Genomic DNA, 1,153,433 nt, shown 5'->3' with positions numbered 1-1,153,433 from the left:
TGAGTCATGTCAAATCAAAGGAATAGCGATATAGCAATCAAAATCATAGTCACAACGGGAACTGCAATTTAGTTTCAGCAAAACAATCTTATCTGTCATATTAAATTAATGTTAATTTGAATTTTATTGGTTTTACAGATGTTTATATTTTATGTGTAAATTTTGTTTTAAAGCTGAATAAGTTAAAAGCATCCCAATAAATTTAATTTTAAAAAGGCTGTAAAACCATACAAATACTTTTCCTTTAAAATGAAATAGTCTATTATAATTAAGTGTAGTGTTGATAGGTTATCTTGTTCCTTCAGAAAGGCAAATGCCAAACTTTGTTGGGTTACATGCAATTTTGATATGAGAGTGTAGGCTAGGTTGAAAATGTTGACTATGCTAATCATTAACTGTGGCATAGACTTGTCAGATGTTCACCAATCTATTTTCTCCTGTGACTACACAGGATAACTGCATTTCCCAAGTTCCTTTTTATTACATTTGAACCATATGACTGATATGGACAGTGGATATGAGGGAAGAGAGGTTTACCATTTTTAGTGCTGGTCATAGTATTTCTCAGAAATTTGTTAATCTCCCTCACCCGTCCTTAATGACCGTAAGAGCTAGATATTACTGATGTTGTGGCTAAAGTATTGCAGATGTTGATGAAAGCAATCTTGACTCCTGAGCCACCACATTGAGAAGGGCTTTCTGAACCATATGCGACCAGAAGATGAGCAAGAAATAGACCCAATACCTTTAGTATGTTAAGCTCTTACAATTCTGATATTTCTTTGACATAGCATCATGGCCTCAACTCTCCTGGCTAATAGCATATCCACATAGCCCTCCCTGGACAAGTTAAAATGTCAGTGATCAGGGTCACACTTTTCCTCATTCATAAAACTACAGTGAAGAACCTAAATTATAAAGTAAGTTCAAGAATCAAGTGAGTTAATTCACATAAAACTCTAAGAACAGTCCTAGGCTGAGTAAGCATTATTATTGGTCTTTCTTCCCAACTCTACTATAGTTCCTTGAATTTTATGTCTTTGTCCATAGCAGGCACTAAAAAAGTTTGCCTCATTGAGCAATTTAATATATGTAGAAGTCCTATCAAGTTCATCTCTAGGTTGTGTTCAATTTATATTACTGCTCTGGTTTCATAACAATTATTAAGAATTTACTGCAGAAAACATACAAGTATTGTTTTCTGTATTTTATCTTTCTCTTTGGATTTTCTTTTATTTTTCTTTTTTTGTGACAGAGAGAGAGACAGAGAAAAGGATACATAAGAACAGACAGGAAGGGAGAGATGAGAAGCATCAATTCTTTGTTGCATCTCCTTAGTTGTTTATTGATTGCTTTCTCATATGTGCCTTGACGTGGGTGGGGGGAGGCTACAGCAGACTGAGTGACACCTTGCTCAAGCCAGTGACCTTGGGCTCAAGCCAGTGACCTTGGGGTCATGTCTATGATCTCACACTCAAGTCACCAACCCAATGCTCAAACTGGTGAGCCCACACTCAAGCTGGATGAGCCCTCACTCAAACCAGAAAGTTTGGGGTTTTGAATGTGGATCGTCTTCATCCCAGTCCGATGCTCTATTCACTGCACTGGATTTTGTTTTTCCGCTATTATTTTCTACTCTCAAGCATTTAAAAACACTTCTCTGCATTTTAGAAGTCATTAAGTAGAGACGATTTAATTAAATTACATACCTTAATTTAAATTAAGTATCTTTATGTAGAATTAGTTTCCCTGTGACATCTATAGAATTATGCTAAGTTATAATGTAGGAGAAATACAAAATTGAAATTTCATATATCCAGAAGCTAAATAATTCTAATGAATCTTATTACTAATCAGTTAGTGTAGAGAACGATGACCTTCTTAGAATTAACCTTTCCTTTGCCTCAACCTCACAGACCTATACTATGCTTTCCTGTACTACAGCTAAAACAGGATGCATCCCACTCTCTATTATGCGGAGAGGCATGCTCTGTTAGCTGTGCTGCTGCTCTCCTTTGAGAACTTCCCTTTTGCTTATTTACATATTAGCACTTACACCAAGTGCTTAGGGACAAAATTCAAAGATACTCTATTAGTACCTGTAGCAATTGACTTAATCAAGAAAGATCCTGAATTATTGAATTAATATATTAATTTATTTGTTGGTGGATTTCAAATCTTGCATGTCACCATCACAGTTTCCATAGCAAGTTGAATTGAGAATATCAGATGAATGACCTGAGATGTGAGGTGAAGGGATTATATTCAAATGAACAAGATAGCAGAATTTTGCTTAAGTATTCAGAAAAGAATCACAAATACGGCAGCATGTTGTACAGAAAAGAATTGCCCAAGCATGAAAAACATAGACAAATCAGAAAGCCAAGCTATTAAATTGCTAAATTTACCAACAAATCCACAAACTTATTCAACTACACTCAAATATACACAAAAAGTACCTTTCTTGGCAGCATCTTTTATAAACAATTAACTTTATGTTACTTGATAATAAAGGCAAGTGGACTGATGAATAAGAAAACTAAATAATTTCTAGATGCAATCATAACTGGAAAATGGGATAAAAGTGTGCAGCAAATATAACTTTTTATTCTACAATACAATCTTGAAAAATTAAATATTAAATAAAAAAAATTAGCCCTGGCCAGTTGGCTCAGCGGTAGAGTGTCGGCCTAGTGTGCGGAGGACCCAGGTTCGATTCCCAGCCAGGGCACACAGGAGAAGTGCCCATTTGCTTCTCCACCCCTCCGCCGCGCCTTCCTCTCTGTCTCTCTCTTCCCCTCCCGCAGCCAAGGCTCATTGGAGCAAAAATGGCCCGGGCGCTGGGGATGGCTCTGTGGCCTCTGCCTCAGGCGCTAGAGTGGCTCTGGTCGCAACATGGCGACGCCCAGGATGGGCAGAGCATCGCCCCCTGGTGGGCAGAGCGTCGCCCCATGGTGGGCGTGCCGGGTGGATCCCTGTCGGGCGCATGCATGCGGGAGTCTGTCTGACTGTCTCTCCCTGTTTCCAGCTTCAGAAAAAAAAAAAGAAAAAAAAAATTAGAAGATAGGCCCTGTTGTAGGGCATTGGCCTGACATGTGGCAGCCCTGGGTTTGATTCCCGGCCAGGGCACATAGGAGAGGTGCCCATCTACCTCTCTACCCTTCCCTCTCTCCTATCTATCTCTTTCTTCCCCTCCTATAGTCAAGGATCCACTGGAGCAAAGTTGGCCTGGGTGTTGAGGATGGTCCTATGGCTTCCGCCTCAGGTACTAGAATAACTCTGGTTGCAATGTATTGATAGTAACACCTTAGATGGTCAGAGCATCACCCCCTGGTGGGCATGCCAGATGGATCCTGGTAAGGTGCATGCGAGAGTCTGTCTCTCTGCCTCTCTGTTTCTCACTTCAGAAAAATTTTTAAAAAAAGAGAGGAGATGATAGTTTATAAATGGTCAGATTATATTTAATTTTATTCAGATCATGTATCATACATGTGAAACCTATACAATCCTATTAACCAATGTCACCCCATTATCTTTAATTTAAAAATAAATAAACAAAGTTGAAAAATAAAAACCTATAATGGCAAATCGATAAACAAAATTAATAAAAACTTTTATTAATAATAACATTTTTTATTAATTAAAAAATTGTTTCACCTAATAACCTAACACTCAACACAGTGCGAAACAACAACAAAAAATAATTGGAGGGCAATGTAGCACAGGCATGTTAAATGAAAATACATCTTATAGGAACCAAACACTGTTACATACTTTATCTCATTTGATCCTCATGCAAAATCACCTTGGAGACTGGTGCTTTCTTTTCCCAGGTTTTATAGATGATAAGATAAGATCAAGTTTTACATAAATAATAAAAACCATAAAGTGGTAGATAGAGAGCCACTGTACCATTTTATGATGTTTTTTGCCACATTATTTGAGTGATATTAAGAAGACATTTATAAACACATGGTGATTTAGGAGATTAACATTTAATTAACGACAAGAGCAAGTTAGAACTCTAGTAGCATTTCCACTTAGATGCTTACTAGGTACACTCATATCTCATTCTGCCAGTTACACAGTAGACTAATCCAACTCTGCATGTTTGCAGACTTGGGGGAAAAAACTAAAATTAACCAATTTCTATCAAGATAGCAAAGAAGGAAATAAGATTTGCCTATGCAGAACCATTTATATTCTTAGGCTGTTTGGATAAGATTATGCAGCACTTTCAATGTGAAGAGAGGAAAGATGGAATTTAGTGCTACCCTAACCCCACCAATGCCATAACAACATTTTACTTATTTTAAATTAAATAGGAACAAGTGATCCCTTAGGGATGCAGAGGACCCTATCCAGCACCAATACCTGTTATTCTATAGTATTCAGCAAAATTCCAGAGTGTATTTAGAGTCATTAAAATCAGACTAACCAACATTTAGTTTTAAATTGATTTACTCAATCTGATTCCAGAGAAGTCATTCATCAATGCCTATTCTATAAATATATGGTAACATTTAGTCTATCAAAATATTCTATGAACTGGCCTATCTTATTGGCCGGCTGTTTTATATATATTATACATATAAACACACGTCTATTCTGTTTGAAAATACTTAAATTTTTGATGCTATAAAAAATTAGTGGTTTGAATTTTTTAGTATTTTATCAATATGTTGGACATAGGTTATATATGAGTAAATGAACTATCTCAAAAATTAAAAGACACAAATTTAAAGCTACTATGACATCAAAAAAGTAATGAGTTATACGTACATGGATTTTAATGATCACAATCAAACTGTTTTAAAGGTGAAATCAATTCAACTATATAACCATTATACATGTAATTAAATGAATACATTGGTTTAAATTCTTCACTTAATAAACATGGTTAGCACATAGTAAGTACCAAGGTTTCAGTGGTAAACAAACAAATTGACTACTCTCATGAAGTTTATAATCTGATGCAAACCACAGCCACAACAAGCAAACAAATAATCTCACATGACAAATCATATGAAGAAAATAAAATTAGTTGATGAAATAGAGAAGGGTAGAGTGGACCCACAGGGGCCAGGGATAAAGAATCAAATTTAAATTCTGATTTCAGAGAAGGCCTAACTGCTGAGGGGTGATTTGTGCTGAGATCTGAGTGTTTTAGTAAACAACCATGTAACTGGGACTAGATCATTTCAGGTTGGAGAAATAGTACTCTCTGAAAGAAATGAGCCTGGAATGTTCTAAGAATAAAAAATAAGGCAATGTGGCCCTGGCCAGCTGGTTCAATAGATAAAGCATCATCCAGTTACATGGAGGTTGTGAGTTTGATCCTGGTCAGAAGCGATCAATAAGCGCACAACTAAAATGGAACAAGTAAGTGGAGTGTGTTGATACTTCTCTCTCTCTCTCTTTCCCTTCCCCTCTCTCTTTGTCTGCCTTTATTTCTCTTTCAAATCAGTAGGAAAAAAAAGTAAGGCAATGTGTTTGAGGAACAGGGGTTGGAGTAGTGAATACAAGAAAATGTCAGTGACTTGGGCAACATCTGAACATGTAGATCCTACATATGATGGTCAAGAGATTAAATTTTATTCTAAAGGCATGAAAGGGCAATATGAAGTTTTTAAGGAGAGCACTGTCATAATCTAATCTGAACTTTTAAAACATAGCTGCTGTATTTAGAATTGATGGAAAGAGAGACAGATTTCAGATAAAAATTTTAAAAGAAAAATTTGATAACACAATTTTCTGTAACATTTATGTTAAAATGCCTGACTCATGAGATGAGATCAACAAACAGATTTATTTCTTTCTTTGACCTTCTTTGAAACTTTATTCAGTGGGGGTAATTCCCATCACCATAAATGCATATTTAGTCATATCCCATGAATTCTCTTATTCATCTTAGGGAATATGCATTTTTCTACTTGCAATACAAATTAACTACTACCCAAATACTTTATCTCTATTCAAAATTAGAATATTTCACACCTTCCAAGCTAAGATTTGTCATAGATGTTGCCTGTCTTTGGGGGAAGGGCAAAAGTCAGCATGTATACTCTTTCTGACCTACTGTGCAACATCTTCCTAGCCAATGCTATGGACCTTGGCTAAAGCTAAAAGAAACATAGAAGGAAAAGTGGTAGGGAAGGAGCAGGGAATGTGGATGCTAAGAAAAGTTAAAGGATGGAAAAAGCTATTCTGCATCCTCATCATTTTACTTGGGTGAGTGGTTTTATGTTCTGCAGGCGTGGTGAATGACCAACACTGACACCTTCTTTTGTGAGGTTCCTTAGTCCTTCATAGCTCCCTGTTTTGGGACTCTTCTGTCAATTCCTTAACCTTGGTGCAAGTATCTCTAATTCTGAATGATTGTTTGTGACTCCTTGTAAGTTCCTAGGAATATGTGTTTTCCACTAGAATAAAAAGTTCTCAGACTGTAGGTTACTTTCAAGGAAGTCATTTCTGTCAGCTGTCATTTTGCTGCCCAGGAGACTTTGGATTTCTTGGGTTGAGTTAACTCCAGTTTTGTGTATCTTCCATGCTCAGACTGATTTATTCGTGTCCTTCTCTAAACTTTAAGGAAGTAAATGACGTAGAAGGCCAAAGGACTAGTAGAGCAACACCTTTCCTTAAAGAAATAACTTCACAAAGTTCTCTTGCCTTTCCTATAACCTGTCCCCCCCCCCTTTTTTTTGAATTTTTGATATAGCCAAAGGGTCTAAAGATATAGAAAATTCCTTTTCATAAATTCTGTGTATGTTGTTTATCTCACATTTATTTTAGAGTCTAACATTTATTATTATTGATATCTCATTTAAAATAAAGCAGAAACTATAATGTTATCATATACATGACTTTTCTAAGGACTTTAATTTAATAACATTTTGTTTGATCATCATGAACACATTGTTTTGTTTCTACTATTCCATCAAGAAACACAATTTGTTTTTACTTTGTGCTGAGGGGGCAGCTGTGAGAAAAAGACAGAGTGGGGTCTTTGTTCCAATGAAGCATACAATCTCATGGGGGAAAACAAACTCTATTTCAGTAAATCATTAAATAAGCATAATAATTTAATATTATAATATTATGATGAAAATAAGGAGTGTGCTATAATAAAGAGCAGTGGGCTACAAATGAAAAATGAGTAGTGAAAAAACCCGCTATATGTGGGTGGCCAAAGACGGTGTCTCTTAGGAGGTATAATAGAAGTTAAGACTTGAAGGATGAAGAGATGCTCAATGGAACGAGAAGTACAAAGGCTTGGAAAAAGTCTTGAAGAGTTTAGGGAACAAGGAGGTTATGTGACCAAACCACAAACAGCAAGGAGCAGACCAGTTCAGGATGACATAGGATTCTAGAATCTTTTGCCTGTACAAATCATTTGGAAGGTATGTAACATTCCTTAATAAAACCTAGAATGACAGTGTGTCTCCTCTGATGCACATTAATACATATAAAATATGTTAATTTTGATAGGAGAGCTAATTAGTGTCTGGCTTGATTTGTCAATGATCATTTAAACTAAACCTTGAAAGAAATAGATCCACTTTTAGGAGTATCATTCAATTCTTTGCTGAACAAAGAAACTCCAAAAACCCTCAGGGTATAGAACTGTTTCTCTAATGCAGTACGCTGAAGAAAGACAGCCCACTGTGCTCAGAGTGAATTTAGCTGCCAAAACTCTGCAACAAAAAAAGCTTTATGATTTGCTGAAGCAAAGATTCTACTATGAAATTTTCAAATGTAAAAACTGCATAGCTCACTGTTTAAAGCAGTTAATAATAGTCTTCCAAAAACTCTGCACATTTAATCAAACAAATAATTGTATATCATGATTATGAAATAAAATCTATCTGGGGGTAAGAGATTTTTAAAGGATGCCTTAGACTAAGAAAGATCCCAAAGCATATTAGGTTTCACTATAAAATTGAATCTCAGCTTAAGTTTGCAAATATTTTGGAACTGAGCCTACATGTTCCACATGAGCCCCAGGATGGAGTTTCACACATCTCTTTAAATTTCTCTCTAACTAGAGCAATTGCTCTTCTGGGCCAAATTTCTGGACAAGAAGTAGGCATCTTGAGCATCAGTGCATCTCTTTAGATTCAGGTGAAATTACTCACTTCCTATTCTCAGTTCCCTTGACATTTTATAAATATCTGTTACTCTGCTTCTCCTGTTGCAATCTAGTCAGTTGACCTTATGTCTGTCCCTTGTCTTCGTTCCTTTCCTTTCCCATCTTTGCCATAAAGTTATGCACTCAATAGATTTTTAAGCTTTTTGTATTTGAAATTCAATGTGGTGGTTAAATTTATGTGTCAACTTGGCTAGACGATAGGGTCCAAATGTTTGGTTAAATGCCAGACTTGATGTTGCTGTGAAGGTAATAATTTATATGTGATTAACATTTGAAACAGCAGACTTTGAGTAAAGCAGAGTGCCTTCCACAATGATGGTGAGTCTCATCCAATCAGTTGAAGGCTTTAAGAAAAAAGACTAAAGAAAAAAAAAAGAAAAAAGACTGAGCCCCCCCCCCCCCACCAGGAGCAAGAAATTTTGCCTCCAGACTGTCTTCACAGTTGAGTTACAATATCAGCTCTTCCCTGGATTTCCAGCCTGCCAGGATACCTGAAAATTTCAGACTTGTTAGCTCCCATAATTTCATAATTCCCTAAAATCCATTCATCTCTCTCTTTCTTCTCTCTCTATCTCTCTCTCTGTCTGTGTGTGTGTGCTAATTGGTTCTGCTTCTCTGGAGAACTCTGTCTAATACAGTAAGTAAATTTTAAACTAATGAATAATAAGATATTGAGAATATGAATTAAAGAACAATTAATAAAGAGCAATATTCCATGTAAACATCTGCAACTTCCGATCCAAAAATGAGAGAAAACTACTATTTGCTAGGTATAAAATTTAAACTGTGATTTTTGTGCTTTATTCTTAACAGTGCTTGTTTTCCCTTGGAGCCCTAAATTCTTTTGTGGTATTTGGGTGAAGGGAGTTGTTGGGTTTAGAAGAGTTGGGTCTTATCATCAGAAAGACGAGTCAGGGGACAGATCTCAGCAGGGCTTGTGCGGTTGATTGGTTAAGAAAGCCCGTACAAATAGCACAATCCTCTGACAGCTGCTGGGTTTCACATTTACACACTTCCTCTACTTTTATAGTTTTAATAACTATCCTGTCAACATATTACCTTTAAAAGTGTTGATATGCGGCACTTATGGGAAAGATGCTCAGGAGAATAGCAAATCAGTTCTGCTTTTATCTGTCATTCAGACTAAATATAACTGGGATAAACTTTTGTTACATGAATCTACTTTTCTATATTTTCCCTTTTCATTTCCCCCTGTCCATTTAGTATCTTAGCACCTAGTAGGAGCATGTGAGCTCCAGGAGATGATAATGGTGGAATCTCTGGGGAGTTTTATGCCCACTTAAATTAGACTGTGAGTAGTGATATCTCTTGGAAGAAAGAATTCCATTTGTTTAAAAATATTTTATACTGCTGAATCAGACTATCAATAATGTCTGTACATAATTTTTTTTGAATCTTAGAAAATTACAAGATTCATTTTAAGTCATTCTAACTGGGAGAGAAAATGGTTCAGAATGATAATCTATTCAACTGTGCAATTAGTCCCTGATTTTTCTGAATTGAATGTAGCAACCAGTATATTGTTAACTCTGTAATTATTCATATATTTTTAAGTTCAATTCAAAAACTAATGAAAGGATGAATGCATTCCAACATCAATTAGAAGAAAAATTCTACATAGGTTAAATATATTTTTGTCAAGTGTTTTCTAATAATAGCATACATGGTTAAATTTTTACTCAAATAGTTGAGTAGAAATGGGCAATTTATAATGAAATGATTTACCCTATTATTTATAGAGTAACATTCTTAATTACTTACTTTTTTTCCAATTGTATTTTATCTCCACATTTTCATTAAATTTTTTTAAGTTCCTTTTTAATTTAATTTATTGGGTTGACACTGGTTAAGTTTCAGATGCCTAATTCTACAACACATCTAAATTTCATTTCGGAATTACAGTGGTAGAAACCTACTGTCTGTAAACATTTAAACAATGCATAAAGTAGGTAGCCATCTAGAAATCTCACTCATAAACCCCTTCTCCAAACTCTCAATAACAAGTATTAACAGTTTGATAGGCTTCTTTCTTTAACACTACTATACCTACTTACACACACACTCTCCCTCTCTCAAGGAATTTTCTTGCTGTTTTATTAAAATGTAATCAATACTTTTTAAATTATTCTAAAATTGTTGTTGGTTGTCCACTCTTTATATATATTATATATGTTACATACATATTGCATATATACTTATAAAATATTAAGTCCATAATTACAGAGCTACCTCTTTTTTAATAGTTTCAGAATATGTAATACCTTCTATCACTCTAATGATTTCTCCTTTAGTAAATGTTAATAGCCATTCAATTTTTCGCAGATATTGTTTCAGTAACCCAAGGCTGCAATATATTTCTGTATCTATTTATATATCTATATACATATCTACCTCTCTACACCACCTTCTCTCTCTCAATCTACATAATCTGTACCCATTTATGTACTCACTTACTACCATATGATAAATTCCCAAAAGCAGGATTTCTGAAGAAATGGTAAGTTGTTGGTCTATTTTTGTAAAGTTAAAGGAAGAGCCAAAATTACATTCCATGAAGGCTATATCAGCAATTACTTCTATTAACAATGTTTGAGAGTGTATATTTTCTCACATTTCACCAGAATTAAAGGCTGTAAGGTTTTTTTGTTGTTTGTTTAAGTATAAAGACTTTTATTCATTTTAGAGAGGAGAGAGAGATAGAGAGAGAGAGGAAGGGAGAGAGAAGTGGGGAGGAACAAGAAGCATCAACTCCCATATGTTCCTTGACCGGGCAAGCCCAGGGTTTCAAACCAGTGATTTCAGCATTCCAGATCGACACTTTATCCACTGAGCCACCACGGGTCAGGGAAAGGCTATACATGGTACCTTGAGATATGAACAGACCAACATACAAATTTTTTTAAGATACAAACTGCGACTCAGTCCATATTTTTGTTCGAGATCCAAGCAAAATTCCAAAATATGAGTTGTGATTCAGGAAGCTGCCGCTAGTTGGCGCATGGGTCCAGTATTGGCAGAACAACACCAGCATCTCGTTCTTTCTCATGTGTTACTCACAGAATCAAGTCGAATCTCATGCACTGTACTAGTTCTTGTATCATTTTTGCATTTATTACTAACTTTTTTTGTGTGCTGTTATGGGGCCAAAGAAAGTGAGTGTAAAGGACAGGGGTGAGAAGAAGAAGAGAATGATGTCGATAGAAGTAAAGCAAGAAATAATAGAAAAATACAAGCGTGGTGTACGAGTGAATGAACTGGCAAGGCTGTACGGCCATAATACATCTACAATTTGTACCATCCTTAAACAAAAGGATACCATTGAAAGTGCAAATCCAGCAAAAGGAACTACAGGTCTGTCCCAATTAAGGACAAATATCCATGAAGAAATGGAGAAGCTTCTGCTGGTATGGGTGAAAGAGAAAGAGCTGGCAGGAGATACAGTGATGGAGACTGTAATATGCGAAAAAGCATGTATTATTTACGGCGACTTGAAGAAGAAAGAACCATCAACCTCAAAAGAGGCAGCAGAAGATACATTTAAGGCAAGTCATGGCTGGTTTGAATATTTCAAGAAGAGATCTGGCATCCACTCGGTGGTGAGACATGGTGAAGCTGCGAGTGCTTCTGTTAAGGCAGCTGAGGAATACATCGCACGTTTTGCTGTATTTTTGCAAAGGAAGCTACATCCCCCAACAAGTGTTCAACTGTAATGAAACAGGATTGTTTGGAAAAAAAAAAAATGCCCCAGAGGACTTTCATCACTGCAGAGGAGAAGAAGCTGCCAGGCTATAAACCCATGAAGGACTATCTGACCCTTGCATTGTGTGCAAATGCTAGCAGTGACTGTAAAGTAAAGCCACTGCTAGTGTATCATTCCAAAAATCCTCGAGCCTTTAAGACTCACAAGATTCTTAAAGAAAAACTGCAGGTTATGTGACGCACCAATACTAGGGCACGGGTTACACGGCAGTTTTTTATTGAATGAGTAAATCTTGTCTTTGGTCCTGCAGTGAAGAAATATCTTCAAAAAAATAAACTCTGGATGAAAGCATTACTAATCCTTGAAAATTCTCCAGCCCACCCACCTGGTCTTGAAGATGACATTTTCGATGAGTTCAAATTTGTGAAAGTCCTCTACCTCCCACTCAACACGACTTCAATCTTGCAACCTATGGATCAGCAAGTCATTTCCAACTTTAAAAAACTTTACACAAAGCACTTGTTCTGCTGCTGCTTTGAGGTGACTGAGAATACAAATTTAACCCTTCGAGAGTTTTGGAAAGATCACTACAACATCATGATATGTTTACGCATTATTGACTCGGCATGGCAAGAAGTTACAAGAAGAACCTTGAACTCGGCATGGAAAAAGTTATGGCCTGATATTGCTGCAGACAGGGACTTTGAAAGATTCAAACAAGAGTCCGAGACCGAGGTAGAAGTGTTGGAGGAGATTGTGTCCCTTGGAAAATCAATGAGTCTGGAGGTAGATGAGGGTGATGTAAATAAGCTTATCGAGGAACATAAGGAGGAACTCTCAACTGAGGAGTTGAAGGACAACAGATGATGCAACATATGGAGCTTCTGCAAGAGATTAGTGGTGAGGAGGAGGTAGAGTCAGAGGAAGTGATTTCTACAAGTGAAATTAAAGACATGCTGGCAATGTGGGAGAAGATTTCAAGTTTCATTGAAAAGAAACACCCAGAAAAAGTTTCAACTGGTCATGCTTCAGCACATTGTAATGACCCTTGTTTGTCACATTTCCGTAACATTTTAAAAGGCAGACAAAAGCAAACCTCTTTGGATAGATTTTTATTCAAAAGTCCTGCAAGTGAAAGTGCCGAAAGTGCAGCAAAAAAGGCAAAAACAGGTGATGATCAAATGAAAAATACATAATGTTAAGCTTAGGTTAAGTTTAAAGTTAAGAAAGTGCTTTTTTCACAATTAAGTTTTTGTGTTTTCATTTTAAGTTAAAAAGTGCAGTTTTAGTTTTGTTTAAAGTAAAGAAAATGCAGTTTTAGTTTACATTTAGTGTTAAGAAAGTGCAGTTTTAGTTTACATGTCTACAGTGCCTGCAGCCCTTCCTCCTTCTCTCCTCCTCCGCCATTCACCTCCATTAGCCACACTCGTCTGTCTCCAAGGTAACAATACAGTACTAAATAACACTTTTTTCTTTTATTTCATATATTTTGTTATGTATTGGTAAAGTATACTTATGTGTTTCTTAATTAAAAACATGTCTTTTTTCATACTTTGGATGGTTTGGGTATGTTTCACAGGGCTGGAACAAATTAAATCTATTTCAGTTATTTTAAATGAGGAAAATTTGTTGATATACGAGTTGACTGACTTACGAGCTCGGTCACAGAATGAATTAATCTCGTATCTGAAGGTACCACTGTACTTTTATTTTTTCCCTAAAATAATGGGTAAAATAAAATATATTTTATTCAAATAGGCATTATTCAAAAATGGTTTAGATTCCTGTCATAAATATTTTAACTATTAGATTTCCCCTAATTTACATTGATCACAGGAATATTTTGCTCATTTGGGAAGAGATTTATTTTTTTCTCATCACTTTGAGATATTTTCTGTACTAAGGATATTAACTTTCTGTCATATACATTTTAAATACTTATTCTATTACTTGCTATATAACATTGTTTCTCATATCAAACAGAATAAAATATTCATACATAGCAGAGCAGCTCTTTCACAGCAATCTATTGAAAGTTAGCCCTTGACACAAGGATTTGGGTGGTTTATTTTTTTTTATTTTTATTTATTTATTTTTTTTTTCATTTTTCTGAAGCTGGAAACAGGGAGAGACAGTCAGACAGACTCCCGCATGCGCCCGACCGGGATCCACCCGGCACGCCCACCAGGGGCGGTGCTCTGCCCCCCAGGGGGCGATGCTCTGCCCGTCCTGGGCGTCGCCATATTGCGACCAGAGCCACTCTAGCGCCTGAGGCAGAGGCCACAGAGCCACGCCCAGCGCCCGGGCCATCTTTGCTCCAATGGAGCCTCGGCTGCGGGAGGGGAAGAGAGAGACAGAGAGGAAAGCGCGGCGGAGGGGTGGAGAAGCAAATGGGCACTTCTCCTATGTGCCCTGGCCGGGAATCGAACCCGGGTCCTCTGCACGCTAGGCCGGGTGGTTTATTTTTAAGTATAATAATATTAGTTTTATATAATCAACAATGACTATTTTTCTAAAACTGGTTTTGGTTTTTCTATATTATTTTCTATCACTCACAAAAATTATACAAATTTTCCTTTAATAATTTACTGCTTAAACATTTATATTTAAACTTTCTATCTAATGAATATAGAATATTTTATTTCAAAAGTATAATTTTCTATGTCATCATTTCTTGGGGCTGAGTAGTATTCCATTGTATATATGTACCACATGAATGGACCTTGAGAACATTATACTGAGTGAAATAAGTAAATCAGAAACAGCTAAGAACTATATGATTTCACACATAAGTAGGATATAAAACTGAGACTGGTGGACATAGATAAAAGTGAAGTGGTTACCAGGGGGAGGATGACATGTGTGAGAGGGTAGTAAAGTGGGACAAATATTCAGTGACAGAAAATGATTTGACTTTGAGTAATGGGTATACAACATAATCAACAGTTCAAACACTATAGAAATGTTTACCTGAAACCTGTGCATTCTTATTGATGAGTGTCACTGTGTTAAATTTAATTTTCTAAATAAAAATTTTTAAAAGTATACATTCTAAATATAAGCTGTATTATTAACATTAAATACATGCAAAGTATTTAATTGATTAAAAATTCTAATGTATCTATTTTTACTCTAGAACTATTTCTAGCTGAAAGTTACAATAATAAATTACATATTAAACTTTAATATTTCATATATAAAAGTATTATTCATTTTATGATTTATAGCTGTAAGTACATTTAGAATTTTAAGAACTTTCTTATACTTGTGTAAATCTGAATTATTGGTGAGTGAGCTTCAAATAAAGTACAGAATTGTATTTAAAGTTGTTTTAAAAGTTAGAGCAGATTGAAATGAAAATAGATACAATTCCCCATCATTCATTGTTAAGGAAAATATGTACCACCTATTACTGACCTTCTATAGCTGTATTTTGAATAGCAGAAAACATACAACCTTTTGAACCATCATTTTTCGGAGAGACTTATCAACTCCTCCCTGTCACAGATATTTCTGATCCCTACATATTCCCCAGATTTTTTTTTAATTGTATTTATTGATTGTAGAGAGAGTAAGGAAGGGAGAGTGAGAGACAGAGAAACCAAAGCATTCATTTGTTGTTCCAATTACTTGTGCATTCATTGGTTGGTTCCCATATCTTTCCTGATGGGGGATGGAACCTGAAACCTTTAACATGTTGGGATGACAATCTAACCAACTGGAGCTATTCAGTCGGGGTTCAAAGATTTCTTATTTTTGCACTCTTTTTCTGCATTTGTTTTGGTTGTTTTAGGACCTTAAGAAGGTTCATCTTACTTCACTCTCTGCCTTCTTTGATCCAAACTCAAACATTATTCAACATTTATAGAAAGAAAAAATTGAAAACAAATAGGTTAATTACATTTCTCCCAGTCTTCTGTTCAATGCAAAGAAAATTGTGCAAGTTAAGAAAATGATAGCTATTGTATAATTCTAAAGTAAAAATTAAAAATAATAAAAAGGATTTTCCAAATCTTAGACCCTGAAGCCATAAAGAAAAACAGGAAGAAATTTAACTGTATAAAAATTAAAAACAGCCCTGGACAGTCAGCTCAGTGGTTGAGTATCAGCTTGGCATGTGGAAGTCCCAGGTTCGATTCCCAATCAGGGCACTCAGGAGAGTGATCAGCTGCTTCTCCTCCCCTCCCCTTCTCTTTCTTTCTCTTTCTCTCTCTCTTCCCCTCCCCCAGCCATGGTTTAATCCAGGGGTCGGGAACCTATGGCTCACGAGCCAGATGTGGCTCTTTTGATGGCTGCATCTGGCTCACAGACAAATCTTTAGTTAAAAAAAATAATGATAACCTTAAAATATAAAGCATTCTCATGTATTACAATCCATTCACTTCCTACCGCTCATGTTCACGGTTGCAGGTGGATGGAGCCAATCACAGCTGTCCTCTGGGACAACACCAAATTTTTATTGGATGATGTATAACATACATGGGTGATTGTATGGTTCTCATGGAATTACATTTTAAAATATGTGGCGTTCATGGCTCTCTCAGCCAAAGAGGTTCCTGACCCCTGGTTTAATCTATTCAAATGCATTGGCCCCAGGCACTGAGGATGGCTCCAGAGAGCCTCTGTGTCAGGTGCTAAAAATAATAGGTTGCAAGTAATGGCTCCAGATGGGGATTGCAAGGTAGATTTTGGTCAGGGTTCATGCAGAAGTCTGTCTTTCTATCTCCCCTCCTCTCACTTAAATTAAAAAAATAAATAAATAAAACATTTATGTTAAAGACACATATATAAGAAATATGTCAAAAATAAATGGCAAACTCAAAAAATACTATTTACAATACATACAATGAGAAAGAATATTTTTTAATATAATAGTAGCTTATACAAGTAAAATTTAAAAATAAAAGATAGAGAAACATGTTATAGGGCCTAAATATGAAACTGAAAAATAGATAAAGATAAACATATGAAATTTTGCTCAACCCCATGCAAATACAATGAATAAAAATATAAACAATCATTAAGATGTCATAGTGTTGTAAAGTAATCAATCCACAGTTCTGCGGGTTCTCATAGAAACACCAAGCCCAGATGAGTTTTGAAGAGTTTTATTAGAGGAGGAAGTTTATTAAATATGCTGGCCGCATATAGCTGACACAGGGCAACAGACCCAAATTGTGTGTGAGCCCCAAAAATAGTTCAGGGGCTACTTATATACACTTCATCACACACGGGTAGGGGGGGAGCATGACCTCACAGTAGGAGCTGACAACATTGTTTAGGGGATACACAGAAACATTAAGACTTTCAAGGTAACACAATCAAAGATGTTTACAAATCTTTCCAGGTTCATCTTCCCTCACTAGCCTAGGAGTATTTTACTCTCAAGATTCCGGGATGGGAGAGGAACTACAGTCAATACAAGGTGGTATGTAAATTCTGCCTCCTATTGAAAGAAGAAGTTTCTAGGTTAACCTTAATTTTAGATTTAAAACTGAATGACTCATAGTTCTTGCAAGCCAGAAACTTCTACATTCTTCTCCCTAAAGGAGGGATGGAACAGGAAAGCCTGATCTTTATATTGATAATAATTTTTTTTAATTATTTTTATTTATTCATTTTAGAGGGGGGGGGAGAGGGGGAGAGAGAGAGAGAGGAGGGGAGGAGCAGGAAGCTTCAACTCCCATATGTGCCTTGACAGGGCAAGCCCAGGGTTTCGAACCAGCGACCTCAATATTCCAGGTCGATGCTTTTATCCACTGTGCCACCACAGGTCAGGCGATAATAATTTTCAGCTTTTTGGTACCTTACAACAATAGTAGGAAAATGTAATTTTATACATTATTTTTGTGACTATAAATTAGTGAAAAATTCTGAACAATGATTTGGAAATATCTAAAACATAACATTCTTTTTTTTTTTTTTTTTTGTATTTTTCTGAAGTTAGAAACAGAAAGGCAGTCAGACAGACTCCCACATGCACCCGACTGGGATCCACCCAGCACGCCCACCAGGGGGCGATGCTCTGCCCAACTGGGGCATCGCTTTGTTGCAGCCAGAGCCATTCTAGCACCTGGGGCAGAGGCCACAGAGCCATCCTCAGCACCCTGGCCAACTTTGCTCGAATGGAGCCTTGGCTGCAGGAGGGGAAGAGAGAGACAGAGAGGAAAGAGAGGGGGAGGGGTGGAGAAGCAGATGGGCACTTCTCCTGTGTGCCGTGGCTGGGAATCAAACCAAGGACTCCTACACGCCAGGCCGACGCTCTACCACTGAGCAAACCAGCCAGGGCCTTAAAACATAACATTCTTAAAGTTCAAAATATTTAGTTCTGCAATATCAATTTTATAAAATTACTCTAGAGATAAAAATTATACAAATATACAAAAATATAGCTACAGATATTTTCATTAAAAAAACCTTATTATAAATACAGAAATCTAGCAACAACAGATTGTTCTTTGATAGGTTAAATAAATAGGGATTTATTGACTTTGTAACAGAACCTAATAATTATATACCTAACCTTACCCACCTTATATATAAACAAATTGATACTTGAGTGCAATACAGCAATAAACAATGAGTTAGGGTACATAATCTAATTGGAGAGTGGATATTCAATCCATCTCTAGAATAGCTCATTTTAGACATAAAAAATGAAAAAGAAAAATGTAAAAGTTTATGAATAAGATATATTTATATTTCCACAGGCATAAACATTTCCAGAAAGACACATGTAAAAATGTAACGAAGGTCAGTGTAGGAAGAGAATTATGCAGAAGATGAATATGATTATGAATAAAACACAATCAAGAGTATAAGAAATAATAAATGATAATGGACTTGGGGTGGTGATCACACAGTACAGTATACAAATGATGTGTTGTAGAATTGTGCTCCTGAAGCCAGTGCAATTGTGTTAAACAAGTTCACTCCAATAAATTCAAAAAAAGGGGGAAAAACAGACTCTATGTATAAATGTGAGAGAAAAACTAGGAGGAAATTAGGAGTTAAATTAAAAAGAACATCAAACCCCCCCCAAATGAAGATATGGTATAATAGTGTTAAAATAGATGACTAAAAATTAATATTTTAAATTGAGTTTTTCTTTTCCTATTCTTTTACCCTTTGTTCAGAATAAAATAAAAATGAATAAAAATAAAAAGTTAAAGGCTTTTGTATTGTATTGCACCTTTCAAAAATTCTAATAAAAATTAAATTGATTTATACTTAGGTTGAATAGACAAAAAATCTTTGATTGCATTAACTGTTGGGTTCTAAAATAAAAGGTGAATTTTTTTATTAATTTTAATGGGGTGATATTAATCAATCAGGGTACATAGATTCAGAGAAAACATCTCCAGGTTATTTTGACATTTGATTATCTTGTATACCCATCATCCAAAGACATATAGTCTTCCATCACCTTCCATCTGGTTTGTTTTCTTTGTGTGCCTCCTTCCCCCCTTCCCTCCCCCCCCAGTAACCATCACACTCTAGTCTATGTCCCTGAGTCTCATTTTTATGTCCCACCTATGTATGGAATCATATAGTTCCTAGTTTTTTTTTATTTATTTACTTATTTCACTCAGTATAATGTTATCGAGGTCCATCTATGCTGTTGTAAATGATCCAATGTCATCATTTCTTATGGCTGAGTAGTATTCCATAGTATATATGTACCACATCTTCTTTATCTAATCATCTATTGAAGGGCTTTTTGTTTGTTTCCATGTCTTGGTCATTGTGAACAATGCTGCAATGAACATGGGCTGCATGTGTCTTTACATACCAATGTTTTTGAGTTTGGGGGGTATATTCCCAGTAGAGGGATTGCTGGGTCATATGGTACTTCTATTTTCGATTTTTGAGGAACCACCATACTTTCTTCCATAGTAGCTGTACTATTTTTCATTCCCACCAACAGTGGATGAGGGTTCCTTTTTCTCCACAGCCTCCCCAACACTTGTTATTACCTGTCTTGTTGATAATAGCTAATCTAATAGGTGTGAAGTGGTCTCTCATTATAGTTTTGATTTGCATTTCTCTAATAGCTAATGAAGATGAGCATCTTTTTATATATCTGTTGGTCATTTGTATTTCTTCTTGGGAGAAGTATCTGTTCATGTCCTCTTCCCATTTTTTTATTGGATTGTTTGCTTGTTTGTTGTTGAGTTTTATGAGTTCTTTGTATATTTTGGATATTAGGCCCTTATCTGAGCTGTTGTTTGAAAATATCATCTCTCATGTAATTGGCTGTCTGTTTGTTTTGTTGTCAGTTTCTTTTGCTGTGCAAAAGCTTCTTAGTCTGCTGTAGTCCCATTCATTTATCTTTGCCTTCACTTCCTTGCCTTTGGATTCAAATTCATAAAGTGTTCTTTGTAACCAAGGTCCATGAATTTAGTACCTATGTTTCTTCTATGTAATTTATTGTTTTGGGTCTTATGTTTAGGTCTTTGATCCATTTTGAATTAATTTTAGTACAAGGGGACAAACTGTAGCTAAGTTTTATTCTTTTGCATGTGGCTTTCCAGTTTTCCCAGCACCATTTGTTGAAGAGGCTTTCTTTTCTCCATTGTGTGTTGTTGGCCCCTTTATAAAAAATTATTTGACCATTTATATGTGGTTTTATTTCTGGGCTTTTTATTCTGTTCCATTAGTCTGAGTGTCTATTTTTCTGCCAATACCATGCTGTTTTGATTATCATGTCTCTATAGTATAATTTGAAGTCAGGTATTGTAATGCCCTCAGCTTCGTTCTTTTTCTTTAGGATTGCTCTGGCTATTCGAATTTTTTTATAGTTACATATAAACCTGATGATTTTTTGTTCCATTTCTTTAAAAAAAAATAACATTGGAATTTTGATGGGATTTGCATTAAATTTGTATATTGCTTTGGGTAATATAGTCATTTTGACTATATTTATTCTTCCAATACAAGAACAAGAAATATTTTTCCATTTCATTTTATCTCTTTTGATTTCCCTTAACAATGCTTTGTAGTTTTCATTATATAGGTCCTTTACATTCTTTGTTATGTTTATTCCTAGATATTTTATTTTTTTGTTGCATCCATGAAGAGGATTATTTTTTTGAGCTAGTTTTCTGATGTTTCACTGTTGGCATACAGAAAAGCAATGGACTTTTGTATATTAATTTTGTATCCTGCGATGTTGCTATATTGGTTTATTGTTTCTAATAGTCTTTTTGTGGAGTCTTTGGGGTTTCGATGTACAGGACCATATCATCTGCAAAAAGTGAAACCTTTACTTCTTCTTTCTCAATATGAATGCTCTAGCTAGAACTTCCAGCACTACATTGAACAAGAGTAGAGAAGTGGACAACCTTATCTTGTTACTGATTTTAGGGTAAAAGTCCTCAGTTTTATGCCATTTAATATGATGTTAGTTGATGGTTTATCATAAATAGCCTTTATTATGTTGAGATATTTTCCCTATATACCCATTTCATTGAGTGTCTTAAACATAAAATGGTGTTGTATTTTATCAAATGCCTTTTCTGCATCTATTGATAGGATCATATTGTTTTTGTTCTTTGTTTTGTTCATATGGTGTATAACATTAACCATTTATATGTGTTGAACCATCCTTGTGATTCTGGGATGAATCTCAGGTTATCATGATGAATTATTTTTTTAATGTGTTGTTGTATTCAATTTGCTAGAATTTTGTTTAGTATTTTAGTATCTGTATTTATTAGAGATATTGGTCTGTAGTTTTCTTTTTTTGTGTTGTCCTTGCTAGGTTTTGGTATGAGGGTTATGTTGGGCTCATAAAATGTGTTTGGCAGTATTGCTTCTTCTTTAATTTTTTGGAAGACTTTGAGTTGAATAGGAACCAAGTCTTTTTTGAATGTTTGATTAGAATTCACTAGTATAGCTGTATGGCCCTGGACTATTATTTTTTGGGAAGTTTTTAATAGTTGTTTCTATTTCCTCCATGCTTATGGGTCTGTTTAGGTTTTCTGCTTTTACATGACTCAATCTAGGAAGATTGTATTGTTCTGGGAATTTTTCTAAAAGATGAATTTTTAAGAATATGTGTACCTAAGACCATAATCTTATTATTCTCCTATCTGCTTAAATAATAGCCACTGTGATGGTTGTGATTTTGTATTTTTCTTCTAATCATATATTTTTTATACTTAGCCTGTTATGTAGTTAGCCTAAAATATTAAATGCAGTGGCTAACTTTATGGAGCATGCCTGTAAATTTCCATACCCCCTTCACCAGGCACATTTTTCTTGTCTCTCTTTCCTAAGCTAAAAGGGCCCTTCTTTTACCTTTGTAACTTGTTCCTTGAGCCCATGCAACTCAGCTGGCTCATTTCTTTCATAGCTCACTTTTTCTATCTCTGTAACTTTCCAAATAAACCTTTGCTTGTAATAAAAAAAGATAATAAAAATAAATAAAATAAAATATTAGATGCTAACTATAATAACACAAAATATCAGATTGTTCAATCTCACACTAAGCAGACATCTAACACAGTAATATCGCTTTACCAATAGTTTTGATAATATAGTAATTCTCAATGCACAGGTTGACAAAGAAAGATCCAGCATAATGTAAACAACTATCTTTCTATATAGTAGAGAGTTGTCTGGGTCATAAAATAGCTGTACCTTCTATTTAGATGGTAGCATAGCTTATAGGACATTTCCCAGAAGGCTGCCGCATAAATACAAAGATGACTATTATTATTATTATTTTATTTATTTATCTATTTTTTTATTTTTGCCTTGAGCTATCATAGACAACCTGGTTCAACCCATTAAAATTATCTCGTATATATGGACTCTTCTATTAGCAAGTATTATTGGTTTGTTTGCCAAAGTCCTGTCATTAATATAATTACAAAGAGATTAGACTTGGTTAACTTTTTTCCCAGGGTAAGTTCCCTCTAATGAAAGGAATAAATGTTATATTTGCATGCTAGATCTTTAGATAGATTTCATAACAGTCCCCTTGTAAAAAGACTAATATGCAAATATTAACCACTCATGATTATGTAAGGGGGTATACACAAATAACTAATTTGAGACATAGAGAACATATCGCTATATATTTGCTGCCCAAATGGTTGACAGACCTCCCTTTTAATTATTACTATCTTATATAATGTATTTGTTATTTTTTTAAATTTGCATCATCTTTTACCCTACTAAGGTCATAATCAAGAACAAAAGCTAGAGTGTGTTAATAACACTTTTGTGAGACACAGTGCAATTTCAGGATTTTTACAAGTATGTAACTGTTTAAGGCTGTTTTTATTTCTACTCATATTTCTGTTTGGCCTAGGACTTGAACTATGCTGAACAATAGTATAAATTCTTGTGGGCAACTAAAATAATCATTAAATCAAGTTAACATAGACAACCTCATATTAATATTAGTTAATGTAGCCAATGTGGTAAATGTAGTAAAGTGTTAATGTAATATAAGCATTTTATGCTCATTTTATAGGATAATACAGACATATATCTATTTTATTGTACTGCTACAATTTTATGTATCTTCTCTAATATGTCTCAAGTACAATAGTTAGAAAACACCTAGCAGTAGAATTGTTAACAAAATATGTGTTAAAAGTCAATAAACAGAAAGAGACTTTTGAACAACTTTCAAAGTCCAGATGTTAAATGTCAATGAGATTTTAAAAAAATGAAATATCATCTAAGTGCCGCTGGCAGAGCCACTTACTTTCAGCTACTATCCCACCAAAAGGCACGTCCACCAGTACAGGCTAGACAAAAGGCCCATGTCCCCAAAAAGTGTCCTTTAAATATTTTTAATATGTTGTACTTTATACTCTGCTTGTACTTATTCTTATTGGAGGACTTAGCCTATCTGTTTTCAAAAGCATGGTTACGTAATGCTCACCACTTAACTAAAACCTGGATGCAATTGTTTAATTTTGAAATAAATTAACTCTTGTTTATCTTAAAAGTTTTCCTATATTTTACACAGACTTTAATTGAACTGTTAGATAATTTTTTACTAACTCGATATATTCAATTTAAGTATGTTAATGATTGCTATCTCAATTAGTAAGATATATGTTGGTTTTAAAAACTGACTGAACTGTTCCAGGGAAAAGCAACCTGGTCTCAACTCTCCAGGCAGAGGAGAACAGAAGCTCCATATCCACCATGCTGCAAATGGCTTTTTCCAGTCTACCTGAATCATTACCAGCTAGAAGCAGCGGTCACTGGGACTTGGATATGAGCTGCAAAGTATAGAATGGTGACAACAATTCCAGTGCCATGCGGACTTTTCCTGTGGGGAACTTTCCTGGACTCCTGCTCCCTGTGACAGCTCCTAACAGACTGATCTGGGGTTGGGTTGCATTTTTCAGGGATTTGGCATGGTGATGGGGCCAACTTGGACTTGGTGAACATGTTAAGGACACTACTCTTTTATGGATTCTTGCTGTATTGGCCAAGAGTTTGCTTAAAGGCTTTTAATCACTGTAAAAAAAATAGAGGACTGGATGAAGAAGATGGGGAATATATACACCATGGTATACTATTCAGCCAGTAGAAATGATGACATCAGATCACTTACAGCAGAATGGTGGAGTCTTGGTAGCATTGTGCGGGGTGAAATAAGCGAATCAGAAAAAAACAGGAACTGCAGGATTCCATACATTGGTGGGACATAAAAGCGAGACTAAGAGGCATGGACAGGAGTGTGGTGGTTACAGGGGGTGGGGGGAGGGAAGGAGGGAGAGGGGGAGGGGGACGGGTACAGAGAAAACTGGATGGAGGGTGGCAGAGGACGATCTCTCTTCGGGTGATGGGTATGCAACACAATTAAATGACAAGATAACCTGGAAATGTTTTCTTTGAATGTATGTACCCTGATTAATTGATGTCACCCCATTAAAATAAAAATTTATTTATAAAAAAAAAACTGACTGAACTGTCTTAATTCTCACATAATCTATTAAGTAAAAACTGTTATTCTAATTAGTAATAATGTAACAAATCAAAATATGAAACTTGATTGGGTCCTTGAAATTTAATTTAATTGCTAATTGCTAATCTAATGAACAAATTCAATAAACTTAGTGAAGTTTTACATTTAAGAAAAGAGAATAAGGTAATAATGTCAATAAAAAGAAAGAATAACAAAGAGTTTAAATTGTATCCACCTCATGACCTAAGACTCAGTGTTATAAACAGGACCTCTTTCTAAGAGATAATGTAACCTATGTGATTCCAAATCTGTCTTGTATTTCAAAAACTCTCATGGCATCAGCATTTTGTCATTTAAAGAGCATACCAGTTGTACTTATTTGTGTTTTCTAATAATAATAATTTTGAAAGTTAATAAAAAGAAAATAATAAGACAAAATTTTGGAGATCAGCCACCCCTCAGTAGAGAATGGGTACTGGAAAAGCCTCTAGAAAATTTTCAATACAAGTCTTAAAAGTCTGGTACCACTGTTCCCTCAAAACATATGGTATTTATAGTCTTTATCTATGATGTTAAAATATAACAGTTTGTGAGTGCTCTTTTATTTAAATTTTATTCAGACAATTAATTTTAACGGGATGACATTGATCAAATAGAGTACATAGATTCAGAGAAAACATCTCCAGATCATTCTGACATATGATTATGTTGTATACCCATCACCAAAGTCATATCGTCCTCCGTCACCTTTTATTTGGTTTTCTTTATGCCCTTCACCTACCCCTGGTAACCACTGCATTCTTGTCCATGTCCATGAGTCTCAATTTTGTGTCCCACCTATGTATAAAATAATATAGTTCTTAGTTTTTTCTGATTTACTTATTTTACTCAGTATAATGTTATCAAGGTCCATTCATGTTGTCGTAAATGATCCTATGTCATCATTTCTTATGGCTGAGTATACTCTGACATTCTGAGATGAAATGTCCTGTAGATGTCTATCATATCTAATTGTTCTAGTGTTTCTTTTAAGGTCAATATTTTTTTATTGATTTTCTGTTTGGATGAACGGTCTAGAGCCGTCAACGGTGTATTGAAGTCTCCAAGTATGATTATAATTTTGGTGATCCTTGGTTTGGTGCATATATATTAAGAAGTGTTATGCCTTCTTGATTCAATGTTCCCTCTATCATTATGAAATGACCATTTTTGTCTCTGATTACCTTTGCTGTCTTGTAGTCAGCATTGTTAGATATGAGTATGGCTACACCAGCTTTTCTTTGGATGTTATTTGCTTGGAGAATCGTTTTTCAACCTTTCATTTGGAATTTGTTTTTATCCTTGTAGCTTAGATGTGTTTCTTAAAGGTAACATACAGCTGGATTTTCTTTTTTAATCCATTCTGCTACTCTGTGTCTTTTTATTGGTGAGTTCAATCCATTTACACTTAGTGTAATTATTGACACTTGAGGGTTTCCTATTGTCATTTTATATATTTTGCTTTCTGATAGCTTTGTATCTTATTTGGTTCTTCTATTTTGTTTTTCTATCATTTGCTTTTGTTTGGTTGTATTCTATACTTCTTTCCTCTATTTCTTCTTTTCTTAAGCCATATATTTCTGTGGTGATTTTTTCAAGGGTGGTTACCATTGAGTAATAGAAAGGATACGTATCATATTCATTGTAGTAAATTATCTCATGAGTGCTTCTGAACTTCATTTTTCTTTGCTACTATTAATCTTTGTCCTCTCCCCTTTTTTGTTTTTGTTGTCACAGATTAATCTTGTTTTTATTGTGATCTTGTTGGAGCTTCTACTTGTAATTTTGTGTTGTTCTTTGTATCTGGTGAAATAACCCCCTTTAGTATTTCCTGAAGTGAGGGTTTTCTGGTGATAAAGTCCCTCATCTTTTCTATATCTGTGAATGTTTTTATTTCCCCTTTGCATTTGAAGAATAGCTTTGATGGATATAATATTCTTGGCTGGAAGTACTTTAAATATTGGGGTCCATTCTCTTCTGGCTTGTAGAGTTTCTTCTGAGAAATCTGATGATAGCCTAATGGGCCTTCCTTTATATGTTGTATTCTTCTTTTCCCTGGCTTCCTTGAGGATTTTTTCTGTCATTGGTTTGTGATAATTTCATTACGATGTATCTTGGAGTAGGTCTGTTTGAATTAAGGTAACTTGGTGTTCTGTTTACTTCTTGGATTCGAGGCTCTAATTCTTTTCACAGGCTTGAGAAGTTCTCATTGATTATTTGTGTGAATATGTTCTCCAGGAGCCCTGGCTGGTTGGCTCAGTGGTGGAGCATCAGCCAGGAGTCCCAGGTTCGATTCCCAGCCAGGGCACACAGGAGAAGCGCCCATCTGCTTCTCCACCCCTCCCCCTCTCCTTCCTCTCTGACTCTCTCTTCCCTTCCCTCAGTGAAAGCTCTATTGGAGCAAAGTTGGCCCCGGGCACTGAAGATGGCTCTATGGCCTCTGCCTCAGGCATTAGAATGGCTCTGGTTGCAGCAGAGTGATGCCCCTTGGTGGGCATGCCAGGTGGATCCTGGTTGGGCACATGCAGGAGTCTGTCTGACTGCCTCCCCGTTTCCAACTTCAGAAAAATAGAAAAATAAATAAATAAATAAAATAGAATAGAATATGTTCTCCATTCCATTTTCTCTCTCTTCTCCTGATATGTCCATTATTCTTATGTTGCTCTTTCTGATGGAGTTAGACAATTTCTGTAGGGCTTTCTCATTATTTTTAATTTGTGAGTCTCTCTCTCTTCTTCTTTCTATAGTGCCTCTAGTTGCCTTTCTTCTATGTTACTAATTCTTTCTTCTATCTGGCCTGTTCTATTGGCTAAGCTTGTTACCTCGTTTTTCAGTTCATGTATTGAGTTTTTCTTCTCTGTTTAGTTACTTTTTATATTTTCAATTTTCTTGGTGAAGTATTCTTTTTGTTCATTGAATTGTTTGTTAAACTCTCTAAATTGTCTTTCTGTGCTTTCTTATATTTCTCTATTTTTAGGATTTCAATTTTTAATTCTTTGTCATTTAACTCCAAGTTTTCCAAGCAATTGACATTTTGTTCTAGAGATTTTTTTATCATCTATCTGAGCTACATCTCTGTCTTTTGTATCCATGATTTTTTATTTCTTTTTCCTTAATGGCATTTGAGACTGGTGTTGTTAATAACACTAATAAGAGATAATTTTAAAAATAAAATAAAATTGAAAAGATACAGTGAAAAAAATGAAAATTCTATAATGATAAGTGGAACAAAACCTACAGAGGACAAGGAGCAGGAACTGAGGAAAAATGGCAAGAGATAAAAAATGAAGTAAAAACATTAAAAATGTCACCAAGAAAAACATGAATCCAAAATAAAATATTTTTATAAGTAATCTAAGGAGAGAAAAAGAAAAGAGAGAAAAAAGTAAAGATTTTTGAAATAAAATCGTCATAATAAAAACAAGAATGAAAAATGTAACAGCTATAGATAATGAAGTTCAAAAGGAAAAGGAAAGAATAAAAAGGAAAGAAGATAAAATGACCAAAATGAAAAAAAAAAAAAGTTATAAAAAATGTAATTGTTTTTCCTGGTTTTGAGAGGTACCTTCTTCCTTTTTTTTTTTTTTTGGCAGGTGGTGCTGTACTACATGTTTTGCCCCTATGGGGCTCTTGAGCAGAGGTTTGCTGTTGTGTCACTATTGCAATGACATAGGCTAGGCCTCAGTCTCATTGGTAGGTGGGGCTTGTTAGGGCTTGGAGGCTCTGGCAATGGGAGTCTCAGTTAGTTTTCCAGGTACCTCTCCTCACGTCTCTTCTACATGAGCTAGCAGCCTGGGGACTTAGCTGTGAGGTTTGCCCCAGCCACTGCTTACAGAGCAAGAGTCTCTAAGAGCAACCAGGTTCTTCCTCCAGTACCACTCAAAGCACAGTTATGGGTAAGGCTGTGCCAACCAGAGCCACCAGTAAGAGCAGGCAGAGCTGGGAGCTGATTGCAGATCAAGTGCCTTCCTAAGGGCCCCCAGGCCTGTCTAATATGCTTCAATACTCTGTGGCTCTAATTTCCACAGGCTTCTCCCTTGTGCACTGTTTGGTAGCTTGCAGCAAGCCATGTGCATGCCCAGCCTCCACTACTTCCGCAGTGCACATAGAGGTCTGCTCCCGATCACTTAGGCACACGATGCCTGTGATCTCAGTCAAAGCTGGGAATGCAGGAATGTGCTTTGAAATCTGTATCAGCCTTGAGAAGGCACCCCACCTGAACAGGTCCAGGCCTAGAAATTCCAGTCCTTGTGCAATTTCAGTGCTATAGGTCGTGGAGCCGGGAATATGCAAAGATGCTGGCAATGGCCCACGTAGATGTCCACCACTGATAATCTCAGGCTAAGTCCTCCTGCTCGTAAGTGTGTGGGCCCACACCAGAGGTGCCAGGTGTAGCCACTCACACACTGCCTGTGATAGCGGAGCCATGAGCACACAAAGCTGCTGGCACTGGTGCCAGCTCCCACAGGCACCCTGCACAGGCAATCCTTGTCAGAGCCTGCCGTCCATGCTTGCCTCGCATCTACTATCTCAGGCAGAGCCCATGCAATCTTTCCTCCTTTTGATCATCTACCCTAACCCAACTTCTTCCCTCTGCCCCAGATCCTCTGTGTCACTCGGTTCCAGACGAAAGCGGCCCTTCCTCAGGTCAGTGAGGAAAGCAAAATTCTCCATTCTTCATTTATTTCCTTCAGAGTGAATTATATATTCAGCCACCTTTTCTCCCAATCATACCTTTGTCAGGTGTGTGTATATTTCATGTGGTCCTGAGATTTTTTTTCTCTGTCTTTAATTTTTGAATTTGTTGAAATTTCAACTGGAGATATCAGGAGCACCCCTCATGGCGCCATTTCTCTGACATCACTCCATGAGTGCTCTTTCTAAAGGGCAAAAATGCAGTGTCTACAAATTCTTTGTTAAAAGCCTCTTTATTTAACAATCAGATTTGATTACTGCTCTTTGATCTAGAAAGTAATTCTAATTTATCAGAAAGTAAATTATCTGAGTCTCAATGCTTACGGAATTGGGAAGATAAAGTATCCACAGCCCAAAAGCATTTAGCCATCCATGCACTTATTTACTGACTGCCTACTATCTATAAGATAGTGTTAAAATTTCTGGGGATGCAATACCAAGCAAGACAGACAAAGTCTCTGCCTTCTCCGACCTTACGTGGCAGTGAGGATATAACCAATGGAGGTATAATATAATGTCAAAAGGCAACATATACTAGAAGAAAGATAAAAGAGTGAAAGTATTGCTACTTTAGACAGGATTGTCATGGCAAGCTTTTTTTGTGGAACAAAAACCTTAGTGACATGAGGGAGAAAGTCATATGAATTTCTGGGAAGAACTTTCCAGAGAGTGAATATAAAATGTTAAGGCCTTATAGTGGTATCACATTTGATTTGTTAATGGAACAGTAAGGAGATTAGTGTGCCTATAACAGAGCTAGGTAGGGGAAGAGTCGTAGATAATAAGGTTAGAAAAGTAGTGCCAATGAAAAACAGAGGTTCTATAAAAAGTAAATTCACAGGGTAATCTGATCATAAATTTCTAACTGGGTGGGTCATGGTGGGTAGCCATGACTCAGGCCTATAACTTACTTAGCAAAAGGTTTTAAGCCAGATCTGCTGTTCTTCTACATCTAGGTCAATACACCTTTAAAATACCAGAGGTCAAACCCATCAAAGGAGGTGTTAACCCTCAAGAGAGCACATAATCTTTTCTTAAATTTTATTTATTGATTTTAGACAGAGAGGAAGGATGAGAAAGAGAATGAGAGAGAGAGAGAGGCACATTAATTTATTGTTCCACTTATTTATGCATCGGTTTATTCTTCTGTGTGCCCTGTCCAGGGATCAAACCCTCAAGCTTGGCATATCTGAAAATGCTCTAACCAACTGAGAAGCCAGTCCAGGACCAATAAACAAAATTTAAAATACAGTCATCCCTCACCATATCATGGTTCACTTTTCACAGTCTCATTGTATTGTGGATTTTTAAATTGCATATATATAATTTTGTATCATAGATTTTTTGCTATATCGTGTGATTTTGTGGTAGATAGGTGTTTTTATATATTTATTATTTTAACTATTTTTGTAGTAAAATATGCATTTTCTAGAGTGTATAAAGTGTTTAAGTGCATTGGAAGTGTTTATAAGAGTGTGGGAAAGGTGAATAACAGTGTGAGAAAGGTTATAAGAGTGCAGGGAGGGTTTATAAAGCCTTAAAATATATATAAATAATAAAATAAATATAAACTAGCTACTTCATAGATTTTTGCTTATCGCAGGGGGTTCTGAAACCCAACCCGTGCGATAAATGAGGGACCACTGTATACATCCTTGGATTATTATTTAATAATTTTAAAAGAATGGAACATAAATAAATGCAAATTGCATAAATCTCAATAACAGTAAGTTGATTAAAAGAAGCAGACATAAAATATGACCATATGAAATTCAAGTGAAGGCAAAACTAATCTATGGTGATGGTTATCAGACCATCTTTGACTTTAAGGGTGAAGATTAACTACAAAGAGGCAGGTGGGGATGTTTTGAGTTAATTGTAATATTTAATACAGTTACTGGAATACTATTTAGACAGCTGAATACATTTTCCAAAACTCAAAAACAAATTTCACTCTATATGGAACCTAAATATAAATATATATACACATACACGCATTATACTTTATCTAACAACCTATGTAAAAGAGTCATCCTTCCAACACACTATATAGTTTTCTTTTTTAGTCAATAAAAACTGATTGTTACTTGACATATTGTTAAATATCCATTTGTTATTTCTTTTACAGTCTGGCTGCCCTGTTAGAATATAAATTTAATGAAAGAAGAAATTTTTTCTTGTTCAACATTCAACCCACAATACCTAGAATATTAGAGTAAGGTAAGCACTTAATAAATGTGAGTTGCTTTGTAGCACTCAATGCGCAGGTATTTCAACATTTTTATTTTTTTGGCCAAAATAAGCAAGATCTATATATCAACTTTTCACTTACTAAAGTCATTATAAGATTTTCCTTTTCAAGTGATCCAGAATTCTGTAGTTTTCACAGTCTGAAAAATAAGTATCAGATATCACCTCCACTTATCAATCCCAACTTTTGGTATTGATGCTATTCATTGTCTACCTGACATACTCAGATGAAACCAGTCCTAGTAAGAAATATACTCCTTTCCAGCCCCGCCTATTAAATTGTTAAAAACTTGGTTTTTATAGGCATAGTGTTTAGTGTACCATTCTTCATAGACTCCACAGTTCATCCATCCTGAGGAATTCCTATTCCTTAATAAATAATTATAAACTCAAGTGTGGCTGAACTCTTCTCCAGAACACAAAATTTACGTAGCCATTCTTTCATTTATTTATTCTTTAGCCTTTTAAGAGAGGTGCAGCAAGACATTAAAATGATTTGCTCCATCAATACAACAGGGACCGGGGCTGCCCTGCTGAGAACAGAGACATTTCAATCCTAACACAGAAAAAGGAGAAGGGACCATGAAGAGAGGAACAATAAAAACTGCATTGAAATTTTGAGATATGTGATTATTTGGCTATAAACCCTTAATTCCTACTTAACCCCAAGCCTATAAATGTGACACCATATAAATGAGAGCTGAGCAATCGTCAGGAAGTACAGAGTTTAAGGTTTTTATCAACTTGTTAACAATGGAACTCAGAATTATAATTTTTATTCATTTTTATTTAAAATTAAATTGAATGGAGTGACATTGATTAATAAGAGTACATAGGTTTCAGGTGAACACTTTTATAGCATTTAAACTATTGATTGTATCGTGTGCCCATTATCCCCAAATCAAATCATTTATTTTTATTTAATTTTTATTTATAATTTATTTTGTTGACATGGTTTCAATAATCAGAATTACATGATTTTATAATCAAAATTATAACTTAAATTATATGTGTAGATATATCAAGCACTATATATGTATTGATTTTAGGAAGAGAGAGGGGGAGAAAGTGACAGGAACATCAAGCTGCTCCTATGTGGGCTCAGACTAGGGATCAAACTAGCAACCTCTGCACTTCAGGATGATCTTCTAACCAACTGAGCTATCTGGCCAGGGTTATATATTTCATATATATATACATATATACACACATATATATACACACACACACACACATACACACATACCTATATATACATACATATATACAAATATATACATACATACATACATGTAATATCAGTCATAGTTGCTACATAAGTACATAAGTTGGGAAAATGAAATGAACATTATTCCATCAATTAATGATATATAACTTAATTCTTCTTCAGCAGAAGAAAATAATAACACAATACATTCTTAAGATATCCCGACATTAAATTATTTGTAACCTATGTGTTGCACTAAAATTTAAGTTCCAATACATATTTTTCCATATCTATATGTTATAATTAACTAAAGCATACTATAAAGCCTAATTTAGTAGAAAAACACTTTTAAATAAAAAAAAAGAAAGACTCATTTATATCTAGCACAATTGGATGTTCAGTTATGCTGTTGATTAAATCCAGACATTGGAAAACATTGACAATATATTTTTCAGAAATCCTGGCATCATTTTGGAAAAGTATGATCAAAAATTAAAAAGAGGTTCTATAATGATATAAGACTATCTAAGAATTAAAAGACTCTTCCAAGTAGCTAATTCTTTCAAAATTCTGGAATTGGCATGCTATCATATAATGAAGTCACAGCTTTTAAAAATGAATTACTTGATTCCTGTTTTACTATTAAGGTAAGTTAGACTCCAATAAGAATTTTAAGTATAAAGACAAGGGGCTCTGGATTTTGGTAATAGAGAGTAAGATTATTTAGGCAACTCCTCTTGATTATAAAAAGTTCCCAGAACTCTTTTCTCTCCAGTTCAGATAAGTCAAATGGTTCCACCATTAATTCATACATTTCAGTTTCTAAGAAGAAACTTATCATTTTAGCGTGCTTAAGTACTTTTCATACCACTACTGATTTTAGACCTACTCCATTGGTCTTTGCTTTCTATATATCATCTACCTTTCTTTTCTTTTCTTAAATGCACTTTGTTATTTTTTTCTACCCTACCTTCAATATACCAAACCTATTTATTTATCTGATCACCCACCTTCCAGGTCTCTGAGTGCCTTGGAGAAAAAAAAAAAAAGCATAACCAGAAAAACTGGTACTTGCTTCTCAAACTTAGCTACACACCCAATAACCCTGGCAAAACAATCGTCTTTTTCTAGTCTTTTCATTTTCCCATTCTTTCAACAATGATTTCAAAGCGTCTCTACTCTCCTCAACCCTCTGACAAGCCTTCTTCATTTTTCACCCAAGATAAATGACCCTGCCTACTATTTCACATAGGAACTAGAACTTACCAGATCCAAACAATTCCTAACCTCATAACTGTATTTGCACCTGTTCTTTGTTACTTTTGTCATGTTACAATGGAGTAAATATGCAGTCTCTAGTTGTGCCTAATCTTACTCCTTTAAGGAAAATAATATATTCAGTTATCTTCTCTCCAATATTATTAATCTCTCCATGTCTACTTTCTCCTTTATATTTGAATTTAAATATCCTTAAATACTGTTCTTTTCTATTCCTTCACACGTTGTTAAAATTTTAGGTGCAAGGTTTGTTTGAAATTACATGGTTTTCAGAACAAGAACCTGAAATTGCTTAAATCTAATCTATTAACATTCCACAGTAGAGTCTCAACAGAATGACCTGGATATAAAGAATTGTGGCAAAAGATGCAGCATATCACTTTTTAAAGTGTAGACAAGAATCTGATCAACTAGCTAACTCACATGGTCCAATGTGGTCTGGAAAATTAGTTGTTTTTTAAGGCCTATTTGAGGCCACATTTGCTTGTCTGCTGAATAAGAAAAAATAGGTTTGGAGAACAGAGGCATGCCCATTTTCAGGTGGTCAGAAAATAGAGAATAAATACAGATCAATCACTATTTGCCTACTATGTATTTCCTATGTAGCACTGTGATTGAAAAACTAAGACACTGAAGAGATGCTAAATTTAAAAGGTAGTCAACTATCCCTTGAATAAAATGTCACTTAATTAATGCCCTGTGCTGTAACCAATAACACTAATGTCTCTTCTTTTCTTGAGGGTAGAGAAAAACAAAATAGTAAAGAGATCAATAGAGGCAGAATAAGGGAAGAGAGGTGCAACTGTCTAAGCTAACTTTTTTGTCTATATATCTACTCCTCTCACTCCTCAATTCTTTCCAATACAAAGAAAAACTCTAATTTTTCCCCAACAGAAACTTTTTAATGTCTCTTGAAATCTCTATATCAGCTTGTCTAATTGCCATCTTTCAGATCACGCTTTATTTTACCCTTCCCAACCTTCCCCAGTGTCACTTGAAAAGGTTCATCTCTAGTTAATTCTTCAGCTAATTCTAGCACATCCTTTCCTTAGCTTTAAAAACAAAATATTTCCTTAATTTTCCTCCTATCTTTCTGGCTGTTCTTTCATAGAATATTTGATAACTATACCAATTATTAATATTAATTACTAATCAAAGTAATTATTATTAACAAATACTTTAAATTAGTAATTAATCTTCTTCAACTGAATGTAGAATTATTTCCCTGAAGCTTTCTATTCCAGTTTTGCTATCTCACTAAATGTTCATACTGTCTACCCAGTTCTTCAGTTAGAATCTGATTATTGTCCTTGACTCCTTCCTCTCCAACATTTCTCTTCACTCATTTCTTCTAACCAAGTCTTCTCAATGCAATTCTTACATGTTATATACTACTTAAATTCATCCATTCTTTTTCATTCCCATTACTGCTTGTGGAGAAAGACCATACTTTTACCTCATATGTATAATCCTTTCTGGTTTTTATAAATCCACTTTTGATCTTGTCTAATTTATTCTTCTTTTTGATTGAACTTCCTAAAAAGCATATCTGATTTGGTCACTCTCTTCTGTAAGCTATCTTTCAGATAAAGTTCAGTAGTCAATAAGGCACTACATTCTCTGGATTATTTTTTTTTTTTACCTTACACAATTTTTCTTTTGTTCTTTATGTTCCAGTCACATTTTGTTCATTGAATGGTGATGGGCTATCTAGACCAGGATAATATATAGCTAGAAGTTACATATTGCTTTTTTCACAGTTCAGCAAGTTAGACATTTAAGATAAAAATATCAGCAAGTTATTATTTCTCCTGAGGCCTCGTTTATTGGTTTGTAGATGTGGTCTTCTTTCCATGTTTTCACATGGTTTTCCAGTGTCTGTCTTTGTATTCAAAGTTCCTTTACTTATAAGGACACCAGTCATATTGGATTAGGGCCTACCCTAAAGACCTCATTTTAACTTAATCACATATTTTAAAACCTTATCTCCAAATATGGTTACCTTCTGAGGTACTGGGGTTAATAATTTAAAATATAAATTTTTGAGGGACATAACTCAAATTATAATAAGTTTACTCATAATGCTCTCTAAAATTCAAACTTTTCAACTCAGGATTTTAAAGATTTGGATTCCTCCCATCAAGAAAGGTAACCCTGCCTGACCAGGCGGTGGCGCAGTGGATAAAGTGTCGGACTGGGATGTGGAGGACCCAGTTTCGAGACTCCAAGGTCGCCACCTTGAGTGCGGGCTCATCTGGTTTGAGCAAAGCTCACCAGCTTGGACCCAAGGTCACTGGCTCGAGCAAGGGGTTACTCAGTCTGCTGTAGCCCCACAGTCAAGGCACATATGAGAAAGCAATCAATGAACAACTAAGGTGTCGCAACAAAAAACTAATGATTGATGCTTCTCATCTCTCTCTGTTCCTGTCTGTCTGTCCCTATCTATCCCTCTCTCTGACTCTCTCTCTGTCTCTGTTAAAAAAAAATAAAGAAAGAGAGAGAGAGAGAGAGAGAGAGAGAGAGAAAGAAAGGAAGGAAGGAAGGAAGGAAGGAAGGAAGAAAGAAAGAAAGAAAGAAAGAAAGAAAGAAAGAAAGAAAGAAAGAAAGAAAGAAAGAAAGAAAGAGAGGAAGGTAACCCTAACCTAGGATTTCACTGATATTCACATGACATAATTTTCCCTCAGCTAAAAATACAGATATTGGCTGAAAAATTACCTGCCTGCTAGAAAATAAAGTATAAAAAACTGTGTATGTGGAGGTAAAATGTGATTTTTTTGGTCTGAATCCCAAAGCTTTGGAAGGTTTTTATTTGCCAAAATTAATTCATATACTCCAGTTTCTATTAGTGGATAAAATATATTTTTTATTATTTATATTTTACTTGTTCCCTCTGGAACTGTTTTATTATTATTTTAATAAAATAAAATGTAGGCAATATGTTCTTTTCAGCTGTTATTTGTAGCAGTACCCTAGAGTATATGTCAAAGGTATTTTTTAATGAATACATAGACTGTTTTTAATAGGCAATGGCATTTTAAAATGTTATCTATGTCAATAAAAATGAGCAAATTTGTACAACTTAAAAGTAGACAATTATTGGAATAATTGCAATTGCTTTATCATTTTCAAACATTGCTTCTTGATGTTGGAGATATTTTTTGCATAGGACAATAGCTGGGCTTTGATAAAATATATATTATATCATGTATTGCATACTCAATAACTCCCTACTATATTTTTGTCTTTCTTAAAACCTTAATGTCCAGAATACCACACTGTGCCAAGTTATCTTTATTCCAAATACTTGTTAAACTAAATAGTCTCTGTGTGCCATCTTTCATATTTGAGTGAACCCATTTCTTTTCCATGTAATACCATATATGAGGTTAGAAAGACAACCATGAATGTCTGTTGTTTAGGCTGCCCAGCACTTTCTGATAACTACATCCAGGCTTTTTTCTCATTTCATTTGCTTCTGTTACAGCCAAATTTATCTCCCAATACCATGTGGCTTAGACTTGGAAATTTGGATTACTGCACTTGCCTGGTTAAGGATGGTTAAGAAATGAACACATAACCCAAACTGAGCTTGTGAATATCAAAGAAGATTTTGCTCTAATTTCTGAAAAAGATATTCCTGCTTTTTTCTGTGAGGCCTAAGATTATCTACAACCCAGAGATTTACAATCATCTTGTTACCACTTGGATCAAGCACGTGAAAGCAAGCCAAAAATTCACAAAAGATAAAGTGAGTTCTAATGACATTTTTTGAATAGTGAAGTGAATGGACTTTCTAGTTATAGGGCCCAACATATTTAATATTGCTTAAGCCAATTTTGATTTGGATTTTGTCATTTACAACATTAAATCTCGACTAAACAGAGAAAGTTATTCTTTTAACCAAAAAAATATAGAGGAGATATGCTAGCAAATACATCTGCTCTTGGTTGTATGTGTAACAGAGGAGAATTCTATGATGTATAGACACAGAATCAGAAGTTGTGAGAAGTTTGTTTAGTCTCACAACACATTTTCAGCAGACAAATGCAAGAAGATTTATATTTCGCATTAGAACAGTTAAAATTCTGGCTAATATGCAATGTAAAGTCTAAAGCCATAACCAGGAATGTTAAGGCTGTGTATCGAAATATCTGTAGTTTTTATAAACAAGCCCACAGGAGAATTTATGCCACCTCACAATTTGGCAATAACTATGGCATATGCAACAGATAGGAAAGGGTAGATACTGGGAAGAAAATGGGTAATGAGTGTAGAAACTAGTGAGAGGGTCTAGATCTTCTCAAGCATAAATTATGATGGAACATTTTCTTCTTCAACATCTGCTGGGTGCAAGCTCTTTTTGGTAGAACACATTAAAGAAAATTTGGGCTTTGAATGAAATCAATGTATCTTAAGAAGAAAAATTAAAAAGCCCCAACGACTGCAAAAGGATCAGTATTACATTCGAAGAATGATGGCTAAAAGAGCCAATTTATACAGCAAAGCAATAAATGACAGCTGCCTACAGACAGCGGACCTAAACCCAGCTTGCTAAGTGTGCCGGGAACTATAAACTCTCTTCTGGGTGGTAGCTGTGGTTCACATGGGTTTATTTTTATCTACTATGAAGAGAGAGTGTTAAAGCCTGAGGAGTCCTATGAGGACAGGAGGTAATAGAACAGCTTTCAATTCGCTTCTCTGCCCTCTGCTTCTTGGAAAGAGAATTACATCATTTTCACATCATAGAGGGAAACTGAGAGTCTTTATAGGGGACAATGAGAAAACTTGGATCTTTTATTTACTCCATTCTGAATCCAGTCCATGGTCAGAGTACCATTTTCTTTTTTTTTTTTTTTTTTTTACCTCTTACCTGCCATAATATTAGTTTGTAGTACATTTTGTTTGTTATGTCTATTGATTAAAGTCTATGTTCCTCTTTCTTAATTAACTTATCATTCATTCTGCTCCCATATACTGCTGTTGCATATTTCAAACAATAGATAAATTGCTGATAAAGCTATTTGTAAATCAATGTTCTGTAAACTGAATCATATTTTTTTTTTAATAATTTTATTTTTAATGAGGTGACATCAATAAATCAGGATACATATATTCAAAGATAACAACTCCAGGTTATCTTGTCATTCACTTATGTTGCATACCCATCACCCAAAGTCAGATTGTCCTCTGTCACCTTCTATCTAGTTTTCTTTGTGCCCCTCCCCCTCCCCCTCTCCCTCTCCTTCTCCCCCATCCCCCCGTAACCACCACACTCATCAATGTCTCTTAGTTTCACTTTTAAATCCCACCTACGTATGGAATAATGCAGTTCCTGGTTTTTTCTGATTTACTTATTTCACTTCATATAATGTTATCAAGATCCCACCATTTTGCTGTAAATGATCCAATCATCATTTCTTATGGCTGAGTAGTATTCCATAGTGTATATGTGCCATTTTCAACTTCACCCACATCTGTCATTTCCTATCAACAGCGGGAGTAGAGGGACCAGAGTAACTAAATCTAAAGTCAGAACGTAAAGGGCTAGAAAGGTAAGACTCTCAGTAAGACAGAATATCATTCCAGTTGGTTGAGAATTAATAGGGGAAGAAGTCCTATTGGGAAGCTAGAGCCAAGAAGGTCTTGAAGGTGGAAAGTTAATGACCTAGGTCAGGCATGGCCAACATACGGCTCGAGGGCCAGATCCAGCCCGCATAATGAGTTTATGTGGCCTGCGATTAAATTTTTAATATTCTCCACTACTTTAAAATCTCAGCTACTCAGAAGCAGAAGTGTCTTTGATTATTGGAAATCGAGATATTTAAGAAGAGAGTGATACATGAAAAAGAATTCCACGTGTGACTAATCTAGGGTTAACTTCCAATAATTGGTCAAATGGATTCGCAATACTTCTTTATTTTTTTAAAAAAATTCATTATAAAGATTTTCAACTTTTGTACTCATCTGTACTTGATATGAACTGTTTGACGTTTAGCGGTGATATGAAACCCACGTTCTTTTAGGCAGAGTTTGCCAGTGCGCGCCCAAGGTCAAACAATTCGTTATTTTTGTGGTCAAGTGTGCTGAATCAAGTGGCATTATAACATAGACAATAGTTGCAGTTGATAACTGAAAACGTGTTCAGGCTGTTTGTAAAACAAAATAATTGTTTTATTTGCCATATAACCCTTTCAAGGTCATTCTATTAATTAAATATTGTTTCATTTGATTGTAATACAGTTTGGATATTTATATGGTATATAATTATATTTTTATTAAACTATATTTTATTAAATTAATATTGCATGTTAAATTTTTTTCACTCATATTTATTCATAAACAAATTACATAATAACATTTTGTTTACTTAAACGAATCATTTTTGTATTTAACATTTTTTAATTTTAATATTTCATCAGGCTCGTAAAAAAAGTTTCTTCTCTAATCTGGCCCAGGGGCAAAAACTGTTGACCATGCCTGACCTAGGTTCTCTGGAGGAAGTGGGACTGGTGGGGGTGGGACTGTTTAATGATAATGATGAGCACTCTTCTATCTCCAACATTCTGGGAACTCTAAGAATAACATTTTCTCATTTGAATCTAAAATAAAGGAATTCTGTTTTTGTTTCTTCCCACCCCAGACTTTTCTTTAGATTAATTTTTACTTCTTTAAATATTATTATTCTTTCTGCTGGGTGTTTTTTATAAATGATTCTATCTGACTGGATTAGTTCTATTTAGCTCAAATTCTCAGTTTATATATATATATATATATCTGTATATCTGTATCTACATATAGAAATCATGTGATTGATACAGATAGATACAGATATATATATATATGTGTGTGTGTGATTTGGTGTTAATTTTGATAAAAACTGATGTAGAAGGTAAAAATTCTTTATAACTTCAGGAAAGAGTGATTATCATTTTCTAAGAGAAGGATAAAAGGTACAAGGATGGGTCTGATAAAAGTATTCTAAAATATACTTTCCTTTTCATTTTACCTTACTAAAAATTTATTATCAGATATATTCTAGTGAAAATCATGTCTGCTTAGGATTTTAGTGACTTAGTGAGGCAAACTTTCATAAACAGATTGTTTTCCAGATATTGTTATTTCTGAGCTTTTATAAAACAAAACACTTTCAAGTGTAGGGTTTTATATTATCAAACTCTGAACAAGAAGCAACCTGTTTCATCAGTATTCACTGAATTGGACTAAATAATTTAGACCTTTTTTTGCATAAAAAATAATAATGTTTATGTTTGTTTAATATATTACAGCAAACAAGAGCACTTATACATAAAAGTAACAAGTTTATTATCAGAGTTTTAACCCCAAGATTATAAAACTATTGGTGAAATGAGACAAATTCAACTAGGTCTCATCAGCCCATAGGGTAAGACTGCTCTTGTTCTTTGTACTACTGATGCTGATGTGCTACGATTAGGTCATGTTTCTTCATTAAGGCCATGGGAACAGATCATAAATCTATGAATGGAGATGAGATTTCTCCTGAAGGAAAGTGGCCGTGCTCTCTACTATTCAGACTCCAGAAAGAAATCAGGACTCAAGGTGCAAACCTTAATGTGGAGTAAGAAAAAGTTACTTTTCTCTCCAGAGCTGAAGGGCAAGTTAGTCTGAATCAACAGTGCAAAGACCCTGGAAAATTTTAATGTCGGTGTTCAGATATTCCTGACCACACAAAGAACAGTGAGTCATGAAGTAACATACAGAACTCTAGAATGAGACCAAATCCACATATTGTCATAAATTAATTTCTGTGCTATATTTTTCTAGAACCTGGTTCCCTGGCCTGGTCATAGCTGTGCTTTAGAGACTTAGGATCCCCAAAGCATATGCCCTCCCATGCCTCTCTTACAGCAGTGGATACTTAAATGATAGAATGAGCCAGGAAAGGAACAACCAATCCAGCAAAGGGCCTGTGTGTCCTAAGACAGGAGACTGGAGAATGACCTATAAAACAGGTGGTCATAGGTTGGCATGGCAGAGAGTGCAGAAGGATTTCAGGGACCTGACCTTGAGCACATAACAGGCAGCACCCTGGAAAACTTCTTGGGGCTAAAAGTCCTTTTGAACAGGATGGATTGCTAACAATTAGGCTTGTGAGATCTCAACCTATGATAATCTAGGCATCAAAAATAATTTTATAATTATTTTTAATTTTATAATTATTTTAGTTATAAATAATTAAAAATATATGGGATGGTAATATCTGAAAAACTTAGTCATATCCAATTAATTTCTAAATGCCATTGAAACTCTATCTTCAAACCCTCAAAGGACTGTATTTTACTTTACCCATTGCTACTGTCTTAGTTTGGCCATTATTATTTCTTGGCTATATTATTGTAACAAGTACCCAAATAGAATCCCTGACTCATTTTATGTAATGCAGCCAAATGACCTTTATAAAATGTGAAACTAATTGTGCTAATGTCCTTTGAAATTCCTCACTGTAGGCTCAACGTTCCACAGGGCATAGTATATAAAGCACTTACTGCTTTTGTTGTTTACATATCCATATTGATCTCAAAATTCCAACTTTGCCTCAATTAGCACATCATCTACTAGTAGTACCTTAATGCTTAATGCTCTTTATTGCCTTCAAGTTTGTGCATATTATTCACTCTACTCAGAATGTCCCCCCAACACCCACTTCCATTATAGAGTTATCCCTGGTTATTGCCCAAAACTATGTACACAAAATAGGTTATGTGCTTAGCTTACCCCCCAGCAGTATTTACACACTCTTGGAATTGCCTATTATTTCTTAAGGAAAAAGACTATGTCATGTTCACTGTCATATCTCCAGCTTCCAGCACCATACCAGACACATAGTAGGTTCTCAAAAATTATCAGAGAAATACATTAATAATTTTTTTGTTAGTAACATGACCATTCTGTGAGTTAGAAGTAATTATTATCCCACTTCACAACCAGGACAACTCAGTACAGTAAGAAATATTAAATGACTTTTCTAATGTAGCAAAGATACATTGAACCCAGGCAGGATTCAAAACTGGATCTTTTCCTACAAACCCTACACTTTTCTGGCTATACTGCACTGACTGGTAGTATTCAAGTATCATATAATATAGCACTTTTATAAGAATGTCATTTTGTTACAGAGATATAATACTGAATGTGAAAATTCAGTACTGCTATTACAGAAGAAAGAGTATATATTTGAATAGGGTGTGTCTTTCCACATGCTTTTCACACTTGATTGGACATCAAAATTATCTGGAAGACCTGTTAATACACAGGCTGCTCAAAGATGGGAAAAGCATTTAAAGGGAGCTGATTGATATCTGTCACTCTATAACTTTACTTATAGAAGACCTAGAAGAGAGTTTTTCCCTACATCCTTTTAATCTTCTTAAAATGTTTAAACTTATTTTTATATATTTTTTGTACAGTATGCTAGTGATAAGACGGAAAATCTCAATCAACCAGATACTCAGAAAACAGGTCCAAACAAGGCTCAAACCTAGTACGTACTGGTTGGTGAGACTGCACCTCACAATTGCCAAATTAATGCTGGCAGTCCAAAGAACTCTGCAAGTGTGGGAGCCACAAGCATGGCCCCAGGGGCCACATTTCAGGCTTTGCTACATTCACTTGACATCTTGAATATTAAATGTCCATAAGCTATGAATGAGTGGCTATACTTCCCCACATTCAAGCATGAGTGAATCTCAATTGGAGAGAAACACAGAGCTGGAAACTTAAAAGTTTTTATGCTAATCACAGATGGCTAAAAAAACTGGCCAAGAATATGAATGGACAACACTCTAACACATCTGATATCCCAATTTAAGACCATGGCTCTTTTTCACTTCATTTTTTAATTTAAAAGTTCTTATTCCAAACATTTGTTTGTTTTGCTTTTTTTGTTTTCTTTTATGCATCTGTTCATTTGTTTAAGTAAAATATCTAATTTTTGCTTCTATTTCCTCTAGTTATAATGTCACATCTGTTTACCATCTTTATTTTTAATTGATTTGTGATATGTGGCAATTTCATGCCTAACTCTTTAGCTTACAGATTAGAGTTAGTATGCATAAACAAAAGAACAAAATTTTACTCTCCTGCATTTGTCTAAGATTTTAGGGTCACAAACATTAGGTTTTTTCCATATGTGTTCTTCCCTCTTTTTTTTTTTTTTTTGGATTAGGTTATCAACTAGGAAATGTGTATTGCTTATTCCCTGCCTTGCCAAGCATAGCCCTTCAATATATGTGGGACAAGTAGCAAGGATAGTGTAGTGGGCTGACCTCTGGAGCCCAATTTGCAAGACGCTGGCCACAGTGAATTATAAGAAAGTTCTGTTAAAAGTTAATAAAATAAAAGAAAGAAATGCTGTGTATTCTGCATCAGGCAAATCACAGCTACCACCGTACCCCAAACACTAAAAATTTTCCAAAGTTGTCCATGAAGAATTCTTTTCTAATCAACATTAGAATCAACAATTCCCAGTCAGCTAAAATACCCTCTTCTGAGTGGTCTTCTCTCTGAGCCATCTGATGGTCTCCCCAGTATCATTAACTACCTTCTTCCTCCACAAATGTGTTCCACTGCTAGAAGCCCTTACTTAATGGGTTCTCTAAACCTCAGTTTTCTGGTGGTTTTAGACGTTGACATCAGAAACACCCAAACCACCCTGGTCTGATAGGTCAGTTGATTAGAGCTTCATTTCAGTCCATCAGGTTTACATTCAATCCCCATTAGGACACATACAAGAAACAACTAATGAATGCATAAATAAGTGGAACAACAAATTGATGTTCCTCTCTCCCTCTCTCTCCTTTTCTTTCTCTCTCTCAAATCAATAAACTTCTAAAACTATAGAAGATTTCTTCAAAAAGTGCCCAAACCTGTAGGGAATTTTTATTAGATTTTATTTGAGCTAAACTGACTATATATGTCAGGGAGCAAGATCTCAAGTGCTCTAAAAAATAACAGTTTTGCAGGGTTTTTTTTTATGCAATTGAAATAAAGAATGATTATTTGGAGGTGAGAGAAAAGCAAGCAGGGTTTGGATTACAGAATAGATAACAAAATTATGTGCTGTCCTGAGGGTGGTTATGGCTTATTTCAAAGGTGTGCTAACCTGGATGCACAGAAACAATGGGCAGAATTTTACTTAAGGTAAAGATAAACCCTTTACTGCCTGACCAGGCGGTGGCGCAGTAGATAGAGCGTCGGACTGGGATGCGGAAAGATCCAGGTTCGAGACCCCAAGGTCGCCAGCTTGAGTGTGGGCTCATCTAGTTTGAGCAAAAAGCTCACCGGCTTGGACCCAAGGTCACTGGGCTCCAGCAAGGGGTTACTCGGTCTGCTGAAGGCCCACGGTCAAGGCACATATGGGAAAGCAATCAATGAACAACTAAGAAGTCACAACGCGCAATGAGAAACTAATGATTGATGCTTCTCATCTCTCTCCGTTCCTGTCTGTCCCTGCCTATCTCTGCTTCTGTAAAAAAAAAAAAAAAATCTCACTAAAAAGATAAACCCTTTACTAAAGAGATTATAGAAGTATGCCTGGGGTGTGTCTATTCACCACAACCTACCCAAATAGGAACTTCTGATCATATCACCTTGTGATACTTTCCCATAGGTATGCTTTATTCATATCCACATGTAGATACTTTGCTCCTTTTCTTCTTCCTCTAGCCTATGGTTGCAACCTTCAGAGAAGTGTCATTCAAACATTAAGTGCCAAGTTGAAACTGCCTAACTTTCACACCCATTTTCTTCCCTACATTTCAAATGCTAATATAATATAATAGGTATAGAGACATAACAAAGCACAAGGGGACTCACGCTCTTATGTGTAGCAAAATCATTTGGTGAACTTATTTTTTTTGTTGTTGTTTTTTTACAGAGACAGAGCGAGAGTCAGAGAGAGGGATAGATAGGGACAGACAGACAGGAACGGAGAGAGATGAAAAGCATCAATCATCAGTTTTTCGTTGCAACACCTTAGTTGTTCATTGATTGCTTTCTCATATGTGCCTTGACTGTGGACCTTCAGCAGACTGAGTAACCCCTTGCTCAAGCAGCAACTTTGGGTCCAAGCTGGTGAGCTTTGCTCAAACCAGATGATCCTGCGCTCAAGCTGGTGACCTCAGGGTATCGAACCTGGGTCCTCCGCATCCCAGTCCCACGCTCCATCCACTGTGCCACCACCTCGTCAGGCTGGTGAACTTATTAATATACACATTACTGGGCCTTATCCCCAGAAATTCTGATTCAATAGATCTGGATAGGGGCCTGAAAATGTGTATTGTTACATGTGCTCTCAGTGCTGCTGGGCAGAGGCTCACACTCTGAGAACCACTGTTGCAGTGGAAGTGTTGCTATAAAACAGCACCAGGTGTTAGACCGACAGAGTCAGATCAGACCTGGGTTCAGCGACCTCGGTACTTGAGTTCTGGCTAAGAAACAATTCAGAGCTAAGACTCAATTATAAGAGAAAGTCTGTTTAGAAAGCCACAGAGATAGAAGAAATGAGAAATGGGCTCAGAAAACAAGTTACAGAGGCAAAAGAAGGGCCCTTGGAGCTTAGGAGAAAGGGAGAAGCAAAGAAAGCATGCCTGTGGGAAGGGGAGGGTGGGGAGGACTGGGGCATGCTCCACAGAGATAGCTCCACTGGGTCTTTTATCCAAAGGGCTTTTATCTGGAGGTCTTAAGGGAAGATATCAACAGACTATTCATTAGCTTTCAGGTGTGCCCCTCCACGGTCATGGTCTCCACTGACGGATCAGTGCCAGGACAGGGCATCATTAAACAGTGCAGCTAGTCCTGAGGTCAGCCCAGGGGTCACTTCATCTGGTTTTGCTGATTTTCAGTGCCTGGATGTCATCTCCAGGGGTTAACACTTAAGGGAGTAGTTGTGCAAGGACTTGCAGTTTTGACCATTGCTAGGTATACAGAGCTATCTGCCCTGGTGGTCCTCTGTACCTGGCCTATCCTCCTGCTCTGTTCATTTCTCTCTAACTGCATTCTGCAGAAGGAGTACCAATTTGAGAAGCAGAAACTTCAGTGTGAATTGCAACTGCATTATTTGATACCTATGTGACACTGAGCAAAAGACAGTGTCTCAAATCTTCAGCATCCTCACTTTGTGTGTGTGTGTGTGTGTGTGTGTGTGTGTGTGTGTGTGTGTACATCTATGAGAGAGAGACAGACAGACAGTAAGGGAGAGAAGTGAGAAGCATCAACTCGTAGCTCATCACTTTAGTTGTTCTCTGATTGATTCTCATATGTGACTTAATGGGGGGATTTAATTGAGCCAGTGAGCAAACTTGGGTTTAGAGCCAGAGATCTTTGGACTCAAGCCAGAGACAATGGGTGTAAGGTATTTTTCCCCACTGAGAAGGAAGGAAGAGGTCTCAGAGCCACAAAGTGTGGAAAAACAAATGGCTTTATTCAGTACAGAGGGTGCATCCCGCCTGGCAAGGTTCCCTGGCCCCGAAGAAAGAAAGATGGAGGCTAGGGAAGTTGCACGGATTAAACCGCGTGGAAGATATTTAAAGGGTCCCTCTAGGGAAGTGGAGCTACTATGACGTGGTAAAAGCCCACTGGCTGGTAGACGGTAGCTTTTTTCCAAACGGTTCCTGTGAAGCCTCCTTTGGCGCACTTGGTTGTGGGCGGTCCTAGCCAAAGTTCGCGGGTCTGAGTTCCCCACATGACCATCCCCCATTATCCACCGACCTTACAATGGGGACCTGTCTACGATTTCACGTTCAAGCCTGAGACCCCACACTCAAGCCAGCGACCCCACACTCAAGCTGGATGGGCCCATGCTCATGCTGGTGACCTCTAGATTTTGAATCTAGGATCTTAGTGTCCCAGATCAATGTTCTATCCACTGTATCACCTCAGGCCTTACTTATATATATCATATTAAAGATGGCAATCAACACTACTACAGTCATATTGGGATTCAGTTAAACTTAGAAATACACAGAGCAGTAGCCCAGAATGTGACAAAAATAAATATTCTATTCCTGTTCCTCTCTTCACTTTTTCTCTGGATGAAAATGTAATCTTGAATCCAACTCTGCTGGTCTCTCCACAAACAGCTTCCTCTCTACTCTGAGCTTCAATAAAACCAGTATTACTGACTTAATCCCAAGAAAGGTCCTCTTTCTCTTAAATATAGTATTACCCTGTTTCCCTGAAAATAAGACAGCGTCTTATATTAATTTTTGCTCCTAAAGACATGCTAGGTCTTATTTTCAGGTGAGGCCTTATATTTCTAAGCTTGAAAAAAATTACACTAGGTCTTATTTTCGGGGGATGTCTTTTTTTCTGGGAAACAGGGTAGTAATCCTTCCTCAAAGAAATCTTGCCAGTTTCTTTAAGAGCTCTCAAAGAGCTCCAGGTGCCTCCCAACTACTCTTATTAAGTTCTCTGTAAAAATAGCCAAAAACAAAGGTATCTGTCTGATAACAAACACTGATCGCTGACTATAAACTCACTTGTTGGTGTGTTGTTTAAAAATTCTCAAATCCCGCCTGTCTCCGAAAGCCTTCCTAAATAATGCAGACTCAGCTTGAGCAGATGGAAACTCAAGAGTTTTTACTTCTTGGCAAAGAATAAGGTAGGCAAGCAAATTTTTCTGTTAGTTATTTTTCTTCTAATTTTTTTTCCTTTGCATTTTTATAAGAGTTTATTTGATCCAAAATGAGGATATATGACTGGAACAATATCTCAAGTGCTCTTATTTTCTTCCTTTTGAGAGTAACTTTAAATTAAGTAAAGATAAGTTAACCAACAGAATTATACATTTTTCAAACTCTTCCTCAGATTCCAAATTTCCATATTCAGTTTTAATTTGATTTCCTGTTGGCTGGGAATATATACTACTTGAACAATAGGACTCAGGAGGGAGCAGTGCGGCTAGGATGAGAATAGATGAGAAGCACCTATTCACCATACCGCTCCTCTACTGAGCACTTACTTTATACAAGGCATTATGCTGAAACATTTGTACATATTCCCTTATTTGATCTTACAATAATCCTATCAGGCAGAAGAGCACCTCATTCCCATTTCATATATAATGAAACTGAGACTATAAGAGGTAAAGCAATTTTGCATATCTAATAAGTAGCAAGATCAAGATTCAGACTTAGCTTTGTAATGATTTTGGTCTTAATTATTACAACAAACTCTTTCTTATGATTGGCATTAAATAAAAAAAATATCCCAAAGAATTCCTTATATGTAAAGGTGCATGCTGAAATATTCAACGATGAATTAAAATACACACATACATAAGCAAATATGGCAAACTTTAACAACTGCTGAACCTAAATGAAGAGTATCGGGTATTTGTTATGTTATTTTCTGATGTATATTTTAATGTTTACATGATGAAAAGCTGGAATAAATAGAGGCACTCATCAACCTTTACAAGGTGTAAGCATTGAGATGAGTTCAGGATATGGATGTAAAAAGAACAGAAGACAGTGCAATGAGTTCAAAGAAGAGGTCACCAAATGAATTAAAATCCTTTGAATGAATGCTTGTGTAAAAGCATTCTCTAATACTCTTGGCCTTGACCATTAGCTTCCTTTATAGCATTGTTTGTCCGCATACTTCCTAAACTCTCTTTAGGCATTTACAGTCATAATGAAAGTTTACTTGTTTCAATAGTAAAAAATGTTCTAGTGGTCTTAAGAGAATTCCCAGAGATGCATCTCTCTCTTTCTCATTTTTTCTTTTAGCTATAGCATTACAATTTATACATCCTGCTAAAATGGTGATTATTTCAGAAAATATTAAGAAAAGAAAATATAATGAATTTTTATGCTCAGTCCAAGCAGAGAGTATTCTTTAAAGTCAAAATAAACAAAGTTAAATATTTATAAAACACTATTTTGTTCATAATTTTTCAGTAGCATAAATAAGTTAAAGTGACCCTTATGTTCTACCACCGCTTATTACTGAAAACCTGGATTCAAACAAGTCAATATTAGAATCTACTTAAACGACTATGAGGCACATCACCCAGGAGGCTTGTACTTTAATGATTAAATTTAACACCAGAAACCAGGCCTGTCTTTTTCTATATCTATCAACAGCATCTCTTGCACGTAATTGGTTCACAAAATATAATAATTCACCAGAAAATTTTAAATGCCTGTAATTATTCTCTAGGCTGTAGGCCCAGTTGTGTAATTAGAACCAGAATTGTCTGGTTACAAATATGTTTAAGGCAACCAAAATAAGTTCAGAATTTCTGAAGACAATGTCCAATTACTTCCTTTTGAGAACTGGTCTTAGAAGAACAATATGGAGTGAAGATAAGAGATTTAAGCTTTGGAAAAAGACAGTTTATGTTTCATTATCTCAAAATTGCTCTATGCCCTCGGGGCTAGTTCTTTAACTTCTCTAATTCTCAGATTACTTATTGTTAAATGGAAATAATGATAGCAGCTATTCAATAATGTCATGAGGATAAAACAAAATAATCTATGTAGAACGCATCAAACAAGGCAGCATTTAAAGCATGATATTTATTATTACCATTATTATGCAGGTATTCTAGGGCATTTCAAATTCAGAATGTCCAAAACAAAACTCATACTCATCTTTTTCATATTTGTTCCTCTTTATTATCTTTATCTTTATTAACAGTACCACATGATACACTCATTCCCTCCAGATTGAAATCCAGGAGAAATCTGCTTATTATTTAATCACAATATCTATTCAGCATTCATAATGTGTCAATGATTCCTCCTTCATAGTTCTCAATTTTTTTTTTAACAGAGACAGAGAGTCAGAGAGAGGGGTAGATAGGGACAGACAGACAGGAACAGAGAGATGAAAAGCATCAATCATTAGTTTTTCATTGCACATTGAGACACCTTAGTTGTTCATTGATTGCTTTCTCATATGTGCCTTGACCATGGGCCTTCAGCAGACTGAGTAACCCCTTGCTTGAGCCAGTGACCTTGGGTCCAAGCTGGTGAGCTTTTGCTCAAACCAGATGAACCCGTGCTCGACCTGAGCTGGCGACCTCGGGGTCTCGAACCTGGGTCCTCAGCATCCCAGTCCAATGCTCTATCCACTGCGCCATCGCCTGGTCAGGCAATAGCTCTCAAATTTGCCCTCTCTCTTCCATATCCTCTGGTTCCGATTTAATTGAGGTGTTCTTCATTTCTTATCTGATTACTGCAATAGCTCTTTTCCTTCAGTCTTGTTCCCTCCAGTATCTTCTGGATTAGGTTTTCAAATAGTAACACAAAATTAATTAGCATTTTACTTTCTTTTTAAAAATCAAATGGTGACTTCTAGTGAAGAGCCTTCATGTTTTTATTAAAACAAGGCAAATAAAATACATGTGATGATTTTCAGCCTTGTCTAAAATCACTCTGTATTTGTTATCCAAGGCTATCAAATGAATAAACCCAATTCAGCAGCTTGAAACAGCAAGCATTTATCTTACAGTTGCTATGAGTTAGAAATTCTTCATCCATTCAGGCTACTGTAACAAAAACCATAAACTGAATAGCTTATAAACAATGGAAATTTATATCTCACTTTCTAGAGACCAAGAAGTCCAAGATCAAAACACCAGCAGCTTCAGGATCTGGGGAGTCTGCTGCCTGATTCAGACACCGTTCTGCTGTGTAGTAAAGTGGTAGAAGATACAAGGGAGGTCTCTTCAGTCTTTTTTATAGGAATGCTATCTTCATTCATGATGGGTCTGCCCTCAAAATCTATTCACCCCTTCCTCCTAATATCATCATTCTGGAGAGTAGAATTTCAACATAAACATTTTTTTTCTTTTTTTTTTTTTTTTTTTTTTTTTTTTTGCGGGAGGAGAGGCACAAAATTCAGCCTATAGTAGTCACAAACTTAGGGGTGGCCTGTCAAGATAACTCTCCCTCAAAGTTTTTGCAAGGTTACAACTGAGGTGTAAGCAGGGCCGCATGCATTCTTATCTGAAGACCTGAGTAGGGGAGGAGCTTCTTCTTACCTCATTCCTTTGGCAGAAGTCTCAGTTTCTCCCAGCTTTTTGGACTGAGGGCCTATATTTCTTGATGACTACTGGCCAGAGGTCTCACCTTTTTCCTTGTGATGTGAGCTCCTTTATAGGGCAACTCACAATATGCAAACTTACTCCCTCAGAGCTAGTGAGAGAGTGAGAACGGGAGTGAAAACGAGAGAGAGCAAGCAAGACCAAAGTTATGGTCTTTTTGTAACCTAATCTCATAGGTGAAATTCTATGAGGTTTGTCATATACTGTTCATTAGAAGTGAGTGACTAGCCCTGGCCGGTTGGCTCAGCGGTAGAGCGTCGGCCTAGCGTGCGGAGGACCCGGGTTCGATTCCCGGCCGGGGCACATAGGAGAAGCGCCCATTTGCTTCTTCACCCCTCCGCCGCGCTTTCCTCTCTGTCTCTCTCTTCCCCTCCCGCAGCCAGGGCTCCATTGGAGCAAAGATGGCCCGGGCGCTGGGGATGGCTCTGTGGCCTCTGCCTCAGGCGCTAGAGTGGCTCTGGTTGCAATATGGCGACGCCCAGGATGGGCAGAGCATCGCCCCCTGGTGGGCAGAGCGTCGCCCCATGGTGGGCGTGCCGGGTGGATCCCGGTCGGGTGCATGCGGGAGTCTGTCTGACTGTCTCTCCCTGTTTCCAGCTTCAGAAAAATGAAAAAAACAAAACAAAAAAAAAAGAAGTGAGTGACTAGGTCCAGCCTACATTTAAGGGGAACGAGTTATACAAAGGCATGAATGCCAGGAGGCAGGGATCATCTGCCTAAAAAACCCTTTAATGGATATTAAAAGGATAAAATAGGAATTAAACCATCAGGATGAAGTGAATGGAAAAAACAACAATAGCAGACAAGAAATTGAGAAAGTAAATGGACTAAGAGTATATGATTTAATAGCTCAGAAAAAGCTAAAAACCTAAAACCTTAAGAGATAAAGCCAAACAGAGGCTAACCAATTCATAACTTAGGAATTTTCTTCAGAAAGCTAATGGTGAATGTACTCCATCAAAATGATGGAGAAAATCAGTAAAGAGGATATAGGAATTCAAAATCAACACACACAATACTGGTCCAAAGAAGAGATTTACTAGATGATAGTGTGTGAAATAAACTAAAGAACAGTTTGTAGTAGAGCAGGAGAATAAAGAGCTCTGACAATACTTTCTGCTGAAGAAAAATTAAATGGATGAAATACCTGATGAACATATCGAAGACATTTCCAATTCTATCAGAGAATTCCATGATAAATTATATATTTAATGGGATAGAAAGATAAACAAATAAAATATAAAATATTATTATCTAGATTAAGAAAATGAAATGTAAAATAAAAAGAAAATAATTATAGTACATGGTATATCTCAGGTATAAAAAAAAATGCAGTTTTTTTTAAACAACTAACCAAAAATTGCGGTGTAGTATATTGGAACAATAGAAGGTAGAGTTGTCTATATGAAGGATGGATAGTGAAAGACAAATAAATTTTCATTTTTCACTATAAGACTATTTCCATTATTTCTAAACCTATTTTTAAACCCTAACTAAACTTTTAACAAATGTGAACTGTGCAAACAAAATATTTAAACTTTCCTAAAACCCATTGTGCTATCTAATCTCAATGACTGGATATTCTCTATAAATCTACAAAAGCAAAATAAATTTCAAAAAGATTCCAACACAGAATAAATATTTTAAATATTTGTTCCTTTTTTTTTTTTTTTAATTTTTCTGAAGCTAGAAACGGGGAGAGACAGTCAGACAGACTCCCACATGCGCCCCACCGGGATCCACCTGGCACGCCCACCAGGGAGCGACGCTCCAGGGTGTCGCTCTGTTGTGACCAGAGCCACTCTAGCGCCTGGGGCATAGGCCAAGGAGCCATCCCCAGCACCCGGGCCATCTTTGTTCCAATGGAGCCTCGCTGCGGGAGGGGAAGAGAGAGACAGAGAGGAAGGAGAGGGGGAGGGGTGGAGAAGCAGATGGGCGCTTCTCCTGTGTGCCCTGGCCGGGAATTGAACCCGGGACTTCACGCCAGGCCGACGCTCTACCACTGAGCCAACCGGCGAGGGCCTTTTTCCTTCATTCAAGAATTCATTATAAATCTGTGCGGAGGCGGTATTGTAGCCAATAAAGTTTATTTGATGTGTGATTATTGCTAATCAAAAAAGAGGAAAAAAAATTATACTATATTCAAAAATTTATATAGGACTGTACCATGAAATACCAATGGCATTATTGTCCCACAGCAAAAACAACCAACCAAACAAAGCAATATTGGCATGGTCCTCCTAGTTTATCACACTGGCTTTTATGTACTTTGTGTGGAAATATCGCTTGGCTTTATTTAAAAGAATTGTAATTTCTCTAAGATGAGGTGGAGGATATGCATATTACTTAGAAATATGGAGTTACTACTAAAAGAAACACCCTAAAGTGGAAACACCCAGGAGGAATTAGGCTCTGCTGTTATAGGCAGTCCCGGGATTACAAATAAGATGATGATCTGTAGGTTTGTCCTGAAGATAAATATGTTTGTAAGTTGGAACAGGTACATTTGCCTATTAAATGCAATTTAGACAGGTGTTTGCCTTAACATAGTATTTAGTTTTACCTTTCTGTGCATATAAATACTTAAACATTTAAATACAACCTTACACAATCTTGGATGATGCAGAAGATGATGGACTTGTTGGAGAGGATGGGACTGGTGTTAGCGTCAGGGTTTGATTCTGCAGCTGGAGTCTACTTCTTGAAGTTTGCATCAAGGGAGGTTTGTAAAGAGCTTTCCTTTTTCTCATCCTAAATGGCCCTGTAGCCTCTCAGGCCTTCAGTAACTATATGGTAAACTTTGGTGAACCTCTTTCTATCAGGATCTTGCTCTTCTAACTTTGCCATTCCTGCTTCAGTGAGACAAAAAGTACCAGGTAACTCTTTTGTAGGAAACTTTGGTTCTGGAGTTTCTAGGTTTCTGCTTTCTTCCCTAAATGCTATCATCTGCTTCTCTAGTTCTATAAGTTCTTCATGGGTGAGTTCTTTGCTATAGGAGTCAAGTAACTCTATATTATTTTCACAGATATCCAACTGCAGTTGATTACTTATAGTCTTAATGGCACTCCGTTTGTAAATACAAGTTGTATGCAAGTTGAATGTAACTTGGGAACTTGCTGTATATTTTTACAAACAAAATTGTGTTGTGGACCGTAAATTGCAAAAAGCCTTTGTAGATTCGAGGCTTAGCAAAAGGCTAAATTCTCCCCCCACCACCTCCATATTGGCTATGATACTGAGTATTTGTACTGACTTCACTTGCTTCCTTAAGTTGCTGGAAGCAATTTACATTCCCTTCCTCTTACTCTTTGTTTAGTCAGATGTTGGTTGATTTCACTTATGCATAGTGGGGGATTCCTGTTTATGCTTTGGAAGAGTTCTTGCTTTAGCCTCCGATGTGTAACTTTGTATCAAGGACTTCCTTGATTTGCACATGGCTATCTAATAAAGCAAACTGGAGCTATGGGGCACTGGGTTATTGCCATCAGCTTTTGAAGAGTCCTCCCAGTCCCATCTTTTTTAATAAGTCTGTTTCCTTAATTCCACACCGTTATTAGGAGCCACGCTGCTCCGTGGCATTATTGTATGAATATTATTTTTAAAACTTGAAATACAGGGGGTTCTCAGGTTACAACAATCTCAACATACGATGTTTCGAGTTTACAATGCTCACTCTCATAAAAACTTCAAAATAATTGAGATGAGTGTTTCGGCTTACTCTGCTAGCATCATACTTACAGACTATGTGGGCGAGCTAGTTTGGTGCGCGCAGTAGAAGAATAGGCAGTACAGTGTACAGTACAGTATATTTATGTCCTTCTCCTTTTTCTGTGGTTTAGTTGTGTTTTTATGTTCTGGATTATGATTTTACAACTGTGTTAGCATAGGTAAGTAACTTAGGTCAGGGTGTGTTTCGAGTTACACCCAAATTCTGGTTATGTCACTGTCGTAGGAATGGAACTGTGTGGTAACCCGAGGAACCACTGTATGTATTATTTTGATAAAAATAATATAAATACTTAAATATATTTTAAATCCTTCAGAATTAAACCCTTTATAGAAAATATTGGCTTTGATAATCTTTTCATATAATCTCTCTGGATTTCACATCTTGCACCAATGACCCGGGAGTGCTAAATTATATATCCTAGGGTTTCCCAAAACTGGCCCTCTTTGTTTCTCTGGCTTTTCCTGGTGTATTTCATTCCCTGTAGGTTTGCACTCTCCCTCTACCCTGGGCTTTCTGCTTTGAATCCTGCCCCTTGCCTAGAGCAGCTTAGCTTTCAGTTTGTTGACCTTTGAACTCTGTAGTAGCTCTGCCATCTTATTTGTCATCTGTGCCAGCCACAAAAGGAATATTTATCATATACTATGTCGAATTCTCTTAACTTTTATTAATAGTTTTTTTGTTTTTCTGAGAAAATGTTGGCAATTTCTATTGATTGATTTATTTTACTTCATTTATGAATGATTCTTCAAATTGATACTTAGAAAGGTGCATCTAAATGTCTGAAATTCATATTTGAGATAATTATAAAATGAATCTTGTTACCTACAATTATTTTAATGTCATGACCAGGAATGTGATTTGTAGAGTTTAATAGCCTCGGTTCAAATTTCAAGCTCCATGACTGTTAACAGTATGAGTTAGCAAGTTACTGAAACTATCTTTGTCTTAGTTTTGTTATACAAAAAATTGGAATAATTGTATGGCCTAACAGACAGGAAGGTTGTGAAGATTAAATATACATGCATGCAAAGTACTTAAAATAGTACATGGCATATAGGATGTTTATATAAAAACCTGTTATTTGTTATTTCAATTTTACTTCCACGAGCCATGAAAAAACTAGATAACAGTTCTTGTTACAATAAAGTTTCTTCTACCTGTCCTTTAGTTTTTCTCTTTTCCTTTATAGATTTTGATATTCTCACATTTTGCATTGTAGTTCATAGTTTCATAAGAGATATAATTTGCTTGTGAACTGTACTGTTTATAAATATAAATGGCCATCTTTTTTCAATTCAATGTTTTCTACTTTGAATTTACTTTGTCTCATAACAATATATTCATACTTGCTTTTAAAGTTATTTTCTTACATTTTTCATTTTGGACTTGCTTTATGAAATATAAAATGCATTTTAGCTTTTTTTTTTTTTTGACATTTTAAATGTAGCAATGTGTGCATCATATAGATGAATTTTGCTTTAGAACCCATTCCAAGGAACTATTTGTTGCATAAACAAGTTTAACTGTTTATTGTCAAAGCTAACACATTTCTTCTTTTATTGTATTTTATTTACTACAGTTTGGACTTTCTTGCTATTTGTTCATTGTGCATGTTTTTATGTGTGTACAATGTTTACTTGGATTTTTAATTTTTTAATTTACATAATATACATGCTATTTTTCTTTCCATGAAGACTTGTGTTTAAGCATTAAATTTATGTTTAGACTTTTTTTTTTTTGCAAGTTCTCAGCTTAAACTGGCTAGAGTTCAAATGACCAATGTGATCTGAGGGGCTATGGGAAGACTTTTTTCTTTTTATATAACTTATTGGAGTGACACTGCTTAACAAAATTACACTGGTTTGAGGTTTCCAGTTTTATAACACATCGTCTCTACACTGTATTGTGTGTTCACCACCCCACGTCAAGTCTCTGTCCATCACCTTTAGTACCCCCATACTCTTCCATCTCCCCACCCCCAGCAATCACCACACTGTTGTCCATGTCCATGAGGTTTTTTTTTTTTCTTTTTTCTTTTTCCCTTTCTGGCTGAATCTTTCCACCTCCATTATCCAACCCTCCTCGCACCCCTATGTTTAAACTTATAATTCTCAAATAGTCATCAAGGTGAAAGAGTATACCGATTCTCTCGGAATTATGAAGAAATTAGTCACTTTCTCATTTCTGTGTGTATTTTCTGGAATTTTATTAACATTTTTACATTTCATATATTTTTCCCTCCAAACTTAATTTTAAAATTTTAGTTTTTAGCAGATATAACTTTTTCTCAACACCGTGATTCATACAAGAGTATTTTTTAAATATCTTTTTAACCAAAAGTAGTCTCTACTTCAAACTCCCATTTCTCATGACTGCAAAAAAAACTAAACCTACGTTTCTCAAGTAAAAGTAATTTCTGAAGTTCGCTAATAATTTTAGCTTTTAAATCTGTTAATAGAGAATTGTCCTTTACTCTTCTCCTTCCCTGTGATGGCATCTCAGGGTAGAATTTAAGAAGTGCCACAGGATTATATCGTGCCCTTGCATTAGGAGCAAGCTGCCTTTGGGAGTCCCTGAAATCTGTTATTTGTTAATATCAGGACTTTTTGGTCTAGAAACCACATGCTACCATTTCTATTCTCCTGAGGCACCATGCAAGAGCAGTGAATGCAACTCCAGGAGACTGGTCACTTCTCGGGCACCACCTGAGACATGAGGGGGTATCTCCTTTATGTTCTCAAATCCTAGTTCTCTCAAACTTCTGCTGCAGATCCCAGGTCTCAGCCTAGTTGAGGATGAAACGTTCCAAGGTGTGCTCTCCTCTCCAATCTGTTCCCTTTATTTTGTATTCAACAGAAAATCTTGTTTAATTTATTTGAAAGACGACATGTAATTTTGAGAAAATGAAAACAACATTCTCAATATCATATGTAAATACATAGAAAGTATTATTCTTAATAATATTAACATGTTATTTATAGTTTAGGTGTAAAATATATCAACTGTGCTATCTCCCAGAAGATCATTAAAAAATTAGTTATTCAGGCAAAATTTATTAGAATTTTGACTGTAAGGGAGAACACCACTTTGACAGAGTTTTGCTTGCCTCTCAAAAGAAAGTGATCAAAGAAGGATAACTTACAATGGTTGGGAGGCCAGGTTCAAGGTTCAAGACAATAAATTGATTGGTATTAAGGATAGTTTGTGACATAATAATTTAAAATTGGTGGGCATACTCAGTTGAGGATTTTAATGAGAAAACTTTTCCATGACATGTGAGTTATTTGCGCCAGTGATCATTCTATTTTCTTGATAGGAGAGCTATTTGTCCAGACAAATTGGTTTACATCAGTTTCACAGTAAAGTTATATATGTATGTGTGTGTGTGTGTGTGTGTGTGTGTGTGTGTGTGTGTGTCTTTTTTTTTTTTTTACACTCCTACCTTCCTAGAAAAGAACTTCTTGGGACAAAAATATTGTGTCATATCATCATAGGTAGGCACAGTTTGTATCTTCTTTTACAATTAGCCTTATACTTGTGCTAGACAAAAAATAATATCATCTGGGGACATGGTCACTACAAGTCTGATTAACTCTTTGTGGAATGTGATCACCTAACACGTTTCTGGCTGCCATCATTTCAATCTTTAATAAAGTTTAGATTTTCTTGTTCTTTTTGTTGTATGATTGTTTGGGGACAGTAATTCTATAATAGCATTTAAGACTCTGGAGATCACACTTTTTAGTACTGCATCATAGCAACTACTAAGAAAAGATTAGCAAAGTTTTTAGCTTTTTTCTAGGTCAAGAGCTAAGAATGCCTAAACTAAACCAAGAGAGCAGATCTTTTCATCAATTTAAAAAGTCCATAGAATGACATATTGAGAATTAACCAAACCATACATATCATCTTGTGTGTGTATCATGTATGTATGCCTACTACATATGTATATATGCTATGAGCTGAATTGCATTTCTTCATATATATTTTTTTGAGTAAAATATTTCTTTGTTTTCTTATGTTCTTTGCTCATTTTTAATTGGAAATGATTTTTTTTGTTATTTGTTTGTTTGTTTACTGTTGAGTTTTAAGAGGTTGTTGTACATTCTAGATATAAATCTTTGTTACAAGTATTTTTAGCTTGTCTTTTAACCCTCGACAGAATCTTAGAGCAAATGGTTTTAATTCTTTTAAAGTCCTAAATATTGATATTTTTTATGGATCATAGTTTTAATTTCATGTCTAAGGTAATTTTATCAAGTCCTACTTCTTCTCCTACGTTATCTTCTCAAAGTTTTGTGGTTTTGAGTTATCTTTTTTGAGATAGTCATTGAAAAAAGTGTGACAGGTAAACCAAAGTTAATTTTTTTTGTCTATAGATGTGTAATTACTTCAGCACCATTTATTGAAAAGACTACTCTTTTTCCATTACATTGCTATTACATCTTTATCAAAACTTAAAATCTTTATTTGTGTAGGTCTATTTCTGTGTCTAATATGCATTTAAATAAATTACTGAAATTGGCCATATTAATTTTCTCACTAATCTTTTTTCCTTTGGTGTAAGGTTTTAGTGTCTGTATTTTATTCACATAATCCTAAAAGACTAGTAAAACTACAAAATTTATGATCATTTCATAATATCAGTTTCACATTATCTTAAATATTTATTTAAACATTTCTTTTTTGATCATTTTCATCTTCATCCAAATACTAAAATAGATATTATTATATCCTGCAACATTAGATTATAGTCACAACATAAAAGACCTGTTCTCTAAATAGATGCAATGTTCAACACTGATTGGAAAGCTTTCTTTTTTACTGGATATTGTTTGAAACATCATGTAATTAAATACTAGAAATGAGCTACTGTTGAAATGAGAACAGTGTTTAAATAAATAATCATTACTTATACAATATTCACAATGTTTAAACATTGGCCAGAGATTGTGGCCTTGTAAAAATAATCTGAAATGTAATGTCTTCCCATTTAATTCTGTGCTTTTGACTTGAATAACTTCCCTCAGAAATAGTTACTATATCTTTATTTGGGTGGAAAAACTATTTTTAAATCACTTTTTTTTTTTAACTGAGACAGAGAGTCAAAGAGAGGAATAGATAGGGACAGACAGACAGTAACAGAGAGAGATGAGAAGCATCAATCATTATTTTTTTGTTGCAACACCTTAGTTGTTCATTGATTGCTTTCTCATATGTGCCTTGACCATGGGGCTACAGCAGACCGAGTAACCCCTTGCTCAAGCCAGCGGCCAGCGACCTTGGGTCCAAGATGGTGAGCTTTTTTTTTTTTAAGCTGGTGAGCTTTTTGCTCAAACCAATTAGCATGCGCTCAAGATGGCAACCTCGGGGTCTCAAACCTGGGTACTTCGCATCCCAGTCTGATGCTCTATCCACTGTGCCACCGCCTGGTCAGGCTAAATCACATTTCTTTATAAATGGTTTTGATCAAGTCTTACTACATGCAAAATACCAAAATAATTGATGCAGTTGGCCATTCTATTGAGTTCCTTATGTCTTGATCAAGGACATAATTTATTTACTCAATATATAACTATTGAATTCAACATGTATAAATATTATAGTGCAAAAGAAATATAATTGTTGAGAAAATAAAGAGGGAAGACATTGTTGAACATTGTTTGAGCTGCACCTGCATATCATAATCAGGTCTAATATTTCTTAATTTACTATACATCCTGAGCAAGGCTTCCTTCCATTTTTCATTTATTAAATAAATAAATAAATAAATAATTCTCTATACTGAATGAAACTGAGAGGAAAGAAAAAATGTCTCACTGATGATCAACATAGGGCAACCTTAACTGAATTACTCTAGAGAAACAACCACTAGTTCCATTTAAAGCATCAAGTGTTATCTCTATTGCCCAGCAGTTTATAAAACGTGCTGTCTAACTCTCTACAGAGAAGAAGAGAGACAGAGGCCAGATGAGTTAAGCACTGACCTTCTCTCTTTCCATCAAGTACATTTTCTAAGATAGATTGTTTAACTGATGCTCAGGTTTAGGACTGGTCCACTTCAAGGTTATTCATTTCATTCTCCTTTTAAAGAGTTCAGATTAAATCATACTATGCAACTCAGCAAATGGAGAGCAGCTTACTTTCTTTGAGCCAGAGTCAGTACAAAACTACTTTAACAGTACATAAATCATAAAAGACTTTTATATGATTATTCACCTTATATGTTTGAATTACGAAGATAAAATGGTGCAATTCCTCCAATTATTGCCATATTCTCCTGTGATGGTTAATTTTATGTGCTAACTTGACTGGTCAATGGGAACCTGGATCAACATAATTTCTGGGTATGTCTTTGAGACTGTTTCTGAATGAGACTAGCATTTGAATCTTTGGACTCCATAAAGTAGCTTACCCTCTTTAATGTAGATAGGCATCATCCAGTCCATTGTGGGCCTGAACAGAACAAATGGAGGAAAGAGAAATTGCCCTTTTTCCTGAACATTGTTAGGCTAGGACATTTCGTCTCATCTTTTCCAGCCCTTGCACTGGATTTACAAACTTCAACTCCCCTGGTTTTCAGGCCTTTGAATTTAGAATAAATTATACCACTGACTTTCTTGGAACTCCAGCTTATAGGTAGCAGATCATGGGAATTCTCAACATGCATAAAATCACATGAGCCACTTCCTCATAATCTCCTCTGCCCCCTCTCCCAACTTGGTTCTCTTGACAACCTTGACAGATACATTGTTCTTCTCAAATTACCTCCAACTCTTCCAAGTTGCAAGTAGTTTTGTAAATCAGTAGTTTTCAAACTTTTTACACTTGGGGACCAGTGATAATATGAGAATTATTTCAGAGACTGCTAAGTCAGAAATCATCTGAGCATAAGCAAATTTGACTAAGATCATTGGGTCTACAATCTTCATACAACATCAGGGTAGTTAACTCTTTTGTGGATGAGCACAAAATTTCTGGGAAACTGGTCTGCGCACCAGTGGTTGAAAAACACTGCTGTAAACTACTCTTTTATATTATAAAAGCATATGATAACAATAGAATGAAAGAGTTTATTTAATTCAGAGCTAGTATTATTCGGTAGCATATAGCTAAATAAGCCCTCAGTTTTTTCTCTTAAACAGATGATTACTATTTCACAGAATTACAGAACTGAAAGGATTTTAGTTATTTTATTATAATTATGGTTTTATTAACTGTGTATGTCATTATCCTACACCCCTTACATATGCTTGACAGATGAGGAAATGGAGTGGCCAAGATTACCCTCTTAATAAATGGCAAAGCCAGTTTAGTTTGGGCAGCCCATCTCAAAAGTTCATGTTCTCAAACTATCTGCCTTACACTGCTTCAAACAATATAGCCTATAGTGCAAATTTCTCCTTTTGCATATATGAACCAATCCTTGTAGACATTTTTATTTTTTAACCTTTTGTAATAGAATTTGCTAATGTCAATGTCAAATAATCTTTATATTTTACCCCAGTAGAGCATGCTGGAAACTACACAATATAATTTGGTGTTATTTTTTATAGATAATTATGATTAAAATGTTAGAATTTGATATTTTTATTTTTAAGGTCAGAATGATAACTTATAGTCTAATAGTTACTATAAATCAGAAATCTGAAATTATTTAAAATTATTCCAATGCTCTTAGGATGCACGTGTGTGTGTGTGTGTGTGTGTGTGTGTGTGTGTGTGCATGTGTATGGATAGATGGATCAATGCTACTTGACATATGGCTCAGTTAATATCCAGATAAACTCATTGTAAGGTGAAAATTCATTTAACATACTTAACCTACCAAACATCATAGCTTTGCCTGGCTTACCTAAATGTACTCAGAACACTGACAGTTGGACACAATTAGTTGGACTCACATTCAATGTACAGGTATACTCACAATTAATATACATAGCTCAAACGCTAGCACATGATAGAAGCGTTCTAGACATGACAGCATGTAAAAACACAGCACAATATCCAAAAATGCTAGCAACACAGTAAACTGTAGAGTATCAGGTGTTTACCCTCATAATTGGATAGCTGACTGGAGGCTGTGGCCCACTGCCACTGCCCAGCATCACAAGAGAGTATAGTGCCACAAATCACTAGTCTGAAAAGATCAAAACATGAAGTACAGTGTCTAATGAATGCATATCGATTTTATACCACTGCAAAATTAAAAAGTCATAAATCAAACCATTGTAAGTCAGGAACTTACAATGTGTGTGGTTTGTGAATACACATACACACCATTTAATTTATCCCTCCAGATATGCTGTGTCTGTATGTATGCATATATATATTCACATGCATGAAGAGGTAATGTCATTAATGACATGATTTTTAATATGTAGAAAATATAAAATAATAAGTGACCTTTTTTCCTTTTCATGTTGATGTCTAAATAATTTTTTGTACTGTATATTCAGATGTATTAAAGAAATTCAATAGATTTGAACAGTTTATCCACTCCCATTTTAGACAAAAGTGTCTGTTTGGTATGTTTGGCAAACCTTACTGGATTATGTTTTCTAAGAGAATTGCTAGCTTTGTAAATACAGTGCTTAAGTCTTAAATACTCTGTGATTAACTTTAAGCTCAGTGGACTATAAACTTGAGACCTAAAATTTCCTCCAAGCCCAAGAATTGGCAGTATCTTGATGCAAGATTTTCAGTAGGTAGAGTGTATTTGGCTATATTTGAAAATTTTTTGAATATTTCATATAGCTGCTTAACAAAATGCATATTTTTGGTATCAAGGCTAGCAATTAATAATAATATTTTATAGGTATGATGAGTTTTAAAGATAAACTTCCATATTATGTAAATGAATAAACTAAAAGCTCCAGATAATAAATCATTTATTCATGATGCACAGCTAATTAATGGCACAGAAAGGATTGCATAGCTAGAAAAGTGCTTATTCCACTGAGCACAATATTCATCTTCAAAAATAAAAAAATAAAAAAGAACATATATGCTCCTAGACCTTTAGCAGAATGGACAGGAATAAGTTTCTCTACCTGGCCTTAGGAATTGAACTGGGGATGTTAGAAAAATGAAGAGAAGATGCATATTATTACAGGGCAAATCAAAGATGGGGTCTCTTAAATAATTATGATTAATATTAAGTATATACTGTGTGTGAGGTTCTGTTGTAAGCATTTCACAAGTATTGTCAATTAATGTTAACAATTTTCAGATGAAGTAAGTTACAGTGAGGTTAAAATAACTTGCCTGAAAGTCACCCAAGTTAAGGGTCTCACTCCAGAATATACACATTTAACCACTGTGCTCTAGGGACTCTTAGGGTAGGTTACAACCTTTTTCAGCACAGAGGCACTGTCATTTTATAGTCTTAGAGGCTGATTAATAACTTAGCATGTGACAGGTATATGAAAAGCATTAATTGGGCTTCCATTGAAAAACATTGGTTGGGAAACTCAAAGTCTAAGCCGATAGTCTGATACATTTTCAAGTCTTTAGGGAACACAACCAGTCTTTCACCCTCAGAGTGCATTTAATATCTTAGCCTTGTGGTCTTCAAGGATGCTTTCTGACCCACTGAGTTATCCAAAGTAAGCCAAGCCTTGACTCTTTCCTCCTCATCAAAATCCAGTCTCTGGGATCTACTATTAGTACTTACACTGAGTAGTTTTTACAACACACTTGAACAAAATTTCCCTAAGTTGCCAGTCCTGTACCTGATTTCCATTAGAACTCACCCTGTTTCCCAGGCTTTTGTGGGACTTCCTAAATGAAGGGAGAAAATCCAGTCTATCCTTGCCATACATAAAAAAGGGAAAAAGAGAAAAAGCTAAATCCAAAGAGGGTAACATTACAAAAGAAAAAGCCTTTCAGAAATATTAAAAAGGCAGAGGCAGATTTAATGGCGGGCGCACTGGGCATGCGCCCTGGGCTCTGACTTATGAAGGGCCCCACAAAATTCCAACTTTACACATTTTTCTAATGTAAGGGGCCCAATATTTTCTTATGCACCTGGAGCCTCAACTGACCTTAATCCACCTCTGCAAAAAGGCATTCCTTTTGGAAGAGAGAGTTTTAACTTTTCAGCTTCCCTTTTCCCTCTGCCACCTTAAGTCTGAGCCCCATTGTGTATATAAAGTATTCCATTTTGGCTACCTAGCCTTCTACCCCTGAGATGGGAGAAAAGGGAGAAAAACTTCCTTTGCTTTCTCACATTGTAGATTTTTGGTGAATCACCATTACAAGGTAATTAACAAGTTTGCTAAATTAAGTGAAAATGGCCACAGGCCATATTAATGTATTAAAGATTAAAAAAAAATTTTTTTAATTATACTTTTTTTGTGACAAAGGCAGAGAGAGGAGACAGAGAGAGGGACAGATAGGGACAGACAGCCAGGAAGAGAGATAGATGAGAAGCATCAATTCTAATATGTAGCATCTTTGTTATTCATAAATTGCTTTCTCATATGTGCCTTGATGTTGCTCTACAGTAGAGCAAGTGACCCTTTGCTCAAGCCAGTGACCTTGGGCTCAAGCCAGCAACCATGGGGTCATATCTATGATCCCACGCTCAAGCCAGCGACTACACACTCAAGCTGGTGAGCCCGCGATCAAGCCGGATAAGTCTGCGCTCAAGCCAGTGATCTCAAGGTTTTGAACCTGAGTCCTCTGCATCCCAATCCAATGCTCTATCCACTGTACCACCACCTGGTTAGGCTAAATTTTACTTTTTAAAACATGAAAATATTTGACAGGCTCTGTAAAAGCACATTTACCAACTTTTATTAATTTATGGATATCAGATGAAAATCATTCTACTAAATATTTTCAGATATTTCACAATTGATTATATTGAAAAATTTATATTAAATTAATCATTTTTGTTACTATTTTGGTTATCAAAATTATTTTAACATTTAATATCCCAATAAACCAGCAGCTATAAAATAAACTTTTCAGGCTAACCACTGTTTATTTTATATCTATTAAGGCTTTTTTTTTTAACCAAAAGTCATTGCTTGCTGCCCTGACATAAAGTTATCTGTATGTTCAACCTAACATATAATAAGATAAATGCAAAAAAAACACTGTGAGATAGTATTTCTCAATTGTATGGCAAAAGTTTAGCAATCTACTCTGTTGGCAAAGTTGCGGGGAAATAAGCATCTTAAATCATTGCTGGTGGAGCCCTGGCTGGTTGACTCAGTGGTAGAGCGTCAGCCTGGCGTGCAGAAGTCCCGGGTTCGATTCCCGGCCAGGGCACACAGGAAAAGCGCCCATCTGCTTCTCTACCCCTCCCCTCTCCTTCCTCTCTGTCTCTCTCTTCCCCTCCCGCAGCCAAGGCTCCATTGGAGCAAAGATGGCTCAGGCGCTGGGGATGGCTCTGTGGCCTCTGCCCCAGGCGCTAGGGTGGCTCTGGTCGCAACATAGCGACGCCCCAGATGGGCAGAGCATCGCCCCCTGGTGGGCAGAGCGTCGCCCCCTGGTGGGCATGCCAGGTGGATCCCGGTCGGGCGCATCCGGGAGTCTGTCTGACTGTCTCTCCCCATTTCCAGCTTCAAAAAAAAAAACAAAAACAAAACAAACAAACAAACAAACAAACAAAAACATTGCTGGTGGAAATGCAAAAGAGAACAATCCTAATGCCAGAGAATTTGACAATGTCTAGAATAATTTCATATGCAGTACTTTGGGGCCCCACAATCCCATGCCTAGTCACCTATCCAAAATATATATATACTGTCAAAAATACAAGTACCCACAAAGTTTCAATACAGATTATCAAACACAAAAGGTTGTAAACCAATCAAACGTCTATCTATAGATTTGTTGAGTAAATATAGGAGTATTACTTAAAATATTTTAGTTTTAATTAAATATTTAGTTCATGCTCCAAAATCAGCAAAATTTAGGCTGCAGGTAATTCTACATGAAAAACACCAGGTCTTTTTAACAGAAAATATCTAAGGAAAAAATGTCAATGTGGATGCATTGATCAAAGAGACTCAACAAACATCAATTTCTCATATTTATGCATGGAACTTATTTTGATCTTAATTTAAACATAAATGGTGTGTTTTTAAATAATGAGGAAATGTAAATACTAACTGGATGTTTAATCATATTTAATTTATTATTAGTTATTTGGATATGATACTTAATTTGTCATTATAATTTTTAAAGAATGTCTACCTTATGATTCAGCAAATTCTCTGCTGGGTATTTTTCTGAAGAAATTTAAGGCACTAATACAAAAATATATATGCACCCTCATGTTCATCACAGCATTATTTACAATAGTCAAGATATGGAAGAAACCCAATGCCCATCAAAAGGTGATTAGATAAAGAAGATATGGGATAGTCTTGGCTGGTTAGCTCAGTTTAGAGCATTGACCTGAAATGACAAAGTTATGGGTTTGATCCCAGATCAGGGCACACCATGGGAAGCAACCAATGAATACACAACTGAGTAGAACAACAAATGAATGCTTCTCTTCCTCCTCCCTTCTCTCTGCCTTCCTCTCTCAGTCTTTCTAAAAAAAAGAAAAAAAAATCAATAAATTAATTAAACTCTGACTGGATAGCTTTGTTGGTTTCAGCTTCACCATGGCACAGAAGTTACCAGTTAGAGTCCCCGATCAGGGCACATACAAGAATGGCCTGATGTTCCTGTCTCTCTCTTCCTGCATCACTCTAAAAAAATATTAAATAAATAAATAATAAAATTTAAAAGATATAAAAAAAGAAGATATGATACATATATTCAATACAGTATTACTCAGCCAACATTAGATCTGTAAGATTAATTCATGTTGGTATGTGTTATGTATTTCATTTTTTCATTTTATTCCAGATTGAAAAAAAAAAAGAAATACAATTATATTCTAAACTTTTCATTGGAAACATACCACAATTTATTTATTCTTTCCATTGAGAGCCTGTTGGGTTATTTCCAGTTTGAAAGCACTTATGAATAAAGCTGCTTCTAGCATTCGTGTATGTACTTTTTGATGTACAAACTCGTTCATTTATCTTGGGTAGGTAATTAGAAGTGTAATGGCTGGGTCCTGTGACACACATATATTTAGCTTTAGTAAATATTGCTGAGAGTTTTCCAAATTGGCCATGCCATTTACACTCCATCTGTGTATGCACATATGTTTGCCACAATAATCTGCCTGAACCAGCGACAATAGTCCTCACTGGTCTCCCTTCGTTGACACTCTATCTTAGGAATTAATATTTGAGCAGAGATACCAATAAAGAAAAAAGTAAACTGTGTGATAATGAGTTAAAAGAGAAACGAATGTAAGAAACTGAGGCCATCTCATGACTTGAGGAAAGCAAGGAAGCCTTTGAGGTTCCTGGGAAGAGGGTGCAGCAGAAAAGGTATGAGAGATGAGATCAGAGTGGTAGCCAAGCTCCAAAGCAGGCCATGTTGAGAAATCTGGAATATTTTTGAATGTGATAGGAAGCCATTGGAGAATTTTGAACCTGGGATTTCCTTTAAATGGAATTCTTTTTTACCCCAAAGACCATGCTTTTTAAAATAATTTTGCATCTGCTATGAATTTCTTATCCATGCAAGTGAAATAAAGTAACATTTTCAATTTATTATTATATATCAATAGTCTTAAAAATTGAAGAGATAAAAAAATGATTAAAGAGATGAAAGAAAGAAAACAAGATTGTGCTTATGAAAAATTATCCTCAATAGTTTAATAAAGGGCATTAACTTTTATATTTTTCTCACATAATATGCTAGACAATTACTACAGCTATAGTTGCTCAATTTCAGTACAGATTATTAGAATTAAAAAAACCTCCTAAAGCAATTGTCCAAAAGTGGATTTTAAAAACAATTATCATTATGCGGATTATAAATAATTATTTACTGATAGCTTAAATTTACAACTGCTACAGATTCAAGCTACCTTTCTCTAAACTGTCAAAATATACCCACCCTTTAATTCTCACCTGTGGCTTGGTCAATTGTTCTTAAATTTTTCTGATTTTCAGAGTCAACTGGGGAACTCTTAAAAATAATTCATAGAGTTAAAAATTTTGTCTTAAAATTCATTAGAAAAGCATATAAATATAGTCATGAAAATACTAAATAAAGAAAAACTAGAACAGGTAATTAGTCCTACTATAAATTAAAGCATACAGTAAGACCTTTACAATTAAAATGGCGTGCTACCAGGCCCTGGCCGGTTGGCTCAGTGGTAGAGCGTCGGCCTGGCGTGCAGAAGTCCTGGGTTTGATTCCCGGCCAGGGCACACAGGAGAAGCACCCATCTGCTTCTCCACCCCTCCCCCTCTCCTTCTCCACCCCTCCCCCTCTCCTTCCTCTCTGTCTCTCTCTTCCCCTCCCACAGCCGAGGCTCCATTGGAGCAAAGATGGCCCAGGCGCTGGGGATGGCTCCTTGGCCTCTGCCCCAGGCGCTAGAGTGGCTCTGGTCTCAACAGAGCAACGCCCCGGATGGGCAGAGCATCGCCCCCTGGTGGGCGTGCCGGGTGGATCCCAGTCGGGCGCATGCGGGAGTCTCACTGTCTCTCCCCGTTTCCAAAAAATACAAAAAAATAAAAATAAAAAATAAATAAATAAATAAATAAATAAATAAAAAAGAAAAATGGCGTGCTACCAAAGTACAAATACAAAATAGACTAGTGTGATTAAATGGGAAATTCGGAAATACATTTAAGTACATATGAAATTTAAATATATAATAAAGGTTACATTTCAAATTATTTGGACAAAAACAAAATAAAAATAATAGTAGTAATAATTTCCAATTTCATTTTCATACCTGAAGCACTCTCACTCTGAGGGAGGAAGGGAGACCTACAACCTTTATAGCTCCTCAACCACCAGCCTGACACAGATCTTGTGTTCTTTTCTGATTGCTATTGTAATAAATTATTACAAATCTACGGGCTTAAAATAATAAAAATGTATTAATTTCCTGTTCTGGTGATCAGAAATCTGAAATGGGAAATCAGAAGTCTAGTTGTAAGAGGTCCTCAACTCTTGGCAAAATCACTTTAGCCTGTGATTCCATCTTCATATCTTCTTCTCTGATTCTGACCTTTGTGCTTCTTTCTTTTTTTTTTTTTTTTTTTGTAAATATTTTTATGAAGCTGGAAATGGGGAGAGACAGTCAGACAGACTCCCGCATGCGCCCGACCGGGATCCACCCGGCACGCCCACCAGGGGAGATGCTCTGCCCACCAGGGGGCGATGCTCTGCCCCTCTGGGGCATCGCTCTGCCGCAACCAGAGCCACTCTAGTGCCTGGGGCAGAGGCCAAGGAGCCATCCTCAGCGCCCGGGCCATCTTTGCTCCAATGGAGCCTTGGCTGCGGGAGGGGAAGAGAGAGACAGAGGAAGGGGGTGGTGGAGATGCAAATGGGAGCTTCTCCTATGTGCCTTGGCTGGGAATCAAACCCGGTTCCCCCACATGCCAGGCCGACGCTTTACCGCTGAGCCAACCGGCCAGGGCCTGTGCTTCCTTCTTATAAAGATACTTGTGAAACATTGGAGTCCCCTGAATAATCTCCACAACTCAAAATCCTTACATTAATCCACTGAGGGTAAAACATTCACAGATTTTAAGGGTCTTTTGTGATGTGTTGTTTCAGTTGAAGTACAATACATGCAGAAAATCTACCTCACACAAATACTTAGTTAGGGAATGGAGACTCCCTCCCCTTCCCCAGACATCCTTGAACCACACTTAGAAATTCACTAATGTGGAGAAAATTCTCACAGAATTAAGATTAAGAATTACAGGATTGACTTCATTTAAAAGAAAAAAACACAAAAGCATGAGGAAAAAGAATAATAAGAGAAAAAAATAAAAAAGAAGAAAATCAGAAAAAAATAAAAATGTAAGAGTAGAAGATGAGAGAAAGTAAAAAGTAAAAAAGGAAACAGCAAGTGGAAAAAGAGAAAAGGAGGAAATAAGGAGAAGAAACGAAAAGAAGTGGTGTCTACAGCAGAAGAAAAGAACAACTGCAAAAGAAGGTATAAATGATGATGGATAAAACTTGACTGCCTGACCAGGCAGTGGCGCAGTGGATAGAGCATCAGACTGGGACACAGAGGACCCAAGTTCGAAACCCCGAGGTTGCAAGCTTGAGCACAGGTTCATCTGGTTTGAGCACAGCTCACCAGTTTGGACCTAAGGTCACTGACTTGAGCAAGGGGTTACTCAGTCTGCTGTAGCCTCCCAGTCAAGGCACATATGAGAAAATAATCAATGGACTACTGAGAGGCCGCAAAAAAGAGTTGATGCTTCTCATCCCTTCCTGTCTGTTTGTCCCTATCTATCCCTCTCTGTCTCTCTCTCTCTTTCTGTCTCTGTCACACAAAAATAAAATAAAATAAGACTTGACTTAGGGTAGTAAACACAAAATACATTAAACAGATGATGTAATATAGAATTGTGCACTTGAAACCTATACATTTTTATTAATCAATGTGACCCCAATAAATTCAATAAATTTTTTTTAAAATACCAATTTTGTAAGATAACTAGAGATATTAAAGAAAAAGCATAATATTATAGAACCATATCAAAGTGATAAAGTTACAAGAAGATTTCAGCACTATTAAATACTAGAGAAAACTCATGTGTTTTAAGAAAGACCAACTGATTTGGTGTCAAATATTATAATGGTTATTATTATAATCAATATTTATTATTGGTGACCTAAGACATAAGTTCCTAAAATGGAATCAAAATAGCAAGATAAAATAGCATTCTGCAGAGTTAAGATATAAGCACAGATAGCTATATTTAATTATATTCTAATTAATTTAAACATTTTTAGTTTCAATTAAATAGTTATACATTGCAATTGCCCAGTGTGTTAGCTGAAAATAATTTGGCACAGCTTCAATATTTAATAATATGGGTTTAATCGAGGAGTAAAATTAAATGTCCAACAAGAGGAAATTAATTGGAACATATTAAATGTTTTTCACATCTAAGCATCAAGTAAAAACATAGTCAAGCCAGCAGAAGGAAAATAATTAGTTTATAATGAATTCTAATTTTGAAGTATAAATCACCAAGAATCCCCAAACCCACTTATTTTCCCTTTATATTAAATTTTATTTTTAGATTAATTATAAGTTTTTCTTATCACAGATGCAATACTTAGTTCATAATAAATATAATATAAATAAATGAAAAAAAAGTCATAGAAAAATCATATGCACCAGATACTGTTATGTGTCTAGACACCACCACTTCTAAAATCTGATGTTTAAATTTCTAAATTCTATTCTATGTTTAAGGGTTTTTTTTTGGGGGGGGCACACACTATCGTATTTCACTTAAGCATTCCATCAATTGCAGAATATTTAACGTGTTCTGTCCAAGACACAGTTATTAAAGTTGCTCTACTCAGAATAGTAGCGATAGTTATTTTGGGTTTTCCAACTAAAACCTCACTCTTTGGTATTAAAATTGGCCCAAGTTTTTTATGTTACAAATATTGTATGAATAATTTACTTAACATTGAATAGAAAAAGTACAAAATAGAGGTAAATTTTAAAATAAACTAAAATAAGTGGAGACTCATAAACATTCACAAAACCACAACATAATACATCAAAATTGCCAACACTCAAAAACGCTAGTAAATGAAACTCAGTTCTCAACAAAAATTATGATGATCAATTTGTTTTTTCTTAAATTGCTTTAGGCAATTAGCAAGGGAAGATTTGGGAGGGTAGAAGAAAAGCACAAATTAACTTCACAATTTTGTTCTCTCCCAGGGACTGGAATAAATGATTTCTCCAGGAAATAAATTGGTAGGGAAATAAGTTAAACTTGAGTATTCCCCATATTTTATTTTTTTTAACCTATGGGTCCTAACAATTAACCCTTAATAATTAAAGGCCGTGTGTGGCTGTGCCTCTGGGTGGAGGAGACCCTTATTCTCTCAGGTTGTCCTGCTGTCACTTCCTAATATAATTGCCCCGTACCAGAGACATGCATTTTTGAATATCATCCTGGGGCTACTTGATTGTGGGGTTAGCTTTTGCCTTAATAAAATATTAGGTTAAGTCAAAATATTATGCAAAATTAATTTCAATTCCACAGTACTCCCTCAGGCCAATGAAGTAAAAGTTAAATTGCTTTCTAGAATAATTCCTACCTAAATATTATATCTTGTCACAAAGACTGATAAAAATTGACTTGATATTTGGTAATCAGCTCAGTGATGGCAAAAATACACCTCAAGTAACACAACTATATAAATGTCTAACATTGAAATACTACTCATTTCTCTCCCCTTTATCAAAATCCAAGAAGAAATTAAAGCCTAAAATTTAGTTCCACTTCAAAATTACTAAAGTTTCAGGAAATCAATCCCAAAATTACCACCCTCCGGTTCTTCCTCTGATCATTCTCTGCCAAAAGGGGTCTCATGGAATCCCAGGTACTTGTCCTTTCAATTCGGTTTCCCAGGAATGAAAAAAAGCTCTTTCAGGCTTTAAAGTTAAATTAATTAAACTCTAATCTATTTATATTTTAGATGATAAATAAAGACCTTAAAACAACAGTGCTTGGCACATACTAAAAATGATCAATAAAATTATTATTATTAGTAGTAGTAGTATATGTATATACTATTGTATCTAAAGAATCTTTAGTAAATACAAGGACATGACATTGCTATACTAGACCCATACTCACAAAATTTAGAGAATACAAGAAATTCTCATGTATTTTAAGTGATGTGCATTCTTAGTGTTATCCGTATTCTATACTCAAGTTGCCAAAGTTTCCTGTTATTGAAGAAGGTCCAGACCACCAAGATACTATGAATAAAGGGAACATCTTCTTAGTGTCATTTCATCTGGATGCCAAATAGCCTGTGCAGACTGATGGAGCATACAACCTATAAGTTTAATATCAATGGATAGAACAAGAGGTTAATATGTCACCATGTTTACCTTATATCAAGGGGTAGGGAAGGTGGGATGGATCAACCAATTCTTTCTGACTTCCTTTTTGGCAATTAACATTTGTGATGACCTGTTCTTTATGTAAAATGTGGATGTCTGCACTGGCGATGCCCAGAGTCCCTTGTCTTACTTGGTAAATTCCCTGCTTTCCCATCAGGAATTTTAACCCATTTACCATTGCTTCTTTCTCAGCAAATTGCTTAGCCCTGTGAAACCTGCCTACTAAAAGAAAGTTTCTCCTCACTATATTTTTTCCTAACTGGAATATTAGTATCAGCAGAATCCTCAATCAAAAGTACATCTGATCCTTCTGAAACATGTGCCTTGAAATTCTGAAGGGGACCATAAACTTACCTCAAAAATAGTCCTTTTGATAAAATTTCCATTTTCAATACCTTGAATAACTTCTAGTACTTCAGCAGTGGCAGACACATTCTGTTTTGCTAATTCCTTCTTCTGCTTTAGTGGAATATCCCCCTAGTGTTCGGTTTCCTTCTGTTGTTTCTTCTTTTAGGCAGGCTCATCAGATTTTTATCTTCATAAGTTTTCCTTTTTCTTCTCTCCTAAGTGTACTTTCTTTTTTAATTCTCGTTCTTTGCTTTTAGATCAAGATGTTATTTTTTAAGTTATCATTAAGATTCAAATGAGTAACAAACCCAGGATTAAACTTCATCTGGTAATGTGCCACCTCATTTCCTTTTAGTGTATTTTATGTTCCCTCTGCCTTTCCTTAGAGTCCTAACCACCTATGTGTACTATTGAAGGATGTTGCTACATCAGTACTATTTTCACAGGCTTCTTACAAATCTATCCTAATTTTTTTTTCTTACCATGTTAATGTCTCTCTTTCCTCAATAAATGATTAGCCCAAGAGTTTTAATTATTGAATTTCATGTCTGAAGTTTAACAGGGATCTCTCAATACTTCCTTGGATCCAGGCTTTCCCCTGGGCATCAGCCCAGGTTCTTCCCTGGGGTCGTGCCTCTTCCTGTCTGATAGGTTTCTCTGACTCAAGTCAACGTAGTGATAACTCACATATTGCTGCCCTTATCATACCATTTTAAAAGCAGTAAGTTCTCAGTAAATCTGCTATAACATTAGCTCTAAAAAGGGCAAGGATTTTTGCCTCTCTCTTTTTTTTTTCCTGTGAGATATTGAAAGTACTTAAGAAAGCATTTTTGGAATGAATAAATAAATCTATATTTTAGACCTAGTTTGGCTTCAAACACCTTGCCTCTTTTTAAGTATGTTTCCCCTACATTCTTTGATACTTCACCAGTGTGCTTGCTGCTGTTTCCAGAGTTAAAATAATTTGGGGTTAGAGCATCATCCATAAATGACAAGGTTGTGGGTTTAATCCCCAGTCAGGGCACATACAGGAAGCAACAAATGAATGTGCAACTAAGTGGAACAACAAATAAATGCTTCTCTCTCTCTAAAATAAATTAATAAATATAAAAATAAATTATTTCTTGATCTTCATTGCTTTAACACCCTGAAATGTCTCTGGTGTTCCAAGTTCTTATTACACCCTTTTGTTGCCAGATTCTCCACAACAAAGCACCCCACTTGCAAGCTTTCTTTACTGACTTTAACCTTTGGATACAGGGTAATTTTATTCAAGGTTTCTTCTGCCCTCTTAAAATAGAAGCAATATTTCCATAGAAATTGAAACCCCCTTCTATTTATCTATTCATTAATAAATGTTTACAAATCCTCTGTGACTGAATATGCTGACTTCTGAAGGCAACTTCCATGGGTAGGGCTTATATATTAATAAATCAGACATGATTTGAAATCAGGTGTTAGAGGAGAGGAGGAGGCGACCCTCTAACTGATAACAGGCTACACACTGTATTTCTCCAAGTATAAGATTCTCCCATGTATAAGATGCACCTTAATTTTGGGGCCCAAAATATGAAAAAAAAATGTATTATATAAAGTTGTTGAACTCAAGTTTTAGTCATCATAAAACTCATACAACTCCTCATCACTGTCAAAACTCCCATCCATTCGCTTGTGCTCATCTGTGTCTGATGACGAATCACTGTCTTCTTATATTGCCTTGTCCTCAGTTCCATCTATGGCATTTGAAATGCCACACTTCTACAACCACTGTAGAAGATACACCCAGTTTTCAGACCCCAAATTTATTGAAAAAATGTGCGTCTTATACATGGGGAAGTACGGTAAATACAGTAGCTATCTACTGTGCTTTTCTTTTGGTCCTGAATACAACTAATCGCAACATTAAGTGAAACGATGACTTTTAGCTGCTGGTTTAATATATCAATGAGTGCTCGACACTAAAAGTATGTGGCAAACCTTCTTGCTCTAATGCTCTGCACCTATGTGACGCATAGCTTGTCTTTGAGGATTAAAGTCACAGCTTGTATGCTTTGCTGAGTAAATACAGTGAGGAAAAGATCTCCAAACAACCAATATATACTGCTCCCTTTGAGGTAAGCTTCAGTGGGACTAAAAGACTTTTTTCTCTGGCTTGGTGGCACCGACTTAAGTAACCTCTGTTATTCAAGGTCAGCCACACAGGTATGGGTCAACACATTAGCTAAAAACAGCCACCATTTTTTTGTACCTTTGAAAAGAAAAACACCAGCTTGAATCTTATCACTAAGTACTTAGAAATGTTGAGTGTATTTGTTTATCTAACTGATATTTATGAACACAGCCTAAATGACAGAAAGTGCTTTAGTTGTTAGAAATCAAATGGTTCACAAAAGCCACATGGTTTTCAGTGTAGCCATAAGGCAGATGTTAAATAAATAATAAACACATACAATTATATGCAGAATTTTATCAGTTTTAAAACACATTTTTTTTCACATTTTATTGTATGTTGTCATTCTGTTGTGCCTTAACAATCAATGTGTTTTATAATCTGTGAATGCCAGCCAGGCAGCAGTCATCATACAATTCCGTTGTCAGAATAGGACTGAGCTGTCTACTGTTGTCACTTAGTTTGACTTATGTGTATTATTTCAAACACACTGGTGAATTTCAGTGACATTTTAAATGCCTCCAAAAGATAACACTACAATGTTTCCCTGGAATTAAAATAGTTATTTTACACAAAATAAAGAGAGAGAGAAAGGGAGAGCGAGAAAGAGAAAGAGAAATAGGGCAGGGCTATGTAAGTGCAGTATGATGAAACAGGTTGTTAATTGTCAGATCATGATAGTAGCCAATAGGCTATAATAGTGAATTTTATTTTTATCCTAAGTGTAATGGTAAATTATTAAAATATTTTAATCAGGTAAATAATGTGATCCAATTAGTATTCTAAAAGATCAGTCTGTCTGCACTGTGTAAGCTGATTGAGAAATAAAACTAAAAGCAGAACCACTTAAGAACCTATCACTAATATATAAAGGCAGAGTATAGTAGATATTCAAAAATATACAATTTGGAAAGTATTTGGATGTAGAATCTGTAGGATTTGATCGTGAACTGAATTTATGGAGAGAAAAAGCAAAGCCAGGATAAATTCCAGATTTCTATCCTGAATGGTTGGGCATATGATTTATTAAGGGGCTATACTTTATAAAATTGTAAGTCTGGAAGAATGGTTAAGACTAGAGACCACTTGAAAACTTTATTACTCACTCATTATGTCAGTCATGGCAGTAAGGTGACAAAAACTGTACTGCTTATTTGAAAATAAAAAGAAATTAAATTTCAATATAAAGAATTGTTAACCAGTAAAACAAGGTGAACTACTATGAGTAATGAGGGGATCTAGGAACTGTAGGTGAGAAAGGGGAGCTACTAGCCCTAGGCTGAGGAAGAAAAATGATGAGTAAGGAAAAGGAACTGAGACCTCCAAGACACGCTAGCGAGGAACATTGTCAGGGGGCTTGGGCTGACAATAGTTTGTAGAGGCAATCAGTTTTTGAGTGTGGGCCGACTAGAGCTTTCAGAATGGGCTTCTGGTGGGGACAACACGGCCGGAGGGCACAGTTGGGGCTTTTCCATGTGGGCTTTTTGAGTCCTGGACTCAGTAATAAGAATGGAAACCTTGAACTTGGAAAGAAAGCGTTTTCCTACTGCTATCACCTTGCAGAGTCGCTCCAGTGCCCTCTATTGATGGATCTTAACATTCTGCCAGCTGGCAAAAGAGTGTGAATATCCCAGCTCCGCTATCACAAAGCAGAGTAAACATAAGTACCTTTGGAGCTGAAAAACAATGAATTGATCGTTGGAAAAGTAATTACATGTTAATTCTTTTGATAATAATTTACTACAGATAAATCTGTTACCTTATTTATTCTAACATACTTAGGGGACTAGCTGAATATAATGTTATCTTTAACAATTATCAACAGATAGAAAATAAAAAAATTCTGATAATAATTGCTAGAGTAAGTAGAGTGATTACATTGTAAGGTATAACAATGTTGAATCACTGTATTATACACCTGAAACTAATATAATACTGTACGGCAACTATATGTAAATTGAAAATCAATCAATCCATTAAAAGAACAACTCTAGGCCCTAGCTGGTTGGCTCAGTGGTGGAGCGTTGGCCTGGTGTGCAGGAGTCCCAGGTTTGATTCCCAGCCAGGGCACACAGGAGAAGCGGCCATCTGCTTCTCCACCCTTCCCCCTCTCCTTCCTCTCTGTCTCTCTCTTCCCCTCCTGCAGCTGAGGCTCCATTGGGGCAAAGTTGGCCTGGGTGCTGAGGATGGCTCTGTGGCCTCTGTCTCAGACGCTGGAATGGCTCTGGTTCCAACGGAACAACGCCCTAGACGGGCAGAGCATTGCCCCCTGGTGGGCGTGCCAGGTGGATCCCGGTCAGGCACATGCAGAGTCTGTCTGACTGCCTCTCTGTTTCTGACTTCGGAAAAATACCAAAAAAAAAAAAAAAGAAAAGAAAAAAAGAACAACTCTGAACATTGGTAAGAAAAGACTTATCTTAGAAAAAATTATCACAAGAGAAAGAAAAGGACTGTTGTAAAAGGGGGAGGGGACGGTTGCAAATAGAGAGAGCTCAGCCCACAAGATCTTCAAGTGTCTCAAAGTTCAGGCAGAAAAAGGTTTTTCTTTTATAAAGAGTGAGAAAGGCTAAAATAGGTGGGGTGTGGGACAGAAATAGATCAGAAAATGTTTTATTCTGAGACCTGAACAGTATCTTGAAAGAGGCTGTAAAAGAAGGCTGTATGCTGGTCCAGGCTGAGGGCATGTCAATGTTTGGAGGCCTGAGGACAGGAAAGAAATTTAACCAAAGTTTGGTTAGCAAGCATTTTGTTCAGATTGATCAGTTAGATAGCAGTTTAGCTAATCATTTAGAATGCAATATAAAAAAAAGTCAGGGGTGGGGGTGTAGAGCCTGTGTCTAGCCTCGTAGTAAGTAAACCAGGAAGTATCCATGAATCTCATCTCAGTCTTGTGGGGAGGGGTGGTTCTTCACAGTAAGGCCTTTACGGATACACAGAATGGTTGAGGGTTTTTTTAACCTTCCCTGTTCCAGGATCACAGGCTCAGTTCAAGTTTCATAGTGTCACTACTGATGTGCTTGTAAAAGAAACATTGTTCTTTTCAGGATTGTTTCTATAATAAACAAGTAAATTACTTGTCCTAACTCTGCCTACTAAGCATATTCAAAAGTCTGAAAGTGGCCCTGGCCGGTTGGCTCGGTGGTAGAGCCTCGGCCTGGCGTGCGGAATTCCCTGGCTCGATTCCCGGCCAGGGCACACAGGAGAAGCGCCCATCTGCTTCTCCACCCCTCCCCCTCTCCTTGTCTGTCTCTCTCTTCCCCTCCCGCAGCCAAGGCTCCATTGGAGCAAAGATGGCCCAGGCGCTGGGGATGGCTCCTTGGCCTCTGCCCCAGGTGCTAGAGTGGCTCTGGTTGAGGGCACAGCATCGCCCCCTGGTGGGCAGAGCATCGCCCCCTGGTGGGCGCGTCGGGTGGATCCCGGTCTAGCACATGCAGGAGTCTGTCTGCCTCCCTGTTTCCAGCTTCAGAAAAAAAAAAAAAAAAGTCTGAAAGTTAGAGTAGGCAAACCGGTCTCTTTCAAATTACTTGAAACTTACAGTTCAAAAAACATAAGAGAAAAGAAAAATCTAGAATGACAACCATTACCCAATAAGGTTTTCATGTAAAAGCATCCTTTCCTACCAGATTTTAACTCAAAGGACTGAAAGCTAAAGAATTATATAGTGCTTAGAACCGACATCATTATATGTAATTAGAGCTTCAAAAAATAGAGAGAGAGAGAGAGAGAGAGAGAGAGAGAGAGAGAGAGAGAAAATAATGTGCAGAGTTTAACAAGGAGCTACTTTACTTACTGCTTCTCTACCTAAAAATCAGAAAGACAAAGGAATGGTTGTGCTTTTACCTTTAACTTTCTCTTTTTGCTGTGTTTTCCAGTGTAGACCAGAACAGAGAAAGCCTGAACTGCAACAATTTTGAAGCATCTATTTATCATATGCTTTCAGTATCTAGAGGGTGTTATTCAGATTAATTCAGTACAAAATGCTAACATTACTTGTTATAACAATGAAAGTATTGCATGAGCTGTGGTGGTGCAGTGGATGAAGCGTCGACCTGGAACGCTGAGGTCACCAGTTCGAAACCCTGGGTTTGCCTGGTCAAGGCACACAGGAGAAGAAACTGAGAGTTGATGCTTCCTGCTCCTCCCCCACTTTCTCTCTCCCTCTCTCTTTCAAATCAATGAGTAAAAATGTTAATGAAAATAATGTTAACAATGATGATGAGAATAAAAAAGAGCATGCCTTCCTTTAATAGGGAAGAAGACATTTTAACATCGGGATTCAAGCCAATATAATATTAATTCTTACTTTTTCTATGTTTCCTTATTTATTTTAAGTACATCTCAAGTTTAACTGCCATTTATAGAAGGACAATAGTTTCCTACCTAGAAAGGTTATTGCAAGGGAGAATTAATTTAATTTATGAAGCTTTTAGTAATTTCAATTTATCCTTAAATAATCCCTTTCAACCACTGCAGTAGGAGTTATATCTAATGTCATGCTTTAAGAGACATTTTTTTTCCTCTTTAATTTAAGTGGGAGGAGGGGAGATAGACTCCTGCATGTGCCCCTACCAGGATCCACCTGGCAACCCCATCTGGGGCCAATGCTTTGCCCATCTGGAGCCATGCTTGCAACCAAGCTATGTTTAGTTCCTGGGGCAGAGGTTTCCTAGAGCGATCCTCAGAGATTAGGGCCAACATGCTTGAATCAATCGAGCCATGGCTGCAGGAAGACAAGAGAGAGAGACAGGAAGAGGAAGGGAGAGAGAAGCAGTAGTTTCTTCTCCTGTGTGCCCTGACCAGGAATCAAACCCAAGGCTTCCACATGCTGAGTGGACACTCTACCACTGAGCCCACTGGCCAGGGCCAAGACAATTAATTTTTAAAGGCAGAAAGACATAAAATAGGCATATACCTACCCTGAGAAAATTTTGTTTATTATTATGCTTTATAGAATGTTCCAAGTTTAAAATTAAAGGTATGTTTGCTACACTATCAAAATATATTCAAATTTACAAACTACAAATTAGCCAGAAAAAAAAAGATAATTCTATTTACCTCTCGTTGCCTAATCCTCAGTAACAGGCTTTCATTCTGTATGCCTGCAAACCATAAAGAGCTATTCTCCTTTTTCTTTATCATTACAATTAGCCATAGAAACTCAACTGCACCAATTAATTGGAACCAAGGACAGTGCCCTATACCAGTGGTCCCCAACCTTTTTTGGGCCACGGACCAGTTTCATGTCAGAAAATATTTTCACGGACCGGCCTTTAGGGTGGGACGAATAAATGTATCATGTGACTGAGTCAAGTGTCAAGAGTGAGTTTTAGATGGATGTAACAGAGGGAATCTGGTCATTTTTTAAAAACAAACCATCATTCAGACTGAAATATAAATAAAACGGAAATAATATAAGTTATTTATTCTTTCTCTGCGGACCGGTACCAAATGGCCCACAGACTGGTATCGGTCTGTGGCCCAGGGGTTGGGGACCACTGCCTTATACCATTGTTTCCAGAACATGGTCAGTCCTCAGTGACTGGGCCTCTGTATAACCTCTGTACTGTCACCTAGACAATACCCAATAAAGAGTACTGCTAGGACCAATTTCTGAGACTCTTATTAGCTTCCATATTTCATTTTAACAATATCTCTTGCTTTAACATTCTTTTTAAGTAGGGAGCACTTCTTTCTTAGCACTTTCTACCACTATTTTAAAGAAATTATTGCTGAATATTACATATCTTTCATAAATTTTTAGTTTACTCTCACAATCCTGTTTGCAACTAATCTCTGTCCACACAGCAACAACAAACCTTGACAATTATTTTTAATTACAAATTAATCTTGGTTTGAATATACAGGCTAGTGTATAGTAAGTTTCTATATTTGACACATGGAGAAAATTTATTTTTCCCCACGGAAATGAGTGAAGATATAGAGTACTACTAATAGGAAGCATGGAGTACTGACATGGAGTCTTAGAAAAGTTGAATTTTATAAATATAAGAAAAGAACCTCCTGAAATAACTCACAACAGCTGCAGTGAAATAACTCTCAACAGATGAGGAAACAGTTACAAAAACCATACTAAATGGAAGTTCTTATTCTGATTGAGAAAGGTTGAATGAAGAGAATTTTGTGTGAGGCCAGGAACAAGTAAGGTAGTGGTGACAGGTGAAAGTAATGGCATTAAAACAGGAAATAGAACAGAGAAAATGCAAAGCAGTCATTTTTGTCCTAGACCTAGTAATGGCCTTTGAGGATCCTAAAATTTTGGGTATGTACACATTGAGCCACTCTAATGTGACTTAATTGACTCAAATGGACCATTCACTCTTTTATATTTCTTATCTAGATAACCCATACTAAATGTTACTGCACACATCCAACATTTCATCATAAAAACAACTTCAGAGAAAGGAAAGAATATATCATGCATTCATGAGTCTAGAAGTCACAATTTTTAAGTGCCTGTCTGGATAAAAGGTTTTATACAATGTAAGCCCACCACTTACATAAATAGATTACATCTCAACTTGTTTGAAAAAGTTTCTAAAGAGATTTCCACATCTTAATTATTTTCTCTGAGCTCCTTCTAGGAATAACCATTCATTATTGACAACACTGTAAGGCAATTCTTTTTTCTCACAAAAGGTTTTATTGATTTAACTAGCAAGTAACAGTAACTCAGAGACCTATGGAGAAGTTTCCATAATGATAAAAAAAATAAAACAAGCAAAAAATAGGTAAGCCTGAGATAATGAAATACAAGCAACAGCCAAACAACCATGTTTTCTCTATTTTGCACAGAAAGAGGGGTCTTACAAATACAGATAAAAGGAAAGGAAAAGGATGTTCACTTCAGTTGCTCCTTATTTTCTTTTATTTTATTCCAAATGATATAAATATTATTTCAAATACTGCTAGTAAGAGTGCTGATGGGAAATAAAATCTCTCAGTGGTACATGTTTGTACACATGGATGATAACTCTGAGTTTTTGAAGCATGGGGGTGGTTGAATCATAAAGCTCTCCAAAAGTGTTATTGGAAAAATAATCCTCTTCTTGACTGGATCTCATTAATGGAGGAAACTGAGCTTAGCAAGCTACTTCTAGTAAGAGAGACAGACTCAGATAAAAGAGAAGTCATATTGAAGATGAGATATTTCTTTTTGTTCGGTTTGTTTTCTTCTTTAAAATTTGCTAGATTGGACCAAACAAAATCTTATGTAAATGTTTCAAGGCTCTCAGGTTTTGTTTGTTTGCTAAGAATAAAACATATTTTTTTTTCTTTTGCTATGCAGATTAAAAAAGAAGTGAGGAGGACAAGATTGATTTCTCTGAGACGGTTAAAGAAGCATGGAGTTCATTAAAGTGGGATATTCATTGCAATTTGTTTGTTTTTTTCTTTCTTGTTTTTCTTTTTAAGAATACATAAGGTAGGTGTTAACAGAACCATTAAAGATTAAAAGGAGCCTGACCTGTGGTGGCGCAGTGGATAAAGTGTCGAACCTGGAAATGCTGAGGTCGCTGGTTCGAAACCCTGGGCTTGCCTGGTCAAGGCACATATGGGAGTTGATGCTTCCTGCTCCTCCCCCCTTCTCTCTCTATCTCTCTCCTCTCTCTCCCTCTCCCTCTCTCTCTCCTTTCTAAAATGAATAAATAAAATTAAAATAAAATAAAAAAAAGAAATGTTTTTTTTTTAAATAAAAAAAAAGATTAAAAGGAGGGTAAAATTGAAACAAATATTCTGTTTATTATAATCTGTCTTATTTATTCTGAGTTTGTTTGTTTGTTTGTTTTTGGTTTGGTGTACCTACTGTTGCATAATTTCACTTCAGAAATTTTACCTCTTTCAATGTTTTCTTTTCTTTATAAGTGAGAGGAAGGGAGACAGAGAGATAAACTCCCTCATGTGCCCTCACCAGGATTCACCAGACAAGACCCCTAAAAGTGATGCTTTGCTCACCTAGGGCTGTTGCTCAGCAACTGAGCTATTTTTAGTTCCATAGATGGCTCCATGGAACCATTCTAAGCCCCCGACCAATTCACTGGAACCAATCCAGTCATGGCTATGGGAGTGGGAGTGAGCAAGAGAGAAAAGCGGGAGGGAAAAGGTGAGAGAAGCATATGGTCTACTCTCTTATGTGCCCTGGCTGGGAATTGAACCCAGAATATTCACATGCCTGGCTGATGCTCTACCACTGAGCCAAATGGCCAGAGCCTATTGATCTTAACATGATAACTTGTATCTTTTCTATACTTGATGTTAGCATGCTTAACTTATAAATAATTTGAGCATACTGATGTTTAATATTATTTAAGTAGAACCTGAATTTCAGAAAAGACCAAAAACATGGAAAATATCTTACAAGACATACATATTTTGAGGCTAACAAATTATAAGAAAATATTTTCTGCAGTTCCTGCTCAAAGTCCTAAGATCTAAAATCACTTCAATATAGGAATTTAAAGTTCACTCTGAAGTTTAAATTGATAATCTACTTGGCTTAATTGATTTTTACAGCATGCAAATTGTGGTCAATTATAATTTGTACAAGTTAAAAAGAAAGATAAGCCCTGGCTAGGTAGTTCAGTGGATAAAGCATTGATCCAGTACACTGAGGTTGTGGGTTCAACCCCAGAGCAGGACATGTTGGAATGATGGAGGAAGGATTCGAAAGACTGGGAAAGTTTGAAAAGTAACAAACCCCAGCTGTGAATCCCTTTATCATCTCCCTGAAATGAACTTGCAGCACCAGCAAGGAAACGAGATATGTGAATATGTCAAGGATAGACAGTCCAAACCTCTCATACTCCCTCCCCTCCAGGAGACACAAAAGTCACATAGGTCTGCAAACAAAGAAGTCAAAGAAATCAGGCACTTGTCACGTGAAAGCTAAACCTGTAATGGTATATAAGATGTAAGAAATCGAACTTCAGGGAGCTCGTGCTTTGGTGCTACTTACTTCACGTTCTCCACCGGCTACTAATAAATCCCTCTTCCTTTATTAGTTATCTTTATTAGTTATCTAGACGTCTATCTCCTGTTGACTGTAATTCTTGCTTTAGGACAAGTAATCAGTGAGTACACAGCTAAGTGGAACCACAATTTGATGCTTCTCTCTTTCTCTCTCATGCTCTCCCTCAAATTAATGGAGACATTTGTTTTAAAGGAAAATAATTTTCTTCTCATGTAAAGATTGTTAAGCAAGAATTTGAATTTTCTTTTCTTCTTTCCAACAACAAATTGCTAAAATACTCATCAGATTTTGGCTTTGAAAGGAACCTTGGAAATCGTCCAATCTGCCTCTTATTTTCTAAACGTGTAAAGTAAAGCCAGGAGAGACTAGCAACTTGCCTGTTACCCTGGGAACGACTGAGTGTCTGCTCTCCTGACCATTCAATCTAGACTCCTTTCCAAATGTCTTGCCTTTTTAACAAAATTATTGTTCTAACTTCAATCCCGCTCCTCAACCTTATAGTGCCTTTTGACAGTTTTATTCATATTCCTTTCACAGCCCATTATCCCTGCAGCATCTATTACCACACACCTTGATGTTTCATAGTCAGCCTCAAATATTTAAGGCAGTTGCGTCCTGTAATGCTTTGTCAGATTTTCAATAAAGAAGACAGTAGCTGAGGTATAGACCTGTTGTAATAAAAACAGGGCAGCAGGACTATCCAGTTTTAAACGACTTCTGATGGTTTATAATAAGAAGCCTTGTCAGAATAGCGGGAACTCAAATCCTGATTGATTAGTGTTGTCTGGTACATTTTAGTTGACTGCCTTAGACCAGGGGGTCTCCTGTTAATGCTATCTGGGTGTTACCGAAGTCTGTCAAAATGTGATCACACAATTGCTGTTCTGCTGCCACCGTCACAAAAATAATGTGATAAATTTAATAAGAGTTTCTCAGGGCACAAATATTTTTCAATAAAGAAAAAAATTGTGGCAGTGGCATGCGATATTTCAAGAGTGCTATTTTGTTTTCTTCCTTATTTACTGAATGTCTTCTAATATATTTCCTACTTTCCCTATTTATCATCTTGTCCACCTTAGTGTCTATAACATGAGAAATATTGAGGTTTGGTAAATGTGTTATATTGTTTTGGTCATCATTTTGTTTCTGGGAAATATCTGATAATGTGGAGAACAGAACACTATACAATTTTTTCCCTAGGTTTTTCCTTCTCTAAACTTCAACATTTTGTTTCCTTTTTTTTTTTTTTTAAAGACAGAGAGAGACTCAGAGAGAGGGATAGACAGGGACAGACAGACAGGAACGGAGAGAGATGAGAAGCATCAATCATTAGTTTTTCGTTGCGCATTGCAATGCCTTAGTTGTTCATTGATTGCTTTCTCATATGTGCCTTGACCACGGGCCTTCAGCAGACTAAGTAACCCCTTGCTCGAGCCAGCGACCTTGGGCTCAAGCTAGTGAGCTTTGCTCAAACCAGATGAGCCTGCACTCAAGTTGGTGACCTCAGGGTCTCGAACCTGGGTCTTCCGCATCCCAGTCTGACACTCTATCCACTGCGCCACCGCCTGGTCAAGCTTTTGTTTCCTTTTTAAAAGCTATGCAAACTCTAATAAATAAAGAAAATTCTGTTGTCTACTACTATTTAAAATGCAGTTCAGTTACTCTAACCCAAAACATTATTTTATAATTTATTTACACTATTTTTTGCTTAATTAGTTCCTGTTTTCTTTACTTTTCGTTCTCATGCTGAGTTTAAAATACAACAAATATCAAAAGGGCTGGAAAGGATGCAATTGTTGTTTAGAGAATATGACTTACCAGAGTATTTTATGTACTGAAACTAATCCTAACTCCTCAAATTAATTATATCAATGGTAAAGACTTTTATGTGTTCAACCAGGATCAATGAGGCCTTAGTGTAATGACATATCATCCTTCCAAAACATTTAATGTTTGTCAAATGAGTTGCAAATTTAAATAGCTATCTGTCTTCTTTAGCATTTTTAATACTTTTACAAATACTTGTTTCAGGAGCAAAACTCACCTGCCAGTTATAATGAAGTTATCTACCTTAAAATATACAATTATAACTATGAAATATATTCATATATTATATTGACACTAGGTAGAATTAAACCTCTAGGGGTATTACTGTAATATATAGTGTTCATCTGGTTTTGCTCACTTTAAGCACAAATTTTGATTGTAATCATCAGAAAAATGCCTTCTACATCAAGATTTTTTTAACTTATCACTTTATAAAGATAAGAATTTACTGAAATTAAATAAATTATGGCTATTTAAAATAATATACATATAGGAGGGTAGGTGTGTGAGTATGATGTTTGGAAAATTCTCAAATCCATTTTCAGTTTCCCGGTAAGGAAACTTACTGATATTTAACTGGTGTTGTTAAGACCATTCTCTCTGCTCTGACCTAGAATGGACTTCTCTATGAATGTTTTAAATCAGGTTACAGTTTGTCAAGATGCCTTATGTTCTTGGAGAGTGTTTGAGAAAATCCAAGACTGGCATTCTCTTTACATATGGCCTAGATTTATCAACAAGAAACATACGACCTTGAATTATTTTGTTGGGTGTAACAGTGCAGTTACTCTCCTCATGCGGCACTCTATTCTGCAGCTACGGGCCATTTCAGCCAGCCTTTTGACTCTTAATTTTTTAAAGAAGAGAACATGAGAGGGGAGATGTTCAGATATGCACCCTCTACTCCCAAACTGCTTTACCGTAAATCAAGGCCCACACACTTGACTTGGAATGAGGTAAAGCACAGTCTCCTTTACTCCTTTTTAAACAAATAGAAGCCTCTTTTAAAAAATTTCCCTTCTAATTCTCAAGAACAACCAGTAAGGTTGAGGTAGACCTTGAACTAAGGATTGTAAAATTGAGTTCTGGCCTCTTTAGTTGCCTGTGTAGCTTAAGTGTCTAGCACCTCACTTAGGGATGCCAGAGCCCACTTCACCTGACATTTTATTCTTGGTCTTCTGGGATCACTTGGACATTCTAGTACTGTACATAAACAAATAACTAAGTATAAGAGCACTAACCCTTTAAATTAGTAGAACTAGTCTTACCAGTTTTCTTCCTTCCAATATGTTATACAAAACGGTAGCTGCCAACTTACTTAATTGAAAAGAATGACCAAGTGTTTTTGCACTCTTCAACCTCAGCTTTCTTGTTTTGTTTCTGTTGATTACAAGCTATATTCCTTCTTCTCTAGTCAGTACTCTTATTATCATCACAGTTTTGCCTACTGTGATAATGATAGAGATGTTTAAATTCTTTTGGCAGATCCATTTCTTGCTTGAAGTCTATTACAGGCTGAATTACAATTCCTAAATATTCATATGTTCAAGTTTTAACCCCCAGGATCTCAAATATGACTATTTGGAGAGAGAGCTTTTACAGAAGTAATTAAATTTAAATAAGGCCATTTGGGTGGGCTCTAATCCACTATCTCTGGTGTCTTTAATAAGAAGAGAAGACTTTGACAGAGACAGACACACAGGAAAGACCATGTAAAGATACAGAGAGAAGATAGGTACTTAGAAGCCAAGGAGAAGAGACTCAGAATAAACCAACCCTGTCGACACCTTGATCTTGAACTTCTAGTCTCCAACACTATGAAACGGTCATTTCTATTGTTGAAGCCATTCAGCCTGTGGTGCTTTGTTGTGGCAACCCTAGCAAACTAATATAAGGTCCAAACAGAAAGCACATCCACAATGGCAAGAAACAGGAAGATCATGACATTATTTTGTGCAAGCTCATTAAAATATCCTTATCGCTTAACCTTCACACTAAAGAAACTCAGGAAGGGCTTTTATTTAATCATTTCAAACTCATTATCATAGAGCTCTGATAGTCCATGCATCACAGCAGTGAGTACTTATATATACCAATATCTTCTTAAAAGAAAAAAAGACATTTTATTATAAACAAGGTGTTATTTTTAATGGCAAAAAAGTCCTATTAAAGTATCTGTTAAATTAAAATATTTGTGTAAAACATGTTTAATCTAGAAATGTAGAAGAAAATGAAGATTTAACCATTTAATTGCTCTTTAAATTTTCTATACTATGTAAATAATAAGTTTAATGAGGATCTGTTTTCTTAATTCCACATATTTGTTTCATTATAAATGTTTACCCAGATTGAAATAAGTTTATAATTTTTATTTAAATATATTGGTTTCTGTGGACATGGCTCAGCTTCTACTTTCAACAGGTAAGATAATAGGGTACATTGGGTGTTGCCACTTTTTTGATAATAGTAAAGATAAATCATAAATAAATAATTCATGTCAACAAGTAATTCTCTTCTCTGAAAGGAGTATTTCATTCCCTCATATGTTCAAAGATAATATATTCAGCAAAGTGATCACTTTAGGTCTTGAATTAACATTAACCAAAATAAAACAAATTATTTATTCTAGTCAAGAGAAGTTTTAGTAAATTTTTTCCCTGAAAACAAAAGCAGTTATTCCTTTAAAATAATTTGTAGAATTTAGATAAGAATCTAGTGCAGGGCCTTGGCTGGTTGGCTCAGTGGTAGAGTGTCAGCCTGGTATATGGATGTCCCAGATTTGATTCCAGCTCAGGACTCACAGGAGAAGTGACTATCTGCTTCTCCACCCCTCTCACTCTCCCCTCTCTCTGTATCTCTCTCTCTCTCTCTTCCCCCCCTCCCACAGCCATGGCTAAATTGGCTTCAGCAAGTTGGCCTCAGGGCACTGAGAATGGCCCCATGGTCTCCCATCAGGCCCTAAGCCTAATGGGCAGAGCATCGCCCCATAGGGTCTTGCCAGGTGGGTCCCAGTTAGGGTGCATGCGGGAGTCTGTCTCTCTGCTTCCCCTGCTCTCACTTAATTAAAAGAAAAAAGAATCTAGTTCAGGAATATAAGGTCTATTTATTTCACAAATAATAATAATGAAGTTAAAGAACAAGAAACTAATTATTACATTATCATTTTTCACATATATATTTCTGTATCTTCTCTGTGGTAAAGACATTTTGTTTTTCTAATGGCAAACATTTTATTAGAATTTAAAACAGCATTTCATGTTTATTTTCAAAGACAGGACTTCTCAGTTGGAGTCAGTGATTTTTTTTTATCATAATTGATCCTCCTTGAGTTCAATTTCTCTGTTAAGGCAACATTTGCTTAAGTAAGGTAGGACCTTTTAAAGATCTGTGAATATTCAATTTGATTTAAAGGTGGTTTTCTTTTCTAAAAATGTAATGATTTCTAGGTAGCTAGCAAATACTTCGAAGTTGTTGAAATAAAATATGTTCACCTAGGCACTCTAGCATAAATAAAAACATGAGAACCATAGAAACCTCCCGGATTCAGCAAAGCAGTAAATTATATGAAGCTGAAATACACTATTGGGAAGACCATAGTAACCAAACTTGAGAGCTTATACAGTAGACAGATTGGTTTACATAACTTATGTTTTGTAAGTACATCAAGACAATGCACTGGATTGATGTATCAGAACTTACCATTCAAGTCATGATTTAATATTACACATGGTGCTAAAATTACATACATTATAGATGTGTCCATCACAAAAAAACATATCAGTATAGTGTAAAAAATCTGCCAATTATAAGTCCTCTATAAATTGAAGTGAAGGTTTTTTGCAAATGCTGGTGCTTAATTTATACTGTACTATCAACAAAATACTTCCTGGTTTACTTGGAAGTTGTACTCCATTGCCCAGCGACCGAGCTTTAGTCCTGTCTTGAAGTCAGTCCTCTTTCTTTATCACTTTTATTTTTAAGATGTTTCTGAATGTTCAAGTGTTTTCTATGGTATTTTGACATGAAGAATGTTTTAAAATTTTAATGTAGCAAATTTTTCCTTGTGATGTAATTTTTAGCCACAAGGCTCAAAAAAAACCTTTTTGATTTGAGTCAGCCAATTACCAGTGTTTATTAGATTTTTAAATTCATTTGTTTTATGTTTGTTTGCTTATGTATTTGCTTTTAATACTTTAATTCATCTGGAATTTGGGTGGTTTTGATATGAAAATGGTATAACTTGATATTTGTTTTTGTAACCATTTTCCCATGTACTTGTTGAAATTTTTACTTTATTCTTAATGGTTTATAATGATATCTTTATTATGAATTATGTATATGATAAGTACAATATATATATATATATATATGTATTTTTGTGGTAATTTGTTCATTTTTTTATTGATCTGGATTCCAATCCTTTTTATTTCCATAGTTGCGTTATTTTGTTTTTAACAACATAACATGTTTTTATAATTGATAGAAGAAATCTATTTTTATTACAATTATTTTTCTTATTCCAATTTTTAAAATCTTAATATTTCGTCCTCATACTTTTGAAAATCAAGTTGAAGAGGAAGAACACATTGGTATTTCATTGGCTTTAAAATAAACCAATATATTAATTTAAGAATAATTGATTTTTAAAAGCCATTCTATTTTTTTTAATCAAAAATATGGTATGGTCTCTAATTACTAAAGCCTTTCCTTACATTTCCCAATAAAGTTGTGTAAAGATCTGTAAATAGGTATCAAGTTTTTAAAAATTTTTTGAGACTATGTTTATTAAAGTTGGGGACAGAGAAACACGGAAGGGTTTTCAAAAGAAGGGCTCTTCAAACTTTTTATAAAAACCGCCCACTTTTGCAGTGCTGGTCAACCTGGTCCCTACCGCACAACCAAACAGCGCTGCGATTGGCCCATCATGAAGGCTGGACCACCCCCTAGTGGGCGGTAGGGACCAGGTTGACCAGCACTGCAAAAGTGGGTGGTTTTTATAAAAAGTTTGACGACCCCAAGGCTCCCATTAGGGAAAGCCCACCCACTTTCAACTTCTGAGTGTTGCTGGCATATAAAACTGAATTTGGAGTTTTTGTATTTGTTCTAAACATAATCAACAAATTAAATGTTTTCATTATAACCAAGAGTTATAATGAAACTCTTATAATGAAACAAGTTTCACTTGTTTCTCTTTGGTTTTTTTAACATTAAATCATGGCAGAGACTTTGTCTTACCCAATGGTCCTCCCCATCTCCCTTATTAACAGATTCCTGATTTTATTTGATCTATCAATGTAACTTAAAACCTGTCTTTCATTAATGGATATTGACGAAAGTGTAGTTACCAAGGGAAGAGGGCCTGGTGGAAAGGAGTAAAAAGGGACAAATATACGTTGACTTTGGGTATTGGGCACGCACTGCAATTAACAGTTCAAATGCTACAGAGATAGATGTTCATCTGAAATCAATGTCACCCCATTAAATTTAATTTTTAAAGAGAGGAAAGGAAACAACAGTCTTTTAGCCTCATTGGAGAGTAGAAATGATCATGGGGCATAGTCTGTATAAGTGGAAATTCTTAGGTGGACTTTACCGAAAAATATTGAAAGAATAGGACAGACTCAGCTAGCTATAATCTTTTTTCCCCATCTTTGTCCTGATCCTTCTTACCCAGGGTACATAATGATAATTGGGGTCCAGTAGCTATCTTGAAAACAGTAATAACAATTATTCTTGCCCTAAGAAAGATGAAGGAAAAAATAGGAGCTTCATTCTCTAATGATATTAGGAAATTCATACCGACACTAAATGTCCTACCACCAACATTTTTTTATGTGCAGAAATAATAATAATATCTATAAAAATAAATTCTCATTTAGTTCTGTTTTTCAGGACTCTCACCTGAGATGTGATTTTAAACAAATACAATAGCTATATTGTTGCTAAATAATTATAATTTTTTTTACCACTTCCATGTACAATCGTTCTACATTCACAATACTTTACAGACCATGTTAAATAATAATGGTGACAGCTTCTTGGATCTAGAATTCAGTTCAAACATATTTCCAATTCTATTTGAGTCTTTCCTGCTTGTATACTAATCCCAAATAATTAACATATTCTGCTTTGTATTCTGGTGGGCATTCTTAGAATTAACGGATCTCTGTATTTGTTGACATCCCAATCCCAAAGCATTGGCTCTACATTGCAAAAGTCATCGTTCATTAATTTTCAGAGTGATTGCAATGATCTCACTTTGACCCTTCTTCCACTTTTAGCTGCAGTCAGTCTAAAGAAAAGTAATACAGGGAATCATGATGGAGAATGAGGTGGTCTATATAACAGCTTGATCAATGGTTCAGAAGCTACATAGAATTTTACTGCTATTTGAAGTTTAAAAATAAGTTGCTGAAAGAAAATTAAAACCTGTGATCATAATGTGAAAAATTGTATCAAGTAAGTCAGATAAAAAGTAGCATTTAGCCTTTTATAAAAAGGCTTCAGGAAATTTAATGTGGTCATGACAATATTATGTTTCAAAAGACTCTTTCAAAAGAATAGTAAAAAACTATCTTTGGAGGCACTTTTGTGATTATGAAAGAGAATTATTCCCTATAGAACAAGGCACCTAGCATGGCTAAAATGGAAAAATCATTTTTACACATAAGTGCTTTAGTAGTTATCAATAAGAGCAAATATTAAAGTACATAACAGAAAAAAACCTCAATCAGATAATAAATCCATTAAAAACTATGGCATGAAAAATATGAATTTCAATTCAATATCTGATGTACTGAAATTCTCAATCAACTGCCATAAAATAAATGGAAATTGAAAGTAAAGAAGTATGATAAATTATAAGAACTAGCCAAAATTTGTTTAGAAAAATAATGATTAAAAAGGTGTAAGTTATAAGAAATTATAATGGCTAATTACATATAAAGAATTATGATACATGAATTATTTACTTGTGGAAATTTAAATTTTTATAAAAAACTAGTTTATTGTTATTTTCATTGAATACTCTTTTCCTGTGCCTCAAAAGATGTTGAAAAAAAAAGAACACGCCCTGGCCGATTGGCTCAGTGGTAGAGCGTCGGCCTGGCGTGCAGAAGTCCCGGGTTCAATTCCCGACCAGGGCACACAGGAGAAGCGCCCATCTGCTTCTCCACCCCTCCCCCTCTCCTTCCTCTCTGTCTCTCTCTTCCCCTCCCGCAGCCAAGGCTTCATTGGAGCAAAGATGGCCCGGGCGCTGGGGATGGCTCCTTGGCCTCTGCCCCAGGCGCTAGAGTGGCTCTGGCAGAGCGACGCCCCGGGGGGCAGAGCATCGCCCCCTGGTGGGCAGAGCGTCGCCCCTGGTGGGCGTGCTGGGTGGATCCAGGTCAGGCGCATGCGGGAGTCTGTCTGACTGTCTCTCCCCGTTTCCAGCTTCGGAAAAATACAAAAAGAAAAAAAAGAAAAAAAAGAACACTACAGTGAAATTTCCAATATTAAAAGAATTCTATACCTCATGTGAGTAAGAGAGGGGTGGGGGGAAAGATCAGTGATTATACATGAATGAAGAAAACTGATTTGTTTCATCTCAGATAGGGAAGAATTAAATAGGCTGAAAATTAATGAGAAGAGCTATGCTAAGAAATAAGTGAGAGCCTATGTAGTACTGTCTTCTGCTCAGATCTAATCCATCCCACTTCCACCCTCCACTCCTGCCAGGGAAGAATGGCAGAAAAAAAGAGACATAAAAAATGTGAGCTAAGGAAAGCTATCTGCTAAGGGTAGAGTGACAGAATTGGATCTGGTGATTTTGGAGATTTAATCTTTCCACCTAGCTATCTCTGAGGAATTTGGCCTTGTCTGTAGTCTAGTTCTGCATATGGGTGAAGATAGCATCCACATTATCAGCCATCTTGAAATACACATTCAACACAATGCCTACAAGAAATGTGTCTCTTTTTCAGAAATTCTTAGTCTACTTCCTCTGACATCTCAATATGAGAATTGTTTTTTACATTCAGCACTAGTATTTTTTTTATGTCTAGAATTTGTCTAACATTAACACAATTATTCTGAAGATAGGCTTACACCAATGGAACAAATGATAGACTGGGCCATACCCCAGGACAAGGTTATCAGTGCTTTTGTACTTTTTTTTTCAATCAGATGCTAATAAACAATGGAATATGAGTAATAATATTTATTCTAATTCTGTGCTTATCACTAAACCTTATAATGATTTGTCTCCTCATGTTGCTTGTCTACAGGTAGATAAGATATAATTATAAGACAGAAATGTCTTGGCCTTTCACAGTTAACTCTCACTTTAAAATGATAAATTGGCTTTCCAGTTTCATTAAAGAAAAAAAGAAGATGGTATTACAGACTAAAAATTCCTGAAGACAGCTTTGTCAAACAACTTCCTTCAAGGACTTTTCCAGGAGAGTATTTACAAGGTGGGAATATAAAGTGAGAACAAAAGTATGAGCTGAGTAAGTGGGCCAGTACCAAATGCTTTCCTAAACAGAGCTCTAATAAATAAACTGATGTGAGGCTTCTCTCTAGCTCTAATTTTAAGTAAAAATGCTGAGATTATACCATGTTCTGCTCAACTCTGTGCTACTAAAACCTGAAGCTTTGACAAGAGTCTTAGAAAGAAAGCATAAATGCCATTAATTCTATCCTTTATAAATGTAGGAATATCTATATTAGCTACCACATGTCAATGAATCTAAGAAGACATTATTTTTTAAATACACAATTATATCACAAACTACAAAGAAAATAAAAATACTATTAGAAAATAAAACCACCAACTAAATCATGACAACACTATCAAGAACTGTAAAGGGTCTAAGATTTTACTCTATTTGGAACATAACAAATTAGTTTTCCACGGTTTCATGAATGTTGGTCGAAGACATTGGACTACTGAATGAGAGGTGAAGGGCAGTTTATTATTTACAGTAGCAAGAGCCACAGTATCAGCATTCTTAATTTCTTAATTGCCAATTCCCAAAGGAAAACATAAGAAAAATTATATAACATCTGTTCATATAGTGGGCAGTACTGTCATAGAGGAACTCTGAGGTAATGGAACCTAAACCTTTTATAATAGGTAGTCACATACTTGGCAGCCATATAGATAGGTAATTTTTAGGTATTTTTAAAAATATATATTATTTATAATACAATGACAATATCATATTTTTTTGATTCTTAATAAAATAAAATGTATAAATGTTTGCGCAGGGTAACTATCACATAACAATAGCATTTAAAAATCCCAATCTTTGTTCTTTCATGTTTTTCCCACTAAAATAGACATTTTCCACATGTTACAACTTAAATCCCCAAATTTCATTCCCATTAGCTCTTTAAAATTTGACTTTCATTTAACAGGGAAAGATGTCACATTCCAAAATTACAGACATTGCTAATAAATTTTGCCTTCCATAAAGTAATAAAAGAATAGGTAAATTTGAGAATGCAAATAAATCAGTGAATAAAGGGAATATAGACAAATAGGGGAAATTTCAGAGAATGAAATGAGTCACAAAAGACAAATGTAGTTTATTTTTCAATATAGCATTTAGAGGAGCACAAACTATCAACTACCCACATAACCTTATCTAAGGCAATGCATTATTCTATATTACCTCTTTTATAAAATAATACATGTAAAATTCTGGCCCAAATTCAACCAAGAGCAGTTGGGAAACTCTTAACGTAGATAAATGAAGAAATTAATTCAATCAACTTACCAAATGGTATGTAAACAAGCACAATAAAATCATAAATGAATAAAAAAATTGAATAAATAGATAAATAGTTTTGTACTTTCACCTATAATCTTTTTTCACAATTTGAAATATATGTTGTGTTTTTGTCTGAATGCTAAATATATTTTTAGTATTTTTATTATCCATGTTTTATTAAGTCCAGTACATTTGAAATAATTATGTAAAATATTAAAGAAATATGGATCATTTCTGGTTGAACTTAAAATTTTATAGTTTAGAAGCTATACCATAATTTTTAAATGTTCACCCAAAATTGATTATATTTAAAATGCAATATTGACTATTTCCAAGTTATGAGCTTATTCAACAAAGAATATAATGTGTTATTTGTTTTTTCTCTTTTATTATTTACATTTAGTGTAATACCTTCTTTTAAAATAATATTTCTAATAAATTTGAGGTATTGTTGAATATGTCATTTCTATTCTTTCTAATAAATTATCTACTCCACATCACAGAAAGTAACTTCTTATAATTGAGTGATAGCTGAATTTAGAATCTCAATGGTACATATATAGAAATATTCTACCTTAGCGTGTCTCTAAACATATATAATATATATATACACATTGGGAAAATATTTTAACTATTAACCTAATCTTTGAAATATCATTATACTTTATGGCAATGTTTTACAGAATTTTTAAGGAAGTCACTAATAGCCATAAAAGTATATATTACTCATAACTATATAAACCTTCAAATGTAAGAATATTTATTCTAAATATAAATGGTTTTATTTATTCTAAATATAAATTCGGCTGCTGTATATCAACTATACGCTTTGGTTGTGGTTATAGCCTTACTAGAAAAATAAGAAAATGTCTTCAATTAAGGGTTTCCTTGTTATTTTGTAAATCAAAGACTTGTAATTTGTATAATTTATTATTTTTAACCTTCATAACACTCAGATCTCTGGTCATAAACTATCTTATTCTTTTTCTTTTGTACTAGTAGTTTCCATCTCTCTGTCCATCAATCATGCTTTAAAAGAGCCATTTCAAAATGAATTTCTTTATATTTCAACATTGTTTAGTAAAGAAGGGCATAGGTTCCTGTCAATATGTCAATAAAAGAAAAGGAAGTTAAGGAAGAGGAACACACACACACACACACACACACACACACGTGTACACAAGATAATATCAAAGGTAGTCACAAGAAAAAATTAGTTGTGCTATATGCTCCACTCCCCACTATTAAAAACGTCCTACTTAGTTGCCTCCTTTCCACTAAATAAATACCCCATGGAATACAATGGTCCTGAGGCAGAGCATTTTTTCAGATGGAGAAAGTGATGAGTTGACTATCAGCTTCTAAATCAAAAGGTGAGAAGAGGCCATGTCTGTATGTTGGCCAGCGGCAATAGTGAGAAACTCTTATGCCAGTCCATGTAAACATCATCATGAAAATGTGCTTAAAGTTTCACAAATGAAATTCAGACGAGCCTGATAAATTTCTTCTGTGAAAACCTCAGCCGATACAGTCTACAAGTGCTCCTCACAATGTTGCTGCCTCATCTGTCTTGTCAGAAAGACAGCATTTCATTGAACATGGGTCTGAGTGCTCCACTAGAGCGCAAAGACAAGTGATGCCTTTACACCCAGTTCTTTCAAGAAGCTGTGGTGTTAAACATCTGGCTTCACGTTCATACAAAATTCAGGAGGGTTTTAAATGGCACTATGTGTAAGAGAAATTAGAAGTGGTATGAAAGAATTCATTTCACAGAATTTAAGACTAATTATTACCCCGATGTCTCTGTAAAGTGTTCCCTCCCTGGAAATGCCCTTTCTGTTCTTTGCCTGTTCTTCAGAGGTTATTTGAAAGCATACACCCTCTCTGAAGCTTTCTGTACATGGTTTTTAGCCATATCAATTTATCTCATCGTTGAACTGGGAATATGATTCATGGGAGGCATTTTACTATTTGGTCTTTTTCTAGTTATTCCATTCTTAAATTGTAGTATTTACAGAATTTTTAAAAAATATGTTTTTGCTTTATATACTATGGTTACACAGTTCAAGAAAATACAGGACCTTGTCAGCCTGGAGGTTACTTTTTATGGGAAGGAGATATGTGACAAAATAACATATATTTGGATAGTCATAAATAACATATGGAAATGAAAACATATTGCTATGCTAGAAGTGATAAAGGGGCAGTACTTTATATTGGGAGTTTCAGAAAAGCCCCTCAAAGGAAAGTGTATAGGAGCTATGTCTTAATATGAGAAAGCGCTAAACAGTAATTGATCTAAAAGAGTGTACCAGGCTGAAGAAAGAACAGGTTAAAATAAACTCAATAAAATTGTCTTCTTTACAGAAGAAAACATTGGCTGTACCTCTACAATTCCATCCCCATTACACTTCTTGCCTCCTTAGCTCTATCCCTAGCTATCAAGTTTATCTTTTTAGTCTCTCCAATTATGTTTGCTTATCTTTTCCTCACCTCCAGAGTGGGTAAATAATAGAAGAGTGGAAATGATCTAATCTAAAGAAAAAAGCAGAAGAAGAGAGATTAGTGGAGAAAATGGATATTGATAAAAATTTTGTCTTGACTTGGGTAGTGAACATACAAAATATACAGATGATATAGAATTATACAGCTAAAAAAATTAATGAAAAATGAGAAAAGCATATAAACAAATAGATATGACAACAAAGGGGGTTTTCTATGAGTGTGGAAAAGCTAAGTGATTTAAAGGAAGCTATGTCTGCTCCGTTCAACACATCGTTCATTGTGGCTTGTTTAGCAGAAATATAGCAGAATGTTTGAACCATATAGTTCTATGAAGACCAGAAATCAGCTCAAATAATTTTTTAAGCAAAAAACACTAAATTTTAATAGTAAAGACATCACCCAATGAATTAGGACACAATTAAGGTTTGCTTGAAATATTTTTGGGGACAGCACATTTATATTTAAGAGAAAAAACAAAGGTCTAACTTTTATAATTCAAAGAGAAGTTTGTTTGTTTTTTATTTGTTTGTTAGAATACCCATTATGCCATGGATTTCTAAAGAATGTGTTCCTTTTAGAAAGGTGTCTGTTCCCTTAATGTCTACAATATCATCTTTCTTGTAGACTCTCATGTGTGAAAAGCCTAGAGGAAATATCTTGGGTGCCTCTCCTCTTTCCCTTTCTGTTAATCATTCAGGCAAATTGCTGACAGACGGGGTTCCCATTGAAAGGAGCTGAATTTTTTTATTTAATTATTTATTTATTTATTTATTTATTTATTTATTTATTTATTTATTTATTTTAGTGAGAGAATGAGAGAGAGACAGACAGGCAAGTAGGGAGAGAGATGAGAAGCATCAATTCTTCATTGCAGCACCTTAGTAGTTCATTGATTGCTTTCTTATATGTGCCTTGAGCAGGTGGCTCCAGATGAGCCAGTGACCCCTTGCTTAAATCAGCAATCTTGGGCTCAAGCCAGCAACCGTGGAGTCATGTCTATCCATTGCACCACTATCTGATCAGGCAAGAGCTCAAACTTTTTAAGAAATGTGAAAATATCACCTATTGTTTCATTGTAATTTTGAGGGGAAGTACGTGAAAATATAGTCATAGAGATCCTGCGCTTTAGAGAATATAGCCCTACAATGATGTCAAAATAAAAACCAATGCTCCTGTTTGCATAAGAAAATTAAAGGTGCCCGTTACCTATAGATTTGACTATATAGTTTGACTGCAGTAATTGAGAACTGTTATACACTAAATATTATGTCAAGTTTTTGTAGTGCTTCAAGGAGACATTCTTACAATACCAAATCTCTCTTTATGTGACACTGACCCTCCTCTTGATTAATTCATTCAAGAATACTATGTGTATATATATTTTAATCAGCTCAGGAAAAAAGTGGATCTATGCTTGCTAACTAAATAAGGCAGTAAGGTGTCAAGAGAAGTTCTGCTGACTCTCTTTTTTTTTTAATATTTGGTAAGAAGAGGGGTGGCAGAGAGACAGACTCCTGCATGTACCCCAACCAGGATCCATCTGGAAAGCCCCCTATGATGATGTTCTCTCTCCTGCAGCCATGGCTTGAATGGTTCAGGGAAAGTTGGCCCTGGGTGCTGAGGATGGCCCAATGGCCTCAGTTTCAGGCACTAAAATAACTCTGTTGCTGAGCAACAGAACAGTGGCCTAGCCAGGCAGAGTATTGACTTGTAGGGGCTTGCTGGGTAGATGATGGTCAGGGCACATGTGGGAGTCTGGCTCTGCCTGCCTGCCTCTCACTTAAAAAAAAAAAAAGGTTGCAGAAATAGATAATATCAACAGAGAAAGAAATTAGAAATTAGGACACTCCTAGGATATAATACATTTTTATTAAACAAATATTTACTAATCATATTTTATTAACTGTCAATATTCATCCACAAGAACCTATTCACAGAGATCTTACATCATCAAGTTTATTTTTCATGTGATAATACTGTTTTATATATTTTTAAAGGATTCCATTAGACTATTGGTTTATTTGTGTATGATAAAAGGGTCTAAGTAAAATGGCAAAGTAGAAAAAAATTTATTGTGAGTTTTCATCACCTTGCCCCCACCTTAAGGCTGCTGATGAAGACATGCTCATTTATGCACCTCATCCAAGTCTGACCTCCACCTGCTGGGTGGCTAAAAGATGCTGCTCACCAAGCTAAATATCTCCTCTAATGATTTTCTAGTTCTCCTAAAAGCTTCATCCAATATCTCTCTCTCCGTGTCTCTCTCTCTCTTTCACTGATATCTCAAGAACTATTTACAATGTGATAGTTATATGTAAAAGCACAATAACATATTAGGTAGATTCTGGTAGTAAATTCTCTCATTTCTTTTCCTGTCTTTATTTATTGCAAAGTATATGTCTCCCTATTTTTCTCTTTCTTCCTTTCATCCTTTCTTCTACTTCCTTCCTTCCTTCCTTCCTTCCTTCCTTCCTTCCTTCCTTCCTTCCTTCCTTCCTTTTCTTTCTCTTTCTTTCTTTCTTTCTTTCTTTCTTTCTTTCTTTCTTTCTTTCTTTCTTTCTTCCTTCCTTCCTTCCTTCCTTCTCTCTCTCTCTCTCTCTTTCTTTCTTTCTTTCTTTCTTTCTTTCTTTCTTTCTTTCTTTCTTTCTTCTTTCTCTCTCTTTTGTTCTTCTCTTTCTTTTTTCCTTTCTTCCTTTATTTCTTTCTTTTAATTTTTTTCTTTTTTCTTCTTTTTTTTCCCAAAATATGCTTCATTATCCAAAATAAATTATCATTTCTTTTGAGGAATGCTACATCCTATAAATCTCAATTGCATAGCTATAATGCATATAAGCATATTAAAATCTAATATCCGTGAGGTGATAAAGTTTATTTATTTAATCCAGCATTTTCCAAACATATACAACCTGAGACTTGTTTATACATAATATCAATGTCTAACTAAAAATAATCTAAGATATTAACTTTGGGGCTATGGTCAGAGAATTTTAAAGATAATTTGCTTATGAAAATGCCTGAACACATAGCAATATGTTGTTGCTAAAAGCTATGTAAGAAGTGTGTGTGTGTGATTAGACAACTTTCTATGATGTATTTTAATGGAGACACAAAACAGTTATTTATTATGTACATTTTAATATATCTCATGTTATATAGTAAAAATTATAATTATTACTTCACTTATTTTATTAACTATTACATAATTATATACTGATTTTTGAAAAAAATTATATTTAAGTGTATATGTGTGTGTTTATACATATTTGTCTGCATGCATCTATATATAAATACACATTGAAGTTTACCTGTGAGAAAATGATAAAGATAAAAATCCTGAAGCCACTCTGTACACATAAAGGCTATCAAAGATTGGAACGAAGCTGAGGCTGCAGGCCACTGCTTTGAGCTGTGGAGGTGCTAGTTATATAAATAATGTTGAAAGATTTCTCCTTTTATACAAATAAAAGGATCAGTGATGCTAGAGGTTTCTGGTACTGACAGATTGATACCAATGCCCTTTGACCAATTAAAACTGTAGCAATGTGGATGGACCAGAAGGATCAAACTATGTTATTCAAAGGGCATTAGTGTAAGCCTGGAATGTAAGGACAGGAGTCATGAGGATCAAAGCTATTGCTTTCTGACCAGCCTGACTACTGCTGTCTTTTTGAGGCAGCCTGGATCTCTACAGAGCTTAGTCTCCTTTGATTGACCTTGCAAAAGGGCTAGAGCAGCCATTCTGACTTGATTGTCTTAATTTTATCACTTTAGACTAAAGTTGGGCAAATGATTTAGGAAATTTACTTTTTAAGGGACCAATGTTTTAAGACAAAATTAATGCATATTAAATATATTTTATGTGCCCAATTGGTAATTTAATAAATTAATCACAATGCAAAATTACATTTCTTTTCAAATTCACTATTTTTACTCTCTGTATTGTTAAGTAACAATTCTTACAGCCAAATTTGATTATACCTAGAAAAGCAGGGAAGGATTTAGGAGACAGAGGATTAATAAAGACAGAGTACAGTAATTAACAATATTATCTTTAGATAGCATATCTATAGATATGATAAGTCCTATAATATATTATGATATGATATGATAGCAAGCATTTATTATCTCATAGTCTTTAAGGGTTAGAGATTCAAGAGTAACTCAGCTGGGTGTTTTTGCCTCAGCATCCCTCACAAGGCTGCAATGTGACAACCAGGGCTGCTCTCTTGTCAAGAGTTAACTAGGAAGAATTGTTTCCAAGTCCACATATGACTCATAGTTCTCAGTACACCTGTGCCCATGCTCCCTCACATGGCTGTTTGTAGGGCTCAGAATACCTGCTTCCAAACTCACTCATGTGAGAATTTCCAAAGGTTTGCTTTAAGACATGAAAGATGACTTACTTGTTTCGAAACAAGCAATAGCATAGAATGAGAAAGAACATTCAATACAGAAACTATGGACTTGTTATAACCTAATCTCAGAAATGACTACCCATCATTTCCCCTTATAGTCTATTTATCAGAAATGACTCGATTTAAGTACATCTCACAATCAAAGGGACAGAATTACACAAAGGTGTCAAACCAGGTGAGGACCACTGGGGCCATTTTAGTGGCTGCTACTACATAAGAAAAAGTAATTAATTGTCCTCAACAAGTTAACTGACTTGATCATTAAAACCCAGGTCCCTTGACAAGTTTGTATTTAGGTGTCTAATTTTAGGAATCATCTATGTCTGCTTAACATTTTTAGATAATAATTTTGGGGCATGGTCTTAAAACTAATTGTTATAAGTAATAGCTAAATAAGTGAAGGATACAGGAAGTATTTGGTATGATGAACACAAGCTATGATTCTTTGAATTTATTGCAGTAGAAATAATAAGATCTATAAATGTTAATAACAAATGCAATTTTTAAATTCTTTGCTACATGGCATAATATAGCAGTGGTATCCCTATCCTATAAATAGTGGTAATTGAATGTATGCTATGTGTAACTTCTTTGGTACTGACATCAATGGTTCAAAATTCCCCCATCAGGAATCAAACGGCCATTTTGGAAATCGACTGTAGCACTGGAACAGACACTGAGTTCATCAACTTTACAGTGTTTTGAAAAGCATCTGGTGCAATTCCAGGCATTCCACTATAAGAATTTCTTGTAATTATGTAGCCAAAGTCATAAAAAATGCTCTTAGAAATCATTTGATCTAGTGGTCATTAAGTTTAGTTTTTAGTGCCTGCCCTAGGGAAAGAAAGGGTAGGCTCGTCATAGTGAATAGGAAATGCAAAGTCATAGAGGCATAATTAGCATGCTTGTGAACTTAGCCAAAGACGCCAGAAGCCAGCTAGGACAGGGTGAGCAAGAGAAGGTTGGAAAGGGATTGGGATCAGAGAGATAGTAAAGAGACGGGGGCAGCTTATGTCAGGTGATATGAGGTACCCATATGGGGCAGGTCATATGGGGTATGAGTGACATGGAATACCATTGAAGAGTGATGAACACAGAAGTGACCTGATTTTACTTATCTTTTTAAAAGGGTTATTCCATCTGCTCTATTGAGAATAGACTGTAGGATAACAAAGCGAGCCAGTTGGGAGGTTATTGCAATAATATAGGCGAAAAAAAAATGATAAGTGGTTTTGAACATAGTGACTGACTTTGAGGATAGTAGGAAATGTCAGACTTTTGAAACTTGAAGCAAGAAGACTTGTGTCAGATATGGACTGTGAGAAAAATAGAGGAATAAAGGTGATTCTAACATCATTATTTTAGAGAAATCTTTTCTTCACTTAAAACACTTTGAACAACTAGGAACAAACTTATTGAGGCAGGGGTATTGCACTCAGATCCCTCACCCCAGACACCTTTGCCCTTGATGTCATCCTGAGAATTTGCAGAACTGAGTTTGAAAGCACTTGTAGTAGGTACACACTTCTAAATATACATATGTATTTTTAACTATATCTGTACTTACTTTGAACTCAGTTTTAAACTTTCATTCCAAGTAACTGACAAAAATATAATCTTATTTAACCTCAGATAAGCAGTCATTTTAGGTTAGAGTTAGTCAGTTTAGAACTTACTACAGATCCTTCTACCCAAGGATTTGAAAGTGCCATCGTGACGTCAGTGTGAGTGGTCATAATATTTGATATTATTGTTTACTATGCACCCTTTGCATCCTCCACGATGTAAATGATTATACGATCATGGTGCTGCTCCATTTATCTAAGTTTCTCAAATTAAATGTGGTCTACATATGTATGTATCTCTCAACTGTTACGTCTTTTTAAATTGACTAAGACACAGTAAAATGTAGTTACATTCGTATCCAAACCCTGTGCTTGGGAAATTTGGTAGGGCTACTTCAAATCCTATTTCCCAGTTACAGCTAGAGTGAACTGTATCATCCAAAACTGGGACATGTTGACTGAGACAAATGCTATTGAAAAGCAGATGTAAATCAGGACTGTCCTGGGAAAACTAGGCTATGTAATTACCCTATGTCCAACTCTGATAACCATCTACCTTATCTTGTTCTCATGCCACAATGGCCCAGTGAATGTCTGCAAGACAGCAGTTTTCTAAGTTTTACAGACAAATTTAGCGAGCATGGCTTCTCTAAACTCTCAGATACCAAACTCATCTGGCAGTTTTATTACACCAAATGTGAATGCTAACACTCAGGAGTCAAGAGGTTAGAGCACAGAGTCTTCCTTCACTAGGGTCTACTCTTGTTCCCATCATTGCCATGTCTTTAAAACTCAGCCCAGAAGTTTAACCTCCTCTAGTGTGGGTGCAATTCACCCAGTACCTCAGAGTGTTTGGGCTGCTATATAACAAATACTATAGACTGGTGGCTATAAACAGGAGATATTTATTTCTCACAATTCTGGAGGTGGGAAGTTCAAGGTCAAAGCAGATTCAGTATCTAGTAAGAGCCTACTTTCTGTTTCATAGATGACCTCTTCTAGCTGTAAACTCACATAACAGAAGAGCCAAAGGAGCTTACTGGAGTCTTTTTTACAAGGGCACAAATTCCATTCATGAAGATTCCACCCTCATGACTTAGTTATTTTTGAGGTACTACTCTCACATTGAGAGGATTTTTTTTTTTTTTTATTTCTCCGAAGTTGGAAATGGGGAGGCAATTAGACAGACTAATTTTATTTAATTTTATTTTATTCAATTTTTTTTATTTTTATTCAATATAGTTTTGATCCTCTTTGAATCAACATATACAATAAGAAGAGGAAAAAAACATATGTATGTTAAGTTTAGCAACTGAATTTCCCTTTAATGAATGACTTTCTTAACTACCTACTTAGCAATGCAACTAAAAGGCAAATAAAAGTGCACCACATGCACCCAACCAGGATCCACCTAGCATACCCACCAGGAGGCGATGCTCTGCCCATCTGGGGTGTCGCTCTGTTGCAACCAGAGCCATTCTAGTGCCTGAGGCAGAGGCCATGGAGCCATTCTCAGCACCCAGGACAACTTTGCTCCAATGGAGCCTTGGCTGTGGGAGGGGAAGAGAGAGACAGAGAGGAAGGAGAGGGGGAGGAGTGGAGAAGCAGATGGGCGCTTCTCCTGTGTGCCCTGGCCGGGAATCAAACCCGGGACTCCTGCACGCCAGGCCGACACTCTACCACTGAGCCAGCCAGCCAGGGCCACATTGAGAGGATTTAACAAATGAATTTGAGGGAGACACAAATATTTAGTTTGTAGCATCCAGGAGGCAGTCTCTCAGATCTCTTAATTTTACCTATGCATTGTTACTGAAAAGTTAAGTAGGTACTGTTTCTATTCACTGGTGTATCACCTGTGACCATGTTAGCAACTGTGAACTTCTGACTCAAATAGGCTCATGTATGGGATTCAAAAGAAGAGTAGCATGCAGTAAAAACACAGCAGAAATGTATACTATTATTCACTCAACATAGATCAAACACAATCATTTTATAGGTGACATTACAGTACTTGTATCCCAGATCACATAGCTAGTAAACAGCAAAGTTAGGATGACAAAGTAGTTCTTGTTATTGTTGCCTTTAACTCACACCAAATAATACAGTTTCCAGGTTTTAAATTCCTAGGCTTTATAATATAATTGGCAGCTTGAGATTAACTCAAACTTTCTACTTGCTTTCTGTATATGTCAACTTTTTTATTTAATAAAATATATTTTAACTTATTCACTGTTTTAAAGGTTAATATGAAATATGTAGTGAAATAATTTAATCAATTAGTTTAAATGAAAAGAAAATTTTATATAAGTTAATATTGCTATAACCACAATGATTTCAGAAATTTATTCAATTCTAAAAATTATATGGGTTTTATAATGCATGGGGTACAATAAAATATGTCTACCATTTTGCACTGATTTTAGAAGCTTAAATGTGTGAAATGTTGACATTCTTTAGATTGTTGATATCTTGGAATAATTAAAGATGATAATGTTCTAGTCATTAAATAACTATTAACCAGTAGGGAGCAATTAGGAACATGCTTTGTTTCAAAATATAAATGAACAGCAGCATAAAGATACAATACCCAAGATATAGGTTGTCGGCATCAAAAGAAAATAACTCATTTTTGTAATATAAAGAAACATATAAGAATAAAACTAAACCTTATATTCATATAAACTCTTGAATTCTTACTTAGGAATTAATTTAATTTTTTAATTTTTTATTTTTCCGAAGCTGGAAACGGGGAGGCAGTCAGACAGACTCCCTCATGTGCCTGACCGGGATCCACTGGCATGCCCACCAGGGGGCGATGCTCTGCCCCTCTGGGGTGTCACTCTGTAGTATCCAGAGCCATTCTAGCGTCTGAGGCAGAGGCTACTGAGCCATCCTCAGCACCCGGGCCATCTTTGCTCCAATGGAGCCTCTGCTGCGGGCAGGGAAGAGAGAGACAGAGAGAAAGGAGAGGGGGAGAGGTGGAGAAGCAGATGGGCACTTCTCCTGTGTGCCCTGGCCAGGAATCGAACCCGGGACTCCTGCACGCCAGGCCGACATTCTACTGCTGAGCCAACCGGCCAGGGCCTATTTAATTTTATTCAATATAGTTTTGATCCTCTTTGAATCAACATATACAATAAGAAGAGGAAAAAAACATATGTATGTTAAGTTTAGCAACTGAATTTCCCTTTAATGAATGACTTTGCTAACTACCTACTTAGCAATGCAACTAAAAGGCAAATAAAAGTTAACTGTTTCACATTTATTTGCTTATTCATATGTTCATTTATTTGACAAACTTTTGTTTTAGAGTCTACTATTGCTTTAAACCTTACTTTGTATGGGATAAAGTAGCAAAAGTAAAAAATATCTGAATACAGAATAGCTTAGAATCTAATTAAGTTATTTAAATAAATCTTAAAATAATTTTTTAGAAATATATTATAAAGCAGTTTTGAAATATATAAAAAGTAAAGTAAAAATGGGTGAGAGAATAAGAAATAAAAAATGAAAGAGAAAAGGGTGCTATTTCAAATATAATCAGTCTGGTTCCCTAAAGAAGAACTTATGTTGGGATTGATGTTCAAAAGACTTATTGAAGAAGTGTCTCAGGAGTAGGACAGGACTCAACATGGATAAATCAGAAGAACAGAAATAGAAAGCATAATGAACACATGGTCTCAGCTAAAAACTAGCTCAGTCTGATCCCATGGTGAAGCTGGAGAACAGCAACTCACCCAAAAACACAGTCTCATGTGCCTGCCAGTCAGTGAATGGCTAGTGCTTTTTTTTTTTTTAATTGTATTGAATTTATAGGGGTGACACTGGTTAACAAAACTATATAGGTTTCAGGTGCACAATTCTACAACACATCCTCTGTACACTGTATTGTGTGTTCACCCCCCAAGTCAAATATTCATCCATCACTATTTATCTCGCACTATGCCCTCCTTCACCTCTGTCCCTCATCCCAAACCCAGCAATCAATTACCATACTGTTGTGCATGTCCATAAATTTCTCTCTCTCTCTCTCTCTTTCTCTTTTGTCCTTTTTTGTTTAATTCCTCCAGATGGTAAATTTTAAGAGCTTCCTCCTGGACTTTCTTTCTGGCTCTTACTCTACAGGTCAAGGAGGAACTGTGAAGGTTGTACCAACAGTTAAATATGTCTAATTAGGTGCCAAAGAAATGAGCATAGACTAGGGCAAAATGGGTCAGTGGACCTCCTGTAAGAAGAACCTGAACTCTATTTATTACCTAATCACATATATGCTCCTTCTAACCGGGGCCATGACAATACTTTGGATCCCAAATATCAGTATCACCTGATATCCTACATCTAAGAGTTCTCTAAGGATCTATTATTCTCCTTTCTCTATTGTATAGTTACCCAAATGAATGCACGTAGGTATTCAGAGGGAGGAAACAGGTAGATTACTGCTGTTTAATTCATAACTTCTGGGCCTAAGAATTGGCTCATGTCTAGGAACTAAGCAAGCAATCATACCTCCCCAATGGGGCAGATGACCTTCACTTCTGCTTGCACAATCCTGATCTTCTCATTATGTACCAAATAGTCATCTGTTAGCCTCCTATCTATCTTATTCCAAAAACAGGACAGATGCCTCCACATCTCATCAAAAGCCACATGCCATCTAAACTTATTTTCAATAATTGTATGCTTCACCAATGCTACATGATACATATTACTAAACGATATTCATGTGATATTAATTCAACATACCACTGAATATTTTTAAAATTGAAAAGAATTCTGTGTATTATGAAAAATAATCTTCCCAGTGTTAGGCACTGTGAGAGGCATAGTGTTGATTTAGAACTATAAGGATTGCATTTGATTTCTATGGTAGTTTTGCAGAACCAGACAATTTCTCTGTCTTAGTTTTCCAGTCTTTACTATGAAAACAAAAAGATTTGCCCTATATTACTTTTTTATTTTGAAGTTTAAATTAAATATATCCTTTGAAAAACATTAAATCCCTATATACATACTTTTACATAATTATCTTCAGTTGAATAGATGTCTCAGGTGTGTTCTATTTTAGAATATTGTACATGTTTATGTACATTTGTGTACATATATGTATTCAGAGAGAAAAAAGTAATACCTAAATGATGACATGAGTTAGAACATTAAGAGAATTTGGTTTACTGATAATTTTCTGTAAGTAACTATTTTGGTAGCTCATAAAAGCATGTTATTTTTTCCCACTTTTTAAAATTTACTTTACTGTTCTTGTCCTAAAATAAGAGGTTTTTTTAGTTGAAATTTAAACATGGCTTTTCTAGTACATGACTTTTCTTGCTTCGGAAAAGTCCTCCTTGCAAAAGCTACAAAGGACTCACACACTTCAAATAGTTCCCTCAGACATTCTGATAAGTATAAATGAATTTTCTAATCTTCTGGCAGATTCATATGCCTCACAGATGTGTCCCTGGCTAAGAAAATCACATCGACGTCTATAAGAGGAATGCTGTCCACTAACAGCTGCTATATTGCTTCCAGTGCCTAAAGTGCTGTTCCCAGCTGCCATTTCATTCTGCCTCGAGTGCTTTTATGTTGCAAACTTCAAGTTAGAAGAGCATCTCTTATTACAGCCACCCAGGAGTGTCTTCCTTCTGACAAACTCCACTGCATATGACTCAGGATTTGAATGAGCGGACAGTCATTGAGTTGCTAGTTGTCAGGAAGGAAGTTTCCCTGTGAGAAGGACAGGAGAGAGAGAGGACGAGATTGAGAGAGGTTTACAGAGAAGCAACTTGTTTATGTGTTATAGGTAGAATTTATTTTTTCACCCAGAAGCGTCTGTGTATCTAAGGAAATGTTAGTGAGGCACGTTTTTCAACAGCGTTTACTCTGAGGAACCTGAAGGGTAGATGGAAAATGGAGAAATTCAATCTGAACATTGCCCAGTGGTACACTTCAAAACATCTCATCGATGAGTCATACCCTCCCATAAACTAAGTTTACAAGATCAAAATTTTTAAAGTCAACTCAAGGCCATCTATGCTGCTATAATTTAATCGTATGAATTAAAAAAAAACATAATTACATAATTCAAAAACATACCTTGAGTATGACATTTGCTAATGCTTGCTACCTCTATGTTATATCTTTTTTTTATTTTATTTTAATGAGGCATGGATAAGAAAGATAAATTTTACAGGTTACCAGGTTTCATCTTTTTCTTCAAGAACCAGACATTTTAGTTCAGTGCCTTGCCTTTCAATTTTTGTTATCATTATAAAATATATTCATTTTAAAGATCTTCTAGTTAAATAGGTATTCACTTCAGAGGGCTTTTCAGGAATTGGTTTTCTACCAGATGTAATTTATCATATTGAGTACTGTCTCTCAAACTAAAAAGGAAATTGGTAGATAAACATTTTCAAAGCACCCTTAGTATTAGCAAGTGCCATCTTTAAAATAAGACGGATACAGTTTAAGCAGCTTAAACAATGTGGGATGCAGTGCCTAACATGTGTGTACATCTAGTCCAAACTATTTTTTGAAACTGGCTGATTTTCTTGGCACACAGTAGGAAAGCATTTGCTGCAGATTTGGAAACCTAGCCATGCTTTAAGATAACCAGAAGCTACTTTTATTTTATAACACATGCATTTGCTACAGATACATTTTATTTTAAGAAACTCGCCTTTCTAAATATTTATATATTTTTATAGAAATATTTGAATGGAAAATGAGATTTATCAAAATGTTATTTTTAAAAATATTTTAATTAAAACTTACTTTATAACCAAGTTTTTAAGAAAATATACATTTTTTAAGAAAAGAATATTAAGGAATGTGTCTAACATGTAACTTCATGAGAAAATTAGCATTTAAAATGGGTCTTTCAGTGTCAAAGCTTAGTTGAGGGGAATTTCTGCATCTTCTCTTGTGTCTAAGTACCAAATTATATTTTGGAAACATGCAGTTAATGGGAAACAGGACAAAACACTTAGAGCGTTTTGATGAACGTGGACTTCCCGAATCTTCTTTACTGCTACAGTTGTGCAGAAACTACTGTCTCATGCAAGACTGTGGCACCATATGCTGGACTGCCAAGGTCTCTCCAGAACTTCATTCATTCATCATGTAACACATGCTTATCGAGCACTTCCCATTGGCTATATGTTTATGTGATATGAATGTAGCAGTTAACAGAATAGTCTTCACGGAACTTCATTCTACGGATGAACTTTTTTCCCTTTTACTTTTCTTTCCTTTTCCTTAAGGTAAATAAATATTTCAGATAGTGAGAAGTGCTGTCAATAATATACTGCTCACAAAAACTAAGGGATATTTTATCACTTCATATTCATTTTTTAAATATCCCCTAATTTTTGTGAGCAGTATATTAAGCAACAGGAGGGGACAGAGACTGATTTAGGATTGCGGAGTGGGACATAATTGATAAATACCGTGGTCAGAGAGAGCCTCACCAAGGAAGGGGATATGGACAGAGGAGTGAGCCATACCAAGATCTGAGAGTCCTCTTCCAGGTCAGGTAAAACATGCAGTGAAGGAAGAGATGGCAGAAGAAACCAGTGCCTTGGATGATGTCAGTTGGAATCCTGAAAACCATGGTTTCTAGTTTTAGTTTACTCTAGGTAAAGGGTGCAAAAGAAAAACATTTTTGGAATGGTTTAAGAAAAAAAAAAATATGATGAGATTTAAACTTTCTTTAAATCACATGAGCAAGAAAAAATATGAGCATTTCAAGGGGTTGTGTGTGCAAGTTGATGGCAAGAATAATTGTTAGACTATGTTTTTGCATCTCACTTTTTCATCACAGTCCTAAATAGCGTGGAAATTATTCAATAGCTGTATGTTTACTTACTGATTTGAAAGTAGTTATGTAAATCCACAGAAGGCAACCTGATGCCCACTCCTGGTAGTGTTCTAGTTCTTTGAGGAATGTTTTAAACTTTTGGTCAGTTACTTCTAATTGGGATAATATAGTCTCTAGTCAATTGTAGTTTGTTTACTAAACATTCCCCATTCGAGGAGTAAGATTTCAGTAACAGTGCATTACTTTGACCCACATATTCTGAAAGGAAAATTTTCCCTTTAGGGGCAACACAGCGTTTCTTGATACTCACCAAAGGCACATGATATGTAAGTCTCATTTTCTAAAACTTTCATTCACTGTCTACAGAAATCTTGATATGCTCAATGTATACTTTATTTAAAGGAACACAATAGTAATACAGTGATTTCTAAAGAACTGAGCCCAGAGAGACAAAGGAACAGAGTACCAGAATATTTTGCTGCTGTTGTAATAATCATATAGTCAAAGTCTCTATCTAAATTAAAGGGCAATTTTATTCTAAAGTTTATCATTTGATTAAGTGTTTACAAACTTCGACCCAGTTTCTGATGAAACTGATAGCATATATTTGGAAATAATAGGTTTCTGGTACAGTCATTATACAGGTATTCTTTCTTCTGGGAGTGTTTTGTATATGAGTTCCTTTTTCATGCTTCACTCACTTTCAATCACTTTCCAGTTTCATTGTTTGGAGAATAAAGCTCTACTTCATCACCACATGCAATTTACAACATTGATGTTTGGGTGGACATTTTTTCTCTTAAAATGTACATGCACACAACTGCCACAGGTCTTCTGTCTTTTGAAAGCAATCTCATAATGATAGCTACCAGCTCTGTTATCAGTCAGAAATTTGATGACAGCATCTCGGCTCCCTAAAGCATTCTCTGTGTCACAGAGACTGTCCTTTTGCTCTCTTCCTCTTGGTTAATTTGGTCGCTGTGCTTCAGTTTTTCAATTTCTCCCTGTTGTCATTGTATACAATAGATCAGCATCACTCAAGTGTCCCTTTGTATCATGCAAGGTGAAAAGAATACAAGTGATGACCTGATTCTTGGGATCAAAAATACAGAAAACTATACAGTATAGAAAACGATAGAAATAGATGATGAAAATATAAAGGTAGCAAAATAAATATAATTAAGAAAAATATGGGGATAATTATTTTTCCATTAATCCCTGACCTATTAAAAATTGATATATAGCCTGACCTGTGGTGGTGCAGTGGATAAAGCTTCGACCTGGAACGCTGAGGTCGCCGGTTCAAAACCCTGGGCTTGCCAGGTCAAGGCACATATGGGAGTTGATGCTTCCTACTCCTCCCCACTTGTGTCTCCCTTCTCTCTCTCTCTCTCTCTCTCTCTCTCTCTCTCTCTCTCTTTTTCCTCTCTCAAATGAATAAAGAAGATCCTTTAAAAAAATTGAAAATAAATAAATAAAAATGCAAGTTTATCTTTAAAAAAATTGATATATATTAGAAGGTAGGATTCCATAATCTAATTATTTACTCAGTAACTTCAGCCCTCTGAATGCCTACCATGTGCCATGCTCAACACTAGTGCTATATTTTGAGCAGTGAGCAAGACATGCTTTCTATTTCTTAAGAAACTTTTATTTTAGTAGTATATGCTGGTTAAAAAATGTAATTCCAATAGAAGGAGAGAAACGTTAAGATGGATTAATTAAACACACAATAAAAAAGTTTTCAGTGGTACTTTAAAAGAGCACCTCTTCCAGATTTGAAGGTCAGTCAAGGTTTTCTGTAGAAAGTGATATCTAGCTGAGACCATAACTATGAATAAGATTCGTAGCTGAAAAGGACTCCAGGTTAAAATTTCACCATGTACAAAGTACCACATGTAAGAGGAAATATGATTTTTCTCAACAAACAGAAGCTTGGTCTGGCTGAAGCATAGAGTGTAAAAGGTGAGCAAGAAAAAAAAAGAAAAGAAAAAAGATGAAGAAGAAGAAGACAGCGGACAGAAGTACATAGTTCTATTAAATCACACAAATTACCAGTCAATATAAACCCTCTTTTTATAGAATGTCCTATCTAAATATTTCCTTACTCACTCAGTGTCCTTTTTAGAGTTTCTCCTTGTTCAACAAATCTAAACCCCTGTAACTCTTTCTTATGGACTGAATTGTGTCATATTTAACATGCTGAAGCCCTTTGCATATAGGATTTTAAAAGAGGTAAATACAGTTAAATGAAGTCATAGGGTATGCCCTAATCTGATACAAATGCTTCCCTTATAAGGAAGGGAAATTAAGACCAACAGAAAAACACCCTGGGGAGAAGACACCTCAGTCATTTGCAAGCCAAGAAGAAACTAAACCTCTGACATCTTCATTTTGGACTTCCACCCTTCAGAACTGTGAGAAAATGAATATTTGGTGTTTAAGCCACCCAGTCTTTGATATTTGTTATAGAAGTTCTAGCAAACTAATACAGACCTCAAACCAAAATTTATGTCAAGAGCAAATACACCATAAATATATAGGAGATGCATCACATTTATCAGAGATAATGCTAGATTCCAAGTGGTATACATGTTAAAAACACACCTGCTAAGGAAAAATATCAAGTACTATTACACAAATACTCTTTCTCCAGTACCATTACAAGTGATTTCAGAGTCTGTTCAATCCAATGGATAATGTTCCAGGAAATAATCATAAGAAATTAGGTTATTTACATAGTAAAACCATTCTTTTGATAATCTCATGCAGTGATTATGACATGGTTGGCTTAAGAATGGTGACCCTTTCTATCTCCATCAACCCCCTGGACACCACAATACACCTGTAATCTAAAAAAAAATAAGCTTCCTAAATAAATATAAGTTAAAGTAAGTTCACTAATACATCTTTCAACCAGATTTCTGGCCCTGGGACTCTAATATATAACACCTCTAGTCCTACCATTAATCTCCTGCAAGCTTTTAAAGTTTTCCTTATCTCCTCATAGCTATAGCAATTTAAATACTACTTGGTTTCTGAAATTATAAACAAGTGGCCCAGCATCTAATTCATTCTTCAGTAATCTTTAATGAGATTAAATATGTTTCACTTTCACAAATAATTTACACCTTCTGATTATTAACTTTACAAATTCATTGTAATTTATGTGGGATTAAAGCTCATATATTAGAATACTTTTTTTTTTTCAAAGAGTTATATATGGTATCCAGGATTTTTTTTACAATGTTTGCACTATTTTCTAAAATTAAGTAAAACTAACAATTTCATCCCCTTTGGATAAGAAGCATTAAATTTATAAATAGCCTTTCTTCAAGGATATTTAGAAAATAAAAATGTGGCACCTGTAAAATTTGTAGAAGGAGTCTTTAAAATAATTTGCCATACCAAAACATCAAGTATTTTAGGGTTACTCGTATATTATATGTGAAGATAGAATAACAAATGTGAAAACACTCCCTTCACTGTACTCTTACAATATTTTACCAGTTTAAGAACATTGTCTACATTTTAATTTTAACAGTTATTTGTAACTGTTTTATATTATGTGATGTATAACAGCAACTTGAGAAAATTACCTTATACTGTTTGTTTTTTATTTCTACATTGTATCATTCAAAATAGCTCATCTACAATATATACTTCTAGATTGATTGAAACCAAATATTCTCATAGATCTGAAAATCAAAATATTTTTATAGAGAGCCTGAGGATTCCAAAAAGACTACAGAAACATACTTAGTTATTATTTATGTCAGTTCAAAAATGAAACATGCACCCCAACGAGTCTTCATCATTCATATAAATCTTAACAGGTAGCTATTACTGAGAAATAAACTAACCTTAAATTACACTGAAGAAAAAATACACAATGAGGTTTTATTCTTTTTAAATTATTAGCATCAAATTTCAATGGCACCAATCTAGGCTTGAAAGAAGGCATAGTACCTTTGGAAAAGATAGTTCCACAGGGACCATTTTATAAAACCAGTGCTAAAAGAAAGAAAGCAATAATGTTCAACTAATCTAATGCAAAAAAAAGAGTTGAAAACTGCTTGCATAAAATAATCTAGTCTTTTTTTCAATAAGCGGCTCAGGCAACTCCTAAAAATAAATTTAGGGTTCCAAACTCATGGTGATGAGAATTTCTCTTCTGTTTTTTACTGCATCATAAGTAAACTTCACCATGTCTAATCCACTGAGTGATTTGGGTGTGTATGTGTATACAAAATTGTAGTGGAAATAAAGGTGGGTCACAAGACAAAAATGATAAAGATGCAAAAACTACCTTACTGTTAAAGTGACAGTTGTATGACGACATCTTGAAAATACAGAATTTATAGACATTAGATATGCAAGCAATAATATAAATAGAATGTCAATCAACTCATGAATTCAGGAGTGCTTGAGTAGATAGAATTTAGCTTCTAAGCTACATGGTGGGCTTCAAATATTAGCCCTTACACATTTAGATATCTGGTTTATTTGATCCTGTATAGCCAGTTGAAGAGAGAAAGAAGCATAAAATAGAGCAAGGAGTAGAGCTTGCATAAAATGAATCAGTAGAGGATATAATATGAGAAAAATGAGGGCAACTCATAGACCCGAGCCACAGAGAACTCTGTGGTTCCACAGAGAAAGGGAGCTCTAGGGACACTGAGGAATGGGTGAGAAATGTAATTAGGGGTCAGGGGAAGCAAAGCAAAAATCATAGTTATGGAATTTAGGAGACGCTCATGGCAGCCAACCACAATCCAGATTATGCTGAATTTTAAATGCCAAATTATTCTCGCTCCCAGAATTCAGGACATTTCTAATATCATTTGAACTTGTACACTATTTCCTTGTTGTATTTCACAGAGTTTTATACTGATGTGTAATGAATTTGCAGTTTTGTTTCTAAAACGTCATGCTATTAGAACGAGCAATGCCCACCACGCCTCGTGTTAATGTTCCCTCATTCATATAATCGAATATTACATCATACTCATGTATTTTCCAACATCTAAATGTACTGCACTTCCTTGACTTTTATGATCATTAGTAGCTCACAAGAACAATGTCACATGAGCAAATGATAACAGAAAACACGTTCAATGTGAACAGATAGTGTTCTAAAACAGAATTACAGATAGCTGATTAACCAGCGATTGAGTATTTAGGATAAATCAGTAGAATACATTCATGTAAACAAACTAACATGACAATAGTATTCTCCTTTTACTCTTGCATATGTGTTCAATTTAGGACTGGCAATATAAAGATTGAGTATTTTTTTTCTAATTCAGTTGTGGATTGCTTTTATAAATCCAACCAAAACATGCCTGAAAGAAACCAAAATGCATCCCTAGTTTCTAAAATTAAGATTTTAAAATAAGTTGTAATCCTTGAACTACAAAAACCCTTAATGTTTGGCGACCATTATACAGCTGTACAACTGGCATAGATTTCTCTCAGTGAAATGTGGCACCATCACAGATGGAAGAGTTTAAGGGCTTGTCTTGCACAGAAAGTAGGTGTTAGAATCACAGTGCCGGAACATTTCTGCTAAGCAGCAGGAGCTTTTCTTCATGTAAATAAACCAGGTGATAATTTGAAAAGTTTGCACCTATCTTGGCACCTGCAACAATATTTGTCACAAAGTTTAAATAACAGTATGTTTTCAGTTTGTATCTCTCTAGCCTGCATACAATGCTTGTGTTTACGGTGACTAGTTGGTTATATTAGTAACAAAATCAATACAAGACCTAGTATACACACAGGGACAACACACTACATAAGAAGGAATATCTTGTTTTCCTAAATAGATGCTAACTTGCAATTGCTTTCACAATTTAATTAGAATTTTCTCCTCAAAGGTTCAAAAGGAGGTTCACAACTTCTATCAAATGTTAAAAAACAATTCAGAGCATTTTTCTTCACAAGAGATTTCTGCACTTGGGATTTGCTTCCTAAATAAATTTCACTTTAGTTTTACTTCAGAGATTTGGCCATTTTTCCCAAAATCATTGTTTCTCTATTCAAAAAACCATTGGATTTTATGTGACTAATAGGATGTACCACTAGAAATTCAACTTTAGAGTGGATAGAAGGCATACATTATTATCCTTTTTGTTATGTTGGAAAAATATACAACAGTGTTGACATTTTGTTAGATAATATGGCCAGCTATAACATCAAAACACTAACTCCAAAACTGTAAAATTTTTTTGATATCTTTGACAAACTAAATATTTTTAATTCACTATATCTTGTTTCCTTCAATAGAAATTTTTTTTTACTGATATTAAAATAGAACTGATCTTCATCAATTAAAACATTCTTCCTACTACTCTGCAGTGCCCACTACTGCTTTGGACAAGTAATTTTACCTTGTCATTAAAGTAAGTTCTCTTCTATCTCTGACGTTGACCTGTATCTTTCACCTTAGGAATCTCCTAACTATCCTCCATAGTGACCCAAACATTACTTTTGATAATTCACATTTGTAAGTATTATGCTATTTCAATAAGAAGTGAATAAACAAATCAAGAAATATTACTAATGGTAAATGTTTTAATTATCTAATCTTTTTTATATTACATGATTATAGAAAATTAAAATTTTACTAATAAACTCTTGTATAGGTTCAAAGTTTTTTAAAGAAATACCTCAGTAAAGAAAATTGCTAGCATTTTATTATATATTGATATACTATATGTTAGAAACTATAAAAACACAAATAATTTAGCTTTAAAGGAAAGCATTAGGTGAAACGTAAATGCATATATGTGTTTGTGTTATCATGATACTAATTTAAATTGATAGCTGCTCCAGGGTCAGTTGCTAGTCCAGCCCACCCCAGGCAGCGTCAGAATCCAAGCTCCCAACTCTGAGGGAGCTGAGCTCATTAGACTTCAGATTTCTTGGCATGTTTAGTCACCCTAAGAGAAGTTCTCAGCAAATTTCCTAAGGACAGTTTTGCAGATCATTTGATTAAAGAGTGTTTTTTCTTTTGATCTAACTTCTCCATTTTGAAAGATGAACTTGAAGAGTTGGTGGGACTACCAACCGGAGGTCAGAGAGAAATGGAATGGGTGGGAAGGAGCTTGGAGGAACTGAGTGGAAATGAGTGGTGAGGGGTTTTGCAGTAAGTGTGCCAAGTTCCAAGGTGGGCAGAGTCAGAAAAACACAAGGTAGGGAGAAGACATTCAAAAAGAGAATGGAGTTGTTGACTGATAGCATATCAACTAAAACAATGATACTTTTTTGTTTACTTAAAAATAGCATGGTATAGGCTCTGACCAGTTAGCTCAGTAGTTTAGAGTGTTGTCCAGAAATGCCAAAGTTGTGGGTTCTATCCCCAGTGAGGTCACATGTGGGAAGCAACCAATGAATGTACAACAATGTGGAACAACAAATGAATACTTAGCTCTCAGTTCCTCTCTTTCTCTCACCCTTTTCCTTTCTCTGTTCCTCTGAAATTAATCAATAAATATGAATTAAAAAAAACAGCATGTTATAGCAGATCTAAAATAATGAAAGTGTTAAAATAATTACTTTAGAAATAATCATTAGGCCCTAGCAGTTTGGCTCAGTGGTAGAGCATCAGCCTGGCATATGGATGTCCTGGGTTTGATGCCCAGTCAGGGCACACAGGAGAAGTGCTCATTTGCTTCTCTACTGCTCCTCTCACTTCTCTCTCTCTCTCTCTCTCTCTCTTCCTCTTTTGCAGCCATGGCTCAATTACAGCAAGTTGGCTACAGGCCATGAGGATGTCTCCATGATCTCTGCCTCAGGCACTAAGAAGAGCTTGGTTGCTGAGCAACAGAGCAATACCTCAGATGGGCAGAGCATTGCTCCCTAGATGGCTTTCTGAGTGGATCTCAGTTGGAGTGCAGGAGTCTATCTCTGCCTCCCCTCTTTTCACTGAATATAAATAAATAAATAAATAAATAAATGAGTAAATAATAAAATAACATAAAGTAAAAAAAAAGAAATAATCCTTAAGAATCCTAAACCATAAGAAAATGGCTTAACTATGCTAACTTTGAAGAAATGGGACCTGGATTAGAGATCTTTTCAAAGTGTCTTTTTGAGAGGTGGTGAACTGTATCTCCATATAAGTGACAGGTTAGAGGTTAAGAGAATTCTAGCTTAAAAACTCTGTGAATGCATTTGAATATGTGACTTCTAGAAACACAATTGCATCAACTAATTCAATACACTTTTATGTGTCAAATTCTTCTAGTGTGGGAGGATGGCCTTGTTGAGCATCCTTTTTAAGTTCTTTGTATTACATTTCTGTTCTATTGTTTACATTTCCATTGTTCCCAAGCCTTCAGCAAAATCTTGTTAAACATTACAAGCTGTTCTCAGTGATTCCTGTGGGGAACTGAAATCCAGCTTTCTGCCCAAACTTAAAGCAGTTTGGACCAGCAACAGTCACCTGAGAGAAGTTAGTCTTAAGATAAAAGATGAGATAACATGATACAGAGTATATAGTAAACTGTGAGTAGAGTGGCGATCAGGGTCCTAGAGCTAGGTGGCTGATTAATGTGGCAAACAATGACCAGGAAAACATGCAGTCATACTCTAGAGATACTGTGGTTTCAGCTTCAGACCATGCTATAAGCAAATAGAGTGAGTCACAGAAGTTTTTTGGTTTCCCAGTACTTATAAAAGTTACATTTAAACTATATTGTAGTCTGTTAAGTGTATAATAGTATTATGTCTTAATATAAAACACTGTACATACATTAGTTTAAGAAATACTTCATTGCTAAAAAATGTTAACCCATCATCTGAGCCTTCAGTGAGTTGTAATCTTTTTGCTGGGGGCAGGTCTTGCCTCTGCATTGATGACTGTTGAATAAACAGGGTGGTATCTGCTGAAGGTGGGGATGTCTGCAGCACTTTCTTAAAAGAAAACAACAACGAAGTTCGCTGCATCAGTAGAGCCTTACTTTCATGAGTGATTTCTTGTAACGTGCAATGCCTTTTTTTTTTTTTTTTTTTTTTTTTTTTTTTTTTTTTCCGAAGCTGGAAATGGGGAGAGACAGTCAGACAGACTCCCGCATGTGCCCGACCGGGATCCACCCGGCACACCCACCAGGGACGACGCTCTGCCCACCACGGGGCAATGCTCTGCCCCTCCGGGGCATAGCTCTGCCACGACCAGAGCCACTCTAGCGCCTGGGGCAGAGGCCAAGGAGCCATCCCCAGCGCCCGGGCCATCTTTGCTCCAATGGAGCCTTGGCTGCGGGAGGGGAAGAGAGAGACAGAAAGGAAGGAGGGGGGGGGGTGGAGAAGCAAATGGGCGCTTCTCCTATGTGCCCTGGCCGGGAATCGAACCCGGATCCCCCGCACGCCAGGCCGACGCTCTACTGCTCAGCCAACCAGCCAGGGCCTGCAATGCTTTTTGATAGCATTTTACCGACAATAAAACTTCTTTCAAAATTGGAATCAATCCGCCTGACCAGGTGGTGGTACAGTGGATAGAGTCTCAGACTGGAATGTAGAGGACCCAAGTTTGAGACCTCGAGGTCACCAACTTGAGCGCAGGCTCATCTGGTTTGAGCAAAAGCTCACCAGCTTGGACCCAAGGTCGCTGGCTTGAGCAAGGGGTCACTCAGTCTGCTGTAGACCCCTGGTCAAGGCACATATGAGAAAGCAATCAATGAACAACTAAAGTGTCACAAAAAAAAACCCTGATGATCGATGCTTCTCATCTCTCTGCATCATTCCTGTCTGTCTGTCCCTATCTATCCCTCTCTCTGACTCTCTGTCTCTGTAAAAAAAAAAAAAAAAAAAAGGAATCAATTGTTTATACCTTGCCCCTCCTTTATCAATCTAGTGTAAGTAGTATTTTAAAATCTTTGTTGTCATTTCAACAGCTTCACTGCTCCTACCTGGAGTAGATTCCATCTCGAGAAACCACTTTCTTTGTTTATTCATAAGAGCAATTCCTCATTTGTTAAAGTTTTCTCCTGAGACTGTAACAATGCAGTCTGTCTTCAGGCTCCACTTCTAATTCCAGTTCTCTTGCTATTTCCACCACATCTGCAGTTATTTTGTCCACTGAAGTCTTGAACCCCTCAAAGTTATTCCTGAGGGTTGGAATCTATGTCTTTCAAACTCCTGTTATTATGGATATTTTCACCTCTTCCCAGGTACTCTATGGCACCTAGAATGATGACTCATTTTCAGAAGGTTTTCAATTTGCTTTGCACAGATCCGTCAGAGACATCACATCTATGGAAGCTATCACCTTACAAAATGTATTTCTTAAATAATGAAACTTGAAAGTTAAAATTACTGTTTGATTCATAGGCTGCAAAATGGATGCATGTTAGTAAGCATAAAAACAACATTAATCTCATTGTACATCTCCATTAGTGTTCCTGGGCAACCAGGTTCATTGTCAGTGAGCAGGAGTATTTTGAAAGGAATCTTTTTTTCTGAACAATAGGTCACAACTGTGGGCTTAAAATATTTAGTTAACTACACTGTAAACAGGTGTGCTGTCATCTCGGTTTTGTTGTTCTATTTATAAAACATGGGAAGAGTAGATGGGACATAATCCTTAAGGGCCCAATATTTGAATGGTAAATAAGCGTTGGCTTCAACTTAAAATTACCAGCTGCATTAGCTTCTAATATGAGAGTCAGGATGTTCTTTGAAGCTTTGAAGCCAGGCATTGGCTTCTCCGGGCTCTGAAATCCTAGACAGCGTCTTTGTCCAATATAAGGCTGTTTCATCTACATTGAAAATCTGTTTAATGCTGTCAACTTTATTAATTATCTTACCTAGAGCTCTGGATAACCTATTGTAGGTTTTTACATCAGCACTTATTGTTTTACCTTGTACTTCTATGCTGTGGAAACTGCTTTTTTCCTCAAACCTCATGAACCACCCTCTGCTAACCTCAAATTTTTCTTCTGCAGCCTCCTCACCTCTCTCAGCCTTCACAGAATTGAAAAGAGTCAGGGCCTCGCTCTGGATTAGGCTTTGGCTTAAGGGATTCCTGCGGCTGGTTTGATAGTCTAGCCAGACCACTAAAACTTTCTCCGTTTCAGCGATAGAGCTCTTCCACTGTTTTATCATCTGTGTGTTCACTAGAGTAGCACTTTTCATTTTCTTCAAAAACTTTTCTTTTGCATTCACATCTTGGCTAACTGGTACTATAGGTCTCGGCTTTCAAAATGCCTTCCTCACTAAGCTTAACCATTTCTAGTTTTTACTTAAAGTAAGAAATGATGACATCGGATCATTTACAATAACATGGATGGACCTTGACAACATTATATGGAGTGAAATAAGTAAATCAGAAAAAAAAAACTAAGATGAATCCATACATAGAAGGGACATAAAAATGAGACTCAGAGACATGAACAAGAATGTGATGGCAACAGGGGCGGGAGGTTGGGGGAGGGGGGAGGGGGTGAAGAAGGAGAGAGGGGTTAGGGGAGGGGAGGGGCACAAAGAAAACCAGATAGAAGGTGACAGAAGACAATTTAACTTTGGGGGAGGGGTATACAGCACAATCAAATGTCAAAATAATCTAGAGATATTTTCTCTCAACATATGTACCCTGATTTATCAATGTCACTGCATTAAATTTAATACATAAAAAAAGTAAGACAGTGCACACTGATAGCTTTCAACGGAAAGGGATGTTGGGAGACTGGATGACAGACAACAGTGTGATGACAGCAGAGGGAAAGGGGGGTAGGGGGTAGATAGAGGAGGGCCAAGAGGGGGAATGTGGATGAAAGGGACTCTGCTTGGGGCAATGGGAACACGACGTGGTGTGCCAATGGTGTTTTATTAAGTTGCACACCTAAACCTTTACCGCAATAAATTCAATTAAAAATAAATTTAAGAAGATAATAAAAAAATAAAGTGAGAGAGTGCGAGTCTCCTTTTACTTGAGTATGGTAATACCATGCATTTCTCCCCCTTGGGCTCTACAGTGTTCCAAGAAAATGTGATACAGTTAAAATAAAATATTATAATATCACCTCACCCCTATCATATATGTTTAGTATTTTGTGTCCGAAGGTACATTTTCTAAATTTATAAATTAGGAATCTTACAAATCAATAAACCAAGAAATTAAAGACTGGGAAATTTCTGTGCTTGTAAAATGAAAACATAATCTAATTATAATTATTAATGTAAATTAAAATTGCTTCACAGATGCTAAAAACAAAAATTGCTGGTAAATGATTTGATAATTGTGTAGTTATTACCATGTGTGTAGGATCTGATAGTGTGACAGATTTACCACTATTTTAAACTAACAGATGAAGTTATATGTTCATAAGACTATAAATTTTATTCTAACTTAAATTCTTTTCAGGATTCAGTATAATTGTAATTTTTTTTTACAGCAGTAGTATAAATTTTAAGACTTTAAAACTTGTGACTCTTAATTTAAATTCTTAATTTTTTTTTAATCTAATTTACCTCAGCAAGTCACAAAGTAGTCAGGCAAATTTTCTTTCACTTGCAAAGACTGAATTCATTCAGAAATATGGTCTCAGTTGGGCCAGAACATGGATTCAATGAATGAATGAGTGAATGAATATTATATCTAACTGACAGGGAGTTATTTTAAATAAACAGATATAAAAGTCATGTTTTTCAGCAATACTTTAGTATTTAGCTTCAAACTTTTGTTGAGAACTAAAATTTATATTTTAAAATTATTTGTTCTTAGAATCCCCTCAATTCTTAATGTTTAATTTCACAAATAATTTACATACTATTCTACCATTTACAGAAAATATCCTCATTGGTTTTTGATAATTCTTTTGTAATTTTATTATATAACAATCCATAAATATTCTAAATTCTAGCTATGTGCTCCACTGGTTAAGAAAGAATACATTATTTCCAATGTCCTTACTTAAATAAAGGTTCCTATTGAATTTGATGTTTCAAATAACACTCTTGACAATTTTATTGTTGTCAGTGATAAGAGTGCAGCTCAAACAAAACAAATGTCCTTTGCTGTCAAAGACAAGGGTATCTCATGTCTTGAATGCCATCACAGACAGGAAATTGCTAGCACTAGTTTGAAATAGGGATTTCAGGAAGCAAAAGGAAAGGCTTCTTGACAAACTACATTCTTTGAAAATTGTCCATCAGTCAAAAAAGGAAAATATTCTTTAGGTTAAATGTTAACTCTTTTAACAGATGCATATAGTTATACCAAGTATTCTGCATGCAAAAAAAAAAACCAAAAAAAACCCAAAAAACCCAGGATTTGTAGTAATCAAAAGGGCAAATTCTGAAAAATTTAATCATTTTTCTTCATTAAAAAAATATACTGTTCATTAAATTATGTGTAATAAAATGAAACTATATGGAAACACGTATGGTACCTACAACTTTAAATCATGTTGGTTAAAAGCCATGGCAAAACAGGTCAAAAAACTGAAAATTAATAAACCATGACTGTTTTAATTTTTTAAATGCAATCAATTTATAATACATGTATATAAATAAAATGCATGTGAGAAATAAAATGGCCAGATAAGTTAAAGAGCACATACTAGCAATAGAACTTGGGGAAATTTTCTCCACATTTAGTGTTCCTGATGTTTTGTTATGAGGGGTGAAATTTCAATAGGCTGGCAACTGATTATCTAGGCCAGGGGTCCCCAAACTACAGCCCGCGGGGCCATTTATCCGGCCCCCTGCTGTACTTCTGGAAGGGGCACCTCTTTCATTGGTGGTCAGTGAGAGGAGCACAGGATGCGGATGCTGTATGTGGAGTACTCTATGTGGTGGCACCGCAAAGCGCGGCGTTGCTCACGTACAGCACTACTTCCAGTGACGCGAGACACGCGTCACGGCTCTGGAAGCGCGTCATATCACTTGTTACGGCTAGCAGTGACAAATATGGAACAGAACATTGACCATCTCATTAGCCAAAAGCAGGCCCATAGTTCCCACTGAAATACTGGTCAGTTTGTTGATTTAAATTTACTTGTTCTTTATTTTAAATATTGTATCAGTTCCCATTTTGTTTTTTTACTTTAAAATAAGATATGTGCAGTGTGCATAGGAATTTGTTCAGTTTTTTTTTATAGTCCGGCCCTCCAACAGTCTGAGGGACAGTGAACTGGCCCCCTGTGTAAAAAGTTTGGGGACCCTTGATCTAAGCACTTTTGCTTCCAGAGCAACAAGAGGTTTTATTGTATTTTTTTTCCTTTGTACTTTTTTTAATATCAAAATATACTATTACAAGTGTGCTCAGCACGTTTTGAAGAAGAAAGATCCTCACTTTCCAATTGCTTTTGGGATGTGGAAAGAAAATTAATTAAATGTATCATATATTATTGATTAGAAGACTTCAATGTTATTATTTACATTTCTCAAAAATATTGCTACATTTCACAAAGGCAAATCTGATTTATGAAACAAATCCTAGCCCATGAGAAATGAAGTGAAAAAGTAGTTGTTCCCAAATGAGCTGGGTTTTATCAATAATCCTTGGTAACCCATCCTACCAGTAATTTATTGCAGAAACCATATATATTTAATAATAAAAAGATATAAAGTAAAAATGGAAAAATATCACATTACTTTGTCTCTGAAATTAATAAAATAAGAACATAAAGATTTAGAAAGCATTTGTATGTTTTGGACTCCGTGTAAGTGAGGTGTTAGATGAATTGGCTAACAAAGAGCCTATGCTTAAACCTGCAACTGAACTGGAAAAATATTGTCACTAATGGAAAATGGGGCAGAGGCTTTACATCTTTCCCGTATTCCATCTCGCTGTGAAGTCAATGGGGCGAGAAATATAGGCAAGTACAAAGATTCACAACCGAGAACCTACTGAGAAACAGATTAACCTCTTAGAAAGAACAGAGAAGGCATCCCTAGCCGTTAATTATAGAAATGTCGCAATAAAAAGCATTGCATCGAGCCTATTATCCACCAAACTGGTAGCAGTTAGCTGGAGGCAATATTATGTAGGACTCAGCTTAGATTTGGGTGTCAGACAACATGGGCTCTTTTTCTGGTTCTGTCATTCCACTGTTTTGTAATCTTGGCAAACCCAATTAATCTTTCCTAGGCTTGATGTCTCCATATTGACAAATGGAGCTAATAACTACAATACTAAAGTAAAGCTATGCCTGAAGGTCAATTTCTGCTGCATTAGATGCTGCATTGATGAATCCTGTATTTTGACTTACAATAAATTCCTGCAAGTCACCAACGAATTAAAATCACCATGGTACTCCATTAGTTACTGATAGTCTCTTAAGATCTCAAAAATAAAGATCTGCTCAAAGTAATGACATTGAAATTCCTACAGTAAATTAAAAGGTATATATAAATACTTGCTAATTCTTCTAAGTAGAGAAAGGAGATCCATGATTTGACACCCCCCCCCCAAAAAAAAAAAATTCTATCTGAGAGCTACACCAGATGAACAAGTTCAAACTTTCCAGGAAAGCTAATATAAAAAGTAGATAGTATTTCCTTTTATATTCAAATAAAAGTATTTTGACTCTATTAGCTGGAATTGCTTGCTTCTTGGTGCTGATAAAACTTTATATAAAATTTCTGGATTATTTATATCTATAATGAGAGATATTTCTTATGAAAACAAGCCTCATTCTATATTTGCAACATCTGATTTAATTTTGCAATGAGTATCTAAGAATTATTCATAATTTTTCTCTATCAACTTGAATATAATTCAAATAAATAAAAAGCATAATGAAAAATAAAGCTATATTTCATCATTATTAAATGTTGAAAAACTGAAAAGGCCAAATTGTTTATGTTATTATAGTCAGAGTTATTCTAGCAAATACATTAAAAGTCATAATGCTGTCATTTTATGTCTCTCTGATGCCCCTGGACTTCTTTCTGTTCTGCAACCATCTCAGATAAGTTATCACTCTCTAATTTTTGTTCTTCCTGTTACTTTGGATGGTATGTTCTTTCTGTAAATGTCCAGGTAGCTGAACATTGTCATCATTCAGATCTCAGCTGAAACACCATCTTTTCAGAATCCTTGCTGACTACTTTTATTTGAACTCCCTGCCCCAGTCACATTCTATCATATGACAGTATTTATGTTTTTAGAGCAGTATTTTTCACCACCAGTTCTCAGACTGATCTTCCAAAAATTCCTTGCCAATGTGCAAAAAAGTTAACCACCCTGATGTTGTGTGAAGATTATTATTACCCAATGATCTTAGTCAAATTCGCTAATGATCAGGGTGATACCTCTTTAGCAGTCTCTGAACAAATTCTCCTATTTCACCAGACCCCAAGTGTAAAACGGTTGAAAAACAGTGTTTTAGAGAACTTAATGCTCTCAGAAATTATCTTTCTTAAGTTCCTGATTACAGTAGTGCCTTGGTTTTAACTGACTTCAGTTATCATCGATTTTGGTTTTCGTCGATTTTTTTTCATGAAATATTTGTCTCGGTTTTTGTTGGTTGCCTTGGGTTTTGTCAGCATGCTCATGTGACCTTGCTGCTACTTTTGCGAAAGTAAAGGGTGACCCACATGTTCTCCTGCTCAGTGCAGCCTTGTTTCTCGTTGTGTGAGCATCACCCCGTGCATCTAGCCAAACAATTCCATTGCTTTTCAGTGTTTTTGTCCTTTTTTTAATTGATTGCAAGTGTTAATACAGTATTTGGATTTACATTGATTCATACAGAAATAATTGCCTTGATTTTTATTGGTTTTGGATTTCGTCGATTGTTTTCAGATGGATTACTGACGAAAACCAAGGTATTACTGTACATACTGTATTCTTCGCTCCATAAGACACACTTTTCCCCCAAAAGTGTAGGGGAAAATTCCTGTGTGACTTATGAAGCAAATGTTTCTTTATTTTTTTTTAGCTGTTGTGGGTTCCTAGACAACTAGAAAAGTATTTATACATTAAAATATGGTCTCATTTGTTAATAACAGTGCTAATAGTTATTAATACTGTTGTTAAGTTTACATTGTTGAAATATTATTGTGGTATATTTTATTAAATATTATAGCACACCATTTGGTTCAGAATATTTTTTTTCTTATTTTCTTCTTTAAAAGCCAGGTGCGTCTTATGGTCCGGCATGTCTTAGGAAGCAAAGAATATGGATGCGTCTTATGGTCAGGCATGTCTTAGGAAGCAAAGAATATGGTAGTTATATGTGTCTCCAGTACAGTCTGGCAAATATAGAAGACCTATATTTATGATTAATATCCAGGATTGAAGTGGAAGATTCTCATCTTAATTGCTGGTGGCTCTTTTTAAATTTTTTAAAATTATATTTACTTAGAAGCATTCAGAATGTCAATGAAACAGTTGCACTTTTGTTTTTTGCAAATAGAGTGATATTCAGTTAACAGAACAATTTTTCATAAAAGCTGCATCAGACACCACGGAAGATAAGACAACCAGCATCTTTGTATATAAGTTATTTGTGCTGTGCACCAACAACCTGATTTAAATTTCCATGCCAATTCACAACCCTGACACTGTACTAGGCAAGGTTAGTGGATATTGAAAATAGTTCCAGGACAGGGCTATCTAAAACACATTCGGCAGTGTGTTAATTATACAAAAAAGATAGAGTTTTTTTTAAAAAACCTTACATTTCAATTGTTTTTCTTTAAAAGGAGTGAGCTGTGTATAAGGAGATTAAATGCTTTGTGGACAGGAACAAAAAACTACATGAGAACCAACTGATTCATCTTCATCTTTTTGTCTTCCTCCTCATCATCCTCTTCATCTCCCTCCTCTTCCTTCTTTTTCTTGCTCTTTCCAGCCTTGCCGACTCCCTGTCCTGCCGCCTCGGGCTTTCCTTTAGCTCGGTGTGCAGCCACCTCATTGCCCAACTTCTCCCTCAGGTCCCCCAACTTCTCCTCATCAGACTGCACCTACCGCAGCAGCGTGACTCCGCGTCTCTCCAGCTTCTCTGTAGAATCGCCAACAGCCAGGCTGGGATGTTCTCCTCTGATTTGGGGGAGATGCTCAGAACAAAACAAGGAAAAGGCCTAGGAGGCCTCCTGGGTGCACTGGGATCCTTGAATTTCTCTCTTGTTTCCCCTTCAGGGGGGATATAAGCTTTTGTTTCTCTTTCATAACGGCCCTTGTCCGCCTTTGCCATGTCTTCAAATTTCCCTTTCCCTTTAGTGGACATGCTCCAAGCACGTCACAGAAAACTGAGAGGTTTTCTCATCTGGGGACTTCTTGCGCTCCCCCTGGCAAGTCTGCACACAGAAAGCACATGATGGCATTTTGCCTTTCGGTTTCTTAAGATCTTCTTTGCCTGTGTTTATTTTTTAAAAAGAATTGTATTGAATTTATTGGGGTGACATTGGTCAATAAAATCATAGAGGTTTCAGGTATACAGCTCCCTCCTACATCATCTGCACACCACTTCTCCCCAGTGGGCACAGAGTTGTCCGGTGCCCGCTGCTGGCACTTGTCCCTGGCTCTGTCTGAGGAGCTCAATGTACTACAGTGGCTGTGAGAATGGGGGCCAGGCCAGCCTCCTCACTCTCTCCGCCCTGTAACATTTCTTTTGTGAATTTTTTGAGAGATAAGGGTGCTTAGGGCCCATTTATCTTTAGATTTCAGAATTTTTATTTTTTATTTAGTGAGAGAGACTGTCCCATGCACCCAGACAGGAATCCACCTGGCAAGTCCACTAGGAGACGATGTTCTGCACATTTGGGGCCCTTGCTCCATTGCAGCCGGAGCCATATTTTAGCACCTGAGGTGGAGGCCGTAGAACCATCCTCAGAGTCCGGGGCCAACTCACTCTCATCGAGCCATGGCTGCAGGAGAAGAGGAGAAAAGAGAGAAGTGAGAAGGAAAGAGGTGGAGAAGCAGATGGGTGCTTTTCCTGTGTGCCCTGACAAGGAATCTAATCCAGGACATCTACATGCCAGCCTGATGCTATACCACTGGGCCAACCGGCCAGGGCCTAGATCTCAACTTTATATTCAATTTTGGAACTCCAGAGAATTCAATACAGCTTATATTTTTATTATTATTTAAACAGAAACTAATCTGTGATCATGAGCTGGTGAGCTTAGAGGTGGGGCACGGGGCATAGTTTTCTTCACTTCACACCTGAGAAAATACATCTCATTCCAATTATATATTAATTTCTGTTTACAGTGGAAAAAGATTTTTTGAACTAATGTCAGAGATTCAAATTTCAATAAACTAAAGCCAAAGGTAAAAGAATAACTGTTAGCATCCTGTTAATACATAGTGTACTTATCTAACTTTAATGTTCGATATTATAAATATATATATATAAACAGCTTTTTACGTAGCTGTAACAAATTTCAAATGCTTTATTAATTCTTTAAACATGTTAAACAAACTTTTAAATAAAATTATCTTTCTCACTTAATTAGTAGAATTACTTAATACTTCCACTTTTCCTTCAATATAATTAGATTTATTGGCTCAGAGTTTTTGTTGTTGCTTAGGTTTTATTTTTTCTTTAGACAAGCAGAAACCCAAGTCTTAGGAAGTCAGCAAACAGACAATTCCAAGGGACCCAAAGATGTTCTTTCCATCTCTCCTATCTGCTTCTTTCTGATAACGGGTTTCAATGATTTTTTTTCAACCTCCCTGCTATCTCTACTGCTCAGGCTATATGAAAGGAAGAAGACGACTGCCAACAGTCCCTTCTATTCACATGAAAAAGGTCCTGTCACATGTAGAAAGACAATTTCAAACAAAATCTCTATTTTTTTCTTTTTCCATTTCTCTAGCCCAACTGCACATTCTTCTTACTTCCCACCCCCCATCAAAAAAAAAAAAATTCTTGCATTGCTCTTTTGTTATCTGTTACCCATCCCTGGACCAACCAAATGCTGCCAGGAGAACTCTGTAATGGATTCTTTTTACAGTTAAGGGACTTCTTTGGTTAGTAGTATAATCCCCAAAGATATGTTAAGTCAAGGTGATGAACCCGGCATGCCCCCCTGAGGTATCTGGACAATTAACAGTTGGTAATTCAGAGTCACTTAATGTTTTCTATCTTAAATTTGGTACTATCATATCTGTGTCTCATAAAAAAATTAGTGGAAGAGGAGAGAAAAGTTTAGAGATACAAATTCTGGAGATAGGAACAAGAATAAGGAAGCTATTTGTAAAGCCAGTAGCCACGGCCACCATCACAGCCACCTGGTCCATGCAGGTTTGAATTTGATTCGGACAGATGGTAATGAAACAATGGAGCCAAGAACTGGTGAGCCATCAGCTTTAATTCTAGCTTGCACCTGGTGGGCAAGTAAAAACACACAGTGGGCTCCAAAACCCACTCATTCAGCCCTCTCAAAGCTACAGACTTATCCGAGATTCCTAGAATCAAAGGTATCTACCTCACCATCCTTATTCACCTCTGTTCCCCAACTCCTTCTCTCTGCACAAGCTCTGCACTAACTGGCTTCTCCTTCAGCATTCTGCCATCTTGGCTGCTTCTCCTCTCCTCCACGTGGCCTTTCTCTGCTCTCCCTCTAATGCTATTCTCAGGAACTGGGAGAGAATAAGCTCCTAGTCTGCCCCATTTTATAGTGTAGAAATCAAAACCTTTAATCCAATATACAAACAAGGAAGTCTCTGATACAAAGTCACTTAGGGTGGGAAAGGCTTAGTCTTAAAACTAAGCCTTAGGGTATAACACTGCTGCCTGCTCACAGCCTGTCCCCCACAACCAATGTAAACTATAAGCAAGCAAACCTATATATCATATTTACAAACTTATATTTGACCAACACTATTTTAATAGTTCAGAGCACAGACATTGACATTGAGCTTCTAATGTAAAGCAATGTCAGTGAGGTTGTGATCACAGAGGACAAATTTGAAAGCTATTTCAGGCAGAATCTAAACAAGGTTAATAAATGACTAAAAAAGTGAAGTGACATTGCAAATGTTAAGGATGACTCCTGTTTCTAGCTTGGTTTATGTCACATAGACAATGACTTCTCAGAAACCATGTGGTATGCACTGAGGGACCTCGAGGAGACCCTCTATACAGGTTTCATGAGAAAACCCTGACCCCCAGTCCTTATGGGTATTTATTGATATACACTGTTGGTCAAATAAGTTTGTAAATATGATATATATGTTTGCTCGCTTGTGACTTATATTGGGTGTGGGGGACAGGCTATAAACAGGCCAGGCCGTTGTAGCCCAAGGTTTGGTTTTAGAACTAAGCTTTTCCCCACACCCTTGACTGATTGTATGATCTGGGTGGTGCACTCTCATGAGGAATCCAATTATGCCTTGGATAAGTGACTTTGTACCAGGAGCTGGCTCACACAGTTCCTGCTATCACGATTGCAGGGTGTAAAGCCAGCAGTCACGGCCAGGGCCACCATCACAGCAGCCCGGCCCATGCAGGTTCGCATTGGATTCAGACAGTCGGTAAAGAAACCATGGAGCCAAAAACTGGTGGGCCATAGCCTTTAATCCTACCTTGCACCCGGCGGGCAAGTAAAAATACACACTGGGCTCCAAAACCCAGTCACACTCAGTGCTCACAAAGCCACTGACTTATCCGAGTTTCCTAGAATCAAAGGTTTCTAGCTCACCAACCTTATTCTCCTCAGTTCCCCATCTCCTTCCTTATCCCAGATACAAACTCTACACAGACTGGCATCTCACTCAGTACTCCGCCATCTTGGCTGCTTCTCCTGGCCTACTCCACGTGGCCTCCTTCTGCTGCTCTCCTCTGCTCTCCCTTGCTAATCTCAGGAACCAAGCCGCAAGTTCCCGTTCTACCCCTATTTTATAGTGTAGCTTCACAATCTTTAATCCAATATACAGAATAGGGTAGTCTCTAATACAAAGTCACTTCTCTGAGGCATGATTGGATTGTACCGCCCTACAGCAAAAAGGGTGGGAAAGGCTTAATCCCAAAACCAAGCCCCAGGTTACAACGATCTCCAACACACATTAATATCACCTGGGCGATGGCCTCTTTAACAAAGTGAGCATAATACATTTTATCTGCCCAACAATCCACCCCTATGCTCACTTTACTACCCACAATTTACATCACCAGCATTACTGTGCAAGGAAATTTGAACATTACACAGATTACAACAGCAAAAATCATACAGTTTCAAGAATTACAAAGGTACATTTCACCAGTCTCTGAGCACTTAGCCCAAAGCGCAAAATGTCCTCGGTCTTCTTTCTAGCCATGGGAAAAGCTTCCCGGGGTAGGGGAGTGCTTCCAGCAAAGCCACCCCCCACCCCCATCAGGGTATTTTACATTGTCCAAAATCCGTAATCCGTAAGTCCATCCAACAATGCCAATGCCCACTCCAGTCGTAGTCCAGGATATCAGTCCACGCACATAGGGCGTCAGCCACCCCCCTCATCCCTGCCATCCTCGCAGGTCTTACACTGTCCCAAAGAGGGGCACGTGGCAATGGCAGTCAGCATTTCCATCTCTGCTCTGGAAAGCATGTCCAGCCCTATGTCCCCAAATCGCAGACCTACCGGGGCCGCAGTAGGTGCTCCTTCCAGCTGGGCTCTCATCTTCTGGAGACTGTAGATCACAACTCCAGCTCGATTCTCCTCATCTTCCAAAGAGGAACTGAAAATACCAGCTCCCGCTGCCAGGCTCAAGCCCTGGGCTGCCGCCGCCTTCTGCTCCACAGACCTTGCAGCTCCAGACCCGGCCTCAGCTTCAGCCTCAGCCCCAGCCTCCTGCCGCTGCTGGCTCTCCGCAACATCCAGGGCAAGCTGCAACTCACGAACCTCTGAATCCTCCTCCAGCGTTTGCTCCATTACCAGGCGAATCTCGAACACCTGGTTGGCCTCCTCCTCAGGTGCTTCCTCCAGCTCCAGGGTCAGCATCTCTTTCACAGAGCTCTCAGTTTCCTCATGCATGGCTGTAAAAGTCAGCCAGCCTACGATCCCCAAAAGGACAGCCATGGGGAACCCTAACACTAGCCAGTCCTCTACTCCACTGCTCAAAGGCTCCTTGCCGATCTGTATCGAATCCTGCCGACTACGCCAAATGTAAAGCCAGCAGTCACGGCCAGGGCCACCATCACAGCAGCCCGGCCCATGCAGGTTCGCATTGGATTCGGACAGTCGGTAAAGAAACCATGGAGCCAAAAACTGGTGGGCCATAGCCTTTAATCCTACCTTGCACCCGGCGGGCAAGTAAAAATACACACTGGGCTCCAAAACCCAGTCACACTCAGTGCTCACAAAGCCACTGACTTATCCGAGTTTCCTAGAATCAAAGGTTTCTAGCTCACCAACCTTATTCTCCTCAGTTCCCCATCTCCTTCCTTATCCCAGATACAAACTCTACACAGACTGGCATCTCACTCAGTACTCCGCCATCTTGGCTGCTTCTCCTGGCCTACTCCACATGGCCTCCTTCTGCTGCTCTCCTCTGCTCTCCCTTGCTAATCTCAGGAACCAAGCCGCAAGTTCCCGTTCTACCCCTATTTTATAGTGTAGCTTCACAATCTTTAATCCAATATACAGAATAGGGTAGTCTCTAATACAAAGTCACTTCTCTGAGGCATGATTGGATTGTACCGCCCTACAGCAAAAAGGGTGGGAAAGGCTTAATCCCAAAACCAAGCCCCAGGTTACAACGATCTCCAACACAAATTAATATCACCTGGGCGATGGCCTCTTTAACAAAGTGAGCATAATACATTTTATCTGCCCAACACAGGGGCTTCCCTGATCCCTTGCCCTTCATGGGAAAAGCTGGTTTTCTGCTTTTCCCTTGTCTTCTTTTGTGGTTTGCCTGTCTTGGTGAGACACCAATAAATAGGATGGCCCCCCATCCTCTGACTCCGCCATTTCTTTATCGTCTGCCCAAATCCAATGGGAACCTGCATGTGAATGGCCACGATGGCGGCTCCTGGCCTTACATACACAAAATAGAAGCAGGGACAAAAATGAGGAAGTTAGGAAGCAGAGAAGACAATGAAGAGAACAGAATGAGGAAGTCAGGAAGGGGAACTTCTTTAGAGCAGATTAAAGGACATGCAAAGAAGCTCAAATGTCAAATGTCGCCACCAATTAATTAATCAGAATTGCTAATTCTATTCCTTTTGTGCTGCATTCAGCACAGTATGTACTGCATTTAGTATATATTTTTGTCTGTAAATCCACTATGACCTTTGCCTCAGGGCATTGAACTCTGTCCCAGTTCTAAGTTCCTATTCAGGGCCTCTACAAGGTTATAAATTACATGGTAATGGTATTAAATGTGTTTCTTGAGTTGAGCATTTTGTCTTGAATCTCAAGAAAAATAAATTATTTCTTTCAAATTTAACAGTAATCAATACATGTAAATACTCTAAGAAGTGATTAAAATCAATGAGAAATTTTACTAAATCTAATGTGGGAGGAAACAGCATAAGAACATAAATACGGGGAGGGTCATTAGCCATGATCAAAATAGGCAAAATAGAGAAATCATTCACAAAGATTAGAGCTGTATGAAGTTAAATTTGAAAAATCAATATAGCAATGTTAATATATAATATTGATCAGCTTATTTCATTTATTGTTAAAAGTGAATATTATGGTTACATTCAATTTATTGCTAAATTTCAATGTTTTAATAAAAGGAATATTTCTGAATGACCTATATTTGTCAAAGATACCTTTACACATGGGTTATGAATGAAGACTGTGATAAGATGCCGAAGAATTGCAAAAATTAACATGAGTATTTTGGAAGGAAGAATTAGGTCCCTGTAAAGCCAGTATCTAAGGCCAGGGCCACTATCACAGCAGCCTTCTGGCCTATGCAGGTTTGCATTGGATTCGGACAGTCGGTAAAGAAACAACGGAGCCAAAAACTGATGGGCTGTTGTAAAGCCAGCAGCCGTGGTCAGGGCCACCATCAGAGCAGCCCAGCCCATGCAGGTTCGCATTGGATTCGGACAGTCGGTAGAGAAACAATGGAGCCACAAACTGGTGGGCCATAGTCTTTAATCTAGCTTGCACCCGGCGGGCAAGTAAAAATACACACTGGGCTCCAAAACCCAGTCACATTCAGTGCTCACAAAGCCACTGACTTATCCGAGTTTCCTAGAATCAAAGGTTTCTAGCTCACCAGACTTATTCTCCTCAGTTCCCCATCTCCTTCCTTATCCCAGATACAAACTCTACACAAACTGGCATCTCACTCAGCACTCCGCCATCTTGGCTGCTTCTCCTGGCCTCCTCCACGTGGCCTCCTTCTGCTGCTGGCTCTACTCTCTCTGCTCTCTCATGCTAACCTCAGGAACCAAGAGCCAAGTCCCATTCTGCCCCCATTTTATAGTGTAGCTTCACAACCTTTAATCCAATATACAAAATAGGGTAGTCTCTAATACAAAGTCACTTCTCTGAGGCATGATTGGATTGTACCGCCCTACAGCAAAAAGGGTGGGAAAGGCTTAATCCCAAAACCAAGCCCCAGGTTACAACGATCTCCAACACATTAATATCACCTGGGCGATGGCCTCTTTAACAAAGTGAGCATAATACATTTTATCTGCCCAACAGCTGTCATCTTTAATTCTAGCTTGCACCCGGCGGGCAAGTAAAAATACACACTGGGCTCCAAAACCCACTCACATTCAGTGCTCACAAAGCTACTGACTTATCCGAGTTTCCTAGAATCAAAGGTTTCTAGCTCACCAGCCTTATTCTCCTCAGTTCCCCATCTCCTTCCTTATCCCAGATACAAACTCTACACAAACTGGCATCTCACTCAGCACTCCGCCATCTTGGCTGCTTCTCCTGGCCACATGGCCTCTTTCTGCTCTCTGCTCTGCTCCCTCTGCTCTCTCATGCTAATCATCTCAGGAACCAAGAGAGCAAACTCCTATTCTGCCCCTATTTTATAGTGTAGAAATCCAAACCTTTAATCCAATATACAAAATAGAGAAGTCTCTAATACAAAGTCACTTCTCTGAGGCATGATTGGATTGTACCGCCCCACATCAAAAAGGGTGGGAAAGGCTTAATCCCAAAACCAAGCCCCAGGCTACAATGATCCTGCCTGCCCCCAACACACATTAATATCACCTGGGCAACGGCCTCCAGGTGGGCAGCATTATCTTTAACAAAGTGAGCATAATATATTTCATCTGCCCAACAGTCCCCTTACCCCTCCTGTCTGAAAAGAAAAAAATAACTAATCATAGTTTAACTATAGTTCTCTGGAAGGACTGAGGCCACTACTGTACTTGCTAGACAACAAAGAACTTCCTCTTCCCCTTCAATAAGATCCTTTAGGAGACAAATGTTTACATATCCTGCACTGATTTAACTCTTCCTCCCCTCCTGGAGTCCTGAGAGTGACATATACCTCTAGACAAAGGGATCATAAGCCAACACCCCCGTGCTTGTAAAACCTGCATTCTATAACCCTTTATATGCTTTCTAATAATCATCGCTTTTGAAATCCTTTATATCAATATGTATAAAAACTTGTAAACTAAACAAGTGGGGACTAGCTTATTAGGTTTCCTTATAAGCTAGGCCCAACACTTTTAGCAAGGGTATTTTCATTTGGCCTCTCTGCTTATCCTAAACTAACCATTTTGCTGTGGCGACAGGGATAGGGGTTAGACACTAGAAGATTTGGAAATGTCTTTAATATGTAAAACGACATTTATCGCTATTGTGTTACCTTATAAGTTTTAACATGTAAGAATGTCTTTTTCCTTTTAATAGATCCTATAGAATGTTGTAAGCTTGTTAATGATTGACTATTGTGTCATGCTCCCCCTCCTTTCCCCTCCAACCTGTATGTGATCAAATGTATATAACTAGCCTCAGAGCTATATTCGAGGCTGCACAATTTGGGTTAGCTATACCCCATGTAAGTCATATGTAGCTAGCTTATTAATAAATCTCCTCCTAAAACTTCTTCTGTATCCTGCCTTGGTGTCTCTACGTAACCCACGGAATTAAGGTAATATACTTTATAACAGACCAAATTCACAAAGTGATTTTAAATCACTGTAAACTGATTTTTTGTTCCTAATGGTATATATATTAAAAAGGAATACAAAGAGAATAAAATGATCAAACAACTATTAGTAATCATATTTTTGAATAATGGTATTATTTCTCTGAGTGTGCTATACAGGACAAAACAAATAATAATAGTCATGTGATTGAAACATCAGGTTTGGTCATGAGAAAAGGAGACACATATAAAAGAAAAATTTGATTAGGTAAAAATCCTGAATTTGTTAAATTTGAGTTAGAGTGTGTTGGGCAGATGGGATATGTTATGCTCATTTTGTTGAGGATGGCGCTGCCCACGTGGACACCCGTCACCCAGGTGATATTAATGTGTTGGGGGCAGGCTATGGGCAGGCAGGATCCTTGTGGGCAGGCAGGGGCTTGGTTTTAGGACTGAGACTTTCACACCCTTTTTGTTGGGGGGTGGTACAATCCAATCATGCCTCAGATAAGTGACTTTGTATTAGAGACTTTCCTATTTGTATATTGGATTAAAGGTTTTGATTTCTACACTATAAAGTGGGGCAGACCAGGAGCTTGCTCGCTCGGTTCCTGAGATTAGCATTAGAGAGAGCAGAGAGCAGAGAAAGGCTACGTGGAGGAGGCCAGGAGAGGCAGCCAAGATGGTGGAGTGCTGAGTGAGAAGCCAGTTTGTGCAGAGTTTGTGCAGGGAGAAGGAAGGAGATGGGGAACAGAGATGAATAAGTCTGGTGAGCTAGAAACCTTTGATTCTAGGAAACTCAGATAAGTCAGTAGCTTTGTGAGCACCGAATAAGTGGGTTTTGGAGCCCAGTGTGTATTTTTACTTGCCTGCCGGGTGCAAGCTAGGATTAAATATGATGGCCCATCAACTTTTGGCTCCGTTTTTTCATTACCATTTATCCTAATCCAATGCGAACCTGCATGGGCCAGGTGGCTGTGATGGTGGCCTTGGATACTGGCTTCACAAGTGTACACATAAAAATATGATATATTGTATATATTTTTAAATATGTCCTCCCTTTAAAAAAAAAAGCTTACACAAGAACAATAAATACTCTTTTCAAACAGGTTTTGGTGTCCAAATACTATTTCTATCAAAGGAACTAGAGCTCCTCAAAAACATATCTAAATTTTATTTTATTTTTATTTTTTAAGACTTTATTCAATTTTTACAGAGGAAAGAGAGAAAGAGTGAGAGAAGGGGGAGGAGCAGGAAGCATCAACTCCCATATATGCCTTGACCAGGCAAGCCCAGGCTTTCGAACAGGCGTCCTCAGTGTTCCAGGTTGACACTTTATCCCACTGAGCCACCACAGGTCAGGCAAAAAAATATTTAGATTTTAAACTGGAGTCAAAAATATAGAAGTTGAGCCTAAAACACGTTATCAGTCCAGACAGTGAGGAAGCAAACACTATTGGGATCAGGTTAAAAGGACTTAGAAGCCAACCTACCTGTAATTATTTTTGTTGTTTAAAACATATCAAATATTTAAATCCATAATTTCTTAATATATGTTAAAATCTAATATATATTTTTTCAAGGATTCTAAGAAACCAACTACTTATTTTGACATCTAATATGTAAATAAAGACTCAAACTCTATCTGTGGTTTTAGCCTACATTCTCTGAACTCAGATAAACAAAGAATCAATGGGGAAGAATTTTTTAACTATCTTAGTATTTCTGATAATAACTGAAAATAAATATTGAATAGAAAATCACCCTTTTGCAGCCTTTATGAAACAATAAATCTATCAGTGATCATCATGGCTGCTAAATTCACAAAAACTGAGACAAGCAGATATATGACCCTTCTGATAAAAATATGCCATCATTCATCAAGTAGCTTTGCCCCCCCAAATTAATCCTCAATATGATCAATTATAGAAAAATAACAGAGGATGCAATTAGAAAAATTCAGGCTGTGGAAAACTCTATAATACAAACTATAAGGTTTTGTCAACAAATAAAATGCAAGAACAATAACAGTGAGATGGAGGTAGAAGTTACCAACCAAAAGAGACTTTAAAAAATTATCTACCGATTGCTATACATGGAACTGATATGGAACCAGATTTGAAGAATAAAATCGTTAAAAAGAGCGAGATGTAATTGAAAATTTTAATCTTTTATGTACAATTATATTACGAATTCTTGTTAGTGTTTTATGTAATACTATAGGTTATAATTCTAAATGAGTCTTTTATCAATACATTAAAATAATTATAGATGATATAACATGATGTCTTGTGTTTTCTCACTCTATATATATTGTATATAAAGAGAGAGATATATATATATATATATATAGAGAGAGAGAGAGAGAGAATATATGTATATGAGAAAAGAAGAGGAATATGAGAATTTAGGATATAGATCAGGGGTAGTCAACCTTTTTATACCTACCACCTACTTCTATATCTGTTAGTAATAAAATTTTCTAATCGCCCACCGGTTCCACAGTAATGATGATTTATAAAGTAGGGAAGTAATTTACTTTATAAAATTTATAAAACAGAGTTACAGCAAGTTAAAGCATATAATAATAATTATTTACCAAGTACTTTATGATGGATTTTCGCTGTTTGGCAGAATAAATCTTTATAAAACAACTTACTATAGTTAAACCTATCTTTTTATTTATACTTTGGTTGCTCTACTACTGCCCACCATGAAAGCTGGAACACCCACTAGTGGGTGGTAGGGACCAGGTTGACTACCACTGGATAAGTTGAATCCCATTAAACATGAGTTGGTAATTATTAAGATGACCAACTTTTTTTACAGTGAAAAGGACAAAAATAAATTGAAGAAAACAATATTATAAATAAAAGAAACATTTTATTCATTGCAACAATAATACACTATAATATGATAAATGCATAATAAAACATTTGTAATATTTTATATTATAAGTATGCTTACATGCATATTAATTTTTAATAATTGTAAGAAAAATGTACTCATTTAGATACAAATACGTCACACCACACTCAATGGACAGACTCTGCATCAATCAAATATGAACATTTACAGATTAGTCTTCCAATATCAAAAAGGAGGACATGTAGGAGGACACTTCTCAAGGGAAGATGGAACTTACAAAAGAAGGGCTGTCCTCCCTAAAGGACATAAACTATTGCCTGGGTCTTGAAAGCTACCTTTAACTAGAACACAAATCCAAAGCAAAAGTAGAGTGGAGTCTCTAAGGAGTGAAATGCCAAGGGAAAAAAGTTTCAAGAACTCTTCTGTTTCTTGTGTCTTCCCCTAGTAGCTCCTTGGCCCAAGTTCTCTAGTTTTGTTATCTTTTATATCTTCTGCTTGGGAGAAATAATCTATTCAATTAAGTTAATGAATTAGATGGAAAGAAAGAAAGGGGTTATAAAACTATTTTTACGATTACAAAAATTACCCTTGACCAGTTGAACTGAACCTTGGAATAAAACTTGTAGCAAAATTACAAGGAGATAAGAGCAAAGGTCAGATATGTAATTATTACTTTCCCAGGATTCTATCTGAAAAAGAAGAACTAGGGAAGGCAATAAAAAAACTGATCTGCAATTGTTCTGGTTTGTATTATATTTATTCTTTCAGTAGTGTTTAGTATCTATGAAAACCAACCAAATTACCAAATCCTTAATAATTTACAAAATATGAGTATTTTTTAAACTACAGAATCTAATAGCTAACTATGTAATCATTTTTAGAATTTAGAAATAAAATACTTAAGCACTTGGAATTTTAAAAATATTATAGAAAGTACTTAACAACCTAAATATCTGATTATTTAGAAAATATTTATATCAGTAATTAAGATTCTTCATGAACATTCTATTTCTCTTGTTTTAGTAGACACATAGCATATTACCCTCTCCCCTACGACCTTGATATTTTCATGTCAGTATTTTTACAATTTCACTGTCTATTTTCAAGCGTTCTATTCTATTTATTCTATTTTATATAGTTTTGTTCTATTCCATTCCATTCCTTTTCATTCCATTCCATTCTATTCTCTTCTCTTCTTGGAGGACCTATCTTAATGATTGTAGATTCATCAGTCCTAGTACCTAGAAGGGCTAGTCTTCTATTCTTATTCTCATTCTTCAGAAACACCTTGGTTATGCTTGGCTCTTTACACTTCCATATTAGTAGAGACATCTGAAGTTTATTTTCTGCATTTATGTATCTAATACATATAAGTGGTCTTGTGCTGGAAACCTTATTATATTTCTTGGTTTTGTTTACACAACATTATGATCCTAAGAGCTATCCAGTTCTGTGTGTATATAAAGACATTCTTTCTAGTTACTGCATGACATGTTGTAGAGCATAACCACCACATTAATTTGTCCATTCTCCCAGTGACAGTTAGATTGCCTCTAACTCCTTTCAACTACAAACTGTCATCCATATTTCTTTACATCCTGTTTAGAATTCCTTGGGGAGACATACCTTGGAGCTGGATTGCTGAGTTGTAGGTGGGGCATCATTCCAGTAAAGCCTAAGCTCTTCCTTGATCAGGTGTCCCCAGTTTAACTTCCGCATGCAGTGAGTGGGACACTTCTGCTTAACAGCAGGGCTGGCAGCCTCTTCAAGACTATTCTTGAGGCAGCTATGAGGATTCTACTTATTGGTACTAAGATCAATTGCCACCAGAGGGAAGACAAGACCGACACACAAGTTAGTTGCAAGAATCACACAGGCAGTTTATTACTCACAGATCCTATGGCGTATCTGTGTACAGTTTAATGGGGCCCCATCAGTGTGCTCCTCTCAGCTGTTTTTGGTAAGAGCATCATGGAAACAGTCCACGTTCAATGTTGGAGTCTGGACGAGTAACTGCAGCTGGGGACCCCTTGGCTTCAGTACTCTTTCTGGCATACGCCTTCTAACCAGTGTTAATCTACAGAATTGTCACATCAAGCCTCTTTTAGGGAGTTCTTCACAGGAAGCTGTTTTTATTGATATATAATTTCACACACATACTAACTGGGCCCTGCCCTGAAGGCATAGTCTTGCCTATCACATCCCTATACACTACATTAGCTCCCACCCAGAGGGCATAGCCTTATTCACTTGCCTTCAGGGCTTTTAATACTATATCCTAACTTATTTCTATATATCTTCTATATTTTTTAATATTTCTATACATTCAATTACTATAACATTGTATTACTGTAACAGGCGTACTTATTTTCATGAAGTAGTATAAGACATCCTGACAATGACAATTTCAACATTGATATACAAGATTCTTTTTTACTAAATATCTTCCAGTACTTGGAGTTATAAAACTATATCCTTTTCACCCAATCTGATGAATATAAACAGATTTCAAATTTTATTTTAATTTGTGCAATTACAAATAAGTCTGAGCATCTCTCCACGTACCTATTAGTCACTTGGTTTATTTCCTCATTTGCATTTTATAACTTGAGCTTTTTTGGAGGGTCATACTTACAAAGATTGAAAATCATATTAGCATGACCAAGCAATGGTGCAGTGAATAGAGTGTTGAACTGGGACACACAGAGGACCCAGGTTCAAAACCCCAAGGTCACCAGCTTGAACACGGGCTCGCCAGCTCGAGCATGGGGTTGCTGGCTTGAGCGTGGGATCATAGACATGACCGCATGGTCACTGGCTTGAGCCCAGAGGTCATTGGCTTATGCAAGGGGTCACTCGCTCTACTGTAGACTCCTGGTTAAGGCACGTATGAGAAAGCAATCAATGAACAACTAAGGTGTCACAACAAAGACTTGATGCTTCTTATCTCTCTCTCTTCTTGTATGTCTGTCCCTGTCTGTCCCCCTGCTCTGTCTCTGTCACAAACACAAAAAAATAAAATCATATTAATACCTTTTCATCAATAACATTGAATCCTGAATCCTGAACCTAATACCACAAAAAGAACATTATTTTATTTTGATCTATGAATTCAATCACAACTGCAAAAACTGAGATGTTTGCTCATGCTAAAAAAAGGAACACAAAGATGCCAAAGAAAATAAATCTGAAAGAAGATTCTTAAACTAGAAAATAAAAAATAAGCATACTAGAGAAAGAGAAACCAAAGGAAGATATTAATAATACCATAGTAGCTCTCATGAAATTACAACAGAAAATAACAACTTTTAAAATTTTTATCAAGAGAGAAAAAGATAAAAAGTATTATTAGGGAATCTAAAAAGTATAAGTAGTTATTGTATACAATTATACCACCAAGGCATTTGAAGATAAAAATTAAATTATCAAATTTCTTATTCATAAACTCAAATGATTATTTTCATTAAAAAGCACAAAGAAGAACGATTATTATATAAAGAGTCTCTACCAAATGCAAGATTGGAATAATGAAATTCTAGTCAATATAATAACTAATAAAAATGAGTATGAATACATAAAAGAAAATGAAAATTATTATTTTTAGAGATTACATAATTTTCAACCTAAAAATAAAAATTTAAACTGAGGCACTATTAGATCTACTAATTATTAAGATAACCAATACTAATCAGCAGTAAAAGTCAACACAAACCAGATGCAAAAGAAAACATACTATTAGCTTGGAAGTTATTACTCTGTTTTATCAAATAAAGTCAAATAAATTGAAAAATCAACAACACTTCTAAGATCCTTAATAGAGAGAAGAACAGAGGGCCACCTGCAGTCCCAAAGTTGAAAAGACAGGAAAATATAGAAAAGGGCCACTTCCGAGAGGGCTCATGTTGCAGGACCCAATGCCAGGGTGGGAAAGCCTGAATGGTAATTGAGGAAATGCTGGAACTCACACTCTGGACAGCTCTGAGCATTAAAAATTCCAAGGCGGTCCAGCCAAAGGGGGAACACAATATTGTGAGGTTTACCTCCAAGAGCTTGACCAGGTTCTCATAGTATACATAGGAGGAAAATACTTTTGAACTTCCAGCAGGGGAAAGAGAAAAAGGGCCATTTTGAATTGCAGCAGAACATTCTGTTCCTCTTAACAAGGCTGCCATCAGGGGAAACTAGTTAACCAGTGCCTAACCTGCTGGACTGTTAGCAGAGACTAACTGACCTCAAGAAGGTTAATAACTTAACTCAAACTCTAGCCTTCCATGTGAGAGAAAGAAAATACCAAACTTCAGCCCACTCTAGCTATTCTGTTCCATCTAAAGAGGGATGGGGAAAAATTAAAAAATTTTATAAAGCACACAGTTCAGAGTAAAACACTAAAACCAAATGACAGGAAAATAGAACACTTCTCTTTCCCCCAACAACTCACCACCACACAATTAACAACCTCTTTAGAAGAAGTTTTGTCTCTTTTTTAGCCAGTACATTATGCCCGGTCAACAAGGAAAAAATCACAAAGCATACTAAAATACAAAAAAAAGAACAAACAAAAAAACCCAAAAACAGTTTAAAAAGACTGAACAATCAGAACAAGACACAGCAAGTATTGTAACGCCAGTGGTCAAGGCCAGGAAGGTTCACACTGGATTCAGACATACCACAGAAGAAAACCACTGAGCCACAAGGTGCTGGGCCATTCCTGTTTATTGGATCCTCCCAAGGGCAGGCAAATTAACAAGCAGGGTAGTAGGGGGAAATTGCCTCTCGGGGTGGCAGGTGAGCAATCAGAAAAACTAACCTAAGGGGAAAGTACCACTAGCCTTAAATAAGCTACAAACACATGTGACTTTCTGCCATGTGCTCACACAGTAATTACGCAAAGTACTTGAAGCCAGAAAACAAGCGAGCAAGCCTAACCACAGCTGTTTTCTCTGCAAAGTATGTTGGAATTATCAGACTGAGAATTTAAAACAACTGTGATTAATATGCTCAATTGGATAAAGCAGAAAGCATACAAGAACCACAAGAATCCATCTAAATAGACAGAAGGAAATCATTTGGATGAACAAATAGAAATGCTAGAGATTAAAAAAACAACTCTGTAACAGAAATGAGGGATACCTTTGATGGGCTTAGTAAATAGAACACAGCTGATGGAATACTCTCTTAGCTTAAGGACATAGCAATAGAAACTTTGAAAACTTGAAAATCAAAAAGAATAAACATTAATAAAGTAGGAGAGAAAACACTGCAATATATAAATGTATTAAATAAACACTTTGTACACTTTGAACTTATACAATATTCTATGTCAATATCATCAATAAAAATTTTTAATTCTAAAATGTCTAAGAATAAAACTAATATGGCCCTGGCCAGTTGGCTCAGCAGTAGAGCATTGCCCGGCATGTAGATATCCTGGTTCCATTCCCATTTCTATTCCCAGTCAGGGTACAAAGAAGAAGCGAACATCTACTTCTTCACCCCTCACACTCCCCCTTTTGCTCTTTCCCTCCCACAGCCATGACTCTATTGCAGGGGTCAGGAACCTTTTTGGCTGAGAGAGCCATGAACGCCACATATTTTAAAATGTAATTCCATGAGAGCCATACAACGACCCGTGTATGTTATGCATTATCCAATAAAAATTTGGTGTTGTCCCAGAGGACAGCTGTGATTGGCTCCAGCTACCCGCAACCATGAACATAAGCGGTAGGAAATGAATGGATTGTAATACATGAGAATGTTTTATATTTTTAACGTTATTATTATTTTTTTTATTAAAGATTTGTCTGCGAGCCAGATGCAGTCACCAAAAGAGCCACATCTCGCTCATGAGCCATAGGTTCCCAACCCCTGCTCTATTGGTACGAGTGCTTTAGCCCCAGGCACTGAGGATGGTTCCATAGAGCCTCCACCTCAGGTGTTAAAAATAGCTCAGTTAACAGCATAGCCCCAAATGGGCAGAGCATCTGTCCCAGACAGCAATATCTGGGTGGATCTCTGTTTGGGCATATGCAGGAGTCTATCTCTCTATCTCCCCTCCTATCACTTAGAAACAAAAAGAAAAAAATTTAAAAATAAAGAATAAAACTAATAAGAAATTTATATGAATTGAATGAAAAATAAATGTGAAGCAGCTGTGTTAGGCTCGCTCACTAGTGTACTGGCTCCTAGCACTTTGCCTGATTGGTGCGCGAGTGAGTGGCTGCGCCACGTGTATATGGCCTAAGTAAGGCTATGGGTGCTTGCGCTCCAGAGAGAGGGGGGATTGTGGGTGGCAGGTTGCCTGTCCACCATGGTGAGAGGCCATTCTTGCTGTTTGTGTGCCAGAGAAGAGATTTTCCCCGGCTGGTGTGCTTGTCCGCAGTTGTGAGACTTTATTAAACGGAATGGCCCAACGCTTTCTGGCTCTGCCAGTTTCTCTACCCTCTGCCTGAATCTAATGTGGACCTGCCTGGACTCGACCACCGACATTATATTAATAATTAAAAAACAAGCAAACAAACAAACAATATCTATGAATCTTTCGGTCAAGGTGGCAGCAGAGGTGAACGTTGCACTTGCCTTCTTCCACAACCACATCAAAATTACAACTTGTGTACAAAACAACTATCGTTCAGAAACCCCTGAAATTCGGCTGAATAGAAGTCCTAAAACTAGAGAAATAAAGAAACCACACAGAGACTGGTAGGAGGACCGGAGACATGAAATGGACTGATCCCAAACCCACACGTGGCAGATAAAAATCAGTAGGGACATCTTGGCTGAAGAGGTACCTCTGAGGAGAAAGTCCCTGCCCTGAACAGGCCCCCTGCGCAGGGGTTCCAGTGTCAGGAAGAGAAATCATAACTTCTGCTTAAGAACCAGCGGGGACTGAGGCTTAGGGAGACAGAGGGCAGCTGGAGTTGCAGCAGTTCCTCTTAAAGGGCCCATACACAGACATACTCAGATTCACCACCTCTGAGCTCCACTCCTGGGGCAGCTGCATGAAAGACACAGAGGGAGGAACTAAATTGTCTGGCAGCAGAGGGAGAGCTGGGGGGCAGCTTTCTCCCAGGCAGAAGTACTGGCAGAGGCCATTGTGCTTTTGATGAGCCCTCCCTGCATGGAGCAGGCAGGCAGATGCAATAGCTGAGTCTCCATCGTTGTAGCTCACCCTATGTGCCCTGCCATCCTGATTCCTTGAGGCCCCACCCCATCCAACATTCAGACCTACCCATGCTGTTTCCAATGGCCTTTCCGTACAAGTGGGCTGTCTTGGCTTTTGCATCAGATTTTCCTATAATCTCTCAAACAAGCAGCATGCCCCATACCTCTCTCTCTATGTGGCTCTGAGCCTGGTGCTAGCAGCAGCCAGCCTTGGTTTGCAGCTTGGCTCCATCTGGGTGCCTCCAGTCCAAGTACAAATAACAGCCATCCCCAGAGCACTTTGTAGCTCAGGGGTCCCCAAACTACGGCCCGCGGGCCACATGCGGCCCCCTGAGGCCATTTATCCGGCCCCCGCCGCACTTCTGGAAGGGTACCTCTTTCATTGGTGGTCAGTGAGAGGAGCATAGTTCCCATTGAAATATTGGTCAGTTTGTTGATTTAAATTTACTTGTTCTTTATTTTAAATATTGTATTTGTTCCCGTTTTGTTTTTTTACTTTAAAATAAGATATGTGCAGTGTGCATAGGAATTTGTTCATAGTTTTTTTTATAGTCCGGCCCTCCAACGGTCTGAGGGACAGTGAACTGGCCCCCTGTGTAAAAGTTTGGGGACCCCTGTTGTAGGTCATGCCAGACAGCCCTGGGCATGACCTTGGCCTGCACTTCCAGGACCGCCCCAGAGCCAGTGCACCCATGGGCAGCTTCAGACCACATCAAAGAATCACCACCCAAAACACCTCCACAAGCAACACACTCTAAAGGCAGACTCAGCCAGGACTGAAGCCCTGCTGAAGTAAGTCCTGCTCTGTAGAGCCGACTCCTGCACAGCAGATCCTCCATGGTGGTCAGTGTTTGCAGCCAGTCTCTGTAGTCAATCAGCCTGAGAGTAAGTACCTCCCACTGGTGTGCCAACAATGATCAAGGCTCAATTACAGAGAAGGGTCTACACAACCAACATGGGGTATACACCTCAAGTACCCAGCTTGGATGATCGAGAAGGCTGTGCAAATGTATCCAGCAGAACACCCACTACATAAGCCACTCTACCAAGCCTGGGAGATGTCACAGCTCTACCTAATATATAGAAACAAACACTGGAAGACTGCCAAAATGAGGAGACAAAGAAATATGTCTTAAATTAAAAAGAAAAAAAGAACAAAATTCCAGTAAAAGAACTAAACAAATGGAGACAAACAATATATTAAATGCAGAATTCAAAACACTGGTTAGCCTGATCAGGCAGTGGCACAGTGTATATAGAGTGTTGGCCTGGGTTGCTGAGGATCCAGGTTCAAAACCTCTAGGTAGCTGCTTGAGCACAGGCTCACCAGCTTGAGCACAGGGTCGCCAGCTTAAGTGCCAGGAAGTACACAGAGTCCCAAACAAGATGAACCCAAAGAGGCTCACTCTCAGACACATCATAATTAAAATGAAAAAGGTTAAAGACAAAAAGAGAATCTTAAAAGAAGCAAGAGAAAAGCAGTTAGTTGCCTGCAAGCGGGCTTCCCTACGACTGTCAGCTGACTTCTCAACAGAAACTTTGCAGGCTAGAAGAGATTGGCAAGAAATATTCAGTGATAAAAAGCAAGGGACTACAACCAAGACTACTCTACCCAGCAAAGCTATCATTTAGTCAAAGGACAGATAAAGAGCTTCCCAGACAAGAAAATCTAAAGGAGTTCATAACCACCAAACCAATACCATATCAAATGTTTAAGGGTTTTTCTTGAGAAAAATTTAAAAATATAAAATATATGAACAACAAAATGACAATAAATAAATATCTCTCAACAATTGAATCTAAAAAACAAAATGAACAAACAGAACAGAAACTGACTCATAGATACAGAGAACATTTTAATGGTTGCCCGCTGGGAGGAGAATTTGGAGGATGGATCACAAAGATAAAGGAATCAGAAGGACAAATTGGTTGTTATAGAACAGCCATGGGGATGTAAAACACATCATAGGGAATATATACAATAATATTCTAATAATGATGTCTGGTATCATATGGGTGCTAGATTTATTGAGATAATCACTAGTAAGTTATATAATGTCTAATCACTGGGGTATCCACCAAAAACTAATATAATAATGTATGTCAACTGTAATAAAATAAAAAAGATCTTTGAAGTATACTGAGTAAGACAGAAATACACACCCACACACATTCTCTCTTAAATAATGGAAACACATAACTTGCTCCTGGATGAGAAGAATCCATAGCATCAAGATAGTAATTTTATCCAAATTCATATACAAATGAAATAAAATCCAACTCAAAATTCCATTTCTTCGATTTAATTCCAATTCTTTACTGATTCTAATGAATGAAAAATCTTTTCAGAAAAGAACAAAAGTAGACAATTAAAAAAAATAATGTGTAGTATCATACTCTTGTAAAATCTTCTAGAAATCTAGAGTAAAACTAAATATTGAGAACAGATATAGGCAAGTAGAGTAATTGAACAAAAGAGAGATTACAGAAACAGATTCGAGTTGTATATAATAATATAATAGATTGATAAGTTAATATTTAAAATCAACACAGAATGCACAGTGTTTAACAAACAAACTAGAGGTCATTGTTTAGAATTTCTGTTAAAACAAGTAATATGGTTAACTCTTTATTTCATTTGATCTTACATTATACCTAACAAAAATTCCAGTAGCTTAATGAGCTGAATTTGTGAAAGATATTTATGACTAATTTTTAATTAGTTTAGAGGTAACAAAGTTTTTCTAAGCAAAACACAAAATTTGGAAGCCATAAAGGAAATGACTGACCTATTGAGTTACATAAAAATGTAAAATTTCTAATACATAAAAGACATCATTAGAAAGTTAAAAGTCTAATGTCAAAATTAAAAAAAAATTAGTTTTAATTTGGATAAGCAATAAGTTAATGTTTTAATATGTAAATTATTTATAAAAGTCAGAAGGAAAATATTAATTATCCAATAGAAAAATTTGGACTAAGTTTATTGACAGACATTTCAGAGAAAGGAATACAAGTGACCAGCCATTAAACAAATGAAAATCTGCTCAGAAACACTTAATTTTCTTTCTTTTTTTTTTTTTTTTTTTTGCAACAGAAACAGACAGAGATACAGAAAGAGGAACAGATAGGGACAGACAGACAGGAAGGGAGAGAGATGAGAAGCATTAAGTCTTTGTTGCAGCATCTTAGTAATTCATTGATTGCTTTCTCATATATGACTTGACCTGGGAGCTATAGCAGAGTGAACGACCCCTTGCTCAAGCCAGCAACCATGGACTCAAGCCAGTGAACTTAGGGCTGAAACTAGTGACCACTGGGTCATGTCTATAATCTCACACTCAAGCCATTGACCCCATGCTCAAGCCAGGTTAGCCCACGCTCAAGCAGATGACCTCTGGGTTTTGATCTTGGGTCCTCTGCATCCCAGGCCAATGCTCTATCCACTGTGCCACCGACTGGTCAGGCTAAAGTTTATTTTAATATGGGTCAATTAAAGTTATGATCTTGAAATCTCAAACCAGAAATCTCAAATTTCTAATTTCATTATATTTCAAAGAAGTGGCATTGCTTAGATAGTCTAAAGGTCCAAAAGGCCTAGAATCAAGTCTAGATCTGGTACCACAATCAAGATGATATTGAGACTGTTTCCATATGAGTAATGGGGATAAAATGAAAATTGATAATTTACAGGTTCTCTGCAAAAAGTCAAATAAATTCAATGCATTATTATTATGACAATACTGTAATATTATGGTTCTATCAGTAGGATATCATATTGCCCAGAGAATATATATACACATTACATGTGTGTATATAAAATTTTATTTGCTTTTACAGTATTAACTACTTTCTGTAAGATACTCCATTGTTCTTTGGTAAACCTGATTAAAATAGCCTTATCTATAATGAGTCCATACTGATGATATTTATAAAATATATATATATATATTAAAATGAAGTTCTGTTTCACAAGAAGCTTTAGCTACCTTGAAATCACATTTTGCCTTTATTTATAAGTGAAATGTATATTTTAACTAAAAGTATTGATTTCTCCCTTTTGAGAAGAAAAAAAAAAGCATCTTAATTTCTTGGAATAGTTTTCACACATCATAGAGTATTTAATAGATGCCAATTGATTTTTCCTCACTTGATTGTCTCAATGTCAAGGTAAGTCTAGCCAGCTTCACCTCTAACTTACTCATTCCCCTAAGCTTTAACAAAGTGATTCTTCCTAATAGAACAATTATGCCCATGTAACGAAATCAATCATTCTTCATGCGGTATGGGCCTGCATTTACTGGTCTGGATTGAGAAGGTTGAGGATAATGGGCCATTAAAAACAGTGCTTTCCTTGCCACAAAGTATCAGGAGGCTTACTGGCAATGGAGGCGTTTTCAGATAGAATGAAAAACTTAAGAGGATCAATTTGTTTATATAATTCACTTGGAATACTGCCCTTTTCTTTAAAGCCCCACAGTGATAGAGTTGCATATTTTTACTTTAGAAAGCTTAGTTTAAATTGGGGCTATACATTTATGGCATTATAGACACTGGAAATTTCTTATGAAAACAAACTAAATCATCTCTGATTATAAACTTTAACATCAGATTGATAACCTAAAGCTGTTTTGAAAGAAAGAAAACGTGTCTTTATAAAAAGTAATGTTGCCTGACTTGTGGTGGCAGAGTGGATAAAGTTTTACTTGGAATGCTGAGGTGGTTGGTTCAAAACCCTGGGCTTGCCTGGTCAAGGCACATACAATGAGCAATCAATGAACAACTAAAGTGAAGCAACTGTGAATTGATACTTCTCATTCCCTCTCTCCTCTCTCGCAAAATTCAATCAATAAAAATAAATAAAAGTTAATATTAATTGTATCCACACCTAGAGAAAAGAGTTAACTAAACATTTAGATCAGAATTCTACTTGCTTTTTCTCTTTCTCAAACTAATTAAAATGTTAGAATCAGTAATTTCCTGAACTAAAAAATAAATTTTTCACTTCCACTTGAACTCAGTCATTTTCAATATAAAAACGTGTTTGTGAGTTTACAGTTCTAGAAAATTACTAATGTGAAAATGTTCCTTCTCAAATAAGAGGTTTGTTTCTAAGGTCTTCTCTGTCTAGGACTTACCAGAAACAGTGAACTTAAGACAACCCTACTGTAGAGACATCTGAATAATTCACTGATTACTTATTACGAGAATCAAGTATATGAGAAACTACTTACCACTCTATAGAAGCACACAGAAGTCAAGTCCTTTGTTCTCCAGATCAGCACAATATCTCAGTCTATTGTAATAGCTTTTTTGTGGAACACTTTCCTTTTAATTACTCTTTTTTAGGTTCATGCCACTCAGAAGTAGCGGCATAATACCAAGAAGTTTCTTTTCAGAGAGGCTATTTATTTATGGAGACAAAGGTTAACTACACCGGTGGGAACGGTTGGTGGGAGACTTCCCTCTCACCTGTACTTATCAGCCTGGCAGAAGCATGTTTCCCTGTTTCTCAAACTGTCCAATACCTGACAAAGTGACCTGTGTTCTGGCAGCCATTCTTCAACTCAAACTCTCTAGCAGAAAACTAATGCCCTTTGAATACAAAGCAAAAACAAAAGACATTCAAAGGTGCGAAAAAGTTAGCTTTCCTTTTTCTTTCTATTGTAGTATGTCAAAATTGATATAATTAAAGAGAATAAAGCATTGGATGAGCTCTAACAATTTAGAAGCCTTTCTTCTATTATTGGTAAAATAAATAGCCTTCTGTACAGCTCAAGATGTTTTTAAATGAATAAAGACTTCTTTCAAAAGTTACTAGCTAACAGCTATTCTTTGTTAATGAGCTATTGTTATGTGCAATGGACAGTGTGTTATCAAGACCTGCATTTCTAAGCCACACACTCATGGTTTTAAATTATTCTCAAAACATTTTTTTTTACTTTCTCAATAAATCCTTTTTTATAATTTTATAAATATAAAATGACACGCAGATGGTAAATGTAGGACCATAATTTTGTGGGTGAGAAAAGCTAAATCCTATGTGCAAATTAGGGATTTTAGAATCCCAGCTGTTGATTCAGCCGCCACAGCAAAATCTCCCAAATGTGGGATTTGTGGTAACTACTAGGTATGAGTTCACTCACACTCCTGCTTCCAAGAGTGACCTGAGGTGACCCCAATTTAAAAACTAATATTAAGAAAGTACCTGTTGCCCCAGGAACAGGATTCTATCCCCAACTTTGGTCTCATTCAAAACCTGAGACACCTTCAAGGAAAAGCCCCATTTCAGGGTCACATAGGAAGGCATCTACCAAACACCACATAAGCTAAAAGCCCTTGAGGATATAAGGTCTATGAGAGCAAGGACTTGCTTGTTTTGTCCAATGCTTTATCCCCTGTCAATATTAACAATGCCTTCAAAGAATCTGTTTGGAATTGGGAAGATGGAAAATTTATTATTTATTTTTAGGACAAACCAAAAAAAAATTTTCAAGGTTCGAATTTGTTTGTTTCTGGATATAGCACCGTCGTTAACCTGTTGCAGAAGCTGCAAGCTTAGTGCGCGGCGATGCTTACTCTTAATACTAATAAAAAAAGAGAAAGAGAAAAAAGCATTTTCTAAAATTATAAATTATTTATAGCATTTGTATTTCTGAAAATTTTCCCCCTTTAGCTAATCATTCATTATCTGTTAAAATAAAAAAAATTTAAATGTGTTGACCGAAAATAAAGTTTGGTCACAAGAATAAAAAGAAACAAATACCATTCAACTAGAAAGAGGAATTCTGCATTTGGGGCATGACTTACCTAGCAAGGTCAGAATGTATTTTAATGGTGGGAAGGTCCTAAGCAATTAGATGTGCACTGTAGGCAATCTTACACAATACACTGCATGTTTTAACAGCTCACTTATTTGAGACATGCTGATGCGGCAAAGAAGTTGTTGCATATGTTTTAAAGTAAAAGTGAATAGTTCAGAAAATATGTTTTTAAGAAAATGGAAGTAGGTCTGCAGCTGAAAGAATTTGCATGTACCCATACAGGGGTATTGTACCCATCCCTCCCACTTTGTCCAGTTATCTGCAAATCTCTTTCTTTTCTTTTCTTTTTTTTTTTTTTTTGTATTTTTCTGAAGTGGGAAATGGGAGGCAGTCAGACAGACTCCCGCATGCGTCTGACCGGGATCCATCGGCATGCCCTCCAGGGTGCGATGCTCTGCCCATCTGGGGTGTTGCTTTGTTGCAACCAGAGCCATTCTAGCACCTGAGGTAGAGGCCATGGAGCCACCCCCAGAGCGTAGGCCAACTCTGCTCCAATGGAGCCCTGGCTGCAGGAGGGGAAGACAGAGACAGAGAGGAAGGAGAGGGGGAAGGGTGGAGAAGCAGATGGGCGCTTCTCCTGTGTGCCCTGGCCGGGAATCGAACCCGGGACTCCTGCACGCCAGGCCAACACTCTACCACTGAGTCAACCGGCCAGGGCCTGCAAATCTCTTTTCTAATGTTCATGATTATTTTAGTGCATTCCTTGACTAGATTTTGTGGATAACCTATAGTGTGTGAGGTCCTCAGCTAATCACTGGATACAGTGAAGAGTAAGATCTATATGTTTTCCTGCCTTAATCATATTTGTGATATAGAAGAGAAGGAGAGAGATATCAAATATAAAATTGATGAGTGATGGAATGAAATAATAAATGCATGTCAATTTTGATAAAAACCATGAAGGTTAATCAATTTTCATAAAATATAAAGGAAAGTTAAAAAAAAAAAAAGAAAAGTATCCTGAACAGACAGTGGCATAGTGGATAGAGCGTCAGACTGGGACACAGAGGACCCAGGTTCAAAACCTCGAGGTTGCCAGATTGAGTGTGGCTCATCTGGCTTGAGCACGGGCTCACCAGCTTGAGTGAGGGTTGCTGGCTTGAGTGTGGGATCATAGACGTGACCCCATGGTCGTTAGGTTGAGTCCAAAGGTCGCTGGCTTGAAGCCCAGGGTTGCTGGCTTGAACAAGGGGTCACTGGCTCTGCTGTAGCCCCCCAGTCAAAGCACATATGAGAAAGCAATTAGTGAATAAGGTGCCACAACAAAGCTTCTCATTTACTCCCTTCCTGTCTATCTGTCCCTATGTGTCCCTCTCTGTGACTCTTTCAAGAAAAAAAAAAGGAAGAAAGAAAGAGAAAGAGAGAAAGAGAGGAAGGAAGGAAGGAAGGAAGGAAGGAAGGAAGGAAGGAAGGAAGGAAGGAAGGAAGGAAGGAAGGAAGAAAAAAAGAAGGGTAAAATAATAGAAGGCCATGGAAAGAAGAGTAGTGAGACTGTATCATCACAGGTGAGGAAGGCTTCCTAGCAAAAGTGTGTGACATTTATCAAAGAAGGAAGTGATGCATAGGGGCATCTAATTGAAGAGGTTAGAAAAGCACGTTCCAGGTAAAGCAGACAAGTTCAGGGGTTGAGGCCAATGGAATAAAAGTTATAAAGTTTGCACAAACAAGTTACTGTTCATTCAGAAAAAAGTTATATATTTAAAATTGTAAATTAATGTAAAAACAGGGCTCGTTCAAATAAGATTTTCACTGCTCAAACAACTTTCAGTGGTCTTCAAATTCTCAAATGTATCTTCAAATAATTCCTTTAAAAATCTGATTTTGAGTTAAAAAAACAATAACTAAAAACAAACATCAAAATATCTTCTAACTCACCATGAGATAGCTAACCAAATATGATAGTCTATAGAGAACTATTGAAATTCAAGGGTTCCAATTCTGCATTCTATTTGGAGCTTGAGACTTGTTTGGAGGTTCTAGCAGGGGAGCGCAGCTACTCGTATACCCTTGACCGAAGAACGGTCCTCTCCTCTAGCGGGGAAGGTCGTCCTCTTCGACTGAGCGCGCAGCTTAGGGAGGGACGCACATGGAGCGGTGAGGGAGGAAGGGGACACCCGCCTAGCCAGCCAGATCAGCCGAATCAACCCTGGCGATCAATGGGGTGACAGATGTCGCAGCCAGATCGCCCTCACATCCTCTGCATTCTATTTGGGAAATTGTAGTTAATGTAAATGAATTTTAAGATGGCTTTGTTTTATAGAATTGATCTTATGAATTATAAGCTGCTTTCAGAAAAACTACAAGATAAAGAAGCCACACAATATACATATATATATAACCGTAGGGCTTAATTTATAAGACAGACCTGATCAAATGAGTAATAGAGAGGATATCTCAGTTTACTTTTCCACATGTAGAAAAGTCTGAATTATAAATTATTCTGTATTCTTAATAAGATTATATCCATTCAAATTTCCTCTCTATATAGTAAATACCTAATATCTGTCATGCCTTATGCTTTGAATTAGAATTGTAAAAATAAATAATATCCAGGAATAGATTTCTAGTCAGAGGAGATAGCTGAACTGTCTAAAAACTCAAAAGTTTCTTGAAACACCTTAATGTTTTTATTGGTGTTATTATAATTCTTCTATATGCAATTAATGTAGTTTTTGAAAAGCTATTTAAAAAAATCACAAAGGTAGAGAGGAGAAATTTCTAGAGACGTTAGTACAATAATTTATTCACAAAGGAGGAATAAGTATGTGTCAAGAACCTAAATAGAGATTACACGTTTACTGTAGAAAGAATAGGTCCTTGCCAGTTTGCTCAGTAGATAGAGCATTGGCCTGGCATGCTAGGCCAATCCCCAGATTCAATCCCCGGTCAAGGCACACATGAGGAGCAACCATCTGCTTCTTTTCCCCTCCTTCTTTCCCTTTTCTCTCTCTTCCCTTCTTGCAGCCAGTGGTTTGACTGGCTGAGGCATTGGCCTTAGGCACTGAGCATAGCCGTTAATTTGAGTATCAACTCCAGATGGGGTTGCCAGGTGGATCCCATCAGGGTTCATGTGGGAGTCTGTCTCTCTATTTCCCCTTCTTTCACTTAAAAAAAGAATAGTATGCGGGAAGTCACCGAGGTGGGTAGAAAACATAGAACATTATGGTAAGAATAAGCAAGGGAGACTACATCTATGTAACTAAGATTGGAATGAAACTAGGTAATGATATCCTTTACTAAGTAAGATACTAACAACAAATAAATCACAGAGATCTGTCCATACACAATTCTAATTTTAAGGCATTTATTCCATTTGGCATTATTTTCCAAATTGTAAAGGAGAATTTAAAGTGAAATATAAAGGTCTCCCTACATGTGTCATAGGTAGGTGAAGTTCCAATCTACAACTACTATCATTGTTAGCAGTTTGATTCTCAAGTACTATTACATTATGGTAATCTTAACCCTTTCAAGTTTTGCTTATAGAATGTTTCTAAGGTATGGGAGGGGAGAAGAGAGAGGGGTTTAGGGGACAGTGGACTGGGTATGATTCATAATCTGGAAATGTAGATGTAATGTGTCACATTGATTAGCTGCTTTGGAAGAGAAAAAGAAAAAGCAGACATTGTCTTCCTATCAGTCTGATTCCAGAGTACGTTGGATATAGGATTCATAAGTGTTTCTCATGGACCATATGTTGCTATATCTAAGACAGGTGTCTTAAATTGCACTCAGGAGGACCACCTGGGAGTGTGTTATTAGCCTATAGAAAGAACTGACAAGGCGGGGATAGTTGGCAGCTAGAGAAAAATGCACCGACCATCTCATAGATACATAGACAAATTTCTTCAAGAAGGAGTCTTCAAAATACCTACAGAATTTTCCGCAATAGAAAAAGTTTTAAACACCTGTCAGTCCCAGAGCACACAAAACCATCCTTCTAGAGCAGTGATTTTCAACTTTTTTGAGCCGCGGCACATTTTTTACATTTACAAAATCTTGGGGCACACCACCTACCAAAATGACACAAAATGACACTCGAACACAGTAAATATTATACATATAGTTAATAATATAGTTTCTAAATGTATTTATACTCACTTAGTGTGAAACCTGGGCCTGTTTCGATGAACACAAAAGGCATATCCTGGCAGGAATGGTAGAAAGACACACACGAAGCTCTTCCTCAACAGTTCTCAGTCTCTCTCTGTTTTTAGTTTTTATCGCAGTCAAGCTTGAGAAGCTCAGCTCACATAGATATGTGGTTGAAAACAGGAGCGATGTCAAAATAGCTTTGTTGGCCAGAATGGGGAACTCCTTGGCAACAGAGAACCAAAAACTATCCAAAGGAAGATCAGCAAACTTTAGCTTTAAAGTAGATAACATTGTGATGCACTGTGATGCATTGTATATCACCCTCTGTGGGGGCCTCTTTTAAAAAGAAAAAGGTCAAATATCTATATACACCATCAGGATAGACATAACCAGCTGAGGCTGAGGCTTCATCTAGTGGTGGCAATTTACCTCCAGTCCTGACCAGGATTAGAAATCAGGACCATGGGGAGGAGCAGCAGCTTCAACTACTTGCCAGGGCCACACAATGACAAGTGCGTGGCAGCCCGAGCGGGGACTTTCCTGTGTGTGGATGAGAGGTGGCCTACTATTGGTTCATCGCTAGTGGTCGGGATGAATCCTAGAAGGTGATTGGTCAGTGAGCGTTCCCTGTGCCTCCACTCTTCCTGTCGCTGATAGCTGGAGGGATTGTGAGGGGAATGTTTATGTTCGGATGGAGGCGGCTGGCGTTGGGCTGGATAAATAACCTCCGCGGACCATATCCAGCACACGGGCCATAGTTTGGGGACCCATATTTAATTTCCCCACGGCACATCTGACCATGTCTCACGACACACTAGTGTACCTTGGCACACTGGTTGAAAAACACTGTTCTAGAGTATCATCCAAGTTATAGTAATAATCATAGTAATTATAGCTAATACATACAGAGGGTTTAATCTTTGCTAGACACTGTTCACATATACACAGATATGCATACACATGCATGTATCCTATTTCACCAATTTCAAGATGGCCACATTCTGACATCATGACCCTTCTGAAATCTGGCTGCATCATACAAGCAGTTAATGATTTGCTAGTAGCAATCACGGCACAACTGTCACTCCCTGTGCATAGTTTATTTCATTGTTCCTATGGCATTAAGGAAAGAGAAGTCAGGCCCCCTACCCCTCCTCCCTGAGGAGTTAGAGCAAGGAGGAATGCAGGGTAAAGGGAGCATGCAGGGAACTAACTGCTTCTTATAGTTGTCTGGAAGGGTGCTTCGGGCCACTTGCTACACAGAGAAAGGAAGATAGAACTTATCTGAAAACCCCTTCCTCTTTTCTTTTCTGAAAAGTTTTTAAGACCTTAATTTACAAATTCCAATGCTTATTCTCTGACCTCCCCTAAACTCACCCTCCCATTGGGCAGTCATGAGAGTGACGTGTACCTCAAGACAAAGGGACCATGAGCCCCTTGCATGAAAACCTGCATTTTATAAAAGATATAGAAGATGTAAGAAATCTAACTTCAAAGAGCAAGTGTTTGGTTGCCACTTTTGGAGTCACGTTGCTTCGCCGGCTAAATAAATGCTATTTCCTTCATCAAGTTATCTGGACGTTTTTGTCCTCCTTTGTTCCTGCAAAAGCATGACTTGACAACTATCCCGTTAGTATAACCAATAAACTACTTTAAGGATTATTTTCAGGAAAAAATATGACACCTGATTTTTTTTCTAAAACCGCAGGAGAAACCCTTCTTCTCCCAACAACATTTTACAATTTTAAAAGGGTATATAAAGGTTTTTTGAGGGTGAAGTGTCTTTATCCTACATCCATAGTTTAAATCTGTGTTTACCTCAAATCCATCCAGCTGTACTTCTTACTCAGGATTCAATGAACTCACTCCCGAAGCCAACTGCAAATTCTTTCTAGAGCGGTTCCCCAGCTTGAGCCTTAAGGTGAGAGTCATGGTTGCCAGCCTATTTATTTACACAGAAAAGAATGAGGCAGCTCTTTAATGAATCACTGTGTTGATTGCTCCCTGGCCCTCTCATTTGTACTTGTTGATTCTGACCTTGGAGTTTCTAGAGAAGATCTATGCTTCTGTCTACTGCCCAGGGCCACAGTTTTCTTTTCTTTCTCCTTCAGTATTATTACTTGATTTCTCATCTCTAAGAATCCTTTTAACCATTTACTGTTCTGGTAGAAACTTTTCTTGATTTCTAATGACAGTATTCATTTTGTATTTATTTGGGGGGAGGATGTAAAGGTTTTTCTGTCATTTAAGTAGAATCCTCCCAGAACAGGAAATAATTGCCTGAGATTATTATTCAGAGATTCTTTTAAATGGTTGAATTCAGCCAGAGAGATAGTTTTCAAATAATCATAGTAATTTACAGTAATACAATAACTGGGTTTATGAAGGAATTTGAATGGCTATTTTCTAGATTCATCTAAAATCAAATATTTTAGAATTTAAAATTTTTCTTTGTGCAAAGATATTGGTGAAAAGAAATAAAGCGATTTTTCAACTTTCTAAGAATTAAAGCAAAATTAAAAATGTATTTTGCATGTATTACTTACTTGAGAACATCAGAGTTGTTTGACTCCCGTCTAAGTACTAACCAGATATAACCATGTTTAGCTTCCGAGATCAAATGAGGTTGTGTACATTCATGGTGGTATGGCCATAGTCAGAGTTGTTTTACTTAAAAAAAAAACAAAAAACAAAAAACAAAACAAAAACAAAAAACAAAACAAAACAAAAAAACAGAAGAGAAGAACCTCACGATTCCAGTGGCCACTGAGTAGAGCTTCTCAGTGTAGAGTAGAGTTTCTATTTTCTCAGAAAATAGAAAACCAGGCCCATCTTCTCTCTTTTCAATGCACTTCCTCTCAAACATGACTTTTCTGCTGGCCCATAATTTCAGTTTACTTGTGGCTTAACTACCTCAGACTCCAGCTGTGAAGCCAATAGCCACGGCCATCATCACAGCCACCTGGCCCATGCAGGTTCGCATTGGATTCAAACAGTCGGTAAAGAAACAATGGAGCCAAAAACTAGTGGGCCATCATCTTTAATCCTAGCTTGCACTGGGCGGGCAAATACAACACACACTGGGCTCCAAAACCCATTCATTCAGTGCTCACAAAGCTACTGACTTATCCGAGTTTCCTAGAATCAAAGGTTTCTAGCTCACCAGACTTATTCACCTCTGTTCCCCATCTCCTTCCTTCTCCCTGCACAAATTCTGCACAAACTGGCTTTTCCTTCAGCATTCCACCATGTTGTCTGCTTCTTCTGGCCTCCTGCACATGGCCTTTCTCTGCTCTGCTCTCTAATGCTAATTTCAGGAACGGAGACAGCAAGCTCTCGTTCTACCTCCATTTTATAGTGTAGAAATCAAAACCTTTTAATCCAATATACAAAATAGGGAAGTCTCTAATACAAAGTCACTTATCTGAGGCATGATGGGATTATACCACCCCACATCAAAAAGAGTGGGAAAGGCTTAGTCCTAAAATCAAGCCCCGGGCTACAAGGATCCTGCCTGCCCACAGCCCACCCCAACACACATTAATATCACCTGGGCGACAGGCTTCCTTGTGGGCAGCACCATCTTTAACAAAGTGAGCATAATATATTTTATCTGCCCAACACCAGCTCTACTTATACTTGTCATTTGGTATTTCACAGATAAAATGTAGCTATTTCCATATTATTTATCATTTCCCACAGTCCCCAGAAAAAGGCTACCAACATGAGGTTAGGGTAGTTGTGGCATACTGGAGTGAATAATGAACCAAAAATCTGAAAATTTCAATTCAACAACTAACTCAGTTGCTCCGCCAGTCATTAAATCTCTAAGACACTTTCCTTTCCTGTAAAATGAAATTAATAAGAAATTTCACAGGGAGATATTAGGAGCACATGTATATTGAAACAGATGAAGAGGGCATTATAAAGTCTACATAAAACTTTGTTCTTACTATTAATTGGAAAACATTATCTTTTATAGTCATAGATGACATCATCTGGACAAAAACTTAATTTAATGTAAATTACAAACATGGAAAAAAAGGACATTTTTTTTTCTTTCCCAATCTGACATAACAGAACACAATTTAAAATATACATTCACCAGCTTAAAAAGATACTTGCTATTTTCTGAAATTGATGGTTCCACTTTCTTACTAGTGAGCTAAGCAAAAACAAAAAAAAAATGTATATGCTGGTCAGATATAACAGGCTAAATTTAAATATATATATATATATATATATACATTAATTTATATATATATATAAATAATTCCTGACCTGACTAAGGGATTTGCTTTCTTTAGAACATTCTTTCAACCACAGAAAACTGAAGTTGTTCAGAAGTTCAGAAGTTCAGTTCAGCTAAGCACCCTCCAAATTTGGCAGTTGATCCACATGTTATTTGATTTAGAGCACATATAATTGGACTGAAAATCTCATTAAAACAGAATCACTGTCTGGTACTATTTTCATGAATTTTGCCTCTCGATATAGACATAACAGAGGACTAAAAAACATATGTAAAAGTAATTGATGAAAATTACCATCATTTTTTTTTAAACACAGAACAAGACTAAAGTTGGGTCATGCTCATGTATGAAGTTCAAGTTGTTTTAAATGTTTCCCATGTGGCAGTTCAAGAGAGTGAAAAGTGAATGGTTCAGGTGATGGTTTTCTCCTAAACTGAATTGTAAAAACAGATTAAAACAGCCAAGTAAAGAAAGCCACCAGTTTTTTTCACATATAATAAAGCAAGGGTTGTCATTCTCCATATAAATTACTGAAGAATACATATATATATATATACATATACACACATACACATACACATATGGAATACCAGTCTTCTTATAGGCTAAAATGATCTGCCTTGTCAAAGTTGAAAAATTCTTAAAAACAGAAATTGTACTGTCTTTTAAAAAGACATCAGCTAATTTGATTTTTATCTTTATTCAATTGAAAATAACGGGCTTGTAAGTGTAGGACATGAATTTAATTCTCCCCTTTTCCCAAATAGTATTCTACAGCATAACTGCATTTCACTATCAGTGATCTCATTTTAAACACATACAAGCATAACACAACCTCCAAAGAGTCTAAAAAATATTGCCAAACCCTATGCAAGCCCTGTGAACTCTACCATTACCTCATTTTCTAGAGAAAAGGGAAAAGGAAATAACATATTGAGGCTGCCATTATGCGTCAGGTTTTGTTTTCTTATATTATTTTATTCACCATCTTTCTACTCTTGGAGAAAAAGGAATGTGGGTCATGTACAGAAGTGATAAATACTATGAAAACGTACAGCAGTGAAAACAAGTATAAATAGACAACCTACAACTTGAAGTCAGGAACTCTTTTCTTTTTATTCAAAGTGTATTTTGGTAGATGTGTACCAATGTCATACAGATATATACATATATGTCTTCCCAACCCAAAAAGAGTGGGTGGGGGTTCATAGAGAAAGAGAGAGGACAAGAGAGAGAGAAACTGACTAATTCTTGTTGATTTCCCACTACTCCAACTTGCTTGGATAAATATATCAGTTAGTATAAACAAATAGGTCTTACAGGGTTAAACAACAACAACAAATGTAATGCTTCCTAATGAAGAGTCCAGGGTGGAGATGGTAGCATCAGTCACCAGGTCTCCAAGTTTCTCTTCCCTTTTCCTTGGGATCCAAAAAGTCTCAGAGACTAAAATTTCTTATTAAAAGTCTTCTTTTCAATAAAAGAATGTAAGCACATATCTATTACCTTGTATATTAAAGAGCTTTCTTCACAAATCAGATTTTTAAGATACCATCTGTATATTTTGGTTGCAGCCTAATTCAATATTACTGTTAAAGATGGCAACGAAAACCAAATCATCATGGAGTGCAGACTCACGAGGTGCTAGCAACAGGGAGGAAGACAATCTGTGTGCCACACGTCAGCTCTTTAGGCAGGCAGGTGGCAAAAACTATCCAATGCTTAAGCAATTAGTTTCTGTATCATTTTACACAACTCAAGTCAAAATGTGGTATTTCTGCAATAAGTTTAAAAATTAATACTTTTTTTGATAGATGTAAAACCAACGAATAAAGTAACCCAAATTAGTTTTTCCAAAATCATGTAAAATAAGAAACAAAATAACCATGTAACACAGAAAGAAAGAACCTCACCCATGTCATCTCAGTACAGAAAGCACATTCTTCCTACAAGGCAAGCTGCATGCTTTTAGCAATCCACCAAGGCATGTTCCTCAAGGCATATTTTCAATGAGTATTCAGCCTGAAATTTATGTATAGTACAAATTCTATTCCATGTAATAATTCCTCAGTGTTATTCTAACTGTCAAAGTCATCCGCACGTAGTTCGTATTTATAAATTTCTTCAAAGAATAAGGAAATTATCAGGATATTGTTATTCTTTGACTAATAGCATCATTGCAAATTCAGATGGAATTGGCTATCAATCTATTAACAGTTGCAAAAAAGGCACTGTGATTAGAAATAGTGGATACGGAGCCAATACAGTACTTGCTCTTCAGAGACCATAAGAATGTCTCACCTTGAAGATGCCTTTTTTACTCATATCAATGCCATAAATAAAGAAATGGCCTAATGGCTAAATGTCATTTTGATTTTCCAGCAAGTCTAATTGTCCCCTTTTTATTATTGTAGGACATATCAACTACTATATTCAAGAAACTGTGAGTTTCCAATGTCAGTTCAACTATTAAAACCATCATCTCATTTTCAACCTTTCTCAATTATTTTAACTATATTGTTTTCAAAAAAATTTTTAAATTTTCTTAACTACTGAACAGTTTCTGAGGAAGGCAGATAATTCTTGCTCATCTTCATTCCAAAAACTTCCTTTATATTGAATTTAGCTGTAAAAATGAAAAAGAAATCTAGAAAATTATATAACAAAAGTGATTTTCTCTTTTTCTTTTGTAATAACTGATGTCTTCTTTGAAGTCTCCCTAGAAATCCTATAGCAGTACAGATCTTAAACTGACACCTGTCAGAGACAGCCAGCCCTGCCAATTAACAGAAAATCTTTATTGCTGCTAAATCCTGGCAGCAGACCTGTAGTTCTGTGGAAAAGAGCTTCCAGAAATCTCATGAATTGCTTTGTCCTCAGAGGGCAAGAGAATGAACCTCTACATTAGCAGAAAGACAATATTAAACAGCTGCTCACAAGTCTCTCTCCAAAAGCACTTGATTTCTATAATAAACAGAATTAAATTGTGTCCATTTCTGGTCCTAAACAACAGGGTTGGGCTTTAAATGTAGACTGGGCACATAAAACGCCACTGTAAAATCTAGCCTCTGTCATAAATAGGGCAGTCTGGGGAAATTCCAGATTGAAATTGTAAGCCAAAGCTTATTAACCAACTGCTTTAAAAGGACAAAGATAATTTTTCTTTTAATTATTATTTTTTATTTATTCCTGGAAATCAAATTTAAAAAAACAACTTTTTGTTTGAAAGCAACAACAGGGTCTCTTTCTGTCTCTCTCTTTCTCTCCCTCTCTGCCTTGCTAATTTGAAATAAAAATAAAATTAAAATTACCATTCTAGTTTAAATGCCAACACATGGCATTTGTGCCAAAATGACTTTATACTGTGTACCAGCCCCATCAATTAAAATCCACAAATAGAAGGGAGCGGGAGATTTAGTACTTTGCCTGTTGAGAAGCCAGTAAGCAGAGTAGAGAATTTCTTTTCTTTCACATGTAATCCCTGCTAGTGACAGGAGTGTACACAGACTCCGGCGAGAGCGGCTGTCTCGCTTCCAGGCTCCTTACACGTGCCCAAAACCCTCGGAGGCCCAGTTGCTGTTTTGCTCTGTGTGCTTTAAAGAAATCAGAACTGAGCTCTTGGATCTATATCCCCAGAAAGGGATTCCTTATTTATTTTAAGTATTCCTTCTTCAAATACTTGAATGAAAGAAAGCACTGGAAAACAAGGGAAATAAAGGCAGAAAACTCAGAAAAAAATGTAAATATTTTTGAATGTGTAGCTGCCTGAAGGATAGATATTTTGAAAGTCTCTTCTATTTTTTTTTCTCTTTAATTGTGAGTAGATGTCACCCTAAACTGCGAGAAAAATGAAATAGTTATTTAAGATTACAAAAACCTGTGCAAACTGTATGCCTTTCAGATTCTTACCTCGGGTGTGAGAGCCTAATAGAGGCTAAAGAAGAGTAACATTTTGCATGAAGACCCAGCCATTCAGAGACAAGCATCAGACTAGAAAATGGCCAGTTTATTAACTTGGGCCATCTGAACAAATAAAACGATTGCCTTTGACATGACCTAGTCACTGAAATATTTTAAAAACTAATTCTTTTAGATGCTCCCAATTCACTCAAAATATGTTTAATTGAGTTACTGAGTAAGTTGGACTTGATTAGCAATGAAAAGAAATCATAAGTAACAAGTATACTTTTGACATATAAATTTATTTTCATAAAATAATATGCATCACTAAAATACAAAAAGCACTAATAAGTGCTAAGACTTTCCAAAACTCTGAACAAAGAATATAGTAGTCTCAAACTTTTAAAATTCTTTTAAATAATAATGTTTTAAAAGTCATACATGTGATTTACATCTTTCATACTCTTTAGTGAAATTGAGAATTTTCTCTTGTTATTGGATTAATGAGTAGAAATATGTTGAAATTTAAAAATAAATTCTGTAACACTATTTCAAAAAGTTCAATAGGGTGATATCGAGAATCTCCTAACCTGTTTTTTTTTTCTATACTAAAGATATTTGGAACATAAGTAATTTATTTTATAAAATAAGTGTAAAAATAAAAAGTAGAATAACCCTGGCCAGTTGGCTCAGTGGTAGAGCATTGGCTCGGGTTCAATTTCCAGCCAGGGCACATAGAAGAAGTGCCCATCTGCTTCTCTACCCTTCCCCCTCTTCTTTCTCTCTATCTCTCTCTTCCCCTTCTGCAGCCAAGGCTCCACTGGAGCAAAGTTGGCTCGGGTGCTGAGGATGGCTTCATGGACTCTGCCTCAGGTGCTAGAATGACTCCAGTTGCAGCGGAGCAACGCCCCAGATGGATCAAGCATCACTCCCTGGTGGCCATGCCAGGTGGATTTCAGTCAGGCACATGTGGAACTCTGTCTGTCTGCCTCTCTGCTTCTCACTTAAGAAAAATACAAAAAAAAAATTGAATAAAAACATACTAGACGTTCTAAAAATAAAGCAATATTGAGGTTTAATTCAATATCATACATATACACACACACATATATATATGCATATCAATTGCTCTTCTAGATTATTTGTCCTTTGAGTTTCATTATGTTTAAGAAGCATGTAAACACATTGGAAAAAATTTGTATTATGTATATGTCTAGATGGATTTGCACACATGCACACAGACATTCACAGTACACATGCACACGCTACATGTTTATTTATATGTGATAGTGAACATTTGGCTTATAGATCATTTTGCATGGACAATGAGAGCTATTGCTCAATATTTTTCCTATTAGGATATTTATTCTTCCTCACTGTCTTTCAAGAACACTCTGAGTACCATTCTAACACTGCAAAGTCCTTGTTTCGATTATACCATGCAGGATAATCTATGAACCAAGCTCAATTATTTTCCTCCTCTGTTAATTAGCCTTTGAAAATTTCTTATAAGATCACAGGTATGTATTAATGAATGGATGAACTCACTCAATGGTAGAAGGTTAGAAGACAAGCCTCTATTTATTGCTCAGTACATCAGGTAACACCTAATACATGATGGTAGCACCTCTTCTAAATCACACTCTGCTTCTACTGGCCAAGCCTTCTAATTCCATGAAATAGTTGTAAGGAAGGCTGGGAAAATAAATTCCTGGTATTTTCTTAAGAAGACAGAATTAAAAGACAGATATTTTTCCCAAACGTGAGTAGTGTTCAAAATGTGGTGAACAGCTATTCAGTATGAAAAAATGGTCATTGTGAATAACCATAGATCCTGGAGGCAAATGGAAATGGAATTCTAATTGAAGATATAGAAGGTAAAAAATCAAATAAGAAACACATTACATAGTTTTTGTAGAAGATAGTAGTAAACAACATAAAACTTCAAATTGTCTGATCTAGACTATTCTCTCAAAGGAAGTTCTGGAAAACTACTGGAGGGAGTAACGTATTTATCCCTGTTATTTATTTCCAGCATATGACTTGATGACTTCACTGCTAAGCACTAAAGTTAGAACAGTGAGCTTGCATTCCAATAGGAAATCTTAGGGAATCACATAATCCGGTCAGACGGGGTTTATTATATAGACCTTCAACACATAGCCAGACATAAGCTAGTCCCTGCAAATGAGGCAGATCTGTTGTTGACTGAATAAAGTGATAAATGACAGCAAAATTAGACATAAAATAATAAATAATAGAATATTATTTAAAATAATATAATTTTGATGTCATAAAAATCTGTTGGTTCAGAAATGAGTTATAATGAGTGACCCTTATTTCTAATCTTCTCTAATAGTAAATAAAGAGCATAGGGAGATTTCTTGGTGCCTCCTAGCCTCTAGTGTTTTCTAAGCATTGCTTTATGCAGTGACTAACAGTGATAAAAAGTGAAAAAATAAAACAAAAATGACAGTCATTGATTTTGTAGTCAACAAATTCTAAGTTGACAAATTGTTTCCAGGTCAGGCTTCTGGTCATGTTGTAAAATGTTTTTCTGGCTAAAAAAGCACAATATCAATGTTGTTTTTTTTTAAAAAGCACAATATCAGGCATCACTGTTTTACATATATATGTATGTTTGTATGTATTTGCTTGTGAACATATTTGAATCAACTATATTGCAGGATGTAATTTACAAAGAACAAATTTATACATTTTAAATGTAAAGTTCTATGAGTTTTGCAAATGTACACAAACATGTAGGCACCATCACAATCAAGATATAGGACCTGCTCATCACCTTAAAGTAATCCTTTCTTTCTCTTTCAAGTCAATCCCTCCCTGGACTCCTAGTTATCTATTTAAGGTGAAAAAGTTAACATTCTAAGCTTCTAGACAGCATTTTCTTTCTCTCTGCTTCTCTCTAACCTTTTCATAAAAGCTTACAACAGCTTTCACAAGGTTAAACACATTCTGCATTTGGCCAAACTTCATTATGTATATCTGGCTGCAAACTGTTTTTAAATCTGTAAGTGTATGTCTTTATGCCGGCCATAGAAATAATTCACTCAACTCCTCATATCCATATACATCAAGTATTCAGAGTGTAGTTTGTGCCAGGAATTGTATTTAGCCCCACTCTCAGAATATAATAAAAAAAAATTAGACACATTCCCTGTTTTCATGTAGATTACAATCAAAGTTGAATAAATTTACTCTAAGTCAGACCCAATAACATTAATTCCACTCAATCTAATACGTCATTACAATTTTAGCACTTTGAAAATGAAAAAACTGTTTTAGCTGTACAGAAACTGAAAATATTTTACATGTATACAATCAAGTATACATAATCATTAAGTGCTTATAGAAATTATAACTATGTTGAATAAATAAATGAATATTTTATATTTTATTGACTTCATTCAATATTTGGATGATCTAAGAATTATATGTTCTATATACATACACAAAGAGGACAATTTTGGAAACCAGTTCTAAGAATCTTTTCTTTCATAAAAAAAAAATTCATAAAATTCATTCTATGGCAGCAAAATTCTTCCACCAACCTTGCCTGCTGTTTTAGTATCTGCCACCTTACTCATCAATTTGACAGTTGAAATGATTTTTAAATTGTTATTTCTCATAATGTTCTGACATTTAAAAAAAATACTTTTAAAGACTAAACTTTTTAATAAATGTCTTTCTTCTCTGAGTCAAAAACAAAGTTAAAATCAATTCTACAGCAAAATATAGAAACGGCTCCACTGAATGTGTGCAAGCCAGGGAGCAAAACAAGCACAGTCTGTATTATGTGTTACTCGATGAAATAGAAATGGACAGTAAAGTGAGGGGGAAAAAAATCTACAAGCAAACATGGACTACAGCCAAAGAGCTAGTAAATGGAAGGCTGTAATTAAGCAGGCACCTCGTGGATTAGAGGCAATGAGACCACTGCTGCTGTGTTTCTGCTGCCAGCACAGAATGTTTTTTAACGCAAAATAGTCAACAGCCTACCGAGAGGACTGTGATTATAGATTTTTAATTTTATTTCATAGGCTATGATTGCAGGCAAGATCAGGGCAACAAAAATTGAGAAAACTGTCTGCTATCAATGATATTAAGTTTGATAAGCATGCCTATGTGGGAAGAGCTGTTAAATTTTAAGTTAAAAGGTTGGATAGTGTATTTGTTTTCATTGCAGTCATGCAGCATTCAGTCAAAGCCTGCCAGATAGGAATCGAAAGGTAAATATGTGAGGAATTTCATTGCCAGCATCCTGCACAAGAAACATCTGGCATCATAATCCTAAAATAACATATAGAGAGAGCAAATGCCTTGAGCTGAATAAATAAATTCAAAGCATCTCAATCGAGAGCATCTACATTTTGAAGTAAGCCAGTTTCCCTAGTAACTTTGATTGGAACCAGCTTTCAGGGAAAATATAACCTCAAAGCAAGTTTTCAGAGAACTCTTCTGTTAGCTCCCTTTCCCTTTATACACTGTCCTCACAACCACCCTGCCACCAGCCAACAGGCTTATAACTCCCATGTAGTTATCTATATACTTACCATGAGTTCTCCCAACTCTAGATCCCCACAATATTCCCCAAAGTGGCTTTAGTTTACTAGTCTTGATGCCAGAAAGCAATCTGACAACTGATATTCCAAAAGTTAAATAAATGTCTTTATGTGCTACTCATTCTAAAGAACTACTTACAGCAAGAGATATTAATTACAACTGCAGATTGGATAGAAAGGATAATTAAGGCAGAGTCTTCAGGAGTCTGGAAAAAAAAAGTCTAGGAATCAATGTCTTCACAATATCTTTCTTTTCTTCCCCCTGACTGTGTTTTAAGTTTATCTGCTTCTTTTCCCACTGCCAATTTTATCACCAATTGTTGTAGATTGGTGGTTCTGACTCAAGACCTTTAAAAAAAATAGAGGGAGCAAGTCAGTATAGCACCATCAAATGGCCTCCTGTCTACTGAGATTGTCATGAGAACCTGCAGCTACATACAGCTTTTGGATTAAACACTCATTTCGCTTCTCATCAAATATTTCACAATTAAAGTGAGAAGAGGTTTGTGAATAAATACAACTGAGATGTGATACTATCTAACATAATGAAAAATCATTAAGAATCACCTCAGTCATTCTGAAGTGTTTAGACGTGTGCCTTGTTTGGTTAAAGCTAGAGATAGTTGATTATGAGCTAGTGAATAACCATTGCTACAAAAGGAAAAAAAAAACTACTTGCTTTAGAAAATGAAAGCACTTTTGTTATAATTCAGTTGTCACTGAACACCTAAAAATATACAATTTTAGATTTGGAAGGCACTTTAGGGATTATTTAACTAAATGCCTTCATTAAAATATGACATGGAGTCCTTAAGATACTAAGCAATTTGTATAAGATTGCAGAACAGGTCAAAGCCAGAAGACTATGTCTCTCAGTTTTCAAAATAGCATCTTTCTTTGACAGCAATGAAAATGAAAGGCCATATATATATATATGAAAGGCTATATATATATATATATATATATATATATATATATATATATATACTGGTCAATTCAGATAAATAAAACTGATTATTGAAGACATTATTCTTCATTCAAAAGTAAACAATTTTATTAAGACTGTGAAGCAAAATAAGTATGTTCTATATATCATATTGTTAACAGGATATTTCTGAGGCATAACATGATGGATATTTCTTTTGCTATGTTGCATATACAGAGTATTCCAAAGTTATGCAGCTTTCCAGAGATAAACTTTATTAATGTTTTTATAAAAATCAACTCAAGCCCCATTGCATGAAACTTGGGAAAGGTTCATTCCTTCTCTCACTATTTCTGAGCCTTCCTGAGATGTCACACGAAAGGAGAATGCAGAAAAGACACTTAAACTTGCCAGGGTACATTGCACTAAATCCCAGCTTCTTCTTTAATTTTTAATTATTTAGTGAAGTCCATGCTGCCAAAGGTTGCTCAGGTTCTCTATGTATCATTTTATCTCCAAAATGTTATTAAATATTTGCTATATTTCTAGCAGTGTGATAAGAACTTTATATGCATTAACTGATTTAGTCCTCAAATCTATTCTATAGATTAAGTACATTTTACCCACATTTTGGAGCTAAGCTATATGAACATAGAGAGGCTTGTATATATTTATGTGTTAGCACTAGGATTTGAACCTAGGTAAACCTGCCTGCAAAGATTGCATTTTCAAGCGTGTCTGTATTGCTTCTATCTTATTTTATTTCACTGCCAAGGTGTAATATAATGCTGTGGCATGGATGTTCTACAAAGTCCATCTTATACTAGAGCATAATGACAGCAGAACAAAATATAAATTAATGAAGATTAAAAATTGAATGGGAGGTATTACTGTTCCTTTTAAAATTTTTAATTTTTTATTAAATTTATTGGGGTGATATTCATTAATAAAATTATGTAGGCTTCAGGTGTACAATTCTATAATACCTCAACTGTATATGGAATTGCGTGTTCACCAGCCATTATTGTTCTTAAATTCCTAGCTGTCTCTGCCACAAAGAATCTCTTACTCACTTTCTTTTCTTTGTTCCCCAATTTCTCACTTTCTTGTTCTTCTCCTAGGACCACCTTTTCCAATACTTATCATTTTATAATTTTTTGGAGCAAACCAAAGTTCTCTATCTTGATTCTTAATAGGCAAAGGATAACTCAAATTTTTGTTACTGGTTTAAAGAAAAAAAATATTTTTTGGTCCCCTCTCCCTAATAGTGCGACCTTCATTATCAAAAGGAGTTATTATTCTGAGTTTCAGTTTTTAAAATTTCATTTCTTCCTGGTCAATTTTACTTTTCACCCTAAAATAAGGATAAGAATACAATTCAATCTGAAAAAATGTTTCACATTTTTCTCCCCATTTGCATGTATTTTACCAAAAAGCAACAACAAAAAAACTATATTTTTTAATTTAGAAAAAAATTATAAAGGTATAAAATTTTATTTATACTTAATTAATTTTAAAAGTGTCGGTATGAAAATTGAAAACAAACTTTTTTTCTAGCTATTAAACATGTAATATAATGATATATTTGAAATGATCCTTTTTATTTTTTCTTCCTGAATATAAGTGAAGGACTCTACTATACATCTAGGTGTATGCATGTCTATTAGACTGTGGGGTATTAGATAAAGAAAAAAAATATCTACCTATGTTAATTATTTTAATTAATAATTAGAAAATATTTATGATCATCTCTGTAATCATCATTTGGACCATTACAGTTAATTATGTACGACTATTTAAGATTTTTTCCCTCTTTTGATTACTAACTTATAAGTAGATGAAAATTATAGACTGGTGCCCTGGTGGTAGAGCACTGGCCAAGTGTGTGACTATCCCAAGTTTGATTCCCAGTCAGGGCACACAGAAAAAGCAACTAGCTTTTTCTCCACCCCTCCCCCTTCCCCTTCTCTCTCTCACTCTCTCTCTTCCACTCCTGCAGTCATTGCTCAGTTGGTTTGAGCTCATTGGCCCCGGGATCTAGGTCAGCTCTGGGTAGCCTCAGCCTCATGCACTAAAAATAGCTCGGTTGTAAGCATGGCCCCAGATGGGCAGAACATTGGCCCCAGACAGGGGTTGCCAGGTGAATCCTGGTCAGAGAGCATGCAGGAGTCTCTCTCTATCTCCCCTCCTCTCATTTGGAAATGAAAATAAAATTAAAGACTGTTTATGGAGAAAAATACAGATACACATATATAAAATGATTTTGCACAAAAAAACAGAAAGTTGATCCCTGAGGGGGATCCACTGATATCTAGGTTTAAATTATAGTGTTATAGTAAAATTATTTTTAACAATATATTTTGTATATTAACTTATTTTTACTGATAAACACATATTTTTCTATATTTAAGACATAATACCATATTAATCAAATCTAAGTTACCTTCAGTTAGATTTTATGTTTCAAGAAGAAATTATTCAATTTTAATTATTGGAAGCCATTGATTTTAAGATGCCTACAGGTATCAGAGACATTAAAAATGAGAAAAAAAAGTGTATTTTAGAATCAAGAATTATGATAATTCTTTTTTATTTTAGACATGAGAAACTGCTTTTGCTTCAGATAAATGAATATATGAAATATTAGGTCCTGGAGTTTTTGCCATTTTTCTCTATTATTTTCTAAGAACCAAATTCACTTTCCTTCAAAAATTCATATACTTTTACCTAATTTTATTGTAGACCTATTACTTCCAAAAGATTATTTTAACATGTCTGACCTTTCCCTGCAAGCGTCCAACCTTCTTCTTGCTTAAAAATGATATCTCAGAACCTGCGTCTACCCACTCTAGGAGGAAGTAAAAAATGGAGCAGAGGCCAAGCAGTCTGCCATTTCTAAAATCAATCACATTCATTCTCTGATTTTTTAGATGTTGAATTCTACCTCTGATATATTTCCATTGGGTCTCTTCAAAGTCTAGAACTGTGTTGTCTGCCAGACCCATTCTAACTAATGTGGTTTTTTAGTTTTGTCTTCCATCTCCAATCATATGTTAATGTAAAAACCTACTGTATCTGATCCAACTGTGTTTGCTTCAATTCAGTCTTATTATTAGGCCTCTGATCCACCTTTGACAGAGGTATCAACAGTTAATGTAGGGTTGGCAAGATTTTCAATCTGGAACAAAATTTTTTGATCTGATAGTTCTTCTTCCTCATTCATTAAAAGATGTATTTCATATTATAATCTCCATTGACATAAACCTAAATTCAAAAGTCAAGTATGCAATGAAAACGATTGAAGATACTAAAATATTCAGAGCATTAAGCCATATTTCCTGCTAATGTACAGAAAAAAGAAAAAAAAAACACAGGTGGGAATGTTGACAGGAGTTACTAGGCTGATTTGTATTGTAATATTTTTAATTTGCCAAATAGTAGGAAAGTCATTTGACAGGCAAGGTCTATACAACTCATCAGATGTGTAAATAAAAGAAAAATTTTATATCAATCTGAAGTATCCTTGAACAAAGGAGAACAATTAATTAGATAATTACCTTTAAATACCATTAAAAACTGAAAATATTATACAGGACTGGGCACTAGTTTTTTGTAATGAATACTTGAATCATGGCTAAGAGATTTGAAATATCCAAGCAAAAATAAAACCTACAAATGATTAGCAAATTCATAGATATAAAATGCTTTTTGAAATAAAATTAACCTGAACAATCAAATACAATAGAAGACAAATATATAATTTCCCACATTACCGCATTTATCTAAGATAAAAATATGCTATGAATTTCACAAATTGAAAAGTGTCATACCAATACAAAATTTTTATATATGCTAGATCATTGACTTACTATGATTTCAGCTCTCATATGCATGCGTGTACTTCACAGTTTTCAAAATTACAGTAATATTATTAATTTTACATATATAATGTGGGGCAAAAGTAGGTTTACAGTTTTGAGTATGTAAAACACAGTTTATTCTGTACTATTACTTATTTATTCATTATTATTTTCCTTACAAACCACTGTCCACCTACTTTTATCCCACCCTGTATACATACACATGTGTGTGTTTGTGAAGTCTATCTTCAGATTTTTCATTTGCGTTTATCTACTTCCTAAAATTTATTTGTTATCCCCAAATCAATACTCCCAGACTTTTACTGGCATTTGCAGACATACGCATGCACAGAAAAGTGAAAATTTTCAGTTGGTGGACATTCACAGTCCAACAGAGATTGAACGAGGCGACATTCAGCCTTCTTGTTTTAGCTCTAACACTGTAAATGAGTGTCTTTTTCACAGTTTATTTCACACCACATTTTCTGCATTTCTGTGCCTTTTGTTGGTGGTTTTGCTGTTTAAAATGTCCGCCAAGCATAGTGCCAAACTGTTGGCTAGGGTTCCTAAGGGTGAGAAGACTGTGATGTGCCTTACTGAGAAAATACGTTAGACAACCTTCATTCAGGCATGAGTTATAGTGGGGTAAACTGTCAGTTCAATGTTAATGAGTAACAATATGCATTAAATGGAATGTCTTCTAACAGAAACACAAATAAAACCAGGTCATATATTGATTGGCTGTTGAAAATGTGACCAGAGCTTACAGGATCTTAAACTTGTACTTATATGTTTCCCTAGGGACAAGTCTCAGTAGTTACTAATTCAGTGGTTAAGGAGACTTTTGAGAACATAACTACCATGAATAATAAGAATGAACCATCTGTATACTTTGGAATGCCAAGGTCAGAGGAGAATCTATTTTTATTTAGTTTCCCATTATCAAAAGTTCCGCCTTACTTGGTGGAATGTATTCCTCCATTGTTGAAGACAGTTGGAGTGTAAATTGGCGAGCTGAAAGGAATCAGCTACTGGCTCTCCATTACCTTGGCAGTAATGGTACGGACACCTGACCTAGTTCAGTCAGTTGAACTAGGACATGAACTATTGACCTTTGGGTGTGATGACAAAAGCATGGTTTTTAATATCTTCTCAGAGGGCAACTTTCAACAGCCCCATATTTGGTCATGGAAACCAGCCCAGACAACTTTGCAATGTCACCAGAACTGAAAATTCTGATGCTGATGCTTGTTTTTGTCCATTTCTGAGCCTCATTCTCCAATATTCCCATCAAGCCTGTGAGTGATGGTACATTTCCATTAAGTTCCTTTTCTGATATGTTAGCCAGACCTTCTTTTTGCTGCTTACAAACCAGAATCTAAACTGACACAACTATCATATGCCAAGTGTTATACCAATACTATCAAATTATACTGAAAATTTATATAAATTTGTTATTATTTTAGAAAATAGAAAATGTGTGAAGTACATGTTTCAGGCAAAAGCCTTATCGTCTTATGTCTATCATTTATCTAATATTTAATCTAAATTACAGTGGAGTGAACCAGAATTTTTAAAAGATGTTTAAGATATTTTAAAAGATTAATATGTACTCAACAAAACTATTAAAAATATGTTAAAGGCTTAGAGTTACCTAAAATTAGGGTCGAGATTTTATATTATTTCACTACTAAAATGATCTGAATTTTCACATCTTTAGAAAGATCTTTCAAGATGTTTTACCTCTTTATAATCTTCTGAACTTAAGGCTTTGACCTTAAGTTTGACCAAACTTAAGTTTGATTTTCTTCTGCAGAAATATCTTCCAAATATATATAAAACATAATTGAATTGCTTTTCAACTCCATCAAAATATGTAAAAATATGTCTAATTAGGAATTAAAAGTTAATAAAGCTAAACACTGTTCTATAGATATTTTGAAAGATATAAGTTTAAGTAATGTGGTATATTCTGCATATTGGTTAGTTCCAGATAACTCGGTATTTATAGGGTTATTTTCCTGGTATAAGGCATGAAGTTTATTCCTGCACTCTTCCCTATTGGCTGCATGTTAAGTATCTGAAGCCACCAAAAAAAAAAAAAAAAAAACCTAAGCAGGCCTTAGTTAATTCTTCTGTTTTCCAGTCCCATGGTGCTTTGGGATTTGTTTTGTTTATAGCAATTCCACATTTCAGAGGTGTTGAATAATAAAACTGTTTTCACAGATTATGTTATCCAAAAATTGTTTGGATATACTTGCAATTTCTCTCACTTCTTAAAAAAGACAGTTCCTGGTCCCACATGTTGAAGTGTTGAAGGCTCCAGGGAGAAGAAATAAGAGCTTTGTTACTCCTCGATTATACCCATCATTGAAAACAATAAGAAACATTCCTTGCATATTGGAAATACAACTGACAAGCCTTAGAAAGAGCAGTCATCAACCCCACCTGCGAAGCACAGCTGACACAGACCAAGAAAAGCCTCATGGGTGCTGAACGCCTTGGCAGCTTCTAAACACAACATTCCTGGTATTTGTAAACCTACAAGCACACCAGGCCATTACAGAAATATGTAAGCATTCAGTAAAACTTGTTAAAGTTAAAAAAGGAAATGTATCAATAAAAACACAAGGCTCTTCTTTATCCTGTTATCTACAGTCTCCTGTTACTTGTTATTTAGATCAACTGGCCAAACACCGCATCCTCATAACTTTACCACTAATGAGGTAGGGAAAGACACATGTGTCACTATTTGATGCTGGAAAGTCGAGGGAAATCTTGTTCAGCATTGTACAAGAAAAGCAAAGGAGAGTGAATTCCTTTCTCTTTGTTTTTTCAGGTTAATGCCATTTGTTTCCAATTCAAAGGATAAAAGAAATATACTTTACATAAGATGGGTAGAGACCAGGGTGCGGTTAATGAGGACACTAATGCAGCTACAACTTCAGAGTCCTCACTAGAACACAGCCCTTACTCACACACCCCAGTAGTTCTGTGTTTGTAAATTTATACTTTACTTCTTGAAAAGAACTCCCAAAATCTTACAAGCTTCGGGCAACACAAAATTTGTATTTACCACGCTGCCTAAAAATCTTCCCTCTGACAGACACAGAATGAAACAAACATAAGCAAACCTGCACAGCACTGCATATCATTAATTAGTATTTGTTGAATAAGTCAGCCCCGTAATAGAAAGATAATCAAAAATATATATAATCTTTACTTTTTGAATATAGAAGATATTATCTTTGAAGGGGTAGTAAAATAATGAAATCATTGCCTGACCTGCGGTGGTGCAGTGGATAAAGCACCAACGAGGAATGCTGATGTCACTGGTTCGAAGCCCCAGACTTGCCTGCTCAGAGCATAGACAAGAAGTAACTGTTACTACAAGTTGATCCTTCTTGCTCCTCCTCCACTTTCTCCCTCTCTCTCTATCTCTCTATCTTTCTATCCTCTCTTTAAAAATCAATACATCAAAATGATCTTAAAAATTAATGAAATTTATTATAATCAAAATGAGAGACAAAGCTATAGATTTATATAATTTTCTAAGGTTCTTTAAAGACTATTTTCTCTCATTTTAATCTATAGTTCCCTTTAAGTAGAAAACAATATGTTTTAGTTATATAGTAACAATATATAGGGTATTTATTTATTTATTTATTTATTTATTTACTTTTTACAGAGACAGAGAGTGAGTCAGAGAGAAGGATAGACAGGGACAGACAGACAGGAATGGAGAGAAATGAGAAGCATCAATCATTAGTTTTTCATTGCGTGTTGCAACACCTTAGTTGTTCATTGATTGCTTTCTCATATGTGCCTTGACCACGGGCCTTCAGCAGACCGAGTAACCCCTTGTTGGACCCAGTGACTTTGGGTTCAAGCTGGTAGGCTTTTGCTCAAACCAGATGAGCCCGTGCTCAAGCTGGCGACCTCGGGGTCTTGAACCTGGGTCCTCTGCATCCCAGTCCGACGCTCTATCCACTGCACCACTGCCTGGTCAGGCAACAATATATAGGTTGTATGTTTTGGTAAATTAGCCTTCAATAATAAATCTTTGATATTAGCTCTTAAGAAGACTTGAATCTGATATTTCTTTACGTGATCTTAGTTTTTGCTTATCTCTAAGACAAATCAAATAACATCCACAAATACCTATATGTTTGCCAATGTGCTTGCAAAGCATAGTAACTGATTTTATGAGCAACCTTTCATTTTGAGACAAAACATTATGGGAAACCTGAATTCACCAGCTCTGTCTGCAGTGACTTGTCATTCTTTGATGTGCTCAGCCACCCTCCCCTGACCAGCCTGTAATTTTATAAGTGGTAACAGGGACTAAGACAGAGCTTCACTAAATATTGTTCAGTTTGTTCAGAGAGGATAAACTAAAATGAGTTTTAGAAAAAGTGTTCATGGTTTTATGTGTGTAAATTCAATCTCTTTTCTCTACATTCTCCCAAACTCTAAACAAACAAGCGGAATTCAGCCTTGTTCCGAATCTTTTTCCAAATATTGTCTGTCCCCGCATCTGATTTTCTTGCCCAATTCCACACTTGTTAAACAAAATGAGAATAGTCTAGTTCTTGTTTTGTGTGAAACTGTGGTCCAGATAAGTAAACATCCCATCCACAAAGGGAATTAAATAAATGACTCTAAACGGTGTTCATGATGGCAGCCCTTTGTATTCAGTTGATTTTATTGCTTTACTTATTGACTTGAGCATCTTAATTCTCAGGCATTTAATTTCTTGCACAGATTAGGCTGAAAAGAATGAAATTTAAAACTACTTACAGGCATAAAGTATAATAACACCAGTTTGTCACTTATTTCTCTCACCCTATCGTTTTTTTCCCAAAGGCTAAGAAACTAGCAATAGAAAGAAAATGTTAATATTAGGAAACACTACACATGCGTGGTTGCTCCTTTGTCTTTAAAGCCCATGAGACAGAAGCAGGAAGTAAGTTTCCTATTAGTCCCCATAGACCAAAGTGATGAATAGAGCCCAAATACATCCCTTGAATAATATCACAGAGTTTCTGGCTCTCAGTTCAACCTTCCTTTTCACTGTGAGCAGACTGAATTTTTTGTGTTTATTATTCAAATTGTGAAAATATTCTGAAATTTAAAAAGGAAAAATTAGATTGCTCATCAAATATGTTGCTGACCATTTTCACTTTCATAGAGAACTGTGTATTTTAAATGACACCATTTTTATCTCTGCTCTCTCTGACTCTTTCTCTTGCAATGTGTCTCTGTCTCTTTGTTCTACTTTCTGCAAAATCACTTAGAAATTTTAGTTTAGAAAACTGAATTTGCTCAAAGCAGCAAAAAAGATATTGGGAGAGATAGTCATATAAGATGTGTCATCTAAGCTATGAAATTTAATAAATAATATTGAAACTTAGTAGAGGGAAAGATTTGAGTCAGCTATCCTGGCAATTTACAGCACATTACCCACAATGCCCAGTGCTTGGAATACTATTTAAGAAGTCATCGTGATTACATAGGAAAGAAGAAAGAAAACCCTAACAAATATCCAATCAAAATGCTTGAATCAAATTTGTGGTAATCACCTGTAAAGTTGTGCTGAGAACTGCTTTTTCATGCTGTTTATAAACAAAAAATAAAAAAGTAAAAAGAACATGAAACAAAGATAATTTTGTCAAACAATAAAGGATTGCATTTTAGTGCAAAGGCAGGCCTCTGCAGGGTCATCAGACAGATTCCTGGAGTGGAATAATTAAGTTTGAGATTGCTGGAGGAGACTGCAATGGTATTTGAGTTTATAGCCTCAAAGCCAAGGGGAACCATTAAAATGAAATAAGTGAAATTGTGCTAGTCCCTTGTAGACCAAGTACCTGAGTGACGTCACTATCATCACGGTAACATACTTAAATGATACCAAGCTACATTTAATAATAGCAGAATTCCAGACAGCCCTGCTGCCATGCTGAGTAAAACAGTGCTCTATGAAAAGGGGTCTGACAAAAAATGAGCTTTTAAAAGGAGGAACAAATAATTAAAGAGTCATTTGGGCTTTGAAAGAGCTGATAAACAGTCTAGAGAAAGTCTAGTCTGATATTAAATGTGATATAGCTGAATTCGTTTAAAGGACAGTTTCATATTGTGACTTCCAGACAGTCTGCCTCTAAAAGTCAGAGAAAACTTGGGGAGTTTTCTCATCCCCAATGAGAGATGTGGGGGACATAGCAGTATGGAGTCATGAGTTTTGACCCTGGATGACAAAGTCTCAGTTAAATATAAGTGGGAGCCAAATTATTCTGAGAACCACTAAGTTTCAAAATGAACTATATCATAAGCTAAATAGTATGGCATGCACATGAAGCATTAAGCATGCACGTTTTAATCTTTTTAATCACAGGAATGATGGAGACTAAAATATTTTCGTTGTAAGCTAAGTACTATTAGACTCCATCATCTCTTCATCAATGGCATGGTAAAAAAAATAGTACAGTGAATAAAATATGAAACAGTTATTAATATGAGTACTAATTGCCTGGATTCTATTTAAACAGTATATCCAATACAATGAACTAGCAGGAACTGAGACAAAATAAACCAATATTATTTTTCCCTCCTTCAACCATCCCTTTTAATTTCCTTCAATAGAGAACATCTTGTAGCTCCGAATGAAAGCTCAGTTAAGTCCTGAGGCTTTCTTGCACATTTTTAAGGAACAGATAACAATATGGTGACTTTAACTTGCAAATACTACTTCAGTTTGGTAATTAGAATATCCACTGTAAGACACTCAAAACATTCTAGTCTTGATATAGCTTTAAATCTTTTATTTTCCCCCCAGATAAAAACTCAAGGAGGCTAGATCAGGGTGGTGCCTGATGCTCCTGCTATCTACTACTGGCTCCTTGCTTTTCTACTTGTAAGTGCTCTGGCTCCTTAGCAGATTTATTTGACTGCATGACTTTGTGCTATCTGGGCAAAGTAGATTGGTAAACCTGGGTGTCCTTGGTGTACCTAGCAGATGATTAAAGATAAATATCATGATCTTCTCTCTCTCTCTCTCTCCCTCTCTCTCTCTCTTCTCCAAAATGAATAAATAAAATAAAAATTAAAGCCTGACCTGTGGTGGCGCAGCAGATAAAACGTTGACCTGGAATGCTGAGGTCACCGGTTCAAAACCCTGGGCTTGCCTGGTTAAGGCACATATGGGAGTTGATGTTTCCTGCTCCTCCTTTCTCTCTCTCTCTCTCTCTCTCTCTCTCCCCCCCCCCTCTAAAATGAATAAAGTCTTAAAAAAAAAAAAAGATAAATATCATGATCTTAATTTTATGATTTTTGAGATAATTTCTTCCTCTTGCCTGAAACTCCCTTGTTCTGTGTTGATCTGTCCCTACTACATGTGGACTCTTGTGAGCCCTCTATTCCTCCTCCCCCACACCACCAGTGATAGCATGGCCTGTATCTGGTTCACCAGGAACCATCACACATCCGCTGCCTTGACAAGCTTGGAGAGCATGTGTCAAACCCAGTGCAGCCGCCCAGCTATCACGCAGCCCTCTCTTTCTCTGGATGTCCTCAGAACCTATTCTGCTTTACCTTCCTTTGTTGTGGTCAGGCACAAGTAATCACAGTTTCATGACTGTTTCAAAAGTCTTCAAACCAGAGCCTGGAAGTCCAACCTTTTCAAGTTTCAGATGAAAAACTAACCTCCCTCCTAATGTCTCTCCCTCAAAGCAGATGGAACAGCCAACAGGGCAACATTTCTCTCAAAAAAAATACCTTTACTAATCTCTTTTATAAAATCCTTGAGACCATGATACTTTTGTATTTTCTCTAACTATATGAATGTATTCAAGAAATAAAAGAGTACATTCTTAATCAGTTTCTCTAAAATTTCTATGAGTAAGTTTGTCTCACACGCATTATGCTATCTGATATCATCAAAATGGAGTCTAGCTTGACACTGAAGCAGGAAGAATCCAGTCCTGTCATTATACCCTGGAGTCATACAAATGTCATGTTATCTTTGACTAGAGATAAGCTTATTAAGCTACCTAAATTAAATCATTAGAATACACAAATGAAATGTACAACTTTCAGGAATGTCACTCAGATGGTGTTGAATGACTTGGAAATTAAGTGGAACTAGTCTTTATTTTGAGCAGTGCCTGTCAAAGCCAATAGTGCTAGTGCATTTTAATAACTAAAGTAATGCATTGCCTCTATCAGTTAAAGAGCAGGATAATTCATTTATTCAGTGAAACATTTAAAATGGAGGGGAAATTAAATTTTTTCTTGTAGAATTATAGAGGCAGAAAGCTTAGGTTTCAGGGGATCTTAGGATTTTGGGGGTCATAGACCATCAGATTTTAAAATCTGATAATACCTACAGGGCCTCACATACCCACAAAATCACAAACACACATACATATACACACAGAAAAATGCTTAAAATATTGCATACACTTTCAGTCTTGAACTCTAGGTTAAGCATTCTTGTGGGACAAAATAGTTATAGGCTCCTTCAAACCAGGTTTCTACCTTGAGGAGCAATTTGTATATTATATAACATTGTGGTTAAATCCTCTACCAAACCAACCTTTGTTAATGGATCCCTTAAAATTATAATCCAAAATAGAAACATTTATGAACAACAGTATGAAGATATTCCTTCTGGATTGTACTCCTGCTCATATATAGTGTCAACCTGGGTTTTATTTCATTTTCCAAATTATGTTACATAAATATAGAACTTCATGAAGGAAGCAAAAATAATTTAAAAGTATGAAAATACAAAATATGGAGAAAGAAGATATAGAAATGTTTAAACTGAAAAGGAATTTGTTACCCAATTCAATAAATGTAATTAAATAATAAATATGTCAAATTTTAGATGAAAATGTAAATTAACAATTTCTATAATTGTAGAATAATAGAGAAAAATGACAGATATATATAAATTCTGTCTTATACTCTATCACTCAAAACATCTACCATCTCATGAATGTATCAGGTACTCACTACATGTTTGCAAAATGAGAAAACATTTAGTTTAAATTTTTATTAGAAATTGCTGTCTCTTTTTTTTGTTTTATCTCTTATTTTTCAGTTGTAATTAAAGGGATTTAAACAAATGAGCAAATAAGAAGATTCATTTATAGATAAGAAAGAGAAAATATCTGAAAGGAGAAAGATCAGATAATTGGCTTCCTGCAATTTTATGCCACATATAATCTCTTTGGGAAAATTTTATGACAAGTGACATAATTATCTTACATAATGAGAATTTTTTCTGTAATATACACACATATATATGATATTTGACCTAATTCTATGAAACATCTATGAATATCTCATTAATATTTTCACCTTTTCCAGCATGTGCTCACTAATTAGAAATTCAATTAGAAAGATAAAACATTTGAAATTAAATGATGTATCTTTATACGTTGAAAATGCTTTGCAAGAGAAATGGCACCATGAGGGGTGCTCCTGATATCTCTCCCTGCAATTTCAACAAATTCAATAACTAGAGACAGAGAAACAATCCCAGGAGCATCTGAAATACACATACATCAAACAAAGGTACTATTGGGTGAAAAGGTGGCTGAATATAATTATATAATCCACTCTTTAAGGAAATAAGATAGAGAACGGAGTATTCCACTTCCCTCACTGACCTGAGGAATGGCTGCTTCCACTTGGAACTGAGAGGAAGGGAGGCCTAGAGGAGAGGGAAGAAGCTGGCTAGGGCAGAGACATTCAAGCCAAGGAGAGAGTGTGCCCGCAGCTCAGCTGATGGGGAGCTAACACCAGCAGCAAACCCCAGCAGAGGTGGCTGAGCTAACTGCCTGTGCAGACTGATACCAGAGTGATTTGGGGCTTTGTTTATTCTTGGTCTCCTGGTTTGTGAGCGTGGGCAGTGTGCGAGTGGTTGCACCTGGGTCTTCAGGAGAGGTTGCCCGCATTCCTGGACAGAGGGGCTGGGTTGGAGATTGTCAGCAGTGGCCTTCTGCATGGGCTGGACCCAGAGTTTCTGTATAATCCCCACTACCCAAACAATGGTGCACGGGAGGTGCAATAGAGCTGGCTTCCCTACACCTGGAACTGTGGGGGGGGGGGGCACCTCCGCCAGCCATACAGGCTATAAAGCACATTCCTGTAGAAGAGAATGAAGGAAGGGCTGGGGGGAGGGGCGTGTAGGCAGCTTACAGGCAGCCTCTGCAGAGTAGACCCACAGAATGATGAAAGGAGCCTAACCCTCAGTCTACTCACTACCTGGCCAGCTTACACTGGTGGCTCTGGCTGACAAAGCCTTCTTTCTCAGGGCTGTGGTTTAAGCAGACCCAGAGAAGGGACTTGATAGTTCTTAGAGCCTCTTGCTCTGCAGGCAGTGGCTGAGGCAACTTCCTGTCAGCCAATCCTGTCAGCCAATCCAGGTTAAAAGGCACAGGCCCATGGAACAGACCTCAGAGAACACTGTGGAAGTTGGGCAGGCTGGGTTGTAGGCTTTACAACAAGGGACAAGCCTGTGGAGAGGAGACCCGTGGAGCAGTGAGGCAAATTTAACTAGAAATATCCAGGGAACCTTAGAAAAGAGCCTGATCCGAAGTCAGCTCACTTCACTGCCTGCTTAAGCTGGTGGCTCTGGTTGACAAAGCTTTCATACCCAATGCTGTGCTTTGAACAGACCTGGAAGAGGGACTTGGCAGCTATTAAGACATCTTGCTCTGCAGGCAGTGACTGGGCATCTTTCTACCAGTCGATACAGGTTATAAGGTGCAAAAAGCCTGGGAAGAGTAGATCTGCATAGAGCGGAGGCATAATAGAAAGACACCTTGGAGGCTCATAGAAAGACACCTGAAAAGCAATCAGCTCCCAGCCCTGACAGATTACACTGGCAGCTCTAGCTGGCAAAGCCTTACCCAGAACCCCGCTTTGAGTGGGGATAAAGGGAGGATTTGGAAGCTCTTAGACCTCTTGCTCTCCAGGAAGTGGCTGGGGCAACTTCACAGCAGGGTCCCCAGGATGCTGGTTCAGGAAGGAGAGATCTGGGGAGAGGCTACAGGAAAACAGACTCTTCCATTGTTGGAGCCTGCAAATGCTAACAAGCTCCACCTACCAATGGGGCCGAGGCCTAGTTTATGTCATCACCATAGAGACACAACAGCAAATCTCTGCCTAAGAGTGCCACAGGGGCAGAACCTGGGGTACAGTGCCACTGGCCAAAAAGACAGAGAAAGACAAAAAGGAAAGAAATAATCTCTCAAAACCAGGAAAAATCCACAGTCTTTATAACTTTTTCCATTTTTTCTTTCATTTTTTATCTTTTTTTCCTTCCACCTTGGTCATTTTATTCCTTTTCCATTTTATTCTTCTCTTTTCATTTTGAACTTCATTATCCATAGGTGTTACATTTTTCATTCCTTTTTTTTTTTCTATGAGGGTTATGTTCCAAAAACCTTAACTCTCCTTTTTAATTTTTTTTTCTTTTTCTCTTTCTCTCTTTTGGTTTTTTCTTTTCTCTTTCACTTTTTCTCTCATTTGATCCTCACTTACAAACAAATTATTTATTCTGGATTCAATTTTTTTGTGGCATTTTGTGTGCTTTTTACTTCGCTTTCATATCATTAGCATTTCCACCAACTCCAGCTCTGCATTCTAGGTAGTCTTTGTTCCACTTAATAACATAGAATTTTAATTTTTCACTGTATTTCTTTTCTTTTTCTCTTTTTCTTTTTTTCTTCTTTTCTGTTTTAATATATCTCTCATTTGACTGTCATTTACAAACAAACTGTTTTATTCTTGATCCAAATTTTTTCCTTATAGCATTTTATGATTCTTACCTCATTTGTTGCTACTTTTTTACATCCCCCCAACTGAGGCCCTTCGTTCTATGTAGTTTTTCTTCCACTTAAAACAATAGAATTTTCAGTTTTTCACTGTATTGTCTCAAAAAAAATTTAGTTTTATTTACTTATTTATTTATTTTTATCAACTCTTATTAGTCTTCTTAACAATATCACTCTCAAATGTCATGAAGGAAAAATAAATCAAATATCATCAATATAAAAGACAGAGATGTAGCTCAGATGGATGAGGAAAAATCTATAGAAAAAGATGTCAATTGCTTGGAAACTTTGAAGTTAAATGACAGAGAATTTAAAATTGAAGTCCTAAAAATACTCTGGGATATACAAGAAAGCACAGAAAGGCAGTTTAGGGAGCTCAAAAAACAATTCCACAAACAGAAAGAATACATCACCAAGGAAATTGAAACTATGAAAACGAATCAAATAGAGATGAAAAACTCAATTCATGAACTGAAAAATGAGGTAACAAGCTTAGCTAATGGAACAGGCCAGATAGAGGACAGAATTAGTGACATAGAAGACAGGCAAGTAGAGGCACTACAGAGAGAAGAACAGAGAGACTCACGAATTAAAAATAATGAGAAAGCCCTACAGGAAATGTCTGACTCCATCAGAAAGAGCAACATAAGAATAATGGGTATATCAGAAGAAGAGAGAGAAAATGGAATGGAGAACATATTCAAACAAATAATAGATGAGAACTTCCCAAGCCTGTGGAAAAAACTAAAGCCTTGAATTCAAGAAGCAAACAGAACATCAAGTTATCTTAACCCTAACAAACCTACTTCAAAGCACATCATAATGAAATTGGCACTAACCAATGACAAAGAAAAAATTCTCAAGGCAGCCAGGGAAAAGAAGAATATGACATATAAAGAAAGGCCCATTAGATTATCATCAGATTTCTCAGCAGAATCTCGACAAGCTAGAAGAGAGTGGACACTAATATTTAAAGTTCTGAAAGAGAGGAACTTCATGCCAAGAATAATATACCCATCAAAGCTATCCTTCAAATACGAAGAAGAAGTAAAAACATTCATAGATACAGGAGAGATGAGGGAATTTATCACCAGAAAACCCCCACTTCAGAAAATACTAAAAGGGGTTTTTAGACCAGATACAAAGAACAAAACAAAACTACACATAAAAGCTCCATCAAGATCACAATAAAAACAAGTTAATCTGTGACAACAAAACCAAAGAAGGGGAGAGGACAAAGATTAACAGTAGCAAAGGAGGATGGAGAGCAGAAGTACTCATGAGATAATGTACTATAATGAACATGATATGTATGCTTTCCATTACTTAATGGTAACCACTCCTTAAAAACCCTCCACAAAAGCACATGGCATGAAAAAAGAAGTAACAGAGGAAAGAAGTATGGATTACAACCAAACAAAAATAAGTGATAGAAAAACAAAAGGGAAGAATAAAAAAGATACAAAACTATCAGAAAGCAATAAATAAAATGACAATAGAAAACTCTCAAGTGTCAATAATTACACTAAATGTAAATGAATTGAACTCACCAATAAAAAGATGGAGTAGCAAATGGATTAAAAAAGAAAATCCAACTGTATGCTGCCTATAAGAAACACATTTAAGCTACAGCGATAGAAACAAATTCAAAATGAAGGGTTGGAAAACAATTCTCCAAGCAAATAACACCCAAAGAAAAGCAGGTGTAGCCATACTCATATCTAACAATTCTGACTACAGGACAGCAAAGGTAATCAGGGACAAAAATGGTCATTTCATAATGATAAAGGGAACATTGAATCCAGAAGACATAACACTCCTTAATAAATATGCACCAAACCAAGGAGCACCAAAATAAATGAGACAGTGACTGACTTACCTAAAAACAAAAATCAACAAAAATACAATCATACTTGGAGACCTCAATACATCGCTGATGGCTCTAGATCATTCATCCAAACAGAAAATAATAAAGAAATATTGGCCTTAAATGAAACACTAGAACAATTGGATATGATAGACATTTACAGGACATTTTATCCCAAAATGCCAGAGTATACATTTTTCTCTAGTGTACCTGGAACATTCTCAAGAATTGACCATGTGTTGGGCCACAAAAATAACATCAACAAATTCAGAAAGATTGAAATTATACCAAGCATATTCTGTGATCATAAAGCCTTGAAACTAGAATTCAACTTCAAAAAAGAGGTAAACAAACCCATAAAAATGTGGAAACTAAATAACATACTTTTAAAAAATGAGTGGGTCAAAGAAGAAATAAAAGCAGAGATCAAAAGTTACTTACAGACAAATGAAAATAACAATACAACATATCAGAATCTCTGTGTGGCACCAAAAGCAGTAATAAGAGGAAAGTTCATATCACTACAGGCCTATATGAAAAAACAAGAGAGAGCCCAAGTAAACCACTTAAATTCACAACTTAAAGAACTAGAAAAAAAAAGAACAAAGGCAACCCAAAACAAGCAGAAGAAAGGAAATAATAAAAATCAGAACAGAAATAAACAAAATAGAGAACAGAAAAACTACAGAAAAAATTTAATAAAAGAAAGAGCTGATTCTTTGAAAAGATCAACAAAACTGACAAACCTTTGTCAAGGCTCACTAAGAAAGAAAAAAAAGTACTCATAAAAACAAAAGACAAAATGAAAGAGGAGAAATCACCACAAATATCATAGATATACAAAGAATTATTGTAAAATACTATGAAAAACTATATGCCACCAAATTTAACAATCTAGAAGAAATGGATAAATTCCTAGAATAATACAATCATCCTAGACTGTGTCATAAAGAAACCGAAAGCCTAAACAGACTCATAAGCAAGGAGAAAATAGAAACAACTATCAAAAACCTTCCCAAAAATAAAAGTCCAGGGCCAGACAGCCATACTAGTGAATTCTATCAAACATTCAAAGAAGACTTGGTTCCTATTCTACTCAAAGTCTTCCAAAAAATTGAAGAACAAGCAATACTCCCAAACACATTTTATGAGGCCAACATAACCTTCATACTGAAACCTGGCAAGGACAACACAAAAAAAGAAAACTACAGACCAATATCTCTAATGAATACAGATGCTAAAATACTAAACAAAATACTGGCAAATCAAATACAACAACAAATTAAAAAAATAATTCATTATGATCAAGTGGGATTCACCCAGAATCACAAGAATGGTTCCACATATGTAAAACGGTTAACGTAATACACCATATCAACAAAACAAAAAACAAAAACAATATGATCCTATCAATAGATTCAGAAAAGGCATTAGATAAAATTCAACACCATTTTATGTTTAAAAAATCAATCAAACGGGTATAGAAGGAAAATATCTCAACATAATAAAGACCATTTATGATAAACCATCAGCTAACATATTAAATGACATAAAACTGAGGACTTTCCCCTAAAATCAGGAACAAGACAAGGTTTTCCACTTTCTCTGTTCTTATTTAATGTAGTGCTAAAAGTTCTGGCCAGAGCAATCAGACAGGAAAAAGAAATAAAAGGCATTCATATTGGGAAAGAAGAAGTAAATGTTTCACTTTTGCAGATGATATGATCCTCTACATCGAAAACTCCAAAGACTCCACAAAAAGACTACTAGAAACAATAAACTAATATATTAGGTCATAGGATACAAAATTAATATACAAAAGTCCATTGCCTTTCTATATGCCAACAATAAATCATCAGAAAATGAACTCAAGTGATCCCCTTCATGGTTGCAACAAAAAATAAAATACCTAGGAATACACATAACAAAGAATGTAAAGGACTTATATAATGAAAACTATGAAACATTGTTAAGGGAAAATAAAAAAGATACAATGAAATAAAAAAATATTCCTAGTTATTGGATAAGAAGAATAAATATAGTCAAAATGACTATATTACCCAAAGCAATATCAAATTTAATGCAATTCCTATCAAAATTTTAATGTCATTTTTTTTTAAAGAAATGGAACAAAAAATGATCAGATTTATATGGAACTATAAAAAATCCCAAATAGCCAAAGCAATCCTAAGGAAAAAGAACTAAGCTGAGGGTATTACAATACCTGACTTCAAATTATATTATAGAGCCACGATAATCAAAACAGCATGGTATTGACAGAAAAATAGACACTCAGATCAATGGAACAATATAGAGAGCCCAGAAATAAAACCACATATATATGGTCAAATAATTTTTGATAAAGGACCCAACAATACACAATATAGAAAAGAAAGCCTCTACAACAAATGGTGCTGGGAAAACTGGAAAGCCAAATGCAAAAGAATGAAACTCGACTACATTTTATCCCCTTGTACTAAAATTAATTCAAAATGGATCAAAGACCTAAATATAAGACCTGAAACAATAAATTACATATAAGAAAACATAGGTACTAAACTCATGGACCTTGGTTATAAAGAGCACTTTATGAATTAGACCCCAAAGGCAAGGAAGTGAAGGCAAAGATAAATGAATGGGACCACATCAGACTAAGAAGCTTTTGCACAGCAAGAGAAACTGACAACAAAACAAACAGCCAACTAAATGGGAGATGATATTTTCAAACAACAGCTCAGATAAGGGCCTAATATCCAAAATATACTAAGAACTCATAAAACTCAACAACAAACAAGCAAACAATCCAATAAAAAAATGGAAGAGAACATGAACAGACATTTCTTCCAGGAAGAAATACAAATGGCCAACAGATATATGAAATAATGCTCATCTTCATTAGCTACTAGAGAAATGCAAATCAAATCTACAATGAGATATCACCTCACACCTGTTAGATTAGCTATTATCAATAAGACAGGTAATAACAAGTGTTAGAGAGGTTGTGGAGATAAAGGAACATATCCACTGTTGGTGGGAATGTAAAGTAGCACAACCATTATCGAAGAAAGTATAATGGTTCCTCAAAAAATTAAAAATAGAACTACCATATGACCCAGCAATCCCTCTACTGGGTATATATCCTCAAAACTCAAACACACTGGTACGTAAAGACACATGCAGCCCCATGTTCATTGCAGCATTGTTCACAGTGGCCAAGATACGGAAACAACCAAAAAGCCCTTCAATAGATGATTGGATAAAGAAGATGTGGTACATATATACTATGGAATACTACTCAGCCATAAGAAATGATGACATTGGATCATCTACAACAACATAGATGGACCTTGATAACATTATACTGAGTGAAATAAGTAAATCAGAAGAAACTAAGAACTATATGATTCCATACATAGGTAGGACATAAAAATGAGACTCAGAGACATGGACAAGAGTGTGGTGGTTACAGGTGGGGAGGAGGGGAATGATAGGGAGTGGGGGGAAGGGAGGGGCACAAAGAAAAACAGATAGAAGGTGACGGAAGACAATTTGACTTTGCGTGATGGGTATGCAACATAATCAAATGTCAAAATATCCTGGAGATGTTTTCTCTGAACCTATGTACCCTGATTGATCAATGTAACCCCATTAAAATAAATAAATAAATAAACAAATAATTTTTAAAAAGGAAATGCTTTGCCATTTATCAATGAGTTTATCTAACTTATTAGTTTGAATTTTAAATTTTCCTGGGTCCCATAAACATTTTAATCATGACAAAAAGTGATTTTGTATATACCTAAAAATAACCATAGACAATATTTAGGGAGCTGTACATTTCTAGAATTGAAAACTATATCTATATAGCAAACAATCAAATGAACAGGTTCTCTGGCAGTTGGCCTCAGGTTGAAGCCTTCATTATGCTACAAGTAAGATAAGATTATTTTAGAGCCTTAGTGACATAAAATAAAATACCACAGTTTTCCAACCAAGAAGGCCGAGTAGGTAAATGTGGTGCTTACTTGCTCCCATAACCACATTAAAATTAGAACCATATTACAAAAACAGTTATCACTGAGAATCACCTAAGGACTAGCTGAACAGAACTATAACTAAGGATATAAAAAAGAAGTTATGTCAAAACTGGTTGGAGAGTTGGAGACACGGAAGGGGCAGGCCCCACTCCTATAGTGCAGTGGTGAAAACAGAGGAAGAATATCTGGGCTGCAGAGGTGCCCCATGAAGAGTTAGGGCTCCCAGCTGTACACCAGGATCCCTAGCCAAGGGAAGAAATGTTCCCGTAACTTCTGGCTGTAAAAACCAGCAGGATTACAGCTGATGAGACAGAGGGCAGCTGGATTCCCAGGCAGTTCCTCTCGAAAGGCTCATGCATGAATTTACTTGCTGAGGACTCACTCACTCTGAGCTTCAGCTCTGGGGTAGTAGCTCAAAAAGCACCAGGAACATATGGGAGGAACTTATCTCCAGCTTCAAGACAAAAGCTTCAGGGGCAACTTGCTCTGAGACAAAAGTCCTGGCAGTGGCCATCGTTCCTTTGTTGATTCCTCTCTCCACACAGCCTACTGGCACAGGCAGTGCCAAGTCTGAGTTTCCATAAACCTGGCTAATACCATTCCTGCCTTGGATTTTCCTGAGACCTTACCCACCCAACTTGCAGGCCCACCCAAGCCACTTCCAATGGATTATTCACACAAATGACCTGTCTTGCTTCAAGCTGCACATTTTCCTAAAATAACTCAAAGGTTCACTAACCTCAAAACAAGAAGCTCTTGGTCTCAGCATGCCCCTGTACAACTTGCTAAGCACCCCAAGTACAGAACAAATGATAGCTTGTATCAATTCTCAGTTTATCCTCTCCCAGGTGTCACTGAGTTCAGCACAGGTGACAGCCATCTGCAGATCACTTTGTAGCTTCTACCAGGTGGTGTAGGCTGGGCACAGGCAGCAGCTGACCTTATCATGTACCAGAGCCCCTTCCAAGAGGCCCCAGAACCAAAAAACCCAGTGGCCAACTTCAGACCAGACAAGAGCAACACCCACCACCACCACAAACGACATACACGAAGGGCAAACTTGGCAGGCACCAGAGCCCTGCTAAAACAAATCCTACCCCAGGGGATCAGTGCCCATGCAAGAGCTCATTCACTGTAGACTTGGCCATTTCTCACCGCCACCCAGCCTGAGGGTCAAGGCCCCCATTGACATCATAACAGTAATTAAAGTTCAACTACAGTAGGAGAGTGTATGCAACCCACACAAGGGACACACCTGGAGGACCCAGCTTAGGTGACCAGGAAGACTGTGCTATTGGGCCCACAGGACTCCTATGGCATAAGGCTACCTGAGAAATATAGAAAATCTACCTAATACATAAAGACAAAGACAGGGAGGCACCAAAAATGTGGAGATAAAAGAAACATTCCAAATGAAAAACACAGGAGGAAATTCCAGGGGGGAAAAAAAAACTAAAAAGGAAGATAAAAAACTGAAAGGAAGATAAACAATCTACCAGATGCAAAGCTTAAAACACTGGTCATAAGTATGCTCAGTGAACTCAGAGAAAGAGTAACTGAACTCAGAGTTTTAACAAAGAAACAGGAAACACAAAATGTAGAGAAAAAACAAGTCAGAAATAAATACACTAACTAAAATGAAGACTATAGTAGAGAGAATCAATAGTAGATAGATAAAGCAAAGGATCAAGCCAGCAATTTGAAAGACAAGGTAGTAGAAAACACCCAATTAGAATAGCAAAAAAATAAATAAAAAAATAAGGATAGTTTAAGGCAGTGGTCCCCAACCCCCGGGTCATGGATTGGTACCAGTCCGTGGGCCATTTGGTTCCAGTTCGCAGAGAAAGAATAAATAACTTACATTATTTCCGTTTTATTTATATTTAAGTCTGAACGATGTTTTACTTTTAAAAAATGACCAGATTCCCTCTGTTACATCCGTCTAAGACTCACTCTTGATGCTTGTCTCGTAAGTTCAACAATTATATTTAAAAATACCACAGTTTTTATGCCGGTCGCATAATTTTATTTTGTGCATTTATCAGTCCCACCCTAAAGGCTGGTCTGTGAAAATATTTTCTGACATTAAACCGGTCCATGGCCCAATAAAGGTTCGGGACCACTGGTTTAAGGGACCTCTGGGACATCATGCATACCAACATTTACATCATCATAGGGGTAGAAGAAGAGAGAAAGCAAGAGATTGAAAATCTATATGAAAAAAATAATAATGAAGTATGTCCCTAACCTAGTGAAGGAATTAGATACACGAGTCCAGGACACACAGAGAGTCCCAAACAAGATGAAACTAAAGAAACCCAATCCAAAACACAACATGATTAAAATGGCAAAGAGTAAAGACAAAAAACAATTTTAGAACCAGTAAGAGAAAAGCAGTTAGTTAGTTATAACAAAGTTTTCATATGACTTTCAGCTAATCTCTCAACAGAAACTTTGTAGGCCAGAGGAATTGGCACTAAATATTCAAAGGGATGAAAAGCAAGAACTTACCACCCAGATTACTCTGCCCAGCAAGGCTATCATTTAAAATGGACAGATATAAAGAGCTTCTTAGATTAGAAAACACTGAAAGAAGTTATCACCACCAAACCAGTATTGTAAGAAATGCTAAAGGGTCTACTTTAAGAAAAAGAGGGGAGGAAGGACATAGATATGAATAATACAATAATAATGACTACAGACCTACTGATAATTACTTTAAATGTGAATAGATTGAATGCTTCCATTTCAGGGAAATTACAGTGGGGAGACTTCCTAAGAATTCTCATGAGTTCATATACGCAACCCTGGGGTCAATGTTGACATGACCCTTCTTCTTCCCAGCCACATGGCACTATGAGGTCATGGATCCTGACCTTGAGCCAAAAGAGAAAGAGTAGTCAAACTGAAACTAAGGTTTTACTAAGAACAATGGAACTAAGCCACAAGGTAAGGACCAAGGAAGGGCAATATAGAACAGACATGTACCCTTCCCTTTACCTCCTGCTTACCTGCTTAGTTTCACTTGAGTAACACCCAGGGCCTAGCTATTAAAACTGCAACCCTACCCAGCAGGGAGGGTGTAAAACTTTCACCTACAGCATCTGGTGCTGCCCCTGAATGGAAGAAATAAAGGCCACGTCTGCTCCATTTGGTCCTGCTTATAGTTTCTTTGGGATCCAACAGCAATACCAGAGCCATTTACTGGATCTGGACCTCCTGCATTACAATTGACGTAGCTGGCAGGATTGTGCAATCCCAAGGGACTCTCACATTAAGTTGACTCTGAGTGACATGCCAAGTGGGGGAATGCTGGGAGGAATCCTGGGCTACCTGCATGTGGTTTGACATTGCTATGTCGGTGGACTCTTAGGGTTCATTCAGCCCTGAAAGTTCAGCTAGTGTCCTCGCCACTTGGAAGGCAGCAGGGGACCATTTGGGGCTGAGTAAGAGGAAACATATAAAGAAGAGTGTCAGCATACTTGTATGGTCCCTTTTGGGTGCCTTGTGTGCTGTCACTCAGAAACAGCCACCAAATGGAAAATAAGTGGGACCTGACCACTGAGAGTGACTCTTACTCTGATGGTGACAGTAAATAACAGTTATTGATGATGAGCAGGCAGAGGCACTCCTGGAAGCCCACCTGGCAGTAGTAACAGAAGATTAAGTGTCAGAAACCAAAAGTGCTGGGAGAGGCACAGCCTTCCTCTGCCCAACAGGTCACCCACGCCATGGCTTGGCTGTCTACTCAGGCTGAGCTGGTTGAACTGGCGGCCAAATTCTGCCAGAAAGGCACTGAGAACATAGCTGCTTGGCTTTTATGCCTGGGAGACATGTGTACTGATGGAATTTCTCCAATGGGGAGGAGCTATCCCAAATGTCTTTTCTTTTTTTTTTTTTCTTTTTTTAAAATTTTTTTTTAATTTATTTAGTTATTTTAGAGAGGAGAGGGAGAGACAGAAACAGAGAGAGATAAGAGACAGAGAGAGAGAAGGGGAGGAGGAGCTGGAAGCATCAATTCCCATATGTGCCTTGACCAGGCAAGCCCAGGGTTTTGAACCGGTGACCTCAGCATTTCCAGGTCGACGCTTTATCCACTGCGCCACCACAAGTCAGGCAGCAAGTGTCTTTTCTTATAACTCACCCCTCCCTACACCAGCAGGTACATGGCTCTGGATTCCAGGCTGTGCAGACTATGTCCCTGTGGATTTGGTTGATGGTAGGGTGCCACGCAGCATGGTATACTGAGGGGGATCTCCCTTCCTCTTCATAGAGGTGGTCAAACCTCATGGATTTGCAGCAATTCATTCACAGTTGAGGCATGTGGCACATTGTTTACAACCCTAATATACAGGGACTAAATACAGAGACCTTTACGGCTGGCATGAAGGACCAGGTGGTACAGATGTCTTCTCCCACATATTTCGGCACTTTCATTCCCATTGTTTCCACCCATGTAGGGCAGCCTACATAGGTTGTAGATAATGAGGCAGAAAAAGTGGGTGAGACAGGCAAAGGGAGGAAAGTAGAACAAAGACAAAGAAGGGAGATGCTGCCACAGGTAACAGCGGGCCTGTCAAGGTTTCCCTCAAGCAGCTATGGATAGACCTTGTGAAAGTGGAGGGTAGACACTGCCAAGACTGATGGGCATCCCAATCGGATCATCCTCACTCTTTGACAGCAATTAATGGAAGATCAAGAATTAGCAGCCCTTGCCAAAGACAAGAGTGAATCCCTTGGAGTGAACTCCATCCACAGCTGCTACTCCGTCAGCCCTATCACTGCCAGACATCAAGGATTTCCAGGTCCAACTGTCCCCTGCTCACCCTGAGGATGACCCTTGGAGAGAGTTGACCTTCTTCTGCTCCCCTAGGAAGCAGACTGAGGCATCCAAGTGCAGGGGACTGCTGGAGACCAGAGGTTACATGTTTAATTAGTCATCTACTGGTCTCCATGAAGTGTGCACCAGTATTGGCCCTCGTGGACACTGAGACTGAGTGTACACTCATATATGGCAACTCCGAATGCTGTAGGGGGCTATTGTCTGTCATTAACAGCTATGGATGATCTTCCATCCATGTGCAAACTGTTATTCTCATCCTTGGGGTGGGACGGCTTTCCTTTGCCCTTTCTGAATGTACATCTCCCCCATTCCCGAGTATATTCTTGGAATTAATGTGCTGCTGGGCATGTACATGCAAGCTACCACTGGGGAATTTCACTTAAGCGCAAGGGTAGTGAAGGCTGTCCCATGGGGACATGCTCAGCATACCCCATGCAGCTACCACCCCCTCCTCAGGTGGTGAACATCCAGCAGTACTGCCTGCCAGGGGCATGCTGAGGTAAGAGCAACAATACAGGAAATGGCCAAAGTAAATATAATTTGTCCAGCTCACAGTTCCTACAATGCCCTCGTGTGGCCTGTCCACAAACAGGATGGCACTTGGCGCATGATGGTGGACTATAGAGAGTTAAATAAGGTAGTGCCTCCCCCCATATGCTGTAATTCGCAATATCACAGACTTGATAGATGCTTTGAGTCACCATCTCTGGACATGTCACTGTTCTTGACCTAGCTTATGCCTTCTTTTCTGTAGCTTTACTGAAGATAGTTAAGATCAACAGTAACCTTCACTGCGTTGCCTGTGGGATATCTATACAGCCCTACTATCTGCCACGAGCTCCTGGCAACCAATTTGTTGGCCTGCTTCAGGCCAGCAGCATTGCTATTGTATCATTACATTGACAATGTCATGCTAACTTCAGACTGTCTCACCACCCTAGAGAAAGCAGCATCCTCTATGCTAACCCACTTCCAACAGCAATCATGAAAGGTCAAGCGCAAAGTGCAATGCCCTGGTTTATCCGTGAAATTCTTGGAGGTTATCTTGTCAGGTAAGACCAAGCCTACACAGGGTCACAGTCATAGAAAAAGTATAGGTCTATCTGTGACCACAGTGGGCCAAGCAGTTAAAAGAGTCTAACTTCATTTGGCTAAACTGATGTGACCCCTTTATGCACGTTTTCAGAAAGGGGCTGTCTGGGATTGGACAGAGTACCACAAGGCAGCTTTTCAGACCACTAAGCAAGCTGTACTCACTGTCCAGGCTCTGGGCATAGTCGACCAGAATCAACCATGTGAACAAGATGTTCACGTAACATCTGAGGGGTATGATTGAGGTTTATGGCAGTGTCAGGGCAGGGTGAGGACACCTCTAGGGTTCTGGTCCAATTATGACTTGGTGCTGAGGATTGATACAGTCCCGTTGAACAACAAGTTAGTGCAGTGTACCAAGCCCTATTTGCAAAAGACACCATAATAGGACCAGCCCCAGTCAAAATCTTCACCACCTACACCATTGCTAGTTGGGTGCACTCGGTCATACAATAACTCAGGAGTATGGTGGCACAGATATCACCCTGACCAAGTGGAATACATATCTCCAACAGAGAAGCCACCTTTCTGCTAGTCCATTAAGCAGAGAACTGCAGGCTGTTCCAGGGAAAATGATGTATCAGGATACTGGACAACCAAAACTGGAGCCTGAGATGCTGCTGCCATCACCTGTCCACAAGGAAAAGCCACCCATTCCTGAAAAAGCACAGTACCGGCAGCTCCTGCCAGGGTACCTTGCTTCAGTGTTATGTTGCTGAGTATCAACCTGTGACCAATAACATTTGGTTAGAGGACAGGGAAGGACAAAGCAGCCAATGGGCTGAACTCTGGGTGGTGTAGATCATCATCACGCAGGATCTTGGACCACTGACCATCTGTACCAACAGTTGCCCAGTATACCAAGGACTGACACTTTGGCTCCTTGCCTGGGAACATCAGAAACCCCTTTGCAGGCAGGACATGTGGGTTGACCTGTGGCAGACACCTTCAAGTGGTTACACTGGAAATTATGCCATGAAGGTCAAAGAACCATATGAGAAATTATTAAGGCATGAGATCTCTCACTGTCATACACAGAGGTGGTAACCGCACTTCAGAAATGCCTAATATGTGCTGAAAGACAACCACATCCCCTCCCCTGTGACAGTGGGAAGATACTCTGGGTTGGGACCCCACCCCCCAACCCATTGGCAAGTGGACTACACTGGGCCCTTGCCACGCAGCAAGGAGACCCGGTTTGCCTTAACCTGTGTGGATACCACAGGTATTCTGCAGGCCTACCTGGATGGAAAGGCTAACCAAAACTCAACCATTCAGGGACTCAAACAATTGTGTGCCTCATATGGCATCCCAGAAGTCATTGAGAGTGGGCAGGGCTCTCATTTCACTGGATGCCTAGTAGAAGAATGGGCTGAACTTCTCCACAACGACTGGCATCTCCACCTTCCATAGAACCCAATTCAGATGGGACTCAGAGACCATTACAACAGCCTGTTGAATGAAGAAAGCCTTACAGAATCACACTCCCCTTCCAGGGCTGGACAACACAACTTGCAGATGTCATTCAGGTGCTAAACGAGCCACTGCAGGGAGGACTAACACTACTAACCCAACCATGGGCAGTGCCCATTCTCATTCAGAGCCCTGCCAGCCTGGCCCTCAAACTGAGATGGGGCAACAGAACAACATGCTCCTACCAGCCCCTCAGGATGTTTCCCTGCGGTGGTGCCCCCTAACTTGGGGTTGGGCAGTGAATATTAGCCCCAAGTGGTACTCTCTTCTCTCCCCCTAGGGGGAAGGTTTAGAGCAACACCTGCAGTTACAGCCAACTTGTTTCAGACACATGGCCCACAATGATCTGGTGTCATAATCCTGGTTCAGGCATAATACCAAGGGGCACTTCCATTGCCTCTGTATGGCAAATCAGAACTCCTCCTCTCTTTCTTTCCACCAGGGAATGGGAGGGGACAGACAAACATGGGCCTGGTACCATAAGCCGGGTCAGGCCCCACAGAGTTTGTAATCTCTGCCATATGGTAAAGATCTCCTATTCATTGTTCCTTTATCTCATTTGTCTTACCATCTGTAGTCTAGGTGCCTGCAACTCCTTTCTGCAATGGGCAGGTCATTTTGTGGATGTCTAGAATCAAAGTGCTTGCTGGGTATGCTCTGAATTCCCCACATCCACTGCTAACAGCCTCCCCTGGCTGATCAACCCTGCAAAGTGGTCTTTGTATAGTCAGTGGAATACTGCTGACCCAACATTCATCCAGACCAAGACAAAAGTGTTCCTGCTTGTGCATGAAGGATTACGACAAGTCGGTAATAAAACCGTCGCTAAGCTACGGCCCCTTCTGTATCATTCTATATGGACTGGACTTAGCTGGATAGTCACTGTACCTGTACATTGTGGGTTCCAGCCCCACTCCATACTGAGCAGCACAATGGGACTACTAACTTGACACATATAATGGGGTGGACTCCCTCAGACTTATCTCAATGTAACTGTAGTGACTGGTACAAACAAAACAAGCTTTCAACACTATGTGTGGGGGGGGGGTAGGAGGGGCTATCCCTGTACCTTGGGGTACACTTTGGTCTGTGATTTATGTGCAAGCCCTTTCCTACCCTGTACCTGGACTGGCCATTGTACCTTGGGTCTCCCTGCATCCTTGGACACATCCTCTCCACCTTGCCCAGTATTCCCAACAACTGGGCCAGCGTCAAAGCTCACTGTCATATCTGGCGAATGGCTTGGTGGAACAATCAATCCTCTTGCTCTCTTCATCCCACCTGTTAGTACCATTGTAACCAGAAAGGCTACTGATGCCCTTGCCCAGCATGTAGCCATGACTCTAAATCACTCCAGAGAGACCACCGCACTCCTAATGGACAACGTAACCCAAATGAGACAGGTAGTTCTGTAAAACCAGATGGCATTAAACACATTAATAGCCACCCAAGGCAGCACCTTTGCCATGCTGCACACTGAGAGCTGTGTGTACATCCCAGACAATGCACACAATGTGTTACAGACCCTACAAATCATGGCCACAGAACCTACCAAAATAGAGGCCCTAAGACATGATCCCAAAATGCCTGATGGATGTTCCTAGGAGATAATCTTAGATATGCTTTAAAGGATTTATTATGTTTCTTTCTCCTTTTGCTTGTTTGTGCTTGTAACCTATACTGGATTTGTGGTATCTGGATGTAATATGTTACTAATGATCTACCTACACAGGGATACTTGTAGAAGAATCCTGTGTAGATTTTGAGGTACAAGAACAATGTCAAGGTGGAGTGTAGGGTTGATACTGGACATGTCTCTCTCCCTAGCCACATGTCACTGTGGTCATGGATCCTGACCTCAGGCCATGAGATAAAGAATAGTCAAACTGAAACTAAAATTTTTATTAAGAACAATGGAACTGAGTCACCAGATATGTATCAAGGAGAAACAATACAGAACAGGCGTACACACCCTTCTCCCACCCCCTGCTTACCTGCTTAGTTTTGTTTGAGTAATTCCCAGGGTTTAGCTACTTCAGCCGCAACCCCACCCAGTGTGGTGCGGAACTTTCACCGACTGTCCACTGTTAGTGCTGACCCTGTATGTAAGCAATAAAGGCTATGTTTGCTCCATCTGGTCCTCCTTATGGTTTCTTTGGGATCCCACAACAACACTAACTTCATTTTCCAGATCTGGACTTCCTGTGTTACAGCAATCCAACAGGATATTTGGATATCTGTCACACAGAGGCAGGAAGGATGAGTCTCCATTCTTTTCTTAGGGCTTTCATAACAAATTACCACAAACTAGGTGGCTAAAATCAACAGAAATTACCACACAGTTCAAGAGTATAGAAGTCCAAAATCAGGGTGGGTGAAGAATATATTCCTCCCGGGACTCTGAGGGAGAATTCATTCATAGATTCTGGTGGCTTTCAGAATTCTTGATTTTCCTTGACTTGTAGATACACAACCCCTGTCTCTCTTTCCATCTTCACACGGCCTTTTCCTCTGTATGTCTCTGTGTTTTCTCCTTCTCTTTCTTTCATGAGGACAATTCTCATTGAATTGAGAGACACTTTAAATGCAGGATAATCTCATCTTTAGATTCTTAAATTAATTACACCTTTAAAAACCTTATTTCCAAATATGGTCACATTTTAAGGTACCAGAAGCTGAGGACTTGATATCTTTTAGGGGCTACTATTCAACCAACTTGATATCTTTTAGGGGCTACTATTCTGTCCTGAGAAGATTGAGCAAACAAGGGGGAATTTCATTACTTTCTACTTAAATAATGACCGGTCTTTTCTCTTAAACTTTATCCCCAGTTTCTAAAAGAGAAAAAATTGAACCTGGAAATGAGAGGTGGAGGATATATCTTGAGCCAGACTATCTCAATTAGTGCTCCCTTCAGGTTTTAGAGCCAGGAATCTGGTCTGCTCTAAGTAAAGGTGAGGAGGTGAGATGTAAATAGAGTTTGAGGTTCAATTTCCTAGCTCAACTGGTTTTAATAAGTGAGTATGACTGAGAATAAGGAATATCTCTCAGACATTGTTTAAAGGACCGGAAATGAAGCTTTGTTATAGCATTGACTGGAGAAAAATAAAACTGTTTTTTGTTTTTAGGTAATTGAGTTTAGAAAGCTCTACAAACTGATTACATAAACCTTGAACAGTTTTAAATAAACATTTGATCCTTGAACAACAAAATTTTGAACTGCGCAGGTCCACTTATATGCATTGTTTTATTCAACAAATACTTGTAGTGTTTTGATTTGTGGCTGGGAATCCAAAGATGACATTGATATAGGGGAGTGGAGCATCTGGATTTTGATATGAGCAGGAGGTACCAGAACCAGTTCTCCTCAGATCGCCAGAGGCAACTTAAGTTATATGTGGGTTTTGGACTGCATGGGGTTGGCATCCCTAACCTCAGCATTGTTTGGGAGTCAACTATATACACATATTTAAATGTTTAAAAAGAGTAACCAGATATAGGTAGATAAGGCAGGAAACCAGTAATCAGATCCCCCCCACTCCATGATCTGTGACCCCTATCCAGGACTGAAATTTGGCTTGATATATTATCATCAATTTCTTGAATGATATATTTTAAAATGATCAATATGTCCTTTTTTTCTATATTTTTTGATATTTTTCATGAATATATAAATACATGGTATCTTAGAACAAGAATTTGTAGTGAAGTTGAGCTGAGAGGTTCATGTTATATTTTATGGATAAAATTTGTGATTAGATAAAGAAAAGTGATTAGATAAAGAACATATGAAATATATTTCAAGATTGCAAAATATAACTTAAGTCTTAGCTCAACCTTTGTATAGGTGAAAAGAGCTGAAATTAGTAATAAATTACATATCTTTTACTGGATAAAAGTCTCACATCATCTAACTGGAAAAATAATCTGTTGGACTCTACATCAAATTAAATAAAATTCAATTACATTAAGTCTTAATTACTTACACATTACTGTGAGGAATATCAAGAAGTTAAAAGATACAGATCCTGTCTTCACAGAGATTAAAAACTAACTGGGGAGATTAAACTTGTAAATGTGAAGAAGTTAGATACCAGTGTGGACTATTTAATAAAGAGTATTTTTTTTTAATTTGAATTTATTGGGATGATATTTGTAAGGCCAGTGGGCAGGGCCAGGGCCACTATCAAAGCAGCCCAGCCCATGCAGGTTCGCATTGGATTCGGACAGTTGGTAAAGAAACAACGAAGCCAAAAACTGATGGGCTGTCATCTTTAATCCTAGCTTGCACCCGGTGGGCAAGTAAAAACATACACTGGGCTCCAAAACCCACTCACATTCAGTGCTCACAAAGCTACTGACCTATCCGAGTTTCCTAGAATCAAAGGTTTTAGCTCACAGCCTTATTCTCCTCAGTTCCTCATCTCCTTCCTTATCCCAGATACAAACTCTACACAAACTGGCATCTCACTCAGCACTCTGCCATCTTGGCTGCTCCTCCTGGCCTACTCCACGTGGCCTCCTTCTGCTCTCTGCTCTGCTCTCTCATGCTAATCTCAGGAACCAAGAGCGCAAGCTCCCACTCCATCCCCATTTTATAGTGTAGAAATCCAAACCCTTAATCCAATATACAAAATAGGGAAGTCTCTAATACAAAGTCACTTCTCTGAGGCATGATTGGATTGTACCACCCCACATCAAAACGGGTGGGAAAGGCTTAATCCCAAAACCAAGCCCCAGGCTACAAGGATTCTCAACACACATTAATATCACCTGGGCAACGGCCTTTTTAACAAAGTGAGCATAATACATTTTATCTGCCCAACAATCCACCCCTATGCTCACTTTACTACCTACAATCTATACTACCGGCATCCCTGTGCAAGGAAATTAGAACATTACACAAATTACAACAGCACAAGTCATACAATTTCAACAATCACAAAGGTACACTTCACCAGTCTCTGAGCACTTAGCCCAAAGTGCAAAATGTCCTCGGCCTTCTTTCTAGCCACGGGAAAAGCTTCCCGGGGTAGAGGAGTGCTTCCAGCAAAGCCCCCCCACCCCTATCAGGGTATTTCACATTGTCCAAAATCCATAATCCGTAAGTCCATCCAACAAAGGAGCCCATGCCCACTCCGGTCGTAGTCCAGGAAATCAGTCCACACACATGGGGCGTCAGCCACCCCCCTCATCCCTGCCATCCTCGCTGGTTTTACACTGTCCCAAGAGGGCCACATGGCAATGGCAGTCAGCATTTCCATCTCTGCTCCGGATAGCATGTCCAGCCCTGTGTCCCAAAATCGCAGACCTACCAGGGCCGCAGTAGGTGCTCCTTCCAGCTGGGCTTCCATCTTCTGGAGACTGCAAATCACAACTCCAGCCTAATTCTCATCCTCCAAAGAGGAACTGAAAACACCAGCTCCCACTTCCAGGCTCAAGCCCCGGGCTGCCTCAGCCTTCTGCTCTGCAGACCTTGCAGCTCCAGCCTCATCTCCGGCCTCAGCCCCAGCCTCCTGCTGCTGCTGGCTGTCCGCAACATCCAGGGCAATCTGCAACTCACGAACCTGTGAATCCTCCTCCAGCAGCTGCTCCATTTCCAGGCGAATCTCACGAACCTGGTCCGACTCATCCTCCAGCGCTTCCTCCAGCTCCAGGGTCAGGATCGGTTTCTCCTGCGTTTGCTCCAGCTCCTTCCACTGCTCGGTTTGTAGGTCCCGGGCAGCCTCTTCCACAGAGCTCTCAGTTTCCTCACGCATGGCTGTAAAAGTCAGCCAGCCTACAATCCCCAAAAGGACAGCCATGGGGAACCCTAACAGCAGCCAGTCCTCTACTCCACGTGGCCTCCTTCTGCTCTCTGCTCTGCTCTCTCATGCTAATCTCAGGAACCAAGAGCACAAGCTCCCGCTCCATCCCCATTTTATAGTGTAGAAATCCAAACCCTTAATCCAATATACAAAATAGGGAAGTCTCTAATACAAAGTCACTTCTCTGGGGCATAATTGGATTGTACCACCCCACATCAAAACGGGTGGGAAAGGCTTAATCCTAAAACTAAGCCCCAGGCTACAAGGATTCTCAACACACATTAATATCACCTGGGCAACGGCCTCTTTAACAAAGTGAGCATAATACATTTTATCTGCCCAACAATATTGGTTTGCAAAACTATACAAGTTTCAAGTGTAAAACTCAATATAACACCATCTTTACCTGCATTGTGCACCTTTCTACCCCAAGCAAAGTATAATTCGATCCCCATTAACCTTCGCCCTTTTGCCTACTTCCACCTATTCCCACCCTGCCGTAGCTACTGTGGAAAACAGTATGGAGTTTCCTCAAAAAGTTCAAAATGAAACTGTCTCTTGACTCGGCAATCCTACTCCTAGGAGTATATCCAAGGATCCCAAAATACTAATTTGAAAGGAATAGGTGGACATCCATGTTCATTGTACCATTATTTACAATAGCCAAGATCCAGGAACGACCCAGGGGTATTATTTTGTTTTGTTTTCAGAGAGAGAGAAAGCGGGGAAAGAAGTGGGAAGCATCAATTTACAGTAGTTGCTTCCCATATGTGCCTTGACCAAGCAAGCCCAGGGATTTAAACCGGCAACCTCAGCATTTCAGGTCGACGCTTTATCCACTGTGCCACCACAGGTCAGGCCCAAGAGTATTTTTAAAACAATAATAAGATTTCAGAGGAGAGAGGGTTAAAGAAGACCATTAGGGAAATCTTTGAAGAAATGAAATTAAAGAATAGAGCAACTATTTTAGGGAGTCATTGCCAGGTGAGGAAATCACATGTGAGATGTGAATTAATTTCCCCATGTTGGTCAAATAAATTTGTAAAATGTGATTTTTTTTTTTATGTTTGCTCACTTATAGTTTGCACTGGGGGTTGGGCAGCACCAGTTAAATATGGTCTGTGAAATTGCAAATTACCTTCCTACTTAGGAAGGGTCATTGTTTTGCTAATGTTTGCTAGAGGAGAGGTTTCTAGCCAGAAAGTTTTGAAAAAAGAGGAGAAGGAGAAAGAGAGGCAGGGAGAAGCCATGTTTGCAGAGTGAGAGCATAGGGAATACAGAGTGCTGAAGAAGAAGCCATGTGCAGGAGAGAGAAGGTGTGTAGATGGGGAACCAGAGCTGAGGAGCTTTGCGAGCTCCACTAAGATTGGTGGGGCCTTTGATTCTAGGAGGAACCGGAGAAGATTCTCCTGGTTGTGGAACCAGAGAATGTGTCAGGGCTTTGTGAGCTCTGAATGAATGAAGAGGAAAGTGCTTTCCCTGTGTGTTTGCTTGTCGGCTGGTGTGAGACTTTAATAAAGAAATGGCCCACCATTTTTTGACTCCCCTGTTTCTTTACCATCTGCCCAAATCTAATGTGAACCTGCATGTGCATGGTCATGACGGCTGCAACTACGGGCCATACACCCCAAATATCACATTAATCAATAATTCAGTATTAGAAAATGCAAATAAAGAGATTAATACATTGACATTATATTAGTTTCATTTTAGAGTCTGGCGTGTTGTACTAATATATTAAAATACATATATTGCCATCATGCTCTATCTAGGGAAAATAATTATTGACCACTTTTCCAGAATTTTTATTTTTAAAATATTGCATTGAAAAAGTATTATAAGTATGGGAGGATTTCTATTAACAAACTTCTTGAGATCATTCAGAGGCACTCAATTTTGAATATTAATGAAACCATATAGAGAAAAATTATAAAAGATTTTTTCAATTAATATGATGTATAAAAAACTTCAAATAACTATATTATATATTAATTTATTTTTCTGATACTATTTTAAATATAAAATGAGGCAAATTTTATATACATTCTTTTTACCCATGTGATATTCATAATACTCGTACTTTTTATGGCTTTTTTTTCCCTTTATCTATCTACTGATCCAAACAACTTCCCTGTCACTTTCAGTGGCCTCCTTGTCATTTATGAGTCAATTAATATTTACAAGCTCATTATTAAGAGCCTGATAGAGAACTATGCCAAAGTTACTATTGAAACTTATTTCTGGTAAAGTAACTAAGAGTTCATGTTTATTTAACCAAATACATTTTTTAAATTATTATTGCTAAGTATTTATCAGGGGTGAATAAATATTTTATGGAGATAGAAACTCATGTAATTGGGGGAATTTTATTTAAGAAAAAATAAACTTAGATCTTTCAAACAGCTAATAATAGCATGTGAAGCCAGTAGCCAGGGCCACCATCAAAGCCACCTTGCCCATGCAGGTTCGCATTGGATTTGGACAATCGGTAAAGAAACAATGGAGCCAAAAACTGGTGGGCCATCATCTATAATCCTATCTTGCACCTGGCGGGCAAGTAAAAACACACACTGGGCTCCAAAACCCACTCATTCAGTGCTCACAAAGCTACTGACTTATCTGAGTTTCCTAGAATCAAAGGTTTCTAGCTCAGCAGACTTATTCACCTCTGTTCCCCATCTCCTTCCATCTCCCTGCACAAAGTCTGCACAAACTGGCTTCTCACTTAGGACTCCACCATCTTGGCTGCTTCTCCTGGCCTCCTCCACGTGGCCTCTCTCTGCTCTCCTCTCTAATGCTAATCTCAGGAACTGAGAGAGCAAGCTCCCGGTCTGTCCCCATTTTATAATGTAGTAATCAAAACCTTTAATCAAATATATAAAATAGGGAAGTCTCTAATACAAAGTCACTTATCTGAGGCATGATGGGATTGCACCAACCCACATCAAAAAGGGTGGAAAAGGCTTAGTCCTAAAATCAAGCCCCAGGCTACAAGGATCCTGCCTGCCCACAGCTCGCCCCCAACACACATTAATATTTCCTGGGCGATGGGCTTCCATGTGGGCAGCGCCATCTTTAACAAAGTGAGCAAAATATATTTTATCTGCCCAACATAGCACAAGTCTAAAATTGAAGGGAAAAAGTATTTATATTAACTGCTTGATACTTTTGTATACCTTTCTTGTATATTTTGAAAATTAGACAAAATTAATGAAATTAAGACATAAATTTATTCTAGGTTATATAGACCTATATAGTTGTATAATCAAGTTATTCTTATATTGTTTGAATGATAACAGATTATGCCACCCAAAAATATGCCTCTTTGGCATAAGCATTATTTTGAACTAATTATTTTGAGAAACAGCAGACACAGAAGAAGCTCTACAAGCAAGGATAGTTATTCTCTTGAAAGGGAAATTTACATTTGTATGGAAAATCTTTATTTGTAAGGATGCCTTTATCTCTGTACCAGGAAGAAAAGAATGACTTTAAATTACAAGGGAATTTTATCAATAGAGAAGACATTTACTTAAATCTGCATAACAAACCTTATTCTTGTTTACTAAGTTTTTCCTGTTAACCTCCCTATAACTGGTCTTCTCCCCCAACACATATCTTCCATCCCACACCTGTCTTTGTTTTCTCTTTAGAAGGAGCTAGTTTTTAAGTCTGAGTTCAAAGCTGCCTCATAGAGTTACTCACTTTTTTATGGGTATCTTCCATGTGTACCTGGAATTTGCATGTTAATAAACTTGTTGTTTTTTTTTTTTTTGTTATTCTGTTTGTGTGTGTGTGTGTGTGTGTGTGTGTGTGTGTGTGTGTGTGGTGGGTCTCAGCCAAGAACTCAGAAGAGTAGAAAAATACTCATTTTATTTCCCTATATCTGTATTCTTCATTTCTCTATAATAATATATCCAAGTCCAACTAAGTTACAAAGAAGTTATCAAAGGTCATGCTTGCCAAACCCTATGCACATTTCATCACCTGGCACAGTGCCTTGAGTTTAGCAGGTACTCAATCCTTTTGATAGATTATTTCTTCAGCCACCCCTAAAAGACCTTTAAAAGCTCAAAGATTATAGAAATTTTATATTTTCATGATTATGTCTTATTCTTACACCACGTTTAGTGAACTCATGAATTTAATATTATTAAAGAGATGCAACTGACAAAGCTGACCTTAAACTCTCTCTTCCAACTGTGGGCAGTCATGGTGATGCTGTTAAGCATGTTTCTGACACAGAAAGACTGATATAGCATACTAAAACAGATATTTACAATTATCAGAGATCTTGTGATGTGTTGCCACATTTGAGCCACATTCTTCAGCACATCACATACATTGTCCATGTCCAATCACGTTTTTCATCCTCTTATGTTTTTCAGTAGGCAGCAAATCCACAAAGCATTTTTTTATTTGACTCTTTCATTTTCTCGTTCAAGATTAAAACAGTGTAGAAGAGGCATAATAAAATAAATTGGATATATAAACATAAAACCCCAGGATCAGGGTATTCTCCAAGTTTGATTGTTTTTCCCCTCTACAATGACAAAAAGAGTGTTATAATCAATATGTGCAAATATTGAACAAACGGAACTTGTCTAATCTAACTATGAATTTTAGTCAGATTTAATGGAGACTTGTGACAATGACACAGCTTCCTTATATATAATAGACTTAAAATATTGCCAACTGCACTTTTACTGAGCCTTTAAGTCATGTGTTAAGCTTATGAAGGTGAAGGATTCTATCAATTCTATTTCACTCCTTCTTTACCCTCTACACTGCACATCTCTGAATAGATTTTTTTCAAATAATTTTACTGAAATCAGGACTCTCAGAGTCCCCTTTGGCAGACCTATAAATCACATACTTTAATAGTGACTTCTATTTTCTGGGCCTTCTCTATTTTTCTATTAGTTTGCACATAAGATTTTGTTGTATACCTCTCAACTTCTGTGAAATATGAAATTCTATCTTTAAGCACCATGTTCTGATTTTCTTCTGGATCAGCTAATTTAGTTCTTTACTTTTGTCATGAGAATAACAATAATTTATCTTGTACTTTTATCTACTGCTGCTTCTGTACCTCCAAAGTTTCTATTTCTCTTACAGACTGCATGTCTACAATACCAATGATCAAAAATCTTTTCTCCAAGCCTGCTAGCTAACAAAGCAATTGTTAAACCAAAGAATTCAATTTATGATAAATGGTCAAGCGCTTTAGAGTTGTTATCCATATAAAACAAAGAATGCTTCAGAAGACCTTGTAGAGGCCTTAACACTGGCAAAGGAATAAATAAATTTTAATTGCCAAAGTTCCACACTTAGGAAGATAAAAGGGAGCAGAGGAGACTAAACCATCCAGATAACACTGCAAACTACACTTATTCATTACATTGAACCTCACTCCTGCAGTTATCCTTTTTCCTGTTTTCCACCATGAGGCTTCTGACATGTAGTACATACTGCAGGGAAAGGAAATCTGCAGGAAATAGAGGAAGCAAAAGTAATCATTCTGCATAGTCCACAAATAAGATGAGTGTCTTGTAAAAGAAAATCTAAGTTGGTGGCTGGTGCATATATTTCCATCTTGAAATGTGGCAGAGACTTATTGTTGTGATTTTCTTCTTTAATAATGAGAAAGAAGTTAAAAGCAAACTTGAGCCAATGCACAGCAGAGGAAAGACATTTTGTAAAATGATTAATTTGAGTCTATTTAAATACAGGATGAATTAGAAATCTGAAAGAGTATTATTTGGCTGACATTCTGGGAAAAGAAAAAGAACTGAGTATGCGGATTAAAATGCAGCCAAACAATATTATGAAATAGAGACACATTTATTCCTAAGAATAGCAATTTTTAAACTCAAAACAATTATTTTTGAATTTTAAAAATATAAGCATGGCCCTGGTCAATAGGCTCAGTGGTAGAGCATTGGTCTAGTGCAGGGGTAGTCAACCTTTTTATACCTACCACCCACTTTTGTATCTCTGTTAGTAGTAAAATTTTCTAACCACCTACCAGTTCCACAGTAATGGTGATTTATAAAGTAGGGAAGTAATTTTACTTTATAAAATTTATAAAGCAGAGTTACAGCAAGTTAAAACATATAATAATAATTACTTACCACAGGGGTCCCCAAACTATGGCCTGCGGGCCGCATGCAGCCCCCTGAGGCCATTTATCCAGTCCCCATCACACTTCCGGAAGGGGAACCTCTTTCATTGGTGGTCAGTTAGAGGAGAATAGTTCCCATTGAAATACTAGTCAGTTTGTTGATTTAAATTTACTTGTTCTTTATTTTAAATATTGCATTTGTTCCTGTTTTGTTTTTTCACTTTAAAATAAGATATGTGCAGTGTGCATAGGGATTTGTTCATAGTTTTTTTTATAGTCCGGCCCTCCAATGGTTTGAGGGACAGTGAACTGGTCCCCTGTGTAAAAAGTTTGGTGTCCCCTGACTTACCAAGTACTTTATGTTGGATTTTTGCTAAGTTTGGCAGAATAAATCTTTATGAAACAACTTATTATAGTTAAATCTATCTTTTTATTTATACTTTGGTTGCTCCGCTACCACCCACCATGAAAGCTGGAACGCCCATAGTGGGCGGTAGGGACCAGGTTGACTACCACTGGCCTAGTGTGTTGATGTCCCAGTTCGATTCCTTGTTAGGGCACACAGGAGAAGCGACCGTTTACTTCTCCATTCTTCCTCCTCCCTTCTCTCTCTTTCTCTTTCTTTCCCTCCTGCAGCTGCAGCCATGGCTCCTTTGGTTTGAGGGCATCAACCCAGGCACAGAGGATGGCTCTGTGGAGCCTCTGCCTTAGCACTAAAAATAGCTCGGTTGTAAGCATGGCCCCAGATGGGCTGAGCATTAGCCCAAGATGCGGTTGTGGGTGGATCCTGGTCAGGGCACATGTGGGAGTCTGTTTCTCTATTTCCCTTATTCTTACTAGGAAAAATAAAAAAAATAATAATAAATAAAATAAAAATACAAGCATAAGATCAAATTGAAAGTTACACAATGTTAGTAAAATATGAATTACCATAAGTTTGGTTCTTTTTAAATGTTTAGTCAAAAATTTTTACATTCAGATGAGTTCAAGACAACACCCTATTACCGTCTTATTATTTCAACCACTGTATTATTATTAGAATCATTTCCTGTGCTTAAAATCACATTGTTTTAGAATTTTCACTGGTAAAAATACTTAAAAATAGTTAATTCTTAACCATTCCTACTCGAACCACATTCATTGTCAATCTAGAGAATTCATGTGGTGACATTCTATGTTCCAATTTCAATCTTAGTCACAAAAGCACGCTTTCTAATTCTGTCACCTTTTCATGATAGACAGATAATTTTGCACTCATTTGACCTTTTCCATGCTGTCGTGTTTGATTAGCAGCTTATTCCTGTTCTCTTACAATAAAAGGTAGAATGCTTTTAGCCAGTCAGAATTCAGAATTTTTAAGTAGCTAAAGCCTAACAACAGACCACTGCTGGCATGTAACAGACATTAAAATTCTAATGACTCATTCCCCTGTCACAGCTGAGGAAAGGAATAGAAATAGACATAACATGGATCTGTTCTTCTGAAACTAATTATAACAGGAATTTGAGATGGTAAAGACTTTATCTATTCATGTAAATCAGTCTTTCTTTTGGCTTGTTTAACCCTTGGGTTTTACCAAAATTCAGCTTTCTAGGTTACGGAAATCAGGTTAATTTAGGGCTCAGTATTAAAATAGATATTTTGAAGATGAAAGAACAAACTGATGTGCAACAATGATAAAAGGGAGGTTATATGTAAACAACGGTACACCCTCCTGATCGAAAGGCACAATTTAAGGGAAAACTTGATTTTAAAAAGAAATCAGATTGTAAGAAGAAAAATTAGAATTATTCTGACCAGAAATGAGTATCTATATAAGACATTTCCTTTTTGTGTATGTGCTACCATAATATAATCCCAGGTGTTATAAACCATTTTTATCTTATACTATAGAAAATAAGTAAAAATATTTCAATAAACATATATATTTTTTAATTTGGGAAAAGTGCTTTTAGAGATGTAGAGCTATCACAGTGATTAAATACAGTATATTTCCGGTCTTCTTGGACCTATAATCGAGTTAGTAAGAAAGGCATTAAATAAATGTCCAAACACAAAAATATGCTATTGGCATTATAACAAGAAACATGAAGGGTACAGAATATGCCTCCCCAAAATTTTCCTCTTCAGCACATGGATTATTTTGAACTAAAGCCCACGGAGGTCTATCAGATAGAGGTAAAGCTCTAAAAACAAGGTACAAGTTTGTAGAAGAAATTTCCATTTGTAAGAGAAATTTTCATTTGTAAATTGTGTCTCCGACTCCAATACCAGTATAAGGGGGAACTATTTTAACAACTTTTATCAATGAAGAGGGTGATGTACCCACTGTCTTAAATCTGCATAATAAACTGTGTCAAACCACCCTAGTTCACAGTACTTTTCCTGGTCCCCCTTCCTCCCACAAGTCTAAGACCTCTTCTTTTTTGTTTTAGCCCAGGTGGGTATATAAATCTATGTTCTGAACATCCTTTTAGGTTAGTCATCACTGGTTGCTCACATTTACACATGCACGATGCACCTGTTAATAAATCTCTGATTGCCTGACCTGTGGTGGTGCAGTGAATAAATCATCAACCTGGAATGCTGAGGTTGCACGTGTGAAATGCCAGGCTTGCCTCGTCAAAGCACATGTGAAAAGCAACTACTCCCAGTTGATGCTTCCTGCTCCTCCCACCGCCTTTCTCTCTCCTCTCTCTAAAATCAATACATAAAATTAAAAAATAAATCTCTCATTTATTTTCTCTTATTAATTTGTCTTTGGATAGTCCAATTTTCAGAATTCCAGCTAGAGAACCTAAAATGAGTAGAGGAAAAAAATTTTTTTCTCTTGTGCAAATGTGGCAGTAAGGTACACTGTGATTATAGGAGTTTATAATGGGTGGGATGACACAGAGAGGAGGTCCTGGCAAAGGCTTGGCCAAGGAAGTGGTGACTGACTGAGAAAGGAAAGAGAGGGAGATTTAATTAGTGAATGGGAGAGAGGACTCCTGGTAGAAGGACCTGTCTCTGGAAAGGCAAGATCAGGACAAAGCCAGATACTCTGAGAAGAGGACAAATGATATGGGCATTATAAAAGATTGAGGAGAAGAATGTTGCAAGACATGGAGGAGAAAAGGGGGAAAAATAGTAAATAATATGAAAGATTTAGAATGTTATATTTTTTGATAACTATTTTGGCCTTTTAAAGAAGAGTAAAATTGTGTACATGTGTGTATCTGAGTAATTAGATTTCTCTTTAAAGTACCACATTACTACATTGGGTAGAATGGGTTAGTAGGGTAGTAAAGCAATAGGAGCTAGGAAGCTCCCAGTAAGAGACCTGGAGCTGATGAGGAGGAAAAGAAGTTAGGAAACACAGGTTGTTAAGCTTTGAAAAGTTCACAACTATTGAAAACTTGCCTCACCAGGCGGTGCACAGTGGATAGAGCATCAGTCAGACTGGGACACAGAGGACCCAGGTTTGAAACCTCAAGGTCGCCGGCTTGAGCACAGTCTCTTCCGGCTTGAGCACAGGGTCGCTGGCTTGAGCCCATGGTTGCTGGCTTGAGCAAGGGGTCACTCACTGCTGTAGCCCTCCATTCAAAGCACATGTGAGAAAGCAGTCAATGAGCAATGAAGGTGCCGCAACAAAGACTTGATGTTTCTCATCTCTCTCCCTTCCTGCCTGTCCCTGTCTCTCTTTCTCCGACTCTCTCTCTGTCTCTGTCGCAAAAAAAACCCCAAAAAACTAAAAGTGAGTTGAATAGATTAAGAAAAGACATGGCAGTTGTGAAATTTAATATACAGATGATGCTGGTAAAAAGAATAAACAACGTAATATATAAAACTGAGACTTACTTAATTATTCATATTATCTCTTACTCATCAGCACTTTCTGATGAGTGTAACTGACAACTCTATTTTATATCTGCATATGAGGAAGTAAAGTGTCTGACCCATGGTCACTTATATAAAGGGTAGCACAAATCAATTCTGACTCTATGTTTGAAGCCTGTTTAGTGACTTCACCCTCACTTGTTTGAAGTAACTGCTAGTTTTTGAAATAAACTATTAGAACTTATCTCTGACCCAACAGGTAGTATGTAGCCCACTTTTCAAGACTGAATTATTGTACCTAAATTCTTGTCATTCACCTCATCATGGGTGTTTTTCACCACCCTCTGAATTCAAACTTGGTCAAATAACTTTCTTTGACCAAAAGTAAATGAGCAGAGGTAACTGTGCTCATGCCAGGCCTGGACATTAGGGGGCCATGCATTTTTGCGATTACTAACTTGTACCTCTGCCAGTGGTGTGAGAGAAAGTGACATCTTTGGTTAATTTTCTGACACATGGAGAAGGAGACACTAAAGCAGCGCCCCCACACACACACCCACACACCGCCTCAGTCCTTAACTTAGAAGGACTTCAGTCACCGCTGCCTGCAGGGGACCATCTAGACAAGTTCCACTGAGACCGCCTAAGTCCAAGATAACAAACAGCTACTCATGAATAAATCAGCATTGCCTGACCAGGTGGTGGCACAGTGGATAGAGTGTCAGACTGGGATGCAGTGGACCCAGGTTCAAGACTCTGAGGTTGCCGGCTTGAGCACGGGTTCATCTGATTTGAGCAAGGCTCACCAGCTTGGACCCAAGGTCGCTGGCTTGAGCAAGGGGTTAGTCGGTCTGCTGTAGCCCCATGGTCTAGCCATGTATATGAGAAAGCAATCAATGAATCACTAAAAGTGCCACAATGGAAAAAAAATGATGCTTTTCATCTCTCTCCCTGTCTGTCTGTCCCTAACTGTCCCTCTCTCTGACTCTCTCTATGTCTCTGTCAAAAAAAAAAAAAAAAAAAAAGAATAAATCAGTATTATGTTAACCCACTAAATTTTGTTGTGGTTTTGTACAGAGCAGTGTCATGATTTCTCAAAATCTTTTAGTCTAAAGATCCCAAAACTACAGCCAGTAAGTAATATGTTACTCCCACAGTAAAAGAAAGCTATACACATAATAAACAGAATTTCCTAACATGATTAAATTGCTCCTTTAACTATCAACTACCATTACCACTTTCATACTCTGTTAAAAATGACTGGACTATTCATTAGAAAAATTACACAAAGGAAATATAGGAGTAGAGAATAGTGTGCCTTCTCTCTTTCCTTTTTCTGAGTCTCTATGGTCCCACCACCATCAAGTGAAGAGAAGTGCCCAAAAGGATCATTCATAGAGAAGAGAGTTGTCTTAGAAGAGGGAGGACTAGTATCTTTCTCACTACCTGGAACTTGCTGATAGATCATTGCTTGCTGAGCAGCAAATCTTCCAATGACATTGGGCATGAGAGAATTCTTAGAGAAAACTGACCCAGGTCCCCAGGATCTGGAGGTATAGTGAAGAGAAAGACTGTTATGCCCTTCTTTTGGGACAGTCAGAAAAGAGGATGCCAGCCTTGGCAAACTTAATGACAGAATGAAGGGTGAAGACAGTCCAGGAAGCAGGCAGCCCTACCGAGTTTTGTGGAGCCCGGAGGCATGCGTTGCTTTGGGCCATAAGGATACCATTGTGGGTCAGCAGGTTTAACCTGAAGCTGTGGACCAGGGAACAAAGCTAAGAAAAGAGTAGAAAGGGGCTTGCCCAAAAGTATGATCTGTTGTGTATGAGCTTACATAACTCCTGGAAGCCTGAAATGACAGAGTATACTGACAGCCGGATCACTATAGCATCCAACCGTTCAAATGTTTGCTCTATTTCCCTGTTGCATCCAAGTCCTACCTTGGAAATATATCAAAAGGAGTGAAAAAGAAGCATAGAGGGAGAGAAAAAAGACAAGACTGTGTCCTACCTTGGAAATATATCAAAAGGAGTGAAAAAGAAGCATAGAGGGAGAGAAAAAAGACAAGACTGTGTCCTTACAGCAGGTACCAGCTTTGATGTGAAGAGAGGAAGAGGGAAGGCTTTAAAATGCATAGAAGATCATATTGACTGTTTTTATAGCTGACCATAACTGGATACAGCTACAGGGTCTGTCACAAATACTTTCATCAGGTGGAGAAAGGGAGCCTTTATCAGAAGGCAGTAAAGAGTGAAGAATAATGAATAAAGCAGTTCATTACTGCACTTTACTAAGTTAAACTCAGTTTTCTATTTAATTCTTTTTATTTATTAATTTTTAGAGAGAGGAGAGAGAGAGAGAGCGAGAGAGAGAGAGAGAGAGAGGAGGGAGAAGCAAGAAGCATCAACTCATAATAATTGTCCTTATGTGTGCCTTGACCAGAAAAGCCCAGGTTTTTGAACCGGTGACCTCAGTGGTCCAGGTCGGCACTTTATCTACTGCACCACCATAAATCAGGCTAAACCCAGTTTTCAACCATAAAAGTAGTTGTGTGTGTATAACATATGTGATTTCTTAGACCTTCCTATAATGTGATAAGTTATTTTTTTCATATTGTCATGCTATTTATTTTTTTTATTTGATTTGTTCTGTATTGTTTTTGAATGGCAATTTCATGGTCCTCTGTATAACATACAAATAAAAACACATTGGCATGCTGAAAGAGTACTTTATATCTTTCTAAAATTGTCCTGCTTAGTTTTCTCTGTTTGAAAGTGTACACAACTCTGTAAATTGTTCATTTTATTTAAAAAAATTTAGAGAATTCTAGCGCACTCTAGAAACCCAAGAATTGTGCTTCTCCCACATTATTTGCAAAGACTAACAACATACAGCTTTGCAACCACAGATATCACCAATTTTTGTCATACTAGGATGAATTTTAATGACTGTGTTGTGGTCATGTTTGATACAATTTCACAAAGTCATTCCTCAGAAGGGAGAGAAAATAATCCATTGGATAAAGATTTTCTCTCATCTCCTAGTTATGAAATATTTTTACTTTGCCTTTTCCTTGCAGTTTGCCACATTCTGGAATCACACCAGGAAACAACCATGAAAAAGAGTTGAAGAAAGGAGCAGACTAAGAAAATGTTGCCTCGTTGTCCATAACAAGACCATCAGTTCCAACCTCTTAAATAGGAGAAGAAAACCACCCAGAATCTCTCACAGCTAAAAGATTCCAAAGACCTTCACCAAAATGCCTTAGTCTTCTAACTAGCTAGATATTGTGACTAATTTGTAGCTATAGTTCCTTTGTCTTGATTTGTTGGGCTGGTGAGAATCAGTACTACCTAATTCTATGGGAGGGCTAAAGAAACAAATCCAATATAATGGTTAAACAATAATGATTATAATTAAAAATGTAAATCTGCAACAAGAGCTTGATTAAAGAGACATATCTGCCATATTTGTGAGTATACAATAAACTCTAATTGTTAGTTCTAAGAAAAAGAATGAAGTCTCCTCAGAAAAAATATGAATGGACCCTAAATTTAAATTTAGAAACAAACAAGAACCCATATGAGAAGCACCAGGAACTTCTGTCTTTCTCTGATTCACTCTAACATTCACATTTAAACAAGCATCACATATTGTGAGATTTACCTCCTAAATAATTCTTTTTTTTTTTCTTTCCAATTCAGTGAGAGCAGGGGAGGCAGAGAAACAGACTCTCACATGTGCCCAGACCGGATTCACCTGGCAAGCCCCTATGGGGCAATGCTCTGCCCATCTGTGACATTGCTTCATTGCTCAGCAACTGAGCTATTCTTAGCACCTGAGGTGAGGACACAAAGCCACTCTCAGCACCCGGGGCCAACTCCCTCATGGCAATCAAGCCATGGCTTTGGGAGGATGGAGAGAGACAGAGAAGGGGGGAGGGTAGAGAAGCAGATAGTAACTTCTCCTGTGTACTCTGATTGGGAATCAAACCCAAGACATCCACATGTCAGGCCAATGCTCTACCACTGAGCCAACTGGCCAGGGCCTAAATAATGTTTAAACCTGTCCACTTTACTCTTTCAAAATTGCCATTTTAGGATGAAGCCATCATCAGGTCTCAATTATATTTCTATAATAGGCTCCACGCTGCCTAAACCAGTCCATCTCCAATATTGTCAGTTGCCCTTTTTCCATTGCAATATGTGTGAAAAAATAATTTTGCTGAACCCAAGTAGCACTCCACTTTAGCAGATGCTTTTTACTTTTTACATAAAATCCAAAATAATTAAAATGACTCTCAAGGTTCTCAGAATCTTTCTGACCTCTCCAGTCTTCTCTCTTCTCATTCTCTTGTCATACCCAACATATCAGCCATTCTGAAATTTACTCACATGCCACACTCTCTTAAATTCTCCAAGTCATTACTATATAGGCTCTTTTTTCTTCTTTAAATACTGTATTCTCCTTGCAGCCATCAATCCTGTCTTCTTTTGCATTCCCTGCATCTATCTAAAGAGAGCTGATAATTTATATCTCATCCTACAGAACACTTTCTCTAAGATCCTTCCTCAGACCCTCCAAATCTTCAAATCAGGATTAGCCACTTCTCCTATGTGCTCCTATCTATAGCACCCTGAATGTTGTAGTTTGGGGGTACATCATACTAAATTGTAATTACCTATATTGTTTTTTTGTGTATCATACTTAATTAAAATCTTCTTGGGTGGAGATGTGGCTTTCATGTTCATCAACATAGGTCTGACATATACCAGGGTTTTAGTAATTATGCATGTCCTGGCTCAACAAAGGAATTCACCATGTGCTTGGCAAAAAGAAAGGTATCATCTTAAACATCTGTAAATGAGGCGACTCACAGTAATGTCCTCCAATTTAGCTTAGGAAAATTTGCATGAAGTGCCTTGTGAGGGAAGGCTGTTGGAGACATTTAGATGTCAGTTAATCAAAGAATGTCTAACATTTGTTAAACACAAATAAAAAAATGGAAATCTACAGCAGGAGAATGACTCAAAACTAAGATCAAATCATCAGAGTGATGATGAGAGAAAATGTTGGGTATCTTATCAGTGGTTGAGGATTTATGATGAGTGGAGTAAACCCAGTTGTCAGGGACAGAGCTGAGACACATACTGCTAAAATTTCAATGACACAAGAAAATGCAAAGGTGGACATCTTTTTAGAAAAAGGGAGCAAGACTGAAAATCAGGAAAGAGGTGGAAGATGTTAAAGTGTTATAGAACACAGAGGTGTCTTCTTCAGATCATAAGAGGAAAAGAAATTTGGATGCACTTGGAATCCTAGGTGAGGCTCAGAGACAAAGATGGTTTTTACCTTTGTTGCTTTTGTCACTCACATTCTTTAAATAACATCATATAATGGTGTGACTTTGAGGGAAGAAAGTGTTATCTATGTGCATAACTATAACTTGGCTATATTTCATAAGTTAAAATTTTGTTGAGCATTTACTTAGAGCCAGGCAAGAAATAAAGTACTTTGTATGCATCAGCCTATTTTCATTAGGCTGAATAATGCTCCTAAATTTATCTATACCCTAATCACAGGACCTCTGACTATTTCCTCATCTGGCAAAATGGACTTTTAAATTAAATTATGTATCTTGAGATGGAAGATGATCATTATCTGTGTGTCCTAAATATAATCACAAGGAATGCCAATGGCCACTAGAAGTTGAAAAAAGAAAAAAAAATAAATACAAAAGAGAGGTTTCCCCTCAGATTCTCCAGAAAGAACTAGCCTTGTTAACTCCTTGACTTTAACCTAGCGAAACTGATTTAGGACCTGTGAGTCTAGAACTGTAAGAGAATATATTTGTGTTGTTTAATGCCACTAAGTTTAAGAAAATTAGTATAGCAGCAACAGAAAACTGATCTCCCACTTAGTTCTCATGACCACAAACTATTATTGGAACCCCAGGAAAGTTAAGCAAGCTGAGAGCAGGATCCAGTCCAGACAGTCTGATTCCAATCTCTTGTCCCTCACTACTACACTGCATTCCATGGTGGAAAAACTGACTTGCCCAGAATATATCTATGGTTAATCCAACAACATGTGGGTTTTTGATTAAATAATATTATAAAAATTCAAAAATGAAAATGAGCATTTAGGAAACTTTTTGGAAATGGTTTTACCTATTTTTAAGCTTCAATTTCTAGCTTGTTTCCTATAATAAAAAAAATTTACTGTTTCTATTGTTAAAGATTTTGAAAAACCATCATAAGACATAGTAATTCATTAGTGATAGTAATCACATCATCATATTCACACAAATAGTATATTCATTTGTCATTAACACATGATTCCATTCATATCCAGGGGAAAGGAATAAAGTTCAAAATGTGCATTGGTGAGTCTTAGAGACTTGAACTTACCAGCTAACAGACAGGAATTTCAGCAGCTGGTTTGTTCCGTAGGGTATAATCTTAAACAATGTAACCTCTCCTGATTCCATTATCTATAACAAGTGGAGTTTGCCCTATCAGCAGTCTCCTTCCTTTTCTAAGATTCCATGAGTCTGTGATTCAATTTGTTCCTCAAGCCTGCTGGTGACACTGCATTTTTCCATAAAAAATGTTATATTTTGCCCTGTTCATAACATACTGCTCAAAGTTTGTTTCTAAACAAAAATTCATCCCTGAATCTATTAACACCTACTCTGTCCTGTTGAGAGCTGTGATTTAGTAGCAGCTGAAGCATGTTAATGCCATTTACCTGTGGAGCCAAAATTTAGTGCAGGCAGTGGCAGGGCATTTATTAAGTATTTAGTATCTACGGAGTACTTATAGATATGATTTTTTTTTTAATTTATGTTTTAGTGAGAGGCGGGTAGGCAGAGGCTGACTCCCTCATGTGCCCCAAACAGAATCCACCCAGCAAGCCCACTAGGGGCGATGCTCTGACCATCTGGAGCCGTTGCTCCATTGCAACCAGAGCCATGTTTTAGCATCTGAGGTGGAGGCAATGGAGCCATCCTCAGTGCCCACGACCAACTCACTCCAATCAAGCCATGGGCTGCAGAAGAGGAGGAGAGAAAGAGAGAAAGAGAAACAGAAGTGAGAGGGGGAGGGGTGGAGAAGCAGATGGGCACTTCTCCTGTGTGCCCTGGCCAGGAATCAAACCTGGTATATCCATACACCAGGCCAATACTCTACCACTGAGCCCATTGGCCAGGGCCTAAATATGATCTTATAATCCTCAAAATAACCCTTTAAAATATGTATATCCTACTAATTTAATAGATAAGTAATTTGTCAGAGATACTAATTTAACAAAGATTTTTAAGTTAAGTGGCAAAATGTCCTGATCCCAAATCCTTGCTTTTTCCATAATTCCATACTATATCATATTAAAGTAATGATAGCTTCTATATGTTGAGAACTACAGAAAATTTTATTTTCTCACTATGGTCATACAAAATATATACCCCACTCTCCACGTTCTTATAACTGCAAACCTTCCCATCAAATGGTAGGGTTCCATTGTGTCTGGGTAAGAACTTGTGTGTGCTTTAGCCAACAGAGTATGGCAGAATGATTTTATCTATTCTGGAACTAGGTTCTATAATGGATGCAGCTTCCATTTGGCACTCTCAGGACACAAATGCTTACAACCTACCATGCTGGGAGGAAGCCTAAACTAGCCTTACACAAAGAGGCTCATGTGAGGAGATACTGAGGCCTTCCAGGTGGCAGCCACCAACAATTTCAGGTGCATGAGTTGATTACTTCTGATAATTCCAGCCTCCAACTTCATGTCTTCCACCTAAGACCAAGGACATTGCAGAGCAGATACAAACTGTTCCTTCTGTGCCTTGTCTAGATTCTGAGCCCACAGGACCCATTTACATGTTTTATAGCATTAATTTTGGGGTGATTTGTTAGGAAGCCCTAGTAACTGCAATAAGTATGTATCATATACATAGTACTTTAAAATTTTCCCATTTTACAGAAGTGAAAACAGGCTCAAAGAGAATACTTATATGGCTCACACTGAGTGATACAATTAGTATATAAAGATATTGGGATTAAAACTCAAGATGTTGCCTGACCTGCGGTGGCGAAGTGGGATAAAGCATCAACCTGGAACTCTGAGGTCGCCTGTTCGATACCCTGGGCTTGCCTAGTCAAGGCACATATGGGAGTTGATGCTTCCTGCTTGCCCCCCCCCTCCTCTCTAAAAATTGAATAAATAAAATCTTCTAAAAATGATATAAAAAAACCCCAAAAAACTCAAGATGTTTTTGTTTGGTTTTTCAAAATCCAGACCCAATTCACTATTCTACACTAGCTCCTAAAAATATTGCAATTGGGAAGTTGTTGGAGTTTATGGATATAGTCACCAGCCTATGAAATAAACCACATTTTAATATATTACATTAATGGTATTTGATAAATTCAAGACCATTTCATATATGCAATCAGGTACACCAACAAACAAAAACATATAATGTCCTTTTAAGACACCAGATTATTTCTAGGTAATTTATATCTTGTGCCTATTATATCAGTTTAATTGACTTTAAAGTATATTTTTATTTTGTTATTTTACATTTTAATGATATTGTTTTTTAAAAATTTTTGAGGGTTTTAGCTTTCACAAGAAATATAGCAACCAACACATTAATGTAACAATGCAATAACATTATAATTTAAGTACAGTGAAGAATATGATTACATCAAAACTAACTTCAGAAGAGCCCCTGAAACCTATGTAGTTGGTTGCCTCTCCAAAATTCATCTTATCTTTGTCACTGCTCTCAGAAATCTGATTTTGTTTGATATTTACTACCCCACTTCCCTGCTGGAAAAAACTATTTTTAAAAGTCAAATGAATTTTGATACTTTTAAAGTTTTTGTCTTTCAAAAAAAGAAAATTCTTTAAAAGAAATTATTTGTTAATCTAGAAGAGGGCCTGCTCAAGCAATATTTTAAAGCAAAACTTAAAAGTTCACAGTAAAGATTAACTACATACCTAGTGTTTTATTTTATTCTAATTGCAATTATTTTATTCATGTATGTATGTATGTATGTATGTATGTATTTATTTATTTATTTTGTGGCAGAGACAGAGAGAGTCAGAGAGAGGGACAGACAGACAGGAATGGAGAGAGATGAGAAACATCAATTCTTCGTTGCAGTTCCTTAGCTGTTCATTGATTGCTTTCTCATATGTGCCTTGACTGGGGGCTATAGCGGCCAGCGACTTTGGGTCCAAGCTGGTGAGCTTTGCTCAAACCAGATGAGCCTGCGCTCAAGCTGGCGACCTTGGGGTTTCAAACCTGGGTCCCTTGCGTCCCAGTCTAACGTTCTATTCACTGCTCCACTGCCTGGTCAGGCCGTAATTATTTTTTTAAAGTTCTAAATCTTATATTTTAATTGCAATATTGTTATCATTGTCTTGTGCTGTAAGAGTAATTTATTATAAACTGCTCTTCCTTTTAAAAATGAAGTCATTGAAACACTAGGTCAACCCCAAAATAATATTTTGTTCTGATTATTTCTTGTAAATTGTTCCTCACAATATGTCTATTGTATTTCCTCTCTGAAGCTAGGCAATTTTAAACAAATTTAAACCTCTTTGGAAATATATCAATAATTTTACTGTGAGATTAATAGCTAATCTTCCTTGTTTTAGATGTGAAAGATGATAAATAATGGTATATAGACTCTCTAAGTCTTTGCTATGCCTTCTCTCTTATAATACATAGGCTTTTATTTAAAGAGGAGAATATTCTGCTTAAAATAAATCAAGTATTTTGATCGGTGCCACAGATATTTGGGACTAGTTTGAAGATGTTGTGCCTTTTAGTTGTAATTTAATAAATTTAAGTGCCAGCTAACTTCCTGGGAATTTTTTGTCACTGATAAAATCTAACTTAGAATGAATAAAATGGCAGGCATTTTAAACCATACATATGTTTCTAATAACACTCTGTGTATGCAAGGCAGTGTTTTCAATGAGATGAGGTACTCTGGTGACATCATCCTTTAAATTCTCTTTAGGTAAACCAGATGGTTGAATGTGTATGCCGTAAGAATGCTTTTAAACTGTCCAGAGAGGCTTGTTCAATCATTTTTAAGAATGTCACTAATACCCTACATGTGTATTTTTAAATTGATATTTATATTGAAAAAACTGATGTCCCAAAATCTGTTTCAGAAAATTCTCAATTAAACTAGATGATAGAAGTTTAAGTTTTTTTTAAAAAGAAGAGCCTTGAAAACTACAATAAGATTTTATATACTAGATAGTGATTTTGTTACCATACTACAAAATCAATGAAAGTACTGATTGCCATACTACAAATACAGGGGTGGGCAAAAGTAGGTTTACAGTCATTCAGATAGAAAATAATACATTAGCCTGACCAGGCGGTGGCGCAGTGGGTAGAGCATTAGACTGGGACACAGGGAACCCAGGTTCGAAACCCTAAGGTGGCTGGCTTGAGCATGGGTTCATCTGGTTTGAGCAAGGCTCACCAGCTTGAGCTCAAGGTCACTGGCTTGAGCAAGGGGTCACTCTGTTGTAGCTCCCCAGTCAAGGCATACATGAGAAAGCAATCAATGAAAAACTAAGGTGCCACAACGAAGAATTGATGCTTCTCATCTCTCTCCCTTCTTGTCTCTCTCTCTCTCTCTCTCTCTCTCTGTCTCCCTCTGTCTCTGTCACACACACAAAGAAGAAAATAATACAGTAATAAATAATACTACAGAAATAAACTCTGTGTTTTAGGTACCTACAACTGTAAACCTACATTTTCTGAATTCTGTACACAGCTATATTTTTATGTCTAAAAATAAAAAATAAAAAAGTCTGTAGGTGAAACAAACAGGAAAATAGAAAATAGGAGAAACAGAAAAGGAGAAGCAGTACTCAACCTTCTCTGTCTGCTCATGTAAACTCGGAGCCTAGAGATTTGACAAATAAATCTTGTCTCCGTGACTTTCTTGTGCATTCCACAAACACAGTGTCACAGGAAGAGATTAGCTTCTTGCAATGATGTAATAAGTCTCACTGAGGTTGGAGATGGAGGAATCAAATTAAACTGAGTTGATACAATGAAGAAAAGTAAAAATAAACGCTAAATTTGATACATGAGACTTTTATTGATGCAATTGTATTGTAATTAATGGTTTGCTTTGGATTCTACCCATTGAATTTCATCCCACCCTGCAACTATTGAAAAATTGAAAAGTTAAGCTGAAGTAAATAGGTGAATTTAGAAGAGGTTTAGAAAAAAAGGTGCATCCTTAAATTGTCAATGGTGAAGAGAATTAACAGCATTTTAATCACACATTCAATGTAAAAATAAATATAATTCATAGTTTCAAACATTGGGTTAAATTTTACTTTTTTGAAGTTATTGTAAATTTCTATTTAATCTTACATATAATATAAAATAATAGTTAAAACATTTCAGGTAAGAAATCTATCCTCAGATTTTTAAAACTACTCAGAGTGTTAGAATGCTATCATGTACCAGTGCATAAGAGTTTTGTGGTGTCTCACCTTGAGAAAAATAAATACTCAAATTATCTTTCTTATAGAAAGAGAAGTGATTTTTTTATGAGAATTCTGGAAAAAGGAACTGAACATAAGTCTTTTGGCAACTTCTGTGCTTCTATCTTGTCTGCAGGAGGATTATAATCTGGTCTATTTGCTGTTGCGTTCATAAAAGGATGAGGGAAGACATCTGGTTCGTCCACTCTGGGTCTGTGCAATCTCCCATTATTGGGTGAGTTAGTCTAATACAGAGATGAACTCTTAACAGGTCAACTTACCCTTATAACTGAATTTACCTTTTCCAATTACTCATGAGAGAAATGAATGATGTTTTGCTCTTGTTTCCTCTATCTCTCTGTTGCTTCCAAACTTGAGAAAAGAATGAAACTTGACTCAAGAATAAAGAAATCTTGTTTTTATGTGAGAAATATTTTAACTAATTTTTATCTTATTTAATGTATAAGGGATAAAACACAAAATATTGAATCAGAATAATATTCTCCTTAACCCTACCATACAGAGATATTAAATGATTTTGCAAAATTCTTTAAAATTAATTTTATGAGATCAAGGTTTGCCTTCATGTTTATAGGAAAGTATAAATTTACCACAAAACTTTGAACCTGGAGGTTTTGACCTCTAAAATGCTGCATGAATTATTTCTGACAAATCTAATATTGAATGAGAAAATCAAGAAACTGAAGTATTAATGGAAGGAAGCTTTGCAAAAATATATATAAACATCATCAAACAATGTTTTCCATGTTGTCTTTTCTCTGCTTACCTATTTCTGACATAGTATTTAATGGCGTAAGATTACATAAAATCAACCTAAATGAAGGATCAAGTTGAAAACTAACCTAAACCAGCCACAAGCTGACTGAAAAAATGAAGCTTTTTCAAACCCCATGTGGTTAGATGGAATAAAACTGTTTCTAAAAGCAACATGAAAAAACTTGCTGTCATGAACCAAATGAAATTAAGTAAATATGAACATAAAATCAAGTAAATTATTATAATAATAATTAATCCTTACTGATGCTAACTCGATACCAAGACACATAAACTTTCTTTTAATTCTCACAATTCTATAAAGGAATTGTAATTATTATTTCCACTTTTCAGACAAGAAACTGAAGTGAGTTGATGTAAGTAGCTCAAGTATATGCAACTAGTAAGAGGTTAAACCCAAATCCAAGTCAGTCCAACTCCATATCCCAAGCTCAAGTTAAACTGTATACTACACTGATAAAAGCAAAAAAATAAAACCTAGCTAAAACAATTACATTTGTAAAAATATGGTTATGGAAGATGACAGTCTGAACACAAATATATAAACCAGAAAATTTTTATGTAAATTATTTAGTAAACTTTTTGGCATTTATTAAACATTAATAACACAAATAATATACTCAATGAGATACAATTACATAAAAATTAAGGTTTATGATACTTAAGAGTTAAGGATTTTTTTTTTCTTTTTCATGTGAGAGAGAGACAAGCACAGATAGACAGGAAGGGAGAAATATCAGAAGCATCAGCTTATAGTTGTGGCACCTTAGTTGTTCATTGATTGCTTTCTCATGTGTGCCTTGACTGGGGGCTCCAGCTGAGCTAGTGACCCCTTGTTCAGGCCAGAAACCTAGGGTTCAAGCCAGAGTACTTGGGGTCATGTCTACAATCCCATGCTCAAGCCAGAAAACCCAAACTCAAGCTGGTGAGCCCACTCTCAATCCAGTGACACCAGGGTTTTGAACTTGAGTCCTCAGCATACCAAGCCAATGCTCTATCTATTGCACCACTACCTGGTCAGGCAGGAGATTTTTGTTATCTTAAATATCTTCATCAATGTCACCTGGATTACTTGTTTCTATCTGAGTTATCCAATGATTTTTTTGGTAATAAATATAAATATGTCTTAGTAGTAAAATTTAGAAATATTACAAATACATTATCAGTGGATATATTATGCTACCCTTTTACATAAAATTGAAACTACTAGTTCAAATTATTAAGATCTGAAACAAATTGTTTGATTTTTATATTAGTGGAATAAATTTGCAGTGATCTACATACAATCAAATTTCCTTTATAATTATTATATACTATATTACATATAATATATAATAATTATATGTATTACAATATAAAATTTATATAATATATATGTTGATATATTATATTATACTATATAGATTTCAATTAATAGGAATTCTGCTGCCATGAACCAGTGCAGCTTGTAATTGTCCAGGTCCTGAGTGAGAACCGTGCGGAATGAAGAAATAGACTCAGAGAGAAAAAGAATGGGATCGGGAAGTCTTTGCAAAACCCATAGCTTGCAGGAGTGAAAGCAAAGCCCCCAGCTTGCTTATTATATAGTGCAGAGCCATATGCAAATAAGGAAGTCTCCCATACAAAGTCACTTATCTGAGGCTTAAACAGGAATCCTCATAAAAGTGCACCACCCCTCACTATGCAACAGTCAAGGGTGTGGGAAAGATCTTAGTCTTAGAAGGGTGTGAGGAAGATCTTAGTTTTAAAAGGGTGTGGGGAAGAGATTAGTCTTAAACTAAGCCCTAGGCTATAGGGAATTTGTTAGTTTATAGACTGTCTCCCATATTCTGCCAAAGATGTAAAGGAAAATTAAAAGATTGTGTCTAACTTGACCAGGCAGTGGCGCAGTGGATAGAGCATTGGACTGGGATGCAGAGGACCCAGGTTCGAAACCCCAACACTGACAGCCTGATCATAGACATTACCACATGGTCACTGGCTTGAGCCCAAGGTCACTGGCTTGAGCAAGGGGTCACTCGCTCTGCTGTAGCCCCTCCAGTCATGCACGTATAGGAAAGCAATCAATGAACAACTAAGGTGCCTCAGTGAAGAATTGATGCTTCTCATCTATCTCCCTTCCTGTCTGTCTATCCCTATCTGTCCCTCTGTCTGTCTCTGTCACAAAACAAAACAAACAACAAAGATTATGTTTATTTAGGCTTGAATGTACCTTAAATTAAAACCTATTTTTTAGGCACCTGGTCCTGAATTTTTGAAAAACTAGAACCATGTTTTAATTTGTAATGTGTACACAAATCACCTGAAGATCTTGTTAAATGTAAATACTTATTCTTAATAAAGAGGGTGAGGCTGAAAGTCTAAATTTCTAACAAGCACCCTGGTAGTACCAGTGTTGCTGCTCCATTGACCAAATATTGAATGACAAAGGGTTAAAGCAGGGGTCCCCAAACACAGTCAGTGGGCCGCATGCAGCCCCCAAGGCCATTAATCCAGCCCCCGCTGCACTTCCGGAAGGGGCATCTCTTTCGTTGGTGGTCAGTGAGAGGAGCACAGGACGCATCCTGTGCTCCTGGAGTACTGTATGTGGCGGCGCCGCAAAGCGCAGCATCGCTCATGTACAGTACTACTTCCTGTGATGCGGGACGCTCGCGTCACGGCTCCAGAAGCACGTCATATCACTTGTTAAGGCTAGCAGTGACAAATATGGAACCAGACATTGACCATCTCATTAGCCAAAATCAGACCCATAGTTCCTATTAAAATACTGGTCAGTTTGTTGATTTAAATTTACTTGTTCTTTATTTTAAATATTGCATTTGTTCCCGTTTTGTTTTTTTACTTTAAAATAAAATATGTGCAGTGTGCATAGAGATTTGTTCATAGCTTTTTTTATAGTCTGGCCCTCCAACAGTCTGAGGGACAGTGAACTGGCCCCCTGTGTAAAAAGTTTGAGGACCCCTGGGTTAGAAAATACAGCCTCTGAACATAAAAAAAGACACTTATTAAATTGTCTTCCAGGATCTCTTTTTCTGGAAATATTTCTCTCTCCTCTCTCTCTCTCTCCATCAACACTGCTACAATGGCAGCCATCATGATTATACTTCCCGATCATCATTTACACCAATGGTGAGCCCTTAACTCAACCAGCTCCTTCTCAAATATTGAGACCTGAGACCCAGAGAAAATCAATTTAGCATTTCTCATTTATCTCGTGACTTTACATAAATTCTTGAGCAAGGGCTGGTGTTCATTTTCTACCTAGGAGTAGAGAAGAGAAAAACTGTTCTGCAAATAAAGAAGAAAAATAAAGCATCATATTCAGAGAAAAATAGACATGAGAGGCACCAAGAGAGGAGCTTAATGGATTCTTTAGTGTGTTCCCATTTGAATTCTATTTCCATGGCCCAGGTATATTGCTGCTCTAACAAATTACCTTTTCACTCAAGCTTAGTTGTTGTCTATTTTATACAACCTAAGCAATGCTAACTTTATATTTTAAAGTAAAATGTACTTTATTTATGTACATCTAAAAGCACACGAGTTTGGGAATCATAATCACAGCCTCATTTATGAGAAGTACTAAAAATCTGTGCTAAGCAGGCACAAGTATATATATATATATATATATATATATATATATATATATATATATATATATACACACACACACACACACACACACACACACACACACGATATATACCACACCCATGCATATTATTCTAATGAAATTTTGCATCAAATATATATTATTTTAGTACATCTGTTACTTTAGAATTTGGTTCTAAATAAATGATAGCAATCATTACACTTACAGATGTGTAATGAGAGAAAAATCTATTAAGTGACATGAGTGAATATTATATTTCCATAATCTGAGTAAACTGCCTTTTAAAAATGTATTCACTTTTTCCTTTCAGAAGCTTGGTAGTTAATTCCAATGATGAAAAATCTCATATTAAATACATATGTTGATTGCTAACAAAGGCACCAGAATGACATTTTCCTTTAGATAAAGGTATTTTAAATTACTCTGGTGCTTTTATTATTATGCACAGTATCTATTCATATTTAATTGCTTAAAGGTTTAGCCTGATTAAGCAAAATGTTTACAAATAAGCAATGCCATAAAATTATCTCTAGTTTTTGGGCTCTGGCCAAATCAACTTCCTGTAAATATTCAATGATGAATTCTATAACTGAATAGCTAATAACTCATCTAACCTTAAAACTTAAACTGAATGCACACATTTGAAGCAATCAGAGCATTTCAGTAACACAGGTGTTATAAAGCTATCACAGAAACTAGCATCTGAAGAAAATATCAGACTTCCTTTCTCTCAACTATTTAGACTAACTGCAATGCAAACTCAAAGTATGGTTGTTAATCCTAAACACAACTGATAATACTGCTTATATGAACCTAATGACAAAAATTGAAATGAATGACTATTTCAAAAGGAAGAGATAGACACAAATCCAGGCTTTGTAAGGGGTAGAAGTTTATTTAATTTGGGGTTTCCTCCATAAGAAAAATAAAGAAAAGGTAATAAAAAATAGGTATAAATTTTAACATTTATTAGAATGAGAAAAGAAATTATAAGAAACTGCAAGTTTTAAAAAGCTGATAAACACCATAAGCCAAAATAAATAAACAAACAAAACTACAAAATAGGCTTTGGACACACCTATATCACAGTATTTTCTAAATGTTTCGGCTGCATACTTTTTTATTGCTCTTCGTATAACAATAATTTTGAAAATTTTTCAGTAAACAGAATAGAAATATAATTCTTATTTTTTAAACAAATGATATTTCTTTAAATATTGGTAGTGTGGAAAGTTTCAGCTTTATGTCTTATTATTACTAACATGCATATTTTAAAATGATTTTTTTCAAAATTAGAGAAACCTCGAAGTTTTATATATGAGCTGTGAGATTTCAGGTCATTGAAAATAGTCTTGTGAAGGAAAAAATTATATTAAATAATCTTGTACTCATTAACCAAACTACTGTTGAGAGCTTTATTGTATGGTATATGTTATAATATATTCATCAATGTTAGTATTTTGGATCACATCAGCAGAAAAAAAAATTTTTAATATGAGCCATGTCATCTGGGACTTAAAGGAGAAGATACATCAAATGTACTGACATTTGCTTCCATATGTTGGGATGCATAAAACATGAAACTAAACCCTCTGAAGTACTTCTTTGTGTCATGTCTATAAGTTAGTGTCCTACAAAACACAGGAGGTTTACCAGATTTTATTGTGTAAGAAAGATACCCTTTTGAAAAAAACCCATCTATTTATATTTACATGTGGATTACTGAGTAACATATGAATTACTGAATTGGTGAATTACCTGACAGGAACTTCTGTTTCACTAAGCACTGGGAGGAACCAAATCCTCTGCTTATAATTTTAAATCTCTTTGATTGGGATAATTTTCCCCAGATAAGTTCCTGCATTTATATTTTTCAAAGCTTAATTTCTCTCCCCCTTCACGCATACTTTTGGTGCTAGGTACTGTACATAAGTTCATACGACAGTTTCAGCTCAGGGCCATAAATTCTGTGCCGTGATGCAAGGTGAGTCAGCATGTGGCAATGACCGTGACTCCTAGAAGGCAATCTTAACGGCATATAAGAATTAAGTATCCAGAAAATTGAGTCTATAAATCATATTAACATGTCTTTCAACACCTAAAGTACTTATCACATTAGCTGAGCCCTCAAAATTCCCACGGCCACTGTATTGCCAGGCATGGGGTGGGGGATGTATGGCTGAGGAAAAGCTGAGTGAAAAAAAAGTAGCAATCTTAAACAATTTCCGTTAAATACCTTATACTGCAAAGTTAGCCAAACATATGACCAATGAATACATCATTAGGACCTTTCCAAGGGACTTGTTTCTTATAGGAGAACCATCTCGAATTGGAAAAATGAGAAGTTGAAGTAAAACAATTCTTAAAAAGTTATAACCCGCCAAAATTTATTAAACAAAGCTGGCAAAGCTATATAAATACTAGACATATATACTTCAAGTCAAAAAGTACAAGTTATTAATAATAAAAGGTACAACTCCCCAGAAGGGTATAACTATTTTAATTTTAATGAATTTTTACATTCAGGCAATAAAAACTTAAAATGTAATAGGAACAAATAAGTAAATCTACAATGAGGCTAGTAAAATTTTCTTATTAACTTCTGAGATACAATTCTCATATAACGTAAAAATCACCTGTCTAAAGTGGTTTTCAATGTTCATAGACTTGTGAAAACATAATCAGTATCTAATTTCAAAATATTTTTACCACTTTCCCAATGAAACTCCGTACAGATTAGCAGTCACTCCAAATTTTCTCCTTCTCCTGGTCCTTCGCAAAAATTAATTTTTCTATTTTTATAAATTTATCTATTCAGGACATTTCATATAAATGAATGACATAGTATACTTATACTTTTTTGTGACTGGCTTTTACTTAGCACCATATTTTTGAGGTTCATTCATTTTGTAGCATGTAACAGTACTTCATTAATTGTAATGGCTGAATAGTATTCCATTGTATACAAAATTAGTTAATCTATTTTTCAGTTAATAAACATTTGGTTTGTTTCCTTTTTTTTCTTTTCTTTTTTTTGTTTGACTAATAAATAATTCTGCTGTGAACATTAGTTTGCAAGTTTTTGTGTGGACATATGTTTTCTGTTCTCTTGGATATATCCTTAGGAGAGAAATTGCTTTATCATATGGTAGCTATATGTTTAACCTTTTGAGGAACCGCCAAACTGTCGACAGTGTCGGCACCTTTTAAAATAGCACATGCAATATTTGATGGTCCTAATTCTCCACATCCTTGCAAAAACTATTTGTCTGTTTTTTGTGTTTGTTTCAGCTGCTCTATGGAGAATGAAATCATATCTCACTGTGGTTTTGATTTCCATTTTCCTAATTGTGAGTAACATTGAGCCTCTTTATTCATGTGCTTATTTTCCACTTGTATATTTATTTTGGAGAAATGTTTATACAATTATTTTACCCATTATTTAATTTCATTAATTAACCTTTTCTGGCAAGTTATAAGAAGATTTATAAAATATATTCTGGATACAAATCTCTACTTTTTTTCCCCATTCTATGGGTTTTTTTACTTTTATAATTGTGTACGTTAAACATAAACATTTTGTTTTTATTTTTGAAGTCTATTTTTGTTTTGTTTTGTTTTTTTGTATTTTGGGCATCATAACTAAAAAGCCATTTACTAACCCGAAATCATGAAAATTTGCTCTTATGTCTCTTCTAACAATTTCATATATTTAGCTCTTTGATTCATTATTATGTGAATCAAAAACTAATTATTTAGTTTTTGTATGTGATGTGAATAGAGAAGCAAATTCCATTTCTTTTTTTTTTCTTAAGTGAGAAGTGGAGGGGGGGCAGAGAGACAGACTCCCGTATGCACCCCAGTGGTGATCCACCTGGCAAGCCCCCTATGGGGTGATGCTCTGCTCATCTGGGGCTGTTGCTTCATTGCTTGGCAACTGAGCTATTTTAGCACCTGAGGCAAGGCTATGGAGCCATCCTCAGTGCTTGTAGCCAACTTGCTCCAACCAAGCCATGGCTGCAGAAGAGAGCGAGAAAGAAGGAGAGGGAGAGGGGTGGAGAAGCCGATAGTTGCTTCTCCTGTGTGTCCTGACACAGAATTGAACCCAGGACATCCATATTCTGGGCCAATGCTCTACCACTGAGCCAACTGGCCAGAGCCACAAATTCTATTTCATACGTATGTCTAGTTGTTTCAGCACCCTTGTCAATATCAATTGACCATGAATGTATAGGTTCATTTATAGGATTTCGAGTCTATTTCATTGATATCTATGTCAATTTTTATATCGGTATTCTATTGTTTTCATAACTAGGTATGTAGTAAATTTTAAAATAAGGCTTTTTATTTTATTTTATTTTTTGTTTGTTTTGGTTATTTGAAGATCCTTTTCTATATTAATATTAAAAACAGCTTGTCAAATTCTGCAAACAGTTCACTATAATTTTGATAGGAATTGAATTAAATATTTAGATCAACTTAGAGAGTACTGTATATAGCAGGGGTCCCCAAACTTTTTACACAGGGGGCCAGTTCACTGTCCCTCAGACCGTTGGAGGGCCAGACTATAAAAAAACTATGAACAAATCCCTATGCACACTGCACATATCTTATTTTAAAGTAAAAAAAAACAAAATGAGAACAAATACAATATTTAAAATAAAGAACAAGTAAATTTAAATCAACAAACTGACCAGTATTTCAATGGGAACTATGCTCCTCTTACCGACCACCAATGAAAGAGGTGCCCCTTCCGGAAGTGCGGTGGGGGCTGGATAAATGGCCTCAGGGGGCCGCATGCGGCCCACGGCCGTAGTTTGGGGACCCCTGGTATATAGTATGTGCATATATAATGATATATGTATTATATTAATATATAGGAAATCTGTTCATTAAAAAATCACCATTCATGAAATGGAAACACAGTTAAAAAATGAGAAAAGAGATTTTTAATACATATATTACTAAGAATTTAGATACTGAATGTATACTAACTCCTAAAGAAATTAGGAAAAGAAAGTTATCACTGCTCCTCAAATGATACCAAGATCAAAATAAGGGTTTTTTTTTTTAGTAAATAGGTAACCATATGGTCAATCGATACATGAAAAGTATGCTCAACTTCATTAATAACTTTAAAAACACAATTAAAAATAGCACAAGAACATAGTTCATAGCCACCATCCTAACTAGAACTGAAAAGAATAACAATGAAGAGGGACAGGACAAAGGGGAAGAAGAGGAGAAAATACCTGTGTTTGTGAGAATATGGAACAATAGAAACTCTCACAGACTGCAGGTATATTCACTTTGAAAATAGTCTAAAATTATCTGGTAAAATTGACAATAATTTGGCCTTATCTACTAAAAATAAGAAAAAACTGAGAGATTCTTGCAAACATGCACAAAAAGATACACATTAAGATGCACACAGCAGCACTGATATAATAGCCCAACAGAAAAAGGTCAATTGTACTCAATAGATTAGATACATAGATTGTAGTATATTGATAAAACAGAATGCTCTTCAATAGTAAAAAATTAAGTATTGGTATTCTTATCAATGAGAGTTGCTTTCACAAATGTGAAATTTAACAAAAAAAAAAAAAAAAAAAAAAAAAGAGTCCTGGAAAGATTCAATGAGATTCCATTTAAATAAATACCATTGAAGAACAGGCAAAACAACATTATACTTTTCAGGAATGCACAAACAAGTGATAAAAATGAAAAAAAAGACAGATTTAAAAGAAAGAGATAAAGCAAGAAATAATATAGGATAAGTATATGAGTTATTGTGTATTTGCTTAATAATTATCCTTTAAACTAAACATTTTAAGAATTCTTTAGCAACTGTGGTATATTTTTAAATTTGTAAAAATAAATAAAATAATGTTCTGGAATTGCATTAGTCAGGAAAAGTCTCTTAGAAGGGAGGGCATGTGCAATTCCTAGTTGAATGAGAGGGAGTAACAGTGATACACAACCTATTTTCACCAGATAATCATTTAACCAAGTGACTTGAATGACTATTTGGAGAGTCATGGTATAGAAAATGGACAGGTTTCAAGCCACGAAGAAGTTTATTTGACAGGCAAAGGAACCTGAATATTATGTTTAACAGTTTAATTTTATTAATTAAATTTCCCAGAAAATGTTATGAAGTTTTCTTAATTTCAGTAGTCATTGAATGCAAAAGTAATCATTTGTAACGTATCTCTGTTTGTCTCAGGTTTTATTCCTTCTCAGAGTTTAAAAGTGGGTTATCCGGACATGCTTGATATGTATTGGAATGAATATCACATTTGCACAGAGAGCTGTGTTATATAACTACTGTCTGTCATCTAATCTCTTTTATCTACAGGTAGGCTCAATGCACGTGATCATCTAAAACCATTTTTTAAATTACTTTATTTCAATTAAGACTGATTTCTTAATTAAGTGAATGTGTCCTTCGTGCTACAAAGTCACCTCCTGCCAAAAGCCTTCCATCCGACTGAGAATAAAGACAAGTGACATGTCTTCCTCCTGAAAGTAGTACTCATATACTGTCGGGAGCCGATCCACTAATGCTGGCTAACTAGGTCACAGCAGAAGAAGATCCACAACTGCTGGCTGACAAAGTCACAGCAAAAGAAGATAGAGTCACCGCAGTAAGACCAACAGCTGCGGGTTGACAAAGTCACCGCAAGGAAAGGCACGATACTTCCCCCTTTAATCTTTTGAATTAATCTGGCCTTATATCCCCCCTTTTTCTGGGTGTGTGCTATTATTTATGGCACAGGGATAATAGTACCGTGCTTTCCCTGTAGATTTGTAGTAATTTCTTTGGAAATGAGACAGAAGGTGTAAATTCCACAAAAAAGCCTGTAAGCCCCTTGATCTGGGCTCATAAACATAAGAGGCTAGCCATGATATCCCTCATAAAGGGTTAAGTTTGTAGGAGAATTTCTTATATTAATCATGTTAGAAAGAATATAGTTAGAACTTAGCTAGTATATGAATATAGTAAATAAATAAAGTTTAACTAGACATTAGAATCTTAGGTAAAGTGTAGTGGAGTGGCCTGTTACATGGCCTTGGATAGGAGTGCAGCTGGCTAGTAAAGAATGTTTTGTTAAAAGACTTGTTTTATCACTGAAGGCAGTTACTGGGTTTTCTCAGTAAAACATTCTCATGAGATTTTTGTATTTTCCAAGAATAGGAGAGGTATGTAGTGGGATTCATAGCAGCAATAGCAGCTAATGCCTTCTGATATTATGTTGCTACTAGCTATCTTGCAGGTGCACTCTATGTATCGTTAAGTAAAAATTACTCTTTATACTATGTCAGTTTCTTAATAGCAAGCCTTTTGTAGTCTTGTGAGAAAAGAATTAGGACACTACATGAACTCAAGGCTATTTCCCTGAGCAAGCGGTGGTCCTCTGCTAGTCCTTGATGATTTCGTCTGCTATCTCTTTCTGTGCCCTTGACTCACAACAAGAGTAAAATAGAGTTATTAATTAGTACTAATCTTTTAGAAGTTTGTACCAATATTACTATTGTATAACTGTACTTTAAATAACTTACCACCTGACTTGTAGCTTATAGATATGAATTAACTGTTATCTAAAAATATGTAACCATAGTGAAACTAAAACAATGATGTATTCAAAATACCATGTGATTGTAACTTAGTGTGTGTGCATAAAAAGTAATGTTAGACCAGCCATTGAGAGAGATGCCTGGCAGTAAATGCTAACAAGAGAATAAAGAGAAAGAAAAGAATTCGGCTCTCTCACTCGATTTTCGCCGACGCCGTCTCCTCCTGTGGGACCCCTGGAACCCCCCCGGGGCTGGACCCCGGCAATATACCCTGGCATGAGCATCACAAATTCAATTCTGTTAAAAGTAATGAAGTAGGAATGTCAGTTCAATTATCTGCAAACAGTTTGTGTCTGTTCAGGTTTTTTCACAGCTCAGGGTAATAACTGCTACAGGCTAATAACATTTCTGTGCAGCTGCTGCATGATGTTTATGTGGACTTTAACTCTTAGCTGGCTATTTACTTTTCAAACAGAACCCCAAAAGTTTTTTCTCAAACATGAGTTGTGTTCCAAATTAGTTACTAGCAAAGAAGTAGACAGCATCCAATCCACAATATTTAGAGACTTAACAAAAAACCTTGTTTACAATGTAGCAGTGGTAATCTTGGGATTAGAGATAGTCTGTCAGGTTTTTACTAAATCTATGACTTGGAGCAAGTCACTTAGATTCTCTGTGCCCTGGCTTCCTCAAGTATAACAAGGAGAAAATAGTATTAGGTTGTGCCTGTAGCTTTATGTGAATACTAAATGAGATAAAACTTGTCCAGCATTCAGTTCAGCACTGGTCATACAGTAAGTGTTCAATAAAAATTAGCTGTAATCAGTAATAGTAAAAATAAAAAAATATTGACAGAATATTATTTCATGCATATAGATTGAATTTTATTGATAAAAAGCTATAAAATATGTTTTTTGGCCTTGGCCGGTTGGCTCAGTGGTGGAGCGTTGGCCTGGAGTGCAGAAGTCCCGGGTTCGATTCCAGCCAGGGCACACAGGAGAAGCGCCCATCTGCTTCTCCACCCCTCCCCCTCTCCTTCCTCTCTGTCTCTCTCTTCCCCTCCCGCAGCTGAGGCTCCATTGGAGCAAAGATGGCCCGGGCGCTGAGGATGGCTCCTTGGCCTCTGCCCCTGGCGCTAGAGTGGCTCTGGTCGCAGCAGGGTGATGCCCCAGAGGGGCAGAGCATCGCCCCCTGGTGGGCAGAGCGTCGCCCCCTGGTGGGCGTGCCAGGTGGATCCCGGTCGGGCGCATGTGGGAGTCTGTCTGACTGTCTCTCCCGGTTTCCAGCTTCAGAAAAATACAATATATATATATATGTATGTATGTTTTTTGTTCCTCTATGATGCTCTATCATGCAGAGAAGCAGGTGGCAGAATCAGTACAGAGAGGAAAGTGATTGGCAGACAAGTAAGATGATCTCTAATGGCACCTGTCTCCTGTTATCTATGTCATTTTTATGATCCTCCACTTGTCTTTTGGATGAACCTAGTGACTTGCTTCTAATGAATCAAATCCATCAGAGGTGATAGGATGGTCCTACCAAGACTAGATTGAAATCTGGATGCTGTTGGATTTGCCAGTACACCTTTCTCTTGTCTTCTTGCTTGCTTGCTCTGAAGAAGCAAACTGCGGTATTGTGAGATGTACTATAGAGAGTTCCAAGAGGCCAGAAATTGAGGGCAGCCTCTGACCAACAAGCAGTGAAAAACAAATGGCCTAAATCCTGCCAATAACCTGGTGAGTGAGCTTAGAAATAGACCCTCAGTCAATTGAACTTTCCAAGGATTGTGATCTGGCTGACATTTTGATTGATTACAACCTGAAGCAGAACACCCAGCCTAGCCTCACTTGGTTCCTGACTTACTGAAACTGTGAGATAATGAATATTATTGGTTTAAGCCACTAAGTTTCAAGGTAACATTTTACACAGCTATTAACTATTATAAGGAGAAAGAACTTGAAACATGAGCGATGTTTTCTTATATATCAAATAATTTTTAGAAGGGAATTAGGGAACATGAATTAAGAGTTCGGACTTTTATGTAAAACTTCAAAGGCAACTGTTTCATAGAAGACATTATACTTACTGTTATTTTTAAAATATAAGCCTTGCTTTTATTCCTTTTTAAGCATTTATTTCATATAAAATAGACACAACTAAAAATTATTTTAGATATTGTCTCTGTGCCCAATTGATATATTTATGATATTAAAAATGACTACTTTTATGGATTTAAAAGGCTTTATAAAGATTTATATAAGATTTTCTGGAGGAAAATTGGCAGTAAAACAGACTAACAAGAAGATATTAAGCAATAAGCTCTGAAGTCCAGAAACAAAGTAATTGATCTTTGTAGCCTTAGTAGTTAGCACAAAATCCAGCACATAGAACACATCACAGATTTATTCTTCTGCTGAATAAAAACAATTGCATTTTTATAAAAGAAGAACTATATAAATAGAGCATAAATTTTGGTGACAGGCAGACTTTATTTCAAATGTCCCTCTCTCCACCCTTAGTTATATGACCTCCGGCAAGCCACTCGTTTCTTTCGAAAGTTAAAATTATAGCTAAACTGCTGATAAAAAATTTAAGAAAAAATGTGTTCAGAGAGTCATAATTTTATAGATGTTAAAACATTTTATAAAAATAGTAATTTAAAATGTATGCTAGCAAAAGAGTAGGCAAACAGTTCAGTGAATCAGAATTAAATTTCCAATAGACAATCCAAGTACATTTTTTTTAATTTAAAAGTGATACATAAGGGATTTCAAATCATTGGAGGAAAAAAAAAAACCAGAGAACTTTGGCATAATTAAATATTTAAATAACAAGTTATTTTCAAATATACTAAAGACATGGAATACTTATGATATATACGAATTACTATGTTAAAATTCTCTAAAGAATCTAACCAATGTATTAATATATTAAAATAATAAACCAACATAAAAAAGACCACCAACTTGTTAGAAATATGTTCAAAGGGTATAAAGTATTAATTCATGGGAAAATATTCATAATTTCCCATGATAAAAGCTCAGATTAATTACCATTTCTTTCTTAAGTTGCAGTTGCAAAAGGCAACATAAAGGAGTGATGTTCATCTGTTCACTTGTTAGACTGCCGAAGCTGAAAAGTGATGATAATATCTAATGTTGGCCACGGTGTGGGAAAATGAACTGTTATAAACCGTATGTAAAGTGTAATGGCAAGATTGTGTGTGTGTGTGAAAGAGAGTGAGAAAGAGAGAGAGAGACAGAAACAGGAAGGGAGAGAGATGAGAAGCATCAACTTGTAGTTGTGTCACTTTAGTTGTTCATTGATTACTTCTCATACATGCCTTGATTGGGGTGGGGGGCTCAAATCAAGCCAGTGACATCTTACTCAAGCTAGTGACCTTGGGCTCAAGCCAGGGACCATGGGATCATGTCGATGATCCCATGTTTAAACCAGCAGCCACAAGCTCAAGATGCAAGCCTGCAGTAAAGCTAGTGACCTTGGGATTTCAAACCTGAGACTTCAGCATCCTAGGTTGACACTCTATCTACTGTGCTGCCATCGGTCAGGCCAATGGCTAAGGTTTTATGGTGGAAAACTTCCCACTAGCTATCAAAATTAAAAATCCACACACTCACTCTTCTAGAAAATTCTGAAATTATGGTTGTAGTGGAATAATGCTAGGTCTTTTTAAATTCCATCATAAAAATAAGCAGAGAAACTAGACTAGCAAAACCACAACATCACAGCTAGGAACTACAATAAAAATGACAAAGTATCTCCATAGACTACAAAATGCAAGCAGATGGGAATAAACCACCAATAGCTATAAAACTGCAATGTATAGCATCTATTGGAGGGGTAGAAATAAAGCAAATGGGCATCTGAATGACCTGAAGAGATGAAAATCTCTGAATTTCAACAGATTTTCACTAGAAAATCCAACAGCTAAAACTGAAAGACTCTTTTGTACATTACAAATCCTGGGTGCGTGAATTCCATGGTAAGTTCTAACAAGAGAAAGCAGTCTAATTTCTGTAAACATTCAAAACTACTGGTCAAACCTTCGATATAGGAGAATGTCTCACAATGAGAAGAAATTGTTGGGGACAGAATCCAAGTTGAGAAGAAATGGGACAATACAGGAAACACTTATATGGTCTACCCTCACGGCAAGTAAGAATACAGGGGGTCCTCAGGTTATGACACAGTTTCATTCCTACGACAGTGATGTAACCTGAATTTTGAGGTACCATAAGTCAAAACACATCCTAGCCTAACAAAAACAGAACACTGGCACTTTTAATAGTCCAAAATAGCATAGGTAAGCATACTGGGAACGCGAACTCCCTCACTCATTTGCTGTGTAACTGCATTTTCTTCAGCTGTGCACAACTAAACTACTTCTCCAACGTAGTTTGTAAGTATGACATTGAAACACTCACATATCAATTTTTTAAAGTTTTTATGGGAGTAAGTATTGTGAACTCAAAGCATTGTATGTCAAGACTGTCGTAACCTGAGGACCCTCTCCCTATACAGGCAAAGAAAAGAGAAAGTCCAAATAAAAATAGAAGAGGGTGACCAGGTTGGGGGTGTGGGGCAGAATGGATAAAACCATCATTTTTAACTACACTGCTCACAAAAATTAAGGGATATTTTATCACTTCATATTTCTTTTTTGTTAGCAGTATATAATTTTTTAGCTAATTTTTGTTAGCAGTATATAAAAACAGAAAGAGCCCTAGAACTATGAAGCTGAAAAAATTTTCTGACTCATCTCTCCTTTCTAAAAGTTCAGGAAAACTAATTTCACATAAAAAACTTGACTCAGAATTCCCAACATTGAGAACATATTTTAAACATTACAGGAATTTAAACAAAAAAAAGAAAACATTTTATGAACATTAAGGCAAAAAGACCAAGTTCATTTTTAGAAAAAGAAAATCAGATTTCATTAGATTTTCAAAAGCAGCACTTCTTCCCAATAGAAAAAAGGGGCAACATACTTATCATATTTTATATACTCAAGAAAAGCAAATGTGAGTTAATAATTTTTTATAGTCAAACTCTCTTTCAAGGATAAAAGTCACAATCAACCTTTTTTGAACAGCTATGAACTCAGAAAATTCTGTTCCTGTGACTCCTTCTTGAGAAATTCACTAGGAAATAAGCCTCAGGTAATGAAAATGACTGGAAATAAACTAATATTCATTTTGATGTGATTATCATTGGCTCCTAATACCACATAAAGAGAGACCGGGCATTGTTTGCTTCCTGATGGAAACATACATCACCTATGAAGAATCTTGCCAAACATCTGTACTTGGATCCGACTATTATTGTAGAGAAAATGTGGAGAGTGGAAGAACCTAATAAACATCACAGTGATGCATCAAGCAAATCCAGATTATTTTAAATTCTACCGGGTAAACAATGTGTTTTTATAAATAAAAATAAAAACAAAAACAGCAACAACAAAAAGACTTAAACAGATCTAATCAGTCTTGATGACTATTCTGGTCCCTGATTTCAATATACTAGAAAAGAAATGGCAATTAAAAAGATGAACTGTGACCAAATATTTGAGGATTTTAAATGAATTATTTTAAAATTTTTAAGGTATGCAAATGGTAACACACTTATGGTTAAAACAGTCCATATCTCTTAGACATTAAAATATGTATGGAAAATGACATGATTTACTTCATAAAAAATGTAAATCACAAAAAGAATCTTACTCAAAATAAAGGACATATATAAAGGACATATGTAAAAAGAATACCAGAAAGCTAGAATTAACTTAAACTGGAAGTTGAATCTGGCTGAAAAACATACTGTTGTAAAAATGATAGAAACATCTATGCATTGCAGGAAGGTGTCTGTGGAATACTTATAATGTAAAATATATATATATATATGGTTTCATAAAATTATTTCTATAAGTAACATATTAAATCTGTATATATAAATGTAGATCAGGAAAAATATGTAATTTCACAATGTGTGTACATAAATGCATGCAAAAATAGATGTATATGTGTGAATATATACAAAAGAACCAACATACATTGGCATATCCTTGGAAAGTATTTAGAAGAATATGCACCGAATTGATATCAGTGGCAAATTTTATAAAATGTTATTTAAAATATCTTTATTATTGTTCCTTTGCTCATTCATTTAACAAATATTTATTTCATATTTATTCTATGTTATATATTATTCCAGAGACTGAGGATACACAAATAACACAGGCATGAAGTGCTACCCTCATGGAAATATAACATGGAGAGACAGATAATTTGTCGAATAAATAAATGAAAATTATAATATGTAGTGGAGAAAACAGCTGAGTTCAGCTTGCTCGCTGGTTTACTGGCTGCAAGCATTTTGCCTGATTAGTGTGTGAGCACTTGGCAGTGCCCCACGTGTGTGCTCTATGTAGGGCTGCAGGGGCTTTCCCTGGGGGCGATTCTCACAGGTCGCTCTCCCACCACTGCACGGTGCTCCCTGCTCCCTTGCCCTACAGTGTGAAAAGCAGGTTTTCCTTTGTTTATTGATAGCTCTTTTCCTTTTTTGTTTGTTTGCTCACCTGTCTTTGCGAGCCTCCAATAAATAGGTATGGCCCTACACTTTCCTGCTCCACAGTTCATCTACCATCTTCCCAAATTCACTGTGAACCTTGCTGGCTTCAACCACCAGCATGTTATATGTGATGAGAAAAAAACAAGAAAAGAGAAGGTTCCTGGATTTTTAAATAGGTTGGCCAGCAGAAGTCTCACTGAGGATGTATATAGGAAGCAAAGGGTATTTTCTTGGGAAGGAGCTCTGCAGCAGAGGGAACAGCAATTGCGAGGTCCTCTAACAGGACCATACCTTCTGTCTTGGAGGACTAGCAAGAAGAACAGTGTCTGGGAGGAGAGAATGAAGGGAAGAGTATAAAAATGAATTCAGAGGGAACAGGATACCTTACCTTGTAGGGCATCACAGGTCTTAGTAAGGACTTACTTTTATATATTGAGAAAAGAGGCCATTAGACATTTTTTGTTGTTGTTGTTTTTGCAATACTAGCTTTTGGAATTGTTCTTGTGTAGTTATTTTGTTGTGATTCATAAGTTGGTATTGTTTTCATGTGAAAATACTTGTAAAAAGAAGTCTTCGTTTAGTTTTGAAGTCTGAGATAATAGCAAGTGTTGGAGAGACTCCTGAGAAAAAGGAACCCTCATTCACTGTTGGTGAGAATGTAAAGTAGTACAACCATTATGGAAGAAAGTATGCTGGTTCTTCAAAAAATTAAGAATGGAACTACCACATGACACAGTGATCCCTCTACTGGGTATATACCCCCAAAACTCAAAAGCATTGGTACATAAAGACACATGCAGTCCTATGTTCATTGTAGAATTGTTCACGGAGGCCAAGACATGGAAACAACCAAAATGTCCTTTAATAGATAATTGGATAAAGAAGATGTGGTACATATATACTATGGAATACTACTCAGCCATAAGAAATGATGACATAGTATCATTTATGACAATATGGATGGACCTTAATAACATTATACTGAATGAAATAAGTAGATCAGAAAAAGCTAAAAGCTGTATGATTCCATACATAGGTGGGACACACAATTGAGACTCATGGACATAGATAAAAGTGGAGTGGTTACCAGGGGGATGGGGAGGGAGCAAAGAGAGGGAGGTAAGGGAGGGGGAGGGGCATAAAGAGAAACAAATAAAAGGTGACGGAGGACGATTTGACTTTGGGTGATGGGTATACAACATAATCAAATGTCAAAATGATGTGGAGATGTTTGGTCTAAATCTATGTACTCTAGTTGGCCAATGTCACTCCGTTAAAATTAATTGTCAAAATAAAATAAATAAATTATTTTTAAAAATAATTTGGAAATCTGACCAATTCTATAAAGGAAAGCACTAGTTTGGCTATTGACAACAATCTGTTTAGAACCTATTAAATCAAACCATGAGCCATTTTTAAGTATTTTAGCTGTAGTAATCTTCACTGTTTTTTCTTGTAACCACTTGCTAACACTAGTTTCTTCACCTGCCACTACACTTAATTATACTCTTCCTGTTTCCTCCTCCTAATTCCCTGAATAGAGCTACCCCCCCAAAAAAATGGAGAAGGTGGATACATACAGAAATGTCCATCTAAGTTACATTTTACCAAAGGATTTTACCAGTAAGACAATGACTCATCATCTACAAGTGATTGTATAATCCCAGTCATGTGTACGTGTCATATTTTCACTTGAACAGAGAGTGACATCCTACTGAAGTCTTACAATAAACTGACAGGGCCTTGGCTCTCTCCGGTAGCATGCTGGCGCCTCTCCCGTCACCCTCCTTGTCCACACCCAGGCACCTTACCTTTGCTTCTCTCTCCTAAGCTCCAAGCGCCCTTCTTTTGCTTCTGTAACTTGTTTCCTGAGCCTACTCAGCCCAGCTGGCTCACTTTTACTACCTCCATAACTTTTTAAATAAACCTTCTCCTATAATTAAAAATAAAAAATAACATGGCCTTATCAAGAGAAAGTTAAATCACCCATGTAGCCATCACCTCCTTAATCAGATCCTAAAGCATTTGTTAAATAGCGAATTCATGGTGTGTTTGTCATTTTGGCTCTTGCTAACCCTTATTTATGCTGGTTTCTAATTGAGTCATTAAGTGTTGATACGGACAGCTTTTACGCATGAGTCAAGAAAGAAAAGAAAGATTTGTGTTACTATCAGGTTTTAACGGAAGCACACTTTACTATCTTTTGACTAAGTACTTCATTGCCATTTTCATAATGATTACAACCTTGAGAAGAATCTCTTTTGAAACTGCAGCCTAGTAATGAGAAATCCTGCAGTGTTGGAACTAAATGATAGCTGAGATTTCCCCTCCCCACAATAATGTATAATCCACGAAGAGATTAGAATTTAATGGAATTGTCCTGCTTTAAGCAGTCTAAAATGGGGCCTCCCTGCAGAGCTGCAGTTTAACGTTGAGATGGAAAGCCCTGCCACTCTTACAGTCTTTCTCTTTCTTTCTTTCTTTCTTTCTTTCTTTCTTTCTTTCTTTCTTTCTTTCTTTCTTTCTTTCTTTCTTTTTTCATTTTTCTTTTTTTCAGAGACAGAGAGAGAGTCAGAGAGAGGGATAGATAGGGACAAACAGACAGGAATGGAGAGAGATGAGAAGCATCAATCATTAGTTTTTCATTGCAACACCCTAGTTGTTCATTGATTGCTTTCTCATATGTGCCTTGACTGCGAGCCTTCAGCAGACCGAGTGACCCCTTGCTCGAGGAAGTGACCTTGGGTCCAACCTGGTGAGCTTTTTGTGCTCAAGCCAGATGAACCTGTACTCAAACTGGCAACCTCAGGGTCTCGAACCTGGGTCCTCGGCATCCCAGTCCGACGCTTTATCCACTGTGCCACCGCCTAGTCAGGCTCTTTTTTTAACCTTTAAATGGCATTATTATTACCTCTTCCCACCATGGTAAAAGAAAAAAATAATTTTAACTGATATACTGCTCTATTTATTAGGAATTATATTTAGCTGCATGTGACAAAAAAATGTCTAAATAACAATAATTAGAAAAAGATTGTGATGTACCTTTTGCTCAGGCAAATAAGGTCTGAATGTGGACCATTCAGGGTCCTGGAGAAGTTGCACACTCAGTGGAAACCTGTGCTTCTTCAATATCTCAGGCTTTGCCGTCTTTAGCATATAGATTTCTTTTTACAGATTGCCTGGTGGTCCAAGATGGATGCTGGAGTTCTAACCATCATAGGTAAATTCCAACAAGAAGAAGGACAGAAGGAAGGCTAAAAGACACACTGCCCAGCTGCAGTAGCCTCCTTTAAGACTTCCTGGAAGCAACATTTTTAATGATTTCTATCTGTATCTCATTAATCACCTCTAGCTACAAGAAAGGATGAGTCATATAGACTTTTAGCTGGGCAAATTGCAACCTTAATGCTTTGTCAAGGTTTTATTGGTAATAATAGCTTACTTATACACATTTTATATATGTCAGACATATGTATATCAAGCTCTAAGTGGTTTTCATAAATTAATTTGTTTTCATATGTAGTTGATAAAATTGTTACTCATTTTTTTGCAGATGAAAAAACGGAGGCAGTGAGGGTTAAATAAATTGCTCACAGTCGGGAATTACGCAAGGTTTGAAACTTGGCTTCCTGGTTCTGGAGTGTGTACCCTCTAACTACCAATGTCGAAGTTGTCAACCTTTTCTTAAAAAATAGCCAGTTACTAAATATTTTATACGTGCCAGACAAAAAGTCTTTGAACAACTATCCCATTCTACCCTTGTAACTCAAAAGTAGGCATAGAGCTATAGATGACACTAAAGGAAAGGACTGTGTTTCAATAACAGCTGCAGGTCATACATTATTCATCTCATGCAAATATGTATAGCCCCTCTGTCAGTGGCCTAGCGAACATAACTGGCGCTCGGGGCACAAACTTTATTGGGGCTCCCTCCCCCTAACTATGCTTCTACTGCTCTTTTCTTGTTTGCCTTGGAGACCATTTGGTGCTCCTCTGCGAGTGGCCCCTGGGGCATGATAGACCCCCTGTACCCCCCCCCACCCCACTAAGCCTCTGCCCTCTGTAAAAGGGCAGCAATGACTGGGTAGGTAACATGCACTTGTTTATTCACCAGAGTGAATCACTCTTCTCCATCTTACTTTTAAAATTAGGCATAATTGGGAGTGAAGTGGTTATCAGGAGGAGGGGAGTGGGGGGGAAGGGAAGTAAAGAGGGACAAATATATGGTAACAGAAAATGACTTGACTGCGGGTGATGGGCACACAATGCAATCACCAGTTCGAATGCTATGAAAATGTTTACCTGAAACTTATGTACTCTTATTGCTCAATGTCACCCCATCAAATTTAATTTCTAAATTTAAATGAAAAAGGCATGATTGGCACACTCCCCTCCCAGGAGAACACAGCACCCCCTCTTTGTCCTAAGCTCCCCTCCTTTTGCTTCTGTAACTTGTTTCCTAAAAGTCCATTTCTTCTACTTCTGTGACTTTCTAAATACACTTTCTCTTATAAAAAAAATATTGAACGTGATTAAGATTCTGAAGGGCAACTAGGTTTAGAAATCATTCGGTCATGAACATAGTTCTTAATCTCTAACGTTCTCTTGAATTTGATTTTCTTCTTTTAAATTCCATCATTCATCCTCTTACTTTTTAGTTGATTCTTTCTTTGAAGAGGTTCACAGGAAGGGTACTATATTAAAGTTTCTGCAAATCTTGCAGTTAAGAAATGTGTTTAAACTTGTTTAATCTAGTTTCCCCGAATTTACTTGACACATAGCAAGCCCCCCTCCCCTGCACCCACACTCATACAATATCTCAAAGAACAAAAGTTTATCAGAATTGTTTGGAAAACACTAACTTAATTCTTTGAGTAACTTCTTTATGCTTCATTGCTGTGGAAATGTCATCACGGTAGAGATTATTTTGAAACCTTGATAACATTTACTAAACTTTTTGAACAAAATGTGTAATATAAACATCAATTTACTGAGGAACCTCCAAGCTTGCTCTGAGATCAGATAATTTTTTTTTTTCTATTCTTTGGAGGAACTACAAAATGGAAACAGTTATCGAAAGGCTTTTCCCTCTAGTCCTATGTGTCTCATTTTTTAACGCAATAAACATTCTCTTGCCTTGCTTTCGGCAGAGAAAATACCTTGGCTGGATGTGTGGGAATAAAAAATAAAATAAAATAAAACCCTGTTAACTTGTAATCTACCCTCTACATTCTTCCATTTCTCTGTTACTTTCCTTCCCCAAGCTGCTTAATGTAGTTTGGAGATCAAGTTAAAGTTTTAAGTGGATCATTATAGGGTTTATTACAAAGGAGATCAGATAAGAGCTGTCGAATAAAGTGCAGGTCAGGTTGTCCTTCTTCTCTTTGCAAAAAAAAATATTTATTGAATGCCTACAATAGGCAACATATTGTTCTGGGTATAGTTTTAAGTATTTGTGAAATAATTGGAAATAATTATTTGGCTAAGTTGTTTCTATCTAGCAGAGGTTATGTATTTATTAGTCCACCTCTGTAATGGCGCACTGCATACTGTAACTTAATATGTGGTAGTAAATAAATATCTAATGGGATAATTAAATCTCAATAGGGACATAATTGCTGAATAGCGTTCTAAAACTCTGGAGACATCAAAGCTTCAGCTCATTTAATCAAAAAGATTTTATTATTTGCCTAGACAGCAGCTTGTATACTCCCTCTAAAGAATGGTTTTTACAGCATCTATTTTCTGCAACAGTCACATCAGGATTTATCTGTAGTACAAAATGCTTAGTTACAATAGTCTTGAGAGTTATAATCCCTTTAAGCACTCCCGTCTCTTGAAACCATTTTCGAACACTTTGGGCATGCAGACTATATAAACCCCAAGTGTGACTTAATCCTCAATATTCTGGTTTGTTCTTGAACTTGTTATTCCTCTGAGAAAGGTGAAAGTACTGTGTATGTTGATTTTTGTATGTTGTTAGCATTTAGGTAGGGCGATGTGAAATGGTTGATCATTCTATCACCTTAAAAACATCGGGCTCCTGAAATTATACTTTAAAATAAACCCTATATACATTTACAAAGGAATAGAAATTGTTTTGAATAAACAAGTTCCATGATTTCAAAATCTAGTCTTTTACATCTTGCAATCTTTCAATAAAGTATTATTATTCAATTAAAATTTAAATTGGCAAAATTTACTCTTATTTGTAATTAAAACACAATTAGGCCTTACTTATCTTAATGAAAGATTTATCTCCTGTAGCTTGTTTTAAATCGAATCTACTGGAAATAATAAGTTATTTCTTCTGATGCATATATAAGTCTCAGCATCTCACTCATATTTGGAACATTTCAAACTTTATTTTTTAATGAGACTATTTCCATTTTTCTCTAGCTTTTAATACTTATGGAAATGCTTTAAAAGAAAAATAAAAACTCAGTGGCACTCTGGTTTGTTCACAAAAATCTTAATAACCACTTCTACTTAGAACAAAACTAAAGATATTAATAAATAAAACGCAACTCTACATAGATATGGATTATGGAGCAGAAGAGGCAGAAATGTATTTTATTGTTTGTTTGTTTTTGCTTCTACCAATCTTTGAGCTAGAAAGCCTATGGCATTATTATATAAAGTTCTGTCTTCTTGACTCAAAGAATGTGGACAAGCCCATTGTGTTTACATAAATATTCTTCCTCAAAGCTTTGTGAACTTGGGAAGAAAATTCCCGGATTCATTTTTGTTTGTTTTGTTGCTAGAATTGTGAATATTTTGTTCACTTTTTTTCTTGCAATAATTATGTGCACCTATGGGTGTGTGCATGCATGTGTTTTGTTTTGTTTTGTTTTTGTATTTTTCCGAAGTTGGAAACGGGGAGAGACAGCCAGACAGACTCCCGCATGCGCCTGACCGGGACCCACCCGGCATGCCCACCAGGTGCGACGCCCTGCCCACCAGAGGGGGCGATGCTCTGCCCCTCCGGGGCGTCGCTCCTCCGCGACCAGAGCCACTCTAGCGCCTGGGGCAGAGGCCAAGGAGCCATCCCCAGCGCCCGGGCCATCCCCGCTCCAATGGAGCCCTGGCTGTGGGAGGGGAAGAGAGAGACAGAGAGGAAGGAGGGGAGGGGGTGGAGAAGCAAATGGGTGCCTCTCCTATGTGCCCTGGCTGGGAATCGAACCCGGGTCCCCCGCATGTCAGGCCGACGCTCTACCACTGAGCCAACCGGCCAGGGCCCGTGCATGTGTTTGATGGAAGATAAGGTCAGTCATCCATAGTCAAATAAAATGTTGGGTACAAAGGTAAACCTTGAGAAAAGTCCCCATAATTGAATCTGAAAGATTGTTTCTAACAGGTGGCAGCATTCTTTCTTTGAAATATAACTGTTCTTTTATTTAGATGTATGTATTGTAGTGGGGTGTATCCACTCTAAGCCTTCAGGCTTGGTAAGAATAACAGCTTTTCTATGTATCTCTTGCTAATCCTGGATTAAACCTAATAGTGTTTTCATTTCTATCCTTTTTACAGAAAGAGTTTTCATCAAAACCAATTTAATTATATTTTCAAGGACACATAAGTGTTTAGAAAAAGGGCTATCTCTCTATTTGCAATTTTCAAACTTAGAGTAAAATTCAGGATCTTGCTCAGAAAGAATAGTAAGTAGGAGAACTAAACATTTCAGTTCTGAGTCTCTAACATTTACAGCTAAGGTTTATTAAAGACAGAATAGAGAATAATTGTAGCTAATAGAAATGGGCAGCTTTTTAATATTTATTGAACTGTGAGGTTAATACTTGCTTTTGATTAGCATGACATTTGTGAAATAGAACTGAAACAGTAAAGATAAACAAAAAGTTAAGGTCGTTTGGATGTGAAGCATTGTTGAGATATGAAAGAATGAATTTTACAAGGCTCATGTCTTAGATAACGGGACAAAGAATAGCACTGTAAGAACTGATACCAACACAGGTGTGTTCTAGCTTTTCAAGCCAGCTTCTGTTCAGATTTTGCTGTGACAGTTGGAGATATGAACAGTAACCTAGAGTATGTTGATTCTGATACTAAATCCCCTGGGCAAAACTAGTCAAAGGTAAGTTATAAGAACCAAGCATGGTGAATCTGAATCCTTTTGTGTGATTTTTCTAATCAAAGAGCTCTTTATACTTTCATGGAGTTATTTGACTGTAACTCCAAAGTTGCTGCCAAATATGACTCTATCCACAAAAAGAGACTGTCCTATTGCAATAATAAGGATCAACAAGAATTCCTCAGTATTTAATACGTGTTAGGCACTAATTCTAAACAATTTGGTAACTCATGATTTTAACTCTATTATTCCAATAACTCTATTTTGGTGGATTTTATTAGTATCCCCCTTTTACAAAAGAGAAAACTGAGATACAGAGAGGAACTTTAAAAGTACTTTTTCTTTTTTTTTTTTTGCCTGTTTAAGTTATGGTCTTATTACTTAAAACCAGAGAATCCTGAAAAATACTGTAGTAAGAGAGGAAACTAAATCACATATGAGGCAGACACATTGCAGTAGGAAGTGTTAGCCAGACATATATATAAAACAACCTAGTAGAAAATGTGCTGATCAGGAAGCCCTGATCCAAGAATTAGCTTCAGTATGAATGAAGCATGATAGTGAACAATTACATGCTCTCTGTAGTCCTTAGTTTACTTATCAGTGAAGTGAAAGATTGGACTAAACTATTTCAAGGGTTGTTTCAGGTCTACAATTCTGTGAATTTTCTGTGCACAGAAAAAAACAAATGGCTTAGTGTGATGAGTGGAGAGGTCCAGAGAGATGGATGAAAATGACTTGGAAAAAATATCTGGTTAAGCACTAAGGCTATGGCAGACATGGGAATATTAAAAGAAAGAAAGTAAACAAGGGAAAGGATTGGTGGATGAGTCCATCTCAAGACTGAGTGAGAGGGGATACTGCTGATTTATGGGCAAAGGAAGTACAGATCAGATGTAAATGAACTTTATGGAACATGGAAAAAAAGGAGGGAAGATATAAGGTGAAGGTTGTACATAGGAGAAAAACTGAGAATGAGATTGATAGGTAGGAAAAATTTAAAAAGAAAAGGAATCCTGTATTTCTATAAGATTGGGTAGTTTAGTCTGATTCTCAGGGAAGACTGATCATGGATGTGGTTTAATGGAGGAAATCATTGGCTAGAGGAGAGGAAAGTTTAAGTATAGCTCTGTAAAAATAGGAAAGAAAATTATTCATGCTTAACCCAGTAAGTAATATATAGCAAGCATGTGAAATAAGTAGGATGGATGATATATATTTTTTTTGCTTTCCTTGGAGAATATTTTTTATCATTGCATAACTGAAGTAGATATCATCAAAAAGAAATTAAAGCTCTGGATTCAGCTAAAACATAGTGTCAGATATTAATATTTATAATTTGTATATCAAAGAAGACACATAAATTGCATATGAGTTGACCATTCCCCCTTGTGGTCCTTCACTCTGACCAGAGCAGAGATTAATAATTTAGTATGGAATCTTTTCTTACTAATTTTGGGTGAAGCCTACTGAAGATGTTACTGGAACAGGCTGGGGTTTATGTTGCCATTACCTTTTTTTTTCTTTTTTTTTTTTGCCATTACCTTTTAATTGCCAACTCACAAGAGACAGGGACCGAATAGGTATAAGAGCATCTTTAATCAAGATTGCCAGCAACTTGAGAAGGCAGAGGATTCAGGTAAAAAAAAAAACAACCCACAAAACTGCTTTAACAGTCTCAGCTCACTGGCCAGTTTATATACTTTTGGGAAACTTAATGTAAGGCCAGTAGCCACGGCCACCATCACAGCCATCTGGTCCATGCAGGGCCATTTGATTCGGACAGACGGTAATGAAACAACAGAGCCAAGAACTGGTGGGCCATTAGCTTTAATCCTAGCTTGCACACAGCAGGCAAGAAATACACACAGTGGGGAAACACTTATCTTTCCATTCAGGGCTCCCAAAGCCACTGACTTATCCGAGTATTCCTAGAATCAAAGGTTTCTACCTCACCAGCCTTATTCACCTCTGTTCTCCATCTTCTTCTCTCTGCACAAACTGGCTTCTCCTTCAGCACTCTGCCATCTTGGCTGCTTCTCCTCTACAATGCTAATTTCAGGAACTGAGAAAGAGAGAGAGCCCCGGTCTGCCCCATTTTATAGTATAGAAATCAAAACCTTTAAGCCAATATACAAATAAGTCTCTGATACAGAGTCACTTATCTGAGGCATATGGGATTCCTCATAAGAGTGAACCACCCCACATCATGCAACAGTCAAGGGTGTGGGGGAAAGCTTAGTTTTGAAATATCTTGGTATTAAAAGGGCAGGAAAGGCTTAGTCTTAAAACTAAGACTATAATGACTCAGGCTATAATGACTTTGTCTACTTACAGCTTGTCTCCCACACCCAATGCAAACTATAAGCGAGCAAACATATATATCATATTTACAAACTTATTTGACTGACAGTTAGTAATTAATTATTGAGCATGCAGTTAATCAAGTAGTAGAACACAGGTGGTTGGGATATGATATGCAGGGATGTCCCCCAGAATGCTTTCTTGACATAAGTGATGTCTTATAAGAATATAGGCATTCTTTGTCTCCAGGGCATTGGCATCTTGAGTCCTTGGGAACCTACTTGTGAAACAATTCCCTACATTCCTTGGAAGGACATAAAGCAAAGAGTACATTGTTTATAAGACAGGTTATTCTTCCTTGCTAAGAATTATTATTACTGCCTGACCAGGCAGTGGCACAATAGAGAGAGCATGGGACTGGAACAGAGAGGACCCAGGTTCAAAACCTTGAGGTCACTGGCTTTAGGGTGGGCTTATCCCATTTGAACATGGGCTCACCAGCTTGAGCGAGGGGTTTCTGCCTTGACCATGGGATCATAGACATGACCCTATGGTTGCTGCCTTGAGCCCAAAGATCACCGACTTGAAGCCCAAGGTCGCTAGCTTAAGCAAAGGGTCACTTGCTCTACGGCAGCCCCCGGGTCAAGGCACATATGAAAACGCAATCAATGATTAGCTAAGGTGCCGCAACAAGGAATTGATGCTTGTCATCTCTCTCCCTTCCTGTGTGTCTGTTCCTATCTGTCCCTCTCTCTGTCTCTGTCACAAAAACAAATAAACAAACAACAACAAAAAAACCCCAACTAGATATATGGTCTTATAATAGTCAAGTATCCAGGGAAAACTTGAAGAGATTTTTGTTCCATGCAAATAACTCCTGATGTCTGTTTATGAATTCTGCTTGATGTAAAATGAATAACTGACTTGTTTTTACTCTGATAATGTTCATGGACCTTGAAAATTGTGATAGAAACCCAGATGTTTGGAACAAGGATTTTTGTTCTACGAATTAAATTGTAAAAAAAAATATTATTTAATAATTCAATTGATTTTTTATTTGAAGAATATATTATCTATCTTTATAAATTAGGAACAACCCACACTTCGTTGATTAGACTCATATGAGAAGTGTAATGCAGGGGGTCAAGGCCAGGAAGGTTCACCCTGGATTTCATCAGACCAAAGAATACATGTGAAGCCTGAGGGTGATATGTCATTCCCGTTAACTCAAGTCTCGCGGCAGCAGTTCTGTCCCCTGCCTGTTCGCTCATCTCCCTGAACCTCCCTGGCCTCGACCTCCTGCATTGCCATAAGAAATTTTCTGTATTGGGCTTTCCTATATAGCTTTGTACCTTAAAATGTAAAGTTTTACAATATATTCAGAATATCTAAGCATGATTAATGCAAATATTTATCCAATATGTATTAAACAGTTAACTCTGGTTTTTAGCCCACACTACACATTAAATCACCCATGGCCTATTAAAGATATCAGTTGAGATTACTAATTCCTGGGTGTCACCCCCAGGGTTTCTGATTTCATTGGTATGGAGTGAGGCATGGGCTATTTTTTTTTTTTTTTAATGAATTTATTTGAATCAAACTGACTACATATGCTAGGGAGCAAGATGCCAAATGCTCCAGAAAGTTAACAGTTTTGCAGCTTCTTTTGTGCACTTGAAATTAAAGAGGGAACCTGGAGAAGATTACATGAAGTGGAAAAAGAGCAAGGTAGGAACTCAATTATGGAATAGTTAACAAGATTATGTCCTCTCACATTTAAACGGTGTGTTAACCCAGATGTACAGAAACAATAGGGATTTCAAGGCAATGATAAGGCTTTTATAAAAGAAATTGTATGCCTAGGGCATGAGTACTCACCAAGATCTGCAGTTAGGAATTTATGGTCAGATCATCTTATAAGGTTACTTTCCATAGAATCCTTTTTTTTTTTTTTTTTTCACCCACAGTTCCCCATTTTGGCCATAAATCAATTCAAAGCATGCAATGATGAACAATTATTGGATTGTAGAGTGTGGTCTCACAGAGCTAGAAAGTCTTATTTTTAGAAAGTCTTAGCATCAACATTACCTTGTTAAACATTGGGGGTGGGGCAATACAGTAACCATGGGATTTGATTTGAGGCTGATTTTTTTTTTTAAACGAGAAAGGTAAATGCAAGAAGATCAGGTCTCATTGGTAGAAAAACACTCCTGTTCACATCTATCCTTTTAACTATCATGATCTGAGTTGTGCCATCTGTCTCATTTTTCTGTGTTTGGCATCTAGAATAACATTTACATAAACTATGAAAAGAGTATTGACAGTTATCTTATGCATTTTCAGTAGTCATAAACAGTGGCACTATATAAAAAAAATGAAAAGAACAAATATAATGATTATTGTGACTAATATTGTTAGCAGACAGGTAAAGACAAATGATTGGTTTCTGAGTTCAAGATCAATCTGTAGGTATACAGGTCTTGTTGATGTCTTGGGGTATCTGTCTAACTCTGATGCCAATGGCTTCTCATTCTTAATGAGATTTTGATGTCCATAGAAAGGGGTAGATGTCCATTATGTGCCTGATAAGGTCCCTTCCAATGAGGTTGGAGAGTGTTTTTATTTGATGTCCCTTCTCATAAACACAATCTCTAGGTGGCAGTCAATGATCTTTAAAGTCTGTCTCCTGGTGAAAGAAAGCAGTTACCAACTTGTCATTTTCTTGAAGTGACTATCAAACTTTGACAATAGTGTGAGATGTCTTTTTTCAATAATGTCAGCTCACAAATTCCTTCACCTAATTTCAGCTTAAATGTACTGTGATGCAAGAAAGAATGCAAAAACCAGAAAATGAGGGTTGTCAGGGAACAGGGAAAAACCTAGTAATAGCTACCTTGGGTTTCCCATAGACTGACAATTTGTTTAATTTGCAATCATTATTTTTACCCATACAATGTACCATATAAGTTTTTATCACTTATTTCACAGCATTTCCCATGCAATTTTAAATCTTTTGAAGTGTTCCAGGGATCCTTCTGAAAGACCATAGTTATTCTTACATGTATTCAGAGTTTCCCCTTAAAACCTCAACGTCTAATGAAAACTAAGAAGTAATCAATTAGCATTCTTGGAAGAATTATGAAAAAATTTTATAACCTCTAGAAATATATTTCATTAGCATCAAAGTCAATTGTTAACATGGCCTGATTTTTGTAAAAGTCAAGCAAAAGAAAAGGCAGGTCTGTTATACTCCAACCAAGAAACTTAAGCTAGCTTTTATTTACTGAAGATTAATTTTAGATCACATGAACTTGAAAAGCATATGAATTAGTTTCTATATTTCTGAGAATTTTAGAATACCTAGTTCTTACAAGCTAATGTCTTTAAATTAATTTTAACAATACCATTTGTTGGTAGAAAATGATCTTACATTTATAACATACATATGCAGATATACACAGAAAGACAGAAAGAGAGAACTGTTGTAGCCAAATTCTGTTCTGGAGGCATTTTACAATTTACTTCTGTCCTTAAAAAAGTCAAATTCCAAATGACCGTCCTCTGTTTTAAAATAAAGACAGCCATTTTTAGAACCTCAAATAACTGGGTTGACATCTAAACAACATCATAGGTAGATTCATTTATCTAACTACTTTATCTCTCCCTTTTTAAAAAATCATAAGTCTCTTTACATAATTTAATTTTAACTTAGGGAAGAAGGCTTTTTTAAATTCTAAGACAGGGGTCCCCAAACTATGGCCCACGGGCCGCATGCGGCCCCCTGAGGCCCTTTATCCGGCCCCGCCGCACTTCTGGAAGGGGCACCTCTTTCATTGGTGGTCGGTGAGAGGAGCATAGTTCCCATTGAAATACTGGTCAGTTTGTTGATTTAAATTTACTTGTTCTTTATTTTAAATATTATATTTGTTCTCGTTTTTTGGGGGTTTGGGGGTTTTTTTTGTTTGTTTGTTTGTTTTTTACTTTAAAATAAGATATGTGCAGTGTGCACAGGGATTTGTTCATAGTTGTTTTTTTTATAGTCCGGCCCTCCAATGGTCTGAGGGACAGTGAACTGGCCCCCTGTGTAAAAATTTGGGGACCCCTGTTCTAAGACAATATCTAATAGTTTTCCTTCTATTAATGCTGCCTAATTTTATAGCTAGCCTTTTCTAATTATCCATGGGATCAGTTATGTTACCCATCTCTGCCACTCCGGGGTCTGACATGACTGTCATCACCCCATTGGCTACTCAGTATGGGGAAGCAAGTGTTCTTTTCTGTTTTAAAGCTAAAAGGAGTTTTGTCTCTCATTTACCAGCAAAGATTTTCCTTAGACTCTCAGTAAGTAATCTAATTAAAAGTTAGAATTAAAAGCAGCAACCCATTTTTTTCTCTCTTCTGGGTTATCTCCACCCTTATCCACCTTGAAGATTTTCTAAGAACAGCTCAAAGTAATGGCCTGCTAACTTAAAGCAAGGAGGCCTTAAATTCCGAGAGAAACTCACCCAAGTTCACCTGATGCAAAGTGAAAAGCCGGTGGGGCACAGTGGGCCCTTATCTGTACCAGGTCTGGTTCACAGGGTGGCCCTGGGTGGGCTTCTTCAGAGCCTGCTGACTATGCCAAGTACGTGTCCATATAAAAAAATGTCCATACCTGTAGAGAATTTTTGTAAGAGTTTATCTGAGCCAAACTGGTGACATGTGCTAGGAAGAGCTCAAAGTCTCCTTTAAAAAAAAAAAAAATATATATATATATGCTCTAGATCAGTGTTTTTCAACCACTAGTCTGAAAGAAATTTTGTGCTGCTCTGCAAAAGAGCTAAGCACCCTGATGTGGTATGAAGATCATAGACCCAATGATCTTAGATGAATTCACCTATGCTGATGGTGATTTCTACCTTAGCAGTCCCTGAAATACTTCTTCTAATTTTACTGATCCCCAAGTATAAAAAGGTTGAAAACCACTGCTCGAGATCATTCTAAACAAAGCCGAGGATGAGGAATACTGAGGTTATTATTTTATTGACCCTCACAATAACACGTAAAAATAGCAAGTGAAGTTGAAGCTTCTTCTTTTCAAAATAAAGTGAATAAAATGAAACACTGAATTATTATTTTTTACAGGGATTTAAATTAGTCTTAACTCCTCAACCATAGATATTTTACTAGCTTGATTTTTTAATATACTTTTTTTATTGATTTTAGAGAGAGGAGGAAAGAAAGAGAGAAACATTGATTTGTTGTTCCAATTATATACACTCATTAGTTCATTCTTTTATGTGCCCTCACTAGGGATCAAACCTGCAACTTTGGCATATCTGGACAATACTCTAAGCAACTGAGATTCCCTGACTGGCAGCTTCAATTTTTAAAACCAAAAAATATCATTAGTTATTATATTTAACCTTTTAGGCAATTCATGAATACATAGGTAACAATGGTAAACAATTACCATTAATTTAAATACTTTAGAATATAAAAAATAGCAAGCTATACTTCAAAATACAAATTTTAAATAAAAATTTAAGCTTACCAAGAAAGTTTGTATATCTTTTTTTTCCATTTTTAATCTATTTCTTCTTTGTTTGTTTTTCTGCATTAACAGAATTAGTGTTATCTATTTTCATCAGTTACAATATAGTAGTGAAAATGAACACTATAGACTTTACAAGATCGTAAGAAATCATTAGCTTTAAAAAGTATAAACTTCAAAACAAGAGCCTTATATTTCAATATACCTTATTGTTTTACCCCAACATTTAATAATAACTGTTAATTTCTGGAATATGGCTTAATTGGTAGAATATAAATATAAAATACATGTTCTTAGATATTATGTAAGCAAATAATAAAATTCAAAAAATAAAAAAGTTTTGTGATTTTTTTTTCTAGTTACAAATATACAAGGAATTAATGTTTTGGAGAGTAAGACATTAGTCTTGTTTTTAGAGAACTGTGATTATCTGAAAGACTGTGTTCATTATAAGGATTATCTATTTTACAATTATTCACTTTTTAAAATATCAGGATGTTTTGACTTTAACACATTTAACACACAATCACCAATATAGTTTATAAATAAAATCTTTATAGCACATTAACATTCTTGATATCTTAACATATGACATTTCTTTATTTATATGTATTTTTTTGATTGATTTTAGAGAGAAAAGGGAGAGAGAAAGAGACAAGAACATATGTTTCTGTATGTGCCCTGAAAGGGGATCGAACCGGCAACCTATGAGCATCAGGAAGATGCTCCAACCAACCAAGCTAACTGGTCAGGGCAATATAACATTTATGTTTTCTGCAGAGTAACTGAGAGTAAATCCTGGATAAAGCATCTTAGGTCAGTAGAGAAAAGCAAGATGACTTTTGTCTTAATCAGAGAAGATTCTTTTTATTTTTAATTTTTTTAAAGATTTTATTTATTCAGTTTTAGAGAGAAAGGAGAGAGAGAGAGTTAGAAAGAAGGGGAGAGGAACAGGAAGCATCAACTCTCATATGTGCCTTAAAGAGGCAAGCTCAGAGTTTCGAATCAGCAACCTCAGCATTCCAGGTCGACACTTTATCTACTGCACCACCACAGGTCAGGCCAGAGAAGATTCTTTACTGGAAATAAATATTTGAGTATTGTAATAAAACAAATACTGTAGGTAATTGAACAACATTGTTTAGTTTGAAGTCATTTCATATAATGTTGATGAGATATCATAGGAATTCAACTCTATCAGCCCACGGTAAAATTGATTTTGTTCTATGTCATTTGGCTAAAGGTTGTAGGACCTATTAATAATGTTAAGTGAAGACTTACTGTAATTAATTATAACTGATATTTTTAGCAAAGGATTTAACAATAAATTTTTTAATTTTTACTTTCTGGACATTCTTTAATTTTTCACTTTTTGCTCTACCTACCTATATAATTATTCCTTACTTTAACATCTAAATAGAAGACCAACAAGTATCTCCAATTGCAACAGCAAGATCTTTTTCATACCCCACAATTAAACTTCTCCAATAATCACTTCTAGCATGTTTCCAATAAGTGTTCATATGGAAAATGCCACTTTTCTAAAATAAGCAACTTTGACATATATGTGTGCTGTTTTACTTATATATAAACATAGACATATAGACACATAGTGTATATATAACTGTGTATATGTGTGTGTATATATATACTATATATCTCTATCATCTATATCTATCTATCTATCATTTATCATCTATCTATAATCTATTTATCTATTATTTATCATCTATCTATCTATCTATCTATCACTATCATCATCATCTATTTATCATCTATCTATCAACAGTCTCTCCATTTCCATGTAATTTCTAACCTCAAATGGTGGAGTAGCAATGTTTTCATTACTAACTTTGCAAAAATATATATTTTTCCAAAAATGTTAACAGATTAATGTTTTGAAAAGATTAAACACAATATCGTAATTCCATTTCTCCTTTTCCTGTAATACATTCTTTAGTATCTAAAAAGAACCACTCTTGGGGAAAAATTCTGAGAGCAAGGCATAATGTGTTTCTGAGGAAAAGACAGAGAAAGACAGTCTAAGAATCTAGGTACAGTAGTCACGCTGGTATCCCTGAGAGCTTGTTTAAAATCCAGGTTCTTAGACCCACCCAGACTAACACAAATCAAAATTTACATTTTGACACGATTCTTCTATAATTCGTATGTACTTTATAAATGAGTAACACAGTTGTTGAGTATGGACTATTTTTGTATCCAGTTGCTGAAGCCAAATGGACATTTTATATTAGAAGATAGAAAACTCTATTAAAATAAAGAAATTCTATGGTTAGGGCACAATTCCACAGACAGTATTCATTGTATTGTTCTTCCTTCACCTAAAGATTGAAACCAGACATTTAGTGGAGATCCTTTTAAAAAACTATTTTATCATGAATTATAAAGCCAATGAATACGGATGGAATCACACCTTCAACATTTTACTTATGTAAAATACTCAGAAAAAACAAACAACACTCAGTTGTAACAAAAACATTTTGGGTAGTGGGTTCCATAAATTAGTACTTCTCGATCTATTGTTCTTCAGGCTCCTTCAGGATTTCAGGGCCAAATAATTTTAGAAAATAGCTATGTACTCATATACGTGTGTGTTTATATATACTATGTATATGTACTCCTCTTGTAATTTTGCAACTTTAGTCTCTGAAACCCTACAATAAAAATCTATTTTACTTTGTTTAGCATGCCATCTCCTAAATATATTTAACTTAGAAACATTTATTTTCCAACAAATGAGATCTGCTAAACACAAATTACAAAATGCTGCATTGAGCACTGAAGTACAGTTGATATAACTGTTGTGTAAGGATTAAATATTGAGAAATTACATACATAAAGACCAAGGAACTTGCAGTTATTATACCTGTTCTGATAATGAAATGAACCAGTCATACATAACAGAGTGAAACTTTTAAGTAGAATTTGATTTAGAAGTATATTGTTACTTTTTAACCATTATGTGTATGGTGGTGGGGTTGGGATAATAATGGAAGATATATATTAACAGAGTCTACTTAGAACTAACACGAAAGCTGTTTAAGAATTTTCTAGATGAGAATTTCACTTATGCCAAGTACAATCTATGTCACATACAAAATTGCATTTACTTCAGATCTGAGAAACCCTGTTCTTAGAAAAGTAATTTGTTCAAAGGTATAGCACACCTCTATCTCTTTTTCAACTGCCTAGTAAAATCAACTTTAAACTTTGAGCTCCTTAAAAACAGGCTCCACGGTTTTCCAACATTCCCTTGCATGCCTGCCCGCCAATCTTTTAAATGCAAAGGAATTAGTTAATGTCTTCTTCTTCAACTAATCATCTAGTTGATGCTGTATAACACAGTAAAAAAAATATAAAATTGACTTAAAACTGAGAGATTTTGGGTTCAGAATACTAGTCCCATGACTGTGAATCTAAATTTAAATTTCTTCCATAAGTGAGCATGAAAAAAATCCATTTCATCCTATTATTGGGAAGATTAAATGAAATAATGCAATGTTCCACACACACTGTAGGCACTCAGGAACTGCTGATCCCTAACACCTCAGAATACCCAACATGTAAGGTCTGTGCGATAAACAACATACACTCATACTTACTGTGACCTGTGCTCAAAAGAAGAATGGCGTGTCATAGCACCAGTGTCTGAACTGTCCTTTGATGCAGAGGTTCATTGGTGACTGACTGTCCTCCTCCCCAGTATGAGATGAGGAGAAATAAGATCAGGCAGCAGATATAAGATTACATTGGATTACACCTCATTATTGGCAAACTTTAAGGGCAAACAGTAAGTTTTAAATTTAATTTCCCATATTCCTGAAATGAACAATTAGCCTTATGGAAACCTTGAATCGCTGCAGTTCTCTGAAAACATAAAAAAAAAAAGCCCCACGTTTTATTTTCAGTATGTGAAGAAGAGGGTGAGAAAATATATTAGGAATCCATGTTTTTTACTTATTATCTGGCAGTTTGAAACACTGTCCCAAAAGCAAAATTTTGGTACTACCATATAATAACAGTGACTACATCACTTGTTGTTCACTGACATTTTTTATTGAGATTCGTAGCGCATGATTTTACATGTGATTGTACAGAGCATTTAAGGAGGAAAAAAAATGGTTGGAAAGGTTGTACAAGGGGAAAAATCCAGTTGACTGAAATCTGTAGATGTGTAAGATTAATGCCATGTGTAAATATGAGAACGGTTAACAGACCAAAGCCTGCGATAGCTGTCTTCTTGTTCCTAAAAAGTGATTTTTCTTATCAATGAGAAATAGCTCAATTAGTTGTTAGTTTTTAAAATAAACTACCACTAAAAAAAAGGTATCTTGAATTAGATTTAATGCTTGGCAAGTGGGAAAACAGTATGATACATTTTCCAAATTACCTCCTACTTTCCAATGCATTCACAGAATCCAAATGAAGGGAAGCGAAGCTCTTTCTACAACCCTCGATTTGATAGTTCGTAGGCAAAGATCAGTGTTAGAAGATACAAAGAGGACTTGTTTACAATGAACACGCTCTGGTTGTCCACAGCTCTGTTTCAAGCCATTTCATCTTTTATTACTGAGGATGGTAAAGGAAATCTTTATTCTCAAATGAGGCATGAAAACCAATTTTAAATGTTTTTTTTTCTCATCTTTCTTAACTCATAATGTCATTCAAAACATAAGACATTGTGACAACTTGAAATTCAAGGCATTAAAAAATGCTCTAGAGGACCAGGCAGTGGTCAGCATAAGAACACACTCTGTTCTAATCACTGCATTCTGAGTTCCGTCTCCAAAGACCCTCTACCTACTATTTGCCAACATTTTTAGAGGTAAACCAAACGTTTCATTTTGAAGCCAGGATTATTTTGCAAGTTTTACCTTGAGAAGAACCAGAGGAATTCTTAACTTTTTAAAAGCTCCTCTCGGTATGAATTTTAAACATATTCCCTTGTCAATGTAGTATGAAATTCTGCAGTCTTGGGACATTGAGCCAAACTTAACACCTTAAAAATTTTAAATCCTCTGATATTGGACTGACTATAAATCTTTAATAACCTCTCCCTTAGATCTCAGAATAAAGCATTCTCATTTTAAAGTTATTCATTCTGAATGACAATGTTTATCTAAATTAGATCCTTAGAAGTCGGTTTCACTTTCCTCTTCTTTCAAGCTCTTTCCTTTAGCATTCTAGAATGAAGAAGCATTGGGAATACTTTTAAGACACATTTGGATTATGGAGTATGTACTCTGATAGTACATTACGTGTGCAACTGTTTGCAGAGTTTTATAAGTTGACTACAATAATTGAATAGAAAGGACTTGAGAGTAATATTTTCAGCCGTGTAGTTATTTGTTCAGCCTCAAAGTAATATTCATATATATATATATCTATATATATAATGAATTATCTGGTTTTATGCATAGTGCTTAGTTATGAATTATTTTGCACAATGTACATAATTACGAGTTAATATTAATTTAATGTTTATTAGAAAGATTCATAATAAAGCTCTAAAAGGTACAAAGCTACAAGTAGTGTTAACTGTGTTGGCGTACAATAGAGTAAGCAGATTAGAGAGTGAAAGTAAATCGAGGAAAAAGTACTTGTATTTAAGAAACATTTATAAAATATTCATGTTTTCTTGAGAGAGGGTGTAGGTAGACAAGAAATTTCTAGTGTTAAAAGTGTTTAGGGCTTTCTGTGGAAACGACAGGATGAAATTATATAATATGGCAAACCGATTATTTTTTTTCAACACATCAATAGCATTTACAGTATTTAATTTATCATTCTAAATTATTTCATATTTTGTCCCAGAATTTTTTTTTATCTGCAACTCTAATTGAGGACCTGCCACCTCACCGTAAACTTTCAACTCGACTCTGCTCCTCTTCTGTTCGTATTGTGACTGGAAAGACTTGTTTATGACAACAGAGGTTATTTTTTCTTGTATAGTCTTCCTTGACATCAGCATATAAACCAACGCTCTTGTTTCACATGATTTTTTAAAAATCATAGTTCCCACTGACCTTTGAAATACTCCAACGAGACACAAACTGAACGAAAATAATTTGTAGGACATAATATTGAGAGAGAAAAAAACATCAAAACGTAGTTGAAATGAAGACACTTGAATAGTAATTTAAAGGTCTCAGATCTTAAAGAAATGCAGACTTAATTTTTTAAAAAAGAGGAAATAGCAGTAACTTTATTTCAAATGACAATATGCAGAACCATAATAACTGTTTTATTGCAAAAAAATCATAAATTTTGTGATATTGTAAATAAGCTGTTTCCTCTGCAAGCTGTAAACAAAAGGAGTCAGAGTAGGTAGGTATGTGTAGAGTGGAAAGTTAAAGATCGATTTCCCTTTTAAAGCAAGGAGAAAGTAATCAGGTTAATTAGTAAGTAGAAAAATTTCCTCTTATGGCCTAAGCAGGAAAGAAGCAGCTACCAACATTTTTTAAGTTCTACTAGCCTAAATAAAAATTTAGATATTTAACAATATTTTTCAAATGGTTTAAGAAGGACATAATTGCTGATTACAAAATTAAACTTATAATTGGTATCCATCAAATCTATTATATAATCTAAAAGAAGCTTCTCCTGTAGAATTCATTTGCACAAAAATGCTTCTTCCAAAAGCTGTTTTGCAATGTTGCTGCTTCACTCTTGTGCTTCCATGTTCTTATCTGATAAATGTGTAGAAATCTAACATATATTTAAAGTATTAGGTATGCATAGTTATTATTTATGGGATAAGTTATAGCTACGACTTTCTACACATGAACTAATTAAATCTTAATACCATGGCACTACTCCAATATTTTGGGAAGATCATACATATTATTATTTTATCTCAATTATTTTTGTTAGAAAAGAATATTCTTGTCAATATTTTCACAATTGCTCAAAATCAAGTTAGAGTTTGGGTTCTTTTTCTTTCTCTTTAAATCTGAACTGACATGCATAGAAGTTCTGTAGAGTTCTGTTCCGTTTTTCCTCCAAAACATTCCCAGCAGTGGCACTTTGGTACAGTACTGATGAACAACTTCTAAAAACTGATTATTCTTTCACTAATAGGAAATGATTATTGATTAATTTAGAGTTTATCGCTAGACAATCCAGAAAATGTTGTTCCCTTACTTTTTGGTCTCTACAATAAGGCAGAAAATCAGTTTTTAAAATTTTTAATACCATTTTTTTTAAGTGAACAACCCAGTTGATGGATTTGAACATGTGTGAGGGGAAAAGACTAAAATTATTGCTCAAATTGAGTCCATGGGTTCTTTAGAAATATTACTAATTTACTTATATGCTTATTTCCATTATCATGACATAAGTCTCATCTCACCAATTAATAATAAAAAAATAAAGAATACACTAAATCTTAAAAAAGTTTTCATCACTATGTCAACATTTTTAGATTAATGGGAATTTAAAAAATACAGACCATAAACTACATTTTAATTTAGAGTCATTGTGAATTATCTTTTTACATGAAGTTAAGGGTATTTCCATTACCTGAATTTGATTAAATTTCCTGATTATTTTACTTCAATATAATTGTTCTCATAGTACTTCCTTTTTGGCATTATGATTATTGTAGCATAAAGTTTTATTATTCAACTATAATGTTTTAATGTTAGCAATGTGGAAACAAAGAGGGATGATAAAAAATTTAATTGGAATTCCAATCTATTTCTCATTCACAAAATTTAGATTTCTCCATAAATATTATCAAATAGGAAAACGAGTTGTGCAATATCCAACATTTTCTGAATAAACTAAATACCCACTCAGTTAGTGCCTTGATTAATTATCATGTCAAAAACCTCCAAGTGAAAAAATTTTCAAGTGTAAAATGTTATTAAAACATTATTTCAGTAGGAAATAATACTTGGTTTGTATCGTTGGCATAATTTTTATAGCTATCAGATATTGTGTATATGTTTGATGCAAATTTACCTCTTAATGCAAAATCAGATAAACACATCAGAAATATGCAGACAATATCATGAATGTCACAGGGTATTAAAAATATAGCATCAACTAAAGGTGGAAAAAATAAGACATTTTTAAAAATTATTGTCAATAGTTACATATGAAAAGGCATGTAAAAAAGATTTAAGTTCAGGAATTCAACCCTTGGTAGTGTAATGAGGACTAAATGAATATGTTAGATATACACAAATTTCTTTTAAAATGGATATAATTAACTCCTTTATCCACTATTTGATCTCATTATAGTCACATAAAATTTGGGGGAGCAATCTCTTCTTGTGAAAGTCTTTGGGATCTTAAGGCTCTCTGAAAGCACACCAGTTACAATGTATGAGAGTTCAAATATCTTACCCTTCCATCTTGATTTAAGAGCTTGGTAGTAACTGACAGTACTGAATGGCGTTCTGTACCAGTGTATGTATTCAAGTGATTTTCTTCAACTTGGTCTATGGAGAGCTGGGGAGGCTACCTGCTTCAAATTTCCATATAATGAAACAAAAAAGATAGTGGGCAGGGAGGTAGCAATATCAGAAAATCAAAATTGGCAGCATCAGCAAGCTAAATTGAGGTAGTTTCCCCATTGATCTGTGAAACTAGCTTCTCATTGACAGAGTTGCTCTCAAATAGATTATCGCTGGATTAGCAAAACAAATGTAAGTACTTATAACCCACAGACCACACTGGTGTTTCCTAAGGTTCCTTAAACATGTCTAAAAAAGGGTTCTTTCAATACCAGAAGTATTCTATGTAATAGGCTAACTACCACTCAGGGCTAACATTGCCACAGTGTGGCCTGAGAAAAACTAATTTCTGTTAAAGCTGTGGTTCTCCTACAATTTAAAGAAAATCTGTAGAATTAAAAAATACTCATGGTAAGTGATTAAAAAGGAATAATGCATAAGATATTTTGCGGTGATATTAAGGTTATGATGTACTCTGACCCAGCACAGAATGTTTCCTTTTGTCATATATTTTTAAGTTATATATTTATATAGCTTACTGGCTATAAACTATTTCTTCCCATCTTAATATAAGAAATCAATTTATAGGTGAATGGTGTTTAGATTTTTGGGAAATAAAAAAGAAGAAGAAAAAGAAGACACCGAGATATTACATACCACAAGAGAAATTATAAAACAGCAAATTCATTCTAGCTTTGCCCTAGGAGAGGCTCCATACTTGGACACTGCTGGTAAATGTTCTTTCTGTAACTGGAAAGCTAGAAAGTTTATTTAAAAGGACGTTTTTTCTTCCATTTTCTCCACGTATAGAACAAGAAAACAATTAGCATTAAAATGTCTTACACTATCTTTATAAAATGGACATTCTCTCTGCTGTTATTTTGCAGCATTTTGCCAAAAGAGCAAATTTAAATTTCTAACATCAAAATGGATTTTACAAGGGAAGAAAAAATATGACCCACCTCTGCTCCCCTCAATTCAATACTTAAATCTCTGATTGAAAGTGGCTTTTATAATAAGCGCATGAAGACTTCAGCTGGTTTATAAATAAGCACATAGTAACCTATATATTAACCTGCTGGAAAGTAACTTATGCATCTTATTTCAGCCAACATACACATGCCCATTCCATTTTTTTCTGGTTTACTCTGTAAAGACTGTATAATTTTGTGCTTAGGTTATTCATTTAGGCAGATTGATTTCTTCTGCCTGGCTCATTTGGGCCATAGAGGATTAAGAAAGTTTATATACTGAAAATAGAATGAAAGGCAAGAAAAGTAAAAAGAATAATTAATCATATAGTACATACATCAATACAATATCTACTAAATCTCAATCAGTTGTTTATTGGTTGGCAAACAAGTTTCACTTTTACAACAAATATTAGTAATGAGGTCATCCAACTTTGAGACCATACAAAATGGATCATAAATTTAAAAAAAAATTATATGTGCTGCTAATTTACCTTTTGTATTCCTACATTACTTAAAATCCTGTCAAATAAATAAATTTTCCTGTTAATAAACAGAAGAGTTTCTTTTTTAAAAAAAATCACTTCAAAATAACTTGACCTTTTGATTCTTACTACAAGGGAGTGAATTTCCTTTAAAAATTGGTAGTGCAGGTGCCCACGTGGGGGTCAGGCTGAGCATTCAGGACTTTAATGCCTATGGGATACTGTTTTATTTTTTATTTTTTTTCACATGCAGAAGCCCCACTAGTTCTATTGACACCTCTTGACTTCTAGAACCATAGCTACTGTCTTGGTGATGAACTGCTTGCCAAATATGCTTGCATTACAACAGATGTACACTGTGAACATAAAAGTTTGTCCTGCTCTAATTTGCAAAAATGCTCTTGGAAATATTCTGACTGAATAAAGATATATAGTGAGGGAAGGGAGTCTAATTTTATTTATTTTATTTTTTTGTAAAAAATAATTTGTTTTTGCATTACTAGAAAATGATTCTTATAAAGTGATAGCTTCATTTATTTATTTATTTATTTATTTTTTGCCAGGTGAAATTTTAAAGAAAATAGGCACCAAAAAAAAAAAAAAAAAAACAGAAAAGAAAAAAGAAAGGAAAAAAAAATGAAGAAAGAAAGAAAACAAAGAAGAAAAGAAGGAAACTTTACTCTCTTACTGGTAGACAAACTTGCAAGACCAGCACGAAAGAAACAGAAAATTTCTCTCTTGTTTTGCACTACATTAACAGGACTCAAATTCTGGAGGAACAGAAAGCAGACTATATGTGCAATGCTAGTATCTGTACATTACATAGAAATTGTTCGAGTTTTTTTCTGCCATTAGTTTTATCATCAGTTAATACAGCAAATCATAAAATATTCATTTAGCATATAATTCTAGAATTCCCCTCCATTTCGTTATTAATTTTTGTTGTTTTATTTTGTATACCACAGGTATTCCCACTGTGGTGAATTCAGGCTGTGAGTGTGACTAAAAACCACTATGTGACAGATTGCTTTGCTTTTATGTTTGTGCAGCACTCCAATCTAGATGCAGTATTGTTACTAATTTCAAACAACTCTTCTGGCCTTTTAAAAATCAGGTCCTTGTAATTATAGTAACAGAGCATCGGAGATGTTAGAACAAACACAACATAATTCAACAAGGCCACAATGAGCGCCATTTTCTTCATATCTCGTTCATTAACATAATGAAGTCTCCATCTGAGGGGGGAAAGGACAGGAAAGGATATGGCACAGGGGAATTTCAGCAGTTATCGTTCTCCCCTGGGCTGACCTAAAAATCCCAGTTAAAAAACAAAAGAAGTCTGAGAGTTTGTGTTTGTCATTCAAGAACAGCATAAAGATTTAGGAGTACACACACTATTACCACTGCTTAGAGCAACTCAGAACAGTCAACCATTTTTTTAGCAGTTTTGTTGGTTTAAATTTGTCTGACATCTTTTATAGACTAGTGACCAAATGCGCAGGTCCTTTTGAACTTCCCTCTGGGGGAGTTCCATCTTTGTTGGGAGGAACTATAAACCCATCACTGCTACCGCGACCTAGCTGGTAGTAGGTATGCAGTTGATGGACGTGGTTTCTGGAGCCTAGGTTTGGCATGCTTTTGTAGTAAACATCTTCGGCATCACCGCATTTGGCCGGTGGGGGTTCGGTCTGGGTGCTGGTGGTAACACTCTCTGCGGCAGACACACCAGCCAGTGCGGGCATGCTGGTGTAGCGAGAGTCCCTATGGGGTGACTGGAGATCTTCTGTGTGCTCGTTGGTTAGCAAAGGGAAAAAACTTTCACTGTGGTCTTGGGGGATCCGCCTTCTGGTGTAATGGTGTGGCTGGTGGTTCTCCGTTGAGTAAATTCTTGGGGGCAGTAAGGGAGCATCGGATTCCTCGTGAATGAGTTCCAGGCCCAAACTTTCCTCATGGTTAAAGGAGGTGGCATCATCCAGGACAATGGCGTCATCTTCACTCCCACTGCCGAGGTTGTTCACCAACTTGTTCATCAGATTCCTGTTCTGTTCGCTGGAGCGCTCGTGGTTGTTCAGGTAAGAAGGTATATAGTTGGAAGTGAGTTCCTTCAGAATCTTTTTCTCTAGGGCGGTCTCGTTATGATTGTAGCCACGGTCTATGATTTGCACACAGTTGCTCAGGTATTCGCCACTGGCAATGCTGTAACTATTACCATGGTTACCATTCAGTGGTAGAGTATCCATGACACTTGTATCCCTGGCATTGTTCAGAAGCCCCTCTGAAAAAAATTACAAAACACTATGACATTTATATCCAAGTGGCCATAGGACACACATACAAACACAAAAGCAAAAACATACGATTATGAAGTATGAATAAATTGCTAGCATTTTTAAGTATAAAATGTTTGCAAATATACAAAAAACACTATTAAATCTAATGTACATATCTATATATATATTTGGACAATTGATCAAAATCTTATAAGCAGAAAAGTATTTAAAATAAATCTTAAAAAGAAAAACCCTATGAACTTGAAATTTACATACAAACATTGCCTAAATTTATTTGAAGTCTATTTCATTAGTACTTAAAAAAAATAATGCAATATTTTGGTGTAATCATTCATAGCTTCCAATTTATACACATCAAAGTCAACTCAGTAATTAATTACCTTTAGTTTTACATGTTGTCTTAACATTGAAAAAAGTATAATTGTAACATAATTTGTGTGTGGTACTTTAAGTATACTGGTCAAAGTAAAAGAATCAAGCAGTAACTAATAATTTGAAAAATAATTTTGTAATATTAAAAATAATCCCTACATACAAAACTATAAAAGGATTATTTTAAATTTGTCAGAATGATGTCACAAAATGTTTAATCAAATAAATGGCAATAAAAATAATTTGCACATAGAAACTTTTAAAACAAAAAATATTTGTCTTAACTTTCTACTTGTTTTTTTGCTATAGGCACATTGGTTGCTATTATATAATAACCCATTAGTAATTATTTAGGGTCATTAGATAATACTAAAAGAATGTGTAAAAACATAGTATCTGATTCCTAAAAACATAATATGAGTATTAAAGTTTCCATTTCATAATAAATGATGACTTTGTGTATATATTAAACTTTGAGTTAAGAAAAGATTAAACATTATATTCTGGGAAGAGACAGCTGTAGCGAAATATATTTGACTACATGCTTATTCATGGTTTTTGCATTCTCTTAAATGAACAGAAATCCAAGATTCTATAATAATTCCATAAATCACTTCAAATGCAACTACAAATGAAAATCAAACACAAACATTCAACCAATAGTGGTAAATTAGAAAGGGTACTTCTTTACAGAACAATTAATTGAAGAACTCTATTAAACTTCTCAATACACTGCTAACTTGTGAAAATATAGCATTCATTCTATATCTGTGATGCAATTATGTTTATCAAAACTGAACTAGTTCACTGCTGGTTTACATAAAGTGTTCCAAATATGTCAATTTTTTATATAGACTGCTGATGAATGCTCTGTATTCAAGTAACACAGTTTTCAAAAACAGCAATGCATAAAATACATTAAAATGCAGCCATCACAGACATAGGGTGAAGCAATTTATTTTCATGTTATACTGTATCTTGTAGACAAATCCACAATGTTAAGAAAAAAAAGTAAATGCTTTTTAAAGGGCCATATGTGATGAGTGATTGCTGCTGCAGAGGCTGCTATGGTATGCTTGATGGTTATGGTCCAGTGACTGATGCATTGAAACATGTTTGTTATTTCTGTTGTCAATGCATTAGGTGCGGGTTGAAAACTGCCATAGTAAAAATAAAGTGGGCATGTTGCACATGACATATAATTATATGATGGAATGCACTAATAAAAATTAAAAGTGTATGAATTAGCAAAAATAAATGCTAATTTAAAAACAATTTAACTCACACAAACATTACATGAAACTTAACAACTATGTTGATTATGTGACACAGTAAAAGAATCAGACAACAAAAGCGTCTAATCTCTATTAACATATATTCATATGAGTCGATTCATAGGTTTAGTTTTTAAATTGTGAGATGAACTGTTTTTAATAACTACATCATCTATATGTGATGCAATAAAAGTGAACTAAAAAAAATTACATTTGATATGCAATGTTTAGCTTTACTCCCATACTTGTCTCTCTGTAGGGCTCTAAACGACAGCATGAAGAAAAGGAAAGAAAAAACAACAAGTAAGCTTACAGCGACAGTAGAAGAAACATGAGTAAAAGCAAATTGATGATATGCAGAAAAAAGAGTCAAAGGAAATAATTTCCACTGCCCCAAAATTCATGAGTCTGTGTTACATGGTTTATCATTATTAAAATACTGAAATGTTAGTCAGAAAATAAGAACCCACCCTTAATACAAGCTAATTAAATGAGTCTTTAATAAGCATTTCTACAGTTTGGTAAAATTCAAACAAATACACATTTTTTTTAAAGTTAAGATAATCACACCAACCAAGGAGAGTAAAATTTGAGGAGTCATGATTATTTCCACAACTTTATTTTAATATTATATATATATATATGTGTGTGTGTGTGTGTGTGTGTGTGTGTGTATGTATGTTAGAAAATGCCTGTTTCTAAGAAATGTTATTTAACTTTAAATTTTTTTCAGTAAAATTATAGTCTTTTGATGCAGAGAGAAAACTACAGTTGAAGTTTTTCATAATTGTGTTCCCTTATGTACAAAGATTTTCCTACTACTGTAACTATACAAGTGCATCTTATTATTTGTGAATAATACTGATAAATATATCATTTCTGGAGCTCATATTCAAACATTGTACAACTATGGAGGAAGAAAAAGGTTAATTTTAATCATTATTCTGTTTCAAGAAAATGTGAAGAGGCGAAATACCACCATCAATATCTTTTCCTCTGGATTGTTGCATAATCATATGCAATCAGACACTTTTTAGCTGATCTATTAAAAACAACCTTAGCAAAATTATTTAAAAAAAACATATTTTAATCAGGTCAATAGAATTGCTCTTGCTGATTTTGTTTACAGGAAGGTTAAATCATCACACACACACATACACACACACACAGCAAATTCATTGGGTTATCATTGGTAGTCAACCTGGTCCCTACCGCCCACTAGTGGGTGTTCCAGCTTTAATGGTGGGTAGTAGCGGAGCAATCAAAGTATAAATAAAAAGATAGATTTAACTATAGTAAGTTGTTTTATAGATTTATTCTGACAAACTTAGTGAAATTCTGACATAAAGTACTTGGTAAGTAATTATTATTATATGCTTTAACTTGCTGTAACTCTGCTTTATAAATTTTATAAGTAAAGTTACTTCCCTACTTTATAAATCACCATTACTGTGGAACTGGTGGGTGGTTAGAAAATTTTATTACTAACAGAGATACAAAAGTAGGCAGTAGGTATAAAAAGGTTGACTACCCCTGAGCAAGATCATTTCAAGAGATTCTGACCTGTGATTCTTTAACCACTGCTTTAGAAATAAGGTGTTTGTACTTTAAATGTATATTTGTTTCTCAGCAAAAGACCAACAGGATTTCAAAATGCAGAGGGATTTCTTTTAAATTTTCAAAATAGCTTTAGAAAGAGAACTGGAAAGAGACAAATCAGTAAAACACAGAGGGAAACCGTTTGTAGGGTCATTATAGCTCCTTCCTTAAATGACAGAATTTTAAAACTAGAAAGCACATGAGACATAACAATCTCAATTCCTGCTTTTCAGCTATGAGGAAATTGCAGCCAAGACAAGCTGAGCCTTCTCTGACCACCCTGTGAATAGTGGCAGAACTGGAATCAGAAAGGGAATCTCCTGGATTTGCTCTGGGTAGTACTATCTCTTTCTCTTCACATCTGCCTTTGGCTGTGCATATTTATGTATATATTTTATAATGTAACCTTGTCTTCTCACCAACTCTAATGTATAATGTATTCCTCACTATATCCCATCCTAAGGATATGTCTTTAAAGTTTTAGAATGGAATTAAATTACTTTAAAATGTAAATGATTTCTATAAAATCATGACTTCCTCTCTGTATTATGTTTTGTTGACAGGTTTATCTATAATGAAATTGATTATACAAAAATTGAATTGTCCAATATTGACAAGAAGATAATAATCCATGAAGTTTTAAATATTTCTAGATGATATAAATTCAATATAAGTATATTATTCATCTTTATTTCTAACTTGATAAGCTTCAGTAAAACTATAAATACATCTTTATATATTTTAAATAAAGGCATTACAAACAAAAATGGATACTTGAAATCTGAATGCTTCTTTGCTTGAATGGCACTGGTGCAACTGAATCAGAGGACCCATAGAACAGAACCAAGTGGTAATTCAACATAAACCACTCCAGTACATACCGAGCCACCTATATTTCATGTAAGATTTCACCTTGCCAGTTAGAATATAAGTGCATTCATCTGAAAGCATAAGATTAGTAGCAATATGACAATCACTGAGATTTATTTGGGGTCAGTGGTGAAAAGAATTATTTTAAGCAGTACCACAGTTTGTTAACATCTTAAAAATACTAAAACATCAAATAGCTGAACAATTCCAATTCTGACTCTAGAAAACATTATTAAAATTATTTACTATATTATTATGAAAATTCATAGAAACGATTTAATTTACTGAACAAAATGACAAATCCATTCAGAAGAATATTTGTGTATTTATTGATAATCTCAATAGCAATATCTAGTAATAATTACCATAGAAATAAAACTTTATATATTATTTTAAAGTTTGCATCATGAGAATTTAAATTTGATAGTGTTTATTGAAGTGATTCATCTTTTTAAATAATCTCCTAATTTAGGATACCAATAAAAATAAATTAAGAAGGAAAATAGTGAATTAGGAAAAATATATAGAATAATAATTAATTTTTTCATTATATAAGACACTGAAAATTATATCAGAATTGTCAAAAAGCTAAAAAAATGTGATCCAAATTTGTTCTTGTTTTGAAACAATATCCAACTACTCTTTGCATAAATAATGTAGAATAGATTTAATTTGCAGATATGCTATAAATCTTCATTTAACATCATTCAAAACTTACTTTATCAGCACACTTTAAAATGTTCACAATGACACAATTATCTGTCACATAGCCTAATATAAAAAAGCCCTTTATAAAGTCTGCTAAACTGTTCTTCCCAACCACATCTGGTGCAGTGTGTAACGTAAATTTCACTGAGTGCTACAATGAAATAGAAACATTGATGAATAAGAGAAAATTTAGAGGAGGAGGTGACTATAAAGAAAAACCAAGAAACTATCTCATGTTGATGGCACTGGGGTTATTTTACTCAGGAAATAGAGGACTAAAAAAAGACAGGTTAGCTGCTTTCAAGTATTTAAAGGACTGCCATAAAGAGCAGAATGCTTTGCTCTTTGCTTTGGAATAGAGGAAAAATCTAAGCATCATGGCCAGAGGCAAATTTCAGCTCAGTGGAAGGAAAAAATATATATACAACAAATAGAGTATTTCAACAACTGAATGCAGTTGACCCTTGAACAAAAACATGGGTTTGAATTGCGAGGGTCAACTGACATGTGGATTTTTTCAATAAATATTGTAAATGTATCTTCATTACAGTTTATAATATAGACTGCATAGAGGGTTGAGTGTTCCTAACCCCTTATTGTTCAAAATCAGTTCTGAGCTGGGAAGGGTTCCATTAGAGAAAACACTTAAGCACAGACTGACAGAATGTCAGCAATGTCATAAAAAGGACCCAATGAGCTCTATTACATCTTTTGATTCTAAAATTTTGTGCTTCTTAGACATTTAGGCATTAAGAAAGTTTATAAAATTTAAAGTTTCTTAGAGTTTGCTTAATTATTTAATCCTATTTACAAGCTATTTGACTGTATTCCTGGAGTCACTTCTCTTTGAATGACTTTGGGATTTAGAAAAATTTAAATCATTCTTTGTATTTGGCAAGATGTCACCTGGCAAGTTCAGATGGTTTAGACACCCAATGGTCATGGTGAAATGAGCACGCTTTTTGGCAGTGGGCATTCACACCAAATTTTACTCTATCATGTCCCTAATCTTTTACCTCTAACTGAGAAAGAAAGACAAGCCAAAAACTCCCACATTCTCAGAGGACAATAGAAATTTTACTCAAAACTTCCTGTAAATGTAAAATACATAAACTAATCTATCACATCCAACTTGAAGGAATCTTGGAAGTCTCTGTGTTTATAGGGAATTGTTTTTCACATATAATTTTACATAAGTAGATCACTGATTAGAATTTTTCTTTTATAAAAATTTTTTGAATATTTTTTCCTGTCGTCTCTTTACATATGATATGGATATTTCAATGTCTTATCTCAGAAGATTTTTTATTCTTGGGAAGGTAAGACCACATCCAAATGCTTATAAGTGGTTTAAAGAGATTTATGTTAATCTGTTTGATAGGCAATTACCTTTTATATCATTTAAAAGCAGAAGATATAGAGGAATCATATTCAAAAGTGTTTTTAACATGGGGATACAGTAGATAAAGGATTTTGTGACTTTCCTGAACCAGTTCATATGGGCAATAGAGAGCTAGGGTAGAGCCTGTTCTATTACTATTGAGTTCATTGCTCTTTCCTCCATGTTTTTAGTTCAATGTAATTTTTCCTGGAGTGATATCAATGCTTTCTCAGTACTGATGCTTTGTGCCTAGAGTGTGCTTCATGGTATAACAGAATATGAATATTTACTTGATCTTATAACCTTAAGACTTTTGGATCAAGTGTTCCTTTATGATACTTACCTTAGGTAAATATCTCATTTCTCAAAATAAATACATAGGTATTTATTATAGAAATTAATCAATAACACAAAAAGAACTGACAAGCAGCAACACATTTTATAACATTACAAAGAAACAAACACATATTGATGAATCAAGCATTTGTTTATCAGAAGAAAGGCATCCATTTCTTACTATGGAAAAACCTAAGGAAAATGGAAAATAAAAGTTCCGAGAGCGGAGGAAGGTGAAAGGAATCTGTGTGTCTGCTTCCAAAAGAAAGAAAAGTCAGGAGGAAGGAAAAAAAAATAGAATGTGGCCATAAAAGCTACATAAAATGGGACTCTCACTTGAAAAAATCAAGATAAACTCCAGCACACCTTGTGCGTTGTACATGCTGACAGAAGGGTTGTTACAGACCGCCGGTTCCCCAAGCAATGTATTATAGGGATTGTTAGTACCATGCGGACGAAGCAGAGCATTGCTTATAAGATGATTAGCCATGACTCCTGGAGCAGCCCCATAGAAAGACAGAGAAAAAAAAAGGTCAATCAGGCAAATGTGTTTAAAAAAAAGAAAGGAAACATTTAGAATGACAACAGTTGATATAGTCCTGATTACAGGCAGCCAGCTAATTAGACTAAAAAAATATATGCAGCTTAAGCACACATTTCCAACAATGCACATATCCAAGTCAATGGGAAAGAATTAAAATGGTTTACAATGTTGATTAAGCCACATTTCGGATGTTCTCTTTTTCAAAGTATAAGCAAGAATATATTCCCATGCTTGCTAAAAATTAAAATTAAAAAAAAGTAAAATACAATCTTCCACACAAACAAAACACAGAATAAAAATTGAAAAAAAAAAGTTGAAAATAAAAGCTAAAATTCAATAAATCACCCCTTCATTAACAGAAACCACTGGGTTGCTTTCAAATGAAAGTAAAAAAGAACAAAAGGCACCATTTATGATAAAACCCTCATTTGGAGAGCAGTTGTTGACACAACAGAAGAATTTGACATTTCCTAAAATTTTATGAAGAGTAATTATTTAAATTGAAAGAAATAAAAATAATCACTCTTATTAGTACACTATAATAAGCATACTAATTTGGTAAACTTATAAATCTGATAAAATGTTCATATGGATATTTTAAAACATTTTAAATAAATATTAACTTATGGTATCAAGCAACATATATAATTCTATTTTCCATTTTCCAACTGGTTGATCAGACTTTGACATAACAAAGTAACAAAGATTCTTGTGAACCGATGTACTTGATTTCTAACATACCATCAGTATGAGCTGCGACCTCACACCCTTCAAAGCCACTTAAACATAAAGCAAAAAATCAGAGGAGCAGTTTTATTAAGTATAATTAGGGCACATATGGTAATGATAGGCAGAATGTGTATTTATGTTAGATGAAGAAAAAAAATGACTGAGGAAAGAAAAACACAAATTTATAGGAATAAGTTAAACATATTAGTATATGCTAATTTAAATATATAGAGAATGAAAATATAATAAATAGATGAGGAAAATATATTTGCAGAAAATTTACAAATATTGGCAATTCAACAAAGAGCCAGTGTCTGGAATATAGAATATCTCTCAAAAGTCAATAATTAAAAAAACAGTAAACACACATACACAAAAACATTGCAGTTAGAAGTGGGCCAAAGGCAAAACAGACATTTCATGGAAAAGAATATAAAGATGGCAAATAAGCTCATTAAAAGAAATGCTATTAATATTTAGGAAAAAACATTAAAATTGCAATGAGATATTACCACATATTTAAAATAAAAAGTGACAATATCAAATGCTGGCAAAGATGAAGAGAAACTGTATCACTCATATTTTGCTGTTGGGAATGTAAACCAGTATTGCTACTCTGGAAAATAGTTTGGCAGTTTCTTATAAAACTAAAAGTATAATCATACTACCCCTCACCCCTCGTCAATTGTACCCTTGGACTTTTATCCTAGAAAAATGTAAATTTAAGTTTACACAGAAACCTGCACTTGGAGGCTCATGGCAGGTTTATTTGTAAAAGCACATGATAATAAACAGCCAAGATATCCTTCAATTGGTGGCTGGTTAAAAAATCTGTAATGTACTTATAACATGAATCACTACATAGCAATAAAAAGGAACAAACTATTGATGCACATAATAACCTAGATGAATCTATGAATCTATAAATAATTATACTGAGTAAAAGAGATAATCCCAAAGGTTATATGCTATATAATTTAGTTTTATATATAACTTTTTTTTTTTTTTTTTTTTTTTACAGAAACAAAGAGAGAGATCGAGGGACAGACAGGAACAGAGAGAGATGAGAAGCATCAATCATTAGTTTTTCATTGCGACACTAGTTCATTGATTGCTTTCTCATATGTGCCTTGACTGTGGGGCTACAGCAGACCGAGTAACCCTTTGCTCAAGCCAGCGACCTTGGGTTCAAGCTGGTGAGCTTTGCTCAAACCAGATGAGCCTGCGCTCAAGCTGGCGACCTTGGGGTCTCGAACCTGGGTCCTCTGCATCCCAATCCAACACTCTATCCACTGTGCCACTGCCTGGTCAGGCTATATATAACATTCTTGAAATTAGTGATCACAAGGGTTTAGAGATGGAAGGAGGTGGTAAGTGGTATGGTCATAAAAAGGCAACATGAGGCATTCTTGTGGTGATGGAATGGCTCTGGACCTTGACTGTGGTGGTATACACAAAAACTGCTCTTGTGATAGAATTGCATGTAACTAAACACATACACAATACAGTTAAAGAAAAACTGAAGAGATCTGCATACAATTGGTGAATTGTATTAATGTCAATATCCTGGCTGTAATATTATAGTATAGTTTTACAAGATATTTACTGAGGAAAACCCAGGAAAAGGTAGATGATCTCTGTATTATTTCATATACTACAAGTGAATCCTTAATGATCTCAAAATAAAAAGTAATTGGTATTTAATGGATAAACATAAACACATAGTCACTTGTAGAAAACGTTAAAAAATAAGAAGGGTAAATTTGGTCTGGGAGTTCTAACTTTTTTGAAATCATAGCTTTCTGCCTTGTGGTAAAATCTCAAATAACAAATATTTTAACCTCAAATTGGGTAGTGAATACCTCTTGATTTAAAGGACAATATAGCTTGTCAGATCTACAGAGCTGGAAAGTTTCAGGTCTTTTAGGACCTGAATAAGCCATGTATTCGCAACTTACACATCCTGCCAAGAATGAGGATAGCGTTAGCACAACATTTTTCACTTACTGATTGATGACTATTTACGGCAGTTGTACAACATAGATATTTAAATTTGTTTACACACTGTGAAGGTAGATTGTCAATTTATCATATAATAGGTCCATTAGATATTCTTTCCCATTAATGATTTAAATATATGAAAAATCAATAAGAAAAGCTAAAAAACATTGGCTATAATGTCTATCAGATAAAAAATGAAATATTGTAAATCTTAAACATGTATATTGTTGATATTACACAAATTTCAGCTTGGTAAAGTAATAGGATTTTGTCTGCACAAAATTTTTAAAAACCAAATTAAATGTAAGTTATACCTGCTACCACATATTTATTTTTCTAGCCAATTTTTCAAGTAAAAAGATTTAGTTTTCCAATATAAATAATTATTTTTTAAAATTACTCTAAACAATTACTTGAATAGAAAATAAAAGGTGTAAGCAACGTAATATGAACTAGGAGAAAAATCCTTAAAAATATAAAATTGTTCAAATTCGTAACATTCCCTCACAGATCAAACAAGAGGTAAAATCTTTGTGGCTGGCATTTCTATCCACCTCTCTACACATTTCCCTGCATTTCCACACATTCATTTGAACTAACTGAAAAACAGACTGTAGGCTGAGAAGATTGCATGCCACTTTCCCCCTTGCTTCATATAGCTTATAAAAAATATTCATTTGTTTTTCTATACCCTCATTTATTATGCTGATGTAAAGGATGGTGTTCTGCTTCAGTATTTTCACTGCAAGAAAAAAAGTTTTGTATGGTGATGGACGTTTACTAGACTCATGGGGTAATCATTTTGCAAAATATCAAATCATTATTTTGCATTCCTGAAACTAATATATGCCAATTATACTTCAATAAAAAGTAAATAAAATGAAAAATAAATAAGAGATAAAAGACTGAAAAAAAAAAAAAGATCAGTTCTGCTTTACAATAAGGAAACCATTCTGTTGGGATGAAGCAAGCAGAAGCAGGTGACTCGATATTCTGGGTTTTGTTTGTCACTTAGAGTATAAAAATCTAAGAATATAAAATCAAAACACAAAATGCAATCATACTAAAATGGAGTTCCATAATAACATTATAGTGAAGCTATCAAAATTTTTATAGATAATCCATCTGGTTATATTTTTTATAGCATAAAGTTCTTCTTTTTAGATATTTCTGACTCTTAAAAAAATTTCTAGATGTACTTAAAGTACTTTTATCTGTGAAACTATTAATGCAGGGAGGTCAGCAACAATAGTAGAAATGCCATCAGTATATAGGTATGGTATGTCACATTGTTGGCTAAATGAAACAATATTTATCTCAGCTATATGGTAGGGTGTTTTTCCTCAAATCTGGGTGCAATCCAGAAAGTTAATTATATATAACCAAAATGAATGAAATGTAGCTGTAATTGCACATCAACTTGCTGGTAAATCTAAAAGCACATAAAACTTATGGAAATATTTTGAAACTTAAAGAAACATTTCCTCTTTATCCTTGGTATTAGAGACTATCCTCTGATAGAAAAAGAATCACTACTTTAAGTTGCTTTTTTACCATCACTCACTTTTTATACCTTATGCACCATTTGAAACCAATGTAATTAATGTCACTGAAACTAACTTTAGTTCTGAAAATGGAGTTATGATTCAAGTGAGGGCTCAGTAATAGGAAATCCAAAGTAGAACATAAAGTTTGATGATTAATGTTTTGTGAGGAGTATAAAGTTTCAGATATGCTCTATGGGTTTTTTAGTTCGAAAGGAAGGGAAATTTGTTCAAATAATCAATCAATTAGCTCTCATTTGATTCACCTGGTGAAAGAAGTCAATCCTTTTTCACACTTTTCTTGGACACTCAGGGCTTGCAGTGACATACACAGGTCATTTTTCCTGTTGCCATCTAAAACAGGTTTAATTTTCCAACGAGTTATTAGCACTTTGTTCCTATACTCCCCAATCACATTTAGATATTTCCATTATACTCTGATAGGTGGCAGTCACTGTGTTGAAAAACAAAACAAAACACCAAAAACCAAAAAACAGCTTGTTGCCAATGCCAAGATCTTTTACCAAAAACTGGCACAGAACCTGTCTTCTTCTGCTTTTTATGTGCAGTTACTATTGTCTATTCTCTAGAGCTGCACTGCATTTCACTTGTCTTTGCTGAAGTCTATTCTGTTTGTTTCTGGTTGTTTGCCCAATTTACTCAGGTTCCTTTGAATTCTGACAGCTACTTTCCGAGGTCCTGTCCATCCTGTCTATTCCTCTTCCCTCCAACTAACTTCTGATTTGTAAACCTCCCTTTTAATAGCTGTGAAATTGCTGAAGACTTCCAAGAAGATCAGTGTTTACAGACCATCTGTCACTGTGTTTCAGCTGCAAAGTTAAGCTCACTGGTTAGTCAGTTTAAAGACACAAATAAGTTGAGGACGGCGGTGGTGAGGAAGAAAGTTACAACACGAAAGACGTGAAAAAAATGTTTTGTGCTATTTTCACTGGAATATAAGTTCCAGGAAACTGGGAGGTACAGAGGGTTTTTTCATTGTTCTATGTTAAGTGTCTGGAATAGTTGCTAGAGATCAATAAATATTTGCTTAATTAATGAAAAAACTTATGTGAAATCTACATGTTGAGAAAACATAAAATTAAACAAAATAATTTTATCATGTTCTATAATTTAAATAAATTGTTTAAGAGAGTTAATTGTGCAATTCCTAATGTGATTTCTTTCTTCCTAACATTATACCAGGACTATAATATTGCAACTTTTAAAGCAGAATAAACACATATAATTATTTGTAAATACAAAATGCTACCTCCATACTAACTGTAGATGATAAGTTGGTGGGGGTAAGAGAATCCATGACTCAAAATAGAAAGCTAAAATTGAGAAACAAAGCTGAAAATGAAAAGTTCAAAGTGGCTATGGACATAAAGTTGTTTCTTAAATATCTGATTCACTAAATCCTGGCAACAGTTTAGTCATACCTGCTTATTTGTTGTCAGAAACAATGGTTAGCTCTTTAATAAAACTATGGAAAAAGGATTAATATTAAATTTCATTATATGTGAATCACCAACAAAGCTGTTAACAAAATCAACCCCCAAAACTTTATTTCTGCTAAAAGTCTGATACAAACATACTCTACATGAAAAACTTAGTATCATGTTTCTTACAATTACTTGAAAGACCCTAAAGTGACTGAAAGAGATTCAGTGTAAAATCATAGTCATTTTAGGATGAGTCCTTTTCTTTTTTACTTTATTTTCACCTGAAGATAGAGGCTGATGTAAATGTTTTTGAGTGAATAAAATTTGAATGGAATAATAATGACTACACTCTTTTTGAACATACAGTATAGTTTTACCACAAAACTCTTATATGTCTTTCTGTATGAAAATAAAATAGATGTTTTGACATTGGGAGGCTCTGAATGACAGCACTGTCTAGGCCAGTTCAATGTGACACATATAATTCAGGACTGAAAAACATCTAAGGCAAATCGGTGTGCTTTGAAATTACGAAGTAAAGAACAGATACAAAAAAAAGATGACAGTTGGATTCCACTTGAATCTGTATTATATCATTCAGAAACATAATTCAAACAACATTTCTTCCTGACAGCAGGCTAACAAAAGTGTACTAAAAAGCTCTTAAAATAACTTAGATTGTCACTCTGTTCTGGCGCTCACACTTCAATTTTTTTTTTAATGTCCTTACATTCTTATTTGATTGTATTGAATGGACAAAACTTTGTATTGTAAGACTGGTAGTTTAACAAATCAAGTGATTCCAAACATTCTTTACTAGTCATATGTCAACAGGCTTCAGATTTCAAATTCTTGAAATTTATAAATATATAGGATGGTAAATGCTCTGTTTTATCTCAGTAAAACCCTTTTACACTTGATCTTAGCCAAAAGGCAGAGAAGCAATCAATAAAACACTTTTAACCAGATAGTTCTTTTTTCCTTAATACACCTCATTCTCCATTCCATTCCCTCATGGTTCTCTCTCCCTTGATTTGACATATTTTTCTTTTATAAAGTCATTTCCATCATCTATATTGACTGATATACATCAGTCAAGAGTTATAGATATAGCACAGTTACTATTCAGTAATGCCTCTGCTTTTGTCTTCATTCTGGCCCATAATAGAGACTTCATTTTGTGCAAGTAAATACAGGGTGGCGGAAAGTAGGTTTATAGTTGTAAGTATGTGAAACACTATAATATAAAAGTTTATTCTTGTATTATTACTTATTAATTAATCATGCTACTTTCCATACAAACAACTGTAAACCTATTTTAGCCCCACCCTGTATAATTTCACTAACGATAGTATTTTCTATAGGACGAGAATACTAACTTCAGTTGTAAGGCAAGGGATACTTACTAGGAGATGGTATCTATGAAATTTTGAAACCATTACAATTGTATGTAAAATGTTTTAGGTATATATCTGTGTGCTCAACTGTGCACACGTACATGTCTGCACCCTAAATTTCTTTCTGATTTAAGGTCCGGTGGCTTTATTTTCTTCAAAGACTTGAGTACCCCGAAATCAACTGCAATATATCATTACAGAGAAAGATAACTTAGACTTTACAACTAAATAAGATTTTAACATTACCAAATCAACCATAATCATTCACTATATATGGAAACACAAGTCCAGAGATATTAATACTGTTTTCAATATCACACATGACTCTGGTAATTTAATTTACACATATTTAAATCATTAATTTTTAGTATTCTCTCCCAAAAATATGTTTCTATAAGATTTTATTAGGATTCTTGTGAGAGTTTATTACTTTTTCCTCATTTGTTTTTCTGTAATGTTTAATTATTTAATTACCATATTCATGTATTGATTTATATAACATAAATAAAAAATAAATGCAAATAGATAAAAGAAGCTTCCAGAACTATGAAACATTGATTCAATAGGCATTGCCTATTTTAAATGGTGTTTCCTATATTTTACTTTTCTAATATAACAAAACAATATCAACACATACATTCTATAGAAAAACTGCAAGTAATGGTTAGTTCAGTTTTAAAGGGCTATTTTATAAAATGGATACAGCCATATAAATAAAGACCAAGTTGTTATAATGATAAAACTCACAGAATCTTCATGTTATACTTAAAAGTTTACCAAAGCCTTGGTCAGGTAGATCAGTGGATAGAGCATTATCCTTCTGCACTGAGGCCACGGGTTCGATCCCTGATGAGGACACTTATGAGAAGCAGTCAATGAGTGCACAACTATGTGGAACAACAAGTTGATGCTTCTCTCTCCCTTTCTTTCCCTTCCTCTCTCTCTCTCAAATCAATGGGAAAACAATGTTAAAGTAACTTTAAAAACAATAGAAGCCATAATTTTATATTTTTTACACTTTGTATTCAAACAGTTAATAAAACTACAAAGTGACAGAGAAGAAATATTTTCTTGAAAGCCAAGAGCTCTTTCATCATTTATTTCTAAAGTCATAAATTGAAGAGTGACATCTTGATTTATCACACTGTGTACTTTTAATAGCCAACAAGTTTGCTATTAAAATTTAATCAACCTGCCTATTAAATTTCTTTCAAATGGTTACGAGATACTTTAGCTTCTTTTAATAGCTAATTCATTCACTGGAAATCTATTAATATGGATTTCAATGACATGTTTTCTCCAGAGCACAGATTGGGTTATTGTTAATTCAATAAAAAATGAAATATTCTGAAAGCAGAGGTGTTGCTTCTTTTTTAATATGTCAATTCAGCACGTTAGAGTTATAAGCCCTAGAAATTACCTAGTCTATCCCCCCCTTTTTGCACTAACTGGCATTATACATGTCTTCTTTTCAAGACAAATGATATTTTACTATAAATACTTAGAAGTCAAATTACTGGGTTACATGTTGTTCACATTTTCAACTTACAGCAGATTGTCAAAATGCTGCCAAATGTGTTTGTATCAATTCACACTTCCATGACGAGTGTATATTTTTCAAATTCTAGCTGGGACTTGGTATTGGCCGAGTGACATTTCTGCTAGTTCAATATACTATGAAATAGTATCTCATATTACTGCTATACATTTCTCTGATTACCAGAGAGATGGGGTAATTTTTTGCAAGTTTATTGGCCATTACGGTTTACAATTCTGTGAATTTCCTGTTCTTACATTTTGCCCACATATATATTGCTGTTGAATTTTATTTATTGATTTTTAGACATTCTTTATACAATGTAGGCACTAACATTTTGTTTGTCACTATGTGTTGTTTATGCCTTTTTCCACTGTTTAAGTTTTGAGGTAAGAACTGTATCTGTCCTTTTCTTATAGTTCTGATCTTTATTTTGTTAATTTCTTTAAGTAAAACAATAATATATTTTTATCTAAAGCTTTTAAATATTATTTTTATATTATCTTATCTTAAATTTTATTATAATTATGTATTTTATATTGTCATGAAATGCAACACAATTGTCTTGCAGATGAAGAAGCTGATGCCATTAGGTATTTATTGTTCTTTTTTACATAATTAACTGAAAGCAAAGCTGAGCAGCGATTTATAATTTTCTGACTGCTCAAGCCAACACTGGTAGAACTGGAACTCGGAATTCTTGATAAATCTTTGCTTCACAATAGAGGAAGTGGTTGTTCTGCAGTAGAAATTATGAACCTACACTACACAGCCACTCATCTCTAAAACACATGGTTTGTGGTCAAAGGCATGTATTTCTGTGTGGTACTAATGGATTTTATGAATACATAGAACTCAAAACAAAGAATATTGAACCTAAGGATAACAGGACAAGTTTGCTTAACAACCAGCACATCGTAGAGAATCACAGTTATTTTTAGGAAGAACATATACATAGTTTGTAGTATTTTGTCAATCCCACTGTTATATTTATTTGTAAATCATACACTGCTTATGCATTCTCGCTGAATAAAACAAAACTTCAAACAAACAAAAGTATAGCTAATTTAACAATATAAAAATTTTACCAATGTGAAGAAAATATGGCTTTTTGTATACTTATCTTCTTTATATTGACATACTTTCTTATATTGTACCAATTATATAAGCTATATGCAGAAGGTCTATCCTGGCTAAAATCTGAATTTTAAATTTAGCCCCTACATTTGAAAAAAGTTAGATCTGGGCAAATTAGATATAATTGAAAAGGAGATATTTATAAATAAAGGTATTCTTGACAAGGTTGTTCAGAAAAGACTTATATAATCATAATCAAATCTGTTCTGTTTAGACTGAGGCTGTTTTAGGAAACTTATATTGTTTCTTTTTTTTTTTTTCTATACTAAGATTAACTATCTTTCTTCAATCTATATATGCTCTCAAATTTTTCTTAATTCAGTAGTGATTTATCTGGGGCTGTGAATTACTTCCTATCATTGTGATGGGTAATTTGTCTCAGTTTATAAAGCACCATCATTCCTTATAATGATAAATTATGAAGAAAGCCTATTATGAGAATCGTAGAACCTATCACATAAACACCTACTGTGTATGCAACTCAAAAGGTATTATTTTAATTGGATACTACATAGTTTTTGGTAATGCCAATTTATTATTTTTCTAAATGTAGATTTTTTTTGCTAAATGTAGATTCCCCCTCCACATTTTAATTTTTATGTAACTTAATAAATTTCTATTCACTTTTAAAATATCAAATATAAATTAATATAATCTATTTCTAAGGTAAATAATTTGAAAAGTAATAAATCTGGTAGGAAACTTTGGATATTACATATTTCATTTAAGTTGATAATATAGTAGGCACATCTTTTCAGATAAAAATAATGATTAGGTTTTGTTTGTTTTTGAATTTTGAATTATATGATATTTCAGTATTATTAGCACATAAATTAATAAGAATTAGCACATAAATGTAATAAGAAGTTTAATGAATAATATCACTAGTTAACTGAAGTCAGCTCAAATTGATTTTCTATTTGTTCTATACATTGATATGTTCTCCTGTTAGAGAACACAGTTTCAAGGAATATCAAGTTCAGGAACAAAGATATTTTTGGCTCTCTTAGTAAGTGATTATAGGCAGAAGTTATTTACTTAGTTTATTAACAGAATCTTTCCTAACTAAAATGTTCATCCTTTTACTGAGATATAAGAAAATAAAAAAAATATGATAAAAGGATTTTACCAGTAAAATATCTTGAGCACTTCCAGGAAAGAATGACTGTAAAAATTTTCTTGCCACCTAAGTTTTACAATTGAACAATAACAATAGTAATTCAGCCTCTTCCACATCAAATAACTTTGTAAAAGTAATATGTATTGGCCAATCTATCCCCACATGTATACAGAGTATTTTACAGCTTTTCATTCTCTAAGTGAAGAGGCTAAATTTACCCTAAAAATGATACTGTACTTAGAAAAAAATTAAGTGGAAGAAAATTAAGAAGATATGAATAATTGTGTTGTAAGAATATCTTATATTCTTCCATGTGAGGTGATTAAAATCATTTTAAAATAATTCTTGGAGCATGACCAGGTGGTGGTGCAGTGGACAGAGCATCAGACTGGGACACAGAGGGCCCAGGTTTGAAACCCCGAGGTCTGGCTTGAGCATGGGCTCACCAGCTTGAGCACAGGGCCAATGGCTTGAGCGTAGGATCATATACATGACCCCATGTTTGTTGGCTTGAGCCCAAAGGTTGCTGGCTTTAAGCCCAAGGTCACTGGCTTGATCCCAAGGTTGCTGGCTTGAGAAAGGGGTCAATTGCTCTGCTGTAGCCCCCCCAACCAAGGCACATATGAGAAAGCAATCAACGAACAACTAAGGTGCTGTAATGAAGAATTGATGCTTCTCATCTCTCTCCCTTCCTGTCTGTCTGTTCCTATCTGTCCCTTTCTCTGTCTCTGTCACAAAAAAAATAAAAGTAAACCATAATTCTTGGAAAATGTCTTTATTCTAAGCTTCACCAAGCTTCAAGAACAACTGTTATCGTAAGAAGAGAATATAAATTTTTGTTATCATAAGTAGGGTTTTGTGGTCAGAGAACCTTGTCTGGAATCTAGTCTTTGCCCTTAACTAGCCATGTAACCTTGGACAAGTTACCCAGAAACCCAGCTTCTTCATGAATATAAAGATAATGGGTAATAAATACGAACAGTGTACAATAGATAAATGATTGCTGTGAACACCAAGGCAAAATTTCAAATTTATCAAGAACTATAAAGGGACATGTTGTATTCTATTAGAAAAAAGATTGCCAGTAATTTCTGAAGATAATTTAGAGTATTCACATTAAGTTCTAAAAAAAGATGATATTTTTGAACAATTATATGCTTAGCAACTTTTATGAAACAACAATAATATTTCAGAATTAGGTGGAAATGTTCCATAGCACTATGGTTAGAAGTTGTCAGGGCATCTCACTGTAGTTTTTTTTTTATATATATATATATAATACAGAAGTAAGAGATATTGCCAATTATATATAAGGCAATAAGGAAATAAACTATAAAATAAGTAATCTATATAGATAAAGAACTTTTTCAGAAGGAGTCTATGAAAGATATAATAATCATCATTTTTACTTAGCTGTGAGAGGCTAGATGATTTGAAGGATTCATATAAAAGAGAAAATTAAAAGTAAGCACAAGAAGGACTCACTAGGCAAGCATTTAAAAGTTTATTCTTTTTCTTTTGAGAGAGAGAGAGAGAAAGAAAGGAAGGAAGGGAGAGAGGGAGAGAGAGAAATGGAGAGAAGTATCAACTCATCGGTTGCTTCACTTAGTTGTGCATTGATTGTTTCCTGTAAGTGCCTTGGACCAATGATCAGACCAGAGACCTTGGGCTCAAGCTGACCCAGCAACCTCAGGGTTGAGCACATGACTCCATGCTCAAGCTGGTGACCTTTGGAATATGCTGGTGACCCTGACCTCAAACTGGTCAGTGTCCCAGGCTCAAGCTGGAAACCTTGGATTTTCAAACAGTGACCTCAGCATTCCAGGTCGATTCTCTAGCCAATGCGCGACCACTGGTCAGATAAAAGTTTTTCTTTTTCAGTTCCTGCTAACAATTTTTAGCGAGAACCATTAGCTTTCAACTCATTAGAAATTAATATTTAATATATTTCATTTTTCAAGGCCCTGGCCAGTTGGCTCAGTGGTAGAGCGTCGGCCTGGCATGTAGAGGTCCCGGGTTCGATTCCCAGCCAGGGCACACAGGAGAAGTGCCCATCTGCTTCTCCACCCTCCCCCTCTCCTTCCTCTCTGTCTCTCTCTTCCCCTCCCGCAGCCGAGGCTCCATTGGAGCAAAGATGGCCCGGGCGCTGGGGATGGCTCCTTGGCCTCTGCCCCAGGTGCTAGAGTGGCTCTGGTCGCCACAGAGCGATGCCCCGGAGGGGCAGAGCATCGCCCCCTGGTGGGCATGCCGGGTGGATCCCCATTGGGCGCATGCGGGAATCTGTCTGTCTCTCCGTTTCCAGCTTCAGAAAAATACAAATAATAATAATAATAATAATAAATTAATAAAAATATATATATATTTCATTTTTCAATAAGTTCATTCTGAAAATTATTTTGTCACTGGATTTAGAAAACAGAATATTAATAGCATTATTTATCTATTTGAAACAGCATCTCACTTAAAATCTGTATTTATTTTGCTTTTGTGCTATTAAACTGATTTTCCTAACACAGATTTTTCTATAGTATATTTTCTGATTATGTCTTTACTGATGCCATGCACAAAGCAAAAAAATTAACAGAGAGGGTACTGTTGCCTCATTTATAAATCAAGAATATAGAGGTGAAAAATCTTATAATAGATATAAGTAAAAAGATATATGTGAAATAAAAATTTTATACATGACATAGAACACTTAATATATTTGCACCTATATCTTCATAATGTTTTCTCATAACAAAAATTTTCTTATGTAGGCCATTCTGATCTGCTAACTATGCAAGTATTTTTAGGAACATCATTCCCTGTTGCTAAAAAATTTTCACTAATAGCTGTCAGATAAGATTAGGATTTGGTTAATATTTACAAACAATGATGCCAGGCTTTGAGGCAATATGACATATTTGATATATATAAGTCAGACTATATTTCCTGACATTAATAAAGTACAATGAGTGCTTTATCACAGTAGCTTCAATTTATAGAAATCATTCATCGCAGTGAAACACCACTTATACTTTTTTACTTTCACTAAAAAAAATAAATAAAAGCAAGTATGCATAGTAGGTTGAATATTAATGAGGTGGCAGGTGATTTATTATGGAGTTTCTTCTGCCTCTGTAACCAGCCTCCTGGGAAAGACAATACAGGTCTGAGAAGACAAGAGTTTACAATAGGAATGAGTCACATCCCTGCTCTGCCACAGAACTGGTTCTTTAGCACAGAGGGCTGTCAGAATTGGACCAGTGTTTTGGAGGGTGGATAGAGTTTAAATGAAAGAGAAGACAGTATTTGCTCCTATCGTTATATAAGGCAGTGAGAATAAACATTTTACCTTTGTTTCCTAAATGCTAAAACATGGTTATAAATCAAAAGTGAAAAGTACAAATAAGGCAGATGTAATTTTCATTTAATTTCTGATTTAAAGGGACCATTCAGTTTTATTAGTGCATTTCTTTTTGTTAGCCTCAAGGTTAGCACCTTCTTAGGTAAATTATTATTTCTTTTTCTTTTTCTTTTTTTTGGCATTCAGATAACAACCTCATTCCTCTCACTTGCTATTAGAAAATAAAAAAGAAAGGAAATCTTTACCCTTAAAATTTATGAAAACATTGCTATAGGCCATCATAATTTTACTGATTACATAAATTTACTAGAACGCTTGTACAGATTACTATGACTCTGAACTACTAAAGGAGAATGTGTTAGTATTTATAAATAAAGTGCTACAGATCTATAAATCAGTCTTCTGCATATAACACTCAAATTTGGCTTAAATAAATTCAGTGTTAGTGTTCAGATCACCATGTATAAAAAGCTAACTTGCACTGTGTGGGAGGTTGATGAGATGGAATATGGGAGATAGAGGGAAATAAAAACCCACGATGCTAGCCAAACCATTGTTCAAAAAGAAGAAATGCCTTTTTGCTAAATCTGCCACTCAGAATGGGAACACTTTTGCAATAAATGCACAGCTGGGGTGGAAGATGGGGAGGGGCAAATTTTGGTAATTCATGCGATCATAACGTATTGGTAACAGCTATTTAGCAAAACTTGATTTTGAGCTGAAATTTCTGATGTCAGTCTAATTAACTAAATTTAAAAGTGGGCATTGCAATTACATTATTCGTGATGAAATAAACCTAATAAAATCTAATTTTAGAAAATATTACACAAATATTACACTTTCTACATAGATATACAAAAGGAGTGGAAATATTTCATAATTAATTTTACTCCCAGAGATATTTCTCAGCAAATTCTTTAATTGCGAATTAAATTCAAGTTTTAGAGGCAATGTGAATCAAAATTGTTCAGGATAAGACTTCCCCAGCAGTTACTGTGGGTAGGAAATACAGGTGTGAAAGATTACTCTCCCTACAAATTGTTTCAATTGCTCCCAGGAAGTTTGAGCTACTAGAAATTTGGAGTAGATTTCCAATGGACCTGGGAGGAGTCTGGGGATTGAGGGCTGACTTCAAGGTGCATATAAAATAGTAAATATTTAAATGTATAAATGAATAAACCTTACTGTGGGGTTTCTGAAAACTTGGGTTTGGAGCCTAGTTAACTTACCTTAAACTCTGTAATTAATCATCCCTTAGTACTCTTGCAAAGCTTCTTCTACCTGTGTATACAGGGCATGTGTGAAGTTAATTTGATAGTAGTCCTGCGGTGTTGATCTCAAGGAGTTCTGGATTTGTGTGAGTGTGCAGCCTTTTCACAAACAAGTTGGCAGAGGAAAATATTTGAGAAAGTATAGGGAAAATTTGGAAAACATCTTCACAAATCTACATAATCAAGGGACAATATACTGGAAGGTTTTAAAAAGATGAGGTAACCAAACAACAAAATCCCAAAGAGAATATATAAGAATGATTACACAAACTGAACATGATCAATAAACCTTCCAAGGAGTACATCCCAATAGTAATGAGGTTTATCACTCTGGGAAATTTAGACAGCTAATCTGATACATAGGATGTAACAAGTTGGTTCAAGAATAGACTATTAGAAGTGGTTTCTAAAAATAAAAACTATTGAGAAGAATTTCTACCTGCATGGTCAATGTTTTATTCTTAATGGATCTCAAAGATAATAATGATAATTCCTTGATTAGAAGAATAGATAAGACCTACAAAATTTTAAAAAATATATTCTTTCGATGAATCAGGCAGTAGAATGAACAAGAAAGAAAATCTACAGTGAACATAGTACTAATTTTTAGACATCTTATGGTTTTCAACGGCTAGTTCTGTTTATAAAGGCAAAAATAAGAGATTTAATATATCTAACTTAGAAAGGAAAATGGAGTTTGAATTAAAAACAATTGCTAGCATAAGAAACTAAGAACGAATGGGAAGTTAGAATAAATATAGATGTAAAGATGCAATACCCAACATTTTTATTTTAAGAACAAAGAATATAATCTTTTGAATAAACAGAGATGAATAATTTGTTGCTGAGGTGGCAGAAGTGTTTATATGGAAAGATGAATCTTGGATGCCACCTACCTAAATATGACAGACATGCCTGAACGCAGGGAAGATAGGACCCTGGGAAATAAGACAAGATTAAAGAAGGAGGTTAAAGACTATATCTTCAGAGATATAATATGAAGAAATAAAATTTTAAAGTACTCTACTCATCTAAAATAAAAAATAATGAGATGAGAATAAAACGAGGAGTTTCTGACTTGGGGGACTAGAAAATTAATATAGGAAATCAAGAAGATCACTATGATGTCTACCACCATTAAAGTCACTGAGGGAAAGGAAGAATATATATCCTGAAGGAAAAGATCACTGCCTGGACACATTTCAAATCAAAAATTCAATTTAACTCTCTCCCAAAGAGTACATCACTGAAGTACCTTATTGGATGTCACAAGAAATTTTATAGTTTCTTCAATAACTTTGAGAATTACCTTTTAAAACTAAAAATTTTAAAAATAGATTTAAACATATGATCAGTCAATATAAAATATTATTTTCTTTAAATATATTTCAAATTGACCCATTCATCTACATTTTATATATTTCAAGTGGATGAAATTCTTGAGAATGAACTAAAAATGGCACAGCAATATTATACAATGTGACTGACTAAAATCAATTCCATAAAAATTACCCATTTAAAAGTTTTTGCAAAGATTGCACATCTATTTTTACATAAATTTAGATCATTATGCTAGACAAAATAATTTTAAATATTTTATCCATCTTCATGGCAGGCAAATAAACAGTGTATCATTAAAATCATATCTCAAGTTTTGTTTAAACAACAATTATTCTATGGTTTCTGTAATCACTAGATGCAAGATACTTCTAATAATAAATCCTATTAATAAGGATGCTTTCTTACTAAGAAAATATTAAAAAGTAAAATTTCTATGTATAGGATTATTAAAAAAAAAAAGAAAATCTGTCACTAAGGAAACTAATTCCTAAATATTGTATATACATTTTTAAGTAATTTGTTTTCTACAATTTGAAAGTTTGTCAAAATTTAGAGGATTTATATTTAAATAAATTTTTATAAATTAATCATTAAAATTAAAAATTAAATATTAAAAGAATACTTGAACAATATTATGTAAATCAATGTACTCTAGTAAATAAAAATAGACTAATAATAAAACAAAATATAAGAAGAAAATCTTTTTAATGTATTTTCTTTACATTTGGAGGTATATTTGTACTCACTGTTCTTACTTAAGCAAAAGTGATATAGAACATTTAATATATCATCACAAGGTTACAGTTTCTATATCACTGCCCAAATAACATAAAAAATCAATTAAGGTTATATATAACATGTATCCCTGTATCAAATTCAACTTGGATGCTACATGTCCTAACTTCTTTTATGTAAAAAAGATGCAACTTGCTTGAGTAAAAGTAATTTAAGAGCAGGAATGTCTGAATCCTTCTTAATCCTAAACTGTATCTGTCAAATTATTTGTTTCTATGTAGCATTTAATGCAACAAAAAGCTGACAGAAACAGGCTTAGAACAAACTACTAATCTTAATTTGGTAAGAAAAAAAATAACAATATTGATCATTCAAATGACTTCTGAATTATGCATCAAAAATGTCTCTTTTAGGACAGGATGATTGGAATAAACTTATATAAACACCACCTTCCCTGATAAAACTATACTGTATTCTATATATTTCCCAGAGCTGATTATAGTGTACTCTCGCTCTCCACAACTAATGGATCTACACATTTTTATTGCAGTCAATTTAATTCTAATCATATGTACATGCACATACACTATAAAAGAGAGAATAAAAAAATCAACCATAACAAAGCAGTACATTAAGTGAACTTCATTTAAAAAAAGCTGAATTGTTGCCTAGGAATATTTTAACCAAAGTACATATACACAAACAAATGATAACATCTACATAAATGTATATAGAGAATATTTTTTCTTGTACTCAATATTATCTAAGTCTTTTAGATATTAAGATTAGATGTGATTTTTCTCTCCAAAACATGTGTTGCCTTAAATATGTATTAGACAGTATATTTTTACTTCCACCAAAACTATGAAATCGTTCTATACCTGGGTTAATGTGGAACTCTATGATGCTTAGCGGACTATACAGTCAAATAATTGCCCATTTTCACTGCTTCCAATGAGGCCTGACAGCTCACCGGTTTATAGCAGTAGTAGATGACTAGAAAAAGAATGTTCTTGTTTTCTAACTTCCTTTCAGAAAAGATTTCCTGAAAATTCAGGATGGAGAAAAAAGGCTTATGAATAATGGAACACATTGCTATACTCAACCAGGTTTTATACCTTTGAAATACTTCTATCATGTGGAAAAAGGTCCAGAAGTTACAAATAAAGAAATGCATTTAAGAACTTCTTAAAGTAAGCACAAAAGTAATAAATATAAAAAATCATTTCTAATTACCTCTGTTGAGTGATGCTGAACTGTTTATATCTCCAGTAATGAAAGAGGACTCTGACTGCTTTCGGACTGTGTCATTCCACATTCTGCGAATTCGGCTCTTGATGGGGAGAAAGGAAAAGGAAATCAACTCACCAAGCAGTGAATTTTTATAAAAATATTTTTTTATATGAGAGCTTTGTTTCTGGTATCTGGCAAATATACAACTTCTACATGCTTTCAGTACAGTGGCATGAGAACATCAGAAACTAAATTAATAATAATAAACGCTTCTTATTAAGTATAATTCTAAATGCCTATATCTAAAACAATTATAATTATGAAAAATAAATGTAATGTACTATATCAATTTAAACATGTTGAGGATATAGAAAAATGTACTATACACAGTTATAATTTAATAATTTTAGTTTCCAAGTAAAAGCAAATTTATTTTCATTGTAATTTTAATGGAAATGAGGTATATAAGTATACATTAAATTATCAATTTTATTAACAAAATATTTAGTTCAAGTATTCAAAATCTTACAAGAAAGAGTTTAAGAAAAAACAGACTATTATTAAAATGCTACAGATCTAAGTTAATATTTCCATTAATTTGTAAGGAGACCAAAGTAATTTTATAGGTTATACACTATCTTGAATTTTCTTTTTAATGAAGGAGATAAAGGGAATTGATTTACCCTTACTATTGCTTCAAAGTAGGAAGTTTTACAGGTAACTGAAAATTCTTACATCATTAGCTGTATTCTCAAATTCAATATTCTAAGTGCTGCATAATTTAAGAAAGCAGTGCAATATTTTTAGATTTGGTGGAATTATTTTTTTCTGGTTTATCTTGTTTTGCTATTTTATTGAGTTAGGATCAAAAATGCATGAACAATCTTGTGAGGAGAAAACAATCTTTTCAGAAGATTTTCCAAGGATGAAATAGTTATAAAAACCATTTATTACTACCACAAATGATAAAACCAAGCTCACAAATGAGTTATGTTCCAAATATATTTGAATTCCTTGAAAAATAGGAGTGCTTAATATTAAAATTGTATTTATGAATCTTGGGATACGTTTATTCTTCAGAAATATTGTCTATATTGTTATATAGGTCAGAAAATACAGACACACACACACACATACACAGCAAAACTAATAAACAAAAGCACAATAAGAAAACTGGTGCATGACTACAGACCCTGAAAATTTGAGAATGCTTCTATTGAAAATATATTTCAAAGCTTCAAAATAAAATATTGGGAACTAATATTAAGAACATATGTTTTTGTTAATTAATTAAAATATTAATTACCCTCTACTAGATGTCAAGTACCTAGGAAATACAAAAGAGAAAAATCAATCCCAAAATGTCTAATAATGTGCTCCAAGATCTCCATAGAAGCATTAATTATTACAACTCAAAACAAATAATCCAAATGGCTATCAGTAGAATGGATGAATAAATTATAGAATGATGCACAGCAATGTAATAAAAAAACAACATAGACTCCTGCAGCAACATAGGTGTCCAAGAATATAAAATAAAAAGAATATTTCTGGATGATATCATGTGAATAAGTATAAACACATGCAAAACATAATGTAATGTTAAATATTAAGATTGTGGTATGTTTGGAGGTGAATGAGAAGAGTTCAAAGGGATTTTGAAGCATTTCCCATATTATATTATTTAACCTGGGAAGGTATAATAACTCATTGTGTCATAAACTTAAGTATTATGCATTTTTTGTAAATGTTTGTTATATTATATATATAACTAAAAGAATTTAGAAAGTGAAATGGATATGTACTTACTTAGAAACTCTAAGGATAGTGCATTGAAGAAGTGACATCTTAACTGAGAAGTGATGAAATTGCGATCTTGGTAGGTGACATTTATATGAGCTGCCCCCCTATTTCATTTCTATTAGTCTCTTTTCCTGAGCTAGCCACACTTGCTCCTTTGCCATTCCTTAACATGCCAAACATGCCTCTGCTTAGAGCTTGGTATACCTGTTTCCTCTGCCTGGAGTGTTCTCTCTTATACCAACATGGGTAGTTCCTTCATCAATTTTAAGGTTCTGCTCATATATTTTCTCCTTCAATAGACCTAAGCTGACTACCTTATTTAGAATTGTATTCCACGCACTGAACTATACTATTACCTTCCATAAACATTACCATTTTCTGTAATACCACACATTATAATAATGTACTTTCCTATATTTATATATAATGTTCAATATCTAATATCCATGTTGTATAGGAGTGAGCAAAGTATGTTTATAGTTGTGAGCACAGAAAACTCAGTTTATTCTTCTATTCTTATATATTAATTATTGTATTATTTTCCATTCGAACAACTGTAAATCTACTTTTGCCCACCCCTCTATTTGAAGGTCTACAAAAACAGAACTTTTGTGTTTTTTGTTAACTCATGTATCATAAAACTGAAATAATGCCTGATACATGGTAAATATTATATGTACGTATATACATAACATATAGTTTATATCAATTCTTTCTGTGTTCTAGGTCTATGTTATGTGTTTTCATGTATAAAACCTCAAAAGAACTCCCTGTGATAGGAACTCTTTTACTCAATAGAAATCTGAGATTTAGAGGTTAGTTAACATGTCCAATGTTACAGACCTAACAAGTGAAAAAACCTATATTTGAATTTAGTTATTTGCCTTCTGTTCTAGGATGTTAATAACTCATTCTATTATGTAAAATAGTTGACTAGGAAAAGAAAAAAAGGAAAAGCATTGCAGACAGAGGAAAAAGTATGTAGTACACGGCATAAGCCAACACTTAAAAGTTCATGGAATGAACCAGGATGAGCCTTAGAATTCAGAGGTAAAGAAAGCAAGCCAGAGACGACTGCATACAATAAGGTATTTCTTAAAAGAAAGATCTTAAATAGACATACTAAACAACATTTTGTTTTTTTAAAGATAGGCAGACAGACTGGAAGGGAGAGAGATGACAAGCATCAACTCATAGTTATGGCACATTAGTTGTTCATTGACTGCTTCCTTAGATGTGCCTGGACCAAGGAGCTCCAGCTGAGCCAGTCTTCCCTTGCTCAAGCCAGCAACCTTGGGCTTTAAGTCAGTAACCTTTGGGCTCATATCTGTGATCCCATGCTCAAGCCACCGACCATGAACTCAAGCTGGTGAGCCTACACTCAAGCTTGGGAGCATGTGATCATGTCAGCAACCTAGAAGTTTTGAACCTGGGTCCTCAGCATCCCAGGCTGATGCTCTATCTACTGTGCCACTGCCTGGGTAGGCTAAACAACATTTTTTTTTTTTAAGATGGGAAAATTATGAGAATAAGTCAGGGAAATGAAAAGCAAAAGTTAGTAGTTCTCTGGTGGAGGACATAAGGATTAATTAGGGAGAAGTCTCAAGATGGGACAAACATGAAATATGAATTTTTCCTAACTTGGATGTTGAGTTCACAAGCATTCATTTTATTACTATGTTTCATAATTTAATAAATGTTATATATATTCTTTTATATATAAAATATAAAATAAATGTAAATATATCTAAAAAGTCAATAAAATAAAGATAAATGACAACAATTAAAGGAAGGGGAATGTGGGCTGGTTGATACTTCACTCTATTGTTTTTACGCACACACATGCACACGCACACACTCATACCAATCTTATACACATTTCAGTGAATACATATTTGTATGATTATGGATATTGCTAAACTAGTAAAAGTTATTAACCAGGGAGTAGATATAGGGGAGCAACAAGTGGAGATAATTTTTACTTTTAGTCTTGCCAATGGATTTCCATTTTTTATCTACATAATAACTACATGATTTCTTATTACATGTGAAAGATATCCTAGAACTTCCATTTCTAAATCATCCCATTGGCTTTCTAAAGTAATCAAAATAAGATCTACACTCACATACTCTTACAAATTCCTGTAGATTAGTCTTTAGCCTTCTTATTTCAATTCATCTCCCATTCGTTTTCTCATCCACTTTAACCAATGACATTCTTTCTATTCTGGAATTTGCATGTTCTCTTCTATCTTAAAGGGCTTTGCATTAGATGCTTTGTCACTTGGAATTCTTTTCCCTTGAACTCCCTTTCCGTTATTCAGAATTTTGGCATAAATATCATCTCCCCAAATAGTCTTAATCCAAGTAGGCACCTGGGCATCTGGCATCACATTACTGTAATTGGGTCTACAAGTTTTCATAGCTGATATTGTCTATTTGTTTATTAGTTTGCTAACAATTTTTTGTACTCCACAACTAGAATTGAAGCTCTCAATCATAAAGGAAGTTATTTGTCATTTAACCATTGTAACTCCAGGGCTTAAAAGACTGCTTGGTATTATACAGGAGACATCCAATATTTCTCAATAAAATGGTTGAGTATTGTTTTTCATTTATAATTGAGTGTTATATGTAGGAATAATTTTCATGATCATAACTTGTGGTTAAAAGAAGCGATAAGATAGTCTGATAGGTTTGAGAGTTATGTTAATTTAAAATTTTTTATTTCAAAATATTAGACTGATACTAGGTATTTGTCATTTAACCATTGTATCTTCAGGGCTTAGAAGACTGCTTAGCATTATATAAGATATATTCAATATTTCTCAATAAAAAATTAAAAAAAAATGAGAATTGTTAATTTAGAAGTTCTCTGATGTGAAAAGGCATCCCTATTCCTAAAAATTTACCTTACCATAAGTGAGTACTTTAGACTTTGCTTATGAAAGTCACAGTTCATATGAAATACATTTATTATTTCTAGTTATACATACTGGATTTAAGTAACTTTTACTTTGTGTAGGGTTGGAGTGTTGTCATGCTTAGTCAGAGTTAGTATTACATTAAGCAGAAGAAGACAATGTATGGTTTTTATTCAAGAATAGAATTGTGACAGTACAATGATAAAAGTGAAAAAATTTGACACAACTTTAAAATACGTATCTGTAATAATGACACTAATAAATGGTAGCTGCTCCAATTTATTGAGCACACACAATTTAAGTACATATTTTGTATATATTAGCTCAATCTTTATAACAACGCAAGAAATCAGTATTACTACCACCACTTTACAGGTGAAAAAACTGAGGGTCAATAAGATTAAATAGCTTGCTTTGTGCCAGAGCAGAGGTATGCAAGGAAAGAATTCATACCAAGGTCTACCTACCCACCAAATTAATGATTATTTTATTAATATGCTGTATTGCCCAATTATATAGTTTAGAAGTATTAATAACCACTGTACAACTCTTTTGTAACATTATAAATGAAAGTAATAAATGGAAATCACTAATATTACTGTTTTATTAATGGCAATGTTTCATACAATGACAACAGGATAATGTGGGTGAGCTCAGATATGTGAAAGCATGCAGAAACTAATCAAGCTGATGATATACAGAATCTCAGTAATTTCAATTTAAAGTTGTGAAAAAGATTATTATAAAAAAGGAGGTAGGGATTATCAGGTTGAAAATATAGGCATGGATTATAAGGGCCTCATGCTGGAAGCATTATCCAGGTGTGCGCCAACTCTTATATGAGACTTCAGATTTCTAATTGGCAAATATATTAGTCCTAAACTCAGAAATCTCAGCCCACATAGTATCCATATGTGGTCCCCTAATTTGCCACTTTGCAACTTCAGTAAACAAAGAAATAATAAGACAAATCAAAATAAAATTATTGAGTATTATAGTATATGTAGGAATAACTTTTATGATCATAATTTATAGTTAACTTAAGTGATAAGGTAGTCTGATAGGCTTGAGAGTTATGTTAATTTAAATTTTTTTATTTAAAAATATTAGACTGATATTAGATATGGGATTTTAATTGTGAGATGAAAAGAATTATATTAGTTTGAGGAAGTGTTTAAGGGACGATTGTTCATTATCTTTGATTTATAAGAATTGTTCAAGTGCTAGTTAAGTGTGTACAACTGTTGAGTTGTACAGTGAATATGTTTGAAGAGAATTAAATTTATAAATGATATTTAAAGGTTATAAGGATACTTAATTTTCTAAGTATATGAATAAAATTTAATTTGTTTAATTTACAAATCAATTAAGATAGAATCAAAGAACAAATAAAGTGATCTTTATGGTATATAAAATTGCCAAATTTACCAAAAAGAATTAGATTTATGGGTTGGGCTAAAATATTTAAGAAAAACCTGTCTTGACTTATATCTTTATCTATTTAAATTTAAATCTTTAGAAATATTTAATAGGCAAAACGGAAAACATAATCACTTTTCCCAGTGAATAGTGCAGTTCTAAAAAGATAACTCTGTTAGTCTTAGCCCACACTCACTCATGACTCACATAATCCTATGTCTTTTATCTGAATGGCTCATTCTAATCTCCTGAAATTGCCAAAATATCTACATAATAATCTTTGATTGACACTGTAACCTGGGAAAAAAGGCTGACAGTTTTTCTAAAAGTTTACAATTTCCCTGGTAAGGGAGAATGCAACTCATATCTAGTGCTGGACTGATGGGAGTGACAGGCTAGTTTAAGCAATATAGCTATTAGGGAATCTTCACTGCCCTGACTTGTTCTCCAAGTAATCAGTAAACACTATGTTGAGTTATAACTGTTTTTACTAAACATACCATTTTATAAGTAAATATTTTCAGTATGTGATAGAGAATTATTACACTGGTTAAAAAAAGCAATTAACTCAAGAATCACATACATACAATCTTAGCCTTTTTGAATTTTGGTTAAAGTGCCAAATTCTTTTTTTCACTTCTTTACTCATTCAACTGAACCAACTTGAAATAATTAATTATTACACAAACCTAGACCTTGCATTTCATGATTTTATTGCAATTTGGTTCCGTAAATTTGTCATAATCGTGCCTATTTGAGACAACCTAAAACAACAACAAAGTTAACATGTTAAACACTTGCTAGAGAAAACAGAGCTGACCAGGAAAGGACAAAAACCTACAAAAAATATATTATTTCCTTTTACTTAACAATATTCTTTACCTGTGAGCCTGTCGAGTAGCGTCCAGGAGTTCGAGAACTGGATGTTTTCCCTGAGCCAATGGAACTCTCTGTACTTTTGCCACTACAACAATGCGTCCGCAGGCATTTCCCGTACTCTTTTCGTACCTAGCCAATTATATAGGAACCTCTGTTAGCAAGTCATTCATTTCAGCTAGGAACTATTTTATAAAACATATGAATTTTATTTTTAGAAAATATAATTATTTCCTTGCCCTGCAGACACAAGAAAGTCTATTCAGCATATTTTTACACATAAAATAATGATATTCATACCATGAAGCATGAAATTTTGCATAGAGACTTTTAATACTCCCTTCCTCTTTCTCTCTTACTCTCTCTCTTCTAATCATACCATAACAATATTACCACTTACTTCAAAGAAAGAAAGTGTTAAGACTCCTCTAGACACTCTTTATAGGCTCATAAATTTGATATGAAGAATCCTATTGGTGCTACTGGTTTTACACAGAAGGCAAGCAAGTAATTTTTAGAGAGAAATGGGAATGCAGAAAGGAAGGGAGAGAGTGAGATTAAGAGGGAACAGAGAGGGAATATTTAAAGACAAAAAAAATGCTTAAGCATTTCCTTGAAATCTGTATTGCTTTGAAGTGTATTTCTCTTCAACATCAACTAAAGTAACCTAACCCTATGTTTATTAACTAAAAACACATTCTGAGACAGGTTATATGTTGGTTATATATTCATAAATTTATATTCATTATGAAGTAACAATGTACATACACTATTCTTAGCTCTTTATATATTGATTTCACATGAGTTTATCATTTCCACAATCTGTGACAATGTAATATCTCAAAGCATTTTTTACTTCAAAGTTATAAATATATACATTTTGTAAAATGTTATTTAAAATCAAAAACAAAAATAAAGTGTGAATGATATATTAAAATTAATAATCAAAGCCAAATATTGTATCTCAATAGTCTAAATTTATTCTATCAAAGATATAGCAAATCAGAGATAGAATATATTCAGATTCCTTTGAAGAGATTACATACGTTAAATGATTATTTTCTGATAGGAACAATGTTATGGAGTCATATGAATCAAAGCATGGTGGAAGGACTGCTAAAATCAGGCAGGGGACCAAGAAAATCTCGGAGAAGAGGAATTCTAAGAGAATCTTCTAAAGGTAAATTGGAATTAGTTCAGAGGACGAAGTTAAAAGAAAAAGAAAGGATACACAGAAAAGAAGGATTCTAAGTGTTCAAGACAATGTGAGCAAAACAGAAAGGCATGTACTGATCTTTGAAGCCATTCTCTGATATAGAATGACAAATTGTATTTTATTTAATATATTTAAAGTTATATTTATCTGCTTTCTAACCATTCTCTACCATGCTACATTTATTAATAATTAGAAACAATTATTTTTAGTTGGTATTTATAAGCCAATTTATATTTTAATATTTATTTATTTATTTATTTATTATTTTTCTTAAGTGAGAAGTGGAGAGGCAGAGAGACAGACTCCTGCATGTGCCCCTATCAGGATCCACCGGGCAACTCCCCTGGGCTCTGCCCATATGGGACCATTGTTCCATTGCTCATTAACCAAGCTATTTTAGTGTGTGAGGCAAGGCCATGGAACTATCCTCAGTGCCTGGGGCCAACTAGGTCCAACTAATCCATGGTTGTGGGAGTGGAAGAGAGATAGAGAGAGAGGAGGGTGAGGAAGAGTGGTAGAGAACCAGATGATCACTTCTCCTGTGTGCCCTGACTGGGAATCAATCCCGGGACATCCATATGCTGGAGCAACTCTCTACCACTGAGCAAACCAGCCAGGGTCCCATATTCTAATTTTTAAAAGAAATAAACCTGTACACACATACTCTGTGTTCAGAATATGTGTGAGTTTTGAAGGGTGGAATAAAGAAGCCTCTGACTTTTAATCACCAATGGACAGGAATTGTGCCAGGCCCTTTCCTCATAATGACTGAAAATTATTACTTACATTTTAAAGATTAAGTACACTGAAAATGTTAAGTAATAAAAGTAAACAAAATGACTAAAAAGCTTAAGAAATGTGACTTACATGAAAAAAAATCCAAATTGTCCCTGGCCGGTTGGCTTAGAAATAGGGCATTGGCCCTGCGTGTGTAAGTCCCGGGTTCTATTCCCGGTCAGGGCACACAGGAGAAGCGCTCATCTGCTTCTCTATCCTTCACCCTCTCCTTTCTCTCTATCTTTCTCTTCCCCTCCCACAGCCAAGACTCCACTGGAGCAAAGTTGGCCCCAGCACTGAGGATAGCTCCATGGCCTCTGCCTCAGGCTTTAGAATGGCTCCAGTTGCATCAGAGCAATGCCCCAGATGGGCAGAGCATGCTCCCTGGTGGGCATGTCAGGTGGATCCTGGTCAGATGAATGCAGGAATCTGTCTTTCTGCCTCCCGCTTCTCACTTCAGAAAAATACAAAAAAATAAAATAATTAATTTTAAAAAATCCAAATTTCATGGGTGCTCTACGATCAGAAAGTTCTTTCTAAGATACCACATTTCTAACATTAATATATGATTAAAGAAGGCATTATATATTATTAACATTATTATTAAAGTAATCGATCAGGCTATTTTTTTCTCTGTATCTGAAAAATATAAGGACAACTGCTTGAATCGGATTCAAGAGAGCTTAAAATAACCTCTACCCAAAAGTAACTATCGATTAGAGTTTAGTATTTTATACTAAATTTATGAAGTATCTCCAAGAGCCTGAACTTTGATCATAACTACATCTTCTTTTATTTTTCTAATATACTCAGAAAAAATATATATATATATTTTACTTTTAGACGAGAAAGTATTTTTTAATGAACTGATTTAAGTATAAACAGGTATTTTAGGAGAGAGAGAGAAGAAGAAAGAGAAAGAGAGCCATTTCTCTTCCTATCAGAAGGCAGCAACATTGCAGAAGCCACAGGAATTCATCATAGACTATTAACATTTTCCACCAAAGGTTAAAAGTTCTGAACTAATTATATAAACAACCAGCAAATCAAGATACCTAGAGATACCAGGTTTCACATAGCTATATTACTTACTGGACCATGTCTATGAGATATTACTCTTTAGATTACAATAAAAGTTATTGGATTATTTAATATTTTGCATATTCTAATCCCTATTTTACATGATATTCCATTTTACCTCAATCAGATATAATATGTTATTCTTTTAAGGTTGTTCTAAAACAAGATGATGGGGGAAAATATTCTTACCGATGGAACAGTACTTATATACACTCAAATCAGAAGTAAAAAGTATTTTGAAACACTGTGAGATGCAACACATAATTGAACAGATATTTCAATCTGATATTTCAACAGATATTTCAACACATAATGCAACGCATATTTGCAACACAAAATAACAAATGAAAAGTGTCAACTTTAATGTCTTCAGTGGAAATACCAGTGGCACAATCATGCAAGCCACACCCAGAAAAAAAACAAAAATCTGACAAGTCAGTTTGATGTTTGTTAATGAATTGAACCCTGTAAATCAGAAAATGAAATTCTTTTGAACCCTATAAATTCAAAAATGGAATATTTTTATTTTCTCTAATGAAAACATATGAGCAACTACATTAGTAAGGGCATATTACTGAAATTAACTCAATGGTTTAAGAAGAGCCTCCTAAGAGAATTTTGATTTTTAAAATATCATTATTACTGAAAACCATCTATAGATTCAATGCAATTTCTCTCAAAATTCCAATGATTCTCCTCACATAGAAAAAAATAAATCCTAATGTTTATACAGATCCTCAAAAGACCTCCAGTAGCCAAAACAATCCTGAGAAAGAGCAAAGCTAGAGGCATAACACTTCCTGACTTGAAGCTATACTATAAAGCTATGTTAATACAGTATGGTAAAGTCATAAAAATAAACACATAGACCAATAGAATAGAGAGCCCAGAAAGAAAAGCTAGTATGTATGATCAAATAATAATTTACAAGAACCCAAAAACTACTCAATGAGGAAAGGACAATCTCTTCAATAAATGATGTTGGGAAAACTGGTCTATCACAGGCAGACAAATGAAATTGAAGCCCTAACTTACACAGCTCACAAAATTTAACTAAAATGGATGAAAGGCTTAAGCATAAGACCTAAAACAATAAAATTTCTAGAAAGAAACATAGGAAAAAAGCCCCTGGACATTGGTGTTAGTAATGATTTTATGAATATGGCGTCAAAAGCACAAGCAACAAAAGCAAAAATTAGTAAGTAGGACTACATCAATCTATTGATAAAATGCTTCTACACAGCAAAAGAAACAATCAATAATATGAAAAGGCAATCAACAGAATGGAAGAAAATACTTGCAAATCATGTATCTTATATAGGATTAATAAAAAACTCATATAAATCAGTTGCAAAAACCCCAAACAATCCAACTAAAAAATAGAGATAGGAAACAAATACTCATTTTTTCTAAGAAAACATACAAATGACTAATATAAAAGATGCTCAACACTACTAATTATGGAAATGCAAATCAAAACTACAATAGATATCATCTCACACTTGTAATAATGGTAATCATTAAGAAGACAAGTGATAAGTGTTGGTAAGGATGTGGAGAAAAGGGAGCCTTTGTGTATTGTTGTTGGGAACATAAATTGTCACAGCCTTTATATATATAAAAAAACAGTATGGACGTTTCTCACAAAATTAAAAATAGAGCTACCATATGATCTACCAATTCCACTTCTGAGTATAGATTCGAAGAAATAAAATCAGGATCTTGAACAGATATATCTCATCTAACTCCTCTGTTCTCTGTAGCATTATCACAACAGCCAGGATATGGAAACAACTGAAGTGTCTAAAAATGAATGAATAGATAAGGCAATGTGGTACATCTATACAACAGAATACTTTTCAGCCATGAGAAAGAAATAAATCCTGTCATTTGCAACATAGACCTACAGCAGCATTTTTTAACTCATGTGTCATAAGAATTCTTAAAATATACAATACCTGACTATTTAGTCAGGGGCACTGACCTGTTTTACCTTAGACTGTCAAATTAAAAAAAAAATGACAACAGCCAACACAACAATAGCTGGTCAGTGTGAATGAATCAAAATTATACCTATTTTTCTTTGTCAGATCGTTAGTAATTAGCTTATATGTGCCATGCAATGAAAAATGTTAGAAGTTGCTGACCTAGAGGGCAATATGCTAAGTGAAATGAGACAGAGAAAGACATACTATATGATCTTACCTAAATGTGGAATCTAAAAAGCTGAACTCACAGAGATAGAGAAAAATGGTGGTTACCCGAGTTTTAGAGGTGGAGAATGTGGAGATACTGATCAAAGGGTATAAACTCCTAACTAGAAGACAAATAAGTTTGGGCATCTAATGGACAAGATGATGATTATAGTTAATGACACTGTGTTATATGCTTCAGAGCTGCTAAGAGAGGATTTCTTAAATGTTCTCACTGTAAAAAAATAAATTGAAGAAGATATTGTCTAACACTATGATGGTAATCATTTCATAACATATATGTGTGTCAAATGAGCACACTGTAAGTCTTAAATTTACAGAAAGTTATATCGTAATTAAATCTCAGTATTTAAAAAAATAAAATAATACCAGAAAAATCTCCTAAGATCATTTCTACAATTTCACAGAGAAGTATCTGGTTTTCTGTTTGTTTTGTTTTTATAGAAAAAACACAGAGAATAATGATTCATTATATATATAATTCTTATAATTATATAATTCTTTATAGTCTTTGATTTGGACCATGTTCTTGATACCAATAAAAATGCCATAAAAATTGAAAAATTTCAAATACAGAATGGATGAAAGTGTCATATGATATTACATGTTATTATAAATCATGAAAGTAAGCTTCTATATTAGGACTTGGCAATTTTTTTTATAATTAGCCAGACAATCAATATTTTAAGCTTTGTAAGCCAAAAGGCAATTAAGGATGTAGTTAAGTACTTATTTTAAAATTTAAATGTTACCATTTAAAATATAAAAGTCATTTTTGGCTAATGGGCTGTAAAAATTAAAGGCAACTGAGTACATTTGCCCAAAGAGCTTCAGTCTGCTCAACTCTGTTCTAATGAATGACAAAATTGAGCTTGATGATGAACTTCTAAAAAATTTCAATTCTGTTAAATATGTTAAATATACTAGAAATTCTAGTCTTGGTTTTGGATCCTGAGGTTGCATGTCTGTACCTGGATATCAAATGCCATTTGTAGTTATACCACTAATGTGTATTTGTAGACACCCTTCTCAACTTTCGTTTTATGTCTAGTCTCTCAAACCAAAAATTTAAAAAGAGAGATACCTTTACTCTTTATTTTCTTTGTTTTCCAAAGAAAAATTTTAGATATTTTTGTTTTATTCTTAGAAAAAAATATTCACATTTTGCCATTTCATTTTCAGAGACACCTCTTAATATCTCATAATTATTACCTCATGTTACAGATGTGCATACTGGTGTATGATATGTTAATTACCTTACCCAAAGTCACATAAGCTTTAAGTGGAGAAATTAGGATTTAAACCCAGTCTCTGCTCAGAGATATATGTGATCAAAACTGTAAATAGCCCATTTTTAATAGTCAAAGATTATAAAATGAAAAAATTAATCTGGAGATTTAAAATATGCAACAAAAGAATTTAGTTACTAAAATTAACATTGAAAGTGAGTATATTTTAGGGCCTTATATATGTGAAAAGTCACTAAAATAGAACAGTGTAAAAAATTAAATACTGCCTTCTGTTCACCCAGCTCTTAACGATTTAAAAAAAATGCTTTTAAAGAAAAGAAGTAGCCCTGGCCGGTTGGCTCAGCGGTAGAGCGTCGGCCTAGCGTGCGGAGGACCCGGGTTCGATTCCCGGCCAGGGCACACAGGAGAAGCGCCCATTTGCTTCTCCACCCCTCCGCCGCACTTTCCTCTCTGTCTCTCTCTTCCCCTCCCGCAGCCAAGGCTCCATTGGAGCAAAGATGGCCCGGGTGCTGGGGATGGCTCTGTGGCCTCTGCCCCAGGCGCTAGAGTGGCTCTGGTCGCAATATGGCGATGCCCAGGATGGGCAGAGCATCGCCCCCTGGTGGGCAGAGCGTCGCCCCATGGTGGGCGTGCCGGGTGGATCCCGGTCGGGCGCATGCGGGAGTCTGTCTGACTGTCTCTCCCCGTTTCCAGCTTCAGAAAAATGAAAAGAAAAAAAAAAAAAAAAAAGAAAAGAAGTACTCAGTGGTAGAGCGTCGGCCTAGAGTGCGGAGGACCCGGGTTCGATTCCCGGCCAGGGCACACAGGAGAAGCGCCCATTTGCTTCTCCACCCCTCCGCCGCGCCTTCCTCTCTGTCTCTCTCTTCCCCTCCCGCAGCCAAGGCTCCATTGGAGCAAGGATGGCCCGGGCGCTGGGGTTGGCTCTGTGGCCTCTGCCTCAGGCGCTAGAGTGGCTCTGGTCGCAACATGGCGACGCCCAGGATGGGCAGAGCATCGCCCCCTGGTGGGCAGAGCATCGCCCCATGGTGGGCGTGCCGGGTGGATCCCGGTCGGGCGCATGCGGGAGTCTGACTGTCTCTCCCTGTTTCCAGCTTCAGAAAAATGCAAAAAAAAAAAAAAAAAAAAGAAAAGAAAAGAAGTACAAAGACCATTTTAAGTACTAAATCATTCATTCAAAATATGATAATGCTGTTTTATCATAAAATGTTAAAAATATGTATTTTCTAGTATATTAAAAACTAGTTTTAAAGAAAATAAAAAATATATTTTCTATGCCATGTCATATATATTGGACATATAGTGTGTATGTGTATATAAGGTATATTTATACACATACCATGACTCCATAACATCTTAGAAAAGCCATTTTCTATTATACAAATTTCATGTATTTGCCAATAAAAATATAAATGATTATAAACTTAATCTACAAGAATATAATTTTTGTGCACTATCCAAATCAAAAAATATTTTCATTTTGTTTTTTATTCAGTTAAATACATTCATTAACTATTTTAATTATACTTTGTGTCTGTTCTGTCTTTACTGATTTAAAAATTAAATCACTGAAGTAATATAATTCTTAGAGACAAACATATCAAGAATGAGTTTTGTTATGGTTGCTTCATTGTCATAAGATGTAAGCCATTTATTCTTGAATAGAGAACTCTAGCTTACCTTCTTTTGTAGAACACAGTGGAAAATGAATATAAACATTCCTTGCAGAGAATTGAAAATTGTAAAGAGATATGCCATGATGACTGTGCTTTCATTAATATACATGAGTCCAAAGGCCCAGGTCAATCCTAACAGGCAGAGAAGAGCTATTGCACCAATAACCCATGACCTGTAGAGGGAAGAGAAAATTAAGGGTTATCAGATAACTGGTGTTTAATTAACACAATCATATCACATCATATCAAGAAAAGCAACATTGAAAAATGCTACATTAAGTTTTATTAATAGAAAATGGAAGACAGGTGGTTTAAGTACTTTAAGATTTTTATGGGCATACAAGTTTTCAAGTTTGAGGAGATATACATGAAAATGTTATGAATACAACAATTCACTTAAACAAAAGCAAATTTTCACTAATAAATTATTCATGTATTTGCAACACATATGTAAATGACATGAAGATGTAATTATGGAGAAAAACAATGAGGAGAAAAAGTCTCTAAAGCTGTGATACTCTTCACTGGTCTCATTGGTATAATAACATTTGTTTAATTGGACTATTTCCATTTGCCCTTCATCTGATACACTTTTACCCCATTTTTCCTCTTTTTTTCATAAAAATGTTAGTGTTTACTGAGAAAAATAGAACTCTTATTAGGAGGAACCAGTATGTGGAATACACGCATGAATTTTCACAGTTCTATTTGTCTGATACCACAGTTGTATAGAACATGTGTGAGATGGGAAAAAGTAGCCCCATTCTAAATCATGATTCACTTTCTTCCAGCCTTTAAATTGCTCTCTCTGTGCCTACATTAGCATGTATGTATCTCCATATTTATATATATTATATCAGAGTAGACTTCGGAAAATCAGGCAATTGGTAGCTTTGCTGAACAGGAGATTAAAAGGCTCAGGTTTCCTTCATCTCTTTGAAATGTCTGTGAACTGAAGGGAGAAAATGAAGCTGAGAATGGGGATGGAGTGGTATGAACAAAGAAATCTAGAATGGAAGACAAGTTCTCAGTCTCACTCCATTCCCCAAAGTTTCCTCCAAGCTGCCATTCGCAGTAATAATCAAGGGTGGCAATTGTCTGCGTATTTGTGGTTATGTGCTATGTATTTGTTGTCGATATAAAATGAGTATTTGCAATAGATAGGAATCCAATAACTGAACATGGAATCCTTCTCAACTCCTGTCTGAGTATAGAGGAGAAAAGAACTCCAGTCTAGACTGCTACACACTCATGAACCAATCTCTTCTCATTTCCAAGCAGCACAACTTCTTTGAATAGACTACACTAATATTTTTATTTCACCAGACTATTACCCTCTATTTACACTAAGAAAGAACTACTTATGGAGATTAAAACTTTACAAAATGAAGGGGTAAAAAAAGTCATACATGTTTGCCAAAAGCTGAAGCTCTGTTTAATAAAGTTTTCAGAGACACTACATCTTAAGAAAGATATGGTTCCAAGGTAGTCTAATCTTATTAAAGTCGTATTCAAATAAATCTCAAATGTTTACCTTTCTTCTTTCACAATATGAGCTATTATATTTCAAATTTAAATATCCACTAAATTTAATGTGTAATTTAAACCATTAACATTGTTGAATAAAGAATACCTAAAGGAGGTCTGCAATTGTATGTGCTGTGTTTGCTTATATAATTTAGAAAACATCTTAGACGTTTACATTTTATTCTATAATTTATATCCAGATATGGGAGCTTTCAAGTAAAGCTCTTAGCTTCTTACAGATATTGGAAAAAAGGAAAAATGGGAAGAACTGCCATTAAGTAAGGCAGATTGCTATTTAGATTTAGAAATAAAATGATAGGAGAAAATACTAAAAAATCAGCTATTATCCACTAGAAAACACATTATGGGCTCAAGAGTTAATAATATGAAACTGCAATGAATCCAATTCTACACCAAAAAAAAAAAAAAATGAGTAAGAGCATGAAGAAATAAGTGAAATGGCATCGGGGAAAACGAAAACAAAGGACTCTTCACCAGAAGAACAAACTGAAAGTCTAGCATGTGGGCACCCAAAGTTGCCAATTATAAGTTATTGTTGTAGGACATGGAATTTTTAAAACGCTCAAATGAAAAAAGCCCCAATATTAACATTTACGTTTATTTGTATTTGATTAAGTACAGACTTGTAACTTTTGTTTCAGAAATTTAGAAAATATACTTATAAATATTAGATCATTAATCAAATGTTGTGTCAAATTGAAAGAGATAATATCACAAATGTAAGTTTTAATATTTTAGAGAGGTATTTCCCCCTCTGTTTGGATATTTAATACAGGAAGCTAATAATATCAATTGCCATTGGGTAGCTTCATACTCATAGATCATTTTGAAGATATACTACGAAATCACAAAATAACTTCAGATGACTGATGTCCAGCCAAGCAGCAGAAATGAGGACGTACACAGCACGGAGGAGCACATCACAGTGAAAGGAGAAAGCCGTGTGAAGAGCGAAACAAGTCTGTACCACATGAGCTGCTCTCACTGTGGCACTGAATTCAGGTGATGTCCAATTAAAAGTGGTGAAGCAGAAGTTTTTTGGCAGCACACCTGCAGCATATTTATTCTGCAAAGAAGCTATATCTCTGATTTTTTTCCTGCACAGTTTGCTCTTCTGCCTCAATGTGAATGACAGAAGCTCTAATGATTTTTCAGTACAGAACTGATAGTTGGTTCATGGGACCACACTGATAAATGAAATTTATCAGCCATTCAGGTCATTCTTACTTGATGAAGGGTCTGTTATCCTCATAGCTAAAGAATGCATAGACATAAAGACAAGAACACCAACATTAGCATTTTATGACAAAGAATTTCATATGAAAAATAGTCTTCTGGTCTCCTAAGGCCTCTGTTACCCACTTCTCTAAGAGGAATCATATCTCTCCCTTTATATCCAAAAGGTAAATACTAAAATGACCATGAGAATTTAAATAACAAAGAATCAATTTTATAAAACTGTAACATCCCTTATGAGACAAAAAAAAAATCCATTTTTTTCATCATGTGCTCATATTACTTGTGACTTGACAGAGACATTTATTTCTTAGAGATCACATTTCTCTAGAGAATGAGAAATCTTATGAGCAATCTGGAAAAGGCTTAGGGGCATACTTAAAATGACAGATTTCATATCACCTAAAGGTATCCTTATTCTGTAATATTAGTAGGTAAGATTACTTAATTATGGACAGTATGCTTCTAAGTAATTTTAACTTGCAATAATTGACCTGAGTTAAAGCTGAACTTTATAGTCCTTTGACAATAACTGATTCTGACTACTTTCGAATTCTGTTAGTTTCCTGAGGAAAAAAATTGAGTAATCTTCATAGTAACAGGAGCAACCATGCAGCACTTGTTATCATTTATAGTTCCCAATATATTTAGTATCGTTCTGATAAAACAAGATCCCAGTGCCATATTAGTAAATATAATTTAAGGGACATTTTGGATCATCTTTTTTACAAGCACAGATGCTGCTCAGTGAATTGTGAGAGAAAAGGAAGGGAGATTGCCCTTTCCCTTACCTCTAGCCAAAGGCAATAGTTTCTGATACGATGTATATATAAATACAAATAAGCTTTTAGAAAGGCCCCAACTGTGCTGTATTTTGAATGAAAAGGACTGCTGATGAAAACTTTACTCTCAAGAATGAGGACAGAATAAAGAATGGAGTGACGGCTTGAGATTTGAAGCCAGTTTGCTTGGGGTTTACATCCCAGCTCAGCCACTTACTTACTCGCTCTTTGGTCTAGGTAAAATTTTAACCTGTGGTTTTGTCGGTTTATGCAGCTGCAAAACGGTGACAATATAAAGAGCTAAGAACAGTGCCTGACACATGTGTGTTCAGTAGGTATTACATAGTGATTCTATTTTTAAAGCTAGAAGACAGTCACACTGAAAATACAGAATTTCTCCTCCAAAGAATAAAACATCAAATAATAAATGTTGAGTATCTAAATTCATTTGGGGACATTTCAGGAGTAATAGTATGCAGTAAAATAGACACGTGGAAATAAGTTTGTAGATGGAACAGGCAGTGACTAACTATGCTGTCTAATATGGCAACTACTGGTCACATTATTTAGAGGCAAATCTATTTAAATGAAATAAAGTTTAAGGTTCAGTTCTTTAGTCACACTAGTCACATTTAAGTGCTCAAAAGCTTCCGTAGCTGCCATATTGGGCCATGCTGTGCTAGAACATTTCTGTCCTCCACAGAAAGTTCTATTAGTGCTGGACTAAGACATTATTTTTTAAGCAAGGAAATGAAATTCCAAGATATATAAAAAATAATGCCATGAATGTGTGAAAGATAAAGAGAGAATTGTTTCTAAGAATTGATTATATCTGTAAGAATTAAACAGTTGTGAACTATACATTGATAGAAAATCCTGTACTTAATATTAACATTAAAAAGCTATAGAACATAATGTGATATTTATTCCACTATATGCATTTTATTGCATCGTTATATCACATCTGTGATGGCAAGTTTACAATTGGAATGATTCTATCCACCTTAATTTGTACAGTACAATGTCAAATAAAGAAAAATACAGAAGTTAGCATATAGAAATACATGTCAAAATGCTCTACAAAATTGTATTATGGTGTCTAAATGTTTCAAAAAATAAAATACAGTACTTGACCTGTATTTTATATAGAAGTGAGATGTTTTATCTTTAATGCTAAATATCAAAAAGAGATATCAGGGTACAATTTAGCAGTTTTTACTGGCTATTGTGTAGATCAGACAGTTGTGTCAGTCAATAAGAAAGATTGCAATTTCATGTCAACTTATAGTTAGATATAGTCTTGGATATAAGTAGTATCCAATGGGATGCGAAAATAAGTGAATTGTGACATTTCAGGGTCTTGCCAATTAAATAATTAAAATTATGCTTCCCTTGGCAACATTTTTCTTCTCTTCTGCTGGGTGAAAGTGACAGTAGAGCCTATAAATTAAAGCTGTTTATTGACATGGAGCTGCCATATTAAACTTAGACCACCTACTTTTAGATTCCTATATAATAAGTTTAAGTCACTATATTTATAATATTTTTACAGTAGCTTAGTCTATGTATAATTAATTAGTTAATTAATTTTTAATTGATTTTATTGGAATGACACTGGTTAACATACTATACAGGTTTCAGGTGCCCAATTCTACAACACATCTTTGTACGCTGTATTTTGTGTTCACCACCCCCAAGTCAAGTCTTCATCCATCACCATTTATCCCACCTCTACCTTTGTGTAATAATTAATAAAGCATTTACATTTATCTTTTAGCTATAAAAATTCCCAGTTCGTATTGAATATACAAAAATTATGCTAATGGAAAAGAACCATTCATTAATATTACTTCCACAATGACATAAATAACAGAAATGGTTCAAAATCTAGAGCTGACTAAATATTATCTATAAAATGTCAGTGTCTCCCATTATTTTGTCAGATATTCTACCTGCTTAAAGAATCTACCTTTAAGTTGTCTTTCTACCGAATCCAGATTAAATTGACTATAATGCTGCTACCAGTTATGCTAGCAAAGCCACACACTCTTGATTATTTTAATTCTAAGAAACCTATCTATAAAGCTAGTTTCTAAAGCTCTATAATTTTCATTCTGATTTACCATTACAGGTTGATAGAAACAAAACTCACTGTAGGATATATGACTAAATCAATTTTACTGCAGCTTTTTTTTAAGATTTTATAAAATATGAACACAAAGGCCTAAAATACTCTTGGCAGATGTTGACACATTGTTACCTCATAATTTATAACAGGTGACTTGTTGAAAATAAAATAACTTGTACATACAATTTTGAAGGAAAAAGTAATAAAAACAGGCCTTTTTAAAGTAAATATAGTTTTCTTTTGCCAAACAGTTTATTCTTACTCACATCTAAAATTAATTAAGTTTATTTAAAAATTAGTCATATAATTATCTTTACATTTTTAATTGAATTTATTGGGGTAACACTGGTTCACAAAACCATATAGCAGGGGTCGGGAACCTATGGCTCACGAGCCAGATGTGGCTCTTTTGATGGCTGCATCTGGCTCGCAGACAAATCTTTAATAAAAAAAATAATAACATTAAAAATATAAAACATCCTCATGTATTACAGTCCATTCATTTCCTACTGCTCATGAACTGCTTATGTTCATGGTTGTGGGTGGCTGGAGCCAATCACAGCTGTCCTCCGGGACAACACCAAATTTTTATTGGATAATGTGTAAGGTACACAGGTCATTGTATGGCTCTCATGGAATTACATTTTAAAATATGTGGCGTTCATGGCTCTCTCATCCAAAAAGGTTCCCGACCCCTGCCATATAGGTTTCAAGTGTGCAACTCAATAAAACATCATCAGCACACTGTATCATGCACCTATCACCCCAAGTAAAGATCTTTCTATCTCCATTTTACCCCCTTTGTCCAATTTCACCCACTCCTCACCTCCCTCTCCCTCTGGCTATAGCTACACTGTTGTCTGTATGTATATGTGTGTGTGAATATGTATGTGTATGTGTGTGTGTATAAAATGTTTATGTGTGTGTGTTTAGCTAATCCTTTCATATTCTTTCATCCAAACCCCAACCTGCCTCCCCTGTGACAGCTGTCAGTCTGTTTCATATATTCATGTCTCTGTTTCAATTTTGTTTGTCAGTTTATTTTGTTCATTAGATGCCACATATAATTGAGATCTTCTGGTATTTGTCTTTCTTTGACTGGCTTGTTTCACTTAGCATAATAATCTCTAGGTCTATTCAAACTGTTGTAAAAGGTAAGATTTTCTTTTTATTTTATGACTAAGTAGTATTCCCTTGTGTAAATGTACCATATCTTTTAATCCACTCATCAATTGATGGGCAGTTGAAAATACTATGAACAGCCATATGCCAATAAATTGGACAACCTGGGAAAAATGAATAAATTCCTAGAAACATACACTCTTTCAAAACCGAATCAGCAAGAATCAGAAAACATGAATAGACCAATTACAACTAATGAAATTGAGCAGTAATCAAAAACCTTTCAGCAAACAAAAGTCTTGGACTACATGACATCACAGGTAAATTCTACCATCATTCAAAAAAGAACAGACACTTTCCTTTTCAAACTATTCCAAAAAATAAAGAGAGAAGACTCCCAAATTCTTTTTATGAGGCCAGCATTATCTTAATTCTACAACTGGATAAAAACACTACAAAGAAAGAAAATTATAAGGCCAATATCCCTCGTGAATATAGATGCTAAAATCCTCAACAAAATATTAGTAAACTGGATCCAGCAATACATTAAAAATATCATACAAATTTACATTATGATCTCCTCTAATCCAAACAAACCATAAAACTAGGTACAATTATTAATTCCATTGTTCAAAGAAAAAATACCATAACCATATTAGAAATGAGGAAGTAAAACATATAATTATCTTTAAAGTGATCATTAGATTCAAAATTAAAATATTTATGGATCTATATATAGATAATAATTATGCATATCTTTATATATTCTATAACAATTAAAAAAAGTGGGTTATTAAAATCTAGGCTCATGGAAGCAAAGCTCAAAATACATCTTCAAGAAGTTGATTTGTTGAGCAAAATATTGTCTTAAAAGTTAATGCTATGTGCCCTGGCCAGTTGGCTCAGTGGTAGAGTTTCTGCCCAGTATGTGGAACTCAGGTTCGATTTCTGGTCAGGGCACACAGGAGAAGCGACCATCTGTTTCTCCACCACTCCCTCCATCTCTTTCTCTCTCTCTTCCCCTCTAGCAGCCATGGCTTGAATGGTTCAAGTAAAGTTGGCCACGGGGCTGAGGATGGTTCCATGCCTTGCCTCAGGTGCTAAAATAGCTCCGTTGCCATTGCCAAGCAATGGAACAGCGGCCCACACAGGCAAAGTATTAGCTGGTAAGGGCTTGCCAGATGGATCCCGGTCGGGATGCATGCAGGAGTCTGTCTCTGCCTCCCAGCCTCTCACTTAATAAAAAAAGAAAGTCAAGGGAATGATGTAAATACTCACAATATAGTATATCAATATAGATAGATGATTGGACAGAATCAAGTTAATTATAAAATATGCATTCTCTGACTTCAAGAGCTCAAAATAAAATGTTTTATCTATAATATCAAGGAGATAAATTCTTTTAAATGTTTTAAAACTTCCTCTTATTATGTTTTTCTCCTATTATATTTAGATAGTGTATTTTCTTTTTAAATAATGAGATAGAGAAGGTTTGGTTTGAAAAAAGATGAAGTGATAAGAAACATATTTGATCATTTAATCTCCAAGCCAAAAGATCTGGTCATTGATAAGTCACAACAGGTAAAGGAAAATGAAGGGTTTAGGTAGAATTGTTGATCCCATCAACTTCAAGATTAATACATTCTGAGATCCTCTGTAATTGGAGAGTTAGCCTGGCTGGTGTTGAGTGAAATGTATGTTTAATAGCAGGATACAGAGCTGAGCTGTCATAATATATATCCTGATTAGCATACAAATATTTTCAGGTTCAATGTGTAGCTGAATTCACTTTTCCTGGTATAAAGCTAATTATATCAAAAGAATAAAGACCTTTTCCTTGTATTTGGTTTGGGTTACCATAGGAATGAAGAAGGTAATGTGGGTGAACCTCTCAAGAAAAAATTACTTTTTATTCTTCAAGGAAAGAGAAAAAGTAATAAATACTTCTGTATCTTTATATTGAGTGGGCTTTTCCTATTTCCCTCAATCAACAGTGAGGTTCCCAACCTCATGAGGACTAAAAGGATTCAGTTATTCTTTTTTTTTTTTTTTTTTTTTTTTTTTTTTTTTTTTTTTTTTTGTGAGACAGATAGATAGGGACAGACAGAAAAGGAGAGAGGTGAGAAGCACCAACTCTTTGTTGTGGCAAATTAGTTGTTCATTGATTGCTTTCTCATATGTACCTTGATGTGGGGGGGCTACAGCAGACTGAGTAACCCCTTGCTCAAGCCAGTGACCTTGGGTTCAAGCTGTTGAGCTGTGCACAAACCAGATAAGCCCATGCTCAAGCCAGTGACCTCGGGGCCTTGAACCTGGGTCCTCTGCATTCCAGTCCGAGGCTCTATCCACTGCACCACCACCTGGTCAGGTGGATCCCGTTATTCTAAAAGGAGTTAGCAGCAACTCAAGTGAATAGATTTCACTTACAAGTCATCTTGAAGACCTTGCTTTGCCATACTACAAATCTAGGGGTCCCCAGACTTTAACACTGTAAGAGTAAAGATAAGGCTCTTTTAGTATTGCAATGCTCACAGAAGATATGAAACAGTGGAAAGAGGAAGGAAAAAAGACCCCTTATACTAATACTCTAGCCACAGATTTTAGCAGGCAATGGAGGATGATTTAAATGGAATGTCATTCAAGTTTTAAATGGGTCAGGCATTTACTAACCAGATAGACTGGCAAAGTAGCAACATCTAAGGTAGTATTAAGACATTTACTACCCAGTGTTAAGAAATATTTAAGAGATTATTGCTATAAGAGTATTCATTAAAGAAAATCAAAATAATTTATGTTTTCACCACACTATGAGAAAAATGCTTAATCAATTAGTAACATAGTAGAAATCCTGACTGCTTTATATTCCTTTTAAATGTATATTATTGAAACCATACCACCCTAAAATTACATTATTATTTCTAGTCTCTCTCTTTTTCACCACTATAAAAAGATTAAAAGGAAAAGTCATTTAGAATGTAATTCAATATTTTTGAGAAATATATGAATTATGTTTTACTATGGTAATATGTTTAAATCACTGAGTACTAAGTATATTAAAATTTTTTATAAAAATATAAAAGTCATAAAATGAATGTAAAATTACAAACAACAGAGAAGATGATTATATTTTAACTCTGGATATTATTGATATTAAATATTACTATTAAAGGCTATCTATATTGCTATGTTTTGTTCATATAAAATTTATTAATAAGAGAATAAAATAAAGCAAATACATTAAATAAATGGCTTAAAATATATTATAAACATTTTCATTCCCATGCTTTAATGTTCTGATAATAATATTGTAGATTTGAGAGCACATACCAATATTAAATTTTTAATCACAGATTTTACACTGCTGATGAATTGAATGTCTAAAATTAGGCAGAATTAGGTATAATAAATCAGGATCAATAAATATAAAATCTTAAGTCAGTTCAACTGATAAAATTTTAATTATATTATCCTGACAACTCAATGTTATTCAAATTTTTATAACTCAATATAATATAGTTAAAGAATTAATTTATACATTAAAAAGGTATCAATTATAAGAATGAATAATGAATTATTATATTGTACATAGACAGCTACAAACTTATTATAATTTAGTATCACCATCTATTATAAAAGTGAGTTGGTGGGTTTCATTAAAATAAAAGTTTAGAGTCTTATGTTGCAAGCACATAACATCACTGTATGAGTATTATATTAATATATAAAAGGAATCTTATCACAGTGACTGGATGCTTGGGTTTCTGAATTAGCCTGTCTGAGCTTGACTGTCAGCTGAGTGTTTTACTAATTCTGCAACCGTGGGATAATTATTTAACCTCTCTGAGCCTCGAGTTCCTCATCTGTGAAATGGGGAGAAATATAGGACTTTCTTCATAGAGCTCTTGTGTTTATTTTAAAAAACAGCTTGGCATTTTGTATTTCTTTTTTTTTTCTTTTTAGTGAAAGAAAGAGAAAGAGAGAGAGAGATAGAGAGACAGAAAGGAAAAGAGATGAGAAGCATCAACTCATAATTGTGGCACATCAGTTGTTCATTGATTGCTTTCTAATATGTGCCTTGACCAGGGGGCTACAGCCAAGCCAGTAACCCCTTGCTCAAGCCAGTGACCTTGGGCTGATGTCTTATTCACTGAGCCATTGCGTCGTTAGGCTGCATTTTGTATTTCTTTCAAATATATTTTATATTAGTGAGACCATACAATCCTAAAGTTACATGATTAATTTGCATTCTCTTTTCTTTAGTTGCTATAAGAAGATTAAAAGAAAAAGTACTTTCTTTAAAAAATAAGCAAATAGGCCCTGGCCGGTTGGCTCAGCGGTAGAGCGTTGGCCTGGCGTGCGGAGGACCGGGGTTCGATTCCCGGCCAGGGCACATAGGAGAGGCGCCCATTTGCTTCTCCACGACCCCCTCCTTCCTCTCTGTCTCTCTCTTCCCCTCCCGCAGCCGAGGCTCCATTGGAGCAAAGATGGCCCGGGCGCTGGGAATGGCTCCTTGGCCTCTGCCCCAGACGCTAGAGTGGCTCTGGTAGCAGCAGAGCGATGCCCCTGGTGGACAGAGCATTGCCCCTGGTGAGCGCGCCGGGTGGATCCCAGTCAGGCGCATGCGGAAGTCTGTCTGACTTGTCTCTCCCCATTTCCAGCTTCAGAAAAAATACAAAAAAAAAAAAAAAAAAAAAAGCAAATACACAAAAATTTAATATACAAAGTACTATATAAATATTTATACTACATATTTACACTATATAAATAACATATAAGTACTATATAAATTATTATAATTAATGTTTTATATTGACCTTCTGACCTCAAAAAAGGGACTACAGGGGAAAATACAAACACAGTGTTATATTAGGTTTCTTTTTTACTTTCTTTTTTTGTTTTTTGTTTTTTTGTATGTTTCTGAAGTGAGAAGCAGGGAGGCAGAGAGACAGACTACCACATGCGCCCAATGGGGATTCACCTGGCATGCCCACTAGGGGGTGATGCTCTGCCCATCTGGGGTATTGCAACTGAAGCCATTCTAGTGCCTGTGGCAGAGGTCATGGAGCCATCCTCAGTGCCTGGGTCAACTTGGCTCCAATGGAGCCTTGGCTGTGGGAGGGGAAGAGAGAGAGAGAAAAAAGAGGGGGAAGGGCGGAGAAGCAGATAGGCGCTTCTCTTGTGTGCCCAGGCCGGGAATTGAACCGGGGACATCCACACACCTGGCTGACATTCTACCACTGAGCCAACTGGCTAGGGCCTTAGGTTTCTTTTTAAGTGTTTTAAAAATTCATATATTAAGTATAAGTCCTAAGAGAAAGAGGAAGTCACTGCCTGTCTCTGAAATTATCTTTAATACTTATTGTAAGGTCGGTAGATAATGGGGAAAGGTCAGGCCCGGGAACTTTGGCTAGGACCGCCCACAACCAAGCAGGCCAAAAGAAACTTCCCAGGAACCCATTGGAAAAAAGCGACTGTCTGCCAGCCAGTGAAATTTCACCACCTCATATTAGCTCGACCACCCTTGGGACCCTTTAAATATCTCCCATGCGGGTCACCACTTGCGACTTCCCTGGCCTCCATCTTTCCTCGGGGCCAGGGAACCTCGCCGGGTGGGATGGGATGCATGCTCTGTACTCAATAAAGCCTTTTACTATTCCACACTTCATGGCTCTGACCCCTTCCTTCCTTCTCGGCAGGGAAAAATACCTTACACTTATATTTTAAAAGTCTCAATTTATACATGTTTCATTTTAGGATTTCTTAAAGCTTAGTAAAAGCTATGAATGTATACATTCTCAGTTGAAATGGAGTATATCCAGATTCCTAATGAATATTAAAATAGAAACCCAGATTCTCTGGATTACATGAGAAATCTAAATTTAATTCATAAATACACTATCTCCTCAGTATCAAAAAGCCCAGTAAGTTACTGCAATGTTTCACTAAAGATAATAATTAGACCATAAAGTAAGGGAGGGAAAGGAAAAACTCACACAGGAAGTGTTCATTAAAATTCACTGTGAGATATATGTTCTAAAATTGAACTTCATTAATATATTTTATTATTTTTTGAAAATGTGAAAACTTGAATAGGAAAGATGAGATAATTGACTGTATGTCTATACAAAGAGAAATTTTTTTCAAGAGTTTTTGTCTTATAATAAAACAAAGTCATGGCTTCAGTCACTAACATTTCAAGATCAGTAGTATCATATATTAGCAATAAATTGACATATTTATTTATTGATATTTATAATTAAAATAACAATGTTTCCTGGCTCACTATCAACAGGCCAATATTTTTTAGAATTACACTGAGTTACAATTACACTGACTCTTTATAACATATGACTACAGGGCTGATAAACTGTGGTCTTTTCAATGCTGGGAGTTGACATACTTTAAGAAATATATTCTTTAAAGGTTTATTTTTTCAACTTAGAAGATCCACAAATGTTTACATTAAAAAAATAAGTTAGGAAATTAATAACTTTTTTATGCTTTTGCCAAATGTGTTTTGATAGGTTGAATTGCTGTTATACTCTTTCTCATACCATATGGTATCATCACCTCTCGTTTCAACAATTTGCAACAGAAACATTCATCATATCCCATCTGTGAATAAATACCTTATTCTAAATGGCTTGTAAGAATAACTATAACATTAAAAAGCATGACTGAGTATTTAAAACATGTCTGTATTTACTAAAGATTCCAATAAATGAAATCAAGAGAGGCAATGAAACACAATCGGAACCGGACAGCCCTAGTTGACTCACCTCCAAAGTGAAAGAAGTAATCTCACTAGCATTTGTTTTGGAGTTGAATGGAACCAAGGAAAAATAGTCTACAGCCCCTAGGTTATCAATTTGTAGGAACCACTAAAGAGAGCTCTGAATTCTTGAATCTATCATTCATATGGAACAGTAAAAGTCCACTGTAAGAAAATCACCCTGCATAGATAGTGAACAAAAGCCAATTAGTTGGACAGTGAGTAGGCCTAATTAATGACTCAAGATCTCTATTTCAAGTTTGTTTTCAATACAGAAGCCCTGTGAGGTAATGTTGTTCCTAATTAAGTTTGTTACTACAGTATTAAATGTATCTTAAAATTATGTCAATGAAAAAAATTAAGAAATGTTATAGAAAATTTTGTTTATATATAAAAAGCTCTAAATAGCAAAATAGGAAATCTTAACTCAATCACATTTTAGGCCAAAAGGTAGTCTCAAGAAAGTACTAAGAATCAACAACAAATCAGAATGTATTCTCTCATGAAAATAAAATTAAATTAGAAATCAAAAATAAAATATGCATTTTATTTATATATCTGCTGCTACATCCCAAAAAAGTCTCCAGCCCCAAAACATTTTACAAATATAATTTTTAATATTCAAGTAACAAATAATTCTTTTCTCATACAGGTTAGGACTAAATAGAAAAGAAGAAAAACAATTTATGAGACTGCTGCAACTTGCCAGGTATAGATTAAGTGAATGAAAAATAAATTATATTTTCCTTAAGAACTTAGTAAAAATCCCATATAAGGTGCTAAACAGCAAAATACATTGGTACATAAATATCATGACTAAGATTTATTATATAATGGCAAGAAATTATGTATATTAGAAAAACTTTAACAAGTGATTCTGAAATTTCTGTGAACGGATAGTAAGTCCATGAGTGTAATGTAACTTCATAAGAGACACTCAGAATGGAAGGACTTCCTCGACCACAAATTAAACATGTTCTGGTAGCAATATGGTAATAGTGAAGGAACAAAGTGTACGTCCATGGGACAGATGAGAGGGCACAGAAACAGAGATTTGATATGGGATTGCTTGGCAGCACAATTTTGGGGGAAAGGACAGATTATTTAGCAAACGATGTTGGAAATATGGCTCATTATACAAAGCAAACAAAATGTCTTCTGAAGAGATTAATGATCTTAATGTAAATTGTAAAATTCTAAGGCAAATAAAATGTAAGAAATAAAAATAAATCAAGGAAAAATAAATTTTCTACTCCTAGTTTAAGAAGCTTTCTGTTACAAGACCTCAAAGGCATATACCAGAGGAAAATGTTGATAATTTAAATTCATGTATTTCTCTTTAACAAAGAAAATATCAATAGAAACATGACATTCTGGGAGAAGATATAATGCAATGGCAAAAGCATTCAAATTGATTATTAGAAAGTAAAAGAAAAAAATACAGAAAAAATAACAGAGAAAATAAAAACATTTTAAAAAGATAGAAAATCTAGTAGAAATAAATGGGAATACTTTTACCAGCAGAGGTCCTGTGAGTATTAACTGAGATGTTGCATATTTGCTCTTTCATTATATTGCATTATGAAATGTACTGAATGAGAGAGAGATCTTGCAAGTTTAGAAACCATTTCACAGCTAATCAAACATTTGATAAATTGAAAGAATGCAGAAAAATCAGAGAACTACATCAACAATGACTATTATAGAGAAATTCCATCATTTTTTATTTATATCTTGATAATATATTAATTATCTACTAATGTCAGTTCTTGTGCTGATAAATTTTTATTTTTTATGCTCATGGTTTGTTTTCTTTAATCACATAATTAAAAAGTGTTAAAATATAATTTTAGACTACCAATCTAAGTTCAGAATTGAAAGGAGTTTTGCACATTGAAGTGTCTGATATAAAATAGCAACTTTCCATATTATTTTAGAATGCAGACTCAAATAGCACATTGTATAATAGTGTCAGGACTTTTGAAGACAGACCTTTTAAAAATACATAATTATATATAGTGGAAAAATTCAGCAACAACTGGCACTCAGCTAAGAGAAAATTAGATTAGGAAATATTCAAGGGTGGATTGAGCAGTTCAAGACACCTAACATACCAATATACTGTCTGTACTTTTTAATTACAAATCCAGTAATTTAATACATAGTCTTTTATGTAAAGTAACAATGACTTAACTTACATGCTTATAAAGATTTTAATATGAAGAAAAAATATTTTATAACAAAGTAACACTTCTGTTCACTCCTAGAAGAATGAGAAAGTTGAAGTCTGAAAAGTATTACTTTTTTGCTGTTTTTACTTAAATAAAGTATTCATTGCCTTGGAATTAGGGGAAAATGGTATGTATCCAGAGTAAGTTAAGTTTTTTAGTTCATTTGAATAGTTTATGATCTTAATTTGCCAATCAATGATGATCTTTTTATTACCTTTAATCATAGAGTGCTTTAGTTTACTGAATTGGAATATAACCCGAGCTATGGTTCTCAGTAAGATCTATGTATCTTGGTATTGTCTAGAATTTGTGGAGAATATGTATGTATCTTAGGCAGCGCGTAAATAGTGCTGTCACCCATCCAGATGACTTTTCCATAGCTACTGGGTAGAACTCTACTGACCAAGCTGATAATTGACTATGAGAAGATAGTAAGTAATGAATTTGGACAACAAAAATGGCTACAGGCTATTCTTTCCATTTATTTTAACAGTTCTTTGTATATTTCTCTCTTTTATATTCACCTTTCTATTTTACTTATTGACTTTATTAGGGTGGCACTAGTCAATATAAATATACAGGTTTCAAGTTCCCAATTATATAGCACATCTCTCTATACCATATTGTGTGTTCACCCATCTAAGTCAAGTCTTTGTTCATCCCCATTTATTCCCCTTTTACTTCCTTCACCTCCCCTCTCCCGGCAATCACCACCCTGTTGTCTGTGGCTATGATTTTAGTTTTGTCCTTTTTTGCTCTATCCATCCACCTTTCTCTCTCAGTCTCCCTGCCCCTCCAGTTAGCTGTCAGCCTGCTCTTTATGTATGAGTCTGTCTATATTTTGCTTGTTAGTTCATTAGATTCCACATATCAGTAAAATCACATACCTGTCTTTTTCTGACTCGCTGATTTCACTTAGCATAATGACCTCCAGGTCCATCCATGCTGTCACAAAAGGGTAATTTTTTTCTTTTTTATAGCTGTGTAGTATTCCATTGTGTAAATATACCACAGCATTTTTATACATATATTTACTAGTGGGTATTCGGTCTTTGTATATCTCTTAATCGAAACCAACTTTCCACCATTTTAGTTTTCTCCTAAAAACTCCACCCTGTCCTTTGAATTCACGGTTCAATATCAACAAATTCCCCTACATCCTAAAATTTAACCTTGGTCTGTCACCTTCATGTTCAAAGTTAAAATTTCCCCTGCTGATGGTGCTTTCCATGAAGGTTACACAGACTCTGGTATAGCCGATCCTGGGCTATGACAAGATAGGTTCTGTAGGTTTGTTGTTAAGTTGAATTTGTATGTAAGTTGGAACAGTACATTTATCTATCAAATGTATCTTAGACAGATGTTTGTCTTAACATAGTATTTATTTTTTTGTGCATATAAAATTTAAATATTTTCAAACTTGCAGAACTGCTTATCTTGTTTATAACTTGGGGACTGCCAGTATTGATTCTCTTACAACCTTCAGGAGGTAGAAGTATCATTGAAAAGTTACAACTTACCCTTTCTCAAAAATCCCGCTCCCTTGAGGTTCCTGCCGTCAGCTTTTATTTTTGTGATCTACTAACATCACTAGACTTTCTGGTCTTCTGTCTATTTTTCACTATCGCCCCAATCAAGTTCCTCCTTTTCTCCTTGGCCAGCCTAGATCCTATGACCTCTTACTTTCTTACACCCCCTCCCCCTTTAATGACTTGAAAAAATGTCCAACAATCCTGGATATATGAACCTTATTCAATAATACTACACAACCATGATTACTGAAGACATTCTAAATTCATGACAACAAATTTCTAATGGCACTTAGTAATGTCTGACAAGCTAACTCTACTTCCCTACATATCATATACTCCCCCCCCATTCTCTATAACAATTATGTCACATATTCCTTTAATTCCAAACCACTTTCTTAGCCAAAACCCCTTAACTGAATATTACCTCTTATTTCCTTAAACAACTAGAAACAATATGACAGTTGTAAATGTATTAGTGTGCTGTCCAGAGCTCACAATCCTTTGTACCGCTCTTGAGGTCATTCCTCCAGAGGCTCTAGGCTCAGCTGCTACAGGCTTGTCCCTGTGACATACCAATGATTGTCCTTGAGCACTTGAGCTGCCCTGGCCATGTAGCCACTCAATATCAAAATAAAATCAGATCAAATCAAATCTATACACTGTTCACTCCAAACTTAAATCTCCAATTTTCACACTTCCAACTGCCCATTCAACATTTATAATGTAATGTTTGGTAAGATTTTCATAGTTATGTTGCAATTTAACCCCCTTTGACCAACTTAATGTGGTTTTTTTCTAGTTTCCACATTTCAATAATAACTTCTCACCCTTCCAGTAATCCAAGCCAAAATCTTAAGAATTGTACTATGCCCCTTTCTCTTATAGTCTATGTGAAACTAATAAGCAAATTCTGTAAGTTCTATCTTCAAAATATATCCAAAATTTTAGCACTTCTCATTTATTAAGTATATTAATGAATTATTAAAGGATAAAATAAAAGTTCATAAATTAAAAATGAAATAAAATATGTAAATTATATGAAACAAATGTTATATAGTTATAATTATTTTAAATTTCTTCTACTCTTATGAAAATTAGTAAATTATCATTTTGGGGGTAAAAAACTAGTCTTATAAATAGTTTATATTAATTCTGCTGTTGTTTGTTCAATTACTTTAGAAATGTTGGGTTCATAAAAATTTCTGATTTTCAAGCTTTCTCAAAGTCTGTATTTTATGTAGCATATAAAGAAATCTGAGTCTAAGCAATATACATAGAATGAAGGAGTTGCTAATTTTTTTATTATAAAAAATACTTTTCTCTTAGGTATTGTTTTAGCCTTTCTCAATCTTAGACTAAAATTGATTCCCCTAAATTTGATATAAACCTGATTATGTTAGGAAAAACTGAAACCATTATTTGATCTCAAGGTATAATGCATAGCAATACAATGTGCCTGTGATGGTCATTCTTCAAACTTGTTTTCACAAATGTAGCTCACAATGTACAAAGCACACCGAATACAGTGATGTATAAAACACCTGGTTCCTAGAAGACTCCATGAGGATTTGAATGCATTAAAAAAAAAAAAGAAAGAAAAAAGAGATCAACCCTTTTCTATTTAAGAAAACTTAAAACTAGAGCCACGATGAGTTTTGCAACAATACTTGAAGAATACTCAGATTTGTGAATCAATGACTAATATTTATTTTCCAAAGAAGTGATTATTAAATGCTGAAATTAATCAGCAAAGGACTATTACTTTAGAAAAAATCTTAATTTGTGCGAAGCAAATCTAGTGATGTCATAACACACAGAGCTCCAAAATGTGTTGTTTGGACTCTATTACATTTCAAATACACCTGGATCATTTAAGATAATGTTACAGCAACTTCCAGTGATGTTTACTCACAGACCAAGGAAAGGGAGGAAGAATGGAGAAAATGAGGTAAAAAAGAGATGATATGCATTTTCAGAATTTTCTTAAATATCATTTTATCTTATTACATTGAATAAAATAAATCTGTTAGAGGTTCTCTTTCCAAGAACTGAAATGTTTGTGGTGTGTATGGGCATTGGGAAGTATAAAAAAAAAAAAGATTTGGAAAACACATCTTCAGAAAAGTGTGTTAATCTAAAAATATTTTTACAAGAGAGGTGGCAGTTTTTCTTTTTTTAATTTTTATTATATATATATATATATATATATATATTCTTAAGTGAGAAAGAATGAGGCAGAGACAGACTCCGGGATGCTCACTGACTGGGATCCACCCAGAAAGACCCTACCAGGGTGATGCTCTGACCATCTGGGGCCATTGCTTCATTACTTGGTAACTGAGCTACTTTAGTGCCTAAGGCAAGGCCACAAAACCGTCCTCAATGCCTGGGGCCAACTTGCTCCAACAGAGCCACGGCTGTGGGAGGAGAAGAGAGAGATAGAGAGAAAGGAGAGGGGGAGGGGTGGAGAAGCAGATAGTCACTTCTCCTGTGTGCCTCACTGGGAATTGAGCCCAGATATCTACATGCTGGGCTGACACTATACCACTGAGCCAACCAGTCAGGACCAAGTGGCAATTTGTAAACACACCTCTAAATATTTCAAATAATTTGAAATCTGTGAAACTTTCATTTGCACTTAGATGTTTGATGGTAGAGGTAAACTATAATACAATTGAGGACAGATGTAAGCTATTTTTTTTTAACTTACATGGCTTATATAAACTATATTGAGCTACTCTTTAAAAATGAAAATTTATATTTTATAATTTTATATTACTAGCTAATATATTGAAAAGAAGGATAAAACACTGTAAGTATTTTCCTCAAAACTAATCCAGAAATCTTTGAAGTGGGTGATTATTTTTATTAAAATCAACTCAGAATTAGAACTATTGTTCTCATAAAGGTTCAAACTCATTTAAAGATATTTCTCTGACTACAGTATAAAGATAATATATTTTTAAAAGCAGATGATAGGTATATCAATATATTATAATAATAATATAATATGATAATATAGACTATATTGATATAAAGTAGAAGAATTAAAGCATTAAAGTATTCTTGTGAGATTGTTGCACATTTCATGATTATATCAATTTGCTTTTCTGCTTTCAAATTTATAGAACCCTACTACCTTTAACTCTATAGTGGACTAATCTACTACTAGTCAAGCTGAATGTAATTCTGACTTAATTATTACTCCCAATATTTATAAACAGTCCTCAAAATATATAAATTTACCTTCTAGAGGAACAGACTAAGTTATTATGAAGACTGGTAAGGTAAAACATCTTCTATTAGTCCCTGAAGCTATTCAGAAGCCTTCGTAGATTTCTTTACATATGGTGGTTATGTAACCAAGTTCTCTAAGGACATTTCTTTTTTTTTTTCCTTCAGAACAAGCTACAGAACTTGGTATTTATTAATCAAATGAGCACTTTTCTCCTGGAGCCAATTTTTCATAAGAGGATAAGTTCAGCCTTAATAAAAAAAGTAATATGCCATGCAAATTCTTAATGATACCATATGGTAAACAAAGCCAGTCAAATTTTAATGGAATTTTGATGAGAGGCTGAACAAATTTCATGATAAAAAGCACAAAGAACCAAAGCAGCACTCTGTGGTTAAAAATAATGAAACCTTCCTATATGGGCACTAAATTCTGTGCTGTATGCTTTACATATAAGATTGCATTTCTTGTAAAACTCTACTAAGTAGATACTATTCTCAATCCAGAGATACTGAGACTGAGTGCCAGGATGTGACTTTCAAGGTCAAAGAATTATTATAAGACTGAATAATAATTCAAACCCAAGTGTGTCTGACACTAAAGTTATTCTTCATCTCTACTGTCTGCCTTTAGCAATTATTGAGTCCAAGGAAGAAAGAAGGAAAGCAAAAGGTGTTTTCTTTTCATTTCTTACTTTTTTTTAATGTAATTAATTAATTTTTTTTTTTTTGAGAGAGAGGCAAGAGTAAGAGAGACAAGAACATCGAGCTGTTCCAGTATGTACCCTGACTGGAGAATCGAACAGGCAATCTCTGTACTCTGGGACGACACTCCAACCAACTGAGCTATCTAGCCAGGGCTTTGAAAGGTGTTTTTTTAAATCATCTGATAATGTGTTTGCTAACCCACCACTCAAGTAACACTAAATTAATGGGAGAAACCAGAAATAAAAAACCCCAAAACATACATAGGCCAAAATCAGAAGTCTGGAAATAGAAGTCAGTCTGTGGAAAAGGGCAAAGTGGAGACAGGAAATGAGAGCCAAGTAGATCCTTGTCCCTCCATATAGACACAATTTTCTTTCTTAGCCCTATAAGCCTTTATGATTACTTTTTATTCTTCAATGTACTTGTTATGTTATTAATTATATTTTCCAATAGTGGACCTAGTTGATAACTGAAGAAATATCCATTTTTCTTTTGCAGGTAAATGTTAAGACTGCTCTAAATGCTGCTCAAGAATTAAAGCTTTATATATCATAACACTTCTGTGATACCATAAGTTAATTTTGTGCTGGTAACAAGTAAGTCATTGTTTTATTCATATTTGGATACATATTTTCAAAAGTAGGTTAGATTTTTGCTATGATTTCTATAGCTCCAATTTCAACTTGTAGGAAATTCAACCAAACGACTCTTTGATCAGGAGCAGGGGCAGGGGCAAAGATCAAAGGGTTGGAATTACTTTATTTCCCCAATTATAATTACCTATTTTGATGAAAAAGAGACAAAGGACAAACAAACAAACAGCAAGGAAAAATATATTGTTTAATTTTAATCACTTTTTTAGTGAAATTTAAAAACTGACATACCTCATTTCCTCTTTAATTATATTATGTAATTCACTCAATTTGTTTATTTTTCCCCCAGTGTATAGCATTAGTATAGTAATGAGCAAGCCAAATGAATGTTCTATACTTAACATCAAAATGTGTTTATTATAATGACAGTGAAGTAAATTTGGAATTAAAACGTAATTCGATTATTTTTTTAAATGATAATTAAATTAGTTACGGTAAATTGGAGTCAGCCAGGCATAGTGTTAGGGAAGAGACCATCAGTAGAAACACAGCAGGGATAAAACATGAAGCCAAAGACTACACATCTAGAACATCCAGAGGGGCACATTGTTTAAAAAGAGGCTGAAGAAAGAAAGGGGCAACCAGTTCAGGAAGCTTAGTGAGCTACGGTAGAAGGTCTAGACTTCTGTGTAAGAGTAACAGGAAGCCATTGAAAAGTTTTACCCAAGAGAATTGCATGGTAATGTTTAAACAATTCAAGAGATCTCTCTAGCTGATGAAGGCAGGGGCAAAGATCAATATGGGGAAAGAATTTAGGAGACCACTGCAGTGGCTCTGTAGAAGTTGTTGGTGGCCTAAAAGGAACCAGTGGCAGTGAGTTAGGGAGAAGCAAACACATTTTAGGTATAGGGGATTTCTAGGGGTGAAAGAACATATATAATAAAATCAACTGACTTGATAAATGAAGGAATTAAGTTAGGCCTTATATTATATTCTTTTCTCTTAATAAACTAAACAAAGTGTTCTTATTCACTACTTTATAAAACTATCGAAAGCAAAAGCAAGTAAACATTTTTAACTTTTATGCCTTCTCTCATGTAGTCAAAAAAAGACTTTCCAAATAAGTAATGTTTCTACCTTTAAAATAAATATTCCCACATCATTCATATCATTTAAAAATCCAAATCCTTGTTTTTTCTTTTTATTTATTTTTTTTTTTTTTTTTTTTTTTTTTTAGAGAGAGAGGAGTGAGAGAGACAGAGAGAGAGAGAAGGGGGAGGAGCAGGAAGCATCAACTCCCATATGTGCCTTGACCAGGCAAGCCCAATGTTTCAAACCGGCGCCCTCAGTGTTCCAGGTCGACACTTTATCCCACTGTGCCACCACAGGTCAGGCCGAAATCCTTGTTCTTGTTAAAATATTTAAATGCCAGATTTTGTGTTTTGCTTAATGTTCAAAATAATTATTCCCTTTCTTAAATTTTTTCCTTTTCAATTTTGTCCCACTGATTTCTTTATAAGCACTTCTTAAATAGTTAATATATTTTAAATATAATAAAACATCCTTCAGATTCTTGAAGTTCTAAGAAATATTTTTTTATTATTATTATCTCTCTTCAGTGGTCCCCTCTATACTGTGGATGACCATCTTTCTTACTTCATAGAGAAGAATAGGCAAAAATCCCTCAATTTCCTGCCCTCACCTGGTTCCACTAACATATCTTCATCACACCTATTATTTATTTTGTCCCATCTCAGCAGTAAAGGGTCCTTTTTCCCAGCTTCTGGTAATTCTGGAAGCGTTCTTTATGAAATCTAATGGAGTGGAATTACTCTACCACTGCTCTGGTTCTCATTCCCTGCAATTCCTCAGGTCACAAGTGTAACAACAATATTTCAAACCACTCTATTCTTGGTTCTTTCCCATTAGTATATCTATATTCATGTTTCTTCCATCTTAAAACCACCTTCTCTCCCCCTTCTAACAAAGTACCCAATTATTGATTTTTTAAAGAGCATCATCAAAGGCTGTTTATATTCCTCTGCTTATTTGATGTTTGAGTATGTTACGTTATTATGCTCATTTTAAACAGGGTAGGAAGGCTCAGCAAAGCTAAATAAACTTTCCAAAGTTTCTAAATTATGAAGTAGTTTAGACAGAATTCTAATCAAGATAGTCTTACTTAAGGCTTTACTTGGAAAGCTAAAGCTTGGTGCCATCAATGCCACCAAATGTAATTATTTCTTTTTGTATGTTTACTTTTCTAAACTGTAATATCATAAAGATTTGATCCATATTACCTAAAAAAATGCATATGAATAATGAAAGAACAACATGATCTTTTAAAACATGTGAATGCACTAAGTACATGACCCTTTTCTGATTTTAAGTTGTTTGAAGACATTACATAATTATCAATGTATTATTTGCTTTTTTTATGATAGTACTTTAAAAATATAACATAAATAAGTATTACTGGTATATTCTTTTATACTACAGAAAAATAGATACAAAGATATAATTTATACTAAAGTAAGTAAAAAGTACTATATGATAAAGAAAGCATTTTATTCAATTTACCCAACTTCAATTTTATCAGGATCATATAGTCCAAGGAATTAACACTACAGTTTAGAAGGGGAGTCTATTTGCACATAAATCAACAATATAATGACTATTATCTCAACTAAGTGATATTAAGACCTAGAAAAAACTGTTACTTGCTATAGATAATTCCTAGTTCATTCCATTTAGACAGATTATTGCTTCACCAAAATTAACCACTTAATGTCAATGCACTTTTGTCACTAAAGTCTTTAATGTATTAAATTAGTTAATTCTGTAAACATTCATTGAGGATCTAATATGGCCAAGGAATTATGATCAGGCTCAATGTAGAAAGATGGAAAATGAGTGACATAGCTGTTCTCTGAGGCAGTTCAAGGAGAATGTCGGTAGCACATGAAAGTCACAGGTGACCTCAGGAAACTTCTGAAAGTACATTTATTTAAATGCAAACATTTAACCAAGTTAACACACTGGCAAATTATATACAGATGCAATTAAATATATAACATATTAATGACTAAATTACATCTCAGCACAACTGTCTTTCTTAAATGTCATAGACTCTAAAAGAAAAAAAAAGATCAATTTTGGGGTTATATTGAGAAACCATATTGCTTTTCAGAAAATATAAATTAGCTTCTTTGTCAGTGTATCTAAAGGAAGTATTACTAGTGTGGAAAGTAAAGTGAATATTTTCATCTCTCTGCCTGGCTAGGGTTTTCTGCACATAAACAAGTAGTATTTGGTTTAAAAGACAAACCTGTAATGTTAAAAGATGACTAACTGAATAAATATGAAACATCTGGAGGGGTTTATTTCCCAGGAGGTAAAATGGTTAACATTTCAAAGGGGGGTGGGGTATAAAGCTTGGAGCCATATATTTATATTCCAAAGGATTTACAGCTGGAAGTTGAAGTTTCTCTTCCTCACTCAGGAGAAAATGAGGGCGGGCATGTGTATCACAACTCCCACACAAATGCCCAGATTAATAAATAGGGAGCTCCTCTCTGTGGTCTAGAATCCCCCTTCTGGTACGTAAGAGGTCCCTTTCTGCCTCTCTCCACATTGCTCTGCAGGAGGACATGGAATGTTGGGAACTGGTGTTCTTATTGCTCTAAGAAATAATAGTCTACCTGGATCCAGAAACTTTGCACTTGCTTTCAGAACAAAATAAATAAATGTATATATTAAAATATTATCATGTTTTAAATCAGAGTTTAGGGAGGTTTCTTTGAAGACAGAGCTTCATTATACTCATTTTCAGGAAGATCAGGTTACCTTAATAATCAATAAATTATCTTCTTCAGTCAAGACAACACAGTGATTTTAGCAATTTGTCATAAAATTTCAATACAATTAAAAGTAGGAATAGTTTAGTGTATCAAAGTAAGGCAGCCTAAAAAAAAAAGGGAAAGAAAAATCACTTACTTGATATTATCAAGACAGCCCGATTCAGGTTTCAGAATGGCAGTATGATGAAACATTTTATATAAAGCAATCCCAAGGAAGATTACATTAAGCTGGAATGTAAAAGGTACTGTTATGGAGCGTAACTGGAGTAGAGAAAAAGTAAGTCTATTCAACATAACAGATGAATTGTCCTGGGAAATTAGCTCTCACTACACTTTTAAAGGAATTGGATCATAGATGATTGCCTAGACTTTAAGTAAAGGCAAGAAGCCAATTTGGGGAATCGGAATACCAATGAGGTACAAAGCACTGTTATGCCAAGTACTCACAAATACTAAAATCAATCTATTTTTGAACCACCAGATCAAAAGGATTATAAAATTCTGGCTAAATTCTAATGTTAAAACAAACTAGGATTAGAGCAGAAGGAACCTCTAATGAGTTTCTTATATTACAGGAGCCAGAGAGAACATATGATTTAAAACAATACAACCCAAAAAGCTCCAGTGTAAATTCCATATACATATATATATGTATATATATATATATATTCACACATATATATACCATATTGAAAACCACATGTCAAACTGCCTTTGATTGCCTGATTTGTTCATATATTCCAGAATTTGGGATTGGTGGGACTAGGAAAATCCAATTCTAAGTTCCACAGACGTTCTCTTAATAATACAGGGTTGTGATCTTTTATCAAATTCTAAGTCTGAAAAATGAAAGTTTAAACAAAAATATTGGGTAGCCAGACAACATGACTTGAACCAAACCCATATGGTGGGAGAATCTGATTTGAATAGACATAAGGCTCTTTATGTCTTTATTTTATTTGTTTTTATTTTTTTTATTTTATTTTTCTATTGAAATATGACTGTTTAGTTCCAGGTGACAGCATCATCCCCAATGTATTGGTTGATATGTTTGATTTGTGGCAACTACTAATTTCCCACTACAGATAATTATAAAATGTGTAATACATGTACCACATTACCTTTAGAAAATCTGAAAAATGTCTGAATTTTAAAACACACCTGGCCCAAAGGACTTCAGAAAATGAATTGAAAACCTATACTTGATTCCAAATAAAGACTTTTTTTTTCAAAGAACAGATAACAAGTTTTTATTTTAAATTCTTAAGTTTGTAACTGATACTAACAATTCTATCTAAATAAAGATTGAGAATTCATATTTGAAATCAAGATATTATGCATCTAAAAAAACCAGAAATAAGTATGACTCCAGAATGTTTGTTTGTGGCATTTTTTCATGAAATTGTCTTAAATTTTAAAGTTTTCAAGATTTATATAAGAAAAAAAACAAAACTGTAAGGAATAATAAGCTATTTTGCCACTTTTTCAATTTCTGGTTCCATTCATAATTCAAATTATTCAAATAAAGAAGAATGGAAAGCCTGACCAGGCAGTGGAGCAGTGAATAGAGTGTCAGACTGGGACGTAGAGGACCCAGGTTCAAAACCCTGAGGTCATCAGCTTGAGCATGGGCTCACCAGCTTGAGCACGGGGTTGCTGGCTTGAGTGTGGTATCATAGACATGACCCCATGTTTGCTGGCTTGAGTCCAAGGTCGCTGGCTTCAGCAAGGGGTCATTCACTCTGCTGCAGCCCCTTGCTCAAGGCACATATGAGAAAGCAATCAATGAACATCTAAGGAGCTGCAATGAAGAATTGATACTTCTCATCTTTCTCCCTTCCTGCCTGTTCTTATTTGTCCCTCTCTGTCACGAAAGAAAGAAAGAAAGAAAGAAAGAAAGAAAGAAAGAAAGAAAGAAAGAAAGAAAGAAAGAAAGAAGGAAGGAAGGAAGGAAGGAAGGAAGGAAAGAAAGAAAGAAAGAAAGAAAGAAAGAAAGAAAGAAAGAAAGAAAGAAAGAAAGAAAGAAAGAAAGAAAGAGATGGAAGGAAGGGAGGGAGGGAGGGAGGGAGGGAGGGGAGAAAGAGAGAAAGGAAGGAAGAAAGGAAGGAAGGAAGGAAGGAAGGAAGGAAGGAAGGAAGGAAGGAAGGAAGGAAGGAAGGAAGGAAGGAAGGGGAAAGAAAGAAGAAAGAAAGAAAGAAAGAAAGAAAGAAAGAAAGAAAGAAAGAAAGAAAGAAAGAAAGAAAGAAAGAAAGAATGAAAACATAATAATGATGGCCAAACTTAAAGTCATCACTATTTAAAAACCTATAGAACCAAGTGGATTGTTAGATTAGGGTCCTCAGAAGCCATAGAAGAGCATAAACTTGCAAATACATGTTTTCTTATCCCAGTGGTTTTGAACAAGTATTTTACAAATATAAAAGTAGACTATAATGTCTGTCTAACTGCTTTAGTTATGTAGGGTCAACTAAGTACAGGCTTTCCCCAAATTAATCTATGTAAATGAAAAACAGTCAGTACAGGTATAGTGAAAGTTTTATTTCTTGACCTGGAAAACACATAGTTAATTAGGCTCTCTTACCATAATTATCAAGGTCGCTGGTCCTATAAAACTCCAAATGAAGTAGGTGTCAAGTCGGAGCCAACATCTGCAATGAAACACAAGGGAGAGAAGGCATTCAAGGACTGGGTATGGGACATACATCAAGAGTGAGCCAGTGACAGAGAAGAATGTGAGCTGCAAAGCATTCCACTGGGAGACAGGAAATATTACATTGCTTGTTCATTTAAATGCTGAATTACGTGCCCAATTTCTGACAGCACTATTGATGGAGTAAGATAATTACCCCTGGAGGAAGCAGGAAAAATGGCACTGGGCCTATTTGCTAAGGCCTTTTGTCTGTCATAGAAACCTTAAAAAAAAAAAAGAAAGAAAGAAAAAGCCATACACACAGCCATTAAATAGAGTAGCTTTAAGCTATCCTTTCCTCTCCAATTATGGTGCTACATAACCTGTCTATCAGCTGTCAGGCAAAGTGACATTTCCCTGTCAAGAAGATCTCAGGAAATTCTGTACAAAGAAGAAATAAATTTGGTATCAGAAGACTGAAGTTTAATTAGGTTGGGCAGCCAACCTTTGAGAGTTCTCGAGTCTTAAAAAGTGCATTGTTACTGCTAGTGCTTCTGGGGTTGCAAATGATCCTTAGCATCTCATGAAGTTGATTCATGACCCAAAAGTAAATTATTAATCACTTAATTTCAGTTACATTTAATACTCCCCCAATTCCTAAAGCCTCTGGGAAATTACATTTTCATTTTTTGGGATGACAGGAAGACAAAATGGAAGTGACTACTTATGAGAAAGATTAATGTAAATTTTGAACAAATTACATTTGATGTTAAAAACCATATCTTGAATTATTTGGCATTTTGCTATATCTGAGGCATAATTTAAAACTAAAACATCTCCAGTTAAAGCTATCCAAGAGTGGTTTGCTAAGTGGTTTAAAATTGCACATTTGTAGTATGCAAATATAGTGTGTTTTTTCTAAAAATGTTATTTTAGTCTTAGGAATAATGGAATTCTAGAAAAGCTCTGAAGAAAGGAATTCATAAATATCCATCAATAGAAAAATAAGTAAATAAAATACTTTCAATTCCTATGATGTAATTTTACAAAGCAGTTAAAAGGTAGAAGCAGCCCTGGCCGGTTGGCTCAGCGGTAGAGCGTCGGCCTAGCGTGCGGAGGACCCGGGTTCGATTCCCGGCCAGGGCACACAGGAGAAGCGCCCATTTGCTTCTCCACCCCTCCGCCGCGCTTTCCTCTCTGTCTCTCTCTTCCCCTCCCGCAGCCGAGGCTCCATTGGAGCAAGGATGGCCCGGGCGCTGGGGATGGCTCTGTGGCCTCTGCCCCAGGCGCTAGAGTGGTTCTGGTCGCAATATGGCGACGCCCAGGATGGGCAGAGCATCGCCCCCTGGTGGGCAGAGCGTCGCCCCCTGGTGGGCGTGCCGGGTGGATCCCGGTCGGGCGCATGCGGGAGTCTGTCTGACTGTCTCTCCCTGTTTCCAGCTTCATAAAAATGAAAAAAAAAAAAAAAAAAAAAAAAAGGTAGAAGCAAATATTATTAGGATAGATTATAACACATTTAAGTGAAAAAGTAACATGAATAATTTATACCACATACCTTTGAAGCATATGTGTGTGTGTGTGTGTGTGTGTGTGTGTGTGTGTATATATATATATATATATATACACATACATACCTAAAGTAATACACTTTTGACAGATATCTATATGTATGTAATTTTTTTAATCAAAAGCGGGAAAAATAACCAAACTCATTTAGTAGTTGCCTCTCACATGAGAATAGGATTAGGAGTGGACTAAAGGGGGTGTAGCCATATGTTTTATTTTAATAATTCCTGAAAGCAATGTGCCAAAATACTAACAGTTTTAACATCTGAGTTATTGAGATAATGATGGTTATGCATTTTTTAAACTTTTCTGTAACTTTAAAATTTATAAAAGGTTCAAAGCTGGATTTTTAGGCAAAAATGTCCAAATTCCCTGAAAAAATCTATTTCAAAACAAAATATGGCTGCCTTCTATTAAGTTAAATATATGTAAACTAATTATAACAAATAAAATATTTGAGCTCTAATAAGAACTGACTACAAGTTCATGTTTTTATACAGAAAGATAATTTTTATATATTCAAAATAGACATAATAATCCTATTGCAAAAACAAGTACTATTATATTAGAGAAATAATCAATACTTAACCCTTAGTCTTTGAGTAATTGTTTTTCTTTTTTTTTTTTCAAAAAAGTTAAGTTATGGTAAAGAAGAGTGTGGTACTTCCAAGAAGTGGAAACAAACCAGAGAACTTAAGGTTGAAATATGAAGACTGTCTTCTAGTTTGTTACCACCCTAATAAAGGTGTGTATGGCCAGAAAGGAGATCAGAGCAGGGAAAATATTCATGGGTCTCTATAAGTTTTCAATAGAGACCAGAGTTTCCCTTCAAGATCAGAACAGTAAAGGAAAAGCATAAAGCATGGACATTTTTCCCCATTAGAAAACTAACACACACGTGAATGTTGCTGAAAGTATAACCTGATAAAATAATAATAACACATTTAAGAAGGAATGGCAATAGAACAGTCCCTGTTCTTTGTAGGTCAAACATGTTTTTAGACCTGATCTGGAAACTAAAACACGTTTTCAGCAAATGCTTTTTTAAAGGAAAATGTGTCAAGAAAATGGTATTCTGCAGTTTAAAGACTTCTTAGAAAATAATTTTAATTACATGATTACAGTGCCTTGGCCTACGTAGGGGATTTCAAATTATAAATCATCTCACAAATGTTTTGCTCAAGTAATGTAAATTTTAATAAAATCATTAAATTTTAGTGTTATAATGCTTTACTTTCTGAAAACAGTCACTGCTTAGCAAATGTGTTATTTGGAAATTAATATGCTTTTGGCATAGTGATCTCTACATGTGAAAGTGAAATCACTTTAGAAGTTATTATTGTTATTCTTTAGGAAAATTCTTCAACATCTATTTGCTACAATAGATTTAAATCCCCTTTGGAATTAAGCAGTGAAAGAAGCAATATGAAACACTTAAAATGTACTGAGTAAATCATCCAGCCCTGATAGCTGCCTGGGCTTGACTATCTTCTGAAAGGCAGTGTGGCAAGGATCCCTTTCCTAATTTGATTGCCATATGGCCACACCTGCTGTTGTTTTTGGCCACATGCTGGCTTTCTCAAAGCTTTCTGTATTTCCTCTCTTTCTTATTAACTACCTTAAAACTTTGCATGATTCTTTCCCTGAGTTCTCTGTGTGGATGTTAAAACAATTGACTCTTGCTTGAAGGTGAAGGAGGTGTATATGACATGTATGTTACATTATACCGGGGTATGTATTACGTACCTAGGCACATACATCCCACTTCATAGTATACTATAAACCCAGGCTATTCAATGCCACTTAGATGCGATGCAAAACCACTGATTAAGGCAAGACAAGGCCAGATTAGTAAAACAAACTCTAGAGGAACACTTTATTGCATTAAGCACAATAAAATTCAGCTTGCAAATAACAAATAGACCCACTATTTAAGAAATGGATTAATCTGAAAATTGCCTTTATTCAATAAGCAACATTTAATTTGTTAAATAATTAATTTTAATAGGCCATTCTAATTTAATTTTTAAGATATGTCTGTTTCTTTTTAAATAAAATTGTCAATGTGTATGAGCTATAATTTATGTTTATAGTAGTACTGTAACAAAAGAGATGACTTGAAGTTGAAAAAGCAAGTGAATTTTGACCATATTATATGTTTATTTGAAGCAATACTAAAAATATCTTATGATATATCACATATACCTGGAATTCAAAGAAGCACTTGTAATATACCATAAATCTTGAGTTTTTTTAAAAATATTCTAATATAAAGATGTCATTAAGATTCTTTTTACATCATTTTCCAAATTATAAAAGCACATATACTATTATATATTATGAATTCTTACTGAAGTAACACAAGTTTATTAGTTTAACACTGAAGTAATAAAGCTAATCCACAAAGAAATTGTATTATTCTTTTCCAGACTTATTCTTTTACAAAATATAAGAAACATCATCACAAATTAAATGGCAAAGATGTTGATATCTAGGTCAATCTCTCATAAAAATATCAATTACTAATCCTTACTCAAAATGGAGAATTTCTAAAGTTTGTTCCCTTCTACTAGTAAACTACTCCTATTTTATTATCAGTCATTAATATATGATGATTCATATTATCATAAATGATAATATAAATTATCATATTATCATTTGGTAATGATAATACCAAATGATATTATACAAAATAAAAATGGTTAGGTCAATTGCCCCATATACATATATAAATGTCACCCAAAAATGTATGTTTACAATTCTTTTAGATACTAGTAACAGGACCAAAATGCAGTTCCCTATTCAAAGTTCTCATGTTTAATGTAGTACCATTAAGATGCTTTGGGACACTGGATTCTCTTGCCTGATTAAAACACTCTCACCAAAGTAGACATTTAAGAATTACCTGTTTTGCTGAAGTAATGTAGATTAACAATGGTATCTGCTTCATTTTTTATAGGACCCTAAATCACAGACTAAACTGTCCTTGGTGAGTATCAAATGTAACCAGTAAACATTTTTGGCTACTATTAGACAATGAAATTAATAAGGCTTAATTATATTAGGTTATGAGAATTTGTAAACTAATCTTTTCTTATTTTATGTTTTTTAACAGATGCAGATCTCTATATTAGGACTACAAATATGTGGCAAGATTGAAAGAAAGAAAAAGAGGGAATAAAGAGAATTGGGTTGAGAAAGAATAAAGAGGAAAAGGGATAAATATATACTTCAAGAATAATCATTTTAGTTCTAAGCTTAAGCTTATTGCATAATATATCTGTTAATAACTTTTCTTCTTTTTTTTTTTTTGTATTTTTCTGAAGTTGGAAATGGGGAGGCAGTCAGACAGACTCCCACATGCACCCAACCGGGATCCACCTGGCATGCCCACCAGAGGGCGATGCTCTGCCCATCTGGGGCATTGCTCCTTTGCAACCAGAGCCATTCTAGCGCCTGAGACAGAGGCTATGAAGCCATCCTCAGCACCCGGGCCAACTTTGCTCCAATGGAGTCTTGGCTGCGGGAGGGGAAGAGAAAGACAGAGAGGAAGGAGAGGGGGAGGGGTGGAGAAGCAGATGGGTGCTTCTCCTGTGTGCCCTGGCTGGGAATCGAACCCGGGACTCCTGTATGCCAGGCCAACACTCTACCACTGAGCCAACCAGCCAGGGCATGTTAATAACATTTTAAATGCCATTTTTATCACAGCACACTCAGGCATCTAATCTTGAAATACTTTGTGAACAAGTGCATGAACTAGACAAAAGGATGGCAGACTGATGCAGGAACAGAGTGTGATCAGTCGTAATCAAGACTAGTATTTGTGGTCCAGCTAGTTTTGGATCTTAGAATTCAAAACTAGCTCAAACACAGATTATATTATCTTCATGTTCCCAGTATGTTATTTTATTTATATAAGGGTTTCATTATTTCTCTAGCAAAATACATATTTTTTGGTGTATTCCCCAAAATACGTTTTTATTGTGAACTACAAAGGTAAGAATAGAACTATCTGTTATTAAGACTAAATGTTGGAATCATTCCCATTTTACCATGTTGCTTAAATTAATAGGAGGCAGTAGCATAAGAATTGTAATCCTGCCCTGGCCCGTTGGCTCAGCGGTAGAGTGTCAGCCTGGCGTGCGGGGGACCCGGGTTCGATTATCGGCAAGGGCACATAGGAGAAGCGCCCATTTGCTTCTCCACCCCCCCTCCTTCCTCTCTGTCTCTCTCTTCCCCTCCCGCAGCCAAGACTCCATTGGAGCAAAGATGGCCCGGGCGCTGGGGATGGCTCCTTGGCCTCTGCCCCAGGTGCTAGAGTGGCTCTGGTCGTGGCAGAGCGACCCCCCGGAGGGGCAGAGCATCGCTCCCTGGTGTGCAGAGCATCACCCCTGGTGGGCGTGCTGGGTGGATCCTGGTCGGGCGCATGCGGGAGTCTATCTGACTGTCTCTCCCCGTTTCCAGCTTCAGAAAAATACAAAAAAAAAAAAAAGAATTATAATCCTTGCCCTTATAAATGGATGCTTTAAATACAATTTATTTTAAATTTAATTAAAATTAGCCCTGATTAGGAAGCTCAGTTGGTTAGATAGTCATCCTAATAAGCCAAGGTTGAGAGTTTGATTCTTGGTTGGGGCATACAGAGAAATCAATCAATGAATGCATACATAAGAGAAACAACAAAATCAATGTTTCCCTTTTCCTTCCTCTTTCCCTCTATAAAATCAATCAAAGAAAATTTAATTAAAATTAAAACAATTTTCTGGCCCTGGCCAGTGGCTCAGCGGTAGAGCGTCAGCCCAGTGTGTGGAAATTTCAGGTTCGTTTCTGGCCAGGGCACACAGGAGAAGCACCCATCTGCTTTTCCACCCCTCCCCTTCTCCTTTCTCTCTTTCTCTCTCTTCCCCTCCCGCAGCCAAGGCTCTAATGGAGCAAAGTTGGCCTGGGTGCTGAGGATGGCTCCATGGCCTCTGCCTCAGGCACTAGAATGGCTCCGATAGCAGCAGAACAACACCCCAGAGGGGCCGAGCATCGCCCCCTGGTGGACATGCTGGGTGGATCCTGGTAGGGTGCATGCAGGCATCTGTCCGCCTCTCCCTGTCCCCCTCTACACACTTCTCACTTTGGAAAAATTAAAAAAAAATTAAAACAATTTTGCTAAACATAAAATTTATATTTCTGTATTAGTATTAGCAAAATAATAGTATCAGTAATGATAGTTCTAATTTAATAAATAGTTATATATGCCAAAAACTTACTATATATTCTATAAATGCACACCAATGTATATACTCATATATACATACACACATACAGTTTAAATCTTGCAATAGTCTTGCAAGGGACTTGTATAGTAACCATCACATTACAAACAAGAAAGTATGACTCAGGGAAACAAGGTGATTTGCCTATAGGCACATGGCTAGTAATTAGGTAAGGCTGAATTTTATGATAGTCTACCTGCCTGAAAAGTACATGAGGGTTATCATGTTTCTAAATAAATAAGTAAATAAATAAATAAAGATACAAGTTATAAAATAAGAAAAACTAGTTTTGTTGACAAGTATAAAATCCCAGTGAGTGGATGAGAAAGTTATTTGCTGTATATAAAACAGAGATTGTTAAAACATGTCTCAAACAAAAATATTAGTTTTTTCTAAATACATTGCTCACAAAAATTAGATATTTTATCACTTCTTAGTCATTTAGACATATCCACTAATTTTTGTGAGCTGTATATAAGGTGACCTCAATAAGTTAGTAAAAAATTTAGAATTTGTACTTTTTTATTTTAAATTTTAGTACTTTTCAACAGTTGTATTATACAGTTGACTGGACAATGAGGGCGTTGTAGCATGAATATCTGTGCAGTCAAATTCCTTCTATAACTTTTGATTCCCCCAAAATTTTACTACTTAGTCTACTCTTTGCCAGAAGCCTTACTGATAGCATGAACAGTTAGTTGGTTGACACATAATTTTTATGTTATATGTATTATATCCTATATTCCTACAAAATAGTATGCTAGAGAAAAAAATGTTACTAAAAAAATCATAATGAAAATAAAATACACTTACAGTATTTATTGAAAAAAATGAACTTATGATTGGTAGTAGCACAGTGGATAAAGCATCCATCTGGAACTGTGAGGTCGATGGTTCAAAACCCTGGGCTTGCCCTGTTAAGCCATATACAGGAAGCAACTACTATGAATTGATGCTTCCTGCTTCTCCTCCAACTCTTTCTCTCTTTCTCTTTCCCTTTTCTCTAAAAAATCATAAAATAACAATTTATCTTAGAAAGATTAAAGAAAAAAATCAGCTTATAAGTGGATCTGCACAGTTCAAACCCATATTGTTCAAGGGTAACCTTTTAAGACATGCAACTGAAAAATTTTCAATATATTTAAGAGTTGTGAAATTATCACTGTAGTCTAAGGAATATTTTCATAACAACAAAATGAAATCTATACCATTCACAGTTACTCTCCCCTCACCTTGCAACCATTTCATATAAAGAAGATAATACAATATTTAGTCTTTTGTGTCTGAATTCTTTTCATTTAACATAATGTTTTGAAGGTATATTTATTTATTTTGAATTATGTATCAATACTTTTTTATCACTTCCAAATAATATTCTATCATATAGCTATACCAATTTTTGTTTATCTTTTTATCAGTTAATGGACATTGAATGTTTCTACTTTTTGACTAATATAAATGCTGCTATGAACACTGTGTACAAGCTTTCAAATGAACCTATGTTTTCATTTTTGGGGGAATTGTTAGTTATATGATAACAATCTTTACATTTTTGAAGATCTGTCCAACTGTTTTACAAAGGAGCTAGCCATACCATATTACCCTGACACCAGAAATATATGAGGATTATCCTTACTTCATATCCTCACCAACATTTGTTATTATCTTTTTTATTGTAAACTTCATGTGAATGAAGGCATGACTTAAAAAGATCTCTGGATGTGAGTGTTATCATACTTCTTTGGTTCCAAAAATAATGCAAGTCCAATATTTGACATTTAGGCTAATACCTAAATGCATTTTGTAAATAGTAAGACAGCATTCCTGCTGTTCTCTGATACAGTTCTCATAGGGTTAATTCTTAACACAAAAAATTGTGCTTAACCAACAATTTTTATATATATGATGATAATTTTATGTCTATTCATAGGTCCCTAGATACTGAAATGATGATACAATAAGCCCTCAATCTCTACTGCAGATACACATAAAACATGATTTTGGCCTTTAATAAAATGACATATAAACATACACTTGTACTTCCCTCACATATATTGAATGACTATCTTGAAATACATGTCAATGAAAAATATTTCCTCATTAGCAGTACTATTTCCCACTAGCCAAGCTAGAGTCAAGACTATTAGGTGATAATATATTAGTAAGGCAGATGAAATGTTGCAAGTAAGACTATTTAACAAGATCATATAACAATGTGCATAGAGAAATATTCCAAATGAATATATATTTTCTGTGAGTCGGTTGCAGTGCTTAGAACTTGTGAAATGGATTATATAAACCTGTGCATATGACTTAAACAGATACCTATCAAGTTCAATGTTCCTTGGCTAGGCTCTTTCTTGAATAATACTATAATATAGTATTTTTAAAAATCAATAATCTCTCTTCTACCTAAATGACTATGCTACTTAGATAATGAAGTGAAAAGAAAGACATCTTGGGGCTTTTAACCAGCAGAGGAGAGGCTATGACTTTTAGAGCTGATCTTAAATTAGTGAAGTAGGGACAAAAATTTGACTTGATAGATGATTTATAATAATTTTCAGAACATAAAATTTGATTTCAATTATTTTTAAAAGCTTGGCGATGCTTTTAGTACTCAAGGATGTTTGATCCATTATACATGTTCATGACCTAACTGACATCTTTCAGAAACCCCTTACCAATTTTTGAGCCCATACTTTAACTCTTCAGCTATTCTCTGGGCTTCATTCCCTCGTGGCATACCCCATTTCTCCTGGAACCCACTTCCAATCCTTCACAAGCTCCCCATCAAATTAACCACGGCTCTTTTGGTTATATATTTAGGTTATGAGGCAAGTGCTATAAACTATAAATGTGATTTTTTTTAAAAAGAAAAATTAGCTGTTCAAACTGTTTGCATTCTGTGGTACTATCAAGGTAATTAAAGTTTAACTGAACTGATCATAAAATCAAAGTATTTAGCAGTGAATATCCAAATCTGTCCTGTCTGGCTTACTGGAAAGTCAATGCCAGCCTTTATCTTTTGAGTGTATCCTATTTTGTGTTTTCACTAGATAGCCATATATAATGGTGTAAGTGAAACTAAGGGGATATACACAAACAGATAAAAGAGAATGAATGCCAATTATTAACAGTACATTTAGATCTGTGGTCCACTTTTTGGAAGTTTTTTTTTTTTAAATGACTATACTGGTGTTTTAATCAAATTTTGTAAATTTTTGATTATTGTGACTAAATGTTAGTCTGAGTACATGGTCAGGAATAATGTCAGTACAGATAAAATAATTTCATTAAGCCACATCAGAAAATAATAGTAAAACTCTTACAAGCATTAAAAATTGATGACAAACTAAGCAATTTCTTAAAATCACATTATATATACTTTTGTGTGAGTGCAGGTTTAGTAAATAATAATCAATTCAACAGCCCTAATAAAATTTCAGAATAAAACACATCTTAATACATCAGCCAGACAAAATATGATATAGTTACCAATATCTGCATTACAAAATATTTACTTAACCTACAAAAACAATTTTATCTCTTATCACTGATATGGTTTTCTACTTTTTAAAAATGTGAGCTATTACAATTATTAAAAGCTTCAGAGATAAAACCTCATTGTCAGTATAATAAAATATAATTATGTACATTAAGAGGAGAAAAAAGGGAGGTATTATTTGGATTACTATAATATATATTGAATGGTTTTTGTCTATATGTACTCTAAGTGGTTGAGACTGAGGACTAAAAATTTAATAATAATAAATTTCAAAAATAAATGAAATAGACTTCCGTGGTGATAATAATTATTGACCTTATACAGAAAATGGCTGATAATATGTCTGAATTCTTGCTACTTTCAGTTTATTTAAGACTATAAAGTATACATATTTGTATTAAAATTCAATGTAGCACATCAGAACACAGGCAAAAACCTCCAAAACCTTGAAATAGTAGAGTTACATAAGAAAAAAAAATCATGTGATGATGAATAAATAGGAAGTAGGAAATGCCATTTGAAAGAAAGAGAAGCTGAAACAACTTAGACAGATTTGATAATAATGAACAACATATATGCAGACATCCTTCAAGTTGTGTAAAAATTCCTTGCTTACATTTTTCTTTGGGAAGAGATCTCGATTTAACTCCTGATGGAACATGATCAGCTTGTTTCAGCTTCTCCAGTAAATGAAAATGACTGAATAATGTTTCTTTTTTCAGCACCTGCTTTCTCAGTGGGCAGAACCAGCACTGTACTGACATTGGATTGGTTGAATTCCCATAGGGTAGAAGCTAAACATTTTTTCCCATGTAGAAATGAGTCATTAAATGCTCTACACTCGTCTGTGATAGAATTTTAATGATTTCCCCTATCCTTTTCATTCCTCTACCCTCCCTTTTCTCTTATCTGTTTTGTTTCTCTTTGTGTTGGGAAAAAAAAAAATCATAATTGCGAAACTGGACTATTATTAAAGCTTGTTTTAAATCAGTGCCTGGGAAATAAATTATCCTCTATTCCCACACAGTAATAATGTCAGTAAATGAGAGCTTCCAGTTATGGTGCAGGAAATTAAAGCAATGATGGCCAAAGCTTTAACAAAGTCACAAGGGACTACACATATTGATTCTAAGAAAAGATAGATTCCTACTATCCAGAAAATGACATCTGTCTTAAAATAAATGACTAAAACACAAAGCAAACAAGTTGAGTCAGTTTCCTAATAGGAAAATCAGCAAATATCCAACAAAAAATATGAATAAAAGCAAATTGGGAACTGCAAAAGAGCAAAATTGAACTACTTACACACAGTATTTGAAGTAGTATAATGTCACAAATAAGTATATTATTCAATTTAATCTCTTAAAGAGGAAATGCATAATTAAAATGTAAAATCTTATGATCTAAAGGAAGTTATTGCTAATGGGTTTCTTTCTGGGGTGATGAAAATGTTTTAAATTAAGTAGCAGTGATGGGTGCATAATTCAGTGACGGTTCTAAAAATAAATGAAATCTGAATTTTTTATTGTATGAATTATATCAACAAAGGTGTTATTTTAAAAAATCCTATGATCTTTATAATACCCCTTCCTTAAAATATCTTTAGAGGGAACACCAGATAATGTTTTTATCTGTTCCTAATCCGTTCCACAGCTGTCAGTGGAATCCACAAAATGTCCCACAATTCACAAAGTTAGATGAAAGTATAATTACTATTAGCTACATTTAGACAAATAGCTTTCTATAGCCTGTCACTGACTCAAGAAAAAAATTCAACAGAAGTGAAATGGTCTTCTTTTCATTGTATTGTTGCTGTCTCTGCACCAACATATATTCTATTTTAACTATGCTCCCAATAACTCTGGAGTCCTTTTCTTTTCATTCACTCCTTAAGAATCCTTTCTTGTGAGAAGCGAGCTGCTTTATCACCAGTGTATGCAGGCTGCTGACCGAGGGTGAAAAGTCATAAAATTTGGTTTATTAACTTCTGGACAAAATAATGTTTTCTAACCTTATCCTAGCCTTCACTACTGCTTGGAAATCTTTTTCTTAGTCTAATTGGCTTCTTAACACATTTTCCATAGTGCTCATTTCAAAGCTTTCAAATCTACGCTGTCAACTTGACCTCAGCTGAGCACTCAGCAACAGTCAGCATCTCCTCCTTGATGGAAAGGTTCTTCCACTTCAAAATTGACCTTAACTGTGTGTTCTTTCCTTCACACTCACCTCAGATTTATTAAGGGGTCATTTTACCAATTCAAAAACATTCTAGTTTGGTGAAAATTAACTTGTTTTATCACACATTTGCTGCTATCTAGCTCTGCAATCATAGGCAAAGCAATGAACTTATCTGGTCCTTAAATTTTTTTCATCTGTAAAATGATTGCCTTGGACTTGGTGAATACTAAAGACTCTTTCAGTTTTAAGTCAAGGTTTTCCTCACCTTATATTCAATCTTAGGCCTCTCTACCCCTCTAGAACCCACCTTTTCATTCAGCCTATATATATATATATTAAAATGAGGCACGTGTTCTCTCTAGGAATCTCCTCCTAACAGCTTGATGCTTCTCACTCTAGACAAACTTGGAACTTTATTTTTTTTAAATCCTCCTTTATTGTTATCATTTTGAGTTAATACTTTCACTATTTTTTAACCAAACTTCTTCAGGGTACAGATAATACTTGAGGGCTACCTTTCAAACTGACTTATCTTTTTTCACACCTTCCAATTTGGCTTCTGCTTCTAGCACTTTATCAGAATGGTTGTCGCACAGGTCAAATGTTTCTTCCTCACACTATCTTATTTGAGTTATCTTTGACATAAAACACTATGTTTTCGAAACATCAGTTTGAAAGTTTCTCCTCACTTTTCCTGACCCCGATCTTGTGGGTTTTTTTTTTAAGGCTGTTACCTGTTTTCTTTTCTATTTTTATTTTCAGTTTTTAATGCTCAATCCATGTCCTAAATGTGAGTTTTCATCAGGGATCTATCTTGGTCATTCTTCTAGTATTTTCCTATGGAAACTTCCATTCATTCTGAGGTTGCCAACTGTTATATTGATGTGGTTTACAAAACTATTTTTCACTGAGCTTCTTCTCAGTTTTCTGGACATCTCACCAATTTAAGTGATACTAAAAATAAAATATACCATTATACCATGTAGGAAAAATAGGGAAAAACACAAACTCCCTAACTTTCTATAGCATTTCTTTTTGTTAATGCCATGATTATCTCTCCAGGGACTAGAACTGACATGTCTGGAGGAAGAGAGGACATTCATGTAGGGGATGGCACTGGCCTCTGACGACACAGTTTCTATCATAGCTATTTCTTCATCTGACAAATAACTGCTTCTTTTTAATTACTCAAGGTTATAATTTAGATATGGAAAAATAATGCTGTTTGAAAACAGCATCATACTGAGTCTCAGTACTATTTTTTTGTCTTTTTACTTCATACCAAAAGTACAACCCTGAGTTGAAATATCCGCCTTTGCTTCTCCCATTGCTTTGTTTACTGCTATGAGGTGATATAAAGACCTTAGCTTCCAAAAAATTGTAAGATTTATGTCAGGTAGATTGAAAAAGAGAAAAGGAAGGAAAACATAAACTCACACTTTATCGGTTCCGTAACTTCTGTAGTCTACGGCAGCGGACACAGCCACGATGAGCGCTGGCATACCGTAGCCAACCAGGTAAAAATACTTCCTTCGTGAATGTTCACTCTCAAACACCTCCACCAGCATGATGTAGAGCTGCACACCCTCCAGGAACATCCAGGTGAAGGCAGCCAAGAAGAAGAAATGTAAGAGGGCAGCAAAAACCGCACAGGCAATCTAGACAAAAGAACAAATGCTCTGTCAGACAACTACTAAACTAAATATTATCAACAGCTGTAAAATTGAAATAAATAGTTACTAATACTGCAGTAAAAATATATGCCTGCAAGAGAATAACCTTGATGGGATTCTTTTTTTATAATATTTTATTTATTGATTTTTAGAGAGAGGGGAGAGAGAAAGAGAGAGAGAGAGAGAGAGAGAGAGAGAGAGAGAGAGAGAAAGGGGAGGAGCAGGAAGCATCAACTCCCATATGTGCCTTGACCAGGCAAGCCCAAGGTTTTGAACTGGCAACCTCAGTGTTCCAGGTCGATGCTTTATCCCACTGCACCACCATAGGTCAGGCTTGATGAGATTCTTAAAATCCAAATATTAATACCTAATTACCTATAACCTGACTTTGAAAACTATATTTAACATTTTATTAATAATGGTTGATGGATAACAGCATAGCATTATAATATAGAAAGATTATCATTTAGGAAAAAAAAATTCTACAAGCCTAATGATAATAATTGCTGATATTAGTCTAAAGACTTAAAAATAGATCTCACAAATTTATTCTCTAGATCATATAGTCTGTGCACTAATGTATTAATTGTTCATAAAAAAAGATAATAAAAGCAAGGTGGATAAAAAATTTTAAACTTAAATAATATAATTAAGCATTTTATAATGGATTATTGATTCATTATTATTAATTATAATTTTTCTTCTTTGCCTTATTTCAGAAAGGATCTAAGTTCCCATTGGGAAGTTCACACTACATGGGTATAAAATTAGATCTGGTTAAATTACGTGTTTCAAAAGTGCTTTCTGAAATTTCTGTTACTGCACTGTTAGTCTAGACATACTTGGTCAAAAAGGCAGTCAATACTTCAAAATACTTTGAACTATTTTCTTTGGCATATTTTATAAGGTACTACAAATTTCAGTTGACCCTATATTAATTTTCTTATGTCAGTTCCTGAAATTTTTACTCTTTTGGAGATATCTTCACTTCTTATAAAAAATTCTAACTAAAATCTATGGCTCCCACTAGAAAGGGCAACAAATTTATAGAAATTATCTGATTAGTATGGATTTAATAATGATTATGATCCTTAAGAAATGAGACAAAAGAAGTCCATTTCTTTGGGTTAGAGAGGAGACAATGAGTGGGAAGGGAGTCAATGTCAGGGGGCTAGAGAGAAAGCAGAGCCTACTCACTATGTGCGATGCAGAAGAAGACACCTGTCCAGCAATAAGAATAAAGACAAGTTGGGTCCCTGGCCGGTTGGCCCAGCGGTAGAGCGTCGGCCTGGCGTGCGGGGGACTTGGGTTCAATTCCTGGCCAGGGCACATAGGAGAAGCGCCCATTTGCTTCTCCACCCCCACCCCCTCCTTCCTCTCTGTCTCTCTCTTCCCCTCCCGCAGCCAAGGCTCCATTGGAGCAAAGATGGCCCGGGTGCTGGGGATGGCTCCTTGGCCTCTGCCCCAGGCACTACAGTGGTTCTGGTCGCAACAGAGCGATGCCCCGGAGGGGCAGAGCATCGCCCCCTGGTGGGCAGAGCTTCGCCCCTGGTGGGCGTGCCGGGTGGATCCCGGTCAGGCGCATGCGGGAGTCTGTCTGACTGTCTCTCCCCATTTCCAGCTTCAGAAAAGTTAAAAAAAAAAAAAAAAAAGACAAGTTGGGCTGAGCTGCACTCTACCCAAGGTAGTCATATCAATCATTGTTTTTATGCACTTTGTCAGAAATCAGTTTTGTGCAGTACGCAACATTTGGTGAAATTTACATTACCTTACATAAGTAATATCAGGAAACAAAAATAAGGATAAGGTTTCTCAATGAAAAGAAATAATCAGAACTTGAATTGCTGGTTAAGAAGAAAAGAACATGATTTCTTTCAGAAACATAAAACAATTTTCCATTTTTTGCTTTTGAGGGTTAGAACTTCAACTATTAATTTTTGTTATCAGAAGGCTTTGCTTTTGGGGCAAAAGAAATGTGTACTTTGATTGCTTATTCAAATATATGTGTTTAAGGGAAAAGCTGTCACATTTGTATATGATAACCAATTAAAAGTATAATCAGCATAATTGTACCCTTTACATCCATTAGTCATGAATGTGTAATCAACAGCACAAATCCAACTGCATTTTTATTGTAAAGTACTCCATACATATGGACACATACCAGAAAACAGCATTGAGTGAATGGATTATTTATTATGCCTTTCTCCTAAAGAAGTTAGTTTTCTTTTCATTTGCAGTTTTAGCCATGAAAACAAACTTTCATTATGTGCTTGAATCTTAAGTAAACAACAAGGGCCTCACAAAAATTATAACTGGGCGTGAAGTCTGTGTAATGTATTAGCTATTATCTGTTATTCATATTTTGTTTGGTTTTACCAGGAACAGTTAGCTAGTACTGTACTTTTTTTTTCTTTTTCTCCCTCCCTCCTTCACTTCCTTTCCTAATATGATTAAATGTAGGTAGTATTAAAGTACAAAGTTGGCACTTAAAGATGTAAACAGAACTTGAATAAACTGTCAAACAAAATTTAGGAAGAGTTATATATTCTAAAAATTACCTACAGTTTAAACTACATTCAAAAATACATCAATTAGTAAAATTTATTTGGCATGCAGTTTTTAATATAATACCAACCATTTTTGAACAAAGTATATTAATTACTTCAAAAAATAGCAATTATATCTGTTAGAAAAGATATTCATCCATTCCCCAAAACACCTTACTTAATTTTCTTTATATTTAGTTCTGTAGCTTTTTTAAAAGGGAGAAAACAAATAGAGACATATGTAATTCTTTAGTAAGATAAGGTTATAAACAGAATTTCTGAAGAAATGTTCATTCAAACATCTAAAACATTTGCTGCTTCTTTATGACAATTGGACTTAAGAAGGGGAAAACAGAATAAGATCTGAAAGTAACAGTCCTAGATCACTGGAAGAGAGGGTACTTTCAAACATCAGTATTTCCAGTATTGAACAGCTGGAAGTGGAATTCCTTATTTATATCAAAGTAAGTTGCTTACTGGCTGGTCAGTTCGGTTGATCCCAATCAGGAAGAGCAGTTCTGCTACAAAAAGGCTGATGCAGAGGTTCTTGTGGATGGTGTTACGGTCACTCTGGAGCCCGCGGAAAAAGCAAAATGTGAAGATGCAAATCAGGAGACAAACAAGGGACAGCAAAATTCCAACCCATGTGATCACATCCAGAAGAAGGTCATGGACCGCATCACTGTGCTGGAAACATAACAGAAAAGCCATAAGTTACAATTATTCATAACCAAGTAGAAAGAGTTATAAGGGCCTGAATTATTGAAGTATAATTTTTATAATGCACTAAATATTCTCCATATATAGAATGAATAAGACAGTTATTTGGGTTTTCTAGTGAATAGGTAAAATATTTTATCTTTGAGGTATGTATCAGTTTGATATTCAGGGATGTCAATGGTGCTTGTACTTTTCTTAGCTGCATACATTTTCAGAATATAAATAGTTGAAGCAAATCAACTTAATTCTGACAAAAGATTTCAAAAAAAGTTTTATGTTTTTTTTTTTTAAACCCATATCATTTTGTAACTAATTTTTTTTGACAATTCCTAGTATGGAAATATTCTATTTAAAAATTAAGCTATATACTTAGCAGAGTGGTATCTCAATAGAAATGCTTTTAGAATCACTGGGAGATTCTTATAAAAATATGATTCCTCTGTCCTATAAACACTTTATTAGAGTTTCCAAGGCTGATTCAAAGATGTATGTATTTTTATAAAGATCCCCAGTTTATTCTGATGAATAGCTGCATATGCGTACCATTTATTTAGTGAAAGATCTAAAAGAATGAGAATATTTCTGGATTTATATTCATATTGAATGGCTTAAAAAGTCAGAAAGTTTTATTCTTGAAGGGTTTTGCATGAATAGAACCTGTTATAGAGAGATGAAAAATAATCATTCAGAATTACCCAATAACAGCCTAACGACAATAAAGTTAAGAAAAAGTAAAAGCTCATGAAAACTCCTGTATAAAACTACATTTTCTGTTTGTTTGATTGTTTTTTTGGTCTGTTAAAATATCTGCCATGTTCCTTGGTTTGTCCACTATCTCATTTCTGTCTTTATTCTAAGATTCAAAACTCTATTTTTACCCTATGATAGTTTGCTTCTACTCAAAACCACTTCTGTGAAGCTTTAGAATTTATAGTGGGCCAACACATCAGTGTGTCATGTTGGAGCAGAGTTAAGAAATTATCTATGCCTGTCATTTTCTTTCTTCTTCCTAGTTTTCTTGAGAAGCCCTAAAAATTCAACTTCTATCAGTAGGGGAATGAATAAACAAATAATGGTTCATTTAAAGAATGCTATTCTAAAGAGTTGTAGGAAATCAGAGTTCTGGATATCCATAGTCACAAACATGGATACTTCTCAAAAATCTAATATAGTTTTTGAAAATGAAAAGGGAACTATACAGCACAATACTATGTAAAATATCAAAAGACATATGTAAATGGCATTGGTTTTTATGGAATATTATACCTAGATATTAAAAATATAAAACATGCATGGAAAAATTGTTAGTAGAAAGCAAAGTGGTGCATTTCTAATTGAGATCTTTTCCAACTGTGTGGATTATAAACATTGATTTTTGACTTAGGATTGGAATCACTACATTTACTTGTAAGCTTTCCCTAAAAATAGATAAATATTCAGGTTTTTCATTTTTATTTGTTTTTATTCAAACTTCACACTTTTATGTTTTATACAAATTTCATACAAAGATTATTGTGAATGTGAAAATTTTTCTTACAAGTGAGGTACTTCGCTGTTACCTGAATCATAGCACTTATATTGCCAGATATGACTTCACAGTTGTTTATAAAAAACAAACAAAAAAACCCACCAAACTCTGCTAGAACATTGTCAATGAAACAGTTTTGAAATATTCCGCATAACTCTAGATACATTTCTCAGAAGGAGCCCAAATTATGAAAGAAAATCACATAAAATTTTACTTTAACTGCTTTGTTCTCCCAGGGATACTACTAAAGTAGTATTGGGTCTCTGATAGCTCAAGTTACTTTTACTCTTTGAGAGCAGAGAGTGGTTAGTGCTACCTGGTTCTGTGAACAGAGGGCTATTTGCTCTGTTCTTTGACTCAAAGGAAAGATGCTGTGATTGAGTATCAATCACCAACCTTCAGCACAGCAGTCCTCTATAATGGGGAAAATGGCAGGTATAATACATTCTCAAATATCTCCTAAAGAGCTAAAATACTAACAGAAAGAAATAATAAAAGGGGGAAGGGACACAAGAACAAAAAGGAACTCCTGCCTTTCTCTGGGTAGTTGCATTATTACAAATGTATTTACTTTACTCAATGCCTTTATAAGTTCTTCAAAAACCCAATCAGAGTTATTAAGAGAAGCATTAACAGATGAGAAAACATCAGTACAAAAAGTATACACACTCAAAGAAAACAAATATCTAGTGATTAATTCACCTTTCAGCTATGGTTGTCTAGATCAGAAAACATCAATACTAACACCTTGTATATACTATACTGTTGATAGCACCACTCTTTGAATACAAACCACAACTAGAATGTCATCAGTAACAGGAATGATAAAGAACAATGGAGGCGAATGCCAATAACAGCTGTTAGCATAGCTTTCTTTGTATTATTTTGCCATATTAGAACTCCCAATCCCTTCAAAAGAATGGCCAATTGAATAAAACTAGAAAGTACAGTTATAACAGTGTGATCATGGATCAAGTATTTCTATTTCCAAGGTCCACATTTGTGAGCACCGTGTAACTCAATAACCTATTACATGAACTATATATCATTATGTTCTTTAAGATCTTTTTAATCTTATACCTTGTTACTAGATCTCACCACCTTGTACTAGGACTGACTCATAAAAAATGCTTAATAAATACTTGTTTTTGAATAATTGCAATAATCCCACTCAGACCAAATTGCTTTAGAGCTGAACCCTCTAATGTCAATGTAGCTTTGCCATCCATTTTATCTCTAATGTTTAAAAATGTACCAAAGACAGTATGTCCAGAACTGAGCCGCTAATCTTTTCCTGTTTCTCCACTCCCCACTCTCTCAAATTTGCTCTTCCCTCTGTTTCCCCTATTTCAGTAAACTGCAAGTTCATTCTTTGAGGTGTTCTAGTCAAGAAACTTAGGAGTTATATTCATTCCTCACTTTCATACACTACACTAATCCATCAGGAAATCTTATAGGCCCTTCCTTCTGATCTTGACAGCTTCTCATCACCTCAAATACACCAAATTAGTTTGAGTCACTTGATGTGTTTTTAATAGTCTCTTAGTTGATCTCTTATTTGACCTTTATGTTCCCCTTCTATATTCACCAGAGCACTCTCATAAAATAAAAAAATAATCCCCCAAAACAAAAACTATAAGCCAGATAATATAAGTCAGCAAACAATATGAAGAATAAAATTTTGAAATGGTTTTCATTTTAATTGCTTAAGTGTTTCCAGATGGAACACAAACTATATGAATTCATTTTGAACACCTCTGGATGTTTTTTTTTTAAATAATATTAGAAAGTTGTACTTTCCAGAGATGGTTTGAACAATCACCTTATAATAATTATTAACTCTGGGCCAGTAATGATCAAGAATCTGTTTTAGGCCCTGGCTGGTTGGCTCAGTGGTAGAGCATCGGCCTGGCGTGCAGAAGTCCCAGGTTCGATTCCCAGCCAGGGCACACAGGAGAAGCGCCCATCTGCTTCTCCACCCCTCCCCCCTCTCCTTCCTCTCTGTCTCTCTCTTCCCCTCCCACAGCCAAGGCTCCATTGGAGCCAAGATGGCCCGGGCACTGGGGATGGCTCTGTGGCCTGTGCCTCTGGTCACAACAGAGCGATGCCCCCTGGTGGGCAGAGCGTCGCCCCCTGGTGGGCGTGCCGGGTGGATCCCAGTTCTGGCGCATGTGGGAGTCTGTCTGCCTGTCTCTCCCCGTTTCCAGCTTCAGAAAAATACAAAAAAAAAAAAAAAAAAAGAATCTGTTTTACTTTCTGCATAATAATATATTATTTAATGTTCAGTAGAATTTGATAAAGCACAATAACATATTTTTTAAATTGTCTCTTAAGTGTATCTTGTTCTGAAATATTTATAATGTAACTAAAATGGGTTTTGGATTGTTGTTTTTTTGTTGTTTTTGTTTTTGTAAATTTATGAACACTTGCTTTGTTACTAATGTGTCATATAAGCATTAAGGCATTGGTTTGAGCTGTGAATTTCACTGAAGCCAGTCAGGTCACGAAAGGTCTATTTTCTGATAAATGTGGTTTGAACTCTGAAATAAGTTCCTAGCATTGCTCTAAGTCCTGGGAACCATGTCATCAGATACAAAGGTCACCCTGCAAGTGCTTGGGAAAATAAAGGGCTCAATGGTCTAAGAAAATTAAGACTTAGTTTTTAGAACAAGATAAAGGTCAAAGTTGAGTAACAGTAAGAAAAATATGACTACATTTCTTATAACTTTTATAGTGAATTAACCAAAAGAACCCAGCATCAATTTTCAAATTTCTGTCAAATTGGAAAAAAGAAAGCAATCTAAATATTTTCGGGCTTTAATTGCTAAGAGAGAAAGAAACACTGGCAAAGAAAGACACAGAAAGATGTTCATATCCAGTTGTCTAGAATTTAATGAAACTTATTCAACAAATCTTTGGTGTCAGAAGTACAGCATAGCACACTCAAAGTTATTGAGATTTTTCTTGCTTTGAATATTTAAAACAATAAACTGATCACATTTGGTGAACCGGTTCTGCAACCACAATGAAGGAAATAGAAAAGGGACTCGTTGAAAATGTGGGCATCTTACAGCAGCTGGGAATTAAATGCAGAGATAGGTGAGGTAAAAAGGTCGAATCGAGTTGATAAACCAAAACATGGTTAGTGATCAGTGTCTGGGGTCTTACTTTTAAAGTATCTGGGTTGAGGGACAGAAATAAAACTATGCAGATAGAAAATTCTTTGCATTTCTGAGGTGATTATGATGATGATGATTTTCAAACTGTCAGATTCTAGTAGGAGTGCTTATTTATTTGATTAGGGTACTCACTTGATCTTATAGAACACTATGGTATGATACTATTATTATCTCTAATTTAAAATTGAAAGAACGGAAGCGCAGAATAAGTAATTTACCCAATATCATTTAACTAGTACGCAGTAAAGACAGAATTAGTGATAGGGTGACCAACCATAGCAGTAAATTTTGAATGGTGGGAAAGCTTTCCTCTGGACATGAAAACATCTCAGAGATCAGAGATGGGTACAGAACTTTAAAAGAAAAGTACAAAATCCCTATCACAGCCTAAAAAATAGAGGCTGGAAGCAACACTCCTTCAGTGTCAAATGGATATCGTGTCAGTTATCCACTTTCCTTGATGACTACTGCTGTTTTTCCCCTGGTGACTGACATTGGCAATCATGATGTGCAGTTTCCAGTATTGGATCACTCATTGTTACACCACTCTGTTGTGATCTTGAGTTCCCCTTTGATTTTGGATTAACTGTTGTGTTCTTGTATCAAGACTTTGTTAATTTAATTTCTAACAGCATGAATACTGTCATGTTTTCTAATAACTCCTCAATTAAACTGAGAATGAGTATAATATAATAACATGTTGATACTAAAAAAGAGGGTGAAATGTGTATTGTTTTAAAGATTCATGGAAGGACATATAAAACTAGGTTAGAGTGATAACCAAAACAAAGTGTTGTGTACAACATGCAGAAATGACTTTGGGATCTGGCACGAGAGAAGGTTGTGTGACTGTGCATACAGAGACTGAATCTCACAAGTCTAGGATGAGATAAGCAAGTTTCTGTAAAACTAAAAGTTTTTATTTTTTATTAAAAAACGTCTTCCCCCCAAAGACGCTAATGCTCAGTTAAAATAAACAGTTGTGAAATAAGCTTGAGTAGATCACAAGAATAAACACACATTATTATTTTGTTTCCTTGATTTCTCTATGCATCTGAGTAAAAATTTTTTTTCTTACTCAGAGGATGCAACTAAAATATCCTTTGGGAAAAAATAAAGGAGAAATTTTGATACCCAATATTTTGGCTCCTTATATTATAGAGACGATTTCGTCAGATCTTACTACTAATAATGATTTCTAAAGAACATCAAGTGATGTGTTGAATGATAGCCAAAACTGATGTTCTCCTTAGCTCTTATGGAATTTAAATTTAAAAATGAAATTTCAAATCACCTTCTTTATTTCTATAAATATTTTAATAAAACTTAAAAAGACATAAAGCATAAAAATGTTGATAACCTGGTCATCTATCAAATAGGCTTTACTCTTCTATCTGCATATTCAACAGTTAGCACAAATGTAAGTTTTGAAATATTCCATTCAGCCTATAAACTTCTTACATAAGAAGAGGAACAGTTCATACCTACTCAATGTCCTGCACACCTTATAAACAAGGCTGCTAAAAATGGATGTGATTTGCTTACCTTTGATAATGAGGTTGCAGAATGAAATTTTTTGGTCACTTTTCAGTTTCCTCAAAAATGTGCAGAAGTACTTAGCAGCCTTTTTAACTTTCTAGAAATGGGAAGGAGACAATCTCCGGAGACATGTGCCTACAAGACTGCTATTACTGTCTGGCCGAGAAAAATATTAAAATATTGGCCTTCTATAGAATCGCATTTTCAAACTATGAGATGAGAGGAAAATCTCTAATCTTGAAATATATGACAGATAAGAATGAAGAAAAATAATACAGTAAAATAAGTTTATGTAATGTTTCTTTAAAGCTGTGATGAGCTCTAAACAGGCTATAAGGAACCTGGAAAAAGATGAAATGACTCTACTTGAGATGCATGAAGTTCTGCGTAAGTTCAGCACAAAACTAATACAGAAGAAAATATGACTTATTTGGGGGATTTAAGACTACTTCCAAAATATATCACCACAAAAGAACAGTCAAGTTAAATAGGACTTTCTTATTTCTTTTTTAAAACTGCAGTTTACTTGAAATTCAAGATAGATTTCATAGTGCAAAATTACCTCAGTGCTTTAAAACCACTATCCCTGATAGTATTATACCTTATGGTGACTTTCTTTATTATTGGAAGTGTTTAAAAATGATAAACATGTTGGAAAACAACAGCTTATATGATGAATTCACTGATGCAAAGGAACTGACTGACAAACAGCTAGTCTACCAGAACAAGCTTATAGATATAAGGTGATGGCCATTGTCGGAGAGCTAGGAATTCATTCTTATAAGCCTGAGGCTACGAATTGTCACTGTTAAATTGTTAAGTAGTAATAATATATGTGCATAATTACTTATTACAGATTTTACATGTTATGTAATATATTGCATATATTAAATATACTTTGGTCTGGTAGTGCTATTTTCCAGTTGGCTCTCTAAAAACTTAATCACCTTGACTAGCAGCCAAATACTTCATGCTCTAAAACAACTTCACTAACAGTGGAGAGGACCATAGATCCACTTCTATACTACCTTTTATGACCCAAATATACTCAGCTTCTTAGAATTGGACAGGGCTAGGTTTTTATGGGTGAACATTTCTTCACTATCCTTGAATGCAGTAATTAAATGTGGCGGTTTTGTTAAAAGAAAGTCTGCTAGGAATCATTCAACAAACTTTCTAATTCTCAGACAAAATGAGTAACTTTTTTTACTAAAAGTTTGGTAGATTGATTTAAGAATATTTATCTGCTTCTAATATGTGCCAGGTACTGAATAAAATAGAATGCAAATATAAATATACATACACATATGTACACATATGCACACACTCATCCTATTTTTACTCCATTAGTCCATTTTCATTCTGTTTTCTTAGCTAAAGCAATTTCAGGCAAAAGAAAAAGGAATTTGTTATTAGGTTTTCATCTTTCCATTCTCTTGACTAAATTTATTGCATTTTAAACAGAATAGAAACTTCTAGATAAAAAAAAAAATCCTGGGAATTACTATCTCACAGGCCTAGAGACAACAAATAAGAGCCAACATTAAATTTTACAAAATTAATATCTTAAAATTGGGAAAGTTCCAGGAATTAGACTTTAAAATTATCAAATAACTGACCAGAGATGATTCTTAAATAACAAATCTTCTACTGTAATGATACACAAAGTAAATTGGCATTCCCCTGAATTATTTACAACATAGGGAAAGTGATTTAGTTCAGCCATAGGTTAGTTCAGATGCTTTAAAAATATTATTTATATAGGTTGACCTTATTGCCTGTCTTAGAAAGTTATATAAATAAATTTTGGCAAATCTAATTAATTCCTCTCGAGTCCAGTACTTTTCTAGTTTTATAATTTACTAGACATAGTGGAATGAAACAGGTCAGGAAAAAAAACAAAACAATCACTGAATATTATCTATCTTAAAAAAAAGGCAAAATTTTGTGATCTGGAACAAATAGAGTACAGTTAGTAAAGACATCAAGTTTGTAACAATTTAGTTCTTACTAAAGCAGAATAAGCAATTGAGGATATTTTTAGAACATTAGGATGAAAAAGTTTTTATACTTGTTTCATTTGTTTGCTAGGTTGATTATACTTTCTTTTCTTTTTTTTTTTTTTTTTCATTTTTCTGAAGCTGGAAACAGGGAGAGACAGTCAGACAGACTCCCGCATGCGCCCGACCGGGATCCACCCAGCACGCCCACCATGGGGCGATGCTCTGCCCACCAGGGGGCGATGCTCTGCCCATCCTGGGCGTCGCCATGTCGCGACCAGAGCCACTCTAGCGCCTGAGGCAGAGGCCACAGAGCCATCCCCAGCGCCCGGGCCATCTTTGCTCCAATGGAGCCTTGGCTGCGGGAGGGGAAGAGAGAGACAGAGAGGAAAGCGCGGCGGAGGGGTGGAGAAGCAAATGGGCGCTTCTCCTGTGTGCCCTGGCCGGGAATCGAACCCGGGTCCTCCGCACGCTAGGCCGACGCTCTACCGCTGAGCCAACCAGCCAGGGCATACTTTCTTAAACATGAGTAAATTGGGTGAATAGAGTCATTATAGTAAAAATAATTTTAAAAAATTTCAGTTGTTAGTTAATGCTAAAAGCTATCTCACTAATTAAAAAGCAACCCAATCAATGAAAAAGATTATATATACTTAGTATTGACTTATGATTATTCTTAGCATTGAATTTGGTGGTGCTGACATTGTGAGAACTCACTTTCTATAACCAACATTTTGAAGAGTTGGGAAGTTCTATGTGGTTATGATAACATCTTGCTGTAAATCTGTTATTTGACAATTTCATTGTGAAGAAATAGTCTTGCTTTGAAAAGCTAGGCAAAACACTAGCCTAAACTTCTCTTCTTCAGGGAAAGTTTACCTGGATAGAGGTAGATAAATGATTATTCATTATTAAACATTCAATTAAATATTTTGGCCTTAACAGTTAACTTCCCCTTATTAGAAAAAGTTTTAATATTATAATGAAATCAATTAATAAAGAGAACAGGGAGTTCAGATAATTTGGCTAAGAACAAGAGGAAATTATTTAAAGAACAAGAATCAAGATGCTGACTCTCTTGATTTTTTATTTTTCTTTTGACTTTTCTTCATATTATAAACTGGGCAAATAAATCATGATGAAAAAATCTATTGTGATGTTGTGCACTAAATGAGATAGTGTAAGCAGGTATTTAAAAAATGATATTGATTCCTATTATCATTGGCCATGAGGGCCCTTCTGAGGGTTGAAGTCTTCACCCAACCTTTTTAGAATCTTTATAAACTTGATTACTTATTTCTTATAAACTATTTCTTACTATGATTGCAGATGCATCTCTAGCTGCTATTTTTAGCCAAGCTTACTTACTGAAAATTATATAAAAAAAAAGAAACTCCAACAATTTTAAGAATAAGGACCCAAGCTGTGTGTAAGATTGTAGGTCTTTCTCTACCTAAATATTCCGCTACAACCCAGAAATAAGAACATTAAGCATAATACTGTTACTAATACTAAAGAATTTAACTAAAGAATTTACTAAAAATATGGTGAAACCATAAAAATCCAGCCTTATTTTATTGTATTTCAACCTTGTCACTCTCATTTTTCTTAATCAGGTATACCACTTCACCGAGAGCCCATTACCTGACACTCAAGGTCAAGTTAAGGCTATTTCCCACATGTTTCCACATTATCCTCTACTACAAGACATTTCTCACAAGGTACTGACTCTGCTGATTACTAATCTGCATTACTAATTAGCCTTAATTACAAAAAGTTCAATGTTCCTGTAGAATGAAACTTTAAAGAAGTAATCAAATTCAGTAACTCTGATAAGGGGCTTCCTGATACAATGGGAGGTATATTGCTTCTCTTATATCATAGGCCAAATACATTTAACCTGTAACTAATTATGAGAAAACAATCAGAAAGGTTGCAACTGTGGAACATTCTACAGAACAAAGGAGCTGGGTTCTACAAAATGGCATTTTCATGAAAAAATACACGCAGGAGGACTTGTATATTAAAGAAGACAAAAGAGAGGTGGCAACTAAAAGCCACGGGTTTTGCAAGGAAAAACAAAGGCTCTAAATGACATTGTTGGAATAACTGGGAAATTTTTGCAGAGATTATATAGTACATGGGAACATTTATTTAATGTTAACTTCCTTGTGTGTTAATAGTACAAAGAAAATATATTTGTTCATAAAACATTTGCTGAAGAATTTAGGAATTAAAGTGTTAGACAGTCAGCAATTTACTTTTAAAAAGTCAAACAATATAGCAACATAATTTTGCACAAACATATACAGAAAAGTGGCAGTGAAATTTGTCAAAAATTTAAAAGTGAATTCAGATAAAGGGGTATAAAAGTGTTTATTGTGCCACTTTTTCAACTTTTCTATAAAAGTTCTGTAGAAAGAGTGAAGAAAAAAGTAATGATAATTTTGAATGGTTTATTTTTTTTCCAAATCCATAATTTCAGGTGCTCTCTCTCTCTCTAGCTAATTTTGGATATATCTCTTCCTTTCCTAAAATTAAGAAGACATAATACAATCTAGGTCAGCAGTTCTCAACCTGTGGGTTGCGACCCCAGTGGAGGTCGAACGACCAAAACACAGGAGTCGCCTAAAGCCATCAGAAATACATATTTTATTTAAAAATATATTGTATAATAAATAGGTATTTTACAATGGCTTTAGGCGACCCCTGTGTTTTGGTCGTTCGACCCCTGCCAGGGTCGCGACCCACAGGTTGAGAACCGCTGATCTAGGTGCTAGTTCTTCTTCTCAAACATGGATGTAAAGAATATCCTTCACTATATCACTAGATAACTCATAGCAACTTGTTGGAAATAAAACGTGTAGGCAATTGTTGATCCACTGTAGGATGGTGGAAGTAATATGGTGGCAGTATTCTTCACTTCTTGTTATCTAGTTAAAAGACCATTGGAGTTGAGGTCTCGTGGCCCTCCAGGAGAGATGGTGGTGGGAAGAAAATTCTCCCATTACACCCATTTCATATTTTGAAATACTTGTCATATGCCCATTACTCACAAGTGATACAAAAGTCTAAAAACTCTCTCTGGAAATGAAAAGATACATGTTTGTATGTGTCTGGTACATGGTGAAGGAGTATGAGCTGGTGAAGAGGTGGTAGTTGTCATTCTTTCACCAAGTTGAAGGGATATAGAATACCTTGGTAATCTGGGTAAAAAGTTAAACAACTCTAGAAGATCTTAAACTGTTACAGACTTAGTTTTAGGTATGTAGGACTCCAGAATAAATATGTTAAATGTCTCAGAGAACTTAAATTCAGAATAACTAAAATACATAAAGATAAGCTATTTTGCAAACATGTATTTCCTAGTTTAAAAACTAAATCACATTTTTAGGAAGTAAATGTATCATTTAGAATCTAGGTATAGGTGAAGTTTCCTTTTTAGTAAATGTATATCAAATTGATAGATGTCCATCTTAATAAATGTTTGTCAAATCAGTAGAAGTAAAACATTAAACATATTACATATGTGTATGACAGGTCACATTGTTCCTCTCTTCAAGTCTGCTGAGATTTGTGACTGCACTGAGCAAAACCACACACAAAGTCCTTCTGACAACCGACAAAGCCTTCTGTTCTAGACCCTCTCTCTGACTATTCTGCTCACATACTTTCTGCTCACCCCTAACTCAGGGTCATGTTTTTGTTTTATTTTCTTGGAAGAGTCTTTTCCCAGATAACCACAAGGCTGATTTTCTCACTGCTCTCTGCTGTCAATACTGAGCTTAGAGTCTGGGGGAGGAGGTAGACAATAAAATTTCATACTAGCTAATAAATATTTTCAAATTTTAATAAATCTATAAAAGATATATATTATTATAAAACTATTCATTGAGAAAATTTAAGAATAATTCTCGGTTCGAAAAGGTTGTCAATTTTGTAGTATAAAGTTAATTCAAGATAATTAATATAACCAAATTTTACTTTTTTTTACTATTTTTTGAAACCATTATATTTTTATGGAATATTCTATATTTGGAGAGTATTTAAGTTGGCAGTTATTTAATCTTGTCCCCTAAATAAGTAGTTTAAAGCACTATACACCAGTTATAATTTTTAATCGCTACCTCCACCTAAATTCCATCACACGATAAATGGCAAATTATAAAATTAGCATAAATATTTAGGAATGAAAGTGTACAACTTTTAGCTTCATACACTAAACATTTTATTTTTTTATTTTTTTTTTCATTTTTCTGAAGCTGGAAACGGGTAGAGACAGTCAGACAGACTCCCGCATGCGCCCGACCGGGATCCACCCGGCACGCCCACCATGGGGCGACGCTCTGCCCACCAGGGGGCGATGCTCTGCCCATCCTGGGCGTCGCCATATTGCGACCAGAGCCACTCTAGCGCCTGGGGCAGAGGCCACAGAGCCATCCCCAGCGCCCGGGCCATCTTTGCTCCAATGGAGCCTTGGCTGCGGGAGGGGAAGAGAGAGACAGAGAGGAAAGTGCGGCGGAGGGGTGGAGAAGCAAATGGGCGCTTCTCCTGTGTGCCCTGGCCGGGAATCGAACCCGGGTCCTCCGCACGCTAGGCCGACGCTCTACCGCTGAGCCAACCGGCCAGGGCACTAAACATTTTATTTTTCACTAATAAAATCATTTATTAAGCTCAAAGTAACATTTTTTTTGGACTTTCGAGAATAAAATATTTTCTTTGAAAAATAAATACGTTCTTTCATGTACAAATTCAAATCTTGCAATAAAAAACTACCTCATGTTTTCTTCTGTCCTATAAAGTCTAGCTATAAAATGTTTGACACACTGAATCTATGATATAGATTTAAGAATTTTCAAATTGTCACTGTTTTGAATCAATACTAAATTAAGAGAGAAATACAATGATTTAAAATACAAAATCAATGCCTACACTTGAATAGTCATGAAGATGTCGGTGGAGGCAATAAGATATGCTAAGCTGAAAAAAGAGAGAGAAGTTTAAGCATCAAACTAAGGAAAGTGAAACCTTTTAAAGATAATAAAAATCAATGCTAAGTTAAACTGACAGGAGTAGGGAGATTCTTTTATATTATTATCTCCCCCAAATTATAATTGGAGTAGAAGAAAAGGCTATAGGTGTTATTGTCAGACCCTTTTCTGAAATATTGATTTATAGAACTTTACAAAACTGTAGAAGAAATGTTAGTCAATTAGTTTGAAACTTATGTTCCTTTAAACACAAATACTCTTCCTACCAATGGCATTGACAAAAAGAATTACTAGTAGGAGAAAAATATATACATTTCAATTTTGTATATTTAACTCTCTGTTGAACACAGAGTAATAAACCTGTAGATGATTCCCAATGAGGGAAACTTTATAAAACACTACAGATACTATCTCAGTTTAGGATAAACTCACATTCCCTAAATATCTGTAATGATTACTTTTCTTTCTAAAAGAGAAGACAATCATGTATTTCCCTAGACAACAGCAGTAGAGTGAACTCAGAAGTAATTAACCAGCTGTGTTGCCACCCTGGGGTAGAACCATCTCCTTTCCTTTATTTATCTGTCTGACTTGACCTAGCTATAAGATCTCTCTCATCACCACACTCAAAAATCAGTCTCAACACTTTTCTGCCTTGATAAACTATAAATTCCCTGAAGCCAGGGGCTTGCTTTGCCTTACTCCCCACAGGATTTCATGGGGGTGTGGTAATCTGAAATTTTAAAAGGGGTGAAAAAAAACGTCCTTGAGAAGGTGACGCTGGAAAAAAAGACTTGAAGGAAATGAGAAAGTTGGCCCAGTGGCTCTTTGTGGGGGAAAGAGGAGGGAGACTTTCAGGTCTGGTGACAACACACCTGAGGTGTTTGTGTAAAGGCAGTGAGACAAAAGGTGCGACTGAAGCCCAGAGAGCAAGGGGAAGAGTACAGGGGGTTGTTGACTTACTCTTGACATATGCCGTTTTGAGTTTACAATGCTCACTCCCATAAAAACTAAAAAAAAAAAATTGAGATGTGTGTGTTTTGGCTTACACAGTTATCATACTTATGGACTACGTGGGCAAACTAGTTTGGTTGTGTGTGGCAGAAGAATACACAGTACACTGTACAGTAGAGTATATTTATGTCCTTTTCCTTTCTCTGTGACTTAGTTGTGTTGTCATGTTCTAGATTATGATTTTACAACTGTGTCAGGATAGGTAAGTGACTTAGGCTAGCGTGTGTTTTGACTTACACCAAAATCCAGGTTATATCACTGTCATAGGAATAGAACTGTATCATACCCAAAGGACCTTCTGTAGTAGGAAAGGAGGTCAAGAGATGGTAATGCAGCCAGGATTTTGGATTTTGCTTATCTTGAGTTAAAGAGTATTTTAAATTAGATCAAAGGTATGAACTGCCTGATTTGTATTTTAAAAGGGTTACAGAACAGCTTTTTGAGAATGAATCAGAGGAGTGACACAGTCTGACTCACATTTTAAGAGTATCCTTCTAGCCATTATGCTGAGAATAAACTGAAGGGGACAAAGAGGAAAGAAGTGAGACCAATTAAGGGGCTGTGACTAAAAAAATTGGAGGAGAGATGGTAAAGGCTTGAATCTAGGAGGTAGTGACAAAGATGCTGAGAAGTCAGATGCTGGATCTGACAGGACAGGCCTGGGTGTGAATATGAGTGGAAAAAAAATCACAGATTTGGTTTTGGGCCAAGGCACCTAGAAGGACATTTCTAAGAAGGAAAGGATTGAGATGAGAGATTAACAAAAACATAGTAGTTCTAGAATTGTAAAACTTACCCGAACTCTAGGTGGATATATCAAGTCAACAGTTGAGTCTATGAGTCTGTAGTAAAAAAAAAATGGAACTAGAAACCTGGGGATCATGAGATGATGTTTAGAGCCAAATGGCTCTCTGAGATCACCCAGGGGAAAGAACTTACAGGTCCTGGACTACATTTAGAATTACACCTCAGGCCACAGCAACGATGAGAAGTTCTGGAGATGAGGAGGAACCAGCAAAGGCAGCTAAGAAGGGCCTGCTACCAAGGAGGGAAAGAAACGAGGGGATGGTGTACCCAAAGCAAAATGAGAAAATGTCTCAGGAATGTGGTAAAAACAAAATCTCCACAAGTTACCTAACTGAACATATCCGACTCATCCTTCGGAACAGGGTACTTTTTTAAAAAGCTCTCCCTGAGCAGTCTTGCTTTAGATTGATGATCCCCCTCTGTGTCCCTACATCACAGTGTTGACCTCGATTATAATACTTATCACAATTATGGCTGCAGCTCCACTCTCTGCCTCTGCCTCCTTCTCAAATATGAGTTCATTGAGGGTCAGAAGCGTCACTGTCATGTGGAATCTAGAAATATCTCAGACGGAAGGGGGAAGTTAAGTTTATTGAGGACCTATTGTGTAGCAGGCAACATCAATACCTTACTCAGGTATTCCAAAAATATTAAAAAAGAATGAAGTAGGTGTTGAATGAACAGTAAGGATCACACAGATGACAGATAAGGGCAGTTCAGTACACAGACAGAGCCCTAGTGTGAAGACCTGTGCATCAGGAAGTCACAGTTTTTCAGTAACAGCTCGGGATTACTCAGCTAAATCTTCTTGCTCTTTTCCCAAGATTGTCAAGCAAAGTTCTCCAATATAATTTTGTTCCTGTTACAGGTTTGCCTGCAGAGTTAAAAAGTGATAACTGCAAACATAAATAACTGTTCCAACTGGCTACTGTATTTCTCACTATGCAGGAATAAATTAGCATTCTGTTTCAGACATTAGTCTAAGAAGATTTGGTTACTGTGTTCTATTTCAGACTTCTAGGTATGGTCAGTCTGCTTGCTTTCTGTTTTTCAAGTATCAAAATCATGTTGTGAAATCAAAATGGGGCTGACTTAAGTAATTATAAGAGTATATGATACAAGAAATCCAGGACATAAACACTATGTGACTGAGTGTTATAGGGGAATATAGATTTTTATTTATTATATCTCTTGTTGACAGACAATAATGGTCACAGTTTGGATTCTTGTATAACAGATTGGGTAGAGGTCATTACACAATGAACTAAGCAAAATGATATATTGTTGCTTCAAATGGGATCTATTTTTTTTTATTTGAATTTATTCCCTAAGCTGAAAAATAGGATCCCAGAGCCATACAGACACATTCCAAGTTTAAATCTAACACCTGTTAGTGTAGCCAAATTGCTAAGTTAGATCAATTTGAAATGCTCTGACACAATGTGTTTGTAGACCAAAATCTGAACTGTGCTGACACAGCTAAGGCAATTTACTCTGAAGGTGTAACTGGGCTTTCTTTGGTCTCCCCCTGGGATACTTGTACCATCTTTAAATTCAACAGTGTCAAAGAAAATTTTGGATGAAACTATCTGGATCAATGACAACAGGTGATAAAACCTTTGCAACGGTTTTCCCTTTTAAAAATATGTTGGACGGTAATACTTCCTCTATAATTAATGACACAAGGGAGATGAGAATTCACAAGCATATAATTTCTTGTTAGTATATCATCCATCAATCTCTATAACCAAGTTAATCAGCACTTTGTATTTTTATATCCTAAGTATATCCGAAATCTAAATCCTCTTCACACCCACTATGACAGCCAGAGCCATCCTGGAAAAAGACCGATGCAACCAAATTAGTGATGTTTCTTACTTTGGAAATTACCTATTCTATGAATTTTTCTTTAGGACAGTATCTTCTTGAATAAAGAAAACCTATTACAAATTGTTAGAATTTCTCTTTGCATTACTGTGTATTGTGTTTAATGGCTGCTTTCTCAAGAGTTATTTTGACAGAATTTAAACCCACATATTACTCCATAATCTTCATATCAGATCTCAGTTCTTACTCTCATCACACTGGCTTCAGTCCTGGGGTCCTATCTTGCCCTGTTCATGAGGTCTGACCTTTATTCATACCATATAAAAGCAGGGAAGACTAAGGGGGAAATTTTATAAGTAAACTTTGATTTTATGAACTATGGTGATAATCAAAAAAAAAAAAAAAAAGAAAGAAAGAAAGAAAAAGAGTTCTTCAAACCATCTATGAGAATATGGGTTGAACACTACAGAGTCCCCGAATAGAATTACTGTGGAAGTAGAAAAACTCTGAAGTGAGAAGTGAGATTGACTCATAGAGTTAGGACATTTTACAGTTAGTGTTCTGATTGTATGTATTTTTATTTTATGGTTTCTATCTTACCTTAACTTCCACATGTGCCATCAGGACTGCAAAATTGGTTAGGTGGTTACAAGAGCATGTAGTATGTGTCTTATTTGTTGTCAGAAGCCGGCAGCCTTGAGTTGACCAATAACCTGTCATTGTGCGCTTGGAATAGCTCCAAAATGAGCAGTTGGGGTTGAAATTTTCCTCAGACTGCTACCAGGAAAAAAAATCAATAAAACCAATAACTACTTTATGATCACATAAATTAGGTAGACATTCTCTTTACATCAACACAACTTCATACTCTGTTATAATTCTTGTGGAGCTGTCTACCAGTGTTTTCCTATTAGCGGATTCAAGTCTAAAAAAATTGGCTGTAGTCTATTCCCATTTATTAGGGGTGACCTTACTTTTTTGAAATTAATATTTAAAGAATACTAATATTAATGTGTCAGAATCACATCATTTAATTTATTTTTTTAAAAGAGAGGAGGGCAGGTAGTGAGACAGACTGGCATGAGCCCCAATTGGAATCAACCTAGCAATTCCTGTCTGGGACCAATGTTCAAATCAATCAAGCTAATTTTAGTGCCTGAAGCTTATGCACTTGGAGCAAATGAGCTATCCTTAGTGCCCAGGCTGACACTCAAACCTATTAGGCCACTGGCTGTGGGAGGGCAAGAGAAAGAGGAGGGGAAGAGGGAGAGGAAGAGAAGCAGATGGTCACTTCTCCTGTGTGCCGTGACCAGGAATTTGAACCCAGGCTGATATGCCAGGCCGATGCTCTAGCCACTGAGCCAATCAGCCAGAGCCACATCATTTAATTTCAAAGTAAAATATATTGCAGAGTAAAGAAGTCAATTTCTCTAAACAATGAACTTCTGAAAGGATGGTCTCTACGTTCAATTTACAATACAATCTTAGTGTAATACCAAACTACATCCACACACAAAGACATAATTAATTGTAACATCCTATGTGGAGCCATGTCTTGTTCTACTGAACATATTGCTAGCTCTTTTTAATTATGGAGAAACATTTATAAATCTATCTATAAATGTTTTTATCATAAGCATTTAATATTCAAGAAATATTCTTCTTCCTTATTTCAGAAAAAAACATCACTGTGAAATTATAGATTTCACTTGCTATTTATCAAATAATAAGAAAATTAAAAAAAAACAAATACAATTTGTGTTCATCCTATAACAAATATAGATCACTATATTTAGGCTATTAAACTTAATATGCTATTTCTTACCTTAATATGTTTTACAGTAAACACCACAGGATCAGCCAAATAAACTTTATTACTGAATTCTTTGTTTATTGCTGCTGTAATAACAGGGGAATTGACAATAACAGAATGATTGGTGGACATCGCTTCTGTTCCCAACTTCATGCTGGCGTTCTCCGTGGACAAATAAGGACCCAAGTTGTTATACAGAACAAAGGCCACTCTGATCTCTCCTAAAACAAATGCAATTGTGAATTATAAATCGAGGAGAAATACTGATTACTTTGTGCATTCTACTTAAATTAGATAGTTTTAGTTAGGTTTTCATCAAATCGGTATAATATATATTCATAACAAATTTTAAGCATTCATTTTAAACAAAGTTCCAAGTCATTTATTAGGAAAGGAAAATCAAAAGACGTCGATACAACTGCATATAAGTATTAAAAGAAATGAACCTTAATCCTTATCTCACTCCATACTCAAAACTTAATTCAAGATGGATCACACATAGACATAAAAACAGAATCATTAAGTTTCCAGAACTAAGTATAGAATATTTTTGTGATCTTGGGGAAGGCAAAAATGATTTGGTTAGAATTTCAAAATCACTAATCATAAAAGAAAAAAATGGTAAAGAAATTTTTTTATCAAAATTGAAAATTTTTATCTATCAAAATACAGAATTAAGAAAATGAATAGGCAAGCTACAGACTAGAATATATATATACATATATATATATATGTATGACTCATGAATACTTAAAGCATTTCTGCTAATCAACAGCAAAAGAATAAATACCACACTAAAATAGCAAAATACATAAACATACATTTTAGAAAAAAATGATATATAATTGGCTAAGAAACATATGAAACATTAGCAATATCATTAGTAATGAGAAAATAAATATTAAAACCACACTGAGATATCATTTTATATCCACTAGAGTCTCTAAAAAAGACTGTCCATACTAATGTTGATAAGGATTGGAACAATCAGAACTCATGGCCACTACTGGAGGAAATATAAAATGATTCAAATATTTAAAACACTGGCAATTTCTTATAAAGTTAAACATATATCTACCCTTCCTAAATAAGTAAAAACCTAAATTCACAAAGAAAATAAAAACTTGTATAAGAATGCTTATAGCACCCTTATTCATAATATCACTAAGCTGTAAACAACTTAAAAGCTTATCATCAATAGAATAAATTATATCATATACATATAATGGAACATACTATAATAAACAAAAAGCTATCAACAAATGGGTCATCATGATTGAATCCAAAAAATACTTAGAGAATACAGACAGAAAGAGATCACACTATATAATTTCAGTTATATAAAGTCTTAAAACGGGTAAAAGTTATCTGTACAAATAGTAATAAGAAAAAAGTAGTTTCATGAGGTGGAGAGAGGGGGTGAGCAGAATGGAAAGAGGCACAAGGGAATTTCCTGGGTAACAGAAAATTCTGTAAGATATTACAGGGGATATGTACTACTGTCAAATGTCAAATTCAAGCTAAACACTTCAGGTATGTGAATTCTCTCTCTCTCTCTCTCTCTCTCTCTCTCTCTCTCTCTCTCTCTGTCTTTATTAAGTCAGAAGCAAGGAGGCAGAGAAAGACTCCCACATGTGCCCCAACCAAGATCCACCTGGAAAGCCCCCCCTATTGGGTGATGCTCTGCCCATCTGGGGTCATTGCTCCATTGCTCAACTGGGCTATTTTAGCACCTGAGGCAGGCCATAGAGCCACCGTCAGCATCTGGGGCCAACTTACTCAAACTGAGCTATGCTGCAGAAGGGGAAAAGAGAGAGAGAGAGAGAGAGAGAGAGAGAGAGAAGAAAAAGGAGGAGGGGTGGAGAAGCAGATGGTCACTTCTCCTGTGTGCCCTGACAGGAAATTGAACCTGGGATATCCATGCACTGGGCCAACACTCTACCACTGAGCAAACCAGCCAGGGCTGTGAATTATATTTCAATAGCAATAAATACTAAACACCAGGATTCAAAATTTGTACCTGTCTTAAAACTCAGTTACATTATTTTAAGGTAATTATCTCCATACATCCTTCCATTTTATTTTTTACGTATGACAAGCTCTTTCAGATAATCCTCTGTGAAAGTAATCATCTTTCACATTTTTAAAAAAAATCATACTTCATTTCTTAAAAAAAGTCAAGCCTTTTATTAAGAATTCATATTGGTTCAACAAGAGACAGGCACTGCCTTGACTAATACGGTTATTAAGATAAGGAAGTCACAGTCTTTGTCCCTTGAATCTTAAAGTCAGGCGGGAATAAAGACAGAAAAATGTTAATATATTTTTTGAGGAGGGAGAGGTTATCCAATATCTAAACCGTGCTCCCACATTTAGGAAATTCCTAAAATTACAAGGGATTTATAGATACAAAAATTGACATATACTTGTTTCCCAGCCCGCTTTGCAAAGCGGCTGCTCTGGAATCCTCAGCTAGGTGCACGAAATCCGATGCACTAGCCGCAGACTTTGCATGAGGATTTAGTGACACAAGGAAGCAGGAGGTGGTGCAGCAGCAGCCTCCACTTGTGGCGCAGTGACTTCTCACAGCACTGACTGTGCAATGGTACAGACTGATATCAGCCTCTTTGCTTTTGCATGTCTTGAGGGGCCTGATTCTCCAGCCCTCTCAGTCTTTCTATCAGGTATGTTTTATCCTTGTAACAATTCAGAAAAAAAAATTGTGATAAAAGCTACATGAAGAAAAGAGACATTCTTAAACTTCCAATCCACGTCTGTTAACAGAGCAACATATTTGTACAGAGCAAAATAGTAATTCATGAAATACTTCTTGGACTCTTACAACACAAAATTTAATTTTAGTTCTTTCCCTCTAGATTTAATATAAACATCTGATATATAGAAAGATAAACTTAAGAACATTTATGTATTTTTCTTATTTACTGTAACTTTTATTTAATTGATTTATAATTGGCTGATAATTCATACCAATTTCCACGTGTGGGATGGTGTCATGTTGCCATGTGACCTTGTTTTTCCAGTGCCTTTAGTCACATATAAATGTTACTAATTCTCCACTTCAAAACTAATGCTTAAACATTATACACACACACACACACACACACACACACACACACTACATTAATTTGGTAGACAAAATAAGTGAGCATTAAACATAATAAGACTAATACAGATACATATCAATCTTTATTAGCTTTGTCTCTGAAAGTTCACATATTTACTTGATATCTCTTTAGTGAGTGCATCCATGTGCCAGGCACGAGGGTTATATTAGTGACCAAATTAGAAAAGGTCCCTGCTCTCATGGAGTTTACTGCCTAGATAGAGTCAGACAATAAGCAGGCAATAATAATATTAATATTAATAACAATATAATTTTATGTAATAGTAAGTGAAAAAGGCAATAAAGAAGCACTGCCATAAAATGGCTAATGGAAAAAGTGATCTATTTTTAGGGAGACGGGAAACCTTCCTAAAGAGGTAAGATTTATACTGAGTAGTGAATGATAAGTAGTTTCTATATAAAGTCTTGTAAAAACTTCACCCCAGAAAGAAAGAAAAAACAAGTGCAAAACACTGATGCAGGAACACTATTGGTGTGTTCAAGGAACAGAATCAAGACTAGAGTAGAGAACCCTTGTGCGTTGTTGGTAGGCATGGACATTGGTGGGGCCACTATGGAAAGCAGCATGGAGGTCTCTCTAAATTAAAAACAGACCTACCATATTATCCAGCAATTTCACTTCTGAGTATTTACCTGATAAAAACAAAAACACTGACTTGAAAAGATCTATGCACTTGAGCTTTATGTTTCCTGAAGCATTATTATATAAGAGCCAAGACATGGAACTAACCTAAGTGTCCATGGTTGGATGAATAGATAAAGAAAATATGAGCTCTGGCAGGCTGACTCAGTGGTAAAGCATTGGCCCCCTGTGTGTGGATGTCCTGGGTTCAATTGCCTGTCAGAACACACAGGAGAAGTAACCATCTGCTTCTCCACTCCTCCTCCCCATTGTCTCTCTCTCTTCCCCTCCCACAGGCATGGCTCGATTGGTTCAAGCAAGTTGGCCTTGGGACTGAGGATGGCTCCATGGCCTTGTCTCAGGTTTTAAAAGAGCTTGGTTACAAAGCAACAGCCCCAGATGGGCATAGCATTGGCCCCAGATGGGGGTTGTCAGGTAGATGCTGTTTAGGACAAATGTGGGAGTCTACTTCTCTGCCTCCCTGCTTCTCACTTAATAAAAATAAAGAAAAGAAAAAAGAAAATGTGATATACAGGGACTGGTAAAAGGTAGTTTTACAGTTGTGGGTATGCAACACAGAGTTAATAAAGCTACAATAATAATCATAACCTGCATGTCTTTTTCCATATGAAGAACAGTAAACCTACTTTTGCTCAACCCTGTATATACACAATAAAACATTATTCACCCATAAGAAGGAAATCTTGCCATTTGTGACAACATGACTGAATCTTGAGAGTATTATGCTAACAAAGACAAATACTGTATGACTTCACTTATATGCAAAATCTTGGAAAAAAAAACAACTCATAAGACTAACTGGTGGATCCCAGAGGTGGGGGAGGGAATAGAAAATAATCGGTGAAGGGGCTGAAAAGGCATAATACGGTGATTGTCATTAATAATGCTATATTTTTTAAAAAAATTATTTTATTTATTCATTTTTAGAGAGGAGAGAGACAGAGGACAGAGAGAGAGAAGGGGGGAGGAGCTGGAAGCATCAACTCCCATATGTGCCTTGACCAACCAAGCCCAGGGTTTCGAACCGGCGACTTCAGCATTTCCAGGTCGATGCTTTATCCACTGCACCACCACAGGTCAGGCCAATAATGCTGTATTTTGAAAGTTGCTAAGAAAATAAATCTTAAAATTCTCAAAAAAACTGTAACTGCCATATTTCCCCATGTATAAGACGCTCCCAAGTATAAGATACACCTTAATTTGGGGGCCTGAAATTTGAAAAAAAAATGTATTACATAAAGTTATTGAACTCAAGTTTAATTCATCATAAAATTCATACAACTCCTCATCATTGTCAAAACTCCCATCCATTAGCTTGTCTTCATCTGTGTCTGATGACAAATCACTGCATATATTGCCTCTTCCTCAGTTTCATCTCTGGCATTTGAAATGCCACATTTTTTAAATGACTTGACAATGATCTCAATCTTGATATTATCCCAGGATCATTTCACCCAGGTATAAACTTCTCCTATAGTTGGTTTCTTCACTCTTCCTCCTGCTGTCAAATTGTCGACAACAATGAGCATAAAAACTACCCCCAAAAAGCGAGAAATGCAAGTAAAAGAACTACAACCACTGTATAAGATTCATACAGTCTTTACACCCCAACATTTTTGGAAAAGGGTGCATCTTATACATGGGGCAATAAGGCTTGTGGTGAAGGATGTTAACTAGACTTATTGTGTTGCTCATTTAGCAATATATTCAAATATAGAATCATTACGCTACACACCTGAAACCAGCACAATGTTATTTGTTATTTGTCTATCATATCTCAACAGAAATAAAGACTTGAGACTAGTCTGTCTGGATCACAGAGTGCATGCTAAAGACATGTGTGAAGTAGGGCACATGAGTCAAGAAGGAAGTAGATCAGGTAATGCATAGTGAGGCTAGTTAAGTCATTTGATTTCATTCTATTCATAACTGTAAGGAAACTGGCAAGATTTATGTTTCAGGAAGAACCTCTTCAACAGGATCTGCTATTTGGGAGCAAAGTGACAGTAAAGGAACCAGTTAGGAAGCTAATATAGAAACCTGATTTTGTTCTATGTGAAATTTTATTGTTGCCTTAAAATTCACATTGTTAAATGAGCAACACAATAAGGATTTATAACTTCAGTCTTAGAAGATTTCAAACTCTTACAGAGAATTTTGTTTGGTTGACAACAAATATAATTTGTTTCTCTTAAAAACAAAACAAAACAAATAAACAACAACAAAAAACAAACAAACAACTATTCACCCTGCACTATAAAACAGCTTTGAATTAGTTGCTACAACTTGAGGTCATCTTCCTATCATTAATAGGTTTAAGAATCTCACTTCTTTTGCAAAACACATATTTTTAAATTAATACTAGTGAAGGATGAGATAAGCTTTCTCTATGAGATTACTTATTTATATATTTATGTATTTACTTATTTATGTAATTAATTAATTAGTTAATTAACTCATTTTGTTAAGTGAGAGGCAGAAAGACAGACTCCTGCATGTACCGCGGCCAGGATTCACCTGGCAAGCCTTCTACCAGGGTGATGCTCTGCCCATTTGAGGCTGCTGCTCCGTTGCTCAGCAACCAAGCTATTTAAGCTCCTGAAGCAAGGCCATGGAGCCAACCTCAGTGCCTGGGGCCTACTTTGCTTGAACTATTCAAGCCATGGCTGTGGGAGGGGGAGAGAGAGAAAGAAGGAAGAGGGTTGGAGAAGCAGATGGTCACTTCTCTGTGCCCTAACCGGGAATCAAACCTGGGACTCCCACATGCCACGCTGACACTCTACCGCTAAGTTGATAGGCCAGGCCCACATATATATGTAATTTTAATTACATTCAGTGAATTTAACCCATCTCTAAACTGATCTATATTTAGCAGTTCCATGACCCCAAAGCATCTCCTCACATTAAATTTTCTGTATGCTTTATATAAGAAAAGCATAGGAACACCCAAAGATAAGTGAATAAAGAGAAGAATAAACATATAACTTTAAAATTACAGGTAATATTTTATTTAAAAATTTTAGAAACAAAGCTAACAACTCAATAAACAGTTATTCTTTTCAAGAAAAAAGTTAGATCACTTGGATTTGGTTGTTTACTAATTTCTCTCATATTTAACTTCCTGACATTTTTCTGCAACTGAAAATTAACAAAACAATTTCCAAACCTGAAAATGTTGTACAAAAATTAGGATTGCTATATTGTTGGTGCAGGAGATAGAAAGAGGAGGAAAAGCCAGAGAATGAGAATAGTGGAGTAAGAGGAGATAGAGAGCTGATTTGGACATCAGACTTTCAACACATTTAACTCTAAGCCAAGAGCAATGTATTGGTGACAAGTTCAATTCTATCAAGCTTAACAAATACACTCTGACCTACCATTTCGGCCATTTTGCTTTAAAGTATTTGCAGAAAGTTGTATGGTACTTCCATGAACCATGGTTTCTGGAAATTTTAAGTCTTCTAAGTTTCCTTCTGTGCTCAGTCTTGCAACTTCCAACTCTGTTAATGACAAAGATATATCGGGGTTTATTGAGAAATCTAAGGTAATTTCATAAATCACTGAAATAGTTATGAGATCAAAATACCTGTACTGGAACTGATGTTCTATTTGTCATGCTTTATGGTAGTTCCAAGTTTAATTTAGAAAGCATTCTTTTACAATCATAAGTTTTTCAAAATAAAGCAAATAAAATCAGGTAAATAAGAATTCAAATGTATCAGTTAGTGTTAAGGTAAAAAAAAATTAAAGCTCAAGCTCAAATCCTTATATTTTATCACCAACAGTTTATTTTCAAAATATTATCTTTGTTTTATGAATTAGATAAAATTACTTTTATAATCTAGAGCTATACTATCATATCAATACTAATCTAGCTTTAAATCTATTAAATTTGAAACAGTTTTATCAAATCTTCTGAAATAAAACAGTCAGCTATATTCTTGGACACAATAAGAATAGATTTACACTCTTTATGAGCCAATAACACAATTATCAAAAATTGTTTTAATCCCTTACTTAAATGACTGATTTCTTTATAGTACATAATCAGAGATACTCCTATTGTAACTGAAGTAAAAAGCCCTGTATTAGAAGAATAAATTTTTAAATAGTACAGTACACACATATAAGTAAATAAACATTAAAAGCTAAAAAAAATTTAAATAGACCTCACATAAGTGATCTCAGGCTAAGATATCCAATATTGGAATGTCTTAAGGAGGATAAAATACATAATTATGAGGACGCTTTTAAGCCAACAATAGGCAATGTTCCCTTAATTACAGAAAAAAGAATAGAGTATCATTATAATATCAAGGCCACCACAGACATGTTTTTCTTTTCCCTCTTCTGCTGTACAAAGGTCTGACCCTTCTGTCTAACAAAGGCCACTTACGAATATTGTCTGTGTTCTCCCTGACAATGTCAGTCTTCAAAAGGTTATCAGCCAGCACAAAAGCACTTTCCTCCACAGTGTCAAGCAACATGGTAGCTGCACGGAGTTGATCACTTGTAGTCAGGTCTCTCCACGCATTCAAGGCTTGTGGCTGGAGGAGATTATTGACTGTCTCGACCATGGCCTACGAGAGGATGAACAGAATGACAGAGGTCTCTAGTGAACCCACCGAGCTGTCAGAAGTCCAGGTGTATATGCTGCCCAGCAAGCAAGGATCAGTGGCGTGCATGAGTTCAGAATTGTCCCAGCCTCCCCTGTGACATGCCGCAGCAGAAGCATACATTATTTTGTTCTGTAAAACCCGAGCTGAGACTTTGTAAGACAAGAGGAAAATCTTCTTTGGTTTTGAAGGACAACAAAAATAGCCAAGCTTGTTTTTTAGACTCAACAGCAAAGGCTTCAATAAGACTATAAATCACATCTTAAAATTATTTGGCTGGTGAATTGTTGGCAAGTAACTTAAACCAACACTTTTATCATATCACCCACAAAGAATTTTTTTCTATACATCATCTTAAAACTAGATGCTGAATACAGCAAAAATTAAAGGAATTACTACAGCTAGGACAATACAGGAATTTGTTTCATGTAAGTTGAGACCTCCCTGAGGAAACCTTTTTTTTTTTTCTTAACCAGCTAGTAGAATGTCAGAATGGGGAAGATATCAAAGCAGACATATGCCCAGGAGCTTTGGAAATATTCTGTGTGGACAGAAACCTTTATATTGTTTACTATTGGGGAGGGGAATAAACAGTTGGAACTTGCTACTTATGGTCCTTAGGTATTTTTCCTTAAAAAAAAAATCAGCAGTAGGTATACTCACACACAGAGATAAAGCACCACATTTCACATTGCTCACCCAAAAGAATCATCTCTGTAGTTGTAACATGTATTTCCTGTGGTTAGCTTTATGCTTTAGGTTACAAAGGAAAACAGTTCTCCCTATAAAATCTTCTTAAGGTTTCATTCAAACATACAGAATTACAAAATAGAAAAAATACATCTGAAGTTTGAATGTGATCATCCTTGAACCCTTTGATTATGAGATAAAGTTGAATATACAGCCAACACAAGCATTTTTTAGGCAGCACATAGGTTTTAAAACAGGCTCCCATTATTGACAAGTTGGTAGAGGGATTAGGAGACATTGGAGAAATAGACACTACACTGCAGTGTTTTCTTCTGGCTGGTGTTTTCATAGTAACTAAGTAACAACTGTTAAAAATTCAGCTTCATAATGAAACACCTTGGCTGTAATTAACACCATTTTCAAAAACTAATTTGCCTTTTGATAAAAGTTGTTTTTCTTGATATTTTTCCCAACTATCCCAAGTTTTGGCCAAAAGTAAATTTCACTGGACTTTTATGTAGAATAGTCCTACTTGGAAAATGAATACTTTGCATCGTTAAAAAAAAAAAATCTCTCGTGAAACTAACAAATGGGCATTTTCACCTGGTGTGCTTAGCTCTGTCATTTGTCAGTTTAAAACGTGATTCAGGGGCCAGACAAAAGCATTTAAAGATCACGACAAAATGATCTGCTTTTCAGAAAGATCTTTATAACCAATAAAATAAAGATCCAAACTGAATGCCTGTCTTGTGGGAAAATACATAACTTTACCACCACTGGGTTTCTATAAAGACAAGCTTGTCATCATGAAATCATCCAGGTTTCAGCTCAAGTGCTCACCTGCTCAAAGAGGTCTTCCATTCCCAGTATGTTTAAGAAGAAACATTTCACTATTAAATCAATTACATGGTTTATTTTCTTTGTATCATTATCATTATTTAATATACTTCATATATTAATTTACCTGAGTGACTGTGTTAGCTCTCTCCCTCAAGAAAAGTCTGGCTTTCAACTAGCCCATGATGTTTTCAGGGAAGAGATCTTGTCATTTCTGTTTTTCTCTGGTAAATTTTAGCACCTTGAGATACATGCCCATTAAACAGAGAATCTACTTTTACTATCAAATTATTAATGACATTATATACAATTAAAAAAAAACCCTGAAAGTATCCTCTTCTAATTCTAGAACTTTTTACCATGTTTCCCAAGAAGTCTTATGAGAGAATAAAGTGCACAGATATCACCATTGTTTGGGAGGAAGACAGCCTGAATTAGAGGAAATTAAGAAGACAATCAGACTTCAAAGAGAAAAGCAGAATATATATACATATATATGTATACATATATATGTATATAACAATATGTTTCAAAATGTTTAAGTGTAACAAAATCTCACTTTCAAAGTAATTCAATGAGGTTTTATTAAATATGTATAATATGTATGATATGTAAAGACTTAGGATATTCATTGTTTGCTGAAGAGAAGGAAAATATGGAGTCTGCCCTCAATTTGTCTAGGGGCCAAGACAGAAGGAAAGCACAAACTCGAGCTATAAACTCACAGCATACAGGACAGAAAGGAACAACTTCTGACTGAAGAGGGTGTTCAAATTTAAGTTAGACAATAAAAGTTTCCTTGATTATGATGAGGAATCCGAGGCTAACAGACATAATAAGCAAGTTGATGATTTTAAAAAAGTTAGAAAATGTATAGGATTTGGGATGAGGAGAATGTATGGCTCATGGAAAGAGTGTTAAAGCATAAGTACAGTGGGAAAACAGGAGGTAGAAGTCAGATCTTTGAAGATCTTCGGTATGATAAAATTGTGGGCTTTAGTGTGTAGAAAATGTTCAGCCATTAAATATTTGTATGCAAAGGATACATGTTTAGGTTTTAAAAAAATTCCTCTGAAAACGTATCCAAGGATGAATGGAGCATTGATTTATGAAACCAAGAAGAATAACAAAATGGAGAATAAATTCTATATAAGTTTATTATTTTTTAAAAGTATTTTTGTTAAAACAAAAACTTGTAAATATGCAATTTATCATTAGGCAGACTATTAAAAAGTTAAGAGCAATTATTTCCTATGAGTAGATAAATTTAAATGAATAAATTGCTGACATTCTTTTGAAAACTGACTAGAAATTTTATTTTACTCTTAACATTCGCATTTTTCTTTTATGCTGTGTTCTCCTGAATGAAATATATGTATTTTAACAATATATGCTGCAATCATTTTGCTGAATATTACTGTTTTAGTCATATTAGTATATTTTATACACAGTTATGTTTAAATATTTTTCTTCATGATTAAATTTCAGTATATGTAGAGAAAGAAAAATAAGTTTTCAGGTCACCTCTGCTCTTATTTCCTGTTTCCTAACTATATTTATATATACAGTTTATATTCAGTTATAATTTGGAAAAATGAAAACAACTTTTCTTTAATTCTTCATTTTTGGCTTCTTGATATGAAGTTTATCAGTTGAGAATAAAATACAACAGTACAAATTTAAAATCATTACTGAATAGGGCACATTTATATAATTACTTTTGTTTAAATATTGACTCAAATAAAAAATTTAAAGGTTAAGTGTTAGAAGGGTCCTCAAAACAGTTTTGAACTTACAGTTTTTTTAATAGAAGTCAAGTTGAGTGACTGTTATTTACACATCTGATCAATAACCATAATGTTCTTTTTATAATCGCTGTCATTTAATATTATTAAGCTACTAATCTCTGAACTCTCTTTTATATTACAGTGAAGTGTTGGCATTTTCAAGTCTTAATTAAAATTAGACTGTATAACACAATTGACCTTAATATAGTAATAAGAACCTTTAACAATGAAACAAAATGAAACTAAAATTTCATAGAAAACACCTGCCCCTTCAAGAGACCTCATGTTGTTTAAAAATGTATTGTTTCCAGAAAGCTTTAATTGACTTATTTTATAAATCTCATTTAGAGTAACATGATTGAATGCTGCCAAATAAATTTTTATTGTACTACAGGAATTAAATGGAGCTATAAGCTTGACTCAACTTCTTGCTAACTCAACATTCATTAAAAAAATATTAACTAAGTCCCTTCCACTGGAATGCTGAAAGAAAAACATATATTCTTGTAGGAGATGACTCTGCACCAATATAAACGGCAGTTACCTGCAGAGCAAGGGTTAATTAGGGACAGGAGATCTTGGAGTGTGTTGGCCATGGAGAGACACTGGCCTGGGTTACTTGAATGCACGTACACAGGATTCTTGGAGGGATGCCTGCAGGAACCAGATGTCCTTTGTGAGTGATAAGCTCTGGGACTCTGACTCTTCTTGTGTCCTTGTTCATGAAAAGAAACAGTAGACATGCAGGGTTGGGGATGAAACGAAGGGGAAAAAGGCTTGTGTAACTTTCTAGTTTTAACTGCTGAGATATGGTTTTTGGAACTCAATAAATATGTAGAGGTGCAGTTTCTCTGGGCTGATTCTGCATAAGAGTTTCAGCCTTCTGCCCGGTTATTAAAAATCTGGTGTGTCTTTTGCCTTGCGAGTCCGAACCGTGAAAAAATTTGGAACATATTCTTTCTTCCTCAAAATGATGACAATATAGTGAGACCAAAAAATTCAACAAGTAATTAAGATTCAACACGACAAGACTTATAATAGTGGAAACACGGGGTTCAAGCTCTGTATTGGAAAGGCTCTGTTAAGTATAATTTCAAGCTCAAGTTCCACACTGACTTGATAAGCAAAGGATAGAACATGTGCTTATAGGTACAGGTGTGAAAGAGAACAGGAAACTCAGAGGAACTGAAAATTCCTTATGACAGAGCAAAGAGTGCAAAGGGTTCAATGGCTAGATTACTGAGTGAAAGCTAGTTTTCAAAGAGGCTTGTAAACTGGTGTTAAGTAAGATATTTTCAATTGTTCCTAAAGGTAACAAGAAGTCACTGAAAAAATATAAGTAGGGGAGTGATATAAAGTTATAATGGTTAATATTCACTAGGTGCATTCCAGACTCTCATCTGAATGCTTTCTATGCATCAATTCCTTTAATTTTGACAATAAAGCAATGAGGTAGATATGATTATTATCTTTATCTTGCCGGGGGTAACTTTCTGAAGGCCAATTAGGTAACATAAGGCAGAACCAGGGTTCAAATCCATGCATTCTGATTCTGGGGATGGGAAGAAATAGAGAATCCAAAGATATACAGGGATGTGTTGGTTAATTAAAGTCACTTGGTGAGAGAAATAAAAAAGTGTAGTGCACAGAATTTGAAAATAGGCACTGAGGTGACACTTAAAATTAGGATAACGGAAGAGGAGAAAATTTCAATTCATTAAAAGGTAGATACTGTAAGCGCATATGTGGGAAGAGGGTGCTGAACACAATGAATTCAGAGTTGCCCATTTTGAATGCAAAGTACTTGAATGGTGCCAATTAGGAAGGTCTAGATATATACCTTACAAAGGAGGAAAAAATCTTTGTACTACCTTGTTAGGTATTGTGACTGGGCCTGAGAATTAAGCTGACACAAGATAAATTAACAGGACAAAAGCACAAAAATTTTATTTAATATTTTTATGTCTACACAGGAACTTTCACCAGAAAAAAACAAAACAAACTAACAAACAAACCAAAACCCCCCTAAGATCTGAAGAAGCAATTTAGACTGAGAGCTTATATTCTTTTTTAAACAAAGAATGATAAATTTGTGCAGTGCCAAGATAAAGAATAAAGGTTTAAGCTTCTAGCAGCAGTAAATTGTGGGAAAGTGACTGAAAGTACATAGGGGAAGATAAGAGTTATTTTAGTGTGTTTGTTTGTAAAGATCCATTTTGGCACTGACTGTCAGTCTCTGGTGAATAAGAATGCTCTTCTCTTGCTGGTATGTGGGAAATTTTATGATCTGCTTTTTAGGTAGAAAGGGGGAAGCCATCTACTATTTTTCAATTGCCGTCATCTCAAAATAATATGTCAAGTCAACATGGCATATTTTGGGGTGGCATATTCTTAACCCCGTCAGTCTGCAGGTTACTCAAATATCTGACATGGGAGTTTAGGCATCATAAATTTAAGTAAGCTCATTAAAGCCATTGATATTTCTGACATTACCCAATAAACTGAGTAGAGAGAGAACTGATGGCCCAGAAACACTAACAATAGGGGAGAAAAATATGGAAAGAATAGTTGATAACTGAGATGAAAAACAAAGTGGCTAGATTAGTGTGGGTATTTTTTTAATGTTTTAATCTTTTTGATAGAGTCTTTATTTTTTAAGTGTGACACTATTTAACACAATTATATAGGTCTTAGATAATCAATTCTATAACACATCTCTGTACACGATATTGTGTGTTAACCCCCCCAGGCAAGTCTGTGACCATCACCATTTCTCTCCCCTCTACCCTCCTGTGTAGAACAGTGTGGTTGTATAGAAGTCAAGGGAAGAGGGTTTCCATCAGTTTCAAAATAAACTCAAACAGGCCCTGGCTGGTTGGCTCAGTGGTAGAGTGTCGGCCTGGCGTGCAGAAGTCCTGGGTTCAATTACCGGCCAGGGCACACAGGAGAAACGCCCATCTGCTTCTCCACCCCTCCCCCTCTCCTTCCTCTCTGTCTCTCTCTTCCCCTCCCGCAGCCGAGGCTCCATTGGAGCAAAGTTTGCCCGGGCGCTGGGGATGGCTCCTTGGCCTCTGCCCCAGGCGCTAAAGTGGCTCTGGTCGCAACAGAGCGACGCCCCAGAGGGGCAGAGCATTGCCCCCTGGTGGGCATGCCGGGTGGATCTCGGTTGGGCGCATGCGGGAGTCTGTCTGACTGTCTCTCCCGGTTTCCAGCTTCAGAAAAATACAAAAAAACAAACAAAACAAAACAAAACAAAAAAATCCCTCAAACATAAAAACATCTAAAACACCCTTTTTCTTTAAATAATAATAATGTTAGGTTTCTCTTTTTCTGCGTAACAGGTAGAACGGTTGTAAAATAGAATAACTACAGAAAAGCAGCTTTTGGAAGATAATCAATTCAATATTGTGTATCTTTACTGTGAAGTAGTACGTTTAAAATTCAATAAATAGTTCTTTAGCATTTAATTTGTGTCAGCATTGCTTTAGACACTTGGGATACAATTTAAACAAAGCAGAGAAAAAATAGATCCTAGAACTGAACTTTCTGCCAAGGAAATTAAAATGTAGAAGACAGATAGGTAGTAGCCAAGTACCAAGTAAAATAAAGGGGAAAAAAGCATGGTAGGAAGATCCAGAGAGTCAGCGTTTAGGGGTTGGATTGGGAGGAGGGTCACTTGTGATTTTATGTAGGATAGTCCAGGTGGGCCTCGTTAAAATGATAATTTGGAGAAGACAAAGTTGTTGAGGGAGTTAGTCATGCAGATATTTGGAGACAATCCAATCAGAGGGAACAATCAGAATGAAGATTGCCAAGTACCAAGTACATGCATATTTTGCATGTTCTAAAATCTGAAGGAAGCCCCCTTTGGAGAAATCAGAAAGAAAGCAGTAGGTTGACATTGAACCACGTCAGTTGAGTAGGTGAAGACTGCATATGAAACTAGTTTGCAAGTGAGGATTAGGAATTCAGTTATGGACATAGAAACTTTGAGGTGTCAGACAATAAAATGAAGATGTTGAGAAGTTAGCTGGAATATAAATTTAGGAGTTCAGGAGAGTGGTTTGCGCTGGAGATAATCTTTGAGGGTCACAGGCATAATGGTGGTTTTTAAAATAGTGAGATCACCAAGGGAGGGGATGTACAGTACACAGAGAACAAGAGGATTCAGTACTGAGCCAGAAAGCACTCTTACGTTAAGGGTTTGGGAGAAGAGAAGGAACAAGCAGAGAAGACTGGAAAAAAAGCTTCAAAACTGGAGGAAAACCAAGAGAATGCATTGTCCTGATCAAAGTGAATCAAGGAAGAGGGAGTGATTAACTATGTCAGATGCTTCTGATTGGTCCAATAAGATGGACTGACATCTATTTAGTTTAGCAGCATAATGTCTCAAATGACCTCAACAAATGCAGTTGCAATAAAGTGGTGGGGGCAAAATACTAATGAGGTAAATTAAGGGACACTGAGAGGGATTGGCAATAGTGAGTATAAACAAGTGTTTTCAGTATTTCTACTACAATGAAAATACCAGCAGCAATGACATACAAGCCTGGAGTTTCATTTAAATGGTAAATATTTAGAAGTCACTTTGTATGTGCTAAGTATAATTTAAAATGTCTTGAGGATATAGAAACACAGGTGGCATTCTTTCTTCCCAAAAGCTCAGAGATAGAAAAGTGAAGAGATATTAAAATACAGCTTGATAATTGCTACAAAGAGAGAAAAACTGAGGGTGTTATAAGTTCACGTAAGAGGACATTTATCCAGACTAAGTCAGCCAAAGAATTCTTCCTTAGAATAACTGGCATATACTTATACAGTAGGTGTTTACAGATTCAGTCAAAATGACCGAGATGAAAGGATTGGAAAGGAGAACAAATTTAGAAGTAATTTAAGCTATTATGACCACAAAGGCAGAGACACGAGCTGCAAGTCCTTAGGTGGTTTGGGAACGCAGAATCCAAGAATGGAGGAGATGGTTAAAAGTGTGGGATGTCAGAAAAAAAAAAAAAAAAAAAGTCAAATTCTCAAACACTTAAGTCCAAAATAGGAATTTTTTCTTAAGAGAAAAGAGCATAATGAAAAGTCTTTTGAATAGAGTCATGATCAGACTTGCATTTTTCTATATTATTCAGTAATAGAGAGAAGGGTTTAACAGAAGAATTAATGTAAGAGGGTTTTTTGTTTTTGTTTTTGTTTTTTTTTGAGAATCACCTACACAAAGGTTATAGTTGAAGCTATAAGAATGGATATCAGAGAAAAACTAAGCTTGCAAGCAAAATAATCTTGCGAAAATATAATGTCATGTCCCTAAAGCTCTTTAATGACATACAAAATCTGGACTCCTTTCCATAGTTTTCCTACCCTTGTATTTTCCTTCAACTGATCACTTGAGAATACTGGCTTTTTTTCTATTTTCAGAACTCTCTAATCACTCCTCCAGCTAGGCACATGGCTGATCTTAATTTTCACCTTGCTAGACCATCTTCCTTAAAAAATACAATCTGTAACCAGTTGTTCACTTGGACTCACCTGACTCTTTTTTTCTTTGCATAGTATTTCTACCATTATATTGTTTTATTATTTTGATTGATTTACTGTCTATTTTCTTCCCAAACTCCAGTCTGCTGAACTAGGATGTGAGCTCTACAAGAACAGAAATACTTTTGATGGAAATTGCATAAAATTTGTATATTGCTTTGGGTAATGTGGCCATTTTAACTATATTTTTTCTTTCTATCCATGAACAAGGAATATTTTTCCATTTCATTGTGTCTTTTTCAATTTCCTTTAATAATACTTTGTAATTTTCAGTATATAGATCCTTTACATTCTTTGATATGTTTATTCCTAAGTATTTTATTTTTTTTGTTGTTGCAACTGCAAAGGGAATTATTTTTTTGAGTTCTTTTTCTGATGTTTCATTGTTGGCATATAGGAAGGCAATGGACTTTTGTATATTAGTTTTGTATCCTGCGACCTCACAGTATTGGTTTATTATTTCTAATAGACTTTCTGTGGAGATTTGGGATTTTCCATATACAGTATCATCTCATCTGCAAAAGTGAAAGATTTACTTCTTTGTTCCCAATGTGAATACCTTTTATTTCTTTCTCTTGCCTTATTGCTCTGGCTAGAACTTCCAGCACTATGTTGATTAGAAGTGGAGAGAGTGGGCAGCCTTGTCTTGTTCCTGATTTTAGAGGAAAAGTTTTCAGCTTTTTACCATTTAGTATGATGTTAGCTGGAGGTTTGTTATAAATGGCCTTTATTATGTTGAGGTATTTTCTTTCTATACTCATTTTGTTGAGTGTTTTAAACATAAGAGGATGTTATATTTTATCAAATGCCTTTTCTGCATCTATTGATAGGATAATACGGTTTTTGTTCTTTGTTTTGTTGATATGGTGTATTGTCTTAATCATTTTACATACGTTGAACCATCCTTGTGTTTCTGAGATGAATCCCACTTGATCATGATGAATTATTTTTTGATATGTTGTATTCAATTTGCTAGTATTTTGTTTAGGATTTTTGAATCTGTATACATTAGAGATATTGGCCTGTAGTTTTCCTTTCTTTGTGTTGTCCTTACCAGATTTTGGTATGAGAGTTATCTTGGCCTCATAAAATGTGTTTGGAAGTATTGCTTCTTCTTCAATTTTTTGGAAGACTTTGAGAAGGATAGAACCTAATCTTCTTTGAATGTTTGGTAGAATTCATTAGTATAGCCATCTGGCCCCAGATTTTATTTTTTGGGAGATTTTTTGTAGTTGTTTCTATTTCCTCCCTGCTTATCAGTCTATTTAGGCTTTCTACTTCTTTGTGATTCACTATAGGAAGATTCTATTGTTCTAGGAGTTTAGTTCTAGATTGTTGATTTTGTGGCATATAATTTTTCATAGTATTTGCAATAATCCTTTGTATATCTATGATATCTGTGGTAATTTCTCCTCTTTCATTTTGCATTTTGTTTATATGAGTCCTTTCATTTTTTTCCTTAGTGAATTTCCATCAGAATTCCAATGTCATTTTTGAAAAAATTGAACAAAAAATCATCAGGTTTATCTGAACCTTAGAAAACCTCAAATAACCAAAGTAATCCTAAGGAAAAAAAGGAAGCTGGAGGCATTGCAATACTTGACCTCAAACTATATGACAGAACCACAATAATCAAAACAGCATGTTACTGGCAGAAATAATGACACCCAGACCAGAGGAACAGAATAGAGAACCCAGAAATAAAACCACATATATATGGTCAGATCATCTTTGATAAAGGAGCCAAAAACACACAATGGAAAAAATAAATCCTCTTCTATAAATGGTACTGTAAAAATTAGAAAGCCACGTGCAAAAAAATTAAACTTGCCTGATCAGGTGGTGGCACAGAGGATAGAGTATAGGACTGGGATGCGGAGAACCCAGGTTTGAGACCCAGAGGTTGCCAGCTTGAGCACAGGCTCATCTGGCTTGAGCAAGGAGCTCACCAGCTTGGACCTAAGGTCACTGACTCGAGCAAGGGGTTACTCGGTCTGCTGAAGGCCCACGGTCGGGGCACATATGAGAAAGCAATCAATAAAAAACTAAGGTGTCACAATGAAAAATTGATGATTGCTGCTTCTCATCTCTCTTCATTCCTGTCTGTCTGTCTCTATCTATCCCTCTCTCTGACTCTCTCTCTGTCCTTGAAAAAAAAAAAAAAGAATGAAACTTGACTGCAGTTTGTCTCCTGCACAAAAATTAATTCAAAGGATCAAAGACCTCAATATAAGATCTGAAACAATAAATTACATAGAAGAAAACATAGTTACTAAACTCATAAACTTTAGCAGTAGAGAACATTTTATGAATTTGACCCCAAAGGCAAGAGAAGTAAAGGCAAAGGTAAATAATGAGAATACATCAAACTAAGAAGCTTCTGCACAGCAAAAGAAACTGTCAACAAAACAAATAGCCAACTAAATGGAAGATAATATTTTCAAACTACAGTTCTGATAAGGGGCTAATATCCAAAATATATAAAGAACTCACAAAACTCAACAACAAACAAGCAAACAATCCAATAAAAAAATGGGAAAAGGACATGAACAGACACTTCTCCCAAGAAGAAATATAAATGACCAACAGATATATGAAAAAATGCTCATCTTTACTAGCTATTAGAGAAATGCAAATCAAAACTACAATGAGATACCACCTCACACCTGTTATATTAGCTATTATCAACAAGACAGGTAATAACAAGTGCTGGAGAGGCTGTGGAGAAAAAGGAACTCTCATTCACTGTTGGTGGGAATGTAAAGTAGTGCAACCATTATGGAAGAAACTTTGGTGGTTCCTCAAAAAATTAAGAATATAACTAACATACAACCCAGCAATCCCTGTACTGGGTATATACTCACAAAACTTTAAAACATGGGTACATAAAGACACATGTACCCCCATGTTCATCACAGCATTGTTCACCATGGCCAAGACATGGAAACAGCCTAAATGCCCTTCAATAGAGGATTGGGTAAAGAGGATGTGGCACATATATACAATGGAATACTACTCAGCCATAAGAAATGATGACATAGTATCATTTTTGACAACATGGATGGACCTTGATAACATTATACTGAGTGAAATAAGTAAATCAGAGAAGATATGGAACTGTATAATTCCATACATAGGTGGGACACAAAATTGAAACTCATGGACATAGATGAAAGTGCAATGGTTACCAGGGGGAGGGGAAGAAAGTAGAGGGAGGGGTTTAGAGGGAAGGGAAGGGGCTTAAAGAGAAACAAAATATAGGGTGACAGAAGATGATTTCACTTTGGGTGATGGATATACAGCATAATAGACTGTCTGATGTGGAGATGTTTTTTCTAAATCTATGTACTCTGATTGACCAATGTCACACTATTAAATTTAGTTGTCTAAGTTAATTAATTAAAGAATAAAAAAAGATAAATATGACCTGGGTAGGTCTAAAGTAGAAGAGAGAATGATAGATAAAATCATAAACATAAAGGCAAATCTCTGCAAATAAAAATTGTGTCAAACTGCCTGACCAGGTGGTGGCGCAGTGGATAGAGCATCGGACTGGGATGCAGATGACCCAGGTTCAAGACTCCGAGGTCACCAGCTTGAGCGTGGGCTCATCTGGTTTGAGCAAAGCTCACCAGCTTGTACCCAAGGTCACTGGCTCAAGCAAGGGGTTACTCGCTCTGCTAAGGCCTGCAGTCAAGCACATATGAGAAAGCAATCTATGAACAACTAAGGTGTCACAACAAAAAACTGATGATTAATGCTTCTCATCTCTCTCCGTTTCTGTCTGTCTGTCCCTATCTATTCCTCTCTCTGACTCTCTCTCTGTTTCTGTAAAAAAAAAAAATTGTGTCAAACATAAAAAAAAGAAACAGAAAGATTTTTTGTCTTAATTTCTGAATTGCTGTACCAAGAATAGTACTTGAAATGTGTGAGTGATTCAATGACTACTTCTATGCTCTTCTTTAAAGTATAGAAGTTAACTACTTTTTAAAGAAAAGTATACTTTTCTGATATTAAAAGGGATAAGCTTGTAGGAAAGTCTGAGCTTATCCTAGAGTAGCCTAAGGAGACATGACAGTTGTAATGTTATGAACGTCTATGTGTACATATGCAATATAATGTGATATCCTGGATAGGATCATAAAACAAACAAACAAAAAGACATAGGTAATAACTAAGAAAATCTGAATAAATAATGCACTTTAATAATCCATCAATATTATTGATTTACTGTAAAAATGTACACTGTAATAGTACTTGTGATAAATAAATAAAATTAGTTGATCAGTTGTAATAAATATAAATACTAATGGAAGATAATAATAATTGAGGTAATTGTATGTATAGGGAGCTATATGAGAATTTTCTATACTTTTCAGTCAACATTTTTGTAAATCTAAAATAGTTCCAAAAATAACATCTTTAGTAAAAAAGAAAAAAAAGTAAATGCTTACAAAGAGTTAAAAACTAAAGAAATATATAACTTAACCTGAATCTATTTATCGAACAACTTTCACCTCACCCAAAAAGAATCAGTTTGAAAATTTGTTGTAGTTCCCTCCAGACTTGTAAATATTTATACATACACACACACAAATGTGATCACTATAATAATGCTGTTATCTGTTGATTTTTTGCTTGCTTATTTGTTTTGACTTTATATCACACTCATCTTTCTACATCAATACAAAATTGATCTCATTCTTCCTGTGCCTCAAGAGTATTCCATTATTTGGTATAGCAGTTTATTCAACTTGTTTTCTACTGATGAAGAGTTATTTGTTTTGTTGATATAAACTGTGATACAAGTCTACCTTGTGATCAGCTTTACACATTTGTTCTTTTCAGCAGTAGAATGGTACCTCATTTACCACAAGCTAATCCCAAAGTTTTTGCTAGGCAAGAAGAACACTTTTGTGATTGTATGAAAAGACTTATAAAGTAACCTAATAAAAACATCGATGTGAGTAAAAATGTTTTCTCTGGTAGGATATTTAAGAGGCTGCTAACAGTGGTTGTTTTGAAGAAGGAGAGCTGAGTGACTGGGAGAGAGGTAAGGTATCAAGTTGCACAACATAACTCCAAGGGGATACCACACAAGTGCATCACAATGTCAGTGGCATGTCCCAGAGTTAGGAATGCAGCTTCTCTACTTTCTGGATTTTAAACTGTGTGCCTATATTAGCATTCAAAGGGTCATATTTATTTATTTATTTATTTATTTATTTATTTATTTATTTATTTAATTTAAGTGAGAGGAGGGGAGATAGGGAGACAGATTTCCACATGCCCTGACAAGGATCCACCCAGCATCCCCCATCTATGGCCGATGTTCTGCCCATCTGAGCCCATGCTCGCAACCAAGCTATATTTAGTGCCTGAGGCAGAGGCTCCACAGAGTCATTCCCAGCACCTGGGGCCAATGCAGTTGAACCAATTGACCATGGCTGTGGGAGGGGAAGAGGAAGAGAGAGAAAAGGGTAAGAAGGAGAGGGAAGAAGCAGAGATGGTCACTTCTCCTGTGTGCCCTGAACAAGAATCAAATCTGGGATATCTACAAGCTGGGTCAACGATCTACCATTGAGCCAACAAGCCAGGGCCAAAACATTACTTTTTAAAAAAAGAAAATACTATCTGAGGATAATTTGAAATGACTTTTTTTATTCTTTAAACAAAATGATTGCCCTCAGACTATAACTAACAGAACAACCCAAATATGATATTAATCTGTACTTATGCTTCAAATTTAACCTTACTATTGTCAAATCAATGGTGAATTATTAGGACAAAACTAGATGATGATATCAATATGTGTCATTAAATAAGAAAAAAGGATTTCTGGTTACTTAACTCTCTTACCTTAGATACAGACTCACTGGGCACTATGCCCAGCAGCAAAACTATACCTGTTCATGTAGTGTTTTGCTATGAAGAATGACTAGCTCATGGGATATGGTCAGAAGTAGTTGGAGACTTCTGGAAAGTTCTAAAAGAGATGAATATTTTCATTACTTGTCTTTCTCCTTCATCTTGTTCAGAGGTTAGTATGAAGTGATGAGTGGAACGTAAGTAGCTATCTTGTCAGACTGAGAATGGAAGCCCATGTGCTAAAGGTAAGAGTGCAGAAACTCAGATGAAGTCTTGGTTTTTTGATGTGAAGTTTTCATGCTAATCCTGGACTGCCATGTTTGTACTTCTTTTTCTGTTTGAGAATGAAGCCCTGGTTTGTTTAAGTTACTATAGTTTAATTTATGTTACTATCAGCTGTATAAAACTCATACATTTGATAAGGAAAATTATCAAAATTATTTAGTGGTACAAAAATATCATTCGTTTGGTTCTAAGCCATCAGGCAACTACTTTGCTGCAAATTACCCCTGAAAATTTCCATGTCTTTTTTGACCTGTATCAGAAAAGTTAATGTTACTCCCAGACAGTAGGATCTTAAATCTGTAATACCATTTTTAATATCTTTCTCTTTCTGGTTCACTAGGTTGTCATAAAGTTGTTAAAGCAATAGCGATGTAAATTGGTGCATATTCTCTTATTTGCACAGTAATAATATCTATGTATAGTCTATGAATTTAAAACTTTTCTGAAGCTAAACTTCTGTTCAGAAAGCAAGGATCATTAGAATAAACTTTAAATAAACAGTTTCATAATTATGTAATCCTTCAGGCTTTGATTAGAAAATTATAAGAGAGAATACCACTTGGTAAAAAAGTGAGAAAATACTTTCGTTTTAGATGAAAATATTTTATTTAAAAACAGAAGAGCTTTTTCATAATCCTTACAAAAGTACTTTCTGAAGCTTTTTAACACCATGTATATACAAACAGCATCTAGGACATTTCCATTATTTATGGAAAATGTTAAAATAGAAGAGCCAGTCATAAATGACCTTGTAAAGCAGCCATCTCAGCTTGACCTGCAACATCAGCTACAGAAATTTTGAGAGATTCCCAGAATGATTTTTTTGCATGTCAAAGCTGGATTTCCATCATCACCATCTGTCACTGTCCTTTGCAGGTTTTTGAATCATTACATTTACAACCTGATCTGTCCAAACTCTTAAATACCTGTATAATTTACTCTGCTTACATATAGTTCTACAGACTTTTGAGTCAATGATTGCTTTATAACCACACTTAATGACTCCAACTTATGGAAGAGAATTCTTATAACTTCTTTATCTAGAGAAAGTGACTCTGGATTTGTAGATAGAAGGCCCTTTCCTTGATCTCGATGTCTTTTAGCAATAGGTTCAGGGCACCAGAAACATACAGGGTGCAGATTTATATTTTCTCTCTTACTGACACAAATCAAGTGCAGATTTATCAAGCTGTGAAATATATTAAGTTCACATGGTTTTAACAAAGGGTTACCAAACCCCAAGAACCTGCTGTGATTCAAACTACTTTCAGATGTCCTTTTAATTATATTAAATGAAAGTTTGGGTTGGCTTTGATGCTTATGGGCAAACACTGAAATCTCTTGAAAGAGCTGCTAAAAAGTACTCCCTGTTGCTGTGGTTAATATACTACATTGTATGCACACTGCTAGCCAATTTATTCTAGCCACTTTAACAAGGCTATCCAGCCTGACAGGCCACACAGAAGAGTATAGCAAGTCAAGCAAAGCACAAATCATTAGAGGACTCGGAAAGTTGTTTGACATGCACCATGGGGCTCTTTGTCACACAGCCAATTAAGTGACCAAACAAGGAACTCGAAAATACTCATTAATTTTTTCGTAGCAGTATAAATGGGGGTTAGAATTCTTCTTGTCTTATACACTAAAGGCACACAAGTAAAACTGGCATAATTCAATTTGCACATTGTCAAAGGTGCAAGTGGCAACTCTGGTTCACAGAAAATCTGGATTAAAGACAGAAAAATGAAAGGAATTGGTAAAAATGTTTAGATAGTAATACAATTATAGATATCTGGACCTTGGAATTTTTTATATTAATCAAAAGTTGACATTATGCCTGGTCGGTTGGCTTAGTGTAGAGCGTCAGCCTGGAGTGTGGATGTTTTTGATTCAATTCCTGGTCAGGGCACACAGGAGTGATCATGTGCTTCTCCACCCCTTCCCCCTTTTCTCTCTCTATCTTTCTCTCTTCCCCTCCTGCAGCTAAGGCTGGATTGGTTAAGCAAAGTTGGCCTTGGGCGCTGAGTATGACTTTGAGGCCTATGCCTCAGGCGCTTAAAAATGGCTCCATTCCTGAGCAATGGAGCAGATGGCAGAGCATTGCCGCCTAGCGGGCTTGCTGGGTGAATCCTGGTTGGGGCACATGAGAGAGTCTGTCTCTCTGCCTCCTTTCCTCTCACTTAAATTAAAGAAAAAAAGTTGACATTACTATTATCCTTGAAAATCTAGATCATGGTTCCCCAAACGTTCTACACAGGGGGCCAGTTCACTGTCCCTCAGACCGTTGGAGGGCCGGACTATAAAAAAACAACAACTGTGAACGAATCCCTATGCACACTGCACATATCTTATTTTAAAGTAAAAAAACAAAACGGGAACAAAAATAATATTTAAAATAACAAGTAAATTTAAATCAACAAACTGACCAGTATTTCAATTGGAACTATGGACCTGCTTTTGGCTAATGAGATGGTCAATGTGCTCCTCTCATTGACAACCAATGAAAGAGGTGCCCTTTCCGGAAGTGCAGCGGGGGCCAGAAAATGGCCTCAGAGGGCCGCATGCAGCCCACGGGCCGTAGTTTGGGGACCCCTGATCTAGATCATCATTTCTGAGCAGATTCAGTGGCACGTCATGGCATTTCCTTCTTTGTGGAGACTGAACTTGAATGGACCCCTGAGTTCCATCTTCTCAAGGTCCTCCTCCTTCCTTCAGGTTGCTCTTCAGTCTCTATTGTTGGTTTCTCTTCTTTCCCTTCAGCTTTTAATGTGACAGTGTTCTGGTGTTCAGTCCCAGATTCTTTTCTCTCCTTTCTCTACACTCACTCACTTGACCTCATCTAGAACATCAGTTGTAAATGTCAAAGTGAAAAATTACCAAGTGATTATTTCAAGCCTGACATCTCAGCTGAACTTCAAGCTTTTGTATCTAACTGCATATTTAACCTCTATATAGCATATCTAATAGAAATCTCAGAGAGATGGCACAAATAGTGTAATTTTTCTGTCTTTCTCAATAGGTCACAAATTAGACCATCTCAATAAATGGCGATTTCATTCTTCAAGTTGCTCAGGCAAAACACTATCTGTCACTGTAACTTGTCTCTTTCTGACACTTTGCATACAATTCCTTAGAAAATCCAGTTTGTCTTGTGGGTGGAATGCAGAGCGCATTCCCAGCAGCTGTGGCTGATGCAATGCTGTGAGAATACTCCAGCTCCCAGAAGCCTCCTGGGCACACCCAGGAAGGGAGCTCGCCCGCTATAAGGAAGTGACTTAGCATCAACCACGCAGCTCCCTGATCTTTTCAGCCATTGGCTATGAAGGACATGCTGTAACACCCTATAGGCTGAACCCATGTATATAAGCTAGCTTACTTCCTGAATAAAGTGGATCTGCATCACTGAACCTGGTCCCTGGGGTAGGTCTTTGCATCTCCATCTTCCTCACCCCGGCAGGACTTGTCCACAACTGGCGCCCAACATCGGGCAGGGACCTAACCGGCATCCAAGGGACAGATGAGTGACCCTCTGCAATGGGAAACCTCCCCCACTCTCGAGCCCCACAGGCTTGAGCCCTGCATACCTTATTGCAGAGTAGGCGAGTTGAAGTTTGTGAAAGGATCTCGGTACTTACCGGGAGATCCTCTCTGGTCTCAGTCCCTGGATTAGGGACATGCCTCTCTGGGACCCGGATACTTGGGCCCAAGCTTTCCAGCACGTCTGTTCAGCTGAAGGATGGGCCTTCCCTCAGCCTCCTTCCTGCCCTGCTAGCGATACACACCTGCCTGACCTGTGCTCCTGCTGGGGACCCTCCGTCGGTGCCAAAGATATTGCAGGCTGCCTCTCTCTCTGAGGAGCCTCTACCTCCATATTCATCCCCCTCCACTGAGGAGGAAAGTAGTTTAGCCTCCGAGTTTGACAAAATCGCTGCTGAGCACACAGAAGCAAAACCAACCGAATTGCTAACTGCGCCATCAGCTCTGCCGCTGGAAGAAGCAAAAGTCGCTACTTATGCATTCCCTGCTGGGGCTCAGTGTCCCACCCCAGCCTCTCAGACGCCATTTTCTACCCAAGCTTTAATTCCAACACTTGTTCCTGCTTCAGACCCATGGGCCAGCCTGTACGCCCCCATGTGTCTTTTTTCTTTCTGTCTGTCTTGTCTAGTTTTCTGTAAATCTTGCTCTCTCTCTCTCCCCGCCCCTCTCTCTGAAATGACGCTGGAAGGACTCAGTACAGCACAGTGGCGGGGATCACAACCTCTTTTAATGCAAGGGAGAGGTTATGCTTGTGTTTTTTAGCCAATATGGATCCCAGGATCCCCCCAAGCTGCTTGACAGAGTTTCTTGGGCACCCACTAAGTGATTCAGTCTTCACCCGTCCAAAGCCACAGCCCTGGCCTTCTCCACACTGACTACGCCTGAGGGGAGGAGGTCCTCAGCACTCTAGAAGAAGACCTTCTGGCCGGCGTGTGCACCCACCACCTGGGGGGATGTGGAGGCTTTGGCGGCGCGGGCCCAGAGAATTGCCCCTGGCGGGCCCCCAGGCCCTGGTGCTCTGTTCTTGCTTATGTGTGCTATTGTGACCACTATCTCCCAGATGCAGGCGGCCGCAGCCCGGGGCTCGATCCCGTCAGTGCAAACTGGTGTTTTCAGTTCATCTTTGGAGGATGAGGAGAATTGGACCAGAGTTGTGATTCACAGACTCCAGAAGGTAAATGGCAGCAGTTGCTGTGGGAGGATGAATGGAAGCCAGGCTTGCATCACCAAGTGGCCGCTGGAATGACAGGGAGTGCCTGCTAAGCCACTGGTGGGTTTGCTGACATTTTGAGACATAGAGGTGAGTGCCATCATGCTCTCCAGAGCAGAGATGGAAATGCTGACTGCCATTGCCATGTGCTCTTCTTTGGGACAGTGTAAGACCTGCCAGGACAGCAGGGATGAGGGGGGTGACTGGATGAGGCCCGAGTGAACACTGGCTCCTTTGTTGGATGGACTTATGGATTTTGGACAATGTGAAATACCCTGATGAAAAAAAAAATACCCTGATGGGGGTGGGGAGTGGCTTTGCTGGAGGCCCTTCCCCTGCCCCAGGAAGTTTTTCCCATGGCTAGAAAGAAGGCCGAGGACATTCTGTGCTTTTGGCAAAGTGCTCAGAGACTGGTGAAATGTACCTTTGTAATTGTTGAAATTGTATGATTTGTCATGTTGTTGTAATTTGTTTAGTGTGCCTTGCAACCACATGCAGTACACAGCCCGTGGCAAGCCATTCGTTTCGAGTTTGGATGCTGGGACCCTTGTGGGAAGGGGGTGTGCATGAACCTATGTCCATTTTTTACAATCAAAATGAAACTGTGTTTAATGGCACCTAGAAGGTCTCTGTAACACAATGGGAGAAAAATGACATCCCGACCCCTTGGAGGAATCCCCTGTTTTAGACCCCTGTTCTATTTCCTAACTAGTCAAACATTACAGAAGTTTGCCTAGTAATGTTTAATCCAGCTAATCTATTAGCATATAGTATAATAGGTATTATAGTTATTTTAGTTCTAGTAGGGTTCCATTGCATAATGCGTAGCATTCATAAGCTACAACAATAGCAAGCTGTCATTCATCAAGTCCAATTGGCCTTAATTAAAAGAGAAGGGGGAGATGTGGGTGGAGCACAGAGCACATTCCTAGCAGCTGTGGCTGATGCAATGCTGTGAGAATACTCCAACTCCCAGGAGCTTCCTGGGCATACCCAGTGTTGGTCAAATAAGTTTATAAATATGATATATATGTTTGCTCGCTTGTGACTTATTTTGGGTGTGGGGGACAGGCTATAAGCAGGCCAGGTTGTTGTAGCCTAAGGTTTGGTTTTAGGACTAAGCTTTCCCCCACACCCTTGACTGATTGTATGGTCTGGGTGGTGCACTCTCATGAGGAATCCAATTATGCCTTGGATAAGTGACTTTGTATCAGAGACTTCCTTGTTTGTATATTGGATTAAGGGATTTTGGTTTTCTACACTATTAAGTGGGACAGACCAGGAGCTGGCTCACTCAGTTCCTGCTATCACGATTGCAGGGGCTTCCCTGATCCCTTGCCCTTCATGGGAGAAGCTGGTTTTCTGCTTTTCCCTTGTCTTCTTTTGTGGTTTGCCTGTCTTGGTGAGACACCAATAAATAGGATGGCCCCCCATCCTCTGACTCCGCCATTTCTTTATCGTCTGCCCGAATCCAATGGGAACCTGCATGTGAATGGCCACGATGGCGGCTCCTGGCCTTACACCCAGGAAGGGAGCTCGCCTGCTTTAAGGAAGTAAATTAGTGCCAACCATACAGCTCCCTGATCTTTTCAGCCATTGGCTATGAAGGACACGCTGTAACATCCTATAGGCTGAATCTGTGTATATAAACTAGCTTACTTTCTGAATAAAGTGGATCTGCATCACTGAACCTGGTCCTCGGAGTCTGGTCTTTGTGTCTCTGTCGTCCTCACCCCCGGCGGAACTTGTCTACATTGTCTCACTTAAAAATAATATCTTGAATGTGAATAATTATCTCGGCTTCCCACACTCATATTCTAGTTCAAGTGACCGTTATTTCTAATTTGGTCAAGTTGTTTCAGCTCTTAGTTTTCCTGCTATAAACTACTCTGCACTTTTTTTTTTTTTTTTTTTTACAGACAGTGAGAGAGTCAGAGAGAGGGATAGATAGGGACAGACAGACAGGTACATAGAGATGAGAAGCATAAATCATTAGTTTTTCATTGTGCGTTGCAACACCTTAGTTGTTCATTGATTGATTTCTCATATGTGCCTTGACTGTGGGCCTTCAGCAGACTGAGTAATCCCTTGCTCAAGCCAGTGACCTTGGGTCCAAGCTAATGAGTTTTTGCTCAAACCAGATGATCCCACGCTCAAGCTGGCGACCTTGGGGTCTCGAACCTGTGTCTTATGCATCCCAGTCTGATGCTATATCCACTGCGCCACTGCCTGGTCAGGTTACTCCCCACTTTTTAAACTTATCAGGTCATGTCATTCCTTGGATCAGAAACCTACAGTGCTTTACACCATCTTTCTGAATAAAACCCAAGGTCCTTGCATAGTGTATCCGATCAAGCCACTCCAGAGATTTATGCACTATTACCCCCTTTCCCATCTCTCTGCACTGGCTTCATGGAACACCATACGCAGATTTCCAACTCAGAAACTGTCTTTTTGCTAGAATGCTTTTCCCCCCTGAATATCTGCATAGTTCAGTTCCCCTCCTTTAGAGTTCTGCTCAAATATCATCTGATGTATTTTCTGCTTTTGTAGGAGAGAAGAATTGGCCACTCCAAAATATGTTTCTATAGCATAATAATTATTTTAAGCAAGTAATTTTTAAGAAGCAGCAGGCATAGGAGAAGCTCTGAAAACTAAGTAGAAAAGACATTTACATTTATAAAGGAACTCTCCATTTGGAAAAGTAGTCTCTCTGTCTACCAGGAAGACAAGAATGACTCAGTCTCTAGAAACTCTTATCAGCGAAGACAGTGCCTTAAATCTATGTAACAACCTACCCTTGTTTACTGTGTTTTTCTTGGTTACTTCCCATAACTGACTCTTCACCCCTTACATCTGTCTACTTTTGTATTTAGCTGAGAATTTTTTTAAGGTGATAATTTCAGCCATTTGGTGAGTTACCCAGTTTTTCTGAATCTCTCTCATGTATACAGGGTATATAATTGTTATTAAACTTTTGTTTTTCTCTTGCTAATCTGTTTTACTTGTGTACTAGACCAGCAAAGAACTAATTTTCTTCAAAGAGAGAAAATTTTCCACTGCTACACGTTTTTGTTTTATCTCCTAAGTATTTATTATCTCATATCCCATATATTTCTTATACTTAGTGTATTGTTTTTATTCTGCCACTAGAAATTTCACCCTAGGAAAGAGAGTAGGGATTTGGTCTGTTATTTGCAATGCCACATTTCCAGGAATGATAAGGTTACTGGGCACATGTGCTCAACTATTAATTATTGAATATTTTTGTTGTTAACCACATCTGATATTTTTAGTCAAAGACAGATTGTTGCTTAACCAGGCAGTGGCACAGTGGTGCAGTGGATAGAGCATTGCCCTAGGATGCTGAGGACCCAGGTTCGAAACCCCAAGGTTGCCAGCTTGAGCGTCAGTTCTTCTGGCTTGAGTGTGGGCTCATCTGGCTTGACTGTGAGCTCACCAGCTGGAGCATGGGCTCGCCAGCTTGAGTGCGGGATCATAAACATGACTGCATGGTCACTGGCTTGAGCCCAAGGTTGCTGGCTTGAGCAAGGGGTCACTGGCTCAGCTGGAGCCCCCAGGTCAAGGCACATATGAGAAAGCAATCAATGAATAACTAAAGTGTCACAACTATGAATTGATGCTACTCAATCTCTTTCTGTCTGTCTGTCTGTTTCTCTCTCTCTTAAAAAAAGAAGACAGCAATTGTTTTGGCCCTCCTGGTACTTAGGAGAGAGATCTCTCATGTATAATAAAGATGAAACAAATACAATAAATAAAAATAAAATGAGCCAATTTTAGTTCCAAATTTAAAGAAAGGCATGTTTAAAATACTTTGTCAGTTAAAAAAAAAACACATAGCCCTTCAGCCTTTAAAAAATAGAAATAAAAGTAAGGAGAAAATAAGTTAGAAAGGAAGGAAACCAGGTGTTCGCATGTTTGTGTGTTTGTGTGTGTTAATCTGAATCTACCGGTGTTTTCTGATCAATTCTCACTCTGACTATGCAGGTAATAGCAGGTCCCAAAGAATAAAAGAATGACTCAAAAGATTCACATTGATAAATATATGTACTTCTAATCCTATTAAGCAAGGCAGGCTGCAGACTATCTAGGGAGTACATGCCACTTCTGAAGTTTGGAGGACAAATGCTGAGAAGAACTATAACATATTTTTTTACCTAGAAAAATGTCCTGGCTTCAAAGCAGTGAAAAACAAATGTCAGTAATACTTAATAGTTCCCGCTGAACATCAGAACAGTTCTAACACTACTATTTAAAAGATGGGAACTTGGGGTTGAAAAATGAGAAAAAATGTAAATCTCAGTTCTTGTTACGTATATACAACTGGGACGCAGCTCTTCTTTAGCTGACTGAGGCCATCCTCCACTTCCAGATTCTCATGAAAAAACACTGGCTTTTCTTTGGAGTCGTATTATTTTGTTACTGGTTCATGGATTACACTCCCAAATGTCCCCTGACCCCATTTCATGACTAGAGTTACAAACTTCTGCAATTCACTTGTATGAGGATGCTTATAGTCAAAAAGACAGAAAATATGTGTCAAAGATGTGAAGGAACCAAAATCCTCACATATTGCTGGTAGAAGTTAAAATGTGCAACTACTTTAAAAAAGTTTAAAACTTCCTCCTTTAACAAAGAGCTACTATAGTTTCTACTTGTTTATTCTTCTCCCAATATAATAATTTTTTATTCAGTCTCTTTTGAAAAAATAGTACCTCAAAGCAAATTATGTTTGTATTTGATCTTAATATATAGCTAGCTGTACCAATAATTACCATATAGCCAATTTGAATTGTCTAAAAATAAATAGAAAAAAACATTTTACTCTATACTACTCTTGAAATACAGTACAATAAATTAATAAATAGAAACTAAATGATATATCCTGACTCTTCTCACCAAATAATAAAGTCAGTTCTGCAATTATAATATTTTAGGAATTAAGAGGATGACCTTGGGAATCAGGAAGAACTAGCTTTGAGGACCCCTCAATTATTATTATATGATCTTATCAAAGTCATTTAATCCTCCCTGTGCCCCATTTTCTCTACACCAAGTAAAAAGTAGCAATAATTATATCATAAAATTGTTGTGACTATTCATTAGGAATTTATGCAAAATATACTGCATTTTATATGACAGTCACACAATCAGGGCCTAATAAATGTATTTAATCTTAATAATGAGGTATTATTGTTAATAATAAAATAATAAATTGGTGTTGAAGAAGCACTGATTACATATCAGAAAAGCAGCATCAGTGCCATCAGTACTGCCTGTGTGACCTGGGACCAGTCATTTTATGTCTTCAAATCTTGGCTAATTTGTCATCTCTCAGGTTTTTTCTGGTAATATTACTTCATAGTAGCTATGTAATATTACATGTAACACAGCCTTACTTATCTTGTCTGGCACTAAACATAAGACTCTCTTCTTACATAATGGCATATATTATGCTCAAAATATGGTAGTTATGTTGTTTACTATAATACATGTCAATTTCTAATTTTTGGTTTTAGGATTTTACTATGATATAAAGTTACAATTAATTAAAGAAAATAAAATATGTTGAACCCGATACATTTCATCTTTTAAAATTCCTTAAATGCCAAGCATAATGATTTTGAGGAGATACACATACTATTCTAAAATTTAAAGAAGCTACTTTGCAATTGTTTCCATATGGATCAAGTTACCATAGCTGACAGTTGACAGTTCAGATCTCACTGGATTTGGTGAAATAAACAAAAGGTAGGAGGCAAGAAGAAATGGAAGATGGATCTAGCTAATTTATAAAATAGGCACTGTACCACTAAAACATTAACAGCTAAATGGATTTAGATATCAAAGTCAACACTAGAGAAATATCTGTGCAAATGGAAAACTCATTTTTTAAAGAATCCCATGGTGACTAAACAATTATATATTTTTAAATATAATACATATCGTGTTTCAAGTATATGTCACACCTATTTCATAGAGAGCTCAAGATAGACTCTGAACATAAAAAAAATTGGAAATATAAACAAGTCTTTAAAAGTATAATAGACTAAAGATTAAAGTATTATTCACTCTAGAATTTCATAGAATAATAATCTACATAAAAACAAAAAGAAGTGATGCCATGTATTAGTGAGCAGAGCATTTTCACTTCACTAATATTTTGTGTGTATTTGGTGTTATCAAGATGTTTAGTCAATAGCTGAAACATTTACCCATAGCTAGTCAATTATAACACCAGGAAATCAGCCTCTGAATAAACTATGCTATTAATTTTCCATCAGAGATTCAAGTTTGAATGACCATGCATTTCATAGATTTAAATACTGAAAGGCTAATTATCTCCAAGGCCCCATTAAGGGGAGAGCATAGATTGCAATAAAAAACAATCCTAAAATTGCTCAAAAATGATCTATTGCTTTCAGTGTTAAAAATGCTTTCATTTCTCTATTGCACACACTAAGAGGATTGGTCACACATATACAGTACATTAACCGCCCAAAGCTGTGTTCTTTCCTAGAATCTTAGAAAAATAAACCCAAACAGTTTCTTATATACAAAGATTGATGATTTTATAAAGTAAAGTATAAAGTAAAAGCTTATCTTCTTAATATCTGTTTGATATCCAAATTACTATTCTTTTCCCTTTTAAATGACTCTCACAAAATACTCTCATTGTGAAAAAAGTGATATGGTTTCATTTCTGGACTGTCAATCTGAGAACGAGCATCTCTCCTTATAAATGCAAATGGACTTCCTCTTTAAAAATGTTATGATATATATACATAAAGAGTGAAGTTTATAGCCACACTACTTCATAGTTTTCCTTCCTTCCTGATGAAGGAGACATTATACCACCCCAAGTTGTTCACTTTGGCTTGTGGATTATTTTGAGTTGAAGGCAGTTAAGACCTAGCAGAGTCAGGAAAAATTTTACTTCTCCTTAACCACCAAAAATAATTTAGAGAGAGCCTATACCAAAAAGAGAGCTATTACCAGAAATAACGTGTTTTTTGTTTGTTTGTTTGTTGATCTGAAACACTTGTCTGTATGGCAGTGCAAACATCTGTTTACCGAACATCTGACTTCTCATTCTTAGTGACTTGCCCTCCTCCTCTTTGAAGTCCCAGGCCCATTCTTTTTCTTAGTCCAGGATGGCATATAAACTCAACCGCAGGACTGCTTCGCGTCTCATGTCCTCGAGGGACTCCCGTATATACAGAATTAAAATTCCTTTCTCCTGTTAATCAGTCTTATCACAATTTAATTATTAGACCAGCCAAAGAACCTAGAAGGGAAGAAGGGAAATTTTTTCCACCCCTATACTTACTGCCTGCCTGCCTTCCTTTCTTTTAAAGAGAACTATAAAGCTTGTTCTAGATTTTTTAAAAATATACACAGAACTCATAAGTAATGGAATGGTTTTTACCTTGCTTCTAAAACAGACCACAACATGTTACCTGGAGAAAAATTACATTTACATTGGGATTAACCTGCTTCCAATATGTGGGAAAGGAAGATAATCACAGCATATGTTAAACATTCTGGTATAAAAGCATGATATTCCAAGTACCCTGGGCTAACCACTAATGACTTTGATTGTCATTTCTGAATGACTTGCTAATCAAATATTAACTGGCCCTATGTATTAATGAAATACCTTTAATATACTCCTCCATGAAGAAATTAGAGAGTCACATATAACACCCAACTCACCTTTTAGTGATGATCAAAATTCTCACACCCTAAGCCACAACTCCTTCTTACTCTGTGTTTCTCTTGCATGACGAGTATTGGCATTGCCACATACCCTACTGTATGATTTTTCCATTCCCACCCTTCATGCCCTCCCTGAAATTCCTTTAGTTCAACAGTTTTTATCATAATTTTTTAGATGCCCATGCATTCTATCACCAACAGACAATTCAACAACTTAACACATTTATAAAAATGCAGAAAGTACCTGGACATAGGCTCTGCAAGAGCGCTCTCTTTTCTGAAGCTGAATCCAATAAGACAGCAGATTAAACACAGAATAGAAAAAACAAGTTAGTGACAGAAGAAACCAGAAAAATAAAAGAACACATCTACACAAAACACCTTATTTTGTTGTGCACTACTTTCCAGAAGAGAATGAAAGCTAAGCATCAGCAAAACATAAGCCGTGGCTCGAATAATAGTAGCCGACACCCTTGCAGAACAACCCAAGTGAAAACTGGATGGTGTAAGGCTGTTAATGATGGAAAGAAGTCTTAGAATAAATTTAGTAGAAATTAGTTAAAATCAATATATATCATTCATTTGAAATGATATATTTCACATCTGGCTAGTTATTAATTCATGGGCAAAAATAAAGATATATAAAGTTAAGTAACTTATGACAAAAATTTGGAACGCATTTTTCATAGATAGCATGTTGTTTGTGGTTTACAGATTATACAGATAGTTAATATGCAACCACAAATTCTGTGTTCAAACATACAAAAAAAATCTGTGTATCAGGAAAATAGAAATGCCCATTTATTACAACTACTTGATTCTAAGGGACAAATACCAAGACATAAGTAACTTTTCAATAAAAGAACGTGAACAATACCCCAATTTATTACTCCTTTTATTTCTTAAAGAATTTCTTTTGACAGCTTTGACCAAATAAAAATGTATACATTTTAGAAACTTCTGTGGGATAAGAGGTCTGTTTTTGTTTGTTTATTGGCATAAATAATGTTTTATTGAGCAAAAAGTTAAGAGCAAGTCATGTTGAGTCAGTCCCAAACATTTTCTGCTTAGTAATAAAATGAATAAGCTCATTTGCCCTCTGTAAATAAATAGCCTCAAAATTTATAAATTAGATTGTGGTTTTGCTACTTTTTCTTATTTTTTTTTCCCCTTCAGGAACCTTGATTGTTGAAGGAGAAAATTACTCAGTTTTAAGAAGCTGTTACTGTGATGCCTTTTGTGTGGCTATCACTCTCCTAACTTCTTCAATGAGCATAGAGCAGTTACTCCACTAAAGAATTAAAGGAGGAATGAGAGCAAGTAAATTGCCAGGGCTGTCACTTGGATCACTGACTCGCATCTTGGTTCTGCAGGACTCTAAACCCTCCAGAATTTCAACATGCAGCCCAACTGAATTATAAGGAGTTGACTTTGCAAATATGATAGGTTATAACTGCCTAAGGGAACAGTGAGAACTACAGGAAATGAGAATAAACCAGCAAGCATGTGAATAACCTTTGCCCTCCCATCTTCTCACCCCACCATGCAAATTAACATATGAGAAACCACATTATATAAACAATTGAAAAGAGCCAAATTTGGGGGGGGGGGAGGGAGGATAAAAAGAGAGTATTAAAAAGCTTCAGAAATGGAAATTTGTCCATTATGTAGTTATTTGATATTCAGAGGAGGCAAGCTGATTAGCTGTAGCCAGTTAGAATGTGACATTAATTGCCAGCTTTACCTGATACTGTCAGACATCAGCACCATTTTTAAATAAAGATACAAAGTATTGCTATAACAAGTAATGTTATGGATATGTAACATTAATAGAAATTACTACTTGCAGTACAATTGTGATAACAATAGCTGGCAGCAATATTCATTAATAGCATCCAGTCAGCCTGGGTAGTAACACATTAAAATCACAGCATGCACAGATTACACAGGCAACTGTCAACTATAGTCTACTAGGAGCTTGGTCTGATTTTATCAGGATTTAAGTAACAAAAATAACTCCTTTATGCTCAGCATAAAAAGAAACACTTTAATAATAAATTGTATCTAATAGATAAAACTGAATTTGTTTTCTGAGGATGAAATTGCACACAAAAAATTTATTTGCCAGATAAAAATTAGGCTTTCCAATGTCCTACCATCACTATTTTAATTTTTTTTCCATTTTAATGAATGAGAATGCTTAGATCAATTAGACACAAAAGGACTAAATATATATATATTAAAGGCCACTCCGCAAAGTCATTTTTCATTCTAAAAGCAAATGTTCACTTAGGGAATTTAATGAAGGGCACTGTTGGTGACAAATTCTTGCTTTTTAAGTAGTAAGATTATCATGATATTCAAGGCTTTAATATTTAGCTTGAATAACTGATCATTACTACACAAAACCTTTCAGGGAAGACAAGTTATTTGATGGTAGCAATTCTAATATCTCTTAACCAAGAGATTATATCTTCATGTGATATTTTATTACATAAATTATATTTCTTATAAATATTTAAAATTTTACATATTTATATATAGTACTTATATAGTATATAGTTATATCTAACATACATAAAATACTTATATAGGTACACAATGTATACATTTATATTTATAAATATAAATAAAATATATAAACTACATGTTCTCTGAAATTTAAAGAAATGAAAGTTTCATTATTTACAATTCAAATTTGCTGAAATGTAAACCTTATAAATTTTCCTGTAGTGATATAAAAATCTTAGCAATTTATATATCAAAAGGAAATAAAAATTAAAACCTAGTTACCTTCCCCATGAGTTTTTAAATGTAATATTAATTAGATTAAATAATTCATTTAAAAAATATCTATAATGAATTGCTAATATCTTTTCTTATTGTGGCTATTTTCTAAATTTCTACAAATTGATTAGACATTTGTTTTATTGTTAATTATTTTAATATAAAAGTTTGAAGAAAAAACAGAAACAAAATAAATCGCATTATTGATCCTGTCAGAGTTTAACATAAAAAACAGAGTAAACACTATGAAAATTAGAATTGTAAATTCAAAATATATAAAGAGATATTATCCTTCCTATTTTTTGGATTAAAAGCTAAATAGGATCATAATTACAATGAAATAGTGAAACAAAATAACTAGGTATCTATTCATGCTCTTTAGAATGATCTGATTTTATTAGCAAGAAATTAACCAAGGAAGTTTCACTGACTTTACTACAACTTTAAAGATATATATTACTAAGGTCTTTACCTTGTTCAAGCTGCGTGCGGCACTATCTTTTCCACCAGGGGTCAAGTTCCGGAGTTGTACGTCTAGGAGGCCTACCAGCTGATCCATGGCCCGAACAGAGTAGGTGATGTCTCCAGCATTCAGATGATTTCTTGTTTGTTCAGCCAGCTCTCTCGCAATGTTGGCAGCTGTCTCTCCAGATTTCAACTACAATTTTGAAAACAGAATAAGAAGGAAAACCATCTTAATAAGTAATATTATTGGTCTCTGTGGATACTACTTTGCATATAACTTGTAATCATTGAGCCAAGACATAGTTATTAAACTCCATCTCATCTGGAATACATTCCCTGAGTTTTCCTGCTAATCCACTTTTTGAAATAGCATCTGACTTGATATTCATATCTTTATGAAGCTACCCCGGAGGAATCTTACTTCAAAAATCTGTTCTTACCTTAATTATACATTGGGGTGGCCAAGTCTATATGCCCTATGATATTTTTCTCTGTGAGTTTCTAAACTGGATCTTGATGAGTTCACATTATGAATCTCCAGTCATATTCTAAATTCTCAAAGGCAAGTACAACTTTTTTATTGTGTCTAATTTAGCACTTAGTACACAATGAATACTCACAGGCTGTTAAGCTCTGAAAATTTTATCCTAAATAAAATCTCCGCTTTTCAAAGTGGTCTTCATCTCCTTACCTACAAAGTAGAGATTTTGTTCCCCAAGTACTAGATAACAAATTATTGCTATTTCTAACATTTTCCTTTTCTGAAAAAGTATAGAAAAATTTCAAGCATATTCTACAAGAATATAACAAATTGCCATAACTTCAAAGATGTTCAAACTGATAAAGCCTACCCCTTAATCACATGAGCAGATCTGATACCTCTGGGTAATAAAAAGATAGAAATATCTTGCCTTATTATAATTTAAATATATATATTATCATTGTCAGTATTTAGAAAATATTTTTTTCTTAAATACAGTCCAATACAGAACTAGGAATTATAAACAGAAAGATCTGTTCTTTTTAAGGCGATCTACCTAATGGGTATTTGGAAAGCTATAAATCATACAACTAAAACTCTTAGTCAAGTAGTCTATCATTGTTTACTCTGAGATGGCTCAACAAATGTTTGTAGCAGGACTGAATATTAAATAACAAACAAATTGGAGTGAATGACACATCTAAATTATTAATAATCATATCCTCAAGTATAGAGAAAAGAGCCTAATTTAAAACATTTAAAAAATGTAGTAACAAAATGTTGGCAAAAATTTATGGAAATATATATCACCCTCATAAACCATTACTATATATTGTATAGCTCCATGTAGAACAAATCATCAGTTGAATGTATTTGGTACATATTAAAAAGCCTTTTTTCTAAGCAATAGTTTAATTGTGTTTATAGAATAACTATTGTTTTACTTTGTTAATCACTATGTTCTTGTGTAGTTGCTTTATTACCATTGTTGTTTTTGTTATATTATATTGTTAAAATTCTGTTTGTTTATTGCCTCATACTACTTTTTTAATGAGAAAATATCTGGGCAGATGGACCAGGGGAGTCTTTTGGTTCACATAAAGGGACCATGTTTAAAAAAAAGGTTCAGATCTACTGAACTAAACCATGCATTTTCTTTATTAATACAGTATTTCCAAAACTAAAGATATAAGCCCTGATTTTCATTACATCTCAGGGAACATTATAAAAAATATATTTATCAGACACAGAGAAAAATAAGAAATAATAACACTGGTATTTTCATACTCTAATTCTATTTTTGTTTTTCTGTGTTGATGTACAAGCACAGTTTTTAATATTACTTATTACAATATCGGGGTGGATCATGATAAAGTGGAATAGAAGACCTATGTAATTCCTTTATATAAACATTTAAACATTTTCTGTATATTAAGAAAATAAAAAGTTGAAAATGTAGATGACTAATCAGTAAAAATATTGCCGTTCTCAACATAAAAGATGTTGGTGCTGACAGATAAAAACAGTTAGTAAAATATGAAAACTATTAGTACATAATCTTGAAAATCATAGCTACATTTTAGCAGTGAAAGGGTGTTTATTTATAAAGAACAAATCTAATTATATTCACAAAAGAATTCCAAAATTCAATATACACCAACAAGAACGTTGTGGGAAAAACCTAAAATACATACAAGTTATAAAAATGTTTATAAGAAAAATATAAAAAGTATGTTTTTAAAGTAAAACAAAAATCAATATAGCTATTCTAACCCCTTCTTCCTCTTATAATTGAAGAAATCATAGTAAAATTACTGAATTTGACAATTCAAAGGGATACTTGTTAATCCCTGAGTAGGTAAATCACAGGTCATATAGCTTTAGTACCTGGGACACTCACATTCTACCAGTTGCGATTGGGACAGAATGTTATTGTACTTAAGTTTTATTCATCATAAAGTTCATACAACTCCTTATCACTGTCAAAACTCCTATCCATTCGCTTGTCCTCATCTGTGTCTGATGATGAATCACTGTCTTCAACAATGAGTGCAAAACAAGCGCGAAAAAGCGGGAAATGCAAGTAAAAAAATCTACAACCACTGTATAAGACACACGCAATTTTTAGACCCAAATTTTCCGAAAAAGAGTCCGTCTTATCCATGAGGAAATATGGTAATATCTCATTTTCTAAAAGTTGAATGAATATCTGCCTTTACCTATAGTTTCAAGAATTATTTATTTTGTCTATATGTTCATCTGTTCTTTAACCAAATTTGAATTTCTAACAGCATTGTACTAACCATAATTTCTAACAGGATACAAAGGTGAATACCATGGTTCCCAATAACATAAGAAGTTTACATACCAGCAAGGGAAAGGGCTGTTAATACTTTAACGGCAGAAGAATTTCATTTCAATTTTATGGAATGCACATATAGAATTCCAGTTTAAGGGCATTTTGACCTGAAGTATGAAGTTAGGGAACACTTTAGGAAACGCTTCTCCGAGGAAGACTGTTTAATCTGGGATGGACTACAAAAGAAGAATTCTGGCTGGGATGAGGGTGGGGGCCTCCAAACAGAAAGAACACCTTTTAGAAGGGAGGGGCACACTGTCAGGGGTTTAAGCAGCTCAGGAGCTGAGCAAGGAGCAGACTAAGCCCCCCTTTGAAGGATGAAGATTTTGAGAATTGTGCTAAGAGCAAGGTAAGGTAGAAAAGTATCTAAGTAGGAGTGTCCCCAATAGGATCTGTATTTGAAATCAAACTCAGGAGGATGATTCAGGATTCAGGGAGGAATTCAAGGAGGCCTGCTCCGAGGCTGAGGCCCAGCAGGAGAGCTGATGTGGATGAGGGTAGCAGCAGGGAAAAGAGGCCTGGCTTGGGGAGAGTTACAGCGCATGGACAGGCCCCCTGTCTGCTTGCGTGTGGACTGGGAAGGAAAGGACAGCACCAAGAGCCACTCCCAGGCTCTTTGTATCCACGACTCAGTGGTGGCGTCCCTAACTGGGGTCTCCCATAGCCACTGTGACTTCAGCACTCCTGGCTCAGTGACAGGTCGCCTTTCCAGACCAGTTCTTCACTGATCATATTCTTCCCAGCGGCCTCGGGAAGCTACTCTACTGTATTCCTGATGTTCTTATTTGTCTCTCACCACTGTTACCATGGACTGCAGTTATCTCATTTCCATGCAAAAATGTACACATATCTTTCATCTGCCTCAAGTCTTCTATGCAAAGAGGCAAGATAGAAATCAAGTTATTCTGCATATCCTAGCTTATAGACCTCGTTAACACGTCTATCTCTAACTTTCCTTTTACTAAATGCTACTAAAACTATTTCTCAGAAGTAAGCACATTCACACTGAGAAGTCTTATGAGTTTTCTGAGGATTAGTAAATTAATGCTTATATTGAAATGGTGGAATTATAGCTAGGACTTAAATAGGTGAGGGGAAACACTGCAGCTTTAGTTAAGGACAATAATTATGGCAGCGATAGATACTATTTACATTTCAAATTCTGACACAAGTAAAAACAATTTTCTTTGAAATAAGCTTGATACTTTATGAGATTTATTACATCAAACATTAATCGGATACCAAACCAATTCATAAAGGAGTTACTCCTAGTGTTTAAGTATATGGCTACCGTTTCACCTAAAGATTTACCTATTTTGCTATAAATCTGAGTCAGGAAAGTATTTAAACAATGAAAGGTTTTTATCTGACAATGGAAAGAAGATTAAATAAGTTTAAAGTTTTGAAAACCCTCCCAAACTCTGATAAAAATTAATAAGCAATTTGCTTTCATTTCCTATTCTATGAGGATGAAAAGAATGAGGAAAGTAAAATCTAGGTGACAAGATTAAACCTAGTCTTCCAGGGCAAATAACTGGCTCACTCTATATTGCAAAAGGGCAACAATATTTTTTAGATATGTACATCTTTCATTTAAAATTGCAGGAAGAGCCCTCCTTAAATCTGTCGGTAGCTTATGTACAAACAAAAGAGACACTTCAGTTTCCTAGGAATAGAAAGACTATTTCCCAGTGACAATTCATGTATTTCTTTTCTGTATAATGCTTGGACCAGGTAATGAAATAGGAGGCATACCTCACTTTACGTATAAATAAATATTCACATATTAAAAAGCTATTAAAAATTGAAAAAAGACTGGAGAGACTATAAAATGCAACAAATTCTTTAAAGGTATCCAAACTAGAAAATATAAACTCCTTTTTGAAAATCTGAGTCTAGGCCTGACCTGTGGTGGCGCAGTGGATAAAGTGTCGGCCTGGAACTCTGAGGTCTCCAGTTCAAAACCCTGGGCTTGCCTGGTCAAGGCACATATGGGAGTTGAAGCTTCCTGCTCCTCCCCCCTTCTCTCTCTCTCTCTCTCTCTCTCTCTCTCTCTCTCTCTCTCTCCTCTAAAAAATAAATAAATAAATAAAAATAATTAAAAAAAAAAGAAAATCTGAATCTAAGAAAATATGGAGGTAAAAAAAAAATGGGGGTAAAAAAAGATCCAGATGAAGCCAGAGACTGAGTTTGGTAATCAGTTGTTAAGAAAGATGAGAACGTGGCATTTTGCCACCTATGTTTGAGAAAACAGACCTCTGATTTAATTGGTTGTCTTTCAATAAAAACTGAAAAATATTTTTAAAACATGAATATAAAGCTATGTCTATCTTTCTATTCATCCATTTATTTTTTTACCTACCTTTCCTTCTACTTATCTTACTGTCTGACTATCCACCCACCAACTAGTCTTTCTCCTCTTTTCTCCCTCCTTTCCTCTCCCTCCATTGCTGCTGGGGCAAAGATCCCTTTGTGTACAATTTTTGCGTTTCTTTTTCTGCCTCAATTAGGCTTTTTATTTCATCTTATTATGAAAGTATTCTGGCTAGTTTGAGAATAATACATTTCTTCATGATGTTCTGACTTTCAAAGGCTTACAATTTTTTTTTCTAGTGAAATGTAATCTACTCTCTATTACCACACAAAATTTAATCCATAATGTCACCAGTATATAAGTGGCCTGAATTCATTTGAGTCAGAAACTATCAAGCTTCTTTGCCTGCTCTCTCTCTCCCAGCCTGACTAAAGGAAAAAGGTATAACTTATTTCCTAACAACAATGAAAATATAAAGTTTGCTCTTAGCAAGTACGTAAGCATCCTGAGCCATTGACTTGCTGTTTGTCTACAAGGCCTGACATATGTGACTTAACAGTGTCAATAATGAAATGAATAATCCCCCCTACAGTATCTTGACAGACAGCAACCCAGGGCTGATCTTTCCTTTAAAGTCCTCAGGAATTTTTTGGAAGTACTACGAAGCCAGAAAGGAGGTGCCTCCCACTCTAGGGTACATTCACCCACAATCCCTTGGAAAGGAAACTAAATACACAGTTTAAAGAAGAGAATGACCTTCTCCTTTCTTTTTTTTCAACTATGCTTTCACTGGGGGTAAAAAGTGTTCCTTCACTTTAAAAGGCTGATGTCCACAGACTACAGTGGGGAGAGGAGGGGAGGAGTGAATTATTAAAGATTCGTACTTCACTTCAATTTTTCAACATGATATAACAAATCCATTAGAGAAAAAGGGGGGGGGGAAGGCCAGCACAGAGGACAAGGGAAGGGACAAGGGAAAGGGAGAAGGGGAAAGTGAAGGGAGAAAGGAAAGGAAGGGGCCAGAAGAGATAGATGAGGTATGAGAAGGGGAGGTAAAAGCTGGGACGTGCTGGTACTTTCCCTTTGCTGGTTCAAGGCCCCTTTCCACCCTCCTGCATCTGTTCTATGCTTGAGGAAGCGCACTTCCATGGACTTATTAAGAGTGCCCCTCAGGCCCTGGCTGGGTAGCGCAGTTGGTTAGAGCGTCCTACTGATATACCAAGGTTGTGGTTTGGATATACGGTCAGGGCACTTACAAGAATCAACCAAAGAATGCATAAATAAGTAAAACAACAAATCGATGCTTCTTTCCCTCTCTCCCTCCTTCTCTTTCTCTAAACTTAATAAATTAAAAGAAAATGATTGTTTAAATAAAAATAGACTGATGCTCTTCTCTGACTTGGGTTTGGCCAATAGAGAGTTTGGGAAAGGGAAAGAGCAACGAGGTGGAGTGAGGGCAGGGATTTGTTCCCCTCGACCTCTTTCTGAAAAGTTGCTTGAAGCTAGGCTATGTCCCTTGTCTGTCAGTCACCTTTGTCACAAGGACACCCTCTTCTTATTTTTAACCATTCCTGGGTTCCAGAAACCACAGGCTTGGGGTTGGAAGCAGCTCTACTCCTGTGACTAGCTCTGGGCTCCCGATCAGTCCCTTGCTGGTGACCTTTGCTCCCCCAGTACCACTGCAAACAACCTTCTTCCAGAGTTCCACCTGTTTGTTGTTGGGATTGCGGCGCTGAGGGAAGAAAGAAGCAAAGGTATGAATTTAGAGGAAGATGCTTCGGGGAAGAGGGAGAAAAAATACAGACAAATAACTCTGTGAACACTGCATACTAATTATCTTTCAGAGGTATGCAATGTTAAAATTTTAAAGTATTGGAGTTCCGTGGTAAAGAAACTTATGCAAATGCCACTTTTATTCAATGAGGGCATAAATATTTAAAGTTATGAGGGACACAGCAGAGACAGGGGTGGAAAGAAGTGAAGAGAGACTAGATCAGTGAGTACGTGATAGAAAGGCAATCATAATCTATTCCCATTTAGCTAGTGTGGTGGCTAAGCATGATGTCTTAATAAAGGCATACCCAGCTAAAACACCAGCTCCAATGCTGACCTTGGGTTAGTTACAGAAGCCAATCTGTTGTGCTTCAAAGCCTCCTGTTATACTTTTGAATTTTATAAAGTTATAAGTAATCAATCTAAGGCATTATTATAAATTTTAATTGCCTAAATTATATAATCTTGATAAAATTATAATACAGCATGATTTTGTAGACTCTATAGGATTAAACAGAAATGCTCTGAAAGAATGGAACATATTTGTTACAAAACAAAAGCACTCATCCATAAATCAAATGGGCAACAACAGCTGTCTGGTCTTTGCAAGGAATTAGCTCTTTTGTCATAAGATTAGCAGGTCTGCAGAGGAAAGAAAAGAATTAAGCATCATTAAAGTCACCCAGTAATTTCTGCAATGAAATAGTCCAACCATGTTCAGGAATTGTCGTAAAAACCACTCAGCTCACTAGGTGAGTTATTACTGAATTAATATTAACCCTTGGCTAAATACTACATAGTGAGTATTTTTTAAAAGACGCTAATGTAGGAGATAGGCTACTAATCTGTTAATCTGATCACATCCAGCAAGAGTTATTTGCCCTCCGGTCTGAAGCTCCATTGTAATAAAATCAAAGGACATAAAAACTATGGCAGGAACAGTGCTGAAATTGGAGAAGCATCATTATGAATAGCAACAAGTATGGAGATGCATATGTAAGAAGGTAACTAGAGTCAATATAGCCACTGTTCTTCCATGATTTAGGGTAAATAGATAGCTACGGCTCATCTGCTAAATGATCTACTGGTCAAGTATTTATGTATTATTATACAGTATATTATTGAGGATCAGCCTAGTTAAAAGTAAATACAGAAAAGAGCAAATGGCACAGACACGCTTTCAGTAAGGCCATCATTTGTAATATTTCTCAGAAAAAGTCTCTTTCTGAATTCCTTAGCATAGCTAATGTGCCATAGAAGGACTCTCCACTTTGGGAGTGCATAAATCCACACAAATTGCTATAATAAGGATTCATCCCATAGCCCTTCTGGCATAAATGCACATCTGGTCTCTGTTTGTAATGAAATCAATTCAAAGCCCCACAGTGCATTAATAATAAAAATGTTCAACATATTGCAACCAAATAAGCCCTGCAAATTTGAGTCTGCAAAATTCTGTCACACGTGTATACTTTTAACACAGATAAATGATTAGGTTACAGAACATTTATCAAATGGCTTGAGATCCAAAGGTAGACTTTTTTTTTACTGCAATTATTATTTCCACAGGAAAATCTATATGTATGTAGGCTAGAAGCTTTTGCTTGTTTGATTTATAATATTTCTTGGACTTTTATATCTCTAGTTCACAATACCACAGAAATTTTATAAATACTAAAATGATTATGAGTAATACTACCTGGCTTAGAAGAAGTTCACAAATTTTCTCTTTAATAACAACAAATTCCAAAATTAGCTCATAGCCTATCAGAGGTTGCCATTTAATCTTAAGTTAAATTAAGAGGGGAGAATTTTTCCACATTAAAACCACCACACACAAAACCTTGACTATTTTGTTTGCAGCAGTGATAATTAACAACAAAGGAACTAGGTTTGACAAACCATCCTTGTCAGTCACATAATTTACCTTCTGTGTTATATGGTTGACCCAAGGAGAAGAACAGTTGCTAAGATCTGGTCCTTGGGGATCCCAAATTCCATCAGGAGCCAGACACAGGTAAGTTGATACTCCTAAAATAATGAGAAAGAGAGGTCTGTTTTAGATATTCAAACCGTGTTCTTACAAGGGCTTTATCTCCATGCTATGCTTCAATGTGAGCAAAGGTAAAAATGACAACATTAAACTGAGACCATGTCTATTATAACGCTATGTCTAGTAACTGGCAAGCCACTGGCCATGGAGAAATGTCGTATGACAAACAACAACACTGAATATTTTTAAAGTACTTGTTGGCAACTCTGCCAGGTACAGGGAATAATGTCATGAATGAGATGGATGTGGCGCCTGTTTCCATGGGGCGTATCGCCTGCGTTTTCAGAGGCGAGGGAGCAACTGCGTCTTACAGCCATCAGTCTGCAGGTTTCTCAGGAAAACAATGGGGGAAAGGGCATTCATGGTGGAAGAAAAAATACGCTGTTTGGGCAACTTCCAGTGTTTTGAACTAAGATCTACTGGCTAGGGGAGTTGTTTAATGGAGTTGGGAAGGAGGCAAAGCCAGATCATAAACTCCCTTGTCTGTCTTGTGTGGGTGCTGGAAAATCAATGAAGATTATTAAGCAGATGAGAAAAATGAGCTGATTCAGGTTTTAGAAATATAACTGTGGCATGTCAGGTGTCTCACGGAGGCTGAATCGAGGGAGCGATGTGGAGGTTGTGAAGCAGCTATCACAGTGAATCCCAGAGGGAGATTGTGTGGACCTGAATAGCCGCATAGCAGAAGGGACAGACGGAAGGGAAAAAAATAAGACTACAGTTTATGGACAGTCATGTGGGAGGGCTTTGGAAGGCTTCCTTTAAATATCTTCCTTACTTTCATAGAATAATAAAGACTTACTTCTGAGTTTGCAAAGTGGTTGCCAATAAAATATTTCACTAACCTTCACAACATATGTCAGAAGTCAGGGGGTTGTAATAAATATCAGTGAGGAAGCAACTGAGGGCCAGAGCTAAGGGACAATGCTGAGAGGCTGCAAACTGTTTTCTGATTCCATTACCTCTGAAAACCTTAGAACTAAACACTGTCCCCCTGCATAAGTGAAAGATGGACTTCTGAATGGTTTTAAACACTTTGCTGAAAAATAAATTAAACATGCACTTTTGTAAAAACTAATACACCTCTGGCCTTCTCATCAGTTCATATACCATGGAATTCAGAATGACATATCCACATTGGCGCTTTTCTAAGAAAAACCTGCTTCCTTAAAGTAACCAAATCAATAACACTCAAAGAAACAGGCATTAAGGATGCTACTCTAGTGACATCTATCATGTAAATGTTTTATTTACATATTTCATGGAATAATGCAAATTTTATTGATTGTATTAAAGAGAGTTTCTCGAATATCAATGTATGTAACAATAAAAAAAATCAAACTAGTGTGAACAGGTGGCGGAGCAGCGGATGGAGCGTGGGCCTGGGATGCAGAGGACCCAGGTTTGAAACCTCAAGGTCACTGGCTTGAGCGCAGGTTCACCAGCTTGAGCATGGAGTCACTGGCTTGAGTGTGGAAACATAGACATGACCCCATAATTGCTGGCTTGAACCCAAAAGTCGCTAGCTTGAGTCTAAGGTCACTGGCTTGAGCAAGGGGTCACTGGCTTGGCTATCGCTCCCCCACCGCAGGTCAAGGCACATATGAGAAAGCAATCAATGAACAACTAAGGTGTTACAACAAAGAATTGATGCTTCTCATCTCTCTCCCTTCCTGTCTGTCTCTGTCTCTTTCTCCCTAAAACAAACAAAAAACCAAAATCAAACTTCTTCTGCTTCATAAATTGTATGTAATAATACGGTTACCATTTGAGGTTACTATGTATCATATCAGTAACAAAGGAGAGGCCCAGAGCCATTTAGTTCTTAAGTATCTCTTAGAGAAACTGCAGGGTTGCTCTCTCTTTCACTAGAGTTGTCATGCTGAGTGAGTGTGACTTTGTCTCTTACCTGCCTGATCTCTGACAATATTAAGACCCTTTGATTATTATAGGACAGTTATAATGACTGGTGAAAAGAATAGTGAAATTTCCCTTTTGTTAAAATTTAGGTGGTTTCAATGATTGTCTTCTAAATAGAAGTGCTCAATCTCACTTTCTGCAATCAACACCTGAGGCTGGTGACAAACACGAGCACTGGACCCCAGGGTCCCAGGGGTTTCTTTCTGGCTGCTCCACAGAACTGTGTCTCTGGAGTAGTGTGGCCATCAATAGCCGAAGTGTAACTCTACCCAGAGACCATACACCATGGGTGGAAAGGACTGATCTCAATGTATTCCCATCAAATTCTCTCCCAGAATGCATTTGCAAACTCAGAAAATACATGGCTTTAAATCGTCATTCAGCTAAATTCAGAATTTAATTAAATGTGGAGGAGAAAAAGAAAACAAACAAACCAAAAAAAAAAAAAAACACGAAGAAAAAAATATTAGTAAAGCAAGCCAAAGTAATGACACACCTTTAACTCTTTAGCTCTTTGTAAGACAGACTTACCTATAGTTCCTGCGGGGCAAGGCTGCTTAGCCATCTGTCCTTGACGGGTCTTAAACCACATGATTTCTCGGGCTTCCACAGCCTCACAGCTCTCCTCCTGAGCTGGGATTTGGGATGATGCCGATGGAAGGTGCGTGGTGACGTCATCAAGCACCTCAACAGCTGGAGACGGGGTGCTGGTACTCCGGTTTCTTCTTCCTGACACAGACGGGGTGGTACTCCTGCCTGCGCTCCAAGTCGTGGTCCGAAGGGTGGTACTGGTGGTGGTGCTTCCCATGCCAAGAGGTCCTGTAGTAGAAATTTCTGGAATAAAATTCAAGAGAAAATTCCTACATCGCTTGTTCATAGTAAGACCTCAAAATGTCCTAATACTTTAGGCACCGTTTTTCATTAGACAGTTCAGAGTCTTAAACATGGAGATAATAAGCCAACACTAAGGTATCAAAATGGAGTTTAAGTATCAAGACAGTCAGTGACCAATCTAAACAAAGGCTTTTTTACGGTTCTTCTCAACCCAAATCACAGAAAACAAATTACAACACAATCCCACTCCTCAGTAGCCTATGTGTGTGTATGCGCGCGTGTGTGTGCGTGTGTGTGCGCGCGCGTGTGTGTGTGTGTGTGTGTGTGTGTGTGTGTGTGTAAAAAGAGAGAGATGAGAAGTAACTCATAGTTGTGGCACTTTTATTGTTCACTGATTGTTTCTCATACATGCCTTGACTGGAGGTTCAGGCTGAGCCAGTGAGCCTTTGCTCAATCCAGCCACTGTGGGCTCAAGCCAGCAACCTTCAAATCATGGTGATGATCCAAAGCTCAGGCAGGTGACCCTGCGCTCAAGCTAGATGTCAGATTTCAAACCTGAGACTTCAGTGTCCCAGGTTGACGCTTTATCCACTGTGCCACCACTGGTCAGGCTTTGATAAGCTTCGTAATGCTCTCTGCCTTTTATATAATTACAGGATTAAAACTTATTCCCCTCTCCTTAGAATTTTTAAAATTGGTATAGAAAGGGAGAAAGCATATACAATAAATATTCTTTTCACATTAAGTATAACATGATCGGCCTGGCGTGCAGAAGTCCTGGGTTCGATTCCCGGCCAGGGCACATAGGAGAAGCGCCCATATGCTTCTCCACCCCTCCCCCTCTCCTTTCTCTCTGTTTCTCTCTTCCCCTCTTGCAGCCAAGGCTCCATTGGAGCAAAGATGGCCCGGGCGCTGGGATGGCTCCTTGGCCTCTGCCCCAGGCGCTAGAGTGGCTCTGGTTGCGGCAGAGCGAACCCCCGGAGGGGCAGAGCATCGCCCCCTGGTGGGCGTGCCGGGTGGATCCCGGTGGGGCGCATGCGGGAGTCTGTCTGTCTCTCCCCGTTTCTAGCTTCGGAAAAATACAAAAAAATAATAATAATAATAAAAAGTATAACATGAGTTTCTAAAGATGCAGCAAATAAGGGAGAGGAAAAAAAAAAGATTATAAATTAAAGTGTTCATGAACTAAAAAATAAAATGCAATGATAGTCACCTTTACACAAATCAGAGTGGTTTGACAATCTACCCTGGTGTTTTTAGAAACTTTCCCATCTTATCAAAGTTTTCAAACTTGACACTTAATGTAAAGTGAAAGTAGTTTCCAATTAGTTGTGTCCATAAATTACTTTCTAGATAGATTAAAATGGGAACATGTATTTCAGGTTCTACATAAATGTGGTTAGGTTCCTTGAATAGACATTACAGGCTATTAAACCGATAATGTATTCAAAGGAATGTCCAACCCATACTATGGAAGTAATCACTATAGAGACTCATCTTTCTGGGAAAATACATTCATCTTTCCATTAAAGGAATGCAAGAGTATACACATACGAACATCACATTCCTAACTGTAAGACTGGAAAGTAGGACTCTTAACCTCACTTACTGGCAATATGCTTTAGGGTCATTGACTCCAGCCAGATTCAAAGTAGCTCAGATTTAAGGAACTGAAAGAAATCGAGTCTCCTTATTCACTGTCTGCTTTCTTTTACATTTCACCAACTTGACTCTGCTATTCCAGAAGAGGTGCCTCATCCATCACAGTGTATTTGGTCTATGTAAAGTTTCCAAATACAGTATAGAGATGCCAGGGGGAAATAGATATGAAGTTTCTGATCATTAAGTCATTGAAGATGTAGCATTTTCTGAAGTGATGCTATTTGTTATTTGTCTCCTTGCTTGTTCTTCTATTTCCTCCACCTATTCTCAGCTCTCCACTTCTTTCGCTTGTGTTCTCCGTATATGTGAATAATAATGCTCATAAATACATTTGTTCAAAGTTCATACAGGAAAGTAGAGTATATTTCCCCCTTTCTTCTTCCAGATACATCATTCATATCCCCCAAGTTGCCAAGACTTATTGATTCTGCCTCATTTCTTTATGTTTCTCTTTCCCTAATCACCACTACTGTTCAGCCTACCATCAATAGGTGAAAATAGCAGTTGACCTTTTTGCTGATGAAAGCAATATTGGAGCAAAATGCCAATACTGATATTTCAATATCTATTTTTGCAAAATAAAAATTCAAGATTCATAAAATAAATCAGTGGCACTAAGCATTTAACACAATTCAAATATAATATTTAGCAACATATTTTGAAATAAGTGTGATTCAATTCTTAAAATTACATACAGTTAAAATATGATTCTAGTATACACTGTATGCTTATAAAGGTATAATATGTTTCAAAACATACATATGCAATTAAGAACATTTAAAGGCAGCTTGAAATTTATTAATATTAAATAATATTAAATATAAATAGTATTAAATAATTAAAAATATTATTTGGTTAGATATTAAGTATTAGACTAAAAAGATATGTGTCAGTGGTGCTGTTGCTGGGATAGAAGCTCATAGTCTGTGCAAGTTTTCCAGCTAATGCAAAAATTTAGTTTGATTTCATACTATTTGGTATAGTTTAGGAAAGAGTTAAATGTTAACTCCAATATTTTATTTTGTCTTCTTTAATTTAAATAATGTCATCTCCCATTTGTACCTTGAAAGGGACCACTTTGAGTAACTTACTTTTTAAGAGAGACTCAAAACTTTTCATTGATAATTAGCTATAGTTTTATTTCAAACAAAACATTTCTATTCTTCTTGGTTTTATTTGATCATGTAAAAAGAGATATTCACAGCAATTAACTATATTAGTTAAATAACCTCATTATCAAGATTTAGGAAGGTTTTTTTTTTCCTTAAGTGGGGAAGCAGAGAGACAGACACCCGCATATTCCTCAACCAGGATTCACCTGGCAAGCCCTTTATGGGGCAATGCTCTGCTCATCTGGGGCTGTTGCTCCATTGCTCAGCAACCGAGCTACTTCAGTGCTTGAAGGGAGGCCATGGAGCCATCCTTAGCGCCTGGTGCCAACTTGCTCCAATTAAACCATGGCTGCAGGAGGGGAAGAGAGAGAGACAGAGAGAGAGAGAAGGGAGAGGGGGAAGGATGGATAAGCAGATGGTCGCTTCTTCTGTGTGTCCTGAACAGAATCAAAACTGGGACATCCACATGTCAGGCTGATGCTCTACCACTGAGCCAAATGGCCAGGGCAGGAAGTTTTTAAACTAGACTAAACTTGAATTTGAAAATAGAAGCTCTGATTTTTAATTATCTTTTTCCTCTTCTTGAGAGTTATATAGGTGCTTAGGAATGCTTTCTAAATAAAATGCATTTCTTCAGTTTAAAATTTTAACTAGTATATAATGCTCTGGGACAAAAAGATTTGTTTCAGAACCTTTTTCTGCTTTGATAAAACTGTATCATCTCACAGGTGGTGAGAAGATCTTACAGTCTAAGTCTCAATCATACAAATCATAGACAAGGAGCAACGATACATTATTGTTTGCTGTGATTTAATGTTTATCAGTTTTGAATATATCCATATTTTAGCATAGAGTTTACATATATATATATCACTATGCAGTATTTAGTGATCTAGATTTCAGTTTTGTTTGTTTGTTTTTTAAGTGAGAGGAGGGGAGATAGACAGAGTCTTGCATGTGCTCTGACTGGGATCCATCAAGCAACCCCCATCTGGGGCAGATGCTCGGCCCATCTAGGGCCAATGCTCATAACTGAGCTATCCTTAGCACATGAGGTGGAGGTGCCAGGAAGCCATTCTCAGCACCCAGGGCCAATGCACTTGAATCAAGCCATGCTGTGGGACAGGGTGGTGGGTTTGGGGTTGGGGGTGGAGAAGCAGATGATTGCTTCTCCTAAATGCCCTGACCTGAATCAAACCCAGGAAGTCTACATGCTGGGTTGATGCTCAGGCCAGGACCAATTTCAGGTTTTAAAAGAGTACACTAACACATCAGTATATATTTATATTTAACAATAGTACCACATAATAAAATTCGAAGTTCTATATTTTTCTCTAAAGTTACCCTAGTCAACAATTCTCCTGCGGAATAAATTGGAATTAGTTACTCCCTAAATTAAAAGTGTTAAATGGTTTTTGTCTACCCTCCAAACAAAGGCTGGGCTCCTTTTCTTTGTGCCTAAAGCCTTTCCTGAGTTAATTCCTCCAGCTCATTTATAATACTTCTTCATCTTTTAACTCCCACTCTTAACGATACAAAATTATCAGTAGTTTTTGAACTGCACCCTGATCTTTCTGCCTCAGGGCATTGGCGTATGCTTCAGTGTTCCTGCCCATATATCTACCTGGTTAAATTCCTTTTGGAGCCTAGTTTGGATTCCAAGTCCATCAAGGGGCCTTTACAAATTTACCAAGTTGGGGCTATACATTCAGATACATTTTGTTCAATATTATTTCCTGTTAGCCTTGTGTCTGATCAAGAATAAAAGAGCTCTCAGCTAAGATAGATGAATATCAGGGATAGGTCAAGAAAAAAGGGAGGTCCTGGTTGTAAAATTTCACAAAAGAAGGAAAAAGAAGAATAGAAAGAAATAGCAAATGGGGTAGCTAAGCGTCCCTACAGAAGGATAGTCTTGAGGAGTTATTTTATAAATGCATTTTACTCTACATTAAGAACACCACCTGACAACTCAGAGACAAAATCAATAGGGAGGATGCTAAGTTCCCTCTTCCCCAAAATGCCTCCATCTTAGAACAACTACTTTTAAATCGACTGAACTCTTATGAAGCAATAACACTGTCAAAAAAGATTTTTAAAAAGCTCAATTTATTGTGAAATACATTGCAAGGACTTCATTTAATACAGACATAATAATATTAAGGCTCAGTATAGAACATATTTCCTTGGAACTGTGCCACAGAGAGATGTCTACAAGCAGGGTCATACCATTTCTTCTGAGTTTAAGCAGAATAAGAAGTCAATTTTAAAAGCCGTCCTTGATCCCCATCTTTTCCTCTCCACTCACTGCTGTGTAAGACTCCCAAGGGCTCTGTTCACTGCCAGCTTTTGGCAGAGTAAGTACTAGTGATATACAAGTTGTCACCAGTGCCCCAGAAAGAACTTGTCTTATTGCTAGATCCTATAAAAAAAAAAGATCTAGATTCACTGAAGAATCATAGCAACACAATTTGGCCGGTCTCCAGCCTGTATCATATGCCATGAGAGTTTGTCTTTCTCTATTTTCCAGGAAGGGAGAAGTGATACTTTCTCAGTGTATACTGTTATTGAATCTCACCTGATGATATAGCTAGTAATGAAACTTCATGGTATTAAGTGCCTCATGTGCTTATTTTTTCAAAGAAAGGTTATTGTGTAGAAGAAAAGACATTTGAGTGACTATTTACATATAAAAACTTACCTGAATTAAGCAATTTTCCTTATTTTGTCATTTTGCTTACACAGATTCATAAAACTAAAGAAAACTTTAATTCACATTTCCTCCTCATAATTAACCTTATTTCCTAAGAAAATTTTAGTTATTCTGTCCCCTGAAATATGTTGCCCATGGCTTATTTCATTCTTATATTTTGATTTATTTATTTTTTCCTTCAGTCTGCCTTGAAAAGAATAAATATCATTTTAAATACTGCTACAGATTCGAGTTTGTGGAGTACACTAATTCACAGCAGTAAAAATAACCAATCTTTCTACAGGGCTTTCCATTTTGCAATGTTTCTTTTTACCTTTATTATCTTACTGAAGTTCAAAAAAATGTTAACCATGAATTGCTAATTTTACAAATGAGAAAGCATAGGTTTAAATGGTAAATGCATCCTAATCGTACATGAAGTATGCAAACCAGTATCCCCAGATTCCATATTCTGTGTTTTTCGTAATAAGCCACCAGAAGTGGTATTCTGGGGGGCACTAGCCTGATGCCTGGAGCAGCACTCTGCAGGGCACACAGTGGGTGTGGTGATGCCCTGTCTTCCTGCTTGCTCTCTTTGTCGGGAGACAGAAGCCTCAGGCAGTGTAGCTGGGAATGTGCTGCAGTGAGCCTGCAGTTTCTCCAACAGGGATTTTCTGTGTTTTAGCTCATCTGGATGGGGAGCTCCTTAAGGCCAAGGCAGACACTGGACTAGACTCTAGGGAGCAGTGTTAGATTGAAAGACCCCTTCTCTGCTTTTACAGGGCGAAGACAGAGGAAGGTGAGGAACTGAGGCAGCAGAGAGATGAACTAATTTCATCACTAACTAAAGTCACGCAGCCACAGAGCACAAGGCATTATACTATTTCAAAAAGGACTTGCCTAGAAACATTGGAATTTTAAACTGCAATTCCTAAAGATGCCCCTTAATCCCTTTTTAAATTTTGATCTACAATTTTGATAGCTTTGGATCCTGGTTTATCTGTTTTGCTTTTAAATGACTAGGACATGAAATCAGAGGTTTTAATGTTGGAAAGGAACCCACTTGGACGGCCTCACAGAACTGCCTGCTAAATTTTCAGAAAACATTTTAAACTGGGTTAGACAAAGCGATTATTATTACACAGTACACTTTAGAAATTTACAATTAAAGAAATGATATCAAAACAAAAGAAAAAATTGATATTCTGAATTATTTCTTTCATTCCATGATAATCTTCAGTAATGCTTTAAAAAGATACTGAAGGAAAGAAAGTAATTCTAATGAAACATTACTATCCTTGAGCATGAAAAATATTTATTATTTGGGATGATGAATGTTTATGGACTTAATTGTTTTCACCCCAAATTCATATATTGAAGCCCTGACCCACATGTGACTATAGTTGGAGATAAGATCTTTAAAAAGCTAATTAAGATTTCAGCCCTGTCCAGATAGCTTGTCTGGTTGGAGCATCATCCCAAAGGGCAGAGGTTGCCAGTTTGATCCTGGGTCAGAGCACTTACAGGAACAGATGGAGGTTACTGTCTCTCTCTCTCCTTTACTCTCTCACTGAAATGAATAATGTTAAAAAAAAAATTTCAGAGAGGTCCTAAGGGTGAAGACCTAATCCAATAGGACTTGTGTCCACATAAGAGAGTTACTAGCAGGGATCCATGCACACAGGGTAAAGGTCATGGGAGGACACCAGGAGAGAGGCCCCAGGGGAATCCGATCCTGCCAGCCCCTTGACCTTGGACTTTTAGCTGCTGGAACTGTGAGAAATAAATTTCTGCTGTTTCAAGCTACCTAGTCTATGGTATTTTATCACGGCAGGCCTAGCAGACTAATACAGACATCTAAAAAATGTAATATTTAAAACAGACTAACAATTTTAGAATAAAAAATAAGGTAAACTTTACAATAAATGTTTACCTTCTATTCATAAAGTGTATGGACTTTCTTCTGGATTCTCCATTGTTTTTTTTCTTTCCTCTCTAAAATATGTACCTTTACAACATTTTCCCGTTAGAAACCTTTCTTTTGTGTTAACTTTTTCTAACATATAATATTTTGGCTGATTACAGATGCCCTTTTTCTACCCATCCTCCAAGTATTTATTTAAATCGAAGGTCAATTGTTAAAGAAAACTTCCCAAGGGCCTGATAGAGGAAATAAGAAAACTAAAACCATCACAATGCTGCAAGCCACTTTTGGCTACTTGTGCCAGGACTCTGGGTAGAAGAAACAAATTCTGTCTGACCCCCATGGTTACCAGTTGGGGGCAGCAGATTTGATTACACCTAGTTTTTAAAAAGAAACATTAATATTACTAGTCTCAAGAAGCTCTATGGCCTTGAGAAAAATAACACGTTATCTATCCGTCATATGAAACTATCATTTCTGTAATTTGAGCCATTTATATTTTCAGATTTTCTCAAAGGATATTGTCCTTATTATAAACAGATAAAAACTCTCTTCTAATAAACATGAACTTGCAATGGTCTCATCGTGTAACTTTATAATCTGAAATGTAGAATTTGGTGGCATCTTATTAAAATCATCTGTGACATATTTGGCTCCCATAATGCCAGGAACTATGTATACTATTATATGCTATATATATATCATATGCCTTAATTTAGTATTCCTAATAACATTTGGGTAGATACTTTTCTTCATTTTGGAGAGGAAAGAAATCAAATTGAAAATTTTTCTCAAGCTTACATAGCTGGCAAGACCGTGTGCTATAATTAAAATTTATGTAAAATTTATGTAAAATTTAATGACAGAAACACATGTGAAAACTCTTGATGAATTTGGAAATCACTTTGTTCCAAACACTGCTCACAAATACTTTTACTGGCGTTGCCATGGCCCAGACCTGATTGCTACTTATCGACCACTTATGACAGACTAGGGACTATTCTGAGTACTTTATAGTAACTGGGCCATTTAATTCTGACAACAGATCCAAATCCAGGTGCGAAGGTACTATTAACTCTCCTCACTTTAGAGATGGTAAATCGGAAGCACCAAGAGATTCAGTAGTTTTTCAAAGGTTAAAAGTTTATAACAGAGAAATTAACCTAGGTACTCTTCCAGAGACCTGCACTCTTAACCACGCCAAGTCTCCTGAAATACTGAGCAACTGAACTTGATCCTCAAGAAAGCAGCCTGCCCGCTGCTGATGAGAGGGGAGAAAGGGCATCTTCTTTGGGATCTTTTTTTTTTATGCCATTTCCAATTCTCCAGAAGCCATGATTTTTTTTTTTTTTTTTTTTTTGTATTTTTCTGAAGCTGGAAACGGGGAGAGACAGTCAGACAGACTCCCGCATGCGCCCGACCAGGATCCACCCGGCACGTTTACCAGGGGGCGACGCTCTGCCCACCAGGGGGCGATGCTCTGCCCCTCCGGGGCGTTGCTCTATTGCGACCAGAGCCACTCTAGCGCCTGGGGCAGAGGCCAAGGAGCCATCCCCAGCACCCGGGCCATCTTTGCTCCAATGGAGCCTTGGCTGCGGGAGGGGAAGAGAGAGACAGAGAGGAAGGAGAGGGGGAGGGTTGGAGAAGCAGATGGGCGCTTCTCCTGTGTGCCCTGGCCGGGAATCGAACCTGAGACCCCTTGCACGCCAGGCGGACTGCTCTACCACTGAGCCAACCGGCCAGGGCCCAGAAGCCATGATTTAAGATCAGTTTAGAAGACACTGTCTAATCCAGAATACCTAATAAATTGTTCAGTATGTAAGTAGGCAATAAACAATCAAACAATAATGTAAAATAATAGCTGGCTTTTCTCATGACTATAAGATATACCAGGAAGTATGCTCATGCTTACATACATGATTCAGGAACAGAGATGTTAAGTGAATTTCCTAACTCCACACAGGCTTAAAGTCATTTTTAAAAAATGTGTCATGTAGCATATATTACTTGCCTATAAGAGAGCTCAGCTCTGATAATTAAAAGATTATTTTATTTCATCCATATTTATTAATCAACTACCGTGTGATAGGCATTGTATTGGGAATAAAATGCTATTCCTTCTGTTAGAAAAGCCTTCTCTAAGAGGCTTAATAAAAGCTAATAAAGAAAACAGAAAATAAAAAGAGGCGGAACGTGCTAATCATATTTATTCATTCAATATACATTTACTGGTGGTTGTTTTACATTACATTTTGTCCTGGGAATCAAGGATTCAGAAATGAGGCAAAGAGTACTGCCTGAAGGAGTTTTTAAAATACTGTATTTTATGAAAGATCCAACATCAATTATTCTATGTACCACTTAGACAGAAAAGATTGTCAGTGCCAATTAAACTCTGACACATTTTTGATTGTGAGGCACAGTCCAACTTATGAAATATTAAAAAGTGAAATCATGAGAATCTTTGAGTTGATAAATATTGCAATAACAGAAACGTCTCCTTATAACACAATGAGATAATCATTTAAAAGTGATGTGACTTTGGACAAATAACACTTCTCTGTGCTTTAGGTTTTTATTTTTTCCAGTAAATAGACATACAGGCATACCTCAGAGATACTGTGGGTTTAGTTCAGACCACCAGAATAAAGCAAATATCATAATTAAAATTAAGTCACATAACTGTTTGATTTTCTAGGGCATGTAAAAATTTGGTTTATACTGTACTGCAGTATATGAAGTGTGTGTTAGGTCTAAAAGAACAATGTACACATCTTAATTAAAAAAGACTTTATTGCTAAATAATGTGAACCATCATCTTAGCCTTCAGCAAGTTGTAATATTTTTGATGGCGGAGGACCTTGCTTTGATGTTGAGGCTGCTGACTGATCAGGGTGGTGGTTATTGAACATGGGGTGACTGTGGCCACTTCTTAAAATGAGACAATAATGAAGTTTGCCACATCAGTTGACTCTTACTTTCATGAATGATTTCCCTATAGCACGCAATGCTGTTTGATAGTGTTTTACACATAGTAAAACTTCTTTCAAAATTGGAGTCAATTCTCTCAAACTCTGCCACTAATTTGTCAACTAAGTTTATGTAATATTCTAAATCTTTTGTTGTCATTTCAACAATCTTCACAGAATCACTACCAGAAGTAGATTCTATCTCAAAAAAACTGCTTTCTTTGCTGATCTGTAAGAAGCCACGCCTCATTTGTTCTAATTTTATTATGAAATTGCAGCATTTTGGTCACATATTTTGGCTCCGCTTCTAATTCTAGTTCTCTTGCAATTTTTACCATATCTTTAGGTACTCTCTCCACTGAAGTCTTGAACCCCTCAAAGTCATCCGTGAGGGGTGGAATCAACTTCATCCAAACTTCTAGTATTGTTGATACTGTGACCTCTTCCCATGAGTAACAATTGTTCTTAATGGCATATACAATAGAACGGTGATTCATTTCCAGAAGGTTTTCAATTAACTGCTCAGATTCAAAGAAATCATTGTCTACAATACAGCAGCTACAGTTTTACAAAATGGGTTCCTTAAACATTAAGACTTGAAAGCCAAGATAACTCCTGGATCCATGGGCTGTGGAATGGATGTTAGGTTAGCAGGCATGGAAACAGCATTCCTCTCATTGCCCATCTTCCTCAGACCTTTTGGGTGATCAGGTGCATTGCCGATGAGAGGCAAGATACTGAAAGGAATCTGTTTTCTCTGAGCAAAGGTTTTAACATAATTTTCAGTAAACTATGTAGTAAACAGATGTGCTTTCACCCAGGCTGTTATAGAGCACAAGCAGAGTAGAATTAGCTTAATTATTAAGGACCCTAGTATTTTCAGAATGGTAAATGAGCAGAGTTCAATTTAAAGCCATCATCTGTATTAGTACCTAACAGGAGAGTCAAGTCAGCCTGCCTTGTGAAGCTTAGAAGCCAGACATTGACCACTTCTCTCTAGCTGTTTAAAGTGCTAGATGGCATCTTCATAAAACATGAGGCTGTTCCATCCACATTAAAAATCTGTTGTTGAGTGGACCTACCCTCATTCATTATCTTTGCTTGACCTTCTGGATGACATGCTGTGGCTTCTACATCAGCACGTGCTGCTTCACCTTGCATTTTCATGTTATGAAGAGAGCATCTTTCTTTAAACATCATGAACCACCCCCATCTAGCTTCAAACTTCTGCAACTTTCTTACTTATCTCCAATTTCATAAAATTGAAGAGAGTAAGGGCCTTGCACTAGAATAGGTTTTGGCTTCAGGGAATATTATAGTTGGCTTGATCTTCTGCATAGACAACTAAAAATTCCCCTTATCAGCAAAAAGGCAGTTTCATTCACTTTTGGTATGTTCACTGGAGCAGCACTTTGAATTTCCTTCCAGTTTTTTTTTTTTTTCATTGCATTCATAATTTGGGTAACTGTTTGAGGCCAGAGGCCTAGTTTTGGCATTTCAGCTTTCAACATACCTTCTTCACTAAGCTCAATAATTTCTAGCTTTTGTTGTAAAGTGAGAGAGGTGTGACTCTTTCTTTCATTTGAATGGAAAGAGGCCATTGTAAGGTTATTAACTGCTCTGATTTCAATGTTGTGTCTCAGGTTATAGGCAGACCCAAGACCAGGCGGAGAGGTAGGGGAATGGCTGGCTGGTGAAGCAGTCAGAAAACACACATTTATAGAATAAATTTGTTGCCTTTTATGTGCACAGTTCCTGGTGTCCTAAGACAACTATGATAGTAATATCAATGATCTCCATCACTGTAACAAATATAATCATAATGAAAAAGTTTGAAATATGGTGAGAATTACCAAAATGTGACCCAGAGACACAAAGTGAGCAAACGCTGTTAGAAAAGTGCACCAACAGATTGATTTGCTCAATGTAAGGTTGCCACACACTTCCAATTTATGAGAACATTCAATATCTTCATAGTACAATAAAGGGAAGTATAAGAAAATAAAGTATATCTATAACAATATATACACCTTTTTGAAGAACATGGCAATATAGATTTAAAGTACTTGGCAAAGTAAATCATGAAAATACTAAATTAATAAGTGTTGACTGTAGATAATAATATTGTTATTTATTCCTTCACTCAACCAAGAATTACTGATGGCTAACTGATGGCTAAGTGCCAACTGTTCCTGTAAGTGATGGGGATACAGAAGTGAACAAAACAACTCCAACAACAAACCCCTGCCTTCATAAAGCTTACATTTTAGTTGAAGAGATTATATATACAATAAACAATTAAAATAAGGCATATAAGATTTTAAAAGTGCTGAGGATAAGAATGAAAAGTCATAATGCAAAGGAAAGTAATAGGCAGTGTTGGGGAAGGGAAATTGCAATTTTTATAGGGTGTCAGGCATGGTCTGGCCCGTAAGGCGACAAGGAAGACCTGTTGGAAGGGGCAAAGTGACAGATGTGAATAACAGGAAATTCCAGGGAGTGATGGCCTTTGAATCCGAATACTATGATCCTCATTGGCATATAGTAGGTGCTCAATAGTTGTTGGTTGAAGTGATATTTTCCTTTTTATTTTAATAAGAGACAGAACTTCTCATGTAAATTCTTCTCTATCTCCCTCTCAATTACTGATTTAATTATAATAAAAACAGCCACATACCTATATATTTCAAACAGTTAAGTTTTACACATTTTTCCATGGGAATATTCCTCAGGATTCCTGAGTTATAACCAGCAAAGTTAGTTGGTGTTCTCATTACTATAGAATTTCTGTTTAATGTTAATTTATGGGAATATTAAGTAAACCTGGGTAGTGAAAAACCATGCAAATAAACTGGCTGAATAAATTCAACTGAATTGGATTTTACCGATTTCTTGACAACCAGCAAAACATTCATGGAAGGTAAAGAGTTGAATTGTATTTGGATTTAGAATAATTTCTTAGTCTTAGCTTTGATATTGTAATTTATTCTTCTACTTTTGACATTAATGTTATCTAGTTACTAAAGTTATTGCCTGGTTTTTGCAGTGACATATATTTCATTATTAATGTGTGAACTGTAGTTTACCAATAAAGATAAAGTGATACTGAAATATGGGGGTTATGCATGATTTATTTACAAGTGTGAAGTTAAAATAAATTTAAAAAATCATCTTCTGTTTGGAAATGAAATAAAGTGAATAATAAAAAAAGAACTCATAATTTAAGCTCCTGTTTTTTATTTTCCCAGAATGCAATTTTAGTAACTTTGATCCATTGCAGATGCTTGAAATATATTTATTTGCTCATCATTTTTACAAATGTACAGGTTTCTAAGAAACTGAGAAAATATAAGGCCCTATTTCAGGGTAGCTACTGTTGTTTTGTTGTTTATAGTTAAAGTCTAGAAAAAAGAAGAAGAATATTATATTTCTTTTAAAATATCGTTAATATTTCTTAAAAAATCAAAACAACTCAACCACTGATTTTTCATCAAATATACTTAAAAATGATAAGAGCAAGAGATCTAGCTAGCTGTTAGAACGGAAATGCAAAGTTGGGTAAAACATGGTCCCTCTCCTCAAAGAGCTTATTGGGTGTGCGGCCTCACTTGATCATGGGCTGCAGAAACCCAAAGCTTGGCTCTTCACTGTTCCCACCCTCTAACACTGGTGAGGCTACTAAATAATTCACTTTATCAGATGATTTAAATAGTACAAAAGAAAGAGAGCTGCATAATTACTTTATAAATTATTCTTTCTTAAAATAATATTGATTGATTTGAGAGAGAGAGGAGGCACAGAGAGAGAGAAACATTGATTTTGTTGTTCTACTTATTGATGCATTTATTGGTTGATTCTTGTAGCAAACCATGTTGGGCTATCAAGATAACACTCTAGCCAATTGAGCTACCAGGTCAGGGCTAATTGAACTTAATTTCAAGAAAAACCACAAAATATTTTAATTCTTTCAAGATCACTTAATTGTCAACATACAGATTATAAACTTGATAGATAAATAATTTTGCCAAAAACACACTTATATTCTACAACAGCAATTTTCAACCTTTTTCCTCTCACGGCACATATAAGTTAATTACTAAAATTCTGTGACACACCAAAGATATATTTTTGCTGATCTGACAAAAAAATAGATATACTTTTGATTGATTTATAAAAATATAATAATAATAGTGATTTCTTACCCTTTTTGCTTCAAAGTGACTTCTTAATAAATCAGGTGCCTACACTTGTGTATAAGGATTTCTGGTACCAAGAATTAAGCAATCAGATTCAACCTCATTATGTGACATGACCAGTAAGATCCAACTCTATTACATAATCTCTATATTTATGGTTCAAAAAAGGGCATTCACACCAGAAAGCTATTATTGTGTTGGCTTTTGTCATTTTTTATTTGGCAGTCTAAGGGAAAAGAGGTCAGTGCCTCTGATTAAATAGTCAGGTATTGCAAGTCTGAAAAACTCTTGTGGCACACCAGTTCAAAATTGTTGCTCTATACCTCTTCCTGAGTATAGAAAAACTTGACATTCCACTTTGTTTTCCATGCACATATGCCACCTGACATACATTAAACACTCAATAAAGCATGATGGGTGAGTGAAAATAACTCTGCTGTATCTTGAAGAGTATTTTCAGTGTAACTATATATACTACTACATCTCAATTCACTGAAATTTTGATAAAGTTGGATTAAAAATTTAATCACCCACTCCAGATTAAATTTTGTAAGAAGATTTAATATATTAGAGTTTTAAATTTTTACTTACACACTATCAATAGCATAATATAACATTTTATTTTGAAATACAGATAAACTCACACAGAAAGTTGGAATTGTACAAATAATCCCTTTCCTCAGTTTCCCTCAATGATAAAAACTTATACAGCTCCAGTATAAGTTCAAAGCCCAGAAATGTTAATTTGACATTAGATTTTATTTGACTTTCAACATTTTTTTTTTTTTTTGCATTTTTCCGAAGCTGGAAACGGGGAGACAGTCAGACAGACGACAGACTCCTGCATGCGCCCGACCGGGATCCACCCGGCATGCCCACCAGGGGGCGATGCTCTGCCCCTCTGGGGCGTCGCTCTGTTGCATCCAGAGCCATTCTAGTGCCTGAGGCAGAGGCCACAGAGCCATCCTCAGCGCCCAGGCCATCTTTGCTCCAATGGAGCCTCGGCTGCAGGAGGAGAAGAGAGAGACAGAAAGGAAGGAGAGGGGGAGGGGTGGAGAAGCAGATGGGCACTTCTCCTGTGTGCCCTGGCCGGGAATCGAACCCGGGACTCCTGCATGCCAGGCCGACGCTCTACCACTGAGCCAACCGGCCGGGGCACACCATTTTTTGAAATATGCATTTCTTTACTCATTTATGTATATAAGCAATTTTATCTTGTGCACAGATTTGTGCGACCATGGCCACATTTAAGATACAGAACTGTTGCCCCCTTACAAAAGAAATGTCTGGTGTGGCCACCTCTTTGTATTCATACCCACACCTCCATTCCTATTTCTGTCCCCTTGCAGCTACTTATCTATTATCCATTTTTATAGTTTCCTCTTTTCAAAAACATTATATAAATAAATAAAGCCATGAGCATGAAACCTTTGGATATTGAGACTTTCTTCATGAAGCATAATGCAGCCAGGTAGCTGCAGCTGTTAATAGTCAAGTTATCTCCCTGTGTCATCACATGAATCCTTATGGGTGTGCCATCCCATAATACAGCATCTGCACACTGCTCTGCTCCTTCACCACCCCAACTCAAATCTTCTATCTGGTGGGACCTTTGAAAATGCAAACCTGATGTTGTAGCTCCTTAAAAGCTCCCAGCTGATCTTATTATAAAAATTTAAAATCCTTAAACATGGCTTAAAAAGCCTAATCCTCACCCTGCTGCCTCTCAAACCTCCACGGAAGGTTCACTGCCTTTGCTCTCTCCCTTCTGACCACTGGATTTATGTCTTGTGTCCCAAAAAGGTTCTTTATCATCTTTGATGATTCAAATGCTTCTTTCTGAAACACTTTTTTTCTCAATCTTCACTCTTTTTCCTTCCACATCTCACTCCCCTTTATGTGGTTAAAACACTAATCCTCTCAATATATGTGATTTATAGTGATTGCAAAGAGAAAATGGTAAAGAATAAGTAAAATTGTTATTCTGGACTACTCATACTTGCATAAAATATATGTTTGTTATTTTTAGAGAATAATTTAAAATAAAAATGCAAGATTTTATTATTTCTGGGAGTGATCATTTCTTACACCACTAGCTAGGCAGAGCTGCATGAAGGGATGTCTGCACCTGAGTACAGCTCCTGTACTTTCTAGCTGTAAAATCTGGCAGGTCTCTAAACAAGGATGAGTATTAGTTCCCTATAAAATAGACTTATGAATAATAATGCAGTATTGCACATCCAGTACAGTTTCTGGCACTTAATAGGTACTTAATAAATATTGTGTGTACTTGTGAATATATAAGATATACAAATGGTGCAAACATACAAGAAAGTTGTTGGGAGGAAATAAAAAATCTGACTATATCATTTTCATGTCTCTAAAAATTAGGCAGAATAAGTACCACTTACATAAACCACAAATTCTGAATCCTCCTATGAAAGAGAAAGGTACACTTGGTATCTACCATATGCAATTTTATCAGTCAACTCATGTATAACATACCACAGACTATGTTTTACACTATATCTATTAGATCAATAGATTCCAAAAAGAACTAATTATTTGTACATCTTAAAAGAGCTCAAATGGCTAAAAGATTCAATAAAATCATATAACTATAGTTCATTAATATTTGTGCCTCCTTGCTTAACAATGAATTTCTTTACTATTATAACTTTTATACTATTACAGTTTCACCACTGAAAGTAATTACCAACACTGTGTGAAAATTAATCTGGTTTGTATTAAGGCGAAGGAAAGATTCATCAAACACTTAAAGGTAAACAGAGGAAGTTTCCCAGAAAGGATCTAGTAAAGAAAATGTATTATAACAAGTTAAATGTAATTTATGTTAGAGAGAGATTCAATACCTATTTTTCTTTTACATGACTCACATTACTTTCAGTTATTGTTATTCCATTTAATCTATTTACACTCATGTATTTTCAATGCAGAAGAAGCTTCACCTATCACTAGCAATGAAGAATAACCCAAGATAGCTTTTCAGTTCCCCAAATCTCTAATCTCCACCCCTTCAAATAGTGTAAAATTCTTAATACAGAACTAGAAAATGAAAGATAGGACTAGGCAAACAAACAGTGATAAAGTACAGAAAAAAAGGGCACTTTGATATTAATGCAAATATTCTACACAAATAAAGAAGTAGTGGTGATAGCCTGACCAGGCGGTAGCACAGTGGATAGAGCGTCGGACTGGGATGCGGAAGAACCCAGGTTCAAGACCCAAAGGTTGCCAGCTTGAGCGCGAGCTCATCTGTCTGAGCAAAAGCTCACCAGCCTGGACCCAAGATCGCTGGCTTGAGCTAGGGGTTTCTCGGTCTGCTGAAGGCCCATGGTCAAGGCACATATGAGAAAGCAATCAATGAACAACTAAGGTCTTGCAATGAAAAACTGATGATTGATGCTTCTCATCTCTGTTTCTGTCTGTCTGTCCCTGTCTATCTCTCTCTGATTCTCTCTCTGTCCCTGTAAAAAAAAAAAAAAAAAAAAAAAAAAGAAGTAGTGGTGATAGTCAATATGTGACAGTCATCTGTGGTCACCCCTCTAGTTCCCTGAATGATAACATGTATATTTTCCCAGCAAATTTTTAACATTTGGCCTATTACCTCTTAATATATAGCAACATTTTTTTAAATGCAAAAATAAACAAACAAGATCTTCCCTTTGGCAGACAGATTTTTACATGTCACCCTTGATCTCCTCCTGTTGGTATTCACCCATTTGTGTAATACCTTACCCTTCAGAATGTGCAAGATTTAACCTTGCTTCTACTATATAGAACGGGGCAGAGGTGGTGGGATGTATGTGACCATGTGCACAACTGACATTATGTATAATATAACCGCAATGTCTGTCCAGTGAGCAGACATTTCCTTATGGCTTTGAAGTAGCAAGCTGCCATTTAGTGAGCTGGCTATAGACACAGCCATGGGACAAGGGGCTCAGGACAAGTGCCAGCAAGATCAGGCCCTCAGTTTGACAGCCCGCAAAGTACTGAATGCTGCCAAAGACCATATACACTTGGAAACAGCATTTTCTCCAGTTGAGTATTCAAATATGAACTCATTGCTCTATGAGTACCAGCCTCATAGAGAACCACTTAAGCTGGGCCTGAATCCTCACCAAATAATATCAGAGATGACAAATGTGCATATTTTAAGCCACTAAGTTTGGGATAACACCGTTACATAGGATGGGGCAGAAGTAGATTTACAGTTGTTTGTATAGAAATAATACAATAATAAATAATAAAATCTGTGTTTTATGTACGCATTTTTTTTTTTTTTTTACAGAGCTAGAGAGAGAGTCAGAGAGAGGGATAGACAGGGACAGACAGACAGGAACGGAGAGATGAGAAGCATCAATTTTAGTTTCTCGTTGCACATTGTGACACCTTAGTTGTTCATTGATTGCTTTCTCATATGTGCCTTGACCACGGGCCTTCAGCATACCGAGTAACCCCTTGCTCAAGCCAGCGACCTTGGATCCAAGCTGGTGAGCTTTTGCTCAAACCAGATGAGCCCGTATTCAAGCTGGTGACCTCGGGGTCTCGAACCTGGTTTCTTCTGCATCCCAATCCGACGCTCTATCCACTGCGCCACCACCTGGTCAGGCCATGTATGCATAATTTTAAAGATGCTTTTGCCCTATCCTATAGACCAGTAGATAATCCACACCTTTTTTTTTCAGTTTGTGAATTTGAATATAAAATTTAGTATATGGTTTGCTTTAATATCTTTATTTAGAGAAGGAATTTCCAAACATGGTACTATTGACATTTTAGGACACACAATTCTTTGTTGTGTGGGTATGGGTGGAAGGCATTGTCCTGTGCAGTGTAGGATGTCTACCAATATCCTTGGATTTTACACAGTAGATGCTAATGATACTGATTCTAGTTGTGACAATCAAAAATATCTCTGGCCTGACTGGTGGTGGTGCAGTGGGTAGAGCATTGACCCGTAACCCTGAAGTCCCTGTGAAAAACCCTGAGGTAGCTAGCTGAAGTGTGGGATCACTGACAGGATCCTAAGGTCACTGGCTAAAGTACAAAAGTTGCTGGCTTAAAGCCCAAGATTGCTGGCTTGAGCCCATGGTCACTGGCTTGAGCAAGGGGTCATTGGCTTAACTTGAGTGCTCCTGGTCAAGGCACATATGAGAAGCAATGAACAACTAAAGTGAATCAACTAGAAGTTGATGCTTCTTATTCATTTCTCCTTCTCTTGCTCCCTTCCTGTTTCTCTCTCTCTCTCTCTCTCAAAAATCAATAAAAAATATCTCTAGGTATTGCCAAATGTTCTTTAGGGGAAAATCACCTCTGTGTGAGAACCAGATTTATAGGAATTTCTTTAATTACGTCTACTATGTATTTTTTTCATGACAGGGCTACTGCATGCTGATCAAGGTTTTAGGGCCTGTTAAATATATATTAATCTGAACATGAAATGGCTGGCTGGCTGCTTTTCAATTTGTAAAATGTCTGAAAGCCTGTAAATAAAAGGAAACTGAATGGCTTTCAAAAAAACAGATTACGCCTTTTCAATTTCTAGTGATTCAAATACTTCTAAGACAACTTCTACAAATCATATATTAATATTTAAACATTGGCTTTATTTTGTTGTTTTACTTAAGAAGAACATATAACCCAACTGCATGCTTGAATTGGGTCAAGGATAGGGGCAGGGGAATTGTTAAGAGATAGAGAAATTGTAGTGGCTTCATGCTTTCTGATTACAGAGATCATACTGCATGGAATGAATTCTGCTAGCCTCTTGTTTACTACATTACATCTGCCTTCCAAAGATGTTCAAATGCCTCTAGTGTCCAGTTGCTTTCTGAGTGAGAAATCTGAGAATGAAACGTCTTGCTTCATTGCCACTCCATTCAATGATCATGAAGTTATAGCTTTCACATAAGCACGCCTCATAGATGTGTTCTCAAGTTAAACATCTAAGGAAGGAATCTTAAAAACAAACAAATCTGCTCTCTGAAACTAGTTTGTATCTTTTCCCCTTCCCATTTATTATACAGTTGGGTTCACATCATTAACATGCAAATCATACTGCACTACAGTGCATTTTAAACAAAGGACTGAAAGCAAGGCTTGTAATTCCTATAAGGGTTGACAAAAAGATTTTGCCTTAAGAGCACAGAATGAACTCTGATCGTTTTATGTTTACATTTTTAGACTAAATAATAATTTTAAAAAAGAACAAAGAAAATAAGTACTTTTCCCACCTTGCCCATGAACATTATTTAAGTCAACCTGATTGTAGTGTGAAAAATATAAATATTCTGTAACCAAGGAAAACTGAAAAAATAGGTTTTTTTAAAAATGATTTTTTTTTCTGGAGGACAAAATGTTTTACCTTGTCTGAATTTCTACTTATTTTTTTAAATAAGGTAAACATTGAGGCTAGAAACTGACTTGAGGTGAATTAAATAATAGTCTAATCTAAACCATGGAAAGAAAAGGTCTAAAATAAAATAACAAACGAGTGGCCTAGCGTGCGGAGGACCCAGGTTCGATTCCCGGCCAGGGCACACAGGAGAAGCGCCCATTTGCTTCTCCACCCCTCCGCCGCGCTTTCCTCTCTGTCTCTCTCTTCCCCTCCCGCAGCCAAGGCTCCATTGGAGCAAACATGGCCCGGGCACTGGGGATGGCTCTGTGGCCTCTGCCCCAGGCGTTAGAGTGGCTCTGGTCGCAACATGGCGACGCCCAGGATGGGCAGAGCATCGCCCCCTGGTGGGCAGAGCGACGCCCCCTGGTGGGCGTGCCGGGTGGATCCCGGTCGGGCGCATGCGGGAGTCTGTCTGACTGTCTCTCCCTGTTTCCAGCTTCAGGAAAAAAAAAAAAAAGAGAAAAAAAAAATAACAAACGAGTATAAATTATCTTACAAATTATATATCCTTAGTGTCAGTGGTACTACTAAGTATATGATAACATAAACTAGTATGGAAAGAATGGGAAATTAAAAATAGTTTCAGAGAACTCTTTCTTAAGAGAGACAGAGATGGAGAGTTCCTTACCTCCAAGGAGGCAACACAACTAGCAATGTTCACTACATTCCTCTGCTCGCATCTTTTCCATGGTTTCCCCCACCTTTATGAGATTCCCATTAAACTCCTTAGCATGTCTACAGCAGATCCTTAATATCCTTGGGCTTTTCCTTTCCTCAACAGCCTTACTTATAATCACATCTCATTAACTATTCTCTGATCCAGTTTTTTTTATTATCTAAACATACTAGGCTGTTTGAGATCTCGGTGTATCTGTCACGTCTGTTATGTGACAGTACAGCATGATCAGCACTTCATTCTTTTGAACTGCTGGATAACATTCCACTTATGAATGTACCAAACTGAATTTATTTATTCATCTGTTGATGGGCATTTGGGGTTTTCTTATTTTTTTCTCTGCTATTAATAAATATGGCTATGAACACATTTGTGTACACTTTTTATGTGGATATATGTTTTAACTTTTCTTGGATATATAATACACCAGGAAGTGAAATTGCTGGATTATATGGTAGCTCATTGTTTAACCATATGAGGAACTGTCAGACTGTTTTCCAAAATGGCCACATTATTTTGTAATCCCACCAGTGGTGTATGAGTGTCTTAATTTCTCCATATCCTTGAAAACACTTAAAGTTATCTGTCTTTTTTATTATAACCTCTCTAGTGGTAATGAAGTGGTATCTTACTGTAGCTTCATTTGTAATTCCCTGACGGCTAATAATGTTGACCATCTTTGCACATGCTATGTCTTTGAACATTTCTATGTATTCCTTGAAGAAATGTCTATTCAGATCATTTGACCAATTCTTAATTGGGTTGTTTGATTTTTTTTATAGAGTTGTAAGAATGCTTTATATATTCTGAATTCATGTCTCTTTTCAAGTACATGACTTACAAATAATTTGTCTAATTCTGTGGGTATCTTTTCACTTTCTTGACAGTGTGTTTTGAAGTGTGATCGTTTTTCATTTTGACGGAGTCCAATATATTTTTGGTTTTGCTTGCGCTATTGGTGCCACATTGAAAAACCCATTGCCTAATCCAAGGTCATAAAGATTTATTCCCATGTTTTCTCCTAACAGTTTTACAGTTTTAGCTTATACATTTCAGTTTATGAGTTAATTTTGTATATGTTATGGGGTATGAGTCTAACTCTAATCATTGGCATGAGGACATTCAAGTGTCCTAAAAGCATTTGTAGAAAATACTACCATTCTTTTCCCATTGAATTGTCTTTTATTTAACTTCTTGTATCTGGTGTACACCTACTTAACATTCAAAGAAACTCAAGTTTTACACATGCTATCAACAATTATAGAAATGTGTTGTTTTAAATTTCAAATCATTGCAATGAATATCCTAAGAACTGAAATTATGTTTTGTTATTCTTTCATTTTTGAAACTCTCAGTGCCAGCTACATAATAGGCACTTGGTAAATGTTTAGTAAATTGAAGAAGGACCTTTCAGATTGATCTTAGATGACTGACAGTACTCGACTAATAGTATGAATGGAAGCCATTTAAATTTAGGTTGCGGCCTGACCTGTGGTGGCGCAGTGGATAAAGCGTCGACCTGGAAATGCTGAGGTTGCTGGTTCGAAACCCTGGGCTTGCCTGGTCAAGGCACATATGGGAGTTGATGCTTCCAGCTCCTCCCCCCTTCTTTCTCTCTGTCTCTTCTCTCTCTCTCTCTCCCTCTGTCTCTCCCTCTCCTCTCTAAAAAAATGAATAAATAAATAAATAAAAATAAATTTAGGTTGCAAAACTACAAAAGTAAGCTGAAGGGATATTTTTCTTTTTTTTTTTTTGTATTTTTCTGAAGCTGGAAACGGGAGAGACAGTCAGACAGACTCCCGCATGCGCGGGACCGGGATCCACCCGGCACGCCCACCAGGGGCGACGCTCTTCCCACCAGGGGGCGATGCTCTGCCCCTCTGGGGCGTCGCTCTGCCGCGACCAGAGCCACTCTAGCGCCTGGGGCAGAGGCCAAGGAGCCATCCCCAGCGCCCAGGCCATCCTTGCTCCAATGGAGCCTTGGCTGCGGGAAGGGAAGAGAGAGACAGAGAGGAAGGAGGGGGTGGGGTGGAGAAGCAAATGGGCACTTCTCCTATATGCCCTGGCCGGGAATCGAACCCAGGTCCCCCGCACACCAGGCCGACACTCTACCACTGAGCCAACCGGCCAGGGCGCCATATTTTTCAATATTTTGAATGTCTTGCTAAGAGTTTCAATTGTCTACTAAATTAGTTAAAAACTAAAGCTTCTATTGAGGGTATAAACAGAGAATGAAGTCCGGTTTTAGGAATATTAATTTGACTACAGAATATAAAATGTAAAAGAAGAAAGAAAGAAGATATAGGAAAACAGTTTGGAGATAACAGTAGGGTTAAAAGACAATAGGGTCACAATAGCACTGATAATGAAAAAGGTAGTGTGTATTTTGAAATGTATTCTTATTATTAGTTTGTTATGCAGAGATGTCAAACAGGGAATTAGAAATTCATTACTGGAGATCAAAAAAAGTATGTGTTAGATACATAGATTTGGTAATTATTAAAATAAGCTGATGACAGATGGGGCATAAATGAAGGTAATGAGAAAAAAAGGAGGAGAGGAAGAAAGAAAGATATTTCTTGATATTTAAAAGAAAATCAGGATTGAAATTTAAGATTTTCTCAACCCCAGAGGGAAAGAAAAAGATGAAAAAAATGAAAGAAGCTAGAGATTCTTGTTGAACGACTTAACTGATGAATTACTGCCATATTTTTAGGACATTTAAAAAATCAAAGACATATTTTATATATTTGCAAACAAAGTAAAACATGCTTATCTGTGGGAATGTATATATTTCAATTGTTACTTTTGTATATCTAAATCACTAGCTAAATTGAAGTTTCCATAACTAACTACAATAAAAATAAGATTTATAGTAAATTTCAAGCAAAGATAAATTTGGGCTATAAGATAAACAAAACACAGTTGTCCCTCGCCATATTGTGGTTCACTTTTCGCGGTCTCACTGTATTGCAATAGACAAGGGACCACTGCATAGAGAAAAACATCCTTTCTCTTTATATTTCCACTTAAGGGAAATATTACAAGAAAATTTTACAAAAGAAATCCATATATTTATATAAAGTGCTGTATATTCCTTCTATATATTAGGGAGGAGATGTAAATAATACAAATATGCTGAGTTGGGAATGGCTTAAGTGGTCTATACATTATTGCCACAGAAAGAGATAAGCATATAAGATACACAGATGCATATTATAAGCATTTATATAAAATACTTTTTGAAAAATTTAAAAGTACAATACCCAACATGTAAAAACTGAGTAACCGGCATAGCACTGGCATGGAACATAAATACTAATACATGCTATAAATTATATTTTAAATTTCTGGATTGAGTTATATAGATTTTTTTAAGTAGTCATATTATTGTTCATGTTGTTCTATATGGACTATTTTATGTTCCCTGATTTTGAATTTGTTTTGTTTAGAGAGAGAGAGAGAGAAAGACAGACAGGAAGGGAGAGAGAAGAGAAGCATCATCAACTCATAGTTGTTTCATTTAGTTGTTCACTGATTGCTTCTCATACATGCCTGGACCAGGGAGCCCTAGCTGAGTCAGTGACCCCTTGCTCAAGCCAGCCACCCCATGCTCAAGCTGGTAAACCTGCACTCAAGCTGGATGAGTCCACTTTTATGCTGGTGACCTCGGGAATTCAAATCTAAGTCCTCAGCATCCCCGGTCAAGCTCTATAGCACCACCACTGGTCAGGCTATATTCTTTGATTTTATCTCAAACTCCTTTCTTCACTGAGATATAATTTTTGAGTGTATTTATAGATACAACCTTATACAGTAATGTTATCAAGAATAATATTATTTGTTATACCAATATGGTAACTTACTTATATCATGTGTATGATCACTAATTATCCTATATATTGAATCCGAAGAATCTTAAAAAAAAAAAAATCAACCTTACTCATATATAACATTGACATTTCAAGTCAACCTGCATGTTATGAATAAATCTTAGGATATAAAAGTCATCTTAAAAGGTACTCTGCTAAACCCTTTTATGAAATAAGTTCAATTATATTCCTTTTTTTGGAATATGGCCCACATTTGTACAAATATCCTATCATCAAAAACACACAATCGCAACATTTTAATTAAGTAACATTTTCCTTATAGAAGAAAAGGTATAAATTCACATTTATCTGAAAAAAGAAAGCATATATCTATTACTTCTTACAAGTACTCCGAAAGTAATTGATAAAACTCTAAAATAATGGTTATTCAAAGAACATTTAAAAAACAAACAAATAATCTTCCGCACTGGAACAACTTCAAATAGCAAACAAAAATCTTTGCTCAGATTTTACCATAAACACTGGATAAATTTACTAGTTTAAAGTGCTGCTTAAAATATTTTTATAGTATTAATGCACTAATCAAATTGCATTTTACAGCTTCTAGTTTAAGGGACATACACTATTTTATCTTAGATGTCCCTAATCCTCCTCAAAATCAACTTCATTTAAATTTAGATTTTGGTAATGTCTTGGGAAAATATACTTACTGTACCATTTCGTAAGGGCAATTCTAGTAACTATTATAAACAACTGTTTAGACGTATGATGGAATCAAAATAAGGTCTGTCTGATTTATAAGGTAAAACCTTTCTATAAGTTTCTGTTGGTTTAACCTAACTAGTATAAATGCAAATATTCCTTATAGCACATGTGCTTTCTGTTATTTTTAGCTGATGACACAGAATTTGAAGGCCAAGTAAACAAAATTTTTCCACGTCGTCATCAAAAGAAACTTGAGACCAAGTCAGTAAGTTCCTTATAGAATTTGTACATAATCTCTACACTGCCGATGGTTGACTCTCTGGGAGAACAGCTTAATGTCATGAGCTTCAAAAGAGCATAGAAGTTTTTCCTTTGTCTTGTTTAATTTTATTATTCAACCAGCATGTGGAGAATTGGTGAATGAGACACTCCCTTTAATCCTTAAAACAGAAATTGCAACAGCCATGAGAAAATAATATTCCCTCAAAGAAGGCTGGAGGGAATGCTCAGCAGAGAGATGCATTTTAGTTCATGTCAGGAAGTGAAAGAGTCTTCGGTCAAAGGGCTGACTGTACAGGGAGTTCCTTAATTATGAGCTTTCAGAAAGCGCACTGGAAAGCTTGGAGGCATTTTGAAATCTGAGTGTTTTCCAGCCTCACCGTTGACAGGAAAGAAGAGAATGAAATAGTTTTGGGCCAGTACCAAGAGTATCTAAATTTCTCTTGCCACACAAAACATATATACTGAGGACAGGTTGACTAGCTCCAGAGCCGACAGATCTGATGTCACTGAAGGCTGCAGACAGTTGGGAGGAAGTTCACTGTACTGCTGGCTGTTTGTACAAGTGATGTGACCATGAAAAGCATACAGAAGTGAGAAGGCTGAGATACACCACCATCAAATCTCTTTAAGTTATTGAAGGGCTGTGGTGTTTGCTTTCCCTCATGTAAGCCTAATGAGAAAGAATTCATGGGAGCTTAATGTGTACTATCGTGCTTGGGGGCAGAGCAGAGAAAGACAGACCAAGACACCTTAGGAATCAGCTATAATATACAGTAAAGCCAAAAGCAAGACTCCGTGAGTTTCTCTGGTCCAGAGAAGGGCTAGCCTGGCAGTTTAAAGGGGATTTTTTTGGAGGTAAAAAGTCGTACCAACAGAAGATTTGCACAACTGGATTCCCAGGGGCAGAAGGAGGAAATGTTCTTAGCTGGTCATCCAGCTGGAAGAACTTGCGTCATTCACTGTCACATAAAGCACAGTCAAACATTACTCAGTGCGACCTTGCAGCCCAGCCAGATAGTCATTTTTATCCATTCTAAAGACACTTTTTTTATGCCATCAAAACCTATCACATAAGAGCTTTCTTGTGTGCCTTACCTGTCCTCCCCTTGTATTATCACACTTAAACCTTGAGGAGCCAGAGGCCGTCCAGCCAGCTGTGGGCAGCACTGGGGGACAGAGAGGAAAGACCACGAAGCACCCATTCTGCATTGCAAGCTTCCCACCTACTGTTCTGAGGAGAGCGGGAAGTTTAAAGAAAGTTTAGTCTAAATGAAGGTTAGAAATTTTGCTACTGTATTGCACTGTCCATTGATTTTTAAATATGGGATTATTGTGAAGCAAAGGGGGCTATTAGGGCAGGAAGGTCTATAGTGGATTAAAATAAAGCTCTTTCATGATTGGACTCAGAATCCTTATTCAATGTGCTGATTACAGTCTAATTGGTTATACTGGAAGGTTGAATGTTGAATCATAGCCTTCTAAATACATGCTGTTTTAAAACTACCTTTTCGAGGATAGCCCTACAGGCTCCAAGTTGATGGAAGGAAAAAGGCTAATAAAATTTTTGAAGTTATTGAGATCTGAGATCTAGAGGTTTGTTTGCTTGTTTGTCTTTAAGTAGCTTTGGATAGGGTGCAATTAGACATGGGGGCTGTTGCTAACTGGTAACATTTATAGTTACTAGTCAAGCAAACATATCTCAGATACAGCTCTGGTCCTGAGGATACTGACTATGAAATTAATGGCCCATGATACTGATGATGTATTAAAATAAAATCACATCCAAAACAACCATTAAAAAATAAAATGTAAATATTAGCACACTAACCAATAATCCTCAATGCGAAATTACTTTTAAAAAACAAAAATATTTTATCAGATTTATTCTTTTTTTTTAATTAATTTTAATGGGGTGACATTGACAAATCAGGGTACATATGCTCAGAGAAAACATCTCCAGGTCATTTTGACATTTGATTATGCTGCATTCCCATCCAGATTTATTCTTTATTTTCAATAGAAAAGAAAAATTAAATATTTCTTCAAATATAGTCTAGGAGTGCAGTAGATCTGAATGAGAAAGATGGTGACCCCTAGGGGACATTTAGCAATATCTGGAGACATTTTAGGTTTTAACAAATTAAAGGGATGTTACTGGTACACAATGGATAGAGGCCAGGGACACTGTTTGACATCCAAAAATTTATAAGACAGCTCTCTCCACAACAAAGAATTGTCCTGCCCCAAAGGTCAAAATGCCAAATGGGCTCCAGCCCAAACTGTAAAGGTTGAGAAACTCTAAAGCAGGCTAGAAGGAAAAGAAACGGGCATAAGCATTTTAGGATTAGTTTTTCTGCTATCAAATACTGTATGTGTGTGTGAGAGTGCGTTGTTTCAGGGAGATTTGGCAATCTACCTGTTAGCTGAAGTGACAGCATGTGAGATTTGTAAAAATACGCTTGTACATTAGTAGGACTAGTAAAAACTAATTTGTACTTTGCTTTCTGTGTTGAGTATTTATTCTTTTTGCTTCCCTGGCTTTCTCTCCCTCTTCTTGTGGAAGCATCTCAATTTTGCTCTGAGAGACTCTCCAGCCTCCTGTACCTTCTAACTTGTGAAATGCCCCTCAAAATGCCCTGCTCCTCCCTGGTACAGAGGTGGGTCTGTGAGTCAAGATATGCCAGCCAATCTGCATCGTGGGCGAAGTGATCCAAGGATACAAGAGAGTTACACTAGCCCCTGAAGAAAATGATGACTTCAATTGTTGTTTTTTTCTTGGATAGTTTCAATTTTTCATTGAAAATACTCACTTTATTTTTAAGAGCAAAATTTATTTCACAGTTTATGTTTAGTTTATAACAACTTGATTCAGTGTGCTATAAGTAAAATACTTAACAAATTACACACACTCATATATAAATATAAATAATAACTTCTATATTTTATCCTAGTAAGCTAAAAATCATTAGGTTCTGCATTATTAGATGTTTGGGACATTCTGGATCAAAGTAACAAACATTGACAGTGCACGTCCCCCAAACAGACAACAAAATACAATTAAGTCAAACATCGCATACTATGTTTCTAATCACTGCATTTCATTTAAACAGTTTTATTTTTGATTATTGCATTGTATTTCAATAGTTTCACAATATTACCAGTTTTTCCAACCTGTTCTTTTTATTTGTCTTTGGGGTACAATTCATAGAACTCTCTCAGTTCACATAAATGTATAATACGTTTTTCTCCGTCAGATTCAAAGAATCTTGCTTGAAAATTCCATTATTTGCTCCAGCTTCTGCTAGTGACCCTAGCTTTATTTGTTGCCTCAGCAGTCTAAAGTTATTCTAACAACAAATAAAAGGGAATAATAGATCAAAAATCTGACCTTTTACAAGCCAGCCTTACTATAGTTTCTGCATGTGTTTCTGGTAGTGACTGTCACAATAAGATCTGAAAGCTTGGCTTTCTGGTGAGCTGAACATGAGTATCTGATACTCTGGGGCTTTGAAATGTTCAAATCAAAAGTAAGATAGGCAAGAACCAGGATTTTATGTTAGACATGCCAATATTTACTGAGGCCTTTTGTACTGAAGGGTAAACTAGCTAATTTGCAGTCTTGCTCTGATTGGGAACTTGAATGCAGTGGGGAAATCATTATTGGTTTAGAGAAGTTATCTTTAAATATCAATTTCCAGCCTGATCAGGCAGTGGTGCAATGGATAGAGTGTTGGACTAGGATGCAGAGGACCCAGGTTTGAAACCCCGAAGTCTCTGGCTTAAGTGCAGGCTCATCCAGCTTAAGCATAGGCTCACTAGCTTGAGTATGGGGTCACTGGCTTGAGTGTGGGATCATAGACATGACCCCATGGTTCTAGCTTGAGCCCAAAGGTCGCTGGCTTGAAGCCCAAGGTCACTGGCTTGAACCTAAGGTCGTTGGCTTGAGCCCAAGGTTGCTGGCTTTAGCAAGGAGTCACTTGCTCTGCTGTAGCCCCTGCTAGCCCCTGCCCCCTCCCGTTCAAGGCACATATGAGAAAGCAATCAATGAACAACGAAGGTGCCTCAACAAAGAGTTGATGCTTCTCATCTCTCTCCTTCCTGTCTGTCTGTCCCTATCTGTCCTTCTCTCTGACTTGGTCTCTGTCAAAAAAAAAAAAAAAAAAAGAGATCAATTTCCATTATTTTCTGCCAACTGACTGATAAATTAGAGTTCATACGTGTCAATCATTCATGAGTTAACTGATTTGAAAAGAAAGTCTAAATGGATTATTAAAAAAAATTTAAAACTAAGGATTTTAACTCAGGAGTTCAATTTCTAAGGATAAACATACAGAATATTCCTGTAACGATTCAGCATACACCACCTTTTACTTAAATATATTGAGAATATTTTCAAGGTTTAGATCATAACTTAGCTGCTAGTCATATAAAATATACTCTAAAAATTTGTCTATTTAAAACCACTTTCCTTTCGCTCTGTTGCAAAGCTAGACAGCATAATCAATGCTGGCCAAACCTTCACATGGATGACTGCAATATAGCATTTCAATCCAAACACCTGTTAGAGCATAATTAAAATATCCTTTAAAAATCAGTCTGTTCTAAAACTATGCCACACAAAAATCGATGTTTATGTAGTGATGCTTGTATGATTTCAATTGCTTCACACTGTGCCTTCATGCTGGCAGGGAGGTTTTGTATTTTTTTTTCCAGTAATAACCTACTGCCCTGTAGTTACAAAATACCTAAATTCTTCCTATAATTAATGTGATACATTTGTAATACTTGTGTTAAATTATGTTTGTAAATAAGGTAAAATCATGGTACCTATGTGTGTGTTTGTGCATATATTACCACCATCATAAATATCCACTTTATCACACTTCTCTCAAGTCAAGGGACAGGAATTCATGGGAATGAAAGATATGCCAACACAGTGTGCAGTAGAATGTTTCCTTGTTAGTAATGTGTTGATGTTTGTCATTGAGTTCAGGATATCATGCATATTACAAATGCCAGAACAGAAAATGGTCATACTGGTCATCTCGTCCACCTTCCCCTTCTCAGAGTGGAGTCAGACCATATTTAAGTGGCAAAGCTAAGCTAGACAGCACATACTGGTCTCTGAACTCCAAGCCCTGTGTTCCTTTGCCTATGCCTCTGTTTCCTCAATCTACTAAATCAGAATTGTTTTGCTGATGGAACCTAGGAAGCTGAATTTAGTCTGACTTATAATTTATGCCACCCCGTATTGCCTCCTCCCCCAGAAAAAAAGCTGTTTTGGATGCACTCCCAGGATGAAAACCACTAACCTAGCAGGTGCATTGTATTGTGGTGGAATAGTGTTGGAGCAATGCTTCTCAAACCAGCAAACATCAGAATTGCCTGCAGAGCTGTTTAAACACAGATTCCTGGTTACCTACCTCCCAATGATTCTGATTTAGTCAGTCTGGGATAGAGTCCATGAATTTTTAGTGCTTAGGAGCTCCTAAGGGAGGCTAATGCTACCATCCAGGGATCACACTGTGAATTGAATTGCTATGAAGACTAAGGTCACTAGTGTATGCAGACTCTTGGAGAAGAGGTAGCTCTATGGGTAGTGTTGGCGGAAGTGCTACAGAGAACACCAAGGACCACATGTGACGGGACAATAGGAGGGTTTGTTTTACTCAGGGCCAGGTTGCTCATTAGCCTATCATAGGGCAGTCGCCTTCTCTTCTAACCCACATTTGACAATGTCAACAAACAACTCTAGTTAAAAGTGGGTTAGACCAGTTGAAACATGCAAATGCTTGTGCTTTGGCTGCCCTAGACACTGGCTTGTCACAGTTACAGACCTGCCTCATAGTTTCCACCTCTGATGCAGACTGTATTTTCTTTTGAATGTGACCTTGACAAAAAGAAACTAATCTCTCCTGATTTTCCTGAGATGTTCTTAGTTTTAAAACTCAAAGTCTCATGTCATAGTAAGTCCCAAAATATTGGGGAAACCAAGAAGGTTGCCCACTCTTCTTGACCATGTCCCATCGAAAGAAAGTCTAATTTATCTGCCTTGAATCTTGGCTGTACTTAGTGACTATCTTGCCCCAACAGAATGTTTCCAAAGTGATGCCGCACCAATTGTAGGATGAGGTCAGAAAAGGCTATGTGGTTACTACTGTTCTATTGAAACATTTGCTGTTCTAAGAGATTGGGGACACTCTCATTCAGAAAGCAGATGTCATGCTGAGAGAAGTTAATCCCACATGGAAAAGCCACATGCAGGTGTCTGATTGTCAGTTCCAGGTACGTCTGACATGTAATGAAGCTTCCAGATGATTCCATTCTCAGTCATTCAAACCACCTCTAGTGTTCAAGGCTTCTCAGCAGGAGCCATAAACATCATGAAGCAAAAATAAGCCAATTCTACTATGCCTTGGATGGATGGTTGACCCCAAAATTCATGAGCAGAATAAAATGACAATTTGTGTTACTAAATGTGGGGTGGTTTATTATGCACCAATAGGTAGTCATAACCCCATCTAATTGAAAAGGTTTCAAGCGTACTCCAATTTAGACATGCCTCTGTGAAGACTGCTGTTCAAGCAGGCTGCTTCTCAATTGAATTTTATATTTCACCACTTTCTTTAAATTAACCCAATCCAGTAACCCAGTCTTTCAGAATTTTTTTCAAAAGAAAACCTTATAAGCAGTAACTATTCATCAAGCATTACCTTGATCCCATATCTATATTATTCTATGTAATCTTCACAACAGCCTGTAATGCTCTCATTCCCATTTCACAGATGCACAGTTGTCATATTATAAGAACTGAGTTCTAATTCAAATATATGCTTCATTACAAATGCTTGCTTTCACCAATCACATTATATTCTTCTTTCCTTGGTCCTTCCTCAGTAATCCTGAAGCTGTTTTTTTTTTTTTTTTTTTTTTTAAGTGAAATGATGTTCAAAAAAATGAAACAAAACAATAAACAGCCTGACCAGGTGGTGGCGTAGTGGATAGATCATTGGCCTGAGATGCTGAGGGCCTAGGTTCAAAACCCTGAGGTTACTGGCTTGAACATGAGCTCCAAGGCTTGAGTGCAGGGTCTACAGACTGAGCATGAGATCATACCATGACCCCATGGTCACTGGCATGAGCTGAAAGGTCGCTGGCAAGGGGTCACTGGCTCAGTTGAAGCCCACCTTAACCATCAAGGCACATATGAGAAAGCAATCAATGAACAACTAAGGTGCTGCAACTATGAGTTGATGCTTTTCATCTCTCTCCCTTCCTGTCCATCTGTCCTTGTCTCCCCATTCCACAATCAATCAATCAATCAATCAATAAAATAAAAAACAAACGAAAGGACATAATTGCCCTTGTATACCTATCTTATTTCAATATTGTGTCCCTTGAAAGAGGGATCCAACTAGCAAGCCCCTTACAGGGTGATTCAGCTCTGCTCATATGGGGCTGCTGCTCTGTTCCTCTGCAACCTAGCTATTTCAGCACCTGAGGCGAAGCCATAGAGCCATCCTCAGTGAAAGGGGAGGAGAGAGAGAATGGGGGAGAGGGTTGAGCAGGAGGTGTGAAGAAGCAGATGGTCACTTCTCCTGTGTGCCTTGACTAGGAATTGAACCTAGGACTTCCACATGCTGTGCTGATGCTGTACTGCTGAGCCAACTGGCCAGAGCCTCTGTCTCTTTCTATTGTTGAATGCCTTACTTTACATTTGCTGAGACTCAGTTTTATTGTTTGTAATAAAAGAACAATGAGGATAATGATGATGACAACTATCTCAAAATTGTGATCATTACATGATAAAATATAAAGTACCCAGAAGAGTGGTGGCTAAACGACATATACTCAGATGGCAGCTATTAATAACTTGAAGAAACTCTAAGAGGTCCTGTGCTGAAATGAGGCATTTTAGTAACACTCAGGGTAAGTGCCACAGATGGAGTGGTGTGGTTGACAAGACGTGTATGATGTAGGCATGAGCAAAGTGGCCCAGATATTGGCATCAACACACTGTGCTGACTGCCAGCATTACAAGTCTTCTACTCCACCCAGATTCAGGGAGATAAAAAGATTTAGCTGGCAGCTGCTATTACCCTATATCTGCTTGTGGGCAAATTCGTTCATTTTTCCGATCAGCAACGCAAATAATTGTACATTTCACTCCAACTCCGGTAATATGATTTCAGACAATGCCAGAAAATTAAAAGGCATAAGTTTATCTTCATATTGTTAAGAAAAAAAGACAAAAAAAATGGAGAAGAAAAGTGGGACTGTTCTTCAGGTTAGGTGCCCTAAGCTGGAAGCAGAGAAGGAAAGAAGCAGTCCATACAAGCATGTAAGCACACGCACACACACTCACCCTACTGAGCTTCTCAGCTTAGAGCTGCATGTTAGAAAGCAGCTGGGAGCTTTTAAAAATACAATGCTCTTTGATACGTAAAGACACATGTAGCCCCATGTTCATTGCAGCACTGTTCACAGTGGCCAAGACATGGAAACAACCAAAAAGCCCTTCAATAGAAGACTGGATAAAGAAGATGTGGCACATATACACTATGGAATACTACTCAGCCATAATAAATGATGACATCAGATCATTTACAGCAAAATGGTGGGATCTTGATAACATTATACGGAGTGAAATAAGTAAATCAGAAAAAAACAAGAACTACATGATTCCATACATTGGTGGAACATAAAAACGAGACTAAGAGACATGGACAAGAGAGTGGTGGTTACCAGGGGTGGGGGGAGGGAGGACGCAGGAGGGAGGGAGGGAGAGAGTTAGGGGGAGGGGGAGGGGCACAGAGAAAACTAGATAGAGGGTGACGGAGGACAATCTGACTCTGGGTGAGGGGTATGCAACATAATTTAATGACAAGATAACCTGGACATGTTTTCTTTGAATATATGTACCCTGAATTATTAATGTCATCCCATTAACATTAATAAAAATTTATAAAAAAAAAATACAATGCTCTGCCACCCCGAACCTACTGAATCAAAACACTCCACACGAAATTCTGACGTGTACCCTGTAGTTAGAAGCTTTGTTCCAAAATAATGAACATAGAGATACACCTTAACTTCTATTTTTAAGATAAGGATAAAGATGTCTACCTTGGAAACCATACATTAACTTTTAGTTCAGTGTTATTAATCTAAAACCAATAAAAGCCATATTTCTCTAAGTCAGACAAGCATCAGAGAAAGATAATGTCATTATATTTTTTTAACATGAATAATCAGGCACTATATTGCTTTTCTTAAAATTGGTTTCACTGATGAGATAGATAACTGACCCTGTGTAGTGGTTGCCTCTTTAATAAGAATAATGCCCCTTTACTGCTACATATCTAACGCAGATCATTATCATACATCCATTTTCAGTTATTTCCTAACATTTAATCAGAATTAAACTATGAATAACTTCAAATAGTGTTTGTAATGTTTTTGACATTTGAATTTCTACTTGTCACAGAACTGCAAGAGGTAATTGTTTCTTTTTTCTTTTCTTTTTCTTTCTTTTTTTTTATTCAGTGAGAGGAGGGGAGGCAGAGAGACAGACTCCTGCATGTGCCCAGAACAGGATTTGGCAAGCCCACTAGGGGGCGATGCTCTGCCCATTTGGGGCATTGCTCTGTTGCTTGGCAACTGAGCTCCTCCATAAAGCCTGAGGAGGAGGCCATGGAGGCATCCTCAGTGCCTGGGGCCAACTCACTTCAATTGAACAATGGCTGCAGGAAGAAAAAGAAAGAGAGAGAAAGAGAGAGAGATGCGAGATGGGGAGGGGTGGAGAAGCAGATGGGTGCCTTTCCTGTGTACCCTGACTGGGAATTGAACCTGGGACCTCTACACACTGGAGTGACGCTCTACCACTGAGCCAACTGGCCAGGGCCACTTATTGCTGTTTCTAGGCCATGATTTCAACACCTTACAAAATGACGATAGAAAAACAGTTCTGAGAAAGTGTAAAATGAGGTTAACTAAAATCTACTTAATGGTTAGGGTTATTATTAATAATTGTCTTTAATCACTTTCAACATAAAAAAATTAGAAAAAACAAAGAACATTTAATACTATTATGACTAGAGTATGAAAAATTAAATATGGCTAATAGTTTGCCATATTATTGTTACTAATATTTCTATTATTACTGGGTCTGAAAATTATTTCAAGTTCTAAGCATTTAGTTTCCTTTCTGCTTATCTAAATCAAGGTAGAGTAAAACAACATATCCTACAACTTCCAGTGTAAAACAGTTTTAAATGAAATATTTAAAATCTTTATTAATGACCCATCCCCTTAGACATTATCAAATGCCAGCTCTACTTTTGCAGGTGGTCCACTAAACATTTGGAAAGTACACAAAAGAATGAACCCAGAAGTGCTAACGATATATTTCATATAAGTTCATACATATATTTCATATAATTAATATATGTATAGGATAATAATTATGAGATCATTCATAATACAGAATTTGTTTCCTTTCAAAAATCTTATGTATTGAGTCCTGTCTTATAAATTCTGGTGGTTCCCAATCATATTGTAGCCATACTCTTTTCTTAATAAAACCATGGACATAATGGAATCTATAAACATCACTTCAGACTTCTCTATGTATACTAATAAATATAACAAACAAAATAAAATAAAGCAGTCCTGTCTCTAAGGCCATCTTCTTTCCAGATCCAAGGTCAGAAATAAAGGATCTTGGGCTAAATTTTTCCTACAACCTGATTTTGAACAGTCTATTAATGTAGACCACCCTTCACCTCATTTTTTAATAGTTAGTTGGGAAGAAAAGAACACTTTATGATGTGAAATAATATAAAATTCAAATTTTTGTGTTCATAAAGTTTTATTAGAATGCAGTCACACTCCTTTGTTTACCTATTTTCTATGGCTGCCTCCCAAGTACAACAACAAAACTCAGTAGCTTTGATAGAGTCCTTACAGTCTTCAAAGACTAACCTATTTACTATTTGGTCCTTTACAATAAACATTTGCCAATTCCTGCTCCAGATCATTTCATTTACTACATTTCAATATGAAAAAACAATTTGTTATCATTCCTCCCAAACCAACTTCTTTTCCTTTCAACAGTGAAAAGCCATTTGTGACATGTTTATTTTTTACTATTTATTAAGTTCCAAAGAATCCTGCCTCATCAATATTTCTCACATTTGTCTTTCTCTCTGTCATTATCACTTAACCTAAGTTCTGGGCCCTCATACGGACTATTAATGCAGTTAATTATATCTTTCTCAGCTCTCTACAACATTACACTCTTCCAATGGCTTCCTCAACTTTCTGCCCCACCACACTTAAAAGAGTTCTTGTAACTCCACTCTTAGGTATATTATTTCATCATAGTGGATGCAGGAAGCAGTTATGGCAATAGGAAGTTAAAATATACCCCAAGATATGCAGAAAGGCATGTCACTCTCATTGTCCTTGATAAAAACCTGCTAGAATGACTTGTTCTTCTTATTCTCTTACTTAAATATGCTCTCTAGGTTTATAAATTCCCCTACAACCTGGCGTATACCTGTGTGCCCAGGAATTTCTCTTATAGAACTTTTTCTACTGTAGAATCCATATATCTAGCATGACCAAGAAATCCTCAAACAAACAATTGCCTAATTTAACATACTGCTTCAGGCAACTGCGTATCTTTGGTTTCCCAACTCTTTTGGGGTGGTAAAATATGTTGCAGCTCTGAAATTGCATTATTTTACAAAGCTTTTCCAACTGTCTCTATCCTCTGTCATCAAGGACTCTTTTTTCAATGCTCTCAATGGATCCGGACAAACAGTTCACTTAATTACTCTTATTGATTATATGCTCATTGTCCTTTACTAGACTGTAACCTCTCCAAAATTAGGAACTAAGTTTGTATCCCCAGAGCCCAGCAATGTGGTAAGTAGTCAATAAATATTGGCTGGGAAAAACTAAAGAAATTACATCTATCACCTTTCAGTGACTATTAGGTAAGTATTTTCTTCATTGATAGCTCACAACCCACATAGAATTACTATAAGTGATTTAAGATGGGTTATTAAAGTCCCAGTGTGGACCAGTCGTGCATTTCATTGGTAATAATAAGTTGCTGATATCCAAAAAACAAAATTTGATCTGTTATGATGTTTTTCAATCACCCTCCCAATTTAAAAGTGAAAAATAATCTTCATTGATAGTCCTTATCGATCTCATTATTCTTTATTAATAGTCAATTCACTCACTAAACAATGTCTTTTACACCAGAACTTTTATCTGTTGAAAAGCAATCTAACATAAAATACTTTTCAAAGTTACTGCAAAGATTTGACTGCTTCTAGAACTATTCTAGAGAATATTCTTCAAAACAAAACATAGTCACTCTTATAAATGTGAGACTTTGGGTCTTATAATTTTATTGTCTCTTTTATGTTTTACTTTATAATAAAAAAGTGGTTTCTAGCTTATTACATAAATGTTGCAGAGATAACATTGCAAATGGTTTCATGTATACCCAGAACTCAGTTTCTTATATTTGTAACATCATACATTACTATGCACACTTGTCGAAACTAACAAAACAATGTTAGTAAGTTATTGTTAACTAAACTCCAGAGATTATTTGGAGTTCATCAGCCTTTCCCAAATGTCTTTTTTCTGTTCCAGGATCATATCCAGGATAAGACATTACACTTAGTTGTCATGTTTCTTCAGGTTTCTCTGGACTGTGATACTTTCTTGCACTTTTCTTGTTTTTTAAGATTTTGACAATTTTGAGGAATTCTGTTCAGATATTGTGTAGAATACCTTGTGCTTGAATCACGTTCTTTTCTCAAGATTAGACTGGGAATGTGGGTGTTTGAAAGGTTGAACATGAAGATGAGGCGTTATTTTGATAACATTGTATCAAGTGTATGTGTTCTTAACACGTTTTATTGATGATGATGTTTGCATTGATCATTTCACCAATGTAGTGTTTCCCAAGTTTTTCTACTGTAAACTTACATTTTACCCCTTCTTCAATATAATATTCTTTGGTAGCAATATACTAAGTGTAATCCACAATGAAGGTATGGGAATTAAGCTCCATGTCTTCGAGGAGGGAGGATTTACACAAATAACTTGGAATTCTTTTCTATAAGAGATTTGTATCTCCTCCACCATTTTTTAATTTTTTCAATCATTAATTGTATCAGTATGGTCTCACTGATACTTATTTCAAACTGTAGGTTATAATTCAATGTTATATTACTAATCTGTTACACAAATTATTTTAGCTTTGGCCATAGGAGCTCTTTTGGGTTGGTTGCTCTAGTCTTTGACATGTCACTATCTTTTTATTTTTTATGCATTTCCTTACTTTCTGGCCTTATAGGATTCTTCAGGCTTATTAGGTATATTTTTTTGCTCCAGCTCGGAATCAGACATTTATCCAAGGAGCTTGGTTCATTTTACTGGATAATTATCTTAGATGTCAGGACTGGGGTGCTGGATGATTTTTTATTTTATTTTATGTTAGCTTCAAATTTGTGAGACAAGTATTGCCCAGTCAACTTTCTGGATAACTTCCATTAATACTCCATCCCTTCTAATGAATATGAATACCAGCATAGTCACATACATATGTATTTCTACCAATAAAGAGGCAATCCATTTCCAGATACTCTGGCTTATAAGTATGCAAAGAGAGAAGATTTCTTAGAATATAAACCAAACTACATTGGCAAATGGTAACTGTAATATAAGAATACTCAAAGATAAATATACTTTCAATGTCAAGTAATAGATCTCTTAAATATAGGCTATAGAAAAAAAGCTATAAAGAAAAACAATGTTCAGAAACCATTATACCTAATACTTCCCAAATCTGGCGTCCTCTTGTTTTGAGTTTTACAAATAAACCTGTCTCTTGGGACAGTGACTGGGGGTCCTGGAAAGGATGAATAAATCTCACATATTAGGAACTATGAGTAAACATCAATTTAAGAAATGCAATTCAGGTAAAGCAAAAGTGTTTCAGCAGGTGGTTTTTGAGAGTCGGAGGGTGGGAGAGTCAGGACACCAACAATCTTTTTCAATGCCTCCAGGAGAGAAAGAGTCTAGCCTTAGAAATGTTCTAAGAGAGAGATTAAAATAATAATACTTTATAGACAGAAAGTACTTTTTAACTTTTCCAAGTACTTTTATAGCCATTATGCTGTAGCCAAAACAAATTATCTAGTAGAACATAAGAAAATTAGCAAATGATGGGGCAGTAAACACACTGTGATAGCATACCGATGGTTTAGGAGAGAAATATCTGATAATAATATTGTACTTCCTTCAGAAACCAAACTGTGGTAGAATAAAAATATGTTTGGTCTTTATTTCAATTCCTGTCCTAAAGGTCATAAAACCCTTGTATGGATTTTTGTTTGTTTTTGTTGTTGTTTATAGCAAGTCTCTTTCTATACTATATAGAAGTTTATACTCAACAGGTAACTCTGGGTAAGTCCCCTAGACAGGGCTAGTTGAGAGAAAGCCCAAACACATAATTGGTGAGTAGAGATTTTCAAATCTGCTCTCAACCTACTTGGAAAGGAATGGGCATCTGGGGATTAGATTATAAAATGTTTAAACAAAGACATTCAGAGAGCTTCTGGGTTAGGAATACATAGAGCACATTGAAGTTCTACTGAATCCCACTGTCAACCCCATACAGTGTCTTATAAATCACTTCCATTTGGCTGTTCCTGACTTGTACTCTTTACAGTAAAGCTGTGATGCTAAGTAGAGCCCTTCCTTGAGTTTTGAGTCCTAGGAATTGTTCTACTGAATTACTAAACCTGAGGTAGGGGAGAGGGAGTCATGGGAGCCTCCTGAATTTGTAGTCAGCTGGGCAGGAGTGTGGCTGCTTAGGCACCTGTTAATATCTGGTGTATGAAGTGGGGATTCTTCTTGGTATGAGCCTTTAAACTTTGGGGGCTGCTCTTATTCTGGGAGATAGTGTCACAATGAAATTGGATTGTTGAAAATTTAGTTTTTAGAAAACACAAACCTTAAAAAAATGACCATATTTATTAAAGATATAATAACATTTAGTTCCTAAATGCTCTTTAATTCCAGACTTTCTTTCTTAGTGTCTTCAATGTAGTAGTAATAAAAGCAAATAAAAGCAAAGTTACTAATGCCATTAATTTGAAATTGCAACTGGAAGCTTTTTATTCTTTATTTTTTTGTTTTTTGGGGTTTTTTGGGGGGTTTTGTGTGTTTTTTGGGGTATTTTTCTGAAGTGAGAAACAGGAAGGCAGAGAGACAGACTCTTGTACGTACCCAACCAGTATCCACTGGGGAAGCCCACTAGGAGGCAATGCTCTGCCCATCCGGGGCCTTGCTGCGTTGCAACTGGAGTCATTCTAGTGCCTGAGTCAGATGCAATGGAGTCATTCTCAACGCCCGAGGCCAACTTTGCTCCAATGGAGCCTTGGCTGCGGGAGGGGAAGAGAGAGATAGAAAGGAGAAGGGGAAGGGCAGAGAAGCAGATGGAGAAGCAGATGGGCGCTTCTCCTGTGTGCCCTGGCCGGGAATTGAACCTGGGACTTCCACTCACAAGGCCAATATTAGGTACCAGGTAGCATTCTAAATATGTTTTTAGTAAGAAAAGGAAGTAGCAAACTGAGAGAGAAACACTAGGAATTCATTTTAAGGAAATTAAAAACACTGTGGAGTGGATACAAATTGCTAGCCACTTAGAGAGGAAATGGCACTGTTATGATGCTACAAAATTTTGAACTCTAAATGGAATTTTAAAACCTTGCATTATTTCAAAGTTGTTGACAACTTCAAGGAAAGCATTTCATAAGTATAAAAGGAAGGAATAATAAGTAATTATGAAGTTCTTGAAAAAACAGCATAAGAAACTGCCTAAAATAGTGGTTCCCAAATGCCAGCCTAAAATATCCTTTTTTTTTTTTAATTATAACTCCAAAGAATATTCTTTATTCTAAGACTATGACCTTTATTCTCTCCTTCCTCTTTGGAAAATGATTGAAAATATTATTTCTTTTTATGAAATGAAGCCAATAATAGTTTTAACCCTTTGAGTAGTGAGTTTTTTGTTAACCCTTTGAGTAAGGACATACATGAATGTTCATACTACTCAAAGGGTTAAAAAATATACATATAATATCCTTTCTTAAAAAAATTAAAAATAGCTGTCAACCTTGTTTTTTTCATCCCTTCTTTATGAATACATATATTTATTTGGTTAAGTTTTAGCAGTACACAAAGTCTCCTTTAGGGCAGGTAATCTGAATTGTTAGGGTAGTGTGGGTGAGCTGTGCCTAGGATAATAAATTATATAACAAGAGTGGAACACAGAGCTAGATATAAACATCAGGCATTCTTTATCACTGAAAAGCAATGCATTTCTCTCACATCTTAAAGTTAGTTAATAAGAGGTAAATCTTAATAAGGGCCGTAGAGGGCTATCTATGCTTATCCTCATTTGTGAAGAAATGGTGTCACAAGAAGGATCTATCACCAATAAAGGTCCTGATAGAAAACTATGAGGGTAAATTGAGAGGATCTCTGTTTGATTTGTTCATTAAAAATCACTGCCACTCTAATGCGAGAAATAAATTCATCATTCAGCTGATATGAGACTGCATGTGTACTGTGTTTATGTTAGAGCAGGCTGTTGTATTTTGTTTGCTTCATCCAGACAGTGAAAACCCCTTGGGGCCATTATTAATTGCATAAATGTTAAGAACTTTATTTTAATGGAAAGGATTTGCATAAATTCACTTATAAGGTTTTGTAACTTTGGGCAAGGTACTACACTCTCCATGATGCGGCTGTCTTGGCTATAAAATAGGGAGAAACAGTGCCTACTACCTAAAGCTATTGTAAGGGTATAGAAACACTACTTTAACAAGTGCACGCTGTGTTGCCCAGCACAGGGCATGTTTAATAAATAGTAGTGACACAAACTGTCAGTAATAAAAGTAACAGTAGAGTCAGAATTAGAGGGATAAAGGGTTACAATTATCCCGATTTTCTACATTTGCTCAATAATGCAAATTTTGTTTCACCACCACAAGCCTCAATAATCTACATCTCAGGGATGGATGTTGGGAAGTGCTTCCCAGGTAATTTTTACACAAGAACTTGTGGAGACGACCAAGTCCTTAAATAGAGACTGGTTTACATATTTTCTAGATGCTTATATTTCTTGAAGAAATATTAATTGCTTAAGGACATCACGGAATGATGTCCTTGCCCTGGAGAGTAAAGACTGCAGACTTTGTGCTAAATGACAATAGGAGAGGAGATCAAAGAAGCATAAACTGCTGATAGTGGCTTTCCTGTAGGGAACAAAATAAGTTCCTTTCTTCCACAGCCAGAAGCTGGTGATGTTAAAAGAGGGGAGGTTAGATGTGTTCTTAAAAAGTAAAAAGCTGAGTTTTAAAACAGGAGTCTTTGAGTAAAATCATCTACCTGGTAATTCTATACAGATTTTGAGACTGGACTCATTAAGATTTTTCCATATTTAATTTTGCACATTTGAACTAAATGCAATAAACAAATTAAATAAACTAACCATGGCATCTGTACTCCAGAAAGGTTTTTATATTATACTATATAATACATCAATATAACATCTATGTTAACTAAGCAGAGTTTAGAGAAACCAAGATAAACACAGTAATATGGCCACCCTCAACTTTGTTATTTTCCATCCTGGAGGCCTCCCAACATGTAAACTTTAACATCTAAATTTTAAATTGCTTTGGAAAAAGTTAGACATTAACAAATATGTATTTTAGGTATGACTTTTTCCTCCATAAACATATACATAACTACATAATCCGTTCTGGACTAACCAAAAGCTATATCATTCTTTTTACTACTTGTATGGCAGAACAAGTCTTCACTGTGGTATGTTGACAATGTCTTTCAAGATTTAAATAGTAAACACATCACATCCATTATGTTCTGCCAATAGCACAAAAACAGTTTTATATGTCATTGGAGAGGTTTATTATGTTTACTATCTCAAAGAAACTTTAATGTATAATTCCTGGAGATTCTAGTCTAAAATTTTTTGAAAATTCTTCAAAAAAACTCTACCGTGTTTACTCTGTAGAAACTTTCCTCTAAAAATGACACTCAAATGCATTGAATCAAGAATCTCAATTTTTTAGTCACATGATAGTTACCTAACAAATGCTCCTGAAATAAATACTTAGTCTTTTCTGAACTTTACAACTTTGCTCACTTAAGTTGCTACAGAAGACTTTTGTCATTTCACTGCATAACATGACTTTTGGTTAAATCACTATACTACAAAAAAACAACAACAATAATATAAAAGAACTTGGACATGAAAGTAATATATGTGATAAAAGTAGTAGATAAAAAGATAAAATTATATCTGTTTTAGAAGAACAGATATGAAGCATTTAATTCAAATCCCTATTATTAAATGATTAAAGATGTCATTCGGCTCACTTTTTAATTGATTTTCATTATTAGGAAATATGTTCTGTCTAGGGTTACATTTGGCTTTTCCTGTTTGTTACACAGGTGATGCTATCGAAATAGTATATATATTGACAGAATTCTTAGAATTTCCTTATATATTTAAATTTCCACTTAAATACAATCCTATATAACATAAAAGATAGTTAATGCTGTTACCAAGAAGTAATAGCTCTGTCCTAATAGAGTATCTATTTTGAGTGTAAAATGCTGCAAAGAAAATGCTCTCTAGAGCATACTCATACTAGAGAATGAGTAGTTTTAGGTTTACATTTTATCTGTTATTAACAACACAATTTCCCTGCATAGTCTGAAACTCTGGCCTGGAACAAAATTAGGCAAAGGGATCTAAGATGGAATGGGACTATTCCCTTTGTTACTAAACTTAGCTTTATCCTCTCACTAAGAATGGTAATAGAAAGTAAAGTCTGATATCAGAACCCATTGTACTCTATATTTCACTGAGGGTAGGTATACAGTAAATTGGATAAGAACATCTAAAACGAGGACAAGAAAGTTAATTGTTTAATTTCTCTAGGATTCAGGGTCTATACTTTTAAAATAAAAATAATTAATAATAACTCAAAAGCTGCTGTGAGGACAAAAGGAGATAATAAACATAAGGTGCTTAGAGAGCATGTGGCCCATGGCACGGCCTCAATAAATATTAAGAGAATGTGGACTGACTGCCACAATGAGTTAAAGAATTCTGAGTTAATGAGTTCTGAGTTAAAGAATTCCTCAAATCATTGTTTTTATCAAGACCCATACCGGGAAACTGCGTACCTATTAGGAGTGAAGATTCTTATGTCCACATGAGGAGAAAAAAGAAAAATAATGTTAAAAACCTGGCTGAATATGCTAAATATTATGGCATATAATTCAAATGAATATTTTTCAAGTCAGTGTTTTGCAAAAGCATTCTGTTTACATGTAATGTGTTTATACCTAAAATACTCATGACAATGTTTACTGAAATTAGAAAATATTTTAAGCAGTCCTCAAATCAGGGATAAACTAAATGTGTTTGATTATGTTGATTGCATTTTCTCTTTTGTTTGTAAAAAAATGGAGTTGTAGCTGGCATTTAGATATTCAACAAGTAAAATATTTGTAAGAAAAAATTGTAAATTTAATCTAAAAGACCATTAAAATCAAAGACGAGAAACAGTCGTTACAGAACTGTTCGTAAAGCCAACACATAACTTCCATATAAAATAGACAAAAAAGACCACCCGAAATGCTGCAGAGAGAATGTTTAATGAGGTTACACAAAAAGAGTTAAGGTACACCATTTTTTGCTCAATAAAAGGGGAATCCAGTTTTTGAAACACCCCATAAAAGTTTTTCAAAATTTTCACAGAAAAGCAGATTGGGATCGATCCTAACGGTACAGAGAGCTTCAGCACTAAGTGAGGCTGGGGATAAAGACAGCACACAGCACTGAAATGTTTGTGCTTGAAGGAAGCAAATACTTCCTTGGTAATGGAATGCTAAATAATTACTGGATTTAATGTAAAATTTGAGCATCTATGTAAGCAGACTGGAACTTTTTTACCAATAGCTGAAATTCTATGGTAGGCTACTGTGAGAGAAAAAAATTCATACAGAAAAAAGGATCAATAGAACTTGAAGCATAAGTAAAAGAAATTGGACAAGTTGAAACTTAATTCTTCTTTTACAACAGTAGTTGAGACATTTCATTAGAAGAAAACTGGTTATTCTTATATCTTCTGTGTATCACTAAAACCCAAACTTGCTAAATTGCATATACTTCCTATTTATGTGAGTTGGCTCAATTATCATGAACTATTTAAACAGTTTTATAAAGCATTTCTCTAAACATTGTTAAGGACCAAGATCTGAATGAGTTTGAATTGCCTTCACCATCTTCTGTCATGAACTGGACACCTGTCTCCTCAGTAGCATGTCTCAGAAAATCCTGTTTACTTTTGTTATTATGTATTTGGACATAAGAGGATTTCTGGAACAGAGAATAGTTAGAGGATGCTAAATTCAACCTTTTAAAAAGTTTGGTCCTTCAATTAATTTCTTGCATAATACTATTAAAATTATTAACCTACTATTCTCTCATTACTAAAGTACCTTCTAATTAAAAAAAATTAAAAACAGCTCTATGGAGTTAGTGAGGTTTGGGGGGAAAGCTCTCCTCCCCAGATATTTGTGCTTAGATCGTAAACTGGAATAATATACCTGGAGGACAACCGTCCTGAGTATTTTAAAGATGTTACAACATTTTGCTTAATCTTTGATTCAGAAATTCCATTACCTAGGAATTTAGTCTAAGAACACAATTTAGTCTAAGTCTAGATGGGCTCAACAAACATAATCACACAATTTGCAATAATATTCACTGCCGTGCTATTTGTAATATGAACTAATTGGAATTATCCTAATTACCCCATAACGAGATTGGTTTAATACATTACCATATACCCATACAAATTAAATAATATACCAACATGAATAATATTGTAGAAAAGTATTTATACATGTGATCATCTTTTTTCATGAACTGTTTTAATAGCACAGGAGAGAGTGAGAACTGTTAATTAAAAAAAAAAAAAAAGAGAGAGAGAAAAAAAGATGGGAGACCTGACTACTGGTTATGAGTAGTTTCTTCCTAATTCTCTATATAAGAGACAGTCCATAAAAAAATAGGTAAAGGGACATTCCAGGATATTTTTTGCGAGACAAAAAATTAAAATGCAAAGAAATAACTATCAAAACATATAATAGTAATATAAAGGTCTACTGTACACACTAGAAATGTATTTGATGATTGCACCTATCCACATAAAATTTTAAAAATAAATTTAACCAGGACAGCTGACTTGCTTTAAGAAAAATATTTTCCTTCTTTTGTACCTGCCCTCATTCATTTTTCTTTCCTAATATTTAATGAGTAGCTACTATATGCCCTTCAGTCCAGATACACAGATGCCCTGTAGGAACAATCAGTTCACTTATTGACTGATGTGTCAATAAGTGCACAGAGTGTGAAAAGTGTTAAACAGATATAAACGCACACCAGCACAAGAGAAGAGGGAGCTGGTAAGAGAAGGGAAGAGAACACAGTCCAAAACCAGTGAATGGAGTTTGAGTCTGTTGGAATCACACAAACAAAAATTGAGGAGGATTTGCAAAAAAAAAGCAAAGACAGTTGAAATGGCATAATGTTCAAACCATGAAACTGCGTTTATTGCCCCTGTTCACTTTCAGCCAGGCTTTTCCCAATAGGTAGAGGGAAAAAAGTAAACATACAGACTTGCACTAATTATTTTTCTGAAACCTCTAACTGGTGCTCTTGTTTTACTGATAACAATTGCTATAGTAAAACTAGCATAGAAAAAAGTAGAAGGCAAAGATGAAAGAGAAAACACAAATTAATTAGCACAATTTCTTGCAGTTTGGAGAGGCAGAGACTCACATGAATGTAGTACAGGCACAGTCCACTAATAAAATTATTAGTGGATCTTATGCTAGATAGAGTATAATAAGATGTTTAGCTGTTAGAGACAGAAAATGCAACACATTAATGGCTAATTCAAGAGATCATTTCATTTCTCTCTGAAGAGAAAACATTTCCAGTGCTAGTATGAAAGCAGTCATCTTCTACTATGTCCTTCCTTTCTTTAAAACATAGTGTTCACTTTGTGATCTTACATAATGGCGTACAGAACAGCCAGCCAGTCAGAAAGATAAAAAAGGCAAGGAGATTGCCCCCTTCTTTCAAGAACAGTTCCTGGAAGTTGCACACACCATCTCTCTTTATATATTATTGGCTAAGACATACCTTAGTTGCAAGGGTAAAATCTCTTTATTCCCTGGAGCCAAGAGTGCAGCTAAATAAGAGGGCTCCAGTACTGCAAAGGAAGGGCTACCAGATCCTGGTGGACATCTGGCTGTCACTGCTACTTGGATCTATAAGTTTATATCGAAAAATTTAGAAATTACATCAATTTGAACCAATTGCTAAGAGTGAAAAACATTAAAAATTTTTACAGCATGAAAAATACATCTGTCTCCATTTCTCTGCCTCTGTCCTACACTCCCTTCTTGCCTGGACCCACATTTTGAAATGGTTAATCCCCTGGTGTTCTGCATTGCCTTTGCCATTTGAGTCACTCAGTGTTTGTATAGATGAGGTAACAATCCCAAGACTTCTAAGTTTCTCCCTTTCTTTTCTTACATGTGTTTCCTCATAACCTACTACTGAAGGCAATTTGTAATAGCCCTTATAGAGCCAAAGCTAGGACACCTGTTTGCAATCTACAATGTATAAACTACGTCTTCAGGGTAGACTGTACGCATTCATGACTAGAAGCCTCTATTTAGATGATCTTTTTGAGAAAATTATCCTGAAGTCATCAGTTATTCAAAACAGCAAATGAAACAGCTTCATACAAAGAACAAATTGCTTTCAAATAGAGTTTATATATGTAGATCTATCCCCTAATTTTAGGAGTGTGACAAAACTGATGGATTTCATTCATCTGGAATCGACACATTAAGTGAAGTACTACTTTTTTTTTTTTTTTAAGACCAAGAGCACCTGAGATGATGGTTCTTTGGCCAGATGCTTTTTTTCCCCTCATGGGACGATGACTCATAGTCGCAGATGTTTTTGTGTCTGTGTAACTAAATGCAAAAAAGCTATCTCACTGGCCTGTTCAATCATCCAGTTACCTAAATCTAAACTCTGAAAGCACCAAAGCAGAATTATGAAGATTTTGTAGCCCTTAGGGATATCCCTTTAGTTGTTCCAAAAGCAAATATCTTAGATTAAAAAATACATTAGACGAGAACAGAACATAAAATTGATTATACATTTAGCTATGTAGGAAAATCCACAGGAAACAAAGAGAGAAACCAGAGGGTGTAAAAAAAAATTCTTACAGCCAATATATGATTTTCTTAGTCACCTGCAAACATTTACCTCAGTTCCCTTATGTGAGTAATATTTTAACCTATATAATTCATTTTCACATTTCTCTGTAGTAGATTGCTTTTGGTATTAAAAGGTTTAGATTGTATAGAGTTTTATTCACTAGTGCCTTTTTAACGTCTCCGTATTATGAAAATGAAATTCTGTCATACATAGACAAACAGATTTAAGTTAGGCTTTGGGAGTTTGCCATTTTATAAAATTTTCCCTTAGGAGTTTCAGCTAATTAAACAAATGATTGCAAAATACACACAGTGTCAACTTTGCTGGCTCCTACTATATAGACAACTAAAGCCAAATTTTGCTGGCCTCTTCCCTATCCCCCCACCCCCACCCCCGCAAGTATGTACTACAATAACAATGTGTACAAGGATAAGAGTAAAGTTCAGGCAGTAAGGAACACAAAACTTTCAAAAGAATACCAGGCAGGTATAATTATTTTATTTTACTATTCATACAGGTATTCAGCAATGGAAATTACTATTTTTCATAATAAATAGTTTATGTTACTCTATCCAATAATACAAAAAAAAATCTATTCTACGATTTTGAAATTATCTCATGGGTGTGTTCAATTTTGTCTTAAGAGAAAAATCTATCCTTCTTGTGTGAAATATTCTTTGAAACAAATCTGTTTTGTTTTCTTTAACTCCCTTTTCTCTTTTTTCATTCCCCAAATTTCTGTCAACTATTTGGGGCAAACATCAAGTTTGGGGTCAATTATAATTAGTGGGTAGATAAAAAGGTATGACAAACAGAAAATTCAAAAAGAACTTCCTCAAGAATATAGGCTATTGTAATTTTGACTTGAAAATCACTTGAGAATATTTCTAAAGCCTAAGGCTATATATGGAAATTTAAGGAACTAAATAATTTATATGCAAATACATAAGTGAGCCTCCAGCTTGTTGGAAAGGTGTGATGGAGATCAACAATTTTCAGCTGTGCCTAAGGGTTATCATGCTGTGAGTTTCCAATGTTTACAGTTTGAACTCAGATTTTGATTGTCACGGTGTTTTTGTTTAAGCAAAATAAGAGAAGAAAAGGAGAGGGGACCTAGTGCTGAAAAGGCAAGAGATAAAGAAAGAAAAGAGAAAAAGGAGGCTAGCTAACAGTTTGTCTTTTATGGGAATGTGGAAGACCTGACTTTAAAAATCTATCCAATGTGGATTTTTAGTGAACACTGATAATCTACATCCAGAGTTTAGTTATGACTCCCCCTTGAGAACAGGGGAAGCTCAGGAAGAAAATCTTTGATAGACTTTAAACAGAATGGAGAAGGGAGGAAAAAAAAATTCTAAAAGACACAATCTAAAACAAACACAAAACCAACCAACCAACCAAAGAGGCAGACTTTCCTCTGAGTACCCTATTTAGATAGACCCCCCAGAAGGAGCACCAATTCAACACTTTCCTTCTGAATCCAGTTGCAAACTTGTGAACATTGGCTGTGTCCAAAATTAGCTAGCTTATTCTTTAAGTAAAAACATATCATTTTAGAAGGAGCAGCAAGAAAACTAAACAAATAAAAAACCAGAAAACACTTTTTCAATAACTGTCCAAAGCTCTTAGCAAAGTAACTAGTAGCAAACATTGGAAAAGAGAAAGACAAAAATAGAGGAGTTCAGTGGTGTCTGACCAGTTAAAGGCACAGTACATAGACATGGACGTGCTAATGGATTTAAGAGATTGAACTCAAATTTACATTCACAAAAGAGAACACTAAGAATGTGTTATTGCCAGTAATAAACTGTTAAAGCTTTTCTTTTCTTACATGCAAATGGGATTTTGAATCACTTAATGTGTATTTATGAAAATTAAATGACACAAGCTTGTTAATGGTTCATTCCTTAAATAAAAAAGGTAGCATCATGCCATTACATGAAACCCTGGATTTGCCATTTTTTATCAGACTAATTATTCGTGTCTTATCTCCAAAACTTAAAACTAAATCAAAATAACCACCTAAAAGAAAAGAACGTCACAAATTATGACAATTAAGAAGAAAAATATTACCATGTGAATTCATTATTTTCCTGTTAATTAAGTCAAGAATCACAATAGAACTATAAAATCTGTAGTTATACAGAAAAATAAAAAAAACATCGGTAGCAACACACATTTCAAAACTACTAATTTTAAATACTCTAATACACACTGTAAAGCTAGTAGCCACGGCAACCATCACAGGCACCTGGCCCGTGCAGGTTCTCATTTGATTCAGATAGATCATAATGAAACAACAACGGAGTCATGGACTGGTGGAACATTTTCTTTATTTCTAGCCTCGTTCTCGGCAAGCGAATAAAAACAAACACACGGGCACCAAAACCCATTCCCACATTCTCCAGTACCACAACCAGGAGAATCTTTTCCAAGTTTTTCTAGAGTCAAAGGCCCCACTGGCCCTACTCAGTCACCTTTGCAAGCCTCCATCTTCGCTGCCTGCCCCTCTCTGAAACCGAGTGGCTCTTCCAAAATGGCCTCCTAGCTCCTCCTTTTAAAACTTTTAGGCACAAAAATCCCTCCTCCAGCACACATTAGCATAACCAAGCCCCTTCCCAAGCATGAAGGTAATGAACCATATCACCTGGGCAGCGGGCACTCACATGGACAGCACCATTTTTAACAATAAAAGTGAGCAAAACCAGAAAATACAGATTTTACAAACTTGTTTGCCCAACACACACCCTCTTCTTTTCTTCCTCATTCCACCATTCCACCCTGCCTACCAATTATTTTAAACAGAAAATCACTCTATTGATACAACTCTTTATATGATTTGGAAGATTGCTTTTGTGTTAGTTTTAGTAGTATTCAACTCCGATTTCTTAAAAGATCATTTTTATCTGCTCTAGGCACTTAAACACACAACTGAATGAGAGTGAAGTTATACAAAGAGCCTTTAATCTTTCATCAAATTGAAACAATCCACTTATCTCCTCCACAATAAAACATAACAAAGGGAAAAAATCATACAAATGGGCATTCTCAGACCGTTTTTTAAAGCTAAAATGCACAGCCCCCCTTTCTTTTAACTTCCTATTAGAGTAGTTACAGTTTTCATGTAATAAAACTTCATTCATTAATACAATAAAGTTGGCGGTTCTTCAATTTTTCTACTGTAACATGTTAGACACTACTGTATAGTTATATATATTAGATAATTATATCTATATTTAACTACATTAAATGGGTTCCTACAGGCTTCCCCAAAGTGCATGACTTTGTCATGTGAACTATTTTGAGTTGAAGGCAATCAAGACCCTGTGGGCACAGGGGCAATCTGCCCCTCCCCTAACTCCCCAGAAGAATCTAAATTGGCAGTCTTGCCCACAATAAGACTTATTACCAGAAATAACCTCTTATGACCTATCTCTATGGCAGGGCAAACCTCTAATTACCTAACATCTGCTCTTCTTATCACCCTACAAATTACCTTTTATCCCTCTGCAGCTTCAGGGCTCTCATCTCATTCCTTAACTAGAAGGTCATATCTACTTCTTTTTACCTTTCTATCTCTGAACATTTCATGTATTGAGAGTTTCTGACTCACATATGTGAAATTCCTCTATGTACGTATGTAATTAAATTTGATTATTTTCTCTTGTTAATCTGTTTCACCTCTATTTAATTATTAGATCAGCCAAAAGAACCCAGAAGGATAGAAAAAAATGTTTCCTCCTTCATAAAAGTAACTCAGTTACAATGTTTATGTATAGTTCTAATTTACTTCACATAAAAAAATTTGAAGTTTCAGCATAGAGAAGAATGGTCTTGAATTTAGATACTTGACAATCTTACATTAAATAAAATCCTAAATAATGCAATTGCTTAACTACCATGAGAAATTCTATAAAAAAATCCTGTTTATTTCTGTTTCCCTTTTACATAGTAGCTTCATATTTGTCTTAGTAATTTTAAACCACAGTAAACACACCCTTAAAATAGCTCTGTATTTTTCAGAAACTAAAAGACACGTTTTCTTGATTTTTAAATTTGATATTTATTTTTATGCAAAATGAGATGTCAAAGTGGTTCATGAACATTTCTTCTTTTTTCCTCTTGTGATAGAATCCAGCAAGTGTAATTATGAGTAAATATTATCACAATGTGATATAAATTTAGCCATAGATTGGGTTTTGGGTAATGTGACTAAAAATAATAAGAGTTTGATGAGAAACAACAACAACAAAAATCTGTATCAAAAACAACAAACAACACAGTTCTAAAACTTACTCCTAACTACATATAAACATTATGACAAATGATATTCACTTCATTTCATTTAACTTTGAAATAATAATGCAATGCCTTTCCTCAACCTCTGCCTCTGGGAAACAAGTCTTATTTACTGGTAACAACGTGTGATCCTTTTCCTAGAAGGCTATAATAATTGCTATTTTTTTTTTTTTGTATTTTTCTGAAGTTGGAAATGGGGAGGCAGTCAGACAGACTTCCACATGTGCCCGACCAGGATCCACCTGGCACGCCCACCAGGGGGTGATGCTCTGCACATCTGTGGCATCACTCTGTTGCAACCAGAGCCATTCTAGCGCCTGAGGCAGAGGCCACAGAGCCATTCTCAGCACCCAGGCCAACTTTGCTTCAGTGGAGCCTTGGCTGAGGGAGGGGAAGAGAAAGACAGAGAGGAAGGAGAGGGGGAAGGGTGGAGAAGCAGATGGGCGCTTCTCCTGTGTGCCCTTGGCCAGGAATCGAACCCGAGACTTCTGCACACCAGGCCGATGCTCTACCACTGAGCCAACCGGCCAGGGCAATAATTGTTATTTTTTAAAGTTGTTTTCTAAGAGATACTCGTATTTCTCTATTGTTATCATATCATTTACTGACTAAACACCGGGCTGCTGTTTAGAATTGTTTTCAGAGTCTTAGCTCTAGCCCTTAATAGCTGCATAACTCTTGATGAGCTAGCTACCTCATCTGCTCTAGGCCTCAGCTTCCTATGTCTATAATGAGGATAACAATACCTCCTTTCCAAATTTTCATAGGAATTAGAAATAACCTATATGAAGCACTGAACAGTGTATCAGGCTTAAAGTTGCCATTCAGCCAGTGGTGATCTTTCATGTTCTTATTTAATTTGCTGATGACATATCTAGCCATATTCCGTGAGTCTTGGATTTCACTTTTTCTTTCATTATTTAGTATTACTCCTACAGTTGCAGTTGGATAGAAGCCGAGTTAAAGTCATATTTTAAATTACATGTTTATAAAGGCAAGATTTCATATGACAGAATAAATGGAAATCACTTACCAATTTCTTTCCTAATCGAGAACATTTTAAAAAATTTAACAGAAGTAAATTGTTTTATGATAAATACAGTCATTTGGAAATGAAATGTTAATAAGTGCTATAATAAGGGTTCATGAATAATATTGTTATTCAAGGAAAAATATTAGCATAAAGGAAGACATTTCAGTTTTACATCTTTCTTGATTTGAAATTCTGGGTACTTCAAATTCACATAGTTTTGTTTTTTGGGTTTTTTTTTGTATTTTTCTGAAGTTGGAAACGGGGAGGCAGTCAGACAGACTTCCGCATGCGCCTGACCGGGATCCACCTGGCGTGCCCACCAGGGGCGATGCTCTGCCCATCTGGGGTGTTGCTCTGTTGCAACCAGAGCCATTCTAGCGCCTGAGGCAGAGGCCATGGAGCCATTCTCAGCGCCTGTACCAACTTTGCTCCAATGGAGCCTTGGCTGCAGTAGGGGAAGAGAGAGAGACAGAGAGGAAGGAGAGGGGGAGGAGTAGAGAATCAGATGGGTACTTCTCCTGTGTGCCCTGGCCAGGAATTGAACCCGGGACTCCTGCACGCCAGGCTGACGCTCTACCACTGAGCCAACCGGCCAGGGCCAAATTCACATAGTTTTAGAAATGCACAATGTCCTGACTATCACACATTCAAATTTGATTGGTAAAAATGACAAGAGACTATGAAGTTACATATCAATCATTTAATACTATCTACTCTAAATCACAGGGTAAAAAAAAATACTAGTGGATTTTATAAAGGAAACAATGCACTTAAATTGTTTCCAATTGGTTTCTCCTACTCTAATGACTCCAAGGTTTCAACTATTTATATTACAAATTTTATCCAATAGTACACAAAAATGGGTTTATATAGTTTGTTTAGGAACCTAGCTATAAAATATTTTTTTTCAGTCATCATAGAATTTTGGAGCTTTAATGTAAAGAAAAGTTTTTCTACTTTAGAAAATGAAAAGATTTAGTTGCTTATGTGAAAAATATAAAGGGAATAAACTCAGTAAAAGTGTGAATTCTGAAAAATTGACAGCAGCCCCCACCCTCTTATCCACAATTTTGCTTCTCATGGTATGTATCAGTTACCAGCAGTCAACCACAGACCCAAAATATTAGGTGGCAAATTCCAGAAATAAACTCTTCATATATGTGCCATTCTGAATAGCATGATGAAATTTTGTGCTATCCTATGAAGTTCCACTCAGGAAGTAAATCATCCCTTTGTTCAGCGTATCTGTGCTGTATGTACTACCCACCCCTTAGTCATTTAATAGTTCTCTAGGTTATCAGGTCAACTGTCTTAGTATCACAGTGGTTGTGTTCAATTAACCCTTATTTTATTTAATAATGGCTCCAAAGCACTAGTGGTGGTAATTTGGATATGCCAAAGAGTAGTTATAAAGCACTCCCTTTGAGTGAAAAGTTGAAAGTTCTCAGCTTAATAAAAAAAAAAAAAAAAAAAATTTTGGCCCTGGCTGGTTGGTTCACTGGTAGAGCGTCAGCCTGGTGTGCGGATGTCCTGGGTTTGATTCCCAGTCAGGGCACACAGAAGAAGCGCCGCCCATGTGATTCTTCCTCCTTCCCCCTCTTCTTTCTCTCTGTCTCTCTCTTTCCCTCCTGCAGCCAAGGCTCCATTGGAGCAAAGTTGGCCCAGGCACTGAGGATGGTTCATGGCCTCTGCCTCAGGTACTAGAATGGCTCCAGTTGCAATGGAGCAATGCCACAGATGGGCAGAGTATTACCCCCCTAGTGGGCTTGCTGGGTGGGTCCCAGTCGGGTGCATGCGGGGGTCTCTCTGTCTGTCTCCCTGCTTCCCACTTAAGGAAAAAAACAAAACAAAACAAATTTTATGCTAAGGTTGCTGAGTTCTATGATAAGAATGAAAGTTCTATCCATGAAATTGCCTACTTTATGAATTAAACTACCATAGGTATATATGCATAAGGAAAAACATAGTATATACAGAATTTGGTACCATCTGCCATTTCAGATGTCCACTGGGGGTCTTAGAATGTATCTCCCCAATGATAAGGGGGCAGGGATTATAGTATGTCATTTTTTTCCTTCTGATTAGCTATTCTTCAATCATTTTCTGCCAATAAATCTGATTATTATTTCTAAATCCCCAGCTGTTTAATGGATCTGATTTAATAATGCTTCTAATTATACCCAAGAGGGAAAAGAGAGTTACTTGTATTTTAGAATTATACTATTTCTACTGAATTAAAAGCCATGTGCATTTTGTTGTTCTATGGTTGAAAATAAAACCTAACTTCAAAAGTTTCTATTAAATTTAACACTTATTAAATGACTAGAGTTCAAGGTAAGATTTGTAAATGTCATTACTTATAGCTTTTTCATTGTGATGGCACATATTCAGAATAAAATACAATTAGACCATGGGCTTTCTCCATGTTGCTACTTATTACAAATTTATAAATTACTGTTATACTATTTTCCATCATGTGCTATTTCATTGAATATTTTTTAAAAAAACACATTTCTTTTAAAACATTAAAAATATTTTAAGGTATGGCTGACCAGGTAATGGTATAGTGGATAGAGTGTCAGACTGGGATGTAGAGGATCCAAGTTCAAAACCTCTAGGTTGCCTGCTTGAGCACGGGCTCATCTGGCTTGAGTGTGGGGTTGCTAGCTTGAGAGTGGGATCATAGACATGACCCCATGGTTGCTGGCTTGAGCCCAAAGGTCGCTGGCTTGAAGCCCAAGGTCTCTAGCTTGAGCCTAAGGTTGTTGGCTTGAGTAAGCGGTTATTCATTCTGCTATAGTCCCCCAGTCAAGGCACACATGAAAAAGCAATCAGTGAACAATTAAGATGTTGCAACAAAGAATTGATACTTCTCATCTCTCTCCCTTCCTGTCTGTCCCTCTTTCTCACTCTCTCTGTCTCTGTCAAAAATAAATAAAATTTTAAGGTACATTTTCTTGAATTTTTGTTCCTTACCAAGGTTTAAGCCCAATTTCAGTGTGTATGATAACTTTAGTTACTCATTAATATGGTCTTTAAAGACCATAAATATAGCTGGAAACAAACAGGCAAAGTGTTTACCTTTGCACGTTTTTAATGTAGTATGAAGAAAGTGCCCTTGCAAAAATTATGCTAGCATTTTTCTGCATAGCAATTCAGTATAGCCCATCTTCTTACTATTACTATACAACATACTATATACTTCTATTCTCAATTCAGTCTGGCATAACCAGCAAAAATAAAATGAATTTGAGGATAATAATACAAATAAATATCTATTTTAAAAATTATTTTCCAATAGAGATGGTCTTTAACAGTTTTTATTTTTCCCACAAAAACAGTGAAGACCTTGTCTGTACATAACAAGAGATGTAGTATGTGGCTCTTCATAACCTGATGGCCATAAAAGTGAGACAAACAGTAATTCTGGAATAGTGAAGTGATTGTAAAATTAGATTTTCCAACAAGGTTCCAAATGATCAAGCTAGATTTTTTCATGTGCTAAATCCAATGAAGCTGTGAGAAAAATAAACGCAGCCCAATAGGGAAAGGAGAGTAAATTACCGGAGGTCTCTACCTTGGTTCCAGTATGGTGGTTTAGAATAGGCACTGAGTAGTCAGTGATCTAGTGCTTGATCTGGCTCAGGCTCTCCTATGTGAAGCTTACTCTGCAGGTTTCAGAATTTGTTGCTAGCCTACTGAGGCTTAATGCCAACTCCCCTTGGATTCTAGTTACACTTGCCTAAGGATTCAGACCTGTAAAAGCCAGCAGTCTTGATCAATTCATTTGGAAGCTTGGATCCCTAACATGTCTCAGCCAGAGTCACTCTAAATCACATTTGTATGAGTTTTCACTAAAGAGACCTTAATATTATTTGTATTCATGGTTAAAAGATCATCTTCTATAACATGAGTACTTTAATGAGCATTTCAGTCATTCAAGTCAGTGGGATGTTCTATACACTAGGTTGTCTATTGACCACTATATCTATAGAGAGAAGAAATCAGAGACAGCTATGCCTATGCCAATTACAAATGTGTCAATGTAGAAGGACTTCATAAATCTATTCTTTCACACTACCAGAGCTATTTAATTGTTCAGGATATTAGTAATAAACTCCCTGTGTGCCCTTTTAAACATCTGTAGGGTTGAAGCTGAGCATGGCTGTTCCCCCTATGTAGTCCCTCACACCATGGTCATGGATCTTGTCTGAGAGCTATGAAATAAAGGGGAATAACAGTGCAGCTGAGGTTTTACTGAAGACAAAGGAACTGAGTCACCAGATAACATCAGGAAGAAACATCACTGAATGGCACATACTCTTCTCTACCCCCTGGCTTGCCTGCGAGCCTGTTGCTTGCCCACGGACAGAGTTTCACTTGAGCAATAGGGATTAGCTATGAAAACCACACCACACTCAATGGCGTGCAGAGCTTTTGCCAACCTGCTGCCATCGGTGCTGCCCCAAAGGTAAGTAATAAAGGCTATCCGCTCTATTTGTTCCTCCTTGTGGTTTCTTTGGGATCACACAAGAACACCAGATCGATTTTCTGGGTCTGGCTCTCCTGTGTTACATCTAACCCTTATTTCTCTTTGATGACATTTTTTCAGTTCTATAACATATCACCTCCAAAATGAATGGCTTCTTTAAGTTTATAGCTGCAACAAAGAAATAAATAATCTTCTGCCATCTCGTTTCTGGTGTGAGTGATACCATCCATCATACTGAAAGGTAAAATTTGTGGAAGCCTGTAGGTTTGTAACATCATGATATATGCAGAACCTTCTTTTTGGTAGCTTCAGCCTTTCAAATGATAAGACAATCATAACAATATTATTGGTACTAATGCAGATTCAGTCTCATACCATCCAACTTTATTATCATTTTGCTAATATTTGCCTGCCTGCATTATTCAGATAAACTATTCTGGAAGGTACAGTAGTTCTATTGAGTGCAAATCTGTCTTTGAGATTTCTTTTCCCAAAGAATGGGTCTTATTTATCCCAATCCTAAGGTCCTCATTAGATAGCAGTTGAGATATCTCTAACAGGAACGTTTTCAGATCATAATTTCACAAGTGGGAGTCTTCACAGTAACTGAAGCACTCTCTAATATTGACCTTGAAACTAGACACAGTGAAGTTCTGACTGTATGTTCTTAAGTGCAGAGAAAAGGGCCAGAAAGTTCTAAAGATGCTGGGAGGGAACATTAATTCTGAAAGCCTACAATGTACTAGAACTCTGGCTCTCTTTGTATTTCCCTTGGCTCCTTTTTCCTGAATCTTTGCTTCTTTTTATCTTCACTCTCTCTTTTGTATGTATATTGCTGATAGTGCCCCAGTTGAATATATACTTGATTATGTTGTCCAGTGGAAGAGGTTTTTCTTTTTTAAAATTGTGTTAAAATACACATAAGATGAAATTTACTTAAAAAAAATTTTAAATATACACTCCAGTATTGTTAAATATATGTACATTGTTGTACAGCAGATCTCTAGGAAGTTTTGTTTTCTTCCCAAGAGAACTGTCACTTAACCAAAATCAAACTTAAGTTCTATAGTAAAGGAAACTAAAGAACTTCATTATTATTTTAAACAGATATGTCCATTAATATATGAAATTTTATATCATATGTAATTCACGTTTTCCCTCTTTTCAAATTTCATCAATATAAACAAATCGTCTTGTGTGCTAAAATCCCAAAAGGGGATATCAAGTTAATTCCGTGTGTTTACAAAAGGGGCTAGTATTAGGAGAAGGAAGTTTACAGTAAAAGTGACATGAATGGACCATTCATTTGTATGGCCACTAATTCCATAGGGCAACTGATCATAAATTAAGTGCCTGACATTTAGTAATAGATGATTATATCTGACATAATGAAGTTATAATGGAAGGCATTCACATACTGTTTGACTATTAAGTGCCCATTTATTGTCCCTGCACCAGGTGTGATAGTGATAGGCTATACAAATCATCCAGAAGAAATGTCAAAATAGGTTCCTTTGCTGATAAAGCACCACACATGTTTATTAATATAGCAGCTTGTCTTAGAACTGGCCCATCTGCTCATTTAAACACAACCTTGTCCTATAAATATTTTAAAGTTAAGAGCATGACCACTAGATATAGTTTTAGCATAATAGGAATGCAAAGGGAAAAGAAAAAAAAGGAAAATAACTAGAGTTTAAATAAAATATTATGCTCTTTCTTTTACCTTAGACATGTTTAACAGAAGACTGGGCATTTGCTTTAAATTAGTGCTGCACGAGTGAGTGTAGGCCTTAGGAAATGGTCCAGGCTCCAGCTGTTGCTGGTTCCAGGTGGAAACTGGCAAATTTCACCAATGTTTTGAAAGTACACATTTCAATAAAGTGCAAAATGAGGTATTCAATTAAGAAGTTCTCCAGAGTAATAGTTCACATGCATTTAAACTCATCAGAAAGTATTTTAGCAGGATAGATTTAACAAAGAAAAATAATACCACACACTTTTTGGGAGAGAAGATTTTAAAACTGAGGATTTGCTTCTAAAAACTCATTTCAAAACCACATCATATGTAACAGGCAGAAACAACAGAAGTGAAACTTATGTGCTTGCTCTCTTTTCTATTTAATTAATTAATTTATTTATTTTTACTTGAAGAAATCAGAAATACAAAGCTAACACATTTTCCAGATGCATTCTGGGTTTTATATGCTTGCAGGGCAGTCTGTGTTCTGTCTTCAAGAATAGTTTTATCTAACAAACAAGTATGCTCCGAGGTGCCCTTCTGAAATGAGCACATATGAAGTGAAGAAGTACAATTGTTTAAAATAGTGAAGCAAAGGAAAGGCAAAGGCCATTTGGTGACCTGGGGTGGTTTTCACTTTATGGCCTTAGCTTTATTCATTCATTCATTAACACCTAAATAAAGTCTGGCAGGCACACCTTTCAGGTTCTAGAAAAGAACTTCATCAAACTCACTATCACACAAATCCACTAGTCATACCTTTCTAAATAAATTACATCTTGAAATAACTAGCCACCTGGTCACAAGAGGGCTGATTCAATGACCTGTAACAGGCTAGAGGTCTCAGATACCCCTGCAATTATTTTGTATATTTCCTATAGACTGAAGGAAACATTTTCCAGTCACATTTCAAGTTATACTATTTACAAAGAATTAACAATGGATCGTTTTTAGTTTTAACATGAATTACTCATCATTCAGAACAGTTTCAATGTGTACCCAAATCATCCAAATTAGAAATTAAGAATTTATCTTTATTTCAACATAGCCAACCAATCACTAAGCCTTCTTTATGCTTTACCTGCTGTGTTTATGACACCACGTCTTTATTCCCATTGCTACTGTCTTTTACTCTACTTTCTCAAAAAACCCTTTCTTGAAATAACCTACTAATTCTCTCCACTCTCAATCCATACTAAACATGAAAGTCAGTCAACAAATGTAGGAGTTGTACTAATGCCTTCTGTGCCTGAAGTCCTTGCCCTTTGTAGTTTCCCCAAATCTACAAGATACTTAGAATTACTAGGACTAGTAAAAGGATCAGTTATAACACAAACGCTTTAGTGAGTTTCTCTTTCTTCTTCTTCTTCTTTTTTTTTTTTTTTTACAAGAGAGAGACAAACAGGAAGGGAGAGAGATGAGAAGCATCAACTTGTAGTTGTGGCACTTTAGTTATTTATTGATTGCTTTCTCATATGTGTCTTGACCGGGGAGCTTCAGCTGCGCCAGTGACCCCTTCTTCAAGCCAGTGATCTTGAGTCTCAAGCCAGTGACCTTTGGGATCAAGCCAGTGACCATGGAGTTATGGCTATGATCTCAAGGTCATCCAAGTGACCCCGTGCTCAATCTGGTAAGCATGCATTGAAGCAGGCAACTCCAGGTTTCAAATCTGGGATCTCAGTGTCCCAGGTGGACACTCTATCCATCTGGTCAAGTTTAGTTAGTTTCTTTCTTCCTAGCTGACACCACACCAATTGTTGGCACAGGAGCAATGCAGACTAATCTACTCAATAAATTAACAGCTTTACAATCACTGGCCATGTCTAAAACTATTCTGTTCTAACAGGATTGATATTCAGTATGCACAGCATGAGAATTTGATCCTTATGGACTCAGGAAACACAGTCTTTTCTTTGGTTATCTGTGAGCGGCCAATGCTCTTCTCCCCTGCAGGGCCTGTAACTCCAGGGCACGAATTGGAATCCAGGCCTGTGCTCTCTCAGAGTTTGCTTCTAAAGGGCTTAGCACTGAGTCCCACAGCAAGCTGGGTGCGCTTATTTCCAAATTCTTCTGCTACTTCTGGATCCAAGATGAGAAGTCACACAAAACTGTGAGGCCAGTAATGTGGAAAATTAAAGGGAAAGAAGGAAAGACAATCTTCAGAGAATTTAAGAAGTAAGGGAAAAAGAATGCCCTCTTGTATATAAAATTTTAAAGAAAGTCCACATCGGTATGATCGGATATACCTCCCTCTCAGTCATTCTCCATTCTACCTGTAGCTAGAGTCATCATTTAAAAATCAAAATAAGATTGTAAATTACTTTGCATAAAAACCCTTCAGGGATCCCCAGAGCTCTTAAAACCCCAACTGTTTTCATGGCCCACAAGGCTCACAAATATCCTTTGCTTGATCAAACTCTATTAGACTCTTGAAACTTCTCTTAGGCCCATCTATGCGGCTCCTTATAAAATCCTGTTAAGGCAGTTCAACAGAACCCCCTGTCTTGATATCTGATAGCCCTCCTTACCCGATCTGGCTTCTCACCTTCCACCATGCCCTGGTGGTGTCTGATCACCCTGCTCTGACTGCAGCCAGAAGCCCCTTCACTCCTGCTTTAGCCATTTTCTATCCAGTGACCCCCTCCTCCAATACACTATATATACATACACATGCTCTGTTCCTTGGCTATAAATTACCACTTATCCATGCTATATTCGGAGATGATGCTTATTCTCTACTATGGGCTCTTTGAAAATATATTTCTAACACTTTGACTACTACTGTCCAGCTCTGTTTTTTCTTTGAAAAGGCCCTATATAATCTGAGTCCGTCTTAAGTACTCCGCCTATGTCCCCAATACCCAACCATCCTCATTATGTTCCAGAAATTATCAGGTCCACTTATTTAGTTCTTGTTGATTTATAGTTTTTTTTCCCTTGTCTAGAGTGCTGCTTCATGTGGACATAAGTCTTGACAGACTTGGAAACTTCACAATTCCAGGCCTGGCACCTATGAGGACCTAATCATTATTTGCTAAGTGAACAATTGAATTGGAACACTAGGACTTTTCTACTTTAGGGTCTTTGAGTACACTATCATTCAAATTAATTCATGGCCATCTCACCTTTATTCTCTACAGTTCAGCTCAATAGTTACCTGCCTAGAGTGATTTTCTTTCATCTTCTACCTTATATATCTTCTTTATACCTCAAATCATAACCTCTTCATAATCTTGATTGTTTAATTCATAAATGATCTATTGTTTACCTCCGCCATAACAGGGTAAAGTCCATGAGGGAAAACATCTTTTCTCTCTTGTACCTCACAGTATTGCTAGTCACCTGTAGAGTGCATGGCAAATAATAGTAACTCACTATAGTAGAGTCGCATTAAAGTAAATTTTCTCTTATTTAGGTGAGAGAACGGGAGATAGTGAGGCAGACTCCCACACGCATTCTGACCAGTATCTACCTGGCAACCTGTCTGGGGGCTGATGCTGGAGTACCAAACTATTTTTTAGCACCTGAGGCTGATGCTCTGACCAACTGTGCTATCCTCAGCACTTGGGGCCATGCTTGAACCAATCATGCCACTGGGTGTAAGAAGAGAGAGAAAAGGGGAAAAGGGTGGGGAAAGTAGCAGATGGTCTCTTCTCCTGTGTGTCCTGACCAGGAATCAGACCCAGGATGCCCATACACCAGGCCAACACTCTATCCATTGAGCCGCTGGCCAGGCCCATAAAAATTAATTTGACTTATATTCAACTATATACATTCAAAGAGATTTTGAGAGGAAGATTCCACTTCCCATTTTATTCAATGAACATATGATTGAAGAAGTAGAGATAATGTTCTCTGTTTTATGTCTCCCTACACTTATCTTAACACCCAAGACAGATTTTGGAACTCTGTGTTCACATTTTCTGATATTAAAGAATGAACAACTTGACTATTAAACATACAATATTTTATGGATATTTCAGAGAATTTTTTCAAGGTGGAATTTGTCATTTGCATTGTTTAGCCTTTGCCACTAGTTTCAGAATCAAACCATAACATGAACTGCATAGAAAATATTAGCTGAAAAATGAATGAAAGTTAGTTTTTCAGAAAAACACAGAGAAAAGCTGATGTATAGTTTTATTATTTAATACGTGTTATTTTTACATATACAGTTATTTTTTAAAATATAAAACTATTACATAATTGAACCAATAGGATTTAGGAGAGTAAGAACATGGCAGTCCTCCCTTGAGGACTTAATTTTTTTAAGACTTTATTTATTCATTTTAGAGTGGGGAGAGAGAGAGAGAGTAGAAAGGAGCAGGAAGCATCAAGTCTCATATGGTCCTTGACAGGGCAAGCCCAGGATTTCGAGCTGGTGACCTCAGAGTTCCAGGTCGACACTTTGTCCACTGAACCACATATGTCAGGCTGAAGACTTAATTTCTTAATCTTACCATGTATGAGCTTTACTGAGTTTTAGAGCAATAAAGTATTGCTGCTAAATGATATTAAATAATATTTATAGAGCATTCTGTAAGGGATAGAGTCCTTTTACATATAATATTTCATTTATTTATTTACTTACTTACTTATTTTTTTTACGTGAGAGGAGGGGAGATAGCAAAGCAGACTCTCACATGAGCCCTGACCAGGATCCATCTAGAAACCCCATCTTGGGCTGATGCTCAAGTACCAAACTATCTGAGTGCCTGAGGCCGATGTGCTCCAGTGGAGCTATTCTCAGCATGCAGGGTCATGCTGGAAACCAATCAAGCCACGATGAAGGTAGATGTTGCACCTGTAACAGTTCCAACCCCTACTGACCAGGTATAAAAATAAACCCAGAGAAAAGAGATCTTTTTCTAATCTCAGGCAACTGATTCTAAGAGTAAAATACATTAAAATTTTAAAAACTTTACTAGGTATAATTTTTATGATAACCTATCTTCTAAATCTATGTCCAGTAAGATTTATTATATCAACAAAGACAATCCTAAGTGCAGTGCACCCACGTACACCAAGGAACTGGAACCTTGCAGCTGTGGGTATTCAGTAGGTGGATATGAGGGTGACTGTTATGTGGAAGTCAAGGTCAATTCCTTCTTCACCCCATTCTAGGCTTTGGTGGTGGCAGACAGGTGGTGGCAGTCAACATAACTATTAGCCAGCTGTCTGCTTCAGGCAGTAAGGTAATTAATTTTTTTTATACAGGTAAAATTAGTTTCTAGTAATTACATAAATAACAGCACTTTGGGGAGAAAAAAATATTTTATCACAAATAAAGTGTAATACATTAATTTATAAAATATTGTCAGAATGCCTGATGTCATGTTAACAGTATGATTATTCATATTCAAGACTAATAAGATGACCTCTTTTAAGACAAAAAGTAAGACATTTGATTTTAGGTACCTTTGTAAGACAAATGTTAACACATTTTACAAAAATAGTAAAAGGTTAAAGGGCAGCAGTAGAACAAAGACATTCTATGTTACAAAAGAAGACAATAGACAACAGAAATTTATTTGTCATTGGGCAATAAATAGCATTAAGTATTCAAACTCCTTGTGTCATATTATATTCTTAAGATAAATAATGAAGAATTTTTCTTTTTTTTTTTTTTTTTACAGAGATAGAGAGAGGGGCAGACAGACGGGAATGGAGAGATGAGAAGCATCAATCATTAGTTTTTCGTTGCGCATTGTGACACCTTAGTTGTTCATTGATTGCTTTCTCATATGTGCCTTGACTGCGGGCCTTCAGCAGACCGAGTAACCCCTTGCTCGAGCCAGCGACCTTGGGTCCAAGCTGGTGAGCTTTTGCTCAAACCAGATGAACCTGTGGTCAAGCTGGCGACCTCGGGGTCTAAGAATTTTTCTTATACTATACTACGGGTAGTCAGATTTCCCCATCCCTTATTGATAATACATTTCATTACTAATTACTTGTTTTAATGTGTAGTTTTAGAAATTAAATTCCTTTTATGTAGGTAAAAAACTGTCATAAGCAGATTTTATAGATGCCTGAGTTCAAATCTTGACTCTAATACTTAATACTTGTTTGACCCTAGGAAGTTAAAAAAACCTCTGTCTCAGTTTTTTTTTTTGCTCACAAAATTACAATAATAATACTACTCACTTCATGGAATTTGGCAAATTAATGGAATAATAATCCATGTTAAGTGTTTAGAATGGAGTAGGCAGGTGCTAATATTTAGTGTTTATAGCAGGTCTACTCAAAAAAGTGTTATCTATTGAAACATCCTGAAGAAAATTATGATAGGCTCTCTTCAGAAACTGGGAGAAAGGGTTATATATAGACAATTTTTAGTTCAAACAGATGATTTAAAGTTATTGATTTGCTTAATAAACTTTAGCTATTATTATTACTGACATGCAAGTATCTCACGGTAAAAAAAAAGTTGTGACATTTAAAAGTACAAATTATTTTCTCTCTGAAAAGACAAAGTAGCTGCACTACCATTATTTGAATAATACTACAAGCTGAAGACAGAAAGAAGTATAACCTGGATTAGCAATATTGGGAGTGGGCAGAGGGAGATGGGGAAGGGGAGAAACGTTCATTTCGGGGAATATAACTCTGGTCATAGCTAGCTGCTTAGAAACATCTTAATTCCTGTGACTTCTCTTGCCTTGAGCAACAGTTCCATGGAGAAACCACCATATTTAAGTAAAAAGCCATTCTCGTTGGATCTGCCATCAAGCCACATTGCTTCTGAAGGAGAATGTTTGAATCGCAACAGTATCAAGCCTGTATTTAAGAACTTTGAACACTGAGAATGTCATTTCAGCAGCCAATGGGAAGTAGAATTCAAATTCTATCTCCCTACTCATTCAGGCCCACTGAGAGACCACCAAGATAAGCTAAGAATCTAAGATGAAAAACTACCAGATCACACTACTCTTTATACTATTTATTCTCAATATATGCATTAAATACTAAAAAGAACCTGCAGGAGTGTGATAAATTATTTTAAAAGATAAATGTTGGGTTTTAAACAATAACACATATCTGTCAACTCTGTTATCATTTGCAAAATCTTCATACGTATTCCAAACAATATTGAATAAAATTGTTATTTTATCATTAAGTTTATAATTTAATTTCAATTAAACTTAATGCAATTCAGTTATTACTATATAGTATTACTTCTATATGCTTGATGCTAGAAATATAATGATGAACAATAAGTCTGAATGAAAAAGTGATAGCAATCTTGGTGAGATTTAATTAGACTACGTATAAAATATTTCTCCTGTGACTGACACATGCTACATACTTAACAAATGAGAGTGGTGTTTACAATTTAAACTAAAAAGCTATACTCTCTTCTTCTATCTAGTAGTTGTTCACATCGTACTTTAAACGCAGCAAAAATGTTTGGCATTTACAAGTGTAGAGAAGGGGTGTTTATTTAACATGGTCAAAGCACTCTGTTATAGGCACAAAATTTTATTCCTTTGGGGTAAGAGTGGCTAAAGCTAGGGAATTATGTTCTACCATATAATGTCTGCTAACCAGATAAGTTAGGAAAACACCACAATGAATGTTAAGGAACAGGCCTGGAAACTCCTCCATAAGAATGCCAGATGCCTTGTTCCTATTTTATTTTAATCAATTTCAAATGTTTTTACATTTTGTTAGATAATATCGTGTGCTAATGTCTCTAATTTGTGATGCTAAATCTTTGGCTATAGTCTATTTTTAATATAGATACACCAGACAGGACCATCTGTTTATTTTAACTTTAAAAAATATTTTCAGTGTGTGGATTTGCTGAATAGAATTCAATTAGTACATGAAGCTTAATGTTTGGCATTATTCTATTTCATTGATAACGTGCAAACTTAACTGTGTTTATATTACTCAGTTTATTATTTTTTAAAAAGTAAAATGATAAATGCAGTTTTTCAAATGTCCCCAAATATTTTAGATGTTTTTCTGAGTATAAATGGTAACTATCAACAATTAGAAAATGCACAGATTATATTCAGTATTAGATTTCTGGTTAAATATGACTCTACTTAAGAAAGATTATACAAAATATTATACAAATTAAAGGCAATGCTGTACTCATCAGCTTTGTTATCAGGGGTTTACCATATTGAAAGGTGAAGAAAGAGTATCTGGTAACAGTCAAATTTTTTATGTAGCAGAACATAATAGCATCCTTAGTAATATAAATGGAGAATATTTTTCAGAAGTTAATCTTTTGTTGACTATTAATGAGAATTTATCTATCTTGAATTGCTAGTGATGTTAAGAATTACTAGGTTGGGTCCTGTAATGGATCACTAAGGCTGCCACCAAATTGTATAGGAAAACAATCAAACAAAATGAAGCCCCCCAAAAAAAAGTTACAAGGGAAGGGGATGCCTCAAATAGTCTATTTGATTGTCAAATAATATAAGCCTCTGTTTTGGATTCTGATTCAGCTTCCAATACAAAGTCTCCCCAGCTATCTTCACTGAGTAACTCTGACTATAATATAACATAGTCAAGATTAGAATATTTTTCATGTGAATAGTTAGGAGACAAAATCATGGTTGGGGAAAAAAGGATAGTTGGTGAGGTCACGTGACTTCCAGAATTATAACTCTTAAAATCTCTCAAAGTTTCTTTTTGTGTTTATTTATAAATCTCCTAAAAATACCTAAGTACTCTTTCATTACCCATTAAAATATATAAAATTGGAAATTATGTCTGAAAAGCATGTAGGACTTATTTGCCTATAAAAATTTATAATCAATCCCATTAAATTAACTATAAAATTATGTTATTTTCATAATGAAAGTTTTAAAAATAAGTGCTTCTAGATCAAAATTTATTTTTTTAAAGTCTTGATGAATGAGACATATGGCAGTAAAAATTATTATAGTGGTGATTGCTGATGCATGATCTTACTTTTATTAAATAGTTTATAGTGAGAACTGTGACTGTTTTTCTATTTATAGTGGCAGCTTTGGTTAATTACCTTATAATGTATTGTGACATTAATGCACTAGTAAACTATTGGAATTTACACCCCTATTGGGTAATAAAATCTGTAAATTGAAGAATGTATATAAAGACACCACAGGCATAAATTATGTGACCGAATGCAGGTATGATCACATTAGATATAAAGAACAGAATCTCTCAAGTTTCCTCATTGGTGGGTAAGTGCCACTGAACTGATATATTCTGGCTATTTTGAAATGCAGATTACAACCTTTTATTCAAGGCTATAGGGTAACGTGCTATTACATTTTCCATATGGTTACTAAATGCATGTTGGACACAATTAAAATGCACAGAACCAAAGAAAAAATATATTATGAGAAGAAAATGCATCAAATTCACAAAATATTTCCTCTAAAAAATAAGCAAAACTGAAATAAATCTAGAGAATTGAAAGGGTGGAATGGTGACATGTGAATTAAAACCAAAATGTTTCATATGTGTATACAACTTAAGGGAGCAAAAAAAAAAGGGGGGGGCAGGGGATGAAATTGTTATATCTATATATTTATATTTCTATATGTTTTTGGGCAACAATTATATAGTTATTTTTCAAAACATGGTTTTAAAAAACAATTTCAATGTCAGCAACAGTTAAATCATGTCTCAAATTCTCAGAGCACAATTTTTTTCAAAAATAATAATCAAGTAATCCAAAATATTTTAGATGAGAACAGCAAGAATGATAAAATATCTGGAGAAATCTGATGTGTTACTGTATATTACATAGTTCATATTATCTTTTGAAAAGTTCCCTGTGCTAACACTGATAGCATTCTTAAATGTTATTGTTTTGTATGACTAGCTTGATGAATATCAAAAATTAAGTATGGTTTTCCTATAAAAAATAGTCAAGTCTGTAAAACATACTAGGAATTAATCTATAAAGCAATAATTCTTAAAATATTAGCATGCAAGTAGACAAGAAAGAAAGTATAGTAAGCTATAGGTCAATGTGGGAAGGGGAATATCTAGATACATCTTTCATATTCACAATATGTATAAAATTATAGCAGAAAATAGAAAAAGAAAAGCTAAAATGGTTAGCTAATGTTAATTTTTTTCATACTTCAGAGGATAGTGCCATATAATCTTACAGAAGATTACTGAAGATAAAATTCTGAATTATTTAAAGAAACTAATTTATTGTATTATATTAATTCCAATAACCTATAACATAAAAGGAAGTTCTTTCTCTGTCCTTATAAATACACAAATAGATAAAGCTATATATAAATAGATAGTTTATAGAATAATTAAAAATAATACATGATAAAGGGTGATAGTTAAAATTAAAAAGAAATACTTTATGGTTCCAAAGTAATGGTATTATGCCAACTCTATCCCACTTTCAATATATTTTAGAAATAAACTATTAGATTTCAGAAAAAAGTATATGGTTGTTTGCAATGCTATTTTGGTAATTTATACAAAACTCTTTAATTAAAAAAGTTTGTTTTGTGTTTTTTTTTACAGTAGGACTATGGCACATGAGCTAGTGACTGTAGCTACAATTGCATTAACCACGGAGCAGTTTAGGAGTGGCTCTAGGTCCATGTAAGTCAAGAAACAATATGAGAACTAGAATTTATCAAGACAATCTTTCTAAGGTCAGACAGTTCTGTCTGGCTCTGCAGCCAATTAATTTCTTCCCATATGCTACCAAAATGAATTCAAAAGTACACAGTAATAGCCCCATGGTGTCTAGGACCTACCAGATGCCAGGATTTGTTCTATATTACCCTTAATTTTCACAAGTCACTGAATTTCTTATTTCTGATCTTCTGTGTAGTAACTGAAGAAACTAAAAATTAGAAAGTTCTAGAACTCCCAGTCTAAGTTTATTAGCACTAAATCTTTTCATTTTACCAGTCACTTTTTGACTTATTTTATTCTAAATTTATTTTACTCTTTATTTGCCTAACTATGGTAGTATGGAATGGCTCAAATTCCTCTCTTACTTGTATTCATGGTCTTTTGATTATAAAACAGAGTGTATTTCTGCTCTTTGAGGTCTAGGGTTGGCTGACTTGCTTTGGCCAATGGGGCACAGCAAACATGACACAAGCAGAGTCATAAAAAATATTTGAAATTTGGGACATGCCTACATATTGCTGGAAATCATATCACCATGGGAATATATAGGTGCTAGGCTACTGGATAATGAGAGTCACATTGCCATCACCCCAGACGACATCAAATTCACTACCTACACATGTGAGTTTCCTCCCCTGCAAAACCAGCCTGCCAACTAACTGCAGAACGTCCAAGTCAGCCCATGTTACCTTACCAACTCTGAGGACTACAGTAAATGTGTCTTGTTTAATGCCCCTAATTTTTAGAGTGGATTATTACCCATCCTACCCAAGACCTTAAGAATATTCTTCTCAAATTATACTGACATCATGTCTGAAACACCGAATTATATTAAGGTCACCAACTGCATAAATAGGCTTTCATCTTTTATAGAAAAAAACATAGAGCTAAGAATGAATGTATCCAAAAACAATGCATCGATTTAAAATCCATTTATTCCACATGATGAAGGATTATGTCATAAACATCTAAGCTGTTAATCAATATAGAAACCTTAGAGGCATTTCTGCTCCTTTCCATCTTCTGTTCAGTTAACTGACACGTCTCTTCAAATTATTTCTTAGACCCTGCCATTGCTACTGACACACTCCTAATTTTTCAGTTCTTTCACCTGGATTACAGAAACTTCCTCTCTCTGCCAATCACTCATCATTTACAATAACTTTGCAGATATTTTTTTTCTCATATCAAGAACTAATAATGTTAAGATGTAGCATCCCACTGACTTAAGAAAAACAATTTTTTAATTGAAAATATTTCATCCTTTTCTTCCAGGATAAAATACAAACTCCTTGGCATGTGTGATACAGAATCCTTCACAATTTGCCCGCCTACACCTTTCCAGGTTACTCCTCTAGAACTGTTCCTATTTTACTGTGCACATAGCATATTTCCTTAAAAACCTCACAACTTTCACATATCTATGTTTTGGTTCATTCTGCTTCCCTCTTTGTGGGACTCCCTTATATCGCTTCTCCCTTTTCTACCTGAAAACTGAGGATGCACCCTTCAGAATCTAACTTGTCACCTTTAATTTCAGCTACTTAAAAGAGCCAAGCACAGAGCAGTGGCTGAAGGAGAAACAACAAATATGGTGCTCTCTGGCCTCAAGGACCTTACTGAAGAGAAGAGGAAGCAAGTGAACTGAAGAATAAAATACAATGTCGTAGGTATAAAAATTGAGGCAAGCACAGGGGGCAATTGGAGTACAGAGACATGCACTTGCACTTAGCTCCTCCCTGCTACAGAGTCACTGAAAGCTTAACAGGAACTGAAGACAAAGAAGAGCCTGTGGAACACTGGCAGAAACTTAATGGGTAGAAAACAAAAGGTAAGAGGCTCCTGGCAGAAGAAATAGCATATACAGAAAACATGCTCATAAAAGTCAAACATAATGACTGAAAACCGAAAATAACCTTAGGATACTTGCTATTTATACAATTAAAAGACTGGTCTATATTGCATGAGCTTTGTATATCATAAAAAATTTGAAAAATTATTAGTAAGTATTCCTTAAAACCAGAAAGACAAATCCTGAATTTAAATTATGTAATTATGTTATTTTAACTTTTATTTTGTATGACTAGTTTCTTAAAAAAAACCTCTAAACAGGTGGTATCTATTTAAAACATGTAATTTTAATTTATATACTTTCAAACTAAATATTAATATTAATACAACTTATTAAAAGAATAATAAAATGTCAATTTGTAAGGAAATAAATCTATCAGTAAGTTATATCAAGTCACTTTAATTTATAAAATTAGGATAATAGAAGAAAGTGCCGATTAAAAAAAGTAATGGCTATCTGGTAATCTCTAAATTTAGGTTGGTTCTCAACTAGGCTTTCACTAGTTGAATCATTATGTATCCCTATTTCTTATTTTGCTTTATAAGCATTTCTCATAAAAATATTTCACATATTAAGTTTATAAATAACACTTATTCTGTCATCAGATTTCTTATGCACCATTTCCCCCAGCTTTTTAAACAGACACTGCATTGTAAAATACATATTTACAATCATCAGTAATAATTAATTGCCTTCATCACATAATAAATACAGTTCCTTTTTCTTAGGTTAAAAACAAACAAACTCACCTCTTACAGGGGGTCTTTCTAGCTCCGAGTCCAGGTGGATTGGCGGAGAGATGTAAGATACCTGTCCATGATGAGCCTGCCCTGTGAACCCAAAAATAATGTTAAAAAATATGGAGTTATATCTTTTTATTTCTGTTTTTGTTTTATGATGTCACACTTTCTGCCTTAACACTGAATTAATAGCCATTATAGAGTGTAGACAGATTTATCTAAGCACAAAATCATCATCCAAACATCAACCAATTAAATCAGACCTTATAAAATTCAATTTTTTATTGCTCTTGTTAAATTGCAATTTTACTGTAGAGTGACACTTAAAAATACAATTAAAATAATTTAAGAAATGGAAAAACTAAAAAAAAAAACATACAAAATACAAGACTTAATTTTTAATTGTTAAACAGACATTAAATACTCTATAACTTTCAGAAATTTTTCTTATACACTGTTAATTTCTTCATTGCAGATAAGTAATAAACAAGGTGTAAACTGGCATCCATGTCAGATAACTCTGTGAGTAGCACTTATTTAGATAACTTTATAACCCTAGTTAATTTTAATTTTTATTATTTACTTACGTTATTTAATAGAATACTACACCTGCCTGCTTATTGTAAAATAACCACAGTATATAAAAAGCAGGTAGATGAATTGATTCTCTCTTTCTTACAAAACATTCCGCTAACTCACATACATATTTGTAATATACCTTCTGTCTTATGAATTAAATTATTAATGTTGATTTGAAGGCTAAAATGCAGATTTAAAAAACCGGTAGCTTAAAAACAAGACTTTTCTAATTCTCAGAGCAGCTATAGTTGGTATAGTGATGATCCTGTAAGCAGAGTCAGTTCAATTTCTAAAGCTACTTTATATAGAAAAGGTTTGGGGAGAAGTAGGGAACCCACCACTTTCTTTCTATAATGGAAATATGCAGTTATATTTTACACATTTACTATAGCAATTTAGAGGGTTGTTAATCTCTTTCCCTAAACAAGGGAAGTTAATGACACATAGACTATGATAACAGTTAGAGTAACCTTCCCGTTTCAAGTAATATTCTACTTGTAATAAACTCTGCTGATTCCTCTTATGAGGCACATTTCAAATAATTAATATGGCTCCCCGTTGATAGTAGCGGCTGTTGCTCCCAGCATTTTTCTAGCTAACAGTAGACACAGTGGAGCTGCTATAATATACAGAGCCCCTCATAATGGTAAGTAAGAATACTGTGCATTCACTGGCCATGTTTCAGTGGAACACTAAATGCACTATTATAAAGGGAATAAGACAGTGATTGTGCACTGTTAGCAGTCCATGTGTAATATAGCTTATTAAAAACTTCAGTTTATCTTAATTGTAATAATAATCTGATGTTTACCTATGTTGCATATTTAGTTGCAAAAATATTTTTTGTTTTTAAGTTCCTCTGTCATTAGAAATGAATTGGCTTGAATTGTATTGATCACGTAAAGGAAAATAAGAATCTTTCACTTTGTATGGATTCAACATAACCTCATCATATAAAATAATATTGATTTCATGTCTAATCAAGGAACATGACTTTGGCCACAAATAATAATAACTGCCATGCACTCATACATAAATCATCTCCTTTTATGCAACCAATGTCACTATGAGAATTTAAAAGTAAGTTTCCAAGTTAATATTTTTATATGTAAGAAACAAGGGAAGGAGATGAAGCAACTTGCTCAAGCACATGGAGCTGGTAAATGACAGGGCCAGAAATCTAAAGTGTTTTCATCCATAGCGTAATATCTTTCTCAAAGAACATAAGAAATAATGTATAGATTTCGGTGATTAAACTCTTATGAGTACAGCTTTTGAAACTTGTTCAGCCCTACATTCAGGTTGAAGTAAAGTGTCTCTTTGAATGTCACATTAGCCTCTGGTCTTGGAGTAAGCATCTCACTTCAAAAGTGCTAAACATGGATACTTTAGGCAGCATGAGATCATAGTGTGTATGTCCCTAAAGGGAATGAGGATATCAAAATGCCAGAAGCAAGGAATGGGAATTATTGATAATCAAGTCTTGAACTTAGGCTGTCATAATTTTTATCCTCTCTCCAAGGAGAAATCTAGCAAACTCCAGGAGATGAGGTGAGTCAGAGAAAGCCACCATAGTAGGAAGTGACTGAAACTCTAAGATTTAAAAGAAGGACAGAAATGTCATGAATTTCAAACTGGTGATTGTGATTTCTGATCTACTGAATAAAAACTAGAAATTATGCTGGCTGCTGAAGATTGACTGCCTTAATCAAATTCTTGAAAAGATTTCCACTTCATTTTAGATTAGTGATACACATTTATCTCCAAAAAAAGCACATAAAAGTAATAAAGCTAATCTGTGGTGGACTAAGGCAATAATTCTCAGGGAAGTAATCATTCTTCACAAGAAGAGCCTATTGAAACATAGGGAAGGGTCGTGCATAAAAGAAACACTCGTACTTCAGCCTCCTTGTTAGAAATTACTGCAAATAATAGTAATGAACCCAGTTACAACAAAAAAATGACTTTCATACACGTTTCTCGTAGACTTTATGGTGAATAATATTTTAATTTTTAACAAAAAATGAGATCAGTTTAAAAAAGAGTTTAGGGTGGTTAAAAAAAAAACATGACAAAAGCATATTGTTTTTCAAGATTTGGCCAGAATACTGGGAATGTACCTGTTCTCTCATTAATCACATTTCTCCCAATGATCTACTCTTTTACAGCAGCTTTGTATATCTAAATATGTGATATCCTGCTTCTATTTCTGTCCTTATTTTTCCAAATTAAAAAGGTACCTATTTTTCCTCCTGAATTTTACTTTCATTTTTTGATATTTTGATTAGAATTAAATCAATTCTATAAATTAATTTGAAAAATAAACATTTAAGATATTTTGTCTTCACCTTTTAAGGGGATCTTTGTTTGAATTGCCTTTTAATATTCATTTTTAGGAGTAAATTATTTTTAAAGTTCTTCATACCTGTTATGAAATATTATTTTACTTTATCAGTATATTATTTTCCCATTTTCTTGACAATTTTCATTGCAAGTTTTTGATGGTTATTGTTTTTTTTTTTTGTTTTTTTTTTTTTTTTAAAGATTTTATTTATTCATTATAGAGAGGGGAGAGAGAGAGAGAGAGAAGGGGGGAGGAGCAGGAAGCATCAACTCCCATATGTGCCTTGACCAGGCAAGCCCAGGGTTTTGAACCAGCAACCTCAGCGTTTCCAGGTTGACGCTTTATCCACTGCGCCACCACAGGTCAGGCGATGGTTATTGTTAAAATTATTAGGTCTTAATTTTGATCTTCCTGTCTCTTTAGAGCTAAACACATTAACAATAACATTTTAATTATTTTCAGATTTGTTTTTTTCTTACACAAAATATATTCCTAGGTTAAGATTCATCTATATATTCTTATATTTAGTTCTTTTGTGATGCATTACTTAAATTTTAAAGACTGATTTTATAGATGTAATTTAGGAGACAGAGTTTCCTGGTGCTGCTATTCACCTGTCATTTTACATTCAGTTTCTCCATATTATTACAAAAGCATAAACAATGCTTAATGATAGATTCATAAAATATTTACAAAAATTTAAAAGGAAGGAGAAAAATAAAAGCTTCTTAGTTTATGCTAAAGGGTACAAGAGAACATGGCAATAGAAAAATGGGTGAGTAGCTCATGGATTAGTTTTTTCTGGGTGTGTGACAGAGATAGAGACAGAGACAGAGAGAGGGACAGATAAGGACAGACAGACCAGAAGGGAGAGAGATAAGAACCACCAATTCTTCATTGCAGCTCCTTAGTTGTTCATTGATTGCTTTCTCACATGTGCCTTGACCAGTGGGCTCCAGCCAGTGACCCTTTGCTCAAGTGACCCCTTGCTCAAGCCAGCGACCTTGGGCTCAAACCAGCGACCATGGGGCCATGTCTATGATCCCACACTGAAGTCAGCAAACTAGGGGTTTTGAACCTGGGTCCTCCACATCCACATCCAATGCTCTATCCCTTGGACCACTATCTAGTCAGGCTGGATTAGTTTTTATTTAAGTTTAGTTTATGTAAGTGACATATTTGCACAGGGATCAAATATATGTATGTATATATGTGATATATCTACATTGGTATGTAATTTATATATCATACAATTCTGCCATTTTAACTATATAATTTAATGGTTTTTAGTCTATTAATAAATTTGTACAACCACCACCACAATCAATTTGAGGATATTTTTATCACCACAAAACAAACAAACAAACAAACAAACAAAAACCCCTAAGCTCATTAGTAGTCACTCACCATTTCCTCTGAACCCACTCCAGTTCTGGGCAACCACTCATCTACTTTCCATCTCTACAAAGATTTGCCTATTCTAGACATTTCATATAAATAGAATTTTACAAATATATGACTATATATTTGTGAACAGATTCCTTTACTCAAAACAATATTGCAAAGCTCATAATTTGGTAGCACAAATGAGTACTTCATTTCCTTTTGTTGCTAAATAATATTCTGTTCTACAGACATACTGTATTTATGTATATATTCATCCATTGGTGGATATTTGATATCATTTCCACTTTTTTGACTATTCTGAATAGTCAAATATTCTAAGGCTTCTCTGAACTTTCATGTACAAGTCTTTGTGTGGACATATGTTTGCATTGTTCTTGAATCACTTAGGAGTGAAATTGCTGAGTCATATTGTAACTTCATGCGTAAACTTTTAAGAAACTTCAATCTGCTTTCCAAGGAAGGTGTACCATTTTACTTTTCATTAGGAGTGATGAGGGTTCCAATATCATATGGATGTTTTCCAGGTTTTTGTTTTGTTTTGTTTTGTTTTGTTAAAGAGGATTGTGTAGTTAAATCAGGGTTGATCAGATTTTGAGACAATTAATATTAAAACAACTGTGAAATCTGTGAAAGGAACAATCTCCCCAAATGACTATAGAAAGATAAAGCATTTGGGTCAGAAGGTGTATAGTTAGTTCATTCACATTGAGAGAGAAGGAGGAAAATGAAATGCTCTAGCCCTCCTCAAAATAAGAACAGATCACATTTTGAAATGACAATGCACGAACTATAGTGTCAGACATGCCAAAGATATAGAAACTGTAAGGGTGCAGGTCAATAGAATCAGTACCACAACAAAAACCCAAAGGCCATTATGAATTTTGGAAAGCCATTATTTTTCTATTTTCAATCTCCTTTTCAACTTTCATTTAATTCCTGTTTCATTGAGGAATCATGTGCAATTTCTACTAACCTTCAAATACAGAAGACTGGACCAGCAGTAAGTGCAAGGAACAGCCTTTCCCCCTTTTTTCTACTGTCAGTACTTTACTCACAGAAATAGAGTTTTAGAACCACAGAACTTGGAGAGAGATATATATTTGATAGCTTATAATCCCAAACCTACATTTCAGAATGAGGAAATTCTCTTGAGAAATCGGTGACATTCAAAAGTCAAATTGGGAGGTGGCAGTCAACCGTGAAGTCCGAGAATACTAAGAAAGGCATTGCTTTCCAGTCAGCTGGCAGAAAACTGCCCACAACCCTCACCCTCTCTTACCTCTGGAGCCTTTCTTAGGAAGCCTTGATTTTCAAGATGTGTGGGGCATGATCTTTCAGCTGTGCTGAGGCATTAAAAGGGTTTAGAGCTACTTATTTATAAAAATATGTACTTTTTTTCCTCTATTAGACTTTGTCTATACACTAAAGTCAGTTTAGCTTAACAGGTAAGATCATGCCTGGGAAACATACCAGCTTGTGTTGGGATCTAGACTCTGCCACTTTTTAGCCATATAACAATTAGCTATATAAATTAGTTGCTAAAGCCAGCAACTATCAAGCTGTTTAACTTTTATGTGCCTCAGTTTTCTCATTTATATAATGGGGATTATAATAGCACTGACCTCAAGGGGATGTTTTGAAGAATAAACAAATTTACACATATGTAGTAATTAGAACAGTGCTTGGTACAAAGTAAAGGACTTAGAATTTTTAGCTATTATTATTATTATAAATTATTTAGTTCATTAATTCATTAGTCAATATTACTTGAGTGCCTAATACATGACAGTTGCCTTTATAGTTGGTTAATATACATCACACAACAAAATCAACGATGATTATGTAGGGGGAGACAATAAGTAAGCAATTAACAAAATAAACACATCAATAGTATTGTATGTACAGGTGTCAAGGGCAATGGAAACAAATTAGAACAGGCTAAAGGGGATCTGGAAAAGGAGAGGCAGGGACAGGTTGCAATTTTAATTAGGGTGATCACAAAAGGCCTCACTTATTTTCTATAAGCTGCACTGAAGAGTTCAAGAGAAGACAAGAAATAATGTCTGACTTTTATAAGATACTAAAAAGGTAAAAGTAAAGATAAAGATGCAAGCTAAATTTAATAACTAAGAGTAGAAAAAGAAATTTTACTGGTATAAGATGCTTTTTTCTTACAAACTTATTTCAAATTTTATACATATACATAGGTTTTCACCATGACCAATAAATAAGGCATAAAAAAGGAGAATGTAATTGGGAGAATGAACACAACTTTTTTTCATCAAGTAAAAAAAAAAAATTACTACCACAAAATACATATTAGTTTCTTCAGTTACACTTCAAATTCTCCTCATTTTCTATATAGTTGTAGCTTGTAAACAAGTATAACAATTTAAATCCCCCTGGCAGATTTTATGCCTTTGTTTTGTTCGTTTGCTTTTGAATTTCACCTTCTGATCTTGATTATACTCTCTAAAGTTATGACATTTTTCCTCCCTTTACAAAAATAAAATAGATCTCAGATTTTTGCTCCTGAGGTTTTAAATAATATTATCATTTTCTTTTTACTATCTTTAGTATGATCGCAAGTTATACCTCTACACCTCTCGGCCCTACTACAATAACAATTACATTTGGAATGTGGGGATCTATACTAAACTACATTTATGAATGGCATATGGAATTTTTGAAAGTTCTTCTAATACTCTGAAAGTACCTAAGCCTCCTCAAAAAAAAAAAAAGTTTATTTTTCTTTGTGAAAATAATCTTAGCTGATAAAAAATACCAGAGGTCAATGAGTTGTTTGTGCTGATGGAAAGTTGGGCATATCTAGCATGATAACATGTTGTCTTTTTTTGTCTTTAAATCCCAGTCTATCTAAAATCATCTAGCATTAATAAATGTAGCTTTCAGGTAAAGATGTAAACAGCAATTAAAGGAAATCATTAAAGAAAAGATTTATAAACTGGTCAATTTTTTTAATAGTGTTTTTATTTTATTTATTTTTTTATTTATTCATTTTAGAGAGGGAGAGAGAGAGACAGAGAGAGAGAGAGAGACAGAGAGAGAGAAGGGGAGGAGCTGGAAGCATCAACTCCCATATGTGCCTTGACCAGGCAAGCCCAGGGTTTCAAACCGGCGACCTCAGCATTTCCAGGTCGACTCTTTATCCACTGCGCCACCACAGGTCAGGCTAAACTGGTCAATTTGATACTCATGTTTTCTCTCTGGTTTCCTTTCCCCCCTTCATCTTACTACTCGTATTTATTTTCAGTGAAGTTAGTAAAATATGAGGTAGCAGAGAAACAACTACATGCTTGACTTATTGAAGATATGAAGTCATGGATGGAGGAGCAAAGGTCACTGATGGGCTTTTCGCCAGTGCATAGTACTTGTGACACAGAAAGAAGACAGAGTAAAATGAAACTAAAGTAACTTTCTTGTGGGGTATGTTTATTTCAATCAGTAAATATCTCTTTGGTAGCCACTCCCGCTCTTTGGTCACAATTAACAAAACCATATGAACAAGATAATATAATCCCTCCACTGAGAGATTTCAGTGTAGATGCAGGGTTAAGTGATTAGTGATTATGATATGAACCTTGACAGAGATGACAGAGACAAGCACAATAGTATCTAACTGAGATAAGAGGTATGAGTCAACACTTGAGGAAGCTATGGTTGAGGGAATGGCAAGTGATAGTGTAATAAAAAATTATGGCTGGCGTGGACAGCGAAAGGAACATTATAAGTGAAGGACTACAGATCAGATGACTAAGAGGAAGAGGACAGGAAAACACTAGCTGAATTTGGGCAAAATGAGAATTAAAAAAAAAATTTAAAGAAATTTTAATTTCTTCTTCTTCCAAGTAAGAGGAGGGGAGATGGACAGACTCCCTCATGTATCCCAACTGAGATCCACCTGGCATCCTCTATCTAGGGCTGATGCTTTACTCATCTGAAGTTATGCTCACAAATAAGCTATTTTTAGCACCTGAGGTAGAGAGCTCCATGAAGCCATCCTCAGCACCCAGGGCCAACATGCTCAAATCAATGAAGCCATGGCTGCAGGAGAAGAAAAGAGAGAGAGAAGAGGAAGGGGTAAAAAAACAGATGGTTGCTTGTGTGTCCTGATCAGGAATCAAACCTGGGACATCTACACACTGGACTGACACTTTACCACTGAGCCAACCGGCCAGGGCCCAAAATTAAAAGTTTGAAAAATGTACAAAAAGGAAAAAATAAAAATACATGTGAAGGGGAAAACACTTTAAAATATGCTACTTTGGCCTATTGATTACTTTGAGAAAGAACAAGTGCAAGAAGGACCCTCGGAACTCCCATTATCCCTATGAAAGTGGGAGATAATTCCCCATGTGAAAGGTACCAGGAAGGTAGGGGGCCATCCTGTCAACAAAGATAGGAAATTCAGGGCCAAGAAATCCATGCAAACAAACCTTGTTCCTTTTTCCCTCATTTGCTTTCCCAAGTCCAACTCCCTTGTCTTGCCAGTTCTTCACAAATTTATGGTTTCTTAGTCTGAAGGGTATAAAAGCTCCTGCTATGTTCACTTCTTTGAGTTCCATAATTTAATAGGGTTCCTGTATATTAGATATCAAATTTGCTTTTCTTCTGTTAATCTATATCAATTTAATTATTAGATCAGCCAAAGAACCTAGAAGAGGAGAAGGAAAAATTTTCCACCCCTACACACGCCTATCATCAGTTTCATCAATTGTCAATTCAGGGCCTATATTGTTTAATTTCCTTTCGCCCCAGCCTCTTTCCCCACCCCAGAAGATGTTGAAGCAAAACTCAGACACCGTGTAATTTCAATTATAAATTATTTGAGTATGTATCTATAAAATAAAAGCATTATTTAAAATACAATCAATGTACCATTGTAATACTTAAAAAGAATGAAGACACATTATTAAAAATGAATTTAATGTAAAATTTAATAAAGCAATCGTCAGGAAGTAATCAACAGAAATTAATTTGTTCAGCCTGCAAAATATCACATTGGTCCTAGTGTTGAAATTTTGTTGTATGAAGGAATTCTTTATATTTATGGTGAAATTCAGGTGCTGACAAATATAGAGAGAAATAAATTTTATAAAACCATACAAATGCTTTTTCTTTCTTTCACAAGCATAAAAAATAGTCTTAGTAGTTAAATGACAAACACTGAATTTTGGAAGCATCACTTCTTAATTATTTCATGAAGATTCTTAAAACTTGCTATTGTAGCAAGCACTGCACCAATAAATTAGAGGTCATACACACACACACACACACACACACACACACACACACACAAATCAGAACATTATTCTTCCCTAAATTTCTACTTTTGTTATAATCCTTCTAAAATAAACAGAAATGAACACATCAGAAAACTGAAGATCACAGCAATAAAAATGGTTATTTTCTAGGAGCCTAATCCTAGGAAATACCATGTGAGGTAATATTATTTTCCATTTAAAAAATTAAATAACTAAAGCTATTTTCAAGATTATACAATAGGGTGTGTGGAAATCAGGTTTAAAGTCCAGAAATCAGGTTCTTACTATATAGCTCGCTGCCCCCACATTCTACAAATATATCCACAGGGGTGGGGAGACAAGGCAAAGACATTATAATTTCTGAAAATTTGGCCATTTTTAATTCTGTTTCCAGTCTACCTAAAATTACTAAAAGACTAAATCAAAGAAAAATCAGGATTCTAAAATTACTTTTCTCGGACAATGTATAAAATGTTACATTCTACAAGAGGTTAAGTATATGAGCTTCCTACTGGCATAGGGTTCAGTAATACAGATCTTGAATTATTTTGATTTCTAAAAGCTGGAATAAAGACCTTTGAAGTGGAACCCCACACAAGCATTCACATCTTTCCTATTCTTTTTGAAAAAGATTTTACTGAGTTTATGGGGTGAAACTGGTTAACAAAATTAAATAAGAGTCAGGTGTGTGATCCTATAATAGTATACATCATCTGTATATTATACTGCACATTCACCAGCCCAAGTCCACTCTTCCTCCATCACCATCTATCCCCTTTATCCTCCTCTACCTCTCCTCGTATTGTGTCTATGATTTTTTTTGCTTAATCCCTTCACTTTTTTTTACTATTCCTATTCTTTATCACTACTGTACTGTACCCCACTGGCATAGAGTGGAGTAAGAAAATATTTTACTATTGAATCAGTTAATATTAAGGCCTATTCTATTTATTTATTTATTTATTTATTTATTTATTTATTTTAGTGAGAGGGACAGACAGAAACAGACAGGAAGAAATAGAGATGGGAAGGTAACATTATTTTCCATTTAAAAAATTCTTTGTTGCAGCAACTTAGTTGTTCACTGATTGTTTTTTCGTATGTGCTATCATGGCGGTGGGAGGGGGAACTCCAGTAGAGTGAGTGACCCCTTGCTCAAGCCAGCAACCTTGGGCTTCAAGACAGTGGCCTTTGGGCTCAAGCCAGCGACCATGGGGTATGTCTATGATCCCACGCTCAAGAAAGTGACCCCGTGCTCAAGCTGGTGAGCCTGCGCTCAAGCCAGTGACCTTGGGTTTTGAATATGGGTCTTCTGCTGTGCTCTAGGCCTATGCTCTATCCACTGCACCACTGCCTGGTTAGGCAAGGCCTATTCTATTGAGGGTGTGAGCTTCACGGTAGGGAGCTGTGTAAAGCTGGATTAGAAATATCAAATATGGGTAAAAATGACAACCTAATCAACAGAACTATGATATTGGCATGAACATAGAGGATCAATGATTCCAGTTGGTCAATTAACACATAGGACATATAAGAGTCTATTCCTAAGCCTTCTTTCTCTGCCAGAGCAAGTCTGGTATAGGAATAAAAGATACTTCAAATATTTTGCCTACAATTTATGGTAGTTGTCATAGATTAATTGTTCCCCAAAGAATTCTATCTTTTAATCCTCAGAATCCATGAATATGTTATTTCACATATAATAAGGGACTTTGCAGATGTGATTAAGGTTGAGATGGGGGGATGATGTTATCTAATCACAGGAGTTCTTAGAAGTCAAAAAGGAAAGCAGAAAAGTCCTTCATCGTGATACAATGTAAGAAAGACTAGATAAGCCATCGCTGGCTTTGGAGAACGGGGAAGAACCAAGGAACTGTACTGGGGTTTATTCTAGGAGCTAAAAAAGACCAAGGTCCTTCCCAGTCTTGAAGAACTGATTTTAGTTTGATGAGACCCATGTTGAAGTTCTGTTCTAAAGAAATGTAAGAGAATAAATTTGTATTAAGCTTTAAATTTGTAGTAATTTGATCCAGCAGAGATAGAAAACTAATACACATCTTAATAACTGGTATTTATTTTAATTCTAAAAAAATCCTGTTCTTATTAACTGTAACAATTATTTGAAGACATAATACATATACATGGTATATATTCCACCTGGACAAAATGATAACACTAACTAACCTGATGACCTTCCACAGGCAATTTCTCTTCTAGTATCCTGCATATGTCTTTCTGGAGTTATTCTATGCTCTCACAACTGTCTCTCTCTCCCTCTTTCTCTCTCTCTCAAATATATACTTATTTATTTAAATTGTTGCCATATTAAAACACATGAATATTCTATATTTTGTAAAGCCTGCTCTTAAAGATAATTTAGACCTTCAACTGCTTAACCATACTGTTTTAATATATTTAGTTCCCTGTATTGCAATATTAAGATTGTAGCATGTCCTAAAGGTTACCAATAGCATAGATAACACAATATTTTAAAATTAAAATTAGAATATTTCACAGGGAAATGTAATAATTTAAAGATTGCAACTAACTGATAGGAATAAAACACAACTATATATATATATATATATATATATAGAGAGAGAGAGAGAGAGAGAGAGAGAGAGATGACTAATTTGACAAAATATCAGAGATGCAGTAGTTCATTTAGAAATAAGCTAGCTCAACTTAATTTAGAAGGAGTAAATAGGCCCAGAGAAGATGTGGTACACACTTACAGTCACTTTCTAGTTCAGGGAAGGGCAGACATAAGATAATATTGATACTTACATAAATCCTAGTAATGTGTTCTCTCCTCTATACTATTCTGTTTCTTTATCTTTTAAAAACATTATTATTAAGATTTCATTTTTCGGCCCTGGCCAGTTGGCTCAGTGGTAGAGCGTCGGTCTGATGTGCAGGAGTCCTGGGTTCGATTCCCAGCCAGGACACACAGGAGAAGCGCCCATCGTCTTCTCCACCCCCCCCCCTCCTTTCTCTCTGTCTTTCTCTTCCCCTCCTGCAGCCAAGGCTCCATTGGGGCAAAGTTGGCCTGGGCGCTGAGGATAGCTCCGTGGCCTCTGCCTCAGGCGCTAGAATGGCTCTGGTTGCAACAGAGCAACGCCCCAGATGGGCAGAGCATCGCCCCCTGGTGGGCATGCCGGGTGGATCCCGGTCGGGCGCATGCGGGAGTCTGTCTGACTGCCTCCCTATTTCCAACTTCAGAAAAATACAAAAAAAAAAAATTCATTTTTTTTAGAGCAGTTTAAAACTTCACAGCAAAACTAACAGGGAAGGTACAGAAATTTCACATATATCCCCCTACACCTGTAACAGGAATAGGTATTATCAGCATCCCCATCACAATGGTACACATGCTACACTTGATGAACCTCATACGATGAACATCATAATCACTCTAGTATTGAGTTTCATTCTGGATATGTTATTCTGTCGGTTTGGACAAATGTATAATGACATGCATCTATTGTTATGGTATAATACAGAGTGTTTCCACTGCCCTAAAATTCTCTGTGCTCCACCTATTCATCTTTTCCTTTTAACATTTTTTTATGACAGAAAATGTAGAAATTATAGACACTTGGGTGGATAACAAAATAGATCGAGGTATGCTGTATAAAAGTCAAGCTTAGAGTCAATTCATTTTATTGAAATTATATAGGCCACAGAGTTACTATGAGAATAAAGTTAATAGTGAAATGATGATTATTAGTATCTAGTACAAAATTAAGTTTTATTAAACATGAATTTCTTTACTCTTCCTACTCCTTTAGTAAATATTTCTATTTGGGTTATTTCATGGTATTTCTGACATCTTATCAATCAGTAAACAAAAACCATAAGTTATAAAAATAACTTTTTTAAAGTTTATTATTACATAATTTTTAGAAAGACAAAGTTAAGACAATAATTTTGGATTGACTTGGAATCAGTCTTTGCCATAATTTCTTACAGTCAGAATTGATTGTGCAGTGAAATATTGAAATAAAGATAAGCTTTGTTATTGATTCAAACTTTGTTATATATCAGCTATAATTATTATAATTATTCAGATATTTCATGGTGATTAAACAAGGTAACAGTTATTCTGTAAAAGATTTTGATAATGAATTTCATATGATCTTTCTAATGATATATCTTTATTCAAGAATGAGTCATTCTAAAATTGTAAATTTTTAAAATAAATTAATTAATGTTAGTTTTATACTAGTTATTGATCCTGGGGCTTGCAGAGACAGACCAATATATGTCAGAAAGAAAGGAACTGTGAATGAGCTTTCATTAACTCCTTCTATTACTTTTTTAATCATCAAAATAATAATTAATGAGTGCCTACCAGGCAAATGGTACCAGGAATAATATAATAAACTATCAACTTTTGGAACTTATAATCAGCGATATAAAATTATGTACTTCAACTGGAAGATACATTTGCTAAGGTAAAGAGAGTTCATAAGAATGCAGACTTGTGTAGCCACTGTGAAAATAGCATGGGTTCTCCTCAAAAAATTAAAAATAGAACTGCCTATTGACCCAGCTATTCCACTTTTAGAAATATATCTGAAGAATCCCAAAACACTAATTCAAAAGAAGATATGCACCCCCATGTTTATTGCAGCATTGTTTAAAAGAGACAAAATCTAGAAACAGCCCAAGTGTCCATCAGTGGACGAGTGGATAAAAAAGCTGTGGTGGCCATGGACAGTTGGCTCAGTGGTAGAGCACTGGCCCAGTGTTGGATGTCCTGGGTTTGATTTCCAATCAGAGAACACAGGAGAAACACTCATCTGCTTCTCCAACCCCCTCTCACTGCTCTCTCTCTCGCTCTCTCTCTCTCTCTCTCTCTCTCTCTTCTCCTTCTGCAGCCATGACTCGCTTGGAGCGTGTTGGCCCTAGGCACTGAGGATGGCTCCTTGACCTCTGCCTCAGGTGCTAGGAAGAGCTCAGTTGCTGAGCAATGGAGCAATGTCCCAGATGGGCAGAACATTCTATCTAGTGGGCTTACTGGATGAATCCCGGTCTGGGCACAGGCAGGAACCTGTCTCTGCCTACCTTCCTCTCACTGAATTAAAAAAATAAATAATAAAAAAATAAATAAAAACGACTGTGGTACATATACACAATGGAATACTACATGACCATGTAAAAGAAGGAAATTTTACCTTTTGCGATGGCGTGAAAGGACCTGGAAATTATTATGCTAAATGAAATAAGCCAGGCAGAGAAATACAAATATCATATGATCTTACTTATATATGGAATCTAATGAACAAAGTGATCTGAGAAACATAATAGAGGCAGAGGTGGGGTCACAGGGAGCAGAGGGGTAGCTGTCAGAGGGGAGGCAGATGAGGGGATGAGATCAGAAAAGGTGAAGGGATTAGCGAAATTATATATACATAACACATAGATACAGATAACAGGACAGAGGAAAGGGGGGGAGGGAGTTAAAGGGAATGTAATGGGGGGTGCATCATTGGGGGTTAAAGGTGTTATATTGAGTTGGACACCTGAATCCATGTTAACACAATACATTTAAAAATTTTAATAATAATAATAAAAGAAAGTGCAATAAATATGTGACCCACAATAGGTGTTGAATACTTAATATTTTTGCTTATAAGAAAGACAAAAATAACCTTGATAACTGAGAAGTAAAATTTCCCTGAGTGACTCAGGAAAGGCTGGCAGAGGAACAAACACAAGGCGGAAGCTGTGACTCCGTAAGACTGAAGTCTCTATTATGTTCACTCTGTTAATTCACTTGTGATATTTGGAAATATGATTCACAGATTATAAAGTACTTTTGAAGAGACAGAAAAAGATGAGTTATTGTCCATGACATTTTACTTATGACAAAAATTATATAAAGGCAGGGTATATGGATTTCTTGAATCCATATTTAATCTGTAATTCACTTTACCTATTAAAATAGGTAAGTTCATATTTTTTAACCTTTTTCAATATGCAGCCTATATATCAAATTCTAAGAAAACCAAAGGGTGAAATAGACTTTATACTCATTTTTCCCTCATGAAAACTTGTATAATATTTAAAATTTATGTTCCTTAGCAATTGTGTACCACATGGAAAAAAATGTGAATAGCAAGTATGTGTGGATTGGAAACATAACAACCATTGTCTTTGTCTTCTTTGTCATGCTAGGACTCATTAAGATATCTTAGGCATTGCAACAACTCCATTGATTTCTGGTGAAAATTCATATTAATGATATAAAAAAAATTAACATGGATGTTAAAATCGCTATATTTCAAATTATAAACAAGGCAAATAATAAAACTTTGGGAAAATTTCTGTTAAAAATGGAAACACATTCATTTGACAGCTATGCTAACTCTCTCAGCCTGTTCATTTCTAGTAGACAACATTCACAGGCTTTTTTTATATCTCTATCAAATAAAACATATGCCAATTTCCCCCAAATATTTTAACCTAATTTATGTATGTAAAACAGATCTTTTATTTTTTTTATTTTTCTGACAGAGACAGAGAAACAGAGAGAGGGACAGGTAGAGACAGACAAGAAGGGAGAGAGATGAGAAGCATCAATTCTTTGCTGCAGCACCTTAGTTGTTCATTGATTGCTTTCTCATATGTGCCTTGACCAGGGTTGGGTGGGCTACAGCAGATCAATTGATCTCTTGCTCAAGCCAGTGACCTTAGGTTCAAGCTGGTGAGCTGTGTACAAACCAGATAAGTCCCCCGCTCAAGCTGGTGACCTCGAGGTTTCGAACCTGGGTCCTCTGCGTCCCAGTCCGATGCTCTATCCACTGAGCAACTGCCGGATTAGGCTGTAAAATAGATCTTTTTTTAAAAAGTAGTCTAATATGCTTTTATAAATTTTATTTTTTCACAATAATATAATTATTAAATAGGTGACAGTTAACATTGTTGTGATGAACTAAAAATCTTGGGTAAACTGCCATAATATTTCTATTATTTATCTGTATTTAACAGAACTGAAAATAGTGGATGCCATGAAAGAAAGATTAAAATTATGTGTTTAGGAGAAAGGGTTATGGTGCCTGAAAAGTGATATCAGAATTACTTCAAAGAACTAGCAGGTGAAAATTTGCCTGGAAGAGCACAGGAGCAAGCAGCAAGAGGAAAAGTATAGACCGGAGTACTCACAACAAAGAGGTTTGTTCCCTGGAGTACATACAGAGCCAGGAAGCTGGCCTGCTGTGCTTATGTTTTTAAAGTTCTGCTTCAAAGACTATCCTGGCATGCTAAGAAAAACATGTTAAATTTTCTTCTTCTCCCTGCTGACAGATCAGAAAACATCCTGTAACACTAACTCAGTCTAGAAATGGGAAAGCATGTTAAAGACACCTGAAACAAAGTTCATAGGTAGACAGCAAGAAAATGCTTACACTTTTCCCTAAGCCCCCACTCCCAAAGAAGGGTCTAGGATGTGAAAAGTAGCAGTATGGATTTGACCGAAAAATGTCCTCAATAAAGCAGTGTGACAATATGGATCTCAAAGTTAAAGCTACTCATTGTGGGTTATTCTCAAATAGAGTTCATCAGGTATTTCCCCTCTCAACTCACGAGACAGTAAATCTTAGAGCAGAATCATAGTCAAATAAATGTATCTCAACTGACTTCAGAGAACAATCGGAAAATTCCAATATAGTCCTTATAGGTCCAGTGTGCAAAGAAGTTTTTTATCTGTATAATGATATAGTTAGACATGATAATAAAGGATCAGAGGAAGTTTTTATAAAAGTAGATACTGTATATGGTTTGTTTGTGATGTTAGCTGTTCTTTTAAAGAAAAGCAGGAAGACATTTTCCCCACAATTAGGTCAGAATTTCTCCTTCCTTTTCATCAATCTATGTGATCTCTGAGAGGATCTCTCAAGAAGACAGCCCAGCAGGACCTGCCAGCATGCTCATTTCATTCACAGAGATCAATCTATGGCCTAACGACCATAACAAGAAAACCCCATGGAAAGGTATTGCATACATAGGCTTACAAATGTCGAATCAGAATGACCAAAGCATAATAAAACCAGATTGGCACACAGAGAAATAAAAGGCTATGCATATTATCCCAGGATGATGGCCAGGAATTTTACCACCTAATTCTTTTCAATAAACTCTAAAATATATTATCTTATAGAATGAAATTGCCGTTTGTGAAATTCTGACAACTTCCTTCTATGTGCTAAAAGCATGTCAGATGAAAAATCTGATCTTTTTTTGCAAATTGTTCATTTTTGACAGATTTATTCAACTTTTATGTTTGCAGTCCTAATCAAAGAAATTTGAACAAGAATTCAGCACTACACTCAAAGAATAGGAAGCACTATTAGTATAATTTGGAGGTACTAGGCATTTATATTATAGTTATCTATAAAAAGTGAAAACTGTCATAAAAGTAAAAATATTTATAAAGAAACAGTATAGAGTTTGACTGATTTTAAGATACTGGATATTAGATTATAATAGAAACATATTTCTCATAGTATTGTCATGTTATTTGATAGCTTTATGTTTTTCTCTTTAAGGGACAGAAATATTATTTTCATATTTCTAAAAAAGGCATCCTGTTTCTTTATTGCAACTTACTGTATGATTAAATGGATCTCTTGGATCCAATTATATCTCAATTTTGGTAAAAATTTCGCATATTACAGTCTTACTTTTTCTCTCCAGACTTCAAGAAAACAGCATCTGATAAGAGATATTTCAGCTGTCTCAAGTGAGAGTAAAGTGTTCATTTTTCTTCATAAAGGATTTTATTTTAAGATTTCTATTTGGGGAAATAGAAAAAAGGCAATTAACACGATTCCATGTTTATGAAAAAGCAAAATACCTTTTGTATGGCCAGTAGCTGCGGCCACCATCACAGCCGCCTGGCCCGGGCAGGTGCAGGTTTAATTCCACAGAGGGCAGTAACAGAGCCAAGACCTGGTGGGCCATTTTCCTTTCTCCTAGACTTGTACCAGCCAATTAGTAAAAACAAACACATGGGCATCAAAACCCATTCTTCACGTTTTTTTCCTAGAATCAAAGGCCTCACCAGCCTCACTCAGTCCCCTGTGCATGCCTCCGTTTTGGCTGCCTCCTCTTCTCTGAACACTTGGCCTCTCTCCTGGAACAACTTGGTCTCCTCCCCAAAAATAGCCTCCTAGCTCCTTCTTTTAAAACTCTCCTGCAGGAAAGCCCTCCCCCAGCACACATTAGCATAACCAAGCACCTTCCCAAGCAGGAAGATAATTAATATTATCACCTGAGCAATGGCCATTTTTAACAATAAGAGTGAGCAAAACCAGAAAATACAGATCACAAACTTATTTGTACACCTCTAATAATGTAAATTAAGACTATCTTTTGTTGCGTAGAATAATGTCTATTTCCTTTTTCAGCATTCTTTTGCATCTAGATACTTAGACCATTTAATTTTCATCTTGCTCAGTTTAAATACATTGGGTAGGGCTGACCCACTCCAGTGTCTTCTAAAATATGAGATGTGAGTTTATCACCCAGCTTTGCCCACTCAGTGGTTCTATTAAATATATCAGAAGACACAGTCAGATTCTTCCCTGGAACTTGCTAGTGCTAATAAGAGAAGGGGCATTTCTTTTATAAGAACTTGAGCTCCATGATAAATATAGCCTTGAAGATGCCAGTGGTCATCTTTTGCCATGTGGAAGAAGTGTATCTGAAAAGGGGGTCAATTAGAGGAAACAGAATTTAGGGACTAAATAAGATAAGAGCCCTGTTAACAGAATCTGAATATGTACCTTCTTTTTTAGGTCTGAAGCAAGTCTCACTCATTGGATGTCCCGTTAACTGAGACACTCAATTGCTTCTTTTTGCTTTAGCTGATTTGAGTTAGGCTTTTCTTTAAAACAAAAGCAACTTGACTAACACTGTATGTGCAGACATGTGCATGTTGTGTGGGTTGTAGAAATATTTTCTCCCTTTAATAAGTACACATTATAAAAGAAAGCTAATCAGGCCCTGGCTGGTTGGCTCAGTGGTAGAGCGTCGGCCTGGCGTGCGGAAATCCCGGTTCAATTCCCGACCAGGGCACACAGGAGAGGCGCCCATCTGCTTCTCCACCCCTCCCCCTCTCCTTCCTCTCTGTCTCTCTCTTCCCCTCCCGCAGCCAAGGCTCCATTGGAGCAGAGATGGCCCAGGCGCTGGGGATGGCTCCTTGGCCTCTGCCCAAGGCGCTAGAGTGGCTCTGGTTGCGACAGAGCGATGCCCCGGATGGGCAGAGCATTGCCCCCTGGTGGGCGTGCCTGGTGGATCTCGGTGGGGCACATGCGGGAGTCTGTCTGACTGCCTCCCCATTTCCAGCTTCAGAAAAATACAAAAAAAAAAAAAAAAAAAAAGTTAAAAGAAAGCTAATCACTTCAGCTTTTTCTTTTCCCTTGACTATTCAAAAACTTACGAACATGGTTTCAATTTAATTAATTCAGCCACATACAACTCAAAACTAATGCATTTTAATATATTACTTTTCTGAATGGGAATATTTGGAGAGCTAATGTATGATTCATTTTAAATTACTCATTATCAATTACTCAAATGCTTATAAAGTAGCAATCAAGCGGAGATACTTTATAAAATTTGGACAGCATGTTACAAATAAAAATGAGGAAAAAGCTGCTAAATTACTTCATATGTTAGCAAAGGAGAAACCCTCATGTATATTATTTTACATATATTCAAGGTCATGAAGTCATTAAATCATTAAAGAGCATAGTCATTTCTGGAAATTATTAATGCCAAAATCTAAGATATTTAAAGTACTGTTATATCTTTTATTATTATTATTATTATTATTATTATTATTCTTTCAGAGAAGAGAGTAAGAGAGAGAGAAGGGGGGAGGAGCAGGAAGCATCAACTCCCATATGTGCCTTGACCAGGCAAGCCCAGGGTTTTGAACCAGTGACCTCAGTGTTCCAGGTTGAGGCTTTATCCTCTGTACCACCACAGGTCAGGCCTGAAGTACTGTTATATCTTGACAATGCTTTTTAGAGATAGTAGATATGACTCAGGAACTTTAACACATCCTACTATGAGGATTTGTTGCTTATATTAAATGAAAAAACTAGACTTCTTAGGTATCCTCCTTCCATATATAAGGGACAATTGATGCCTTACCACGAGGCATCATAATATATTTTTTTCTTTTTGTATTTCACTGCCACAGGATTTGAAATGAAGTAGTCCAAAGTATTACTTGTAATAAGAAGCTATGGTTTCAATAAAGAAATGCTGTTTTTTTCATTTTATTCTACTACTCAACTTTTACTTTCATGAAATTGTGAGATTCTAGTAAAGAAAAGAAGGCTAGATGCTAAATATAATTTAAATCTACTCTTAATTAAAAATCTGCTTCATATTAGGATATTCATAAATAACTGCTATTAAAATTTCACATCAAGTGCTGATGGTGTATATTCAAATAGCCTTGAGATTCTAAATGCTTGATATTCCCAGAAATGTTATATCACATTAAAAAACCATAGACACCTATCAGAAATCATAATCTATACCCTACAATTTAGTAGTGGCTTTACTAAGTATTAATCACTGACTTCATTTCACAAATAAGCATATTCTCAAGTAGATTCTTATGCAGAAGAGCACAAGCATTTACCAATAGAAGCAAAACCAGAGGAGCAATGTCAAACACTAATGGGCTCAATCATCTGCCACCGAACATGTGAGGTGACACTGTGCTAACTTCATGGAAGGTTTGAGGCTAGTGGACCTTCTTAGCGATTTTTCAACATAATCAAATTTCAGTATTAACTGCAATGAGCACACTCATCAATATAAACCAAGTATAAAGGAGGAGATCAGTATTAGAACTGGTTGAAGAAATTAAACTGGTCACTAGAAAAAAGCAATCTGACTTATTTGCCATAAAGGAAAAAAATAAATTGCTGCTCCAGAGTATTGTCAAAATATTATCTTGAAAATAGTATACACAAGGAGGGATTATTTTGATGAAATCTTCCTTAGAGTTATGCTTGATGACCTGCAATTGGCTCTGATATTGAGAGTGCTTTAGAGGAGTTTAGTCCAAATCTAACTGTTGCTGACAACCCTTTATGAGAAATTACATTATAAGAAAAGTCACCAAAGATGTCTGAACAAGTATCTGCAGTTATATTTTGGGATAATTTCAGGATAATTTATTGATGTTGGTAGGTTAAATGAAACAATGTACAGGGTTCCTATTTCTATCTTGAACCTCTGCCACCATCAACCCAGCTCTGAGCCAATTATTTTCAGTATACAGATGGCCAGATAATGAGTTATGACCACAACTGCATCTACCTATCCCAGTTTGGGTTGGAAACTTCAAGGATAACTATATGTTACTCTGCTTCTTATCAAGGAACAGCCAAAGGATGGTGCACGAAAGTTGAATCCTCGAACAGACCTATGAAAATTATTAGCTAACAGATTTCGCCAGGTTTTCTCAGTGTTCAAAATATCTCTTAATATTCCCAAATAGCAGTCATTCCTGCTGAATCTCACGCTGATAGCTCAGGCCCTGCCTCAACTGTATTAAAAAAATCTTATACATACATACATACATACATACATACATACATACATACATACATATGTGTGTGTATAATTTCCTGTTACTGTTTCACTACTCTGCTTACTGTTACTAGATCATTAAGGTTAGTCTCTACTAGACCTTATAAGGATGAGTTGAGACAAGTTTCACTAATTAAATCAAAGTTACATATTCAAGAACACATGAGCTTCAGTGATGAGGCACTGTAGTGCTATGGTTAAGAACACAGGTTTCAGAGACGCAAGATCTGTGTGTAATAAATGCAGTTACATCACTGATGGATTTTGTGGCTTGGTCATATTAACCTCTCAATGTCAGTTTCTTCATATGTAAAAAATAAACAAACACAATCCCATGGATTGTCATTGGTGAGGGTTTTGTTTTTTATAAAAATCATATATATGAAGCAAAGTGCCAGCCACATAATGAGCACCTTGGAATTGAGCTACTGTCATATCATTGTTTGCATCACCACTCTTACATTTGTTTCTTCTGAAGCAAATGAGATAATACCAACAGCACAGTTAATCAAATCCCTGAGCCCTGGGGTATTTCAGCCTGGTGATCAGGAGACAGTATTTATAGATGATTAACTGTAGCCTAGGATCAAAGCACTGTCTTTAACAGGAACACTGGGTGAGCTGGTTGGCCTCTTGGAAGTTTCCCTTCCCCATCTGTAACACAGGGGTAGTGATAGATAATTCACAGAGCAGGTGTCAGGCAATGACAACCTGCCAGCCAAGTCTGGACCAAGCCCTGATTTTGTGTGGCCTGTGATCTAAGAATTGTTGCTCTATTTGAATTTTTAAAATTCATTCTTATTGATTTTAAAAAGAGAGAAAGGGAGATTGATAGATAGACAGATAGATTAGATAGATAGATGATAGATAGATAGATAGATAGATAGATAATAGGTAGATAGAAAGAAACTGATTTGTTCCACTCATTTATGCATTCATTGGTTGATTCTTGTGTGTGCTCTAACTGGGAATAGAACCCACATATTGGGAAAACTCTCTAACCAACTGAGCTACCCAACCAGGGGATTTATTTTTAAAAGCTCAGAAAATAAAAAGAAATAGAATAAGGAGGAGGAGAAAAGGAGGACTGGGATGAGGACGAGGAGCGTCAGCAACAGCACCATATGTAGCCGTCAACTTAATATATTTACTATCTGGTCCTTTACAGAAAAAGTTTGCTGATCCCTGCCTTTGAAGTACTGTGAATATTAATGGAGCCAATATTTGAAATATGCTAAGCAGAGAACTTGGCATAATTGTAGTTATTATTCTTGCTACTAACCTTCTAAGCTACATTTAAATGTCACCGGAAAGGAAGCAGTAATTCTTCTTGTGCCAAATTTAACTGCTGATGTGGAAATATCTGGTGCTCTAAATTCATTAGAAAGAACCTTCCAACAGCCTTTCTTCCTTTCCTGGTTAAAAAAATATGTTAAATAAGGCAGAGGTGGATGTATGATGTTATCTTTGCCAGGAAATTTTTGGCAAAAATAGTTTAGATCATCTTGTTTCATGTAGCTACATTTATGAGAAATTAGTTCTATCTCAAAGATCAGTATTCAGGCACATATATACACATAAATACATAAACACACACAGAAACTACCAGGGGTACTGCTTTGTGTGTACCTACTGTTTGCCTAATTTTATCATAAGGAACAGTCACATAATAAAGGACTCAGAAATAATAAAAGTTTCCAGTGTGATTTGGTATGAACTTAGCTCTGAGAAATTTCTGAACCTAGCAATGTTGATTGTTTCTCTTGGTATTTTATTGGTAATCACTACATACAACATAAGACAATAGTGGGAGTTAATTGCTTCAGAAAACGCATGCCCCTGATTTTGTCCATAAGCTACAAAAGTAAAAATGAAACAGAGTATGAATAATAAAGGTTGAGATATATTTATTAGTCTAAACATTGTTTGATCATTCTAAACCTTTCACTTGCCGAATGTAATAGAAGGCTATGCCTTCCAATATTAATTGATGGGTGTTTCAGTGACTTTTCCAAAGACACAAATCAAATCAAGTCCACAGTGGTAAATAAGTAATAAAGTAGTTAACCAAAATGACAATACCATTAATGACATGGTTCTTTTTTTTTTTTTTTTTTGTATTTTTCTGAAGTGGAAACGGGGAGGCAGTCAGACTCCCGCATGCGCCCGACCGGGATCCGCCCAGCACGCCCACCAGGGGGCGATGCTCTGCCCATGTGGGGCATCGTTCTATTGCAACCAGAGCCACTCTAGCGCCTGAGGCAGAGGCCACAGAGCCATCCTCAGCTCCCGGGCCAACTCTGCTCCAATTCCAATGGAGCCTTGGCTGCAGGAGGGGAAGAGAGAGACAGAGAGAAAGGAGAGGGGGAGGGGTGGAGAAGCAGATGGGTGCTTCTCCTGTGTGCCCTGGCCGGGAATCGAACCCAGGACTCCTGCACGCCAGGCCGACGCTCTACCACTGAGCCAACCAACCAGGGCCATGACATGGTTCTTGATAAGCAAGTTGAACATGAAGGAGAAAACTAACCCATCCTTTAAAAGTAGAGAATTCATATACATGATAATTCAATTTAATCTAAATAGGAATATGTATTTTCGGGTTTTACCTCATGTAAGGCCAGTAGCCGTGGCTACCACCACAGCCGCCTGGCCTGTGCAGGTTCCCATTTAATTCTGACAGACGGTAATGTATCAACAGAGCCAATAACTGATGGGCCATCCTTTATTCCTGCTCACACCTGGCGGGCGAGAAGATACACACAGCGGAAAAACACTTCTCTTTCCATCCAGGGCTCCCAAAGCCACTGATTTTCTCCGGTTTCTCCTAGAATCAAAGGCCCCACCAGTCTCAGTAGGGCTCCAAAGCCCCTCAGCTCTGGTTCCCCATCTGCACACTTTCTCTTTCCCTGCCCACACGGCTTCTTCCTCAGCACTCTGCATCCACTCTGCTCTCCCTCTACAAACATGGCTTCTTTCTCTTCTCCTTCTTCTCTCTCTCTTTTCAAAACTTTGTGGTGCAAAAACCTCTCCTCCTGCAAACATTAGCAAAACAATAGCCCTTCCCAAGCAGGAAGGCAATCTGCAATTTCACAGACCACATACAGCTGGCACTGCCCAGCCCCAATGCAAACTATAAGTGAGCAAACATAAAAATAATATTTTACAAACTTATTTGACCAACAGAAGAGCTATTAAGAAATCTTTTTCATTTCTTGGTGAAGCAAGGAAGTGTTGTGCTTGCGAAGCAATGCCACCCTGAGAGAAGGTGAAGGCTGGGAATGATGAACTTGAAAAATTCTAAAGAAAAGGGGAAAACAACCCTACCACAAAATCATATTCTTCAATTGCAAAACCCAAACTATAGAAGCAGTGCTTTTGAAATCAGTTCCTATTATGTTAAAATGAGATCTATTGATGTTTAAACTATTCTAAAGGAAAGTTTAAAAATACATCTGGTAAATAACTAACAATATTGTGTAAAAACGAACACTGTAACAAATATAAGAAAAGGAGAGGCATTTAGATTTAGCATGAAAAACTGAGGTAAAATAGAAATCAGTAAGGCTGTTTTCAAAGTCATAATATATTTAATCAAGTATTATTAGAACAGACATCTTTATTAATTCATCAACAGATATTTATTAAACTCACGTAAGTGTTAAATCAGTAATTCTCTAGCCCCATACTCTTCAGAATCACCTTCAAAGCATTTGCAAATATCTTAAGAGCTCTGGCTTCAGTTTCCTGTTTGATCCCTGTATTTTCAGTCTAGAGAAACAGCCTTTCTGACTAAGCCAGGAACTACTCTCATAAGGAGGCACAGCTCTGAATGAGAGGAGGAAGTTCCTCAGATGTGCTGGGGTGGATAAAACTGAGCCTCCCTATTAGAAAACTATGATAAGAATTCAAAATGATTATGGCTTAGAACCTGCTGTAAAGATTTCATTCTAGTAGGAGAAACAGAAATATATCCAAAAAACAAGTTTTCAGTGTATTCAGTGTCATAGCAGTTACAAAAACAAAACCAAAAACTAAAAACCGAAAGAAGCTTCTCAGTTTAAAAGAAACCATCACAGAAGAAACAAGCTGGGTCTTAAGTAAAGTGACAATTGGACCCTGTTGACACTTATTTTCAGACTTCCTGTTCTTCTCAAACATCTCAGTTTGAATGCTAAATGATATGATCATGCCAATCTTTAAGGGTACATTGGAGTTTGCCTCCTGAGTGAGGAGAGAGAGGCAGCATTAAGGTAGCAGCAGGTGCAGAGTTTCATTTGCATGAAAGAGCGCAGGGACCACAACAGTTCATTGTGTTGGAGTACATACTGCAAGGAGTAAGAAGTGGGGTGTGAGATAAGAAAGGAAGCAGGATAAGATTACAGTCATATTTTCCGACAGAGTAGCAGAACAATCTGTTTAGGGAGTGAAATTTAAAGAATAATAATCCTTTACAAAATGGAGTAGTTCGTTTGGGCTTCTCTCTGAAATAGGCACACTTCTAAGAGACAGTGGAAGCCTCATATTCTTGAAGTAATTCCCATGAAAAGAGTAGTTGATAAGCTGGAAAAGCGAATATTTCTCTTTATGTGTGTATCTGTGTGTGTATATATATATATATATATGTGTGTGTGTGTGTATTATATATATATGCGAATATATTTCTTTATGTGTGTATAAATATATATATATATTTAATGTGAATAGCTGAAAATTATTCATCTGCAGATGGTGGTTGATAAGCTGGAAAAGTGATTATTTTCTTTATGTATTTATATATTTATGTTGTTACTTTCCGGATTTGCATACTATATGTATTCTCTAGTCATAGTTAAATGGAGATGAGTTCAAATAATCTCATCGAGGTCACATATGAACCAAAAGGAATGAAACTTAAGAATTCTAATCAGTACTTGTTGTCTAATTATTCCTGAGCTATTCCTTTTAATATCTGGGATGAGCTCAGAAAGGGCTTTTTATTTTATATTAGAAAATAGCTATTATCATTTCTATAAGACATACAGAAAGATAGAAAGAATAGCTCTTCAATTTCTCCTCAGTGGCCTGACATAAAACTATCCATGTAAAATGCCTTTATTGCACAAGAATTGTTTGAGTTGCTTAGGCATGAAAAGAGGTTAGGAGATAAGTTATTCATATGGAAGTCATTTTCATGTCAATATGTGACTTTCTTTAGAAAATCTGCAGTTAAGACTCATGCTCAAAATGGTCATTAGTTCACACGCAAACATGACAGAAAACTGAAGGAGCCATCACCTACTGGTTTACCTCATTTAGACTCTAGGACCTACAAATGAGCAAGTGCCTCTTACAACTCTGCTACCCTATTCTTTAAGTCAGTCAATCACCGCCAAGTACATTTGAGTTCCTCTTCACTAAGAATATCTCCACAGGCAAGTGAACAATCACTTGTCTTTCTTTTCCAGGAACCTCAATAACAGGAAGCTTTTATTTTTCTCAAATTGGAAGAAATAGGCAACTAGAAATGAATCACAGCTATTGAATTAGCATTATCTCAAACTGAATTCATGAGAAAACATCACACTCATTATTTAGGAAGAGACAGGTGTTCTCTTTATAGATTAGTTGGTCTTAAAAACCAACCAATTTAATCTTTTCAGAAAGCATTACAGGCAGAAATGTCCTTCCTGTTTTGAATATGTTAGTAAAGGATATCAGAGAGGTCTAAACTCCTCCTACAATGTAAAAAAGTACTAAAGACGGCACGTTTTAATAATTCATCCCCTTACATCTTTACCTTGTGAGGACAAAATGACCCGCTGGCAAATGTTCAGGTCACAGTGATCCTTCCATAATCACTGGTAAATAAGTTTATAAGTAGATGAAATAGCGAAATGACATTTTGGGTATTGTCAACTAACTTAGGTCATATGTTTAAGACTCTTACAACTACAAAAATTAATATGATTTATCTGTTCTTTCAAAGCAATATAACCTTATCAACTATAACTATGTCTCCAAAATAGGCTATAGCATCATGGAGATTACACCTAGCATCCTTTTTGTAAGATAGATTTGCCATAATTCAATGTACTGATCATTATATAATATATTAAGGATTTATTCTACTTTCCCTAGCTTTTTGATGGACTCAAAATATTTTTACTTAAGTTTAAATCAGTATTTTCTGTTTTAGGAATTACAGGTTGGGGCAAAATTAGGTTTACAATACTGAGCATGCAAAAGAGTTTATTGTTGTATTATTATATATTAATTATTGCATTACTTTTCATACTAACAACTATAAATCCACTTTTGCACCACCTGTATATAAAATGCATCTTTATCGATAGCATAAATTTAGGTGAAATTAAGACTATACATTGTTTATGCTGCAGACTATATGTTAAGGTCATATTTCTCATGATAAGTTCCATAGGGTTTTATCATAAAAGCAATAAGAAGTCAAGAAATAAACCATAGAATTCAAATTATTTTGTGTTTTAAAAATATCTGGTAGCTGTGTGGAGAACTGGCTGAGCCTGGGGATGCTGAAGAGGGGTCTGCTGAAACTAGAGGCTGGGAGTTAGTTGTTGCAAGAGAATAAGCCAGTGATGCTGGGAACCTGGTCCAATAGTTCTGCTTTTCTGGCTTCAAACACTTCAAGAGAAACACAAGTATCAGAAACAGTGACTACACAACAGTTGTTCTCAACAAGTGAAACTTTGGATGGTAAAAAGGTATCAGAATATGATGTGTATTCAGATGATTATGACATCATAATCTTCCCAATACTCCAATAGTGAATCGAAGGGTTGAACTAAAACAATGACATTCAGGTGCTAAGGGGATTCAGGATCATGTAATTTAAAAAATCTAGTATCACCAGAACTTTAAGAGAATGGATACAAGTGGGATATTTTAATGTGTCTGCACTGTTCTAGCTTCTGGTTTTGCTTATTTTAAGTAATATGACAAATTCATTAGTTCAGTGCTGTCTGAGTAATTTATGATTGCATAAATAAATGTACAGCCAACTGCTGTCACAGAAATTGTGTCATATTCCCAAATATTAAATGAGAACTATAAATGTTAATAAAATATATTTGTTTTAAGTTATGGCCCTTAGTTTCCCATAATGTCATAGTAGAAATAATCTGTTTATTTTCATACCAGGAATTTAAATATGAAATATATAGGACAGGACAAAACTCACAAGTATAATGATAATCTGGAGTGACCAATGGAAAGTAAAAAGATAAAATGACTTAGCTTTGCTATAGAAAATTGCAGAAATGATCTCTCCATAATGATTAAAATGCATCTTAAATATTTTAGTGCTTAAACAGTGTCAATGAAAAATTTAGTTATTCAAAATGACTCATTTTCTGAGGGATGCAAACTGAAAAGTTTCATTCTGTTTTTAATAGCAGGTGCTGATAAAAGGGCATGGTTCATTCATACATTTGCACTTCATGTTGCCCATGCCAGTTCTGATTATGCAACACGTTTTCAGTGTCCTTTTGGCACCGTTAACACTGAGTTACATAATGCATGTTCTATTGTATAAAATATTTTGGCAAAAGTAAAAATAATTAAAAATTACTGTAATGACACCTGACTGGGAACGAAAACACCTCATTCTTTAGCAAATTCTTTGAAAGTAGATTATCAGTCATTTATGTTATAAAGGACCAATTAAGTACTTAAGGTTCAAACTTGTCAATTAAAAGAAAGCTTAGTATACTACTACTTAGCAATAATACAGAAGCATAATTAGAAAATCTAAGCAAACAGTAATACATTTTAACTTCTAAAGAAAAGACAAAGCTTAAAACGAGTAAGATTATTGTATATGATTTTCCATATATTTGGTAAATCTTTAGAAAAAATGATTGTGGGATCTGAGACTTTCCTTTAGCAAGTCACAGAGCAATTATTTTACTCAGCATATTAGGTAATGATTAGTCAGTGTTTTTAGTGTGTCATATAAAGCCCTTATAGAACATTTATTTTCTCAGAGAGTTTCCTTTGTTAATAAAGACCTATTTTTACACATATTTTTCCTTGTATCCTTGAGTAAAAGATGATTCAATAAAAAAATAAGTTCAACTAAATAAATACACGCTTTTCTTTCCAATAATAGGTATAATCTAAAATTTAAGGTACAATTACATTTAAAAACTTTATGAAAATAAGTGAAAGATAATGTCTAGATAAATAACACTAATGTATGTATTTATATCATAAATGCATTAATTTCTAATACTGTGGCTCTGTAAGGCCAGTAGCCACAGCCACCATCACAGCCACCTGGCCCGTGCAGGTTTGCATTTGATTCGGACAGATAGTAATGAAACAATGGAGCCAAGAACTGGTGGGCCATTAGCTTTAATCCTAGCTCACATCTGGCAGGTGAGAAATATACACAGTGGGAAAACACTTCTTTGACCATTCAGGGCTCCCAAAGCCACTGACTTATCTGAGTTTCCCTAGAAACAAAGGCCCCACCAGTCTTATTCACCTCTGTTCCCCATCTCCTTCTCTCTGTACAAACTGGCTTCTCCCTCAGCACTCCGCCATCTTGGCTGCCTCTCCTCTGCAATGCTGATGGCAGAATCTGAGCTAGAGATCCCCTGGTCTGCCTTATTTTATAATGTAGAAATTAAAGCCTTTAAGCCAATTTACAAATAAGAAAGTCTCTGATATAAAGCCACTTATCTGAGGGATAAATGGGATTCCTCATAAGAGTATACCACCCCACATCATGCAACAGTTAAGGGTGTGGGGAAAAGCTTTGTTTTGAGAAGGTCTTAGTATTAGAAGGATGTTGAAAAGATTTTAGTATTAAAAGTGTGGGAAAGGCTTAGTCTTAAAACTAAGCTTTAGGCTATGTGGACCTTGCCTGCTTACAACCTGCCTCCCACACCCCATGCAAATATAAGTGAGCAAACATATATTATACATCATATTTACAAACTCATTTGACCAACAGGCTCCCATTAAATTTATTGAAATGTTTCCTATTCTCTCCTTTAATTTAAAAGTGAGAAACTGATTTCATTTAAAGTTCTATAATTTGATTAAATTTAGATTTTAAAATATAGATTGCACAGATATATAATATAAAATATAGGAGGCATAGTTTGATATTTCACATAAAGAAGTCATACTTTGAAAAGCTCTAGTTGGTTTCCTTAACCATAAACTCAACACGAATCAATAGAAGTATAAGAACACTTAAACTTCAAATACATTCTCAGTCTTGATTAAATTAGCTTAGTATTCTGAACAAAGTCAGATGTAGATTGAAACCCTGGCTCTTAAGCACAAGTAATTTAAGCTTTGTAACTCCCAGTATCTTTACCTGTAAAATGGGAAAAATAAAACTACATAGTTCATTGGAAAAGCTCAATAAATTTTAGTGGTTACTATTGATGACAGTCACATCACCTCTCCACTGGCCACATTATAACTTTATGTTGTTCACAGTTTTGAGAATGAAAGGAGAACAGGAGATAACGAGTCTGAGAACCATGTCATAAAAGATATGTGGCTGAAAACTAAGGATGCTCAGACTATAGGAAGACTGAAAAAGGCCAATCATTAAATATGTGATGAGCTATATTATATTGAAAGGGAAGTTGATTTATTGCATCATGCTCCAAAGGAAAGAAAAAAAAATTAACTGGGTAAAATGTACAGAGAAAAATATTGATTCAGTGTAAGGAAGAACTTATTACACTAGAACAATAGAATCAATTCTCAACTGTACAATCCATTCTCCCAAAATGGAACCCATATCACACAAAGCAGAAAGAATAGACATCTGTACAGAAATTACAGCAAGTATTTCTGTATAGAGAAAAATGCAGAATAGAATAACACCTATAATTTTCCCCACTCTAATATTTGATAACTCCTATATAATCTGTGTCATATTATCATTTCGAAAAAGATATCCTAACTGTCAAAATTGCAGCCAGATATCAGGTTATGTAGCATTTATTTTTAGCATCATTACTTTCTTCACATTATTCTATCTATTATTTTTCTTAGTTTTCTCAGTTTTAAGTTATGTGCTTTTAATCTATTTTACATACCAATGTAAGCCTTTTTTCTGGACTTTCTGAAAACTACTTTCCTAAATACAGCTTGATTGTGGGGGTAAATTTATAACTGCATTTGCCAAAATTTACAGAAACCCACACTAAAATAGGTGAATTTTACTTTATATAATTTATACTTTAATTTTAATATTTCAAAGAACACAGTGCTAAATATGATCTGGAAAAATATTAATTCAAATTCATTATAATATGTGCTTATGCTATTTTTAGCCATCACTTTTATATTTACTAAATGCTGGAATATTTTAAAAAAATGATATGAGAATAATTGGACAATTTTACTCAATTCTAAGTCTGTCCAAAACCACCTGGATAGCGTATGCAATTAGTGGAAAACAATAGTTCATCTTACCTGACATTTCAATTAAAGAGAAATGATACCTTCCATTGTGATGTTAATGAGTTATTCACAAATTTTGTCATTTACAGGATAAAGCAGCAACCCTTGCCTTTTTCCTTGCCTCTAACACCCTCCTAGGGCATATCCAGTCCAGAAAATGGTTAATACATTTATTTAATTAATTAATTTCTCTGCCAGATTTCTCTTTATTTTTTATGTACTGATGAATGCCATAAGGATTAGCAATCCACTTTTTCTGTGAGCAGTTTTCTTTTCCCTTTAGTACTGAAGAAACTCTTTGGGTACCACATGATAACTTCCATTCTATGTTTCAGAGAGCTGAATGGTCTCAAAGTCAAATACCACTATGAACTGAGAAATTATGTTAGAATAAATGTGTGAAAGCATAAATGGCAAACATACAAATATTTTTCAGATCAAAAACTCATTTATGGTAAAAAAAACCTATTAGTTCTTAAGTTCACCTGTGGGAAGAAACCACCATTTTTAAATTCAGTTTATACTTAACAATACGATATTCTTTCCAGACAGGTTATTTGCTTAAAAAGTAAAAAAAAAAAAACAACAAAAAACAAAAAACAGAAGCTGTAGGAAATGTAGTACTTTGTTGGCACTGGCAAAAGTAAATAAGGCAAGGCTACCTTACCAAATATTTTACATTTCCTTTCATTGTCATGGTCCCTCATGCCTTTTAATTTTCATTATTTTATGAAAGTTTTCCCCATACTTTTCCTATTTGGTTTATTCATTTAAAGTCTGTGTCGCATTGGACTGCATTCATTTGGACAGGAGTCCTATTTTATATATGTTGAACCATACCTAGCCCGCCCAATAACCTCACTCAAAAAGAATGCATGAATCTATGAATTAACATTTTAACTATAGGAAGAAGAAAAAAAGAATGACCAAATACTAAAAACTGTGTACCGATCACAATCTCAAACCTTACACATTTCTAATAAGGAGAAATTGGCCTTTTTGAAAACAATAGCCAAAACAACATTGAGTGAATTTCTGTTAGCAAGAATGTAGCTATGTATCAGTGGATACACGAACTAACATTCCACAGATAAAGTTGTAAATATTATCCAGCTTGTATATAAAACTAAAGTATACAGACTTCAAATTTACAAGGTAAAACTTCTGTTGTCCAATTATATAACATTACACATCTTATATCATTGAGTCATAGTGTCAGGAGATCTGTTTATTTTTCTGAATTATTTTTGGATGGCCCAAAAATATTATAGGCTTAGCATGCCAGAGAAAAGAGCAATTCCCTTTTAAGGGAGTATTTTTTTTAAAATTCCATTTTTAAATCTCCGCTGTTTCTTCATAACCAAGGATTTGCTCTGAAAATGTTAGACTAAATTAATGCTAGCAAAAGAGGTGTCAGTTAAACCATTAAGAACACTCATGCACTATGTGAAGGATAAAGTCACTGCCTTATAACCAGTTAGTATAAGAAATCTCTGATAATGCTAGTACTAACACAGCACTAATGAGATTCTACTTGGTTAAAGAAAGAGAAAAAGAGAGTTAGAAAATTATTTGAGTTTGTCAGATACTTTGGCAGCAGAGATCCTGGAACAGACTATGACTTCTAGTTTCTACTATAAATCAGTCATAATATCAGTCAGTATGCAGTCAAGACTTGACATGTACTCAGTTATGTTCCAAACCATTATTTTCTTTCCACTTTAGGAGTTGACAATAATTCTGAAATGTGTTTAGACCTTAAGAACACTGCTTCCTACTTCATACGAAAAGGTATCAAATCACAGGTTTGTTGACACAAATTTTGCATTATTTTGGAAATGATCAAAAACAATGGAAGGAGGAGAACCTTGCTGAGAAATAACTGACTGAAGTAAAATGTCTTAAAATTATATTTTATAAAAGAGCGTGATTTGTCTTTTCCCTGTGGTTTCTAACCACTTGCTCATGTTCTCTGTAGGAAGAATGAAGTATAAATATTCTTCCATAAATTCTTTTTCAGGTATTTGAAGACACCTCTTGATTTAGCTCCTAAACCTCCTTATTTATTGATCTATTAATAGTATCTATCTATCTATCTATCTATCATTTATCACCTACCTACCTACCTATCAAGCCAGTTATGTATTTTTAGCACATGTATGTTACTTATGATGTTCCAATCATTGTTTTAAGTAGTTTAAAAATATTAACTCACCAATATTATTTTAAACAAACCTGACATGCAGGTACTATTTCAATTGCCATTTTTTAAAATTAATTTTAATGGGTGACATTGATAAATCAGGGTACATATATATGTTCAGATAAAACATTTCCAGGTTATTTTGACATTTGATTATGTTGCATACCCCTCACCTAAAGTCCAATTGTCTTCAGTCACCTTCTATCTGGTTTTCTTTGTGCCCCTCCCCTCTCCCCAATCCCTCCCTCTCCTTACTTCTCCCCCCCCCCATCCCACCGCCCCTGGCAACCATCACACTGTTGTCCATGTCTCTGAGTCTCATTGTTATCTCCCATCTAGGTATGGAATCATATAGTTCTTAGTTTTTTTTTTTCTGATTTACTTATTTCACTCAGTATAATGATATCAAAGTCCATCTATGTTGTTGTAAATGATCTGATGTCATTATTTCTTATGGCTGAGTAGTATTCCATAGTATATATGTACCAAAGCTTTTTAATCCACTCGTCCACTGACAAACACTTGAGCTGTTTCCAGATCTTCGCTATTGTGAACAATGCTGCCATACACATGGGGGTGCATTTCTTCTTTTGAAACAGGGCAATGGTGTTCTTAGGGTATATTCCTAAAAGTGGGATAGCTGGGTCAAAAGGCAGTTCGATTTTTAATTTTTTGAGGAATCTCTATACTGTTTTCCACAGTGGCTGCACCAGTCTGCATTCCCACCAGCAATGCAGGATGGTTGCCTTACAATTGCCGTTTTAAAGGTGAGGATACTGAGGCAAAGAGAAGCCTAGTAATTTGCCCAAAGTTATACAACCAGTAAGTGGAGGAGCCATTTTCAAACCAAGTCAATCAGATTTCATAGCACTCAATTACATATCCTGATATCTTAACCTTTCACCAAATAAATCATAGTTCCCAGAATATACAATTTGGGTACTTTTCTTTATTGGACAAACTCTTACATATTGACATTGTTCAGAAAAGCTGATGCCAAGAAGTTCTGAACTAACTCTTTAGAAAATTGACCAAATTGGAATAACATTGAAGTTACTCCTTTATCATTCTACTCCCCCCCCATCAACATATTTTAAGATTTCGTTCATCTTTCCTACCCCATATCCCAAATGGTCAATACAAATTTAATCTGTAGCCCTGGCCAGTTAGCTCAGTCGGTTAAAAGAACTGTCCCAAACCAACAAGGTTGTGTGTGCCAGTCAGGGCACACACGAGAAGCAGCCAATGAGTATACAACTTGAGTGGAACAAAAAATAAATGCTTCCCTCCCCACTCCCTTCTCTCCCCCTTCCTTGCTCTGTTTCTCTGAAAGTAAAATAGAAATTAAGCCCCGGCTGGATAGCTCGGGTGACCGGTTAGAGTGTCCTTCCTAAACCAGAGGTTGCTGGTTGGATTCCCCAGTCAGAGCATACACAGGAGCAGCTCGATGTTTCTGTCTCTTTCTCCCTGTGTCTCTAAAAAAAACCACCAAAAAACAAAAACAAAAAATAATTCTTTCCCCAAATCCTGTAAATTTACAAAGATAGGAACTGACTATGTTTGGGTCACTGCGTTACAAGTTTATCCTGCAGTGACCGACAAAGAGAGAGTTATCTAATATGTATTTGATGGCTGAAAATAACTAAAGGGTTATTTCTTGTTTCTTTGTTTAGTTTTTTTGTTCTGTTTTGTTTTTTACATGACCAACTCTCTAGCAAGTTTCTCATTTTTGCAATTATATAATAAACAAACCAACCTAAACAGAGGACTTCACATTTATCTTATCTATGTTAAATTTCATCTTTATTATTTTAGATTGGATTGTCCAAAACCATTTAATTCTTGGTTTTATCATCTGGCCTATTAGTAAGTTCCATCTCAGCAATTTGTCATCGAACAGTGCAAATTGTCACTTCTTCTATACCTTCATCAAAGTTATTGATTAAAAATATTGACTAGGAAAGTGACAATTACAAAGCTTGTTAAATGCCCAGAAGACCACCTTCTTCTAGGCTGACTTCATGCAGTATAATAAATCAGCATACTACTTTAATCTCATTTGGTAATTCAAGCTACTTATGAAGACATTACCTTATATTAGGTTAACTCATATAAAATTTGTGATTCTGTACATCAAAACTTAAATATTGATAATTTTATGTAATTTAACCTAATTTAATCTAATCTACATTAGTTCATCTTGAGTGTCATATAAGAGTTTGCAAAATATTTCATTTAAATAAAATGAAACCCATGACTAACAAAATTTTTGCAAGATTTATTGGTTAACATAATTTTACAGTTTTCAGATGCCCAATTCTACAACAACACATCTTTGTATACCATATTCTAAACTAATCTCTTTTTAAAATATCTCCTATAACTAATCTAACTTTTCTTGGCTAATGACGTTTGGCGTTTCCCACTCATATGAGACTCATCTGTTATTTATAAACAAGAAAAATAATATCTCTTCCTCATTAAAAGTAACCTCTGGAGGCTTATGAGAACTGAGCATATCTTAATTGGCTTGGCCCAGATGTAGAGAAACTGTTGATGGTATGTGGCAAAAGAATAAAGTAACATCACCTACCGCCATCCAAATGAAACCCGAAAATGAGTTATACTAGTATGCCCTAGGTTACTAATTTCAAGAAATGTAAGTTTAACCTATTTGGCCCACAGGCAAAATTAATGCCATATTAAAGTACTCTGATATAAGCCTTTTCATATCACTGTATCAAATACTATATGACACACTAATGCACAGCCAACAGAAGTACATTTTCTGATAACACCAGATCTAGTCAATGGAGCCTGGGAATACTTTCTTTTTCTCTCTTTTTTTTTTTTTTTAAATCAAAATCCAGAGTTCTTAAGTGGGCTTATGAGACAACAAAGTCACTTATAATTAGAGGAAACTATCAGCAGTGATTATGGGATTCCTTCCAATTATGGATTTCCTAGTACTTGAATTGAGACATCTTTGGCTCTAAAATGAAGCAGACTAGCACACTCGCCTATGTCTGTCAATATTTCTGGGCTGGAAAGCTCATGTAATTCCAGGATTCTTGGTAAGCTGTCTGACTTTTTTACTGGCAGTGTTCTTTTTCAATCAGAGTGAATTTATTATTAAAGATGATTACTTATATTTATTAATCTTCCATTTCTACTCATATAGTAATTTTATATGGGGGGGGACAAAACAGGGAAATTACAGACTGTTCTCGATATGTGAATAAGATTATCTGTACTATTTTTAAAAAAATAAAAAAACCCAAAGGATTCTAACATGATATTTCTTGTAATTTGAGCATTTTACCCATTTGTTTAAGGCTTATTATGTTTATCTGTGGATGACTACTGTAATATTTTTAGCACTACTTAGGAAAACTCATCACTTGAAGCCTTGCTCAATATTGCTAATTTACTTCTTCATTACCATAAGCATGCTGCTAAGACACACTGCTGTCATAAAATTTTTTAAATGAATAAACAAAATCATGTAATAAAAACAATGATACAGCTGCTCATTGTTTACAGAGCTCAACAAATAATGGCCAAGTACTACGTACCGAATAAGTGAATATTATTCCTTCTCATTAATGGGAAAGGAGAAAAATCTAGTAAAGGCTGTGCATGTCAGAATAAGAGGGAGCTCACATATTTAGGATGCAGGCAGCATTGTGCCTCTGCCTATAGTACCCATCAGTACTCTGCCAAATGATAACTACATCCTCCTCCTCCCATTTCAAGCAGTATAATCGGTTCACTTTAATACTAAAAAGAATAGCTTTTGAATTAAAAAAAAATTAATTTTCTCACATATTCATTCTAACTCACTTTAGATACTGAGTATAGAGATGGACACAAATTCAGGAAGTATTTGTTAATAGAGTGATCATGTAAAATGTTTAGCCTTATACATAAAAATAATTCAGAAAATGTAAGAGGTCTTCAAGTTATCTCAGAGAAAATATACTTAGAATCTAAAAATAGATAATCATGATGGGTATTAGTGAAATACCATCCATCTTTTAAATTTTTCTTTTTCTTACAGTTTAGAAATGCAAAAAACACCAAGGCCTATGAGCCTTTTACAACATTTTATTGCTTCACTATTTCATAAAATTTTAAGTAGGGAACCAGAGCAGTATTGCTTTATATCCTAATTGCAATAGAGTACAATCTAAATAAATAAATTAAATTTCATATAACCAGAATGAATATTGTATTTTCAGCTTTAAATTGAGAAAAGAGTGGGTGTAAAATTAAAAAAAAAATCTTTGGAACAATTAACTTCTACTCACCCTAGTCATGAACATAAATATTTCTAGGAATAGCTCTAATAATACATATAAACAAAGAGGTGAAGAAAAATTGAACATCAAGATTTCATTAAAAAGTTATTTTGTTAAGTGAGACAGCATTTTCACACACCATTTTAATTTAAAAATTAAAAAGCTATAAATTTGAGTCACTTTTTTTTTTTTTTTTGTATTTTTCTGAAGCTGGAAACGGGGAGAGACAGTCAGACAGACTCCCGCATGCGCCCGACCGGGATCCACCGGGCACGCCCACCAGGGGCGAAGCTCTGCCCACCAGGGGGTGATGCTCTGCCCCTCCGGGGCGTCACTCTGTTGCGACCAGAGCCACTCTAGCGCCTGGGGCAGAGGCCAAGGAGCCATCCCCAGCGCCCAGGCCATCTTTGCTCCAATGGAGCCTCGGCTGTGGGAGGGGAAGAGAGAGACAGAGAGGAAGGGGGGGGGTGGAGAAGCAAATGGGCGCTTCTCCTATGTGCCCTGGCCAGGAATCGAACCCGGGTCCCCCGCACACCAGGCCGACGCTCTACCGCTGAGCCAACCGGCCAGGGCTTTGAGTCACTTTTAAACATAGTAGAGTATTTAATGCAGCAAGTTCACATTTGAAAACACGCTTTTAAATTTTACAGTCTTATCAGGTCAATGCCGCCAGATGTTTCTGTCTGAAGAGAGGAAAGTGAGAGCAGCAGGGGGCTGGACCAAACAAGGGTTATACATCAGCCGGATTCAGGATGACACATTCTCTGCATTTACTCAGATCTCCGCGGGCACAGCCCAGTGCCATTCATGCTGGCCTTGAATAGCCAGAATAAATTAACACAGAAAGAATGATTGAACTCAGACAGCAACACAGCATATCAAAACAGCCATTCCTCTGCCCACGTTTAGGAAAGTCAGTGGGAACAGACCGTAGGAGGAATCATCATGTACTGTGGCCTATGTCGTAGTATACCTGGAAAATTAGGAATAAATTGAAAATGTAGAATTCTACCTACTCTCACTTTTGAGTATGAAACATACATTTCCCTTAAAAAAATGTACTGAAACTGTCAACTTAAAATCAGCTCAAAGTCTAGAATTATATGTCATGATCATGGCTTTTCAGCATTTGCCATATTCCCCCTTTAATCTATATACAGACAGAAAATATTTACTTATGGTGTTTCCACTATAAAGACTGTTGTCTTAGGGACAAATGCTGATGAACTATTTCAGCAGTTCCTCCTTCTTCAAAGACTTGTATGTCAACATAGAGCTCCATGTTTTATAGGACATACTCGAGCTCACTCCATGTTCCCTGGAGCTTTAGCACAAGGGAATGCCCCCAACCTTTTTTTCTTTTCTTTCTTTTTTTTTTTTTCCTGAAGTTGGAAACGGGGAGCAGTCAGACAGACTCCCGCATGCGCCCGACCGGGATCCACCCAGCACGCCCACCAGGGGGCGATGCTCTGCCCATCTGGGGTGTTGCTCTGTTGCAACCAGAGCCATTCTAGCACCTGAGGCAGAGGCCGCAGAGCCATCCTCAGTGCTCGGGCCAACTTTGCTTCAATAGAGCCTTGGCTGCAGGAGGGGAGGAGAGAGAGAGAGGGGAAGGAGAGGGGGAGGGCTGGAGGAGCAGATGGGCGCTTTTCCTGTGTGCCCTGGCCGGGAAGCGAACCCGGTACTCCTGCATGCCAGGCCGACGCTCTACCACTGAGCCAACCAGCCAGGGCCTAGAGGAATGCCCTTGTTGATCAAGCTACCCAAAAGAAAATTATTTTGAGCAACCATGACAGATTGAGCAATTCAGTCTCATACTATTCATCACCAAAATGCTGCAGCCTGTCTAAACAGTTTCAACTTTCTTGGGAAGCAGCATGGCAGATTGGGAAATCCTGTCCAAGGGGTCCTATACTACAATCTGCCCCTTCATTTGGAGTTAATCCTCAAGGACCCATACCAGGACAACTTTGGCAAATGGATGTTACTCATATACCTTCATTTGGCAAACAGTCCTATGTCCACGTTACAGTGGATACATATTCTGGATTTATAGTAACCTCTGTCAGAACAGGAGAGGTTGCTAAGCATGTTATAGTTCATTGTCTGTATGCACTGTTCTATTATTGGATTTCCTAAACTGGTTAAACTGACAATGCTCCTGCATATGGAGCAAAAGCATTTACTGTATTTTGTCATTCTTACAATCTTTAAAGTCAAGGTATTATTAAAGCGTATCCAGCAAATATTTTAAGGTCAATTTAAAAAAAATTTAAAAGGGGGGAATCATATCCTGGAACTCCTATGGGTCTACCATATCATGCTTTTTACTTAAAAAATTTTAAATTTCTTTTGAATGCTGATGAACAGGAGACGCCAAATCTTTTTCTCCTGTAAACTACTACCTTCTTTATTAGATCTAGCTAATGACACTTGTCTTTTTCCAAAAGCTCCCGATATATGGAAAAGATTTATATAGGTGGATGGGGATCCTCATACCCCTCAGCAAGATCTGAGCATGGCCTTTATGATACCAAGAGGCAGAAAAGCCCAATAGAGATCAGGGGAACTACCAGCTTTTAGGATATGCCCTTAAAGGCTCCAACATCCCAGATAGGTCTCATAGGATGCCATCTGGGTCCTGCTTCAATAGTGGAAAGGAAGGTCATTGAGCTAAAGCCTACCAGACTTACATGCTTCTGCTGTGAGGAAACAGGGACACTAGAAGATAGGCCTCTCCCTCGCTCTCTAAGGGAGGGTTCAGTCTCTTTTAGCCCTGCTCCAGCCATCCATGACCTAACCTTGCCCAGAATGCTGGGGTTTGCCACTGAAGGCTGAAGGTGCCCAGGGCCGTCAGCCCCATCTATGACACTGTGGATGAGCCTAGGGTATTTCTTCCAAGAAGCAGGTAAACTGATCTCATTTACACAAGGGCCACTTAACTATGTCTTGCCTGAATAGTCAGGTTTTTTATTCTTCCCTCGAAGATCTCTGTTGTGGGTGTTGATAGTCCTATTTTCTGCTGCTTTGTTTAATATATAGTGTTTCCTTTATTCCTCCTACCTCAATGTCCCACTCATATTTCAGGCTGGGACCTACTCCTAATTTAGAGCTCTCTTTCCCCCTTTTGCCAACTTCTATTATGAATCTACCTTTGCCACCCAGCTTAGTGTATCCCAAGGTTCTCTTTACAAAAGCCACAGTCGCAGAGCTCCAGGGAAAAGCAAACTGGTCTCATCCCTCCAGGCAGAGGAGAACAGAAGCCCTATCTCCACACATGCTGCAGATGGCTTTTCCAGTCTACCTGAATCATTACCAGCTAGAAGCAGCAGTCATTGGGACTTGGACGTGAGCTGCAAAGTATAGAATTGTGACAACAATTCCAGTGCCATGCGGACTTTTCCTGGATGTGAACTTTTTCTGGACTCCTGCTCTTTGTGACAGCTCCTAACAGACTGAACTTGGGTTGGGTTGCATTTTTCAGGGATTTGGCATGGTGTTGGGGCCAACTTGGTGAACATGTTAAGGACACTACTCTTTTATGGATTCTTGCTATACTGGCCAAGAGTTTGCTTAAAGGCTTTAATCACTGTTAAAAAAATAGAAGACTGGATAAAGAAGATGTGGCACATATACACTATGGTATAGTATTCAGCCATAAGAAATGATGACATCGGATTACTTACAACAAAATGGTGGGAGCTTGATAACATTATATGGAGTGAAATAAGTAAATCAGAAAAAAAACAAGAACTGCAGGATTCCATACATTGGTGGGACATAAAAGCGAGACTAAGAGACAAGGACAAGAGTGTGGTAGTTACGGGGGGTGGGGGGGAGGGAAGGAGGGAGAGGGGGAGGGGGTGGGGGAGGGGCACAAAGAAAACTAGATAAAAGGTGACGGAGGACAATCTGCCTTTGGGTGATGGGTATGCAACAGAATTGAATGACAAGATAACTTGGACATGTTTTCTTTGAATATATGTACCCTGATTTATTGATGTCACCTCATTAAAATAAAAATTTATTTATAAAAAAATATATGTAAGTCCAAGGTACTGCTCATTGTGGGGATGAGATTCTACAGGTTACTTACTGCCTTCCCTTAACTATTGTGACAAGTCTAGTTTATTTTCTTGCCCATTGTTTACTTTTTTGATGTTGTTTTTTTCCCAACACGTGAACAGACCACGAGTGGCTGCAGAGCCCTGCATGATTGCCTAGCCTCACTGCTCCTCACATCGTGTTAATTTGTTCCCGCTATTGAAGGTGAAGATGAATGGCACGTTGCTTTGCCAGGAGAAGCCTGGGAGGGGACATGCCCACCCTGTATCATGCTGCTGTTCTTTTCTGTCAACCACACAGGTAGTAATTCTATGAGGACATTTAATAAAAGAAAGTGATGCATTTCGCTGCTAGCTCAGCCTTAAGCCAGAAAGGGGGCAGTTAGTTTATATATCACCACAGACTCTTAAGGCATTAAGACAATATTCATGCTAAGATATCAATTCTATTTTAAAAAAATAGAAAATTTAGAGCAGTGATTATTTTACATATTCAAAATTACCTCTAAAAAGTACTATTCCAGAGCCTGACTTAACATCCTGAATCAGTATCTGAGGGCTGTGATTTGATCTGATGAGGGAAAGAGACAGAAAATCTGCATTTTTACATGTTCCCTGGGTGATTTATGATCCTCTTTGCAGTAGTCATTGGATGGGAGATTGGGAAACATCACTTAAAGACAATCAACAAAACTAGTTCCAGAAATTTAAAAAGAAAAGAAAAACCGGTTTAATGCTTTAATTACACTCTGCAGTATATTCAAACCTAGTTGGAATTAGGAATTATGGCCTATACTGTAATTCTCAATTTAGCAGCTTTTTACAAATAAATAACTGGGATTCATCCACTGAGTTTCTCATTCAGTCTGGAATGGGGCCTGAGAATTTGGATTCCTAACAAGTTCTTGTTGGACCACACTTAAGATCGATTACTCTATATAACTTAGGAATCAGTTATCTATAATTAATTTGCATATTTTGTTTTATTATGCAAATAAATATTAAAAGAGGCTTCTAATTTACTAAAGTATTTCAACCCACTTATCACTAGAACAAAATCATTTGCCTCCCAAAATAATTACAAAATATTCTAATAAAACATTCTAATATTTTCTTACAAACGTTTTTCAATATCATTACACCATGAAAATGACCTTTCTCTCCTATTAGAAATGCTCACGAATATCTCATTTTAATGACTAATAGTCAATGTTCAAAACATACTTCCATATTCCTTCCTAGATAATATAGGCATGAACATAAAAAGGGTATATTTGTATAAATAAAAAAATAATACTGAATGTTACAGATGGGCATATTTACCTATTTTATTATCAAAGTAAAAGTAAAAATAATTAAATCCATCTCTGATTAGAATTGTTGACTCTCTTTTCATTCAAATTCAATCTTGATATATTTAAATTTATGGGTTTCTTCTTACAGTTTTCCCTTTTCAGTTTATCTCTGTACAAACAACTGGTAAAAACTGATGGTTTGAACAGTTGAAAGTGAAAGTTGATAGAGAGTACCACAAACCTCAATAATGTAATGGGGCGTTAGAACTCTACTGCTCACAGAAATTAGGGGATGTTTTAGAGCAGGGGTCCCCAAACTATGGCCCGCGGGCCGCTTGTGGCCCCCTGAGGCCATTTATCTGGCCTCCACTGCACTTCCGGAAGGGGCACCTCTTTCACTGGTGGTCAGTGGGAGGAGAATAGTTCCCATTGAAATACTGGTCAGTTTGTTGATTTAAATTTACTTGTTCTTTATTTTAAATATTGTATTTGTTCCCGTTTTGTCTTTTTACTTTAAAATAAGATATGTGCAGTGTGCATAGGGATTTGTTCATAGTTTTTTTTATAGTCTGGCCCTCCAACGGTCTGAGGGACAGTGAACTGGCCCCCTGTGTAAAAAGTTTGGGGACCCCTGTTTTAGAGCTTCATATTCATTTGGAAATATCCGCTAATTTCTGGGAGCAGTGTGTCTAGTAAGTCTCTGGAGTGAGAGATGAGGCCAATCTATTATTTTGTATGCCCCTAGGAGAGTATATCTTGTGCTACACACTGTAAAGTTCTGTAATGAAAGGGTAGAAGCAGAGGAACTAGGAATAATACTTTTAAGAATTACAAATATTTCTTTCTTAACAAAGAAAAATACCCTAGAAATAAAGTCAGGCTCCTCTCTTATAGTTTTGTTCTCTCAATAAACTTTGCCATTTCCTATTTAAGTGTCGTAGGTACAGGGCGGTGCTAATTACTTAGATGGGTAATTCCCCTAAACACAATTAGAAGGCCTTCGTACATACCAGCATAGAATTCTAAATTGATTATCGGCACTCTACTCATAAGAAATACCAGGTTATTTTTCAGAACATTATTTTTCTGTTTTAAGGATTGAATACAGTCACTACAGAAATTTTGTAAAACCCAGGAAAACTCAAATTTAAACCATTCAGAAATTAACAAAGATTAAAACTCTGGATCATATGCTTGTTAAAATATGTACTTCATATAAGAAAAATCGGCCTATCTCACATAAATCTTAAAAAAACATTTTATAGAAATTTTAAAACATGACCAAAACTAGAGAAAATGAATAATGATCTAAATTCCAAATCATTTAAACATGCTTCTAAAATATCAACAACATGTAACATTATTCTATACCAGACAACTGTTTAAGTTATATTGTTGAGTAATTAAATTATACTGTTACATAATAAAAATATTGTAAAATTATACCTTGTTAAGTTGCTTTATACTATGTATGATATATGTCACAATAATATATAGTCCTATCTCTATATTCTATGGGAATATATATATATATATATTTTTTTTTTGTATTTTTCTGAAGCTGGAAACGGGGAGAGACAGTCAGACAGACTCCCGCATGCGCCCGACCGGGATCCACCCGGCATGCCCACCAGGGGCGACGCTCTGCTCACCAGGGGACGATGCTCTGCCCCTCCAGGGCATCACTCTGTCGCGACCAGAGCCACTCTAGCGCCTGGGGCAGAGGCCAAGGAGCCATCCCCAGCGGCCGGGCCATCTTTGCTCCAATGGAGCCTCGGCTGCGGGAGGGGAAGAGAGAGACAGAGAGGAAGGAGAGGGGGAGGGGTGGAGAAGCAGATGGGCGCTTCTCCTGTGTGCCCTGGCCGGGAATCGAACCCGAGACTTCTGCACACCAGGCCGACGCTCTACCATTGAGCCAACCGGCCAGGGCCTGGGAATATATTTTTTAAAACTCACAATGTTTTATAAATTAGTTAAGGAGTTTGAAAAAATAAATGTGATTATTTAACTTTTACTTTAAAATATGACTTTAGATTCTAACTCCAGTATACAATTCAACTTCACTATATGATTTTTAATAATCCTCATATGAATTCTGTCCTGAAATTTAATATTTTCTGACATATATCTATCCTCATTGGCTTATCTTTTGCAGTAGTAAATCTGAGAACCAAACTTCATTCAAACATGTCTTTTTGTTCACTGTTAGGTTTTAACATTTTAGCTTTTCCATGCTTGAACCTGTGTCGTGGTATTTCAAATTCTTAACTCTGGAACATGGTAGGCCAAGTCATTAGTCCTGTTCATCTACTGAAGAGCTTTGCCATGCATGTCTCTGAAAGCTTAAAAATTATAGTTATACTAAATGCTGTCATAAGAATTTGGAATGTATGACAAGTCACTATATTCACAATCAATGGAAAATTCAGTGAAGATGATATAATAAATTATTTTTAAGCAAATAAATTGTTAAGAATTGCTTAGTATGCACAGTAGCTGAAATATAGGATAGTTACTATTACAGGTTGCATGCAATCAATGAAAAATTCAGAATAAAACTTTCCTTTCCTGGGCCTGGCCGGTTGGTTTAGTGGTAGAGCATCAGCCCGGTATGTGTATGTCCCAGGTTTGATTCTCGGTCTGGGCACACAGAAGAAGAAACCATCTTCTTCTCCATCCTCCTTCTTGCCTCTGCCTCTTTCTCTCTCTCTCTCTCTCTCTCTCTCTCTCTCTCTCTCTCTCTCTCTCTCTCTCTCTCTCTCCCCCCCTCCTGAAGCCATGGCTATATTGGAGCAAGTCGGCCCAGGGTGCTAAGAATAGCTCCATGTACTCCGCCTTAGGGACTGAGAAGAGATCAGTTGCTGAGTGGAGCAATGCCTAGATGGTCAGAGCATTGCCCCCTAGTGGGCTTGCCTGGTTGATCCTGGTTGGGGTACATGCAGGAGAATGTCTCTGCCTCCCCTCCTCTCACTGCATAAACAAAACAAAACAAAACAAAACAAAACAAAAAAAACCTTTTATTTTCTTACAAGAAAGAGATTCTTTTATTAAGAATTTCATTTCATAAAAAAAGTTATAGGAGTTAAAAGTTGTTGCTGCTTTGGAAAGTGGAAACAATGACAGATTTGAGTTATTAAAGCTAGCTTGTGGCCAATAATATGTATATTACTAGAATTTTTTTTGTGTGTGTGTGACAGAGACAGAGAGAAAGACAGGAAGGGAGAGAGATGACTTTGTTGTGGCTCCTTAGTTGTTCATTGATTGCTTTCTCATATGTGCCTTGATGGGGGGTGAGTGTGAAAGAGGGACACGGGTTATAGTAGAGCAAGTGACCTTGGGCTCAAGCCAGCAACCTTGGGCTTCAAGCCAGTGACCTTTCGGTTTAAGCCAGCGACCATGGGGTCATGTCTACTGAGGAGCCACTGTGCCACCTCACCCGCAGGTGTTGTAAAGTACCAAAAGCTACAGAATTAATATTAATATTTTGGGAGGCTTGAAGAACATTTTATTAATTTGGGATAAGGTTTGCAGAGAAATTATAAGAAATAGTCCCTGTACTGTGTGACTGGCATGACCAGGATGGCCCTTGGCATTGTATTGTAAATGCAAAGGGGAAGAAAACATGGATTCCCAGACATTCCACCACACCTGTGGGGAAAGGGGTGAATGGCTAGCCAGGTACAGGGAGAGAAAAGCCAAAATAAACCTTTTCTTATAGCAATGAACCATTTGCGGGCATTTGTCCCTACAGAAACTACCTCTCCTATGTAAATGCGTGTGATTAACACGTGTAACTCTGGACAGAGAGATGGCAGATAACCACTAGATAATATAGGAATGCGCTTTAATATCTAAAAAGACATCTTTCTACCATTGTGTTGACTTGTAAATTTTGTTTTCTCCAAAATAATCTATGGCTTGCAAATTGAACGTGGTCCTATCATGTTAAAGGACATATGACTATAATCAATAGTGGTAAGGGGCTCCTAATTACAATTTTTGCTTCTGTACTTCTCATTTACAAAACTATAAAAACTAAGTAGAACAAAGGGCTGGCGCGCTCTCCCTCAGACCTCTGTCGGAGTTGCCCCGCTTGGCCAAGCTAGACAATAAAGCTTTGATGTGTAATCGATGGACTTTGTTCGTGTCTTCAATGTTTCGGGTCCCTCCGGATTAGGCTTAACATCTACAATTCCACACTCAAGCCAGCGATCCGTACTCAGACTGGTGAGCCCGTGCTCAAACTGGCAACCTTGGGGTTTCGAGCCTAGGTCCTCTGCATCCCAGGCTGACACTCTATCCACTGCACCACTGCCTTTTCAGGCAGGAAATTCTATTATAAGATCTCTTATCACTTCATAGATACCAGTACTTGATTTGGTATATTTCTTTCTATGGGATAACTGATCAGCTTGCACACTGATCAGAATTTTAAAATCTCTGGTGCCAGTGCAGGTAGTTGCCCACTCATAGATTCTGTTTTGGCTGCTTATTATTCACAAACTGTGCTTTGTCTTCCTTCTCTACCCCAACCTGTGTCCTTTCACCGACCGAGGAGCAGTTCGGCATGGTCCACTATTATGTTATTATAAACACTGCTATAGTGAATGGCCTTATACAAGTTTCTCCAGACACAAGTATGCTAGGAGTTGGATTTACTAATATATAAGGTACGACAATTATGGAGACATAAGTTTTAGTAGATAAAGCCAGGTTGCTGTTCAAAGTGGTCTAACAATTCATATTCCAACCAGCAATGTATAGGCATTACCAACTTTGTCCTTAATTTTATTTTTAATCACTTGAAGTAAATAATTAAATAAATTTAGAAAATAATTTCTAAAATTAATTAAAACATGTGTTCTTTTATAAATGTTCCTCTGGAAAAAAAGGGAAACTCATTCATTACTTATTCATTTAGTTTTAGAAAAAAAAAATATTTCCCTTTTGTTCCACTCCTCTCTTACTATTTTCTCTTATTTTTTCAATTTACTTTTTCACTATTTTGCCAATCTTGCTCATGAAAAAAAACATAAAAATATTGTTAGCAATGTGTCTGAATTAAGAAAATGAAAATAAGGCCCTGGCTGGTTGGCTCAGCAGTAGAGAGTCAGCCAGGAGTGTGGAAGTCCCAGGTTCAATTCCCAGTCAGGGCACACAGGAGAAGCACTCATCTGCTTCTCCACCCTTCCCCTTCTCCTTTCTCTCTAACTCTCTCTTCCCCTCCCACAGCCAAGGCTCTGTTGGAGCAAAGTTGGTTTGGTTGCTGAGGATGGCTCCATGGCTTCCACCTCAGGTGCTAGAATGGCTCCTATTGAATAGAGCAATGCCCCAGAGGGGCAGAGATCACCCCCTAGTGACCATGCCTGGTGGATCCTGGTCAGGTACATTTGGAGTCCATCTGTCTGCCTCCCCACTTCTCACTTCAAAGAAATACAAAAAATAAACGAAAGAAAATGGAAATACATTTTCAGTAGAACTAATCTAATAAAGTGTCAGCCTTCAAGTCTAAAGTCTTTCAAATTGCTCAGAAGTTCTGAAAAGTATCTAAGTCATTTAAATTGGTTTCTTTAATCATTTCCAAGAAAACACACACACACACACACACACACACACACACACACACACACACACGCACACATACTGCACCAAAGCCATTTCCCATTATATCACATTCTATTGTATGGTTGTGTATGTTATGATTTTTTCCATTGTACTTATAAATTATTTCATCCTCATGATTGAGAGTCAAATCAACCTGAGATTCTTTGAAGCCCACACCTACATTTATAAACTGGGTTTCTCTGAGCAGGTGATTACATTTTTGAGTAATTAGTTTATTTTCTTTTTTTTCCCATTATTTATTTATTTATTTTTATTTATTCATTTTTAGAGAGGAGAGAGAGAGAGAGGGAGAGACAGAGAAGGACAGAGAGAGAAGGGGGGGAGGAGCAGGAAGCATCAACTCCCATATGTGCATTGACCAGGCAAGCCCAGGGTTTCAAACCGGCGACCTCAGCATTTCCAGGTCGACACTTTATCCACTGTGCCACCACAGGTCAGGCCTTAGTTTATTTTCTTAAGTGAAAGGGGGGGAGATAGTGAGACAGACTTTCACATGCAACCGAACTGGGATCTACCTGGCAACCCCACCTGGTGCCGATGCTCGAATCAACTGAGCTATTTTTAGTGCCTGAGGCCGACATGCTGGGATCAATCCAGCTATTCTCAGCTCCTGAGCCAATGCTCAAACCAACTGAGCCACTGGCTTTGAGAGGGGAAGATGGAGAGAAGGGGAAGCAGGAAGCAGAGAGAAGTGGATGGTTGCTTCTCATGTGTCCTGACTGGGAATCGAACCTGGGACATACATATACTGGGCTAATGCTCCATGCATTGAGCCACTGGCCAGAACTCAGTCTTAGTTTTTTCATCTATACCTTACAGCATTTTTAAAAGGCTAATGAAGAGTGTGTTCATATACCTGGAACACTTTGAAGAGGATGGTGGGAGCTCTGCAACAATAGTTACTGAGTGTTCGTTCTTCCTTTATCTGTAGGTGGATGCTTGCATCTGCTACTTCAGCTTGCCTGCCTTACTTATGACTTATGACTGCCTTCCTGTGTCTGCTCTTGCTCCTTAGCACCTATATGCCTTTAATCACCGATGGAGTTAACATGATAGAGTAGCAAATCAGATGAGGATTGTAACTGCGACTTTGGACTTTGTATATGACATGTGAGTTATTTACCTTCTGTGATCCTCAATTTCTTTATCTGGAAATGATAATAATATATTTTTAAAGAGCATGATTAAATTTGATGTGCTATGTAAATGACAAAAAACAGACGACATACAATTAATAGCAGGTGTATGACTACTATTTTTTGACAACCCCCTTTCTGTTTCTTCTTATTTGTTTTCATTATTCTGTTCGCTCTGTGAGGATCAATGTCTGGACTGATTATAGTTGTAACCATGGACTGTAACAGAGTGCTTGGCCACAGCTATACTTAAAGGCATGTTTCCTGAGTAAAGCAAGCAAAGCAATTAAGGGCAGAAAGGAGGAAGGGAGAATAAAGAAAGGTCATGTCCATGACACAGTGGCTATAGAAATAATAATAAATTAAAGAAAGAGAGAAAGAATCAATCAATCAGTGGCTTCTGACTTCAGCCCAGTTTTGTCTTCCTGCCTCTGTTTTCTACAGAAGGTCTACTTTTGTACTTGAATTTCACTTTTCATCTTTGGCTTTTTCCTAGTTAGTCTAATTCCAGTTTCAAGCTTGTCCTCCAAACACCATTACTACTTGTGCCCCTCAGTAGGCTTCTATTTAAAATATAACAGTCTAGGCCCTGGCCAGTTGGCTCAGTGGTAGAGTGTCGGCCTGGCGTGTAGAAGTCCCGGGTTCGATTCCCGGCCAGGGCACACAGGAGAAGCGCCTATTTGCTTCTTCACCCCTCCCCCTCTCCTTCCTCTCTGTCTCTCTCTTCCCCTCCCGCAGCCGAGGCTCCATTGGAGCAAAGATGGCCGGGGCGCTGGGGATGGCCCCTTGGCCTCTGCCCCAGGCGCTAGAGTGGCTATGGTCACAGCAGAGCGACACCACGGAGGGGCAGAGCATCGCCCCCTGGTGGGCAGAGCTTCGCCCCCTGGTGGGCGTGCCGGGTGGATCCCGGTCGGGCACATGCGGGAGTCTGTCTGACTGTCTCTCCTGGTTTCTAGCTTCAGAAAAATACAAAATAAATAAATAAATAAATAAAATATAAGTCTATTTTTTTTTGCTTAATATATAAGTATATATACTATATAGCAAAATGATCATAGATATGAAAAGTTTAATGTCTTAAAAATCACAGTCTATTTTAAATTTTTATAGGTAGATTGTTTCTAAAGGTCATTTCTATTTTTCTCAAAGTAAATGTTTTTCAAATCTGACTTCTTAAAAAACTTATAGCATAAAAGATAAAAGTCATAAAATTGACAAATACCTAACACTTTGCTTGCATTTGTATATTTTTGCTAAAATTGCTTTTCTAACATTCTTTATAACAATCTAAATTTTAAGGCTAATATATTTCAGTTAAAAGATGCTTCAGACAGAGAACATTGAATGATTTTAATTTATACCTTTATAGGAGTAAATGGATACCAAAAGTTTAGACATGAATTTTTACCTTTTAAGGGCATAAAGAGAAATAAACAGAATTCTTTTTTGTTGTTTGTTTGTTTGTTTGTGGTAGAGGCAGAGAGTCCGAGACAGACAGATAGGGACAGACAGATAAGAAAGGAGAGAGATGAGAAACATCAATTCTTTGTTGCGGCTCCTTACTGGTTCATTGATTGCTTTCTCATATGTGCCTTGACAGTGGGGCTGCAGTAGAGTGAGTGACCCCTTGCTTGAACCAGCGACCTTGGGCTCAAGCTGGTGAGCCTTGCTTATACCAAATAAGCCCACACTCAAGCTGGCTACTTCGGGGTCTCGAACCTGGGTCCTCCACATCCCAGTTAGATGCTCTATCCACTGCACTGCTGCCTGGCCAGGCTAAACAGAATTATTATTAGGCAAAAAAGAAAAAGAAAAAAGAAAGAATGGCCCTGGCCGGTTGGCTCAGCGGTAGAGCGTCGGCCTAGCGTGCGGAGGACCCGGGTTCGATTCCCGGCCAGGGCACACAGGAGAAGCGCCCAACTGCTTCTCCACCCCTCCGCCGCGCTTTCCTCTCTGTCTCTCTCTTCCCCTCCCGCAGCCAAGGCTCCATTGGAGCAAAGATGGCCCGGGCGCTGGGGATGGCTCTGTGGCCTCTGCCCCAGGCGCTAGAGTGGCTCTGGTCGCAATATGGCGATGCCCAGGATGGGCAGAGCATCGCCCCCTGGTGGGCAGAGCGTCGCCCCCTGGTGGGCGTGCCGGGTGGATCCCGGTCGGGCGCATGCGGGAGTCTGTCTGACTGTCTCTCCCTGTTTCCAGCTTCAGAAAAATGAAAAAAATAAAAAATAAAAAAAAAAAAAGAAAAAAGAAAGAAAAGAAAAAGAGAGAGAGAGGAAGAATGAATGAAAGAAAGAAAGAAAGAAAGAAAGAAAGAGAGAGAGAGAGAGAGGGAAGGAGGGAGGGAGGGAGGGAGAGAGAGAGGGAGGGAGGGAGGAAAATAAATGTTCCATTTGTTTTTAAGGATATCTGACATATCTCATCCCATAAAATTATATAGCACAGTAGCTATTCCCCGTCATTGTGTATCTCAAATTATTTACTCATTAATTATTATTATCTGAGGATTTTGCTTTCTGCTGAATAGTAGTTACTAATAGGGGCATACCTTTGTGCTTCGTACTTTTGATTGTCACTCTATTCTAAGGTACTTGAATACTTTAAAAAGTTTTAAAACACAGAGACAAAGCAAATCTTACACTGCACTATATATTAAAGTCAATTCTCATTTATTTCTGCTAATGTAGGTAGAAGTAGAGTATTCTAAAGTGAACCTCCTGGATAATCAGAAATCTCATTTTAGTCCCCTTTCAGAGGTGCTAATAAGGATCAGCAGAACTATTCCAGTTCCACCTGCCTGCCCTCTGGTGGATGTGCTGATGAGCAGTGACATGGCTACAGGAAGGACCGTGGTGTGAGTGGGAAGCTTAGTCACAAGTAACTCATCTTTTTATGACTGAGACTTACATATAAAAATGATTTATATTCCTTTTCTAATAATTATAGATGTATCAGGGACATCATTCTGTAGGGTAAAAAAATGAATAAGTTTTTAACATTTGTGAAGCTTTTTATCCCTTGCATCTTGTCTCATTTATTAGGAAGGTCACCTAGATGTTAGATTGATGCTAACGCTAGCCTCAGCTGTAAAAGTCAGGTCCAGCTTGGCTTTGTACATACAGGACTGTGATTTTTGATATTCAGAGCCTGACCTGAAAAGTAGAAGGTGCCATTCTGGATAAGTTTAACCTTCAACTATAAAGAAAGAAAAATTCAAGAAAGGTACAAAAAAAAATAAGAGAATTTAGCTGATGGCACATGGCATGAAATAGCTATTGCAAAATTTGCTAGTTTTGGCTCTTTCCCTGAAAAATCACCACAGCAATGCCCTTCAGGCAGCAGCTGTCACTGCAGGTAAGGAAGAAACAAGAACTGGAGAGACAGAGAGGGTCCTCTCTGCAGACAGGAAACAGGTGATACATAAAAATACAGACCAGGATGAAACCAGCAACAAGTAGCTGACTATTTTTTCTTTTTGTAAAGTTCACTCCGCTACTTAGATAGATATAAATTAAACTTTGGAGACAATGTGGCATCTCAAGAGGAACTGCGAAGCAATCAACTTGTAGGCTGAGGACTAGTTTGATTTAGAACCCCGCTACTTTCTCGCTCTATTTGTGTCGAGGGTGCACATTTAACTAAACTGTTCAGGAAGCAAATTCAGCTACCTATTAAACACGTGACAGTTTCAAAATGTTCAAATTGCTCCGCCTAGCACTCACATTACTCAGCTGTCAAAGTAAAGGGCTCAGATATATGATGTGAAAATTACATTTTAACGAGGTGTCATATGTGTTTAAAGTTTTTATTCATCACTACATAGCCACAGCTTTTACTGGAGACACAAATTCACTTAATTAGCATATTATAAGGACAGAAGGTTCACCTTACCTGCATTGCTTACCTCTTTTGTGTAGGCTTTCTCTTGCTGTTTTAGAATCTACTATTTTCAGCACATATAAGAATGTTACAGTTTCATAATCTCAAATGGTTTTCACAAAAACGTGTTTTGTGTATGGGAAGTAGAAGGACAGGCACACGACATGTCTTTTTCATTGGGTCGTTTATATTTATTGTTTGAGATATTTCACTAAGTCTCAACAAATAGTCTTGGTCTCTTGAAGCTGGACTTCTCTGCCTATTCTTATTATCAACTTGAGCCTACGCCTACACCCTTAAGTAGAAAATACTGGGAAATATTTGTATGTTTGACAGGAAAAGTTTAGAATGTTCTGTAGAGAGTTTTAAAGTTAACTGGAAAAGTCAAAGAGAATACCTCACGTCTCACTGCTATTTATTAGTGAATAATGAATAATGAACTTGGCACAAGGTAGTTTGGGAGAAAGAACTTAATAGTGAAAGTCAATCAGACAACACAAGTTTCTAATAATAGCTGAAGGCAAGTAAGAACTACTTGACTCTTTCACAGTGAATAGATGAAGATATAAGGTACTGTTTTAGAATCATGACACCAATCTGAGAATAACTCAAATAACCTGTGAAATAGCCAAGTATTATATGAAAGTGTTTAATATATATCTTACGAAAGATATCCAATTGAAGGCAATGATGAATGTATAGTTAGTTTATACTGTATTTTATAAGAAAGGAAAAAGGCTCACTTAAAAGTCTTTTGAAGAAAACTCTAGATCTGATATTTCTAGATTTGGTGCTTTGTTCAGAAAAAAATAGAGGGAGAATTTTCATATCTGTTTCATAATCAGGTGCCAAGGCTTACAAGCATGTATAATACCGGTGTCCAAAACTGATTCACCTGTTCTGCACACAAAACGTATTTGCAACAGAACACAACCTTTACTCATTTCTGACTACGATACACTTTTCATTTTCTCCAAGTTGAAGAAATCTCTGCATTTTGCCACCTGAAAAATCTGACGATGTCTGAATATAAAATTTATTGAACGGTTGCTCACTTTCTTTCTTATTATAAAACTCCTGGCTTTAATTTCTTCTAATTTTTTTTGAAAAAAAAAGTACATTAGGTCTAAAGGTGGTTTGATATTTCTCATTACCACCTGCTGAACTTCCTTAGGTTACCAAAGGTCAGCACAATCTTAGTAAAGAATGGAAGAAGTTATGTGTGAGTGGTATGGTGAGGAATAATCCTCTAGAGCAGTGGTCCCCAACCTTTTTTGGGCCACGGACCGGTTTAATGTCAGAAAATATTTTCATGGACCGGCCTTTAGGGTGGGATGGATAAATGTATCACGTGACTGAGACAAGTGTCAAGAGTGAGTCTTAGACAAATATAACAGAGGGAATCTGGTCATTTTTTTTTTTTTAAATATTTTATTTATTGATTTTTTTAGAGAGAGAGGAGTGATAGAGACAGAGAGAGAAGGGGGAGGAGCAGGAAGCATCAACTCCCATATGTGCCTTGACCAGGCAAGCCCAAGGTTTCGAACCGGCGACCTCAGTGTTCCAGGTCGACGCTTTATCCCACTGCGCCACCACAGGTCAGGCCAATCTGGTCATTTTTTAAATATAAAACATCGTTCAGACTTAAATATAAATAAAACAGAAATAATGTAAGTTATTTATTCTTTTTCTGTGGACTGGTACCAAATGGCCCATGGACTGGTACCGGTCCATGGCCTGGGGGTTGGGGACCACTGCTCTAGATTATATATAAGTGTGGGAAAACATTAAAGAAATATCTAATCTTAATGAAACAAAATTGAGGGCTAATTCTCCCATTGCCATAATATACTGAATAAAAAGGTTATTAAACATTTGCATATATAACTTATTTATTTCCTAAAATACTCAACACGTCCTGACAAATCACCTACAATTTATCAGGTACTGATTCAGGATTTGTAAATAATAATGACTAAAGCAATATCAATATGATTACTTCAATGTGAATCAATGTCTCATTGGTTCCTGAACAAAGCTTTTTGTAAACTGAAAATTCTTCACACTGGTATATTCTTGAACATGTGAGATCTAACTATATTATTAAAATAGTCTTTACAAAATTTGTAAATATAAACTACTTGAATAGCAATATCAAACAAGTTCTGATTCATTTTCCCACTAAGTTCTAGCTGGAAAACTTCGAAGAAAATGCATTTACCATAATGTAGAATAAGTAAAGAAAGTATAATGTTCTGAAAATGTTTTTTAGAGAAAAGTGAGAACACACTTTAGACTTTTTTGTACAATAAGCCCATTAAAAAACTTCTCAGGAGAAAGTTCACTTATAGCAACAATGAATATCTGAAATACAAGGTTTAAAAATAAAATTAAAATTAATTTTCTTATATAGCTGTTGTTGAAAAATATCATTTTCACAAATTTACCACTCCCCCAATGTTTTCTCTTGAAAAGAATACAGAATCAGAAATGTCATGTAACTGAACCAACCTAACAAAAGACAGGCCAATGAACAGTTTGAGAATGGGTGTTGGGGAAAATAAGGAACTGAAATTAAATGACTTCTAACACTACTTGGTAGAATAGTTCTGAGAACCTAAGTTTTTCATTATATTCTCCCTTTTTTTAAAATTTTTTTTATTTATTTATTCATTTTAGAGAGGAGAGGGAGAGACAGAGAGAGAGAGAGGAGAGACAGAGAGAGAAGGAGGGAGGAGCAGGAAGCATCAACTCCCATATGTGCCTTGACCAGGCAAGCCCAGGGTTTCGAACCGGCGACCTCAGCATTTCCAGGTCGACGCTTTATCCACTGCGCCACCACAGGTCAGGCCATTATATTCTCCATTAAAGTTGACCATTTCAGAATTTAAAATCGACTCTTGTTATAAATATTACCACATCTAAAAGATACAATATTTTAGAATGTAACTCTATGGTAATTTCCTGAAAGAACTACAAATTAGATTTGCATCTGGAATGTCTGGCACATGGGGGTACTGAAATCACTTCTATCCAATGAATGAGTCTAGACACACAGCATCAGGAAGCATACTTTCCATCACTAGTGTCACAGAAGGAAGCAGGAATCTGAAGTTGAGCTGCACTTTAATAGCTGGGATATTTTTTTTGTGTGTGTGTTTGTGTGTGTGTGTATGTGTGACAGAGACAGAGAGAGGAACAGATAGGGACAGACAGTTGGGAAGGGAGAGAGATGAGAAGCAACAAGTCTTTGTTGCGGCTCCTATTCTCCTTAATTGTTCATTGATTTCTTTCTCATATGTGCCTTGACTGGGGTGAGGGCTACAGCAGAGCAAGTGACCACTTGCTCAAGCTAGTGTCCTTGGGCTCAAGCCAATGAATGACCATGGGGTCCTGTCTATAATTCCAGTTCAAGCCAGCAATTTCATGCTCTAGTGAGCCTGCACTCAAGCCAGCAACCTTGGGTTATCGAACCTTGGTCCTCTATGTCCCAGTCTGACACTCTATCCACTGTGCCACCACCTGGTCAGGCTAGCAGGGATATTTCTGAGTAAGTTATATGTGATATAGTAACTTAGTTTGCTCACTTAGGAAATATGGATAATAATGGTTTTTGTAGGGTTGATATGTACCTATTAGATCAAAGTTTTGTGTTACATGTATCATCTCATTAAAATCTTACAATAATTATCTGAGCTGGCTGTTAGTATTTTTTTATTTTATAGTTGAGGACACCAACACCAAGAGGCTGAGCAACCTGCTCACAAACAGTAGAGACAGAATTCAAACCCAAGTCTTTCAGATTCCCAAGCTCATTTCAGGAGCAGTATGATACCTATGTTCTCTTTACTGCAGGATTTTTATACAGATAAGAAAAACATATTTTCCCCTTAACTTCCAACACCTAGATCATTTAAAGTACAGAATAGTTATATTCAGTAGAAGTAAAAGACAGATACCCCTTTACAAAAAGTGTACATTTTCACTGATTAGAACATACTTAAAATCAGAGTAAAAACACTCAACCAGCTTCTAACAGATGGCAACAGCAAATACAGTTTAGATCTACAGACTTAGAGTTACTTCTTGACCCCAGAATATTTATAGTAAGTTGGTTTCCATACACAGATACATAAGAAGATCCATGATAAGAATTCACTAAAGGCAATTTCTTTCAAAAATGTCAATGTAATTTACTAAGGAAGCACACTCAGCTGAAACTGTTGGTGCAAAAAAAGATGAATACCCTCTATTAATTCTAATTGAAATTCTCATATCCACACATACCAAGCATAAAATTTACTTCCCATACTTATTCTTCCTACCTAGAAACTGCAGCATAATTTCATACCAAAGTACTAGCTTTTAAATTTGAGCATTTGTGTATGATAATATTTTTCTTACGATTGTATTTACAAAGTTAATAATAGTGAAAACTCACACTTTGTAAAACAGAGCTCTTTCTTCATTGTTGTTTAAAAAGCATTAAAACCCAATGCCCTGGCTTAAGTTAGGAATTCATTTCAAAAGCTGAACTTTATCATTCCTCAATATTTTCCACTTTGATAGTATCTTTTAAACAAACATGTACACTAATATCTAAATGCTTCATATTTGAACTCCCACATGTAAACAAAGAAAATTTAATGAGTTGTATAATTTTCCTTATGTCCAAAATTACATATTTGTTATGTAAACTTAAGTTTACTTATATATGTTAGAAATATATTTTTGAAAATTCTCTAAGCACTCTTTAACGATAATTTATAAAAAAATAAGCTAAGAATTTGTCTCCAGCCTGATCTGTGGTGGTGCAGTGGATAAAGCATGGACCTGGAATACTGAGGTTGCTAGTATGAAACCCTGGGCTGCCTGGTTAGGGCACATATGAGAAGCCACTACGACAAGTTGATACTTTCTGCTCCCTCCTCTCTCTGTTTCTTTCATCTCTCTAAAAATCAATAAATAAAAACTTAAAAAACAAAATTTGTCTCTGTTCATCAAAATAAAACCTGAAATATTAATTAGTATTAATCTACACATTGTTCTAAATAAAAATAATGCATAATCTTTTCAATAAATAAAATGTGAAATATGTGACTGCCCTATATTCGATTAAATTCAAAAAAATGATTACTTATTATTTCTCTGGAGTCAGAAAGTTATTTCCTGTTCCAAATTAGAAGTAAAAAACTGATAAGAAACTCAACAGAGTTTTCGTTGTCAAAATATAAATTGTGTTTAAGAATATCACAGCTCTGAAGGAACTGTCTTCTCAGAATACTCTTGCTGGTTGATTCTTGCTTAGATTTTAATATTGACGGGTACATTAGCTTGAGAAACCTTACCTATACAGAGGTGAGTCAGATAGGCTAGGAGTTTCTGGAGGAAAGAGTAGAGAACTTGTTTTTTGCTGCTCTTGCATAGTTATGTTTCTCCTTCCACAAAAGGCAATTCAACATAGGAACAGCATTGCTGGCCATGAAAAGAATTGCTGTCATTCTGACTTAAGCCTCTCAGGGAATAGAGAAAATGCTACCTAATTTTGCATTCCATCCATCCGTTCATTCACTCATTCTTTCATCAAAGAGTTATTCAGTATTTTATATATGCCACATATTATACTAGAATATGAAGTATATAAGAAGTCAGAAATAATGGTCGGATTAAAATATAATAAAAGAATGTGTAAGACGAGGTTGTTTGTCCATATGGAACTAGAATCTAGCTATATAAGAAAATGTGTATAAAATGAACTAAGAGAGAAAGCAGGATAGCTTGATAGTAGAATCATTGAAAAATCCATAGAGAAAATAAAAAATATTAACATGTGACCACTGAAATAAAAAGATACTAAACTTAGAATTGCTATATTACTATCAAAATTCAGATACCTGTTCCTTAGTTTTCCATTATACTTTATCATGAGGAATAATATTGTTAGTTTAAAATAATTTAGCTTCCAAATTAATATAATTTGGCTCAGTTGTGTAATATTTTTTAAAAAAGTAATTTATGAAAAGGAATCAGTATATCCTAGTATTTTTTTTTCTGAAGTGAGAAGTGGGAAGGCAGAAAGACAGACTCCTGCATGCGTCAGACCTGGATCCACCTGGCATGCCCACCAGGGGGCAATGCTCTGCCCATCTGGGGCGGTTGCTCTGTTGCAACCAGAGCCATTCTAGCACTGGAGCCTTGGTTGCAGGAGGAGAAGAGAGAGACAGAGAGAAAGGAGAGGTGGAAGGGTGGAGAAGCAGATGGGCACCTCTCCTGTGTTGCCTGACTGGGAATCAAACCCGAGATATCTCCATGCCGGGTTCACATTATACCACTGAACCAACTGGCCAGGGCTATCCTAGCGTTTAAAGGCACTCTTAAAGGAAGGGAATTAAAGATTATCTCAAGTTTATTCAAAGCTAAGTTTTGCATTGTTTTTTTCAAAAATAGATTTTTTTTTCTTTTTTTTTTGGTATTTATTAGTTACAAACATTTTTCTACATGTATCAGTTAGTTGCACTCAGACAAATGTATACTCAAACTGACAATATTTCCAATAGAAATTGTCATATATATGATCTTTATGAGGTGAATATATTACTGTAGGACTCCTGAAGCATTAACACAAGCCACACCTTTGATGTTTTCCAAGTGGAGAACATTTCTGAAGGCAAGTCACAATTAATTAGATGGGGTAGCATTCTACCTTAGCAAAGATTTTGTGTAGTAAATTACACTACACAAAATATTAATCAGTATTGGCCTGTAATCAAAATGCCCTTCAGAGAAGGGCTAAAGATAGGAGACAAGTCCTGGCCAGTTGGCACAGTGGTAGAGTGTTGGCCAGGCGAATGGATGTCCTGGGTTTGATTCCCAGTCAGGGCACATAGGAGAAGTGGCCATCTTCTCCTTCACCCCTTCCCCTCTCCCTTCTCTCTCTCTCTTCTCCTCCTCTCCTGCAGTTATACTCAATTAGAGCGAGTGGCCCTGGCTGCTGAGGATGGCTTCATAGCCTCCACCTCAAGTGCTAAAATAATAGCTCTAGTTGCAATGCTCTAGTGGGCTTGCCAGTGGATCCCGGTGGAGGTGCATGTGGGAGTCTGTCCCTCTGCCTCTCCTCCTTTCACCAAACAAACAAACACATAAAAAATCAGGGGACTGCTATTCAGAGGTGAAAGGGTCAGTTTCTTATATTTTTATAGCTGAATGTGGTTAACAGCAACACTTGTTTAGATGGAAAGACAATGAACCATTTTTAGGTACATGGGCCAGAAAAAAGACCACAAAGGCAGTCTAATCAAAATGTACAATAAACTTAGTAAAAGCAAACTGTAAATATTTCCAGCTTCAGAACCATCAAAAGTCAAACTTACCTGATCTACTATCCAGAGGTCCGAAATCCAGAGAATATTTCACGACGTGATAGTTATTCCACACGTAAAGAAGGTTGTCTCTAGGATTGTAATCCACAGCTGCTATGTACTGGTATGAATTGGGAAAAGGTACATCCACCACACTATCCTTACTTTGGTCAGTGTTGTAAATGTAGTCAATCTTATTCCCTGTGGCCTCATTGTCATCATCCTCATATACAGATTTGACCACATACAGAATCCCACAAATCATAAATGCGTTGGAAGCTGACCTTTTATCATATGCAGTATCCCATGTCCCTTCAATCCGTAGGGTGTAAGGGTTCAATTGACTAATGACAATTTTACCATTGTTTTGTTCTGTTGCATAGATGACCCATAGCCCATTCTCATCCACCGCCAGGTCTATGTCAGATTTGCCTCCCCATCGGTAAGGGGAGGTATCATGGTAATTGGCATTTGCTATGATGGCCTCTCCACTCTTTATCCTAGTCCGTAAATCAAACTTTACTATGTTCCGGGTACGCTCTTTGTTGAAGAACAAAGCTCCATCATACACTACAAATCCTGTGCCATCCACCCTGTGAGGGAGCTTGTAGGTTGTAGTTGGCCTTCCAGCGATGAAGTCATCCTTGGATGAATACTCGGTCAGGGTATCAGTTCTGTAAGGGGTCCAGGGCATATAATAAATCTTGTCGGAAGCCTGCAGAGGGTCTTTGCACCATGCCCCAGATTGGTGGTCAGACTCAAACAAATGTTCACTCTGGTATACTCCTTTTAGTAGTCCAGGACAAAGAAAAACTGTTGGAAGGGAAAGAGTTAAAGTAAAAAATATGTTAATATTAATACTTTGTCATATATTCTTACTTTTTAACAACTGGAATGCAACTCTAACAAGACACCCACCACCACTTAATTATTTTGCTGGATTCTTCTGAGAACACAATGTAGTTATAAGCATTAATTTTAACTTTTGTTTAAACACATTTCAGTTTTCTTTGCTGAAAAACATTTGGCCTCTTTATGAGTCACCGTGCTTTCCTTTGTTTTTTACCTTTGTACACATGCATAACAATATTTTTGGATATATATCTACAATGCGATGTATGTCTATGTATTTTATAGACATAAATGCAAATGTTTATATGTGATATTTTTAGGTATCTTATTTTAAAATTTCAAAAAATACTGTTGTCGCTCTGATGATATCAGCTATTCAATACTAATCTTTAAGAAATGTATAGAAATCCAATAGTAATTACATATAATAACAAAGGAAAAGAGCCCTGCCATACAGGCCACTGGATCTTCTAGCCCCAAAGCTCAAGGCTGCTATAGAGCACACGCAGAGCATGCAACCCACACGGTTAAAAATGAGTGATGGATGAACACTGGGAGGAAAAGGAGAAAGGAAGAAAAAGAAAGGAAAGGAGGAATAAAGAAAGAAGAAAAGGTGAAAGGTTACAGAGAAGAACCCAAGATCTAGATTTTAATCAGTTAAGAAGGTCCTGTTAAATAGAGTAGTACTGGAACTTAAAAACATGTACCTTTCACTGTTACATGAGAAGAATATTAAAAACAAGATTACTTGCTGTAATATTTTGCTGCTCATACTTCAGGCTGAAAATGGGCAAGAATTATCTGATTCAAGTGATTTTTAGTATGACTCAGTAGCGCATTGTGTCAGTGGTGGTAAGAAAGCATGGCTGATTGGTCTGCAATGAAGGGGCTATAAAGCAATGTTTCCCAGAGGGTGGTCCTCAAAGCACCTATTTCAGGTGGTATATAACTAGAAGTTACACGGTAAGAAAAAAAAAGGGGTCTTTGCCATATATAAATCTATATTATGGTAAATAGCATTGTGGCAGAGATTCTAATAGCTTAGGGATATTTGAGAATCCCCAAAGCAGAGGTAGGGAGGATTTGGGAACTAATTTGATCGTGGAACCCTTTCTACATAGCCGCTTTGTAGTGGAATGTTCTGAACCTGCTATGGGAAACACTGCTCTAGTATTTTTGCAAAGCAAACACACTGAAAAATAATCATGCAGTCTACTGTTATATTTGAAATGATCACAAGTGTACTGGGTGGGTGTATCAGAAATTCACCAGGTCTTGGATGTTTACCCATACTTTAATAATTCATGACAAAAGTATTATTTTCTTGATATTAGTAATTAGCTCTTTAGCAGAAACTATAAGCCTAGATCCAATAGAAACAGTCCAAGATAAAACTCAGCTCAGATTTGGAGGTTATTAAAAAAAGAAAGTACATTATTAAAGTGCCCAAAGTTTTATTTTTGGAAAAAAGTTTGAAAGAAAAGTTGACCATCAAACTCTTCCATAGCAAGGATAGAGTGCCATATTCAATTTATATTAAATAATAAGACTGATGATTAGAAGAATTTCTCAGGATTCTAATATGATGGCTATAATTATAAAGGATGGGCAGGCATAGCTATCAAAATTGTATATAAACTTTATGATAGTTAATAATCAGCTCTTGGTTACTAAAGTAATTAATCTTAAGGTGTTTTAAGAAAACAATATCCCCTTTCCCCCAATCGTTAAAAAAATAAAGAAATAAACAGGGGAAACAACACCAGAGCTAAGAAAAGTTAGTATAGAAATAATAACAAATCTTAAGCAATCACTATCACCAGCTACTAGATTTCTAACTACTTATTTGAAAAATAAAGAGGAATAAAATACATTATTAAAAAATTTACACTATTAAACTGTTTTTGGACAAAGGAATCAAACCAGCACTGGTCAGTACAACAGATTAAAATGAAGTTGAGCAGCAGAAGTAGTAAATAAATTTTCATAAAATAGATAAGAATTAATAACAAAATTATTTTTAACTAAATGTTAAACTGTTAAATAACTTAGCCTATAAATAGTATATAATTTATGAAAGGTATTTAATTACCTTTTTGTTCCACTTCTATTGGAGAGAGAGAAGTAAAGAGAGAGAAAGGAGAAAAGAGAATAGATTAATGGTACGATATTGGCCAAGCACTTTTATTCACCTCTTCCAAACTGAAAGTAAATAATTTATTTCACTCATACTTGCTTTATTGAACATTATATGTTTTGTACAAACGCATTCTTAGAGCAAAATTATTTTTTATAAAAACAATCATATTATAACCTCAAAAAACTGTACAAACTTGGAAAAAATAAGGCTAAAGTTAATCAAGCTGAGATTGAATAAACATATCTATTTCAGTTATAGAAATAGGAAATACAATAGTTATAGTAAGAATGCTGATATTTCCATTTGAAAGGCAGGTTGGTAATATACACAAAAGCTCTCAAATTGTTTGGCTAGTCTCATTTTTTAAATACTAAAGTTTATACCACTGTTTACCATAATAGTCCTGCATTTTATGCAACACAAGAATGAATCTCTTTAGAAGAAATGACTCTGTGACTCATATCTTATGGCTTAAGATTTTCCAAGGCCTATCAGTCTTATGAGAAATGTACCCATTAACAGGAATGCTTTCACCCTGAAAAATGGATTTAGAATCTTTATTGAAGAAACTTTCTTCCTCCCACTCATCAATAGTTTAGAAAAAGACTGCCTTTCAGAAAAATCTGTATTAAAAGGTTGATATAAATAAGTCACCAGCTCTGGTCTTTTTCTGAAATTCTTAACTAAGTTTTTCAACATACTATATTTTAAGAATAAAGTGTGATCCTCAAACATGTATTGGTTACATATCTTTCAAGTTAGATTCCATTATTATTTTTCAGGTAACGGGAAACCAAAATATTTATGAAACTCATCAAGTAGCATCTTAATTATCCTATAAATCTTAGTTTCATCAGAAATTATTTGGCTAGATCACAACAAGAAAAAAGGGACCAATGAAACATAGAGAAGAGTCAGGAAACAGTGAATTCAGATCAAACTTAAAAAGTACAGATTGCAAGTAATGTAAGTGAAGGTAATTTCAGAAAAGGAATAAATTGAGATACTATGCACAATAAATAAAGTTAAAACTCCAGAAAAGTTTCAAAACAAGGGAGAAATATTGTTTTCAGTAATTATATTTGGGTGAAATGTTTATGCTTTGACCTAAGCTCATATTCTTCAATACTATCAAAATTATACTCATTTCTCTTCATTGACTTTTTGAAACTTTAATATCATAATCATATATATCAAGTTCTTATCTCACTAACATACAAATCTTATTTTTAACAGTATTTCTAAGACTCTTAAACTATTGTACTGTTATAATTTATCATCCTCAATTAATCTTTACTGAGTAACTGCAGTGCTCTCTGGACTATAAGTAGATAATTTTACCTAAGAGATATACTTCATGTTATGACTAGAATACTAAGAATACAAGCCAACTTCAGACTGACAACTAGAAGAAGCATAAGTAAGCACCTTACACAATTACTTAACTAATAGTCTCAAAAGCATGGACTTGAGGCCCATAACAATGAGGTGGAGGCTGGCAGTGGGAAGTCATATTGACATTGACATTTTCAAAGACTACCCTGCAAAGAAATTTCCAGAACTAATTCACTTCTTTAAACTAGCTCTACATAGGTATTCTTTTGAGAATTATAAAGGAAGGTATTTCTATTCTAAAATATAAAATGTATACTTACACAACTTCAGTCTTATTTCACATAAAATTCTTCTGTGATCTCATAGTTAAAGGCTAATACCCTACTTTCTTGGTGACTAATATTTCTGTCTTCAAAAATGTTTAATGAGGAAAATAAACTATGTGATAAAAGGTATTGATAATGTATTTTAATCTATAAATACTGTGTGATACTTTAATAGACTATTTTTAATTTTTAAAGAACTTTTACCTTTATTTTCTCAATTGCCATTAGGTAAAATTTTGCTTTTAAATCTCTGATACTGGCCTAATTTCAGATATATTGGCATAAATTGTAGCATAAGTCAAGCTTGCCTCTGTTACTTGCTGGCTACGCAAATTTAATATTTATTAGGCAGTTCTACTTTAGGAAAAATTATTATGGTCTTGCCTATGTCATGACTGGTTGTAGCTCATTTATCATTTATTTGCTATTTTTGAGACAGAAGTAAAACAATCCCATAATTAAAGTTGAAATAAGTACACAAATCATATTCCCACAACGAAAATTGGCAAGGCAAGTATAATTTGTCATTGAAAAGCTTAGTACCATTTAGGATTAACCAATCCTTTGTCCATCATCTAGTTCTGATTCTAGAATACTTCCCTCCATTGAAACAAAGTGCATGGATACACAAAACAAGCTTATCACTGTATCCTTTTAAACCTCATAGTGCATGGCACATGATAAATGATCAGTAAACAGCTACTGAATTAATGCATAATATAAATAAAAATGATTAATTCTGCTTCTCGATATTTTAAGTATGTAGTAAAAAGAAAAAAGTGGTAAAATAGAATCTGGATTTACTGTATCAAATCATATGTGCGATGCATAATCTGTATAATATCTTTAAATAGTTCAATAAACAAGGAGGGAAGTAAAATGTACAAACAGTTTGTATTCCCAACTCATTAAGTGTAAAACTTGAGTAAAAAAGCAAAGGAAATACAGAAAAAAAAAAAGGATGGATGGTCTTGAGAGTTAGTTTGGCAAGAAAAATTTGTTGCTATGAAATAGCCTATGATGATCTAAATATGAATGCTGAAAATACTCCCTTGTCTCCTCTCTGTAATAAGGTCATAAATAAATGAATTGTACGATGACAATCATGTTAGGCTTTCTTCAGGACCTCCTGTCTTCTTGCCTGGTCCAATATCCTGAATACCAACATTATAGCTGTCATTATTTATTTCCAAACCTCTTTGGAACTAGTTTCTCTTCTTTTCTCTCTTCACTTTGATTCCCCAAACTATTTTTATTGTCTATTTAACCTCTGCAAATATATTTATATATTTCCTTAAAGCGATTTTATTGTTGTCCTTTGTCAAACTTAATGTCACAAGCTATATCCTGTGGTTAGAGTAAATGACAAATTCAAACTAAGGGTAATTTTACTTTGTATAAAAGGACATAATGGGGAAAAATGGTTAGTGTAATTTCCCTTCATTCTCAACAGTTCATAAAAAAGGTACACTATATAGTCATTTTACTCTTTAGAAAATAAGATGTTGTTAGTTCTATCCATATCTACAACATATGTAATACTTTTCAATTGCTTTTGTTAATTAGAAAAGGTATGGATGAGAGAGCATATGCGTGCACTGCCAAGGTTTTTAAAATTGCATTGAGAATTAAGGACAAATAAAATTGTGTGTGCCAAAAATTGTTAGTGCCATAACTAAGAACTATGAAATTGTATTTAATTCTAAAGCAGCTTAAATTTTCTTTTAAACTGTAAGTCATAAAAACATTTTCTATCTATAGTTTAAATTTTGAAAAGAGGAGAGTGTTATAATCCAATGATACCTCTATATTTCTGTAATATATAAATAAAAAGCCACTTATAGGGAACATAAGATGACTATCAGGTATTAAATAATTTATAAAACAAGAATTTTTTTTCACTGAAATATTGCAGCATTTTAAGTATTATTATTATTATTTTATTTCATTGGCTTAGACTGTTAAAATATATTTGGGTACACTTATCCCAGGGCAGCTGGGCAGAGAGGGAGATGGCAGAAAGAAAAACTAGTTAAGCAATGAACAAAATCATTCTTGGATAAAAAATTTCTGTAACTGGATAATCAGAAGTGCATAATAACACTTTATACTTGTACAGCAGTTCATAATTTAAAAAATATTTCACATGAGTCACTTGCTTTAATTCTGCAAACACTGTGCTGTTATATTTATTACTTCTATGTCAGGGATCAGTGTAACAAAATTCAAAAGGTTAAAGGATTTAACCGAGATCAACACTAGTAGGTGGCAGAGTCCCATCACTGGTCTACCACACACTGGTTCTCACAATACATAAACCCAGTAAAATACAGTGTGTTTGTAAAGTCATGGTGCACATTTGACCAGTCACAGGAAAGCAACAAAATGTGATAGAAATGTGAAATATGCACCAAATAAAAGGAAAACCCTCCCAGTTTCTGTAGGATGATGTGGCGGCATGTGCACATGCACAGATGATGACGTAACACCGTGCATACAGTGGAGCAGCCCATGGCCATGCCAATCGAGATGTGGACGGTACAGAGGAAAGTTCAGTGTGTTCTGTGGCTCACTAAATTCGAATCCATGACCAAAGTGCAACGTGAATATCAGCGCATTTATAACGAAGCACCACCACATAGGAATAACATTACTCGGTGGTGGGATAAGCCGTTGAAGGAAACCGGCAGTTTGGTGGAGAAACCCCATTCTGGTAGGCCATCAGTCAGTGACGAGTCTGTAGAGGCTATACGGGATGAGCTACCTAAGGAGCCCTAAAAAAATCTGTGCTTGAGCCCACATCGAACTGCACTGAATAGGTATGAAACTGGGAGAGTTTTCCTTTTATTTGGTGCAGGTTTCACATTTCTATCGTCTTTTGTTGCTTTCCTGTAACCGGTCAAAAGTGCACCATGACTTTATGGACACACTGTACAAGTTTGAGGCATTCTTGCTCTCATTTCCTTTTTGTCACTGGATCTACGTAGAAATGCACATTAGAGGAGGTAAGTAACATTCATGAATCTCCTTGTGGACAGGCACTCTGTCTGTTATAAGAACATTTGTTAAGCATGTACAATATGCCAAATATTGCTCTAAAGTTTTACATGTGATACTATTTAATTATCTTACAGCAACTTTATGAGGTAGATACTGTCATTATCTTTACGTTTCAAATGAGGTAACAGGTACAAAGATGCATGGCTCTTTGGTTCATAATTGGTAGAATTGGAATTCAAATCCATGTTTTGATCTCATTCATATTGCACCTCCAGTGCCCAGCACATAGAAAGAATTTAATTAATATTTCTTATGGCTCCAGGCAATGATGAATTTCATTGTAGTATTTTCAAAGAAAGAGACTGAATGTCACTTTTCAGTGTTATCAACCCTGAGACTAGTGATGCAATGCATCCCTCCAGAGAAGATAAAATAATAGAAAAAAATGGGTTACTAATTTATTTGCCAAGGAAACAAGATATTTCTTATCACCAGAACAAACTTGTGCTGAATACCTCATGTCTTATTAATTCTTATTGTTCTGAAATACAGAAAATTCTCATATTCTACTTCACATCCACCAAGAAAATACAGAAGCACTTCAATAAATAGAAATTAAAAAAAATCTGCAGTTTATTATTTTTTTTGTATACTGCATATCAAAAACTCTGACAGACATCTGTCTCTTTCAGTAAATACAGTGTTAATCCTTTATTTAATAAAAGATGAGGGTAATCGCTGCAGCTCAGCTTCTAAATTTCATTTTTCAAATAATACCTGTGCATCAGTGAATAAAAGTGCCGCTCAAGCACCTTGTATTATAACGGCTTTATATAATGTGTTTCCAAAATTAACATCTCCTAATGAATTCCATCTTATAGTATATAGATTGAAATGTCAATAATTCATAAAATGCTTTCATTAGCATTCTAATTTAAACACTTGAATACAGTATCTACAGATGCTGCAGAAACTGAGATTGCCTTTCCTTTTGTATTAAAACTCTTGATCCAATTGATGAACCTGTAAAATCTTCCAAACTGTTAATTTAGCTTTTTAAAAGGAAACGATGCTATTAGTAGAGTCTTTTGAGAATCTATTGATAACAGTTCTACTGAAAATAATAATTATTTTAAGTTATTATTGGTAAGAATTAAAATCAACATTACATTTTGTTCAAGGACATACTTTCTATACTGATATATCATCAGTATGCAACAACCACATGGCTAGAGAAAAAACAAAGAGAAAGTCCCCTCAGAGTGTATAAGACTATATATATTAGAACTGTTGAATAGGTTTATTATGTTCAAAGCCCTCATGCTGGTAATACAGAGACAATAATAAATCATAGTATCTAAATGTTACTCAACATACAGTTCCACTTGTGGATTATTTTATTTAATTCTCAAAATCTTTGTGGATTTAATGCAATTATTATGAATATGTCACAGAGGAAAAACTGATCTCTGCCTGAAGAATGCTTACAGACTAATAATTGGTGATTTTCAGTAAAGCTTTTTACCAATGCTAATCAATTCTTAAATGCTTTCAAAGGAACCTGTGGAAAGAAATTAAAAACAGACAAGAATAGAAGTGAGTAGATAAAAGAAGGGGGAATGTTAACAAAAGCTGAAGCTAGAAACACAAACTTCTTGTGGAAAACATTGCCCATTTGTTCCTGAGAAACATCCATTATTTGAATGTTCTTATAACCAGGATCTATATACCCACTTCTGGATAACTAACAAAGTAAATATTTTAAATGAACCTAGATCTAATCTCAGATATTTAGTAAACCCTTTATAAGTGATATTCTGAGGGTTTTGGTCCTGAAATATTTTTAAGTGTCATTTAGTCTCAACTGATAGTTTTACAAACAAGAAAAAATAAAGCCAGAGAATTAAGATATTAACCACAAATAGCCCTGGCCAGTTGGGCCAGTGGATCAAGCGTTGGCCCAGCATATGAACATCCTGGGCTGGATTCCTGGTCAGGGCACACAAGAGAAGTAATCATCTGCTTCTCCTCCCTCTTTTTCCTCCCCTTCTTTTCTCTCTCTTCCCTTTTTGCAGTCAGAGAGAGACTTGATTTGTCTGAGTATCAGATCCAGGTGCTGAGGGTAGCTCGGTTGATTTGAGCATTGGCCCCAGACTGGGGTTGTCGGGAAAATCCCTTTCAGGGTGCATGCAGTAGTCTGCCTCTCTATCTCCACTCCTCGCACTTAAAAAAAGAAAGAGAAAGATATTAACTATGAATCACAGTTTTTTTTTACCTCAATAGAATTAAAGACAAATTGTTAAGTATGTGATTATTTTTAATTCATTTAATTTTTTATATTGTGACAGCAAGGATGGTTATCCTAATTTTACTCATGAAAAAAACTAGAAGAAGAAAGAAGTCAAGTTACTTTTACTTCTGGCTAAATATTGTTCCTTCAGTCTCTTGCCAGAGCTCTTCAGATCCTGTTAAATTAATCTTGGAATTGAAGTTTTTATTATCACTTGGAAAAAAAAAGGAACAACAAAACCTACGGAGACAAAATAGAACTCCTAACATTTAGAAGAACAGACTAGGACTCTAAGAAGCCACTCGGTAGAAGTCTTCCAAATTCCCCAACCCACTCAGGACTTGATTTTTACTAGCCAAAACACAGAATATTTTTTGTCTTTCATAATAACATGGTTAACAATAACAAGGTTAATAATACAAATGTGATTTCTACAACTGTAAATAAAAACAAACAAAATTAATTTTAGAATTTTTATTATTTATTTATTTATTTTTTACAGAGACAGAGAGTGAGTCAGAGAGGGATAGACAGGGACAGACAGGAACGCAGAGATGAGAAACATCAATCATCAGTTTCTCATTGCACATTGCAACACCTTAGTTGTTCATTGACTGCTTTCTCATATGTGCCTTGACCACGGGCCTTCAGCAGACCGAGTAACCCCTTGCTGGAGCCAGCAACCTTGCCAAGCTGGTGAGCTTTGCTCAGACCAGATGAGCCCGCACTCAAGCTGGCGATCTCGGGGTCTCGAACCTGGGTCCTTCCGCATCCTAGTCTGATGCTCTATCCACTGTGCCACCGCCTGGCCAGGCTAATTTTAGAATTTATTGGTAGAAAATACACAACTGAATCTCTTGAAAAGTGGATTTAAGATCCTTACTCATTTAGTTTTTGGTCTTTGTTAAAATGAGATGTGAGTATCAATTCATCTGAGTAAATTCCAAAAGTTGTAATTTCTTTAATTTTATGCTTAACACATCCTATATGCTAACCATATTCTTCACTATGCTTTATTCATTGTAATGGCATATACTCTTCACCTGTACTCGTCAATGTTTGCTCACATGGTTTATCCCAATTCAGCACCCCTCACGCCTCTTATTTCCTAGTTAAGTCAAACTCTACCTTTTAGTTTTAAGTCATTCCTTCATGAACACTACTGCATGTACTAGCCATATTGAGTAAGTGTAATTTCAACATAGTTTTATGGGGGAGTTTTCAATAATGTTTCAGTTCAGGGATTTGCAGCAAACTTTATCTGCAAAAGAGTGAATCATAAATAATTTTGGTTGTGTGTCACAGTTGTGGTTTCTTTTGTTTATTTGTTTTTAGGGCTATAATAAGTGTAGAAGATATTATTAGCTCAAGAGACAGTACAACAACAAACCAGTGGATGTTTATCCCATAGCCATAGTTTATCAATATCTAGTCTACTACATTAGTTTATACTGTGTCTTGGCATTTGATTTTTTTTTTTTTTGTATTTTTCTGAAGCTGAAATGGGGAGAGACAGTCAGACAGACTCCCGCATGCGCCCGACCGGGATCCACCCGGCACGCCCACCAGGGGCGATGCTCTGCCCACCAGGGGGCAATGCTCTGCCCCTCCGGGGCGTCACTCTGCCGCGACCAGAGCCACTCTATCGCTTGGGGCAGAGGCCAAGGAGCCATCCCCAGCGCCCGGGCCATCTTTGCTCCAATGGAGCCTCGGCTGCGGGAGGGGAAGAGAGAGACACAGAGGAAGGAGGGGGGGTGGAGAAGCAAATGGGCGCTTCTCCTATGTGCCCTGGCCGGGAATCGAACCCGGGTCCCCCGCACGTCAGGTCGACGCTCTACCGCTGAACCAACCGGCCAGGGCCGGCACTTGATATTTTTACCTTCTCCTTGTCCTTCTGGATGTACTTGGAGGTTCTTGAAGGCAAAGAACTCTGTCATTCACCCAGGCATCATCAGGCTCTAACCCAATTTCTTATTGTAACTGCTGGTCAATACATGTAGGCACTGACGTGCTTTTAAAATCACTGACAAATGCTCCAAATATGAACTTAGTATGTTTTATTCAATGATGTGGAAAAAGGAGAAGACAAATATTACCAGTGGTAAAGGATGGTTTTTACTTTCAGTGGGTTATCTCATAAAACCCTTCTGAGGCAATACTTATATCTCTATGGAGTCCATTATTTCTCTCACTATCTACTTATACTTCGGAACTCAAAATATTTATTCTACAATCAACTGCAAAGAAAGATTTTGCAATTTCTGTGGTATTCCTAAATGATACTGAAACAAGTTATTTTTAGTCTTGCTTATTTAGCATTTACACTGTGCCAGTCCAATTGATGAATATATATTATTTTATTTAATATTCACTACAACTCTGTTGAGATTATTGTTATTACTACACAGATGAGGAGACTGGTGCAGAGTGCATATAACTAGCACTCAGTAGAGCTGGTTTTTGAACTTCTGAATCTACACTCTTAAACTTTTGGCTATGCGCTCTAGCAAACAAATAGATGACGACAAAAATAATTAGAATAATTAGTATTAATTAGGTGCTTGCTACTTATAATCCTTCTCACCAAGAAAAAAAGTAACAAAACAGTAGATCCAAAGGTATGATGTTTTTACAGGAAATCTCAGGTTGTAGATTTTGGCTGTAAATTTTGAAGGGGCGTGTTGCATATTTTAGATTTCTCAGGTTCACATTTTCTTTCTTATTTTTTTTTATTTATTTTTTTATTTTTCTCAAGTTGGAAACGGGGAGTCTGCATGCGCCCGACCGGGATCCATGCAGCATATCCACCAGGGGGCAATGCTCTGCTCATCTGGGGCATCGCTCTGCCACAATCAGAGCCATTCTAGTGCCTGAGGCAGAGGCCACAGAGCCATCCTCAGCGCCCGGGCAAACCTTGCTCAAATGGAGCCTCGGCTGTGGGAGGGGAAGAGAGAGACAAAGAGGAAGGAGAGGGGGAGGGGTGGAGAAGCAGATGGGCGCTTCTCCTGTGTGCCCTGGCCGGGAATCAAACCCGGGACTCCCGCACGCCAGGCCGATACTCTACCACTGAACCAACCGGCCAGGCCAGGTTCACATTTTCTAACCATAAACAATGGCATCTTAACCACCAAATCTTCTCAGCATCAATTTTATTGTTATACATGCAGCATGGATTCATCAGACCACTGTGGTGTTCTATGCTCTACTGTGCCTACCAATTTTTGAGAGGAAGGGAGATATCTGATAGAAAATTATACCTCCCTAGCAACAAAAATAAAAATCAAATGCTTACACCATGAAAGAATGAACAGATCATAAAATTCTGTTGTATGGCAGTCCTATGAGTATGGGTTTTCCTTCTTGAACTTAAACACATTTGCTTTTACCACCGTAAAACTGACATCTTAATACCATGTCTAAGTTAAGTTTAAGCATTCAGGGGGAATCAGCAGTCTTTCATGAATCTTCGGCTTAGTAAACTTTACATTGTCTATTTGAATTCGGGGCCATTACATTCTTGCAAAGTGTTAACTGCTCTGCACATATTATCATCCTGTCACTGAACAGTGCCCTCTTTCTGTTTTATAGATAATGTAGCATTTCACCATGGCATCAGTAGATTAAAACGTCTACTACCAGAAAAAGTATGTGAAAATAGAACAAGCTCACTTTGCTACAAGCTAATTCAATAAATCTGTCTAGTTCACTGACGTTTACTTTCATCTAAAATTGGTACATGTTTATCTTGTGAACTTCAAGAAAGCAGAGAAATAGGTTATTTTTCAAGGCAGCCATGCTGTGTTGTTAACCTTAATAAATGGCAGATTAATAGGGCCAGATCTATATTACTGATGTGCACTTGGGAATATTTAGAAAGGGTCAGTGAGGGGTATGTTAAGACTTTAGAAGATTTTATCTATTGTTTCTTGAGCTACACACTCTACTACAGAGAGAAAGGGAAGATAGCATAAGTTAATTATTTGGATTTTGGGATGTTAGTTTGAAGTCATTCTTAAATTTACCACTAAAAAATAGGTGATTAACAAACATTGTTTATTTCCAGTTGAAAAAATAAAAACAAAATAAAGCAAATTTAGTCTTATAGGCGATTCTTAAGCTGACAACTGAGGAAAAATCAAAATGCTTGAAGATATTGAGTACTTCTTTGGATAGTACTGTAGAAAAAATTAATTTTATACACTAGAGATAAGCAAACTCTTTCTTTTTCCAGTCTCTTATGTCCCACAGAAAATTGGTTGTAGTTTGGGCTTATGTAATCCATCCCCTAGCCATTCTGATCAACTGGTTAAGCATGCAATATTTAGAATAGATGCTCACATAAAATTTAACCTGCTCTCTTCCAGTTCTACGTGACAGTCACTTTATCCTTAGTTAAAACAATACAATGGGAAAAAATGCTGATGTTTACTAAACCATATCATGCCTACAGCATAAAATACTATAACTTTAACATACCTACTACAAGTACAAAGCATCTCTTTGTAGATATATGTCAAAATTTTTATTAAAATACTTTTGATTTTAGTTCTGAAAAGCTATGTACAAATGAATGCTTTGCTTTCACTTTTTTACATGCTGTTTTTTGGGGGTTTTTTTGTTTTGTTTTTGTATTTTTCCGAAGCCAGAAACGGGGAGGCAGTCAGACAGACTCCAGCATGTGCCCGACCGGGATCCACCAGGCCCGCCCACCAGGGGGGGATGCTCTGCCCATCTGGGGTGTTGCTCTGTTGCCATCAGAGCCATTCTAGTGCCTGAGGCAGAGGCCACAGAGCCATCCTCAGCGCCTGGGCAAACTTTGCTCCAATGGAGCCTTGGCTTGGGAGGGGAAGAAAGAGACAGAAAGGAAGGAGAGGGGGAGGGATGGAGAAGCAGATGGGCGCTTCTCCTGTGTGCCCTGGCCAGGAATCGAACCCAGAACTCCTGCACGCCAGGCCAACACTCTACCACTGAGCCAACCGGCCAGGGCCTACATGCTGTTTTCTTACACTTAGGCCTGGCCTGTGGTGGCGCAGTGGATAAAGCATCGACCGGAAACATTGAGGTACTGGTTCAAAATCCTGGGCTTGCCTTGTCAAGGAACAAATGGGAGTTGATTCTTCCCGCTCTTACCCCCTTCTCTTTCTCTCTCTTCTCTCTCTAAAAATAAAAAATAAAATCTTAAAATAGCCCTGGCCGGTTGGATCAGCGGTAGAGCGGACCCGGGTTCGATTCCCGGCCAGGGCACATAGGAGAAGCACCCATTTGCTTCTTCACCCCCCACCCCTCCTTCCTCTCTGTCTCTCTCTTCCCCTCCCGCAGCCAAGGCTCCATTGGAGCAAAGATAGCCCGGGCGCTGGGGATGGCTCTGTGGCCTCTGTCCCAGGTGCTAGAGTGGCTCTGGTCGTGGCAGAGTGATGCCCAGGACGGGTAGAGCATCGCCCCCTGGTGGGCAGAGCGTCGCCCCTGGTGGGCGGGCCGGGTGGATCCCGGTCGGGCGCATGCGGGAGTCTGTCTGACTGTCTCTCCCCGTTTCCAGCTTTTCTAAGAAATTAAAAAAAAAATCTTAAAATATTCCCTTTCTGCACAAGAAAAAATAAACTGGTTTTAGGGCCACTCTCTTGAGATGATACATAATGATTCTCCTTAACCTGCGCCCTTGCACAACCACTCATCATTTAATAGTGACTTCCACAATCTCCAATACATTCATCTAAAGCTGGGTGAAATCTCACTCTCTATGAAGTTTTCAACAACTTAGTATGGGACCCACAGTTTTCTGGAAAGCTTGCTTTTGAAAGATAAGCCTTCAGAAGAAAGTTTTGTTGTAACTGGAAAGTTACTTTGAAAAATCTGGAGCAAGACATTCCTCCAATTAGTATGTTAACAATATATTAAGTCATTAGTACAATGCCAGAAAGGAGCAAATTCTCTATAATATCAGCCAACTGTTTCAAACATGTAAATCTTTTTTCTTTTCTTTTTTTCAAGAGGAGGGGAGGCAGAGAGATAGGCTCCTGCATGTGCCTGGACTGGATCCACTCGCAAGTCCCTTACATGGAGATGCCCATCTGGGGCAGTTGTTCTGTTGCTCAGCAACCAAGCTATTTCAATGCTTAAGGTAAGGCCATGGAGCCATCCTCAGCACCTGGGGCTAACTTGTTTGAACCGTTCAAGCTTTGGCTGAGGGAAGGGAAGAGTAACAATGAGAGAGAGAAAAAGAAAGAGAATGAGGAAGAGGGAGGGCAAGGAGTGGAGAAGCAAATGGTAACTTCTCCTGTGTATTTGATCGGGACTGGAACCCGGGACATCCACATGACAGCTGATGTTCTACCACTAAAGTGGCCAGGGACCATGTAAAATATTATTTCACCAACAAGATTACAGATTATCTCCAAGAAGGTAGATTATATGTTAAATGTTAAAAGAGATGGTAAGATGACTAAATTTTGTCAAACCAGATTTTCAAAAGGCTATGCAATCTTTTCATAACACTAAATAATAAAATAATAGTAGGTAATTAGTTATAGATTGATGATGCCTGCTGACATTTTCAATCACAAACTGGAAACACAATCCAAAGGTTCCTACATGTATAGTGTCCTGATCTGGGACCCCCAGAAAATAGAGGTTGAGACAAGAAATTTGATGTGGGTTATTTATTTGGGAGGTGAGTCCGAAAAAAAAGTATGAAAGAACAGGGAAAGAGGCAGAAAAAGGGGAAAATGCCACAACATGTGTTATTATTGAAGTTGCCATTGTCGGCAAGGACAAAATTCTGCCCAGATCCCTGGGAAATAAAAACTGAGGTAATGGTGCCTGGACTCTGCCTTCCTAGTTGTTAAGGGCAGTCTCCATGGGCTCACCCTCCTGAACAAAAGCAGACGGTTGGTCTTGGGGAAAGCCTTGTTGCAGAATGCTAAAAGATAAATAGGAGCAATTGGAGAATTGGGTAAACAAGTAGGCCTGATTGTCCTGAAAATAATTTACTTCAGGGCTGGGTAAAGTCAGAATTGAGCCTACTATGTGTGTGTCAAAGGCATCTGTTAACAGCTTGTGTGTGTGTACACACATGTAAACAAAACAGCACCTAGACCTTAAATGTTAACTTCTATTTTCTTGTAAAGCCAACTTTTACGTTTACTTAGCAGCCTATTTTAGCAGAGCTGCCAAAGATTTTGTTAATCTCCCAGCTTTTTACATGGCAGTGTTCTTCACTCTCTTCAATAATTTTTTTTTATTACTGCTATATTACTACCTTATTTTTGTTACATCTTTTCCAGTTACGTTACAGCTATACGTCTAAAATTTACACATTCCACAGAACTCCTGCTGAAGACATAGAAAGAGGAGAAAGAGAACCTTTTGTGGCTGTCCTGTCTATTCCTATGTCACTCCTGGGAAAGGGAAAGGAGGAAGATGAATCACTGCAATCATGTATCCTGAGTTCACAGGCAGCTAAGACCCAGCTGATGAGTAGGGCTTCAGCAGAAGTGGTAATTCTTTTCTCCTACATTATTTTATGCTATGATAGCATTCATTAAATTTAGCCCTACTTGGATAGTCCTTCCTATTTGATAAAAAAAATGTGTTTAGATAGACCTTCATCACAAAAAAATTACTAAAATACCTCCTACAAAAAAATTGCTCATTTTTTATGTTTTTATTTTCCAGCCTTTTAAAATACATCATAGAAAGGTATTTTAAGAAAAATGCTTGTTGCTCAGTATAGTTAAAAGGAGTCCAGGATACTTGAATAAAAAATATGAAAAAAATGAGGTATGCTTAAAATTTCAACTCATATATTTTCATGTACTAACTTACAAATAGAAAAATGAGCTCTTGCAACATTTAAGAGTCTGAGAACATAATTTAAACCTAAAACTAGATCAGGACCAATGAATCTACCACAGTAAATTAGCAAGCCATCTGAAATATTTATAAGTAATTTAAAGGCAAAAGAAGGTAAGCTTTCATGAACACTAGATACACAATATATACTCTACAACTTATTGACCTAATAAACATAATGATTAAAAACTAATTTCTAGCCCTGGCTGGGTAGCTCCTTTGGTTAGAGGGTTGTCCCTATCTGCCAAGGTTGTAGATTTCATTCCAGACAGGTCACATATAAGAACTGACCAATGAATGCATAAATAAGTGAAACAACAGATCAATATATCTCTCTCTGTTCCTCCTAGCTCTTTAAAATCAATTGAAAAAACTAATTTCTAGATAGAGAAAGAATCTACAGGGTAAAAAAATGAACACTCAGTGTTCATCATACAAACATAATTGGCAACAAAATGTTTTCTTGAAGGAAATGAGCATAAATGACCATTAAAGACTGGCATAATTAATGTAAAATGACAGTATGCTTATTAATGTAAAAGTAGCTCCATAATGAAGATAGTGATCTAGTAATATACACTCCTATTTACATAGTCAAATACTGATAACACTTCATCATTACATGTATATATAATTAGTTTTTAATGAGTGGGGAACTTGGCAATGGCTATACCATCAGTCTTCATCATCACATTACCTGGGTGTGGTGCAACTAAGATAAAACCCAAGTTTAACTTACAGATAATCTTGAAAGCATATGAGAGTCATTTTTGTCAAAAGGGAAGATTTTAATTTTTAAAATTAGATATTTCAATGCAAAAACACAGAACATAAGTGTCTATGTAGAGAGCTACATCCAGAGACAGAAGGCAACAGAATCTCAGTGAAGAATCAGACATCACCTGCCTCGTGCAGATGGTAGCCATCTCTTGAATTAAATAGTGACAAGTATGCTCACATCGTGTTACCAGTTATGTAATTGTGTGGACCATAAAGAGGACCTGAACATACCTCCCTAATATATGGAGCCTTGGTAGAACACATATTTTTTTTTAATTTTTTAAATAATTTTATTTTTTTAATGGGGCGACATCAATAAATCAGGATACATATATTCAAAGATAACATGTCCAGGTTATCTTGTCGTTCAATTATGTAGCATACCCATCACCCAAAGTCAGATTGTCCTCTGTCACCTTCTATCTGGTTTTCTTTGTGCCCCTCCCCCTCCCCCTTTCCCTCTCCCTCTCCCCCCTCCCCCAGTAACCACCACACTCTTATCAATGTCTCTTAGTCTCACTTTTATGTCCCACCTACGTATGGAATAATGCAGTTCCTGGTTTTTTCTGATTTACTTATTTCACTTCGTATAATGTAGAACACATATTTTAATCTGAAGGTCTAAGAGAAATAAAAGTTGCAGGAAGGATGCTTTGACCACTTTCTTCTCTCTTGAAGCAGGTCATGAACCCCCTTGTGAGAGGTGTCCTTTATGTTCCCTGAAGCATCTTTACTCTGAAAACACAGGGATGCTGAGAGGAATCTGAGAACTGGCCTAAGGTTTCTTCAGTTACTCCCCTTAACTCATTCCTTTTTGTCCAATCATGTTTCTCCATAACTTTCAACTCCATATCAAACCTAGATTAACCATGTCATTGGGTCTTCATTTCCTCTCCTGTGTCACATCATAATTTATATTAAATTTTCTTGATTTCTACTTGTTAATGTTTTTGTCATTCCAGCGCACAGGGCCTGAGCTAGAGAACATAGGAGGGTAGCAAAAAATAAATAAATGTTTCCTTTTCCACAACCATAGGTAAAAACTTGTGGTAACTGGGATATACAGTAGTGAATTACATATTTAAAATTTTAAATTCCATTTAAGTGAGTGCTTTCTACATACTTGGCATTGTATCTGGCACTTTACATACAACTTCTCATTTATTCATGGTGTAATTATCTTCATATTGTAGATGAGGGAGCTGAGGCTCGGCAAAGCGCCTGGTCTAAGGACACACAGTGCACAAGCGATAAAGCATGGAATTTCAATCCACATTTGTAAAATTCCAAAACCTATATGCTACACAACATGGTATACTGCTGTTTGTGGCTATAACAAATTATGTAATGAAATGCCAATGTAAAGTATAATTTTCTTTGCAACGATTCCCAAAAATTTCAAATATGTTTTTCATTGATACTATTCAAAGTCAGTGGTATTCTAACTGACTTACTAAAACAGTGGCATCTACACTACAATAATACAATCTCTGTTTGTATTATTATAGAAAAATCTTTAAGACATATGTTTCAAGGTAGCACTGTTGGGGGTCATAGCACCTCCTGTTACAGTTTGGATCCTAACTTCAGTAATGAACAGAAACAACAGAAAGAAGCACTAGCAATCATTGCACATTCTTTTTGTAGGAGAACATTGCAAACTAAATGTCATTTTTAAGGAGTGCAGTGAAATATATTCTTCTGCTAAACTTCTCACGGGCAAATAATATTTGGTGCACTTTCTGTGATGCTGACTGTAGTTCTACAATATATGCTTTGAGAGAAAAGCAATCCCTAAGGTAATAAGAGGCTGTATTCAAAAAATTATGTGTCTAATTAGGTCACTGAAATTGGAGATTAGTCTTCCCTTTGACATAATGTCCACCTGTTGGTAATTTTCTTGGACAGCCCACAAAACTCTATATAATTCATGTTATTCCACAAATTCTTCACAGATGGGCTGTCAAATTTTGATCAATGTGAAAAATTTATTGTTAATACAACTTAGAAGCATCTGCTGGATGGAATGGAAAATTGTGTGGAGGCATGATTTAACATGTGGGGTATGATTTCTCAAAGTACAGACAATGCCAAAAAAAACCCAAACATACACACACAAAAACCCCAAATCAGTTATATGCAATTGAAATGTATGAACTTTGCTTGACAAGTCCATAAATACAGTAGGTCATCAAATAGTTATGCTGAGAGGGAAACAAATTAAGAGAATATATAGTGCTATATTTGTGAAATGAAATTAAATGCACTCAAGAGCATCACCAAGGATCTTGTATTTAGATATGTTTTAAGTATACACGTATAAACATGCAAATTTAAGACCACTGATATATACTCTAAGCATTATCCAAAATATCCTTACTCAGTATACAGCTGACCCTTGAACAACACATATTTCAACTGTTCAGGTTTATTTATATACAAAATTTCAATAAATATTATAAATGATTTCCTCTTTTTTTATAATTTTAATATCATTTTCTTTAACTTTTTATAAGAATATAGTGTTTAATGTATGAAACACTCAAAACACGTGTTAATAGACTATTTATGTTAATAGATTGTTTATTGGTAAGGTTTTCTGCTAAATAGTAGGTTAATGTAAGTTAAGTTTTTTTGGGGGGGTCAAAAAATGAAAAAGGTGACATTTTAACTATAATCAATTTTTATTTATAACATAAAAATATAAGTAGAAACATCTTGTGTTTCTTTGAATTTTTAGTTTTCTTATTCCTACTTTCAAATGAATGCATCTAAAATTTTCTAAAATTTTCAACTTTAAATTTTTTCATTAAAAAGCATGTAAGATCTTGAGTTAAAACAACCAGTTACTTAGTAAAAAAAAATACTTAAGAATATTCAAAGCTTTCTTGCTAATGATATAGAAAGAAAAAAAAAACAGCAACTGCAATTAAGGAAAGGAATTTGAAAGGTAAGATTTATGACTTTGATATATTACTTTACTTAGAATGAGACAGTTTATTATGACTCTAAATTCCTCTACAACCAAAATGACACTTATTGCTGGCACAGCGACCACTTTCTTCCAGTGCCAGTGGAAATTCACATGATATTTTTCATGAATAAACACGAAAATGTCAGCAACGCTGAACAAAAGGGAGATGGCAAGTTTGGAAATAAGCCAATAACTCTGCCAAACGACCCACGAAACTTGAATTTCAGAAGGGAATGTCTAAAATTTTGGTAAGATGAAAGCAGCATTTTGAAGGAAATTTAGTTAAATATAGCCACAATGGAAAGGAAAGAATAAAAGTGAGACAGGATGATCCACACTGAACATGAACTAAATACAAGCAGTGACATGGTGAGTTGAACCCTCTACAAAGCTTGTAATGGGGTCCTGTTAGGCTTGCAGCAGGTATGCTAGCACATATGGGCCCATCATCGGGGGGTCTCTGAACAGTGGATGGTTTTACATACCACAGACTACATGCTGGGATACATATGAGAAGAGGTAAGTACATGAAACTCTGGGGGTTTTGTTTCTTTTTCATCATTCTTCTTCATGTTTTAAAAATATTTCAGTACATGTATACATGCTAGAAAGTAGTGCTAAGATCTCATTAGACAACTAAAAAAGTTTACACACTTGAAAAATTTAAACTAACACAGCCTTAAGGAAATCAACGTCTAGCAAACACCTTTAAAATTAGTTGAGTAGATAGTAATATTAACACATTAAAAACATATCAACAAACTGCTATTAGTTTTTTTTAGTCAAAGCTCACACTCTGTAGTTTACCTTTCTTTGCTAGTATTAATAAAAGGGCATGCCCCATGGAAATGTTTACTTATTGGCAAGTGGAGAGACAGACTATGGTACATATTTTTCAATCAATCTTGGATTTGCTGTGATATCAAATAACAAAGCCTGGGCAAACTTGACCTTCTTTAGCAATTACAGTTTTCATGTGCTCATTGAAATCCTTCAACCAGTAATAGTGTTTCTCCATGAAGCATTGTTAATTAGATTTTAATTAGTTCTTCTAGAGAGCAAAGGTACTGCTGAAATAAAGAGTACTCTGTTTAGCACTTTTGAAGCAAATGATTCTGAGCCTACAATGACAACTATCCACCTCCTAGAGTGCAGATACTATTCTTCATATTTTCTCCATTCTGGCTTCTAAACAAACCTTTTTATGTAAAAAGAGAAATGGTTAAAATAAACATGAAAGCAAACAACAAAAGAAATATATCGTAAAGGAGCACCACTTAGCCTGGGAGAAGACAGGGATATAGTAGTGACAGGGTTTTGTCTTTTTTTAGCACCCATTTCCTCTGTTATCTGCCTCTGAGCCACTGCCCAGCAAGACCGTCCTAATTTGCTCTCCCTAACAATAGAAATAACAGTCTTGATGTCTATCTCTTTTATAAATTGGTCTACTTTTTCTAAAACTATACTCTATCTTTCCAATACTGGGCATTTTAACTTCAAATGCAGAAAGTTATTCTCAGATGTTGGATGGATGAACAGAACCCTTCATTAATACACAGTTTTAACTGGGCAGATGTTTACTACCACAAGCTGTTTATGGAGAAAGAATTAAATACTAAGTTCTCAGCATAACCCTTTTACCTCTCAGGCTTAGTAACTGAAAGAAACTTCTGTATTTATTCAACAACTTATAGTTCCCAAAAGCACTTTCTCACTATGGTTGTAACTGGATCATGCTTCTTAGTGAAAACGAGGGTAATGAAAAACCATGACCAAGATTTAGTTGATATTTGATTTGTGGAAGCTATATTTTAATAAATAAATTTATTTAATTCCCACAACAGTTTTATAATGTAGATACTACAGTGGTTCTCATGTTACTGATGCAGAAACTGAGGTGTAAAGAACTTGAGGAGATTACTCAAGAATCCAAAGTCACTATGACAAAACTACTTCACAAATAAAATAGCAAAACAAAACACAAAGGAAAGTTGTAGAAAAACAAGAAGACAGACAAATGCCTTTTGTACAAATGGAAGAGACATATGTTTAGAGAAACATATTAATGATGTCAAGTGAGGGCTCCTGCAAGATTCCAGAATGAATGAAGTGATGGTGCATAAGCACCCCAAAATAACAATGGAATCACTTACAAGTTATATCAAATTAAAGCCACTTTATTTTGTAGCTAGAAAAATCAAGAAAAGCAGGAATACAGATTTTATTGAACTCCAAATTGTTTTGACAAAGTTTGTGCTAATATATAAATGGACAGATTGTAGAAATAAAAAAAAATTAATAGTGATGGTTCATTTAAGACGAATCAAAGCTGTACCCAACGAGCTGGATACAACTTATAACTGTACCCAGAGAGATTCCCAGGTAAGATAGAGTTGGACAATGATTTCTAGTGGCTTTCAGCAAACCTCTATCCTTATGAAAGTAAAATCTACAATTCACACAAAACTAGTGGCTTTAATAAAAAAAAGTCTGAATATCTAACAAAGTCTTTAAAGGCCAGGTAGTAACAAAGGGATAGAAGTAATGAGGCAAAAATGCAAATTCCAAAGTAAAGATATAAAATAACCTTAAAGGCATGTTTTATTTGTACAAAAGTTGCATAGTTACCAGAACTAGAAAGTGATCTAAATTGGATAAATTGACCAAAATTCAAAAGGAACAAGCCGTGATCAGACTGTCAGGAGATAAAACACAGAGTGTCATGGAAAAGAAAACTGAAGAACTGTTTTCAGACCTGAACTACATATTCTGAGTGCAGCATCACTGAGGTACAGTAGTCCAAAGACTGAAACAAAGTAAGAGTGGGATCTAGAAACTATGGAGGTGGGGTGGGGGCACTGGCATAATTTTGCAAGAAAAGAAATAATTCAGGGTTTGTTCATCCTGTGGTTCTCTGTAGTGAGTCTGTCATCAGCCTTTCATCCAAACTGGTTCTAGGGTAATTCTAACAGTCACTAAATTAGTGGCCTTGAACTTTTATTCTAATTCTACAAAACGAAAATCCTCAGTCTGTTTCATGACTTCATTGTTTTACCAATTGCATCACGACACTGTTCCCTTTTACATTCCTCAGATCCTATAATAACTCTTTCAGGTTCTTTGTTATATTCCTAAATATGATTATTTTGTTAAAAATATGTTCAAGTTGGTATTTTCTAGGTTAAAAAAATAAAATGACACCTAAGCTACCATGAAGTTAATATCCTCTTTTAATTAAGCCCCTGTACTTTCCGTGTGATCATGTATGTTGTGATTCTGGAAGAGGAGGGGAAGGCAGCAGTGGCAGGCACTGGTTTGTGTCTTACAAACGGACTCGACAATAGATGGAACCTCCCTCCACACCACTCCTGTCAGCTATATTGTGTGACTGATGGTTCCTTGAATACGTTGAGAAATGCTGTTCTACAAAATTCCATAAGTGAATGTGATTATTTTTTTCTTTAAAGGTGTTTTTTAACTAGTTTTGTGACATTAGGTTCTTTCTTAAATTTTGATGCTTTTAACTTTGACACACCTTCTCTACTTACATCTTCAGCTTGTGTTCCTCCTCCAAACCTTTAACCTCACTAAATTTTTGTTCTATTGCTTTTGTTTAGTTATTTTCAGATATCCCCACAGTTCTAAACTTTTTCATTGGCACTTTCATACAAACAATTCTCAAAATGTCCAGTTCCTTCCTCAATGGTAGCATATGGTATGGTGTAGTGACTCAGGAGTTCAAACCTCAGGTCTCTACTGACTAATTATATGATGCTGGGTTTAAATAAAATTTGCTCACACAGTTTTGAGAATTAAATTAGGCTTCAGATAAACTGGCTCAATTAGTCCATAGCCATTATTTTTCTTTCCTGGCCCAACCTCTTTTCTGATCTCCCAACTATTATCACTATTAATCACTGAGTATTTCACCAGCACCTCAAACTCAATGTTTAAGACTTACTTCTAATATGATACAACTGAACTTTATACAAAAACATTTCTTGGTTTTCTTGATAGGACTCCTATAATTACTTATCTAGCCCACATGAAATATATATAGTCTTATTATCTGAGCACAGATCGGAACTTTCTTATCAGAGTATAACTTCTTATAAGCATGATTTTTTTCATAATATTTTCAAGGTAAGCAATTTTCAAGTATTTCCTGAATAAGTGAAGTAGCTTATTTGATTCTAAAATTCAATATATTCAACATACTTATTACTATATACATAATTCCATGTATTTTGGTAACTGATTGTTATGTGTTTAGGAACCATTGAGCGTGAGGTTAAGAGATAAGAGCCAAAACAAACAAAATACAATGTTAGAAATAAAAATCCTATTCGGTTTTCTATGTTCACTCTCTTAAATCTTCTATTTCCCATTCTACAAAGAGTAATTTAAAAAATAATCAAAACCTGCTTTAAGCCTTTCAAAAAGCTTCTTACATTTCTTTGGAGTACATTTGGTATTCAACTTATACCGCCCCTTGTTTCTCCATCATTTATACTTAGATTTTTCATTTTTTAATTGAATTTATTGTAGTGACACTAGTTAACAAAATTATACAGGTTTCATGTGCACAATTCCACAACATATCACCTGTACACTGCATTGTGTGTTCGCCACCCCAAGGCACGTCTCCTCCATCCATACCCTCCTCCCCTGCCCTTTACCCCATCTCCCTGCAACTACACCACACTGTTGTCCTTGTATAGAAGTTTTTTCTATTTTTTTATTTTGTGTTCAATCCTGGCAACCCCCTTTCTAGCCCTCCCCTTCCCCTTACAGCTGTCAGCTTGCTCTCTGTGTGTCTGTCTCTATTTTGCTTGTTAGTTCATTTGTTCATTAGATTCCACATATGAGTGAAATCATTTGGCACTTGTCCTTCTCAACTGGCTTATTTCACTCTCCGTTTCCATCTATGCTGTCACAAAAGGGTAAGACTTCCATCTCTTTTACGGCCATATAGTATTCCATTGTATAAATGTACTACAGCTTTTTTATCCACTTATCTACTGATGGGTACATAGGCTGTTTCTAAATCTTGACAATTGTAAATAACACTTCAAGGAACATAAGGGCGCATATATTCTTTCAAATCAGTATTTGGGGTTTCTTTGGATATATTCCTAGTAGTGAGATTACTGAGTCAAAATGCATTTTCATTTTTAATTTTTTGAGGAAACCCCATACAGATTTCGACCAATAGTATATAAAGGTTCCCTTTTCTCCACATCCTCACCAGCATTTCTTGTTTCTTGATGATGGCCATACTGACTGGTGTGAGGTGATGTCTCATTGTGGTTTCAATTTGCCTTTCTCTGGTGATTAATGACATTGAGCATCTTTTCTTATGTCTACTGGCCACCTCTATTTCCTCTTTGGAGAAGTGTCTACTAAGAACCTTTGCCTATCTTTAAATTGGAATGTTATTATTTGTTTATTTATTATTTTTTTGGAGTTGCGTTTTAAACGTTCTCTGTAAATTTTGGATATGAAACCCTTATCAGATGTATCAGTAAATACATTCCCCATTCAGTGTGTTGTCTTTTCATCTTGTTGATGGTTTCCTTTGTTGTGCAAAACTTTTTAAATTAAATGTAGCTTCTTTTGTTTATTTTTTTCTTTTGTTTCCCTTGCTTAAGTAGATATATCAGAACAAAATTATTGCTAAAGAAATGTCTGAGATTTTGCTATGTTTTCTTTTAGAATTTTTATGATTTAGGAGTCTAACATTTAAGTCTTTAATCCATTTGAAGTATTTTTATATATAGTTTAAGAAGGTAATATAGGCCCTGGTTGGTTGGCTCCGTGGTAGAGCGTTGGCCCAATGTGTGAATGTCCCAGGTTCTGTCAATTCTTTTTTTTTTTTTCTTTTGTACTCTTCTGAAGGTGGAAACGGGGAGAGACAGCCAGACTCCCGCATGCGCCCGACCGGGATCCACCCGGCACGCCCACCAGGGGCAACACTCTGCCCACCAGGGGGCGTCGCTCTGCCACGACCAGAGCCACTCTAGCGCCTGGGGCAGAGGTCAAGGAGCCATCCCCAGCGCCCGGGCCATCTTTGCTCCAATGGAGCCTTGGCTGTGGGAGGGGAAGAGAGAGACAGAGAGGAAGGAGGGGGGGTGGAGAAGCAAATGGGCGCTTCTCCTATGTGCCCTGGCCGGGAATCGAACCCGGGTCCCCCACACGCCAGGCCGACGCTCTACCACTGAGCCAACTGGCCAGGGCCACGGTTCTGTCAATTCTTGATTATAAAACTTCTCTTCGGCTTTTCTGCAATTGGTTATTCAGGATGATTGTTCTACAATTTAACTGTAATTCCAGTTTGGTTCTGGGAGGAGGTAAATGCTCATTATATCATACCAGAGTGCCATCTCAAAATCACTTTTGAAGAACTCAGCCTTTTTCCTTCACCTGATCTTTCCATTTGTAACACTGAAGGAATCCTTTTCAGTGTGCAGCTATATTCAGAGTTATTACAAAGACTGAGGAGGTCATATTTGAAAGTGCTCAAGATTTCTTTACATGAAAGATGTTACTAAATGTAAAGTATTATTACAATTTTTGACAGGATTATATTCTGAATAGAAATGTATAGATGGGAGTACTGAGAGAGGAATCATGCTAATTGTTTAAGTAAGATGCTGAAGCCTCAAGATAAACTAATTTAAGCCAAAGCTCCAGCGTTAAAAGAAAGTATCATAATTTTAACTGGATTAAATAATGCTACCCATTGCATAAGTAAAATCTGCCATTTACATAAGATAAAATTTTAAAGTGGATTTTCTGGAAGCCTATATAATATGCAATTATTTCAGTTTATAAGCATGAGCTGGAATCAAAGACTATGATACACAGTGACTTAGGAGAGAATTACATACCAAAATGATTCTCTAAAATCATACATTTCAAAACTCACATAGTACTAAAAGTTCTGTGATAATTTATTTACTATATAATTAGTGAAATTTTAAAAGTCAGTATTTGAGAATGCCATAAGAACTTGAATGACTATCATAAGAACTTAGATTCTCACAAGAAATCTTTCACTCTTTTTTTTTTAACCTCAGCTTTTCAGCAATGCCTCGCATAAAGTACTGGAGATTAATAAATGTGTTTTGAATAAATCATAAAGTTTACAAGCATTAATACTACATAAGTTAATATAGCCAGGTAAGTTTTGATACTAATGACAAAGGAAACCAACAGAGAAAACTAAGATGAGTAACATTCTCGTCTGTGGCTTCTTCTGATTCCTAATAGTACCTACTTTGTGGGTTGTCAAAGAGGGTACTGGCTTAAGTTTAAAGACACAGAGTTCACGACACAGCAAAGTTCCCTAAGCTTAACCGAAGACCAGCTCCTGGAGACTCAGAAATGGACAGAAATCCAGGTGACAGTGTTTCTTTAGAAATTACTAGCTCAGCTCATAAAAAATATTATGAGGTTAACTCTTGTAGAATTCAGAAATGGACAGAAATCCAGTTCTTTATTACAAAAAAACTCTACCGCTTATACTTATGATAGGCAGCTTGATGTTGCATTGAACTTTTAGATGTTCTACCTATTTTTATCAGTTTTCAAATAGTATCAAATATGTTTGATTTAAAAACATTATTGAGGTCAGTTTTTTAATCCATATCACCACCATTGTTTGTACTTTAAAACCTTCATTTAGATTCATTTTGAATATTTCCCTCTATAGCTACATACTTTGGTACATGATATATCTTTATTTATGTTACACATCTAGCAGTATAATAGTTATTTGTGCATTTCTACTATCTCACCTGTTTAGTAATAATGTTTTTAAAAACGAGGTATTTAGTTTTCAAGTAATCATTTAATCAATACAACTAAGTATCTACTATATTCTGGACAATGTAAGACTTAATAGGATATATACAAAGACAAAGAATATATGATTCCTGATCAAATATAACTTGAGGAATATATCACCTACTGTTCATATGGAAGGCACTTAATAAATATCTGAGAATGTACATGTGAAAACATGCAGTGGTTGGGATTATAAAATATAGCATCTGTTGCAATTATAATTAAAATATAAGCTATCTGGACTTCAAGTATACTGAATAATTAATTTACTAAAATATCATCTAGATTCATAATAATGCTAAAAATAAGAAATAAAATAGATCATTAAAATGATATTTAATCTACCATTTCTTAAGGGAGGAAAATTAAAATGAGTTATCAACTGCAAGTAGCAATCAACTCCTAGGCAGCTATGTCTTAGAAATCATACTACTTTCTGGAATGGGATATCCCTACTGACTTTTCAGATTGCAGTTGTATTAGATGCTAAAATGATAAATTCAGTCAAGAAATTCTACCTTATGCATATATACAATGAAATATGACTCAACCATAAAAAAGAGTGAAATCTTGCCATTTGCAACAACATGGATGAACCTAGAGTGCATTATGCTGAGAGGAATATATCAGACAGAGAGAGAGACAAATAACAAATAATTTCACTTATATGTGGAATCTAAAAAACAAAAGAAACAGACTCAGAGACAAAGAGAACATTTTGACAATTGTCAGATGGGAAGGGGTTTGGAGAATGAGAAAAACGGTGAAGGGATTAAGAAGTACAAATTAGTTATTAAAGAATAGTCGTGGGCCCTGGCCGGTTAGCTCAGCGGTAGAGCGTTGGCCTAGTGTGAGGAGGACCCGGGTTCGATTCCCGGCCAGGGCACACAGGAGAAGCGCCCATTTGCTTCTCCACCCCTCCGCCGCGCTTTCCTCTCTGTCTCTCTCTTCCCCTCCTGCAGCCAAGGCTCCATTGGAGCAAAGATGGCCCGGGCGCTGGGGATGGCTCTGTGGCCTCTGCTTCAGGCACTAGAGTGGCTCTGGTCGCAACATGGCGATGCCCAGGATGGGCAGAGCATCGCCCCCTGGTGGGCAGAGCGTCGCCCCCTGGCGGGCGTGCCGGGTGGATCCCGGTCCGGCGCATGCGGGAGTCTGTCTGACTGTCTCTCCCTGTTTCCAGCTTCAGAAAAATGCAAAAAAAAGAAAAAAAAGAATAGTCGTGGGATATAAAATACAGCATAGAGAATACAGTCAATAATATTATAATAACTATTTATGGTATCAGGTGAGTACTAGATTTATCAGGGTGATCATTTAATAAGTTATATAAATGTCTAATTACTGAGTTGTACGCTTGAAACTAATATAATATTGTATATCAATTAATTGAAAAAATTATAAATATTTTTAAAATTTCTACCACCTAATGCATATGTTTTGTTAGAGACTTTCTTTCTAATACTCTTTGTCATACACATAGTTAATACTTATGTATGATATATTTAATGACATTTTGCTACACTAGAAAGAAAACAATATAAAGGCAGGAAAATGAGATGATTATATAATAGATGTCTAGATTACAAATAAATATATAAGAAAAGATACATTGTTTTGAAGTCATTAACACCTGCTTGGTTAAGAAGTAATTATGAGAATTATATAAGTTATACTCTTTTTGTTCAATTTTTGAAGAAGAATACTATAGCTTATCATAAGCAGGTTAAAAAATAAATGTATCATACATAAGACCTACAGACATGATTACAATTTTTAGCATTAGGAGACTATTAGAAATTATTAGCCGTCTTGGCAATAATTTGGACTTCCTAATGTTCTCCTAAGTAGATTTGCATTATATCTGTTTCATACTACTGTAATCTTTACCAAATTTCACAAGATGCTATTTAATATCAACCTGAAGGAAGCTGACACTACTGGCCCTTCCTTGCCAAATATTGGAAAATCTAATTAAATAGACATTTGACTTCAAGAAGGCAATGTTAAAAACTAAATAAACTTTATCCTTTTAACCTTATTGACTGACCAGCGTAACATGAAAACATCGATACCTCATTCACATCGAGAACTCCTGTTGGATGAACTCTGTCTCTGTCAAGGATATGATTACTAATGGCGGTGGTGGAGCCAGACTTAAAATCAAATTACTCTGATGTGACAGCTTAATCTCAGACCTAACATAATCTTTATCACTTTGAAACTTCTGGTGATTTAATAAAACTGATGTTAAGGATCTAACATTATAAACTTTAGGCATGCCAGTTAGAATTCTGGCATGTTTTATCTTGTTTGTCTAAAACACACATAAAAAAATAGAATAAATTTTGGTTAGAGATAAATTTATTTATTTCCTTTGAAGCTTTAGAAAAGTGAACATGATAGTTTAAAGGTTGCTTAATATGGGAAACCAAACAAACAGTGGGTAATAGTGAGTTAAAATTATGATAACAGAATAGCATAAACAAAAGGATACCTTTTCTGTCATTATTCTAATTACTGCTTTTCTTTTCACAAAAGTGAAGATCATTAAGTCTTAGAATATTAAGAATGAAAAATATTTTAAAAATCCTGAATCTTAAGCACTTTCATTTGTGGATTTTGACATTTTCCCCTGAGCTCTAAATTACTTTTAAACAGGAAAGCATTAAAAAAAGATAAAATCATACAATAGTTTGGAGATAGAAAGGGATGCTAAGGATTAAAATAATTGGAGCATAATAATTTGTAAGGTAAGAACTCACATTTTAGTGGGACTCTTGAATCCATGTAAACACCATAAATTAAAAAATAGTAAAAATTTTTTAAAAAAAGAGCTCACATTTTTCCATATAACTAGTCAAGTATTTAACTAGTCAGAAATACATTGAAACTATCTACTACTTCTGTTGAAAGATTAGGATCATTGAACTCTTCAAAGTATAAGAAATTTAACTACTTTTACTTGTAACGTCTGATTCAGTTGCGAAGGGGTTCCTCAAATTTTAAATAAGTGTTGACAGTATAGATATGAGAGAGAGAGGCAACAACTGAATGACTAATGTTCAGTTAGAAGGTAAAAAAAAACTCAACAATCAGTACTGTAATTGTATAGTTCTTTATACAGAGTTTGAGAAAGAGAAGGGAGCAAAAGGAAGTGCAGCGAAGAGGGTAAGAAAAGATTGCCAAAATGAAATAAAAAAGAGCTCTGGCCTGGTACTCAGTTGATTAGCATTGTTCTGATACACCTAGGTTGTGGGTTAGACCCAAAGAATGCATAAACAAGTAGAATAGATGTTTCTCTCTCTCCCTCTTTCTCTCTCTAAAATCAATAAATAAAAATGTTAAAAAAAGAAATAAAAAAACAGGTGCAATTAGGGAGATATATATGAGAAAAGTAACATTTTTCACAAAATGCAGAGGATGTGCTTAGTAAAGAATGAGAGGGTAAATGGTCACATCTACACAGAAATACTGAAGAATGAGTTTTGTGAAAATAAATTTGATCAGCAGAAAGTTTCAGATGATTTTTGGTTAAATATTATCAATAAATTTGTGGAGCCAAAAGGCAGACTGTAAAAAAGGAGACACTAAATGCTTAAAGGATAGAATTAAGATAAAAAAAGAAAATTTCAGCCTTGCTGCCACTACAGAAATCAATATGTGTAATAGTGCCTCTTTTTGTGAGTAGTCCAAAGTTTCCTTGATTAAATGAGCTATATTATCTGTGAAAAATGTTATGATACTTCCAATGTATATTAAATAAAAACTCTCCAAATCAAGTAACTGTGCAGATACTAAAACACATTTTCCTCAAATGTTGGCAATGGCTAAGAATTGTCAGTCCTTCTGGCGAAGAATTAAAGGTATAGGTTCAACTCCATTCAGTTTTACTCTGCAGCTTGAACCGCTAACTCTAGTAAGCAAACAGGTCCCCCAGTGTCAAGTGGCAAGTGTCCCACTGCTGTTTGAAAAGATGAAGCAAATGATTCTTAGTAGATCAACCAGATAATCTTACCAGGAAAGGTGTAAACATCATTCACCTTGTCACATACAAAGCAAAATTAAAAAATAATTCCTATTAATAGGAGAATGAGTCAATATACCACCTGTGTGTACATCAACTCATTAGGAATTACAAAGCCCTTGAAATAAATAAATAAAGTTATACGAGTTAATATCTGAAATTCACAAGATATCAAAATGAGAAAGCAAGACGTGTGTATAATATGACCAACTTTGATTTCGTAAATACACACACACACACAAATCTATGTTCATGCCAAGGTCTCTGAAAAACATGAGTCAGAGAGAACTGAAGAATATCCACTACAGTGTGTGTGTGTGTGTCTGTGGTTTGTGCGTGCAACAGCATGCATGTGTGTATAAAGCCTAGCATTATAAAATCACACTTTGTGTATGTATACACAAAGTAACATCTAAATGAATGGTCTTGACCAAGTAGTTAGTTGAATTTACCTCCAGTGGTAAAGCCAGGTAAACTTTACCTTCATCTTCATACATATTTCTGTAGTATTTTTATTTGATTATAAATCATTCACTCATGTGAACCAGAAAAAAAGTATTGTTGTTTTTTTATACAAGAATATATCAAATGACTTGGTTTTAACTAAATTCATCATTCTGAAATCAGCCATGGACTGTCCATTTTCTCTTAGAGATTTATATGAGCATTCTGCAATCATTGATAGTTGGTGATCAAGTATACTTCTTCGTTAAACAACAGAGCTTTACCAATATTCTGTACAGAATTGTACTTCTTTTTTTTTTCTTTTTCAAGTGAGAGAAGTAGAGATAGAAAGACAGATTCCCACATGAACCCCTACTGGGATCCATCCAGCAAACCCCCCATCTGGGGCCATGCTTGCAACCGAGCTATTTTTAGCACCTGAGGTGGAGTCTCCAGAGAGCTATCCTCAGCATCTGGGCTGATGCATTCAAACCAATTTAGCCATGGCTGTAAGTGGAGAAGAAAGAGAGAGAGAGAGAGAGAGAGAGAGAGAGAGAGAGAGAGAGAAGGTGGGGAAAGGGTAGAGAAGCAGATGGTTACATCTCCTGTGTACTCTGACTGGGAATCAAACCCAGGACATCCACACACCAGTCTGATGCTCTACCACTGATCCACCTGGCCAGGGAATAAATTGTACATTTTTAAAAGATTTTATTTACTGATTTTACAGAGAGAGGGGAGGGGAGGACAAAAAGTTTCAACTTGTAGTTGTTTTACTTTAGTTGTTCATTGATTGCTTGTTGTATGTGCCTTGACCAGGAATACCCAGGGCCTCAAACCAGCAACTTCAGCACTATAGATCAATGTTTTATTCACTGTTCCACCACAGGTCAGGCCTAAATTGTACTTGTTAAAATACAAATTTTACTTAATTAAACCTGAGGCAGGCTGATTAAGTATCCCTTGATTGCTCATGCCCTAATCTCCAGAACATAGTGAATGCTTTACCTCTCATAACGAAAGCAATTTTTACAGATGCCATAAATTAAAGATTTTTGATGATCTTGAATCATCCAGATGGGACTAATTTAATCCAAAGATCTTTAAGAAAGGAAGACAAGTAAGACAATGTCAGACAGGCAATGTGAGGACAGAAATAGAGGTTGGAGTAATGTCATCTCATCTGAAGATGGAAGGATGGGCCACAAGCCATAGAATGCAGGTGGGTTTTTGGAAGATGGAAAAGACAAGGACACAGATTCTTCCTTGAAGCCTCCAAAAAGAAGGCAGCCCTGCCAACGTCCTAATTTTTGGCTTTAAACCTCTATACTTGTAATAGTATAAACTTGTGTCATCTGAGGCCATCATGCCTGTGGTAATTTGATATTAAGAAAATTCAGTTCTGGTCAAGAGTTAGAGAATAAGTGATAATGATCACTCCACTCATCGACTGTAGTTTTTCTCCTTCCTTGTTCAAACACTAGGTTCCTAACAGTGATCCTGATATCCTAATAAAATTTATTTTGAAGTCAAGCTAAATTCAGCACACATGGACTCTACCTTTTAAGCACCAGGCAAGAGGGCAGTAGAAGATTTTGCAAGTGATAGGTGGTTAGCCTTGTCAATTCTCAGACAATAAGATATATTCCCCTGGTTTCATTAGCAGAATAAGAATGAGAAAATTCAAATGAGTAAAATTAAAAGGGACTGTATTTCTATCCCCTTTCTCCCTCTCGCCACTCATCTAACTAAGCCTGGGAACTTGAAAAAACTAAGGACTTAATTTGTATCTTTGTGTCTCTTATTTTGCTGAGAGAACGAAATGGCATTGTATACAAAGCACTTTGCACAATGTTTAGCACTTAGTACTTGTTCAGAGAACATTACTGCTTGAAAAAAAGGTCACATTTTTCTCTAGCAATTTCTCTTTCTTGATTTCGATAAAGAGGAATAAAATCAAGTAGAAGATTTATAATCTATTTTTATTAAACACCCTAAGATACTCTTTTTCAATCAGTTATTTCCTGGGACATAAGCTTCAAAGTCACTCTAGTTGCCACTCCAGTCAGAGAATGAGCTTCCAAATGTTTAATGGTTAATTTGCATCAAATCATTACCTAGCAACCATCACTAATATAAAATTAGATCTGAGTTTCTATAAAAAGTCTATAATCTACTAAAACAATACTGATCAATGTCAGAATTTTAACTCAAAAAAACACATCCAGGGTATCTCAAGAGCTTAAATATGAAGTGTAGAGTATTATTTATTGCTTGGTATTCAGAATTTTATGATTTAGTGTTTTCACCAATAAGCTAAATAGTCTGAGTCATAATATACAGAAAACAATGAAATAATAATAGCAATCTTTTATCAAGCACTAACTGTGCTAGAACCTATTTTATTTCTGTAGTGTGTTGCTTATTTGAATAGTCAAAAATTTTTGAAGTACATTCATTGAAGAAATAAACTAATCATATTTCAAAAGGATTATTCACTTGGCTATTTCTAGTAAACAATGAGTCTCTTAATATTATTATGTATGAAGGAGGGAAAAAGGTCCTGGCTTCCCACTACATAGCCCCCCCACCCCCCATAAAAGGCTCTGATAGGTTGGACCCTCTCAGCTCTGGATCGTCAACACTTTTAGAATCAATGATAATAAGAAGTTTAAAGAACAGCTCCTACTGTGTTCAAGTTACTGCCTGAGGATAAATCATGTATTTCAATATTTTAGAAAATATCATCTGATACCACCAAGAAGAACAAGCTAGTAAAAATCAACCAAGTAATATAACTCATCATAAACTCTTTAATTTTTTTTTTTTCGAATTTTACAGAAAGAGTAAGGGAGAGAGACACACAGTGAGAGAGTAACACTGATTTGTTGTTCCACTTCTTCATGCCATCATTGGTTGATTCTAGTATGTGCCCTGACTGGGGATGCAATCTGCAGCATTGGTATGTTTGACAATGCTCTAACCAACTGAGCTACCTAGCCCGAGCCATAACCTCTTGAAGTTAGTATAAAATCAGTCCTAATCATAAATGTAAGTTAATATTGAGAAATGACAGGGATTGCTAAATCCTAAAGTCCCAGAATAGCATTGTTTCTTGATTTACACTTATCACTCATTGTTATAAAGAGTAACAGATGCCATCTGTTGCAGAGCAGTGATTCATAATTTATGAGACCAAAGATTGTATTGAACCCATTGAATATCAGCATTAACAAATATATAATAAAGTGAAATAAATTCTTAAAGCTTTGCCTCAATAATAACGCCAATAACATTCTTTTACTGGGCTGGCATTATTCTTGAAGTTAAGCTTGGTGAGTCTGGATAAATAGCTCTTGGTGAGTAACAGATAAGGATAAAACCACAATACTATTATAAAAAATACTTTCTGTTAAACTCTGCTATACATAAGTAACTGGCTACAAGTTCTATTAGTGCCTCAGCAATCATAATGAATTCAAGAGAAAAAAAAATCTGAGCGCCTTCTTGTAAAAACAAACGCATTCTGTTTCCAACAAATTTGAATAAAATCATTCTTCAGAGGCTTTCCTGTTATCTTGATTAACTTAACATAGATGAGTTCTCTAAGAAGTAAGAGGAATAAAGGAGAGAGAGAGAGAAAAATCATAATACAGCAAATGGTATCTTCGGCCTTTTATGAGAGATTCATTCTTCTTTCCATAATCCCGTAAGTTTTATTTTTTTAAACTGCAAACAGTTTTGAAATCTGAAAAATCAGTGTTACTGGGTCCTGTACTTATTTTAATGTACTCTAAAAATTGATACCAGCAGAGATTTGCTACAGATATATGAATGTATATAGCAAGGCTTCCAACAACAAATGGTTAGTATGCAGTGAACATAAAAGAAAACTGCATATCCCACCTTCTCTAAAAAGGTTCACTTACTAGCAAATTCAAGATTGGCAAATTGAGAACTCATTAATGAGAAAGGCCATGAAGCTTAAAATCTAGCTATACATGCAAAAAGATTGCTCTTTCAAAATATTGAGATAGTTATTATTTTTGATATCTCAATATTCCCTCATTAATTGCATTAATTATAGGACATATTGAAGGTAAACAAAGACCAAATAATCAAGCAGTCACATTAAGATCATACTTGAATTCTGTATTTTTTTCTGGAAGAATATGAATTAAAATGAGAAACAAGGAATGAATGCCAAATTTCAATTTAAAAGAATATATTAGTATCGTTTATATTTTTGATAGTAAGTCTTTTTTTTTTTTCATCTTCTTCTTTTCCAAGTGAGAGGAGGAGAGATAGAGAGACAGACTCCTGCATGCACCCCCACCAGAATCCACTCAACAACTCCCCATTTGGGGCTGATGCTCTGTCCATCTGGAGCCAGGCTCACAACCAAGCTATTTTTAGCTCCTAAAACGGAGGCTCTAGAGAGCCATCCTCCGCTCCTGAGGCCAGTGTGTTTGAACCAACTGAGTCATGGCTGTGGGAGGGAAAGAGACAGAAAGAGAGGAGAAGCAGATGGTTGTTTCTCCTGTGTGTCCTTACCAGGAATTGACCTCAGGACATTCACAAGCTGGGCTGATGCTCTACAAATGAGCCAATAGACAAGGGCTTATGAGTATGTCTTAATCACCCTTTTTATATCCAGACAACAGAAAAATTACTTTAAAATTTAAAGAAACAGTGTAGCATGATGAAAATACAATTCAACCAGCAATTAAGAAAGAGTCAATGGTTTTAACTATACGCATAATCATTAACTATTTCATTTATTGTTGAGTCTCAGATTCTTTACCTGAAAAAAACAAAAAGAAGCAAACAAAAAAAGAAACCCTAAAAGATATGTTTCTTCCTCTGTTGATGCCTAAAGACACTTGTGAATACTCATGAAGTACAGGTTCAACTATTATTTGTAGAATGAAAAAAAAAGGACATGGTCAGGGTCTACCTGGAAACATTTGAGGAGATTGGCACCTTTTCTGTTGCTATCTATGAGGAGAGAAATGGGCTAGAGGTGAATAAACTAGTACTAAAAGTTAACATCAACAGGAAAGTAAAATATACAACGCCCAAACTCCATGGCAAATTTGGGTGTGATTCATGCAATTACCAGTACTAGTATGTCAAGTCCAAAAAAGGATGCAGATCAGGAAATATTAGTGATAACAGAGCCCGTAGAAACACAGTGGGTGGAGTGTGGCTTTAGATAATTTGCCTGATATGTCTTAGTGTAACTCAGTGTTAAGTAGTGCAACCCTTTAAGATATGTCTGGTTTAAGCACTAATGTCTTTGTAACTAGCTGTGAAAAAAACACAAAATCCAGAAGTGATCTGAAATTTTTAAAAAATATAAAAAATTAAGAAAAAAGTCTTATCTGTAAAAATATGTCATAGTCAAGGACACTAAAGAATGCTATAACTTTATAATGCATAGGGCTCCCCAAATCTTGAGGTAAATTAATAGCACTACAGTGTGTCCGTAAAGTCATGGTGCACTTTTGACTGGTCACAGGAAAGCAACAAAAGATGATAGAAATGTGAAATCTGCACCAAATAAAAGGAAAACTCTCCCAGTTTCATACCTATTCAGTGCAGTTCGATGTGGGCTCACACACAGATTTTTTAGGGCTCCTTAGGTAGCTATCCCGTATAGCCTCTACAGACTCATCACTGACTGATGGCCTACCAGCACAGGGTTTCTCCACCAAACTGCCAGTTTCCTTCAACTGCTTATCCCACCGAGTAATGTTATTCCTATGTGGTGGCACTTTTTTATAAACACACAGATATTCACGTTGCACTTTGGTCACGGATTTGAATTTAGCGAGCCACAGAACACACTGAACTTTCCTCTGTACCATCCACATCTCGACTGGCATGGCCGTGGGCTGCTCCGCTGTATACACGGTGTTACGTCATCACCTGCACATGTGCACATGCTGCCACATTATCCTACAAAAACTGGGAGTGTTTTCTTTTATTTGGTGCAGATTTCACATTTCTATCATCTTTTTTTGCTTTCCTGTGACCGGTCAAATGTGCACCAGGACTTTATGGACACACTATATAATTCCAGACCCCAGTGTGCAATAGCACTGATTGTCAAAATACTTCAAAAATGGGTAAAATTCAAGAGACATATTTCAATGGATAGAATATACTGAGTGTTGCTAATATGAATGTCATTGTACAAAGCTTTTTATGTTTATTTAATATTAATTTTCATGGAAACTGTGAATTAATTATCTTCTCTATTTTTTTAAAATGCAGGGACATTTACAGAGCAATAAAACAACTTTACTATATATAATACAGCTAGGAACTGGAAACTCAGAACTCATATTCTAATATTGTCACTCTTTTTTTAATTTTTAAAAAAAAATTTTTTTATTTATTCATTTTAGAGAGGAGAGACAGAGAGAGAGAAGGGGGAGAGGAGCTGGAAGCATCAACTCCCATATGTGCCTTGACCAGGCAAGCCCAGGGTTTCGAACCGACGACCTCAGCATTTCCAGGTCAACGCTTTATCCACTGTGCCACCACAGGTCAGGCTTAATTTTGTCACTCTTAACTGCTATGTTACCCATTCTCAAAGTCAAAGAAAGGGAAAATGTGGTCGCACCCGACAGAGGGCCTAAGTAATAATCAGAACTATATCACTGTCATAGAGACATACTTAGAAACAGCTACTTCTTTTTTCTCCATATCATGTACTATTCTATTCTGCATTGCCCTATTTTGCAATTACGACAAATATAAAACAAAACACCACAAACTTAGTGGTTTTAAACAATACAAATTGTCAAAATTCCAAAATAAATTTGAAAGAGTCAGCAGAGTTGCGCTCATTCTGGAGGCTCTAGGGGAAAAGGCATTCTCTTGCTCTTCTCAGCTTCGTGGAGACCACCTGTATTACATAGCCAGTGGCTCCTTCTTCCACTGTCAAAACCCATGACTCCAACCTCAGCTTCTGTTGCCCTATCTCTTCTCTCCAACATTAACCCTCTTGCCTCCTTGTTACAAGGATATGTGTGATTAGATTGGGTCTAACTGGATATCCTGAATAATCTCCCCAGTTCAAAACCCTTAATTTAATCCAATTGGCAGATTCACTTTGCCATTTAAAGTAACATATTCATAGGTTCTAGGAATTAGGATATAAGTTCTCTAGGGGAATCATTATTGTGTTCGGCATATAAGTATTTAATAGTGTAAAAGACTTTAGACTGTATAGGAAGGTTTGGGGGAAAAAATTTTGGAACAATTAAAACTTTTTATAACATTCACAGAAATTGTCATGTCTTACCATTGAAAAAATTCCTCAAAAATAAAACAAAAATGTTAAAATTTATATAAATGTTTCCCTTTACAAACTACTCGTTTTCATGAGGTATTATTATGTTGAATATTTAAATAAAGTACTTTCTATGAAAATTGATTATTTTTTCCTTTCATAGCATTTTGATTTTATATCTATTCAGTAAAATTTTGTCTGGTTAAGTAACTCTTTAGAACTAGTACATCATGAATGTTTGCTATGAAGTCTTTTAACAAAAACATTTGGGGGAAAAGAAAAAATCCTAACCTTCACATGTTTTCACAACTTCTCTTTCCATATGCAATATATTTTAAATACAAAACATTATATTTCTTATCTTTTTCCACCTGCTTATGTTATTCAATTTGAGTACCTTATAAAAATTTCTTGAACTATGTTTAAGTGCATAACTTCAAAATCTTATTATTTCAAATAAAGCAAATGAGTATGCATAAACTGATACCTCAAACTTTATTTATACCTATAAATAATATTTTCTTTCTAAACCTAATGTTTTGTTAACTATTGCAATCCAATTCATCTTGTTCCTTACATTTATCATCTAAGCATACATTTACAAATTATTAATTTATTATAAATATATAAATCTTATTTAGGTGTTGATGTCATTTGAAATTTGGTTTAGTTTGATATATGCTTCCCTTTATGCTTCTGTAGTATTATGCAATATTTTCTACAGTGTGTATTTAAAACGGAATGTCAGTGTATTCAATTTCATTCCCCAAGTATAGTGTGATTCTTAATAAATCTTAGAAACTTGAAAGAAATTGCTGTTTTTTATCAATAGTATCAATAGCATTAATTGTTAGTTCATATCTTTCCAAGTAAATTTCCCCCACTGTAACTGGGCTGGAGTCATGCGGATTTTCCCTCAGATATTTAAACAGGCCAAGCTCTCTTCAAACTCAGGGTCTTTGTAGCTGACAATCTCTATGTTTTGATATTTTTTTCCCCAGGCTGTTTGCCTGACTTTCGTATTCTCACTCTTTACATCTCAAATATCCTCTTATGAATGGTCTTTCATCACCTTACATAAGCTGACCTTTTCATAACTCTTGATGCCATACAATCATGTTTATTTTCTTCTTGCATTCTGTCATTGATAAATATATTTATTGGTTCATGTGTTTATTATTTACCTCAGTCACAAAAACCGCCAGTTCCATAGAGCCAAAATCTATTTTCCTCAAATACTTAACATAGTGAATGACCCACACAGAGTAGGCACTGATAAATTTCTACTGGAAGAATTATTGTTGGTACAAAAAGTTATTGCTATCTTTTGAAATAATATATATATATATAATTTTATATATATAATTTTATATATAATATAATTTAGAGTGCTTTTACATCTATTAGCATTGGTTAGATCTAAACTTTAGAATAACACTTGTAAACTGAAGTATCTTCAGAAGCCAAGAGTCATTTTAAATGATTATAGTGCACCCAGGATAAACACAGTCAGTGCTAGAAAATAAAGCAAAAAGAAAACAACCAAGCCAATTTAAAAGAGGCAGTGCCTACTCATCTCTAGTCTACTACTGCCTAAAAAAAAAGCATGCTGAGTGTTGACTTCATGTGAAATCTGACTTTTCAGTTGTCAGAGAGGCCAAAGGAATTCCTCTGCACACTGAATCTGGCCCACAGCCACGAACCTGCAGTCCTTGCTCTAAAATCCACTGAGGTTTCTGAGGCTGCCTAATCACACGTAGGTTCTTTGCCAGCCCATTCTCCTTCCATGGAAACAACCCCTCGATCCTAGATTGCATGCAGTCGTGATGGTCCAACCCAGATTATGACAGGAATTAGATTAGATATATGATTTTTGGAACTGATTCATTGGAAAACAGGGTCCTTAAGAGACTGTCTGACATTTCTTGTTCTCAAGCACGGGATCTCATTTTTTTGGACCTGTTTTGCATCTTTCTTTCCATGGATTCTCTGTATCCCCCTCAAAAATGCTTCTTCTTGTAACTTAAACTAGTCAAAATTGGTTTTTAAAGATTTCCAAACATGTCTTATTAATATATCAGTAAATCACATTCAGAAAGTTCACTACCTCTGTGCTCCACACTGCGATGCCTATCAGGTCCCAGAGGAATCAGCATACAGGAAGTCCATGATTGCTACCCTGTGCTTTGTATTTTATACAGACACCAAACTGCTTTCATTTTACATTTACCAGTTTCTGATCCTGCTTCGTCCTGTCTGCTAAAAATGATTGCCCTACTCACTAAAGTCTATATATTCTTTAAGATTCAGCTCCAGGGTCATCATTAGAAAGCACTGCCTGAAGATACGACCCTCTACCCCATATACACATTCACTTGGGATGGGCACGCCCTCTCTGTAAACTGCTACTATGAACTGCTCCATTGCTTTGCTGAACTAGTAACATTGTAACTCTGAGAGTTTGATCCCCATTTATCCTAGCTTTCTACCCTAATATTTCGCATAGTTCTTAATCTATAATAGATGTTGAGCGATAGAATGAAGATAAAAATGAGAGATATTGAAAGTAAATAATATAACGTCGTTGGGAATACTTTCCACGAACATATGAAACAGCTAGACAAAGGTATTAGGGAGTTTAGAAGGAGAAATCTCCAAGAAAATATAGTCCACCTATCCTTCCTGGTTTTTAAAGTGATGACAGCAATTTTTATGAATATATATTTTGGGAATACAAAGTTTAAATACTAAGTAACCACTGATCCTTTTGCAAAAGCTTTATGGACAATCTGGTGCAAGAAACTGTGAAGTAGAGAGAAACTATGTATTTGACAGAGAAAGAAAGTGGTATGAGAGAAAATGAGAAAAAGAGAAAGAAATATTGTTGCTTTTGTTATAGCATTTTAAAAAGAATTTAGATAACTGGCACTCCTCATATAAAAGGAGTAATATTTAAGGGCCAATACTTGCTATGTTTAATGGAGGCATTGGAAGACTTTGAAAAACAAATTAAGTGCTAGTAGCATTGAAGGATATTATCTCAATCACCAAGCAATTTGAAAAAACTAATATTCATATAATCTATATTTTTACCATAGTTCTTCCCTTTGATAAGGTATTGTTTGTAGACAAGAATTTCTTATATTTATTATTTTAGTAATGAATTTAATATTTCTGGAGCTATTTTAACTAAATTTCATTTTTTCTTTCAATCATTCAATATATATGTGTTTAATTTTTTTCAATACATCGGAAACTGAAATAGGTATTGAGGCATATTAGAAATCAGATTATTTCTTGACATTTCTATGATATTTTAAAAATTAAACATATGGGCTCATTTCAGTACAATGAGTTTTTAAATATGTGATTACTTATTTATAGAGTAGGAACCAAAGTGTGCGTATATTGAAATATGCATTCATTGAACATTAGTTGCCAAAATGTAGTTATTTATAATTAAATAGTTAAAAGACTCTTGTCTGTTTAAATGCTAAAAGTGTAATGCATTTTTCTTATAGTTAAAAAACTAATTTAAGAGACTATATAAGTATTTGTAAATATTAATTTTCTAATAATACTTATTTTACATATCTTTCCATAAAGACAGCCAGCCACCTACATAACTCTTCAGATGGCTAATGTAATTGGAGAGAAAGTCTATAAATGCTTTAACATAATAAGATATTTTTAATCTAATGCTCATTTCTTGGGGCTCTCAAAATTGCATACTCCCCCCTCCTTTCCTGAAGAAAACCCACCATGACAGAAGGTTGTTAGAATAAGTAATATGTGCTTTGTATTTCTGAAAGGAAGAAACAAAGGACTGAAGAAAAAGCTAGAGTATGAGAGAAGACAAGCACTTTTTGAGTTTAATGTGCGTGAAATTGTATGCCTTGGAAGAAAGACAAATTGTCAGAAGGATAAAAAGATCCTTTGCTCAGAAATACTCTGTGTAGGTGGTTATTTGTTTTATTGCTTTGTCCCTAAAGCAAGTCATCCCTGCATACTGACTAAATGAGGAAGCTCTACTTAAAGATGCCAGAATTTCAAACCCAAATCACACCAGAAGGGATGGCGGCGGGAGGACGAGGAAGGAGGATAGGAGAGCAAAAATGTGGCATTGGTAAACACTAAGGTTTTACCTCTGGAATAACGAGGCCATCTCCTGGGGAAAAAATACTACTAAGGAGAAATATCAAATCTCAAAGAAAATGTAAAGGCTATAATAAGTCACTCTGGAACTAAGGTGTGACAGGAACAGAGAAAAGTATTGATTCATCTGTCCTAAATTTGGTCACAAATAGGATATCTGTGAACCCAAATAAGAAAATAAGGACAGGAGGAAAAAATTAAGACAAAAAAGGTCAACTAGATGATTCCGAAAAATTAAGTACAAGACACTCAAAGAGGTGGCCTCACTAAATTGTTTATAATCATTATTTTGTTATTTTATTTCCTATCAATATCTTTTCTAAAATGTCATACTGATTACTTAGTAAGTTAAATAATGTCTCACGACTAGAGTGTACATCTGAAATTAATATAAAACTGTATGTTGACTGCAACTGAAAAAAAAATGGCTTCAATTAAAAAAAAAAAGTCATATATTTGTTTGATTCAGTCTAAGATTCCTCTAAAGCTGCCATTGTTAAATTATGTACCTATTCACTGACTTTTAAAAATCTGTTTAAAAAATATTGCAAGCTTATTTATCATCAGTACTTTTAACTTTATTTTTCCTGTGTAATACAAACCATTTGTTTAATTTTTCTTTGTTACCCCAATATGCTTAAATATCATTAATGCTGATGTTTTCCTACATAATTTAGTGTTTTCTTTATTTCCATTTTTTCTGTATTTTTCTATGGAAAAATATCACCTTCAAAATCAATATTACCATGGAAACACATGCACAGGGGTTGTAGAAAGAAAGACCAAAAAAACAATTATATTATCCATATGCCACTATTAAGAAAACATTTATACATTCTAACTACATCACTATATACACTGAAGTTTGTTGTCTTAAATTAAAAAATGAAATTGGATATTACTGAATTACATAAGAAATATAAATTATTCTTTGTTTATTCAGTTCAATTAGAATTTTTTTTCAAAAATTAATATAGTCTAATAATACAATAGGGATATTTTAGCAAACATAATAAGTACAAGGATTTTATTTTATGATAGAGGTAACTGAAATGTCTTAATTCACTACTTTGCTAAGTGTCATTCTTAACAGTGGGTAGCATTTTTATGGAACAAACTAGTATCTGCCATAAAGCTTTATCAGGTGTTTGGGGAAAAAAAGTTTGCAGTGATTTAACTGCTAGAAGATAGACATACAAACCTCTTAAAAGCATATAGCGAAAGAACAAAGAAAAAGGGCCTGGCCCTGGAAGCACTTGCTTTCACCATGTGCCATGTTTCCTAATGAAAATAACTCATGTAAATAGAAAGAAAAAAAATCTATGAGGAGAACTATTGATGGGTCCTTAAGAACAGGTACTGATGACAACTCAAATCTTGGCTCTGTCATTTTCTAGCTATTCTACACTTTCCAAGAGACATTTACTTATCCAATGAGGCCTCAGTTTCCTCTCCATGAAAATGATGATCCCTCTAACAGTGAGGATATTGTGAGAATGAAATAAAATAATGTATGTAAATGGTTAACTCGTGTTGTAAATGACATATAGTGTCAATAAATAATAGCTATTATAAGTCAGTGGATCATTTCAACATTGGAAAAATGTATTTGTTTCATGTTAGAGACAAGAAAAGGAGCTTAGCTTGATCAAAATCATAATTGATTACAGATCAGGGAAGGTCTATATAGTGAGATCCAGAAAATTTTCATAGCTTACTTGAACTTAAAGACTCAGGCTGTCTGTTAAGTAACCAGATCATATTCTAAAAACAGATTTCCTGATCTCTGGTCATCTTTCTACTAAACCAACCTACCTTTTAAATGAGTCCCTACAATTCATTTGAATGTTTATACTTTATTTGCTTTTTTAAAATCAAGTTGAATTTACTGTAGAAATTACCAATTATACTTTAAATTAAAACACACTAAAGATAATTTAGACAAAGCAATCACGCTACTCCATATAAATTAAACTGGTTTATAAATGGCCAAGGGGGTTATACCTAAGTTAATTTTCTTAATAATAAAAAAAAAATCAGATACATGTTTTAATATAATAGAAATACAATCCTAAAACAATCAGTAAATATTCAGGATTACCAGAAACCTGCAAATATAAGACAGTGAGGTATCAAATTGTCCATCTCTGGAAATACATAAAAGAGAAAGGAAGTAAATCATTATCCTTTTATGCAAACATGATGAAGTTCTTAATTCTACTTAAATAAGTAGATTCTTCAGAATGAGTTTGGCAGAAGACTGGATAGAGTACTTATCCACAAAAAATTCTGAAGAAATACAGAAAATTGAAGAGATAGCTGTAAAATTCTTTAACTTTTAAATATTGTGAAAAAAGACCTATAATTTGACTTTCCTACTTCAGCTTATTTCAAAATATGACTGTAAGGTTCCTAAGACTGTCATTAAAAATGAGGTTTACCTATATATTAGTGTATATTTTTATAAAAATGCCTTAAGAAATAACTATTCTATATTTTCCACAAAGATCTCATCATGAAATCCAAATATAACTGTCACAGTTCCAAAATGGACTTCAAATATTGTTTTTTTTTTTTAAAACTGTTACAAATTAACAATAAACGGTCAGTACGAGCTCACATTTTCATAGAAAGGTCCCTGAGATAACACATATAAGAAACTTAACCTCAGTTAAATTTCAATCAAACCTACACACTTATGTTTTTTTTTTTATAACAAAGAATATTGGCTTTATAAACTTCCCTAATCAAGTGCACCAGAAATAAAGCAAAAATAAGTTTTTTTCTCTTGATTGCTTTCATTGTTATTTTTAAATCTCAGTTCATTTCTTGCTGGTCTCATTACTCACTTATAGCTCGTGAGGAACGTGCTGCTTTTTCAATAAGCAGAAACAAGGGAAGCCCATAGCCATCCCCTGGCATAATCATTTTGCTAATCCCCAGATACTTTGCTGCTTCTTCTCAGATGTCAGAGAAGTTGGAGCTTTGGTTTTGTTTTATGATCTCAGGTGTTTTATACCTCTGGGGTAAGCTGAATATTTAATAGGAGAATACAGGGTTTCCTGAGCGAGCTTTACTAAGGAACCTCATGAATAATGGACTAGATAGCTTAAAAATATTTTTATTTGAGATGGTGACATTTCCCTTGGGTAAAGAAGTCAGAAAATGTTTCATTTTTGACTGTTTGATTCTTCATTATTCCTGAGGAAAAAAAAATAAGTTGTTGGTATATTCTATATCTGAAATAAAGGTTGCAGCAAAGACCCACTTCTTGTGGCTGTTAAAAGATACATTTAAAAAGAGTGCTTTAATTCAAGGAATCCTTGTATTTTCTTTTCTGCTCTCTCTTGAGAAATATATTTTTATTTCTGAAATAAGGACAGCACAAATTCAAAACTAAAAAAAAACACCCTAAAATTACCGGGGTTTTTTTCATATAATTTATGTAATCATTTCTATGTTTTTATAGAGAATTGTCACTGCAAGCAAAACAAAACTTAGTATTTATTTGTACAGGGAAATTATAAGAATATACATACTGTAAGGGACACATTCATACTGCACTTCCAGGTATTTGTAGGTTCCCGGACACGGGTCTGGAAAGACGTCAGGACCTGCCACAACTGCACACTGGGTCCTGTTATTGCACCTGAAATCAAAAGATAAGAAGAGAAGAGATAATATGCTTATGCAAAGTTAAGTCATTATTAACATCAATACTAGATTTATTTTGGTTCCTGTTACACATATTTAAATGAGGTTTTTATCAATTTAAGATTTTAGACTTATTAAGGGAATTCTGTCATATACTTTAAAATAATATAGACATGAAAATCAATACATTCAGTTTACTTGTATCAATTCATTTAATATTTGATTGAACACAGCAGGATTTTGAGTTGGAATTAATTAGTGGCTAAGCAAAGCTCCCTGGTACATAGAATATTGCCAATGTACAGGCAGGTAAGGAGAACTACTTAGTAAGAAAGATTTCATTATAAAATAAAATGAAGAAAATATAACCACAGTTTTATCAGGAAGTTATAAAGTAAATTCATTGATTATTATGAAAATTAATTTAAAGGCAATAAAATATAGTTGTAAAAAGCTTTTTGCCAAATCTAAAAAAATAATAAGTTAATATTTAAATATATATAAAATTAATATACAAATTCACACAATAAACCCATGAGTAAAACCATTTTTAAGAATTAATACTCCACAACTTTTCTAACACTTAACACTTGTCTTGTTGATAATAATCATTTTAACAGGTGTGATGTGGTATCTATAGATAATTTTGATTTTCCTTCCCTTAACAGCTAGTGAAGAGGAGACAAATAAACCCTCATTCAGTGCTGGTGGGGATTTAAACTGGCATAGCCACTATGTCAAATAGTATGGAGGTTCCTCAGAAAATTAATAATAGAGTTACCATATGACCCAGCAATACTTCTTCTGGGTATCCACCCAAAAAACTTGATGACATTTATTTGCAAATATAAATTCACACCATATATTCTTTCCTTTATTATTCACAGTGGCCAAGACATAGAAACAACCAAAGTGTCCTTCAGCAGATAATTGAAAAGAAGATGTGGTACATATACACAATAAAATACTACTCAGCCATAAGAAAAGATAAAACAATGCCATTTGAGACAACATAGATGTACTTTGAGAATATCAAGCTAAACAGAGTAAGCCAGACAGAAAAAGTAAAGAACCATATGATTTCACACATATGAGAGATAGAAAACTGGAAGCAACAAATAAAAAATGAAAAACAACAAACAAAAGCTCATAGACGCAGACAACAGTATGGTGGCCATCACCATGTGGTGATGGGAAGAGACATGACTTTGGATGTAAACACATAAAGTAATCTGGTATTCTACAGATGATGTATTATAGAATTATACACCTGAAACCTATATAATTTTATTAACCAATGTTACCTTAATAAATTTAATTTGAAAATAAATAAAAGGGTGATTCTCATTTTCTTGTATTCACCTGAATGAGAGTAAGATTACAGATTGCCATTCACAAATGCCAATATCCCAGAATTTAAAATAACTTTAAATGCCCAAGGAGAATAATCAAACATTACTATTGACACAAATGCAAACTAGAAGTCTTTTGTGGCAACAGGGCTAAACAGAACTGGGCTAAACTAATTTAATCATGGGTAAATACATGTAAAAAAATCCTACTCTGAAAAAGACACCCACTTCAGAGTGGCATAGTAAATTTTACTAAGAAACCTTGTAGATTCAATAATTCATCAATTCGTAAAGATTTCTGTGGATAAATAATGATTCATCCCACCCAAAATATTGGCACTAAGAGTACAGGATGAGACACTCAAGTAATCTTCTATTTATGTTCTTGTTTATTCTTCTCAGAAATATTATATCTCAGGGCTAGATTTTTGTGTTACTTTCTTAAATAGATGTTTCATTCTCTGAAATAACCTATATTCCTATTTTCTGCTAGAATACTGCCAGAGTAGGGAGCATTTAGGGTAAAATGTTTTGTGTTTACTCAAGGCTACGATTCATCAGGCTTAATGAGGATTTTATTTAGTCCCTAAGTTCAAATTGATTCTTTAGTGAATGTCTTAAGTGTAAAAATATATATATTCTATGTTATGAGTAAAATATTAATAAAAGCCAATATTTTATATACATCTTGCAATTTTGCATTACACTTAATTCTGAGGGTTAAGCATAGTCTAAGGTTCTTTTGTATAGATTTAATGTCTGAGAATGACTATCAGAAATTAACCTGTACAATAACATTAATGTACATGTGGTTGTCCTCATACATGCACTGAAAACAGGTAGCTTGACATTTTGGTGTATCCACATTTTGAAAGCTAGTAGTATATCTCTATTACATAAAAAAACAACAACTTGAAGTCATCTCAAATTAAAAGGTATTTTTCTTTTGCAGTTAAAGTAATATAAGTTTTACATCATACCTTAAAAAATAAACTCATTAATTTATCTGAGGATTTTATATAATATACAGCTATATAGACTCAGTTATTTCTATAATTATTAAAGAAAATTAGCTATTATCAGGAACACATTTGAAGTAGCAATGACAACAGTTCAAGAACACACAATTAAATTTGATGATATTTAAATATTCTGTAAATATAATATCATTATTAATCTCCAGTGTTTGGATTATAGTTATTTTACTTCTTATGATCAACCATTTTCTCCTAATTACTAATTACAGATATGTTAATAAAATAATAAAATTCATTTAGAAAATGTGTCCTTTCTTGTAATTTTTAGATATAACTGTTTAATTACAAATTATTTATTATTTAAGCAATCAATGTTTAATATCAACAAATCAGATTACTATCCATTTATAAGTAGGGCATAAAGGTTAAAATTTATAATTATGAATGTGGTTATTTCATGGATACTGTCTTGAATAAAGAAAATTGAATATTTTCAAGGGTTTAATTTGGTATAGACTGAATTTAAATATACAATGTAAACACTATACACATCCATCCATCCATCCATCCAATTATCTAAACATGTGCCTCAACCAATTTACATATTATTTACATTTTAAAAATACTAATGATTTATGTATACATAAGAAAATTAAATGAGCAAACATTTATTATAAATGAGACAATGTTGTGAGTCCTAGTTATCTTTTTTTTTTTGTATTCTTCTGAAGTTGGAAACGGGAAGACAGTCAGACAGACTCCCGCATGTGCACGACCGGGATCCACCCGGCACGCCCACCAGGGTGGGATGCTCTGCCCATCTGGGGCATCATTCGCAACCAGAGCCATTCTAGCACCTGAGGCAGAGGCCACAGAGCCATCCTCAGCACCCAGGCCAACTTTGCTCCAATGGAGCCTTGGCTGCAAGAGGGGAAGAGAGAGAGAGAGGAAGAAGAGGGCTAGGGGTGGAGAAGCAGATGGGTGCTTCTCCTGTGTGCCCTGGCCAGGAATCGAACCCAGAACTCCTGCACACCAGGCTGATGCTCTACCACTGAGCCAACCAGCCAGGGCCGAGTCCTAGTTATCTTAATGTTAACCAATGAATCAAGAAAGGCTTGTAGCCTGATCAGGTGGTGGCACAATGGATAGAGCATCAGCCTAAGGCACAGAGGACTCAGTTCAAAACCAGGAGATTGCCAGTTTGAATACAGGCTCATCCACTTTGAGCACAGGTTCATCAGCTTCAGTGTGGGGTCATACACCTGACCCCATGGTCACTGGCTTGCACCCAAAGGTGACTGGATTGAGCAAGGGGTCATTGGCTCAGCTAGAGTTCACTGGTCAAGGCACATATGAGAAAGCAGTCAATGAACAAGAAAGGTGCAACAACTAGGAGTTGATGTTTCTCATCTCTCTCATCTGTCTATCTCTGTCTGTCCCTCTTTCTCTCTCTCTCTCTCTCTTGCTAAAAAAGAAAGCCTGATTTTATGAATTTGACTCCACAGGCAAGAGAAGTGAAGGCAAAAATTAATGAATGGGACTACATCAGACTAAGAAGTTTTTGCTCAGCAAGAGAAACTGATAACAAAATAAACAGAAAGCCAACTAAATGGGAAATGATATTTTCAAACAACAGCTCAGATAAGGGCCTAATATCCAAAATATACAAAGAACTCATAAAACTCAACAACAAACAAACAAACAATCCAATAAAAAAATGGGAAGAGGATATGAATAGACACTTCTCCCAGGAAGAAATACAAATGGCCAACAGATATATGAAAAGATGCTCATCTTCTTTAGCTATTAGAGAAATGCAAATCAAAACGGCAATGAGATACCACCTCACACCTGTTCGATTAGCTGTTATTAGCAAGACAGGTAATAGCAAATGTTGGAGAGGCTGTGGAGAAAAAGGAACCCTCATCCACTGTTGGTGGGAATGTAAAGTAGTACAACCATTATGGAAGAAAGTATGGTGGTTCCTCAAAAAACTGAAAATAGAACTACCTTATGACCCAGCAATCCCTCTACTGGGTATATATCCCCAAAACTCAGAAACATTGATACGTAAAGACACATGCAGCCCCATGTTTATTGCAGCATTGTTCACAGTGGCCAGGACATGGAAACAACCAAAAAGCCCATCAATAGATGACTGGATAAAGAAGATGTGGCACATATACACTATGGAATACTACTCAGCCATAAGAAATGATGACATCGGAACATTTACAGCAAAATGGTGGGATCTTGATAACATGATACGAAGCGAAATAAGTAAATCAGAAAAAAACAGGAACTGTATTATTCCATACGTAGGTGGGACATAATAGTGAAACTAAGAGACATTGATAAGAGTGTGGTGGTTATGGGGGGGAGGGGGGAATGGGAGAGGGAAAGGGGGTGGGGAGGAGCACAAAGAAAACAAGATAGAAGGTGACAGAGGACAATCTGACTTTGGGTGGTGGGTATGCAACATAATTGAACGACAAGATAACCTGGACTTGTTATCTTTGAATATATGTATCCTGATTTATTGATGTCACCCCATTAAAAAAATAAAATTATTAAAAAAAAGAAAAAAAAAAAAAGAAAGCCTGATATGATGGTGTATGGGATGAGGAATATAAACCAAAACATGCTATACCAATAAATACTGCAGTAATTGTTATCGTTGTTTTACAGAAAACAAAAATGATTTACAATAATCACTTTTCAAAACAATTTAGTACTCTATTACTATTTCTATGTCAAATACTTTTTTATAAACTAAGATCCTGAAAAAAAAAAAAAAAAGAAAGATAAACAATCTCTGGAATATTATTGCTGTATAAGATACATTATAAATTGATTATTTAAAGGCTAGTAACAGTTTTTAAACAGGAGTTTAAAGGTTGGTCCTTTTTCTTTATGGTTTCAATTGTGAGTCAAAATAAAATTATCTTTAGTATTAAAGATTATTGAACAAGCTACACCAATCAGACAATTATATTAAAGTTGCTAAAAGTAAATTCTCTCAAAAATAATATAGATGAGACCCTTCCTGGAAGCTCAGTTAAAGTGTTATTCTATATGACAAGTTTGCAGATTCGGTCCCAGGTCAGAGCACATACAAGAATCAACCAATGAATGCTAAATAAGTAGAACAAGCCTGACCTGTGGTGGCACAGTGAATGAAGCGTCGACCTGGAAATGCTGAGGTCGCCAGTTCAAAGCCCTGGGCTTGCCTGGTCAAGGCACATATGGAAGTTGATGCTTCCTGCTCCTCCCCCCTTCTCTCTCTCTCTCTCTCTCTTCTCTTAAATGAATAAATAAAAAATATACATAAAAAATAAATAGAACAATATGATCTCTCCCTTCTTCTCTCTAAAATCAATAAATAAAAATTAAAATATATAAATGATAAAGTAAAACAAAATGAAAACTTTCATGAGCTTTAAACTGATATTTACTTTTACTATAAATTAAGGGGAATTTGAATATCCCTGATATTAAGACACTTTTTATCAATCCACAATATAGGATGGGGAAAGACTGCAATACGATGGTCAAATGCATCATAATTAATAGTCATAGAGAAAAATCTCATAATCTTATAGAGGTATTAAGAATAACTGACATTGATAAGTGTTTCTATATTTTCATCAGAATCATTACAAAATAAAAACTTTTCTACCTCAACAATTGACAATTTGCGAATAAAGTATAAGCTGTAATATGACAAATACCAGATAGAATTCTCAGAGAAATCTCTAAGAGCTCAGTCTTCATATACATTACATGAGGGCCATTTATATTAACTACCTCCCAAAGTTAATATGATCACAAAAATGCACTAGAAAAAGATGTAAATTATCAATAAATATCCTAACTATACATTTTGTTGTTGTAGTTATAATTTTGTCGTTAATATTAATTATGTTTCATCATGGGTTAAGAACAATTTATTCTAGATAGACCAAGTCTTTGAGAGAAATTTACAATACAGAAGTGATGCACAGAAAATCTCACAAATTATTTTGAGTGTAGAAAGAAAAAAAGCAGATTCACATTAAAAACAAACAAACAAACCACAAGCCACATAATTAGCTGTATACAAATTACTTTACCTGGGATACCCTAAAATAAATCCAAGATTTATAGTAACAATGTCCTATATATTTGTGTAAGCCCTAAAACTTAGAAGGCGTGTCCACAAATAATTTAATACTTGTTTCTTCTTTTCTGAGATGAATATTACTACTGTCAACTTTATAGAGAAGGTAATAGATATGGAGATATTAAATAACTTTTCAGAATCTCAGTAATGAAATAATAGTCACTAGACTCCAGAACAGTGACCTGAAAGCCACATTACTGTTGTCTTGCAAGAGCATGAGTCATACATTTTATGGTCACTCTGGGAAACTGATTTAATTCATTCTGGTAGATTCTCAGGAGTACTGTGATGATCTGATGAGGTAAAGACCAGCTGTGAAATATCTAAGTGGCCCAGGATTCATTCAATCATTGTGTGGATCAGACATTCCAAGCAGGTTCTGAATTTAAAATAACATTACGTAGCCAGGTCTTCTCAATCCAAATTGGCATACACCAATCGGAAAGATCAATCTCTGAACATAAGGTGAAAGGAGTTAATGAATATTTATTTATACATAGATTGTTCTAAAAGAAAAAAAAATAGAAAACATGCCAAACATACCATTTTAATTCAAACCACATATATACTGCCCAATTAAGTATAGTTGCCATCTATCAATCAAGTCTATTTAATAAATGTTAATGTGTTGAATGTTATTATTAGCAGTAATGTTAAAGCAATATTGTTTAACAAAAATAGATGTCTTAGGATGACTGCCAGGGAAGAGACACATAATCACAGGATTAGTAATAGAATTCAGAATCATTTGCTGCTAACATATTCCTTCCAATATGGCTCATAGCAGTAAGAACAAAATTAGTTAAATATGATAATGAAAAAGTAATCTCTGAGTAAAAAGTTCCTCTATTTGCCACAACATACAGCAGTATATATTAACAATTATATTGCTGGGTTTACAAACTATTCAGGTAAATTCTTATACAAAAACAATGGGTCTTTGTCCCGTTAAATTCAATAAAGTAACATATTTTAACTTCCATTATCCAGATAAAAATTAGCAGGCTTTATCTCATGTTTGGTTATAACATTTATAGATAAAGCATATAAAAGCTTTAAACAGAACTCTATTTTAAAACATTCTCACATAATAGACATATAAGGATGGTACTGGTTGGTTCCACAGCTCTGGTTATCAAAAATGGTAACATTAAAATAATGTAACTGTCTGGCCTGTGGTGGTGCAGTGGATAAAAAGCCTAGACCTCGAATGCTGAGGTCGCCAGTTCGAAACCCTGGGTTTGCCTGGTCAGAACACATATGGGAGTTGATGCTTCCTGCTCTTCCCCCCTCTTTTGCTCTCTTCCTCTCTCTCTCTAAAAATGAATAAAATAAAAAAAAGTTAAAAATAATTTAACTAAAAAATGCTGTATTTATGTAATAAGAGTGTAATTCACAGGGATTCGCTGTTAATAAAACCCCTTCAATAACATATTCATATTAGAAGTCATCCCTGTGAATGTTAAGAAACATATAAATTGATGTTTCAGCCATGTAAATATATAAAACTTCATTGAAAATAACTGGAATGATGAGATATAGAGAAACAAAGGTGACATGTTTTTTTGTGAGCAAAATTAGGCACATGGATTAACATTAGCACTTATCACATGACATTTATACAAAAGCATGTGTGATGAGAAAACACACATACACATAGATAGTATCACCAAGTAGTTCACAGGATCTAACATGACAAAACAGAGTTTGAATAATATAAGAATCAGACACTATGCCCTGGATGGTTGACTCACTGGTAGAGCGTCAACCCGGCTAGAGCTTCGGCCCGACATGTATAAGTCCTGGGTTAAATCCCTGTCCAGGGCACAGAGGAGAAGCACCCATCTGCTTCTCCACCATTCCCTCCTTCCTTCCTCTTTATCTCTCTCTTTTCTTCCCACAGCCAAGGCTCCATTGGAGCAAAGTTGGCCCAGGCACTGAGGATGGTTCTGTAGCCTCCGCCACAGGCGCTAGAATGTCTCAGGTTGCAACAGAGCAACATCCCAGATGGGCACAGCATCACCCCCTGGGGGATTTGCCAAGTGGATCTTATTAGGGCGCATGTGGGAGTCTATCTCTCTGCCTTCCTGCTTCTCACTTCAGAAAAAAAAAAAAAGAATCGGGCACTATGATCTAACAAGCAAATGTTTTAAAGATATCTACTGATGCAAAGAAAAAAAAAGGCACCACCATCACAATACATTGATGTATAAAATCTGAAAAGAGTTTAAGTCATCCAAGTAACTAGAAGTTTCTCATTCTCAAGAAAATGTGTAGCAATAGAAAGCATAAATTAATGTGTAAATAAGAACAGCATCTTGCTCAATGTCAATCAAAAGAACAATCCTCTTTTCCTCCACAGGACAATACAGTACTTTTCTTATCTTCTACTTCATGCCACTCTGAGACCTGCTGTCTTTATTGAGGACTTAGCCTGGAAAGGATAAGGCAACTATCTCATGGTATAATATGAATATATACATCATAGAGGAATCTAGATCTCAAATGGTAAAAAACAAAACAAAACAGAACAAAAATAACATTAAGTGCTCAGAGAAAAAAAAAAACTCATCATCCCTAAATTTTTTTTAAATGCTCTCATTTTTATATTGTAGCTATATATCTTGAAAGATTGCCAGTGTTGTCACAAGTTAAGTGGCCTTTAAGAAGAGCTACAGAAGTGATAAGAACTCATTATTTGTTATTCTAAATCATAAACTAAAACTGTTGTAGGATCTTATATTGTGACAATGCATGTAAGAAGATTCTACAATTCACAGATGATTCTCTAGATCATCTCAAGTCATTTGTTTTCTATGTCATCTCACAAACATTACTTTACATTAGAGAAAGGTAATTTGGCACAATCAAGTAAAAACATGACCAGTTGGCTAAAGGATCTTTCCAACACACCAAGGTCGCAGGTTTTAGGCCCGGTCAGGGCACATAACAAGAGTCAAACACTGAATGCATAAGGGGAAAAACAAATTGTTGTTTGTCTTTTTCTTTCTCTCCTTCCCTTTCTCTCCCTCTTAAAAAAAAATCAATAAAGTAAGGAACTAGGGTACTGTATTAGTTTTCTTGTTGCTTCTGAAACAAAATACCACCATCTTTGTGGCTTAAAACAATGCAATTATACTGTTTTAGAGGTTTGGAAGTAGAAGTCCAACATGAGTCTTATATGGCTAAATGCAAGGCATTGTCTCCATATGGGGGATCTGGGCAGAATGTTTCCTTGTTTTTTCCAGCTTTTAGAGGCTGTATTCCCCTGCCATAATTTGTGGCCCCAAATCACATCACCTTTTCGAACTCTGATTCTTATGTGGCATCACCTCTGTTCTTGACCTGCCTCTTAAAAAAATCCTTGTGATTACATTTAAGGCCCCCTTCCATAACCCAAGATAATCTACCCACCTCAGGGGTCTTAACTTCATCACGTATGTAAAATTCCTTTAGGTAGATAAAGCAACATTCCCAGGCTATAGGGATTAAAATGCCAATATTATTGGGTGGGGGCATTATTCAGTCTAGCACAAGTACTTAAGTAAAAAGACATATTGAAAACTGTGCCTCCTACATTGGTCACTTAAAAAAAATCTTACAGAATAAGATGCATGTCATTGCAGTGGAGCATGGCCAAGGTTTTTAATGATTCCATCATACACAGTTTTATTTATTAAAAGGATGTGCAGACCACCACTTACATATTTATATTATAGTACAAATAAATGTTTTGAGCATCATGTGGCCAAAAGACATTATATATTTGTTTTGTTTGATAACAAAAAGTCTCAGCTTTATAATTTGTAGTTTTTAATTTGTAATTTTATGAAACTTAAGAGCTTATTCCTGGAATTCCCCAAAATAAGTTAATAGTATTCTGAAAATATAAAAATATGTTTGAAAATGTAGGTAAGCTTACAAAACAAACAAACAAACAATTTCCAAATATTCCACACAATTTCTGGGTAATATTTTATAAAACAAATGTTCGTAATTATTGTCAACACCCATAGAATATTCAAGGAGCCCATTTTAAAAATAAAATAATTAGCTCTGTCAGGCACATAAATAAAACTCATAGAAGCATGTGTCCAAAATAAATGGAAGTGTGCTTTTAAAATGAAAATGTTCACAAACATTGCCTGACATAACATTTCAGTCCTCAGTTCTATGTCAGTCATTTCTAAGTTGTAATATTCTAGTCATAGTGGAATGCTATAAAAAAAGCCATCTAGAGTTATAAAAAAAAACTTTTCATTTAAAAAATAACTGGAATCGCAAACTGGTATTAGTTTACCCGCAGCATATCAGAGCTAAACATTTTTTATTTGCATGTACGGTTATCCAAATAAATCAGAGTGTTTCTCTGTATTAATTATCTGAAAGTGCAGCAAAGGGAGGTATTGCTTGTTTTCTCTTAAGTAAAAAGGAGCGGTATTGTGTATAAATATATTTTACATGTGTGTATTTTTATTCTGTGAAGATAACTTCTATTTTGCTGAGAGTTAATTAGGATATTAATATAAGGATCTTTTTTTTGTATTTTTTTTTTTTTGTATTTTTATGAAGTTGGAAACGGGGAGAGACAGACTCCCGCATGCGCCTGACCGGGATCCACCCGGCACACCCATCAGGGGTGACGCTCTGCCCACCAGGGGGCGATGCTCTGCCCCTCCGGGGTGTCACTCTGCCGCGACCAGAACCACTCTAGCGCCTGGGGCAGAGGCCAAGGAGCCATCCCCAGCGCCTGGGCCATCTTTGCTCCAATGGAGCCTTGGCTGCGGGATGGGAAGAGAGAGACAGAGAGGAAGGAGGGGAGCGGGTGGAGAAGCAATGGGCGCTTCTCCTATGTGCCCTGGCCGGGAATCGAACCCGGGTACCCCGCATGCCAGGCCGATGCTCTACCGCTGAGCCAACCGGCCAGGGCCAAGGATCTTTTTTTCTAGGACTACTCATTTACTTAAGTCAGAGAGAGATTTAATTCTAAATACTTCATGAGATTGCTGCAAAGCAGTCTTTTTTCCCCTGAGCTACAAAAATATCCTGTCTGCATTACATGTTAAGATGAAGGATGTCATACTGAGTCATTTAGTTTTTGAGGGTTTTTTGTTTGTTTGTTTGTTTGTTTGTTTTGATCAATTTTCAGTATTTAAAAATCAAGCCACTTACGTATGAGAAAAATAAAAAGAAATCAAATCAAATCATGAGAAAGAGTATCCAAAGGAAAAGGGAATTTTACTAATGTTAGCTGCAGAAATAAGTTAACATCAAAGTCCATAAAGGGAACAGCATGAAAAGAACTGGGAAAAATGCCTTTGGCTTCCTCATATTTGCTTTTAATGAAGTTCTAAATGAAAGCAAACTGATAAATCTCTGTGTTTCTATGTATATGCTCACATGCATATGCCCACACATAAGTATACGCAAACTTTTAGTCTTCAAAAGCAGGAATAATACACAGCAGAAAGAAATAAACTTGTGTACCGAACTCTGTCCTTATACATAGATTTTTGGAAGAAGCACAGTGTTTTCAGATCCTATAAATATAATTTCAGTTGCCTTCATGCTTTGTAAGTATAATGTAACACACAAGGTGCTCATAAGGAACTATGAAGGAAAGTCCATGAGTGCCAACGATTGAAGACCAATAATTCTCATGGGAGCTGATACCAGAGCTTGTTGGGCCAGCTCTATTGAATAAAGTCCATTCAAGACTTCAGAAGGAGACTCAAGCATATATCCTATCTACTTTGATTTATGGTATCACCAGAAAGCAATATATACAAGAGAAATTGAGAAGATATTAACTTTGTATAATTTATCTATAAAAATAGCAAATACAAAATAAAGTGGCCTAACAGGTTTGTATCATTTCACATATTAAAAATTGGAAAATAGGTTCATTCAAGTTAGTAAATTAAGTTGGTTCACAAAGTCATGGTATTGATTTGTAATCTATATAATTCTCTGGACTTTGTCCTATGGTCCTAAAATGGCCACTACAATTGCACATGTTACACAAAGAAAATAAAATCCAGAAACTGTAAAGTTCCTATCCTATGTCTCATTTTAAGAATAAGATTATTCTACAGCCATGGTCAGTTGGCTCAGTGGTAGAGTGTTGGTACTGTGTGTGGAAGTCCCAGCTTTGATTCCTGGTCAGGGTACACAGGAGAAGCAACCATCTGCTTCTCCCCCTCACCCTTCCCCTTTTTCTCTCTCTGTCTCTCTCTCTGTCTCTTCCCTACCCGCAGCTAAGACTCAAATGGTTTGAGCAAGTTGGTCCCAGATGCTGAAGATGGTTTCATGGCTTTGTCTCAGATGCTGAAACATCTCAGAGTGTGAGCACTCAATAAATGTTCTTACTGAATTATAGATGTCATGACTACTATTAAAATATAGTAAAGAAGTAAATTATTAAAAAGTTAAAAAGAAACCAAGTTTAAAGGTAACCAAGTAAAACATTCTATATCAAAACCATATTGTATAACTTTCAATAAATCAGGTTCAATGTAGAAATGTTTCTGAATATAAAGAAGCCACTTAGCACTCAACATTTCACTTTTCTTCCTTCACACTGTGTTGCCATCAACTAAAATGATAAATGTACAGTTATCTTTATATCACTAGCCCATTAGATTTTATTTATGAACGGCTTAATTAATCAGAGTAAAAACTAAACATGACATACCAGGCTCTTCATAAGAAGCCTCTAGTTTCTGATTAAATTAAGTCTCTGGTGAGTCTAGAATGGAAAGTACAAAATGTAAATATCTGAAAGTGAGTTTGTAAGTTATAAATGCTTTTGTTTATATTTTGTAGATAAACATGGAAAAATTAAGTAATTTCCTCAAGGCTGCACTAACAATAAGGACCATGGGAAAAGAAGTAAATTCTCTCTGTTCCTGATTCAAGGTATTTCTACTTCTGTTGTCTTTGCAATAATTGGAAAAAAAAATAGATTATTAGGTAATATGTGATATTATTAAACCTTGTAATCTTTTGTATCACAAGACTGTTTTTTGAGTAGTGAACAATGACTTGTCCATTTAATTGGCATGTACTAAAAGTCTATCATATGTCTTGTGCTAAGAAGACAAAGAAGGATTAGATAGATTAGACACGGAACATGCTTTAAAGAGCCAGAAATCTATTAGAGGAGACAGATACACAAACAGATTACTAAATATGCTATATTAAGTGCAAATGATAGATGTATGTATGCAGAAGTAATATGAAAATGCACAAAAGAGTCAATGTTATAGGCTGAATTTTATCTCCAAAAGATACATGTAAGTGCTAAACTCAGTACTTCAGAATGTGACCTCAGACTAGGATAGTGAGGGCCCTTATCCACTACGCTGAGTGTCCTTACCAGAAGAGGGAAATTTGAACACAGATCTAGAGAAACACAGGGAGAACACAATATTATGACAGAGGCGGAGATTAGAGTGATGTACTGCAAGGCAACCAGTACCAAGGACTCAGGGCCACCACAGAATCCTGGAAGAGGCAGGAAGGATTCTGTTCAGAGTCTCATAGGTGGCACATCCTTGCTGATATCTTAGCACTTTTGGCTTTCAGAACTTTGAGAGAATATATATGTTGTTTTGTTAGGCAGTTCTAGTAAATTAACATGCTTACCTAACTTAGACAAAATAGGGCATATCAGAACAGGTTTCCTGGACAAGGGGACATCAGAATTGAGTGTTAAGATATGAGTACCAGTGCCTTGGTAAAATTAACAAAAGAATAGAAAAGACATTTCAGTCAGAAAAAATAGAGAGAGAAGGAATTCAAACCAATCTAGAAGCCATCTGGTGCTATTGGAGTAGAAGGCAGAGGTTAACAAGAGGGAAGGTTAGAAAGGTGAACAGAGGCTCTAATGAAGAGCTTTTTACATAACACATTAATAAGTGATGGTAGCCAACATAAATTAATTGCTTCCTCTGTGTTCCACACTGTGCGAAGTGCTTTATGTACATTATCCTGTGTAATCTTCACAGAGATCCTAAGGAGGCTATGAACATGTATAAGTGAGAAAACCAAGGCTTACAGCAGTTATGTGATTTATGTAAAGGTTATCTGGCTAGTTATTAAATGAGTCTGGACTTGATCTATTTGGTGAAGTGGAATCATGGAATGTGTTATAAGCAAGGAAGTAATAAGCTCCCATTGCTTTTGATTTGGGTTAATTTTCCATTTCTGTAGAAAATGAACCTGCAGCATACTGACGTAAAGGCATAGGGATCTCATAACAAAGATGGAGAAAATGAGTAAATTCAAGAAATATTTGAGGCAATGAAATTGGAAGGTCTCGATCATTAGCTAGAATGTCAAAGATTTAAAGGAGGACTGACTCTAGCTTTAGAAATTAAATGGCTTGGGGTACAACCCACAAAGACAGAGAATACAAGAGGGGACAAAAGTTACAGTGAACCTATTAGGAAAATGACAAAGGAAGAATTGTTTGTGTGTCGGTGGCATACAGTAGGATTTCTTAATAACTGCTGGTAACTGTTCAGAGTCCTTCACCAAACATAGTCCTCCACTATCCTGTGCTACACTGTGCTGGAATGTGGCATGGGAGCAAACAGCAGCATTCATTTTTTTTTAATTCAGTGAGGAGAGAGGAGGCAGAGACAGGGATCCACCTGGCAAGCCTACTAGGGGGCAGTGCTCTGCCCATTGCACTGTTGCTAAGCAACTGAGCTCTTCTTAGCACCTGAGGGGAAGGCCATGAAGCCATCATTCAGTATCCGGGGCCAACTTGCTCCTATTGAGCCATGGCTGCAGGAGAGGAGAGAGAGAGAGAGAGAAAGAAAGAAAGAGGGGAAGGGTTAGAGAAGCAGTTGGGCACTTCTCCTGTGTGCTCTGACCAAGAATTGAACCCAGGACATCCACATGCTTGGCCAACACTACCACTGAGCCAACTGGCCAGGGTGACAGCAGTATTCTGTTCAACTGACTCCTGGTCTCCTGCTCTCCACTGTTTATTGTTATCCCCCAAATATTAAGGTATGAACCTAAATCTAAGATGTCAAAATAAGTAAATTGTATTCTTTCTTTGATTCTAATATATAGTCTGAAACATTTAGCCATTTCCTTTATGATATAGAAAATTTATATAATCAAAAATTTTTTTTTTTTGTATTTTTCTGAAGCTGGAAACGGGGAGAGACAGTCAGACAGACTCCCGCATGCGCCCGACCGGGATCCACCTGGCACGCCCACCAGGGGCAATGCTCTGCCCCTCTGGGGCATCGCTCTGCCACGACCAAAGCCACTCTAGCGCCTGGGGCAGAGGCCAAGGAGCCATCCCCAGCGCCCGGGCCATCTTTGCTCCAATGGAGCCTTGGCTGCGGGAGGGGAAGAGAGAGACAGAGAGGAAGGGGGGGGGTGGAGAAGCAAATGGGCGCTTCTCCTATGTGCCCTGGCCGGGAATCTATAATCAAATTTTTGTTGTTATTGTTATGGTTTTTCTTTCTCCAAAGAAAGACACTTTCAAAATTAGTCAGAAAATGTATACGTCTCAGAAGAGCCAATATAAAAAATGGTTTAGGATATTGGTTAGCTATAGAATTAAGAAGACACCCTAATTTCCTGGTTTTACTGTTAAACCATATTTTAAAGAATTGAGTAACCAGAGAGAAAAATACTTATGTAAAGAATATTCCCACAATGTCAGATATTGATTTGAGTTACCATCAGTTGGCAATATATTTTGAACATATGCAATAAGCATTTATTTATGAATAAGCATTTATTTACCTAAGGTGTGCATGAATGTCAGTGAATTTAGCTATGGAGGGGTATGGAGTTTGAGTGTGCTGCAGAGATGATTGTCCCTGAAGATGGGGAAGAAGGTGGCTGTTCCCTTCTGCAACATTCCCTATGGTCTAATTACACAGTGATATTTGCATCAGCTTGAAGGAAAGCTGCTCTCATGGTTTCTTAGCTGGAAGCCAGTTACATTAAAATGATGAAAAGGGGAGTCCAGAATGGACAGGAGCAAAGGGGAAAAACACATATGCTTTCCCTGGGTTACCATATTTCAAGCATCTGAATCCACTTGACAAGTAAACACATTTTAGAAAAAAAAGTATCATAAGCGCAGACATTTGGCAAGTGTATGCAAACTAAAGGATGTGTTTGCTGCTTTTATAAGGGGCAAGAATACTAGGAGACTACCATAAATATAGCACGCCTACTTAGAAAGGCAATGGATGATTCCAAAGAAGGAAAATAGCAGGGGATAAAAATTAAGTTTTGTAATGGCTAACTGAATCCAAAATTCCAAAATGGATATAAAGAAGTAGATCACTAGCAAGAATGATATCATGTGCATTGGGAGGATGTAGATAACGTTAGAAAATTCATTGTTTCAACTCTCTAAATATTGCACTGGCTTTCTTTACATCAGTGGACACCCTCTCTAGGAACGTAGCATATACCTACTATATCTCAACATGACAAAATATAAAAAAATGGTATGGCAAAAATAGAATTGTACTCTTAAAATCTATATATAATTTTATTAACCAATAACACAACAGTAAATTAAATTAAAAAAATATAGTTTTAAAATGTTTTCTTGACTTTCATTTTGCCTAGGAACCAAATAACTCATTTATATAGTCACTTGTAACATTGGTTTTTAAATTTAGATTCCAAAATTGAGGAAATTGGTATTGTTATAATATCCTAATCTTCAAGGACCTTTTGGATTCACTGCATGCAGCAATGAAAAAAAAAAGTGTTTAAAAGAATATATTTTTGTATGTTTCAACTAATTCATGTAACTTTAAGTTTTCATTTTTCACTCAGCAATAGTCACATTTAATTTTAACCTCATATATTAAAAACTAAGCAAATAATTCATATTAATCTTTTTATAAATAATTTTTCAATTACAGTTGACATACTACGTTAATATTAGTTTCAGGTGTACAACCTTATAATTAGACATTTATAGAATGTACAAAATGTTCACCACACTAAATCTATTATCCATCTGACACCACACATAGCTATTACAATATTATTGACTATGTTTACTTTGCTGTATTTTACAACCCCATGACTAGTCTGTAACTACCAATTTTTACCTCTTCTTCCCTTCACCATTTTACTCATCCCCTAAATTCCCTTTCATCTAACAACCAACAAAATGTTCTCTGTATCTATGAGTCTGTTTCTGTTCTCCCTGTATGTTATTTTTTTAATTTCACATAAAAATAAAATCATATGGTATTTGATTTTCATATTAATCTCTTCAAGACATTTTAAGATGCTACTTACAATTTTCTATATAAGTGATGGCACCGAAGGAGTACACTGAGGAACTTTCATAAATTTAGTATGTCTGCTGAATAATGAAAAATATGCCTCCCTGAAACAATGAATACCCTTTTGGCAATAAAGTGACCATTTAATGCTTTAACATCAAAAACATGTGATTTAAAAAATGCATCAAAAGACATTGGAGAAAACCAAACAGATCACCAGTCATGATTTCAACATTGACAAAGAAACACGTAGTTTTTCTTTTTTATCAGTGAATAAAATATATTTTAAATGTTCTAAAATATCAACAATTCAAAGAAAGTACATGTTTTTACTCAAAAATCTAAAGCTATAATGACATTATATTTGTTTTAGTTAAATTAAATTCAAGCCAACTACATACTTTGAGTTCCATAAGAGGGAAACTAAAATAAACTCTATTTAGCAACTTAACTCATGCAGGCATCTAATATGCCATTTTATGGTATACCATAGTGGCCAGTATAAAGACATCATTGATTAAAAGCCTTTTTGAATGAACCAATCAATCTACAGAAAAATGAAGGCCTCGGTTGCTACTAACCATAACCTCAATCTGGGACAACTGCTGATGTTAAAACAAAGTTCAAATATAATTTTTTAAATAAAAAAGTCATATTCATTAAAAAATTTTTATTACCAGCGATATAAAAAATACCAGAAGCTTTGATGGAAGTTTCAATTTCTTAAAATAACTAAATATTAGGATATAAATGAAATGAGAAATCAAAATTTTACCAAAAGTTACAGTTAGTGTAGTCTTTTCCCATAAAATACTTTTTTCAATTTACATCACCAAAGACAAAGGTTACATACTTTTTAGCATAAAATATCTCAAAGAAGACTCCTAGAGAAGATCCTAGTATTTAAAATTAGTGCATTATGGAAAAGTTTCCCCAGAATAGCTGTTCAGGTAAACTGAATGTAGTCCACATCTATTTGTCCATAAAGCACCTGGTCAGTGACTGGTTCAGAGCATGCAATTCAAGAGAAGTCAATAATATCCAAACTTGCCATTTCTGCTGAAAACATTAAAAACAAAATTGTTGGTCATCCAAAACTGAGATTGAAAAGTCAAGCACATAAGCTTTGTGCTGCTGGGGCATCTTTGCTAAGACCTTACAATATATGCTAACACAAAGGACCGGAGAATCGGAGGCAGACAGATTTCTGATTGCATCAATTGAGAATCTGGATGAAGAGAGATCTGAAGTCAATTAAACCTGGAACTTTAAAGAGTAATTTCTCTGTCTGTACGTCATTTCAAGTTAAACTTGAGCTCCTTGCAATCAAGAGTCCTCAATATAGTTGAGTTTCCCGCAGTTCAGGCCTGACTACATCATCTTATGTGCATACAATTCATGTGTTGATTTACATTATCTGTGATTCTACCACTGGATTGTGAAGGACATTGCTTACTTTTATATCATTAGTACTTACTTCTTTTACTCATAGCAAGAGTTTGGTAATTGATTAATATATTAATTAAGCATTCTACTTACAGACAATATATGAAAAATGCTATTTCATAACAATAAAAGGGGTTACAATTATAACAAATATAAACACTGTAGGATCATAGAAGCATAAAAGGAAACAATCTTATAAGAGCTTATACATTATGTATCCAGACATTTTTCTGCAAAATCATATTTAAAATAATATGCTGATGATGTATGTAAGGTATGTATGTATTTGTGTGAGAGGTTAGCACACATTTTCTTTCAAAGACCAGACAGTTGCCCTGGCCGTTTGGCTCAGTGGTAGAGCATTGGCCTGGCGTGCAGAAGTCCTGGGTTCGATTCCTGGCCAGGGCACACAGGAGAAGCGCCCATCTGCTTCTCCACCCCTCCCCCTCTCCTTCCTCTGTGTCTCTCTTTTCCCCTCCCGCAGCCAGGCTCCATTGGAGCAAAGATGGCCCGGGTGCTGGGGATGGCTCCTTGGCCTCTGCCCCAGGCGCTGGTGGGTGTGCCGGGTGGATCCCGGTCTGGCACATGCAGGAGTCTGTCTGTCTCTCCCCGTTTCCAGCTTCAGAAAAATACAAAAAAAAAAAAAAAAAAGACCAGACAGTTAATATTTTAGGCCTTTTTAGACGGTTGAGATATGTTGCAACCATTCAACTCTATCATTGTAGTAAGAATGCCTCATAGGCAATAAACAAATAAATAAGTTGTGCTACAATGGGCCTAATTTGGAATAAGAGCCATCTACTTTATTTAATCAATCAATCCAAAATTTTTTCTGTTTTGATTTCACAATAATAGTTTTCTTTATCTTCCAGACTAATAAAAAATATGATGAACATAAATTTGTAAAAGCATATATAAATATATCCTATCATTAAGTATTACAAAAAAATTTCCCTAATTATGTAGCTTTACATTCATACATATGTTGGTATTTCAAAAAAAAAATCCAATAATCTGCAATATTATGATAAATGTATCTGTATTAAGGGTCATTCTTAATATACTTGTCAAAACATAGAATACAAATTGTTTTCTCTTATACATGTTCCATTTCTGTTAGAGGATATTAAAGAAGGTATTTTTAATGTGTTTATACAAACTTTATTAGAAAAAATGGTTCAAAAATAAATACTTAATCCAATTACCACTTCTTCTTTGGCTTAATAAATATTTTTAAATTTCTCTCAAATTCATTTTAAACAAAATTTTTATTTTTTAAAACATTATTAAAATTAATTTGCCTGACCAGGCGGTGGTGCAGTGGATAAAGCATCGGACTGGGATGCAGAGGACCCAGGTTTGAGACCTGAGGTTGCCAGTTTGAGCGCAGGTTCATCTGGTTTGAGGAAAGCACACCAGCTTGGACCCAAGGTCGCTGGCTTGAGCAAGGGGTCACTCAGTCTGCTGTAGCCCCATGGTCAAGGCACATATGAGAAAACAATCAATGAACAACTAAGGTGTCGCAAAGAAAAGCTAATGATTGATGCTCTCATCTCTCTCCATTCCTGTCTGTCCCTATCTATTCCTCTCTCTGACTCTTTCTCTCTCTCTTTAAAAAAAAAAAATTATCTTAAAAACTGAAAGTAGTTTATTTTAAAAACATTACTTAATAAATGTTGTAGGCCTCCCTAAAAGAAACACTAATTTCTCTATGAAGAGTTTCCCTTCTAAATCTCAAAGGCACTACTATGTGATATATATTTTAAACTTGCAGCTATTAAAGTTATGGCATATTAGAAGTGCTCTCATGTAGCAATTAATGACACAGTGTCTTAGTAATTTAGTGTATTTTTACTGATTTAAGAAACGGTATATACTATAATGTGTTTAGTGATATTTTATGACACATAATTATATATGCAGTAATATTTATTTTTATAATATATTTAGTTATATTTTAGTGATTTTGGAAATAATATAAATACAAAGAACTTATATCTATTGTACATATTTTTCAGGATTCATTACCCTGTCTGTATTTTTTCAGGATTGCAATTATCCTTGCAATACGATCCAAAAAGGTCATTTCTGCTTTCTAATGGATCATTGATAATTTGCTATGATTTCTAAACTCTTTTGCATATGGAAAGTGCCTCAATAAGCTAAAATCTTTCTTCACAAAATTTAGAACTACCAAATTAGTTAATTAGAAAAAAATAACTCAATATTACCCCATTAAAATTGAAAAAAGAAAAAAACTTTATTTTTATCAAGAATCACAATGATTAATGTTGATTGTATTATTTAAATATCCTTGCCCTTTGCCTGACCTGTGGTGGCGCAGTGGATAAAGCGTCAACCTGGAAACACTGAGGTTGCTGGTTCAAAACCCTGGCTTGCCTGGTCAAGGCACGTATGGGAGTTGATGCTTCCTGCTCCTCCCACTTCTCTCTCTCTCTATCTCTCTCTCCCTATCTCCCCTCTCCTCTCTAAAATAAAAAAAAAAATAAAAAATAAAAATTAAAAAAAAAGAATTTTAAATATCCTTGCCCTTTCATTCATCACAAGCTGTATTTTTCAACCATCCCTTTTTCTTTTCCTTAAGCAAGCAATCCAAAAGATATTCAAGCTATACCCTTCCAAAATTATTTATTTCATTGTCCAAAATAAGCATGAATTTTGCCAGCTCTCACACATATAAATATAGAAACCATATTAACTTTCATTAATGTGTATTTAATTTTATTTAAATTATTTTATATACTATGGTTAAGGTGAAGAAAGATTTCCATCATGAGACTGCACTTAAAAAGTCCAGTTGTCTTTTTCCATTTGTAATGAAACAGGTCAAATTATTACCACAGAATCATGTATGGCCAAAACAAAACAAAAAAACCCAAAATTCCAAAATAACAAAAACAAATATATGGGCATATTAAAAAAGAAAATATAAAAAATTATAAAAACTTAAAGGCTAGTAGTATTCATTGTCTATTTAAATAAAAACTGTGGTGAAAACATTATGACTGTAATTTACTATTTAAATTTTAGCAATATAGCATTACAAAAAATATAGAATTGAAAATCTTATGCCAAGATAAGAGTGTTAATAATATGACTATATAATGAATCTGATAAAATTTTTCAAAGCCTTATGATGTGCATCTATTAAATACACTTTTTCTTAATGTTACTGAGTACATATTAGTAATAATTACAATTCACTTTTGAAAAAGAAACAAGTATTTTAGAGAGATTCAATCAATTTATTTTTCTATTTTTCTGAAGCGAGAAGCCAAGAGGCAGAGAGACAGACTCCCACATGCCCACTATGGGATGATACTCTGCCTGTCTTGAGCATTGTTCCATTGCAATTGGAGCCATTTTAGCACCTGAGGCAGAGGCCATGGAACCATCCTCAGCGCTCAGGCCAACTTAGTTCCAGTAGAGCCTTCGCTGCAGGAGGGGAAGAAAGAGATAGAAAGAAATGAAAGGGGAAAGGGTGGAGAAGCAGATGGGTGCTTCTCCTGTGTGCCCTGGTCAGAAATTGAACCCGGGACTTCTACATGCCAGGCCAACACTCTACCATAGAGCCAACCATCTAGGGCTCAACCAATTTTGATTATAGGTTCTCAGATAGTAATTTATTTTGCTGATTGTAATGCTTAATAAATTTTTATTGCATACCCTGATAATATATATAAAAGAAACATTTACTATTGTTCAAGAGAAAAAATAAAAAGTCTTTCTTTTGTTTGGTAGATTTAGTTGCTGTAAATTGTTTCTCCACTTTCATATTGCTAGTTGTTTATAATATATATTATTACCTGAGTGCAATACTCTTCTAATCAAACAATAGTTTGTAGCTGTACCTCTGACTGTCCTGAAAAAGGACACAGTGAAGCCTAGGCAATGTTGGTTCAGAAAGTCTTTGTCACCTCTACTGGAACAAGAATCAGAGTTCCCTCCTAAAATATGAAGGCTCACCATAACAGAAAGGAAAACCGAGATGTGTACTCAAATCCATAAACACACAGACACATGTAGATCAACACCTTGCTGAGGTCATAACTGACATAGGAGCTGTAGCATGGGGGCTTTTCTTTTCCTGACTTGGCTTCTGACAGGTTGACTAGACTTGGAATTGATACATTATTTTTTTCACCTACAAAATATAGACTGAACTCTCTCTATAACTTTCATTTAAAACAAAAGCTGTAAAATGAAAAGATAACCAATCTTTATTATTACTCAGAAAAACTTTTGTGTTTCTCTAACTTCTAAAATAAATGATAGAGATGTGACAAAAGGCTGCACCCTATTATAAAGTACATAAATAAAGTATAAATCTAGCACAATTGATTGAGGATCTCTAGATAATAAGTATACAGGAAGGTAAAGCAAAGTTCCACCTATAAATTTATTAAAGACTAAATGCAATAATAAAGACCAAAAAGCCTTAATTTTTTTATTTGACAAATTTAGATGTCACTGTTACTAAGGATGAATTATTTTAGACATAGATCTTATTAATAAAATACTAACTACTAGAGGGATGCATATTTTGTTATATTATAAAAATTTATAAACTTAATTTCTTTTAGAATTTTATAAGAATTTATTGGAGAAGAAAAACAGAGAAAACATCTGGAAGCAAGATCTCAACAGATTGAGATAAATGCTCCCAAACTTGGTTTTCTCATTAATAAATAAGTGATGAGAGCTCCATTTATAACCATCAAAAATAATGAAATGGTGCTATACTTCTAGCATGCACTTCCAAAATTTATTTTAACTGCAAATACCTTACTGCAGAGCAATATATACAGTAATATTCCATTTTCTTATATGTAGTAAATATATGTAGCAATAAAATGTTACTGTTAAAGGCAGTTACTTCTAAGGAGTCAGATTTATTGTTGGAGAACATTATTTCTATAAATTAAAGAAGACTTTGAAAGAGAGAAAAATTGTTTATAGAATACTAGAAAGGGATAACTGAAGTCATAGGAAACTGTATTATTATATTCCTAGTACTATTAAGGTATAAAACCATATAAAAATAATCACCATCCATTAGAACTCAATTTTCTCTTTAATAAAATTGGAACACCATGCCCTGGCTGCATAACTCGGTTGGTTAGAGCATTCTCCCTCCCAATGAGTAGAGGTTACAGGTTCAATTCCTGGTCAGGGAATATATGGGAACATTTAAATATTTCTATCTGTCTCTCTCATTCTCTTTCTCTTCCTCTCTTTTCTCTGAAATCAAATAATACATCTAAAAAATAAAACTAGAACAATATTTAAATGACTACATTAAATAAGAAAAGTCTTGATGGATAGCTCAGTTGGTTACAGCATCCTCAGATACACCAAGGTTGCAGGTTCAAGCACTGCTGAGGGCATACACAAGAATCAACCAATAAATGCATATATAAGTAGAACAAGAAATTGATATTTCCTTCTCTCTCTAAAATATCAATTAGTAAATAAAATTTTAAATGAGAAGTCATTGAAATGATATATATGTCTGGCATATAACAGCTACTAAACAAATGCTAATTTACTTATTTTCCTCCCCTGTTCATTACTGAAAATAAATTGTTTCATTTTCTAGACTATTTTTCCTGACTAATTAGAAAACAGAAATGTAATTTATTAAACATTTAGTTTCACATACTTGAAAGAATATTCAGCAAAGAAAAATACCATTTTTTTAAAGCTAAAAAATAAAAAAAACTAATACCAATGATATCTGTGATGAAGAAGAACAACAATGGAGACAAATCTTCAACTTGATTAACTTTGTAACCTAGAAAATAATGTGTCTCATTCCAATACAGTTTCACAGAAAATCACTCATTAAGTGTTGTCTTCAACTGATAAATAATGCAAAATTTATTCCTCAACTCTTAAACACTACTCACTAGAACAGTAGATTAAGTATAAAAAAACTCGTGCTCTGTGAAAAACATGTCAAGAGAGTAAGAAGACAGTTCACAAGCTGAAAAAAATTTTTGCAAAAGTAACATCTGATAAACTGTTATCTAAAATATAGGGTGAGGTAAAAGTAGGATTACAGTTGCTCATATGAACGATAATACAGTAAATAGTACAAGAATAAACTCTGGTGTATTCACAGCTTTAAACCTGCCTTTGCCCCACCTTGCATACAAAGAACTCTTAAAACTCAACAATAAGAAAACTAGCAACATGATTGATAAATGAGCAAAGACCTTACGGGACACCTCACCAAAGAAGATATATTATGTAAATAAGAACATGAAAAGATGATTGACATTATATGTTATCAGAAAAATAAAAATTAATATAACAAGAGTCCACAACACACCTACTCAAAGAGCCAAAATCTGGACCACTGACAATAAGTGCTGACAAGGATGTGGAGCTACAGGAACTCTTCATACATTGCTAATAAAAACATAAAATTGTGCAGCCACTTTGGAAGACAATTTGCTGGTTTCTCATACACTAAATATACTACCATCATAGAATCCAATAATTTCATTCTTTGGTATTTACCCAAAGGAGTTAAAAAACATATCTACATTTAAACCTGCATGAAGATTTAGAAGCTTTATTCATAATTAGACACTTAAACACAAAGAAGATGGCTTTCAGTAAATGAATAAACTGTATGCATTCATACAATGGAATATTACTGAGTCATAAAAATAAGTGAGTTAACAAACCATCAAAAACCTGGGAAGAACCTTAAATGCATATTACTAAACATAGAAAAACAATCTATAAACACTACAGAGTATATGATTACAACTAGATTACATTTGAATCTAAAATAATGGAGATCGTTGGTTGCTGAGGGCAGAAAAACTATTCTGGATGATATTAATGATGGATATATCTCATTATAGTTTTGCCAACACTCATAGAATGTACACCAAAAATTAACCTGAAGCTCATTAAGGACTTTGGGTTATATGATATATCAATCAATGTAATTTCCTTGGTTAAAAAAAAAAAGCATCATTCTGGTAAATAATGTTGATAATGGGAAAAGTTATACCATAGTAGAGCAGGGGTATAAAAGAAATCTTTGCAACACTAAATTTTATTGTAAATTTAAGGTTGCTTTAAAAATAAAATGTTAAAAAGTTTTTGAAAGATTTTTCTATTAATCCAAAACACTGAGTAGCTGAAGAAAATTAAATGGACCTTTTTCTCTCAAACTCTGGTTAATTCATACACACAAAAAATATCATAGAAAAACAAAGCATTTTTGTTTGAAAAGAAAAAATAAAGAGCCCATCCATGTAGAATTCAAGAACAACAATGAGACCTGTTGACCAAATTGTGTAAAAATGATTTTTAAAAAATTCTCTTTTTTTCTAAGTACTAACTGTTGGAAGTCAATAAAATTTTCTTAATAAAAGGTGTTTCATACAAATGAAAGAATACATATCAAGTGTCTAATTACTCTAATATATATCAAGGTATGGACCAGGGATCACCATCACTGATAGATAAATTAATAAAAAAGCAGTATTCACACTCTTAGAGTTATTACATGGAGAAGAGTTAGTCATGAACAAGTAAATCAAAAAGGATGATGAAAATGTGTCACATCTATAAAGGCACATGAGAAATAGAGTGTACAAAGATTTGTTGACAAAAATCCCACATAATCAGACTGTCAGCCCTGAAAACACAATTATGATAAGTATGTATACAGGAATCTTCTGTGAGGTGTTATTAATCTGCTTAGTTTTAGTCCACAGAGGGCAAAGGTAGCCTCCAATGGATGTTGTCAGGGGCAAAGTGACCAGTTACGTAATTTACTCTCAAAAGATGACATCTTAAAAACATTGATTTAGTATTTAATTATTTTTCCTTGCCTTTTTTCTATTCAAAACAAAGACATATCTAATTATTACCTCTTTCCATATTCTGTTTCTTGAACAGCCTTAGCTAGTGGCAACGGCATGATCTAATTTGCTTATTTGGTTATAGCAGTTTAAATGGTTCTAATTAGTCAGTTGCTGAAAGTAAATAGAGGTGTTAACTGTGCTGACCACTTCTTGCTTAGAGAGGTAAGAATATTATATTCTGAAACACTTCCTAGATTCCAGCTGTCAGCAGGAATATCAAAATTAATTTATTCAGACAATTCCATTCTCCCTTATAAGAGTATCACTTAGTCTCTATGAAATGCGGATGGTCTCAATTGTTTTTTCATGTAATCTGTAACATGAGGACTATGAAGCAATCTAAATAGATACCAAAAAATGTTCCAGAGGAAAGTAAAGTAAATATTAATTAGAACTTAATATATGATATATGATTTAAGTTTAAAATTATGGTTATGAACACATAATTCTGAATGAGAAATATTACATAGATTCATTCTCTCTAACTTAACCCACTGTTGAGACTACAGTTTAAAAATTCTCTTTAATGATATTTTATGATCTCTGTTGCTTCAGTTTATATTCGATTTGCTTCAGTTGAGTCTTAATAAAGATATTTTATCAATTGAGTTAAATAATTTCCTAAATGCATCAGTCCTATTTTGGATAATAAACCCACTTTCCAGAGAGATTTTAATTTATATTCACCCTTTACTACTTTGAGTTGCAAATATAACTCTTAAAATGTCCCTTCTGGGATCTCACAAGGATGTTAGTTTCCACAGCCAATTTCAAAACACAGCATAACCATTAATCCTACTTTTCAAAATAGTTTTTCCTTTTTCCTACTTTTTAAAAAGTCAGTGTGATCATTTTATTAAGACATTAAATTATTCACATAATATATTGAACATCATTCCAAAGTCTTAACTTCTTCTTAAGAAAGTTGTAGAGATCTAAGGCCTCAACAAGATCTTTTCATAATCATCACAATATACTCTATCAGCTTTAAAGAGCTGGTTGAAGGGGATGGCAGAAATAAAATGGTAGAAAATAAAGGTATGAGATTAGGATATAAAGACACTTTTGTTTGGCATTTCCTCTACTTTTTTTGTGTGTGTGACAGAGACAGAGAGATAGAAACAGAGAGAGGGACAGTTAGGGACAGACAGACAGGAAGGGAGAGAGATGAGAAACATCAATTCTTTGTTGTGGCACCTTAGTTGTTCATTGATTGCTTTCTCATCTGTGCCTTGGCCAGGGGGCCAAAGCAGAGCAAGTGATCCCTTGCTCAAGCCAGCGACCTTGAGCTTCAAGCCAGTAACCTTGGGCTAAAGCCAGTGACCATGGGTTCATGTCTATGATTCCACGCTCAAGCTGGTGAGCCCATTCTCAAACTGGCAACCTCTGGGTTTTGGACCTACGTCCTCTGTGTTCCAGTCCAACACTCTATCCACTGCACCACCACTTGGTCATGCTCACCTACTCCTAAAATGACAGTATACAAATAAAAAATAGTCTCATTTTTGTCACTGGTCGCTGGACTACTTTCAATAACCAGGTTTCATTCTGGGACATGAAATTCCTATATGACTGACTGGTTTAGGACATACTGTCAACTGCACAGGCCACTAAGCCTATGATACTTTACGCTCAAAAAGAACTACTTTACATAATACACATAAGGCATGAGAAATAAGAGCAGGTTAAGTGAGGAGGGGTTAGGAAGAAACTCAATTTACATACTAAAGTTTTTAAGAATAAATTTATTGAATTGAGTGAAAGCCAAAATATTATTATTTAAGATTTGTCTTGGCCATTATCAGCTCACTTATTCCAGATGAATAAACATATGAGTGGCATCATCTCTCTATAGGGTAGGGATAACCAAACTAAGCCTATCCTATTTAACTTAGAGTAATTTTAAGCTTAAATAAAACACTATGAATATAGAATACTTTATAAACTGAAATGCAGACTATAAACATTAATATTAAATATTTGTAGTAGGAGTAATAATATACTAGTAGATTAAAACACAGTGTACATTGGTCGCTATAAAAAGAAAGTAAACTTAATTTATAAAAAGTTTGTATGCCAAACCACTATGAAGTATACAATATTCGCATTACCACTTGGCTAGCAGAGAAAAACAACTCATGAAATTTCTATTGTCAAGAAGTCATATAGGGTATACTTTACAGTGTCTGGTTTCTTTCACTCAAGAATTGTCCATTTTTTGACATATATCAGTAGGTTGTTCTTCTTTTTGGTGAGTAATCTCATATTTCAGGAATATATCATAGTTTGTGTATCTTTTTCTTATGATTGAACCTTTAGGCCAGTGGTTCTCAAACTTTTTGAAGTCGGGGCACATTTAAAATCCTACAAATATTGTAGGCTCACTATATACAAATTTCTGAGAAATATGTTATAATAATTAAGTCAAATATTCTGGGGAACATGGGGGGTAGTGTAAACAATCTAGCACCACAGCTTAACAGCCTTTTGAAACTTAACTAGGCAAATGAGGTGGGGGGTTGGGCAGACTGTCAACTTACATACAATTCCCCACACCTCTGGCCCCCCAAAATCTAAACTCCAAAAGCCCTGTTGGTTTTTTGGTCCCCAACAGGCACATATTTCTCTGGAATACCATAGGGAGCACCTGGACATCTTCCAGGGCACCCCAGTGCATCCTGGCACACACTCTGAGAACCACTGCTCTAGGCTATTTCCTGTTTTAGGCTATTATTATTAAAGCTTGTATGAACATCCTATTACAAGTATTTTTATGGCTATATTGTTTCCTAAAGTTGATGTATCTTAATTTATTTATTTTTAATTTAGAGAGAGGCAGGGAGACTGGCAGAGCATTGAGCTGTTCTTGTACATGCTCTGACCAGGGATTGAACTGGTAACCTATGTTCTTTGGGATGATGCTTCACAACTGACTGAGCTGTCTGGCTAGGGCTTGATATATGTTAATTTTTATTTAAATCTGACAGCTTCCAGCCTGACAATTTCTTCCAATAAATTGTATTATGTGGTCTATTTATATTCAATGCAATTACTATAATATTTAGATTTAATTCTACTCTCAGTGTGTTCCAACTGTTTAATTTTGTTTAACTCAATCTGTATTCTCTTTCCCTCTTTCTTTTTTCTGCCTTAATTTGGACATGGGTTAATCTAGTATTTTTACTATTCCATTTTATCTTCTCTACAGCTTTTATATTTGTGCCTGCACAATTTGCTAGGGCTGCTGTAACAAAGTTCCACAAACTGTGTGGCTTAACAACAGAAATTGTCTCACAGTTTCAGATGATAGAAATCTCAAGATTAAGATATCAGTTCTTTCTGAGAATCATGAAGGTGATCTGTTTTAAGCCTTTCTTCTGGCTTCTAATGTTTTGCTGACAATCTTTCCTGTCCTTGGCTTGGTGAACCATCACCCTGATCTCTGCCTTCATCCTGACATGGCATTCTCCCTGTGTGTATGTCTATGTCCAAATTCCCTCTCTTCTGTGACACCAGTCATATTGAATTAGGGTTCCACTCCACAGCCGAATGACTTCATCTTAACTCATTACACCTGCAATGATGTTATTTCCAAACAAGGTCACATACTCAAATGCAGAGGGTTAGGACTTAAATGTAGGAATTTGCTAAAGAAGACAGAATTGAACCCATACAATGACTCTCTGTATTGACTTCAGTTACTGCTCAAAATATTGCTACATTCATCTTTAACTTATCACAGTCTACTTTCAAAAAATATTCTATTAGTACATAAGGAAGATAAAAACCTTACAACAGCACATTTCAAATTATCACACTTGCATCTTTTGTGCTATGTTTTACTTCTATACATGATACAAGAATAATTATAATGGTATTATTTTCCTTTTATTTTTGATGACAGTGACAGAGAGACAGCGAGAAGGACAGATAAGGACAGACAGACAAGAAAGGAGAGAGATCAGAACCATCAATTCTTCCTTGTGGCTCCTTAGTCATCTTAGTTGTTCATTGATTGCTTTCTCATATATGCCTTGACCAGGGTGGCTACAGCAGAGTGAGTGATCCCTTGCTCAAGCCAGTGACCTTGGGTTTCAAGCTAGCAACCACAGGGTCATGTTTATGATCCCATTCTCAATCCAGTGACCCCACACTCCAGCTGGATAGCCACGGATCTAGCTGGTCCTCTGGATCCCAGTCCACTGTGCAATTGCCTGGTCAGGCACTATTATTTTCCTTAATAAGAGAAATGTCTTTTACAAAGTTAATAATATATATAATTTGTATATACTTATTCAATAAAATATTTATGTATATATTATACATTTAACATAGATATTTCTATACATGTCAATATATTGTCACATGTATTTCACACACACACACACACACACATATATATATATGACATATATTTACTTGAGATGTCCTTCACCTTAAAAATAAACAGATACATACACATTTGGTATCACTTCCCTGAAATCTAAAAAAAAATTTACAGCATATCTGAAGTAAAGGTATTTTAGGGAAAAACTTGGCTCTTTTTTTTTTTTACAGAGACAGAGAGAAAGTCAGAGAGAGGGATAGACAGGGACAGACAAGAACAGAGAAATGAGAAGCATCAATCATTAGTTTTTCTTGCGCATTGCGACACCTTACTTGTTCATTGATTGCTTTCTCATATGTGCCTTGACCATGGGCCTTCAGCAGACCAAGTAACCCCTTGCTCGAGCCAGTGACCTTGGGTCCAAGCTAGTGAACTTTTGCTCATACCAGATGAGCCTGCGCTCAAGCTGGCGACCACGGAGTCTCGAACCTAGGTCCTCGGCATCGTAGTCTGATGCTCTATCCACTGCGCCACTGTCTGGTCAGGCAAAACTTGGCTCTTTTAATGGAGAAAAATGTCTTCATTTAAACTTCTCTTTGAGTACTATGTTTTGGGTATTAATTCTAGGTTGCAGATCTATGTTTTAGAAATTTAAAGATGTTACTGTGTTATATCATGACTTCCATGGCACATGATGAGACATTGGTCATCATTCATATCACTTCAACTATATAATGTGCCCATTTCTTTCAAGAGTTTTCTCTTTGACTTTCAATATTATAACAGTGGGGACCTTTTTTTTTTTTTTCATTTTCTGTTGCATGAGGTTTTAGAACTGTCCCTACATATTTCTGCATCACTGATTCCAAATCTGAAATCCACTTTTTGGTGCATGCACTAGTTTTTATGCAATTTTAATTTCTTTTTGTTACAGTTAATGGCATGCATTGGTTTTTAAATTGGAGTTAAAGGTCAACAACTCTTGGATTGAACATAACCACAAGGCAATTAATGTTTTACAAACATCACTTTTACATAATTGTAGTTGTTTTTAAATGTAAAAAATTATTATCTGAAAAAAACACCCTCTTATTTTGTTTTAAGATTGAATCATGGCTTCTTCAAGTAGGCGTAAATGTAAGAATAGTCCTGACACCTTCTGTTACATATGTGGCTGTTTGACCTTCAACGTCATAGGTACAATATTGCATCAATTGTGACACATGCATACATTGCCTATTTTCAAGTTCCCCTTGGCGATCAAGACAAAAATTGGGCTCCTCATATTGTGTGTCATAATTGTGAGGAAATGCTTCGTGACTGTAAAAAAAAGAAAATGCAAAGGAATGCCTTTTGATATTCCCATGGTTTGGCGTGAAAATAAGGACCACTTCAGTCACTGTTATTTCTGTCTGATCCATACAAAGGGCTTTGGCAAGAAAAACGGCATATGATCACATATGCTAATATTGCTTCAGCAATACAACCTATCCCACACTATGAGACACTCCTGGTTCCAGTTTTCAATGGTTTTATTTCTTCTAAAGATGAAGAAAGTGAACATGGTGATCAAGTACATTTTGATAAGATGCATGAGGAAATGGTTGTAGAATCTGAAGGGTCTTCTGATGCCAAGTAGTCATTAACCCCTCAGCAGTTTAGCCAACCCGAACTGAATGACTTAGTAAGAGATTTGGGCCTATCAAAGAAAGCAGCTGAGTTATTAGCCTCCAGGCTTCAAGAAAAGAATGTATTTCACCAGTCAGCTACTGTATCCCATTTCAGGAAGCGTGAACAAATTTTTGTGGACTTCTTTTCTAAAGACAAACACTTTGTTTACTGTCATGATATCAGTAGTCTTCTCAGACAGCTAGGTATTACCACTTACAGTCCAACATAATGGCGGCTATTTCTTGACAGCTCTAAATGGAGTCTGAAATATGTTCTCCTATACAACGGTAATGTTTAGCTGCAGTTCCAATTGGTTATTCAACTCATCTGTGAGAAGATTATAATGACATAAAAACTGTCCTTAACTTTCTGAAGTATAACTGGATCATTTGTGTGGATTTTAAAATGGTAAATTTCTTGCTAGGAAAACAGAGAGGTTTCACAAAGTATCCTTGCTTTCTGTGTTTGTGGGATAATCAAGCTCGGGAGAAACACTGGACACAGAAGGAGTGGCCAAAACGTGAAGTTCTGGAAGTAGGGATGCAAAATATTGTTAATGAACCTGTAGTTAATCGAGACAGGATCATTTTCCCCCCACTTCACATCAAACTTGACTTAATGAAGCAGTTTGTTCAAGCTTTGAATAGAGAAAGTGAATGCTTTCAACATATTATTTCTGCTTTCTCTGCCTTGTCTTTCAAGAAGATAAAAGCAGGTGTATCCAAAGATCCTCAAATTTGAACTCTCATACATGATGAAGAATTTGCCTGGAAGATAAATAAAGAGGAGAAAGAAGCATGGCAGTCTTTTTTGGTAGTTACAAAGAACTTCCTTGGCAACAAAAAAGCAGAAAACTATGAACTTCTGGTTCAAAGGATGCTGTTGGCTTCCGCGACATTGGATGTAACATGAGCATTAAGATTCACTTCCTGAACTTGATAAATTTCCCAAAAATCTTGGAGCTGTTAGTGATGAGCAGACTACTGTTGGAGCATCAAATGAGACTGTCTTCAACAAGTACACAAATGCAAGAACTACAAACACAAATTTTTGCCTGAATAGAATTTAAATATGTTTTATGCAAATTTTATGATTAAAGTAAGTGTTTTAATATGTTCTATTGCAAAATTGTAGACAAATTCTGATTCAATCATCTTTTAGTGTATTAGTGTATTTACTGTACTATAAATTATTATATTTTCACAAAGATGATGCCGAAGAAGACATTCTACTTCATTATGTTAAACTAAATGTTGAAAATTTTACAATAAGATGAAAACCTAAAATCTTGAATTGCAAAAAAAATTGTAGCTTACAGAGAAAAACTAATGTCAGATTTGAGATCAGCACACTCGAATTAGGTAAAAACAAGTGTTTTTGTGGATGCAACAAAATTTTTTGTACCCAGTGATATACCTAGAGATATTTTTCTTTGTATTGATGTTGCTTAAAGTTCTCTGACTTTTTGATCTATGGGTCAATGTTTTTCATGAATTTTATAAAATTAATTATCTTTCAAGTATCTCTTCTCTCCTTTCTCTTTTTTTACTAAAACTCCAATTAAACACAGCCCCATAGAAGTCAGTTACTCTGTTATAGTTCTCCCTGTGTTTCAAGTTAGAAAATTTCTATTGTCCTGTCTTTGTCCTGGTTCACTAATATTTCCTTTCATGTTAGGTTATTGATAAGCCCATGAGAAAAATTATGTATCTCAACGCAGTATTTTTCATTATTACCATTTACATTTTTTTTTTCTTCATAATTTCTATCTGAAATTGGCCATCTATGCACACATGCTGTCCACCTTTTCAAATAAATCAATATATTTATTGGAGGTATTTCAAATTATAATAATTGTAATATCTTGGATCTGGGTCTATTGATTCCTTTCTTGGCAAAGGAGCACATTTTCCTGCCTCTCTGTGTACTGTGCATTTTTTGATTGAATGTGAATGTTGTGTTTAAAAAAATAATAAGGCCTGAGGTAAATAAGACGTACACACAGGAAAAAATACATTCTGTTAGAACTGGTTGTTAGCATAGTTAAGTCAAACTAGTTTAGGCAGGTGGTATAAGCTAAACTATGTCACCTGTAAATTCATGTTAAAGTCTGAACTCCCAGTACCTTAGAATATGATTGTGGTTGAAGATAGTGTCTTGAAATATTTATTTAAGCTTGTGTGAATTCATTAATGTGGGTCCTAATATAATATTACTGGCATCTTTATAAGAAGAGGAAATCTGTGCACAGACACACACAGAGGGAAGATCTTGTGAAGACAGGGTCAAGACGGTCAGTGATGGGCCAGAGAAAAAGGCCTCAGAATAAACCAACTCTGATGATACCTTTTTTAAAAAATTGATTTTACAGAGAGGAAGGGAGAGAAAGAGTGAAGGAGAAATCAATTTGTTGTTCTACTTATTTATGCATTCATTATAAATACCCTGACCTGGGATTGAACCCACAACCTTAGTGTTGCAGAACAATGCTCTTAACAAGCTGAACAGCCCAGCCAGAGCCCATGTTTGGTTCTTGAATAGAGCACCCTAAGCCCTGAACCCTTGAATTCAGTAACACTGGTACTAGTGCAAGGGTCCAGTGTGCCTGCAGGGTTTCTCTCAGTTCTGATCTAAACTCTCAGTGCACTGCTAGTGCCTCCTCCTGCTCGATCTTCAGACTTCAATCAACCGGATCTCTGCACCTGTATCTCAGGAGACTTTCCCGTCAACTGTCCTCATCCCTCCCCCAATGGAAAACAGACATTGACTCACTTGGTGAAGAGTACCTGCAGGGCTTCTACGTGTTCTCATTGCCCTCAATGGTGAGCAGGCTGCATGGCAAGTCTCAATGCTCTTATAAAACCCTTCCCTTACCACACCTGCAACTCAGTGTTAAGTACAGCCTCCCGCCAATGCGCCTGAGATGGGGTTGGGGCAGACTGCCTCTGTCCCTTGTTCAATGTAAGGCTCAGAATGCAAAAGCACGTCTCTTCGTTCTCGTTCTTAACACTGACTACCAGAATCAGTGTGCCTTTTCCTCCTGAGTTCTTCTCAGTTCTTACCCTCACCCCAATCTTTTTCAGGAGCTTGCAGTGAAGCCCCATGGATAGAGATGGGGCGTGAGTAAAGATCCCCCTCGTTGCTAGGGCTCCTAGGGATTCCGAATACCCATACCAGCCTACAGTCAGCATTTAAAAAATTAAAGTTCAGCTGTTTTATTTTTACTGCATCTGTAGTGGCTTCATCTTCCCACATTTCACAAATGAAAGCAGCTGTGGGTCTGGTGCATCCCAGGAAAGGCTTGTCAAAGTTTAGATCTTAATGGCTGCAACTGCTCTGGCCTACCTCTTTGATGAGCTAAAATAGCTGATTTCGTAGAGAATTCGGTTTATTTTATTATTAGGTAGGGAGAGATAGTGTCTTGCAACATGGTACATTCTAAACAGAAACAGCAGACCCATCATGTTTGTTTTAATTGCTCTTTCTTTTTTTCCTATTTCTTTACCCATTCATTTCATTTCATTCTTTATGCCTGTGTTTTCTTTGTTAATTGAATTGTATTGGAGTGACACTAGTTAACAAAGTCATACAGATTTCAGGTGCCCAATTCTACAACACATCTGTCAACCCGTCAAGTCTTTATCCACCTTCATTTATCCCTTCCAACCTTCCTCCACCTCTCAACACACTGTATGCCTACGTGTTTTGATGATTCAATAGCCTCTATGTAGATTAAAGTTTTCATTATTTTTGGCCCTGGCCGGTTGGCTCACTGGTAGAGCGTGGGCCTGGCGTGCAGAAGTCCCGGCTTCGATTCCCGGCCAGGGCACGCAGGAGAAGTGCCCATCTGCTTCTCCACCCCTCCCCCTCTCCTCCCTCTCTGTCTCTCTCTTCCCCTCCTGCAACAGAGGCTCCATTGGAGCGGAGATGGCCCGGGCGCTGGGGATGGCTCCTTGGCCTCTGCCCCAGGCGCTAGAGTGGCTCTGGTCACGGCAGAGCAACGGGCAGAGCATCGCCCCCTGGTGGGCAGAGCGTCGCCCCCTGGTGGGCGTGCTGGGTGGATCCCAGTCCAGCGCATGTGGGTGTCTGTCTGACTGTCTCTCCCCATTTCGAGCTTCGGAAAAATACAAAAAAAAAAGAGTTTTCATTATTTTTATAGCTACAAATTATCAAATGTTTAATAAGAAGGTACACTGATAAGGTCGTTACACATATTGTGCCACTTAATTTTCAGAATAACTCTGCAATGAAAATATTTTAATGGTGCCCTTTCGAGGTAAAATGGGTGTTAAGTAACTTGGGCAAGGTCACAGAGTTTGAGAGGGGTAAATTTAAGCCCAGGAGATTTAGCGTTATAAGGAGCTACTGACTAGTATATTGTTTTAACTTCCTAGTACACTAATACTTTTTTTTCTGTGCCCTTAGAACTTAGAATATGTGAAACATTTGCTTCTAGAGGACTATAACTCAGAAGTGATTTGCAATTGGCATTAATATTAGAATTTTGTACACTTTTTTTTTATGAAAAGAAACATGGAAAAGGTAGAATGAATTTAGGACTATATGTGAAATAAAGATTCAGTTTAAGTGTGAGTCCTTCCAAATCCCATACTTAAAACCCAAACTACAACATAGGTCCAGTTTTATTAAGTTATTACTTCAGGATTAAAGGAATAAGAAAAACTAGTTTATGAAGGCCCAGCTCTAAAACTTACTACGTGTTTGAGAACACATGTAATTAATTGACCATCCAAAGTGCAGTACATCTTTTTTGTTATATGGAATAATACCTATAATCTTCACAGGGTTACTGCAAGAAACAAGTAAGATAATATATGTGAAGGCACATGTGAAAACCTGTAAATGACTTCTAAAATGTAAAATATTAACACCAATGTTATTACTGGGAAGCTCCAAACTTTAAAGCTATCAAGGTTATATCCTAAAAAAAGAAATGAGCCTATTAAATTGCCAATAGCATGGACTCGTATATAGAACATCAATACCAACCACATATGGGAGATCAACAGAGGTGAAAAACATTCTGGAAACCCACGAAGGTCATTTACCTCAGCCAATCATTACAATGTATTGATCATTTATATTTACACCCTTAAGGAAAGCAGTAAGAACTATGTGCAATTATCCTTAGAAAGAGAAAATAAATACAAGAACAAAAAAGTTGTTTGGGGGTAATGAGGCTCTGAAATGAGAGGGCATAATTAGCTTTCTGGTATAAAACATCAAGGACCAGTATCTAAGTTAGACTGGGACACAAGTTCATTTTTATCATGGGCTTAACCAGCATGACAGCAGACTGTACATCTAAAGGCTAAAGAAAGACTCTTCCTAAGCTTCCAGACAGGGGAAGAAAAAATTAAAATGGAAAGAGCAACACAGAGTGCAGTACTCTCATTGATTTTTAAACAATATATGCTTTGATGATGACTATCGCTTCCTTTTATTGACTTAAAAGAACAAGATAATACTGAAGCAGATTTTACAGACTCAGTAATGTTCTCATTCTTACTGTGACTTTCATGATATATACAGACATTTTATTTAACATGAAAAACTGGTCAGGGCCTTAAAATTTCTAGTACACACACAAAATGTTGTTTTCTGAACAATAATTTTAAAAATGGGAAACATTTCCTAGTATCATTATTTATAATAAAATAATGCATATAGGTATAGTCAAATACAAATGAGAGAAGCAATAATCTAAATCAAGAGTTAAATGTGTTCTTACTATTAGCAATTATTTTTGAGTGGGTGTGTGTGTTGTAAGAAGTTGTCTAGATATTTTGCTACATAGTTACTTTATGGACACCTCATTGATATACCTATATAAATAATTATTTTTAAGTAAAATAATACTTGTTAAATTGTTCTTTTTGAAACTGATTTCGGCTTTTTTAAGGTAACAAATGTTACGTTTTAGCAATTGATTTCTAATTTTAATTATTTTTTTCTTCCTCTAAATAGTTATTCTAGTCAACATAGGTTTAATAACCATTTTCTATATGCCCAATATATGGTTCTATTTTATAATTTTATTTCAGCACTGCATATGATAGAGGGACTACGAAAGACAATAAACAAGAGAAAGCAGTTAAAAATCCTTCCAATGGTCTACCTCAGCATTTCCCAAACATTGATCTACAGAACACCAGTCTCATCAGATACTAACAGATAGTCCATGAGAACGGATTCATGGTCAAAAGCTTTTTTAAAATGCTGTCATAATCAACATTAAATATGTTTCTTCATTGCATAACTTCTCAAAGCACTAATGTACACTGTAAATCTATAAGAGGTAATACAGTACGCAGCCAAAATTTATTTGACCTTAGAAACTTTTTATTATTTTTTCCCAGAACACTCATTAATATCTGCCTGGATATGACTATTGCACAAAACTGCATTTAGAAAGTGCTGATGTGGGTAAGTCAGGATTAGGGAGATGCTACTGGAAACACCGAGACATGTACCAATTCACTAAGTATGGCAAAGAAACAACTACAACAAGAAAAACTTCCAAGAGTGCAAAAACTAAAAGAGTACAAAAGAGAAGTGCTAGTCAAAGTAATTGCCAAGTTATTTTTAGCTTGACATGTGGGAAAATAACGGAATTACCAATATAACTTGAGACACTGATAGGTATGCCTGCCATCCATTACTTCATTTGTTTAATTGTGTAATAAATATTCATTTAAAATTCATAATTAGTTAGGCCATGAACATGGCTGGTGAAGAGAAAGTTTTCCTATTTCGTTCATATTGAACTATGATAAGTCTAAAAGATAATGTAAGTAGACATCTTTCAGGATACCTGTCCACCTCCTCTCTGAGAACTACTACCATCAACACTCCTGACCATAAAAGGATACCATATTTACACAGGCACTTTGCACATATTCATACATCTACCACATGACCAAGAGTTACAACCTTGCCCAAGCATTCCTTCCTGTTTGGGTAGCTGGCCTTGGTAGGTTTGTCAAATTGCAGACGTACAAACAGAATTTCTATGGGACGTTTTGGGCCATTTGCACACATTTGCTGAAAAATATATTTAACACTGAGTAAATCAGAGTGATAAAAAGAGAGAGGATTATAAAGAAATGAAGGGAAACAGAGAGAGTGAGAGGAAGGGGAAAACATACAGTTTTCTGGGTCCCTGATATCTGTACTATTCTTTATTCCAGGGCAATATAAAGTCAGTTGACAACACAATATTTTTCCAAAAAAGAATGATTATTCAATCAAGCTATTCCTTACTAAAATCTTATTACTTTCAGTAAAAAGACATATGACCAACACAGAAATATTATACATATCATTTCATATATGCAGTTGTAATAATGTCAGTAATAAATAAATTACTTCATCTTTTAAGTAATACTATATTCATTTAAAAGGATAAAGTATGACTAGATATGTATAAACATACTATAATAATTTAATGGCCCATTAATTTCAGAAAACTGGGATAAAATACTATTGTAATCACTATAGTACATTAAGATCTATAAAAAGTATAATATCCTTGAAGTACTAGAGTAATACTTCACATTTAAACATGGTGGAAATGCAAAATACAAAGAAGAAGAGATCTGTCATGTTGCTCTCACTCTGGGGTGTTAAAATGGTAGTACTGGGAGGCATTCACCCAAAGATTGGCATGAATTCTGTCAACAACTTAGCAGAGTAATTGATGCAGAATTCAGAATGTTTAGACAGAACTGATTAGAATTAGTCTCTACAGTATATCATGCCAACACATGGATACAATTAGGACACATGTTCAGTGCAAATGACTCTGATCCTGGCAGTCCGCATTATGAGTTTTGGATGGATCCAAGTTACTTGGACTCTTTTTAAAATGAAGGAAATATAGTAGTATTTCAGATATTAGTATTTGATGGCACTGCATAATGATGGAAGATGTATATTGTTAAAGTACAAACAGAAGTTCTCAATGTAATAATAAGGGCAGAAATAACTAATCTCACCAGGTTGCCATGAAGACACAAACAATTCCACTCAGTTCTAATAGTATCAGCATCAGCTGTTTATGAAAGTGCAAGTTTCCTTTCAGAAATGAAAATGAATCTTTTCTATATCTACAGCGCCTTGAACTCAAAGGGGTTTCTAAAGTCTCTATCTGCAAATGGTACATTTCACTCATTGGCACCTTACTAAAGCCTCACTCTTTCAGAATTAGGCAAGTATGAGAGCAAGGAAGGTCTCAAGTTCCTTAGGCTCAGAGGCTGGCATGCAGGCAAGGGGGTGTTTGCTTTACTGGAAAAGGTGCATGTAAACAAAATAGTTACCACTAACATGCCTTTGGAGCACTTATTTTTGAGGGTTTTATATACTATCCAAAAGAGCAATGTTCAATTTTGTTTTAACATTCTCAAACAGGACTGTCCCGAAGTTATATTTTGAAGTAGGAAAAGTTGGGTTTTGGGAAAGCGGTCCTGAACCTTTTTTACAGCTATCTCTTTGAGAAGTGAACACTGTAATTTAAACTCTTATTCTTCAATTATAATTAAATTAAAGTTATCATCAGTGAGGTGCATAATTGCTAAATGAAATTACTTAATGAATCCAGCCATGAGTAGACCGTATTATAAATACTCATTATTCCTCAAGAATGCTGTGTTTTAAAGCAACACTTTATCAAAGAATTCAAAACATGCATTATTTTCATCCTATTAATCATGAATTCACTGTGGTAGTAGTTGGAGGTTGGGACAGTAGGGCTTATTAGATTGGCCAAGCAGGGCAATTGTTAAGGACAGAAAGAGTCTGGGATCAGGCTGCTTCAATTTGTATCCTGGCTTTACTACTTCATACCTGTGTGATTATTGGCCAACTTATTTAACCTCTGTGTCAGATTTCTCAAATTGTAATAAGAGACAATAATAGTACTTATTATTTGGCTGTTATGAAATTAAGTAAATTAATAGCAAGCCTAGCACATAACGTAAGATGGTTATATTACATGTAAGCTGCTATTATTATTTTCATTATTATTATGCTGTGAGCCTCTTCCTACCATGCTATCAAGTTAACTACACAAAGAGCTACCATGTAATATGCACTGATTTGGTCCAAGAGTTACCATAAGCTAGGTTCGCTCCCTAGGTATACATACCCTTGTTTCTGTTTCAGCCCTATGATCCCCTGTCCTAAACAATCCAAAAATAAGGTCAAGTAAGGATATAAAATTTAGTAGAACAGTAGAATTACAATGCCTCTCGATACATGGGGGGAAAAAAAGTATTACTATTAATCAGGAGCAATAAAAAGATTAAAATAATAAACCACCGTAATATAGTATATCAATGTTGAGGTGGTAAATCAAAAACAAATACAATTGTGTACTATTTTGCCAGATACGTTGTAGGGTGAAAAGTATTTGAACTTCCATTTAATTTTTACATAAACTATATATTTGTATTTTTATTCCCATTTTATAGATTAAGATAGTAAAAACTGGAAAGATTAAATAAAGGTAATTTCACTGATAAAAATTGTTATTTAGGTGTTATTTAAATAAGGTCTGTATCACTTTAAAGTTTGTGTTCTTTCATTAGCCCTAAACTACTTCCCCAGTTTGCTTTCATAAAGTTATAATAGAGAATAGAATTAGAATGTGAGTAACTTATAAGCATATATTAGGAAACATAATCTTAGATCTGAAATAAAATTTTTAATTAACAGCTAATTATTTTGCTGTTCTTGATCACTCTTGAGGAAGAAGAAATTTTACTACTTCAACCTTGCCACAAGGTGGACAGTACTAAGAGTATACTATAACATATAATCAGATAAGAAAAAACATTACTTTTACCAAATTTGTAGAGATCATAAGTACTATAAATTGAGACCAACTTAGTTTTTACATAGCTTTGTGTTTTTAGAAATATGCTGAATTTTGAATTATACGAAAGCAAGAATACTTAATGGTAAGTGCTTTATTCCAAATCAATAGATATTTAGAGAAAAGGAAATGGACTTAAAGACACACATAGGCAAAAGATATTCTGCATAAAACATTCATTTAATTACTATCACAATATTTCTGAGTAAAATGAGTCATTAAATCATGGAAAAAATAAATCAGTTCTTTCTTTAGATTAAAAAAATTATTTAATACCTCTACACATAGTTTTCTCACTTGATATGTAAAATAAAATGTCCTGCAAACATATATCTAACTGTAAAATCCTGAAAAAAGACACAACTTAATGGCATTTAATTTACTCTTCAAATACTTAGAGATTTGCTTGATAGTTACACATGTGCAGAAACACTTGATCTTTATTCTATGGTACACAGAAACAGAGCAAAACAAAATACTGTCAATTAATGCAATCATTTCTCCTTATGTATTTACTGTTAATAATTAGTTTTAAAGATATAACTAAAAAAGCCCATATTCACAATTCGATTTAGCTTTATTCCTCCTTCAAGTCCCTTATAACTTCTCTGAGAAATCTTGCTTACCACACCCCTGCTGAAAGATGTGCTGTACAAGTGGGATCTCCTATCATCTTAATGGACCGCATTCAAACAAGTTCTTAGGTTTGTATTATTCATCTTGATACATCTGCTCAAACTCTCTTAAAACTATAAGGTCTGTGAAAGGACAAATGATCTATATTCAAATTGTAAGATACTCAAATAAAAAAATGAGAAACATCTAAGCAGAAAAAAATAGCACAAAATACTTAAAGTTTATAAACTAAGTACATTTACATTTTGTTTATCTATTCATGAATTTTTAACAAGTACCCTTCTAAATACCCTACTTAAATAGCAACCTGGCCTACCTGTGCCCCAAACATATAATATGTCTGGTTTGTTCACTGCTTTATTTACTATTTTACATTATATCAAATACCATAGAAATGATTATCAAATGGATGACTTGTTGAAAAACAATGCCTTAATATAATTATATATCAGGTTCAAAGTTCGAATGGCATTGTTTCATTTTCCACATTTTATTTTCAACATGTAAAGTTCATTTGGGTCCATATCACAACCCAGGCTATTTTTCAAAATAATTTCTATTTTTCTGCTTCAAAGATAGTAGGTTATGCACACTTCAGAAAAAGTTGCAAAGGCATAGAATATCAATAAACTTTTATTTTTTTTACTTTTTTTTTTACCTTTATTCATTTTTAGAGAGAAGAGAGAGAGAGGGTGAGAGAGAGAAAGAAGTGGGTGAAGAGTAGGAAGCATCAACTCCCTTATGCGCCTTGACCAGTAATCTCAGCATTCCAGGATGACGCTTTATCCACTGAGCCTTTATCCACACATGTGGCTGTAAACTATTTTTTAATCGTTTTTCATTCTGGGATGAAAGGACTGGATACTGAGCAGCTAGTTTTAGATTGAACAGCTAATTTTCTCAATTTTTGCTTAATTCTTCCTGCGTAGAATGGCATCATCCTAACTACTATATGGTATGGACAAACTAGCCATTGAGGAGGAGAAGGGTGTAGAGCACTACAGTTAAAAATAATTCTACACTGCTTTAATTTCAATTAGAACTCCTTTGCATATATATGAGCAGTATGACTTTGGAAAACATTTAAAAATTTTCTCTGGTCCAGTTTTTAAATGGAAACAAAATATTTTATCCACACAAAGTAAACACCAGAATGCCTGGCACACAGAAAATATTTAGTAAATGCTAACTATTCTTTTTCTTTTCCATTATCATCACTGCATTATTATTTTCATTATTATTTTCCTGCCACATACATTTAAAAAAATCCTAACTGATAAGATTAAATTTGTTACCAAAACCTGAGGGGAAATGGGAGGTAATCATGAGAATGCTACAATATGGAACCCAATGCAAACATTATATGGACATTGTTTCAATCTAACAGTCATAATACCAATATTAATAATGGTTTGGATCAGTATTTTTTATTGTAACCGAATATTCCCAATCTGATTATAGAAGAATGTATAGAATTTTATTGAATAAAATAAACACATTTGGCTTACTAAATCAAGTCAATGCTTGTATAATAACTTTTCTTTAATAAACAACTTTTTTGGCAATATTTAAAAGATGCACAGTGCAAACATTTTCTTTGTTTTGTACACATGACTCAAACTTTCTTCTGTAAACTCTCAGAAAATGTTGAAAGCAACCCTGTTTTGATATAAATATCTCAGCAACAGCCACAGACATGAAGGTAGCCTCTTGATGAATAATTACTGTGTTTTAATTATCTGCCTAAAATTTTGCTTACAAGTACAGACGCATATGAAAACAGCAATTTCTTCTACCCTTAGTCTTCATTTGAATAAATTCTGTAGGTAAAGAGTGGCTTTTTCCTCTTTTAAAGCAGGAAGAAGAAAGTACAACAGGTTTTTTTCCTTAAATTTCAAATTTCACACCAAAAATTAAAACTGTACCAAAACACACACACACAAACTGCCTTGTTGTACTGAACTTAATTATTTCTGTTGTCCTGGTGGTGACAGTAAGTACAAGGAAATTAGCTGTTTAAAAGAATTAAGTAAGTATTACAAAGCAAGAAACAAAACAAACCAGTAGTGTTGGTTATACTGGGAACAGTTAATATACAAAGACTTTTTTTTTATTAATGTTAGGATCATACTATTTTTTTAAAAGTTGAGAGAACAAGGGAAACCTGTTAACATATATGATAACATCCCAATATAGAACATTTTTCAAAAACCGAACAAATCAAAATTTAATAAAATTTCCTTTTCTATTCAGATTTTACTAATTTACCATGAAATATACTCTCACAATTATATACACTAAGAACTCTCCAGTAAAACAACAGTTCCGTGAGATCTGCTGGGAAGAGAAAGGGTGCAGTATATTTCTTAGAAATTATCAGTTATTACTATTTGTTTGTCATTACTCTTATTGTTTAAATATCAGACAAAAATTTAATCTGGGATAATTTCATTGCATACTTTAGTCTTTCATTGACCCGTTATCAAATAAACTATACAATAGAGAAGAAATACAGTTGAACAAAAAATATTCATAAAATCATAATAATTTTAGATATGAACTATCCAAAAAGAAGTATAGGTAATGTATTCCATTAGCTATGCTATACACAAAAGGAGAAATTAAGTCTGCTAAACTGTTTCCTTGTCCACTACTGCGGAGAGATGAGGGGAAGAGGGAAAGAGCGAGTAAGAGACATTGAGTAGACTGAAGTACTTGAGTTTCTCTGTGAGTCTGGCTTATTAAATATATTTTTCTTTTATTTACACCTTAAAAAGATCTGGTACTAGCAATCTTTTAGACCTTTAGATGGGGTTAGTTTTAGGCTTTCTGCAATATCAGTTTAAAACTGAAATTTCTCAGATCTGATCAATTAGTACTCATTCATCTACTTTCCAGCTCCCCAAATTACCTACCTGTTGTCTCCCTTATTTTGCATGCCATTGTTGTAAATTATGTATCTTAGAATTTTATTATTTTTTTTTTTTTTGGTTTGGGAAGCTTTTTATTTAACCTTCAAATTTTTTTTAAATTTTAATGGGGTGACATTGATAAATCAGGGTACATATGTTCAGAGAAAACATCTCCAGATTATTTTGACATTTGGTTATGTTGCATACCCCTAACCCAAAATCAAATTGTATTCTGTCACCTTCTATTTTGTTTTCTTTATGCCCCTCCCTTCCGCCTACTCCCTCCCTCTCCTCCCCCCCCCCCCCCCCCGTAACCATCACATTCTTGTCCATGTCTCTGAGTCTCATTTTTATGTCCCACCTATGTATGGAATCATATAGTTCTTAGTTTTTTCTGATTTACTTATTTCACTCCATATAATGTTATCAAGGTCCATCCATGTTATTATCCGATGTCATCATTTCTTAGGGCCGAGTAGTATTCTATAGTATATATGTACCAAAGCTTTTTAATCTACTTGTCCACTGACGGATACTTGGGCTGTTTCCAGATCTTTGCTATTGTAAACAACACTGCAATAAATATGGAGGTGCATTTTTTTTTGAATCAGTGATTTATTATTCTTAGAATATATTCCTAAAAGTGGTATAGCTGGGTCAAAAGGCAGTTCCATTTTTAATTTTTTGAGGAATCTTCATACTGTTTTCCACAGTGGCTGCACCAGTCTGCATTCCCACCAGCGATGCAGGAGGGTTCTCTTTTCTCCACATCCTTGCCAGCACTTATTCTGTGTTGTTTTGTTGATGAGCGCTATTCTGACTGGTGTGAGGTGATATCTCATTGTGGTTTTAATTTGCATTTCTTTAATGATTAGTGATGTTGAGCATTTTTTCATATGCCTATTGGCCATCTGTATGTCCTCTTTGGAGAAGTGTCTATTCATTTCTTTTGCTCATTTTTTGATTGGATTGCTTGTCTTCCTGGTGTTAAGTTTTACAAGTTCTTTATAAATTTTGGTTATTAACCCCTTATCAGACGTGTTGTCAAATATGTTCTCCCATCTTTTTTAATGTCATTTTAGTATGTGTTTAATAAGGGAAAAAATTTAGTTGTATGAGATAAATATCACATTTTTTGGGAAGTGCTCGTTTGTATACATACATTTTCTATATTGTTAAGAAAGTCCCCAACTTTTTTTGAAGAAAAAAGCGTAAAGCCAGCCGTATACATATGCTGGCCATATATAGTGAGCCAGCCATATATACAGGGGTCCTTGGGTTGAAACACAGTTTCTTTCCTACGACAGCAATGTAATCCAAATTTTGGTGTCAAAACACACCCTAGCCTAACACAAACAGAACACTTGTGCTTTCAACAGTCCAAAATGGCATAGGTAAGCGTACTTGGTAGATGCCAACTCCCTCACTCGTAGGCCACATTACTGCATAGTCTTCTGTCGCGCCCAACCAAACTAGTTCATCCACATAGTAAGTATGACACTAATGGTGTAAGCCTAATCTGTCATGTCTTATTTTCTTTACGTTTTTATGGGAGTGAGCATTGTAAACTAGAAATGTAGTATGTTGAGACTGTTGCAACCCAAGGACCTCCTGTATAGACTTATATGCACACACATCTATATGTATATACAAACATATTTGCATTTATATTAATATATGTATGCATTTCTAAAAATGTAGAGGAAAATATCCTAAATTACTTAAAAACATATTTTAATTGTTTTTCACCTATAACTTCATTCTGCTGTACTCTTTCTACTGGTAAAAACTCCAAAAGAAACTCAATGTAGGTGAACTTTTAATTATTTGCTCTTACAAAGAAATTTTTGCTTAGTCTGCAGTACCCTCCAAAAATTAAATTTCACTACTCCAGAATGTAAAGTCTTTTTGGTAGGACATGTCACTTTAGAAGCAGTTGACACAGTTTGAGTAAAGAAGCAAAGAAATATAATGAGCTAAGTATCAGCCTCAAGAACTTTCAAGTGTGAACTGCAGTGACTACAGTGGCTCTGTCTGAATGGCAACCTGGTGGCCAGAAAGCAGCAATGAGTCACCTTGTGAGTTTCAATTATAAGCCAGGAGGACTTAGAATACCAGGGGAAATCTGAATCAAAGATATCAAAAGTTGCTATAAACCCAAAAGCATGTGACATAAAATTACATATTCTGCAAAAACCAGGATATAAAAACTACTAAAAAGAAAGAATGTTTCAAATGTGGATATCAAGTAGCACAGAAATTTCTTTAAATAATAATTTCTGTATCTCCAAAAAAAATTATTTCTTGCCATTGATTTCTAGGAAAAAAATGTATTTGGATTTATTTGTTTATGAAAGATTACAATAAAAAGAACAGGTAGAAAGAACAAAGGAGATTTGTGAGGAAGAGAATGTATATATTGATATTTAATTAGTAGTAACAACACAACAGAAAAAAAACAAATTGGCTTTTTTTGTGAGTTTAGACCTAATAATGGTCCCAAGGAAAAGTGGAATGTGATTTTCAATATAAAAACAATACAATGAAAGAAAAAAAAAAAGAATAGTATTATAATAAAACATTGCAAAGCCTACAAGGTGGCTGATAGATTGCAAAGATAGCTAAAGGCTTTTCTTACCACTGTATAAATAATCAGTTTGCAAATGGAATCGCCCGACTCCCATAAAAAGGAGTGACTTTCTCCATAAACTGTTTCTTGCATTAGCCATATGACTTACTTTGGTTAATGGTTCAAAGAAAAAAAAGGGGGGGCAGTTGAGCAGAGATTGAAAAGTGCTTGCACTTCAGGCCTTGATCTTGCAGCAGTTTGGAACCTTGAGATCACCTTACAAAAGAGCCTGTGAATCAGAGATCAAGGAAGGCTCAGACAAGCAGTTCCATTGGATCCCTCCAAATCTCCCAACAAAATGAATCACTCTGCGAACTGCTGCAGATATGGGTTGAGGCCATTCTAGGCCATCCAACACCAGCCTACCAGGCCCAGGTCAGATCAGAACCACAAAGCTGACCAACAGAATTAGGCCTTTGATAAATATTTATTGTTTTAAGACCCCCAAGTTTTGGAGTGATTTGTAAAATAGAAACAACCGATAAAGTAATTTTATGCACTGTCTTATTTGATTAAAATTTAGAGGAATAAAAAAATAACTATTAAAAATAATAAAATAGTTTCTATTAAAAACATAAAACAGCCTGACCTGTGGTGGCGCAGTGGATAAAGCGTCGACCTGGAAATGCTGAGGTTGCTGGTTCGAAACCCTGGGCTTGCCTGGTCAAGGCACATATGGGAGTTGATGCTTCCAGCTCCTCCCCTTCCTCTCTCTCTGTCTTTCCCCCCCCCTCTGTCTCTCCCTCTGCTCTCTAAAATGAATAAATAAAAATAAAAATTAAAAAAAAACATAAAACAGATTTCTTCACATTTACTCTGTTTCATATCTCTGGGCTTCTGCTAAAGCAAAATCTTCTTACTTGGCTAACTTTTCCAAGGTAGAATATTTCTCAGGAAGGTTCCTTCAATTTCAAGACTGAGCTAAAAGTGTCTTTCTGGATTCCAATAGAAACTTAGTAACACCTCAAAATTCAATGTCTTATAATTTAAGCTGAAATCATCAGTTGATATGACTTTTTCCCTCATTAGACTTTAAACTCTTCAAAGTCAGAAAGATGCCCTATTGTCATTAAAGCACTAATACTTCGTGTTCTGTATTAAATATTTTTAAATAGCAGATAGTGAATTTACATCATGAAGCTGAATTTACTAGTAAATTATTAAATTTGGCTGATACAGAACCGTCAGAGAAACCCTAGATTGGTAATGGAAGTAAATGAATAGTTAGGATTTATAATAACAGAGAAGAAGTTGAGGCTTTTGCCAAGGAAAGGAAATATTAAGGATGTGTTCAGAATTCTAGCTACATCAATATGACTCACAGTTCAAGAAATAAAAAGTAGAGCTGCTGATTAAGAAACACTAAAGTGGCATGAGTCAGGGTCACGTGTTGTTTGAATTCTTTGCTGTGTCTTACTTGACCATTTTATACATGGAACAGCTTTTAAGAAAATGTTTCTTTCTCACTGAGCAGCAAAGATGCTTGCCTTACACAAAGCACTCACAATAATTTTGAGGAGAAATCAAGAGTTGGAAAAATCAGTCAGTGATCGCTGAGAATAATGAGAGTAATTAAAGTCCTAAAAAGAAAGTGTTCATGAAATAGCTTTAGAGAAAATAAGTGCTTTTGGGTTATGAAGCTTAAAAAAATGTAAATACTGCAATGGAGAAAAAGGCTAAAGTGGAAAAAGAAGAAAATAATTAAAATATATATGCACTCAATAATAACCAAAAATTCTAAGACCAGCATTTGTCATAAATAACATATATATCAAAATTGATAGCCTTCATATTAAATAAAATGTTCTATTTTTATATATAAGGTTATATTTAAAATATAGGGAAAATACCATTCTAAGGAACAATGCAGACCATCTGCATTTTGTGTTCAAATCCCTTATGAATCAAAACTAATTAATCCTATGCCTATGAAAACACCACTGTGAGTCTAGATTTTTATTTTTTTTATTTTTTTTATTTTTTTAAAATTATTTTATTTATTCATTTTAGAAAGGAGAGAGAGAGAGAGAGAGAGAGACAGAGAGAGAGAATGGGGGAGGAGCAGGAAGCATCAACTCCCATATGTGCCTTGACCAGGCAAGCCCAGGGTTTTGAACTGACGACCTCAGCATTTCCAGGTCGAGGCTTTATCCACTGCGCCACCACAGGTCAGGCTCGAGTCTAGATTTTTAGAAAATGTAATATACAAAAAAATACTCATTGTATCATAAATACAAGATTTTATTTTAGGACAAATTCAGAAATTACAGTATCATGTTTAAGTATTGCAAATCTATGTATAAGAATTATTTTTTTCTTCCAATTCTGGATACCAAAATAAGTTAATATAATTTATATATAACATAAAAAAATAAAAGCAACAGTCACTCTATAGTATGAAGAACAGAACTGAAAGTCAGTATTATAAATCCAGTTAGTATTAGAAACCCGAGCTTCCCTTCCAATTCCAGGTATCAATTAAAATGATAAAGGAAATCTTTGTCCACATAGGAGGTTGTAGTCAATGTTTGAATAGAGACCACTTTCCAACTAGCAAAATAGCACTGTTTAAAAAAAGAATTTTTAACCAATCAAGCTGTTATTGAAAAAGAAGCTTTCTCTTGTAGTCTTTGTGTTGCTTAAAATTCTACAAAGCTTTTAAGGACAACAAAATTTAAATTCCTTTCTGTTGATTACTGAAGTGAAAAACAATCCCTAATAGTGATAAAATTGTTTTGCCCACTGAACTATTCAATAGCTTTCACTCTCAAAATAAAAATTATGCATGGCCTTAAATTATACTTTAAAATGTTAATTGTATGAGTTTTAGGCATCAACTGCTTAAAAAAAAACATTTCTAATAATGTTTTTGTTTTCAACATATCCTAAGTCACAGTTATTAAGAAACTACTAATCGTACTGATCAAATAAGTTATTCAAATCCACATTTTCTTTTTCTACAATTTATATTGTCAAACTTTAAAAAATAAAAAAAAATATCTGTACCATTTTCATTCAATGTTTAATTTCCTCAAAATTATCAATGTGATCTTCACTATATTTTAATATCTTTCCTGTGATTCAACAAAATACCCAGTTTTGTTGAAGCATGTTCTCAGATGACTCTCCGAGGTACACATCTCCTACCCATTATTTCCTATAGAGAAAGTTTGTTCCTTATATCAAGATGTTTCTAAAGGATTTTGAATGGAACTCTGCTTTAATTGCAAGTAATAATGAGTAAAAAATCAGACTGATAAATTTCAATATATATATTCAATTATAAAACCCCCTGAAACATCTTTCAATGTAAGCCACAACTTTACACACACACACCCCTCACTAAAGTCTATGGAAATCTTTCCATTAACACTGCTATTACCTTAGTTTGAGCCTTCATAATTTATTATCTCTACTATAATTTTCCAAAATGTGTTACTCTCAATTAGGGTCCCATAAAAGAAAGAAGCTATAATCTCCAAAGACATTCACTGTCTGTACAGAGCTAGCTTCTCCCTTATACATTTAGAATGGTACTACCAATGAATCATGGTTGGGAAAATTGCCAAAGACTCACTCAGTTTACAATAGGGTTTAATTTTCTCACAGACAAGTTGAGAGATTCTAATAAAATATTAGACCTACTGAAATTCAAGAGTGTCATACAAAATTGGATGGGTGGCAGTTGACAGGAAGAAAAAAAGTAGATGGTTCTGTTGTCAATCATATGTGCAAAATTCTATATGACATGCTCCCATCTGAGAGGTTCAGTTGCATATAAACACACTAAATTTGCTAAGTAGTTCTATTAATAATAATTGTAGTAATAATAACACAAATAATAGCTTTATCTAAATTATTATATCTACAACATATCTCATTGTACAATCCCTTTTCATATACACTCAAAAGACATCCCCTAAAACCAGTGTTCTGCTGAAAAAACTTTGAAATCCTACTTTCTCACATTGCTTCCCTCCAATCTAGTAACTATAGTCTGGCCATAAAAATCATTTAAAAATTAAGAAAAAAGCCTGTTCCAGTTATATTTTCTTGCTTAAAATTATTTTACAGCTTCCTATGACCTAGAGAATAAGATTAAAAAAAATGTATCCTCTAATCTGTTATTATAAACCATAACTCATTCCCTCTTTCTCTATCAGAGCCTGCTGTCACTGTTTCATCTCTCTCTCTCTCTCTCTCTCTCTCCCTCCCTCTCTCTCTCTCTCACACACACACACACACAAACACACACACATACTCATGAGCAAGCTCAAACAGAATATACAAATTCTTTCTCATATGTATTCTTTTTTCTCTTTCAATGTAACTAATCAACAAAGCCCTATCATATTTTAAAATTTAATGTAAAGAGTACCACTTTTTCAAAGCTTTACCTTAACATCACCAGGCCATTCCCTTCCTCGTTCCCTCAGAGCCTTGTACTGCCTTCTAGTTTAGCACATAATTGATTAAATATTTTTAGTTGCTCTCGACTCTCTCTAGATGGTGAACCCCTGAAGGGCAGGGCATATACTCTATTAATCTTTTGATACCTAATGTTCAGGATAACTTAATAATTATTATAAACAAATACAGCAATCATAATTCAAAATAATGATATAGATATCCTAAAATCTTCATCCTTAGACATACTTCAAATTAATATCAGTTTTTGTTTTCTTTCAAGCTATAATTATTTCATCATTCTCTAACAAATGAATAACTTTCTTTCATTACAAAAAGTTCTTCATAAAAGTATCTGAATTCTGAGATTGCTTTTAGAAAATTTCCTATTTTGGTTCTAGTGGAAAAGAAGGACAATACATTCTTTCTTGTTTCACATCTTTTACATATTTTTTATGCCTCTTATGTTCCAGGCACTGTTTTAAACACTGACATATCACAATGAGCTAAAAATACTCAGCTCCTACCCTCACAGAGCTGATAATTTAACTGAGTGAGGCTAAAAGAAAATTTAAAAATATTACATTATAATAAATGGTAATCATGTCTGAAAAAATAAATCAAATGGAGAGAGAATGAGTGTGTCCGATGGACAGGGGTGGTGACTGCTCTTTTAGATGGGGAGGTCAAGGACCTTGGATTTTTCACAAGGTGAGTTTTCAGCAGAGATTAAATAGAGTGAGCTTCATTCCAGGTCCATATGTCCTTTCTTGGTGCCCTGCATTTTCTTTCTCACAGATTTACTTTAATTCTCTTAGCAATAGGGTGATTACTAAACTAAAGGGTACTTTAAATCTAGTGTAGCTTGTTGAGACTTACAGACACTGGCCTTGATATTTTAGTCATCAGAATCCTGGTTCATTGCTCACATCCTGCAGTGAAAGTATTTGCAGTAGAAATGAATGGAGTTCTGAATAAGAAGTGACCTTAAGCATCAGCTGCCTCGTGGCAGACAACAGCAGTTGCTTAACAAGATCAATCATTTTCTAAACTGCATGCTGTAAAGTTTGGAAAGAGATCCTTCTGAAGTTTGCCACTTAGGATGAATTCAGTTTTGTTTGTTTTTTGTTTTTTTTTTGAGATTCTTCTTAATGTAAGTATGCATAAAGCTATTAGTGAGAGTACCTTAATGCAACCTTTGAGGCTTCCAGTGACTACTTTCAATTCTGTACAGGCTGGTGACTGAAATATTACATATATAGTTAACAGTACTACCTTTTTAGTTTGTAATATTTTCTTGAGTTCTCAATATTTTATTTTCTTTCTAAAAACCTCCTTTTTTTCAACTTTGCTCAAAATTAAGCACGTGAGAAATAAACTAGTTACCCACTAATTATTTCTGCCAATAAGTGTTGAACAAATTCACACTGATAATTTTGATGCATGCCATTTAGAAATTTAACACATGCCTCTTCTTTGCAGTTGGAAACTTGTACTCAATAGCATTGCTTTGCAGTGTTTCTATCACATTTTATTTTTGTATATCATATATTCCCCTATTTGAAACACAGTTTATGTCTCATTTAATAATGTACTAATATGATTCCAATGAATTGACTACTGCAGCATGGAAGCCGGACCCACCCTTGATCAATTTTTTAATCTTACAACAACTTTAGAAAGCAACTGTGAAAATTTTCAAAAGAACACAGTATTTTATGCCTAGGCCATAAATATATCATTCTTTGTGTAAATATTCAAAAAAGGAAAAAATAGAAAAGAAAAATAAAAATGATGCTCTCATTTAAGTCATCTTCAAAGCTTCCCCACACCAAAATAAAGAACAATAACAAAAGAACATATTCAAAGCCTTAAGCAACATGTAGTGGAATTTAGGGAGTGAGAGAAACATGACAGGAGACAAGGTCAGATAGGAGTTGGGGGTTCATATCCTATTGAGCCTTGAAGGTCATGGTAAGGCACCATATATGATTATTTAAATTTAAGAGCTAACATTTTCCTTTAACATTGCTAAATTAATTCAACTCTATGAGGGTAGGGACTTGGTATCAATTAAATATAGATATCTTTCATAGCCATTTAAGATGATGAAAAAAAATTTCTTTATTGAGATTTAAAGAAGCTTGAGTATTGCTTCTTCTTCCCATTCTCCCTGAAGTAGACAGATGCTCTTAGTCATGCCCTGGGGGTTACAACTACTAAAACCTAATATGGACTGCCAATCTTCTGTTCAAATTGGCTAGACTAAAGTGGCAGACGCACCATTTCAGACATCACAGAAATAACTGTAAATAATTTAGCAGTGCTCAGAATAGTGAAATCTATAAATGGCCCTTTATTCTGCATACTAGGTTGCAAAAGCATAGTTCCATCACCTTTTTGCAGAGAGCAACATAATCCATTTTCTCAATAATAAAAAAAAAGTGACTTTTGTATTTACGAGGTATTTTTAATACTTTTTTTTAAAAATTCTATTTCAAACTGTGTTACTGTATCTGCCAAAGATAATAAGCATCTTATAAGTGAACTCCTTTCTTTCCTTCCTTCCTCCCTTTCTTCCTTCGAAAGAGACAGGAACATCAAGGTGCTCCTGTATGTGCTCTGACTGGGCAATCGAACCGGCAACCTCTGCACTCTGGGATGATGCTCCAAGCAACTGAGCTATGTGGCCATGACTTCATTTTTATTGATATTTAGAGAGACAGTGTAAAGCCAGTAGCCACGGCCACCATCACAGCCACCTGGCCCATGTAGGTTCACATTTAATTCAGACAGATGGTAAGGAATTAACAGAGCCAAGAACTGATGGTCCATTTTCCTTTATTCTAGACTCGTACCAGCCAATGAGTAAAAAACAAACACACGAACACTAAAACCCATTCTTTCCATTTTTTTCTCCTAGAATCAAAGGCTTCATCATCCCCATTCACCTCTGTTCCCCATCTCCTTCTCCTGCACAGACTGGCTTCTCCTTTAGCATTCCACCATTTTCGCTGCCTCCTCTCCTCCATGTAGCCTCTCTGACCTGCTACAACATGGGCTCCTCTTTTCTACAAGAACGTGGTCACTCTCTTTCAAAATGACCTCCTAGCTCCACCTTTTAAAACTATTTGGCATGAAAGTCCCTCCTCCAACACACATTAGCATAACCAAGCCCCTTCACAAGCAAGAAGGGCAATTAGCTGATCATATGAGAGCATCACCACCTGAGAGCAGTGGCCATCTTTAACAAAGTGAACATAAAATAACTTATCGGCCCAACAGACAGAAAGAGGAAAAAAGAGAGAAGGGAGGGGAAAGGGAAGCATACATATGTTGTTCCACTCAGCTTTGAATTCTTTGGTTGCTTCTTACATATACTCTGACCTGGGATCACACCTGCAACCTTGTTGTTTTGGGACAATGCTCTTAACTGACTGAGCTAACCAGCTAGGGCCAAGTTCAGCTCTTTAGAAACTAGTTAAATGTCTCTTCATATTTGGGGTTGATTCAATAAATAAGTAAAGGTGTATATTTTAGGACAAAACACAGGGGTGACTGTTATTCCTTTCGCCATCAAGCTTCTGGTAAGTCTGACTATTGTTTTTAGTTTTAAATGAATCACTTAGCAGACTATATCACCTGGACACTCTTCAGAGGTACAGCAAGCAGGCTTTCTATCAGTAAATGCTTCATTTGATAAGATTCACAATAATCTCATGGCTAAACGATAGAATGATATCAAAATCTTGCCAAGTTTTGAGCTGTATCTGCTTTCATTTCTAAAATACTCATTGTATGCTTAAATTGGCTACATTTCAATCTGACTAGAATAAAGGGACTCTTTTTCTTTCTTTGTGTGATTTAGCGGGAACATTTTCCAACAGGAAAATAAAGCAAATGCTAGTCCATATTTTCCACTTTTATTCTCTTTAAATGATCAAATTTCCATTTTGTAATGTACTAAGTGAATAGAAAACGTATGTATTGTTTCCACTAAAACACTAGGGTATGGATGAATTACTGATTACTAAGATTCCATTCCATTAAATTTATGCATAAAAATTAAAATATAATTTAATATATAATCAATTCATTCATGCACATGGTATTAATTCAAAATGTAAGAAAGATATTCATTGAAGATATGTTTCCCTTCAGGTCCCAACTCACCTTCCTGGAGGTACTTGCTTTGATGGCTTGTTAATATGTAGCTTTTGAATGGTTTTTTAACCACCAAATTAAATTTATAATAGTCACTATGGTACAGGAAGCTAGCTATTTAACAAAAACAATGTTCTCCATCCCAAAGTAATGTGGGGAGTGGCCAGATGCATTAACTATAGACCAGCAGAAACCCGTATCTGGCAAGGCTATGTGATTAGTTCTTGCCATTGGATCATGACTGAAGGCAATGAATGATCACTCCAGGCCAGGGATTTTAGGCGCTGTTAGGGTTCCTCTGCATCTAGTCTATTTACCCTGTCTTGCCAGCTGGACACAGGGGACTCTTAGGCACTAGGGAAAATAAGAATCACAATTTGGATATAGCCTGGGTTTCTTGCTGATCATGTGGAGGAAAAGCAAATGCTAAAGCATCATCTCGGAAGTCTTATATGAACAGGGGGTGCACATCTCTCTGTTAAGCCACTGAAATTTTGGGCTTTATTTATGAGAGCATCAAGCATCTGCAAATACAGAGCAGTCCTTTATATGTAGACATTTTGACATAATGACTTGAGAGAAACAGCAACAATAAAAAGGAATATCTACCCTGTGCCTAAAAATATTAAAAGATTTTGATAATTTAAGTAAAAGGTTGTTACTTTTTACTGAAATCGCTAATGCTGATTGATAATATGCAAACAAACATTCATCTCACTACCTCTTTGGTATTTATTTATTTATTTATTTATTTATTTATTTATTTATTTTGTTCTAAAGTCTTTCTCTTTCAATGTAATAACTTAATTTTCTGTTTTTCATGGTTAAAATGTATTTTTCTTTCTTTTTTCTTTCCACTGAAAAGCAGTTAACATGTTAGAAGAGTAAAGTGAACATCTATATGTTTGCCTATTTTTTTTTTTTGCTAAAAATTATGAAAAAAATATGAGGTGCACTAGTTGCTTGACTATCTGGTATCATTTCCAGAGGACATCTCTTTAACAAATACTCAGACTAAGGTTAATCCTCTGATCTTTCAGATCATTTACACCACTGTAACATTAAGCTGTATTTCCCAAAGGTTGAAACTAATGTTTGCTCCTCCATCATATTCTTTAAAGATCAGTCCTGATATAAGAAGGTGACCTATCATGTCTAAATTTCAAATTACATATGTTCTACACTGTAGTTTGCTGACCTTCCCCTGGGCAGTTTTTGGTAATATAAGCCATTAGGGATGAAGAAACAATGCATTACTCAAATAAGTCTAAAATTAAGAATGGGTTGTTAGAAACATGACCCTCTCAAAGAGAAGAACTAGGTTAGAGAGACAATAAAGCTATATATTAAATTTTTGCATCATATATTCTCTGGCATTAAAAGTGAAACAGGCTTCTTCTATAAGAGGCACAGATATCACTTTTCTTAGTTTAACATGAAATGCTTACAAAATATAATTAAGTCTATTACTTAGTTTTCACCCATATGTTCTGGGGTTAGTCCTGAATCTCTTGGTATACCTTTATGATCTTGACATAATTTTTAACATAGCTTATATTCATTTTCAAAAGTGTCTCTGTTTAGACAAAAAACATACCATATCATATATATGACACATCTTTGGTACCTATTATACATATATTTGTGTCATTTCAATTTTTTGTGTGTGGAGAAAGTTTATTAAAGATAGCAAAAGTAACCATGAATAATTTTATTCTCTATATTAATATCAATCACTCACAGACCATTTTCAGAATTCAGATCAGAAGCTGGAGGATTCTAATTTGATATATTTGTTATCACAATGTTACACATTTAAAAATAACATGGGGCATGCCCAAGGGAAAGAAGGATTAAGACATAACAATATTAGGTGAAGCTGAGTTGTAAAATCACAGTTGTACCCAAAATACTGAAAAGGAAATTCAGGAGGGAGAATTCTAAAATACGAAGTACAGAGAAACTGAACTAAATGGCAACAGTTAAAAAGTGAAATAATACTTTAAAAATGAATTCCACATATTTTGGGTGTTTTTTTTTCTTTACTTTTAAAAAAGAATCATGTTTACTTCTTTAATTTTAAGTGCTAGGCTATTAAATATTAATAGCCATGAAAATTAATCAGGCACATTCTTACTCATAAGTGACTTTATGAAACCTAATAAAAGTAATAAAATAGTCTTTAGAGTGTAGTCCAAAATAGTAGATATAGCATATTATACTTCCTTATTAATTATGTATTTGAACATGTCTGCAGAGTAAGAATTTATAATTTTAGAAGGTAAAGAATAACACACGAGTGGAGGCTTCTCTGGGAATACTGATGAGTAAATTTTAATTAATCTCACCATTAAACAAATTGGAACTCATATCTGTTTCCATGTAAAATTGGCAAACAGACTAACCAATAAGAAAATTGTTGACAATGATTTTCTTGCCTCATCCCTGCTGTGACTTCCTCTATACACTTAATAGCTTCACAGTTGATAAGGCTTATCTACATAAACACAAACAAATAAGCATTAGCACATATTCTAACAGAATGCTAAACTGTAAAAAGCAAAAGGAGGCACTTATAACACACACATAGACACACACACAGATGATGAATGCTTTCACCTTAATCTTAAGTAAGATGTTTCAAAGAAGTTCACTGCTAGTCAGTGAAGTAGTAATTTTCTAAAAAAGATAATAATCTTACTTCAAGAACAACTGCCACATGACTGAGCTGAAAATAATGCCACTAATAATAAATACCCCTAGTTATATATTTAATCTATGCCATATCTTGATGCTGTCGAATATCAATGATTTAGACTATACTCAAATAATAATATAAATAAAAGGTACAGCAAATTCCATATACCTATGACCTTGTAGTGCTTCCCAAAAAAGACTTAATCCCATTAAAGGAAAACAGATACAGGTTTAAAGGTAAAATTAAAGAATGCAAATTTCATCTTCTCCTCACTTTTATTATCTCCTATACACATACGGTTAAATAATCAAAAAGGCCAGGAAAACAGCCAAATAAACAAAAGAATAGCTAAGTAACAAATCCGAGATGTTTGGCCCTGAGTAAATACGTTTTACTTGGAAATTTACAAACAATTATATTTCCATATTTTTCGAATATGAAAATCAATGATAATGTGTCCTGCCTCATTTGATTTAATTAGGCAACATCTCAAATTACTAAGTGAAGGTGTACCATTTCTAATGACGTCATGTCTGTGGAAAAACAATTTCTAATAAGCCTATAATTTGTTATTTTACTATCTGGCTCTGATCAAATTTAATTATACAAACCTAGCTTTTATGTAATCCAGTACATGTTCCAAAGTGAAACCCTGATGATCTTTAACCTCTCCTTCTAGGACCACCACCCAAACCGGCTTGGGATAGAGTGCACGCTATGATTTTTAAAGTAAACTGAAACAAACTCTGATATTGTTTGTTCTGTGAACTTGAGGTTGTTTCTTCTAATTAAGATCCCTGAATGATTATAATAAATTTTAGTAAAAGATGAAATAGAGTTCCACTCGTTGATTTGAAGTAATCACCGTCTATGGTAATTCATACTTGAATCCCCTGGGATTCCAATACCAATAAAATACAAGCTAGATCTCCCCTGTAGGCACCATTTGTTTGATACACACAGTGTATTTTTTAAGTGATTCCAACCTAAGAATTTAGGAGATTTTCATTAAAAATCTGGCCTCTTTTTAACAATAAAAATTTTATTTAAAGAGTTCTAACTGTCTCTGGCTAGAACTCCAACAAGGCAAATTCTCTAGGCAGTGTACATATCTTTAGTTTTTGTTTCAGAGTTCTCTCTGTCACCCTTAAGCCACCCAAGCTTACCTTTGTATCCCGATACATATATAGACAAACAAACAAACATCAATTGAATATGTTTGCAAAATGCTGTTTCCTGTTGCATTTATAATTTTCCTCAATGTTTGGTTGACAGCTTTGAAATTTATTCCTCTATTTATTAATGCCAACTGTACTTAGGTACTTAGATTTTTTTTTCTCTTTTTCTTTTTTTTTTCTATATACTTTTGAAATAACCTATAGCATTTCATCATAAGTTAATAGGAACAATGCTGATGCTGTTAACTTGATCAATGGAAGAATTAATAGCATTGTTAGGCGGTTTGCCTATTGTGTTCAAGGACACCATGATGGCTGGATAAGAAGGATCAAGACTGGAAGTACAAAGAAACAAGATCAAAAGGCAAAGCTGTGTGCGTCAATGTGGGAGGCTGGCTGCAGGCGAGCGAAGGCGGGAGATTGGTCCAGCTTTGTAGACCTTACGGATATCATTCCCTTATCACATAGGCTGTTCAGTATCAGCATCTATTTTCCTAAGACAGAAGCGTGGGATTTATGATTCCTGGCACAGTAGGATATGTGAAAGAATCTTTAGCCAGAGTTTATCTCTGCAGCCAATCTGAGTCTGCTAGGCTATAAGCCTGGACTTACTCACCATCAGCTTTCAATACTCAATTCCCCTAAATAAGCTTTAAGAAGCGCCTACTTCCAATAGAGAAATTCTGGCTACTGGTCGAATATTTGAAAAGTAAAACTTGCATGTTTTGCATCAAAGTAATTTTATTGGCAAAACAAAACAAACAGCCTTTGGTTTTTTTCTCATACATCTAGTCTGAAATCAAGAAATCTTGAACTACCCATAATGTAATCATGTCCCTAACCTGTATGCAGAACTACTTGTATTTCAGTGTTTATATAGAATAGGAATGATTGAGAGTGCATATCCTTGTATTTATGATGATCGACTTAAGTGGAGTTGCCAGGTGCTTCTGGGAAGCAGCATCACATTATCTATTTAATTTTGTTGCAGACACACATTCGCTATTGACATTTCTTAGGAAACATCAAGCTCTCATAAAATTAACCATGTTTACTCAAAAAATGAAAAAAAGATTATTTACTTCTTGAGGATCCAAATTCTGTGAAAAGTACTTTGTTATTTCCTGTGGAAATGAAAGTCATCATAAGTCAACTCTAAATGTGGAAAAACCCAAAATAGTTAACTTTCGATTTCCATTTTAGTACAAGGTAGATTCTTCCTATAATAAAAGTTTTTTTAATCTTTTTGCAGATTAATAGACTTTACGTGTTTATAATATAAATTGTAGTTATTGTCTTTATTCAGACTGAAGTGAAAAACAATTTGAAGTGTTTGGTTACTGCTAAAAGCACTATATGTATTTTTTTCCTGTTACAATGAATCAAACCATTTACTATGCAACATCTAAAAACAGTTCATTTAGTATATGTGTTAACAAACAAGACATATTAGGACTGTATAAAAACTATAGCAATTCCTTTTATAGTAGAACATATGGAATTGTACAATATTATTGAGTTTTTAAAAGTACAGTATGAACTAGAGGAAAGGGAAAAAGAATTGTTTGAGATTTTAGATTGTTCTAAAGGCCTGTTTTTGCTAACTTATAATACACAATTTTAAACATTTAAACAAAATCTCAGCATGAGATTCACAGGTTATTTTGTTCCAAGAGCAAAATGTGTTGGCGTTTCTTTTCTTTTTTTTTTACCTTTTATGAACATTTTACTTCAGAGCAATTATATCACTGACTAAAAAGTTTAAAAATAATTTCAAAAGTGGCAGTGACTATGAAGCTTGGCCTGTGTCCCACATGCAGTTTCATTCATTAGCTTGATCTCAGCCAGAGGTGAGGATCAGAAGCTAACATAGGAGGCACCCAGGTCTCAGGTCAGAAGCAGGAGCACACACTCTGGGAGGAGAATCAGCCCATGACTTCACAGACCAGTGATAGAAACAGAAGAAGAATTTACAAAGGCCTTAGACACGATCTAAAATTTGAATTCAAATTCAATACCAATCACCTCTTCTTTTATACAGGCTCTCCAGTTAAATAACAGGGCGCATAGTATCTAAGAGTGGCGAGACTGAAACAGAAAAACGTACTGGTTTTTTTGTTTGTTTGTTGTTGTTTTTTGTTTGTTTGTTTTATTACAAAAATTGAAATACTACCATTTGTCTTCTTTGCTTGGTTATGTTTGGTGTCTGTGGAGGGAGGTGGTGCTGAAGAAGCTTCATAGATTCTCAGATTCTTTGTAATTGGTATTGTTATTTCTAGTAAAGTGCAGGTCAGTTTAAGAAACACACACTAAAGAACTGAAATGCCTTTGAAGTAGGGAATGGATAGTTTTGCTTAAATCCCCATCATCTATTTATCATGTTTTCTGTCAAAAATATGCAGAGTTAGTTCCCTTTGGTGAAATTCTTCCCACACTTTTAGGATGTGTTAGCCTTGGTATTAGAACCATTTTTAGCCATTGGTAACATTAAATTGAATGCCAGATGTCAGAAAAAAAGGGGGGTAACTAAGAAGAATAGAAGTAAGATGAGTTTTCCAAAGGGCTGCTGTTGTCCTTTGTTCACTGTTGCTTCATAAAAATACTCTGAGCGCTGAGAGATGAGTGTTTTATCCCCAAATCTGTGGGTATAGGGAAGAGTGCCCACTTAAATAATTTTGGGTTTAGTCTTATTGGAGAGGCTCTTCGCTAGTAAAGGGGAATTCTGATCCTTTTAGGCTATGTGATCCCAATGCCTAGAAAGTGTCTAGCTGTACTAGAAATTCACATATATCAATATATGTGAAAAGAGTCCTTAAGTTTTCTTACAAGACAACTTCTTATCATTTTCACCAGTAGCAAATTTTGTATTTAAACCCTTCCCACTGAATTTTAATAGTTTCTATTCCACAAGTTAGCCTGCTGGGTTTAAAAATACAGCTGGTTTCCCACTGTGTTGGTTATTTCATTAAGAGGAAAATATTTCAGTGATGGCATTGCCTATAAGCTCTCCTAAAATTCTCTCTGTTAATTACTAATGTAAACAATGTGTGGGCAACTAACTGTTCCTTATATGATATGTCGAAGATGTTTTCAATAATTCTGGCGGAAAAAAATGATACTGGTAACCTCCTTCTCTAAAGATCAATAAAGATTAGTGTCTAACATATCTTACTTTAAAAAGGCCTAAAGTTCTAGAATGTAAAGAAGTAAAAGTCCCTAAATCAAAAGCCAACAAACAAAAACAAAAACAAAACAAAACAAAAACACTCATTTTAAAAGTCAACTAACTGCATGTGATATAAGGATTTTCCCAGAACCAAAATTCTTTACCCAAAAGTGATAAGATAAAAATAAGTAGAGAGGCCCTGGCTGGTTGGCTTAGCGGTAGAGCGTCGGCCTGGTGTGCAGAAGTCCTGGGTTCAATTCCCAGCCAGGGCACACAGGACAGGCATCCATTTGCTTCTCCACCCCTCCCCCTCTCCTTCCTCTCTGTCTCTCTCTTCCCCTCCCACAGCGAGGCTCCATTGGAGCAAAGATGGCCCGGGAACTGGGGATGGCTCTGTGGCCTCTGCCTCAGGTGCTAGAATGGCTCTGGATGCAACAGAGCGACGCCCCAGAGGGGCAGAGCATTACCCCCTGGTGGGAATGCCGGGTGGATCCTGGTCGAGCGCATGCGGGAGTCTGTCTGACTGCCTCCTCGTTTCCAGCTTTGGAAAAATGAAAAAAAAAAAGTGGAGAGAAAAAATAACCAGACTGAAAACATCATAACATATTTCTTCAGAATATGAAGCTGCCTGACCAGGCGGTAGCACAGTAGATAGAGTGTCAGACTGGGATGCAGAGGACCCAGGTTCAACACCCCGAGGTCGTCAGCTAGAACACAGGGTTGTCAGCTTGCGTGTGAGATCATACACATGACTTCTTGGTCACTGGCTTGAGCCCAAAGGTCACTGGCTTGAGCAAGGGGTCACTCGCTCTGCAGTAGCCCCCCAAGTCAAGGCACATATTAGAGAGTGGTCAATGAACAACCTGGGAGCCACAACAATGGATTGATGTTTATCTCTTTCCCTTCCTGTCTGTCTGTCCCTCTCTGTCCTTCTCTCTGTCTCTGTCACACACACAAAAAAAAGATACGAAGCTGATATATTGCTAAAGACATGATGGAGGGAAATTCTAAGATAGGAATTCTTTAAACATTTCTCTTTTGACTTAAATATCAATATCCAGGAACATGCCTCTTATTCAACAATAGTGAATAATATATATATATTTCTAGTCATAATAATAACCACTTTAGCACTGTGGTGCTTTACATGTCAAAAAAAGATTTTTCTATTCTCATCACAGCCTTCTAAGTCATTCAGAGTGCCAATGTGCCTAGGGCACATGGCTTGCATTTCAAACCAAAGTTTGCTGCAAAGATTTTAAAGCACATTCTTGAACCTACAAGATGAGGCAAAAGTATCTGAAGAGTATGAGGTGGTTTTAAAGTGTCTTCTTAAAACTAAAACAATTTTGGAACTCCAAGAACATCTTTTCCTTTAAAAAGTCTTTACACGACGACTGTTGACTACCCCATTTCCAATTTGTTTCCTCTTATAACTAAAAAATTTTATTTTTCAATTATAAGGTCCAACATTTTAAACTAGGTTTTTATAAAAATCTTACCAATTAATGAAAGATATCCTTTTATCTCATAATTATAGATACATATGCCAGTAATTCTGCTTTTAAAATAATGCAGTGATAAAAATAGATTTATATAGTTAAATTTAAAATAAAGGCACAGAGTCATATTTAGCCTTAGATTAATCATTCTAACTGTATAAACATCAGTATTTTCAGCAGTAAAATAATTGTGCATGTTTTATTGTCCTGACATACAAACATTTTTTGAAATAAAAAATAAAAAAATGAATAAGTGGAAACATATTCCTCTACTTCTTAACAAATGAAAGAAAAAGCAATGGAAATCTTGCATTGATGGCAAAACCATCAAAACAACATGTATTTCAATTATTTTGTACCACAAGAAACTGGTACGATGGACTGAAAAAATTTAGGGCATAAGATTTAAGTTGCAACTTCTTTTTGCCTTCTGTTGTTCACATCCTTTTATAATTCAACAATACCCCTTATATATGTTATTCTACTACATAACATCAATAATTATTGTTTTTTTCTTTATATTCATTAATGTATAACATTGTAGGGACACATTATGTACTGTAAGGCCAGAGGCCGCCACCGCCATCGTGCAGGTTCTCATTGAATTTGGGCAGAAGGTAATGAAACAATGGAGCCAAGAACTGGTGGGCCATTTTCTTTATTACTTGCACTTGGCAAGTAAGTAAAACAAACACACAGGCATCAAAACCCATTCATACATTCTCCAGTACCACAACCAGGAGAATCTTTTCCAAGTTTTTCTAGAATCAAAGGCCTCACTAGTCTCAGTCATCCCCATCTGCACGCATCCATCTTGGCTGCCTGCTCTCTCTGCAACCACGTGGCCTCTCTGCCCTGCAACAACATGGTCTCTTCTTTTTAAAACTTTTTAGCGTGAAAATTTCTCCTCCAGCACACATTAGCATAACCAAGCCCCTTCCCAAGCATGAAGGTAATTAACTGTATCACCTGGGTGATGGCCACTCATGTGGCCATGTTTAATAATAAAAGTGAGCAAAACCAGAAAATACTGATTTTACAAACTTATTTGCCCAACATGTACCTTAGCTGAAATGCATTTTTCTGTAATTTGCAGGAAGCCCTTATTCTATTCTAATATCCATGTGGGCTTGTACTGCTTTTATTAATTTATGCTTTTCCACTTCTATGATTTTTAGTGACAGAATACACTACCAGTAATGCTTATTGCTACAGTTGTAGTATTTTTTAAAGTTCCAACAGAGAACTTCTATTGCAGGAAATAACAATGTAAGGTCATTTGGAGGACTCTATTCTTTTTATAAAGCCAAACTTGGAAGGTAATTCAGAATCCTTTATCTCCTCAGGCAAGGATGATCTACTTGAATTCCTTAGAAAGGTAAAAGGCCTTTTATTATGACAAATTTTACTCAGATTAATTTATAGAGAAGTACTTTTTGTGACCCTAATTTCTAAAATACTTACAAAGAATTAATCTCACTGTCTAATAAGTTATAAATGGTGAAATTTGGTCATTAGTAATTTTATACTATACAATGATAAAAAGACAAATATTTGTGGGTTTGGAAAAGAAATATAATAAAAATTAGTATCGAGATAAAGTTAGAATTGTGCAGGTATAATGTATATCAGAAACTTACATATAACATATATCACATGTAACAGAAACCTTCAAGCATGTAGCCAGGTTTGGTGGGCTTTAGAGATATAAATCTAAAACTGAAACAAAAACTACTATTATCATGAAAGAAAAAAGTCAATATTACTAAATTAAAGATGATAATAGATTACCATTTTTAATAAGAAGTTCACATTGGTAGAAGAGTATCGTAAATCTTTCACATAAAATTAGTATACTACATTTGATAAGTAAATTCAAATATCCAGGAGCATATTAATTCAACACTATAAAGAATTTTAAGTGACAAGATTCTGTTCAGTTCAATAGCATCTATTCACCTTCAAAACCATAATCATCTAGTTTCCTCTTTCTGTGACAACCATCTCTTCTTCTTGTCTTTTTTATACCTTTTGAGGTATCTTATTTTTTTATATTGCAATATTCCTGTGAATTTACATTCTCCTACAAGTATTATTTCTTCAATACACTAACAACCCCCAAGAAACAGCCCCAAATGTTTATTCTCATATGGTTGCTAGTACTAATAGTTATGGATTTTTAGAAAGATCTTGAGTCTTTCAAGCCAAAACATTCATATTTACATTGAAATCAGCCCAGTATGCATGGAAAAATATATTTTACTTTTTAGAATTTGTTAAATCTGGTTAAAAATAAATAGGATTTATACATAGCCCTGCTAAACATGCAATAAAGTAAATAGCTAATTTTATAGAAACCAGTGTCAATTAATACATTCCTTTCATAATAAAAAATATGAGGGTAATAGTTATTCCCTAAGAACTTAAGAAATAATATTTTTCTTAAACTATTCAGATCAATACATCATAGGGAGATTCAAAATGTATTAAACAGAATGACTTATTAGCTATACTTTATTTGGTAATATTCTTAATAATGAAACAAATCAATTAAACTTATATCTAGTAGAATATGTATGGATGCAAATTTAGCAATGTTTTCAGCATAATTGAGTCCTTGTAGGAAATAAAAATATGAATTAAATCAGACTACAAACAAGAATAAACTGATCTAAGAGTAAAACGAAGTTATTATGGAGTGATACAAATAAAGATCCACTTTCATTTTATAACATATTAGTAATAACTTTGATTGTGAAGATTTATGCTGTCCATAATCTCATTATATAAAGCACTGCCAATTTTAAAGCATTCTGTTAGTTATTCAGTTTGACAAAGGCTGAAATAATATATTTTCTCATTTACAAGTATTTCAAAATTCTCATTGTTTTATTTAATTTCTAACTCATGAGCTCTCTTTGTTCCAAAGTTAGTATATTGTGATATCAAATTTCTTTTATTTCCATATAACATAAAAATTTCAACTTATTTCCAGTTATTCCTGGTAAGTTCACCTTTAAGGAAGTATCTGTATAAGTAATTCTATCCCCATGAACTCCAAATGTTAAAAATAATAACAAAATCTGATTACATATATTTTTTTTAGTAAACAGTTCATCACAAGTATTTGAGTGTTACTGTGAGAAAACTTATTATAAGGCAGAAAAATAATGCCAGATAATTTTTCACTTTTTTTTTTTCATTTTTCTGAAGCTGGAAATGGGGAGGCAGTCAGACAGACTCCCGCATGCACCCGACCAGGATCCACCCGACCAGGATCCACCTGGCACGCCCTCTGGGGCGTCGCTGTTGCATCCAGAGCCACTCTAGCGCCTGAGGCAGAGGCCACAGAGCCATCCCCAGCGCCCGGGCCATCTCCGCTCCAATGGAGCCTCAGCTGCGGGAGGGGAAGAGAGAGACAGAGAGGAAGGAGAGGGGGAGGGGTGGAGAAGCAGATGGGCACCTCTCCTGTGTGCCCTGGCTGGGAATTGAACCTGGGACTCCTGCACGCCAGGCCAATGCTCTACCGCTGAGCCAACCGGCCAGGGCCAATGCCAGATAATTTAATAAGTTTCACACTAGGTTCTCATATTTGCATGTGAAATGATAAACTGACTACTAACACATATTCATGGGGATAAATGCATAGGCACACAAATGGCCACATAAGTATATTCTTTTCAGTAATAGTTACTGGTTCATACTTGTTTCCTAGGTCAGCTACATTTATTAAAAACAGTACACATTTTTGACACAGCTCACGAGCCAGTAGATTAAAGTAGTTATCAGGGATTTGGGATCTGGACTGTCTAATTCAAGGGTAGTCAACCTTTTTATACCTACCGCCAACTTTCGTATCTCTGTTAGTAGTAAAATGTTCTATCCGCCCACCAGTTCCACAGTAATGGTGATTTATAAAGTAGGGAAGTAACTTTACTTTATAAAATTTATAAAGCAGAGTTACAGCAAGTTAAAGCATATAGAAATAATTACTCACCAAGTACTTTATGTCGAATTTTCGCTAAGTTTGGCAGAATAAATCTTTATAAAACAACTTACAATGGTTAAATCTATTTTTTTTTATACTTTGGTTGCTCTGCTACCGCCCACCATGAAAGCTGTAACACCTACTAGTGGGAGGTAGGGACCAGGTTGACTACCACTGGTCTAATGCAGCTTTGCCAATCACTGTGTTACTTAAACTTTCTTTAGTTCCTTATCAGTGAAGTAAGAATGACAACAGTATCCACTTCACAGGAGTGAGGGAAAAATTCATTAAGCTAATTCCTACAAAGTGCTTATAATGTTGTCTGGCTCACAGGAAGTTCTCAATAAATATTGCTAATATATGGTTATAGCTGGAAATATTTAGTAATATAATCAGCTGTTCTATCAAAGCTTGCTTTCCTAAGAATCATTACTTTATTCAAAACACTTTATAAACAAAATTGATTCAAAAAAGTGGTTTTAGATTCAGAATAATATTAAACTGTTTATATCAAAAATTTCAATAATAAAATTTGTGTAGAGCTATAATTGAATATTGATAAAACTTGAGCCAAATCAATGTTGTTGAATGTTTGCACAAGAGGAAATAAATTTTTTATCTTACCATCATAATAATGATGAGAGAAAGAAGTATTCAACTATTCTTAAAACTTAATCATTTAATTACCTTTGCTATAATAAACAAAGCTCCAAATCTCTCAAATAAGGTATATGTTTGGTTAAAATAATCAGCAAGTAAATGTCTCAGTGCTTTAAAGTTCTCATTGATTCAGTGTAAGTAACAACACAATGTATTTTATTAGTGTTATGGGGAGGATTAAGTAAAATAATCAAAGGTATATGTATCATATATAGAGAGAGACAGGTAGGGAGAGAGATGAGAAGCATCAACTTGTAGTTGCATCACTTTAGTTTTTCACTGATTGCTTCTCCTACGTACCTGGGGGTGGGAGGGGAGGGGTAACTCCAGCTGACCTAGTGACACCTTGCTCAAGCCAGGAATGTTTGGGCTTGACCCAGCAACCATAGGATTGTTTCGATTATCCCAGGTTCAAGCCAGCAACTACATGCTCAAGCTCGTGAGCCTGTGCTCAAGCCAGTGACCTCGAGGTTTGGAACCTGGGACAACAGCGTCCCAGGTGACACTCTATTCACTGAGCTACCACCAGCCAGGTGAAGGGTATATTTTTTACCAGAGTATATGGCAAATAAAAAGCACACAATAAATGTTAACAAGTATTATTAACAATAAGAATTGATTATGTTCCCTATCTATTCAAGTACATTATATCCTGGATATTAAAACTCCAGCTACTAGAAAACTGTCTAAATAATCTGAAGGCAAGAAAAGGGCAGTTTCCTAAAGATGAAGATAAATGACTGCATTGATCAATTTAGTAAACTTGGTTTCATGGCTCCATGAAATGTTTACTAACTGCACATACTCATAACCAGCCCAGATCAAGGCACAAGACAATGCCCCTCTTTCGGGACCCTCAGCCCAGCCCTGGTTCTCCTCGCCACCTCCAAGGAAAACCACTGCCTGACTACTAATGTCAGAGACTCAACCTGAGCTTTCTAAAACACCAAGTTTCTTTTTTTTTTTTAATGTTTACTTTATTGATTTCAAAGAGAGAAAAAGGGAAAGAGAAAGGAACATTAATTTGTTCTGCATGTGCCCTGACCAGAGACGGTACTGGCAACCTCTGTGCTTCAGGATGATGCTCTAACCAACTGAGCTATCCCACCAGGGCCCAAGTTTTTAATATTTACAAATCAGGACATCTACACTTCTGCCGTCTTTTGAGAAAGTACATCCGATAACTCTGGGCATTTGTTCCCTTCAAGCTGAAGCAGGAGCCCCTGTCCCTTTGGGAGGGTGTGGCTTTTCCAGGCCCTCTGGGCTCAACTCCTTTGTCAACTTGCTAGCTTGTAACACTTCCCTTTTCCCATCTCTAGTTCCCAAATTCAATGTCTTCTTAATGCCAATTACCTCAAACCGTTTTTGTACAGGTGAGGTTAGATATACAAATCCGAAAATCAAAAAGGAAAAACAAATTAAAACTTTACTCTCATTTAACCAACAGATTGAATTATATAAAATGTGGATGAATTTTCATCTTTCATTCACTTTTTCTCATGTATTAATAAAAGAAGACTTTCCTGTAACAAAAATTATACTTAGCGTCTTAAAAGAATTAAAAATAGTAAAAAGAAAAATCCTAGACTTTGTACTTTAAAAAAGCAGGCATGTTTGTGCTATGATATAGTAAGTGAGTGACTTTAGGTAAATTTCTTAAACTTCAGGTAACTAACTTAGTCTCCTCACCAGTAAAATGGAAAATAAAAGGCAGTCAAAACACTTTTGAGAAAACCACCCAAAGAAATCTTTAAGATTATTATAATCATAGAGAAACTGAGGTATTTATTCAAAATATCTACTCACAAAACCACCCAAGAAATCTTTAAGATTATTATAATCATAGAGAAACTGAGGTATTTATTCAAAATATCTGCTCAATATTTGTAAAGCCAGCAGGCACGGCCAGGGCCACTATCACAGCAGCCTTCTGGCCTATGCAGGTTCGCACTGGATTCGGACAGTCGGTAAAGAAACAGCGGAGCCACAAACTGGTGGGCCATTTTCTTTAATTCTAGCTTGCACCCGGCGGGCAAGTAAAAATACACACTGGGCTCCAAAACCCACTCACATTCAGTGCTCACAAAGCCACTGACTTATCCGAGTTTCCTAGAATCAAAGGTTTCTAGCTCACCAGCCTTATTCTCCTCAGTTCCTCATCTCCTTCCTTATCCCAGATACAAACACTACACAAACTGGCATCTCACTCAGCACTCTGCCATCTTGGCTGCTTCTCCTGGCCACATGGCCTCTTTCTGCTCTCTGCTCTGCTCCCTCTGCTCTCTCATGCTAATCATCCCAGGAACCAAGAGCGCAAACTCTCGTTCTGCCCCCATTTTATATTGTAGCTTCACAACCTCTAATCCAATATACAAAATAGGGAAGTCTCTAATACAAAGTCACTTCTCTGAGGCATGATTGGATTGTACCACCCCACATCAAAAAGGGTGGGAAAGGCTTAATCCCAAAACCCATCCCCAGGCTACAAGGATTCTCAACACACATTAATATCACCTGGGCGATGGCCTCAAGTGGGCAGTGGAGCCATCTTTAACAAAGTAAACGTAATACATTTTATCTGCCCAACAATATTATTATAACTTATTTCCTGCCAAAGTCCAGTGATATCCAATTATTCAGTGATAGAACATTTATTCATAATCTACTTACTTCTTTTCCATTTGAATTTAAGCTATACTCAAGATAATTACCTCAAATATTTTCATGCAATATTGTCTAATTTTCAAAAATTATTTATCTTTCCTTTCTCAGTAATATCTTATAAATATTTTTTACAAGATGTCAAGTTCTGCAGACTGACCACAGAGTGTAAAATTATCTAAATAGCTGGAGGTGAAAAACACAACTAAGGTGATCTTTGCTGAAAGTGAAAAAAAACAACACATGTTTTAAAAATCAAATGTGAATCAAAACAAATTTCAGGTAAATCTATCAGATTAATTCTACCAGTATTTAAATCCCTTTAGGTCTATTTTGCTTAGTTTGTTTGGCATGCATTTACTAAATTCACTGGAGTTACCGCTAACACTGATAAATTAATAAGAACTCAAAATGTAAAGAATATCTAAAACTAATACAACATTCCAAACTTCTCACTCTGCCTTTACAACATTGACTTTGAAAGAGAAAAAAAATTAAAATTGACCCTGGCTGGTTGGCTCATTGGTAGAGTGTGGGCCCGACCTGTGGAAGTCCCCAGTTTGATTCTGGGTCAGAGCACACAGGAGAAGCAACCATCTGCTTCTCTACACCTCCCCCTCCCCTTCTCTCTCTCTCTCTCTCTCTCTCTCCTCCTACCATAGCCATGGCTTGAATGGCTTGAGCAATTTGTCACTGCTGAGGATGGCTCCCTGACCTGTTGTCAGGCATTGAAATAGCTTGGTTGCAGAGCAACAGTGCAGTGAACCCAGATGAGCAGGGCATTGCCCTATAGGGGACTTGCCAGGTGGATGGCAGTCAGGGTGCATGAGGGAGTCTGTCTCTTCCTCCCCACCTCTCACTTATTAAAATAAAATAAATAAAGAAAGAAAATTAAAAACAATTATCTTTTAAGATGAAAAACATTTTTTTCAGTATATACTTATATATTTACATCTTCCAACATTTTTGTGTTTAGAATAATATGGCAAGGCTTCTACCTCTCCTTGCTCCATACTATTTATCTATGCAATAGTTACCATTTAAAAATAAGCCACCCAAAAGATGTGTAGTTTTCATCACTGTATTTTTATTTTTAAGCAGGATTTTATTATTTTTATGAGATTAATGACCTGAATCTCTGAACAAAAATGACATCAATTTTTAGATCCCAATGATCTAATTCTCATTCAGTCTTAAAAATAATTCACTCATGGAAAAAGACCAGATAAACTTATAATACATAGGATGAATATTATGCCATGGAAAAATAATGAGAAAAAAACATAAATGATTAATTTCAGCTAATAAATAAAAATTTAAGAAAATAATAATCACTTCTCCTACTTTTTCTCATGACCTTTTTCACTCTTAAAATTATGATTCCCAAATTTTAATCCATTTATGTGAGTTGTATCTATTGATATGTGCCATATTAAAAATTAAAACTGAGCAACATTTTAAAGTTCATTTTTGCTACTTCCTTGTAACCTGCTAAGATGCCAGCAGTTTTACCCACCCTTGTTTTTATACCATCCATGCTTATAACCAATACAATGAAAAGGCAAAAGATATGTCAGTATCAGTATGTGAATAGTTTTCATTTTTTCATTTATTTTTAAATTCATTTATTGATCGTAGAGAGAGATGAAGAGAGAGAGAGAGACAGACAGAAACATCAATTTGTTTCTATATGTGCCCTGGCCAGGGATTGTTATGAAAATAGTTTTAACCTTCAAATAGCAATTCCTGGAGGGGACTCAAGGATTTCGACTTCCTATAAATGAAGATTCAAGAATAGCTACATGAGGAGTTAATACTTCCCAGGGCCAATATAATACCCTTTAGCATTTACCCACAGCTATTCTGAAATATCTGAATCATTTATTAAATTTTTAAATTTAGAATTACACATATTTAACATAATTTCATTAAAAATTTAAGAAATAGCAAGGAGGACTAGGGAGCATTTTAGCAGGATGTTATCAAAATATATTCTCAGAATTGCAATGGGCCATATAATATTAGGAGATAAGAGATACATGCCTTCCAGACAGGTACTCTCCTGTTTTTTCATAATCTCTACATTCAGACTTTGGGAATGGGAGTTATCACACTTTCTTCCTTCATTTCTGTTTTTATTTTTAATGTGTGTGTGTGTGTGTGTGTGTGTGTGTGTGTGTGTGTGACAGAGACAGAGAGAGGACAGATGGGGACAGACAAACAGGAAGGGAGAGAGATGAGAAGTATCAATTCTTCATTGCTACTGCTTAGTCTCCTTAGTTGTTCATTGATTGCTTTCTTATTTGTGGCTTGACCAGGGGGCTACAGTAGAGTGAGTGACCCTTTGCTCAAGCCAGCGACTTTGGGCTCCAAACCAGAAACTTTTGGGCTCAAGCCAGCAACCATGGGGTCATGTCTATGATCCCATACTCAAGCCAGAGACGTCATACTCAAGCCAGATGAGCCCGCGCTCAAGCTGAGGACCTCGGGATTTTAAACCTGGTCCTCCGCTTCCCAGTCCAACACTGCACCACTGCCTGGTCAGGCTGTTTGTTTTTGTTTTTATTTTATTTTATTTTTAATCAACATGCACACAACAGTAATCCTTAAGGCACTGAATTAGAAAATATAATTTCTATGCCTATCTCTTCTTTTCACTACAAAAACATGGATTCAGTGGAAAAGTCCCTGATATGAGGAATTGTATTTGATCTGATATATTCATAAGAGCAATACAAGATATAATGTAATGACTCTGTCAAAGGAGCCAAGGAGAAAATTCACATTGAAAAACTCATGTACATACACACAGTTATTGCAGAACATTTACTCAGCTATGTACGTACAAAAATCGCCAGTGGCATGTCTTCCTTTTAACTTCACCAGGAATGAATACAACAGAAACCAAGATCTTTTGTAAGCTGTAAAATCCCCTGCAGTGGTATTGATATAAACTGAAATATAACTTTTTCAGAATGTGAGAAACAATTCTCTCTCGTCCACTTTTTTTTTCATGTCCCTGATGTGACTAGGACACATAAAAATGTAATATTGTTAAAATACTGCTAAAACAAGTTGGAGCACTCACTTAAATAGAAAAAAATAATACCAACTTTATACATTTAACATTTCTACTTGATTGAAAACCCTCCAGATGGTATTTTTTTAAAGGTCAAATTCATGATCTTGGGCTCTAAGAGAATTCAAACTGTAGGCAACATATAGGATGAGACAAAACAGGTTTACTATTGTCAATCCACAAAACACAAAGTTTATTCCTATATTACTATTTATTAATTATTTATTATTTTCCCCAAGAACAACTGTATACCTGCTTTTGTCCCATCCTATTATTTCCCTCCATGCCTCCAGAAATAACTGCTAATATTTCTTTGATATTGTACCCCCACCGAAAAGCCCAAACTAAATTTAACTTGATTTCAAATATTCATTGTTTAGCTTACAAAATAATGCACTGAAGATAGACATTTGACAGAAAACAGATTAGTCACTGGGTTGTAAAGAAGACGGAGTTTAATAGTAACAGGCAAGGTGGTGATTAAAATACTCTAAAACTGATTTATGGTGATGATTCTACCACTTGTTAAATTTACTAAAAATATTATTATACGCTTGAAATGGGTGAATTATTTGGTATATAAAAATGCTTCAATAAAGTTATATAAAAAAATGCATTGAATGAGAGAAGCCTGACAAAAGAAAGCATATGCTATATGAATCCATTTATTTAATTTACAAAATGTGCAAAACGACGTTAGGGGTTTAAAAGTCAGAACAGGGCAATACTTGGGAGGGTGAGCATATCACTGGTACAGGGCTGTCTGAAGTGCTGTTAATGGTTCTGTGTCTTCATCTGGTTGTTAGCTGGATGAGCTCGGTAAAAAGGCATTGAAAAAAAAAGGCATTGAGTTGTATACCTATGAGACGCACAATTTTCCTGTTGTATTCATATACATATTTATATGTGCATTCACAAATGTCTTTTTTTAATTTGAAATATATATGCAATTCTATGTAAAGTAAGACTGTTATATCACATATTTTGAATGAGTCATCAAAAACTGTCATAAGGATAACCTAATAAATGATATTCAAACTCCCCAGTTTATGTCCCATTTAAGAGAGAGATTTCAGAAGAGTTTTTATTGGCAAAAGAATCATTGCATCATGCTAGTTTATCATTGGATTATCAAGTATTCTTAGGAGCATGTGCAACAGATCTTCACAGAGGGTTTGGAGGCATAGTTAGGGGTGGGAGGTAGGCCTCAAACAGTGGCACATTTGGAAAAGACCTTAGAGAGATTGAACAGTGCACAGCAGAACACCAGTACCTGTGAAGCCATGCTAGAAAAGGATGGGTGAAGGGTAATTGAAGGGAGGCTGCTCTGTTGCATTCTTTTTGGGTGTTAATCCACTTATGTATCTAATGTCACTTTGGTTTCTTCTGGTTCCACTAACGCTGTCATCCCTTAATAACCAGCTTAATACTTCCTCTCCACAAACACTTCCAAATATTTAGCTAAAAGAGTGTCCCTTTTTAAAAAAAGACTATTTAAAAAATGTAAATGAGATAAAAATAAAATACCAAGCAAAAAATATTAGCTGTTTGTTTTTTACTGGCCAAAAAATACTATTCTTTTGGAGGCAGGAATCATGTCTGATTTATTTATCCACCTAACTCCAGAGCAGCTGTCATGGTGAACTAAATATCATGGACTTTCAAGTGTTAGTGGACTTAAAAATAGAAACATTTCCATTAATACCTGAAGATAACATGAAACCTCAGCTACATTCAAAATGCAAAATTTCTGCAGTTCCCAGTTGCCAACAGTCATTTTCACATTTTAGATTCCAAAGTTATGTGTACTATTTTTTAAAACCCTCTGAGGTATGTAAAACATAACATAAAAATAAATACAAATCATTCGGTTAATAGAGTTAAGAAAGCTTTTAAGTGACATGACAAAATCGGAGAGCATAGTTTTTTCATTCATTTACACATTATACAAAAAAGTTAGTTTTAAGGTAAGATGAGCAGAAAGTCTAGCCTCTAGTAACCTACAACTGACTTTTAACTTGGCAACTGACTAAAACGTAGTAATATACATTTATGAATATTTAGATGCAATAAAGATGGGTATCTATGATAATGATTGAGATCAGGAGTTCTGAAATGGATACGTAAGTGTGTTCTGACATTTTAACGTCTTCCAGTAGGATAATGGAGAAAAGGTAAGGCACAGGAAACTGAGAGGGGGCAGAGCGGCAGGGGAACACACTTGAAATTGAGAACAGGAGGTGCAATCTGAAAGGCAGTGAGAGAACGGGCCTCTCTCGAGCAGCATCAGGGGTCATAGTTTTACTAGGGAAAAATGTACAAATAAAATGTCACATAATTTTCCATCCAAGTCCCCAGTTTTTCACATTGAACTAACCAGCTAGTATACAATTTTATCCGTGTATTTGTTCAACGTGCATGCAAACATCTGCATATTCTAAAAATGTCTCACATCTTCCCTTGCCTGGACATCTAATTTATGAGGCTGAAACAAGTTATGAAGTCTTTTTTAACAAGGTTATGCAAGAATACAAAATTATTTTTTTATAAATAATCTAGAGAAGTGCTTTTAAAATGTTTAAACCCCAATACAGTATATTTCTAAAAGTTTAAATGAAAGAAAACGCCAGTTAATCTCTTTTACAAAAGATGTTTTTCATTACGATTTTACTTCAAATGCATTAAAATGTCCAGATCATAATTAGTAATTATTAGCATCATTTAACTTTCTGTCATTGGCATGCCTGTGAAAGTTCATTATAAACCGGCTTAAGTGGATACTGTGATTCCATCTCTTGGGAGCTTGCAAGATGGAACCTGATATCTCCTCTCTAACAGTCAAAAGCATTTATTTTGCACAAGGGTAAATATAGTATATTTAATAGTCCAAACACAAGCAAAGAACTTGCCTCCACGGAGAATTAACCATAGTTATTTCACCTAAGTGACAATTCTTATTGAGAAACCACCAGGAGGGCTTCCACAAGTGATTTACTCAGGGTACTTAAGGCAATTTTACTCTGCAGATTTGTCACTTTATAGATGCATCCCATATAATTCAGTAGCTCCAGAGGATATTTTTTGCAATAATTATAAGATTAAGGACTTATTTCAAGAGCCATAAATAATATCAATGAAAGGATTAAAACAATTTCAATGAAAATCATATAGAGATCAAAGAGCTAGTGAAGTTAATGCTTCTGCTACATTTTAAATGAAAAGCTAATCACAGAGAAGCAGAATTTCCTCTTCAACCCACACCCCAAATGGATTTTAAAGTTTGGTGGTCTGACAGAAACAAAGAAAGTAACCCTTCTTTACCACTCATGGAAAACTCCTGAAAGAACTTTACAACATCTACATGCCACAACATGATTAGAGTTCTTTGAGGCACAACATCTGAGAATTTAACCATAATTGGTATATGTCAAATATATAACAATGTGAGAGATATACAAGAACCAAATGCAACCAAATTAAGATAAAATAGTATCCTTAATTAAAATATTTATTATAAGCACTCACCTTGCAATGAGCCAGTATTTTGGAAATAAAAATACAGAAGCCCTCAAATTGGCCCAGTGAGACCACTATCCTTCAAGCATATCTCACAAGCTTTGATTATCAAATTTCTGGCATGTTATAATTTCATTAATTGATAAAAACAGCAATTTATATAAATAAGATATTGACTAAACCATTAATCACATACAAACATACACAGAATTTTAAGTATATCAGGAAGATGAAAGGTTAAAAATAAGGTAGGCTTTCTTAAGCACAAGAAAGGTAATGCTTGAAACCTATTGTTTTTGCTTTTATACTTCAGTTTGTTTATTTTTACATAAGCTATAATTTCCCCCACAGTTTAAAAAAATCCTTAAACAATAGAAGAAAAAAAATGCCTACAAAAACAAATTGAATAAAAAAATTCACTAAATAAAACAATTGATTATTTAAAAATCACTTTGAAACCAAGTATTCTGAATGACTTCCTCTCTGATTTCTGAGAAATCACAGTAATAGTAAACTAATTTTAAAATATATTTAATATTTAGCTAATTTATCAAGAAATTAACATAATATAAGCCTTCTATAGCTTGGATCTCTATTGACCTATCTCATTAGAGATGAAGATCTTTTTTTAATCCAGTGATATTTATATTATTTTAATATGATAACCCTTTAGAAAGCTTAAATGTATTAAATTATTTAACTTAATTACTAGTCATTAAAATAATACTTTTTTCATTGTTTTCAAAGCCAAATAATTTTTAATCAATAGTCTTTTATTACAATGTATCTTAATTAATGGCTATTAAAATTGCCTGTTAATTTTATTTTTATTCTCCCTCCACTGACAGAAAAATAATTGTTAACAATAAGGTGAGTTTTTTGTAATTTCTGAAGACAATTACAAAATTTTGCTTTTGGTAACTGAAAACTAAACTTAATTTTTCATCTAATGAACCAAGTTCTAGAGAACATACAGTTAACTATGAAACTTAATAAATAGACTAATAAATTTGAATAATTTCCAAATGTCATTTGCAATTCTAATACTGTTATTTCAGTAACATGGAAAATACTTTGATATTGAAATAGTAATTCAATTTTCCTAAAATAACACGACTTTTTATGCTCTTACCTATGCTGAATATGTAACACAGATGCATGTTGAGAGCTTATATTAAATGTACACACACAAAAGAATATTAGTAGTATCATACCTTTGAGACATAATCTTATAGGCATCTGGCAGATAGCATCGTATATTCTCCATCTGAGCGGGGTCAGAATCACAGATTTTGTCATCAGTCCTCCCATAGTTGGCACTTTCAATCATGATGACATCTGTTCCTGGACAGCGGAGCTCTATGGGGTAACTCTCACAGGAGAGCTCTCTGCGGACCACAGCCATGGGTATTGGGGCGCGGCTGAAAGCTATGGGAGGGAAGGAGGAGGGAAACAAATAAGTCCTCTTCATTACATACAAGGGAAAGTGTGTTTGTTTTTCTGGTGTTTGGGGTAAACTAATACCAAAGGATAAATCTGATGCAATTAATAATTTTAATTCAAATATAATATCTCACACTTCAGTAATTTCACCAGTGCTTTTTACTCTAACAATAACAATGATTTCTTCAAAACCTTTCTAATAGTTCTCTTCTTACACATCGAAAAAAAAGCACCCTGAATTCTCTAAAAATGTGGCTGGTATGTGAAGTGAAGACTATATAGAAATATCCAATAGGCTGAGTAAAATTCTCAGAGAAGCCTCAGGGTAATTGTGTATGCATGTTGTATTTTTTATGGAAATCATGACTAAAATATTGCACTATTTTGAGTTTTATATATATATATATATATATATATATATATATATATATAGACACCCACATACATACATACATATAGTTATATGTATAGTTATTTAAATAAAGTAACCTATTTCAATTTTTAGCCTATTTCAATTTTAAAACACAACTATATAGTTTTAAGTAATGATTAACATAATCTGTATACCTTGTGAATCAATAATAAAAGTAATGACTGTTCTTTATTTAAGAAAGTAAAATGGGTATGAATTTTTTTTTCTTTTAGCTTCCTCTCCTTACTTTTTTCCAAAAGTCAAGAAATAACCAGATAACAATGGTGTAACTTTCTGATTAGACTTTCCACAGAAAAACAAATAGGTGTTAGATGTTTCTTCCCATCCTTCTTTTTATTTTACTCAGATTGTATCACAGTACACATATTGTTTCATACCTTAATTTATTGTATTAAATAATTAAACAATATATGGAAATGTTTTCATTTTTATATTGTGTCCCTCATGTTTAATCACTGAATTATATATAAATATAAAACATTAGTAAATTAATCTTAAGTTGATGAACATATAGGAATATCTCAGTGTTTTGTGTAACACCAGAAAGAAATATTAACATATTGTATACCTTGATTGTAATGTTTTGAAAAAAATATAATTATCCAAATATATTTAATGATATATCTCTATAGATGAAATTGCTTGATGAAAGGGGAAATATATTTCAAGTTAGGTAAATATCAACAACTAGATGTCTAAACATTTAATAAAAAATGCTTTATTTTCATAATAAAATCTTTATTAACTCTTCGTATCTCTTACGTTTCTTTGTTTTACCTTTTTTTATTCATTTGAGAGAGGGGAAGGAGAGGGGAGAGATTCAGAGAGAGAAGGGGGTTAGGAGCAGGAAGCATCAACTCCCATATGTGCTTTGACCAGGCAAGCCCAGGATTCCTAACCAGCAACCTCAGTGTTCCAGGTCAATGCTCTATCCACTGGGCCACCACAGGTGAGGCAAAATGTGCATTTCTACATTTCTATTATTTCTAAAATAAAATACCCTGCCCTGGCAGGATAGTCTGGTTGGTTAGAGCATCGTCTCGAAGTGCAGAGGTTGTCAGTTCCATCCCTGGTCAGGGCTTTCCCCCACTCACTCTCTCTCTCCCCTCTTCCTCTCGCTAAAAATCAATAAACTTTTAAATAAAATAAAGTAAAATATCCTGTTTACCTATCATTCAGAAATTAGATGACTTTTAAAAAGATTTCTTATTGATTTTAGAGACAGAGAAAGATGGGAGGGAGAAAGACAGAGAGAGAAAGAGAGAGAGAGAGACCATTTTGTTCTTTCACTTATTTCTGCACTCATTGGTTGATTCTTGTATGAACCCTGACTGTGGATCAAACCCGCAAACTTGGTGTATGGAGACAGTCCTTAACCAACTGACCTACCCGGCCATGGTTCTAGATGATTGTTTAAAAATAAAATACCCTTTTTTAATATTGTGAGTCTATTTTCATGGATAAAGACATTTTCATTAATGGACTGAGTATTTTAATTAGTGTAATTTACTGAATAATAAAACTTCTAATTTGCGAATGCAGTTTCACAATTTTGCTCAGTTTCAATGGAATCATAGAGATTTGTTTATTATTAATAAAAAGAAGTCTTTGAAATAAAAAATTTCCAGAATGTTTATATCAATATTTGAGTATTTGCTATAAAACAATTTGCTTCCTAGCTTTGATATAAACATTATTAATTATCACACTGAAACTACTTCCAACCATTGAACTGATCTGGCTATATTTTGTTTACTTAAACAATTAAGTTAAGGAGAAAAAAGGTTAATTTAACAAAAAAAAAAAAAAAAAGCAAATAAGCAAATTATACTATCAAAGCACTTTTTTTTTACAATAAGGACAATTTGGTTGATTAAAACTCATCAATTTGTCAAAATGTGTATATAAACATATATTTAATTTGGGTCTTTAATTGTTAAAAATATAATTTAGATTCAGACACTAGACAGTTACAAAGTCAACTAGAATGTGAATTTCAAAAAATTTCCAGTTATTTCTTTTGGTCCTAGAAGTAGCCTTCAAAAATTATTTATATGGCAAACTTTTCAAAGAATTAGAGTTAATTTGTCCATGCTTTCTACCATTTAACATATAATTGTATTTGTATCAGTAACCCAGTGATAAATTGCAGTGGTAAATGATGGATGCTTTGTGTAAAGGAATGCATTACTGGAAACTATAACATTATCTAATTACCTATTTAAATTACTTTTAATTATATTACCAAATGCTTTAGTCTGGAAGCAAAATCGAATGAAAACAATATGTTTCAGTTTTGCTTTGTTTTACACCATTCAGTTATCATGGAGAAACCTGTTTATGAAGAAAAAAAAGTGTAAGATATGGAAAATGTCAACCTTCAACAGAGGATAGCCAGTGAAATAGTCTATTGTATACTGTACCAGGGCAATATTTCACTGGGCAAATTGAAATGGCAATGGATAAATAATGTGGGGCAAAGAACACATATTCTTGAGCTTCTTCTCACTTTTATTTTATGAGCTAATCTGTTCATAACAAGGAAGAGTGTCATCTATTAGGTACATAACACATATTAGCTGAATAAATTTAAAAAGCTTAAGATGTGAAATCTGCTAGCCTTTGACAGAATGCTACATTTTGTTAACTACCCACAACCAAGGGCCAAAGAGGACACGGATTGGCTAAGTGGGCCAGAACGTCATGAAGTGCCCAAGTTCAACAGTAAACTTGTCTAAAGAAAAGTGCTTCTCATCAGGAATTAAACAATAGCTCTGTGTTCTTGTTCACTTGTTTCAGCATAAATCACTTTCTTTCCTTCCTCCTTTTCTCAGACCTCAGCACTCTGCTGTTGAAAGCTCTTGTTTTGTTTCTCTCTCTTTCCTACTTTTAAGCTTGCTTGGAGAAGGTTCACTCAAAATGGTAAATCCTGGTAAATTGTGGGTAATAACTAAAGATACCAGTCTAGGGCTTGAGTGGAGGTGGGGACAGGAAGCTAAAAATTGGTGACTAAATAAAAATCGAATGATTCTTCTTGTATCCCTATGAAACAGCGTCAGAGACTTGCTAGGATAATGCCAGGGCATTTGAGGGGAGTTTTCGAAGAAGGGACTGTTCCTTGAGGTACAGGATTTTAGAAAAAAATATATCAGTAAGAATAAATAAAAGACTAAACACAAACTAAGAAGCAAGCAGCCAGTCATTTGGTTGAGAGCATAACCCAGTATAATTAATTAAGTTTTAAACATGTTGAATTAAAGGTATCAGTATAACATTCAGAAATGTTCAAACATCAGCTGGATTCATGAGTCTAGAATTCATACACTCAATATAGGCTAAAATCATGACAATAATGTAAAGTATCACAGGAAGTGCCTATAAAGTAGAATACAATGAATGAAACTGGAATATCAGTGGCCATGAAAGAAATGTTGAAGTAGCATACTATTTAGTCACAGGACATATGTATTTATGTAACATAGAGAAGGGCACACTGTAAATCTATCTATTCAAGGAAGATGTTGACTAAATAGACGAACCCACCAGCCATTGCTTTGAGGGGAAGGTAGTTAAATAGTCATAGAACAATTGAATCAAACACATATATATCAAGCCACCACTGCCTTGTTCAACTCTGGTTTATCCATGGATTATTCTACATACTCAAAGATTCACTCAAAAAATAATTGCTGTAGTTTAATCTCCGTTTACAAGGAATAAAATCTCTAGCCTGCCTTATATATTTGTTTGCTGTGAGTACCAAAACATTAGCAAAAGAGCCTGAATTTTTATTTATTCTTCATTTCTTTATCTTTATACTTTGTTTATTCCAAATTATATTTAGTCAAATAAAATTAAATCCACTACAGAATTAAAATTGTTAAGGCATGAATAGGAAAATGCATATTAGGTTATTTTGAGCATTAAAGACAAGATGTTTGATTATATGAGTAATGACAGAACATTCTTTTTCTCTGTTTAGGAACAAACAAAAAACAACAACAACAACAACATAATTTGAGGAATGGTTGAACATGAGGGTAAAAGAGAAGATTCCAAGGATGACTACCAGGTTTCTTGCATAAGCAAGCAAATGGATAAACAAAATCTGAATGGAAGTTGAATACAGGTCAAAAACTCAGAAAACCGATTTTTAACATTTAAAACCAGAGCAGTAGATAAGGTAACCGAGGAAGGGAGTATGGATTTTCTCAAGTAGGTCCATTAGGCAGTTTTACAATATGTCCACAGTTCTTGGACAGTCCTCCATTTTTATTCCCTTTCCCTTTGAATGTGGCTTTTACTCAGTGGTGGGATTCAAGTAATTTAACAACTAGTTCTCTGCCCTAATGATCTTTCTAAGTATACAAAACCAATATACCAAAAGATAGTTTATTATTTCATGCATTTAATACATAAATAAAAAAGGTACACCAAACTAAATTATGTTATAAAAATATTTTAAAATATTAATGAAAAAATATTAAATGATAGATACTTGACAAAAAACAATAAAACTGTTACTTAAGATATTTTCATATTGCTTCTTGATTGGCATCCTCATTTGCATTTTTTTACCTATGATGGAATCAATATTACTATGGGCGTTTAGAATATGCTGTTGCACAGATGAACATAAAAAAGAGTAAGGAGTGTAAACGTGTGCTTTCCATATTGGGTAGCTGCCCAGGCGACCAAATTAGAGAGAATCTTAATTACAAGTGCCATTTAAACAACTGGTTCACCAAACTCAACAAAAATTAGGTATCGGTTCTGTCGAATCTGTGGAAATCGGCTGAATCCCACCACTGCCTTTACTTAGTGATTCACTTATAATGGACATAGTGTTGTAGAAATGAGAGTGTGTGATTTCCAAGAGTAGTTCATTAACAAGACATTGCATCTTCAGCTTCTCTCTTAGATCATACATTGTGCAAAGCCAGTCATCGTATCTTTTGTTTGTTTGTTTAATTGTTTTTATTTAAACATTTTTCCAAAGATTTTGTTTATTGATTTTAGATAAAGCAGAGAAAGCGGTGGGGCAGCGGGAAGCATCAATTCATAATAGTTGCTTCTTCTATGTGCCTTGACCAGGCAATCTGGGGTTTAAATCTGACAACCTCAGCATTACAGGTTAATGCTTTATCCACTGCACCACCAAAGGTCAGGCAGTCAGCATATCTTGAAAACACTCATACCCCATGGTAAGATGTAGGCAAGGAACTGAGCCTTCTCTTGAAAGCTGCCAAGAACTTGCAAGGCAGGCAAGTGAGATACCTTGGAAGTTGATTCTACAACCACCAAAAAGCCTTCCCTTGGACAATCGAGCCAGATTGACTAGCCAAACAATGCCCAGATCCCTAATCTAAAGAAGCTTCAGAGGATAATAATTTGTGTTTTTTTCATTTTTTTAATTTATTCATTTTTAGAGAGGAGAGAGAGAGGGTGAGAGACAGAGAGAGAGGAGAGAGAGAAGGGGAGGAGCTGGAAGCATCAACTCCCATATGTACCTTGACCAGGCAAGCCCAGGGTTTCGAACCGGCGACCTCAGCATTTCCAGGTCAATGCTTTATCCACTGTGCCACCACAGGTCAGGCAATTTGTATTTTTTTAAGCTAATAAGTTTTGGGCAATACATTACTAATATGCATAGCCCTGAACCAAGCCTAAAAAATGTTTAAAGAGTGAACTTTGAATCAGTTGGACAGATGTTTGACAAGTACCAAATCAATAAAAGAAAAATATTATGTATTACCCACACAGTTGGCCTATTATGACCCCATCAATTTGCCATCATTTAGGCCACTAGTTAAAGTATAAACACATACACACATATATATATATATATTATTAAAAATTAAAATTTGTATTTTATTCATTATTTAATATATATGTATATATTAAACATATGAGAAATAATTTTTGTATATATATATATGAAATTGATTATTAGTAAGTGTTAAAAACATTTTTTTCTTTACTGATCATAAGAAGAAATAAAGGCTCTTTTGAAAAGTTTAGAATGAAAAGAAAATAGATCTGGTTCCCCATAAGAAAGAAGCATTTAAACTACTTGTAAGTCAAGGCTAATGATTTTAAAGAAGTTTCTTAATTATGGAAAGGGGCACTTAGATATCTAGAAGTGGGTCACTTTGTACTAATTGTGAATGCGTTTTTAAAATACTTCATTACTTAAATGCTGCCAAAAAGTAAATATTCTCAATTTTAAGTTTGAGCAGAGCTTATAACATAATTTTCTTAAATATGTGTATTTCTCAGTGACATCTTAAGTACCAACACATTTATACAAGTTTATAAAAAGATGCTGAGAAAACCTAGTCCAAATATCTGGCGGTAAAAATCGCATTGGAACCTCAATGAACTATCAACCTATCTGAATTTCAACAAGTCTAATTCAACAAAGAATACATAAAATTTAAATGATATTTTCAAATTTAATCAAGTGTAACACAGTGACAAATGAAACTGAAAAAGGCAATTACATTCTGAAGTAAAAAAAAAAATTAGAATTCTAAAAATATAGGGGGGAAAAGATCTAATGAAGGGAATATCATAAATACAATTATTTCTGAGGTGTCCTTTTGACTTACAAAGCATCAGCATGAAAGTAACATTATTTGTCATTTTTGAGGATACACATACAAATACAAGGTGGTGGCCTTCAAGTGAAATTGTCAACACAGAAAATTTTGCTAAAATATGTAGCAAGTGTTTAAATAAATGAATTCATATCTACTTGTCATAACTTCTCAACATTTAATAAAATTGTATTATACACTGTCTTTCAATTATATTCATGAGACATGAAATTTCTATAACTGTTTCAAATATCACATATCACAATTATCCCAATGTTTTCCTAAATGTCAATAACTTCAAACTGGCATTCATACTATTCTTAAAAGTAAAAATTATAATTACAAAATAAACAAGAATCCAGTTAATAAAAACAATTATACAATTCAAAAGAAATAAAAAATATATGCCAATTTAATGCATCTTGAACAACTACAATGTGGCTGCTGGCAGATGGTAAACATAAGACAAAGACATTGCTACTGGCATAAGAACAGGCATACAGATCAATGGAACAGAACAGAGAACCCAGAAAGAAACCCATGACTTTATGGTCAATTGATATTTGACAAAGGAAGTAAAAGCATACAATGGAATAAAGACAGTCTCTTTAACAAATGGTGTTGGAAAAATTGAACATGTACCTGCAAGAAGATGAAACTAAATCACCAACTTTCACTATTTACAAAAATAAACTTAAAATGGATAAAAGATTTAAATGTAAGTCGTGAAACCATAAACATCTTGGAAGAAAACATAGGCAGTAAACTCTCTGATACCTCTTGCAGCAATATATTTGCTGATTTATCTCTATGGGCAAGTGAAATAAAGGACAGGATGAACAAATGGGACTGTATCAAGCTAAAAAGCTTTGCACAGCTAAAGACAATATGAACAAAGTTAAAAAGCAAAGCACATAATGGGAGAATATATTCGACAATAAGTCTGATAAGGGGTTACTAACCAAAATTTATAAAAAACTTCTAAAACTCAACACCAGAAAGGTAAACAACTCAATCAAAAAATAGGCAAAAGAACTGGATAGACACTTCTCCAAAGAGGACATACAGATGGCCAACAGGCATATGAAAAAATGTACAACCTCACTAATCATTAGAGAAATACAAATTAAAACCAGAATGAGATACTACCTCACAGCAGTCAGAATGGTGCTCATTAACAAAACAACACATAACAAGTGCTGGCAAGGATGTGGAGAAAAGGGAACCCTCCTGCACTGCTGGTAGGAATGTAGACTGGTGTAGCCACTGTGGAAAACAGTATGGAGATTCCTCAAAAAATTAAAAATAGAAATGACTTTTGACCCAGTTATCCTACTTTTAGGAATATATCCTAAGAATACCAAACCACTGATTCAAAAGAAGAAGTGCACCCCCATGTTTATAGCATTGTTCAGAACAGCCAAAATCTGGAAACAGCCCAAGTGTCCGTCAGTAGACAAGCAGATTAAAAAGCAGTGGTACATATACACAGTGGAATACTACATGGCCGTGAAAAAGAAGGAAATCTTACCTTTTGCAAAACATGGGTGGACCTGGAAACTATTATGCTAAGTTAAATAAGCCAGGCAGAGTAAGAAAAATATCATATGACCTTACTCATATAAGGAAGTTAATGAACAATGTGAACTGAGGAATGGAATAGAGGTAGAGGCGTGGTCAAAGAGACCAGAGGGAAAGTGGTCAGAGGGAAAGGAAGGGAAAGGATGGGATCAGAGAAGGGAAAGAGATTAGTGAAATTATATATACATAACACAGCGTTATAGAGAGCAGGACAACAAATCCTGGAGGGAAGGGGGGAGGGCTTTGGGGGGAAGGGTGATAGGGAGTATCAAGGGGAACACGGGGGTGGGGGGAGGGAGATATATTCAGTGGGACACTTGAATCTATGTAAGCACAATAAATTAAAATCAATAAGAATTAAAAAAAAAAGACATGGACATTGTTTAAATTATTGCTCCATGTTGGGGATTATCTCAGGCCTAGGATAGTACTATACAGAAAGGGATTCTAAAATTGTCTGAAGAGCCTTCAGAGTTACCACATATTTTCAAGAAAATGATAAAAAATTAACGAGTGATGGTTATCACTGTGTGTCAACTAGACTGGACTAAGAGTTGCCCAGGTAGCTTGTAACATAGTATTTCTGGTTACGTCTATGAGGGCATCTCTGAAAAAATTAGTATTTGATTCAGGAGACTAATAAAGATCAACCTTACCAATTTGGGTGGGCATTATCCAACCTGTTGAGGGTCCAAATAGAATAAAGAGGCAGAGGAAGCATAAGGTCTTCTATGCTTGATCTGGGATCTCTGCCTTCTCCTGTCTTCTGACATTGGTGCTCCTCTTTCTCTGGCCACTGAACTCAGACCGGGACTTAAACCACTGGCCCTGCTGGTTCTCGAGCTTTGTGTTTTGGGGTTGGAACTACAGTTCCAACTGACTTTCCTGTGTCTCTGACTTGCAAACAGCAAATTGTGAAGCTCTGCAGCTTCCATAACTGTATATGCCAAGTCCTCATAATAAATCTATTCATATATATATAATATGTAAAATATGACATATTTTAGAAGTTTTATCTCTCATAAATATAAATGGAAAACAATCTGAAGAATCCTGACTAAAAATGTGTGTGGCAAACTTCCAAAAGCCAAGAAATGATATCCATAATTATTGAAACCAAAACGTTATAAGGTAATGACAAGATAATATAGGTGAAATTTTGGAGCAGGGGAGGGCAGATGGGCATCTGACCCTCTAAGCATCTCCATGGGACTAGAGAAGCTTGCATGTAGTTGGAAGGTGAACACAAATACCTATGCAAGGTTTTAAAACATAATAAAGCACAATGAATTATGTGGAACAGATTAGAAGAGTAAGGAAGTGATAAACATGTTTGGGTGGTCAAGAAAGATTTCTTGAAGGAAGCAAACTTAAACTGGCTTTTAAAAGTGAAATATTTGAATATTTCATTTTTCCAGACAGAAATTATGAGCAAAGAAGGATATATTCAGAATACTGAGTGAAATTCTGAAGACATCTGCACTCCCATGTTCATTACATTATTCTCAATAGTCAAAACATGAAGACAACCAAAGTATCCACAGTGAGTAAATGGATAGAGAAGATGTGGTCCATAGTATATACAATAGAATATTATTCAGTCATGTGGAAAAAGAAAATATGTCATTTGTGACAACACAGACAGATCTTGATGGCATTATAAGTGAAATAAGTCAGACAAAGAAAGACAAATGCTATATGATATAACTTATATGTGGAATCAAAAAAAAAGTCAAACTCACAGAAACAAAGAGTAGAATAGAAAATGCTGAGGAAAGAGGGTATAGGGAACTGGGGAGATGTTGGTCAAAGAGTACAAAACATTCAATTGAAAGATAAATAAATTCTGAGGATCTTATGTACACTATGGTGATTATGGTTAACAATACTGTATTATATAGTTGAAAGTGGCTTAGAGAGGTCATAAATGTCCTTACCAAATTGCCATAAATGGCAATTTTGTGAACTGATAGCGATATTAACTAACCCTTCTGTAGTAATCATTTCACAATCTGTGGGTTTTAAATCAACACACTGTACACTTTAGATTTCAATAAAATAATTATATCTCAATAGAGCGGAGAAAAGAAAGTATATTCAGTAGAGAATCAGGAGCAGATGGGAGACAACTAAAGAATAGTCAAATTGAAAAGAGACTGAGAATCAGATTCAGAATATAGTATCAATTATATAGAACAGTGGTGATAACATTATCACAGAACATAATGATACTGTATTTATAAAAGTAATATTTTGAGAGCATTAGCCAATAGATTATTAAAACAGATTAGACTGAAGGATAGCAGATTCTAGGAACTATTGAGGAAGACATCGTGATAAGCTATTTAAGGGTGATATGAGCATGCTAAGTGCTAACATTCATCAGGTGCTTCCCATGTGCTGATGCTCAAAAGGTACCATTTTAATTCAAACTCTAAACAATATCACATTGAAAATATTTTCATCCACATTTAATATACCAGGAAACTGCAGCTGAATAAAAAATGGTAAGAATGGGAGGCTTGAACAAGAAAGTCATGCAGGTGAGAGATAAGAGGGCAAAGATTCTCCATGTGTGTCACACAGAGAAAACAAGAGAAGGAGACTTGTTTCAGAAAATACATAGGAAATTATGGTGAAAATCACACTAATAATTAATGATCTAATGTTCAGTGAAATGAAGTCTAATTCCTGAACATAAAATGTTAAATATTCCATTTATTGTGTTTGACAAGGTTTTTATTTAACAGCACAAAACAATATACTATTACTGAGAATTTTAGGAATTCCTTTTTGAGCACATTAATATTATACCAGAAAATTTAATATGAGGATTGCCTTTGTGTAAAAATCTCCTGCATAGTATGGAAAATCACTAATTTATAAATAAGGAAGTAATTTCAAATGTAGTCAGGATACTTTTCTTGCATTATATAAATATATTATTTTCTATTTGAGAATCAATGAATTTAAAGTTTATGTTATTCTTACCATAAAACCAAGAAAATTCATAATCATTCAAAATTGACAGAAGAAACAAATAGGAAATTTAATGAAGGATAAACATAAGTTTTGAATAAATAGTATCTATTCATATTCTTTCCCTCCTTTCCCTTCTCTCTCTCACACACACAATTAATTGGAAAGAATAAAGACCTTTCAGTAGCCTGTAATTATTTTTTTGTTTTGTTTTCTTTTATCTTTAAGCAAAGTAATGTTAAGACAATTTTAATTCAGCAGCATGGTTCTTCTACAGAAGAGAGAAATATGGTAATAATAACCTCTTTGGTAATACCTTCAACATTTAAAAACATAAAACAGTGTTTATGCATCTTTAACTCACAAGTTTTAGAAGTTTTGACCTGCATCTACAAACTTCACCTGTGATTAGAATAATAGGCTTACCCATAGAGAGACTGGGCAAATCTGTATCTCCATGTTGTCATGTCTAAGTTTTTGTTCGTCTGTTTGTAGCAGCTAAAGTTAACATTCCATATACATTCTAGTAGAATGTATATGTTAGAAATCAGTTTGTAAATTAACTATGCTGCTTAAAAAAAATGAAATGCTTATTTTTTATTTTATTCCCAGTGAAAACTTTTAGTAGTAACCTTTTAAAAAATTCTTTTTTTTATTGATTTGAGGGGGGGGGTGGAACATCAATTTGTTGTTCTACTTAGCTGTGAATTCTTTGGTTGCTTCTTGTATGTACCCTGTCTGGGGATTGAACCTGCAACATGGGCATATCAGGAAAAAACTCCGAACAACTGAGCCACCTTGCTAGCACTAATTAGCAACATTTTAACCCAATTTTCATTAAGAAGTTGACTCACACTAAAACCTAAATGTAAAATCTGGATTTAAAGACAGTGAATCTCTATTCAGTAATATTGGTAAAGTGAGGAATGTATTAACTAAGCCAATCTCTCAGCCTCTAAAAGTCCAGAAATAATGCCTGACAAGGCAGTGGTGTAGTGGATAGAGCATCAAACTGGGACACAGAGGACCCATGTTCGAAACCCCAAGGTCACCAGCTTGAGCACTGGCTCATCAGGCTTGAGCATGGGCTTGCCAGTTTGAGTGTGGGCTCGCCGGCTTGAGTACAGGGTTGCTGGCTTGAGTGTGGGATCATAGACACAATACCAGGGTCACTGGCTTGAGCCCAAAGGTCGCTGGCTTGAGCAAGGGGTACTTACTCTGCTATAACTCCCCCCCATAAAGGCACATATGAGAAAGCAATCAATGAACAACTAAGGAGCTGCAATGAAGAATTGATGCTTCTCATCTCTCTCCCTTCCTGTCTGTCTGTCCTTATCTGTCACTCTCTTTGTCTCTTTCTCTGTCTCTGTCACACACAAAAAAAAGTCCAGATATTTGCCAAATAGTCAAAAAGTGAAATAAAAAGAGTAGGCAGCTAGTATTTTTTGTTTGTTTTGTTTTTTAAGAAAGAGGGGGAGGACAAAGAAAGAGAAAAACAGTGAGAGAGAGAGAGGGAAGAAGAGAGTGAGAAGCATCAACTCATAGTTTTTCTCCTTTAGTTGTACATTTACTGCTTCTTTTAAGTGACTTGACCAGGGATAGGACCTCAGGCTCAAGTTGAGCCAGCATCATCTTGCTCAAACCAGAGACCTTTGGGCTAAGGCCAATGACCTGGGCTTTTCATGCCAGCAACCTTTGGGTTCAAACCAGTGGCTTTTGGGATTGAGTGGACAATCCCCTGCTCAAGCCATTGAACTCACATTCAAGCCAACAAGTATGAGCTCATGTTCATGACTTCCAGGTTTTGAACCAGTGACCTCAGCTTTCCAGGTTGATGCATTATCCACTGGGTCCCCACTGGTCAGGCAGACAGTTAGGTCTCTCTCTCTCTCTCTCTCTCTCTCTCTCTCTCTCTCTTTTTAATAAACAGTGATGTCTATTTTTTCTCCAAAGCAGAAAAAAAAATCAGAATGTCAAAAAAATCTAAAACAAAATGGAACTATAAATCCTAGGGGGTAGGAGGACAGTACACATTGGATAATTCAGGATACTAGTAAAGATGTTTAGAGTGACAGTTAAATATGTTAGTCAAGTACAGAAATGAACTCTCACTTCTCCCCAGCTTTAAGAGGAAGCCTCCAGAAGTATTTTAAAAGAATATTTTCATCTCATCTCTAACAACAATAGAAACAACAAATATATTCTGAAAAGCAGAAAATCAGCTCCCACACTTAAGTTTCCAAAGCCTTATGAACCGACTTCCAAACCTTATTTTTTTTTAAAAAAATATAGGAACAGGTGATAAAGACTATATACCAAGGATTATTATCCATGTAAGAAAACAGTCATGAAATGGCATAGAGCATGCATAGCACTCAATTATATTTCTCCTGTTCCACCACAAAATATACGATTGAGGTTAGTAAAACACATTATCCCACCTAAAATAAAAATTAATAGGGAGTGTTTATATAATACCTTTTTTAGGGCCACACAGCAAGTTTCTTAAAAAAGATTAAAATCGAAGTTCCAAATATCCACCTGAATATCTCCTCCAATCATTAAACAAATTGCAAAATAAAAACATTTTTGGGCCTGACCGGCCGGTGGCGCAGTGGATAGAGCGTCGGACTGGGATGCGGAAGACCCAGGTTCAAAACCCTGAGGTCGCCAGCTTGAGCATGGGCTCATCTGGTTTGAGCAAAAAACCTACCAGCTTGAGCCCAAGGTCACTGGCTCCAGCAAGGGGTTACTCAGTCTGCTGAAGGCCCACCGTCAAGGCACATATGAGAAAGCAATCAATGAACAACTAAGATGTCGCAACGAAAAACTAATGATTGATGCTTCTCATCTCTCCGTTTCTGTCTGTCTGTCCCTGTCTATCCCTCTCTCTGACTCTCTCTGTCTCTGTAAAAAACAAAAATTTGGGGGGGTGACAGAGACAGAGAGAGAGACAGAGAGAGGGACAGATAGAAAGAGACAGACAGAAAGGGAGAGCAATGAGAAGCATCGATTCTTCCTTGAAGCTCCTTAGTTGTTCATTGATTGCTTTCTCATATGTGCCTTGACCAGAGGGGCTACAGCAGAGCAAGTGACCCCTTGCTCAAGCCAGCAACATTAGGCTTCAAGCCAGTGACCTTAGGGTTCAAGCCAGTAACCATGGGGTCATATCTATGAGCCCATGCTCAAGCCAGCAACCTCATGCTCAAGCTGGTGAGCCTGCACTCAAACCGGATGATCCCATGCTCAAGCTGCCGACCTCGGGGTTTCGAACCTGGATCCTCCACGTCCCAGTGCAACTGTGTCACTGACTGGTCAGGCTAAAAACTAATTTTCAAAGTGGAGTTTGAGAAATACATATGCTGACATGCCTGAATGATCAAAACCGGTCCTTCACAACAGTGACTAAGTTCATTAATTCCTTCAACAAATAAAACATGAGCACTAGGGAAGCTCTAGACACTTCTGAGTTATGGGTATTGACACAAATCAGTTTTGCCACCTTGAAGCTGCCTTCTTGGGATAATAATTTTAAGCTGTTTCTTAAGAAACAAAAGACACAGGAAGAAAATTTGACCCTCCCCCCTTACCTGGCCAACTTCAGACAGAGATATTAGGATTTTCACCTTGGCCTAGTTTGAGTTAAGTATGATAAATAGGAGGGCTTCAGGCAGGAGTGTCCCATTGTTACTGAGTTGCCTACCAAGAAGTTGCCTGCTCCCTCAACTTCATGTAAATGCCCATTCTCACTTCTGAAATCTAATACCAAGCATCTTTTCCTCTTTGTCCAAAATGTCAAATATATCCAGTGTTGCTTCACTATCTTTAGAATTCCCATGCTTATGTGAATTCCCAATGCACACATATTAAAAACTTCATCTTCTTCTGTCAATCTGTCTCCATTAATTTGATTAGCTTAGCTAGAGAAACTTCAGTGGTGCAAAAAAAGTATTAAATTTTTTAGCCCCCCATAGCATTCAATTGCCAATAAAACATTGCTACATGACCTTATGGAATTTATAATAAAATGAGAATGGGGTCAACATTAAAGACAATTAAATATACAAACAATTAATAACCTCAAAGAGTAAGAACTATGATGAAAAACAAAACAAAATATAATACCATAAATAACAGCATTTCATGAAATGCCAGCTTGGATAATGTGTCTGTTTCTGGTTTAACCCAGAAGGCTGTAAGTGTCAAAAATAATTTTATAAGAGTATTTTTAAACTACTAAAACACAAATTTAAAATCTCATAATGCTCTATGTTATTCAAAATGAATTATCTTATTAGGGTCTTGGTCAAACTCTTAGTAGAGGAAGATAAAAATATAGTGTTACAGACATTTACTTGAATCAATAAGTTGTTGAAGGAGAGAGCAGAAAGCATAATTATATTCACAAATGGCTTTCAGTGATTCATACAAAAATAGGATAAATGAAAAGACAAATTACATTATTTTTCCCATTTCAATCAAACCATACCACTTTGCAAGAATATTTTTAAAATGCAATAAAAAATGCTGACATTTGTAAAAGGATTTGCAGATCTTTGATTTAATTGGCATAAAATGTAATAAATTTTCTTGAGAAAGTAGCCATAAAACAATGTATGTTACCTAAAATAAATAACATAAGAGAAATTTCTAATATCAGTAATTAATAATATACTAAGGTATTCTAATATGAATTTTCTAATCTATTCCTAAATAAGCAAATATATATCCTGCAGATTTTAAAACATTTCCAAATTATTGTCTCAGGATTACAAAGTAAAATGAATGTTGTTTTTAATGAATGAATCCTTTCAAAGCCTAGAAATTTGTCCAGCTCCAAGAAACAAACCCATCATTAGAAATACATGAGTCTAAAATTATTTCCTAATTTGATAGATCTTCCTGTCAATAATAATGGATTCATTGAATTGAACATTAAATATATCATGTTGATCATTTATTTTCATATTTGTTATCACTTGGCTACCTGCTAGAGTTTCCAAGATTCTTGCTTTTAATCTTTGCTGTGGTTGCTATATTTTCCTAGACTCTAAATAGGATTCTCTTCTTAATATTTGTAGAAGTTTTTTGTTTTTCTTTATTATCTCATTCACTGAATTTATATAGGGAGCTCAGAGCCATTTTGCCATCTTCTTTTCAACTTAATTATTAAAGTTCTAAAGCGATGCACTTATACTTAAAAATGATAATTATATACATACACCTATTGCAATTATTCCCCCTATGTGTGTTTGCCTTTACAATATAACCAAGGGATCACAAACCACACACACACACACACACACACACACACACATACATACATACACACGCACACATAGTTGCTTTTTAAAAATGTGAATTTTGAAGTTCTTTTTCTAGTACTGCTGATGGTTTAGGTTTGATGAATCCATACTCTTTACCCCAGATTGATATGCACTATGCTTTCAAAGTGACCAGTTTTTGTTTTCTTTCTTTCTTTTTTTAATATTTATTTTATTGATTTTGGAGAGAGGAAGGGAGAAGGAGAGGCAGGAACATCAATCTGTTCCTGTATATGCCCTGACCAGGAATGAAACCAGCAACCTCTGTGCTTCAGGACGATGCTAACGAACCTGGCTATGTAGGCCAGTGCTCAAGGTGACTGGTTCTGAGTAAATGCTCTAGTTATACAATAGAGTTAAGTTGAATGACAGAGGCCATTTGGTTTGAGGACAAAACCAAACAGTTTAAAAAATAATGATATGCACTTTTCAATGTTCTTTATTTTTCTTGTTTATACTCATATTTCATCTATATTTTGTATTTTTTTCTATTTACATGCACTTTCAAGAAAGAGAGATCAATGGTTATTTTTAAAAATCAACTATCATTCTATAATAAAATTAATATATCCAGTTTTTCACAGCTAATATGCTTTCTCTGGTTATGTTTTATATCTGTATAATGCTATAAAATAATGAATACAGTTTAGTGGGCTTTTTATAGATATTTATTGAATGCATGTTAGAAAGTTAAAATTTTTTTTTATATTTATCAATTTAATTGAACAGTTTCTTTGTCTAAAGTCTGTACAAAATTATTCCAGTTTATAATTGATGTTCTATTTCACAGAAACATAATTTAATATTACATGAATATCAATTTAGAAAAAACTATTATATTATGAATATAAGGGAGTTTGCTCAGATGACTCATAAATCTTATTTCAGAAATGGCCCAAGATTTTGGCACATAAAAAAATCTAAATTCTTGGCAGAAGATGATAATTTAAATAAAGAGGCTTTGGGATTTCAATGTGCCAAAAGCATTCTTTATTTGGGTGGTCTCAAAGATGAGGTCAGATCACAGAATGGGCTTTAAAAATTCATGGAACTTTCACATATGCAATAATTATAAATCTCTGCAATATTAACTTAACATGATACAAATTAATGTAATGATATTTATGGGGCCAATAGATTGTGACATATGTGAGGTTTTTATTAATCACAAGTATACTGATATATTATTTAAGTTATAATATTTTGAGATATCACACTGCCATAAATATCACAAGTCACATGATTTAATTTTTCTAAGAATTAAGAAATGTATTTTTTAATGTATGTATTAAAAATAGGATCATCTGGCCTAACCAGTGGTGGCACAGTGAATGGAGCGTCAACCTGAGAGGCTGAGGACCCAGAATCAAAAACCTATGCTGTTTTGAGTGCAGGCTCATCCGGCTTGAGCACAGGCTTGCCAGATTGAGCACGGGGTCACCATCTTGAGTTTGAGAATATTGGCATAATTCCATGGTCATTGGCTTGAGCCCAAAGGTTGCAGGCTTGAATCCCAAGGTCACTTGCTTGAGTCTCAGGTCACTGGTTTGAGCAAGGGTCACAGCTCGGCTGGAGACCCCAGTCAAGGCATATATGAGAAGCAATTAATGAACACCTAAAGTGATGCAGCAACAAATAGATGCTTCTCATCTCTCTTCCTTCCTCCCTCACTCTCTCCCTTTCCCTTTCATTCACCCTCTCCTTCTTCCTCTCCCTCTCCCTCTCTCTCTCTCTCTCTCTCTCTCTCTCATATGCACGTGTGCACATCCACAGGCATAAGAAAAGAGAATCATCTGTAGTTTCTTAGATAATTCATACTGCCTCATAAATTAATTTTAAAATATATTCACTTAAAACACTTTATTTTTTCACACTGAAACATCTGGGTAAACTAAAAATTTTCCATTCTAATTCTAAGGACAGAATGAACTGTGAATGGGTTCACAGGACAAAAATATAAGACGATGAGAAGTTGAATAAGTGGTGGTTTTCACTGAAACAAATAATGACACAAGTAAGAATAGTGGCATAGACAGGATTTACTAAGAGTTCAAGTTTCTCCTGCACTTAAAGCTCCCCAATCCGTTCCCGTAGAGGAACTGTCAGCTCATTGGAATAATATTTACACTTTAGAAAAAGTGATGAATTGCATGATTATAATTTTTGTATAGTTTATCGGCTTGTTTATCATAACACTAAGTCTATTTATGCAAGTTTTGCCAAGAATAGTAAATGGAGTTAAAACAAGCCAAAAGAATTTTCAAAAACTCTCTAACAAATATTATTAAAATTTTCAAAAATTCTCAAACAGTTCATTTATGAAAAATCATTGAATGTAAATTTCTGATTATTTGTAAGTTAATACAATTTTTTTATCTATCTATTCAACTATTCATTCAACAAACATTTGTTGGATTTTATTATATGCGAAGAACCAAGCTTTATTCTCTGGGAGATGAACATGATTGTACTGAATATAAATATTAGGTTCCTATCCAAAAGCTATTTACTCATGAGCAACTTTCTCAAACTTCTGAAGTTATAGTTTTCTTCTGTATTAAAAAATGATAATTTGAAGCTTCTTCACTGGAATTAAATCACTTGTTAGGTTAAGCTTCTTCACTGGAATTAAATCGCTTGTTAGGTATATAATAAGTGTCAATCAAAGTCACATAGCTAATATATTTTGATACTGCTAGGGTTGAGGTGAAAATAAGAAATATATACAAAATCATTCCTAATAGAAGGGATGGCATGAATAAAGACATAGAGAGGCTTATAGGGGCTGTAAGCACACATAGGATTCCAATAAAATTACTGTTTCTCTCTACCTCCATGCTTTCCAAAACCTCCATATTCCTCTGTTGTAAGTTCTTAAATTATATTGTTATTGCAAATACCTTAGGTTTGCAGTCTCTTCTTCAATATAAATCTCATTTAGATTTTTATACTGGTTTTTTTTTAGAATATATCACATGTCTCTTTCTCTGTCTTCACTGCTTTAAAGCTGTCTTTTGAGATAACCTTGATTTCAGTACCACTTTGATCAAACCTCTCCACATTCCTGAGTCAGAGCACTCTGCCCCAGTCATGTCCATGCACAACCATTTCTCTATTAGGTTTAAATTGAAATAAACAGAGGTAAGGAAACTTAGATTTATTCAGGAAATGGCAAGAAGTCTAGTTTTGTTACACCTACTGGTACGTGATATGAGGTAAAATATGTCACCAGTAAAAATTCGTTAGATTTTGTTAAAGAGAGCACTGTGTTTAGTTTTTAGTTCATTCAACAAACAATTATTGAGTGTATATATATGTATATACACACACACACATTACATATATATATATTACAAAGAGCTGGTGCATAACAGTAACATAACAAAAAAAGAAAATCTACTGTCAGGAAGCTTAATTTCTGATTGGAGAATATGAAAAATTAAGCATAAATTCATGGTGTATCCATTAGTGGTTAATGTCATGGTGAAAAATATAATAGACCACAGTGCAAGTTCCTGACATTAAGTTTTATTACTGTAGCATTAGTGCCTGACAAATTCTTGATTACCAAAGCATCAGTTTCAAAAGACATCCCCTTGAATAAGCATATCACTATAGCTATATGATACAGTTACCAGCCAAACAACCAAATAAGGAACTAGACCACTTCTAACCATGAAGGTTCTTTCAGAAATTCCAGGACAACTAGACAAGCTACTGCTTGAATGACCCTGCTCCCTTTCTGAATCCTAATTCCCAATCTTATGCTTTAAATTATCCAATAATGAACCAACAAAATTCTCAACACCCATCATCAGACCCTAATGTAGGCTAAGCCAGATTCCACACTCTTTCCTTCTAACTCTTTGTGTGGCTCATGGGTGTGTGACATGCCCTCTAGGACCTATGAGTAATAAATATTTTTCCTCAAAGTTCCCTGATGGCTGTTGCTAATGTGCATCCTGAAATCAGAAAGAAAAAAAAAAAACTACCAGGGCAGGTCCAAGCACAACATTCCACTAGATGTAATGCAGACCCTGGTGAGTGCCTCAGGCATTCCTAGTTGGGAGCACTAGCTGTGATAGGCAAGGACCCAAAGAACATAGACAATAAAGGACAGGGAGGTGTTTCAGACATGAGGCATTGGTATCTTTGAGTGGACTCTTGATTTGGTTATAACTGCACATCAGGAAGAATAATCTTCCTGAGATGAACAAAAAACTAATAGAAAGAATAACAAGATGATAATTATAATCACCCAGATAAGAGGAAATGTGAATGGTAGTAAAGAAAATAAAGAGTGTAGCTCTAAGAAACTTGTTGAAATTAGTTAAAATTTTGTAACTCTCAGTATGTGGGAAAAAGAGATGAGATGGTACCAAAGTTGATAGAGACAGCTGTATTAGTAGCAGAAAAAAGGAACATCAGTGGTATTCAAGTTGGTGGGGAGGAAGACAAAGCTAAGCTCATTTTTAGGTAAATCTTCAATTAACCTAATAGCAATAATAATTTAGTCCTTGAATCTCAAGCAGAAATATAAATCAGTCTTAAGAAAATATAAAGACGGTCATCTAAATTTAAAAAAGATATACGAAATCCATGAGTTAAAAACGATCACCAATAAAACTTTGTATACAAATGTTTTTAGCAGCAATATTCATAATAGCTAAAAAGAGAAACAACTCAAATATCTTCCAACTGAAATATGAATGAACAAAATGTGGTTTATTCATACAGTGGAATATCTTTCAACTATAAAAAGAAATAAAGTGGGTGACAAAAATGTTTTAGAACTTGATATATGCAGTTGCTTTACATCATTGTGAATGTATTAAAGGCCATATAAGTATACAACTTAAATGGCTAATTTTATGCTATTTGACTTTCAACTAAATAGAAAAAAATGAGGCCAGTTGCCTCAGCAGTAGAGCATTGGCCCAGCATATAGAAGTCCCAGGTTTGATTCCTAGTCAGAGCATACAAGCGAAGTAACCATCTGCTTCTTCACCCCTTCTCTCTCTCTCTCTCTCTCTCTCTCTCTCTCTCTCTCTCTCTTTCTCTCTCTCTCTCACTATCTCTATCTTCCCCTCCCTTAGCCATGGCTCAGATGGAGCAAGTTGGCCTCAGGTGCTTAGGATGGCTCCATGGCCTCCCTTCAGGTGCTAAAATAGCTCAGTTGCCGAGCAATGAAACAACACCCCAGATGGGCAGAGCATCACTCTCTAGTGGGCTTGCTGTGTGGGTCCTGATCAGGGAGCATGCAGGAGTCCATCTCTGCCTCTCTGCCTCTCACTTAATAAAAATAAAAAAATAAAAGAAAAAGGAAGGAAGGAAGGAATTAAAATTTAAAAACACTGACATACTGATATATGCTATAACTTAAATCACCCTTGAAAACATTGTACACAGTAAAGGAAGCCAGTCACAAAATGCTACATATTATTCTATTTATATGAAATGTACAAGTAGGCACATCTATAGTAACAATTAGCGGTTGCCCAGGACTTGGGATTTTGAAAGAAAATGGTGAATGACTGCTAATAAGTACAGTGTTTCTTTGGGGGATGGTGAAAAAGTTCTAGATTGTGGAGATAGTTGCACAGTTCTGTGAATATAACAAAACCACAGAATTATATAAATAGGGTAAATTTTATGGCAAGTATACTATATCTAAATAAATCTATTATTTTTTTAATTGCAAAGAAGACAATATAGACCAGGGGTAGTTAACCTTTTTATACCTACCGCCTACTTTTGTATCTCTGTTAGTAGTAAAATTTTCTAACCACCCACTGGTTCCATAGTAACAGTGATTTATAAACTTGGGAAGAAACTTTACTTTATAAAATTTATAAAACAGAGTTACAGCAAGTTAAAGCATATAATAATAATTACTTACCAAGTACTTTATGTCATATTTTTCCTAAGTTTGGCAGAATAAATCTTTATAAAACAACTTCATATAGTTAAATCTATCTTTTTATTTATATTCTGGTTGCTCCACTACTGCCCACCATGAGAGCTGGAACGCCCACTAGTGGGCAGTAGGGACCAGGTTGACTACCACTGATATAGAGTTGTTTCATAAAATTTTTGACTATGACCCCCAAGTAAGTAAGACCTTTTACAAAATATTTATTTATTGATTATAGAGAGAGAGAAAGGAAGAGAGAGGAAGAGAAACAGAAACATCAAACTGTTCCTTCATGTGCCCTGATCAGGGAGTGAACCCACAACTCTTGTGTACTGGAAAGATGCTTTAACCAACTGAGGTATCTGGCCAGAGCAAATGTTTTTATCTTTAACACAATACAAAACTCATACTCAAAGATACACAATGGAAACAGAAGTCTCTCCAAATACCAATGTTCCCTATATAAGGTGCATATATCCTGGTTCATTAAAATTACTTCAACCTCATTCCATTAAACTGATGCTATAATTCCATTATCAGTCATAATATAGTGATAAAAACACTATTCTAGAGAAGGTAAAATAGCTGAGGATTCTCCCAAGGATTAAATGATTTGGGGGGAAGTAATAAAAATAGAAAAAGGAATCATGAAGGAAAAAGAAAGTGAAGTTAAAGAAGAGAGATCCATGATTATGCTTTACAGAATCAAATGAGGTAAAGGGGATCATGAAGGAACTAGAAATCAATATCAGATAATGGAGAGTTTTCAATGACAATGAAAAATAAAAAGATCATTAACTTTAGAGCTATAGGTTAGTTGTGTTTTCCTTACCCCAATTCATATATTGAAACTTAATTCCCAATATGATAGTGTTTGGAGGTGGGGCCTTTGGGAAATGATTAGGCAAGGAAGGCAAAATACTAATGAGTGGGATTGTGGCTTTATGAAAAAGGTTTCTTCCCACTTGCACGATGTGAATACACAGCAAATGATAGCCATCTATGAACAAGGAAGCTGGCCTCATCCAACAATGAGTCTGACAGCAACCTGATCTTGAACCTCCCAGTTTCCAGAACTAGAAGTAAATTTCTGTTGTTTATAAGTCACCCAGTATATAGTGCATCTGTCATAGCAGCCCTAACAAAGAAATTTATTTAATGCCTTTGATTTTATATATTACAGTGGAAAAAATATAGAGAAATTATCCCTTACAGAATTCTGACTTCATCACTGATATGTATAAACATTGTGAAATTTTATTCCTCAGAGCCTCCACTATGAATGTAATCAATCATTTTGCAACATCTGTCTTCTACTGTTTTCATCTATAAAAGACTGGTTCTATAGCATAGTGGGAAAGAAAAGAAAAACTGAATTTGGATGCACTAATGATAAAGAATACATTTAATTATAAATTATTAGTCTGATTAGAAGAAAAAGCTGAAGAAAATAGGTTGAAGGGTAGTATGGTGTACAGACTTTTAGAAAGTGTCATCTCTGTTATTTTATTTTGTTTACTTGTTGTTTGAGCATGTCTTACTGGTAAAGCCTTAAAAATGTAGATATTTGGTGTGGGGTCATAGAAAAAGATTAAAATGAAAGGATATATGATTATATACTTATATTATTTGATATATATATTATATATAATATAAGGTGCATATATCCTGGTTCATTATAATTATTTAATACTTTATACTTATATTATATGATAAAAAAGATTTCAGATAAAGATAGAATGCACTATTAATATAATTGAATATATTAAAGGATAAATGAACATTGAATGAGGAAAACTATAAGGCACCATAATAAGTCAAAAACCACAACAAATGAATAATTAGACTAATTTTACTTCCTGCCCCGACATGAATAGTGTACAGAAGACATCAATGACTTCACTGAAGGTTCCAAAAGAGGCTAAGAAAAATCCATTCTAGTTGGATTAAATGGTGGAAAGACAGAGGGTCTTGTCTTAAAACTTTAATATATTTTTTCTTTCTAATGACTGGCCACTTACTCCAGTAGTAGTACAAATTTTGCTGTGACTTCAGTAGTCTGAAGATTGCAGATACTATGCCTATTTTACCGAATCACATACATATTTGCTTAACTATTTTGGCCATTTTATCTAGGGTTTTTTTTTTTGGAAGTGACAAAGGTCAGCAAATGTTACCTAAAGGCCCCTCAACGGTCCTTTGACACTGACATTGCTTGAACTGATTTAGAAATCAGCGTACTAGGTAACTTCACATTTTGATATTTGCTTTACCACTGTATGACTTTGATACATTATTAAACTTCTCTGAGACTTAGTTCCCTCATCAGGAACTAAGTTCGTAATGAATTTAAAAGTCATTTAAAATTATAAAATTTGTTAAGTTTATATTGTATAATTTTGGGGTTCATGCCCTACAATTTTACTAATTGTATAGCATTTGGCAAGTTCTGTCTACGCTTCAGGAATCTATTTCCTATTCATAACACAGGGGAAGTGAAGTAAATGATTAATAATATTCTTTAAGCTTAGAGTCCAAGTTGAATGGGTGATTGATGACACAAGCATGGGCAATTCCACGTTATGTAAGTTAGAATGTTATAATTTTTTGTTAAGCAAATAGATCAGCCTGCCTCAAAAATAAAAACCTTATTTTTATAAATATTAACAGTCAAAGAGAAAAATAAAATTGGCACACAGTTATTGCTAATGATAGTATAAATGGTATAAATTTTATACTCAATCTATTATTCAAAAATATTACTTAAGTAAAGCCAAACCTCCTTGCATAAACTTTAAAAATTGCATGTTATGTTTAACTCAATTTGATTTATTAATCAAACATGTCTTAGCTTCATCAGACACATTAAAAGTATTGAGTCTATGCCAAAACATATTTTGTTAATCTCCTCTAATATACAACAGATACCAAGAGAAGGGTTTATATTTTAAAAAGTAACTTAAAATAGCAGGTATAACCAACCCTGCTAGTTGAAATTCAACTTTTCCTTCCTATTATTTGTTGAATTGTGTCCACTGCCAAAATTCCTATGTCAAAGTCCTAAGCCCCAGCACTTCAGAATGTGACCTTATTTGGTGATGTGATCTTTACAAATATAATTAAGTTAAAATGAGGTTATTAGGATAGGGCCTAATCCAATAGACTGGTGAACCTATAAAAGGAAATTTGGATATAGAAACACACACAGAGGGAAGGTTACATAAAGAGATACAGGGAGAAGATAGCTATCTTTGAGCCAAGGAGGGAAAGAGGTCTGGAACAGTTCCTTCTTATCCTGCACAGCCTTTATGAAGAAACAATGCAGTGGATAACTTGAGCTCAGATTTGTGGCCTCCAGAATTGCAAGACAATAGCTTTCTGTGGTTTAAACCACCTTGATAGTAGTACTTTGGTAATGTAGTCCTAGCAAACTAATAAACTCCCAGTAGTTCAATGTTTGGGGCCAAATTCTCTCTTTCCCTTTCTTAGAATCAATATATTTTAATGCTTTTCTCTTCAAAGCTGTAAACTAGAAATCAATAAATGCCAACAAAATTGTTTAGAAAACCATAAAAGTCAAGCCAATAAAGGGGGAAATGATTTTTTTAGCAGTAACACAGCTAATACTAATAGATCCCTAAATCTGAGTGAATGAAAGGGACTACATGCACAAACTGATATATCCAAGCTCCATTGATTTGGTCTTCTATTTAAATTCCAATTAATTGTCAGACAAGATTTATTATCCTATGTCATCAATAAAAGTACTAAAGTAATATTTGATTAAATATACATTTTAAGTTTACTTAAAACATTGATATAGAGTTAGAGCTATCATATAAGAATTAAATTCAAAAGATGGAAAGCCTCAGGCTTTCTGAATTAGGATAGATGAGCATGGCCTGTCGTAGTGCAGTGGATAAAGCAGTGGTACTCAAAGTGTGTGCCAGGATGCAGTGGTGCACCCTAGAAGATTTTCAGGTGCACCCTATGGTATTCCAGAGAAATATGTGCCTGTTGGGGACCAAAAAACCAACAGGGTTTTTGGAGTTTAGATTTTTGGGGGACAGAGGTGTGGGGAATTGGCTGTAAGCTGACAGTCTGCCCAACCCCACACCTCACTTGCCTGATTAGGTTGCAAAAGGCTGTTAAGCTGTGGTGCTGGATTGTTTATACTACCCCCCATGTTCCCCGGAAAGACTGGAGGCAAGTTTCTTCTATCCTTTGTTTGGTGTAAAGTTAAGATTTGCTAATGGTCTCTCTTTGCCCTATAAATAAAGGAAGGTGCATTTTTTGGGTGTGCTTTGTCCTTGCCAGCAGCAATTACAGGGTCCTCCCGACCTGTGTTTTCTTAATTCCGCACTGTTCCCCCTCCAAACCTGGAATTACTAACTGCGCTGGTTCACGGCATGTGCTGAGATATAAAAATAAATATAGTTACTCTATTATACCTATTATACCATTTCATTATGGAAATACTGCTCTTTTTGTTAACACATTATTATTATATTTATTATTAACACATCATTATATTATTTTTAGATAAATATACCCAAATAAAATACATAGATTTCTCAAAAAGAAGTGTGATATTGAAGAATCCGATTCTGGAATTGAACAAAAAGTTAAGTGTAAGTAAAATAGGACTTGAAGGCTTATGGGCAGAATTTAATTTATAGTTTTTTCCATCACTTAACACTGAACAATACGATTGGATTAGAAACCCATTCATGGATGCTTCAAGTGATTTTGGCTTAACATTAACAGAAGAAGAAGAACTGGCAGCTATATCCATTGATTGTGGATTGATGATTAAACATAAGGAATTGTCTCTTGAAGCCTTTTGAATTTCTATAAAAGAAGAATATGTGGCAATACCTAAAAAAGCTTTGAACATTTTACTACAATTTTCAACATCCTATGTATGTGAATTAGGATTTTCTACCCTCAACACAATTAAGAGTAAAAAGAGAGGAATTCTTCAATGTATTGACAAGGAAATGAGAGCTTGCCTTTCAAATATATGCCCAAGCATTAAAGAAATCATTGGACACATCAGGCTCATGTTTCTCAGAAACACAAAAATGAAAAAACTTAACACATTCACACCAGGACCTGCCAAATTTAATAAATCTTACTAAGAATGTATCTATTTATATCTATCTATATATATATAAAGATAACTTTATTGTCATTTTTTTAGTTTTTAACCCCTCTTTTACAAATTCTAAAAAGCATAACTCAAAAAGTATAACATAATAGTTTTTTAATGTCAGAATAAATTTAATTTTGTCATATTTATTTTGTTTAATTACCATAAAAGCACACTTGAACTTTATATTTTTTCTTTAATATTTGACTTAATTATAACATATTTCTCAGAAATTTGTATATAGTGAGCCTACAATTATTTGTAGGATTTTAAATGTGCTCCAACTTCAAAAATTTTGAGAAACACTACCTTAAGCAGTATAGGAGGCCTTCTGCAATCAGCCACATGGAGACAAAATATTTCTTTAGGTTATTATATAGTAGTATACTAACCTCCATTTATAAAAAGTAAAAAAAAAAAAAAGAAACTTTAATAGGATTTGGAAAATTGGACTGATTGGGCAGGACTGTGTTTCTCTACCCCCACAGTCTTAGTGACCTCCAAAGCAAGTATCCACCATAGTTACTAGAGGTACTCAAATTATTCCATTTCCCAAAAGACAAACCAATAATTAAGGCAATTTAAGGATATAATAACCTCACCCTTGGAATTCTTCTACTCACTTAAAGGTTAAACATCATCAGATTACCATTAGGTTTTACAATTTCTATTTTGAAATGTGGGGAAAAGATATTATATTCCAAGTGACTTCTGAATACAAATAAGATACCTTACATAACCATTCTAGTCAACAGATATTGTCTCATAAAAGAAATAACTATTTATTTATTTTCACAAACTAGTTATCATACTAGGCACCAGAGAATTAAAGCAACAACAAAAAAGCATTCAACAGTCCTCCCCAGTTTGTACTTCTAGTTTGCTTTCATGCAAAAGATGAATAACAATATGATAGGCTAAGTGTCATAACAGGACAGAGCAGCGGTATAGCTTGGCCATGGAAACACAGAGGGAGGAGCCTGGAAGCTGAATCCTAGATATTAGAAGTTCGCCATGTCAATCAGAGGGAGTAGATTAAGTAGCAAAGAGAAAGAAGAGCATTCTACATAGAGGAAAAAGGAGTGAAAGAATAAGACCTATTCAGGCCCTGGCCGGTTGGCTCAGTGGTAGAGCGTTGGCTTGGCGTGCAGGAGACCTGGGTTCGATTCCCGATTCCCGGCCAGGGCACATAGGAGAAGCGCCCATTTGCTTCTCCACCCCTCCCCCTCCTTCCTCTCTGTCTCTCTCTTCCCCTCCAGCAGCCAAGGCTCCATTGGAGCAAAGATGGCCCGGGCGCTCTGGGGATGGCTCCTTGGCCTCTGCCCCAGGCGCTAGAGTGGCTCTGGTCGCAGCAGAGCGACGCCCCGGAGGGGCAGAGCATCGCCCCCTGGTGGGCAGAGCGTCACCCCTGGTGGGCAGAGCGTCGCCCCTGGTGGGCGTGCCGGGTGGATCCCGGTCGGGCGCATGCGGGAGTCTGTCTGTCTCTCCCCGTTTCCAGCTTCAGAAAAATAAAAAAAATAAATAAAAAAAAGAATAAGACCTATTCAGAGAGCACCAAGTGCAACAAATATCCTATTCTATTCCTTTAGAGCTAATTTTGTTCTGTACAACAAAGAAAACATGAGACTACAAAAACAGGAATGTGACTATGCATAAATACCTTCTTATTTCCTCTTTAGGTCAGTAAACTATCCACGCCAATATGGACATAAGGAAAGAGGAAAGAAAGACACAAATATTTGATACATGCTTTTTCTGTTCCCTACATTTTTAGTCACATTTTCATCCCCTTACAGTACTGCCAGAGAAAAAGTGACACATAACAAATGTGTCCACACACTAAGTACAAAATATTACAAAGCATGAACAGTTGTGCTGGAAAAACCTACTGCCAATGTGTCAGACGCCCTGACTATTAGTGTACAAGTAAGAGCCAGATTCAGACTGATCACACTACATGCCACAGAAGGGACAATCCGAGCTTTTATATTTAAATTTTTTAAATTTTCTAACTTTTATTTCACTATCCAGCTGGGCCATATACAAAAGCAGCTCCTATCGGTAAAGGGAGGACAAGTGACAGAAGACGTTCAAGGCCCCCCGCAGAAACGAAAGGGAACTGTAAGACAGTCCATAACCTCTAACTCGTTCCTCTTTAAATACAGCATCTTATTTATTATCCCAAGAGTAAAATTTGGAACGTTCCACAGTAGCAAGGTGGCAATGGTAATGGGCAGTGGCAGTGATGATGACGATGATGATCAAGGAGCTACCATTCCAGGAGCTTCTCTGTGCCACGCAGCACTGAATGTGTCACGTAACCTAGTCTCATCTATACTTCACACACACAAAATGTGGTGGTAATACTGTATTACCCCCATGTATCAGACGCACCCTTTTCAAAAAATTTGGGGTCTATAAACTGAGTGTGTCTTATACAGTGGTTGTAGATTTGTTTTACTTTCATTTCCTGCTTTTTTTGAGCTTGTATGAATTTTATGATGAATAAAACGAGTTCAATAATTCTGTAATTTATTTACTTTTTCAAATTTTGGGCCCCCAAATTAAGGTGTGTCTTACATATGGGAGTGTTTTATACATGGGGAAATACAGTAATAATTCATAAGCATGACTAAGCACTTATTCTGCAACTATACTTACGTTAAGCTTTAGTCATATTTAATTCCTAGTACCATTATTATTTACACATACTATTGTCTTTTAACTCTGACAATAACCCATGTTTACTAATGGTAAAAGAGGACTGAAAATTCAAGCCATTTGTTCATTGTTCAACAGCATTTTGAAATTTTTAAAGAGATTTGGATATGTCAAATGTGTACTTATAAACTAGAAAAAGGTACCCATTTCTGGCAGAAGCTTAATAGAACCCCTTTGTAAAATAAAATAGTCACATTGTAGGAATCTGCAGGTTTTTCTGAATACTAATGATTATGTTTATCAAACAATTTTAAAGGCGGTGAATCTAGATATATAGATATGTAGATAGGTAGATGTCTAGAAAGAGAAAGGTCTATCTGATACTGGAACAAGGCAGTGGAACCACAAGCCTTTATCAAAGGCTAAAGTATTAATTTCAAAGTGGTAGCTTTTCTGAGTCAGCCCCTAAAATGGGCATTGAATGTAGATTGGAAAAGTCCATGAGGAAAGAAGCCAGAAACACATAACAAAAGTGATTTAAAAATACTACAATTCAATCAAAACCTCCATTCAGCTAGACTATCATCAGATTTTGAAGTCAGACAATTCAGGGTATTGTGATGGAAAATGATATAAATCAATAACCTCATATTTTGAACTAACTCAGCAGGGTATTAAATGCAAGATATATATTCTGATATTTCAAAAACTTGGGACACTTTTTAAATCAAATTTCACAAGCCACTATATCAAGATGGTTGTTTTTACCCATAAGTTCTGGATAGGGCTTTGAGATAAAGAACTATATTACCTGAGCTATTTTTTTACATATTATTATCTAGGAAACCGGTTATTCCCTTCTCAGGAGAAATTGCTGAAGTCAATCATAATTCTTGATTATTACTTGTAAAACACACACACATGCATGCGATGAAAATCTGATCAATAATTTAAGGCAAATTTGCCAAAGTATATACTTTCATACTATAGAAACCACACCCTGTAAGAGATTTCTACAGTTAGGTTTTGAATGTTCTTATTAATTGCACTCTGGACACATAAAGCATTTTAGCACTACAAAGTGCAGGACAGGCAGGCAGCGGCTAGATAACTTTACATCAGTAATGACATAAATGCCACTATGAGGCAGTTCTATAAACTGGAACTGGCAATGCCATCATTGTTAAAATGCCCAATTCTATACAGAGTACACATTGGTAGCAAATGGATTATTGATGTTTACTGCTTCATTTTTTACTAAAACCACATAGTGAGTCTACAGACTCTCAACAATTCCTGATACCTAATTTCTGTGTATCAGTGATACATAGTATACAAGTTCAGTTGACAAAAGTAACCTCACAGAGTGATATAATCATAAATTCATGAGGTGGTCCTGGCAAGTAGTCATGCCCCAGGTCTATAAAAGGTTTTTCCTGGCCTGAAGTAAGCCTGTCCATTGTTCTTGTATATCTAGGCAAACATACCTTTGAAATGCCAGAAGTAATTCTCTTTTTCAGACCTCTTGGACGCATAACCACCCACAAACAAGGGAGTATATAATTTTGTTAACTATAATGTAATCAAATCATAGAGATTACCTAGCCTTAATTTCTCCCACCTTCATGTAATCTTCCTTATATCCCATACCCAGCTCTTCTTCCAAATGTATTAGAACAGGGATTGGGGACCTATGGCTTGCGAGCCAGATGTGGCTCTTTTGATGGATGCATCTGGCTCACAGACAAATCTTTAATAAAAAAGTAGTAACATTAAAAATATAAAACATTCTCATGTATTACAATCCATTCATTTCCTACCGCTCATGTTCATGGTTGCAGGTGGCTGGAGCCAAACACATCTATCCTCTGGAACAACACCAAATTTTTATTGGATAATGGGTAACGTACATGGGTCGTTGTATGGCTCTCACAAAATTACATTTTAAAATATGTGGCGTTTATGGCTCTCTCAGCCAAAAAGTTTCCCGACCCCTGTATTAGAAGAACTGTTAAAACTCTCATCCTCTGGGCCCTGGCCGGTTGGCTCAGCGGTAGAGCGTCGGCGTGGCGTGCGGGGGACCCTGGTTCGATTCCCGGCCAGGGCACATAGGAGAAGCGCCCATTTGCTTCTCCACCCCCACCCCCTCCTTCCTCTCTGTCTCTCTCTTCCCCTCCCGCAGCTGAGGCTCCATTGGAGCAAAGATGGCCCGGGCGCTGGGGATGGCTCCTTGGCCTCTGCCCCAGGCGCTGGAGTGGCTCTGGTCTCAGCAGAGCGAGGCCCCAGAGGGGCAGAGCATCGCCGCCTGGTGGGCAGAGCATCACCCCCTGGTGGGCGTGCCGGGTGAATCCTGGTTGGGCGCATGCGGGAGTCTGTCTGACTGTCTCTCCCCAGTTCCAGCTTCAGAAAAGTACAAAAAAAAAAAACAAAAAAAACAAACAAAACAAAATATACTCTCATCCTCTGGAGAGTTTGAGATTTTGCTTTTGCTTCCTGGCACGTCCTCAGTGTGGCTCAAATAAACTCATAAAAGTTCTCTGCATGTTTTACATTCCTAGGTTGACATTACTTTGCCAAATATTGTACACAACTGTGTCACAATGGTAAGTATTTTTGTTATGCATAGTGCTATGATGTTATGACAGCTATGCTATCAATAGGCAACAGAAATTTTTCAGCCCCACAATAATCAATGGGACCACTGTCATATATGTAGTTCATCTTCGACTGAAACATTGTTATGCACTGCATGATTACATTCCTAAAAATTTAACATAAAAGTTCATATTTTTGAAATATGAACTTTCTTTTATAAAATATGAAGACCTAGCAACACAGGCTCATGCTGCCACATTGTAACAACTGGAAGAAAGCAATGATGGGCATCCTCATCTGATTTGCTGCAACCTCTAGCATTCTCTGGAATCCTCATCACTAAGTGCCTAATCTTGCCTTTTATCATCTAAACATCCAGCTGCATTCATCACCAAGTATTCCTCTTTTATATTATCTGCTGGGGGTCCTCGTTATTTTCATTTGTGACTATAGTTCTATAAACTAATTTTCTCTCTCTTCTCTCTATACACCTCAACAGACTTAGTCTTTTTTCTTGATAATTAATCCCTTTGATTAAGGTTCTTCAGGCAGTAGAGGACAATAACCCAGCCCTGACAACAAGTCATAAGGTTGAGTCCCTCGCTGCCTAGAGAACACATCTTGACTTAAGTGATGTTTCAGCACCTGAGCCCTAAGGTAGAATTACCCCCCTCCCTGGATACTTTTTAATGAAACTAGACAGAGGGATGCTGGAGTTTATCACAGAGCTGTCCTCAAGATCTGGAAAATAATCTATAACCCCTGCATCATGTATGACCAATTACCTCTTAACATGACCTCGAAACCTTAATTCACTGTGTCCTGTGATTTTGCCCTATATATTCTGTAGACTACATGTGATTGGGGAGTTACATCTCAGAAAATAAACTCATGTTGTTAGCGGAGGAAACGGGTCCCTTACCAATGTTGCTGGAAAAATATTTCAGGGATGCTCAGAAAGAAGTTTGAAGCAACAGCGGCAAGATTTATTAGAGCAGAAAGTGATGGTCAAGGTGAGGCAGAGTGGGCAGGCTTTTGTGCAGTAGCTGTGTGTACTCAGGAAAGGAAGTTATAGGGATGAAAGGAGAGTCCTCTGCTGCTGCTCACTGCACCCCAGGTCACAAGTCTTCTGGAAACTCTAGTGTTTAGGAGGAAAGAAAGGTAAATTGTACATGCCTGTGAGAAGGCTGGGCACAGATATACTCCAAGAAGGGTACACACTGGGTTCTTTGTCTAGCTTTCATACATTTCCTTGTCTTCAGGAAAGAGCAGGCTTTCTTTCTAACTCCCAGTCTTTCTTGGCTCTTCCAGGCTTGTGCTTGTGTCCTCCTGTATGGCCCTTAGTGGTGGCCGTCATGGCCATACTCATGCAGGTTCTCATTGAATTCAGGCAGATGGGTAAGAAACAGTGGAGCCAGAGGATGGTGGACCATTCCTTTATTAAAGTGTCGCACTGGTCGATGAGCAACACACAGGGAAAACACTCCCTTTCATTCATACAGAACTCTCGAAGCTCTCACACATTCCCCGGTTCCACAAACAGGAGAATCTTCTCCAGTATCGCCTGGAATCAAAGGCCTCACCAGTCTTAGCAGAGCTCCCAGAGCCCCTCAGCTCTGGTTCCCCATCTGCACAACCTCTTTCTCTCTCTCTCTCTCTCTCTCTCTCTCTCTCTCTCTCTGCCAACATGGCTTCTTCAGCACTCTGCATTCTCTCCTCTCTCACTCTGAAAACATGGCTCCTCTCTTTCCATGCCAACATGACTTCTTTTCCCTACCTCTTCTCCTTCCTTCTTCTCTGCTCTTTTCAAAATTTTCTGGCGTGAAAACCTCTCCACCAGCAAACATTAGCAAAACAGTAGTCCTTTCCAAGTAGGAAGGTAATTTGCAATTTCACAGATCCACATATACCTGGTGCTGCCCAGCACCCAATGCAAACTATAAGTGAGCAAACATAAAAATCATACTTTACAATTGACTAATACCTCCCAATAGCCAGCCTCCTTTTTACCAAATTTTCCTAGGTTAGTGTCCTTCCCCTTTTTTATGGTCACCATCTTGGCTTGTACAGCGCATGCCTCATGGTCTGCTTCATCATTTGGCTTCTACTTCACATGCATTTAGCAAAAGGAATTCCCTCTTGTCATTTCCTATGCCCACCCCCTCATTAACTCTGTGGAATGATGCTGGTTACTCCCACCTAAGCAGCTATCTTTTCTCTGTAGTCAACTAAGCAGGATGTTTTGCTCCATTTCACAGAATTATGCCATTAGCGCTGGGAAATGACTGTTCCATTTGCTCTTTCCTCTTTTGTTAATATCTAACTAACTGCCTACTCTAACAATGCATTCTCCAAATTGGTCAGTCATAAGATAAACCCATTCCTTTCTCCACTGCTCACTCCTGCTTGGGTGTTTCTTTTGGCGCATGTGTACACGTAGGTGAACTTTCACACTGAGGTTCAGTAACACTGTTCCAATAGGTATCTGTGAGCTTGAGGTAGAGCAAAACCTTTCACTTCAAAATAAGGGAGTCACTTCCCAACTGCAATCTATTATCTCTATACGTGGAAGTCAAAACACATTATTAAGGTGACCAATCATCCTCCTTTAGGGAGGACAGTCCTTTTGTAAGTTCCATCCTCCCTCAAAAAGTGTCCTCCTACATGTCCTCCTTTTGATATTGGAAGACTGATCTGTAAATGTCCGTATTCAATCGATGCAGAGTCAATCCATTGCGTGTAGCATGACGTATATGTGTTGGACATGATGATTCGTCAAGGATCAGTACAGTGTGGCGAGACACAATTATGAGAAGCATGTGCTCCTCACGGGAGACCCTGAGAGAGCGCGCAATATATTGAGCATGCAAATGGCTTTGTGTACTGCTTACTGAAACATGACAGGGCACATACAACATTGTAGACTCATGATTATTTATTTCTCAGTGAATATTCAATCATAGACAGGTAAGCACAATTCACGTTTTATTAATTCATTATCTATTTACTAATTTCCAAATACGTATAATTTTATTTACAAATATTTTCCCAAAATTTGAGTTTTAAAGTGGAAATCTAACCTCAAACCATATCTATTAATGATGCATTTTGATTAAATAGTTGCATAAAACAGATGTTTTTTAATTAGAAAATGATAAACCCGAATATCACTCCAAATTAGTGGTTTGTTTGATATTTAGTTTTACTAAATGAGTACTTTTTTCTTACAATTATTATTAAAAATTAATAGTCATGCAAGCACAATTACAATATAAAATATTACAAATGTTTCTATTATGCATTTATTATATTTTAGTGTGTTATTGTTGCAATGAATAAAATGTCTTTTTCTTTGTTTTTTTTTTTTTGTATTTTTCTGAAGTTGGAAACGGGGAGGCAGTCAGACAGACTCCCGCATGCACCTGACCGGGATTCACCCGGCACACCCACCAGGGGGCGATGCTCTGCCCATCTGGGGCGTCACGTCGCTCTGTTGTAACCAGAACCATTCTAGCGCCTGAGGCAGAGGCCATAGAGCCATCCTCAGTGCCCGGCCAATGGAGCCTTGGCTGCAGGAGGGGAAGAGAGAGACAGAGAGGAAGGAGAGAGGGAGGGGTGGAGAAGCAGATGGGCGCTTCTCCTGTGTGCCCTGGCTGGGAATTGAACCCAGGACTTCTGCACATCAGGCCGATGCTCTACCACTGAGCCAACCAGCCAGGGCTAAACTGTTTCTTTTATTTACCATATTGTTTTCTTCAATTTATTTTTGTCCTCCTTTTCATTGTAAAAAAGTTGGTCACCTTAACATTCCTGCTCTGCTCAAAACTCCTTTTCCTCTGATCCAAAATCCTTACTGTGCCCAAACTAATACCAATCCTCCCACACACAATAACCCCAGCTTCTGTAACTCTCCCATCCCCCAATATCCATCCCCTCACTAATTCTGCTTTAGTCACACCAATATCCTTGTTGTTGCTCAAAACATCCATCTCATATCCTTATTTTTATTTGTTTCTTCATTCTAGAATGCTTTTTCCCAAGATGTAAATAATCAGAAATCACTTTTTCACTGAGATTTTCATTATATTCTTTACATTTGCAACCACCCCATATATGAGTGTTAGATAGAAGGAAGATATTGATATGGCTATGACTCCATGATGACAAAGCAAAATACTTCACCTTGATATGGCGGTTACTGTTTCTTTGTTCTGCTTTTACTAATTCTGCCTTTTTAGCTTCTGTAAACTGGTTTCTGCATTCCCCATACCTTGTAACCTCGCTCAACCATATGACCCTGCCAGTTGGGGTCAGACTTCAGAGAATGAATTTCTCTGAGCCTCCAGGCATAATAAACTGGTTCTCCAACTCTCTGAGTGTGGCTTGGCTTCCTACATATTCCAGTTTGCTGCAACATTATGAGCAGGGCAGATGTGGGATGCTGGTCAGTCAACCAATGAGTGCGCCAGAAATGAAAAAGGAAGTTTCCCTAGACTAGAACCAAACTACGCAGGTGTTAAGTGTCTCTGCAGCTAACCTTACTCTCATTGGCATATCATTATACTAAATTACCATTGTGGTTTGCCTACCCCTCCTCTGTGGACAAACCCAGTGTATTGTGGGGAGGGACATGCACCCTATTTCAAATATTTTATAACCATCTCGGCTTTCAATATTAAGAACCACACCTCCAGGCTTAAAAAGCAAAGCTTTTCTAACCCACATAAGGAGAAGTTCCACGCTGACCCTGGGCCTACTGTCACTAGGGCAAGGTTAAATCAGATCTGTTGCTAATTCTGCTCTAAGTCTCCTTGTGTTTTCTTGTGGTCAGTATCCATTTAAGTTTCTGGACAAAATCTAACACCAGTAATACCTCTCCCCAAATCCTGACTTATTATCATCATAGCATTTTTGAATATTTTAAAACAAGATATCCATTCTTCTCCCTCTATCTGTTGTTCCTACACTGCCTTCTCATAAGGGAAAAATTTTTTTCCGTTGCTCATTTCTAACCCACTGCTTTGTTCTATGAATCTACTATAGCCAATGGAGCAGCACAGTGGTACATAATATTTACTGGAAAAAGAAAAGGTAGAATATATAATACATAGTGGTAACTTTATTTTCTGCATAGTTTCATTTATCATTTACATACTAAGACAGATTTTTGCTAACTTTTGGTTGGGAAATAAGGAGTTACGTTATGTATATTAAAACAAAAACATGCTAAACAAATTGAGAGGCAATTCTTGAAATGAACATCTAGTGTCATTCTAAAGCTAATGATGGGAATGAGAATATAAATAAGCTCAAAATATACCCACTGGCATTAGATTTAATTTGAGGTGAAGGCATGAGGAATTACTAAACACAAGAGGAACTCTCTGCCCTCTCACTTTCTATATAAAAGCAGGATATAAATTTTATTTGTAAAGTAAATTTACAAATGTAAAGAAAATTTTCATTAGTGAAGGTGTCCACTTTTCCAGCTATAAGAAGACTGCTCTGGAGACATCTGTTATCAACTAAAGGACCCTTTTTACCATAAATTTCCTATTCACCCTACCACAGTTACGCCTCCAGAGAAACCCCCAAATCCTTGTCCTTTGTCTAGTCTCTTCTCCACACTTTCTCACCTTTTGTTAAAATGGTGTAACAGTCCCAAGGTCTTACTCCTCCTTTGTGGGTATTCACCTCCTCTCTGGGATGCCTTTCACAGGCATATAAAACAAACCTTTTCTCCCGCTAATATTTTTCTGTCAGTTTAAATGGGAGGCTCCAACCTCTGAATCTAAGGAAACAAAGAAAAAAAATTTTCTCCCTTACACTAACATACAATTTAATTTAAAATGGCCATTAAATCGAGGAGGATTTATTGGCTGGCGCACTGGGTGCACACCCTGGACCCCAACTTCTGAATAACCCTGCAAAACCCCTAACTTTACACTTTTTTCTAATGTAAGGGGCCCGATATTTTCTTTTGGATCTGGGGCCTCAACCGACCTTAATCCACCTCTACCACCAACACTAAAGTGTAGGAATGCCATAAGTACACAAACATGTGTTACTCAGTTATTGTTTTTTAAACACGTGAGATACAAAGTCAATTATCTTCTCTATCTTGTTATTTGTCTCTGTCTCTCTTTTCTTTTCTTCAGTTTCTCTGAGGATAAAAAAAAAAAAAATAGGGGGTGGGTAACTGTAGGGCCAGTGGTTGCCACCGTCTTGTCCGTGCAGGTTCTCACTGGATTTGGGCAGATGGTAAAGAAACAGTGAGACCAAAAAGATGGTGGTCTATTCCTTTATTAAAGTGGAGCACCAGCAGATGAGCAAACACACAGGGAAAGTACTTCCCTTTAATTCAGGGCTCCTAAAGCCCTGACACATTCTCCGGTTCCACAACGAGAAGAATCTTCTCTGGTTCCTTCTAAAATCAAAGCCCCCACCAGTCTCAGTGGAGCTCGCAAAGCCCCTCAGCTCTGGTCCCCCATCTGCACACTTTCTCTCTCTCTGCACAAGATGGCTTCTTCTTCAGCACTTTTCATTCTCTCTGCTCTCCCTGCAAAACTAGCTGGGCCCACAAAGACCCCTCCTCCAGCAAACATTAGCAAAAACAATGGCCCCTCGCAAGCAGGAATACAATCTGCAATTTGCAATCAACTGCTCTGAGATCAAGCACAAAAGTGGCTGCCCAGCAACATTTTTTAACAATGAAAGTGAGCAAACTCAAAAATTACAAATTTTACCAACTCATTTGCCCAATAATAACCTGATATGTTTATTAACTCCTAACTGGACAGGTCTTGGTGGGTAGTTATGCCCCGGGCATACAACTTCTTTACTGAAAGGTCCTGTCTATTTTTCATGTGCATAGAGGTTAAGACACCTTTGACATACCAGAAATAATACTCTTTGAATGGGGTAATTAACCCACAAGTGAACACATAATCCTGTTAGCTATCCTGTAATCCAATATCTACCTTGCTTTCTCCAATCTTCCCTAAATCCACTCCTTAATTTCAAAAGCATAAAAGAAGTTCTGAAACTGTTATTCACCAGAGCATTTGCTATTTTACTCTCTAGCATATGTTGTCAGTTTGGTTCAAATAAACTCATAAAATTTTTCTACAGATTTAGACATTCTTCTGTCCTCTCTCTCTCTCTCTCTCTCTCTCTCACACACACACACACACACACACACACACACACACAAAGGAACACAGATGGTGATTACTGTAAGGTTGGTGGATAATGGGGAAAGCTCAGGACCGGGAACTTTGGCTAGGACCACCCACAACCAAGAGCGCAAAAAAAAAAAAAAAAAAAAAAAAAAAAAAAACTTCCCAGGAGCCCTTTGGAAAACAGTGACCGTCTGCTAGCCAGTGAGATTTCATCACCTCATATTAGCTCTACCACCCTAGGGACCCTTTAAATATCTCCCACACGGGTCACCACTTGTGAGTTCCTTGGCCTCCATCTTTCCTCAGGGCCAGGGAACCTCGTTGGGTGGGATACACTCTGTGCTCAATAAAGCCTTTTATTATTCCAAACTTTGTGGCTCCAACCCCTTCCTTCTTTCTCTGTGGGGAAAAATACTTTACATTTTGGTGCTGAAACCTGGGAGGAGTTTGAAGTCCGCAAGGACTGCTCCTCTCCCCGTCTTCTCCGAGAAAGAACCAGGATCTCCAACCTTCCATCCACTTTGGTGCATGGTGTGGTAAGTCCCCTGCCTCCAGCCACCCTTGAGTTCTTTCCACCAAGACTCCCTGTCTGGAAACCGTAGCTACGTCACGGAAGTCTTTCGTTCTGAGTGTGTGTGCCCGTGGAGACGTCTCGAGCACATCCACTTTACCTCATCCATCCATGGCCAGAGCTTGAGTCTTGGGATGCTGATGCTTAAATCTGACCACTCCGAGGACTGAGGGCGGCCATGGGGGCACAGGAATCTCCCTCCCTAAAGAAGAAACTGTTCTTCTCCGGTGTGGCCAGGCCACAGAACCCACTGAATTAGCCTCCTGAAGGGACTTTTGGTTTTAACACCCTCACCAATTTAACTATTGCTAAAAATAGCTGGGAGCTGATTGGAGATCCCTTACATTCACGGCTTCTAATTATCCGCGTGCCTGTCCTTAATCTCTGTGCCGCCTGTTCCACCATGCAGGCCTTTTTCTGGTCAGAGAAACCTCACCTAAAACCTCTGATCCTGATCTTTCCTTCTCCATGGACTCTCAACTCTCTTTCCCTCCTGTCTAACCCCCGGGGTCGCCCCCCTTTCTTGGGACTTCTCTCTCATCCCTCTGCAAACTTCTTTCGCTTGGGTCTCTTCCCTCTGAGAGCTCCCTCCCCTCCCTTTGCAAAATCCTGTTTCTTATTCACCACTATCATCTCTCTTTCTCCTCCCCTGCTGGCCAGGGGCCCTTCCCTTCTCCACTGTTTTTTTTTTTGTTTGTTTGTTTGTTTTTTTATTTCTTTTACAGAGACAGAGAGAGAGAGTCAGAGAGAGAGATACATAGGGACAGACAGGAACGGAGAGAGATGAGAAGCATCAATTATCAGTTGGGTTTTTTTGTTGTTGTTGCGACACCTTAGTTGTTCATTGATTGCTTTTTCATATGTGCCTTGACCACGAGTCTTCAGCAGACCGAGTAACCCCTTGCTCGAGCCAGTGACCTTGGGTCCAAGCTAGTGAGCTTTTGCTCAAACCATATGAGCCTGCGCTCAAGCTGGCGACCTAGGGGTCTCAAACCTGGGTCCTTCCACATCCCAGTCCGATGCTCTATCCACTGTGCCACCACCTGGTCAGGCTCCACTGTGTTCTTAATCCCCTCCTCTGTCAGGCCATTCTCAGCCTGGCATTGGCTCTTATACCAGTTTTCAGGATGCCCAACCCCAATTTTCTTGCAGGAAGTTCTGGCCCTGTCCTGCCTCTGCCGGATCTCAGTGCTGGGCTCCCCACGAGCACCCCTCCTCTTATTTTCAACCCCTGAACCCTTATCCAGAACCTGTGAACATGGCATTTAAAGTTTTTAGTGGTCCCAACTAGTAGAAACAGGCCAAGGCTGTTCGCCAGGCCCACATGCAGCAGAAGGTAACTCTCGAAACCCAGGCTCTTGTGGCAGCCCTGAGGCCAGCAGAGCAACAGAGGCAAAGCACAAGAAGTGCCCGACCCAAGTTCAAGCCTCAAAGAGAAATCCCAATAGCACCTTGCTTTAAATGTGGCAAATAGGGTCACTGGTCCCAGCAGGGCCCCTGCCCGCAGCTGCCCACTGAGCCCTGCCCTGACTGCAAACAGACCATTCACTGGTGGAGCGATTGCCCCTTTGGGCAACAGGCTTCTCCTCAGTGCCTCTACTTGGAGGACAAGCCACCCGAATGGGGAGGATGAGCCAGCGAGGTGGGTGCATTGCTCAAACTCCTAGGACACAGCCTGGACTCGGAGAACCCAAGGTATGCTGCAACTAGTGGGTAAGTCCATCTCATTTCTTGTGGACACGGGGGCTACCTTCTCTTTTTGCCATCACATTCTGGACCTTTAATTCCCTCATGGGTCTTGGTTATGGGAATGGATGGGACTCCTACCTTTCCCCTTTTTCACCACTCCTGACATGCAGTTTTGCCTCAAGCTTGACTCCTTGCAGGACCACTGGCAGTCGGAACCACTGGACTCCATCTATCTCTGGATCACCAAAGGGCTGGACCCAACAAATCCCCCTACTCTTTTTTTTAAATCCTTACAGGACTGCATCCACGAAGTTTCTCAACTCATGGCAAAACAGATATTCCTCCTGACTCCCCTCAAAACCATCACCTTTTGATCTCCCCCTCCCCATGACACCCCTAATCAGCAGGAAGTAGCCAGACAAATAAACGGCGCCCCTATTCTATTTAACACAAAAGGTCAGAATGTAAGGTCGGTGGATAATGGGAAAAGCTCAGGCCCGGGGACTTTGGCTAGGACCGCCCAAAACCAAGCGTGCCAAAAGAAACTTCCCAGGAGTCCTTTGGAAAACAGCGACCATCTGCCAACCAGTGAGATTTCACCACGTCATATTAGCGCGACCACCCTAGAGATGCTTTAAATATCTCCCATGTGGGTCACCACTTGCGACTTCCTTGGCCTCCATCTTTCCTTGGGGCCAGGGAACTTCGTCGGGCAGGATATGCGCTATACTCAATAAAGCCTTTTATTATTCCACACTTTGTGTCTCCGACCCCTTCCTTCTTTCTCGGAGGGAAAAAATACCTTACAATTACAAAATAGGTGGTGGAAAATATAAATACAAATGGGAGATTCAGGTACCTAAGATTAAGGAAAAAAATTATAAGTAAATAGAATAAAACATTTCAAATATATATATATATTTGAAATATATGAAATATTTGAAATATATACATATAAAAGATCCATTGTTAATCTACTGTAAGTTTGTATGTAGCTAACATGACTTTGAGATTGTTATTAAAGGGCTAGCATTCCAAACTGCAAAAGGCTATATGTATTTCTTAATCTTTTTTTTTTTTTTTTTGTATTTTTCTGAAGCTGGAAACGGGGACAGTCAGACAGACTCCCGCATGCGCCCGACCAGGATCCACCCGGCACGCCCACCAGGGGCGATGCTCTGCCCACCAGGGGGCGATGCTCTGCCCCTCCGGGGCGTCGCTCTGCTGCGACCAGAGCCACTCTAGCGCCTGGGGCAGAGGCCAAGGAGCCATCCCCAGCACCCGGGCCATCTTTGCTCCAATTGGAGCCTTGGCTGCGGGAGGGGAAGAGAGAGACAGAGAGGAAGGGAGGGGCGGGGTGGAGAAGCAAATGGGCGCTTCTCCTATGTGCCCTGGCCGGGAATCGAACCCAGGTCCCCTGCACGCCAGGCCGACGCTCTACCGCTGAGCCAATCGGCCAGGGCCTTCTTAATAGTCTTATAAATTAATGTGAAATAAAATAAATTTCAAAAATGACAACGGGGCAATGATTTTTTTAAACTTTTAACAGTTTTAACTTAAAACTTTCCCCCTGGTTTTCCACTAAGTAGAGGCATTGAGGAAGTACTCATTTACAGAAAATCCCATATCACCTTGATATATAAAGTCTGATTGCTTCACCTCAAATTCTCATTTATGTAAGCTAATTTAAAATGCGCTGTTAACTCTGCATTGAGTTTGAGACTCTGCAAACCTAAAGATATCAGTTGTAGGAGTTAATTGAGAAGTTTCAAAAATTTCCACTAAGTCTAGAAAACATCCTGTTTTCTAGTCACTGATTAACCAAATACTTCCCCTGGGTGAGATGGTTAGAACAACAAAGTAATAAGCATTTAAATGAAAAATGCCCAGTGACTTAGAAATATTGTGATTTTCTTTTTTATCTACAATTGTTTTTAATATCTAAAAAATCATTTATTTTATTAAAATATGAGATCAGACAATAATCAAATAAATCCATATGGGGAATAAAAATTAAATAATGATTCAAAATAACACAACCAACCAGTTGTATAATCAATGGGAAAGGCTGAGAATGTTTAATGCTAAATCATTTAAACAGTTTCGCTTCCTTTATTTAGTATTCTGGGAAGTACTATATGCTTGTGGGAGTATAATTAATAGTTGTGCTATATTATCTAGCTAAAAAAAAAATAAAAGATCTCTCCCTTTTTTCTCTGCTTAAAGGCTATTTTTCTATTTTGTCTACTGCATTGAAAGTTATTTATATTTATTTATTTATTATCTGGGTTATATGTTTTGATACAGAGATGCTTATGTTTATAGGCATGCTTTTTTGGCTTTGGAATTTCAAACTAAAGAAAAGTAGAAATATGGAAAGAGCAGCTGTTACACCTTTGTCACAGCCCATTTACATAAGATTTGATGAAAAGAAATCTGGCCAGAAAACTTAGTAAATTATTCAAATGTAAAATATGCATTTTTTACCCTCGCCCAGTTCTAAGTGTACCATGTATTGCTTCTTCCTATTAGGCAAAGATATAGTGTATATCTTTGTTTACCAGAATTTTGCACGGTGTCACCACATTGCAGGATCTTTATTAACATATATTGCAATAGGTAAGTGCTTGAATGTAGGACAGAAAGAAAGAACAAACAAGAAAAGGAGATAGACAAATAAGTGTTTTTTCAATGTTTTTAGTGTATGGCCAGTAGTCATGGCCATCGTGGCCATGCACATGCAGGTTCTTTCTCACTGAATTCAGACAGATGCTAAAGAAACAGAGGAGTCAAAAAATGGTAGGCCATTCCTTTATTAAAGTCTCACACCGGCCAAGGAGCAAACACACAGGACTCCCAAAGCTACTGACACATTCTCTGGTTCCATAATCGGAAGAATCTTTGGTTTCTTCTGGAATTAAAAGCCCAACCGGTCCAAGCAGAGCTTGCAAGCCCTTTACCTTGGGTTTCCCATCTGCACACCTTCTCCTCTCTGCATAAACTGGCTTCTTCAGCAGTTGGAATTCTCTCTGCTCTCCCTGCAAAACATGGCTTCCTTCTGCCTCTTCTCCTCTCTCTCTCTCTTTTTTTTTTTATTTTTTTATTTTTTTTTATTTTTCTGAAGTTGGAAACAGGGAGGCAGTCAGACAGACTCCCACGTGCGCCCGACTGAGATCCACCCGGCGTGCCCACCAGGGGGCGATGCTCTGCCCATCTGGGGCATTGCTCTGTTGCAACCAGAGCCATTCTAGTGCCTGAGGCAGAGGTGATAGAGCCATCCTCAGCGCCCGGGCCAACTTTGCTACAATGGAGCCTTGGCTGCAGGAGGGGAAGAGAGATACAGAGAGCAAGGAGAGGGGGAGGGGTGGAGAAGCAGATGGGCGCTTCTCCTGTGTGCCCTGGCCCAGAATCGAACCTGGGACTCCTGCACACCAGGCTGACACTCTACCACTGAGCCAACCGGCCAGGGCTCTCCTCTCTTTTTTTTCCTGAAGTGAGAAGCAGGGAGGCAGACAAACAGACTTCCACATGTGCCCAACCAGGATCCACCAGGCATGCCCACTAGAGGGCGATGTTCTCCACATCTGGGCCATTGCTCCAATGTGACCAGAGACATTCTAGTCCCTGAGGTGGAGGCCATGGAGCCAACCTCAGCCAACTTTCCTCCAATGGAGCCTTGGCTTCAGGAGGGCAAGAGAGAGAGAGAGAGAGAAAAGAAAGGAGGAAGAGAGAAAAGCAGATGGTCGCTTCTCCTGTGTACTCTGACTGAAAATTAAACATGGGACTTCCACTTGCCAGACAGATGCTCTTCTACTAAGCCAACCAGCCAGAACCTGTTTCAGCCTTGTGTTGGGTAAATAAATTTGTAAAATGTGTTTTTTATGCTCACTCTGTTAAAAATGGCCGCTGCCCAGATATGTAATCTATGATACTGCTAATTACCTTCCTGCATGTGAAGGGGCTTGGTTATAATAATGTTTGATGGAGGAGAGGTTTTGTGCCAAAGAAAAAATTTAAGAAGAAAGAGGCCACATTGTTGCAGAGGGGAGAGGCAGCCAAGATGGCGGGATGCTGAAGGGGAACAGAGGTGAGGGGCTTTGTGAGCTCTGTTGAACTGGTGGGGGCCTTTGATTCTAGGAAAACTGGGAGAAAGTCAGTGGCTTTGGGAGCTCTGAATGGAAAGGGAAGTGTTTTCCTGCTGTGTGTATTTACTCGCCCACTGGCTGTGAGGCTAGAATAAAGGTAATGGCCTTACAGTTTTTGGCTCCATTGTTTCTCTACCATCTATCTGAATCTAATGTGAACCTGCACCTGCTTGGCTGGGATGGTGACAACTGTGACTACTGGTCATACACCTTGATATAACAAAGACTAGTGATATAAGGACTTTCACAGTTTAATAAAAAGAAAACAATAACTCAGTTTAACAGCACTACTTTGTGGTTGGTTGAGTTTGGCAATCCTCTGAGGAATTCCCCCACTTTGTAAATATGAGTAAATTTAAATTTAAAAGTTTGAACTGAATGTCTGTAACTAGTTAACTAAAGATTAGAAAATAAAAATCGGGGATAAACTCTGAGACAGATTATGATGAAACCCTACTTGATAATTAGTAGGTGTTCAATAAATTTGGTTGAATAGATTAGTGACACATCCATGAGCCTTTTATTTTTTACTAACTTGATATTGTATAGTAATTGAGTCTACTCCCTAGAAAATCACTTATTTCATTATTTATAATCAATATGTATCTTTGTGTGTGTGTTTGTGTGTGTGTGTGTGTGACAGAGACAGAGATAGACAAATAGAAGGACAGATAGAGACAGACAGGAAGTGAGAGAGATGAGAAGCATCAGTTATTTGTTCTGGCACCTTAGTTGTTAATTGATTGCTTTCTCTTATGTGCCTTGACCGGGGGCTACAGCAGACCAAGTGAATCCTTGCTTGAGCCAGTGACCTTGGGCTCAAGCTGGTGAGCCTTGCTCAAACCAGATGAGCCCATGTTCAAAACAGCGACCTCAAGGACTTGAACCTGGGTCCTCCATGTCCAAGTCCGATGTTCTATCCACTGCGCCATGGCTTGGTCAGGCTCAATACATACCTTAAACACTTAAAATAAGGAAAGCATATTATGTCATTCAAAAACGTAACACTTTGTCCTGTGGATTATTCTGACCTAAAGGCAATCAAGACCCTGTAGACTTAGGATAACCATTTTGTCTTCCCCTCAAGGATATTAAGTAATTTAAATAAAGGGCCTGTATCAGACAGAAGCTGTAACTAGAGATTTTTTTTTTTATTTAAAACATTTGCCTGCACAGTAGGGCAAACATCTGCTTTTCTCACTGCCCTGTGAATGGCATCCTCCTCTTTGAAGCCCCGAGTCCTCTCTCCTTTCCCTTTGCTGAGGGAAACATGAAAGCCTCAATTTCTTGACTGCTTTGGGTCCCATGTTTTTATGGGGCTTCAGTATATATAAAATCAAATTTGTATTTCTCTGGTTAATAGGGTTATGTCAATTTAATTATTAGACCTGCCAACAAACCAATATGTGAAGATGATTTTTGCCACTGTGTCCCCAAATTTATGGCGTTAAATAAATATAGGGTGGGGCAAAAGTAGATTTACAGTTGTGAGTACAGGAAATACCAAGTTTACTCTTGCATTGTTATTAATTATTGTTATTTTTCATGTAAACAACTGTAAACATGTTACACAGAAGGCAGTCAGTTAGATATTAATAAAAGAGGAGGGAGCCAGACATCTAATTAAGCGGGATTAACTTGGAAGGGGAAGCTTCACAGTCATGCTGGGCTTCCTAGTTGGCAGGAAAGACTGGCTTTCCAATGTCCCCAGGGGAATATGTGGCTGGGCTCCCCCAGATTAATGGGGAGAGGGATAAACAGGGAGGGGAAATTCCTCTGCTGAGGCATCTGCAGGAGGAGCCAAAATGGCATCCAAAAGGGGAGGAGACTAACCTGGGGAAAAGAGGGATGGGATGAGGCCGCTGGTCTGGGCAGATCCAGGAGAGGGATTGGAGAGGTGAAAATCTAGCCTCCTTCTTCCTGGCCCAGGCAAATATAACCAGAGCTTAGTAAAGGCCCCAGACTCGCTCTCTCTTCAGCAGCTGCAGAGGTAAGAGTGCAGCTCCAGCCTGGGCCAAACTGGAGCAGAGGCTGCGCTGGGCTACAGTGGCCAATGACTCAGGCCGAGGGCTCTGCAGCTCTGGGCCTTGGGCCTCCTCCTGGGCTTGATGGAGACAAGTGCAGGTCTGCGGATGCAGCAGCTGGTCTTCCTCTGCAGCAAGAGGAAGTTGAGTCGCCAGGTCATGTAGGGGGACATAGCCTAAACCCTTCCTTTGTTTCGCTCCAATAAATCTTGCCACAATACCTCAGATTCTCCTATGTGTGCATCTCTGGGATGCATTTCCTGCGATGCCAGGGAAGGATGCTATTTCTTCTGGCAACAAATCTACTTTTGCCCAACCAGGTCTAGTCCATCTAACAAAACTGGTGGCTTCACTTCTCCTTAGTGGTCTGGTAACTTTTACATTTCAGTCAAAATTGTGAAGGGTAATACAATGTATCTTTTGGCATAAGGATCATTTTCAGAACTAATGCAGAAGTTTTAAAACCAGAGAAGTTACTCTTTTGTAAGACACATTTGCATTTATAAAGGTAACCACAATCTCTATACCAGGAACAACAGGATGATTAATAACAAGAGAATCCCATTAATGGAGAGGTACCAATTTAGTTTGCATACACAGTTTGCACTTATCTTGTTTTTCCTGGTAATCCCCCATAACTGACCCCCCAGCAGACATACACACACCTTTCTTTCATCTATAGCTAAGTATAATATTTATGATGGTGGCTCAAGACACCTCTATGAATTGCTCATTTTTTTCTAGGTCCCAGGTGTACATGAATTATACTTGTTAATAAACTGTTTGTTTCACTTGTTATTGTGATTATATTGCAGGGGGGTAATGGAAAAATTATCTGTTCTACAGTTGCATTTATGTAATTAAATCAATTTTAAAGTTAATCACACAGATTATACATTATTATATAAGTATACATAGATAAGTGTATGTATAATATATGAATAGTCCCATTTAATATTTATAAATTCATTATTTTCAGAAGATTATGAATTATTTTCTTTCTTTGACTGGCAATATTGTTTTTATAAAAACACGTCTTAAGGTTTTACTTATTCCTCATTAGTCTTCTTCTCTATGATTCCTTCCAGTAATCCCTGGATGAGTTATTTATCTGAGATAAATATATGATACACATCATGTAATATATATAATCTCTACATATTACCTAGAATTACAGATTTACCAACCAAAGAGTAATAAAAAAGATTTTGTTATCTTAGCAAGATGAGTCATATCCAACTCTATATAATGAGCTTTATATAAATGTAATAGCAGCTTTTTGAATGCTGACAGTCCCTCAAACAAATAAGATCTTTTAGTGTTCCTCACTTCTCCTCAGTGTTAACCTCAGTGTTCTTGAACTTGTCAGAGCTCCTTTGTTATTCTCCAGAATTATAACTCATAGCTTTTATAAATAACATAAGCAAAATAAAATAGCAGCAAATGAGCCAAACACTTTTTTAGCCCTAAATTATCCAGTATTGTGACTCGTTAGATAAATATTTTCAACCCTAGCTAAAATGAAGAATTCTAATTAATTATGACCTTTGAGATAGGTCTTCTTTTCCACTGTGCACATGACTTTTTCTAATTATATAAAAAATCACTATGCATTTGCTAATAATTGAAAGACAGGTTTTGAAATAATTAAAGTTATTAGTCTGAAGAATTACTGTATAATTATAAATGGTTACACTTGTCTCAACTTCTGTTAGGAGAAACATTCTCAGAATCATTAGTTTAATCTAAAAGGAGTATGTGGAGTGATCCTTGGATCAAGTGTTTAGGTGACATGAACAAAGACAATATAGCTACATTGTGATTAATACTGAGGAGCCACTGTGCCACTTCGGCCACAGGTGTTGTAAAGTAACAAAAGCTGCAGAATTAATATTAATATTTTAAGAGGCTTGAAGAACATTTTATGAATTTGGGTTAAGGTGTGCAGAGAAATTTTGAGAATAATCTCTGTACTGTGTGATTGGCCTAAAACCAGGATGGCCCTTGGCATTGTATTGTAAATGCAAAGGGAAGGAAAACATGGATTCCCTGACATTCCACCACACCTGTGGGGAAAAGGGTGAATGGCTAGCCAGGTGCAGGAAGAGAAAAGCCAAAATAAACCTTTTCTTATAGCAATGAGCCATTTGCGGGTATTTGTCCCCACGGAAACTACCTCTCTTATGTGAATGCATGTGGTTAATGTGTGTGACTCTGGACAGAGAGATGGCGGATAAACATTAGAGAATATAGGAATGCCTTTTAATATGTAAAGAGACATCTTTCTACCATTGTGTTGACTTGTAAATTTTATTTTCTCCAAAATGATATATGGCTTGCAAATTGAACATGGTCCTATAATGTTAAAGGACATATGACTATAACCAACAGTGGTAAAGGGCACCTAATTACAATTTTTGTTTCTGTACTTCCCACTTACAAAAGTATAAAAATTAGGTAGAACAAAGGGCCAGCGTGGTCTCCCTCAGATTTCTGTCGGAGTTGCTGCCGCTTGGCCAAGCTAGACAATAAAGCTCTGGTGTGGAATCGATGGATTTTGTTCATGTCTTCAACGTTTCGAGTCCCTCCTGATTAGGCTTAATAATACTATCAACATAAAAATTTACAAGTGTCTAGACACACACACACACACACACACACTGACAATGGACAATTGAACAGTCCTGTGACTCGCTCAACTTATAATTAGTAAGATATTTAGGACTTAACTAGATTTCTATAGTGCCATTATTAATAAAGTAACCACTTAGTTGGCCAGCTCCCTAGATTAATGATCCATAAATTAATAAATATATCATGGCTTTAAAACTATGCTTAGCCATACTCTCAAAATCAATTAGCCTACTAAACAAAAATACTTCGGTAATCACATTTCCACTCCTTCCTTTGTTGTCCCTGACTACTGCTGGTATGGTTGATTCAGCACTCAGCATAGCAAAGTATCTAAACAACCTTGTCTATTGTTCCAAAAAAATAAATTAACAAAGATTATAGAACATTGAAGTAATCTATATTCCCCTATTTTATTGTCATATCCAATTAAAACAAAGACACATGCATGCATGCCTGAATTATTATGTGAGTAATCATGCCTCTTTTTAAGGAAGTACACAAATTCAAAATTCTCTTTACAAAGAGAAGTGAGTTATTTCAATAGTTTGCAGACAGACATTGTAATTTTAAGCAATATTATCTTTTTTAGAACCCTTCACTCCATCTTTTCATTCTAGAAGCCATAAAGGAAAAAAAAATCTAATTCCATGAATCTACTTACTTTCTCAACTTCAACCAAATCCCAAAGTAAAACTATTCTCATCAAAAAATATTTTATAAAGATGAAATTACTGTATGCATTTAAAACATACATAAAGCAAACATATTTTATGTATTTAAAGCCCAGTTTCAGTCCCTAATGCAGTAGATTTACTCCACAACAAATATTCTAGATAGTTGTGAAGATTAAGACATAATAAACCTTCATGTGGCATACTTCAAGATGTTTTTGTATTTTGACAAAAAAGTAATTTTATTTCTTTGTCCTCCATTACTCTATAAACAATATTCTAAAAGTCAATATTAGTTTTGATATAAGATGTCACAAACCATAAAGTTTGATTTTAAAGGCCATTTAAAAATCAAAGCTTTAATCTTTAAATGTACAACTTCTTAAAAAAAGAAAAATATCAAATTTGTATTTAAATATAAAAACTTATTGCAAGATTTAAACATATTAATATATTTCTTGAAGAACCAATTTTATCAACTAGTTAGTAAAATTATTTAGTAGTAATCAAATTTATGATCTATCTGGTTTTAATTATATTAATTAATCAGTTAAATCTACTTCTTAGTGCTTAATGAATGGTAGGTATTTTTCAAGGCCCAGTGATTAAATCAGATAACACAGAATCCCAAGTCTCACGGTACCTTATATTTTACAAAGGTAAAACATAAAAAATAATATCTAGTCTTTGGCAGAGAATTAAAATAGGATTATGTGATTAAGAGTGATTAATTTACTTTCTTTGTCAGAGAATGTCTCTACAAAAGTGACAACTGATCTAAGAATTCTAAAGGAACTACACATGAAAAAAAGTGACCAATTCAGGCAGAAGTAAAACTAATGCAAAGACCCTGAAGTGAGAATAAGGTATGTTAAAAACAGAAAGGACACAAGTGTGGCTAAATCTTAATGTATAAGTGGGGAATGGTTTGAAGAGTAGTGGTATGCCAAGAAATGTTTAATTCTCTTTCTAGAAAAACACATGCAGTATATATATACAGAAATATATAATAAGTTTATCATACATTTTACTGATATAAAAGATGTCTAGCATATCATTTGCAAACAATAATAAAATATATAATATCCTATAATCTAAAGTCTACATAACCACAATTATTTTCACAGAATGTTGTTACTGACTTTTGCTGAACTGTTGAACCTATACCCAAACTATGGTTGTAACTGATGAATAACTATAGTAGCAGAGTAAATGTTGACTGATTTGTTTGCTTTAATGATCAAGATGAAAGTAAAACAAAGACATATGTTGGAACTTCATTCATTAGTGATGTTTTTTTTTTCTTTTTGCTATATTGCACAATAATTTCCAAATACTGGAATATGTATATATATACACTCAACTTGTGGTGCTATTCACAATGTAACAGACACAATACCCTGTTAAGTTTACTTTCCATTTATAAAAATTTCTCCAACACTTTCTTAAATTTACATAATCCAAAAAACATTAAGCAAATCCCTGATGTGTGGTGTTTGCCAACTTCTATGGCACAAATATCCCCCACCTCCAGGGTTCATTTCAAGTTATCAACATGACTTTCCTAAACATGAGTTGGAGAATAGATGTGTAAAAGCAAACCATTATGGAGTATTTCTAACTCATACCACATACATTAAAAAAAAACAAAACAAAATCCCGAGCACAGAATAAAATGTAATAAGATGATTGGAAGTGATTATCTTTGAGCATTTATTGCATTTACCTCTAAGGCAATTTACTTAATTGTAAGATTATATAATATTTTTAATAATTGGTTTGAACAATTCCTGAAAATGTATCAATTGGTTCTCATAGGTCAACACAAGTTAACTCCAGCACACTGTTTCAACACAGATACAGTGATACAAATGAGGCAACAGATGTAAAGAAGGACACAGTTGGTAAGGGCTTTGTAAATCAATGAAGGAGTATTTGATAAGGTTACAGGTGGGGGTCATGATGCCCTCCTCCCTTAAGTAGATAAAGGGACACTAAAAACAAAACAAAACAGGACATTCCAGATCACCTCTCCCCAGAAATCCAGATTGACTCACTCAGGTGTGGAAGGTCCCCTAAGCTTATTTCAAGTTAATCCTTCCCCCCTCCATAACGACTACCAGCCCCACCCTTGAATCCCCTATTTAATGCTACCTGTTAGAGAACCGGTTGCTGACCTGCGCCTTAGGAGTCAGTCCAGCAGATGACCCCCTAATAAACTTTTTTTGCCTGAACTCGGGTGTCCTCCTTCGGCCGACCTTACAGTTTTCAACTAATTAAAGGAATAAAGAAAAATCATTGGAAGATTGAAACCAGGGCAGAGATATGACTCAATTTGTGTTTTAAAATTTCCTCTTTTAGTACTCCAAAAAATTGATATCAGGAAGGTAGAAACAGATGCAGGGGCACCAGAGATGTTACTATAAAAGTCTAAATGAAAGATGATGAAGGCTTAGAAAAGAATGGACTTGTAATAATGTTTAGGAGGTAGACCGGGCACCGTCCATAGAACAAAGTAAGACCCACATATTCCATTATAGAAACCATTTCTTTTAAGGATCTGATAACAATTAGGTCTAATGATAATTCTCACACCAGATTTATTGATTTTAGTGAGAGAGAGGAACGGGAACAGAGAGAGAGAAAGAGGCAGGAACAATGAGCTCTTCCTGTGTGTGCCCTGACCGGGGATTGAAACGGCAACTTTGATGCACGTCCGACACTCTTCACAAAGTTAACGGGCCAGGACGGGTATAGAAACCATTTTATATTATTTTTTAGATCATAAAAAAGAAAAGTTTTTTAAAAAAACTCAGGAACCAAGGTAATACAGCCAAAGGCACAAGAGCTAAATGTGCTCTGCAGAGCTGAGAAAGCAAGTCTGAGAACTAGCTGAGGGGTGGAATAGAAGGAACGGGTGAAACATTCATAAAATATGCAATACAAACATGAGAGTAAAGGGCTGCTTTTGTGTTGAGAGGGGTTTTTTTGTTTGTTTGTTTGTTTTTTCAAATTGTGGTAGGCAGTTATATAGACATGAGCAGAACAAGAATAACAGGCCAGGCAGAGAAGATCACCAGGTCAGAAAGCCCCAGGTGCCTAGCAACTGCCCTGTGGTGGTGCAGTGAATAAGGTATCAACCTGGAAGGCTGAGGTCACAGGTTCGAAAGCCCCAGCTTGGTTGGTCAAGGCACATACAAAAGCAATGAGCTGATGCTTCCTGTTCCTCACCACCCCTGATCCATCTTTCTCTCTCCTCTCTCTAAAATAAATGAAAAAATCCTTTAAAATAAAAACTGGGAAAACAAGGACCCCCCCCACCCCACCCCAGTGTGACTTTTCCTACCTTAGTTGGTCATGTGGTTTAAACCCCCTGACTTTCATGTCACTGACTGAGGGGTCTGGACCCTACCCTGACTTTTCCTCTCCTGGCATGTCCCTAGTCACATGGGGAAGGAGAATAGCTTCATATGATCATTATATAAGCCCTTGCACGACCACTCCATTAAGTATAAGCCCCAGAGACAATATTTAGGTCTCAGTTGTATTGCAGCTTCTGGCCCAGAAAATCAGCAAAAGCAGAAGAGAAGCCATGGCTGACCTCAGGACCAGCTTCACTGACTAATGACCCCTGCTCTGGCGCTGACCAATCAGTAGAGACCACAACCTGAAAGACACTCCCAGAATGCTGATAAGTAGTTTATTGAGATCCTCTCCTGGAACCTCCCCTAAAATCTCCACCCTTAAAAACCCTTAAACAGAGGACCCAGTTCCTTCTCCCTCTTCTCCCATCCTCCCTGACTTCTTTTCTTCCTCCTGGGCACATTTTTCTTGCCTCTCTTTTTCTCCTAAACTCTAAGGGCCTCCTTGAGACTTACAACTAGGGAAGCAGTGGGCAGCGGCAGCTTGTCCAGGGTTAATCCCCTAAATAAACTGAGTAAAATAAATCAATCAGAAAAAGCTAAGAACTGTTGGATTTCACACATAGATGGGATATAAAACTGAAACTCATGGACATAGATAAAGGTGAAGTGATTACCAGGGGGAGGGAGATGTGGGGATGTGAAGGATGGGTGGGGAAAGGGTGTAAAGGAGGACAAATATAGGGGATGGAAAATAATTTGACTTTGGGTGATGGATATACAACATAAATAACAGTTCAGATGCTATAGAAATGCTTACTTGAAACCTATGTACTGTTATTGATCTGTGTCACCCTATGAAATTTAATTTTCTAAATAAAGTTTAGAAGAAGAAGGAGGAGGAAGAGGAGGAGGAGAAGGAAGAAGAAAAGAAGAAGAAGAAGAAGAAGAAGAAGAAGAAGAAGAAGAAGAAGAAGAAGAAGAAGAAGAAGAAGTGGAGGAGGAGGGAGGAGGAGGAGGAGGAAGAGGAGGAGGAGGAAGAGGAGGAGGAGGAGGGGAAGGAGAAGAAGAGGAAGAGGAAGACAAAGGAGGAGAATGAGAAGGAGAAGGAGGAGGAGGAGGGTAAGGAGAAGGAGAGGAAGAGGAAGAGGAAGACGAAGGAGGAGAAGGAGAAGGAGAAGAAGAAGGAGGAGGAAGAGAAAGGGGAGGAGGAAGAGCAAGAGGAAGAGGAGGAGAGAAAGGAGGAGAAGGAGAAGGAGAAGAAGAAGAAGAGCCTACACTTGCCTAGAAATTTTGGAGTGGAAAGTGAGACATGGAGAAGAAGCAATGCCCATCCTTGTCTCCCTAGATGGTTTAATGATATCAGTTCTACCTCTGAAAGTATCCTGAGCTATGTCCATCTTACTACCTTTTCATGCCAAGCACAGGGAAATTCTTTGAGCCTCAAGATTTCAGGATAACATGGGAAAAGTATGGAGGACAGCTTGATTTATAACTTTAAACTAGGATGTACAATATTCAGGTTTCCATTTACACTCCAATTCTAGACCTCACAAACATTAAGAGCCAAGTATGTGGGGAAGAATAAAATCCAAGATGATTTCTAGATTTTCAAATGGATATTAGTATGGTTCCCTTTATTAATTGCACACAAACAAGTCTAAATTTGATAAGTTTCCAGTCAACATCCAACCATAAGTTTTGGTAAGAATTTAACAATCTAGGTTAAAGATTTTTAAGCCAATTTTTAAAAAGAGCCAAAAAAGGAACTTGTTACTATAGGTATTAAGCAGTATTGCAATTCCACTGTGGCATACTGGATTAGATATAGGCTACTGACCAGTGAAAGAGAATAAAGAGGCCATATTTACCATACAGAAGTAACTTCACACCTGAGCAGGTGGTGGTGCAGTGGATAGAACGTCAGACTGGGATGCGGAGGACCCAGGTTCAAGACCCCAAAGTCGCTAGCTTGAGTGCAGGCTCACCTGGTTTGAGCAAGGCTCACCAGCTTGAACCCAAGGTCACTGGCTCAAGCAATGGGTTACTCGGTTTGCTGTAGCCCCATGGTCAAGGCACATATGAGAGGGTAGTCAATGAACAACTAAGGTGTCGCAACAAAAAACTAATGATTGATGCTTCTCATCTTTCTCCATTCCTGTCTGTCTGTCCCTATCTCTGACTCTCTCTCTCTGTATCTGGAAAAAAAAAAAAGCAATAGGTCTGCTTAAAAAAAAAGAAGTAACATCACAAACCGCAGTGAGAGTTTGCATTATTTAATAATGTGTATTAAAAAAAATGACTCAATACATCTAAAAGTGTTGTTTTTCTAATTTGTAACATATAAAAACTCCAAGCAAATCTACTTGAATTCTAAGTGTAATTCAAAATGCAAAGGTAAAATATTTATGATTGGGTGAGGAATGGTTTCTGACACACTTGAAAATCATGAAACAAAAGGAAGAAAGTGGAATATTCTATCTCAATGAAAGATTTCTACCCAAAGTCTTCTAGAGGTGACAGACAGGAAGAAGATGTCTGCACAACTGCAATTGGCAAAGGATTAATATCAAGAGTTCTTAGAATCTAGGGGCAAAACAACCTAAGAGAAAAATAAGTCACTTTACAGAAGCAATCCAAACAGCTAACGAGTATTGAAGTAGGATGTTCAATCTCACTAGTATTTAGAGAAATGCAAATTAAAACAATGAGATGCCACTTAGGGTCTCTCAGGCGGAAAAGAATCAGAAAGCTGGCTTTTACCGTAAAGCTTTGGGGAAACTAAAGAGAAAGGGAAGGTTTCCTTACCTGCTAGTTCAAGTGAAAACTGTTGCAAGCAACTTGTCAGTATTTAGTGAAGTTTCCTCTGCACGCAATCCACTCCAGAATATATTCCAAAAAAACCTCTCAAGCTGATCCACAATAAAGCATCTTGGACAATGTCTGGCACACTGTCCTTGATCACTGAGAATTTAAAGTATCCTAAAGATTCATCAAGGAATAAGTAAAAAGTGAAAAATACATATGATAGACTAAGTTAGACAGACAGAATCACTAGAAGAGTAGATTGGTACTAGGTAATTTTGCGGTGTGAGAACATCATAGAATATACTTACACAAAAATAGATGTGTACTACATATAGCTAGGACACACCTAGACCATATGGTATAACACTATGCTATGTATGATCTGCCACTGACTGAAATGTCATTATGCAGCAGAGGAACATAGTCAGAATCACTGAGCAAATACAACAATATGAATAGAGTTCAATAACAGCAATATGTGAAAAAAGTAATAAACAAATATAACTAGCACAACATCATCTATACATTTATGTTATAAAAAATACAAACCATTTTCTATTTTTTAAGGACTCATGTATATTTAAGTAAACTTTGAAATTATGACTGAAAGAATATACCTTAAATACCTTAGTGTAGGGAAGGAGTATGAGAAAGAAGGATATTAATTTTTTATCGCTGCACTAATTACCAGAAACTAAGGCTTACCAGAACACAGATTTTTATCTTACAGTTCTGTAGCTCAGAAATCTGATGTGGTTCTCAACTGGGCTAAAATGAAGGAGTCAGTAGGGCTGTTTCTTTCTGGAACCTCTGAGAGAATTCTAGCTTCTAGGGGGTCCTTTTCCTCCACCTTCAAAGCCAACAAATGTTGCCTCTCTTTCTGTCTTTCTTCCCTCTTCTTCAAACTCTCCCTTTCACTTCTTACTTCCAATTTTAAGGACCTTATAGGAAGTACCTAGCAAGTACCTTAACTTAATTGCAACGCAAAATTCCCTTTGTATTCTAAAGTAATATATTCACAGATTCCAGGGGTTAGAATGTGGACATCTTTAGGGGGCAGGGAACATTATTCTGCCTACCACAAAGAAAAATCAAAATAAATAAGTGAAACAAAGACTGTACAAGTTGGGAAGAGTGATGAGAAATGAAACCAACTAAATTCTGTGTGCCTGAGGTCCTAAAATAGAAGAAACAGGAAAAGGGGATGTAAGGGATTCGGGTGTTGTCAGCTGTGACAAATGACGTTGAGAAGAAACAAACACCAGATTTGGCAAAATGGAAAAATACTTGGAGAAGTTAAGAAAAGCTGTCTTGGAACAGTGGTAGCAAACAGTGCAGGCTTACAGTGGATCAAGGAGAGAAAATGAGGAAATGGTGAGAAAACACAATGTGCTTTCAGTAATATTATACAAAAATCTATTTTATTTTATTTTTTTATTTTAGTGAGAGGAAGGAAGGCAGAAACAGATTCCTGCAGTGCCCCGAACAGGAACCATCTGACAATCCCACTAAGGCAGTGGTTCTCAACCTTTCTAATGCTGTGACCCCGCAATACAGTTCCTCATGTTGCGGTGACCCCAAACCAAAAAATAATTTTGGTGGCTACTTCATAACTGTAATTTTGCTACAGTTATGATTTGGAATGTAAATACCTGATATGCATTATGTATTTTCCAATGACTTTAGGCGAACCCGCAGGGGTCACAACCCACAGTTTGAGAACCGCTGCACTAAGGGGTGATGCTCTGCCTGTCTGGGACCTTTGCTCCATTGCAACCAGAGCCATTTTTTAGCACTTGAGGTGGAGGCCATGAAGCCATCTTCAGTGGCCGGGGTCAACTCGCTCTAATTGAGCCATGACTGCAGGAGAGGAGGAGAAGAAAGAGAGTGAGAGAGAAGAGAGAGGTTAAGGTACTGAGAGAAAGATGGGCACTTCTCCTGAGTGCCCTGAGCAGGAATCGAACATGCCAGACCAATGCTCTACCACTGATCCAATTGGCCAGGGCTACACAAATCTATTAACATAATAAAAATGAAATGCCACAAAATATGGAGCACACAAAATAAATTATTCTCTCCAAATGGAATATCGTGCAAATGTGCCTGTTGTAGAACACTTTGAAAGAGTCTAATGTTTTCAAAATCTTACTTGAAAAAAATAATAATAAAATTTTAATCAAAACTGCATCAAAAGAAATAGACACATGGATAAAAAGATGAAAAGTTCCTGATTGTTTTCATAGTAGTTGACTTTAGCAGGTTGATATGTGACTTTTTTTTCTTTAAAATTTTCCTTTTTCCCCAATATTCTGTTACAAACATAAATTATGTTTTTAATTTTCAGAAATATTGTAAATCTTTAGACATAGTAAGATTCCTCAAATTTGCTTTTATTTGAACAACTTAAAAATAAAAGTAAAATATTTCACTTCAAAATGTATATGTGTTCACCGTAAAGAAACTGTAAAACTTGATGGGAAATGAAACTGGGTTTTGTAACAGGTCAGCAAATTAACCGTGGTAAAGTTACTTGCAACTTCTGGGTCAGTGTCCTCATTTGTAAATGAATGGATGGTAGATGTGATCTCAAACATTCCCTCTTGCTTGAACATTTTATGAGAATATCCAGATTCAAATTATATTCTTACTTTCCTAGAATCATCTTTATTTATATAAACAATATATAAATTGCTTAGATTCAAAATTATCGGAACAAAGCCAACTCTTTTGGACTTCAAAGTGTGGATGAATCTGTCACAACCTCATAGCACCCAGTATCACCAAATATGTTCACAGGCACAAATAGACTACAACAATTTACAACGGTTTGTTATTGAAATATTAGTGTCCATATATCTAAGGCTCAATATATCCATTTGCCTGGTTGGTTAGTTGTCTTTACAGGTTGTTTGCTTTGATAAAAAGGAACATCCCACTTCCAGGCTCCAGGGAACTTTGGATAATTATCTACTGCAGTGCTTGTGTCAGAGAGCTCCCTCTGGAAATGCACAGAGGAACTGCTCTCCAGGTAATCCAACCCAACAGAGCTTACATTTACTCCTTCTGGCTTTCTCAGGAGAACTCTTCCTTCCAATGACAGCTTCTTTCCGGCCAAGATGACGCTCTAGTTTAGCTATGAGATGGGAGCAAATCAACCTTCCTGAACAACATCAATACTTAATTTTCAATTCTTTTTTTTTTTTTGTATTTCCTTAGACACACCAGTCCTGAGAGAGAGAAGAAATGCAGCCAGTGGGCACGGGATTAGAGGAAGGACTACTGCAATGCGTGGCGAAAAGAGTAAACTACATGTGACCTGCCCAGCTGTCAGGGAAAAGAAAAAAAACTCTACCAGAAAAATAGCAGCTGTTCCGTCCCTGCCCTCACTAACAGCCAGCTGTTTCCAGTTATTCTCACCTGCTGGCCAGGTTCTCTCAGGATGAACTCTCACCAGGGGTGAAGCAAATAAAGACTGCCAAGATTGAGCGGTCAAACTGCTTCAGTACTTTTTTTCGCTGCCAAGGCCATAAACTTCCGTCCGTCCTGCACTGGATCTTTCATTTCCTATGACTGTCCAGCCTGCCGGCCGCTTCGGTGAACTTTGGACTGCCCCCCACTCTGCCTCTGTTAACAGCATCCTTGGGGCTGCTGCTTAGCAACCCCCTGGGTCACTACCTCCCCAGCTCAGTCCAGCTAATCCCAATTACGTTGTGAATAAAGGTGTGTGGCTAATAATATTTTTTCCTTTTTGGGAATATCTTATACTAAGTTTAACCTTTAATTAAAAGCTAGTAATATTAATGTTGTAAACTCAACCTTATTTTCTACACCCAAGGATGCCCCTGTCTGTCACTCATCACTTGTAGTTAGTTATCAGTGGTAGAATTCCAATACACACAGAATAATTGTGTGTTTTTAAATATCCTTTAAAATATTAGCTTAAGGTATTAAATTCAGGTTTATCTTCAATGAATTCAACCAGACACTTGTGCCATAGCATAATACCAGGTTTGCTATCTGCAATGTTGGTGGCGGAGGCCAGGCAGGTTCACAATGGATTCGAACAGATGGTAGAGAAACTGTGGAGCCTGAAAAGGTTGGGCCATTCTGTTTCATAAAGTCTCACAGCAGCAGACAAGCACACAGGCAGGGGAAACCACCTCTCAGGCAAACAAATGGCAAAACGGTTCCTAAGAGTGGTGGGCAGGCAACCTGCCATCCACAATCTTCCATCTCTCTGGAGCGCAAGCACCCATAGCCTTGCGTAGGCCATACACACAGGACGCTGCCACCAGCTCACACACCAATCAGGGAAAGGGCTTACAGCCGGTAACCCTGCGAGCAAGCCTAACACAGCTGCCCCACACTATCTTTAATCCATCTTATAGGACTGTGTTTAATAATTCTATTGTTTAAAACATACAGAAATCTTAGATACCTTGGAGAAAGTCCATTGTATTGCATCCAGTAATAGTGTTTTAAAATATGGTATAGTGGTTGTGGGGCAGCTGTGTTAGGCTTGCTCATGGTTACCGACAGCAAGCGCTTTGTATATATAAGCACCTGGCAGCGCCAGGTGTGTATGGCCTATATAAGGCTATGGGCGCTTGTGCTCCAGAGAGAAGGGGGATTGCAGATGTGTGGACTGCCTGCCTGCCTGCCTGCCACTGTTAGGGGCTATTTTATCGTTTGTTTGCCTGAGAGGCGGTTTCCGCTGCCTGTGTCTGCTGCTGTAAGACTTTATGAAATGGAATGGCCTGACCCTTTCTGGCTCCACAGTTTCTCTACCATCTGTCCAAATCCAGTGTGGACCTGCCTGGCCTCGGCCACCGGCATTACAGTGCTAAAGATTTCAGTTTGCATCAGATTGCCTGGGTTCAAATCCTAATTTTTCCATAACTTTGGAGAAGTCATTTAATTTTGTTGTACCTCAGTTTCTTTATTTGTAACAGGAACAATAATAGTACCTACTTCACAGGTTGGTTATGAAGGTTTAATAACTTAATATATGTGAAGTGTTTAGAAACAATACCTACTACACAGCACATTTGAAATAAGTAAGCTATTGCTATTGGCATTGTTTAGTTGTACCTATTTTTTATTTTGCTGCAGGTATCAACAACAGTTTCAATTTCATGATTATGAAATTATTTACTTTTTTAGGAGAACCTTGTTGGACATTTGAATGCAAAACCGTAGTTTAGAAATCCTAATATTAGAAAATTCCTGACTAAGGACATTAAAAAGAAATAAAATGGACAACCTCACCATTTGATATTAGAAATGTAAAACAAATAACAGTGTTATAGTAGAGAGGCTAAGGCTGGAGAATGAAAGAATTGACCACCAAAACTTATTTTTAACTTATTTGATGATTCTTTTAGCCACTGATCCTAGTAATACTGATACTAGTCAAGATCTTTAAAATAAAGATGACAGAGAAATAGATTTACTCTAAGAGGGATTACAGTTTCACGAACTGTAGTTTTCCAAAAATCTGACATATCATCCACGTGTAGCCTAATCCCATCACGTTCAAAGGCAGGAACTCAGACGCACACAAGGCAGAGGTCTTGTCCCAGAGCACATGGCTGGGAAAGAAATGAGTCATGAGTAGAAGACAGAACGCGTTGTCCTATACCCAGAGATTCCATTTACCACATCTCGGTGACTTCACATGTTTGAAATCTTAGGCTGAACCTGCCAAGACTGCATGTTGAAAGCTTCATCATCTAAACACTGCATGGACGAGATTTCCCATTGTAAATCCATTCAAGATTTAATTCTGAGATTCAGTTGACCAGAAAAGTCCTTATCAATAATAAATTCTATCAACCCTCTTGTCGATCTGCTTATTCTTTGTTTTATGACAGATAGATTTTTCCTAATTAAGCCTCCTTTCAGAATATAGAGATTATAAACTACCACTTGAGAAAGCAAATCCCTTTTTCCTAAAAGTCCTATGTTCTTAATATCTGAAGGAACTGAGGCAGAGAGGCTGAACATACTCCAGTCCTTCTCGACCTGAGCCTTCATTTCATAGTTCACTACAGCTCCTCTAATCCCCACTTTCTCTTTGGGTTGCAGTGTATGCCAAACACACAGCATGTTTAAAATCCCTGCTGATCCGCTGAGAAGCTACACAGTGCATGACACAGTTTGGCAAGCATGTGCATTGAGAGCTGGGTTTTTTTGTTGTTGGTTTTTTGTTTTGTTTTTTAATTTCTAAATAAAACGGAGCCTGTGGTACCACCAGTTTCCCTCTATTTCTGAGGCCACTAAATCTACTTGCTAATCCCAGGAGTGTCCCTTCATTGAATAGGCATCACCCTAATTGGGATCTGACCAAACAGCTGAATTTACAATGAGGCATTAACCGTCAACTGAATTCCTGTCGCACACAAGTGCACACACGTGTACGCACGGCATCCTGTAGAAACAAGACTTACAAATGAGCTTGAAGAGTCAGTTCTCAGTTTGACCCCTGGGGTCAATGATGTCAGAAAACTATTTCTGAAAAGAGCTCTGGAGTGGGAGTGAACAATCTGGAACAACAATAATGAGGAGCTTTTGAGGGTCACAGCTGTTGAGTAGCTAATTGTAACTTGAAAAGCTGAGTCCCAAGTTATTAATGATCTTGCTGATAAACTTTTTTCCCACTCCAAGTAATACAAGCTTTTATTCTAACTTTGAAGATAAAATAAGAGTGGCTGTGGCCATAAATGCCAGCCTTTTTCCTGGCACGATGCTGCCATGCGTATCCGACTGCCCCGGCCCCGCCATCCTCGCACATTCGGAATTAACTCGTGACCTTCAGATAAATCAAGGTGTGCCTTCTAGTTCCAAGATCTCTCCTTAGGAAAAAGACCATCGACTCTGCCAAATATTTTGATTTACCTTGTTAACTACTCAGTATTTTAAAACAGACGGAATGGAATGACATGAGTCATCTACTCAGACAAACAAAATGATCCTTTCCTCAGTTGATATGCATGTGGTAGAAAACATATTACCTTCATTTGAAACACAGACACTATATTACATACTTCAAAGTTGGGTTATGGGAGTTGAAAATAATCCTTCTATGGGCTAACAGAAATATACAGAAATATGAAAAGAACTGCCTGCTTTTCTCAAAAAGTACTAATGCAAAATTGTGCAGACCTAAAAAATATTAGATGTACTGTTAGAAAAATACAGAGCTTCGCACTTGGGAATTCTACTCCAACAAGCATCCCAAATTCCTCAGTGACGACTTAAATCGGGGCTGCTCTCCTCCTGGCTTCATTTTCTGTTTTATCTATTGATTTATAATTTTCTCCCAGGTAGGAATGAAGTCTTCAGATTTCTATTACTGATCTAAACAGAGTCGTTTATTCACACACAGTAGTCTGATTTGCCGAATGAAGGAAATGAAACACTTTAATTAGGATGTCTTTCCGAGTGGAGGGCTGTTCGGTGCTCTCACCACAGCAAGCCACTGAGGTTCTTGAACGATCCCCTGAGGCGGCTGCAGAGTGATGCAAGGCCCTCACCTGCCTGGCCACCCCCAGGCCACCAAGGGAATTAGTGAGCAGCTTCCAAAAGGCCCAGAAGCAAACACGATAAACAGCAACCTGTTAGCAGAGTGCAAGTTAGACTAGGAGAAAACTTGTCTCCTGGAAAGTACAGGAGGGAGCAGAGCACCTTATTATTTTACTGAGATTGAGGTATATGAAAGAACAATGTAAACATGCTCACTTGTTCTGTTTTCTTTTATTTCCTTAACAGTCTCATCAGGGATATGCCATAGAACCCCATACAACCACTCCAATGACTGACCAGCTACTTTCTCTTTTTATAGATGGTAGCCTACAGATCACAAATACTTTGTTATCTGCAGTATAATAATACACAAAGAACTATTTATTGAAGAAGTACCATGAACTATGATACCGAGAACCTTGGCAAACACAGTGTCTTATCTCAAGAATTTTAGAATCAAGTTAAGGAGGAAAAGGTGCAAATATGCGTATTTATAACATAATGTGTGATAAGTTCCCTAATACATTTAAGGGCCAAATATTGCTATTTGTACTTCTAATAATTCCCAGAAACTGCCAATAATACAAAGATCAACAAATTTTCATTATTCCTGTTTCTTCATACACCTACAAAATTGAGAAAATTTCTACCAAGCTCAAGTTATTTGTTTATCAAATCTCTTGATATATTTAAAATTAATGTGGTACCACAGCAGGCTTATAGTACCATTTTTTTTTTCAGGAGTATCAGATCACCTAGGCAGGTCGCAGGGAGACATGAATAATGAATACATGTATTAATACGACGCCCTCAAACTTGATGACATCTTAAGTGTAAAATTCCAAAAGGCAAAATCTGTTTTCCCATAGTCTGTGTTCACCAAACTCAACAACCAAGCCATGCAATTTTTTAGCCATGGACAAACCTAAAATAAGCAACGTTGCCTAAAATAAAATGTTTCAGATATCCATATTCTGGAAAGATTTATTTTGGAGGAGGGAGGAAACCCAGTTACTATATAGTAAGATTTTTTATTGCCAATCTTGAAAAACCCAGGGAATAACTGACCAGCAAAAAACATACTCTCTCCAAAAATATCCTTCCCTTCTCTCTACATCTACACTAACCCTTTTAGGAAAATTCAAATATTTATGTAATGTTCTTCCTTTGTAGATGATATCAAATCTGTTGCTAACGATCTGATTTACTTTAATTCCCATTATCCTCAAAGTCTCTACAGAACTGGCTCATGGAAACCTGAAAATACATCAAAATGAAAACTAAAATCATTACCTCCTCAAAAACCTATACTCCTTGCCAACTATTTAATTCAATGTACAGAGAAAGAATACAAGCATAGGTTGAACTCACAGTCATAAAATATTTTTAAAGCCACGTATAATGATTTCAAAGCCTTTTATTTAATATACTTCATTTTTTAAAAAAATTAATAAAAATGCTTTTAGTTTTTCAACTTTAAAGTCTATAGTCACAATGTCTCAAATATGTCACCCCAAGTATAAATTAAAACTGTAATTTTACATATTTCAAAATAGTTAATGAATACATTTATATTCAACTTGTATTTAGATCTATTTTTAATGGAAATATGCACTTGTCTTATTCAGGGTAGTAGTCACATGAATATACTCAAGAAAGTAAAAGCTTTAATATTTTCCCCATAAATGTTAAAGGATTTTAGATTTGGCAAGGGCTTTACAAATAACAGCCAATCCATTAATGTTATAGATGGGATATTATATAATTTACTTCAATTTACATAGTTTTACAAGTAGCAGATGGTAGATTAATACTAAGGTGACTATATATACTATCACTCAAATCAGGACACTTTTGAGAATGAAAGACGATACTAAGGATGACTACAGGACAACAGGTGCAAACTAGGTCTCTCTGGGGAAACCAGGACATATGGTTAACCAAACTCTAACACATGCAATGTGTATTTTCTGTTTTGAGACTTTTTAGTCTGTTACAGAGAAAAGAAACAAATAAGATAGATAAAACTTATGTGTTAAATATACATAATGTATAGGCGAGTAACCTGACACAGGCAGAATCCACAAGATATATTAAGAATAGAGAGTAAGTTAGTAACTCACAGACATATTATAGAAATAGTTGAATGTAAGTCGATTGCATATCAACAACAAAAATGGAACAAATTAGAATGTTACTTAGAAAGGGATGTAATGATTATGAACTTTAAATATTCATAATACTTCCAGATTGACAGTTATTTATCCCTAAAGCTGCCTCCTTTAGTGACATCCATATGGCTTCTTTCTGACCCCATATGTTCTCTGCTTGAGAAACACAGATAGAAGCCGTAGCAGCTCAGCATGTTAAACAGTGAGCTACAGCTGTGGTCAGGTGTATGAGTCTCTGCATCTCTCCAACCAAGTATACCTGTTTTACTATTGAGTTCCTTGCTTAACTGGTCATTGTAACTACACCATCAGTGGAAATATCCAATGAAACAGAGAATGTATCGGGGGATTGCAACATTGCATAAAACAAAATTAAGAAGTGTGATCCTCCCATCCATCCCATGAACCCTATCTTGACTGTGTACACCTATCCGATAGCTTTTTCCTGGGCTTCAAGCTTACTACAAAATAAATAAACCACATGACTCCAGAATACTTGTGTCTTGGTCTGTGAACCTTTCAGTTCTATGACCTCTGTTACAAGTGGCCTGGTCACTTATGTGGAGGCCATTATTGCACTGCTAAAAATTCCCACACAACAGCACCAAAATCCCACTAATTAATATGTTTATTCAAAAAAATGTAAGTATCTTCCACACAGCATCCTTAAATCTAGGTGCTTGGGACTTAAAGATGAAAGACACAGCCTTTGTTCTAAGAGTCCAAGAAGGAAAACAGATGAGTAAACAGAGTAAAAAGATAAAAGAGTTGTGTCCTATACCAGCCTCCAGAGATCAAGGAAGGCTTCCTGGAAGAAGTGATATCAGAAAATAGGATAAAAATAGAACAGAACAACAACAAAAAGACTCACTAACACTTGCATGCTACAATATTTTCTAAGTAACTAACGTTGATTAACTCTTACTGCAACAAACCTGTGAGTTATTTTTATTAGTCCTATTTAAAAAATGAGAGAAGGGAGACATAGAGAAAATGTCACACATCTAGCAAGTGGAGGAGTCAGGACTTAATGCCAGGCATTCTGGCCCAAGAAACCATCCTTTTAATTACTATATTACACTGCTTCATATCCAAGGGCCAAGAACTAAAATATGACTGGGAGTTAGAAAGGCAAAAAAAAAAAAAAAAGGTGAGAAGTGCATGGTAATGAAAACCCAAAGTGAAACAACTGCCATAGTTCAACAGTTATAACAGGGCACAGGTGTGAGGAATTGTAAGATTTGAAGCTGCTAAATTTGGCAGGGCCATAAAATGAGATGGCCAAAGCTCCTACCAAAACACCTTTGTATCATGGCCTCATAACACAAAAGCTGCATCACAGTCTTATAAGGAACAAGAAATGAATACTTTATTGTGGCATGAAAAATCAAAACCAAAAAGCAATCCTTGATATTTTTAATTAATAATAATCATTTCATTGATGGCAACATCTTATAAAAATTTCACATTCTCTGAACTACATCACAATTAAAAAAAATGATTTTAACAGAATTTACATCTAATCTAAAGCAAAGTTCTATCCACTGGTTACCTAACCATTTCTACTGTTTAAATCTCACACATATAATTATATATAAACCAATGGATATGCACTATATATACATAGGGCAACAAAAATAAGAAAAATGCAAGAATATATCTCATACAAGGAGCTATTCAATAATAATATGGTGTCACAGATGTTTAAGATGGTAAACAAATTTGTTTAACGGGAAAAATAAAATATAGGTAAAAAAATAAATGAACAAAACATACCTCTATAGTCCATTTAAATACCTTTCAATTTAGACAATTACATTATTCTTCCACCCCTATGGATGAAACCTAATCTTTATATATTAGATAAACAAAGGGTACAATTTTTGTTTCAGAAGTGAAACTATGGAAATAAATTACTTTTACATGACTAATAGTTTTTAATAAGATTAAGAGTACAGTCTGTTTTGAAATTCTAAATTTTTCAAATAATAAAACTTCATATGTTTACTTTTCAATATAGAAATTAAAATGGATATAAATATTTTTATGGCTAAGAAAATGTGCTGCAAATAATGTTGATTTATTTTTCATGTTTCAAAGCTAGTTTGATAAAAATATCATTAATAAGAAATATTTTTACTACAGTACAATTCTTAAATCTTAAAATGATTTAAATATTTAAACAAGGTTTATTTATTTATTTTTTGCTACTGCTTATATATAAAGATTTTAGATCCAGCCACTTAAAAATTACTATAATACATAATATTTAAATTATTAATTTTCAAGTCTGATCCAAAAATATCCCCAGTGTTTTACTATTCATCTCAAAAGGTATTAAGACATTCCAGAAATAAACATTTTAAAATGGTATTATATACTTTTAATGAGTGTTCACTCTGTCACTACTGTAGCCCAATGATTTATAATTAACCAGTGATCACAAAGAAACAGAGAACGGAAATGTCAAAAACAGAAGAAATTTACTAAACTTAGCCATATTTTCTCAATTGCATCTTATATATTCATCAATGTCATCCCATATTATCTGCTCTATTTCTATAAAGAACATTGGAAAAAAGATCACCACATCACTAATTTACTATTGAGTATCAAAAACACTCATTTTCTCATGTTCTATCATCTCATTACATATATATAAATCTTCTGTGGATTAGCAATGGCAGAAGCTGCTAGAGGGGCATGACATAAGATAAAATTGGGAGTTCCTTTTAGTTTAACAATTGTACCAAGCCATGATTTGATCACCTTCCAAGGCTGATAACTTGCCTTCTCTAAAAGTAAGTGTATTCCCAGGATCTCCCCTAGCCCAATCTCTTCTCTGCTGTAGCAATCTCATCAACCCCAATGGCTTAAACTATCATCCTTATGCTGAAATTTTTTTTATTTCTGTTACTAGCAATAACTTTTCTCTTGAAATTTAGATTCACATGTTCAATTTTGCTTCACATTTACAACGCTACCTCAGTATTTCCTAGATCAAACTCACCATTTCCCCCACTAAAACCAAAGCTTCTGCTTGAATTCTAATTCTGTGAGTGGTACCACCCCATCACCTAGGCCTCTTTGATTCTTCCCTCATCCTTACCTCCTACGTCCAATTAGTAGCCAAGCACTGCAGATTCAGTCTCCATGCGTTTCTCACATCACCCCTCTTCTTTCCATCTCCGTTTCTACTTCCCTGGTTCAGACACTCATTACCTTCTGCCCTACGGCAGCAATCGAACTGATCTCTCCACTTTCAAGTCCCTCTCTATCTGAAAATTTCCCACAGAATCCTCTCAAGCTCTAAACAGCATCTCTGACTAGGAGCTTCCAAAGGATCCCAACTACAGATGAAATTATGTACTAAGTCTCACCTTGACGTTTAAGACCCCCTACAAAATAGCTACAACCTACCTTTCAAACTTTATGCCCCACTGCTTCTTTCCTCAGGTTTTATTGTTGGTTAAACTAGACTATTCTCTATCTAATGAGTGTCATAGTTTTCTCCAACTGTAACTTTGTTCACACATAATTATATAGATGATGGAACATCCCCCAGCATCACCAATTGATGCTTGCAAATAATCCTAGGGCTTTCTCAAGAGCTAATTGTCACATTATTTCCTCCTCTTCCCCATTTCCACCCCTCCCAGGAATGCCATTTCTTTCTTTTTTTAAATTTTTATTTATTTACTTATTTATTTACAGAGAGGCAGGGAGAGAGAGACAAGAACATCGAGCTGTTTCTATATGTGCCCTGACCAGGGAACCAACCCAGAAACATTTGCACTCTGGATGACACTCTAGCCAACCAAGCTATCAGGCCAGGGCTTAATTTTTTTTTAATTTATTTATTGATATTTCGAGAAACAGAGAGAGAAAGGAGGAGAGAGGGAAGAGGGGAGGTTCAAGAAAAGCATTCATCTGTTGTTCCACTCAATCGTGCATTCATTGGTTGCTTCCTGTGTGTGTGCCCTTACCAGGTATTGAACCTTATTTCAAGACAGACAACACACTCAACTGACTGAACTAACCAGCCAGAGTCATTTCTTCCTTATTTAAAGTTCTACAGCACTTGCGTGAGACCACATTTCATCAAATCAGACTCAAATGCATACTGGTCTGACTATTCTGTCACCAGTAGCAGACTGTAATTTCTTGAGGAAAGTTAGAGACTTACAGAGCATTCTGTGTACATTACAGAAACAACAATTATGTGTATTAAATTATTTTCTCTCCTAAACATTTATACTCAATGTTCACTTACCTAAGCTATGAATCCATAAATGTGTACCAAATATAAGGCTAGAATTTTAGATCATTACTTACTTTGTTTCTTCCCCAAGCTATACAGAAATATTAATGAATAACTAAATAAATTCACTGAAAATTATTATGGCTCATTCACTATATATCTCTGGTATTATTACAGAAAATAGAAAGCCAAAAAAGAAAGGGGGAAGTGTAAATGGTTGTAGATAACATTTACTAGGTCTTAACAACCAAATGCTTAATTATATTTAATATATTTATATGTGATGATTAATAATCACAACACTATATGTTCTTCTATTATCCCACAAGATAAAAAAGATTTTTAAAATGTAAGTCCTTAGCCTTGGTTAAGACAGTTAATAAACAGCAAAGCTGTGAATAAACTCAAATCTCTCTGACCCTAAAGTTCATATAATAACTGTAATTCCATGCTACTACTCTTTCTGTCACAGTAAAAGCAATATAGTAAAGAATTAAAGTTGTATCTAATAACAACAAAAAAAATTGCTTCTTAAGAAGTAATAATTGGGAAAGAACATCAATTTACTATGAATATGAAAGAATGCCAAAATTGCTGTATTTCTGTATTGTAGACCTATATGAATAATACAAAATCTAAAAGTACATATATAAGGCTATCTATGAAAGTATACTGTTCTATACACAACAACACCTGTCCTTCCCTTTCATCTCACTTTGTGGTTAAAGCGTTTATAAATATGTTTCCTCTTTGGATCAAATATACTTTGGATCTTTTCAACAACCACACATTGTTTGAGTTGAAGAAAAACAGAAGAAAAAGGGATTTTCTAGTAATTAGCTAACTTATTCTGAAAAGTATCTGTCACTGGGAGTATAAAGTTTGCTCCTTTGGAACACATACACAATTATCAGCATGTGACAGATAATTAATGAAACAACCTGCAGTACATTCCTAATTAAATCAAGGAAATACAACATTTTATTTTGCTTGAATGTCAGAGTTTAGCATCTTTTTTCTATTTTGTAACAAGAAAAGTATCATGATGAAAAACATAATTTCTCTAAGCATTTTGAAAAGTTACATCTTAGATGAAAAGGAAACATAATTTGTAATCAATGCCAACAGAAACAAAAGAGTTTATCACATTTTCCTTTAAAACTTGAAGGCCAAACTCACTAACACATTATTTTCAACTGGATACATCATTCTGGTATTTGTACCATTTGGGAAAAAAACCAAGATCTTAAAAATTCTTTAAAATCAGGTTTAGAGCCACAAAGATTCATTACTTTTCTTTTTTCACCTCAATACTTTACTTCCCTGGATACCTATTACCCTTCTTCTCACATGAAAATATAGGCCCTCGATGTACATAACAGTTTTAAGAATGATGTGAAAGAATGTATTTTGAATATCAATTAGACTTGACATTTTGTTCAAACTGGCAAATCTCACTGAAAGACACAAATAAATGTGAACAGGGGCTTTTATCTGAAATAATATTATATTGTCACATAAACCAAGAAGCTAACAAGCGCTTTGAAGGCCGCATTATATTATCCTCATGCAGTAATGTTACATCCAAAAAGCTGAGCTTGTAAAACAGGTTTTCCATTGCTGTGGCAACATCAATCTCTGTTCCTCTGTTACAAGTTCTTTCATCTCCTGACCTCCCCATGAATTCCTAGACTTCACCTACACACGTGAGACTGTAATGTAATAACAAAATTAGAACCAGCTTTTCCAAAAAATTTGGGAGTAAAGGGAGTAAGAACATGAGAGCACGCCAGAAGTTTAGCTCATCAAAGTCAATATAAATAACAATAAAACATATTAAGAGTAACAAAGTCGCAGATTTTCCAATAATCATCAGTTATATCAAATGAAAATTTAAAAAGCCAAAAGGAAGTCAAAATAAATCGTTTGCCTCATGCACACACACAAGTTCCAGGCCACTTTAATTCAGAATCAGAGGGAGATTAGAAATTGTTCTGTCAAGAATAACTCTAGGGATGGGTGCAAGTGGAGGAAAATCAATGTGATTTAACTGGTATCGAATTTTTGGCTGTGCTGAAGAGGACCCAGGTGGTACAGAGCATTCCAACCACCAAAGATGATATAACCTGCGAAAGAGCTAGCAGGAAGGGTTATGGTTTATCTAGTAAATTAACAGAACTTACTTGCGGCAGCAGGATGAGTCATGTGTGGGGATGTGTCGTGAACTAACAGAAAACGTGTTACCTACTAATCTGTTACTGTATGCATGAGTTTGGGCTCATCAGTCTTAAAGCTTCCTGTATTTACCTCTCCCTGTTCTTCATTTATTCCAGTGTCCACAACTTATCCAATCATGCTGGAGAGTTCATAGTATACAAAAGAATTTGCTCCATTCCCAAATCACTATTACCAGTAACCCAACAATAACACCTTTATATACAATTAGGTGGTCTAGGATCTACAAGTTTAAAAGTGCTTACTCTTTGATTACAGCTTTCATTTCCTAGAGTCTTAACCAATGAGAACATTAACCATTTTTCTTAAAATAAAGCGCTGGTTTACAATGTCTTCAAAGACTATTGCTATTTTAATAATTATTTTTAATTAGGCAGGAGTATAAGTTAAGATTTATTTTTTGAGACACTCTCAAAAGAAACCTGGAGTTCTTTAATCTGTGTGCTACATTACGTTATTAATGAGTGCCGATAAAAGCAGGTAACTCTCCGGCTTCTTTCCATATTTTGACATGGTACATTCTACTAAAAACTAAATGAATGCCAAATACATCTAGGCCAGCTGATCAATTGTCCTAACTTTGTTCAATTTCTCTCCTTCTTATAGTACTGAAAAGTATATATTGCAAGTGCATGTACTTATATTAAGAATCCTGGCCTGACCTGTGGTGGCGCAGTGGATAAAGCGTCAACCTGGAAACGCTGAGGTTGCCTGTTCAAAACCCTGGGCTTGCCTGGTCAAGGCACATATGGGAGTTGATGCTTCCTGCTCATCCCCCCTTCTCTCTCTCACTCTCTCTCCCCTCACTATAATGAATAAATTAAAAAGAAAGAAAGAAAGAAAGAAAGAAAGAAAGAAAGAAAGAAAGAAAGAAAGAAAGAAAGAAAGAATCCTTTAAGTTGTTTCATGGGAACACACCAGAGCTCATAATCAGATCTAATCCTGGCACCACTATAGCCCTGTTAGGTATTACTGGGAAGTATAAACCAGTATTGAATGAAAATCCTAGCAGATGCTCTTTTTTTTTTGCAGAATAGCTTATCAAACCTAAACCAAAATAGAACGTGTAACAAAGGATAACTTTGTTTTCTGTAATGAGAATAACTTATGCCCAACAAATAACATTTTTAATTGTCTTTTCTTTTTCAAATTTGGATATTATATATTGTAAGTTATGGGTTTTTAAATTTGGGGTCAGAAAGTTGAGTCTCTGTTCAAAGGAGTATGTTGAAGAACTCATTTATAAATGTTTAGATAACAACACCATCATTTCTTACCAATATTTTCTGACTCCTTTTGTCTTTCTTTAAAAAATATATATGTTTTAATGTATTGATTTTAGAGAGAGGAAGGGGGAGAGAGAGTGCAAAACATTGATTTTGTTGTTCCACTTATTTATACATTCACTGGTTCTTTTTTTTTTTAATTTTTATTTATTTATTTATTTTTTACAGAGACAGAGGGTGAGTTAGAGAGAGGGATAGACAGGGACAGACAGACAGGAATGGATAGAGATGAGAAGCATCGATCATTACTTTTTCATTACGCCTTGCAACCCCTTAGTTGTTCATTGATTGCTTTCTCATATGTGCCTTGACCTCGGGCTTTCAGCAGACTGAGTAACCCCTTGCTGGAGCCAGCGACCTTGGGTTCAAGCTGGTGGGCTTTTCCTCAAACCAGATGAGCCCTCACTCAAGCTGGTGATCTCGGGGTCTTGAACCTGGGTCCTCTGCATCCCAGTCCGAAGATCTATCCACTGCACCACCGCCTGGTCAGGCCACTGGTTAATTCTTAGATGTGCCCTGACTGTGGACTGAACGAACAACCTTGGAACATCCAAATGATGCTCTCACAAGCTGAGACACCTGGACAGGGAACCTCTTGTCTTTCTTATCTGAGTAAGTGGTACTGTCATTCACCATGTGATCTCTCAAGCCAGAAACTCGGTTTGTTTTCTTTGTACAAGTCTTCTGTCTTACACATCCGCTGATTCTCTAACTCTTGTCATTGGTCTTCATTATTATAAATGATATCACTACTCGTTGAGTCAGGGCCACCATCACTTATCAAAGTCAACAGAATAACCTTCCCATTTTCAGTCCTGAAGCACCTACATCATTCTTCCAATGCAGGTCACTCTTTGCTTAATTTCTCTAAGATTAATTTAATTGCTCCCATGTTTCCATCAGAAAAATTATGAACTCCTCATTATGTTATAGCATATCATCCTGATCAGATCCTTGATTAATTCTCTAGATCATTCTGGACTAATGCCTAGACATAATCCATTGGAATTCTAAGTTCCAATTATACTGAACGAGGCGTTGGTGCTATTGTTTCCTCTGTCTATAATACTATCTTTCTTCTACTTCCATGATTGTCTAACTGCTACTTGTCTGTCAGGTCACAGTTTAGATACCACTTTCTATTCAGGAGCACTTTCTCTAATCCTCCAAGCCCAGTAGATACTCCCTCCATAATATTCTATAATCACCTGTGAAATAGGTATTCATGGTTTTGCCTCTTTGCTACACAATTGCTACTGTGAACACATAGGTTATGAAATGGCCTGCGACATGAATAATTAGATTATGGAAACTGACCTAACCCAATGAACATTAAATTTTCTTTTTGGAAAACTAAACTAAAAAGCAAGAAGATTGTGCCAGTTGGTGGTTGCTACTAAGGGGAGAGGTGACAGTCACAATGTTAATGACAAAGAAAACTGATGGAAAGTTAGAAAATCAAAGAATAATTAGGCTCATTTGAAAGGTATGAGGTGATTCCTTGACATTATTTACTGATATCCATGGTCCAGTTGGTCCAGTACTCAAGAGTCTTCAGATTCCCATAATAATTATGTATTTTTTTAAATTTTATTTTATTATTATTTTTTTTTTTTTGTATTTTTTTGAAGTTGGAAACGGGGAGGCAGTGAGACAGACTCCTGCATGTGCCCGACCGGGATCCACCCGGCACGCCCAACAGGGGGTGATGCTCTGCCCATCTGGGGCGTTGCTCTGTTGCAATCAGAGCCATTCTAGCACTTGAGGCAGAGGCCATGGAGCCATCCTTAGCACCCGGGCCAACTTTGCTCCAATGGAGCCTTGGCTGCGGGAGGGGAAGAGAGAGACAGAGAGGAAGGAGAGGGCAGGGGTGAGAAGCAGATGGGCACCTCTCTTGTGAGCCCTGGCCGGGAATTGAACCCGGGACTCCTACATGTCAGGCCAACATTCTACCACTGAGCCAACTGGCCAGGGCTTTTAATTATGTATTTTTAAAACACCATTCCTACATTTAGCACTCCCTCTCAAATAAACACATACACACAAATGTAAAGTTTCTGTTAATTATCATTTACAAACAAGGCTTCTGCCTCTTTGGGTGTAGGGGAGAAGTATCCTTTAGCAAGCATTTGCCAATACTCTGTTCTCTTCTTGACTCTCAATACTCACTGAGAGATCAAACTGTCAATTCTCCACCTTTGTCTCTTGCACTTAGTACAATACCCAGCATGCGTTGTACTCAATCCCACATTGTTTAAAAAATATAAGAGCAAATATAAATGAAGGAACCACCAGTATTTAATAATTCAAAGGCTGATTTATGTGTAAAGTAATAAAATATCAAATGGAGTTTTTCCTTGCTCATAATTATTATAAAAACATTCCCATCTATGATATAAATATAAAAACCCCCAAAATGGGGAAATGGAAAAAAAAAACTGATTGTAGATTTTGGTGTGATTCTCTAAAGGACTGATAGAATACACCGGCCCCTTGAAAAAGCATTTTAGTTCTTGCAAAAGGTAGTTTATGACTTGTCAGGACTGAAATGCTTTAGCTGTGTTCAGAGAAAACACTCACATGAACCCTGCACACATTATGTGTGGCTTGCAGGAGGGTTATTTGTAGATCATCTCAATAAAATTTTAGGCATCTGCATGAAAATCACAATTAAAGCAAGAAAAGTGCTGATAAAAAACACATTAACATTCCTTTAGCTTCAAGGAAAAGTCTTGATATCTAGTTATTAACTGGGCAATCTGCCCTCAGACTTCCTTCCGCCTTAATATGCTAAAGAGAAACATGCCTTCTGAGAACAATGTGTTTTTCTTTTTAATTCTTTGTGCATTGCTGCTCTACTGTGAAGTCATAATTCCTGTGAATCTAAACACTCATTAACTCTCAAAAACTACTAGTCGCTATGTGGCGTCAAATGAATGTAAAGGAAAAAACAGGCAAAGTTTAATTTCAAACCAATAAAAGGGTTTTTATGTTGTTTATGTTGCATTGCTATTGCTGTTTTTATTGGGTTTCTTACTTGCTTGTTTGACTATCTATAGAACAAACAGAGGTTAACACTTTTTATAAAGTAATATCAATTTTTTTTCAATCAGATTGTATTAATACCAGCCTTTATTATTTAAATTTATTTCTGGATTTTCTGGATTTTAAAGTATCTTCTTTCTATAACAGACTGTGTTTTTGTTGTTGCTGCAGTTTTTGTTTTTTGGGGTTTTTTTTTGAGAAAAGTGTGCAGGGGAGGGAGGGAAGGAAGTAAAGTTTACTGACATTTTCTTGTTTTCATTCTTCCATGTTTTTTTTTTTTAAATTTGAAGAGCTCAAGATAATGGGGTATGTCTTATTTCAAGTTTACATTTAATACCTGTCCAAGCACTCTAGATGTATGTACTATCTTCTACATTAGGAAAGATTATGTCCCTATAATATTTGCTTATTCTTCTTTATTCTTTTTATAAAGCACTCAAAGATGACCTTCAGATGCCTTGTGTCTCATGATAAAATTAGTTCTGCACAAAAGCAACTTCTAAAAGGTATTGTCTCATCATAGCAGATTAACACGATTTTGTTGGCTCCTTTTAAATCACATTTACCTCAGTCTCCATTTATGAGATCAAATGAAGGTTGCCTTGGACCTTCATTTCCATTTCTGTCCAAAACAGAATATAATTTTCCCATTTGTAAACTGATAGAAAAACATAATTTATTACCCAATACTACAATGAAACCTCCCACTTACATGGGAGTAAAAGCTCGTAATATAGAAATCTTATTAAGCATTAAAAGATGGGGGAATATTTAAATTCAGCCAATTCTTTATTTAAAGTTCCATTGGAAAAAAACTATTCTAATATTCTGAATTTCTGTCATAAGACAGAATTGTCATCAGATAGGAGTGTTTGTGTGTGTGTGTGTGTGTGTATTTTTGTTAGTACTAGACATAGTGATGAATGTATATACATTGGAGTACATTAATTTTAATTTCATATTATTATTTTATAATATAAACCAGAAGCCAATATCATGATAGAAATGTTGTGACTGCTGAAGCACTTTCTGGGAAGAATATAACTGGGCCCAATTTAGAGAATTTCACATTTGAAATGGTAATGCAAAACAGGAAGCAGAAAAGAAAAAAAAATGAAGTTCATAAAGAATGTTGACTATATATTTTCCTTGAATTTTCAGAACATGTTGTAGTCAATTCCACATGCTTCTGTGAAAGTATATATACTCACCCACCACCACTGCCTGTTCCCGCTAATCTGAATAGAAAGATTCTGGGCCATCACATGAATGATGAGACTTAGTGGACAGCCACTAAGAGTGCCAAGTTTCACTCCTTCTATGTGGCTGCAGTAATTGAAGAGTTAGGTTCAACTCTCACAGGTCTCTTAAATCTGCAATGAATTTATGGTGCATCTCCCTTAGGCCCTGAACTGAAACCTAGTATTCCAACTTGTTTTATTAGAGAATTCAGTAATGGGGTTGAGAAGATAAGCTCAACTAGTCTAATAGTATTTCATGTTCTTTTGCCAGTATTACTTGTATGCTTATACCCTGAGGACATTTTGGGGTAGGAGAGGTGACTGTGTTTTGGAACAAGACTTGATTTATTTATGGTTCAACGGGCCAAATGCTTCCTAGCTTTTTTTTTTATGCTATGAAACACAAAGAAAATTGTAGGTATAATACATATTATATATACTTTTATATACGGCATGGGCAAAAGTAGGTTTACAGTTGTGAGTACATGTAATAGTTTAATAAAAAAGGTTACACTGGCTAAATACTACAAGATCTTTACAAGACCTTTACAAGCTCAAGTAAAATATAAAGTATTGGGGGAAAAATAGTATTGAATTTTGGGCAATATACTCAATATTCCTCACTGGAGCTTCATGGGCTGTGTGTCACTCACTATACTTGCCAGCTACAGAGACGACATTATAAATTACTTTCAAACATGTTCTTAATTAGCTTGCTTCTGTAATCAGCACTTTTCTATTATGTTTTATGCTTTAAATATCTATATACAATTCCTAACCAAGTTTTCATTATATTTTCAAAATTTTGGTAATTTCCATTGATGAGAATTTTTTTTAAAAACAAGATCATCAGAAATGCTAAAACCTGCATTTCACAACCATTCAAATCATGCAAAAGTTGAAACTCACTAAAAGTAACTCAGTTTCCTGTGATAAAGCAGAGATATTTCAAATCCAATCATAAACTTAAGATCAACATTTTGAAATAATGATGAGGCTCTTATGGTGAACAAGCATGCATTGCTAAACAGCTGACTAGGATACAACTAAGTATAAATGTCAGCTACAAATATATGAAAAGACACATTTGGGGCACTGCCTGGCACTGAGCTTCCCAGGAGCCCCTGCCCAGCCACCCCCAGCCCTCCTTCCCCACCGCTGGTCGCACCTTGGGCTGGGATCTGGGCTCCTTGGGCACCTGGACCACGAACTCCTCTGGTAGCTCCACGGGGCCCTTGTCCACGGTGAGCGGTGGCGCGCTCTGCAGCTGGCTGCTGAAGGAGATGTCTGGGTGGTAGAGCGCCTCCTGGGCTGCGCTCAGCGTGTCGCGGTGGAGCAGCGAGGGCTGGATGTCGCTCACTGTGCTTGCCACCTGCGGGGACCGCAGGGCGCACCATCAGACTCCGCTCAGGTCAGGACCGCCTCCGAGGAGTCCTGCCAGAGGCTATTCCCGAGGCTGCTCTCAGCTGCAGGCCCCAGGCCCCAGACTCCATCCACCCCGTCTAGACAACCCTGGAGCTGAGGAGACCCTACCTCCTGGTCTCCAGCGTGATGATGACTGTGTAGTTCTGTCCCAGTTAAACACTATCTTAAGGAAACCAAACATCTCACCCTAATCCCCAACAATGATTTGAAAATTAGACATAATTACTGAAAGTAGAGGGAACTACCTGAAAAATATAAAAATTATCTATATTTTTACAGATTACAGCATTCTGATGTCAATATGGGCACTCATTTCTATACGTGTAAATAAAAATTTTGGTTACTGAATTAAATATTTTCACACAGAAAGCTTCTAAGTTAGTGGGTGACAAGTTTCAGAGAAGTGTTTTTTTTTATTAGTGTTGTTTTGTTTGTTGTATTGTTAACATGTATATAGATTGTTATATATATAGTTATTTATATGTTTCAGGTCATTTAACATTTTTGAAAGATACTGTATTAAGATCTGTGATGGACATTAAGGTGAAAAGGATATACACACATTTTTGCCATTTATATACACAGTGATTTCACTGACAAATGTACATATTACATAAATGAGTAAATATGAAAGACCAAGACAATAATGAAAAAATAAAATTTCACACATATGATGTTTTTAATAATTCACAAACAGTCATAAATTACATACTATGAAAAACAGCTACTTCAGTACAGGATTCTTTTCAGGTTAATTGGTACATAAAATACATATTTCTTTATGCTAATTGTAACTAGTACAATGAATAGAAATAATAATAATAAAACTGTTCCTCATAAAGAAAAATAAAATACAAGAAAACAGATTTTGCTTTACACAACTATTTTTGACATACTGTAACATGCATATTAAAAAAACACGTTAATAGTGCTATATATGGATACCATTCAATAGTCAGGAGAGAAACTAAGAAATTAAATAATGCAAAATAATTTTATAAGCATCTTTCTCACACTGAAAGTTCATACAGTGAGGCTACAATCTCTTGATATATAAAATATTTGCAAATTAAGTATGAAAACATGTTTATTTTCAACTTACAAAAAAATAATACAACCTTATCAAAAACAACAAAAAATAATATGAAGACATCTGTCAAACAATCCATTGATAATGAAAATGTTTAGATTATAACTAAGGAAACATCTCTATTTACACCTACTATAATGTATGAGTACCAGGCAAAAGATAATCTAAAAGCTTTTTTGACAGTATGTGTGAATAAAAAAAATGTCAAAGAAGGAAACAAGTTTTATGGCCAAAATAGTTGTAAAAATCAAAATTTCTAAGTAAGTGCCTCCCTTAATGTTTATATACAGTGACATTTCTTCTGATCATTTGTCTTCTGAAATGTCCCTCTCCCCATTGCCCCAAATGACAATGTGACTAATTTTTAATTACTTGTAACAAAAACACATACAGGCATGTTTTCCTTTACATCTTTATAACTACTCTATAAAAGGAAGTTAGCAAAAGATTGTAATGCTATATTATCCTAAAGCATCAGTTATAATAAAATTGAAAGATTTCATCGGCAGCCAAGTTAATATTATGGAGTGACAAAGTGTTGTGCTTACTCATTCAACAAATATTTGCTGAGTTCCCCTTATGTGTTCTTTTCTAGGTGCTGGAGATTTTGGTAAATAAAACAGATAATGTCCTACTTTAATAAGTCATCCATTCTTGTGTGGGAGAGAGAGAATGTACAAACAGAAAAATAATTTTTAAAAATACCATATAGAAATGAGTAATTTATAGAAAACTTAAAAAAGGATAATATGTAAAAGCTATTGTGTTTAGGTTTTTTTTTTTTTAAATTTATGAATTTTTAGAGAGAGAGGAAAAAAGAGGAAAAAAGAGAGAAAGAAATATCAATCTGGCTCTGGCTGATTGGCTCAGTGGAAGAGCATCAACCTGGTGTGTGGATGTCCCAGGTTCAATTCCAAGGCAGGACAAACAGAAGAAGCACCCATCTGCTTCTCCCCCTCTCCTTTCTGCTCCTGCAGCCATGGCTCAATTGGAGCAAGTTGGCCCCAGGTGCTGAGGATGGCTCCATGGCCTCCACCTCAGGCACCAAGAAGAGCATTGCTGAGCAATAGAGCAACGCTTAGATGAGCAGAGCATCACCCCCCTACAGGGCTTGCCAGGTGGATCCAGGTCCAGATGAATGGAGAAGTCTGTCTCTGCCTTCCCTCCTCTCACTGAATAAAAAAAGAAAAGAAAAGAGAAAAGGAAAGAAAAGAAAAGAAACATCAATCTGTTCCTCTATGTGTCTTGACTGGGGATCAAACTCACAACCTTTGAATATTGGGAAAATGCTCAAACCAACCAAGCTATCCAGTCAGGACTCTGTTTAGGCTTTTATGAAAGACTTATCTGTGGGAGTAAACTTTAAAGTGAGATACCAAGTTGCTAGTCATGTAAAAACCAGGAATAAAGAGCACTTCAGGCTGCTGTAAGGCCCTTAGGGTGGAACCACCTTGGCATGTTCAAGACAATGGCCAAGGGAGCTGTATGTAGAGGACTGGGAGAAGAATGATCCAGAGATGAGATCAGAGAGAGTAGCAACAAGCTGGATCACCGGCTTTTGTAAAAGAGAGTAAAAAATTTAGTTTTGGAGCCATTAAGTATCTGTTTAGGATAAACTGAATAAAGCTCCTGGGAAGGAAGAATGGGGCTAAAGGGAGAGGGGATAGTGATCTCTACTAAACTAGACATCAATTATTTCAGAAAAGGTCAATTTCTAGAATAGGTAGAGAATAATTGACTTAAAATGCATATAGAGTAGACTCGCCATCATCTGAAAAATATAATAGTGTCTGTATTAAATAAAAGATTTTTAGCTTAAACTAGAAATAAGGACATGGTCAGACTAGAACTAAAAATCAAGGTCTTGAGACCTAGAAAGTGTAGGTATGGATTAGAGAATAAAATTATTTTATGGAGTAAGATTCAGGAATAAAAAATACCAGGAATTGCCCTGGCCGGTTGGCTCAGTGGTAGAGCGTCGGCCTGGCGTGCGGGGGACCCGGGTTCGATTCCCGGCCAGGGTACATAGGAGAAGCGCCCATTTGCTTCTCCACCCCCGCCCCCCCCCTCCTTCCTCTCTATTTCTCTCTTCCCCTCCTGCAGCCAAGGCTCCATTGGAGCAAAGATGGCCCAGGCGCTGGGGATGGCTCCTTGGCCTCTGCCCCAGGCGCTAGAGTAGCTCTGGTCCAGGCAGAGCGATGCCCCGGAGGGGCAGAGCATCGCCCCCTGGTGGACAGAGCATCGCCCCTGGTGGGCGTGCCGGGTGGATTCCGGTCGGGCGCATGCGGGAGTCTGTCTGACTGTCTCTCCCCATTTCCAGCTTCAGAAAAATACAAAAAAAAAAAAAACAGGAATTAAGTAAAATTTGACTCTTGAGTGAAATGAAATTAAACTCTGATGTGTTCTATGAAACTGGAATATCTTGTGTGTCTATAGATCGGACTGTTTTCTAAATTCAACAGCTCTACGAAAGAAATTCAATGTCACCCTACAGTGAGAGCAAATGCAGAGAGGCTGTTACACTGTCCACATGAAGAAGGGGTATTCGAATAGAGCCAAGATCTAAACTTTTGTTGTTTCGCATATATAAAATCTGTTAAACTTAATAAATTGTATAATTTTGGGGAAATATCTGAGTTATAAATATAAATCTAGTTTTTCTCCTGAAGCTATCATAAAAAAATATGTCTTCAAGATAAACACAGTTATAAGAGTGGTATTCCTAGAACCATGGAATCTCAAGTCCGGAATCATTCAGCTAACATGATACATAATAACCCTTAGATTATCCCTGCTAAAAACCTACCAAATTTTACATGAAAAGGCAGTGATCACTTTGTCATTGAAACACCCACTTCCATTTGAATCAGCAAGTTCTTCCTCATGTCAACAAAGGTTATATTTATACCCTCACATTCTCCACCTACTTGTCTAAATTCTATAAACATGGGCTATGCAAAACAGATCAAGCTACTCACAGAAAGTACTTATATTTAGATACTTGAAGCTACCCTCCACCTCCAAAATGTTTCTTTTCTTCCCTATATGAATAAGAGGGAAGGTTTCTTTCAAATTAACTATAAAAAATACCTCAGAATGTTGTAGCATTAATTCTAATATGGAGCTTCCACCCCTTATACTCCTCTCTCATCTCCGTTTCAGACCACATTTTCAAACTCTGTTATGTGTAGTTCTAAGATGTAACAAAGGTAATTTTGGTGCTAGGACAAAAAGTAATGATAAAGTCAACATATCTTGTTCTTTTTCATCTCTTTCAGAGAGAGAAAAACTTCATTCTTATCTCCTTTAAAACTTGTAACACTAACAACAAATTTTCTGAAAACAAAATAAACTGATCCCATTTACAGTAGCATAAATACAATAAAATACTTAGAATAAATTTAAAGAGATGAAAGATGTCTACTCTGAAAATTATAAGACATTGATCAAAGAAACTGAAGAAGACACAGGTATACTGTGTTTGTGCATTCAAAGGTTTAAGATTTAGTACTATTAATATGTCAATACTACCAAAAGCTATCTATAGATTCAATGAAATACCTATCAAATTTTGAGCCTGACCTATAGTGGCACAGTGGATAAAGTGTCGACTGGAAATACTGAGGTCACCAGTTTGAAACACCAAGCTTCCCTGATCAAGGTCTATATGGGAGTTGATGCTTCCTGCTCCTACTACCCTTCTTCTCTCCCACCAACAAAAATAAATAGGTAAATAAATAAAGATTTGAATGACACCTGTATAGGAATAAGAAAAATACTACTAAAATTGTATTACTTATTGAATAACTAAAAAAATCATGAGGAATAAAAACAAAGCAAGAAGCATCACACTTTCTGATTTCAGCTATAAAATAAAGCAATAATCATCAAAGCAGTACAGTATTGGCAAAAAAAAAAGAGAGAAAAGAAAAAGAAAATTAAAAAAACCCCCAAAAACAAACAAACCAACAAAAAACACTAAGAAATAGACCAATGGAAGAGAATCAAGACCCAGAAGTATATGCTCAACTAATATTTCACAAGGGAACCAAGAATAATCAATGGAGAAAAGACAGCCTAATAGTGCTGAGATAATTGAATATTCACATTTAAAAGAATGTTCTATTACACCAGTCATAAAAATCAATTCAAAGTATGTTAAAGACTTAAATGTAAGAGCTGAATCCACGAAACCCCCTAGAACAAAACAGGAATAAAGCTCCCTGACATGCATCTTGGAAAAAATTTTTTGTGATATAATGCTTAAAACATGAGCTACAACATCAACAATAAACAAGATGGACCACATTAAACTAAAAATCTTCTGCACAGCAAATAAAAAAAAATGATGAGCAAATGAAAAGACAGCCTGGAGAATGGGAACAAATATTTGCAAACCATATATCTGATAAGGGGTTAATATTCAGTAAGTCCAGGTTGGGGCAAAAGCAGGTTTACAGTTGTCTGTATGAAAAAAAAAAGAATAAATAGCATAAAAATAAACTCAGTGCTTAGTGTACTCACAACTGTAAACCTACTTTTGCCCCATCCTGTATAAAGAATTCATACAACTCAAGAGTAAAAAGAATTTCATGGTCATGGACAGCAGTGCGGTGCCTGCCTAGGGAGGGAATAGAAGAGGGCAGAGGGGGGTAAATGGAGATGGTCAAAGACTTGGTTTGGGGAGGGAGGGTGAACACACAACAAAGTGCACAGAGTTGTGTTATGGACTTTGTCACCTGAAACCTGTATGATTATGTTAACTGGTGTCACCCCAATAAAATTTAATTAACAAACAATAGAAAATCAACTGTTTCTAACAAAGGCTATTATCAAAAAGATAAGAGACAACAGATACAAACATGGATATGCAGAAAAGGGAACACTTGCACACTGTTAGTGAGAATGCAAATTAGTATAGGCTCTATGTAAACAGTATGGGTGGTTCTCAAAACAATTAAAAATAGAACCACCATATGATCCTCCAATTCTATTTCTGGTAATATATCCAGAGAAAATACAAATGCTAACTTAAAAGAGTATCTGCACCCATGTTCATAGCGGCATTATTTACAAGAACAAAGAAAAAAAAATACCCCAGTATCCATCAATAGATGAATGAATAAAGCAGTTATGTTGTATACATACAATGTATACAATATTTTTCAATCATGAAAAATTAAGATATCTTACCATTTGCAATTACTTGGACTGACCTTGAAGGTATTATGCTAAGTTAAACTGAAAAAAAAAATACTGCGTGATCTCACTTGCATGTGGAAACTAAAAAACAAATAAAAAATAAACAAAAAACATGGAAAAAGAGAGTACACCTGTGACTGCCAGAAGCAGAACATACTTCCAATTATCAGATAAATAACTACGATATATATATATATATATATATATATATATATATATAATGTACAATAACATGATGACTACAGCTAATACTGCTGTATAATGTATAGAAAATTTGTTATAAGAGTAAAATCCTAAAGTTCTCAATAGAAAGAGAAAGGCTTCTTTTTTCTTCCTTTTCATTTTATTTCATCTATATGAGAAGATCGATATTAGCTGAATGGTAGTCATTTCACAATAAATTTATTTTTTAAACTTTTTAAATTATTTTTATTTACTTATTCATTCATTTTTTTAGAGGAGAGAGGCAGGGGAGGAGCAGGAATCATCAACTCCCATATTGCTCCTTGACCGGGCAAGCCCAAGGTTTTGAACTGGTGACCTCAGCATTTCAGGTCGACGCTTTATCCACTGCGCCACCACAGGTCAGGCTTCACAATAAATTTAACCAAATATGCTGTATGCCTTAAACAAATACAGAGATATTTCAATTATTTCTCAATAAAACTGTAATAAATTACATATCTAATTAAGACTTCATTTTTGTAAAAAGGGGATTCACTAATTTTTTTAAAAAATATAAATTGCTTTGCCCTGGCTGGATGGTTCACTTGATTAGAGTGTTGTCCTGATATGCCAAGGTTGTGAGTTAAATCCCTGGTCAGGACACATACAGAAATCAACCAATGAATGCATAAACAAGTGGAACAACAAATTAATATGTCCCTCTCTCTCTCTCCCTTCTTCTGTTTAAAAAAAAAAAAAGTTGAATTGCTTTAATCACAAATAATATTTAATATTCATCATAAGTAATATGAGTTATCATCATAATCAACTTGTTCACATAATTACTTCAGGTATATTTACTATTTAAACTTTGATTCTGCTTTACTCTTGGGCAAGCATGCAATATGAAAATTAATATTTCATAATCTTCTAAAATTATCAAAATATTTCCTTTTTGTTTATGTATAGTCTTCAACATCAAAGGGCACCATAGCATCAAAGATTCTAAATATTGGTTGTGGGTAAATATGAAGCAAATAAACATAAAAAACATGAAAAAGGCAAAGTGTTTAAGATGGAACTACAGAATTTTCCTCTTATCTGTGGAACTAATAATTGAAATAAATAATGAAAATATCCGATTTCAATGGCATCTACTTTCATTGATCAATATTGACATATAAATACTAATTTAAAAGATAGTAAATGAATATTTTTTCTAAACAATTTAACTATGATATTTCTGTTTTCTTGTTTCTTAGATGAGTTGCGATAAAACTCAGTCAATTATTTAACTTCTACCGCCAAACATCTACTGATCATAATACTGAGCTTGGAATCTAGACAAAACAATAGTCTGCAGTACTAATATAATTCTAAGGTGAGAGAAATCCCCCAAAACAGAATATCACCTGACTTAATTTATCAGAGTTACAAGTGATTAAACTTTCATATATTAAGAATATCTCTTCTGGCCCTGGCTAGTTGCTTCATGGTTGAGAGTTGATTCAGTGTGTGGAAGTCCCAGGTTCGATTCCTGGTCAGGGCACATGGACAAGTGTACATCTGCTTCTCCATCCCTCCTTCTCTTACTTCTCTCTCTCTCTCTCTCTCATCTGCCTCCCACATCCATGGCTCAAATGGTTCAAGCAAGTTGGACCCAGGTGCTGAGGATGGGTCCATGGCCTCACCTCAGGTGCTAATATAGCTCAGTTGCTGAGCAACGGAGCAAAGCCCCAGATCAGCAGAGTATTGCTACATACAGGGCTACCCTGGTCAGGGTATATGGGGACTCTGTCTCTCTGCCACCCGCCTCCCACTTAATTAAAAAAAAAAGAAAAAGATTGTCTCTCACAAGTCATTTGTTTTTGTGTTTTATGGTAATATTTTACGATATTGTTTTTGTAATTATGAGCCTTGTAGAATTTTAAATGTACTGTAATTACAACTATGAGTCTAATCTACATATTCAATTTTACCTTTCACTATAATCTTCTTGTATACAATACCTATCTCCCTATAAATACTTGCCTAATCCTTTGTTCAAAATATCCTTCGGGTAGGATACCCTGTTTCCTAATGCTCAGGCTTTTCCAAATATCACTATTCCCATAATACTTCTAATATATATATATACATATATATATACATATATATGTATATATATATATACACACACACACATATACATATATACACACACATATACATATATATTATATATATGTATATTATATATATTGATATATACACTACATATAATATAGTCACTATATATAAAATTAGCTTCTAATTTCACACTATTTCCCTTTCTTTCTGTACTAAAATCAAAACTTTAAGTTTACTTTTAAATTCTAATAATTCAAAATGTTATTTTTTTGTTTCTAAGGTTAAGCAAATACAATATTGCTTTTTTCTAAAATAAAAATTTATAGAATTTGTTTTATTTTTGTAATATTCTAGCTTGTTTCCTATACATTTTTTGTTGATTTATTTCTATTTAAATCATAGGTGTACAAAATAAGACAAATGCTCAGTAGGTTATTAAAATGCCCTTTGGCTTGACCTATGGTGGCACAGTGGTTAAAATGTCGACCTGGAATGCTGAGGTTGCTGGTTCAAAACCTCTGGCTTGCCCGGTTAAGGATCATATGGAAGTTGATGCTTCCTACTCCTCCCCACTTCTCTCTCTCTATCTTTCTCCCTCTCACTCTCTCTCCCCCTCCACTTTCTGTAAAATGAATAAATAAAAAATGCCCTTGGAAAAAGTTTTCACAAGATTTTTAAGAGATTTTTATTTGAATTTCTTTTCTAACAACTATTTTAAATGTCACTATGTTATTAGATTGATGTTTCTGAGTCAATTTTTTTTCATCCTAAAATTAATGATACTACTGTCTATATCTCACTGGATTTTTACAGGTATTCACCAAGCTACCATGAGCAAAAGTGTTCAGCTAATTGCCAAGTAGTATATAAATGCAGAAATGTTATTGAAATAACAAATAGTTGATTGATACAGAATATCTAATCTAACTTTCATGCCACTGCATATGCATGGGGAGGAGTATGAGGGGAGAGGAGAGAGATTATTGTTCTCAATTGTTTTTTTATAAGTAAAGGATTGTCCCAATCCTACTTCCTTATGCATACTTGTAAGGGTCACTTTCCCCCAGCACTTTCATTTTAGCCATATAAAAAGACTACATTGTGCCTGACCAGGCGGTGGCGCAGTGGATAGAGCTTTGGACTGGGACTCAGAGGACTCAGGTTTGAGGCCTTCAGGTTGCTAGCTTGAGCCCAAGGTTGCTGGCTAGAGCAAGGGGTCACTCAGTCTCCTATAGCCCCCGAGCCAAGGCACATATGATAAAGCAATCAATGAACAACTAAGGTGCCACAACGAAAAATTGATGCTTCTCATCTCTCTCCCTTCCATTCTGTCTGTCCCTATCTGTCTCTCTCTCTCTCTCTCTCTCTCTCTCTCTCTCTCACACACACACACACACACACACACACACAAGATTACATATTCCCTGATTTCTTCCTAATGTGTATGATGCATCTGCATAATTTCTTAATAGGCTGGGCAGTAATCTCTAACAAAAGTCATAAAAGTTCCAATTTAGGCACATGACTAAAGAAGTCACTGGGTAGAAATTACAACATGGAAATTCTAACACAGAGAAAAATCTGTTTCAATTGTAGGCCTTATAAGAAAGTGGCTCAGTAGTGATTAATTGTCTACCTGTGTATGATGAATCAACTTTCATAGTATACCTGGATATTACTCAATTTAACTCAATAACTCATTCACTAGGCTGAATTTTATAAAGTGTCAGTATACCCTATGAGGGTTATGAAGTCTCCCTTCACACTAGGTTCCACACTCTTCTATACTGCATAGCTTGTTACAGTGAGATAAAACGTATTTTGCAACTTCTGCTCTCCAGATGACAGAACAATCAAGTAATAAAAGTTGTATAAGACATTGTGAAAATAGTGGAAGAGCCAAAAACTTGGTTATAAGAAAAGGAAACCTTCCTTCATAGCGTTAAAAAAAATATCAGAAACAACAGAAAATTATTTTTAATTGGCTTTCAAGTATGCATCTTCTATGGCCTAAAAAGCGTGGGAAAACTGTGGCTATTCATTGCCACGGTTTCCTAGATTGTAATATTGTGATATAACTATCTCAAACCTTTGTTAAAATAAGTAAGCAAAGAGTAAAGTTTCTGTTACAAGATACAAATTTATAAAACTATAATCAGTTCCCGATAAAGACATTTTCATTCAAATTAAACAAAATGCATATTATATCTTATTCATCTAAGTGACAATAGTTATAGTTTTTCTTTTCTAACTAAAAATGCCTTATTTGTAAATATACTGCAAAGTGATTTAAACTAATATTAACAAAAATAAAATTCTAAAATTTAATATTTGGAGAATTTCAACTTTCTTTTAATTTTCTTTCCCCTGCTCCCAATTTAAGAATATAAAATTTTAATGGTATAAAAAGTTGTGCTTTCAGAATGTTATAAAGTAAATCATTTCTTTAAAAATCTTTATATCTATAGTAACAGAGCACTTTCCCTTAGTCACACTGCTAATTATACTTGATGTGTGGGAAAAATCAGTGGAAAAAAATACACATTTTACAAGAGATCTATCTTGTGAGTTCTTTTTTCCTATCTTAAATTAATCACATTAGGCATCTCTGAAGATAGTTGAGAAGAATGAAAACTTTTTATTTATTCTTTTATCTGGTAGTAGAGAATTTTACCCCACTATCCCCTCCTCAATACACATATAAAATGAAAGAAAGCAATATGCTGGTTAACCAGAAAGCAGATTTGTTAGCCAGTTCACATATCAAAATGATTAATTACATTATATTTGTGGTACATACATAGAGTGTGATTATTATTGGATACCTACTTTTAAAAATCAGCATAATGGTTTTTTATCTGTGTGCAGAAGTGGGACATCAAGCCTATAACCTATTAAACATCTGGACTATTCCAACTGTCCTCAGCTATTGTGACTACTACAATGTGGCTTCCTTTTAAGCAAATATGTAGGGCTCCCTGGAGGGACAGCATCAGACCAGCTTGTTGCTTTGAATATTATGTATTATCTGTCTTCATTATTAAATCATGTGCCCTTAAAGTTTGCATGGTTTGACCAACTTCACTATCAAAAGGGGGGAAAAAAAAGAAAGAAAATAATAAATAAAGGATCATTGCTAAATTGTTACCACCATTGTTGACTTGTAACAAAAGCTACAGGAAAGAAATAGCCCTGATCTAATTCAGATAATGTCAAGAATTACAACGTTCATGGTAACTCTAACAGCTTGGAGAGAAACAGGAATGTGTGAAAGCTATTTGTTCTTTTTATAAATATAGAAGGTTTCCTCTTTTAAGTATATGATCTAATCATATCCGGATCTTTTTTCCTCATGCCATCTATTATTCTCTATTGCTACAAAATTATCTATTCTAAAATTATCTAACAAAAAATTAGTTTTTTTGAAAGGCTGTCTTGATTTTGTATATTATTTTTTATCTTTTAATTTCATCAAAACAATCATTTCCCTGATTTAGCTCCATGCATTTATCCCTTTTAACTTCACATTAAACTCATAATACCAACGTGAGGTATGTGTTTCAGTCACTATTCAATTTCTTCCAACCTTGGGTGAACAGTGGAGACAGGAATTTTATTGGGTTTATAGTCTAATTAAAAGCAACAGGCTTGCACTCTGAATAGCTTTTCAACACTCTTTAACATTTTTTTTAATGCTGATCTAAGCTTAAGATGTTCATTAGTAACTCATTAAAGACTTAGTTCCAGTCCAGTGGGTGAGCCCTGAATATAATGATGGAATGTGTATACAAATGTGTAGGCTCATAATTAGGAAAACAGTCACAACTGGGGATTAAGAGTATACAATGTAGTCTTTGAAAAACACTATGAAGAGCAAGTGACCCCAAGATGGTGTTATATTTTAAATTTTGCTTACTATCCAGGTTATTTCTGATTTTAGTTCTAATTCCAAAAGGTATGTTTTAATGAACACATTCTCCCAGGATTAAATGTTTGAGGATTTGTGTTAGGGTCTTTCTGCACATTATTTTACTTAATCATCATACACTAACAAAGTAGGCCTAATTACCCTTTTAATAAATAAAGAAACTGTGAATCAAATTGGATAAGGTCATGTATCTTGGAAGCAATAGAATTGGAATTAGATTCTAAGGCTTGAGATCTTTCTTTTCATTTTACAGAACTATGAAAATTAGGATTGTAAAGCATCTTAGATTAGATAATATTGTAAATTTCAGGGTTTCATGTAAATATTACTTTCGATGTATACTGCATCCTCCTTCATTCACAGTTTCTTATTACTGCAGAAGCTGTTCAGTATCAACATTTGTAATTTATTATTTTTATTTGGCTTTCTCCTAAAAATTTTCCCCCAAAATAGTTATATTTCAAATTAACCCACTTGCCAGAAATAGTGGAATTTATCTAGGACTGTTGACATATAAAACCTCATGTGCTCTTCTGAATCTTATCTTTGTTTGTTAATAGATGCAATGTGAGTGATAACCAAAATACCATACATAGGTTTGATAAAAAGACATAATGAATTGCATAACTTTCTTGAGATGAAGTAAAAGGCAACCAGTAGATTGTAGAACATATCAGTGAAAAAGTCTACAAAAATAAAATTAAAGAGTCAATATTTATAATATAATTTGAGCAAAGATACAAAAAATATATAAATAAGAGATTTCCAAAATCCAGAAGAACAAGAACTCAGACTAGAACAAAAACTTTTTGGCCATCATGATTAAAGCTTAATGTCCTTTATCATTTTCTTAGGAGGTGTAATTGTAAGCTACTAGAAGAACCCAATAAATGACCTTGTTTTATATATTAGTAACTGCTATACAGTTTATATCAGAGTGAAGTTCCAATCATATTGACAGTTACTAGGTTTTATCACCATAATAAAAAACTGAATTACTGAACTACTTTTAGAAATCAAATATATAAGTAAAAAGGGAGGATGAATTAGGCTAGAAAAATGTTTTATGATTTCAAAGTGAATGTAAAATAGATAAAATTTAAGTGTGAAAATCCAGGCAAAAAGCCTTTCTTGAACTCTTACACGTAAATGTACACTAACAATATCATCTAGTCTTTTCTAAAAAAATACATTTCTATAGAGAACGCATAGAACTTAGTAATAAAAGAATTAAACATTGAGAAATAATTAAAAAATATTTCTTTCCCTGGCCAGTTGGCTCAGAGGTATAGTGCTGGCCCAATGTGTGTAAGTCCCAGGTTTGATTCCCAGTGAGAGGACGCAGAAACAATGATCTGCTCCTTCCCCCCATCCCCTCACTCTTCCCCTACTGTAGTCATGGCTCAAATAAGCAAGTTGGCCCCAGGTGCTGAGGATGGCTACACAGCCTCGCCTCAGACACTGAAATAGCTCAGTTGCTGAGCAACGGAGCAACACTACAGATGGGCAGAACATCAGCTCCAGATGGGGGTTCCTCGGTGGATGCTGGTCTGTGTACATCGATTAAATAAATAAATAAATAAATAAAAATCTTTCTCTAAGTAAGATGCACAAATGGCCGAGCACATAAAAAGAAGCTCAACATCATTATGCATTAGAGAAATACAAATGAAAACCATAAGATACCTAGATTAGGATGATTGAAATGAAAAAGGCAGTAAGTGTCTGATGAGGACATGGAGAAATGAGAAACCTCATATGACTGTTGAAAATGTATAACTGTGCAACCACACTGGAAACAAGTTTTGAGATTCTTCAAAATGCTAAACAGAAAGATAGTATGTGATTCAGCAATTCCACTCCTAGGTATATACCAAAGAAAAGTGAAAACATGTATGCTCAAAAACTTGTAAATGAATTGTCATAACAGCATTATGCAAAATAAAAAAGGAATAACCCAAATGTCCATCAACCAATAAATATAATATGATATATTCATAAAATAGAATATTATTTGGTCATAAAATGAATTAAGTATTGATGCATGCTATGTATATATAAATTTTTAAATTATATTAAGTGAAAGAAGCAAATTATAAAAAATCAAGAACTGTCTGAGTCCACTTAATAAAAATGTCCAGAATAGGCAAATTCATAGACATATAGTAGATTATTGGTTCCCTGGGATGAGACAGGGGGCGGACTGGGTGTGACTAATAATGGGTAAGGAGATTCTATTTGGAGAACTACTGCTTTAAAATTGATTGTGGTGATCATTGCACAACTGCAAACATACACTGAAATGTACTGAATGGTAGTTGTTAAAAGGGTGAGTTTTATGATATCTTCTGGGTGTCTCAATAAAGCTGTAAAAAATTCCATTTATTCATTAAAATATTAGTGTTTTAGATCCCTTTTTAAAAAGCTACATGGTACATTTCATAAATATTATATTTCTTCCTTTATCACAAAAACATTAGACTTTTCAGACTCCTTTATGGGTGTGGTTATAAGCTTTGTTTTGTTTTTAATGGAAATGGAAACAGAAATAAAGTGCACTACTTCCAAGCTTATACATCAAATCTTTCCATTACAATCTCCATGATGTTCATTCTTCCTTCCTGCGGACTGGAATGGTAATGACCCTCAGAATGACTTTGGAAAGCTCCTGACATTTGCCTATATCTCTAAATAATTATGAGAGTAACAGAATGATATCCATTGCCCTCCTCAGAAACATACTCTTTCTCTCTCTCTCTCTCTCACACCAGAAACATGTACCCGCTTTGAAATGTTTGCTGAACAAAAAATTATTCTCTGAAAGCCATTATCAATTTTGGAATTTACAGTGACTACAGCCTAGTTTATCTTATCCAATACACTGTTCAAAATGGACATTAACTCAACGAAATCTTCCTCCATAAGTTTCATAGAATATAACTGAAATACACACACACACACACACACACACACACACACACACACTCACACACTCACAACTGATTTGATCCCAACTTGACTACCTTTGTGTTCTAGACACTTGGTTTTCTGAGGAGCCATTCCCATCACACAACTAAACTAAAGTAATGTTTCAGAGATCTCATTCTAACAATTTACAATTTGCATAATTTTAAGACTTTCTTTAGTGTATTTTTTGAAATATATTTTATGATTGATCAAGCAAGTGCCTTCCTATTACTCTTTTTATTTCTATTAAATTTTCTCTTGTTTAATAGTCAATATATATTTCAGAATATCTTTGTTGAATTTCTACCCAGAAAAGCCTACACTGGTACTATGAATGCATCTGTGTAAAAAAATTTCAAATATTTTAGAAATTTGTGTCATTAAATTTTAAATATTTGTCAATTTTTCCATTCTCAGTCTTTTCATCCAGGAATATGGTATATTGAATGTCTTCTTTTATAACTTCCAGTTAAGCTTCAGGGTTGTCTTCTCATAGGTTTCACACATTGCTTGCTATGATATTTTCTGAGGCAGTCATTCACTTCACTGCTGTTTTGACTCAAATCAGCATGAAATGCATGATACTTAGTTACATATAGTATGTATGTGTGAATCAAATAGCTAAACTCAAAATGGTCCCATTAAATCTAAGAAAGTTTTTATTTCTTGACTCTACTGCATACATCATCATACCCTTCAAATAACATCTTATATTTGAACATTTATTCTTCATATTTTATTTTATTCATAATTATAGTAGCCAAAGCTTTTGGAATTCTTTTAAATAAATCATAGTAATAACTAGGAAATTCATATTGCTCTCTAATTACCATCCATTGAACATAGTTAATTCATCTAAAATAAATGATTTTTTTTACTTTCCACTTCTCAAGAGATTGTATATCAGGAGTACAGAGATACACTCAAATTTTATATTCAAATGTCAATGACCTTCACTGTTCAGCCATCATCATATGGTTAAGTTAACAGTGGTTTCTTCATAAAAAACAATATTATAATTTTTACAATTTTTAATGAGCATAGAAATGTCTACATTTTAAGGTTAAGTTAACTGAAAGGTAAATTTTATTTGTAACATAATTCTAATTTTAAAAAATATGTACACAAATACATGACAGCATGAAAATCTAACAAATATTAATATTAAATATATCACTGGGTCATGGAATTATTGAATGTTTGCTTTCTAATTTAAATTTCTATGAGGAAAATTATTTTGGCAATAAAGTAAGTGACTCTCATAATGGCAAAGAAATAAATGAGACTATGTTCTTGTACTGAAGCAGTAAGTTACAACCTTGATTTCAGGACATTCAAGTCAATACAAGCTAGATAAAATAAATACAGAAAGCTCATCTATGCCATTGTGAGAGCCAATTTTTGAACAAAGACCTTTATCTATTACTTTCTTAAGTACAATTAGCATATTTCTTTTGTAAACGATTAACCTCGCTTATATGATCAATCTGTAATATATGATAGATTTCTTTGGATAAAAAGACAATTATCTATGATCAATCTTTCATATGTGATAGATTTTTTCTAATAGAAAAACAAACTTCTCTATAGAAAGAACTAATTCTTTTATGATGGCAATAGAGGGAGAACAGAGATTCAAATGAAACAAAAGTGTAATTATTTTTAAAAATTAAAGATAAAATTGCTCATAATCTGTAAAATGATAAACCCACATACTTTAAATGCCAAATCAATAAAATAAAAAACTGTTTGAAATGAATTTTCTAATTTATGAGTTGTCATTAGTTTTTTAAAACCAATCAATTTATCAGTAAAAAAGTAGATAATAAATTAACCCTATAATTCAACAGGGCTTTACTCTAAACTGCCAAATTAATACAGATCATTATACCATATATAGCTTCTATTAACATGACAAATCAATGAGACTCTTTCCTATTGCATTTCAATTTTTCATTTCTTTTACTGGTCATTAAAGAATAATTTCCAAAACAGATGGCAGGAAATAAATGCATGAAAAAATATACCAAAGCTACTTATAGGAAATTATAAATGTAAGAGCACTCTCACATTGAGAGTAAAAGTAGATAGCAATGCAATAAAGAGAAAAACAGATAAGTATTTATATATTAAAATTAATTCAACATGAAGAATACGACTACCCTATTATAGCCAAAGTCCACCCTCTGTTCAAGGAGTATGAAAAATAAGATCTTAAATCTCCCAAATAGGCACAATATATAAAATCTGAATATATAAAAATGCTATTTTATTCTCAAGATATACACAAGTCTCTCATGAGTATCACTAAAATAAAATTCACATATAACACATTTTGCTATGCAAAAACAAACAATTTTTTTCTTTTAAAAAATTTTTTATATATTGATTTGAAAGAGAGAGGAAGAGATAGAGAAAATTGATCTTTTCCTGTATGTAATCTGACCAGGATTGTACCGGCAACCTCTGCGGGCCCACATTCTAACCAACTGAGCTATTCATCCAGGACAGGAAAAGACAATACTTTTCAAATTGCTAACTGCACACTGAATGTGTAGAGAAGGTTTCTAAACCCATTCTTGCAAAGGAGAGCTGTCAGTCATGCATATTTGTACTGTACATTGTAATATCGGAGAGAACATAGTTAATTTACAGAATATATATTTTGAAATTTGGTACCATGTTGCTAATGAAGATTGTATTGGATGTGTTAGCAGTAACTGCATATATCATGACCACGACAAAGGTTTTTTTTCTATGTAATATATTTTACCATTAAAATGGTGATATTATTTTAAATGTTACAAATTACCTAGGCTGGAAAACATTATAAACATTTCAAGGATGATTAATTTCTTAAAATAACAAAGTTAAGCAGAGCTTAGAAATCAATCTGACTTTTTCACACTTAATAAAACATAACTTCATGAGAAGAATTATATGGTAAACTGTTAAGTAGTAAAATGTAATGTTCTGCTTTCTTAAGCTTTATTGGGAAGCTTCATTAACTTATTAGGAGTTTAAAATATATGGTTATTATTTTACAATACTGACACATTAAATAGTATTGTAATTGTTAAAATAGATTCATAAAATGAAAATTACATAAAAATGTATAGTACTAAATATATATACATCTAGTCGTTGTTTTGTCCCTGCTAAGAACTGTTTATAATAATAAATTTCTTGAACATAATACAAAGCAGGATAGCCTGTAAAGTCCATGAATATATAAACACACATAACTTTAACAACAAAAAATAGACTTGCAAAAATAAAAGTAAGTATATGATGGTTATAGAGAAAAATATTTAAACCCTATGCTATGCAAATGGACCACAAAAATACATTGTTTCCCATTACTCACAATGAGCTCAAATGACCCTGCTTTCTATCTTTTCAATAATGATACAATTTAAAGTACAGTTAAATTAAAATTAGATATATTTAAAATATCTAAGCACTCCAATCATCTTTGCAACTCCTATTCTACTGTGGTTTGGGTGAAGTCGCACCCTGATCAGATCTCTTAGTCCAGGTCCCACATTGAACCTTGATATCCCTTTACTGCCAGTCAGCCTGAGCTCCAGGTGCCCATGTTATCATCGGATTTTAGTTCTCCAGTTCCACTATTTTCCCTTGCTTCCAACCATATCAATAGAACAAAACAATTCTTTATCTTCAAGCAACACTATATTAGTTAACAGCAAAGGACTGGCCATCTGCTTTAGCTGCTTCTCTTTACTTCTGCCAGGTCTCATTGCATAATAGATAAGGGTTTTATGGCTGCACAGGAAGAGGCACAATCATGGAAAACAGAAAAGAGAAATACAGAAGCACACAGAGACATAGAATATAAACGGATAAACATACAACTAGAGACATTTCCTAATTTAAAAGAATTATATATACATATATACACACACATAATGTGGATGTACTGATTCATTCTGTTTTTCAATATAAAATGTTGGTCAGATATTCTAGGATGACATGGAGAATATTCAAGTAATGTCAACATTATTCAGGATTAATTCTTTAGCTTGGCTTCTAATTTTATCCATGTGAAGATCATGCAAAAATTCATCATATGCTATAATTTATATACTATTACCATTAGCAATTATATACTGTAATTATATTTTACATACTGACAATTTCATATACTTACAGTATATACTGACATTATATAGTAAGCTGTGATACATATCAGTTTAATAATAATTTTGTTCAGAGAGTAGTATTAACAAATTCCTGGCAAAACTTAAATACTGAGGTTTAAGTAGGAAAAGATTTATTTCCATTCTCAGAGCAAGAATAAGGATAATTATGCATTTTCCTTATCAAACTCTCAGAGGGTTTAGCTCTATTTCCAGGTAGTTAAGAGTAGAAAAATCAAATAAAAGATTTACCAAATGCCAAGCACTATGTTAGAAGCTGTGCATAGTATATTTATCTGTCCATTCTTAAAATAACTCTGCATTGAATAAATGTTTATTCATGCAGATGAAAAATAGACATAAAATTTTAAGTTACTGTAAGCTACTTGAGGGAAGATTAAGAATCTTTTTTTTTTCACTACCATATTTTTAGCACAGTGGCTCATAGTGGGTAATAAATGATGTTTGTTAACTAGTTTACCAAGTAATAGGGTTACAGAGCTGGTAGGTGGTGGTGCTAGAATTTTGTCTCAGGTTTCTCAGACTTCAAAGCTCAGTCTGTGTGTTCAGAAGATAGAAGAGGCAGGTGGTCTGCATTTGGGCCTTACTTCTACTGCATATCCAGGAGCATTGAGATGGAATTCTCTATGGGCAAGAATGGCGTGGCTTTGGTAGGAATTGACCTTCTACTAGCAGTAAGACCAGAGCTCAAGAAGCCAGGTCTTTGATATTAAATTCTCTCTGACTCTCATAATAGCTGTGTCACATTAGTCAAGTCCCTTTACTACCCAATTCCTCAGTTCTTTTACCATAAAGAGTTAATGATAAAAAATATAATAATAAATACTGTTAAACCCATGAGAATGCTGTGGGATTTACTTGTACCAATACATCTAAAGTGTATGGCTATAAAAATCAGTAATAGTCATTATTATTGCAAAAAAGGAAAGAACGGTGACTCAGGTCATACCTAGAAAAGTTAATTCTCCATGTTCTGGAGGGTAAATAAAACTGGGCATCACAAGTGTAGACAAACAGGTGCTATCCCGAGATGTTTTGGAAACAAGTACTTCTATAATTATGATATCCTTTTTTTACATTAATTATCTTTTTTTTTATAAATTCTTATTAATTTTAATGGGGTGACATTAATAAACCAGGGTACATATGTTCAAAGAAAACATCTCCAGGTTATCTTGTCATTCAATTATGTTGCATACCTGTCACCCAAAGTCAAATTTTTTAACTCAGTCATTCACAGTTTTAAGTTTTGTTGTAATCCTTTGTGCCAGGATTGGAAGAGACTTTAAAATGTCTATGTTAGTAGATTTCAGCACTGGTAAAAGTTAAACACATTCTTCTATGAGTTAGCTGGGTTGCAAAAGATGTTTTTGTGAAGCCCTTTCTTTTCAAGTTGGAAGTGTTACCATGAAGGCAATGGAGAAGGCTTCTATGGGAAGTAGACAACACTGACTTAAATTTACCCTTGTGCAAGTTTTAGAATACTATACCTAACCCCAATCAGAGGATAAAGTTTGAAAGTAGAGAGCTTCCATATGGTTTAGCCTTATATGGTTTAAGGAAAACTAACAGAAAGTAGTTCACTTAAAAGAGAAAGAATTACTTAAGTGTTAGCTGAACATGTCTTATATATCAAGTCAACTTTCTATGTGCCTAATTAGGGCTTTTAAGATATTTTTAAGAGTTACCTGGAGAGACTCTGTGAGTATCTGTATGTGTGTGTGTGTGTATTCAGCACAGGTGCCAACCCAAGAACCATGATCTACAGCTCAGCCATGTTTGGGGGCCAATGAAATACATAGAAGGTGTCAGGTTTTGGAGACCAGAAATGTCAAAAAAGAGAGTCTTTTTTGCAATGTCTATTTCTGCTATGTTTAACCTAACTTCCTGAAACAAGTAAAATTTTAGACTGATTTTTCAAAAAATAAATGGTATATGATATATAATTACATATTATACATGTGATGTTATTATATTGTATTATATATGTTTTCTTTTTCCTTGAGCATCAAATGGGACAGCTTTTATGGTAAGATGATTTCTGAGCTAATTCCTGGTTGTTACAATTCACTGGAACCAAAATAGGAGGGACAGATAGTATGATGAAGGAAATTAACATGTTAAAGTATTTAATATCCATCATGCACTGTGCTAGAGTTTCTACACATGCTATTTATTGAATCCTCAAAATAACCTTATGAGTAAGGCATTTTAACATAAAAAAACCTAACTAGAATCAGTTTTAGGTGTATAGATGAGAAAAGCACTTGTTTCAAATGACATAATTATTTGATTATCTCAAATCACAAAATTTTATATGTGGCAAAGTATGTGAATATCCAAACACTGTATCAGTATAAGAATTAAAGTAACATTTTGAAATTTTGATAAAATTGATTTTGTTTATGGTTGCATAATTTTACTTTCATTTTTTTTTAAAGCACTGCTTTATATTATAGTGATCTGTTAGATATAAATGTGTTCAATCAGGAAGAGTTTAGAGAAAAACTTCAAAAGAGGCAGCAGTTGTTTTATCCAATTCTTATAACGACAGCAGTATGAGATTCAACTTGAAATTTAGGTACATGGGCAAAATTTGGAATTACATCATTGATAAACTAAAAAGATTTTTTTAATCAATTAAAAATCAAAAGTGAATGAAAGAGTCTCATGATTTATTTCAGCTGCTTGATACATTTAAAATTCTGAGAACTCCAAAGGACTGGCAAAAACAGCTGTGTCCCTTTTTCTTTGCTATAATTACCATTAACACATTATGGTAACTCTATTATACCATTTTCATATGAGTGCAAAATCAATGGTAATTAGTTAGAAAACTTGAAATTATGAAAAAGGAACATACATATAGACTTTAATTTGCCAGCTTTTATTGAGATTCAGTAAATATTCTATACTAAGTTTTACAGAAAGTTTCTTTCTAATGTATTGAATTGTTTTACAAAGTTTATAAAGACATATAATTTCTTACATATTTGTATTATCAATGCCAAGATGTTTAATTGAACAAAAAGTATGGTCTTTTATGAGTATATTAGCAAGTTTCTATAAAATTACCATTCTAAACATATTTATATTATTTTAATTTTTTTTTCTATTTTGCATTGAAAGGTAGATGACAAAACACCACTTTACTTTAATGAGAGGTTTAGTTTTTATTCTGTATATTAAAGATTAAATAGAGTTGTAAACACTCACAAACAAAAGATTACTTGGTTTGGGAAATCAGACTTTTGGGAGCATTTTCTGTTAAATGTGTGTACTTAGTACATTAAAAATTATTTTAATGACAAAAATGCGTAAACCAAAAATTTTACTATAAGTGGATATAGTTAATTATTCAGCTGGTTTTCCCCAAGTATGGTAAACATAAAAAATAAAACATGCAAGAGTTAAAAAAAAAAGAAAAAAAAAAACCTTTGGTTATACACACATTTCAAAAGGTACCTTAAGAAATAAAATTCAAACTCATGTTTATTGCAGGTACATACTATAACTTTTTATTCTAACTTCTATTATTTATGGTAGGCGAGAGTTTCAAAATCTTAGAGCAAAGATTTAAAGAAAAGGGGCTAGGATAAAAAACTGAGACAATTTTAAGCATCACACACACAAAAAAGAATTAAAGGTCTTACCATGAACTATTGGTGCTAAGAGCATCATGAAGACTAGTAGCTGTGATGGCCACATGGTTGTGTAGCTATGAATGAGAGTGCCTCAAGAGTGAGTGTTTCAAACGTGAAACAAAATAAATGTTTCTGGGTCCTCTTCGATATTCCAAGACAGATGATTTTAAAAGAAATATAAAAACTCAAAAAGAAATATTCCTCAAAAACAGAAACACCAATATTCCAAATTCGAATCCTGCAAACAAGAAAAAAAATGTGTTATCAAATATAGGTTTTCTTATTTTAATGCCCTAACAGTTTATTTCCTGACTAAAATATCTGTTATATCGCCTCATCTCATTTTAAGGAATACAGGATTCATATATAAAAAATGAGTTAAGTAACCTAAAAGACAGTATTTATGCATGTATTACCAATGTTTATTTCTGAGACACTAAACGAACTGAAATAAGTTATTCAGTATCACTGGACAAGTTAATATAAATATACTATGTTAATTTGCACAATAATTGATGACTAGTTTGTACAGTTCATTAATATGTATAAATACATTTGGCACTTACTATATACAATATTTTCCACAAATATAATTTTTACTAACTATACTAAAAATATTCATTATCATCATTATGAATTTAAAGCAAATCAAGTTAAATGCATGAGTCTTACTTTCATTGTAAGCCCTGATATTAATTCAGAAAGCATTCTATATACTAACTACATTGCTATTCTAAGCATCTTTGTAAGTAAATCTGTAAAGATCGTAGATTTATGTTAATTAAGTATGCTGAAATGTAATTAATTCATTCAACAGAGGTTTATAAAATACCCATTGAAATACAGAGTGCTACACTAGGAAAACAGAGCTAGAATATTGAATAAATCATACACTCTATTCTCTAGGACCTTATAATTTAGGATGAAGAATCTTGTTTAAATGTTTTACATACATATGAGGGAGGCATTAAAATTTTTAAGCATTAGAAAAATTATTTTAGTGAAACTGATATAGCTGATTCCCCATAAGTGTGCATAGATTTATCTTAGCTAAAATACTGAGGGAACAGAACTCAAATTTTGAGGATTCTGCCTTTCACATGAAGTAGAACAATTTTCCTCATAGCTCCCACTGTAGTGTGAAAAACACAACACTCGAAACAAAGTCACAAAAAGAAGAGAAGAATTAACATGCACCTGGACTGGTATCCACTAGGCAAGCCCCCTTCAGGGCTTTGCTCTGCCCATCTGGGGATACTATTTCAGGAACTGAGGTGACACCATGGAGCAATCCTCAGCGTTCATGGCCTACTTGCTCAAACCATTCAATCTACAGCTGTGGGAAGGGAAGATAGAGAAGGCAAGGGAGGAGTTGAGAAGCAGATGGTCTGTTCTCCTGTGTGTCCTGACCAGGAACCAAACCTGGTATTTCCATATGCTACGCCAATGCTCTACCACTAAGCCAACTGCCCAGGGCCTAACATTTATTTAGTATGTATCAGATGCTAACCAATGATCTAGAAACTAGACAGATATCTGATTTAATTCTCTATATAAATCTGTAAAGTAGATAGTACTGGCTCATGTTTACTGAGGAAAATCAGAAATAATACACAGCAAAAATTTCGAACCAAATATCTGACTCCAAAATCATTGCTCTTCCCTTTATAGTTGAAATAAATAGGAAACTGTATGACAGTAATAGGCTTATTAGTCATACAAAAAAAGATGGCAATGCATCAAGTTTCCAAGGCAGACTTAGGCCTTGCTTAAATATGTTATTTGTTGAAAGTAGAGAACCTGGAATAGTATATGAGTGGAAGGGCAAAATGGAAGAGAAAAAAGGTTTATAAAGCCTAATTACACGTTTTACACTTTAGAAGTTTAGGGAAAACTATTTCCCTAGTAAAATGCGAGTGTTGCTACTGCAAAGTCTGACTTTAGTGAAAACCAGAATAGTTTATTATATTAAAAATATATTTCCACACTGATGAAGCAATGGGTAAGAACTACATACTATGATATATAAAGAGAATAGGAAATTACTTAATATCTATAAAATGGTTTAATGGAAGATATTGCAGCGGGGCATAAGGGAACTTCTACTATGATATGTTAAATTTCATTGAGGCCCAGCAATTTGTTTTCATGATTACTGTGTAAATGAGGTGCAGAAAGGCATTTGGAGGAACAGAGCTATTATTTGAGAACGGTAATGTTCCCACAGTCCAGACTCACCACCCGCCTACCTCTCACAACAGACCGAAATAATGTGCTAATTTAGGAGTATACGAAATAAAATTCCATCAAATAAACTGTATAAATTTTAATAGAGAAAGGAAAGGCAAGATTGCTCATAATCTATAAAAAATAAAACCGTCACTTCTGGAATTCTAAAAAAAAGAAAGAGAAAAGAAAACTTTTCTAGAATGATTTTTTCCTAATTTATGTTGTCATTAACTTTACCAAATTAATCTGTATTCATATAAAGAAGATATTAAAGGTATTTTTACTCAACTCATTTCTAAAACAGCTCTTCAAAAATACATAGAGAAGAAACACCAAAAAAAGTCATTAGGGACTCATTTAGGTACATGTGACAAGATAATTACTCGTAAAAAAAAAAAAAAAAAGACTTACTAAAGATATAAAGCATTTAACAGGTCAATTTCAAAAAAATATTCTATCTCCAATAAATTTGCTTTAGCCTTCTCTATATTCAAAGCTCTGTGCTAATACTATAGGAAAAAATGGGGAGAATGTGGCTACAAATCTAAAATGTGATCACCATTTTAAAACCACATGCAGTGAAACATGAATGCCAAAAATATACTTAATAAATCACACTGCTGTGCAAAATGTGACGTGTTATGCATTCTGTTCTAAAAACAAAGTAAAAACCTGTCAGATTTTCTTTTGGGTGTAACAGCAAGGGACTTAAATCATTCATACCTCTATAAATCTGTTTCTTCTACTCTGTGACAAAAAGCAATATTCACATTGCAGGTTGATCTTGAGGATTAGGGATCACATACATTATTAACTAATGCAGAGGCTGTCACATGATTTTGTATATCTCTCAACACTAGTCTGTCTTTCAACAACTTCCTTTGTTTCAAAATGAGGTATATAAAATGTGCCCCAATCACTGCTCTCACATGTTTAGGAAGCTAACTCGGGTATCTAGATATGCACACTCTCCTTGAAAATTCTATAGATGAACAACTGACACTAAATGTGAATTTTTTTGTTGTTGTTTTTTTTTGTGTGTGTGACAGAGACAGAGAGAGTCAGAAAGAGGGACAGATAGGGACCGACAGGAAGAGAGAGAGATGAGAAACTTCAATTCTTCGTTGCAGCATCTTAGCTGTTCATTGATTGCATTCTCATATGTGCCTTGATTGGGGGGCTACAGCAGACTGAGTGACCCTTGATCAAGCCAGCATCCTTGGGCTCAAGCTGGTGATCTTTGCTAAAACCAGATGAGCCCGCGCTCAAGCTGGCGACCTTGGGGTCTTGAACTTTTGTCCTCGGCATCCCAATCTCATGCTCTATCCACTGCGCCACTGCCTGGTCAGGCTAAATGTGAAATTTTATAAAGGATTTTCAGTTTATTTCTTTGTCTAAAATACGATACTTTATCACTTATGCTAGTAATTGGCATTAATATATAAACAGGTTAAAGCAGTGGTTCTCAAACTTTTTGAAGTTGGGGTGCATTTAAAATCCTACAAATAATTGTAGGCACTCTATGTACAAATTTCTGAAAAATATGTTATAATAATTAAGTCAAATATTAAAGAAAGAATATAAAGTCCTAGCATGCTTTCATGGTAATTAAACAAAATAAATACGACAAAATTAAATTTATCCTGACATTAGAAACATTTGTATGTTATATTTTTTGAAACATGCTTTTTAGAATTCATAAAAAAGAGTGGTTAAAAAATAAAAATATAACTAAAATTATCTTTTTATATATATTGATACATTCTTAGTAAGATTTAGTAAATTTGGCAAGTCCCAGCACGAATGTGTTAAGTTTTTTCATTCTTGTGTTTATGAGAAACATGAGCCTGAAGTATCCTAGCAATTTCTTCAATGTTTGGGCATCTATTTGAAAGGCAAACATTCATTTCCTCATCAATATATTGAAGAATTCCTCTCTTTTTACTCTTAATTGTGTTGAGGGTAGAAAATCCTAATTCCCATAAATAGGATGTTAAAAATTGCAGTAAAATATTCAAAGCTTTTTAAGATATTGCCACATATTCTTTTATACAAATCCATAAAGCTTCAAGAGACAATTCCTTATGTGTAATCATCCATCCACAATCAGTAGATATAGCTGCCAGTTTTTCTTCTGTTAATGTTAAACCAAAATCACTTGAAGCTGCCATGAATAGGTTTCTAATTCAATCGTATTGTTCAGTGTTAAGTGATGGAAATTGCAGTTAAGAAAATACATGGAATTAAGAAAATATGGGGTGAGGAGGGCCCTATAATTGCTGCTGTCAAAAACAAAGTGCTCCCAAAAACCACATCTTGCTTTATTTATAGGGCAAAATGAGGCTATTAGCAAATCTTAACTTTACACCAAACAAAGGATAGAAGAAACTTGCCTTCAGTCTTTCCAGGAAACATGGTGGGTAGTGTAAACAATCCAGCACCACAGCTTAACAGCCTTTTGCAACCTAATCAGGCAAGTGAGGTGGGGGTTTGGGCAGCCTGACAGCCTACAGCCAATTCCCCACAACTCTGTCCCCCCAAAATCTAAACTTCCAACAGGGACATATTTCTCTGGAATACTTTAGGGCTCACCTGGAAATCATCTAGGGTGCACAGTGCGCCCTGGTACACATTTTGAGATTCACTGGATTAAAGTTTAAAAATTATTCTTGCGTGATGGCATTTCTAACCCTGATCAAATATTTATCAGTATATGGCAAACAATTTTGCCTGTGTTTAAAATATTTTTATTTGTTCATTTTAGAGAGGAGAAAGAGAGAGAGAGAAAGGGGGGAGGAACAGGAAGCCTCAACTCCCCTATGAGCCTTGACCGGGCAAGCCCAAGGTTTTTAATTGGTGACATCAGAGTACCAGGATGACACTCTATCTACTGTGCTTCCAAAGGTTAGGGCATTTTGCCTGTTACCCTAAGCAAATCTTGGAAGGAATATATTTCTAGTGCAGTCCTTGATTGGCAACTTGGAGTTTATATGTCCTCAAACAAAACTACCTAACTTTACTATTCTTCATAATATTCAAAATTTAAAAATAAGGTTAATTAAGTATATTACTTTTCATTATTAATACTTAAAGTTATAATTATGAAGCTGTGTGATTTGAGTCAAGTTTACTAATTTTTTTTTAAATCACAAAATAAATATGCTATACATATATGGGAAATGTCTTATTTGTTATTTAGTATGAATTTCATTCATATTTGTACTATAATACACTGAAAATATTTAAAATATATATGTTGTTGCTGCAACAATAGTTCTAATTTTAAGACATTAATTTTACTTTGGAAAAATTCTTACTTTAAATTCTAATGTCATAATTTATTTTTCCTATTTAATTTTTTCATATATCCTTAGTCTGAAATCATGTTTGACAGCATTTATTTTTAATTATATATTTTTTCCTTTCTGCACTCTAAATAGAGCTTAATCTTAGATTCTGCATGCCACTCACCTTGGAACAGTTACCTTCTATTAGCTATTTTTAATCACATTTCTATAAAATAATTTACAATCATTTCCCAAAGTAAACTGTATGTTATCACTGTAGTTTCCTTCTTATAATAACCTCGACAAGGTACTATATATTCTTTACAATATTTTTTAAACTTTTCTGAAACAAATTCTGATAATTACAAATTTTACTTCATATCAATTTTGTATTTTTCACATTTTATTTTGCATATTTACTTTTTTTATATGTCTTCTTTGACGTCATTTTCTTTTATATATTTGGCATACTCCAAATGTATAAAATTTCATGTGTTACTCTTTTAACAATTAATTAGTATATAGCTCTATAACTCCATTGCTAATTATAATATAGGAGTTTTTTGTTTAGAATGATTTTTTCCTCATTCCATTTAAAAACTTATAGCTATTGCCAAAAATAATGCAAAAATTGTTTTGGAGTGTTTATAAATATTACTTGTGCATCACTTGAATTCTTTTAGTGTTAGTGCATGGATTTTGAAATTTGAACAATTTGAAATTGCATACATTAATAAATCAAGTATCACAATTCCATTCCACAAATCACCTCTTTAGTAATATAAAATTGACATACAATAACTAATGAAGAGTGACATAAATTTCAAATAGATTTATAATATTTTTTATCATTTATCACTACCTTAACAAGTAAAGCAAATATCTATAGTAATTATGATTTATGTGAAAACCACTCACTACATTTATAAATAAGACCCATCCATAGTAACCAAAAAGAGCCAAACATTTCTGAGATATATTTATTCAATAAGGCTGGAAACCGTATTTCACGTATAGTAATTATGCATAGATGCTCAGATCAAGGACTTTAATGCTCATTATTCAAATTAAGATGACCATATTTACATGATTTACTAATGTTGTGCAGTCATAAGCACATATACAGTAATGCTTCATTGTCCATAGTCTATGAAATGAAGGATGACATCTTTTCTCACCAAAATATCTTTACAAAGCAGTTCTGTATGGAATAATCCTCCTGATATAAATGGGAGATCTATGATATATTACTTCTTAGAGAAAAGATAAAAAATTAGATGACTATAATACAACTTTCTCCCATAATTATCCTATAATATTTAAAAATGTTTGGTGTAATGAGCACCAAATAGAATCAAAATGAGCTTTACATAAGATTAGACTGAGTAAAATATATATATATTTTTAAATGTTAGCTATAACTTCCAATGTCTAAAACCCAGAATAAATACTTTTCCTTTGAAGTTTGCTTATTGTTTGCTAAAATTATTTGCATTTATTATTTTACATGTGCATATATTTGAATATATTATGTGAGTATACTATGAAATTAAAAAGCACACTTAGCTTGGGTCCTACTATTGATCATATAATTTTTTAAAAAACTAAACACCTTCTCTTAACATTTTCACTCTGAAAACTAAAGTTTATTGCTTAAGTAAGCTTATTCAAGTTCCTTATTACAATAACATTAAAAAACTTTCAATATTTATGCATTTAAGGCAATTTAATTCAATATTAACTACTGAGTCTAGTATCAGTAGGAGCTGAATGTGTAGCAATAAATACTTTTTTAAAATAGTGGCATATACCCTTCAAGATTCATGGAGAATAAATGCTCTATCATCATGTTTCATATTTTTCAGGAAATATTGAATTTAATCAACTCACATGTGTTTCTGTAGCATAGTATTTCAAGAGATCATTATTTAATATAAACCATGTAAACTGGGTTTGGTCATATACTGAAGGAATAGATATATTTATGGTATAATGCTTATAATTAAAGAAAAAAGAGAAGAGATAATTCAAGAAATACAAATAATAAAATATAAATTCAAAAATGATAAAAATAGAATTTAAAAAATAGAGGAAATAACATAGCTTGGAGACTAGAAGACCTGCAAGAAAAAGCTAATTGTTTTTCTGCCAAAACCATGCTGTTTTGATTATCATGGTTCTGTAGTATAATTTGACCACATATAGAAAAACAGACCAGTGGAACAGAATTGAGAGACTAGAAATAAAACCAAATATATATGGGCAAATATTCATTGACAAAGGAGCCAAAAACACAATGGAGAAAAGAAAGCCTCTTTAAAAACTGATGCTAGGAAAATTGGAAACCATGTGCAGAAGAATGAAACGTGATTACAGTTCGTCCCTGTGCACAAAAATTAATTCAGAATGGATCAAAGACCTAAAAATAAGATTTGAAACAAGAAATTATGTAGAAGAAAACATAGGTACTTATCTTACAGACCTTGCCTGTAGAGAACAATTAATGAATTTGACCCCAAAGTCAAGGGAAATAATGGCAAAGATAAATGAATGGGACTTTGTTAAACTAAGAAGCTTCTGCACAGCAAAAGAAACTGACAACAAACTAAAAGACAATCAACCAAATGGGAGCTGATACTCACAAACAACAGCTCTCACAAAGTGTTAGTATCCAATATATGGAGAGAACTCACAAAGCTCAACAATAAACAAACAATTCAATTTAAAAAATGAGAAAAGGACCTGTGAACAAACATTTCTCTCATGAAAACATACAAACAACTAATATATGAAAAAACATGCATCTTCACTAGATATTAGAGAAATGCAAATCAAAACTACAATGAGATACCATCTCACACCTGTTAGATTGGCTGTTCTCAACAAGACAAGTATTAGCAAGTGTTGAAGAAGTTGTGGAGAAACAGGAACCTTCAATTCACTGCAAGTGGCAATGCAAACTGGTACAGCCATTATGGAAGACAGTATGGCAGTTCCTTAAAAAATTAAGAATAGAGCTAACATATGACCCAGGAATCCCACTACTGAGTATATACCAAAAAACTTGAAAACATTAGTACAGAAAGACACATGCACCCCCATGTTCATCACAGAATTATTCAGTGGCCAAGAGATGGAAACAACTGAAGTGTCCCTCTATAGAGGAGTGGGTAAAAAGAATGTGGCACATATACACAATGGAATACTACTCAGCCATAAGAAATAATGACATATTGCCATTTACAACGTGCATGAACCTCGAGAACATTATGCTAACTGAAATAAGTAAATAAGAAAAAGCTAAGAACTATACAATTTCATACATAGGCATGATATAAATATGAGATCTATGGACATAAATAAAAATGAAGAGGTTACCAGAGGAAGGAATTGTGAGGGAGGGGAGTAAAGAGGGACAAATATATGCTGACAGAAAATAATTTGACTTTGGGTGATGGGCACATAACACATTCAATTATTCAAATCTTACAGAGATGTTCACTTGAAACCTATGTATTCTTATTGACTAATGTCACCTCATTAAATTTAATTTTTAAGTAAAATTTTAAAAAGTAAAAATAAATAAAAAAATTAAAAAGGATAATTATGCTAGAATTTGAAGAATGGACATGATTTCACTAAACTGTACTTGGAAGAGGAACAGTCTGGGTTAAGCTTTTTTATGAAGGAAGGTGAAGAGCTGGTAAGAAACAGCCTATTACAGAACTACCATAGTCAGGTCTACCGAGTAAATGAGGAGCCCCAGAAGTAATATATGATCCACTTGCAGAATAGAAAAGATTTTGAAGTTTCTACACAGGAATTTAAATTCATTTGGGTTGGTTTCAAACTTTGTAATTGGAAATGTTTAAATAACTTTTTGTAATAAAGGTACAAGTTACATAAACACACAAAAATCACTGCAAGTAACATCTTTAAGATCAAGGATAAATATTTACAGTGAGTATAACTCAAAAAAAATTATAACCTTCTAAATTGCTCCTAAACACTTAAACACTTTGTTTTCACTTTAATTTCTGTAAATTATCTTTGGCTTGATATAAAGAGTGTGAGTTAATAGAGGTATTAAATGAAATAGAGGTATTAAGTGAATCATTAAATTAATAAACTAACTGAAATTTAGCTAGTACCTAACATGACATCACACAAAAATAATGCACCTTCGCATTTTCATAATGTAATAGTTTTGTCAGGGTTCCAAATTTGCATAACACTGCTTAGCAGCTATTATGCTGTTTGAAATCAAATATCGATTCCAAAGAATTACAACACTTACAGATACAATGGTATTGTTATCCATTTGGCAGTGTAATACTACCAATAAGAGACTATAATTGGACTACTTATCTGTACAGATCCATATTTTATAACATTTTCAAGTCGAATACAACCTGGAAAATACTTCATATACACTAAATATGTATTTGACCTGACCTAGAACTGAATACGGCCGTGTTTTTTCTTTATTACTGAACAGATTTTTTTAAATTGTAAACTTTGTCAAAAAATATTAAACATCGGCCCTGGCCGGTTGGCTCAGCGGTAGAGCGTCGGCCTAGCGTGCGGAGGACCCGGGTTCGATTCCCGGCCAGGGCACACAGGAGAAGCGCCCATTTGCTTCTCCACCCCTCCGCCGCACTTTCCTCTCTGTCTCTCTCTTCCCCTCCCGCAGCCAAGGCTCCATTGGAGCAAAGATGGCCCGGGCGCTGGGGATGGCTCTGTGGCCTCTGCCCCAGGCGCTAGAGTGGCTCTGGTCGCAACATGGCGACGCCCAGGATGGGCAGAGCATCGCCCCCTGGTGGGCAGAGCGTCGCCCCATGGTGGGCGTGCCGGGTGGATCCCGGTCGGGCGCATGCGGGAGTCTGTCTGACTGTCTCTCCCCGTTTCCAGCTTCAGAAAAATGAAAAAAAAAAAAAAAAAAAAAAAAAAATTAAACATCAAATAAGTCAGAGCCATCAAACGCACCATGGATAGAAGGCATGACATGAATTTCTGAATGAGGAATGGCATATAATTCCTCTTTCTTCAAGCTGTATTCCATATGATCCCATCTAGATTACTTAAATTTTCTATACCATAATGTTCACATCTGAAATTAATTCTTACTCTACAAGGTTGTTATAAAAAGGATATATACTATAAAGATTTCTGGCAAGAGTAGGCTTTCAATAAGTGAATGAAATCCTTGTTCTCATTTAATGAAGGGTTTATATTCAACAGTCAGATTATAAATAGTAAATGGATTATATTTGGTGGTGAATGGGACAGAACATTTGATAGAAGTTTGTGAGTGATTGGGTGAAAAAAGGATAATATCATAAGGTACATCATAAACACTATGCTCTTAGAAGATCAAATTGGTCATGGTTTATAGGAGAAAATGGAGAGAAAAGAAAAATACCTCGGGTTAATGGTTTCAGTAACAATATTTGCCAGAGTTAGAATAGTGGGAGTTCACTGTCCCTTGCAAGTCTTGGTAGTGATTTAAAATATAGATTATTTGGGGCCCTGACCGGTTGGCTCAGTGGTAGAGTGTCGGCCTGGCGTGCAGGAGTCCCAGGTTTGATTCCCGGCCAGGGCACACAGGAGAGGCGCCCATCTGCTTCTCCACCCCTCCCCCTTTCCTTCCTCTCTGTCTCTCTCTTCCCCTCCCGCAGCCAAGGCTCCATTGGAGCAACAGATGGCCCGGGTGCTGGGGATGGCTCCTTGGCCTCTGCCCCAGGCGCTAGAGTGGCTCTGGTCGCCACAGAGCGAGCCCCGGATGGGCAGAGCATCGCCCCCTGGTGGGTGTGCTGGGTGGATCCCGGTCGGGCACATGCGAGAGTCTGTCTGACTGCTTCCCGTTTCCAGCTTCGGAAAAATGGAAAAATAAATAAATAAATAAATAAAATAGATTATTTGAAGAAAGTCAAGACAACAATTTTTCAAGTTGCATAAATATCACAGTTAATATTTTAATGGTGGAAGGAAAAATAAATCAGGACAAAAAATAGAAAAAAAACAGAGGATGGATACAAAAGGCAAACGAAACAGTTAAATCAATTGAAAATAGGGAAAGCAGTTCAGAAATAAACTACATTTTCACTTGATCTTTCACTCAAGTCTCCATCCTACCTTCATTCTTTCCCTACCATATCCTCCAAGACTTTCAAAGAGATGAGAGCACGGACATACATATATTCAATTAATTTTTCTTTTTTTTTTTATTATTATTTTTTTTTTTTGTATTTTTCCAAAGCTAGAAACGGGAGGCAGTCAGACAGACTCCTGCATGCGCCCGACCGGGATCCACCCTGCATGCCCACTAGGGGGCGATGTTCTGCCCATCTTGGGTAGTCGTTCTGCCGCAATCAGAGCCATTCTAGTGCCTGAGGCAGAGGCCACAGAGCCATCCTCAGCGCTAGGGCAAACTTTGCTCCAGTGGAGCCCTGGCTGCGGGAGGGGAAGAGAGAGACAGAGAGGAAGGAGAGGGGGAGGGGTGGAGAAGCAATTGGACGCCTCTCCTGTGTGCTCTGGCTGGAAATCGAACTGGGACTTCTACATGCCAAGCCGACGCTCTACCACTGAGCCAACCGGCCAGGGCCCAATTAATTTTTTAAAAGCATTATTTAACAACACATTGCAGGTAATGAAATGCTAAATCACTACACTGTCTGAAACACTAACAAACAATTTTTATTGCCTAAGTAAAATACATATTCCCTTATAATTATATGTCAAACATAATTTGATGCTGTGTTAGATAGTAAGTAATCTAAAAAAGTAATTTTAATAAGAAAGTTCTTTAAAGTAAAAGTCTCATTTAATTGTCTTTCAGGTAATATTATGATCTAATAAGTGTTTATAAATGTTTAGGAACAAATTTGTATTTAATGAACATTGCTATTTTTAGCTTTAAGGGAGCATATCATTTAACCATGAAATACAATAGATTGATGTATTACACATTATCATTTTCCTCCGAAGTGTCCTTGAGTTAACCTCTTCTTGTTTTTTCCACAAAGCATTTAATTTGGAGTTTGTTTCCAATAGGTTTTGAATAAGGTAATCTTTGTAACCATTGATATGTTCAATAGGAAATAAAATCAATGAATTTAAACTTAAGCTTAGTATTAATAATCATAATAAAGCAACTAGTTTAAAAAATAATTTAATTGCTTAAGATGAGATAATTAAACCTAAAACATGGATTTCATACATATGATTTGCAAAACAGATGTGACTTGAAAAAATAGATCCCTTACTTTGCCCATTAAAAATTAAAATACCCATAAAACTTTTTTTTTTTTTTTTTTTTTTTTTTTAGAGAGAGAAAGAGAGAGCAAGAGAGAGGGACAGTTAGGGACAGACAGACAAGAAGGGAGGGAGATGAGAGCATCAAGTCTTTGTTAGGTCAACTTAGCTGGTCATTAATTGCTTTATCATATGTGCCTTGAAGGGGGGAGGGGCGCTCCAGCAGAACTAGTGTCCCTTTGCTCAAGTAGTGACCTCGGGGTCATGTCTATGATCTCCCGCTCAAGCCAGTGATCCTGTGCTCAAGCTGGTGAGCCCCCGCTCATGTCATGAACTCAGGGTTATGAACCTGGGTCCTCTGTGTCCCAGACTGACACTCTATCCACTGCACCACCACCTGGTCAGGCACCCCTTAATTTTTTTTTTTTGCCATCAATATTAACTGTAAAAAATAAGTTGGAATGCACATAGCTAGTACTTAAAATAATATTAAAAATCAATTGTTTACTGTATGTCATTTCTGACAATAATTAAGGACTGATTTCTATGTTCTTCGGGAATAGAAATTAGTAAGGGCAAACAAATTACAGTTAACAAATACTAAATATAACAGATTTCTACTTCAAAGTAAATAATTCCACTTATAACAGGAACATGTTAATCTATTTGAAAACCTACAGAGAACCAGGCAAATAATAGTCTTCCTTATAGTAACAGCTAACATTTATTGAGCCCTTCTTATAGCCAGCACTGTTATAAAATCTTCTCACATATTAACTCATTTAATTGATTTTATTTATAAGCAATGTTAATCCCATAACAACTCCAAAGAAAGGGGATATTATTCTTAATAACTAACAAATAAGAAAACTGAGGGACCAAGAGTTTAAAAAGCTTAGTGAGGTCATATGTAGCTACAAATAAACCCAGAGGTGCTACTTAATGGTTTACAACCATGGTTTGACCTTTCACTCATTGATTCTACTGTTCTTCATCACTTCCACTGACTACTGATTCTGCAGCACACCTAGTATAAACTCAAAGATTGTGTCTCCTCAGAAATCATATGTTGAATATTAATCTCAATGTGATGGTATTTGTAGGAAGTGCTTTTAGGAGGTGATTAGGCCATTAGGCCATGAGATCTGAGCCTTCATGAATGGAATTAGTGTCCTTATTAAAAAAAAAAAAAACCCAAAACAACAACAACAACAAAAAACATGGAGAGCCTTCTCACCCCTTCCCATGTGTGAGATTAAGTAAAAAAGATAGCTGTCTATATATAACCCAGGAAGTGGGCTCTCATCTGAACTCAACCATACTGGTCACCTAATCTTGGACTTCCAGTCTCCAGAACTATGAGAAATATTTTTTTTTTCTCTTTACTAGAGTAGCTCATTACTGCCTACCATAACAATATGTTATATCAACTGTAAGTCTGTGTTATAAGTGAATTTCCAGGGTTTGATTTAAAATCAATTTAAATTACATGTTCTCCTATAAAATTCTAAAATGTATTATTATCATTGCAAATAGTACTACAGAGTTTGAAAAAAGTTATTTCTGTAACCAGGACAATAAACCTTAAGTGTCAAATTAAATGACCAAAACTATATCAAGCAACAGTATGAGTTTCCTGAAAACAATGACTGTCACTCAATAACTAATTTACAAATAAAGTCTAGAAGAGGGAAACTCTAAGAATTGAGGTAGTAATGTCAAATTCATTTTATTTCAATTCCTTCAGGCAGATAAGGGAAAAATATTCATCTATTTATTCTTTCTTTGAAAACTTTCCAAACCAAAAGGAATGCAGGGGAATTTAAATCTCATTATGAGCTAGATGACTATACCAGAGTTTTACCATGGTTTAGTTATCATGACTGGTCAGTCCCATTCATCTCTTTCATATAAACAATTTAACTTGAAACCCTTGATATTCACATTTCTTAAAAATTTCAATAATTTTTTTACAATTGCAGTTTAAACAAATAATAATAAGAAAGAGATTATAAAATAGTGGAATATTATTTTAAATGTATAAAAAACAAGGTCTGAAAATAATTCCTTTAGATACTCCTAACATAAAAAAGTACATTTATATGTTTAAATGTCTTATTCTTGAGATAATGAAAAAAATGTAGTCTCTTTTGTGATACACAAAGTATTCCAAGATAGCTTTCCTGTGTTTCACACCTTGCGGATGGTGTATCAGTAGCAACCATTCAGGAGAGAAAATACATGTTTTGAAATTATCTCATCTCAGTACGGTGCACCTGGATAGGTCTCAAATTAAACATCTTCCTGAATGGCTCATTATGGAGTATCAGTGCCTAAAACACCCAAAGGGAGTCAGGGACTATTAATGCCAAGAGAGAGTTTCTAAGGTTGTAGCATATGATGCAATATTTCTGCTGTAACTTTAGCCTGACTGGGAGTTTATTTAAATATATAGTTATGGTTTTAAAATCAATAGCTACAACAATAAAGGTTTACCATAACCACAACATATTAAAGACATCAGTGAATCAATACAATTTTATAATAATTTTTGATATTGACATTTATAAGTTGCTACCAAGGTATAAAAATGGTCATTTTGCAAAAGTTAACTTTAAAGATAGCTCCCTGGACCCAAAAATATATTCTTCATAAAGATGAAAAATAAAGTTAATCTTTAAAGTTAAATGTATATAATTTTGTAGAAAATATAATTATCATTATAACTATTTTTCAGAGGTTCTTAAAAGGTGTCAACATACTGCCAGCATTTTCATTTTACATGCATTACTTGAATTTACTCTAACTATAACAATAAAACAAGTATAACACAACTTTCATAATAAAGGAGACTATTTTCCCATCCAAAATGTCTTCTTGACTCCTAGGGTTTTAATAGATAGACAAAATGGCCAACAAGGAGTAAGAAGAAATCAGAATGAAGACATCCTTCTATTTCATTCACCATGTTTTGTTAATTCTATCACTGTGGAAACTGACCTGGAGCTGCATTTAAAAAAGGAAAAGAAAGGAAATTTACAAATAGAAGTACTTGGAATGGAAATGAATCACTATACTGGTTTGGCTAATATAATTAAATGCAGAATAATAAAAGATTCTGTACTGAGAGAAGAAACATGTAAGACAAGTCCTGTTTAGATTCCCATAATTAAAGAATTCTATAACAGAACATGTGATATTTATTAATTAATATGCAACTTTAGTCCTTCATATATGTATAATATATATTTTATATAGCTACATATGAGAGCATATAATATTTTGTCATACAATTCATTCATATTTTTATCCAATAAATACTGCAACTCAAATTTTTTTGTGATTTTAATAACTAGTAACAAAATGATATCTAGGAATACAGAAATCAAAGCTATCATTAATTTTTTTCAAGGTACTTTCTGTATATTTGGTGTACTTTATAACAGCAAAAATACGTCAAGCATTTGTTATTTAACAAGATACACTGACTCCTAAATATGTGTGTACAAGTAATGCTATCATTTTTGCTATATTTTCTTAAGCAGACAGGTAATTAAACCAATCAAACACACTGATAAATGAAGACAAGTGGTAAAAACCAGAGAAATTCTTGGTAAATGTAAAGAATACTACTTGAAAAAGAACAGCCTCACTGAAAATGTGAAAGGGAATAGAGAGCTACCCACAAAGAGCAAGCACACACATCTCACCTAGAAGTCTTTACTCCGCGTTCTCTGGGAGGCCAATCTTTCAGTGTTCAGAAACTTCAATGAAATCTTCTCACGGATTGAGCAAGATAGTATTCTATAGGGTAACTATTTTTTATTTCCCATTAGGTAGTAGGATATGTTATATAATTATCTCTAAGTTATATTTAAGTGAATTTAGGCCAAACAGCAAACCCATTCTGAATAGAGATCATGCAAGTGAAATGTATAAAGAAAGAAAATGTGACAAAGAGAAGCATAAAAATGGCTGTCTGTAATTACTTAAGATAAATGTCTGTAAGAAACTCTTCCATAAAATTTTATTTTCTGAATAATCAAAAAATCTAAAATAGCTTAATGGCTCCTATTTGAAGATACCACTGTTTTTTATCCACACAGAACATGTTCCTCCTTGGTTAAAAATATATTTGAGTTATTAGTTTAAAAATTACATACATATTTCAGTACATAAATTATTTCTTTGTTCAGTCCTTTTTCAGCAGAATGGTGATTCACAGAAACAATTCAGGAGCATATATAGTTTGTAAAATAATCAAAATTGGCAATTTGTACAAAAAGAGAGATTGTCATTTTTTTTAATACATGGCTCCAGTTAGGAATAGAGTAAGGAAGCACAGGTTGACTAAAATAAAAATTCTATTAGATAAAGCAAAGCTGGTAGATTATTCTATATATTATATTGGAGTACTTTTTAACATTTTATGTAAATATTCTCATAATTTATTTCACAGTGATAGCACATAAACAGCCAAAGCACATAATTCCCCACTAGGGAAATTGTTGAAACATCTTTAGGTTAAATTTTTAAAATGTAATAACAGTGCTTGTCTTAATTTTTAGAGAGTTAAAGAATTTTCTGACTTATAGTCATTAAAAAGTTCCTTGTATCTGTTTTAGAATTAATACTTACCTATGTTTTCTGACTTTACTAGCAAGTCTGCAACTACTGAACAAGATATAGCTGAAAGTAACCAAAATATTTTCTCCTTGCATTTTAGACAGATTTATTTTTAAACAGTTTTAAAATATAGGTTTTTCCCTAAAACACTCCAGAAAATTGCATCCAGAAAAAAGGTAGAGTTTTACTTTTATGAAGATTTAGTATACCAATGAAAATTTTAAAAATGTTATACATGTAATGACACAATTTCAACGGTTTATATCTTTTACTTTGTATATTTTATAAAAATGTTAAAATAAAGGGAAGACAATTGTGAAAGAATAGGATTATTTAGTCAACTAAAATAATAGCCTTTTGATAAAGGTAACTTCAATCTTATTCCTCTATAGTATGCCTTATTTTTTTTTTACATTTAATGGAAATGTGTATTTTTATGTGGTTTAAAATAAAACACAGATAAACATATTTTATCTCAAACTTTCACAAGGTCTTGGTGAGGGACCTTCTTTAACACATCAATCCTAAAATTTCCTAACATCAAGTTCTTCATGGATGGATTGTGTTTAATGGTTTTTCACAGCTTGTCATCAGTGTTATTTTATCCTAATACACAGTATCACAGTTGCTCACTGGAAGGACATGCACATTTGCAGCAGGTTCTGTTGCTCTTACAAAACTTTGGTAATTCCAAAGTCCATCTTCCCTCAGCTCCCTCACTACACCCAAGGAGGCTAAGAAAACTAAGTCCTACACTGTAAGCATCATTAATCAGTACATGCTATTTACAGAACATCATAGTACTTTTCTTTCAGTTCTTTGCTTTTCTTATTATTCTTTTCTATAATTTTTATGCTTATTTTAGAAATAAAACTTTTCAATTACTAGGTCATTTTGGATAGAATAAAGAAATGCATGAAATCCTTTAATTTGATTAAATTCCTCTACAGAGTTTATTATAACCTATTAATTAGTTCATTGACAATTATTTAATTTTGGACTCTAGTTGTATAAAATAAATGACCGTTCATTACCACAGCTAGTATATTGTTAGAATATAAATTATATGATTTTTAATTATATGTAAAATAGCAAATTGAACACGACACGCATTTCAGCAAGAAAATCGACATTTTTCAGAATAATTCACTATGATTTGAAATTAAGAATTCTGTACTCATCAAGACCTAGAAAAAGAAGAACAAAGAAACCCAAATTTAGTAGCAAAAAATAAATAAATAAGAAGGCTCAGAGCCAGTAAATGAGATAGAGACTAAAAAGACAATAGAAGAGATCAATGAAACCAAGACCTGGCTCTTTAAAAAGATAAAGTAGACAGAACTTTAGCGTGAACCAGGAAAAAATGAAAGAGGACTCAAACAAATAAAATCAGAAATAAAAAGGGGATAATACAATTCATACCACAGAACTACAAAGGATCATAAAAAACTATTCACAACAATTATAGACCAACAAATTGATCATGCTAGAAGACATAAATTCCTGAAAACATACATCCTTCTAATACTGAATAACAAAATGGAAAATTTGGCCTGACCAGGTAGTAGTGCAGTGGATAGAGTGTCGGACTGGGATGCGGAGGACCCAGGTTCTAGACCAGAGGTTGCCAGCTTGAGCAAAAAGCTCACCAGCTTGGACCCAAGGACTCTGGCTTGAGCAAGGGGTCACTTGGTCTGCTGTAGCCCCTTGGTCAAGGCACATATGAGAAAGCAATCAATGAACAACTAAAGTGCCACAATAAAAAACTGATGATTGATGCTTCTCATCTCTCTCCATTCCTGTCTGTCTGTCCCTATCTATCCCTCTCTCTAACTCTCTGTCTCTGAAAAAAAGGAACAAAATGGAAAATTTGAACAAATTAGTAATAAGGACACTGAATCAATAATTTAAAACCTTCCTGATAACAAAATTCCAGGGCAACAGGACAAGATAGCTTCAGTAGTAAATTCTACCAAACATTCAAAGAATTAATATCAATCTTATCAAACGTGTTTAGAAATATCAAAGCAAAGGAAATATATTGAAACCCATTTCATGGGGTCAGCATAATCCTCATATCAAAAACAGATGAGGCTATCAGAAGAAATAAAAAATAAAGGTCAATATGCCTAATGAACATAGACACAAAACTCCTCAACAAAATATTAGCAAACCAAATCAAACAATATATTAAAAGGACCTTATACCATGATCTGGTGATTATTCCAGGAATACAAAAATAATTCAATATCTGCAAATCAATCAACATGGCATACCACATTAACAAAATAAAGAATAAAATATATAATCATCTCAATAGATGTGGATAGAGCATTTGACAAAATTCAACACAATAAAGATTCTCAACAAAGTGAGTATACTAAAATATAACTTAACAGAATATTTATATTTATATAAATATAACTTAACTCAATGGCTAATATCATACTCATACTCAATGGTGGAAAGCTGAAGGTTTTTCCTCTAAGGACAAGACGTCTACTCTCACCACTTATAATCACCATAATATTGGGAATCCTAGCCAGAGCAATTAGGCAAGTAAAAAGAAATATAAAGACACTGATAATGGATAGAAAGAGGTAAAACTGTCAATATTTTTAGGTTACATAATATTTTATGTAAAAAATCTTAAGAACACCAAAAACAAAACATTTATCCGAACTAATAAATAAATTCTGTAAAGTTTCAGGATGCAAAGTCAATATAAAAAAATTTGTGGTGTTTCTATACACCAATAACTAATTATCAAAGAGATAAATTTAAAAAAAAAGCTGTTCCTGGATGGGTGACTCAATAGATAACATGTCCATCCACTGTGCCATCGAACATGCGTTTAACCCCAGGTCCGGGCATGTAATAGAAGCAATCAGTGAGTACACAACTAAATTGAACAACTAAGTGAAATAATGAATTGATGTTTTTCTCTCTCTTTCTCCCTTCCTCTCTCACTTTTTTTTTTCTCTCTCAGATCAATAGAAAAAAATTTAAAATCCCATTTATAATTGCATCAAAAAGAATAATATACCTAGGCATCAATTTAACCAAGGAGATAAAAGACCTGCATATTAAAAATAATAAGAAGTTGATGAGAAAAATTGAAAAAGTTTTTTCATGTTTATGCATTGGAAGAATTAATATTGTTAAAATGTCCCTCGCCAGTTGGTTCAGTGGTAGAGTATCAGCCTGTTGTGTGGATGTCCAGGGTTCAATTCCCAGTCAGGGCACATAGGAAAATAGACCACCTGCTTTTTCACCCTCTCCCTCCTGCTTTTATTGTCTCTTTCTCTTTTCCTTCCACACACATGGCTCAACTGGCTCAAGTGCATTGGCCCAGGCTCTGAGGATGGCTTCAGAGAGCCTAAACAGCAGGTGCTAAACATAGCTCAGTTGCGAGCATGGCCCCAGATGGGCATAGCATCAGTCCCTGATGAAGGTTGCTAGAGTTTGTTTCTCTATTTCCCTTCTTCTCACTTGGAAAAAAATTTAAAAACAATATCAACACTACTCAAACAATCTATCCCAATGGCATTTTCCACAGAACTAGAAGAAACAATTTTAAAATTTGTATGTAATCACAAGAGACTTTGAATGGCCAAAGCAATCATAAGGGAAAAAAATTGGAGGCATCATGCTCCCTGAATTCAAACTGTATTACAAATCTATAGTAGTGAAAACAGGATGCTTTCAGCATAATAACAGACACATAGAGTAGCCCAGAAATACACTCATACATATATGGTCAACTAATTTATAACAAAGAAACAAAGAATATACAACAGGGACAGGACAGTCTCTTTAGGAAATGGTTCTGGGAATAAAGAAAAGCAATCTGCAAAAGAATGCTACTAGGCCACTATTTTACACCGTACATAAACTTAATACAAATGAATTAAAGCCTTAAATGTAAGACCTGAAACCATAAAACTTTGAGAAGAAAACAAAGGCTTGAGAAGCTTACTGACATAGGAATTGGCAATGATTTTTTGGATTTGAAATGAGAAGAAAAGGCAAGAAAAGCAAATTCAATAAACAGAACTACATCAAACTAAAAAACTTTTGCCTTCTGCACAGGAAAAAAAATCAACAAAATAAAAAATATCAACCTACTTAATGAGAGAAATATTTTCAAATCATACAGCTGATTGGGAGTTAATATTCAAAATACATGAACAACTCATGCAACTTAATAGCAAAAAAAAATTTTAAAAAAAACAATTCAATTTAAAAACAGGCAGAGGATTTGAATAGACATTCTGCCAAAGAAGATATACAGATGGCCAACAGGTGCATAAAAATATGGTCTATTTTATTAATCATCAGGAGAATGCAAATCAAAACCACAATGAGATATTACCTAACACCTGTTAGAATGGCTATTACCAAACAAGTATTGGTAAAGATGTGGAGAAAAGGGAACCCTTTTGCACTGTTGATGGGCATTTAAATTGCAGTAGTAACTATATAAGATAGTACACAGAGGTTCCAGAAAATACTTTATCACAGTGGTTTTCAACCTTTTTACACTTGGGGACCAATGAAAAATAAAATTATTTCAGGCACCACTAAGGTAGAAATCATTCTACACATAAGTGCATTCAACTAAGATAACTGGGTTTATAATCTCTATACAACATTAGGATAGTTAACACTTTCATAGACTGGCATGAAACTGGTCCACCATATGATCTAGAAATTCCACTTTTGGTATATAGCTGAAGAAACCTGACATGCATTAAAAAGATATATGTGCCTCATATTAATTGCAGCATTTTTAAAAATAGCCAAGGCATTGAAACGACCTAAATGGCCATTGATGGATGAATAGCTAAATAAAATCAAACATACATACATACAAAAAAAATATTATTCAGCCATAAAATAGAATAAAATCTTGCCATTTGTAACAACAGGGACAGACCTTGAGGGTATTATGCTGAATAAAATATGTGAAACAGAAAAAAAACAAACACTCTGTGATCTCTCTTATATGTGTAATCTAAAACACATCAGCCAAGAACATGGATATAAAGCACAGGTTGATAGTTGCTAAAGGTGGAGAGTAGTGTGGGCAAAGGGTGAAGGGGTCAGAAGATACACTCTTTGTTATAAATAAAAAGTCATGGGGATGTAATATATATAATGGCAATTATACTTAATGATATTGTATTGCTTATTTGAAAGTTGCTGAAAGTAACTCTTTCTTTTTTAAACTTTCTTTAAAAATTGGTTTTTTCCATTGATTTGAGAGAGAGAGAGAGAGAGAGAGAGAGAGAGGAAGGAGGAAGGAGAGATTAAGAAGGGAAAGAAAGAAACAGAAAGAAAAACATATCAGCTCATTTCACTCAGTTGTTCTATTTAACTGTACACTTTTTGGTTGCTTCTCATGTAAGCCCAGACTAGGGATTGAACTTGTGACCTCAGTGCACCAGGATGATGCCTTATCCACTGCTCAAACTGGCCAGGGCCAAGAGTAAACTTTAAAAGTGCTCAACATAAAGAAAAGCCCAGACTAGGGATTGAACTTGTGACCTCAGTGCACCAGGATGATGCCTTATCCACTGCTCAAACTGACCAGGGCCAAGAGTAAACTTTAAAAGTGCTCAACATAAAGAAAAACATCAATATGCATTTATGTATGCAACTATGTATAGCAACAAATGTATACTAAACATATATTGTGTTGATCATTTTGAAATATATACAAATAGTGAATCATATTATATGCTTGAAACTTATATATTATTGTATTCAATTATACCTCAATTTAAACAAATAATCTGCATCTTTGCAATTAGTAATACAAAAGAAAAACAAAAGAATAATATTATTGGAAAAATATTAATATGGATTTCAAATTTTAAATATTCCATTAATACTATAGGGTCATATCACTTTTAGCATAATGTTTCTAGAGAATTTCACTATATTTTTACCCTGGAAGTTTATTTTTTATTACTTTAATCAAGTCTTATGCACCATGGTGTTTTCCCCAAGATGAGTTCAATAAATAGTTTCTGATATATATATATTCTCCAATTTCCTAAACTTTTCATATTTACTTATTGCAAAACATAATTTTAGAAAGGCTTTCAAAGAACAGCTACATTCAAAAATCACCCCAATCAATCTGCAGGGAGAGTGATATTCTACGGTTTATAATTTTATGGATTTGAAAAACACCTTATGGTCCAATAGTATATATTTTCACCAAGAAATGCCATAGAAAAATAGGTAGGTAGGTAGGTAATATAAGCAAATACTTTTTAGGTATCAGCCCTTTTGTGTGTGTGTGTGTGAGTGTGTGTGTGCACGCGCACGCGCATGTATGAGGGTTCCACATGTTTAAAGTTTATATATGTTTAAATATATTCTTATATGTCCTTTTTATATGTGCAAATTTTCTAGCATGGGCAATTGATTTACATTCAGGGAGTAGTTGCATATTAATATCAATTTTCTACTAATAGAAAGGAAATCTTGGATCTGGTTGAGAGTCCGGTTGAAAAAACAAAGAAAAGAAAAAAAAAAGAAAGGAAAAATAAAGAATGAACGAGAGAGAGAGAGAGAGAGAGAGAGAGAGAGAAAGGAAGGAAGGAAGGAAGGAAAGAAGGAAGGAAGGAAGGAAGGAAGGAAGGAAGGAAGGAAGGAAGGAAGGAAGGAAGGAAGGAAGGAAGGAAGGAAAAAAGAAAGAAAGAAAGAAAGAAAGAAAGAAAGAAAGAAAGAAAGAAAGAAAGAAAGAAAGAAAGAAAGAAAGAAAGAAAGAAAGAAAGAAAGAAAAAGAAAGAAAGGGAGGGAGGGAGGAAGGAAGGGAGGAAGGAAGAGAGGGAAGGAAGGAAGGGCGGGAGGGAGGAAGGAAGGAAGGAAGGAAGGAAAAAGGAAGGTTTGGCGTCAAAATGTTTAAGAGGCATCTCCTTGACAATTTTGTCTAGAATTTATCTGCTAATAATACCTATTAAAAAAAGGAGAAAAAAATTAAGTTCAGCAGTTCAGTTCAGCTGAAGTATAGCTTCAGATTTCTCCAAATCAAATAACCAAGTCATGTTGACTAGGGGATGTTTTATCGCTTTATGTTCATTTTGAAATATGCCCCAATTTTTGTGAGCAGTATATTTTCCTATAAGACCTATGCTATAGATTGAAATAGTTTTATACAGCATATGTACAGTTTGGGGCAAAAATAGGCTTACAGTTTTGAGTATGCAGAACAATTTATTGTTGCACAATTTATTACTCATTGAATTATTTTTCATGTGAACAACTGGAGCCCTTCTTTTGCCCCATCCTGTATAATTGTTTTCTTCACTGTGGATATTACCTAAAATAAAATGAGTTTTTTTTTTATTTCATATGAACATAAATAAAAGCAGTATGTACATACACACACATTTAAAAATTTAAGTAGAAAGGGATATATATTACAAATCAATAGTTCAGGGCAAATTTGCTCAATACTGTCAGTAAGTGTCAAACTATAGAAAGCATGTTCATTACCCAGATACAAGAAACACACATGAAAATGCGATCCTCTTTTTCTCAAATAGAAAAATTCAAACAGGCCCATTATGGAGTCCCCAAATTTTTTAGATTCAGATATGGAAACATAGAGCAGAGGCCAAAAAAAAAAGTGATTGGCAGTCTGGAGAACATCACTGTTCTCAGAGATTAAAATAGTTAATGTAACAGAAAAGGTTTTTTTCTTTTTAAATTTTTAAGAAGCATTAAAAAATACATTTCAGACATCATTAAACCAAAAGCATCCATTAGCTACTCTCAGACATGATCCTACTATGTTTCCTTTTTTTCCCCTTTTCTTTCCCTTTTTCTTTCTCTTTGTTGATTCTCTTCCAGCCATGAAAGCCAAGATTCACTAACATTATCAGCAGAATCACACCAAATCAATGCATATGCTTTTATGCTAATACATATCTCAATGTGAGCTGTGTATTTTAAAATTAAACGGAGGACAAAATTATCTGGTAAAAAATGTAGCATTAATCCTTTTAGCATAGAGTTCATCCTAGACACCCATAAAAATTACTCTGACATAGATCAACTTTTATTGGCTTTGGGAGATTTTGTTCCAAATGAAGTGATTATTATTTTATGCTCTATTCTTCAAGCAAATTTATAAGGAAATAAAAATGAAACATAGGACTCTTAAGACATTTTATGGAGAAATTAACTGAAATAGTTTAATATAAGTAAAAAGTACAAGGTCCATATTTGGGCAATTATGCTATGTCAGAACTAAAAAAAAACTTCTTAAAGTCATATACTTCATGTCTTTATTTTAAAGAAGAAATATAATGCATTGAATACTACAAAATTTTTGGTACAAATATATTTTTGAGCTAAAAGAATTAAGATCTTGAAACATAATAAAGATAAAGATTATATTATTATAGTAGAATATATTGACTCCAACCCCAAATAAACTCCTAGACAAATTTTCAATTATACATAGCCTCTTGAATCCTTAAGTCAAGTGGGAAGTTGTTATGTACTTCTCTAAGCTCTCTGTATCCCTCCCTACACAAACTTCAAACTACTAGAATACATTTACCAAAGGTCTAAGAGAAAGTGAAGAAATTATAAAATATAGTTGGATAATAACTTTCTATTTATAAGGAGCTATAAGGTGCAGTTCAAATCCTTATTGTACACATTTTTTGTATCAAGCAATTTTGACCAGAGAATTTATATTAATACCATTGTAAAAAATAGACTTTTGATTCAACTCCTTTTAATAATTTAAATGTTCATCATTGCTATTTTAAATAAAATGTCACTATTTATTAAAGTACTTGTTACTACAGCTTAATAATAAAACAAAAATGACCACCACACCAAAATCTGACCTACTGCCAGATGAATATTCTGGCCATGAATATTCTAACAGAATAATGTGGAATCTCTTTAATTTCTCAGTGCAGTTGACACTTTCGAGTTTATATTACTTATATGGATGCCGAAACAGTAATTGAAATTAGCTTAGATGTGCTGAACCCCAAAAGTACTGAAAAGCTGTGAATACAGTTTTTAAAATATATACCAGACATATTTCTGCATAATAATTTTCAAACCACAATGTGAAAGATCTGATAAAATATCATTTAATTTATTTCTCTGCATTTCTTCATTGTTTTGAAATGAACTGATTTTAAGTTCTTTATTAAATAAATAAAAAATAAATAATATAGGAATTAGGATATAGAAAGAAGAGCCCTAGCAATAATAATTACCTTTCAAAACTATTGATATGCAAAAATATTTGAATAATTATGATAACAAAGGGTAGAAAGAACACTTAATTTAGAAAGGAATTGGCCAGGATATAGAATAATAAGGGTATTGTGCAACAGAAAATTTTACTTATAAAAACAATACAATGATAAATATGAGGAGTTTAGGACCTGTGAGCACAGCCCACAGGTGTCCCGGGGCCTAGGCATTCTAAAATGCTAACTACTCAAACTTTTTTTAAAAAAACGACTTTTTCTTTTAATAGTAAAGTCTAAATTCTTAACTAAAATGCTGGTGGAACATCATGGACTTTTTAAAATTAAAGGCTGTCATCTTTTCATCAGTATATGATCTATAGATTTGCTTCACAATAAATAAGAGGATGTCTATAGATTTTAACACTAAATGCACATAGTCTATAAATCCACTGAGGTAATAGAATTTAGAACTTTCATTTATCTCTGATTTAATATTCTTGAATTGAAGTTTTGCTCTCTGAAATATTATCAAGACTCTGGGGAATCTCTATAGTCATAGAAGTTAACATAAGATCTTGGCAGGTATTTTGACAAAACAAAAAAAAAGTAAGATATATTTTATGAATATTAATCAAGCCTTACCCTTGGTAGTCATAAATCATCACTGTTTCAAAAAATTAGAGTGCTAACATTTCCCAAATCCACCTTTAAAATACACCTTTATAGAAAATATCTTGTCATTAGGGCTGTTTCTTACGTACTTCACAAAAGATGTAGTACCAGGAGGACTAAACGGGACTGACAGAAAGAAACTATAAATCTTTGTCACTTTCAGAAATGAGCTCTGAATTCACTAGAATGAAATATTTTCCTTTTCTCCTGGCTGAGACTACATCATAGTTTTGTTAATGAAATACCAATTTATTTTATCCCCTTCAGGCTCCAATAATATATGCTTAAAATACAATTATTTTTTGCACAAAGAATGAAGAGACCCTCGGACATGTAGCATGCAATAAATACTACAACAGAACAGATCAATGATAAAGAAGCTTTAAACATTTTCTAGTTTGTGAAAACGCCAATGAGAATGTTCAGTTAGAGCTCAGTGGGGAGATATTTATTTCACATTTCTCTCTACATGCTAAAGCGGTTTGTTAGATGAGTTTGAAATAGTTTAATTGATTGTTACAGAGTGCACACACACATTCTTTGGTGAGAGATTAATCATTTTAAATGAAAAATGGTAACTTTATACAATTGGGCAATAGTGATGTAAAGATAGTTGGACAGTAATTTATATTAATTTAACTAGCAACAAAATCTTGTGGAGGAAAAAAATTCATCTTTGGGGAACATACACTACATTTGGGTAAAAGGTGAAACAAAATACCACTCAAGTGAAATATACTTATGTGTTCCTCTTCTGTACTAAAAATCTGGTAATTCCTTAGTGCTGAAGCTATGAGATATGTAGATTATTTTCTGTTAATAAAATCTACCCTGGTGCTGATGGAGTTAACATATTCATTTCTGTTTAGATTTTAAAAATATATAAAAGAAAAAAGCTTTTCATAATTTTTGTATTTTGCTATTTAAAGTATTTTCACTCTCTGTTCCTTCTTGTTGTACTAATATTTTAATGTATTCTTTCTCAGAAAAAAATCAATATTTCTAGGCAATAATGATATCACTTTGTTTTATATATATATATTTATTTATCAAATAATAATATTCTAAAAAAAAAACCTGAATTGAACAAATAATGTAAACAAATAGAGAAATAACCTTTGTCCTGAAAGTGCTATTTATTCATTAAAACACCAAGTGAGTCTAGTTTCTTACATGTATCTAACTTTTAGAACCTCACATTGTAAAGAGGCAGAATAAAGCAGCCCACAGAAAAGACTCAAATTAATTTTGTCATTGTCAATTAATTTTTCCATTGTCATTCACAAAAGGTGATAGATCTTCCATGCATTGTTTTCTCTTCCTTATTGAAGTTATTCATACAAGACACTTCTATCTGCATGCCAAGACTACATCTGAATGTCAGGGGATTTTACCAGCTGATTTAAATTCTTACTGTATACCAAAATTTACTCATGAGCAATCTTCTGTCTGCGGGCTGTAGTACTTCATGTACTTCGTATATGAAGTACGGTAGAGGCCCCTTAGTAATATATATATATTGCTAACCCACTTGCTAATCTCTTCCAATTAAAGTATGGACCCTACTTCTATAATATTCATATACTTTTTTTCCCCAGAAAAGGTTTTTCTGACAATTCCTCAAAATGCCTATTCATCATTCTGTCACAATTCTCTAAAGAATACTTTATTACTCTCCTTTGTTCACACATGTATATCTCCTCCTGGACAATAAGATCAAAAAGGACAAAATCATATTTTATTCGTTTTTATGGTCCCATCAACTAGAATGAGGCTTGGCATCTAAGAATATCATTAAATTTCTGCTTCACTAAATTGTAATAAAACAAGCTAATGATGAAGATCCTAGATAACACAGAAATTAAAGTTTAAGTAAAAAAAAAAAACTCTAAAAAATATTTTTTCCTAAATAAAATTGTGTATTGAATTCTTAGCACATCTTAATGTCCTGTTATAAACACTATATATGTTTTGGTTTTATCTTTTATCTTTATTCCTCGTTTATTTCTTGGAAAGTCTGAAATTATACCCATTTTACATGTGGAAATGCCAAAACATGATTACTTTATGGAACTTTCTCAAAGACATGTCACTAAATGAGTAAGTGCTGAAGGCAGAGTTCAATCTAGGCAGTCCCAATCGAGAGGCTGCCTAATCACTTATCTTCTCTCTCTAATGATCAAAGAAGAAAAAGCTGCTTTCATTCATCTACCAGACCCTTGTCCTGTGTGCTTTGCTCCAGGCACTGAAAAAGACTCATTTTTAAGGGGCCGTCTCAGTCTTTTTCAAAAATATATGCAAGTTTCTCATGCTTAAAATAATTAAAATAAAATAAAAAAGACATATACAAATAGCTGTCTTTTTCCTTTCTCTACTAAAATTTTCACCTTAGCAACTAATATATGTTGGCTCCATTACTTCACAGCCATTTCAATCTCTGATTAATTCTACTGGAGGTTCTTTCTCTTTTACTTGCTGAAAATGATCTCAGAAAGATTCCCTAGTGACCTTGATATAATTATTAAATCCAATGGACTCTTTATATTTTTCAATTTAAACGTATTTGTAGCACTGCTGACCCTGATACCCAATTAACTTCCTTGGCTCCTAAAATTCAATCAGATACAAAAGATTACAGAAATGACATTAAATAATAAAGAAGCTTTAGGTACAATTGAGACCAGCACCTTACTTTGCAAAAGTAAAACCTATGGCTTAAACAAGGTAAATTCTCTCAGGTCATATCTTGAATTAGACACAGAGCCATGATTAATATTTATGGCTATCTCTCCAAAGTTTATCAATAATTTTGTCAATATGGATATTTCTTTTTCTACCAAATCTATATTTAAGCCTTTAATATCTGTGGTCGGAAGCCTTAAGCTAGATACCATTAGCTCTTGCTTGCAGGTATCTTCAGTAATCTACTCACCTTAAGAGTAGACTGGACTTAGGACTTCTAACAAAAAGAATATTGCAGAAGTGATGGAAAGTCGTTTTTAGGTTAAGAAAAATATTGTGGCTTCCATCTTAGACACTCTCTACTTTGTATGACCCACTTTGGGGAAAGCCAGGTGCCTCATCATATAGCCCTGTAGAGAGGCTCACAAAGTCAGCTTAGAAGTAGATTCTTCTCCAGCTGAGCCTTCAGATGAGACTGCAGTTCTTGCCAACAAGGTTGACTGCAACCCCATGAGAGAAATCAAGCCAAAGGCACTCACCTAAGTTACACTCAGGTTCATGATTCACATCAGTTATAAGATAATACCTGTTTTAAAATGCTAGATGTAGAGTAATTCTTGTCATTCAGCAATGGTAACTAATACATCTAATCCCAAAACTACTGTAATAGCTCAGGTATCTCTCTATCCCAAAACATTTTGTATTACACTACTCTTTTTTTTTCTTTTTTTAAAAAATTTTTTTAAATTTTGTGTTAACAAGGGTTCAAGTGTCCCACTCAATAAACATCCTCACCCCCCACCCCATGTCCCCCATTAAACCCCCTTTACTCCTCTTCCTCTAACTTCTCCCCTACCTTCTGGGATTTGATGTTCTATTATCTGTATCTATGTGTTATGTATATAAAATTTCACTAATACCTTCACCATCTCTGATACCATCCCCTCATCCCCCTTCCTGCTAACAGCTGTCCTTCTGCTCCCTGTGACCCAATCTCTGCCTCTATTCTGTTCCTCAGTTCATTTTGTTCATTATATTCCACACATAAGTGAGATCATATGATATTTATCTTTCTCTGCCTGGCTTATTTCACTTAGCATAACAATCTCCAGAAGCATTCATGCCATCATAAAACGTAAGAATTTTTTTTTCAAGGCCACATAGTATTCCACTGTGTATACGTACCACTGCTTTTTAATCCACTAGTCCACTGACAGACACTTGGGCTGTTTCCAGATCTTGGCTATTGTAAACAATGCTGCAATAAAGGATGGGGTTATGTATCTTCTTTTGAATGAGTGCTTTGTGATTCTTAGGATATATTCCTAAAAGTAGGATAGCTGGGTCAAAAGGCAGTTCTGTTTTTAATTTTTTGAGGAAACTCCACACTGTTCTCCACAGTGGCTGCACCAGTCTGCATTCCTACCAGAAGTGCAGGAGGGTTCCCTTTTCTACACAACCTCACCAGCACTTGTTGTGTGTTGGTTTTTTAGTGAACTCCATTCTGACTGATATGAGGTTGTATTTCATTGTGGTTTTAATTTGCATTCCTCTGATGATTAGTGATATTGAACATTTTTTCTTATGCCTATTGGATATCTGTATGTCCTCTTTGAAGAAGTGTTTATTCAGGTCCTTTGCCCACTTTTTAATTGGATTGTTTACCTTCTTGGTGTTAAGTTTTAGAATTTCTTTACAAATTTTGGTTATTAACCCCTTATCAGACATATTGCAAATATGTTTCCCCATTGTGTGGGTTGTTTTATTATTTTGTTAATGGTGTCTTTTGCTGTGAAAAAGTTTTTTAGTTTGATCCAGTCCCATTTATTTATTTTGTCCTTTATTTCATTTAACCATGGAGATAAATCAGCAAAAATATTGCTATGAGAGATGTCGAAGAGTTTATTGCCTATGTTTTCCTCCAAGATGTTTATGGTTTTGCAAATTACATTAAAGTCTTTTACCCATTTTAAATTTATTTTTGTGAATGGTGTAAGTCGGTGATCTAGTTTAATATTCTTGCATGTACCTGTCCAATTTTTTCAACACCACTTATTAGAGACTGTCTTTACTCCATTGTATGCTCGTATCTCCTTTGTCAAATATCAATTAACCATAAAGGCATGGATTTCTTTCTGGGTTCTCTGTTCTGTTTTCTTGATATGTATGCCTGGTCTTATGCCAGTATCAAGCTGTTTTGATTACAATGGCCTTGTAGAATAACTTGATATCAGGAAGTGTGATACCTTCCACTTTATTCATCAATTTCAGGATTGCTGAGGCTAATGATGTTCTTTTTGATTCCATATAAATTTTAGGAATATTTGTTCTCTATCTTTGAAATATTCCATTGGTATTTTAACCCTTTGAAGAGTAATTTTTTTTCATTTTTGCTGAACCCCAGGAATGAGTTTTTTTCAAAAAAAAATAAAATTTGTTCCAGTTCCAGTTTTATTAATTTAAAATGATGTTTGTTTGATTATCAATTTATGAAAACAAGAAGAATATACATTTGCTTTTTTTATTTTTATTTTTTCTATTATTTTTATTTTTTTTTCATTTTTCTGAAGCTGGAAACAGGGAGAGACAGTCAGACAGACTCCTGCATGCGCCCGACTGGGATCCACCCGGCACGCCCACCAGGGGGCGACGCTCTGCCCACCAGGGGGCGATGCTCTGCCCATCCTGGGCATCGCCATGTTGCAACCAGAGCCACTCTAGTGCCCGGGGCAGAGGCCACAGAGCCATCCCCAGCGCCCGGGCCATCTTTGCTCCAATGGAGCCTTGGCTGTGGGAGGGGAAGAGAGAGACAGAGAGGAAAGTGCGGCGGAGGGGTGGAGAAGCAAATGGACGCTTCTCCTGTGTGCCCTGGCCGGGAATCGAACACGGGTCCTCCGCACGCTAGGCCAACGCTCTACCGCTGAGCCAACTGGCCAGGGCTACATTTGCTTTTTTTAATGTTGCCTTACACATTTTTAAAATAAATCCATCAAAGTCTGGATGGTCAGGAGACACTAGGACATACATGAACATTTATACTACTCAAAGAGTTAATAAGAATTGCATGAAACTTATAGATTGCTTTGGGTAATATAGACATTTTAATGATCATTAGTCTTCTTATCTATGAACATGGTATATGATTCTATTTGTTTTGCTTTACTCATTCATCTTCACAATCAATGTTCCATTAAATATAATAATAGACCAATGGTATGTTGAAAATACTTAAATTAGTACTCACAGCCAAACAGAATCATCTACTGAGTGCTAACTGGTTAACTGTATCTCAAATATGTCTATCAGTTTCCTTTTGCTATTTGTGATCATGATATTTGAGGTCTTAGAATGGGTATCTTACAATAATGTTCAGAATTTAAAAATAATCTTTTCAATAATAACTATATTGACCACTTCTGCAATTTTAATAAATCACCTAAATGCTTTTGTCAGTCAGACAAAAACTGCCTTGTTTTATTGTTTCTACTGTTAGTTACAGTTATTATTTAAGTATTTAATATAGTGCTCTTAACCTCAAATAAGCCTACAGTAGGAACACAGAAAGACTATCTTAAAGGTATGGGATCCCAGATAATTTTCATATAATCAATTTCCAGATCCTAAAATTCAACATATTCTCTTTTTAAAAATAAATCTACCTTGGAAAGTACTTGAGATTAAGATTTTCCTTCCTAGCCCCTTTAAAAATCAGTTTTTATGATTAAATTAAAAAAATAATATCCTCTGACTTATGTAGAATTTTAGTATGATGTACTGTCTAAAAGAGTAAAATATAAATAAAGTGATTAAAAGGGAAAAGTTGAATTTAAACTAGCTTAAAACACTGTGTATTATCAATAATAATTAAAAAAATAAGGCATCCAGGTTTTAGAAAGCATATCATGGGCCTGGCTCTTTGGTTCAGTGGTAGAATGTCATCCCAGTGTGTGGATGTCTTGGGCTCAATTCCTGGTCAGGGTACACAGGAGAAGCAACCATATGCTTTTCCACCCCCCCCCCTTCCCTTCTTTCTCTCTCTCTCTCTTTCTCTCTCTCTTTTCTCCTCCCCACAGCCATGGCTCCAGTGGTTTGAATACATCACCCTTGGGCACTGCAGATGGCTCTGTGGAGCCTCCACTTCAGGCTCTAAAAAAATAACTTGTTTGCAAGCATGACCCCAGATGAGTAGAGCAACAGCCTCAGATGGAGCTTACCAGGTGGATTTTGGTCGGGGCACATGCTGGAGTCTATCTCTCTATCTCCCCTTCTCTCACTTGGAAAAAAATGAAAAAAAAAAAAGCATATCAGCCTGACCAGGTGGTGGCGCAGTGGATAGAGCATTGGACTGGGATGCAGAGGACCCAGGTTCAAGACCCTGAGGTCGCCAGCTGGAGTGCAGGCTCATCTGGTTTGAGCAAAAGCTCACCAGCTTGGACCCAAGGTCGCTGGCTCAAGCAAGGGGTTACTCAGTCTGCTGAAGGCCCGCGGTCAAGGCATATATGAGAAAGCAATCAATGAACAACTAAGTGTCGCAACGAAAAACTTATGATTGATGATTCTCATCTCTCTCCATTCCTGTCTGTCTGTCCCTGTCTATCCCTCTCTCTGACACTCTCTCTCTGTCCCTGTAAAAAAACAAAACAAAAAGCATATCATTTGCATTACATTATTATTCTTTAATAAAAAAAAAACAAGTAAGCCTGACCTGTGGTGGCTCACTGGGTAAAGTGTCGGCCTGGAATGCTGAGGTCACCGGTTCAAAACCTGGGTCTGCCTGGTCAAGGCACATATGGGAGTTGATGCTTCCTGCTCCTCCCCTCTTTCTCTCTCTCTCTCTCTCTCTCTCACTGTCTCTTTCTCTCTCCTCACTAAAATAAATAAGAATTAAAAAAAAAAACCAATACACAATAAAGTTAACTCTTATTGTGGTAAATTTATGATAAAAAATGTATTATTTTCCTTCCTAGGCATACATAGTTAGGGGCCTTAAAGTTATATTTGGCTTCTAAAACAAATCATCCACATCTATACCCGCCATGAATTTCTATATTATATATTCTCTTGGCAGTTGAATTTTGTGAAATATTCTCATAATATAAACTACAGTATAAATGGACTTGAAAATGGATAACATTTGGGACATAGAAGATTCGTATGGCAAAATGTACTTATTTTTTTATCTGATCCATCCTCAAAAGAATGAATAAGAATATTCTTCAAAAGATAAATATTATAATTTCATAAAAACACATTTTAATAGAAAATAAGTTTGACATATCCAAGAGCACAGACTTCAAATAGAGAGACAAACATGAATCTCACACACACACAAGATAAAACTGCAACTCTGATCAACACTACTAAGGAGAAGTCTATGGGGCTATCAGAGATTATAAACCGAGGTCTTCTTAGTCAGGAAGCCTTTCTTGTCCTTATCACCTACTATGTACTCAACTCTGTTCAAAACAGCAGGTGAAGTTTAATTCATTTAAACCTCATAATAATTCTTTAAGTTATATACTATTAGAATAATCTCGTTTACAGATTTGAGAACTGAGGTACAAAACAAACAATTTTCCAAGAAGTTTTCATTGTTCACATAGTCACAGAGTGGGGGGAAAAAGGAGAGAGAGATTCAGACCAGGCAGGGTGACTCCAGGGCCAGAACCCCAAAACGCAAGGCAATACTGCCCTTCCAAGGTCTGAAAGCTGAGAAGAGACAGTTGTCATGGTAGCTGGCCTCTCATTAAGAAAAGAAAAAATTTCAATTCTGTAATGATCCCTGGAGTTAAGGCAGAATTATATGACCAGGCCCAGCCAAGTAAAGAGAACAATGCAGAACTTTTGAGTCTGGCTCAAGGGACACAAACTAGGAAGAGTTTAATTATAACTTTTTTTATATATACTTTAGTAACCTACTTTACTTTTATCTGTCATTTTACCTATTACTTGAGAAATGGGAAGCTCTGTCAGTACAAAGGGAGAGTTGTGTTGATAGTTAATGACTAAAGTAGAGAATTCAGGGTTTCTTTGTCCTCTGGTTGAGTCTGCAATGTAGACTCTGCTCAAAAATATTCATTCTTTTAATGCCAGCCACTGTAACAAAGTCTTTATCAAGTCCTTTAAACAGGAAAAAATTATTTTTGATAACTCTCAATCATTATTCTAGTCCAATTGCCAGCCTGTATTGCAAGAGTACAATTTTTATCCACTATTTTCAACTGCATGTTCATAAGGCACTATTTATTATTTTGCATAAAGGGAAATAATTTTTAATTCACTTGTGGTTAAGATTTTGATAAAGTGAAATCTTAGCTATACTCTAATCATCTTGTGTATTATAGAATATTTTGGACACTCTGAATAAGCCTTAGAGAAAAATGGTCCCCTCCAGGGAGATCTCACAAAAGCAAAACCATGTTGAAAAATAAAAGATCCTTCTTCAGCCATCCAGCACTGGTCTTCCATCTGAACCTCATAATGATTCGCCAAAGCCACAAAGTCAGGAAAACAACTAACTGCTGAGGCCCAGGTACCTGGTATTTATATGCCTGGCAGTAAAACATACATAGACACAGTTTCACAGAAATAATTACCAGGCTATTGCTTATAAGAGATGGTGGCAGCTTCATGGATAAGGGTGTGGGTGAAGGGGTAGAGAAATTATGTCAGTGATAACACTTTTTCAACAATGGAGTTTTTACTTTGTTTTATTCCTTTTTATGCTTAACTCCTCTGTAGCACCTGTTGCAAAATAAGCTGCCATGATTTAGAGAGCTTTTAGCCTAAAGTAATTTTTATAAATATTAAAATTACACGGAAAGCCTATCAGAGTCCATTTATTGCTTCCCTAGCGCATAAGTAAAAGGAAGCAGTATGTGTATGAATGTGTCAGAACATAAGTTCATATGTGTAAAATGATTTAAACTTAAATTATTGTACACTGTACATAACAGGAACTGATATATGTAGAATTTCATAATGCATTATTTTGTGAGGATAATGATATTTTCAAAATATAAATAATTTAATATAATTAGGGTTTTTGCACCAATATTCAATGCCACTTGAAAATTTCCTCGGGTCATAAATCAATTACCATTATAATCTGAAAATATTTTGAAACTCATACAGAATTAAAATGAACCTGTCAAAATATTTAGAAGAAACTAGAACAACATTAATAAAAAATATTATTAATGATCAGAAAAATCAATGTGATTAACATTCAATTAGTTTGCCAAGAAAGAAGTTGCTAGAGTCTGGAATTACTTAGAAATGTTTCTATCATACCTTCTATTTAATAGAAGCATCAAGACTCAAGTGGTTACTACCATTTACAGATAGAGTTTTAAGTTTATTTTTTTCCCCTAATTTGGTTTTAAAATACTAAGTATCTAAAATAGGAAATCAAATGTTGCATAAATAAATTTATCCAAATGATGCTTCCCCAAGTTCTCAGAACTCTAGTAAAGACAAATTTATTCATATCCAGATAGTACCATCAAGGCTTTTAAAGTAGTCAAAAGGATTATATACTAATTGTTCCGTAACATTTGTTACTCCAAAAAGGTGTAAAATAAACAAAGGCAACAGCCTCAGCAATCTTACTTTAGCTCTATATTAGCACATTTTTTCAATCAAAAAAAAACTTCACACAATATCACATTAATTGCATTTAAATAACTGGAGAATATTTTTCCTTCTAAAATATTTTTAATACTTTTCTTTTTATTAAATTTATTGGGGTGACATTGATTAATAAAATTTTATAGGATTTAGGTGTACAGTTCTATAATACATCACCTGTATTGTACTGTATGTTCAAGTCTCCTTCTTTCGCCATTTAACTCTCCATACCCTGTTCTATCCCCACCCTTCCCCTCTGATAATCACCACGCTTTTGTCTGTGTCTGTGATTTATTTTCTTTCATTATCCCTTCACCTCTTTTACCCAGCTCAAAAATGCCACTCCCTTTTAAGAGTTGTTAGTCTGTTTCTTTATCTATGATTCTGTTTCTATTTTGGTTGTTAGTTAATTTTGTTCAATAGATTCCATATATGAATAAAATCATATGGTGCTTGTCTTTCTCTGACTGGCTTAATCCACTTAGATTAATGCTCTCCAGATCCATCCATGCTGTCACAAAGGATACCAATATTTTTCATTCTATAAAATATTCCTCATAGAGTCTGAATTTTTTATATAATTAAATTTATGTCACCTCAAAATAAATATTCAATGGATGTTGACTTTAGATATTTCAACAATTAAAAGGATAGGTAATTCAACCAAAAAGACTTAACACCATTAAAGTTTTTAAAGCATATTATTGGGTCCCTAAACTTTGAATAATCTCAAAGCCCTGAGAAGGTCTACCCTTTTATCCCTAACACAAAACACTTGGTTAAGAATTGTATGAAATTACAGTTTTGGATAAATTTACCAACTGCAATATAAAAGGGAAATAAAGACATATTTCTAGAAACATGACAGTTTTTAAAATGTAGTTTATAGTTTTAATAAAGAAACTAGCCTGCCCTGTGGTGGCACAGTGGATAAAACGTCGACCTGGAAATGCTGAGGTCGCTGGTTTGAAACCCTGAGCTTGCCTGGTCAAGGCACATATGGGAGTTGATGCTTCCAGCTCCTCCCCACCTTCTCTCTCTGTCTCTCTCTCCTCTCTCTTTCCCTCTCTGCCTTTCTCCCTTTCTCTCTTCTCTCTAAAGTGAATAAAAAAATAAAAACAAATCTTTAAAAAAATTTAAAAAAAAAAGAAACTAACCCACTCATATAAATTTTCAGTATCATTTCCCCAAACTTGAATATACTCAGAAATGTAAATTTGAGTAAAATAAGAGATGTAGATTAACACTGAATATTCTCCTTATAGTGATTATTACAAAAAGGAAATAGTTCGTTATATCAGAGAAAGCAGATTGCCCTTTTAGTTTTTACATTACATTTAGCAAGTATATAGAAGTGACTATTAATTGTTAGAGGTTAGAGGAAAAAATGGCAACCATTGTGTATATATTTTCTATAGCACCCTAATATGTTTCTTTTTGGCCTTGTTCCTCTAGCTCTACCTTCCTCTTATGAAAGAGGGATTTCGATCAGCTAAATTATCCAAAGTTTCAAATATTAGCATTTGTCTCAAATAAAGTTGAGTAATGCTTGGTAAATCGCATCTATGGTAGCTACCTCTCTCTTTTCCAATTCATCCTTCAGCACACACAGGGAAAGACACATTCTCTTCTCTGAACTCCTGTGTTCTTCTCCATGTCCCCTTCATCTGTTACCTAAGATGACATGGTGTATTTGTTTTAAGCAGGCTCTAATTTGTCCTACCTTTGAAAGAGGCCAAAGGTATGACAAAACATATTTATGTGACAAGAATATATATATTTTTTTACTGATTATAATATTTTTCCCTGGTGTATGTATCAATTCAGTGATTAAAAGATAGAGAAAAATAGACATACAGCCATAGTGAGAGAGAAGAGAATATATGAGTGTATTAATATATATCAATGTTACAAAAATCTAAATATATGAGAGAAAGAGAGTGAATTAATCAAAGATTTGTTCAATGGGAGAAGGGGAGGCAGAAACAGACTCCCACATGCACCCCAACTGGTATCCACTTGGTAAACCCAGTAGGGGGTGATCCATAGCCCATCTGGGAAGTTGCTCCATTATTCAGCAACAGAGCTCTTCTTAGCACCTGAGGCAGAGGTCATGGAGCTACTCTCGGCACCTGGGACAACTCACTCCAATTGAGCCATGGCTGCAGGAGGGGGAGAGAGAGAGAGACAAGGAAAATGGTGGAGAAGCAGGTGGGTGTTTATCCTGTGTACCCTGCCCAGAAATCGAACCCAGGACATCCACACACTGGGCCAATGCTCTACCCCTGAGCAGACTGGCTAGGGAATTTTTTTTAATGAGGAAGGGAAATTGGCTTGATCTGTGGGTGCGAGATGGATAAAGTGCCGACCTGGAATGCTGAGGTCACTGGTTTGAAGCTGCGGGCTTTCCTAGTCAAGGCACATACAAGAAGCAACTAGTACAAGTTGATGCTACCCTCTCCTCAACCCTCCTCTCTCTATCTTTTGCTTTCTCTTCCTCTTTTTCTCTCTCTTCTCTTTAGAATCAATAAACAATTTTTTTTAAATGAAGAAAAGCAAGATTTGAAAAATTTACAAATGGGATAATAAAGTGTCAAGTAATTAGGAGGTGATTTAGCTATACTCACAGAAACTGTGATACGGAAACCAGAGATCACCTCTGTTCCAGAGTGTTTCAACAGGAAATAAGAGTGCCTTTTATTGACACACTAAAAATTATTTCTCCAACTACATTAATCTCAATCTTCATTTAAATAACATATATGTGTCCACACATGCAATGCAATCAAAATTCTCAATAATATGTTTATTCATTCATTCAAAAGTCCACATTAAATGCAAAAGGTACTACAAGATTCCTGGAGTAAATGGGTATGTTTAAATATATAAATTAACAATACAAACCAAGGTCCATTTAAGAAATAAACATTTTTAAATGATAACTGCTTGGCAAAGAAAGTGAAATTGATTTAGCATATCCCAGCTAACAACTTTGTATATTTATATTCCTAGAATAAGTATTAATTACTCCTTATTTAAGTTTCACTCTTTTGCTATATGTATATGCACTCCTTATTCTAAAATGCCAAACTTAAAAATAAACTCTAAGACTTATTTTGAAAACAATGTGCTGCAATAAAACATGTGTTTGCAAACTGAGCATAATGCAATTTTTGCATTTGCTTATGTGAGATTTTTTTCTTTTCTTTTTTTTTTTTTTTACAGAGACAGAGAGAGAGTCAGAGAGAGGGACAGATAGGGACAGACAGGCAGGAATGGAGAGAGATGAGAAGCATCAATCATCAGTTTTTTGTTGCCACACCTTAGTTGTTCATTGATTGCTTTCTCATATGTTCCTTGACCGTGGGGCTACAGCAGACCGAGTAACCCCTTGCTCGAGCCAGCGACCTTGGGTCCAAGCTGGTGAACTTTGCTCAAACCAGATGAGCCCACGCTCAAGCTGGAGACCACAGGGTCTTGAACCTGGGTCCTCTGCATCCCAGTCCAACGCTCTATCCACTGTGCCACCGCCGGTCAGGCCTTATGTGAGACTTTATAGTAAAAAAACCACAAAGTCACAGGTCTGCAAACCCATGCAAACCTGGAAGGTGACCCATTTTTTAAAGAAGGCTTTATTGGTAGACACCCATGCCCATTTTTTAATGTTATGTTTATGACTGCTTTCATGCTTCCAAAAGTAGAGTTGAGTAATTTTAACAAACCACTTCAGGCCCTTTAGAAAAATGGCTAAGCTACACTCAACTAAACCAAGCCGCAGAGGAATACACAAAATGCATAAACTTATATTCAAATATCTACTAGTGACTTTAGCTTACTGTGTATGTTCTGAATCATGCCCATTTAAATCTGGTTATGGAAATTCCCATTCAATTTGGTAAGCTAATAACAACTTCCAAAACAAAACTAATGTTTTTTACAAGGTAAAGCACCATATTTACTGTATATTTTTATGTTTCTGTATTTTTTCTTTTTAATGTGTTATTGATGAAATGTTTGAGTGTTGTGCCCCAAAATAGGATTGCCAGGATACAGTTAAAAATATGGAATGATAGGTGAAATTAATGAACAACATATATATTTTAGTATAAGTATGCCCTAAATATTGCAGGTCATTATACACAAACCCTACCTGCCTCCCCTTTAATCATACTTACGAAAAGGAAAATTAAGAGGGGCTATGTCTGCTCTTTTTGTCACTTAATTTCCTCATTATCTTTACTTTTAATCTATACTGCTCACAAAAATTAGGGGCTATTTCTAAATGAATATGAAGCTATAAAATATTCCCTATTTTTTGTGAGCAGTACAATTCAGCTTTGGAAGAATATTAGCTCTGTAACTGAGGTTTAAATTTTTCTACCACATAGCCTGAAAAGTGGGAAAAAGCAAAGATCTGAGTTGTGGGCCACTGAAACAGCTCTGACTTGGCCCAAGTATGACTAAACTTTAATCTCTTTGGTGTAAAGATTGTGTTACTTAGCTTTGACCCTGTCTTCTGCCGAGAAGCAGGTACTATGCAACCATTATACTCAACAAACAACAGCTGTTTATCCTGGGTAACACCGCAACACCTGGCTGGGCTGATTGGCACCATATACTCGGCCAAGTCTAAAACGGAACACTCAACTATCTACTTTTTCTCTTCCTTCCTTTCTTTACAATACTCAGCTCTGTTACTTCCTTCTCTTAAGTCACATTTAAGAAACAGTTTATCAATAGAAAGTAACACTCTCAAGTCATCATGTTCTTTACTAGTTATATTTTAGTACTTAGCAGGTTTTTCTACTGATTCAGTGAACAGGACCAAACCAAGACCAAAGTCACTAGACTCCTCTATTTTGGAGCTACTGTTTTCACATAAATATTTTTCCTCTTCTCGTTATAGGTCCTCTTCTTTCAAACTCTCACTCCTCAACTGCCTTACTTAGAAAACACTGTGATAAGCTTCTTTACCTAAAGCATAAAGTTCTAATAGAGTTCAGGTTGTTATCTTTACTAGGAACACCTGCATTTTAATAAAAGCCAAGAATTGATCTTACTGGAGATTTCACTCATCAGCAAATTAAAAGATAAGTAGATCCAGTGGCTTTCTGGCATGCTTGAAATGACATAGACAACAATTTATTATATCGACTTTTACATTCAAACCCAAGTTGGAAACACCTGATGAACTCATGTTTCTTTCTATATCCTGTAAGTGTAATGTATTAAATTGAGGTAACGAGAGATATTAAAATGAAAGGTCAAGAATAAATTTTATAACAAGATGCTATTTAATTTTACATATAAATATTATATCTAATACAGTTAATAATAAGTGCTTAGGGATTTATGATGGTTTTGTTTGCTTTTTTAATTACCTTTTTTAATTAGAAAAAATACAGTCTCTCTGAGAAGATGAATAACAGAATATTAGGATGCACTATTAGCTGACTCACACCAGCCAAGGGACATGGAACTCAAATTGCTATAATCTTGAGGTAAATAACTGATCCAGCCTAGGACTTATTTGTTACATTGCAGTATTTATATAGAGTCATTCATTATGCTCGCTACTAATATTTGCAGTGGTGATTTAGAAATATAAAATGATTCAGTTCTTGATGTTTTATAAATTTTGGTTCTTTAAGTGTCTAAAATTTTAGTGTCGATGAATGTGAATGGACTTAAAATTTAAGATTAAATTTGTATCCTTAATATCTAATGTGACAAATTTATAACGGTAATTCTCACACAATAGAACATGAGTTAAATACGATAAACTACCATTCATTTTTGTAATGGAAATTAACCCATTCAGTTTAGCAAATGCATATTAATTAATAACCTTACATATAGATCACTGTATCTTATTTCCTTCATAGCATTTTTTAATAAATGGCATATCATTTTATATTTAATGCATTGCTTATTACTGCCCTGCCAACCAGAATATACATTGTAGGAGAGCGCAGATTTTAATTTTTTACTGCTATATATAAACTAAGAATCTAAAAAAATATTTCACCATATATCATTAAACATCTAACCAAATAACAACTGAATATAAAATAGTTTAAAAGGCAATATCTACACAAAAACACTTATTCTTTTTGATACACATTTAGAAAACTTGAGTATACATTTTTTTATTCATTTCCCTCTTTATTTAATAGAAAATGAAGAAAATAATCCATTCTTTAAATTTTGGTTTCATTTTCAAAAGAACTACTAAAAAGAATTACCATCATTTGTCACAAACTTTAACATGTTTTTGAACAAATACCTTAATTGGTGATATTTAAGTGCACTAACTCTTTAAAAGAAGGTACTAATAGAAATAAGAAAAATAAATGGAATTTAAATTCTTAGATCCTAGTGTCATGCAGATTACTTTAAAATTTTACTTATTTCAAAATAAATATCTAAAGGATATATAGAGAAAATGGGATTCCAAAAAAAAAATAAGTGATTCATGTTTTAAAATATATTTACTATATAATTTAAAATTAATTATAATCAGTAATATTAGGTAAACTAAACAATTTGTGTTGAATAATTTGATGAGATAAATTCAGTTTCTTGACAAGAAAGCATTATATAAATATTATTTAAAAGTTAAAATAAATTGGTATCAAAGATCAATTATGCTAAGCAAAATGAGCCAGGCAGAAAAAGAAGAATATCAAATGACTTCACTCATATGAGGAATTCAATGAACAATGTGAACTGAGGAACAGAAGAGAGGCAGAGAAGGGGTCAAAAAGTCCGGAGGGAAAATGGGCAGAGGGAAGGGGGATGAGAGGAGGGGATCAAAGAAAGAAAAGACATTAGTGAGAGTATATACACATAACAGAGAGATAGAGGGCAGGATAGTAAATCATGTAGGAAAAGGGGGGAAGGCAGTCAGGGGAAGGGGTAAAGGGGGTATCAAGGAGGACAAGGTGGGGAGGGAGGGAGCTATATTCGAGGGTACACTTGTAACTATATAAACACAACAAATTAAAATCAATAAAAAAATTTTAAAGAGAAGGACAGAGGAAAAAAGTTTTGGAATTTATTGATTTCTATTCCTAATAAGGTATATAAATATTATCATTATTTCCCAAATTTGTTTCATCTAAGAAAAATTACTATTTGGAAGCTAAAAAAATATTATTTGTTCATGCTCATATCTTAAAAAGATTACAAACCATGTATCTAATACATACTTAGTACATAAACAACCATCACTTGAGGTGATATTTCTGGTATTAAAATTCTAAATCTTTCTGACAAAACAAATTTTAATAAAAATTTTATTTACTACTTTGTAAATCTCCTTGCATATCAAAGCAATTCATTTAGCTCAGATTAAAAAATACAAGGAAAAATCAATTATTATAGGTGAACTCAAGATATTTAATAATTATTTCATCTTATCATTAGTAATTAACACACTACTACTTATTTGTATTTATGGACATACCCCATTATTTATTTTAACTTCCCAAGAAAGAGATACAAATCAAATAGCAGTGGTCCAAAACCATAGTTCAAAGTGCCTTATTTATATTGTCAATTGTTAGATAGTTAACTGTCTACAAATATGTTAACTTGTTGACAAAGCATCTTGACAAGCCTGTGGAGGAGGAAAAAATTCATGGTATTTGAAGAGCTCCAAAATGACTGAAATTTAATTCTTCATTTGCAAGAGGCCTTAAAATAACAGCGGTTGTTTGTTTACTTTTGGAAATTAAGAACTCTCTAAGCCTAAAATCGCATATACAGGCACATGATTTTATACAGAAACTCAAGAACTTCAGGAATAACTAAACTGTAATCTTGTCCAATATAATCATTTTATAAATCAATATAATAAGAGATATTCAATGACTTCCCTAAAATTCACATACATAGTAACAGACCTTATGGGGAAAACATGGATCTTAATTGTCGGTTCAGGTGTCTCTGTAGAATAATATACTGAATCTGATCTGTCATGATGAACAGGAACAAGTCAGAAGAGATAAAAAATGTAAATTAGGCCCCATTAATTACATTGATTTCCCATTATTCAACAGTATGTAATTTGCATTTTAACAGAGGTTTTCAAACTAAGCTACTGCAGAACATGACTGTTACATGATTAAAGTAAAAAAAAGAAAAACAAAAAAAAAAACACCCTGCTATCAAAACTATATTCACAGAAAAGAACAAGCTACTAAAGAAAAATTTTTGAATTTTAAATTTCTCTCAAATTTTTATTGTTGTATAAGATGGTAAGAATTTTTTAAAATCACATATTTTACTATATGATTTTTAATAATCAATTGCCCATAATTTTCCAAATTAAGCACCATGACTACCATGTGCCAGACTTAAATATTTGAGAATGGCTACATGCAACCTTGTGAAATAGCTTTTTAACTACCAAATTATCATATTTTACATGTAGAAAAAATATTAAATAGGATAGTTATATATTTTCAAATGTGGTTTAATGAAGGAAGACTTTAAAAAAAAACCAAACAATAAAAACTGCCATTGAATCACACTGAAAAATATTTAAGGGCAAGGAGTATACCTCATGATATATAAACTCAAGTAAAAGCATAAACTGTACGTGTATTGAAGGGATGGGATGGGATGGGATGGGATGGGATGGGATGGGATGGGATGGGATGGGATGGGATGGGATGGGATGGGATGGGGTGGAGTGGGGTGGGTGGAGTGGGGTGGGGTAGGGTAGGAGAGGAGTAGCATAAAATATAGCAGAGTAGAATAATAGAGTTAAATAGCTGTAGACTAATAACACTGCTTATTATACAAGGGTGAGCAAAAGTAGGTTTACAGTTGTGAGTGCACAAAACAGAGTTAATTAAAGCTATTGTAAAAATCATAACCTACGGAGGACAATCTGACTCTGGGCAATGGGTATGCAACATAATTGAATGACAAGATAACTTGGGCATGTTTTCTTTGAATATATGTACCCTGATTTATTAATGTCACCCCATTAACATTAATGAAAATTTATTTAAAAAAATCATAACCTACATGTCTTTTTCCATACAAACAACTGTAATTGTACTTTTGCCAAGCCCTGCATATAACCATCTGCTTCCTCCAATCAAATACAGACTCCAAGAGAATGTTTTGTCTGTTTTGTTTCTACTTACAACCTCAGGGCCTAGCACATGGCTGATGCTCAATAAATTTGTTTAATAAACAAATACTTAGAATATTGTGGGCTCAGCATCCAGCTTCAAGATATAGACAAACTCTCTTCATATTTTTACTTTTTCTAGTCACAACTGCCCTCATCTATACCACTTGTCACAGGAGATCATTTCAGCTTTGAAAATATTCCAAAGTTATGATTAATTCTCCTTTTTCACTTTTAATAATATTGCTTTGATGCCTTTCCCACTGTGCTGTCCACTCCTCCAGCCTTCATTTGATCTTCTTTTTGCTTCAAGAGTCTTCATTAGTTAGAAAGTAACCTCTTTGAAGTGTTTCAAATCTAAAATAAAAAATTTCCTCACCCTGCCACCACTATCTTTGAGTGGTTAAATTTAGGTATACAGAAGGATAAATAACTAAAAATTTAGTTCAAGACTTTAAATTGGTTTTTTAAGAGTTCTTTTTCTTTAACAGGTAAAATATATAACTAGCCACATCATAAAATTTCTTTAATCTGTAATGCCACTATTACTGAATAAGAATTTCCAATGTAAAAGGCATTCATATCATTAGTCATGTGAGCTCTAAACAAAAGAAATTTCCAAAGACAGAGATATTCCTGTCAATTGCAGGTTAAGGAGAAAAGGGCATCTTCCATTCTTTCCAACCATATATTTTGTATGAGTGCCTAGTTAGAGATTTAAAATTATTTGTATGTGTGCCTACATAAACAAAAGTCTAAACACTATATTGTGCCTGTGTGTATATATGCACACAAACAAAAAGCTACCACTTGTTCAGCCAAATTCATTCTGACTATATGCAAAATAAGGTAGTCTAAATCTCAGAAGCAGCTCACTGTTGTAATGCATGATTTATTCATATAACAATCCAGGGTTGTTATAAATCAAGCTCTTCACACTCCAGTACGCTGTAATAATATATCATACTTTCTCTCTCTCTCTCTCTCTCACACACACACACACACACACTCACACACACACACAGCATCCTATTTGCATACTTTCTCATTGTCTAGGTTTAAAAATAAACCTTTATTTTGAAGTAAATTTAAAATAAAAAACACATTTGTGTAATGTTAAAAGCTATCTGAATATTATCCATAAAAATGTAGGAATAAAAAAAAACAAGCAAAAACTATTTTAAAAAAACCCACTTATTTGTCCTAAAGATATCTTCTCCCTCTGTCTCCCTCTCCCTCTCCTTTTCTCTCTCTTTCTAAAATCAAAATTCAGAGAGTAGAAGTAATAATTTTCTTAACTTCTTTTCCAAGGCCAGTAGATTAAGGAGGAATGGACCTTAATCACAGGAGTGTTTAAGCAATACCTAATGCTGTTGAGACAGCAAGGAAGACCAATTCAAGGCTAGACAAACATGAGAACTGAAACTTTCCTTACTGCCAGGCACTGTACTGAACACTTTCTTTATGTTACCTCATTTAAAATTCACAAAAACCTTACAAATAAAGACTTTTAGTGTCTCTTATCTATATGTAAATAAACTGAGTAACAGAGAATACATTGACTTGTTCAAAGCCAATCAGCAAGTAGATGCCAAAGCCAATATCTGAAATCTGATTGTTCTATATATATATCCATTCTCTTCATTACATTTTACTTCTTCATTATAAAATTTTCTTACAAATTATCTAGTTTAAATTCATTTTTCATATTAACTTCCTTTTAAGAATATCTTATATTTTATTTGTTCTTCACAGTAAATTGATATTTGACACTGATATGTCTAGATATGGGTTTTCAGGTCTTTTCATGACCAAGTAATTTCTTCCCAGAAAAATGTAAAAATATTGGATTTTTCACATCACAAGCTTTGAAACATTTAAAGGTCTACATATTAGCTGCTGTTCTAAAATGATCTGTACGTTACAAGAGGAAAGCTATTACTATCTTTAAGAGCAATTTTATATCCTAAAAGTAACTTTAGCAGGAACCGTTTATTAACATCAAACCACATAACTATTGATTAAAATATTCTTATTAAAAACTGTAAGTATTAATAACTTTCTATTCCTAATTAAAATATCAGCTAGTGGCCCTGGCTCATTGGCTCAGTGGTAAGCATCAGCCCAGTATGTGATTGTTCCAAATTTGATTCCCAGTCACAGCACACAATAAAAGTGAACATCTGCTTCTCCACTCCTCCCCCCTTCATCCTCCCTCTCATTCTCTTTCTCTCTTCCACTTCCGCAGCATGGCTAGACTGGTTTGAGTGCATTGGCCTGGGGTGCTGAGGATGGCTCTGTGGAGCCTCCACCTCAGATGCTAAAAATAGCTCAGTTGCGAGTATGGCACAAGATGGGCAGAGCATCAGCCCCAGACAGGGGCTGACAGGTGGTTCCCAACTGGGGTGCATGTGGGAGTCTGTCTATCTCCCCTCCTCTCACTTGGAAAATAATAAAATAAAACACAAAATATCAACTAGTGTAATGACACACACACACACACACACACACACACACATGCACATTTAAGAATAATTGACAGTGCAGAATAAACATAATATAAAATGTGTTGCTTTGTTTTCAGGTGAAGATATGGAAAACAGCCATAATGAAATCATAACAAGCCTGACACCCAGAGCACTAGTTGAACGGGTTGCCGTTCACAACTGGAACCGGGTGTGCAGGGTGGAACTGGGTGGGATGAAAAACCTTCGATATGACCCTCACAAATGGCCAGTGTGATTATGTTTTAAGTTGTCAATTTTAAAATGAATTAATGGCATCTATATTTCCTATTTTTTCTACTTTACTATGAAATAATATTCAGAGAAGAAAGAAACCTCTGTCTTTATGTAGCCTTAAACTCCAAGACTCACTAAGAGAAGAAAATAAAGCAAAGATAACAGTACTCCAATCATAAGTATTTTCCTTATGTCTAGCAACATTTCTGCCTTCTAGGTAGGGAACAGAGGAAATAAGGCTCAAGGATAAAAATGTACAAATAAACATCATTTATATAGATTCACAGTACAATATATATGATACATGTTGTAAATTATAAACAGAACAATAAAGTGCCATAGAATAGGTTTTTTTTTTTCCCAAAGAATTAAAATATGAGCATAAGGCTCTGTAATATTCTTTATTTTTATTTTTTTATTTTTATGTGGCAGAGACAGAGAGAGGGACAGATAGGGACAGATAGGAAAGGAGAGAGATGAGAAACATCAATTCTTTGTTGCAGTTCCTTAGTTGTTCATTGATTGATTTCTCATATGTGCCTTGACCGGAGGGCTACAGCAGACCGAGTAACCCCTTGCTTGAGCCAGCGACCTTGGGCTCAAGTTGGTGAGCCCTGCTCAAACTCGATGAGCCCACACTCAAGCTGGCACCTCGGGGTCTTGAACCTGGGTACTCCGCATCCCAGTCCAATGCTCTATCCACTGTGCCACCGCCTGGTCAGGCTGTAATATTCTTTAATAACAGTATCTCTGGACAAGTTATAGTTCCCATTGACTAACACTTGTACAGAACATAACTGTGAAAAAGACCTCAATTATATTATGTAATGCTACTGTCTCCTGTACATCAGGTCAATGTCAGACCCAATTCTTCAGGGCTTCTGCTAGCCAATAAGATAACTTTATGCAAATTCATTTGAAAAAACGCCCCTCTGTACGAACGCGACCGCATACTATAGCATGTACCTTGAGAGGTTAGAGCAGAACATGGGTTCCAAGCTTTCCTTGCTTCCTTGATTTGCACAGTAAACTAACTGTGCATCTGTACACTTCAGTCCTATTAGGACTAGAAAGCAAAGCACATGAACAATGTCGTCAAAAATATCACATGGTTAAATATTTTGTTTTTAGACTCTAAAATTATACTGCTATGTGAAAAATCAGATGAAACAACAGCAAGAGAGAGTGAAAAACTCAAAAAGAATATTATTCTATAAACGTTCAAATCCCTTCCATCTGTTTTATTCTAGGGAACGTAGAGGCAACTTATCAATAGCAATACTGGATTTTTCACTATAGGGAATATTGGATTTTTTACTATATAAAAGAGTTAAACTCTACACTTTTTGGATTATTATTAGCAGTGGTCAAACACTAGAAAATAGTATATTATTTTCCATAAATGTATATTTTTATCTGGTCTGACACATTCAGTGATATCATTCCAAATTCTAAAAGGGATTTATCAAAAGGGCTAAGAATCAAGTTGATTAAAATTAAAAAAAAAAAGTGAACACATCAATTTAAGTGATCTGTTAATTCCTAAACCCCCAACAACCCTTAGCAGTGGGCAAGAGATGCAGTGGCAGTTTCAACTTCCCTACACAAAACATCCACTGCCATTTTTTCCCTTAAAGGCTGCTAATGCTACATTTAAATCAAACTTCTTCTTAATTACTTGAAGTCCACAGGACCAAAGGCATAACACTCACCAAGTGCTGAAAATCCTAAGAAGTGTCCGAAGGACTTTATATATACATTTGTCATCTATAAGGTAAGTACTTTTATTGTCATCATTCAACAACTAAGGAAAGAGAAGGAAGCAGAGAAAAGTAAAGTAACTTGCCCTAATGTCCCCCAGACTTTAATAGAATAGGATTCGAGTCAAGACAGGCTCATTCTTAACCACTAAGCTGCTTAGAATTATTTTCCCAAGACTTTTAACTCCTATTATTTTCCCTATATCCACTTATCTTTCCCAGTTATTTTTCAGCTTTATAACAGCAAACATTTTGCTAGCAAATATATTTTTTGTTCTAGCCTAGGCTTACCAGAAGTTAAATAAATACACACCTGGCTATTCACAACTGAGAAAAAAGCAAGATATTTTATCAGCACACCATTACTGTTGTTAACCAATATGTATTACTGCTCTGTGGATGCCACTGAGTCAAATTCTGTGGATTTAACAAAAACAAGTTTTCCCTTGCCTTTACATAAATCCTCTCTGACTTTCAGTATGTTCATCTATTTTCTCCAACTACCCCAGGCAGGACAAGCAGAATCCATCTCTTCCTATAGGTGGAGCTGCCAGCATTGAGCCTGTGTCAGAGACTAGGTTTCATTCCAAGATCCAGAACCTAAAACATTAAAGGAAATCTTACATAGAAGTATCACATTTTAATAATTTGTCAGCTGTCACTCCTATCTCAGATTCAAGAAACCTAATCTAAAATGTTTGTTCTAAGAATCCAGGAATTACTGAGGAAAAGAAAACTATAAAACCTGGTTCATGATTAGCTTATAAACATGATATGGCCTGAGGCAACATCGTCACACTGGGTTGGTTGAAAGCCAATAAAAAAAATGTTTTTTAAAAAAGATCAAGATGACTGAATTGAGAAAACGTAACCCAAAGTGATGTTTGTAATAAAAGTGCAACATACAAGGATAAATAATACACAGAATGCGAGAACCACCAAGAAGTGCCAAGATAAGATTCCTAGAATTCATGCGAAGATTAGGAAACAGGCCAACGTCAGGGGAGCCAGTCTTGCACAAACTGGAGTTAGGGAATTGAAATTAACTCCTTTAAGGCCTACATTTCTGGAGCAAATGCTATGTGATTTCTAATAACAGAATCCGGTGTTACTTGGAGTAGGGACATGCCCATAAGCAAGGGTTAGACAGTGACTATTACTGCTGATTCTATGGCAGCTGCCCAAGCAAAAACTATACTAACTTGGCCACCTACCTTTTATTGTAATCTAATTCTCACTATTCTGTTGTAAGTGGAAAAAAACAATTAAAATGGGTAAAGGTTCACAAGCAAACATTTTCTGAACACCTACCAAGTATGAAGCTGATTTCTGTATATCTATTTATATCTAACAAGCCTACCTCTCCTTTTTGAGATATGTCCCCACACTGATAAACTGAACTTGGAGCTCTATATTCATAAACTGTGAAAGCCTTTCTCTGGAGAGGATGAACCAACATATCATGTTAATTTACACAGTTAACACTACAATCAAAGCAGCTTTGCCTCAGAGAGACTGCTAACCAGGATCAGTGGTATTTTAGCCTCGGTGTAGCTGCGGTAAAAGGCATGCTGTGATGGTTATGGAGAATTTCCTCTAGCTCAACAAATTCATCTCCCTCAAGAGCCTGGTAGCACATACTAAATAATTCTTCAAATACAAGATGTTGCACAATGAGACATTAGCTCATTAATATCAACATATTAGAAAGAAGTAGTTTATCAAATCAGTTGGCCTGGAACCAACAATAAATACATATGATAGAAAAAAACAGGGAAAGCTACAAGTGGATCAGACAGGTATAAAATGGTCATGAGGGCGGGTGAACAATTTTGCTCCTGGTTATGTTCTTTAGAGCTACACAAATTAATTACCTTTCAACCTATAATAGGAGAGAGAGAGAAAGATAGATCCAGGCACATCTCCAGAACAGAAATCCTATGCATACTTGACTTTAAAATGTTTATGGAAAAGAAATCTGACTTAGTTCAAAGGAGAAAAGAAAGTCTCTCTAAGGAAGTACTACAGAATTGAGCCCTGAAAGATCTATAATGAAGTAGTGAGGATGAGCTGAAGACAAACACGACAACCATATTCATAGTACTTACTATAATGGCAATTGCCTCCTTCACATAACCCATCCAACTCCATTAACATCACCCATTTGTCTCTAAGTCAACACTTTCTTTCTCAAAGTCTGTGACACCCTCCATTCTACTGCATATTATTTTGCACACTGGACCCAAATTAGTGAACAAATTTACATAGTAAACAATCTTTCCTATACTTCCTTTTAATGTTTTATTATGTAATTTGTCTAACTCCATGAATAACCTGGGCTACATCAATCATCAGTGCCAATCTTAGCTATTTCTCAGCTTAATTCCAGCAGAAAAATGATGAACTTTCTTTTATCAGATATACCTGAAACTAAATGCAGACTATGTTCCTAACATCACAATTTTTGCAGATCTATCACCTTCCTCTGAGTATCAGTTTCTTCATCTATAAAAGAAGTTAAGAAAGCCAACCTCATATGATGTCTCTTAAAATTATGTAACATATTGTATGTAGAATGTTTGAAGTAGTATTTGAAATATTGTAGGGATTCGATAAACAGTAAAGTTAACCATCCTCCCCTCTGCAGAGTTCACTTGTCTAAATATTCTTAATGTATGAAATTAATTAAAGATTTTTATATTTAAATTGAAATAGTGCTTTCAATGACAAAACTCTTTACAGCAATAAACAGTCCCATTATACACTTCACTCTAACAAAGACCAAATTCAAGACAGAGACCCATAATGTGTGAGTAACAGTGTATGAATGTATTTGGGAGAAATGGAGAATTTAAAAAGGGAGAAAGTAGATAAGAAATTATCTAACGTGATCACAAAGTATGTAGTTAGAGTTCATCACAAGTTGTCAGCTCTGAGAATATACTAAGAAAGGTAGGTCAAGGTCTAATTCTGAAAAGAAAAAGCCTAATTTAGTAACAAAAAGCAGAGTGAGGCAAAATGAACTCAAGTCAGAGGCTGAATCCAGATATTAAGAGAAAAGCCATTCATCAAATCTAGTGGTGGTTGGAAGGCACATGGAGGAGGATACACAGCAAATCCAAGAGTTTGAAAAGGAGATTAAGGTAAGGGATTCAAGAGGGGATTCCAAGATGGCGTCAGAGTATGTGGACATTACAATTGCCACCTCCCAGGACCAAATTGGATTACAACTTAATTTAAGAACAATCATCTAAAAAAAAAGAACTTTGAACTAAATGAAGAGGAGTCTATTACCAAGGATCACAGAAGAAGCAACATGAAGACTGGAAGAAAGGGCAGAGACATGGAAAGGGCTGCTCCGTTCCCAGGAGCGAGCGGTGGCAGAAGGTCTGGATGGACTCTCCCTTGGAGAGGTCTTCCCTCCTCAGCCCAGGACCGGAGCCCCAGCCTGGAGCCCCAGAGCCTAGAAAAGATGCCTACACAGTATTTTGAGGTGAAAAGAGCTGGGTTTCTCTATGTGAGAAAAAGACAGAGCTCTTGGAGACACAGGCTTTGACTTAAAGGGCCAGTGCAGAAAATCTCGTTCACAGCCACTTATCCAGGGCTACTACAGGAGAGAGCAGAGAGGAGTAGAATTATGTGAGGAGAATAGTCTGAAGTTGGAGGCCCAGGGAGAGACATTGTGAGGGACAGACACAGGATCCATTGTGCTGAGTCATTCTCCAAAACTTCAGTCATCATCTTTGTAGGGTGAAGCTGTCCCCTCTGAGTGGCATCAGCCTGGGAAAAAGCAACTGCTCAGCTCTCGGGAGTGCTCCTACCCAAGTTATGAAGATGGGGTCATTCTGAGAAGCCAGGAAGCAGGGGGCACGTCAGTAACTCAGTTTTCTGGTGTTGAAGCCAGAGTTTCCCCCACACACTTTTGAGTTTAAGACTGATAATTCCACCTCACGGGAGACTCAGTAGAAACTGTCCAGAGGGCAGGAAGGCCACACCTCTGAGTCTCAGAGGCCACACCCACCAGACTTCTGGGACCACACCCTACTGAGGTCTGTGAATAAAGTCTGGACAGACTGACACCTAGGGCCAAGGCACAGAACCACATTCATCATCCTTCCTAATTTCTGAATTGCGGCAGACTCTACCAGAGGATTTTTCAGTGTCTGAGCCCAACAAGCAGCCAGCAGACAGAGGCTGCAGGAGGCAGAACTCAGGGAAACTTGGCCTTTTGAGCAGAACTTCCCCCAGGCCCAGTGTGGGTAAATGCCAGCCTGTGTAGCTTAGTATTTCCATGTACACCTGGGCCCAACAGAGGCAGACACACTCTAAATTGCTTGTATCTCCAAGGATATTTCTGAGGGCCAGTCAAGGGCAGTGTCTCCTACTAGTTAGTCTGTGCCAGGTTCCTGCCAGGGAGGCCCAGGGCTGGCACATCCAGAGGCCGGCTGTGGAGAACATCGATTCAGGACCTAACAACCCTTCCTAGAGTGGTGTCCTAAGGAAGGTTTCCTCACACCTGGCCTAGCTGAGGTGAGTTCTCCTCTCTGTATTCAGCACCGACACAGTAGCTCATGGGTATTAGATAGGGTGGAGCTTCACAGTCAGCCCGCTTGATTGCTGGATATCCTGTCCTGCTGGGCTAGATTCCACAGGGAGAAGGACAGAGGCTTGGAGCAGGGACATTTAACATGTTCGTCCCTGTGAGCCTATTTTTGGGTCTGGTCAAGGGGCTTAGTCACCTTCTGGGGGGCACTGTCAGCCCAGGAGAGGGCTTTTTGAGTCTTTTAGGATACCAGGGTCTCCCCAGCTTTAAGAACTTCCGCAGAGTGGACTGCCAGCCACACTAGATCTGAACCTACTGCTCATCTTTTGGGGGAGAAATAAAATTTGAGTGTCCAGCAGTGATTGAGGGATTAGGCTCTGAAGTAAGGGCCACATTCCCTGTATTGAGCTCATGACCAAGAGACCCTGGAAGTAGGGGGTCTCCCTAATGTCATACTCCCAACTTCAGCAGTCCTAACCCAACAAGCTTGCAACCGATAGAGGGGTTGGTTGGGTAAGACTGTCTGAGCCCACACTATAGGCTTTCTACAGAAGACTGTGGGAGGACCAAGCAGCTGCAAGAGGAGGTGGAGGAGCTGAAAAGTGGAGGCAAATCTTATGGAGCTTGTAGCTTTGACAGAGCTGCTGTCATCTCTAAGCAGGAGGAAGTTATCCTGATACACAGGTTGGTCCCTCCCACACTGCCCAGGCATAGAAAATTCAGACACAAACAGCGAAAAGAGCAGTAACTACAGACAGGTACCCCACAGAGGGTGACAAAAAACAGCTGATACCAGCCCCAGAAGATCTACAACCAACACAATTGGTAGTGAGTGGCAGATAGCACCAACCCTAGACTCAGCTAGCTACACAAGCAGCACGCCCAAAGGAGGAGTCTAGCAGGCACCAGACACAGTGGAGAATAAATATACCCAACAAGACAGACACTGAACAGTGTGTAATAAACATGATTAAGGTTGACCTCTAGAGCCAGCCAGCCTGAAGGGATAACCATACCCATGAAAGGACCAACTGCATTCAATATTCATATACAACAGGAAGGAAAATAGTATCCTCAAGAAGCATTCCCAGAACAAGAAAAACAGGAGGCATAGAGGTCAGTTCCACTGAGCCCATTTTCCTCATAAAAATAAATAAATTCAGTCAGACAGTGCTACCTAATACACAAACAAGTGCTGGCGAGGGTGTGAAGAGAAGAGAACCCTCCTGCACTGCAGGTGGAAATGCAGACTTGTGCAGCCACTGTGGAGAACTGTATGATGCTTCTTCAAAAAATTAAAAACAGACTTGCCTTTTGACCCAGCTATCCCACTTTTAGGAATATATCCTAAGGATACCAGATCACTGATTCAAAAGAAGAAATGCACGCCCATGTTTATTACAGCATTGTTTAAAATAGTCAAGATCTGGAAACAGCCCAAGTGTCCATCAGTGGACAAGTAGATTAAAAAGCAGTGGTATATATACATAATGGAATACTATGTGGCCATGAAAAAGAAGGAAATCTTACCTTTTGCAATAACATGGATGGATCTAAGACTATTATGCTAAGTTAAATAAGCCAAGCAGAGAAAGACAAATATGTATCACATGATCTCACTTATATGTGGAATCTATGAACAAAGTGAACTGAGGAATGGAATAGAGGCAGAGCTGGGGTCACAGGAAGCAGAGGAACATCTGTCAGAGGGACGGAGGATGAGGGAATGGGATCAGAGAAGGTGAAGGGATTAGTGAAATTATATATACATAACACATAGATACAGATAACAGAACATCAAATTCCAGAAGGTAGGGGAAAGGGAGTTAAAGGGAGGGGTCAAAAGGGGTGTAATGGGAAACACGGGGGTGGGGGGTAAGGGTGTTATATTGAGTGGGACACTTAAATCCATGCTGAGGCAACAAATTAAAATTAATAAAAATTAAAGGAAAAAAAGGCAAGGGGTTCAAGAATTGACAGTCTGGGAAGACAGCATCAAAAGCCTATGATGACAGACAAAACAAAGCTCCAATATTCCTAAAAGCTACTCATCTGCAGAAATTAATCACATTAAGCCAACAAATACACCAAGTGAAGAAGAATGCGTCTCATAAATAGAATGACATTACATCATAGAATCTTATGATATTAAATGCATAAAACTGACTTGATACTGTGAACAACAAGTACTTTTTTTTTATTCCAGTAAATACAGTCCTTTGGCTTATATTAAAAAATATAAAATAAAGTCCTATCATTGTTCTTCATTTAATAGCACATGATTCAGGCAGCAGAATCAAATATATTCACAATGTATTTAAAACAACACCTATTGAAAATAAAATCAACTAAAACTAAAATAGTAAGTTAATAAGTTTTTTAAAATAAATCTCACATAATTTATAGTGGAATTTGTCCCTGTACCCAACATTTCTTTCACTGAACTATAAAAATTTGTGAATTTTGAATTTCATTATGGCTTATCTTCATCCTATAATTTTCTTTGAAAAACTGATATGGGATTGTTTATAAATAGAGAGAATATAGAGAGCCAAAATGTGTTACAAATTTGATTACTGCTCCTACATCACTGGTCTGGAAAAAGGAATACCCTGATTACATGAAGTATACACATAGCATATAATCAGTAATAACTTCAAATTTAAAGAAGTATGAAAAAAACTAAATTAAATGTTGGCTGTTATATATGCTCACTTTACTTGGGTATTTTATGTGTTTCCTTAGATAACTATGAAAAATCAAGCAGGCAATGATAATTAATATCCTTGTTAATAATAAAGAACATGGCTCCAATTGCTTGAAAAAATGACTTAACTGTTAAGTAATATTAAATAATAAGGACTGAAATATTCTTTTGACCTTCAGTTCCTGTAAGTCCTCATTTAACATTTAAAAATAGAGTATTTGTAAATAACATTAACTGTATTTTGCAATGAGATTTGGAAAATTACTTCAGTTGCTGGTAAACAGACTGTGTTATGTCAAACAAGAACTAAGTGGCCTTACTTGAGAAAAGTATATGACTTCATTGATATAAAACTGGCTGACTTTGGCCAAGAAAAGGGTCAGAAGCAGGGCTCTGAATTTAGAACAAAGTGATTTTGTATCTGGGTCTTATTACTTCTGTTTAAAATGTTATACAGTCCATTTTATGTTTCCCAAGACACATTATATTAAAAATAAATTGGGACAAAAGTACATTCAAATTGAAAAACACCTCCTAGCAGTGAGTGCTTGATCAAGAATATTTTATAATTTTTTCTCTTTTTGGCTGTTAAAAACAAACAAATAAACAAACAACAACTAAAGACTTTGGAATGGAGAGTTTTAATAAGAAATATATGGTCATGCCCTGGCCGGTTGGCTCAGCGGTAGAGCGTCGGCCTAGCGTGCGGAGGACCCGGGTTCGATTCCCGGCCAGGCACACAGGAGAAGCGCCCATTTGCTTCTCCACACCTCCGCGCGCTTTCCTCTCTGTCTCTCTCTTCCCCTCCCGCAGCTGAGGCTCCATTGGAGCGGAGATGGCCCGGGCGCTGGGGATGGCTCTGTGGCCTCTGCCTCAGGCGCTAGAGTGGCTCTGGTCGCAACATGGCGACGCCCAGGATGGGCAGAGCATTGCCCCCTGGTGGGCAGAGCGTTGCCCCTGGTGGGCGTGCCGGGTGGATCCCGGTCGGGCGCATGCGGGAGTCTGTCTGACTGTCTCTCCCCATTTCCAGCTTCAGAGAAATGAAAAAAAAAAAAATTATAAAAAATAAAAATAAAAAAAAGAAATATATGGTCATGTTGCTTTTTTTTCTTTAAAGTACAAATTATTATTACTATTTGTGTGTGTGTGTGTGTGTGTGTGTGTGTGTGACTGTGTGTGTGACAATGAGAGAGAGAAATAGAGAGAGGGATAGATAGGGATAGACAGGTAAGAAGGGAGAGAAATGAGAAGCATCAATTCTTTGTTGTGGTACCTTAGTCTCCTTAGTTGTTCATTGATTGCTTTCCTATATGTGCCTTGACCAGGGAGCTACAGCAGAGTGAGTGACCCCTTGCTCAAGCCAACAACCTTGAGCTTCAAGCCAGTGATCATGGGGTCATGTCTATGATCCTACACTCAAGTCAGCAACTCCATGCTCAAGCTGGTGAGCCTGCACTCAAGCCAGCAACCTCGAGGTTTCGAAACTAGGTTCTCCTCGTCCCAGTCTGATGCTCTATCCACTGTGCTACTGCCCGGTCAGGCTAATGTATAAATTATTAAGATGCATAATCATTTTGACTTCAAGGACTTAAGTATTTAATATGCTGGTTAAAAATTCATTATGTTTGCTCCCTTTCCCAAACTCTTCTGTCTTTCTGTATTAAATTGATAGCATTAACAGTCACCCAATGTTCAGGATGAACACTTAAGTCACCTTCTAACCCCAGTAGTAGTAGTCAAATACTACTTCCCTTTACTTCTCACATTGCTTGCCTTTCATTCTTATTCCCTTTCCCAGTCCAAACATGATATTCTTTCCTACAGTATAGGAAGTGGATCCAAAATGATCCCCCAACCCGTTTACTGTCCCTCTTCAAGCTAGAATTCACAGTGTTGTACTGTAATCTTGTCATCTGTGTGGTTTAAAATATCCAGTGGCTTTCTTTACCTTTTCCAACCTAGTTTTAAGCCGACCCTCTTGTCGTTGTTTTCGTTATCAATCTGCTACTCTAACCTCCACTCAATCTTTTTGTAGCACAATACACATAGTCATTCCTCCAAAATCTGTTTAATACTCTTCCTTTTGCTTGTAACTTCTTTCATATATTAAGATTAATGCTTCAAGGTTCAATTTAAATATTACTCTGCCATGTGAAATAACCAACTCACCTATTGTTTCCCTAATACTTTAGCTAATGTTTGATTTTAAGTGTAGACAGAGGGTCGTATTCACCTCTAAGGCACTCAGTAAACTATATACACTAAGTGCTCTAACTAGTTTCTTTAATGTAAATAAATTGAATCAATAGGTTTTACTAATTTAAATAATACTTTATAAGGTATAAAATAAAATATTTGTAGTTTTAATAAAGATATTTGCTCCTGAAACACAAATCATTTCTTCAGTTAAAACTCTTATTTATAATTTTCACTGAGTAGCATAACATTTTTCTAACAGACATTAGAAAAAAAGAGAATATTATGAACCACAATTTGAACCATACTATTTATTCAAAAATGACGTTACTAGAAAGAAAGCATATTCAATTAATAAACTTATAATCAAAATCAATATAATGCCAGCAAAAAAAAAAACAAAAAACAAAAAAACAACAACAAAAAAAAACATGCTCCAAGTGAACAGAGAGCTATAATGTTATCTATATCCTAATAACCAAGCTTAGAATTTGAATCAGTCTTGTTCAACTCATTAGACATTTATTGAACATCTATAATAAAAAAAAGAAAAAGTTGCATCGGGTTGGTCCAATCAGTCATGTAAAAGATTCCTTCCCTCCACTGGGAAATGGTGCCTAAACAGAATGAAGGGTTAAAATTCAGGAAGATAGTTAATAAAGATATAGGAAGAACAGAATAATCAAAGGAGATAAAAGAATCATGAACAAGGACTTAGACATATTAATAAGCAATAACAAAGTTATCTTGCTTGACTAAAGTTTATAATTTTTGCAGGACGTTTCTGGATGTATCCAGTATTTGTTGTAATGCAATTCAAAAAAATAGTGAATGCCAGGTGGCAAGGGTGCACTCTATAATTCTTTCTGTATAATATACATGTAATGAAGACTATTAGAGTATAAAGAGAATCTTTACAATAATTTCAGATATATTACTTAGAATAACATGCAGGAGTAATTTTTAGAGCTATTTGCCAGCTTTAGAACATGATGAAGAGCAATGATATTTAATCGAATTTTATGCATCTGTGAAATAATGTAGATATAGAACAACAAAGGAAACTAGGGAATGAGATAAAATATCATGATTTGTGCCTCTCATTTAATAGCAACTGAAAGAAAGAATAAAAGCAAAGAAAATAATGTGAGTCTGGGTATTTTAAAAAATAATATTAACTAAGAAGGACATAGGCTAAATATTGGGAATATATGGTAAATAAGAAGACAGTTCCATTTCTAGAATATTTGCAGGCAGAGCATTACTAGACATTTGTAGATAAAGACTGTATGTCAGAAAAAAGAGTGGGATGGGATTATAAATATCAATTTAAGAATTATCTATGAAGAGATAAAAATTGATGCAACAAGAATGTATTATTTTGACAAGAAAAATAAAGTACAACAAGCAGGAAAAAATTAACTTTAGGTAGACACTCTATAGGCTCTCAGATTTGAATTCAACCACTGATTTGACCATTTATCAATTACACAGTATTGGGCAAATAATATAACCTAATTCTTGAAATGTTTTGAAGATCCAATGGATTAGTGTTTAAATTAAATAGCACATGACTTCTTTTAATACATAATAGGACCTCAAGAAGTGAACTGTAATTTTATTTTGTTATTGTTGCTGTTGTTATCATCATTATTATCACCTCCATTACTATTAGGAAGAGAAAAAGAAAAAACGCAAAGAATAATGAGATTCAGGATAACATAGCACAATGCAAATCATGACGGAAAAATGAGTAGAAAGTCCTGTGTTAAAGGCAACATATTGTGATACATGAATTTCAATCTTAAACTTTTCAAATAATAACTTCTACCATCTGCAGATGTTAGATTTATAAAATTACTCTCATCATACTCTCTTAAGAAAAGTCATTCTTAGGAATCTACTGGCATAGTTGATAAATCTGAGAAGTCTCTTGAGACAACAGATGTTGCTTTCTATTGTACATAGTCTTTGAATCACCTGTTACATGACTTGAGCAGCTCAATTACTAAGTCTTCCTTCTAAACTTTATCAGTTTCCACATGAATCGTGGGGGAAAAAACATTCTAAATTCAAGAATCATAAACTTATATTGAAAGAAATACAGGACAGATAGGAATAGGGAAAACTGCAATAGTTCATTACAGATGACAAATGTATACATATCAAACCTGTGTGTGTATATCCATGTATGTGTACAAGGGCATAAGAGGTGATGAAATGAAAACAGGTGAAGGTACAGGATGAGTAAAATAGAAGAATGAGTACATTATTTTTCTGAAATATATACTTATAAGGGTCATCTTAAAACAAACAGGAAAGCTGTTTTTAAAAAATCAGCAAATATGGTATTTATATCTATTTTCTTGGCTAGAAAATGTCACTGCGATTTATAAAGGGGTTGGTTGCTCTCAAACATTACTTGGGACCAGATCTTGACAGAAATGTAAGCTAAGAATAAGTGTTCTAATCAAATATTGTCTTTCAGCCTCCTATGTTCGATTTCACTCTTTCAATGATTTTTAAGTATAGTCACCTCAGAATTAATACATCTCAGATTTACAGAGAAGCTTCCTTACCAAATACAGTCTAAATCAAAAGTTTTTTTTTTTCTTTTCTGAAGCTGGAAACGGGGAGAGACAGTCAGACAGACTCCCGCATGCGCCCGACCGGGATCCACCTGGCATGCCCACCGCGGGCCACGCTCTGCCCACCAGGGGGCGATGCTCTGCCCCTCCGGGCGTCACTCTGCCGTGACCAGAGCCACTCTAGTGCCTGGGGCAGAGGCCAAGGAGCCATCCTCAGTGCCCGGGCCATCTTTGCTCCAATGGAGCCTTGGCTGTGGGAGGGGAAGAGAGAGACAGAGAGGAAGGAGGGGGGCGGGGTGGAGAAGCAAATGGGCGCTTCTCCTATGTGCCCTGGCCGGGAATCGAACCCAGGTCCCCCGCACGCCAGGTCGACGCTCTACCGCTGAGCCCACCGGCCAGGGCCTTAATCACAAAGTTTTAATTGAAACACTGTACTACAACTTAATGATGCTTCCACAAGTACCTGGATTTTGTATACTTTCTTTAGCTCAACATTTTTCTCCTGGGTTCCTCTTTCCTTCAATGTAATACTCGGTGAATGAGAGTAACATATCATAGGCACTATCTTAGGGTATTAATGTTATAGATTGTTGTTAGTTTATTAATTAATTAGCTATTAGTTCTCAGGTTCCAGATACTTTGCTGATGCTGGGGACATAGTAGTGAAGACAAACAAGTTTCCTACAGAGTCTGGTCTCTATAACAAATAGACAAAAGCATGACATATAAATAAGTTCCCTTCTGATAAAACTTAGTACTCAGAAGGAAATGAAATAAGTAAATGTGAAGATGATAGAGTGATTCAAATACCTATAGACAGTTTTATATTTTTGTATGCAAATTCCTAAAAGTGTTTTAAAATATTCATACCTTTTTTTCACTCTGTCATAATCATATCCATCACCTCACTTAGGGCCCATTTGCCTTATCACTCTATCAAAGAAATGCTTGGAGATAGACTATAATATTTTAGTAATGGAGAAAGACTGTGATATTAGTAACACGGTGCTGGATATCAGAAATTCAAAGAAGTACAAAATACATTGTCAGTTCTGTGGTGTTTTTCAAGTAGCCAGAGAAAACAAGGTAAAACGGCCTGAAAAGCTTTTCCTGAAAAGGAGGTTGACTTGAGGAGAACTTGATTCATGCTGAAAGTGATATCTGACATGATTCTCAACCACTATGTGGTTTGAAAATGGAAGGTGAGAGAAAAACAACAATTAGAAGGTGGTATCTTTAATGTAAACTCAAATAACAGTATGAATAAGAAAATACATATACACAACTTCTACAGATCAAACAGACAAGACACCATAACTGATAAGTATATTAAGAACATAAAAAAAAAGGATTTGCCAAATTAATCATCATTGCCAGGAAAACAATGCAAAGTGTCTGCCTCACTGACAGTAATATTATAGTACATTTAAGACTATTATTGAATAAACTTAGCAATCGCAAAAACAAAATGTATATTTTTAGGATAACTTCATTTTTTAACATATTTGCCAAAGACTTTTAATAGCATTTATTATGTTGCATATGCTTTATGTAAGAATATACTCACGTTGTCACATCTTTGAAAAATATTTAATTATAAGAACAAATATTTGGTTTTGAATCAGTGGTATAATGATCATTACTTCCTTCACCTCAAACATTATTTTTTATTATTCATATGTAACAGTATTTTTAAAAACTCATCCTCTGTTTTCCCACTTTTAGGATTGTATCAACATTATTTTAGTCCAAAATTTCTTGGGATCTTTAGTTATTCACGCTTTACAAAGAAACAAAGTTAGTAATCCTTAAAGGACTAGCAAGATCAAGGTTCCTGAAAATGTCTATCACAAGTTTTCTGTTACCTATTTGCTAGTCATTCCCAAATATTTGTTTCCAGCCTAGAACTTCCTCTTTAATACCAGATATTTCAAATTTTCAAATATTATTCTTTGTATTTGGACAATGGCTTTGGAATCCACCTTATATCTTATATGAGGTGTTAATTTTCTCATCTATAAGTCTTACCTCTAGGTTTTTCAAAAAACTGACCTCAACAGTTATAAGAAGCCTGCCCTACAGCTGTTCTCTAACTTTGAGGCCCACTATCCTGTCTACCACCACTGTGCCTGTGAACATACTCTCTCATTCTGGAATAAACACCTCATGAGCCCCTAGAATTTGCCTCTTTTGTCTGTGAACTTCTGCAAATTTCTTTTTTCTTCATTTTAGCAATGCTTCTTGTATATACAACTCTTAGGGAACTTATTGCACGTCCCTATAACCATTTATTTCCACGTCCGTCTTCCCAATTCATCCATCCATGAGCTATTAAAATAGGATCTATTTGAAAGTAGTAACTGTCCAGCCAGACTTTCATCACAGCACTAAAACAAAAAACACAGTGACACTCAGTAACTGTTGATGAACTAAATAAGGGAGTGAATAATCACATAAGAATGAGAATAATCACATTCTTTTTTGATGAAGCACTGATCAAATTCCATATCCAAAACTATTCATTTCATTAGTAAAAGCTAAATTTAAAAATACTTTAATATTTAAAAAGAAGCAAAAAAATTAGTTGTAATTTTCAATTTTTTCAAAAAATAATGAATGTATTTTAAAGCTGATAAAATATAGGTGCTAAAAGGGATATACTAACCAGTACCAAAAAGAGTATTATTATACAAGACCTACCCACATTTAGAATCTTAAACTTTATTCAGTGCCTATCACCTCTTATTCTTAGTACATGTAAAATAAAATGTATTCATTTTGTCCTTTCATACAAACTTATTCACAATACACAAGTTCTGCAAGTATTTGTAATCAAAATTTTTAAATAAATTCCGAATTTATAAAAAGTATCTATTGTACAAGGTTCATATTTATGCATATTTTATATTAGGAACTACTTTTAATTTAATTTTATATATAATTTAAAATATACTAGATTACATAAAATTAAGAGTTTGCTTTTATGTTTTTGTTCATTAAGAAGAACAGCATAAAACCAACTGAGAGTGAAGGAGAAGAAAGGTGATTAGTAGGAACAAGAAAACACCCTAGAACTAAAAAGAATAAAAAACATTCATAATACGAGATGCATTCTGTTCTTTTGTCTCAATCTGTTAGATCACATCTTTTATATGTCTCTTAAAAGTAACTAACTTAAAATTAGTCACAGGGATGTACAAGTACAGCATAGGACAAGTACAGCATAGGGAATATAGTCAATAATATTGTAATAACTATGATTGTGCCAGGTAGGCTCTTGAAATAGCAGGATGATCACTTTGTAAAGTATATTATAGACTAACTACTATGCTCTACATGTAAAACTAATACAAAATAGTATTGAATATCAACTGTAGTTAAAAATTAAAAACAAAACCCCATAAATAAATAATTTTCTCATTTGGATTACCATCAACATCCAACAATTAAAATAGTACATATATTCATAATGCATATGAAAAATCTCAGAATATAAATTTACACATTGATTGCCAAAAGAGCAGATGAGCAGATGCACAAGAATGAACAAGCATACACAAGTCTTCTTGTTCTTGCCATTATTAAAATTGAAGCACTCAAAAAAAAAAAAAGAAAAGAAAAAAGAACAAATATGGTTAAGCAGGTATAGCTCCATATCCACTTGTGAGCTGATACAACAAAAGTGCATGTTTTTATATGTGAAAATCACAAATGTAAATATTTTCAAATAATTCCTGAGCTTTACTCTTTTCTAATTTTGCCTTATACTGAGTTTTTCTGTTCTACCAAAGATATTTCCTATATTCTGTATAAACAGCATTATAACCTCTTTAGAAATAAATGGCCCCATTATAGGACATTTTCCAATACATAAACTGCTAACACATATAGTTTAGACATAAATATAGCCTGAAAAAAATCTGTAATATGTAGGCAATAAAAGGTTGTGTAAACATGGAGAGGATTATTAAGTGGTCCAGGGTTTAAAAGGTTTTTTATTTGAATCACCAAATATTCCTAAAACTATTTGACATAGTGTAATATTAAAAACACTTGTCTTGAGATCTTTAACATTTCAGAATGGTGATTACAAAAGTGATTACTAATAAACGTCCAAAAGAAATACTAACTCTAAGAATGAAACTGACACAATAAAGATTAACTTCCATTGATAACAAATTTAGACCTCCTAAAACAACCAAAATGATGTCTAATTTGAAAGATATAAGCAGGAAAGTGATGAGGTTTGATTTATCTTTTGGGATGATTTTCACTGGTTGTTTTATGGAGAATGTACTGTTAGGAAACAACAGAGAAAGTAGAAGAGATAGGATGTTGACGCAGTTGCTCTGGTGAGAAATAAAATATTTGAATTATGAAATGATCAAAGTAAATGATGAAAAGTAATCGGATTTGTGGGTGGAGAGCAGAGCGCATTCCTAGCAGCTGTGGCTGATGCAATGTTGTGAGAATACTCCAGCTCCCAGAAGCCTCCTGGGCATGCCCAGAAAGGAAGCTCACCTGCTATAAGGAAGTGACTTTGTGCTAACCACGCAGCTCCTTGACCTTTTCGGCCATTGGCTTTGAAGAACACGCTGTAACATCCTATTGGCTGAACCCATGTATATAAGCTAGCTTACTTCCTGAATAAAGTGGATCTGCATCACTGAACCTAGTCCCTGGAGTTGGGTCTTTGCGTCTCTGTCGTCCTCACCCCTGGCAGGACTTGTCCACATGGATTAATAAAATAGAATGAGGCAATATATAAACAATAGAATAAACACATAATAACTTGCTGAGTCTATTAGAGAAACCTAAATCAAAATTTCTGCTTTCACATTGAAAATGGGCATTGATTCATTCATCAGGAAATGCACTGATGTAAAAAAGAAGGTATTTATGATGAATCCATAATGTCTGGTGGGAGTTAAAATTTAAGAACAGAATTAGAGTGAAACTTTCCTTTTTTTTCCCCATTTTTCCAAAGCTGGAAATGGGGAGGCAGTCAGACAGACTCCTGCATGCGCCCGACCGGGATCCACCAGGGGCAATGCTTTGCCTCTCTGGGGCGTCGCTCTGTTGCGTCCAGAGCCATTCTAGTGCCTGAGGCAGGGGGCCATCTTTGCTCCAATGGAACCTCGCTGCGGGAGAGGAAGAGAGAGACAGAGAGGAAGGAGAGGGGGAGGGGTGGAGAAGCAGATGGGTGCCTGTCCTGTGTGCCCTGGCCGGGAATCGAACCCGGGACTCCTGCACGCCAGGCCGACGCTCTACCGCTGAGCCAACTGGCCAAGGCCTGGAACTCTACTTTTTAATCTCCATATTTGCTGTTGCTTTTTTCTTCTATTTTTATTAATGAATATTAAACTTTTTGAAAAAATGAAAATATTTCTACTATGAATGAACAAATAAATGGCAAAGTCAATGACTCAGAATTGATTGTAGGAACTAGAGCCTCCATTATAAAATAGTTCTAGCTGCATAAAGGATATCAAATTTAATGGTATATAACATACAAATTCACCAGTAATTTGATATTGCACATGACCATATGCATTACTGATAAAATATTTCCAATATACATACATAGCAGATAAAACTTCTCTGACATTTAAAATAGGGTTACTTCATTTATATTTCACTATCATCTACAATAAATGGAATTATATATTTTATGTTCTGCAATTTAGTATTTGAAAACTTTTTCTCAGAGAACTTATGAAATATCTTTTTTAGGTCTCAGTGGCCATGCTACCTACAAATCAGTTTTGTTTTATGAATGTAAATTACACAGCCCTGGCCGGTTGGCTCAGTGGTAGAACACTGGCCCCGTGTGTGGATGTCCTGGATTCAATTCCCTGTCAGGGCATACAGGTAAGGCAACCATCTGCTTCTCCACCCCTCCCCCTCTTCTCTCTCTCTCTCTCTCTCTCTCTTTCTCTCTCTTTCTTTCTCTTCCTCTCCTGCAGCCATGGCTCGATTGGAGTGAGTTGGCCCTAGGTGCTGAGGATGGCTTCATGGCCTCCACTGAGGCACTAAGAAGAGCTCAGTTGCTGAGTAGTGGAACAGTGCCCCAGATGGGCAGAGCATTACTCCCTAGTGTGCTTGCTGGATGGATCCCAGTTGGGGTGAATGAAGGAGTCTGTCTCTCTGCCTCCCCTCCTCTCACTAAAAAAAAAAAAAAAAAACAAAGACAGAAAAAAAAAGAAAAATGAATAAAAATTATACTAAAAAATATTTTCCAAGTTCATTTGATTTACAAAATGAGAGTGATGACATGTAAATCTTTAACTTTACAAATCTTAATTTTTATGTTTTATTAGTTAAACCAAACTGTGGAAGGCTTTAAAATCAGCTTTAATCAAAAACTAAAAAAAAAAACTGATATATCTAAAAAACTTTAATTTTTAAATTACTCAGTGAATAAAAGCCTAAACACTCACTAAATACAGCAGTATAAAGTACTCTTCTTGATTTAAAATTATTATATCTCAAATTTGATAAGTTAAAATAATCAGCAGGATACAGAATAATCATCAAGCTTAATTAATGTTTAAAAAGAAAAATATTCTGTGTGTGCCCATTATCTATACTGATTACAGAAACAAAAGATAAAAATCAGAATTGTTTCATTCTATACTTTGAAAACAGAATTTCAGAGTTATTTTCCATATATTTTGAATGAAATATTCGTACACATGGCATTTGCAAAACTTGCTTTGTCCTAAAATCTGAGTCATTTATCAAAACTTATCAGTGTCAAGAGTTTCAAAAAGATTTCATTTAAAATGTCATTGAGGCCCTGGCCAGTTGGCTCAACAGTAGAGCGTTGGCCCGGTGAGTGGAAGTCCTAGTTTGATTCCCAGTCAGGGCACACAGGAGAAGCACGCATTTGCTTCTCCACCCTGCCCCCTCTCCTTCTTTATCTCTCTCTTCCCCTCCTGCAGCCAAGGCTCCACTGGAGCAAAGTTGGCCTGGGTGTTGAGGACAGCTCCATGGCTTCCGCCTCAGGCGTTAGAATGGCTCCAGCCACAATGGAGCAACACCCCAGATGGGCCAAGAATTGCCCCCTGGTGGGCATGCCGGGGAGGGGTGTGGGATTCAGGTCGGGTGCATGCAGGAGTCTATTTGTCTTCCCGCTTCTAACTTAGAAAAATATACAAAAAAAATGTCATTGAAATTTCCCTCAAATAATATTAGTCGTTTAGTACAGGATTGGCCAGCTATGGTAGACCTCATTATCAAGGTACCACTATGCTGAACAGGCAGTGGTGCAGTGGATAGAATATTGGACTAGGATGCTGAGGATCCAGGTTCAAATCTCAGGTAACCGGCCTGTGTATGAGCTCATATGGCTTGAGCATAGGCTCACCAGCTTGAGCGTGGGATCACAGATTGACCTATGGTCTCTGGATTGAGCCCAGGTCACTGGCATGACTGGAAATACCCCCTCCCCTGTCAAGACACACATGAGAAACCAATCAATGAACAACTAAGGTGTCACAACTATAAGGTGATACTTCTCCGCTTACTCCTTGCCTATCTCTCTCTCTCATACACATACACACTAAAAAAAGGTATCACTTATCAGAGATTACAGAATAGACCTCTCCAAGAAGCCCCAATCAATCTACTGTGTTCTAATCACTTGAAAAATGACAAAAAACAAAACATAATTAATCCCAGCCATTAAGAAGCTTACATTATATAGTGTGTCCGTAAAGTCATGGTGCACTTTTGACCGGTCACAGGAAAGCAACAAAAACAATAGAAATGTGAAATCTGTACCAAATAAAAGGAAAACCCTCCCAGTTTCTGTAGGATTACGTAGCAGCATGTGTGCACGTGCAGATGATGATGTAACACCGTGTATACAGCGGAGCAACCCACGGCCATGCCAGTCAAGATGTGGATGGTACAGATGAAAGTTCAGTGTTTTTTGTGGCTCGCTAAATTCGAATCCGTGACCAAAGTGCAACGTGAATATCAGCGCATTTATAACGAAGCACAACCACATAGGAATAACATTACTTGGTGGGATAAGCAGTTAAAGGAAACCAGCTGTTTGGTGGAGAAATCCTGTTCTGGTAGGCCATCAGTCAGTGACGAGTCTGTAGACGCTATACTGGATAGCTACCTAAGGGGCCCTAAAAAATCTGTGCATGAGCCCACATTGAACTGCACTGAACAGGTATGAAACTGGGAGAGTTTTCCTTTTATTTGGTGCAGATTTCACATTTCTATCATCTTTTGTTGCTTTCCTGTGACCGGTCAAAAGTGCACCATGACTTTACAGACATACTGTATAGTTGATGGAGACTCAATCAGAAAACTAAGTACATGGTATTTAGAAGACAAAAAAATTATTCACTTGAGACATATTTTGGAGGGGCAAATTAATGTGACCTGATGAAGAAATAGCTTCTAGAGTAGCAAGATAGAGTTATCAAGAATGGTTCAACCTGACCTGTGGTGGTATAGTGGATAAAGTGTTGACGTGTTGACCTGGAATGCTGAGGTTGCCAGTTGAATGCTGAGTTTGCCCAGGTACATATGAGAAGCAATTATAAGTTGAAGCTTACTGATACCCTTCCCCACCTTTCTCTTTCTCTCTCTCTCTCTCTCTCTCTCTCTCTCTCTCATTTCTCTAAAATCAATAAAAAAAAAAGGCCAGGCCTGTGGTGGTGCAGTGGATAGAGCATCAATCTGGATTGTTGAGGTCGCTGGTTCAAAACCCTGAGCTTGTTTTGTCAAGGCACATATGAAAAGCAATCAATCAATGAACAACTAAAGTGAAGCAATCGTGAGTTGATACTTCTTGCTCCCTGTTCCTCTCTCTTTAAAAATCAATAAATAAAATCTTTACACAAAGAGAGAGAGAGTGAGAGAAAAATGATTCAATAGTTCTTAATATGATTGAAGCTTTACTTATTGATATGGTGAACACTGGAGTTAGAATAGTCTAGAAAGGCAGAGATATATATTTTTTTAAATTTCTTTGAAAATGAGTCTGGAGCAAAAAAAAATGAGTTTGGAGCTAAAAAAACAAAAATTCCATATAAATCTAAATTTGTGTCTGTGATTCATAGTCAGTCTTTACAAAATAGGAATATAAGAGGCTAACTGGAACAGAAAAATAAAAGACTGAACTCAATAAATAGGTGAAAAACAAAAATCAAAGGACATTGTCTACAAGTGAAAAGAAAGTATAATATACAAGATTTGGTTTATCACATTAAAAAATAAAAAGGCTTTATCAAAAAAAGTGAGTTATTAAATTCTTTGAATATTATTGAGAATTAAGTAACATGACACTGGAAATTATCCATCACATTTGGCAACAGACAAGTTACAGAATTCATGGGGAGAAAGGTGATTTGATATAATAAGTTAAATAAAATTCTTTTCATTATCCTGAAATTACAAATTATTAAAAGCCATGTCTTTGTTAACATTTTATCATCTAACACAAACCTAAACATCTTATACACATGTATAAATTGATAAATTATATTTAACAAACTTTTGTTAAACTCCTAAGTGACAATCTACTTGGGCCAAAAATTCAAATGAGAAAAATACACAAGCTGCAATCTTTATATATAATGAGCCCAGAACATAATATATATATAATATAAATATACAAACAAAATACTGAAAATACCAGTTATAAGAAATGCACAGTGAAAAGTATAGGGATCATTGGACTTCAGAAAAAAATGATTTAATTTCTCTAGTCTATGCATTTTTGCTCTAATACTCCCGCTTCCAAATGTTAAAATAGCCCTCATAAGGCCATTGGTTTTGTAACATACACTGCACCTGAGCTTTAGGAAATGAGTAACTTCATGACTAAATGAAGTACCAGAAACAAAGAAAATACCAAACCTAAGTAAGAAAAGCATTATAAATAATGAGACACATGCAACACAAAGGATTAGGAGAAAGTCCACTGTGCCTGTTACTTTCCCCGTCTTCAGTTGTCTTTTAAAAGTTAAAGGCTGCCCTATATTATAATCTTATTGTACATGGGTAATTTATAGATATGAAATGGATGAAAAATGGATGAAAATGAAAGAAATATGACATGGCAGAACTTGATTTAAAAGAGCATTTTTTATCTTTACAATTATTACAAACAAAAATTTATGACATTCACAGAATCATAAAAGTGGCAGGGCAATTTCAATTATATCTTGAAATAAGCCAGTATCAAGACCTTGGTCTTAGGCTAATTCTTCAGGGAAAAAGATTGATTGATTTGTCAAGCAAAGCTAAAGGCTAAAGGAAAGCCCTGCAGGTCCAGTTTGCTATTATTAGTGATTTTAAAAATAGCAAATATTTAGCTTGCTTTGTGTTAGAACCCTTCTGAACTCAACGTATATTGATACAATTGCCATAACAGAACTATGAAGTAACTACTGTTATTCTCATTTTATTCACGATGAAACAAAAGCAAAGATAAATGCATTAACTTATCCATGGTCACTTAAGCAGAAATTGTTATTGCTTTTATTGTATTTTATTAATAGCTTAATATTATGTTATAAGCCTGTATTAAACACATACATTATAAGCTGTTATTGACATCAATGAGATGACTTAAAATAACTTCTTCTCTCAGGGAGATTTAATATTAATCTGTCTTTACAAATTTTCTTGCTCTAATTCTATCCCAATCATCTCTGATGTGGTAATTTTACAAAAGAAATTTGTTCCACCATTTCAATTAATTTTGTTGATAGTTTAGTCTCCTCAACATGAAATGATCTAGAACAGTTTAATTTCAATTGAATTTGTTAGAGGTGGCAGCAAACAGGTCCAGTTACCTGAGACTGAGCACTCTTATAGAAAACACTTGTCCTCTATCTCAGTGGGCCATCTTCTATTGAGCATTCAGCCTCTAAAGACACAACAACTTCCCCTGAAAAGAAAGGGGTGCCTACGATCCAATGAGAGAAGCCAATTGGCAGGGGGACAGCTGCTGCAGCCAGATGGCCCTCGCATCTATTGGTCTTGTTTTATACAGGGATTGTTCAAAGCACACTAAAGATCTTACTTCATGGTCACCTCCAATTCCTCCTAAAAACAGCCTGCTCTAATTAAAATAATAAAAACTATATAGAGACTGCATGCCTTATCCACCTCTTTTCTTTGGTTACAAGTGATGATAATAATGATGACAATGACAAGTCATTGAAAATTAAGAAAGAACCAGTTTATATGACACTGGGTGTGGCTCACACTTTTGGGAAAAGGCCAAGACTTATGGGAGGTGGTGGATATTAGTGGCAATCAATGACTATCTGAACATCAGACACAAAGTACGAAACTAATATTTAAGACTTGTTACTTTTTTACTAACGACCTTGAGGCTTTCCAAAGCTTGACCTTTTAATGCTGTCATCAAACTTCTGCTATTCTTAGTATCAAAATACTCAGTGGATATATTCTGACATTAACATGTCAGATATGGTGGTCCATTCACAAGAAAAAAAAATTATTCTACATAGTCAGTTAGTGGAGTCAATTTCTTAAATCCATAATTATCTAAGTAAGCAGAATTGAGAAACATCACCTTTATAAGAAATGAACAAAGAAGGAAATTAAGTACTTACTGTTTTTCAAACTTTATTTATTTATTTCTGTATCTCAGTTTTATTGATTGTGGGTTTTAAGTATAAGTGATGTTAACGTGCAGGTTGCAGTAGAAATAAACTATCTGGGCTAACAGACAAATGAAATAAAGGAATAAATTTTCATTTGAATTCAATATTGTAAATGCAAGTTGCATGTACACAGTCTTATTCTCCCTACAAAGGTTGTATTCTAAATTGAACTGTCATTGATATACTTTTGTAAATCAAAAGCGCTAGTTCATGTATATTTTATTCTTTATACCAATCCTTTTAGGACATAATTAAATGTAAACAAACAGAAAGAACTAACTCGAATCAATGTGTCCTTCTGAATGACATATCCTTCCTACCTGCAAAGCCATCTCATCAGCTAAACCACTGTACTCGTGCTCATAAATTTGAAAGGCTTGGTTGATTCCCTTCCAATCCCATTTTGAAATATATAGCCACATAAGTTATTTTTCTATTAATTTATAAAGTGCTTTAGTTATGATGAAAGGCAAAATTTCTAGTTTGTTTCCAAAGCACAAGTTCAAATTTTGAATATCCTTTTACCTCATTTTTGATGTGGAACTTTAGAATATACACTGAAATGTAAGACAGATTTTGTTGTGCTTTAAAATACAATGCATCTTTTATGAATTTGACTCCAATGGCAAGAGAAGTGAAGGCAAAAATTAATGAATGGGACTACATCAGACTAAGAAGTTTTTGCTCAGCAAGAGAAACTGATAACAAAATAAATAGACAGCCAACTAAATGGGAAATGATATTTTCAAACAACAGCTCAGATAAGGGCCTAATATCCAAAATATACAAAGAACTCATAAAACTCAACAACAAACAAACAAACAATCCAATAAAAAAATAGGAAGAGGACATGAACAGACACTTCTCCCAGGAAAAAATACAAATGGCCAACAGATATATGAAAAGATGCTCATCTTCGTTAGTTATTAGAGAAATGCAAATCAAAACTGCAATGAGATACCACCTCACACCTGTTAGATTAGCTATTATTAACAAGACAGGTAATAACAAATGTTGGAGAGGCTGTGGAGAAAAAGGAACCCTCATACACTGTTGGTGGGAATGTAAAGTAGTACAACCATTATGGAAGAAAGTATGGTGGTTCCTCAAAAAACTGAAAATAGAATTACCTTATGACCCAGCAATCTCTCTACTGGGTATATACCCCAAAATCTCATTAACATTGATACGTAAAGACACATGCAGCCCCATGTTCATTGCAGCATTGTTCACAGTGGCCAGGACATGGAAAGAACCAAAAAGCCCGTCAATAGATGACTGGATAAAGAAGATGTGGCACATATACACTATGGAATACTACTCAGCCATAAGAAATGATGACATTGGATCATTTACAGCAAAATGGTGGGATCTTGATAACATTATACAAAGTGAAATAAGTAAATCAGAAAAAAACAGGAACTGCATTATTCCATACGTAGGTGGGACATAAAAGTCAAACTAAGAGACATTGATAAGAGTGTGGTGGTTACGGGGGGAGGGGGGAGTGGGAGAGGGAAAGGGGGAGGGGGAGGGGCACAAAGAAAACTAGATAGAAGGTGACAGAGGACAATCTGATTTTGGGTGATGGGTATGCAACATAAGTGAACGACAAGATAATCTGGAGTTGTTATCTTTGAATATATGTATCCTGATTTATTGATGTCACCCCATTAAAAATAAAATTATTAAAAAAAATAAAATAAAATACAATGCATCCTGTTATGACACTCCAAAGCTGTCAATGCCACCATCTCTTACTAGGGCCACTTATGCCAATATATAGATAAAATGATTCATCACTTAAACTCTGTAAGCCATTATTTCTAATTAAAAAATAACCCTATAAATATCTATTTTCTTGTGATATCTGTGTGGCAAACAAACTCAAGTGATCAGTAAAACACTCACCAAGGAAATTAACCTTAAAAATTACTTCATTTCCAAGTGTATCTTCCTAATTAAAATGACTATTTCCCATTCATATTTATAACAACTTGAAAGTCTCTGAATTTCCGATACTTAGGCAAGCTATTGCCCTAATTTCTTAAATCATACTGCCGACAAAACAGAAACCTTTATAATTATTTACTGCCTTTAAAAAAATGTATACGTGAGTACTTATAGATCTACCTCTTATGTTCGAAGAAAGAAAGAAACAAGCTAATAAAATTTCATAATAATTTTACTCAACTCTAAACAAGAGCAGTGAGGTTAAATTCATTTTAATTACATTTATTGTAGTTACCCTTTGCAGTACTTTGAAATATACTAAAAGAAATAGGCTACATCAACCCACATATTTATGAAGTTTACAGTCCAAAGTAATTTCTCTCCCCATTTACTTAATATGTTTGATTCTTCTTCACCTTTAACTTTCCAGCTTGCTTTGATCCATACTTTGTTTTCTAGAGAGTCAACTCAGTGCAGTGGAAAGAACCTGAAGATTGTGAGTTTTTCTAGACATGGATAGAAATCCTGACATTGCCATTTACTAGAAGTATTTCAGGCAAAACCATTTCCTTTAATAAAGTCTCTGTTTCAAATTGTCAAGCTTCCATTTCCTTTATTTCCTATGCTCCCAAATCAGCTCTGACCCAGGATGTTATATATACTGCTTTTTAGTATCTAAATATGAGATCTATTGGCAGACAGCACTGTCTTTCAGACCTAACTTTTGTAACCTTTGAAATTGTTGTTTTCCTCAAAAGTCTCTTTAATAATATCTCCTGACACTGTCCGCCCCTTCTGTCCATTCCTTCTAAATCCCTAATTAATTTTGACCCTTCTCAGTTTTCCTAACTCCTCATCCTCTCCTACTTCTATAAATGAAAGAATTCATCAGTCTCATCCTAGAAAGTGTTCTTACTCTACTTACTTTGGCTTATGGCTGCTATATATACATTATGCCCAACTTTGACCTCAAGTTATCCTTGGCCTTGATTCTACATTCCAAAACAATTCATTTCCAATTGAATAATCAACAAGAGACAACCCAAATTTTCAGCTGGTCTTACAGATCAGAAACAACTCATAATGAGGACCACCCTGTTAGTAATCCAGCTGCTATGTTCCCTGAGATTTTAATATAGTAAAATAGCATCACTGCACAGGCTAAGGAGGATCCTGCAGAACATTCACAAATGCTCTGACCTCCCCAGTGGCTTCTTTGAGTGTCTATACTAGCCCTGAGTTGTTTTTTTTATTTTTATTTCCAGACTTCTTCTTACATGAAAAAATAAAACTTATTATTCATTTAAAAATTAAAGAAAAAAAAGATAGCATCATTGGCCTTCCAGTCAGCCACATTACAAATCCTGCTATAATGTAGGAGACCTCCCCCTTCCACATTCTTCTCTCTCATCTAATCATGTACATTCCTTTAAACCCACTCCAAACTAACTAACACCATCTCCTTCCTTCTATTGCTAGCATTCCACAAGCTCAGGGTCTCCTGAACTTTTGCTGGGCTCCTAATTTATCTTCCACTGTGCCGCCAGGCAGGCCTGTTTGAAATGCTTTCCCAGTAGGATTCCACCAAGCCTCAGATGATTTCATTTTTTGTAGCATAAGACAAACTCCCTACCATAGCATTCAATAACTCCTGAAATTCAACATCAAAACAGCTTTCAGTTCATCTCTTGCTAACCGCCTCCACACTGGATCCCCATTCCCTGAAACAGCAAGAAAATTCACACATTCTTCCTTTGTCTATGCTGTTTCCTGAGTCCTATTTCCACCAATTCCTTCTCTATCTATCAATAATTCTGTATCTGTTTCTTCACTGAAATGATCAATGCTTTTCTAGTTATTTTACTAAGGTAGCTGACAATCAACTTCAGGATACCTCCCCTTAGAATCCTCGACTCCTGCTGTACTGTAATACTATGCAAACCTAATAAGTAAAATTATTAAATTTGGGGAGTAATCAAGATATACCCAACTCAGAAAAACTATACTGTTTTATGTCCAAACTCTAGTTATTTGTCAACTTTTTTTTTTTTTTTCTGAGAGGAGGAGAGATAGAAAAACTCCTGCATGAGCCTGGATGGGGATCCACTTGGAAACCCCTGTCTGGGTCTGATGATCTGCCCCATTTGGGCCATGCTTGCAACCTAGCCATTTTTAGCACCTGAAGTATAGGCTCCGCAGAGCCATTCTCAGCTCCCAGGCCAATGCACTCGAATCAATCAAGCCATGGCTGCGGGAGGAGAAGACAGGGTGAGGTGTGTGTGTCAGGGGGGGAAGTAGATGGTCATCTCTCCCATGCCCTGACCAGGGTTCAAACCTGGGACATCTACATGCCAGGTCAATGATCAACCACTGAGCCAACCGAACAGAGCATTATTTGTCAAATTTAAAAAGTGTTATATATGCCCCACTCTAATATTGAAGTCAAAACTCATAAAATATGGTCCCCTTGGAGCTTTAAGCAATACCTCTTCATAATATTAAGGCTAGGAATTTATGTTCCATCTACTTTTATGTTTTATTAAAATGTCACTGCGAAAATAGTTTCTTTTTCTGTTATCAGCTTAACATACATTCAGTTGCCAAACCAAGACAGGAACTTAAAATAGCTTTCTATCTATCTATCTATCTATCTATCTATCTATCTATCTATCTATCTATCTATCTATCGATCTATCTATCTATCTATCATCTATCTATCTACCTAGTGTTTCTTATGTATACTTCCTACATTAATAATATATATATATATATTCTTAAAACTGTTCATAAATAAATAAACTCATATAACCAAAAATTTTATGTAAGTGAAAACTGTTTTTGGCAGATTTCTCTTAATTAATAGAGAGTGTAACACTCCCACATGAATTTATTAACATTTATAATACTAATGAATTAGATATTATGAAACATTTGCTGCAAATATTTATTTGCACATATTACATAGGAAAGTAACTTGGGCCAATGTTGTTTTTTTCATGATTACAGAAAATATCTTAAAACCTTAATACATGATATAACCAAGTATACAACAGGATGCTCCACAACACTTCTGTTTTGTCTTATTTGTGTGTGTGCAAAAATATGGTACGTTTGTGAATATGTTAGTACATACCTAGAAACATAGTAATGACATATGTTTGTTACAATTTTAGCTTAAAATACTGACAAAAAATCAAATAAGCAAGAGATCAAAGAAACATTATTTCTTATTGAGAAAAGAACATATATTTAAGAATTTGTAAGGAAGATAACTTAAGATATTTTAGTTGCTTACCTTTTAAAATATATTCAGGTTAAAACTTGCATAAAAGGTTATACATTCATTTGAACTCTAAGGCTTTAATGGTAACCTTTAATAGGAAAGATTCTCAAGACTCCCACTCTACACACATATATTGAAATTTGAATGATGGCTATTTTTCAGACATGTAAAAACATGAAAACGCTCACTACATGCCTTTGTTGGGACAAATTTTTTAGTACATTCCTGTACACATCATTAAAGTTATGTAAATTAAAAGATAAGTTAAGAAGGTGGTATTTTCTTACTGACCTTGAAAGATGATTAGATATTTTCAAGGTCAAGAAAGATTATGGGACAAATTATGACTAAAGAAAATTCATGTGTAATTATAAACATTGTGAATTGTGTGGTGGTTCCTCAAAAAATTAAGAATAGAACTACCATATGACCCAGCAATCCCTGTACTGGATATGTACCCACAAAACTTGAAAACACGGGTATGTAAAGACACATGTACCCCCATGTTCATTGCAGCATTGTTCACGGTGGCCAAGACATGGAAACAACCAAAATGCCCTTCAAAATAGGATTGGATAAAGAAGATGTGGTACATAAATACAATGGAATACTACTCAGTCATAAGAAATGATGACATAGTATCATTTATGACAACATGGATGGACCTTGATAACATTATACTGAGTGAAATAAGTAAATCAGAAAAAGCCAAGAACGGTATAATTCCATACATAGGTGGGACACAAAATTGAGATCATGGACATAGATAAAAGTACAGTGGGGGGGAGAGAAGAGGGAGGGGTGTAGGGGCAAGGGGAGGGGCTTAAAGCAAAACAAAATATAGGGTGACAGAAGATGATTTGACTTTGGGTGGGGTGATGGGTATACAGCATAATCAACTGTCTAAATGATGTGGAGATGTTTTCTCTAAATCTATGTACTCTGATTAACCAATGCCACCCTTTTAAATTTAATTGTCTAAATAAATATATTAATTAAAAATAAAATAAAACAAAACATTGTGAATCATACTTAGCCACAAACATATAAGATTCTTAACCCAGTACCAAATTATGTATTTTCTTATTGAAAATAGACACAGTAATCCTCCCTTATTCCCTTATCTGTGGGGATACATATGTTCCAAGACCCCAGAGAGTACCAATAGGACCAAAGCCTATACATACTATGTTTCTTTCATATAAATATATACCTTCTCCTTAATCAATTTTTCTATTGTACTAAAAATATGGCAGTGGTTTCTTCAGCAGAAGATGCACCCCATCATTTTTATAAACCTATTCTTGAATCTGTTTAACCAACTTTTACTTCAGCAAATGCCTTGGTGCCACTAATTTCAGAGGGTCTCTTGCTGAAGTCTTCGCAAGAGCTCAAAGCTTTCTGATGCAATACTTTGCCATTAATAGGGACACATTTTCTGTTGTCTTCTACCCACAAATGTAATGTCTTTTCCATCTTAGGTAAAAAGTTGTCACATACTGCAGCCTAAACTTTAGCAGTTGAGGTATGACAGCAAAACTAGCAAAAATTTCTTTTACCTTCAATATATTATGAATAGAAGATTTGTTAATAATGTACATTTAGTTACTTCAGCATACTATGGTTTTTCTTATTAAATCAAGAACATTCACATTTCTACTTAAAGAAAGTACTTTATAGCTCCTATTTGGAATTTCTGGATTGCAAGCATCGCCACTCTTGCACTTTAGGGACATTATCAAGTAAAATAAGGGTGACTTGAACACAAGTACTGCAATATCGAGATAGTAACGGTGGCCACTAAGTGACTAAGGCTCGGGCAGCATACATAGTGTGGAGGTGCTGGACAAAAGGACGATTTCTGTCCTCCAGACGGACACAGGCGATTTTATCAAGTTACTCAGAACAACCTGTGGTTTTAATATTATGATTTGTTGATTTCTGAATTTTCTATTTAATATTTTTGGACCACAGTTGACCATGGGTAACAGAAACCTTGGAAAAAAAGCACAGGAATAATCGGAGACTACTGTACTTAAATCCATACCACCAAGGGGTTCTAACTCATAGGTACAAATCACCTTTGTGGAATTATATAACATAATAAAGTACCTAATGTTTAGTTATTTAAAAGTATATATCACAATATTTATATTAATTAAATTGAAATTGAAAAATTAATGCATTAGTAAATTAAATTTAATCTTGCTAAAATCATTAGGTAAATTTTCTTACTTGTGTTTAGTCTCATAGTATGAAGAAATATTTTTCATGAATTCTCTCTATAAAATGTAAGAAAGTAAGCAAGTCAAATGAATAAGGAACTAGAACAATAGTACACAGTTCTTTCCAAAAGTGCCATAAATATATAAATTATTCTTGTTATTGACATTATAATTAGGCCTCTAGTGCTGCTCACATGCACCTCATTTGATCTTCACAGTAATTGTATAAATTTGTTAATTAGATGCCATTTGCCAGTTTTATAGAAAACTGACAATAGACGAGTATCTTGCCCAAGGTTATACCATTCTTAAATGCTTTTCGTATAGCATTTCAAAAGAACCAGAGGGGAATTTCTCATCTGGTGAGCTAATTTCTTCTTTGATGAGTGATAGAAAAAGAAAGATTTAGAAATTGAAGTTCTAATCCACCTCACCATATAAGTGGTTTTTTAAACAAGGGTCTGACCCTTAATTACTCTATACTTCAGTTTCCTCATCTATAAAAATGAGACATTGAACTCATCTCTAAACTTTCATCTAGTGCAACTATTTTATTGTCATTTTCAGATTTATCATGATAAAAATGTGTAATGAAGCAAAAACTAAAGTATATTTACAGAAACCAAAATGTTTTAAAATTACTGAATAGTAAATCTAATGAATATTCACAAAGTTATTCTCCTTGATATAAAAGATAATCATGGAAGGAAAGAATAAAGAAACTAGAAAGAAATCCCTTTAACAATTTTAACTGTGTAAGGCATGCCCAACCAAATCTAAATATCTAAATATCTTTTACTTGTTATAAAATATCAAAATAAATATAGTCATAATGCTACTAAAATTCTACTTGCATGTATCACATGTGAATTATACCTACATTTCTAACACAATAATTTTCATCTAAGCTAAGAATTTTGAGAACCATAAAGCCATGAAAATCACAGAATCACTTAAATCAAGTAAACTACTGAAATGTATGACAGAGGATTTCATTTATAAAATGTAAATAATATTTGAATTAAATTAATAATTTTTCTTACATATGATAAAGCCTTTAAAATTTACTATGTGTTAGCTTTATATTCAATTACCTCTTCTTAAACACCCCTCATAGAAGTATGAATATGCAACACAGTGAATAAAACTAAGTACTGAGCCATAATACTTTCGACTATTAATGTGAAGGAATAGAATCTGTCATTATAAAATAAACAGAATAAAGATTGGGCCTTTTTGACAATTTTCTAAACAGAATGACGTTTCTCTTGTCAAATGGTCTGTTTTAATTCAAAGTGGTATTTTATTTTGTGGACTTTATCAATCTGTATCATTGCTTTAATGAATAAAGCTCATAGTAAAACCCTTACCAAAAAAATCAATATGAAGTCTAAAGTATCACAGGAGCACAAAGATTCAGAAGTAATTTATAGATGATGCCAACAAAATGTTATCTAAATTTGCTGCCATTTTGAAGACAAAAGCAGGTCAGATATTCAGAGGTTGAAATATGTTCAACTGTGGAAATCAGAAAATTGATATGGCAGAAACTGCTAGGGAATTACCCAATATCCATTTTCTAGTTCTTTTTCACTAAGATAATTCCATTTCTCTTGGCAAAAGCCCTTTTCTTACCTTTAAAAGAAATAACACCTCCACACTTTCAGATACAGGATAATAAATGGCACCATCTTGTGAATAAATATTAGAAAAGGTTGCAGAGTATAACATCTAGAAAATCTCCAAAATGAATGACAATCTTAAATGAAATATGTTTTTTATTTATTATTCTTTCCCTTTACATCCAGAGCTTGGTGACTGGTACTCTAGTGACCAATTGTAAGCATGAAAATGAAAGTTACACACAAGAGAAATAAAAGAGCTGAGAACTCTGAAACTATATCAGCCTCCATTACCTGTGTCTAGATGTCTTAAGTTAGGAAAAATAAAATCATCTTATCTTTAAAAATTTTGAATAGGCCCTGGCTGGTTGGCTCAGTGGTAGAGCGTCGGCCTGGCATGCAGGAGTCCCAGGTTTGATTCCCAGCCAGGGCACACAGGAGAAGCGCCCATCTGCTTCTCCACCCCTCCCCCTCTCCTTCCTCTCTGTCTCTCTCTTCCCTTCCCACAGCCAAGGCTCCATTGGAGCAAAGTTGTCCCGGGCACTGAGGATGACTCTATGGCCTCTGCCTCAGGCACTAGAATGGCTCTGGTTCCAACAGAGCAATGCTCCAGATGGGCAGAGCATCGTCCCCTGGTGGGCATGCCAGGTGGATCCCGGTCAGGCGCATGCGGGAGTCTGACTGCCTCCCTGTTTCCAACTACCGAAAAATACCCCCCCAAAAAAAAAATTGAACCAAACTCAACTGCTAACTGATACACTTGCTTAAAATTAGTCTCTCAAAAAAATAATAATAAATTCAAGAAATATTTAATGAAAGCCTTCACTGCTCTACTACCAACCAATCTGAATGCTTTCTACTTATTAATTTAGCAGTCAAAGGTTTTCCCCAAAACTCTCTACCTCACAAATTTTGATAATTCATACCCTCATTCATGGAATAGACCCAATGTAAGCTCAAAATTAGATACAAACTTAAATACATCTTATATATTTATATACATATTTATATACTGTATATACTTATATATCTCTGCTTCAAAAGTGAAATAAAAGTGGAAATTGCCTTCAACTGTTTTATAACATCTGTCATTTATTTAAGATTAAAAGACTTTTCTAGCCTGACAAGGCAGTGGCACAGTGGTTAGAGTATCAACCTGGGATGCTAAAGACCCAGTTTCAAAACCCTGAGGTCACTGGCTTGAGTGTAGCCTCAACCAACTTCAGCATGAGGTCACTGGCTTGAACATGGGATCATAGAAATTAACCCATGGTCACTGGCTTGAGTACAAAGGTTGTTGCTGGCTTGAAGCCCAAGGTCAGTGAGTACCCCAGTCAAGACTCATATCAGAAAGCAATTAATGAACAACTAACATGCCACAACTATGAGTTGATAATTCTCATCTCTCTCCCTTTCCATCTCTCTCTCTCTTCCTTTTTCCTTCACACACAAACAAAAAAGATTTTTATAAATTTTCTCAAAAACAATGTTACACACACACAAAATTTTTTTGTAAATCTGTGAGTGCTTTACAGACTATCTGCAATGAAGAAAACTTTTAAAAAATTTAATCTATTATAAATCAATGATTTTATTAAATATACCCTTCTTAATAAAATGTAAACTGAGCTTAGATTTTGATGTTGCTATAAATATCAAATTGCTATAAAAGTTTCCAAAAAGCATTCTCTGTTTTTCCTTGCCTTTTTTACATTGAAAAAAATATAGATAGGTTATAAGTAAAAGAGTGGAAAAGCAATATTGACTATATTAATATCACATAAAGGAATCTTCAAAGCAAAGCAAGTTAATACAGGCAGAGAGGAACACTATACAACAATAAAAAAGAGTCAGTCCAACAAAAGGATATATCAATCCTAAATGTGTCTGTACTAAACAGCAAAGCTTTAAAGTATGTAAAAATCTGGCAGAACTAAGATGAGATACTGAAAAATCCACAATCACAGTTGAATATTTCAACATTACATTCTCAGTAACCAATCAAACAATTAGACATAGAAAAACTAAACAAACAAACAAACAAAAATACAGACTCTAAATGACATTGAGGAATACTCCATCCAAAAGAGCAGAATACATGTATCAATATCTTTAAGGACCTGTAAAACAAACACAAAGATAGACTAAATTCTGTGATATATAATAATCATTAACATATTTAAAATAATTGAAATATTGCAGAATGTGTTCTCTGACAAGACTGAATAAAAGTAGAAATCAATAATAGAAAATTAACAGGATAATCTTTGAACACTTGTAAACTTAACAACACATATCTAAATAAAGAAAAAAGTCAAGTCAAAGAAGACTGAAGATTACAAAAATAGAAAATACCAAAACTTGTGGGACAAGGCTAAGCTGTGCTGAGAGGAAAATATAGAGTAATAAATGCATATATGATACTAGGAACAAAAGGCAAAAGGATAATCTAAGCTACCACCTTAGGAACCTAGAAAAATGTAAGCAAAATAAACTCAAAACAAGCAGAGGGAAGACAGTATAGATAAGAGCAAAAATCAATGAAATAAAAAAATACAAAAAAATCAATGAAGAGTTTGTTCTTTGATACAATCATTATAAATGACGAACTTTAGCTGACTGACAAAAATGGCAAAAGTTACCAATATGAAGAAGGAAATAACGCATATCACTAAAGGTCCTACCTACATGAATAGGGTAATATAGGGCAATAAGAAAACACAAACAACTCTAAATGCATACACTATTGTTCCTGATATCACTTGCCTCTTGATATGATGCACTGAGAAGGGTGCCACAGACTTCTGTGGTATTCCTGCTCACATGAAAAAACATCAAAAAAACTCAAATTGAGGGGCCTCTATAAAATAACAGTCCTGTACTATTTATAAATGTTAAAGTCATGAAACAAAAAAGGAAGACTGAGAAACTGTTCTAAAAAATTAAACTAACATGGTGCAATTATGCATCATTAGGAATTTCCTTTTGCTGTAAAGGACATTCTTGAGACAGTTGATAACATCTGAATAAAGTTTACAAACAGGGCCGATTTCATGGGCTTGCAATCTGTGCAGTCACGAGTCCTGCATTCAAAAGGAGCAAGACTTGGGACCAAACTCCCCTCCAGTAATCATCTTGAATTACTAATAACTTTGACTCTGCATTGTTTTGTGAGTACTGATGGGTAACAAAGCATATGTAGCCACTGTGCTAAAAACAAAACAAAACAAAAAAAAAAAAAACTGGCATTTTTTTAGCAACTGTGGTGACAGATAAAATTTTAATATTTTGGGGAATGTGACTGAAAGATATACATAAATTCTTTGTAATTCTTGTAATACATCAAACAAAGAGAAAAATCAATCCTATCTAGCTTACCTCTGAGTACTATTCATTTTATAACCCATGTTTAAAGAATTATAAATATAAAGTTTAAAAAAACACACAAGTTATTTAGAAATGTCCAATACCAATTCTGTTTATTTGTTTGTTTTTAAGAATGAAATCTGATCTTTTGTGACTGAATTGATGGCCCTGGAGATTATTATGCTAAGTGAAATAAACAAGTAAGAGAAAGATAAATACTATATGACCTCACTTGTATGTGGAATCTAATAAACAGCACCAATTCTTTTAAAGTTGTAACTGGAAACAACCTTTAGAGTTTGATTTCTTTTCTTCTCTTACATTTACCAAAATGCTGATTCAAGCAGTTTTTTTTTTTTTTCATGACAGAGATTAAACACACATGCAGACACAAAAACCTGGACTCATTATCATGAAAATCTAATATACTTGTCCTCATAGACAAAAATGTAACTGTAATACATTATCTCCATCCTAAAATTACCATTCTGTGAACTCTTAAACAAGCTCCAAACTAGATTTTAATTCTACAAAAAGCTAAATTTCAGAAGTGCATTTATAATGTAAAGATAATACCTCTTTAAAAGAAAGGTACAGCAGAACCTATTTTCCTTTTGGGTTAACCTTATATAGCAAATTACTGTCAATATTTAAATTTTAATAATAAAAATTAAACAAAAACATAGTGTAATTATTTTTAGAGTATCAGTAAAGGCATATGATTTCATGTTCATAAATTATTTTAAGTATGACATTTTATTGTTTGGTTCAAATTTTGGTATAAAAGAGCTTATGGTAATATTTGCTTTTTTTTTAGACAGGGCTAAAATACAGTGAAAAGATGAATGAGGTGATTTTATTTAAAATTGCAATCTATAGACTGCTGCACAGTTTGGTTTTCTAGACACCATTCTTTTGTTTGGTTCATGGAGGCTAGCATTTGGGGACTGTAAATTAACTTAAAATAATAGAAAATAAAATAAATGGCATGTATCCTGTTTGATAATATGAAAAGGAATGGCTTGAGAAAACATAGACATAGATATTGACTTCTTTTTCTTCTCAAACATATGTTTGCTTTTATTAAAAGGTAACTGAAGATGCAAATTAATGAACCAGAGAGAGCCAGTCTTGGAGCAGAAAAGGCCGGTATCAGAATTCCACAGCAAAATCATTGTTCTCATGACATGTTAAGAGTCAAGAAGACAAAATTAATGAGAAAATTGCATTATTTACACTTAAAAGTCAATATATTTTGGAGGATGAATCAACAACTTTCTTCATTATTAATGTGTCTCTTAATCTATAAAAATAATTTAAAAACTCTCAAAATAAGCTTAATAATTGCATGTTAGATGTAGCAACAGGCAGTATAAACACTATAATACCATACATGTTTTCTTATTAAACTTAAAAAAAAAAATCAGGCTATCACTAATTTGGATTTGAACCTCAGTCTAAAACTGTACATGTTGGTTTTGAGAATTTTAAAATAAATCATTATTGACTATATAAATAAATTGAATAATCTAAATTAAAAATCAATTTTCAACTTAAATACTGGTAAGTAGGAGACATTTTCAAAGGCTTAAGACAGAAAACCGATTACTATTCGAAGTCAATCCTATCAGTTAAGAGCTGGAAAAGACAAGCAGGACTTCTGGTAGCCTATTCTCACAAGCCAGGAAGGATCAATTAATCTCTGTACAATCTACAACAAGGCAATTTTTACAAGCAGTAGAGCAAGGGGAAAAATTGGACAGCGGCTAATATCACCATGGGCTACAAATACCCAGGTGCAGGGTCAGTAGTTTAAAACAGCCTTCTCATTGGCCAACTGGGGCCCAGCAAGAAAAGTATTATGGGCCAAGGTAATACATTTGACATATTTGAAATTCATTGGAAGCAAAGAGAAGGGAAAAGATCCATAAAAAGAAGACATACAGAAGAGTATGATAGTCATTTAATGCATTTTTAAAAATGCCCTGCTGGGATGCTGAATTTTTGACATATCTCATATCCATAGGTCCATCTTATAAACAGTACTGGGACCATTCATTTACCATGTTTTTCTCTTATTTTCCTTTCCTCCTTCCCCTCCCCTGTACCTCTTCTTTCCCTAAAAATTATGTAATATACACTCACTATTATTCATATTTAGATAGTTATTTTTCCACATGCATTCCTCATAATTATAGTCTACAAAATGCTTGATATGAAAAACTAATTTATAATTTTGTGTATGACTTATAAAAGAATCCCTTTATTTACATACTTATTCAATCATTCTCTAGTGAATTCATCCATTCAGTTATAGAATGCACACGTTTACATTTGAGAATTCATGTCAAAATTCAAAAGAATTTTTATAGTCTTAAATAACAAGCATTTGTGAAATTAATGACACATATAAACTAATCCAGCCTTCTTTACCTCTGGGTATGTGAATCTTTATTACCTTTTTCCAACCTTCAAGATATTCTATAACAATTACAGAAAAATTGTTGTTAAAGAGCTTTGTTTGGAAGGTAAAACAAGATGCAATATAAACTAAAAACTCATTGAATCAGCTGCCATTCTCTTTTGTTTCTTGTGGACAGCTCTTAAACACCATCAAGAAGTTACAAGTAAAGGAGATTGTAGGACTCTGAAACCTTAAAATTTGAAGGTTACATGGAACATAAAGAAAGAAAATTAAATGATTATTATATTTATTGTATTGCAATTTCAGGATCTGTCCAATCTCAAGGGCTGGAACTATTATTCTCTCATTATAGATTTGAGTAAAGAACAAATTAATATGTCAAAGGCTAATGACATATCTACATCTGTAATATCAAAGTAAGTTATTTTTTAAGTGCATTATTTTAGTATAATTCTTTAATGCAGTTTTTTCCATGTGGCTCTAATGTTGGCTTCCTGATGAAAAAATTACTTCAAATTATCTTTATTATTAATTCTGAAAATTATAATAAAGTATTATAAGGTTTCAATGTATCAGATTTAGGTACTGAGTATAAATTTTACCACTGAAACCAAAAGACAGAAATTCTGCCTAATTACTTAAACATTATTTGCTCAACTTAGAATGACATAAGAATGAAATAAAACCTACACAAATCAGACTAAGGTAATCACATCCATAACATACTATTCTATTTTTAATCTCAGCTGTAACATAAAACCCTACACTCTATTTTATGACAGTTGTTTTCATTGAATGATTTGTGGCATACAAGATATTGTTATTAGTTAAAGGAAATACCAATGACATCACTTAGCCATTATAGGAGATAAACTCACCTATTAAAGAACAATACTAACAGTATTTTATATTTACTGACCTGATATGTCAAATAAGTTACACAGAATATTTTCTTCTAAAAACATATTATAGTTAAAATATTTGAACTCCACTTGCCTCTCCAAATATTAACGTGTAATATTGCAAAGGATTGATAGTTCCTATGACTTATCAGCCACATTATCTATCCTGTTGTGTTTTAATAAATGAGAACAAGAAAATGCAACCTGAAAGTAATACAAACCTGCAAATGGCATATTTATGAATGTGCATTAACTAACAACACAGATATATTCAAAATAATTTTAAACATAGGAAAACAAAAGCTCTATCTTCACCTAAGAAAGAAAATTTAATAAAATGGTTTTTTATCTATCACCGTTAATTATATATATATATATATAATTATATATCTTTAAAAGGTACTAATTCATAGAAACAGCATGTAGTCCTCATTAAATATTATAAGAATTAGGTCATTTTACCTGTTCAATTTAGCTACTCAAGTTATTCTTATAGGTAGAATAAAAATATGCTAGAAGATACAGCAACATAGAGAGTGGATTCTGTAGCATTTTGGTCTCAGTTTGGATTCAAAGCTTGACTTTCCCACTTTAGTTGTGCGACTGTCCAAAAATGTGTTATCCTCAGTTTCTTCATCTATATCACAAAGTACGAATACAATGGTCTCACAGAGTTGATGTGACCATTAATAAGGTAATAATATATTTGCAAAAGCAGGTGTCCAGGGCTTTCTCAATAAATGTTAACTTTTCATTATGAGTGACTTCACCATTTTAGTAAATGAATATATAAACAATTAGAGGTTTGTTTATTCATAGTAATATCTTTGACATCTTTTCAAATATGTTTGCTGAACAAAATAAAATATAATGTAAGCTTAAGTCACATCTGGAAAAATATATTTTTGGTAGGCTTAACATTATAGTGACAACCAGATGTTGAATTATGCAGATCAAAATACATTCTTTTTCTGCTGTGGCTGACCCCTACACCAAGTAATGTTAATTATTTAGAAAACTTAGCATTTGGCAATGTAAAAAACATGTTTTGATTTAATACAAAGAAGTCTCTCAACATAAAAATTTGGCAAACTTAGGGTCAAAATCTGTGATTCAAATTCCACTTTGTATCCCTAAATTTAAAAAATATATATATATATCTGTCTCATGGTACCAATATTTACTCATAATTTTATATTTTATGTTTTTTACTTGAGGATTATGGGGAATTTGAATCAATAAATGATATGCTCCAGAATAAAATTTGGAATTCCATTCAGCTTAGTGGATAGTTCTCTTGTCATGAGAATGTTTCAGCCAGTCTTAACAAAATGTTTTATTTTCATCATAAATCTCAAATTAAAGAATCCCTTTGGGTATTATTAGAGATATGTATCTAGGCTAGGTAGATTATAACCAATACGATGAAGATTCAGTACTAGGAATTTGCAAACAGTACCTCTTATAGAATTGTGCCCTTTATATAAAGTAATAAGAAATGTAAATAGTTACTACCAATTACAATTAAGACTTGAGTTGCTTAAACACAGAAAAATTGGTCAAAGCATATAAAATTTTATTATTTCCTATTCTAATGGAATCATCTATTCACTGTTAAATAAACATTTTTTTTATCTGCCAATATTTTTGTATTGTCCATAATAAACAAATAGCAGTAGTTTCAAACATTTAACTTCTACATTTTCTACATTCCCTACTCAATTAATTACATCTTCTTTTTCTTTTTTAGGCGAGAGAGAGAAACATAGAGACAGGGAGAGGAGAGGTACACAGGCAGGGAGAGAAATGAGAACCATGAACAGGTAGTTGCATCACTTTAGTTGTTCATTGATTGCTACTCTTATGTGCCTTGACTGGGGCTAAACCTGAGCCAGTAATCTCCTGATCAAGCCAGTGACCTTTGGGCTCATGTCAGTGATCCCACTCTCAAGCCAGTGATCCTGAGCTCAAGCTACTGATCCTCTGCTCAAGTCAGCGACCTCAGGGTTTTGAACCTAGGAACTCAGTATCCCAGGTAGACATTTTCCAGCATTCTACCACTGGTCAGGCCCTTCCATTTCCTCTCAAAGATGTAAGTAGCTACTATGTAGACTTTCCAAGATCAAGTCTGGGAAAGGGTTTAGCAAAGCATTCTCATCACATCTTTGTTTACATCTCAGTTATCAATATCTATCACAACATTTGCTGTGTTAATCTCATTAATTTTTAGATTGTCTCACAATTTAAAATTATGAAAGTTCTACTTGAAATTTATGAGTTTTAAAAAGATAAAAAGCTATCCCTGGCATTAATTATGATACTTTTTGACATGATTATTGAAAACATGAAGAGAATTTCCTTTTTAACGGATATATTAACCAGACATTTTTATTTACAAAGGGCAAAAATGAACATAGTATCAATTTAGAATAAACTATTTATATACAGTATCAAGATTTTTATTTTTCATTCTGGGTGGTGATAAAAATTGATGGATTAAAAGAATGTTTCTACTTCTCAGAAGTAAGACTCAATTGAGGAACCCTCAATATTAATAAATATTAAAGGCAAGATAAAGAAGTGTCAAATGATATGATTCTAAACATTTTTCAGGTAAATTGTTTCAAATTCAACTGAATAACTTTTTTAGACCATGGCTATATTCTTATATTTTTGAAGGTCAAAAATTAAGTTGTAATTGAAAAGCAGCAAGGTATATTTCCCTCTTAGTAATTGAACACGGAAGATTATAGAAACATGATTGTGACAGGGACAAGGATTTTCTCCCACGCTTATTCCTTTACCCAGAATACTATCCTTTGCACTTCTCAAATAGACCTTCTCTGAACCTACCTGGCTAACTTAGGTTGTTTCATTATATACCACATACATATTCTCTATTTTTTACAATAATCTCAAAAATACTGTTTCTTTCTTCAGAGAACTTGTGTGCTTTATGTATTAATTAGTGAAATTATTTGAGAAATATCCCTCTTTGCCAATAGACTGTAAACATCATAATACCAGGAACTTGCTGACATATATATTTATATGTATATATACTATATACTGTATATACTATATATATTATATACACTATATATATATATATATATATACTGTATACTCTATATACTATATATATTAACTAGAACAGAGTCTAGCACAGAGTAGGTGTTATGGACTGAACTGCGTTCTTCCAAAATTCACATGTGGAAGACTTAACCTCCAATGTGATAGTATTTGGAGATGGTGCCTCTAAGAATGTTAGGTTAAATAAAGTAATGAGATGAAGCCCTTACGAGTTAAAGAGATACTACAAAGCTCTCTCCATCCCTCAGTTTTTCATGCACAGCCATCTGGGGACATAGTAAGGAAAGGCCATGTACAAGCCAGGAGTACAGCCCACAGTAGGAACCAAATAGGTACCTTGAGAAGGGACTTCTGTCCCCCAGAACTATGAGAAAACAGATTTCCATTGTTTAAGCTATGCTGACTCAGGTATTTTGTTAGGCAGCCTGAGCAGACTAATACATTAAGTGACTTATAAAAACAAAAATGTGTTCAATGATTGATTTAATAAATGAATGAATAAAATATGATGTGAAAAAAACCTTTTCCCATACATTTATTTTTCATAAGTAATAACAGCATTTAATGTAACTTTCTGGCTTTGATAGCCTTTATTCACTCTGAGGAAGTAAAAAAAGTGACTTCTCTAACTGATGAGTTTAGAGAAAGGACCTGACATACCCACTAGCTGCTTTTCCCATACCCATCTGTGGGCAGCCAGGCATGTGCAGGAAACATATTCTGACATATAATTCCATCTATAAAATTTACAGTGGCATCACCCTACAGAGGAGGTTGATTTAACCCTGAGCTTGAAACTGTTTATTTCTGGGATCCAATATGTATGAGATACATTCCCCCACCCCTTTAACGTTTTAATTTTACCTACCACCTGACCTGCGGTGGCACAATAGATAAAGCATCCATCTGGAATGCTGAAATTGCCAGTTTGAAACCCCAGGCTTGCCTGGTTAAGGCACATATGGTAGTTGATGCTTCCTGCTCCTCCCCCTTCTTTCTCTCCCTCTTCTCTCTCTCTCTAAAAATGAATAAATAAAATCTAAAATAAAATAAAATAAAACAATTTGCATCTACCCAAATTATTATTAGCTCTCACTTTGATGAAAACTTACATGTGGCAAAATCATTATATTTATTGTTCCTATCAAATCCATGAAGATGATACTATCATTGTTTCAAGATAGAATGGATCATCAAACATTGAAATCATCAATGGAAATTCTGTTGAATTTTGAAAAATAAATACATATAAAGAAGTACTTAATCCAGTTTGCTAATTTAAATATATTATAAGTTTCTGAACTATTTCATGAAAAATTTCAGTTTAATTAGCTTTTATTATATTAGAGATGAAAAAGTAGATAATATTTTCCCTTATTTTTGCTCATTCTCAGAAAAATTGTCACTAGACATTATGCCCCTGCAAGTATATAAACTCAAGTAATGAAAAGTGCAGCATAACTAAGGTCATAATAGATGCTCAATATAGCATTATTATAATATGTGAGGTATTTCTTATCTGAGCAGACCTCCTCTAGTCCTATACAACAAATAAGATTTCTCTATCATGCTGTGGAATACATACACTTATTTGTATGACACACATTGCTTTTCATTATATATTAAATATTACATGACTATAAAAATGAGAATAAAATGTAAAATAATGGTATAATAAATATACTGATTCTTGACTAAAATATATTCTTGAAAAATAAATCTACAAATACATTTTATCAGTGTCTCTAACTACTTTTTACTGTTACAATCTTCTTATAGCTCTAATGATCTACATGTCCTACATTTGTCAATCTCATTTCTTGCTTGGTATTATTTTCATGTTGGTGATAAAAATTAAGTGTATAAAAATAAAAAATTTAAATAACTTTTAACCCAAATATTTAAACCAAAAGCTTATAAGCAAAAAGTCAGTACTACAATTCTATCTGCATATTAAAATAAAAATAATGAAAATATTCCTCTTCCACATGAATTATCTTAAGTTCCCTAAAGTCAAATTCTGCAGATATTTTAAAAATGAAAATAATAAATTTTAAGAACGCAAAAGGTGTTATAAAATAATCATTTAAAACCTATTGGAAACACAGCATCCACATGAGAATTACAACAGACCTTTCAGTGTGCTGTAGAAACACGTGACATACTTTTAAGTAAATATAATTAAGGATAAGGGAGCAGGACTTTTTTTTTTTTTTTTGGTAACTTTAGCTGCACATATGGAGCATTTTGTTTCACTTCTGGTTTACTTTCTTTTAATCAAAACCCCCACTGTAATGCCTTCACACTGGGCTCAGTGTTGTGGTTACCATGGAAACCATAATTCTGAATGTCCTAACTTGTGTGATTAAAATTTAACACAAAGTAACATTGATAGTGTCCCTCATTTCCACTACAACCAATATCCAATTCTAATTAGCTGCACAATAACTGGTTTGGAAGGAATAAAGAGCTCTGACTACTACACCCTCACATAGCCAGTTATTCACAGGGAGGAATCTCATGAACAATATATAGTGATGGTTCTCTTTTACAAAATGCCGGATTTAAACAGAGGAATTATTTCTATTTGACTTTCAAGTCTCCTCTAGAAAATAAATATAGGTTATTCTTTTTAGATACTGCACACAATATTTTTATTGTATATTCCATTTGCCTGCTCAACTGTATCAAAAGCTTTTTTATAAATGTTTTATATACTGAGGAATATATGAAACTATATGACACTTTAGTTTTTCAAATCCTCTTGTATTAATTATATTCACTTCCATAATTATTACACTTCTCTCTTCAACAGTGAAATAGCCCTTTTGGATACAACATTAAGATGTAACATATGCTAAACATTTTTATTTAACTGAGTTTTAAAAATTCATTGGGATCTTTTCTCTTTTCTTCCTTTTATCTTTCAATGAACATTCTGTTGAGAACTGATAAGTCTCAGTACTCCATTAAGGGAAAATATGCTCTCTTGCTGATTATTTTGATTTGCAAAAAATTATATTGTCTCAGGTGCACACTTGCACTGATCACGTGCCCTGCCACTCATTGCCTCGGCTATAAGCACAAATGTACTGCATTAGTCCAAACTACATTTTATATTTAAAAATTATATTCTGTCATTATGATTAAGCTTCTTGTCTACATTATTATATAGAAGAGCAACATGCATGACATTCCTCCCCACTTCTAAAATCCCAAAGAAAATTGTTTAAGCTTATAGAGCAAGAGGGAAATTTTAAATATTAAACATTTAGAATCAGAAAGAAATCTAAGTCAGTAAGTCTAAGCTCTCAAATTTTAGGGTAGAACTGAGGCCTATAAAAGTTAAACGTTACCCTTAATATGTCAAAAAGTACTAGAACCAGTATTAGTAATTTTAAGAATTCATTTAAAAATTTTCTTTATTTACAACATTAGACTGAAAATTTAATCGTTTATCCCTTTTTCTATTTCTATTTAACAACCTAAACACTGTAAAATATAGAATATATATAGTATTTGTAAAATTAATCTTGAAAATTAATGGGATTAATCAAAAATATGAAATAGGGGTAAATTAATAACTGTTATATGATTCATGCAATTTAAAAATTTGAGTTCACACTGCAAATAATCTGCTTTTCAGATTACATCTTTAGTCATAAAATACACTTTCAAATCATTTCTAAACTAGTCAGCAGTGCCCATACTAATTAATATTAATTCCTGCTGTGAAAAATATAAAATATCATCTCTATTCCTTAGAGTTTCACATACTTCATGTAATGTTATTGTTGTATTAGTAAAGATCTATTAACTGAAGAAAGCAATTACTTATTTATTAATTGAATTTTGGGGGTGACATAGGTTAATAAAATTATACAGATTTCAGGTGTACAATTCTATAACACATCATCAGTATTGTATTGTGTGTTCACCACACCATCAAGTCTCCTTCCATCGCCATTTATTCCCCCTTACCCTCTTCTACCTCCTCCCACCTCTTTTCCCCTTGTAATTTTTACTCTGAATACCATTGTGACATTTGAGTAAATAATATTTATGTAATGTCTGACTCTATGGACAATTCTATTTCTGTAAATGTTCTTCTTACAAGTAAAGGATTGTCTTGTCCTATAAATGGTCCATTCAGGACTTTTATTTGTAATTAAAATATGTGAATAAATTCAAGTAACCCTAATATAGGTTATTATTTCCTTTATGGTTAGAAAGCATAAAGAAAAGAAGGACGGTTCTGTGGGTGGGTGTGTGGGTGTGTCTGTGAAGGGGAACCAAGGGTAAGAATGACAAGTGTGGAAAAAGAAAAAGCACATGCAATAGAGAAAAGCACATGTTTACATCTGATTTGGTTTTAAAATAAATATTAGACTTTGAAAGATCCATATTTAATACATATTAATTTATACATATTTCATGAGTGTACTAAAAAAAGCAAACTGTAAAGCAAACAAACAACAGCAACAAATAGTGTTCTGTACCAGAAACTCCATAAATGGATTTAGTAGATAAAGCAAAGAAAGGCATAGAAGATATTATTTTACGAAGTACTACTAAGTCAGATTAAAGGTGATTGAAGAATTATCATGAATTAAACTTCCTAACCAAGTCTAAATAAAATCTTTATATATGAAATTCTCTGCCTCATTTTAAGTGTTAATAGACAAGGAAAATTTTAAGCTAGCTTATTTCAGTGAAAAAAAATATTCTTCAAGTGGGACTGCCATGCCATTTACTGTTAATAAATTTACAGTGGCTAATAATTCTCACTCCATGATATCTATTGTAGGGTCTACTGAAATGAATATTTTCAATCAATCAATTTCGAAAATTCAACTACTCCTCATTTTAACTCTTGGCCATATATAAAAAAAAAAAGACACTGATAAATTTTCAGGATTAAAGTTTCAGTGAAACATGGTTCAATGATCTTTTTCCTCAAGGCAAAATAAAATATATCAAAACTAACATCACTTTATTATTTCATCATTCAGAAGCTAGCCAGCTGGGTGCGATAAAAATATTTCTAAAATAATACGAAAAATGGTTTACTCCGGAAAATCAACAAAGCATCCTACTTACAAAGTCCAGATTTACCTACCCGCTCAATCCACAGAGTGTTACAGCTTTCCACTGACCAATTCATATCTTACCCCTTCTGTTTCTAGAACTATACACTCAAACTATCATTGGAGTAAAATATAGAAAAGTAGAATCTTTAATATGAACTTTAAAATATCTTCTTTAAAAAATAATATTTCTTAAAAATAAAAGATTCAACATACCTTCAGAAGCCTAAAATGACCAGTATAGTTTTCAAAATTTTTTTCAGGAGATTAAAAAGCCCTGCATTTTTAAAAATTTTCCTAAAATAGGTTCTCATACATAGCACTTAGAAAATTCAAGGAAGGAACAAGAATAACCTCAGCCAGCATCTTAGAAACAGTGGTGTTCTAGCTCTGTTATAAAAGACCTGAGGAAACAGCACAGCCAAGAATTGACAGGTAGAAAGATGCGGTGAGATTCATTCTTTGAAGGATTATGATATTCATCAAATCCCTCAAAATGATGTGCCTTCATATTTCCATATGACCACATTTGCCCTATTACCTTTCTGGACAGTATTTCAATTATTTTTTTTTAATGCAACCCCAATCAGGAAAATGGAGTCTTTACTTCAGTCACATTTGTGTTATTCCTTAATTCCTTTTGTAAGATTATTTAAAATTCAAAAAATGTTGTGAGAATAACAAGAAAGCAAAATTGCTACAGAGAAAAAGAGGTTGTATTAATAAACAAGTAAGAAAAAGTTTGTTGTTTGATAATTCTAACTTTAGATAATTCTGTAAAAATTGCTGAATGATATGACTTGGTAACATTTCCTGTAAAAATGTGAGTAGAAACTGCATTGTTGTTATTACATATTATAGTTTAAAATATATTTGTTATATTGAAAAATAACAATGAAATAGAAAACTTTCTTGTACTGTATCAAATTTCTATTCCTCTCAGTGGTGAAAGTAATAATCTCTCCCTTACTAGATTAATGTACTATTAAATAAATTACAGAAAAATATATTTCAGAGTGCCTGAGACATAATAGACATTCAGTGGTATGAATTTGAATTTGAAAATTATCAAAAGGCCAGTCAAAGCACTCTGATTATAGTATTAGCTGAAAGATAGATTTATAATAAATTTATAGTAACTATATTATATATCAATACAACAAGCAATAAATATGATTCCTCCTTAATGAGTTAAAGTTGGATGTGACAGAAACATCAGTGACTGCACAGAAGAAGTATTGATCCCTTTTAAATTCTACCCGTTCTATCCAATATTTTCAGAGATCAAAGCCCCTAAAATAATAAAATGCACAAGAACTTAGTTTGACTGACTGAAGTTGGCAAAATCGTCATCTATAAGTCAAATGAAATTTTCTCCTTCTATGTTAACATAGTACGTGGCTTTGATACATGTTAACTCCCATAAAAGTTAAAACATACCCAATATTGGTTGATCTGGTATTATTAATATAACATATAGAAATTATTTTTTTCTTATTTTAAAGATTTGATCATCTTTATGGCAGAAATGGGCCAGCATTATGACTGAGTTTGCATGCTAAATTTTCAAACATGAATACATATATAAGGAGACAAAACCTTCTTTTTTATTATTATTTATAAAGTTTGTTAACAGTTCACTTTATGTTAGAGCCAAAGCTAAAGGAATTTTGTCACTGGATATCATGTCTATACAAAATATGAATAGTATTTAGGTGAAAGGCATACTGTAGATAGCACTTCACAAATAAACCCTCCCCCTCCTCAGCTAAAAATAGGCTATTGTAAGTGAAAAAGGGAATAGGCAAAGAAAATAAATCTTATAGACACAGACACAGTATGGGGATTACAAAAGGGAGAGGGGAGTGGGGGAAGCAGAAGAGGAGAAATGATGATGGAAGGAGACTTGATTTGGAGTGCCTAACACACAATACAATACACAGATGGTGTAGTATAGAATTGTACACTTGAAACCTATATAATTATATTAACCAATATTACCAGAATAAATCCAATAAAAAATTTAATATAATAAAATAATCTCAAATCATTGAAAATGTGACCTTCAATTTATGGTGAATATAGTTCGGTGAAAACCATTAGTTCGTCATATCTCATTTGTCTTGACATTAGCACAATATGCTCCCTCTCAGAAGTTGGGACAAAAAAAAATCTGTTAGTGTTTCTCTTTCTAAAGTACCAGTTGACCTACTCTCCTCTAAACCAATGTTTTTCAAATTGTTTTACATTAAACATATTCCTTTGTCATTCCTATTTGGCCCATGCCAGTTAAAACCTTTTCAGCTGTCTTTTAATTTTCTTACCTATTTCCCATGGGTTACAATTGGCTATTTTTTTTTATAAAAATGTTCTTGTGATATTTTACTGAATGGATTCAATAACATTTTATAACCCTCATATTTTTATTATATTTATTATATAGGCTTAACTTAATAATATGGTTTATTTTTGGTTTGGTTTTTTTGACAGAGACAGAGAGAGTCAGAGAGAGGGACAGACAAAGACATACAGACAGGAAGGGAGAGAGATGAGAAGCATCAATTCTTCATTGCAGCTACTTAGTTGTTCATTGATTGCTTTCTCATATGTGCCTTGACGGGGGAGGGGGGACTACAGCAGAATGAGTGACCCCTTGGCTCAAGCCAGTGACCTTGGGCTTCAAGCCAGCAACCTTTGGCTTGAAGCCAGCAACAATGGGGTTATGTCTATGATTCCACACTCAAGCCAGTGACCTCGCACTCAAGCTGGTGAGCCCATGCTCGGCCAGACGATCCCGAGCTCAAACCAGCGACCTCGGGTTTCGAACTAGACTCCTCTACATCCCAGTCTGATTCTCTATCCACTGCACCAACACCTGTGCAGGCTCTAATAATATGTTTTAACTGCAGTGAGGAAACAGACCAGTTGAGATTAAAAGCACCTGAAATAACATAGCACAGTATAGCTAAGGTATTAGAAATGGTCTATGAAGCCTTTTGCCCAGGGATAACTTTCCAAAACTGTATCTGTAGCAAAGGTTTTTAATAGGCTTTCTCTTCTCTTTTACTACTAGCAATTCTTTTCAAATGTGGTATCAGAGGGAATTACAACAATATTTACTAACAAAAGTGTAATGACCAAAAGTATCCTTTTCTTTGAATATTTTTATATGCTGACAATAAACAATGAACTTTCTTTTCAACTACTTATCACTGGATTATCCATAAACTGACAAACCAAAAATACTGCTAATCCAGTATATTTAATGAGGGATGAAATTAAATTGAAATGAAGAAAAATCTATTAAAAACTTCATTTGTGGAATAATTAATAACACAAAGGATTTCTTCACTCCTGGCTGAGAATACTGAGATGCAATATAACAAAAAGTGTTTGTCTACAACAGTCCATTTCTTCACTGAAATTTATAATGGAGAGATTACATGATTACACATGCATTACCACCAAGTTTTACAAAAATCTAGTCATTCACAATTTTTGGCAACAAAGCCAGCAAACAATTACTTGCTTCTATTACAATTGTAAGAGGCAATCTGAGAAGATACTCCCCAGGAATTAAATTTTGTGGATAAACATTTTAGTTAATTGCATTATTGTTCTCACAATATTGAGGGCTATATTAAGCCAAAGCAAAAAATCCAATGTCTTTATTTTTTTCTTAAGCAATTAAAGTCCCTTCCACTAACACATTTTTGAACCCAAAGGGGGAAAAAATGCATGTTATGTAATAGATTGGAAAGATATAAAAGAAACTTTTATTTAAGTATAAAATTAATAATGTTTTAAAGAAGAAAACGTAGTCCTCCCAGGACAAATAAGTTCTAAGAGTATATATTTCAAAAGTTTATGTAAAATGTAGTGCTGAGGGCAGGGATGCTTGTGAACAGTTCACAGGATTCTATAGCTATTAGTTCCAGGCTTCTTCTTCATGGTTTTTATCTGATTGTCTGATCCATCTTAAATGCAATGCATCTTTCACATATCCAGAGATAAGGTTCTTCAAAATAACAGCATCACATTAATACCTATAAAATTATAGCATAATAACATAAAAGGGTGTCTTAATACATCCTTAATTTTTTTCTTAATTATCTTTACTTAATTATCACTCAGAAAAAGTATATTCCCTTAGAACAGATTATTCATTATTCTCTAATGAATACCTTGGCTTTGCCAAGGCCATTCTCTTAAAATGTATGTTCTCTCTTCTCTAATAGTAAAGTCCTTCTCATATGTTACCACTTCTGTAAAGTTTTCCTAAGGCTTTCTACTCTAAATTAATTACTCCCTTTTTCTCATAATTCTATTATAGTACTCAACATATTATAATATAGCCAGTTATACATGGCTATGTCCTTCCAACTAGATTTGATTTTCTCCAGGTCAGAACAGTATTATCATTCTAAAATATAGCAGAGGTCTTATGCACACTGGACACCAATATAATATGTATATATGTAAATACATTTTTATATTAAATTGTGCTATAACCTTCTTTCTCATCAAGATTTTTGATGACATCCCTAAGCCTTTGAAATATGCAACTTAATGAAACAGTGGTTATTCTGCATTACGCAAATGTAACCCAAAATGATGTTTTAAATCTGTTTCCTATTCCTGTAAGCTTAAAATTATTTACAGGAAATGCATGTCTATTCTGAAAAAAAAAATGAGAGAGTTCATTATGAACCTGTTTCAAAATTAAGGAGTGGCATTAATTTTTTATTGATATTAAAATTCTTTAAAATTTAAGTACAATTCTCAATAAAATCCTATCATACTAACAAATGGGGATAAATTTTACATTTACTCTGTATGTACTTAATAAAAAACAAGACCCAGAATTGTTTAACTATTGATAAAGAGTAGGGAAGTTAATGATTTTATTATATTTAAGCTTTCTGGAATATTTAGTGGCTTTTTTCCCCCAGCACAAAAACTTGTTTTTAAAATTACAGGTATTATTTAAAGTTTCTCAGAATGTGTTGTATACATCCATCTTTTCTAACACATTATATTAAACACATACACTAACTTTTCTTCTCAATGACCCAAGTTCATCACAAAATTGCATCATCCTATTTTTTTAAGAGCAAGAATGTTCTTTATGGATAACCTAGTGCTGTCCTCACTAATTGGACAAATGAGAATTCTACAATCCAGAGAGATTATATGATGTGTCCTGAGTCTCACAGCAAGTTAATGGCAAGACAAGGCCTTGAGTGAAGGTAACTTGATCTGGCATTTTTCCTAAAAAAAAAACAATACCACATTTCCAAAATATATATTACTCAGAGCCTCTTAGATACATAAGGATGTTTTGTTCTGATATATAATACTTCTTGCTTGCTATAATTTCTAAATTTTTATGATTTTAATGGTTATTTGGTCCCATATCCTTAATATATATCAGGTTCATTTTTAGTTTGAGTATTTCTGTATTTTTTAATAATCCTGAGTCTTAGATGCTAGTTAAGCATATTTGTTAGAATATCTTATAAAGTAGTTTTCAGTGAGGGCCCTTTCTATGTAAAAAGCAAATGAGCATTAGTTAGAATAAAACAGCTAAATATTACATCCAGTGTAGAAACAGTTAAACTGCAGTTCCTGTGGTTAGCTGCTTTGGGATCATTCACTAAAGAAATCAACACACACTTGTGTAAAAAAAAAATGAGTATCAAGAAAGTAAAAATCATAAAAGCTGCTTTTTCCACTTGGATGATGTAATTTTTCCTACCTCAATTCAGACACCAATAAAAGCAGGCCTTTCTATAGTCAGGCCAGTTTTTAAAAAATCAAAATTTAACTCAGCACTTGAAGTTTAAAGCTTCTGCACAATTTCAATTTTTATAACAAAAGCAGCACTTAAAATAAAATAAAATAGAAACAGAAAAAAAATCTGGTAAGAGAAAAAAAACATACAAATAAGTTTAAAAATCAACTTATATTGTTACCACATGATCCAATTTAACCCTTGAGTATTTACCCTAGAGAAATAAAAATGTATGTGTATACAAACATGTACATGCACATGCATGCAGCACAGGAACGATTCTAGAAACTTTAGTATCACCAAAAATTAGAAACAATCCAGATGCTACTCAACAGGTGGATGGATAACGGAACTATGAGACAGCTACAAAATGGAGTATTGCCCAGCAATAAAGAACCAGTGAATTACTGACATACTCAAAAACAAGGAAGAATCTCAAAGGCATTGAGATGAGTGTAAGAAGTTAGTCTCAAGAGGCTAACAAATCATGTGATTAATTTATAAGACATTCTAAGAAAGCCAAAAATAAAGGAATGAAGAACAGATAAGTGGTTGCTGGCGTTAGAGATCGAGGCAGGGAATAACTACAAAGGGGCAACATGAGGGAATTTTTAGGTGATAAAAACTCATTATACCTTATTTGTGAGGAAAACACAGTTCTATCAAGTCTTACCTCTCAGAACTATACATAGAAAACAAGACAAACAAACAAACAATAAAACTACAAGTACAGATAGAGAGCCAGGAAGATAGACAGACAGACAGACAAATTACAGTCTCAGCTACATCGGTATATAAGAATGCTAAAATTCCTCAAATATTTACAGTGAGTATTTTTTTAAATTTGCTCAATAAAAAGTTTTACATGTAGACATTCAATTTAAAAGATCATGAACAAATCCCTGTCCTCCAAAAAAAAAAAAATGGCAATAATAAATTATTTTTACCTTTTTAACTGTGACACAAAATCCGCAATCTATAAATATTTATAGCATAGGGCAGCTCTCCCTCTATTCAACATAGCATCCCTGATTCAGGTGAAAATGAAGAGCCTTTTTTGAACCTAATAAATATTTCTAATACTATGGCTTGGAGGCTACAGAGGACAGTTTAAGATAAAGGGCATCTGGTTGAGTCCAAGAATGAGGACAAAGGTTCTTCTCTCTGCGTCACTGCTAGTTCAGGATTTACCCATAAACACACAAAAAAATGCAAAGTGAGCAATGTAGTCATCTTAGAGGTTTGACTTCCTATCTCCCAAACTCAGTTTTTCCTGTTTTATCAGTAAAAAAGCTGTCTATTCACTCACAGTGTTTATGCTCAACTATTCTTTTCATTTTATTTTTTAAAGTACTGACTTAAATGACATATTCAGGTATTTTTAAGATGAAAAAACTAAAGGAGCTCTGGTTGCATCCCAAAATTATGGTGGTCACTACCCTGTTTGCCAAAGCAGGAAGATACATAGATGTTTAAAATACCTATAGCTACGCCCTGGCCGGTTGGCTCAGTGGTAGAGCATCGGCCAGGCGTGTGGAAGTCCCGGGGTTCGATCCCGGCCAGGGCACACAGGAGAGGCGCCCATCTGCTTCTCCACCCCTCCCCCTCTCTTTCCTCTCTGTCTCTCTCTTCCCCTCCTGCAGCCGAGGCTCTATTGGAGCAAAGATGGCCCGGACACTGGGGATGGCTCCATGGCCTCTGCCTCAGGCTCTAGACTGGCTCTGGTCGCAACAGAGCGATGCCCCAGATGGGCAGAGCATCGCCCCCTGGTGGGCGTGTTGGGTGGATCCCGGTCGGGCGCATGCGGGAGTCTGTCTGACTGCCTCCCCGTTTCCAGCTTCAAAAAAATACAAAAAAAAAAAAAAAAGAAAATACCTATACCTATGGGGGGAGGGGGTGACAGTAGATGAGGAATGAACTTTGCACTGAATGTCTATCTCACACACTATTTATGTATAATTAGTTTGAATGCTCAAAGTTTTTAGATTCTATTTTTATAATTTTTGCTTTCATTTTATTTATTCAGCACTGTTCACAATGAAACATTAATGTTTTAGGTTAGGCTGATGGCTGCAGTAAGTGATAGGGAACATTACTATACAAGGAAATTAAAATTTATAATCATAACGAAAGAGAGTAGATCTTTTAAATTGAAAATAATTTTTCTGCTTTAGTTTTAATAAGATATTTCCTAACTGACAAGCTTTTATCAGACATTTAAAATACAACACAAAAATTATTTAAAAAATAAAGTGAGGATTCAGGGAAACTGACAGCTTATGGAAGTGAAACCTGAAGTGAAAATTTTACATGTATCAGAGGCTGTAAAAAGTCACCCTGTTAAATATAATTTTCTAAATAAAAATAAATAAATAAATAATGAAAAGTCATACACTTGGACCCAATAACTCTACTGCTATAAACAGCTATTCCAGAAAATAATCACTTACATATCAAAAGATATAAATATATTCCTAGCTCAGTAGTATCTATGAGTAAAATGTAGTATGATGCTAGTAAACAGGTACTTGCATATACCGTGAGGCAACAGATGTTTATCTTTATTAATTTATTTTAAAGATAACTAAGAATTTACACTGAATCATTACTCATGGTTATCTTTGGGCACAGAATTATGAATAACATGAATATTTTCTCATTGCAACATTTCCTAAATTTTCTATAATGAGCACAAAATTTTTAAAATTTTTTTTTTATTTATTCATTTTAGAGATGAGAGGGAGAGACAGAGAGAGAGAGAGAGAGGATAGACAGAGAAAGAGAGAAGGGGGAGGAGCTGGAAGCATCAACTCCCATATGTGCCTTGACCAGGTAAGCCCAGGGTTTCAAACCGGCGACCTCAGCATTTCCAGGTTGACGCTTTATCCACTGTGCCACCACAGGTCAGGCTACACAAAATTATTTTAAATATCTAATACTAAACAGCTATGCTCAAATGATTAGATTATAAAATTTAGTCATTTTAATGTCTTTTTTTTTCTGAAGTGAGAAGCGGGGAGGCAGAGAGTCAGACTCCACAATGTGCCCACCAGGTGGCGATGCTCTGCCCATCTGGGGCACTGTTTCCTTGCAACCAGAGCCATTCTAGCGCCTGAGGTGGAGGCCATGGAGTTCATCCTCAGCACCCAGGCCAACCAACTTTGTTTCAATGGAGCCTTGGCTGTGGGAAAGGAAGAGAAAGATAGAAAGAAGAGGGGGAAGGTGGAGAAACAGATGGGCACTTCTCCTGTGTGCTCTGGCCAGGAATTGAACCCAGGACTTCCACATGCCGGGCTGATGCTCTACTGCTGAGACAACCAGCCAGGGCAAAATTTAATCATTTTAAAACATAATTTTTTTAAAAAAAAATGTACAGTGAGAAAAGTTATATGCACCAAAAATACTGACCTAAGTATATTCAGTATTTGGTTATACTACTTTAGCTGTTGTAAAACTATTAAAAATAAGTTGTATTTTTGTTTTGGTGAAAAAAGTATTGTTGTTTTGAATGTTCACTGCTTTGTGGCCAATTCTGCAGCATAAACCGTGGCTGAGAATGTTGGCTCTGCTCCGCTGAATGGCAGCTATCATTCGAATGCCAAACTTATCTTTATGCAAATTTTCCAAAAGGTCACCATTTATGCATGTAAATTCTGAAGGGCACTAACTATACAGCTGACAGATTCTGACAGTCACTATATCTCCAAGAATGGAATAAGCAAGAATAACTGTCCAAATAATTAATGTGCTTTAACTCAGCCCATGGCCAGTTTTTACATCCTCCACTTTCTGACTGAATTTTTGAAATTAGTTAGAAAATATAATCTCAGAGGAAGCCAAAACTTATTTTTTTCTTTTCTGTACACACTAAATAAAAAAGCAAGACACCTTCAGTTAAAAGTGTATACAATATTTGTAGAGATCACTCCAACCTAGATATAAATATTAACATCTAGCTCTGGATATTATATCTGTAAAAATCAAGCATTATTACTTCTGTAAAGACATCACTACTTTGCAACACACACACAGACACACACACACACACAGAACTCTGCTCCTTAAACGTCAGTAAATTGTGCAACCAGCCATCAGTTGCCAGTTTCAAACCTCATTCCACTGAAACTTCAACTCTCACACTTCAAATGCAATCAGTCACTAAAACCTCTCAATTTTATCTTCTGAATAATCTCAAATGTGTTACACCTCCTCCTCTCAATTCCCAATGTTGTTGCCTTAATCCATAGCTTTATTATACCTCACCTGAGTTATTGCAAATACTTCCCAGAAGATCCTGCTGTGTCTAGGGACACAATTCAGGCATTTTCAAGATGAAAAAACTAAAGGAGCTCTGGTTGCATCCCAAAATTATGGTGGCCACTACCCATGTACCTCCAGAGTTATAATTCGAATATCCAAATCCATGAGCAAAGGCAATAAAAAACCCATAAAATTAGAAATTACAAAAATATTATAAGGGGGAATGTTTAGAATACATTACTTAATGGGATGAGACAATAAACAAATTTATGTGTAATGTAGTCATAAGTGAGCTGGAGAAAAACAAACAGGAGAAGAGGGCAGAGGGGGTCCCCGGGCTGCTTCAGTTTTAAATAGGATGTTCAGAGATAGCTGTCAGAAAAAGAGAATATTTGAAGCCCAGGGAATAAGCCATGGGAATAGCAAGGGAGAATGTAATTGGTAGAGGGAACAATGAGCTGAGGTAAAGTGGCTTTGTGTGTTCAGCATACGGCAATGTAGCCAGGGCAGCTGGAGTGGTGAGCAGACTGAAGACAGAGCAGGTCTCTGCGTGAGGTACAGTAAAAACAGTGGGGGAGAAAAACTGTTGTAATTCCCCAGGCAAGAAGGGATTGTGATATGGACCAAGGTAGTAACCAACAAGGTGCTCAGAGGTATGTGCAATACGTGCCAAAGAAAATTCAATAATTAGCCCAACGATTTAGGCCTAAGGAATCGCAAGAATGAGCCATTAACCAAAACCTTTATTGAGAGTGATGTTTCTGAAAAGGGTTTGTAATTTTGAAAACTAGTTTGACACTGTGGTTAAATATATTCAGAGAGGTCATTTACTGTAGAAAATCTTTCTCCAGCACATCTTTCCTTTGAGGGTCAAGAAATTATTATAGAAACACATAATGCTTAGAAATGCCAAACTCTATTTCAAATGCTATATGGTAATTATGTCAACTCCATATTAAAGATGAGGAAATTGAAGCAGAGGATAAGTAACACCTCTAAATTTATATATAGAATCTGTCTTTGAACCTTGACCTCTTTACTTGGCTTCCTTTCAGAATTTCTTTTCTATCTTATTATTAAAATAGACTTTGAGGTTCTCAAGGCTAATATTGGTTGTAGGGGATGACTACAAAGGGTCATAAGAGAACTTCTGGGAGTGATAAATATGTTTTTATATCTTGATTTTGGTGGTAACTTATACAATTTGATTTGTTTAGGGGAAAAAAAAAAGTGCATTAAAAAGAAAGTTTAGTTGGCCCTGGCCGGTTGGCTCAGCGGTATAGGCCGGGCATGTGGATATCACAGGTTCGATTTCCAGCCAGGGCACGCAGGAGCAGCGCCCATTTGCTTCTCCATCCCTCCCCCTCTCCTTTATCTTTATCTCTCTCCTCCCTTCCCACAGCCAAGGCTTCACTGGAGCAAAGTTGGACTGGGCCCAAAGTACGGCTCCACAGCCTCTGCCTCAGGCACTAGAGTGGCTCCAATTCCACAGCTGGGCCGAGCATCGACCCCTGGTGGGCATACTGGGTGGATCCTGGTCCGCTGCATGCGGGAGTCTGTATGTCTGCCTCTCCCCTACTTCTCACTTTGGAAAAAAAATACCCCTTCCAAAAAAAATACCAAAAAAAAAAAAAAAAAAAGTTTTACTGCCCTTGCTGGTGGCACAGTAGATGGAACGTCATTCCATAGCACCAAGGTGGCCAGTTTGATTCCAGGATTGCCAGCTTGAGCCGGGGGTCACCAACTCAATCCTGGGGTTACAATGCTGAGGTCACTGGCTCAATACCAGGGCTCCAGCTTGATCGTGAAGGTGCTTGCTGGACCCCAATGTCTCATGACCACTCTGAGCCTCGATCAGGGCGCATATGCTAAGCAATCAAGGACACAACTAAGTAGAACAATGATTCAGTGCTTCTTTTTCTTTCTCCCCCTCCATTTTTTTCTCTCACTCTCTCTCAAAAAAAAATTAGTATACATATTATACATCAGTAAACGTGATTAAAATATAATCTAGCAAATATCATAAATTGCTGGAAATTAATATACTTTTTCCATATGTACAGTGAATGTCTCATACTACATAATTTATTCTAATACATGTTTTTCCTGATTAAAGCGAAATTATTCATGTCATCTTCCAACAGTGCTTTCAGACAAAGGAATACATTTTTATTTGTTGCCATGTAATTGTCTCACATGGCTTCAGCCACGTTGACCATGGCAGGAAGAACGAGGGCTTCTCCAATGGTTTCATTCTTTCCCTGAAGGAAATTTCAAATAAGACTTCGAAACACATAAAGTTTAGTGGAAATATGTAGATGACTGAATTGAACATGACTTTAAACATTGATAAAAATGCCAGAGAGGTTGGCATTTGTGTTGCAGATGGGCAGTTTTTCGGTCTTGTTATTCCTGTTGCTGTATACTATCATTAACTTACACCTTAAGACAAGTTTAACCACTTATAAAAGATAAAGCCCTATTTCATAGTCTTCTTGATGATTTTAAGGTTTTAGCTAGCTCATTAATAAATCTGAAGATATCAATGTTTATATCATATAATGAATCTCAATAATGTCTTATAATAGGAGTAAAAAAAAAGTCAGTTTTGTCATTTTTAAAAATTTTTTGATTTGGGCTGGTATTAACAAAATAATCTTGATTTTGTAATTTTTATTTAACACTTCATAAAAACAATTGTCTATAAAGAGTAGTCTAGTTAAAAATGACAATAACTCTATTAACGTACTTATCCAAACACATGCATCATTAGTACACTAAAATATTCTTAAAAATAAACATTGCCATCTAAATCCAGTGAGATACCACTTGTCATCATTTGGATGGCTATAATCAAAATGACAGAAAATAATAACTTTTGGCAAGAATATATCAAAACTGGAACACTCATCCATTTCTGTTGAGAATATAAAATGGTGCAGCCAACCTTGTAAAGTAGTTGTGAAATTCCTCAAACGATAAAACATAGTTACCAAATAACCCAGCAATTCTATGCCAGGTATAGTGTCCAAAAAAAAAAAAAAAAAAAAAAAAAAATGAATGTATATAACTACACAAAAACTTGTATACAAATATTTATAGCAGCATTATTCCTAATAGCCAAAGAATGTAAAAAACTTAAGTCTATCAAGTAATGAGTGGATAAACAAAATGTGATAGATCTATATAACAAATGTTATTCAGCCATAAAGAGAAATTAAGGCCCTGGCCGATTGGCTCAGTGGTAGAGCCTCGGCCTGGCGTGCAGAAGTCCCGGGTTCGATTCCTGGCCAGCACACACAGGAGAAGCGTCCATCTGCTTCTCCACCCCTCCCCCTCTCCTTCCTCTCTGTCTCTCTCTTCCCCTCCCACAGCCGAGGCTCCATTGGAGCAAAGATGGCCCGGGCGCTGGGGATGGCTCCTTGGCCTCTGCCCCAGGCACTAGAGTGGCTCTGGTTGTGGCAGAGCGACGCCCCGGAGGGGCAGAGCATCGCCCCCTGGTAGGCGTGCCGGGTGGATCCCGGTCAGGTGCATGCAGGAGTCTGTCTGACTGTCTCTCCCCGTTTCTAGCTTCAGAAAAATACAAAAAAAAAAAAAAAAAAAAAGAAAAGAAAAGAAATTAAGTACTAATTCATACAAGGGTGGAACTTGAAAACGTAACATTTAATGAAGAAACAGATATAAAAAGCTATGTATTGTATGATTCCATTTACATGCTCAATCCATAGAAGCAGAAAGTATGTTAGTTGTCAGAGGAGGGCAGAGGGAAGGGAAGTAACTGCTCATAGGTACAAGGTCTCTTTTAGGAATGATAAAAATGTTTTGATTGATACAGTAGGTATGGTCATACAACTTCGTGAAATAGAAAAAAAAACACTGAAATATACACTTTAAAATGGTGAATTTTTGATATATGAATTATACCTTAATTTAAAAAAAATTCAACACTGTAAAAATCCCTATGATTCCTCCAGAAACTTCATATTTTGGGGTCCGTAGCAGTCATTATATTTATATGAAATGCCATAAGGTCTTACTCTTTCTTACTTTCCTAATGAAAATAAACATCAAGAGAGGTTCTGAAATTTTCTTCTTACCACTCTATGGATACCATTGAACACTCTAGAGATGAGGCTGGACATTTAAGCTTTCACAGGGCAAACCTGATATTTCAGGGACTATTGCAAACCTACTTTTCCAGACTCATCTCTTAACCTGTCCAACCACACATAGTTAATTCTTTAGCCACACTAGAAATATCAATCCTTCATTGGCCATCCCTTTCTCCTCTGTGTGCACTTTCACAAGCTACTCTACTGGCCTGTAATGTTGACCTCCCTTTCCCTGCCTTAACAACCCCTCAGTGAATTTCAGTTTCCATGAAAGATTCAAGAGCCTCCTACTAAAAGTGACCCTGCTACCAACTTTTTGTTTTCTTACAGTTTTTTATTGACTCTTTTAAGATATATATATATATATATATATATATATATATATATATATATATATAAAATCATTATATATATATATATATATAATGATTTTCATAGAGTTTCAATTCCCACCAGCATGCATTTTTTTTTCTAGAGCAAGCCGCCCAGATTTAAGTCTTGCTTGACTCTTTTTCCTTAAGTGATTAAATCAGCTTATTTTTGGTTTAACTTATTTATTTCACTAAGTACCAAACAAACATTTTATATTCAAGTCAATAACAGAATGTCTAAAAATTTAGGTTAATTATATAAGTAAGTTAATATATAAATACAAATAAAATAAGATTCAATCATATCTACTCTGAAAAATAGGAATAATATTAACTGTACTGTGAATGAATGTGAAAAAGAAACCAGTGGTAACAAATTAAGGTTAAAATATTATACAAAGAAATAAAAATTGGAAATTTAAGTTACTACAAAGGTGAGTGCAGTATTTTTATAGTCTAAGTCACTTAGTACCTTAGAGTAAAAGAAAAAAAAACCCTTTGAAATAGATTGATAATAATTTATAATACATAGCAATTATTATAGTAAACCAAAGTAAATAAAATTTTTTTAATATAAAGAAAAATAATAAAGTTGATATTTCTTATTTTAGTCTGTATATTTACAAAAATTTCCATTGTAGACATTACAAAAACAATCTACAGAAATTAACTTCAGTAACTTCAAAAGGAAAGGAAATTCCAACATTACTGTTGAGTGATTATAATAAAGGACTGTCTTGTCTTCAAATGATCTGCTGAAGAAGATGCACATGTGTGCTGGCCTAAGGTTATGTTCTGCAGAAGTCTTTTATGTTGTACTCTATCAATACATTTGTGATAAATAAAGACATTACTTCTGAAAATACTTTCTTCTATATTAAACAGCTTGGTGTTATAAAGCAAATACACTTTTATTTCCTAATATTCACATGTACTGCCATGAATATGTAATTGAGAACAAAGGGGGTAAATTAAAGGGAAATGACTAATTGATTGTGTGGGTATATATGCACTGATTTAAAAAACATTAATAGTTCTTTGATATTAGACATTTAAAAAGGTAATACAGCTATTTGCCTTTCCAAAGAAGTAGAGATCCAATAAAATTATTTATTTTTAGTAGCTCATTTACATTTAATATAGCTGGAGTATATTTCTACACAACAGAAAATACTTTGAACTATATTACATATTTGTTCACAGGAAATGTCAATTAATTTTCCAAAAATGTACAAAATTCTATTTTAGTAACTCATTAAAAATATAACTTTCAATATGATACTCATTAAAGAATATACTAACTTGTATATAAATATTTTAAATACACCTGGAAATTATTGACAAATGGATTGGAAACAATATCTACCAATTACCTTAATGTGGTTTTCAGTTGTTAAATATCCATGCTTTTTTCCTCCAATTTATTGAACATTTAAACATTTCTGTAAAAAAAAAAAAAAAACAGACATTTAATTAATACTGAAAAATACTTTATTTTATGGTTATAGTTGTATAACTACTTGAGTAAATCTTATTGCTTGCCAGTGTATTTTTTTTCCCACAACGCTGAAGGCAAAACAGAAAAACCGTGGTCCAAAATCAAATTAAATTTGCATGTGACACATATTTCTCCAGGATCTCATTTATTATAATGATCACTGAGAAAAGGTAATGAATTTGCTATGTAAGAAATTTAAATATTTTACTAATTAAAAGAACAATAATTTTTTAAATATATCCCATGATTTCCAATAAATTTTCTGCTTTCTTGCAACAGGCACTTCAAGCTAAGATTTTAGGATGCATGTAATCTTTTACCTGAGATAGAACTGCTGCAGTGGTGGTGGTGGGGGGGGAGAACTCCTTAGTATATTTGGCTACCTAATCATACATACATACAGACACACACCTATATACATAATCTCTGTGTACTAATGCATACATGCCCTGAGACTATCATTATAATAACCTAAACAAATTCAGATTTTAACAATATTGGAAAGTAATAAACAAAAATATGAGTTTGAATAAATGGTAGATTTACAGGAGGTATATCTTAATTTTCTTTAAATTGCCACAGTATTTTCTAATTTATTTTATTATTAAAGTAATAATAAATATGTCAGACATTTCACAAGAAAAGGTATAATGTCCTTCAAAGTATTTTCTTTGGAATTTCAATGTTTTCTACTGGTCTGTAACTGGTCATCTCAAGTTTTGAACTTTCTAGGGAGTCGTAAGTGCTTCATACAAGCATCAGCTACATAGTTAATTATTATGATAGTATTTCTTATGCTATTTTAGTATCATGCTATTATTATTATGCTAGTAGCAGGAGGTTAATTAACCATATGTATAAAACAATGACAGTTCATTATCTATTCAAGAGTCATCCCCAAATGGATAAGGAATTAGATATGGTCAGATAGTGATAAACACAAAGCTAAAATGGAGTTCTCCTTTACAGAATCACTAGTGATTACCATTACATACACACAAAAATTAGAGGAAAATATTCACTAATTAAAGTATTATATTTAGTTTGAGAATTTTAAAATATTATAGCAGTGAAAATCACTGAATTATTTTCTAGTGAATATCCACCCTTATTTAGTCAATTTGTGAGGTTTTATTTTACCACAAGAGCAATCTAAATTCATATTTTAATGGCACACCTGCTACTTAAACAGGTAACTAAAAGCAATTAGTCAACTTCTTGTATTTCCCTGCAAAATCAGTTTTTTTATCTAATGGAGCATATTCAACAAATACTGGCTTTTTCCATAAGGTATTTTTTTCTGGTTTTTGAAGACCAAGCATATCTCTTTATAACTGAACTACCATGAGTAATGACAGCAGAGACTCTACTACAAATATCCTCACCCTTAGACCTTTGTTCTCCCTTTTAAAGAAATACATTCTGAAGTCCAAACATTATTCCCACAGTTTTCCTGATATTAACAGACCCACTTCACCACAGACAGAACCAATCAGATCTTCTCTGATGATCCCATACCTCTTCATATATATATATATATATATATATATATATATATATATATATATATTCAGTGATTTATATATAATAACTATATAACCAGGATTTATAAATCATTGAACATTGCACTGTAAAGTGAATTGCTTAAGAACAGGGACTATGACTAGTTTTTCAATTTGCATTACTCTTTTATAAAGAGCTAAGCACTTAAGAGAGCACTTAAGAAAAATAACTGGGTAAACAAAACATTTTGAATTTTTGGTTAAAAATATTAGTTACTGAAAACTTCCCATAGTGACCTCACATAAATTGAAACCAAGAACAAAAATGCACCATTATGTGTCTTTTAATTTGTTTGTATAGCTTCTTTATAGGTCCTTTTTCTTTTTGTACAGAAGAACAGAGACTCTTCAATTTACAGTTTGACTATTGTCGATCTTGGTGATTCATTCACTTGATTATTTCCACTTAAGGCACTTACGAGTTAGTAGAAGGCTCAGAGAAAAGAGCAAGCTTACACAGGGTGACTTAGCCCCCAAGAGGAAGTAGGCAAGGTAGGAGGTAAAACACAGGACAGAAAAAGGATGGAGGAGAAAGACAGGAAGAGAAATAGAACCAAACAGGCAGGAGAAGGTATCATATCAAATGATACTATCAGTATGAATTAATAAGGTAAATTTCTAATTACTAAACTTGATCTACAAGAGTTAGTAAAAAGGAGCTACTAAAATTTGGGGGGGGGGCAATGTGACTACTTCAAAGAAAAGCACTTAATGGAGCATATAAAAATTTGATGTGTTTTAAAAAAAATAATCCATACAAATATATTTTTATTAATGTTCAAAGTTCAAAATGACATAAAAAACCTAAATGGGAGGCCCTGGCTGGTTGGCTCAGCGGTAGAGCGTCGGCCTGGCGTGCGGGGGACCGGGGTTCCATTCCCGGCCAGGGCACATAGGAGAAGAGCCCATTTGCTTCTCCACCACCCCCCTTCCTCTCTGTCTCTCTCCTCCCCTCCCATTGGAGCAAAGATGGCCCGGGCGCTGGAGATGGCTCCTTGGCCTCTGCCCCAGGCACTAGAGTGGCTCTGGTCGCGGCAGAGCGATGCCCCGGAGGGGCAGAGCATCGCCCCCTGGTGGGCAGAGCATCGCCCCTGGTGGGTGTGCCGGGTGGATCCCGGTCGGGCGCATGCGGGAATCTGTCTGACTGTTTCTCCCCGTTTCCAGCTTCAGAAAAAATACAAAAAAATTAAAAAATGAAATAAATAAATAAATAAAACTTAAATGGGAATGCAGAAAGACTGCATGCGGCACGGGGGATATGATGCGGAGGATAGAGGGCATTATATTGAGTGGGACACTTGAAATCACATTACTACAATAAATTAAAAATGAAAATAAAAAAATGATATAAAAAGCAATCCCCTATCAAAGAGTATTATAATTTACTCTAGGTCTTTAAAATTATATAAAAATATAGTACTTTGGTAACGAATAATAGACTGCTTTAATTAATTAATCCAAGTTTTAAATAAAAACTTTAATAATAAACACATCAAAATTAAAAAATAAAATAAGAGCAAAGAAGGATGAAAATAAAGGAAAAAACTCATGGACACAGACAGCATCGTGATGAATGCTGGGAGGGGGAGGTGGAGGAGGGTATGGGGTGATAAATGGTGATGGACACAGACTTGACTTGGGGTGCTGAACATATCATATGATGTACAAAGGCATAATAAAGAATTGGGCACCTGAAACCTGTATACTTGAGTTAATCAGTCACCCCAATAAAATTCAATTAAAAAAAAAGCGCCAAAAAAAATAAAAAAGATTTGAATCACTGTTTAAAAAATGAATGCTAATAAAGGAGAAGTGTTTAAGGTAAGTTTTCTAATACTGAGACAGCAAGTTTACAAAATAGTAGAGCAACTCCATTCATTACTCATGCATTCATTCATACATCAAATACACGTTCAGTTACCAGGCACTGGGCTAGGTGCTGTGGATTCAGAGGTGAACTAAACAAACAAAAGTAACACTCAGAGTGTTTACTTTCTTGGTGAGGTGTAAGAATAGAATATGAGAGAAAGATTTATAGATAGATAGATGATAGATAGATAGATAGATAGATGATAGATAGATAGATAGACTGACAGGTGGGTAGATAATATTATAGATAGATAGTAACAGATACAGAGAGACTTAATATTCTTCACTTAAAAAATATTTTTAGGGCCCTCCCATGTACACTCACACTGGTGGTGGTTTGCTCACCTTCTGGAGCAAAGCCTCGGGCTGTCACTGCAGCTTGCTGTGCTCAGGCTCTTGGCTCTGAGCAAACCTCATTTGAGGCTGCCCAGGCTTTCATCTAAGAGAACCTGTGTCCAGCTAACTCAGTTTGTAGTTGGCTGTATGAAGACAACCAGGCTGTCAAAGATGAAACCAGGATTTTACACTGCCCTTCAGCTACAGCGTTACATGCAATATCTAAGACACGGAAACAATCTAAGTATGTACTTAGATTGAATAAAGAAGATGACATTATATATACATACATACACAGTGAAATACAACCCAGCCATTAAAAAAGGAGAAATATTGTCTTTTGCAATGAAATAAATGGATCTTGGAGATTATTATGCTAGGTGAAATAAATCATATGGGAAAGGACATAAACTGGATGATTTCTCTCAAGTGTAATATAAAACAAAAATTAATAATCAAAACAAAACAAAAACAAACTTATAGATACAGACAGCAGAATAGTGATTCCCAGAGGAAAAACAATGTGTGGGGGGGAAGTAGGTAAAGGGGTCACATATATGGTAATGGAAGGAAATTACACTTTGTGTGAGGAGCACTTTAAATAGAGTACGCAGATGTTGAATTATAATCTCATACAGGAGGTCTTCAGGTTACAACAGTCTCGACATACAACTTTTAGCGTGTACAATGCTCACTGTCATGAAAACTTTAAAATATTGAGACGTGAATGTTTCAGCTTATGCTGGTAGTGTATACTTGTATACTTACGGATTACGTGGGCAAACTATTTTGGTTGCGCGCAGAAGAATATGCAGTAATGTGGCATGAGTGAGGGCGTCAGCTTCACTCACTTTTTGTCATTCTTTCTGTTACTACAATACAATACAGTATATTTATGTCCTTTGTCTTTTTCTGTGGCTCAGTTGTGTTTTTACATAACTAAGATTATGATTTTACAACTGTATTAGGATAGGGAAGTGATTTAGGCTAGGGCAGTCGTGGACAACAGTTTTTGCCCCCGGGTCAGATTAGAAAGGAAACTTTTTTCACAGGCCCGACGAAATATTAAATATTAAAATTTTAAAAATGTGAAATGCCAAAACGATTCATTTAAGTAAACAAAATATTATTATGTAATTTGTTTATGAATAAACGTAAGTAATTTAGTACAACAAATTAACAAAAAAAATGTGACGTGTTGAGGCGCTTTGCATCGCCTATTATTTTTTTAATATCTGGCTCTATACTTGTAGTAGCTATTCTTAACACAGCCTCCAAATGTAAATCATTCAATCTTGATCTTGTTGTACTTTTATTTAGATTCATTAAAGAAAAAGTTTGTTCACAAATATAAGTTGAGCTGAAGATTACTGAAGATATTGTAGTTTATGTATAACAATTTAAAAGTACCACTTATTTCATTTCCACAATGCTTCGTGCGGAGAATATTAAAAATTTAATTTTGGGCCACATAAACTCATTAACGGATCCGGCCTGCGGGCCATATGTTGGCCATACCTGGGCTAGGGTGTGTATCGACTTACACCAAAATTTGGGTTATGTCACTGTCATAGGAAAGGAACTGTGTCATAACCTAAGGACTCCTGTACACCTAAAATTATATAATGTTATAAAACAATGTTACCCCAATAAATTTAATTTTAAAAGATTAAAATCAGCATGGCATATTGAAACAAATGTATTAAAATGTTATTCATAACAACACAGAAGGGGAAAAATATTCTTCAACTATATATTCTCATTTGGCCTTTACAAAAAATGTTTGAGGTTGATATGAAGATTTTCTTCTTTATATTACAAATAAATATTCTGAGACAGCGGTAAAGACAGACTTGCACAAAAGTATCCCAAATTCAGAGTCTATACTCTCAGGCTTCTCAAAAAGCATCATATTGATTATTACTCTGTATAAGCAATAATAAGAATATTTGATAAGATAATTTTTACAAATAAAGCAAAAATAAGCTTTCTGAAAAGGATTTTTCAAAAATAATCATCTGAATTTCATAACACTAAATACTATGAAAATGCACCTTCAAATTCTGGTATTTAAATGAGATTTCAAAAAAATCCAATAAAAATTAGTCTGGAATTGAGTTAAAAAGATATTTTATTGTATTTTTATGACATTAATTACAAAATTATGTGACATCTCCTACTAACCATTCCATAAGGGTTCTTGAAACAATGAACAAGTGATATATACAAATATCTATATTTTTAAAAGATTATTTTGGTGTCAGTTAATAGATAGATGGTTTGCAGCCTAAGGTGACAGTGATAATTTTTAAAATTCGATAAAAATCAGTGAGATTATTATCGAAATAAAGCTTTTTGCTCATGCCATTCAAATCATTTTCCAACTATCTTTTTTCAGTTTCTCTATCTACTTAGTCTACTTATCTTCAAATATCATCTCCTTTCCTTTCTCACTGATAGTCATTATCACGCACTACCATACATTCTGAGTGAAGTGTTCGAATTTGTTTTTCATCTCTTTTTCAAAACCATGATCCTTAGAGCCATATAGTGTAGGCAGAGATGAAATATTTTCTATTTTACAGTTTAGAATGCTACAATTTATAAAGATTATCATAGTTATCAACGGATAGTGCCAAAACAAGATTCAAAGGCATCTTCCTTTATGTTCAGCCTCCTGTCTCTACAGCTGTCACCACAGGCCCCCATACCCGGCATATTGCAAAGGTATTCTCATCGCCTTACTCTATCCCCTCTCAAATCTATTCTGGCAATTGTTTACAGCGTAATCTGAGACCTCATGTTTCTCATGATTGTTTTCTGCTCAGCAATCCACAAATACATCTTATGGTTATCCACAGAGTCTACTTTTCAGAGCCTTCTTTAGGATGAATATTCTTTCCTAATGAAAACATTTTTTGGATACTGCTTTACTGCACCCAAAAGAATTCCTACATTAGCCAGTTTGGACTGATGACTGGCTCCTCAGATTATAACAGACATAGTAGCTTGTTAATGCAATCCTCTGTACTAAGAATGCTCTCCAGACTTATCCACACTTACACATTGAGCACCATGATAGTACAAAACAAAGGTATTATCCTCCCATGAAATTAGCCTCTATACTTTGAATGCAATCACAATTCTAAACTCCTGGTGCATTTTAAATTGGGAGTACAAATTGTAGTCCCAAATGCAACACATTTTCCATGTGTGATATTTTACAAAACCCCAATATGTACCATGTGTGATATTTTACAAAACCCCAATATGTAAGTCGTTGTAAAAAAGGAGAGTGCCTTGGGACAGAACTATTAAATTAATGACAAAACTATCAAAACCAACATTTTTAAGACAGTGGAAACTGACCAGTTATACAATAAATTAAGGAGTATTTATTTCAGAAAAATTACTTTACTTCTGGTAATAACAGTGAGGATCCTGTGGAATTTCTTCCTGGAAATTTTCCCATCTTTTTCCCCATTCCTTGCTAGACTTTTAAATCATAAAAAAAAAATATTTTTATTGAGTCTAATAAAATATTCAAAAATTTAAAAGAATTAAAACTATATAAAGTGAGTTATATAAACAAACAAAATGAAATTCAAGATAAACAAATAATAACACTTAAAAATCCATAAAAGTACAGAAATTTAAATATAAACTGCAAAATATCCCATGCATTAAGAAGTGACAGAAGAGCCTGACCAGGTGGCGGTGCAGTGGATGGAGCATCAAACTGGGACACAGAAGACCCAGGTTAAAATACCCTAGGTCACTGGCTTGAGTGCCGGCTAATCTTGCTTGAGCCATGGGTCCACCAGCTTGAGTACGGGGTCACTGGCTTGAGCATGAGATCATAGACATGACCCCATGGTCACTGGCTTGAGCCCAAAGGTCACTGGCATGAAGCCCAAGGACACTGGCTTGAGCAAGGGGTCACTCACTCTGCTGTAGACCCTGGTCAAGGTGTATATGGGAAAGCAATCAATGAACAACTAAGGAGGAAAAAGAGCCATAACAAAGAATTGATGCTTCTCAACTCTCTCTCTTCCTGTCTGTCTGTCCCTTTTTCTGTCTCTCTCTCTGTCTCTGTCAAAAAAATAAAGAAGTCACAAAAGAAATTAAAAAATATTTTAAACTGAATGCAACTAAAGCAGTGTTTAAAGGAAAATTTATAGCTTTAAATTTCCATATTAGAAAAGAGAGTTCTCAAGTCAGTAACCAACGGTGCCACTGTAAGTAATTAAAAAAAGAATAGCAAAGTAAATTCAAAGTAAGCAAAAGGATAGGAATAATAAAGGAAACAAAATGGAATGTTGATCAGAAGATGAAAGTTAAAATGAAAACACTCCCATTACTTATTTACACTATGAAAATCCTTACCTGTTCTAACATAACAATTAGAGTAAATTATTCATAACTTTCTTTCACTGAAAAAATGTATTTTGAAACAGTCAACAGATCTATAAAGGACATAAATAATATACAATACAGGAAAACTCATATTAATTATTAAAAAAAAAGAACTACAGGTAATCCTTAAATAATAATGAGTGTATTATCCAACATTTTATTTATAAAAGGCTGAACTTTTTACATTTGATATGGATAAATATCAAAATAAGTTATAATTAATACAAAAGAAGAAATACGTTATGTTGACAATCAGTGTGCTGGCCTGCATGCAAAGGATGGGATGAGATGGGTCAGGGAAGGTGAAGGGAACAAAAGATCCCTTAATTAGTGTCCACTATATACCCAGCCAGTATGTAATAATGAGGATTGGAGTAGTATATACAAAGATCTTGTTCTTATGAGAAAAACACTTATTTATTAAAATCAAAACCAAAGACTTGGCCCTGTTCTTATTTCCTTTAGTTTGCAATTCAATTACAAAGATAAGTTTCTGCCACCACAGAAGGACTATCGTTTTGATTAATTAATCAGATATTTATGTCATATATAACACCAAAATTCTCATTCCAGCAGGTATTTAGCTAAGATATTATACAAGTAGTTAATTTATCCAAAGTTCTGCTTCTGCTATACTCTTTAAGTCTTGATAAAAACAGGCAAAGGCAAAGGAATTACTTTCTCCAAGGACACGGAACTACTCAAAGCTTTCATCCCGCAAGCACTACTCTCTCTGAGTCTGGACTAGTACTGATTCACAGATGCGGTAGCTTCCTATGCAGGTATTTATGCAGCTATTGCCTATGACATAATAAGAGAGAAAATGTGACCTGTTGTGAATCATATGCCATCAGAAGGAATTCAAGTATTCTGCCATACACAGGAAAATGAGATGCTACCTATGATGAGAGAAAGGATGACAAAATGTGCAAGAGATTTAACTACTGAAGGCTAGAACCAATACCTACAGAACAGCTCATTGCATACTGAAGATTCCTTTTGTCAAGGTGGATTAATGGCTGAGGCCAGAAACATTAAATATGCATTTTCTGGTAGAAGACACTGAAATCTATCCTATAACTCATATCATAAAATAATAATTGTTGGCCCTGGCCTATTTGCTCAGTGGTAGAGCATCAGCCCAGCATGTGGATGTCCCAGGTTTGATTACTAGTAGGGCACACAGAAGAAGTACCATCTGCTTCTCCACACTTCCCCCTCTCAATTCTCTCTCCTTCTCTCTTTCCTTCTCTCTCTCCTCCCCTCCTTCAACCATGGCTCAACAGGAGCAAGTTTGAGGATGGTTTCATGGCCTTCACCTCAGGCGATAAGAAGAGCTCCATTACTGAGCAATGTAGCAACGCCCCAGGTGGGCGGAGCATCACCCCCTAGTGGGCTTGCCGGGTGGATCCTGGTTGGGGCATACACCGGCATCTGTCTCTGCCTCCCCTCCTATCACTGAATAAAAATTAATTAATTAATTAATTAATTATTGTTTGAAAGTACATACATTTATATGTTCTATGAGAGAACAGTTCAAAATCATTTAAACAGTTTGCTTTACAAGTAGTGAAAATATAATATTTTAAACTTTAAGAAGTTTCATTAAGAAGAGAATTATGTAGATCAATGTTCATCTGTTTCAATTTCAGTAGCAATATAGTGAATTTAAATAATAAATAATTTTCAAAATACATAGGCGTTAAGAAGGAAAAAATGTGGTCTCAAAATTCCTGTTAAATAGAAAACAATTCATAAACAGTATTATATAGAATTTCCAGATTTTACTTCAAGCAAGTGAAATTGATTGTTATTACTCTTTGAATAAGGATTGTAAAGCTTATATATATACATGTCTTTGTTTTCTTTTAAGTGGACATACTAAAAGAAAAAACACAGCTTGTTATTTATATACATGTTTTTGAAAGGTTGCATAAGAATTAATTTACTGTGAATGTATTGAAGGTATTTGCTATTTAAATAATCTCTAAATAACTGTGAAATAGAATGCATGTTAATCATCACTCAATGTATGTTTTTAAACATCGCTCCACATCTCCTTTCCTGCGACACCACACCAGAAGGGTGCTCAGGCGGTATCAGCCAGAATAATTTAGAAAGTATTCTTTCTGATTCATATGGGAATTATCTCAGCATTGTGAATGTAGGAAATCATCACGACTTATTTAATGTTCAAATTTAAACATGAAACTTTAAAAATTCATTGAAGCAGAACTGCTGAGGTATGAAAAGGTCTTTTTCTTTAAACACTACCCTTATCCTTAATTATCATGTTTTTGGTTCACAAAAGTGTCCTTTCCCTTTATGGCTAACATAGACAAATAAAACAATTTGATCTCAAACTGTTAAATATAGAAAAAATAGCCTAAAATTAAATTATTGTGCTAACACATATTACTAAATACTTTCCACAAACTTATGATTGAGTTTTTTTTTAAAAGGAGTTACTAGCCTGATCAGGCAGAGGCGCAGGGGATAGAGCGTAAGACTGGGATGTGGAAGACCCAGGTTCGAGACCTGAAGTCGCCAGCTTGAGCACGGGCTCATCTGGTTTGAGCAAGGCTCACCAGCTTGAGCCCAAGGTTGCTGGCTCAAGCAAGGGGTCACTTGGTCTGCTTTACCGCCCCCCCCCCGGTCAAGGCACATATGAGAAATCAATCAATGAACAACTAAGGAGCCACAACAAAAGAATTGATGTTTCTCATTTCTCTCCCTTCCTGTCTGTCTGTCCCTATCTGTCCCTCTCTCTGACTCTCTCTGTCTCTGCTACAAAAAAATATATAAAAAAATAATAAAAGTTACTAAATTTTTATAAACTTATGTAGTTTCTGACTCTTGGTTCCAGAAAAGTGATTTTTATCTCCTGACTCTAAAACATCAAACTGTCAGCTGATAGCAAACCAAGGAAAATCCAATATGCCAGAATCCTAAATTTCACTGACAATGAGAACCTGGTGTTTAATGAAGCGTTCTCTTTTTTGTAGAAAAGAGTTCGGATTGCCAAGCTAGACACTGGATCTTGGATGAGCTTTTTCCAAAAATCTTCATTCCTTTGGTCATTAAATTTTTTTAAAGCAATAAATGTATTCTAACTAAAGTTTAAAAAGCTTCTGAGTTAAGACCTATGCCAAAACCTTTTGGGGATGTTCCAACTGTGTAGGGGGCAGTGGGATCAAACAGTAGAAAGAAGAAAATAAAGAAACACTTTAGCACAGTAAAAAAATCTGCCTGGAGGACTCAACGGGATTAGCTTACATATCAAATATCAGATTTCTACTGCACTGCTACTCTCTTTTCTCCTCTTTTTTTCTGTCCCATTCTTACACTGCCTGGAGTTCACTGCTTTAAGCTTTAGTTTTCATTTTGTATAAGATTTCAGGCAGAAAACCTTTAGTGCCGAGATCTTTAAAATGGTGTGTCTTATATTCCACACTAACAATTCCTTTATCCCAGACACTGACATCTGGACATCAGACCAATCTAACAGACAGTCCTAAATTGGGAAATACGTTTTACAAAACGTCAGACTTTACTGAAACAAAATGAACTTGACTCATGGAGAGACCTTCAGTCAAGACTCGGTCATTCTTTTCTGTAGAGTTCTGGCAAATGGAATTCAGAAGCAGCAGAGGAAGCATACCGACAGATTAGCAGGCACCTCAAATAGCTACAACTCTGAGGAAAACTGAAGCCTACCTAGAAGGAACTCTAGTAATAGTTTTATTCAAACTGCCAAACACCTGGAGAGTTGCCACTTTAATACTGTAGATGTTCGACTCAAATTTCCAGATAATTTTCTCTACCCTAAGAAAACCCCACTTAAACAAGATCCTATATAACTGAAGTTTTATTCAGATGCAATGCAAACAAATTATAACCAGGAAACTCAAATTATATCAGTATATTAGAAAATTAAAAGTTAACACCCTTGCTGAAGATTACAGGGTAATTACAAATGTGTATTTAACCCATCTTTTTTGCGGATATTATTGTAAGTATATTATTTACTTTTATATATCATGTATATATCAGTTTAAGTCATTTTCATACATAAAACATTATTCCTGCTCCCAGAACACTAACAGCCAATTGTGAAAATTCTTAACAATGTGCAACACTTGTGGTTTGAAACTATTTAATTAACAGCACTAAGGTATGAAGAACCATAGTAATGATAACTAAACAATAGCAATAATAGCTTACATAAAAATAATAGTTTACAAGTTAGCTAACTCAATCCAAGTACAATTTAGATTATAATCTGAACACACTGTGTTATATAGTACAATGGAATACAAAGGTAACACACTAAAAATATTACCTAAATGTTAAATAGCAAATAAAAATACAATCCTTCTCTACTGCACTGCAGTCCAAGTCAAATGCAACTTGATTAAATTAAGCCAATTTAGGATACAAAACTACTTAAAAGCTTGAGCTATGCCAAGTGATGAAGGTTAAATGGATTCATTCCAAATCTGCTTTATTTACTTAGATGCTATTCATTAGGCTACATTTTATTACACAGTAGTACAAAATTACAAGGTGACATTCTGTTATTTTCAACTAAGAAAAATGATACAGATGCACTAGGATAGTTCAGCGTACATATCAGCATGCCAGGATGCATTCTACTTGTGCATTTATAAGGTGTCACTGGACATTGGTGTTCCTGCTACTGATGGTAAAACTAGCCAAATTATTGTATCTTCAGTGTCTGATAAAAATGTGGCTTCATAGAAGTCTAGAACCTCTTCAGTTTCTTGAGAGACATATTGGAGGAAGAGTTATTTTAAAATGCAAATAAGTACCATTATTTAAAAAATAAATAAATACAATGTCTTCATTCTCCCTCTAAAACCACCGCCCTTTATTTCAGGAAAAGTAGCTAGCATATCATCAAACTATAAATTGTAAGCCCTACCTCAAATCAGTTATCTATAAGTCATCTAATTTATTGAGAAAATGAATGAGCTTCACAACAGAATTAAGATAATTGTTTTTCTAAACCCTATAAATATCATCTTTTCTGCTTTCATCATTATTCTAATCAATTTGCAATCACTGTATATTGAAAATGTTGCAAACATTAAATAGAATTCTAAATACATAAGACGGAAATACTCTTTTTCTTCTGTTGAGAGAGAGCATGAGAGAAAGAAATTAAAAAAAATTGGGGGTGGGGTTTGTTTTGTTTTGGTTAATATTTTCAGCTTTTGAAGATACTGACTAGTGTTCTACAAGTTCTTTATGTTTTAGGCAAGAAAATATGGAGCTGTAGAGCCCAAGGAATTCCATGGATTGCTTATAGTTTTGAAGCAGAAGCAACTTTGAATTTGCTGCCATGAAATATCCCTTCAAAGCTTCTGCTGATCCTAAAACTGAGAGGTCCTGATACGCAATTGCACCATTGCAAACTCCACCAGAACCACACAACACTGTACCATGGAAATGTGTTCCCTTTGCCTCCAATGTATGGATCATATTTTTGTTTGAGATGGTTTAGCCCTAATGATCTTGAACATCAAGTAGTCTGTTTGCTGAGTCTTCTCTATGCCTGTTTCATGTCCCAAAATATTGGTCCCATTAGCAGTCTTTGTAGAGCTTAAAAAAAATTAGGTTACATTTTTGAGAAATCATTTTAACATCTGAATGGCAGATTGTATTAAAAATATTTTTTAAATTTTGTCTTGATGTTGTGATCTCCAAAGTCAAGTAAATTCAACAGTAGCAGTTTCCCTTTTATTTCTTTTTTTGTTTGTTTTTCTGTTTATAGCAAACAGTTTTGGTTAGGGGGATGCCTAGGCAGTAGCATCTGCATGTTAGTCATAATGTCATTACCACTATCTTATGGCTTGAGCATAATGACATTAGTCTACAATACCCATCTCATCTTCCATTCCCTTTACCCGATAAGCATTTTTTGTGGGGTTCATTTAGACAGTATCCTAGTGTTTAATATTCCCTCTAGAAATTCAACCTAAGGATAGAGTAAGATTTTTCACAATTGATACAACAGTTTTAAGAATGTCAGAGCAGAATTCTTCTGTACTGCATCTATTAAAATACCATGCACAAAACAGCTGTTCAAAACTTGATGAGATTTAATAATGGTTACTATTGAAGAGAAAAGACCACCAAAAGTCACACATGATAATAACCATTACTATTATTGAATTTTGTTGATCTCTCAAATACCCTGTCCTCATATCTAACTTCAAACTGTGTACACATGGTGTCTCAAATTTATAATGTCCACTTCTGATTCTCCATCTATGTTAATGGCTTTATTTATTTGTTCATTCATCCTACATTTATTAAAAACCTGATGGGCTCTAGACACTTACTCTTATATGTATGATACAAAAATAACATGAGACCCTGACAAGGTGGTGGCGCAGTAGACAGAGTGTCGGCCTGGGATATTGCAGACCCTGGTTCTAATCCCTGAAGTTGCTGGCTTGAGCACGGGTTCATCTGTATTGAGTGTGGGCTCACCAACTTGAGTGCAGAATCACCAACTTGAGCATGGGATCATAGACATGATCCATGGTCATGGGCTTGATCCCAAAGGTCACTGGCTTGAGCCCAAGGTTGCTAGCTTAAGCCCAAGGGGTTCATTGGCTTGACTGGAACCTCACAGTCAAGGCACATATGAGAAGCAATCAATGAACAACTAAAATGCCACAACTACAAGTTGATGTTTCTCATCTCTCTTCCTTCTTACCTGTCTATCTCTCTCTTGCATGTGCTAAAATAACAATAATAACAACAAGAACATGAGAGCCTTGCTTTCTAAGAAGCTTAATATTCTGTGGAGAAAACAGTTGAGTAAATAAATATTCATAAACTGTGAGGTACATATTCTGTTTTTCAAACAAGAGAACTGAATGCCCTGGAGATGCACAATTGGTTTTCACAGGAAACAAACATTACATTATGTTGCCTTGCAGAGTCAATATTTCACATTTTGTGTAAACATCCACCACATGATAAACCAGGAGAAGATAGGATCTAACATGTATTAAATGCTTTGACCACTGCCACAGTTACTTATCACAAATTATACAACTTCTAACTCTGACATTAGCTGTATGAACTTAAACTACTTAAACTGTGTCTCCATTTGCTTATCTGTACAACTGAAACTAGGAGCTATCTTAACATATCACTGAAAAGAGTCAAGACACGACCCATGTGGAAGACTCAGAACTGTCTCTAGCACATAACAGGCACAGAATCTCAGGGCGGCAGCCATTGACACCATCCATGTCACACTGGATGTTTATTATTCATATGGTTTTTTAAAATCATAACTTATAAAGTAAATAACAGTATCACCATTCAAAAGACGATGAATCTGCAGCACAGAGACTATAAAACATTCACAACCTGAGAGAAGCACTAAATGGCAGGCTTATAAGACAATAGCTATCTACAATATTAAAAAAATGACAGAAGTAAATGTCATCTTATTCAGGGCCTGTAAACCTATATGCTCACAACCCTTTCAAGAGCTAAGGGAGTATCATTACCAGAAAAAATGTTGGCAGAGTAAAAAAAAAATGAAAAATTATTTTTAAACTTAAAATAAGTTCTAAGTGACTACACATAACTATCTTTAATTCAATTGATTTTTAAAAATTGGACCTTTTGTCTCAGGAATTCTAACAAACTGAAGTTTAGATATTGGTGTAGTGTTGATTAATAAACAAAAAAGAGCATTATTTAAATAATTTTGATGATATTGTATATTATTCTCATCATAAAATATTAAAAGTTTACATCTTCAAGTCTTTCAGAATATGACTATCAAATAAAATTTAGGGAGAAGAATGCAAGGCAATTTACATAAAATATGTACTTGTTTCTGTTTCCTATCCAGTTCATATTAATCATTTAATTAATTTGTTAATTGTATTAGTTCATTAGTTAGATTTATGCCAATAACCTCTGACAGCCTTAGAAAAAAATTACTACAAGATTTTTTTCAGCAATACAATACAGTAATTTCTGAAATACAATAATCATTTCAGCAATTGAAAAAAAAAATTTCCCTTCAGAGGAGCAGGAAGCCAGGACATCTCTGAAAGTGCCACTAGGCTCACATGATGATTATCATAGTATCTCCTCTAAAACAACTATAATAGAACAAATGCTACTCATAATAACAAACCATATAAATAGAGAACTGCCATTCTAGTACACAGGTATTCAGTAGGGTTCGAATAGAGATATTTTCAATTTGTTAAGCTACACGGTTGTATCAGCAATACAGAATTTAAACTGAGGGCAAAGGTAATTAAGGGCTAGCCATGGGACAATGGTGTCAATAGGTTATGTTCTAATTAAAATACAGCAGGATGAGATTTTGGTTATGCAAAGCTTTAGAAAATAGACAATAATGATAGACATTGGGGTATGTTACAGCAGAAGTGTCTAGGAAATAACCATTTTTTTTCTCACATATCTATTTTATATATACAGAAAAAAATAGCATTTTCAAATATATAGTTGTATCATAAAAGAAACCCATCATTCCTCTACTTAGTTCACACATAGTTGACTTCATAATTCCTTTAATTGTTTTGAATATTTTTCTTCAATTTTATAATGGAATATATATGTTCAAAATGTATGCTTATTTTTAAAAATAATACTGAATTCTTTGGTATTCTTAGTATCATTATATCTTTTTTTTTGCTAATTTTAATTTACAAGTGTCTATCATAATATTTTATATTTCCTATTCTCTTTTTTCCAATTCAAACGGTTTATTGTTTCCAGAGTATCTGTTCTAAAATACAGGTCAATTTATAATAAAACAGGTAATATGCTACGCCCTGTTCTAAACCCTTTTGCATACAGTGACTCATCCACTCTTCACAACATTATGAAAGCAGCTGTCATTACTGTCCTGATTTTAAGATGTAACAATAAAGACCCAGAAATTTATTAGTAATTGACAGGGCAACAAGAAATCAAGCCCATTCAAACCCATAGCCTATGTTCTTAATCACTTCATTTTGTTCTTTACTTCCCTTGACTGCTTTAAAGCTATTTATACTTCAAGCCTAAAGCAAAAGCAGATATTTCAATAAAGCTATTGGCAACTATGTAATCAGTCAAAACAGAGCTTCCCTCTCCTCTCTTCTCTTAATATATAGCTCTTCTTCTCTGATCCTTGCTGAGTATTCCCTATATGCTAGGCTCTGTTTCCATATATGACTCACCTCACCAATGATACAGGTAATATAATTATCCCCATTTGATAAATACAAGAAATGAAGGTCAAAGTTATTTTTAAAAGTCATTAGAAGTCACAGGGCTGGTAAAGGACTCAAACCAAGCAGCTGTGCTCCCATATCCTGCCGGCCGGTTACCATTTGATTTCTGATTAGAAAAAATAGAATGGATTTAGGAGCACTGAACTTCTTTCTGGGTCTCCAACTCTTAGATTTATGGCAGTTGGTGGGTTGCAGCACCACCTAACCTCCGTTTCTTCACTGATTATATGAAAGTAAAAATAAAGTCTACCTTGTAGTATTGTTTGGAAAAGTAAAAAAGATGATACAGGCATGTATTCACAAAAAAACTTAAAATTTAGCTGTTATTATTATTATTACTACTATTATATGACACTTTCATCTTCTAGGAAGAGCTATTTGAAAGTAATCATATACTCAACAATGTATCTCTAGTATTTACTGTGCAATAAAAAGATGTTCATTAAATGTGTAAAGATTCCAGCCTATATATGCCATTTGCTACAGTAAGAGAGAAAAGCCCCACTGAAATATGTCATACCAAGCAACTATTTTTATACAACTCAAACCAAATTCCTCTTAAGAGTTACTTTATAGATACCAGGAAACAGCTTTTAAAAAAATAACTACCGTGCAAATATAAAAAATACTTTTATTAATAACATAGCCTCGCATTTCAGAACTCTAACTTGTAAAAAAATTTTACAGTTTGAACCAAAGATCATTTCTTAGTTTATTTTATTCTATGTTTGGTATATAAAGAAATTATTTGGTCAATGTCCATTGTCATATACTTAAAGCTTGCCATTTCTCTTATTTTCTTCAGGTGGAATCATCTTAATTTCATAAAAAAATTACATATATATAAGCTTTTCTAATTATTTTAGTCACCTTTATACTCCTAACTCTAATAAATAGCTTCTTTTACATTAGATTAAATATTATAAACTGTATTCAAAGATATCTTTAAAATATTTTTAATCTTGCCTGACAAAGCATTGGCACAGTGAATAGAACTCCAGACTGGGATGCAGAGGACCCAGGTTCGAGACCCCGAGGTCACCAGCTTGAGCACAGGCTCATCTGGTTTGAGCGAAGCTCACCAGCTTGGACCCAAGGTCGCTGGCTCGAGCAAGGGGTTACTCGGTCTGCTGAAGGCCCACGGTCAAGGCACATATGAGAAAGCAGTCAATGAACAACTAAGGTGCCGCAATGAAAAATTGATGCTTCTCATCTCTCTCCCTTCCTGTCTGTCTGTCTGTCCCTATCGGTCCCTCTCTCTGTCTCTGTCACTGTATATATTTATATTTTTTATCTTTATATATTTAATCTTTAAAATCACAACATGGAACTGTATAGCTCCCAAGTCCACCTGAATCCTAGACTATTTCCTTCTGGCAGTCCTCTCAGGGATCTTTGTAGGTACATACATTTCATACGTTTTGTTGAAAGAAATAAAAATATACCCTCACTTCCTTGCCTCTCTCCACTGATAAAAGGGTATCGGGCAGGTAACATAGGAGATACTTCTCCCATAGAAATGTAATAAAGATGTAAAACTAATACTGCATATAAAGTCTAGTCAGTACTACATGTAACACTATGTCTATTAATTAAAACATTAACATTGTAGTAGTCCAAATTATGAACTGAACATGCATGAAATCAATTAAAATGTATTAATTCAATAAATATTTAATTAATCTAAAAATTTTATTTAGTTTCTTCTGTATGCTAAGCCTTTTTTCTTGGTCCTGGGAATAAAGCAATGAACAAAACAAATATTCCTCAACTCTCAAAGAACTTAGATGAATACAGATACTATGTTAAATATATAGTATATTTCATAGTGTGCATGGTAGTAACAGTATGTAAGGATTTTAAAATTTTAGAGCATGACAAAAGAATCTTTCACTGAGAAGGTGATATCTGAGTAAGAACCTGAAGGAACAAACGTAGCAAGCTATGTGGGTATCTATAGCCAAAAGCATGCCAGGCAGAGGCCCCAGGCAAGAGGTGAAAAGGGCCTTTAGACTGCAGCAAGGAGGCCAGCAGGCTGCAGCAGAGGGTGAGAGGGACAGAATGGTAGGGGTGAGACAGCTATCAGGGGGCTAAATCCAGGGGTGGGTTCAAATAATTTAACAACCGGTTCTCTGCCCTTATGACCGTTTTTAGTATAAAAAAATGATATACTGAAAGGTAATTTATTTCATGCATTTAATACTTAAATAAGAACAGTAAAAGAGGAACACAAAACTGGATTATAAGCGTTTTATAATATTAATGAAAAAAATATTAAATAATGCCTGAGATAAAAACAATAAAACTGTTACTTAAGATATTTCCAATGACAGCTTGTCAACCCCCTCCCCCCAGTTGTTTGGCAATTTTCCTCTTTTTGTTATATGTTTGTTTACTATAGTAACAAATACAAAGGAATTAAAATGTAGTATTTTATCAAAGGTATAATGAGTTCTATGAAATCAATAAATAACTATTACAAGCATATCTACTTCAAATTATTTTCACCTATGGACGGAATGATCATTGCTATGGGCACTTAGAATACGCTGTTGTGCGGATAGATGTTAAAAAAGAGTAAGGAATGTAAATTTGTGATTTTACACTGGGTGGCTACCCAAGTGCCCACCTTAGAAAGTACCCTTATTACAAGTACTATTTTATCAACTGGTTCGCCAAATTCAACAAACAATTAGGTATCAGTTCTGCTGATCCATCCGAACCAGCTGAATCCCACCACTGGCTAAATCCTAATTCTGGTACAACTTTGTAGGCTGTTATTCATACTCTATCTTATATTCCATATAAAAGAAATCCACTGGAAATTCTTGAGTAATGTAAAATTATATGACCTACATATTGTAAAATGATGACTCTGGCTGTTGTGTTGAGAACAGATGATAGGAGGCCAGGTTGGCTAGTTAGAAAGATAGCATAATAATCCAGGTGAGTGAGGATGGTGGTTAAATTGCAAGGTGGTGGCAGTGGGAGCAGTGATAAGTGTTGGAATTCTCAGTGCATACAGAATAAAGCCAACAGGATTTGTTTGTCAACTGTAGCTGAGGTGTGTGTGAGAGAGAAGTCCATGTCTTTTACATTTGCAGCTGAAAGAAAAGTGTTGCCATTTTTGAGACTGTAAAAGCCTCAGAAGAAAAGTTATTTAAGGTGTGAGAAGAAGACATAGAAGCTTAGTTTTGGGCACATTTTATTGGAAGCATCTAGTACAAAACCTAGTGGCTGTGTTTGAGAAACTTGGTACACACATGAAGCTAGAGTTGGTGTAAATGCTTAGTCTAGATATAAAATTTGGGAATAAATATTATTTACATAATGTTAAATACTAAACTGGAAGAGATAACCAAGGAAGTAAATATGGCAGAAAACAGAAAAGAAGCAAAAATCTGAGCTCTGAAAACCCCTCAGTTTTGTAGATTGTGGAAAATTAACAGAAATTCCTAAAGAAAACTAAGGAATATGCCAGAAAAAAATATAAGGAAAACTAGGAAAGCAGGGTAACCTGAAGACAGATGAACAAAAGGGTTTTAAGGAGAGAAGAACTATCAGCTGCTGAAAGATCACATAAGATGTGAAAACTGAAAATTCATCTCTTGATTTCTTAACATAATCACTAAAAGAACAATTTGGGTCAATTGGTCAAGAATGAAGCCTGAGAGTTAACAACTGTTAAAAGTGAATGAAAGAAGGAAAATTCTATCATTACTTTTTTATGCTACTAACTATGAATAACTCTTTAACAGACAACAGAAGCTAAATAAATGGCTCATAATTAATTCTGGTTCTATGTTATGTTTCTTATTCTCTGCAATACTGTAGTTTCCTCCACGTATCATATATAAGTGAAATGCTCCATTTTGTATATACAAAATATTAGTTCCTTGTATTATTTATCGATAATTGTTTTTTCCAAACAGATAAAAATGTTTATTAATTTTAAACAACTTTGTGTCATAAATGTGTTATCTTTGTATATTTTAATCAAGAGGCTGACCAGTGATTAATACCAAATTGACACAGAAAATATGGCTTTTGATGCCTAAATAAAACCACTCGATATGAAAAATGTAAAATACTATTAAAAATACTTATAGTACAATGTGAACTAAAAAAGCAGGAAACCAAAGTAGATATTGTAATCTTATGATTATATATTTTAAATAACTATACAGTGGTACCTGGAGATACGAGCAGACCAACATACGAATTTTTTAAAATACAAGCTGCGACTCAGTCCGTATTTTTGTTCAAGATCTGAGTGAAATTCCGAGATACGAGTCGTGATTTGGGAAGCTGCTGCTAGTTGGCGCATTGGTGCACGGTTCCAGTATTGGCAGGACAACACCAGAATCTTGTTCTTTCTCACATGTTACCCACAGAGTCAAGTCGAATCTCATGCACTGTACTCGTTCTGCATTATTTTGCATTTTTTACTAACTTTTTGTGTGCTATCATGGGGCTGAAAAAAGTGAGTGTAAAGGAAAGTGGTGAAAAGGAAAATGGTGTCAATAGAAGTAAAGCAAGAAATAATAGGAAAAACATGAATGTGGTGTATGAGTGATTGAACTGGCAAGGCAGTACGACTGCAATACATCTACAATTTGTACCATCCTTAAACAAAAGCACGCTATCAAAAGTGTAAATCCAGAAAAAGGAACTATAATTCTATCCCAATTAAGGACAAATATCCATGAAGAAATGGAGAAGCTTCTGCTGGTGTGGGTGAAAGAGAAAGAGCTGGCAGGAGATACAATGACGGAGACTATAACATGTGAAAAGGCACGTATTATTTATGGGGACTTGAAGAAAAAAAAGAACCATCCATCTCAAAAGCGGCAGCAGAAGATACGTTTAAGGCAAGTAACGGTTCGTTTGAATATTTCAAGAAGAGATCTGACATCCACTCAGTGGTGAGGCATGGTGAAGCTGCGAGTGCTGACGTTAAGGCAGCTGAGGAACACATTGCACGTTTTCCTGTGCTATCGCAAAGGAAGGCTACATCCCCCAACAAGTGTTCAACTGTGACGAAACAGGATTGTTTTGGAAAAATGCCCCAGAGAACATTCATCACCACAGAGGAAAAGAAGCTGCCAGGACATAAACCCATGAAGGACCATCTGACCCTTGCATTGTGTGCAAAGCAGGGGTCTTCAAACTTTTTATAAAAACCTCCCACTTTTGCAGTGCTGGTCAACCTGGTCACACGCAACCAAACAGCTCTGTGATTTGCCCACCATGAAAGCTGGACCGCCCACTAGTGGGCGGTAGGGACCAGGTTGACCAGCACTGCAAAAGTGGGCGGATTTTATAAAAAGTTTGACGACCCCTGCAAGTAAAGCCACTGCTAGTGTATCATTATGAAAATCCTTGAGCCTTTAAGACTCACAAGATTCTTAAAGAAAAACTGCAGGTTATGTGGCGTGCCAGTGCTGGGACATGGGTTACGCGGCAGTTTTTTATTGAATGAGTAAATCTTGTCTTTGGTCCTGCAGTGAAGAAATATCTTCAAGAAAATAAACTCCCAATGAAAGCATTACTTGAAATGCTCCTTGAAATAATCCTTGAAAATGCTCCAGTCCACCCACCTTGTCTTCAAGATGACATTCTTGATGAGTTCAAATTCATGAAAGTCCTCTACCTCCCACCCAACACGACTTCAATCTTGCAACCTATGGTTCAGCAGGTCATTTCTAACTTTAAAAAGCTTTACACAAAGCACTTGTTCCACTGCTGCTTTGAGGTGACTGAGAATACAATTCTAACCCTTCGAGAGTTTTGGAAAGATCACTACAACATCATGATATGTTTACGCATTATTGACTTGGCATGGCAAGAGGTTACAAGAAGAACCTTGAACTTGACATGGAAAAAGTTATGGCCTGATGTTGCAGACAGGGACTTTGAAATATTCGAACCAGAGATCGAGACCGAGGTAGAAGCGTTGGAGGAGATTGTGTCCCTCGGAAAGTCAACGGGTCTGGAAGTAGATGAGGGTGATGTAAATGAGCTCGTCGAGGAACATGAGGAGGAACTCTCAACTGAGGAGTTGAAGGAGCTACAGATGATGCAACATACGGAGCTTCTGTAAGAGATTAGTAGTGAGGAGGAAGTAGAGTCGGAGGAAGTGATTTCTACAAGTGAAATTAAAAACATGCTGGTAATGTGGGAGAAGCTTTCAAGTTTCATTGAAAAGAAACACCCTGAAAAAATTTCAACTGGTCTGCTTCAGCACTTTTTAATGAGACTTGTTTGTCACATTTCCATAACATTTTAAAAGGCAGCAAAAAACAAACCTCTTTGGATAGATTTTTATTATAAGTCCTGCATGTGAAAGTGCAACAAAAAAGGCAAAAACAGGTGATGATTAAATGAAAAATACGTAATGTTAAGCTTAGGTTAAGGCTTGACGTGTGGTGGCGCAGTGGATAAAGCGTTGACCTGGAAATGCTGAGGTTGCCGGTTTGAAACCCTGGGCTTGCCTGGTCAAGGCATATATGGGAGTTGATGCTTCCTGCTCCTCCCCCCTTCTCTCTCTCTCTTTCTCTCTCTCTCCTTTCTAAAATGAATAATAAAAAAATGGCTGTAGGTTAAGTTTAAAGTTAAGAAAGTGCATTTTTTTTACAATTAAGTGTTTGTGGTTTCATCTTAAGAAAGTGCAGTTTTAGTTTTGTTTAGAGTAAAGAAAATGCAGTTTTAATTTACATTTAGTGTTAAGAAAGTGAAGTTATAATTCACATGTCTACAGTGCCTGCAGCCCTTCCTCCCTCCCTCCTCCACCATTTCTATCTGTTACCTGCACTCGTCTGTCTCCAAGGTAAGAATACAGTATTAAATAACACTTTTTTCTTTTATTTCATATATTTTGTCATCCATTCGTAAAGTATACATGTGTGTTTCTTAATTAAAAACATGTCTTTTTCGCCCTGGCCGGTTGGCTCAGCGGTAGAGCGTCGGCCTAGCGTGCGGAGGACCCGGGTTCGATTCCTGGCCAGGGCACACAGGAGAAGCGCCCATTTGCTTCTCCACCCCTCCACTGCGCTTTCCTCTCTGTCTCTCTCTTCCCCTCCTGCAGCCAAGGCTCCATTGGAGCAAAGATGGCCCGGGCGCTGGGGATGGCTCTGTGGCCTCTGCCTCAGGCGCTAGAGTGGCTCTGGTCGCAACATGGCGACGCCCAGGATGGGCAGAGCATCGCCCCCTGGTGGGCAGAGCGTCGCCCCATGGTGGGCGTGTCGGGTGGATCCCCATCGGGCGCATGCGGGAGTCTGTCTGACTGTCTCTCCTTGTTTCCAGCTTCAGAAAAATGAAAAAAGAAAAAAAAAAAAAAAAGAAAAAAAAAAAAAAAAACATGTCTTTTTCATAATTTAGGATGGTTTGGGATGTTTCAGGGGGCTGGAACGGATTAAATCTATTTCAGTTATTTAAATGGGTAAAATTTGTTTGATATATGAGTTGACTGACTTACGAGCTCAGTTACAGAACAAATTAAACTCGTATCTCAAGGTACCACTGTAATTCAATATAATGAAATCCATACTCTTAAAAAGTTTTTTTTATTCCATACTATTTTAATTAATATCATATATAAAACTGAAATGTGTATATAGTTTACTAAAGAATTATTTTAGTACCCTCTAATTGTAAAATCAGAACATATAACTATCTGATAAAACAAGACTCTGGGTCATAGCAGTCCCCAAATCAACACAATAAAATAAACATTAAACTTTCCTAATGTTAATGAATATTGAACTGAATTTGAAATGACAGGACTTAAAATCACTGCCACTTCAATTGACTAATTTAATTTAACCATTTTTGCAAAAATAATTGGGCCAACATTTTATTAAAATATATATATAAAACACCATATTTAGTCAGTAGATAATATCAGCAAATTACCAAATACCAATGCTTAAGCTGAGATACATCTTGAAAGTGTTCAGTGAGGAAAAGTGCCCAATATGTCAAACAGAAAAAAAAAAAAGGAAGATTCAGGCCAGGACTTTGCAGTAATGGTATTTTAATTGGCTATTTTTGTACACTTATCTTTTCCTGCTTATTGATAAATGATCAAATATATTTGCAAGCCATTCTCTTTTTGAAAAAAAACTGCAAAAAAATTTTAATGTTTGTTTTTAATTTAAAATGAGACCAAGCAAAGAAAATTAAGCAAAAACTGAAGAAGCTATTTAGTGCAATGACCTTGTCAAATATTCCATGGAATGAATTGTGTTTGCTTCACTAGAGTATTACAAATGCTTACAAAAATGAAATAAAAACTATGATTAGCATTATGGAAATGAACAAAAGCTATTGTACACGGTCATTAGTTACATAACTGAATTTTTTCTTCTTTGAGGAAAAATAATATTGAATTCCTCAACTTAATATGTGGAATCATTTTTATTGCATTAAGAGAAACAATGTTCCATTTCTCTAATGAAGCACCAAAGACAGTGCATTTGATATAGCCCTAAGTGTTCTGCAGAATCCTACCCTATTTATTTCTTGAGGCATAAATGTGTTTTTTTCTGACATCATTGTTTTGGAATGTAGAAATCTAAAACCTTACCTAGATACCAATGAGAATACTTGTAGGTTAGTGATCTGTGTAAGAAGTGGCAAAACTTTTATGTTCTTCTACCTTTGTGGGAAAAAAGAATTTTATCTCAGATGAAAGAAAATAAAATTGGGGTCAAATTTGTATAATCTCTTCTAATCCATTTTACATATAAAAATCTAGTGTCAAAATTGAAGTGTGGAAACAGCATCCACATACATATTTGTGTGGGCCAATAATTAAGAAATTAATAAATTATTATTACTTTAGCTTATTGTATTTTATTTTATTTAGAGAGAGGTGTGGGGGGAGCAGAGAGGCAGAGAGACACCCGCATGTGCCCTGACCAGTATCCACCTGGCAAGTCCCCTACGGGGTGGTACTCTGCCCATTTGGGGCTGCTGCTCCATTGCTCAGCAACCAGATATTTCAACACCTGAGGCAAGACCATAGAGCCATCCTCAGAGCCCAGGGCCAAACTGTTCAAACCATTAGAGTCACAGGGCTACAAGAGAGGTGAAGGGGGGGAAGAGAGAGAAGGGGAGGGGGGTGAAAAGGCAGATCGTTGCTTCTCCTGGACACCCTGACCAGGAATCAAACCTGGAACTCCCACACACCAGGCCGATACTCTGCCATTAAGCCAAGTGACCAGGGCCTATTATTATATTTTAAGTTGAAGAAAGGAACCCAATTTTACCACATTAACTAATGTATTTGGGATTACGCTTCAAAACGACTATTACAATAACATCTCTGAAGTCAAAAGACTATCTTTAAAATATAAATTTATTCTTCATTCACTTAACCAACATTTAATGAAAACTGCCATTTCTTTTCTTCGCTGCTAGATACATAACTCCCATAGGAAGGTTAGCACAGCTGTGCTGAGAGGTGAAAAGGTCAAAAATTAAATACTACATCTAAACATATATATTTTAAGAAGAGAGTAGGTCAATGTCTGCTGTGACTGCCAATGCATATTTTGTATAAATAGAGACAAAGTAACATATTCTCCACAAATTAAAAAAACTCAATTTAATTTTCTAATCATCAATTGTAGAAAGATAGGTTAAAGGGAGATTTCCATAATTTGATATATACTTTCTTCACCTGAAAACTTAAAAATGTTGTGCTTATACAAAATAGGAATCAACTCAATTTTTGTGGAGCAAATAACACATTTTTACTATTTAAGAATTGAAAAATTATCAAAACATATGAGTTATAGATTATTTTAAAAGTAAAATACATTTCTCTGTGAGAAAGTTTTTTTAGAAGAGGCTTAAAGTTAGTGCAAGAAAATTAACAAAATTAATTATAATGCACACAGACATGGGACCTGTTTATCACTGATAAAAATATTTTATCTTACTTGACCCTTACTATATTTCTGGACAGTAAACCGGTTAGATTTTATTTTACCAAATTTTAAGATAATACTGGACCTTAGTTATGTCTCATTTAATATTACCCACCAGGCAGTTAAAGCATTGATATTAGAAAATGTCTCTATACTCCCATATTCATAAAATGAATCTAGTCCTTATATTTTGACTTTTAAGGACCTCCATTAAGGTCCAAAATCAAATTACTCTAGTTCATTGACCTTAAATATTCCGATCAGTTGAGACTGTGACTGTAGGCAAAGTTGAAAGCAGAGACTGACCCGCTCCAGCAAGTACAAACTGAGAAGAGAACAGAGGCCATAAAACTACCCCACTGTTCAAACCAAGGAAGAACAGAAACTCAAGGTGAATGCTAGAGGCTTTTTAAAGAGTCTTAGCAAGGTCATTCTGATAAATTGAAATGAATACGACTCAGAACTACTAATAAATCATGCTAATTTCCTCAGAACCCACTGTCCTGGCCTCTCTAAACCCAGAGGTAATAGTCAGATCATTTACATTCCTGATTAATAATTTTGAAAATTTTATATATCTTAAAATAGCTTATTGAGTCAGAGTTCAAAGTCCATATTTTATTTGGGTCACTGCAGCATCAAAAAAAATAATCTTATCTTTTCTGGGTAATGGGGGACTTTATATGAAGTATGTAATATAAGCTTTTATGTCCATTTGTCAAATAAACAACTACAGTCATTAAAATTTCTTCTCAAGTTAACCCTTCCTTCATTCCTGTAATTATTTGTATTATCTTTAACATAATGTTCTCTTAAACAATTTTGTTTTTTGAAAGTCTATTTAATATTGTCATGTAGTTTACTTGGAACTTCCAGCTATTTGCAACAAACTATGTTACAGAAGCAGCACAGCTTGGTGATAACCACATGAGCAATGCAGCGACACAGCCTAGGATCCCATTCCTGACCCTCCAATTACTAAGAGAAGCCACTTAATTTCTCTAAATCTCAGTTTGTTCCCTGATGAAAAGAGCATATATCACTACCTATATTATAGGGGTACTGTAAGCATTAAGAGTTAACACAACTCCTTTATCTCACTTGGCGGAGGGGGTATATTGGTAAAAATATTACATAAAGAGAAGTCTGACAGTCTACTGCCTATATTTTTTCTAGACTTTTATGGGTGTGCAACTTATATTTTCTTTTATCCATTCTGAGTTTATTTTTGTGAATGGTGTAAGCTGGTGGTCTAGTTTCATTTTTTTTTTTTTTTGCACATACCTGTCCAATTTTCCCAACACCATTAATTATAGAAACTGTCTTTACTCCATTGTATATTTTGCCTCCTTTGTCAAGTATTAGTTGACCATAAAGGCATGCATTTATTTCTGGGTTTTCTGTTCTGCTCCATTAATCTGTATGCTGTTCTTATGAAAGGCTGTTTTGATTACAATGCCCTTATATTATAGCTTGATATCATAAAGTGTGATACCTCCCACTTGTTCTTCATTTTCAAGATTGCTGAGGCTATTTGGGTTCTTTCTTTGTTCCGTATACATTTTTAAAATATTTGTTCTAGACCTATGAAGTATGTTATTTGTATTTTAACAGGACTTGCATTGAATCTGTAGATTACTTTGGGCAGTATGGACATTTTAATAATGTTAATTCTTCCTATCTATGAACACAGTATATGCGTCTACTTCCCAGATTTTTTTCAATATCAAATTAAAAAGTTTTTGCACAGTAAAAGACAACATTAACAAAATAAAAAGACAACCCACTCAATGGGATAATATATTTTCTGATATATACAATAAGGGGTTATTAACAATAATTTATAAAAAAAAACTTATAAAACTCAACACCAGAAAGATAATCCAATTTTAAAAAATGGTCAAAGGACCTGAAAAGACACTTCTTGAAAAAGGACATACAGATAGCCAATAGTCATATGAAAAAATGCTCAACATCACTAATCATTAGAGAAATGCAAATTAAAACCAAAATGAGATCACATCGCACCTGCCATAATGGCTTTCATTAACAAATCAACAAACAAGTGCTGGCAAGGTTGTGGAGAAAAGGGAACTCTCCTTTTCTGCTGATAGGAATGTAGACTCTTGCAGCCACTGTGGAAAACAGTATAGCATTTCCCTAAAAAATTAAAAATAGGACTTCCTTATGACCCACCTATTGCACTTCTATGCATATAACATAAGAATCCAAAAACACTAATTCAAAAAAGAAATGCACCCCCATGTTCATTGCAGCATTGTTTACAATAGCCAAGATCTGAAAACAGCCCAAGTGTCTGTGAGTGGACAAGTGGATAAAAAAGCTGTGATATATTTACACAATGGAATATTACATGGCCATGAAAAAGAAACAAATCTTACCTTTTGGATGGCATGGATAGACCTGGAGATTATTATAATAAGTGAAATAAACCAGGCACTAAAAACAAATCCCATATGACCTACCTTATTGGTGGAATCTAATGAACACAATAAACTAAGGAACAAAATAAAACAGAGGCAGGGTCACAGGGAACAGATGGACAGCTGTGAAAGGGAAGGGGGAAGAGGGGACAGGATCAAAGAAGGTAAAGGGATTAGTGAAACTATATTTACATAACACATAATACAGTCAACGGAGTAGCAATTTCCAGAAGGAAAAGGGGGATAGAGATAGGAGGAAGGGGGCAAAGGAAAAAAGGGTGGACAGAGATTTTGTATGAGGCATGGGGGGTACAGTGCAATGGGTAGAGGGTGCTATATTGAGTGGGACACTTGAAACCATGTCAAAACAATGAATTTAAAATAAAAATTAAAAAAACAAAAAGTTAACATAAGTCAATCACTTAGACCACACATGGCACATAATAAATGACCAATAACTATTTGGTATTATAGTTATTATTTATATATTAAATGTTTCTGAAAACAGAAAGAGAGACAAATACAAAGCACGGCTGGGTATATGTTCTACATAAAAAAAAAATAGAAATGAAAATGAGACTTAAATCTATTCATGTTATCAGAAACACAGGTGGAAAACCATACTGGTTAACTTTATAACAAAAAATATATATATCATGAGTCAAAAATACACTTAATACACCTAAATGTACCAAATATTATATCACTTAGCATAGCCTTACTTAAAATGTACTGAACACTTCCATTAGCCTAGTTGGGCAAAATCATCTCACTGCCCCTACCCAGCATCACAAGAGAGTATCGGACTGCATATTGTTAGCCCAGGAAATGACCAAACTCAGTATGTTTTCTACTGAGTAATTATTGCTTTCACACCATTGTAGAGTCAAAAAATCAGAAGTCAAACAATAGTAAAATTCTTTATTCTTAATTTTTTGAGAAATCTCCATATTGTTTTCCATAGTGGATGCAATAGCTTACTTCCCACCAGTAGTGCACAAGGGCTTCTTTTACTCGACATCCTCACCAACACTTGTTACTTCTTTTCTTTTTGATGATAGCCATTCTAACAGGCGCAAGGTGATACCTCACTGTGGTTTGGTTTGCATTTACAGAAATGGATTCATTAGTGCAAATGAAAAAATGTATTGTTTTCTCCAAGGTTAGGTAACCTATCTGTTCCTACAAGACACACAGGAATTCTCGGATACTCCGGTCACTCCACCAACGCTGTTTACTGATCACATGCTCAGAGTGATAAACAGGCATCTGTCCCTTCCTTTCTCATTAAAAGAATCTTCACACACCATTAATGAGTCAATTAGTCTTTTTAATTTGTTCTTCTTAGCTTCTAGCAGATTTAGGTTGGGAAATATGAAAGGGGGAAAAGGGTTTGTGCAAGGTGAGGAGCCCTGTGTTACCTACTTTCTCTCTAATCAAGATTTTACCTCACCCTACCCTTACTCTTGCCATTTCCTCTGCTGCAACTCGTTTGTTAACATACCACAACCACCAATTGGAATTTTTGAACCACAAAATATTTTGATCAGGCTTCTTTGCAGATCTAATCATAACTATTTAAATATTTTTCCAACTTTAAATATTTTTTTAATACACCTGTCAGAAAACCCATGACACAAAGTTTAGTAGTTCTACCTATACTTAAATTTTAAACTAATTATATACTGTAATATCACATATCAAATTCCTTTTTTGTCTGTTATCCTTTAACAAGTTTGATATCAAAACCTACATATAAACATTTAGATGATATATGAGAAAACAAAATTAGCTACTTGGCTCTTGTCCTCTAAGTTGTAAGTCATTAACTTAAAAAAGTAGTCCCTGGCTGTTTGGCTCAGTAGATAGAGCATCAAGTTGGCAAATGGACATCCCAGGCTCAATTCCCAGTCAGGGCACACAAGAAGAGTTACCATCTGCTTCTCTCCACCCTCCCTCTCTCCTTTTTATCCCTCTTTCCTTCCTATAGGCAGGGGTTCCATTGGTTCAAGAATCAGCCTGGGCACTGAAGATAGCTCGGTTGGTCTGAACATGGACTCAGACACTAAAAATAGTTCAGTAGATTCAAACATTGGCCCTGATTGGGATTGCTGGGTGGATCCCAGTCAGGTGCATGCAGGAGTCTGTCTCACTATCTCCCCTCCTCTCACTTAAAAAACAAAACAGTATATATACCTGATTTAAAAATGCACAGGAAAATAATATAGACATTGATATGAAAATGTTTTTGAAAGATAAAGCAACCTATTAAGACACCTCCTTGAGATAAATGTGAGAACTAATAATGGCTATTTTACATATTTTATCCATGCCTACACAAGTCTAAATAACTAAATGGGATTTTTACTATGTCCTCCATGGAAACACCCATAAATAAATTTAAATGCATTCAAAATAGAAATGGTGCAACCCTACACAATGTAATATATTTACATATATATATGTTTCTGTATATGCTATCCACATATCTCATATATACACATATATACATATGCACCTACATATAAATAGATATATACATTTGAATAACATAGCTATGAACTGCACACCTCCACATTATAAGCAGATTTTGTACAATAAATACAATTGGCCCTTTTTATCTGTGGGTTCTGCACTCACACATTCAATAAGATGTGGGTGGAAAAGAGTATTTTTACAATCCCAGTTGTGGATTCCTAACTGAGTATCAAAAACACTCTTTTTGATCTGTGGTTGAATCTTTAGATGTGAAAGGCTCACTGTGGTTAAGATTTTAAGGAGTCAACGGTTATACACAGATGTTTAACTCCACATGGGTCAGCATACCTAATCCTCCCATTGTTCAAGGATCAACTGTATATACAAATATAGACTTACTTTAGGTTCAAAACAGCACTCGATTAAATGAAAACTTAGGCCACTTTGTTTATTCTGTCTGAAAATCTCTCCTCCTCCTGGGAAGTTCAAGGACCTATCTCTCTAAACTAGACTAAAGATTCCTCTCTTGGGATAGTTGAACCAGGGTCAAATAGATGGGACTCAGTTCCTTTCTAGTCACGTTAGGCTGCACGTCCGGAAACTTTTGGGCATTGAATATTTTCAATTCATGACTTATTTAAATAATTGGGTGCCTGAATGTACTAAAATAAGAATTAGGAATAACAGAAAGAGTACTGCACCACGGCTCTTTAATTTTATACTTCTGACAAAGTAGTTGTTACAAAGGTCTAGATTTGCCTAGGCAAAAAGAATATACTCCATCAGCGTATTTGAGAATAGGCATACCTTTTCATAAAATTACACTCTCTACTTGATATTTATCCTTCATTATAGAATTAAAAATCCAAAAAGGACAACAATGACTGTTAATGTAACTGAAAATATTATACATATGGGTCATGTTGCATGGGTGCCAGGACTCAAAATAATTTTCTCTAATTGCTATCAGCATTGTGTTTGAACTTTTCCTCCTTCTTTCAATCTGATCCCCTTATGAAACATTTTCTACAACACCTGGCCCATGCATATTAAGTAGTGCATATATATCTGTTTAACTAATAAACTTTTTAGGGTTTTTTTTAAATAAACTTTTTAAATAATATATTCTAACCTACTGACAACATAAGAGGATTACCTGGTTCAGAGTGATTGTTAAATAAATATATGTAGAATAAATATAAAAAGTAATGCATGTTTATGTTTTAAATGACTAACTTAAAAATGAATGGGAAAAAGATTTAGTGTGAAAATATCACCCATGAATAATTTATTCATTCAGTAAATCATTTAATGATTGATTTAACAAATATTAACTATTAGCGAGGCACAATTTTAAGATCCATGAGTAAATATTAAGAGCCATGAACAAAGCCATATTAGCCCCACAGTAGAATAGAAAAAAATGACATCTAAAATCTTTTCAGTGCTTATTTTATAAAGATACTATTTGTTAATTTGTATTTCATGTAATCTTCACTACTGTTTTATTTACTGTTTAGGATGTAGTAAGAATGAAATGAAATAGGTAAGCAGGCATAGCCTTGTGTGTGATGCAACTAGGAGTTTGGAATTGATCAAAGTTTATAAAATGGCACTGTTTTACACTATGGTGAGCCTTGTATATATAATACTATAGGGAATTCTGATAAAACATTTCAGAAGCAGAAACTTATGGTTAAAATAACCATAAATTATTATTACTGAATAATATTTTCTATAACTACTCACAGAAAAACAGTAACCAAATATTTAAAATAAAAACATACATGGCTCTCAGTGGAATGAAAAAATGTAAAACTATTGTTTTTACATTATCAATTATCTTTACTTCACTGTTATTTACATAACACCATACTCAGCAATTTCAGACAATAGGCCACAAACACATTTAGAAAAAGTAAAATAAATTTTTTTGTCTTTTAATTTTTATTGAATATATTGGGGTGACATTGGTTAATAAAATACACAGGTTTCAGGGGTACAATTCTATAATACATCAGTTGATATATATATTCACCCGAAATCCAGTGTCCCTCCATCACCATCTATTCCCTCTCTACCCTCCTTCAGCTTCTACCACTTCCCTTTCCCTCCTGCAATCCCCAGACTCTTGTCTGTGTCTGTAAGTTTTCATTCTTTTTTTTCTTCTTTCCCAAGTGAGAGGAGGGGATATACAAAGACAGACTCCTGCAAGTGCCCTGACCAGGATCCACCTGGCAACCACCACCTGGCGCTGAAGCTCTGCCCATCTGGAGCCATGCTTGCAATTGAGCCATTTTTAGTGTCAGAAACAGAGGCTCCATGGAGCCATCCTCAGGGTCAATGCTCTTAAACCAATCGAGCCATGGCTGTGGGAGGGGAAGAGAGAGACAGAAGGGGGACAGAGAGGGATAAAGAAGCAGATGGTCACTTCTCCTGTGTGCCCTGACTGGGAATCACACTTGGGACATCCACAAACCAGGCCAACACTTTACCACTTAACCAACCAGCGAGGGCCTGTAAGTTTTCTTTTCTTTGCTTAATCCACATATTGATGGAATGAATATCTAAATATCAAAATAAAAGCCTGTTTATTAACAAGTTTCACTACTTCATAAGATTCAAAACATTTTGTTATTTTTTATTTTAACATTTTTTATTTATTTATTCACTTTTTAGAGAGGAGAGAAGGGGGGATAGAGAGAGAGAGAGATAGAGAGAAGGGGGAGGAGCAGGAAGCATCAACTCCCATATGTGCCTTGACCAGGCAAGCCAGGGTTTTGAACCGGCAACCTCAGTGTTTCCAGGTTGACTCTTTATCCACTGCGCCACCACAGGTAAGGCCTATTTTGTTATTTTTTAAAATGGTGTTGCCATTTTATAGATGATAACTAGTAAGAGCATAAAAAAAATATCACTCAACCATAATCAGTATATATAGAAATACAGTGGTCCCTCGTCTCTCATGGGGGTTAGGTTCCAGAATACCCCGCGATAGGTGAAAATCCACAAGTAGCGACCTTATATTTATTTTATATATATATGGAGCACAGAGCGCATTCCCAGCAGCTGTGGCTGATGCAATGCTGTGAGAACACTCCAGCTCCCAGAAGCCTCCTGGGCACACCCAGGAAGGAAGCTCGTCCGCTATAAGGAAGTGACTTAGCGCCAACCACGCAGCTCCCTGATCTTTTCAGCCATTGGCTTTGAGGAACACGCTGTAACACCCTATAGGCTGAACCTGTGTACATAAGCTAGCTTACTTCCTGAATAAAGTGGATCTGTGTCACTGAACCTGGTCCAGGAGTTGGAGTTGGATCTTTGCGTCTCTGTTGTCCTCACCACCGGCAGGACTTGTCCACAACTGGCACCCAACATGGGGCAGGGACCTAACCAGCATCCAAGGGACAGGTGAGTGACCCTCTGCAATGGGAAACCTTCTCCCTCACTCCTGAGACCCACAGGCTCAAGCCCCGCACGCCCTATGGCAGAGTAGGCGAGTTAAAGTTTGTGAAAAGGATCTTTGCACTTACTGGGAGATCCTCTCTGGTTTCAATCTCTGGATTAGGGACATGCTGCTCTAGGACTGGGACACTTGGGGCCGAACTCTCTGATGCTGTTCCTTCGGCCAAGGTGTATGGGCAGCGAACGTTCCCTCTCGGCCTCACTCCTGCCTTATTGGCAATACACGCCTGCTTGACAGGTGCTCCTGCTGGGGACCCTCCGCCGGTCCCTAAGGTCCTACAGGACACTCCTCTTTCAGAGGAGCCCCTACCTTCCTATTCACCCCCCTCCACTGAGGAGGAAAGCATTTTAGCCTCCGAGTTTGACAAAATCGCGGCTGAGCGCGCAGAAACAAAACCAACCGAATTGCTAACTGCGCCATCAGCTCTGCTGCTGGGAAAAGCCGAAGTCGCTACTTCCGCATTCCCTGCTGGGGCTCAGTGCCCCACCCCAGCCTCTCAGACGCCATTTTCTCCAACATGTGTTCCTGCTGCAGACCCATGGGCCAGCCTATACGCCCCCATGTGTCTTTTTTCTTTCTGTCTGTCTTGTCTATTTTTCTGTTTCTCTCACTCTCTCTCTCTGGCCCATCTCCCTGAAATGAAGCTGGAAGGACCCAGTCACGGCACAGAGACGGGGATCACACCCTCTTCTAACACAAGGGAAAGGTTATGCTTGTGTTTTTCAGCCAATATGGATCCCAGGAACCCACCAACCTGCTTGACAGGGTTTCTTGGGCACCCACTAAGTGGTTCCATCTTCACCCATCCAAAGCCCTGGCCTTCTCCACACTGACTACACCTGAGGGGAGGAGGTCCTCAGAGCTCCAGAAGAAAACCTTGCAGCCGGCATGTGCGCCCCATCACCTGGGGGGATGTGGAGGCTTTGGCAGGGAAGGCCCAGAGAATTGCCCCTGACGGGCCCCCAGGACCTGGTGCTCTGTTCTTGCTTATGTGTGCTATAGTAACCGCTGACTCCCAGACGCAGGTGGCGGCAGCCCGAGAATCGAGTCTGGTAGCCCGAGCTGGTGTTTTCACTTCATCTTTGGAGGATGAGGAGAATTGGGCCAGAGTTGCGATTTGCAGACTCCAGAAGGTAAACCACGGCAGCTGCGACGGGAGGATGAACGGAAGCCAGGCTTGCATCACCGAGTGGCCACTGAAATGGCAGGGAGTGCCTGCTAAGCCGTGGTGGGTTCACTGACATTTTGGGACATAGGGGTGGTTGCCATATGCTCTCCAGAGCAGAGATGGAAATGCTGACTGCCATTGCCTCATGCTCCTCTTTGGGACAGTGTAAGACCTGCCAGGATGGCAGGGATGAGGGAGGTGGCTGAGGCCTCCTGTGCATGGACTGATTTCCTGGACTATGACCCAAGTGAGCATGACTTCTTTGTTGGATGGACTTAAGGATTTTGGATAATGTGAAATACCCTGATGGGGGTGGGGAAGCAGCATTGCTGGAGGCCCTTCCCCTGCCCTGGGAAGCTTTTCCCATAGCTAGACAGAAGGCCGAAGACATTTTGTGCTTTTGGCAAAGTGCTCAGAGACTAGTGAAATGTACCTTTGTAATTGTTGAAATTGTATGGTTTGTCATGTTGTTGTAATATGTGTAATGTGCCTTGCAACTGTGTGTAGTATGCAACCCATGGCAAGCCATCCATTTCGTGTTTGGCTGCTGGGACCTTTGTGGGAAGGGAGCATGCATGAACCTATGTCCATTTTTTACAATCAAAATGGAACTGTGTTCAACGGTACCTAGAAGGTCTCTGTAACATAATGGGAGGGAAATGACATCCCAACCCCTAGGAGGAATCCCCTGTTTAAGACCCATATTCTATTTCCTAACTAGTCAAACATTATAGAAGCTTGCCTCATTGTTTAATTCAGATATGGTATAATAGGTATTTAGTTGTTTTAGTTCTACTAGGGTTCCATTGCATAATATGTAGCATTCAGAAGCTACAACAACAGCAAGCTGTCATTCAAGTCCAATTGGCCTTAATTAAAAGAGAAGGGGGAGATGTGGGTGGAGCGCAGAGCACATTCCTAACAGCTGTGGCTGATGCAATGCTGTGAGAATACTCCAGCTCCCAGAAGCCCCCGGGCATACCCAGGAAGGATGCTCGCCCGCTATAAGGAGGTGACTTAGTGCCAACCACACAGCTCCCTGATTTTTTCAACCATTGGCTATGAAGGACATGCTGTAACACCCTATAGGCTGAACCCACGTATATAAGCTAACTTACTTCCTGAATAAAGTGGATCTGCATCACTGAACCTGGTCCCTGGAGTCGGGTCTTTATGTCTCTGTCGTCCTCACCCCTGGCAGGACTTGTCCACTATATATATATATATATATATATATATATATATATATATATATATATGCTTTATAAACCCTCTTCACACTCTTATAAACCTTTCCCACACCGTTATTAATCTTTCCAACATTCCTGTAAACACTTCCTATGTTCTTAAACATTTTCTACACTTTAGAAAATGTTTATTTTACTGCAAAAATTAAAATAATACATAAAAATACCTATATACCGCAAAATCCATGATGCAAAATTAGATATATACAATTTAAAAATCCAGGATACAGAATTGGATATATACAATTTAAAACTCCACAATACAGTGAGACAACGAAAAGTGAACCGCAATATGGTAAGAGATAACTATAAGGTAACTATTTTAAGACTGTTAAATTAAATGTATATATCTTTTTTCCTGTGCTTCTTTTTTTATTAATTTTAAAGGGGTGACATCAATAAATCAGGGTACATATATTCAAAGAAAACATCTCCAGTCCAATGACATAACATGTCATTCAGTTACGTTGCATAACCATCACCCAAATTCAGATTGTCCTCCGTCACCTTCTATCTGGTTTTCTTTTTGCCCCACCCACTCCCCCCTTTCCTCCCTATCCTCCCCCACCATAACCACCATACTCTTGTCCATGTCTCTTAGTCTCGTTTTTATAAATGTATATATCTTAAATAACTACCCTCCCAATCTCTCCACCTTCACTTCAAATTTATCTTGAGAAATATGGGTAAAATAATAGGCTTACTTTTTTAAGTCCAAAATTTTGTACTTACATTTATATTATTACTTTGCCAAGACAGCAGATTTCCACATTCCTTAAGACACATATAGTTAACTACTGCAGTGGAAGACAAAGGGATAATTTATTTAGGAATTAAACACTGAATATTAAAAGGCAGATTTATCAGATTGCCAGGCCTTCCAATTTATGAAACAATGTCTAATAAAATGGCACTCATGATTTACTGAGGTTTTTAAATTCATTATTATATGAACCATATTTTACAATTTGACTAGTCCTCTTCTCAAGTTTAAGCTTTATATATTATAGAAATTTATTTTTATCCATTAAATAGCCTTAATTCTGTCTTGTAAAAGTTTAATTCGAGAATTATGCTTCCACATTTCAAAGACTATAAGTTTTGTTAATGTTTTTTAAGAATATACATTTATTCTGGCAATATTTCTAGGACATCATTTGAATATACCATGTTTCTTTCCTCATAGCTCTGCTTTGTAATAATAAAGATTATTTATTTCATGATCTCTAAGTATTACTGAAGAAGGAATAATTACAGAATGTTAAAAAAAGAAAGATGTGACTATTTTAAATAAATAAAAAGAAAAAAATTAACAATTTCTTGATACAGTTTGAAGAAATTACCCTTGTAAAAGTTTTCAATTATGACACAAATATATTCAAAATAAAGAATCACTAGGAAAATATTGATAAACAATTTGATAAACAAAATCACTATATCATTTTGTTTAAAAACATTCATATATGTGTATGGAATTAAGATGTGTCTCTGGGTTTGGGGTTTAACTTTATTTGGTTTCTTCTTGTTTGTAATCCATGTTTCCTGTATTTTCAATAGTATTTGCTTTTACTACAAGCTTATTAAAAATGACAAAATTATTTGGGTGTTCTAATGCGGGTTTAGATGATAAGGAAACATTAACAACCAGCTTGTCTGGTTTTAATAAATAATAGACAAGAAATGATTCATTAGGAATAGAAATGTTCACTAACAGATTCTGCTTTAGGAAACAAGAAAAAAGGAGCCTGAGTGGATTAAAAAGCTTTGGTACATATATACTATGGAGTACTACTCAGCCATAAGAAATGATGACATCGGATCATTTACAATAACATGGATGGACCTTGATAACATTATACGGAGTAAAATAAGTAAATGAGAAAAAACTAAGAACAATAAGAATCCATTACATAGATGGGACATAAAAATGAGACTCAGAGACATGGACAAGAATGTGATGGTAACAGGGTGGGCGTGTGGGGGGGATGGGGCGAGGAAGGAGAGAGAGGGGGTGGGGGAGGGGAGGGGCACAAAGAAAACCAGATAGAAGGTGGCAGAAGACAATTTGACTTTGGGTGAGGGATATGCAGCATAATCAAACATCAAAATAATCTGGAGCCCTGGCCGGTTGGCTCAGCGGTAGAACGTCGGCCTAGCGTGTGGAGGACCCGGGTTTGATTCCCGGCCAGGGCACACAGGAGAAGCGCCCATTTGCTTCTCCACCCCTCCGCCGCGCTTTCGTCTCTGTCTCTCTCTTCCCCTCCCGCAGCCAAGGCTCCATTGGAGCAAAAATGGCCCGGGCGCTGGGCATGGCTCTGTGGCCTCTGCCTCAGGCGCTAGAGTGGCTCTGGTCGCAACATGGCGACCCCCAGGATGGGCAGAGCATCGCCCCCTGGTGGGCAGAGCGTCGCCCCTGGTGGGCGTGCCGGGTGGATCCCGGTCGGGCGCATGCGAGAGTCTGTCAGACTGTCTCTCCCTGTTTCCAGCTTCAGAAAAATGAAAAAATAATAATAATAATAATAATAATAATCTGGAGATGTTTTCTCTCAACATAAGTACCCTGATTTATCAATGTCACTGCATTAAATTTAATTTTTTAAAAAGGAGCCTGATATAGCCTGTTAGAAAGATAGAAAAAGAACGAAGATATATTTTCTAATATTTTAACAAGAATCTCAATCTGACAGTTTATATAAAATGAATGCAACTTCTCCATATATAATTTGCCCAAAATATTGGTTAATGAAAAAAAGATACAATGGATCAAACTGGTGAATCCTTCACTTTTCATTTTAGTTATGGAAACAGAACAAAACTTCAGTTTTTTTTCTCAGAGAATACGCAAGATTTTCTAGTATTTAACAAAATTAAAACATATCTTTTCACTTGAATAAAGTTATTACTTTCCTTGGAATGGTAAATTGGGAATCAGGGGGCTTAACAAAAGCAGACATTGCATTGACTTTCTTCATTTTGGTGAATTCACACATCATACTGTAGGACATAGTTCAAAACACGATTCCAAGTAATTGTGAGTTATATACTGAAAATCAGAATTGCATATTAACAATACAGTGGCCCTATTATTTCAAGAATGCATTAAATGATATCTGCTGGCCTTAAAGAGCTAATGCATTTTTCCAGTACTGTAGTAAGTGACTACTTAATTACCAGAAACTAAATTTAATATACCTTCCTACTTGTAGCAAAAAAGAAAAAAAAAAGTTTTTTTCTTCCTGAAGCTGTAAAGTTTCATTTGGGAGTAAATGAAAAACACAGAAAGAGTAAAACAATTCTCTTCATTACCAATCTAGAAAAGTTGTACATACCAAAGAAGACATTTAAGCTTCCTAATATATTCACTGCATGTAACTTAGGATGCTCTGAAGTGACATTAACTCTTACACCTTGGAAATTAAAGAAGGGCATAGAATAGTAAAAGCATAGATTATGGCATCTGCAGACACCTATACAAAGCTGCCATACCTAAAGTATTCTCTTTCTTAGGCTAAAAAGTCTCTCAGTATTTTGTTATATATCATGGTCTGGAATTTCTTCACCATAATAATTTTTCATAAGTAATGACTATTTTGTATGTTTCTTTCTGTTTGATAGAAATATAACTTCCTGATTCTATAGAGTATTAATTGTCATTAACACCACCACAATGTTAAATTGTGATAAGAAATGCCCCAGGATTAAAGTGACTTTATTTATGTTCCTATAAAGAACAGTCTACTTCTGACAGAGCATCTACCAGGGGTCCCCAAACTTTTTACACAGGGGGCCAGTTCACTGTCCCTCAGACCGTTGGGGGGCCGCCACATACAGTGCTCCTCTCACTGACCACCAGTGAAAGAGGTGCCCCTTTCCGGAAGTGTGGCGGGAGCTGTATAAATGGTTTCAGGTGGCCACATGCGGCCCGCGGGCTGTAGTTTGGGGATGCCTGATTGGGTATACCTATGTTGTTACTCGAAGTTCCTTGAGGGCACAGGAGCAGCTGAGCCTAGTATGCAGGAAACCCTCAATCAGGTGTGATAAATGAACAAAAACCCCTCAGTCTTACTCACATCTAACAGCTCCTAACTTACTTGATTACAACACAGTAATTGCTCAGATGGTATTGAATGAAAGTACCTAAGATACTATAAACCTCTCCTTCAACTCATGTGAATTTTATAACCTGAATAGACCAATTTTTAAATTTATTTTTGAAAAGTAATATTTGGCTACCAAATAAGTGTACTCTGCAAATATGGAAAAATTTCCTTTGTTGACTTTCTTCAAGTCATTCATAGAATGTTGAACATTTTATACGAGGACGAAAGACTGTGTCATATTTCCCTTCAGAAAATATCAACACTGACTATCCTCCAAGGATAGTTTTTGAATCAGTTATTAATGTAACTGACCTTGTAGTTGGGCCACAATTTTTATTCTTATCCATGTAAAACACATAGAGATTTTTTGCCACATTATCAAAATGAGCTTTTTGTTTGACTTAGGAAATGTTTCCTATAAAACAAAAATCAATAAATTAAGTGAGTGAGAACTCAATCAACATCACAGCCAATAAAATACCTAATTTTTAGAAAAAACAAAATATGTAATTATTTAATCATAACAGTTATCAAAATTAAACATAATTTAATTGCTTATTCAGAGTCATTAATTATGTAGAGTTGAAAAATTACACCATTGAAATAATCATTTAATCATTAGAGCTACAAAAAATGTCTAAGTACTAATTCATTATTTCTGCTATGCTCTTGGGAAACTATATTCCCATATTTATAATAAAACCAACATAATTATTTTAAAATGCATAACTAATGACATTGGCATGAATTTTAATGTGCTAACTTAGTAAATAAAAAATTTCAAATTTAGAAATATTTTATCAAAAAATAAATTTAAGACAGCAAAATTAGGAAGGAAAGTAAAGGAGAAATATATACAATATATAGAGCTCTGATTCACATGTAGTATAGTTAATTTTATTAAAAGCTAAATCTCTTTATGACCAGACCAGAAAAGGCTCAACCATTATTCTCACCATTCTCATGTTTCTTTAACTTGTGAAAGAAAGAAAATGAATGTTTTATAACTCTCTTGACTTCTACAATGCCAGGAAATACCTACATTTGAAAATTCTTCTCAAGGGAAGAGTAGACAGAAGCAGGACTTTGGCTGACCTTTTAGGGGACATTATTCAAGGATTCATATGGTTCAGAATTACAATTAGTCTCTGACAGTGACTTTTGTTAATCAAGTTTGCTTTTCCTTTGAACTTTACAATCCTGTACTCACATGTGTCTGTTTAACTTGTACATACTCAAGCAACTTTTCAGAATCAGTAAATTATGCATAGTAATTATTGGTAATTCTTATATATACACATTACCTTTCCCCCTTCCCTCAAAAAAGTGTCCACTTTTTCATTTAAGTGACTTTGAAGTAAGGTCTTAAAGAAACCCTCATGTACACTGAGTGATGACTGTGGAATAAGAGATTACTTGCCACTCTGTAGTTAATAAATCATACAAATTTTCTCTCTCTCTCTCTCTCTCTCTCTCTCTCTCTCTCTGATATAGCATATAAAACACTTCTGCTCTCAAAAGAATGCTTCTTAGAGAAGGAATAATGTCAAAGCACTATTTTATTTTTCGGTGATATGTAACATAAATATGCCTCACTCAATTGTGAAGATGCAAAGTATATCTATCCTAGATATTCTTAGTGACAAAACAAGCACATAAAGTGAATTATAGAATCATAAAATTATAAGACCAAAAGTAAATAATGCCAAGGATAATCTGGCCCAGCATTTCCCAAAGTGTGTTCAATTAAACTCAAGTTCTGTAGATATGAAATTAATGTGCAAGTCTCTCTAATAAAATAGGTCGAGTAACACTAGGTTAAATAATGTCGAACTGATATATACATATGGAATCTTAGAGCCTTTAAGGTATTATTATGACTGTAAATTGTAAAAGGAAATAATAAACTGTTTGCCAGATTTATCTGACTTTGGAACTAGACTTTTTCATGTAACATCTGGGTCTAGGGTCTATTATGTTTTAGAAAATAATGATCTAGTCTAGTCCAAATACCACAATTGATATAGCTTAGATTAGTGAAGCAACTTGCCAAGATAATACTGACAGCCAGCAAGAAATCACGGACTAGAGCCATACCTAGAGGCTAGACGGGGTTCTTCCAACATATCACTTTTGACACAGGCTTGTGGGATGGGATGAGAAAAAGGAGTAAAGCTTTTGAGAGTATTTGCAAAGCTGTAAGAAAAATGATGATCCAGGGGCTTCACATGGATAAGGTAAAAGTGCATTAGTGGCACTGACACCATGAGGGTATCCGAGAAAGTATGTTGAAAGAATAGGGGACTGTATGTAGTCAGAGAGGTAGGTCTAATTTGTGTGGTTTCAAAAGCTGAAATCTCTGGTGCTCATGTGATTTAGGATAATAATGACAGATGGATAAAGTAATGTGATGGTTAGGCCTTAAAACTAAGATGTGTTAAAAGAACGGCTGTTTGAAATGACTGAAAACAAAGATGAGAGTTTGGAGAGTTGTAAGCTATGAGACTGCCCCTAGAAAGTTTCCCGACTGAAAAAAAAGACAAGATCAGTCATGTCAGCAATAAAAAAAGAAGGTGGTAATAACCAGTGGGCAAAAGTCTCAAAAGAATACAGACTGTCACAAAAAAGAGATAAATATGGAAGAGGAAATAGCAACCCAAGAAGACACTGAGCCTCTTGTCCCACCAGAAAATACATGGTGTGTCTGAGGAACGAATGCAGAAAACTTCTCAGGGTTCACCCGGAAATATACATAATAGAACTAATATTATATCTATGGAATTTCTCTGGAGAAAGCCTAGGTTTTCATTATCACTATTAAGTATATATATTGAATAATTCAACAGTTAGCCATTGGTACTCCCCACAATGCACATAAAAATACACAGTAAGTAAATACTCACAAACTCTAAAAATTTTAGACAACTAGCAGCTCCAGAGATTTAACCCAAATTGTAAGTTTAGGCCAAAACTACAAAGAAGTGCCTGTAGCAAATAGGAAATAATACTCTGGGACTCAAAGAATAAAATGAATTGTAGTCCTTCAAGTATCATGAAAGAACTTCAGCAGCAGCATGGGAATGCTGAAACAGCATATTCTAATCCTAAAGGAGGGACTGTAATTGGTACAATTTTGTGGGTAATGATTTCACAAAGGGCATCAAAATCCATGATTATATAAGTACTGTATAACCTATGTCTATAGCTTTTAATATGTCCTAATATGTAATATAGAGAAAGTTTTACAAGAAAGATATTTCTTGCTTTATTATTTATAATTGCCAAAAATGAAGATGTTAAATATTAAAATAAAATATAGACATATTTAAAGAATAATGCTAGAGTTATATAATAAACTATTAGGTAATCTCTATGTGGGTATTTCAATGTCTCTAATGATACAGGTATAAATGCCTGTTATAATGTCAAATAAGAAAATCAGAAGGTAAAATTGGGAGATATCAAAGACAAATTTTAAAGTAACCAAAAGAAATCTGAAAGAACACTCTATATAACTGCTATATTTTTATTTAAAAATGAAATAGTATATATACTATAGATATGCATATACATATAATGCATATATAAATACAGTATCCTATATATGACTTCATTTAAACAGAGAAAAGTCTAAAAAGATACATTAAATCATTTACTATATTTACTTATGGGCAAAGGTAGAAGCTGAAGTTTTCTATTTTTAACTTGATATGGCCCTGTACTCTTTAATTATTTCCTAACTATTCATAAATTACTTTTCTTATAAAATATTAAAATAAAATTTACCCAAAGGAAACTATCAATTAATATCCTCATGTCAACAAATTTCTTCACAGATTAATAGTTTTGGAGATATAGTCATTCCTCAAAATTATATTGATTTCAATAGATTATACCTTTAAAAAAAGTTTTACAATTTTAAAACATACATAATTACTCCACACAGAATTCATTAAACAGAACATAAGACAAAACACAAATATATTTTTAAAACCTCAATGTTATTTTGACACAATGGCATCTAAGAGAGTTCATATAAAGCAAATTATTTTAAAAGAATTGTTATTAAATCCATCTTTCCCTTAAAAGCTACTATGGTTTTTCAAACTAATATAACTGCCCTCCTTGCAGAGACCAGCCAACCCCCCATGCACACAAATACAATTCAAAGGTGAGAGAAAGATCCCTGGTCAGGGCTCACTCATTAATAAACTAATGAATGCATAAGTAAGTGGAACAACCACTCAATGACTCTGTCTCTCTCTCTCTCCCCCCCCCTTTCATTTCTCTCTGAAAACAATCAATAGAAAAATTAAAGAAAAAAAAAAAAACTAAAGGACTTTTAACTCCCAACAAAATGTTATTTCTGTTGTTGCTACATACTAGTAAAAACAGCTGTAAAAAGGGGTCTTTAAAGGTGAAAGTTGAGCAAAACTTTCCAGATAATATTTCATCAGTAACACTATTTCAGAGCAAGAACAAGAGCTGAAGAGAGGTGGTCTGATACAATTACACTTACTTAATGTAGTAAATGTATACAATGGCATAGCAGCATTGTTCACTCAAGGCCAGTACTGCCATATTGAAGTCCCCCTTACCAGCAGGGATCCAAATGACACACTCATTCATTCCACTTTTATTAAGCACTTAGTATGAGTCCCTGACATTACACTGGGGATTTGAAAAAAAAAATAAAGCTGTACAGAAAAACACAGTACGCAAATACTCATCTCACTCTCCTTGCCCTCCAAAAGTGAGACGCAAAAAATAGAAATCACTAACTGTGATAATCAAGAGAAGTAAGGAAGATAGATATGACAAAAGAGAGAAAGGTGAGAAAGGACTCTCTGAGAAGGCAATATTTTGGGCTGGATTTTAAAATGAGGATTAATAGGGCTAATCGGGCCACCCGCTGGTAAGCAGCAAGCAATCAGATGTGAGTAGAGCAGAATTATTCCCTGGAGCAGAATGTCCAATTTAGTTTGAATCTGACAGATGATAACTCTGATGCATGGCCCATCTAAAATACAAGCCTAATCACCATATCACAGCTGCCCAAATAAAGCACTGTGTCCTCAGACAGAGTACTTTAGGAAGTATAGGCAAGCACATATACCCTCCTCACCTCTAGACTCTTCCTTACTAGGCAACCAGGGCCAGTTGAAAAGGAATCATCCCAAATGGGGTTTCCAATAATGTTGTTTTCAGTTATTTTGACCAAACGGACTCCTATCTTCATGAACTGTTACTGCCAGAGGATCTCCTCTGAGAGAAAGCCAGCTGGCAGCAGACTAGCTCCATAACACCCAAGCTCCACAAACCCAAGGGCCAGGATATGTTAGATTGTCCCCCTGGGATTCATCATCATGCAGAACTACTGCCAAACTATAGAACCATCTTTGCCAATTTATATTAATATACAAAGGGCAAGACTATTTTAGTGACAAGGCTTTTTAAGTATCTGTGTTTGTTACTAGCACAAACTCAAAAGAAAAAAATATTTTGAAAATTAAGTACAAAAAAAATTTCATATTCCTCCCAATATTTAAAATACACATAAAGACTCTTGCACAGTGTCAATGATTTTCCAATGGGGGGTGATCTGTTGACAATGACCTCGACCTCCATGAATTAAGGCACCATAGTTTATCATTCAAAATTATAGTGAGGCTTGAAGATGGGTATTCCATCTCAGGATTAAATAAACCAAACCTAATGCCAACTCACTCATTATTCTGTATACGTTTTCCTTGGTGTCTAAAATAAAAGATGGTGGCATAGGTGATTACTTAAAAATTTCTCAGATCTCTTTTAGTATAAAATAAACTAAATTCAACTGCATTACTGAGGTTAACTAACATCTAAATAAAGCAAAACTGTGCTGGTACCTACCATCAACAGATCTGTAGATTTATGTGGTTTCTTGACACTCTTGACCACCTAATTCATCATTTCTGAAAGGTTTAGTATGTGTGAAGCATTGTGCTACGGGCTTGTGTATATATATTTTCATCAAGCCTAAAAATAAGCCTACGACTTAGGGATATTCTTATAATTGTTTAATAGGAAATACTGAGAAGTTTATATCCTGAGCAAACACGAGAAAAGAATGAGCTTGGATCAATCACTGCTAGAGTCAGTCTGATTGGACAGCACTTAAATACTCAAATATTGTATTGGTGGCCCTATGAAGACAATTTTGAAATCTCCCCAATACCACTGTCAGTACTAATTAATGAGAGCAGGGTGTGGGTTAGGAATTACTGCAGACTTGTAAAATGGAATGATTATGAGTCAAGTTTGGGGACACACAGACATGGTAGTATTTGATAAGCTCTATAAAATATATTTTCATAATACCATTATATTCCTTTAGGGAGGACTTATTTTTTCATTTTAATTTTTCAGTTAGAGTTTACATTCAATATTGTTTTGTATTAGTTTCAGGTATACAGCATAGTGGTTAGACATCATATACTTTACAAAATTGTCCCCCTGATATTTCTAGTACCTACCTGACACCACACAAAGTAATTACAATTATATTGACTCTAATCCCTATGCTGTAACTTTATATCTCTATGACTATTTTGTAACTACCATAAATACTGTTATATTCATTTAGTCTACCTTAAATTTTTTAGAAGACTACAATAATAAACAATCATATAATATATCCATTGTGATTTATGCACTTCTACTTAGTAGTCATTCAACAGTTTTTGAATGACAATGGAAACCAATATACGGTGCTATCTATACAATAGTTAAATACATAGATATAAAAATGAGAGAACGAGGACCTACCTTGTATCCACCTGTTCTTATTAAGATATTACTAGATATTGCTATCTTTAGAGGGTATGCGTGCAGGCATGTGTGTGGATGAGTAAAAGTAAAAATTTAGGTAGGTCAATGCTCTGCGCAAAGAACCATGGTTCAATAATATAAACAGGCATATATCTCTAAAAACAAAGGGTCTCCAAAAGAAGCACCAACACTCACAGTCATAGATAATCAGTTCAGTTAAAAGAGAAAACAGGTGAAGCAGGCTACTCAACAAATGCTTAATACTATAATGTGATTATCAAAGTATCAGTTTACATTGATTTTTCATATACAAAAAAAAGTGGAAATATCATTTCCCTCAAAGTCAATATTCCAATAAAACAAAATAAAGAAAGGGGAAAAGAAGAAGAGAGTACCTTGACCTTCAAAAACCTCTGCAAGTTCCCTGGGAGGGCAGGGAAGGACAAAAATTAGAGGCAGAACGTTCCCCTTCTCTTGCTTTAGTATATTTCAATTGTGCTGCTCTTCTTTGTAACTTGGGGCTTTAATTCTGTCTGGAAAGTAATGGGTCGGGGTGTGAAGGGGAGGAAAACAACTCTCTCCTATTTAATTTGTAATTGTCACTTTTTGGCTGATTGAAGATTCTGTCATTTTTTATTCTCAAAACTACCTCGCACACTCTCAAACAAGAGAGAATAAACAAAAGAGCCACAGAAGAGGCAACCATAAAGAGGTCAGGAGGCACATCTCAATTTGAGAAGAGAGTTCAGGGTTAAGAATTCTACAGGAGTGCTCTGAACAAAGCAGGAGCTTACAAGGATCAGAGAGGCACTTCTAAAGCACATGACAAGAATAATCAATGTGGCCACCTGCCACGCAAGGTAACTGCAAGAAAACAAAGAACAATTCACCCACACCTCCAAAGGTAGAAAATTAGCCTCTTAAGTAGCCCACTTTAGCCTAAGAACAAATCAGGTTTTAAAATTAGAAAGTTCTCCCCTCCCCAAACAACACAATATGAAAGTATAGCAGAGAGTGGGGCTGGATATATTTCCCTTCCTATTTCTAGAAAATCCCCTCTTCAAAGTTAGTTTGTGTAGATTTTTTTTAAGGAGGGGATTATAAGAAGACTAAAAAAATACAAAGGAAGCCTTTGTGGCTCAGCACACTGTTTATACCCAGATATCACGAAGCTTTGCATTCAAACCCCAGTTGTAATAGAGTTCCACAGCAGAATGGGTACAGTGAAAGCAACCACCATGAATGTTGGCAGATTATTATACAAAGAGCAGTTATCCCACCGCGAGGGCTGGCACCCTGACAAGGGACCAACAAACGAATAAAATGAAAGGCATAATGAGCCTGATTTCCACCCTCACACCTCCCTACACACTTACACCCTGAGGAAAACAAGCCACCAAAGTAACTGGCTCCTCTCCATGCTCCTTACTTTGCTTTTGGAGGGGAAACTCTAAACAGATAGACCTTCTCAGGACTGCCCAGTTTTACCCAGAGAATGGGAATTAAAGAAAGCAGCAGAGGCTCAGCTTTGCTGACCCTAGCGGACAGCACAAACTCATGAGAGTCTCACAGCATGGGCATGTGGGTGTATTTTCAATCTACACGAAGTGTGACAGACAACTGCATCATTCTTCGGGTCCAATTCATTTTTGAAATGGAAAAAAAAAACCTCAAATCATTCTCTTACGAAAAGAGAGATTTGGTAGAAAGCTTATCTGGATTTGACTGCCAACTTGAAAACTGCATCTTGCGTAGTTTTTCACTGCTGAATAATACAGTATTAAAAAAATTTTTTTAAGGTGTGCAATGTGATAACTTAATATTATGTACATAGTGTGAAATGATTACTACAATTAAGTTAGGACATTCATATATACAGTATTTTAAAGCAATTTCAATGTTGTAGGTGTGTAATGCATTTTATATGTTACAATTAAGTACTTATAGAATACCTCCTATATCTGCATTATCATTAATAAATGTAATCTTTGTTCTCTAGCCAATATTTTTCCACATATATATGATATTCTTGATTTTCACACTGTTAATATGTTTACAGTAAATGAAATTATAATTATCAATGAAAAGCATTCAATTACAATTATAAATATTGACATGTAAATAATACATCTAAAGACTTCTTTCAATACACTGTGTTGCAGTATAAAAGTCACCTAAGAGTTTGATATAAACAGTTAACTAGAATAAAGAAATATTTTTCAAAACCTGAAATTTAGGAATCAGATGTAGCTTTTTTTTTTCTTTACACACACCCAAATCATTCTGAATTGTGCCTATTTTAGCTCATGCATTGTCCTAAAATAAAAAACTGTGAGTGCCCTGCCTGACCAGGTGGTAGCACAGTGGATAGAGCATTAGACTGGGATATGGAGGACCCAGGTTCAAAACCCCAAGGTCACTGGCTCGAGTGTGGGCTCATCTAGTTTGAGCAAGGCTCACCAGCTTGAGACCAAGGTTGCTGGCTTGAGCATAGGGTCAATTGGTCCGCAGTAGCCCCCCAGTCAATGCACTTATGAAAAAGCAATCAATGAACAACTAAGGTGCCGCAACTAAGAATTGATGCTTTTCATTTCTTTCCCTTCCTGTCTTTCTGTACCTATCTGTCCCTCTCTCTGTCTCTGTGACACACACACACACACACACACACACACACACACACACACACAAAGAAAAAAACAAAAAACAAAACTGTGCGTGCCCTGATACATATTTGAACATTTACTCCTATTTCCTCAAATCTTCAGCCAGACTTGGCTCTAATGTCTTTGCAACTGTCAAACCTCTTACTTTTTTGCTGGGTAAATTACTCTAAGTAAAAATGAAAGCAACATTCTATTCTTTAAAAAATGAAGCTTTTGACCTTTCGGGATGTTAATAGATGGATAAACTGAACTACTGGAACATCAATCCTGAAAAGATAATTTGACCTGAATAGCCATAGTTTGTGCTCATGCATTATACCAGAGAGTGAATGAGAAAATACGAAGTACAACCATTTTTTAAGATGCATGCTGTGATTTCTCAATACAGGTGTATAATGTTAAACAGCAATTCTATTTGGTGAAAGCTGAATGATATAAAGATTAAAACAGAAGGAAAAGGAATCTATGCATTCAGTACTGCTTTTCTAAGTATCCCCCATATTTGAAGGACAATTTGATTTTCATAACCCAATATAAATTCTCCATTAAAACGTTTTGTTTAAATGTCTTTCCTTCAAACAAAAAATAGATAACTCACCATTTTATTAGTTTTTAATAAACTAGTTTATTATTCTAAGCAGGTTCTTCAAAGAAAAGCAGAAATCATTATATTTCTCTTCATAAAAATAGCTTATTAATTAGTTTTTAAAACAAAGTTATGAATTCAAGTCATATATATATAGTAGTCATCCTTTTATGTTTAATGAGAAAGCAAATATTGTCAATATTGTGTCAACTGTACACATTTTGAAAAATTTATTCAATATTACGGTAGAATACAATTTAAGATTGGGTATTTCCTCCATTTAACCTATTAGGATGACAACTCTCATTCTAGATCCAATTGATAAATAGAAAAATCTTACCAAAGCTTTCTCACAAACCTAATTCAACTGAATTCAAAATACACATTTTATAGTCTTATATAAGAGTCTTTGAGAAATATGTATTATAAAACAATCTAGTCATGTTTGAGATTAACATGGTAAAACCCAGTTGGTGACATCTGCAGAAGTCTTCCCAGCGTCTTAAAATTTGCTGGAGAAATCTGGCTTCTCGGGCACGTTTTTAGACCTGTGGAAACTGATCAGTTTGTATGAGGAAAAGAAGGTTGCCCTAAACATTTCGTGATGGCACTCTTGATACTAACCACTCAGACTCTTTCTTTGAAAGCATTGAGTATCTAATCTAAATTCTAAAATACCTTTTTTAATTTTTATCTCATGCCAAGTATTCCCTTTTAAACTCCCCTACAAGTAATTAATGTCTCTCTACCACACAATACTCTTTTCAATTTCTTTTCTGATTAGACCAGAGGCAAGAAAACAATTTTATAGCAAGTTCCAAGGGTGGATCTTCTTTCCCTCCTCCCTAATGTTCCAGAACAGCTATTCTAATCCTGAAATAAACAAATACATTTATATTACCTGCAAACTGTGGCGATATTTTTAAAGTATTTTTGCAAATAAAGTTTTATATTGAAGGATGTTTTGGTAATACAAAGATCAGGAAGTTCAATAAAATTGAAAGTTTAAATAAGAACTGAACATATCCATAATAGAGGAAATAACATAGAAATGACACTCTTAAATAAATTAAGGTAGCTTCTAATTTAGTGCATTCCCAGGATACTGTTCTATATATAATGTATGTATGTGTATGGTAATGTTTTAGTTGTACCTGAACAATAGAACACTATTTAAAGTAAAGTCCTATGAATTCATAGTTATAAGGATTCAAAAGTTAGAGTTCAAATAATGTCCCCTGAGTCATCAGAGCGCTATATGGTAAAACCTTATGTAACATAGCTAGTTGATCATGAAGGTATTAGTTCGGTCAGCAATATTAGTATTTCATACACTAGAGTTAAAAGTTTGTGATATATTCTTTCTCATTTCATTTAAAAAATATTTCAAGAAAAATGAAGTTTCAAAAAATATCATGATGTGCTTAGGATCTGAATTCAAACAAGCCATTTTATGTGTAATGAGACAGCTGTATAAGTCAAACTACCATATGCACCTTGCCTCATTTCCCTGCAGCAGAGGAAATAAATCTCAGCATTTCAAATCTTTGAACAGTATACTATTTATTCCATGGGTGAGAATTTGATTCATTAACAGAATACAGATTCTTTCACCATGCCAGCAACCCAATTGTCAGAGCCTTCAAAGACAATAAATTATTTAACCTTGATCTAACATATAATAGAGTGTTTTCTCAAGACAAAATCTCAAGTGTAAAGTGACAGGGTTTTCTTTTTTTTAAATGATGCTTAGTTAAATTTTTCAACTAAAGTAAATTCTATAAAAAGTAGAATATAATAGCATACATGTAGTTTGATTTTCCTCACTACCATTATAAGTCAAAAGCAAGCTGAAAAATATATAATAGAAAAGATCATTTCATTAATTTAAGTGACATTTTTATTTATTCTGTCAACCTCTAACCATTTACTTATTTGAACAAATATCCCATAGTTCATTTTGGTCTTTAGCACTGATTAGCAAAAGAGCTTATATTTCACAAAAATATAAAACATTAATTATCAACAAAACCCCAATTAAAAATTAAACTTGTTTTATTAGATATAGTTTTTAACATAAATAAATAAAACAAAAAATATCATAAATTATTGTTAAAACACTATTGTCTATAGTAGCTTCTGGACTCAGGAGATATGATATATAATTTCATTCATAACCCCCAGTTACAGTTAGAAACTTCATATTTCAAAAATGATTCTCTAGCACTATAAGATCATATATTAAGAAGAGATATGATATTTATAATGCCCTAATTCTAAATGAAGGTGCTAAAGCACTTCAGAAATATACAAAATACAATTGAAAAACTGAGGTAACTACTTCACACTTTATCAATTTGAACCTTAAAAATCTTAATTATCCACAAATGGCATTTATTAGTGACTTCTTGTACTTCTAAATTTCAAATGTTTGCCTTCTTTATAGTGGTAGCACAGGCCCACTAAAGTTTTCTCTTTGAGATTTAATCAAGGTATAGTTTGCAAAGGTCAATTATTGTAGTGCAAGCTAGAAATAAAAGTCCCTAACAAATTTCCAAGTGTTCTCTTCTGTTTATGGGTATTAATTCTTATTCCTACTTTACTTACAAAGTATGTTTGATTGCTTTCTACTTTGATTAAATTGCTTATTTAGAACAAATTACAGAACTGTTTTAGAAAAAAAAGCCTTTGCAGAGTAAATTCTAACAAGAAATTAGCCTTATTAATCCATAAAATATGTATACTGCCAAATTTGATAATAGATTTAAAAATCTGTAATAGATTTAAAGACATATAAATACCTCTTTTGTGATAAGGACACACATTAAAATTTTACAAGGTTCCTTTCAATTTAAAGAATGCCAAGAAATAACCCACTGTTCAGGTAGTTTGAATTGCTGGAAGGGATAGCTTGCTGCAAAATCACTCTCAAGGTTCTTTCTTACCTTGATGGTATAATCATCCAGAATAGTTCAAACATTCATTTAATTCCAATTATAAGGAAGTACTCTAACCTTTCATCTACTGAAATAAACATTGTCGTGTATCTTTAAGGATCTTACAGGAGAAAGGGAAAACAAGATCAGAAAACTGACGTATAATCACAGTGGTAAATGCCTTCAAAGCAAGAGGAACAGGATGTTCTGGAATTGCACAGGAGGAACACTTACCCCTCCACCTCAGCCTTCAGGGAAGACTTCCAAGAGGAGAATGTACTGAACTCAATATTATAAAGCAGGTTAGATGTACTGAGGTAAAGAAATACGGGAACGACATTGCTAGTAGAGAAAAGAACATGACCCAAGAGAGTAACCTGAAAGAGCGTGGGCGGAGGGTTCCTTCGGTAGTTAACTATTAACAGAACGTAAGTGTTGGGAAATAAGTAATCGGTGAAATATTCTGACAAGAAGAAAGTCAGATCAGATGAGCAGATTTTGATGTACGATCTATAACACCATGGAGGCTTTGGATATACTCTTAGTAAACAAATGTGCCTCGTATTGAAACTCTGGTAGTAATTGGCTACTGTACCATCTGTATGGCTGCTCCTATGAATGTGGCTACAACTTTAGGAAGTTTTCAGTACATATATTAAAAGACTAAAGCTAAAAGGGATTGTATATTCCAATATGAAGGAATAATACAACAAGAAGCACAACTCTCATAGATATCACAGGGAAATTGTGTTTTTCAATGGGGGTGTGTAAAGCCAGTAGCCACAGCCACACCTGGCCCATGCAGGTTCACACTTGATTCAGACAGATGGTAATGAAACAATGGAGCCAACAACTGGTGGGTCATTACATTGAATCCTAGCTTGTACCCGTCAGGCAAGAAATACACACAGTGGGAAAACACTTCCCTTTCATTCATGGCTCCCAAAGCCACTGACTTATCCGAGTTTTCTAGAATCAAAAAGTTTCTACCTCACCAGCCTTATTCACCTTTGTTTCCCATCTCCTTCTCTCCGCACAAACTGGCTTCTCCTTTAGCACTCTGCCATCTTGGCCTTTCTCTGCTTTCCTTCAGCATGGGCTCCTCCGTCCCATATTATAGTGTAGAAATCAAAACCTTTAATCCAATATACAAACAAAGAAGTTTCTGATACAATGTCACTTATCTGAGGCATAATGGGATTCCTCATGAGAGTGTATCACCCTACATCATGAAACAATCAAGGGTGTGGGGAAAAGCTTTTGAAAAGATCTTAGTATTAAAAGGGTGAGAAAGGCTTAGTCCAGGGGTCCCCAAACTACGGCCCGCAGGCCGCACGTGGCCCCCTGAGGCCATTTATCCGGCCCCTGTCGCACTTCCAGAAGGGGCACCTCTTTCATTGGTGGTCAGTGAGAGGAGCATAGTTCCCATTGAAATACTGGTCAGTTTGTTGATTTAAATTTACTTGTTTTTTATTTTAAATATTGTATTTGTTCCCGTTTTGTTTTTTTACTTTAAAATAAGATATGTGCAGTGTGCATAGGGATTTGTTCATAGTATTTTTTATAGTCCAGCCCTCCAACGGTCTGAGGGACAGTGAACTGGCCCCCTGTGTAAAAAGTTTGAGGACCCCTGGCTTAGTCTTAAAACTAAGCCTTAGGCTATCACGACCCTGCCTGCTTACAGCCTGTCCCCCATATCAATGCAAACTATAAGTGAGCAAACATATATATCATGTTTACAAACTTATTTGACCAACAGGGTGCCAATGGAAAACTGTGAGCAAAAGTTCTTTGATCTAGGGGCCTCAAATAGGCATTGCAAAATGTTTAACATTTCTGTACCCTGATCACTAAATGACGGTGGCAGCTCCTAGTAATGTGACAAATGAAAATGTTCTTGTACATTTTCAAATGCTCTAGGGGTGATGCCATTCTAGCAATGAATCATTGGTCTGCATGGCAAATATCCATTAAATACAAGTTCTCTCCAATTAGAAACCAAGTTTTTAGAGGACATGGCCTGTATCACATTTATGTGTGTGTGTGTATGTATGTATATAATATTTAAAATATATATTATATTTTATATATATATGATATAATCAGAGCAATGAGGAGCTTTTAACTTTGAAAGAACTAAATTTACATTTCAATTCAATCACATAATAACTATATGATAATAAGAAAACTTACTTCATTTATCTGAACCTCAGATTCTCAACACATAAAAAGCACACAATACCTATTGCACAGGTTTAAAATAATGAATAAATAAAAAGAACGTGCAAACAGTCTGATAAATTACATATGTTCAATATACATTTATAAAAATACAGTTCTAAATGTTTGTTTTACTGCAAATGAAATGAAGCCACAATATCTAAGAGACTTTGCTACTCCAATGAAAAAGTGAAGGCGCCTTTTTTATTAACAGTCACACAAGACGGATTCAAAGAGCTCCTAACACCGCAAATCTGGAAGGAAAAGACTGAGCTAAAATTTCAACACATTAATGTCTGAAAAATAACTAAACTCTGGAAGTAATATTTTTATATTTGTACTAGCAATTTATACCTAGCAACATCAGATACTGTTATTTAAAGCTTAAGTTAGCCAAGAGTACATATATTTCTCAAACCCAAAATGTCCAAATGCTTAATAATTGACAAAAGAAATAATGTCTGTGTAGTAGAAATATGATAAACAAGGTAGAAAGTCTAAGTGAGAAAAAACTTAAGACATTAATTATATAAGAACTATGAATAATCTAATATTAGAAAAAGTTCTTATGAATTGAATAAAAGGATATAAAATATAGTTTATAAAAATTTAAATAGATGGAGAAAACACTGGGAAATACATGCAAAATATATTTTTTAATTATTTATTGATTTTAGAGAGAGAAGAAGGGAGAGACAGAAACATTAATTTGTTACTGTATGTGCTCTGACTAGGGTTCAAACTTGCAACCTTTGCATAACAGGACAGCACTCTTAACTAAATGACCTATCTGTCCAAGGCTATGTAAAATATTTTTAACTTCACTTTTAAATAAATTTTATTTAAACATAATTAGGCCTGACTAGGCAGTGGCACAGTGAACAGAGCATCAGACTAGGACATGGAGGACCCAGGTTCGAAACCCCAAGGTCTTTGGCTTGAGTGTGGGCTCATTTGGCTTGTGTTGGTTGCCAGCTCACCAGCTTGAGTGAGGGGTCCCTGGCTTGAGCATAGGATCATAGACATGACCCAATAGTCACTGGCTTGAGCCCAAATGTTGCTGGGTTTAAGCTCAAGGTCACTTGCTTGAAGCCCTAGGTTGCTGGCTTAAGCAAGGGGTCACTCATTCTGCTGTAGCCCCCCGGTCAAGGCACATATGAGAAACAAATCGATGAACAACTAAGGAGCTGCAACAAAGAATTGATGTTTTTCATCTCTCTCCATTCTTGCTTGTCTGTCCCTCTCTCTGACTCTCTGTCACAAAAAAACTAAAACAAAAACAAAAATACATGGTTAGTCATAAATTTTGGCTACTATAGGTTCCAAGTTAAAAAACTAACAACTAAATATTGTTTGTGTAAATAAGCATCAAGGAGGCCTGGCTGGTTGGCTCAGCAATGGAGCGTCAGCCCAGCATGTGGAAGTCCTGGGTTTGATTCCCTGTCAGGGCTCACAGGAGAGGTGACCATCTGCTTTTCTACTCCTGCTTCTTATCTCTCTCTCTTTCTCTCTTACCCTGCTGCAGCCATGACTCAAATGATTCGAGCAAGTTGGCCCTGAGCACTGAGAATGGCTCCATGGCCTCACCTCAGGAGCTGAAATAGCTCAGTTGCCAAGCAACAGAGCAGTGGCTCCAGATGGGCAGAGCATTGCCCCCTACTGGGATTGCTGGGTAGATCCTGTTCAGGTCATATATGGGAGTCTGTCTCTCAGTCTCCCCACTTCTGACTTAATAAAAAAATAAAATAAGTAAGCATCAAGAAAAAAAAGCATTTCAGGTACTAATGGAAGGAGTGTCTGTTTACTGGGAAATCCTGTCCAATTATCAATTGGGCTAAATATGTTAAAATTTGCAATATATACCTTTTTTCTTGAAATTTTACTTGTAGCTATTTATTCTAGTGTTATAATCAGATGAGCACCAAATTACATACATGCTAAAGTATTCTATCATCACACCTTCTCTTTAGAAAATAGACATAGTATCTCCATTGTCCCTGCTAAGTGTGCTGGCTTTGTTACCCTGAAACCTAACTGATTACAAAAGGAAGAGCCACTTGACCCAAGTTGAACCAAATAACTGTTTCTATCCTTGGCATTTGGAAATAAAATGAAGATTTAATCAACCTTAAGTTGTGAGGACATGTAGTAGTGAAGCAGCATTTTCTATGAAATACCCAGATGCAAAGACTGCTGGTTGATAGCAAAGAAAAGCTATGAGGACAAGATGTGCTCAAAAGTGACCCTAATTTATTTCTTGATATCAAGTGCTAAAGAAGTCCAATTCTACTGGTCATCCTTAAGTCACCTAAGGTGGGGGTCTGTCCTCCGTTTACACATCCCATGTGCTCAGACATCTTGAATATCTATCTCCTAGCACAATAAATAAGACAAAGTTATTCTTCTGCCTTGTTTATAATATAAAAAAAAAAACTAGAAATACCTTCATATGCCATCATTAGAAAATCAGTTAAATAACTGAATCCTGTGCAGTCATATAAAGAGAAACGAGACATTATTGCCTCAGAAAGTGATAATGACATACTGTTGAATATAGAAAAGCAGCTTATAGAACACCATCAATTCACCATATGAGCACAAAGAGATATCTAAAAGGTTGGTGACTAAATTTAACAAAATATATTTTTGTAGAGCCATAAGGTGATTTTATTCTCTATAATTTTCTGTATTTGCTGGCATTTTATTGAGCATCTATCATTTTTCTAAATCAGGAGAATATTTAATTTCTACATTTAAAACAAATTAAAAAAGCAATAACAACAACAAAAAAGCAAGAGGAAATAAAAAACCTCAGTGAAACATCAAAGGAATGACTTAATTTCTAACAAAGGATGGTTTGATCCCTATAGGAAGGAAACTACAGATACAAGCAATGACAAATAAGATCAAAAATTTATTTGGCTAGGTAATTATGTCTCTTTTTCAATTATAAAACTTGATTTATTTTATAAAGTGATGTAAAATCACATCAGCAAGACTTGTGAGAGTAGAGGAGCATTTTACTTAAATAGTAAAAGGATAGCTTTTAAATTTGTATCCTGTCCTCTAGCTGTTCAGAAGCAAGGGGGAAAAGAAATCAATAAACACCAGTCCTTCATTTCTGCTCAATTTAGATCTTTCAGTGAGCAAAGAATTCCTTATGGCAAACTCACAAAGCATCCCAATTTCAGGCAGCTTGACAGCCCTTTCAACCAGGTCAGTCCTAAGAGAGATAGTAATCAACTCTCCCACAGTGAATTTCATTCAAAGAGCAGGATTGACTACGGAGCAGGTCGAACCACTGCACATTATTGACGGGAGATCAATTTTCAGGGACTATGGAAAACATTACACAATAAGGCAGAAGGAGGACCAGAAGAATTCAACAGTGTAACAAACTAAACCAAATGAGACCCTCTTAGTACAAAAAGAGGCCAATCATATCACCTAACATTCTGACCATATTTTTCAGGAAAATATTCTAGTTTACAGGGAAAAAAAGGAACTTCAAATAGGAAAATGAAGTTTTAGCTAAATCTAAATTAATCTGAGCCCAGATTTTATCTGAAAAAAAAAAATTAAGTGTAACTCCAAAAAACAAAAAAAAACGGAAAAACAAAAAATCTGCAATTCTGGCGATTTTCACTTGTATGTTATTCTTTTTGTCATATCCCTTTATATGTTGTGAATGCATGCCTATGTATAAGTTGTTTACACTGTCACATGCTGTGTTTCCGTCTTTCCCTTTCATTGTAAGACAGAGACTCTTTAATATTTAATAAAACAGTTGGCATAGACCTTATAAGTTTTGCCTCTACATTATGATGAATCATTGGGACAGTATCACCGGATCCAATTATCTCAGGAATAAATGTCACAATATTTCTAGTCTCTATATCATACAAAATCCTAAAAGCTTTCTATTACACCCCAGGCTATCCACCCAATGGATTAGAATTAAAAATTACTAGGCTTAATACCCCATAATTATGAATAGGGTTCCTATCGTATCCTAGTTCGCTGGCCACAGTTTCAGTGCATGCTTATTGTCCTGAAATAAGTATATACTAACAGCCCTTTTCATTGTCAGAGGTGACCAAGCTCGGACTATAAAGTAACACATTTTCTTATTAAAAAATGTATACAAATCTTGCCCATACAAAAAAAAAATCAACAAAATAATGTTCTCCTTTGACTCCTGCTCTCTATCATGGTTCTAATGTACTGGATTCCTATTCTCATGGCCAATTGCTTGATATAACTTTCGAGAGTCTTAATGATAGTTTCCATTTCTTCATATTCCATTCATACCTCAATATTTTAGAGCTCAAGGTCTATCTTTTTCAAACTATTAAACATATTCATGAATTAATAAACTAAAATTTCTTTTCTCGGTTGATATGTCAATAACACTAGAAGACTATCTGATCACTTCATCTTTCGTAGTATTGTTTGTTTCTTCCAGGTATATCATCATTTTCACACTATCTTCCTAACTCTAAACTCTCTTTGTATCCTTGCTCTTATTTGTGTTAGTTTTCCAGGCTTCCCACCTCTTATTCCACTTGCTCTTTTGTAGTGATCTACTTAAGTCCTAAAGTTTCAATGACCACTTCTGTGCTGATGACTCCAAAATCTGTCCCATGAACTGACTTCTAAAAACAACAGACTTCCAATTTTAGTCTGAAGAGAGATACTTCTTTAGGCCTACAGAGGTATTTAGAGCTCAAGAAGCCCAAACCAGTCTGCATCACTCTTAAATGTGTAATATCTCTCTAACTCCAAGTATTTTATTACTGTTTCTAAAAAAGTACTGCGTGTAATGGTGATTTAGCCCTTACCTTTAGGGAAAGGTAAATTTTGTAAATTAAGTCTATTATAGAATTATTCTATAATTCCTTTACCGAGATCAATATAATACCTTCAAAAATATCCATTTCCTTTTTCTTATTTTAAATATGCTGTATTATATGACATTCTATCATATTTAATATACATTTTCAGATTATATTTCTTCTTGCATTTATTCTGAAACTTCCTATACCAAACTTTCTTCAAACACATATAAAACACTAAAAATTCAAAGCAAAACTTAGAATGTTTCTTTCTTGGACTCTGTTAACCAAAAAGTACTAAATTAGAAATGTTCCATCATCATTGATCCATCAATGATCAGAAAATAATATTGCGCTGATTATAAAGTCAAAAAGTTTCCTAACTATACAAGGTCATCTAAAAACAACATATAACATAGTAAATATCTTTTAAATTAGCTTTATAATAGGTTTGAATTTCTCTAAATCAAGCATTTGAAAAAAGAAGCAATGGCAAAGCATTTTATTGATAAACATCTACTTGTATTAAAAATAGTAAAAGAAAACAAGCCAGGAGCACAAATCACAGGATACATACATACATGTGTATGTATACACACATACATACATACACAATTCCTCAACCAGCAAAATGAAGGAGAAAAAAAAAAGAATGAAACTCAATGTGGGGCTTACACTAGATAGAATATGTTTGAAATCTTAGATTTACTTAGATGAAAAATAATAAGGACAATGGGGGAAAAGAGGTAAGCTCCAAGAATACTCCTAACATATGGCATTACATTAACAAATCCATTGGGTGCTCTGATTTTGAGTAGTAGCAACTTCTTTTCAGAATCATATAGCAAGGAGTAAAATGAAGTCAAAATGAAGAATAGTGTCTCTGTCTTGTTTGAAGTAAAATGTGTAGTTTAGCTCACAGTTACCAGTATTAAAAGGTATTAAGAGTATTAGATTTGAGCCCTATATAACAATTCATATAGCACTATATCAAATAAATATTTTTAAAACTATCTAAGTATACATTTACACTGTGGACCATAATAACTCTATTTTAGCATCCATGATAGCCAAAAAACTTCTCAAACGTTAGGGGGTACATTTTCAACACAGCATGAGCAGATTTAGCCCAGAGATTCCCATTAACTTCAATGAGAGTTTCATGGTTCAATCTTAACACACACTGCGTTGAAAATTTACCCCAAAGCAGCTGAGCAAAAGCTCCCCAAAAGAAAGGGAATTTTAAATTTCCCACACAAATCTAGCCTTTCGGTATAAGTCCCTATTCACCATTCTTAAACTCATAAGATAAATGGTATTCTTTCCCCTAACACTAGTTGTTTTATCTTCAAAGCAAAAATGAAATAGTGTAGTGCTAAATTTTAATAATGATGGCTTTGTTACCCATTAATATTAACGTCATAGTGAAACTCTTCCAAATATTTTTAAGATTTCACTGAAAATAATGCACTGTTAGATAGCTTAATAGTCTTGTGCTTACAAAATATGCTTTTAAATGAGGCTGTCTGTTGACTGTTGATAACCTTCAGTACAAAAAGAGTACTAAAAATGCTTTTGTGCCTTATATCTTCAAACTTGTCTTACATATTTTTCAAAGTTTTGGCTCATATGAATATAAATTCTTTTTTGAAGTTAGAGCTTATTATATAAAAAATAAGTTAGCAAAAATACCATTCTCAGATAATACTCATCCTTAGACAATTCTTGAATAGATAAATGCCCATATCAAACTATGCATTCTCTTCTTTTTAATTACATTTTTAAACTGGGTAATTGGTTAGCTGAATATCAGTAATACTGCTAAAGCAATTTGTATTTAATTACATTGTTCTAAAGAAAACCTACCTTAAAAAGTTCATGGATTTTGCCACATTAAGCCATTCATTGTAGCTATATTCGATGCAATATTAGTTTGCTGCCTATGTTTATTTTATGGTGTCTTTTATAATGGTTTCAAAATAAATTAAATGAAGTTATAATTATAAATAACTTCTCTATTGAAAATAGCTAATAAAATATAGCAAGTGAATATATTTTTAAATATTCAGCTCTTGAGGATAGAGATTGGTAAATTCAGCTTTTCACATCCAGCACATAATAAATAGTCACTACTCAAGAAGTGATTAGTGTAAAATCTTGTTTAATACACAACATCTCTTAGGTTAACAAAATAAATGATTTTTATAATGACAAATTTTTTCCCATGTTTGTGAAAATTACGGTAGAAAAAGTTATGAATATATTGCAACTAGAGAAAATAATTTTAGGCTTACAAAGGTTCATAACTAGATTTCTTGACTAAAAAACAAGTAATAAATATTTTAATCAATTAATAAATATTTGTTTTCCTATACCAAACTCAAATATTTAAATACATATTTGAAGCCTGTCAAAAATCTTAAATTTAAAAATGCATATCAAATGTTCCACAAATATTCTCAAATTCAATATAAGAAGATATATTATCTTTGCTGCTTCCATATTTTCCTATTGAGCTCCCACATCTTAACAGGTGAAATATTTGGCAGAATGCTTCTCATTTCCAACAATAAAATTACAAACAAAAAATCTATGCCTGAATTCAATTTTATAACCTAATCTAATTTTTCTTTTAATTTTCTAATGGAAGACTTAAAATTTAATTATAGAGCTATATAGTCTTAAAAATAATAATAATTAGTCCTACATTACTATATCCCATTGACATACATACAAGTCTGTTTTCTTACCTGCATGTGGATTCCAATAGGTTATAATTGTTCTGAGGTCAGAGAACTCCTTCTGTGTAGTGATACATACAAATGGCGTGGCCAAAGAGACTTCACATACTCAGAATACAGATACTAGAAGCATTTTATGCAAGAGAACCAGTAACTTACAACCAAGTGGTCAGGATTCATTTGGGTTAAGTTGGAATGAAACACCAAGTTTCCAGTCTCAGTAGGGGGCCCTACTTCCCCACCTGCATAACCACAGGGAAACAATTTAAATCTCCGGGTTCCAGTTTCCCTATTTCTTAGTTTCCTATATGGATGTTAAGCTTTTCAATGTAATAGGTTCTCATATTCCTAAGGGGACATTATGCTCTGCAATATGTAAGTAATCAATAACCTTTTACTCACTCAATGACCCCCTTTGCTTCCTATTTCACAGTAAAGCATTTAATCCTGTTAGTTTAAAACTAGATTTTTACATAAAAACTTATGATATTAAATATGCATTTAGTCCTTAAATGTATTTCATATTTCTTATATCCAGTAATAAAAAAAAACTACCTTAAAATTGCCAGGAAAGATAAAAATATTGCCATGTTAGAGAAGAAAAAACAGAGCTAGACTATAACATGCATAGGGACAGAATCTTTCCTTATTTGTTAACCTGTCCTCAGCACTTAGAATTAGTATTGAAACATGCTCAAAAAATATTTGTAAAATAAAAAAAATGTAAAGCTTGTTAAATGAGAATTCACATGCAACTTCCAAAGTGATAGTTTTCTATTGAGCTATTGAAAAAGATTTTTCTACCCACATTTCAGTAGTACTACTTTTGCCTTCGTATATGAGCCTATGTTAATATTTAAATACTGTGTTACAGCATAAAGACAATACCAAATCTGTTATAAAATTTGTATACACTACTTTTAAGTAATGCATTCGGTAAAGTAATCTGTAAAATCACAATTATCTCTATTACCACTATGATATAAGGTTATTACTTAAGACTCTTTAAAATGGAACATTCTATTTCATGTATGACTTAATAAATTTTAACCATGTGTTTGGTTAAAATTTACCTTCTCTCTATTTATACCAATGTAAATACAACATTCACAGTATATTTTATAAACAGGAATTGTAAGTGCCAGGACAGAAAAATGCACAAAAAGCATTCAGTATAAACATGTAAAATACACCCAGTGTTTTTAACAATAAGAGATAAAGAAAAACTTTAAATATCCTGGACATAGAGAACAGAAATATTACTGATGTAAAGATTTCTATCAATCACTTAGTAATTGATTCCAAGTGGGTATAAAGAGAGCTGAATTGCTCTTTCCCCAGAATGCAATGAAGTGAAAGATTGCCATGTATTTTCCTTGTGTGGTGTTGCTTGAGTTTCAGAAAATGTTACATTTCGACCTTAAATTTTTCTTAGGTTTTTCAACAAAAAAATGACCCTGGAAGGTAGTACAATGTACTATTTCAATGTAACTTTTAAAACAGGGAAGTCTGACTCTTAATTACACCATTTACAAATCTGTTGTCACCTGGACAAATTCCTTAATACCTCTGATTCACAGTTTGTTTGTTTGTTTAAACTAAGATGGACATAATAATGTACGCCTGCTATAAAGATTGAATTAGAGAATTAATTTATAGAACTTGATAAATATCTGACAACTAATAATTGCTAAATAAAGATGAAATTTAATTAGTGACTGTCAGCATAAGTCTACATATAATATTTTAACATCTGCCTGACCAGGTGGTGGTGCAGTGGATAGAGAATTAGCCTGGGATGCTGAGGAACCAGGTTCAAAACTCCACGTTCAGAGGATTGAGCGCAGGCTCATCTGCCTTGAGCATGGGCTCACTGGGTTTGAGTGCATGGTCGCTGGCTTGAGCGTGGGATCATAGACGTGACCCCATTGTCAATGGCTTGAGCTCAAAAGTCACTGGCTTGAAGCCCAAGGTTGCTGGCTAGAACCCAAGGTCACTGGCTTGAACAAGGGGTCACTGGCTCAGCTAGAGCCCCCTTGGCCAGGCACATATAGGAAAGCAATTAATGAACACCTAAGGTGTCACAACTATGAGTTGATGCTTCTGATCTCTCTCCCTTCCTATCTATCTGTCCCTGTCTGTCTGCCTCTCTCTCTCTAGTTAATATATATATATATATATATACACACACATATATATATATATATTTTTTAATTTGTCTGAAATACTAGATTTGCCTCCCCAAAACACAAAAATTTCAACTGAGAGAGTTCTCATATTTTTAACACCTTACAGAGTTTGTAATTGGGTGGAATCATTGTATGCAGTACACTTGTAGTTGTAGTGTACTCAGTGATTAGGTACCTTGATGATGTTGATCCAGAGACTCTAGTTACAGTGTCTTCGCCACTCTGTAGGCTAACATGAGCTAACTGCATACAACAGTGAGAAGACTGCAGCACATAGTATGTGTAGTTCTGAAAAGGAGTGACGGTTCAAATCATGAGAACTATAATGGCATTCCATACTTCACAATGTGCAAACTTTTCCAAGTAGTACCTAATCTGATCCTCAAAACAATCTTGATATAAAGGCAGTCAAATGCTATGGCAGCTTTTACTGCTGGGGGAACTGGAGTTCTGAGAAAGTTACTTTTGGTCAAATAAGTTTGTAAAATATGACTTTTATGTTTGCTCGCTTACAGTTTGCATTGGAGGCTGGGCAGCGCCAGGTATGTGTGGATCTATGAAATTGCAAATTACTTTCCTGCTTAGGAAGGGCCATTGTTTTTCTAACATTTGCTGGAGAAGAGGTTTTCGTGCGAGAAAGTTTTGAAAAGAGAGAGAAGGAGAAGAGGCAGCAAGAAGCCATGTTTGCCCAGAGAGTAGAGAGAATGCAGGGTGCTGAAGGAGAAGCCATGTTGGCAGGGATAGAGACAGCATGCAGATGGGAACCAGAGCTGAGGGACTTTGCGAGCTGTGCTAAGACTGGTGAGGCCTTTGATTCTAGGAGGAAACCAGAGAAGATTTTCCTGGTTATTGAATTGGAGAATTTATCAGGGCTTTGGGAGCTGTGAATGAGTGAAAAGAAAGTGTTCTCCCTGTGTGTTTGCTCGTCAGTCAGTGCAAGACTTTACTAAAGGAGTGGCCCAGCATTTTTTGGCTCCACTGTGTCTTTACCATCAGCCCAAATTCTATGAGACCCTGCATCTGCACAGCCTTAATGTGGCAGCTCCTGGCAATACCTTTGGGTTCATTAGCAAAACCAGAGCCAAAATCCCTTTTTTGAGTCTCCTTGTCTGGTGTTACTTCTAACATTCTTCTTACAAATTAAGTAGATGAAATTTGAAAGAAAAAAATAATTTCTTTATGATAACATTTGATTTCTTTTTTAATACACAGAAATAATAACTTCCTTTGAAGTATTGCATCAGGATGGAGAAGAATAAAAAAATATTTAAGATACAATATTTTGCTATTAGAACTGTGAGTATGGCAGTTTGGAAGGCTAAAATAATTCCTCTTTACTCCATAGGGGACAGTCTTCACTTTGGCCATTACTTTCCCCAATCAAAAAAAAAAAGTGATTCGGAAACATCTACTTCATTCTCTACTAATCTACATTCACATTTTATTCTTACTGTGGCCTTCAAAAAAGTACCAAAACCAATACATAAAGAAAGGGCTGTTAACGTATGCTTTGTGCAAGAAGGAAAAAAACAAGTTAATAGCTTTGGATGTAGGGAGATCCATTTCCAGCCCTTCTGTAAACCCCTTAAGGATGCTTGCTGGCAGTACATAATGAATGTACTCTAACTACTCCTTGAATTATGACATGGTGCAGCACCTTTGTAAGGATCCTATTAATCTTTGGCTCAAAAGTGCTTTATAATATACTAGGGTACTTGCAAATGATTCCACCAAAAAATCTGCTTTATATTTTACAAAGTTAAAAAAATTGCTGCTACTCTAGCAAGCACCAGTAGTTGAAATAGTAGTCTGCCAGATCCTCTCCCAGATTTAGCTCTAACAAACACACTAAAGTGCTTGAACTTATAACTCAGACTTGTGGTTTATAACCAAACAATCACACAATCAGAAAGTGACCAAAGTTTTCAGAGCTGTAAGGGAATTTAGAAATCAATAGTGCTTTAATCTACAAGTTTCTGGGTTTATGTCTCTCTTATACATTACATTTCCAGATAAAAAAAAAAAAACTAAATAAATACCCACAAAAGGTTAAGTCCTCGGTGAAAGCTTAAAAATTTCAAAGCCTGAAGAACAAACTTCAAAAGAAATCAATTTACATTGTTCAATTTCTGAATTATCAGAAATTTTACTACTTTCTTTAACAAAGCGCATTTTGAAAAAGAGACATTATAGAAAAGTGGCTTAATGTTCTCTAATTCCCTTTACACAGTTCCCAGAAATATGAAGACGGGGAGAGAAGAGAGTGAGAAAGAGGAGAATCAACATTATTTATCAGACGCTTAACATGTTGGGAAAAAAGGTTCCTCAAATATTCAAAATGATCCCAAGTTAAATAATCCTAAAAAACATTAAAATGACACAGCATTGACTGGAGGAATTCCAAATCTCTTCTTTAATCACATTACCTCTTTTCATAGTTTAGTTCTAGCAACTTATCACGATCTCTCACCTAGAAAACTGATATCCTGCCTTGTACTCTTACCCTAACTCACCCCAGTTCATTATCTACCCAGTAATAAGAATGACCTTCTAGAGTGTAAAGCAGATGTCATCTTCCTTTTTATAACTCTCCAAAATGATCTGCAAGGAAGTAGAAGGCAGTTCAAATGTCTTACTATGGCATTTTGAGACCTTACATAATTTAGACCCTATCTTTCTAACATTATATTTTATTCAACTCGGCCTACCACACTAACTGCCAGCCAGAACGGCCTTTTTGGTCCCCGAAATAAGTAAAAAAACTGTTGTTGTTTCAGGGCTCTTGCATTTGCTCTTTCCTGGGATCCTCAAGAGCCTTCCTCTTTCTTATTATTTTAGTTTTCTCCAAATCTTAAGCCTTAATGGAATCTAGGTGAGCCTTATACTCAGATCACTCTACATAACTTTACCTTGTAGTATTTTAAGTAGATTTAACATTATCTGGAATTATTTTATTCAGGAAGTTATTTATTATTTTATCATAGTCTGCTTCCCTCAAGTAGAATTAAATTTCAGAGAGCAGTCATAAACTTTCATCTATTGTTATATCCCAGTATTTCAATAACTTTGTATGTATATAAGGTTAAATTATGATATGCTAGCCCTGGCCGGTTGGCTCAGTTGTAGAGCGTCAGCCTGGCGTGCGGGGGACCCGGGTTCGATTCCCGGCCAGGGCACATAGGAGAAGCGCCCATTTGCTTCTCCACCCCCCCCCCCTTCTCTGTCTCTCTCTTCCCCTCCCGCAGCCAAGGCTCCATTGGAGCAAAGATGGCCCGGGCGCTGGGGATGGCTCCTTGGCCTCTGCCCCAGGCGCTAGAGTGGCTCTGGTCACGGCAGAGCGACGCCCCCTGGTGGGCAGAGCATCGCCCCTGGTGGGCGTGCCGGGTGGATCCCGGTCGGGCACATGCGGGAGTCTGTCTGACTGTCTCTCCCCATTTCCAGCTTCAGAAAAAAAAAAAAAATTATGATATGCTGGAACTGTATTTATATACATGATACATACCTGGAAAATGGGGAGAAGATGAGACAGTTATTCTGTTAATTCATTTGCTGTTTAGCTTGCTACTAAGAAGCACTATCATCTTGAATGCTCTTTTCTAAGACCTGAGATAGATCTGAAAATGGTTTTCTGACAGTTTGGAATACAGCAGTCAAAACCCCACAACAGCCAAAGAAGTCTGGCTCCTGTCACGTCTCTGGTCCTAATCTCCTTTCAAGGCTTCCAAAAGTTGCTGGTAAGAGAAAGTTAGTCCTGTTAAATCTGGATATCCCAGACTTTAGAATCAACCTCAACTGGTTCATTTGCGCCCAGAGCCCTTTCTTTAAGATCACCTGAACTACACTTTTTAACACTGTCACTTGAGGCACAGTTCCTGACCTCATACAGAGCCTTTGCCTAACAGCCTAAGGCTTATCACCAAGGTATTTGTAGCTAATCTGGGTTGGATATCAGAACTTCCTAACAATTCCTTTGAGTGGTTTAAGGGAAGCTATGAAGCACAGTCCTTAATTGTGTCTTGGAATTGGGGTAGAAAATCAAGCACTTACTGTTCATGGCCAACCATGGGGATGGATATCAGATCAGAAGTAAGGGAGGGGATTCAGGCACAAAGGCACCTGTTAGTTAAACTCTTGGTCAAGAACAAGCAGGTTCTCCTCTTTAGAAGTTTGACCCGATTTTCAGTCTCAGGGAGTGTTAGCTGGGAACGCTGTTCCCTCACCACACCACGCCACTCTTACAGCTTTATCCTGTGTCCTTCAAATCTCACCTAAAATACCCCTTCCTTAGGTAGACAACCCTAATACCCCAGGTTACCTAAAGTCCCCATATATGTGCTCCTGCTTAAAACATTAATTAGACTTTCTTATAATAGTAGTTATCCAGTAAGTATCCAACGACTCAATTAATGAGTATGGAAATGATTAGAAAATGTATTCCATTTTCAACAAAGCAAGAAAAAAATGGTAAGACTAAATAGAATTTCTTAAACATATTACTACTGATATTTGGAAATGAGTATGTCTTTGTTGTGGGAGGCTGTCCTGCACATTATAAAATGTTTATCAGCATCGCTGACCTCTATTCACACACACACACACACACACACACACACACACACACACACACACACACCCTCAATTGTGATAACCAAAAAATGTTTCAAGACATTGCCAAATGTTTCTTGGAGGGCAAAATTGTCCCCAAGTGGAACTCCTGGGCTTGAGTAAACTACTACAGCAACCTTAAAAGCCATATATTCTAGAAGGAATAACAACAAAATGAAGGCAACCTGGGTCTACACATCATGATTTAAAGACGTGCCCAAGAAAATCATCTGATGCGCACTGTATGCACTCAAGAAACAAACCTTTAATGTTCCAATCATTTATTTGTCACTGCAACATAGCCTATACTATATCCTGAATAACACACTAAAAATAGTAGGCTGGATTTTGTTTTTGGTGTTTATCAGCACCATCCAGCACTCAAGATAAAAACTCAGAAAACAGACTTATTTTACCTAAAGTTGAAATTTGGCCAAAGCAGAATGTCCTTGCCTAGGATCTGAATATCTATTTTTTAATCCTTTCATATCAAGATAATACAAGATACCCAAGTTATTTCCTACTCATCTGCGACCACAACCTACAATGGAATATACCCATTCCACTTTCTAACTCCTATATAACATGCATAATTTATTTGGAGGCATTACATTTGTAAAGTCCATAAGCACTCAGCCTGAGGTGATTCAATTATCTTTCCCTGAAGTGGGATGAGTAAAAAGCATCAGATGAAAGAAAAAGGAACAAAGGAATTCGAAAAAATAAATAAGAAGCTGATCTTAGAGGGTATGGAAAAAGGCTATCTTAGAAAGTTGTAATTGTAACGAGGATGCTCAGCATTTTCATAGGCATCTTTATTCCCAAAAAGCTCAAAGGATTTTGAATTTGATCTTGCAATTTCAATACACGTGTGTCTGCTTGAGAAAACTGATAATACTCCTAAAGTATTCTCTTTGAGGTTCCAAAGAGCAGGATATAACCGGTAGTCCCCATGGATTGATCACTTGACTACACCCTGGAATAACCGATGCCCTTGGCAAAGCATGGAAAATCGGTACTGTTCTTCAAAATAGACTCTGCATTTAAGCAGTTATTGTGTAAAGTCAGGAAACAGAAAAAAACTGTTGTACTTGTATCAGAAGCCAGCACAGTAGGTACAGTTCACCAAGAGCCTAAGCACTTACTGTATTTTTCTATAACCCTGGTCATTTAATAAACAAATCATTGAATGGATAATCAGAATAAGAACCCATCCATTTTATATATATTTTTATTTACTAGATTTTAACCAGGGGGAAAAAAAATCTGCTTTCTTAACAGTTTTCATATTCTGCACATGACCTTAGAAACTAAGAAGCAAGAGACTCCTGGAATATTTTCTAGACTTTAACCATCCTATGACTTTTTGAAATTCAACAAGCAGAAGACCCTTTAACAGAAACTACATTTATATCTAATATTTAAAGATTAAACAGTGCACATATATTCAGCACACAGTTTGTGCTATGTACAAAGTATCAAAAAATAATAACTTAAATCCCAAAATGAGTGCCTTACATGCAAAATTGCTTAGAAAAGAAGAAAAACAGATAAATTAGCATAATTCCTTCTTTCCTCAATATCTTTGGCAGCAAAGAACAAAACCCCCTACTGGTAAAAAGCTGCTCCATCTGCCATCCTATTGCAAGAACAGCATGCTTTCTTGGAAAGATGATTTATAGGACAACCAAATTCTATCTTCCATTGTATTTGGGTGTGAAATTGTGGTAGTGAGGTTTTTGTGGAGAATGTCCATCTATTGTAGGTCCACTGGTGAAAACAATTAAAAATGAATACCCTGGACAAATGAAACATCAGCAATCACCTTGCTTTTCCTTCTAATCTCTTTAAAGCATGAGTGGTTATTCTTATCTGAAAATATTGCTATGCTATACATAATTTATTAGAAGAGCTGTGTATATAAAGATAGATATTTTAGTGTACAGTCATCCCTTGCCATATCATGGTTCACTTTTCATGATCTCACTGTATCACAGATTTTTAAATTGTATATAATTAATTTTCTATCATGAAATTGTCACTATATCGCAGGATTTTGCAATATATAGGTATTTGTATATATTTATTACTTTAATTATTTTTGCAGTAAAAATAAGCAAAATAAGTGTGGGAAAGGTTTATAAGAGTGTGCGGAGGGTTTATAAAGCCTTAAAATATATATAAATAGTAAAATATATATAAGGTCACTACTTCGTGGATTTTTGCCTATTGCAGGAGGTTCTGAAAACTAACCCCCAGGATAGATGAGGGACCACCAAAGATAAATGACCCTTGCTACATAGTAACAAGAAAGTATTATGGTGGAAGTATTGTCTTGCTAATTTTCCCACACAGATAGTGAGTAGATAAGGGTGGTTACCCTCTTGCCTTTTCATTTATGGAGGCTTGGTAGAGAAGAACAAAGAAGAGAAAGAGGTGGAGGAGAAGAGGAGGAGGAGGAGGAGGAGGAGGAGGAGGAGGAGGAGGAGGAAGCAAAAGAAGAATAAAGAGAAAAAGAGGAGGAGAAGGAAGAGATAAAAGAGGAGAAGAAGGATATCCAAGCAATTTGACCCAAATCCCCACTATACATGGCAGAGTGAAATTAGGATATCAGATGTCTTAACTTCAGATACTGAACATAGTAGACCAAGCCATATCTTAATTTACTGAATTCAAAGAGATTTTCAGGAAAGTAATTGATATATATGAATTCCTTTCTTCCTTCACATATTTCTCCCTTCTGGAAAATTAATTAGAATAAGCAATGTTTAAAGTTTTACATTTTTGGCCATGGCCAGTTTGCTCAGTCAATAGAGCATCAGCCAGGCATGTGGACGTCCAGGTTCTATCCCCAGTCAGGGCACATATGAGAAGCTATTTGCTTCTCTTCCTCACCTGCCCCTTCTCTCTCTCTTTTCCTCTTGCAGCCAGTGGCTCACTTGGTTTGGAAGGGGGGGTGGGGGGAGCCCGGGCACTAATGATAGTATTGTTGGTCTGGGTGTCAGCCTCATATGGTTGATTCAAGCATCAGCCCCAGACAGGGGTTGCTGGGTGGATCCCAGTCAGAACACATGCAGGAATCTGTCTCTCTATCTTCCCTCTTCTCATATAAATAATAATAATAATAATAATAATAATAATAAAGCTTTATATTTTTATGACTCAAAATACATTGTGATCTTTGAAATTTATCCTGAAGCTAAACAATTTGAATGACTTTTCTTGTCTACAGGGGCAGCAAAAACTGTAATTGAAGAATTTGAAAGATATATATTTTACTTTATTGTAAAGAAAAAACATAAAATGAAAAAAAAAATAGTTTTTTTCACTGTACTATATATGTAAATAAAACAGTATACTGTGTAATACCCTATCATCCATTCAGTAATGTTGATTATGCAAATTCCTTCTTTGTTGGCCTCATGACCTTCTGAATCTCAGTTTATTGTTGACAAGAAAGTTTCACAGACCCCTCTAAGAAAAGGTAAATCTTCAGAATGATTATACTACTTGGTTTTACACATGCATTTTAATTTTTTTTTACTTTATGACTTCATTAAACTTTCATTTTCAATAGCCCCTACATTTTAATTAAAGTACAAGATTTGCAGACCTTATTTTTTATTAATAAATGATGAATTCACTAATGGTTTTTATTTTATTGTGAATTTCAAATGCAGTTATGGTACCAGGATGAATTAACACACTAGCAGGAGACTCAAATGAATGTTCAGGTTAAGCACAATTAAGTGTCCTCTAACAAAGTCTGAAGAACCCTAAAGTATGAATACACAAATATTTTATTGTCATTTACACTGAAACCTCAAAGTGTATGAATACAATGAGCAGTAAACCAATATAGATGGGACCCTTTCCTCCTCCACTTCTCACTGTCACCTGTCCAGGGAGGTGCTAGTGTTCTCCCACCACCTTTCCATTTCAGGCACAGCGTTTGAATGGAGGATCATGTTCCCTCTTCATCCCTCATTTTCCCCTAAAGGAAATAAAAAATTCTAAAAAGCTAGCTTTCAGTGAGTCATATTCAACTAAGATGCATTAATGTGTCAAGGTCATTATTCCAATGTGGGACCCTTTCTGGGCCCTTTCACTTTTGCACAGACCTGCATGACCACTGAATCTTTTTCTTCCCACTAGGAAGTCTCTAGGGCAAGTCTTGTGCTTGTGCATCAGAAGATGTTGATTCCCCATCTTCTACAAATTGGGAAGTGATACTATTTCAAAGAGATGTAGTAGGTACCCCACTTTTTCAGCCAAGCTATATTCTCTAAGTTAGACTTGACAATTCTAAACAGTTTGATCTTAATTTCCCAATTGATTAAAAAAATGAGATCGAAGAAAGGGTGTCATTACTTTGTACTATTCAACCCCCAACCAAAACTTAAATTGTTAATCATCCAATGTGTGGACTACAGAAGTCATCTTTCAGAACAATACTCTATATTCCTTAATTGCACTTTAAATTGTCTTTTTTAATATTATGTTATATACAAAATATATTATTTTTTATCCATATGGTTTCAATACTTTTGGGAATATATTGTTTATAAACTTTCATATCTCTTATTCATTAATTGATATCTATAATTTATGAACATTTGTCACAGGATGTGTAATTCATTAAGAACAGTTTTTTTTTCCAAAACAAAATCAGTGATATTAAAATATAACAATAAAATAATTTCATAGAAAAGTCTTTAACTTTAAAGACCCCTGTTTAAATTCCAGCTTCATAACTCATTTGATATGTGAAATTGGTCAAGGTACTAAATATCTCTAATACCTATCTTCCTAATCTGTGAAATAAAAATAAAAAGACAACCACATAAATCTGAATGTAAAGTTGGAAATGGTGTTTTACAATGGTGTCAGGCAATTCATAAATTATTGAGTTATTTTAGATGTTATCATTATTAAGTGGCAATCTGATCATATGTAACCATTTTGTATAATTATATGATTTTCAGAAATATATTTCCAGGTTAACAGAGAAACATGTTTTTAATTTTATTTATTCATTTTTTAGAAAGTCAGGTGAGAAAGAGAGAGAGAGAGAGAGAGAAAGAGAAAGAGAAAGAGAGAAAGGGGGGAGGAGCAGGAAGCATCAACTCCCATATGTGCCTTGACCAGGTTTTGAACCAGCGACCTCAGTGTTCCAGGTTGATGTTTTATCATAACACTGCACCACCACAGGTCAGGCAGAAAAACAAAATTTGAAACTATGGTTCTGGTTTTTCTTTATCACTTTGTCCGATAATTGTTTGACAAAAGGAAAGTCACCTTTCAATTATGAACCTTAGTCCTTGCATCTAGAAGATAATGCTTAAAAAAACTACAAAATTTTTACACACAGGTATTCAATAATGAAAATAAAGTAGCACAGAGTAAGCACTAAACATTATTTCCCTTCCCTCCTTTCTTTCATCAAAAGCATGGGTTCCTTCTGTTTTCCTTATAGCAGGTGATAGCAATGATAGCTGCAGCCCTTGGGCTTCATATGACATAAAAACAGAATGTCTTTGCCCTTTATAATAAAGGTCTAGAAAATGGTTACGCAAGTAGAGGATGAGAGATTGACTTGGAAGAGTCAGCAGGAAATACTCTGGGAAGATGAGAATGTCCTAAATATTGTTTTAGGTGGTGGTTACACAGTTGTATAGAAGAGTCAAAACACATCTAACACTTGAACACAACAACGCAAAATCTATGGAACACAGCAAAAGCAGTCCCAAGTGGGAAATTTATAGCATTATAGGCCTACCTCAAAAAACAAGAAAAATTTCAAATTAATAATCTAACTTTCCATTTAAAGGGACTTGAAGAAGAACAACAACATGGCCCTAAGTGAATAGAAGAAAGAAGTAATAAAGATCAGAGCAGAAATAAATGAAATAGAGAAAAAAAAATGACCAATGCAACCAAGAGCTGATTCTTTGAAAAGATAAATCAGATTGACAAACAGTTAACCAGACTCATCAAGAAAAAGAGGAGGATCCAAATAAATAAATTCAGAAATGAAAGAGAAGTAACTACAGACACCAAAGAAATACAAAGCATTATTATAAAATATTACAAACAGCTATATGCAAACAAACTGGACAGTCTAAATGAAATAGATAAATAGCTGGAAACATACACTTTTCCAAAACTGACTCTGGAAGAATCAGATAATCTGAATAGACAGATTACAGCCAGTGAAATTGAAGTAGTTATCAACCCCCCCCCAAAAAAAAAAAAAAAATTTCCTGGACCAGTTGGCTTCACAGGTGAATTTTACTAAACATTCAAAGAAGAATTAACATCTATTCTTCACAACCTATTCCAAAATAATTATGGGGAGGGACAACTCCCAAATTCATTTCATGAATCCAGCATTATCCTAATTCCACAACCAGTTAAAGGTACTACAAAGAAAGAAAATTATAAGCCAATATCCCTGATGAACACGGATGATAAAATCCTCAACAAAATATTAGCAATCCAGACCCAGCAATACATTAAAAAGATCATACACCATAATCAAATGGAATTTATTCCATGGATACAAGGATAATACAACATCTGCAGATCAATAAATGTGATACAGCACATAAAGAAAATGAAGAATAAAAATCACATGATCATATCAATAAAGTTCAGCACCTATTTATATTTAAAAAACTCTCAGCAAAGTGGGAATAAGAAGTATTAATACATACTCCAATGTAATAAAGGCTATAAATAATAAACCCACAGCCAACATCATACTCAATGGGCAAAAATTATAAGCTTTTCCCTTATAATCAGAAACAAGACAGGGATGTCCACTATCACTACTCTTATTCAATACAGTACTGGAAGTCCTAGCCACAGCAATCAGACCAGAAGAAGTAATAAAAGGCATCCAAATTGAAAAGGAAGATGTAAAAGTCATTATTTGCAGATGACATGATACTATCTATATTTAGAGAACCCCAAAGATTTCGGGCAAGATCTAAAAACAAAGTCTCCACCAGTAGATGAGTGGATAAAAGAGCTACTGTACATTTACACAATAGAATACTATGCAGCCATAAAAAAAGAGAGAAATCTTACCTTTTGTGATAGCATGAATGAACCTGAAAAGCATTATGCTAAGTGAAATAAGGCAGTCAGAGAAAGAAAAGAACAACATGAACTCACTCATATGTGGGATTAAATGAACAAACTGAACTAACATCCAAAGTAGGAATAGACTCATACAGAGGGAGCAGGCTGACAGCTTTCAGGCGGGGAGTTAGTGATGGATGTGGAGGGGTAGGGCAAAAAAAGACCCCAAGAAAGCTAATGAGCACGGATAACAGTATGGAGAGTGCCAGGGGCAGGGCCCGGGCACTGGAGGACTCGATTTGGGGGGTGAACACACGACACAGTATACAGAGACGTATAGGGGAATTGGGCATCTGAAACCTGTATAATTAGATTAACCAGGGTCACTCCACTAAAATATTTTTAAAAATCATCAAACCCGTAAGAGGTGTGCATATTATTTTATTTAATTATGTCTCAATCTTTTAAAGTCCAGACTGATCTGAAAGGTAGAAAAACAAACGGCTTTATGAAATGATACTGTACTTTTTATTTTCTATGAATCATTTATTATTAAATAAATATAGAAAAAAAAGTTTGACTTAGGAGGAAAGTTCACATGAATAGCTAGATGTCCTCCTATCTTATAAAACTCAGATGATCTGGGAAGAGGAAATCCACCTATCCTCAAGGAAGAAATCACTAAAACTGAATAAAAGCTAACCTTTCAGAAAGAGTTTGCACTGGACCTTACCAATTCTAGTGTCTCCTACGTTTCTCCTCCACCTAACACACTTATGCACAAAGCCTCACTGATACTCAGAGGAGGATTAAGATTGGTTGAGGCCCCAGGTGCAAAAGAATATATTGGATCCCTTAAAAGAAAGAGAGACAGAGAAAATAAAAATACATATTAGTCATATTTTTAAATAATATAAAAAATATTACATACTATTAATGTTAAAATTGCACATATGAAACCAAACTTGGTGTCATTAGAAAAAAGTGTAAAGGTGTGGTTTTGCAGGGCCCTTCAGAAGTCGGGGCCCAGGGCACGTGCCTGGTGCAACCGCCATTACATCCGCCTCTACTGATACTGTGATCCATTCTACAACACCGTATGTAATTTAGTTGTTTTGGTACTTGAACCTTGAACTCTCCTCAGAAGAGGAACAAGATGCTCTACAAGTTCTGTAACAATATAAAATGAAGAAGTTCTGATACATGGGTGCTGCTACTGAAAGCCCAAATATAGAATAAAACTTATTTTTCTAAAGAAGCTATTCACAGCTGAAGTGTTATACATCTCATTGATTATAAACTTGAAGTGAAATCACTGAATAAAAATTATTTGCATGGCCCTGGCTGATTAGCTTAGTGGTAGTGCATTGGCCCAGCATGTGGATGTCCTGAGTTCGATTTCCAGTCAGGGCACACAGGAGAAGCACCCATTGTCTTCTCCACCCCTCCCCTCCTTCTCTCTCTCTCTCCCTCTCCCTGCATCCTGCAAGCATGGCTGGATTGGTTCCAGCACATTGGCCCTGGGTGCTGAGGATGGCTCCTTGGACCTTCTGCTTCAGGATCTAAAAATAGCTCTGTTGTGAGCATGGCCCCAGATGGGCAGAGCATCAGCCCCAGCTGGGGGTCACTAGGTGGATACCAGTTGGGGTGCATACGGGAGTTGTCTCTCTAGCTCCCCTCCTCTCACTTGGAAAAGAAGAAAGAAAAATAATAAAAAATCATGATTTTTTGGAAAAAAAATTATTTGCAAATTTGCTGTTCCAAAGAGTTAAGTGTTTCAAATCATTCCTGCAAATGGTTGATGCAAGGCACAAAATTTATGATTGACAGCAAACACTAGTTGTATGATTTTGAATACAATATCTTCAAAATCTAATTTTTCAATCCTGCTCATAGTTTAATGAGATATAATATGCCCTGATACTCTGCTTTCTTTGCCTGCAACTTGAGCTATAGTCTCCAAGCCATAAGATTCCCTTGCAGGCAACAGTGCTGCACTGTCTAAACAGGGTGCTTCCACGTGATTCTTACTATAAGATGGAAAGAACCTTTCTAGCAAAGGTTTGCAATGCTCTAGGATTTTTGTAAGCATTCACTATAGTAATAATACTCATTTATGAGGTTTTAAGTCAATGAGAAGACATCCAAGAGAAGTTACTCCAAGCCCCTTTGGGGCTTGTTAAAACAAAACCACAGAAGCATGTTATTACTAAGACACACACACACACATTTCTAAAATAAAAATCTGAATATTACAACAACCAACACAAGAATAGAAAAGAAATAAGCATACGAAAGCCAAAAAAACACAAAACATTCATATATTAACTGTGAGAATTTACAAAGTAAAAAACTTCAAGTACGGAGTTTAAAAAAAACTTTTTAAAATGCCTCTTCACTACCTGTTGCCATTCAGAAGTTTATTTTTCAGTAGCAAAACCCAAAGGTGGAGTAGGGTATTTAATCACTTTACCCAATATTATAAACAAACAAGCGGGAAGCCGCAGGACCTGAAGCACACAGAGAATTTCATCTACACTAGTACAGTGGGTATTCCCTTGAGAGTTACACAACTATTGGATTAAAATCAAATATATTTCACTACAAAATGAGAAACAAGGATTGAATCAATTACCTGAAGGCAAAACCAATCCCACAATGAAGTCTTTACCCTCATGAATGCAGCAGAAGAGCAAGGTAGGAGGGCGGCTGCACAAATATTTAACAATTATCAGCAGAGGCTACACAAATAACACTGTAGCTCTCGTTTACCTGGAGTCTGTTACATCTGTGCACAGCAGCTGCAGCTGCTACCCAAGGCAGAGAGTGAATGCCTTCACGCCCTTGAAAAAACAAGCTATCTATTATCATTTGCTCATACTGAACATGATGCCCTGTGAATAGAGCAGAGATTCTGTGTTGTTTAAATATTTTTCTTTAAACTGTGATTTTTCACAGGTTTAATATATCTTTTTTTATTAATCTCTGTTTTATGTGACCATCCAAAACTTGGTGTGTGTTCTTTAGTATTTATTAAATGACAAAAATCAGACCATATTGACACTTGTTTAAGTACACAAAAATAACCTAATCTTAAGACCCTAAGAAAGCTGTACTAACCTTAAAAATCCCACATTTCAGACACCTAATGCTGCCATTTGCTGTGTTAAATGTATAAACATCTAATCAATTAGTCTTTATCATAAAAGTATAGGACTCCAAACAATTAACCAAAGAAAATTATAGATTTAGTCATATTACAGTACTTTTCCAGAAAGTTCCTATCATGGGGGAAAATCGCAAATAGGACTATTTAATATTATATTTGCTAGTAAGAAAGAAAAAAAAAAAAGACTGGCAACACCTTAATAGCTATCAACATTTAAATAACATTTCTTATGTTCAGAGCCTCATTCTAACTACTTTACATACATTAATTTATTAATCTTTAAAACAACTTGTAAGGGAGACATTGTTACTCTTCCCAATTTACAGATGAGGAAACTGAGGTACACAAAAATGAAGTGATTTTTCCACTAAGATCATGAAGCTAGTAAAGGCTGAATCCAGGCTTTCAAAATAGTCATTGATTGTGTCTTCCAGACTCTCAGAGTCAAACCACTACACAATTAGTACCTAAGGTACTGTTCTGAGAAGCAAATGTTTGGTATGTTAACTCCATAAGAAAAAAATTATAAATTTGTATAGTTACATGAGTTGATAATAGAAAATAATCTTACTTTTATAATGTTTATTATAATTTATAAATAATAAGAAATGGGACTCCTCAAGTCACCTTAAATTTAATGCAAAATAATATAGCAAAAATTCCACTAATTTAAAAAATATATACTGAGACTCCTCTTTGAATTTAGCACCTCTGTAAAAATTTATTTTCATATTCATTAATCAAAACATCAGTGGTGGCCCTGGCCGGTTGGCTCAGTGGTGGAGCGTCGCCTGGCGTGCAGGGGTCCCGGGTTCGATTCCAGGCCAGGGCACACAGGAGAAGCGCCCATTTGCTTCTCCACCCCCCCCCCCTCCTTCCTCTCTGTCTCTCTCTTCTCCTCCCGCAGCCCAGGCTCCACTGGAGCAAAGATGGCCTAGGCGCTGGGGATGGCTCCTTGGCCTCTGCCCCAGGCGCTACAGTGGCTCTGGTCTTGACAGAGCGAAGCCCGGAGGGGCAGAGCATCGCCCCTGGTGGGCGTGCCAGGTGGATCCTGGTCGGGCGCCTGCGGGAGTCTGTCTGACTGTCTCTCCTGTTTCCAGCTTTGGAAAAGTACCAAAAAAAAAAAAAAAACATCAGTGGTGGTAGCAATGAAGTCCATATTACATTTAATATTATATAACTACCTTTTAGAAGTGAATTTCATTTTTTGAAAAGTCAAAATATATTTTGCGCTAAGCTGTGTGACAGAAAAAGATATACTTCATATAGTTTTGTGTAAAACAGTGGAACTTTCTGATCTGTCAATGGTTATAAAGACAATTTCAATGAGAAGTTTTTAAAATGATTCAGCAATCTCTTATCTTTATCACTAGAATAAGAGTATAATTTTCCAAAATGATTACATTAAAAGAGTACCTATATTGCATTAATCTTATTAATTCTGGAAGTTTGGTTTTTAAAATCACATTACCGTGTAATTAAATCCATAACCTAACTGTAATAACAAGTTAAGATTTTATTGTGTGAATATTATTTAAACATTACTAATATGTATAATGATATATGTTATTCATAGTTGAGCCAGAATAATAAGAATTTACAAAACTTAAGAGGTGAAATCAAATCTTTTAAAACCTAACCATCACTATAGGATTTTCCTCCGTGCTGTGAAAAGGAGGAGGAGAAAGAAAAAAGGAGGAGGAGAAGGGGGAGGAAGAAGAGGAGAAAAGAGAAGAAAGAAGAAAGAAGAAGAAGCAGGAGCAGAAGGAGAAGAAGAAGGAAGAGAAGAAGGAGAAAAGAGAAAAAGAAAGGTAAAATTGTTCAAGTAAACAATGCAGTTTCACAATTGTTTAACTTTAAAAAAGCCCCAACACCTATTTGTTAGATAAAAATACACAGACTGGATGGATTTTCAACCACTTGCTTCAACATGTCCATGGGTAGTCTTTATTTTACCGTCTTTAGCTCTGGATAAATTCTCATTCTTCAAGCAAACAAGTAACCACTTATATATCACCCTTATCTTACTGTGCCTTCACCTCTTCCCCCATCATCCTCACTCTAATATTACCCTTCATCACCCTTTCAGTGAAACCCTCCTAGTTTAGGAAACAAAGTTATACCCAATCTCATTTCAAGCACAACCTTCTGCCAATAGTTTCCTCTCAATTTACATGTGTAATAATACCATATACTTTATGATTGTTATCTACTGTACTTTAAAGAAAACTCCTTCAGACCACAGATTATGATGTGATCTTTATGTTGTAATCTAAGAGTCAAGCAGGTAAATATGACCTAGTGTTGAAGGTTAATAGATACCTTCAAACTAATTTCCAAGCATGTAGTTCTTGCCCTTTTCATTTTTTTTTAAGTGAGAGTGAAAGCACGCGTGCACAACAAGGACAGACAGACAGGAAGGGAAAGAAATGAGAAGCATCAATTTTTTGTTGTGGCACCTTAGTTATTCATTGATTGCTTTCTCATATGTGCCTTTGGTGAGGGGCTCAAGCCAGTGACATTGGACTCAAGCCAGCAACCTTAGGCTTCATGCCAGCAACACTTGGGCTCAAACCAGCAACCAACAGGACATGTCTAAGACCCCACAATCAAGCCAGTGACGCCACACTCAAGGTGGTGAGTATGTGCTCATGCCAGAAGAACCCACGCTCAAGCCGGAAACTTTGGGGTTTCAAACCTGGGTCTTCTGCATCCCAGGCCAACGTTCTATCCACTGTGCCACCACCTGACCAGGTTGACCTTGCCAATCTTGATTTCTAAGTTCCTCAAAGACAAATTTTGGACTTCACTTCTTTAAAAAAAAATGCTATAGCAATAAGCACTAAATAATACACTACATAAATATTTGCTGAATTACCTATAGGTTATATATCATTTTACATTTTTCTTATGGTTATTAACGTTTTTTCTATTTCTAATTTGTCCTCTTCAACAAACTGACATTTATTCTTACTCTTAATATCCAAAAAACCTTTCTCTACCAAAAGTGTTTATTAGGCTATTTCACTACTAGGGGAGTAAAGGGCAACAAAGCTTCAAAAAAGAGTTGTCTGTTGGCCTTTTGGGAGAAAAAGAAAATTTTACACCAGTTAAGATGGTTACAAGTGAATTTAAAATATTGACACAAGATTGGCAGCTGCTCACATTCTGCCTAAAAGGTTTACTCCTGGCAGGAACTTCCAGCAGCTGCTTGTTTGAAACGTGAGAAAACATTTGGACAGTGAGGATAGCCCAATTTTCCCCTTAAAATCTGTTTGGCAAAACTTCCTGGCAGTTAATATAATCCTGTGAAAAGGCTTAAAAAAAATGTTCACATTTCTTCACAAAATTTGTTTTTACCAGTATAGACCATATTAAAAACAAACAAACAAAAACAAACAAACAAAAAAAAACCCACCACAATCTTATTTATTACTGGGTAATCTTTTTCTTCATTTAGTCAATACAAATGTAAAGTGAATGGCAGGGTATTTTTTTTTTTATTAAAAATGAGTGTACAGTCCATAGTGAAATATGTTTAAGAGATTACCAGTATCCTTCATGAAAGTTAATTTCTTTACACCACATTGAAATTAGAACAGAGACTTAGATCAGCAGCTTTATCAATGAGCTCAAAATCTTTATTAAGAAACTACATTAAGATGCTATAATTTAAAGAACACTTTCTTAAGCATTAGGGCACATCTGCAGGAACAGTTGCCACATTTTAACTCAGTTCTGCAACAGTCACATAGTGAAAACCAGCATGAGCCACCTCACTCATCCATGTACTCTACAGCAGATAAGCACTGCCCAGAGACGTGTCATTTGGGTACTCAACTTTTATAATAATTTTCTGAGCATTTCTTTTCCTTAATGGGTATTCCTCTCTCACTTGAACTGCTTTGCTCTCCTTCACTTCAAGTATGTCGTGGCCTCTACAGCGCTACCCTTTATCTAAGGCAGAGCAGTCTAAAGAATATTGATTTATTATGGCTATGTAATTTATACACTCTGCAATTTTCTTGTATGATTTATTAAAAAAATAGATTGTACATTAAGCTTGGAATTCATTAGGCTGGCCCATTCCAGTTTCACATTATTCCTGCATCAGATTTGTTTGGAAGATTTATGCATTTAGAGCATGTATAGTCATTTGGCAGATTTTAAAGTATTTACAAAATCATAGTAACCCTTTAGAAACATTTGCATCGAAACAATGAATGAAGGCTATGACACCAATAAACTGGGATTATATGGAAATAAAATCTTGGCATTATACATGACGCTGTGTTACTTAGTGAACATGGACTTCTAAAATGTTGTTAAATTGCAACTTTAAGATTTTTCTTTCATTAAAATAAATAAGAAAATTCTGAGAATTATCCATTATTAATAAGTTTAAGAAATAGATTCTTAAACCTAAACTAAATCCACTCATCAGCATGCTGCTACTTTTGTCTACAAAAAGAACCCTGGATCCTTCCAGGGTTTTTGATGATAAATAAAAAAAATAGGTGAAGACTTGAGAGGAAATAATAATAATAATAGTAATAATAATATAATAGATGCCATATGCTTTTTTTAAATATAAACAACAAAATTTTCTTGGTAACCTTTTAGGAAATCATCCCTATTGCTTTGAATTTGTTAATGAACAACTAACTACTGATTATTAAGCTCTTGCCAATAATTGAGAAAATATATGACATAAATCTTTAAGCAGAGTTATCCAGACTCTTACCAATAGCCCTCACATACATCACAGAAAAAGAAAACAAGTGTTCAGGTCAGCTGACATATGCCATATATATATATATATATATAAACTTTATATAACTCAAACACAATTTAAATTCACAATAAAGCCCCTCATTTGTTCAAGTTGATACTACTGACTTCATAACTAAGACAGCTCTTCTCTAAGATGTCAAGTGTTCAGCAGAATGTGGCAATACTATGCATAGATGGATGCTTCTCGTTCCATATGTGACGTAAAAGCAAATTGCCAGCAAAATGACAATCAAGAGTCGGCATTTAGATCTCATTTTTCCTTTATTTTTAGAATAATAAGGAAATTAAGGGGGGATGCTGCAAAAACATGGGTTTTCCCTTAAGACACGTAGCATAGAAGAACATGACCAAGGACATTTAAAATACTGGGACCTTGACATTCCACAAAAAAGTTCTACGAAAGTTTTCCTGACACAGCCTCGAAATGATACTGCATATATTAATATGTATATTTGCACTTTGATTGTAATATATGAAGCCTTATTTCAATGTTCTGAATATTGCCATGGAACCCCAGAACTGACACACCACAGAAAAGAGGGGGGAGAGACAGGAAAGTTGCACAGGGCAGAAAGACAGAGGGAACACTCAAGCTGTAATTCAAAGTAATCATATTCTAATTTCATCACACATATATCACGTATTCAAAAGCAAGCTAAATATTCAACCTGTGATGTGCTTATTATCTCTAATGTAGAAAAGTGGACTTGTGATATTTGTGTGTATCCAAGTTATTTCCAAATGTATAATTATTCAAATGGTTAGAGATTTTTGATTGCTCACTCACTGACCTACAAAAACAAAAGCTGACATCTGATTAAGTTATGGTAGCCTGCAATAAATCATTTGAAGTCATTTATTTGGAAATGGAACCCTTTATAACCTTTTCTGTTATTAAAACATATCAATCTAATCCATTTAATTTTCAACATAGATATTGTTTTCCCCTTACCTGTCAAAATGCACAATGGCATTTCTACTGAATGTAAGTAATTAATGTTTGACTTCAGAAGTAAGGAACTCTGCTATTTAAGGATGTGATTTTATTATTATTTTTAATGTAGCCATGGTTGTCCTGATGGTTATTCTTTGGCTGAATGAATTGAAGTGAGGCTCTCAGGGCAGCTGCTGACATAATGACTGATTGTGTGTAGAGCAGAGAATGTGAATGATAAATTTTGAAAGGCTCTGGAATTTGTGAATAACAAAAGTAGCTACACTTCCTAAAATCTAACCATTTGTTCTATGCAACAAAAGAAGACCGAAAGGCTTTGTTTAATGTAATTATTAAAAAAGAGGACATAGAGGAACTACAGCTATCTCTACCAGCACCATTTAGCAAGCAGCTCCTCTGCCCAAGAAGACGGATCACAAATGCAGGCTGGTTAATGTAGTATAAATGGACTTAATCTGATAATACTTCCCTTAATGTTATTATATTCTCATAACAGTTTTTTTCTTGATCTTTTCATGCTTTTTTTCAGAGGGGAAAAAAGGATAAAAGACGAGCACATAGAAATAAAAACCATTTAAGTATGTTTTATATAAACAGGTTAATAGTAATTTAAGAGTATTTAATAATTGGCCCTGGCCAACTAGCTCAGCAGTAGAGTGTCAACCAGACATATGGAAGTCTCAGGTTTGACTCCTGGTCAGGGAACACAGGAGAAGTGACTATCTGCTTCTCCACCCTACCCCCTTTTTTTCTCTGTTTCTTCCCTATCCCCCACAGCCATGGCTCAATCATTTGAGCAAGTTGGCCCCAGGCGCTGAGGGTGGCTCCATGCAAGCTACAAAGCAGTGACCCCAGATGGGCAGAGCATTACCCCCTAGTGGGCTTGCTGGGTAGATCCCAGTAGGGCACATGCAGGAGTCTGTCTCTACTTCCCCGCCTCCTATATAACTAAAAAAAAAAAATCAATTAAAATATATATTCAAAATAGTTTGCAAATAAAGTGGCATAAATCATTAAACAGACTGATTTAAGCACTAGCTAGAATCTTTAGCTAATATATATAATACTTATGTAAGCTTAAAGAGCTGATTCTTTATAACTCAGTTTACATACATGTAAAATGACTATTTGAAGGATTATACAAGATTCTACAAGTAAAACACATAACACGTCTAGCAAATGATAATTATTCTGTATTGGACAGCAGCAGTTGTGGTTGTATTAATAGTGATAGCAGTACTAAGTACCATCCCAAAGTATATCTTATTTAACCCTCAGAAGAAATTCCTAAGACAATTAAAAACAAATCATCCAAGGGTAGCAAAATATGCCCTCCCGAAATACGCAGCTTTGGAATACTGATTATTTTGAGCACACATACAGTAGCAAGTGCAGGGAGAGGCTTTCGCTCAACTCCCTATATCTGCCTAAAGACAAGCCTCCAGAGGGAACTGAACTGTCCTAATCCCCTCCTTGGGAATTTTATCAGCCAAGGAAGATGGACACCACAGGAGAGGTAACTACAATGCTTGGGGGGCATGTAGGGGGACACTAGAATCTATGTACACCCGATAAATTAAAAGAAAAGAAAAGAAAAGAAAACACTGGTTTATCCCCTGTTCATCTTTTCTAAAAATCATTTACTCTCCCCTGAGAGGCCTGCATCCCTCTACCCTTTTTCCACTATTAAGATGATATTTAATACTAAATTCTTAGTTACCTTAGGAACTTACTCATTTTTCCATGTGTACATTATATATAGATCTTAATAAACTTCTGTTTGGTTTTTTTTTTCTTGTCAATCTGTCTTTTATATCAGGGTCTCAGCTGAGAACTCGGAAGGGTAGAAGATAATTTATTTTTCCACCCTTGCATTTCACATCAAAAATGATAGAATAAGGTACTACGACTAAGGTCAAAGAATAAGTGGAAATTGAGTGACTTTTCACTCAAAAGCCCTCCTTTTCCCCCCCGGATACTCTGCACTTTCAATTAAATAGATAAGACTTAGGTAAAAGTCAGAAGAAAAAAATATTGCTCAGGAGTAAGTACTACGCCCAACAGCTGTGCGAAAGTTCAAGGCAGAAACTAAAAATGTGGCAAAATTTTGTCATAACTATTAATGAGTTAGAAATGAACTCTTGGTGTTTTTTATTTTCCCAATTTTTCAAAGTATATCCAAATATCCCACTTCCACTGACAAAGGCTTGAAAATTGTAATTTAGCGTCGATAAGCATAGGGACAAAACCATGTAGGGACTGTTCGGCAGTCTACTCAACGCAACAACGGAACACCAAAAATTCTGGAATCTCTTCAGTAATGGTTTTCAGTGTTGCCACTCAGACATCAGATCAACCTTTTTATCTAAATAATAAAACAGAACCGTTTTAAAATAAACTATTACCTCTACAATCGAAATGTACAACAGACAATATCACACTCAAAAATAGGCTCACTGATTTAAATTAATGAGTCAAACAGGCATAAATTACCTACTTGAGCCTTGCTGCTTTCACAAAGTAATATTTTATAGACATAATTCAACAAGTTCTGCTTTGTGGAAAGCAAGCCTACTTAACTTTCAGAAACAAAAGTACACAAAATCATATCTTTTAATGATAATATATTTTGGAAATATGAGAGTCTTCATTTCCAAATGAAGTTTCAAGTAAAGCCATTTGCTATTTACACTTTCTTAAGACACTGTTTTGACACGAAGCAATTTTGGTTTTCTGGGAAAAGAAGACCAAATAAATCCCTTAATTCTAATTCAGTGTGTATTATCCTTACTGCGGATGGATTGTAAATCCTTATGCAATTTATCTATCAGACTATAAAGCAAGGAACTGACTTCCAACTGCTGAATTTTATTTCATAGATCTATTGAATTTACAAATCTGCTGAAGGCACAGCAGAGCATCAAAAGCTCCTTCATAACTAGGTTTGCAGACATTTACCATGAAAGGGCAGTGAGTTTGCCTTTGTTCCAGGCCCAGACTTTCAGTTAACCTGAGAGATTTGTTCTGAGTAAAGAGTCACTTTAGCTTGTGTTTCATTTCCTGTGCCTCTCAACATGTCATGTTCTGGTTCTGATTTTTCATCGCTGCACTCTGACACAAGTCTCCCTCATTACATAATTTGCCAAAACAACAGGAAAAAAAATGCTATTAAGCTACCTTTGCTTTTGTTTCTTATCAGAGAAATTAAATAGCCACTACTTACACTATCCTTTTGATACCGCACATATAAATTATACACATTCATATCATTCAGCCACAGAAACTGATTTGCCTTATGTGAGAAACTACAGAAAATACCCTTTTAAAAACACTGGAGGCCCTGGCCGGTTAGCTCAGTGGTAGAGCATCGGCCTGGCGTGCGGAAGTCCTGGGTTCGATTCCCGGCCAGGGCACACAGGAGAGGCGTCCATCTGCTTCTCCACCCCTCCCCCTCTCCTTCCTCTCTGTCTCTCTCTTCCCCTCCCGCAGCCGAGGCTCCATTGGAGCAATAGATGGCCTGGCGCTGGGGATGGCTCGTTGGCCTCTGCCCCAGGCACTAGAGTGGCTCTGGTCACGACAGAGCAAAGCCCGGGATGGGCAGAGCATCACCCCCTGGTGGGCGTGCCGGGCGCATGCGGGGGTCTGACTGCCTCCCTGTCTCCAGCTTCAGAAAAATACCAACCCCCCCCCAAAAAAAAAACACTGGAGTCTTATTTTTTTAAACCCCTATGTGTATTAACCAATTGATAGGAAACTTGGTGAGATGTAAAAATAGATTTAGCAAAATTGTAGCAATTTTGATGTTCAGTTACTGAAGTATCAGTAGTTAAATCGATTGCTTTATATTTGTGAGATCTATATTTTGTTCATCAAAAATAATTTATAGGCTTGACTTGTGGTAGCACAGTAGATAGATCTCAACCAGGAATGCTGAGATCACATGTTCAAAACCCTAGGCTTGCTGGGGGAAGGCACATACAGGAAGCAACTATGACTTGATGCTTCCTGATTCTCTTATCTCGCTCATTCTCTCTTTCTAAAAGTCAATATATAAAATCTAAAATAATAATAATTTAGCCTGATCAGGTGGTGGCGCAGTGGATAGAGCATCGGACTGGGATGAGGAGGACCCAGGTTCGAGACCCCGAGGTCGCCAGCTTGAGCTTGGGCTCATCTGGTTTGAGCAAAGCTCACCAGCTTGGACCCAGGGTCGCTGGCTCAAGCAAAGGGTTACTCGGTCTGCTGTAGCCCCACGGTCAAGGCATATATGAGAAAGCAATCAATGAACAACTAAGGTGTCAAAACAAAAAACTAATGATTGATGCTTCTCATCTCTCTCTCTTCCTGTCTGTCTGTTCCTATCTATCCCTCTCTCTGTCTCTGTAAAAAATAAATAAATAAAATAATAATAATTTATAAATATATACATATATATGTTTATTTAACTTGAAAACTAAAGGAGCCTAGACTGAGTCTTATAGACATTGGTAATGGCTAACAACACCAAATAATAGCTCTACAGAAAAAGAAAAGGAAACTAACAGAGAACACATATTCCCATAATCATATGACATTAAAACACTTCTGATTAAAGGTAAATATTATTTTATTAGTCATCTTATGAATCATATTTTGACAAGTATAAGATGCTTCTGATTATAAGGCCAAACATAATTTTATGTGCCATTAAGGGAAAAAGTATGCTGTTATTTAAATTAATAGACTATTAATTATTATGATGTATCCAATTTCAAATATGTTAAAATATGTAAATAATATAAAACTTGGAAAGGATAAATTACAGTATGTTCACACACTGTGTGAAAGTTTTAAGTTCATTATAACTGATTTCATCCTTAAAAACTACAAGAGAGCTGTTCATATACCTATGAGAAGTGGAGAAAAATATATCTATATTTCTCAACTCACATATCTATGAAGTGGAGAAACTGGTCAAATGAGATTTACTGTAGTTACTTGTTCTAGTAACATAACTGGGTAATCAGAAGTAGGATTTTAAAGTAATCCCACATTGGTTGACCTCTCCTCAATGCTTACGTCTTGCTGGATTATAATTCTTATTAACAGACTTGAAATTAGACTTGCTTATTAAAAACTGAGCAAACATACATTTGGACCAATAAAATGTGCTTCTTTATTTGGCCACTATTATCAACCAATATATCATAGCATTAATCAGAACACTCATAATTTCTGATTAATGAATGAAGTCATGATGTGGAACATATAAGTAAGTTGTTTGCTAAGATTATACTCAGCACAAATGTGTATATCATAACAAGCAAAATAAGTCATAAATCTGAATTCTGAGTACCTCAGCTATGTGAATATTTTCATTTACAGGAAAAGGTAAGAGTTTTGATATCATTGTGAGGAAATGAAAATAAATCCATTTTAGAAATGTCTGAGCAACTGCTTTAAATCATATGGTTTGCTGGTAAAATCAAGACTTTATTCAATAGACTCACTAGAAACATAATTGTGTATTATGCCAAGCCCTTTGAAAATGCTCCAGGTAACTGCACTCTTTCTTCTGCTGTCAGCTCAGTGGTTCTTTCCTCGCAACACAACCAGCACTTGAGCTTGAGCTTAGCGTCCTCAATGTCCCATAACTTCCATCTGCTAGCCAATGTCTCTCAGCAGTTTACCATTTCCTGGTCATCCCTGATCTTCTGAGGCAAGTGTTCTATGTCTAACAACTAGCTGTCTATGGGACTGAGCAGAGGAAGCAAAGAAGAGGTTTCATGCACACGTTGTCTTGTGAAATCCCTCCAAATTGCCCCTTTGCAGCCTCAAATTGGACAGATGTGATTTTAAGAAATTACAGATCAGAAAATCTAGTCAAGCCATTCAGGTACGCCTTTTATTAAAATGATTCTTACTTTGTCGGTCAAGGAGATGAGATTCTATTTGCCTTTCCTGTGGTGGAATCTGAAGAAAGAAGAGCACTTTGAGAATAGGCTTCTCTATGCAGAGAAAAGCTTCGAAAACTCTCCAACTCTGTAAACTAGAATGTCCCCTGCCTTACAGCAAGCTCCTCCCCCGGATCTAAATTTTTTTCTATTTGATGCCTGGTCCCTAACTGTGATGTTAACAAAGAAAAGCCCCAGGCAAACCCTCTGCGTTTGCATTATTCTCTCCAATACCACCATGCATTGGAGGTATAACATTGTCAAAAATAGCCTATGTTGTAGGCAATGTTAAAAACAGCTATTTTGAAAAATGAAAGTTCAAGTTATGGATATACAGTTACATATATGTTTTTATATAACATGCAAATGTTTTTATATAAACAAAGGATAAGAACAAATATGTACAAGTTCCCTATTAATGTAAAAATGATCTCATTTCCATACCACTACCAGAGCCTTCTAGATAAGCTGTATTAAATATTACTATTCCTATAACTATGACCACAAAACTACCAGAAACTATTTTGTTGTGATATTACTTTTCATCAAATTTTAAAAATTTATCATTGAAATAAACTAGAAAAAAAAGAAAATAAGCAAACTAGATTAAATATACATTCTTTCCCCAAATAATGTTATACTTCAGGTATAATGAAAAGTGACTATATGTCAAAATTTGACCTCTGTGTATAAATTGTAGCTGTTTATTTACTGAGGTGGATGCTGACTTCAGTATTAAATGTGACTTTATACTTTGGACTACAAAACTCATACAAGTCAACTGAAAATGAAGAAAAATCATTTCCTTCACCTTTAATGGTAGCAGTATTTGCTCCTCCCCTCTTAGCTGCATGATTTAAAAATTAATGATGAGTAAAACTGCCATTTCTTTCACACCAGAGCTTAAAATTGATGCTTCCCACAAAGAAATGTAGTGTATTTTTAACAAGCCAAAAGTAAATGGTGACAAGTGCTAACAGTTTCTAAATATTTACCATATTTTAAATACTATTCTAAATACTTACATAGATAATTTCATTTAATCTTTATAATAGTCATTTTATAGAAAAGAGCAAGGAACAAAGAGTTCAAGTAAATGGCCCAAAGGTCACGGACCTTATAAGTGGTAAACTGTTATCAGCCTAGATATTCTGTCTTCTGTCTCCTATTATTATCTTCCTAAATTATATTGGAATCATTAAATTTGATGTTATTGCTTTTTAAAAATTTATCCAACCAAAACAAAGATAACAATCATGAAGAAAATCTTTGGTTTATCAATGTCCAAATATTTGCTTAGTTCACAATTTGAAAAAATTGGAAGTTCTGATTCTCATGGTATAAGGAAAAAAAAACTATTATGTTAGAACTTATAAATGGGTGCTTCACTATAATACAAATTATGACTATGCCATAAAGATAATTATTGCTATAATGTATAACCCTATAATTTACTATGCAGCATGCTAATAGACTTCTAATGTTGGAAATGATCAGTGAAACAAATTATTTATGTCATAATTATTTAATTCTGGTACAATGATAAGTATCTCATTAGTCAGAGATAAAGTGTGCAAAAGGAAAGGGTGGTGCAAAATATAAAAAGCAAGCATTTCTCTGAGAAGACGTTAATACTTTCTATGGGTGAAAATATATCTAACGCTAATAGACTACAGTATTCACACAGTTCAAATGAAAAGATAGCAAGTGTTACTTTTTTGAAGTTATGAAAGGAGAAAAGCTTGGAAATCAGAAAATGAAAGAAAAATACAATGAGGTTATTTTAAATTACTAGAAATCGTTAGTTGTGCTACATCATGAAAATTTATACCTTCACAATGCATGGTAGCATGTACATGCATCTAAATATATATACTATCATATTATGTGTATATATGTAAATATATGTATAATTCTAATTGTATTATTTATTTTGACCCATCCTGTTTTTACTACCAGTGCCCTTGTTGAAGAAGTGTGCAAAGATAACTTTAGCATAGCTAGCTACTGTAGATGAAATATTTTACTAAAATGACACTATCATAAAAATTCAAAATCATTTTTAAAAGGTACAAGAATTAAGAACAGAGAATGTGGATCTCAATACAAAGAGTTCCAACACGGGCCTGGCTTCTTCCTTCTATTCTTCTCCACCAAACAGAAGATGTCTCTGATTTAATTTAAGGGGTTGTGGAGGACACTGGCAACATAACTATTCTAATTAAAATTTTACCTGGCGGCCCTGGCCGGCTACCTCAGAGGTTGAGCATTGACCCAGCATGTGAAAGTCTAAGGTTCAATTTCCAGTCAGGGCAAACATCTGCCTCTCCACCCTTCTCCCTCTCCTTTCTCTATATCTTTCTTTTCTCCTCCAGCAGCCAAGGCTCCACTGGAGCAAAGTTGGCCCAGGTGCTGAGGATGGCTCCATGGCCTCCACTTCAGGTGCTAGAATGACTCCGATTGCAAGGGAACAACGCCCCAGATGAGCAGAGCATCACCCCCTGGTGGGCATGCTGGGTGGATCCCAGTTGAGTGCATGCAGGAGTCTGTCTCTCTGCCTCCCTGCTTCTCACTTCAGAAAAATACAAAAAGAATTTTTTTTAACCTGGCACAGTTCCTTCTATAGGTATTGAAACCCTGACATTTATTTACCAATCTGTCTTACAGCTAGGAATTAGTATGTGTCCTAGTCTAGCTAATGAGATATAAGGGGGTTTGCTAGGTGACTTCAGAAAAATATTTGGGTCCCAGCCTGTGGCTCAGTGGATAAAGCATCTGTACAGTGTATGGCTGTCCCAGGTTTGATTCCTGGTCAGGGCACACAGGAGAAGCTATCAGCTTCTCTCCCCTTCCCTTTCCCCTTTCTATCCATCTTCCCCTCCAGAAACCAGTGACTCAAGTGGTTCCAGCATGGCCCTGGGCACTGAGGATAGCTTGGTTGGTCCAAACATGTCAGCCTCAGGTTCAGTCATGCCGATCCACTTTATTCAGGAAGTAAGCTAGCTTATATACATGGGTTCAACCAATAGGATGTTACAATATGTCCTTCATAGACAATGGCTGAAAAGATCAGGGAGCTGCGTGGTTGGCGCTAAGTCACTCCCTTATAGCCGGCGAGCTTCCTTCCTGGGTATGCCCAGGAGGCTCCTGGGAGCTGGAGTATTCTCACAGCATTGTATCAGCCACAGCTGCTAGGAATGTGCTCTGTGCTCCACCCACACCAAATAACTCCAAGTTAGGAAGAGGACTAAAAGAATGATGTTATATTCTGCTCCAGTTATAATGTCTCATTCCACTTTTACCAATACACTGTATGAGTACATCAACATTAAGGAAAAGATCTAAAAAATAAGGTGGAGGGGATGAATCGGTGTCCCAAAGGATAAAAACTTTAAATCATTGCTCTCAATCCATCAGTAGTCTCATGGTCCGTGAGTTCCAAAAATGAAACACACTACTGCAGTAAGCACCTATTGAATGCCACCCCTGCATCTCTTAATTTTTCTAAACAGTAAGCAAATATCCTAGCAATGGTAAATAGGACTAACACCATCTAGACATCAGTCAATTACTACATGCCATCCTCATTGTCCTTTTGATGGATTAGGGTAGATTTACTCTTCAAATCAAGCTAGTCTTAGTCAAGGTCATTAATCCCAGGATTTATAAAACAATATGGGAAGCAAACTTTTCTCTTACTTATCAGAATTTAAAGAGAAAGCTTATAGTCTTGGCATTTGTGACAGCCACCTTATATAACTGGAGAAGAGTCAACACTAAAGGAACAGGACCAAGGAATGGAAAAAAGAGAAATCTACTCCTGATCTGACCTTTTGAATATTGTTTAAAGCTGTTATTAAAGCCAGATATACCTTTGTAATTCATTAGGTAAAATCAATACAATCATGTATTTTATTAAGTCACCTGGGTCTGATTTTTTACTTTAAATTCATAATCACTTATTCAACTAAGGTATATATTTCCAAACTTAACCATTTAACAAATAGTAAACAATTTCTTCTAGCTTACTAAACTAATATATCAAAACAAAACAAAACAAAAAAACAGGTAATATTCCTCAAGAAGACAAAGTTTCTCAAGTTAACAAAAATCTGAATCCATAATTCTGTGTTATCAATTTCATTAAAAAGGTAGAGCTATAAACAATACCTTTAAAAAAATGTCAGATCAATCACAGCCATAATTTTTCTCCTGAATATCATTCAGAAAGTTGCTCCCAAAATTCACTTATAGTTTAGTTCATGTACATACTACACTAACATTTATTCAAACAATTCTTTTCCTACAATGCAGAAAAAAGTAATAAATTACATTTCCTTTAACACCTTAAAGTGAACAATTTTTTTTTCCATTTTTAGGTACTGTTTTTAATGTTTCAAGAGCACATTAAAGTTATCCTCACCAGACAAATTTGTATTTAAATAAAAATTTTAATACATTGGAACAGAATGTGTCAGCTAAACCACATCATCAAACATATTTATACTCTCGGAGGCCAGACCACAGCATAGAAGACTGCATTGTAGCTTGCTTTCTTTTTTTTCTTCTTTTTTTGGAGCTGTCTTTATTAAAGTCCTAAGATGTTCAAGGGGCAAGTGATCTTCAAAATAAAACCTCCACACTTCTGTAATATGACTTTAATACCTATACATATTTGGTACTTGTGTGGTTTCTACCCAAGTATTTTGAAATATTTTCCACTCAAATACAGAGGATAAGGTCTTTTCTACATACCAAAGATCCCCACTAGAGAGAACCCCATGTTTGTTGGTGAGATAGATTCACTGAACATGAATCAGTAAAAGTAAAATTGGACACTATGTTTGTTCTAATAAATTAAGAGGCCTTTGACTTTTATAATTACTAGAAAATATATATATATCTTGTTTACCAAAAATAAGAGGATAAAACTTGTAAAAGGAAATATGCATAAAACTAGTGACCTCTGCTTAGCAAGAAAAAAATTATGGATTTAATAATTTTTTTTTTTCTGAAGCTGGAAACGGGGAGAGACAGTCAGACAAGACTCCCGCATGTACCGGACTGGGATCCACCTGGCACGCCCACCAGGGGTGACGCTCTGCCCACCAGGGGGCGATGCTCTGCCCTTCCGGGGCGTCGCTCTGCCGCGACCAGAGCCACTCTAGCGCCTGGGGCAGAGGCCAAGGAGCCATCCCCAGCGCCCGGGCCATCTTTGCTCCAATGGAGCCCTGGCTGCGGGAGGGGAAGAGAGAGACAGAGAGGAAGGAGGGGCGAGGGTGGAGAAGCAAATGGGCGCTTCTCCTATGTGCCCTGGCTGGGAATCGAACCCAGGTCCCCTGCACGCCAGGCCGACGCTCTACTGCTGAGCCAACCAGCCAGGGCGGATTTAATAATTTTTAAAGAAATATTTTTCCTGATATATCTTCTCAGGCAAGGGAAACAGAAATAAACAAACAAACAAATAAATAAGACTACATCAAACTGAAAAGTTATTGCACAACGAAGAAAACCTTTGAGAACATATTCACTAATGATGCATCTGTTAAGGGGTTAATACACAAAATTTATAAGGAACCCATACAACTCAACTCACACACACACGCACGCATGCACACACACACACACACACACACACACACACACACACACACATACAACAATCCAATTAAAAATGAGCAGAGGTGTTGCATAGATACTTCTCCAAAGAGGACATACTGATGACCAACAGACACAAAAAGATGCTCATCATCACTATCCATCAGAAAAATGCAAATTAAAATCACAATGAGATATCAACTCATATGTGTCTGAATGGCTATCATCAACAAATCCACAAACAAGTGTTGGCAAGAATGTAAAGAGAGAACCTTTGTGCATTGTTGGTGAGAATGCAGATTGGTGCAGCCACTACAGAAGACAGTATGGAGGTTAACAAAAAAATTAAAAATGGAACTTCCCTATGACCCAGGAATTACACTTCTGGGAATTTGTACAAAGAAACATGAGCCTGACCTGTGGTGGCGCAGTGGATAAAGTGTCAACCTGGAACCCTGAGGTTGCCAGTTTGAAACCCCGGGCTTTCCTGGTCAAGGCACATATGGGAGCTTCTGCTCCTCCCCATGCCTTTCTCATTCTCTCTCTCTCTCTCTCTCTCTCTCTCTCCTCTCCACCCCCCTATAAAATGAATAAAATCTTTAAAAAAAATAAAAAAACGTGAAATACTAACTCAAAAGAATATATGCACCCCTATGCCCATCACAGCATTAATTACAATAGGCAAGCTATGATAGCAGCCCAGGTAAACATTGATAGACAAGTGGATAAAAAAAGCTTGTAATTAGCCCTGGCCAGTTGGCTCAGTGGTAGAGCGTCGGCCTGGCGTGCAGGAGTCCCGGGTTCGGTTCCCGGACAGGGCACACAGGAGAAGCACCCATCTGCTTCTCCACCCCTCCCCCTCTCCTTCCTCTCTGTCTCTCTCTTCCCCTCCTGCAGCCGAGGCTCCATTGGAGCAAAGTTTGCCCGGGCGCTGGGGATGGCTCTGTGGCCTCTGCCTCAGGTGCTAGAATGGCTCTGGATGCAACAGAGCGACGCCCCAGATGGGCAGAGCATCGCCCCCTAGTGGGCATGCCGGGTTGATCCCGGTCGGGCGCATGCAGGAGTCTGTCTGACTGCTTCCCCGTTTCCAGCTTTGGAAAAATACAAAAAATAAAAAATAAAATTAAAAAAAGCTTGTAATTATATATATAAAGTAAGATTAGACATAAAAAATAATACAGTCTTACCATTTGCAACAGCAATAGATAAACTTGACCTAGAAGGTATAAAGGTGATGAAATACGTCAGTTAAAGAAAGAGATATACCACATGATTTCACTTATATGTGAAATCTAAATAAGAGAATTTGTGAACAAACAAAATTGAAACAGACTCATAGATACAGAGAAGAGACTGATGGTAGCCAGAGGGGAGAACTGTTGAGGACAGGGTAAAAGAGATGAAGAGATTAAGAAGTACAAACTGGTAGTTACAAAATAGTCAAGGAGATGTATAAAATAGCATAGAGACCATATTCAATAATACTGTAATAATTATGTACCGTGCCAGATAGGTACTGAAAATATCAAGGGGAACACTTTGTAAAGTATACAATTATGTAATAACTATCCTGTATACCTGAAACTAATATAAAATAATATTAAATGTAAACTGTAATTGAAAAATAAAATTTCAAAGTGTGTGTGTGTGTGTGTAATTTTAGGTTATTCTCCCCTTTTCTTACTTTATGCAAATTTGGACCTCTAGAAAAACAATATAGTTTTAAAAAATTCAAAAAACATAAGGAATTTACATAAGAAATTACAATCATCCACAAGGTTTTTTGTCCTCTACATACACAAAAGATGGGAAAAATTCATGTCAGACTGAAATATTATATTTAACTACTTCCAGAGTTTCTCAATTCACTGGGTAATTAGGTCACCAATATGCTTTAGTTACATAGATATTGTGCTGTCTTAAAGTGTCAGACTGAATTTTCCCTTTCTTATTTAATGACTTCACTCACTCATCTTTTAAATGCCCTAAAATAAGTAAAAAATTAAAATTTACTTCAGAAAATAAATGACTGTCAAAAATCAAACATTCCTATAAAATTTCCTTGTTGATGTCAGCTAGCTTTTATGACTAAGTACAAATCTTTATTGTTGGAAAAAAATAAACAAGTGACTCCATACTCTAACCAAAAAAAATGAACTTTATTGTCTTCTGAGGTTGACATGAATTTGGCATTGGAATATATGTGAGGTATTCTATGGGCTCAACTATTTGAGCCAAAATATAAATCAAGTTTCAAGTAAGTATATTTTAAAAAATACATTATATATCCCTATGCCAAGATACTGTGAAATAGTTGACCACAAAGAGGATTAATTTTACAGCAGAATAAATCAAAGTATTTTAATATATTTAAGATGTAGTGTCATTCTTTTAAAGGATTCTGAGGGAATTAAACCCTCCAGTAGATCTCTTCTGCACAAATTGGAGGGGGGAAAAAAAGGAAAAAGAAGGGTAAAGAGGAAGCCTAAGTCAAAGTTATCAGGTAAAAAGTAAGCAGATTTTTTGTCTGTTTCCTATTTAGGACTCGTCTCCTCTCTATGCTTACTTGGTACTATGTTATGAATTCAAGTCTACTGGAACGTAAGGAGAGCTCCAAAAGGACTAAGCATGTTACAAAGACTGTAATGGTCTCTAGCATAATATCAGGCTCAAAATTGGGTTCTTTTAAACAACTAAGTAATGCAAGAATAGGTTAAAAGTGAGGTTAGAAAACACATGGTTTTCCTTTGTTGACAACAATGAATTAATGTCCTGCTTTATTACCATCGGAACACAATATACCAAGTGGCACACAACAGTGCTGAGTGAGATACTGACATTGGGATTTGCAAAGTGTGACTATGGGACAATGTTACTCAATGAAAATTTAAATACATTAAGGACCAAGTCAATGGACTAGCAACCTAGGAGCATGCATAGTCATTTTCAAGGAAAATGAAAGAATTATTGATCAACATTTTATACATTAAAAAATATACTTAAGTTTAAAAAATAAATATTAAGTTTAAGAACAATAAAATAACTAAACTACGTCTACCCACCATCAAAAAATAATGTACATATCTACCCCTCAATTTGCCTCTTTCTAACATACAAATGACTTGAAACTCAGTAGTATCCCAGAAATGAGAAATAAAACCATGTGTCTGCTCTCCCATCTGTTGATAAATATTCTGTATTTTTACATAATAAGATAAATTTATAATTTATTTTTTAAAGGTTGGTTGAGCTAGTACAGGTGGTAAACTTTTCCTTTTTTTATATATATATATTTTTTTCTGAAGTGAGAAGCAAGGAGGCAGAGAGACTGACTCCCACATGTGTCTGACCAGGATCCACCTGGCATGCCTACCAAGGGGCAATGCTCTGCTATCTGGGCTGTTGCTCTGTTGCAACCAGAGCCATTCTAGCACCTGAGGTGGAGGTCATAGAGCCGTCCTCAGTACCTGGGCCAACTTTGCTCCAATGGAGCCTTGGCTTCGGTAAGTAAGAGAGAGATAGAGAGAAAGGAGAGGAGAAAGGGTGGAGAAACAGATGGATGCTTCTCCTGCGTGCCCCGGCCAGGAGTCGAACTCCGGACTTCCACGCGCTGGGCCAACACTTTACCGCTGAGCCAACCGTAAACTTTTTATTGTAATTAACAACTAGAGAAGTGGTCTTGTTACATGTGGTTAATACATTATATCAATAATAAATAAAGCCAGGGTCATATTTCTTTCTTTCTCTATAGATTAAGTAGGTTCTCTTTCATTACCAAAAACCATACACAATTTCCTGTAGCCAATCATCTCACACATATATATTTTTGGACATTAAATCATCAAGTTGTTATAGAAAGATTAAAGAAAGCCATGGATATAATACAAAAAAAATAAAGAGAACTAAGAAAAAGAAAAAATAACTTGAATGAGATGAAGAGAAAGGAAAGAAAAACAAAAGGGAAGAATAAATAAAATCTTTGTCAATTCACATACACTGATATTTCTTCTAATGAATTCCCTCCCTGTCCTACCTCGAGATGATGCAATTTCATCATTTCTTTAGGTGTTTTAAGGAAAGGACTTTTTTTTCAAGAATGAAGTCTTCCATTATACAATACATGAATGGACCAATGCTAAAAATTTTGGGTAAATTGCTCCAATTATTTTGACATCTATCCGAGGTTCAGTTAAGAGCATTAAGGTTGAATTTCTAAAATTTTCATATTAAAAATATTTTTTAAATAGGAACACCCAAATTCTTTAGTAGTCAAAAATACTGATTAATAAGTTTTAAAACTCTGCATGCCTAACCTCCATATGCAGCTAGCTCATCAATGATATCTTGTAGATGCTTTGGGAAAGAGTAGGTGCTAAGCTTTGATTTAAACTTGCTATACAATTTTCTGTACCAGTGGGTGAAAACTTTGGCCCTATTATTTAGGTTAGGTTAATAGGAAGCAAACAACTGCCCATTCTTGAAGACGTAAAAGCTGTGGACTAACCCGAGGCAGATATTTCAGAAGGAGAACGAGTAGTCTCAGTAGTTAAGCAAGTTGGCTGTACCTGTTCAATGAGTGAATACTCTATAAATGTGTCATAATGTTATGGTGAACTATTATTTCTGGAGAATGCTCTGTGACTGAAAATTATTGCTTGTTTGAGCAGGTTTTTGCACAAAATCTGGAAATAAGACCATAAGCATCATTTCTCATAAGAGACCGTGGAAATACATTGAAATAGGCAGGTTATTTTATCAAGGACAGGCAACCCAGAATGTACTGGTTTCCAGTATATATTGTGGACCAGACCCCACCTTGTGATTCTGGATACAAGCAAGTATAATTATACAGTTGTGAGACTCCATGGAAAAGGATGCTCTGGAGTATGAAAACTTAACACTATAAATCATTTCAACATGAGGAAAGAGTAAGGACTCACCATGGCCCTCTCTAATTTGGGCCATAAGACAGAAGCAGTGAGGTGCTTAGAAGTACACTACTTGGGCCCTGGCTGGATAGCTCAGTTGGATAAGAGCATCAACCTGAAATGTAAAGTTTGCTGGTTCAATTCCCAGCCAGGGCACATATCAAAACAGATGGGTGTTTCTCTCTCTCTCTCTCTCTCTTTCTCTTCTCTCTCTCTCTCTCTCTCTCTCTCGTCCTTCCCCTCTCTACAATCAGTAAAATAAATTTAAAAAAAAAGGAAGTACACCACTTGGTAGAGAGTAAGCGGACCTAGATATTTTGAAACAGCTAAGAGCTAGAACATCCGGTAAATAAACTTAGTCCTTTAGGATCTTAGATTCCCTTAACATTTATAAATTACCATGTTATTTTTTTTCCCTTTGTTATCCTTGAATTTTATCAAAGGAATCTAAACCGTCAGAATCTGTTCTCTTGACTGACCAGGTGGTGGCACAGTGGATAGAGCATTGGCCTGGGATGCTGAGGACCCAGGTTCAAAACCCTGAGGTTACCAGCTTGAGTGTAGAGTTGCCATTTTGAGCCCAAAGGTCACTAGCTTGAGCCCAAGGTCGCTGGCTTGAGCCTAAGGTCGCTGGCTTGAGCCCAAGGTCACTGACTTGAGCCCAAGGTCGCTGGCTTGAGCCCAAGGTCGCTGGCTTGAGCCCAAGGTGGCTGGATTGAGCCTAAGGTCGCTGGCTTGAGCCCAAGGTCGCTGGCTTGAGCAAGGGCTCACAGACTCACCTGGAGCTCCCCCCCACTCCCATCAAGGCACATAAGAGATAGCAATCAATAAAAACTAAGGTGTCACAACTATGAGTAGATGCTTCTCATCTCTATTCCTCCTTCCCTCTCTCACTTAAAAAAAATCTGATTTCTACTGAATTTGTAGAACTGAGGAAAGAATCTGGACCATTTCTTAAATGGTCCTCATTTCTTAAATTATCCTCATTTTACAGATGAGGAAACATTGGCCAAAAGAGGTTAAGTAGCTTGGCTAAAAAGCCATGAACAAACATGGTAAAGCCAGCCACATGAGATCATATTACTCATGCACACATGGAATCATAGCTGTGACCTTTCATATCATAAAGTCCAGCCTAGCCTGACCTGTGGTGGCGCAGTCAGGGTAAAGTGTCGACCTGGAACGCTGAGATTGCCGGTTCGAAATCTTGGGCTTGCTCGGTCAAGGCACATATGGGAGTTGATGCTTCCTGCTCCTCCTCTCTCTCTCTCTCTCTCTCTCTCTCTCACCCACCCCTCTAAAAATCAATAAATAAAAAAATAAAATAAAATCCAGCCTAACACAGTGAAAGCCTAGCTCTAATGTTTTAGGTCTGACTTAAATATCATCAATTTAAAGACACTTTTCTCCATCACACTTGAAACAGTCTCTAGTTATATTGCTGTTTAAGGTGCTCGGTATATGTATTCAAAGTGGATGAAGGAGAAGACAGTCACTCAGCTATCTACACACAAGTAAAGTTACAGAAGTGATATTGTACCTTTTTTTGGCTTCAAGACCCAGTGCAAATAAAATTGTGTGTTAAAAAGAGCTGCCCTCTAAGCTGAAATATTACAATTTCCATTATCAAATAATGCAATATCCTTTTTAAGACCAGTCTAGACAGACACAATCTGCTGGAGACTGAAATATTTTTCTTTTATGATCATGAACAGACACGGAGAAACAACGTTTAAGGCACTACATTGTAGCCACATAAGGACTTTATTATTAAAGGAGTTTTGTTCAATGTGAACTACAACTGGGTCATCTGTATTTAAGACATACAAAACCTGTGGTATAAATTGAGTTTTGATACCGTACTATGCTCATATTTACTCCTTTCCAAATATATGCTCAAAACTTTCTCTACAGTGTTTTCCCTTGGACACATCACTTCAATGTTTCATAATATATGTTGCAATTTGATGGCAGGGTTCTGATTTTTAATCCAAAGACTACCAGAAATATCATAAGAAATATTTTAATAGTCTTAGAAAAGTGAAAATTAAACTTGTTACTTGCTCATTAATATGTTTGCTCAGAACTCAAGAGTTTTGATCTGAAGAGAAAGTATCTTTGAGGAAAAAATTTAAAAAGTTTGGTCTTCGCTGCATGTCGGAGAGCAAGAGAAAGGGCAGATGAAACAGACCATCTTTTCAGAATATAAACATGATTTATGCCATAACTATAGGCAGCCAAAATCTGTTACAATAGTTAAAAAAAATGAAAAAGAAAAGATCAGCTGTGTCTCAGTGGAAAATTTTCAAGTATAAAGATTTCAGGGGAAACATTACCCAATTTTACTTTAATCTGTTCTCTTAATTTCCTGACCAGTCCTTTGGAAATTGTTGACTGCTCACAATCCCAAAGCCTTACAACCGAGAATTTACCCAGCAGGTATGAATTCTTGGCTGTGTTCCCACAGGGGCTTAGGCCTTTACTGTTTCTTCTACAGATTTGAAGGTGTATCTATCTCTCCCCAAGGGTTCCCTCCTAATATTTACATTGCTTTGCTTAATAGGAACAATAGCATTGTTTATTTTTACAGTGCAAAAAAGGCTTAAGATACATTTTGACATGTATGAATGTATTTGTTCCTCACAGCAGTCTTTGCTGGTTTATAGGATAGATATTACTATTCCATTTTTATAAATGACTGGTGGATTTCAGGAAAGTTAAAGGAATTGTTCTGAAAAACACAGCTGGCAAGGTGTAGCTCTGGGATTGGAATTTAGATTTTGAGACTCCTTTTCAGACATTCTTTCCACTATATCCCTGTGCTCTTAGATTTGAGCTTCTAGTCAGTTCTATGCCAAGAGGTTGACTCTACCCGAGCAACTGAAACTCTGACCAAAAAAACACAGTATTTAAGGACAATATACATACTATAACTTAATGAAAAGGGGGAAATGGAACTGACATTGGTGTGTGTCTATGTGGATCATGTCCTATGCTAGGTACTGTACATGTTATCTGCATTTATCAAGATAAAGCAATAGCCACCATTTACTACTATCATTTCATATATGAACCCAATAAGTTATAAAGATCAAAAACATAAGTGGCTTAAAAGCAACTATACATATGGGTGACATGGCTTTAGTGGGGTTAGTCAGGGGAGCTCTGGAGTTATGATGATGAAGAGACCTCTTTGTTATAAAAAAGCAGCATTTTCAAGATGCTGATACTGAGAAAAATATAGTTTTTTTTTTCCTGCCCAGCAGCATGACCTTTATTTAAATGCACTGGTTTGCTAAACAGAAAAATCAACTTCTTTTGTCTAGCAATCTTTGTACTCAGGTACCTAGTCCTCATTTTGCCAGAATGAATCTCCCATCTTTCTGCTTTTGGCCTACACTCTTATATCATGACCTCTGAGGCCAGCTTATTGTCTTCTCCCTAACACCTGTCTCTGACCTGTGTAACAGTCTCAGATCTAATCCTTCAAAAAAAAATGTAGAGTAACAAATGTCAACTTCTTTAACCTTTATTTGGTTTTCTACTTCTATTTTTAAAAGAATAAATAGATGCAACAGGGTCTCCACTGAGGCCAAGAGGTATCACTTTTATTTTAGTAATGTAAGTAACCAAATGCCCAGTCTGACCTGTGTGGATATGGTTCACACTGAAGGGCCGGCAGGAACCAGGCAGGTTAAGTAAATGAGTCAAGTGGCTGGGGAGAAGCAATGGTGAGAGTTATGGTATATCACCACATGCATGCTCCTCCTTTAAAGTGATCTAATTCAAATCTGTGCAGCTGCCAGAGAGACAAACTTCGCGGACTAGACAGATCCGGCAGGATACTGAGATGCCTGGAGAAAATGGAACCAGAGGTCTTGTGCTTCCCTTTGGACAACAGAGTATCAGGGCAGTAAACTCCCTTCCTATTAGCATGAGCTCATGAACATGCATCCTATCAGAATAGATACAAATATCCTTCAGCTACCACAGCAGGCAGGTGCACTTAGAAACTTAGTTATTAATAAAAAGGTACTTTTCTGTTGTTACTAAAGAAAGTGTTTTTGTCAGGTATAAAAAGCACTATGACAGACACCATTCTAAGCTGATAACGGCAGGATCCGACCCTCAGATAAAGGTACAGTGTAATGGAGGAGATAGTTATCTGGTGATACAGGAAGAGAAGTAAAGGTCTAAGTAGTACAGCAGGCGATGCTGACCGCGGAGAATTATTCATTTGTCCCAGCTCTGTGGGCAGTAAGTGCTGTCTGGGAACAGCAGAGCAGCTTGCGTCTACCCCCTCCATCAAGTTTTAGGCTCAAAGTACGCTGTTTCCATCCTAGACCACTGTCTTCCAAAAAGGAGACTGAAGCCCAGAAAAAGAAGGTGACTTGCCCAAGGTCACAAAACTAGTTAGTGGCAAAGCCAGGAGCAGCTTTCCAGATGTCTAGGTACTTTTTCTTCATGGACCAGCACTCTACCTTTGATAATCAGAGAAATTTACAGAGTAAATATATTATGAATCTGAAACATGGTGGTTTTTTTTTTTTTTTAAATCTATCACTCTGATAAATATAGTCTCCATTCAAGGTATTTACTAAGTAATTCTAGGCTAGACACTAAGGGTATAAGTTGCTAAATAAAGCATAAACAGTTCTGCCCTCAGGAAAATTCAGTGTCATGGGGAAATTCAGTGTCAGTTAGATGTTTGCAATCTAGGGCCAACAGAGTTTAAAGCTCATAACATTCTTCTCTTCTTGTCCTCACTAATGGGATACAATTTGGAACTCCTGAGTTTCATACTGAAGACGGCAGTCACTCCCCTTGTTTATGTAATAATGTTAACATTTATCATTTTTATATTTGTTCATTAAACTCCTGGGGATTCTTCATGTTGAAAGGTAGGAAAAAAAACTACTTATGCCAGTACTCTGTCATCAAATATTTCTCATCTTCCACACTTTAGCTTCTTCTTGCCAAAGCTATTCAAATTGCAGCAGCTCCTTCCTCTAATACTGCTACATGTGCACTTCAAAGATTCTTAACTCTGTGCTCATTTGTTATGTTGCATCAAGGTTCACCTTTTAAGAAAAGAAGGTCATTTAGGTATCCTTTATGGTAACAAAGATTAAAGAAAACAATAGATTGATTAAATAGTCAGAATTTTCACAATTTTTCACATTTTTAATATGTATTACGTCAATTTCTCTTAAAACAGCATTCTTCAGGCCCCAAAATAGATAAAATGGTAGGTAGAAATATTTTTTAAATACATAGCAAAATACATATTAGGTAATTCTCAGTGTCATCAAAGTTTATACCACAAATTCCATTTGTGGGGACAGACATTAGTTAACAAAGAAAGTATTTGTTAAAACTGTTAAATGTTTTTATAATACACAGCTGTGAATTGGTAAATTTGAAATAGGGTAGAAGCCATTCTCCTCTCACATGCCACATATTGGAGGGTTGGGGTGGAGGTTATAAACAAACCTTTCACCACAGTTTTTATAAAACGATCCTTCCATTTTCTAATGCCACTTCTCTGTTTTTTCTTTGTCTTTCAACATTGGCTAAGAAACAGATGGTAACAATTCAATGCCACAAACTATGCCACAAGGCCTTTCCCTACGAGCCTATTTTTTCATCGAGTGCAGGACACCACTGTACAACTCTGCAGAAATGGCTGTGCGGATGGGCTCATTTGGAAAGAGTGGTGACAAGCACTCACATGAAGTCAAAGGCATTAGGCCAGCTTTCTCTATATCCAGAACTGGTAGTGTCTAGTCTCCGCCAACTGCAGAAAGCAATATATCGGACAATTTCCTTCAAATAACAGACTTAGGAAAAGAGAGCTTCAGACTAATAACAGTGCTCCCACTTAAGTATTTATTGTCCTTTCCAAATCAAATAAATTCCACAAGGTAAACTAAAATCTGTGCCCTGTGTGAGTCAATATGTGTCCTTTCTCTCTGTTATAAACATCAGCAACAACAAAAATAAGTGAGCTAACACTTGAGGCTGACGCTATATTAAGCATTTACAGGTAGCTTCTCATTCCATACCCAAAACAAACAAACAGACAGAACACAGAGAACAAAAATAAGTAGGTATCATCATTTCCCCATTTACTGATGAAGATATCCAGACCTAGAAAGTGTAACAAACTTACCCCAAGACATACAGCTAAGAACTAGAAAAAGGAAGCAAACCTAGGCCCTCTGACATCAGAATTATGTACCATACTATAACACACTACACCCCTCCAGAATCCCACATCACAGTTGAAAGCAGACTGATTTATCTTCAATTACTATCTGTATAGAATATGCATTTTACTGCAATCGGATGCTCTTCAACAGGCATTTGATTGCACAGAAATCTCCAAAACTTTTACTTTAAATGAAGAGTCTCTTTTCACAAATTATCAAACTACATTAAATATTGTTGACAATATGGTTAGGCAAAACCTGTTTTTCACTCTAAATATTACATGTGCCAATAAAACAGCAGACGTTAGTACTAGATGTCGTCAGCATCCCGTTCTGGTGTCCCTGCAGAGACCTGCAGTAGTCTCACCAGCAGTCTATCCTGAGCTGAGGAAATATCACAATAGAGCATTTCCACTTAATAAAATACCACGACTGCATTTTTTCTTTAATTTAAAAATATATTCCAAAAGTAAAATCTACCCTATAGTCCTCATTATATAGAATGCATGGTTTACACAGCTACTTGATTTATACAAGTGAATGCAATGCTCTTTTTACCACTAAAATTAACTTTAATTTCACTTGAAAATGTAAGCTATTACCCTATCTCTCCCTTTTTCTGAGCCACTTTTTTTGCTCTTTTTTAAAACATGACTTGTGAGCATACTGTTTCAGAAGATAATTTCTTCATTAACATTTTTAAAAAACTCTTTCACTAAAATCCAAAATAATGGACCTGCAAAACTTAAAAACTCATTATCAAAAACCTGTTATTTTTTTTAAAAAACTCTGTAGCCCTGCTTCAGCATAACAACGTATTTATATGCTACAGTACAATGTTTTAGTGTCCTATGAGACATTATTACTTAGATAAATCAGATGTTCTAAATAATTCCCAAATAGCCAAATTACATAGAATTAACTGTGAATTAATTCTGGTATCTGAAGACCTCATCAAGATAAAGCACTTAGCAAGCAATGTATATTCACCTCTAATGGTCAATTTAATATATACTGAAGGGTTCTTTGTTAAACGGACACATCCTTTTCTCTCCTCTTGCTTTGTATTAAACATCACACAAATGAACAGTAAGAATCTAGAATGAGATGGAACTATATATCACCCATTCATCCTTTAATGAGAATGAACATCTATGAAAAGGAAACCCTTCTACCATTTAGCTCAAATAAAAGTAAGGGACGTTCACGACATCTAAAAATCTACCTCTGCTAATGATAACTGACGTTTTCCTCTGTCCCGGTTCTGAGAAAGGTCACTTACACATTCATTCTGGGCTGGCCATGAATACTGCTTCGGAATCATCTGAACCTCAAAAGCAGTGAAAAGTACTCAGTAAATCCGTGAGCTCAGGGACCCGGCTGTCTTGCGTGAAGAGGTCAGAGGAGGAGCAGGCTGCTCTTGTTTCCTTATCTGTTTCAGCCTTTAGTCATTTGTGGTTTTTTTTGTTGTTGTTTTTTTTTTCTTTAAATGTCACAAAATCAAACTTATAAAAGACCTACTTCACACTAATGTGTAGATAAATCTGCTATGCATATAAGACAGATTTTGTTTTGTAAATTTTTTTTCTATTTAATTTAAGATCTAAAAATACTTAAAAAACTTGAACAAGATTCTTGTACTGAGCCACCAAGCTCTAGGAAATCTCTTATTCTTCTCATCCCGAGGCACTCGATTACCATCATTGCTTTTCTGTTGTTGCCTTCAACCACCAGTTTCCTCAGTTTACTATGAAACAGAGATTCCTAAGAAGAAATGTACCACAGAAATATTACCGTTTCCTATATGCAGATATAGAAAGAATTTAGAAGTCACCAGCATCAAGTCTTCCAAATGAAGTCTTGATATAACGATGGTCTGTGAAGCAAATGATCAGAAAATGATAAAATCAGAGGTTTCTGGTATAGCAACGGCTGGATTCCACATTTAAGGAAATGCTTGCTTTCTTACTCTATGTATTAGCTGTTATAAATAGCAGGTGTTTAGGACAGTCTGCATTTGTTGGCCATTCTTACATTTCATCTGCCAATTTGAAGCAATAATAACAATACACTTCTGATAACACTGATTTCGCGACAACCTCTCCAATTGCCCTCCCATTTTATACTCCTTTCCTTTGATGCAGTGTTACAGACATCGTCTAACCGACTGTAACTGCCACTCTTCCACTCTCCTATGATGCTTACGACCCTCACGATTAGGCAGATAAATGCCTCCAGGAATGTCTAATCTCAGGTAAACAGGTTTTTTTTCTCTCATTAACAATATTAACTGAAAAGTAGAACAAACATTCAACACCAGAGTGGGAAATGTTGGTGACAGCCCCATGTAAAAATCTCTCAAAGTTCTACCCCCCTAGGAAATTTAGTCCCCTACACTACAATATTCTGTAGTACTTTAAACTTTAAGGTTTTTCTCTCCCCCCCCCCCAAAAAAAAAAAAGAAAAAAAAATTAGAAGTAAACAGGGTCTGTGCAATCAGAAGCATTCAATTTTAAGTATAGGCTTAGAGGTTTGAACTGTTATTTCTGGGCTTCTAACATTTAACCTTTATATATTGACTTTTGTATGTGATTGTTCCTGCAAGCTCCACAAGTCTAAATTATTTCCACTCCGATAATTCTAAGTAAATTTGGGTCTGAAAATAAATTGTTTTGTATAAATTTTAAACAATTACTGTTTCTTACAAACAGTTGCAAATCTCTTTGACAAGATGGTTTGGAAAAGAAAACTGAAAGTTAGAGGGACTGGTTTGTCTGGCAACATTTTGATTCTTACACTTGTGCTTGCCTCTTAATTTCTCTTTGTCTCAGTTTCTCTGTCTGTAAGACAAGGGAACAAAACAAAATGATTTTTAAAGGTTCCTGCCAGTTCTCAAATCGATGCTCTCACTTAAATCTTTTACTTAGATGAATTAAATGGCAAGTTAATAAATCATCTATTAGATTAAATGTGATGGTCTAAGTAAGTTTTTGCTGGGGAATGACAAGGATTTGCATTGGTTTAATTTTTAATATAATGACTCAAGCCAAATTTAGAGCAAGGAAGATCTGACAGCTTGTTCTGAAAATGACATTATTACTTGAATACAGCATCAAGCCATATTTGGAAAGTGCTTGTAGTAGCAAAGCAGAATAGATTTTATTATGGCTTTATTTAATGCCACGCTTCAGAAAAATCACAAATCAGTTTCATTAAATTTAAACACAGATACATCTAATGCTTGGCAAAGGTGACCATGATAAGGCAGAAGGACTATTTCTCTATCTATCTGGTACAAACAGTCCGTACACCACCAAGATAAGATGTAATCTATTCAAATGGGAAGCAAATGGGCTTTCTACAAAGTTCAAGCACATGATAGTGAAATTTCTCAAAATTGGACCTATTGTTCTCAAAATCTCTTTTAGAAATCCCTTCTAAAAGGGGCACACACGAGAGAAGAGAACGTAAAACACACTATCAAAGCGTATGTGCTATTAAAAAAGGAGAAAAGGATATCTGAGCTCTCATTCCACATTGATGTTATAATTAAAATTAGTCATACAGCAGACACTGCGCTTGCCAGCCAGAAGTTTATAATGAACAGAGAGACGTACTGCAGTCTCTTATCTGTGTAGCTCCCTTGGGGCCAAAAATATTGATCCCTTTCATTGAATAAATACTAAAGTAACAACAAGAATCCATTAAGTCTGACCTAACAAGAATTTTTAATTGAACAAGTTACTATCTGAATGCCCAAGTAGCAGTGGATATACTATCACTTACCATTCACTTCTTAAAGTTCTAAGTATACAGGGAAAATAATGAATGAGTTGAGAAAATTATTCATTTTTCCCAAGATAGCGCTCCAAACAAATGTTCTTAGTATATATTAAAGAATTAATATAGGTGTGCTATGTGAAAAGCTCAATCATATATTAACTATAGGCATAGTATCAGTGTTTCTCAAGAAATTATTTTGAGATAATTTTTTGATGTATTAAGAGTTAATAAATGATGTATTAAAGGTTTAACATTTAATTTTACATAATCTCTTTGTCCAAATAGATGCCATGGTTTAATATATCACACACAACTGAAATAAAATGAAAAGGAAAGCCATTTCTTTCTCTTTAGAGGAGGTTATTAGCACTAAAAAGGCATGCTAGAAGCTAACATTTAATATATCATAAAGTATTTCCATAGGAAATTAAGATACATGAGTATCATTCTTAAACCACAGAACTTACCTAAAAAAAAAAAAAAAAAAGCTGAGTCCAATAAAGTCTTATACATTTCATTAGATCCTAGGCCAAAACATAACTGATAGTAAGAAGATGTAAATTTGGTCAGATTAATCAGCAAGTAAGGAGATAATTTCATTTTGAGATGAAGTTTTATCTCCTGCATTGACATAGAGGAAAAAAAAATTAATTCAGTAATTTTTCAAATTGGAATAGTAAGCCTGTGACTTTTACACTAAGAATGTGACTTTGCCCACTCAGGGTATAAATAACTTTCAAAAGAACTTAAGAAATATTAACTTACTGAGACACATTTTTTTTCCCTAAACTATACTTTTCTTTTTCACTTTGATCAGTTAATAAATTGAACTCATAATAAAAGCAAAACACATTTATGGACTCTCTGAAAAGTGAATCCAGCCATGGCTAGTTGACTCAGTGGATAAAGTGTTGGCCCAGCGTATAGCCATCCTGGGTTCAATTTCTGGTCTGGGCACACGAGAGAATTGACCATCTGCTTCTCTCCCCCTTCCTTGCCCCTTCTCTTTTTTCTCCCCTCCCACAGCCAGTGAATTGACTAGTTCGAGTGTTGTCCTTGGGCACTGTGGATAGCTCAGTTGATCCAATCACATTAGTCTAAGGTGCTAAAAATAGCTCAAATGATTTGAGCACCGGCTCCAGTTAAGATTTACCTGGTAGATCCCAGTCTGGGTGCATGCAAGTCTGTCTCATTATCTCCCCTCCCCTCACTTAAAAATAAATAAATAAATAATAAATAAATAAATAACATGAATCTACATGTTTTAGAAAATTAATCATACATTTACATGCGATCACAAAAACTGGCATGTTGGCCAAACAATAATTATACATATTCATAAATTTTAAGGTAAGTCATTAATTTTCCCTTACCAAGATTTTGGACTAAGAGCATGTTCACATACTTTCACAAAATTTACTTGATTAGGATTTTGTGTTTTTAAAAGCATTTCAACACCTCCTTGTACATACATTTGTACTACTTTACTGTATAATTACAATATTTTAATCAAAATGTTGACATAAAAAAACTGAAGACAACTAAAATATTCTATACCCTATTCTAATCTGAGAGAGATGTTGCCTTCTCTGAAATAGATTCAGTGCGTGCACAGCCTGCCTTTTAATTGAGTGGCAGAAAGTTTTCATAAGCCAGTACATGAGAGAGAAGGAAAGAGAAAAGAAGGCACCTTTTTCTTAATACTTATTAAACCATGATGTTAAGAGAGGAATAGCAACTTTATTAATCAAGCTTATAGTATCAACTCAGGCTGTGTTCTTTCAAGTGTGTGCTGGAAAAGTCAGGTAGCTTTTTAGATAAGCTGAAATCAAAACAATGATGAGAAAACTGACACTAGGTGCAAATGAATCAAATCTAGGCCTCTCTCCCATCTCCCAACCAAGTACTAACCAGGCCTGACCCTGCTTAGCTTCTGAGATCAGACAAGATCGGGCACGTTCAGGGTGGTATGGCCGTAGAAATGCACCTCCATGTTTATGGCAGCATTGTTTACAATAACGAAGATCTGGATACAGCCCAAGTGTGCTTCAGTGGACGAGTGGATTAAAAAGCTGTACTACATATACACGTGGAATACTATGGGGCCATGAAAAAGAAGGAAATACTACCTTTTGCAACAACACGGATGGACCTGGAAACTTATGTTAAGTGACACAAGCCAGGCAAGAAATAAAAATATCATATGACTTCACCCATATGAGGAATCCAATGAACAATGTGAACTGAGGAACAGGATAGAGGCAGAGGAGGGATCAAAGGAACCAGTGGGAAAGCGGACAGAGGGAAAGGAGATGAGAGGATGAGATCAGAGGAGGGAAAGAGCTTGATAAAATTATATATACATAACACAGCATTATAGAGAGTAGAAGAGCAAATCCTGGAGGAAAGCGGGGAGGGTGTTGGGGGCAGGGGCAAGAAGGATGTTGAGGGAAATTCGGGGGTGCAGGAGGATGTATTTGGTGGGACACTTGAATCTATGTAAACACAATAAATTTAAATCAATAAAAAAAAATCTGGGCCTCTCAGTTCTCCACTGCTGATGTAGCAGTGGAAAATGTGCAGGTGTCTACAGGCTGACCAGTCTCTGAGATCAATGATGCCACACCAGTGCTCTAAGTACCCTCTCTGTGTAACTCGCACCTAAAACATAAATCCTGGGGGTGGAAGGAACCAGGCGACAGAGACTTTTATTCATGCTATGTTGCAGCTGTGTGACTCTTCCCTGCAAATTTTAAAAACTGCTGATTGATGCATCTTAAATATCACCTGCAAGTAATTTATTAGATATTTCATTTTTATAAAAAGTTATTAATAAATATATTCCAAGGCATCATTTTCCAACTAGAACTGTAACTGCATTCACTTATGCAACTTGTTGGAAGTCTGCTTAAATCTCTTAAATATATTTTAAAATATGGTATTCAGTGCATTAAAATTATTATGAGGCTTAGTATTATAATATTACAAGCATAATACTCCCAAATTAAAAATATTTGTAAGAATTCTATTCATTACTAAACTGAAATTCATTTATTAGTCATAGTCCAGCACAATTTCCTTACTGAAAATACAATTCTGAGCACTAACTCTCCACTTCAGTTATGTTCTTATGAATTTATTTTTAAATAACAAAGGCACTGACATTAGTCCATGGCTTACTTTAATTACTGGACTACACTAATTTGGACCAAAATAATTTTTGAGTCAGGCATAAGATATTTTTGGAATGATGAGATTTTTCCTACATATAAAACTTTTCATTTTATAAGAATAAGTATTCAATTCTAAATGACTTCAGAAAAATTACTTCCTGAAATTTCTTACCTTTATTTTTTTTAATAATAGTCCATAAAAATGTATGTATTGATACTATGATTCTTAATATATGGGAGACTATAGAAAATCTCCTGTCTACAAATTGTCCAAAAATATCCAATAAGAATTTAGAGAATAAAAGCAATATTTGACAAGTATCTTTTTCCCAAAAAAATAATGGGAAAATTATTTCTAATCTTCATATTCAATGGTATGTTTGTGAGAGTCTAGAATCCTTACTCTCTAAAAAAGTATCCCTCAATAAAAGAATCAGGTCTATATTTTACCTTATGAAGGGTATGCTATCACTAAATGCATTCAAAAGGTAATATAGTAATAATGTACAGAAAAAAAAAACTAGAAAATGAAGTTCTGTCTAAAGTAGTCTTAAGCAAGAAAGAGCATCAATTGAAGAACCAAGTTCAGGATCAGAAAGACTCTACGGTACAGCTGTGCAATGTCTGCTGAAGCAGGATTTCCTGAGAACCTCTATGAAAATAGAATCATTTTAGACTCAGTATAAAAATAAAAATCTAACCCAACATGGTACAAATTACAATAGAGTTTGTTATCAAATTGCACTGCCTTAATAAAAATTCTGGAAATATATCAAGACTAAAAGATGTAAATGTCAAAAGTTAATAGGTCAGAATTCCTTATTAAATTGACACCACTGTGGATAAATTTCCCAAAATACCTGTGTGTATTGATGTATGTTTTTGCAAATACTCAGGAAAAGATAAATTTCAAAAGGCAAATTTTGAAGATCAAAATGTTTTAAGTTAATCTCTCTTAACTCTAAATGAAATTGTATTGAAGGTCAAAAGTCTTAGGTTGACACTAATTTTTTCCTATTATCTTACCGTGTGTGTCAGGAACTTCCAGTTACTGGAACTGACCTCCGCAGTCTGTTACATTGCTTTGATTCAAAAGCCAGTTTGATTCAGCACTTCTCATCATTATTCAAGGCTAGTAAATTCTAAAAACTTTTCCATTTTAGCCAATTATCTCACTTTTTCCTCCCTAACAAAGTATAACCCTGATGTTATACCTTTTTCATCTTGTATTAGTCCGAGCTTTTGTCCACAGAGTGAAGACATTATTTACAACACCAGGTACACCTGCTACACTCATTTGCCACTGTTCAAAACCACCTCATTCTGTTTAGCATGGGAAGATAGGAAATAAATGCTGCTATCATGAAGTAAACATAAAACCAGAAGGTACAGCCTGGAATACTCCGCTATAAGCCAAATCTGCCATGGGGCTGGGGAAAAGTCAGTCAGTCAAAACCACCTTGGAAATGGTCCTTGGCACTGTAAACATGATGAATAAAGATCATCAGCAGATCATGAAGCTTCACTTATTAATAATACCCAGTATCTGTAGCAATGTCACAAATGGTTTTCAGCAAGTTATTCTTTGATAGATCCTTATTTCCCAGATTATAGAAATATTAATAAGGTTGATACAATTAATAAAAATTAGCTCAAATATTCTGTATATAAAGATAATATATACTACTTTTCATTCAAATGAGCATGTTTTGAAGAGTTTATCACTTTGCCTTTCTTTCTTGCCCCAGTGGAGATGGATGGTGGTGAAATTCCACTAATCCTTTCTTGCTCCTTACTAGCATGATCAAATATACAACTTTACCAATGACAGGTTCTAGCCATGATACCTAGATGCCCTTTATTGACACACATGAGTATGGGGACCTATAACCTTGGCCTTCCTAGTTTACATCAGTTACTTACTGGGAGAGTTTTGATTTTTGAAGAAAACATTTTTTCCCAGACATAATATATACCTTGAACATGTATTTTACCTGTCCCTCATTCTCGAAAGCTCAAAAGATAAACAACAAAATTTTAGTAGTGATTCTACTCTGATAATATCCATTTCATTAGGAAAAGCCATAACATTAGGGAAAACTATGTATGACCAAGTTTCTAAATATATTGCAAGCACAATATTTAGCATTTATTGGTTTATAATTTGGCCTAAAGAAAGCAAACCTTTGTATAATACACATTGGTTTTATCTTCACTGAATACACACAATACTGACTTTAGGAAAGAAAGGGAGAAAGGATCTGAATTTTAATGTGATTTAGAAAGACAACCTCCTTCATACTCTCACTGTATGTCTCAAACATATTTCATAAAGTCTTTCCAAGTTTATAATTACTCTGAGCAAAATCTGAATCCAGATAACAAGATCTTTTGCTATGTTGCCCCTTTGGAGTTCTGTGTAGAGAGGGTTGTTTAAGGAAAAGGTTAATTAACACAGCTGTAGCCTACTAGGAACATTTTCTAGGATAAGACAAATTCAATTCAGTTCCCCTAGAAATCAGTTGACTGGAATTCTTGGCTTTCTCCCAGGCAATTTCTTAAAAAGGTTACCAGCTTAATTGAATGAAATCAGTGCCTGCAACCGTCAACAATTATCTATAGAGCAATACTTGTTATTAGACTGAATAAAATCAAAGTTAGAAACCAACCACAATTATTTATAGAGCAGTAATTCACCATATTTGACATTTGCGTCTGCAATTATTATAGAAACTTCCTGAAATCTACTTGTTTCTTCTTTTTCCCTGCAGACACCACATGATCCAGGATACCACGTCTATCCCAAAGTAGTTTCCATTTATTTTAAACAAAAGTCTAAATTAATCTGGAACAATTTTTAAAAAATTTACCCTGAATGAATAAATCAACAAAATCTATTTTATCCACAATGACGAAGCTCTCCACATAACACTTTCTGTTGGCCAGTTACTTGTATTTAACAGAAAGTTTGTTCCTCACTGTTTCAGTACTTAGGTCTTCCTGGACCTGGACATTTTAAAAATTTATTTGAGAACAAGTGCCCACAGTTTTGATGGACAGAACTTGAAATGACCAGTAGCATACTCATAATCATGTTGCACTGAATGCCTCATTAGATGACAAGAAGCACATCACACACATCATTTAAGTCCTTTTCTAGCACTTTACAGTATACAGACACTCCATCCAAATGAAATAGGATTTGGAATTATTTATTCTTCCTGTGAAATGAAGGGCTAAAATTATACATAAAAATTCACAGAGAACAGACAATTCTATTGTCTTTTTAAATGTACTATATATAAGGACACCTGCTTACTGATTTATATTCAATTACAGCTAATAGTATATATAAGGATCAAACCAATCAGCAGTTTCCTCCCTTCAAAAATAGCTTGTTAAAAAAAAGCCAGTGAATTATTTATTTTAAATGCCTTCTTTCTGGAAAAATCAAGTCTATCTTTACTACAAACTTCGATTCCTACCTGACCAGGTGGTGGTGCAGTGGATACAGCATTGTCCTGGGATGTAGATGACCCAGGTTTGAATCTCCAAGGTCACTGGCTTGAGCGCAGGCTCACCAGTTTGAGCAAGGGGTCACTGGCATGAGCATGGGATCATAGACATGACCCCATGGTCACTGGCTTGAGCCCAAAGGTTGCTGGCTTGAAGCCCAAGGTTGCTGGCTTGAGCAAGAAATCACTCTACTGTAGACCTCAGTCAAGGAACATATGAGAAAGCAATCGATGAACAACTAAGGAGCTACAATGAAGAATCAATGCTTTTCATCTCTCTCCCTTCCTGTCTGTCCCTTTCTCTGTTTCTTTGTCTCTGTCACCAAAAAATAAAAATAAAAACTTCTATTCCTGTTTAATATTTTATATATTATAAATCTCAACTCAATTATTTTTATTTAATAATGTTAATGAAATGGTATACACTATATTTAGGAAATAATACAGCATAGAGCAAATTAATGATGAAATGTTTCTGCAATTATTTTAGTTTGTCTAATTTTTTAATATAGCTGTTCATTATTCTTTTAATGACTATATTCATTCAATATTTTTCAGATATCTCAAATGTGACACTTTACCTTTGCACTAGAGTCTAAACTAATCCATATATACCCAGTTCCTTATACATCTGTGCACTATTTATAAATCTTCCCTTTCACTTCTTGAGACTTGAGGTGCTGGTAGTTCATCAAGAAATACTTTAAAAGACATATCCTTTTGTGGTTGAGTTACAGCAGGTTTTAAGACTGATGGTAGTACATCACAGGAAGAAAATAATGAACTAGTTCCTATTCATTCACAATAAAGAAGGTAAGAAGTCTATGATGCTTCGTGAGTAGATAACATTGTATAAAGTAGAACAGCATTAGAGAGAAGAGACAGGAACTCCTCAACTCCTATTTTCCTTCTCTTTTCTCAGTCAAGGCAAATATTCACTATGATATTACAAGTCTGATAGGAATGAAGGGCACAAAATAAAGATAAGAAGAAGAAATCAAGTAAGGTACTTTAAGATCAGGCTGCTGACCCCAGCAAGAAGTATCCAGGTTAGTCAGAGATCTGACAATAGTGATTACTAATATACTGTTCAGAGAGAGAAAGAAAACAAACCCCACATTGCAAGAGTTCTTCAAAGTAGTAGAGTCTAGAAATAATACAAAAATGAGATTAATATTTCTTTCTAGTAAAAATGGAACAGCTATAAAAAAGAATTAGCAGTTACAGAAGAAAGGATAATTCCCAGGAAAGCTATTCCAAACTAATTTTATTTTCTAATTTCAAAAAGAGCTACTGTTATCAGGCAGAATTCAGATACTCAGCATACTGAATTTCACAAAGGCCTTTATTTAAAAATAATAAACACAATACATAAAAAGATAAAGTATTATCATTGTGTAGTTGTAGATAGCTGAATGACCACACCACAAATACACAGATGGCTAAAAATGACCATAGATTCCTTCAATGTGGAGTAATATTAGAAGTCGAACCTTCTAATCCTGGCTTACTAAGCCCTTCCCTGATCTGTTATACCTCTATGATTTCATCTTTCTTTATAGCTCTACCACCCACAGAATCTAAGATCTAGCCCCACCAAACTAACTCGGTTGTTTGAAAGAACAATTCTCTCTTAGCTTTGGACCACTACACATTTCCTTCTGCCACAAAAAATGTTTGTCCTCTCACTTTGCTTGGCAAATACCACAGTCTTGCAGAACTCAATTTAGATGTTTCTTCTTTCCCAAGGAGATGCTGTCCTTGACCTCCCTGGCTGGTTCCAATGTCCTTGCAGATACTACATTGAAACACTGTATTATGCTTTGTATCACACTTTACTGATATTCCTCAACCATTTTTCTCTTTTATTTTACACTGGACTTATAAACCAGCTCTTGAAAAAATAAAGACCCCTGATTCATAATGTTGGTCATTTTTTATGGCAAATATTTCCTTCCACTGACACACACACACCATGGTCAATTCAAAATACCAATCATTTAAATCCTTAAAAGGACCATGGTAAATGGCTATTTTTCTCTTAATACAGATGAAGAAACTGATTCAGTTGCATAAGATTACAAAGGACCTAAACAAGTCCCCAGTTCAAGTCAAAGTTTAATTTGTATGTGTTGAGGTGTATTCTACACCAAAAATTCTGCTAAGCATTTGTTACTTACATTATTTTTTATAACTTCTCTGTAATACATATTTATGAATTAAAAAAGAGACTCAGTGATATTACTTTTCCAAAATCAGAAAGATAGTAGATATCAAAAATGAAATTCAAAACCACATTGTCTACATCAAAGCTTTTGTTCTTACCCTTACACTCTACTTCTGACATAGGCTGTATACTACACTACACTGTCTCTAGTCATTTTATTGTTTATTAATAAGTAAATCATGCAATGCTCAGGGAAAAGAATAAACAGAAATACTTATTTTTGTTCTTTTAAGCAGCTGTTGGCTAACTGCTTTGACAGAAGATACAAAAATTCATACAGTATATTTAAATTTGTATTTTATCGCTCAACCACATAGTATAAAAATACCAGCCCACCCTGGCTGGATAGCTGGGTTGATCAGAGCATCGTCCAAGGATGCAAAGCTCGCAGGTTCTATTGCTGGTTGGGGCACATACAGGAAATGATTGATGTTTCTGCCTCTCCCACTTTCTCTCTAAAAATTAATAAAATGTTTTAAAAATATATTATTAGGTTCCAAATACACTTTAAAAGTTTTTTATCTTTATAGGTCAATATTCAATGAAACCATCTGCAGATATCTGAATCATTCTGATGTCTTCCAACTCTGACTTTGTATGGCATTAATATCTAGTATGCTTGCCATATATTTTGACATTTAATTATACATGTCTCATAAACACCAATAAAATCCGAAGCTCCTTGGTTGCAGGAAACATTTTTATACTTCTTGAGGAATCCCTGAAGCCTCTGGCATAGTGTTAGACACCAAGAACTTATTCAAACGTTTCCTGAATTGAATCATAAAATAATGATTTTTTTAAAAAATTGTAGAAAATAAGAAATCTAATATGTCACTGGCATATATCTTGGTACCTATTTGAGTCTGCATTGATTTATATCACTTTATAATAGAATCTTATAGTTTTCCAATGAAAGTAAATATTTTAGAATATAAACACGTTCAAAGAAAAAGTACAAATGAAAGATGCATTAGCCAACACTGCTGTTCTCCCCTTTCTCTCACCATGTCAATGTGACTTCGAGGAATACAAACACTGTGAGGATAAACCGCCCAGTCTCTCAGCTGTGGGAAAATTGCTTTGCTTCGTTTCAGGATTGAGGAAAAAGCCTGGCCAATTCTGAGTAGTGATGTCTTCTATTAGATTGTCACACCATTTGTCTGGCTTAAAAAGAAAAAAGTATTGTGAAAGTAAGAAGATGCTAGTGAAAGACTTCATTGGAATACATCATAAGTTAGTTTTGAGAGAAACTCAATTGATGGAGAAGTCATCATGAAGTGATATTAAGATCTAATGAGGCAGATATGGGAATACTTGACAATCATGGAAGGAGAGGAAAGACCAAATCGGTTTCTTTTTATCTTACAGATGGGATTTAAAGAAGTGCTGTAGATGATGACTATGGTTATTGTACTTGAAATACTCAATATCATCTAATTATACTTCCGAAGCTGAGTTACTTTACTTTTATGATATATACAAATATGCTGTTATTGTTGAGGTAGTTAAATTTGTTTATAGACACCTTGATGCTATAGTTTTAGGAGCGACAAGACATGAGTATCAATAGTTTTACTTGCTCTCAAGTCAGACACCTCATGAGTGTGGATGACAATTAACTGATTTCAATAACATTGACTGACCACTTACTGTGTGCCTGAAACAGAACTAAGCACTTCGTGAGCAATGTGTTATTTAACATAACAGGACAATCAGGAGTCCAGTCCAATTTGTATCATCTTTCAACAAGGAAGGAAGGAGTTCAAGTAAGTAAAGTAACATTCTCAAGGTTACACATCCCAGAGGAGTAGATCAAAACCTAGTCTGAAAGTCCCATAAACCACCTTATGATGATATAATATATGCTACATGCTTATGCTATGCAGGAGGTCTTGGCGGGTCCTAAATATTTCAAGAACAATATGTAGAGAGGAATCTAGTACAGATTGAAAAGTAATCATCGCTACCTAAACCATGGTGGCTTGCAGAGCAGTATGCTCTCACTTGGGGATTCCCTACTGTAAGACTTCCCTGTTGGAAGAAGGCCTTTTATACTGGAACCCAGACTATAATTTATCAAGGGACCAGGTCTGTGGGTCCATTTGGTGCTAACAAGCAATATTCCTTGGATTCTCAGGATTTCATCTTGGGAGGTTGAAATGTTAAAACCTAGGCTAAAGTATACACAAAAATTTTAGTTCTGGGCAAACAGAGTGGTGGTAGCTAAAATGAAGACCTCTAGGGACCCTAACTTGTACCTACTCACCTCTTCTTACTCTCAGACAAAAGAAAAAAGAGGCAGTGAGAACTACATATACATTTCTCCCACAAACTGCTGTGCCTCTGCCCCCCCTACACACACCCCTCTACCTCAAGCCAAATGGATCCAGAAAGGTTTAAAGTGGAATAATCTTTAGTAAGTTCATAAAAACTGATTACAGAACACCCATGATAATATAACAACTTTAGAAAGTTTATTTTTTAGTTCAAGACTATTAACTAGCATATCAAACTACATCAAAAATGGGGTTTATCAGTTGGGTCTTGTGTGTGTGTGTGTGTGTGTGTGTGTGTGTGTGTGTTTCCAAAGTTAGAAGCAGGGAGGCAGACAAACTCCCACATGCACCTGACTGGGATCCACCCGGCATGCCCACTAGGTGGGCAATGCTCTGCCCAACTGGGGTGTTGCTCTGCTGCAACCAGAGCCATTCTAGCGCCTGAGACGGAGGCCACGGAGCCATCCCCAGTGCCCAAGCCAACCTTGCTCCAATGGAGCCTTGGCTGTGGGAGAAGACTAGAGAGACGGAGAGAAAGAAGAGGAGGAAGGGTGGAGAAGCAGATGGGCGCTTCTCCTGTATGCCCTGACCAGGAATTGAACCAGGAACTTCCACACGCAGGGCTGACACTCTATTGCTGAGCCAACTGGCCAGGGTCAGTTGGGTCTTAATATTTCTCACCCTCTTTTTTAAATGACACTCACAATACTCAAAGTGTTCATGGGATATCCTTATTAGTATGTCCAATATCTAATTCAAAAAGCACTGTTCTTTTTTTTTTTTTTTTACAGAGGCAGAGATAGACAGGGACAGACAGACAGGAACGGAAAGAGATGAGAAGCATCAATCATCAGTTTCTCATTGCGCGTTGCGACTTCTTAGTTGTTCATTGATTGCTTTCTCACATGTGCCTTGACTGTGGGCCTTCAGGAGACTGAGTAACCCCCTGCTGGAGCCAGGGGCCTTGGGTCCAAGCTGGTGAGCTCTTTGCTCAAGCCAGATGAGCCCACGCTCAAGCTGGCAACCTCGGGGTCTCAAACCTGGGTCCTTCTGCATCCCAGTCCGACACTCTATCCACTGCGCCACCACCTGGTCAGGCAGCACTGTTCTTTTTAAATACACATCTGCTCTATGAACTTAAACAAATAGGTTTACAGGCCTACACTATACAAACTTGCTTAAAAAGGATTATGATTTTTAAAATATTAATAATAAATAGCATTAATTAGAAAGCTTAAAAAGATATTAAAACTGTTGTTTTAAATGACTGTTTTTAGTCTTCACTTCAAAATCTAGAAGTAACATTTTTTATTTCATCCAACAGAGTTAAAAATTGGACCAAGATCAGTTTCTTGACATTGTGATCTATCACAGACAATTAACGATATTATTCATAGGAGGGCAAATGTGTCAGGTATAGACTTGGGAATATAGGTCTAGTAAAATACTTCATTTTATTCCCGAGAAATTCAAGATATTAGAAGGTGAAGTAAAGTACTTAATATATTTTACAATGAAACTGATTCTAGGAATTATGGCCAAGATTTATCATCAACTTTGTGGAATATATATTAAGAGTTTATCAGTATGCTTTTGTGCTCAGCTGGGAAATACTGCTTTATAATTTTCATGTATCATCCCTAGCTGGCTAGCTCAGTTGGTTAGAGTATTGTCCCAATATGCCAAAGTTGGGGGTATGATCCCTAATCATGCACACACAGAAATCAACCAGTCAATGAATAAATATGTTGAACAAATCAATGTATTCTCTCTCTCTCTCCCTCCTTCCATTTTCTCTCTCTAAAAGAAAAGAATAAGTAAATTTTTAATTTTATTTATACTTTTTATATTTTGATTAAGGCTAAAATTTGATTTTGTGTGGTGTGTGTGTGTGTTTGTATATCCTTATGTGTATAAAAGATCTGAAACATTAGATAAAAAATAAAAAAGGTAATCACAAAAATGTTAAGATTTTTCAATAGGAGAAATATTAAATTCAGGTTTTCAAAGGTATAGATTTTTCATGAAGACAAATGGCAGGATATGAGACTACAGAATGTCAAATGCACTACAAATTTAACCAGGTTTGAATGTTAACAATGTGATTTTATCCTGAATGTTCTCAGTCATCTTTAGAGTTAGAAACTCTGTTTCTATATTATACTTTTTTTTTTGTGAGTGAGAGACAGACGGACAGGCAGACAGACAAGAAGGGAGATGAGAAGCATCAACTCATAGTTGCAGCACAGTAGTTGTTCATTTATTGCTTTCTCATATATGCCTTGATCAGGGGGCTCCAGCCAAGTCAGGGACCTCTTGCTCAAACTAGCGACTTTGGGCTCAAGCCAGCGGCTTAGGGGTCATATCTATGGTCCCACACTTAAGCTGGTGAGCCCATGCTCAAGCTGGATGAGCCCATGCTCAAGCCGGCAACCTTAGGGTTTCAACCCTGGGTCCTCAGTGTCCCAGGCCGATGCTCTATCCACTGAGCCACTGCCTGGTCAGGCATGTTTCTATATTATATTTGATGGAAGGTAAAAATTAACATAAAATAAATCATTGGTAAAGCAAAAATATGCTTCCTGTGTTTAACTTGGTGTTTATTAACTCACAATACTTCTCCCTATTAAACAAATAAACAAAAGAGGCTAACCTCTGGAGATTTACCTTAAAAGATATAAATGATGTTTCTTAAAAATGTCAAGTCCTTTCACTGGCTCATGCTGAGAAAAAGAAAATATTGGGAATTACTGGTACCAGTAATTGAAATTTTTATAAAATCTTCTAAGATTTATAAAAATGATTACTTCTGATTTACTTTTAAATACTTTAACAGCTTAACATCAAAAAAAGTTGCAATAATTTAAAATAAAAATATCCATAAACAAGGAAGAAAATAAGGTACATATTTTGAGATTAATGGTCTAAAAGGCAAAATATAATTAATATATAGCCAAATATCTGATGTTCATTTTGTCTCAGAATTCTCTGTCAAAGAAAATGACTAATTGCCTCAAGAAAGCAGACACAAAACAGGTCAGAGGAAAGTGATGCTACAGGTAAGAAAATGTATTTTAAAGAAACACTCGGTTGATAGAAAAGTATTGCAATCTCCTAAACCATTTGACTAAGGACCTGATTTTTTTTAAAGGACTTGCAAAATAGATCCTACAACTGCAGTAATCTGTGAAGAAACTTAGAATTGGAGAGGGGCCAGAAGGCTACAGGCAGACAAACAAATGCATTTTCAGCTTAGAAAGAGAACAGTAAATTTTTCAAAATATCGGCAGAAGAGTTTTACATTATTTTTTAAAAACCTTCCTTAACAACTTATTAGGAATTGATATGTATGGTGCTAGAAAAGGATTTATTTTTTACCAGTGGATACCCTGGCTACACTAACCATGTATCATCTGAACTGAAGAAATGAGAGACACACTACAGTGGAATGGTTAACAGTGAGAGCTCTGTGTTCAACCTCTCAAGACTAGTTTACCACCTGTGTAATATGGGCAAGTTGTTTCCACTCCTTCTATCTTGGTTACTCTCTATCAAAAAGTACTAATAGCACCACGTCATAACATTGTTGTGAAAAATACATACATTTAATAAATCCTCAGGAAAACATTAGATAATAATGGAAGTCTCTCTTATAGAAAATATTCCAGAATGGTGTCTCCAACTATCATATCATCCTTTCAAAACATATCAAACATGTATGGCAGGGAAAAGCAGAAGGGTTTGTAACTGGTTTCTACAAGGTGATTGGCAAGATCACTCATGACAGTCTTATTCATATAATGGGAAATATAAATATAAAAATAAAACCAAACTAATCATTAGTAAGAGAAACCATTTCATAAAAGAGTCAGTTGAGTCATTTCAGGAACTCCAGTGCACCAGTCTGTGCATACTATAACTTTAGTGTCATAGAGCTACTTCAGAACAGAAGCTCCTTCCTTGAGAACTTCCCACTTTAAAATTTCAAAGAAATGAGCAAGTCTGTGCTCATGAACTAAAGGACGTCCACCCTGCTGCCAACAACAAATGGATTTAGCAACCAGGCAATGTCATTCCGGTACCAGCCCGTAGCATTGTTCATTAATCTGATGTGTGGTCACTATATCTATGCTCCAGTTTGAATTACTCTGGGTGCATTATCCACCCCATGCTTTCCATTAATGCAAAAAAAAAAAAAAGTGCCAGACTATTAAAAGTGATAAGAAGGGGCATCTTATGACAGAAATGAAAAGATAGCAAGAATGAAGGAAACCGCTGGTGCTGCAGATGTGCACTGAGTCAAAAGCAGGACGACTCTGAAAGACAAAGAATGAATCAGAAAACATGAACAAAATTCTGCGCTGACCAACAAGTTAGAAAACTGACCAGCAAAATGAGCAAGTGCATGGGTTAACTAAAGGATCGGCATGAAGCCAGGATGCCTGTGAACCTGATGTTCAAGAGATAGAAATTTGTCCAGGAACTTTATAAACGTGGTAACTACGTTAAAGAGAGCCTTCTGTAAAGATCCGGGGTAATTATAGGTTCCAGGCAAGTTCACGCTTGTACAACACAGCAGTGCGGAGTAGAGATTCCCAAGGGGAGGGCTACTTGGGAGAACCATTCACAACACTTGATCAGCAAAGAACTGAAGAGCATTCCTGGTTATAAAGTAAGGCGAAACAAGTAGTAGACTTGGTCTTGCAGAGTCATATCATTTTTATTCTTTTTTAATTTTTTATTCAGAGTTATAAAATAATTTCAAACAGCAGTAAAGAGGAGAGAAATTTAACAATAAAAATCTGGGTGTCTGATTTTTTGAAAAAGAGTCTGAGGATCTGGCAACATTTATACAATATATGCCCTAACTCGTTAATGACACCTGCTTGCCCTTCAAGCTTCAAACTTCCAAAGAGCTGAACCTCACGTCACCATGATGGGTATGAAAGGGACACTGAACAGTGAACATCTTTTATGCACTCTGACTAAACACAAAGATTCTGAATGAAAACGAACGCCTGTAACTGGAAAGAAAAAAAATGAACACTAAGATTGAGAAGTGGTTAGAATTAAATAAGTTAAAGGTAGAAAGTTTTTATTTTCTCAGCCGTTAATATTGGTAATGCCACTTGATTACGCAGCCCTTTGATCAGGATAACGTTTACACTAAGCAAAGGTAAAAATAAATAAAATTAAAGGTTTAAATGTGGAAAAAGAATCAGGATCACAGAATCATAAGAATTTAGAGCTGCAAAAGCCTTTGGAGATCATCTGGTCCGATCCTGACAGTGTTAGAATTAAATAACTTACATGTAAAATATCAAAGCATTTAAAGCTTTAATTATAAAGTACATAATAATTCTAGAAATAAACTTCTATTTATAAATTTAGAAAAAGGCTGATTATATACGAAATGAAACACATATACAAATATGAGAGAAACTGAACATATAAAGGAAGTTGTATCCATGCCACAAACCAGGCTTCTCTCAGCTCTCTCCGCTCTGGCCCGTGACCCAGTCGGGATGTTTTAATGAATACCCGAGGGTACCCTGCAGCACAGTGTATTCCCTGGCCTGTTTGGAAATCAGACAACAGTCCTTGGAGTTAAGTCTTCGGCTCAAAGATTTTCCTCTCTGTTTTCCCAGCAAATGAGAACTATGTTCACCTCTAGAGTAAGAGAACACTGGTTACCTGCCTCCAATAAATACTATACGAACTCAACACCCTAGAGATTTGAAGCAGTCAAGAAGGCTGATAATGAATGTCTTATTCACAGCACAAATACAAAAGTAAATTACCAAATAATAAATGCTGAATCTTCGGAATTTGGAATAGCTAGCTTAAAAAAAAAAAAAAGTCTTGTGCATGAGTCAGAATCATTAACATAACATTGCTGTGTCTGCACATTTCTGGCAGGTTAGTTTTTGATAGCTGGGGAAGAGCAAAGCTTCCAACCAATTTTCTAAATCATCTTCAGGCAAACATCCAGGGGCAATCGCCTGTGGAGTCCTGCCTAAAGGCCCAGGTATGTTTTGAGAAAGCAGTCAGATACATGAATGATTTACAAGGTTAACTGTCAGTGCTGCTCATATAACTGGCTTAGACTGAGAATGAGTCACTAAAAAAGCAGCATGACACCCTCTAACCTCAGTGTCCTCACCGCACTCAGATGGTAGCAGTATCAAGAACAGGCACATTTGCCCCAGCTATTCAAATCAAACCTACTCATGCAAGGTGCTCTTACTATGAGGTCACTATAAATAAAAATAAAATAGCAGGTTGGATAGTGAGCAGAAGAGAATATATATGGTCATTTAGATGTAAATATATTTCCCTCTTTAATAGTTTAAAATAGGATCATTAACCACTGGGTGCTGTAATCTCAGGTTTTGAAATAAGCTATCAGGTCTCTTTTAAAAAAAAATAGTTCATTTAATTTGAGACAAGTAAAACACAAAAAAATGATCCAAAATATAACAATCCAAACAATCGAGCAATGAACTGCGTTTGATGATATACTCTTGCTTCCGAATTAACGGGATACTCACATCCAAAATATAACTGTAAATACAGCCTTAGAAAGAATATTCACTACTGTCATTAAACAAAAAAAAAGAATCACTTAGTTGAAAATAAATTGTGACCTTTATACATATTTATCAAAACTTCTTTTTTCAGACCTTTTGACAACATATTTTAGTGATATTCTTTTTTTTTATTTTATTCATTTTAGAGAGGAGAGAGAGAGAGAGAATGGGCAGAAAGCATCAACTCCCACATGTGCCCTGACCAGGTAAGCCTAGGGTTTTGAACTGGCGACCTCAGTGTTCCAGGCCGACACTTTTATCTACTGTGCCACCACAGGCCAGGCTTTAGTGATATTCTTAATGGAACAGTATTGGTAAATATTATATTAATTTAAGAATAATTTACTTTCTATTAGTCCTTATATTTTAAAAGGAATTTATATATATATATATATATATATTAAACATTTACATTGGATCAATGGGATAACTGGTACTGTTCTAAGCATTTTAAAAATAGGCAATTTAATCTCATAAAAATGTTAGAAAGAGAAAACATATATATATATCCACACACACATATATATACATATATATATATATATATATATATATATATATATATGAAAAAATAAAGTATGCCTGCCTGAGAACCACTATTACTTTTAAACTTTTCAAAAAAAAAAAGATTTGTCTGGAATAGAGAGTTTAAGTGTCCTAGATTAGCAGGATCAAAAACCAGGATTATATTGACAAGGATTTTAGGCCTTTCATAAAAACCTTTAACTACTTGCTCATATTAAATGGTGACAGATTAGAGTTAATACATTACTTTTGAGAACAATTAACAGGAAAAAAAAAAACATTTTCAAACCAAATCATGTTTATTCCTTGTCACCTTTTATCCTTCCACAGGCGGCAGTGGGGCACTGCAGATGGCCCCAAGTTCTTTGACACTCTTTCTGATAAAATATAAGGTCTAGCCTGACCTGTGGTGGTACAGTGGATAAAGCATCGACCTGAAATGCTGAGGTCACTGGTTCAAAACCCTGGGCTTACTAGGTCAAGGCACATATGGGAGTTGATGCTTCCTGCTCCTCCCCGCTTCTCTCTTTCTCTTTCTCTCTCTCTCTCTCTCTCTCTCTCTCTCTTCCTTTCTCCCTCTCCTCTTCTCTAAAGTAAATAAAGCCTTTAAAAAAATTAAAAAATAAACATATAAGGTCTATGTTCCCTTCCCCTTGAATCTGAGAAAGCTTATGAATGCCTTAACTAGAGAAGGTGGCAGAAGTGATGCTATGTGCCTACGGAAATGAGGTCATAAAATGACATTCAGTTTCCCCTTGGTCACTTGGGACACTTTATTTCTGAATGTTCCCCCTTTAAAACAGTTGAATGCTGGGAGAAGTTCAAGCCATATGGAGAGGCCTGTGTAGGGTCTCCAGTCAACAGTCCAACAGGCCACAGCCTCAGGTCGTCACAGCCCAGAAACCAGGCCCCTGTGTGAAGGAGCCTCTAGGTGAGCCAGGCCTTAGGCCTGAAACCCCCCACCCCCCAGTCTTTGGAGTCTTCCTCACTGAGGCCTTAGACAACTGTAGAGCAAAGTCAAGCTGTCCCCTCTGTGCCCTGTTCAGAATTCTGTGCACATAATTTGTTTGCATAATAAAATGGTTGTTGTTTTATGCCATTAGATTTAGGATAGTTTTTTATGTAGTGATAGATAAATGGATGTCAATCTAGTTAAATTAGCTAGCTAGCTAAGTCCATTTCCATAACAGTAGAAGTAGGAGCACCTGTGATAAAATAATAACTGTAATAGTCTCCTGCTCTAAATATATTTTTAATACTTCACATTCATGATTTTATTTAACTCCCCCTTCATAGACTAACAAAACTTAAGTATAATAAATATCCCCAATTTTATAGCTGAGAAAACTAGTCTTTGAGAGTATAAGTACTCTCCCAGAGAGAGAGAACTAATAAATATCAAAGCTGTATTTACCTGGAATTATTTGGGAGAACTCAGTTATTTGTAATTCATTGCTCATTTGGGAAGAAAAATGGTCTAGTTCCTTTCATAAAAGTGCATGTTGAAATGTATTAACATAAAGAACAATAATGCATAATCCTATGGCTCTTTTAAAACAAACAAAAAAATGTATTACTGTACATATCAATAAACTAGTTCATTCTCAAAAATAATTATTTAGAGTAGTTCAAATCTGAATAGTCTATAATTCTTAAAACTCAAGAGATGAAATCAAGTCAGTATTTCAGAAAATAAAACTCAAACATGTAAAATTATAAGGACTCCTTAAAAGCACACCAGATCAGCCCTTTACTGTCCGTCTTCATCTAAGTGGTAGCAAACAGCACGCGGTCTTCCGGTATCAGAAGAGAATGGGATTTCTCCAGTTACTTCACTTAAGAGGTAAGAGGGATGTCAGGGACCAGCCAATTCAATCGTCCTTTGACAAGGAGAAAAGCACTATGACTTGCCCAGAGCAGCCCTCCTTTTCTGACTCCCACTCAGTAGCTGTTGCTACTGAGCAGTCTGCATCTTTAGGTAGACTGTTTCAGTGAACTGTGTAATCCCCAAAATATCAGAATAGCTTAATTGCTGCTGTGGTTCATCTTTCTCACTTCGAAGAGTGACTGTTTCCCAGTTGTCAGTTATATGCAGGGTAGGAAGATGGAATGTCCCCATGTGTGGTAAGGAATATAGAAAAAAGACAATAGAAGGAGCCACCAACTACAAACAAAGCACATATCAGTCCCCAAAGTGAAATAATTTACAAGTTAATGTGGGTCATCATATCCTAAGACTCCATAAAGCTTCAGACTTCCCGCTGCTCTACTGTTCCAATAATTATAAAGGAAATGAAAATTACAAAAGCAACCACAGTTATGTTTACTGTGTTACAAGACTAAGTTTCATAAATGCAGTATCCCCTTAAACCTCATACAAATACCATGAGTAAGATACTCTTTTGCCCATCTTACAGATAAACTGAAAACTGGAGAAGTAACCGATCACATATATAAATAGTGACAGTACCTACTAGTTGCACAAAAGACCCATTCCCCCTTTTTTCTTTCTTCAAGGGGACAATGCACCCAGTTAAAGACTAGAGCCCCAGCTACTCTTCCAGCTAGTATAGCCACGTTATTACGTTTAGTCTAATTATATATTTTAGTGTTGTACAGAATCTCTTGGAAGGCTGTTGATTCAGTTGAAAAATGTATCCCTTTTGTCCTCTTTGCTTTGCTTCATTCCTTTCTGCAATATGGAATGCAGATGAGATAGCTATGGCTCCAGAAGCCATCTTGTAACATGAGGTGATCCCGAGAAAGAAAGCCAGAGTTGAAATACTGTGTCAGGAGGCAGGTGCCTTGGCCTCAGAAGATCATGGAGACAACGTAGAGGCATGTGTTGCCTACTGATAACCTTCTTTTACTTTCTGTACTGTTTATGCCCCCAAAATGTTGTATTCTCTAATAAATGCTCTAAGACACAGCTAATCCTTCCTAATGTCTTACCTTTACAGAAAAATGTTGCCAAACCAAATGTCAAAAGCTCTTTTTTAAAAAAAAAAAAATCAATTTATACATAATAAGTCTACTTCACTGTAATTTCTATTTCATCCTGCAAAGGACCTATACTTCATTTCAAGACTGAATGTACACATTTCAAGATAGACACTGAAGACTATAATTGCCTGAACTGCATAATTCTGTTTGGATCATATTGTAGGCAGGAATTTTAGATGGGGAAGGGAGCTTGGCAAGAAACAAGAGAGCTTAAGAAAGAACCAGAAATGCTACAGTTAGTTGACTATAAGCCTTATGCTGTGCACGTAGAATACAACCAACCAAGAAATTCTACCTATTATTTACGCAGTGACAGATAAGAGGAAAATGAGGTGTAGTTCGATAAACAAACTCTTTCCTAAAGCAGATTTAGACACTATTCATCCCTTCTTTTCAGTCTAGAAGCCTGCTTAGCTGGAACTGTAAAATAAATCCCATCACTCAGAACATTTCAAAGAGGAATAATTTTCAAAACTGGCTCAGGCTTTATTTTTCTTCACTTTGAAATTGATTAGATGTGCTGTTAAAAGAAAAATTGGTTGATGTTTCAAAGAGTATTGTAGATAAATATAAGATAGATAATTTTAGATGTTTTAGCTCTTAATCATTTCTGCCCATGTGTCACAAATCCACAAACAAATCATGGCAGATTAGGTTTTATCACAGATCAAATTGTTTACCAAAGGTAAAACAATCAATATTTTTATATTAACCCAGTGTTTACCATTTAGTCAACTTATTATAAAATAGCAGTTTTTTTTTTAAGGTACTTTAAACAAACAATAAATGGACTAAGGCAGTGAAAATAAAATCACTGATGAGTTGCTTGGTAAGTAATGGAAATCAAACTCAATACTTGGAAAGAAATGTTACGTAAGTAGTAATTTAATTTAACTTTTCAATTTACAGCATGCCTAGTCATATATAACTTTCTGAAATGAACCATTTCAACAACTCACCATGGGTCTGCTTTAGAAGATAATCTGAAAATCTATAAGAATGACAAAACAAATTTACAGCAGCGCTTGATCTAACTGCTCAAGAAGCAAAGGCAACTAACTGAATGAGTACGTTTCAACTCAGTGAGTCAACACTGCGTTTCCCACATACAGCGGTCTGCCCCTCAAAGTTTCAATGGTGCTCAAACTAAATTACAACACTCTCTGTGTGGGGGACATCTAGAGTAAATAGAATAACTCTAAACATAAAGTAAACTAATTTTGTTTAAATAATTTTATGTTTTTTAAAGCATTATTAATAAATTAAAAATCCAAATTGGTTTCCTTGCTATTAACTCAATTAGAAAGAAAACAATCATGGTAAGAGTTAGCATGCAGTACATAATTTCTGAATGAATAATGAGTCAGGAATCATGCACCAGATTATGTTCCACAGACTATAAATTCCAGCTCTGATAATAACTGGCTGAATGACTTTGGTTAATTCACAGGAGAGGGACACAATGTTATGCATGGCAGAAAAACACTCCAAGCAAGTTTTAGAGGTAGATCTGGAGTCAAATTCTGATACAGCAGAGCAACAGGAAAGACATTTACCATGCTTGAACTTCAATTTTCTCAACTGTAAAAAGAACTTAATAATAAATCATTTCCATGGTTATTAAAATGTATAGTTCCTGGTACTGTTCCTGACAGACATTTGTCCCTGATCTATAAAAGACAGCTATTACTATTACTATTACTATTACTACTACTATTACTATTACTACTACTATTACTACTATTACTATTACTATCACTACTACTACTACTACTACTACTACTACGATTGCCATCTTTGAGTATTATTTTATTCTCTAAGAAAGAAGAATTCTTTCTGGTATACTTAAATTACAGGGAGGTTGGGAAGAGGCAATCAGATTTTTTTAAGTGAAAATACATTTATAATATAAAACTATAAAATGTAAATGATGGCAGAATTATTATTTTATTATTCAACTAGAAACACCTGCAACTGACTGAAATATGCCAGAAAAGAGTCAACGTGTAAACACCATGCTTAGCAGATAAAGGAACAACTTTGATTTATGGCAATAAGTGGAAAATAAGGTGAAAAATAAGCCCTTCTTAATGTTTTAACTCCCATCATAAACTATAAGGTATTTAGAAACCTATCTAAGTTTAATAAATTTGTACTATCTAAAAGTGAATGTCCTGTGAACTAAATATTTTATAGAATTTAAAACACAAAATCTGCCATATACATCTAAGTCTGCATATAGGAGAAAGTATATAAGCAAAATTTCTATTTATAAATGCACACTTGAATTGCAAAAGAATATAAAGAAGGCTCTTTGTGTGTTGTACTCAATTCTCTATCCCCAGGATATATAGCTCAGTATCTGAAACATAAGAACTCAATAAATATATTTAAAATTAATGGCTAAATGAATAGAGCTAAAACTAAAAGTGAGTGTTTTTCATCACATTTTGAAAACCAATATGCTCATGACCATAGGTATTAATTTTTAAAAAAATCTCAACCTCACATTGCTATATTGTTACATGGAGTGTTTGCTTAAAAAATAATCTACTAGTAGTAACATTCAATTTGTTGTGTTATATATTGTAAATTGAGTATCTTTCCTATAATCACATGAGAAAATTGGATGCCACACAATGGGAAATCCTAGTAAAAAGAATTTATCCCAATTTTGACCCGTTACAAAAAAAAATATTTGGAAACCTCATTTTGGTTTTATAAATCTATTATTTAGGGCAGAGGTCCCCAAACTTTTTACACAGGGGGCCAGTTCACTGTCCCTCAGACTGTTGGAGAGCCAGACTATAAAAAAACAAACAAAAAAACAACTATGAACAAATCCCTATGCACACTGCACATATCTTATTTTAAAGTAAAAAAAAAAACAAAAAAACAAATGGGAACAAATACAATATTTAAAATAAAGAACAAGTAAATTTAAATCAACAAACTGACCAGTATTTCAATAGGAACTATGGACCTGCTTTTGGCTAATGAGATGGTCATTGTGCTCCTCTCACTGACCACCAATGAAAGAGATTCCCCTTCCGGAAGTGCAACGGGGACCGGATAAATGGCCTCAGGGGGCTGCATGAAGCCCGCGGGCCGTAGTTTGAGGACCCCTGATTTAGGGTATAGTGAATCCTCATTTGTTCTGAACAAAACAAAATTCAAATAAATAACCTAACAAAGATAAGATAAACAAATAAAAACAAGTAAAATTTACATCAAAATGGAACATCTTCAAAAGCCAATATTCCTAAATCCAACCTAAGTAACATATTTAAGTTTAACTGTATGGAGAAATTCAACTTTGGGCACACACAAATAATCAGGTCCTAAAGGTTTGTGAATTTTTCCATAAAATCATACCCTTTAAGAGTCTCAAATTACAGCAGTGTAGTAACCCAACTTACTCTTGATACTGTTGCTTGATACAAGTTCTGTTGGACACCACCTAGCTTCCCCAGAACCAGTCCCACTATTAATCATCCTACAAAAACTCTTCCCTGGTCACCTGTTACAAGACAGATAGCAGCTGGGCAATTTTACATAATAAAGAACTTGGGTTTTCAAGGTGGTGAGGGAAAAGCACCAGAAGGTCGGCAGCTCTGAACCAAGGGCCGCATCCTTCACTATGCAACAAAAATCAGCTGCTCCCTCCACAGCTGGCAGGTGGCTGATGAAAATGAGATCTGAAAATAGTTGCAGATTTTTTGTAGAGGAGAGATATACTAGTTAGGAGGCAACAGAGAGTAGCCAAAAGAAGTGATGAGGGTAACAGAGAAAGAGAAAACTAAAGTAGGAGGTAGCACATGGATGCTAACAAACTGTGGCAGGAACTACTTAGAGAAATTATGGGAGCCTACAACCAGGGAAACCTTGTTTAAGAACACACACACACACACACACACACAAAGAGGTACTGCCTGAAGGTATGGTATTGCCCTATCTGAAGTCAGAAAAACTGGATTATCTTTTGAACAATTTCCTCGCCCTTCCACTCAATGATATCACTGTGGCGTAATGTGTTTAAAATAAAGCATACTAGTTATAGACAGGAAGGTATTGGTGGCAAATGTTAAGATGACGATGACTCCGGCTTCTCCGGCAGACTGCATTTTGAGACTGACAACAACACGGCACAGGCATGAATTTACTCGGCAGACCTATGCTGATGTCAACTATGTGCCACAGACCGGGCTAGACAAAAACTGATGAGGCACGGACGTGGCCTCCAGTGACCGTATGTGGGAGAGAAGAGCAGAAACACTTGCAATATTATGTGTGATATACTAAGAGAGAGCACACAAAAGAAGGAGAGTAATTCTGCTGGGGTCAAGACTTGGAGAAAATGAGCAGGAGGAAAGGGCAGGCCGAAGGCTTCCTAAATTACTGTAACATTCCAGCTGGTCTTGAAGGATGACTAGGGTTTATCTATAGAGAAACTTGTAAAAAAAAAAAAAAAAAGGTATTTCAGGGAAAGAATAGCACATGCTAATATAAAGACCGTGATAGATGGGAAAGGGAGCAGACTCGAGACGAGTGAAAGGGATTTGCTGAGCAGTGCTCAAGGTTCGGCGGGGGCTGAAAACCGTACATGTGTAATAGCACTGAATCTCCAGTCTATTTGATTTTTCTTCAGCTGTCCTTGACAGTCTGGCACAGAGAGCTGAAGTAAGGACAGCAAAATTGAATGTGCTTTAGAGAGAAGACGGCAAGAAAGAAAGAGGAAAAATGGCCAGGCTGCTGGCTCTCCGTGTCCCGTCACCTAACCCACTCATGGGTTTGCAGCCCAGCTCTCTGTGCCGCCATCAGCACGACAGCAGGAAGAGGACGTGTGAAGACAGCCCCTTTTAGTAAACCCTTTCCTTCTCTAGACAAACACTTTTCATTTAAAACAACAACAGTATATAGTATAGTAAGCAAAGATTAGAAAGGGAAATAAGAGGAGAAAAGCAGACTGATCGAACGGATGACCCAGGGATGCCATATTACAAAGTGAAGTGCAAATATTGAGTAAAGATGATCAGGCTGCCTACCTCTACAGCCACTGTAGAACATTCCCCAAATCATTCTATCTCTGCTAGAGTCCACAACTTTGAAACTTATTTTTATGGGGAGGATTCCACCTGTGTGTTCACAATTACCGACTAGGATACATCCGCTCCATACCAAGAAATCCAAAGAATGGGCTTTATTTGGCTATATTTTATAAGTTTATTCTGATATTGCGCAATAACCCTGAAATATTAAATGCTAGTTTTGTTTTCTCAGTATTATGGATTTAAACTCACATACTAGAACACACCATTGTTATATAGTTAACACATGCATACATCTGAGAGAAAGAAATACCAGTTTTATGTTTATTACTTGTACCATTTTTAAGCCTCATGAAGAAATAAACAAGTTCAGCAAATCTTCTATAATACTATTGAAGGGACTGTTATTTCTAGTCTATCATATAGGCATTTATAGCATTAAAATATTTTTATAAGGAAAATATTCCTCAGAGAGTAGATGACCTGAAATATGTTTAATTCCCAACCGGTTTTCTGATAAGTAAAACACAATCCCTCCCTTTCATCATATTTACTACTACATAAATCAGTGTAACTGGAGACAGCTAATAAACTTTCAGCCAAAGGTCTCACACTGAAGTCTACAACCCACAAATATTTGCTCTATAAAGTATGACAGGTTGGGAAATTGTGATAGATCTGGATAGCAACAAATGATCCTAATCTAAGCATTCCATCAATGAATTCTATTTCAAATGCCCAATACAAATTTATCTGTATTTATTATGGGGGGAAAAAAAACTAACCTTAAGCCTAGTATTTCATTAAATTATTTTAGTACTAAAGTTGAATTTATATCAATATTAACAGTGTGGTTAGCTTAATTATATTGTGCTGTGAAATAATGTCCTTTAGCTTATTTTATGATGTCGATATTAATTTTTTTTAATTTATTGGTTTTAGAGAGAGAGGAATGGAGGGAGGGAAGGAAGGAAGGAAAAGAAGAGGGATAGAGGGAGGAGAAAGAGTGTGTGAGAGAGAGAGATATCAATTTGTTGTTCCATTGATTTATGCATTTATTGGTTGATTCTTGTACATGTCCCAGCCGAGGACAGAACCCCCAACCTTGGTGTATGGGGATGATGCTCTAACCAACTAAGCTACCTGGCCAGGACCTGATGACAATATTAATATCATCCTTGGGCTTCATTCACAAATCAGACACAAAAGCCTTTTAATATGATTTGCCCAAGATTGCCACTAATACATCCCTGATTTTCCTTTAAAAGTCTTGGAAGGAATAGTTTTCTTCAAAACAAAATGATAGCTTTTTTAAAGCCAATATTAGAACTAAAAAGGTCTTATTTAAATATTTTAAGTACATATTATTTAAAATGTAAGTCAGTTTCTATTAAGATTTATACAGTGAGGGGGAACGCTAATCTCCTCTGTCTGTCAGCTTCCAAGAGAAAAACCTACTTGAGGATCTCTCTCTCAAGTCACTGCTGGCCAAGAGAGAAGCAGAGATCACAGGTTAGGTAAGACTTTGCGAGTCTGACACTGACAGCTACATTCACTTGATCAAGAGAAAAGTATAAAGAATCAGTTTGCCCTGGGTCTCTTCTCTCTCTTGGTCTGGCTGAAGTTTGACTCTAGGGGAGAAGTTTTTGGAAAAATCATTTGGCTGCAGGTCTAGACAATGGTGTACTATTGAGATCTACCAATAATAAACTAGACAGCTTGATGTCTATCTGATGCTTATGTGCAATTCCTACTTGGTTTAAAATTCAACTCCCTACATCAAACACACAATGGGTTCAAGGTGTTTGTACCAATCCACCTCCTAAAGGTAAAAGAACACTTTTAAATGTTCATATCTATTTATTATTATTATTATTTTTTTTTTTTACAGAGACAGAGAGTCAGAGAGAGGGATAGATAGGGACAGATAGACAGGAACGGAGAGAGATGAGAAGCATCAATCATCAGTTATTCGTTTTGACATGTTAGTTGTTTATTGATTGCTTTCTCATATGTGCTTTGACCGTGGGCCTTCAGCAGACAGAGTAACCCCTTACTCAAGCCAGCAACCTTGGGTCCAAGCTGGTGAGCTTTTTTTTGCTCAAGCCAGATGAGCTCGCGCTCAAGCTGGTGACCTCAGAGTCTCAACCTGGGTCTTCCGCATCCCAGTCCGATGCTCTATCCACTGCGCCACCGCCTGGTCAGGCAAATGTTCATATCTAATATCACTTATTTCAATGAACACATGATTATTGAAATTATTTCTCCTAAATGTTCCGATGGCACTGTTTAATTTGCTTATAGCACTTTGCCTCTTTCCTTACTGGCTTACACAAATAAACTCCTTAAAGTCTGAGACAATTAGCCTGACCAGGCAGTGGTGCAGTGGATAGAGTGTCGGACTGGGATGTGGAGGACCCAGGTTCGAGACCCCGAGGTTGCCAGCTTGGATGTTGGCTCATCTGGTTTGAACAAAGCTCACTAGCTTGAGCCCAAGGTCGCTGGCTCGAGCAAGGGGTTACTCGGTCTGCTGAAGGCCCACAGTCAAGGCACATATGAGAAAGCAGTCAATGAACAACTAAGGTGTTGCAACGGAAAACTGATGATTGATGCTTCTTATCTCTCTCCGTTTCTGTCTGTCTGTCCCTATCTATCCCTCTCTCTGACTCTCTCTCTGTCTCTGTTAAAAAAAAAAAAAAGTTTGAGTCAATTAGTGGTATGCCCTTTAAACAAGGCTTTGCATAGGACTGTTCAATAATAATTTGTTAAATTAAACTCTAAAATTCATATATTCCTCAGTGTTACATTAAAATGGAAGACTATGTTTATGAAGCATGAAGAGTATGACACTGCCAAAATAAAGTCATTCCATATACTCCGTTTACCCAACAAATAAAGAGCACATTTCTAAACAGTTTAGGAGAAACTGTTAGCCAACAGCCTTCAGGCAATGATACTTGGGCTCTGGGAATTTCTATGAATTTGCTGCACTGCTAGATCTAATGTTCATGAAAAATGCATGCAACTGTTTCACTGAAAAGATCCTCACTGATAAACCCAGGCCCTGGTCTTTTCTTGGGATTTCAGATATCAGTCCTAATTTTAAGCTTATGTATAGATAAGAGTCTTAATGTTGAAAATAACGCAAATATCCTTTGATTCAAATATAAATCAAATTATGTGATAATAGAAAAAAGAAAGGAAAACTGCAGAAGCACTCTGATAGCCATTCACAAGCTTCCTTGTGGTAATTAACAATCCTGTGTGTTTACAAAACATTGAAGCACAACTTCATTGGTCTGGAAAACATTCATTCACCCCATTTAACAGGTATTTACTGAACAACAACTAAATACCAGGCCCTCTGCAGGGATTTGGGAGTACAGCAGTGCAACATAATAGACACAATCCCCATCCTCAGTGAGGTTACATTTGGTGCAAAGAGTTACACATTGAACAGATAATCAACAATCAACCAAATAAAGTCATAGCTGTTACCAAAGGAAAGGGGGAGGGGGTAGGTAATAGAGGTTAGCAAGGCATATTCTGACAATCTAAATATGCCACATACTCTACTAAGTTTAATCATTTTTTTTAAATTTACATGTATTATGAACTATAAAAAGACATTTTATTAAAACTTCAGAAGGGTTCAGGTTAAAAACAAAACAAAATGAAAGAAACCTTGTGAATATATTTATGTTAAGGGGATTTAGTCACTGTACAGGTATTTAATAATAATTATCTTATTTAATAATAAGATGATAATTTAATAATAATACATTTAAATACTTAAGCTTAACTGAACTAAATCAGTTCTCTATATTTCTTCAAATGTAGTTTATAATGGTTATAATTACTTAATATACATAGCAGGTTCTTAAAAACAATAATAGTTATTTAATGTAGTCTATGTGCTTTACATAAAATACCAGTTTTAATCTTCACAATAATTCTATTACAATTTTAATGTTACTGAGAACTAAACCATCAAATAATGTACCCTAGAAAGTAGCATAGTATGGATGTCAATTTTGGTTTACCTGAACCCAAACTCTAACTCTTAACCCCTTCAATCAATCTAATGTGTCTAGTTGGGGCTCACAGTTTCTAGGGTGATTCTTTTGATAGCTTTGGAAAGAACCTTAATGTTACTGAAATAAGTACAATCTGGAAACCAAAATTTTGGATTTTTTCAGATAACTATACACTCTTTCAGGAAAATGTTTAAATTCCATTATGAAACACTTAGTAAACTTTTGAAAACAGAATCCTACATAAAAAAGATAGTATAAAGGAGTTGAAAATATTTTTCTTTTATGTGAATATTCCATTTGTTAAAATGCTTTTAGTGCCACAGGGATGAAGTATTTCAATAATTTTTAACCTCTGTCACAAAGAAAAAGCTTATGAGTCAATGCAAGAGACACAGTAGCTCTATTTGCTGCAGTACTTAGTTGGTGCTTCTGCACTATAAGAACAAATGCTAATTACTGTTCAGCCCTAATGCTAATCTCAGCATCTGCTAATTAAAAGATCACATCTTCTGCAAAGTCAGCATTACCATTCAAATGAAAACATTAATCAGTCTGAAAAATTCAAAATCAATCAGTTGAAAGAGAAACTTGCTGGCCTTTAGAGCAAACTCAGAAGTGCAAAAGAGCTATCAACACGTATGCCTCAGCAACACAGATTCCCACTGTTACAAGTTACTTCCAAACTGTACTTGATTATGTTTCCCTATGTCACCGTAATCATTCACTCACTGCATAATGCTGTTAGATGCAACATCACAATATTACACAATATTATCTGGCTCTGAAAGAAATCTTGTTTTACACTTAATGTACTACAGATGTGATCACTGATCAAATTTTAAAAATACTGTTGTAAAGGTTTCAAAAAGCAAATACAACTTAAAGAGATTTTTTCCAGAACAGTAAGACTTGCTGAAAAGTATTGCTGTGCAAATTATTATACAGCCCCTTTTTTGGGGAGTGGGGGGCTTTTTCTTTAACTAATCGATACCGATAGGTCTATTTTTTTTAAACAATTTTTATCAATATTCAGAACACCTAAAGTGTAGATTGGGGTTAAAGAAAAACGTAGGTTACTCGGCTTCACTCATGAAGTTGTCACACACAAAAGACTCTTGACTTTTGTTAGTGGTGACCTGTTCTGTCTCATTAATTACTCCTGTTTGTGTCAGAACAAAGATTAACAGGAACCACCTTCTTTCTCTGTGGAGCAACATGCAACTAAGCTATATTTAAATTGCCAATGAATACTGTAAGGCTAGTCGCCGCCACCTGGCACATGCAGGTTCACATTAGATTCTGATAGATCACAGAGGAACAACAGAACCAAAAATGGTGGGCCATTTTCTTTATTTCTAGCCTTGCACTTGGCCGGCGAGTAAAAACAAACACACAGGCACCAAAACCCATTCACACATTCTCCGGTACCACAACCAGGAGAATCTTTTCCATTTCCTAGAATCAAAGGCCTCACTAGTCTCAGTCATCCCTATCTGCACGCCTCCATCCTGGCTGCCTGCTCTCTCTGCAACCACGTGGCCTCTTCACCCTGCAACAACTGGTCTCCTCCCAAAATGGCCTCCTAGCTCCTCCTTTTAAAACTTTTCAGCACGAAAATCCCTCCTCCAGCATACATTAGCATAACCAAGCACTTTCCCAAGCATGAATGTAATTAACCATATCACCTGAGCCACGGGCCATGGTCATTTACATAGGCAGAACCATTTTTAACAATAAAAGTGAGCAAAACCAGAAAACACAGATTTTACACTCATTTGCCCAACATATACTCATCCTACAGAACAAAAAATTGTGACGTATATGTATGTATAGATAAGAGGTGGCAAGAAACAAAAAATTTTATATAATTCTTTCAATTTTTTAAATTTGAAAACTTCAATATACATGATATTTCTACCATTTCAATGAATGTACACTTGGAAAAAGTAAGGTTTCCTAACATTTTCAGAATCTTATAGTTCACTAATTAAAAGAAAACACTTCAGGGAAAATAAACTTAAGTAACTTTTAGCTAGTCAGAAAAATCAATCAGCCCTGGCTGGTTGGCTCAGTGGTAGAGCATCTGCCCTGTATTTGGATGTCCAGGTTTGATTTCCAGTCAGGGCACACAGGAGAAGTGACCATCTGCTTGCTTCTCCATCCCTACCCCTTCCACGTCTCTCTCTATCCTCCCCACACACACACACACCCCACCCACAGGCAGGGCTCGAGAGTTCAAGTGCATCAGCCTGGGCACTGAGGATGGCTCTGTGGAGCTTCCATCTCAGGTGCTAAAAATAGCTCGGTTGTAAGCATGGCCCCAGATGGGAGAGCACCAACCCCAGACAGGGATTGCCGGGTGGATCTCGGTCAGGGCACATGCAGGAGTCTGTCTCTCTATCTCTTCTTCTCTCACTTGGAAAAGAAGAAAAAAAATAAAAAAAAATAAAAAACAAATAAAATACAAAACTATGAATTCAGATGGACTACAACTACAAGTGAGGACATAAAGTTTCCTCTCATCTTGAAAAATAAATGAATAAAAACATATATGTAAATTCACATATAAAACAAAAGATATTAACACAGTAATATCTGAAATAGAAATTCAAATTAATAGCCTTGTTTATGTAAAAAGATATAAAGAATGCAGGCTTGGACAGATTTACAGTAATGATTTCATCGGGTAGACCAAGAGTTTTGATATATACTACACTGAGGAAACTTAGCTCTAATTCACTTTACTGAGTTATAAAATAAATAGTACTTTTTCCAAAACAACTTCATGTGATAATTGTAAGTTAAAGGAATTATTACTAGAATTTACCATGTTTTTCTTAAACTTAAGACAGAAGATATGAACCCATGTATCTTACACTGACCTCCAGTTATAGACTAAAAATCACTAAAAATAGTTTGCTATTTTTATGGCATATTGATGCATGCTCATAAAATATATTTCATATATATAACTCCTAAAAAGCTTGATTAGAATAACATTCATATGTAGTAAAGTTTTTTTTTTCATATAATACCAAAGAAACAAAATGAGCATTGAATAATGTAAATTCTTATCTTCATGTTACATACAGCAGAAAAATGGTTGATGTGTTCACCAAAGAAGAAGCTACCAATGTCTCTTCATTGACCACATTCCAGAGAGAAGGATTCTCATGTGCTTAAAAACACTGATGAAGATTGCATATGTAGAAAGAGGAAAAAACAATCTCTCAAGAGCAGACTCACTATTTTGAAGCCCAAAGAGATGGATATACATAAACAGAATGCTAGTTTACTAATTTACAAGGAGATATAACCTTCTCAGAGACCACAATACTAGAGGTCACATGCATCAGTCCATTCTCTCCCCAAAGGCAGAATTCAGGGGAAGTCAAATAAATAAGGAATCAAAACAAGAGCAATGAGTTGACTCAAGTATTTAAAGTATATGATGGTCAATATTTGATAGTCAAATGATCTATCTCACAAAAAGTGATAGTCTGACCAATGGGAGCAGAATTTGTTTTCTATATATCTACAGTTAACCAGCTGTTCTGACTGACACATTATTTCATCAGATCTAGTAATAATTCAACCCAGTCCTAAAAAGCTTAAGTCCAGGAAGCAGTTCAGTTACTTTGAGATAGCTTTACACACCTATGCCTTTTTCATTAAGTGCTCTTTCATTGTTTGAAGAATTATTTTCCTTCATTGTGACTTCTTTAAGCAGCACTTTGGTTCACAGCTCTAACACATGGCACTATCACTTATTGTTATTATTATTATTATTATTATTATTATTAAGTGAGAGGATGGGGGAGGCAAAGATACAGACTCCCACATGCTCCCTAACCAGGATCCACCTGGCAAGCCCCCTATGGAGCAATGCTCTGCCTATCTGGGGCTGTTACTCTGTTGCTTGGCAATTGAGCTATTTTTAGTGCCTGAGGCTAGGGCCACAGAACCATCTTCAACACCCAGACCAACTCACTTGAACCAATCAAGGCATGGCTGCAGGAAGGAAAGAGAAAAACAGAGAAAGAGAAGGAGGAGGGGGAGAGGTAGAGAAGCAGATGGTCACTTCTCCTGTGTGCTCTGACCCAGAATCAAACCCAGGACATCCACACACCAGGCTGACACTCTACCACTGAGCCAAGTGGCCAGGGCCAGCACTATTATTCTGACCATAAGTATTGTATTAGTAAAGCTTTATGCAATCAGTGATATACTCAGAAAAGATTTGGTTTAAAAAAATTTAGCCAAATCAAAGGTTTGGACTGCAAATTAAGAATTATAAATAGTTCAACCCTTTTACAACTATCATAAATATAAGGTAAGTAAACATATAATATAGTTGAATACTTTCAATACTAAGTGCTGATCTCAAACTAGAGATCAGCAAGGTGCATATCTGGAGTGAGGATTTGGAGGCTGAATGAACCTAACATTTATTGAGTGCCTCTTACCACTAGGCATTAACTAGATACACAAGAACGTATTCTCTCATTAATTCCTTACAGCCATATAACAGTTTCTGAAATCACCCCATGCAGCAGAGCAAGCTAAAGCTCTCCTTCCATCTCTTCTGGGACCTTACTCTGTTGTTAGTTCTTCCACTTGCATTTTCACTTCTGACTTCTACAATTCAATCATGTTCCAATCTCTCACATCGTGAAAGTACAAGTGAGCAAGGCAGTAAACAAATAAAAATCAATCCTCACTACTGTCTATAATTTTCCTTTGAACACAGCCAAAATTTCTCTTTTCCCTGCCAACAAATGGGGAAATAATTTATATTTGCTGTCCGTTCTTATACTTCATACAATCACCAAACCACAGTAATCATCTCTCGGGCAACACCACTTTTCACTAAAACTGCTCTGGAAAAGGTCACTAATTACATTTCAGTGAGAACCCCTGAAACCTTCTCTTTGCTTATGTTAGTAAATTGAAGTCTTTCTCCTTCAAGCTCTTTGAGCATTTTTTGTGTTTCCCTTTAATATTTTCTATCCATCAGTGTTAGAGTTCCCCATGGACTTATTCTTGGCCAAATTCTATGCACACACTTTATGCCTCCTCTTAGTAATTCATTCCATAACCTTGGCCTCAACCTCCAATCAAAAATGCCAAAATTTGTTTCTCTAGCTCAAATCCTCCCCTTAGCTCCAGAGATCTGTATCCAGCCCTTACCTGCACATAAAGGAAAGAGTCTTGTCCTGAATGCTGTATCTTTCCCACCAATTTTTTCATGATTTTGTAAGACCATAAAATGACACCACCATCTTCTTATACCCTGATTAAATACTATGTCAATCAATCTTGACTTCTCCTTTACTGCCCACATCTAATTTAATCATCAACCCCAGAATATTTCACTTCCTTATATATCAGTGCACTTCTTACCATTCCCATGGGTACTACCTGATTCAGTCCTTAACATCTCTCAAAAGGCATCTAAGCAGCCTCACTTCTGGGACAAATGCTCTCCATCCATACCCTACACCCCCTAACTGCAGAAAGTGCAAACTTTTTACTGGTGTCAAGGCCCAGGATCGGGCTCATTCCTACCTCTCTGGTTTTAATCCCCAGAATTCCTTCTGACTCCTCCTACCAATCACACCAATACATTTCAAGTTTATTCAAAAGTTCATACTATTTGTGCCATACCGTATTGCACAATAATCAGCTCAGTGTCACATTGATCCATCAACAAATGCAGTCTTAGGAAACCCATTTCACCTTCTTTTTTGACAGATATGACTCACAATATGTTGTAAAACCAGAGTACAATTATTAAAACTGCAGAAATCGCTACCCAGTCAAGTGTCAACAGGTAATTTTCACTTTGCAAATTAACTGGGCCAAACAACTCCCAAACCACAGCATCTACCATAACAAGGATTTTGAACAAAGTGTAGTATTACAATATTTTTCTGTCACAAATTAAGAACTTTTTTTTTTCTTGTTCTTTTTTTTATGTATACAAATTTAACATAATGACATTGGTCAACCAGAGTACACAGGTTTAGGGAAAACATCTCCACATCATCTGGACAGTCAACTATGCTGTATACCCATCACCCAAAGTCAAATCATTCTCCATCACCCCATATTTGTTTCTCTTCATGCCCCTCCCCTTCCCTCCTAGAACTTTTCTATCAACATCTTTTCCAAACGAGGATTTCTGCTTTACTGAGCAGTTTTAGCTCACCATAATAATAATAAACACCTGCTCTAGCAATATGCTAGTAACATTACTTAAGTTGGGAATACACAGTATGTGGCTATATAGTTCAGAGTTATTAGCAAATAGTTCTGACATTTTATAACTTCCAGGGTCAAGAAAAACAATTTAAATGTGGTGCTAAACCCTTACATTCACATAGATAACACTTTCATAAACTGGATACCTAAATTGATGAAAATATAATTAAATATATTTAGTAACTATTATACCAAACACACTTTAAGATATAATAAACTTACTATAAAACTAATGAAAATTTAATTTTTCAAAATAAGAAAAACCTTTTCTTCTCAAAGGGACTGTACTCATTGTATAATTAAAGAGGATGCTAAAATTATTAACCTAAACAGGTCACTTATATATACCATTCGTATTATATCAGTAAATGTACCTTCCTTTTTACGACTAAATGGAAGTTTATCTTAACAAATGTCCTTGAAATTATACTATTTACCTACAGACAGTGTTCATAGTTATAACTAGAAATTATGTATCACAATTCCCAAAAAGTAAAAATAAGTAATAAATTTTCATTTCCTTATTTATTTTCTAGCATCTATGCAATTAAAAGCTGTATGGAAAGCTAAATTTGGCCCTGGCTGCTTGGCTCAATTGATAGAGCATTAGCCTAGCATATGACATCCCAGGTTTGATTCCCAGTCAGGGCACACAAGAGAAGCAACCATCCGCTTCTCTCCCTCTCCCCCTTCTCTTCATCTTCTCCTCCCACAGCCAGTGGCTTGATTGGTTTGAGCATCGACCCCAGGTGCTGAGGACAGCTAGGATAGTCTGAGTGTGTTAGCCTCAGGTGCTAAAACAGCTTGATTGAATCGAGCATCAGCCCCAGACAGGAGTTGCCAGGTGGATTCAAGATTTCAGTTTGGGCACATGTGAGAGTCCTCTCACTTAAAAAAAAAAAAAAAAAGAAAAGAAAAAAGGCTGATTTTAACTTCCTTATAGCTTCTGAAATCTTTCAAGTCTTTGTTCAAATGTGACCTTCTCCAGGAAGCCCACCCTGACATCCTATTAAATATGACAACCCGTCTTCCATTCCCCCAAATTATCACTCCAATTTTCTATTCTGCTGTGCTGTTTTCTATATATATAATTTCCCTTCTAAAAAATATTCCAGGAGGACAGGACCTTTGTCTGTCATTCATTGATGATACAATCTAACCAAACCAATGCTTGGTTTTGAATAGGTAGTCAAATATGTATTAGTTAAATATGGACTACATAATTTTAATTCACCTGTTTACTTCTTATTCACTCATTAATACACATAGAAATCTATGATGAATGTGATACTTTTAACACTGGAACATTCCCATGGTGATCACCATAGCAACCAATCTCAATATATTATCTCATATTTGGACTACCCCTAGAATACTCCTTAATCTGCTTCTCTGGGGTTCATGAGCTACATTTTAACAATGTTCTGGCTTCTACAGGGGCTACTCAATTAAATCAGCAGACAACTGTTTCTCATGTTAACTGTATTGTTGTTTGTTCCTTTGTTTCTGATAAGTTGTTTTATTTTAACCTTTCAACAACTTCAACTTCTTGATCTGTAAAATGAAGGATTTGATTGGTAAATACAATATTTTATCCAGCTCAAAAAAAATTTAGCAAAGTAACCTGGAAAGAACAGCTAACATTCTTGAAATTAAAGAGATGAAGAGAAAAAATATAAAAGTAGTATATAAAGAGTGGGAGAGCCCTGGCCAGATAGCTCGGATGGTTAGAGCATCATCTCCATATGCGGTAGGTGCTGGTTCAATCCCAGGTCTGGGTACTGTACATACAAAAACAGACTGATGTTTCTCTTTCCCTCTCTCTCTCTCTCTCCTTCCCCATCCTCTCTCTCTGAAATTTTAAAAAATTTAGACTAATCATGTGGTGGCAAAGTGGACAGAGCATCGACCTGGGGAACTGTGGACCCAGGTAGAAAACCCTGAGGTCGCCAGTTTGAGCACAGGCTCACCAGTTTGAGCGTGGAGTCATGGGCTTGAATGTGGGATCATAGACATGAACCCAAGGTCGCTGTCTTGAGCCCAAGGTCACTGGCTTGAACAAGAAGTCACTGGCTTGGCTGGATCACCCTCCACCCTCATCAAGGCACATCTGGGAAAGCAATCAATAAACAACTAAAGTGCCGCAACTATGACTTGATGCTTCTCATCTCTCTCCCTTCCTGCCTGTCAGTTCCTGTCTGTCTATTCCTCTCTCTCCCTCTCTCTCTCTTGCTGACAAAAAATTAAAGAGTTGGGGAGAACAATAGAATTAAAAAGAAAGCAGTCTGAAATTTAACACACATGACTTCAATAACTCACAACTGCCTCAATAGTTGGCAGAGTTTTAAGTAGAAGAATATGCGTGGAAGCACTAAAATAAAATCTAAATTTAATGTTATATACAAGATTTTATTACTATTAAGCATATTGACATTATCAATAATGTTAAATAAACTAGATAATGGCTTTTTTTCCACGATGAACGTTAGTACTATCTATAAAAAGTTTTTTAATTTAAATAAGTTTTAAAAATAAATTTGTTTTAAAGGTCTATAATAAACACTCGAGCACATTATTCTGCAACAGAGCTACATTAATGAACTTCTGAGGCACTGTCACTATCCACATTCAAGCTGGCATGGAGGTAACAAAGTCATCTTGATTGATTACAACTGTGAGTAAGATGTGGTGCTCGTTCCACAACACAGCGTAGCCTCTTTCTGCTGTGTTCTGGTAGGTGCCCTGAGGAAAGCTGAGGGCTCATCTCGAACGTAATTATTGTAACTGTTTACCGAGAATAGTAACTAAGCAGCTTATAGCACATTTTCTAGATGCCAGGCACTGTACTGAACACCTTACATGTACTAAGCAATTTAGTTCTTATAATATGCCTTTGAGACAGCTACTATCATTAGCCCAAACTTAAAGAAAGATAAAGTTATTGTCCAAAGTGACATTGCTAGAGCATAACTGGTAGAACTAGAATTCAAAGCTAAGCAAACAGGCTCCAGAATCAATATCCTATCTCTATAAATCCAGATAAGGATAAGTAATATAGTGTGATATGACATGTATAAAAATACTTGATTGCTTACTCTATAATAAGCATAATTCTAGGTGTTTCATATACATCGTCACATTTAAACCTTAACACCTATAGGGGAAACAGCTGTGTTCGGTTTGCTCATTGCACTTTGCATGATTAGTGCATGAGCACATGGCAGAGCCACATGTGTGTAGCCTACATAAGGCTACAGGTGCTTTCCCTCAGTGCGTACTGCTTGCCTGTCACTACGAGGGGGTGGTTTTCCTGTTTGCTTGCCCATCAACATGAGAAGTGGTTTTCCCCAGCCTGTTTGCTCACCCGCCATTGCGAGAATCTAATAAACAGGACTTGGCCCAATGGTTTCCAGCTCCTCAGTCTCTCTACCATCTGCCCAAACTCCATGTGAACCTGCCCAGCCTCGGCCACCCGCATCACAACACCAATCTCATGTAGGAGATACCATTCTCTCCACTCTTTCACACTGGGAAACTGGGGCTCTGGGAGGTTAAATACCTGCACAAGGTCATATCTCTACAATTTTCCTCATCTATCTGTCTAGCAGTGCCTCTCTCAAACAGTGTTCCCTTCATTCCCTTATTCCAATTATTCCTAATGAGGGATGACCGGAATACTGGTCTCATTCTGGTATTGTAATATTATGCCATAGATATATATATCTCTATAGATCTCTCTCTCTCTCTCTCTCTCTCTCTCTATATATATATATATATATATATATATATATATATATATATATATATATATATATATGCTCGGTATTATATGCTCAAATAGATTCCCACCCAGGTACTATCAACTACAATGCAGATTATATGAGACGATGGATACCTTTGATTAATTTGTAGTTAGCATGCACCAGGCAGTGGGCTAGACCCAGAGGATAAAAACATGAAAATGGATACTGTTTCTGAGAAATAAAACAAATAGCTAGGTGATTACATAGCCCTGATAAGTGCTATGGAAGTTCCTAAGAAAATATAGAAAGACAATGTTATTCTGATTTGAGAAGGCAACATCTAACCTGAGACCTAAAGGATAAGACTGAAATAGTCAGCTGAACAGCCAAAGATGAAGAGATGGAAGGAAATTCTAGTATTCCCAAAGAAAGAAAAGGATGATCCAACACTGACATAATTAGTGGGTTTTCTGTTTGTTTGTTTTTTTTTGTTTGTTTGTTTTGGTTCTTCACACTCCCAACAACCTTCTCTGTGTGAAGCCCTAATGAGCTCTGGTCTCTTCATTCTTCAGACTCTCTCACCTGGAATTATAGGATATCTCCCAACTTTGGTTTCTGCCCCACCCAATTGCAAGTGATGAATACAAGTATAACAACAACTGGAGTCACATGGATTTAAATGTTAGTGCCACAGGGCTTCCCTGGGTCCAGCCCTGAGGACTGCTGTGACTATCTCCTCCTAGACATCTTTCTCTTGATCCTCCATATGTTTCTGTTTCTGTCTTTGCACAGTAAACACCTGTGTGGACTACATGCCTACATGGGACAAAAGCCTGGCCTTCCTCGGCCCAAGGCGCCCTGCCTAGTTCTTGTCAGTGTTTGCCCCAGCAGGCTGTGCCCTTTTATCTAAGGTGAAAATCTAGGAGGCTGATTTGCAAGTTTGATAAGCCTCAAAATATTAGGCATATCTGATGACCAACTTCTAATTAATGCACATAAATATGTATATTTGATTGAATAGATAAGTAAAACTATACTATTGTAAAACATGTATCACAACAGCTGGTTGGAATAACAATAATATGTATTTTTTGGTAAACAACATGCCAATAAAAGAAACACACGAAGGATGAAGGTTTAAAGAAACTGGGGAAAAGTCTCTACAATTTCTTAATAACTTAAGTAATTAACTTCACATTACAAATTCGGAAATGATCAAGGCTACAACATTTAGAACATTCACAATATTTGAGAGTTCTACTAAGTACTGTTTCATTGTTATCAAACAGGGACTATTCTTTTTTTTTTTTTTTTTTGGTATTTTTCTGAAGCTGGAAACGGGGAGAGACAGTCAGACAAACTCCCGCATGCACCCGACCGAGATCCACCCGGCACGCCCACCAGGGGCAACGCTCTGCCCACCAGGGGGCGACGCTCTGCCCCTCCGGGGTGTCTCTCTGCCACGAACAGAGCCACTCTAGCGCCTGGGGCAGAGGCCAAGGAGCCATCCCCAGCACCCGGGCCATCTTTGCTCCAATGGAGCCTTGGCTGCAGGAGGGGAAGAGAGAGACAGAGAGGAAGGAGGGGGGGGTGGAGAAGCAAATGGGTGCTTCTCCTATGTGCCCTGGCCGGGAATCGAACCCAGGTGCCCCGCACGCCAGGCCGACGCTCTACCGCTGAGCCAACCAGCCAGGGCCGGGACTATTCTTAATGATCTAAAAAACTCAAGTGCAAAACAGTAACAATAATAACAATAGTAGAATGATGACCTGAAGGATTTACTATGTGTGGAAAACTGTGTTCCTATGGACAGTACTGGTCTCTCATCACTCATCTCCATTTTTCTAAGTAACTGCATCTCGACTATGTTCAGGGTAGAAATGTGCTTTGTTAAAAATTACTTGCTTCCAAAGACACCTCTGTAATGAGGGGTGGTCCTAGGAAAATTTTCCTAGCAGTATTTTCTCTTCCTTCACATGGCTAGTAAGAATGCCTGGATTGTGAGGGGCTGAAAGGGAAGCACCCATATCGTAACCAAGAGGACACATATAGTAGAAGAGCAACATGATAAGGCTTATGGATTTGGAAGTAAATGGAGCTTCTAGTCTTAATATCATTATAAATCTGCTAATCTAGTTTTGGCCTATTCACCCCTGGGTTTATTATTGCATGAAAAAATTAAAGCTCTATTTGATCAATTTTTAGGCACATTTGCATACATTACCTCTTCTTGATTTTAGTTGGTTGGACTTGGCAATATTCTTTCTCTACAGGAGCCTAATAAAAATGCCTCTATGGTAGTACTTTTACTACTATGGTAGTAAGGGGAAATTTTATTAAACTTGACATTATTTTATCACTATGTCTTATTGTCATATACACCCAATTTATAACATTTCTCTACTTCTACTACTTCCTAACACAGGTGTGATTGCCTGATTATCTATCCATTCTTGACCATAATTAATAAAGCATTGGCATATTATGATAATCTCTAAATTCATTCAACAGTTAATTAACAAACCTCTGCTTAAAATGAAAATAAACATATTAAGTAATATTAATTTTAATAATGTAACTTCTAATTTCCCAGCAATGACACCACTGCTAATTTGTCCTCAATAGTCTTTCAAAATACTATCATACCATTCTGAATTTAAATAGGATTTATTTAAAATCCTAAAATAAAATCTTCTTTAAAGAATTGTAAAAATTAATAATTATTAAGTTCTTATTGTAGACCAAACACTGTGCTATGTGCTTTACATATATTATCTTACTAGTCTTAACACTACTGATGGAAGTACTATTTAGTGTCCCCACTTTTCAAAAGACTCAGAAGCATGCCAATGTCACACAGATAATATTTGCTACAGCCACAATATAAACTCAGGGCATACTGACTTCCAGACATTATTAAGCCTTCATGGTTAAAAACACTAAAAGATCCGACACTTAAATAAGTTTTTTTTAAAGTACATTCTAGAATTTTACTCATAAAGTCATTTCATGTTAGCCTAACTTTACTTCATACATTTACAAAATTAAATTACATATACAATTAAAAGAAAAAATTAAGTAAGAGAAAGAAATACTTTCAGTGTTAATCTGAAAATTAAGCAGTATTTTATTTAGCCTGACCAGGCAGTGACGCTCTGGATAGAGCATCAGCCTCGGAGGCAGAGGACGTGGATTCGAAACCCTGAGGTTACCGGCTTGAGCGCAGGCTCATTTGCCTTGAGCCTGGGATAGTACATATGACCCCATTGTCACAGGCTTGAAGCCCAAGGTCACTGGCGAGAGCATGGGGTCACTGGCTCAGCTGGAGACCCCCAGTCAAGGCAAAAATGAGGAATCAATCAATGAACAACTAAGGAGCAACGGTGAAGAATTGATGCTTCTCATCTCCATTCCTGTCTATCTGTCCCTATCTCTCTCTCTTCATCTCTCTCTCTCTCTCTTGCTAAGAAAAAAAAAGTATTTATTTACAATTCATATCTGCCCTGGCCAGCTAGATCAGTTGGTTACAGCATCTTCCCGATATGTCAAGGTTGCAGGTTCAATCCCCTGTCAGGACACACAGGAATCAACTAATGAATACGTTATAAGTGAAACCAAAAAAAAATCAATGTTTCTTTCTCTCTTTGTCTTTCTCTCTCTCTCCCTTTCTCAAATCAATAAATGAATTTTTAAATAAATAAATTAAATTCAAACCTAAAAAATCCTTGCTTGCCAAAAATCAAGGTTTCTCAAAATACTAGTATGAAGCTAATAAAGTCCAGATCGAACTATCAGAGTAATTCTTTTCATTGTCTTATTAATAACTACTAATATCCATACAACTCACTTGGCATAGGCCATTTTATAATTGTTCATTATTCATAAGCAGATAAATTAGACTTATGGTGGCCACATAAGCAAAGACCCAAGCTCATGAAATGCTTAGCACACTGAGCAAATAGCTGGTAGTATATCACTGAGAAGTAGTGAGAAATATAATGGAAATCACCTTAAAATTGCCAGGGACTGGGTCTACAGGATAGAAGAAAACAGAGCAGGCCTCTACATCACTATTTCCCTCAAGAAAACAGACATTTATTGTGTCTATACGGGTGCCAGATACCACACTCAGCTACCACACGTAAAGATAAATAGGAAATAAAGCTTCCCTCATTGAGCTGACAATCTATTAACTGCTGTTGACAAAATAGGAGGGATTTAATTTATGCTGCAGCATACAATTAGGCATAGAGACAAATTTCTCCACAAAACAGGTTGTAAACATGTTAAGAACAAAGGAAGGCCTTTTAAAAATGATCCAAATTTTCATCAATCAGGGTTTACTATGCATAAAGTTCTTTTCAGTCTTATTAATTTCCGAAAAATTTACACTTTACCATTTACTATCTTCTATCGTAAGAATAGTGGTTATTTTGCTTGATAAAATTACTAAAATATGTTAACTGTTACAGTCTTACAGATTGAAACATCAAACTAGAACAGAATCTTTACCTGGATTCTATATTCACAGACACTTCGAAATACTAAATTTACCATGCTATCAAAAAGATCATTTCATGGGAATACAAGTAAAATTTTAATATCAGCAATAATTTAAACATTTCCTAAAATAGTAATAATATTCCTCTTCTTATATGCTGCCATCCAAATATGTACTTCAGGATAACAAAAAAAAGAATACCATTCTCATAGTATCATAAAAGAGGCATGTCTAAGTTCGGTCAATACGATTGTAACAAAGTAAATAATACCACAAATTCAATCTTACAAACTTTACCTATAAGCAACTCCACATTTAAAAGCATCCCTAGTACATTAGTAGAGAAACAGGCAAATTCTGAACAAGATCTGCAATTCAGAATTTAGTTAATGTTGTTGAACCAATGTTACTTTTCAGATTTTGATCCCTGAATTATAATTATTAGCCTGTTGAGGCTGTTTTAACAAAATACCAGGCACAAGGAGCTTATAAACAACAGAAATGTATTTCTCACAGCTGTGGAAGTCCAAGATCATGTGACATAAATTCAGTGTTGGACAGGGCTTTCTGGTTCATGAACTGCCTGTCTCTTTAGTGTCCTTCTAAGGCAGAGGGGAAGAGCTCTGGGCAGTCTCCTTTAAAAGAGCATAGATCCCATTCACAAGGGTTCCGCCCTCAAGATCTAAACCCATCCCAAAGGCTCCACTTCCCAATACCATCACCTAGGGTCTTCGGATTTCAGCATATGAATATTGGAGAGACACTTTCAGACCATAACAGTTATGCAAATGATAACATTAGGCAGAGCTGATGGAGTCTATGGGAACTCTTTACTAATTTTACTTTTCTCTAAGTTAAAAATTGATTCAAAATAACATTAAAAAAAAAAGTTCTGCCTGACCAGGTGGTGGTTCAATGGATAGAGTGTAGGTCTGGGACCCTGAGGACTCATATTCAAAACCCCGAGGTTGCCAGCTTGAGCAGGGGCTCACCAGCTTGAGTGAGGTATCGCCATAGGATTATAGACATGATCCCATGGTTGCTGGCTTGAGCCCAAACGTGGCTGGCTTGAAGCACCAGGTTGCTGGCTTGAGCAAGGGGTCACTGGAGTCCCCATCCTCCCAGTCAAGGCACATATGAGAAGCAATCAATGAACAACTAAAAAAAAAAAAAAAAAAAAAAAAGAGTGCTACAACTATAAGTTGATGCTTCTTATCTACCTCCTTTCCTGTCTGCCCATCTTTGTCTGTCTCTCTGTCTGTCTGTCTCTCTCTCTCTCTCAAAAAAAATTATTTTAAAATAAAATTTTAGAGTGCTGAGCAGTCCAGATGATACAGAACACCAAATGATGACCATTTAAAATATTCAGAGCTTTAGAATATCAGCATATCACTGCTTCTACTCACTGTGTTTAACAATTAGGGCTTATTAACCTTTGATTTTTGACAAAAGAGTAGTTTTACAAAGATAGATGCATGAATAAAAAATTAAAATCTACATTTGAACTTGAGAAGAGAAACACTGTATTTCACTAGTTATAAAATTCCAAAGCATAGCTCAGTCAAGGGAAGAATGAAAAAATGGATCATTCTTTTCCATTATGACTGTAATATAATTCTGAAAGATAAGAAACACTTTATGGGAAAATGTGTTGCCAGAAGAAAAGGCAAAAAATCTCCAAGTCATCTTACACAGACATCTGTGTGAAGGCAACATGCATTTGTAAAGCACTCATTATGTGTTAGACCCTGGAGTTCCTGTGAACCTCCAGAAAAAAAAAATTAAAATTAAAATATTTTATGATCATTAAGGTATATCAATTACTCCTAAAACACAATTACTAGAATTAGTTTGTTCTAAATGTCTAAAAGAAGTCAAATATGAGTTCTCAGTAGGATAATCTTTTCTATTGCTCCTTCATTGATAGTTTAAATACCTGTTTATAAAGATAGTGAGGTTTCACTTTTATAAACTTTTATTTATTCTGGGAATAGCAGGGAAGAGTTAGATTTTGTAGTTTTTGGCTTTTCCATTAGTTTTTGTCATTTTTTTTTTTTTTATAAATCTCTAACTAACACCTAAATATCTCCAGAGTGGGTGAAATTACAACTTCATGTCACATTCCCACCTAAGCTGTCCCTCAAGTTGTCCGTTAGGCAATTTGAAGAAGAAGTAGAAAAGCTCTCAGGGTTTTCACCATTTCCATTTTCACATAAAGGCCAATAAACAAAGGTTAAATATATTCTGTTTTATAGTTAAGAGAGTATTCACTTCAGTAGTATTATATGTATTTCACCTAAGGCCAAGAATCTGAAGAGAGTCTCAAAAAATAACTGTTCTGCTCTATACTCACTAAATCTCACTGCTGCTATTAATTACCCTAAAGTTAAAATAATCACACACACACAGAAAAAAAAAGACTTCTGACATTGTGGAAAGCAATGAGACATCTAGAAAAAAAAAAGATTATTATTGTCTCAAAGACTTTAAAATGAAATGATTTATTCACTCTTACAAATTTGAAAGATTATCTGGTTACAACTAAAATATACTGGTGTTTTCTTTTAAAAAAGTAGTCATTAATCTCAGCCAAGTGGGTAAGTATAAGATTCTTAAGACAATCCTCACCAACCTTAGAGGAATAGTTATGCTAATGTCTGATGGGAACCAGGATAGTGGTAATTGGGTTTAGAAATATAATGTTTGTGATGATATTTAAACTGAAAGAATAATAGAAAGCTAAATCTAAGCTTGGTAAAAGTGACTCACCCCTAACCCAAGAACAGACTTCATAAATGTTAAATGGTGATTTTTGCAAAGACAGGGACCGGGGGTGAGGCACACTCTGAGAGGCTGTTATGGAAAAATGAGAACTTGAGAGCTTCTATGAAAAGGATTCAGAGAACAAAATTTTTTTAAAGATGTGATGGAAAATATATTAAGGAAGACTAGGGAAATAGTCCCTGGATCTTCACTCTGATCATGGGTCAGGAAAAAAAAACAGAAGACCAGATCCAAAGGACTTGATGCACGAGGGTTGTCACTCAAAGAACAATTTTGACTGGTGACCTTGCCTCTCTAGGAATGAAGTCAGCTTAGCCCTGGGAGTAAACTGGATATCAAGCAAAGAGCAGAAGGAAGTAAAAATAGAGATGCCTATTACACAAATGCCTGTAAAAATATAGTAACCTATGTTTGGCTGATTTGAATGCAATGTGGTATTTGTAATTACCTGCACAGATAAATTTTGACTATGGTATTGGTACTGATTTCTACGCATCTTACAAAATAAATACTACTTGATAGTTAAATGATACTGTGTTTGTTTCCACAGGACAGCACTGAGGATGAAGAAGGTAAGATGGGAAGATAAATGTCTTTATCAGTATAGAGATAAGAAGGAGAGAAAGGAAAGGCCACACATACACTGGCCTTTCACCGGTAGCTATCACCTCCAGGACAGCAGGGTTTGGTGGGAAACTCACTAGCCCACATTACCAGCCCTGAAAATGTCCGGGCACAATCTGATACCAAAAGAATGTGGCTGTTCCCATTCCCTGGGATCACTCAGCTATGCTATTGCACCAGAGTGCAAATTGCTAAATTCCAGGAATGAGTTACAACCTGGGGGTAAAATGATAAACTGATTTTTCCCCTTTCTAGGCCAAAGGATAAAATACAAAGCAGATTCTGGGCTAAAAGTGAGAGGTCTGGAGAACAGAGCAAAAGGAGCATGAAAGAGGCACTTGGCTGTCCTCAGTCTCCACAATGGTTGGGGATTCACGCAAGGCAAGGAGGGCTGGCAGGACGTGTAGAAGGTGGAGTTGAATAAACAGGAGGCCCGTAGACAGACTGTCCCAAGCTCCACGACCTTACGGAAAGCATCGGAAATGGCTGTCAGAGTATTTGCAGACTTTTGGAGTACACCATTCCCCATGCAGTGCCCTGTCAGGGTTCCTAAATGACTATAAGCCTAAGGTGGCACAGAAGTTAGCCAGGCTGTTTGTTGACCCTGGACCAGGTCCACAGAGGTCAAGGAGGTACCCTCAGTGAATAGTTGTATGTTCATTTCTGCACCTCGAAGTGACCACTATGAATTTGTAACCTCTACTCATGCATTTTAAACACTCTCATTTGCAAGGCATGTACTTTTTTCTGGCCTTAAAAATATATAAGGTTTACAACACAACTCTCCTTTATTTAGCCCAGAGAAAATCTGAAAGATCCAGTACATTTTTTCCTCCTTCAGTTAAAAAAAATGCAAATATATGATGCTTTAGTAAGCAATAAATCTGTAATTTGAAAAGTTTATATTTGTGGACCAAAATAAACCCTCACATTTAAAGTTGCTAGTCACTACCATATCAAAATTATGATACGCTTTTAAAGAATAAGAGTAGTTCCCACATTCATGTGGCATACATTTTAGAGTTGACAAAGACCCAAATAAAGGCATATAAACAAAGTTTAGACATTTGTCTACCCCCAAATTTTTAACTATCAAAAAAAATGCATTTAAAGTTTTCTGAAAGCTGGAAGAATAATAATCAAGGTAGCTTATTAGACATAAAATTTTCAGCAAATCTGTCTTTAAGACCTACCTAGGTATATTAACTTTGGAAATAAAAATATACCTTTAAAAAGTTATCCCAAAAATAAGTTCTCACTTACCAATATAGAAAAATGTTGACCAAGTAGGCAATGCATCAAGAAATTAAAATGAAAGGTGAATAAATTTAAAGACACTTACCTAGTACTTTGTGAACACACATTTCTGAATGTAATACTTCGCCACTTCCACAAATCATTCATTTAAAGTCTGGGATCTGTTTGCATTTTGCCCTTGGAAACTGATTGCTTTCTTTCTAAACTGTCATTTCTTCACAAGGCACAGGGAGGCAGATAGAAACTAAACAAAGTAGAAATGACAAGGTAACTCAAAACTACCTACCTCTTCTGTGCAGACAATCACTGTCACAAGCACTAAGACACACACCCTCAATACTAAGAAAAAAAATAAACTCAAATACGTGTTGTTACCCCATAGTGTGTGGGCAAAACACCTACAAGTTTGACATACAAATCTTAAACACAAGTGTGCATTTGACTGACATCACTGCTAACCAGTCTGGTTCTCCTCCTACATTCAAAACCACTGTGTCTCAGGAGAAGCGAGGAGTATTGTTTTATTTTTAATTCATCAAGTCGCTGAGGCAAGAAGGCCAATGAGGAATCCATAAAAGGACAATTTTGCATCACTCTTTGCTCACTGCTAGTGTTGTAGGTAGCATCCATTTGATTGGCAGAAAGCCAATCAAATACACTTTCTACTTTTTTCCTCAAAACCACAGTAAAATCAAGAGGAAGTAAAACTACAGCTATGATTTCTCCTCTTTTCTTGTCATTCTAATTTCTCTTCAAAGAGAATTTTGTGAAATTCTTCCAACCAATTTCCGATCCACCAATTAAAAAGAACCCTTTCAAAACTTGCTTTCTGAAGAGACCATGAAGAAAAACTGAGATGAGAGAAAGAATCTGACTTAAAAAATAATAATAATAAATCTGAGACTCAGCCTTAAGAATTATTCTTAAAGGTGGAAATGAAATTCTGACTTCAATCTTTATTTCTTGCATTTCCTCAATAAATACCCTGGACAAATATCTACATAAACTGGAACAATCAATTAGCTCTGGTAATTATTACAGCTCACAGAGGTTTTCTGCTATGCTACCAATTTTCTCTACAAGCTTGCCAGATACTAGACAGAAAAACAACAATTATACCCATAACATGAGACACCGGACAACACTCTTTATATATAACATTATTGGAGGCTCTTAAGAATATAAATTTAAATTCAAAACTATTATTGGTAGAAAAAATTGTATTTAAGGAAATTACTTTATAGTCCAAGGTTTCCATTCCACCTCTCTTGACAGCATAGTAAGAGGACTAGAACACGTAAACTCATTCCTTCACAATTTGGCCTCTGCACCTATCACGCTTTTCTGCCATTCTTCTCACTGGCATTTCTAATGGAGCTTAAAATTAACATTTATTTTGCCTTATGCCTTATTTTGTTTTGATTTGTTAATCTGGGTTTTGTTTTCCTTTCGTGTTTTAGCTTATGCACCATTTTCTGACAAGTAAGTACAGTTCTGGAAAAGTCAGTCTTAACTAATACTATAAAAGAAAACAGAACAAGGGACATATAAAATATTATTATTTCAAATTCTCCCATGAATGGCAACAGATTTAAAAGAAATGTAAAAAATAAGTGGTTTAGGTTTGGGAGGAAAGAAGGATCTTGACCATGCACAATGTCATGTTTGGAGAATAAACTACTCAGTAGTGCCTTAACAAGTAGCTTCAGGGCACTGTAAGATTAGCACAAACCTACATGGACCTATCATCTAAATGAAAAGTAGAATCTCATTCAATGCCTCCAGATGGATAAAAAGAAGTAAAATTCATAAGAGTAAAAAAATCTAAAAAGCTTCTCTACAATTATAGTTATGATGGAATTGGCACAGCATGGTTTTAACCACACAGAAGATTAATATTTATTTTCAACAAATGTAGCTGGAAAAATGTTATTATATCCCCTTTTTTTACCGTGAGCATGCTGATTGAAATGAATTCATTGATCTAAACTGACAGCTAGACAAAACTATATTGCGAATATTTTTTATGTCTAATTAAAAACTTAGCAACATCTGGTATGCTACTATTACCCAATTTTATTCAAAATAAGTTTTTTAAAATAGGTTTAACTATGTCATCCTGCATTTAACAGTTCTTTTTAATCAAATGTTTGGAAAACAATAAATAATAAAATAATTTAATTATGGAAAGAAGTGTTAATTCCCATAAGAGACTCAAAAACTCATGGAAAAATTACTAATTCACTTTTAGAGAAGTTAGGATTATAAGTAAAGTTTGGTTAACCAGAACAATAATTTAAGGGTTTCTATGTTCTTTCAAAAAGTCCTTTCAGCTGTCAAGAGAGGTTTAAAATTGTATCTCTTCTACATACTATAATTAGAGAACAGAGAATATCTTATACTGAAATAGCAGTTCTTCAAGAGGACACAAATATTGACATCATATTACAAGAGCATGTTTGAAGAGCAAGTTCTCACAGGCCAAGTACAAAGGGCAGCAAGTCCTAGTTTATACACATTTGAAATTGCTTTCAGAACACCTGGCTTCAAAACAGTTTTGAAAACTATACTATTTTTATTATGTATGCTAGTGGTAGATTTTTTTTTCTCAAAAATTGGCTAATACTTATTATTTCTTATTGTGTCCTGCTTTATAAAACTGAACTCCATTCAACAAGAGATAAATGTATTCAAGATAAAGGACTCTGAGATGATATCCTATCCTTTGTAACATTTTTTTGTGTGTGTGATAGTAATAGTATTTTTTTTTTGACAGAGACAGAGTGAGAGAGAGAGGGACAGATAGGAACAGACAGGAAGGGAGAGAGATGAGAAGCATCAATTCTTTGTTGCAGCTCCTTAGTTGTTTATTGATTGCTTTCTCATATGTGCCTTGACCAGGGAGGGGGCTACAGCAGAGCAAGTGACCCCTTGCTCTAGCCAGCAAACTTAGGCTCAAGCCAGTGACCTTGGGCTTCAAGCCAGCGATCATGACCCCTTGTTCAAGCTGGTGAGCCCATGCTCAAGCCGGATGAGCCCACACTCAAACTAGCGACCTCAGGGTTTTGAACCTGGGTCCTCTGCATCCCAGCCTTACTCTCTATTCATGGTGCCACTGCCTGGTCAGGCATAATTGTCTCTTTCAAAATAAGCTATTTTCTTCGAATTCTAAAAATAGTTGATTAAGGCAACTTATCATGAAAAGGTCATGAAATAGATACCATTAAACCAATGATAGAGAGAGTAAACTGAGGCTCTGAAAATGACCAAAAGTCGCATAAGTGTTACATAGTGGTTCCAAGGTTCAGGCTCAAGTTTATCTGACCCTAAAGCTCATGTTCTAAGTTACTGTCTCATAGACACAGCCAAGTTATTAGCTATTAACTTTCAACCATAGAATATGGATTTTATGTACAATTTTCTAATGTATTACACCCCACCTTTTAAAAAAACACCTATCAACATAAAATACAAACCTCATTTACATAATCAGGTACTCTGGGTTACTACAAAGACTATAAACAGTCCCAGGCCTCAATGACTTATACTTCCATAGAGGTAAAAAACAAGAGCAATAATCAAGAGTCATCGTAAAATGTCATAAGTACAGAATACAAGAGGAGAATAAAATATTTAAATTGTTAATGAAAGAAATAAAAGTAAAATGTCTTAGAATGTCTTAAATTACATACAGTCAATGTTTTGCATTTGTCACTTTTATTTACTATATGACCACTATACTGTTTCAAGAAACATGCAGTACTCTGTTTTCAGATATTGTTAAAATAGGAACAGCTTAAATAACTTAAATATTGAGAATTTATAAATAAGTCACTTTGCCCAAGAGAAAAGAACTTTGTTTTTTGCACCTTCTTAACTTAATTACATGTAGTTCCAACATCTGACAGTCTGATTTGTATTCAGTATTAAAAATAAAAACATATAATAAACTCTAGTTATATGTATTCTAGGTCTTTAAAGAATGGATTTTAAATTTCAGGTAAAAAAAATAAATCTGATTAAACAACTGGATATGGCATTAAAGCAGTATATCAATAGGTAGACCAATAAAAATTAATAAGTTCAGATAAGATCATTTAAATAATAATCATTGTCATGTAGCTCCTCTACATCTTTATAACGTAATTAAGTTATAGAATATCAGAGTCGAAGAGGGTATCATTTAGTACCAACCCTTTCTTGATACATGAATCAGCTGAGGCCAGAAAGAGACAAGCCTGTCCTACACATCCGAGCTGAGAAGGGCATGGCGGAAGCACGGGCACTCCTCTAACGTCTCTCCTCATTCCCAGTGGGTGCCTCCTCCAATGACGTCTACATGGAACAGCTAACACGATCTTTGTAAAATGAAAATCTGATCTTACTATTGCCCTGTTTAAAACCTTTAATGACTTCCCATTACTCCTAAGATAAAGTCCAAAATAATTAAGTTAAAAAAAACAACACTACAAATTCTGGACTCCCACTGACTTCCCTAGCCAGATTTCATGTCACTTCCTCTCTTAATCCTTTCATTCTAAGTCCTAGGACCTTCTCTCAGTTTCTCACATGAACCAAGCTCATTCTTCCTCTAGGCCTGGAGACAGGAGTTCTCTTCTGTCCACTTGGCTAATTCCTACCCTACCTTCCACAGCCTGGCAAGATGAGAAAACCTCTTATCTGTAACACCTGATATCTCCGAGTCAAATGTTCTCATAAAATCTAGTACTTCACCTGACCTGTGGTGGCGCAGTGGATAAAGCGTCGACCTGGAAATGCTGAGGTTGCTGGTTTGAAACCCCGGGCTTGCCTGCTCAAGGCACATATGGGAGTTGATGCTTCCAGCTCCTCCCCTCTTCCTCTCTCTCTCTTTCTCTCCCTCTCCTCTCTAAAATGAATAAATAAATAAATAATTTTAAAAAATCCAGTACTTCCCTTTTCTAATAACCATCACAATTGCTTTAAATTTTTCACATAGGAAGCATGCAATGACTATTTGTTGATAAACAAATGAAAAAGATTAATAATTCCAAATTTACTATCTTCTTACTACAGTATATATTTTCCTGCATTAAAAATTTTATTCCATCCAGTAAGACAATTGTCTTAAACCACACATCATTTTATTTAAACTCTTAAATACCATCTCTTTTCAAAACATAATTTACCATTATTTTATTAATATTAAATGATTTGTTCTAACAATAATGAATCTGCTTTATCATGACATGCAGAAAGCCTCCCCCAAATTTAAATAAGCTTAATTCTACTATCTCTACTAAATGAAAGTACTACATTTCTCTTAACAATTGTTTTCCAAATTGTTATTTTATTACTGCCTTTTGACAAGTAAAGAGTAATAACCATAGCAATGCCAAATTTTAGCACCATTTTTCCTAAAGACTTCCTCCACTTCTACAGAGTTCCTCAGGACCAAAAGACTCCAGACATTTAATAAGCTAAAGGCAAGGGGGAAAGTTAGAATAAGGATGAATAGGAACCAACCTTCTTCCCAACCTGTAGTGGTGCAGTGGATAAAACATTGACCTGGAATGCTGAGGTCACTGGTTCAAGACCCCAGGCTTGCCTGGTCATAGCACATACAAGGAGCAACTACAATTAGTCAATGCTTCCTGCTCCTCCCCTGCCTTTTCTCTCTCTCTCTCCTTTCTCTAAAATCAATAAATAAAATCTTTTAAAAACAGATAAGAAAAAAGACACCAACCTTCTGGAGTAAAACTCCCTTCCAGTCGCAAACACACAGATATATATCTCCAAAGGTAAGCAAGAAATCTTGGTTTCTGTATCTATATAGATCTTAGGAATTCTTCTCATCTCTTATCAACAATGCCTAATCATTCTTTATGGTCAATAGGTAGTTTACTTTATGACATTCTGAAATTTAATATTACAGGCAGGACATTCTCTATGTTAATTTACTTTCTCTGTAAAATGAAAACATAAGGTGTGTTGTCCCTATTGCCAAATCAGGGCAGCTATGCTCAAATTTCTTCTCTTTACTCAGCTCCCTTAACCTCCTTCACTAGAACATGCTTGTAACTGAGATCAGCTCTTCTGATGACAGAATTTGAAGGGAGCAGTGAACCAGCACATTCTCTAGGGCTGCCTACTCAACCTTCTGATCTCAGTTCAAATGTCATTTGATCTGGGATGTATTTCCATATCCCACTCACCCCCCAACTCAGACAAGGTCTGATCCTGCTGCTATAAACTATAACTTGCACGGCATTCCATACTTGACCTTTGTAGCACTTACCACAATTTTAACTAAATAATTAACAATAGATACATTGCTTAATAATTCTTTATTGCCATGATTTTGCAAGTGCTTTAAAAACTGGGGTTCTTTCTGCCATGCTATGTTCCATATCCCCAGCGTCCTGGAGACATTTGGTGCTACAAAATACACAGTGTATGAAAAAATCAATGACTTGATGAAGCTGGTCTTTAGAGAACTGCAGGAAAAAAGCAGAACAATTTATAGGCCCTTTGAGGAGAGCATACCAGTTTCAACAACAGATCAAAAATTAATAAAACAATAAAAGCTATCAGATCAGTGTGCTACATGTTTTATATATATTATCTCATATAATCCTCATAATAACTCTGAAAGGTATTACTTACCTTCCCATTTTATATACAAGGAAACTGAGGCATGGAGAGGCTAAGTACCTTCCCAAGGGTCATACAGAGAGAGGACTGGAAACCATGCATTGCTGAATCTCAAACTTATGCTCCCTTTTTATGGTACTTTTTGCTTCTCAACAATATACATTTTATTCAGCGTCTTGTATTTCTCTTCATGCACACTAGTTGCTTTCAATAAAAATCATTTAATGTAAAACTAAATACAAGTTAGTCCTTAAACCTTAAAATACTATGTAATATGCCCTGGCCGGTTGCCTCAGTGGTAGAGTGTCAGCCTGGCAGCAGGAGTCCCGGGTTCGATCCCTGGCCAGGGCACACAGGAGAAGTGCCCATCTGCTTCTCCACCCATCCTCTCTTTCCTGTCTCTCTCTTCCCCTCCTGCAGCCGAGGCTCCATTGGAGCAAAGATGGCCCGGGCACTGAGGATGGCTCTGTGGCCTCTGCCTCAGGCGCTAGAATGGCTCTGGTTGCAACAGAGCAACACCCCAGATGGGCAGAGCATTGCACCCTGGTGGGCATGCCGGTGGATCCCGGTCGGGCGCATACAGGAGTCTGTCTGACTGCCTCCCCGTTTCCTACTTCAGAAAAATACACACACAAAAAAATACTATGTAATAATTTTATGTAAGTAAATTCAATCATGAACAAAATGGGAAACAGTGAGTGTTTGATATTCAATGTATACACATCTATTTGATAAATGAAGAGAAACTATAATTGTCTTAATCTAAGATAACTGTACCATGGACCCAAAACTCTGGGTATAAAATTTACTTGATCTCTAAACATAAGGAAAAGAAAGCTGAAATAAGAAACTATATATATAAAATCCTATAATCATGTATCCTCAAAGAAAAGAAAAACCTCATCAGTACCCTTAATAGCAGAGAAATATAATGTAGAGAATAATGACAAAGTTTATTAGAATCTTAATGTTTTTTAAAGAATGTAAAATAACTTGATGTCAATTTCTTTCTAAACCCTCACAAAAATAAGGCTAGCCTGTTTGATCCTGTTTAAATATGCTATTACCATATTCAGTACTGTGTAATAGCTCTTTAAGAAGAATATAACATAATTTTTTTTATATTATCAGCTATCCATTAGGTTAAGATTCTTGAAAAGATAAACTTCCAAGCAGAAACATTCTATGATAGTGAGCTTTACCATTTCATTTTCTCTCATGGCTGTTTTAGAGAGAAAGCACTCCAGTTCTATGCCCTATTTACAAAACAAACTAAAGAAGCTGTATGATAAATGTGATATAGCTACATAGTGGCAATGCCATGCCTGAAATCATAAATGGGAACACTTAAGGAAAAGACAGAAATTCCTCGAAAGAAGGCAGCAGAGGCTATAAACCAGTCATGTCACTTTGGGCAAGTTACCACAGTTCTTGAGAACTTAATTATACTTTTATTATTATTATGGTAAGAAAACTTAACATGAGATTTACCTTCTTATCTTAACAGAGTTACAAGTGTACAATACTGATAACTACTGGAACAGTATTATACAGCAGATTTCTAGAAAGTACTATCTTGCATTAATGAAACTTTACATCCCTTGATTAGCAAGTGGAAAAATTTTAAAATATTTTTAATTTTTTTTAAATGAGAGTTTAAGTGTGTGCCTTTTAAGATGCCTTCAATGCCTTTATTATTCCACATGCAGGTACAGAACAATCTTCAATGTCACTTGAATTTATCTTGCAACAGTAACTGCAAAACTACTTTCTCATTCAATTGTTTCTTCTATGTCCATAAAGCACATTCATTCAGTTATAGACTCTTTATTAATCAAGTATTAAACTGTCCTATAAATATGTTCTGATGCAGATTTAAAGAAAATATAGAGGCCCTGGCCGGTTGGCTCAGTGGTAGAGCGTTGGCCTGGCGTGCAGAAGTCCCAGGTTCGATTCCCGGCCAGGGCATACAGGAGAAGCGCCCATCTGCTTCTCCACCCCTCCCCCTCTCTTTCCTCTCTGTCTCTCTCTTCCCCTCCTGCAGCGAGGCTCCATTGGAGCAAAGATGACCCGGGCGCTGGGGATGGCTCCTTGGCCTCTGCCCCAGGCGCTAGAGTGGCTCTGGTCGCGACAGAGCCACGCCCCTGAGGGGCAGAGCGTCGCCCCCTGGTGGGCATGCCGGGTGGATCCAGGTCGGGCGCATGCGGGAGTCTGTCTGTCTATCCCCGTTTCCAGCTTCAGGAAAAAAAACAAAGAAAAGAAAAAGAAAATATAGACCTGGAAGTAAGAATAGGCTTCCATTCTGAATGATGGAAATATACCTTAAATATATGTCTTCATGTTTGGAAGCAGAAGTCACAAAGATGCTGTTTAAAATAGAATTGTTAAGTCTCTCCAGCAAAAAGAAACAACTAATGAAATCAAATTCAGTAGGTACTGCATTACTGTAAAAATGATAAAAGTCACATTATACACCTACAGCTTTTTTTTCTCCATTTGACTTACAAGACACCTTACTAGACAAATTCTCCATTTGACATACTCCATTTTACCTTTTATACTTAAATTGCATAACTGCCCAAACAAAGCCCACTGATTTTCTTGTTCCATAAGAGCTTAAATAAAGAACTTTAAGTTCATGGTTTAGATGAACTTACGAGATAAGAGGCTCATTCAGAGCAGAAACCTAAAATATGAAAGTTTATGGGGACCTAAAGTGGATGATGGACTTCTTGATTCTTCACAGATCAGTTTCATTGTGCAGTTTTGTTTTAATATTATGGCAAAATCAAAGACATTAGGCAACGTCCCATTTAAATTTCATTTTTTATTACTACTTTACTGTTTCAGCTTTTATATATTTATATATATGTTAGAATTCTTAAGAATTACTAAACCATTAGTAAGTTACTAATTTTTATTAATTAAACTTAATGGAGAGTTAGAATTCTTAAAATTTTCCAAGAAGTTAGGAGAACCAGTTATACACAGAGGACAATAATGTGCATGAATCACTGTAACCAAGTAGTTAAAGTCAAACTAATTATTTACTCTTGTCCCAGTAACTGCACTTCAAGGAATCTGTGCTACAGAAATCACCAGAGGATGGACCAAACTGTACATTACTCATCCTTGCAAAATATGACAAGTCACATGAATAAAGAAAGGTTAAGTAAATCACAGTATATCCACACGATAAAATAGTTTACAATGTTAAAAAATGCTTTCAAAAAAATAATAGTATAGTAAAATTTTAACCTCATTATCACAAAAACAAACACAAGAACATAAAATACATGGGTAAAATACATGTATAACCATTTTTTTTTTAAACAGGGACAGAGAGAGAGAGGGATAAACAGACAGGAACGAAGAGAGATGAGAAGCACCAATCATCAGTTTCTCGTTGCAACACCTTAGTTGTTCATTGATTGCTTTCTCATATGTGCCTTGACCACGGGCCTTCAGCAGACGGAGTAACCCCTTGCTGGAGCCAGCGACCTTGGGTCCAAGTTGGTGAGCTTTTTGCTCAAACCACATGAGCCCGCGCTCAAGCTGGCGACCTTGGTGTCTCAAACTTGGGTCCTTCCATACCCCAGTCTGATGCTCTATCCACTGTGTCACCGCCTGGTCAGGACATGTAGAACCAATTTAAAAATATGTATGAACTCATTTCTGTGAACAATGCAATGCAAGGTACCACTTTATTATGATATATTGGATGATTTCTGTTTTGGTAAGTGTATATCTATATTTCACAATTATTCAACAGGAACACATACTACAATCATAAAAAAAACACTATTAAATTATGATCATTCAAATGCAGAACAAGCTGCACAGAAGAGAATGAATGGGAATCAAAATTCAGTGATTAGTAGCACTCAATTAGAATCAAAGAACATGCATAACTGATACATATTAGGATAATAGCAGAAATTCCAGGATAACATCTACCAGCCTGAAAGACAGTAAAGCAAGAAAGGAAGTAACACAGAAAGATTAGTAACACAAAGCAGATGGACCAGCATGCTATCCTTTAACAATGATACTATGAGTCCCTCATACAGATAGTTCATTCATTTGTAATAAAGTAGGTTAAGTTCACATTTATAAATCTAATGTTTCCCTTCATACCCCATTACGTTTTTGTTGTTGTTCTATCTCAACACTCCTATATTCAAGGAGGAAAATACACATACGTACCACTGTAATCTCACTATCATCCATTATTCAAGAAAGGTCTCATTGAATAAATGTCTGCTCAGAGGCTCTAAGCAAATTTCATTTCTGAACACTACTGTCGGCAGCCCAGCGGGCTGTTTCACCATGATAAGATCACACATTTAATCAAATGCACCTAAAAAAGAAATACTCGCAAAGTTTGCTTAATAATGTCAAACATAAAAATAGATTGTTGACAGCCTACTAATTTTTAGTGCTTTTTGTTTTTCAAGAATTTTCAATAATAAGGAAGGTACATGGGAGCTCCTCTAATGAAGAATTCTTCTAACCTTTAAAAATGCACCAAATTACCTTGTGTGTTACTATTTATATTGCGTTGATACTTAAAGAAACAACAACAATGCTATTTTCTGTTTTGAATACAGGAAAATAAAAAACAATAAATTCTGGAGGTTTCTCAAATTATACAGATAATACCTCTAAAGCACCAGTTTACTTCAGCTGATAGAGTGTCAGAATAAAACACTACCCAGACTCTAGATTTTGTAATAATCTAGATAGATTCATATCTACAAACACATTTTTTTCTGCTTTTACTATATTTGCATTCATTTTGTGCTGCACTTATTCTTATAAGTTTCTGTTTCTTTAGTTTCTTCTGGGATAACTTTTTCTTCTGTGCAACATCCACTCCTGATTTAGGAACAATTTATTCCTTTTCAGTAAGGACCATCATAATGTGGCTGGTGGAGCTCTCTCATGATTTAATTCAAACATGAGCTCTATTTTATGGCCAGTGATATATCTTGGGGGTTTTGTTCACTCAGTGTCTAAAAAGTTCACATTTAAACCTGTATGATCAGCATTCATCTCTGCATTTTTAAGCATGAGTAGCAAAAACTCAGCATTCTGTGTGCCACCCATCCTTTGTCCAGTGCCCGTTTGGCATTGTGCAATAATAGCAACTCCATCATTGTGTGATGGAATGGCAAGTGTTGCTTACGTAAATGACATCTTTTAGATATTTGGTGGCTTTTCAGATATGCACAGCCTCTTTGATAACAGACAGTTTCATAGGTGCTTTGGAATCTGAAGATCTGGATCTCTTGATGTGCATGTTTCTGATAAGTTTTCTGAATCAAGTGAGTAAGAAACCATTTTCCAAAATCACTTTGGCTGCATAAAGGAAAAGAGTAAACTCATTTTTAATGTTTTTCCTAACCAATTCTCTCAATGCCTGGTATGTCTCCATTACAAAGGATCATTGTAGTGGACACTCAGGTTTTATCAATTCCTCTGCCTTTTTCTGTGGACAAGATCCCCTCTTTAACTGAGTCTTTCCTTCAAGTTGTCTGTCCATCCACAGAGGAACTGCAATATCCTTTATGACTCCTCTACGCTGTGATAATAGATTGAACTAAAACTGGGTACCTAATTCCAATTTTGATGAAAGGGAAAGAATCCACAGAAAAGGAAAAGTGCGTAAGGACATGCAACTGGAGAAGAATCCTAGTGGTATTCAAGATGCTATTTTTTTTCTGGTACCTAGGTAAACCTGTATCCTTCACCAAGATTGTTTAGGTAAGAAAAATAAAGTAATCATTTGGCCTAATCCTAGTTGGATTTTTTTTTAAATAAAGAATTACCCCCAATCTACTAAATCTTGTAAGGTAAATTTAAGTCCATATGACAAATAAGATGATGCAGCATTCTGGAATGACTATAAAATAATATTTACTGTCATACATAAAAATTATACAAACTTAAAATGAAATTTAACTGAAAATGTCTAACATTCCAAAAATGATGTATATTATTATAAAAGAAAATGGTTGTTTTAGGTCTTCTTCCAAAGTCAACTACAGTTAGTAATATGATTAAAACTCAATAAATTCAACAGTTAAAGTCAATATAAAGAATCAAGTCTAGATATACACATGCCTCAAGTTAACACAAAACTATTTCTCTATAGACTATTTGTCCACTCACTGAAGTCAAGATCAGTATTCTGATTCAAGGTTCAGACAACCACCATCAGCCATTGGCAAATCAAGAACACTAAAAATTGGAAAAAAATAGACAAAAATATAAACCAGTTGAGCCCTTCCATTCTTGACAGAAATAAAATCTCATACAAAAGATGACCATTAGGACTAATTCCTCTTACCCAAAAGAATTTGGAAGAGGTTTGAGGAAAGGAAAAGAGGGAAAAAAACAAACCAAAACAAAACAAGAGACTGTTGAAAGCCTCTTACAGGGTCAGCTGTCAATGGAATGTATTTTAGTATTCAGGTTACCCACCCATGCAGAACATCAAAAACTGGGCTTGAGTCTCTCCCCTATTCTCACAGGCTCAGGCTACTGTGGAGTTGCTGGGGCTGTCTTGAATAGTAACACACTCTGCCTCTGTGGGACACATAAACATCAACACAAACTGATCAAACAGAAGGGGGTGTCCTTTCTACTTGACTTTCGTTTTCTTCAATCATACTTTAAAAACACTTAAGTCTGGTACAATTTAGTAAGTCAGTTGTCCAATGAGCAGCTTATTTTTTTATTTCTTCTTACCACCTACCATGTTGTACACTCTTTTCCTCTTTCCCTTTTAACATAAATGTTGGATAACAATAGGGACAAGTCATGCATTTTAGTAACTTCTCTTATGGGCAATTGTTACTGAAAGACACATTGTTAATTCTAATATTAGGTCTTATTTATGACCCTTTCCCCACCTGTAGTCTTAAAAGCAACTTTGGGTTCTAAGTTTTAAGAGTTCATCTGCACTTATAACACTCTTATAAAGACATAAATTTTGGGATTATAAATCTTTTAAAAGTATTGGAATCCTTAAATCTTAAAAGTTTATAATGATTTGGTGACGACATCATAGAAAATTCTGATGCAGTTAAAACTTAAGGAGCTGCTGATGCCATGTGAAAAGATGATCAGAAGTTTAATTTAAATGACTTACATTAATTTGCTACTTCCATTTTATACTTGATTTAAAGTCAATCTTCAGACACAGCACTTGGTGGCTGTCAAAAATATCTTCCTGTCAGTATTATGATTTTTGGTAGGGAATTAGTAACAGAGCATAACATTTTAAGATTAAGATTAAGAGCCTAGAAATAGGTACTTAACAAAAGATTAAAAAAAGAGAAAAGGAAAAGCATAAGAAAGACAAAAGACATGAAACATTTCTCAACTGCTTAAGAAAATGCTATTAATTTTCATAGCTCATTAAAAACTCTTCAATTAAGAAAATATTTGATTAGCTAAATTTTCTTAATAATCGCAATGAAGAACATCTCTAATACTACTATGACCAGTAAGGACAGGTCCAATTCATTAAATGCTCAATCTTTCAGGTACTTTTCTATTTACTTCCTATTCCTCACTCCAAACCAGCAATGTAGATATCATTACCGTTATTTTACAGATAGAGATGACTGAGTTAGAGAGTTATGGAACTGGTATTATATCAAGTTCCTCTCATTCTGAAGGCCATTTCTGAGAAGTTCATAATTAGGAACAGCACCCAGTTACATCCTTCTGAAGAGTTTAATTTTGTTTTTACAACTGTAAATTAGGATTAACCACAGTGCTGGAATAGATTAAGTGCTGTGGTACTAATTTCGTTATGACAGGTATAAGTGAAGTATTTAGCCATGGAAATACATACATACATATATGTATAAAATTTATAAATATATTTATTTAGTTTTCAAATAGACGCTAAAGTGCCATTCAAAAGTATTACAGTTCATCTTTAAAGTTAAGTATCTAATAAAGCAAATCCTAAAGTGGGAGCTTTTGTTACTCATTAGGCATATAACTATTCACAAACAAACTGAACTAGGGTATGTAATTACCCCATGGATCCTTTTCCCTAAAAATAGTCTGTTGTGATGCTTAGCTAGTGATTAACTGACTAAGAGTTTAGTGAGTCCTCTTGATATCACCTCAGAAAAGTGATTTCCTCCCTAATAATCCCCAAGACATATAAATATTCAATTAGGGTCTTTGAAATCTAGTTTTAATTGGGCATTCATACTTTACCCAACTGATAACTTAGCCCAAGCTAAGAAAGATTATTTTATTAATTTATAGTATTAAAAACAACCCCAAAACTCTTCGTGTGTTTTAAATTGGGAGGGTAAAATAAAGACAAGATTATCTTTTACATGACATTTTCAAATTTAATAGTGTTTTAAGACCTAAAGCAATGAGGTGAAACCACCACATATCTGAGTCATATGGGGAGTAGATTAATGTTTCCTGGGGCCCTCGTGAGACTTAGTAAATGATAATAATGACAGCAACAAACAGTTGCATATGTATTATGTGTCTAGAACTCGTTCAAGCATTTTGCATGTATTTTCCCATAAAATCTTCACAACAACCTATGAATTAGGTGCAACTGTTATACCCATTAAAACACATCAGGAAATTGAGGCATAGAGAGATCTGGTATCTTGCCCAAAGTCATATAATTTACCAAACCTAGGCAAACACATCGCCAAGTCCATTCTCTCCACCACCACGCCATTCTGCTTCTCCAGATAGCAAAATGTCAAGTCCTGGGCCCAGATTTTCATTTTCCCCGTTAGCTCCTTTGCTACTGTCAGAGTTCAGGCTAGAGACCCAGTAGCTTCAAAGTTTCAGTTTCACTAACTGGAGACTAAAACAGTTAAAGACATGGTTTCTGCATTGCAACGAAAATAATAAAAATATCAAATAAGTAATTAAATTTCCAGCCCGACTGTATCTTTTGAAAACTGAACAATCCACTTGTTTTCCCATCCTAGGCGGCTCCTTATATGGTTAAATGGGCAAAACTTGGGAGTGAAGGAGGCGGATCTTTAACAAGTCAGTATCAGCAGTTCTCAGATTCTCTGGACCCCAGACCTATTCACATGTTTAAAAATTGATTACCTAAAGCAACTTTGGATTCTGTTGGAAATAACTATCAATATTTATGTGTTCATAGTTAAACTGGGAAAAATTTAAACACAACCACACGTGTCATATGCCATCAGAACAATGATGTCATCACATATCAAGTACCTTCTGGAAAACGCCACTGCACACTTGTTAAAGTATGAGAATGAACAGCAAATAACAACATAGTGTTATTATGACAATGTTTTCTCTTAACAGACCTGAAAAGGTTTTAAGAACCCACAGGTTTCCCCAGAACCCAAACTGAGAAGAGGGACAGTCTGCTCTACAAAGTAACAGACAGAAAACAAAAGTTTTACCAGACAGAAATATTCAATTGGCTAATTTATTTTTCCATTCCATAGAAAACGTTCACGATAACTAAGATAACCACCAACAATATTCCATTTAAATTATTGAAAAACATGGACCAAATATTAACATCTTCTAATATACATAGTCACTCTTATAAAGACATTTGCATTCTTGTTTGCGGTATGAACAAAACAAATTACTAAGATCCATAGAATCTGTCAGAAACAAATATAGGAAGACGTCTCCCCTTTTACCCACTCCCTAATACAGGAAAGAAGTTCGATTAATCCAGAGTAAAACAGCTAGTTTTTAAAATATATTTTATATACTGCTCACAAAAATTAGGGGATCTTTCAAAATGAATATGAAGCGATAAAAAATCCCCTAATTTTTATAAGCAGTTATTTGTAAATACATGAAAAACACTTCACAATTTTAAGGGAAAAAATTACACCTGGCTACTTATGCAATAGATTTAATTTAATTGGACCACATGGATACTCACACCAGGGAAATGCCATTAAATGGTTGGGGAAATATACACATTTTAGGCCTCATAATTGCTATCACGAGGCATACTTACCTACTTTCTCAAATTGACCAACAAACACCAATATCAAAATCAGAATGAACAAAAAATCTGAGTTTTTCTCCCCACTGATGAACAACTTCCTAACCACATACCCACACACCCACACATAAACACACAGATAACAAAAGGGAAATTTCACAGAGACCTTGCTCATATTTGAATGTTTTACATTTTATTATAAAATAGGGTATTCTGTAAGGAAATTCATTTGCATAAAAGACAAGACATAAATGCAATAGTAATCTAAGCATAAATATGTCCTTCAAGGCAAACAAATGCTAAATTACAATACAACTTATGTCTATGTGAGCAAGTACATATTTTGAATGTAATGCAAATCTCAGAATCAAAGGGAAAATAATTATTTGCAAAATTTAAGGAAAGAGCATCTCCCTCTAGGTCCAACTTTGCTAGCCATTCATAACATGCTAAATGAAGACTGCATAGCATTTCTCAAACTCACTCTTCATTCTTAAATACAAAAATCACAACCAGTTCTCCTGAATTCTAGGGAAAAATGCCCCCGTTTCTAACAGTAACTGTCACTCCTACTTGGCAGCCCTTTTAAAAGACAGTATCAACCAGCAGTTAAAGTGGTCCAAATGAATCTGAAAAACAATTCAATTTAGCGTTACGTCTGTTATTTGACTAACTTCAATCCTTTTGACTTTATAACCTTTTCAAAATTTCCTATTTAGGATTTCCTTGACTATGGTTCACCAAGAAATCAAAGGTAAATCAAGTTCATCAAAATTTTGCCTTTACTAATTACCAGAAACAATGTCAGGCACAGTAGCTGGAGCCAGTAAATCTCATACTATTATTTCTGTGAAAAGGAATATCTAAATCTCCCAAAATGTAAGAAGATCGTTATTTTAATAATCATGTCTAAAAGATCGCTCATTCATGTTTTGAAGAGAGCTCTCAATCTGAAGGATAATCAGACCAAGCAACTTAAAATGAGACATCAAAAGCATTTACCCATCAGGCAAATCACATGTTGGGTTACCACTCTTCAGGCCAGGGATGCCTGATGCAACCTAGCATATCTAGCTGAAGAATTTAAATAGTTTACATAAATCTCTATACTAATCATTCCTTGTACTCCAAGTTCATAGAAACAGTCCAGTTAACCATATACACCAATGGAGCAGGTTACTGGCTAGTCAGTGATAAAGAAGTGCTATGGAATGGCATTCAAGCACTCTGACACGTTCACCTTCAGCTCAAGACAGCACAATACCCTGACAGACACAGTTCTAATGACATCAGGACCTGTGGAATGTATGACTGCTAGGAAACATGCTGCTAGGAAACAAAGAACAGATCTGAGCAGATCTTCTAATGGAAGGTTTTGGAATCATGGCGATTAGATCTAAAATGAGAGAACAAGTATTCTTTAATCTTCAGAAATATTTGCAAGTGTAAAGACTTTAACACATACCCTCTAGAAATGAAACAAAGATAGGAAGCTGGATTTTCAGGAGTTAAATCTCAATTCTCTAAATTTTCTTTTCAGATGACCACCACTAGCCATATCGCATAAAATATAACAATCAAAATCTGGCATCAATGATTCTGTATTCCTTGTTTTTTTTTCTTTGCTACCTAAGCTTTTTCAAGAAGTCAAGATCTCAAAAAGGAAGAAATCTGGAAATCATAGTAGCTAGAAACAGAGTACCCTTTTACATTTACAGTACTATAGTTTTAAAAGGAAACAGAACATAGCCACTTACAACAAACACCAAAGCAGTCATAGCTAATCTACAACTAAGGAATTTAATCTTTTAATTACTGAAACTAAAAAGCAGTTTCAACTTTTCACAACTATTTATCTTTGTACGTTTTTAACCTTTGCTTTTGGCTTTAAAAAAAATGATAGTGGAACAAAGCTAAGAGATTTTCAATGCAAATATCCTTTTAACTTCTACACAAATTATCTGAAAACCTCTTTTCATAATAACTATAAAAGAACTGACAATTCTATCTGTAATCCACATATAGACAAACGGGACACTAGGAACTCCAGGTCATTTAGTACCATTACAGCTGAAATATGTACCAGAGAAATCTGGCTAAATACTGTTTAATCTCATAGGGAAATAAAGAACATCCTCCAAACAAAACATTACCAAAGAAATGATTCTTTGTAGATTTTAAAATGGCATTCTTTAACTAGGTTTCTAGCCCATATGACACTAAATTAGCAGAGCGCCTATTTGCTTCAAAGCAAAACACAGAAGGCAATTTTTCCTTCCTGCCAGGGTCTATGCGTCTCCTCATTTCCCCAGCATCTGGCTGGAAGGATGTAAAATCAGAGGTGCGAGAAGGCTTATACTTCCTAATGGTTAATCCACCCAGGAAAGTAAACACAACAGACAGCACTAGGTTCGGGTGTGAAGGAGACTGTGGCAGGGCTGCTTACACCGTTGTTTACAACGTGCTCTAACTACCGCAGGCAGGATCACACACAGACACGGGGAGGAGACACCCAGAGGTGGCTCGCATGCCTCGAGTTCGCCCAATTGCTATGATATCTCTGGCCATAAATAAAGCAGCGCATGTTTCTATCCGAGTGAGGGCAGTGGCCAGAAAATTCCAGGGACCAGGGGTTAGGCTGGATTCACCCGGTTATTTCAATCTGCTGGAGAGATGACTACACTATCCCTTCCTTGGTCCTCATCAGGGCCAATCTGGGGTGCGACCGGCGCTGCGCCAGGGACTCTCACGCGCCGCACGCATCCCGTAGAGGTGCTCCTCGCTGGGGAAAGGGGACACTGTGAGGCTTCCCATAAAACCTATGTCCCCTCCCCCGGCCTCCTCAAACCAGATTTTCCAGTTAAGCGGATCCCAGGCGACTTCGATAAGCAAGCTCTGCTCAAGTAGCACCAGATCTGCCGTCCCCGCAAATACCTCCCGGCCGTCCCCAGAGCGCACGAACACGCACACACAGGCACGCACACGCCGCGCCGCTGCCAACTCACCCGGGTAGGGAAGTCGCCCCCCGTACACACCCTCCCACCAATACTGCTGGGGGGGGGGGCTGCCAAGCATAGCTTCCCCTGCTTCAGGGGCGAGGGGCGCAGTGGCACCCTCTATCCGAGGCAGCCTGGAGCTTCCCCTTCTCCCGCGAGAAGCTCCGGAGCGCCCGCCCTCCTACCTGTAACTCAGCAGACCGCGGCCAGCAATACTCTGCCCGCCTCGCTCCTGCGCCCCGGCCACCCGAATTCCTGCAACAGCCACCTCCAAACCCATCCAACCCGTGCCCACTCCCAACACCGCGCCGCCGTGGGCCACCCAAGAAAGTGGCACCTTTCTCCAATCAAACCGCCTAACAAAGCCTGAGCAAGCAGGTATAAAGCAAACTGCCGTGAAGGGGACACAACGCGCGGGGTGCAGGGAAGCAGCCCGGCTCCACGACTCAGGGGCGCAACCTGGGCACACGGGGCCACCCCAGACGGTCCAGGCAAGTGTCTGCGGAAGATCGCGGTAGGCTCACCACCCCTCGTCCCCATCACCCAGGAGCCCGGCTCCTCACCCGATGTCTATTGGTCCTCCAGCCTGCTCCCGCCGCCAGAGGCACCGGCTCGGGGCAGGAGAAGAGAAGGCGCCCCCTGGTCTGCTTTCAGCCCCCTCCGGAGGATGACACTGGGGTGAGAGGGGAGGGAAAATTCCCGGGATGGAAACCGTTCGTACACCCCAGCGTGCTGGACTGCGAATGCACCGGGTCTGCTCTCCCCTCATCCCGCTCGGCCGCCAAATCGCCCAAGAACTGGAAAAACCTCCACCCGGTGCCAAACCCCGGCGCCCACCAGCCAAGAGGCTCCCTTCCCTCCCCGCATCGCAACCGGATGAGTGCGTGTGCGGGCGACTGTGTGAGTGGAAGGGCGAGTGCGAGTGAATCCGCACCCTTCCCCCTCCCCGGCTGCCCGCCCCGCGGACGCCGGCCACCACTATTAGGAAGTAAGAAGAATAAATTACCTTTCGTAAGCGCCGGTCCCTGAGATCGTCCCATCAGTTGCTCAACAACCTGCAGCCGGGTGCAGTTTCCACAATCCAGCCATGGAGCCCCGGGCAAAGGACTAACCGGCCCCAGCAGACACCCCCACCACACTCGGCAAAGAATGATAACCAAAGCGCAGAAGAAGGCAGCAGGAGGGTAAAAACCCCAGCCAGGGAAACAACAAAAAGTCTCTCCTTTCCCCTTTCTTCTGCTTACAAAGCCATGGAGAAAGGAGAGGAAGGGGGTAAAAATAAAGAGAACCAAATGCTTGTCTTCCTTTACGTTCCTTGGCTTCACACACACCGAGGGGGTAAAAACGGAGCCAAGAGAGAGGAGGGTTCAAATGTCTCTCCCAGTCCACAGTTGCACAACTTCGGAGTCAAGCTCTGTCTCCAGCAGCAGCCGAGGGACCCCAGCGGCAGCTATTAACATGCGGCAGTCATAGCCGAGGCTGCTTCTCCTCCTGCTGCTGCTGCCGCTTATGAAAAGACGCTGCTGAAGAGACCAAAAATCTTCCACCATCCCCCCCCAGCCGATCTTTATATCCAGTTCTCCCACCCCACCCCCTTCTCTTTCTTTTTCTTCTTCTTCGTCGTCCTCCCTTTTCGGTCTGGGAGCGGGAGCGATGGAATAGGTAGGGGGAACCGCGAGGGCCAGGGGTGGCTTCTTCGCCAAACCCTCCTCCTCCTCCTTCTCCTTCTCCACTCGAGGTTCTCTCCCCGCCGAGGGTCGCTTTTCGCTCGCGCAACCTGCGCCAAGAGCCGGAGCGAGAGCCACGCAAACTCCTTCCCGGGTGCACAGGGGGGGCGCGCGGGCGGAGCGGGCGCCCAGCCGACGAGGGCTGCGTCCCGGGGGCCGCGGAGCCTCGAGTCCGGGGGTTAGCTGATTAGCTCGCCCGCCGGGCCGGGCAGCTGCGGGCATGTGGGTGCTTCATTGCGCGGCCCCGGGCTCCGCGCCGCCGCCTCTTCTGTTCTTTCTCTTCTTGGACTAGCCGAGAACGAGCCAGGCTCTGGCGCTCTCCAGACACGCACACTCACACACGCGCACACACGAGAGAGCTCCTGCCAAAGCAAACCGTGCAACCCGCGCGCGCGCACACCGGAGAAGGAGGACGGAGGCAAAAAGAGAAGAAAGAAAGGGGAGGGGGCGAGTCACAGGCGGCAGCAGCAGCAGCTGCGGGAGCGGAGGCAACAAGCAGCAGTCCGGGAAAAGCCAGCAGCGGCGGGGGCGCCCACCCGGACCAGCGGCAGTATCTGCATCCCCGCTCCTGGGAACTGGGGCAAGCGTTGCCGGACAAGCCGGCGACCGGGCGACGCTCCGAAAGCCGGTCCGGGCGCGGGCGCGCCGGGGCCGTGCAGCCTGCGCTCGGCGGGTGCAGCCGGGGCCGGAGCCAAGGCCAGAATGAACCGCGGGCGGGCGAGCTCCGCGAGCGCCTGGAGCCGGGGAGGGGGCTCGCGCCGGAGAAAGGGGTGGCAGGCAAAACCCGGATCTGGAGTAAACTCGGGCTCCGCCGCACGGGCTCCACCTAGCAGCTCGGCAAACGGTTGGAGGTGGGAAAAGGAGAGGGCTGCTGCTACAAGAGGCTTCCCTTTCAGGGTTTATCAAACAAAGGGTACCCCTCCTGGCAGCTTTGAGGCATCTCTCTCTCTCTCTCTCTCTCTCTCTCTCTCTCTCTCTCTCTCTCTCTCTCTCTCTCCCTCTTTCTTTTTCTTTCTCCCTCCTCCCCCATGTCTTTCTCTCCTCATCTTCCTCGCCTTCTCCCACTATCTCTTCCTCTTCCATTCCACCCCAGGTGAGTAAACTGAATCAGATTAAAAGTCCTGCCAGTTCTCTTTTTCCAGGTGCAAATTATTCCATTTTTTTTCATTATGCAGGTACGAGTCCCTCATGCGTTTTCTGCCTTTGGTCCACTTTACATTCCAAAAACTTATCCCAACGTACAAATTCATAGCAGACTTTAGTAGCTTTCTCTGATAATCAGATGTAAGGACTTCATGATTTTCTTTCACAACATAAGTAAAAATGATCATAATGCATATAGAAAGGTGTCGGCTTCGAAGTAATGCCTTCTGATAGAAGAAAAGTCTGCTCAAGTTAATTGAGCGACCTTGGTGAATTACTGAACCCCTCTGGCCTTCTTTGTAAGTGAGAGGGTGAAATCGGTAATTTCTAAGTCCTTTTCCTGCTCTACAATTTCATGGATTGAAATGGCTAAGGTGTTACTTTCTATATCAGTAAACTCTAGTTATGGTTATGAGAAAAACTAAAATTTATTATATGCATCCAACAAGCACATTGTATCCAAATTGTATTGATGTATATATTCAAAATGATCTAATACCCTTCCAGAGCTCTTAGGGAGGTAACTTCAACTTCAGCATATCTGAAGAACCCAAAACCTCATTAGAATTAACAGACCATACCCAATACAAATGACTATCAAAATCTCATTCATTCTTCGGAGCTCAATTCCAGTGCCAAGTCCTCCAAGAAGCCTTTCTCGCCAACCCCAATCAATATAATCACTCCTTCCTTAGTAGTCCACAGAACTTTGGTGCTATCTCTACAATAACATCTACAGGTATTTCATTCTACCATTTTTCTTTCTTTCTTTCTTTCTTTTTTTAGTAATTGATTATTTATATGCCTCCTCAGATTATAAGATCTTCCCTGAATGCACCTTTCAAGTGCAAATCATTGCTCTAACATCATTTTACTCTGTATCCACAGTGCTTTGCACATTGCTATTCCTGTTTTAAATAGTGGGAGTGGAGTTAATGATATTGTTGAATTCTGACCAACTAGATTTTCACAGGCTCGAATTAGAGTATTTGAATTTGCCTAATATAGAGCATCCACGAACTCTCCTGAGTACTTAAAGAAAATACAAACTGACATCTGGAGTCACTTGTTGCCTTAATAATTTTGGAAAGAGGGGACTCTAGCCAATGTGACAAGAGGCTCTTATTTATAAAGGAGGCACAATGGAAACAACTGAATTCATCTTCCAAATGGATATATGAAGAAAATCACAAAATAATAGAATGTAGAATTAAAGGTACTAACTATATAGATAGTAAGTGTTATTACAGGTAGCAACTGAAATATAACCAGTACCCAGATGCCCATTTTTAGGGTCAACCTTATCACAACTTGACAGGGCTGGAGGGATATGGAAAAGGAATGAAAATTCAAAATGGAATTAATATACTTATCAAAATATCTAACATACTAACTGAAAACTCATCATATTAAGTAAAATAAATAAATATAGAATTTAAGTTAAATAAGTAATTAAAAGTACTCACCAAAGAAGAGTTAACCACAAATAAGAAAAAAAAAAAAAAAAAGATGAGTAGGTGGGGGCAAAAAAAATTGATGATTAAAGAACAGCAAGGAGAAAAAAAAATGGGTTGTCTATATGATTTAATCAAATATTAAGATAGCAATTTTTACAGCAGCTATTTGTATTTGGGCCTCAAATTTCATACTTTCAAGTAGTTTTTAATCTGATGACCACAGTCTTTGATAATTAAGATAGAAAGTATCCCAATTTATTGCCTGTAAATTCTCTTGCCAATATTTTCCTAAAGTGAACCTTCCACGGAAATAAATTCAAGTAAATACTGTGCACTCTTTGCTACAAAACTATAATTAACACCTTTTTTCTCAGGGACAAGATAGCATTACAGATATTTGAGCGAAGATGCTATTGTGCTTGATAGCTTTGTCAAGGAGAGTGGTTTTGAAAAAGGTGACTCTGCTGGCTTTAACTCCATTAAAACTGAAAAAGAAAATTATTATCTGCCGAATGGGAACGAACTCCCCCAAATTAAAAAACAAAACAAAACTGAATTTGCAATCAAATAGGATTACCAAACTTTAAATGTTTTAATAGCTATCAAAATTTTCTAACCAAAGGACTCTTTTCAAATTAAAAGAAGTACACTAAAACCTCCAACGGTGTGAAAGAATAGGAGCATAGATCGCCTAGTCACAAAGTAAATACAAATGTCTGATAAATGTAAGGAAATATGTTCTGCCTATACAAGTCCAATACATAAAAAGATATACAATCACCAGATCATTCACATTTCACATTTCACCCATGAAATTAGCTAAAAAGTAACAGTACCCTAGTAATAAACTCTATGTTGAGAAAGGTATGCCACAGTGACACACTTCTGAAAAAAAAATCGACAACATGTATCAACTGCCTTATAGAATATATATGTCATTAATTCATTGTTTCTATTTACAGCTACCACTTCTACATTAAAACAACAACAGAGGTCTGGACAAGGATTTTGTACAATGACGTACGTCTCAGTCATAACTTAGGTAACAGGATTGAGTATGTAAGGTATGTAGATATTCATAGTGATCTTGTTTTTTCCAACTCAGTAAAAGCCTTCTTATCTAATAGGAGTTGGTAGTTATTCAGTTAATGGGGGAAAAAGTTGGTTAAGGCAAAAAAAAAATTTTTTAAGTGACTCAAACATTCAATATTAACTAGGATTTATTTTGGCCTCAAGCAACAGAAACACAAAATAATGATAACCTAAAAAAGAAGTTTATCTCTTTTTCAAGTGAAAGTCTAGCAACTGGTGATCCAGGGCTATTGAGGCCCTCCAAAACATCCCAAAGTGAAAGGGACACCTTCTTTATCTTCTGGCTCAGCTTCGTATGGCTTTGATTCTCAATTCCATTTCCAGCAATCATAACTACACTGCAGAGCAAAAGATGCAAAGGAGGAAGAGAAAAGCATTCTCACATTTGAGGACATTTTTCTTTCTTTTTTTATTTTTAAAGTGAGAGAGGCAGAGAGAGAGAGAGAGAGAGGGACAGACAGACAGAAAGAAAGAGAAATGAGAAACTTCAACTCATACTTGCAGCATGTTGTTCATTGATATGTTTTTCATGTGTGCCTTGGGGGCGGGGAGCTCCAGCTGAGCCAGTGACCCCTTGCTCAAGCCAGCAACCTTGGACTCAAGCCAGTGACCTTTTAGGCTCAAGCCAGAGACCACAGAGTCATGTCTATGATCCCACGCGCAAGCCGGTGATCCCTCACTCAAGCTGAGGTGCCCACACTCAAGCCAGCAACCTCAGGGTTTAGAACCTAGGTCCTCAGCATCCCAGGCTGATGTTGGATCCGCTGTGCTCCTGCCTGGTCAGGCACGAGGACAGTTTTCTAATGTTGCACATCCCATTTCCCCTCTCATTCATCCTCAGAAACAGTGAGATGGTAACACTCAGCTACAAGGTTAATGGGAAAGTTTGGTTATTCCAGGAAGTCATGTGTCCAAAACAAAATCAGAATTTGTTTTCATGGTTTAGCTCTTTCTCAGCCCATGACTTAATATCATGTATCACCTTGCACTGAGCTTGCATATGTTAGGTTTTCAGTACCCAAATAATAGCTAATGCAAACACTAGTCATTGCCATCTCCTCATGAAATGACCTTTAGTCAGATGTAAATGTTCACAAGATTTCTAATTACTGAGCTTTTTTCATCAAGAAAAATACTCTCCATACCCAATCGAGTATCAGAAGTTATCTTTAATGCTACTGGGCTGACAAATCAAGGTAATAAGGATTAAGTCACATCTGCAAAGCAGGCAGTAAAAAACAGTACTCAGAACCCAGTATGCTTCTCCTTCTGATTCTCTCCTTCTTCCCCTCTCTCAGCCAGTGACTTGATTGGTTCCATGTCTGCCCTGGGCGCTGAAGATGGGTGCTGAGGATGTCTGGGTTGGTCTGAGGCATCAGCTTGATTAATTGGAGCATCGGCCCCAGACATGGTTGCAGTATGAATCCCAGTTGGGGTGCATGCAGGAGTCTGTCTCACTATCTCTTCTCCTCTCACTTAAAAAAATAAAAAAAGTAAAGAATCCACTATGCCATAGCATAATTAGAATTCTAAAGGGTCTTGGGTTCACTAGAATAATGACTCAAATATAGATTATATAGACTATCAGAACATATTTGACCTCCCTACGGAATAGCTTATTTCTAAGAATTACCCAGAATATACCTCAAGGACCATTTATAAAGATTGTAAAATGTTATCCAGATATTACCCTCGCTAATCTGTTATTGCCTATTGCTTTCTTGCTTCAAGCAATTCACCCTTAATTCTTTTTCAATCCAAAAGAGGATCTGTCTATTCTGTATTCGTGTGTGTGTGTGTTTGTGTGTGTGTGTGTGACAGTGAGAGAAGAGAGAGGGACAGATAGAGATAGACAGACAGAAAGGGAGAGAGATGAGAAGCATCAATTCTTTGTTGTGGCTCCTTAGTTGTTCATTGATTGCTTTCTCATATGTGCCTTGACCAGGGGGCTACAGCAGACCAAGTGACCCCTTGCTCAAGCCAGAGCCCTTGGGCTCAAGCTGGTGACCTCGGGGTCTCAAACCTGGATCCTCTGCATCCCAGTCTGACTCTCTATCCACTGCGCCACCACCTGATCAGGCTATTCCGTATTCTTAATGGCCTGGAAGCTTATCTATAGATCTCGATAAGGTGAATCTAGGTGTGTGTGTGTGTGTGTGTGTGTGTGTGTGTGTGTGTGTGTGTGTGTGTGTATGTGTGTGTGTGTATATATATATATATATATATATATATATATATATATGTTTTAAAACAGCTTCTCCTAACTAAGTGGTTAACTTTCCTCACATCCTGACATTCTTCTGCCCAGTGGAAGAGTCTCTCTTAAACTTTTTATCCTAATGTCTCTAATGTTTGTATATATGATGGCAGTACTGAATGACTGTGAAAAGAACAAGCTTCATCTTCTTTCTTTTTTCCCAGCAACTTTTCCAGTTTTGTCTCAGATCCACAATTAAATTACCTTGTATAACTCAAAATTAAGTTGAGCACCAAATGCTTTCAGCCACTTACTATAAATGCTAGTGAATGGACATGGGCTTTTACAGAAGTACTCAGCACTCATGTAGACATAGTGGACATACAAGCATCACATCACAGTGTCTAGATTCTAGTCTCTATAAATATGAAAATTTTAAAAAACCCAACACTTTTCTTCAAGTCTCCCTCTTATAACGGCAAATGTGCTTATACTTTACAAGTGAAAATATTATGGTCAGTTAGAGATAGTCAATAATGACTGTTATAGATTGGAAAAGAAGGAAATAGACTATATTTTCCTCTGTAAATTATTGTCATTCTGCTGGGCTCTGCTCCTCAGTCCTGCTCTCCTTTAAGACTATACAAGATACCAGCCTAACCAAGCAGTGGTGCAGTGGATCGAGCAGTGAATAGACCATTGGCTTGGGACACTGAGGATCCAGGTTCCAAACTCCGAGGTTGCAGGCTTGAGCGCAGGCTCATTTGGCTTGAGCATGGAATCATAGACATGATGACCCCATGCCACAACTATGAATTGATGCTTCTCACCTCTCTCCTTTCCTGTCTGTCTTTCCCTCTCCTTCCCCCTCTCAAAAACAAACAAACGAACAAAGGAATAAAAAAAAACCCACTACAGATACCGATAGAAGAGTGATACCTGACTCATAACTACTTCCCCTTTTCTGAGACTGGTTCCTAAACACGCATGTATGAGACAGCTTTGTTCTCTTTGGCCTTGCCCTTGGCTGTGGTTGATTGGCCCAGGTAAGGGTAGTTGACCCAAACTTGGCTAATCAGAATCCTTCCCCAGTATTTTTCAGACTATACTATGCAAAAGCTCTCCTTACATCCTGGTGGTGGAAGAAGCTCAGTAGCCATTCATGGCCATATTTTCTGCCACATGAGACTATCGAAACCTGACTTGGTGCAATATTTTACTGAAAAATGCAATCAGATTTTAAAAACACTACTAGCCTTCATCAGAAAACTCTTTTCTTTTGCATTTATACCTAAACTCCCAAGAAAGCTGTGGTATGGCCCTCTTCCCCTGCTATATTAACTCAAGAATCAGAGGAAGTTTACTCCAGATGGGAGGCATAGACTATTCTATCATCAGTAAAATTTGCTTTGAGCTAGCAAACAGACGTGAACAGAATGCTAAGCTGAGGAAAGAAGCATAAAATACATGCACAGACAAGAACCTTGATGAAATACAGAGAGATATCTTGGGTGGCTTTTTGGACCCCGGTTCTGTTTCTTTCCTGAGATCCAACTACATTTCTGTGCTTACTTTCTGTAAAACAGCCCTGGTGTTACAAGGCATTCTCCTTTTTGAGGAAGCCAGGATGACTTTGTAGTAGTTATCAATAGGGTTTGTCTGGTCATTTATCTCTTCCTACATCTGGAAAAGGCAGGCCTTCTCATCGGATGTCCTTTTTGTCTTCACTATATATATCAATAATGATCTATCCATAGTGGTAGTGTCCAACCCACATAGGGAAGGGGAATGATGCCGCCCAAATTAAATAGAGTAACCAGCTTTGCCCCAGTGATGTGTTATAGGTGGCCAGATAAATTAAGCCAAGCTAGCCAGACTTATTTCCTGCAATATTTTTTATATGAACATTGGCATGTAGATATTTTACCACCTATTCTAGTGTGTTTTCAATTGGGAATGGTGTGAATCTGAAGTATATATGTAGGTATTTATTTCCAAACTGTCTTTCAGGGATTTAACATACAGAAAAATAGAATAATATTCTCCCAAATCATCTCACAAAATGGTGAAAAGATTAAACATATACACGCACACAGCTTTGTGTATTTTAACTTATCAATACTAGATACAAATAAGATATATTGGTTATACATATGTGAAGTGTCATGAAATGAATGTGCAACTTTAGACTGCACAACTTATACTAAGGAATTCATATTGTGCTTCTAATTCTTTAATGGTTAGGATAATCCCAGATCAGGACTCTGGACTGGAGTTGGGAGAGCTGGTATATTGGTATTTGTTCCTTTCAGACTAATAAAGATTCCTCTATCTTTATAAAACACAGGGCTTTCAAGGGTTCACTGGGCATACCATGGGGAACAGAGAAAAGGAATGATTTCTTAGCATTTTATGGACCTATGAGGTTCTTCTCACTTCCCCTCAGATTCCATTCATAAGAACTCAGTCATACAGCCATACTTAACTATAAAGGAGGCTGGCAATGTAGTATAGATCTGGGCCCAGGAAGTAACTGATGTGAGTTTTATAAACAAACATACTCTCTTGGTGGTTCAGAGGTAATGAAGTATGAAAGAATATACAGAAGTGTGTAGCCCAATCCTGCCACATAATTGAAATAATATTTAGGCTCTGTGATGTGATACGAAGAGCTCAGGACATGAATTCAGAAGACCATATATTCAGTCTTGTCTTTATCATTAAATTATATTGTGTTTTGGGCAAGTCACTTGATATTTCTAGTCTTTATTTCCCCCATCAGTGAATTTAGCATGGTAAAATATCTGCCCTTCCTACATGAGAAATTTATTGTAGCCACTAAATTAAGTATATTATAAATTTAGGGTGCTTTTCAAATGAAAATCCTTGTTAGGACATACTCCCACACAACTACACCTTTTACACACACATAATTCCATGTGTTATACTCTAATTCCCATGTTATCCCACACTGAATTTCTCCTCTATAAATATAGTATCTTCTTTTAGGGATGCTGTGAAGGACCTTGCAAATTACTTCTCCCCAGGACCAAAGTATTCATTTCCAGTGCTTAAGGAATGTAAACTGCTCACAGATGAGTTCCTCAAGTATTTCCCTCCCTCTGCTGAAGGAGTCTTCTTACTCAAGATTAGGCACCCTCCCTGGGAGTCAGCCCACATCCAATACCTGTGATCACAAGGTACTGACAGTAGGTCCATCTCCTTCTGGATGACCCTGAAGGACATGCCTAGGCTCAGTGAGCCCCCTCTGGATTGCCTGAGGGCTCTGCTTCACTTTCATTTCTCTACTTTTCCTCAGGTCTGAGTCCCTCATTTCCCCACCTCCTCAGGCCCACCTGTGTTGTTCCTGAGAGCACTCTGGGATAAACCTATTTACAATTCTCTGCCTTGAAATCTGCCTTAACGACCTCCTAGTTTCTACTCATGACCCTGCCGGAATTTATTTCCAGCACTCAGCCAGAAAGATGTTGTTAGAACAAAGTGACTGTGTTTAATTTTTAGAGCTACTGTAACAAAGTACCACAAACTGGGTGGCTTAAAACAGCAGAGATCTATTTTCTCACAGTTGTGCTAGAAGTTGGAAATCAAGATGTCAGAAGAGTTATGCCTCCTCTGCGACTTTGAATAGAATCCTTCCTTGCCTCTCCTTAGTTTCCGATGGTGGCTGTCAATCATCAGTTTGCAACTACATCACTCCGAATTCAGCCTCTGCCATCAGTGGCATTCTCCCGTGTGTCTCTTTTCTTATAAGGACATTGGACATATTGGATTAGGACCCACCCTAATAACCCCAACTTAACTTGATTATATTTACAAAGACCCTATTTCTAAATAAGGTCATATTTGTAGGTTCGTGGGGTTAGGACAGCAACATAACTCTTGGAGTACACAATTCAACTCATAACAATGACCCTACCCCAAATCCTCCAGCTGCTCCTTACATCACTCAGAGTAAACCTGAAGAGTCCCGCAAAGCACTCTCCAGTCTACCCGGCAGCTCCATGGCCTGATCTTCAGCTCCTCTCCTCCAGATCACTTTGCTGCAGTCATAATAACCCCATTGCTTTTCCTGCCTCATGCCAGTCACTCCCCTATCCCAGGCTTTGCATTTGCTTAGCTTTGCCCCTAGAACACTCTTCACCTAGAGACCCACGTGGCTCTTTGCCTAACCCCCCATTTTATGCACAAATTTTGCTTCTCAGTGATGCTTTCTCTAACACTGTTTAAAATCACGAACAACCTTATCTCACACTCTATCGCACCTCCTTTTTTTTTTTCTCTACGGAACTTATCACCTTCTAATAAACCATATAATTTCCTTATTCATTGTGTTTATTACAGATCTACAATATGGCTTCTGTGATCGCAAGGTACTTTTGCCTTCATGGGCCTCTTCTTCCTTTAAAAAATATTTAAAATGATATTTTTATGGTTGCATTTGCATAGAGAAAAACATAATTCAGATAGATTCATTACTATAAAGTTCATATTTTCCTTCAGGTTTTAAAAAAAATTAAAACATTTCTGTAGGCCCTTAGAAGTATTGTGGATCTTAGGCCTTATGCATAATAATAAGTTGCACCTAGTTCATAACTGTCTCCCCAGCAGAATGTAGGCTCTTGCAGGATAAGGACTTTTGTCTTTTTTGTTCATTGATATTTCTTCAGCAAGTAAATAGGGCCTGGCATATAGTAATGTTCAATAAATATTTTTTGAACACACGAATGGCTGAAAAATAATTTTAATTTTTCATTGGAATTTTATCTCTTAATAAAACAGGTTTGTATGGCCTAGAATGCTCTGTCATTTCCACTTCAACACTTAAAACTTCAAGAGCAATTCTGTAATAGGTTAACCAACCTTTGAACTAACCGTAGGACTCCAGCCATGCACAACTCTTGGGAAGCATGGTTCCCAAGCTTATAATAAGCTGGTGGTAAGTGAGCTAGAGGAATTGCTTTTCTGTAGCCCATCTTGACACCCTGGAAAGTTCTATGATTGGACAGGAAGTTATTACAAATATTATGAGAAACATTGTTTTTTAATTAAAAAATACTTTCATAAACAATTATAAGAAAAAATGTTACTAATACTTTGAGATAAAGCATAATATTGAAATACTTCTAAGTAACAAAATAAATTAGAAAATCACCTTAAAATACTTTTATGGAACTAAACTAATGTGGTTGCCACATTACAGAATATTTTTTTAATGAAAAAAAATGTTAAACTCTATGAAAGTTGGTGGGTCTCAGGTGGTAGAGCAAGGATAAGAGAAGGACTAAATTTGATTTGTATTTATTAGAAAAGGCAAGATCAGACCTTCAATTTGATTTGGGAAAACTGAAATGAAACTTGCAGGGGTATAAATATTGCTTATTTTGTACTGAAGAATCATAGTACTTAGGAATTTCTTAGGATAAAATGTGACCATTGAAACTCTTTCTAGAGAAAATGTAATCTTATGGGAGGCAAACATCATACCATATAACTTTATGGTTGTTTTCTTACCCTTTCCGGAGCTGCTGTGGAATTTGCTATTTGTTCTGCCTTCAACAGTCTCATGTTTTCCTCAGAACTTCACTAACAATCAGTATTTAGTTACATATGTCTGTCATTCATTTGACTGTTGGAGAAGCATCTACAAATGATTTTAGTACATATATTACCCAGAATGATGCTTTTCATATTGAATATTCAGTGAAAAACTGTTGAATGTGAAACAATTTAAAATATAGACATAGAGTTATTTTCTTAAGGTTGTTTGCATTGTATACATATTTAGGAAATTCTTTTTCTGAAGATTTTTTTTTACAATTGATATGTATATATTTCATTTACCTTTTTAAGATATAGAGTCCTAATCTGTATCTTAATCAGAGCAGAAGATAGACTCATTATTTATTCTACTACTTACCTAAAAATTTGCTGAGGACATTGAATATATGATCTTGCTTAATAATAACAATTCAGAGATATGAGTCATTTATTCCACAATGTAGGTTAAACACACACATACACACACACACACACAACCCCCAAAACCCAAAACGAACAAACAAAAAGAAAACAAGGGCTGAATAATTTGCTCAAGGTCAAATAGCCAATAAGATGAAGAGCTAAATTCAAACACAGATCCAATTTCAAAACTTAATTCTTTCTCTTACATCTTCACATCAGCAAAAGATCAACTCTACAAAGTAATGTGACATTTAAGATTGAAGCAAGATATTGAAAGATAACATAATGAATTTTTATAAAATAGCTTAAAATTTTAACTCAGTATTTACTATATTAAAACAAGAATTCTGAGCCATAATGATTGTCAGAGAGACCTATATGAAAATTATGAATTCATTTTTTGGGAAAATATAGACATTACAGTGACAGTAGTACATGGACTTTTACCTCATTTTTACATCAGTATTTTGTCATGTTCTGGCAGATTGTGAAAATGATTCTACTACTTTGTGTGTGTGTGTGTGTGTGTGTGTGTGTGTGTGTGTGTGTGTGTGTGTGTATTTTTCAGAAGTGAGAAGCGAGGAGGCAGAGAGACAGACTTCTGCATGTGCCCGACTGGGATCCACCTGGTATGCCCACTAGGGGGCAATGCTCTTCCCATCTGTGGCATTGCTCCATTGCAACCGGAGCCATTCTAGCGCCTGAAATGGAGGCCATGGCCAACTTTGCTCTAACAGAGCCTTGGCTGCAGGAGGGGAAGAGAGATAGAAAGGAGAGGGGAAAGGGTGAAAAAGCAGATGGGTGCTTCCCTTGTTTGCCCTGACTGGGAATCCAACCTGGGACATCCACATGTTGAGCTGACGCTCTACCACTGAGCCTGAGGAGCAGTTTTCCCCTGCCTGTTTGCTTGACCGCTGTTTACATGACTCTATTAAATGGGAATGGCCCAGTGTTTTCAATCTCTGCAGTTTCTCTACCATCTGCCAGAATCCAATGTGGACCTGCCTGGCCTCAACCACCAACATTACAGCTCCAGGCCCAGAAAAGCAACAAAACCAGACAAGTGACACCGTGGCTGACATCAAGACCAGCTGTATTGACTAATAAGCCTGGGCTTGATTCTACCACTTTTATCATCTGTGAGTTTCTTCACCTTTTGTAATAATTTTCACCTGTCTCCTTTAATCTTATAAGTCTCATCTTCATTTGCTTTGATGAGTTTTTTCTATCATATTTCTATGAATTTTTTTTTTCTTTTTTTTTTCTTTCATTTTTCTGAAGCTGGAAACAGGGAGAGACAGTCAGACAGACTCCCGCATGCGCCCGACCGGGATCCACCCGGCACGCCCACCATGGGGCGGCGCTCTGCCCACCAGGGGGCAATGCTCTGCCCATCCTGGGCGTCGCCATATTGCGACCAGAGCCACTCTAGCGCCTGGGGCAGAGGCCAAGGAGCCATCCCCAGCGCCCGGGCCATCTTTGCTCCAATGGAGCCTTGGCTGCGGGAGGGGAAGAGAGAGACAGAGAGGAAAGCGTGGCGGAGGGGTGGAGAAGCAAATGGGCGCTTCTCCTGTGTGCCCTGGCCGGGAATCGAACCCGGGTCCTGCGCACGCTAGGCCGACGCTCTACCGCTGAGCCAACCGGCCAGGGCTTCTATGAATTTTTTATATCTCCAAACTTTCTTTATATCTTCTCTGTTTTGGGGTTCTCCTAAAAGACCTTGTTATAATACTATCTGTGTATTTCAAAAAGTCCCGTTGTTGTTGACCCAGTGTTTCTTCTCAGATTTCAGAGCTGGGGAAATATCTCTTTCCTGATAATTTGGTTTCCTGCCTTATTAGCTATTGAGAGCATTGTATCCTATTATGTTCCCCTTTTACTTTGAAAGCCTAAAAGATAAGCATAAGGTTTTGTGCACAGTAGAAAATGTTTTTCTAGATTTCATTGTCTGGGATGATTACTGTTCTCATCCTTACTTATCTATTGTCATTGTTTAAATGGTGTTATGGTTCTGTCATGCGTGATCTTAATTTATGAGATACCTCCTTTTTTCATTGAAGGTGAGAAAGAGAAAGAAAAAAAAATGAGAGACTGAAAGAGAAAAAAGTAGGAAAATTAAACATTTCATTAGTTTTGCTTCAGGTCTGGTTCTGCCCTGTTTGCTTCAGTTTATCTTAATGATTTCTGTCTTTTTTTTTTTAGAAAGAAAAAGAAACAGGAAGGGAGAGAGATGAGAAGCATCAAACCTTAGTTGCATCTCATCTCCTTAGTTGACTGGGGGGCTCCAGCTGAGCCAGGGACCCCTTGCTCAAGCCAACAACCTTGATCTCAAGCCAGATCATGTTAGTGATCCACACTCAAGCTATCAACCCCACACTACAGGTTGTGAGCCTGAGCTCAAGCCAGTGACTTCAGGGTTTCAAACCTGAGATCTCAGCATCCCAGATCGACACTCTCTCCACTGTGCCATCACCAGTCAGGCCCTTAATGATTTCTGTCTTGATTCAGTGAACAAAATCTTGCTCTGTATTCAACTTGGAGTAGCTAGGATAGCTGCTTTACTCTTTGGTGAGTAACAACATGTCTTTATATATCATTTCCCACAAGATGGAGTACTTTTTAAAAAATGTATCTTTATTGAGGCAACATGAATTGACATTATATAAATTTCTGGTGTACAACATTATAATTTGTTTTACATATAAATGTAAAAAACTTTTTTATTTTAAAATAACTTCCTTAAACAATTATAAAAATATTGTTGGTACTTTAAGGTAAACCATAATATTGAAAAATCTTCTAAGTAATAGAATAAATCAGGAAAAACTATTGTATGCTCCAAAGTCTAGTTAACTTTTGTTATCACATATTTGACCACCCTTACTTAATTCACCCTCCCCCCCATCCCTTTCCTTTCTAGTAACTACTATTCTGTTTGACAAACTTTTTCTTCAGCCTCTCTTCTTCCAGGATTGGAGCCCTCCTTCTGAATGTCATGTCCATAGGTAGGATCTTGTTACCATTGGGCAGATACCCCAATTCTAAATCTATAACCCCTCTTTCCATCTGTCCGCTGCTATATGTACAAACACACCTGTATATACACACATTTTTTCACAAACAAGAGTACCAATGGTATTAAGAAAGTACAGTAAGAGTGTTGGTGTGTATTTATATTCATTATAACCATTTACCTACTCTGTTTCTGTTACCTGTCCCAAATGTTTGGTTGACTTTTTCTTACTATTGTCCTTGCAAGGTGCATTTTACAATTTAGCATCTATGTCTAGTTCAAGATCCATGACTATTACTGCCAACTTTTACCCACGGCAGGTATTCTCTTGTTGCTAGATAATCTGGTTTGATTTTAAATTGTTTTATCACTATAAATGTTAGAAAGAAACATTGCTGTATAGTCCTTTAGTTTAGTTTGGAATTGGGGGCTATATTGATAGTAGATTAGATGAAACTGTATGTAATGCATACATATGTTTATATGTATATATTTTTATTCTGCCTTGTCCAGTAAAAATGCTATTCATTTCTAGAAATTAGTTGTGCCATTCACATATTATTCTTCTGTGATTCAAGTCATCAAAACTTTACTAGGACTCTACTGAGTATAAGGCACTATACTAGCTCCATTGAACAAATATGAATTCTACTCTATTCTATTCTTTATTGAGTCATAATCTATGCTGGAGACAAAAATATCTATAATATGAGCAGATAGAGATATGGATTTTGACAAGGATTAAAGTTCTGTGACAGAAAATGTTTCCTAGTGGCACATTCCTCAGGCAGACCTGGGGATTTGTGTGAGTTCCGGAACACTAGCTGTCACTGTGATTTTTTTTCTTCCTACTTAGTGATGGTAGTGGATTGTTTTAGGAATGATCTTGACTTCAAACCGGTGTATGCTAGCTATGTGAACCTGAGTAAGTTACTTAGCTTTTCTGTAACTCATTTCCTTGTATGTAGTCATATGTATTTATTAAATAAATGAGTACATATAATGTCCATACCTGTCACAAAGCTATTCTAGGGGATACAGTGGTATACAAGACAAACAAGTTTCTATTTCATAAAGATTAAATTTAAAAAATGGTCATATTGGTCAAACTGTAGTAACATATTTACATATACAATATAGAGTATATTATAGTAATATTTTATGTAATTATAATAGCATATTTGAGAGATTATTTAATTCAGTATATTCAATATATTTTTATGTTTATTGGTAATAAAAAGTGTACATTTTCTTGTATCATCCAGGCATCAAGGTGGCAAAAATATTATAATCTTGAAATGTAATATATGTCATATATATTTAATGTTTTGTTTCAAGGTACAGAATAGAATATAGTAAATGTATCTGGTAATTTTGCTCAATGCAGAGATGTCCCAGTTAATTTTAACTGATGCTTAATTTCATATTCTACTGATTCTTGAGTCTGGAAGTTAAGACAAATACCAGAGTTCCGCATATGCGGGGTCTTAGGTTTCTAATCATTTTCTGACTCCTATATTATTCTCTGAACTTAATAAGGACATTATGACCATGTGTTTTCCAGATCTCATAAAGCTTAAGGAAATATAAGCTAAGGTGCTATAGGAAGGAGTCAGTAGATACCTCATAATGGCCCCTTTTATCCTGATCACACCGCACAGGATGTTAACACAGATCTATGCTCTTCTGCACCAGCTAGATGCCAGGGTATCTGCTGAGAAATGCTGACCTCTGGACTGGCTTTATGTAGAGATGAAAGAAATGTGAGTGTGTGTTAAAAGCAGTGATTAAGGATTTGTCAGGCTTTCTACTATGCTTTCATCATTTACCCAAACCTATGAATGTGACAAAGTGTGTCACTAGAAGTCTTTTGTTAAAATGTAAACAAATGAGATATGCTTAATGATGTGTTAAGAAGTATCAGTTTCTTGCCATTTGTGAGTCTAGTTGGACTTTTAAGACATGGCAGCTTGCTTCCCCTTGAGTGAAGGAGAGAGAAAGGAAAGAAGGAGAAGGAAGAAAAGGGAGAGAGAGAGAGAATTAGAAGTTCAGAAATCAGGGCAATCTGAAATTCAAATTTCAGGGACTCAGAAAAGTAGGAGGAAATATAGAAGAGTATGTTTTTGTGAAACCAAGAAAAGTGAATGTTTCAAAGGGAGAGCAACCAAGACTGTTAAATGTTGCAGAGAAGGATATAGTGGCAAGTTTCTATTAGAATTATCAGTAAAATTATGACCTTCACAGTAGTGAAGGTGAGAAGTGGGTCAGACTAGTGCAATGAATCCTAAGTGGAGGCGAGACAAGGAGGCAGTGAGCAGAGACAACATCTTGAAGTAGTTTGGCAGAGCAGGGAGAGAAGCCTAAGGTAGTAGCTGGCATGCCTTGTGGCGCTGAGTTTTTCATTTGGGGGAATATGTTGTGAAGAAATCAGGAGAGAAGGAGCCTCTGGTGATGGAGAAAACAGAACAGGTAAATGTATGAACTTGAAGGTCTGAGAAACCCAAAAGAGTGGAAACCAATATACAGGACAAAAGCTTGCGTTTGAATCTGAGGGAAAGTGGAAAAACTACATGATGATACAAATAAGATATAGGATGGTTTTAGGTAAAAAAAAAATTAGATAATTCTTTGGTGGTATATTCTATTTTCTTTCCAAAGAATACAGGGTCAGTTGACTGAGGCTAAATATAATAAAAAATTTGAATAAGTGTTCAAGATTTTAAACATCTTCAACAACTAGAAAGGGACTTGATAATAAAATACAAGCATAATAGAGGTCTGCATCTTGGAGGACGCAACTGAGGTTGAAAGTATAACACTTATACAAATCAAAAGCATTAGAATTTTACATACTCTTTGATTCACTCTGTGTGGAGTAGACATTTATCTTAAAGAAGTAATCATAGATGAACCCAGGCTAAAGCCATATGAGTAGCCATGGCAAAATTGATGGTAGTGAAAAACTGAAACCAACTTAAATTCCTAGTGATAAGATTAGTTTTAAAAAATAATGATATGTTCATAAATATATCACAGAGCCACTGAAAATTGTGGTTTAGAATATTTAACAGCCTAAAAATATGTTTGTAATACATATAATAAAAAATAGAGGCTATAGAAAACAACAAGCAGTATGGTATTTTCTTTTATAATAACGAAAGTGATATGTACAAAATGACAAAGTGTTAAAAACGGGATGACATGTGATTTAAATGTCCACATGTTCTCACCTATATTTATTACGATCCAAAATATGATTCATGTCATAACATAGTATAGCATACCCTAACCCATTGTTCAGGGGAACATTATTGCATGTGCTATATTAATAGGTATCTGTGGAGGAAAACGATCGCATTTATTTCAAACACTATTGTCTTAAAGTTTCGAAGTAGAATTTTTAAAAATACTTTTTTATCATTAATTTTAATGGGGTGACATTGATCAATCAGGGTACATATGTTCAGAGAAAATATCTCCAGGATATTTTAATATTTGATTATGTTGCATACCATACCCATAACCCAAAGTCAAATTGTCTTCCGTCACCTTCTAGCTGGTTTTCTTTGTGCCCCTCCCCTCCCTACCTTGCCTGACCCCCCCATCACCACCACACTCTGGTCCACGTCTCTGAGTCTCATTTTTATGTCCCATCTATGTATGGAATCATAAAGTTCTTAGTTTTTTCTGATATACTTATTTCACTCAGTATAATGTCATCAAGGTCCATCCATGTTGTTGTAAATGATCCAATGTCATCATTTCTTATGGCTGAGTAGTATTCCATAGTATATATGTACCAAAGCTTTTTAATCCACTCGTCCACTGACGGACACTTGGGCTGTTTCCAGATCTTCGCTATTGTGAACAATGCTGCCATAAACATGGGGGTGCATTTTTCCTTTTGGAACAGTGCTATGGTGTTCTCAGGGTGTATTCCTAAAAGTGGGATAGCTGGGTCAAAAGGCAGTTCTATTTTTAATTTTTTGAGGAATCTCCATACTGTTTTCCACAGAGGCTGCACCAGTCTGCATTCCCACCAGCATGCAGGAAGGTTCCCTTTTCTCCATATCCTCGCCAGCACTTATTCTGTGTTGTTTTGTTGATGAGCGCTATTCTGACTGGTGTGAGGTGATATCTCATTGTGGTTTTAATTTGCATTTCTCTATGATTAATGATGTTGAGCATTTTTTCATATGCCTATTGGCCATCTATATGTCCTCTTTGAAAAAGTGTCCATTCATTTTTTTTTTGCCCATTTTTTGATTGAATTGTTTGTCTTCCTGGAGTTGAGTTTTACAAGTTCTTTATAAATTTTGGTTATTAACCCCTTATCAGACGTATTGTCGAATATGTTCTCCCATTGTGTAGTTTGTCTTTTTATTTTGTTCTTATTTTATTAGCTGTGCAAAAGCTTTTTGGTTTTATATAGTCCCATTTGTTTATCCTATCATTTATTTCACTTGCCTGTGGAGATAAATTAGCAAATATTTATATATTGCTGCGAGAGATGTCGGAGAGCTTACTGCCTATGTTTTCTTCTAAGATGCTTATGGTTTCACAGCTTATATTTAAGTCTTTTATCCAATTTGAGTTTATTTTGGGGAATGGTGTAAGTTGGTGGTCTAGTTTCATTTTTTTGCAGGTAGATGTCCAATTTACCCAACACTGTTTATTAAAGAGGGTGTCTTTACTCCATTGTATGCTCTTACCTCCTTTGTCAAATATCAGTTGTCCATAGAGCTGTGGGTTTATTTCTGGGTTCTCTGTTTTGTTCCATTGATCTATATGCCTGTTCTTATGCCAGTACCAGGCTGGTTTGAATACAATGGCCTTGTAGTATCACTTGGTATCAGGAAGTGTGATACCTCCCATTTTATCCTTCCTTTTCAAGATTGCTGAGGCTATTTGTGTTCTTTTTTGGTTCCATATAAATTTTTGGAATATGTGTTCTATATCTCTGAAGTATGTCATTGGTATTTTAATTGGTATTGCATTGAATTAAAAATTGCTTTGGATAATATAGACATTTTAATGATGTTTATTCTTCCTAACCATGATCATGGTATATGCTTCCACTTGTTTATTTCTTCCTTGACTTATTTTATCAATGTTTTATAATTTTCCAAGTACAAGTCTTTAATCTCCTTGATTAAATTTACTCCTAGGTATTTTATTTTTTTGGTTGCAATAGTGAAGGGGATTGTTTCCTTAATTTCTCTTTCTGACAGTTCATTGTTGGTGTTTAAAAATGCTTCTGATTTCTGATTATTAATTTTATATCCTGCCACCTTGCTGAATTCATTCATCAGGTCCAGTAGTTTTTTGACTGAGACTTTAGGGTTTTCTATATACAATATTATATCATCTGCAAATAATGATAGTTTTACTTCTTCTTTTCCAATTTGTATGCTTTTTATTTTTTCTTCTTGTCTGATTGTCATGGCTAGGACTTCCAGAGCTATGTTGAATAAGATTGATGAAAGGGGGCACCCTTGCCTTGTTCCTGATCTTAAGGGGATTGCTTTTAATTTTCTAGGATTTTTTTATTTCTTCTTTGATCTCATTGTTAACCCATTTGTGATTTAATAACATGCTATTTAGTTTGCAAGTGTTTGAGTATTTTTCAGTTTTTCTGTTGTGATTGATTTCCAGTTTCATGCCATTGTGATCAGAGAAAATGTTTGATATAATTTCAATCTTCTTAAATTTGTTGAGACTGCTTTTGTGCCCTAACATGTAGTATATCCTAGAGAATGTACTATGAGCACTTGAAAAGAATGTATATTCTGCTGCTTTAGGATGAAAAGTTCTGAAGATATCTATTAAATCAAGTTGATCTAGTGTGTCCTTTGAGTCTTTTGTTTCTTTGTTAATTTTCTTTCTTGAGGATCTATCTAGTGATGTTAGTGGAATATTGAAATCCCCTACTATTATAGTATTGCTGTGATCTCGCCCTTTATATTTATCAAAGTCTGCTTTATATATTTAGATGCTCCTATATTCGGTGTGTAGATATTTATAATGGTTATATCTTTCTGTTGGATTGCTCCCTTTATCATTTTGTAGTGCCTTCTTTATCTCTTAGCCTTTGTTTTAAAGTCCATTTAGTCTGATATAAGTATTGCTACCCCAGCTTTTTATTCATTTCCATTTGCATGAAATATTTTTTTCCACCCTTTTACCTTCAGTCTATGTGCATCTTTTGTTTTAAGGTGTGTCTGTTGCAGAAAGCGTATGGAAGGGTCCTGTTTTCTTATCCATGCAGCTACCCTATGTCTTTTGATTGGATCATTTAATCTATTTACATTTAAGGTTATTATTGATATGTAGTTGTTTATTGCCATTTTATTCTTTAAAGCTGTATTCCTCTTTTGCTATATTTTTTCCCCCTTTGATCTATTTACAACAGGCCTCTTAGCATTTCTTGCAGCATTGGTTTGGTTGTAGTGAATTCCTTGAAGTTTTTTTTTACTAGGAAGCTTTTTATTTCTCTTTCAATTTTAAAGGATAGCCTTGCTGGATATAGTAGTCTTGGTTTTAAGTTCTTGTTCTACATTACTTTGAATATATTTTGCCATTCCCTTCTGGCCTCAAGTGTTTCTGTTGAGAAGTCAGATGTCATCCTTATGGGGGCTCCTTTGTAGGTGATAACCTTTTTTCTCTCTAGCAGCTTTTAATATTTTCTCTTTATCACTTAACTTTGGTATTTTAATTATGATGTGTCTTGTTGATTTCTTTGGGTTTCTCTTTAATGGAGTTCTCTGTGCTTCTTGAACATGTGAGACTTTTTCCTGCCTCAATTTAGGAAAGTTTTCAGCTATGATTTGATTGAACAAAGTTTCAATCCCTTGTTCTTTCTCTTCTTCTTTAAGAACGCCTATGATGTGGATGTTATTTCTCTTCATGTTGTCACAGAGCTCTCTTAGAATTTCCTCAGACTTCTTGAGTCTCTTTTCTTTTTTCTGCTTTGCTTCTGTGCCTTTGTTTAACTTGTCCTCTAAATTGCTGATTCAATCCTCAGCTTCATCCATCCTGTTTTTAATTTCTTCTATTGTGGTCTTCAATTCTGATACTGTATTTTTCATTTCTGACTGATTCTTTTTTATTATTTCAATTTACTTTTTATATTTGCTATTTCTTTATTTAGGTGTTTGTAATTACCATCTATTGTTGTTCTAAGCTCTTTGAACATCCTAACAATCATTACTTTAAACTCTGCATCTGGTAATTTGGTTATATCTGACTCATTCAGATCCTTCTCTGGGGATTTGTCTTGATTCATTTGGCTTGCATTTCTCTGCCTGCCCATTTTGTCTGTGTATAAGAAGGGTTTGGCCACTGGAGTCCAATGGGTGTTGCCTCTGTGTTCCCTAGGTGTGGTCTGTCTGCAAACCCGCCACCCCCTCTGCCGCTGCTGCCTAGGCTGTTGGGGTACGGGTGTTGCTGGCTCCAGTCTGCTGCGGCTGTCCCTGCGGTTTCTGCCTCTCCTCCACAGTAGGGGTTGTGTTCATGGGCCTGGCTATACAAGCCTCAGCCAGTCTTGGCCTTCACTCTTACCCCATGGTTGGGGTTGTGCACCACACACGGGCCACAAGGCTCAGTACCAAGTGCAGTGGTGAGCACCTTTGCTCTGCTGCAGGTCTCCGCTTATTCCCGGGCTTCCGCCCTGCCCCACCCCCCACTCAGAGCTGGCTTTTGTGTCAGGCCACAAGCCTTGGCTCTGCAGTTTCGGCGAGGCTGTGTGCCCACACACCCTTGCTCAGAGGTGGATCTCCACCCGTTCCTGAGCTCCTGCCTCCCCCCACCCCCACAGGCAGAGTGCAAGTGGGTCTGCAGCCGGGCACTTTTGCATGTCCTCTCTGCCCCCACTGGGCTAGACTAAGCTCACAGCAGGCCTCAGGCGCAGCTTCCACCCCCTCCAACAGAACCACACTTTCATTCCGCTGGCTTTCACTCTCTAGCAAGCCCTCAGCTGTGTGGGTGGGGGTGCTGCAGCTCAGACCCTAACACTCCATACTATAGTCCTGAAAGCTCCCTACTTCTAAGCAGCTTGGCTCTGAGTGCCATGGGAGAGCTTGTTTGGCTGGTGTCTTGCTTCCCTTTGCTGGTATTGCTGGTTCCAGGGGAAATATTCTCTTCAGATTTGGGGAGTGACTCAGCCCAGGGGTTAAGGTGGCTATCCCTGGAAGTGTTTCTCCCTGTGCCTCCTTGATTACACTCTCTTCCTGCTACTCCAGTCCTCTCCTCTCTCCCATCCCCCATAGCCCAGGATGGGTAGTTGTGAGAGAGGTTTTCTGCGAGGTCACTGTAAGAAGAATCCTGGGTCTGAGAAATCTGTCTCTTTCTCACAAACAGTATCCTGACTTGTTCTGCAGCTAAACACTGTCCATATGCCTCTTCTAGGCTCTGGAGCTGCAGGCTGGGGCTTTGTTTCTGTGGCCCAGGTCCCTCCTTTCTCCACTAAACTCTCTTCCCACCTTGCAAGTCTCTCCGGGCTGCCGTTCTGGGCTGCCATTCGCTCTGGGGAGCTGGGCAACCCTCTTTGTGATTCTGCTTTTTCTACAAGTCTCAACGTGGCTTCTTCAGTGTTCCTTGGTTGAAGAGTCCTCTTAATTTAGTTCAAAGTTGGTTTTTCAGATGTTGGTTCTTAAAATTAGGTTGTAATCCACTTTGGTTCTGGGAGTTGGAAGTTGATACGTCCACCTACTCCATTGCCATCTTGCTGCCTAGTTCCTCTCTTTGTTATCAGTCTGGGCTGTTATAACAAAATAATGTCACAGACTGAGTAGGTCAAACGCCAGGCATTTGTTTCTCACAGTTCTGGAGGCTGGAACATCCAAGATCAAGGTTCACCACCTCTTCCTGGTTGCAGATGCCCACCTTCTCTCTGTGCCCTCACGCGGTCCCACAAATAGGATTTTTAATAATAGATATATTAAAAAATATATTTAGAGTATTAACATGTAATATATAGTAGAGTATTAACTTCTAATATCCTAATTTTTATTGAGAATCTTCTTTTCCAGTATTATTGACATTGAATTTCTTTTGTGTGAAGTATTCTTTAAATGTGATGTTTCTTGTAATACTTTGATAGATGGAGTGTTAGCGTAAGTTTTCTTTAGACCATACATGGTCTCTACATTGGGAGCTTATTGTCATGACACTGATAAGCAAGAGCAGGAATATGAAATTTTATGGGCTGATAAAAATTGTCAGGTTTTAGAAATGTATCAAGTGTGCTATACTCAATATATGGAGTTTGGTTTTCTCATTTCAGAGATTTTTTTTAGGCGACAGAACTTTGCTTCAGAAATGCCATCCTTGTGCTTTTTACCAAATTTAAATCAATAAAACTATGTGACTAAACAGAGCTCTTAAAAATAGTTCTGAGAGATGGGCCAACCAATGTTATAGAAAATAAAGATATATGAACTGTGGTGACATAAAGCTTTAAAATCTAAGCTTTTTAAAAATGGCTTCTGTCTTCATAGCATTGGTGAGATCAAAATGAAGACTTAATTATACATTTGATATTTAAATTTAAGATTCTTCATCTTGAACCTGTAAAGCTATATTAATCCTCTTCCTGCTTATTAAAGCATATTTATTCCCTTTCCACTTATTCAAATATGCTACTTATCATACCTACTTATATTTTAAATAAACACATGCCAAAAATGCTATGTAATTTATTAAGTAATAAGGGGTCCAGTAGGATTGTAAAACCAGTTTGCAGGAGAATCCAAAAATTCATCCATAATGAATGTTCAAATAAATGTGCTCAATAGATGCAAAACTGGCAAAATTGGTCAATATCCACAGAGCAATAATTGGTTTCATCCACAAAACTTAATTAATTTGCACCTCCATAGTCAAGAATCACACTCATTATTTTGATTTTCTACAATTTTAAAAATGATAAAATACAGGTGTCCTTCTTTATTCAGTGTCACTTTTCTGGGTTTGTTACCTGTAGTCAGCCACATTCCAAAAATAGTAAGTGGAAAATTACAGAAAGAAACATTACAGGCCCTGACTGATTGGCTCAGTGGTAGAGTGTCGGCCTGGCGTGCAGAAGTCCTGGGTTCGATTCCCGGTCAGGGCACACAGGAGAGGCGCCCATCTGCTTCCCCACCACTCCCCCTCTCCTTCCTCTCTCTCTCTCTCTCTCTCTTTCTCTCTCTCTTCCCCTCCTGCAGCTGAGGCTCCATTGGAGCAGAAGATGGCCCGGGCGCTGGGGATGACTTCGTGGCCTCTGCCCCAGGCACTAGAGTAGCTCTGGTTGCAACAGAGCGATGCCCCAGATGGGCAGAGCATCGCCCCCTGGTGGGCGCATGCAGGAGTCTGTCTGACTGCCTCCCCATTTCCAGTTTTGGAGGGATGCCAAAAAAAAAAAAAAAAGAAAAAAAAGAAACATTACATAGGTTTTAAATTGTGTGCCACTTTACATAGTGTGATGAAATGTTGCGCTGTCTCAACTGGTCAGCTATATCATCCCGTCATCCAACATCTCCATGTAGTACATGCTCCTTGTCCATTATGTGATAGATGGTTATCAGATCCATTGTCTTGGCATCACAGTGTCTGTGTTCAAGTTATCCTTATTTTACTTAATAATGCCTCAAGTGCAAGAGCGTTGATGCTGGCAGTTGTGGTGTGGCAGAGATGTTAAGTGCTCCCTTCAAATGAAAAAGGTGAGTGCAGTACCAGTACAATAGTATATTTTGAGAGAGAGAGAGAGAGAGAGACCAAATTTACATAACTTTTATCATAGTAGATTGTTATATTTTTTCTAGTTTATTATTAGTTATTGTGTGACCTCTTACTGCATCTAATTTTAAATTAAACATTATTATAGGTATGTGCGTGTGTGTAGGAAAAAACATAGTATGTAAAGGATTTGATATTATCTGTGGTTTTAGGAAGCTACTGGGGTCTTGGCTGACTTCTAGACAATATTCCCTGCTGATAAGGAGGGAATACTGCAGGTCAGACACAATGAGTCGATACCCAGTAGGGTGAACTATCTAGTGTTTTTCAACTGCAAGGCAGTGGACCAGTGTGCCAGACCTTTCATGCTGGTCTGCAAAAGAGTTAACCACCCTGATGTTGTATGAAGATTAAAAATCAAGTGATCTTAGTCAAATTTGCTTATGCTCAGGGTGATTTCTGCCTTAGTGGTCCCCAGAATAATTGTCTTATTTTCACCAGTTCTTAAATGTAAAATGTTGCACACCAATACTATAGACAATACATAGTTTTCCATTGAGGATACCTAGTAATTTTTTTTTTGGTGCCTTTCAAATTCTTTTACATATCTTCTCTTACCTTGTAATTGTAATAATCACAAATAAAGGTTTTCTGAATTACAAAATAAAGCTGGTCTCACTAGGTTTGGTCTGATTATTTATATAGGTGCTGTAAGAGTATTAAGCATATAGGCCTTAAACTTGTTGCTAATAAAGATCCATATAATATTTAAGAGTTACAAACAATACAAGGTTAACTTTTGTCTATGAATTGTTATCAGTAATTTTAGATTTAACTTATAAAAGTTCTTAAACAAGCCCAAGATATTCCCCTCAGAGTATTTTACCTGCAGTAGCTAACTTCGGGTGATATTTTGTCTATTCTCATAATATCCAAATTTTCTAGCATTCTTGACCTAGCAAGAAGGAGCCTTCCTTAGTACCTGTAAGGCTGGACCCTGCAAACAAGGTATGAGGCAGTTTTCTGAAAGGCTTTTGTAGGCCTTGTCTTCATAATAAAGCCAGCTTTTGTTTCTGCAAAGCAGTTTGTCATAAATGATTATAAGAGCATTGTTCTTGAGATAAATGATACTTGAGGTAAAGCCATGATTGTAAAATCATTTTGTTCTATTATATCCTGCTAAAAATTAAGCTTTTTCTTAACAAAGCTTGGCAAACAAATATTGCATACAAAGAAAGGAGAAGTAGGAAGATTTTCAGAATTTGGTGGTCAGTGAGAATAGGTATGATTTAAAATATTTTATTTTAATTAAGCAGAGTTGACTCACTTGTTCTGGGTTTCAGATAGCTAAACAAAAAGAAAAGATTTTCTTATATACTCAGTAAAAAATTAAAGCAACATTAATAATAATCACCCTGCCCCCAAAAAAACTCCATTAAAATTTTCCTTATCAGTTCATTCAATCCTGTGTAATTAATTCTTATTCTGTTGGATGTTGGGTCAGCGTTTTCATGAAGCCATTTGCTTCTCAACTAAAAAGAATTCTGGGAATCTTAATAGTCCACAGGGTAAAGTCTAAAAGTGATCTAAACAATGTCAGGTCAGAAGCATGTTCCCAACATTCTGTTTTTAGAAGTATCAATAGCATGAAGTACCTAGTACTGTCCTTTTCTACAAGCATTTGAGACTGTTCTTTGTTGAAGGAGACTGATCTTTTTTTGTTTGTTTTTAAAGAAGTCAGTGACTTTCCTATCTGATTTTTAAGAAATGAATAAACTTTTTATAGAAGAGAAAAACTTTGAGACATAACATATAATCATCTTGAAACATAGCATTCAAGAATATACCAAAACTATCAAGTGAACTGTGGAGGACCTACGCTTCGGTGTTTTTCTAAAACACCATAGATTAGCCTTACGTGCATCACCCTTGAAAACCACTGGCCTAGAAGATGCTAGATTCAAGTTAAAGAAGTAAGATGATGGCTGATGGACATTTTAAGTAATAACTGAAACTATGACTGATAACATGATATTGTTGTTGATTAATATTATTAGATAAAGAACCACCAAGACTCGGACAAATATACAAAAACTTGTAATACCTGTTTCTTTCAAGTTTTGATTAATGTTTTCTCTGAGATTAAAAATTTATTGAAAACAAGGGCCTTAACAAATACCCAAAGACTTCCCCTAATTATATTTCTAAAATATTTTTATTAATAATATTCTCCCAATATTAATTTAACCTAAAGAAAGCTTAGTGTCTTTTCTGATTTGGCAATTGTTCCCATGCAACTCATCAAACAAAGTTTGAGAAACCTCTACTTTGGGACAAATTACTTTTTCATTACAAACAAAAAAGTTGAATTCTTGGTTTCAATTGTAGTATTGTCTTAACTGCTCATTTTAATTATAATTTTTAACAAAAGAAACTAACTTCTCTTTCACAGAGAAAATAAAGTAGATTAGAGAGAGGAAAATGGAGAGCTGTCTGTCTTGCACAAGCATATTAACAGATTTGTAGTTTGTGAAAATAAATACATAATAAAGATTTTAATAGTTACACATCTCTTTTACATTTTCATAAAGTAGCAAAATTAAACATCTGTTAGCATCATCCCAAGATATAGCCTCTGTAGGGCATACAAAAATAGGTAAAACATATAAACTTTTAGTCATGAGTGCTTAGATGTTTCAATAGTCTACCTTAGAAATAATTAGGTAGCCAATGGATATTCATAATGAACTCAATGCAATATCAATCTAAGGTTATAGTAGGGTGTTTTTTGCTTGTTTTTTTTTTAAGTGAAAGGAGGGGAGACAGAGAGACAGACTCCTGCATGTTCCCCGACTGAGATCCACCCACCAACCCCCCATTAGGGCCAATGCTCAAATCTACCTAGCTATCCTTAGCACCTGAGGCCAATGCTTGAATCATCTGAGCCATTGGCTGTGAGAAGAGAAAAGAGAGAGAAGAGAGAGAAAGAGAGGAAGAGAAGCAGATGGTTGCTTCTTGTATGTGTGTCCTGGGATCAAACCTGGGACTTCCACATAGCAGGCCCTTGCCGTATTCATTGGGACAACCAGCCAGGGCCAATCTAAAGTTTTAAGTTACCTTAAATGATTTTGGAAACTATCTTCAAGTTGACATATTACAAAATATAACTACTGTTGAAATCAAAAGTGTTAGAGTAACAATTTAATTTAGTTGAACACAAATTTACATTTTAATATAAATAATTTAAAACAATATGTAGGAATAAAGTTAGCTTATTTGATCAAGGTTTCAAAAGAAAATTTGATTAGGAAAAGCAAGCCCAACTGAAATAAAATGTATTCTTGCATTATACTTAAAACAGAAAAATCTTGAAAACTATGACAGAGAAAAGACATAGTTGTTTTCCTTAAACCAGAATTATTATACTGGTCTTGCTTACCAGAGATTAACTTAACTTTACCAAGTTCATATACTTTAAGTCAACCTTGAACTTGGATTCTTAGTTGTTGTTTCTTTGTTTGTTTGTTTTTTTATTTTTTTTATTTTTCTGAAGTTGGAAATGGGGAGGCAGTCAGACAGCCTCCTGCATGTGCCGGACTGGGATCCACCCGGCATGCCCAGCAGGGGGCGATGCTCTGCCCATCTGAGGCATTGCTCTGTTGCAACCAGAGCCATTCTAGCGCCTGAGGCAGAGGCCATGGAGCCATCCCCAGCGCCCGGGCCAACTTTGCTCCAATGGAGCCTTGGCTGCAGGAAGGGAAGAGAGAGACAGAGAGGAAGGAGAGGGAGAAGGGTGGAGAAGCAGATAGGTGCTTCTCCTGTGTGCCTTGGCCAGGAATCAAACCCGGGACTCCTGCATGCCAGGCCAATGCTCTACCACTGAGCCAGCTGGGCAGGGCCTGAACTTGGATTCTTAAAACATGTATAAGCTAGTTTCTGTATAAAGACCTATTTTGTTAAGTCTAGCACATTTAAAACATTAGAAGTTAATTTTCTTACTCTAGAATTTTAGGAATATTTAATTTGTATATTCATTTATTTTATCTCGATAGACCAATCGTAGCAGAGCTCAATTAAGTAATTAATAATCTAGTTATTTATAATCTCTTAAAATAAAAAAAAATATTTCACACAAGAAATAAAGGCCTTTGAATTTCAGACATAGATAGGCAGAGACCTTTTATAGCATTAAACCTCCAATTTTATCTGCAGGTAAAGAGACACAGAAAACACAAAACACAACACCTCAGAAATTCATATATGAAGAGTTGTTATCCTTTTTGCTATACATAAAATTCTTATTTGGCCTAAGCACAAACAAATAAAAATAGATAATCTCAATTCTCTGTCAGCTCTCACCCAACAGAGAATCAATCTCTATAATCTATTAATCCATTTTCAGAAATGAAAAGACCATAAAACCAAACTCAATCTTTGCTGCCCCCAATGGGTAATAATTTATCCTCTTTGAGCAAAACAAAAACTAAATAGGATGCAAAATAAGCAGAGAAAATAACTAAAGAATAGAAAAGATCTAGTGATGCTTGTGACTCACCTCTGAAAGTTTAAGAAAATATATTCCTGGGTTTTTGCTATTCATTAGATGTGTAATTGTTGGCAACCCCTTTTACTTTGTCTCTTTCATGTGAAACCATTTGGCATCTTGGTGGATAATTTTTAACAGTATAAAATGAAAACTCTCATGAAAATATAAAGTGAACGTGTCAAAAGATATTATTTAACTCATTAACTGATGAAGGACCCAATAAGATGTTAAAATCAATTCCTATGCTATTCTTTTTCTTTATATTAATTTGACAAAGATTTTCTATGTAATTTACTACCTTTGCTTCCATGTTTTTAGTCTGACTTTCTACTTTTGTCACTTGGCTATTTTTTAGCTTACTTCCAGAATAATTAAAATAAATCTTCATGTTAAATAAGGTTAATCTCTGACTGACCTGTGATGATGGCACAGTGGATAAAGTCTTGACCTGAAACACTGAGTTTGCTGTTTTGAAACCTTGGGCTTGCCTGATCAAGGCACATATGAAAAGCAACAATGAATTTATGCTTCCTGCTCCCTTCTCCCCCACCTTTCTCTCTATCTCTTCTCTCTTTAAAATCAATAAATAAAATATTTTTTTTAAAAAATAAGGATTTTCTATATTATATTGAGGAATAGCTCACAGGGACTTTATAAAAATTGGATTTGAACTTCCAGGATAATATCAGTTATATAAAAGAGAAAACAACTTTGTCCATTTTTCTTATTTCACTGTTTTCTTCTGAGCCAATATTTTTCTTCTCATACATCATTGCTGAAACACTCTTTTGACTTAACAATATCAGCAAATGTTTTACATTGTTATTTATTGGATCTATATAATGCTCATGCTTGTTCTTCTGAATGAATTTTTATTGGAATGATGTGAGGATGACTAGAACACAGAAAATAACAGGGAGGTATTGTAAAATTCGAGGCTTCAAGTATACAAAATAAGGTAAAAGAGTTGCTTTCCTCTTCTTTTTTTTTGCTTCTCTCCCATTCTTTTGGTTTCCCTCCTTTTCTTTTCTTTCTTTCCCTTCCCTTCATTTCCTTTCCTTTTATCCCTTTCCTTTCCTCCCTCCTACTCTCCCTCTCTTTCTTTCTTTGTCTTTCATAATTGTCCTTCATTTGTCTTACAACAACTTTCTTTTAGATATTCTGCTCTTTGAAAATGAAGATAGCGAGGTGTTCAGTTTATATTTCCATCAGCACTTTGTGGGAGCTCAATAAATGTCTGCTGAATGATGGAAGAGCAAACCTTTTATACATGTCCGTGGTAAAGTCTGATCTCTCTGTGAGCTGTAAATTTCTTTAGACTCATATGCGTACATTTAAAAGTTAAGTATTTTTAATATTTGTACATATTTAAATATCTATTTATTTATATTTATATATAGTACATAAATTTTTAATGGCTGTATGATTAATACTTAATATAAATCAGGCTAGGGTTGATCCAGGTTTTGTAAATCCTGAAGCTTATAAAATTTTGTTTGCTTATTAAAACAATAAATATGAAATTATATATATATAAATAGGATACCATATGATTTCACTTATATGTGGAGTCTAAAGAACAAAATAAACTAATAGAACAGAAACAGTTACAAATACAGAGAACAAACTGATGGTTTCCACAGAGGAGGGGTGTTATGGTGCTCGGTGAAAAACAGGTGAAGGGTTAAGAAGTACAAATTGGTAGTTACAAAATAGTCACATAGCTATAAAGTATAGCATAGGGGATGTGGTTAATCAAATTGCAATAATTATGTATGGTGCCAGGTGGTTACTAGGTTTATTGGGGGAGATCACTTTGTAAATTATATAAATGTCTAACCACTATGCTGTACACCTGAAACTAATAAAAATAATATTGAATATCAACTGTAATTAAAAAAAAGTATGTAAGTAAACATTTATTTAAACTGAGAACAAAAATCACAACAAATACCACAGGATCATAAAATACAGAGAAGATAAAACATTTTTATTAATTAAATGCATAACATGCCTTTGTATTACTTTTTTCCTTTGTCTACATACTCCTGGATGACCTCTTCATATGACAAGAATTACACAAATAATTTTCTATGGAGAGACTATAAAGATAATTTAGTCTTCCCTCTAACATAACTGATTGGTTATTATTTTTTAAAATAATACTGAAATTAGAAAAACTTTATTTAGCGTCACAACTCATTATTTATCACACCATGTAAACTTTTTAGACTGTTTTCAAATTTGGAAAAACGTTTTTTTTATTCAGTGAGAGGAGGGGAGGCAGAGAGACAGACTCCTGCATGTACCCTGATTGGTGATCTACCCAGCAAGCCCACTAGGAGTTGATGCTCCGCCCATCTGGGGCATTGCTCTGTTGCTCAGCAACCGAGCTCTTCTTACCCCTTGAGGCAGAAGCCATGGAGCGTTTCTCAGCACCTGGGCCAACTGGTTCCAATTGAGCCATACCTGCAGGAAGGGAAGAGAGAAAGAGAGAGAGAGAGAGAAGCAAGAGGGGGAGGGGTGGAGAAGCAGTTGGACACTTCTGAGAGAGAGAGAGAGAGAGAGAGGCAAGAGGGGGAGGGGTGGAGAAGCAGATGGACACTTCTGTGTACCCTGACCAGAAATTGAACTTGGGATATTGACTCACTGGGCTGATCCTCTACCACTAAGCCAACCAGCCAGGGCCAGGAAAACTTTTATTAACTTTATTTCATGTATACACTTACAAGACATGGAAGATTTTTCTAGAAACTAGTTTCTATCTATATACATTTCATACCTTATTTTTTTCTTTTTCATTTTTTTTTTTTACAGAGACAGAGAGAGAGCCAGAGAGAGGGATAGATAGGGACAGACAGACAGGAACAGAGAAAGATGAGAAGCATCAATCATCAGTTTTTTGTTGTGACACCTTAGTTGTTCATTGATTGCTTTCTAATATGTGCCTTGACCGCGGGCCTTCAGCAGACTGAGTAACAACCCCTTGCTTGAGCCAGCGACCTTGGGTCCAAGTTGGTGAGCTTTTGCTCAAACCAGATGAGCCCACGTTCAAACCGGTGACCTTGGGGTCTCAAACCTGGGTCTTCCCTGCATCCCAGTCTGACGCTCTATCCACTGCGCCACCACCTGGTCAGGCTCATACCTTATTTCTTCACTACCCAGATACTTTCACTGTTAGATGCTACAGGTCAAAGTTATCCTCTTGCCCTGTACGTGGTGCAGTAAACTAGTAAGTATAGTAATATCTTAACTAGACATGCAGAGTGTCCCACTAAATCTAAATTCAACATCTCCCCAACTCAGCTCAATCTTAGCTGATACAAATGCCCAGAGTCACTCCAAGTCACTTGACATGAAAGAAGCTGAGTAAGAGGGTATTGGAAGAAAAGAGAAACTCCTACTGCTAAGGAGTAGTTATAGATAGCTTCTTTTCTCTTCTTTTTCTTCCCTTTTTTTTTTTTTTTGCATATTTACAAAAGGATGTGAGCCTGTGAAAACATTGTAACGTGCCTCCCAGGACTGGGAATGAACAATATATGAGAAAGTACCTAGTGTTAAGATTTATAGCTTCATGGTAAATCCAATTCTAGTGCCAGGCACTATTCTTTTAAGTGGTTTACATGTGTTAGCTTAATTAAAAATTATATTAAATGTTATGCTATTATATTAATGAGTATTCCCATTGATAGATGAGGAAAATTGAGATACCCATGAGTTAAGAAACTTGTCCAAGTTTACAAAGCTAATGATTGCCCATGTGAAAGAAACTGAGGATCTCTGGCTTCAGAACCAGTGCTGTTAGCTATTAGTTCATTGCTGTGCTTGCTTGATATTACACCTTTAATTTCCCTTTTAGTATCCCTAAAATTTAGACCATAAGAATGTATGCAATATTTATCCAGTGGAGCTATCAGGCATCACCTGGCACACTACCATATACACCTCCTAACTCTCTTTTTAAAAAGCATGGACAAAGCATGTGGTATTATTTACCTTTCATTTATAAAAAGTGAACAAACCAGGAAGTATGTGATTGTACACAGTACCAGGAAATGTATCAATAGCTAATATATTTAATATAATGACAACATATTGATCCAGATCTACAAAATAACATATTGTTTATTTAATTGCATCCTGTAACTGCTAACCATTATCAATTAAACACAGTGTTTAGAGTCAAGTGTATCACTTGTAATCATGCAAAAAAAAAAAAAGAAAGAAAAAGAAAGGAAAAATCTGATTTATTTAGTATCTTGTTTATATTTTTCAAACAAAATCTTGACTTTTCAAGATTCTTGAAATTCACAGGTACATCCTAGACCTCTGGAATCTTAAGTAAATATAAAAAGCATATTTTAAAGTCTGTCTATCTAGTTTATTAATTATCATGCCACCATCAGTGCTTGGGCTGCAGGTCATTCTTGGGGATCTTTGGTTTGTAGTGTCATCACTCCAATCTTTGCCTCTAGAGTCACATGCTCTCTTCCCTCTGTGTGTCTGTGTGTCTCCAACTTTTTCTCTTATAAAGGCACCAGCCATTGGATATAAGACTCATAATGTTCTAGTATGACTTCATCTTAAGTTGATTATACCTGCAAAAATTCTATTTACAAATAAGGTCACATTTACAGGTACCAGGGGTTAAGACTTAAACATATCTTTCTTTGGGACATAATTCAAGACACTAAGACCATCTTTACTTTGGAGAGATTCATGATACTCTTCTCTCCATCTTGACGTAGCAACACATTTATACCTGCTTTAAGATGTAACTCAGGTACTACCTTGTTTTAATCTTTTCTTAATTTTTAAGCTAGAAATACTCTTTTTTTCTGTGATGGAGACTGAGAATCAGAGAGAGGGACAGATAGGGACAGAGACAGATGGAAGGGAGAGAGATGAGAAGCATCGACTCTATGTTGTGGCACCTTAGCTGTTCATTGATTGTTTTTTCATATGTACTTTGACCAGGGCGGTGAGAAGGGGGCTCCAGCAGACCTAGTGACCCCTTGCTCCAGCCAGCAACCTTGGTCTCAAGCTGGTGAGCCTTGCTCAAACAAGATGAGCCAGTGATCAAGCTGAGGACCTCAGAGTCTTGAACCTGGGTCCTCCATGTCCCAGTCCAATGCTCTATCCAATGTGCCAATGCCTGGTCAGGCTAGAAATACTCTTATTTTCAGAACTCATATGTCATTCTATGTCTACCTTATGAAACAATTGTTCCTTCATATTGTAGTCATTGAGTTACATGTTAAATATTTCACTTGAAATACCATTACCTATAATTAAACATATAAAATAATAATTTCTTTTAAAAATATTTATTCATTTTAAAATTATAACTGACATACATTATGTTAGTTTTAGGTAGACAACATTAGTGATTAGTCATAACTACCTATTTAAATTTAAGAATAAGATAAAATTTTACAGATGTCTGGAGTAAAAGAAGAAATCTCTAAATTTTTTAAATGTGGCTAGTGAATGTTATGACTGTTTTTCATAATCTTCAAGTTCTTGTTATTGGAAATAATAAATCAGTAAAGACTGTTGGAAAAAGCAACTTTATCAAAAAAACTTTTTATTTAGTAGAATGCTGTTCAAATCTATTTGATTTAACATGATTCAACAAACATGTATTGAAACACTGTTATGAAAAAAATAATGAAGATATAATTAAAATGTGGCACATAGAAAAAAATGTAATTCCATTATGTACATGAGTACTTGGGAATTTTAAAAATGAGTAGAATATTTTTTCTGGTCTGAAGAAAAATAGATTTTAATTGGAGCTTGAGGTACAAAATAGACCAGTACTCACAAAATACATATTAAGTTTCAGAAATTACTCTAGGTATTTTTTTATAAAATATCACACTTATACAATAACCTTAAAAAGAATTATCATCATACATACAGTAAAAATGAGAATTTAGAGAGCTTAATATTAATACTTTTATAATATGATTATTATTGCTATTATCACTATAATAGTTAATTTTTAACCCACTTCACCATATATAAGTAGCTGTTCTAAACACATTAAGAAATGTATGAGTTATTCATCACAACACTTCTGTGTTAATTAAAAAAAAACTATTATTATCTCCATTTTGTAGTTAAGGAGATCAGGAAACAGAGAGGTTAGATGTCATACTGTAAGTAAACAACTGACCAAGATTAAGATTAAGGTGACATGCTTATTAAACTGTCGGCCTGGAATTTCAACCTGAGTTTGTGTGACAATGTCCATTCTCTTTCTTCTCCCTCATTCTGTTCCCAGATGCTTGTCACAGCAATAACAACAAACCTGAAACCATTCATATACAAAACTGAAATGTGAGGCCAAGTATGATACAAATGGAGAGTGTTATAAATTGCTATTGGAGTTCAGAGGAGGGCTGGGCTGATTACGGAAACATATGTTTGAGTTGAACTTTGAATCTCAGTGAGTCAGATTTAGCAATAACATATATTTTTTTTGTAATTTCATTAGTTCACTCATTATGTTCCCTAGAAATTTTGTGTTTTATATGGATCCTCAATCTGTAAAATGAACTCCCAGTAGGAGATAAAAAACATGACAGAAATAAAGTAATGTACACAACAAAGTATGTCAGAAAAGTGTTGAGGAAAACAATGATGGAAGGTAAAGACATGCATCACATTTTCTAATTTTCATGAGCAAGATGGAAAAAACCAAAGTATCTAGCAACATTATGAGGGAAAAAAAAGAGGCTTCCCTAATTTAAGGCTGAAATGTGCTCTGGGCAAGAGTCTTATCCAGGTAAGACCTGGCAGGGCTTACTTTGAAAGCAATTGTTGAGAAATTTATCATAACACTTGGACATTAGCAAGATGAGAGATGTTCACTGTGCGATTTCATTCTAAGAGGCAGAGCATACCATAAATTTTAGGTTTAGTCATTTTACACATACCTCAGATTTACCATTGATTAAGTTGTTTTCTGTTAATTAACTATTTTGAACCACTGAATAGCATTTGCAGGCTCCAACAATGGGAGAGTTTGTTTTCCCGGAGCCTCTCTCCTAGTCTCTTCTTCCTGAATTAATAGCCTGATGATCCAGCTATGAGGTTGCCGCTGCCGCTGCTGCTGCCTCTGCCTCTGCCTGGAGAGTAAGAGGCTCAAAGAGCTGGCAAATCCCCACTTTATCCCCACTCAGCACAGGGCTCTGGGTAAGGCTCTGTCAGTCAGAGCCACCAGTGTAATCAGGCAGAGCTGGAAGCCAATTGCTCTCAAGGTGCCTTTCTATGAGCCTCCAGGAGTATCCAGTATGCCTCAGTACTCTGTGGAACCACTCTCCCCAGGCTTTTTGCTCTTTGTAACCTGTATTGACTTCTTGTTCAGTGTGTCAAACTTCCAAACGCTCCGGGGAAAGAATTTTCTGTCTCTGGTTGTAGAACATGTTGAAATTTTGGGGAGAGGTATTGGGAGTGCTCCTCACAGTGCCATTTCTCTGATGTCACTCTCTGAACCACTGAATAGAATACTTACCAGGACATCCAGGAAGATCTACTATCTATTGATTACCTATTAAAGGCCAAGAACTTTAAACATTTTATTTATATTCCTATATAGGCAGGAATATGTACATGCATATCATTTCACCAACAAAGAAACTCAGGTGAAAATAAATTAACTTGTTGCCTGACCAGGTAGTGGCACAGTGGATAGAGTGTCGGACAGGGATATGGAGGACTCAGGTTCGAAACCCCAAGGTCGCTGACTTGAGCGCAGGCTCATCTGGTTTGATCAAGGCTCACCAGCTTGAGCCCAAGGTCGCTGTCTTGAGCAAGGGGTCACTCAGTCTGCTGTAGTCCCCCCCTCCCCCGGGTCAAGGCACATATGGGAAAGCAATCAATTAACAACGAAGGTGCCACAATGAAGAATTGATGCTTCTCATCTCCTCCCTTCCTGTCTGTCTGTCCCTATCTGTCCCTCTCTCTCTCTTTCTATGTTATTTAACTTCCAAAAGTTAACAAAGGGCAGGGGCAGGAGCAGGAAAGGGACAAGGATCCATCAGTTCCAAAACTCATTCTCTTTCATCTGTATTAAGATGAATCTAAGGAAATAAATTTTTTTCTAAGTGTTGAAAGGGGCTCAGGCTAACCAAAACCTCTTTTTTTATTTTATTTTATTCACATTGCTATTGTAAAATAGAGTGCAAGCCCCAGGCATCTCAGACAGAAAAGTTACATAAGCCATAAACTGTATTTAATCATGATAAATATGAGTAATATATTTCTTGGATATTCTTCCATTTATTTAGTGTTTATTAGTCATTCTTCAGCCTAGCAATTAGAATCTGAAAAGCTCTAAAACCTCAATAGTATTTGTTTGCCCAGTCATTTTTAGCATACACCTGTGGTACACAATTTAAGATCTAGTTCAGAAATAAAACCCATTCACATGCTCATGTGAAATTTTACACTGACCAAGACTGAAGTAAATATAAAGTTGAATTATAGAGGGTCCAAAATTCAGAAAAGGTAATTCATAATGATGTTGAAAGCTCAGATCTTAAATGTTTTACAGGTTTCTTTCATTTTAATGACTACTACTAAAAAAATAGCATTGGCAGGAAGAGTTCATTCAACCACATTTCAAAAGACTTATTTGTATATTCAAAAATAGCTGAAGGGAGAATATATTGGCTTGTTTTAAGGGTAAAGACTTATAATTCATATATATGAAATCTGTAATCTAATTATTTCATAACAATTTGCTACTATAAACATATTTTTTATGATTTTCTAAATGATTTTATATTTGATTTCAACTTGATTATTGTGATATCTTTTACAATTTTATTTTAGGTAAAATATGTTTTAAATGTGGAATATAGTTTACTTTAATCACACAAATATTTTGTTTATTGAGAAGAACAAAATTATCGTCCTCTGATTACTGAATGTCAATAAATTTCTGCTCAAATTTATTTTTATTTGGACATTAATAATATTAAGCCTGAAATAATAATAGTAGTTAATATCCCTTATTAGCACACTATCTCAAGAATCCTTCAAGAAATAGATTTTTACTTATAAAAACCAATCTTTCAAAAGAAAGTTGACCATTTTGGGTTTGTAAAATGAAGTAGAAATTAAAGAAAGAGTCTAGTGTATACTTGTCTTGTAATCCTTATGTAAAACATTTTAGCCAGTTAACATGTTAAAGAAACTTTAATGATTTGTTTAAGAACAATGAAAATCAGTGCATAAGTGGATGGAATTTATAGGTAAATGAATCTGTGTTTTCTTGGATTAAGTACAATATAATATTTATGGAGCTGCTTATTTATTGTTAAGCATTTTCTGAATTCCTTTATGAACAGGCATTAATCTTTGAACTAGTTTCTCACATTTCTGAGGGAAATGAAATAAAAAAAAATCCCAGAATAGGACACTTGTGACAGTCTTTATGAATTTGAAAAAAAGTTAGGAGAATCTCTCAAGGTAACTATTGAATCTTTAATTTATTTTTAACCTGAAGTCTTCAGAGAAGTTTAGCTTTAGATTTATAGGACTTCTTAAACTTTACTAAGCTGTAAGTTCTTGTGCCTCCAGTGTTGCTATAACTTTAGTGGCAAGGGTTGGGTATTCTCTTGGTTAATTGAAATTTTATTTTCCAGTAGCGAAGAACACAAATTTAAACTTTCCCCATGTGTAGAGTTGGATATAATTTCTTTAGATAACTAAAAACCAATGCTGATCCTCTTACCGTAAGGAATTTGGAAATTGGTTCTTAGGGGGATTTTGTAAAATCACGTTATACCTTTTAATTTAAAGTGACATAGTCAGTCTAGCTGAATAATGACTATTTGGTCATTTTCATTCGTTTTAGAAGCTCTAACATAAATTTTCTCATAGGTAACAGAAGACCAGTTATGATGCATTATTTTAGTTATTATATTTTTTCAAGTTCAAAACCTACATGGTTATATTTTTTATAGTTTAATTCTCTAGTAAAATTCTTCACTTTATTTTTTTCATTTATTTTTTAAAATATATTAACAGGTACATTAAAATTTTTGGTTAACTAATATATGTATCACTGGTGGATCTTTTTTATTGTCTATTATTTTTCTATTCTTTTCAATAAAGTGGTCTTGACTTTTGGTGTGGCTAGTTATGTCCGGTAGATTGCTGGCTTTTGTACAGATTCCAGATATTTTTCTCTAAAGAGTGTCTACCATTTCCATGAGTCGAAGAGAGTGGTCCCTTAATTAATCAGGGATTTTATGAGTAGAGGTGGGGTGTAGCTCTTATAGGGTTCCATTGGTTTCTGGTTCACCCCTGTCTGTCCAGGATTTTTAACTGAGAATCCAGTTAGTTCTCTTGGTCCTTATCTCTGTTTTACTTACCGCTTAATTTTTAGTACCCTATCTCACACAGAAAACGGCTACACATTTAAAAAGTCTAAGAAGGCTTGCCTGACCAGGCGGTGGCGCAGTGGATAGAGCAACGAACTGGGATGCGAGGACCCAGGTTCGAGACCCTGAGGTTGCCAGCTTGAGCGCGGGCTCATCTGGCTTGAGCAAAATGCTCACCAGATTGGACCCAAGGTCGCTGGCTCGAGCAAGGGGTTACTCAGTCTGCTGAAGGCCCGTGGACAAGGCACGTATGAGAAAGCAATCAATGAACAACTAAGGTGTTACAAGGAAAAACTGATGATTGATGCTTCTCAGTTCCTATCTATTCCTCTCTCTGACTCTGTTCCTGTTTAAAAAAAAAAAAAAAAAAGTCCAAAAAAAAAAAAGAAGGCTCTACCAAAAACTTTTTGGTTTTTCTGTGCAATGGCCTTTTATCAACATAAATATCAGATTCTCAGGCTTCTGTTGTTGCTTAAAATTTCTACATAACAAATTATTACAAATTTAGCAGAAAACAGCACCCACTTATTAGGTTTTATTCCTGTAGTCAGATGTCGACCATGATGTGGCAGTTCTCTGCTCGATTTCACCAGCCTGATGTTGAGGAGACCGACGGCTGGGTGTTCATCTGAAGAGTTCACTAAAGATGGATCAGCTTTCAGGTTCATTCAGGCTGTTGGAAGAATCTAGTTCCTTGCAGCTGTTGAGTCTTAGTTCTCTAACTTTTTTGTATATTGGCCAAGAGTTACTCTTAGTATTTAGAGATTGCCAGCTGGCTCCCTATTTTTAAGCCCAGCAAAGGAGAACCTTCTTCATTACCTCTTACATCTGGATTCTCTCACCAGGAACAGCCTCATCCTTTTCCAGAGCTCACATGGCTGGATCCCACCCATAAGCATATCCTCCCCTTCTTAAAGCCAATTGCGCCATATAAATAACTTAGTCACAGAAGTGGTATCTTTCATAGTCAAGATCCCTCCCATGTTCAGGAATTGCAAGTACTGCAGACTAAAAATGGCTGTTGAAGTAAACTTAAATTTAAACCTTGTCAAGCTTCTCTTTCTGGAGGTTAGCCTCTCTGATTCTCATGGCCTAAGTGGCTTTCTGAGCGTCCCGCGTTTTCTAGCTCTTTGATTGTTCTAGGTGGAGGGGACACTGATCTGTGGCAAGTCCTTCCATTCTACTTCAAAGCAGACATTCCTACTAAGTTTTTTAAGTCCTTGTGATACAATTTCTGATTACCATGATATCAGTGAACAGTGATTTGACTCTGTATGTGCATAATCTCACAATTCACTAACAAAAAGCAATTTGCAAAGACATCTCTTATTACTTCGCTTGGTAATTTGCTATGGATAACATCATACTGGAATGTTGGTTTTGTCAGGTATGGTTGTATTGGGCTTTATTTATTTATAACTTATATAAATTTATAATATTTAGAAATGAATATTTGTAATCACGAACAGATGTATAAAATGACGTTGGAATTTTGAGACTTTGGGATTTGAAACAAAGTTAGTTTTAACAAAATAAATTGAAGGCTTTTATTAATAATAAAAATATCTCTAATTGTATTTAGAAAGCAAACAACTATTTTAAAAAGATGAGTAGGCACTGGTATAAATGAATTCTCTTAACAAACTTAGTCAATAGGATAATTAATATGCTTTTATGAAATGTGCAAAATCCTGCAGTTACAGTAGGGTAAGAAAATGTTAATTTTTCTCTTATATTTCCCCAAGTTTTGTGGAAGGTAACTTTAGTTCTTCTGTTGCAGCATGTAACATTTATTATCTAGAAATTTAGGATCTTTTGGCCTTATTTTAAAGTAGTTAGTTCTAAGCAAGTTACCACATTATTTCACTCCAAATACATCTAATTAACTTGAGAGTAAATTTGAAAAAATTTTTTAAAGTAAATTTCTTTCCTAGCTCAATTGAATTAAGTACATCTTATGTAAATATTTGATTTTTAAAACTTTTTTAATTTTTAAAATTTTGGGGTTGATATGGTTCACCAAACTATAAATTTTTCTTTTCTTTTTCTTTCTTTTTTTAGTGAGTGAGTGAGCAAGACAGACAGGAAGGGAGAGAGATGAGAAGCATCAACTCATAGTTGTGGCACCTTAGTTGTTCCTTGATTGCTTCTCATATGTGCCTTGATAGAGGAGAGGGGCTCCAGTTGAGCCAGTGACCCCATGCTCAAGCCAGCGACCCCGTGCTCAAGCTGGATGAGTCCGCGCTCAAGTTGATGACCTCGAGGCTGTGAACCTAGGTTCTCAGCGTCTCAAGACGATGCTCTATCCATTGTGCCACTGCCTGGTCAGGCCCAGACTTTACATTTTTCAAGTGTACAACTCAATATAATGCTATCTACACCCCATATCATACCTTCTGCCCACCCCAAATAAAGTATCTTTTCACCCCATTTCCCCCACCTTTGTCCTCCTCCCCCTATCTTCGCCCCCTTTTCTTCTGCCCATTGCCACTGTGTGGTCTGTATCTATCTATATGTTATATGTATATGTTTCTTGGCTAATCTCTTCACCTTCTTTGGTCCAGTCCCACTTCCCCTTCCCTCTGAGAGCTAACCATCTGTTCCCTGTGACCCTGCCTCTGTTTCTGTTTTGTTCTTCAGTTGTTGTGTTCATTAGATTCCACATATAAGTGAGATCCTATGGCATTTATCTTTCTCTGCCTGGCTTATTTCATTTAGCATAATAATCTCCAGGTCCATATGTGTCATTGCAAAAGGTATGATTTCTTTCTTTTTTACCACTGTGTAGTACTGTATTGTGTAAATGTACCACAGCTTTTTTATCCACTTACCCATTGATGGATACTTAAGCTGTTTCTAGATCTTAGACATTGTAAATAACACTGTAGTGAACAAGGGGGTGCATATTTTCTTTTAAATTAGTGTTTTGGGATTCTCAAGATATATACCTAAAAGTGGGATGGCTGGTTAAATACCTGATTTTTATACTGCATTTAACTATTCATAAAGATATATGCCAAATGCTTACATGCATATAAACCAGGGTCGAGAACCTTTTTGGCTGAGAGAGGCATGAACACCACATATTTTAAAATATAATTCCATGAGAGCTATACAATGACCCATGGATGTTACACATTATCCAATAAAAATTTGGTGTTGTCCCGGAGGATAGCTGTGATTGGCTCCCGCCACCCACAACCATGAACATAAGTGGTAGGAAATGAATGGATTGTAATACATGAGAATGTTTTATATTTTTAATGTTATTATTTTTTTATTAAAGATTTGTCTGTGAGCCAGATGCAGCCATCAAAAGAGCCACATCTGGCTTGAGAGCCATAGGTTCCCAACCCCCGATATAGACAGTTTAAAAAAAAAAAAACAGTAGCCTCACCAGGCTGTGGTGCAGTAAATAGAACATCAGACTGGGATGTAGAGGACCCAGGTTAGAGACCCTGAGGTCGCCAGCTTGAGCGCAGGCTCATCTGGTTTGATCAAGGCTCACCAGCTTGGACCCAAGAAAGTCGTTTCTTGGACTGGCTCGAGAAAGGAGTTACTCGGTCTGCTGAAGGCCCACAGTCAAGGCACATATGAGAAAGCAATCAATGAGCAACTAGGATGTCGCGGCGAGAGATTGATGATGGATGCTTCTCATCACTCTCCGTTCCTGCCTCTCTGTCCCGGTCTATCACTCTCTCTGACTCTCTCTCTGTCTCTGAAAAAAAAAAAGAAAAAAAAAAAAATCAGTAAATAATTCAATCTTGTTAGTACTGGAATACACTATAGAAACAATACTTATTCAGTATGAAACAAAATTCTGTGAAGATGTGTTATAAATCTTAAAGTAAGATATCTAAATAAAAATACCTTAAGCAGGTATATGTGCAAATTTCCCATATTTTATAGCAAGCCTCATTTAAATACATTGCAAATTATGGTATCAAAATAGTATTTATTTAGTGCCACCTGGACATACTAGTCTGGTAAGTATTTTAGACAATCTCTTCTTCTTTTTTTTTTCAGAGACAGAGAGAGAGTCAGAGAGAGGGATAAATACGGACAGACAGGAACGGAGAGAGATGAGAAGCATCAATCATCAGTTTTTCGTTGTGACACCTTAGTTGTTCATTGATTGCTTTCTCATATGTGCCTTGACCGTGGGCCTTCAGCAGACTGAGTAACCCCTTGCTCAAGCCAGTGACCTTGGGTCCAAGCTGGTGAGCTATGCTCAAACCAGATGAGCCCTCGCTCAAGCTAGCGACCTC

At 35.7% G+C, this 1,153,433-nt stretch overlaps 1 protein-coding gene, 2 non-coding genes and 1 pseudogene across 7 annotated transcripts; 1 reads left to right on the top strand and 3 right to left on the bottom strand.

Annotated features, from left to right (window-relative positions):
- Nucleotides 1-132,192: 132,192 nt before the first annotated feature.
- LOC136406470 (high mobility group protein B1-like) lies at nt 132,193-152,317 on the bottom strand (annotated as a pseudogene).
- A 118,605-nt stretch (nt 152,318-270,922) lies between these two features.
- ADGRL3 (adhesion G protein-coupled receptor L3) lies at nt 270,923-1,109,316 on the bottom strand. 5 transcript variants are annotated; one of them, XM_066386326.1, is made up of 27 exons: nt 1,107,899-1,109,316; nt 923,185-923,253; nt 808,358-808,586; nt 784,806-785,009; nt 703,323-703,536; nt 621,764-621,873; nt 572,918-573,718; nt 510,372-510,452; nt 435,365-435,667; nt 432,788-432,891; nt 423,941-424,126; nt 420,926-420,964; nt 392,967-393,150; nt 391,948-392,070; nt 384,795-385,003; nt 383,570-383,746; nt 365,842-366,051; nt 362,580-362,800; nt 348,579-348,645; nt 346,134-346,225; nt 323,027-323,053; nt 320,256-320,424; nt 312,049-312,174; nt 305,024-305,120; nt 286,004-286,132; nt 280,989-281,006; nt 270,923-279,081 (listed from the first exon to the last, which is right to left on the bottom strand). In XM_066386326.1, the coding sequence occupies exons 3-27, from the start codon at nt 808,410-808,412 to the stop codon at nt 278,282-278,284; spliced, it is 4,746 nt and encodes a 1,581-aa protein (XP_066242423.1). In that variant the 5' UTR covers nt 808,413-808,586; nt 923,185-923,253; nt 1,107,899-1,109,316; the 3' UTR covers nt 270,923-278,281. The 5 variants fall into 5 exon arrangements, with proteins under 5 accessions (XP_066242423.1, XP_066242424.1, XP_066242425.1 ...); XM_066386327.1 differs by lacking the exons at nt 280,989-281,006; nt 286,004-286,132; nt 323,027-323,053; XM_066386328.1 differs by lacking the exons at nt 280,989-281,006; nt 286,004-286,132; nt 323,027-323,053 and having other exon boundaries at nt 435,365-435,652.
- TRNAI-GAU (transfer RNA isoleucine (anticodon GAU)) lies at nt 522,850-522,925 on the top strand. Its single transcript has one exon. It is a non-coding gene; the product is annotated as a tRNA-Ile (tRNA).
- Nucleotides 740,435-740,510, bottom strand: TRNAI-GAU (transfer RNA isoleucine (anticodon GAU)). Its single transcript has one exon. It is a non-coding gene; the product is annotated as a tRNA-Ile (tRNA).
- Nucleotides 1,109,317-1,153,433: the final 44,117 nt, after the last annotated feature.

Source organism: Saccopteryx leptura, chromosome 5, assembly GCF_036850995.1.
Source record: "Saccopteryx leptura isolate mSacLep1 chromosome 5, mSacLep1_pri_phased_curated, whole genome shotgun sequence".
NCBI lineage: Eukaryota > Metazoa > Chordata > Mammalia > Chiroptera > Emballonuridae > Saccopteryx > Saccopteryx leptura.
This window is presented reverse-complemented; position numbering and strand designations above follow the sequence as displayed.

Bases quoted from the DNA above. Each gene is read 5' to 3' on its own strand.
- ADGRL3 (XM_066386326.1), bottom strand. From the start codon at position 808,412: ATGTGGCCATCACAGCTACTAGTCTTCATGATGCTCTTAGCACCAATA. The intron at 703,537-784,805 runs GTGCGACCAGCG...TCCCTCCCATAG, and splicing joins AGCCCAGATCCCAGCCCAAG to CTTTCAGCCGCGCCCCAATA. The intron at 320,425-323,026 runs GTAAGAATGACC...TTCCCTCTACAG, and splicing joins GATAACAGACCCTTCATCAA to GTCATGGGTTATTGGTGCAA.